This window comes from Spermophilus citellus, assembly GCF_964194105.1.
Source record: "Spermophilus citellus genome assembly, chromosome: 4".
NCBI classification, from domain to species: Eukaryota; Metazoa; Chordata; class Mammalia; order Rodentia; family Sciuridae; genus Spermophilus; species Spermophilus citellus.
Window position 1 is genome coordinate 162,754,956 of NC_138185.1, and position 1,153,433 is coordinate 163,908,388.

The following is a 1,153,433-nucleotide window of genomic DNA, read 5'->3' on the forward strand; positions in this document are numbered from 1 at the left end:
GAGGGGCGTGTATTTGCATGAAAAGCGAGATCGTAGAGACTGTCAGTTCGTGTATTCCACCGAGTTCATGAACTCGGGGAGGGCGGGCCACTTCACATGAAAGGACACACCTGTCTGTCTCTGGGCTTTTATTGGCCGGCCCTTGATACAGCCTTCTAGGTGTCAGCAGAAGGGGCGTGTCCCTGGTTGGGACAGCCAGCTCCAGGGTGGAATGATGTCATCGTAGGCGTGTCCCGAGAACCGGAGGAGCAGTGAGCGGGGCCTACGGGAAGGTGTGCCGGGGGCTGGTTGGGGGCGCGGGCGGTGTGGCGGGGGGGGGGGGGGCTAGGTGGCGGTGACGTCACGGGGCGGCGCGGCTGGCGCCTATAGGTAAGCTCTGCGGCGGTCGGTGGCCCTCACTCGAGGCTGCCAACAGCACCGACACACTTCTCTCTTGGCTTCCCGGCGCTTCTGATCATGTCCTTGAGGGGCAGTTTCTCGCGTCTTCTTCGGACGCAAATGCATTCTGTCCTGAAGAAGTCCGTCCACTCTGTGGCTGTGATAGGAGCCCCTTTCTCTCAGGGACAGGTGAGAGCTGGGAACCGACACTGTGGGCAGGATTTCCCGGCTCCCAGAACTGGAGAAAGCGGCGGTGGGGTGCTGGAGGCCCGGAGGCGAGGCCAGGAGAGGTTGGGGCAACGGTGAGGGCGAGAGCCGGCGGTTTCCTGCGATTGGGCACCGGGAGAACACGTGGGATTTAGCCGGACCGAGATGAAGAGGGAGCGAAGGGGGGATGGATGGTGCAAGGGCCGTGGGCAGCGAGAGGGCGGGCTTCTGCGGCCTCCCCAGAAAGAGCGGGAGAACGGTAGCCCCAGCCTGGGGTGATGGAAGGGAGGAAAGGAGGAAGAGGGTTCCTCCTGCCTCAACTCCTGAGTCGCTGGGATTACAGGCATGCACCACCATGCCCGGCCTTGCTTCAGCTTTAACTGCACTCAACATTTTCCCCTACAATTATTCGCCGAGAAGGCGAAACCCGCCACAATGCCCGGTGGAGAGGAGGTGCGAAGAGGATCCTTTCTTCCAGAAAGCATTAACCGGGAAAGAAATAGGCACTGTTCTCTCCCGGGGCGGGAGGACCCGAGGGGCTGTTTTGTTTTCTCTTCAGTGAAAGACACCTGCAGTCGTAGAGGGCTTGCTCACTAGTGGCCAGATCCCTGGCCACACAGCCACAGCCACACACACCCAACCCGCAGATCCTAACCTGTCTCAGCCCCTCCCTTGTTTTGGACTTTGCTGACCCTTCTCGCAGGAGGAAGTTGATTTAATCCAAGGAATGGAGTTGTTTCCCAGTGTAAAGGTTAGATAAAATGGCCACACCTCATAGATGGAAGTAATAGATGGAAGGACAGATGCTGTGTCAGGTTTTCAGAGGAGTCTATTAGGAACCAAGTGTAGTATTGCAGATTTCTGTATTTTTTTTGTGTGTGTGAACTAAATTATGTGTGTGTGTTTTGCCCTCATCTTTCCTTCCATCTAACTGTAATTTGTGTGATTTGCAGAAAAGAAAAGGAGTGGAATATGGTCCAGCTGCTGTTAGAGAAGCTGGCTTGCTGAAAAGACTCTCTGCTTTGGGTAAGTGGCTGGATTTTATGTCTGTACAGGACTGTTAATGGACCACTTTGGAGTTTTCTCTCTCATTTTTTTTTTTTTTATGGTACTGGGGATTTAACCCAGGGGTGCTCTACCATTGAGCTACATCCCAGCCCTTTTTATTTTTTTGAGATAGGGCTTTTTTGCTAAGTTGCTGAGGCTGGCCTGGAACTTGTGATCCTCCTGCCTCAGCCTCCCAAGTTGCTGGGATTTCAGGTGTGTGCCACTGTGTTGGGCTTGGAGTCTTATCTCTTATATCCATGGCCTACAGTGTCATCTGTGTACGTGGGAACAATCTGCCACATCTATCTCTTGTTCTTTGGGTTACATCTGCAGTTTAAGATCTATCAGGGAATCTTTAGGGAAAGTTGCAATAAAGAGTTGATGTGGAAGTCCAGGGGTAAAATGAGGCTGGGCCTGGGACAAGCTGCTAATGGCATGCATCAGGTGCTGAGAACACTTTCACCAGCTGTTTTTTTTTTTTTTTTTTTTTTTTTTGGTCCTGGGGATTTAACTCAAGGGAGCTTTACCTGAGCTACATCCCATTCCTTTTTATTTTTTATTTTGCAACAGGGTCTCATTAAGTTGCTTAGGGCCTTGCTAAGTTTCAGAGGCTGGCTTTGAACTTGCAATCCTCCTGCCTCAACTCCTGAGTCGCTGGGATTACAGGCATGCACCACCATGCCCGGCCTTGCTTCAGCTTCAACTGCACTCAACATTTTCCCCTACAATTATAGCTTTCAAAACTCAGTCTTGAGATGCTTATGAGTCATCAGTCAAATTTCCTCTCTTCAAATTCATTTCCTCTCTAGGGTTTATGGTTTTGCATTACTGTAAGCAGGGTGTAGAGCTGTGTTTTTCAAACCTACATGATTAGAAGATCACCTGGGTTACTCATTAAAAATATAGGTTCCTAGACTCCTCCATGGAAGAGTCTGGTTCTTTGGGTCTGAGGTGGGACCCAGATTTGTGCGTTTTTCTTTTTGCTTTCATCTTTTTTTCCCCCTGTGATACTGGGGATTGAACCTAGGGGGTGCTCTACCACTGAGTTACATCCCTAGTCCTTTTTTCATTTTTTAATTTTGAGACAGTCTTGCTAAGTTGCCCAGGCTGGCCTTAAACTTGCAATCCTCCTGCTTCAGCCTCCTGAGTAGGTGGGATGACAGAAGTATACCACCGTGCCTGACAGATATAAGCATTTTTACAAGCCCCTCAGATAACCAGTCTTAAAAGTTGCAGTCTTGTAATTAGGATAGTACTTCAAGTTTTTAAAAACAAAAGTAAATCTGATCCAAAGATAAATGCAATTTGTATAGTAATGGCATCTTTTAGTAACAGGGTACCAAATTTCATAACTTTATAGATAGGAAGGTTCTCCTTATGTCTAACCCAAATATTTCTGGCTGATACTCAAGGTCATTTCCTCCATTACATATTTTTTTCTAGTACTGCAAATTCCAAATATGTGACAGCAGGGTGATATGGAGATAGGATCACAGAATTCCCTACTCTTCCTCTAAAATCTCTGCTGATGAGTCCATTACACGGATCAGTCATCTCCTTTCAAAACCTGCAGGAATAATGAAGTTACTGAAATCATCTAAAGTTGAGGTGTATGCCTCCACTTTTATAAGGATATGACGACTCAGATTGAATATTCAAAATTCTTCTCTGTTCAATAATTGCAGTTTCTTCTTCATTAGTATCTCCTTCTTAGTCATTTTAATAACTCACCAAGTTCACTACCAAAGTGAAAGATAAACTGCTAAGATTTGGTCTTTTTATTTTTTACAGTGCTAGGAATCCAACCCAGGGACTCAAGAACCTAGGCAAGTGCTCTAGCACTGAACTACACCCCAGTCCAGGTCTTCTTTTAATGTGTCAAGGTAGCTACTGGGAGGAGGTTTTTTGTTTGTTTGTTTTTGGTGTTGGGGATTGAATCCAGAGTGTTTTACCACTGAGTTACATCCCTAGCCCCTTTTTGTTTTTTATTTTGAGACAGAGTCTCACTGAGTTGCTGAGGCTGGCTCCGAACTTGCAGTCCTCCTGCCTCAGCTTACTGAGTCATTGGGATACAGGCATATGCCACTGTGCCTGGCTTGGGAGGAGGTTTTTATTCCTGCTTATTAATGAAGACACTGTCTCTTAAAATAGCTTGTATATACTCTGCCTTTTCAAAAAAATCATTTTACACTGAAGACAACAATCTCTGGTGATCACTATTTTTATATACCAGATAAATGTCTGTAGCCCCTCTGACAAACTGGGCCAGGCATTGCTCAAGTTGCTATGTTATCTCTAGGTCCTGTCTTCAAGAGACTCTGACCAGAAACAGGTTAGGCCTCTTTAGAGAGAAGCGGCACACTGGTAACAGCTTCCTTCATTTATAGACCTCTTTTCTGTCCATCTCTCAGTAATTTTCCACTCCAACCTGGGGGAGGCCCTTTTCCTTTAAATACTATTCCCTCTACTTTTTCTTTTCCCTTTAAACTCCCAATCTAAAGTAATAGTAAAGCTTCAGTTTATTTTGCCTGCCTTTTCATATTTTTTTTTTCAAAATTTTTAGTTGTATTTGTACCTAGCTGCTGATTGGTAGGCCAATATCACCAGCTGTCGAAAACAGAATCTCATTGCACATTAATAAGATTGTGGCACTCAGCAGATTTCCAGCACATGGTTTTGGCTAATCTCCTGGAATATGTTAGAGAAAAGTACCATGAGTAGTTTCATTGCTCTGCTCCTTAACAGTAACAAAATAATTTATGTCCTTCCAGTACTTTCAAATTAGCATGGGTCAAATTTCAAAGCATGAGTAGCAGGCTGGGGAAACAAACAAACAAAAAAAAAGAGAGAGAGAGAGAGAGAGAGAGAGAGAGAGAGAGAGAGAAGGTAATTTTCCTAATTCCTTTGTTCTTGCCTTTTGCTCTGATGTCACTAGCTGCTCTTCTGTGTTGCTATGGCGTCACATAAACTTCTGTTTTCTTAGGTGAATGTATTTATTTGACTTAGTGTCTGGACTTGTTTTTCCATTTCCCTCGACTCAATAGGGCATGAGTCTCATAGGTAACCATTTATTTTAGTACATTAAGAGGGCCGGACAGAAATGAAGAGAGATGGCTCTGTCAAAGCTCAGAGGCAGGGCTGGGGTTGTAGCTCAGTGGTAGAGCGCTTGCCTGGCACGTATGAGGCATTGGGTTCAATCCTCAGCACCATATAAAAATAAATAAATAAGATAAAGTTATTGTGTCCATCTACAACTAAAAAAAAAAAAAATGTGTTAAATAAAAAAATCTCAGAGGCAGTCCATCTGCTCCTGATTCTAGATAGCTCTGATGTCCACAGCAGTTTGTCTTTTTCACATTAGAAGTAGAATGATTGTCTGTGGGAAAAGATAGCTGTAAGCCAAGATTAAGGCTGTAAGTCTCTATCTTTTTAATTCTGGTAATTTGACTCAGCTGTGCTACTGAAGAAGCCACAGTCACTGAGAAATCTGTTCAAATGAGCTTGCTTCTGACCAGGCCACAAGTCCTGGTGTCCAGAAAGTCATTTGTGGGTTATTCTGGTTCTTCTCAATTAGACTAATGACACTTATTCTTCCTAATCTACTTGGTACTCTAACAGATAGAACAAGAATCTCTTTGGTTGAGACAAGTTGAGAACCAAGAATCTAGTTTGCTTCCACAAGAACTGCTGATAAGAGGACCTGAGATAGTTGTTTAAATATAAAAATCTTAAGTAAGAGAGCTGTTCATTTGGGACAGATCGATATGTGAGTTCAGGCATCTGTATTTGCTTCCAACAGTTGGTAGAGGACTTTAGGAGTCACAGGTTTAGTTGCATGATAGTGATGCATTAGCCTGGCTTCCTTCCTGCCATTCCTCTGAAGTTAGCATGGAGGGAATTTGTCTCATGACTTTGAAGAGTGAAATCAATGGACACAGGGTGAGAGCAAAGTAACAGAATTTATTAGAGTAATAGAAAGAAAGCAGACTCCCAAAGGGTAGAGGACCCAAGAAAGGGATACTGAAGAGCAGCTATTATCTAAGTGTTTATATGAATCTGAGGGTTAAGGAAGCTAGCCTCCTACCCAACCCTGGGAAAGGCACTCAGTGTCCACAAGCTCTTCATGTGCTCTTTGGTCTGCCCCCTTGTTTTGATGAGGGTCCACTATGAGTTTTTTCTGTTTCTATAGGAATCAGCCTGACCTGGATGAGGCCTGGTGTGTGTTCTCAGCCTGGCTGAATAGAAACCTGACCTGAAGGAGCCCAAGTTTTCTGCCTGTTCATTTTAACCTTTTCTCCTGCCTCAAAACTACCTAGAGGAAGCTCAGATTGTCAGCCTTTATTTTATTGGATTTTTTATCACCTAGCTGACTGCTTTGTTCCTAAATAGTCTCCTCTGATAGCCAATACTACTCTCTCTTGGCCTCCTTTCTTCATTGAATTGTGGGGGGATCTTCTCCTAACCCTCACGTTGAGGTCCCCAGTATTATTCCTGCCATTTTCTGATGAATGTGACCAATCTCATTCACTCCCCACTTACTCTCAACAACTTTGACCTTCCTCTAGAAAGCCAAGTTTACTCCTCTACCTTTGTTTTAAGTAGCCTCAGCTCAATGTTACAGATATGTTAAACCCATCATGTTAAAAAAAAGTTCTTTTATCTTCTCTCTCAAATCCACTTTTTCTGTTGTCTTGTCATTATTTCACACTGTCACCCATTATCTAGTTACTCAAGTCAATTCAAAGAACATCACAATTCTTTTCTTTCCCTTTTGCTTCTTAAATCAGTTTATCACCTCATCTTAGCGATCTTATCTCCTAAATGATTAGATTCCTTCTCCACAATACTGCTCAAGTTTTGTTCCTATTGTCACACTGAATATAACTTTCAAATGGTATCTCATGTCCTCTTTTTTCATTCCTCACTTTAACCTTCTTCAGTGCTACCATAATGGTATTTCTCCCCTCCCCCAATTAATGCTAAATACCTTTTATTTGAAATTTTACAAGCCACATTTCCAAGGCATCTTGAAGAAGATAGATGTGAAAATGTGTTTTAAAGCAGTGATTCTCATCTATGATTAAGACGTTCTAAGGTGTTTTGAATCATCAAGAGCAACACAAAATCTTCAAAACTAGTTTTAAATCTATTTTATTTAAAACCATTTACAAATAGGCCAAATATTACTCAGCCTAAGAGAACATCAACCTTTTATATTTTAACAACATCATAGTCCAAAAAGACTAATACTTATTGCTGATTCAGCTCACAATATTATCCCTTCCCAGGTAGCAGTGCTGTGTCTAGAAATATTTTATGGTCGCCCTTTTTTTAATATTTATTTTTTAGTTGTAGTTGGACACAATACCTTTATTCTATTTATTTATTTTTATGTGGTGCTGAGGATTGAATCCAAGGCCTCGAATATGCTAGGTGACTACTCGACTGCTGAGCCACAACCCCAGCCCCTTTATGGCATCAGAGATTGACAGAGCCATAAGGCATGGCCCTGCCTACAAGAAATTTACAGTGTATCCTGAAAGACAGGAAATATCCATAACAGACAAACGGAACTGGCTCCAAGTCCACACCTCTTTCTTAACAGGAGCTGTTACCCATATAAGTCATCACATGTTTTAGCAAATGAGCCACAGGAATAGCCTAGCAATTAGATGCTGCACTGAGTTTCAACTTGACATATTGAAAAGAAAGAGTGCATTTTATTTTATATTTTTGTGGTGCTGGGGATTGAACCCAGGGTCTCACATATGCTAAGCACACATTCTACCATTGAGCTACAGCCTCAGCCCCTAAAAGGACTTATTTAATTCACTGATATTTGTGTTCACTCATGTTTTCACTCAGTTGAATCAAGAAAAAAAATGTAACTCCAAGACAACTGTACTCTAATGTTTGCTGTACCAAATGAAAGAATGGATTGTCCATGTCCTAGAATTTCTCATAGTTCCACATTCTTATGTCAGATTCAGTAGTTGCTGCTAAACCAATGTACAAATTCAGAAAGTGTGTAGATAGAGCCCCATCCTACTTCAGGATCCATGCTGATGAAATCATTCAAGTTCATTTTGGAGTTTCTAGTTTCAGTGCAAGGGTATGGTGAAGGAGGCTCTCTCTAGTTCCCACTGGAGCCTTTCATGTGAGATTGATCAGAAGCGAAGTTTTTCAGATAGGATTCTACGTGGATCACTCTAAATTTCCCAGATCACAGGTCCATTTCCAGGTCTTGCTTGCTGTTTACAGATAGGTGTCATCCTCTCTTTTGATATGAAGACAGCATAACATTCTTCCAAAGGATACTGGTTGTGGTTTTTGATGTATTTATAGAGCTTCCAAATATATTCAATAGCCGCTGCTGTAGACCCAGGTGTCCTGTAGGGGTGCTGGCTGGCTGGTAGAGGGTGGTGGGAGCAGAGTCCTCCTCCATGGCCTGGGACTCACCAACAGGACCCACCGAAGGAATCCATTGGTACACAGCAGCTCCAGAGTGGTATTTCTAAAATGCTAATCTCTGTTCTTCCCATGGCTAGCTGACTTTCTTTCTTTACTTTTTCTTTCCAGAGCCAGGAATTGAACACAGGGGATTGATTCAGCATACTAGACTGAGCTACACTGACAGCCCCACGGAGCTCTTTTAAATGCAGCCATGCATCTCAGGCCTGTCATTCATATACCACCAGTTGCCATATCCATAGTCTGCTTGTATTATTTATTTTAGTTGTGTTTTTTTTTTTTTTTTGGTTCCAGGGATTGAATCCAGGGGTGCTTAACCACGGAGCCACATCCCTAGCCCTTTTCTGTATTTTATTTAGAGACAAGGTCTTGCCGAGTTGTTTAGGGCCTTGCTAAGTTGCTGAAGCAGGCCTTGAACTCTCGATCCCCCTGCCTTAGCCTCCTGAGCTGCTGGGATTTCAGGTGTGCGCCACCGTGCCTTGCAGTGTTTTTCTTAATATTGGCTTTAAAGCTTCATACTTTTAAGACATAGCCTGCCCCTATAATGAACTGTGAAGTCTCAAGATTTACACTAGTACATTTTAATGCTTAAAGCATTTGAATGCTTTTATATTTGGGTATTTTTCTTTCAATCATTAGTGGTATCTGTTCTGTACTTACCAACCAATAGGAGAGATTCTGCATAATTTGACCCTCCCTGCCTCTTATACTTACTTCCACACATTCCACCTTGTTTTCACTGAAGTTAAGGCTATAGCCACTTGACCTAGGATCCACCAACAGAAGAACTCATATCAAATTTTAACTTGAAATTCAAGAATAAAGGTCAGCTAAGGATTCTTTCTCCTTTCTCTGATAGTGGGGGCCAGGGCAGCAATAGTATCTTTCACTGGCCCATTTAGCAGTGTGGTGTTTGGTTGTTAGGGGTGGGGTCATTAGTCCTGGCAGTGGGCATTTAAACAGACTTAGATTTTATTTATTTAGTGGTATTGGGGCTTGAACACATGAGTGTGGTTCTGCCACTGAGCTAAATCCCTAAACCTTTTCAATTTTTATTATTTATTAATTAGTATAGTAATTATTATTGCAATACTGGAGGTTGAACCCAGGGGTACTTAACCATTGATTTTATATCCCCAGACCTGTTTATTTTTTATTTTGAGATGGGGTCTCCTTAAGTTGCCAAGGCTGGCCTGAACTTTGGATCCTCTTGCCTCAACCTTTCAAGTAGCTAGGATTACAGGTGTGTGCCACACCAGACATTTTTTAAAATAATTTTTTAAAATATTTTTTGTTGTTGTAAATGGACACAATACTTTTATTTTGTTTTATTTATTTTTATATGGTGCTGAGGATCAAACCCAGTGCCTCCCATGTGTGAGGCAAGTGCTCTGCCACTGAGCTTGTGCCTGGCTTGGTTTTTTTTTTTTTTTTTTTTTTTGTATCAAGGCTTGAACTCCGGGGTATTTAAGCTTAACCACCATCAAAGCCCTTTTAAATATTTTTATTAGAGGCAGAGTGTTTTTAAAAAAAATTTTTAGATGTTGATGGACCTTTATTTTATTCATTTATTTGTATGTGGTGCTGAGAATTGAACCCAGTGCCTCACACATGCTACGCGAGTGCTCTACCACTGAGCCACAACACCAGCCCTAGAGACAGAGTCTTGCTGAGTTGCTCAGGGCCTTGCTAAATTGCTGAGGCTGGGTTTGAATTTGTGATCCTCCTCCCTCAGCCTCCCAAGTTGCTGGGATTACAGAGGTGGCTTGTTTTATTTTTGAGATAGGGTCTTGCTGAATTGTCCAGACTGGGTTTGAATTTACAAATCCTCCTGCCTTAGCCTCCTGAGTAGCTGGGATTTCGGGATTGTGCACCTGAATCAGATTTATATTTTCTTAAAGATTGGGACTAGGGCTGGGGGTCTAGCTCAGTGGTAGATAATGTATCTAGCATGTATGTGCAAGGCTTTAGGTTTAAGCCTTAGTACTGTAAAAACAAAAACCCAAAATCCAGAGAGATTCTGGGAATGACCCCCGCATTTAATTATTTTGTTTTTCTGCTAAATTAGGCAGAACAGGTTTCTGTTGCTTGCAATTTAAAGATCTTAACTGATAAACCTGTTTAAAAGTTATAGTAAGAAACAAGTTACCACAAGGACTGCGCCTGGCTTTTTTTTTTTTTTTTTTTTTTTTTATATAGTCAAAGTTTTCTCTCTCTAGGACCTTGATCATAAATTTTTTTTCTTTTCAAAGTTTTATCCCCATCATTAGTGTTGGACACAATCTTCTTTTTTTTTCAATATTTATTTTTTAGTTGGACACAATACCTTTATTTTATTTATGTATTTTTATGTGGTGCTGATGATCGAACCCAGGGCCTTGCATGTTCTAAGCGAGCATTCTACTGCTAAGCCACAACCCCAGCCCGGACACAATCTTCTTATTAGTTAATATAACCCAGGTTACAATTTCTTTGGCCTTTAATCTGGGACTGTATCTTAATTCCATTTCATTTAAGCAGTTCCTTGTTCAGTTGGCACTTTGATTTTTTTTTGGTACTGGGGATTGAACCCAAGGGCACTTAACCACTGAGCCACATCCCCAGCTCTTTTAATTTTTTTAAATTTTGAAACAGGGTCTCACTAGGTTGCTTATATCCTCACTAAATTGCTGAGGTTGGCTTTTAATTTGTGATCCTCCTGCCTCAGCCTCCCATCCTGCTGGGATTACAGGCATGCACTGCCATGCCCAGCGGTACTTTGATTTTTGAAACATCATATTCACTAATGTGACTTCTTTTTTTTTTTTTTTTAAAGAGAGAGTGAGAGAGGGAGAGAGAGAAAGAGAATTTTTAATATTTATTTTTTTTTAGTTATTGGCGGACACAACATCTTTGTTTGTATGTGGTGCTGAGAATCGAACCCGGGCCGCACGCTTGAGCCACATCCCCAGCCCCCACTAATGTGACTTCTTGAAAATAGCAGCTAGAGTCTAAATAAACTTAAAGACATCTTCAAGTTCGGGACTTATGTTGGTCAAATAAAGACAGCCAAACAAGTGTGGCCTTCTAGGGAACTACCAGAATGATCAATGTTGCTGCATCCTGCACAGCAAGGGATCAGTAAACCAACGGAGGTATGAACCAGCTGATAAAATTAGAGGTCTGAAGAAATATTTAGAAATAAAGACAAAGACATAAAAATAGTTTAATGGGGGTGGATGGGTGTTGGTGGATGGATCAGACCTTAAGGGTCTGCTGTCTCTAGCAAACAAAAGCCCACCATCTTTTATTTATAGGTAAGCACATCAAAGGGATTTATTGTAAGAGAAAAACTTCTTCAAAACAAACAAAAAGCGAAGTTGAGCACCAGGCACAGGCTAATCAGGGCTTATCTACTTGCGCAACAGCTGGCGCCTCCAGTCTATTGAGTGTGACCATATTTCTTCCACTCCAGGGCAGCAGGCATCAGAATTCAAAGCTATGGAACCCATAAATTCCGTGCCAGGCAAGGAATCTGCCCTATCAGCAGCAGCCACCTGCAAATGGGCATGTCTTTCAGCAATGTTGCACTGAAAGATACCCAGAAGCTGCAGTCTGCTGTGGAGTTCAAAGCAATGATTTATTTGCTGTTCCTGACATATCAAATAATGACAATTCTCTCAAAATAAAAAGTAAAAAGTTTCTCAGTGGTAGTGCATCCCTGTAATGCAAATAAATAAACAAAACAATTTCTAAAAATTCAAAATTCCAACTAATGAATAGATAAGAAAAATGATATATTCAAATAATGGAATATTCAGCCATAAAAGGAATAAAATACTAATTCATATGACAACATGGATGAACCTTGAAAATATTATTCCAAGTATGTCAGGAATATAGAAAAAAAAGGTCACAGGTATGATTGCATATGAAATGTCTAGAAGAGGCAATTATTGGTTCTCAGGGGCTAAGGGCAATGGGAAATGACTGCAAATGTACAAGTTTCTTTTGTAGCATGATGAAGTTGTTCTGGAATTGGATAGTGTTGATGGTTGTACAACTTTGTGAACATATATGTGTTTGTATGTATGAGTGTGTGCATATATAAATATACACACACACGTATGTATAAAATTTTTTTTTTGGCAGGGGTAGGGGAGAGTACTGGGAATTGAACCCAGGGACACTTAACCACAGATCCACATCCCCAGCCCTTTTTTATTTTTTATTTTGAGACAGGGTCTTGCTATCTTGCTGAGGCTGGTCTCGAACTTGTGATCCTCCTGCCTCAGCCTCCTGAAATACTGGAATTACAGGTGTGCACCATCATGCCTGGCTGTCAATATTTTAAGAATCCTTGAATTATAATTTCTAAAAGGGTGAATTTTTTAGTATGTGAATTAGATCTTAATTATAGTAACCAAAAATTATATAGGCAGTTGTGATTGCTAAGGATATGTGGGACCTCTGAATTACCAGTACTGGTCTATTTTTGTGACTTGAGTATTAAAAGGTGTATGCATTACAACTACTGTTTTACTTTATACAAGTTTGATATATTTGTTTTGTTTTTATATTGTGAAACATAACATAAAAACTGTATACTTTTTAAATCATGTCTGTTGACAGATATGGATCTTAGGGTGCCAATCTTCTTTTTTCTTTTTTTTAATATTTATTTTTTAGCTTTAGGTGGACACAATATCTTTATTTTATTTTTATGTGGTGCTGAGGATTGAACCCAGTGCCTCGTGCATGCCAGGCAAGCGCGCTACTACTTGAGCCATATCCCCAGTCCCAGGGTGCCAATTTTCAACTTCTTATTTATTTGGGGTATTAGGAAAAGAGATGAAGCTAGTGTTTTTGAGAGCTGTCTGAATAGTATTTATAAGCCTTTGAGACAAAAATTGGTTTCTAGGTTGACTGAATAGCAACTGTCGGTGATCTTTTTGAAGGGAGTTGGGGGCAGGCGGTGTATGACCCAGCAAATCCTTTGCTTCTACTACTCACTCTCTTCTATTGGACATAGTCTGTCTTTACAGTAAAGAGAAATAAAAACAGAAGGATCAAAAGAAAACAAAAAAAAAGAAACAAAAAAATTTGTCTAGGGTCTGAGTATGTGATTGGAAGCTAAGGTATTGGAATGAACTTGTTTAAGATCAGTAAAGTTTTTGTTTGTTTGGGTTTTTATTGGTACCAGGGATTGAACCCAGGGGTGTTCTATCACTGACATCCCCAGCCCTTTTTATTTTTTATTTTGAGACAGGGTCTTGCTAATTTGCTTAGGGAGTCATTGAGTTGCTAAGTCTAGCCTGGAACTTGCAATCCTCCTGCCTTACCCTCCCAAGTCATGGGGATTACAGGGATGCACCACCATGCCCAGCAAAATCAGTAAGGTTTTGAATTTCTCTGATTTGTAAAATTATTTGGATATGCTTTTGTTTTTGTTTAGTGATGCTGGGGATTGAACCCAAAGCCTCACTCATGAGATAATTGGTTATATTTTTAAAAGATTAAATGTCTAGCAAATTGACTTTATTTTTCCCGTCTTAATCCATTTTATGTGTCTATAACAGAATACCTGAGTCTGGCCAATTTATAAGGAACTTATAAAGGCTTTTGGTTCTGGAGGCTGGGACGTCCAAGATCAAGGGCCTATTTGCTGCATCATAACATAGTGAAAGACATCACATGGCAAGAAAGATCAAGAATTTGCAGGCTCAAACTGCCTGAATTTGCAGGCTCAAACTCTTTTAATTGGCATTTTATCCATTTGTTCAGAACCTGAACTCTTTCTGTTACGCCCCACCTTTCAACACTATTACACTGGGGATTAAATTTCCAACACATACTTTGGGGAATAACACATTCAAACTATAATAGGGTTCAGCAGAACACTAAACCATTGCACTGCTTTGGACTTCATCTGAGCCACGCTGATCTTGGAGGATGGGTGGCATGGAGGAATAGGAATGAAGGCCTTTGAGATATGGCATCTCTTTTGGTTCCCCCACTCTCAATCCTACTTGCATTGTCACTAATAGTTTCCTACTTCTTTGGCTTCAGCTTTGTATTTTCCAGTTTTCCTTTATATTGCAGATTCCTCTTAGAAAGTGAATATATTATCAATAATTTAGTAGTGCCTTAGTAAATGCTAATATCACTGATGATGTACCAGAAAATGGGCATGTCTATTGGAATTTGGCAAGTTTCGATGTCTTTCCAGTTTATAAAGGTAGCAAAGATAATAACTTATACCTCTTATTTCAAAGTTATTAGATAGCTAACATTTTCCATGTAACATTTTCCACTATGCTAGGCATTTAAAATTACCCCATTTCATAATTCGTAAAAACGCAAATCATGACTACCTCATAGCCATTAACAAGGTTACCATAAAAAACACCAGAAAATGAGTGTTGAAGTGTTGGAGAGGATGTGGAGAAACTGGAAGTCTTGGGCACTGTTACAGGAATGTAAAATGGTGTAACTACTAGGAAGACATGGTGACTGCTCAAAAAATTTTAAATAGAATTACCATGTGATCCAGCAGTTCCATTTCTGGGAATATACCCAAAAGAATTGAAAGCAGGGTCTTGAGGAGATATTTGTACGCCCAGCATTATCCATGATTGTCAAAAGGTGGAAGCCACTAAGTGTCCATTGATGAATTAATGGATAAACAAGATGGTAGGCAGACAATGGAATATTATTCAGCCTTAAAAGGCAGGAAATTTTGACATATGCTGTGATATGGATGAACCTTCAGAGCAATATATTAAGTAAAATAAGCCAGTCATAAAAATGTAAGTACTGTTTATGGTTTAACTTATGAGGTTTCTTTTTCTTTTTCTTTTTTTTTTTTTTTTAAATAAAACCAATCCCACAGCATTTAGTACATTGTTTTGATTTGTAAAAAGGCTGGGGAGAGGGGAAAGAAGTAAAGTATAGTCTGAAGAGGCTAGGAAACATTCCCAAGGTCATGAGGTCAGCAGTTTGGTTGAGAACCTCATTTCTTACCATATACATTCTGAACTTCTTTTTGGCTCAGTCAGCTGCCTTCTCAGCTTTGACTAAGGCTGAAGAAATGCAAAGTAGCATCATCATAAGATGTATGGTCTTCATCTTCCTTTGAAGATCTTGTGTATTCCTAGTATCCTCCTCTCATGTTTCCCTGATTTGCTCTTGCAAATTACCCATAATCCTCAAGCCCCTGTTTTTCTGACTTGAGTATGAATTCTCCAGACTTTCTTCCTCTCATCTCCCAAATTACTTGCATTGACAAAGATCCTTTTTGTTCATCTCCCTCAAAGTATGAGTTTAATCACAGCATTAAATAAGATTACATGTGGTAAGAACCTAAAATATCAATGGCTTAAGAAAATTAGTTCATTTTAAACTCAGTCTGGAAAGAAGTAATTCAGAACTGGTTTGGTGGCTGTGTTCCTTCAGACCTAGATTCTTAACTTGTGCTATTGGCAAGACATCTACTTAATGGTCCCAGATGATTTAGTCTCATTTCTGGCACAAGATGGAAGAATGAAAAAAGAGGGTAAAGCAAGAACTTTTCCTTCCCAAGAAGTTGCTGCAGGACACTTCTGCTTATCCTGTTGGCCAGAACTGGTCACATGGCCACATCCAGTTCAAGAAGCTGGTCAATTAAGAGTTTTTTGCTGGGTGTGGTAGGGCTCACCTGTAATCCTAAAAGACTGAGGCAGGAGGATCGAAGGTTGAGGCCAGATTCAGCAACCTAGTGAGATTCGTCTCAAAGTAAAAAGTGCTGGGGATGTAGCTTAGTGGTAAAGTGCTCCTGGGTTCAATGCCCCCCCCCCCCAAAAAAAAAGAGAAGTCATGCACCAAGCTAAAAATCTGTTGACAGAAAGAACAGACATTAGAGAACTAACCCTCAACTGCATCTCCCTGTGTTCTAGATTCCATCCCCTTCTGCCTTTGTGAGAGTTCTTGCTCTAGCAGTTACACTTTTTCTTTCTTATAACTCAACTTGCTCTACTAACCTGTTTCTTCAATAATTAAGAATACAAATTTACCCATCTGCTACCTCCCTTGGCCTTAGGTAGCCCTTTAGCTATTGTCCAGTTATTTTGTTACTTCAGAACCACCTTCCTGGGCCATCATTGGAATAAAACTAGTTATGTTGAGATTCCCAACTACGTGCTTTCTAAGATAGTGGGTGCTGTGACATTCACCTTATTTGACATTATTGAACACTGCTTCCATACCGAAAAGGATGCTACTCTCTGGTTTTAACTCTTCAGGTTCATTTAGAGAAAAAGAGGTAGATCCTCTTTTTCTACCTACCCATTTCACATTGCGTTTTTAGGAATCTGTCTTTGATCCTCTTGCTTATACTTAGTTGGTGGTCTGTTCATTTCCATAGCTTTAATGTCCTCTCTGTGCTTCAGAGTTTTATCTCTAGCACTCATTTCTCCTCCCAGCTCCAAACCTGTACACAAGATGTCTTCCATGTACTTTCTCTTTTTCTTTTTTAAGCTTTTTTTTTTAGTTGTAGGTGCACACAATACCTTATTTCATTTGTGTGTGTGCTGAGGATCGAACCCAGTGCCACAGGCATGCTAGGTGAGTGCTCTTCCTCTGAGTCACAATCCCAGCCCTGAATCTCCTCCTTTTAATTTTTTATTATGGAAATATTCAAACATAATGACAGTAGGCAGTGACATAGTCAGCTCTATATAGCCTGCAACCAGCATCAGCTATTGTCAGTCACATGGGTGTTTTCCACCCACCTCCAGACCATGTTGAAGCAAAGTACAGACATTGGATTATTTCCTTTGCAAGTTTCATTTTTGTATCTTTTTTTTTTTTTTAAAGAGAGAGTGAGAGAGAGAGGGGGACAGAGAGAGAGAGAGAGAGAGAGAGAGAGAGAGAGAGAGAGAGAGAATTTTAATATTTATTTATTTTTTCTTAGTTCTCCGCGGGCACAACGTCTTTGTTGGTATGTGGTGCTGAGGATCGAACCCGGGCCGCACGCACGCCAGGCGAGCACGCTACCGCTTGAGCCACATCCCCAGCCCCTCATTTTTGTATCTTCAAAACTGAAATTCTTTAAAACTTAACAAAAATATAATTATTACACCTAAAATAAGTTAATTTCAAATATACAGTTTTGGGTAATCTCCCAATTTGGAAAACCTCTCCACAAAGGTAGTAGAGAAAGAAAACACTTTGTTATTGAATAAGCATGAAACCAGAATGTGATATACATCACAGGCAATCTGCTAAGAGATTACACAGACCATGGAAAGCTCATATTTTTATTTAGTCAAGCAGGAACAATCCATTACAAAATGTTTCCATGGTAAACAATAGCCAAGCTTCAAGAAAGAGGACTCAACAGTATTTTCTTTCATACAAAGTGCATGCTAACTGAATCATAGAAATTGGAGTTGATGACCTGTGTTAAAAGCCAAAAGTGATTAGCTTTACCTGAAGGGAAATGCATTTCTCATACCTTAATTGAGATGGTAGTTTTGCAAACTGGAGCAAGATGCCTGCCACCTGTGCCTAGGGAAAGTAGTTTCATTCTCTCCCATAGGAACTGGGAGGTTGTAGCACTTATCTCCCTAGGTGTTTATATTTCCAGAAGATGGCTCCCAGGTGACGTGATATTATCAGCCATTGGGTATTGCCTAGAACTGGTCTATTGACTCATTTCCATGTCTACATATTTTCAGCAGAAGGGTCCCTAACACTTCAATGCCAACAAATCCAAAACAATTTCCCTGTCATCTTCTTCACTTCCTTCCCCAGTCTCTTTCTCTCTTATATTTATTTTAGTTTTTTGAGACAAGAGTCTTACTGTGTTGCCCAGCCTGGCCTGGAACTCCTAAGCTCAAACTGCCCTCCTGCCTGAGCCTCCTGAGTAGCTGGAACTACTGCACAAATTACCATGCCTGGCTCCCTGTGTCTTTCATCTCTGGAGGCCATACCTGGCTCCCTGTGTCTTTCATCCCTGGAGGTAACAGAGCCAGAAAGCTGGAGACAGACCTTTTATCTGCCCTGCATGCCCCTTCACTACTGCTGCAATCTGTTTTCTCCACATTGTTATCTGAGCACTAGATCTAAAATGCAAATTTGTTTTTTACTTCCTGACTTGAAATCTTACCTCCCCACTACCTTATGATCTGGGCTCTGCCCCCTCCTCCCACCACATCTTCCCACAGCCCTCCTGGTGCACCATGGCTCAGGGAACTTGTGAATTGTTCTGTAGGGCTGAATTATTATGTGCCTTTCCTTTTTTTTTTTTTTTTTAAAGTATTGTTTTTTGGTTTTTCTTTAGTTGTTGATGGACCTTAATTTTATTTATTTATATACAGTGCTGAGAATCAAACCCAGTGCCTCACACATGCAAGGCAAGCACTCTATCACTGAGCCACAGCCCTATTATGTGCCTTTCCTAGAAAGTACTTCTCCCCTCTTTTATTCTTGGCCTGTACTGTCAAGACTCCCAAATTCCCTCTTCTGAGAAGACCTCCTGGCTCTTCCCTTCTGTCATCTTTCTTCCCTCCACACTCTGAACACGTGTGTCACAGCAGTTAGACCTGGACTGGACTGCCACTTTCCCTGTCTTCTCACCAGGCTCTGAGCTCCATGTCTCATCTCTGTATCCCCAGGACTTAACAGAGTTCCAGGCACATAGTGAGCACATAGTGAACTTTGGTTGAAGGAAGAAAAGGAGCAAAGCAACCTAGCTGTCACCTGTAACACTGTGACCCATGGGATTTTTCCAGATCACTGTTTCCTTTCTCTCAATGATTTGCTACTCAGAAGTCACTGGTTTCCCAGATTTTTAAGAATGCATGACTCAAAGGATAACCATCATATATCAAACTTTAACTCTTGGAAGAGTTGACTCTTAATTGACTACCAATTAAGAGATTCATTCAAGCTAAATGTTAGCAGGTAATAATGGCTAGTTTATATTGCCCCCTCTTGGTTTTTGTTTGGTTTTGATTTTTTTTGGTACCAGGGAATGAGCCTGAAGATGCTTTACCACCGAGCCACATCCCTAATCCTTTTTATTTTTTATTTTGAGACACTGTCTAAGTTGCCTAGGGCCTTGCTAAATTGCTGAGCCTGGCTTGCAACTTGGGATCCTCCTGTCTCAGCCTCCTGAGTCACTGGGATTACAGGCATATGCCACCACACCCAGCACACCCCTTTTTGTGTGTGTGATGTCGGGGATCAAAACCAGGTGAGTGGCAAATGTTCTAGAACTGAACTATACCTCCAGCCCTATTACCCCCTTTTTGAAACATGTTCTTTAACCAGGAGGTAAATAGGTACTAATGAATGTTCTAGTTATTTTAGACAGGTACTTCATTATTCCTTTAGCATCCAGATAACACAATTCAAAGGCAGCACCTAAGGGATTACAGTCGTTGATTTAAATTATTTAATCTTTGAATAAATTTTCTTTATTTAATGACTGAACTCTTCTGGTATTAAGGAGGTATAAAATAGGTGTGGTGGTGCTCAGATTGAAAGAGAAAATGGGGTCTGTAGTCCTAGTGGCTTGGGAGGCTGAGGCAGGAAGATTACAAGTTTGAGGCCAGCCTCAGCAATTTAGTAAGGCCTTGTCTCTTCCTCTTGCCACATCTCTCCACATCCCTCCTGGTGCACCAAGGACTCAGGGAACTTGTGACATGTTGACAACATTTTAATGTGGTCTCCCTCAGGGTCTCCCTTAGCAACTTAAGGAGACCCTGTCTCAGGAAAAAAAAAAAAAACAGGGGGGCTGGGGATGTAGCTCAGTGGCACAGTGTCCCTGGGTTCAATCCCCAATATATTAAAAAAAAAAATAAGAGAGAAGATGGTGTCTTCCTGGCTTCCTCCCCAATGCAAGAGGACTCGTGAATAGAAGTAACAGAAATAGGAGACTTCTGCCTTTGTGAACCAAGAGTCACAAAGCAGAGCAGGGTGTGCGTGGCATTGTGTTTAGGGCTTTCAGAGGATTGGTGTTCCAAGAGTTAATGTCCTTGACTTTATAATCTTTCATGGGGAATGTAGAAAATTCAATGTGGAAAAAGCATACTACAGGGACGCAGCCACGTCAATGTTTATAGCAGCACAATTCACAATAGCTAAACTGTGGAATCAACCTAGATGCCCTTCAGTAGATGAATGGATAAAGAAAATGTGGTATATATACACAATGGAATATTATTCAGCAATAAAAGAGAATAAAATCATGGGATTTTGGGGCTGGGGATGTGGCTCAAGCGGTAGTGCGCTTGCCTGGCATGCGTGCAGCCCGGGTTCGATCCTCAGCACCACATACAAACAAAGATGTTGTGTCCGCCGAAAACTAAAAAATAAATATTAAAAAATTCTCTCTCTCTCTTAAAAAAAAAGATCATGGCATTTGCAGGTAAATAGATGGAGTTAGAGAAGATAATGCTAAGTGAAGTTAGCCAATCCCAAAAAACCAAATGCCGAATGTTTTCTCTGATATAAGGAGGCTGATTCACAGTGGGATAGGGAGCAGGAGCATGGGAGGAATAGATGAATTCTAGTTAGGGCAGAGGGGTGGGAGGGGAAGGGAGGGGGCATGGGGTAATTAATGATGGTGGAATGTGATGATCATTACTATCCAAAGTACAGGTATAAAGACACAAATTGGTGTGAATATACTATGTATACAACCAGAGACATGAAAAATTGTGCTCTATATGTGTAAGAAGAATTTTAATGCATTCTGCTATCATATATAAATAAAAAATTTACATAAAGAAAAAGAAAAGAAAATTCAAGGTGGATTTTTAAAAAATTTTGGCACTAAGTGATGGGATTATAGACATGTGCCACCACACCCTTTAAGATGGACTTTTTAAGGAGCCATTTCAATGAGAAATCAGTGGGCCTGTGCTTGCTCCTTCTCACCAAAAATCTGTTTTTAATCAAAATGATACAGTAAGCTCAGTGTGGTGGTGCCTGCCTGTAATACCAGAGACTTGGGAGGCTGAGGCAGGAGGATTGCAAATTCTAAACCAGCCTCGGCAACTCTAATGAGATCCTAGGCAATTTAGTGAGACTCTATCACTAAATAAAATATAAAAAGGGACTCGGGGATGGGAGTTGTGGCTCAATAGCAGAGCACTTGCCTCACTCATGTGAGGCACTGGGTTCAATCCTCAGCACCAAATAAAAATAAAAAAACAATAAAGATATTGTGCCCATCTATAACTAAAAATAGAAAATATATATTATATATATTTATAATACTTTATATATTTATAAAAATTACATTTTTATTTTTTAGTTATAGGTGGATACAATATTATATATGTAAAATATTTAATATATACTAGAAAAGAAAAAGAGACTGGGGATGTGGCTTAGTGGTTAAGTGCCCCTGGGTTCAAACCCTGATACCAAAAAAAAAAAAAAAAAAAAAGACGTATTACAAACAAGTTCTGGGAAATCTTAGCTTACATCAGTTTCAAGGAAGAGAAAGGGAACTGTGGGGAAGAAAAACCACAAAGATGGCCTCATTCAGTTGTAATCCGTAATCCCTAGAATGTGGCAAGCCTTTCATTGTTAGCTCATTTAAACAACTGTATATGGCACAACAGGTTCAGACACCGAACCACATCTCTCCACATCTTGTTGGTTAGAAATCTCTTCCAGGAAGTCAGGGAGCAGAGGGCAGGGATTCTTTCCATTGCATGCAGTGTAGCACTTGGCTAATGGAGACCATTCAGTGTGTACTCTCCTTTTAGCCCAGAGCAGTGTGGAATGCAGGAGAGATTTTTGAGATTTCTGGGCAGACTTACCAGGATGCCATAGGGTCTGGGGAAGGGACACATCAGGGCTGACTGGTAACTGGAAAAGCTATAATCACCAATATGTTGTGTCTCCCTTTAAACCCTTTCTGGAACAAGTAGAATATAAGAATTTTTAAGAATTACATGCTATAAAGGGTAGTTCTTTCTTTTTTCCTTTTCGTACCAGGATTGAACCCAGGGGTGGTTAATTGCTGAGCCGTATCCCTAGCCTGTTTTTATATTCTATTTTGAGAAAGGGTCTCACTAACATGCTTAGGGCCTCACAAAGTTGCTGAAGCTGGCTTTGAATTTGTGATCCTCCTGCCTCAGCCTCCCAAACTGCTCGGATTAGAGGCATGTGCCACTGTGTCTAGCATAAAGAGTAGTTTTTTATCCCCAAGGATTTTTTCTGTCTCTTCCTGGGGTTTGATATTGGAAAGGTTAAAATGTTGTCAACATGTTAATGTAGCAGATCTTTTGTTTTCAGAGAAGGTCAGCAGTCTTCTTCTGAATGAAGTAAAGTGATTATGTGACTTATGGAGCCAGAGGAACTCTTAATTCCATCTGTGCCTGTGCTGGAACCAGGCTGTTAGGGTGCCATCAACCAAGTCAGCCTGGGAAAGCCTAAGTTGGCTCTCTCGGACCCAGAGGTGCTTAGTGGGTTGACTTGGGTTGGTGCAGAGGGGCGTGTTACTAAGCCCATCCAAAGAGTTGATACCATCTGTTCTCCTTAGACAAGGACAGATGTAACTGGAGAACCAAATTAGTGGAAACATATATCTGGTGTTTCGAGTCATCTCAGTTACTGTCTTAAACTAATTTTTTTTTTCTTGATGCTGGGGATTGAACCCAGGGTCTCAGACTTGCTAGACAAATGTTGAGCTAAATTTTCAAGTTTTTTTTTAAACTCAATCATAACATTCATACAAAGTATCTGTTAACACCATGTTTGTATCATTTGATCTTGAGGCTAACTCTGGTGTGTGGTAGACAGATATGTCTGAAGTGACAGGCCTACATCCCCAAGGTCACCTTCCATCCTTGAGCCCCCAATACTACTGTCCCTGCTCCTGTTTTCTTCAGTCACAGTCTTCACTGTCTCAGCAAACACCGTCCTGGTATAGAGGCAACAAGAGAGTAAAGCAGATGAGGAGGAAGGAGACAGAGAGGGCTGGTTGGCAGAGTCTTCTCTGGGACTCTGAAGTAAACCAGAATATGTCTACTTGGGTTTTATACTCTTTCCTTAATGTATCGAACTTATTTGGAGACTGGATGTAAATAAGCAAGAGCTGATTTTAGATAGCTCAAAACACATTTTTGGTTTTTGAGGTTGCATAACCTCTGGGAGTTAAATGCACTAAATATAATTTAGATTTCTGTATTTTATTGGTGGCAACCAAATTAGTTTACTTAAGTAAAAATCTTTTGAAGGTTATTACCCAAGTCACATTTTAGGGATAAGAAAGATTCTCTTATTCTAAATGGTCTGAATTAACCCTGGCATTTTTTCCCCCTAGTTTAAATCTTTAGTAACATTTCAGCTTTGTTTACTGAATAAGTAAACAAAGGCTGGTATTCCAAGCCAGGCATGTAGTTCATGCCTATAATCCCAGTGACTCTGGAGGCTGAGGCCAGAGGATCACAAATTTGAGGCCAGCCTTAGCAATTTAGTGAGACCCTTAGCAACTGAGTGAGACCCTGTCCAAATTTTTTTTTTAAGGGATGGGAATATACCTCAGTGGTAAAGTCACTGTGGGTTCAATCCCCAGTACCAAAACAAAACAAAAACAAACAAACAAACAAAACAAAGCTAGTATTCCAAGTATAGGTGAAATTCTAAAAATAGCAAATATATTCCTTTAAAATACTAGGAATTCCTTTGGTTTGGGGTCAGATTATATTTCCCATATACAACATTTGAATGTATAACTCCAGAAGCCATTAGAGACTTGGGATTTCAAGTTCAAGACCAGCCTTAGCAACTTAGGTGAGATATGTCTCAAGATAAAAAATTTTAAAAAGGGCTGGAGATGTGGCTCAGTGGTAAAGTGCCTCTTGGTTCAATCCCTAGTACTCCCCCCGACCCAAAAAAAGCCATTAGTACTTATCAGCACTAAATGCAATTGCAAAGTCTGTTTAGGAGCAGTTTGAAAAAAATTGCATACTCAGAGGTCCCCAGCTTTTTTCCATTTCTGTTACCCTGCCAGTGGGTTACCTGGGGCTTGAGAGACTCTCTGTGTCACTCCACCTTGAAACCCATCTCTTTATTTGCTGGGAGTCTTGATAACACTTGGTGCCCCATGTAAGAGGAAGAATGGAATGCTTTTTTGCTGTCCAAAAAATACCTGCTCATTCATGACATTGCCTGATGTGAATCTCTAACCAAAGGGTGACTGAGGCTTGTCTCAGTGGACGGAGCTATCCAGTCTTGCTCAGTTCTCAGTAAGGTGCCTAGCACACTGTGATGTATGGAGGCAGATAATTATATCCTATTTCCTTCTTTCCTGTCACTGGCTTCCCTCTGGGATTTACTCACTAGCCCTAAAATAGAAGTGCTTGTTGTAGCTATTGTGAAGGTCACACCTGGCTGTTTGATTTCTTTCTCACCGCTAGTTGCATCATCTTGTTGATGCATTTGTGTTCTTTTTCCACTTCATTGGAGCCTAGAGGGCTTTATCAAGGCCAAAGGTAATATCTGAGCCTGAAAGATCATAGTAGTATTCAGTGTATTTTATTACCTTCGCTCTGGAGACAAGTTCCCAGTATGAGGCTGTGCCAGCATATAAAGAGCAAGGGGAAAATGAGGGCCCTTTCAGTTTGCTTCCAAATTTGTTTGACTTGAGAGTTTCTTTAAGTTTCAGACTCATCTTGTCGTAAAATGCTACCATCTTCTTCTCTTCCTCCTCTTTTTCTTTTGGTGCTGGGGACTGAACCCAGGGACTGCTCTACCACAGAGCTGTACCTCTAGCCCTTTTTATTTATTTAAAATTTTTTTGTAGTTGTCAATGGACAGAATGCCTTTATTTTTATGTGGTGCTGAGGATCGAACCCAGCGCCTCACACATGCTAGGCAAGCGCTCTGCCACCGAGTTGCAGCTCCAACCTCCTTTTTATTTTTTGAGACATGGTCTACTTAAGTTGCCAAGGCTGTCTTCAAACTTGCAGTTCTTCTGCCTCAGACTCTTGGGTCATTGGGATTAGAGGTGTGTGCCACTGTGCCCAGCTTTTATTTTTATTTATTTATTTATTTTGCAGAACCAGGGATTGAAACCAGAGTCTCTTGGATGATATGCTAGCACTCTACCACTGAGCCACATCCCCATCCCTTTTTTAAACATTTTATTTATTTATTTATTTATTTATTTATTTATTTATTTATTGTTACCAGGGATTGAATCCAGGGGCACTTTACCACATCCTTAGTCCTTTTTATTTTGGGACAGGGTCTCACTAAATTACTTAGGGTATCACTAAGTTGCTGAGGCTAGCTTTGTAATCCCAAATTGCTGGGATTATAGGTTCATACCATTGCAACCAGTTCTTACTTTTAATAAGGAATCTGAGGGCCGGGCTTAGAGGAAGAGTGGTTACTGAGCATCATCAGGCCCTGGGTTTGATCTCTAGCACTGCAAAAAAAAAAAAAAAAAAAAAAAAGAAGAAGAAAGGATGAAATTTTAACAGGTACAGTGGTGTACACCTATAATGCCAGCAACTCAGGATGCTGAGACAGGATTATAAATTTGAGACTAGCTTCAAGAATTTAGCAAGACCCTGACTTAAAATAAAAAACCAAAAAAGGCTGGGGATGTAACTCGGTGGTAGAGTGCCCTGGATTTAATCCCTAGTACTGCAAAAAATATATACATATATAATATAATAATTTGATATTCTGGACCTAGTGGTGCAGAATAGTTAAAATCTCAGCTACTTAGTAGGCTGAGGCAGGAGGATTGCAAGTTTGAGGCCAGCCTGGGCAATTAATGAGACCATATTTCAAAATAAAATAAAAAGTGGCAGAGTGCTTGCCTAACATGCATGAGATCCTGGGCCCAACACCACAAAAAATAAAATATAAAAGTAAAGGATAGCATTGAAACACTGGATCTCAGGGCCTGGGATATAGCTCAGTGGTAGAGTGCTTGCCCAGCATGTGCAAGAGCCTGGGTTCAATTCCCAGTACCAAGGGAAAAAAACTCAAAAAACCTTGTAGGTCTCATCTGACCTACACTTGGCAGATAAGTTGACCTGAAGCACAGCAGGCAGATACTCCTTCCATGTTATGATGTTTGCTCTTTACAATGTTACTCTAATATTTAAAAGTAATGAGACCATTTCCTTCTGCTCTTTGAACTGAGAATCTGTCATAGCATTCTGACAAAATAGTACCTTTACTAGTACTCAGTTTATCTGGTTCTTAAAAAATGAACCCCCTATCAATCAATCTCCTGCTTCTCTCAAGAAATGTAGCCTGTGGGTTGCAATCATGTTCTCCAGTACCTCATATCACAATGCTCCAATTTTCAGATGTGTCATTCTTATTAAGTTGGTCACCTGTTATCAAACATGGCATGTATTTCTTCTTTGGGGCCTTTGTTCACTCTTTAGAAACCAACCTTGGATTCTACTATAAGTTCTTTGGGTGCCTCAGTGCTTTTGATACAGTGGGCATTAGAGGAGAGAGCTCTTAGGAGGCCAGCTCAGGATGGCATAATAATTTTGATGATTTAGCTCTATAATTAATAGTTAAAATACTATAGATTGATAAATCTACAGTAACAAAAGTGGTAATTTCTTTCTTTCTTTATTATGCTGGATTGAACGCAGGGGTATTTATCACTGAGCTATGTCTCCAGCTTTTTTTTTTAGACAGGGTCTTGCTAAATTGCTGAGTCTGACCTCCTGCCTCAGCTTCCCAAGTCACTGGGATTACAGGTGTACACTACTATGTCTGGCAGTATTTTGATTTTTAACAGCTTAAAATTTATGGCATAGAATAAGAACAAAACAAGGGGCTGGGGATGTGGCTCAAGCGGTAAGCGCGCTCGCCTGGCATGCGTGCGGCCCGGGTTCGATCCTCAGCACCACATACCAACAAAGATGTTGTGTCCGCCGAGAACTAAAAAATAAATATTAAAAATTCTCTCTCTCTCTCTCTCTCTCTCTCTCTCTCTCTCTCTCTCTCTCTCTCCCCTCTCTCACTCTCTCTTTAAAAAAAAAAAAAAAGGAATAAGAACAAAACAAAACTCATTGTAGCTGAGATTGTTAACTGTTTCCCACAATTCTACTTTTTTTTCTTCTGGACATAAGCTAGACTTTGCTGGCCAGTGCTATGTGAACAGGAGTGATGTGCCATTTCTCAGCTGGGGCCTGTAAAGAGGAGCTATGCCTTATCAATATATTTCTCCCTCCTGCTGCTTTGAACCTGGAGAGACCTAACCTTAGCCCCATCAGTGGCAAAGCCCTAGTTATGACAGTTACAAGCCAGATGCGTGAATCCCAACATGGAAGAAAGCGTCCTGCTGACTGAGATACCCACTCTAGATGTTAGATGAAAAAGAAACAATATCTTTGAGCCATTATTTTGGGGGCTTTGCTACAGCAGTGTAGCCTACTCTACCTAATAGTCTTATTTAAGAAAATATTAGGTATAAAGGCTTGCAAGGATATAGAAGTTTGGCCTGGGGACTAGGGTGGGACCCTCTACCATTAGATACCTCCTCATTTATTTTTATAATTTCTATCCAAGTAGGGTAGAAAATAAAACAAAACAGTACTGATACAAGTTTAAGTTGGAGGGGTCCTTCTTTGACTGCCTCAATCCTCAGCAGACTTCCTCTGATCCTTTAATACTTGCTATTCCTAGTTCTTACCTGGTACTTATTGTGAAAATTAAAGAGCTGAGTTAGGAGTCTAGAGGGCAGGCCGCTCAGGCAGGGCCTCTCAAAGATATTAATTTTTTCCTGGTCAGGCTCAGAGCTTTGTGGATCCAGAAACACAAAGCTTGCTGTGTGTAGAGATTCTCAGGCTCTAATACCCAGACTCACACTAACCATGCTGGATAAAACAAAATGCCTCTGCATAATTATGTTGAGCAAGAGACCTCCCAGCACGCACTGTCTGGAAGCCCTTGTGAGTAAGTGAAGGCATCTGGGAAACCAAGTGAGTAACCATAAGGTGGCTTGGTGAGAAAATAGAGTAAATAAAGTTGGGTAATTTAGGAGAATCCACCATCTGGGCTCTGAATTAATTTTTGGTTTTGCCCCCGAAGGGCTGGGGATTGAACCCAAGGCTTTGAGTATGCTAGGCAAAGTGCTCTAACACTGAGCTAAATTCCAGTCCTTATGCTGTGAATTACTCTGTTAACCCAATCCAAAGCACAGTTACACATTTAATGATCAAAATCTTTTTACAAAATTCAGTCTTTCTTCCTTGGACAGTATTATTCTAAGACTACCAAATTATTTTCAGGCCTTGTTCAGTTTTATTTTGTTGTTGTTGTTTATTTGTTTCTCCCCTAGTAAGAAAATACAAATAAGCAGAGCGCAGTTTTCTGTTGCACTTACTTGAGTCTACAGCCTGATTTCCATGATTGGTCTTGAGAGTTCCCCAAGTTCTGTCACTTACCTACGAAAATTTTAATTCCTCAGTATATTTTTTGCATGTGAGGATTAATATGAGTTAAAGTGCCTGGCAAAAGATTTTTATAGATTGGGGTGTAGCTCACTGAGAGGTCTCTAAAGTTAGTTAATATTAACATTATTATTATTTAGATTATAAGGCTTTTATAATTATTCACCTAATTACAAAACACCAGACATGCTCTAGGGTTTTAATCCAGTAAGAACCTAATGCTTAATATGCTTGAAGGGGTTGTTGAGATTAAAAATACAAATAAAAACACCCTAGAATAGGCACTAACATTCCAGATCTGACCACACCTGATATTGACTTCAAAGTTAGAGTTTCATTTCTCTTAAGTCTAAAGTGTCCTCCCCACATTTTGAAATTTGGTGAAGTCAATAATGATTTTACTTGTGGCTTTTTTTTTTTTTTTTTTTTTTTGTGGTGTGTGTGGTCAAACTCAGGATCTTGTACATGCTAGGCAAGTGCTATACCACTGAGCTATATCCCCAGTTCTTGACTCTCTTTTTAAAAGATTTTCATTTTCTATTTTACCAATGAGCTACAATCTCACGTCATTTATTTTTTTAAATTTTGAGTCAGGGACCCAGCAAGTTGCTGAGGTTAGTCTTAAACTTGTGATCCTCCTGACTCAGCCTCCTGAGTGTCCCACTGAGCTCTTTAAAAAAAAGATTTTTATAGACTGGGGTGTAGCTCTCTGATAGAGGGCTTGCCTAGCCTGCATGAGGCCCTTGATTTGATCCCCAGCAGCCCCAAAACAAAACAAAGATTTTATTTGGTCATTTTCTCTTGGTTCCCATTGTTTTTGTTTTTTTGTCATTCTTCTCCTACCTGCATTTTCCCTCCTTCCTTTCCTCTTACTTGTCTGGATAAATCTCTCATGTGGGGTCTTTTATGCTCACTCATTCTTTCTTCCTTTCTCCACGCCCCCTTCTTTTAGCTATACTAGGGATTGAACATGGAAATTTTACCACTGAATTACATCCCCAGCCCTTTATTGTTATGAGATAGGACCTTGCTAAATTCCATAGGCTGGTCTCAAATTTGAGATCCTCCTACCTCAGACTCCTGAACTGCTGGCATTACAGGTGTGTGCCATCACGCCCGGTTCCATGCTGGTCTTAATCCAAATCTTTAACAAATCCATGCAGACATTGAGATGTTATAGTCCCCCTGAACCCCAATAACTAGACACCAGTTTGAGAAGCAGGGCCCTAAGCATACAATCTGTAACATTCTGTTCTCTCATAGTTCATGTCCCTTTTCTAACTTTTTTTAGTTGTAGATGGACACAATACCTCTATTTATTGACTTTTATGTGGTACTGAGGATTGAACCCAGTGCCTCACACATGCTAGCAAGCGCTCTACCAGTGAGCCACAACCATAGCCCTCATGTCCCTTTTGGATAGAATTGGATTGTTTAGTTTTCACCTACAATATAGGTAGAAAGTATTCAAAGTTGTCAGAATGTGTATGTGTATGTGTGTGTATATATATATATATTTTTTTTTTTGGGGGGGGTACCGGGGATTGAACTCAGGGACACTCAACCACTGAGCCACATCCCCACCCCTATTTTGTATTTTGTTTAGAGACAGGTCTCTCTGAGTTTCTTAGCGCCTCGCTGTTGCTGAGGCTGGCTTTGAACTCTTGATCTTCCTTTCTCAGATTCCTAAACGACATGCGTCACCATGCCTGGCTATTGAGTTCTTTTTTTTTTTTTTTTTTTAAAGAGAGAGTGAGAGAGGAGAGAGAGTGTGAGAGAGGAGAGAGAGTGTGAGAGATAATTTTTAATATTTATTTTTTAGTTCTCGGCGGACACAACATCTTTGTTGGTATGTGGTGCTGAGGATCGAACCCGGGCCGCAAGCATGCCAGGCGAGCGTGCTACCGCCTGAGCCACACCCCCAGCCCTATTGAGTTCTTAAAGTACTGGAAGCAGGAAGAATTATTTAGGAGGCAAACTGTACAGTAAGGAATACAAATATTAGAGCCAGATGACTTGGACTAGGGATTAAACCCAAGACTTAGCAAAAGCTAGGCAAGCATTCTATCACAGAGCTATCCTCCCAACCCTTTCTTTGAAAAAAATTTTTTGAGACAGGGTCTTGCTAAGTTGCACAGGCTGGCCCTGAACTTACAATCTTCCTGTCTCAGCCTCCTGAGTAATTGGGATTACAGGCATGTGTAATTGTGCCCTGCTAGATCTTGATTCTGGCATTTGGCAGCTATGTGACCTTAGGTAAGTTACTTTTCTTTGTTTGAGTGTCCTCATACTGTATGGAAAAGGCATTATTTTAGTTGCTTCATAGAACTGTTGTGAATCCTAAATAAGAATTTATGTTAAACCAGCCAGGCTTGGTGGCATATATCTATAATCCCAATGACTCAGGAAGCTAAAACAGGTCAATCAAAAGTTTGAGCCCAGTCTGGGCAATTTAACAAGACCCTGTCTCAAAAATAAAAAATGAAAATGGTTGGGGATGTAAGTCAGTGGTAAAGTGACCCTGGGTTCAATCCTCAGCACTGAAAAAAAAAAAAAAAAAGCGTAACAGTTGCCAGTAATTTGTAATAACAAATGTTATATATTATATATTTCTTTCTTTTTTTTGAACTGGGGATTGAACTCGGGGCACTTTACCACTAAGCCACATCCCCAGCCCTTATTTATTATTATTTTTAATATTTAGTTGTAGGTGGACACAGTACCTTTATTTTATTTTTATGTGGTGCTAAGGATTGAATCCAGTGCCTCACACATGCTAGGTGAGCACTCTACCATTAAGCCACAAGCCCAGTCCCCGCAAACCCTTATTTTTTGTGACAGATCACACTAGGCTGTTCAGGGCCTTGCTAAATCGCTGAGGCTGGTCTAGAACTTGGAATTCTTCTGCCTCAGCCTCCTCAGTTGCTAGGATTAAAGCCATGTGCCACCATGCCTGGCAGATATTTTAGTATGCTTTAGGTCTTCTGATTTTTTTTTTAATTTAGTTGTAGATTGACACAATAGCTTTATTTTATTTTTATGTGGTGCTAGGTATCGAACCCACTGCCTCACACGTGCCAGGCAAGTGCTCTACCAGCCTGGCATGTGTGAGGCACTGGGTTCAATACCTAGCACCACATAAAAATAAACAGATATTGTGTCCAACTACAACTAAAAAATATTTTTAAAGAGTCTGAGAATTTCTATATGTGTATTTTGGTCCTAATTAATAGTACTTATTTCTTTAAATCCTGATGGTTACTTTTGGTATTTTACTTCCCCTTTATAAGTCTGGGACATGTGCTACCAATTTTGTGATTTAGGTTAAGTTAATAATACCTCTTGGTTTTAGTTTGTAAACCTCAGTTTCTTCTGCAAAAATGGTGTTCTTTTAAGAGGGTTTACTTGGGCTAGGGTTATAGGTCAGTGGTAGAGTGCTTGCCTAACGTGTGAGGCACGGTGTTTGATTCTTAGCACCACATAAAAATAAATAAAATAATCATAAAAAATAAATAAAATAATCACTGGGTATGGTGGCACACACCTGTAATCCCAGCAACTCAGGAGGCTGAGGCAGGAAGATTGCAAGTTCAAAGCCAGCCTATACAATTTAGCAAGGCCCTAAGCAAACTCAGTGAGACCTTGTCTCTTAAATAAAAAATATATTTAGAAAAAAAGGGCTGGATGTGTGGCTAAGTGGTTAGGCACCCTGGGTTCAATCCTCACTACCAAAAAATATTAAATAAATAAATAAATAAAGGTTTTGTGTCCATCTACATCTTAAAAAAAAAATTAAAAGAGGGTTTACTTCCCAGGATTACTGGATTGAGCAATTCTGCCACTTATGTGACATTTTAATTTTTATTATGACAAAATAAGTATGATGTATACTTTGCCATGAGTATCCCAGGCCAGTAAGAATTGGAAAAGTACATACAATTCTTCTTATCACCCTTTGTTTCTAGGTTGCCGCTTAAAAGACTTTGGAGACTTGAGTTTTACTCCAGTGCCCAAAGATGATCTCTATAACAACCTGATAGTGAACCCACGCTCTGTGGGCCTTGCCAACCAGGAACTGGCAGAGGTGGTCAGCAGAGCAGTATCAGGTGGCTACAGCTGTGTCACCGTGGGAGGCGACCACAGGTAAGCTGGAGCCAGGTGTGGTGAGGGGCTGGATAACATGTTGCTTTGGGCTCATTACTTAGCTGCTATCTTAGTTTCCTCATCCCAAGAAAAATATCTACAGTATTTTTAGGGTGTGGTGTATATAACATCATTTTAATGTCTAATATCACGAACTTTTGTAGGAACTGTGTATTTTGCTTTGTGTAACACATTGAATAGTAAGAGGATTTGTGTTATTTGACACAGCAAGTACAAAGGTAGGTTAAGCAAGGTTTTTAGTCACCATGTTTCATGCTTATCTTCTTAAGTTTTCTAGAAAACATGACTTTCATTTTGGAGAACTGGAGGAATACATCAGGACTAAATTTAGGCATTTTTCAAAAATATTTATTTGGTTTTTTAGTTATATTTGGACACAAAACCTTTATTTTTTAAAATTTATTTATTTTTTATTGGTTGTTCAAAACATTACATAGTTCTTGATATATCATATTTCACACTTTGATTCAAGTGGGTTATGAACTCCCATTTTTACCCCGTATACAGATTGCAGAGTCACATCAGTTACACTTCCACTGATTTACTTATTGACATACTCATGTCTGTTGTATTCTGCTGCCTTTCCTATCCTCTACTATCCCCCCTCCCCTCTTCTCTCTCTACCCCCTCTACTGTAATTCATTTCTCCCCCTTGTATTATTTTTCCCTTTCCCCTCACTTCCTCTTGTATGTAATTTTGTATAACCCTGAGGGTCTCCTTCCATTTCCAAGCAATTTCCCTTCTCTCTCCCTGTCCCTCTCACCTCTCATCCCTGTTTAATGTTAGTCATCTTCTCATGTTCTTCTTCCCTACTCTGTTCTTAGTTATTCTCCTTATATCAAAGAAGACATTTGGCATTTGTTTTTTAGGGATTGGCTAGCTTCACTTAGCATAATCTGCTCTAATGCCATCCATTTCCCTCCAAATTCTATAATTTTGTCATTTTTTAATGCAGAGTAATACTCCTTTGGGTATAAATGCCACATTTTTTTTATCCATTCGTCTACTGAAGGGCATCTAGGTTGCTTCCACAGTCTTGCTATTGTGAATTGTGCTGCTATGAACATCGATGTGGCAGTGTCCCTGTAGCATGCTGTTTTTAGGTCTTTAGGGAATAGACCCAGAAGGGGAATAGCTGGATCAAATGGTGGTTCCATTCCCAGCTTTCCAAGAAATCTCCATACTGCTTTCCAAATTGGTTGCACCAATTTGCAGTCCCACCAACAATGTACAAGTGTACCCTTTTCCCCACATCCTCGCCAGCACTTGTTGTTTGACTTCATAATGGCTGCCAATCTTACTGGAGTGAGATGATATCTTAGGGTGGTTTTGATTTGCATTTCTCTGACTGCTAGCGATGGTGAGCATTTTTTCATGTACTTGACAAAACCTTTATTTTATTTATTTTTATGTGGTGCTGAGGATCAAACCCAGGGCCTCACACATGCTAGGTGAGCGCTCTACCACTGAGCCCAACCCCAACCCAAATTTAGGCATTTTTATTAACATTTCTAATAGATTTGTTAGAGATCATCCCTTAGAATGTGCATATACTCTCCAGTCCACAATACCCTAGGTGACTAATGTATTTGGTCACTGGAGCATTTGTCTCTTAGTAGGTCAGTATATACTTCACTGAGCACTGTACTGATGTTTTCTCAGCAGTCTAAGGATTTGTAGGAAACTTTGCAATTTATTCCAGTTAGATGAAATTAAAACATGTGGAACAAATTTTTTTAAAATATTGAATTCTACAGACTTTCAGAGAAGAAAGAAGTTGGTCTGTGCTTGAATAGTCAGATTTCACAGGGGACTGTTATTTTAGCTAAGTAATGATGTTTATTGGTAGAGGCAATGAAGCACTAGAAGCACTTCAATGTATTTTATGGTTTTATTTATTACTGGAAGCACCAAAAGCCAGATGTTAGATAACTTATCCAAGGCCTACAGCCAAGAAATAACAGAGATAGGATTCAAATCCATTGTGGCCCCCATTGCAATTAATTTTTCTTTTCAGATCTAATAGAATAACTTTCTCTGAGGTACTCTAAGAGCTTTTCAGATCACTGTCAGAAGTTCAACTTTTGTTCAGCCGGAGAAGCAAGTAGAATCCTTATTAGAATAAAAATTCAGGAAGGATAATAGAGTCATCAGACCTAGATTCACTAGTACGATGACTGGGGCATTCAGTTAAATCAACTTTAGAGTTCTGTGCTCTCTCTCTAAGATTATTTATTTAGTCTTTCCTGTAGTCAGGTCTCACTCTTTGGGGACCTCCTCAATGTGATTACCATGGTCCTTGTTTTTTCTTTTTTACCTGTAGCTATCTATACTGCAGCCCATGTTATTACTTCCTTCCTTCCTATTCAGTGCTAAAACCTAGGCAATCTGGAATAGTCTATAAAGGAAGGGACAAGTGTATAATTTGAATGGCTATTGACCATTTTAAAGGAAGAGGCATGTTTTGATCACTCCTTTTATATAGTACTACATGCACCATCACCTTACTTATCAAACCAGTTCTGCCAGGTATGGTAGAGCACACCTGTAATCCCAGCAGCTTGGGAAGCTGAGGAGGATCGAGTTCAAAGCTAGGCTCAGCAACTTAGCAAGGCCCTACGCAATTTAGTGAGACCCTGTCTCTAAATAATAAAAAGGACTAGGGATGTTGCTCAGTGGTGTCCCTGGTTTCAATCCCTAGTACCACCCCCGCCCCCCAACCAAAACCAGTCCTGACTTAAAACAGGCCAAGTACTCTTATTCCTATCTTACAGAAAGGGAAGTGGAAGTCTGGAGAAGTTTGATAATTTGTCTTCAATCTCACAGCTCTTCCTGGACAAAAACTCCAGTAATCTACCTTAATTCACTGCCTTTAGCACTAGACCATATTGTTATTCAAGAGGAGCCTGAAAATCTGTCTTGTGCTTTATTGATCAAGGATGGCTATAGAATGCTTAAACTGCATTTCTTGTCTATGCCAAACTCAACTTTGTTTCTGGGCAGCTTCCCAGCCACAATCTCATCAGCCATATTCCTGCAGTTGAGATAGAACAGGTAGCTGATGTAAGCAGAGCCCAAGGACAAAGAAAGACAAAAACAAATCATTGAAAGTTATTTGAATGCCATGCTAACAGAGATAACATGCAAATAACTTGTCTTATGCAGTGGTGGACATGAAGTCTTAAATTGGATTGGCTTATTACTTTAATGACTTTAATAACTTTTTGACTTTTCAGGTTTCAGGCACATATAAGCAAAAATAGCTATAGTGCTTTCTTCTTAAAATTGGTTCTTTTAGTTATACATGACAGTAGAATCCATTTGGATATAATTATACAAGCATGGAATAAATCTTATTAGGACTCCATTCTTGATGTACACATGGTAGGATTCACTGTGGTTTCCCTATATGTACATAAGAAAACTATGTCAGATTCATTTCACTATCTTTCCTTTTTCTACCCTCCCTCCCTTCCCTCCATTCCCCATTGTCTAATCTACTGAACTTCTATTCTTCCCCACCCCTTTTTTTGTGGGTTAGCTTCTACATATCAGAGAAAACATTCAACCTTTGGGGACTGGCTTATTTCACTTAGCATGATAGTCTCCAGATCCATCCATTTACTGGCAAATGTCATAGTTATTCCTCTTTATGGCTGAGTAATACTCCATTGTGTGTGTTTGTGTGTATGTGTGTGCGCGCTGATGGGGAATCAAACCCAGAGTTAGACAAGTGCACTGTACCAGCTACTCCTCCAGCCCTGATTTATAGTTTTTAATCCATAAAAAGTTAATGTAGGCCAGATACAATGGTGCACACCTCTAACCCAGCAACTTTGGAAACTGAGGCAGGAGGACTGGAAGTTCAAAGCCAGCTTCAGCAATTTAGTGAGGCCCTAAGCAAGTTGGTGAGACCCTGTCTCAAAATAGAAAATAAAAACAGGCTGGGGATGTGGCTCAGTGGTAAGTGCCCTGGGTTCAATCCCTGGAACCCTCCCCCCTGCCAAAAAAAAAAAAAAAAAAGTTAACATAACTGATTCTTTGTAAGTTAAAATTAGATCTCCCAGGTGGAGACCTTAAGAGGTAGTAAGCAACATTTTTGATATGTTACACATAGATCAATTCATTTAACTAGATTTCACTCACTGAACAAACATTTGAGGTCCTATTCTGGGCCAGGGTTAATGGATCAAATGACATGAATTTTGGGGACAGGACATACATCTATCATGCTGCCAGTCCTCAGAGTTTTATATTTCTCATATCTAATCCACTCAAGGTTAATCTTTGGGGACAACAACCCAGGAAACTTGTTTTACCTTAACCCAGTCCAGGCCCTGACTTTGCCCTAAGGACAGAGTGTAAGCTGTGTTGGCTCAGAATATTTTTTATTGATGATGATAGCAAAGCAGAGGGCCTTGAAGATAATATTTGTCCTTTGCAGCCTGGCAATCGGAACCATTAGTGGTCACACCCGGCACTGCCCAGACCTTTGTGTCATCTGGGTTGATGCCCATGCTGACATCAATACACCCCTCACCACTTCATCAGGAAACCTCCATGGACAGCCAGTTGCATTTCTTCTCAGAGAACTACAGGACAAGGTTAGTGGGACAGAATGAGAAGGTAAATGGCTTACAGGGTTATTCCTGGGGCTTTGGAGGTTTTGTTCAATAAGACTAGAGTGAAGGATGGGTTCCATGAGGCTTACCAACCTTTCATTTGTTCACTAAATACTACTGTGTGCCAGACAGTCTGCTAGATGCTAGGATCTAGAGATGACTAGGACATGGTCCCTGCTCTTAGGGTGCTTATAATTCTCTAAAAAAGTAAGGTGGTAGTAACTAGTGATGGACAGTCTCACAGCCTGAGGACTCCTTGGTTAGAGGCTCCTAGGCCACACCCTCAGATAAGCGACGCTATGTTTACCTCTGGGTAATATTTTCCTAAGCTATAGAGAAGACATGGGAGGCACGTTAATGCCAAGACAGGCATAAACTAGTATCTGTATATCCCTCCCCCTTAGCGAGAAACCAGGTTAAACCAGAATAGTACAAAGATTATCATTAGACAGAATTTGTTTGGTTGTTGGCAACTTGAGGTGGCAATTGAGTTATACTTTAAGAACCAATCTGTAAACAGTTTAGCAATGTGCAAAGGAACCAAAAGGGCAAATCAGTGTAGTCCTACTGTTTAGACTAGTTAATGGTAAACCAAGACCATTTTGAGAAAAAATTTTTTTCATTCTCCTTGAGAAAGCTGTATTGTTTTTCTGTTCTGAAACATTTCCATTCTTGTGAAGTTTATTTCCTAGATCAAGTGTGTCTTGTGTTGTTTTAAACATATCCTGTGGACAGGAGGAAAAAGTGATTACACACTTTTGGAAACACATGGTGATTATCTTGGTGAGACCAAGAATTCTTAATTAATCCTATAATCTTGTTCAATCCTCTTTTCATAGGTACCACAACTCCCAGGATTTTCCTGGATCAAACCTTGTATCTCTTCCCCAAGTATTGTGTATATTGGCCTAAGAGATGTGGACCCTCCTGAACAGTAAGTTTAAGCTTTGGGCCTGCGCTGGCTATTTATGTTCCTCTTAAAGGCTGACGCTTGATGTAATCTGTTGTAGGTCAATACAAGGGAAAACCCCCTAATATACATGCTAAAAAACTTGGATTTTTTTTTGTTTGTGTGTGTGTGTGTGTGGTACTGGGGATTGAACCCAGGGGTGGTTTGTCACTGACCTACATACCCAACCCTTTTTATTTTTTGAGACAAGGTCTTGCTAAATTGCTGAGGCCTCCTGAGTCACTTAAAAATAGCTTTTAAACTAAGGATTTCTTTCTTTCTTTCTCACCAGCTTTATTTTAAAGAACTATGATATTCAGTATTTTTCCATGAGAGATATTGATCGACTTGGTATTCAGAAGGTCATGGAACAGACATTTGATCTGCTGATTGGCAAGTAAGTAACTACAATGTATGTCTACTTCCAGATCCCAGAGAGGGACAGAGCAAACTCTCAATGGGTGTCACACCTTAGCCTGTCTCTTTAGCATAGAAACTTTAGTCATATTCTTTTTCTGGGGTTGGGAGGGAATTTCCTTTAAGTCATTGCCCAGATCTCCTGTTTCTTGTGAATTTCTCACGGGCACTTAAGTACTGAGTCACATCCCCAGCCATTTTTGTATTTTATTTAAAAACAGGGTCTTACTGAGTTGCTTAGCACCTTGCTAAATTGTTGAGGCTGGCTTTGAACTCTCGATCATACTGCCTCAGCCTCCTGAGCCACTGGAATTACAGGGCAGGCACTATTGTGCCCGGCTTTATCTCAATTTAATGCTTATCTTTTGAGATGTGAGGCATTCCTTGTTCCAACAATCCCATTCTTCACAGCCTCATTATTATTGCTTCATCTAAGTCTAATATTAAGCAAATCTTGGTAATATAGAAAGATGGCAGATGAATGATAATAATATGCTAACTTAAAGGAGCATTTTCCCAATCCTGAGTTTTTACTTCAGGGTGCTGTATGTTAGTTTCAGCCATTGGACACATGTACTCAAGTTGGAATTGGAAGATGTTAAGTTTGCAGACATAAAATTAGTATTAAGTTTAGCTGCTGTTAGAGAATAAAGGCAACTATAACTCAGATCATACTAACTTAAATTAGTATATCAGAGCCCAGTGTCATGTGAACGTGAAGAATTCCCTCTAATGACAGAAACAAACGAGGCTCTAATGCCCAGGGTACACCAGAAATACAATCGGCAGTTAATCTGTCTGAAATACGTAGAACAAACACCAATAACATGAAGTAGGGTAGGAATCTAATACACTTTTAGTAACTTTCAGGAAGAAAAAAACCTGGAAATTTGCTGTATTTAACAAAGTACCAGGACCAAAAAAACAACAAAATCAAGGAGCTACGATAACAGGAATAATGAATGAGTCTACAAGCACAACTAAATATGTATTCTGTGGTCCTCTTCCTTTCCAGGAGACAAAGGCCAATCCATCTGAGTTTTGATATTGATGCATTTGACCCTACACTGGCTCCAGCCACAGGAACCCCTGTTGTGGGGGGATTGACCCATAGAGAAGGCATGTATATTACTGAGGAAATACACAATACAGGTATGTAGACACCAGGTCAGTAGCCTGTTAAGTATATATGTAAATATGCAGAATCTTCTGCCTGAAGGGGATCTTTGTTTAAACTTTTTATTTTTTTGATACTGGGGATTGAACCCAGGGGCACTCTATCACAGAACTACAATCTCAGCCCCTTTTAGTGTTTGAGACTGGATCTTCTTGCTAAGTTGCTGAGGCTGGCCTGGAACTTGTGATTCTTCTGCCTCAGCCTCCCAAATCACTGGGATTACAGGTATGTGTTATCATACCAGGCTGTTCTGCTGAAAAGAAATTTTTTGGGGTACTGGGAATATAACCCAGGGCACTTAGCCACTGAGCACATCCACAACCCTTTTTATTTTGTATTTTGAAATAGCATCTCACTAAGTTGCTTAGAGTCTTGCTAATTTGCAAAGGCTGGCTTTGAACTTGTGATCCTCCTGCCTCAAGCCTCCTGAGTTGCTGGGAGTAGTCATTTGCCACCAGGCCCTGCCCTAAAAAATGTTTTATTTGTATATTATAGTTATACAAAATAATGGGGTTCATTTTGACATAATTGTAGCTGCATAGAATATAATTTGCTCCATTTCAGTCCCCAGTATTTCCTGTTTCCCTCCCCCTTGCTTAAATTTCTGTACCTAAAAAGTATAGGATTCAGCCCTCCGTACCACAAAAAAAGAGAGTTGGTTCTCTGGGAGTCAGGAATTTGGAGTCAAAGCAGATCTCTTAAAGATATTGTAAGTTGGGACAAGTCCTTTTTATCTAAGTCTTGTACTAGAGGTTGTTTGATAGGAGTTTTAATAAGTAGGATACAGTTGGATAAATCACTGACAATATTAACATAAATTCTAGATTATCAAAAGTAACTTTTCCAAAACTCAAACTTATTTGCAGTTTTCATTTTTGTAAAAAAGCTTCTGGTTTTAAATTCACTTGAAATGACCTTCCCTTCCAAAATTTAAACACTTACCATGTGGTACTACTTCAGTAACCATTTCATGAAACAGGTATAAAGAAGTATAGAGACCCCAGATTCAAAGGTCTAAGGCTGTAGGGAACCCTGGAATAGGAGATAGAAATGGGCATTGAACCCATAGAACCTGCTAGAACCTTAGGAAAGCACTTTTAGATCTAAGAGTAGCAAGACAGTTTCATTCTCAGACCCATCATCTTAGATATTACCTTGGGTTAGTGGACAGAGAACCCAAGAGTTCAATCCTCCATTTAGCTTTCCAATGTCACCAGTCAGAGGAGGGCTTAATAACTTGCAGCACCTAGATGTGGCATGGTCCTTGTCTTGTGCCACCTTTTCTCTGTTGCAGTATTTATTCCAAAAGACACTCATGATGTTGTCCATTAGATACATCAAACAGTTTTCTTTAATTTGCAGGATGGCAGTAGTCAGGAAACATAGGTAATAGTAGCACACACTCTCTGATTATTACTTTTGGGAAAGGTTCAGGGTGCAGGTTTAGCCAGTATAAATCAGTGACATAAACCGTCAGAGACACAGGTCATATGGACAAAATGATGGAAATGCTATGGTAACATGCCTGGTCATTGCAGTTTTCCACACTGCAATCAGCTATGTTCTGCTAAAACAACACACTGAACAGATACAATGACACTAAGTGTCATGTACTATAACATAATATCAATAAGCCATTAGGTGTATACACCCATGATTCTAGTCTTTATAGTCACACCAAATATTCTTAGATACTGTATTCCTGAATACTAGTTTATTCAGATGACTCTCAAAGAGGTAGATTAACTTTAACCAGATTAACCAATTAAGGAGTTAGTTCTAGAGAAGTTGGCTATGTAGAGGGGGAGGGAAGAAGATCTGGATAGGTTCTTCCCTTCCCCTCCAGGCCAAAGAACAGTGCTGAGGACTTGGGCAAAAGTTCTCAAACCCTCACAGAAGGCAACATATGACTGTATCTTCCCATGAAAAAGTGTAAGATGCTGGGCCAGTCTTATTTTTATGGGAGACATAAAAAATGTATCAGATGTAGAACTTTCCTCAGAACTCAAGCATGAAGGGATAAGAATATACATTTTAGGGCACATGGTACAGTGCCTTAAGGGATACAAATGGGGCTGGGGATGTAGCTCAGTGGCACAGTGTGTGCGTAGAAGGTCCTGAGTTTGATCCCCAGCACCCCCCAAAACAATAACAAAAACAGATAAAGCATTAGAAAGCCTGATAGCTAGGCCTATTATGTTAGCTGAATAGGGATGAATTATTTGATTACCTTAAAGGTTTCTTTCAGTACTTCAGCTTATAGTGTTTTAACTTGAATTGATGGGTAAGAGGATGAGGTGCAAGGGGCTTTCTTACAATAGATAATTTTATAGTGAAAAGCGCTCCTGTTTTTACCTTGGCTTGTTCTCCTTGTCCAAGTGGGACAACCCTCACTAAAAGTACCAGCTAGGCGATAGAATCTGAGATTTTGATACTTATTCTTCCAGGGTTGCTGTCAGCATTGGATCTTGTTGAAGTCAATCCTCGGTTGGCCACTTCAGATGAAGAGGCAAAGGCTACAGCTAGCCTGGCAGTGGATGTGATTGCTTCAAGTTTTGGTCAGACAAGGGAAGGAGGACACATTGTCTATGACCAACTTCCTACTCCCAGTTCACCAGATGAATCAGAAAATGAAGAACGTGTGAGAATTTAGGAAACACTGTGCACTGGCACATTTCATGTTGGGCATTCCAGATTTGCAAAGCATTCAAGGGGACAGATACTAAATGGTTGGCTGGATTGATACTTCCTTAATAAGAACATCAATACACTTTCATGATTGTAAAGTTTCCCCTCTCCATTTTGGTGACCAATAATACTACTGTAAATGTATTTTTTTTTTTTTAATTCACAAGGTATTGATATGTTACAGTACTGTGTAAATTTGCAGAAGTCATAAACTGCATTTATTACCTTGGTATATCATATTGGTCTTGTCATTGTTCCTTCACATCTATGTGGTTTTTCTGGCTGCCGTTCCTCCTCCCAGTCTGGCTACACAGTGCATCCTTGAACTGTTAGCCCACAGCAGCAACACGCTTATTCCACTCCCTAATAACATTTGTCCACAGGGTCAAGGTTCTGATCCACAAACCTTTCCCTATAGCAATTTCAATGCTTGCGAAAGAATTTGTAATAAACCAGGCCTCCCAGGATAGCTAGCTCCAATAAGATGATAATGGAAAGCAGCAGCTTGTTGGTTGTCACTCTACAAAGAGAAGCAGAACAAGTAGTCAGTAGTCTGGACAGGTTATTTCTTACAGTTCTTCATTCTTTGGAGTTTGTCTCAGGGCCAAGGCTAAGATACTCTGAGGGCAGATGAAATTTTTGTTTGAATACAGAGCCACTTAGCAATAAGTACTCATAAGGTTCTTTGACTTGGAAGTGGCAACTCTGAAGGTTCTTTAGCTGTAATTTAGAGATAAAACTGTCTACCTCACAGAAATGTGGAAAATTAGGACTATAAATACCAAAGCATAAAGACAGTTTCTTGGTTCTAAAATGTCTTCAAATCACATTTCAAATAGCAGTAATACAATACCACTCACTATCTAGCCACATAGCACCACATTGGTTAAATACCACAGCTATGAGTGTAGGCTGGGTGAAGGGTTTGGGACAGACCCTCCTGTGTCAAAGTCCAATTCATGGATGGGTTTTGCTTTTAGGAAAAGTAACTAGAACCCTGGGTACTGCCTTTCAAGTCTTCCTTTTTTACTTTGTTCCTATTTCTTCTGCTCTGCTCCCCTAACCTAATGGGTATCTTTTATTATTATTATTTTTTTAAAAAAGTACTATTTTTTGTTTACACAGAGTTCAATCTCTGGTTTTCATGTTCACTCTTGGGTTTCTCCTTAGTCCACAAGGAATTTCCTATTGTTTAGGGAAAACTCTACGCTTCCTGCTAGTTTCATGAACAGGCTGTCATTTTGTTTCATGCTAGGCCATATGTGCCCAAGGTCATGCACTTATCCCCAGTTTCAGCCTCAATGGCAATACTTCCCTTCAGTCCTGGTTTTGTTGCTGTTAGTACTCATCTCAAAGGTTTCTGTTTTGTTTTTAAAATCTACTTCTTGCTAACATGACAGGACTCCCAGAAAAGAGCCTCATTCACATGAAGGGCAAGCAGAGCCAAAAGCCAGGACAAAGCAATAACACTTTTTTTTTTTTTTTTGTACCAGGGATTGAACTCAAGGGCACTCAAACACTAAGCCACATCCCCATATCCCCCTATTTTGTATTTTATTTAGAGACAGGGTCTCCCTTCATTACTTAGTGCCTCACTTTGGCTGAGGCTGGCTTTGAACTCAAGATCCTCCTGTCTCAGTCTCCTGAGCAGCTGGGATTACAAGCGTGCGCCAACTTGCCTGGCCATGAAAACTGTTTTCTAATCAAGTTTTTACAAATATATTTCAATAAATATAAAGCTCTATCATTCCCATGTGTCGTCTTGCAGAAATATAAAGCTGAGATTAAACATTCTTTCAATGGACAAATTTCCAAGTGCTGCAAATCAGAGCAATACATTTAACAAAGGATTTTATCCTGGAATATTTTACTATAAAAACTATATTCCTTACTTTATTTCTCTATCTGCTGGGTAGTATTGAGTACAGGGGGACTATATGGAATAAAACACTAAGGTGATTTATTAGGACTCTGCCAATGTTTTAAGCTTTCTTGAAGACATTAAGAGTTAAAAGAAATTTTGTGACTTTTTGAAACTTACTTTCTAGACATCGAACGGAGAATCTTTCGACTTTTGCTCAAGTTTTCACTTGTATTTACCAGCTGAGAAGAGAAAATACCAATTATTTCCCCCTTCTTTCAAAAGTACATACTGTATAGAATTTGAACATTCCTAAATTAATAGTGGGCATTAAGAGGTCTATGTTCAAAAAGGCCTAGAAATCAAACTAATTTAAATTATGGCCTCTGAGTACAAGTAGCAGAATCTGGAAAGGAAAAGGTACTTTGGTATTCATCAAGGAGATGTGGGAATTATTATATCCCAAGGTTGCTGTGGGGTTGTAGACTTTTGGCTGGGATTACTTTCACTTTGGCTACTCAAAACAGGAAAGGATCTGATATACCCAGCCAGTGACTATGTAGCAACTTAAGATTTCTATTTCATCAGCCAAGTTCCAGAAGAGCCTCCTGGGTTGGTGTTTATTTCCGTAAGCTGGTAGATATCATTTTAAAATGTGTTTTAAAACTCTTTTATTACCCCTTTGAGGCAGTTATACTGAATTGTGAAAGGAATTAGCCCCCATGGACCCCTTCCCTTTTGACTGTCTGTTACTAATCTAGATAGCTAGAGAACATCTCAATGGCTGCTCCTTGTCATCTGTTCCCAGATGATCAATATACCAATAGCCTTGATATAGTGATCTCTCAGTGCATTCTTTGGCTTTTTTTTTTTTTTTTGGTGGTACTAAGGATTAAAATCAGGGCCTCAATCTACCTATATCCCAACCCTCTTTAAAGATTTTAGTTTTGAGAAAGATTCTCACTAAATTGCTGACATTGAACTTGCCATTCTCTCGCTTTAGCCTCCCAAATAGCTAGGATTATTGGTGTACATGACTGTACCCCCCCACCCACTCTTTGGCTTTATTTTATTTATTTATTTATTTTTATGCAATGTTGAAGATCGAATTCAGTGCCTCACATGTGCTAGGTAAGCACTCTACCACTGAGCTACATCCTCAGCCTTCGTTGGCTTTTAAATTTAACCAAAATTTAAAAGCTCAGAACCCACATTATTTGTTGGCAAGTTAATTCTCCATAGCTTGCTTTGGATAAGCATTTTATTGTGAATTTTCATTGAATATTGATATTGATTTCACTGATATTGAGAACAGAATCACTGATTAATTTTAAGAATGAAGAATTGAAGCTATTAAGATGTGTAAGAAAGATATCACTGAGTAGCGCATGCCTGTAATAGGCAAGAAGATTACAAGTTTGAGGCAACTTAGCGAGACCCAGTCTCAAAAATATAAAAAGGGCTGGGGTTGTAGCTCAGTTTAGAGTACCCCTGGGTTCAAATCCCCAGTACCTGCTCCACAACACCCTCAAATCCCCACACTAAGCTAATATTTTCCTGTCTAAATCTTGGACCCACTATCCGCTTTTCAGTTTGAATTTGCGTCAGCCTATTAAGATAGAGCATTCCACTGGCAAACTACTATTTTAAAAATCCCTCTGTAGAGTAACAAATATTTAGAAAGGAAGAAATGAGTTATTTCCCAGAGTTTATTAAAAGTGGCAGCATATTAGAGACCCCCAACAGTCATCAATGGATTTCTATTTGTTTTCTTCCCTCAATGATCCAACTTACCTTGTTAACAGTAAAGGACTATAGTCCAATACTGAGCAATAGTTTATAAATCTACATACTATGAATGGTACTATGTTTGACATTTGGAAAAGAACGTTGGTTCTAAAAGATGAGGTGTTATAAGTTGATGATGTTTTCCTAAGAATACCAAAATATTCCCCTAGATGTGAGAAATCAAAAGCTCATGTTGCTGACTTTGAATCCTTACATGCCTCTTTAAAATTTTTTTTTCCCATTAATGTCTAAGTCTTAGGGGTAAAATTCCTTCAAAGGGAGATCCTCTCTTACCCAAGCAACCTAAAAAAAAAGATTATCCCCTAAATTTAGAACTGCTGTAGTTTTTTGGACTTAGGATGATGGCATCTGGGTATGGTGGACCTACCTACTTTCCCTATTCCAGTCACTTTTCTCCACCTGTGCAGACTTACTCTGTTCTTGGTACGTTCCAGCTGGTCTCGTTGCTCCCCCAGCTCTTCTATGATTTCTGAGCCAATCTGGTCAGTTTCTGTAGCAATCCGATGAGAACGCTCAATGCTTTGAGTGGCCCTGTTTAGGCTTTCAGTGCCTTGCAGAAGCAATGCCCTTTGTGAATGTAGCCGATTCTGACAGGAACATGGGAGGGGAATGTTAGATTCAGTGCCAGCATGCTCCTTACAACCTTGTATAAAAAGGGATATAGGGAACAACAATTTCCATTATAGTTAGTTCCCTGGTATCCACAGTGGATTGGTTGACCCTTGAGGATGTCAAAATCTACAGATGCTCAAATTTCTTATATAAAATGGTGCAGCAGTTACATATAACATATGCACATCCTTCATATATATTAAATCATCTCTAGATTATACATAATGTCTGATACAATGCAAATATTAAGTAAATAGTTGTTTATTGTTTAGAAAATCATGACAAGAAAAAAGTCGGTACATGTGATTCAGCATAGATAGAATTTTTAAAAAATATTTTCAATACAAGGTTAGTTGAATGACCAGATGAAGTGGACAGGGAGGGCTAACTGTACTTTTAAAGAAGAACCAAAGATACTAATATACTGTAAGATCATGTTCAAGGTCATAGACTCAAGTAGAACCTGACGTCCAATCAGCCAGACCACAGGTTACCCACACCACTTGTTAAACTTAAGTGAAGCGAGGTGAGAAAAAAGTAAAAGAAGCATTTTTCCTGTGGATCAGTTCAAATTTATCATAAACATAATATGAGTCTCTCAGAGGCAACTTCAGAAAGGTAGCAGGCTGAGGGAATCCAACATGGCCGCCGGCGAGGAAGCAGCGATTCCAATGTCTCCACATTAACGGGATCAGAAAGACCCATTGGAACAGCTGCAGTCTACCTACTGAGGAACTTCTAGCAAAATTCTGTTAAGAGGGGACCTGCCGGGAATTGGTAGGTTTATTAGAAGTGTCAGTTTGTCCCAGACAAGTGGATCTTGGCCCGCCACACGGGCGCAGAGGTCCAGTCCCGGAGCCACCAGCCGCTTCTACAAGCGGCCGGCGGCCCAGAGCGGCGCGGCCCGCCCGAACCCGCAGACAGCACCCACCATCCCGCCGTCCCGGCTCTCCCGGGAGGCCCTGCTCTTGCTCTGCGAACGGCCACTCCGCCTGCCAGGCTCTTAGCCACGCGGCTGCAGCTGCCCGGCTCTACAGGCGGCCCCCTGGTGGGTGCAGAGGTCCAATCCCGCGGCCACCAGCCGCTTCTGCAAGCGGCACGCGGCCCTGCCCGCCCAAATCGGCAGACGGCACCCGCCATCCCAGCTCTCCCGGGAGGCCCCGCTCTTGCTCAGCGAACGGCCACCCCGCCCGCCCGGATCTTAGCCACGCGGCCGCAGCTGCCAGGCTCTACAGACGCTCCCCGGTGGCCTGGCTCAGCAAAAGGGGTCCCCGCCTGGCCGGCAGACGGCCCCTGCCATCCCGGCTCTCCTGGCTGCCCTGCCCACTCTGCAAATGGCCACCCCGCCCACCCGGCTCTTGGCCACGCCGCCGCAGCTGCCTGGCTCTACAGGCGGCCCCCGGCGGCCCGGTGCAGCGAGAAGTGTCCCCGCCCGGCCCAGCAGACAGCCCGTGCCCTCCCGGCTCTACTAACGGCCCGGCCCACCCAGCGAACGGTCCCCCCCCCCCAGACAGCGTGAAGGGAATCTAACCAACCCTTTACGAAATAGCGAACTGGGAACTGAAACCAGAGTTTGTGTCAGACCAGACACAAGCCAGTTCCACCCCTCCCTTCGGACACTCTGGCAAGGAGCCAGGGGCCCGCCATAGCAGAGAGGGGAAGTCACCAAAGTTCGGCCAAAGAGATTCCTTCCCAGCGGAATCTACTTTAGCAGGTGTGTGACTCCCACCCACATCAGATACAAACAACCAGGAAACTTCAAAATCTCTCCGTGGGCGTGACCGTAAGGGCCAAAGGACTCTCGACCCCCAACTCCCCCTACTGCCAGTGACGTGGGCGTGACTGTAGGGGCAGAGGGAAGCAGAGAAGACTCCCCACCCCCAACTCCCCCAACCGCGAACTCAGAGGGTGTGACGGTAGGGGCGGAGGGAAACAGAGGACACTCCAGACCCCCAACTCCTCCTACCGCCAGCAGAGTGGTTGTGACTGTAGGGGCTGAAGGAAGTAGAGGGGATCCTCGACCCCCAACTCCTATTACCACCAGCAGCGACACCAATGGTCTTAGCTGCCAGATTCCGAAGGTGTGCCCACCAAAGGGGTCCGGAAAAATTAAACAATTGACTCCCAGACCACAGCTCCACAGCACTGGAGCTTAGATGAATGACAGAGAGAGTGCTCAGTAGTTAGGGAAATAGAGCACTCGGTGGGGCTAAAAGTGTAACCAAATCCTTGGGGAACTGCCTCCGGTGAGCAGGACCTGGCTGGCTGGCAGGAGGAAGGGGAGGAGGGGCCGTAGAAGTGAAACGGCTCTAGACCAACAGGATTGAGAGACTCCCAGGAACCGCCTTACAGGGATTGCTGTCGACACATTGAGGGCAAAACTCAGCCCAGAGGGCACAGCTTTGCCTATGGGAAGAGAAGAAAATGGATCTCTAAGACCTAATTTTATTTCCTATTTCATTTTATTTTTTTCTCTCCCTTTTCCCTCTCTCTCTCCCCTTCCAAGTTTTACTGCTTTTTCCATTCTCCTCTATGCTATCTATCTCCCTCTCCTTCTTTCTTTTCAAGAGCACCTACCTTCCCCTTCCCCCCAACTTTCATCCCAAGCATTACGTCCTCCATTTCGCATAACTGTCTAAATGCAAATAGGTGTGCGCTCTCCCCCTGTGCCTGCAAGGTAGGCGGACCTGCAACCCACCGGCAGGTCAGGACCAGCAACCTGGGAGTGGCAGAGCCGCCCCACGCGCCTGCAAGGTAGGCGGACCTGCGACCCACCAGCAGACCACGCCCAGCGGCCTGCTGAGGGGCAGAGCTGCTCCCTCCCCCCGCGCCAGCAAGGTAGGCGGAACTGTGACCACCAACAGAACAGACTCAGTGGCCTGCGGAGGGGCAGAGCTGCCAACCACGCCTGTAAAGTAGGCGGACCTGCGACCCACCAGCAGAATAGGCCCAGCAATCCGCGGAGGGGCAGAGTAGCCCCACACACCTGCAAGGTAGGCGGACCTGCGACCCACCAGCAGATCAGGCCCAGCGGCCTGCTGAGGGGCAGAGCCGCGCCCTCCCCCCGTGCCTGCAAGGTAGGCGGATCAGCGACCCACCAGCAGAGCAGGCCCAGCGGCCTGCTGAGGGGCAGAGCTGCCCCCTCCCCCCGCGCCAGCAAGGTAGGCGGAACTGTGACCATCAACAGAACAGGCCCAGTGGCCCACGGAGGGGCAGAGCTGCCAACCACGCCTGCAAGGTAGGCAGACCTGTGACCCACCGGCAGAATAGGCCCAGGAACCCACAGAGGGGCAGAGCCACCCCACTTGCCTGCAAGGTAGGCGGACCTGCGACCCACCAACAGAACAGTCCCAGTGGCCTGCAGAAGGGCAGAGCCACCTCCCGCACCTGCAAGGTAGGCGGACCTGTGACCCACCAGCAGAACAGGCCCAGCGGCCTGCGGAGGGGCAGAGCTGCCCGCCCCCCATGCCTGCAAGGTAGGCGGAACTGTGACCACTGACAGAACAGGCCCAGCGACCCGCAGAGGGGCAGAGCCGCCGCCCGCGCCTGCAAGGTAGGTGGACCTGCGACCCACCGGCAGAACAGGCCCAGTGGCCTTCAGAGGGGCAGAGCCGCTGCCCGCGACTGCAAAGGAGGCGGAACTGCGACCACTGACAGGACAGGCCTAGCAGCCCACAGAGGGGCAGAGCCGCCGCCCGCGCCTGCAAGGTAGGCGCACCTGCTACCAACCAGCAGAACAGGCCCAGCGGCCTGCCGATGTGGTAGGCACATTGCCCCAATTGGAGGAGGAGCAGAGACCCTGCCCGCGCCTGCGCGGGAGACTTTGCAACTATACAAGAGTAATAAAAATATATAGGGGGAAAATTCAATAACACAACAGTTTCAGTAAGCAGAAAGAAACGCGAACAGTATGAAGAGACAAGGAAAGAAAGGACCACAAGCAATGCAGGTCAACTCAACGTTAGAAGAGGTAATATCTGAGCAGATGGAATGTCAGATAAAGAATTCAGGAGATACATGCTTCAGATGATCTGGAGTCTCAAGGAAGACATTAGACAGCAAAATCAAGACAATGAAAGATCTCTTCAACAATGAATTACATAAACAAATCCAGGAAGCAAAAGATCAACTATACAGGGAGATAGAGGTTATAAAAAACAAACAAACAGAAATCCTAGAAATGCAGGAAGCAATAAACCAACTTAAAAACTCAATTGAGAATACTACCAGCAGAGTAGAACACTTAGAAAATAGAACATCAGACAATGAAGACAAAGTATTTCAACTTGAAAAGAACATAGACAGCTCAGCAAGACTGTCAAGAAACCATGAGCAGAACATCCAAGAAATATGGGATAACATAAAGAGACCAAACTTAAGAGTCATTGGGATACAGGAAGGTATAGAGGTCCAAACCAAAGGAATGAGCAATCTATTCAATGAAATAATTCGAGAAAACTTCCCAGACTTGAAGAATGAGACAGAATCCCAAATCCTAGAAGCCTACAGGACGCCGAATGTGCAAAATGATAAGAGATCCACACCTAGACACATTATAATGAAGATGCCCAACATACAGAATAAGGAGAGAATTTTAAAAGCTACAAGAGAAAGGAAGCAGATTACATTTAGGGGTAAACCAATAAGGATAACAGCTGATCTCTCAACACAGACTTTGAAAGCTAGAAGATCCTGGAATAACATATTTCAAACACTGAAAGAAAATGGGTTCCAACCAAGAATTGTGTATCCAGCAAAATTAAGCTTCAGGATGGAAGATGAAATTAAAACCTTCCACGATAAACAAAAGTTAAAAAAGAATTTGCGGCTAGAAAACCATCTCTCCAAAAAATCCTCGGCAAAACATTACAGAAAGAGGAAATGGAAAATAACAATGAAAACCAACAGTGGGAGGTAGGACAGTAAAGGGGGGAAAATAATCAAAGAGGAAAACAAACCATATTCAGTAACATAAATAAACAAATATGGCTGGAAGGATAACCCATATCTCAATAATAACCCTAAATGTTAATGGCTTAAACTCACCAATTAAGAGACACAGGCTAGTAGAATGGATCACAAAACATGACCCAACAATATGCTGCCTACAGGAGACGCATTTGATAGGAAAAGACATACATAGACTGAAGGTGAAAGGTTGGGAAAAATCATATCACTCATATGGACTTCGGAAACAAGCAGGAGTGTCCATACTCATATCAAATAAAATAGATTTCAAGCCAAAGTTAATCAAAAGGGATAAAGAGGGACACTACATACTGCTCAAGGGAACCATACACCAACAAGACATAACAATCATAAATATATATGCCCCAAACAATGGTGCAGCTATGTTCATCAAACAAACTCTTCTCAAGTTCAAGAGTCTAATAGACCACCATACAATAATCATGGGAGACTTCAACACACCTCTCTCACCACTGGACAGATCTTCCAAACAAAAGTTGAATAAGAAAACTATAGAAATCAATAACACAATTAACAACCTAGACTTAATTGACATATATAGAATATACCACCCAACATCAAGCAGTTACACTTTTTTCTCAGCAGCACATGGATCCTTCTCAAAAATAGATCATATATTATGTCACAGGGCAACTCTTAGACAATATAAAGGAGTAGAGATAATACCATGCATCTTATCTGATCATAGTGGAATGAAACTGAAAATCAACGATAAAAGAAGGAAGGAAAAATCATGCATCACTTGGAGAATGAACAATAGGTTACTGAATGATCAATGGGTTATAGAAGACATCAAGGAGGAAATTAAAAAATTCTTAGAGATAAATGAAAACACAGACACAACATATCGGAATCTATGGGACACATTGAAAGCAGTTCTAAGAGGAAAATTCATTGCATGGAGTTCATTCCTTAAAAAAAGAAAAAAACAACAAATAAATGATCTCATACTTCATCTCAAAATCCTAGAAAAAGAAGAGCAAAACAACAGCAAAAGAAGTAGAAGGCAAGAAATAATTAAAATCAGAGCTGAAATTAATGAAATCGAAACAAAAGAAACAATTGAAAAAATTGATAAAACTAAAAGTTGGTTCTTCGAAAAAATAAATAAGATCGACAGACCCTTAGCCATGCTAACGAAGAGAAGAAGAGAGAGAACTCAAATTACTAGCATACGGGATGAAAAAGGCAATATCACAACAGACACTTCAGAAATACAGAAGATAATCAGAAATTATTTTGAATCCTTATACTCCAATAAAATAGAAGATAGTGAAGGCATCGATAAATTTCTTAAGTCATATGATCTGCCCAGATTGAGACAGGAGGATATAGACAACCTAAACAGACCAATATCAATTGAGGAAATAGAAGAAACCAAAAGATTACCAACTAAGAAAAGCCCAGGACCGGATGGGTATACAGCAGAGTTTTACAAAACCTTTAAAGAGGAACTAATACCAATACTTTTCAAGCTATTTCAGGAAATAGAAAAAGAGGGAGAACTTCCAAATTCATTCTATGAGGCCATCATCACCCTGATTCCTAAACCAGACAAAGACACTTCAAAGAAAGAAAACTACAGACCTATATCTCTAATGAACCTAGACACAAAACTCCTCAATAAAATTCTGGTGAATCGGATACAAAATCATATCAAAAAAATTGTACACCATGATCAAGTAGAATTCATCCCTGGGATGCAAGGCTGGTTCAATATACAGAAATCAATAAATGTTATTCACCACATCAATAGACTTAAAAATAAGAACCATATGATCATCTCGATAGATGCGGAAAAAGCATTCGACAAAGTACAGCATCCCTTTATGTTCAAAACTCTCAAAAAAATAGGGATAACAGGAACATACCTCAACATTGTAAAAGCAATCTATGCTAAGCCTCAGGCCAGCATCATTCTGAATGGAGAAAAATGAAGGCATTCCCTCTAAAATCTGGAACAAGACAGGGATGCCCTCTCTCACCACTTCTGTTCAACATAGCTCTCGAAACACTGGCCAGAGCAATTAGACAGACGAAAGAAATTAAAGGCATAAAAATAGGAAAAGAAGAACTTAAATTATCACTATTTGCAGATGACATGATTCTATACCTAGCAGACCCAAAAGGGTCTACAAAGAAACTACTAGAACTAATAAATGAATTCAGCAAAGTGGCAGGATATAAAATCAACACGCATAAATCAAAGGCATTCCTGTATATCAGCGACAAATCCTCTGAAATGGAAATGAGGACAACCACTCCATTCACAATATCCTCAAAAATAATAAAATACTTGGGAATCAACCTAACAAAAGAGGTGAAAGACTTATACAATGAAAACTACAGAACCCTAAAGAGAGAAATTGAAGATGATCTTAGAAGATGGAAAAATATACCCTGTTCATGGATAGGCAGAACTAACATCATCAAAATGGCGATATTACCAAAAGTTCTCTATAGGTTTAATGCAATGCCAATCAAAATCCCAATGGCATTTCTTGTAGAAATAGAGAAAGTAATCATGAAATTCATATGGAAAAATAAAAGACCCAGAATAGCAAAAACAATGCTAAGCAGGAAGTGTGAATCAGGTGGTATAGCGATACCAGACTTCAAACTATACTACAGAGCAATAGTAACAAAAACAGCATGGCATTGGTACCAAAACAGGTGTGTGGACCAATGGTACAGAATAGAGGACACAGAAACCAACCCACAAAACTACAACTTTCTTATATTTGATAAAGGGGCTAAAAGCATGCAATGGAGGAAGGATAGCATCTTCAACAAATGGTGCTGGGAAAACTGGAAATCCATATGCAACAAAATGAAACTGAATCCCTTTCTCTCGCCATGCACAAAAGTTAACTCAAAATGAATCAAGGAGCTTGATATCAAATCAGAGACAAGGCATCTGATAGAAGAAAAAGTTGGCTATGACCTATATACTGTGGGGTCGGGCTCCAAATTGCTCAATAGGACACCCATAGCACAAGAGTTAATATCTAGAATCAACAAATGGGACTTGCTCAAACTAAAAAGTTTTTTCTCAGCAAAAGAAACAATAAGAGAGGTAAATAGGGAGCCTACATCATGGGAACAAATCTTTACTCCTCACACTTCAGATAGAGCCCTAATATCCAGAGTATATAAAGAACTCAAAAAATTAGACAATAAGATAACAAATAATCCAATCAACAAATGGGCCAAGGACCTAAACAGACACTTCTCAGAGGAGGACATACAATCAATCAACAAGTACATGAAAAAATGCTCACCATCTCTAGCAGTCAGAGAAATGCAAATCAAAATCACCCTAAGATACCATGTCACTCCAGTAAGATTGGCAGCTATTATGAAGTCAAACAACAACAAGTGCTGGCGAGGATGTGGGGAAAAGGGTACACTTGTACATTGTTGGTGGGACTGCAAATTGGTGTAGCCAATTTGGAAAGCAGTATGGAGATTTCTTGGAAAGCTGGGAATGGAACCACCATTTGACCCAGCTATTCCCCTTCTGGGTCTATTCCCTAAAGACCTAAAAAGAGCATGCTACAGGGACACTGCTACATCGATGTTCATAGCAGCACAATTCACAATAGCAAGACTGTGGAAGCAACCTAGATGCCCTTCAATAGACGAATGGATAAAAAAAAATGTGGCATTTATACCCAATGGAGTATTACTCTGCATTAAAAAATGACAAAATTATAGAATTTGGAGGGAAATGGATGGCATTAGAGCAGATTATGCTAAGTGAAGCTAGCCAATCCCTAAAAAACAAATGCCAAATGTCTTCTTTGATATAAGGAGAGTAACTAAGAACAGAGTAGGGAAGAAGAGCATGAGAAGATGACTAACATTAAACAGGGATGAGAGGTGGGAGGGAAAGGGAGAGAGAAGGGAAACTGCTTGGAAATGGAAGGAGACCCTCAGGGTTATACAAAATTACATACAAGAGGAAGTGAGGGGAAAGGGAAAAATAATATAAGGGGGAGAAATGAATTACAGTAGAGGGGGTAGAGAGAGAAGAGGGGAGGGGAGGGGAGGGGAGGGGGGATAGTAGAGGATAGGAAAGGCAGCAGAATACAACAGACATGAGTATGTCAATAAGTAAATCAGTGGAAGTGTAACTGATGTGACTCTGCAATCTGTATACGGGGTAAAAATGGGAGTTCATAACCCACTTGAATCAAAGTGTGAAATATGATATATCAAGAACTATGTAATGTTTTGAACAACCAATTAAAAAAAAAAAAAGAAAGGTAGCAGGCTAGATTTAGGGGTGCAGGAGCTAACTGATTATGCATATAGCCTGTAATTTTGGCAGTGCTTCAAAAGAAAACTAATCTTTACAGTCCTAGAAAAAGACTAATTTGCTCAAGATTCCCACTTGACTGGTACTGAGAATTTGGGTATTATGAATAAACTATTCTTTTTTAGCATATAAAAAAATCATTTAGAAGCCCAAGATTCAATCACAATAAGGAAAAAAACTTAGGTGGCCACCACACTCTTGGTGACACACCCCCACCACACCTGGCCCCCTGCCAAAGAATTTCATCTCAGGCCAATCAAACACACACACAACTATGAAGTTGCCACATGGTGATTAGGTCTCAAGGCAGGTAATATCTGGGACTGAAGTAAGCTTTCCCAGCTGCCCTAATCTTCTAAATCCCACTTAAGTTTTACTCTACCTATAATCCTAAACACAGATGACATGTGGACAAAAGTGGTCTTTGTAAGGCCAGGATTAACCATGAACGGAAATGGGTGCAGTTCTAAATTCTTAGCTATCCAAAGTCTGTACAATCTGAAGGGGTGCAACTCTCAGAGGCTTTTTACAAAGTAAGTGACCACTGGCAATAGAACTTAAAAAGACATCATCAAGAAGTAGATTCTTGGGCTGGGGATGTAGCTCAAGCAGTAGCGCGCTCGCCTGGCATGCATGCGGTCCAGGTTTGATCCTCGGCACCACATACAAAGATGTTGTGTCCACCGAAAACTAAAAAAAAATAAATATTAAAAAAAAAAAAAAGAAGAAGTAGATTCTTGCCAGGCACAGTGGCACATGTCTGTAATCTCAGTGACTTGGGAGGCTGAGGCAGGAGAGATTGCAAATTTGATGCCAGCCTAGACAACTTAGCAAATCCATTCTCAAACAAAATAATAAAAAGAATTGGGGGTGTGCTTCAGTGGTAAAGTGCCCCTGGGTTCAATACCCAGTACCAGGGGTGTAAGGAATGAGAAAACAAAGTGGATTCTTAGAGCAAAAGCATCAAGAAGTATTTTCTTTCTTTTGTTCATTCTTTTTTTTTTTTTTTTTTTTTTTTGGTACTGAGGATTGAACTCAGTGACGCTTAACTACTGAGCCACATACCCATTCCTTTGTTGTATTTTATTTAGAGACAAGGTTTCACTACCTTTGAACTTGTGATCTCCTACCTCAGCCTCTTGAGCCGTTGTGATTACAGGCATGAGCCACCATACCTGGCACAAGAAGCATTTTCACCTAACAAGTAGCATACAGACCAGTGGATGAGGAAACCACTGAATGAGGTACAAATAAACCTAGTTACATTTGCTCAAAAGAAGGAGAGAAAAAAAAAATTAAGAAAAAGATGCAGATTTTCAAATGATTAGGCTAAAGAGCAGGAAATAACAAAAATATCATATAAATCAGGCAGGCTCAGACAGATTTGGGACAATAATTCTACAGAAAGTGGTACATGTGGGGCTGGGATTATGGCTCAGCAGTAGAGCGCTTGCCTAGCATGCCCGGGGTCCTGGGTTCGATCCTCAACACCACATAAAAATAAGTGAATGAAATAAAGGTACTGGATCCAACTACAACTAAAAAAAAAATTAATAAATATTAAAAAAAAAAGAAAGGGGCTGGGGATGTGGCTCAATCGGTAGCACGCTTGCCTGGCATGCGTGCGGCCTGGGTTCGATCCTCAGCACCACATACAAATAAACATGTTGTGTCAGTCGAAAACTAAAAAAAATTCTTTCTCTCTCTCTCTTAAAAAAAAAAACAAAGAAAGAAAGAAAGTGGTACATATAATCTATATTATGATTTATGGTGTTGGGCATGGTGGCATGTACCTAATAGTTCTAGATTCTCAGAATGTTGAAGAAGAAAAATCATTTGAGCTCAAGAGTTTGAGGGCAACCTGGACAACAGAATGAGACTCACTTAAAAAAAATTATGATTTAAAATATCTGAAACTAATAACTTTAAAGCAAAATGTTTGGATGCATCCCCTCCATGTTTCTGGTAACAATGGCCAAAGCCACTTTTATAAAACTTCCACCTTCCTGGCTTTTTCCAGTCTTTTTTTTTTAAAAAAAAACCATTTTTATTAGTTGTTTTTGGGTATTCTACCTATTTACATGCAGTGCTGAGAATCAAACCCAGTGCCTCACACATGCTAGGTAAGTGCTCCACCACTGAGCTACAATCCCAGCCCTCCAGTCTTTTCATGTGATTTTATAATTATCCATTTGAAAGTTTTACATCATTCTCAAAATGTGGTTTTTCTTTTTTTTCTGTATGAGGGATTGAACCCAAAGACATTCTACCACTGAGCTATATCCCCAGCTATTTTTATTTTTATTATTTTGAGAGACAGTCTTGCTAAATTGTTAAGGCTAGCCTTGAACTTGCGATCCTTCTGCCAGTCTCCTGAGTCACCAGACAGTCAGTGTGTACCTCTTGGCCTGGCAAAATATCTTGTTTTGATATCAAATATGTCAACCCAGTAACATTCTGAATGTCCTTCAGACTATAATCAGCATGCATTATGAACTATTTCTATTACCAGCATCTCTCCATAAGTTTGGTCTGCAATGGTGGGCCCCTTTCCATTTCTCTTAACATACAATCTGTAATGTTAATTTCTACTTTGTACTACATTTGTGAAATATAATCCAAATACAACCCATTAAATTTAATCTTTGTGAAATCTTGTGATAAATATCTTTAACCAGATTCTCTAGATGATTCCAGGATGTAAGTTTTCAATTAGTCCAATTTTATAAACCAGAACCCTGAAGAGGTAATCAGGCTCATTTTCCATTAGAAGAGGTGTCAGAAGCCTCTGAGCTGGTGTAGTAGCACACTCCTGTAATCCCACCTACTTGGGAGAATCATAAGTTCAAGCTAACCTTGGAAACTTTCTCAAAAAGTAAAAAGGGTTTGAGATGTAGCCAGTGGTAAAGTGCCCCTGGGTTTAATCCCCAGTGCCTGGGAGGTGGAGGGGCTTCTTGAGAAGCACCTTGCATTTTCTTGGATAGCTGCTGGACCATTTTGATATTAAGGTAAAGGAAAGATTAATTTTGTTATAATATTTTGACAAATGAAAAACCTAAATGAACTTTTTGGAGCCTACATGAGAAAGTGATTCTAAAATGTATATGAAAGAATAAAACCTCAAGTAGAAAAAAAAATTAGATCAACATGTCAGAACAGAGTTCAGGTAGGAATAAGAAACATTTATATACTACTACACAAAAAGATATACATACATATATGACATAAATCTAAGTAAATAGGGTTTAGAAAGATATGCATTACGTGAGGTATGGTAATGCACACCTTTAATCCCAGTGGCTCGGGAGGCTGAGGCAGAAGGATCCCAAGTTCAAAGCAACTTAGCAAGACACCATCTCAAAATAAAACATAAAAAGGGCTGGAGATGTGGCTCAGTGGTTATGTGCCCCTAGTTTCAATTATCAGCCCCTGCCAAAAGATCTGTATTAAAAAGAGCAGGTACCACAAGGGAAAAGAAGAATTAGATGCAAGAAAGGGAACTACAATTTTAAAAAACCCAAGAATCCAGTATGCACTGATAATGTGAACTGCAACTCCACAATGTTTAATTCTTGTACCACAGTTCCTTCAGGGAAGGGGAAACAAAAAAAATCAACCAGCTAATACTTACCATATGCTCATTTTCTAAAGCATATGTGCCATACTTCATGTCTCCTCGGCCCCCAGGTGTGGCCGTCAAAGGTGTGCTTCTCACCTCCCGATGGAGTTTGCCAAGGTCCTTCCTGTAGTTTCGCAGCTTAGACATCATGGGGTTACGGAAGGACAGGGGTGCATACCGTAGCTCTTCCTCCATCTCTGCCAGCTGGGAAAGCACCAAGTAATAAATATGTGGCCTGGGTCTCCCCCTTTTCATCTGAGGATGTGCCTACTTTGAATTCGTCAAACCCTGAACAATCCCAAATGACACTCGAACATATGTTCCATGAGGCAGGGACCACAAATGCCATGTTCACTTCATTCCAAGTGCCTGGAATAGTGTCTAGCCAGCATTCATTAATAAAATCTGTGATGGATGAATAAATCAAAGAAAACATTAATGGGCTGGAGGGTAGTTCAGTGGTAGAACACCTTCCTATCTATCTCTGGTACTGCAAGGCCCTGGTTTCTATCTCTGGTACTGCAAAAGATAAACAAACAAAAAAACCCCAACTAACAGAAGCAACTTAGAGCTTGTTAAATAAGTCTTTATGTACATTCTCTAATTTAATCCCTACAACAAATCAATGATAGGAAATACCTTCTCCATTTCACAAGACTGACTTAAAACTGCTTATATCCTAAGAGGAGTTAGGATTCAAAATTTTCAGATCCTCAGCCTGATATGGTTCAACATGGACATCAAGAAGTATATTCAAGGGCTGGGGACGTGGCTCAAGCGGTAACGTGCATGGCACGGGGCGCTGGGTTCGATCTTCAGTACCACATAAAATAAAATAAAGATGTTGTGTCCACCGAAAACTGAAAAATAAATATTAAAAAATTCTCTCTCTCTCTCAAAAAAAAAAAAGTATATTCAAGTCTACTATACTAAAAATGATCTGACATAAGGGTTATTTTCTTCTTTTTTTCTGAAAATCAACAACTACATTTCTCTCTAAGGCAGAGATTAAATAGGGGCCCACAGAGAAGGATGCTTTGGAGAGTCAAACTTCCATTTTTCTAAGTTAAATACAAAAAACCCTACACACACAGACAGGAAGGCCTAAATTATTTTGATCTGCCTGGGATGCCAGAGTGGGACTGTTAATCTTGCTCAATTAAAAACCAGAGAGTATATGAACACCAAATACATAAATCAGAAGAGGCTAGATTTCTAAAATGCTATCAGGATGTTAATTGAAAGAGGAGACTCATACATAATAGGTATCATGGATATGCCCAACTGTACTAGAAAAATGTCTAATAGTCCTACTATGAAGGAGATACGTTTCCATATTTTAGTGGTCTCCTTAAAATAGGTACAAAAAGAGAAAAGATGTAGATAAGTCTAACTTCTCAGAACTTCAGTGGGATAACTGGGAGGTTGATCTTCAATAAGCAAAGAGGAAGTTCTTTGTCATGAAAATGATTTTTCTCCTAAGTTTGCTCTTAAGTAGCAAAACTCAGGGCAGCTATTTCATTTTTTGTTTTTCAATAAAAAATGTAGAAATATTTTAACCTACATGTTATAATGAATCAATATGAAGTCAAATTCCACAGTCCCCAAAATTCCAAACCTCTTCCTCAGAATAATCAGCTTCTGTACAAGATTTAGAGATGTCCAATTTATGTAGTTTTTCTCAGTGTGCTATAGAATTTAGAGGTTCTGCTTGAATATTTCCTAAGTCAAGCACAGAATGTCTCTCTTCATCAATTTCTCCAGTGATTGTAACACTATCACCTCTTACAATGTGTAGCTCTTATACTACTTGTTCTAATCCCTGTGAAGAACTAAACACTCGTTTATGGCTTTCATCCAAAATCAAATTAATGGTCTGGTCAAACCTTTCAGTGTTCTTCTATTAGAAAAAATAACAGCAGTTATTCCATTAGAAAAAACAACAGCAACAGTTCAGTTGATGTAGAATCAACTGAATCAGACATCATGCTACTTGGCCCAGAGGTTCCAGGCAACAGAGCAGTGCAGGTGACAAGATCAGGATATTACCAAGGACCTAGATTTTAGCCCCAATCTTTATAGGTTTACTGAAGCTAGAGCTTAATGAGAAGGAGCTAGAAGGGTTCTTGCTTCCAAAGGGTTAGAGCAAAAAGAAAAAAGAAAAAAAAAATTAAAGAAAAGCAAGGCAAGAGAGAAGCTCCCAGCAACCAGGACTGACTTGACAGGCTTTGGGTCCTGCTTGAGACAACTCATTCTGTTCTTGAATGTCTTGCCCGAGGAACAAAATCCAGTTATGCTATCTTCCAAGACAGAGAGGAATATGGCTAGAACCATCTCTGAGCTACATTTTCTGTGACTGCAAGTTTAACACAGAACAGTAATCTATCCTAGAGGCTAGCTCTTATGAAGAGATCTGAAAATACCACTCAGATTAAGGAGTGAAAATGCCCTTACTACTCACATAAGGAATGCAGTATTTTAGGAGAGTCTTCCAAGTTTCACCCATTTGTGTTTTTCAACCTCCTAACCACCCATTCCCATCAAGTAGCCTCATTAATAAGAAATAGTCATAATCAAGGATCAATAGATAGAAAAAAGTAATCTATGATCAGGTCACAGAATTACTTCTGGAAAAGCCCAACACCAAGGAAAAGAAACAAGAACTTGTTCCTTGTTCTCACCGTTTCATTTGCTTCCTGGTGCTTTTCATCAAAATCTCTGATCAACTTCTTCTTCTCTTCTAGAAAAAAGATAAGTAACACTCATTGTTTCTTCCACATATTTGTAGAGGCCATTCCATCCACTTAGGATAACCTTCTCATTTCTCCCCCATTGGGAGTGGGGGAACTTAATCACTCTTAAAAGGCATTTGGAAGTATATGGGGAAGTTGTGATCATGATGACTGAGGCGGGTGGTATTACTATTGGCATTTAGTATTCAAGGAACAAGAAAACCTATGCTAAGAAACGCTACAGGTCTAAATTAATCATTCTCAACCATTTTACCCATCATAACTGAAGGGCCAGGCAAACTTTCATCAATAAGTTTACCAATATGGATCGCTGAAATGCATTCTCACCTTCACCCCACAGTCAATCACTTCTTCCATGTTAACCCTGAAGCACTGCTTTTCTACAAATCAAATTCAAAATTCACCAACTCTGCTCATTGGTGTGATACTCATTCCTCCTGGGTGGTGACATAGGTAATGACTTGCATACAAGACCTGTCACTCTACCTTGAGTTCTCTTTCAACCCTTCCAATGTCATTTTGGTGCTGTCTTTAATATCTATAAATTACTAATCTCCTCTTTTAACAAAAATAAAACATGCTTCAGTATCAAAGTAATAACATCTAAGAAAAGAATTATTTCTTGTGGGAGGCCATCCTTGCACATGATTGAGTTATCTCCCTGGTTGGATGAGAGGCGCTCAGATACTTTTCTATGTGTTAGAGCTTTCCCCACCCTCCTTGGGTCTGGAGGGCTTGTCCATGTAGAGGCGCACCTGACCACAGCCCTCGAAGATCCAATCATCTCACCTGACCTTGGAACACTGTCCCCCTTAACCTTCATTGGATGGGATTTTCCCCAGAATTTTTTGTTCCCCAATAGAAGTCCTCTCCCTGGCGTTCTCTCTCTCTCTCTGTCGCCTCTTCAGTAAACCTCATTACTTCCTTGGGTAGCTGGAGGCTGGGGGTTTGAGGAGTCATCCTGGAGCTGGTTTGAAGATAAATGGAGTCTGTGTCTTTAAACTCCCTTAGGATTTTCCCACGTAGCCGAACTTTTCATACTGTCTGCGCTGGCAACAGACTAAAATTTCTGTTTTCATTATATTTTTTTCTGATCATTTACAGAAATTTCCCATTTAAAATATACCAAGTTTCTTTTTAAAGTATCTTTACATATTAAATAAATGTACTTTATATGAATGAGTTTTTTTTTTAATTTTTTAATATTTATTTTTTAGTATTCGGCGGACACAACATCTTTGTTGGTATGTGGTGCTGAGGATCGAACCCGGGCCGCACGCATGCCAGGCGAGCACGCTACCACTTGAGCCACATCTCCAGCCCCCTACATGAATGAGTTAATAAAGAGAAAACAATAATAAAAATGGCACTCAGGCCAGGCACGGTGTCACACGCCTATAATCCCAGTGGCTTGGGAGGCTGAGGCAGGAGAATGGCAAGTTCAAAGCCAGCTTCAGCAACTTAGCAAGAACTTGTCTCAAAATAAAAAATAAAAGGGGTTAGAGATGTGGCTCAGTGGGTTAGGCGCCCCTGGGTTCAATTCCTGGTACAAAAAAAAAAAAAAAAAGGCATTTAATATAGCAAAAATTAGTAAGTTCTTGTTTGTTTTTTGGTACTGGAACTTGAATCCAGGGTTTCTTTTACCACTCACTGAGCTACATCCTCAGTCCTTTTTATTTACTTTGAGACAAGGGTCTCATTAAGTTGCTGAGGCTGGCCTTGAATTTGGAATCATCCTGCCTATGCCTCCCTCCTGAGTCACTCAGCTTATAGGTATACAACACACCTGGCAGAAAAAATCATGAAGGCATTTTGAATGCTGTGATATGGTAAATATTTGTATAGGGGGAGAGTCCTAGTTGGTCAGGGGTGTCAGGTTCTAGTGCCAGCTTTGGGCCTGCCTCAACATGAAAATGTAGATAACTATCTTCTTATCTTTGGTACCTGATCTCCTCCCTTGGCTCTAAAATGAGGAAGAAATCAGTTCAATTTATGGGGAACTTGAATTTTAAAAAAATGTATACAAATGAATGTTCTCATTGGAAATCTACACATAATCTATTATCCACAAAGTTACTATTGCTTATAATGTTTTTCTAATCTTTTGAGATTACCTTTACAATCTGACGATATAGTGTTCTGTTTCTTTTGAATTGTGGTAAAGTACACATAACAAAAAAAATCTACCATTTTGACATTTGGTGGGGAGGGACGCGGGGTTGAACCTAAGTGATTACCACTGAGTGATTATATCCTCAGTCCTTTTATTTTTTATTTTGAGACAGGGTCTCAGTTAAAATTGCAATCATGCCTTAGCCTCCCAAGTAGTCTGTATTACAGCCTCATTTTGACCATTTTTAAGCATACATTTCAGTGGCATTAAGTACATTCACATTGTTGTGCAACCATCACCACCATCCATCTCTAGACCCTTTCAATCCACATAAGATGCAACATCGCTAAAGGTTTGCATGGATTTACACTGTTAATCACAACAATATTTATTATATCAGTTATCAGCTGCTTTTGAACTGATCACAAATCACTTATGGGCTTGTTCTATATTCTCAACTTGAGATAAACACCTCCAGAACAAGGTAACTGACTTTTTTTTTTTAAGTACTAGAGGCACCGAGATAAGTCCCCAGCCCTTTTTATTTTGAGACAGTCTTGCTAAGTTGCTTAGGGCCTCACTAAGTTGCTGAGGCTGGCCTCAAATTTGTAATCCACCTGCCTTAGCCTCCTACATCGGTGGGATTATGGGCTATGCCAACATACTTGGCTTACTTTGTCTTTTTAAACTTTGTCCATAGCTTCTAAAAGTTTACATCTCCTCTAGATGTTGTTACTGCCTGAAGAGAAAATGACAACAGATCCTTTACTATAGTGACACTCCTTTAGCATACATAAGTCACTGCAGGTGAATTATTTGTCCACACTGTTCATAAAACCCATGGAGTGGGGCTGGGGTTGTGGCTCAGTGGTAGAGCGCTTGCCTGGCATGTGTCCAGCACTGGGTTCAGTTCCCAGCACCACATAAAAAAACAAATAAATAAAATAAAGGTAGTGTGACCATCTACAATTTAAAAATATTAAAACAAACAAACAACAACAAAAAAATGGCTTCATTTTTTATTTATTTAATGGGGGAAAGTTCAGCCATGGCAAAAAGCCTCTTGGCTATCCGAGACACAACTGAAATGGACATCAAAGCAGCTGTTACTATTCTCAAGGGGACTGTGTTCTTAGCCACCAACAGTGAAATAATAATAGTTAGTCAAAAACAGATACTGCCATGGAGCAGTATTGTGTCATTTTGCAATAAGCTGTCACAAAAGTGCTTAGTGTAGTCACTTCTCTGAAATGGCATATCTCCAAATTCAAGTACATCTATTCCTGATCTAAGCCAGACAGTATAAAGCAGTGTTGTACACATATGTGCATTCCCCTCCTGGCTCACATTTTTCTACAACTCTGTTAGTCAAAAGGTCTCCTCCTTTATTCTTTCTTTGCTAATGGATCTAAAAAAAAAAATCTGTGTTTTCAAGGGGCAAATTTGAGAATGATTAAAAACGAACTACATAAATAAAAATAGGGGAGAAGAGATAGTCCACCGAAACTGTATTCTTTTGCAAACTTCCCTGTGATCCTGTTATTCCGTCTTTTTGTAGTTGGTATGTTCTATCATCCACCTGATTTCATAAAGCACACACTTCCCATCTAGGAGTGCTCTACAGTCTGTACTTTTTAAAAAAAGAATTATAGATTCCATTCATATATATATATATATATATATATATATATATATATATATATATGACACACACAATATGTTTATTTTATTTATTCACTTTTTAATGTGATGCTGACGACTGAACCCATTCAAACGTGCTAGGCAAGTGCTCTACCACTGAGCTACAACCCCCATCCCAGCCTATATGAAATCAAATATGCTCTCTTTGAAAAATATGTGGTTCATTTGCTTCTGGCGCCCCTCTGTGGCATTTCTATGATCTACAGCCTCTGTGTGTGGACTAATGGGTTGCTTGATCTCACATGAGTTAAAAGCAAACCTCCAGACCTTCAAGTAGGAAATATAACAGTACTGACCTCATGGGAGTGTATGAAAGGATTATGAGATAATACAAATAACAAGTACTTAGCAAGTGCCAGGCATAGAACCCAGGGCCTAATATATACTAGGCAAGTGCTCTACCACTGAACTATATAACCTTCAGCCCCTACCTAATTTTGAAAATAAATCCTCAGGTAGGAATATGTAGGAGAAAACCAAATTCACCACAGAGTATGAAGAGAGTTGGAATAATTACAATTCCGAAGACTGTAACTGGTGTTTATCAGCCTTCTATACATGGTATTGTGGTGATAACTTTTTCTAGCCCCCAGAATAATAGGGTCTCATGTACATACACTAAAGTTTATGTGAATGAAAACAAAAAACTCTCAAAAACTTTTTTTTTCTCTTTTCAAAGACTTTTTACATACAACATTAAGACATATGGAAAGATGTCTTCAGGTACTGTAAAACCAAAGCTAGAAATCATGAGTACAGGCATTTAACATACTAATTAAATTAAGAAATTGACTGGGGTTGTAGCTCAGTGGTAAAGCACTTGCCTAGCATGTGTGAGGCACTGGGTTTGATTTTCAGCACCACATATAAATATATAAAATAAAGGCCCATTAACAATTAAAAAGAAAAATTTTAATAAAGAAATTATAACACTGAGGTATTTGGAGAGACCTATTCAGGTGGTACAAAACTGAATCTTGAAATCCTGCTGTAGGTCTTAATATTATATTAAATATATTGATAATTATAGTATATGATAATAAATGGATTGTCATGGCTACAAAAACTTCCTAAAATGACACTTGGTGTCTATTATCCTTTAATGGCAGAAACTGAATGTGGACTGTTCTTTAGGGAAATAAAAATCTCCATCTTTGTTGTTCTAATAGTTGCATATAGGGCTGGAATTATAGCTCATGGTAGAGTGCTAAGGCACTGGGTTTGATCTTCAGCACCATATAAAAACAAATAAACAAAATAAAAGAATTTGGAGCATGATATTCCCTTAAAAAGTAGTTGCATATATCAATTTTAAGAGTAATGAAAAAGTAAAAACAGAATAAAAACACACTATTAGTTTTAATATTCAGTGATTTTTTTTAGTTGTAGATGGACACAATACTATTATTATTATTATTTTAATGTGGTGCTGAGGATTGAACCCAGTGCCTCACACAATGGTAGGAAGTGCTCTACCATTGAGCTACAACCCCAGCCCAATACTCAGTTATTTTCTTTACAACAATTCACAGTATTTACACAATTCAATCATTCAACAAATATTTATCACTTAGCATGTGCTAGGCAATATTTTAGGAATTCAGGATTCATAATAAGCAAAGCAAATAAAATACTGAGTTATATTCTAGCTCAGTGGATTTCAAACTTGAGTTTGCTTCAGAAATCCCCTGGAGAGCTGTCAAAACAGTTTTCTGATTCCGTTGGGTCTATACTCAGTGGGTCTATATATATCTAAATTTATATTTCTAACAAGTTCCTAGATGGTGCTGATGCTGCTGGTTCATGGACCACACTGAAACTATCTTTCCAATGAAAGGAAAACAAACATTTCATATAAATATCAGAAATATGTAAAGTGTCTACTATATCAGAAAATAAATGTTCTGGGGGGAAAAAGCAGAGCTACATAAGAGTAGTTAGTTGTATACAGAATTGGTATTAGTTTTCATTTAAATATCAAATTTCCCATATGTTAATAACAATAACTAACAGTTCTTATTATTGCAAGGTAATATTCTAAGGGCTTTACATACATTAACTCATTAATTCCTCACCAAGATCCTATGAAGTTAAATAGTATGATTTATCCCCAATCTGCAAGGGAAACTAATTTGGTTAAAATAACTTGCAAGATCACATAGCTATCAAAATGTATATTTAACCCAGTTTGGCTCTAAAATTCTTGCTTTTAAGTATTACTATGCTGTCTCTCCATTCACATTAATATGTTCTTCATAAATGATATTTCTGATGGCAGAAAAAATATTTTTGTTAAGCTAAAACAGATATATGCATTGTGATTTCTATTCTAAAGTTACCCTTGATGATCTCCTCCAAGCAAAGAAGTCTACTTCTCTCTCTCACACACACAGGGGTGCATTACCACTGAGGTACATCCCCAGCCTTTTTGTTTTGTTTTGAGACAGGTCTCCCTAAGTTGCCTAGGCTGACCTAGAACCTGTGATCTTCCTGCCTCAGCATCTGCAGTAGCAGGGATTACAGGCATGTGCCACTATGCCTGGCTGCTTCTCTTTTCTTATTTCAAGTTCATCATTCACTCAGCTGAACAAGTGAAAAAACTTAGAAACCCTTGAACCTTTTTTCTCACTCCTTCAATAGCTAATGAGTCTGCTTAATTTCTGCTTAGAACCACCTCCCTCTAGACGACTGTCACTCAAGCTCCTAACATGGTCTCCTATAGCCAGCCTCTTATCCAGCCATCACAGCCCTCTTTCTAAAATAAAATTCATATTAATCAGCTGCTTAAAATCCTTTACTGATTCTCTATATCAGGTCCAAGAATTTTAATATGACATTTAGGTCCCTCCACAGTGTGTTTCACCTTTCTTGTCTCTAGCTGCTTTTCCATCTACACCCTAAGCTCAGTTGAGAGTATTCATTTTTTTTTTTTTTTAATTTCATTGCCTCTTTTCATCCCCCCTCTGGCAAACTCCCATGAACCCTTACATTCCAATAGCCAGAAGGTATGATTCTTTTGGGTTCCTGGCCCTATTCTGTGTTATGGATTCTTTTGTCTGAGGAAGCCTCTCTTGATAATAATGCTTTTAAGTGACTACAACAAAATACAGAGTTACAAAAGAAACCCATTCTACTGAAATAGAACGGTAGATTTAACAATCGTACGGTCCTCTTGCCACCGTGTGTGGTGGGGGACCGAGAAAATTCTGAAGGCCACAGGAAGATCCCAGAGAAATGGCACCCTGGCCACGTCCCCAGCCCCCTCTCAGTGACAGCAGGGAGACCCCGAACGCTGGGACGTGCCAGCTCTAGGGGGCGTGTCTGAGGGAGAGAAGCTGGGAGCAAGGGGTCGGTGCCCGGGAGGAGGGAGGAGACTCTTTCTTCCTAAACTCGAGCTCCCCACGGCTTGTCCCGCCCCCGCCTCACCGGTCCCAGTCGTCCCCAGCAGCCGCTGGGGTGCCCCTCGTAGATCTTCATGGAGGCCGCGGAAGATTTCGTGCAGCTTCTCGAAATGTTCAGAGGAGGCGGCCGAGGTGGCCATGGTGAAGCCGTGCTTAAGAAGCGGCCACTGAGATTCTAGGCCCTGGGCCTGCTCCTAGCCCAGCGGTCAGCCGCCCAGTCCCAAAGCCATCACGGCTACCGCCGCACCACCAATGCCCGGAACCAGGCGCTTCCGGGGCCGCGGCGGGGTCCTTCGTAGCCGGAACGCCCACCCGGCCGGCCGCTCACTGCGGAAGCGTCGGGCACGAAAGCCTGACAGAAAGCCCAGAGGGCCACAATGTCTGGCGATTTCTGCAGAAGTGGCGCCGTGTCGGGGAGAGCGGCCGTCTGCGGCCCTGGAAATATCCAGCCCGGGTCAGAGAAGGCGCCACAGCGGAAGGGCTCAAGGAGGGCCCCGGCGCGGGCAGCTTGACTGCCTCCTCCGGGCCCCGCCGGCCGGCGAGGGGCGGGGCTGGACGCAGTGCATGCCGGGGGCTGTAGTTAGGGCGCAGGACGCTCGGCTTGTGGGTCACGCGCCCGTGGGGCTGCCGTGTTCTGGTTTTTGCGCTGGAGTATAACATGGTTCCGAACACCCTCTTCACGGTTATCGCTACCTTCTTTGCCACTCTGACTTCCTCACTTCGTGTCCTACGTGTTGGCTTTTAGCCCTAGAAGGATAGGCGGGCCGTCGGGCGGTGGTGCACTGGGGAAGTCAGTGCGACCTCAAAATACGGACTGGGACAGCCACGTGCACTAGGCTGTGCATTAGTTTACAAAAGGCGTTTGAGTGTAGGTGTTGGTGGGAATCTGCGCATATGTTGATGAATCAAATAATTTACTTTGTCCTTGGGTGGTTTATAATGTGGGGTAGAAGATGGGCCGGGCTTGAAGAAAAGAGGTATGGTCTCCCACTAAGTGAACTTAGCAATTATAAAGTTTTTTCCTACACTCCGTGGGTGTGGATTCCTGTCAATAGTGATTGCGTAGTTTGCCTAAAGAGCCAATACTTAAACTGCCCATACAGCCCTTAAAAAAAAAAAAAAAAAAAAAAAAAATCTAAGCGTCTCACTAAATTGCTGAGGGCCTTGCTAAATTACTGAGGCCAGCCTGGAACTTGCCATTCTATCTCAGCCTCCAGTGGCTGGGATTACAGGCATGTTCCACCACGCCTCGCTGCTTTGGTGATTTCTCTCTCTTAGATCCTTGTTTTTATTAGATTTGAGTTCACTGACCATTGCTTTAAACAAATAAATTAGTTGAGCTCTTAACATGCACTGTGCAGAGAGATGATACAGTCTCTGGTTGTGAGCAGCAGTGTAGTGTTAAGTCCTATAACACTGTTACAGAAATAAAAGGCTGGTACAGAGAGAAAATTCTGGGGATGATCAAGGATTGCAGAAAAAGTGACCTTTGGTCAACGTCATAAAGTTAAGTAGGAAGTGAGTGAATGGTCAAATTATCAACAACACAAATTAATGGCATGTGAACTGAGATTGTACTGTAGTTAGATTCTGGGACAAACATCTTTTATAATGAAAAATGATTGCATAATTATAATAGGTGCTTTCTTCTTTTGACTCTTGAAACTTTTAATTCTTACACTTTTATTCTGATTAAAAACATGATAAGTGATCAAAAAGAATTTTTGTCATTGACAGTTCCACATAAATTACGTAAAATATTGAGTTATTCTGTACTATTACCAAGTTTTCCAATGTTCCTAGAAATGACCATTTCTAAATATATAGTTTAATGGTCAAAACAGTCCAATAAAAGATTTATCAGTTTATAAATATATGAGAAGTGAAGGATGTGGTCCTATAACTTCTCCTTACTAAAGTTAATATATAGTTTTCAGTCCAAGAAAGTCACAAACTCTCTTAGAATCACATACTCCAATGAAGTGCTGGGAACATTACCAATTCCTCAGACTTCTTGGGCAACATTACTTTTGATAAAAGTTCTCCAAATAAAATATAGAATTTTAGGAACTTTTTTTTTTAACTTGTCCCTATACTCACCTGCTTCTTATTGGCTGGTTACCAACATATACAGTCTACTTCTCTTTGCAGCTGTACTCATTTATATAAACAAATGAATGACACTGGTTTGTTCCATCTCTGATCATATCCTTACATTAGTGTCTGCTTTGATGCCACTGTTTCTTTGTGGCTGTTGTAAATTTTGTGAAAATACTCCCAACTGCATAAATACACAAGAAGACACAAAAAGATAACACAATGACAATGACCGAAAACACTTCCCTTTCCTTTTCTAGTTTCAAGGCACAAAAAGGAGGCCTCCATGGGACTGGAGTCAGTACAGCCAAGTGGCCTGTTGTTTAATAATGCTATTTTCATTACCCTCTTACTGGTTTGAGACATGGTAGGAAAATGACATGTTGATTTTTAAAAAATTTCTGCTCTCCCCCAAATACCACAAACTTCTTAGAAAAGGAAGTTCTTCTGTGGTTTGGACTTGGGTAAATATCTTAACAGCAGTGGCTTTAGGTTGTGAGAAATAAGGCCAGGCCATAATCCAGATTCAGTGAAGGATTTCCTGAAAGAATCCCAGTGTTGGTGCAATGAAGCCCTGCTTTTGAGTCAAGCCACTGTGACTCGTGGGATTCAGCTGAGGTTGCAATGTGCCTACCTTGAAGTAAAGGTTGGTTGATTGGGAGAAATTACAGTGTGAACAAAGAAGGTAGACTATTCCGTATTTCCAAACATCAACCTTCCAGAGCTTAGATTCTGTTAAGTAGGAGTAGGTTTCAGAAGGAAAATATGAGCTGTGCAGGTCTTATGAGGTTATCTTATCCAATGATATTGCTAGAAACTGGTAGTAACAAGAACAAAGTAAGTCTGGACAAATGCAAGGTATTAACATGAGTCTGGCAGTGTACTGGAATTTAACTGGATACCACGTAGGCTAGGCCAGAAGGTTTGTCTTTTTGTGCTTCAGGTTTTGGCCACCTTGAAGGAGAAACATTTTGTCAGGAGCATTGTATCTTCAGCTGCTGTCTTCTTTGGGGTCCAACTACCACCAGTCAATCCATTGGGAGTCCCAGCAGGTCACAGCTGACATCCCATAGTCTTCTTGCTATTGTCTCATTACGAGCCTGGGCAGAGACCCATGCCACATGGCAGTCACTGGGAAGGAAAGAGAGAGGCTTGAAGCAAAGGGTTAAGAATGGAATCTGCTCTCTGCCTGGGATAAAGAATAGGATAGAAAAAGAACCCAGGGATCACATGTCTTTCAGGACAGGGCCACAGTTGGTCCTATTCTCTGAGAAAATATGAATGCCAGTTAGATCTTCTTATTAGTCACTCTGATCAGAATGTTTCATTAGGTCTTTATGTCTTCTTTTCTTTGTATATATTTAACTCTAATATCAGTGCCTGTCTGACACCTGTGTATGTCTACCTTCTTCAAATAAGACCATAAGGGCCATCCTTCAAGGCCCTGGACATTGTTACAAAGCTGAGATTCTGCTGCTTACACTGGTCACAGATGCTTGGAGTAGTAAAAGAATATTTCTTATTCCTGAACTATCTGCAGTTATAATTGTTTTAAAACTCATATGACAAATACAGCCAGCTTCATAAACAACAAAGGAAGGAAAAGGTGACAGCAAAAAAGAAATGGTAACAAAGTGCCAGGTGTGTCTTAGTCCTTTGTATGTTGCTATAGACTGGTTAACCAGACTGTTTAACTTATATATGAACTGAAATTTAATGGCTCATGATTATGGGGACTGGGAAGATGCACTTGAAGGGACTGGCATCTGGTGAAGGCCTTCTGGTTGTATCATGACAAGGCAGAAAGCACCAGGTGGTTGAGGGCCCCAGTTCATCCTTTTATAAGGAACTCTCTACCACTCCTGCAATAATGGTATTTAAACTTTCTTAACCTAATCACCTTTGAAAGGCTGCTGTGTTGGTAACTAAGTTTCTTTTCTTTTTTTGGAACTGGGAATTGAACCCAAGGGCACTTATCCACTAATCCAAATCCCCATCCCTTTTTATTTTTTATTTTGAGACAGGGTCTTGCTAAGTTGCTTGGAGCCTCAATAAATTACTGAAGCTGGCCTTGAATTTGTGATCCTCCTGCCTCAGCCTCCCAAGCCACTGGGATTATAGGCATGGCTTCTAAGCAAATTCTGAAGGTAAAAGTAGAGTTGCCAACTCTGAATTAACAACATGAAGCAAATTCCTAACATATGTTCATTAACACATGCTACTTGGTGTGGGCCGTGGACCAGCAGCAGGAATATCATCCTGGAGCGTGTCAGAAATAACAGTTCTCTGGTCCTATTTCAGACATATTGAATCAGAATCTCTCAGGTTGAGGCCTAGGAATCTGTTTTCAACTAGTTCTTAAGATGATCCTTATAACTAGCTAATGCTTGAGAAACATCACTTAAAATATCTTCACATGTACAGATCACTTAAAAACATACTCAAGTGTGGTAGTATATGCCTGTAATCCCAGCTACCCCAGAGGCTGAGGCCAGAGCATTACAGGCTTGAGGCCAGCTTGGTCAACTGAATGAGACCCTGTCTCAAAAATTTAAAAAAGGGTTGGGATATATAGAAATGCTTGCTTAGCAAGCATGAGACCTTGGGTTCAATCCCCAGTACCACACACACAAAAGGAAAAAAACCCCACAAAACTTCACATTTATAAAACAAGTAATATAAGTGTAGTATATCTACTTAAGAAAACTTACAGTATGACCAGCACAACCTGACTTTTGTGAGTGAAAATACCATCACAGAGAACCACTCTCTGGAAACATCTAGCCTCTGTAAGCATCTTCCTCTGCCCTGTGTCTTATACCCTTCTTAAGATCATAGTGAAGAGCAAATGATACAGTGGACACAAAGATACCTTGTAAATTATGATGTGCTATAAAAATTATTTAAATACTATAGTGTGAGCTATTTAAGTGTGGTTATTGTATCAACATGGTTGAAGTGCTGATAATCCCCCCCAAATTTGTTAAGAATAAATATAGTAAAAGATTGGCTAATATAAAAAAAAATAACTTACTACAAAGTTACAGTAATCAAGATAATGTGGTACCTGCATAAGGACAGACAGATAAATGAATATAACAAAATTAAATGTGTAGAAATAAACCCCTACCTTTATGGTCAATTGACTTCCAAAAAGGTTCCTGTATGGATTGAATTTTTTTTTTGTACCAGGGATTGAACCCAGGGGCACTCTACCACTGAGCCATATCCCCATCCCTTTTTTGTATTTTATTTAGAGAGAGAGTCTCACTGAGTTGCTTAGGGCCTTGCTAAGTTGCTGAGGTTGGCTTTGAACTTGCAATTCTCCTGCCTCAGCCTCTGGAGCCTCTGGGTTTACGGGTGTGTACCACTACACCCAGCCTAGGGATTGAATTTTGTCTCTCCAAAATCCATACATTGAAACCCTAACCCCCAATGTGACTGTACTTGTAGATGGGGCCTTTAAGGAGATAATTTAGGTTAAATGAGGCTAGAAGTGGGGCCCTAATCCAATAGGACTAGTGTCCTTAGAAGAAGAAGAGACTCTAGGAATGTTTGTGCACAGAGGAAAGGCCCTGTGAGGACACAGAGAGGGCAGCCATTCCAAAGTCCTGAAGAAAGGTCTCATCAGAAACCAACCCTGCCAGACCTTTATCTTGGACAAGATCTTGTCTCCAGAACTGTAAAAAAATAAATGTTTAAGGCATCCAATCTGTGCTACAGGCACCCAGTCTCTAGTTTTAGGACCTCCTGTGGGATGCCTAAGTCCCTTACATAAAATGGTATCATATTTGCATAATAGCCTACACACATGTCTCTTATAAGATACTTACAATACCTAATGTAAATGTTATGTAAATAAGTTGTTACACTATATTGTTCAAGGAATAATGTCAAGAAACAAACTCTGTATGAGTTCAGTACAGACACACTCTTCCCCTCTACTAGTTGAATCCACAGATGGAGAACCATGGATATTCAGGGCTGACTATATTCTGTACTGGCAGTCTGAGCAGACTAACAAAGCTACCAATATAATTCAACGGGGAAAGAACAGTCTTTCCAACAAATGTTGCTTGGACTGCTGGATATCTACATGCGAAGGAATGAAATTAGGCCTCTAATTCCTAACACATACAAAAAATAACTCAACATGGATCACAGACCTAAATGTAATGCTAAAACTATAAAACTGTGTAAAGAAAACATAGCAGAGTAGCAAATCTGTGAACCTGGGTGAGGCAGTGGTTTCTTAGATATGACACCAAAAGCCCAAGTGACAAAAGAAAAATGTAGATAAATTGGACTTTATCAAAATTAAAAATTTGGGTACTTCCAAGGATACTATTAAGAAAATGATTGTTGGGCGTGGTGGCACACACCTGTAATCCCAGTGGCTTAGGAGTCTGAGGCAGGAAGATCATGAGTTCAAAGCCAGCCTCAGCAAAAGTGAGGCAATAAGCAAATCAGTGAGACACTGTCTATATACAAAACAGGGCTGAGGATGTGATCAGTGGTTGAGTGCCCCTAAATTCAATACCCAGTACCACACACACAAACACACACACACACACAAAAAAAAAAAGGTGAAAAGACAACCCACAACCCACAGAGTGAAAGAATACTTTTAAATCTTTTATGTGATAAAGGACTTGTATTTAGACTATAAAGAACTCTTGCAACTGAACAATAAAAAGACAATAATTTAACTTAAAAATGGGCAAAGGATTCAAATCATACACTTCTCCAATGTACATACATAAAAGTACAATAAAGAACAGGAAAAATGTTTCATATCATTAGCAGGAAAATGATAATGACAAGATATTCACTATGATGGCTAAAATCAAAAGGAGAGACAATAGCATGTATTGTTTGGGATATGGAGAAACTGGAACCTTCATACATGACCAGTGGGAATGTAAAAGGATGGTCACACTTTGGAAAAGTCTGGCGACTCTTCAACAGTTAAACAGAGTTACCAGATGCCCCAAAATTCCACTTGTATATATCCAAGAGTAATGCCAATACAAAAGTTTCTATAAGGATGTTCACAACAGTAGTATTCAAATAGTAAAAAAATTTGGAAACTTAAATGTCCACTGACTGATGAAAGGATAAATAAACTATGGTATATCCATATAATTAAATATTATTAAGCAATAAAAAGTAAATAAGAGGGGCTGGGGTTGTAGTTCCGTAGAAGAGTGCTCACCTCGCACGTGTGAGGCAGTGGGTTTTATCCTTAGCACCACATAAAAATAAATAAATAAAATAAGGGTATTGTGTCCATCTACACCTAAAAAAATTATTAAAAAAAGAACTAAGAACTGATACGTTTTGGTATAGATAAACCTTGAAAACATTATGCTAATTGAAAGTCACAAATACCACATTTTATCATTCCATTTTTGTGAAATGTCCATTATAGGCAAAACATTACAGACAGAAAGATTAGTAGAAATAGGCAGAGAGAACAGCCAGTGCAAAGTTCCAATCAAAACAGACTTTTACATTGCTTTCTAAATAGTGTTCTACTTGGCTGCTGTTGAATCTTCAAAATGAAGTAAAATTAAGAATCCATAGACTGGGTTGGCTTTGAACCTGCAGTCCTCCTGCCTCAGCCTCCCAAGCCGCTGGGATTACAGGTGTGTACCACGTCCGGCCTCCACTCACTCTTGGAAAATCATTCCAGTGTGCAAAACTGTATTTATCTATTTTCTTGAACTTCAGACCCATACTTTCAACTCTCTGCTACACACTTCTATTTGTATGTCTTGTAATACACACTCAACATATACAGAGCAAGATTTACTACACTAGGGAATACTGTCATTCTGACTAAATATCCATTCCATCTTCTTTTGGTAACTTCCTTCTATCCAATGCTTCCTCCCTGGAGACTATATAGTGAGCAACCAAAACTAAAAGACTTCACCCTGGCAGCAGTGCTCCAGCAGGGTGGCTGGCCATTTTGACTGTTCTAAGCAACTCTTCAGTCTTCCCTTTGAATCTAGGGGCACCTCCAGCTCTAATATTATAGAAAATTTCCTTCCTGCTTAACTTTGGCCAGAGTTCATGTCCACTGCTTTGGAATTCAAGAACCTTAAGTCATACACTATTTTTCCATGCCTGCTATCTGGGTTAATGTCATCATCAACCTCCTAGACACTCAGGCTTGAAACCCAGGCTACCAAATCTTCCCTCCTCCCTCTCTCCCTCCCTCTCTCCCTCATCCAGTGGTAAAATTCTATCTCTTCAAGGGCCTCTGGCATGCAACTATCCTTTTAATTGTCAATACCCTAAATCAGGGACTCTACCTCTCACTGGGTTACTTATTCATTAAACAAATATTTTTCTAAAACATAGACTAGATTCTGTCTGTCTCTAAGGAAATAACTTCTGTGGTTCTTCTGTAACTCTGTCACTATAGGCTTTTCATCATCTAATTACCTTTCTTTCCAATCTAAATATAATTTATAGCCCCTTCTCCAAAATATCAGGTTACTTTAACATTGTCATGAAGATAAATAAAATGTTACAAATCCAATCTTATGTGATGTCTGGGATTTTTCTTCAAAATAATATGGGAGAAGAATGAGCTGGGGTTGTGGCTCGGAGTGGAGCACTTGCTTAGCATGTGTGAGGCACTGGGTTTGATCCTCAGTACCACATAAAAATAAACAAATAAAATAAAAAGGTATTGTGTCCATCTACAACTAAAAGACATTAAAATAATAATAATAGTAGTAATATGGGAGAAGAAAATATGGAAAGGTGTGAAGGACAGAGAAGGATTATCCTGGTTTAATGACAGTTGAAAATGGATGATGGGTATATGTGAGTTCAATATGCTAATTGTTCTACTGCTATGTATGTTCAAAAGCCTCTACAATGAACTTTTTAAACTTTTACTCATTCAAGAAGGGAATCTTTCAATTCTAAAGACAATGAAAAAAACAGATTAAAGTTCTTTTTAATGTGAGAAATATAGAACTAAAGAGTCCAAAAAGGAATAAATAAAACTTGACTGACATAACAAAAGATAGGATGAAAAGAAATAGAAAGCATAATTATCAGAGTAAGAGAAAAAAAATCAAACTTAGGTATCACAAAAAATGTGAATGGGTCACATAAAAGATAAAAACTCTAGATATATTTGACAAAAAACTTTTTTAAAAAGGCTACGACATACCAGACGAATTCTGATAATTTCCTTTGAGAAATAAAATCTCATCTTCAAAAACAGATATATGCATACCTGAAATGATTCCCACTTAGAATCTCAAGACCTTCTGTTAAGGCACAGTACAGGCTGGTCTGGGCTCCCTGCTGAGGAGTCTTGAAGAAGAAGGAGAAAAGCCACCACATCCACCTCATGAAAGATGAGTGCCGAACCAATTCTGATTTGACTGTGCCAGGATGTACAGAATATGTGGTAACGCCAGAGCCTGTAGGGGGTGCCACGTAAAGAGACGACAGGACTCGATTTTACCAAAAAGGATGGGAAGAATCTTGTGATCCCACAAGTGAATCCCCTGCCATGGTAACATCACAGGCACTATTCACAGTTAATTTACACATCCATTTCACAGATTAAGAAGTTAGGGCTCTGAGAGGTTATTAACTGTTTCATTGTAGCAGAACCAAGACTTGGCCTCTTAGGAACACTTTACATTGTTGACCCCCTATTTTTTTAAGTCCTTTTTTTTTTTTTAACTGGCTTCTATGACCCCATACCTCTTCTGGTCTCTTAACCCTTCTTCTGGCTGCTTCATCTCAGTTTCCTAGGCAGCCTTATCATCATTTTCTATCTAAATGTTAAGTCTTGGAATTCTCATGGCTCACTAGACTTACACTTTGCATCTACAGCCCAAACTGTTCCTTTGGATTCTAGAGTAACTATGAGAAGTGGTGAAGTGCATGGACTTTGTAGCAGTGAGAATGCCCCATTTCAACTCCCAGCTCCATTCATTGGCTGTGTAACCTGAGACAAGCTCCTGTTTTTGTGACTCACTTTCTCATCTCTAAAATGGGGCTAATCATGATACCTACACCTCACAGGGTTTGTCTGAGGAGTAGATAATTCCACATATGTAAAGAGCTGAGAATAGCCCCTGGAATATGGAAATGCTAAATAACACTTCTGCACATGTTATTTCAGGTCCCTGATCCTGTCTGGAAATCTTGAGACCAAAAATGTTTTAAATTTCTTCTTATTTTAGCAGGATAATATGAGACATATACCTATCCTGCCTATTATCTAATCTCCCTAGCATAGTTGAGGTTTTGCTACCAAATAAGTTTTGGTGTCAAGTTTGAGAAGAGTTGTGGATTTTGCAACTTGAGATAAAGTACTCATTATTTCCAACTGCCTACTCCACAATCTTCCCTAGATAACCTACCACAATGCAGATTCAGAGGTCTAAAACTGACTTCCACTTTAAGTACAAACCTGGTTGCTGCCATGTCCCCTAAATACCTAAATAGGCTTCTAGGAGCAGCACTTGATGATCCCCCACTTCACCATGCATAATCATCAACAAGCTCTGTGGTTTCTACATCCTAAATATCTCTCAGGAGTGTCTTCTACATTCCATCTCCACCACCCTAGTCCAGGCTTGCTGCACCTACTCCTGCTCATTTCTAAAAGGCCTTAATTTCAAAGGTTTTTCTATTGCTCTTAGAATTAACACTAAAATCCTTACTATGGCCTCTATCTACCTTTCAGTTTTAGCTCAATCCTCTGTTCAAACCATGTTCTAACCAGTCTTCTCTGTTTCTCAAACAAAGCTCATACTTTATACATTTTCTTCTTTCTGGCTAGAATGTTCCTCAGCCTCCTCACCCCCCTGCACCTATGACCCATTTAATTTTTAATCATTCTTTGGGGCTCAGACTGCAATTTGTTCCTCAGAGAATCTTTCTTAAACCCTTAGATTGAATAAGGTCCTTGCCAGCCCAATCCATTATTAAGTCCTTGCACTTGACCTTTATAACATTACCATAATTAAAATTAAATAGCAGCAACAAAAAAGGAAACAACCTATATGTTTTAAGAAAATGGATAAATAAGCAAAGGTACAGCTATATTAAATATAATGCAGCCAACAAATGAATGGGAGTAAATATGTACCACATGGAAGAATTGCCAAGATACCATGTTAGAAATGTAGTTCCTTGTGTATGACATGCATATGTAAATGCACGGGGAGACGACTGGAAATCAGCACAACAAGCTGCTGACAGCATCACTTGAAGGGAAAAAATTGGAAGGGGGTTAAAAGAATAAATAAAGAAGGTTTTCATCTTTAATTGTGTATACTATCACATACTATTTGAACTTTTTATAGCAAAAATTACCTCATGTATTACTAAACGATTTTACGTGGAACAAATGTACAAGCATTTGCTAATCATCTCTCTCTCCCATTAGACGTCAAACAAATAGAGTCTTGTCCACCACCTCATCCCTATTCCCCTAAATCAGGCATGGAATACATATCTGCGGAATGGCTGGATGAATCAATCTGTCACATGGGGGTTCTTGCTCTTCAACACAGCTATTTTCTACCTAAAAAACTAGGAAAACAGTCAGGTTTACTCCCTAGTATACTCTGCTTTTACTGGATTCTCACTGTGGACCCATCTCTACACCTCCAGGCTGCCTTAGCTTCCTGACCTACTCTTTGGATTGTTCTTACTGTTCAGTTATCCTCATCTATCCTGAGTTAATAAAGGATACATGCCCTGGGTACAGACTGGGCATATGGATTGAGCTGCCTATCAGCTTCCTTCTTTTCATCTTGTGGCTGACCATGAGGTATAAGGATCCCATTCTAAAGTGGGGATCTTGTGCTTAATTCCTCGAGTCTGAATTCTGCCTCTCTCTTCTCCTACATATTGCCCTTTTAGATTTTGATTTCCTTTATCTTTGTTGGAAATCCAGAGTTGATCATGCTAAGAACTTTTGTTTACTTGTGACTATCAAACAAACTATTTGTTTACTTCACTATTCCTCTTATTTGACCCCTTGGTGTTAGGAAGATGCCCCTCCAGAATCCCAGTAAATGTTTAATTCTAATGGCTGTATCTAGTGTCAATTCAGTTCCCTTCCTGCTACTTAGTCTCACTAACAGTGAAAAATCTCGACTTGCTCATGAGCCTGAATTATGACAACCATCTGTGGAGCAGTCTCATTGTACACATGAGGAAATAAGTTTTGAAAAGTTAAGTAACTTGCTTCAGCTCACACAGTAAGTTGTGGAGCCTTCAGAATCAAAGTAAGAATCTCCCTGTCCCCAGCTAGCCACCTCCAATATTCATTTAGAGTCAGGGAAGCAGGTCCTGAGGGCAGGTGACAGGCTCTGGAAAACAGTTTCCATTCTTGTGGCATTTAGCTATCTCCCATTGACTTATGTTTCCATATTCATTTTTCCCAAGCCCACCTTTCAGCCTCCTGGCCAGTTCCTGGGTGAAAAGAATGTTGGCTAACTTGCTGTGACAGTAGGCTAGACCTGAATTGTAGAATTTCTCGCCCTGTAGGTTATGGAAGTGGATCCTTCCCAGGTGATGTGCCAAGGAAGACACATTTACTACCCTTGATGGGGCTGATTCCTTCAGTCTCTCTAGCAGCAGATGGGTCAGAAGGAAGTGACCTGTTGAGAAAAAACTAGGATTAACAGAGTTCAGTGCCAGTATGAGGTAAGAGGAATGGAGGTAAGCAGGGCTCAGCTATGGGGGCAGAGAATTCAGGAATAAGGCCTTTCACCTCAACTTTACACTGTCAACTACACAACAAGTCCAGTGAGGGTTTAGGGAAATGGAAACAGCCAGGTAGGTCTGACAAGTGCCTATGAAGTCCTGTCTTGTTCCAGTGGTGGTTAACATCACTCTTTAAGAGCAGGTAGCCTCTATCTGATGCCAGCCACAGGGATCACTTCTAAGAAGCAACACAGTCCCCAATCCTATTGGGCTATTGGATAATGCCCTCAAGGTAAACCAAATCTGGATGGCAGATTAAAACGTAGGCAGAATCTGAGGCAGGCCTCAGTTTCAGGCTGGTCTAAACTATTCATAACTCTCACCTGGTCTATTATGGCCCTGAGCATCAATCACAAAGAAGGCTCAATCTGACTTCTAAGTTTTCCAAGGAGAACTTTAGATTTCTTCCGGTTTTATGATAAGACCAGATTTCCTACCCAAGTGGTTGACTCCCATGTGCATCTCGAAGCCATCTGCTGTCTTAGAGTAGGGACACATCATCACTCCTGCATTGTTGATCAAAATGTGGAGGTGCTTTTCCTCTGCAAGAAAGAGAAAATGGAGCATGAATGTGGCCAGCCATAGCTGTTACATCTTTGACACCTGCCTCAAAACCCAGGCTTTGAAAGTGGGGATGCAGGACTTCAATCTTCTCTCCATTTCCCCTTCGCTGCATTGTTTTTTCATTATAAGAACTTAGTTGAATCATACATATTTCTACAACATGGAAAAATACCATCTGATATCACTGAATGGCTTTCCCAATATTTCCAGTTCAGGAGCTGCTTACTCATTGCTTTTGAAAGTATTCTATCCACCTCTCCCAATACAAAGACTTCCCAAGCTGAATGGGAAGATCCCAAAGCAAGAGAAAAAAGGTTGTTCTATATGCACCCTTGCTTCTGGAATTCAGGTCCCAAAAGAAACTTGCCACCTCTCTTTAGTGGTCCATTTCCTCATGTGGTTTAAGTTCATAGCAGTGGAAGGTATTTCCTCTGGGAGACCTAGATCCCTGGGCAATGAAAAGGGATATCTGTAGAGTAAGCTTGGATTTGTTTGTTTTGTTTGTTTGTTTTCAATACTGGGAATTGAACCTAGGGCCTCATACATGCTAGGCAATGCTCTACCACTGAGCCACATCCCAAGCCCTTTTAAAATTTTTATTTTCAGACAGGTTCTCTCTAAATTGTGCAGGCTGGCTTCAAACTTGTTATCTTCCTGCTTCAGTCTCCAGAGTAGCTGAGATTATAGGTGTGTAATACCATACCTGGCACCTATTATAGGTTTTTATGTTAATGTCTCAGCTCGAGAGTCTGGCACCAAAAAACATTTCTTGTAATTAAAAAATAAAGATCCTACACCATTTGGTGGTATGACTCAGATCCCACAGACAAGACAAGTTTGGGGTTTTAGTTTCTTGCAGATGACTATTCATCCATATCCTGAAAAGATGAAAAGGCTCTTCGTCATGTCCCTGAGCTGGTAGTCAAGGTGTTATGGTTTTTCTAACTCCTTTACCATGGACCATATGGCCCTTTGTGAATCTCAACCTTATCTATGGTGTTCCACCCCTCAAAAACCTGAGGTCTCATCTCCTGTCCCTGTTAGAGTGTTTAAACCCTAGACCTTAAAAAGCCCCAACCAAGTATTGATACTCCCATAAGATTCTGGCCTTGGCTCATGCTCGCTGTTATGGTTGCCTTTTTGTTTCTGCCTCCTAGGATGTTCCCCAGACATAAATCACATCCCAATGATCACATGATTTCAGTTATGTATGGAAAGTTTGGGGCTATATTTTATCCACTATTTCTATGTATTAGAGGAAAAGGGATCTTTCCCTTTTAGCTAAGTCTGCTATGTTGATCATAAGACCCACAACATAGTTTCTGGTTCCACACTTACGTGCTAAGAAGTCCTTAGCAAAGGCTCGAATAGACTTTGTATCAGACAGGTCCAGTTTCCGTGCCAACACCTCCTGGTTCCCTGTCATGTCTTGGATCTCTCTGGCCACCAATTCCCCCTTTTGCATATCCCGGCAAGCTAAATACACACGGGCTCCTATCAAACGACATATGAAAAAAACTGTCAGTTGTTTTTTGATTGGGTGTTATAGATTAATACTGACATTAATGTTGTGTTATTAATGTTGTTCTCTCCTTTTTTTTTTTTAAAGAGAGAGATAATCTTTTAATATTTATTTTTTAGTTTTCAGCGGACACAACATCTTTGTATGTGGTGCTGAGGATCGAACCTGGGCCGCACGCATGCCAGGCGAGCCGGCTACCGCTTGAGCCACATCCCCAGCCCTGCTCTCCTGTTTTTAGATTAAAATTTTTATCCCTAATTCACAACAGAGGTATTCAAATCAATTCAAGAAAGAAAAACAGATAATATCTATTAAATGCCCATTACAAGTAGAATATCACACTAGGTTCAGATGAGCAAATCAGTAGGTGCTTAGAGTATTCTTGAATTCTAGGACCATGAAGAAATAAGGAAAATGACCCACTGTGAGAGATAAAACTACAGTAGCAGTAGGGAATGAAGAGCAGATGAACTTGCCTCTTTGAGCCAGCTCTTTAGCTGTCTCCTTTCCAATGCCTGTGTTGGCTCCAGTGACTACAGCTACCTTCCCAGGAAGCTGGACAGTAGATGTGCACACCCCACTAGACAGCATTTTCCTGTAGACAAAGGAGGAGAGTTTATCAGTCCTTCATTATCTCATCCCTGCAGAGGATTCCTCAACTCCCAATGTCTTCAAATCCCAAGGCTGAGGTTTGCTTTAGGTTCTTCCACTAATGTCCTTTTACAAGTTTAAGAAAAATTGGTGGAAAGAAAACAATCTGCTCTTGCACAAGGGAAAAAGCTGTTCCCTGCAGCACAAGAACTGGATGAAGGTTTGATTAGCCAAGCACCTGACTACAGTTTGAGCTCCCCAGGAGGTACTTTTGGCTTAGAAAATCACAAGACCCAGTCAAGAAGAGGAAAGAACTTGTCTCTGCATGTCACTCTGCCCACAACTGACATATTTAGTCTTAAGAAATGATTAATCAATTGGAAGAGTTAAAATTATGAAAGCTTGTAAATCTAGAACAAATCAAGAAAAAGGCCACACTCACATACATTTACACATATGAAAATAAGACAGGGGTCGGGGATGTAGCTCAGTGATATGTACTTAGCATGAGTGAAATCATGGATTCAAATCCTATGAACGGGCACACACACACACATACACACACAGTGTTAAATAAGTACAAAGGAGAGTGGGGTTTCAAGTCTTGGTTTGTCTAATTACAGTCCTTGCTCCTAAGTACTACACTATACTGCCTTTCCAAATGAACAAATGCACAAATTCATTTTGGCAGTCCTTAGATTCTTCTTTTCTCTCCTTTACAATCTTGGGACTAAAATAATCAGATGATGAAGAGGTACATTTTTAAAGAGCATTTCAGCTTTTTTTCATTGAACTTGGAACTGCAAATTACTCCTAGCCACCAAAGCTACCTGCTTAGTGCAAACAGGCTGAAAAGGAGGTGAACTAATTCATGGTGCCCACCAACTGATACCCCACTGCTTAAAGAACATGTCTCCAGCTCTGTTTCCCACACTCTTTCTGCTTGAGCTCCAATAATGACAAATGTTGGGGGCTGCACTTAGCTCCTTCCTCTCCTTAAATAGCAGAAATGAAAAAGAAAATCAACTATAAAATTCCAGCTCTGGCCTGGCTCCCATGACCTAGCTAGGCTGGAGATAAAGCCTGAAGAATATTCCTTTTTTTTTTTTTTTTTTTGAAATTTTTTAATATTTATTCTTTTGGTTTTCGGCAGACACAACATCTTTGTTTGTATGTGGTGCTGAGTATCGAACCCGGGCCCTACGCATGCCAGGCGAGCGCGCTACCGCTTGAGCCACATCCCCAGCCCATAAATTTATTTATTTATTTATTTAGTATTTGGCGGACACAACATCTTCGTTTGTATGTGGTGCTGAGGGTCGAACCCTGGGCCGCACGCATGCCAGGCGAGCGCGCTACCGCTTGAGCCACATCCCCAGCCCGAAGAATATTCTTTATAAGAAAAATATCACCTCACTTAGATATTTTTCTAAGAAAGATATTCCCAGTGAAAAATATCATTAGGAACTATTTCCCAGTTATGGTTCAAGTTTTCATTGAGATTCTATGTGCATAAGAAGATGTGGCAAAGACATAAAAAAATCATGTTTTCATTTGAGTATGATAACCCACGTGTGTGCTTAGAGATAGGAGCAGTGAATGTTTAGGATTGAGAAAAAAAAAATACAACCGAAAGAGGGTCATCAATGAGGAAAAGTCAAAGTCAAGAAAGGGAGGCAGGGAGGCAGGCAGGTGATCCTTGATAGATCAATCTTATATGGTAAGAAATGACTGAGTAGAATCTGGCACAGCTTCCGTTTCTACTGCAACTGTGATCATGCCTCCTGGGGAAGGAGTGTGTCTCTTCAGTCACTGGATCACCGTCACTACGGGTGACTTAACTCAGAACCAATCAGCGATTGTGCAGCCCGCTGCTGATTCTCTGGGGAACCGCGCCAGCCTCGGGCTGATCTGTCACCTGGTCAAAAGACCGTTCCCCACACTTTTCTTGTCCTCCCCCTCAACACCCCTAACCGTCCCCCATGCTCTTGCTTCGAAGGCAGGGTAGGGTGCATAATCACTCTTTCCATTTCTCTCCTTTACAGTCCCTCAAGAAAGCACGAATCTAATAGTAACGAGAGAGCATGCAACGGGGCCATAAAGCAAAAGGTGCAATCGTTCTTTGTTCCTCAAAGGCTGGAAGCAAGAAGATAGCGCTGGGGCAAGGCGTGGGAGTTAAAGGAGGAAACAGAGCTGGGGGCCACATTCCGTTCTAGGGTTTGAAATCCGCCAAGCTGAAAACTCGAGCATTTTAGGCAGCCTTGCGCTCAGGGATCCCTGAAGGCGGAGGCAGGGGGGGGGGGGTGCCAGACGAATAGGGGGGATCGGAGAAGCAAAGCAGGATGCTCAGAATGGTTCACGACCGCCTGTGGTGTCGGATCTTACCCTACCAACATCCAAGACACCTGGACCTGGCCTGCAACCCACTGAACTCCGGCTCTAGGCCATCTTGGGGACCCCACCACCATCACCACCACCACCACCACCACGGGGAGTTTTCCTTAGTCCTTCTTTTTGAAGAAAAGAGCTTCAGTGAGAATTCGGGTCCCCTCGTGAAGATTTTGCAAGAGAAGGCAATACATAATTGCACAAACCTGATTTGGGGCGCAGTCACGTACAGGAGAAAGGGGAGAAGGAAGAGCAGGAGCAGGAGTACAACCATCTCTGCCGGCGCAGCTGCAGCGGAGCAAGATGCCCCAGCGCTGCTGAAGTACTATGGCTTCTCTTCCTAGACACGCCCTATTACAATCACAACCATCCCCAAAGCAAGACCGCTGGGAAATGTAGTCCAAGGCTTGTGAGCTGAAGGGCTGTCTAAGGAAGCTGCTTCCAGCCTCAGAAATCTGCCAGATGCATGACAGATCTCCAACTGTCTAGGGACTCTGAGACATTCCAACCAGCTCTCCTAAAGCCCTCTGACCACCAGCAATTCTTGTGAAATTTCCCCAGTTCTATATCTCCCGGAGCCCAAGTCCAGTCCCCGCCTCCACCCCCCATCGTGGTTGGCAGTTACCTCGTTGTTTTGGCTGGAGAACAGGCACTGGTGTCCCGCAGGTATTTTAAGGCCCTTTACACAGGAGAGGAACCGTTGGAGTTTGACAGTTGGTGAGGTGGGTGCAGTGCGAACCCTTGCAGGGATTCCTTATTCCAGTGGAGGGAAAGCAACTATTGGTCCTTTAAGACATTTCCTAGAGAATCTCTTTATTGTGTCTATTTTGAATTATGATGGTAACTATTATAATTTTCCTAGTGTTCGAGTATTAATAATAAAATGTAGTTTTCCTGATAACGTGTCACTTATGTATTATCTCCCAAGATAGCAGTAAATTTTTCAGATTGACACAGTTGATTTTACCAGTTTATGAAAGTATTTAATCATGTCTTAAATTAAAGGTATGCATATCTTCTCTGGGAACAGGCAAGCTCCCTGCTTAATTATTTCTTTCTTTGTGGCGCGCTTTAACACTGAACTACATCCCCAAGCCTTTTTGTTTTTTATTTTGAGACAGGGTCTCCCTAAATTGCTTAGGGCCTCGTTAAATTGCTGAGGATGGCTTTGATCTCTTGATCCTCTGGACTCAGTCTCCCGAGCAGCTGGCATTACAGGTGCGTGCCACCCAGCCGGCTACATTTTTTTGTTTTGTTTTTATTCATTCACTAATTCATTTGACAGATATTTATGATATTCCTACAGTATATTAGGCACTGCACTAAAGTCCACAGGGAGCCAGGCAGACATGACTTTTGTCCTTTTCAGAGCTTAGAAACTGTAAGGGAAAACCTTAAAGAGATCTCACTCAATTATAGTGCAGGGTTTTTTTTTTTTTAATGGGGAAAAATTGGGCTGAGAGTTGAGAGGAGGGAGGACTCTCATAGTCTAGAGATCAGCAAGGGCTTCTTGGAGAAAATATTTGAGCTGAGGCTAGAGGCAAGGTCAAGAGTTAGTGGGCAAGCCACACTTTGGCAAGCTTGCTCTGAGAGAGAAAGAGCCTGAGGGATGAGTCCTGGAGAGCAAGGTGCACTAGAGCATCAGAAAACATTGGTCTAGGGACTGGGGTTGTGGCTAGGCAGTAGAGTGCTCGCCTACCACATGCGAGGCCCTGGGTTCGATCCTCAGTGCCACATTAAAAAAAAAAATAGAATAAAGATATTGTGTCTAACTGCAACTAAAAAACAAATATTAAAAAAAAAAAAAGGAAAACATTGGTCTAGCTGGGGGCCTTACAGGCAAGGGGAAAGCCAGAAATGGCAATATTAGCCAGTGCTTATATACCATTTATCATATGCCAAGTCATCTCCAAATGCTTTATATATGTTAACTCTCTAAATTCCCATAATAATGAGGTAGGTACTACAACATCCTCCATTTTACAGACAAGGCATGGTGAGGTTAATTAGTTTAGGTGATAGTGGGATTAGCAGAGCTGGGATTCAGGGCAGTTTGTATCCAGGGCCTATGCCCTTAACTATTGAAATTTATTACCAAAAGTTGAAGCTGGAAACTTTCTCCCCATACATATGCACATTTGCATATCCACACAAACTTTGCATATAATTTCAGGTGGTTTATCAACATAGTGGAATCATTCATAGAATCCAGATTAAAATTGCTTAGGGCCTTGATAAATTGCTGAGGATTGGTTAAACAATTAGTTAAACCAGCCTGAGTGGTGCATGCCTGTAATCCCAGCAATTCAGGAGACTGAGTCTGGATTGCAAATTCAAAGCCAGCTCAGCAACCTAATGAGGCCTTAAGCAATTTAGCAAGACCTTGTCTCAAGATAAAAAATAGAAAGAGCTAGGGAAATGTCTCAGTGGTTAACTGCCCCTGGATTCAATCCCTGGTGCCAAATAAAATAAAATAGTAACAGAGCTTCACCTTATGCTTTGAATACAGCCCTGCTGCTCTGCCACTGCGACTTGTTTTTAAAATGGACATGTTTCTTCTCTTCCTTTCTCCCAGGGCCTCCCTAATCTCTCCCCCTCCCTGATCTCAGGGGAAACAGAATTACCTTTCTTTCCCATCCTAGGCAGAGTTATTTGTCCTTGAGCATACACCCACCACAGAAAGGAAGTAATTCACACTCTGAGGATAGCACCAGAAGATCTCAGAAATGACTGTCTCCAAAGTTAACAAGTGAGTTATAATTTCAGACAGAACACGTGGAATGTAGCCTTTGAATCACTTTTTTTAAAAAACCCTTTTCCCTGAAGGGCAGAATCACAGCCTCTGGGGCTGGAGTCCTCTGTTTCTCCTTTGCTAGCAAACAATAAAACTTTTTTTTTTCTTTTTCTCATCTTGTTATTGGTTTGGTATCAGGGACAAGGATTGAACTCTTGGTAATAGTTGAAGTATGAAAGCAGTCATAGATAATACATAAACAAATGAACGTGGCTGTGTTCCAATAAAGCTTTATATATATATATATATATATATATATATATATATATATATATATATATAAACAAGCAGTGGGCTGGATTTGCCTCATGGATCATGGCTTGCCAACTGTTTGGGCTAATAAGAAGAAAAGAATTTTAAAGAAAATAATAATAATAATAATAATAATAATAATTGATATATAATATAATAACCACTACCTGTGGCTAAGATATAGCTTCCAAGAAGGAGAGCCCTTCCACTCCTGGGCTGATGGAGAGGGCACAGGTGTTATCATCACAGTGTCCAATTTGGGCCCCGGTCCTTGGCGTCCCCAACAAAGAACTGAGCAAGGCACATAAAAATAACAGCAAAGTACAGATTTATTGAAGGTGAAAGTGGAAGTAGCACTTCATAAGGTAGAGTGGAGTGGGAGGAGCAAAAGAGGGAAGCTCAAGGCCTGGTATCTGGAAATTAGGATCTTACATGCTGAGCTATGAGGTATTCTCTTTTCTATGTGGACCTGATTGAAGACCTTATCCCATTTTCCCTCATTGGTTGCCTTAGGATACCTGATTAGACTATAGTCCAATTTTCCCCATTGGTTACTTTAGAAAACCTGATTAGGATACTGTCCAATTTACCCCCATGGTCATTTAAAAATACCTAACCTGTAGTTGTAATAGTGATAAATCCTCAGTGTCATGGTAATGGGACTTATCATAAACAGGGACAGGGCTCCTCTTCATGTCTTATCCTCTGGCAGCGTCCTTTCATCTTATCTCAGACATCTTGGTGTCATGAATTCCTACCTAACACAGAGCAGAGCAATCTGTCCACAGGGGGGGTGTCTCACTGGACACACTCTGCTAGAACCCACCTGAGTGGGAGGGGGCGTTGAGGGAAGCTGCTGGTTGATGGAACTGGCACTAGAGAAGCCATGCAGACTGCAGGAGCCACATTTCCTGCAGAAACTAGCTATGCGGCAGAATGTGCTGAGCTGATACTCAAGGACCAGGAAGCAGGCCCCTTCCCTTCTGCAGTGTTTCTCCAGTGCCATCAGTTGACAAGGCCTAACTAAGAAAGGTGCATGTGAGGGGCTGGGGTTGTGGTTCAGCAGTAGAATGCTCACCTAGCACATGTGAGGCCCTGGGTTTGATCCTCAGCACCACATAAAAACAAATAAAGATATTGGGTCCATCTACAACTAACAAAAATTTTTTTAAAAAAGGTGTATGTGAAGGATCCATTTTTATTTTCTCAGAGCAGACAAGAAAGATGGATTTCAACTAAGAAGCAATAAATTGATGATTATCATGGGGGGAAACCCTGCAAACATGGTGTAATACAATGAATTTTTAAAGTATTTCAAGGACTGGGAGTGTGGTTCAGTAGCAAAGTGCTTGCCTAGCATGTGTGATGCACTGTGTTCAATTCTCAGCATCACATAAAAAGAAAGAAAGAAAGAAAGAAAGAAAGAAAGAAAGAAAGAAAGAAAGAAAGAAAGAAAGAAAGAAAAAAGTATTGTGTCCATCTACAACTAAAAAAAATATTTTAAAAAAAAGTATTTCAAGGGTTGGGGTGTAGCTCAGTGATAGAACACTTGCCTAACACGCTCTGGGTTAGATTTCCAGCACAAACACACACACACCCATACACACACACTATACAGTATATATGTTTTTACATACATATACGCATTTATATACATACATATCTATGTGTGTGTTTATAGATGTGTGTGTATATGTATTTACATCACCAAAAGCCTAATCCATAAGAGAAAAATTGATGGTAACCTTCATCAACTTTAAGAACATCTGCCCTTTGAAAGATAATAAAAATAAACCATAGACAAGGCAAACCATACATCTGATAAAGAACTGTAGTCAAAATATATTTTTCATCTCACTCCAGTCATAATGGCAATTATCAAGAACACAAGTAACAATAAATGTTGGTGAGGGTGTTGGGGGAAAGGATACATTCATACATTGTTGGTTGGACTGCACATTTGTACAGCCACTCTGGAAATCAGCATGGAGATTCCTCAGGAAACTTGAAATGGACCCACCACTTAACTCAGTTTTCCCACTCCTCAGTATATACCCAAAGGACGTAAAAACAACATACTATAGCGACAGCCACATCAATTTTATAGCAGCTTAATTCACAAAAGCTAAGCTATGGAACCAACATAGGTGCCCATCAACAGATGAATGGATAAAGAAAATGTGATATGTATACACAATGGAATTTTTAAATTTTTAGTTGTAGATGGACACAATACATTTATTTATTTTTAAGTTTTTAATCTTTTAATTTTTATTTATTTATTTATTTTTGTGGTGCTGAGGATCGAACCCAGTGCCTCACATGTCCCAGCCTTACACAATTAAATATTACTCAGCCATAAAAAAGAATAAGTTTATGGGGCTGGGGATGTGGCTCAAGCGGTAGCGCGCTCGCCTCGCATGCGTGCGGCCCGGGTTCGATCCTCAGCACCACATACCAACAAAGATGTTGTGTCCGCCGAGAACTAAAAAATAAATATTAAAAATTCTCTCTCTCTCTCTTTCTCTCCCCTCTCTCACTCTCTCTTTAAAAAAAAAAAAAAGAATAAGTTTATGACTTTTGCCAGCAATTGGATGGATCTGGAGACTATGATTCGAAGCAAAATAAGCCAATCTCAAGAAACCAAAAGTCAAATGTTCTCTCTGATACAAGGGAGGGAGAGGAAGAATAGAAGTTCAGTAGATTAGACAATGGGAAGGGAAGGGAAGAATGGGGAGACAGGAAGTAGGAAAGAGAGTAGAATGAATCTGACTTAACTTTTGTATGTTCAGATTTGAATACACCACCAGTGAAACTCCATGTCATGTACAACCACAAGAATGGGATCCTAATTAGAATAAGATGTACTTCATGTTCATATAAATATGTCAGATCATACTCTACTGTCATGTATAACTTAAAAGAACAAATTTTTAAAAACTTGGTATTAAAGGAAAAACACAATATTTTAAATGATCAAGTGATTTGCATAAATACTTCACCAAAGATATACAAATGCAAAAAAAAAAAAAAAACAAGAAAGAAAAACCACATGAAAAAATGATCAAGGCTAGGTGCAGTGTAGCATACCTATAATCTTAGAGGGGCTTGGGAGGCTAAAACAGGAGAATAGTAAGTTCAAAGCCAGCCTCAGCAACTTAGCAAGACCCCAAGCAACTTAGACACCTTGTCTCAAAATAAGATATAAAAAAGGCTGGGAATGGTGGATCAGTGGTTAAGCACCCTGGGTTCAATCCTCAGTTAAAAAAAATCAATATCATCAGTCATTAGGGATGTTCAAATTAATAACACATTAAAATACCTTTATGTGCCCACTAGGAAAAAAAAAAGACTGACATACTAAATACTAATGAGCATGTAGAGCAACTGGAACTCTTAAACACTGCTTTTGAGAATGTAAAATGGTACAACCAGTTTGGAAAGAAGCTTGGCAGTTTTTTTAAATGGATTTTATTTTTTAAATACATGACAGTGAAATATATTACAATTCTTATTACACATATAGAGCACAATTTTTCATATCTCTGTTATATATAAAATATGTTCACACCAATTCATGTCTTCATACATGTACTTTGGATAATGATGTCCATCATATTCCACCATCATTGCTAACCCCTTGCCACCTACCTTCCCTTCCCACCCCTCTGCCCTATCTAGAGTTCGTCTATTCCTCCCATGCTCCCCCTCCCTACTCCACTATGAGTCAGTCACCTTATATCAGAGAAAACATTCAGTTTAAGCCATTAACATTCAGGGTTATTATTGAGATATGGTTTTGTATTCCCAGCCATATTTGTTCATTTTTGTTATTTAATTTGACTTGATTTTTTTATTTGATTAGTTTTTACTTTAGGGTACTACTTCCCTCTGCTGATTTTATTGTTGTTTTTCATTTCCTCTTCATGGAATATTTTTCCAAAGATATTTTGTAGTGCTGGTTTTCTAGCTATAAATTCTTTTAACTTTTGTTTATTATGGAAGGTTTTTATTTCATCTTCAAATCTAAAGCTTAATTTTGCTGGATACAAGATTCTTGGTTGGCACCCATTTTCTTTCAGAGCTGGATATATATTGTTCCAGGATTTTCTAGCTTTCAGGGTCTGTCGAAAAAAAATCTCCCGTCATCCTAATTGTTTTTTCCCCTATTTGTAATCTGATTACTTTCTCTCATGGCTTTTATTCTGTATGTTGGGCATTTTTATTATAATGTGCCTTTGTGTGGATCTGTTGTGATTTTGTACATTTGGCATCCTGTAGGTGTCTTGAATTTGGATTTCCAATTCATTCTTCATGTTTGGAAAGTTTTCTGATATTATTTCTTTTTTTAATATTTATTTTTTAGTTGGACATAATAGTTTTAATTTGTTTATTTATTTTTTATGTGATGCTGAGGATCGAACCCAGGGCCTCAAATGTGCTAGGCAAGTACTCTACCACTGAGCCACAACCCCAGCCCTGATATTATTTCATTGAATAGATTATTCATTCATTTGGTTTATGCCTTCCTCTATCCCAATAACTCTTAAATTTGGTCTTTTTATGCTATTTCAGATTTCTTAAATGTTCTGCTCATGGTTTCTTACCATTATCACTGTGTGATCTATGTTCTTTTCAAGATTATATATTTTGTCTTCATTGTCTGATGTCCTATCTTCCAAGTGGTCTCCTCTGTTGGTGATGCTTTCATTTGAGTTTTTAACTTGGTTTATTGTTTCTTTCATTTCAAGGATTTCGGTTTGGTTTTGTTGTTGTTGTTTTTTAGAACCTCTATCTCCCTGTTGAGGTGATCTTTTGCTTCCTGTATTTGTTTATGTAGATCCTTGTCAAAGTGATTTTTCACTGCCTGTATTTGCTGTCATATCTTCCTTGAGTTCACAGAACATTTTAACCATGTACATCCCGAACTCCTTCTCTGTCATTTCTTCTGCTGTGGCTGCCAATGAGTCTAATGATGTGGTGTCTTGATTCCTTTGGGGCACTTTCTTCCATTTTCTTTTCATGTTGCTTGTGTGTCTTCCTTTCTATCTCTGTGGGTCTGGGGTGTTATTGTTTTTACTCTATAGGTTTGTAGTGCTCTTGTAGGGTTCCAAGACCTCTCCTTTGTGGGGAAGGACAATATTAACAGATCCCAATATCAACAATATACCACCTATGAACAATTTGTTGTTGTTAAGACATTTACAGTTTAATCTCAATGTACAGAAATATTGGATTCAATTAATATCTAAAATATAATCAATAGTTTTGTAAAAAGGTTTACAGTTTCTGACGGTGGACAGTGAACTGGGGGTGGGGCGTAGGACGATAGGCTGAGGAGGTAGGATGTGAGGATATAGAGTTACTATATCTTAGGAAGTGTGAAAGAGAACCTAATGAAGAGGTTTAGTAGCAGAGAATAGACAGGGACTAATTTAGGGAAGGCAAGTACGTGGGAAGACAGTAAAGTACATAAAACAAAGACACATATGTATTTAGAAAAATACAGGATGTTAAAGTAGTAAAATTTGGAGGGGAAAAGAAAAATGAAAGAAGAATAAAGAAAAGGAAAAAAAGGGCATATACAATACCTCTACATTATATTATTCAGATGATTCAGTCCTCAAAATCCTATTTCATGCAAAGATCTTGGTTTCACATATGTTGGGGATGTAAGGGCTGGAGGATAGAGGGGTAGAAGAGAAAAAAAAAACTCAAAGGAAGAAACCAGGGTTGTTGCTAGTTTTAGAGATCTGTATCTGTCCTGCTTCTCTTCTCGTCCAATAGGTGGGGTTGTCTGTTGCAAGCTGGTGTCTCTGCCCTCAGGATGGTGGAGGTAGCCAGAGTGGGAAGGCTGGTCCTGGTGCAGGGCACCTGGAAGCGGGGAGTGGCACCTGCCAGTCCCTGCAGGGAGACTACACCTCATGGGTCTCTTTTTGGGACCGCTCGTATGACTTCAGTGCCTGGTACTATCTCCCTATCTTGCCTGGAGATTTCCCAGTTCCTGGTCTCTCTGTTAGGCTCCAAACTTTAGTCCCATCTCCCTCTCCCCTAGCAGTTCCCAACTGAGGAAACTCTCCTCCCCTCCCCCCCCCCCCCCGGGGCTCCAGTGGGCTGCTCCCTGGTCTCACTGCACACCTGTGTGGGGCAGCTACAATGTTGGGTTACCATTCTGGGGAGAGGGGGAGGTTAGAAACCTGGCACCTGGCCACTGGATCTGAGAGCTGCTCCCAGCAAATATGGCGAGGGAGGTGAGCCAAGATGGAGGTAGTCTGCTTTCAGCGCCGGGGTGTCGGGTGGGGTGGGGGGAGCTGGGCGATGGCGTTGTGCTATGGGTTTGAAGCAACAGAGTGACCTGCATGGGAGCGGAGTAAAGTCTTGGAGATCTGCAGATGTGCTGATAGGTGATTCTGCTAAGGCACTTGTGAGCCCTGCATTTGCTGCAACTTTGGACTTTGGGAGCCAGGAATCCAGGGTCCTGCTTGAACGCTGAGGCCCCAAGCCCTGTGTGAGGTCACAGTGCTGGTGATTTCTGCAGAAAGCAGCTGTATAGGGGTCTTCTAACACTCTTAGTGATGCAGTTTGGCAGTTTCTTATAAGGTTAAATAGCCAGGCATGGGGTGCATGCCTGTAATTCCAGCAGCTAGGGAGGCTGAGGCAGGAGGATTGTGAGTTGAAAGCCAGCCTCAGCAATGGCGAGGCACTAAGCAACTCAATGAGACCCTATCTCTAAATAAAATACAAAATTGGGCTGGAGTTGTGGCTCAGTGATCAGTGCCCTTGAGTTCAATCCCTGGTACCCCTCCTCCCCACAAAAAAGCTAAACATAAGATCAGCATACACCTATCAAAAGACTCTCAGATAATTTTCCAAGAGAAGTGAAAGTTTGTTCATGCAAAAACTTGTAGGTGGGGGGCTGGGGCCGTAGCTCAGTGGTAGAGCACTTGCCTAGCACATGTGAGGCACTGGGTTTGATCCTCAGCACCATGTAAAAATAAATAAATAAATAATAAAGGTATTGTATCTATCTACAACTTAAAAAAAATAAAATTTTTTAAAAAAGAACTTGTAGGTGAATGATCCCAGAAACTTTATTTATAACAGTCAAAAACTAGAAATAGGTTAAGTATGTAGCTCAGGGGTAGATTGCTTGCCTAGTATGTGCAAGGACCTGGCTTTAGTACCCAACAGAGACAAAAAGAAAAACTAGAAACAACCCTAATATTCATCAACAGATGAATGGACAAATTGTGTTATATCCATATAATGAAATACTACCTAGGAATAAAAAGAAATAGACTTTTAATACATATAAAAGAGCTTGAATGAATCCTCAAATACTGTAATTACACTAAATGAATACAGTCAGACAAAGGAATGCAGACAGTATGGATCTATTTACACAAAAATTTAAAAAATGCAAACTATATAATATGGATTGTGGTAACAGAAAGACCAATGATTTTGGGGAGATGGGAGGAAGTGGCAAGGGATGAGATTCTGGGGACCACCAAGGAGAATGAGGTTTTTGGGATTGGAAGACATGTTCATTATCTTAATTGTGGTGATAGTTTCATGAATGTACATAATGACAAAAATTATAAAATTATATTCTTTAACTATATGTAGATTATTGCATGCCAATTACACTTCAAAAAAGCTCTTAAAAATGGGAGAATTAGGTCCTAATTAGGTACTTGTTGAGAGCCACAGCAAAAGGGGCCCCAGCAAACTTCCAGCTGCCAGCAACCAGCTGCCAGCTGATGATTGGCTCACAGCGGCCCCAGCAACATCTAGCTGATTGGCTCCTCTGCAGTGATGTTCACTGGGCTGTTTCCCTGCCCTTCAGACTGCCGGCTGATGATTGGCTCACAGCAGCCCCAGCAACATCTAGCTGATTGGCTCCTCTGCGGTGATGTTCATTGGGCTGTTTCCCTGCCCTTCAGACTGCCAGCTGATGATTGGCTCACAGCGGCCCCAGCAACATCTAGCTGATTGGCTCCTCCACGGAGCTGCTCATTGGGGGACTTCTTTGGCTCCGCCCACGCAACCCAGCCAATCGGCCTCAAGAACAGGAGGATTGTGGGAGGTGGTGAGGTTTGTGTGGGAGTGAGAGGCTTGTGGGAAGCCCGTGGTGGCAGTTGGGCTCTGAGGGTTTTTCCCTGAGGAGCTGTTTTGTTTGGCGTTTGTAGTTCTAAAAATAAAGTTAGTTTCTTTTGACAAGTGGCTCCTGAATTGTGCCCAGCCAGACTGCGGCATTTGGTGGCTCGCACGGGGAGCGCCTGAGGGTAAGTAAACTGCTCGCCCCTGAGGGCAGGGCGAGAGGATGGATAGCCATTCTAAGTTTCCTTTTTTGTTTTGCTTCATTTTTGTTTTAACTTGCCTGTTCCTGGAGATGAGTGAGACGGAAGAAAAACCGCTCACATCTGAGGAAAAACTATTTGCGTCTGAGGAACAGATAGGGAGAAAGGACGGATGCACATGTCAGGAAGATAGAAAGGCTGATATAATGATTTTGTGTGGTTCCATTTTTATTGCATTCTGTCTCGGTTTTGTTTGGCGTCATCTTGTTGGGTTGTATTATAGTAGAAATACGGGATCAGAAATTAGTAAAAAACAAACCGAAAGACCGTTAAGTAAATTGTTAGAGGAAGGAGGCATCTCAGTAAAATCAAGAACAGTCAGGGCATACGTTGATACAATACAACAATGTAGCCCATGGCTTTTTAAGGAGGAGTTGTTAGATATATCACAATGGAACCATCATGGTGAAGATTTAAAAAGAATAGAAAAGAACAACCCAGGGACTCTGCCAGTTGGCACATTGACATTGTGGGCGTTGGTATCTGGTTTGCTTAGTCCAAAGCCTTCAATTCAGACAAAGGTAGAGGAAGGAGAAGACATATTGATTCAAGTAAAAGAGAAGGTCTTTCGAGCTAGTGAGACAGAGGAAGGAAGTTTAGAGCAGAAAAAGCCATCAGGGGAAAAGTTACAACAGGAGACTGCTAATAACACCTTTCTATCAGAGAGTATAAGTGTCCAACCATCAGCACCACCTCTACAGGAGACTGCTACTAACAGCATTCTATCACCAGAGGACATAAGTGTCCAATCAACAGCACCACCTCCATATGCTAGGAGACTCCCAACCCCCGCAGTTGATAGTTGGGATCCTGAGACAGGATCTCAAGTATGCCCTGTATTTGAGGTAGGAGGGCAGCGAATTTACCAGGGTTTAAATTTCAAAACAGTGAAGGAGCTAAAAGAGGCTGTAACAACCTATGGTCCTCAAGCACCCTTCACTGTAAGCTTGGTCGAATCCATTAACAACTTGAACATGACGCCAGCAGATTGGGCTAATATGTGTAAAGCTGTGCTAAATGGAGGACAATACCTGTTATGGAAGGTTGCCAATGAGGAATTTTGCAAGGAGACGGCTAGGCGAAATGCAGCAGCTGGTTATTCTCAGAGAAATCTAGATATGTTGTTAGGAAAGGGACCTTATGAGGATCCGCAGCAACAAATTGCATATGATCCTGGCGTATACTCACAAATTGCTGTAGATGCAGTTAAGGCATGGAAGACTTTACAAGGACATGGAGGTTTACAAGGTCAATTATCTAAGATAATACAAGGAGCTAATGAACCTTACGCTGAATTTGTAGATAGGCTTATTCAAACAGCTACCAGAATTTTTGGGAATACAGAACAAGCAATGCCATTAATAAAACAACTGGCTTATGACCAAGCGAATCGTTGGTGCAGAGATATCATTAGACCATGGAAACAGGAAGATTTAAACACATATATTAAATTATGTAGAGACATTAATGAACAAGAGCAAGTCATGGCAGCTGCAGTAAAACAGGCTTTAGATGCCAGAGACATTAATGAACAAGGGCAAATTGTGGCAGCTGCAGTAAAACAGGCTTTATACACCAGGCCAAGAACATGTTACAATTGTCAACAAACAGGACATTTTAAAAGGAATTGCCCCATAGGAGGAGGGTTTAACAAAACTAGGTATCAAAGGAGTAGAATACCGGGTATTTGCCCACGATGCCGTAGAGGGAGACATTGGGCTAATGAATGCCGTTCTCAAACCACCATAGAGGGTACTCCATTACATTGGGCTAATGAATACCATTCTCAAACCACCATAGAGGGTACTCCATTAAAAAACGAACAAGGACAAGGTGTTTATCCACAATATTGTGGACAAAGGCATCGGGCTCCATTGCCAAAAAATGGACAGGGGGCCCCAATGCTCTGGGGTCCCAAACCACAAATATACGGAGCACTGGAGGAACCCAGCAACCCCATCAGGGTAGTGACCAGGACACATTGTCCATCAGATCCCTCATCAGACAAACCAGAGGGAGCGCAGGGTTGGACATCTGCGCCTCCGCCAGATCAGTACTAACTCCAGAGATGGGAGTTCAAATCATTCCCACAGGGGTAAAAGGACCTCTTCCCAAAGGAACAGTAGGCTTATTATTGGGACGCAGCTCTTCTACTCTAAAAGGACTTTTGATAAGTCCTGGGGTAATTGATCCCGATTATGAAGGTGAAATAAAAATTATAGCCAGTTCTCCAAAGGGTATATCAGTAATTTCACCAGGAGATAGAATAGCACAGTTACTAATAATACCAAGCCTACATGATAAATTTTCCAGTCATGCTGTAGAAAGAGGTTCCAAGGGATTAGGCTCCACAGGTATAGATTGGGCTATGCTTTCTTTAAATTTAGATTCTCACCCCATGCTAAAACTAAATATTCAAGGACATGAATTTAATGGGCTACTGGATACAGGTGCAGACCTTAGCATCATCTCTCGTCAAGAATGGCCAAAACATTGGCCATTACAACAAGCCACTCAAACGCTTCAAGGCCTAGGAGTGGCGACTAATCCCGATAGAAGCGCGATGGTATTAGATTGGAAGGATCCTGAAGGATGTGAAGGAACTATACAGCCATATGTATTGGATCATCTTCCCGTAAATTTATGGGGACGAGATGTCTTAGATCAATTAGGTTTGACATTAACAAATAACATCAATCAAAATGCACCCACTATTATGGCTAGACAAGGTTTTAGGAAAGGAAAAAGATTAGAAAAACAAGAACAAGGTATAGCAGCACCAATACAAATAGATCAAGGAACAGACAGACATGGGTTGGATTTTCACAAAGGGCCACTGAGACAATAAAAATTACATGGAAATCAGAAAAACCAGTATGGGTTCCTCAGTGGCCCTTGACTAAAGAAAAGATACAAGTAGCCCATGATCTGGTCAAACAACAATTAGCGGAAGGACATATACAACCTTCTGTATCTCCCCATAATACTCCCATTTTTGTCATCAAAAAGAAATCTGGTAAATGGAGATTATTGCAAGACTTAAGAGCCATTAATAATGAAATGGTCATTATGGGACCTGCTCAATCGGGGATTCCTCAATTGTCTGCTTTGCCAAAAACTTGGTATGTTTTAGTTATAGATATTAAAGATTGTTTTTTTTTCAATTCCAATTCATCCTGAGGATAGTCCACGTTTTGCATTTACTATCCCTGCACTAAATCATGAAGGTCCTGATCAGAGATATGAATGGAAAGTACTCCCTCAAGGGATGGCTAACAGCCCAACTATGTGTCAAATTTATGTTAACAAAGTAATCCAGCCACTTAGAAATCAAAATCCTGAACTACAAATATTTCACTATATGGATGATGTATTATTAGCACACAAAGCTAAAAACACATTGCTAGAATGTTATGCCACACTTATAAATTTATTGAAAAATTATAATCTAGAGATAGCAATAGATAAAGTACAATTAAATTTTCCAATTAATTATTTAGGAGTTCTATTATCCTCAACCATGGTCCATCCACCAAAAATTCAAATACGAGTAGATCAACTCAAATCACTTAATGACTTTCAAAAGTTATTAGGAGACATAAATTGGATAAGGCCTTATCTAGGTATTCCAACAGGAGAATTGGGACCTTTATGTGATATCTTAAAAGGTCCATCAGATCCAAATTCACCCCGAATGTTAATGCCTGAAGCAAGAAAAGCATTAAAAATCATTGAAACATATATGGAAAATATGCATTTGGATAGAATTGATATAAGTTTGCCTTTATTATTTATTGTACTACCAACAAAAAATATTCCTACAGGAGTATTTTGGCAAGAAGGTCCATTATTATGGATACATTTATCTTATTCTCCTAACACTATTCTTACTAGGTATCCTGAGGCTGTAGGACAATTAATACTCAAAGGAATAAAAACAGCAAAGGGAGTATTTGGAATTTCTCCCAATAAAATTATTACTCCATATACTATGAATCAAATTGATGAATTAGCTAATGAGTTAAATACTTGGGCAATAATCATGTGCAAATCTAATGTTTCATTTGATAACCACTTACCATCTAATCCTTTATTGTCTTTTTGGTCATTGCATCCTGTAATTTTTCCAAAAATGACAAGAAAAACACCTATTATGAATGCTCCAAATATATTCACTGATGGGTCAAATAATGGTACAGCAGCAATAGTTACACCTGATCAAACTTTTACATTTTTAGTACCCAAACAATCAGCTCAAAAGGTAGAGCTTAATGCAGTATTACAAGCTTTTGTGATGTTTAAAGATTCTGTATTTAATTTATTTTCTGATAGTCAGTATATAGTTAATGCTATAGTATCCCTTGAAGATGCTGGTAGGATTTCCCCTTCTTCTACTATTTTCTCTTTGTTTTCCACTATACAAAGTTTAATCTGGGACAGAAAAGATCCATTCTTTATAGGACATATCAGGGCACATACAGGATTGCCTGGAGCCCTTAGTTTGGGCAATGATTTAGCAGATAAAACTACACATGACATACATATTTTCTCTACACTAGAAGAAGCTATAAATTTTCATAAAAGGTTCCATGTCAATGCTAATACTTTACAAAAGCATTTTAAAATAACTAAGGAACAAGCTAGACAAATAATAAAACAATGTCAAAATTGTGTGACATTTTTACCACAAGTTAATCTTGGAGTCAATCCTAGAGGATTGATACCTAACCATATTTGGCAGATGGACGTCACACATTTGCCAGAATTTGGAAAATTAAAATATTTGCATGTTACAGTTGATACTTCTTCTGGATTTTTGATGGGCTCCCTTCATGCCGGAGAAAAAACTAAAGATGTTATAGCTCATTGCTTACAAAATTTTGCCACTGTGGGCATTCCAAAACAGTTAAAAACAGATAATGCCCCTGGTTATACTTCTAGCTCTTTTAAACAATTTTGCTCATCATTTGGCATTACTCATATAACAGGAATCCCATACAATCCACAGGGACAAGGCATAGTTGAAAGAGCTCATCAAACTATTAAAATGTACTTATTAAAGCAAAAAGATGGAATTGGGAAGGGGTATATGTTCCCCAAAGATAAACTTAAAATAACCCTTTTTACTCTAAACTTTTTAAATTTGGATTCTTCAGGACTTAGTGCTGCAGAAAGGCATATGTGTCCAAAAAATGTACATAAGCCCAAGGTACTTTGGAAAGATATTCTAACAGGACAATGGAAAGGTCCTGACCCAGTAATTGTCTGGAGTCTGGGGTCTGTTTGTGTGTTTCCACAGGAAGAACAGCAGCCGATTTGGATTCCGGAGAGATTAACTAAAGTCCTGACCCAGTGATTGTCTGGAGTCGGGGGCCTATTTGTGTATTTCCACAGGGAAAACAGCAGCCGATTTGGATTCCAGAGAGATTAACTAAAGCGATTTCTACAGACCAAAAAGAAGATGATTTGGCTCAAATCCATAACAGCTGATATTCAAAACTCCAATTTAGCTATCCTTACATCTGCGACAGAACCAGGATGCTTTTTTCAATATCTATTTTATTATTGCCTTTTCCCATATCATGAAGTTCTATTTTGGTTTTTGAGCTCATACAGACCTAGGTTAATGTTTTGCTGATCAGTTCTATTTTTTTTTTTTGACTACAGAGTTTTAAACATTGCAATGGAGATTTCACCTGTAAAAAGTTATAAGGCCTTTACTATTATGTTATTGTTATATGTATTATATTATGTGTGCACACTTGTGTTTTGTGTTATATGTTTGAATGTACGTATGTCCATATATCATATATGATGAGCGCTCATGAAAAAATGGATCCAAATATTTTTTTTATTCACGTGATTTAAATGGTTTAATTTAAATTGGGTAAATAACTATTAAGAATTGTTTTAATATGTAAACAAAAAAGAAGGTTAACAGATCTGTTTGTTTACTTTCACCTTTCCTCTTCATTATATTTAATAATTCTCTTCAAGATAATGTAAATTGTTAAGAAAATTGTTTTCTTTTCTCTTCAAGATAATGTAAATTGTTAAAATTGTTTTCTTTTAGTGTCTTCTGGAATGTTACACAATTTTTTCTTTAGCCATTATTGCCAGAATTCCTATCATCATCCCAGTGCCGGTGAAGACAATGTAAATTGTTAAGAAAATTGTTTTCTTTTAGTGCCTTCTGGAATGTTACATAATTTTTTCTTTAGCCATTATTGCCAGAATTCCTATCTTCATCCCAGTGCCGGTGAAGACAAAGATAAAACTAATCTACAGTTTCTGCAATAGCCATCACTGAACTGCTTGCATTGTGAACTCACTTGTATGCATTGTGAACTATCTGTTGGTGCAGCGACTTGTGGTAGTGTTGGAGTATTTATACTGATGATGTCATCGGTTGTACAATTTTTCCAACAAGAGCCGTCAATTGGCGTGGTGTATCTTCCTCCCTTCTGATTGTCATGACAAAGACCTCTCCACAGGTGTGGCTGTATACTGGACCGGTAGTCAATGACGGGTAAGATCCAATTACAATGGTACCAACCTAAGACAGGAGGCTGACGCCCTGAGGTCAGCTCATCCGAAGACGGGTAAGAACCATATGTAGTATTGGACAACCTAAGGCAGGCACGGTCCCCAAGCCACATGCTTGTTGTTTAAACAGAGAGGGGGAGATGTTGAGAGCCACAGCCAAAGGGGCCCCAGCAAACTTCCAGCTGCCAGCAACCAGCTGCCAGCTGATGATTGGCTCACAGCGGCCCCAGCAACATCTAGCTGATTGGCTCCTCTGCGGTGATGTTCATTGGGCTGTTTCCCTGCCCTTCAGACTGCCGGCTGATGATTGGCTCACAGCAGCCCCAGCAACATCTAGCTGATTGGCTCCTCTGCGGTGATGTTCATTGGGCTGTTTCCCTGCCCTTCAGACTGCCAGCTGATGATTGGCTCACAGCGGCCCCAGCAACATCTAGCTGATTGGCTCCTCCACGGAGCTGCTCATTGGGGGACTTCTTTGGCTCCGCCCACGCAACCCAGCCAATCGGCCTCAAGAACAGGAGGATTGTGGGAGGTGGTGAGGTTTGTGTGGGAGTGAGAGGCTTGTGGGAAGTCGGTTGTGGGGAGCCATTCTGACACGTGATTGGGTGACTCCCGTTAAGGGCCTGAGGCACTCTGGCTGTGTCGGAGTTATCCCGACCCTTTCCTGATGAGAGAGCCCATCCGTGTGGGGGTGTGCGTAACCACTGACCCTGGAGACCCAATCACTGACCCTGACCTTGGAGTACAGCCCCCCCTCAACCTTCATTGGATGGAATTCTCCCCTGAATCTCTTGTTTCCCCCAAATAAAAGGCTGATCCCTGGCGTGTTCGCTCTCTCTCTCTCCTGCTAGCCCAGAGTAATCCTCGCTGCCCTGCTGAGCGGCTGGAGGCAGGGAAACAGGGAGACCGAGCCGTCTCGGACCTAGCATTAAAATAAGGTACTGTCTGTGTGTTTTATTTTGATCTCTTCTAACTAACTGAATGCCAGAACCTCATTAATGAAACCACTGCGCAGGCCGCGTGGTAGAGTCGGTGGTGGCAGTTGGGCTCTGAGGGTTTTTTCCTGAGGAGCTGTTTTGTTTGGCGTTTGTAGTTCTAAAAATAAAGTTAGTTTCTTTTGACAAGTGGCTCCTGAATTGTGCCCAGCCAGACTGCGGCAGGTACTAATTTTGTAGTACTAATTAGGTACTAATCATGTGTGCCATGGTACTGAGAAGTCAAGCAATCTCAGGATTGAAAATTAAACATCACATAAGTGATTAGTGATATCTCTGAGAACAGCTTCAGAGATGTGGTGAAGTGAAAGTCAAATAGGAGTAAACTGAGGAGTGACTGGAATGTGAAGACATGTAACCAACTTTTTCCGTCAGGAAAGGAGAGAGGGAAGGTTAGTATAATGTGGTACTGGGGTTAGTTGTGGTGAGCCGTTTCTGCGGACTGTGGTCGCCATTACAAGATGGCGCTGGCTCCGCTGTGGTCTGTAACAAACAACTCCTTATTTGGGAGAGTTGGCGCATGGTTTTTTAACACCCTATGAGAAAGCTCCACGTGGCAGCTTCGCATTGGGGCTTGAGATGCTTTATTAAGGCTGGGAGAGGCATCCGGAAGGAAGAAGAAGAAATATCAAGGACCTGAATAAACGGCTGAAAGAAGATTCCTGTTGTTGCGTCTTCCTTGCGGGCAAGGGGGTCGCGACAAGTGGTGCCGAGACCCGGGAACCAGAACTTTCAGTCGTCAGGGGTGGTGCACCGGATAGTCCCAGGTAAGTGGGACCCGCGACCAAAGCGGGGATAGTCCCAGTAAGTGGGATCCGCGACCAAAGCGGGGTCAGCTCCTCTACAAAGAAAGAGAGAGCCTCATATTTTATTGCAGCTGCAATGTGTACTTTCACTTTTGTTTTCTGTGTTTCTTTTGTCGTCTGTGTCTTTTGTTTTCTGTGTTTCTTTTGTTGTTGTGTCATGGGTGCCGCATCTTCAAGTCCGCTTCTCCTGGCCCTAGATGGCCTGTTACGTTCCAAGGGCCTGGAAGTGAAGCATCGTACTTTACAGAGATTTTTACAGAAGATAGATATTGCTGCACCGTGGTTTGCATTTTCGGGCAGCCTTACCATACCTAGTTGGGATAAATTAGGCAAAGATCTTGACTTTGCTTCTGAGCAGGGCATATTAGAGGGCGGGGTGATACCCCTTTGGAGAATAGTCCGTAGTTGCCTCACAGAGGACAGATGTCATGACGCACTTACTAAAGGACAGGAAGTTCTAGAACAATTACATGAGGAGAAATCAGAGACGGCAGGAAGTGAGGTATCTCGGGAGGATGGAAGTGTGCGGAGCGTGAAACAGGGGAAGAGGCGATTGTATCCAGATCTCAGTGCGCTGCGCACACCTCCATGTGAAAGTGGGTCAGAGGAAGAGGAGAATGAGGAGGAGGAGCTTGGGAGGCTGTCTCGCCAGCTAGGGAGTTTAGCTGTAGGAGAAGGGAGCAAAGATAAGCAGGGGCTCAAGAAATGTGATCCTCCGGATCCACCGCCGTATGGTGGGGGTGTTTCGGGGAGAGCTTTCCATGCTCAAACATGGAAGGCTGTTCACGCTGAGATGGGTCTTGCTTATCCAGTTTTTCAGGACGATAAAAATCAGGGAAGTGGCGCCTACTGCATGATCTACGAGCAGTTAATGCTCAAATGCAACTTATGGGGCCCATTCAAAGAGGGCTGCCTCTGCTCTCCTCTGTTCCTCAAGGCTGGCACATTATTGTTATTGACATTAAAGACTGTTTCTTTTCTATTCCTTTGCATCCTAAAGACTCGCAGCGTTTTGCCTTCACCCTTCCATCGTGTAACCACGAGGAACCAGATCAAAGGTTTGAGTGGGTAGTGTTGTCGCAGGGAATGGCTAATAGTCCCACGATGTGTCAGATGTATGTGGGGAAGACACTCGCACCTCTCAGACAAAAGTATTCCTCCATCAAGATCATTCATTATATGGATGATGTATTATTGGCTGCTAAATTAGAGCAGACAATTCATGAGGCCTATAAAGACCTAGTGAAGTTGTTAGCTCAATATGGACTGCATATTGCACCTGAAAAGGTTCAAACAGGGGATTCTATTAAGTATTTGGGAGCAACAATTGGGTATGGCAAATTACGACCACAAAAAATCACCATACGAACTCAGGATCTCCAAACTCTAAATGATTATCAAAAACTGCTGGGAGATATTAATTGGATACGAGGATATTTACATATTTCTAATGTTATGCTACAGCCTTTGTATGCTACTCTTAGGGGTGATCCAGATCTTACTTCCCCTCGTAGCCTCACTAAAGAGGCTAGAGCGGCCCTTATGACAGTAGAAGAAGCTATACAACATGCTACTTTATGCAGGCTCCAGAGTGATAAACCTTTCCAATTATGTGTGCTTGCCACTATGCGGCAGCCTACTGTTGAGCGTGCTCATCGCACCTTAAAGGAAACTTTACAAAAACAAAAGGGGGGAATAGGAGCTGAACATACTCCTAAAGAACGCCTGTCCTTAGCTCTCTTTACCATTAATTTTTTGAATTTGGATATTCACGGTCGCTCTGCGGCCGATAGACATGTGTCCCCTCAGCCCTCTGTGATTGGCTATGTTAAGTGGAAAGATGTTCTTACGGGCCAATGGAACGGCCCCGACCCCGTGCTGACATGGGCACGAGGATCTGTATGTGTTTTTCCCCAGGATCGCACGGAACCATTGTGGGTCCCTGAACGCCTGACAAGAAGAGTCTTGACGCCAGCTACTCAGCAACAAGAAATACCACAGCAATCCCGTGATGAGGATCTTCATTCTGCTGAGTGCTCTGGCTCTGGTGCTGGTGCCGATGACATGGACGACACCAATGCAGTGGTGGGCAGCGGCACGGGCTTGGCCAATGCCGATGCCGGTTCATGATTTAATGATTCCAGGAATGCCTCCCGTATCATTGGCGAATATTTGGCCGGAAATTGGTCCAGATAAAGCTATGATCATACAAGCTCTTGCAGCTTTAGAAAATGGCATCTCATCTCAAGTCTGGCTTGCGCAGATTAAACAGTAAATCTTTGACATGGTCGTTGCACCCCAAGTTTTATGAACATTGCACTGGGATCGACATGTCTTTCTTTGTTATTCTCTTAGTGTTGGAAAGCCCTTGCACTCTGCCGGCTTTACTGCCATTGCACGCAGATGGGTTTCCACACTAGTGCTTTTCTATCGCCTTAAGACCCGTGCCTTTCTTTTAGGGTGTTGCCAACTTGTTTGTCGTCATATTTCTATACAGCCACAGTTCAGCCTCAGCCATCCCCCTTCGTCCACCATCATCACGATACAGGATGCGAGGCAAGGCACTGCACTTGAGTGATCCTTGAAGTGGACCTCAAGGAGAGCATGTCCTATTGCATGCGGGTTAGACGCGTCCACGCCCCGTCCCACGAAAAAAGGCGTCGGCTGATATGGCTTCAGATCTGGGGAAGGGCCCTCCTTGGGGCTGAGCCATACTATGCAGCCACTTCTGCACAGTGGGATAGGACCTCTACTCTCGCCTGTATTGTTTTTGGAAAACAAAAGGGGGAACTGTGGTGAGCCGTTTCTGCGGACTGTGGTCACCATTACAAGATGGCGCTGGCTCCGCTGTGGTCTGTAACAAACAACTCCTTATTTGGGAGAGTTGGCGCATGGTTTTTTAACACCCTATGAGAAAGCTCCACGTGGCAGCTTCGCATTGGGGCTTGAGATGCTTTATTAAGGCTGGGAGAGGCATCCGGAAGGAAGAAGAAGAAATATCAAGGACCTGAATAAACGGCTGAAAGAAGATTCCTGTTGTTGCGTCTTCCTTGCGGGCAAGGGGGTCGCGACAGTTAGTGACCAGACAAACTTTACCTTAATGCCCCTGCACAACAAAAGAAATTTCTTCTGAAATACATTGAGAAACCTATGGCCATAAATCCTAACTTTAAAATGACCTCAGTAGAGCCTTTTGGCTCTGTGGATCTTTCTTTCTGGATGTATTTCTTAATGGCTCCCTTTGTTTCTTCCTGTTTATTCTGGGGTTAGTAGACCTTGTTTTTACAAGTTACTTGATTGTTCATTAAGGCAATTCAAAGAAGCCCTGAAACACTGCTGTGCTATTGTTTTACGTTTCACTGCTCATTACTAACTACTTCCAAATCCTTCCTGTTCAAGAATTGGAGACCTTAAATCATATAGAGGATTAGAGGCAATGAAATCAAAACATTAACTATTTCCTTCTGATTAGCGGCACAGGCCTATAAAATATGTACCTCCAAACTTTACTATCTGTCAGTGAATGCTTTATGTGCAAGGTCTATCTAAGTAGCCAAAATAAATCTCTGATTCAGTAGAAACAAATTGTAAAGCCATCTGCAAGGTGGATGCCCTATGAGGAAAACAAGAAGATAGAAATATTGGAATAAGATTGATGTGACAATAAGCATAGCAACACCCAAATACATCAATAAGTATGATAATGATTATGGATACCAGAAATTTCTTCTATCAGGAAGTACCAGGAATCCATGAACTAGAAAGTTGTCTCCATGATAAGGCTGGTGAGAACATAGCATCCATGTGGGAGTGCAAATCTTTGAGGACTTGATTTATATTGTCAGAGTTATCAGGAATGGAAGTAAAGCATTTAATCTGAATGATGGCACAAGTGCCACCCTGAGCTGTTGTGAGAACATCCATGGCCACTTGGTTTTGTAAAACAACTTTTCTCATGAGCAACCACTTTGTGTTAAGGAGAGAAATGCCTTTCTCAGTGTCACCATCAAGAACTTTTAAAATATAATTGGTCAGGATTTCCACATGCCAGATTAGGTCTTGTAGATCAATTTATGGGACAAATTGTGAAGCTAAATGATCATACCAACAAAAAACAAATTGTTTCCATCTATGCTTAAGATTGGGGAGGTTGTCTTATATTGGGGAGGTTGTCTTATATATGCAGGTTGTCCTATATTTTGGGTCTACCTCCCTTGTACTTATGGGTACCCAAAAGTACATCTCACCAAACACTTGAGTTTAACAAAGTCTCATTTATAGGCCATATTGTGACATCTATGTGAGTAGTGGTTTTGTAAAGAGTACATCGCTCCCTTTTGTTGTAGCATTAAGGATTGTAATTTTATCCAGTTATTCCCTTGTAGGGAGATACTCAACAAGTTCCCATCAATCAATTGTTCTGATTGTTCACCTACTGACAACATCAAAAGAAAAGAACTGGGTGCTTTGAGTGGAAAACTTAGACAAGCTTCTAACTTTATTAAGATATCACGACTCGGGCTGGTGTTGTGGCTCAGCGGTAGAGCGCTCACCTAGCATGTGCGAGACCCTGGGTTTGGTCCTCAGCACCACATAAATATAAACAAATAAAATAAAGGTATTGTGCCCAACTATAACTAAAAAAATATTTTAAAAAACATCACAACTCATTAATGGAATTCAACATTTAACTATTACCAATAAAAGAATGAGAGAATGTTACATCTTCCCAACTGCAACATAGAAGAGGGCTGAACTCTTCACTTGAGTATTCTATCAACTCTCACTACCAAGCAGAAATTAGCAAAGAGGTGTACAGGGAACAGTTAAAACAGGACATGTAGCATCTGTATACAAAAGGAATTGAACAGCCCTGTTTCCTACCTGCAGAGTTACCCTCCATTCAGTCCCCCTGATGTGACTGTTTTGGGTGCTGGCTGATTCCAAAGGCATCTCTTCTTGGGTCATCATTTGGAGAGTTTCTGATGGGAGGTTCCTGTCACCCTGGGGCAGTCAATTCTTCAGTGGCCTCTCCTCCACATAAAGGTCAAGGAGTCTTTGGAAGCCTGTCCTTAGTTGGGCAATCTTTTTACCAATGTATTGGTTTTCTGCAATGATGTCAGACATCTTCAGGGGCTCAAGGGTCCTGTGGAGGAGGAAGTAGGTGGTCCCTAAGAGTCACAGCCAATAATTGTGCTTGTCTTTTGTCCCTATTGTTCTCTTTTTGCTAGTCCCTTAAAGTCTCCTCCCAGGCTCTGTTATAAAAGACCCGAGAGGTTATCCAGAGTAGGTCATCAAGAGAAGTCCCAGGGCCAATTTTTATAATTTTATTCTAATATCTGGAGCAGATTGTACAATGGGAATTTATTTTTTAAAGTAAGTTGCCCTTCAAAAGATGTGGGATCAAAGGGGGCATATTTTATTAAGGCTTTTTTGAATCTTTTCTATAAAGTTGTGAAATTTTCCTCTGACCCCTGATCAATAGTTGCCAATTTCATAGAGTTAATAGGTTTCATTCTACTGTTTTTAAATCTTGCCATGAGACACATGATCATGTGATTTATATGCCACCTACCAGTTGAGCCATCATAATTCCATTAAGGATTCTCAGTTTGGACAGCTGAAGGACCCACAGGGTCTAAAGTGTTATAATATGCAAATCTTTACCAAAAGCCCTAGCAGCATCTATTACCCAATGTTGTTCTGTATCTATTAGAATTTGACTCAACATTATCATTATATCTCTCCAGGTTAGATCAAAAGCCAGGATTAAATGTTGGAATCCCTCTGGGTCATCAGAAAATTGTCCCAAATCCTGTTTGATTTGTTTTAGATCTAGCAGAGAAAAATTCACCTATATTTTGTCTGGCCCAAATTCTCCCTTTGTTTCTTGAAATGGGAATAATTTGGTATTGGATCTGTAGAGACAGACTTACATGAGGCAAACCAGGATGGGGGAATAGAAGCAGTACATAATGGTGTAAGGGTACAGGGTAGAAGTGGAAGAAGTAGGGCTTGATAGATCTGAGTGTGAAGTACATTGTTGAGAGGGAGGAGAATATAGTTTAGGGGGAATCCATTAGGCCATCAATTTCTAGACTCATCATTGACTCATCATTGATGCCACATTTAGCACACAAATATTTTTGATCTCCTAGTAGGAAAAAAGCCTGGACATATAGGGGATCTCTGACCATTTTCTCTCCTTTTTACAAAATGACTCTTTTGGAAAATAGTATTACAGATTATACTCTCATTGATGGGCCATTTTTCATTGTTCCTAACTTATACTGAGGTCATGCAACAATGCAAACAACAACAACAAAACAAAACAAAAAAACCTCTTCCTCTTAAGGGTCTCTGGGTTAAAATGGTCCCAGTTTCTCAGGATGCATCCCAGTGGAGTCTTAGTCAGTACCAATATTGATGATTGTTTTCCCATCTGTAAAACAAACAAAGCCAGCATCTATCAATACTCCAGGTATCCCTCAGCAGTACTGACATCCAAGAGAAATGAATGTTTGACAGTGTCCCTCTCATATGTTCCATTTTAAACCCAGAGCCAGGAAGCATCCCTGCATTGTTCCTGAGAATTTGGTATAGTATGCACTCTCCAAGTTCTGCAACTTGTGGTTTATGTGTGCAATTCTTTGTCACTCAAGCTTATAATCTAATTTTAAAATCTTTAATAACTTTATATGGTCAATTGATAGAACTTGAAGAAGTGACCCTTAATCCTTTTGCATAGAATTTTCTTGGGGGGTACTGGAGATTGAACCCAAAGGTTCTGAACCATTGAGTCACGTCCTCAGCCCTTTTCTAAAATTTCAATTTTAAGACAGAATTTCACTAAGTTGTTAAGGGCCTCACTCAGTTGCTGAGGCTGGTTTTGAACTTGCAATCCTCCTGCCTCAGCCTCCTGAGTCACTGGGATCACAGACATGTACCACTATGCCTGGTCTTTTGCATAGAATTTCAAGAGTAGCGTAGGTCTGATGTTGAAAAGTGGAGGGGAGCAGAGGTTTTTGTGTCACTATGTTGGAAACATAGCAAGTCTGATAATAACAACAGGATAAATATGATAAAAAAAGATCAAGGATCATTATAGACAAAGATGATGACTTAAGTACCCTCCAGATTCTGAATAGAGCCTCTAAAAGGAGAAGGTATGTGCCCATTCCTAAAGTGAGTCAGGAGCATGATGTAAGACAATGGCCACAACAGTGGAGATGATCTCATTGCCTCTTAGTGACCTTGATTAAAAAATGCCACAAAAGCAAACAAACAACAACAAATAAACAAGAGATTGTAGTTTGCCAGCCAGAAAAGACAAGGTGCCAATGTAGTTACTGACTACATGAAAAGTTGAATACATGCATCAAAACTGCATAAGACAGAACACCGACATGGCATATGGAGAAGCTTTTGGCAGAGAGACTACGCGGAGCAGTCCACGGTGAAAGATAAGATATCAGAGGCTAAGGTGAACACCATCCCAACCAAAGCTGGGAGATGAATAAGGAGAAGTTTAAAACTGTCCTGTAGATGGTGCCGATCTGAGTCACATCACCGTGTTAGATGCCACAGGACAGTGGGGGGCTGAAGCTCCAAACCTCAGTTCTTGTATCTTAACAACAAGAAAAATTTAGCCAGAAACAAAAAGCCAAGTAAGAGAATTTTATTATGAAAAAAAGTAAAGAATACTCTCAAGAGAGAAAGTGGGTTGTTTCTGAGCAGAGGATGACAAAGAAACGATGCTGCTTCCAAATTTATTGCTGTTTGAGATTTGCCAGGAGAACTGGCTTCCACCTTCTATAGTCTTTTTTTTTCTTTTTTTTTTTTATTGGTTGTTCACAACATTACAAAGCTCTGGACATACCATATTTCATACATTAGATTCAAGTGGGTTATGAACTCCCAATATTACCCCAAATGCAGATTGCAGAATCACATCAGTTACACATCCACAATTTTACATAATGCCCTATTAGTAATTGTTGTATTCTGCTACCTTTCCTATCCCCTACTATCCCCCGTCCCCTTCCCTCCCATCTTCTCTCTCTACCCCATCTACTGTAATTCATTTCTCTCCTTGTTAATTTTCCCATTCCCCTCACAACCTCTTATATGTAATTTTGTATAGCAATGAGGGTCTCCCTTCATTTCCATGCAATTTCCCTTTTCTCTCTCTTTCCCTCCCATCTCATGTCTCTGTTTAAAGTTAATCTTTTCTTCCTGCTCTTCCTCCCTGCTCTGTTCATAGTTGCTCTCATTATATCAAAGAAGACATTTGGTATTTGTTTTTTAGGGATTGGCTAGCTTCACTAAGCATAATCTGCTCTAGTGCCATCCATTTCCCTGCAAATTCCATGATTTTGTCATTTTTTAGTGCTGCGTAATATTCCATGGTGTATAAATGCCACATTTTTTTAATCCATTCATCTATTGAAGGGCATCTAGGTTGGTGCCACAGTCTAGCTATTGTGAATTGTGCTGCTATGAACATCGATGTGGCAGTATCCCTGTAGCATGCTCTTTTAAGGTCTTCAGGGAATAGTCCGAGAAGGGCAATAGCAGGGTCAAATGGTGGTTCCCTTCCCAGCTTTCCCAGGAATCTCCATGCTGCTTTCCAAATTGGCCGCACCAATTTGCAGTCCCACCAGCAATGTACAAGTGTACCCTTTTCTCCACATCCTCGCCAGCACTTGTTGTTGTTTGACTTCATAGTGGCTGCCAATCTTACTGGAGTGAGATGGTATCTTAGGGTGGTTTTGATTTGCATTTCTCTGACTGCTAGAGATGGTGAGCATTTTTTCATGTACTTGTTGATTGATTGTATGTCCTCCTCTGAGAAGTGTCTGTTCAGGTCCTTGGCCCATTTGTTGATTGTGTTATTTGTTATCTTATTGTCTAATTTTTTGAGTTCTTTGTATACTCTGGATATTAGGGCTCTATCTGAAGTGTGAGGAGTAAAAATTTGTTCCCAGGATGTAGGCTCCCTATTTACCTCTCTTATTGTTTCTCTTGCTGAGAAAAAACTTTTTAGTTTAAGTAAGTCCCATTTGTTGATTCTTGTTATTAACTCTTGTGCTATGGGTGTCCTATTAAGAAATTTGGAGCCCAACCCCACAATATGTAGATTGGAGCCAACTTTTTCTTCTATCAGACGCAGAGTCTCTGATTTGATATCAAGCTCCTTGATCCATTTTGAGTTAACTTTTGTGCATGGCGAGAGAAAGGGATTCAGTTTCATTTTGTTGCATATGGATTTCCAGTTTTCCCAACACCATTTGTTGAAGATGCTATCCTTCCTCCATTGCATGCTTTTAGCCCCTTTATCAAATATAAGATAGTTGTAACTTTGTGGATTAGTCTCTGTGTCCTCTATTCTATACCATTGGTCCACCCGCCTGTTTTGGTACCAGTACCATGCTGTTTTTGTCACTATTGCTCTGTAATATAGTTTGAAATCTGGTATTGCTATACCGCCTGATTCACACTTCCTGCTTAGAATTGCTTTTGCTATTCTGGGTCTTTTATTTTTCCATATGAATTTCATGATTGCTTTATCTATTTCTATAAGAAATGCCATTGGGATTTTGATTGGCATTGCATTAAACCTATAGAGAACTTTTGGTAATATCACCATTTTGATAATGTTAGTTCTGCCTATCCATGAACAGGGTATATTTTTCCATCTTCTAAGATCTTCTTCTACTTCTCTCTTTAGGGTTCTGTAGTTTTCATTATATAAATCTTTCACCTCTTTTGTTAGGTTGATTCCCAAGTATTTTATTATTTTTGAGGATATTTTGAATGGAGTGTTTTTCCTCATTTCCATTTCAGAAGTTTTGTCGCTGATATACAGAAATGCCTTTGATTTATGCGTGTTGATTTTATATCCTTCCACTTTGCTGAACTCATTTATTAGTTCTAGTAGTTTCTTTGTAGATCCTTTTGGGTCTTCTAGGTATAGAATCATGTCATCTGCAAATAGTGATAATTTAAGTTTTTCTTTTCCTATTTTTATGCCTTTAATTTCTTTTGTCTGTCTAATTGCTCTGGCTAGTATTTCAAGGGCTAAATTAAATAGAAGTGGTGAGAGAGGGCATCCCTGTCTTGTTCCAGATTTTAGAGGGAATGCCTTCAACTTTTGTCCATTCAGAATGATGCTAGCCTGAGGCTTAGCATAGATAGCTTTTACAATGTCAAGGTAAGTTCCTGTTATCCCTAGTTTTTCTAATGTTTTGAACATAAAGGGATGCTGTATTTTGTTGAATGCTTTCTCTGCGTCTATCGAGATGATCATATGGTTCTTATCTTTAAGTCTATTGATGTGGTGAATAACATTTATTGATTTCCATATATTGAACCATCCTTACATCCCAGGGATGAATCCTACTTGATCATGGTGCACAATTTTTTTGATGTGTTTTTGTATTCGATTCGCCAGAATTTTATTGAGGATTTTTGCATCTAGGTTCATTAGAGATATTGGTCTGTAGTTTTCTTTCTTTGAAGTGTCTTTGTCTGGTTTCGGAATCAGGGTGATGTTGGCCTCATAGAATGAATTTGGAAGAGCTCCCTTCTACCACGCGGCCTGCGCAGTGGTTTCATTAATGAGGTTCTAGGCATTAAGTTAGTTAGAAGAGATCGAAATAAAACACACAAACCAGTTACCTTATTTATATTGCTAGGTCCAAGACGGCTCACCTCACTGGTTCCCGCCTCCAGCCGCCCAGCAGGGCAGCGAGGATTACTCTGGGCTAGCAGGAGAGAGAGAGAGTGAACACGCAGGGGAGTAGCCTTTTATTTGGGGAACAAGAGATTCAGGGGAGAATTCCATCCAATGAAGGTTGAGGGGGGGCTGTACTCCAAGGTCAGGGTCAGTGATTGGGTCCCCGGGGTCAGTGGTCACGCACACCCCCACACGGATGGGCTCTCTCATCAGGAAAGGGTCGGGATAGCTCCGACACAGCCAGAGCGCCTCAGGCCCTTAACGGGAGTCACCCAATCACGTGTCAGAATGGCTCCCCACATATTCCCCCTTTCTTTTCTTAACAATGAGGCAGTGGTTCACTCTCTGGAGTTCCTGGATTCTTGATTGGAAGGATCGCCATCCTATTGTTACAATACAAAAGAGAATTAACAGCAAAGAGAATAATCCAATAATGTACCAAGCGGAGTGTTTAAGAATATTTCCAGGGTTGAATCCATTTAACTCCTTCAATATTTGGTTAGCCAAAGAAGAAGGATCTGAAAAATGAGCTCTATTATTTTGAATGTCTTGGATATGGTGATGAAGTTCCAGAATATCCAAGCTATTATTACTATTTTGCCAAATACCTAATAAATGGTTCTTAATCTTCTCCCAATCCCAGAGAGAAGCATTGTACTTGGCAGCTGTAACACATACATACTTATAATTAGCATGGCATTTAAGCCTTTCCTTAAATTTTAAGGCTGAAAGTTCATTACCTATGTTTATGACAGTCGCCTCTAAGGCATTTAATTTAGTCTCAATCCTTTCATCAATATTTACTTGATTACGCAGAGCCTTGGAAGTATTTTGAGCTAAATTATTAAGAAATTTTGCATGCTGAATATTCTGAGACAATGTCAGAGATGCAGAGACAGTTGAGGCAATAAATGAGACCAGTGCTAAAACACCAACAATTATGACTCCAATAGCACGTTTAGGTCTGGTTAGCTGGGCATGAATTTGTTGCAAGACTTGTAAACCAGCATCAGCATACCATGGCTCTGAAATATTAGCAGGCAATAAAACAAAAGAGGGCTGATGAAGTATCAGCACTCCTTTTTCTCTATTATACCTAGAAATACAATTAGTTAGGTTGCACTTATTACAAGTAACCATATATCTGTCATCTATCCATCTAACTTTTACATTTCCAATAATTAAAACATAAGGAGATTGGACACAGGCTCTTAAGCCATAGCAAGATCCCTCTTTACAGTTCTTGCCGACAAATTTTGGTAAAGGTTTATCTGTAAAATGTAAATACTCTGAGGCAGCAATTAAACGCCAAATAACTTTTTGAATACCTCCTTCACTATAGGTCAAAATATTACTAACAAATCCTGCAGGTGTCATAGCAGAATTTTTTCGTAATTGTCTCTTATCAATTTTTGGAGACCAGTCTAAAATATACCCACTAGCTTTAGACACCTTATGTTGTACAGGAAAGGTATTTACACAATCCATCCATTTAGGAAAGGTGCCAATTTCAATTATAGAACTATTTGGACAGTGGGGTACCGGTGGAGGTTTTGCAGAAATGACTGGCTTGTTATGGGAAAGTCCCATCTTAATTACTGATCTAGTATTAGGTTTTAAGTCCCCATAAATAGAATTATTTGTCAGTCTAGGTTTACCGATCACTGTCTTTTCTTCAAATGATACTTTCAGACAGCCAGCATGTTTATCATGTGTCCAACATAAAGGTAATTGGGCACTGTAGCCAGAATAATTAAATCTAGTCACATGATTGGGAGTAATATGAGTATCTGTAAATCCTCCCATCATGAATGAGTCATTAGTAAATACTGGAATAGATTCTCCAGTCCACACAGCTGGGTGTACCAGGGGTGGATCTGGGAAATAAGTCCAATAAGTGTCTATTTGATTCCCTTTTACCTGACAGCCCAGTAGGGCAATTACTGTCACTACCATCAAGACTGGGGTCCTGTTCTTTTCCTAGGCGTCGAAGTATTTGGGAGGCCTGGGTTGTCAATTTCTTCACATCTTTCCATGAAATCAGCTTTTTGGCTGGTTCAATCTGGTTTTTCTTCATCTTTTTCCGATATCTCCTCCTTCTGGGTTGTGGCTCCTCCGGGTCGATCAGCAGTCTCTTGAATCTGGGTTCTATTTCCTCCATGTCTGATAGCACGTTCAGGCACCCAAATAGGACGGAAAGAGCCTTCTGGGAAGATACAAGCATTGCCTTTTCCCCGCATTATTACCAGGTCTGGACCCTTCCACTGACCAGTCTGTAAATCTTTCCACAAAACTCTGCTTAAGGGGCCTGTTACTGAGGGAGACATTTGCCTCTCAGCAGCAGTGTGACCTTCTGCATCACAGTTTAAAAAATTTAAAACAAATAAGGCATGATTAAGGCTATTTTGGGGAGTCACAATCTTATTCCCCCTTTTTAATTTTTGTAATTGAAGCTTAATAGATAAATGAGCTCGTTCTACAATGGCTTGACCTTGGGGGTTATAAGGAATTCCTGTTTTATGATTAATTTTAAACTCTTGGCAAAATTGTTGAAAAGAAGAGCTTACATAAGCTGGAGCATTATCTGTTTTAATCTGCATAGGGCACCCTAAAACGGAAAAAGCTGCTAAGCAATGAGAAATTACATGTTGAGTATTTTCCTTAGTACGTGCTGTGGCAAAAATAAATCTAGAATAAGTGTCTATGACATGCACATAACATTGCTTACCAAATTGAGGAATATGAGTTACATCCATTTGCCATATTTGATTTGGTTTTAATCCACGGGGATTTACCCCTGATGGCAGAGATGGAGTGTGAATAACACACTTAGGACATTGGCTTACAATCTGACGAGCTTGTTCTCTGGTAATACTAAATTTTTTACGTAAGCTAGAAGCATTTTGATGATGCAAGGAATGGGAAGCTAGTGCACAGTCATACGAAGACATCTGTTGACAAAAAGCTACTTATTTATCAATTTTGTCATTACCTGCAACTAGAGGTCCAGGAAGGTTAGTATGGGCACGGATGTGTCCAATGAAACATGGGTACTTTCGCATTAGCATTGTCTTTTGTAAATTATGAAATAATTCAAATAACTCCTGTGATGAAGTAAATCCAATAACTGAGGTTTCAATATTTTTGGTAACTCCGACTGCATATAAGCTGTCAGAATAGATATTAATAGGCTCATTTGAAAAATAATCTAAGGCACAAATCAGAGCTTGAAGCTCTGCACTTTGGGCAGAAGTATAAGAAGTTTGTATTACCTCTGTGTGAACAGGGCTGAAGAAACCTGCCTTACCAGAGTTGGAACCATCCGTGAACACCGATAAAGCTTCCTCTATTGGATGAGAACGTACAATCTTTGGAAAAATAAGTGATGTTAATGATGCAAATTGTACAATCTTATCACGAGGATAATGGATATCTATCTGGCCAGGGAAATCTGCAAAAGCTATCTGCCAGGAGCTAGAAGTTTGAAAAAGCCAATTAGTCTGTTGAACAGAAAATAGAATAATTATGATATCAGGCTCAGATCCAATTAATTGTAAAATCTTAGTTCTACCTTTAATTACTAATTGAGCTATATAATCATGAAAAGGAATTAATGTTTTTTGAGGGGAGTGGGATAAAATAAATCCATTCAATAACTCCTAATCTTTGCCATATGGCTCCTGTTGGGGTATGCTCAGTTGGAAATATTAATAAATACATTATTTATTTAGGATCTATTCTAGTAAGCTGTGCATTTTTAATTGCAATTTCCACTTTCTTTAAGGCTGCCTTGGCCTCTAAAGTTAGTTGACGTAGAGAGGTTGGAGAAGGATTTCCTTGTAATATCTGAAATAAAGGACTTAACTCAGAAGTAGTTAACTTTAAGGATGGTCTTAGCCAGTTAATATCTCCTAATAGTTTTTGAAAATCATTAAGGGTATGTAACTCCTTAACTCTTATTTGAAGATTTTGAGGACGGATTGTACTCCCTTGAATTATCTGACCTAGATATTGAAAAGGAGATACCTTTTGAATTTTTTGAGGAGCTATACATAAACCCATTGCTGTAAGCGAAGTCTCTAACTGAGTAAAAATTTCTGAAAGTACCTCTGGATTAGCATGAGCCAATAATATATCATCCATAAAATGAATAATATATGCATCAGGGAAGCAATTTCTAATGGGATCTATCGCCTGATCAACATATTTTTGGCACAGTGTAGGACTATTACGCATTCCCTGGGGAAGTACCTTCCAGCAATATCTTTTAACAGGTTCCTTAAAATTAATTGCTGGGACAGTGAAAGCAAATCTTTCACAATCTTCAGGATGTAACCTTATAGAGAAAAAACAGTCTTTTAAATCTATTACCATCAAGCTATAATCTAAAGGAATGGCTGTGGGGGAGGGAAGTCCTGGCTGTAATGATCCCATAGGCTGAATTGCCTGATTTATTGCCCTTAAATCTTGTAGTAATCTCCAATTTCCTGACTTTTTCTTAATAACAAAAATAGGGGTGTTCCAAGGACTAAGTGTTGGTTCAATATGACCAGCCTGAAGTTGTTCCTCAACTAATGTATGAATTATTTTAAGCTTTTCCCCTGAGATGGGCCACTGAGAAATCCATATAGGCTCCTCTGTGAGCCACGTGATTTTTTCAGCTGTCTTAGGGATCGGGGAAGTACTCAGGGCCCCTAGTAAAAATTTTGGTTTGGAGTATTTACTAATCTTTGTCGTGGAGACTGGCTTGTAAACAGATATTCTTGCTGAAAGGTCTCCTTATCATCTCCAGGAAAATACCTCTGATTAACTTCCTCAACTGACCTTATAGAATTTGGAGTAACTAATAACAATCCCATTCTAGCTAAAATATCTCTTCCCCATAGGTTAGCTGGTAAGGACTCTAACACATAAGGTTTAAATACTCCACTGTTCCCATCAGAATCTTCCCAACGGAGATAGTTGGCACTTTGAGCAGGCTGTGAAACCTGTCCTATTCCTTCTAGGTTAGCTGGTGCTACATGCAAAGGCCAGTTCCTAGGCCAAAACCTACTGGACCATACTGAGATATCAGCCTTTGTGTCTATTATACCTAGGAAATTTTTATTATTAATTCTAAGTTTTAATAAAGGGCGTTCTCGGTGTACTAACTGGGACCAGTATACTCTGTCCGGCGGTTTAGAAACTGAATCTACCGGCAAGTGCCTTTCTGAGACACAAGGCAATAATATTAATTGAGCAAAAATATCCTTTGGGGTGAGCCTTAGGGCATAATTGGATTTTACAGTAATATATAATTGCCCTTTAAATTCTGAATCTATCACACCAGGTATGACCTCAATGGCTCCCTTTAAACTATTACGCCCCAAAATCAAACCTACAGTATTTTCAGGAAGTGGCCCAAAAATCCCAGTAGGAATTTGTTCCGGCCCGGTTTCAGGATCTAATTCAACTGTCTTTGAAGGTCCTAAGAAAACTGTCTGTGATCTCTGTCCCTGTCCCGGTAAAAATCGCGGACTGTCCTGGTCGGCGCCGCTAGTGATGTCACACTGTGCGACTGTTCCTGGAATTCCCGGGCTCCCACTAGGAGGGAATGCCAGCGGCGGCGAGAAGGCAGGCTGATCCGCGCCATTTGAATCCTCCTCATGGGGCTGCGAGTCTAAGTTCACATTTCTAACTTTGGTCCCTAGTGTTTTTGTTCTTAAACGGCTCAAGGGAAAGGAAATTAACTTAGCCTCAAGCTGATTTTCCATTTGAATAGACCTAACAGCTCTTTGAATGCCTTTTAAAAGGTCTTCAGGAGGCCACGAACTTTGGCCCATATATTTAAAAAGACAAACTTTTTTCCTTCCTAATTTCTCCCAAGTAAGTAAATTTGGAGACTCTTGGTCGCAAAACCAAGGACAATATTCACCTACAATCTTTAAGAATTGTAGTAACTGAGTTTTCTTTATCTGTTTTCCTTTCTGATTAATTATACTGTCTAAAATAGTCAGATACATTTCCTTATCCGAAGAAGTAGAATTTCCCATTTTAAGTAATTTAACGTCTCTTTCCTTCAATATCTCCAGGTACTTTTGTGACCCAAATGTCACTTCTTCCTTTATCTTTATCTTTATTCCTTATTTTCCTTTATCTTTATTCTTTTCCTTATCTTTTTAGCGCGCGCTCCCACTCAATCTAACTAATCTAGAATGCCCCCCTCTTGGGCGCCAATTCTACCACGCGGCCTGCGCAGTGGTTTCATTAGTGAGGTTCTAGGCATTAAGTTAGTTAGAAGAGATCGAAATAAAACACACAAACCAGTTACCTTATTTATATTGCTAGGTCCGAGACGGCTCACCTCCCTGGTTCCCGCCTCCAGCCGCCCAGCAGGGCAGCGAGGATTACTCTGGGCTAGCAGGAGAGAGAGAGAGCGAACACGCCTGGGAGTAGCCTTTTATTTGGGGAACAAGAGATTCAGGGGAGAATTCCATCCAATGAAGGTTGAGGGGGGGCTGTACTCCAAGGTCAGGGTCAGTGATTGGGTCTCCGGGGTCAGAGGTCACGCACACCCCCACACGGATGGGCTCTCTCATCAGGAAAGGGTCGGGAAATCTCCGACACAGCCAGAGCGCCTCAGGCCCTTAACGGGAGTCACCCAATCACGTGTCAGAATGGCTCCCCACACTCCCTCTTTTTCTATTTCCTGAAATAACTTGAAAAGTATTGGTATTAATTCTTCTTTAAAGGTTTTGTAAAACTCCGCTGTATACCCATCTGGTCCTGGGCTTTTCTTGGTTGGTAGTCTTTTGATTGCTTCTTCAATTTCATCCATTGATATTGGTCTGTTCAAATTGTGTGTATCCTCCTGACTCAGTCTGGGCAAATCATATGACTTAAGAAATTTATCGATGTCTTCACTATCTTCTATCTTATTGGAATATAGGTTTTCAAAATAATTTCTAATTGTCTTCTGTATTTCTGTAGCATCTGTTGTGATATTGCCTTTTTCATCCCATATGTTAGTAATTTGAGTTCTCTCTCTTCTTCTCTTCATTAGCATGGCTAAAGGTCTTTCGATCTTATTTATTTTTTTGAAGAACCAACTTTTAGTTTTGTTAATTTTTTTCAATAGTTTCTTTTGTTTCAATTTCATTGATTTCCACTCTGATTTTAATTATTTCTTGCCTTCTGCTACATTTGCTGTTGTTTTGCTCTTCCTTTTCTAGGTCTTTGAGATGAAGTGTGAGCTCATTTATTTGTTGGTTTTTTCTTTTTTTGAGGAATGACCACCAGGCAATGAATTTCCCTCTTAAAACTGCTTTCATTGTGTCCCATAGATTCCGATATGTTGTGTCTATATTTTCATTTATCTCTAAGAATTTTTTGATTTCCTCCTTTATGTCTTCTGTAACCCATTGATCATTCAGTAACATATTGTTCATTTTCCATGTGATGTAGGATTTTTCCTTCTTTCTTTTATCACTGATTTCCAGTTTCATTCCATTATGATCAGATAAAATGCATGGTATTATCTCCACCCCTTTATATTTACTGAGGGTTGCCCTATGGCATAATATATGGTCTATTTTTGAGAAGGATCCATGTGCTGCTGAGAAAAAAGTATATCCATTTGATGATGGTTGGTGTATTCTATATATGTCAGTTAAGTCTAGGTTATTGATTGTGGTATTGAGTTCTATAGTTTCTTTATTCAACTTTTGTTTGGAGGATCTGTCCAATGGTGAGAGAGGTGTGTTGAAGTCACCCATAATTATTGTGTTGTGGTCTATTTGATTCTTGAACTTGAGGAGAATTTGTTTTATGAATGTCGCAGCACCATTATTTGGTGCATAAATATTGATAATTGTTATATCTTGTTGGTGAATGGTTCCTTTTAACAGTATATAATGTCGTTCCTTATCCCTTTTGATTAACTTAGTCTTAAAGTTGATTTTATTCGATATGAGGATGGCCACCCCTGCTTGCTTACGAGGACCGTGTGTGTGGTATATTTTTTCCCATCCTTTCACCTTCAGCCTGTGTATGTCTTTTCCAATGAGATGTGTCTCCTGGAGGCAGCATATTGTTGGATTTGTTTTTTTAATCCATGATACCAGCCTATGTCGCTTTATTGGAGAGTTTAAGCCATTAACATTCAGAGTTACTATTGATATATGGTTTGTACTTCCAGCCATGTTTGATTATTTATCCTTTTTTTAAAAAATTTAGTTTTTTTCTCCATGATTATCTTTCCCCTCGCCCTCTGTCTTTACCGAGGCACTTCCCACTGATTGTTTTGGTTATTGTTTTTCATTTCTTCCTCGTGTAGTGTTTTGCTTAAAATGCTTTCCAATGCTGGTTTTCTGGCTGCAAATTCTTTTAACTTTTGTTTATCATGAAAGATTTTTATTTCGTTGTCATACCTGAAGCTTAATTTTGCTGGATACAGAATTCTTGGTTGGCATCCATTGTCTTTCAGTGTTTGAAATACATTGTTCCATGACCTTCTTGCTTTCAGCGTCTGTGATGAAAAATCCGTTGTTAACCTTATTGGTTTACCCCTGAATGTAATCTGTCTCCTTTCTCTTGTAGCTTTTAATATTTTCTCTTTGTTCTGTATATTGGATATCTTCATAACAATGTGTCTTGGCATTGGTCTACTGTGATTTTGTGTGCTCGGTGTCCTATATGCATCTTCAATTTGTATATCTGTTTCCTTTTTTATTTCTGGAAAGTTTTCTGTAATTATTTCATTCAGCAGGTTACTCATTCCCTTGGTTTTAATCTCTGTACCTTCTTCTATCCCGATGACTCATAAGTTTGGTTTTTTTATGTTATCCCATAACTCTTGGATGTTTTTCTCGTGATTTTTTACCAGCCTTTCTGAGTTGGCTAGACTCTTTTCAAGATGATATATTTTGTCTTCATTATCTGACGTTTTGGCTTCTACTTGCTCCACTCTGTTAGTGATACTCTCAATTGAGTTTTTAATTTGGTTTATCGTTTCCTTCATTTCTAGAATTATTGTTTGATTATTTTTTATAATCTCTATTTCCTGATAAAGATGCTTAACTTCTTCTTTATCTGTTTATGTAATTCATTCTCAATGTGTTCTTTCGCTGCTTGAATTTGCTGTCTCGTATCCTCTTTAAGGTTCCATTCCATCTGTCGAAGGTGTTCCTTGAGTTCTTTATATGACCATTTTTCTGATGACTCTAGGTCCTCCTGAATATTTAGGCTGTCCTGCATTGTTTGTACTCCTTTTCTTCCTTGCTTTTTCAAGTTGCTCATGTTACTTCTTGATCTGTTTGACTGCTGAGTTACTGTTTACTCCTATAAATTTATTTGATGCTTGGGAGGAAAGGTATTAGAAGGGAAGGGAAGAAGTCACTAAAGAGAATGAGAGTAAGCAGGTAGAATTCAAGGACGGGGGAATAAGAAAATTGAAAAGAAATGAAAAGACAAAAGAAGACAAAAAATATGAAATAAAAAAGAAAAAAATGTTTTTTTAAAAAAATAATAATAATAAAATTAAAATTAAAAGTAGAAGAAAAAAAAATTTAAAAAAAATTGTAAAAAAAATTTCAAAAACAAGAAGAAAGAAAAATGAAAATGAAAGAAAAAACCCAAATCAAAAAAAAAGAGGAAAAAAAGAAAAGTAATAAATGCAGTCTTGGAGTTTGATTAACTTCTCTTCCAGTAGGTGGCGCTGTGCCCACCAGGCCAAGTTTCTCCTGTCAATACGTGGGAACCAATCATTGTGCAGCAGCTCCTCCTCCCAGTTTGGGCGAGTCTCCAATCCTGAGTGCCTAGGGCCTCGTCTTGTGTCTAGTCACTTCCCCACTTTTCCTCTAGCCAGGCCCCTCTCACGGGTGCCGCTCACCACAATACTGGCTACATGCCAGGTCTGCTGCTCCCGGGAGCCCTGTTTTCATGAATGACTGGGCACACTCTCCCTGTTTGCCATTCCCTCAGACCCTAAGTTTGTAGAGTTTGGGGCTGAGAATCCTCAGCGAATTTTACTTGCCCTCCAGTAGCCACGCCCCCAGTAGCTGGTGCAAGAGACCTCAGTTGTCAGCACTGGTGGGAGTGGTAGGCGGGAGTTCCGCGCCGCGGGTCCTGCGCCACGTCTGATTCCCTCGGTCTGGCTATCGCGCTCATGGGAGAGCTGGGAAGGGCCCTTAAGGTTTCCCCGATGTGTGGAGAGGGAAGACTAGGGAATTACACACCTGTAGCCGCAGGTTTCAATGAAGTTATCTCCTCCGCCGCAGTCTGGTGATGTCAGTTCTCTGCCATGGTGGTATCTCTTGCAAATGGCGACAGTTCGTTTCCCTTTGCCGGGTGACCAATGCAACGGGTGGGTCCTTACTGTCTCTCCCAAGCCCCGTTTCAAACCTGTGGCCACTACCTATGAAGGCTCGGTTGGCATTTACCTCCGTAGGAACAGAAGGACCGACCAGTTGTTTCAGCCGGATGGATTAGTGCTGAGTCACAGCTGTTTGTCTGCGGGAAGCAGGTGAACGGGAGCTTGAATTCAGCCGATCGGGGCTCAGTGTGTGTTCTGAGAGGCCCAGACTGTTCGCCCCAGATCCACGTCAGTTCAGCATTGCCTAGTGATCTCCACGTCTGCTGGATCGGATGAGGGCGAGTGGTCTAGAGATCCCAGGTCCTTCCTGTGGCGGAGAGGAGCAGCCTCAGCACCTAAGGGGTAGACTCGAATTCCTCCAGGCAGTTAGAGGTTACTGCAGCCATGATCCGAGGGAGCCCAGCTACTTCTCAATATGGTGAAAGACTTGGCTTCATCCACATTGTTACCACTGTTTACCGGTGACAAGTCCTTGCTTCCCCAATGTTGAAGTATAACACCAGAGAAGCAGTCGAGGCAAGTTTAGAGTGGAAAGTAGAAGCTTTATTAAGGACAGCAGAAAAGACTTCTACCGGAGGAAGTGTAAAGGTAAAATTTCTAAGCTGATTCTAAGCTGCAAAAGTCTGAGTTAAAGTGTAAAAGACCGGGCATTGTAAAGTCTCTAAATGGTGAGGCCTGGGCTAAAAAGTAAAAGACAAGGCATTGTTACAACTCCTCTGCTACCCCCGGAACCTGTAATCTCTGTAACTGTTAGGACAATACCTGAACTGCCCAGTAAATATTTCTTCTGGTCCCCTGGTTGTTCAATAGCTAAGGGCTCTGAGTAGCACGGCACGTAAGCATCTAGGCTCCAAAACCAATCAGTTTAAATGTGTACCCCGCTTAGGAATGACCAATCACCCCTGCCCAGATTGTTCCCGCCAATGAATGGACTAATCATGTCTCAGAATTGTTGTTCAATTTTCCCGCGCCTCATGATGATTTGTTCTGATGTTTGCAAAGCCCACCGCCCTCTCCAAAAAGTGTACTTAAGCTCTGCTTGACCTCTGCTCTGGGCTCGGGGCTGCTCTCCCTTCTTGAGTGAGCACGGAGCCCCAGCGCGCTGGAATGGATCCCCAATAAATCCCCTTTTGCCAATTGCATGGAGCCAGTCTCTTGTGTGGTCTCTTTCTCTGACGCTCCGCCAGACCCTTATAGAGGAAGGCGACCCAAGAGGCGGAATCCTTCTATAGTCTTTACCCATCAGGTGTTCAATCCTCCTTCACATCAGGCAGGGGAGTTTTTGACCCTAGTTGGTCCTCTCCAGAACTGTCATGGTGACAATCCTATTCAGGGAGGCTTCATCTATAAGTCAATCCCATGTTAACGTGGGTATTGGGGTAAGAAGGAATTTCCTTTCTGAAATATGTTGAGAAACCTATGGCCATAAATCCTTACTTTACAATGACCTCGGTGGAGCCTGTCGGAAGTTAGCTCCATTGATCTTTCTTTCTTGATGTATTTCTTATTGGCTCCCTTTGTTGACTCCTGTTTATCCTCAGGGTTAGTACGCCTGTTGTTTTACAAGTTATTTGATTGTTCATTAAAGGCAATTTCAAAGAAGGTCCGTGACCCTGCGGTGCTATTGGTTCACATTTCACTGCTCCTTACTAGCTATTGCCTCATAGCAGGAACATTTTTCAAGAGCCCAGAGGAAAAAGTTGAAAATGAGAGAGAGAGAGAGAGAGAGAGAGAGAGAGAGAGAGAGAGAGGAGATAAATGATACTTTAAGGTCCCTGAGAAAGCTAGAAAATATGGGATAAAGAGAAGTAGGTATAATGAAGATGGAACCAATAGACTCAGAAACTTGGTAGCAGGATATAGAGAAATTTTCCTTCTGATAGCTCTGTTTGTGTGCATGTGTGGGTTAAGAGGCTAGGATTACTGCTGAAACTGAAGGAAAGTTTAAAAAGGGTAGTGAATGTTTGCAGTAACTGTTGTGAAGATTAGGTTAGTGGTGGTTAGAAGAAGAAAATAAGAGTTTTATTGGAGCCCAGGGGAGGTTGGTGAACCTGCACTTCTAAATAGCAGCAACATGGGAGGTGATGTGATTTTTTCCTCTAGCAGCTCTCATCAGCCAGCTTCAGGCACAGGAGAGACAGATGGGCTCATCAGAGTCAGGATTTATCAATCTCTTGAGGAAGAAGAACAGGGGTGCCAGGAAGTAGAGGTTATTGGCAAGACAGTGACAAGTGATAGACATAAAATCTCAGTTGGATAGAAAGAGAATTGATGCAATAGTTAAAATGGGGGTAGTGACCCATTATTCAGCCTTAAAAAAAATAAGGAAATTCTAACATGTGCTACAACATAGATAAATGTCACTGGCGGTCCATGGGCTGTGTGAGGACTATGTTTCGAATTGTAGCCTCCTGAGGGGATCAGTCTGGCACTGGGAACCTCCCATGGCACCCCCACCCACAGGGATTGACCGCCTGATACAGGTGAACCTCCCCCTCAAGCTCTGCCTAAGATCCCACACATCACCTGAGATGGGTGTGACCTGAAAAAATGCCAATCAACCTGCTGACTACTAGACATCATGAAGCAAGACTCTGCCCTTGAAACCTTATCCGTGCCTTTGATAAATAAACCACCAGAGCTCTCTTTCCTTTGTCTCGTTCCAGCATGTGGATTAGATCTATCAGGGACTTCACTTTTGTAAATATATTTCTGGATATTTGTGTTATGTTATTCACAAATTATTTGAGACTTTCAGTTTTAGGGTGGCTTATGTATGTCCTCCTGGGCAGGAGGAAGGACCTCCCCAATGAGACGCTGGCCACTGCCCCCATTAGATAAACTTCGAGGACATTATGCTAAGCAATAAGCCAGTTACAAAAAGACAAATACTGGATGATTCCACTTATATAAAGTACTTAGAGGAGTCAAATTATAGGGACAGAAAGTAGAATGAATGGTGGTTGTCAAGAGCTGGGACTAGGAGGGAAAGGGGAATAACTTAATGGGCACAGATTTTTGGTTTTATGAAAAAAAAAATGAAAAGAATTCCGGAAATGGATGCCATGGGGCCGCCCTGAACAGGAGCTATGCACACACCGTTAAGTATTGCACCCATTGCAATGCAAGTGGACTCTACCTCCACTTGGATAAGAAAGGTTCAGCTCTGGGAGTGGACATCACCGGAAGGGATGAATTACACCCACCTGTTTGTTGTAACCCTACCCTTTACCCCTTTTTGGATAAAATGTTCCATGGAACCTCCCCCTTGTGTGTCCCCTATATAAGAATAATGAATTCCAGTGGCTCTCTTTCTTTCCACAGACCCCGAAGGTCCCAGAGTCGTCCTCGGGTTTTGAAAGGCACTTTTGTGTGTTTGAGTGCTCTCTTCGCTGTTCAGAAGTAGTTATTCGCTGTTATTGGAGTAGTCAAATTTTGTGAACCCAGCATAGGTTATCAACTCGATAGATGGCGATAGGATGCTGGTGATAGTTGTTTATTATAAACATATTTAATACCACTCTCACTTAAAATGGTGGAGATATAGTGGGCATGGTGGTGAATGACTGTAATCCCAGTAGCTCTACAGGCTGAAGCAGGAGAACGTTAATTGGAGGCCAGCCTCAGCAATTTAGTGACACCCTAAGCAACTTAGTGAGACCCCGTCTCAAAATAAAACATGCATAATAGAGCTGGGGACGGTGCAGTGGCACATGCCTCTAATCCCAATGGCTCCAGAGGCTGAGACAGGAGGATCAAGAGTTCAAAGCCAGTCTCAGCAAAAGTGATGTGTTAAGCAACTCAGTGAGACCCTGTCTCTAAATAAAATATAAAATAGGGCTTAGGATGTGGCTCAGCACCCCCTAGATTCAATCCCCAGTACTAAATAAATAAATAAGGTTAAATTAGAAAATTTTATGTCAAGTGCATTTTAATACAATACAAAAAAAATTAAAAGAAAAAAACCAGTGAGCTAAATTTATGAATATCTGCTAAAAACAAGTATATTTATCACATTTTTGGACCCTTTAAGTGTTCATTTTTCCCATGGAAAGATAAATTGACAAAAGTGATGATTACTAAAATAATTTAAGAAAAAAGGAAATAATGGCACAAGGGGCTTATAGTAGCATGTGTGGGGATCCCTCTGAGTTAAATAACTGCCACATTGTTCTGGAGAGGTGGCTCAGTGATAGAGCGCTTGCCTAGCATGTGTGAGGCACTGGGTTCAATTTTCAGCACCACACATAAATAAAGAAAGAAATATGAAATAAAGGCCCATCAACAACAAGGGAAAAAAATATATATATATATTTTAATAACTACCAGGTTGGAATTCATGTCAGTGGAGAAGAGCAAGAAGTCTGGTTTTGGGACCTCAGCAGTGGGTGGTTCTGTTGTGTTGTGAACTGATAAATACAATCAATAAAAGTGTAAGTTATAGATTAGTAAAAAATATAGAGTATAGATATAAAATTTTGATAGGTGAGATAAGAAAATTATAAAGCAAGAACTGTCATAGACAGGCCTAAGACTCCATTTTGCTGCCTTCTATAAAACACTGTTACAAGAGCTGTTTTTGAGAAACAGAAATGAAAGCTGTTTTCTTATAAAAAACTGTTTTTCTGTTCTTTCTGCCCCACAAATTGTACCCTACTCAGGATGCAGCAGTGATCGTGGTAAGCTACATCCTGGGTTTGAATGCCCTTGTGGGTCTACATGACTTTGAAATAGATTCTCACTCCGCTGACCCCCCGCCCAAGTTCAGGATGCGAGTGGCTAGCACCTGCTTGAACCCAGAACTGTGGCCAACTGAACTGAAAGCTAATGCTATTTTAGCTTCTGTTTAATGCTTGCTTGCTGACTGGAAAATCCCAGTCCTGCCCAGAGCCCACAGGTCCCATTCTCTTTGGATGGACACGGAAGCTGCTGTCCTCTCACAGAGCTTGTCTCTGCAGTGACAGTCCCTGGCCAGGTAAATAAAGCTCTCTTTTGATTTGAAATTCGGACTTAAAGTGCTTTCTGAGGCATCTCCCCATAACAGTTCCAGGTTCTGATAGACCATGGACAGAGATGAAAGCAAGAGGTAGAGGGGAAAGTTCCTGGACATGAGGAGGCCATGGGCCCCAACTTCCTTAATAAGACTCCTTTGGCGCAAGAATTAAAATCAAGAATCAGTAAATGGGGTGGACTCAAACTAAAAAGTTTCTTCTCAGCAAAAGAAACAAGCTGTGAGGTGAATAGAGAGCCTACAACCTGGGAGCAATTTTTTACCCCTCACACATCAGATAGAGCACTAACCTCTAGGGTATATACAAAATTAAACACCAAAAATCAAATAAGCCAATCCAACAAATGGGCCAAGGACCTGTACAGACACGTCTCAGAAGAGGACATACAATCAATCAACAAATATATGAAAAAATGCTCATCATCTCTAGCAATTAGAGAAATGCAAATCAAAACTAACCTAAGATACCATCTCACTCCAGTCAGAATGGCAGCTACTATGAAGACAAACCACAATAAGTGTTGGCAAGGATGTGGGGAAAAGGCACACTCATATATTGCTGGTAGGATTTCAAACTGGTACAGCCAATATGGAAAGAAGTATGAAGATTTCTTGGAAAATTGGGAATGGAACCACCATCTGACTCAGCTATCCCTCTCCTCAGTCTATACCCAAAGGACTTAAAAACAGCATACTACAGGAACACAGCCACATCAATGTTTATAGCAGCACAATTCATAATAGCTAAACCGTGGAACAAACCTAAAGGCCCTTCAGTAGATGGATGGATAAAAAAAAATGTGGCATATATACACAGTGAAATATTACTCAGCAATAAAAGAGAATAAAATCATGGCATTTGCAGGTAAATGGATGGAGTTAGAGAAGATAGTGCTAAGTGAAGTTAGCCAATCCCAAATAACAAAATGCTGAATGTCTTCTTTGATATAAGGAGGCTGGTTCTTAGTGGGATAGGAGAGGGAGCGTGGGAGGATTAGATAAACTCTAGATAGGGCAGAGGGGTTGGAGGGGAAGGGAGGGGTCATGGGGTTAGAAATGATGGTGGAATGTGATGGACATTATTATTCAAAGTACATGTATGAAGACACAAATTGGTGTGAATATACTTTGTATACAACCAGAAAAATTGTGCTCTATATGTGTAATAAGAATTGTAATGCATTCTGCTGTCATAGAAATTAAAAATAAAAATTTTAAAAAAAGCTTGTCGGGCTGGGGATGTGGCTCAAGCAGTAGCGCGTTCGCCTGGCATGCGTGCGGCCCGGGTTCGATCCTCAGCACCACATACAAACAAAGATGTTGTGTCCGCCGAGAACTAAAAAATAATAAATATTTAAAAAAAATTCTCTCTCTCTCTCTCTCTCTCTCTCTCTCTCTCTCTCTCTCTCTCCCCCCTCTCTCACTCTCTCTTAAAAAAAAAAAAAGCTTGTCACCAAAAGTATTTTAAAAGGTATCCTTAAATGCATCCAGCAATTAGTTAATTTTCTGGTGTGTGTGGCAATTGTTAGATCTTTTAAATTTATTATGCGCTATTGCCATTTCTTTGGTAATTGACTTCTTTTGTTGTTTTACCTGTATAGGGCTATAGGATGTCAGATACTATAACATCTAGATTTTTTTTTTTTTTGGTACTGGAGATTGAACCCAGGAGCACTTAATCACTGAGCCACACCCTCAGCTCTTTTTTATACTTTATTATAGACAAGGACCTCACTGGGTTGCTTAAGGCCTTGCTAAGTTGTTGGGGCTGGCTTTTAACTCACCATCCTCCTGCCTCAGCCTCTTGAGCCACTGGTAAGCTGCCGCACTTTTCTTTCTTTCTTTTTTTTTTTAGATTTTTTTTTGTTGTTGTTGTTGTAGATGGACACATACCTTTACTTTATTTATTTATTTATTTTTAATTGGTTGTTCACAACAATACAAAGCTCTTGACATATCATATTTCATACATTAGATTCAAGTGGGTTATGAACTCCCAATTTTACCCCAAATGCAGATTGCAGAATCACATCAGTTACACATCCACAATTTTACATAATGCCCTATTAGTAACTGTTGTATTCTGATACCTTTCCTATCCTCTACTATCCCCCCTCCCCTTCCCTCACATCTTCTCTCTCTACCCCATCTACTGTAATTCATTTCTCTCCTTGTTTATTTTCCCATTCCCCTCACAACCTCTTATATGTAATTTTATATAGCAATGAGGGTCTCCCTTCATTTCCATGCAATTTCCCTTTTCTCTCTCTTTCCCTCCCATCTCATATCTCTGTTTAATGTTAATCTTTTCTTCCTGCTCTTCCTCCCTGCTCTGTTCATAGTTGCTCTCATTATATCAAAGAAGACATTTGGTATTTGTTTTTTAGGGATTGGCTAGCTTCACTAAGCATAATCTGCTCTAGTGCCATCCATTTCTCTGCAATATTTATTTATTTTTACATAGTGCTGAGGATCAAACACAGTGCCCCAAACATGCTAGGCAAGTGCTCTACCACTGAGCTACAACCCCAGCCTCATTCTGAGGATGTTTTGTTTTTGCAGTCCTGGGGATTGAGCCCAGCAGCACTCTACCACTGAGCTATATGCCCCTAGCCTTTTTTATTCTATGTTTTTGAGACAGAGTCTTGCTAAGTTGTCCAGGCTGGTCTCAAACTTGTGATTCTCCTGCCTCAGCCTCCTGAGTCACTGAGATTACAGGTGTGCTTCATTGCACCTGGCTCTGATGATGTTTTATTTCATAAACTGGACCATGAACATTATGTGATTCTATATATCCTTTGGTTTACTCCAATAGAAAGTAGTGAAATGCTTTTTAGTTGTCTAGGAGACATCTGTTTTACTTAATGTCCTGATTCTGGTTGTGTGTGTGTGTGTGTGTGTGTGTGTGTGTGTGTGTGTGTGAGAGAGAGAGAGAGAGAGAGAGAGAGAGAGATGGATGGTGGGGATTGAACCCATGGCCTTGTGCATGCAAGGCAAGCACTCTACCAACTGAGTTATATCCCCAGACCCTCCTCATTTTGATTTTTGATGCCTATGACTTCACTGATTGCTGTGAGCGTTTGAATTGGTAGAAGTTGAGAATTTCCTAGCACCTCACCACAGTGCAGGTCTAAGGCCTGGGTTTATTGACCCACTTTTACTAAAAAAACAAAATAATAATATTAATATTTAATTGAAAAAGTGCCTTGTCTTTTTTTCTACTTTACCTCCTGTTTCAGTCCCTAGTACCCAGATTGTTGTTTTTCTAATTATCCTCTGCAGGTGTGATTCATCATTCACCTCTATTTGAACCAAAATCTTGCAATATTTACAAAATTGTGTCAACATAAATAGAAATCAGACAAATTCTCTAAAGATTAATTATATTCATTTTGGAATAAAATATCACTGCAATAGGAATATGCATGCTGTAATAAACTATATAAACTATGAGCATATTCAAAGAGGTTGAGGCAGCTGCGTATAGTGGTGCACACCTGTAATCCCAGCGACTCAGGAGGCTGAGGTAGAAGGATCCCAAGTTCAGAGTTAGGCTCAGCAACTTAGGGAGGTCCTAAGCAACTTAGTGAGACCTTGTCTCAAAATAAAAAATAAAAAGGACTGGTAATGTGGCTCAATGGTAAAGTGCCCCTTGATTCAATCTCTGGTATGAAGCAAACAAAGAGATTGAGGCAAGGGGAAGTTTTCAAAGGTGAAATGAGCAGAATTACATAAAATGTTTTGAAACAGTAGTCCTTGACTATAAGTTTTAATGATAAGAGTAGTGCCAGTCTGAGGTTGAAAGATAGTTGCTGGGCAGAAGTTCTTGCAGAATTATTTCTTGTGTAAGGTTGTGGATCCAGCAGTCTTGTAGGAATAGTTCTTATTATCAGGCATATATGCAAGAGGGCCCCTCCTTTGTAACTTCGAAGATGTGTGTGTGTATGTATGTATGTATGTATTTTGGTTTGAATGGACACAATCAATTCCATTTTGACTGGATGACTTTCATGACTGCAAAGAATTAAATTAGAATACTTTGGAATTTCATAAGGGGGAATCACTGTAAACTAAATTGTATTTATCACTATTCCTTGCATGTATCCTTTATGCCAGTCTTGGTTCTAGACACTGGGAGAACACAAAAGTTCAGCCCCATTTATAGCCCTGAATGGTGAGATAAGGATTGATTTAAGGCACAAGTCAAACTACTATGACTTCCTTGATGGAGAGGTAAACATGATATAAAGGAGTGTTGTGGTTTAGATGTCAGGTATCCTTCAAAAACTCATTTGGGGGACAATGCAAGAAGGTTTAGAGGTGAAATGATTGGGTTACTAGAGTTTTAACCTAATCAGTGAACTAATCCCCTGATAGGGATTAACTTGGTGATATCTGCAGACAGGTAGGGTGTGGCTGGAGGAGGTGGTTCTCTGGAGGTGTGTCTTGGGGGCATATATTTTGTCCTTGTTGAGCTGAGCTCTCTCTGCTTCTTGGTGCAATGTCCTGAGCCACTTTCCTCTACCATACTGTTCTGCCATGATGTTCTGCCCAGCCTCAGGCCCAAAACAATGGAGTTGGCTGTCTGTAGACTAAGACTTCTGAAATCATGAGCCCCCAAATACACTTTTCTCCTCTAACTGTTCTTGTCAGGTCTTTTGGTCACAGCAATGAGAAAGCTGACTAAAGCAGGGAGCAAGAAGATAACTGGCTTGGGTGAGTGAAAGCTTCAGAAAAGATATATATTAAGTTGGACCTAAAAGATGACAAAAGATATTTTCAGTTGAAGAAAATTTCTATAATGTTAAAAAATTTTTAAAAACAATATGGCAATATATTTCAACTTATTGTTCTGAAATGTTAAAGTTCCCCCTCCCCCCACTACCTGGGAATTGTACAGAGGGCCTTACACATGCTATGTAAGTGCTCTACCACTGAGCTACATCTTCAGCCCTCTTGAATTTTATTATTACTATTACTATTTTTGGTACTGGGGATTTAACCCAGGACGCTTTACCACTGAGCTACATTCTCAGACTTTTTTATTTTTGAGACAGGGTCTCACTAAATTGCTTAAGGCCTTGAAAAGTTGCTGAGGCTGGCCTAGAATTTAAGATCTTCCTGCCTTGTTTTCCCTAGTAGCTGGGATTACAGGTGTAGGCTACCAGGCCCAGCTGAAATGTTAAGCTTCTTAATTTTCCATGACAGAAGTGTACACATTTGTGGTATTTACAGTATTTCAGTTGGAAAGATTTTTCAAATACTCATAAAAGTTTAAAGAATTTTATAGGAAAGGTCCATATATGCATCACCTAGATTCTACATTAACATTTTACTTGTTTTATTACATATATACATGTTTTGTTATATACATAAAACAAGTAAAATGTTCATTTTACTTCCCTGTATTCATCAATCTATTTTATTTTATTATGCATTTCAAATTGTAGATATTCACACTGAATTGGCCGAAAACCTCAGCATGTGTATCATTAGCCAGAATTCAATATTTATTTGTAGTTTTTTTCTTCTGATGTAAAACTTACAATGAAATGTACAAGTTGTGAATGTACAGTTGCTGTTTTGAAAAAATACATGTTGTTACCCAAACCCCAAACAAAATAGAACATTCCCAGCACCCCAGAAAGTCACTCATAGAAGTACATTTTTGAAGTGTAATATTCATAAATCCCAGCAACCGCAGACCAAAGAGTGATGAGAGATAAATAGAATTAAACTGGGAGAAGATAAAAATTTGAAGGTCAAAAGGATTAGTAGGTGGCCAGCATCCCAGACCCTGAGCAGGCTCTAATAACTTGCTATGGACAGTAAGCAGATTAGCTTGGCTGGAGCTGAGCCAAAGGGGTGAGATACTAAATGAAATATCACTTTGCTCCAGTTATTTTCAATACAGTGGCCGAGCACATGCTTAGCTTACGTGAGACTCTGGTTTTAATCTCTAGCAGCAAAGCAAAACAACAACAACCAAAAATACACAAAACTCCCTCAAACAAACATATATCAGGGTTCTCCTGTAGGCCCTATATCTTGAAGGGCAGAGGTTCCCAAATAGGGGCAATTTTGCCCCACAGAGGACGCTTGGTAATGTTTAGGGATATTTTGGATTGTCACAAGGGATTGTAATGTTACAAACATCTTCATAAAAGTTTAAAGAATTTTACAGTACAATTTACATTTTCGTGGGCAGGAGCTAGGGATGCTGCTAAACATCCCCTCGAAAGAAAGAATTATTTGGCCCTGAATATTAAGAGTACTTTTGGTAGGTTAAAGGTAAGGGTTGGAAGTTACACACTGGCAGCAAAAGAAAAAAAAATTAAAGAAAGATGATGTGTTTGTTTCACTTTTTTTTTTTTCTTTTTTTTTTTTTGGTACTAGGGATTGAACTCAGGGTCTCTTAACCATGGAGCTACATCCCCAGTCATTTTTATTTTTACTTTTTTTTGTTTTGAGAGGGGGCCTCACTAAGTTGCTAAGGCTGGTTTTGAATCCTTTTGCCTTGGCCTCCTGAGCCGCTGGGATTACATAGGCATGTGCCATGGAACCCAATTTGTTTCACTTTTTAAAATCAAGAAAAAAAATAAAATCAAGAAAAAGAAATAATAAATCATTATTGTTCGGTAAAATGAATGCAAAAAAATATACTTCTATTTTGGTGCCATTTGGGGAAGGGATGTGGGAAGAGGTAGCCAATTCCTCATTATTGGAAATGGAAATACTGATGTGCTGCTATACAAGGCCTTTTAGGGAAACGGGGCTGAGTCTATAGTAGGAAGATTGGATTTGTGACCTTCCACTTGCCTTTTCTGGCTTCTGAACTTGTGGTTTGAAGACCAGAGGAGGGGAAAAGCGGATGGAAGGAAGAGAAAGAGGTATTTACAGTTTCCACCTTCTGTGATTCTGGAGACTGTTCTAAATAGGGTAGCCAGGATAGAGGTGACCGTGGCCATTGCAGCATGACTTCATTGACAAATGCCAACCAAAGGTCAAGTCAGAGAGCATCTTTCTAGCTCTGCTTCACAGCACATGATTTCCAGGTACTCCCACCTCAGTGTCAGCCCTGGGAGGATGGCTGACCTGTAAATTTGAACTGTGGTTCACTGGAGGTGAGGTGGCCAAGGGCCCTGCTCAGCAGTGTTGCAAGTCATGCATGCTCTTCATTATGGCTGAATTTCATATCCATTCTTGTACGGGTTCCTCTGTGTTTTCATCCCTTTCTGTGACTTATATCTGCATCTGACTCAGTGGGAAATTCCCTAAAAACAGGTGTCGGATTGTCCCATAGTCTTCACTATGGGGCAAAGTATTTCAGTCTCAATACTGGTTTGAAAGATAGCTTTATTTTGTGATATTGTGATGATTAATTTAACAAAAATAAACAAGTGAGTTGTTTCAAAGTGATATGGATCTTTTTGGTGAAACTTTTAATTTTTAATAGGTGATAGGTATAAGGGAAGGTACAAAAGGGAAAAAATTTCAGTGAAAAGCCTCCCACATTCCTGTCCCTTAGAAACAACCATTTCTCCAAACATCGTGGCACACTCTTACAATCCCAGCAACTCGGGAGGCTGAGGCAGGAATATGGCAAATTGAGGCCAGCCTCAGCAATTTAGTGAGGCCCTAAGCAACTTAGTGAGACCCTGTCTCAAAATAAAAAATAAAAAAGAGGGCTGGTAATCTGACTCAGTAGTAAAGTGCCCCAGGGTTCAATCCCCAGTACCCATCCCCCCAAAACAAACAAACAAAAAGCAACCATTTCTTGTCATTTTTTTTCCTGAGATATTCTATGCATATACAAATAGATCTAGAGCTGGGGTCGGGGTCGTGGCCCAGTGGTAGAGCGCTTGCCTAGCATGTGTTCAATTCTCAGCACCACATATAAATAATGAATAAAATAAAGGTCCATCAACAATTTAAAAATATTTTAAAAAACCAAATAAGTCTATATATTCCCCTCCATTTTAAAACAAATATTAGCATATTAAAGACACAATTCTGCTCCCTACTTTTCACCCAGTGTTTCCTATTCTTTATCAGTATGTTAAAAAAAAATCAGTGTAATATCTATTGTACTGCTGTGTTTTGGGTGGATATTTAGAAGGCTTCCAAGCTTTTGATATTATATACAATGTTGCAATGATAACCTTGTAAATAGAAGGAAGTGGGATGTCTAGGTCAAGGGGAGCAAGTGCACCTGATCTGTAAACTTGACTTGTGATGTAGCTGCACTGTCAACGGAGGCTGAAAGGATCCACTGCCCACTCCAGTGTATCAGCGTTGTCTCTTCACACCCTCCCTGGTGGAGGATATTAATCTTCTTTTTGGTCCTTGCCAATCTGGTAAGTGAAAAGTGGTTCCCAGTGTGATTTTAATTTGCATCTCTCACTGTGAGTGAGGTTGAAGAGCCATTTGTATTTCCTTTCCTGTTAACTTGTATTTCAACTCACTTATTATTCTTTTTTCTTATTGATTTGTAAGAGTCCTTTGGATTCTAAATAAATTAGTAATGTGTTGTAAATAGGGTAGCAAGGACAGAGGTGACCGTGGCCATTGCAGCATGACTTCATTGACAAATGCCAACCAAAGGTCAAGTCAGGGAGCATCTTCCCAACTCTGCTTCATAGCACATGATTTGCAGGCACTTCCACCTCAGTTTCTTGCATGTCTTTCCTTGTGTGTGGTGGTTCATATCATGAAGAGTTTTTTAAGCCTACCTGCCTTTTTAGTTTTAGTTTTAGTTACTAGAAAGCTGTTACCACTTGAATTATTTAAACATTTATCCAATCGTGTTTCTTAATATATTAATGATTTCATTTTTCATATTTATGTCTTTAATGAATTGGAATTTTGGTGTAAAATAAGTAAGGTACTTATTTACTTTTTCCTAACTGTATACCTAGATATTATAATATTGTATTAAATAATCCACTCCCCGACCCTCACTGATCTGAGACGACATTTTAATCATATCTAAATGCCCATATGAAGTTGGGTCTATTTTTTGCCATTCCATTCTGTTGTTTTGATTTTCTTTTTGTCTGTTCACCTATCTGTAACACACTAAATAGTAGTGTTATTATTATTATAACAGATTATTATTATAGCTTTATTCTATAATTTAACATTTTGGTACAAATAATACCAATCTGATAATGGTCTTTGGATTATAATATTTAGCACTTGTTTTTTAGCAAGCCATTTGTGTATTTCCATAATTCTAGATGCTCTGTATTCCTTCTAATGTATCTCTTCTCCAGAGTTCTACATACTGTTCTTTATGGCTCTCTACCTCACAGACACACTCAAGATAAACAGAGTTACCATCTTCCTAAGTGCAGGGAATCTTGGATTTGAGTCAGGAGAGGTCCCCTCTGGGAACCCTCTGATCAGCCTTTCTGGTGGTCAGGCCTATGAGTTTCCTGAGGGGCAGGAACTGTGTCTTCCCCACAACAAGCACAGGCCTGGCGCTGAGAAGTGCTCAGTAAGTGTAGGTTGGGTGGATAGATGAACTCATGAACACGGGAGTGAACCCGTGTCCGCCAAGGAGTCTTCTTTCCTGTAAAAGTTGTCCTATGGCTTTGAAGGTAGGAATAGAACTGGGGCATGATTCCTGGGATAGCATCCCAGCTTCTTGCCTGCCTTCCTACCCAGGAGAGAAAAGCTGAGTGAACAAGGATGCCGAATACCATGTCCCCTCCCATCCCCTCACACACCAGAGCCTGCGAGTTGAAGCTAGCGTTTTCACTGTGTTTGCCCCATCTTTTGTTTTGTTTTGTTTTTGAGATATTCCCTGGGCCAGCTTCCAACTCCTGCACTCAAGTGATCCTCCCACCTCAGGCTCCTGAGGAGCTGGGACTACAGGTGTGCACTACAGTGCCCTGCTTTTGCATTAAGTTAAACGTCACCCTTGCCAAGTATGGTGGCACACGCCTGTAATCTTGGGAAGCTGAGATAGAAACATGTCAAGTTTGAGGCCAGGTTCAACAACTTAGCAAGACCCTGTCTCAAAAAAAAAAAAAAAATCAAAATAAAATAAAATGAAATGAAATAAATTAGAAGGGCAGGAGATGTGGCTCAGTGGTAAAGCACCTCTGGATTAAAAGAAAAAAAAAATGGCACCCTCTTTCATCATGTCTCCCTTTCTACACCAAACCCTGAGTAAAGCAAGTGGTATAGCTAGGAAGAGAGGAATCAATACAACAAAATATAACAGCTGACTCTTCTACATGTTTAGTATGCGCTAGTTTCTGCCTTAATTTTTCTACCTATTTAATAATTGAATATTTAAAACAAGTGGAGATATATATATATATATATATATATATATATATATATCATACCCATTGTGTAAGTGAGTAAACTGAGTTAACAAAGAGGTTTGGTAATTTTCTCAGAGCCATAGAGCTTGTATGTAGATATGGATGGGTGTGTGAATTCCATCAAAGTATAACATAAGGCACAGAGAAATGCACAAATCAAATGTGTATGACTCAACAAATTTTCACAGTGAATGCACCTGTGTACCTGCATTCAGGTCAAAGATGAGAACGCTACCAATCCCCCAGTAGCTCCAACCAATCCCTCCCAGTCACTGCCCCTTCCTCCCCAAGGGTAACCACTCTCCTGATCTTGTTTACCATTCCTCTGAGAGTTTCCTCTTCTTTCTATTTTCATTACACATGTATTTCAATCATCATAGTCTGGTGTTTTGTTTTGTTTCATTTTTCAAGATGGGTACTCACTATGGCCTGGGGCTGGCCTCGAACTGCTGGGCTAAAGCAATCCTACCACCTCCCACTCCTGATAGCTGGGACTCCAGGCATGCGTCACCATGCCCAGTTTTTATGAGGTCTGTTACTAAAGTTTACAGTATTTTCTCTTACAGGAGTAGGGGTGGGTTGTTTGGGAGAACACATTTCTAGAAAGGAGACAAAATTGGGGGTAGTAGAGCTAAGAGGCAATTATTCCAGTTTCCCCCAAATTGTCTTTGCAAGTAAGTATAAAAGGATCTAATCTTTCCTCTAGTCTCTCTGCTCCAGGACTACAACTCCCAGGAGGCTGTGCTCTGACAGCTCTCGGATTTAAATAGGATTCTGGGTTGGTGCTTAGAGCCCAGCTGTTGCTGAGCGCCTAGTCGTGAGAGGAGCAAGAAGCAGCCAAAGCAGCCAAGAGTTGGAGCCAGATCCTGAGCCCAAGCCAGATCCTGAGCCCGAGCCAGAGTTGCGGTTGAAGCTGGAGCAGCAGCAACTAAAGACATCAAAAAGATGCTGGTTATCTTGGGACTTCTCACCTCCTTCTTTTCGCTCTTGTATGTGACAGCTCCATCCATCAGGTTTGTCTTAATTCAACAAATTATAACACTAGCTTACAAAACCCTGCACTGTAAGGAGAGGAAAAAAAGATACAGGGAAAGAGGCTGAGGGAGAGAAAGTTAGAGCAGAAAAGGCAGGAAATAAAGAGAGGTTATGGATACCATGGTGGAAAATGAGAAGGGAGGATTTGGACTGTGGAGGTGGGGCCGATTTGAGGTCTGGTGCTAGAGGAAGGCTGTGGGGATGACTCTGTAGGCAGCTCAAGAGTCATCTTAGGTGGAGTCTTGGCTCTTTCACTCGATTTCTTGAGTTTCTCCGAAGCTCACCCTTTCTTCTCTTATCCCTAATCAAGGTGGACCAGCTAGGTTGTGTTTATGGCAGGGGACATTACCGAGGGACTCATTGTTAAGTACCAGGCACCCTGGGAAGGAAATCAACTCTTCCCTTTGATAACTACCCTCAATAAAAGTTTTGGGATGACTCTGTAGCCTGAGACTTCTGAACGTGTTAAAGAAATGTGTACATTGAACAGAGAATTTTTAACTTCCTGATGATAAAGAAGGTTAAATGGACATATCAGGGAAGAAGTGTCATTTTAGGTCCTAGCATAGAGACCTGGGTTCAAATTCCCGTTCTGCCACCATAAGAAGTGGCTTTAAGGGGCTGGAGTTGTAGCTCAGTGGTAGAGCACTTGCCCTGTGCATGTGAGGCACTGTGTTGATTCCTAGCACCACATATAAATAAGCAAATAAAATAAAGGACCATCAACAACTAAATATATATATATATATATATATATATATATATATATATATATATATATATGTATGAAGTGGCTTTAACTTCTTTGGGCCATAGTTTTCTCCACTGTCATGTAGAGATAATACTGGAGTGGCTGAGAGGATTAAGATAAATTATGTATGGAAAGCCCCTAGTCTGGTACCTGATAGTAGTCAAATGATGCTTAGGAATTGTTAGCTGTGCTCTTCTCTGGTCAGGGTTGGGGTCTCTCTCTCTCTCTCTCTCTCTCTCTCTCTCTCTCTCTCTCTCTCTCACTTGAAAAGTCAACAAAGGAAGTTTTCTTTCTATGTGACAAGGGCCAGAATGAAATCTGTAATGTGATGGCAGAAAGGCTCTGAGGATTCCCCACTCTCTAGAACAGGAGAGACAGCCGTGTGCTGCCCTCTGGGATGTTGTTGTTCATCAGCTAATCACAGAGATGCTTAATGGAGACCTAGGGCTCAGGATCATCCATTCCACTAATGCTCATCACTCATGTCTTTTGAATGTGGGTCACAGGAGGAAGCTGACCCTGGAAACCTGCAGAGATAAGTGTTAGTTGTCTTTGTTATCTGACAAGGAAAGTCCTCATTGGCTCTGTCTCAGGAGCACTTATTCTCTTTGCCCAGGTGATCATTCGTAGCCTCTGGGCCCACGACCTTCCAACTTGCGCTTATTAACTGGACACTACCTTGCCCAGTAGGAAAAACATCTCATGTAGAATATCTTTTTCTGGCCTCCTGACTCCAAAGTAAAAGATATCCTTCTTAGAAGCTGGATGGCTCTATTTTATGCATCTCGGTGTGGGTTGGGAAAGATGGCATGTGATGCTTTTGTTTCCCTTGGTGGCAGGAGGTTTTTTGCTGGTGGAGTATGTAAAACGAACATGCAGCTTCCGGGAAAGGTAGTGGTGATCACAGGTGCCAACACAGGCATCGGCAAGGAGACGGCCCGAGAGCTGGCTCGCAGAGGTGAGTCCTTTCTTTTCTGCCTCTGCACAGCTCTGCCTCCCGCCCTCCTCACTGAGGACTCTGCCCTTCCTCCTGGGCTTGGAAGCTCCCATGGGAATTTAAGAAACCTGGGATTCAAGTCCAACATGACACTAACTTACTCTGGCTTTCAACACCTCCCTTCCTCCCTGTTCCTTCCCTATTATATAAAGTAAGGAAAACAATGATGTTCAGGTAGAATACTTGTCAAGTCAGTTATTCTAATAGGATATGCTAAGCAGCATTAAATACAGGATTGTAAAACCAGCGTTCCCAGCCTGGGGCTAAGCCAACAGCAAGAAGACTGAGCAGTGCTCCCAGGAGCATCTGGAAGTAGAAATGTGATCCCTCCACTGTTTTAGGAGTGGCTGGAGAATGCTCTGTCCTTCAATCCCAAGCTCACTCATTATTCCTCTTTTTCAGCCTAGGATCTGAACACATTGCCCTTTTTGTCTTGGCCCCAGGAGCACGAGTTTACATTGCCTGCCGAGATGTACTGAAAGGGGAATCTGCTGCCAGTGATATCCGGGCAGATACAAAGAACTCCCAGGTGCTGGTGCGGAAACTGGACCTATCTGACACCAAATCCATCCGAGCCTTTGCTGAGGGCTTTCTGGCAGGTGAGGCCCCAGATGGTGGGGAAGAAATCAGGAAACTGAGTGGGAATGACTGTTCTACCCTGGCCCATCTATGGCCCTTGCATCAGAACTATCATGATCCCACTGGGCAGGTTCTGCTACAGGAACCAGCAGGACAGGGAATTGGCAAGAGGATGGTGGGTGGACAAGCTGGGCAGGATCCTTATCAACTCTTTGCTCTGCAGTAGGAGTGTTGGAGGTGTCCGTTCCAGTCTGGGCTTGTTCCTTGGCATCAAGGTGTGGCCCTGATGCCACTTTCTTCTTTCATCCAGAAAATCAACCTTCTGTGGCCACAGACAGTAGATGAGTTTGTGCCACTGCCAAAATTCTTCTGGGTCTTGGAAAATGACCAGCTTCTACCAAGAACTATAGAATCCACGAGGGACAGGGACCAGGTCTGCTTTTCTTTACCAGTGGATTCTTAGGACCCAACAGAGTGGTCTTGGCCCAGAGTCAGTAGTTAGTACATACTTGCTGAATAAATGAATGAACAGTGTCCAAGAAGATATAAGATATAAAACTAGAAACTCAATGATAATGGTTACTGAATACCACTGAAATAGGTCCAAGTGAGGGATAGTTATTGACTTCTAGGCAAAACCTTGTCTTACAAGAAAGGAGCAGAATGAGTGATAACTGTAATGCCAGATTGTTGGGACCCCAGTAGACCTCCAGGAGCCAAATCCTATGCAATCACACTTTATTGCAAGCTCGAGCCTGGACTCAACAACCGTTCCCGACGCGGCGGTCCCAGGGAGTGAGTCCCAGTCCTTTGTCCAGTGAGATTTTACAGGTTTGGGGGGATACTCTATGCATCACAACATCACACAGCAAATCATTCCATACTGCGGGAAAGTCAAACAACAACTCTTAACATTGATTAGCACATTCACTGGTGGGAACAGGGGTGATTGGTTAGTACGAGAAGGGGATTCCTTTGAACTGATTGGTTTAGGCCACAAGGGGTATATATGCTAAACTACATGTTTCCCAACATGTTATCAACCACCATAAACTACTGGGGGGTCATCTGGCATGCTAGGTATTTTCCCTGTCTCATGCTGATTGGTGGTTGCTATGGGGTTGCCATAGGTCTTCACCTAGCCTAACTGAATCAGGGACACCTGACGCCACAGATCTCTCCTGTTATTTACAGACAAACAACTCAGCAGGATGGGTATGTGCCTAGGAGTGCTCTGTGGGTTTTTCCAAGATCAAGGGTCACGCCCCCTTCCTTAGGACAGGCCTTGAGGTAGAAGCTGCTGTTATTTATTTATTTTCAAAAATGGAGTCACAATTTTTGTGACAGTTTCTCAATGACCTTGCTGCAACAACAGTGTTTCTGGACAAAGACAAGGGACAAATACTCAGGGCTGTGACAGGTAGCTATTGGTCTCCTCACTAACACAGGCTCTCCTTGGTTGTGCTTGGCAGAAGAAAAACAACTCCATATTCTGATCAATAATGCAGGAGTGATGTTGTGTCCATATTCCAAGACAGCAGATGGCTTTGAAACTCACCTGGGGGTCAACCATTTGGGTAAGTACACTTACATGACTCTAAAATAAAGCATATCCCCCTTGTTCTCTATAGGAAGATGGTCCTATATCAGTGCTGAGAATCTCCAGTGATCCCCTTAGATTTCATTGTTCCAATAGATTGGACACATTGTTGTATTTATTGTCCCTCTCCTAACCAGTATATAAAAAAAGCAAGGCCTTCCTATCCATACCATTAAGAAGCCCCACATCTCAGCTGAGAATTGTGTGGCACAGTCCTGTAATCCCAGCTGCTGGGGAGACTGAGGCAGGAGGATCACAAGTTCAAGACTAACCTGGGCAACTTAGTCCTTGTCTCAAAATAAAAAATAAAAAAGGGTTGGAGGTATAGTTCAATGGTAGAATGCTTATCTAGCGTGTGCAAGGCTCTGGGTTCAGTCCCCAGTATAGAAAAAAGGAAAAAAGAAAGAAACCCCAAATCTTAGGAGAGAACGTCATTCTTGTATGGGATAATGACAGTGCAAGGTTTGCCAGGCAAGGCCGGCCTGAGGTTTGTAGGAATCTGGGTGTGACTGGAGGAATCAAATCCATATGAGATGCAAGTAAGTCAAGGGTTGGTCCATGGGGGCAGGCAAACATCAAAAACTTGAGGTATAAGACATATATCTGGGGGTTCAGAGCTCAAGGTGATGGTTTTAGAGAGGAGTGCATGGAACTTGTTCTGTGATCCCAGGCAAATGTCATTTTCTTTGACTCTTCTATCCTTCCTCGTACATGAGTATACCTGGGTCCACAGTTAAGCAATCATGATCATAGAGCAGGAGGGCTTTTTTCCTGACCCAGGCAAAGACAGATGTACAAATAAAGATTAATATTGCCTTACCATAGTCTAGCTCTGGCCCTTGCTTTGAGGAATCCGCTAACTTGGAACAAATGACCATTAGCACTGAGTTATTCATGGCATCAGAATTTGTTCACACCCAGAAGACAGTGAGCTAATGCTGAAGTCCTGTCATCAGCTCCCACACCCTGAGCCTAGGCTGCTGTCAATCTCTCTGATGGCTCTCTCTGCAGGCCACTTTCTTCTCACCCATCTGCTCCTCGAGCGGCTGAAGGAGTCTGCTCCTGCACGGGTGGTGAACCTGTCATCAGTGGTCCACCATATTGGGAAGATTCGTTTCCATGACCTACAAGGCGAGAAGCGCTACTGCAGTGGGCTTGCCTACTGTCACAGCAAGCTGGCCAATGTGCTTTTTACTCGAGAGCTGGCCAAAAGGCTCCAAGGTAAGTTTGGAGAAAGGGCCAGGTTTAAAATGACAAAAACAGTGTCGCCTGTCCAGACAGAGGTTCACAGGAACTTCTGAATTCATTTATTTATTTTAAATATTTATTTTTTTAGATATAGGTGGACACAATATATTTTATTTCTATGTTGTACTGGGATCAAACCCAGTGCCTTACGCATGGTAGGTGAGCACTCCACCTCTGAGCCATAACCCCAGCCCCAGAACTTCTGAATTTAGGCTGTAAAACATGTACATTTCAGTAGTAGCTCTGTGTGTTGAGGAGAATGAGGCTATAAACTGTAAACCGAATAGTCTTGGCCTCCAGAGAGCTTAATATTGAATAGGATTTAGGAACTTTATAAAGTTACATATATGTAAAATTTTATCTTGTATCTATTATCTCATTTGATTTTCACAGCTACCTTTTGTAACAGGCAGAATGGGTATTATTATTCCTATTTCATAGGTCAGAACTGAGTTCTAAGAAAATGGCTGACTCAAGATTACATGGAAAAACAAAGAGTCAGAAATGGAATGTGGGTACTCTGCTTTAAATCAAGGTGCTTCCTCCTTTGTGCCATTTGTTGGAGTCACCTGGGGAGCTAAGCTACAGGGCTGCCACTGCCTGGAGTCAGGCAGGAAGGGCTGGAGTTCAGGCCCTGGGGTCTGAGTTCTTGTTCTACCTCATACTAGCCCTGTGTGTATGTGGACTGTCCAGTTAACCTCCTGACTGTGTCTTCTCAACTGTAGAATAGGTGAGTCTGGCTCTTAATACTTAATAACTCTGTGCTCCCTGGGAGTTTTGCTCGAGTTATTGGCTCTGACATCTGAGAATCTGGGGGACCATTTACTATAGTGAATAAACCAGGGTTTGAGAACAACAGTGTTTACTATTAGACCTCAAGGGCAGAAGAACAGGGTAATCCTAAAAATAAATAATAATTAGAACAGCAATTGGGAGTTTATTGTGCCATACTCTGTGTTAACTAATTTAATCCTCAACATTACTATGAGGTGGGTGCTGTTATTCCCCATCCTCTTACAAATGAAGAATCAGGTATAGATAATAAATTTGCCCAAGTGAGTTTCCTAGTTGAGCCAGAATACCATCCAGAAAGTCCAGGTCTGGAGTCCCTGATCTTTTCTCTACCTCTGGGATCAGGGTAGAGAAAAGGTATGACCTTGAGAAATTTATTTCCTCTCTATGTGACTCAGTTTCCTCAGCTATAAAATGTAAATGGGCATCTTAATATTACCTACTTCACAAACCTCTTTAAGAATTAAATGAGACGATGAAGGTAAAGCATGTTTTATAATAAGTACTGAAAACAGTGGTTGCACAGGGGTGTCTGGGGAGCAGGTTAACTTTCCATAATCTTCATCAACACCCTCAATCTACATAAAATATGCTTGCTGGGCAAATGCACCTCAAAACTAGGCCCTGCTCCTCTACCTTCCAATCAGATCACTACTCCTGAGCCCCTCCTATAGAAATGGTAAAGAAACAACTGTTAATAATTCATATTTCTACTTACTACATGTTTTTTTATTAGTAGTAATTTAGCCCTGGTATAAAGGTGACATTGAAATAGAAGGACACTGAACCAGGCACAGAAGGCTGAGAAAGCTATAAATCATTCTGGAAGAGATCAATTCATTATTGGGTACACTCTGCCTGGCTGGCAGTGGTGAATTCTGGACCTTGGGGCTGGGTTTCCTGAGTTCTTTCTTCCTATTTATATGTTTCACTGCATAGATGAGCTGCTTTCCTGAGCTCAGAGCATGTGCCTAGCTTCACTGTGCCGTCTTTTCTTTAGGCACAGGAGTCACCACCTATGCAGTTCACCCAGGCATCGTCAGCTCGGAGCTGGTTCGGCACTCATTCCTGCTGTGTCTGTTCTGGAGGCTCTTTTCCCCATTCGTCAAGACGACAAGGGAAGGGGCCCAGACCAGTCTGCACTGTGCCCTGGCTGAGGGCCTGGAGCCCCTGAGTGGCAAGTATTTCAGGTGTGTGGCGGCAGTGTGGGCTCCCTCCTCCATCCTCCTCTACCTGTGTATGTGTGAGACACAGGACTCCCTGGACTTTGCACCGAGTCCCCTCATTTGTGTCTGATGATGGAAGACAGGTTTGGGTTAGATCTGCAAACAATTCCATTTTCTTTTCCAAGGAAACTTACGTTAGAAAGAACTGCTTTTATAGCTCTATTTTATACCTAGGTGCCACTTTTCCATGTAAACTTTGTAGCTGTCTGAAAGCTGTTAAAGACTGTCCCTGGTGTTTATGATATGCAAAGAATATTGTTAGCAGGCTCTCTGGATTCTTTTTCTCCTCTTATAAGGTTTTGGCTGATTTGATTCATGAATTCTTTGATACCACTTAGCACCAAGTTGTTGGGAGAAGATCATCTCTTTCTCCAGTGTCAACTCTGTCCCAGTGCTGTCAAGATTGGTATTATCTGTTAGAATATAAAAATAGAAACTTCAGTACTGTATCTTATCACAAGTTCAATGTGCAACCTGAGTTTGAGAATAAAGGAAAAACCAGGATTAAATCTCCATCCCATTCCATGACTTAAGTCCTCTCTGCTGACCCACTTTGTTGAAGGCTGTTCATCAGTGCCTTTAAGTGGAACACTGTAAATAAACTCAGTGTCCAATAACAGGGAAATGGATAAATGCTAATAACTAATGTTGCTTGAGCTCTTTATGTGTTTGTCACTCTTCTAAGTGTTTGTGTGTATTAGTTCATACAATCATCAAACTCTGAGAGGTAGGTAATATTATCCCCACTTTACAAATCAAACTGAAGCACAGGATAATGAAGGAATTGCTCAAGTTCATAGAGCTTGTAGATGGTGGAACTGGGGTTTATACCCAGGCAGTCTGACTCTAGTGTGGTGCTATTTAGTGCTATTGCTACTAGCCACGTGTGGCCATTGAACACTTGAAATATGGCTAGTCCAAATGGAGATGTTCTGTAAGTATCAAATACACACCAAATTTTGAAGACATAGTATGGAAAAAGAAATGAAAATGTGACATTCATAATTTTTATATTGGTTACATACTGTAATGATTTGGCCATAATGGGTTAACTAAGATATAGTACTAAAACCAATTTTACCCATTTCTTTTTACTTTTTGAATGTGGCTACTAGATGAAATTTTAAATTGCATGTGTGGCTCACATGGTTTGCATCATAGTTCTGTTAGACAAATCTACTCCAGAGTCTCAGTGTTTAAGTCACTGCCATAAAGTTGTGATAAAATATTTTGCCATAATTAAATGTAACATTTTCAAATAGTATTTAATTAATGGGCAAATGTTGGTTGTATAATGTTGTGAGAAAAAAATGACTATAATCCTAAACTATATAAGTATTTATTGTAAATACATACCCAGCCACTGGGTAGTAGTGGTTACTTCAAAGAAGTTTGGGGGAGAGTTGGATAGCATGTAAAGGAGGTGTTTAACTTTTTTATTTTAGGTTTTTCTTTATTATTTAAAAATGTTTAGAAGATCATATATTTATTTGTTATTTTTGTAATTAAATATATTTTTAACAGGAGAAAGATATCTTCCTCAAATTAAATGCAGTATGATTCCAGTTTTATATAAAAGACTGTATCTGTTTATACATGAAGAAAGTGAACAAAATTATGAAGAAAAGCAGTTAATTAATAGACTCTTCTTCTTTTATCAGTACTACATTTTCTAAAAGCCATACAGAAATTTCATAATTAGAAAAAAATATACTATTAAAAGGATACAGCTCTGTTGGTAGAGTGCTTGCCTAGCATGCACAAGGCCCTGGGTTCAGTCCCCAGCACCACCAAAAAAAAAAAAAAAAAAAAAGAAAAGAAAAAAAAAGTCAAATGTTAGCAGGTGTGGTGAGTGGTGATGCATGTCTGTAATCCCAGTGACTTGGGAGACTAAGGCAGAAGGATTTCAAATTCAAGGTCAGTCTGGGCAACTTAGTAAGACACTGTTTAAAAAAAAAAAGGGCTGGGGAAAAATAAAAGAGGGAGGCTGGGGAGGTAGCTCAGTGGTAGACCACTTGCCTTGCATGTGCAAAACCCTAGATTCAGTCTTCCTCAAGACTGCCAAACAAACAAACAAACAACCCCTCCCGTCACACAGAGCAACAAAACGACAACAACAAAAATTTAAAAACCATTCTGAGAACTATGTTTCCCCCCTCCCCATTATCCTTTGAGTCCTCTAGCCTTCTTGCATAAATATTTTCATATAACATTGCAGTTATTACAAATATAGCATAATGCCACTTCTGCTCACCATACTTTGAAATCCATGGTTATTAATTCTGATGCTACATCTTGTGATAGAATACATTAATTAAAAAGCTGATGTATCACCATATCCCAAATTTGTTTTTAAAATTTAAAATATGCATTTTAATATGGTTTCTTGGAACCTAGTACATTATGTATAATATATTTAGAACATTAGAGGAAGAGATCACAAGCATTCCCAGACTGCCAATTCTCACATCTAATATTCTCCTCCCATCTCTGCTTTCCAGTGACTGTAAGAGGACTTGGGTCTCTCCAAGGGCCCGAAATAACAAAACAGCTGAGCGCCTGTGGAAGGTCAGCTGTGAGCTTCTAGGAATCCAGTGGGAGTAGCTAGCTGGTTGAAAAGCCATGGCTTTATCAGGCCAAATCCATGCCATACTGAAAGGGGACCAACGAGAAGGCCAACTTGAAAGGATTCTCCTCTTGACTGGCTGCTGCTGCTGCAAATGCTGCCTACTCTGATCCTCTTCACCTTTCTGGAAATCTTGATACACCCTCATGTGATGCTGGCTCATGGCACAAGATGTTCACACCTAGAGACCATTCTTGAAGACATGGAGAATCAGCAATCCTATGGGACAAAAGAACTGAGCAAATCCCAGGTTGGGAATGGGGGTGACAGAAGAGCCTGGGAAGTTGGGTCAATTTTCTCACCAACACCAGAAACACCAGAGTGCATGCTTAAGCTGAGGCGACAGGAGCAGTAGCACTACCTATTTCCAGGGGGCTTTAGGCTCAAACTCTTAATTGACCACTTTCCTCTTTGGAATGCTAATCACAACCCTGGAGTTCGATCAACTCAAGAAGATCATGGCTAACCTTGGCCAAATTTGATTTCTTCTTTGGAGCATCGTGGAGCCTAAAGTGAAGCTGGGCCTTTCCATTTTCCACTGTGCAGATGGTTTCTTTTTATAGAGTTCCCTTTACCTCAATTTTTAGATAAAATAAAGATTCACATTCATCTTATTGCCTTTCTATTTTCTCAGGGACATGGGCCAAAGAAGGGAAGCCTGCCCACCAGTTTAGTGAGCACTATCTCACCCTACCCACACACCCATCACTTTCTTGGCATATTGCATCTGGGTGCAAAATAAGATGGCACAGTTGGATATTTTCTCAAGTTTCTTCTAGAACTAACATTTTATTAGCTGAGAAGTGAAAGGAGTGGATTAAAACACAACTGCTAAACTGTACCACAGAGTAAGACCAGAGGTAGGATGGTAGATGGTAGCTGCAGAAAAATCAAGTCTCAATAACCTCTCTCCCTACATTCATAGCTCTTCTTCCTTCTGGCCTCACTCTTCTATACTGTGGACCAGGTGACCTGCTTCTTGACTGAAATTCTGAAGATCACCAAGAAGAGGAAGTGAGATGTAAATAATCTTTCAGCTGGTTGATCCTAGAAACCATGTTTATTGGCTCTAGCTCTAAAGCCTCCAAGAGTATCTGGTGACAAAAAAAATTTTTTTTCTTCAACATTAAGTAGCCTTTTATTTATTTTTTAAGATAAAGGTTTTTTTTTTTCTTTTCTTTTTTTTTTTTGGTATCAGAAATTGAACCCAGAGGTGCTTAACCACTGAGCCACATCCCTGGTCTTTTTTATTTATTTATTTTTAAATTTTTGAGACAGGGTCTTGCTAAGCTTCTTAGGGCTTTGCTAGGGCTTTGCACTCATGATACTCCTGCCTCAGGCTCCCGAGTTGCTGGGATTACAAGTGTGTGCCACTGTGCCTAGATCAAGTAACCTTTAAAAAAATTATTATTAAATCTCTCTCTTTCTCTATCTCTGTTTCTCTTTGTGATGCTGGGTATCAAACCCAGGATCTCACCCATGCTAGATAAGTCCCCTACCACCGAACTACACCCTCAACCCTATTAAAATTTTTAAACACAAAAATAGATCAAATAGTGTCATGAATCCCCATGCACCCATTGTCCAGCTGCAACATTATTAACATGTTGTCAATCTCATCTCATCTATTTCCCCCATGACATTTTTTAGGAGGTGAGAGTAGGATATTGTAAAATATCTTGGGGGGTATCATACCATTCACTCAAAAATACTTTAGTGGTTGTAGGCAGAAGAAACACAACTTTGATGGGCTGCAAGAAGCTGACTCTGGCTGGGCATGGAGGGGCACGCCTGTAATCCCAGCAGCTCTAGAGGTTGAGGTAAGGTTAGGTGATCTTATTCCACAGGGAGCCCTGGAGCTAAGTTGCCTTAAATTGAGGAAAGATTTATGCTTCCACAGTGATCTGTCACTGGATGTGGACAGCTTCCAGGGAGGGAGCATGACCTGGGTGAAACTTCTTTTTGGCGAGGGCAGGTTCAAGAGAAAGACTTAAATGAGAGTTGTTAGCTACCTATGCTTCTAGTATATGGAGGAATGAGAGCTTCTTTCCCGAAGAAGTAAAACTGAGTGGTGTGTTGCTACATGCCTATCCATATCTATATCATCTATATCTATCTATGTGACAAAGTTATATAATACCTATATTACATAAAGAATTGCTACTTCTCAATAAAAGAAGACATAAAATACAAAAGAGAACTTCTCTAAAGATATGAACAGGAACCACAGTGCATGGTGGGACACATTTATAATCCCAGCTCCTTAGAAAGATGAGGCAGGAGGATTGCAAGTTAAGGCCAGCTTGGGCAACTTAGGCCCTGCCTCAAAATAACAAATAAAAAGGATGGGGGTGCAGCTCCATGGAAGAATGCCTCTGGTTTCAATCCCCAATACCTACAAAAATGTGAAAAAGATATAAAGAGGAAATTTACAGAAGAAATGCCTATGAATCTATATTCAAATTAAGATGTTCAACCTCACTTGTAATTAGGGAAAGGCAAATTTAAACAAGATGTTTCAGTATCATCTTTGAGCACCAGCTTGTCAAAATCAGAAAGCTTGGCCAGGTGTGATGGGTGCATGCCTATAATTCTAGTGACTTGGGAGTCTGAAGCAGAAGGATCACAAGTTCCTGGCCAGCCTGAGCAACTCAGTGAGACCCTAATCAACTTAGTGAGAAAAAGGCTGGGGATGTAGCTTAGAAGTAAAGTGTCCCTGAACTCAATATCTAGTACAAAAAAAAAAAATCAGAAAGCTTATAAAATTTTAGAAAAATATAGAAAAATAGCTATTTTTAAACACTGCTGCTATGAGTGGAAGCAATGGTGAAGCCAATTGTACCCAGCAATTCCACTCCTTTTTATTTTGAACTTCAGGGCGGTCTTGACCTGCTGCAGTCTAGCTGGGCACAGAATCACGAGCCACTCAAGCAGGAACAAAACTTTATTTTTGAAAATGCTGCCAATACTCCGCACGAGCCTGGCAAGCAAGCTGGTCCACCCACACGGATCGCCTCTACGGGAACCGGGGGCCCAGGACCTCCCCCGGAATTCCCTCCTACTATCCTTCCCCAACCAATGGGAACTCTCCAGGAGTCCCGTAACATGAGTCCCGTAGCAGGCCAAGGTGAACAGCAGGAGTCCAATTTCCATATGAATGTAAATCTTAACATAATCATATCATCTCAATGGCTAGCTGGCGTCACCTTACAACCAAAAAGTGTCATGCATCATATTATTTGGTTGTGGCTCCTAGCATTGACCCTCTCAGGCCCCTATGGGGACAGAGGCAATGTCTAGCATGCTGTCCTCTGGTCAAGCCCTTTTATTTTCTTATGGGGGTGAAGGGAGATCATTTCTCATTTGCTTTTACCCAGAGTGTATCATTGATATCTCCAAATCTAGCTGGAACAGAAGGGCTAGTGATGTAGTTTGAAGAACTGGCCTGAATTTGTGGACATTTCTATCCCTCATTTATGGTGCCAAATGCATGCTCTGAGGAAGAGATCAAGAAGCTGGATCAAGGAAGAGATCAAGAAGCTGGGACGCCAAAAGTTTCATGATTTTGCATCCTGGAAGACTGTGGTGCCTGTCTACTTACAGGGCAAGGCTTACCCTGAACAAGGCCTTGGGGTGACTTCCTCTGGAGAGGACCCACTACCCAGCATCAGGCCCCCTCACCCACCCTGGAAAGGTATCTCTCTTCTAACCCTTGTCAACCTTCTACCTACCCAGCACCCCAGGTGTGGCCTGAACTCCAACTCTGCAGTCGACTCTGCAGCTCTCAGCTTCTGTCCCAGATCCCTTTGTGAGAAAGCCAGGGGCTGCTACATAACCACTTTGCCAGCTTGAGAGACCACAGGATCTCTCTGCTGGAAAATTATCTATCATTCCTCTCCCACCTGCACCTGTGTCATCTTCCTAAGAAAATAAAATAACCCTTCCTATTTCCATCTTAAAGCTTCACAAAAACACTGCAGAATATTTTGGGGTGATTGGTTTTTGTCCAGAGCACTTACTGTTTCTGGTTTCTCTCCTTCCACTTGGTTTCTGTGTGTCCCATCTCCTTTGTCTTTCTCAGTCTCCCCATCTATTGCTCACTCTCCTCATCTTCTTCTCTTGCCCATCCCTCACCTTTTGGTATTTCCAAAACTCCTTTTCCTAGCTGTCTCTTCTTTCCCAAGTAATTCTCTCCCTTCTCTTCCAACTAATTCTGATGTGCTACTGGGACTGTAAACTGTCCAAGGAAATTATGATCACATTTCCCTTGCAAGTGACTGGTTTTGGAAAAGGCACGTGACCCACTCATGGCCAATGGGATGTGAAAGGAGTCTGGTAGCTTCTAGGAAAGGTTTCCTCATTGATTAAAAAGTGAAGTATGATTTTTCTTGATTAGACTTGTTTGATTTTTATCACCTATTAGCTGTATTATTTTTTCTGTTTCATATATTTCTGCTCCTACTTTTATTTTTTCCTTCCTACTACCTAATTTGAAAATAATTTGATTATTAATCTAGTTTCTCTCTGATACAAGTACTTTGAGTTATAAATGTTCATTTTAGTACTGTTTCAACGCAGAGATCTGATATTTTTTTAAAATTTATTTTTTAGTTTTAGGTGGACACAATATCTTTATTTTACATTTATGTGGTGCTGAGGATAGAACCCAGTGCCTTGTGCATGCTAGGTAAGCACTCTACCACTGAGCCACGACCCCAGCCCAAGAGATCTGATATTTTAAGCTTTCTTTTTTGGCAATTGTGTGCACTCAGCTTTATTTTTTTTAATTTGTACTAATTATTTATACATGACAGCAGGATGCACTTTGATTCACTGTACACAAATGGAGTACAATTTTTCACTTCTCTGGTTGTACCTGATGTAGAGTCTCACCATGTGTGCAGGGTAATAATATTCATCTCATCCCATCGTCTTTCCTTCCCCAATTTCCCCTTCCTCCCCTCTCCTGGCTTTGCCCCATCCAAAGTTCCTTCATTCATCTGCCCCTCCCCCATTGTGGATCAATATCCAATTATCAGAGAAAACATTTGGCCTTTAATTTTTGGGGATTGGCTTATTTCACTTAGCATGATATTCTCCTACTCCATCCATCTACCTGCAAATGCCATAATTTTATTATCTTAATGCTGAGTAGTGGAAGTAACCCAATATGGAGGCAGAGGTGTCCCAAGATGGAGGAGATTGCTTTCAGAGATGGGGCTAGGCAGCCAGGTGGGACGATGGCACTGGGTGGCCTGTTGAGTGGTGCAGTGCTACGGCCTGTGGTGCTGCAGCTGGCAGCTGCCTCCAGGCCCTCTCTGTTGTCCCACGGTGGAGCTACCACATTGGGAGGGCTATGGCTGTGGCTGCAGTGTCCCAAGTTGGAGGCAGTCTGGGAAAAGCCACACATTGGTAGATGGGAAGCTGCAGAGCTGTCCTTTCTGTGCCGGAGCATAGGTCCTCTCAGCAAGGCTGGGCACCTATGTTAAGCTTTCATTAACACTTAGTTCAAAGCACTTTTTATTTACTTGTGCTTTCTTTCTAAACCTGTGAGATATTTATAAATATGTCATTTAATTTTGAAGTAGTTGACATGTGGGAGTAACGTTTTATATTTCTTAATATAAATTTCTTTTTTTTCTTTTTAGTTTTAGATGGACACAATACCTTTATTTTATTTATTTACTTATTTTTATGTTGTGCTGAGGATCACCCAGTGCCTCACACGTGCTAGACAGGTGCTCTACTATTGAGCCACAACCTGGTCCAAGCTGATTGATTTCTAATGTAATAAATCATGCAGGAAACATAGTCTATAAGATTTCAAATTAAAAAAAAAAGTCATGGACATGCTTTTTAATTGATTTGTCTTGGTTACATACGTGTCAAAACATGTCAAAATAATCATAATGCATACTTCAAATATGTGCATTTTACTGTACTTCAACAACAACAACAAAAATAAAATAAAAAAGTGAAGCATGGTATACCCAAAAGACTTAAAATCAGCATACTATAATGACACAGCCACATTAATGTTTATAGCAGCTCAATTCACAGTAGCTAAGCTATGGAACCAACCTAGGTGCCCTTCAACAGATGAATGAATAAAGAAAATGTGGTACATATATACAATGGCATATTAACCATAAAGAAGAATGAAATTATGACATTTGCCTGTAAATGGATAGAACTGGAGACTATCATATTAAGTGAAATAAGCCAATCCCCCAAAACAAAGGCCAAATGTTCTCTCTGTTATATGGATGCTAACTTATAATAGGTGGGGGCAGGGAGGGAGGAGAAGGGGAGATTCACAGGATTGGACCGGGGAAATGGGGGAAGGAAAGGGAATGGGAATGGGAAAGACAGTAGAATGAATTGGGCCTAAGTTTCCTATGTTCATATGTATATACAAAACCAGTGTAACTCCACATCATGTATGATCACAAAAATGGGAAGTTATACTCCATATATATATGTATATATGATATGTCAAAACACATTCTACTCTCATGAATAAGTAAAAAGAACAAAAAATGTCAGCAATTTACAGAGATCCATTCTCAAAATAGAAAGGACTGGGTACGGTGTAGCTCAGTGATAACCCTCACCCTCTGTTCAATCCTAAGTACCAATGCTGTCATGGCTAAATGTGACACCTGACTCTGCCACAATCATTTTGAGGCCACCAGTGGAGCTGACCTTGTCCAAAGATTAGGCTCACATGCTGAGGACAGTGAAGCAAAAGATGGAAAGATCTTCAGTTGCTGATGGTGCAGTAGTGAGTCACTTGAACCAAGGCTGGAGCTGCCCTCTGAAAACTTCTTTATATGTGACATATTAAATTGTCTTTATTACATTTGTGCCCTCATACATGATGTTGAACCATATACAACTGCTAATATTCAGCTATTTTTGACCTCTTCAGCAATATTGCTGGCCAGCAGATGTCTTCCTGGTCTGCTTTCATTACTCTCAATTTTCTCATCTTCCAAGTGAAATTTTGGCACCTGTTTCATTATACTTTTATTCACCTCCAATACTTGTTATCTTTAGTTGAGGATATCAAACCATGAGGATTGCTGACCTAACATGCCAGTACAGAGAATCTTAATACTTGGTACATCTTCACAGGGGTGCATCCAGATTTTAATCAATGTGTACAATCTATATTTTTCACATATGGATGGATGATATCTATTAGCCAAAACAATCAGCTGAGAAGACCAAAGAAGAAGAACAGTTTGTTCTAATGGGAGGAGGAAGTTAACTGCTGAAAGAAAGTGTTAAATTTTAGTGGCTTACTATTTTAAAATTTTATTTCTTGCTCATGTCATAGTCCAGAATACGGATGAGTTAGTTGAGAGGGTGGATTCACATGGCCATTAAAAATTCAGTGGGTCCATCATCTCTCATTTCCTCAGAGTTCTTCACTGGATGGTCTGTATCCAGCTGGTAGATGATGAGAGAACATATGGACAAGTAGTACTGAGATAAATAATAAAGTAAAGACATAATTTATTAAATATTATACACTTATTCCATAAAATTTAATTCTCCTGCATCTCAATAAAATCACAAATTGTGTTGTAATCATCCAATAATTTTGTTCACAAGAGAGCAGTTACTTAAAGGAATAAAAAAAGTAATTACATTCAACATATATACAATTTGAATGTTTTAATAAAAATGAAAATCAAACACAAAAATAAAAAATTTTAAATGAGTTGTCATTTTTCCTCTAAAATATTTAACTTATCTATTAAAGTTAAAAGACAATATATGTTAGTTATGAATATCAACATTTTAAATAAAAACTATTTAATTAAAGCTCAAGTTGTTTAGTTTTAAAAATTTAATTGTTTGTGGTACTGGATATGGAAGCCAGGGACTTGCACATGCTAGGCAATCACTCTACCACTGAGCTACATCCCACCCCTTACTTATTTTTAGATAGGGATTTGATAAATTTCCCAGGTTGACCTCAAAACCTATAATCCTTCTGTCTCAGCCTCCCAAGTAGCTGAGGTTACAGATATGTGCCAACGTATTCAGCTCAAAAATTTAATGAATTCTATGAATTTTTACTAAAATAAAATTACTCACAATTCTAATGTTCAGTGTTCTAGTTGCCAAGGTAAAAAAATGGACATGCACATTACTTTTATACTACTATGTCTACAAATGTAAAAGTAATATGAGTTGTTTATTATTGCAAAATGCTTTCTAACTTCCATATACAAAATATATAATATTGTATATATATATAATATATATATATATAATATATATATATATATATATATATATATATATATATACACACACACAATAAAAATTAAAGTCTTTCAAAGATTCTGGAGTTCATTTCTGTTTTTAAAGATTTTCCATACCTCCAAATTATAGTTCTTTTATTCTAGACTTATTGTTTGTTAATATGGAGTTGGTAGGAAGTATAACTCCAGGATGAGTGTTTAAGGTAAAGGGGAGGAGACGACAAGGACCTGAACTAAGGACCTAAGGAACTAAGGAACTAAGGAACCTAAGGAACTAAGATGACAAGGACCTCACACATGACAAAGCAAACTGGGAAGGCAGGAAGGTAAGGTCTGACTTTCCATTAGACATATGCTTAAGTGCTGAATGAAAAGAGAAGAAATGGCACAGATATTCTAATCCAGGCAGCATGCAAAATAGTAATAATATCAATTAATATTAATACTTACTGAAGGAGGAAGATCAGGCTTGTGGACGGAATAAGATGCATCCCACTTTGGATATGCTGATATTTTGGGGTACAAGTGAGCCAAGTAGAAAAATTTCAGGAGACAGAGCTGACATGAGAGAACTAAGGAGGGTGTAAATTTGGTTTAGAAACAGCCAGTCAAAATAATTGCTGGAGGCCAGGCATGGTGGTGATCACCTTTGATTCCAACAATTCAGGAGCCTGAGGCCGAAGGATCCCAAGTTGGAGGCCAGCCTCAGCAACTTAGTGAGGCCCTCAGTGGCTTAGTGAGACCATGTCTCAAAATAAAAAGTAAAAGAGGCTAGGCATGTAGTGCAGTGGTAATGTAACACTGGGTTACTTTCAAACCCCAATGCCTAAGTAAATAAGATTGCTAGATCTGTGGGCCTAGAAAGAGTGTCTAGAGGGAATGGCCAGAAACTTGAAGAAGGATGAAGAGGGAATATCGCCAGAAAAGCAAATAATTTATAGAGGAGATGACTGACTCCCCATATGGGCTTGATGGAAGGGTTTTTGGCAATGGTAGACTGGAGGGTGTGGTAGTGGGGGTGAAGGAAGGGTTCAAGAAGAAACAACATGAAGAAATAGGAAGCAAGAAAGCACTTCAGCAAAACAGCCGACCAGTAACCAGATGTTGAATGCGTATGTTGTAGAAGAACGGGTAGGCTCAACAATGGGCTGGTTAACACTGTCACTGTGGAAGAGGTGACAAAGATCAAGAAGAGGCCATTTCCTCCAGGGTTACTGTGGCAACTCTTTGGTTGCTTGGGGATTAAGAGATCTAATGGCCTTTGATCTACTTAAGCTCTAGCCAAAGAGATCTGATAACCTCCGCATGTCTCAAGTTTCTAAACATAGTGCTCATGTCTCCTCTATCCTCATCTAGATTGGGAGTTCCAATTTTCTCTGTCATGACATGTACCGCATCTACTTCAGATGGTTTTCATCTTTTTTTTTTTTTTTCATTTTTGAAGTACTGGGGAATTAAACCTCATGCATGCTAGGTAAGTGCTCTATCTTTGAGCTACATTCCTAGCCCTTTTTAAAAAATTGGACTGGGTCTTGCTATGCTGCCAGGGTTGCTTCAAACTTGTGATCCTCCTGCCTGAGCCTCCCCAGTAGCTGGATATCAGCATGTGTCACTACATCTGGAATTGTGTTTATTTTTAGTGTTTTTTTTTTTTTAAATGAGAAATTAGATGAGATTATGTTTCCGGGGTAAGGAGATAATAGCAGTGATGCCACTGCTATTATCAAGTATCATGCTGCAAACATATGCCCTGAGAGGGTACAAGCAATTTAAAGTTCAATCTCTGTTTCCCTAAAGACCCTACAAAATATTTAAAAAATTCACAAATTGGTTATTAGAAACTACAAGAGTTTAATGACTTTTTCTTTTGTGCGGCTGGGGGATGCGCCGGAGTGAGGTTTTAAAATAGCACACATCTTTAAAAAAGTTCTCAGAGTACCATTTTTTTCACTTCATATCTGCAAAGATCTATGAAGTTTCACAACAGTTTTGTCTAGGGTGCAGGAAAAGCAGACACTCCGTACATTGTTGGTGGGAGAGTCAATTGCTATGACCTCTTTGGAGGTGAATGAAATGATTTACCAAAATGCACATATCCTCTAATATAGCAATTCTGGACAAGATGTTTCACTGCAGCATAATTTATTGTGCCAAAAGATGGCAACAACCTAAAATGTCCATTGGTAGAGAGAATGGTTAAATTATGGCATTATTTTCACCATGGAACACTTCAGTCATAATGCTTGTTTATATATAAAGTAGCTCTGGAACAACACACTAGAAACTGGTGAGCCATGTAGAAAAGTTTCAGGAGGCAGAGCTGACAGGGGAGAACTAAGGAGGGTATAAATTTGGTTTAGAAATAGCCAGTCAAAATAATTACTGGCCTCTGGAAGGGAGTTGGTTTTGGGAACAGGAAATGGGAGGGACTTTTCACTTACCTTTTATTGCCTTACAAATATATTACTATCTCCACCCCATTCCCAGCTGAACCAAAACCAAAACTAAAATGAAAAAAAGAAAAATGTTTTTGGTGGCAGAGGTTGCGACACTCAGAAAACGAGATAAATCCTAACCAAAGATTGAGTCAGTAGTTAATATGGGAATCATTGAGAGAAAGTTTAAGAGTTGAAGGTCCCCTGACCATCCCCACTTACCTTTTTTATCCACAGAAAACATAAGGAGAAAGGATGGGCAGGATAAGAGCAATCAGTACAAGGAAGACAGGAGGCCAGGAAACTAATTGGATAGACACTTTATTGTGGTTTGCTTGTGGTAAGACATTTAGCCCCTCAACACATACATCTGCTCTGGAGAATATTTTGCTGGAGACCACAGCGTGATGCTCAAAGACCTTTAGCCCCATCTATGTCAGTCTAGTCAATGGCTGACTATTTTACAGTTCAACTAGTTAGAGGAAAAAGTCAGGAAAATCTGGTCTTAACACCCCAAATTAAGGGCTGCAAGATTTGTGACTCATTTGTATAAAGTGCTTATATTCAGTGCAAAAAGGGCAGATTCAGAAGGGCAAGCAGATGCCCTTCCTGGGAGTCAGTCAGATGTGTTCTATGACTCAAGGAAGGAAAAGTCACTCATACTTCACCCCCCAAAAATTTAGTATTTTCCTTACAGTCTTTCTCTTAACAGGACTAGAACTTTCAATCTGACAGATCTCCATAATACTTATTTATTTTACTTTAAAAATTTCATTTCAGAGGGAATTCCACAGGGTTTCTAAGCACCAGAGATGTTGACTTCAACTTCCAGTTTCTGTTTTTCTCAGCTTTAAAAAAGGGATCAATAGGCTGAGCTCTCGCTGGTGGGAGACTCAGGGCTGCATGGCTTCTCTTTAGGCCTCTCATTTGCAAATCCAAGTAATTAAGTATGACAAACCCTTTCTCAAATATCCCACATCTCAGGTGGGAAGACAAGCCAAGAAGCATTTTACCTAGTTTTCCACCAACTGGATGTAACCTATTGTCCCCTTGTTTTCTCCTCTTCCTTCTTTTTTTGTGTTACTAGGTACTTTTTTTCACACATGCTACCAGGCAAGCACTCTACCACTGAGTTACATCACCAGTCCTTTTTGTTTTATCTTGAGACAGGGTCTTGCTAAGTTGCTGAGGTTAGCCTTGAATTTTCGATTCTCCTGCCTCAAGCTTCTGTGTAGCTGGAATGATAGGTGTGTGCCCCCCATACCTGGCTCCCTAGTTCTGACCCTTGCCCACAGGCTAAACTCTAAAGTGAATCCCTGATTCCCTCTGTTAAGACTGATAAGTGCACTGCTGTCTTAGTGACCCAGGTGTCTGAGTATCCATCCAGTGGTCCCAGAAAGACTGAAGGGAGAAGAAGAAAAAGGGAAATGGTTTCTTAATCAATTCAAGAGGCACAAACAGGACTGGAATTCAAATAGGTAAAGTCTAGCCATTCAGTCCTAGGACCCTTACTACCATTACTCTTCCCAGACTCTCAGAGAGGGAGCCACAATCTTTCACCCATCAACTTTGTAGCAGGGATACCAATAAGAGCCAGCTCTGTGCTTGTGAGTAACCATCCTGCATACCTGTTTGGAGAGGCCTGCCTTTTCCTTCCCTCTGGATCAATGTGACAAGGACCCTCCGGTCTGTGCATTAGCCCACAGACCTGATCACCTGTATTGCTGTCAGAGGTTTTGGACATCACTACCTGAAAGACCTCTATTCAGGTTACCTTCCAAAGACCCATGTGAACTCCTTGTGCTTATGAGAGGAGACACTCGGCAAGCAGTTTTATTCCATAGGTAGCACTTGCCCCAAAGCCATCTCTGAATTTCAGGAAGGAAAGAAAGGGGAAAGAAGCAATCCTTTTGGTGTTGCCCTATAATTCTGTGTAAAACTCCTCTAGTTAAGAGGAGCTACTAAAGCATCACCATGTGGAGGAGACTGTGTACAAACAGGATGACCCGGGTTAAGACCCAAAACGCAGGGAAGGATTTCAGACTGGCAAAAATCTAAAGGAAAGTGCCTCTAATGGGGGAGAGTCTCATTTGAAAATGCTTGGGCGTAAACATGAGTGTACAGGAGCATGCACACATGTGTGTACATGCCTGTGTACACACACTCACTCATTCTGAGGTAGAAAGAACTGGCCATCTCCAGACGAACACACAGATCCCACAATTTTACAGAAACATGGCACTTGCGTGAAAAGTCCTGTCCTTGCTGGAAGGCAAGTAGGGTCCAATCCAACTCTTTCCAACCTGGGGCAGAGCCAGAGAAGTCCCACTCCATGGGAGGAGAGAGGTGGAGGTTATCACTCCTGTCGCCACAGTTCTTTTGCTATGTTTTCCTGGTCTTGCTGCCCAGGGTCACTTCCTGGAGCCTGAGCCATGGGCACTCCGGGGGTGGCTTGTCAGAAGCCACTGGGTACAGATATCTTGCACTATGGCATCCCCGCTGCTCTTGGCAGCCTGCTGCACCTGCTGAACGAGGGTGGTGGCCCGTGAGTGTTCTTGCTTCACGGCAATCAGGTAGGCAGATCGCAGCTTGCAACACGTCAGGTAGGCCTGAACCTGGCAATCGGATATGAGAGACAGTGGAAAGGAAACTATCACTGGTGAATCACCAACAAATATGCTGAGCCACATCAAAGCTCAAGCAGACATATTACCTCTCACCTACAGATTAACAGGCAGGTTATTGCCTTTGTATTATTTAAGTCTTCATATATTCTAGACATTAAGCTATCACATGGTATTATAGTGCAAAAAGTTACTACTGGTGAACACAGATCATGATTTTATGGTTACTTGGTTATTTTTTCATTGATGTCTGTTTCCTTGACTAGACTATATGGTCCATGAGGGCAGGAAGAGTGTCTGCTTTTTCTACCCCTTGTATTACTGATGTTTAGCATGTAGTATGTTTAATAAACATGCATTATATGAATGAATTAATGAATTGATGAGCCATCATACCTTCTTGCTACAATGGCTGCATAGATTCCCCCTTCTCCTTTTCTGTTTTTAATCAGAATTTAAAATCTTTTAACAGAAAATTTGGGGACGAAAATGAATATACACAATTAGAAAAGGTGTACTTAAGGTCTAACCCCAGTTAGACCTGACTTGACTTCTTTTGCTTGGATTAGAGGCAGCGCAGTTTTGAGAGTGCATATCTCCCAAACCGCCTCATGAATGTGCAGTATGGTGGGGACGAGTGCCCCTTCCCTCTCTGGCTAGTGCTCTGAGCCAGGGAACAATAGCAAGGTCCTCCTGAGCTGCCACAGCCCCCAGTGGCAGCTGCCTTTCTGCTTCACAGTCCTCTCTGGGATTCTTCTCACTCCATGTATAATGCTCCACCGTTTCTTTCCTTTTTTTTTGGTCTTAGTCAGTAAAGTCTTCCTTTCCTGGGTTCAATTACAGATTGTCTCCCACCACTAAAAGATGCCTGGTAGGTCCTGAGCTCACAAAAGTGATCAAGTCCTGTTGTTCTATTCACTACTCTAGGATATGAGCTCTCACTCCAGCCTTCAGCTCCAGTCAGAGCCCATGCATGTAAAATATCCCAGTTAGTAGGCAAAATTCCTGCCAAGAGAAGAAGGGCATCTTGCCAGAGAGTCTGGAATAGGAACTGGATCAAGTGGATATGGGCAAGTCCCCAAGTCCTGAGATCACTTGGAACAGCTGCTGAGAGAAAAACCCTGAAGAGTAATACTGACTCTCTAGACTGCACTGTGCACACTTCCAGGGATGGAGCCACTGTCCTATAGTGTGCGAGGCTCAGTGAAGGCTCAGGAAAGGACCACAGTTTGGGATTCAGGGAAACTGGCTGTCTGTTCTGGCCAGTTTACCTGAATCCCAAACTATCATTCTGATTTTAGAAAAGTAATTCTCCACATTTCAGAATGCTATTATCTCATCTTTTCTAAACATTTCATCAGGATGTTACAGAAATAATAAGGAAATGTTTAGAACAGGTCCTCCTTAGCCCCTAACAATACCCTGCAAATATAGTCCGGGATTAGCAATACTGTCACGGGGAGCAGCTTGCCTGACATTTCTTTTCATCATAAAGAACTCAGCTACCAGAATATTCCTCTGTTGATAGCCAGGGTAGCCCTGTCTGGTTGGGCTTTCTTGGGTCTTTCTTGGCTGGGGGCTCTTCCTGCTATGACAAGAGGATCAATCCTAAGGATAGCCACATACAGGGCAGCTGGGAATACTTTTGTTCTGGCTGGCACTCCTCAGAGTGACAATGTGAAGCAAAGGTTCACCAATTTCTGAAATAGGGAAGAGTTCACTGGTCCCAGGGGAAAGGCCCTTTCTGGCAAATGAGACATCAATGAACACTGTAGGCCAAGGGGTTGGGGGCGGCTTTTTCTTACTGCTTTCTTTTCTCAGGAGAACAAAGAAAAGTTTACCCACTCTGGGAACCTCACTCAGCCAATCAGCCTAAAGGATGGAAGTGGGACATTTTCTAGGGCTTTCTGAGAGGAGACATCCATATAAAATGTAGATTCAAGAGCACCTTAAAGGGTCTGGGGATGGAGCTCAGTGGCATAGCACTTGCCTAGCATGTGCAAGGTCCAGGGTTTAAGACTGACACCTCCCTCCCACGAAAAAAGAGCAGCTTAGGACACGTTTGTGTTGGGGGTCAAGAACTGAAAAGGCATAGGCTCAGAGAGTCAATGTTTACCTGTTCCCTATCCATTCCCTCCTTTCTAAACCCCTACTTAAATCTCAGTGCCACTTCTAGATAACAGCAGAGCTGTGGTACAAGACTATAGGGGACTACTGTGGAGAGCAAGGCAAGCCCCACGTGTTGTCCATTACCATCACCATAGCTTAGAGACAGCTCAGCTCACCTTGTTGTCATCGCTGTGTATTGCCTGGATCAGGCCTTCCAGTTCCTGTGCAGAACAGAGACACAGCAGTTTTAAGAGGGAGAAGAGCCCATGACCTTTTGGGGGCCAAAGTCCAATTCAGTCTCATCCCAGCATTGTAACTCCAGCATGAGATCGCCTGCCTCATTCTTCCTTCTAAACTCAACTCCTACTATAGGAGCAACGAAGGAATTTTGGGAAAAGAATGTCTCCCAAGAGGCCTGTGCTTGGCCTTCACAAATGGATGTGACTCTGTTTACCCCTCAAAGAAGCTACAGGGATACAACTTCATAGGTAATAAGCTTCAAAGGCCATTTGCTGGCCCACCCTGATCTTTAGAATCACAGGGAGCAAACAGTTCAATGCCATCAGACATTTTCAGGTGTACACACTGTTAGAAAAGGTAATGTTAAGGGACACCTTCTGGCTATATGTTCATCACCATGAATTTTCCTTATAAGAAAAGGGTTGTAGAGGCTATTGTTGCAAGGGGGTCAGAAACTAGAGTTTCAGGCACGCTATGGCAAACAGAGAAATAAAGTGGGTGATGAGAAGACACTAAAATAGCTGGAGGACCCAAGAGAAGGGTGAGTGCACCTGTGGTGGGATTCTCTTAAAGGCTTCCAGACAGTTGAGGAGGATGGTGTCCCCGTCACTTTTGGCTGCCATGCCTGACTCACTGACACATTTGAGCAGCTGTCGGATCTCACTGTATTTCTCCTTCTCCACCAGCTGCTGGGCAGCTCTGCAGTAGGTTGCTGCAGCATCAAGCTGGAAGTCCTGGAACAGAACATGGGACTTAAGATGACAGGGGATATCCACAGTGGTAAGGGAGGCCAGATTTAAGAAGTATCCACTATGTTTGCTGTAGAAAAACCATGATGAGTGTTTACACAAGAGAAAACAAACATAACAAGCAAGCCCTAAACAAGCAAAAGTTCATTGAGAGTCAGGCAGACATTTAGGAAGCATCCATAAACACTGTAACCTTATCATCTAAAATGGTGCATTTCACTTACTTCCATGGCATCTCCCTAAAATATCCTAACAGAATCCTAAGAACATTTCATTCTCTCTTGTGAAATCACCTTTCTCTGGTAAATGGTGTGGAAAGCTGGTATTTGCTGCCTTTGATACTTGGTGTTCCCTTAAGAATTGTTTTAGTGTTCAGAAAAAGTCCAGTTCATCAAAAGATTAATTTGCTGAAAACTGTCAGATGACCTTAAGCCTCATCTAGGTTAATTCTATGCCAGAGGAACTGGGGGTAGCTGCCCCTCTGCCTGCCCACCAGGGGCATCTGTGAGTAGAGCACTTTAACTAACACTTAAAATGGATGGGAAGACAGAATACTGGTCCTTGAGACATGCATGCTACGTACAGTGTTTTGCCTGTCCCTCAATCAGCTCCTAGGGGTGTTTGCATAAACCCATGGTCATGGTGGGGGTTTGGAGAGACTTTGCCCTTTGGAGTTTCAGTGCCTTGCTCCAGCCTCTGCTTCAGTGCCACAACCCCACTTTTGTCATTTTATCACAAGCAACAGAAAATATGCTCTTGAAAGCAGCTCCTGGATACAGAATGGAGAGGCAGTCCACAGGGCCAATGGAAACCCTTGGTTATTCCCTCTAGCCTTGCTCCCCTGCAAGGGTGAGCAGTGGTTCTGTAGAGAAACAGCCACGGGGAACTGTACTAGACTAATTTCAGGTAGTTATTTGACAGCTTTTAATGAGTTTGTCATTGGTTACTTGGCTTTTGGCAAAACACCCTACAGTCTTGCATTTGACCCAGTTCTGTAATAGCGACTTCCCTGATTTCATCCCTAATGTACATGCAAATCTGCTTTTCTTGGGATAAAAATTTTCTGAAGAATAATCTCAAGAAAATGTGGTCAGGTGCTGACTGCCCGTGGCATAATCTCAGATAATCCAAGTCATACCTGCAGAACACGGAATGCAATTCCAAAACCGTCTTCTACATTTTTCCCTCCCAGCATGACCTGAAAAAGGAGAGGGAAACATGCTTAAAGAAGCAGTAACCGCCAGGCTTGGTGGTGTACACTTGTAATCCCAGTGGCTCAGGAGGCTGAGGAAGGAAGGAGGATTGCGAGTTCAAAGCCAGCCTTAGCAATTTAGTGAGGCCATAAGCAACTCAGGCAGATCCTGAGTCTAAATAAAATATATAAATGGTCTGGGGATGTTGCTCAGTGGTTAAGTGCCTCTGGGTTCAATCCTTGATACCAAAAAAAAAAAAAAAAAAAAGGAAGCAGTAGCTATTGAATAGTCCCTAAATCAAGAATGAGATCCAAGCATGGTAGTGCATGACTGTAATGATTACATGACTGTAATCAGGGGCTTGGGAGGCTGAGGCAGGAGGATCAGTAGTTCAAAGACAGCCTCAACAAAAGTGAGGTACTAACCAACTCAGTGAGACCCTGTCTCTAAATAAAATATAAAACAGGGATGTGGATGTAGCTCAGTGGTCAAGTGACCCTGAGTTCCATCCTTAGTACCCACACACAAAAAAAGAATGAGGGCCCCCATTTATTCAGTTGTTTGATATATATTTAATGAGATTTGATGGGTGCCAGCCACTCAAGACATAAGAATGATCAAAATTTACTTGATATCCAACATATGTAACTCCAGTGGAGAGGAAGCCATCAAGCAAACAACTAAAATAATAACCAATTACAATTGTGACAATTAAATATGTTATAAAAGATGAGAACGGCCTGGGGGAGGGGAAGCACTGTACCTACCTTGCAGGCAACATCCATTTTCATGTGGTTATTTCCAAAAAGGGTTGGCAGAGGCAAAGTGGTGATCTGAGAGGTCCCGGCACTTTCGCACCGATGCAGGAACCTGGTCACTTCCATCTGTAGCTGAAGTGTATTCATGTGCCTATGGGGACAGGACACTCCTGGTACATTCTCATAAGGAGCATTACAGGTGAGGTACTGAGTGACCGAGAAGTCATAGATGGCAAGGGAAAAGGCCAAAGAAATGATGTGGAGGGAAAAGAGACCTCAAATACATTTTGGATAGTTATAAAAAGATGGAAATAGATGTCTCAGGCTCCCCCCTGCACAGAGTTACTGAGCACCTATGTGCCAGGTACAGCCACAGAGGTTAAGAGAGGCATGAGCCCTGCTCTCACAGAGTCAGAGGCTGGAGGAAAAATGAACAGTAACCAAACACAGAAGACATTTAATGATTAAGCCTACAAAGGCAACAGTGAACTGGTGGAAGGTTTACTTTAGATACCATGTTGTAAACAGAGGGATTAGCAAGCATGAAACCTGAGAAGAAAGGATTTGGTGTGTTGAGGAATCTTTAGGAGGCCAGTGACTGATGCTCATCAAGAAGAGAAGAGCTGGGCGCGGTGGCGCATGCCTGTAATCGCAGTGGCTCAGGAGGGCTCAGGAGGCTAAGAGAGGAGGATGGCAAGTTCAAAGCTATCCTCAGCAAAAGGGAGGTGCTAAGTAACTCAATGAGACCCTGTTTCTAAATAAAATACAAAATAGGGCTGGGAATGTGGCTCAGTGGTCAAGTGCCCCTGAGTTCAATCCCCGGTACCACCCCGTCAAAGAAAAAAAAAAAGAAAGAAAGAGAGGAATACAAGAGAGAGATGGAGCCATCAGCAGAGACCAGACAACACAGGATCTTTTTTTTCCCACTGTAAGGAGAAGGGAGTTTAGTTTGGTTGCAGCATGTGATACTAATCCTCCTCTCCTGCCCCCTTTCCCTTTCAGATGTGTTTTTTAAGGACACAGGGCATGAGCACAGACACTCCATCCCAGCTTTTCTGCCCTGCACTAATTAGCTTCCAAGCCTTGAGCTACCTGGATACATCTGCTGCTGTCATCTTCTTTCGGAAGAAGGTATTTTTCTTCCTTCCAGAGCTGCGGGATGTTTCTTGGAGGTAGATCTTCAGGTGGTCCTTGGCCTTAAGCAACCATGAGAGCCTCTCTCCCAGTTCTGTATATGACTTTGCTTTGTGACTGAAGAACCGAATACAGGTCATGGCAGCCCGGACTTGGTCCTAGAAGTGAAAAATGAACGTTCAGGTCAAAAGAGATCAGGGATGTTGGAGGCAGGACATGATGAGAATTCTGATCTGATTCCCATCTAGCCCTAGTGATGTCTCCATCTTTATCTCTTGCTTCTTTTTCCTTGCTATGCATCGGTCACCAATTGAACTACTATTTTGAGTCAGTCACTTCAGAGCCCAACAGATCCTAAAGTGAACTGACCAGCTAAACTTTTGGGTTAGACATTATTTCATATCCCCAAAATAATAATAATAAAAAAAGGATACTTCTGCTTCTTCATTCACAATGGTTTCACTCTTAACGTAGTATTAAATAATTTCTCTGTGATTTAGTGGCAAGTCTCTCACAGATTAGGAGAAATGTATTGCTTCTCTTTTCATGTATTTTCTTTGAAAATACTTTTCCATCATTCCTTATGGATTCTGTATCTTTCTTACCTTTATATTCCTTGAATTGTGAAGAATGGTATTATGGACAAGTCTAAAGTTTATCCCTAAATTTAGCATAAAAGTTCGAATATCTTTTTAACAATGCTAGACAGCAAGATGGATTTGTCCTAAGGTCAAATAGCAAGGCAAGGGATCAAAATGGCAGTCATATTCCTCATCTTACAGCCTTCCCTGTATGGAGGGGCACCAGGGAGGAGGGGGCTGCTATTACCTTCATAAACTGCTGCAGCTCATACAGAATGTGGTAGTAGTTCTTCTTTTGTAAATGTTGGCAGGCGGCAATCAGGTATGTGCCCCAGCTCTCCAAGGTTGGATCGATGGATTCCAGCAAGTTTTCCAAAGTGTGTAACTTCCCACTTTTATAGCTTGGCTGGAAAATGCCTTCTATAAATACTTCTGGAGGACTGTCCTGCAGCAGGGCAAAGTGAGAATCAGAAGTCTGGAGCCTGGAGCTGAATTCTGGCTCAGTCTGGGATCTGTTCTGAATTTTCTTTCATTCACATAGTTTAGCATCCTCCTAGCACAATGCTTAATCTTTTGTGTGTCACAGATACCTCTGAGAATCCCACTCTAGTGACTGCTTCATGTATCTCCTTCATTTTGTAGAAGAGCTCCTTGACCGAGTTATCTATGCTGTCACTACTTTCTCTCCCAGGATATCATCTTGAATCTGCTCTGACCTCACTTTTGGACCCAAATACAACCCAAACTGTGTCTTAGGTCACTAGGGACCTCTAAACTATTAATTTAATCCCAAGAGTCAATTCTTAGTCTCCTTTTCTACCTGATCTACCAGCAGCTTTTCCCTGTAGTGCTGGGGATGGCACCCAGGGCCTTGTGCATGCTAGGCAAGTGCTCTGCCACTGAGTTACATCCCCGGCCTATCAGCAGTTTTTTTTTTTTTTTTTTTTTTTTTTTGGCAGCGGGTAGGTACCAGAGATTGAACCCAAGAGCACTTTACCACGGAGCCACATCCCCAGCCTTTTAAAATATTTTATTTACAGATAGGGTCTCACTGAGTTCTTAGGGTCCCACTAAGCTGCTGAGGCTGGTTTTGAACTTGAGATCCTCCTGCCTCAGCTTCCCAAGCTACTGGGATTATAGGTGTGTGCCACCGTGCCCTGTTCCTATCAGCAACTTTTGATAACAGCTTCCTCTACCTCAAAAAACTTTTTAATTTAAATTTTTAGTTTTAATTGTAAAAAACTTCATTTGACCTAAAGAACACCAACCTCTGTAGGTTTTCTTTCTATCTTTCTGGCTGTGTCTTCTCAATTTCATTTTGTTGATTTTTCCCAGTCTCCCTGAGGTTTAGCAGGAACTTGTTCTCTTTTCCATCTGAACCTTTTCTCTCTTGGTGATTTTGTTCAGTCTCATGACTTAAGTACTATCCCAGTGCTGATGATGCCCATACCCAGCCTGGTCATCACCTCCTAAACTCCAGAACTGTTTACCCCATGATATCCAAATCACTTCCTAAACATGTCCTGGGTATTCAGTACACATAATACATTCAAAACAGTATTCCGGAGTGTTCCTTGAAACCCGCTCCTTCTAGTCTTCCTTTTTTCAGATGGTAATACCATTTGTTAACTGTTCAGGTCAATAACTTTAGAATCATCTTTTCCCCCAAACTCCAACATCAAATTAGTCAGCCAGTCCTATTGGCTCTACCATAAAATTATATAGAGAAGCTGGCCCTTCTGGCTACCTCATTGCCCTGGCTTATCTAAGCTGTTTACCACCAGGTGGATTGCTGCAATAGCCTCCTTCCTGGTCTACCATCTCCCATTTCTGCCTCTTTTCTAATGTTAACAAATCAACCTGAGTAATTCTTTTAAGTAGTGGTTTTCCTTTTTAATCCCCAGTACGAAAAAAAAAAAAAAATCACAAAGATAGTGCATGGTACAATCAGGAAACTTAAATAATTTGATGAGTCTGAAATACAGGTACAGATAGGATTTGTGATGAAAGTTAATTGGAGAAATATGGCAGATGGATCCTGGTGGGTGCTATAGAATGCTAAGGGATTTGGACTTCATCCTGTGGCAGTGGGGATCCACTAAAGGCCTATTAGGGAGATCAAGAACATGGGTGTTTCAAGTTTTAGGAGGCTCACTCTACAGGCAGTATACGCAAAGGGATGAAAGGGACAGGCTAGAAACAGAACACCTTCCATACCCCAGGCATTCTGGTGTCAGTTTTATAGTGTCCCTCCCTGCTTGAGAATACAAATAAGACATTTCAGTTCAAGGGTAACTGTGATTACAGGAGATAAAAAGAAGGCTTCCTTCCTAAGCTGATAGATGTAAAGTAGGGGCAATGCTGTTGTCAGCTTATATCTGGGTATTTAGGTAAGCAGCTTAGCTCTGTGAACCACAGTTATCTAAGGAAATAGGACTAAATGATTTCCACTCTCAATCTGTGGTTGGGAGAAGCATCTTTACCTCTAAACTCTTTTGGAAGCAGAGAAAAAGGGAAAAAGTTAGAAACTAAATTCCAAATAACATGACTTTTATGTGATTCTTGATTCTTGAGACCTGGTTAGTAGCTAAGACACAACAGTAAACCAAGCAGTGGTGAAAACATTTCTCTTTCACTATCCTGTAGGTGTCTGGTTACCACAGTTCTGTGAACTGCTGATGTCATTTGGAGCAACCTTAGAAGATGTGTGTATTTGAAACTTTCATTGTCTTCATTGATTCAAGGCAGTTTACCTTGAGCTCTTTTAATTTTCTATAAAATTTGGTCAGTATCAGCTAGCTTCTCAGAAAGTGATCATGCAATATTCAGATAAAAAAGGAATGATGAAGGATCATGGTGAAATGAAGTCCTGATTACTCATCTGTGGCTCCAAAGAAATAATGCACCTCAGTGGTGCCTTTGCCTCCAAGAGGAGGAGGGTAGAGGATGTGAGGACAAAGTGAGTGGAGTACACTGTTCTTCCACCATGTACACAGGACCTGTGCTACGCATGTTCATGGCCCTTGTGGCAACAACTCTGAGTGGACACAGTCCTAGGCCCTGTGGGAGGTGGGTGCCCCATATCACAAGGTTCACACTAAGTGTCTCATCCCAGGCATCATACTGTGATTCTGCTGAACATTTTGGGAGAAGGGATGAAATTTACTATTGCCAATCAGGAGAGTATTTTAGGATTGAGTTAAGACTTGTCACACAATCAGTGGACAATGTTTGTGTAGACTGAGTCTTCCATTTTGACCTGACTCTGCCGGATTTGATTTCACAGCTCAACAATGGGTTGAGCCTATGGTGGGGGATGTGGAGGCCCAAGTAAGCGGGGTGAGGCGGGAACTGCCCTTTGTGGGCTGTGTCTCGGGTCCCACCTTGTTGAGGAGGTGAAGCAGGGCTTCCCGCAAGCAGCTGTGCCTCATGTAGAAACTGATGATGGCCAGGTTGGTGCTGTAGTTATGCAGGTAGAAGAGGCATTCTTGGTAGTAGGTATTGTTCATAATCTTCCCTTCGGGAATCACCTCCAGGGAGAGGCTCTGGGTCCGAAGGGTAGCTTCCAGTTCCCTCAGGGTGGCAAAGTAATCATCATCTTGCTGACAGGAAAGGAGAGAGTGGGAGAGAAAAATGGAACTCAGTAAGTTCTCAGCAGGCATGGAAAGAGTGCTTTCAAAGGCTTTTTCACATGGAAAAATGCTCATTCTCTAGTTTTGAGAATAGAAAAGTAACAGAATACAAAATTCTATATATTATAATATGGTATAACTTGAATTGCACTCAAAAACATAACTCAGGGGGCTGAGGTTGTAGCTCAGTGGCAGAGCACTCGCCCTGCATGTGGAAGGCACTGGGTTTGATCCTCAGCACATTAAAAAATAAAATAAAATAAAGGCATTGTGTCCACCTACAATGAATAAATAAATAAATAAATAACTCAGAAAAAATTTTTTTTTGAGATGTTGCTTATATTGGCTCTGAACTCCTGGACACTAGCAATTCTCCTGCCTTAGCCTTCTGAGTAGCCCGGGCTACACATATATGCCAAAATCTTAAATACTAATTAGTCTGGGCATGGGATTATACATGAGTTTTTATTTTAATTAATTAATTAATTGGTACTGGGAAATTGAACCCAGAGGTGCTTAACCATTGAACCATATCCCTAGCCCTTTTAATTTTTTATTTTGAGTCAGGCTTTTACTAAGTTGTTTAGAGATTGGCTTAGTTGCTGAGGCTGGTCTTGAACTTGTGATCCTCCTGCCTCAGCCTCCTGAGTTGCTGGGATTATAGGTATGTGTCATCATGCCTAGCAACTTTTTATTTTTAAAATATTTTTTAGTTATACGTAGATACAATATCTGTATTTTGTTTATTTATTTATTTATTTATTTTTTTTAAAGAGAGAGTGAGAGAGGAGAGGAGAGAGAGAGAGAGAGAGAGAGAGAGAGAGAGAGAGAGAGAATTTTTAATATTTATTTTTTTTAGTTCTCGGCGGACACAACATCTTTGTTGGTATGTGGTGCTGAGGATCGAACCCGGGCCGCACGCATGCCAGGCAAGCGCGCTACCACTTGAGCCACATCCCCAGCCCTGTTTATTTATTTTTATGTGGTGCTAAGGATTGAATCCAGTGCCTCACATGTGAGAGGCAAGCACTGTGCTACTGAACCACAACCCTAGCCCCAGCAATTTTTTTTTATTTTTTAAAAAAGTTCTGTAGTTTCCTTTTCTAAAAAAATTTGACTCTGTGTTATTTATTCAACAATAACTAGTGTCTTATCTAACTATATGTAATGGGAGGAAATGAAATATCAAGTTGGCAGTTTCTAGCCAGGGCTAACACTGTCAGCTGAATCTAAGCTGACCCTTTTCCTGGGTCCCTACTGTTCCTGTCTTCCCTCCTAGAGCTGGCTTTGCTCTTACCAAGGAAATGAGGGGCCTCACTGTGGACTCCAGGTACTCAACCACATCCTGTACCAGTCTTGAGCCATGACTCAGCTGATTGAGGTCAAGAGGGGGCTTCAGACAGCGACTGAACTTCTCCCGTGCAGCAGTGAGATTCCCAGCTTTGAGGCAGGCCATGCCCCAAGCATGCCACGCCCCAGTGGAATCAAGCCCAGTCTTTGTAGAGACCTGGAAGAAAAATTGCTCCTTTTGGTGAGAGATGTTGCATACATGAGACCTGAGGATGTGCCAATGACCTCTTTTATCCCTGTGGCTAACCACCTCCCCGCCACTCTGCACCCATGCCAGCATGTTCCCATGCTGCTCATGCCCTGGATACTTCCCCTTGGTCAAGACAACTGAGAAATGGCAAGACCATTTTCAAGGCTGAGCAAAGACAACTCATTACAGTGGGGGAGAAGTAAGCTTTGTCTTTGGCTTACCTCAACACCCAATTGGTAGTACTCTGCTTCAAGAAGCTGGTTCCTTAGCCTGGTTACTGCAGCTGGCTGCAAGATCTGATCTAGAGATGGCACATGGCGATAGGCAGCAGCAACTAAAATATTCAGTACATCTACCTTGCTGATGTAACTACAGGAAGGAAAAAACCCAGTAATGAGGTTGCAGAGTCTTACTAAGAATTGTTGTTGCTTAAAGGTTTTCTATTTCATTTTCAATGTGAAATATGATGAGAATTGAGAGATATATAGACACTATGAGTGAAGTTTCTAGAGTCAGACTTTTTGAACCCCAGCTCTGTGATCTGGGGCAACTGACTTAAACTTTTTCTGCCTCAACTCACTCATCTGTATGATGGGTATAACAATTGGGAGTTTTAATGAAATATCTTAGTAAAAGACAGTGTCTGGGGCTGGGGTTGTGGCTCAGAGATAGAGCACTCGCCTACCATGTATGAGGCACCAGGTTCAATCCTCAGCATCACATAAAAATAAAACAAAGATATTGTGTTCACCTATAACTAAAAAATAAATATATATTTTTTAAAAAAGACAGTGTCTGAAACTTTTCAGCACTTGTTAAATGTTCATTATTGTTTAGAATGGAGATGCTCAGGGTATCTATTTGAGACAAGGCCTTTATATTGACTATTGGGTGCTCACAAGTTACCCATTTGCTTTTTAGTCTTTTGGAATCCTGCTTACTTGGGAGGCTGTAGTATCGATGACCTGTATTCTTGGTTAATACAGAGGTCACGTAACTACCATTTCTTGCAGGTATTCCTGTGTGGAGGTGTTCTGGCCCTTTTAGTCTAGGCTCTGGGACTTGACATCCTCTCCTTGGGCTAAGAGAGGACACTCCTCATAGCCCACCAGGACTGCTCCTGTGACCTCACTCCTGACATCTGAGGACTGGAAAAATGTTATGGAGGGAGCTGGGGTTGTGGCTCAGTGGTAGCGCACTGCCTAGCATGTGTGAGGCCCTGGGTTTGATTCTCAGCACCATATATAAATAAATAAAATAAAGGTCCATTGACAACTAAAAAAATATTTAAAAAAATGTTATGTACTCAGAGAACCTAAAGTGTTGCACCATTCTGTCTGGTGTTGCCTGAAACAAGCCCACACCTACAGTTCCTGAATCTTGTCCCTTAGTTCTAGCAAAAAACTCTGTGTGGATCCTGACTTGTTCACCAAAAGGGATTCTGGACATCAATGAGTAATTCTTCACCTTGTAGGGATAAGGGAAAAAGTATAGTATAAGAAAGCAGATTTAGAACCATAATACGTAAGTACATTTTAAAAATGAAAACATTTAATATAGATGATATGGATTTTGTTTTTAAACATTTATCTATTTTTTTGTCTATCAGAAGGAGGCATGAGTTAAAAACAGTAGAAAATCCTGCAAACCAAGACCTCTTAACTGGTTTGCATGGCAGCATACAGATGAATCTCCTCCTGCTGTAAAGGGTCAACAAAGGTTCTTACAATGAGTGTATCTGAATACAGGGATGGGGAGAAAGAGGTGTCATTTGAAACCAAGAAAGCCCAAGGCACCTTGGGGTGGGTGAAAATCCTGCCGAATCCTTCCTTCATTTCTGCTGCCCTCAGTCTAAAGTGAATATTTCCTCCAAATACATCAGATTTTAAAGAACATACAGGACTTAATTTACCTTTGTTTCCTCTCCCAAAGTTTTTTTTTTTTCCCCCTTTTCTTTCTTCCCCCTTTTAAAAAAATGTTGCCAGGGAATGAAACTGGGTCTCATAAGTGCTAGGCAAGTGCTCCTCTACCACTGAGCCATACCCACCCCTCTTTTTCTTTTCTCTTTTTTGTAGTTGCAGATGGAAAAAATGCCTTTATTTTATTTATTTATTTTTATGTGGTGCTAAGGATTGAACCCAGTGCCTCACACATGTTAGGCAAGCGCACTGGCTACTATTTTTCTTTTAATAAGTAAATTTTATCTCTTTTAATTACTGCTATTTGAGATATATTTGGCTATATTTTCACTTTTGTGTTAGATCTTTTTCCATATTTCTTTTGTTTTCTATCTTTTATTACATGGAGAGAATTCTGGTTTTATTCCCCCATACTCTCATCCCTTTCCAGCAATTTGGAGCTTTTTGGTTATTTTCATAATTACAATGTGCACATGTGTATTGAACCCAAAGCCTTGTGCATGTTAGGCAAGGGCTCTTCCACTGAGCTATATCCCCAGCCCTTCTTGTTTATTTATTTACTTATTTACTGAGCTGGGGTGTCTTGCTGTGTTGCCCAGGCTAGCTTCAAACTCCTGGGCTCAAGTGATCCTCCTACCTCAGCCTCCTACTACAGCTGAGATTATAAGTGTGTGCTTTTTATGGTTATTTAAAAACTTTATTTAAATATACCTATTTCTTCATTAATCGAATTGACAAATGACATATAATTCATTGTCTCAATATAAAGAGTAAAACTAGCACCTTTGCATTTCCCCCATTTTTGTTCCACCTCCATGTGCTTTTCTCAACCTCTGGTTTATGTTCATGGAAGTAATAAGAATAATTAAATTTTTTGTAGTACATGGAGCATACCAGCTAATTTCTTAGCCCTTGATGTAGATGATTTCATTTTATCCTAACAACCCTCTGATATTTAAGTATTATTACCATTCTCGTTTTATAAAGGAGGAAACTGAGGCCCAGAGGGTTAGCAGACTTGTCTGAGGAAAGGGAGTTAGGAGTTGGTGGAGTAGACAAGTACTCTGAGCAAGTGTCTGAGGGAGGCATTTATACTTCAAAGAAAATTACACTCCCTGCTCCCAAATCTCGTTAGGACGGATGTTGGGAACATGAGATGTGAGTCACGCATCTGGGTGGATGAGCATGGAATTAGGAGTTTTCATTGTCAAGTTAATAAATGGAGTCAAAGCAGGTTGTGCAGGAACCTGAGGGAGGCCTGGTCACACCTTTTCCATGGATACTTCCAGTTTATGACTCAGATTGGCACAGTGGCAGGGATCAGTCACTTCCCAAGATGCTTTTATGGATCTATTAAGCAGAACTCCCTGAGGTCAGTGTTGGGGTGGAGGTCTGTAGAAAGTTAACCACTGCACATTTGGGGAGGATATATTTCCTTTAAAAGCCAGAAAATTCCACAGACACTAAAGGTACTTCCCTAAATGATTTAAATTACAAATTAATCAGGGGAAGTCTTTACTTTCTTTTAGATAGGATACAGGTACAGGAACTCTGCTTTAAGGATAACTCTGGAAAAGAAAAGGACGTAGGTAGACAAGACGGGGTGGCAAGACCACTTGTGGTCAGGTAAGTACTTCATTAACATCAAAGTGAGATGCAAACATTGCAGTGTGTCTTGTCAGAGGATGGGGAGGTGAAAAACCATAGTGATGTGTCAGAAAAAGAGGTGCATAAAAACCACCTCCATGTAACAGAATGGAAACTCATTCTTATGTACCTGTCACAAAGAGCCAAGTCTTGGCTTTGGCCAGCCTTGACGAACATCATCTTGGCACTGAAGAGTAGCTGCTTCATGATGTCTGTGAGCAGCCCTGCATCTACCTCTGGGTTGGTGAGGCCCTTGGATAACCTGCAGCAGTGCTCAATTAGCTGGTGGCCACAGGCAATGCTGTCCCGGTGGAGATTCAGGATGGCAATGCACAAGGAGGCACTGGGGGCCTGGAGATGGAGAAAGAAGGGAGACACACTCAGTGAGTTCAGTGACCAAACCATTCTTCAAATACAATCAAAGGGCAGAACTTATCCTTCCCTTTTTGAAAGGTTGAAAGACCCTGAAAGAAGGAGTCAAAAGTTCTACTGCAAAGCAGAAGTAGATCTAATTTCAGTGGCACTGCCTAAGTTCTGGCTGTTAAGTTTTGTCACTTTACAGGGAAGAAGGCAGTTATATCCACATATTACCTATCTTTTGAGAATATCCACAGGTCTCTCTCCTTTTTCTGGTCCACGGTCTCACTAATGCATTGCTCTGCATTGCTTGCTTGTCTGAACACCTTGAGGAGTCTGTTTTAAACCATGAACATGCTGCTGGTCTAATTAGTATTCTTAAAGCTTAACTGGAAACCTTTGCTAGGTCCCTGACACCTACCCTGCTTCTGACTGCAGAATTCATAGTCCTTCTCAAATCTACCTTTCACTCCCTATCCACATTCTATGTTCCTTTCACATTAACTTCCAATTCCCCAATCATGCCCTGTAGTTTCTGACACTGTGCCTTTACTCAGACATTTTAATTTTGTACTTTTTCCTTCCTCTATCTTCATTCCCCTTGTAGTGCCCAAATTTCTGCATATCACACTCTTAACCCTTTTCCAAGACTCATCTTATTATCATTATTATTTTTGGCCCCTGGGATTGAACCCAGGGGTGTTTTACCACTGAGCCACATTCTCAGCTCCTGAGACTCATCTTAAATTCCATGAAGCCTTTCCTGGTCTCCTCTTGTACATTTCCTGAAATGTTCTTCATCCTCTGCTTTAACCGGATTACTGGTCTTAGCTCCCATATTATTTCACAGTAAGCAAGTGCAGGCCAGGCTGTATTCACCTACCTCTGTAGTTCCTGCCATACTATTAAACACCATAAAGAAACTTAAATAGCCATTACAATTTATTACCATTACCTGCTCATAGTAAAATTCACTCCGCACCAGCTCATTTTCCTCCTCATTCAGACTCAAAATCCATTCCACTTCAGCCACTTTGGGGACTCTCACCACAGCTGAATATGGGGGGCTTTCGCTCTTAGAGCTGTCTGGCACTGAGAAGAGAATTGTCATTCATGTGTCAGTCACTGGTTTGCAGTTCAGTCTAGCCCAGTCCAGTAAGCTGGAGTGATTGAAGGCAAAATACACGCCTGCTATCTGAGGGCCCTTTTCCCTCTCCTTGGACTCTTTTGTTTCCTATAGGAGACCCCATTAGGCATGTCCACCTTCTTCCCCAGGCACAGACCTGGGATGAATGTCTTACAGTGTTGTCATACAACTCTGTTGCCTCACATGAAAAACCCTGAAAGGCACATGGTTCTCAAATAGATACTCTAAAAACAACCTACTGTGGAAGGTTATTGACCAAACTGTTAACAGTGACTACCTAGGGGGAAGGAGGAAGCCTTGGATATTAGGATGGTAGTGAAGTAGAACTTGGGGTTAGGAAGAGAAATAACCTATGAAAAGATAAGGACTAAATTTGTTAGTTGCTGACCTTCTTAATACTGAAAGCTAATGGGCCTGTGTGATAGGTTAATACGATAAGCATCAAGGGAAACAGACCAAGAACTGATAGAAGACCAAGAATTTTCTTTGGCAAACAAGCTGGATTGAGTTGCCATTGAGTGTAACAACTGTAGCAGGCAGACTGAAGACAGGGCCAAGTTGAGCATATGAAGAGTCATGGAGAATGTGATGAGGCCTTACCTTCTAATTGACCTGGATTCTCCTCTGGTGTACTAGAAACAGAAAGAAAAATTAAGTGTCTGAATCATTCCTTCTCTTTGTTTAGAGCTTAGTGTATAACACTGGCATTTACTCTGTTACTCAAGTGAGATATCAGGGAATCATCCATAACTCTTCTCTCCCTCACCTGTCATAGCCAATCTCTCACCATGTCCTGTCCATTCCACCTCCTAAACATCCTTTTAAATGTCCCTATCTCTCTTTGTCTCATTTGCTACTGGAGTCTGTAATAGCTTTCCCATTGGTCTCCTTGATTCTGTATACTTGTTCTCTACTTTGAAGGTATAGCAATTTCATCATGTCAAATGATGACCAAAACTGTTCATATTAAAACCAACATAAAAATGCTATTGAGTAGAATGTGGAATCTAATTAAGTCTATTAAATAAAATAAAAGCATGGAGAATTAAAAGCAATTTTGCTTCTGAATAGTTGCTTTGGCCCTTATTCCCAGAGTCTTGGTTTCACTACTTGATAACCTTTGTTATCAGTAGTGGAAAGACTGAGTGACACTTAGCCAGCAAACCTGGTTTTGATCTGTCTTGACAAAGGTGTGAACAGTGTTTGAAAATTTTCTGGAGGTGAACTATGTGTGGGAAAGTATAAGGGCTCTTCTAACTGGGTAACAAGCTAGGACTAGAGCTGATATAGGAGATACCCAAATATTCTGCAGGTGTAACATTCCTTCTGAGTCCAGCTGAAGCCAGTCTGAGCAGAAAATAGGTGAAGTGTTGAAGTAAGATCAGTGGCCTCAATCTGGAGAGGACTGATAAACCAAATGTCCTGATTTCAGAGAGAACAGCATGCAAGCCCCTTAAACACTGCTTTCTCTCATCCCGACCTCCTCTCATACTAGTTTCTCTGACCAAGATCAGTCTACAAACGTTTTTCCTGTAGAATTAATGGCATTGTAGTATGAATGTTAAATTAAACATTTCTGGAAGTGGTCCAGATTTGAAATGTTCTCTAGAATGAGACTCTTAGAAATAAAAGGACCTGGGGAAGGGTGCAGTGGTCAGTATCAGTATCAGTCTCACTGCAGGACACTCACTCTTGGTTGTAGTAACTGTAGCACTGGTCACACACGCGGGTAGGGTTCTCTCTGCAGCCTTCCACCACCATTTTCTTGGTGGAGCAGGAACCACACACTAGCCGGCCACAGCGGCGACAATGATGACGCCTGTTAAACTGAGGAATGTCATTGGGATAAAAGAGGGAAGAAGCAAAAGTGAGACCACAATCAGTCCATTTATACTTGGTTGTAGTCAGATGTGGCTTATTAAGAGCACCAGGTACTTGGGCCTCTACTGAAAATGAATACAGCAGGCCTTGCCCTTAAAAAGCTGCCATTTTAAGACATCAACTCATAGGCAAAGGTTCCAAGTCATGCAGAGTTTTGCAATTAATAGCTTCTGCCAAGTTTTACTTGTGTATGAGGCAACATGTGGACACACACAGCCAAAAAAGTTGTAGGGAAAGAGTGACTTTCTCAGGCAGAGAGGATCACATTTCTGCACAGTATTGATGATGACGAAAAACCATCCTTTTTCCAAATGTTTTTACAAGTACAACCTCATTTCATTATAAGAGGTTGATAGACATCTTATACCTCTTTAACAGAGGAGCAGGAAACAGACAGTAGAGAAATCAGATCATCATCATTTTCATTCACATTGAATTAATCTTACAGGCAGATATTGTGCTAAGTGTGGTACCATTTATTGTTGTATACAGTCTCAAGAGTTCCATGAGTCAATTAACATATCACCTCTAGTTTATAAGTGGATACTGAAAGGAGCTTTCCTTTCAATTCCTGCAGTGATGCTGAGGCCCTGTTCCACTCACCATAGTGAAATGTTCCCTGCAGCAGACCATGCAGAGGCTCTCGCTCTCATCCGGTATCCACTGGTGCCTGGCAGGGGGTGTTGCTGGTGGCACAAATTCTAGCAGTGGCTGACTCTGAGGGAAACTCCTCTCCCTTGGACTGAGGGAATTTACAAGGGGAACACCTGGGAGCCAGAGGTCAGAGTAAAAGGTGATCAATGTTCCAGTTCATAATTTAGAAGGAAGAATAGAATTTCACTGTTTTACAAAGCCCTGCTGAAATAAAAGATGCAGTTAATGAGCATCAGTTGGCTGGTTGCATTACAAAAGAGAGATAATGGAACACTGTGTACCTCCTCTTGTAAATGCACAATAAAACTTATCAATTATTACCAAAAAATATCAGTCTGGGGCTGGGGTTGTGGCTCAGTGGTAGCGTGCTTGCCTTACATGCATGGAGCACTGGGTTCGGTCCTTAGCAGCCCATAAATAAAATAATGGTATAGTGTTCTATGATTAAAATAAATTAAAAATTAATATCATCAGGGCTGGGCTGTGGCTCAGCGGTAGAGTGCTTGCCTCGAATGTGTGAGGTGAGGCACTGGGTTCGATCCTCAGCACCACATAAAAATAAACAAACAAAATAAAGGTATTGTGTCCAACTACAACTGAAAAAAAAAAAACTGTAGTAGCTTAAAAAAAAAATTAAATGTCATGCCTGACTCAAGACAGCTTCTAGCTCAAATGGCCAGTGTAATAGATATTCAGGAAACAGAGACCCAGACAGGAAGGCAACTAGCAAAATCCAGCACGTATGTGGTTCTATGGGACAAATGACCCAGTTTTCTCCCCAAATAAAATAAAGGTGGTGGTGCTGGGGGGAATAAAAAAGCAAAGAGGTGGGGTGATCTTCTGTTAGAAAATACTTGAAAAGATATTTTAGCCAAAGGTCACGTGTGGACATTATTTAGATCTTGATTATAGAAAAACCAGCTGTAAAAAAATCTTTACTGGGAAAATTTGAGTACTGACAGGATATTTGGTAATAATGAGTCACTGTTTCATTTTTGTTTAGGTATGATAATGGTGTTATGACTTTGTTTAATAAAAGTCTTTGTCTTTTAGAAATTTATACACTGGTACACGAAACTACTCATATACCTGCAAGTCTAAATCTTGCCCTTGCTGGTAATTGTAAATAACATGGCAAATTCTCCAAGTATGGACAGGGAATGCCACAGTCTTTGATTTATGATACCTAAGGGAATTTCTTGTCACCTAGCAGAACAATTTTGGCTGGACACAGAAAACGAGAACTGAAAAACATTGACTCCTAGCAGCATCCAGAAGACAGTGCAAGCATTCTTTCCTTTCATTTAGCAAAACAATGGCTGAGCTGCTTCTGCATGTAGGCCACTGGGCATGTGCTGGAGACTGGGGAGAGCGGGTGGTGGAAAGGGTGACCAAAACATGGCTGAGGACTTCAAGGACTTTGTTCCCTGTGTGGGTAATAGAATTTAACTGGGGATTAAATACAGTTGATCCTCATTATTAGCAGATTCTATATTTGTGAATTTGCCTATTTGCTAAAATCTCTATGTGAACTCAAAATCAATCCCTACAGGGCTTTCAGTCATTCATGGACATATCTAGAGTGGTGAAAATTTTAAATCTCTCAACACTCAAGTTCTCAGTTGAGGCTGAATAAAATGATGCTCTTCTCTATTGTCTCAGCTCTCATGTGGTGATCAGAGGATAGAAAAAGTACAGGGCAGCACTGAGTAAGAAGCTCTGGCTCTGAGACCAGATGGATAGAGTTTGAAATCCAGCTCTGGCACTTGTTAGTGGGGTGCCTCAGAGAAGTCACTTCTCTTTCCCTTTTGCAAAATAAGGAAAATAGAATCTACGATGATGCATCATTTTTAGAATTTAAGAATATAAACTATGTGAGAAGTATGTTTTGTGTGTGTGTGTGTGTGTGTGTGTGTGTGTGTGTGTGTGTGTGTGTATTTTTTTTTTTTTTTTTTTTTCTCTTTGGAGCAATTCAGAATTCACAAATTCAGTGTTTGGACATATTATAGCAAATAAAGAGAGTCAAGTGGGTATTCAATCTCCTGGGATATACAAAGCTGAAGTGAACCATGAAAAATATAATGAAAAAGAAGAAAGAGACAAAAGAACCAGAAGGTCCAAATAAGGCAGAATTGAATTGAAAAAATGGGTAATTCTCAGAATCAGTTCTTACCAGGAGCAGCAGCCGCAGAGAACTCTGCTGATGATGATCTAGACAGGGTCTCAGGATCTGAAGCCTGATGGACAATTTCCTGGAGTTGAATCACAGATTCTGTCGAGAGGGAAAATGCCAACAAAATATCGGTCTACTATAAGCATCTTTATTCCTTGTGCTAGGTATTCAGTTCAAAGCTTAGTTGGTTTTCCTGTTATCTGTAATTGCACTAGTTATGTATATAGAATGACAGTGGCACTTCTGAGCCAGGAACTACATGTTTCTTAAACTTCTCAAAAATCAAGCCATATTCAGGCACAAGAGATAATGGAGCAAACACTAGGATTTTACAACATAAATCTAAAAATGCTCAGCAGGATGTGGAAGACACTTCAATGATGCACTTGATTTATAATATCTAAGAAGATATCATAGAAAAAAGAGTTGGCTGGGGACATTAGTTCATACTTATTTTTCTTCATTCTAGAAGAGGCTGAGTCAACTCAAATACACGTAATATCTAATGTGACCCTGGGAATAAAGCGTCCTCTCCATAAGAAATAATGGCATTTAAGAGCCCACTATATCAAGGCCAGACAAATGCTATTTCCAGTATATTTGGTTCCCCAAATCTTTATGTTATTATGCATGCAGTGGTTGTTTACCATCCTTTAATTCTGGCTTGCCTCCTACTTTTTTCTAAGGCTAAGATATCTCCTATATAATAAAGAGTTGTCTCTCAAAGTATATTCCTTTCACTCTCAATCAAACCCAAAATAATGAAAGAGGAAAAAACCAAAACTGAGAATGTAGCATGGTGTCTCTTCCTCCATGTTGAATTGCCATCTAGGATGTTGGCAGTTACCTGATCGTTTCTCTCTCAGAGGGTATGGGAAGTCCAGGGCTTTGCCCGCATATCTGGAAAGCAGCAAGTCAACGTCATCCATGGTGAAGCCAATCTCCTGCCTGGTCAGTAGCTGGTGCAGGGTCTGTACAGCCACAGTGGCCCAATCCACTTTCATGTTCATCAACAGCTGCTCCAACATAAGCAGAGGACTGGAGGACAAATGGGAATAGCTGGCCCGGTGCTGCTCAGGCAGGGTCAGCAGAACCTGTTTGTGAGGTAGATTTGCAGAGTAAAGAAAACAGTACACAAGTTTCAGAAGAAACTTGAAATTCTTACTGGGAAAGGGAAAGGTGTCAGAGACTAAAAGGCCCATAGCATTACTGCAAAGGGCCAGGAGTCTTTCAGGAAGCAAGGCAGAACTCCCATCTAAATCCTCTAGGTGGCAACTGAGAAGTACCCCAAGGATCTTTACTTAGACAAAGGGTTGGTAATCCTTGTCTATAAAGAGTAAGACAGTAAATCATTTAGTCCTCAGGATTCATAACTATTTAACTTTGCCAACACAGCACAAAAGCAACCACAGGCAAATATATAAATGAGTGACATGCTTGTGTTCCAATAAAACTTGATTACAAAACCAGACTGAGGACTGGATTTGGCAGACAGGTGGTGATCTGCTGATCCCTGGCCTAGACCCTCCAGGTATGGCTGAGCTCTTCCTGGCCCTTAATGCATTCCATCTATGTGAGGCTTTAGTTAGAAGGAACAATACAAGGTGATGTCAGTGGGCTACCTAAAGCTGGTACTTCCTATGTTCTACAGTAAATGATGAATCTAAACTCCCTTTAAAGGTCACGATCACTAGCTTGAAATGGGTTCACTGGTTCTGTTCTGTCCATTGCCAATTTATAAAGATCTTCCCCAACTTAGGTACAGTGCATCAAAAAGGTAAAAAAGGTTTATTTTCTTAGGGGAAAGTCATCACATTCACAGCTCTACTGGTACCTGTTCTATGTGAGAGTGTATATGCAATGGCTAATCAGAAAAATTAGAAGAGTGCCAGAGGGTCCCCTCTTTCTCCAAACTCTCCTTTATCGGATTACTTTTTCTATCTTATAATTTCTTTGATTAGTGTCTACAAGGTTATACAGAAAAGCTAAGGACCTATTATCTCATCTGTTTAGCAAGACAGACAACCCTCAACACTAGTCATCTCAAGACCGGTTTTAATTGGCTTGGAATGGAAGGCAACTACTGGTAATTTTAAAAGTCCACATGATTCTAATAAATGTCAGAACTGAGACACACTGATACAGCGGGTTCTATAGAAAACATGAGAGAATCAAGTAAAATTCTCTTTGGAGGCAGGGCAGTATAAGTCCTAGGAGACTTAACCAGGATATGGTGGGAAGCTAGGTTAGAATTTTATATAGCACAGGCTAAGACTATTCAGGCTAAACCTGAAGGAATATTCAAGTTTTCCATTTTGGGCAGGTGCTGGCTGAAAGACCACTGAGAGGGCAGGTTCTAAAGTGGGAGTGGGGCCAGCAGTCAGCCCCTTAGTCATGCTCTCCTGAATCCCCTTTATCCTTACCTTGGATCCCATGTACAGTGCCTGGATTTCACAGTGTCGGACGTCAGTCAGTTCTCCATAGAAGTGGGTGGTGAGGTAGTTGGCCAAGAAGTGTGAAGTGGCCAAGCTAGGATGCTGGTCAAGGGACTGCTCTGTGACCTCAAGGCACATGGTGGTATCAGGGATTCTCTGCAGGAGCTGTTGCAGTGAGGGTAGGAAAATGGTGAGGACTGTTGAAGAACTCTCAGGCCAATCTTATTTGGTTTGAGAAAGGAATATTCAGGTTTTCCATTTTGGGCTGATCCTTTCTCCACACTCATTTTTCACTACCTCCACAGCTTCATGAAGGAGCTATGGCCTTGATAGGACCAGAGTCCAGCAGAATCCTGGACCCATCTGCTCCATGTGGCACATAAAGTAGGGCTAGGCACCTTCTTCTCAAGCCGACTATAACTGGCTCTTGAAGGCCATGAAGGGGGCACATCTAAGATAGCAAATACTTTGTATGGGATTCTGCATGAAAAAGCCTTCTGAGCTGACCAATCTTCTTGTCCCTTCCCAAATGAAAAATGGGAAAAATCAGAGGCTTACTTGCAGAGCTTTTTCCTGATCTCTTCTTTCTAGAAGGTGGAGAAGATGCTTTTGATGTAGGCTGATTAAGTGTTCCCTTGGAATGGGGTAGAGGCAGCCCCACTCCTCACACAGCTCATATTCCTGGAAGGAAACACAACAGGTTCAATCCCTTTAAGTTACTGGCCTTGTTAACTTATCTAACCTTTGCCTGATTTTTCTCAGCAGTCTTGAGTTGTCTAAGCCTCAGGAATGTTTGGTACATGCTGATGGGATCTTTACTATGGAACTTAAGTGAGATCAGAAATTTAGAAACTAGAGTAACAAGGTAAAGTAAGAAAATGACTAAAGCAGGCTGACTGTTAATATAATTTTCCTTCCAGCTCTATCATAAAAAAGAGAAGCAGATGACATAATGACACTTGGTGTCAGCCCTGGGTGAGAATGGGAGAAAACTGAGAAGATGCTTCCAAGGAGGTAGCACTTGCTCAACTCTGATTATAGCCATATGAAGACCCAGTATTGTCAGACTTCTAAAAATTAAAACAATTTTTTTTAAAATTAACAAATGCCCATTTTAAAAATGTTGTCAATGAAGTGAATATGGAAAAATAAGAATTCTGTGGACCAGTACTTATGGGCCAAGCAAACATACTGAGGTTAAATTCTATCCATGCCCTCCTTTTACTTTCCCACCCTCAATTTATAACTCTATTAATTTCAGGGGATGGAATTCTCAGGGCTTTGTCCAAATATTCCAGTATGGTGGTGTCTGGGATGCCCTCCCCACACTTCTTCCTGGGGCGCCTTCTTTAGGATGCTTCCTTGTGTCTCAGGTTATGTCAGGAGCCCTACCTGAGTTCCTATGAACTTGGCTTACTTCTTAGTTGATATACTATATTATATCCACCTCAGGAAACATCTTATATCACCCATCTCCCTAAAATGTGCCACGCCAGGGCAGAGACTAAACCTAATTATCTTTGTTCTCACTGCTATCTAGCATAGAGACCCCTATATCCAGTAAATATTTCCTGAACAAAAGAACATCTGATGGCTCAGTGGTCAAGTGCCCCCGAGTTCAATCCCAGGTGTACCACCCCCCCCAAAAAAAACAAAAAACAAACAAAAGAACACCTGAGTGAGCATCCACTTTTTTTTTTTTTGGATATTAGGGATTTGAACCTAGAGTCTCACACATGCTAGGTAAGCTCTATCACTTAGCTACATCCCTAGGATCTCACTAAGTTGCCTAGATTGGCCTTAAACTTGTGACCGTCCTGTCTCAGCCTCCCGAGTACCTAGTTACAGGTGTGCACTACCACACTCAGTGAACATCTACGTTTTGAGCTATGGTATATCAGATTCTTAAAAGTCAGATAAAATTCTAGTTAATATTCAAATGGCCAATAAACATAGGAAAGATATTCACATGTATTACTAATCATGGAAATATAAATTAAAACAATGAGATACCATCCAATGGGAAAAAATCGAAGTTGGACAACATAAAAAGTTGGTGAGTATATGGAGCAATAGGAACTGTGTGTGAGAATATAACCAGTAGAATTTGATATCATCCTAGCGAAGGTGAGGATGCTCATGCTGATGACACAATAATTCTGCTTCTACATATACATTCTGTACCTAGTGTACATAGTATAGAAAAACTCACAATGAATACAAGGACAAAAGCATTGATTATTATTCTCTACACTTAGCAGTATGCTGGCAAATTTCACAATTAAAAAAAAAAAAGGAATGTCATATAATTATAAAACTGGCTACTGATACATAGAAAGGGGTCTATACCAGCTAAGGAGTTGCAGCTCAGCAAGGAGAATGAAGGGGGTACCACTCTGGAAAATGATACCTGTGCTTCTAGAATCATGTTCATGACAGATGATGGGTCCTCAACACAGTGGCTCCTGAGGGTCTGCCAGTCATGCCACACTGGGGGATCCTGCAAGCCTAGAATCTAAGGAAAGACAGGAGAATCCATCAATCAACACTAGCTTCTCTCTCCCTCCATGAATGAGTCACTGATGAGTTCAGGGAAGAGCCATCCCTAGATGTCAGGCCCAAAGCCCAGTGTTAGAACTTTTAGGAAAGAGGAGGAAAAGAGCAAACAGGGCAAAGATTGTTTAGAGAGGAGAGTGAACTTCTCTGGGAAGTAAAATCAAGCAGAAAAGGCTAAATGGGAGGCCAAGATCAGGGCCGTTTACTGGTGAAGACAATTCTGAGAGGCTCAAAGCTTATCCAGTCTTCTGGGGTCACTTGTTCCAAGCTGCATCTCAAAACCCCACCCAAGACATTTTCTTCTGGCCTTTCCTGCAGTATTTTAGCTTTGCATGAAAACTGTTGTTAAGAGCCTCTTTAGGTGGATATAACACTTGTCCCACAAGTATCTTTTACTTTTGAAATTGTTACTCTCATGCATCCTTTCAAAAGGGCTCTTGAAATTTAAAAATCTTTAAGAAAAAACATACTTAAAACATACACAAGCTTAAAAAAACCTTGTGGACTGTAGAGCATCATTTCAACAACTTTGTTATTATTAACCTTGCTTGATGCAGACGTATTTAAAATAACAGGAGTAAATAACACAGGAACCATACAGGAGGCCTCCTCTCCATTCACCTAAGAACTGGAGCCAGATGCAGGGTAAAGTCAGCCAATATTCTGTGTTTCTTAAAATCCCCCATCATATGAACATAGGCAGAGGTTGTTAACAGGGTGAGAAGCCTGTTTCCTTCTCTTGATGTCAGCGTCCATACCTTCTGATACACCTGAAGCTCTGCCAACTTCCTCTGCAACTCAGACTTTAGTCCTTCTTGGACAGTTGTGTCTGAAATGCAGTAGGCCAGGATTTCCAGGCATGACTCCAGGGGCCACCTGTCCACAAACCGTAGGGCCAGCTGACTTCTCAGAGATGCATCCTTTATAGGAAACAGGTATTGCCAACCTTCCTTGTCTAAAAGACACATATGATGACACAACAAGAGACAGCAAGTTTAGCAACAGAAACACTCAAGAGGCCAGTTTACTTCTTAAGGGAGGGCTTTGTTTGATCTCTTAAAACAGGAGCTTGGAAGACCTTGAAGATTCACGTAACCTTAACTAGTTTTTACATTTGAACCATTAGATGACAAGGAGAAGTCCCACACTCCTATGTGTTCCTTTATGCAAACCTGACCATAGTCATGGGACTTTCAGAAGGCAGAGAAGTGGGTAAGGACAAGGAGAGGAGAAAAAAAACAAGGCAGGAAGGGGGTCTGAAGAAGCTTTCCATGTTTGGCAAGATGCATATAGAACATTCTTTCAGATTCATTTCATCAGCGGAACTGTGATTTTCCCTGCAATTTCTACTCTGCATCTTATATAATCACTTGAAAGTTACTTCAGGTAAACTAGTTTCACTCCGTGGATATTTGCTATCTTACTACTTAGTAGCTGTCTCTCTCCCACACCCATTTCATAGCTCTGATCTTAGAATACAAAAAACAGACTCCAAGGACTTAACATCATAAAGCCTCTCAGTGGCTTTGTCCACCTTCTCAAGGAAGTGTTTTCTCCTTCCCAAAGGGCAGCCAAGCCTCCTACCCAATAGCCATTCTCTACAGTACACCTGACTCTTGTTTTCTCTAGTGGAGGATTGTAGCTTATTGGCTTTCCATTCTGGTTACACATAAAAAACTCTTGGGGCGCTTTTAAAGTATATTTTTTTTTGTTTAAACTTTTTTTTTTTTTTAAATGTAGATGGACACAATATCTTTACTTACTTACTCTTATGTGGTGCTCAGGGTCGAACCCAGTGCCTTACATGTGCTAGGCAATTGCTCTACCACAGAGTCACAACCCAGCCCTCATGGTTTGTTTTTTATAAATAAAATTAGAATACAGCCATGCTCATTCTTTTATGTATAGGCTATGGCTGCTTTCATGCTACAGTATCGGAGTTGAATAGTTACAATAAAGATCATATAGCCTACAAAGTCCTTTACAGAAAAAAATTGCTGATCTGTTTTAAAATCATGACTTGCGTGAACACCATCCTGGGCCTTTGAGAATGAAGCCTAGGTTATGTTTCCTTTACAGAATTTCAAAATAATTCTGATAAGCAGAATTTAGACTACCAGTTATTGGTTGTGTGCCCATTCTAGAGTAGGATAAACTTAGATTCTAACTTCAAATCTACCACTTGCCATCCTGGCAAGTTTTCTAACCTCTCAGAACCTTGATCTTCTCTCAATAAAATGAAGTTATGGTGATACCTTTCTCTAGAGTCATTCAATGTGATGTTATGCTTGGTAAATACTTGCCACTAGTGAAAGAGATAGGTGTAAGTTTTGCTCACCACATGCCACAGCACAGCTCAGGACTGCATCCCTTACGCCACTCAGATCGTCTGCATCTCGCCCGTACACTTCAGTTAACTGTAGGGCCCGTAGCCAATCTCTGGTCACCAGGGCTTCCTCAAAGGCCTTGGTCAGTACATCCAGGGCAGTGGGAGAATGCAGGCCCAGGAGCACAGTAGAGAGACTGGCCTGACCACAAAGACTGGATGCCAGACTTTTCCCTTCCTCAGAGGGCCTGTGTAGGGGCTCCCAGGCTGCCAAGAGGGAGGCCTTGAGCATAGGGAACTGTTCCAGGAGGTGGTCACACTCCTGGGCTACCTGCTCTGCAGTCATAGGCATCTCCTTGCGACCACGCAGCTCCTTCCACAACAAGCTGGGCTTGCTGACCTTCGTTCCTGGGGAAGCCCCCAGGCAGGCCACTGTAGCCAGAAGTTTTGAGCAGGACTTAAGGAAGGACAAGGCAGAGGAGGTAAGAGCTGGAAGCGATGAGTCCTTTGGGGAAGAATGGGACTTTCTCTCCAATGTGAAATTCTCAGTTGGCTGAGGGGAACTTGGCATAGAAAGGGGGAGGTCTTCCAAGCAGTGGGAGGTGTGCTGCTGGGCCAGGACTCCCAGGTGGGTCAGAAGGGATGATGTCTGCTGGCTTTGTAGAGAAGAACAAAGAGTAAGTGGCTCACAACAGCAGCTGACAATGACCTGTGGCACACTTAGGCTGAGACCCTCTCGGGCCAGAAGGGCTGCCAACCTAGAGGGAGAGAAGCAGAGGGCATGTAAGATCTGAATACATAGGCACTATCATCCAGTCTTAATTTCTTAATGCTTACACAGCAAATGCAAATTAAAGTACTTTTTTTTTTTTTAAGTATCCCTCCCCCTGTCCCCTGCTTTTTTTTTTTTTTTTTTTTTTTTTGCAGCACTGGGGACTGAACCCAGTCTTGTGCAGGCAAGTGCTCTACCACTGAGCCACAGCCCTTGCTCTTTCCTCTTATATATACATATGTACACATACAGAAGGTAGTCTATTGGATACATTGATCTGTCCTTTACTTTTTCATTTAATAACATATTTGAGAAATCTGTCCTTACCCCTCTGCATTGAGGACCCTTATGATTTTTCAGTTACAAAATATTCCATTATGAGAGGAACATAACTAGTTTCCTATTAGTGAACAATGGAGTCTTCTGATCTGTTGCATATACATCACTTTTCATATGTATAATAAAGCTTCAGGATGAATTCCCCCAAATGAATTGGTCTGTCAAAGGGTATATAAATTTGCAAATTTTATAGATACTGACAAATTGTTTTTCCACTGGAGTTATACCAATCTGTAACCCATTAACAATCTCTGAGAATGCTTATTTTCCTACAACCTACTTAACTATAGCTTTCAAGCTTTTGAATTTTGCCTATCCATAGTGAAGATTTATTTATACTTGCAATATACATGTTAGCAGTGGCAAGAGACAAAAAAAAAAAGTACGTTGATTTTTGAAATACTGTAAGAGTCAAGTCTGGAAGAGATTTCCACTCCCTGTAGTGACCCAAAGCACAACCCCACTGAGCCTTTGCTTTTCTTGATGAAACAATCAGGTAGGGTTAGGGCTGACTCCCATGGGGGTGGCTCCTACCTGTCAGGGGGAACTTGTTTCTCAAGCAGGAGATGTGACACCAGTTGGGAAGAGCTCTGTTGTAGAAGAACAAAGGGATTTCCTATCTTGACCTCCACATGATCTATAAAGACAAAGACAATGACCTTTGTTTGTACCACTGGACTCCAGTAGTTCAGAGTCCTGTTTCTTTGAATCCATACAAAAGTACAATGTCAAATAGAAAACAACACCGAAAGCCCTTCTGTTGATTCGTGCTAAGCAAAGGGTATCTAAACATGATCCTGATCATAAGTTTATCTAAAGCAAACCACTACTTTAAAGATCTTTAACTCAGAAAAATTGCAGGTCTAGCCACTCTTGCTCACTTCAACCTGAACGAAGTGCATGCAGTACAAGTTTACTGATCCCTATACAAAATGCTTAGGATCACAAGTGTTTTACATTTTGGAATATTTGCACACACAAAATGAGTTATCACAGAGATGAGACCCAAGTCTAAATACAAAATTCATTTCTGCTTCATTATACTTTAGATAAACACAGAGCCTTAAGATAACTTATACAATATTTTTAATGTGCCTATGTTTTGACTGTGACCTGTCAAATGTGAAATCCCCCACTTAGGACATCAGTTGGTGCTCTTAAAGTTTTGGATTTTGGAGCGGTTAGGATTTGAGATTAGGGTCACTTACCTGTACTTGCTCTGTGGACTCAAGAAAGAATCTGGTACTCATACCAAAAATTTGATTCCTCTACTGGATCCTTAAAGCCACAATGGACCCAAGCTCTGACAGAGATATTTCTAATTCTATGAGATTTTTATTGACTAATCCCATGTGCTGCACAACTGTACTTAGAACAAGATGTATTAAATGGAGATGAATAAAAGAAGAATCTTATAAATCTGGTGTCCTTAGCTATTGCTGTACTCAGAACCTCTTAGTTAACCACCTTTTCTCTACTTTGCCCTAAATACCTATAGGTCAGTCATGACTACATTTCCTCTTTTTTGCTACTCACCAGGTTCAGAGTTCAAACTCTGAAGGAGCACTGCAGCCAGTGTGTGGCAGTAACTGAAGAAGGTGCCCACATAGTCAGTCTGTCTGCTGTCTGCCGCGGTCTGTTTGCTCAGGTTCTTTTGGAGGAGCTGAGCCTGGATACGCACAGGGTGGGCCTCTGCCTCAGGAGCTTTCTGGGCTGCCTGTTCCACCAGGGAAGACAGTGGAGTACTCCTAGACTCTGAGAGGAGTTATGGCAGGGGAAGGGACATAGGCTTTAGTCTGTACATCCAGTTTTGGTCAATTTCTGAACAATACATAAACTGAGCCTTCTATACACTAACTGGGGCATTCTACAGCTTGGGCAGTACATGAGGATGGGGGAAATAAAATCCTAATTTGGTAATCTGCACAAAGTGATTCTCCGTCAGGAAGATCAGGCAACATAATTCTGTTGGTGCCCTGTTGTCTCTGGAGTGAAACATCTTTCTAAAAAGCACAGCAAGCTTTTGAGAAGGGTTGATCAATATATACTAAGTACCTCCTGAGTATACTTCCCATAAGAATAAGAAAAATGTTTCTTCTTTTTTTTTAGTTGTAGTTGGACACAATATCTTTATTTTTTTTTATGTGGTGTTGAGGCTCGAACCCAGTGTCTCACATGTGCAAGGTGGTGCTCTACCACTAAGCTACAGCCCCAGCCTGAAAAATGTTCCTTCTAACAGAGTGTTAATCATTCTTTCAAATAAGAGGTGGGGAAATAGGTGAAGTTCAATTTTGAGATGTAACCCAGCCAACTAAGGGCTGGTCGAGCCCAGTTCTGGGGTCCTAGGCCTCAGCTCCAAAGTGCTCCTTCCCTCTCAGCTGTTGCTTCTCCCAAGTTCAGCTCATATCTGCTTATCTGTTCCTGAGAAGACAGCCCCTTACCTGGCAGTGCTAGTGCTTCTCTCAGCGACTGAAGAACCTGATCCAACTGCTGGGAGAGGGTGATGTGGCTGGCAATACAGTCCTCGGTTAGGCTGGGCCAGCACATCTGAAGCAGCTCAGTGATGCTGCACCGGAGAGGGCCTCCTCCCTTTTCTTCCACAGTCTCTATGGAAAGCAAATGAAGAAGTGAAATAGGCTGTTGACCTAATGTCCCAAGTCCCAGAAAACAATAAAAAAGTGTGGGGCATAGGAGGGAAGGAACTTACCTGATTTAGTTTGTCCAGCTAATGTAAGTGGATAATTGAGAATCTTAGTGATTTGCTGAAGAACAAGTGGAAAACCTTGAATACCTTCAGTATTGAGGAGTACCTGGTCTAGCCGTCGACCTGGAAATAGATGAAGGAAAAGGGAATGCAGAAAATTAGATACTTCCAGAGACTGATACTCAGTATTGTATTTACTTGTGTAATTTTAACTTCCCTAATGTTAAGGATGAAATAAATGTTAGACCATTTTGGATGATGATCCTCAAGTCTGATTTATTCCATGCCTGAGGTTGTAGGGCTCTGGTGCGATGCCTCAGCAGTCAATAGCCCCAGATTCAGAATCTCTGGCACTCTTGTGGAATTTGCTGTCCCAAGCCAAATGGGCACTTTTCGTAGATTTGCTTGGTTATTACCTTTGGCTGTGGATTTGAGCTGGTATCCTGTCTTCTCTGATTGTCTAATTTTGTCTTCATATACCTGATTCCTCTAAGAATTCCATCTGCACATTCTAGGACAATATTAACCTCAAGGCATGATTCTCCCTGCAATTGTGATCCACTGAATTTTCTTTTATACATGGCTTATAAATTCATGACGGTACCAGGTTTTAAGGTAGGTAGATTCACCCAGGAGGGGACTGTGGTCTAAAGGCAAAAATCCATTTGTACTTTTCGTTTCTGTGGTGCTGCAGATTGAACCCAGGGCCTCAGGCATGACAACTACATGCTCTGAGTTACAACCTCAGTCCTTATTTGGGCCATAGTTGAATGTATATTTCTTCCCTAAATTTTTTTATTAGAGTTTTATAGTTATACATGGTAGTTGGATTCATTCTGACAAACTCATACATGCATGGAAATTGATTTCAGTTCATGAACCCCACCTTTTCCCTTTTGTCCTCCTCTTCCTCTCCCATTCTCCTTCCTTTACTCTATTATAGACTTCCTTTTGCTTGTCTATTAATTTAATATTTGATTGGTTCTTTGTTTTGATTGGTTCTTTATGTTATCTTTCCTTCCCCCTTTCCTTTATTTTACTCTAGTTTCTGCAAAAGAGAGAATACATTTGACCTTTGAATTTCTAAGTTTGGCTTATTTCACTTAGCATGATATTCTCCATTTCCACTCATTTACCAGTAAATGCCATAATTTCATTGTTTTATGTGACCAAGTAGAACTCCATTGTGTGTGTGTGTGTGTGTATATATATACACACACACACACCAAAATTTCTTCATCCATTCATTTATTAATGGGTGTCTGGGTTGATTCCATAATTTAGCTATTGTGAATTGTGCTGTTATAAACATTGATGTGACTATATCACTGTGGTGTACCAACTTTAGATCTTTTGTCTTCCCTGAACTTAAAGCTAAGCCAAGAAAGAATATCCCCAAATGATTGTAGGCTGCTATATCCATTAAGAGGAGACTCTCAACAGACTATATTTATGCCATCAGATTGGACATGAGGACATTTAACATTTACTTTCTCCTTGTTCTCTGTCTTCTTATAATCACTTTCTTCTTTCAGAAGTTATCAAGTCTCTCAGGAGCTTATCTCCTCAACTGAGAATGAAGGGTAAGGCTAGCAGCCCACTCACCCCGGCTTTCAAGGCTACTGTGCAGACGCCGTTCGGCTGTTTCCAAAAGCTGCTTACAGGTCTTCCAGAGCTGGCACTGTGAGCAAGCTAGGTCAAATGCAGCCATGGCAGGGGGACTGAGGTCTTCCAGAACCCCTCTCAAGGGAGCAGTGGGCTCCATTACAGTAGTGCTTATCCAAAAGTCTTCCTGGAGCGTAGGAATAGGGTCTCCAGAGGTGCTAAGAAGCTTGTCAGTCACATCCGAAATAGAGTAAAATACCATCCCTGGAAACCCAGTATTGGAGAAAGAGCAAGGGGTTAAAATGATTCTAATGACTACTTTCATTATAAAAAGTAGTTATTTAAACAATGTTCAGGCTGTTCTGCACAGGATCTACGAATATCAGGACTGTCAATACAATTCACTCCTATAGCATCAAAACAGAGGCATGAACAGGAAGACCAAGAGAAACTCAGAAAAGCTAAAATGAGGGAGGGTGTCTTCCAAACAGGGTCTAAAGGTAGGCTGAGAAAGAAAGAAGCAGGTCTGTGTTCGCTAACTGGAAGAGATATCTAATATACATTCATTATCAAAAAAGCAAGGTAGAAAGCAGTATTCATTGTAAAAGCATATTTATATACCAAATATAAAAAGGATGTACCTATATTTTTAAAAATAGAGACGATTTCTGGGAGGACATGTAAGAAGCAACATGTGATGGTAATTTGATGTATAGGCCAATAAGACTCATAAGAAATGTGAAAATGTGGGGCCAGATTCTACCAGATTCTCAAGAAATAATGGAAGATAAGCTTTTTGGCAGTGTAGCCATAGCTGGGAAATTGAGACATGTGGACCTATGGGCTATAACTATTGATACACAGCCTCTTTACTTAGGAGATAATAAAATTGTATGCTTTATCTCTCAATAATTACATGTGAAGGAGAAAAACGCTTTGTGTGTGTGTGTGTGTGTGTGTGTGTGTGTGTGTGTGTGTGTGTACCGGGGATTGAACCCAGGGGCACTTAACCACTAAGCCACATCCCCAGCACTTTTTTATTTTGAGACAGGATCTCACTAAATTGCTTAGGGCCTCGCCAGGTTGCTAAGGCTGGCTTTGAACTTGTGATGCTTCTGCCTCAGACTTTTGAGCTGCTAGGATTATAGGTATGCACCACTGTGCAGGCAGAAAATAAACTCTTAACTATTTCCCAAAGCCTAAGATAGTGGCTGCAAAATACATGGTGGGAATCACATTCATGTTCTTATTTAAGTCACAGAAGACAAGCTCATTGGAGTGGCAAGTAATGTGAACACCTGATCAAGGAGGTTGGGTATGGCTTGAAAACTACTCTGAATGTGCCAGGGTTGCTATTTTTCAAGACAGTATGCCCATCCTCTTGAAGAGCTTATGATTTGAGTGATTTCTCCCTTCACATCCACTGCCCCTAGCTACCTTCTCAATTATAGTGGTTGCACGGAAGAAGCCTGACCTGCTGCGGCAGCGCTGCCAATAGCCTGTAGAGTTGAGCGGCCACTTCCAGTCCTCCGAATGGTGCTGCTACCCCCATCTGAGTTCTGGTTTTCAATCTTGTGCTCTACTTGGGCCAACTCCTGGATCACTTCCTGGTAACGCTCCATGAACATCAGTTCCCCTGCACTGGGTGAGGACTTCAGGTTGAATGTGAACACCACCTGTCATAGGAGAGGGAGGAACATGGCTGTGGTGGGTCCAGAGAGTCAGACAATGTCCAGAGACAGTAGGTGTTGACAATCATTGGACTATGGCCCTCAGATGTCTTCTTTGGAGGGTCAGAAGAACACTGAATGTTAAAGAATAGATCAAATATAAAAATAACCCATAAAAGACAGAAAACCAAAAGCCCAGTATAAAATAAGCAAAAGATGTAGACAGTTTCAGAGGAAATACTTTGACTAGTAGAGAAATGAGAAAATATTTTCACTTACTAGTAATCCATGAATTAAATAACAATATTATTTTGCATCTATCACAACAACAAAGGGTAAAAATAAATCCTCAGGGTGGGGGGGTGGTGTAGAGTTAAACTGTCACAATTGTTTTTAAATAGTAGTTTGGCAATCTATAAAGCCATACAAAAATAAATCTACATAAATGTCTATAAAGACATTTTTAGTCTTTTGACCCAGTAATTTTTACAAGAAAGTTTGTTAAGGAAATAATCCAAAAGGCTTAACACCTAAAGGTGATCATCTTGGCATATTACAACTATCATAAGGTTGAAAATAACCTGAATGTAGGACAAAAGGAAAATGGCTGAGTGCTACTTGATCATAATACAAGGTCACTAAAATTGAAATTATAAGGTCGATGCTTGTATCATAATGTAAAAAAAAAAAAGACACAACTTAAAATTCTAGACATAAAATAATTTCAGTTACATAAAAGGGCATATTTTTTCAACAAAAAATATTTGCTAAAAAAATACTGTCTTTAACATTGGTTGTTCCATTCAACAGGGTTAAAAGTAATTTTATTTTGTTAGTAATACTTTCTGGAATTTTCTTATAATAAGCACAACTTGTTCTATAACTATGTTAAAAAAATAAAGTTTTTATTAAAGAAAAAAAAAAAAGAAAAAGAAAAAGAACAACAACAACAAAAAGAAACCAAGGATAAAGGAGAGGAAGAGTGTGGAGGTCATTTATGGATCAAGGCATCATGAGACTCCCAGCTGACCTCCTTTGGATTTGAATTTTAAGAGAGGCTGGGGAGCAACAACAACAAAACCAAAGAAACCAAATTTTAGGGCTGGGAGTGCAGCTTGGTGGTAGGGCACTTGCATAGCATATGTGAGGTCCTGGGTTTGATCCCCAGTACCAAAAAAGCAAAACAACAGAAAGAAAGACTGGGGAGGGTTCTCTCTTGTCCAGAGGATCATAATTATTATTATTAAAGTATGAGATATAATCATAATATAACATGAAATATAATCCTATTCCTTAACAACTGAACTCACAGAAAAAGAAAAATTCTGACCTCCATGTTCAGTGACTGGCACAAGTATCAAAAATAGACAGGAGGGGGCTGAGGTTGTGGCTCAGTGGTAGAGTACTTGCCTAGAATGCATGAGGCACTGGGTTTGATCCTCAGCACCATGTAAATGTAAAATAAAGATATTATGTCCACCTAAAACTAAAAAATAAATATTTAAAAAAAAAACAGGAGTTTTGAAAATTAATAGTACTATTGAGTTTAAGCAACAGCAGAAGATTTTTGCATTTCTCACAGCTTGTGTGTAATCCTCTTAGCAGTCCTTTGAGGTGGGAAAAGCAGGTATTATATTTAACTTCAACTTTCAAATGAGAATTCCAAAGCTCAGAGAGGTCAGGAGTCTTTCTGATCGTTACTCCATTGCTGCTTCCCTGATACACCATGGGCGTGCTAGGTTGGCAGCCCCTTATATTTCTTGTGTATTGAACTGGCATTCTATTTATTATTTTTAAATTTTTTGGTGCTGGGGATTGAACTCAGGGGTGCTTTACAACTGAGTTACATTCCCAGTCCATTTTACTTTTTATTTTGAGACAGGTTCTCCCTAAGTTACCCAGGCTAGCCTTAGAACTTGTGATTCTCCTGCATCAGTCTCCTGAATTGCTGGGATTTATAGGCATAATGCACTGCACCCCATCATTCTATTTATTATTAAAAACTGTCTACATCATGATTTTTAACTATATGAAAACATGGATGTGTTCAGAGAAAGAGTATAAGGAAAGAAACCAAAATATTTCACTACTTTGAAGGAGTAGGATCATGGTTGAATATTTTTATCATCTTATGTTAAGAACATAATTCAATATCTCTAAATCCACAATGTTGCAGACTGGGCCTGGAAACTCTTTTCTAATTCTGTTTGATGTGGCTCCCCAAGTGATCCTGAGTGGTTCTGGTGTTACAATTATCCAGCTTTACCTGAATCCCAGTGGGTTATTGCCAGAGACTGACTAGGCATTCTATACTCTGACAAGGTGCAGCTAAAGCTCCTTTACCTGATGGGCTTCTGCAAAGTTTCCTCGAAGGATACAGGATGCCAGTAGTGACTCAGGTGGAGAGAACATCATGGGGATGAGTGAACTTTGAGGTTGAGGCTGCAACCGGCCATCTAACTCATTCCGCCCAGAGACAGCGCTCAGACTCCCCTCTGTTGGAACACAAGAACATGGGGTGGGGTGGGGGGCGTTCAGAGAAACAAGAGAAATTGTGGAAAAAACCATATTGCTGTGTCCTCTTACCTTCTCTAAAAAGGTACACAAGTGGGTCTTGATTTTTTCCTTGAATAAAGCAAACCTATGCTATCATCTTAGAATGTAAGTCAAGTACCAAGTATCTTCCTTGGCATTCACCTGTTTCTCTCTGTTCATGGGTAACTCAATTGAGTGTGAAACAGCCCTTTCTCCTTTTCCAGCTGAAATCTGTTTAGTCATCTGCAGAACAACCTTCTTGAACACACACATCAATTGCTCAGTCCTGATTTTTACACCATAGTATATGGCAACTCCGTATCAGAGCACAGCTGCTTGAAGCTGGCAGCTGGTTGGAACCCACATACCTGAAGTACTTGTGCTCAGCTCACTACTTGTACTTTCCAGGGATGGATTGGAACTTCTGTCCCGGCCATCTTGTGGTGTCAGGAAGAAGAGAGAAAATAAGGCATCAATTGTTTATAGTGCAGAAAGTGTGAAGCCGACATGAAAGCCAAAATCTTGGTAGAGTGAGAGGATAATGGCTAACTACTACCCATGCTGCTCCTACAATGGCAAGGGCAAAGTGTAGGTTTAATATGGCCCCAGTCTCATCTGGTAGTAGCCTATACCATTAGTTTCCAACTTGTAGGTCTTGGAGCCCTAGGAGTTTTCAAGTTATTTCTAGGGGTCAGTGACTACAATGAAAAAATAAAAGCACAACAATTATAACCAGAAAGCATTAGAGTGCAAAGAAGGGTTACAAATGTTCTGACGTAGAAAATGTATCCTTTTTTAAAATTTTGTATGTTTTTTAGTTGTAGATGGACACAATATCTTTATTTTATTTATTTATTTTTTCTATTTGGTGTTAAGGATCGAACCCAGTGCTTCATGCATGCGAGGCAAGCGCTCAACCACTGAGCTACAACCTCAGCCCCAGAAAAGGGTATCTTTATATTTGAAAAGGTAGGGAACCACAGTGTGACATGTGGCCTACCAAAGACCACCCTGTTCAAAGCCCTGGAAGAAAAGCTTCTTGACAGTAGTTTTCCAGAAGTGCTAGGGCTTGCCAATGAAGCCTTCTGTCTTTTAGCATGGTCATGGGGGATCATATCACCCCATGCAAGGAATATCCTTAGCTCAGTGTTTGGGTTCCCCTGTAGGAAGAGAAGCAGAAAGCTGTAGGAAAGAAATGATGGGCTGCACATTCTTGGGTTGGGTGAGTCAACTGGATGTAAACTCTGCCTTCTGACCCAAACCAATTAACTGAGTGGCTTGAGGGCCTGAGAAACTCAGACATGAAGTTGTTCCAGGTTTCTCTCACAGTATCCTCCAATCTATCCAGTATGTTCACCTTTTTTATTGCCACCTAGCTAGAGTCTATTCATTCCCGGGAGCTTGGTTCCAGTCATCTCTGTCATGAAATCTGTTTCCTTGACTCTCACAGGCCATGCTTATGTTCCCTTCTAACAGATTTCTTTGGTTTTCAGGGAGTCTATCAATTTAGTTTTTCATGTATACTGGCTATGCTGGTACACTACACATTCTTTGAAGGCAATATCTTGATCTATGCCTTTATTCCCTTCTGACAAGATACCTAGTATTATTGTTTGGCACATGGGAAACATTTATTTTTTGTTAATGGTCTAAAAGATCAGTACCAAAAACCATCATGAAAATTTAATTATCTAAAAATTTAATATTGTACTCCTGAATAATTCTACTGTATTAAAGACCTTTAAGAAAAGCTAATTCAAAAGACAAAAATAGAGAAAAAATTATAGCACATGATTTTCATTATAGCACAAACTATTTTCATTTATATATATATATATATATATAAATGAAATTATATTTTCTATAATTCAACAAAACTGGTAAGCCCAATAGAAAAATGAAACTTATATATGATTAGGTAGTTCAAAACGGCTGGCTAGAGGTGTGCCTTGGTTGTTCAGCCATCTGCCTGTCTGGCCTTTGGGCCTGGGGAGGGCCAGCCCCTGGGAGGCGGACTATGTCTCCTGACCATGCAAGGATCCTTATCACACAGGAAGAACATTTTACTGACATTTAGGCCTTTTATATTTATCTCAAAACAAAGTTCTAAAGTCAGGACATGGCAGATTCGACACAGAAAGAAGCCCTAGGGATGCCATTTATCCTGCTGACTTCTCCAGGAAGAAAACAGCAACTTACGTGGGTCTTCTGCTGCAATTTGCTTAATTACCAAGAAACTATTTTGCAAACTGAAGGCTGATGTTTAATTTCAAACAGTGGGTTAGGTCCATTAATTTGTGAATTCTTTGCCTTTTGCTCCAAATAAAATGACTAAATAAATGGCAAGTTTAGATGAAAAAAGAAAATATATATGTATGTATATATAAGTGGCTAATAAGTGTATGAAAAAAACCACAATCTCATTCAAACTGAAAAAAAAAATTAAACAGTGGAACATTGTTCTTGTATTGATTGTATTGGCAAAATATTAAAAAATCTGATATACTCACTGTTGATGAATGCATGTATAAATGGGCAACCACATCTAGTTTGAAGAAATATAAATCAGTCTACTCATTTTCAGGAAATTTGATAATGTCTATATTTTATATCCAAATACCTCTGATCTAGCAGTTCTGCTAGGAACTTATACCATATAAGTATACATTACTATATTATGTAAGTATGCACAGAGAATGTATAAGGTTGGTTACTATAGCATTGTTTTTAATAGTAAAAACTCAGAATCAACTTAAATGTCCACTAATGGAGTAAATAGGACAATGTAATACTACACAGCCTTAAAAATGTTAAGTGAAAGGAAGTTCTTAGCCATGTAAGGTAGGGCATGCCTGTAATCCCAGCAATTTGGGAGCCTGAGGCAGCAGAATTGCAAGTTCTAGGCCTACCTGGGCAACTCAGTGAGACTCTGTCTCAAAATAAAAAATAAAAAGGGCTGAGGATATAGCTCAGTGGTAGAGCCCTCTGGGTTTAATTCTCAGTATCACACACACACAAAAATATCCTCAATATATAATATGATACATTCATGTATATAAAAGGATATGTGAAAAAACCATGTTGCAATTCTTAACACACACACACACACACACACACACACACACACACACACACACACACAGTATTATGCATCTGTATATGTGAAAAGATATGTGTGCTTGTACTATAAAGTTCTGGAAGGATATGTAAGAAACTATTTAATGAAAGTTTGCCGTGGCATATGCATGTAATCCTAGTGACTCAGGAGGCCAAGGAAAGAGGATTACAAGTTCAAGGCCAGTCAGCTACTTAGTAAGGCCCTAAAAGCAACTTGGCAAGACTATGTCTCAAAATAAAAAATAAAAAAGGGCTGGGGATATAGCTCAGTGGTAAAGCACTTCTGGGTTCAATTCATATTACCAAAAAAAAAAAAAAAAAAAGATAGAAAGACTTAACTTGGGCAAGTGAGACCAGGATGAGCTCATAATGCTCATAATACTTGTTGTTTTGACCATGTGCTTTATCTTAAAGAATATTATACAAGTGGTGATATACCATTTGCCTAGTATATGGGAGTGAGGCATGGAAAGAGAGCTCTTTAGATTACCTGCACGGCTCCGTCTTGTCCGACGACCCCGGCGAAGGCTAGAGCACCGAGGGGCAACAGGCCAATATCTTCGGGATGGTTGTTCCTCTGAAACAGACAACATAAGGACAGGGATCAACTTTAATTTGGCCTGTCTCTTGGGGGAATGAGTAGGGCATGATCTGTACTGACCTCTGAGACATGGAGCACTATCCCAGAGTTCTGGCACTGGTTGCTAAGATGATAATGTCCTGAGTAACCACAGAGTGATTCCCACATACTCCTACCTTTCTAGGATTTTTCTCTCCTCCCACTTCCTGGACCTACCAGTTCTGCTGTCTCCTCTTACCTGAGACCTGGTTGCTTGTTACCACTTTATATCTCCACTGGGCTTCAGAGAGGACCTTGGAAAACTGGTGCAGGCGGCTCTGCAGTCCATCTCTGCTTCCTGAGTGGCTCTGGTCTTCTAGCAGCTGGGCCTTTTCAGGGGGGCTGTGGCTGCTGATCTCATCTAGCTGCTCCTGCAGAAGCCTGAGGAAGGCCCCTATTGCAAACTCATCAGCCAGGAATCCACTGACACCACTAGTAAAGTGCTTCAGATCCAAAAAGCTGTGCCCACGAGGCCCTGGGGAATGGTCTTTTGACTCTGCCTTCAGACAACTTGGCATTATAGGAGCAAGAATCCTGGGGGCTGCCATTGGACCCTGTTCTGATTTCCTCTCAGGCTGTGCTATGTGCTGAGGGCTCTCTGATGGAGACCTCAAGCTCACGGGACCTTTTCCTTCAATGTCATCATCCTCAGCATAGTCTTCAGGCAGGTGAGGCTCTGGGCGAAGGTCAGCAGAGGTGATAAGGAGCAGTGAGAAGATGTTTTCCAGAAGTTCCAGACATAAAGAATCAGGGATACTGCACAGATACTGTTGACACCTGGATAGGTATTTTGTGAAGAGATGTGAAGCACCTAAAAGTTATTAAGAAAAATAAGACAGGAAAGGACATTAGGATGGTATTTCTCACACTGCAGATTGTGACCCAGGAAACTGACTTAAGGGCTGCATTAAAAAAAACGATATAGAACAAAAAAATCACAAGTGTGCTCCATTTGACTGTATTGTTTCTGAAAACTGAAGTTTCAGCTTTATGTATCAGATATATACACATACCACATACATATGTAACACATAAATGATATGCCTAGGTAACACTGGAGTGTGACATGAAATGCCATTTTTAACATGGATTATATTCTTTTTTTTTAAAGCATTTGGAAAACACTGTATGAGGTGATATGATTAGATACCATTAAAATATAAGCAAGTGACTTGCTTTCTCCATGTCCCTTTGATTAAGAGGCTAATAAATGGATAAAATTATTCCTGAACACCATAAAATCAAAGTAACCTCAATCCTGGTGGAAAATGTAACCAAACAAAGCACTTAATGGGCTAAGCCTTACCAACATCTGTCAGAGATGGGAGGAAGTGCCATACCTGGGGAGGAGAGAGAGTCATTTGCTGTCTCTGCAGCCAGGCCCACGTCCTCAGAGGAGCCGTTTTTGCAGTCCCGGCACTGGGAGTGCTGGTGTGAGTTCACACAGAGGGCATAGATAGCATACTTCATGGCACAGAAACCCTGATAAAGGGTCACGTTCTGAGCCTGGCTCTGATGCTCAGGGACTGGGGCATCAGCAGAGTCTGAGTTAGAGAAACAGGCAGAAGTTTAAAGTTTATTCCACGAAGGCCATACTTACAGGTTCTAACCCTGTCTCATTTTGTGAGTTTGCTCTGGATCCTTTCCAGGCCTTTCCTCTGGTCAACACTAACTTTCAGTTCCCTCTCCTTTCTTTTCTCCATCAATCTTCCTTCTACATATCTCACAACCTCTACATGGCACTGCTGTCCAGGGTCAGGACTTACACCTTTAAATCCCAAAGGATTTAAAAAAAATTTTTTTTATAACTTTTTTTTTTTCAGTTGTAGATGGTCACAATGCCTTTATTTTTTATGTATTTATTTTTATGTGGTGCGGAGGTATGAACCCAGTGCCTCACGTGTGCTAGACAACTGCTGTACCACTGAGCCACAACCCCAGCCCCTAGTCTCAGTAATTTTATTGCCCCTCTTTTGTCTTTCAAGTTCGAGTTCCAAACATATCCAAGTGGGTCACCAGGAATCAGACTTAAAATATTCTTTGAAAGGTTTTTGTAATTGCATATAAAAGCCATACTTCTAATTCCTTTAAGAAATCTGGTAAAAAAAAAAAAAGTTGCCTATTTTTCCAGGAAAAAATTGGAATGTGGTTAACACTGGTTTTATAAACAATGATAGGTCCTTTTGAAAATTAAATCAAAACAACATCCAGGCTGCCATATGATAGATGGTTTCAAAGCCAAGTGTCCCTGGCCTTTGTGATAGGTTTTAACTATATCTGGTACAATTTTTGACAGCAAGAAGAAAAAGGTTGTTAATAAGAAATCAGGGTCTTGAATTTTAAGCAAAGATCAAAGATTGAAAAGGGCCTTTGTTACTGTTTCAGGCAAGTCTTTTGTCCAAACCTCTTGATCTGTAAATAGAGTATAGAGAGAATATGGAGGGAATAAGGGCACAAAATGTGCTGTGAGACAGCCTGTGAAGCATGAAACCACTCACCAATAATGTCCATTAATACTGACAATGACAATCCATGAATGCAGATGGCAGGTCCTAAATCTACTTCATTGGAAGGAGAGTATGCTAGTGTTTTCTGGATGATTCCACAGGACAAAGGATGTGGAACCGTGCTCATGGGATTCCCTACACCTCACTAAAAAAAGAAGAGGAAGGCTTTATGTCCCATACATAGTCCTAATTTAGAGGACATTGGCTGGATTGCCCTCTTTTTTTTTTTTTTAACGCTCTATTTAGTTTTTTAAAAAATATATTTATTTATTTTTTAAATGTGGTACTGAGAATCGAACCCAGTGCCTCACACATGTGAGGCAAGCACTCTACCACTGAGCTATAGTCCTAGCCCTGGACAGCCCTCTTGACAGATACCTGGCCATCACAATAAATCTCATACTTGAGGAAACACTTTTATGACCATCCTAAGAGGGAATGCTGGCCAAACTGTTCCATCACCAACTCACCTCGTTCTTGCTGGGAGTCCTTGGCTGGCACCTTCTGTAAGAGCTTGAGAACCTCTTCCTCTCTGAGGGCTGGGAGATTTGTAAGGTGATGGAGAGTGTAGAGCACTGAATGGCTGTCTCCACCATGTAAATGACATAGAAGATCTCTCTTTGGTATGGTGTTACTGAAAGAAAAAAGTTGGGAGGAAGTTATTGCCCTGCAGAAAGAATAGTCTCTAGTCCCTCTTGTTTTTCCTCTCTGGCCTATTAAGACCAGAGGTTTTACCTCCTCAAGGTCTGGGTTGGAACACAGGTTTATTTGCCTTCAGGAAAGCACATCCATAAAGTCAGCTTTATTTGTCCATAAAGGGCCTTTCTGGTCAGAGGGGCCAAAAAAAAAAAAAAAGCCTGTGCAGATTAAATTTCCTAATCTCTACCCTCTCCTCAGCTTCACACTAACATAAGCTTCTGTGGCTTTACTTTGAAGAACGGTCCCTTGCTACTTCCCTTTCTGCCTGCACTATTTCAGGAAGTGTTGGTGAGATGGGTGAAGAACGAGACAGGAACCCAGACCTATGTTTAGTTATAGGGAAATGCACGGCTTCACATATAGTTCAATGAGTATTTGTTGAATAGAAGTGTGACTCGGGATAACATATGAATAAGGACACAAATGACATTTACTTTCTGTATAACTCTGGGCAAGTTATTTAACACCTCGGCCTCAGTTGTCCCACCTTTAAAAAGAATTATCTATCTCACAGAATTATGGTAAGGATTAATCATCCAGGTAAAGGGCTGAGAGCAATGCTGGGCATGCAGTAAGTGCTTAGGAAATGTGAACCATTATCATCCTGAAATTATGCTCTAGTTATGACTTGACAATCATGGAGAAGATAATAAATACTCATGTTTATTTCCTGGTGTAATAGCTAGAGTAAATATCTGTAGCTGGTCAAATCCTCAACTCAAAACATTTATGTAGAAGATGTTGAAAATGTTGAAATGGCCACACTCATAGATCACAGGATCAAGTGTGTCCAATGGTGGGAAGGGGCCTGGGTGCACAGTGCTATACCTGCTCTGTTGTACACACCACTCCAGGACCTCCAGGTGAGCCCACAATCCATCACAGGCATCCCTGAGGAGCTCATCACAGTCTTGGTCCTATTGATAGGGAAGAAGAGACGCTGGCTCAGGTACCTGGCATTCATAGATTGTGATTGACACTAGAACCCTACATTCTGCCTAGGCCCAAAGTCCTATGGCACTCACTTCCAGGGCAACCTGGGATGTGGAATGAGAGTTACCTGAGTCCTGTAGAGTGTCTGCAGCAGCCTCTTAGCTGACTCAAGGCTCTGGCAGTGTGTCCAGCCCAGGAGCACGAGCAGGTGACCAAGAGGCCTGAATTCCCTATCGAGCAGGCAACCGAGGCTTGGGAAATCTTCCTCTTTCAGCAGAGTTAGTGCTGTTACCTGTAAGTCAAACATGGCTTCTATAGGCCACTATGTGGACTGGAAAGAATGAGTTGCTCACTGGGGAAAGCAGCTTATTGTACAGTGGAGAGATTTCTGATAATGACAGAAGTGGCCAATTAGGTGAAATAAATATTCACTAAAATATGTCCCTGATTTCTGTTGTAGACCCAGCTCCTAGGACAGGAGCTTGGTACACAGATTGAGATTCATAAATATCTATTGAATTAAATGAAGTTCAGTTACAATCTGGAGGGAGGTTAGAGTAATTATTTCCCTATCAGCTATGCCATGTACTACTGCCAGGACCATTTCTATCTCACACTCTCCAGAAAGCTGACATGGTCCTTTGCTGACAAAGGACCAAAATAAAGTAACGAAAACTATAATTATGAATGCTACTGATTCTCAGAGCCTCCTCTCCCCTGGGACTGTGGGATGAACAGAACCAAATGACTTGCTACTAATTAGATTGCTTGTGTTGCACAAATGAGTGGGGGAGAAATAAGGAATGGAAAAGTCCAGAAGAGTTTTAGATCCTTCTGTTATGAAGAATAATTTAGACTGACTTACCAGGATCTGCTCCAGGAAATGCTTGCTATTGCTTAGGCAGTAGAAAAAGGCCACTTTCCAAGCCTGGGTGGGATCGGGCATAGAGAACACGGCCAGCATTGCCCGCTCGGGATCTGGATGATCTGGTGAGACTGAAAATCAAACCAGACAAGGTTACTGGGAACCAAAAGCTCTTTTTTTTCCTAAGCCAGAGCCCATTTGAAAAACCAACTGATGTGAGAGCTAGTTCTTTTAAAAATGTAAACCAGGTTTTTTACACTTTATCTTAAAGATAAGCTTTACTTATTTTAGTAGCTTCTGCAAAACTTTCCTGCTATTGCTAATACTCCCTCCCCACATCACCTCTGTACCAACACTAGAAAATCTGTGCTTTCACACACACACACACACACACACACACACACACACGAACACCTTATCTATTCTTTCTTTGCCTCTCCTGTTAGATGTCTTGAACAATAAGCAAGGCACTAGTCTAGGGAAACTTCAGAGAGGCTGGACATATCAACATTACCAAAACACAACGAAAAGCAACAAAGGAACATACCTTTTCCAGAGGTTGTAGCTCTTGATGACTTTTCTATGACCTTCTCTGCATAGGTCTGGCTGTAGAGGGACAGCAGGCCCTGTCGAGATTTGTGTAGCAGGCAGCCCAGCAGCCGCTCCTCTCGCAGGGGACTCCCCTCAGTCCAGTAGGCCTCTAGCAGTTCCTCACACAGGACACGCAACTCAAGCCCTGGTGGCTCTATAGGGCAACGCAGAGTCTGCAGGGCCATATAGATGGCATCAACTACTTCAGGGGACCCAGAGTCATGGCCCTGAAGAGACTGCAGTGCTTTTCGAATGAGGTCCACCAGGTCCTTCTGCCGAAGTGGGTGATAGAGGCTGGTGCTATCATCATTGCCCAGCAGGAGCTCCAACAGGGCCTGTGCTGGCTGGGGAGCCCGTCTCAGAAGATCCCAGAGCACAGAGACAGCTTCAGAGCTGAGTCGAGGGCTCGAGTTCTCGACTCTCAGACTTCTGTCAGACACAGGGCCTATTGCATCTTGTGCTAAGGTCTCATACAGCTCCTAAATAGAGGATGAAGAGAGGGATGGGCGGGGTCATGTCTAAAATATTATCATTTATATGTCTTGATGGTTTAGTAGCAGTAGCAAATACTTGTGTAGGAATTACTTTGTGCCAGACTCTGTTCTAGGCCCTTTACACACAAGAACAAAATTAATCCTTACAATAATCTGAAGAGGAAAACACTACTATTACCCCCATTTTATAAATAAAGAGATTGAGGCTAAGAGAGATTAACTCAATTCCCCAAGGCTTCCATGCTCAAGCTAGCCCCACCCCACTGCTTCCAAAGTGCGTACTGGTAACTTAAATTGGGGACTGCAAATTCATAGAACAGGTAGGTAAGATATTATGCCCATCTAAAGGCATTTAAATTTACTTTGTATAGTCCAGTCTTCCTTTTACAAAACCTTTCTTCTATAGTTTGAAGGTATTCTTTGAAAGCTCATGTATTGGAAAATTTACCCCATTAGGCTTAGATAATATTAGTGGTTTTATAAGAGGGAGAGAGACTGAGCTAGCACAATAATTCTGTCTCGCCTTGTGATGCCTTCTACCATTTTGTGATGCAGCAGGAAAGATTTCAAGATATGCTGAGCAGATGCCAGTGCCATGCTCTTCTTCCCAGTACACAGAACCACAAACTAAACAAACCTCTATTTTTTACAAATTATCCAGTCTGTGTATTCAGTTACAGAAGTAGAAAAGAGACTAAGACACTTTTAAAATATTTTCAATCCACACAATTTCAATGTAATTAAAAATTAGTAACATATGGAGACTAAATTGTCTCATGGTTATTAGTCTTTCCTCCCCAACCAGACCATTAGCCCTAAAAGCAAGACTCTGGTTAGCCTGTTTGTAGAGTAAGGTGGAGGGAGAAAAGGAGGATACGAAGTAGGTTATTTCTCACACTTCAGGCACGTGCCTATAAATGGTGTTTTTGCAATGTCTCTTCATTAAGTGAGACGATGAGTGAAAGTCCCCACTTTAAGAGTACTTGTTTAACATGTGCAAAGCCCTGGGGTTGATCCCCAATACCAGAAAAAGAAAAGAAAGAAAAAAAATAAGTAAAGAGCTTCAGAACATATATCAAACATGTATGTGGTAATTCATACATACTACATAGTTAATACTTAGAATACTGAATTCCCAGAAGGTTGTTGTGAGGAATTATTGTAACACATTCAGTGTACCTGCTATAGAAGATATTTACCAAATATTAGTTCCTCTCTCTTCATATTTGTTATCATCTACTGGTCAAAATTTCAAATATCTTAGCTTAAATCCATGTTATTTATTCCTTCTATGTGAAATGAAAAAAAAAAAAAATCGATCCCAAACTATAGTTAGTACCTCTGGAGAATCTACCTCAAAGGATTTTAATATTAGAAAAGTTTGCCTTCTTAACCTCCCCTCACAGGGGCTTCTACCTTGTCTTCCCTGAGAATAAGGTGCAGCTAACATCTTGGAGACATTTTCTCTGATGGGTCTCTGAAAGTTGGGCTTGTTTAGAGACAGCACAGATGGCCTTAGGTTCTTTCTCACCTTGAGGATGTCCTCTGGAATGTCACCTTGGAGGTCTTCAGACAAAAAAAGAAACTCAAGCTTTCTCCGGATGATGGCAGGGAGTAACTTCTAGAAGGAAGTATAGAGATTAGGCATATGCTTTTTTAAACAAATATTAAAATAAGAAATTCTGAAACAAATTTTTAATAATATTTTAATTTTAAACAAATATTAAGGGCTGGAGTTGTAGCTCAGTGGTAAAGTGCTTGCCTTGTATGCATGAGGCACTGGGTTCAATCCTCAGCACCACATAAAAATAAATAAAATAAAGATACTGTGTCCATCTACAACTAAAAAAAAAAAAAAACCCAAAACTCAAATATTTAAATAAGAAATATTAAAGTTATTTCTCTCCAGTTAGTTTCATTTCTGCTACTTCTCTAAGATAAAGTATTTTTAACCACTAAATTGAATATGTTTTCAGATAACTTTCTTATAAACCAAGACAGTTAAACTTGGACAAATTCCTCTCTTAAAAACTAATAATAAAGCCTATACTGATTGGCTTTAAATTCCAAGGTTTGTTCCTTTCGTATGACTTTCTTTTCTTTTTTCTTTTTTTAAATCACTTGAGCTCTTTTCCCAATAATCTTCCTTGCTATGTCCAAAACACCCGGTCATGGGTAAGTTTGGGTGGGTATGGCCCACATAATCTTCTTTTAGTCCAAATCCCTGTTTCTGGTATTTATTATACTCAATATTAGGTGGAGAAGAAAAGTAAGGGGGAAGGGATCTAATGTTTATTCATAATTATTATTATGGTTTTTTGTACATCATATTTTTAAAAATTTCATTTAATTTTCAAACCAAACAAACTTGTTGCAAATAGTTATGTATTTTTACAGATAATCTTTATAGAGATGAAATAGTTGGGAGTATTTTCAAATTATTCCAAACATGAAAAGGAAAAAGTGAATCATAAATAAATAAATATACATGCATTATATGTATACATATACACGTTTGTTATATATATATAAATTTATACATTTATATCATCTCTCTCTATATATATAATACACACACACACACATACACACACACACACACACACACACATTTTTTCTTTTGTGGTGCCATGGATTGAACCCACAGCTTCCTGAATGTTGGGTTAGTACTCTACCACTGAGCCACATTCCCCAGCCCAAAAGATAACTTTTGTTTTTGTTTCTTTGAGACAGGGTCTCACTATGTGGCCTTGAATTCCTGAGTTCAAGGGATCCTCCTGCCTCAACCTCCCAAGAGCCTGGGACTACAGGTATGTGCGATCATGCCGGCTGATCCCAATGGTTGTTAATGAGACCATGCCATCAGCAATGTCCAATGTATGAATAGAGAGGAAGCCTATGACCCTTTCTATATTTGCTTGTTTCACAATAATTTCCCAACACCTGCTCCTGAAAACTCAAAATAGAGTCTTTTGTTTTTCTAGAAACAAAAATAAGAGCCTGGGACTAATTCTACAAACAATGAATTAGAGACATTCATAAATCAGGACTCCGATTAAAGCTTCCCAAAGATGAGTTTTACTGGAAGGCAGGAAGCACCTGTTGGAGTGAGTGTGTCTGTGTGTGTGTGTGTGTGTGTGTGTGTGTGTGTATGAGAAGTGGTTAGAACACAAGAGCACACTTCCTCCTTTCATGTGCCATTTATCACATCAAAGGCTAGCATGATCTAATGTGTTTGTAGTCCAAAATCTTATTACTTCTTAACATACTCTTTCCTAACATGAACCAATTCCATATAAATGCTTGTATAATGCTCAACATTGGAAGATCATGCTGAGAAGCTGAATAGTGCTTCTTTTGAGAAGTGGAAAAAACAGATAAGATATCTAAGACAACAAGTCCTTAGTACTCTGGTTAACTTTTTAAGTCTTTTTTTAGAATTCTAAAGAATGATTAGCTTATATTTATTTTATTGGTGAATTTACTTTAAGCATATGCAGGACCATAAATGACTAATATTTCTAAAACAGCCAAGAAGTTGCTCACTGTTTCTAAGCACAGATTTCCTTACTATAAAAGCAAGGTATGCTCAATGTTGGTGAAAATTAGAGTATACAAATATGAAAACTAAAAAACTATATATGTTATAAATATATAAAAAACATCTAATCTTCCTAATGGAGGAGAACGACTATTAATGTTGTGGTCTAAGAGCACTCAGGTCATTTTCTATGCATGTATTTAAGCATGCATAGCATACATACTTTTTTCTAAACTGCTTTTATTCACTTGGAGAATATAAACATTCATGTCACTGAAAATCGTATTCCATGTAATTTTCAATAGTGGTATAGAATTTTACATATAAATATACTTCATTTATTAACCAGTCCTGTACTATGGAAAGGGGAGTGGTTTCTAGTTTTCCTGTATTAGAAGCTGTATAGCAGTGAACATCTGCACAGTTAAATCTTTGTACATATCTAGATACACGTAGAGATAACTCCCTGCATGATGAAGAGATAGAAGACAAAGGTAAATGAAGAAAAGGAAAAACAATCATTGCTTCGTTTAATAATTGCAAAGGAAGCTTTTTGACAGATGGTGGGATCATTGAAAAGAACAGATAGACAGCACATTCTTAGAAGATAAGGCACTTTCAGGAAAACAACTGCCTTGTTGAACTACTCTAAGAATGCATTTGAAATATTGGGCCTTATATAAAGTTTAAAAATTCTGAGCAACAAAAACATTCTCATAACTATTTAAATAAGCAAGTCATCAGAGCTTTAAAGACCAAATGATCTGTGCTGTTGGAAGAAACAAGAACCACTCTTGGTCTGCACCTGAAGCCAGGGAAGTGAACAAAAATATTCTCACAAACATGTAAATTAAATGAGTTACCAGAGCTATATAGACTAAATGATCTGTGATGTTAAAAACAAAACAAAACAAACAAACCCAAGGAGCCAGAGAATTGAAGTCCACTGCCTGATATAGCTGAGCAACTATCTAGAAAATAAGTGATCAATCAGGCATCAAGTAAGCAAACAGCTTCCACTGAGAGGAAGGTTCATTTGGTTTGACAAATTTCATGTCTGTACTAGAGATCTTTCATCAGTCATAAGATTTCTTTTCTTTAAGATATTACTGCAGTTATGATATTTCTACTTTATTTCTTTATTGCATATGTAATTTTTATTTTTTAATTAATTTTTTATTTTATATGACAGCAGAATGCATTACAATTCTTATTACACATACAGAGCACAATTTTTCATATCTCTGGTTGTATACAAAGTATATTCACACCAATTCATGTCTTCGTACATGTAGTTTGGATAATAATGTCCATCACATTCTACCATCATTTCTAACCCCATGCACCCTCCCTTTCCCTCCTACCCCTCTGCTCTATCTAGAATTCATCTCATAGTGGGATAGGGAGAGGGAGCATGGGAGGATATTTCTACTTTAGTTCAAGTTTTTTTCTTTTAATTCTAACTCTTAATTATCCTGTATCATCATTTTTCAGTCTTTTCTCTCTCTTCTCCCCTCCTGCTACCTTTCTGTCTTTTCTCTTTAGTAGGCAGTTTGCCAACACCTGGGTAAGCGATACATTTAGATAAGCAATTTGTTACTTTCTGACAGCTATGTGAAGGATAAATGTCCCATTAAAGACAAAATTAATCCTCATGACTGAGGGAGTAAAAATAAGAAAAATTAGGCTAACTGATAGACATTTCAAAAACAGAAGTTCTCACTTTTAACTCCATGTAGGCCAAAAAATAATGTTGAAGTATGAAAAGCAAAGGATTAGGAGTCAGATCTTGGTTTCAGCTCCAGTTCTGTCAATAAACTATATGGTATGTCAGAGGTTCCTCACTTAAGTCAACCAATCCCTTCTTTTTTCTTTTTTTCCTTTCCTGTCCTTTCTTTTTGAGATGGGGTCTTGCTGCCACGCCCTTTAGTTCCTAGACTCAAGCAATCATTCTACCTCAGCCTCTTTAGTGGCTGGGACTACTTATATGTACCACCTTGCCTGCCTCCTCACTTAAATCTTAAATTTTCTGGTTCAATATGAAATTGATTCACAGAAATTCCTTCAATGGATCTCTATCTCTAATAATAAGCTCTTCTAAAAGAGATTTTGGAAGATTTCCTTAAAAAAAAAAAAAAAGAAAGCACTATCTTATCAGTTTTCTTTCACTATTAATTTGCTTTATTTTTATATTTAGTTAAATTTTAAATCAATTCTTATGCATTATTAAATTACTAACAGGGCTTACATCCATAAGATTTCACTGTTTTAGACTAGTGAAAAGATTTTTAGAATAAAAACCAATTTTCAGCTCAGCCCATTCTCTAATACTTGAATGCTGAATAGATCCAAATGTATGGGCTCATATTTTATTTGCTATCTTGACACTTTAACTGAGTTTCGCCAAGTTCTCTTTAAGCACAAGACTCATAGTGGTATTTAACAAAATGGCATCATCATTGGCTTTTATATGCCAACGTATGTTAGTGAATTAATGAAGGAATTTAGGTAAGGAGACAGCAATAACAGTTTAAACAACTCTCACTGATAATACTGAGAGAGATTATGACCACTTTTGTAATAAAGGAAGTAACAAATAGACGGAAAATCCCATAACTACTTCTAAGTTCTTCTCAGTGAATGCCTTAGGAGAAAATTTAAATGTAAATTTTCTTACCTTTTCCTGGGCCAACCATTTTTCTAGTACTAGTAGCCAGGGCCAGGCTAATCTTTGAGGGCTGATGTCCTGCTCACATCTGAACAAAGTGAAAAGAAAAATTTTGTAAAACAGAGTTTCTACTGACCCTTTCTCTTTTGTAATCCAAGATTTAGTTTTTAGTAAATCAGAAAGTCCATTTAAGCCTGAACAGGCAAGTCCTAATAAAATTTTTCAGTTATATATAGTAGCTCAATAAAACATAAACCCTAGAATAGAGCTGGCAGCTTCCTTGAAAGTCACTAACCAACCTCTACCTCTTTACCCAATCTTTTTTATTTTTATTTTTTTATTTTTTGAGACAGGGTCTTGCTACATTACTCAGGCTAGTGTCCAATTCCTGGGCTGGGCCCAGGAGAGTCTCCCGAGTGTCTGGGATGATAGGCATTCTTCACTATGGCCAACTTAATCTTATTTATTTATTTATTTGGTACTGGGGATTGAACCCAGGGGTGCTTTACCACTGAGCTACAACCCCATCCCTTTTTATTTTTAATTTTGAGACAGGGTCTTGCTATGTTGCTTAGGGCCTCACTAGGTTGTTTAGGAAATTGCTAAATTACTGAGGCTGGCCTCCAATTTGTGATCTGCCTATTTCAGCCTCCTGAGTTGCTGGGATTATAGATGTGTGACACTGTGCCCAGTGAGTTAGTCTTACTTTTAAATATAATATTACAGAGAAAATTGCAACAGCTGTTTCTATCTAAAGTATATTCTTAAACATAAACAATTAATCAAATATAAAAGAAAAAAGGAAGTTCATAAAAATTTATTTTTAATTATATGCAAAAGAGTTATAGGAATTCATAAGCCTTTCTTTGAAATTAGTAATGCAGACAATAACCAACTAGAACCTAAACAAATAAAGGAAGAAAAGGATTATTTGTTTCTCCACTCTTTATGTGCTAATACAATACTTCAATACTGTAAATAATGGTTAAAGTAAGGACAAGCCAACGAAAGACAAAAACAATACATTTCATTCCTATACCACTAGTAATAGCACCATCAGGCAGAACTTCATTAAAAATCTACGATGGAGAAATGTGGTTACCAGGAGACAAGGAAGAGTTACAGTGCAAATAAAAAGAGGTGAGGAAATTCTTTTGCAGTGATGCAATAGTTCTGTATCTTTATTACTATGGGATAATATGGATAATATTGCATAGAATTACCAATAACAAATGAATGCAGACTTAAAAAATGGTGAAAACCAAATCAGGTTTTAGTGAACAGTAATATACCAGTGTCAATTTCCAGGTTTTGATATTGTACTACAGTTATATGAGATGGCACAATTAGTGGAAACTGGGAAAAACTACACCAAAATCTAGACTAGAGCAGGATCTACTTTTTGGAGGTAAAGAAAATACTTTTTAATGCATATATGCCAAGAAATGGTGGTTTAAGGCACAATTTGGTGGCCAGGCTTAAATCCAGTTCTAGATCATAACCCCAAACCAATGGACTATATTGGTAAAAGTAATGGGCATATATTAGGAAAATTTCAGAGTATGTGAAATACACTGTGCTCTGCTAATTCTTAGAAGATAGTTGAATGGACCACATTAACCAAAGCCCACATATTAAACCATGTGTCTTCTATCCTGAAATTCCCCGTCAAAAAGGGAGATCCTTACCTCAGCAGATCTGGACACAGCACCAGTGCCCGAAGTATGTCTTCCACCCTCTTTGGGATATCCCCGTGCCCTTCGTGTAGCTGATGTACACATGCCTGTGCCAGCTCCCATTCTCCCCTCCGCAGGCACTCACAGAAAAACCCCAAAAGCTGTTTCAAGGTAGCAGTTTCTTCTTCTCCAAATGGATGATTCATTTTCCCAGCACAGAGTGCAGGGAGATAGACAGAGATGAATTACGCGGAACACATCCTCAATTTTCTCATTCGTGGAGCACCTCCTAGGAACAACGTACCACAGTGAGAAGAAACTCTATTTAAACCAGCAACTACTGGCCCGACTAGGAAAGGCGGGAATTACTCTCCTTATTAAGTTTAATTTGATGTTACCATCTCTTTTTAAGACCTACCACTTTCTCCAAAGTGTGGATACCATTAAAGATCCTATATTTGATAATATTAACCATCATATTAGCCCGGAGTCCGACCCATAACTTGACTTCCATATTCCCTCTTAAACACTGTGCCAGTCCGGCTCCAAATCCCCAGACGGTCGCCGCCGCAAGGATGAAAAATTCAGCAGGAATTCCCCTCGTTTGAGCCTTCAATTAAGCCAGAGGATTGAAGACTAGGAGACGAAAGCCTGAAGTGGAGGGCTAGCGGGGTAAGGGGCGTGAGGGAGGCAGGGACACTTACTACCCGGGTCTTGGAAAGCGCCCTGCTTTCTCCCTGGCGCCTTCTACTCACCTGCTCCCCGCGCCCAAAGCAAAAGAGCTTCCAGCGCAGCCATGTTTGGGACGAGTCAGGTGACAGATCCTCTGTGAACAGAGGCGGTGGGGGCGGTGACGACGGCTGACAGTGCATTCCTATTGGCTCAGTGGAGGGAGGACGTAAATTTAGTGCCATGTTTGAGTCACTTGATGCCATCTCACCAGTAGCGAAAGCTCGGAAAGAGTTAATTCAGCTAGCTTGGCTAGGGACCAGCCCCTCTCAATTAGGACAGCTCCTCCTCTCAACACTTTCAATTCTGCCTTCGGTGGAGCAGGTGGCAGGAACAATTGCTATTCCTCTATTTTTTTTTCCCTGCTCTTCATAGCATTGGAAGTCAACACTTGTTTAGTGCCAACCAGTGACAATGCTTTGCTAGACTCTAGGGATACCAGGGCTATTCTCCATTATTATTCAACTTGGGCTCTCTTATAATCCCAGAGCTCTGTGGTCTGAATTTTCATATTCTTCTGCTTCACTCCATTTATTTATTTCCTCATTTTCTCAGCAACCGTTAATTGAACAATGTGCCAGGTCCATTTCCCTCGAATGAGGCAAGATACCTCTTCTCAAAGGAGGGGTGCAGGGCAATAATTAGGTTACAGTGGTCTAAATTATAAAATCGAGGTATGCACGGAGGAGTTGCACAGGGGAGAGCAAAGAACGAACAAAGGCTTTTTGCGAATATAATAATACTCTGAAATCAAGTCTTAATGGTATATTAGATTTCCTCACTGCGACTGCATTTACACAAACCTTCTGTTTGCTTTCTTTTGTGTTTGTTTTCAGCTAGAGACCCATGGGTTTCCCCAATGTGTGTTTTTCAGTTTGAGCAATTTCAATAAGCAGTTCCCAAACTATTTTTGAAAAGGCAAATTAAACACAAGATCGTCTTCTAAAAACTCTCTGTGATGAGCAGATTGATATCTATCTCCCAGAAAACATGCCTGTCTCGTACATTAAACAATTTTTAAATGTTATAGTACATGAAAGAAAATAGAAAACTCCAAGCAAGGTTTCCTTTGCTTCACACTCTCTTGGTGATGTTCCTACACCGGATTTTGAGGATCACTATAATGAGAAATTGACTCTGATTCCTAGCTCATACATAGATTTAGGTAGTCAGAACTACAATTCCCAGTAAGCATCGGAGCCACCTGGGCTTGTGCTTGCCTCTGATTGGGTAAATAGCCATGATGACGACCAACCAGCGCTCCGGTTGTTGCTCTGTGGCGCTTTCCGCGGGGAACTGTGTGAAGAGTGGGGGAAACTTTGAAAGTTGGAAGCTGCACGCTTGGTACTGGAAAGTTTCTTGTGGGGAACAGTTGTAGGGAAGTGGGTATTCTCATTATTTCCGGTTCCCTTCCTGAGCCCGTGGATATTGCTGTCGGGGTGGCGGAGAGCCTCTTTGGATGCTGGGTAGGGCTCTTGACGGGAATCCCGCTTCAGGTCGGGTGGCCTTTGCGGGGATGTGGGGGGATGCTTGGAAGGTGCCCTTTGTGGGAGGAAGCTTTTTCCTCCCGTAACGTTTTCATCTCCCCTCTCCCAGGCGCACACATACCATCACCACTTAAGACAGATCGGGGTCTAGGGAATCCTGTCGTTAGGGGAAGTTCAGGGACGGTCTCACTTCAGGTGGTGTTGAAGAGCTTGGAATAATCTAGACTCGTTCTTGGATTCCAAGGCGGGCTCCACCAATGGTTTAGGTGTTTGACTTGCGCGTTTCTCAACTTCGTGTCTCAGTAGCCTTATCTGTAAAATGAGGTAAAACATCCAAATTTCAGATAGTATTGTTACTTCACAGTTTTCATTAAACGTCGAACAGGATTTTCCTTGGTGGCGGAGTGGAAAGAGCTCAATTTTCGGGGTTTAAGTTTCTCTCCTCGCCTCCAAAACACATAGATGGGCACACACGTACGCAGCAGGAAGAAACAAAGATGCCTTAATAAGATTATGAAACAAATATGTACAAAGTGTGATGGAAACGTTGGAGAGGAAGAGTCCTACTCTGGGGAAGCCCTTGTGGAGGGAGGTCAGGGAGGCTATAGGGTGCTTGAGTAACCTACCAAGATACCTTTTGGCTGGAGAGCAGGTTAGATGATGTTTGCTGAATGAACCAAGCGCTGTGTGCCAGCCACAACCTAAGTCTTTTAACCCCTCGCTGCTATCCTATGAAGTTGATATTAAAGTTACCTCCGTTTTACAGATGAGGTAACCAATATACTGGCAGGTAAGTAACTTTTGCCAGGAAGGACAGGATATGAGCCTTGCAATTTGATGTGTGAATGAACATACAGGACCCACCTTTCAAGTTTTAAAAATATGACCCTAAGAAGTATGGAATTTATTCTGTGGCCTGGGTGCCTGTGGGATGTTTTAATGGATAAAAGTAAGTTTTTAGAAAACTGGCAAGACTGTGGCACTGACCTAACTTTCTCAGGCCAGTTGGCAATTTCTTCCTATCAGCTCCCATAGCACTTAAATAGCAACACTTACTGCATGACTGTAGTTATTTGTGTATAGGTACATCTCTTTGCATTTCTCCACTTGTGTGTACACAAAGGGGAGGAAATCTATCTGAATGATTCTTCTGTCCCAGAGTTCAGCAGAGTTTATACTTAAGAAGTGTCTGTGGAAGGAACAAATTGAATGTTTTTTTATTCCTTTGTTTTTGTTTTTGGTAAAATGGGGAGTGACCAAAAACAGTATGCAGTAGTCCAGGCCTTGTTAAAACAAAGTTAGCAGATCGGTTATTGTTAAAAATCTCTGTAGTTTGGGGGTTACTTTTTTGGTTGTTGTTCTATTTTTGACCCACTGAATTTATCAGTCTAAATGGTATTATTGCCTGGAACTACCTGATCTGAAAAGATACTAAACAATAATCTAGCAGGTTGATGTCACTTTGTAAACTTTCTATTGGGGAAAACAAATCAATACTAAGAAATTCCCATTAGAAAATGAGGGTCATATATTTTATGTTTGTGGAATGTGTTCCAAAATATTACTGATAATTATATTGCTTTTTTTTCCCTGGAGCAATGATGAGTTCCTATTTCTACTCTTTTCAGAGAATGCTTTGCCACCTCAGGTGAGGTACACAGCCTTTCCTTTGTATGCATTATTATTGTTAGGGAAGTCATAATGATTCTGTTCTAGCTCTCCAAAAACAAACATTTCATGATCCTCATTTGCTCTCAGCAAGGTACAACAAAAATGAAATTTAATTGCATTGATATTATAAGCAGCTATTATAATAAAGAACAATTTGATTTATAGATAATAACCATAATAAATCTCATTTGATTCTGGTTTGTTTTGGCTCCTAGAAAAAAGGAAGGTTTAATATGATTCTGGACTTGCAGTAGGGTGTAATGGTTAAGAAGATAGGTCTCAGTCCGGTACAGTGGCGCATGCCTGTAATCCCAGCGGCTCAGAAGGCTGAGGCAGGAGGATCACAAGTTCAAAGCCAGCCTCAACAAAAGTGAGGCACTTAGCAATTCAGTGAGACCCTGTCTCTAAATAAAATACAAAATAGGGCTGGGGATGTGGCTCAGTGGTCGAGTGCCCCTGAGTTCAGTCCCCCGCCCCACAAAAAAAGAAGATAGGCCTCAGAGTCAGATTGCTGGGTTCTGAATCCACCATTTACTTTAAAAAAAATATTTTTATTAGTTATTGATGGACCTTTATTTATTTATTTGCTTATATGTGGTGCTGAGAATCAAACCTAGTGCATCACATATGCTAGGCAAGTGCTCTACCACTGAGCCACAACTCCAGCCCTATCATTTACTTTTTCTGTTAGCAGACATTTCCAGTTTAGTTTTCTCATATGTAAAAGAGGGTCCAATAATCTATTTTCCTTTTAGGCCTTTTGAAAATATTATATGTGATAATTAAGGTAAAGCTTTTGGAACAGTGCCTGGCAAAAAGGAGGTACTCAATAAATTTAGCTGTTATTGTTATAGTGCAATAAAAATAAAGACTTCTAGGGATGCTGTTTGGATATATGCCTTGAATTAATTACATATCCAAATAAACTATAAATATGCTGACAATCTTAAAATGCTATATAATTATGAAATATATAACAATATTTGTGGAATAAATATCAAAGAATTGTGTGAAATGCACATTCTGAGGTTGTCTTGTTTTGTGTGTTGAATAAATAGGTGTTTCCTCCTCTTTAAAGCCATCATTTTTTCTTTCTTAATCATTTACATATCACGTTTCATTTTGCACATGGAGAAACTTGAAAAAATTTTTAGTTTATAAAGTGTTTTGGAAAGCCTATCCACTATCATGTATATTATTTTCTGATGTTCTTTTCAAGGTTCTTCTTTTCTTTGCTGGATCTGGAAGCATGGGTAGCAAGAAACTAAGACGAGTGGGTTTAACTCAAGAGCTGTGTGACCGTCTGAGCAGACATCAGATTGTTACCTGTCAGGTAAAACTTAATAGTTAATTTTTTTCGTTGAGAGATTTTTATGCCCAATTAACTTTAAGTAAATATACTTTAATAATTCTTTTTTCTTTAATGGCTAATCACCTTAGCCATGTTCCTTTGTTTTATTTTTAATTTTTTTAAGTTGTAGATGGACACAATACCTCTATTTAATTTATTTATTTTTATGTGGTGCTGAGGATTGAACCCAGTGCCTCACTCGTGCTAGGCAAGCACTCCACCTCTGAGTCAAAACCCCAGTCCACTTTGATAATTCTTAAACCTGGAACATAAAAACTTAGGTTTGCCCCCCATCTTCTCCCTCCCATCCCCCCCCCAAAAAAAAGTTGAATGATGGTGCTTTTCCATAAGCCACTTAGTTTGCATTTCCAAATGTAATTTCATTTACTGAAATTTAATATTTTTGCATTTTAGGGGATGTAAGGTGAAATATACTCATACCATTTATTTGGGGCTGTACAGAAATTTTTATCTACTTTTGTAGTTACATAAGAAATTTTACTCAAATTAGGAGATGGTATTCAACATGGGAAATTTCTCTTGGAAGAGAAATTAATAGTTACAACTAATTTTTAGTACTATTTTCTTATTAATGAAGGCTGAGAAATACATAGAGCAAATATTGCATTTTTAATAAGCACTGTGATGAAATAATTTCCTTTCAGGAGGGGGGAAAAAGTTTAAGGATTTATTTTAGGATTTTATCCTTAACAAGATAGATTTCAGAGCATACTTGATTCTTTTTGAATCAGTTGGTATGTTAAGTGCATCTGTGGTTCCTCCATTATACATTTAATAATCCTCTTGTTCATATTTCAGAATGCTCTAAAAAGTATGAAATTTAACATTTTATTCCACATTCAGCCCTATTTTCTCTCAATTATCAAATACTTTATCTGAGTAAACTTTAAATTAGAAATAAACACCTTTTATTTTTTCAGTGCTCAGGATCAAATTCGGGGCCACATGCATGCTAGGCAAGTGCTCTGCCACTGAAGTGTACCCCAAGAAATACATTGCAACCTGACACTTTCTGGGTGCATACAAATATGCACCAGATTCTTTCTGGTATAGGCCCAGATTCTTTCTGGTACAAGTTCATATAAACCTGAATTGGATGCTACTGCTATGTAATGTTGCCTGGTATGTCTTCTGATATATGCTGATTGAACTAATAATTAGAATATAAGATTATATCATCATATTTTTAGTTAAGGCATGTTTAGGGGAAAAATACAATAAAAAAATGCATAGGGCTGGGGTGTGGTTCAGTGGTAGAGCATTTGCCTAGCATGTGTGAGGCCCTAGGTTCAATCCCTAGCACAGCAAAGAAGAAAGAATGCATAAATCTTTGATCTGCAAATAATTACATTTTTATCTACATATGGGCAATGTCAATTGAAAATTTCCTTTTATTCCAATATCCTTGTTTCACATTTGTGTTTAAAATATTCTCTTTGTCTCTTTAGGACTTTTTATGTCTTTCCCCACTGGAACTTATGAAGGTAACTGGCCTGAGTTACCGAGGTGTCCATGAACTTCTGCATATGGTCAGCAGGGCCTGTGCCCCACAAATGCAAACGGTATCATCTATTTTTTGATTTGATTATGCAATGATTTTTGTCTCATTTAAAATTTTTTTTTGGATGAAGCAAAAGTAGAGATGAGTACTTCAGAAGTATCAAGTATCTTACCATAATGTTAGTCCTCTAATGAGAATACATGTGAAAAATTTATGAGGTTTATAAAATCATACGAGACAATTCCTAAATGTAGGAATTAGGGAGCAACAGGAAGTTTTCTTTTTTCTGCAGCTAATAGTGGTATTTCAAAAGGTCATCTTTATTTGTCATTTATTTGGGTAAGATTTGAGGACTTTGTGGTTAAATTATAACATACTCAATTTTTGAATGTCCTTTTTTCTCTGTCATACTTAACTTTTACCATCATTACTTACTCCATATCATAAAATACATATACTTGCTTATTAACTGAACAAATAATGTCCAAAATGTTATCCTTACTCTTGGGAAAAGCTGAAGTTCTTTATAATAAGCCCTCATCAAAATGTACTTTTTTGTTTTGTAACTGTAGCTTTCCAGAATGTAGATTTTGAGCACAGTGGAAAGATCTTGTTTTCTCAGAACAAGAGTTGCCTAAAAGTCAGTTCTGTTTGCAGATGTATTTATTTGTATGGATTGCAATTTATTTACCTTATCTATTATCTTATTTTGAAATTTGGTAACCTTTCAATAAAGTAGGGTACAATTTCCTAAAAAAGGAAAGAAAGCAGGAATGTTGTTTCATTTGAAACTTCTAAAAACAATGAGTTATCTGAACTACAGATATTTTCCTTAGTTCACATTTAGCTTGTGACCTAAGGACCTTACAGATGGGATAGTCAGAAGGAGAATTAGAATCAGAATTAGAAATCAGAATTAGGTACTAGTCTTGGTTTATCATTGATTTCATTGCTTTGAACAGCTCTGTTAGCTTTCTATGGCTGTGACAAAGTACCTGACATAAGCATATAAGGAGGAAAGGTTCATTTAGGCTCATGGTTTCAGGGGTTTCAGTCCAAGATTAGTTGGTTCTTTTGTTTTTAGGCCTTTTTCCAGGCAGAACATTATGGTGGGGAGTGTGTGATAGAGCAAAGCTGCTCACCTCATGGTGGCTGGAAAGCAAAGAGACAAAATGTCCTAACATCCCCTTCAGTGAATGGCAAGCCTGCAGTGACCCAGCTTCCTTTTAGTAGGGCTTACCTCCCAGAGGTTCCACTATTTCTGAATAGCTCCACAGTCTGGTGCCCCAGCCTTTAGCAGATGGGCCCTTGGGGAACATTTATGTTCCATACCACAAGCTGTCTTTGTTTTATATGAGAAGGTAGAAAGTTTTAAAAAGTACATGTTGATTTTGTGACTAAATTCAAATTAAGTTGTTACTATATTCAAGGTTATAAAGAACCAGGGAAACCTTTTAATTTGACTTCTGTCATTTTAAATGGTAAATATCTAAGGCTTCGCACACTGTAATCCCAATGGCTTGGAAGGCTGAGGCAGAAGGATCTCAAGTTCAAGCCCAGCCTCAGTAACTTAGTGAGGCCCTATCTCAAAATAAAAAATAAAAAGGACTGGGGATGTGGCTCAGTGGTCAAGCACCCCTTGACCAAAAAAAAAAAAAAAAAAAAAAAAAAAGTACACACACACACATGTGTATGCACCCATGGCTAATTTCTAACTAGGGAGTTAAATAAACATGGGGAGGAAATTCAACTTTGGTTTCAACTTGCATCAACACTTGCAGGTGCAATCTCACCAAATACAATGCTAGAAGTAATAGTTTTCCTTTGGTTTGTACCTACTCTTGTAGTATTCTTTATGTTTGAGTACTGCCTTACGTATTAACTTAGCTTTAGTTCATTCATTCAAGAAAGTTTTTTTTTGTTGTTGTTGTTCATTTGTTTGTTCATTTATTTTTAAAACAACTATTTACTGAGTGCCAACCATGTGCCAGGTACTTTGCTAGGTACTGGCAATGTCATAGTGAACAAGATTGATAAAGTTCCTACTCTCATATAGCTTACAGTCTGGATGGGGAAGTCAGACCTTAAACAATTATGGAAATAATTATAGTAGTGCAAGGAAAAGTATGAAGAGCTTTGAAAATAACAAGGGACATTACTTAGTTTGAAGTCAGGAGGTGTATTGCTGTGGTCAAAAGACCTGACAAGAACAGTATAGAGGAGGAAAAGTTTATTTTGGCTCATGATTTCAGAGCTTCAGCCCATGTTTGGCTGACTCCATAGCTCTGGGCCTAAGATTAGGTAGAACATCGTGGCAAAAGGGTGTGGTAGAGGGAAGCAGCTCAGGATATGATGGCCATGAAGCAGAGAGAAACCCCTGCTCACCAAGGACAAAATATAAACCTCCAATGCATACCCCCAGTTACCTACTTTCTCCAGCCATACCCTGCCTGCCTGCATTTACCACTCAGATAATCCATATCAGTGGATTAATCAGTGATCAGGTTTTAGCTCTCATAATCTAATTGTTTTACATCTAAAACTTTTGGGGACACATATTCAAACCATAACAGGAGGACTTACTAAGGAAGCAACACTTAAGCTAAAAGCAAGTAAGCAGGAATCAGATTGTTAGTGCCTTGAAGACCATGTTAAAGATTTTGGACATTATTCCAAGAGTAATGGGAAGTCATAAAAGGCTATAATCTAAAGTGTGTTTTTAAATAATCAGTTTTTAATTCAGATAAGTGATTAAAAAGGAGCAAGAAAATATTCAGGAAGACTAGCTAGGTATTTGTTATTATATTCTAGACAGAAAGTGATTGTGACTAGGATTGTTAGTGTGGTATTAAAGTAGAGGGTATAAGGTTGATTAATATGAGAGATATTTAGGAGATGGAATTTGGCAATTGTGGGCAGTGGGAAATTATGGGAAAATGTCATAGATGATTCTCTGATTTTTGCTTTAAGGAACTGGGTAGTACCATTTCCTGAAATATGGAATAATGGAACAGGAGCAGATTTGAGGGACAGAGATCATGAATTCAGTTTAGTTCTTATCTAATTTAAGGCAATTGTGAAACATTTAGGGGAGATATGAAGTAGGCAGAAAAGTATATGGATTTGGACTTTGAAGAGAGATGAGCATTAGAACTGTGCATTTGGGAATCATAGGTATAAACATCACAGTGAAAGCCCTGGATATGGGTGAATATTGCCTGAAAAGTACATATAATAAGAAGATAAGTGTACCTAAGACTGATTCCTGAGAGATGCCAATATTTATAAGTCAGATTAAAGAAGAAGCAGTTACCAAAATAGAAGAAAGAGTAGTGTATTAAGTGTGGTGAAGCACCCTATAATCCTAGCTACTTGGGAGGCTGAGGCAGGAGGATCTTGAGTTCCAGTCTCAGCAACTTAGTGAGATCATGTCTCAAAATAAAAAATGAAAGGGGCTAAAGGTGTAGCTCAGTGGTAGAGCACCCCTGAGTTCAGTCCCCGGTATGGCGAAACCCAAAAACCAAACAGAAAAAAAAAATAGCAAAACAAATCAAAAAAGAAAAAGTAGTGTAATTTCATGTCACAAAATTATTTTTTGTCTCATCTGTATACATACTATTTATGAAGCCTTGTTCTATTAGTTCAGCTTGTTTTTGTTTTTCGATAATCACAAACTTTATTCTAGAACTTACACTTATGATTATAAGTGAAGTACTTTAATGTTGACAGATTGGACTGCCTTCTCATGTTGGTGAAGTGTCCCCATGTGCACCTATGTTGCCAGATTATATAGGTTATAGACAAAAAGTCTATGGAAGCATGCGACCACTGAAATGTTTCTTACATCAAAAAATGGAAACCTTGAGGTTGCCCCCTATCCTGTTCTAACTGAATGTATGTCTACTTTCCTAAGTAAACCTCTGTCTATGCCTTTGGGAAACAAATCATCAGTAAAAAGGAAGAAGATAAATTTTCCTATATTTATGTGATGAGATAATAGGTAAGAATTAAAATTTTTGAAGAATTTTTAATAACAGGAGAAATGCTTAGGATATAAATGCTTTGTGAAAAAGGAGGCTCTGAAATTGTTTATAGTGTACATACCAGTTTTGTAAAAATGAAAGTTTAAAAGCATATATGCATAGTTATGTATATATATACTATAATGTTAATAGTAGTTATTTCAGAATTTTGTTATTGGCTCTTTAACTTTTTTTTTTTTTTAATTCTAAATTGCTAAGATATGTTATGGTCTCTAATTAGGAAAAGGAAAAAAAAAAAAAAAGACCAGTAACAATTCTTGTGTGCACAGTAATAGTTTGGATATAAGGTGTTCTCCAAAAGCTTCTGTGCTAATGCAGGAATATTCAGAGGTGAAATTATTGGATTGTGAGAACTATAACCTAATCAGTCTATCCTAGGCAGATTGAATGGACTAACTTGGTAATTGTAGGCAGGTACGGTATGGCTGGAGGAGGTGGGTCACTGTGGTGTGCCCCAGAAGGATCCCTTTTCTCTGGGACCTCTCCCTTTGCTCTCTCTGCTTCTCAGCCACCATGAGGTAAGTAGCTTTCCCCCCCATGCCCTTCTGCCAGATGGTTTGTTTCACCTTGGGCCCAAAGCAATGAAGTCAGACCATGGTCTGAGCTGTTAGGAATATTCAACCATGGACTGAATCTCTGAAACTGGGAGTCAAAATAAACTTTCCTTCATTAAGTTTTTCTTATCAGGTATTTTGGTTACAAAGATGAAAAGCTGATTATTACACCCTCTTAAAGTAATTGTTGGCAAACCTCTCAGTTTCCATTTTTTTAAAAAAATTTTTCTTTTAGTTGTTAATGGACCTTTATTTATTTATATGTGGTGCTGAGAATCAAACCCAGTGCCTCACACATACCAGGCAAGCGCTGTAATACCGAGCCACAACCCGGCCCCTCCATTTCTTATTCTAGAGATAATTATACTTATGTGTAGTGTATATATAGGGTACTTACATGTAGGGTTGTGAGGATTAAAAGAAATAATATATGTAAAGTACTTAATACAGCAATGCTAGATGTTCAATAAATGTTTATTACCTTGTTCCATCCTCATTTTTTTCCTTTCTTTTCTTTAATTCCTGAATCAGCATTATCTGAGAGGGTCTGACATCATTTGCTCCATATTCTAGGGTAGTGACTATTTGTATAACTTTGCCCAGGAGAAGGCAAAACTAAACTGAAATATAGAAAATACTGTTACAGGGACTGGGGTTGTGGCTTAGTGGTAGAGTGCTTGCCTAGCACGTGTGAGACGCTAGGTTCGATCTTCAGCACCACATAAAAATAAATAAAATAAAGGTATTTGTTCAACTACAACTAAAAATAAATTTTAAAAAATAGACTGTTATAAAAAAAAGATTTTCTCAGAATCTCTTTTTAAATTTTTTTTAGTTGTAGATGGATACAATATCTTTATTTGTTTGTTTATTTTTATGAGGTGCTGATGATTGAACCCAGGGCCTCACACCTGCAAGGCAAGGGCTCTACCACTAAGCTTCAGCCCCAGCCCCATCAAAAGTTCTTTTTGATGAAATGCTAGAAAAATAAACATCCTTTAAAGTCAGGTAACATTTTAATGCCCCAGAAAATTAATAGAAGTTGTTTAAAGCTGGGCATGATAGTGTGTGCCTATAATCTCAGCTAGGAGGCTGAGGCAGGAGGATCATGAGTTTGAGGCTAGGTCTGGGCAACAAAGCAAGACCCTGAATCAAAAAAAAGATAATTTAAAAAACAGTTGTCCTTTCGGAGTGTTAAAATTTATTATTCTGAGTACATCCAAATTATCCAAACCAACAAATGAAATCACCAAAGTTCTTTGTATAGTTTCTTGTGGATGTATTCCTGAGATAAGAAAGGATCTCAGAGGAAACAGTGTGCAGTGTGGATATGGGGATGGAAAAGAAAGCAAGGAACTTTGCTGAATGTAAATGTTTAGTCTTCGATGAGAGTCTTAAAGAAAAGGAGAGATTAAAACCTAAAAAGAAAGAAAAGAAAGATCCTAGTGAACTGAAGGAAAGAGCATATTCTTCCAATAAAACACACAGCAGGGCCCACCATACCATATCCAGGTTGATACGGGGCTTATCACCTTTTCCATTACAGCCAGACTGGACTTACTGCAGTCAGTGGTGGACTGTCTGTATGTCAAGTGGATCCTATGTACAACCAATTGTGTAATGATTGAAATTGAGAAATGGGGGCAGAAGCATTAAATGGCTTTAAAGCTCACTAATGATCCATAATTTGAACCATTGCCATGCACATACAAAGAAGACTATGCAGATGACTACTTATTACAGAGAACAACTCAGCACAAGTATTACATTGTGGCCACAGTTGACCATGACCTTAAAGGATGAATCTGAATCACTAGAGTTTCTATCATGTACATTTCTAACTATAGATAGAACACTGAGCAGATGCCAGATGATTATGGAGCCTCTGATTGTAATTTTTACAAGATAAAGTTTCTCTGCCTCCCTTTGTCCAACTTTTTCTGTTGCAGTTCATTAAACATGTCATAACATGAATTATTCTATTCACCCATTTATTCTATTGTGAACTCAGTATGGTTAAATAGACTCACTTTTTAAAATATACTCATTTTTGATGTTTTGAAAATGAAAAAAGAAGAATTTCAGAATTTTATTATATAAAAGGAAAAAACCCTTCAGACATACTGTATAGTTTATTTTAGATAGATTTACTAGTACCCGCAATTTTTTTATCCCCATTGCTAATACCCTCCTTGAGCCACCATTATTTTTCTTTCCAATGGTTGCAAACTATCTTTCTGACAGAACTCCCAACTTCCAGTATTAGCCACCTTCAAGCTATTCTTTTAAACCAACCTGTGTATCTTTTCAAAGTGATAATTTGATGTATTATTTTCTTAGTGGTGGCTCTAACAAAAATTACCTTAGGTTGTTGATGTCAAACAAGAGGAAGTTATTCTCTCATAGTTCTGGAGGCCAAAGGTACAGACAGAGCTGCTGTCTCTCCTGATGCTCTAGGAAGATCCATTCCTTGCCTCTTCCAGCCTCCAAGGAGTGTTGGCATTATTGGCTTGTGGCTACTCCTTGTCTGGTCCATCTTTACATTGCTTTTTCCTCTATATATCGAATTTCTCTCTTCCTCTCTCATAAGGATACTTGTGATGGCATTTAGGGTCTACCCAGATAATTCAGTATTATCTTCTCATCATGAAGTCTTTAAGTAAATCACATTTACAGAGGCCTTTTTTCCAATAAAGTAACATTCACAGACCAGTTCCAGGGATTTGATATGGATATTTCTTAGCCTAGGAACCTCCCTTTAGCTGTTCTTCACAAAACAACTTGAGTTTGAAATGATAACTTGGTCATGTTGTTCCTGGTTGCTCTCAGCATGAACTCCAAACTTCTACAGAGCTCTTCGTGGTTAAGCCCAGTTCCTTCTCCAGCCTCATCACTTGCTGCTCTCAGCCTCACTCTTTCAGCTAAATGAACTTTTAAAATTTTTTTTAGTTTTATTTCGTTTCCATTTCCAATCTTTATTGCTTGAATTTTGTACATCCTGTTTGCCAGAAACATTCATATTTCTTTTGCTCATCTAATAGAGAAATAAAATATATCAGATTTCAGCTCAGTCTTACAGCACTTCAGTGAAACCTTTGTAGATTAAAAGGTCCAGATTAGTTTTACTATTTCTATGTCTCCCTTTTCCCTAATACACTGTCTCTTAATAATTGTATTGCAATTGCCCATTTCTAGTTCCAAATTCATAATCCCTCTGTAAAATCGCATCCCCATAATCTAGCACAGTCTCTGGCATGGAGTAATTACTTGTTGAACAAATAAAAAATAGAGGGGAAAAAGATGGATTGGGTTTTAGTTTCTAAAGTTAAGAAGTTAGGAGTTGACTTATATTTTTGAGTAGATATGGAGGCTGAAAAGAATTTAATCATTTTTTTGATTGTTGTTCAGGCTTATGGGATAAAGACACAAAGGTCTACTGATCTCTCACCAGCATTCTTATGTACTACCCTTTCTGCTTTGGATGAAGCCCTACATGGTGGTGTGCCTTGTGGATCCCTCACAGAGGTAAAGTAAAAGCTTTATATACCTTCTATTGATTTATAATCTTCAGAACCATGAGGAACAAGTTTAGTTAAAATATATAAATAATTTCAGCTGGGCATAGTTGAATGCTTCCAATCCCAGATACTTGGGAGGCTAAGGAAAGAGGATCACAAATTCAAGGCCAGCCTTCTAAGTTTAGAGAGACCATTTCTCAAAACTAAAAAAAAAAAAAAAAAAAAAAAAGGAGGGCTAGGGATGTAGCTCAGTAGTAAAGCAGCCCTGTGTTTAACCTCCAGTACGTAAATAAGTAATTTTATGAACATTAATCTGAATTAAGGGTATAGTTCTCCATTTAGTACCTGGTGTAGTTGCTCAACAAACAAAGGTTTTAAAAAATATCATTGCTGACTACAATCTGTTTAGGTTTCTGTTTCTGTGAATCAACTTAGAAAGTGAAGAATACTATGAAATAGTATTATGCAACAATTTGAGGGAATTAAAAAAGAATCACTACTTAGCATATTAGAAAGGAAAACCTGAAATTTTATTAACATTTTAGCAAATAACACTAAGCTCAAATGAGTTATTTTTACTTCCTGTTGCAAATAAAACTTAGTTCTAGGAAGTGATAGGTTATTATATTAATTGATATGCATGACAAATTATCCTAAAACCAAGTAGCTTAAAACAGTAAACACTTATTTACTTTTCAGTTTCTTTGGGAATGGCTTAGCTCTTTGGTATCTTGCCAAGGGATGTAGTCATATGAGGCTTGTTTTGGGCAGGAGGATTTGTTTCTTAGGGGCCTCACTTACATGCTTGGCTGGCTGGTGTTGGTTTTTGGTAGAAGACTCTAGTTCTTCCCCTTGTAGCCTCTCCACAGTCTCCTTATGACATGATGACTGAATTCCCCCAGGGAGAGTAGTCCAAAGAATGCAAGATATAAGTGTTGGTACCTTTAGTGATATAACTTTGGAAGTTACACACCACTACTTCTGTTTTATTCCTTCATTAGAAGTGAATCTTTAAGTCCAGCCCATATTCAGGGAAAGTAAAATTAGACCCTATTCTTTAAGAGAAATGTTGAGGACATTTTAATAACATCAGTTCTTTTCTTTTCTTTTTTAAAGAGAGAGTTAGAGAGAGAGAGAGAGAGAGAGAGAGAGAGAGAGAGAGAGAGAATTTTTCAATATTTATTTTCTAGTTTGAGAGAGAGAATTTTTCAATATTTATTTTCTAGTTTTCGGTGGACACAACATCTTCGTTTGTATGTGGTGCTGAGGATGGAACCCGGGCCGCACGCATGCCAGGCCTGAGCGCTCTACCGCTTGAGCCACATCCCCAGCCCACCAGTTCTTTTCTTGAAAGCTGCATTGGGGTGTTCATGTATGTGGTGACTTGATAGATCATTTACCAGTATACACCTGAGGACTTCTTATTCAAAGGTTCTAGAAGCATAGATAGTTTCAGCAAACTTCAGAATAAGAGCAGACTCTTCTTATATTTTGATAGTCATAATTGAACCGTAGATTTTTTTTCCTTGAAGAAGAATTGTTTTAGATAACATACATTATTTTATTTCCTATATTTCAAGAAAGATAAAGGAGGTATGTGAGCTATGTCTAGTAGATGCTATTAATGATAGTTGGTAAATGAATTAATAAGTAATTAGTTTTAAAAAACAGCATGCTATTTCATTGCATCACCACCAGATGGTGCCAGAATCATAATATCTTAAATAAACTTTTTGGGATCAGGTCAAACCTGCTCAATTAATGAGTATAACAATAGTTATAATTTTCAATACTTTTCCACTTAGCTTTTAGCAATTGTTTTTGAATCCAAGTGGAGTTATACTTTTTTTTTTTTAGGTGTTTTGTTGTAACTGCTTAACTGGTTTGGAATAATAATAATAATCTCTGTTTATTGGTGACAAATTCTCTACTTTTTGTTCTTCTCTTCAATCTTTTTGGGGCTTTCAGATGAATATAGGGAATATCTTGGTTTGCTTTCTATTAAGAAATGAAGTTTTTGGCTTCCTTTCTGGTGCTGCCATGTTTGGGAACCATATCTGCTGTTGAAAGAGGCTCAAGGTGGCTCACTCTCAGTGACCCTGTGATCTTCACTGACTGAAGGAGCCATAGGGAGCCTGCCAGGATACACCAGAAGCCAGGAAATGGAGTTAATCACCTTTGAGGATGTGGCTGTGAACTTCACCCCAGAAGACAAGGCTTTGCTGGATCCTTTCCCAAAAGAAACTGTACAGAGATGTGATGAGAGAAACATTCAGAAACCTGGCCTCTGTAGGAAAAAAAATGGGAAGGCCAACACATTGACAATGAGTACAGAAATCCTAGAGGAAATCTAAGAAGCCAAGTGGTAGACTGTGAAGATAAAGAAGCTAATCATTGTGGAAAAACCTTCAACCAGATTCCACAGCATATTGTGAACAAGAAACATCCTCTAGGAATAAAACCATGTGAAAACAGTGGGGGTGTCAAAGTACTCATTGGCCATTCATTCGTAACTATGCCCCTCAGAACTTACACTGGACACAAGCCATATTAGTATCAGGATTATGTATAGAAGCCTTAAAATGTAGCATGTTGTTTGTTTTGGTGTCTTTTGAAGACCGAAAAGGACACATAGTAGAGAGAAATATTTATTTATAGGGAATGTGAGGTACTTTTCAATTCTTGCAGTGACTTTTAAATACATGAAAGAACTTATATGCAAGCAATGTGGTAAAACCTTTAGTTCTTCCAGTCATATTCAAAGATATGAAATAACTCACTAGAAAGAAATACCATGCATGAAAGAAATGTGGAAGAGCCTTTAGTTCTTACATTCAAAAATGTGAAGAGATTCAACACTGGAGAGAAATCTTGTGCACACTGGAGATAAATCTATGCAAATAAACAATGTGGGAAGTGTTTCTCCAAATCACTTTTGAAGTCATGAATGAACTCAGTGTAGAGAAGTGCTATGTATTGGCAATGTGAGAAAGCCGTTCTTCCTGTTCCCCTTTAAATATATGAAAAACTGTCACACTAGAGAGAAACCCTATGGATATAAGCAATGTGGGAAAGCCTTCTCTACTTTAAGTCACTTTCAAACATGAATGAATTCATAATGGAGAGAAACTACTTTAAGTCACTTTGAAACACATGAATGAATTCACAATGGAGAGAAACCACTTTAAGTCACTTTCAAACACATGGATGAATTCATAATGGAGAGAAACCCTGTGTATGTAAGCAGTGTGGGAAAGCCTCAGCTTCAAATCATTTTTGAGGGCATGAACATAATTCAAAATGGAGAGAAGCCCTATGAATGTAAGCAATGTGGGAAAATCTTTAGTCCTTTCTGTTCTCATCAAATACATGAAAGAACTCACAGCGGAGAGAAATCCTACATACGTAAGAAATGTGGGAAAGCCTGTTGTTTTTGGAGTCACTTGCAAGCACCTGAGCAGGCTCACAGTGGAGAGAAACTATAGATGTAAACAATGTGGGAAAGCTTTCACTCATTTTTGTTCCTTTCAATGTCATGAAAGGAATCATGGTGTAGGTATACCTGTGTATATGAACAACATGAAAAAGATGTGTGCTCTTCCAATTCCCTTAAAATACATGAAAGAACTCACATTTAAGAGAAACATTGTGTATGTACACAATGTGGGAAAGCTTTTAATAGTTCTGGATACAATCAAACTCAAGAAAGAATTCACACTGTGAAGAATCTTTATGTATATAAATAATGTGGGAAAACCTTTTGTGATCCTGGTTCCTTGAGAAAGCATGAAAAAACTCAACACTGGAAAGAAGACCTACACATATAACCATTGTGGCAAAGCCTTTATTTTATTTATTTATTTATTTTTTTAATATTTATTTTTTGGTGTAGATGGACACAACACAATACATTTTATTTTTATGTGGTGCTGAGGATCGAACCTGTGCTAGGGGAGCGCTCTACCGCTGAGCCACAATCCCAGCCCCTGGCAAAGCCTTTAGGTCATCTAGTTCCCTTTACATACAAGAACTCATTCTGGAGAGAAACCCCAGGTTGGAAAGCAATGTGGAGAATGTTTCAATTGACACAGTTTCCATCAGAGATGTGAAAGAGTTCACCTGGAAACACTGTTTAAGCAATATGGGAAAGCTTTCAGTCAATTCATTTCCTTTTACCAACATGAAAGTACTTACACTTGGCAATTAATCCAAAAGACAGAATATGGGAAAACTTCATTATCATAAGACCTTTCTAGTATTCATGAGATCTACAGTGGAGGTAACTAATATGAGTATAAAGCATGTGGGAACAGCTCTGATGATCTTGGTTCAATTCAGATATGTAAAAGAGCACAGTATGGAGAGAATCTGTGATTTGAAGAAATGTGCAGAAGTCTTCATTTAGCCCAAATGTGTGAATGCACACTGGATCAAAATCCTGTGATTGTGAGACCCATGAAAGGTGTCAGTGTTAATAAATAGTGTCAAAGTTCTGTGGAAAATTCCTCATGGAGTGTAATCCCATAAAAATAGGTAATATGAAAATTGATGCAAAGAAGTTTGCATAGAGTGGTCCAGAAAATATGCAACTTGAAAGAAATGTACTGAAAGTTTTAAATACATAGTTATAAATACATAGTGTTTATCAGTGGCTTATATTAAAAGTAGATCTCTGATTATGTATTTCTAACTTTTATTCTTGGAAAAAAGTTTTAAACTGGGCCTGTGTGCCTCAGCAATTTAATGAGACTTCCATCAACTTAACAAGATCTTGTCTCAAAATAAAAATAAATAAAAAGTACTGGGGATGTAGCTCGGTGGTAAAGCACCAATGAGTTCAGTCTCTACTATCAAACCAAACCCAATGAAATGGCAAAGACAAAACGAAACAAAAAGAAACTGAATTCTTTAAAATGATGTGGTTTTGTTACTACAGTAATGTGTGAATTTAGTAGGTGTTGTCTTTTGAAATCAAGTCATGTAATAATTTTTTTCTCTTTTCATCATGAACTGTGTTGGATCTAAGGGTGAACTGAAATGTATTGCCTACATTTCAGTAGGTTTTTTTTTTTTTTTTAACTGTAGTTTTAAAATAATTGTGGTCAATGTGCCATTGAAAATGAACTTTTGTTAACTTTATTTTCCTACTGGTTACACGTGGCAGATTCCTAACATTTATATGTGTACCATTTCTTTCTGTTTTTATGGAACAAATAACAATATTTAAAATGGATTTTATACATTTTACTTTTTAGTGCATACTTTCTTCTGATAAAATTTTTGTCCATTTTTTTAAGAGTTTGTTTACTTCTCAAACAACTTAGATTAACAAATGTTAACTTTTCATTTACTGAGACGGTGTCTGCAAATATCCCATTGTAATCATAGTTCAGATCAAGTTTATAGGTTTGCCAAGGTTTTAATTTCATGTTGAGTCATTATCATGTGCTTCTAACTTTAGAGTTGTTCTCATGTAAATTTTAACTTTACATTCTTTTATTGTTATAATCTTTATTTTGATCATTGTCCTTTACTCATACCAAAATATACATTATGTTAGAGTGTTTTCTTGCCAAAGACCATCAGGACTGTGCCTGCTGTTATGCAGTATGTAATGTATTGTAGTAATAAATCTGTCCTCACACCAAAGGAAAAGGGGAAAAAGAAATAAAGTTCAGGTGTGTGTGTGTGTGTGTGTGTGTGTGTGTATTTGTGTATATACAAAATTAAATATGTCTTACATGGATAAGTTTTGAACTTTTACTAGGTTAAGTCGCAATATAAAAATCAGAAAAATACCAAAACTATTAAAATGAATCATGGACTCCTTCCTGTTCCTGTCTTTGGCCTTCTTTTGGAGGAAAACTCTATTGTGAATTTTTACCATTCCCTAGAGTTTTCTTTTACCTTCTTATACTTACATAGGAGTCATAACAAATTTTTTTGGGGTTTATTTTAATTAATTAATTAATTAAATTTTTTTGTAGTTGTTGATGAACCTTTATTTTATTCATTTATTTATATGTGGTGCTGAGAACTGAACCCAGTGTCTTACATATGCTAAGTAAGTGCTCTACTACTGAGCCACAACCCAGCCCCTCTGATTATGTTTTTTTTTTTTTTTTGACACAATACCTTTATTTATTTATTCATTTATATCTGGTGCTGAGGATTGAACCCAGTGCCTCACATGTGCTAGGCAAATGCTCTGCTGCTGAGCCAGAATCCCGGCCCCTTCTGATTATGTTTTAAGTAGATAGATATTATTAATGTAGTAGAATAAATCAATCTTCTCTTTGTGATTAATTTTTTCAGTGTCCTATTTAAGGGGTTTTATCCTTCCTGATAGATCATAAAGATATTCATTTGTTTTTTTTCCCTAAAATCTTTGATGTTTTAGCACCCCATTTTGAATAATCTTCATTCTCCAGTGATTCATAATGGAATCCCTTTTATACATCAAGTTTCAACCTAAGTGTGGGTGTACTTATGGTTTTCTTGGTGCATTTGTCATGGAGATAGATAGATAGATATACATACATACACACACACACACACACACACACTAATCCTACACACACACACACACACACACACACACACACACACCCACCCACACATATCCTAATAAGAGTATCTTTATTAGGATATGTACTGAAGTGTTTAGTAAATTACTTTGATGTATGCAACTAATTCAAATGAGTTCAGAAAAATATATATTTAATGATAGTAGGGATTGAGCCTAGGGGTGCACTATCATTGAACTATATCCAATCCCTTTTCTATTTTTTATTTTGAGGCAGGGTCTCACTAAATTGTTGAGGCTCGCCTTAAACTGGTGATCCGTCTACCTCAGTTTCCTGAATCACTGGGATTACAGGCGTGTGTTACCATACCTGGTCCTGAATTTTTATTTTTTAAGAAATCCCCTTTTAATTTTAACTGGATTGTTCATATAATAGGTTAGCAAATATAACTTAAAATATGGGCAACCTTATTCCTGATTTAAAAGAAATGCTCATGTCATATTTTATCATAAGAATGAAAGCGGGGGGGCTGGGGTTGTGGCTCACCTGTAAAGTGCTCACCTAGCACGTGTGAGGCCCTGGGTTCGATCCTCAGTACCACATATAAATAGGTAGAATAAAGGTATCGTGTCCAACTACAACTAAGAAAATAAATATTTAAAAAAAAGAATGAAAGGGGACTCTATAAGTGACAACTGATAAAAATCAGCAGATTAAAGTTTTATAAATATTAAATTTATTAAAATTGTTAACTATTATGGTCATACAAGAGAATATCCTTATTAGGATATATACTAAAGTGTTTAGTAAATTACTTTGATGTGTGCAACTAATTCAAATGGTTCAGAAAAATATTCATGTGTTACACGCACACGCACACACTCTCACATATACATACACATGTACACATGGAGGTGGGCAGAATCTTAACAATAAATGGATGTGAGAAATGAATTGATATGGGTACCCTGTCTTATTCTTACTACAGTTTTCCTGAAAGTTTAAGATTAGTTCCAAGTAAAAAGTTTAAAAAATCAAACCATGATGTTTACTGCAGAGATTTTTATAGGTAGATATCTTTGATCAGAAACAAGGAAGTTTTCTTCTTTTCCTAGTTAAAATGCTAATTTAGTTTCATATAACAAATGTTTTTTTCTGTATTAATTGAAATTACTATTTTTCTATTTTGACCTAACAATGTGGCAAGTAACGTTTGCAGATTTTCTAATATTAAATCACTTATGCATTTAGGAATAGATCATTTGGGAATCAATCATCTTTTTAAAAATATTTATTTGTAGATGAACACACAGTATCTTTATTTTTATGTGGTATTTAGGATCGAACCCAGTGCCTCACTCATGCAAGGCAAGCATTTTACCACTGAGCTAGAGCCCCAGCCCTTAAATCATCTTTTTTTATGAACTACCGGGTTCAGTTTGCTAATATTTAAGATTTTTCATATCAGTATTTATAACAGATTTTGAGCTATAATTTTCCTTTCTAGTGGTGTCTTTCTATGAATTAAAATCTAGGATATGTTAGTTTGGCAGAATGAACTGTAGAGAAGCTTCTCTTTTTTATATTGTGTAGTAGTTTGCCCATGATTAAGATTATATGTTTCCTGAAATTTGGTAGAACTTGCCTGAAAATTTGTCTGGTCTTATTATTTTCTTTGTGGCAAAATTGGGGGGGGGGCAGGGAAAGAAAAGAAAGAAGATGAATTCAATTCCTCTAATGATCATAGAACTGTATATGTTTTCTGTTTTTTCTTTCTTCTTGAGTGTTTTTTTCTGAGTGATATATTTAGCATCCCCCCATATTTTTTAAATGTTTTCAAATTTATTATTATAAAGTTATTTGTTATACGCTCCTAGCTTTTAAGTCTGGTTTTATCCTCTTTTTTCCCCCCTTTCCATTTATATCATTACTTACTTTGTCTTATTTCTCCCTTTCTTTAAAAAACAATCTTGTTAGAGGTTATGTTGGCTCTCTAATTCCTTTGCCTTTTACTTCATTTATTGTGGTTATTTGCTTATTATTTTCTTCCATCTATTTTTTCCCTCAGGTTATTATTATTTTTGCCTATAACTTCTTAAATTAGACATTTAATCCACTAATTTTCTTCTTTGAGTTTCCATATATATTGTTTATTTTCTTGGTGCTGGGTATTAAGTCCAGGGCTTCTTGGTGCTGGGGATTAAACCTAGGGCTTCAGGCATTATGGGTATGCATTGTACTACTGAACTTTCCCCCCAGCATGAGCATTCTTTTGATATGTAGTATTTTAATTTCCCTTCAGCTCTAAGGATATTTAAAATTTCTATTATGACTGCTTATTTGACTTATTTGGAATTTTAAAATCTCTTAATTATTTAATTAAATTTATCTCTTAATTTTAGTTAGATTATTAACCTAGTTGAAGTTTGGTCAGAGAACTTGGTATGATATTGATTCACCAGAGTTCCCTGAGACTCTTTTAAAAGGTTAAATATGTTATCAACTTTTGTAAATGTTCCATGTGTGCTTGAAAAAGATGGTTATTCTCTGATAATTGGTAGTCTTTATATGACCATTAAATTAAGCTTTTTATTTGGACTGTTTAGGTTTGTTTTATCTTTATTTATTTTTTCTCAACCTGACCTAATACGGTTGTTAAGATAGCCTATTCTATTTTGGAACTGATGAATTTTATCATAGTTATATTACTTTTTGTTTTACATATTTTTAGATATTTTAATATGTCAAAATAAAGACATTTAGAATTGTCATGCACTCCCAGAGAGCTTAATCTTGTCCCTCTTCTGTGTAGCACTGATCACTGTTACAATTTTACTGTTGTTTGATTATTTAATGTACATCTTCTTCATTAGAGAATAAATTCCAAATGCGCAGAGAGTATGTTCTTTTTTCCTTCTTATTACATCCATAGTATTAGCACATGTGGAAGGTACTTAATAAATGTTAGTTGAATGAATGCATTTGCTTTTCTTTATTTATTTTTAGCAATTACACAGTGCTTGTGAAAAATAGTGTTTGGTTCCTGTTGCCTCTTCTACATTTACCCACATGACCCTGGAGTAGCCTAGCTTTATAAGGAACTTTTTTTTTTTTTTAAATATTTATTTATTTATTTATTTATTTATTTTAGTTTTCGGTGGACACAACATCTTTATTTTATTTTTATGTGGTGCTGAGGATTGAACCCAGCACCCCACGCATGCCAGGTGAGCGCGCTACCGCTTGAGCCACATCCCCAGCCTCTATAAGGAACTTTTAATGTTATTGCAATTCCAGGGAACAGTATTTATTTTTGAGTATTTTCATTTGTATTCAATTTATTTTTTTTAATTATTAAAATAGTACATTTAAGAAATTTGATTTTTCTACTTATTTGATTTTTATATTAATGAGTATTTGCAATTCTTTCATTTTAGAATTTTTTTCTTTTTTTAAAATCGTATTTCTCTAATATTTATATAATTATATCTATATATTTTTGTTATATATTGTTTAACAAGTCATCCCAAAGCTTAGTGACTAAAACAATGATAAGTAGTATCTCAGACAGTTTCTGTGAGTCAGGAATTTGGGAATAGCTTAATGAGGTGTTTGTGGTCTTGGTCTCTCATGGGATTGCAGTGAAGATATTCATTGAGGCTGAAGTCATCTGAAAATTTGACTGGAGCTGGGGAAACTATTTTCAAGATGGCTCACTTATATAGCTGGAAAGCTGGTTCTGGTTTTTGGCACTTTGTCATGTGAATCTCTCCACGGGACTCCTTGAGTGTCTTAATGATGTGACAGCTGACTTTCCCCATAGAACATGATCCAAGGGAGTAAGATAGAAATGATAGTGTATCTTATGACCTAGCCATGGAAGTCACATACCATCATTTCTATTGTGTTCCATTAGACTTGAGGATAAACCTGATACAGTGTGGGAGGGGACTATAAAAGGTCATGAATACAAAAAGGTGACCGTCACTGGGTCAGTCTTAGAGAATGGCTATCATATATGTATAATCCCATGAGACCAAGACTAAAAATGCATATATATATATATATATATATATATATATATATATATATGTGATCAATACACATATATGCATATGATTTTTTAAAAAACCTTAATGTATTGCCTCTGAATGTTAATTCTCAGAGACATCATAGTAGGCAGAGTGTCTAAACTGGCCTTTGAGTGATGTTGTGCTCTAATCCCAGGAACCTGTGAATATGATGAGATGTCACTTCTGTGATTATGTTATGTGGTACAGTGACTTTTAGATAGGGAGAGTATTCAAATCTAACTACAAGAACTGTCAGAAGCAGTGCTTTCTCTGGTTGAGAAGAAGAAGAAGACAAAAAGATTCAAAACATGGGGAGAACTTGAGATGCCATTTGCTGGACTATGTGAGAAGGAATTAGTTGGCCTTCAGGACCTGCCAGGGGCCCTTAGATGCCAGCTAGGAAGAAACTGCACACCTATAACTGTAGAGAAGTAGATTTTGCCAACAGTTTAACTATTATGGTTTGGATGTGAGGTGTCTCCCCAAAGAGCTTCTGTTAGATAATGCAGGAATTTTTAGAGTAAAATGACTACATTACGAGAGCTGTAATCTAATCAGTGGATTAATCTATTTGATTTGAATGGATTATTGGGTGGTAACTGTAGGCAGGTGGGGAGAGACTGTAGTTTGTAATTCAATGGGGGAGTAACCTTGGAGGTTATATATCTTGTCTCTAGATCCTTGTACTTTCTCTTTGCTTCATTGCTACCATGGCCTGAGCAGCCTTCTTCCGCCATGTACTTCTACCACGATGTTCTGCTTCATCTTAGGCCCAGAGCAATGGAGTCGGCCCACCATGGACTGAACTTCTGAAACTGAGCCCAAATATGCCCCTTTAAGTTGTTTTTGTCAGGTATTTTGAGCACCATGACACAAAACCCACTAACACAAAAAGTGATAGCAGGAGTGGGGATATTGCTGTGACTAACCTGACCATATGGTTCAGAAACTTTTGGAACTGATTTCTGGGAGGACTTTTGAAAAGTTTGAATATGCAGGCTAGAGAAGCCATAGAATGTTGTAAGCAGAGCTAATGGGAGTTTTGATGGGAGCTCAGAAGATCAGAATGCTGATAAGAATGTGGACAATAAAAATTGTGCTGATGAGGTTTCAGAGAGGATCAAGGTTTTCATGGGGAATTAGAGGCTAATTGTTTTATATTCTGGCAGAGGACTTGTGACATTTTGCCCATGTCCTGAGAATTTCTGTGAGGCTTAATTTAAAGGTGATGGACTAATTAATCTGAAGGAGGAAATTTCAAGGCAGCACTGCATTCAGGCAGTGACATGGGTATTGCTGGTGCCTTTTAGCCTTGTGTCCTGTGAGAATTGGGAGCAGAAAGCAGAGGATAAAAGATTTTAAAAACTTGCAGTTTGACTAGAAAAGAACATGTAAGATGGGTCAAGGAAGATGTGGTGGCTGAAAAGATCACCACTACTAAAGAGAAGCTAAGTACTTTACACAGAGACAATAGGAAAAATGCCTTGAGGATATCTCAGGAATCAGGAAGACCCTAGCTATAATAGACTCAAGGGTATAAAAATGAAACTTCCTTTGAGAAGAGACCTTGGGACAGGGTCTTGCACAGGGTTGTCTAGAAAGTTATTTCCCCAAGATTCATTTCACCATGCTCTGCTCCCTAGGCACTCAGAGGAGCCATGGTCAAAGGGGACCTGGCTACTGCTTGAACTGGTGGCAGGAATGCTGGTTCTGCAGGAATGCAGGATGGGATGCTGGAGCTAAGGGGTTGTTAAGGCTTCCTCTGATTTTTCGAAGGAATACCTGAGAGGTGAGGAGAATTGAGGGTTGGAATCCCTATGGGCAGCTCCTGAGAAGGAGATAACTGTGAAGCTTTGGGAAGAAAGCTGAAGCAACAGTGGAGACACCTACAATTAAAAGATGCTAGTAATGTGGAACTTCTGTTGAAGAAAGGTGCTGGCTGCTGACAGAGAGGGGCCATATGGGTTATATCCTGCAAGGCTGATGAGGTGGGGCTGCCCAGGCCCTTTAGAGATTGCATCTCCCCAACATGTATCCCAGATGCTGGGCTTCTTTGCCCAGATGTGTTTCAGTCTTGCATTGGTGCCGTTCCTTCTTTATATGCCCCTATTTCTTCCCTTTGGAATGGGAATGTTAACTCTGTGCCATTATATATTGGAAGTGTGTAATTCACTTTTTAAATATTTTTTTTTTTAACTTTTTAATAGGGGCTCACAACCAAGAATTTGCTTAGAACAACTTTTGAACAATGCTGGAACTGTTTTTTAAGACTATAGGGACTCTTGGAGGTTGACTGAATGCGTTTTGCACTGTGAAGTGGAAATGAGTTTTGGGGGGCCCCGGGGCAGAATTTTATGGTTTGGGTGCAAGTCATCTCCCCAAAAAGCTCATATTAGACACTGCAGGAATGTTTAGGGATAAAATGGAAGCCATGACCTAATCAGTGAATCAGTTCATTGAATGGATTAATAATTTGAATCATTTCCTGGGTGGTTACCATAGACAGGTGGACTGCGGCTGCAGGAAGTAGATTACTGAAGAGCATACCTTTGGAGGCGTATCTTGTCCTTGGCTCCTCATGCTCTCTCTGCTTTACTTTGCCAACCCCTTCTGTCATTATGTTCTGTCTTACTTTAAGCCTAGAGCAATGGAGTTGTCTGACTGGACTGAAACCTCTGAAACCATGAACTCAAATAAACCTTCTTTCTCTAAGTTGTTCTTGTCAGGTATTTTAGTTATAGTGATAAAAACTTAACACACTTACTGAGTTTGGAAGTTGATATTTATCCCATCCTCCAGATAAGAGACCAACTCAGCTGATTTTAGCTTTATGAGATGTTGAGCATAGAAACTCTGTCAAGCCCTTCTGGATTCTGGCTGACAGAACTTTGAGATAATAAATGGGTGTTGTTTCAAGCTGATAAATTTGTGGTAATCTGTTACAGAGCAATAGAGTATTAATAGAAGCATCAATGGAGGTGTCCTTTTGTGTTGTATGGTCTTTGTTTCTAGTTGAAAGGTCAAGACCTAGGTCTGGAAATGATTGAGGGAATAAGAACATATCTGAAAACATTCTGCTGTTACTTTTGTAGTTACTTTTCTCTGATTTTAACTTAAATTCTCTATTTATTATCAATTTTTTGATCTATGTAAATTTCACTGAATCTTGGTATGTCTGCATATTAAGTTTCAGCACCATTCCTTCAATGGTACAGATTTGCTTTGGGATTGATTCTCCTACTCTCTTAAAAAAGGTAGAGGTAGGATGCCAGAGTTCTGTGTAGTACCCTAATTAAAAAAAATATATATATATATTATATTTAGTTGTCAATAGACCTTTATTTTATATATTTACATGTGGTGCTGAGAATGGAACCCAGGGCCTCAATGTGCTAGGCAAACACTCTACCACTGAGCCACAACCTCAGCCCAGTACTGAAATTTTTTTTCTGGGAACAATTCATATTATAGTTTAAATTTATTTTTCCACATTGGCAGGATTATCTGAGGCCCACATAATCACAGGAGATTAATAAGGCAGGGGTTATAAACTCCACTGCCTACAAGGGCCAGGCATGTGACAGATGTGCATGAAATAGTGAATTATAAGTCTTAAATGCTTCTTTAGTCTATTTTATCTGCTGAAAACTGTGGCAAACACCTATTTTTCTCACCAGTGGATCTGTAGATCTTTGAAGGTGGGTCTTGTTTAAGCTGCAGTCAGGTCTAGGTCTGCCTCACTTGCAGCAACGGCAATGGGAAAGTGAGGGAAAGATTTCAGATGGGCATTCCTTCAATATAATCTGCTGACATGATTTATTTATCCTGCCCAGAGGTTTGAAAAACAAGATACCTAGGTTTCTGTCCTAATACAGGAATTTATTAGCATTTATGGTTGTATTATTTTGAATTCTTTACTCACTCCCTAACTTAGAAATAAACATCCTTCTCTATAATGTTCTCTAGGATCTTTCATATGGTGAATACTCAGTAAATGCTGTTTTATGAACAATTTTTTCATTTACTTGAATACCAAGATTTTTGATAACTATTTAATTTTTCTTAACTGTAGCTTGGGCTTGTCATTTCCATGTCTCCTGCTTTTTTCCTGCCCTGTTCTCTCCTTCTCTTTCTCCTTTACTTAAAAAAGTAGCAGTTATCAATATTAAATAAGATGGAATTGATGGAGAGAATCTAAGGTATAAATTCTTCAACATGCTGGTGTAAAGAGATTTAAGTTCTAGGTTTCTTTCACAAGGCTAAGTACAACCTGGCCTGTCTGAGATTCTTTGCTTTTGCTTTTAGTTTGAGGATTCAGAGTCAAGTTATTTTTAAAACAAATTCTGTAGGTCTTAAGATCTAATCATATTTCTATGTAATTATAAAGTGAATATAAAAGTAGGTGCTGGGAAGGGAAGTCATTAAAAACATGATAGTTCCCACAAGCTGTCTTGTCTCAGATCCCAGCCGGACAGTCCTTATATTTTCTTCTCCAACTATAGGCTTGGCAGATGCCCCCATCTTGAGTGTGCAAAAGTTAGCTTGGTGAGATTTCTAGGTCCTTAAGGGTCCAGGTTTCATGTTCATCTCACATTTAATCTAAGATTAGAATGAGAAGGCTTCATTTATTCCTTAGTACAATTAGACTTGACTTTTCTGTAGATGATTATTTTTCTCTTCCTTGCTGATGCTTGAGATGTCTACACTACTGATATTCTTTCAGTTCTTTTATATTTCTCATGTAGGGGTGGTGAAACTTTGTCTCAAGCTATATGAAGCTAATTGTATTTTACTGGTATTTCCTGTATGTAAATGTTGTGTTCACTGTTTTCCAAGAATCACAGAATTTAGACTCTTCTGGTTTGGTATGACTTCTCTTTCTAACCACCATTGGGGCTGAAGCTGAGAAGTGAACACAACTTGATGTGGTGTGGGTGCTAGAATTCAGGGCTAAATTGTCTGAAAATAAAAAAATATTAATGTTGATATATTTTGACTCATTAAGTAAACCTGAAAAAATAATGAAATTTTGCTCCAGCACCTCATAAGATTGCATATAGCATAAAACTTTTTTTTTTAATCTAGAAGAGAGGAAAAATATGTGAAGAGAATATAAAGCATTAGAAATTAGTTATAAAGTATTATTATCCAAGCTCTAATCTAAGCTCAAAATAAAGCCCAAACACACCCAGAAAGCTTTTAATGTTATTCACATGATATTTTACTTTCTCTAAGACTATGCTGAATTGATGCATAAAAATAATGAAGTAGGGAAAATGCCACTTGTTCTTAACTTTTCAGATTAAAAACATTTTCTTTAAAGATGGAATAGTACATTAATACCTTATATTTTCATGGTACTTGATGCTTCATTGAACATTTATATATATATCATCCTACTAAAAATGATGGCTTATTTAAACTTTCCACTAAAAAAATAAATCACAGAGGGTTTTGCAGGCTCATTAATCTGAGAACATATCTAAAACCCAGTACATAGATAGTATGTATAGAAAGACCAGTTTTCAGTTCCTCCATTAGTTCTCACTCTGAAGTATAAGTATTTCTTTATTTTGAAGATCCAGTTTAAACTTTTACTGAGAGAAGATTCCCTTGCTCTGATATCTGATAAGTAATTTGATCCATGTTGTTCCTAGTAATAAGAGTCCATGATAAATTCTTGGATATCTTTAGTTTCCAAAGCAGGATATGTAAGATGATCTCTTAGGTTGTGGGAAGAAAATATTAGAACTTTTGTGGCATTTCAATCTAGCAAGTGAAATTTGCTTTAACTAACAATCTATGGGTTGATCATCTGTGTGTCAGACTATCATTTATCAGTTTTGTCTATAAGGAAGGGTTACAAAGGGTTGACAGAGGCACATTGATTTCAGTAGTTTAGGATTAATATAGAAAACAACATGGCAACAACTTAAATGGATTATTTGGTAAGCAAATAACTTCAGAATGTATAGAGTAGTCATTGTAGATGATTTGAAGTTTCAGGAATTAAATTACTCAATGTGGGAGAATGCTATATATTTAAAGTACAGATGTTTCTAACATGGCCCAGATCATTATATTAGTTAGATTCTTTTTCAATAACAAAATACACAAACAACCACTTTTTTCCCCATGTCTCTGTGTGTGCTATTGAGGTATAGATGTTATCAGGAAAGATATAGTCTCAAAAAATAAAAGACTTCTTGAATATAAAATAATGTATACGAGGTAATTTCCTAGGGTGGTAATATTTTCACTTGATAAGAATTTAGATTGCACATCTGGAGCTGAGGGTATAGCTCAGTGGTAGAGTGCTTGCTTAGCATATGCAGGGACCTTAATTTGATCCCCAGCATCACAAAACAAACACAAATCATAGATTGCATACGTGTATGTGCATCTATTGAAGTTCATCAAATGTTAGAATTAAGGTTTCTATATTCCACTCTTTGTAAAATTTATCTGAAAAGGAAAAAAAGAATCTTAAACATTAAATTCTACTTAATGATGTGCATGCTGAATTGTGGGGAAATAGTATATTGTTTTTGACTTACTTTGAAGTGCATAAAAAACAAAACAACCTAAGATGAATTGATAATGGATAGAGGAATATTACATGTATAGTAAAAATGGTATTTTTAGAGTCTAGGTGGTAGGTATGTGGATGTTTCTTATAAAATGTCTTCCAAGTTTTCTGTTGCTTTATCCTTATGCAATCTGTAGCATCCCAGAAGTTGATATCAGATGTGCAAAGAGTACCTCAGGAAGTATCAGTTTTGCTTATATTTTTTAATAAAAACCTGTCAGGCTATTTAGTGTTATAGCAAAATACCTGAGGGCTGGGTTCTTTATGTATAGGTGTATTTGGCTAAGAATTCTGGTTGCTAGAAGAGCCAACAGCATGTGCTCTCATTGTGGCTTTGTCTGTTAGCTTTTACTCCTTCTGACTAAAATACCTGACAAGAACAATTAGAGGAGGAAACATTTATTCTGCCTCATGGTTTCAGAGGTCTCAGTCCATGGTTGGCCAACTCCATTGCTCTGGACCTGAGGTGAGATAAGAACATCATGGTAGAAGGGCATAGTGGAGGAAAGTTCTCAGCTCATGGTAGCTGGGAAGGAAAGAGAAAGTGAGCTAGGAACAAGGGACAAAATATAAACCCCCAGTGACCTACTTCTCCACCTATACCCTTTTGCCTGTAGTTACCATCCAGTGAGAAGTTCTTTCAAAGGATTGCTCAATCAAATTGATTCATCCACTGATTAAGTTACAGCTCTCAGATCATAATCTAATAATTTCACTTCTGAACATTTCGAACATTCCTGCATTGTCTACATAAGCTTTTGGGCAATACCTTATATTCAAACCCTAACAGTGGTGAAACTCACCCCACAGGCTGCATCACAATAGGGTGGAGAAGCAGGAAGGGAAATGGCTTTGTGCCGCAGGAGTAAACTTTATGGGGAAGGCTTGATTAATAAGAACCTCCTCTTATAAGAACTTACTTACTCCACAAAAACAACATTAATCCTTTCTAAGGCAGTGCCCCAATGACCTAAATACCTTCCTCGTTAAAATTTTTTATCTGAACTACAAAACACAGAGGATGATTTGAGTGACCATTTTCACAGTTCTTCCAAGGATGTTACATAGAGTACCAATCGGGATGCATAGGGGAGAAGTTAATTCATTATATATAATGGATGTTCTAGGGTATTAGGGGTTAATTCTGTCCTGGTTAACTATTCCCAGGTTGTTGGATTGTTTTTGTAGCAAATTCCTAAAATGATTTTCTTTGACTTATAGGCTTTATACAAATAATATTTGTTTTTTAGATTACAGGGCCACCAGGCTGTGGAAAAACTCAGTTTTGCATAATGATGAGTATTTTGGCTACATTACCCACCAGTATGGGAGGATTAGAAGGAGCTGTTGTGTACATAGACACAGAATCAGCATTTAGTGCTGAAAGGTAAGATGTTTAATTATTTTCCATTATAATGCTTTATTTTAATAACATATACAATGTGGAACATTAATAAATAGGTTAATATTTACCTGTTTTTTTTTTTGGAACAGAGAATGTTAGATTACTTTTTGGTAAGAGTTTTCCTTTTAAAATTGACAGAAGACAGTTTTTTGTTTTTATCTCTTTCTTACTGGGGTAAGTGGGGTTCTTGGGTAAGCTGTCTTGTGTTTTGAAAGTTGGTAAGAAAGAAGGTAAAGAAACAGGGAAGAATTTAAGTAAAAAATGAGGAAGATGCAAAACTAAAAAGGAAAAAGAAAATAGATAATTTGCCTTATAAGTAATTTCTAGTTGGAAGTAAAGTGTTGGTGAATGGATATGTCTGAGCTGGGATGCTTATGCATTTGGAGATTGATGTAGTTCTGTTCTCTTGCATGCTTTCTTCTGTGCATGAGTGTGCATGTATGTATGTGTGTGCGTGCATGTGTGTATGTGTGTGTAGTGCTGGGAATTGAACCCACGGCCTTGCACTTGCCTAAGCAAGCAATCTTAACACTGAGCCATATCCCCACCCCAATTCTGTTCTCTTAGTCAAGGTATACTATAGAGTTCTGACTCTTTCTAACCATGTCACTCTGAATCAGATCTCTATTTCTTTATAAAGAATACTATTCAGATCAAAGTGGACATGGCCAGATAAATTCCAAATGAATTATTTTGCCTAGAGCTTAATACTTATCTTGCAATATAGTTCCTGGTTATCTGTTCTGTCTGAATATATGCCACTGATCTGTCAGCTCTTTGGGTTTGTGTTATATCTTTGTATTTTCAAAGCCAAATCCAGTGACTGGTACATACTAACTTTCCAGAAAATGTTTGATAAATGAGTGAACTGGCAGGTGTTACTCCCAGATTGTGAAATCCAAAGGCTATTTCTTAATAAAAGGAATGAAGATTCCTTGAGAAATGGCTGAATCTGGCTCTAGAGCAGGTGTTTTTCTCTTTTTGGGGTAGGGGTGGTCCCTAGGGGTCAACTCTAGGGCCTCACACATGCTCTTCCTCTGAACTACATCTCCATGGAGCAGGAAATTTTTAAGTTGAGTTTTTTTTTCTTTTTAAAAATTTTTTAATTGATTTGGGTTGGGAAAAATCATACCACGCACATGGTCTTTGGAAGCAAGCAGGGGTGGCCATCCTCATATTGAATAAAATCGACTTCAAAACTAAGTTAACCAAAAGGGATAAAGAAGGACATTATATACTGTTAAAAGGAACCATTCACCAACAAGACATAACAATTATCAATATTTATGCACCAAATAATGGTGCTGCAACATTCATAAAAGAAATTCTCCTCAAGTTCAAGAATCAAATAGACCACAACACAATAATTATGGGTGACTTCAACACACCTCTCTCATCATTGGACAGATCCTCCAAAACAAAGTTGAATAAAGAAACTATAGAACTCAATACCACAATCAATAACCTAGACTTAATTGACATATATAGAATATATCAACCATCATCAAATGGATATACTTTTTTCTCAGCAGCACATGGATCCTTCTCAAAAATAGACCATATATTATGCCATAGGGCAACCCTCAGTAAATATAAAGGGGTGGAGATAATACCATGCATTTTATCTGATCATAATGGAATGAAACTGGAAATCAATGATAAAAGAAGGAAGGGAAAATCCTACATCACATGGAAAATGAACAATATGTTACTGAATGATCAGTGGGTTACAGAAGACATAAAGGAGGAAATCAAAAAATTCTTAGAGATAAATGAAAATACAGACACAACATATCGGAATCTATGGGACACAATGAAAGCAGTTTTAAGAGGGAAATTCATCGCCTGGTGGTCATTCCTCAAAAAAAGAAAAAACCAACAAATAAATGAGCTCACACTTCATCTCAAAGCCCTAGAAAAGGAAGAGCAAAACAACAGCAAATGTAGCAGAAGGCAAGAAATAATTAAAATCAGAGCAGAAATCAATGAAATTGAAACAAAAGAAACCATTGAAAAAATTAACAAAACTAAAAGTTGGTTTTTCGAAAAAATAAATAACATCGACAGACCTTTAGCCATGCTAACGAAGAGAAGAAGAGAGAGAACTCAAATTACTAACATACGGGATGAAAAAGGCAATATCACAACAGATGCTACAGAAATACAGAAGACAATTAGAAATTATTTTGAAAACCTATATTCCAATATAATAGAAGATAGTGAAGACATTGATAAATTTCTTAAGTCATATGATTTGCCAAGACTGAGTCAGGAGGATACACACAATTTGAACAGACCAATATCAATGGATGAAATTGAAGAAGCAATCAAAAGACTACCAACCAAGAAAAGCCCAGGACTGGATGGGTATACAGCAGAGTTTTACAAAACCTTTAAAGAAGAATTAATACCAATACTTTTCAAGTTATTTCAGGAAATAGAAAAAGAGGGAGCTCTTCCAAATTCATTCTACGAGGCCAACATCACCCTGATTCCGAAACCAGACAAAGACACCTCAAAGAAAGAAAACTACAGACCAATATCTCTAATGAACCTAGATGCAAAAATCCTCAATAAAATTCTGGCGAATCGAATACAAAAACACATCAAAAAAATTGTGCACCATGATCAAGTAGGATTCATCCCTGGGATGCAAGGATGGTTCAATATACGGAAATCAATAAATGTTATTCACCACATCAATAGACTTAAAGATAAGAACCATATGATCATCTCGATAGACGCAGAGAAAGCATTCGACAAAGTACAGCATCCCTTTATGTTCAAAACATTAGAAAAACTAGGGATAACAGGAACTTACCTTGACATTGTAAAAGCTATCTATGCTAAGCCTCAGGCTAGCATCATTCTGAATGGACAAAAGTTGAAGGCATTCCCTCTAAAATCTGGAACAAGACAGGGATGCCCTCTCTCACCACTTCTATTTAATTTAGCCCTTGAAATACTAGCCAGAGCAATTAGACAGACAAAAGAAATTAAAGGCATAAAAATAGGAAAAGAAGAAGTTAAATTATCACTATTTGCGGACGACATGATTCTATACCTAGAAGACCCAAAAGGATCTACAAAGAAACTACTAGAACTAATAAATGAGTTCAGCAAAGTGGCAGGATATAAAATCAACACGCATAAATCAAAGGCATTTCTGTATATCAGCGACAAAACTTCTGAAACGGAAATGAGGAAAAACACTCCATTCACAATATCCTCCAAAAAAATAAAATACTTGGGAATCAACCTAACAAAAGAGGCGAAAGATTTATACAATGAAAACTACAGAACCCTAAAGAGAAAAGTAGAAGAAGATCTTAGAAGATGGAAAAATATACCCTGTTCATGGATAGGCAGAACTAACGTTATCAAAATGGCGATATTACCAAAAGTTCTCTATAGGTTTAATGCAATACCAATCAAAATCCCAACGGCATTTCTTGTAGAAATAGATAAAGCAATCATGAAATTCATATGGAAAAATAAAAGACCCAGAATAGCAAAAGCAATTCTAAGCAGGAAGTGTGAATCAGGCGGTATATTGATACCAGATTTCAAACTATATTACAGAGCAATAGTGACAAAAACAGCATGGTACTGGTACCAAAACAGGCGGGTGGACCAATGGTATAGAATAGAGGACACAGAGACTAATCCACAAAGTTACAACTATCTTATGTTTGATAAAGGGGCTAAAAGCATGCAATGGAGGAAGGATAGCATCTTCAACAAATGGTGCTGGGAAAACTGGAAATCCATATGCAATAAAATGAAACTGAATCCCTTTCTCTCGCCATGCACAAAGTTAACTCAAAATGGATCAAGGAGCTTGATATCAAATCAGAGACTCTGCGTCTGATAGAAGAAAAAGTTGGCTCCGATCTACATATTGTGGGGTCGGGCTCCAAATTCCTTAATAGGACACCCATAGCACAAGAGTTAATAACAAGAATCAACAAATGGGACTTACTTAAACTAAAAAGTTTTTTCTCAGCAAGAGAAACAATAAGAGAGGTAAATAGGGAGCCTACATCCTGGGAACAAATTTTTACTCCTCACACTTCAGATAGAGCCCTAATATCCAGAGTATACAAAGAACTCAAAAAATTAGACAATAAGATAACAAATAACCCAATCAACAAACGGGCCAAGGACCTGAACAGACACTTCTCAGAGGAGGATATAGAATCAATCAACAATTACATGAAAAAATGCTCACCATCTCTAGCAGTCAGAGAAATGCAAATCAAAACCACCCTAAGATACCATCTCACTCCAGTAAGATTGGCAGCCACTGTGAAGTCAAACAACAACAAGTGCTGGCGAGGATGTGGAGAAAAGGGTACACATGTACATTGTTGGTGGGACTGCAAATTGGTGCAGCCAATTTGGAAAGCAGTATGGAGATTCCTGGGAAAGCTGGGAATGGAACCACCATTTGACCCTGCTATTGCCCTTCTTGGATTATTCCCTGAAGAACTTAAAAGAGCATGCTACAGGGATACTGCCACATTGATGTTTATAGCAGCACAATTCACAATAGCTAGACTGTGGAACCAACCCAGATGCCCTTCAATAGATGAATGGATAAAAAAAAAGTGGCATCTATACACAATGGAGTACTACGCAGCAATAAAAAATGACAAAATCATAGAATTTGAAGGGAAATGGATGGCACTAGAGCAGATTATGCTTCGTGAATCTAGCCAATCCCTAAAAAACAAATACCAAATGTCTTCTTTGATATAATGAGAGCAACTATGAACAGAGTAGGGAGGAAGAGCAGGAAGAAAAGATTAACTTTAAACAGAGACATGAGATGGGAGGGAAAGAGAGAGAAAAGGGAAATTGCATGGAAATGAAGGGAGACCCTCATTGCTATACAAAATTACATATAAGAGGTTATGAGGGGAATGGGAAAATTAACAAGGAGAGAAATGAATTACAGTAGATGGGGTAGAGAGAGAAGATGTGAGGGAAGGGGAGGGAGGATAGTAGGGGATAAGAAAGGTAGGAGAATACAACAGTCACTAATATGGCAGTATATAAAAATGTGGAGGTGTAACCGACGTGATTCTGCAATCTGCGTTTGGGGTAAAATTGGGAGTTCATAACCCACTTGAATCTAATGTATGAAGTATGATATGTCAAGAGCTTTGTAATGTTGTGAACAACCAATAAAAAAATAAAATTAAAAAAAAGTAAAAAAAATTTTTAATTGATTTTTTAAAAAATAAATAACAGTGGAATGCATTACAATTATTATTACACATATATACAGCACAATTTTTCATATCTCTGGTTGTATATAAAGTATGTTGACACCAATTCGTGTCTTCATACATGTACTTTGGATAGTGATGTCTATCACATTTCACCATCCTTGCTAACCCCCTGCCCCCTCCATTTCTCTCCCACCCCTCTGCCCTATCTAGAGTTCGTCTATTCCTCCCATGCTCCCACTCCCTACCCCACTATGAATCAGCCTTCATGTATCAGAGAAAACATTCAGCATTTATTTTTGAGTTTGAAACATGTCAGATAGCGAGGAATGTATAATGGACTATTTCATCTCTAAAAGATTTAGGAATCAACATGAAGAGCCTCTACTGGCCAAAGATGAAACAAATTGAGCATCAATAAGAATAATAATGTCAGTGAATCAAAACATGAAATATTTAAACCCATGTATCTATAATTATATTAAGAGATAAAATTAAAAAGCTTCTGCATAGCAAAAGAAGCAATGAGCACAGTGAAGGGAAAGATTGCACAATGGGAGGAAAATCTGCCAGCTATTCATCAGAAGGAGGATTTATATCCAGAATATATAAAGAATTCAAAATATTCATACCAAAAGAACAGTAATTCATTTCTCAAGAGTACAAATGGCCTATAAATACATAAAAAATGCTTAACATCTCTAGCCATAAAGGAAATGCAAATAAAAACTACATTGAGAGTCTGTCTCACCCAGTCAGAATATCTGTTATCAAGAAAACAATTACAAATGCTAGTGGGGAATGTGGGCAAAAGGAACCCTTACACACTGTTGGTAGGAATCTAAATTAATAAAACCACTATCAATAAGAGCATGTAAGTTTCTTAAAAAACTAAAATGAGAACTATCATATGATCTAGCTTTACCACTACTGGGTATATACCTGAAGGAAACAAAACTAACCATAAGACAGATACCCGAATACCTATGTTTATTACAGCACTGTTTATCATAACCAAGCTATGAAATCAGCCTAGGTGCTCATCAACAGATGAATGGATAAAGGAAGTTGTGGCATATTTATTTACACAATGGAGTATTTGTTCTTGAAGAAGAACAAAATTATTTCATGTGCAGGAAAGTGAATGGAACTGGAGGTCATCATTTTACGTGAAATAAACCAGACTCAGAAAGACAAGCGTTGTATGTTTTCTCTCATGTGGAATCTAGAATAATAAAAAAAAAAGATGATATGAAAGTAGAAGTGCAACTATTAGGGAAGGGGAAGGAGACCTGGGGAGGAGGTAGAGAGGGTAAGAGAAGGCAACAGGGAGGGTGGATACAATCATAGTATGTTCTATGGTTATACACATGTGTGAAATTTTCATAATGAAATCCATTATTTTTATAACTAACATGTGTTAATAATTATAATAAAAAGAGATGAAAAGGAACTAATTGATTACCATTGGAGAATGTTGGAGAAGCAACTTCTTATTTTAAAAGTGTATGGAAAAAGTTTTCGGGAGGTGTGGGGGTACCAGGGATTGAACTCAGGGGCGCTTGACCACCGAGCTATGTCCCCAGCCCTATTTTGTATTTTATTTAGAGACAGGGTCTCATCTCACTGAGTTGCTTAGCGTCTTGTTTTTGCTGAGGCTGGCTTTTTACTTTGATCCTCTTGCCTCAGCGTCCCAAGCTGGTGGGGTTACAGGTGTGTGGAATTACAGGTGTATGCCACCGAGTAATAAATGAAGAAGGAATGTTGGATTATCTCCAAATTACAAACTCTTATCTAATGAATCTCAATATTAAACATCAAAGACTGCTAGAATCAAACAAAAACAACATCATTGGAGTATCCCCGATGGAAGAACAACCAAACATGAATGTGATTAAGCTGTCTACCAACTACCAGTTTACAACATATATATAGAAAGGAATGTGTTAAACTATTTTAGAGGGTTGCAGTTAGAGGGATGCAGTTAACAAAATCTGAACTACCGGAAATTATAGAATAAACAACCTGGTTTCTTTAACAAATAAATTGTAAGATTAAAATAAAAAAGGAGGAGGAACCTTTGAATTAAAACAGGTTTAAAAGATGTATTGATCAGTTGCAATGTGGATTTAGAGAAGAGATAGAACAGAGATAGAACAGACTCAAAGAGAAATATGTTTTAGTCAGTCTGGTTTAGTACTGTCACCATTTTGTGCTTACAAAGTAAGCCTTTTAACATGAATGAAAAAGTGTTTGAAGGATTAATATGAGGAAGGATTAAAAGATTCACATATATAGAATTTTGGGTTAAGTGATAAAAGTGGGAAATTATTTAAAATTTTTTTTTTATCAAGGAGGAAATAGTTTCTATTCCTAGTAGTAAAATAAAATAAAAATTAAAAAAAGAAAACAGGAAGAATAAATAAAAACTATTTGAGTTTAAAATGCATTAAAAGGAAAAAAAAACCCAAGAAAACTTTGTGGGTGAAGGTGTTATACTTAAAAGCATTTTGTAAAGATTAGTTATATTTTTTTAAAGCAGTATACTAAGTAGCTTATTTTACATGTCCTTTAGAAAATAATCTAAAATATTATGTTAATTATGCTCATTCATCACAGACTGCATTTGTATCTCCGGAGGGTTTAACAGTTAGATAATAGTGTGGTGTAGAGTTGACCCCTGGGGGACTTGGAGTCTGCTTTGGGAAAAAGGAAATGCTAAGAAGGCAGAGTTCTGAATGTCCTTCTTCTAATTGAATCTGAAAAGGTCTGTTTTTCTTTGTTTACATATTGGATTTTTTGCTTAAAATTTGGTGTTGTCTTAGTTACCATATGCTTTCATATATCTTGAGAATCTGGATAAATAGATTAATTCAGTGACCCATCCCCATATTTTAGCCTATGGAAAATTTGGCAACCATAAGAATTCCATTGTACATGAATTGAATAAATAATATATTATCCTTAATAGAGATAATTGGAAAAAATGGAACTGGAGGTTAAGAATAAAAATAAGGAATAGCTTGGCATCGTGGTGCATGCCTGTAATCTCAGCTACTCAAGAGGCAGAATTGCAAGTTCAAGGCCAGTCTGGTCAGCTTAGTGAGATCCTGTCTCAAAAAAAGAAAAGAAAAGAAAAGAAAAAAGATTGGGGATATAGCTCAGTAGTAGAGCACCCCTGATTCAACCACCAGTACCACACACACACACACACACACACACACACACACACACACACAGAGGAAGGTAATATGGATAGTAAATAGTAATAGAATTTCTTGGGGGGAAAAAGCTTTGAGGAAAAATAAAATAACATGGATAAAGGAAAATAAAGTTTGGAACTGCAAATGAGAATAGTAGGGTAGATAGTGTGAGAAAAAACTGAAGGATCTGGGGAAGCAAGAGATGGGACCAAGAACCCTGGAAGGTGGGATATAGGACTGGAATTAGGAGGTAGAAATGGACATTCCTGAGTTACAGTGAAATCAGAAAAACTTTGAGAATGGGGAAGAAAGAGTTCAGCAGAGGAGGAAGACATTATTTAAATAATTACTAAAATATAAAATTGAATGTATTATAACTAAGAATGCAAAGGAGAAATACCTGTTGTTTTTATAATGTGGGGGAAGCACTAGCTGAGCAGCTGAATTAATTTTGTGTGCATGTCACCTCTCGGTACCAAGTGGCTTACAGATCTTGCTATCTAATTTCTACAAGACTTTAGATTGTCATTCTTTCTGAATCAGGGTGTATAGATGAAAGCATGGTCAGCAGTAATAGTGGCCAGCCATGACTTTGGCTGATTCTGAAGTTAGTTCCAGTGTGGTCTTAGGACCCCTGACCTATTGGTTGGTATTAATCTAGGATCTTTGACCCAGAGGGAGCCAATAGGAAGATTAGGCCCTTCTTACTGTTTGTTGTGGTTTCATGAAGTCTGGGTAGATTTTCCTCAGCCCTATTCCATCCACCTTATCATTTGTGAATCTGGATAAATTATGGGGAAAGAGACGTGAAAAAAAATTCTATGATAGAAAGTAGAAATTAGTCATGAGTACTTTTACTGTTAACAAAACTTTGGAATTTTCTACAATTCAAGGAACTTGTAGATTGACATTATATTTAGTAATACGTATTGATGAATGAACAGGAAAATAGTACATATGTATAAGAAGCTTTGGAGAAGCCATAAACTCATATTTCAGCTTATTTATGATGCTATATTTCAAGTATGATTTTGGAATTTTTTTTTTACATTAAACATTTTATTTCGAGTTAGTGTGTGTTCACAAATGAACAACTCTTATATTTTCTTACATATAAGAGTTGTGAAGTTACATGGGGAACTAATAATATTAAAAAGGGTTTTTGCTCCTTAAATGACATGCCTTTTAATTCTGGAACTGATCAGGAAAGAAGTTCATCTATTCAAAACTAGTTAACATGTTCCAGAACTGGAATCTTTAAAATGCATTTTAGTTGTCAGGTTCAAATTAAGGCACAGTCATCTTCAATGTGAGGTTTAGTGGGTAAGAAAAACTGAAATGTGGCTTCAAACTTCTTTTAAAAAGAGTAGCATTTTACACAGAGACAAAACACACAGAAATACAGTTATGTTGTACTAGACAAAGACGTCAAAAACATACATTGGAGAAAAGATAGCCTCTTCAACAAATGGTGCTGGGAAAACTGGAAATACATATGTAGCAAAATGAAATTAAATCCTCATCTCTCACCCTGCGCAAAACAACTCAGAGTGGATTCAGAACTGACATCTTGCCCCTAATAGAAGAAAAAGTAGGCCCAAATCTTCAACATGTTGGCTTAGGAACTGACTTCTTTAACAAGACCCCTAAAACACAAGAAGTAAAGTCAAACAGCGATAAATGGGATGGATTAAAACTAAAAAGCTTCTCAGCAAAGGAAATCAGTAATGTGAAGAGAGAACTTACAGAATGGGAGAAAATCTTTATTATAAGCACCTCAGATAGGGCATTAATCTCCAGGATATATAAAGAACCCAGAAAACTTAACACCAAAACCACAAATACCCAATCAATAAATGGGCTAAGAATCTAAACAGACACTTCAGAGAAGAAGAAAAACAATTGATTAACAAACATGAAAAAATGTTCATCATCTCTAGCAATTAGAGGAATGCAAATCAAAACTACACTGAGATTTCATCTCACTCCAGTCGGAATGGCAATTATCAAGAATATAAGCAACAATAAATGTTGGTGAGGATGTGGGGAAAAAAGTACACTCATATATTGCTGGTGGGGCTGCAAATTGGTGTAGCCACTATGGAAAACAGTATGGAGATTTCTTAGAAAACTTGGAATGAAACCACCATTTGACCTAATTATTCCACTCCTATGTTGATAACCAAAGAACTTAAAATCAGCATACTCAGTGATGCAGCCCCATCAATGTTTATAGCAGCACAATTCACAATAACTAAACTACGGAAGCAACTGAGGTGCCCTTCAACAGATGAATGGATAAAGAAAATGTGGTGTATATCAATAATGGAATATTACGCAGTCTTAAAGAAGAATGAAATTATGGCATTTGTCAGTAAATGGATGGAGCTGGAGAATATTATGCTAATCAAAAAAAAAAAAACAATCCTAAGGAAACAAAGTGTTTTCTCTGATAATGTGGATGATAATTAACAAGAAGGGGAAGGGACTAGGGAAGAATAGATACTTTGGATTAGACAGAGGGGAGTGAAGGGAGGGAAGGGGTGAAAAGGATAGTAGAATGAATCAAATATTATTACCGTATGTGCATACATGATTACATGACTGGTGTAACTCAATATCATGTCCAACCAGAAGAATGAGAAGTTATACTCCATTTATGTATGATGTATCAAAATGCATTCTACTGTCACATATAGATAATTAGAACAAATACAAAATTATTAAAAAGAGTAGTGCTTATGGGGCTGGAGATTTGGCTCTAGCGGTAGCGCACTTGCCTGGCATGCGTGCGGCCCAGGTTCGATCCTCAGCACCACATACAAACAAAGATGTTGTGTCCACCAAGAACTAAAAATAAATATTAAAAAAATTCTCTCTCTCAAAAAAAAAAAAAAAGAGTAGTGCTTCTAACCATTTCTGAGGTTTTCTACCACATTAAATCCTTCAATTGTAGGATTGATTGCTAACATTATTTGTTAGGAATGATGGCTCCGGACAATGCGACAGTGAGAATAGATGTAGGACTATTGAATGTTATTTAATATAAGAGGTTAAGTTGAATGACAGGGAAGGAGAATTTGGGAGGTTGAAGAGTTTTCTCTCAAGAAGTTTCTGCTAGCAATTGGTTTGCAAATGACTTATCCATGGAGGAGATTTTAGAAATAAAGGTTTTAGTAGGTTTTCAGGGATATTGTTTTGGGAGTTTGATGGGGCGTAAGTAAAAAGGAGCTTTGTTTACAACATAGCTGTTTAGAATGACACTACCTCCATTGTCTAAATTAGTGGTTCTCATTTGGGGACAAAAATAGGCAACTTTCCCCCTAGCTAGCAAGTCTCTGGGAATTTGTAGAGGGAGTGCAAGAATAAATGATTTTTATGATAATAAATGGGTGGGGCACAGGGTGCTGTAAATTCTGTAATAGGAGAGTTGTTGAGATGAGAGAATTGAGAGGCACCTGCTCTAAATAACATTTTATAAATTAGAATATAATTCAGACGCTGTAAGTGGCATTCATTTTACTTGATCCATATAATAGCATTTTGAAGTAGGGAGGGTGGGTATTATGATATCCATTTTATTTTATTTTATCTTTTGGTACTGGAGATTCAACCCAGGAACACTCAACCACTGAATCACATCCCCACCTCTTTTTATATTTTATTTAGAGACAGAGTCTCATTAAGTTGCTTAGAGCCTCACTAAGTTACTGAGGCTGGCTTTGAATTCGTGATCCTCCTGCCTCAATCTCCCAAGCCTCTGGGAAGGTATGTGCTACCATGCCTAGAGTTGATGTTCATCTTAGAAATAAGGAAAATGGTACTCAGAAGTCATGTGATTAACCTAAGATCATATAGCTAGTAAGTGAGCTCAGAGGTGAATTCATGTTCTCTTTCCACTAAACTATGATTGGCAAAAATAATTGACTTTGAGGAAAGATCCAGATAGTGTTTTCATTCCTTCATTCAACAACACCTATCAAACATTATATCTTTTTCTCTTCTGTTATCTTTATTTAATGGTATCTTGTTCTACCACGCGGCCTGCGCAGTGGTTTCATTAATGAGGTTCTAGGCATAAAGTTAGTTAGAAGAGATCGAAATAAAACACACAGACCAGTTACCTTATTTATATTGCTAGGTCCGAGACGGCTCACCTCTCTGGTTCCCACCTCTAGCCGCCCAGCAGGGCAGCGAGGATTACTCAGGGCTAGCAGGAGAGAGAGAGAGCAAACACGCCTGGGAGTAGCCCTTTATTGGGGAACAAGAGATTCAGGGGAGGATTCCATCCAATGAAGGTTGAGGGGGGGGGCTGCATTCTAAGGTCAGGGTCAGTGATTGGGTCCCCGGGGTCAGTGGTCAGGCACACCCCCACACGGATGGGCTCTCTCATCAGGAAAGGGTCGGGAAAGCTTCGACAGAGCCAAAGCGCCTCAGGCCCTTAACGGGAGTCACCCAATCACGTGTCAGAATGGCTTCCCACATATCCCCCCTTTCTTTTCTTAACAATGAGGCGGCGGTTCACTCTCTGGAGTTTCTGGACTCTTGATTGGAAGAATCGCCATCCTATAGTTACAATACAAAAGAGAATTAACAGCAAAGAGAATAATCCAATAATGTACCAAGCGGAGTGTTTAAGAATATTTCCAGGGTTGAATCCATTTAACTCCTTTAATATTTGGTTAGCCAAAGAAGAAGGATCTGAAAAATCAACTCTATTATTTTGAATGTCTTGGATATGGTGATGAAGTTCCAGAATATCCAAGCTATTATTAGTATTTTGTCAAATACCTAATAAATGGTTTTTAACCTTCTCCCAATCCCAGAGAGAAGCATTGTACTTGGCAGCTGTAACACATACATACTTATAATTAGCATGGCATTTAAGCCTTTCTTTAAATTTTAAGGCTGAAAGTTCATTACCTATGTTTATAACAGTCGCCTCTAAGGCGTTTAATTTAGTCTCAATCCTTTTATCAATATTTACTTGATTACGCAGAGCCTTGGAAGTATTTTGAGCTAAATTATTAAGAAATTTTGTATGTTGAATATTCTGAGACAATGTCAGAGATGCAGAGACAGTTGAGGCAATAAAAGAGACCAGTGTTAAGACACCAACAATTATGACTCCAATAGCACGTTTAGGTCTTGTTAGCTTGGCATGAATTTGTTGTAAGACTTGTAAACCAGCATCAGCATACCATGGCTCTGAAATATTAGCAGGTAATAAAACGAAAGAGGGCTGATGAAGTATCAGCACTCCTTTTCCTCTATTATACCTAGTAATACAATTGGTTAGGTTGCACTTATTACAAGTAACAACATATCTGTCTTCCATCCATTTAACTTTTACATTTCCAATAATTAAAACATAAGGAGATTGGACACAGGCTCTTAAGCCATAGCAAGATCCCTCTTTACAGTTCTTACCGACAAATTTTGGTAAAGGTTTATCTGTAAAATGTAAATACTCTGAGGCAGCAATTAAACGCCAAATATCTTTTTGAACACCTCCTTCACTATAAGTCAAAATATTACTAACAAATCCTGCAGGTGTCATAGCAGAATTTCTTCGTAATTGTCTCTTATGAATTTTTGGAGACCAGTCTAAAATATACCCACTATCTTTAGACACCTTATGTTGTACAGGAAAGGTATTTACAAAATCCATCCATTTAGGAAAGGTGCCAATGTCAATTATAGAACTATTTGGACAGTGGGGTATCGGTGGAGGTTTTGCAGAAATGACTGGTTTGTTATGGGAAAGTCCCATCTTACTTACTGATCTAGTATTAGGTTTTAAGTCCCCATAAATAGAATTATTTGTCAGTCTAGGTTTACCAATTGCTGTCTTTTTTTTAAATGATACTTTCAGACAGCCAGCATGTTTATCATGTGACCAACACAAAGGTAATTGGGCACTGTAGCCAGAATAATTAAATCTAGTCACACGATTGGGAGTAATATGAGTATCTGTAAATCCTCCCATCATGAATGAGTCATTAGTAAATACTGGAATAGATTCTCCAGTCCACACAGCTGGGTATACCAGGGGTGGATCTGGGAAATATGTCCAATAAGTGTCTACTTGATTCCCTTTTACCTGACAGCCCAGTAGGGCAATTACTGTTGCTACCATCAAGACTGGGGTCCTGTTCTTTCCTAGGCGTCGAAGTATTTGGGAAGCCTGGGTTGTTAGCTTCTTCACATCTTTCCATGAAATCAGCTTTTCGGCTGGTTCAATCTGGTCTTTTTTCATCTTTTTCCTATATCTCCTCCTTCTGGGTAGTGGCTCCTCTGGGTCGATCCTCAGTCGCTTGAATCTGGGTTCTATCTCCTCCATGTCTGATAGCACGTTCAGGCACCCAAATAGGACGGAAAGCACCTTCTGGGAAGATACAAGCATGACCTCGGCCCCATGTTATTACCGGGTCTGGACCCTTCCACTGACCAGTCTGTAAATCTTTCCACAGAACTCTGCCTAAGGGGCCTGTTACTGAGGGAGACATTTGTCTCTCAGCAGCAGTGTGACCTTCTGAGTCACAGTTTAAAAAATTTAAAACAAAAAAGGAATGATTAAGGCTATTTTGGGGAGTCACAATCCTATTCCCCCTTTTAATTTTTGTAATTGAAGCTGAATAGATAAATGAGCTCGTTCCACAATGGCTTGACCTTGGGGGTTATAAGGAATTCCTGTTTTATGATTAATTTTAAACTCTTGGCAAAATTGTTGAAAAGAAGAGCTTACATAAGCTGGAGCATTATCTGTTTTAATCTGCATAGGGCACCCTAAAACGGAAAAAGCTGCTAAGCAATGAGAAATTACATGTTGAGTATTTTCCTTAGTACGTGCTGTGGCAAAAATAAATCTAGAATAAGTGTCCACTATGACATGCACATAACATTGCTTACCAAATTGAGGAATATGAGTTACATCCATTTGCCATATTTGATTTGGTTTTAATCCGCGGGGATTTACCCCTGATGGCAGAGATGGAGTGTGAATAACACACTTAGGGCATTGGCTTACAATCTGACGAGCTTGTTCTCTAGTAATACTAAATTTTTTACGTAAGCTAGAAGCATTTTGATGATGCAAGGAATGGGAAGCTAGGGCACAGTCATACAAAGACATCTGTTGACAAAAAGCTACTAACTTATCAATTTTGTCATTACCTGAAACTAGAGGTCCAGGAAGATTAGTATGGGCACGTATGTGTCCTATGAAACATGGGTACTTTCGCATTAGCACTGTATTTTGTAAATTATGAAATAATTCAAATAACTCCTGTGATGAAGTAAACCCAATAACTGAGGTTTCAATATTTTTCGTAACTCCGACTGCATATAAGCTGTCAGAATAGATATTAATAGGCTCATTTGAAAAATAATCTAAGGCACAAATCAGAGCTTGAAGCTCTGCACTTTGGGCAGAAGTATAAGAAGTTTGTATTACCTCTGTGTGAACACGGCTGAAGAAACCTGCCTTACCGGAGTTGGAACCATCCGTGAACACTGATAAAGCTTTCTCTATTGGATAAGCTCGTACAATCTTTGGAAAGATAAGTGACATTAATGATGCAAATTGTACAACCTTATCACGAGGATAATGGCTATCTATCTGGCCAGGGAAATCTGCAAAAGCTATCTGCCATGAGCTAGAAGTTTGAAAAAGCCAATGAGTCTGTTGAACAGAAAATGGAATAATTATGATATCAGGCTCAGATCCAATTAATTGTAAAATCCTAGTTCTACCTTTAATTACTGATTGAGCTATAGAATCATGAAAAGGAATTAATGTTTTTTGAGGGGAGTGGGATAAATAAATCCACTCAATAACTCCTAATCTTTGCCATATGGCTCCTGTTGGGGTATGTTCAGTTGGAAATATTAATAAATACATTATTTCTTTAGGATCTATTCTAGTAAGCTGTGCATTTGTAATTGCAATTTCAACTTTTCTTAAGTCTGTCTTAGCTTCCAAGGTCAGTTGACGTGGAGAGGTTGCAGAAGGGTTTCCTTGTAATATCTGAAATAAAGGACTTAACTCAGAAGTAGTTAATTTTAAGGATGGCCTTAGCCAGTTAATATCTCCTAATAGTTTTTGAAAATCATTAAGGGTACGTAACTCCTTAACTCTTATCTGAAGATTTTGAGGACGGATTGTACGTCCTTGAATTATCTGACCTAGATATTGAAAAGGAGATACCTTTTGAATTTTTTGAGGAGCTATACATAAACCCATTGCTGTAAGTGATGTCTCTAACTGAGTAAAAATTTCTGAAAGTACCTCTGGATTAGCATGAGCCAATAATATATCATCCATAAAATGAATAATATATGCATCAGGAAAGCTATTTCTTATGGGATCTATTGCCTGATCAACGTATTTTTGGCACAGTGTAGGACTATTACGCATTCCCTGAGGAAGTACCTTCCAGCAATATCTTTTAACAGGTTCCTTAAAATTAATTGTTGGGACAGTGAAAGCAAATCTTTCACAATCTTCAGGATGTAACCTTATAGAGAAAAAGCAGTCTTTTAAATCTATTACCATCAAGCTATAATCTAAAGGAATGGCTGTGGGGGAGGGAAGTCCTGGCTGTAATGATCCCATAGGCTGAATTGCATGATTTATCGCCCTTAAATCCTGTAGTAATCTCCAATTTCCTGACTTTTTCTTAATAACAAAAATAGGTGTGTTCCAAGGACTAAGCGTTGGTTCAATATGACCAGCCTGAAGTTGTTCCTCAACTAATCTATGAATTATTTTAAGCTTTTCCCCTGAGATGGGCCACTGAGCAATCCATATAGGCTCCTCTGTGAGCCACGTGATTTTTTCAGCTGTCTTAGGGATCAGGGAAGTACTCAGGGCCCCTAGTAAAAATTTTGGTTTGGAGCATTTACTAATCTTTGTCGTGGAGACTGGCTTTTAAACAGATACTCTTCCTGAAGGGTCTCCTTATCATCTTCAGGAAAATACCTCTGATTAACTTCCTCAACTGACCTTATAGAATTTGGAGTAACTAATAACAATCCCATTTTGGCTAAAATATTTTTTCCCCATAGGTTAGCTGGTAAAGACTCTAACACATAAGGCTTAAATACTCCACTGTTCCCATCGGAATCTTCCCAACGGAGATAGTTGGCACTTTGAGCAGGCTGTGAAACCTGTCCTATTCCCTCTAGGTTAGCTGGTGCTACATGCAAAAGCCAGTTCCTAGGCCAAAACCTACTGGACAATACCGAGATATCAGCCCCTGTGTTTATTATTCCTAGGAAATTTTTATTATTAATTCTAAGTTTCAATAAAGGGCGTTCTTGCCGTACTAACTGTGACCAGTATATTCTGTCCGGCGGTTTAGAAACTGAATCTACTGGCAGGTGCCTTTCTGAGACACAAGGCAATAATATTAATTGAGCAAAAATATCCTTTGGGGTGAGCCTTAGGGCATAATGGGATTTTACAGTAACATATAACTGTCCTTTAAATTTTGAATCTATCACACCAGGTATTACCTCAATGGCTCCCTTTAAATTATTACGTTCCAAAATCAAACCTACAGTATTATCAGGAAGCGGCCCGAAAATCCCAGTAGGGATTTGTTTTGGCCCCGTTTCAGGATCTAATTCAACTGTCTTTGAAGGTCCTAAGAAAACTGCCTGTGATCTCTGTCCCGGTAAAATTCGCGGGCTGTCCTGGTCGGCGCCTGTGATGTCACACTGTGCGACCTTCCCTGAGTTTCCCCGTATTGTTGCTCGGCCCAGGGAGGGGCCGAACGGAAGTTTTTTGTCCTCTCGCTAGGAGGAAATTCCGGCGGCGAGAAGGCGGGCTCATCCGCGCCATCTGAATCCACCGCGTGGCGCTGAGACCTGTAATATCTATTATCGCCAGTAGATGGAGCCCTAAACTTAAAATTGCGCATGCGACACTGGCGGGCAAAATGATTGTTTTTTCCACAAACGTAACATCTACCGCGGGACTTTTGCCCTAAATTTTGCGGCCCCAAAGTTTCTTTTAATGCAGTCGCTAAGGCTACCGTTTGCAACTGTGTGGAATCTAAGTCAGAACACAGGCGAATATACTCAGAAACTGTTCCTTTTTTACGATGTGGTCAGAGATCATCCTGACAAATTTTATTTGCGTTCGCAAAAGCCAATTGCCTAACGATAAATTTGCTTGCTCCTGGGTCCCCGATGGACCTGTTCGCAGCCTGGTACAGTCGGGCTACGAAATCTGAATAAGTCTCACTGGCACCTTGTCTGATTTTGGTAAGAACTAAATTGGACTGGTCCTTGGGGACGATCTGTCTCCAAGCGCGTTTTGCACAATCAGTTATTTGATTGTATACTACAAAATCATAATTTAACTGTCTTTCTAAATCAGCGAAATCTTCAGTCCCTAAAAACATCGTTACTGGCGTTTCTATGCCCTGTCTTCTGTTTCTTTCTGCCTGTTCATTACAAAAATCAGTCCAATAAGTCTTCCAAAGCAAGTAATCTCCCCCGCTCAGAAAAGATCTGGCTAAAAAATTCCAATCGCTAGGAGGAAGGGGTTGTGAGCAAATATTTTTTATCAGACTCTGAATAAAAGGCGAATTTGGACCATACGTCTCACATGCACTTTTTAATTCTTTAATAGTTTTAAATGGGATTACAGCATGAACTCTAACTCTCTGATCTTGTTCATTAGTTTGCTCAAAAACTGGAAAGAGGTGAAAACCAGTAGTATCCTCTCCCATTTCTTGATCCTTCTTAATACCTTGCTGGACTGGGGTAAGAAAAGTCATCTTTAATTCAGCATATCTGTTACATTTGGTCCTTCTAGCAGGTACCGGCCGAATTCGAATAGCTTGGGTAGGCGGTGTTAAACGCAGCCTATTAAAATTTCTCTCTAAGTCCTGAATTTCAACGTCTGATTCTTCTTCCTCAGACTGTGAGCCGCGGTCAGACTCTGCACTATCGCCATGTCGAATTTGGGTTTCTAAACCACGTGGTTGAGAAGAACCCTGAGCCCCTCTAGGAGTCTCTTCCGTATTTTCCTCTCTAGGAAGATCGTTTACCTCTTCCGGACTTTCTAAGATTAGGGATGTTTCTCCTGTATGATGCTGTTCTGTACAATCTGCCTGCGGGCTAGCCTGATCTTGTGAGTTTAAGTTCACATTTCTAACCTTTGGCTTGGCCCCTAGTGCCTTTGTTTTTAAACGGCTTAAGGGAAAGGGAATTAACTTAGCCTCAGGCTGGTTTTCCATTTGAATAGACTTAACAGCTCTTTGAATGTCTTTTAAAAGGTCTTCAGGGGGCCACAACTTTGGCCCGTATATTCAAAAAGACAAACTTCTAGGGCCGTCCAAGTTTTCTGTATATTTTCTATGCCTCCAGGTAGTTCATTAGAAAGACAGACTCTCTGTAACTTCCTTCCTAATTTCTCCCAAGTAAGTAAATTTGGAGACTCTTGGTCACAAAACCAAGGACAATATTCACCTACAATCTTTAAAAATTGTAATAACTGAGTTTTCTTTATCTGTTTTCCTTTCTGATTAATTATACTGTCTAAAATAGTCAGATACATTTCCTCATCCGTAGAAGTTGAATTTCCCATTTTAAGTAATTTAACGTCTCTTTCCTTCAATATCTCCAGGTACTTTTGTGACCCAATTGTCACCTCTTCCTTTATCTTTATTTTTATTCCTTATCTTCCTTTATCTTTATTTTTTCCTTATCTTTATAGCGCGCTCCCACTCAATCTAACTAATCTAGAATGCCCCCCTCGTGGGCGCCAATTCTACCACGCGGCCTGCGCAGTGGTTTCATTAATGAGGTTCTAGACATAAAGTTAGTTAGAAGAGATCGAAATAAAACACACAGACCAGTTACCTTATTTATATTGCTAGGTCCGAGACTGCTCACCTCTCTGGTTTCCACCTCTGGCCGCCCAGCAGGGCAGCGAGGATTACTCCGGGCTAGCAGGAGAGAGAGAGAGAGCGAACACGCCTGGGAGTAGCCCTTTATTGGGGAACAAGAGATTCAGGGGAGAATTCCATCCAATGAAGGTTGAGGGGGGGCTGCATTCCAAGGTCATGGTCAGTGATTGGGTCCCCGGGGTCAGTGGTCAGGCACACCCCCACACGGATGGGCTCTCTCATCAGGAAAGGGTCGGGAAAGCTTCGACAGAGCCAAAGCGCCTCAGGCCCTTAACGGGAGTCACCCAATCACGTGTCAGAATGGCTTCCCACATCTTGTTGAACAGAAATTTGCAATTTTGAACTTGTCTTATGGTTTTGGTTTTTGGATCTTAAGAAGTTTTCTCTCTTGGGGCTGGGGTTGTGGCTCAGAGATAGAGTGCTCGCCTAGCATGTGTGAGGCCCTGGGTTCAATCCTCAGCACCACATAAAAATAATGAGATAAAATAAAGGTATTGTATCCAACTACAACTAAAAAACAAATATTTTTTAAAAAGTTTTCTCTCACTATTAGGCAACAAAGTATTATCCTTCATTTTTAAAGCATATATTTAGTTTTATCTTTCATATTAGTGGTTTTAATCCATTGGAAACCTATTCAGGATGGTTTTATTTTAAATTGTGATTTAAACTGCCACACTTATCTCCAGAATTATTGTACACAATATTTTTATTTTTTGGTACTGGGGATTGAACCCAGGGGTACTCATATGTTCTAATACACAGTATTTTGAAAGTCTTCATCAACACTTTGTTTTCTAGTTTTTTAAATTTTTGTCATGGGGAAAGTTGACATTTCATTTTTTAAACTATTATGGACTAATAACTTTTCATATGTTCATTGTCTGTTTATCTTTCTTAGGCAAATTATGTAGAAATACACTTTACCCTTTTTTCTTTTTCTTTTTCCTTATGGACTTACAGAAACACGTTGTATTTTGTAGATATTTAAGAATATAAGATTTTATTTTAGTCTGTCATTTATGTTTTAACTTTGGTTATGTTATCTTTTGTTATCTATTTTTTTTGTTGTATTCAGTCTTACAGCTTTTCCTTTATGGCTGTAATTCTTACTTTTTTTCAGCATCTCAAACTCTTTAGATTATATTGATTGATGTTTATCATGTTAGAAACTGAGGGATTTTAAAAAATATTTAATTATCAATTCAGTAGAAATATAATAATAAATGTGTAATATGTTAATACACTGCATCAGGTAGGACTCCATCAGAGAAGTAGAACCAGTAGAGTATATACATAAAGAGATTTATTGCAGGGAATAATTGACTTTTGCAATTGCAGAGGCTGTCTGGAATATACAAGGCAGGCTCTCAGTAAATGCTGAAAGTTTGAAGTTGTAGTCCATGGGTAGAATTTCTTTTTTTTTTTTTTTTTAAAGAAGCCTCACTTTTGCTCTTAAGGCCTTTCAAATTATTGAAAAAGGCCCACCCCAATTATATAGGACAATTTCTTTTAAAGTTAGCTGTTACCAACATTGATATCCATGAAATCTCTTTACAGCAATACATAATGGTCAACTGAATAACAGGTTACCATACCCTAATAAGTTGATTCATAAAATATTCATCACATATTTTTATGGAAAATAGATTTTCAAAGCTTAAAAATGAGAGAAAAGATTGCAAATCTTTTTTAAAGTCTGATAATAGAAGACTATTGGATTCTAATGTGCTTTGCATTCAGTCTTTGGCAATATGTTTTTTTGTTGGAAAAATATGAAGACGATCTGACCTCACACAGATACGTATTTGGGAAAGTGAAGAATATTTTATAGTCTTTTCAGACAATTATAGATTTCCCTCTTTGATACTAAGCTAAGACTTTTTTCCCTACCATTCTTTTTAAAATTATTATTTTATGTGTTTATTTTTATGCAGTGCTAAGGACTGAACTCAGTGCCTCACATGTTAGGCAAGCATTCTGCCACTGAGCTACAGCCCCAGCCCAGCTAAGCTAAGACTTGATGAGTGATAAACTTTGAAACTGTATTAGTGAATTTTTCCTATTTTAAATTAAAATCTATTTGATCTGTTTTGTACTTTTAGTGGACATTTACCTGTACATGATTTTATAATATTAAGCATTACTCATTTGGAAAATATTGGTTCACTGAGTTATAGAAGTCTTCTAAATGTGATATATTTTATTATTCACTCTCAAAAAGTCTCTCATCAGTATTTCCACTGATTTCAGTAAGAATTAAATAGTGGGAAGCATCAAACTCATGGTGGAAGATAGAAAAAATTCTGATTTTTCATTAAAAAAACTTTGAGTTTTATCATTGACAACAATTACTATCATGGTTTCACTGGAAGTGTAAAATCATAATTTGGCATTTATTCATTCAAGGAAAAATGGCCTTCATGGAAAAAGTAACTTTTTTTGTTCACAATTCAGTTATACAGGGTTTGTCCTTGAGACAATTTCCTATTATTCTCCCTCTACTTATTTTCCATCTACTTATTTTCTTTGCTTTTCCTCAAACACATCAGGTATTTGCCTACATCTGGACTTTTGTACTTGCTATAGTTCTCTAGTCTGATGTGCTGTCCCACTGGATATTTGCATGGTTCATTTCCTCATGTCTTTTAGCCTAAACTGCAAATGTTACTTTATAAATGAAACTTTACCAATCTCCCTACACATAATCATATTTGCTTACATTGGTTACATTTCTGTTCCCTCATTCTGCTTCTCTTTTCTTTAGAGCACTTATTACATGGCATGTAATATATATTTGTTTGCTTCTTTCTTAGAATATAAGCCCCATGAGGGAAGGTTCTTTCTTTTTCTTTACTTTTTCTCCTTCCTTCCTTTCATTTCTTTGTATTGCCATATCCTCCGCACCTAGAACTATGCCTGTAGTTCCTCCTCAGTAAATATTTGTGGAATGGAGGAATCTTTACCTTTCATTTCAAAGGATTTTTTTAATAAAAGGTAGCCACTAGATGGCAGTGTTTTCAAATTTCATGTAATTAATGCCTGGGAGTAAAAGATAAGCTCTTTTTTGTTTGTCCTAAAGAAAAAATTCTTTGTGGTGAAGAGTATAAGGAATTAATGTGATTAATATGAGGCATATAGAATACTACATTTGTATTTGTTTTTTTGACATTTAAATTTTTTTGTTGAATAAAAATAATTTAGTGAAACTTACAGAGAATTGCAGCATATTGGTAGGTAGATAACCATTTGATATAGTTATTTAGAATGGTAACAGTGAATAAAGATAGTTCATGTCCATTGACCATTATTCCTTCCAAAAAGCCTTAACAGAATGAGTAGCAGCAATAATTTTCAGAAATCTTCACCACTCAAGCCACTAGTTGAAATCTATCATGCTGCTAAAGAGCAGAAAATTATTCATGCCTGTCAGCCATTGAGTTATTGTAACCAATGAGTTAGGTACTCTCCATCTTGTGCCTGATCAACTACTTTGAGAAACTTCCATGGTTCTGGTAGTTGTTGCCATACTATCCTAATAAAAATTGGTGAGTTCCGAGCATGAGAGCTTTTTAGATGTTATCTCTGACTAGCAGGAAACTCAGCAAATAGTTGCCCTAGCTTAGAAACAAACAAAACAAAACATTTCTACCAAGCCCTCAGCATTTGCCTGTTCTGCCTTTGCCAGTGCCATCTCTTTTCTTCCCTCACTTGCCTCATTTCCTTCTTCTATTTTAAACCCTATGCTTCTCTCAAGCACTTCTGAATGGTTGTGTGATTCATTTTGTTCTCTTTAAACCTCTTCTGCATAATTCTTACTCCTAAAGTATTTTTTGTGCTTTTTGTTGAACCAAATTATGTTTTTTTCTTTTCAATTTCATCAACACTTTTTAAAAAAAGTTGTTGACTAGTTTTATTTCTCTCTTTTCCTGTTTCAGGGTTTTCTCTTTTGTTTCTGATTATTAATTATTATTATTTTGTTTGTCTCTTTAAAGTTATCAGCCTTTTCTTGCAACTCTAGCTGTTTTGGGTGAAAACACTGCTCTTTTGCACTTTTTTGTTTCTAAATGGAACATAAAATATAGGATGGTTTTAGTGTTTATTGTCTCTCCACTCTGTCCCTTTGCATGCTAAGTAGTATGACTGATAAAGTGTCATTTTAAATGGGAGACAGTTACACTTATAGAATTATATTTTTAACATGTGAAATCAGAAGCATTTGTAATTTCTTGTGATGCTCTCCATATCTTATTCTATGAATAATAATTGCCTATTTCCACTTGTCACTCTTCTTGTTTGGCCTGCTCCCCATATGTTAGATGTAGCTTTGTGGTCAGAATTCAGTGTTTAGAAATCACTTATTGTTTACTTAGAAACAACTGAGTAGTATTCATTTGTTTAGATAATAATTTTCTGTTTACCAAGAAACTATTGGATAGTATTTAATTGAATTAGGTTTTAATGGAGAAAACATTTTTCTGGAATAAGATATGGAGACTTACTGATGTCTGATTATTAGGATGATAATATGCCATCTATGTTCAAATGTACTTTTTTCAATTCAAGAAAATGAAAGCATTTTTCTTATTTAGTAATATATCTTCTAGTTGCTTGATAAAATATTGTTTATAAAAATATTCCTAGAAAAATAGATCTTGGAAACATTGTTGTTTGCTGAAAATTAGAGAAGACCTAAAAGCCCTCACTGGTCTCATGTAACCTCTAATGTAACCTCTGATAAGTGCTCAAAAGGAGAGCTTACATTCAAAACTTATATTTTAAGCTATTTTGCTTATGTCTGCTCTATCATTAAGGTTTATAAGCTTTCCAGTTCGTATTAGAGTCTCAGTAGTGTGGTTTAAATATATTGACTGTTTTTTTCCCTATAGACTGGTTGAAATAGCAGAATCCCGTTTTCCCAGATATTTTAACACTGAAGAAAAATTACTTTGGACAAGTAGTAAAGTTCATCTTTACCGGGAACTCACCTGTGATGAAGTTCTACAAAGGTGTGTTGTCTAATATTTTGACAGTTTTGTAATGCTTTGAAGATGTTTTTTTTTTTTTTCATGTTTTCAGCTTCTGAGTAAGAACAAAAAATTTTTACATATGCAAATTATGGGCAATAATTATTTCATTTTTTAATTTTCTGTAGCCTTTGAAGGACTTCTTTAAAAATGAAAAAAATATCAATGAATAAAATGTTTTAGATATCACATAAGTGGTATAATATCTGCTGTTTCATTAACAAATTACCTCGAAGTTTATCAGCTTAAAACAGCAAACATAAGCTGGGCATGGTGGTGCATACCTGCAATCCCAGTGGGGGGCTGAGGCAGGAGGATTGTGAGTTCAAAGCCAGCCTCAGCAATTTGGCGAGACCCTAAGCCACTCAGTGAGACCCTTTCTCAAAATAAAATACAAAAAAGGGCTTGGGATGTGACTCAGTGGTTAAGTGACCCTGAGTTCAATCCCTGGTACCAAAAACAAACAAACAAACAAACAAAAAAAAACCCTCCCAAAACAACAATAATAAAACCACCCAGAAGATATATTATCTTACATAGTTTCTGAGGGTAAGTATCTGGGAGTAGCTTAGCTGATAGTTTCTGGCTCAAAGTTGCTCAAAAGGTTATAGTCAAGCTGTTGGCCAGGGCTGTAGTCATCTCAAGGTTCAATTAGGCTGGGAAATCTTACATCAAGCTCACTCATGTGGTTGTTGGAAGGCCTCTATTCCTCACCAAGTGGATATATCCGTAGACTCACAACACAGCAACCTGCTTCCTGCAGAGTGATGTGAGTGTGGGCAAGTGAAAGAGTACTCAAGATGGAAACTCTAGATGTTTATAGTCTACTGTTAGACATGATGTACTGTTATTTTGTCCTATGCTATTAGCCACATAGACCAACTCTGCTACAGTGTGGGAAGGAGCTACCCAAGGGTGTGAAATAGCAGGAGGTGGGAATGAGTGGGAGCCACTTTGGAGAATGGCTACAATAAGTAGTGTTTCTCTAAAATTGGAGCTTTGGCAGTTTCATGGGACAATCAAGGAATTCTGAAACTAAATGAAAACATTTTGCTCTATATCCAGAAAAGTGTAATATGTGTAGAAGAGCTGAAAATAAATGATGTTAAGAGATTTTTGCAGTCATCAATGTAACTTTAGGAAGAATAATTTGCAATTTTTGTAACAATTTTAAATTTTTGATTAACCCTCATAACAATCTATTTTTACGTTATATCTTAAATTTTTCATTATTTTACAAATTCTGCTTTTATAGGATTGAATCTTTGGAAGAAGAAATTATTTCAAAAGGAATTAAACTTGTGATTATCGACTCTGTTGCTTCTGTAGTCAGAAAGGAGTTTGATACACAACTTCAAGGCAATATGAGGGAAAGAAACAAATTCTTGGCCAAAGAATCATCCCTACTGAAGTATTTGGCCAAGGAATTTTCAATCCCAGTAAGTTTTTCTTTATCTCTCCTTTTTCTTTCTTTTAAGTTTACTGATATATAATACCAAGTAATAAAAATAGAAGAAAACATAAAACAGATGACTTTTTTAAGGTAGCACAGTTTAATTACTCTAGCATATGTCAATATTTTCTTAAATTAGTTCATCTGCTGAGATTATTTTACTCTTTTTCATAATTTGAGATTGAGGCAGATTTAAATGTTTTTAGAAGTTCCTGTAGTCACACTTCCCCCCCTTCTTTTACTCATTGTGTTTTTTTAAAATATATTTTTTTTAGTTGTAGATGGACACAACATTTTTATTTTTTTTTATGTGGTGCTGAGGCTCAAACCCAGTGCCTCACAAGTGTGAGGCAAGCACTATACCACAGAGCTATAACCCCATCCCCTCGCTGTATATGTTTTATATCACATTTGTCACACTGAGATAACCTAGGAAGTAAAACTGAATGCAATTGCCTGTGCCTATTTCTATGGAGTTTGTTTTACTGTAGTAGTTGTCACTTTTGTAAATATTTTAGGTTCAGATACAGTGTTACTGTGTTCAGTGCTGTTTTATACAGAGTAGGATTTGGTTTACTTCAAATGACCAGAGTTCAGCCATTTGGGGATGGTTAGAGTGGTAGTAATGATAATGCCAGTAAGAAAACCTCCAAAGATTACTTTTGGTATGACTTTTCAGTTGTGGGCATTGTGATCAGGAAATCTAAAGATGAGGGGGATATTGCAAGGGTTTGTGATGTATAAACTGTATCCTATAAGTGTATACTAAATTACACTCCTACCTGCAGTGTATGGGAGACTTTTACTTGTTCACAGCCTCAGCAACATTTGGAATTGCTAGGCTTTCAGTTTTAGTCATATCTCATCTAGACAGAAAATTCCTTACCCTGAGATAAAACTGGGTTATGATTTTATTAATTTTAGATTTGTTTTTGGAAAATTAAAATCTTGGATCTTTGCAGTATAAAGAATGTGTAAATAGGGGCTGGGGATATAGCTTAGTTGGTAGAGTGCTTGCCTCACATGCACAAGGCCCTAGGTTTAATCCCCAGCACCACCACCAAAAAAAAAAAAAAAAAAAGGATGTATTAAATAGTATGAGCCACCACACAGCTTTTGAGATTTATAAAGGCAAGGGACAAAATACAAAAAAAAAAAAAAAAAAAAAAGTAGAGGTACAAAAAGTTCTACATAATTTAATGGCTTTTTAAACCATAATTTGGATTAAAGTCAAGTACTATAAAGTTTATCGTGGGTGGTGCTCATGTTTAAATTTTTCTTATCATTGGTTAAAATGATAAATTTGAATTCTAGTTTTCACTGATTAAGGAGAAGAAAGTAATTTAAAAATATTTCATAGAGATATTTGATTGAATATAAGTTTTTTTTAATTGGTTGTTCACAACATTACAAAGCTCTTGACATATCATATTTCATACATTAGATTGAAGTGGGTTATGAACTCCCAATTTTTACCCCAAATGCAGATTGCAGAATCACGTCGGTTACACATCCACAATTTTACATAATGCCCTATTAGTAACTGTTGTATTCTGCTACCTTTCCTATCCCCTACTATCCCCCCTGATTGAATATAAGTTTATATGCTTATTTTTATTAATTCATATTGTTGCTTTACCTAAGCTTGTTTAAAATATGAAAATGCACTTTTTAAAAGTTTGTTTCCTTTTAAATAGTAATCGTAGGCTAATGCTTTTCAGTTTTTTTTACTGAGCTGATTTATCTTCTTTAGTGACAAAGGCACTCTGCTTTTCTTTGTTTTTAATAGAGGCCTCTGAAAAAAATAGGTACTTAGTATCCCAATATTTCTGTCTTTGACTTGTTTTTTCTGTTATAAATAAAGGCAAAATATACAATGCATAACTATGTAACTACATAGTGTGGGTGTGTATGTGTGTGTGTGTATGTGTGTGTGTATATATATTATGTATACTATTATATAATACAATGTGGTGTTAGTTTTTTGTGACAGGTAACACGTTAGAATTTTTCTAGACTACCTCATTTAAGTGAAAAATCATGAAGTTTTAAGCTTTTGTTTATACTTTGAATAAGGGGCTTCATATGGAACTAAATTTCTTAATACGACATGTTATTTTTTAGTTCATTATGTTTTTCACATCAGCAAATCATATGCATCTTTGCATTTCCTCAAACCTACCAACACTCTTCCTCTACCTGAAATATTCCTCCTCTAAATAGTAGCATAGCTTATTCTTTCCTGAGGACTTGAGAACTAACCAGGTAGATGTTAATCACACCTATTATTCTTACTATGCTTTATGTTTTTTGATGACAGTTTTTACTCTAGCATGTTATATAGTATGTTTATTGGTTTATTATGTGTTCCTTAGTAGACTACATAGAGTCTACTTTAACTTTTATTCTTAGCACCAGGAATAGTACATAACACACAGTATGCATTTAATAAATACTTTCTAATGTATAAATCATAGGCACTGCTTCTCTTCTTGAACTTGACTACCTATTAGAGTTTAACTTAAATTTTAATATTTGCTTTTAACTCTTTTTAAATTTTTTTTTTTTTTTTTTTTTTTGGTACCAGGGATTGAACTCAGGGGCACTTGACCACTGAGCCACATCCCCAGCCCTATTTTGTATTTTATTTAGAGATTGCTTAGCACCTCGCCATTGCTGAGCCTGGCTTTGAACTCGTGATCCTCCTGCCTCAGCCTCCTGGGATTATAGGCCTGCGCCACTGTGCCCAGCTTTAATATTGTTTTTTAATAATTTTTTAATATGTTTCAATTAGTTACACATGACAGTAGAATGCATTTATGTACTTCAATATATCATACATAAATGGGGTCTAATTTCTCATTTTTCTGATTGTACATGTAGAATCACATTGGTAATGAGTCATACATGTGCATAAGGTAATAATATCTGTTTATTCTACTGTCCTTCCTATCCCCATGTCCCCTCCCCTGCCTTCACTCCCCTTCACCTAATATTGATTTTGATAGTGATAAAATGTAGTTTTAGGTGGCAAAATATCTTACAATGATCAGATTACAGTGGCATCTTGTAGGATGGAAAAAGAATTCTTAAGATTCTTAAATTTTGAAAAGATTTTAGACATCTAGACAGTATTAGAGAGCCAGGCAGTAGGAGAAAACATTCAAGTCTAGTAGAACTATCATAGGTAAATGTCTGATGACTTCTGAGAAAGATTGGGTGGGATGCTAGTGTATTCCAGCATGTTTCTGGCTGTGGATCTGAGATGGTGGGTTGGGCTAGGACTGTATCATTGCCGTACCATTTTGACACACTCCATACCTCTTTTCATTCAAGTCAGAATAAGGAGTAAAGCCAACATGGGTGCTCAGATAAGCATTTTATTGAATTTTTACATTGCTCTACAATGGATATGCTATATTTTTATAATATGGGAAATAAACCTAAAATATAATTTGTATTTAATTTTGCTTATGACATTGTATGTTTGCTTATGTACTCCTTATGTATGCAAGCATGCCTGTAGTACTGTGTGGAGACTTCAGTCTTCTTAGTACTTATAAGAGTTAGTAGTTAGAAAGTCAGTAAAGATATAGAAGATCTGAATTATATAATTGATCAACTTGATCTTACTGACATTTACAGAACATATATATCACTCAATGCCAGCAGAATATGCATTCTTTCTAAGTACACATGGATATTCACCAAGATACACTGTTTTCTGCATTGTAAAACAGATCTCAACAAACTTAAAATCTTGAAATTGTACATGTTTTAACCCCTTGAGAGTTAAAGTAGAAATAAACAACAGAAGTACCTGGAAAATCTCCAAATATTTTGAAATTAAATACAAATTTTCTTAGCACCAGGAATACCACATAACACATAGTATACATTTAGTAAATATTTTTTAATGTATAAATCATAGGCACTGCTTCTCTTCTTAAACTTGACTACCTATTAGAACTTAAATTTTAATATTTGCTTTTAACTCTAACTTTAAATTTTTTTTTTCAAATCAGCAAATCATATGCATTTGTGTGTCAAAGAATAAACCACAATAGGCAGTGTTTGTCAGTTCAGAGATGGTGCTGGGAAGGCACCAGAGGAGTCTGTGAGCAGACCTCACTCTTCATTTCTTCCTAGTTTTCCCCGCTTTGGGCTAATGCCTAAAATTGTTCTCATATTATGTTGTCACTTTTCTGAAGTTTATTGTTCTTTGTTAAAACATTAAAACATTTCATCCCATGAAAAAAATAATCAATTAATTAAGTAATTACAATTATTATTACTTTTGCTGTGCTGGAGATCTAATCTAGGGCTGAATGCATGGTAAGCATGTGCTCTGCTATTGAGCTACTCCCAGCCCTGAGAATTCTATTGTTTTACATGGCTATTACTAAATACTCTTCTAGCATGGAGGCAAGTGAAATTATCATGTTTATTGATGAAAAAAAATATCGATGATAATGCTGTTTTTTTTTTTTTTGTCAGTGGATAGCAGTTTGTTGTTGTTGTTTTTGTTGTTTGTTTTTAAGAAGGTCTGGCCTTCTCTTCAGTTCTCATCACACTCTGGGGCTCTCAGTTACAGAAAAGGAACATAAATGGAAAGATCACTAGATTAAGGCCAACTCTATCCTTCCCTCCCCCAGAAGCAGCTCTTCTGGGGGAGAGGGAGAACAGTGACATCTGCACTTGACATCTCCCTTGGCACAGGTATGTGGATCCCCTTAACTGCTGGACCTTGGGGAAAACCCAAGGCTTTGACTTGCAGATTCAGCATCTATAGGGAGGGATTTCAGAAACAGGAGTCAAAATTGGAAGACTGGGGTTATAACTTAGTGTAGAGTACCACTTGACACTACCCCCAGCACCACCCACAAAGAAAAAGAAGAAAGAAAAAAGTTGAAAGACAGAATGTGCTAACCCCAGCCAGCTAGACAGCATTTTAAAGTTTTTTCTTTCTTTGTCGGGCTCCCCCCCCCCCCCCCCCCCCCCCCCCGTGATGCTGAGGATTGAACCGAAGGCCTTGTACATGCTATATTGTTACAATTGTTCTACTTTATTATTAGTTATTGTTGTTAATTATTTACTTGGGCCTAGTTTATAAATTAGATGTTATCATAGGTAGGTACTTGTAGGAAAAAACATAGATACAGAATTCAGTACTATGTTAGTCAGCTTTTTGTGTAAGTGACCAAAATACCTGAGAAAACAACTTAAAGGAGGAAAGATTTATTTTGGCTCACTGTTTCAGAGGTTTCAGTCCATGGTTGGCTGACTCCATTGCTTTGGGCCTGAGGTGAGGCAGATATCATGGTAGAAGGGTAGAGGAAAACTACCCAGATATCATGGTAGAAGGTAGAGGAAAACTGTTCACCTTGTGGCAGCTGGAAAGCAGAGAGAGCTGCTAAAATACTATTTAAGGCAATGTTCCAAGCCACTGCTTGAGGGTTGCTTTTCTCCTCCATGATGTATATTACATGTATTAATAAACTTGCTTGTACTTCTCTTGTTAATATTTAGTTATAGAGGTCTGTCCTAACTCTAAACTTATGAATGTGAGAAAATTTTATGTATTTGTTCCCTTCTACTTCTTACCTTATACTTTAAAACTTCTATTTTAAAAAATGTATATATTAGAACTCATGTGTGTGTGTGTGTGTGTGTGTGTGTGTGTGTGTGTTCTTTAATAGTAAACATATTTACATTGGGTGTAATTTTGTTTTGGTATGCAATTAGTAATGATATCTAGTATCCTAGGTCACAGGATTTCAGGTAAGTAAGTACAACTTTTTTTTATGTCAGCAAAGATTGTCTTTGAAAAATCATGTTATGTTGATGTTATATCAAAGGTAATTATTACTTTCTGGAGGATTTGATGTTAGAATTTTCTCCTACAGTCAGATAGATCTGGATCAAAACTCAGACTCATCTACTTACTGTCTGTATAATTGTGCTTAATTACTTTCCTTTTTTTTGGTTTCCTAATGTATAAAGTGGAAATAATAGTTCTCACCTTTGAACAGTGGTATAATACCTACCTGTTTCTCAACAGATCCTTAGAGAAGTTAAAGGGCGATGCTTTTTTGGTTTAAAAAAAAACAACAACAACTGGTTGTTGTCTTGAATTAAATGTACTTATCCTTAAACACAGTTTAACAAATGATTAGGTCAAAAAAGCTGTATTCAGGTACGATGGCACATGCCTGTAATCCCAGCAGTTTGGGAGAGTGAGGCAGGAGGATCTCAAGTTCAAGGCCAGCCTGGGCAACTTAGCAAGATCCTGTCTCAAAATAAATAAAAAGTGTTGGGGATGTAGTTTGGTGGTAAAGTACCCCTGGGTTCTATCCCCAGTACCTAAAAAACAAACTTATAAGGGACACTTTTATCTAATATTTAATAACTTGCATTTTATAGGTCAGAGAACTTTGTTGTCTTGTGTCCTTTCCAGAAACAGTAATATTTTATTTCCTATTTATTTATTCGAGGATTTTCAGATACCCATGAAGCCATTCTCATTTTACCCTATTAGATCTGCTGGGCTAAAGTTCAGCAGAGTTTTTTGTAAAGGGCCAGATAGTAATATTTTAGTCTTTGTGGGTCATTTGGTCTCTGTGGCAACTACTTAGCTCTGCTGTAGACAGGTTATAAACAAATGGATATAGTGTGGCTCAATAAAACTTGGTTTACAAAACCAAATGAAGGGCTAGATTTGATCCATGGATCTTAATTTGCCAACCTCTGATTTTGACCTTTCTCCCTAGATTTAGGACCTTGGGCTGGTGGTTCCCCAGTATCTTAAGTAGTTAGTAGGGAGCATAAGAGAACCGTCTACTCTAGACCATGGGAGGAAAAGACGAACTCTAGATAGGGCAGAGCAATGTTTTATCATACTAATTTGAGGCATTGACCCCTTTTAAATGTAGATAATATTCTCCTGAACCTCCATTGCTGACTTCAGGGTTATTGTCATAGAAATACATAGAATTGTAAGATTAGTTAATAATCCTCTGTAATAAACCATACTTATGAAACCATTAGGTGTTTAGTGTTTATGAGCAACACAGAAATGTTCAAATTAATTATATTAATTTAATGTAACAGATGATAATTTGTTAACTTAAATTGTTGCTTATAATTTACATAATTAACCAATCTAACAGCTTCTTTTGAATGTTTTATATATATATATATATATATATATATAATATAATCTCCCTACTGTAGTTCATGTGATGACTTAATTTTCCAACCTTTTTTCTCTATTTGAGCTACTATAAAACTTCCTTCTGTTTTGGAAAGGTGACATTATTTGATCCTCACATGGGCAAGGATACATTTAAATTTTAAGTCTATACTTCTTTCCATATTGGCTGTACGAATTTGCAGTCCCACCAGCAATGTATGAGTGTGCCTTTTCCCCCACATCCTCGCCAACACTTATTGTTGTTTGTCTTCATAATAGCTGCCATTCTGACTGGAGTGAGATGAAATCTTAGGGTAGTTTTGATTTGCATTTCTCTAATTGCGAGAGATGATGACACTTTTTCATTTATTTGTTAATTGATTGTATATCTTCTTCTGAGAAGTGTCTATTCATGTCTTTGGCCCATTTATTGATTAGTTTATTTGTTTTCTTGGTGCTTAGCTTTTTGAGTTCTTTATATACCCTAGAGATTAGTGCTCTATCTGATGTGTGAGGGATAAAAATTTGCTCCCAAGATGTAGGCTCTTGGAAAACTGTGAATGGAACCACCATTTGACCCAGCTATCCCACTCCTTGGTCTATACCCAAAAGACTTAAAAACAGCATACTGCAGGAACACAGCCATATCAATGTTTATAGCAGCACAATTTACAATAGCTAAACTGTGGAACCAACCTAGATGCCCCTCAGTAGATGAATGGATTTAAAAATGTTTTGTATATACACAATGAAATAAAAGAGAATAAAATCATGGCATTTGCAGGTAAATGGATGGCGTTGGAGAAAATAATGCTAAGTGAAGTTAGCCAATCCCCCAAAAACAAATGCCGAATGTTTTTTCTGATAGAAGGTGACTTACCCATAATGGGGTAGGGAGGGAGACCATGGGAGGAGGAATAGACGAACTCTAGATAGGGCAGAGGGGTGGGAGAGGAAGGGAGGAAGCAGGGGGTTAGCAATGATGGTGAAATGTGATAGACATCATTATCCAAAGTACATGTATGAAGACATGAATTGGTGTGAACATATTTTATATACAACCAGAGATATGAAAAATTGTGCTGTGTATGTGAATAAGAATTGTAATGTATTCCACTGTCATGTATTTAAAAACTCAATTAAATATTTAAAAAATTAAGTCTAGTATTGCTCTTTTCTATATTAGTCCCTGACAATAAAAGAGGTACTAATAAAATCATGTGATTGGAAACAGACGTATTTGTTAATATTTTGTGGAAATTTTCCATTATAAAATATCTATACTAATATTTTGAGGATATCTGTATTAAAAATTATTGGTGCATTATAATTATATATAGTAGTGGATTCATTGTTTACATTTAGTCCTACCATAAACATGAGTATTTAGAACTTACATTTTTGTGAAAATCTAATGAAGTTACTCTGTAAAATAGAAATTCTAGACCTAGATAAATAAATAAATAAGCCCTTAAAAAAAAAAAAAAAAACTCTTGAGTGGTAACAGTATTCTGTGACTTTTCCAGAATCATGTAATTTTTGTTTTACTCTATTTATTTTCATATTAATTACTGAAAGCAAACACGATAGGAGTTCTGCAATAAGAAAAGTTCTCTGTATTGTTTTTCATTTCCATAAATGCTTTCTTGTTTGCTCATTCTTATTTAAAATTGGAATGTTTAAAGCTAACCTTATTTCTTTAGGGGCCTGAAACTTACATCTAGACTAACCTTTATTTCATCAGCTAATGATAATGAATTCTAGAAAAACTGTATCTTTCTTTTGTGTATCTGTTTATGACTCTGAAACTTTGCTTTTAATTTTGATTAATAGCTTGAAACACATTAAAGGTTAATGAATAAATAATTGGGTAAGTTAGTGTTGGTACACCCAAAATAATCTTATATTGTGCTATTTTTAAAATGAATGGGATAGCCCAGAAATACATTCACAGATTATGCAGGAAAGGTTAACTCTGGAGGCTGGGTTGCACAAATCTAGCAAGTTTCCAAGAAAGGACTCTTTAGGACTGATCCTTGGCTGGCTCTAGGGAGATGAACTCAAGCCCTTTGAATATTCTGCCTCATAAGAGTATTTTTGAATGCCTGAAGGCTTAGAGCCAAAGGTACCAGTTTTATCAGATAGTTTATGCAAACAATATGATTTATGGTGAACATTCATTTTGTTTTGGGGCCTGGAGTCTAACTAGGAGAGGTCAGTATCCAGGCATCATGTGCCTTGTGACTGACCCCCAATAAAAATACTGGACACCAAGGTTTGGGACAGCTTTCTTGGTTGCCATCACTTTGTGTGTGTTGCTGCATGTCATTATTGACACAATTAAGCACATCCATGCAATAGCACTGGGAGAAGACGTGTAAAAACTTGTATGGATCTGGTTTCTCCAGGACTTTAGTCATGCTCTTTTTCCCTTTGCTGACTTTTTAAAATTTATTTTTATTTTTATTTATTCATGTGTTCTAATTAGTTAAACATGACAGCAGAATGCACTTCTATTCATAGTATACAAATAGAGCACAATTTTTTACTTCTCTGTTTGTACACAGAGTAACATCATTCATATGTATGATTATACACGTACCTAGGATAATGATGTTTGTCTCATTCTACCATCTTTCCTACCCCATGCCCTCTCCCCTCCTCTCTTTCCCTCCTCTTTACCCAATCCAAAGTTCCTCCATTCTTCCCAGGGACCCTTGCGCTCCTCCTCCCACCCCGCAAGATGGACCAGCATCCACTTATCAGAGAAAACATTCGGCTTTTGGTTTTTGGGGATTGGCTTACTTCGCTTATCATGATAATCTCCAACTCCCTCCATTTACCTGCAAATGTCATAATTTTATTATCTCTTAATGCTGAGTGATATTCCAATGTGTGTGTATGTATATATATATATATATATATATATATATCTCAGTTTCTTTTTCCATTCATCTATTGATGGGCATCTAGGTTGATTCCACAGTTTAGCTATTGTGAATTATGCTGCTATAAACATTGATGTGGCTGTGTCACTGTACTCTGCTGATTTTAAGTCCTTTGGTATAGACTGAGCAGTGGGATAGCTGGGTCAAATGATGGTTCCATTCCAAGTTTTCTAAGGAATCTTCATACTGCTTTCCAGATTGGTTGCAGCAATTTGCAGTCCTACCAGCAATGTAAGAGTTTCCCTGCATCCTCTCCAACACTTATTGTTGCTTGTATTCTTGATAACTGCCATTCTGACTGGGGTGAGATGAAATCTTAGAGTAGTTTTGATTTGCCTTTCTCTAATTACTAAAGACGTTGAGCATTTTTTCATATATTTGTTGATCGGTTGTGTATCTTCTGAGAAATGTATGCTCAGTTCCTTAGCCCATTTATTGATTGGGTTATTTGTATTTTTGGTATTTGGTTTTTTGAGTTCTTTATTGCTCTATCTAGATTATTGCTCTATCTGATGTGTATGTGGTAAAACTTTGCTCCCATTCTGTAGGCTCTCTCTTTACCTCATTGATTATTTCTTTTACTAAGAGAAGCTTTTTAGTTTGAATCCATCCCATTTATTGATTCTTGATTTTATGTCTTGTACTTAAGGAATCTTGTTAAGGAAGTTGGGCCTAATCTGATATAAAGAAGATTTGGGCCTACTTTTTTTTTTTTCTTTCTGTTAGGCACAGGGTCTCTGGTCTAATTCCTAGGTTCTTTGCTGGTTTTCATCTTTATCTTTTGGGTGTAATAAGCCATAACTGAGTTAATAGCTTTTCTGTCCCTTTCAGTAAACCTTCTAAAACAGAGGGTAATCTTGGGGACCCCTGACACACAGGGCCACCAATAGATATATAAAAGAGTATCTATGGCAGCTTGAATTATTTATGTTTAAAATTATTATGTCTTATTATATCTTGGCAATTTATAATTATATTTGTGGGTACAAGTGATATTATGATTTTTAAATTTAGAATTGTTAAAAACTGGCAAGATTCAGTTAATAGTATTATATCAATCTTAATTCATTGGTTTTGATAATAATACTATGGTATGCAAGATGGTAATTTAGGGGAAGTTGCTTGAGGGCATATGAGAACTCTGTACTCTTTACAATTTTGTGATAGATCTCAAGTTATTTCAGAATAGAAAGTTAAAAAGATGGAGAGCAAGATGGAGTACTTTTTCATGCCTTAGTTGGCTCTAGAAGTTCACAAGACAGTCCACTGGTTGTATGGGGAGAGGGGACCTGGTTTTGATGTATTGACTCTTCTCTGTTTGGTCATCATATGTTCTAATATCTCTTCAATTTAAATACTGCTCTTCATCTTTTCAAATCTTTTTGGTTGCACTTTGGAAATACACACAGTACCTGGTGCTTAAAACTAGCTTCAGTCCCATCTCTATGGTTCCTGGTAGCTTTGGATTTAGTCAGAGCTCTACTGTTGCTAATTTTATGACTTTGAGTAAGTTATTTATCCCAGCTCTAAGTTTCCCTATTTGAAAAATAGGGATAATAATATCTGACTCATGGGGGTGTGGGGATTAAATGAGATAATGTCTGTAGTGTTCTTTACACAGTGTTTGGTGTATTCTGTAAAAGGTAGCCATTAATTATTAATTTTAGTAATTACCTCATTCCAGATGCCTAGTATATTTTTCTTTTTCCTTCTAATAGTTTTTCTAGGCTGGAAGTGCCTGGAGAGGAAAAAAATCATGTCTTATTCACTTTGTATCCATTTCTGGCTGTTTTGTTGCTGGTTGTTATTATTGCCTGAACCCTCTTACACCCATTTAACTCATATTTTTTTTTGGTCTTAGCCTCTCTTCATCTTCTCAGTTCTGCTTTCAGCAGTTGTGTCTAAAGCTCTGTGCTAGGCACGATGAAATCATAAAGATGAATAAAACATGGACTTTGCCTTTGAGTCTTCTTAAATAAATTAATTGTCGAGACAAATAGCTCACTGTGGTATAATGAAGTATAAAATAAGTATCTTGTCTACTGCTCTTTTTCTATTTCTAACAGATACCTAAGTAGCCAGGTACCTCCCTCTCTGTCCTTTACTTGGGACTACAGATTACACAGAGAGAAATAAAGGACAGTAGCACAAACCTTCATAGTCTATAGTTAACCCTATATAGTGTCTAACTTTGACCCTTACTTCCCAGTCTTGCTCAGAAAGAGTGCTGTGTTGGAGACAAGTAGTGGTTAAACTGATAAAGGACATGCATAATTCTAAAGTTGTGTTGCAAGCTTAGAAATGAAAGTGAGTTGCAGCACTTAGTCTTTAACATTACTCTACATATAACACACAGTGCCTTGATGTGCTGTGGAATTTTCTGATTGAAGATCTTAATAGTGTGACTCATTGGCAATCTTCTATTTTCTAGTGAGAATAGGGATGCAGAGAAATAAGGTAATTTATCTAAGGCTGATCAACAAATCATTTGGATTATTGAATAATATCACTTGCCACTTCTATCCTGGACTCTTATTGCAATATTTTAATTGATCTGCTTCTCTCTTTTCTTTATAGGTAATGGACTGGTAATTACCATTGCTATATAATTTTTCCAAAGTGTATTTCTGGTCACATACCTATTCTGCTCAGAAGCATTATAGGGTATCATATTACATATAAATAAAACTGCTAAACTATAAGCACCATTAGGACAGAAAACTGAATTGACTCAGTTATGTCATTTGCATCTAGGACAGTGTATGGCACATAATAGGCACTTTAATTAATATTTGTTGAATGATTAAATCTAAATTCTTGATATGATACGCAGGAATTTTCTTTTTCTTGGCTCAAACCTACTCTTCTTACCTTATCTTTTCTTGTCTGTGCAGGATGGTGGTCTACCCCTACTTCTCTATGTTTTACTAGGTGTGGATATCTTCCTCTTTCATCTCTTCCTTTCTAAATTTCATCTTTCTTGAGATATATTTTTTTGGTACCACTATTTTAATCTAATTGATTCTATCTTCTTTTATAGTTCAAATGGTCTTAACTTCTAATGGGAATTGTAATCATTTATTTGCCTTGCAGTGCCTTCAAATATTTATACATCTATGAGCTCTATTATATTATAAAGTTCCCTGAAAATAGAACTATGTCCTCATATACCCTCCATAACCGCCTATGTTTAATAATATTCTTTATTGAAGTGGTCTCCAATAATATTTATAGAATGATTATATCATATTTTTTCAAGTTGTATTTCTTAAATTCATATTTAACTAATTGCCTATTTAATTCTTATTTTTTTTGTTTTTGGTATCAGGGTTTGAACTCAGGGGCACTCAACCACTGAGCCATATCTGTAACTTTTTTTATATTTTTATTTAGAGACAGAGTCTCACTGAATTGCTTAGGGCCTTGCTAAGTTGCTGCTGACTTTGAACTCATGATCTACCTGCCTCAGCCTCCCAAGCCACTGGGATTTCAGGTGTGTGCCACTGGACCAGGCTTCCTATTTTATTCTTATACTACTTAATTGGAACACATTCTAATATTCATTCTAAAAAGTGAAAAGATATTTGGAAACTAAAACTCTGGTGTCTCTCTTCCTACCCATTTTATAAAAAAAAAAAATTGTGTGTAGAGGATTCATAGCCAATTTGAAAGCTCTGTACTTGTAATTTAGTAAGATGCAGCATTTTTTGTGAGACATCATTGAACAAAATTGTGGTCACTGATGATGAAGCTGTGATCAAGGTGAGAATTTAACATCAGTGCTCTATACACAGTATGACTATACTGACTTGTTTAAAAGTGTAATAATGTCAGATGATATTCTATTTTATGATTTTTGTTTATCAAAAGAAAATACTACAGAGAAATTGAATCTTATCTTGAATAGTATCACTAACAGTTCACTGTTTCATTAGAGTCAGATAAACAGTTTGAAATACAAACTTGGCTGTGTAGGAGGTTAGTCATCGGATATTATGTTTTTCAAAAACAGGTTGTTACTTTGCTTGATATCATTGTGTATTCTATTGTCTTTCTTGGATGTGTACTGAGTTAATACAGTTACTTTCCAAGTATATGTTGTGTTTAATTTCACTTTATTAAAAGATTTATCTTTTTTAAAAAAATATTCTTTAGTTCTCCCCTTTGAGAGGAGGTTAATTTTTGGCAATCCTTCTTTTTGAAAACTTCTAGTATTATTGTTTCTATTTTCATGTGTTTATTAGGTCAACAAATGTGTTTCTCAAAGTTTTAATAGAGTTTTAAGACCTGGGCAGAGTTTTAGTCTTATAGCATAAGAGATCCCAATATAGCCCAAACAATTTTGAGCAAGAAGAACAAAGTTGGAGGCATTATATTTCCTGATTTCTTTTTTTTTTTTTTAGAATTTTTAATATTTATTTTTTAGTTCTCAGCGGACACAACATCTTTGTTGGTATGTGGTGCTGAGGATCCAACCCGGGCCGCACGCATGCCAGGCGAGCGCGCTACCGCTTGAGCCACATCCCCAGCCCATATTTCCTGATTTCTGATACAAAGCTACACTAATCAAAACATGATACTGAATCCCAGTCCTCAGGAGATAGAGGAGGGAAGAACACTTTAGCCTAGGAGTTTGAGACCAGCTTACACTGCAGAATGAGACTTTGTCTCAAAAAACTAAACCAAACAACTCTGTTCCCCAAAACACCTAAACAATATGTTAGGGGCATAGACTAATTGGATAGAATAGAGAACCTAAAGATAAACTCATGCATATGTGGTTTCTGTGGTCTGGATATGGTTTGAGGGTGTCCCCCAAGGATTTATGTGTTGGAAACTTGGTTCTCAGTTTAGTGGTATTAAGAGATGATGGGGGGCTGGGGATGTGGCTCAAGTGGTAGCGAGCTCGCCTGGCATGTGTGCGGCCCGGGTTTGATCCTCAGCACCACATACAAGCAAAGATGTTGTGTACGCTGAAAACTGAAAAATAAATATTGAAATTCTCTCTCTCTCCTCTCTCTCTCTCTCTCTCTCTCTCTCTCTCTCTCTCTCTCTCTCTCTCTCTCTTTTAAAAAAAAAGAGATGATGGGACCTTTAAGAGGTGGAGCATAGCGGGTAGTCTTGAAGTATTGTTCAGAGTGCTGCTCTCATAGGAGATTAAGGTAGTTCTTAGACTATGGTTTCTTGTGAGAGGGTTGTTATAAAAAGAACATGCCTGGCCACTCCCAGTTGCTCTGGGATTGCATGATTGTTCTTTCCCCATGTGTACCTGCAATGATGACATCTGCCATCCTTCACCAGAGACCAGACATGGACTAAGCCTGCCTGATCTTGGACTTTCAGCCTCTAAATCTATGAGCTAAAAGACTCTTTTCTCATAAGCACTCAGTTTCAGGTATTTTTTAAATAATAACAGAAAACTGACTTATACAGCAGTCAACTGATCTTTGACAAGGCTGCTCCACACAACAATGGGAAAAGGAAAGCCTTTAATAAATAAATGTGTATATAAACTTATATCCACATGCAAAATAATGAAATTGGACTGTTATCTTATACCTATACAAAAATCAATAAAAAATGGGCTAAAGACTTAAAAAGCATAAAACATGAAGTCTTCTAGAAGAAAACAGGAGAAAGCTTCTTTTATTATTATTATTATTTTTATTTGTTCTACTTAGTTGTACATGACAGCATAATGCATTTTGATTCATCATACACAAATGGAGTGCAGCATTTCAGTTCTCTGGTTGTACACGGTGTAGAGATGCATCATTTGTGCAATCATACATGTACCTAGGGTAATGGTGTCCATCTCATTCCACCATCTTTCCTGCCCCATAACCCCTCTCCATCCTTCCCTTTGCCCAATCCAACATTGTTCCCATCCCCCACCCCCCGCCCCATCACTAATCAGAAAACATTCAGCCTTTAGTTTTTTGGGATTAGCTTACTTCACTTATCATAATATTCTCCAATTCCATCCATTTACCTGCAAATGTCATAATTTTATTATCTTTTAATGCTGAGTAATATTCCATTGTGTATTTATACCACATTTTCTTTATCTATTCATCTATTGATGGGCATCTAGGTTAGTTCCACAGTTTAGCTATTGTGAATTCAGCTGCTATAAACATTTGTGTGACTATGTCACTATAGTATACTGATTATAAGTCTTTTGGGTATAGACTGAGGAGTCGGATAGCTGTGTCATATGGTGGTTCCATTCCAAGTTTCTGAGGAATCTTCACACTGCTTTCCAAAGTGGTTGTACCAATTTTCAGTCCCACCAGCAGTGTATGCGTGTACCTTTCCCCACCGCATTTTCTTCAACACTTATTGTTGTTTGTATTCTTGATAACTGCCATTCTGACTGGGGTGAGAGGAAATCTTACAGTAGTTTTGATTTGCCTTTCTCTAATTACTAAAGATGTTGAACATTTTTTCATATATTTGTTGATCAGTTGTCTATCTTCTTCTGAGAGCAATTCTGAGCAAGAAAAGTGAAACAGGAGTCATCACAGTACCAGACCTTAAACTATACTAGAGTATAGTAATAAAAGCATGGTATTGGTACCAAAATAGACATGTAGACCAATGTACAGTATAGAAGACACAGAGACCAACCCATATAAATACAGTTATAGTATACAAAGGTGCCAAAACATCCATTGGAGAAAGGATAGCCTCTTCAAAAAATGGTGCTGGGAAAACTGGAAATCCATATGTAGCAAAATGAAATTAAACCTCTATCTCTCACCATGCACAAAACTTAACTCAAGGACCTAGGAATTAGACCAGAGACCCTATACCACAGAAAAAAATGAAGGCCCAAATCTTCATCATGTTGGATTAGGCCTGACTTCCTTAACAAGACTCCTAAAGCACAAGAAATAAAACCAAGAATCAATAAATGGAATGGATTCAAACTAAAAAACTTCTTCTCAGCAAAAGAAACAATCGTTGAGGTAAAGCGAGAGCCTACAGAATGGGAACAAATTTTGACCACATGCACATCAGATAGAGCACCAATCTCTAGGATATATGAAGAACTCAAAAAACTTAATGCCAAAAAAAAAAACAAAACAAAACAAAACAAAACAAAAAAACCAAACAACCCAATCAATAAATGTACTGGGGGAAAAGCTTCTTGACAGTTCTTTGGCAGTTGCTTTTTGAATAAGACTCCAAAACACAGGCAACAAAAGCAAACATAGACACATGGGACTATATCAAGCTAAAAAGCTTCTGCACAGCAAAGGAAATAACAATAAAATAAAAAACACCTTATGGGAAGAAATATTTGGAAATCATATATCTGATAAAGGGTTAATATCTAAAATGTGTAAGGAAATCCTTCAACTCAATAGCAAAATGAGAAATAAATAAAAGGAGGAGAAAGATGAAAAAATGTGGGTATGAAAGGGGAAAGAAATTGAATAGATATTCCTCAAAAGAAGACCTACACATGGTTAACATGGTTATTTGAAAAGCTTTTCAATATTTTTAGTTATCAAGGAAATGCAACTCAAAACCACAATGAGTTATCACTTCACATCTGTTAAAATGGCTATTTGGAAAAAAAAAAGTGTTGTGGAGAAAAGGGAACCTTGTATAAACTGTTGGTGAGAATATAAATTGGTGCAACTCCTATGGAAAACTGTATGGCAGTCCTTAGAAAATAAAAATAGAACTGCCATTTGTTAAAACAACCCCACTTCTCCCTCTTGTGGGCACATATCCAAAGGAATTAAAATCAGGATCTTGAAAAGATTTGTACTCCCATGTTCATTGTAGCAATATTCCCAGTGGTAAGGACATAGAAGCAACCTAAATATTCATCAACAAATGAATGGATTAAAAAAAGAGTGGCATACAAATAATGGAATATTATTCAGCCTAAAAAGGAAATCCTGGGGCTGGGGTTGTGGCTCAGCAGTAGAGTACTTGCCTAGCAAGTGTGAGGCCCTGGGTTCAATCCTCAGTGCCACATAACAATAAATGAGTAAATAAAATAAAGGTATTGTGTCCAACTATACCTAAAAATTAATATTAATATTAAAAATGAAATTCTACTAATTTGTGACAACATGGATAAATATGGAGAACATTATGCTAAATGAAATATTTCTACATGATTCCACTTGTATGTGGAATGTAAAGTAGAATGGTGATTGCCAGGATATGGGGAGGAAATGGGAAGGTATTCATCAGAGGGTACAAAGTTTCATATAGGGAAGATGAGTAAGTCCTAGAGGTGCACTGTAGAATATAGTGCCTATAGTTAGCAATATTGCGTTGTATGCTTTAAATTTTGTTAGGGAGTAGGTATTATTTTATGTTCTTTCCACATACGCACATAAAATTTAAAAAGATGGGAGTGGGGGGTGGCTGGGGTTGTTACACAGTGGTAGATTGCTTGCCTAGTATGGATGAGGCACTGGGTTCAATCTTCAGCATCATATAAAAAAATAAACAAATAAAATAAAGGTATTGTGTCCCTCTATAACTAATTTTTTTTAATTAAAAAAAAAGATGGTGGGGGTATACTTTAAGAAGTGAGGAATATATTCTTGGTATTGACTGTGGTGATAATTTCATGGAAATATATAATAGCTGTGTTTTAAAGGTTTATATGTCTTCCAGTACAACTAAGGTACTTTAAATAGAGGATATTAAGAGTTATATATTTCTCATTTGAACTGTGTATTTCCTCCTTTTTTTGCCTTGTGTTTATCTTTGATATTGAAAGAGAAATAATCTTATTAATTTTACTTCTCCTTATTTTCATTTTTACTTTTCTACTGGTGATTTAATCTCTCTGGGAAATGTCCTACTGGAAGTAAAATATTTAAATTAAATGATAGTTGTTTTTTTTTTTTAAATACTAAGGCTGTTTTGATGGTTATAACAGAAAAATGAGAGCAAGGGTTCTTGTTGTTCTTACCATTATTTGTTTGAACCAATAGCTCCTTTTAAAATTAAATTGTGATCATAACTGTTTGGGTTTTGGAGTTCCTTCTAAATAAGGTCAAGGACCTTATTTAGTATCTCAGCATTTATGGTGTTTTACTGGCAAAACAAGTGGTTATTGGCATTTTTAGTTTATTTGGATATTCTGTAAGTTGAAAATGCTGTTAGCAATAAATGCTTACATCTTATAAGTACTTTTGTTCCATTTCAAATATGAACACATTTAAATATTTTTCATTAATACTCTAAATAACTTGTGAAGTGTGCTATATTATTCCCTTTTTATAGTTGAAGACTTGAAACTTATAAGGGTAAATAGCCTTCTTAGAATCATATGGCTAGTAAGTGGAAAGGTGAGAGTTTGAACCTAGATCTATCTAATACATGTATTATCATAGTAGAACAAGACTTCCTAATAATAGCAGTCAGAATTATTCTGCTCGCTTGACTTTTAGTGTAGTACTAAAACTCTTTCAAAACTTTCTTCTAAGCTCTTTTCCATGGAAGTCTCACAATTTCCTTTGTGCATTGATTGCCATTTGGAAGTATAACTATAGATGTGTTTCTGTATTAGTAATATCACTATTTCAGGTAACAAAATATTTGAATACATTCAAGTTAGAGGAATATTTGAAGAAATAGTTGAAAAAACTTTGATTGCTTTTTCACATACATGAAATCATAAATGTATGTTAAAGTTGTTTTTAAATTTTTTTGTTAAGGGTCTTAATTAAGGTCTTTTATCTGTCAATGAATATGTTAAAGATTTTTTGAGCTTTTTTGGCAAATTTGCAGCTTAAGTCCTGTGATAAGTATGTTGTCTTAGTAAAGTAATATCTAAATACTTATACTTTGGTCCTCTCTTGGGAAACACCGGAAATAGAGACAGCCTCCTAAGATTCTGCTTTGAGGTTTCATGAAGACTGAATACATGCTGTGACTGGATAAGAGACAAGTTTCATTGTATTGTGAGATGTATCCAGTAAACTTGGTTATTCAGGAATTTAATTAAGAGTTCCTAGGAACTTAAAACTTAAGGTAGTTTTTATAGGCATCATGACTCAAAGGATTCTTTGTGTACTTATATACTGTATGTTTGAAGAAGGGACAGTTCTGACCTGAACTAGAATAAAGCAATGCCCGTAGTTATCAGGACCAAAGGTGATATTTTAACGAAATACTGAAATTGCTATAATATGAAGTTTTTAAATGCTTCTAGCTTAAAGTCACTAAAGTTAGTATTATTTCTTAGACTATATTGTAATAAATTTGCCTTTTGTTAGGTCATATGATATTTAGTTTACTGGATTGCCCTATAACATGGGATTAGTCTGATCTATAGCACTGGAATTAACAGTCTAACAATAGAGATTTCTTTTCACTTTTTTTTTTTCAGTCTTTGGGAATCACACTTTGAAGATTAAATGTTCATAGTGACAGCAAGATGTGGTAGAAGGTACCCAGAATTTCAAGTCAGAAGATAAGAATTTAAGTACTAAATGCATTGAAACTAGCTATGTGGTCCTGGAGCAGTGAATACTCCTTTCTTAACCTTATTATCTTTACATGGAGAAAGAAGATAAACATTCCTACATCATAGGACTTAATGTTAGCACTAATAATTTTAATAGATGAATAATAATATATTGCTAGATTACTAAGAGGTTTGCAAAGTACTTTTATACAGATTTAAGGAAGATATATTTATGTGTAACAGTCTATAAAAGGACTTTTCAAATTACGAAGTACAGTGTGATTATTAATTAGTAGTTTCAAAATTACCTAAATTAGTGGCTGTGCTGTTAGTGGTTCGGATATGATTTGTCTCTAAGGATTCGTGTGTTAGAAACTTAATATTACTCAGTGTGGAAATGTTAAGAAGATGGTGGGATCTTTAAGAGGTAGGTGCTAGTGGGAAGTCCCTAGGTCATTGGAGGCATGTCCTTGGAAGTGATTAGGGTAGTTCTGTGGGACCCTGAGTTACTTCTCTTGCGAGTGAGTTATAAGAGTGAGCCTAACTCCTGAACTGCTCTTTGACTTCATGTCTGGCAATGTGATTACTCTCTCTGGCACATGTTCCCTCCATCTGCCATAAGTTTCTCACCAGGAGCTAATGTTGGTGCTATGCCCTTGAACCTCCGAAACTGTGAACTAAATAAACTATTTTTCTTAACAAGTTATAGTGCCTCAGATATTTTATTGTAGTAACAGAAAATAGGCAAATATAGGCTGTTTTAGCTTTAGTTATTTGAATGACACATCAAATTTTTCTAAACTCAGAGAGTACACTTAATTTATTTTGCTAAAATAAAAATTTTGAAGTGTTTTCAAAGTGTTAAGATTTGTTTTGAATTTAAATTGCAATATGATGAAAATAAGATGAAAAAAAGGAAATTAAATTACAATACCATCTTGCCTCTGCATTATTAGAGATAGTGACCCAGGAAAAAATCACAAATGGTCAGAAATAGTTGGGGGCTGATGTCATTTTTGGAAACCACTATTAGGTTCTCTCTCTAGTAAGCCAAAATAAGATATCATTTAGTGTGGTTATTTAAATATAAATATTTATGAGTTTATGTTTATCTTATGATTTTTTTGAGAGAGAGAGAGAGAGAGAGAGAGAGAGAGAGAGAGAGAATTTTAATATTTATTTTTTAGTTATCGGCGGACACAACATCTTTGTTTGTATGTGGTGCTGAGGATCGAACCCGGGCCGCATGCATGCCAGGCGAGCGTGCTACTGCTTGAGCCACATCCCCAGCCCTATCTTATGATTTTTAATTGGCCTGTACTAGTGTTTATCTGTAGTTAAAGGGCTGGCAAATGCCTCTGTTGGCCAGCTTTGGGCAGGATTTCTAGTTATCCTTTTGAGAACACTTCTGACTCTGGATTTGGTTAATAATTATGTGTATGATTAAGGATTTTTCAAAGCTTATTTGCATCAATATTTTTTCTAGAGGAATTATTCTGAAAAAACTACTTTCCCAATGATAAAACCTTTTGTTTTAGTTTACCTTTTGTGCCTGTAACTGACTACTATCAATTGGGTAATTGATAAAGAATATTCAAGTTCAGGAGGCTGGGAAGTCCAAGAGCAGGGCTCCAGCAGCTGCTGAGGGCCTTCTCAATGCATGATAACATACTGCATTGGGGACCAAGTTTTCAGCACACAAACCTTTGAAGACATATTCAAACCATAATACCTTTTATGTGCATTTAGAACCTAATAGCTTCTAGAAGTTCTTTCTAAAGTACAACTTAAATAGTTCCTTTCAGAGGTTAAGTAGCTGATACTTTTAGACTAACTACTACTTAGGACATTTTAAAAGAAATATTCTGCCTTCAAAACCTCTATTTTTTATTGATATAAAACATATATTAAGAAAAGATCAACATAATATAAGGCAGTAGATAGTAAATAATAGCAGTTGGTTGTGGCATGTACTATTAGTTGCCTACCCAGAATTTATTTCCCCTTGCTAATGTAATCTTGATTGTGACACTGTGTCCCACACTGGTTCATGACAATCGTGTTTCTTGATTTCCCATCTTCTGCAACTTAGGGTAGCTGTGTGACCCTGCTATGGCCAGTGGTTATCTGTTTTAATTCTCTATTATTACTTGATAGTATTGTTCCTAAATGTACTAACAGAATAAAAATTACTGTGAATTCTCATGGTTTCTATGGATCAGAAATTCAGATAAGTCTGGTGGGGATAACTTGCATCTGTTCCATGATGTCTGAGGTCTTAGCTAGAAGACTTAAAGCCAGTACTAGGGTTATATGAAAGTTCATTCATGCTGTCTGGTGGTTAAAACTTGTGTTTGTATTTGTTGGGAGCTGACTAGAACATTAGTATCTGGTCTTGACATGCTTGCTGTGTAACACACACACACACACAGGTATATATAGAGAGATAATGTGCAAGCACAGGCCCCAGCTAAATGGAAGCTAGATTTTTTTTTATGATCTTTTGTCAGCAGTTATATTGAGTCGTTGTGCTTCATTGTGTTAGTTGGGATTGTTACAAGTTCTCCTCTAGTTCCAAGAGAGTACCTGGTCTCCCTTCTCAGTTGGAAGAGGTTCTGTCACATTACAAAAAGAACATGAGAGATGGGATAAATATATTGGGGTGGCCATCTTTGGAAAACAACAGTTTACCACAGCATTTAAAGAAAGGTTTATTGATGGGGGGATGTTTAGGAAGTTTTTGTATTCCAAGTAAAAGGGAGATGATGTTTCTGGCATGATCCTTTGTTGTGTATCCCTTCTTCCTGTCTTAAAGTAATAGCATCCAACTGTACCCATGAGGCGATAAACCAACCTGCTAAGGATGTTGACATTTTTGCATTTCAGCCCTGGAGTATTTCTAGACTTTTTTTTTTTTCCTGAGAGGAAATAAATAACCTGTTTGTTTAAATTACTTTATCAAGACTTTTGTTTTTTTTTATAGCTAGTTATAATCCTCCAACTCAGGGTTGTCAACCTTGAATATGCATAGAAATCACCTGGAATGCTTGTAAAAACATGGATTTTGAAAAAGAGTTTCTGTGTCACTATGTCAATGGATCCCAAGAGTTTGTGTTTGTGACAGGTTTCTGGTGTTGCTGGGTTTAGGACCCAGTTATGGAATTTGGAAATTCAGAGAATAGAGGGTGATTAGGAGTGATCTAAAGGGAGAGATGGAACTTGGGATAGACAGGTAAGCTTTGAACCATTAGGATTCAGGAAGCAATTCCAACAACTCCTCTGTTAACACAGGAATGTTCAGAGGAGGAATAATTGTATTGTGAGATTTGTAGTCTAATCAGTCCATCCTAGTTTGAATAGATTGACTGTGTAGTAACTGCAGGCAGATGGAGTGTGGCTGGAGGAGGTGGGTAACACAGGTGCTGTGACCTGGAAGGGTTTGTCTTCCCTGTGGCCTCTTCCTCCTTCCTGTTTTTCTTTGTTTGCTGGTCACTATGAGGTGAGCTGCTTTCCTCAGCTATACCCTTCAGTCATGATGCCCTGCTTCACTTTGGACCCAGAGCAATGGAGTCAGCTGTCTATGGACTGAAACCTCTGAAACTGTGAGCCCCAAGTAAAATTTCCCTCTCCTACATACATTGAGCTCAGAACTAGATGATGACCTTTCTGGGATGAGGGGTGGAAAAAAAAATATGCGTTGGCTGTTGTTTATGGCCTACGAAGCATCTGTTCTTTTCCTTCCTATGTACCTGTGATAAGTGCTCTAGTTCTCAATGTTGACATGCATCACCCTCCAGTTCCCTGTAACCAACATGCATCAAGATCCCACCCTCAGTCCAGGGGTGGCCTGATTGGTCCAAGAGTTAACCAATCTCCCTTGCCAATCAGCAGTTCAGGGATGATCACATTTCCTAATTCTGGCAAATGGGAAAAAGGGAAATCTTCTAAGCTTCTTGGGATGCTCTTCCTTGTTCTTTGAGAAAAATCTGTGGGAAGCTACTCTTTTGCAGGACATGACCAAGAAAGCCTGTAGCCCTAACTAGTCCTTGATGACATTAATCAACGGTTTTTTAAAAATTTATTTATTCTAATTTGTTATATATGGTAACAGAATGCATTTCAATTCATTGTACACATATAGAGCACAATTTTTCAAGACTCTGGTTGTACACAAAGTAGAGTTACACCATGTGTGTCTTCATACATGGACTTAGGGTAATGAAGTCCATCTCATTGGTAGAGTGCTCGTCTCACATGCATAAGGCCCTGTGTTCAGTCCCCAGCAACACACACACACACACACACACATACACACACACACACAGTTTCCACAAGGAAAGATTCTGAAAATAACCACCAGTTTATTTCTGGCTTTGCAGATATGTTAATCTGTGTATTTTCTTATGGTTTAAATTTGTAGAATTGAACTAGCAGCATCAGCATGACCTGTGAGCTTGTTGGAATTTCAGGTCCTACTTTAGTCCTACAGAATCAGGATCACCTTTTAACAAAATCCCCAGGTAAGTTCTATACACACAAAAGGTTCAGAAGTGTTATTTTAAGCTAATTTGAGTTGAATTTTTATTTACTTGCAACTGGAAACATCCTGATGTGACATTCTTTCTGCTCCTCCCCAAAGAAGGAAAAGCCTTCTCCATGCATATCATATAGAAATGGTGGCGGGGATGGGGAGGGGTACCATTTCTTATTTTAATAGAAATGACAGTTATTGGGTCATAATATAGGCTTTAAAAAAGTTTTCACCACACTTTGATATGTCATTTAAAATTTTTTTAAATAGTTATTTTTTAGATGAAACCTACAATTATAGCCCTTGCTACTTATAGTTAAAAAGACTCTAATGGCAAGTCAGGAGATATGAGCTTAGTGTGCTGGTTGAATGTCAGTGTTGAAAATTGCATTTTACCTCCCTTAGGATTACCCCTTTCCACTTTCTACTCTGCTCCATTCCCATTTCAGCTAAATAGAGTTTTATACTGTACTATATAGAACTATTAAGCTCTGGGGATCTATTCTTGCAAAGTGTAGTCCAGATGTGCATTTCAGTAATCTGAACAGAGTAAAGAATTTCATCCCCTTGTTATATCTGTGTTTATGAAGGCCAAAGATAACCAATAAATTAAATCTACTAACAATCTAGGAATTTTGAGAAATTTTCTTCTCTTTACACAGTTAGGTGTCATGTCCCAGCAAAGCCAAACATACTTTAGAATTGTACTTCTTGTTTGCTTATCCTTCTAGAGTCCTTAATGAGTATAAAACAGGATAAACTAGATGCTTCACGTCATAAATTAGACTATCATTCTGTAATTAATTGATAATGAACTGCCACTGTGGTGTGCTTTACAGTGAGAATTGCCTGTGATCTCTATTCTTTCAGAAAGGTCTTAGATCTAAAAACAGTATTTTAAAGAAAACACAGTTATGCTGATTGATTTTATTATCTTTAAAATTTTTACTATGGCCTAGGCATTGTGCTAGCTAGCACCATGAAAAGTGACTTCTAGTTCCCATTTTAGAAATGATAAAATTGAGACTAGAGAGATTAAGTAACATGCAGAAAATCATATAGTTAGTAACCCAGGACTAATGCTCCCCAAACTCATTAAGGTCTGCAAGGATTTAAATTCTACCAGGCAAGAAAGTGACATATAAATAGTTCACTAAAATAAAGTGGAAAATGAATAAAAATCTTAAGTTGAAGTAAGATTTAAAAAGAGATAAAATTTATTGAGAACATAGAGGAGGAAGAAGGAGAATCAGGAAATAAAAAAACAACCATTAATTTTCCCTCCTACTTCTAGTTACTCAAGCCTCTTCTGACCTCTCTCATTCACTTTGTGCCATCACCATTGTAATCAACGCTTAACATTTTTTTGAAAAATGTTTGTTTTTGTTGTAGATGGACACAATATCTTTTTTTTAATATTTATTTATTTTTTAGTTTTTTCAGCGGACACAACATCTTTGTATGTGGTGCTGGGGATCGAACCCGGGCCGCACGCATGCCAGGCGAGCGTGCTACCACTTGAGCCACATCCCCAGCCCCACAATATCTTTATTTTATTTATTTTTATGTGGTTCTAAGGATCGAACTCAGTGCCTCACACGTGGGAGGCAGGCGTTCTATTACTGAGCTACAGCCACAGCCCCAACACTTAAAATTTTGATGTTTTAATTTTTTTCATATTCTCACATTTTATCAATCTGTAAAACATTTGATTTATTAATAGGGTTTCTTGCTAACCTTCCCTTCCTGTCCATTTCCACTATTAACATCCTCATTTTATTGATCACTCTACCATATAGGTCTGTGATTAGTAAACTTCAGGTGACCTAAGAATCATATAATGGTGCTTTATTAAAGAATCAAGAGATTTTGATTCATAGTTTAAGGTCACCAGTGATTCTAATGCACATCAAAGATGAGAAACACTCACTAAGGCAGCACTTCTGAACATGATCTGGGACCTCTGGGGAATCTCCAGGACTCTTATCAGGGATCTACAAAGTCAAAACTATTTTCATAGTTACGCCAAGATGTCAGTTGCCTTTTCCATTGTGTGGACATTTGTGTTGATGGTGAGAAAACAGTGACAGGTAAAATTTGTAGTGTCTTAGCACAAATTTGAAAATTAAAAAAAAAATCCTGTTTTCCTTAGTGAATCAGTTAAAATTAGTAATTTCATTAAATCTTAAACCTTAAGTGCACATTTATTAATAGGCTATTTGACAATGTGGAAAATACTTACAGGAATGCAGATTATATTCTGAACTATGAGTGCCTCAAGGAGCAGCATTTTTGCAGTTGTTTTGAGTTGTGAGTTAAACTAGCTGCTTATTTCATGAAACCCCATCTCATGAAACTGGTATATATACTCATTTGAAAAAATGTCCAGTAGACAATTATGGTTATTCAGACTTTGATATTTGATAAAAATTTTCCAGAAAATAAATAAGATTTTGTCATTGATAATTATAAAATGTAAGCTTTGAAGCAAAAAGAGAAACTTGGAAAACTTCTCAAAACTTAACATCTTTTCTTTTAAATTTTTTGTAATTGTAGATGGATACAATACTTTTATTTTATTTATTTATCTTTTGTGGTGCTGAGGATAAACCCAGGGCCTCACATGTACTAGGCAAGTGGTCTACCACTGAGCTACAACCTCATCCCTTAAAAGCTTTTCTGATGAGATTGATGATATTAGAAAGATCTGCATAACCTTTTCCACATAACTAATGCATTGTATTATAAAAACATACCTGGGTCAGGATTTCTTCAAAGTGCAAGGTAGAGCAATGAATTTTTAACAGCATGAAAAGTTTGTTTATATGGTTTAGAGTTCATACGGCAACACCTTTTCCAAATTATTGCTTGTTGAGGTTGATGTACTTTCAAGGAAGAATATCTGCAGTTACTTGAAAAAACCATTAAAACCAACATCTCTAGCAATTAGAGAAATGCAAATCAAAACTACTCTAAGATTTCATCTCACTCCAGTCAGAATGGCAGCTATTAAGAATACAGACACAATAAGTGTTGTCGAGAATGTTGGGAAAAAAGCATATGTAGCCGGTGGGACTGCAAATTGGTGCAACCAATCTGGAAAGCAGTATGAAGATTCCTTAGAAAACTTGGAATGGAACCACCATTTGACTCAGCTATCCCACTCCTTGGTCTATACCCAAAGGACTTAATTGATGCAGCTATATCAATGTTTATAGCAGCACAATTCACAATAGCTAAATTGTAGAACCAATCTAGATTCCCTTCAATAAATGAATGCATAAAAAAACTGTGGTATATATACACAATGGAATATTACTCAGCATTGAAAGAGAATAAAATATGGCATTTATAGGTAAATGGATGGAGTTAGAGAATATTATGCTAAGTGAAGGAAACAAGACCCAAAAAACTAAAGGCTGAATATTTTTCTCTGATAAGTAGATGCTGATCCGTAATGGGGGTGTGGGGCGGGGAGCATGGGAGAAATGGAGGAACTCTAGATAGGGCAAAAGGGAGGAGGAGGAAGGGAGCGGGCATGGAGGTTGGAAAGATGTGGAATGAGATGGACATCATTACCCTGTACATGTATGAAGTACACGAATGGTGTGACTCTACTTTGTGTACAACCAGAGACATGAAAAATTGTGCTCTGTATGTGTACTATGTATTGAATGCATTCTGCTGTCATGTATAACAAATTAGAATAAATAAATAAATTTTTAAAAAAGCCCTTAAAACACCCCCCTCCCCACCTAATTGTGTATCTCTGTAAGGCCAGATTATCTTTAGATACTTCAGCCAGAGCGTGACATTGCAACAGATTCCAGAAACATGAGAATATAGCTGCTTTCTATTGTGTTTGTAGGTACATAAAACAGTGCCACCTTCTTCAGTATCTTTTAAAACCAGTTATTTTTATTAAATGTGTTAATGTGCAATGAAGTTTTTATTATCTTAAAATAAATTACTATCCACTTAATAAGTTTGAATTCTAATTCAAAATGATTAACTATGGTAAACACCGTATATATAAAACTATAAAACACCATATAACAAACTATGGTAAGTACCACATATATAAAAACTCTTTGGAAACCTCAATAAGTTTTAAGAGTGTAAAGAGGTCTATAATGGAGTTAGAAAATTTCAAAGGCTGAGAGTGTAGCCCAATGGTCAAGTACTTGTCTAGCATGTGCAAAGACCTGGGTTTGAACCCTAGCACCAGAGAAAGAAAGAAAGAAAAAATTTTAGGATTTTTTTTAAAAATTTAAATGAGATAATATTTATAATCACCTTCAAAAAATAATGTTATGTTTTAAAAAAATTTTTAGTTGAATACAATACCTTTATTTATTTTTATGTGGTGCTGAGGACTGGGATTGTGGTAGAGCGCCTGCCTGGCATGTGTGAGCCACTGGGTTTGATCCTTAGCATCACATTAAAATAAATAAATAAGTAAAATAAAGGTTAAAAAATTAGTTCTGTTTGTATATCATATTTGGATTTTCCTCCTACCCTGATTAATTTTATTTTTAATGTAGTTCTAAAAGTCAGGATGATGCAAAAGGTGTATTCAAAGAAATATCACAGACCTCCTCCCCCCAGTTCCTTCCATCTTATTTTTACATGCTTGTCATTCCATCCTGTTCTCCTGCCTTCTTGCATAACTCTCTCATTTATCTGTTCGTGTTTCTTTTTGCTCAAAAGCAGATACATACAGACTTTATTTCCCCTTATTTCATATAACAGCATTTTATAGGTACTCTTACATTTTTATTAAGATATACTTCATATATCATAAAATTTACTCTCTTACAACCGTCATCACTAATGCTAGAATGTTTTTATTACTCCAGAAAAGAACACTTCCTTGCCTGTTAATAATCATTCTTCATTGCCCCTTCCTCTCAGCCCTTGTAAATCACTGATTTGTTGGCTATGGATTTGCCTTTTCTGGGTATTTGATACATGGATCATATAGTTTTTTTTTTTTTGTACTTTGCTTTTTTTGTTCAGCTTCATAACCTGAAAATAACTCTATATATCGGTTCACAGACATCTTTCTCATTTTTCTTAGAGCTGCATAGAATTCTGTTATGTGGGTACACAATAGCTGATTAGTTTATTTAACTACTCTTCTGTATGGACATTTAATTTGTTTTCTAGTATTTGGCAATTACAAACAATGCTGCAATGAACAACTTTGTGCATATATGTATGTTTGTTTTTTTGGAAGTCTATCTTCATGGTATATTCCTAGAAGTGGGATTGCCTGGTCAAAAGGTAAAGTTTCTTATTAATTGCCAAATTTTACATTAGAGTTGTACCAGTTTTCATTCCTGCCAACAGAGTGTGTTATTGTACTCGTTGATTTTGCCTGTCTAACTGAGGAATGTCATTTTAGTATACTTCTCTTAATATTAGTGAGGTTGAACATCTTATGTTTACTTCTTTTTATGTAAATTGTTAATTATTTTGCACATTTTTCTTTTGAATTTTCTATTTTCTTTCCCTTAATTTTTAAGGGTTTATAGCAATAATTAGGGATGCTGGCCCTTTATCAATGTTTTGATATTTTGCAAATATTTTTCTTAGTTTTCCTCTGACTTTTGTGTTTTGGCCAAGCATAAGTTTGTTAAAATTTTTTTTATGTAGTCAGAAATAGCCATATTTTATTGTATTGGATTTTGAGTAGTAGTGAAAAAGCCTTTCATTACACAGAGGTTAGAGAGGAAGACACTCATGTTTTCTGTAATATACAGTTGATCCTTATTATTCATGGATTCAGTGTTTGTGAATTTTCCTCCTCATCAAAATTTATTTGTAACTCCTAAATTAGTATCCTTGGTGCTTTCATGGTCATTTGCAGATGTGGCAGAGCAGTGAAAAATTTGAGTCACCCAATGTGTATGGTTTTTGCTATGGGTGAATTAAGTTCTGCTTTCTTCTTTCAGCTTTCCTGTTGTGAACAAGTGTCCTTTTCATATTTTTGAGCTTTTTGTTGGTTATTTTGCAATTTAAATGGCTCCCAAGCATAATGCTGAAGTCCTGTCTAGTGTTCCTAAGCACAAGAAAGGTGTGATTATGGAGAAAGTACATGTGTTAGACAAGCTTCCTGTAGGCACTGGTTATAGAACTATAGTGAATCAACTGAATACTAAAGAGTCTTTAAACAGAAATTCAAATAGGACAGGTATATTTTGGTCATTTGATGACTTTGTTACCAGAGGATTGTGGGAACCCTATCCTGTATTTCCTTTGGAAGTAAATAATGATTCAGTATTTACTAGTTCAGTTTTTGTGGAGACTTTATAGATCATAACTACTGTGAATAACAAGAATAGACTGTAATTTCATTTTTTACATCTTGATCTTTGATCCATTTGGCATTTATTTGTATGCATGATTTGAGGTATGGATTTAGTTTTTATCTTTTTCCAAATGACTGAATAGTTGTCCTAGCACCATTTATTTTTTCATTTTTAAAAACATCTTTGTTCCAATAATTTGAGATGCCATCTTTATCATTATTTACTTTATATATTTACTTGGGATTGAATTTAGACTATATATTATCCTATGGTTTGTCTTTTCATGTGATAATACCACATTCTAATTATAGATATTTTATACTGTGTCTGGTGTTAAAAGTTCCTTCTACTGACTTATTTTGTGTGTGTGTGTGTGTGTGTGTGTGTGTGTGTGTGTGTGTGTGTGTTTTCCTGGCTACTTTTTCATGTTTATTTAACAGAATGTTTTAAAAGGGAAATTTTGAAAGAGGAAAGATCAGAGCATCCTGGATAAAGACATATACCATGTTCCTTAAAGACATACCCTGCTAAGTCAAAATAGGAGAAAGTGGTATATATCTTACCAGGGGGGTCAGAAATTCTTCATAGAAATTTCTCTGGCAACCTTGCTCCTATCTGGGTAGTTGCTGGTTTTCGTGTTGAGTTAAATACCATCCTGTTTTACTACTTCATAGATTTGCACAAACACTTTCTCTCTGGATTTACACAAGGGAATGTACTTTTTTATTATTAGAAATAAAAGGTGAAAAAAACACCCAAACTTTAAAGTCTGTGGAGGATTTACCATTATTTTAATCAGAGACATGGATGAAGAGCAGTCTAACTTTATTTTGTAGGCTTTGATGTCAGGTCAAATTGGATTTTGGTGACATTGGAGCCAAGAGTTTGATAAGGTTTTAAAAGGCTAATCCTGGTACTCCTAAGTTTAGAGTATACTGTAGGGAGTTAAAGGAGGTAGAATCATTAGGAGGCTTTTGTAGTAATGTAGACAATAGATGATGGTGACTTAATGAAAGTAGTAATAGTGAAAATGACAATAAATGATTAAATTATATATATATATTTTGAAGATTCAGCCAACAGAATTTTTTGATGGGTTGGATATTATTGTGTTTATATCTTCAGTGTCCTCCAGAAGCTAATGTGTTAGGCAATGCAGCAATGTTCAGAGATGAAAATACTGGATTATAAGGCTTCTGATTTTATGGGTGTATTAATCCATCAGATGGATTAGTCACTTGAAAGGATTTGGGCCTGAATGTTGGGTTAGCTGAAGAATAGGCCCTGCCATACCCACCCCCCACCCCGCAGATGAGTAGGGAGAAACCATTCATTTTAGTTGAAAACTGAACAGATAAATATATCACAAATGTGAATATATAAATACATGCATTTGTCAGTTTTTGTTTTTGAATATATGCTACTGTCATGTTTATGAGAATATCTTGTTTGTAAAATGACTGTGCAAGGGGAAAATATGTAGTTGTTTGCTTTGAATACTAAAAGTGACTGGATTTTTTTGGGGGGGAGTGGTGTGTGGGGATTGAACTCAGGGACACTCAACCACTGAGCCACATCTCCAGCCCTATTTTGTATTTTATTTAGAGACAGGGTCTCACTGAGTTGCTTAGTGCCTTGCTTTTGCTGAGGTTGTCTTTGAGCTTGTGATCCTCCTGCCTCAGCCTCCCAAGCCACTGGGAATACATGCATGGGCCACTGTGCTATTGCAACTGTATTTCTTATATAGTAATTTGTTTCACCCTCCTCAGATATGTTTTACATATCCAATTGACTTATGCCAATAAAGTACCACTCTAGCAATATCATAATGGATCTTCTTCTATAACCATAAAGTTATTTTGTAGTTAGAGACTGATTAAAAGCAAATAAAAAATTTTATTGTCTGAATAATTGTGCCTAAGAAATCGTAAACCTATTTGATTTAAACTTTATATTTCTTCCTTTGTTTAGTTTGACTACAATGTGAAATGTATCAGTTTTGTGTCACATTAGTATTTCTCAGATGTAGATTTAGCTTGTTTTTACATCTAGTCTTGTTTTTTATTTATCTAATACTCAGATAAATGATCCATAAAGAAAAACTACAGGAGTAGAAAAAGATAATCTAAATAAAATTTATTAATTTAAAGTTTGAGCATTGTATTAGATTTTGTGGCAGTTAAGTTCCTACAATACATGATCATCCAGGGTCTAGGAACATTAGTTAATCCAGCCAGCAAACATGGATAGGGTGTGACAGCTATCTCTGTGCTAGGTCCAGAGATGACAGTTAGGACTTCCCTCTATCATTCTTAGTCCTACAGGAAGAAATTTGACACAAAACAGGTAAATATAATAGACGTTAAATGTGTTATAGACAGTATTTTCCAAATGAATTAGAGAGAGTTATCACATGAAAAGTATATAATAAGAAGAAAAAATGGAAATGCTTTACATTTTGGGAAATGACAAACATTTCTATTTGTAGTAAGAGAGAGGGCTGGGGAAACCTGAATACAATTTGGCTTTCAAATGTCTCCCAGAGGCCCATGTGTGAAACACCTGGTTTCCAGTGTGGCATTATTGGAAGGTGGTATACAGAGTTTAAGAGGTGGAGCCTGTTTGGAGGTTTCATGTTATTGGGGGTGTGACCTTGAAGAGGATTGTGAAATTCCTAGTATCTTCCTCTTTCTTTTGCATCTTGGCCATGAGGTGACTTTGCTTTGTTGTGTTTTCCCCACCATCATTTGCTGCCTCACCATAGGACCAAAGCAGTGGGGCCAACTGACCATTGACTGAAATCTCCAGAATTGCAAACCAAACTAAATCTGTTCTAGTTTGCTTATGGGTGCTTGTTACAGTAGTGGAACACGACTAATACAATGGAAACGCCTTCTCAAGAGGCAGGCATGCTGCCCTTGAGAGTTAGGCAGTTTCTTCTGAAACAGTGTCTCCCAAAATTGCATGATGATAAGAATGACCTAGAAAGTTTGTAAACAAACACAAACAAAAAATTAACAAAATCCCCCAATAGAGTGGGAAAATCAAAATCCTTAGAGAGGAGTAGAAATCTGAGTTTTTAACAAGCACCTTGATAATTCTTATTGTAACCAACTTACTAAAAAAGTCCAGCTGATTAGAATGTAAGAAAGTATTCTTTCCCCCAGTTTTTTAATCTAAGTGGGACTTTCCTTTGGCATCTTTTTTCCTCTGCTCATTATAGTTATACATAGTAGTTAGGTGCATTTTGACAAAATCACACATGCATGAAATTTGATTTATTCCATTTTAACCCCCATTCCTCCTTCCTTTCCCACTCCCCATTTTCCCACCTCTACTCTACTGATCTTCCTTTTGCTTATTTATTTATTTTTTATTTGATAGGTGCTTTCTACATATGCATAAAGGTGAAATTCCCTGTGGCATATTTATATATGCATATAGCATGATTTTTTAAAAATTAATTCCTCATTTCCTCACTCTTCTTGTCCCTTCTCCCTTCCTCCCTCTCAAATCTCCTTCTATTCTATTGATCTTCCCTGTATTTTATGATACCCAATATCCCTCCCCACTTCTTTCCCTTATTTTGCTTTAGCTTCCCCACATGAGACAAAACATTCAACTCGATTTTCTGAGTTTGGCTTATTTCACTCAACATGATGTTCTTCAGTACCATTTACTAGTAAACGCCATAGTTTCATTCTTCTTTATGGCTGAATAAAGCTTCATTGTGTGTTAATACCATGTTTTCTTAATCCATTCATCTACTGACAGGCATCTGGACTGGTTCCATAATTTGGCTAAATGCCAAGGAGTGAGATAGCTGGATAAAATGATGTTTCCATTCCTTGTTTTTTTGAGGAATCGCCATGCTGCTTTCCCAAGTACTTGTACTAATTTGTAGTCCCACCAACAATGTGTGAGTGTACCTTTTCCTTATCCTCGCCAGCATTTATTATTTGTATCTTTCATAATTGCTATTCTGACTTGAGTAAGACGAAATCTTAGTGTGACTTTTTAAAAAATATTTATTTTTTAGTTGTAGTTGGACACAATACCTTTATTTTATTTATTCATTTATTTTTATGTGGTGCTGAGGATCGAACCCAGGGCCATGCACGTGCTAGGCCAGCGCTCTACCACTGAACCACAACCCAGCCCCCTTAGTGTGATTTTGATATGCACTTCCCTGATTGCTAGAGATGTTGAACATTTTTTTCATATATTTATTGGACGTTTGAGTTTCTTTTTTTTAGAAATGTCTTATTTCTTTAGTTCTCTTACATCTTTTAATGAAATCAAGGACATATTATACAGTGCGCGCGTGTATGTGTGTGTGTGTGTGTGTGTGTGTGTGTACATGCATGTGCATGTATATTTTGTTATTATTAAAGCAGTCTTGTCCAGCATAAAACTGGGCATTATATCCTGGTACAGGCCAGAACTATGACTCAGGATGCCTGATGGTAGTCTAATGTCAGGATTCTGTGTTCCTTTTTGCCTTTCAAGATTCCAGGTCCTCTGTGTTGGCCACAGAGTGAAGTAGTAGGGGATCTAGGGTTTTTAGAGTGGTTGGTAGAGGGGAGCATTCCAAACCTGTCAAATACTGGTAGCCTCTGGTAGTAATCTTAGCCCATGATTATTTCTTTAAGATAGTGTCCAACTTCATCCTGAATCTCTTAATCAGTGAGAACCTTTACCTTGACTTCCCTTAGTGGTCCCTGGTAATGTTCATCTCTCTCAGGGTGGGGTGTATCTCCTGGGCATTCCTGGTTTCCATCCTTCTTTTTCTTCACCATTTTTTTTTAATAGGAAAAGGAATACATAAAATTCATTACATTCCTAAGGCATGGGAATATTAGAATCCTCCTATCCTTCTTTTAATTCATTTTTTTTCCACTTGGGAGCACTGAAGCTGATCCATCTCTGTGTCCTCCAACAGCCCTAGTCATTTTCTAACCAGGAAAACTACATTCTATAAGCCCTTTTTTGGGCTTTGGACCTTGGGGTGCTCTAGCAAGTCATTTGCTTTCAGAACTCTCCAGAGGATTATCTACCTATACCTGTGTGTTCAGGTGCATTCAAGTTTGGTTGGGCCAGTAGCTAACTTGGGGATAACTTCTTGCCAACATCTATCTCGTTCTCTCAATTTGTATGTCCAGTTCTCTTGAAGTGCCTGTTTAGTTAATGATGTCAATCCTATGAGGCCAGACTCCCAAGCTCTCCCTTGTTTTTCCATAGTTCTTTTCTTGGAAGAGTTGGTTGAATATGCCACTGAATTTATTACATCCTTGGCTTTGCTGCCTCTTGCCCTCAGCAATGGGCCCTGATTGCTGATAATGGGAAAGTAAGACAAATGCAATTAAACATCTTCATAGATTATGGTCAGGTAAATTTAGTAGTAGATACAGGAAAACATAATCAGATTTTATTTTATAGTGTTTAAAGTATAGGTAAAGTAAAAGGTCTTGATGGAATTGTACCTTTAATTCTACCAGAATGGAAGTAACACAATTTGTCTACTTAAGGATAAGAAACAAAGTCAACATATGTTTTACTATGAATATTAGTAGATTATCAATATCAGTTACTTCTGACAACTTGATTGTAGATATAAAGGAAATAAGTCAGTGTATCTGATGCTGCTGTAAGACCAAACTGGCACAACAGAACTAGAACTAGAATTCTTTAGTGTTAATAGGTTTCTTGGTACCCTTGGGATAAAGGGAGATTTAACCACTAGGTGGCGCTTTTTGATTACAGAACTGCAAGCTCTCCACTGCTACTACTATAATGAAGGTGGCCTCCTTAGTAAAGCAGTCGCCAGTGACAACAGATTGCGGCAGTTCCTAAAACCTAAGACAGGTTTTAAATAAGAAATGAAGGAAGAGAAAAAGGTAAAAGGAGAGAAAAGAAGTAAGAGGGCAAGAGAGTTGAAAAGGAGAAAGTTAACAGGCATATTGTGAAGGCAGGAATAAAATGCCTTCAATAATTATCTCAGGAAAGTGGTACCTTGCACTTGTTGCCTTACCATTGGGTCATTTCTTTGCTTATTCATTTATCTGACACTTAATGTAATGAATGGAGTTCTGATTGAGTATACCACAGTGACCAAGATGCTGTTCTTGTTCTCAGAGAGTTTACAGGTAAAAAGAGTTGAAATATCCGAATTTAAAATCTTGACACCCTTTTTTATAGGGTATGTTAAATAATATGACAAAGAATACATTTTTTATTTTAGTTCTATTTGTTTCATAGTCTATATTTCATTCCTCTATCAGGAAAAAGATTTTCTAGAATAAAAACAAAATAAAACAAATCTGTTCTTATTGACATACTTTGAAAACTAGCTTCTGAAGGGATTCTGGAGCATGTGGCTTGGTATGTGACTCTTATTAATGTGTGTGTGTTTGTATGTGTGTGTACCCATACATTTGTTGAATGAATGGTAGAGTCAGATGGGGAACCTGTAAGGCATCTCATAGTTATAGTATTCAGCCTTCCTGGTCTTTGTAAATTCAGGCTTCTGACTTTGAAGACTTTCCTGATAGCACTATACTATATACTATATACTATATACTATACTCTGTAGCATACCACTATCACTGTCTGTTTACAAGGCATTCTGTGTTTCTCCATAATGGTGAATTCTTTCATGATAGTCTGTTTCTAATTTAAATTATTTGCACTATCTCAGTGTTTGTCAGGTGGTTAGTGCTCAATAAATTTTGGTTGAATGAATAAATCTTAACTAGTTACAATGTCCTTGTTATATGATAGCTTTGTGTAGGAATTCTTTCTGAAAGGGTTAATTTTTGGATATGCCAGAATAACCTTCCTTTAACACTTTCCACATGTATGAGGATGGATAGGCAATTGCTTTAAAGTGTAAGATATATTGCACAAAGAAAACCAGAAGGTATATCAGTCATAAGATAGAGATGGATTTGTAAATATTCTTGGGAAAAACAATTTCCTCCTGGTATTGGGGATTGAATCCAGGAGTATTCTACCACTAAGTTATAACCCCAGACTTGTGTATTTTTTATTTCACAGCAGGGACTCCTGCCTCAGCCTCATGCATTGCTGGGATTGCAGGCATGAACCACAACATCTGGCTACAAATTTTCTAAATTTTAACACAGATTCTGTTGTGCCATATTGGATAAATAGCCCAGCTATAGTCTTCTTATTTCTAAATAATAGGGGCTGATTACCTCATTATTTACTGTTTCAGGGTCTAGGGCCTGCAAAATTGAACTTTGGAACTAAATCAAGGTCAGGTAGAGGAATAAAAGATGGGCAGAGAGGGATTTCATTGCAGTTGAATTCTACTCTGTCAGACAGAGGTGAGGGTCAGTTGACCAACATTTATTTATTGACTGCCAGGACTTTCATATTAAAAATACATATTAAAAATGCATCATTTCAGACTTTAAAATGCTTTTTATTTTGTAAAGAACACATTACAAAATACCTTCAAAGAACAGGTTCATATGCTATATAATTTACCCTTTTAGTGAACATGGATTGTTCACTATCTTCACTAATTCCAAATATTCACCACCCAAAAGAAATTCTATACCCAATAGTAGTCATTTTCAGTTTCCAACTCCCCCCAGCCTTTGACAACCACTATTTTCTGTCTCTATAGATTTTCCTATTTGGAAATTCCATAAAAATGGAATCATACAATTTGTTGTCTTTTGGGACTAGCTTCTTTCACTTGACATATGTTTTAAAGGTTATCCACATTGTAGCATGATACCAGTACTTCATTTCCTTTCCTTGCCAAATAATATGCCATTATATACATTTGCTTCATTTTATTTATCTGTTGGTTGATGGGCATTTAATTTCACCTTTTGGCTATTATGAATAGTGCAGTTATGAGCATCCATGTACATGTTTTTGCATGGACATATGTTTTCATCTTCTTGATTATATACCCAGGAGTGGATTTGCTGGATCATATGGTAACTCTATGTTTAACATTTTGAGGAACTGTCAAACTTAGGGTTCTAGTTTTTCCACATCTTTACTAACAGGCGTTATCATTTTGTTTTGTTTTAAATTGTAACCATCCTATTAGTGGGTATGAAGCAGTTCTTTCTTTGTGGTTATTATTTGTACTTCCCTAGAGGCTAATTATGTTGAGAATATTTTCATGTGATTATTGACTGATTATATTTATTTGGAAAAATATTTATTTAAATTTTTCCCCATGTTTATATTGGATTATTGTCTTAATTATTGAGTTGTAAGAGTTTTCATTATATATTGGATACAAATCCCTTATCTGATACTTGATTTTCACATATTTTCTCCCATTTTGTCATTTTATTTTCTTGGTGGTATTCTTTGGAGTAGACATATGTTTTATACACATAAATAGTAGTATATACCACATGATGAAATAAGGTGATTTAGAAGGATTGCACTGTCTGAATTGCATAGGTTGGCTTAAAGGGGAAACTTTTTTTTTTAATTGAAACTCTAAGCTATGCCCTAAATCAGTAGTTAATACAATTAGAGACAGCCAAGAAAGGTCAGAAATTATTAAGAGTGAAACATAATGATCTCTAACACGTAATGCACCTTCTTCCTACTGTATTTGTGTTATTCTTGTTATAAGCTGGTAGAGAAATGCTAAGGGTTGGGAGAGTGAGAAATGAATAGCTATTTCCTTGTTTCATGGTTCAGGCATGATATGCTATTACAGATATAGCCAAAAAATAAAACAAAACAAAAAAGCAATGAAGAACAAACTGGTTGTAGCAGTGATAACATTCTTAACATTCTTACTTGATAGTAACTGTCAAGTTACTATCAGAGAAATGTGCTCATGATTGATCAATGCCATAGTATTGCAAGCACTCTGTTTTCCTTTAGGTATAGTAAGAGAACTGTCTAGCCACAAAGATAGGCCGGAGGTAGGTAGAGAAAGTGGAGTGTGTCTTTGACATAGTATGAATGGAGATATTTTCCCATTAATAATTGAGCAGCTGATGATGCACATGGAGTGACACAGTGAGATGGTCATGATCACCTGCCCGTTTTCTTGGTCAATCTCTCCAGTATTTCCATTTGAAATCATTCTTTGTCTCTTTACTACACCTTCAGCTTGGTTGAAATGCAGTGGTAGTGGTGAGGATATGTTTAGAGTTGACTGAGGTAGATTAAAAAAAATGATCACACCTGGTAAATTATAGGTACAGATGAATTTTGTTATTGTTGTTTTCTTTTTTTGTGCCAGGGGTTTGAAATAGAGCACTAATGTCCTTCTGAGAAAGATACCCTTCTTGAGATTTTCCCCTGGAATGGCTTATCAAAATCAGCATGTACTCTTTCTTGACCGAGGCTTTTCAAATGTATTTTGTGAAAAGATGTGGGTTTTGGAAAGTACCCTGAAGTATGTTGCAGTTTTTTCAATTTTTTAAAAATTTCATCTCTTTAAATAATATCAGAACTGACTCTAGATTGTAGATTGTATTTATGTGACTAGGTCGCTCAAATTTACTTCCTACAGTGTAACCATTAAACCTTTTGGAATAACAATGCAGTTGCCCCTTAAGAAAGATCCTTCAGGTTGATGTCTTATGTCTGAGTTAAATTCTTCAGGCGCTTTCTCTCCTGACTCCTGTCCACACCCAGAAAGATATTTTAGATCTTCTTGATCTTAATCTTGTACTTGGAGCAGAATGAAGAGATGAGTCAGAAAAATTTTCTAACACTAATGCTTTAGGGGGAGGTTGAAAAACTTTATTTTGAATGTGAAATGGTATTAACTGTCAGTTTGTTCTTTTAAGCTGATGGACAGATTTGTAATGATGAGCATATTGCATAATACTGACATAACTGAGGGTGCAGGCTTATCCTTTAGAACACAGCCCCCAAGAGACTTGTGTTCAGTACATAAACTAAAGGTATGTTAAGGCGGTTGTGAAACTTCGTGCTGTCAAGTGTCAGGGACTTCTCAGTCAATTCATGTGTGGGCTGCTTTGTAGGTGATGCTGTCCTTCAGTAAGAAGTTTTTTTTTTTTTTTTTTTTTTTCCTCAGTGTCGTATTGGCATTTGTGGTTAAGGAAAACTCAAATAGGGACTAGGGATATGGATCAGTGGTAGAGTCCTTGCTCAGCATGTGTAAGGGCCTGGGTTTGATCCCTAGCATAGACTCCAACCCCCCAAACTCAAATACTATTAAATTAAACATTCATGTAAATAATGTACTTGCCCAGATTCCTTATGAGTCAGCTCTGTATGACTCGTAAGGAAATATTCTTATTTGACAATTTCAGTGTCATCTGTATGTGAGGCGGTGTGTGGTGACTGTTAAATTAAGTTACACTCTCAGGAGATCATTGGTCAACTTGGGCCTGGGATTGGACTATTATGTAAGAAAAACAGTGATTGAAAGAGCAATATCTTTTGTTATTGTTGACTAGCTCTGATTGTGAAACATTTAAAGCATTTGGTCTATAATTTGAAAGATTAGATGAAAATTAGAACAAGTAAGACCTATTCCTTGAGGTACTTAAATTTGGGGGGAGATGGTGTTCAGACAAGTACTGTCTTTTGATACATTGAGATAAAGGCTTTACTCCCCTTCCCCCCAAAATATAGAAATACAAAGGGGAGGACAAAAGAGGGACACCAAATGTTAGGTCATCTAGGTCAGCTACATGTATGTATCTAATGGTTATATGTGTTACCTTGCTTTAAGATACAAATTTTTAAAAAGTAGAAACAAAATTCTGTGTATTTGTGTAATAATCCTTGTATAAATTAAATAGTGAATGTAAAATTGACAAAGTAAGAATGATACTAAATTCCCTTTTAAAAGAAGAATATTCCAATAGCTGTTATTCCAATAGCTTTTTTTAAAAAGCAAGAAGGAGGGCTCAGGGTAGCTCAGTGGTGGGGTGCTTGCCTAGCATGTGGAAGGCCCTGGATTTGATCCCAGCAGAAAAGCTAGAAGGAAATAAATGCACAACATAGTCATGACCATTGAGAGGGAGGCAAGAAGATGGGATTCAGGATGGGCCCTTGTGTAACTTCATGGGATTTTCTTAGTCACCTTGGGTTACTGTAACAAAATAGCTTGGGCAGCTTAAATAACAAACATTTATTTCCCATAGTTTTTGCGGCTGGAAATCTGAGATCGGGGTTATCAGCATGGTCAGGTTCATGGTCAGGCTCTCTTCTTAATTATGTCTTCACATGGCTGTTACCATCATGGGGACTCCACCTTCAAGACCTAATCTAACCCTGATTACCTCCCAAAGGCCCCATGTGCAAATATCATCACACTGAGGATTAGGATTTCAACATAGGAATGTGGGAGAGGATGCACACATTCAGTCCTTAGGAGATTGGAAGTGTCCTAATTTCACAAATTGAGTGTTGAGTTCCTGGATGTAGATTTCATAGCTATGCTTTATAACTTACGTGTGTGTGTGTGTGTGTGTGTGTGTGTGTGTGTGTGTGTTCTTTTGCATCTATCAAATTTTAAAAAGTCATGATATTTCAGCAAACATTTCCTAGTCTTTCTTCAAAGCTTTTGCTTAGGTTAAGTTGTGGGAGGAAAAAACTGAACTTACCCAGTTAGCCAAACTCATTCTCTGTCTGCTATCTTTCTACTTTAAACCTCCCTCCATTTTTTTACTTTAATTTTTGAAACCAATAACAATAATGTACAGACTGTTTCACATGGCCTGATGCTCCTGTTTTCTGTCCCCAAGTTTCCATGTACTCTGTCCAGACCCAGGTCAAAAGGATTCTGTCTGGGCTGTCTAGCCAGACATTTAAGTATTAACCCAGTGTGTGTGTGTGTGTGTGTGTGTGTGTGTGTGTATGTGTGTGAGTGTTTAATGATGTTTGTGTTTGAGTTAGCTGGGGATTTTGAAATCTTTATAGGGTTTCCCTATTTAAGAACAGTTTTAGAATTAAGGGTCATCAGTAGGAAAAAAAAAGCAGGGAAAAGTACTATTTCCTCTTTCATCTATGTCCTATATTATATAAATGTTTACTGAAAATAGCACCAATTTTCTAAGAAAGGCCCCAAGTCTGTTCTCACCCTTTACCCCTATTCTCCAATTCATGTTTTCTTCTTATAATGTGGTCATGTGCTTGCCCAAGCCTGGCTTATGAACCGTGTAGAATATTTGTTAGGTTTGTTTTTTAAGCCTTACACTGTGCACATGATGCAGTATTTAATTTGGAATGAGGTCTGGGTTTAGTAACACGTGCTTCTTGTGGTGTTTGTCTTGGAATCCACAAGTAGGAGGGAAGTATTTTTGCATTTTATACATTTGGACATTGTTCATGGTCCTTCTGTGACTAGGGAATTCTGTGTGAGGCACAATCCAAGGAACAGTATTAAAAATAACATGGAGTTATAATGACATTTGAGTAAAACCCCTTGAGAACATCCCTCTGATCCCAGCAGAGTTTGATTTTGCGGTGGTGAACTTTTTCAATTGTTTGGTTCACTGGTGGCCTAAGTAGACTGCTGGGATTATAAGGTTACCTGACACCCTTGCATGTGGGCTCATGGGCTGCCAGACATTCTGACAGTCTACAGCAGAATTGGCTTTTTAAGGGGAGGATTTTGCATGGAGCAGGATAGGTGAAGTGAATTCTACTCACTGCTGCTCTGCCTCTGCCACCCTCTTGTTCCACAAGCCTCTTAAGAGATCCATGAGGATCTGGTCTCTTCATTTTCTTTCTTGATTATATCTCATTTTGGCCACCTTAGATCAAAAATATGTTTGCCCTAAAGAACATCTCAAACTCTGTGAAGGGCAAGGGGTCTAAGTCACTTTATCCTTTCCCTGATTTCACATGAGACGAGATGTTGTTTAAAACAGGATTGGACATGGTATAGTCCAGTACTGACTCCTTTTGGCTAGCAATCTCCTAGAATGGAAAAATGAGAAGGGATGTACAGAACTTTGCTGCCCTTTGAGTGAGTTTGCATATGGACGGTATTGCTTTTTGGCCTCAGTCTAGTTTTCTTTTATTCCCACATTTCATCTTTAATGCAGCTGCAGAGAGCAGACTGGGGAAACAGAATGAAAGCTTCAAACAGATTTGCACTTGAATAAAAGAGCAATTTCTCTTGTTCATAATACAGACCAGTTTGGGTAGAAAGTTGTTTGCTCTTTTACTTTCTGTGTAAGGACTGTTTGCTTTTCTCTCTTTAGTTGTAATAAAGAGAATAAAAAGCTAATAAAATAGTTGGATTGCTGGTTATAATTCATATAGAATTTTCAAATGTGTTTAATAAGTCTCTTATACAATTAGAAATAAATAATTGCAAAGGAAAGGTCAAAATCCTGTTGAGGTTTAAGAATCAGGTGAATATGAGGTGGTTTGAGTACTTGGATAAGATAACTCATCTGGGAGCTATTTCTCTTTGCTGATTTCTTTGGCTTTTTTTTTCTTTTGGGATTTTCCCCCCTTAGCTTTCGAAATACATTTTGCAACTTTTAGTTGAAAAAAATAGTCATCAGAATTTAAACTTTTAGCAAATAAACACATGGGAATGATGGAATCACAACATAGCCGAGAATGGCTTGACTTCCGTCAGAGGTTCGTGGGGAACCCCAAGGGTTGCTACCAAGATCAGGTTTGTTTAGTGTTTTAATAACTCCAAAAGGAAATGCTAAAAGTTGCTGATGATACCAAATTGTTGTGCTGATCCAAACATGGATTTCTGGGAAGCTCCTTCTGAGTATTTGGAATAGGGGAAAAATTATGCAATGTGGTGGCAGATAACTGAACTTGAAGTTAAGGTTTATGTGAAGTGGCAGGAGACTGTCAGTACATAGAAGTCATAAAGCCTGTCAAATCCTCCCAGAGAAAGACTGTGGAGTCTCTATAAATGAACTTGGCTTTGATTTCTTTCATGAGAGGAAGAGTTTTTGACATATAGAAAATGAAAACTATTATGGCAATAGTTACGGTTATAAAGTGCAGTGATTTAAAAATATAGTGTTTGATTTTCTTTTTTTTTTTTTGATGCCAACAGTACTATATCCAAGTAGGTACTGTTTCCCTCAAAATGATCATGTAAGATTATATACTCATTTTATGCATGCTCTTTTCTGGAAACTCGTTCTTTGTATAGTCTTTGACTATTTTCTGTGGTTGCATATCTTCATTTTGTAGGCTGATATTGATTTTTTAATAGCCAACCATGGAGCCCAAGTGTGACAAATATGTTGGGGTGTCAAATTAAATAATGGATTTAATATATAAATGAAATATAAAGTGGAAAAGTGAATTTTCTTCTATTACTTTACTTTCAAAATAATTCTGAAGGAAAATACAAAAATGTTTGTGTACCAGTAGTAGTGGAATAAGTTCTTAGGTTGATATATTTTATAAACATGAATTATTTAGACTTGTAAATTATAGAGGCTTATTAACAAACCCATTTCATTTTATTATAGACACCATATTTTTATTTATTCATTCATTCTGGGAATTAAACCAAGGGCTTCACATATACTGAACATATACTCTACCACTGAATTGTACCTCCACACCCCAAACATCATATATATGTGAACTTCTCTTTTTAAAAATTTATCTTTGAAATTCTTGTTCTCCAAGAACTCTTAGGGAAAAAGCAGGAGGTTGTGCAATAACATTTGTATTTTCTGGCTAAAGCCTACATCTTTGAAGTGAAAAGGATCCTTAAAAAAAAGATGACATTATGACAGGAGCTTTGGGCTGGCCATCTAGATCCATCCATCCATCCATCTATTCATTTATTTCGAAATAACAGTGATTCTTAGACACTTATCTGAAGGATACTTGGTTTTATTTAATGGTGGTATACTCTTGTGAAACAGATAATCAGAAGTTAACTGCACTGATGTGAGAGGAGTAAGTCAATGGTTTTCAAACTTAATCTATGGAAACTTTGTTTTAATTAAGTGTGGTGGGATGGGTATGGTGCGTGAATCCTTGCCTTCTCTTGTCCCCCTCTAGGAGAATCCCTGGAGTAACTTTTGGAAACCATGGCACGGAGAATAAGTTATCTGGAGGTCCAGGAAAGAATTGTAAACAGAAGCAGCTAGGGAGACTTACTTTATTTCTTCCTTATTTTTCTACAACCATTAAAACAAAATTAAAAATTTTAATTACCAGTTATATAATTTCTTACTTTGAAAGTTGTTATAAATACACAAGTCCCCTGCATATTTAAGTTTATGATAGAATTTTGCCTTCACAGTTCTTTTAAATACTTAAGATGAAATAAAAGGAGAATGAAAGCAGAGAACCTCCATTTTTAAGTAATATGGTCCTTGATAGCCCCCAGATAATATATAACTCCATGGTTCTATATGCAGGGCCTCAGACTGATTGCATCAGAATCATTGGGGGCACTTGTTAAAAATTTCAAATTCCAGGGTTGGGAGTTGTAGCTCAGTAATGGAGCACTTGCCTAACATGATAAGGCCCTTTGTTCCATCCTCAGCACCTCAAAATAAACAAAAGATTTCAAATTCTTGTTTAGCTATATGGAATCAGAATCTCCAGAATGAGGCCCAGGTATTTTAAAATGTTCTTCTTACTGGGATCCGAGGTAGAATAAGATATACTCCATGTTTGTATAGATATGTCAAAATATATTATACTGTCATGTATAACTAAAAAGAACAAATAAAAAAATTTTAAAAAGTTCTTCTCTGCTTAAAACAATACTTTCTAAATTATATATACCAATCTCCCTCCAACTCCAAAGAAACCTAAAGGATAGAATGTATTGAAATAAAGCATGATGTTCCATGCAGTTCTAATGACTAAAGTGTGATTAATAATTATTTTGAGTCCACTGATAGTAATAGAAAGCTTGACATCATGGTTAAGAAATAAGTTCTAGATTCAGAATATCTGGTTACCTACTAACTGTGTAACTTGGACAAAGTATTTAATAATCCCTCTGTACCTCAATTTTCTTATCAGTAAAATGGAGATGATACTAATAGCATCTGCCTTGAAGGATTTTTGTAAAAATTAAATGAGACAGCAAATGAAAGGCTCTTAGGACACTATTTGACAAACAGTAAGCCTTAAATAAAAATGGGTTAATAGGATTAGGGATGTAGCTCAGTGGTAGAGTGATTGCAAAGCATGCTCAAGGCCCTGGGTTTGATCTCCAACACTATAAAAATGAATAAACAACAAAAAAGTGTGTTGTTGTTATTATTGTTCCTCTAACATATAGAGGGAAACATTTTGATCCTACTGTGATGCTTGTATTATAATGAGATCAGGCCTACTTAAGAAAGTGAAAAGAAGGCCTAAAAATATTGTCTAAAAGTATATAATGGAATTATGTACAATTATAAAGCATCAATAAAAATGTGGAAAAAAGTATAATGGGAAAAATGCACATCCTCTTTCATTTTTTTGAGTAAGACTTTAAACTGACAGATTCTCAGTTTCCTGCTTTACTTATTTTTGTAGTACTCTGGAGTAAAACCAACAAAATTGATGTGATCAGATCAGACACAGTAGATGGCGCTTTAGACTTAGTTTTTAAGAAAACCAGTATGTGGCCCTGTGGGGGTGGGGGTGAACTAAAGCCCTAAAGCACATTTTTGTGGCTTTTTTTTTTCCCTCTCCCCAGGACTGGAGAATAATTTAAGCAAAAATAAATCTCCCAGTTTGGTATGTTTGTGCCAGGTGTGTCACTTGAAAAGTGTTAGTTGTGTTTTGAGCCACAAATATATAAGGAAGTTATTTCCTTTCAAAACATTGCTTATTTATGAGGGTTTCCCCTCTTTGTCTCCCTATTTTAATATTTCTGCTCTTTCCTAGCTCTTTTGGACCTTTTTGGTAATTTTATAAAAGTATGGTATAAAGTGAATTACATCAATTTATAGTGTAGATGTTTTAAAATTCATCTGTCCATATCAAAGTATTCAGTCAAATGGGCCTCGAATATAGGCTTAAATTAAGGGATTTTGTGGTATTTTTAACATTTTTAACACTTGCTTTATGTACTTGATCTTGTTTAATCTTAATAATAGCTCTATGAGAATTATCAATCCCTTTTCTTGACAAATAAATGGTGTCAGAGATGTTTAGTAAATTGCCAAGCTTTCATATCTAGTGTTCAACTAATAGCTGCTACAAGAGTTTTGTTAGTGCACTAATGTTGTATTTTTTGAGCACCTACAGTGTGCCAAGCATGCTAAACATTGGGCATACTACCGTGTGACCTGCACACTTCTTTTGTGGACCTTAACAATTATTAGTTACTCAGGAGGGTGTCATTGAAATCTGGTAGTCTTCTTAATAGTGGTCAAGAAAATGCAAAGATTAGTTTCAGAGTCACTGATTGGTGAATGAACCTGGGAGCCTTCTTGCTAAAGAGAAAGATGGAGTCATACATAGATTGAATGTATCACTGTATTAAAATATTTGTTTAGGAGTTCTCATTGTAGCCAAGGGAAAAGTAAGACCTCCCTTCTCTTTCCTCTTCTAACAGTTACACAAAAAAAATCAACAATAAAAAAACAAAATAAGCTATACTGTTTTCTAGATAAGAGCCAGAAAGAGTGAGGGGGGCTGAGGTTGTGGCTCAGCAGTAGAGTACTTGCCTAGCAAGTGCAAAGCCCTGGGTTTGATCCTCAGCACCACATAAAAATAAATAAATAAAATAAAGGTATTGTGTCAACTACAACTGAAAAATATTTATTTTATTTTATTTTTATTTTTTTTAACATCTCAAAAAAAGGTTGAATTTATTATTTCACAACAACATTATGTAAATCAAAATAAAGAGAATAATCAAGTTGTTTCATGGACTGGAAGGTGACTTATTAATTCCCTTTCATTTCCAAACCTCATCAAGCAGTCACTACATTTATGAGGCAAGTCAGCCGAATGCTTGAAATCTAGATGAATTTTAAGATCTTCGATCTGTCCTGTTGAATATTCGAAATATTGACATAAATAAATCCCTTCAGATAGGTGTGAATTTAAATGCTTGCAATATTCTAGCATACTTGAAAAGCCTTTCCCACAGTCATCACAAACATGAGGAAATATTTTAGTATGTTCAATAGCAACATGCCTGTTAACATTTGTATGAAGTCTACTCCGAAAACCACATACTTGACACACAAAGAAGTTCTTACATTTGTCAAAAGTAATTTTGCTTAAGAGGCTGTATTGTCCGTGTTCTCCATTGTTATACTTATCGATTAGTTCTATTAATTTACACGCATGCTCATTTACAACATGGCTATGCAAGTCTTCTGGATCATTTGTTTCATGTTCACAGAACTGACACAAGTACTGTTCATCACAGCTGTGCTCCTGGAAATGCAGGTAGAGTTCACTGCTTGAGGAGAACTGCACGTCACACTGCTCACACCAATACAGGTGATCGCTAAAGTGGGTGTCTGTAATGTGCTGGCTGAGGTTCTCAAAAATTACTGTCCTGTAATCGCAGTATTTACAAATGTAGGGATCTTCTTCGTGTAGTTTGGCATGTTCAATCAGAAGCATATTGGTAGAGAAGCTTTCCTTACATACTCGACACACATTTGAATCGGTACATTTATGCTTCAGTATCATATGCTGTTTTAAATCAGAAAAATATTTACTATTGAATTCACAAAGTTCACATTTATAGAGGCCACTGCTATTAGCTCTCAGTAAAGGCCATTTCTGCTGAGCAGTCACATTCAAAGCTTGGCTCTTGTCAAGAATTTTACAAAGTTTAGCTGGTGGTTCTTCATCAGTTTGGTCTTGGAGGTTCTCGGAGGAATTGTTTTCTGTCTCTATGTCATAATCCTCAGAAATGGCATGCACTTCTACAGCAATGGGGATATCTTCAGCGGTGTGAACTTCTATAGGACTCTCCTCTTGAGTTTGCTGGTTGATTGATTCGGGTGAGTCACACTCTTCATCACAAATTTCTACATCAGCAGATTTTTCTGCAGAAAAGGCAGTGTGATCTATAATTCTAAGCACAGGACTGGGAACCAGATAGTTCTGATTTCTGTTTCTGGCCTTGATTCCATCTGCAAATTTTGGCAAGTCATTTGATGTCTCGGTATCAGAATCATCATCTTTGTTGTCAAAATATTTTAAGTCTGGCTGTCTCATAGAGCAGACACAGCTGAGGTGGCTGCGGCCAAGCGCAGGCGGAGAGGGCCGCAAGCGGCTGGCGAAGCCACTCAGGCCCTCAAGCTTCAGGGCGCTCTGTCAGGACCGGCCCTCTCCCTCCCGCGCGCCCCCTAAAAAATATTTATTAAAAAAAAGAGTGAGGGCCACCTAGCTCTACTAAAATGTCAAAAGTTTTCATTGATTAAATGGTATTAAAATATCTAAAGCAAGATATTAGCAGTGGGAGATTAATATAGTTTGTGCACAAAGATTGCAATAACTTCTAGATAGCTTCTCTAGAGTCATTAGGTTGGTATCTGCAAATTGCCATGGACTTCTTTCATTTTGAAACTTTTAACATTTTTTTTTCCTCAAAAAGTTTTGTTTCATTATTTTTACATGATATCAAGCTCCTGTGATGTTGAAAGGTATGTGACTGATGAGGAAATGTAGACCAAAAGTTTGAATTGAGGCAACTGACAGGATTTCATTAAGTCTATGGAAGACCTGAAATTATGTAAAACTGTATGCATTTAGGAGCATCACTCTGAAAAGAAAGTCCATAGACTTCATCAGATTCTCAGTGGCCTAAAAGTTTAAAAATAGTTGTAATAGAACTTCATCCAAAGAGGTCTTTAAGAGTCACTGCAGTTCAGGATCATGGAAAGAGATGGACATCCTGGAGAAGGAGGGGCTGTTCCTTTTAAGGACTCCAGTTCTGAGATTCTGAATGAATTTGGGATATGAAAGTATGTGTTTAGCAAGATTTTGGAACTCTCAAGTCTCAGGAGGATATCGTATTTGAATTGAGGAATACCTTAATTTGAAAATACTTCTTTCTAATTCAGACTTTTAGTCAGACAAATAGTTATATTTAGAAAATGAAGTAGAACTAGGAAAGGAATAAGGTAAAAGGTTTATATCTTCTCAGTATAAAAAACAACTGAAGAAATTAATTTTTAAATTTTAAATTTTATCACTGCTTAAGAGTTCCTTTTTTTTATTGGTTGTTCAAAACATTACATAGTTCTTGATATATCATATTTCACACTTTGATTCAAGTGGGTTATGAACTCCCATTTTTACCCCGTATACAGATTGCAGAGTCACATCAGTTACACTTCCACTGATTTACATATTGACATACTCATGTCTGTTGTATTCTGCTGCCTTTCCTATCCTCTACTATCCCCCCTCCCCTCCCCTCCCCTCCCTTCTTCTCTCTCTACCCCCTCTACTGTAATTCATTTCTCCTCCTTGTATTATTTTTCCCTTTCCCCTCACTTCCTCTTGTATGTAATTTTGTATAACCCTAAGGGTCTCCTTCCATTTCCAAGCAATTTCCCTTCTCTCTCCCTGTCCCTCCCACCTCTCATCCCTGTTTAATGTTAGTCATCTTCTCATGCTCTTCTTCCCTACTCTGTTCTTAGTTACTCTCCTTATATCAAAGAAGACATTTGGCATTTGTTTTTTAGGGATTGGCTAGCTTCACTTAGCATAATCTGCTCTAATGCCATCCATTTCCCTCCAAATTCTATAATTTTGTCATTTTTTAATGCAGAGTAATACTCCATTGTGTATAAATGCCACATTTTTTTTATCCATTCGTCTATTGAAGGGCATCTAGGTTGCTTCCACAGTCTTGCTATTGTGAATTGTACTGCTATGAACATCGATGTAGCATTGTCCCTGTAGCATGCTGTTTTTAGGTTTTTAGGGAATAGACCCAGAAGGGGAATAGCTGAATCAAATGGTGATTCCATTCCCAGCTTTCCAAGAAATCTCCATACTGCTTTCCAAATTGGTTGCACCAATTTGCAGTCCCACCAACAATGTACAAGTGTACCCTTTTCCCCACATCCTCGCCAGCACTTGTTGTTGTTTGACTTCATAATGGCTGCCAATCTTACTGGAGTGAGATGATATCTTAGGGTGGCTTTGATTTGCATTTCTCTGACTGCTAGCGATGGTGAGCATTTTTTCATGTACTTGTTGATTGATTGTATGTCCTCCTCTGAGAAGTGTCTGTTTAGGTCCTTGGCCCATTTGTTGATTGGGTTATTTGTTATCTTATTGTCTAATTTTTTGAGTTCTTTATATACTCTGGATATTAGGGCTCTATCTGAAGTGTGAGGCGTAAAGATTTGTTCCCATGATGTAGGCCTCCTATTTACCTCTCTTATTGTTTCTTTTGCTGAGAAAAAACTTTTTAGTTTGAGCAAGTCCCATTTGTTGATTCTAGATATTAATTCTTGTGCTATGGGTGTCCTATTGAGGAATTTGGAGCCCGACCCCACAGTATGTAGGTCGTAGCCAACTTTTTCTTCTATCAGATGCCTTGTCTCTGGTTTGATATCAAGCTCCTTGATCCATTTTGAGTTAAATCCTAGAAAAAGAAGAGCAAAATAACAGCAAAAGAAGTAGAAGGCAAGAAATAATTAAAATCAGAGCTGAAATTAATGAAATCGAAACAAAAGAAACAATTGAAAAAATTGATAAAACTAAAAGTTGGTTCTTTGAAAAAATAAATAAGATCGACAGACCCTTAGCCATGCTAACGAACAGAAGAAGAGAGAGAACTCAAATTACTAGCATACAGGATGAAAAAGGCAATATCACAACAGACACTTCAGAAATACAGAAGATAATCAGAAATTATTTTGAATCTTTATACTCCAATAAAATAGAAGATAGTGAAGGCATCGAGATCTGCCCAGATTGAGTCAGGAGGATATAGACAACCTAAACAGACCAATATCAATTGAAGAAATAGAAGAAACCATCAAAAGATTACCAACTAAGAAAAGCCCAGGACCGGATGGGTATACAGCAGAGTTTTACAAAACCTTTAAAGAGGAACTAATACCAATACTTTTCAAGCTATTTCAGGAAATAGAAAAAGAGGGAGAACTTCCAAATTCATTCTATGAGGCCATCATCACCCTGATTCCTAAACCAGACAAAGACACTTCAAAGAAAGAAAACTACAGACCTATATCTCTAATGAACCTAGACGCAAAAATCCTCAATAAAATTCTGGCGAATCGGATACAAAATCATATCAAAAAAATTGTACACCATGATCAAGTAGGATTCATCCCTGGGATGCAAGGCTGGTTCAATATACGGAAATCAATAAATGTTATTCACCACATCAATAGACTTAAAAATAAGAACCATATGATCATCTTGATAGATGCGGAAAAAGCATTCGACAAAGTACAGCATCCCTTTTTGTTCAAAACTCTCGAAAAAATAGGGATAACAGGAACATACCTCAACATTGTAAAAGCAATCTACGCTAAGCCCCAGGCTAACATCATTCTGAATGGAGAAAAATTGAAGGCATTCCCTCTAAAATCTGGAACAAGACAGGGATGCCCTCTCTCAAGAGTTCCTTTAGATTAAACAATTTTGGCGGGGATTGGGTTTAGGGGCACTTGACCACTGAGCCACATCCTTAGCCCTATTTTATATTTTATTTAGAGACAAGGTCTCACTGAATTGCTTAGTGTCTCACTTTTGCTGAGGCTGAATTCAAGTACATAAGACAAATCTTTGTTATAAGTTTGATAATACAGATTGATACTGTGATTTTTTTTTCCTCACAGGTTTAGGTGGAGAGAGGATGGCATATTTCTGTCTTTCCTATAATCTATGGTTTCCTAACCTTTGCATATACGCTGAAGAAAGGGATAATTTTAACTTATATTTGTAGCTATATATTTCTGATTAAGCTGCTAACTATGGTTCTAGATAAAAAGAACCAAGGAGGAAAATTTGACTTCTTAATTTGATGTGTTTATCTTATTTTGATAAAATATTTTTGGATCACACAGTGATCTTTTAATACTAGTCCTGTCACACATGGTTAAGGTGAGTATTAGGATAAACAATAAATGTGAAGTGTTCAGTGCAGTGTCTGGAACCTAAGTGCTTACTAATGATTAGCTCTTGCTGATATCACTGTCATCATCATCATGATTCATAACATCTATATTATATATCCTCATGACTGAATGTGTAGTGTCAAACATACATAGTAAGATGATTCAAAGACACAGAGAAGTAAAAAGATCATGATGTTGGTGTCTTATAGAAGAGCAGTTAGTTCTAGGGATTTGGAGAGTTTTCTGCAAGATATGTTTAGCTTTTATTTGTAGATTGATGGAAATACAAATAGCTATTTTGTTGTGAGAAAAAAATATAGTAATGGGTTCATATCAATTCAGAGCTTCATGACAGCAGGGACTGTATCTTCTTTGGGTACCTTGTATATTTACTTACTATTTCAGTGTCCAGCCATGGAAAGTGTTCCATTAAATGTTTGTCCTTATCTGTGTTTTATTCTTTGTCTTCCCTTCAGTTTCCAAAAATAGTTGCTATTTTTGTGTTCAGAATTTCTTACTAGAATGTCACATCTGTAATTTGACTCCTAGATTTATTTGGTTAAAATATAGATTTTTCTTAGAAGGAAGCTATTTTGTCTCGACTTGTGATACAGGTTTAATTAGCTTATTTTTTTGTTGTTGTAAAGCAAGTTTATTTCTGCGTAGAGTTTTGTGTTTGTGCACAGGGAAGAAGTAAGGGTAAACCCAGGTATTCAAACCCTTTTTCCCCTCCCAGAACTAGAGGCCCAAATCCTCAGTAGCATCATTCAGTGCTTCAGCATCTTTACTGGGGACCAAAGATGTTAAGATCATGAAGGGTCAGACTGGTCACTAGTTGTTCAAAGTCACCTAGGTTCCATGGTGGAGGTGACAGATTTCCAGATTTCCTGTTATCAGGGTGTGCAGCCACTTTGTCCCACAAGTGGGCTTTCAACTCTAGAAGTTCCACAATTAGGTCAGTCATCGAATGGCAGAAAACTCAGTTGTCTTGGACGGGTTGAGGTCACTTACATTAGTGGCCCTGGGAGATGGGAGTGGGTGGGGAGATGTTAGAGAAGGTGCTCTCAAACAGTAGATAGTTTCTTGTGGACTCCATGGGCCTGGGCCTAGAGTATTTGAGAGACATGAAAGAACCTATGTGGGGCCAACGTAGCATCATCTCCTTGGCTTTTGAAGCTTGCTTAGCTGACAAGGTTTAATTTAACTTAAGATTTTTTATGTATAAGGTTCTTATCTTAGTCTGTTGAATTGTTGCTATAACAGAATACCCAAGAGCAAGGAATTTATGAGGTAAACAAGTTTATTTTGGCTCAGAGTTCTGGAGGCTGGGAAGCCCAAGAGCATGGTGTGACATTTTCTTGGCCCTTGTGCTGCAGAAATCAGAGGGCAAATGGGTATGTGTGAAGGGAGAAAAGAGGCTAAACTCTCATAATAATTAGCCCATTCTCATGGGAAAGGCATTAATTCATTTATGACGGCCCTGCCTCCATGACTCAAATTCCTTCCAGCAATGTGGCATTGGGTACCAAATCTCAGCCTGAATTTGGGTGGGAGAAAATCATATTTCAAACTACAATAGAGGTGTTTTTTTTTTTCCTTAAAGAAAGGCAAATATTTGGTTTTTATAAATAATAACTTTATCTAAATTAATTGTCAGGCAATCCCTAATATTTACCCTTTAAGTTACTGTGTGTACAGGTATATGTATATGTGTGTATATATAATGTGACATATTATATATATTTGACATAAAATATATCATTTTATGAGATATGTATGATATATATATGTGTATGATAAAGAAAAATCTGCTGCCTACAAGGCTATATTTATATTCTCAATAAGAATGATTTTTTCCCCCTTGAGAGTGGGTCTTGCTATATTGCCCAGGCTGACCTTGAACCTTTAGGGTTAAAGATCCTTCTATCTGAGCCTCTTTAGCTGCAAGTATAGGTATGTGCCTCTGAACTTTTTTTTTTTTAAAGAGAGAGAGAGAGAGAGGGAGAGAGAGAGAGAGAATTTTTAATATTTATTTTTTAGTTATTGGCCGACACAACATCTTTGTTTTGTATGTGGTGCTGGGGATTGAACCCCGGCCACACGCATGCCAGCGAGCGCGCTACCGCTTGAGCCACATCCCCAGCCCATGTGCCTCTGAACTTATCGAGGAATGTTTCTTAAATATTTTATTAAGCCAGGCTCATTGGCATACACCTATATAGTCTTAGCTACTAGGGAAGCTGGGCAGGAGGATTCCTTGAGCTCAGGATGGCTGACCTAGGCAATACATAGTAAGACCCTATCTCAAAAGAAAAACAAAAACAACCTCCCCCATGGGTGGAGCAGGGCGGGTGGGGGGGAGAGTGAGAGAGAGACAGAGAATTGTATGCTATATGACTATATCTAGGTTCAGAGTAATTTGTTATAGTTTATAGGAATATGTCTAAATATGGTCCTGTTTTAAAATGGATCCTGATGAGGTTTGGTTGGTTCTGAGATCACTTGAGATTAAGTTCAGATTAGGGACATTTTGAAATTCTCTTTTCATAGAAATGAGGTCTCCCTGTTTTCTACAAATGTACAAATGAACTCTAGATACATTCTGGGACAGAATAAAATAGTAGAGATCACTTGCAAATGAAATTGGGATCTGGAGATATATGCTGTAGAGTAGTGTCATTTTACTGTTTTTGTTTGGATAACAAATTTGCTTGCAGGATATGCAGTTGGTAGCCTGTGGTTTGGTATGTATTGAAATGTATTGTTACCCATTTGATGAAGAATTGGGTAGGGACTGTAATAACAAATTTGGACTTTTTCTTTCTTCTATGATAGTTTGCTAATGTCTAGTGGGATTTTTGTAAACTTTTTAAGAACTGAAGTTGAATATTAAATGGTTTATTAACCAAAATACGACAACTAACTTTTAATTCATTTTTTCTTAAAGCTTATTATCTAGAGAGGAATAACAACATGGTTAAAAGTTTTGAAGTTGGAAAGTGGAGTCTGTTTCCTCTTGATCTTGTGATCCCAATACTCCTAAAAGAATAAGGCAGAAAGACTATTATTTTAACGATAGGCAATAGTTAAAAGTTTATCTGAATTCAGAATATTATAAATTTTAACCATCCTAGCATGTTTTGGTAACTTATGTAAATGATAATTGACTTTATGATATCATCTTGTTTTGTGAAGTGATTTCATGTGACTGCAAAGTTGTTTGTAGTTCTTAGAAAAAAGTGCCTCCTTCTTCTAAGAACACCTTCTATAGTTCATTATTTATTTACAAAATAAACCACATTTTTCTCTTGTCTTATTAAACCAATGGGACCATCTTCTAGTACATGGAAACATTTCTGCACCCCATATTCTTTTGAGCAGATAACCCCATGTGCCTTACAAATGTTGAAAAAGCAATAGATATTTCCAAATGCTATTATAATGGTTAAGCTAATATGTTCTTTAGGTTTTGGAAAAGTTTTTCATTGGAATAAATGAAGACCACAATGAAGTCTAGTCACTGTTTCCAAGGAAAACAAGTCAGTCTTTTCACTCTAATTCCAGAATTTCTTTGATTTTTGTTGTTTATATTACAATAGTATTATAACAAAAGATTCAAGAATCATTTTCTCATCTCCTCAGGCAACAAAATGTTGCACAAACTATATGTAGAAAATTCTCTGGCTTACTTTATAGCAAAAGTAATAACTGGTTGTTAAGAATTGTTGCCCAAACTTCTGAAATGGAGTGATATATTTTAAAGTATTATTGTCAATAACAAAGTACATATCAGTGTGAGATTTTAAATAGTAATTATGTATGCACATGGAAGAGTGAATGAAGTGTGTCTGTTGCATTAATGAATGGACAGATGTATATGGGAGAAGTAGTATTAAACTTTGTTATCCATTCTGAGGACATACAAGAACACAGTTGGAGTGCTTATAAAGATTAGTAACACATCAGTGCAATTAACTGTATATTCTGTGATCTACATTTGCTCCTAAATGATATCTCGAAGTTTGGCACTGTCCAAAAACATCATTTTAGGAAGGGATGGTATAGTTGCTGTCTTCAAAGAAAAAAAAAAGAGTGACATCACAAACTTATATTAAAATTAATGAGGTGAAGGAATAGTGTCCACTGGGGAGGAAATAGCAAGAAGGAGAGACAGGAAGAGGATGAGAAGCTCTTTAAGAAATAAAAATAGTTGAAAATATTGGGGTATCTAATATTGTTAGGGACTGCACATAAGAGATTATTGACAGATTGATGCTCTCTGAGGATTCTAGAAGCAAAAGAAAGTTTTTTTCTACACTTAACAATTTCTGAATTAGATATTCTTTGGCATCTTACACTAAGTGCCTATAATTACATCAGTTGTTCTGTGAGACTTCATTAATGCTATACATATTCGATCCTGTTTAGTAAAGAACACTGAGCTAAGCATTGCAGAAAGAGCAAGATGAATAAGATAATACGTCTGTCCTTGGAGGACTTATTATCTGGCAAGAGAGAGAACATAAATATTCTAACATTTATAGAACAGAGCAGAATTAACCATCTAAGAGGACTGTGTAGACGAGGCAGATCCAATCCTTGTATAAACATGAATGCTTCCATGGAGGAAGGGAATGTGAACTGCACATTGTAGTATATGTAGAATTTGGGCACATTTAGGTGGGAGTGGGATGAGTTAGGCTTTTGGCAAAGAAAATAGCATGAACAAAGATAGAGGAAAGGTGGAGATGTGGGGCATGTTTGATAGCCGCCTTCTGTTGCTTGATGCTCTGGAGGATACCTAGTTCAGATAGCATAACATGTTTTTTGTTTTGTTTTACTTTGATGTTGGGTTGTCTAGTTTTTGGTTTTCACCTGTTACTTTTAAACTGGGAAGAAAATAAAGAGACATGATATTCTTTACATTTGAGCAGTAAGTAACTACTCATTTTACCTTATGTTAAGTATTTTCAGATATTTTAAGTCTTACTATATGTAAGATGATGATGAGCAAGGTAAAATTCCTGCCCTCAGAATACATAATCATTTAAGAGAAATTTCACTTAGGAAGTTTGAATTATTTCAGTAAATTATAAAGTTCAATATATTAACGTAAGCAAACCAAGCCATGTGTGGTATTTTATATTCCCATTGCGTCTCTAGAGATTATGTTAACCATTAGCCACATGTGGCTATTAATATGAATGAAAATTAAATAAAATTAAAAGTTCAGTTGCAAGAACTACATTTCAAGTGCTCAGTAGTCATATGTGGCTAATGGTCATCATACTGACTAACACAGATATTGAATAATTTCATTATTGAAGAAATCTTTGTTGGGTATTACTTCCCTAGAGATATAGGATGTATTTTAATTGTTTTGGTCAGATGATTGGCTTGTTGTTTATCTCATCAACAAATCTTCATGTGCCAAATGTTGTGCTAGAGCCAGATGATAAAATCCTAATTCCTTTCAGTTCTGTAGGTGATCAAGATGTGTGAACAGGTGAATAAAAGAGGGTGCAGTAAGTACCAAGATAGAGGAGCGATCCAGGAGGGTGTGAAAGTACAAAAGAAACACTCAAGGTTTGCCTCTGGAGTATTGGCTTGGTTAAGTTTGGGAGAGTGAGTAGGAGAAAGCATGATCCAGACTGCTGGATATGTAGTAACATGCAGCCAAAAGATGTTGACTGTATCACATAATCTGTAAGATAGATTAATTCAAAGGATTTCTTTATTATGATATATTTAAACTATTTAAAAATGGACTCTTCCTTTTCAAAACAGGAGGGAAGCCTGGGTGCAGTGGTAAGCTGAAGTCCCATATACTTGGGAGGGTGAGGCAGGAGAATCTCATGAGTCTAGGAGTTAGGGCCCAGCCTGGACAACATAGTGAGGCCTCATCTCTTATTAAAAGCCAAATAAAAATTTGAGGGAAAAAGGACCCTGCTGCTCCCCACTCTTTGGGGAGCTTCTTATATTTATATCATCTCTGTTGATTCCAGAGTCAAGGAGGACAAGAAAAGGTGAAAAGAATAAGGTAAGAAAAGAAGGACCAAAGATGAAGATGGCCAGAGGAAGTTTTGGAGAAATAAAACAAGTAACATTGGATGGGGAATGACTCAGATTCCCTGTCTCTAATAAAAATTTCACATTGACTATTTCAAATATTAATATTTCCAAATTGTTGAGTTGATATTGTGAAGTATATCATGTCAGAATAATTTTTGAGAAGGGATTTAAAAATTAAATTTCTGCCCTGGCTAACTTGCTGTACTGCATTTTCATGAGTGTATACCCTTATAGTATACACAACTTGGAGGAAATGAAATGCTATTATTGCACTTTTATAGCACAAAAAAATAGTCACTCTCCCATTAAAACATGAAGTTTTAGGAGTTAGAGTAGAATCAGGAAACAAAAGAATTGTATCTTCTCTCATTCATCACTAGTTCCAGAGACTATTATATGTATTATATAAAATACATTGCACATAATAAATCTTTCATGTTTTGTAAATATTTGGCTGCTGTTGATTTATTTCTGCCCTACTGGCAGCCATCATGTCTCTGTTCTATATTGTGAATGTCTGTTTATATGTCTGTGTCAACATCATCTGCTCTACGATGGAGGCTTCTGGAAAGCAAGGATCATGTCTATTTATTTTGCATAATGGTTAACATATAGCTCTGTATGTGAGGCTTTATTTTTATTTGATCATGATGATTTTCATTATGATTTTTTTTTCTTTCTCATCTTCAGTTTGACTGAATGTAGTGATCACTATTACTTCAGTATAATGCAAACGTAGAGTTAACTGTGCATTGTTTAGCCAGGATGGCAGGAGGCTTTCTCACACAGTAACGAGAGTCTTATGCCACCACAAATAGTCACCCTCTTGTGAGAAAATGAACAATATCAAGATGCCACACACATTGGTTTTCATGAAGGAAAAGTTTGGTGTCTAGGCTTACCACCAAGAGCTTGTCAAATAAACTTGGTATCAAGTCAGGACTCAACACAGTAAACAGAAAATTAAGAAAAAACCTACAGTGAAAAAAATATTCCTCCTTATTTTCATCCCTATTCTTATTTGGAATAGGCTTCTGTTGGAGGGTTGAATATAAATTTGATGGGATAATGCTATAGCCAAGAGGATAAGGTTTGAGTACTTTTTTCTTTCTTTTTTTTAGTTGTTGATAAATCTTTATTTTATTCATTTATGCGTGGTGCTGAGAATTGTACCCAATGCCTCACTACATGCCAGGCAAGTGTGCTACTAGCCCTAGCCCTAGCCCCAGCCCCAGGTTTTGAGTACTTTTTGAAGATATTCTGATTCTAAACAAATTTTGCTAGTGAATCTTCTCCTCAAAGTGTCCATATTTTTCATTTTGTTTTTGTCTTTGGTCAAAGTTAGAAAAAAGTTATTTTAAAATACTTCATTATAATAATCACATAAAAAATGCAGAAAAGCCAGGCACCATGGCATGCACCTATAGTCCCAGTACTCAAGGGATAAGACGGAAGGGTGGCTTGAGTCAAGTTCAAGGCCATGCTGAGCCACATAGTGAAGCCCCATCTCAAAAGAAAAGTACAGATAAAGAAGCAAAATACTGTGACTGATGGGAATACATTGGGAGACAATGTGGAATTGCCCTGAGTACAGCAGCATTTGTTTATAAACAAAAATCCAAAAGGTTAAAAGTCTATCCTGTATCCCTAATGAAATATCTTACAAATACAGCATTCCCTGAATTTTGATGAAAGTTAGAACCACATTGGTGCTAGGAGCAGATGTGAATGATGACTGGGTGCCAGGTTACCTCGATGGTTAATGATGAGCACCCAGCTTGGCAAGTTGTTCCCTCAGCCTATGGACATGTGATATTTATGTTCAGCTCGTCTTTAGTCTTATAAGTTACTTAGGTCAGCTAAATAAGTGTCCATCTTTTTAAACTTGCATAACAAGATTATAGAACTGGGCACCCAAAGTCATTCATGTGGACATAACTGTTAAGCTTAGTTTTCTTTATTAGAATGTTCCGGATACTAAAAAGAAACTTCCTAGACTGATAAGGTAGCTTTTGATGCTTTCTTGAAAACCTTTCTTTCCTTTCTCACTTTGACTGTTCTGCCCTCTCTCTAGATCCAGTATTAATTTTTCTATTATATGGCAAGGAATTTTAGGGGCTATTTGCCATGTCTTCTATTGTAGTCAGTTTTTCATGTCACTTTTTTTTTTTTTTTGGTATTAACCTTTACAAGTGATACTTCTAGCATTATTTGATATGTAGAATCTTCTTCTTTTTTTTTTTAGTCTATAAATTGTTTAAGTTTATAGATGTAAAATTGGAATCAGCTGTTAGTACTGTTGATCCTGAAATTTATGTTAAGATTTTTGGATTTTCAGAATGTTTCTGTTTGATTATGTAGGGTTCTTTTGGTTGTTACTTGCTTTTGAAACTTATATTTTGCACTGAAAAATAAATATAGCCCAGGGATAAATATGCTTATATATCTCTACATGTTATTAGATGACAAGTGATTAAAGTTTTATAAAACAGTCAAAAGTTACTATTGTATGTCTTTTTTCTAGCATGTGTATATTTTGACAACTAAAACTTTATTAATTGTGTATTTGCCTTTTTTTGCTAAGAACAAGGCATTCTTTGTAAAAGTACTTTATTAATTTTATAGAAATATATAAATATAAAGTTAATATTCTGTGCTAAGTGTATAAATATATGGATGACAGAAATATCTTTCCTCCTGGGCAAATGAAGTTCAGAGAAATTAAATTGTTTAAATCACACAGCTTAGTAGGAGTTGAGACTCAAATTCAGAAATGGTTTGATTCCACCTCACTTGATCTTTCTATAACTTTCATCTCTTCCTTAAAAAAAAAAATTAATGATTGTCTTCTGTAAGTTGCCTTTTATTTCTTGTCCATCAATGAAGACTCTTGATTTTTCAGTTTAACATTTCAAGAGAGCAACATTTATATTTCACTTTAGAAAGATTTTTTGTTCCTGAACCCTGCCCCAAGAGTTTAGGAATTGGTAGCATCAGAGTGAGTATATCAGTATACTCAAATACATCTGAGAGATGTATTTAAATTTATAAATTTAAGACACATCTTTTTAGAATGATGCCTAGACACATGAATCAACAATTTACTAGACTCTGAGAGGAATTTCATTCTTTGGTAGAGTTCTAAAAAAAAAAAAAATTATTTTTGGTAGTTGTAGATGAACAGAATGGCTTTATTTGTTTATGTGGTGCTAAGGATCAAACCAGTGTCTTACACATGCTAGGCAAGCACTCTGCCACTGAGCTACAGCCCTAGCCCTAGGTACAGTTTTGATGGAGACATTTTCTGAGATCTATGCTTGCTTAACCTCTGAGATATAAGAACAATAACAACAAAAGCCATAAAGAGGGCTATGGCTCAGTGGCAGAGTGCTTGCCTAACATGTGTGAGGCACTGGGTTCGATCCTTAGCACCACATAAACAAATAAAATAAAGGCATTCTGTCCATCTACAACTACAAAAAAAATTTAAAAAAAATCCATGAAGAAAATAGGAGAGCTGGGTGTGGCGGCACATGCCTGCAATCCCAGTGGCTTTGGAGGCTGGAGCATCAAAAATTCAAAGCCTGTCTCTAAATAAAATATATATATATATATATATATATATATATATATATATATATATATATATAAAGAGCTGGGGATGTGGCTCAGTGGTTAAGTGCCCCTTGGGTTCCATCCTCTGTTCAAAAAAAAAAAAAAAAAAAAAAGAAAGAAAGAAAAAGAAAACAGGAGAGGTTTTACATTGCTGTGTATCTCTGTCTCAGACCTTGATTGTATGCTGGTGATCAGAATTGGTATTGCTTTCCTATTTCTCAAAGACTGAAGTGCATATAGTTTAAGAAAGAACATTACTCTTGGAAATTATGTATTTTGGATGAGAAACATAAAGATGTTTAGTTGTAGGCTGGATTCCAGTTCTCTTAAAGCTTACAGCTATCCTGTTAGAAGATACATTTTGGAAATAGTATAGTATGGATAGTTGAAGGAAGCAGTCCTACCAACTGCTTTGCTTAGACAGATTATTTCACTTCTTTTATTGTCAGCATTTTATTTTTTACTGGAAATCTACTTTCCTTCTAGAAATACACAGCCAATATTTACAAATATTGTGTGACTATGAAACATCACTGTATAAGTAATAATTATGTTCATTATGGGGAAAAATAGGAAATTCAGATAAGTAAAAAGGAAAAGAAATCACTGACCACAACAGAAAATATTGTAGCATTTGGGCTTTTTAAATACACATAGACTCACACAGATGCATACATTCAAAAATAAAATGTAAAAATGAGTTCATAATAATGAAAAATGAGCTTAGAAAACAAATTGAGGACTAGGATACCACAACCATTGTGGACTGATAAATGATGTGACACCAGTAAGGAACAGAAAATGTAATGGTTTGGGGCAAAAGTTTGACATAATCACAGTAGATCCAGGTGTGAGAGACAAAGAGGCAGTTTGTTAACAGTGATAGATATGTACAAAGGCCACTCAACAAAACGATTACTGATGTCCATAAGGAAGAGGACTCAACAAATGGAGCTTAAGAAGTTTTTAGAGAGATGAAACAGCAAAACCTCAGTGGAATGAAATGAATATGCAGATGCAAAAGACATGTTGAATACAGAAAATACAGGGATTATTAATTTCCTTATCTTTCACAGCAGCAATTCAGTCAGTAATGTCTATTCTTTTTGATTTTTAAAATTATTTTTCTTAAACTAGAAGGATTTTTCACAATGTTTCTTGAATGAATAGGTTTTTAAAAAATATATATATATATATATATATATATATATATATATATATATATTTTAGTTATCAATGGACCTTTATTTTATTTATTTATTTGCGGTGCTGAGATCAAACCCAGGGCCTCACACATGCTAGGCTAGTGCTCTACCACTGTACCACAACCCCAGCCCCATGAAGTTTTTATTTAAGATTTAAAATTTCTTCATTTTCCTTTTCATTTCAGCTTCTGCTAATTTCAAGTAAAATTACAGTTGATACTTTTTTAGTTTTAAAACTGACTGTGGTTTCTTCCCAGAAAGAATGTTTATTTCTGTCCATCCATCTGTTGATCTACATATGAAAAGAGTTGTCAGGAATCATGTTCACTAGTTGTTATTGCTGAATATATTTCAATGGGAAGATTTTGGATGGTTTGTTTCATTTTTTGGGTATTTTTATATTATTTTCTATTATATAATGTAACTGCTTTAATGAAAATGATACAGTGAACTTATTCCTCTGACAATGATCATTCTTATGCAGTTCCATAACCTCATTTATGTTAAAATCTACCATGATCCAGCTGGGTGTGGTGGCATATGCCTATAATCCCAGTGGCTCAGGAGGCTGAGGCAGAATTGTAAAGTCAAGCCAGCCTCAGTATCTTAGTGAGGCCCTAAGCAATTTAGCAAGACCCTGTCTCAAAATAAAAAATAAAAAGGGCTGGGGATGAGGCTTCGTAGTTAAGTGCTCCTGGGTTCAATCCCTGGTAACTCCCCCTCCCAAATTTACTATGATTCTTTTCCTCTTCCTATTATCTTTAATAGCTGATGGTATATTATGGATGTGCTACATTTCTTCTTAATCTCAGTTTCTTCATCTGTAATAACAAAACTGGACCAGATTAATTGGTTGCAATCTTTATGTCTCAGCTGAGGAATCCTTCTAATAAATAAAATATTTTATCTTTCTGTTTGGGCAACTATAGAGTATAGTTTAAAACTCTACATACAGATTAGAACATTTATTTTTCCTTTCCTCTCTTTTTTTATGGTACTGGGAATTGAACATGGAGACTTATACATGCTAGGCATGTAGTCTACCATGAACTATATTGCCCGCCTGTTTTATTTATTTATTTATTTATTTATTTTTTTAACAAAGTATTCTTTTTTTTAATATTTATTTAGTTTTTGGCGGATACAACATCTTTGTTTGTATGTGGTGCTGAGGATCGAACCCGGGCCGTACGCATGCCAGGCGAGCGTGCTACCGCTTGAGCCACATCCCCAGCCCTATTTTATTTTATTTTGAGACAGGGTCTGGGCTAGCCTTGGGTTTTAAATTGCCTGGGCTAGCCTTGAACTTGTGATCCTTCTTTCCTCAGCCTCCCAAGTAGCTGGGTTTGCAGACTCAGATTAGAAAATTTCTAACTATTTTTTTCCTTAGAAACTTTGTTTTGAGTGAAGCAAAAAGAAAACATCAACAACAACAAAATAGGTAATAGCCATAATCTTTAGAATCAGAATTTTAAAGTGAAAGGGGACTTTGAAAACCATCCAGTCTGTTTCTTTAACTTTAAATTGATTAACCAACATCATACAACCAAATGAATGAATGAGACCTGAGCCCAGATCTTCTGACTTTCTATGCTGTTCTTTCCCCACATTACACAGCAATATGTTTTTAAAAAATGAGGGACAGTGACGATGACAATTTTATCTTAACTCATTTAACATGTAAACTAACATGTAAATGTCAGGAAATATTCTTAACTTATTGGTATTTATGTTTTTCATTATGAAAGGAGATCAGCAGTTCAGCCATTATTGAACCCGTAAGCTCCAGGAGTTAGAAAGTTAAAGCGAGTGGGATTCTGGCAAGGAAGAAAGCATTTGCTTGTCAAAAATTTGGAATTTACTGTGGTTACTGAGATTAAAATAAAACTAAAACTTAACTTGGCACAGGATTAAAAACAAAGCGGCTCCAGAGTTTGTGCACATCATGGAGAAGATGCCATTATTCCTTCAGGCATCCAAGGGGGAGGGGAATATTGTTTCTTTGTGTTGCCGGAGCTGATTTATTTAGTTATGATTTCAACATGCCTACAAGGCAAACCCCAGAAAACATTGCACAACAACATTAACCAGAACAAATGGTGCTTTTTTTCCTATACCTCCCCCAAGGTTTTTAAAATAAAACAGCAGTGGGTTCCCCCCTACCCCTTTTCCCTCAAATTGTTTAAAAGGCTCTGATTATGTTTGACTGTTGGGTGGGGCAAGCTTTAAAATCTTAAGTGGTAGAACAGGTTTTTGAACAAGAAAGAGAATTAGAGGTGATGTGACTTGATTATTGGAATGTGTAGAATGTGAAGTTGGGAGAGGCACCATGGTCTACCGCAGGCTGTTCTTAGTAATAGACCTTCTCGTTAAAAGTTCTATTATTATTGGACATTTATTTTGAAAATTACTGAAGGGAAATTTTGAAAGAAAAGTAAAACAAATCATCTTATCTCATATTTTCTTTCCACACAGGCACTTTGAAGAGATATCTTAAATATTGTCAAGTCTCAATTATTCTGGCATTCATTAGGTTAGCATTATCACTTGTTTTCATGAACTTGAATTAAATACACATGGCATTATACTGGATGCAGCACGGAGAAAATTATTAAGCAAAGTCCTTATCATTTTGGATCTTAGGAAGAGGTGTTATCCCAGCAAGTAGTTTAGTAAATCCCAAACTCATTTTTCTGTGAACACTCCAAACCTGTCTCCCACCCCTTGTATTCTCTGTCTTCATTAATGGTCTCTCTGTTCTCTCAGCTGGAAACCTCACATTCATCTTGAGTCCTTCTGTTTCCCTAGTCTCCACACCAATCTATTAACAAGTCCTATATTTTCTATCTCACAAATTACTTTTGAATATGTTCATTCCCTCTTTTCTGTTCTCATGGCCACTGCCCTATTTAGGTCTTTTTCATCTTTCATTTCAGTTCTTTGGAGAGCTGCTTGTCTTCCTTTAATTTTCTAATTCATCCTCCATTCTGCTGTCAAATCTCTTTCTTTAAAGACAGATGTAATCATATCATTCGTTGGATTAAAAACCTTTGATGAGTCTCCATTAATGTGCAAGGGATAATTTCTAAACTTAGCTTGTTGTGCCATGTTTCATGGTTTGGCCCCAGTCTGCTTATTTTCACCTCATTTTCTGCCATAATCTCCCCCTACCCTGCAGCCACTTCTTTTGACAAACACATAACACATTTACACTAGTCCCACTAGCTTCCTCTTAGTTATCTGAGCTTGTTATTTACGCTTTTTCTTTTAGTAATTTTGTTCCTTGCCCCATACACACAGAATGCTCTCATGAACTCCTGCTAGTATGGAGAACTGAGGAAGCCAAGATTTTCCAATGAACGCTCTTGAAAATAAGACACAAGAAGACATGTGCATAGTACCAAGCAACAAGGACAACCATTGGAATAGAGTTCAGATTAGCTGTAGGTTATTTCCTCAAGCAAAACTAGAGAAAGGACTTGATTTGAGAAAGCAGTGGAGCCAGCAGTGATAAAACTAGTTTATAACAATATTGAATGAATGCTTCCTTCCTATCAGTACAGATAGTCACGTCTAGCTCCTGTTTTTATAAATGAAGGATAAGGAAAAGAACCACAAAAGATTCTTGGTAGGGTAGTTAGGGTCAAGAATTGAGAGAAAAATCACTACCCTTATCTACCTGCTATTCCTTATCTCACTTTCCAAAGGACTAAAGAATGATTAGGAACTCATAGGACTACAGGATTGGGGCTGGGGGTGTAACTCAGTGGTAAACATTGCTTAGCATGTACAAAATCCTGAGTTCTTTCTCTAGCACCAGGAAGGAAAAAAATCTCTAGTCAGAGATGGTGGGTTTGGAGTAAACTGAGTCCAGGAAACTATTTGATCTTTATTTTAATGAGGAAGTTAATGAGGAAGCAGAAGCCTTTCTCATGTTTGTGCCTAGTCATTCTTCTCTCTGACCTTTGAATGCTTATGCTCAACTTTTGTCTTTTTTATTCAGGACTGATTCTTTTTAAAAATTAGTTTTTATTATATAAGCAATATACTAATATATTATCTTCAAACATTCAGAATATCTGTAAAAGCCATTTAGACATTCCTATTAACATTCCAATCCCCTCACCACTCCACCAACACTAGAAAATGACAACTATTTTCAGTTTGACTTTGTGCCCTTCAGACCCTTCTTTTTATTGGTTCTTTTTAGTTATACATGACAGTAGAATTCATTTTGATATAATTGTATACGTATGGAATATATCTTATTCTAGTTAAGACCCCATTTTTTAAAAATATTTTTTTTAGTTGTAGATGGACCCAATACCTTTATTTTATTTATTTTTATGTGGTGCTGAGGAGCAAACCCAGTGTCTCGCGTGTGCCAGGCAAGCGCTCCATTGCCAAGCCACAACCTCAGCCCTAAGATCCAATTCTTAAGGATGTTCATGATGGTGGGATTCACTAAGGTGTATTTATGTAAGTACATAGGGAAATTATTTTAGATTCATTCCACTGTCTTTCCTTTTCCTGCCCCCTATCCCTTCCCTTCTTTCCCCTTTGTCTGATCTACTGAATCTTCCTCTCTTGCCCCTTATTGTGGTTATCTTCTACATATCAATGAAAACATTTGGGACTGGCTTATTTCACTTAGCAAGATCATCTCCAGGTCCATCCATTTACTTGCAAATGTAATAAAGTCATTCTTCTTTCTGACTGAGTAATACTCCATTGTGTATATATACCACAATTTCTTTATCCATTTATCTGTTGAAGGACATCTAGGTTGGTTCTATAGCTTAGTTATTGTGTATTGAGCTGTTACAGACATTGATGTGGCTGTATCACTGTAGAATGCTGATTTTAAATCTTTTGGATCTAAACCGAGGAATGGGATAGTTGGGTCAAATGATGGTTTCATTCCAATTTTTTTTGGAGGAATCTTCATACCGCTTTCCAGAGTGGTTGCACCGGTTTGCAGTCCCACCAGCAATGTATGAGTGTATTTTTTCCCCCACATCCTTGTCAGTGTTTATTGTTACTTATATTTTTGATAATTGCCATTCTGACTGGAAGGAGATGAAATTTCAGTATAGTTTTAATTTGCATTTCTCTAATGACTAGAAATGCTGAACATTTTTTTTATGTATTTGTTAACCATTTGTATTTCTTCTGAAAAGGGCCTGTTCAGTTATGCACTGACTTACAGAAAGATGTATGGGCAAATAGGCTTATAAAAAGCATATAGTGTTATTTAGTGTGTGTACTTTCCTCACAGACATTTACTTTGCTTCTCATCCTACAGACTTGCTTTTTTTGACTGTATAATAGATCTAGGAAGTCTTTTTCTGTTACATATAGATGACTTATCATATTTTTCCAACTTCTGACACATAATATAATCTTTAGAGCTATCTTGACCCTTTCTTCTCATAGTAATTTGTGTGGAAAATTAGAAGGTGAAAACAGGAAAAAATTTTTGTAAGCAAGTGTTTGTTGGTTCTGATGCCAGTTAAATATAAAAGGTTGTAATTGTTGACTTGGGAAATGTTCTCCTTAAAAATTAGACTGTTAAAAACACTCTTGGATCCAGTTCAAAGAACTTTGCTGGCATTAACACTCTCTGCCCTCCTTTCTCCTTATACACCACCCCCAATTACTGGCATTGCTGGAAATTAAATGTAACCAGGACTCCTTGTATATATGCATCTGTTTTTCCCTTTTCCATATGCCTATGTCCTCCCTCTTCAATTGCTTCTGTTTAGCACTTAAATTCCCAAATTAATTCAAGAAGAAAATTTGAAATCTATAAAATGAGGGGTTTAGGTAGTCTTTTAGTGCTTTTATAGCTCTAGTATTTTAATGTTATTATCAGAGAATACATTCTGATAAACTTTTTTCTGTGTTTGATTTTGGTTATTGCTAGTTATAAATAACTTAATAATATTAAAATAGATGAAATTTGTGCTACTTATTTGTCACTCTTCCTTGAAGAATATTTATAATGATCATTTAATGTTCAAAGAATATTGTCAAAGGAGTTGATAATTGTCAAGTATTATTATTACTACCACTAGTATTATTAGACCACTAGTATCTGATATTTTTAACCTATATAAAGCTAAGGACTGAGTCAAAGTGAACAGGATCTTCTGAGAAAGTATATATAAGACATTTACTTTATTAATATGCTTTTGAATGTTCAAAAAGGTGCCATCATATACCAGGAGCAAAAGTGTGGGAGTCAGGAATTGGAGAATTAGTCTCAGCCCATCACTGTCTCACTCTGTGATTGCAGGTTACTCCTTGCTCTTAAATTATCCCATCTGTAATACACAGGAACCTATTTCTGACTTTTAGCTTACCTAATGATATTTTGTGAAATAATGAAGATAACCATAACCATTTAATTTGTGTTCCTCAGTAAAGATTCTGTACAAGTGACTGGCAGTGGTAGGGTGATTAGTATATTAAGATAGTTCTTGAAAGTGCGAAAAATACCCAGAATAGGTCACTTAAAGTTTTTCTTTCTTTTAAGCCAGCAAAGAGTGTGCTATATTAGGTAGAACAATACTGAAAACATACAAAAACAAAGGTTTGTGATGTTCTAGGAGCCAATCCATGATCTATTTAGTTCTTTTCAACTTAATGTTCTACGTTATTTGCTGCCTTTTACGAAAGTCAATGGCCCAGGTTTTGTTTTGTTTTTGTATTCTAGTCCACCCATGGGGATTGAACCCAGGGGTGCTCTACCACTGAGCTACATCCCCAGCCCTTGTTTATTTTTATTTTGAGACAGAATCTCACTAAATGACCGAGACTGGCCTTGAATTTACAATCCACCTCCCTCCGCCTCATGAGTTGCTGAGATTACATGCCCAGCTTTTTGATGTTTTTTTAAGGTATATTTGGATGTTTATGTTTGTTCAGATTATTCATGAGGTCTGTCATTTAGATAACCCTGGATTAGAAAATCATGTAAAATTTCACCTTTACTTGAATTCCAACACTTGCAGTACAGATTCCTATAAGATTCTCTTTTTAAATTCCTCTTCTCACCTTCTTGTGATTGGTTGCTTCTTTTTACAAAAATATGTAAAAGACATGCTTCTTGAAGAACACCTGTTGGACTTCTTCTCTATATTAGACACCAAACCTTTTCTCTATAAAGGGAAGACAGTTATGAACAAAAAGAGATATTTATTTGAGGAAACCATTTAAAGAACTCATTCTTTTCTCACTGTCGTTCTTTCCAAATGGATATCACCCCTGGTATGAGAATTCTTTTCAAAATTTGGTGTCCAGCTGGTGAAAAAAACCTGACACTCAATTGCATGAAGTCCAGCAGCGTTTCCTGTGTTTTGCACATCTGGGGACTATTCTGTTATGATGTAAAAATATTAAATATTACAATATCTAAACTATATATTTCACAATCAAATTATTTATAAACACATATGAAACTGTTCTAAGTATAACCTGTACTCAAATGAAATGTCATGTTTATAACCCAGTAGGGAAACTACTCAGGAATGCTTCAGACCAGGCTCAGTGCAGGCAAGACATTTTGAACTGATAGTTTAAAGAAGGATCTGTTTCCTTTTTCAGCAGTCTCATTTGAACTTAAAAAGATGACTCATGTTTGATTAGTTACAAGTTTAAGTTTGTTCCAGTTTTCATGCCAATGGAACATGTTTTCTTTCTATCTATAGATTTAGTAGAGTTGGTCTTGGAATATGGATGTGTAAGTTTCATAGTTACTTTTTAAATTTCTCTTGAACTTGAGAAGTCAGATCAGTTAAGTAACCAACAAAGGCAATTTAGAGAGGAGAATGTTGACTTGCTTTGCATCTTTTTTTTTTTTTGTCCGTAAATGTAAACTGATTTGTAGCTTTGAACTTAAAAATAAATGAAATAGTTTAATAGCACTGTAGGAAATTTGTGAAATGGAGAGAGGGGAATGAGCTGGGTATTGAAGAATATATAGTTCTTGATATAGTCCATATTGCCCTTTGGACATTTTTATTTTGTGTTATTGTTGTTATATGACTTCTTAGATCATTCTGCCTTGGTGAAAAGAGTTGGCTAGTTACTCTCTAACTACATTGTAATCTTAACACATTGCCTTGGATGTCTGTATCAGTCTGCTTTGCCTTAATTTCTCCATGACAATGGCTATACAATTTGAGATTTATTTAATTTATTGGAATTAACCCTTTTAAAATTGTATAGAACTGGCTTTTAATATGAACAAATTTAAGATTAAGATAGCCTTGCATAATAGTGCATTCTTCTGCCTTTAAGAAGGGCACTACCTATATATAAAATAAAAACAATGATTAGGTGTCTAAGACAGTTTGAGTGTCTTATGCATGTTCTAGCTGGTTATAATCTTAACCATCTGGTACTCAGCATCTGGTTTATCCGTGAGACCCCTGTAATTAACTGGTAGTGCTTCTTGGTCTTGTCTTTTAGGAGGATTTATAGTTTACCTCAGGTGGTGTCTGATAGTAGGGAGAAGACTGAATAACTAGCTCTTTTAACTAGAAAAAAATATGTCTCATTGATACCAATATTGTTGAAAAACGATGTAAAAATAATTTTCTTTCTGCATTTAACATGATTGACAGCTATACTGTCTGAACAACCTAAGATATTCAAGTTTCTTGGGTGTGTTTTAGTGTTTTAGGACACCTGGGAAGAACTGAGCCTTTAGAAGGGACAGCTTTGTGATGTGTTCTGGAGTGTTATGCAAGAGAGAATTATTAGGCCAGGTGCCTTTCATGTCTGTATTTGCCAGAGAAAAAATTATAGAGACAAGGGTTTGCCTCAGTAAAAGTGCTCATATTTTCCAAGACAAATTGACTCCCCCTCTCCTCCGCGGCCATGGAGATAGAACCCAGGGCCTTGCACATGCTAGGCAAACACTGAATTCTATCTCCAGCTCCTTTATTTTTTGAGACAGGGTCTAACCAAGTTGCCCAGACTGATCTTGAACTTCAGTCCTCCAGCCTCAGCCTCCCAAGTAGCTAGGATTATAGGTGTGTGTTACCACATCCCCCAAATGACTTCTAATACATGCAAGAATCCAAATACTTTATATGTAATCAATATCAAAAGAAGGTGACCTTGTCTTCTGATTGGTTATTAACCTGTTACACATTCCTGTTGCCAGGTTCTGCTTACACTGTATTTATCAGAGAAAACTTGTTCAATAAGATTTTCTGAAATGAAGCCTGCTAATTACATTAGACTCTTTGGTTTGGAACCTTATTGAGAGTTACCTGGGCAACCAACTCATTTGGAAAGTTCTTCCCTCAAATTTTGCTTAAAATCTGTGACCTCTAATGGGAAGGGAATGGTGAAAGCAACACTAAATTTGTAAGCCTAACTTTCCCCCTAAAACTTCCTTAGTGATCAAATTGCCTTGTATGAATATATCCCAACAAGGGTCAGGGATTGTCTAGTTTCAGGACATTTTATCTAAACATTCTTCTAGGGACAGGTCTATGCTGACTAGATCCATAGAGATCAAAATTATCAACACAGTGATGACAGTGTAATTAGCTATATCTATCAACAACATCTAATCAGTCATACCTGAGGCCACTTGAAAGGTTGGTCCACTGCTGGCTCTGCCTTAACTGTCATTAATGATCCTCAGGGTTTTGGACTGAAGTTAAAAAAAAAAATGGGCTTAAAACTAACCTGGAATCTACTTTGCACTTTTGGGTAAATAGTATGCTAAGATAGGAAAGTATATCAAAATAAAACTCACAGATAGGATAGATTGTAAAAGAATGAGAAATTGGCAGTAAGAAGTTTGAGTGAATAAGAGGCTGGGGTTGTGGCTCAGCCGAAGAACGCTTGCCTAGCAAGTGCGGGGCCCTGAGTTTGATCCTCAGCACCACATAAAAAATAATTAAAGATATTGTGTTCAACTAAAAAATAAATATTAAAAAAAAAGAAGTTTGAGTGAATAAAACAAAACAATGCTTGCTGACATCAGGCTTTTAAAAAAATTTCTAAACTGTTAAAATGGATTTATTCATGCTAAACATTCACATTATATAGTTTTATTCTTTTGTACTTCTCATTTGATGAAGTTTTCAAACTGGTTTGCTGGAGGAGGAAAACCCCAAACCCACACCACATAGGACAAATTGAATTACAAACCTGGTGTGGTCCTTTACCTCAATTAAATCTAATTTGTGTTATTTTAGTCATCCTGGGTGGCAGCTGTTCTGCGTAAAAGACCACAAACATTTTCAATGTAAGAATTTGTCCAGATTACAACTCCTTAAGATTGGTAGTATCCTATTTATACTTTGAGTGGCAAAGTTAGAGTTTAATTTGGTGTATTAGGATTCTTTTAAAAACTTAAAATTTAGTTGTTCTTTGAATAGACTTTTATAAAATTGAGCATTCAATGCTTATCTTAAATGTTGATTTTTAATAACTTCATTTTATTATTTTTTATGCTCAATTCTCTTAAAATAGCCTCAGTTGCTTTACGCAGTCAATTATCAATTTGAGGACAAGGGAATGCAAGTTTTTAGATTTTGACATTCTAAACGAAAACCTAGGATGATTTTGAAAGAAATCCATGAAATAATATAAATTCCAGATTGTTCAGGTCAGTATAATTGAGATGGAGGTTTGACCAGGATTGAGTATGAAATGTAGTGGAATTTATAGAAATGAAGACCACAACACCCAGTTGAGTTGTAAAAAAGGTAACACAGGAATCACTTATTTGAATGATGGCTAACAATTGATACTAATGTGTCATTCACTCTATTTTAAATTAATATTGTTTTTTGAAGATTGATCTTTTCAACAAAACACTTGTTTAATTCACTATTACTACCTTGGTTAGGAAAATGACACTTAAGTGTCTTAATATAAGAAGTGAAATCTGCAGATTGCATAAGGGAATATATGTAATAGAAGGAATTTGACTCATTTTCTAAGATGGACAGGTGGGATAATGCTAAATTTTAGGGAATTACAATGAAGAGGTACTATCTGATAGAGACAAATGGAAGAAAAATCTTGATACTTTAAAAATGATCTATGATGTATGAATATATTTAATTTTCAATTAGCTATTAAACATCTGCTGTGGACTAAGTATTGTTAGAGGTATTGTGACATCAAAGATGAATAAGCTACAGGAACTTTTCAATGTAGCTGGGATAGCAAACAGGTAGCTAATAATATTTAGCACCATTTGGCAGGTGATGTGATAAAAAATTTGAATAAATTTATACTTCTTATTTTGTTGTGGGGAGAGTGTAGGACTGAAGTTAGGTACTAGATCAAAACAGAAGTAAAATTTTATAAAAACCCTCACTGCCATATGTGAGACTTATACCTTTCACTAGCCATTTAATCAGTTACTAGTTAACCCACATAGTTAGACTTGTGGAGTTTATCAGGCTGCCTGTGCTTTTCTCCTATTCACTTTTTAAGGAGGAAAACAGCAATTTGACCATTAACAGTAATCACTTTCCTGTACACAATCTAATTTTTATTATTCATGACCTAAACCAAATTAAATAACATTTAAAAAACCATTTTATCATGCTGTATTACTCATTTATATCTAGCGCTTCCTATCTATTCTATTTGTTGAAACTTTATGTTTTTCGTCTTTAGTGGCAGTGCACATCCTCAGTTCTCCTGCCTTTCTTACCTTATTTGGGGTCCCCTCTGCTGACTTTATGTCTATATTAGTTATCTATTGCTAATAAATTATCCTAAAATTCAGCAGCTTAAAACAATGAACATTTGTTATCTCAGTTTCTATGGGTCAGTAATATCCTGTTGTATTCGCATGTGCATGATAAACAGTGACATTCATAAATATTGTTGAATGCTGCATAAATGGATGCTATTATTCAAGTCACAACTGGTATTAGTTCACAACTACATGGCTTACAATATTTATTTCCATGCCCCACCCCGCTTTTTTGTACTAGAGATTGAACTCAGAGAGGCACTTTACCACTGAGCCACATCCCTAGCCCTATTTTGTATTTTATTTAGAGATAGGGTCTAACTAAGTTGCTTAGTGCAACGCTGTTGCTTTGAACTTGCAATCCTCCTGTCTCAGCCTCCAGAGCCGCTGGGATTACAGGCTTGCGGCACTGAGCCCAGTTCCATGATCTTTTTAAAACAACCCTTTCTAAAGCATTTCAGTCCTCAGCACTCAATTTTCTGAAAATCTCTAACATCCCTCACAAATAATAATCGTGACTCTCCTTGGCCTAATCTTCAAGTTTATATCCTCGATGTTCAACATCTTCCTTAAGCCAGTCCCCTGATCTCAGTTCAACTGTGTTTAACAAACACCTACTTTACTTAAATTGGTCACTTACACCTTAGACCAAACACCATCTCCATCCCTAATATTGTGTTCAGTTTTACTTTGCTTTTTCCTTCATGGTAATGATTACCTTCTTTGTCTTTCCAAATCTTGCTGATTTTTTTTCTTGTAGATGGACACAATATCTTTATTTTGTTTATTTATTTTTATGTGGTGTTAAGGATCAAACCCAGTGCCTCACTCATGTGAGGCAGGCTCTCTACCTACCACTGAGCTGCAACCCCAGCTCCAAATCTTGCTGATTCTGTCTGTTCCAGTCTTATTGTGTTCCTTCTACCTCTTTTATAAAGCCACTTTGCACTTTTCTGGGCTATTTAGCCTTTAATTTTAGAATTCCTGCTGTACTAATGCTAAATACTGAACAGTTTATCCCTTTATTTTTAATTAGTTTAACTGGGTTAATTTTCCTTTCCAATTAGAATTCCAATTTTGTGGGAGAAAAATCTTATTCCTTCATGTGTACCTATTGTCAAGTGCAGAGTACATGTTGGCTGGTTGATTAAAAATTAGAAATCTTGATTCAGCGACAAATTTCTTTTTCTTTCTTTCTTTCTTTCTTTCTTTCTTTCTTTCTTTCTTTCTTTCTTTCTTTCTTTCGCTGCTGAATGAGTGATATCTCTCAGAGCCATTCATGAGGATGAACTGATTTCAGAATAGTTGGGAACCACATTTCATCATTTTCCTCAAGAAGCATTGCTATATGAGGAGATTAATTTTTTAAAAAGTTCCCTCTGGCCAACTATCAAAATTGGCTTTTAGCCTTGAACTATCAAAGCAAAAGTTTCAGAGTTACCTGGAGCAGAACAGGTACTAAGTAGCAAGCAATGCAGGGTCTCTGATCCCTATTTTGCTTCAGTTATGGGCCTGGTCAAGCCCTTTGGCTTAGGTAAGTAGAAAAAAGGAATTTATTTTTATCTTCTCTCTCTTGAAAGTTTCATGGATTTGATTCACAAAGAAAGGACAAATTACTGAAATTTGTGTCAACATCTTCTTATTATTGACTGAGAAAATTTAAAATCAAGTGATAATATTAATCAAAATGTAGGTATGCATACAGCCTGAAAATAATGTGGCTAATTGTGTTCCGTATCATTCTTGGTATATTGAGCACCAGCCCTGGAGAGTGAGGCCTGAGAGTCTGTGGGAAGGGAAGCTCCTTTTGGCAACCTTTAGTTTGGTGCCTTTACTAAGATATAATTCCATTCACATTATTAGTTTCAATAACAATATTTCCTTGTTGTTTCTTCTTCTTCCTCTACCTCTCCCTGTCTTCTCCCTCCTCCTTCTCATCATCTCTAATTCTATTTAGGGTTGGTTTTGGGATTATTTATAATATCAGTCTGTGATTTCAGTTATTATTTGCACATTTTTGGTTTCCATGTGGTTGAATTACTTGTGTTTATGTATTTTAAAAAATTCCCCTCCTGTTATTTGTATGTGTAGGTGTATCAGCCAGGATTCCTGTTTGGAGTGCTGGAGCACTTTGAGTTAGAGAAAGTAGAAAGGTTAAAACTCTTTTTTTAAAAAAGAATTTCCCTTTTTTCTTTTATTTAAATATTTTATTAGTTATTGATTGCCTTTATTTATTTATATGTGGTTCTGAGAATCAAACCAGTGCCTCACACATGCTAAGCATGCACTCTACCACTGAGTCACAACCCCAGCCCCTAAAACTCTTCATTCTTTCTTTTGATCCTTACAGCTCATGATGTTTGCACTATATCCTTCAGAAGACAAAGCCCATCAGCTGCATATACACCTGGTTACTGCACAGATCACTTCAGTTAATACCTCCTGTTTGCATCATGTCTTTGAGATCCCCTGAACCTGTGAGGGACTCCTCATGAGGCCACTGGGCAATACTCTCTCTGACTATGACATCTCTTCATTTTCTTCTAACTCGTTCTATACACCGCACATGTGTCCCACTTCTCTACTCAGTGGACACTACCTGGTATATGTAAAGGGAAAAGTAGAAGTGGGAGGAGAGAGGGTGAAGGAGGGGCAGAGACAGACTTGAAAAAGCATGTGGAAGATGTATGAGAGTGTTGCCCTCAGAGGATTCTACTTCCATCCCCAACTGCTGTTCTGTCTTGTGCTTATCACCACCACATCAGTATTTCTATGAAGAGTTTTAAATAAAGATTAAAGTCATTTGCATTTCAGTCCTCAGCACTCAATTTTCTGAAAATCTCTAGTTATATCCTTAAGATCAAATCTCACAGTTTTTACTTGGTTTCCATCTTCCTTGGTCACTCTGCTGAATTTTTTATAAATTTGAACATTCCCTTCTGGAAAAAAGGGAAAGATTTATTGAATACAACTTTTGCCACATGAAACTTTGTCTGATCAGCCTCACTTGAAAGTTCACATTTTATTGGATGGCATTTGCAGATTGTTCTCCTTTCCCTACAGCAGGACTGACAATATGAAAATGCTTCCATATGCTAAAAGCTATTTTACTAAAGCAGGAGAAGAAAGAAAAATGGACTTTACTGGCTAACCATCATATAAACATGAAACTCCAATGTGGGCAGATTTGGCAATGGAAGTGCCTCAGAGTTCACTGTAAACAACTCTGTAGCCCTGAGGTCTCACTACCATTGAAGATGATGTGGAGAGTTGTTTTTACCTCACAAGAGTGATTTTTTAAAGTACAATTATGATTTGTATATAACTTTAAAATATTTAATTAAGTGTGTTTAGTTAAAACAGAGTTTTAAATTCTAATTTTGAATAGGTTTGAACATTTGAAATAAATAAAAACTTAAAACTTTCAGGTTATTTGTGTATTTTAAGACATTTCAATAGTTACCTCTCTGGTCTGTCTCCCCAACTCCTTATGCCTGAAGTATAGAATAGTCTTCTCCCTTATCTCCCTAGCCTTAGTAGTTCTCTTTTTTAACTTTTTTTGTGTTTGGTGCTGGGGATTAAACCCAGGAGCTCCCACATTTAGGCAAGTGCTCTGCCCGGAGCCATACTCCTGGCTCTGTTACTTTTAAAACTTCTGTTACCTGGCTCTACTAGGAAATTTTAGTAGTGGGGATTTAACTCAGGGCCCTTTACCACTGAGTTACATTCCCAGCCCCCACCTTTTTTTTTTCTTTTTTAGTTTTTCTTTTGAGACAGGGTCTCACTAAATTATGTAGGCTAACTTCAAATTTGTAAACTTCCTGCCTCAGCCTCTTGCCTGATAGTTAGAAGACTAATACTACCTGATTTCAAGATTTATAAATCATAACTCAAGGTAGAGTAGTAGTATTTAAAAAATTTTTTTTTTTTTTTGGTACCAGGGATTGAACCCAGGGGCACTTAACTGTTAAGCTGTACCCTCAGCCCACTTTATTTTGCACTTTGAGGCAGGGTCTTGCTAAATTGCTTAGGACCTCACTAAATTGCTGAGGCTGCTTTGAACTTGCCATCCTCCTGGTAGAGTAGTATCAATGTTTAATGTAGAGATAGGGAAATATTTCTGTGGAACAGAATGGAGACTCCACAAACACCAACATATACAAGGGCAACTTAGTTTTGACAAAAGTATAAAGGCAGTTCACTGGAGAAAAGCCAGTCTTTTAAATTGTAACAGATGGTACTGGACCAATTAGATATCCATGTGAAAAATAAATTGAATAATATTTTACACCATATAAAAATTAACCCAAAAATGGAGAAATAGACTAAAAGGTATACCCTAAAACTATAAAACTTCTAAAAGAATAAATAGGAAGATGGGCTGGAAATGTAGCTCAGTGGTAGAACACTTGCTTAGTATGTATGAGGCCCTGAGTTTGATCATAGTACCAGTGGAAGGGGGAAGAGCAAATGGGAAATTTTTTTTTGTTGCAAAGCTTTGCTATATATGCCTCCAAAGGCTCAGCTGATAAAAAGACAAATTGATAAATTGAACTTCATCAAAATAAAAAATTTCAGCTCTTCAAAAGAGAATGAAAAGATTTGTCACAGACTGTGAGATGATATTTGCAAAACATAATAATGTGATAGAGGACTTTCAGCCAGAATATATAAGGAATTTTCAAAACTCAATAAAAAAACAAGCCAACAAAAACAGAAAAAACATTTTAGCAAACATACCACCAAAGAAGAAACATAGATGGTAAACACATGAAAAGGAACCCAACATCATTAATTATCATGGAAATGTAAATAAAAACCACAATGTTTTTATTTATACAATACCTATTAAAGTTAAAGTGAAAAAAAATCTTATAAAAGTGTTGATAAGTATGTATGTGGAGGAACTAAAACCCTCCCATCTTGCAGGTGGGAAAGTAAAAAATAATGACAATGACAGTATTACATTTTGTAAATGTCAAATGGTATGATTGGTAGTTTATTAAAATGTTGAACATATATCTACTATATGATCCAGCTATTCCACTTAGCTTTTTACCCAAGATAATTGAAGGTATAGAAACAAAAACTTACATACAACTGTCTTAGCAGTCTTATTTGTAATAGCCCCAAACTGCAAGTTACCACCAGGTCCATCATCAAGTGAATGAGTAATAAACTGTAGTATAGACATACAATGGAAGACTACTCAGTAATTAAAAGGAATTAATTGTTGATATGTTTAACATAGATGGCTCTCAGAATAATTAGGCTGTGTGAAAGAAGCCAGTCAAAAAATAAACAGTGTATGATTTCACATGTACAAAACTCTAGGAATGAAAAATAATCTATACTGACAACAAACAGATCAGTGGTTGACTAGGGATGGAGGCAGGGGAGGAGGAAGGGATTACTGAGAGGCATAAGGAAATTTTTGGGGGGCTAAGGTTATTTTCACTCTCTTAATTGTGATGATGGTTTTTCTTTTTCTTTTTAATGCGATACCTTTATTTTATTTATTTATTTTTATGTGGTGCTGAGGCTTTAACCCAGTGCCTCACACGTGTTAGGCAAGTACTCTACCCTGAGCCACGCCCCCAGCTCCACGATGATAGTTTTTCATATGCATAATTCAAAGCCTATCAAATTATGCTCTTTTATGAGTTAAGTCTTTATAAGCCCAGATATCATTTAGCTGTTAAGTAAAATATAACATATAACAATGTATAAATATGCAGAGTTGTTAGCATTTTCTCATTTGAAACTGTCACCAGATTTTAAGGTAGTTGACATTAGGAATATATTTTACTTTCTGTGTTAAACTGTAATTCAGAGACACTTTTAGTATCTGGGAGTGTAACTCAGTGGTAGAGTATTTGCCTAGTGTGCACAAGGTACTGGATTTGATCCCCAGCACCACAAAAACAAACAAAACTTACACTTGATTTAAAAACTATGCAATGATTTGTCTAAGATGAGCCTGTAGAACAAGTAGTCCTTAATTGTAATCTTAATTATAGTAATAAGTACAACAGATCAGCTATTTAATTTTTTAAAAATATTTTTAGTTGTAGGTGGACACAATACCTTTATTTTATTTATTTTTATGTGATACTAAGAATTGAATCCAGTGTCTCACACATGGTAGGCAAGTGCTCTACTGCTAATATTTTAGGGGAAAAAGTGTGACCAGCTGGCAATTTGGGTTTCAGATAACAATGGAAAAATATGTGGCCTGTGCTTGAAATTGTTAGGTGTATCTCTTGATGGAAAGCCATGTTGATAGATACAAAACTGCTTAGATCTATAGTTATAAAATTTAGGTAAGTAAATTAGAGCTAGGTTTTTATTAAATATTGTTTGATTCTTAGAAATTATGGCAATCTCTGATGAGTAATTTTATAATCACTGATCTATCTTTCTAAATTTATTCTGCAGAACACTGCTATGTATTGATTATTATAAACATTATTGGTTTTAAGACACCTTGAATTCTTTAAAGTTTTCTCATTACCCATGGTTTTATGTTTTTTTTTTTTTTTTTTATCCTCGGTTTTGTGGGTTTTTTTTCCAAATCTATCCCCACTCTTTTCTCTCTCTTCTCTCCTTCCTTCCTTCCTTCCTTCCTTCCTTCCTTCCTTCCTTCCTTCCTTCCAACTGGGGATTGGACTCAGGGGTTCTTTACCACTGAGCTTCATCCCTGGCCCATATGTATTTTTTTTTTTTTTTTAATTTTGAGATAAGTTCTAGGCTGGTGGCATAGAACTTGTGATTCTCCCTAATGGGTAGGATTATAGGCATGTGCCACCACCCCTGGCATCACCAAGCTATCTTCTAACCTTTTGTGTCACTACCCCTCAGTATGAATTGTCAAAATTTCTATGATTTTTCTACTTTTTTGCCTTTTGTCTCTTTATTCATCCTGGACCTCCTCTGCCTTTCCTTCTACTCTGTCTACCATTCTAAGCTGTATAATGCTTCAGGTGGCATGGAAGTCACATCAGCATCAAAGCTTTCCTGACATTTTGTTCATACTTGTATGTGTTTCTTTTCTGTTTGGAGTTGTCTGTACTAGTGATTCTGAAGGTAAGGGGGAAAGGATGCCCAGGATGTTTCACTATGGTGGACGAGAAAGTATTAGAACTTTACAAATATCTTTATCTCATTTTCTATAAATTTTAATAATGTGTATGATAAATTAGTATCCAAATAGAAGACATAAAACAATTAAGATACATATATTCAGGGGCCATGTGATCAAAATGTTTTACTAATGGTATACACGCCAAAAAGACCACTAATTTATGCTATCACTATATATCTCAAATTGTCAGGCCTGCTTTTTCATTTGTAAAATTAGGTCTAGTGTTGCATTATATAATTTCTAAGATATTTTTTGTTTTGAGATGTCTTCTTTCTGTGTTGCCCAGGCCGGTCTTGAACTCCTGGGCTCAAGCAATCCTTCTGCAGCAGCCTCTCATAGCTGGGATGACAGGCATGCACCACTGAGACCAGCATCACCTAGGCTTTTTTTTTTTTTTTTTTTTTTTTAATTTTAGCTTAAATGTTCATTAAGCTAAAAAATACATTTTGGAGGAATTAAAAGTTGCTAGTATTGTATAGTCAGTTCCTATATTCCATTCACATGGTAACATTTGCTATTTTTTTGGTCTCTTAAGTGTGTGTGTGTGTGTGTGTGTGTGTGTGTACTTTTTACTGTACTCTTGTTCTGAACCACTTGCTAGTAAATGGCAGAGATTTGCACTCTTTATCCTAAATACTTTAGTATATGTCTGTTTTTTTTTTAAAGAGAGAAAGAGAGAGAATTTTAATATTTACTTTTTTAAGTTTTCGGCGGGCACAACATCTTTGTTTGTATGTGGTTCTGAGGATCCAACCCGGGCCGCACGCATGCCAGGCGAGCGCGCTACCGCTTGAGCCACATCCCCAGCCCCAGTATATGTCTTTTAAGAACAAAGATATTCTTTTACATAAGCATGGTATATTGATCAAATTCAGTATTATATATTGCTAAATTTGCCTATCTTCCCAATACAACTTTTTTAGCAGCTTTTTTGTGTCTTCTATATAAGGATTGGTAAATAGAAATTTCATTGTCATATCACTTGTGTTGCCTTAGTATATTGTCTTTTTAAAAAACACTGACACTTATTAAAGGCCCAGAATTTTGTATAATGCCTCATAAGGAATTGCATAATTATTTTCACTGTACCTTGGTTCTTTTTCTTGTTGTATTTTAGTGCTGTGGGTATGCACACGTGTATACTGGTATAAACCTGTATGCTATACTTTATTTAGGTTTATGTTGAGTCTTTTCTAAACTAGATTATAAATTTTTATAGATAGATAATTTATCCTATAATTTTAGTCTCCATACTTCCAGGCACATGTAATACCTAATTTGTAATAAAATTAAATATATTTAGTAAGTCAAAAGTTCTTACATATTTTGTAGTTTAAGGGGAGAGAAGGACATATCAGATTAATGAACTCAAGAGTAATTAAAGATGTCAAAGAGCACCAATGTAACAATACAGGCATTATGTTTTGTTTTATTGAGTCTTGAAGAAACTTGAATAGTCCAAAGTATAATATCATATACAAACAAAACACTGAATTCTGTACTAATTCACATGTTATTTCTTTTCATCATTCCTTTGAGGAAACCCTTTGCAATTGTTGACTTCCTTTCCATATACATGTTCCAAAATAGCTTTCCCATCTGACGTGGTATTTTAGCAGACAGTGAAATTGGAATGAAACATCTTAGACTTTTTAAAATATGTTTCTCAAGACTAGAACTCTCAGGTTGTCAAGAAGAGGTCTTTTTAAGAATTTTTTTTTGTTGTTGTTGTTGTTGTAGATGGACACAATATCTTTATTTTTGTTTATTTATTTTTATGTGGTGCTGAGGATCGAACCCAGGGCCTCCTGCATGCAAGGCAAGCGCTCTACCACTGAGCTATAACCTGAGCCCAAGAAGAGGTCTTTTATTATCAAATAAATGTGGTTCTAAGAAAATGACTCAATCAAAGTTTTTAAGGATGAGTACAGATAGGACATTGTTCATATTAAAGTCAGCATCTGAGAAGGTACATTGTAGCCTTTTAGAGGCTCTGGTTTCCCTGCAGCTCATCTTTTATTTGTTAAGGTCCATAATAAACTTGAATTTATTATTCAGGATTATTTAGGATTTTTAATCTGTAAGCATTCAGGAACTCTTAAAACATTGTGTTTAAATTTTTTTTTTGGTAGTTGTGGATGAACAGAATGCCTTTATTTTATTTGTTTATTTTTATGTGGTGCTGAGCATCGAACTCAGTGCCTCATGCATGCTAGGCAAGCGCTCTACCACTGAGCTACAGCCCAGCCCAAAACATTGTTTTCTTCTGTTTTGATGAAGAATGTTTAGTACACAGGTTTTCTTAGTATTGACTTTCATAACTGTCATCTGGGGCGGTTATCTCAGTTGATTTTTTATTTCTTTTTTTTTTTCTTTTTTTTTTGTTATGTTTCTTTTTTTTTATTGGTTGTTCACAACTTTACAAAGCTCTTGACATATCATATTTCATACATTAGATTGAAGTGGGTTATGAACCCCCAATTTTACCCCAAATGCAGATTGCAGAATCACGTCGGTTACACATCCACAATTTTACATAATGCCCTATTAGTAATTGTTGTATTCTGCTACCTTTCCTATCTCCTACTGATTTTTTATTTCTGAAGGCCTATTCTAACTCTACATTTATCTGAACTTACTGAAGAACTCCTCATTACTCAGCACATACTTTTGTGAAGAGATTCTTAGGAGTAATGGCTGACATTCTCCATATTGTGGTTTGTCTGTTGTGTATGTGCCTGTGGATAACTTGGCAATCACTCCCTCAGCAAAATACCAGCCAGTGTGGTTCAGCCAAAGTTTAAAGGAATAAAATAACTGCAACAGAAGGGTTTTCTTTCTTTCTTTTTTTTTGTATAATGCTGAGTGATACTATTCTTGGTTCTTTTTTATTGAATTGCTTAGGTAGTGGGCAGTGTTTCATTGCCATAGTTGGTATTAATAACAAAACAACCACCAGCAAATGGGAATACCAGGTAATTCAGATTATCTGCTTTTCACATATGAGGCTAAGAACTCTTCCTTTAATTAAAAAATGTGTGCTTAGATCAGAATCTGATTTAGAGAATGAAAAACAACATATTATCTGTTCTTTCTAGGATCAAGTTTAGTGGAAAACTGGTGGTTTACTAATTTTTTCACACACATAATTTGAGAATATATTTTATGTTTGTCAATTTTTTTGAAAGTAGGGTTTTTGGGGCTTATTTCAACTGCAGTAGGAGGAGGTACTGATTCACCAAATTGTGTGAATTAAAGGCATGATCAAGGAATAGGCCATTGAAAATGATGGGCCTGCAGTATTAAAAGTGCTTTGATCTTCTGTTTTGACACGCTGAGTTTATCTTTAATTATATGTGATGACATTTGATTACTATACACTTAGACTATTATAATGTGGTTTGTAAAATGTAGTTTATAGTATGTAATGACTTCAACACCCGTTTTTTTTTGTACTTATGAGTATGCAGAGTGATGTTTTAGTTTTGTTTAAATGAAAACTGTTGGACTTTTGAATTAGCAGACATTTAAAAAGTAAGATATTTAGCAGTCAGGCAAAGTCTAGTTCCTGTAAAGTAAGGATTAGGAGTGTTCCTGTGACACCTGGTGTCTTATTTTACAGAGGTAACAGAATTATCTGTGGCGGTTTCCTGATCTTTCCACTAACTTGCTGCTTTACTTCAGGTAAATCACTTAAGTTCCCTGAACTTTTGAAAAATGAAAGCCTTAGACTAAATGATATCCAAGGTTTCAGTGGTGAAAGTATGCTTCTCCCATTCTAGGATGTCTATAATGGGCATAGTGTGCATGACATGCAATAGAATTTCCAGATACTTTTTTGGGGGTGGTGGTGCTGGGAATTGAACCCAGGGCCTTCTGCATGTGAGGCAGGCACTTTACCAACTGAGCTATATCCTCAGCCCCTTCAGACACTTAAAAAAAATATTTTTGTTGTAGATGGACACAATACCTTTATTTATTTGGTGCTGAGTGAGGATTGAACCCAGTTCTAAATGCTTGTGAGGCAAATGTTCCACTGCTGAGCTACAACCTCAGCCCCTTGAGACATGTTTTTTAAAAGAAGAATATTTAAAAAAAATTATTGTGTCAGTTAATGATTTTTGGTTTTGTGTTTTGATGTGGAAATGAGGTACTGAAAAAAGGAAAAGAACAATGACTTTTACAACTTCCAGGGAGGGGCAATAGGGTAGTGGGTTACCTTGCTGTAGGCAGCAGGTATAGACAGCACTTTCAGTTGGAATTTCCTATATTATGCCAGTATGTTAATCTTTGGGATCTGATACTTTTCTTTGAAATTATCTGCTTTGCTTGCATTTACATGTCCAGCCCTGGATTTACCCCAATTTAGGCAATTACATGTCCCACTTCTGAAAGGTCTTTAAAAGTTTGAGTCTAATTCTAATTCTCTAAGTGAAATGACAAAGTTATTCTTAATTTTCAAATAGTAGATAGATATAATAATTTGACCTTTAAAACCATTGAATCAAATTTGCCAATGTTTCTTATGGCAAAAAACAAAGCCAAAAGTAACAAATCCTCCAAGCCCAGTGACTATTTCCAAAGCATTACTAGGGGCATAATATTCCATGTGTCTTTATCCTGAGTTTGCTCATTTTTGCCATACCCCAGTTCTTTTCTTTCTAAGAGGTAAAAATCTTATATTGTAAAAAGTCTGTCTCATAGAAATATTAGGTATGATTATTTACTGCCTAAGAACTAAACAGTGGTGCTTTGGTTTAGATTTATTTACTGACTGGTCATAGTAGGTTTTGCCTATAATGAGTACTTTGAGATTTTTTTTGAACTAAAAGCATACAACTATATAGAGTTTGTGCCAAGTAAATGACACAGAAACCCCAGAAAAGTATGATATTACAGTTGCATATCAAATTATTTTTTTCTGTTCACAGATTATAGTTGTGTTAAAATTTTATTAGCTTTTATTTCTTTCTGGAGAGTGTGTAAAAGTGAAGACTTACTAGAAATCATTTCATGGTAGTTAACTGTGGACCATATACTAATGGAGAAGAAAAGTAATCCAGATAATCCCAAACATTAGATAACTATTGCTCCTCTTGTTTGGTTCAAAGAACATGGGGGAAGAGCAGTTAGGAATCAGAGTTGGGTGTTTAAATCTGGAAAACCCATTTTTTGTATATCCCCTGCTACAGCTCTGCAGCCTGGGCAAGATCCCTGAGATGGAGTCCTAGGCAGGAAGATGATAGGGGAAAGAGCAGATTACAGAGCCTAAGGCAGTAGCACCTGAGGTTCTCTTTCTTGTTTACTATAGCTGGTGAGTATGAAGTGAACCTCAGTAAAATTCCAGATTAGGTCATTTAGCAGATGGTTGTTGAGTACTCAGAAGGAAAAATGATGATCTCTGGGAGCCAGCCTGAATTTATATATTTTTAAAAAGTTATGGTGGATTAAGATAATTTCATTCTTCTTTAGAAATTTGTTAAGACTGTTGACCATACCATATAAGTGCTTGAATTTTATAAATCTTTTTGACATGGTTTATCTTATGATATCACTGTAGGCATGATGGATGAGAATGCTATTACAGTTATGTTGGTATGAAACTGGTTGAACAACCGTCTAAAAGAGTGTTAAGTAATGAATTTATGTTAACCTGGAGGGAGGGTCTTGAGATAATAAGAAATCTATCTTTAGCTTTCTGTTTTTTATATATATATATATATATATATATATATATGATATACTGATCAAATTTGTAATTCATATGCAGTTGGGAAGGATGGTTCAATTATTAGGTGATGGAGACAGGAATCAGACAAGGCCAAACATGCTGGGTTGATTGGCTTAACCAGTATGATAAAATTTACTGAGAACAAGTTCATAATGCAATGTATGATGCTATATATTTTGGAATCAGGCAGAAATGGCTTAGATTTAGGGGTAGAAAAAAGACAATATCTTAAGTCAACTTCAAACTTAATATGAGCAATAATGTTGTCATGTTCCTTTCCAAAATTGCATTATGATCTTAGGCTATATTAATAAGAGTGTCTGGAACAGGATTGATGACAGTCTTCTTTCTTCCAAGTCAGATTATTCTGTTCTTTTTTTAATATACATTGTAGTTTTTTTAAAAAAAAATTTCTAATTAGTTATACATGACAGCAGAATGCATTTCAATTCATTGTACATAAATGGAAGCATGTGAGCAGGAAAGATTATTCTGTTCTTTAAGCACATTTAGAAGAAAATGGCTAAAACAATAAGTTTTTTTTTTTTCCAAATAACCAAACTGAAGAAAGAAAGATGTTTAACCTTTAAGGGGTCATAAGTGCCATCTCCTAATATTTATTTAAAGAGCATTTCTACAAAAGGGAGGTTAAAATGAGATTGTAATGTCCCAGAAAGCAAAATGATGACCAGTTATTTGATGGTATATGGAGATATAAAAGGAGAGTTCTCTGTTTCCTAACTGATCCGGCCCCCCCCCCCCCCCCGCGCACCCTCCCCCCCCCAAATGGAATGGACTGCACTGTGTTGGGAATTAAGTAGTGATTTTTCCAGGGAGTTGTTGAACTACCTACCTCTGGGCATGTGATAATAGAAGAAATGTTTTCATCAGATAGGGAGTAAAATTAGTTGATTTATAAAATTCAGTCTAACTCTTTTTGATGGTGTGTTCCCTATAATCAGTCTTACTCCCTGTCATTTGGCTAAGAAACAGAGAATCTCTTTGATCATAAATGGATAAATTGGAATATGTATATGTTATTATTAAAACATGTCTGTTTGCTTTTGCAAGGTGCTTTATTCTTGTCTACTCTTAAAATGTCTTTCTGAAGTTAAAAGGACTTAACCTGTGAGTTTAGAAGGGAAAATAATGTTCTTTCCAGGAAACATTATTTATATTTGACACATTTTAATTAATACTAAAACCAAGGTGATCATACTTTAACTGTAAGAAGATAATAATACAGGGTAAATATATATGACGGAATAGCCAAGGTCATTGGCTCCTTCTTACATTTGTTCTTTTATTCACTCATTAATTTATAATTCTTTTTGGCTACCTGTTAAATGCTAGTCACTCTGGTGGGTGCTAAGGAAGTTGAAATATACTACAGTTTCTCTTATTTATTTAAAAAATCTGTTACTAGACTCTCTTACTTATAATCTTACAAGAAACATTTTCATTAAAAGAGTAAGTATTACTGATTAAGAAATAAAAGAAACCCTGAAACACCCTGATATTAATTATGTCAGCTACTTTATGAATTCATACAAAAACCACACCTTTATGTACATTTTCAGTATTAATATTAAGTTGAAACTAAATTCTGAGGCAGAACTTGTTTTTTCAGAGTTGTTTCAGTTATTGTCAGAATGTTCTATATTTCTTCTTTGAACTATCATTAATTTCCATGTTACTTTTTGAAAGGAAAAATAAAATGCCATGTTAGTGATTTAAAAGTACACACTAACCTCTTTTTCTTTTTCAGAAAAAAAAAATCACCAAAAAACTATTTTTCTCTCTTGGCTAAATAGGTTTTTCAGCTAGCTTTAATTTTAATGTTCATCATTTCTAGGTAGACAAGAATGATCTTGAAAAAAGAAAGCTTTTGAAATATTAAGCCAACAAAGGCATTGCCTGCAGGATAAGTTAATTAGTTTCATATTCACTGGTTATATGGCCAAGTTTTATCTTTGATTTATTCTAAAATAGGATGGTTATGGTGTTGTCTTTCATCTTAAAAGTATACCCTATTAATAGTAGCTTATAAATCATTATCAAACTAGGTAGGGTAAGTTAGTAGACCCTAGTTTTATAATTAGAAATATAAAATGAGAAATCAGTGCTTCTTTGTGTAACAGTAGTAAAAAATGGCTTAAGGCAGCGGTGGGGTGGGGTTCTGTTCTTTATCTTCCAAGTCTTATCTAAACACATCTAAGACAACTGCTACTATCATAAGGTCTTTCTCTGGTTTTCCAGGATTCTTTGGCAAAATGTTAGCCCCTACCCATCAGTTATCCCATTCCTAATTCATGGTCTTCTCTGACTTTTCCCATAGTTATCTCAGATTGCAGAGAAGTGGAAAAACCATTTGTACATCCATGGTTATAGCAGCATTTTTTAAAACAGTTGAAAGGCAGAATCAACCCAAATGTTCATCAAAAGAGAAAGGAATAAATAAAATGTGGCATATAAATATAATGGAAAATTATTCATCATTAAAAAGGAAATTCTGACACATACCACAGCACGAATGAATCTTGAGGACATTATGCTAAGTGATATAGGCCAGTCAAAAAAACCAAATGTTATATGATTCCACTTATATAAGGTATCTAGAATAGTGAAACTCATTGAAAGTAGAATGGTGTTTTCCAAGGTATGGGTAGAGGGATATAGAAATTTTTTAATGGATAAATAGTTTCAGTTTTGCAAGATGACAAAGTTTTAAAGTTTGGTTGCACAACATGAATATATTTAGTACTATTGAACTGTATACTTAAAATGGTTAAGATAGTATAGTTTATGTTATATGCATTGTACTATAATTTAAAAAAGAATCTAGATGCTGTGTTGCATGCCTATAATGCCAGCAACCTGGGAGGCTCAGGCAGGAGAATATCAATTTCATGGCCAGCCTTGCCAACTTAGTGAGATGAACTTAAAATAAAAAATAAATAAAGGGCTGTAGAAGCAGCTCACTGTTAAAATATCCCGGTTTCAATCCCTAGTACTGCAATAACAACAACAATAACAAAACTTTCAAAAATATTTCAAAAGATTTACTAAATAAATGCATTCACTTTACATTTAAAAAAAAGATTGCACAAAAATGAAAAAAAAAGTAGTCCTCCACTAAAACATACTGCTACTGTTTACTAGATAGACTTTGGTTTTTAGAATTTAATTAGAATATAAGACAAGATAACTGATTTGTTTATTCCACATGTTCAAAATTGAACTTGAGATCTCTTCCTCTCAAATTAGTCTTTGCTTTCTTTATCTCAAGTTAGAAATATGGATGCCAGCCTACACTTATTTTTTTCTTTTCTATCTATCTTTTTTTTTTTTTAAGAGAGAGAGAGAGAGAGGATTTTTTAATATTTATTTTTTAGTTTTCGGTGGACACAACATCTTTGTATGTGGTGCTGAGGATAGAACCCGGGCCGCACGCATGCCAGGCGAGCGCGCTACTGCTTGAACCACATCCCAAGCCCTTATTTTTTCTTTACCCTCCAAATACTATTGGTGACCAAGTCTTGCTAATTATATATTCTCTGCCTCTTTTTTTTTTAATTAGGGAAATAAACCCATGGGTACTTTTATCACTGAACTACAACCCCAGCCATTCTTATTTTTTTATTTTGATACAGGATCTCACTAAATTGCTGAGGCTGTCCTCAAGCCTTTGATCCTCCTGCCTCAGCCTTCCAAGTTGCTGGGATTGTAGTTGTGTGCCACCAGGCCTGGATCTTCACCTTTCTTTGATCTACCTTCTCTACATCACCGGTGCAACTTACTCATTCAGGAAGTACATAGCAGCTACAATGTGCCAGACTCTATTCTGGTTGATTGAAATGTTTCACTGAACAAAACAAAGACCACTGTTCTGATGAAGCTTGTGGGGAAGACAGACAATAAATACTAGATCTAAGCATTAATTATACAAAGAAAGTGTTAATAATATTCATAGTAGAGAAAGTATTAATGTCATGAAAAAAAACGGTAGAATGGAGGCTTGGGAGTGTAGGATTAGGAGAGAGTTTCAGTTTAGAAACTGGTGGTTTCATCTAAAAATGAAATCTGAGCAAAAACTTGAAGGAAATGAGCAATGAAAATATCTGAGGAAAAGGTTTTCCAGACAGAACTGTCAGAGCAATGGTTGTTAGAAGAGAAATTGTCGGAGGGGTTGGTTCAAGGAGCATCATGGGAGCCAGTGTGTCTGAAGTGGAGAAAGCAAGAGGAAAAGCCATGGGAAAGGAGGCCCTAGAGGTGACAGTGGTCAGTTCATGGCAGGCCTGTATGGGGCAGTGGATGGATGGATGCAATAAACAGAGGGAAGATGCCTGAATTATATTTTCAAACAATCATTATGGCTTCTGGTTTGAGAACAGATTGTACGAGCAAGGGATGAAACAGAAAGGTCAGTTAGGAATATTTCAATCAAGAGATAAAAGTGCAGGTAGTGAGAAGATTTGGGATATATATATATATATATATATATATATATATATATATATATATAGAGAGAGAGAGAGAGAGAGAGAGAGAGAGAGAGAGAATTTTATTTTTTAGTTTTTGGCAGACACAACATCTTTGTTTGTATGTGGTGCTGAGGATCGAACCCGGGGCTGGAGCGCGCTACCACTTGAGCCATATCCCCAGCCCAGATTTGGGATATTTTGAAGATACAGCCAGCATGAGTTTCTAATAGATTAGATGTAGGGTGTAAGAGAAAGTTGAGATAAATCTAAGTTTTCCTGTTCTAAGTGGACTTCCCTGAGGGTGAGGTGGTAAGAATGTATTCATAGAGGAAGCACAGGGTCTGAAATTTTGAATTTACTACTGAGATGTCTATTAGATAACTAAGTAGAGAAATTGAGTAGGCAGTCAGATTTATGAGTTCAGAATTACAGTGAAAATGAATTTTGGAGTCATATGAAAATATATGGTGTTTAAAACCAAAGACTACATGAAATTTCCAAGAAAAGGAGTAGATAAAGAAAATGAATAAGAACCTAGCCCAGGCTACTTCAATACAAGAAATATGGATTGAGGCAAGGTTGGGGAGAGAAAAAGGGGAATCAACCAAGGAGACTGAGAAGAACCAGTGAAATAAAGGGGAAATCAAAAGTGTAGTGTCCTGGAAGGTAAGTGAAGTAAGCATACCAGGGAGGAGAAAGTGATTCATCTCTCGGTCTTCTATGTCACTTCCTAAGTTATGGCAGTTCTGTCCTTAGCCCTTTCTCTACAGCCTATCAATCTTCTACTCTGTTATCAAAGTGCTCTTTAAAACAAATAAGCAAATAAAGTTATAAAAACACAAAAATATTATTCTATGATTAAAAATTTGACTGGTATACTGGTATATACTTCTTTTCATGATGCAGATTTTCATGATCTATCATCTCTATTTCTCTACTCTCATCTATTACCTTCCAATTTTCAACTTCTGCTTTGCTGAATCATTTACTGACTCATACTATCTCATGCTTCTTTTCTGGAATACAATATATTTTACTATTATTTATCTATCTGTAAGCTTTTTGAGGGCAAATTGTATTCCTAATTCATCTCTATCCCCAAACTTCAGCATAATGTGTGACACACGGCGGTGCCAAATACAATTTTTTTGTTGTTGTTCTTTTCTGTTTTTTTTTTGCATAAAATCATTAGTCATATTTAAAGGAATTAAATGAGGGAAAAAGTCTTGTTTAATTTCATATTAAATATTAAAATTAAAATTTAATTTACTTAATATTAAATATAAATAAAATAATTTGCAATAGTAAAACCATTATTGTTAAATGCTACATGTTTACCATCCTGACATTCTTCATTCCTTTGGTGACATTGCGGCTTTCTTCTGCTTTAACTTCATCCTACAGATAGCTCTTAATATTTCTTATACTGCAGATGTGCTTGCACTGAATTCGCTCAGCTTTTAGTTTTCTAAAAAAAGACTTTATTTTAACCTTATATTTTAAAGGATATATTTTCTAGATATAGAATTCTAGGTTGACAATACTTTGTGTTTTAGTACTTTAAAATTGTCATTCCATTGTATTCCTGCTTCCATTGTTTTTGATGAGAAGTCAGTAGTATTATTAGCTTTGTGCTTCTATATAAATGTCTTTTAAAAAATTTCTTATAAAACTTTTTTCTTTATAACTGATTTGTACCATTTTGATTTTGATATGGTTTATGTCATTTTCTTTATGTTTATCCTGCTGTGTTGGATAGCTTTTATCTTTTAAAAAAAAATTTTTTTTTTTTTTTTTTTTGGTACCAGAGATTGAATCCAGGGGCAGTTAACCACTGAGCATCACATCCCGAGCCCTTTTTATTTTTTATTTTGAGGTAGGGTTTCACTAAGTTGCTTAGGGTCTCACTAAGTTGCTGAGGCTGGTCTTGAACTTAAAATTCCTCTGCCTTAGTTTCTTGATTTCCTTGGATAATGGCATGCACCACCAGGCCCTGTTTTTTTAAATGATGAAAAATTATAATTTCATCATTATTCATATTTTCATTGGTCATTAGTTTTTCAAATATATCCTGCCCTTGTTCCACAGATCAGTGAGTATTTATTAATATTGTCTTTTTTCTTCTTGTGCCTCAGTTTGGGTAATTTCTGTTCTTGTGTAATTATAGTTCATTGATCTTTCTTGTGCCTAATTTCCTACTAATCCCATTATGAATATTAATGTGGATATTCTGACTGTTATATTGTGGATTGCAGAATTTTATTGCCTTTCTATAAAGAAGGTTAAGTTTCTTTCTAGGAAGTAGTTTGAGTTAAATGTGGATCAATTTAATCCATCTGATACTTGTTAGAGTGTGTCTAGAGTTGTCTTCACTCTAGGGCAGTAATTCTTCAAGTATATGTCTGGAACAATCACCAATATCACCATTACCTAGGAACTTGTTAAAATGTAAATTCTAGAGCTTTGTTCCAGAACTACGGAATCAAAAGCTCTGGGGGTAATACTTAGCAGTTAGTATTTTAATAAACCCTCCAAGTTATTCTGATGTACTCTTAACTTTTAAGAACCTCTACTCTAAAGCTAATTCAGCTTTACTGCTGGGGTATGGCCCTTCTGGAGTCTGTGTACAATGCTCTAGATATTAAATGAAGTCTCTCTAGTATAGTTGGCCAAAATGTCTTACAGGTTATACAAGTTCTGGCAATTATTCAGATTAGTATTTATGATACTTTTTTTCTTCATGTTTATCCTGCTTTGCTGAATTGCTTTTATCTGGCCTTGTATAATTTACTCTGTGAATGTGCAGTTTAGCTTTCACCCATTAGTTTCAGAGGAATTTCTGTGTAGTTTGCTAAGTTCTCCTCTGCACAATTCGTTCTTCTTTAGTACTCTGTCCTGAAGATTCCTATCCTTTAAATTCTGAACTCTGTTACACTAGTACAACAAGACCTCTGCACTCTGGGTGGATTATCACTCTCTGTGTTGCATCCCCAAATTTGCTTCCAGATAGACATTAGGGTGATTTGGGGGCTGACATTGTACATTTTCCTATGCTGACTTTTGTCCAATATGTGACAATAATTTCTTTGTATATTTCCCCAATTTTCTCATTGTTTATGGTAGGAGAACGGGACTGATCCTAGTTAGTGTTGTGGCTAGAATTCCAGGTGCTAATTTTTGACACTACAAAAGTACTATGTGATACATAAATACTGTCATTGTTAGGACAGGAGGATTCAAACCTAATAGAAGATCTCATCATCTATGAATAGACTGGTAATAAACTCATTCTAAGCCTGTAATAAGGCACAAAATAGAAACAGCATGAAATTATATAAAGACAATGGAATTTGAAATCACATAGGCTTAGTTTAAATCTGAACTCCATGACATTGTTGTGTTTCCATTTTGTTATGGAGATAACTAAACTTTGTAGTACTGTCTATAAGATTAAAATGAAGTTTTTTTATAGAGCACTTGGTTTGCAGCAAAAGTTCATTAAGTGCTGTTTCTTTTCTTTCTTTTTTTTTTTTTTTTGTTTGCCTTATAGTTAACATAGGAGGAACAGTTAATTTTATTACTGTACAATTCTTCAGAGAGGCAATGACATTTAAATTATGCCTGGAAGGTTGAGTAGCAAGGACATTCTACTTTTAAGAAACTGAAAGGAGCAAGAGCTCACAGGTATAAAAGGTGGGGAAGCTTGCAAATAAACTTAGGAAAATTAGCATAGTCCATAACTTTAAGAAAAGCAGTTTATATCTTTAAAAACAATCTACTAGAAGGAAAGTAAAAATGAAGGTAGAAAAGAACAAACAGGAAATCTAACCCATAGTAAAAGTATACTTCCTTAGGCCATTACTATTTACTGCCATGACTAATAAATTTGGGAAGGCTTGTGGAAAATTCCTGTGGGCTGGTATTTTCTTAACCACTATTCGAGACTGCTTTAAATTGGTATTCTAAGCTGATCATTTCATTAATATTAAGTTCCAGACCATGGTCCCAAGTTTCCAAGAGTTTGTCAAACTATTTTTCTTTGTTATCTGTTTCCTTGGGTTACTTTGTTGTTTTTTTTTTTTTTTCCTCATCCTATTTCTTAGATTTTCTAAGTGATTGATAATGTGTGAGTACTACAGAGACTTTCTGAGACTCTAGTATGTTCACTTTTATTATGAATACTCTCAAGGACTTTATAAAGCATGTAACTAATGCACATTGCTCTTGATAGGAATTCTAAACTTACATATTTTATTTCATTGAGGTTAAGATTTGTCCAATTTTTGATTTTTAAAGTATTCGTTTTTTGCACTATCAAGAATCAGATGACAGGTTGGTTGTAGCTCAGTGGTGGAGCACTTGCATGTATGAGGCCCTGGGTTCCATCCTCAGTACCACATAAAAATAAAATAAATAAAGATATTGTGTCCAACTACAGCTAAAAATAATAGTGATAACAAAGGAATCAGATTACTTCCTGGACTGAGTTTGCCTCATTTCTCTAGTGGGTAACTTATCTTATCTTTAGATTTAATTTTGTTTTGGTATGTTTTCAGAAGCTCTGGAATGTTTTGAAAAAAAAAATGATTATGGAAAAGAGCTGTTATCCCTGAAAATGATGAGACCAGAAATGGGAAAAACAAAAGTCAAATATCTTCCTTGAAATGTGGATTTCAGTTATAAACAGTCCTTCTCTTCTGCTTCTAACACCAGTAATTTAGAAGTCTGTTTCTTGCTCTTTGTAGTAAGTGCTTGCAAAGAATCTTATCCCCAAAGATTTTTCACTTCATTTTTTGTTTGTTAAAATTATTCATGGGTTTTTGATAACATTTTTAAGTGGGAGTTATTTGGTTGTTGTATCAGATGATTTTCTGATTTCTAAGTTGAGAAAACTTGATTTCTTATTAATGTGCTTTGCAAACCTTTGTTTTTTCATATTTTCCATGGAGGGAATCATATAGTGACAATATTTTCTCTTATTTTCCAAATCTCATACTTTTAAAATTTTTGAGTAGAAGCAGTGATAGTTGGACTTTGTCTTGTTTCTAATTTAAAGAGACTCCTGATATATAGTTTTTCATGTTGCTAGTTTGGTCAAAGTTCTGTTCTTTTTTTAAAATATTTATTTATTTTTAGTTGTATATGGACACAATACCTTTATTTTATTTATTCATTTCTATGTGTTCATTTCTAGCCACTCTAGTTGGTATGTTGGGTGTCATAGTGTGCTGTTAATTTGTTGGGGATCGAAGCCAGGGCCTTGCACAAGCTAGGGAAGAGTTCTACTGCTGAGCTATAACCCAGCCTAGAAGTTCTTTTCTTAAGTAGTATGTCTAAATAGAATTTTACAATTTTTTTTTCTCTCTTTTGCTAAGTCATATGAGTTTTTTATTTTATTCTGTTAATATGGCCAATTATATTAATGGATTTTCTAGTGTGTTAAGCCACTTTTAAATTCCCAGATAAGATGTATTTGGTTATTTTAAAGAATATATTGGTGGATTTCTTTTGTAATATTTTGCTGAGGAATGCTCTATTTTATTATTTTCTATTCTGTGGGAAAATTTATATAATAATAGAATTTTTCTACATATATGTACAGTAAAAATGATCTCTATACTGTGTACCTGATGAAAAATTTATGTGAAAATTTTTGTTTTAAGAAAATTTTAACTGAAGTATTACACATACCTACACACATACACAAGTCATAAATATAAAGCTCAGTGCTCAGTGATTTTTCACAAATTGAAAAATTTCATATAACCTGGAATCCACAGCAAGAAATTAAAAATTACCAGTATCTCAGAAGCCCCTGTTCTTGACCCTTTAGCCACTGCCTTCTCCAGTTGACCACTATCTCAGTTTCTTTTATATTTATGGCTTCTTTCATGCAAGTGTATTTGTGAGCTTCATCATGTTGTTTTGTGTGGTTGTGGTTCATTCATTCTTTTGCTGTATAGTATTTTATTGTGTAGATAATCATACAATAGACCACACTGCATTTTATGTATCCATTCTTGTATTAATGGACTTTTGGGTACTTTCTACCTTTTGGCTAATACAAATAGGTCTGCTGCAGACATTTTGTTGGACATATTTACACATTGTCTTTTACCTAGGAGTTGAATTATTAGGTCATAGACTATGCATATGTTCAACTTTAATTATGTTGCTAGTTAAATTGTTGAACTAATTTGCAGTCTTACCACAAATACACTGTTGCATGAAAGAAGCCATAAATATAAAAGAATTACTGAAGTTTTTTATTTACTTTTGAGATCACTTTGACAATTTTTTTTCTAGAAAGTTGTTTATTTAAACACTTTAAATCTATTGATATATAGTTATTTATTCAATCAATCTCTTATTTTTAGTATCCTTTCAATTAGTTTAGAGAATTAATAGTTACTATTCCTTTAAATATTGCATACATAAGTATATGTGACTATGTGTATATTTTTAATGTAACTTGTAGAATGCATTACATATTGTTTTTTTTTTTGGGGGGGGGGTACCTGGATTGAACTCAGGGGCACTTGGCCACTGAGCTTCATCCCCAGCCCTATTTTGTATTTTAATTAGAGACAGCGTCTTACTGAGTTGCTTAGCACCTCACCCTTGCTGAAGCTGGCTTTGAACTCACAATCCTCCTGTCTCAGTCTCCCTGGGATTACAAGTGTGTGCCACTGCACCCAGCTTACATACTGTTTTATATCTTGTTTTCATAACTTTATTTCTTGGAAATCTTGCATTTCAATATTATGGAGCTTTCATTTTAAAAGCTAGTTTTAACCAGACATGGTGGTGCATGCCTGTAATCCCAGCGACTTGGGAGCCTGAGGCAGGAGGATCACAAATTTGAGGTCAGACTTAGCGCCTTTTGAGACAGACCCTGTCTGTCTCAAAATAAAAAGTAAGAAGGTAGGATGTAGCTCAGTGGTAAGGCACCCCTGAGTTTAATCCTAGTATTGCAAAAACAACAGCAACAATAGAACCCCCCAACTAGTTTTCATAGTTTATTACACAATAATTTACCTAATCCCATATTGATGGGCATTGAGTTATTTCTAGTTTTTACTGTAATATAAGCAAAACTGCAATGATAATAAATTCACAAAGTAGAATTTCTGGTTTCATAAACTCCAGGGTTGCTATATATTAATTTTTATGCTTATCATTCTGTTTTTATTTATTTTTTGATCTTTAAAAAGTTGAGGTCTAATTCACATGCAATAAAATTTATAATTATAAAATATATAATTCTATGATTTTTGTTTTATTCATAGAGTTGTACAGTCATTACTATTAACTTCAGAATATTTTTAGCATCCCTAAGAGAATCCCATTAGCAGTTGGAGTGCATTCCTGCCTTCCTCCAGACCCTGGCAACCACAAATCTACTATCTGTTTCTATGTATTTGCCTATTCTGGATATTTCATATAAATGGAATCCTACAAAACGTGGTCTTATGTGTCTGTCTTCTTAGACTTATTAAAATAATGTTTTCATGGTTTTTCCATGTTATGGTCAAATAATATTTCATTGTATGGGTATGCCTTATTTTATTTTATACATATTTGGCTATTAGGAATAACGCTACTGTGAATATTTATTTTGAGTTTTTGTGTGGACATATGCTTTCACACTTTTTGAGTCTATACCTACGGGTAGAATGGCTAGGTTACATTGTAACTGTATGTTTAACTGTTTGAGAAATTGCTGAATTATTTTTCTCAGACCCTTCCATTTTGTCTTTATTTTTGTCAACCTTTGTTATTTTCCTCAAAAGTTTCTTTTTAAAATCATGGATGCTAAAAAATTTTTTTAAATATAGTTGCTATCCTAATGAATATGAAGTGGTTTCTCATGGTTTTAATTTGTATTTTCCTAATGTCCAATTTGAGTAAAATCTCAAGTACTTATTGGGTATTTGTGTATCATTGGAGAAATGTTGATTAAGATCCCCTTCCTATCCTTTTTGAGTTAATGTTTGCTGTGTTGCTCAACTCCTGGTTCTTATGTGATCTTCCTGCCCTCAGCCTTCCATGTAGCTGGTACTACAGGTAATATACTACCATGATTGCCTAGTTTTTAACTGGGTAATTTGCTTTTTTAGTGTTGAGTTTAAGTGTTCTTTATAAATATACTTGTAATGTGTATATTAATGAAGGACAAATCTCTTTCCATATGAAGTGTTCTTTTAAGTTAATGAGAAAGTAAAATGCCAACTCTGGAAAAATGCCCAAATAATATTAAAAATTTACCAAAGAAGAAGTATGAGTGACTAATAATAAAAAGAAAAAGCAAAATACATTAATGATTAATGTGATGTTATTTTTGCCTATTATATTTAATAATTTGATGGTTTTGTGAAGGAGTATGGGGTTAAAAGAGAAATTAATAGTGGAAATGTAAATTGTATTTGTTTTAGTAGAGGACATTTGGCAAGAGTTTTATACTTTGACATATTTATATAATTTGAACCAGTAGTTTTACCTTTTGGAATTTATCCTGAGAAAGTTATTATTTTGTATATAGATTAAGTATAATTTCTTTTATAAATATGAATTAAAAAATAGAGAATCCCAGTTACATATAGTGGAATATCTTACCATTACTAAAATTTTGTGTTTTAAAATATAGATTCCTTTTCACATATTAAGTGAAAAAATAGGAGGATATCAAGCTGAATACAAAGTCTGATAATGGTTTATAGAAAGCAACAATCACCCACGCAAAACCTTCAAACACACATGTACATGTACTTATAAAGAAATTGATATCATAGTGACAGTGATTAACTTTTGGTGGTGGGATTAAGGTTGTTAATTGAGTTTCTCCTTTATATAGTTCTGAATTTTCCAGAATAAATGTGTATTGCTTTCCAATTAGGAAGAAAGTAAAATAATTATGAATAAGATGATTCATATAGATTAAACATATTATTATGGCATGGTGAGAATGTTTCCCATATGGTTCTGGCATTTTCTTCCTTTAGTTTATGAGTTAAAGTGTTGACAGTTTTGTACTAGTTGGCTAAGTGATAGGAAGCAGCTTTGGAAGCATTTTAAGTTCTAAATACTTAGGAAGATATTGATAAGTCCTGATATGTACTGCTAACTTATGACTAGTTTTGTTAATGTCTGTGTGAATACTTTTTCTTCCCCCACCCATCCTACCATTTGTGAAGCTTGTGTATATAGCTCACTTTTGTGGGGATAAGCTCTTTTGAGTAGTTCTCTTTCACTCTAGCCCCTTTGAAAACCTATTCCTTTATCATTAAATGGTACATTTTATTTATTTTGTGATTTTTTTTAAAGAGAGAGAGAGAGGATTTTTAATATTTATTTTTTAGTTTTCGGTGGACACAACATCTTCATTTTATTTTTATGTGGTGCTGAGGATCGAACCCAGCACCCTGTGCATGCCAGGTGAGCACGCTACCTCTTGAGCCACATCCCCAGCCCCTTATTTTTGTGACGTTTTAAAGTGAATTTTCCCTAAATAAGGAGAGCTGTCCCTGGTTTTAGGATCATGGTTTCTTTTTTAAAAAAATGTTTTTTAAGTGTATTATAATTATACATAATAGAGGGGTTCATTTCAACACAATAATACATTCATGGAACATCTGCTCTATTTTAGTCCTGAGTACTTCTTCTTTCTCTCCCCTTTTCCCTCCCCCTGTCTACCTTTCTCTACTATATTGGTCTTCCTTCTTTTTATTAGTTGTTTTATAAATTAATGCTTATAGATATACATAAAGATGAAATTTACTGTGGTATATTATTATATATAGCATGATTTGGTCAGTTTCCTTCTGCAGTTCTTCCCTTTTCCTGTCTCTCTTTCTTCCCCCTCAATGTCCTCTCTCTACTCCATTGATCTCCTTTCTACTTTCATGGGATCCCCCCATGTACCCAAACACACACTTTCCTCTCTTATTTTGCTCTAGCTTCTGCATATGAGAGAAAACATTTGACCCTTGATTTTCTTTATTTATTTTTATGTGGTGCTGAGGATCGAACCCAGTGCGTCACCCATGTGAGGCAAGCGATTTACCACTGAGATATAGCCCCAGCCCAGACCCTTGATTTTCTGAGTCTGGCTTATTTCACTCAGCATGATGTTCTCCGTTTCTATCATTTATCAGCAAATGCCATAGTTTCATTTTTCTTTTTACTTTTTAAATTTATTTATTTTAATTAGTTACACGTGACAGTACAATGATCTTGACATATCATACATTAGATGGGATATAATTTCTCATTTTTCTGAGTGTACAGCTTGCAGAATTACATTGGTCATGCAGTCATATATATACCCACAGCAATAATAATGTCTATTTTATTCTGCTGTTCTTCCTTTCCCCCTCCCTCTCCCCTCCCCTCCCATCACTTCTCTCTACCCAATCTAATGTGACCCACTTCTTCTTCCTTTTTTCCCCCCTCACATTGTCATACCTGATGGCTGAATAAAATTCCATTGTGTATATATGCCACATTTTCTTTATCCATTCATCTGTTGACAGACACCAGAACTGGTTCCATAACTTAGCTGATGTGAATTGTGCAGCTGTAAACATTGATGTGCTGGTATCACTATAGTATGTGAATTTTAGTTCTTTTGGATAAATATCAAGGAGTAGGATAGCTGGGTCATATGGTGATTCCATTCCTAGTCTTTTGAGGAATCTCCATACTGCTTTTTCAAATGGTTGTAATAATTTGTAGTCCCACCAACAAAGTATGAGTGTTATAATGATGAATGGTGTTTTCACATTTTATCTATACTGGAAATCTGAGTTACTTCAATGTTATTTTCTTTCTCTCATGTGCCATTGAACTGACATTAGAATTGACTCTGATCCTTGTCATCCTGTTGTTCCCAATGGAGATTTTATAATGTAAGCATAGAGCATGGCATATTAATTAAGACAATAAGCTTAGGGGTGAGACTTAATGGGTTTAAATGCTTAGTCTATAATTTACCAGTTTGTTGTTTAACTTAATATCTTTACCTGTAAAGTAGAAATAACAACACTTTCTCCTATTATTCTATTTTTTAATATTTATTTTTTGTTGTAGTTGGACACAGTAGCTTTAATTAATTTATTTATTTTTATGTGGTGCTGAGGATTGAACCCAGGGCCTCGCCCAAGCCAGGCAATTGCTCTACCTCTGAGCCACAACCCCAGCCTACCTATCATTCTATTTCTATATCTATTTATCTTTTCCTTCTTGAATTTTTCATTTCTAAGGCATTTGTTCATTTTTTTCATAATAATATAAAATCCTGGAGGACTAGTATTTTTCTGGTTCATTCATGAATTTCTAGCATCTAGTGTAGGTTCTGCTATGTATTAGCTCCCAGTTATCCTGTTCCTCTCCTGGGAACACTCTTCCTACATATGTCCATATAACTCTCCTTTATGCATTATTTAGTTCCCTGTTCAAGCATTGACTCAGTAGAGTGGTCTTGATAGACCACCTTTTCTAGAAAATAGTATTCTTCTTGCCTATTTTTCTTCATAACACTACTGATACTATATGTGTGTGTATATGTGTGTGTGTTTTCTCACTTATTGTTTGTCTTTTCCACTATAAGGTAAGATCTGTGATTGCAAAAATTTTGTTTGTTTACTCTTTTATCCCCTATCAGGCATATTTGGTCCTTTTTTTTAAAAAAGATTTTTTTAGTTATACATGGACACAATATCTTTATTTTGTTTATTTATTTTTATGTGGTGCTGAGGATTGAACCCAGTGCCTCACATGTGTGAGGCAGGCGCTCTGGCACTGAGCTCCAACCCCAGCCCATATTTGGTCTTATTGAATGAATAAATGAATAAAAGTGTTGCATATATAGAAGAATAAGTCAAGGAATTTTACCTTATAGAGTTGCTATGAAAATGAAATGAAAAATTCAAGTATTTCATTTCAGTGACTAAGTAGACAAATAAATGTTACCCACATGATATGTTATTCAAATTTCTAATTCTTACAACAAATTTGCAAGAGTAATATTTTATTACTAATTCATAGATGAGAAAAGTGAGACTCAAATTTAGTTCTGGCTTATAAAGGTATTTCTGGGAATCAAATGTTAATTGCATTTTTCCTTATCTACAGCTCTTTTTACTCTTCTCTGTTATCAAAGAAATCAGAGATAGCTTCATGAAAAAGGTAACATGAACTGGTTTGGATGAGTGGGAGTTTTCTTGTCACACAATGAGGGGAAAGGAAGGCTAAGCAGAGGGAACACCATGAGCAATGACATGAATCATGGTTGTGCAGGGACTTTTGTGGGAAAAAAATCTGTCCCTATCTGTAGACCTAAACTGTCCAAAATGGTAGCTACTAGACATGTGTGGCCATTTAAATTTAAATTAATTAAGATTAAATTGAAAATTTCATTATTGAGGTATACCAACTTCATTATAGGTTCTCAGTAGCTACAGGCTATCATAGTGGACATATTGGACAACACAGATATAGAACATATCCATCATTATAGAAAGGTCTGTTGGACAGCTTTGTTATAGACAGTTAACACATGACTAAATAATAAGACTGTAGCATATTACACACAAAGCATTCACAGAAGGGAATACTGGAAAAAAAATAGGAGCTTAAGACTACAGATGGTTTTATTTTTTTTTTTTGTAGTGCAAATTTTATTTTTAATTCAAATGCAGTTTAAACCTATAATATTTACTGTAAACTTATTCATTATATAACTAAAATAAATCTAATATAGGCTAGGTAAGATCTCCCCTCCCATACCAACGAAAGCATTCAACTTTTGTTTTTTTGGGATTGGCTTAGTAATATTTTCCAGATCCATCCATTTATAGGCAAATGTCATAAAGTCATTCTTCTTTATGACTAAATAATATTCCATTGTGTATATACACCACAATTTCTTTACCCATTCATCTGTTGAATGAGCATCTAGGTTGGTTCTATAGCTTACCTATAGTGAATTGTGCTGCTATTGATGTGGCTGTGTGTCACTGTAGTGCGCTGATTTAAAATCTTTTGGATATATGCTGAGGAGTGAGATAACTGGGTCAAATGGTGATTACATTTCTAGTTTTTTGGGGAACCTCCATACTGCTTTCCAAAGTAGTTGAACCAATTTGCAGTCCCATCAGCAATGTATGAACGTTCCCTTTTCACCACATCCTCACCAACATTTATTGTTCTTGTATTCTTGACAACTGCCATTCTGATTGGATTGAGCTGGAATCTCAGTGAGGTTTTAATTTGCATTTTTCTAATTGCTACAGATGTTGAACATTTTTTCATATATTTGTTGATCATTCATATTTCTTCTTTTGAGTAGTATGGGTTCAGTTCCTTTGCCCATTTATTAAGGTTTTAGGGTAGTGGGTCTGTTTCATCAGCATGAAAATAGTTCTTATGTCATAAGAATTCAGATGCTTATAAATATTTATTCCTGCTTACATGTTGCTATTTTAAATGTTATTAGGTCTTTTCCCAATACTTTGAAAATGTGTATACCTAAGCTGTTTCTTCAGCTTCTACTGTGAGCATTTAGTCTGAAGTTATATTGGATTAATTTGAGGAGAAATAGAAATTGGCATTTATTATGATATTTATGTATAATTAAAATTTAGATTTCTTTTTTTGGTGTTTTTATACTAACCAAGTTTATTTTATTTTATTTTTTTATTATTAGTTGTTCAAAACATTACAAAGCTGTTGACATATCATATTTCATACATTTGATTCAAGTGGATTATGAACTCCCATTTTTACTGCGTATAAAGATTGCAGAATCACATCAGTTACACATCCATGTTTTTACATACTGCCATACTAGTGTATGTTGTATTTTGCTGCCCTTCCTATCCTCTACTATCCCCCCTCCCCTCCCCTCCCATCTTCTCTCTCTACCCCATCTACTGTAATTCATTTCTTTCTCCTTTTTTTCCCTTTCCCCTCACTTCCTCTTATATGTAATTTTGTATAACCCTGAGGGTCTCCTTCCATTTCCATGCAATTTCCCTTCTCTCTCCCTTTCCCTCCCACCTCTTGTCCCTGTTTAATGATAATCTTCTCATGTTCTTCCTCCCTGCTCTGTTCTTAGTTGCTCTCCTTATATCAAAGAAGACATTTGGCATTTGTTTTTTAGGGATTGGCTAGCTTCACTTAGCATAATCTGCTCTAATGCCATCCATTTCCCTGCAAATGCCATGATTTTGTCATTTTTTAGTGCTGAGTAATACTCCATTGTGTATAAATGCCACGTTTTTTTTTTTTTTATCCATTCATCTATTGAAGGGCATCTAGGTTGGTTCCACAGTCTAGTTATTGTGAATTGTGCTGCTATGAACATCGATGTAGCTGAATCCCTGTAGTATGCTCTTTTAAGGTCTTTGGGGAATAGTCCGAGAAGGGGAATAGCTGGGTCAAATGGTGGTTCCATTTCCAGCTTTCCAAGGAATCTCCATACTGCTTTCCAAATTGGCCGCACCAATTTGCAGTCCCACCAGCAATGTACAAGTGTACCCTTTCCCCCTCATACTCGCCAGCACTTGTTGTTGTTTGACTTCATAATGGCTGCCAATCTTACTGGAGTGAGAGGGTATCTTAGGGTGGTTTTGATTTGCATTTCTCTGACTCCTAGAGATGGTGAGCATTTTTTCGTGTACTTGTTGATTGATTGTATGTCCTCCTCTGAGAAGTGTGTGTTCAGGTCCTTGGCCCATTTGTTGATTGGGTTATTTGTTTTCTTGTTGTTTAATTTTTTGAGTTCTTTGTATACTCTGGATATTAGGGCTCTATCTGAAGTGTGAGGAGTAAAAATTTGTTCCCAGGATGTAGGCTCCCTGTTTACCTCTCTTATTGTTTCTCTTGCTGAGAAAAAACTTTTTAGTTTGAGTAAGTCCCATTTGTTGATTCTTGTTTTTAACTCTTGTGCTATGGGTGTCCTATTAAAGAATTTGGAGCCTGACCCCACAATATGTAGATTAGAGCCTACTTTTTCTTCTATCTGATGCAGAGTCTCTGTTTTGATATCAAGCTCCTTGATCCATATTGAGTTAACTTTTGTGCATGGCGAGAGAAAGGGATTCAGATTCATTTTGTTGCATATGGATTTCCAGTTTTCCCAGCACCATTTGTTGAAGATGCTATCCTTTCTCCATTGCATGCTTTTAGCACCTTTGTCAAATATAAGATAGCTGTAATTTTGTGGATTGGTCTCTGTGTCCTCTATTCTGTACCACTGGTCCACCCACCTGTTTTGGTACCAATACCATGCTGTTTTTGTTACTATTGCTCTGTAGTATCCTTTGAAGTCTGGTATCGCTATACCGCCTGTTTCACTCTTCCTGCTTAGACTTGTTTTTGCTATTCTGGGTCTTTTATTTTTCCATATGAATTTCATGATTGCTTTATCTACTTCTACAAGAAATGCCTTTGGGATTTTGATTGGCATTGCATTAAACCTATAGAGAACTTTTGGTAATATCGCCATTTTGATGATGTTAGTTCTGCCTATCCATGAACAGGGTATATTTTTCCATCTTCTAAGATCTTCTTCTATTTCTCTCTTTAGGGTTCTGTAGTTTTCATTGTATAAATCTTTCACCTCTTTTGTTAGGTTGATTCCCAAGTATTTTATATTTTTTTTTTTTGAGGATATTGTGAATGGGGTGATTGTCCTCATTTCCATTTCAGAAGATTTGTCGCTGATATATAGGAATTCCTTTGATTTATGCGTGTTGATTTTATATCCTGCCACTTTGCTGAATTCATTTATTAGCTCTAGTAGTTTCTTTGTAGAACCTTTTGGGTCTTCTAGGTATAGAATCATGTCATCCGCAAATAGAGATAATTTAAGTTCTTCTTTTCCTATCTTTATGCCTTTAATTTTTTTTTCGTCTGTCTAATTGCTCTTATTGAATAGAAGTGGTGAGAGAGGGCATCCCTGTCTTGTTCCAGATTTTAGAGGGAATGCCTTCAATTTTTCTCCATTTAGAATGATGCTAGCCTAAGGCTTAGCATAGATAGCTTTTACAATGTTGAGGTAAGTTCCTGTTATCCCTAGTTTTTCTAGTGTTTTGAACATAAAGGGAGGGTGTACTTTGTTGAATGCTTTTTCTGCATCTTTCGAGATGATCATATGGTTCTTATCTTTAAGTCTATTGATGTGGTGAATAACATTTATTGATTTCTGTATATTGAACCAGACTTGCATCCCAAGGATGAATCCTACTTGATTATGGTGAACAATTTTTTTGATATGTTTTTGTATCTGATTCGCCAGAATTTTATTGAGGATTTTTGCGTCTAGGTTCATTAGAGATATTGGTCTGTAGTTTTCTTTCTTTGAGGTGTCTTTGTCTGGTTTTGGAATCAGGGTGATGTTGGCCTCATAGAATGAATTTGGAAGAGCTCTCTCTTTTTCTATTTCTTGAAATAACTTGAAAAGTATTGGTATTAATTTTTCTTTAAAGGTTTTGTAAAACTCTGCTGTATACCCATCCGGTCCTGGGCTTTTCTTGGTTGGTAGGCTTTTGATGGCTTCTTCTATTTCCTCCATTGATATTGGTCTGTTTAAATTGTGTGTATCCTCCTGACTTAACCTGGACAAATCATATGACTTAAGAAATTTATCGATGTCTTCACTATCTTCTATTTTCTTGGAGTATAGGGTTTCAAAATAATTTCTAATTATCTTCTGTATTTCTGTAGTGTCTGTTGTGATATTGCCTTTTTCATCCCGTATGTTAGTAATTTGAGTTCTCTCTCTTCTTCTCTTCCTTAGCATGGCTAAGGGTCTGTCGATCTTGTTTATTTTTTCGAAGAACCAACTTTTAGTTTTGTCAATTTTTTCAATAGTTTCTTTTGTTTCCATTTCGTCCATTTCCGCACTGATTTTAATTATTTCTTGCCTTCTGCTATATTTGCTGTTGTTTTGCTCTTCCTTTTCTAGGGTTTTGAGATGAAGTGTGAGCTCATTTATTTGTTGGTTTTTTCTTTTTTTGAGGAATGAACTCCAGACAATGAATTTCCCTCTTAAAACTGCTTTCATTGTGTCCCATAGATTCATATGTTGAGTCTGTAGTTTCATTTATCTCTAAGAATTTTTTGATTTCCTCCTTTATGTCTTGTGTAACCCATTGATCATTAAGTAACATATTGTTCATTTTCTAAGTGATGTAGGATTTTTCCTTCCTTCTTTTATCATTGATTTCCAGTTTCATTCCATTATGATCAGATAAGATGCATGGTATTATCTCCACACCTTTATATTTACTAAGGGTTGTCCTGTGGCATAATATATGGTCTATTTTTGAGAAGGATCCATGTGCTGCTGAGAAAAAAGTATATCCACTTGATGATGGTTGATATATTCTATATATGTCAGTTAAGTCTAGGTTATTGATTGTGACATTGAGTTCTATAGTTTCTTTATTCAACTTTTGTTTGCAGGATCTGTCCAATGGTGAGAGAGGTGTGTTGAAGTCACCCATAATTATTGTGTTGTGGTCTATTTGATTGTTGAACTTGAGGAGAGTTTGTTTTATGAACATTGCAGCACTATTATTTGGTGCATACATATTGATAATTGTTATGTCTTGTTGGTGAATGGTTCCTTTTAACAGTATATAATGTCCTTCTTTATCCCTTTTGGTTAACTTAGTTTTGAAGTCGATTTTATTCAATATGAGGATGGCCACCCCTGCTTGCTTCCGAAGACCATGTGCATGGTATGATTTTTCCCAACCTTTCACCTTCAGCCTGTGTATGTCTTTTCCAATCAGATGTGTCTTCTGAAGGCAGCATATTGTTGGATCTGTTTTTTTTTAATCCAGGTTACCAGCGTATGTCACTTTATTGGTGAGTTTAAGCCGTTAATGTTTAGTGTTACTATTGATATATGGTTTTTACTTCCAGTCATGTTTGATTATTTATCTTTTTTTTTTTTTAATTTGGTTTGTTTCTCCATGATTAGGCCCCCCCCCCTCCACTATTGCTTTACTGAGGTACTTTCCACTGTTGGTTTTGGTTGTTGTTTTTCATTTCTTCCTCATGTAGTGTTTTGCCCCTTGAGATTTCCCTGCTGTGTGGAGAGGAGGGGCCCGGGGTTCACACACCTGCAGTCGCCGGTTTTAATGACCGAATTCTGGTGACGTCAGTTCTCTGCCATGGTGTTGTCCAATGCGAAGGGCTGCCGTTCGTTTCCTTTGCCGGGTGTCTGATGTGAAGTGTGGTGCTGCAGTCCGGCTGCAGCAAAATAACTGGGGCGGGGGGGTGACGAGCAACTTGTGTACATTGATACAGCAGGAGTGGGAGTCCTTTATTGTAGGACAGGAGTGGTATATATACATTCCACACAGCTTATCTTAATTAACATAAACTCGATACAGCAGTCAACCAATAAGGAATCTCCACACTTAATGGCTTGCTGGCTTTATTTCACAAACCACTCCCTCTGGCAAAATGCCAGGCGCCATCTTGACTTGTTTACAGACCCTAACAGTGTGGGTCCGGTCAGGCTCTCCCAGGTCCCGTCTCAATCCTGGGCCCGCTGCTTATGAAGGCTCAGTTGGTATCACCTCAAAAGGTTCACGGAGGAACCGAAGAGTTGTTTCTCTATTCTAAGGGAGCGTCTGTAGGGCTGAGTCACGGAGGTTTGGCGTTGAGACGCAGACAGTCAGCCAGAAACTGCTGCAGGGAGCCTGAATTCACCCGCTCCAGGCTCGGTGTGGGCTCTGAGGTGTGCAAACTGCTCACCTTAGGTCCACTTCAGCCCAGCATTGCCAAGTGATCCTGAGCAAACAGCATTCAGTCGGTTTAAGACTCCCTTTGCCCGCACAGCTGAAGAGGTCACAGAATTGATCTCTCAGCGCCCGCCGACATGTTGGATCTCTCCTAAAATTTAGATTTCATACATGGCATGGCCTGGTTAAGTCCAACTTAACAATAGTTTGTTAATAATTTAGTAATATAGATTTAACCGTGCTATTTTTATGAATGATAGAGTTTCTGTTTGTTTAGTTACTCTATTTTGTCTGTACTTAATACTTTAGATGATCTTTTAGATGAAAGAAAAATATAGGGATCCCTAAAATCTATAAGATGCATTTAAATTATGCTTCTAGTTTTTCAGGGATTTCTAAAAATGGAGGAAGTAAACTGACTAGCTGTAAATTTTTAATGATTGGATTGATTATTTTTCTGAGGACTATTTTGACTTATTAATCTACAGGGCAACTTATTTTTATTAACATAGCATGTTCACCTTACCTTCCTGTAATCAATTCCTATTCTCAGTCTGTAAAGAGTGCTTGTATGAACCTAAACTTATGCTTTTTTTTTTTTTAACCTGAACTTTACTTACTTTTACATTCTTGAGCAAAAGAGTTGCATTTCCTCACTCTTGTACCCATTCTAGTTTCTCAGGGCCTTCTGATTTATAGACTCTCAAAATTTTTTCCCTTCCAATTTAAATTTAAGTAACTGGCTTCTTCCTAATTTGGAATCTCAGTTTGAAAACACATGTGTTTAATTTGGCATTAGACTGCTTATCTAACTAAATGAGACCATGTAACTTCAGCTTTGGATGATCACAGAAGTAGTCACTAACCAGCATCTTTGTAGCTCTGAGGAAACAGAAAAACAACTTTCCTACTAGGATTATGATTCTCCTTGACATATAGTTAAGTGCTGACTATGCCACTTAAATAACTAGAGTCTGAACCTGTTTTTGTTCTGATTAAGAAATTTATTTATATGCTTGGGCATACAGAAGCACAACCTGATAACAGCTGTGAATTTGGTTGATTAAGCTGTGTGTAGACAAATTTATTAGGGGGAACTATTTTCCTAAAATTCCAATTCACTTACAAATGATGGTGGTCTGGCTCTTTCTTCCTAGTGTCCATCATTTTCTGCCAAGAATAATAAATTTTTCTTGCAAAACATCTACAGGTTAGAAGTGTTCAGTGGTCTATCAATTGCAGTGAGTTGTCATGAACCTCAATAAACAAACATAGAGTTATCTGTGTAGATGCCTGGAGAAGCAGTTAGACCCTACTGAAGTAACAGAATTTCAGACCTTTCAGAGCAGGTAAATATCAGTTGTGAAGAGACATTTATTATAATGGAAATTATGGATACTTTGGTCTACATTTTCATTTACCCACATATTCAGGGAAGGTTATGTTTTTAGTGAATAGATTGGAACCAGAAAATATGTTTTCTTAATTTTATATAACTATAGATTCTAGTATAAGTATTACAATAAAAATTAGTTTATTAATTTAAATTTAAAATATTCAACATTTCCTTATCATAGTCTGTTCAGGCAAAGTATGGCTCAGGAGCCAGCTGGGGGTGTATTTTTGTGGCACCCACAAGTTAAGAGTAGTTTTACATAAGGCTAATGTAGAGAAAGTCTTCAAAGTATAAAATATTTAATATCTGGCCCTTTAGAAAAAGTTTGAACTCTTGATCTATATTAATTGTCCTGAAGATGATTTAATACAAGAATTCCAAATGTGCCATCAATAAAGCAAGATGGAAATATGTTTCCGTAGTTTTAGTGTTCAGGGTATTATTTCTTATTTAGTGCTAGGACATTTTATTTTTTATTTATATGTGATATATAAAATAGAGATAATACCAGTATCTTATAGGGTTGTTAGAAGCATTAAGTCATTGCTTTTGCAGTGCCTTACACATGGAGAACAATAGCTATTAGCTATTGCTGTTGTTATGATGATGTTGAATGCCTGATAGTTTTATCTGCTTTGCATTCTGCTCTCATCTGTTTTATCTGTACTATCTACATTATATTGAACTTTATAAGCCACTTTATAATCTTTTTGATTTTAGTTGAAATGCAAATCTTGTGTGGCAGTTGTTACTGTTCCAGTTCCTACAGCTGTGTAACAAATTACCCCAAAACTTAATGTCGTAAAATAATCAGCTAATCATGTCCATAGATTCTGCAGGTCAGAAATTAAACGGAGCACAGAAGGGATGGCTTTCTTTGTTCCACAGTGTCTGGGATTAGAAAACCAAAGACTAGGAGATGGACTCATGGAAGGCTCATCCATACATATCTTTGGCAGTGGTTGCTGTCTGTTGGTCTCAGTTCCTCCTCTCTCCTAACGGATAAGTTTTAGCTTCCTTAAGTGGGGTCTCTGGATTCCCCAGAGCAAGCATTTCAGAAAGAGAAAGGCAGAAGTTGTATTCTTCCTTTGCATAGCTTTTGAAGTTTTGGAACATTTCTGTCTTCCTGTTTGTCTAAACAGTCATGAATACAACCAGATTTAAGGGGAAAAAATTGACTTCACCTTTTGAAGAGGACTGCAAAGTTATTGAAGAGCACATGGGACCAGACACATGACTGAAGCTAATATTGGAAAGTCAACCATAATTATATGACTGTATTTATTAAGTTATCACTTCTATAACTTTTACATGCTAGTACTAATTTAAATACTTTATAAATATTAATTCATTTAATCTATAGTGGTCTTATTTTCTAAATGAGAAAACTGAAACAGAATATTGAATTAACTGGAATACAACTTTCTCTGACCCTGATGAATATCAAATAATTTGCTATGATTTACTAAGAGCACTTGCTTAGCTTGCATAAGATCCTGAGTTTGATCCGGATTCCCCCCAAATAAAAATAAAGATAGTTTAAATACATATTTGTATTTTTTGCACAAATCATGTTAAAATGGGTTTTAAAAAGGCATAGTTTCAATTAAGTAATTTCTTAAATTAATGTAATCAATAGTGAGGCCTCCATGACTCTATCCTCAATACAGCAGTCTTAGAGCTTGGGTGAGGTTAGTCAAAAGTTTTTCATGAAGCAGAGCAGGAATGAATGAATAAAGTATGAATAACATTTTATTTGACAATAATCTTGGACTGATTTGCCAAATTTGATTAATGAATTAATCCTATGTCCTTTTATGAAAAATAAACACCCAATGACTTTCCCTCATTGATATTGAAATCAAACTGTTTATTGTTAAGGTTAATAATTCAGGTTATTATTTAATCTTCATTTTCATTAAAGTATTTTATCATCACAAAGACTACTTTTATTTTTCCCATGTCTTTTCTTTCTTTCCTCATTATCAGTTGATGGTGAAATGTAATTTTTTATTTTAGAAATTAAATATTTTCATTTAGCAGCCAATAGAGCACATACAAATTAAATTTGTTCTTTTACACATCAATATTGGATTCCTTTTTATCCCTAGATTTTTTGTGAAAACTGTCATGGATTTCCATGGAAGATTTTGAATTTTCATAAAAATATCATGTATTAAAGAAAAAGTTTTAACTCCAGATGCACCTGTTTTAAAAACTGCTTAGGCCAACTTCCATGATGCACACCTGTAGTCTACTGACTAGGGAGACTGAGATAGGAGGATCACAAGTTTGAGGCCAGCCTCCGCAACTTAGTGAGATTGTGTCTCAAAATAAAAAATAAAAGATGGACTGAGGTTTTGGCTCAGTGGTGGAGCACTACTGGATTCAATCCCTAGTACCACAAAAAACAAACAAAGAACAATAAACTCTGCTTCGTAGCTAAATAGTTATTGCCACTTAAAGAAAATTGAAGATACATTGTTCTTGGTCTTGACCCCTCCATGTCCCACATTCCTGTCTAATCTATGTATTGTTAAAATTTTATTAACTATTTATAGCTCATCCTGCTTTGTAAAGGAGTTTCTCAGACCTTTCAAATTATCTTCAAATACAAGCAAAAAATCAAATTCTATAAACTTCCAGAAAATAGCTTTAATTCTTTTTCCTATTCCTTTTTAGTCAATAACTGGTTAACATTAGTAGACAATTTAGAGAAGCTAAGCTTCTGTGTAGTTTTTTTCCCCTAAAGATTAAGATGTGATGAAACAAATCACCTGTAGCATACCTTGTGGAAGGAAAATGCTTATTTGATGACTTTTTAAAGGTACTAATTTAAATGTCAAAGCAAGTTCTATTAAGGATTTACCTTTATCCCAAAGTTGTAATATCTCTTACCTCTTTATCTACTTGTTGTTGGCAGGTTTCAACAAGGATTTGGTTTTTAAAGTAATTTTCTAGGTTTTTATGGGGGAGAAATTGAATTACTCTATGATCTATAATTCAGTGATCTCTCACTCTTGAGAATTCCTAGTACTACTTCTTCTTCTTCTTCTTCTTTTTTTTTTCATTTTTGTCATATGTTGTTATTCAGTTTTGGAATTATTCTGCTTTTTATTTGTCTGGATTTTTTCTCTGAGACACTAAACTCCTTGAGTCAGAGACTTGTGTGTATGCTGGGGGTATAATGGTTAAGGGACTTTGGAATAGTAACAAGCCTGGGTTCAAACTTTGATGTATCCAGTTATTAGCTCTGAGACCCAGGGTAATTATTGGGCTTTAGACCCAGCCCTGAAATGAATATAGTAATACATAAGTTAGAGTTGCAGAGACGCATAGAGATAAAATATATATTTTTCATGGCATATAGTAAACATGAGTAAAGTTTAGGCATTTGGTAATGATTAAGTAAAATAACTATTTCAGGGAAATTTTGACTACTGAAATAGGCCATTAAACACATACAGAAAAAGAAGAAAGGAAAAAGAACCTAAATTCTGTTCAAAATATTTTAGAGAAATTGCCAGATTGCAAAGGAGCTTGCAAGGAAACTGAAAAGGAGAGAATAAAGAGATGGGAGCAAAACCTGCACAGTAGTGCTTCAGGGGAGAAAAGAGTTTCAGGAATTGGCTGATAGTGGCAGATTCTGTAGAGAATTCAAATAGGAAGAAGCTTAAGAATGGTCATTTTTGGATTTGGTCATCTTTATTATTTACCAATTTCTTAAAAAATTGTTTTTGTAGTTGTAGATGGACAGCATGCTTTTATTATATTTGTTTTGTTTTTATGTGGTGCTGAGGATCGAATCTAGTGCCTCCCACATGCTAGGCAAGTGCTGTGCCACTGAGCTACAATCCTAGCCCTTATTTCCCAATTTATATTGGTATTATTTATGACCCCTGTCCACAAAGGTATAACGCATTTTGTATGTGACATGCTGGGAAAGAAAATAATTTAGAAGGTACGTGTGTCAGACAAGATTAGGATAACTGCATAAAACAAAAGAAGACGCAAATATATTATTGATATCTCAGCTTTAGATTGTTGCCTCTTGGTTGAAGATGGCAACTACAGCTTTAGCTATTGTTCCTGTTGCAGTTAGCAGGAAGTGTGCCCCTTCTCTTTCTTCAAGGCACTTCTGGTAAATTATACATGGTATTCCCTCTTGGGCTAAAATTAGACATGTGACCACAACTAACCACAAAATCATGACCAGGTAATACTGTCTTTGGGGGTTCTTATTATTAGGAAGAAGAGGAAAGTGAAAGTAGGCAATGAGGGACAATTAGTTCTCTATGTTGCAGTTATCATTTTAAAGTGTTGCACTATTTATTATTGATAATAAGTTTTGTTTTCCATTCTAAAAATTACATAAAAGATTTGAATAACTTAAGATCACTCATGGTATGTATTTTAGTTATCAGTCCAAATCTAATTGAGGTGATAAGCATGGTCCCTAATGCCATTTTTCTTTTTTAATGTTTAAACTCTTAGTGTCTTTTTTTTTTTTTGAGAGAGAGAGAGAGAGAGAGAGAGACAGAGAGAGAGAGAGAGAGAATGAATTTTTTAATATTTATTTTTTTAGTTTTTGATGGACACAACATCTTTTTTTATTTTATTTTTATGTGGTGCTGAGGATCGAACCCAGCGACCTGCGCATGCCAGGCGAGTGCAGTACCGCTTGAGCCACATCCCCAGTCCCTCTTAGTGTCTTTTAAATAAATTATTTTTTTAAAAATTAAAGTACACTTCCTTTTAGAAAAAAATGTCAGGAATACAGTGGACTAAAAAGTAGAAAAGAAAAACTGCTTAAGTTGAACTGTCCACCGTTAACAGTTTTGGTGTACACTTTTTTAAGGCTTTTTTGTTAATGTTTAAAAATTTAATTGCATGTGATTAGTCTAGTTTTATGAGTAATGAAAAAGTTCTAGAGTGGTGATGGCTTCACAATACTACGAATGTATTTAATGCAGTTGACCTATATTTACATGTGAAAATGATTTAAATTATAAATTTCATGTATATTTTACTACAATTTAAACAAAACATTGATCCTCTGTAAAAATTATATCAAACTCAACATACTATTTTGTAATCTGCTTTTTATGCTCAACAATGAAAAGAGAATATCTTTGTATGGAAATAAACATATTTTTGCAGCATGATTTTTTGTGGCCAATTATTTATTTTATCCTTGGGTGTACCACCTTCTTTTGAGGGTAGTGTGGAAGCAAGTGAAAAGAATGTTGCCCTTTCCTTTTAAAGTGGATTCACAGAGATCTTTGTGATACATGGGAGGACCTGGGGAAATAACCAGATTGTGGAAATTGAAGCCCTCCTGGTTCCTTAAATGTGTCAGCTTGTTCAAATGACTCTCTAAATAAACTGGTTTGCTGTTCTGATGTCAACTTATTCCAGACTAGTGTTTCACTAGAGGACCAGGGCAAAGGAGAAGCTTAAAGGTGGAATGTTACATTCTGAGAAATGGGTCCTTAACACAAGGATCAGATGCCAATGATGGAAGTCATATCTGAAATTTTGGACTTGGTAAACTTCTGTCAGGAAGATTTTCTTCCCTGACCCGAGTCCTAGTAGTTCCCTGAGATGCAATTTCCCCTATAGACACTCTGAGAGGATACTTGTCATTTTCTCACAAGTCCTCCCTGCCACTCTTAGATCATTATTTTTTCACCTGCTGTACAATGCTCTGCCTTTTTTAGAATGTTTTTGTGGCCCAGCTAAATTAATAGCTATTTCTTCTTTGGGCTATTATTAACAATTTTCCTACAAATCACCTTCTTTTACTCTGTCTTCTTGTACTTGTATCTCCTTCTTTACTATTACTCTTCTTCCAGTACCCTTATTTCTCTGCTGTTGTATTTTAATTTATTTTTGTTCTTTTTAAAATTTATTTTAATTTATTATATAGCAGAATGCATTTCAATTCATATTACACACATGTATCACAATTTTTTCATATTGATTGGGTTATTATTATATAAAGATATATAGAAAAATATTATATAAAGATATTTTTAAAGTGCTGAACACTGACTGGTACACAGTAAGCACTCAAAAGAAGGATCCTTGTGTTGTGATCAGCTCCCTTTCTATTGACTCCTATCCTCATTAAGTGTGTCTCACCTGTAAAAAATTGTTCTACTTCATTTACACATTTAACATTCTATTTCCAGTTATTCTCCACTTTTTACCTCCTATTCATTTTGGAGCCCTCTTCACTCTGGTTTCTGAATTTTATTCCTAATTTCATTACTTTTACATCCCTCCCTCTCCAAGCCTGTTGTACCCTCCAGGGACTTTATCTCCTAGTGGTTCAAGTCAGAAATGTGGGAGATAACCTTGTCTTCTTCCTTTAATTTCCCTACATTCCATCACTAAGCAGAGTTCTGATAATTCTCTCTTCAAATAGTTTTTACATTTTTCTACATCTCTTTTTCTTTGGAAGTCATCATTCCAGTCCAATCTGTCAAAGAATCATGGCCATTTCCTCTGCCATTCACCCTTTTACCACACTATTTCATATTCCACTCTCCAGGGTGATATAAAAAATGTAGAGGTGATAATGTTATTCCCTTTTCTAAACATTCCAGCAACTTCTTACTATCTTTAGGGCAAAGCCCCTTGATCAGGCTCTATTTACCTATTAGCTTCATCTTGTACCACTGTTTCCCTGTTTATGTCCTTGCCCTATTGAATTGGATTTCTTCTCTTTCATTGAATAGATTTCTCTTACCTGTAAGCTTTTTCACATACTGTTCCTCTGCCTTTTTCATCATCCATTTTTGTCTGGTTTCTATCTAAATTTCCCTTCTGGAAGTAGTGGCCTTCCCTGTAGGCTAGGGGTCCCCATGGTCTATCCCATATTACCTATCATCATAGTATTTGTTACATGTTATAGTTCTTTGCCTTCTCCTAAGATCCTTGAGGATAGGAGCCATGTCCTTTTTATTTTTTGTTTACTCTGTATATTCTTTAGCATAGTGTCTGGTTCATAGTAGAGACTCATAAAATTTTGTTAAATGTTAATAAATAATCAGTTTGAGCTAGGAGAAAAATTATCCTGTATAATAGCATATGCTGAGTTTTAGAACTACATATGGTGTTCCTATATTTACCTCTGAATATTTCATTAAACATAAGTGTGGAAAATAATGCTGCTTTTCAACACATGCCCTTATTTTTCTATCCTCACACATTTCCTTATTTTTAAATATTTTAATGTTTGTTTTCATTCTTTACTACAAACACTATTTTTTTTCTATTCGGATGCTTTTGAGTGTAAAATGCCACTTAACATGGACAATTCTACCAACTTTCATTTAGCCTTCCAGCTATATTTGGATGGCATTTACGTGAATCATTTTGTGAAGCTTTTCAGCTAGGAATTGAATTTATATCATACAATCTTCAGTTCAGTACATCTTAAAGATAAGGAAATCCAATGAGCTGTCTGGTTCTGCAGCAAGCTAGACAGAAAGCAGTAGGTGGGTAGAGGTTTACACTGTGGTATACACTGTTTTGACCACTTGACAGCCCCTACCACAGGTCTCTCCCTGCAGGGAGGCTGCTCAGGAGAACTTGTTGATGGATTAATGATCCTTTCCTTCCCAGGCTTCACTGAACTGAAGTAGACTATAAGGCTGACTTATCCTTGACAGGGAAACATGAATGCTCTGGAAAGATCTGTGTGACTATACAGTAGTCCTTCCTTATCTGTGGTTTCAGTAATGTGTGGTCAACTGCAGTCTAAAAATATCAAATGGAAAATTTCAGAAATAAACAATTCATAAGTTTTAAATAATATTTATTATATAGTAAATGGTTATAATTGTTGTATTTTATTGTTAATTACAATTGTTATTCTGTCACTGTGCCTAACATATAAATTAAACTTTATCATAATTGTGGGTGTATAGAAAAAAAACAGTATATAGTGGGTTTGGTATGGTCTTTGATTTCAGGCACCTGAGGGACATCTTGGAACATATCCTCTGTGGTTAGAGGGGAACTGCTATAGCCGGCTAGGTAAAAAAACCTTTTCTTCAAGTTTATTTATGAAAAGTTTGTTATGGAAGTTCTGCTGGTTGAGTTTCATTGTCCTGTTCCTGAGAAAGAAATCTTATTCCCCCCGCTTAACTGAGATACCAGTGGATCACTATACATTAGTTTTCTTTGTCCTTCTTATGTGAACATATCCTTTGCCATTCACGCCTTTACCACACTATTTCATATTCCATTGACTATTGATAATGTCCTTTGGGGAAGATTTTTTTTCCCCATGTACTTTGGATCTAGGAAAAAATTAGAAATATTCCTAATTTTTGAAATTACTGGTCTTTCATACCACTTGAATATAGGATTTGTTATAACTCTTATTGGCCCAGAACAGAACGTATGAGACTTTTTTTTTCTCCCCATTTTTAAATCAGTAAGGATTGTTTGCCTTCTTAAGCCTACAACAAGGATGTTGAAGAGAGCTGGGAGTGGTGGTGCACCCCTGTAATCCCAGTGGTTTGGAAGGCTGAGACAGGAGGATCGCAAGTTCAAAGCCAGCCTCAGCAATGGCAAAGCATTAAGCAAGATCCTGTCTGTAAATAAAATACAAAATAGGGCTGGAGATGTGACTCAGTGGTTGAGTGCCCCCTGAGTTAAGTCCCCTGCCCCCCAAAAAAAGGAATGTTGAGGAGAATAGTTTATATAACTCCACTTGAGATGGGTACGGTGGTGATATATACTTGTAATCACAGCCACTTGGGAGGCTGAGGCAGAAAGATTGGAAGCTCAAGGTCACCTCATCAACTTAGTAAGACCCTGAGGAACTTAGCCAGAACCTGTCTCAAAATAAAAAGAACATAAAGGACTGAGGATGTAGCTCAGTGGTAAAGAATCCTGGGTTCTATCCCTGATACAACAAAACAAAACAATAATAACAAAATAAATAAATAAATAGATAAAAATAAAAGGCAAAATCTGAACAAACCTCCATTTGATTCTAAGTTGACATCAGAGTTAATTAACTAGTGGAAATGATGGACGTCTCCTATGCAAATTTTAGAAGATGAAGCAACCAACAACAACAACAACAATAACAAAGTGAATCTCATGTTTTAAAGTTCCCAGAGGAAGTTATGTGGACAGTTAAGGTAGTGAAATTCCCAAAGCAAGAGTCCTTTGAGGCAAAAGAGCAAGCCACTCATTTTTTTTCCCCAAAAAATTCTTCTCTGGCAACTGTCTACTCCCGCAGAAACCAGAGGACTGGTCTGAAGAATTTGGATTCCTAACGTTGCAAAATATGCAAATTTTCCCACCATTTTTCTTGAATTTCAAACAGAAAGGAAAGGAAGATGTGACTTAAGGGAATTAATTTTGGATTTCCAAAGTTAAACATATTCTAAACTCATATATCTTCCTTGTTGCAGTATGTACGTGTGATCTATGGTTCTTTTGGACTCTGATTAATTTAATTTACCCAGTTCTTTTCCTTACATAAATTAAACTATAGAGAGTCTGTACTCATGGATTTCATTGTTCTATCTCATTTTCAAAGTCTTATCTTTTTTCTCTTTCTCTTTTTTTAAAAAATAACAAGGTGTTTAGAAGTTTGGCATGATGTCAGTTTTACAGTATTCAAAAATAAGCAGCTTTTGTTTTATCTACATACTCATATACACTGAAAATATCAACTATTACAAGGAAAATTGATTCATGTCTTTAAAAAGTGAAGGCTTATTTCTCACAAATTAACATATCCTGAGTTCCATTCTTGGGTAAAATATGAAAATAAGAGAATTTGACATTAATCTTCTAATTGTTGAATATTAATATGCTCAGAAAGGTTTTCCTCATTATTATTTTTTTATTTTAACACTCCAGAAAGTTGGTTCTCTCTGCCTTTTATAACTCTGTTTCTAAGGGGAAAATATATCCATAGTTAAAAGAGGGACAAGTAGTCAAAGCTGTTGCCCTGTCTTGCCATTCTTTAATTTCTCCTTTAAATGCTGTCCTGTTGTCATATAGAATGTTAGTAAGTATCTGGCATTTAAAATGTGAGGCTATTATGAACTTCTAGAGAAAATAAGAACTAAGCCGTTGCTATCATTATATCTTCAGTAAAAGCTAGGAATTATATGAATTACAGACCAGAGTCAAGGTTTTATAGAGAAGATTCAATTGAAAACATTGTGCACCAGTTCTTAATAACTTAAATGCAAACATGCAAATACTGGCATGTATCCAGAAACTAAGGTCCAATTAAGTCCAATTGTTTCATCTTACAAAACAATGTTTCTACCAAGAAATCTTGGCAGCTATATTGATGGCTTCTCATAAAAAAGAGGCAGATGGGACTATAAAGGGGCCTGAAACAGATTTTTTAAAGAAAAATACCAACTTCCTAATTATTTTTTTAATATCAGGAGCCAGGCCTAGAAATCAAACATCCTGATTTTTTTCTCTGGTTTTCTAATTATGAATCTGATTATTTTAGTTGTCTCTTATCTTTTCAGAAGTTATAATTTGTAGTGATGGCACCCATGGATGTTATAGAACTGGAAACTGCATAATGATCTAGATGGCAGTTTATAGGTTTAGTTATAGTTTCAAAGACCATGTTTATCTAGAAAATAATTAAGAGGGATTAATAGGCACTTTCCTGTGATCAATGGTCATCTGTTTTTTATGTTTCACCTTGACCACCACTGAAGTTGGTCTCTCAGAAGTTTCTAAAACCTCTTCTTATATCAGAATGTATGCCACCCATGCCCAAGAGATCAAAGATTTATAACCTCCCAATATTTTAGTGAGCTAGGTTATGTGGCTCCATTTTATTTTTATTTATTTTTGGTAATGGAGATTGAATCCAGGGCTTCTTAATCACTGAGCAAAATCCTCAGTCATTTTTATTTTGAGACAGGGTCTTGCTAAGTTACTTAGGGACTTGCTAAACTGCTGAGGCTGGCTTTGAACTTGCGATCCTCCTATCTCAGCCTTTTGAGTTGCTGGGATTATAGACATGTACCACCATGCCCAGCTTCCATTTTAATTTTTAAAGCCAAGTGAGGAACAGACAAATCTCTTCACTTAGGTTACAACATGAAGCAGTGGTAGAGATAGAAATACTCTTTAGTCAGAAACATTTTCTCATTCTGGCTCTTAGATGTGAGATGTAGTGGACTGGCCTTTCTCTAAACAGGCCTTTGACACTTAAGGTGTGTAGAAAGTATGTGCTCCTGTCCAAATTTTGCTGTTTAATTATTGTCTGTTAAAGTAGTGATTAGAAGACTGAAGAAAATAGAACACTCAGGCCTCATTGGAGCCTCTGCAGTTAGCACATGTGGACTTTGGACAGAATGCTTTTATTTCCTGGGAATTATTTTTCTATCATTATACTCATCTTAAAAATTTTTTTCAGGGCACTGCTGATGAGAATTTGGGGAAAATTATTTTTTCATTCAAGCTTTATGTGTGAAAAATCAGACTTTGGAAATAAAGTATATTTCAAAGCTAGATCATATTGAAAGAGATAACTGCAAGACTGTACATTTTAAAATGTAAGCAGAGTACCTTTCCCCCACTTTTTAGTCTGAAAAGCCATTGCAGAAATTGAATTTTTAAATTTACTTAATTTTTTAGAAATAAAGCTAATTTGTGCAAGGCATGGTGGTGCATGCTTGTAATCCCAGCTACTCAGGAGACTAAGGTAGAAGGATTTCCAGTTCGAGGCCAGCCCTGACAACTTAGTGAGACCCTTTCTGAAAAATACAAAGGCATGAAGATGTAGCTCAGTGGTAGTGTGCTTGCCTACCATGTGCAAGGTCCTAGGTTCAGTTTCCAGTTTTACTCAAATCCACAAAAGAGCAACAACAAAAAACAAAACAAAAAAACTAGTTTGCCTTATAATAAAAATTTTTTAAAATATTTTTTCAGGGCTGGGGTTGTGGCTCAGAGGTAGTGCTCTCACCTAGCATGTGTGAGGCAGTGGGTTTGATATGCAGCACCACATAAAGTAAAATAAAGACATTGTCCACCTATAACTGAAAAATTAATATTTTTTAAAAATATTTTTTCAGCTGTGTTTTTATTTGAATATTTATCACTCAACAGCTCTCTCGTGATTTTAGTTGTTTTATTCTTCTTTAAAAAAGAAAAAGAAAACTTCTAGTATCCATAATGCTTATTTGGAATTTTTAACACAACACAGGAATTTTTTTTCTTCTTTCCTTTTTAAGAGCTGCTTCTCAAATTAACCCACATGCCTAAACCTGTGTTATAATTCAAAAGGAACAACTGAATCTATTGAATACAATCTTTTTATAAAACCCAGGTCCGCGTCATTGTCCTGCTGATGTCTTAAACATTGTAATTTTGGTAAACTATTCCATGTGCCTCCAGCATCTCCAATTTGTGAACCAGTCTCACTATATTTATTCCTCTTGTATTCTTCCACATGTTTGTTTTGTAGTGTAATAACACTTGACAGCTGTAAATTTTTCCATATGCTCCATCTTGTAGAGATAAACAATGTATGTGCTGTACATTTTCCTCAGCTTTGAAGATTTACTTTTGAAATAAACAATTCCATAGGACTTTACAGTAGGTTTTGAAAAGTTGTCACGCAAGCATAATCTCCATGAAAGGGAAGGTAGTTGACTTTCCATCCTTTTAATGTTTACTGGTTAATTGAACTTTTCAAGGTGCTAAGAGTAACTTAACTGGTTTTTTATTTTCAAAGATTTACCAGAGCAGCACAGACCTGTGTTTGAAAATCTTGAGATCTTCTAGTTCATATCATAAATGACCATTTCATGGAATATATATTCCCTAATTCTTTGAGTAGATTAATGAAATTGCTTGGATTTGCTTGTAATTTCCTCTTTTATCTTTCATAAATTAAAAAGGTGGAATTATCATGTAATGATGACATCTAAAGTACTTGTTTTGTGACAGCACTTTGTTCCATGGAAGGAATCTTAATGATTTGTTTTCTAAGTAACCATTTTTAAAATTTTTTGGTTCCCTTAGTAAATCAAGTTTTTCTGACAAGTTTTATTTGTGAAAATCAGTGCAAATATCTTAGCTTGATGTCCTATTTTTTTTTCCAAAGCGGATATCTATTGCCTACATATTTCCTGCAAGATATAAGGTGCTTTCATTTTTTGACTTTCCAGAACTTAACAGCAGACATTCCTCATAAATTTTTCATTGTTAACTCTAAGCTTGGTTACATAAAAAATACAAATTGCAATATTTGTAGGGTAATTTTTATTGTTATTATTGTCATTTCTTTAGCACACAAAATTTACTACATTTATTCAAGAGGTGTGTAAATCTGATTTTTCATATTAACAATGTGTGAGATAGGTTATTGGCCAATGGTGTGTAAGAGCTATGATTAAGTTTTAGAAATTTTGTAAACTAGTTATTAAATATTAAAACTTCACGAACTTCCAATAAGAAATTATTTTTAAAACAAAAATAATCAGTACTCAAAGCTAATATTTCATAATTATTTTTACTCAAAACTCATTATTTTATAATTACTACATTTTAGTTTCATCTTTGCTCCTACAGTTGTGTCTATTGTGTATATATTGAAAAAACTGTGTAATGATATATACTACTGTGTGTCTTTTCACAACTTTGTGTTCACTCATATCAGATTGGTGTTAAAATCAACCTTAGTAGAAGTGTTGGTACCATGGAAATCTACAAAAACAACAAATCAGGACTTATAATTTTTATTATCTAGACTTAAGAAAGTGCTAGAGAAGATGTTAATAGTACGTATTAAATTTTAAAGTGTGTCATGTCTTTATTATGGTCATTATATTATGACCATCACCAAAAAAATTGAGAAAATATTCTTTCAGCATCTGAAAACTTATCATGAAGTTCACTTCTTGGACAAGTGGATGAGTTAAGTTGTAGCACATGTCTGTGTTCACTTTCTTTTTATTCACTAACTACACCAAAACCGTCATCTGTAACAGTAGAATTGTAAGAATGATGTGTTGCTGCATGTATATCAGACATCAGATACTAAAGACATAACTCAATTTATAGTTTTCTTTTTAAACCATCCTATTCAGAACACACTGCTCTTTTTCAGAGCATGTATGACCCCAGATTTTCTCACTTCTTCAAAGGTTGCTGTTACAGGATAAAACAAATTTATTTGTGAAGTGTTCTAGTCATCCACATCCATCCTTTTGATCACAGGTTGCCTTAGAATGGTGTTACTAAACTTTTGTGGAAAAAGAAACATCTTAGTAGTGGATATATTAGACCACTACTTTACTGAGGGAATAATTCCCCCCAAGAATAATTCTATTATTTAGCTCATCGTTGGAAGGTAGCTTAGATTGCTTAATTTAAGTATCAAAGGTGAAAATGGGTCTTCAACAGAACTTGTTTTTATTAATCTTATGGATTACCTGGTGATCATGATTAGCACAGTTAGGCAATATATGAGTAAGTATGGGTAAGAATATCATTTGATTCAAGGGTGATTTGTAAGACTTAAATGAGCAGAAGGTATTGAAATACACTTAGAACTCTCACACACCTGCTCTTTGTAATAGGAGAACCTGGTCAAGTCCCTGCCTTCAAGGAACTTGATAGTATGAATTGATTTTTCCAATACATTAATAAGTTAGATATGATAATTTTTGTCATATCTATGCAGTTTTTGTACTTTTATTAGGTAGTAATTTTTTTACTTCTTTTTTTTTAAATAAGTGATAATACCCATGAAAGTTTGGGTTTAAGGTGATGTTTTTCCTAATGCCTATTAAAATATTGCCTAACCATTACAATTTTTACAAGTTTTTCCTCAAACAACCAATGGTATGTGTATCATATTATGGAAAATAATGTGCTTATGATGATAATAAGTAGGTATTAGGCTAAATAGTTTTGTTTATTCTTCACAACAGTGTTATGAGTTAAGCATTGGCATCTCCATTTAATAAATGAGGAAAATAAGAAATCAGAGAAATTAAGTAATTTGTTCAAGGTCATGAGCAAGATTTTATCAGATCAAGATCCATGCTAATCCTTGCTACTCACAGCAGCATTAACATCACTTGGGAGGTTGTAGGAACTGCAAAATCTGGAGATCCATTTCTTGTCCTAAGCTGGAGCCTGCATTTTAACAAAATCCCCCAGGTGATTCTCATGTACAGGAAGGTTTGATTGAGGAGCACTTAAGAGAAAATGGATGACTTGGTCATTGATTTGACTGGTCTCCTTTTCTCTATGTGGTGCAATTTTCTTCATGCCATTCTTTTCTGGGTTACAACTGTTTTTAAGAAATTTGGTATTGATGGGTTGGTAAGAGTATTTTTAATAATTTTGATTATTTTTCTCTCTTAAAGTTATTTTTGTCTATTTCCCTTCTTTCCTTAATTGGGATATGAAAACTAGGTTGAGAAGTCAACATTTTTACTCTTTTATCCCTTTGGAATGACCTGGTCATTCTTTTCCTGCCTACCCAAATCTAGGTTCTGAGAAATGTCTGTAGACCTAGAGCTAATTCTCAACGATTCCTGGAAGGTTTTAGTAGTATGTGTGCCATGCTGACTCTTGGCATCTTTCCATCTCCCTCCAGCTCTCTGGCACTCAGCTCTTTGACTGTTTACTTTTCTTCTTACTACGATGTGCCTACCTCTGTATCCATGAGGCCTGTTTTCTTTCTACCGTGCCTCCTCCTGCTTCTCACTTGATGTTGCTCTCAAAATTGTAAATTTAATATAATCAGCAGCCTCAGGAGAACTTATACAGGCAATCTTTTGGAAATGGAGAGAGTGTTGGGAATTTGATGGTTGGATCTGGAAACATTGGTAATGTCTATGGTGAATGTAGTAGGCTATGGATTCCAAAGTATTCCAGTGTGTCAGGAGAATTTCATCAATGTTTGTCTTTGTGGTTTCTCTGTAGAGTTTTCCTTTAAATCCTATGTGTCTGGTTTCTAGACTCTGCATGGTTTGTACAGTTACAGCTCTCTTTCTTGGTGTTTATATATTTGTTTGGTCTCAAATCGTTATTTGAGATTAATAGAAGTTGGACTAATTCATGAGACCAGAGCTTGCTTTCTTGTTCACTGGTGGCCAGATTTAGGTCATAATGGTATTGAATTTTCTTAAATTTGAACAGTGTTAATGGGGGTTTGATTCATTTGAATTTCAGGAGGTACTGAAAGAAAATCATTCTTTCTCAGATTAGGGGGCAGGGGTGGGAAACTATTGTTCATTATATTATGTAAAGCAAGAAACAAAGAATAGTTGATTCTTACAATAGTAATTTCAGACTAAAAGATGATGTGTTTATTAGCTAACTGTAGACACACCTTTCTTAGCCCAGATTTTTTTTATAGTCTTTAGTTTTGCAATCATTTAGAATTGTGGGATTTCTTTTCCCCTTTCTGCCATTTTTTTTCTTTTTTTGTATACACCCTTTTCCCCTCCCCTTCATCATACTTTTGTTTCCTGGAGAAAAGGAGAGTACCTCTTAGAGTGTAAAATAAATATTTCTTTGTGAAGTTTGACTTATTTACGCTTCAGGGGTTGTCAATGTGTACACAATAGAGGAGGTGATGGAGGCTCCTAGGCATGCCAAATCAGCACTTTTTGCATGTTGAGGCCAAAGAGCATGTTAAGCAGGCTGAAAAAAATTTAACAAGTCAGAACATTTTACAATTTCCATATTTATCAAACATGTCAAGGGATGGGATCACAAAGCCTTCCAGGGATTAACTGCTTTTAGGACTTCAACTATTATTGTTAAGATGGAGGAAGCCAAGTTCTCAACACCCCATGATTTGCTCTAATAACCACAAGAATCAGAATGTAGGTGATTCTTGTTGAATGAAAGGTACTCCTGAGGCTAAAATGCTCTTTGAATGGGGGAAAATACTTCTCTTAACAGATGAACTATGTATGAATCTTTCTGACAGAATTTAAAATGGAATTTGAAGTTTATTTATCTAGAGCTTTGGTTTTATTAATTCTCTGGTTGGTGGCTCTTGACCTTTGACACCAATAGCCTATGAAGCTCAAGTAGAAGGGCTCAGACACATTCAGCCCTTCCAGACAGAGGTGGCCATTAGCTTTTTGAGATTTGGCAAAACATCTTAGAATTATTACTTATTTTCCAGTGTTTGGGGTTTGGCAGATCCTAACATGCATTTTGTCAAGCACTTTCTTTGAATTTTAGTACAGGAATATTTTGGGCAGAATTAATTGGTGAATCATGTGCATTATACTGATTAGAATGTAGTTTGGGAAAGATATGTGATGAATGAGAGATATTAGGATCTTTACTAATAGTTTTTTAGTATCAGTTTTTTCTTAGTTGGGGAGAGAAATTAAATTGAAGTCTCAAATGTTCTCAGCAAGAGATCTGGAATTTGAAATCTTTTACTAGTAATTTCCAAATTTGTCTGTATTGCTCTCTCCACAAAAGCAAACCATAGGTCTGAAAATCTTTAGAAAAGTTGCAGAGCTGATCTACAACTTTGGCCAGTTCATTAATTTGAAACTTAAAGTTAAAAAATGATTTTCAATGAGCAAATAGTGAGAACAATTCACTTCTGGAGAAATAAATTAGGATTAAAAGAGGGAAAAGAGCCCAAAGAGGGCTCTTTAAGGTAGGTCTTTGGAATTGATGCCAAACTGCAAGAGATGACAAAACCCCTGAGAAGACTAAAGTTATTAAAAGTGTCATGATTTTAATTCAGTTCTGTATCTGAATATGTAAGCCAGGAATGGCGAATGATTTTTTTTTCTGCCAAAAGTCCATTAACAGTATAGGAAACAAAAACTAGAGAGGGGGCTGGGGTTGTGGCTCAGTGGTGGACTACTTGGACTACTTGCTTAGCATGCATGTATGAGGCACTGAGTTCCATCCTCAGCACCACATAAAAATAAATAAAATATAGGTATCATGTCTATCTACAACTTAAAAAAATGAGGATCATGTAAATAAAAAGCAATATAGTTTTTACAAGTCATTTTTTTAGATAGTAGCATAAAATGTTCTACAAATCTGCATTTGAAATTAAAATCAAGAAGCAAAACATTCTCATGAGTAAGTATGTGAAACAATAATTTGAGAATATCTTAGCTCTATATTTATTAATGTTCTACAATATCAGTGTCTGGAGGACAGGCCAGGTTGTCCTATGAGATAGGAGAAAAGAGCAAGATATGCAAATCTTCAGGGATAATGATTTAATTGCTTAATGGCAATTAAAAAAGAAAAATCTTACAAATTCTTTAGGGTTTAAAATTATTTAATTTAAAAAATTAACTATTTTGATTTTTTTCTTCAAGTCCAAAAGCAGAGGCTTTCCTCAGGCCTTCTCTTCTCAACTATAGCAGGAGCAACATCACCTGCAGTCCTGGCCTTCCTGTAGGAATTGCAGAATATCACATCTCATTATAAAGAAAAAAGCTTTGTGGAAATACTAGCACATCTTCTGGACTTTTAGAGCATTGCTTAAAAACAATAAGCAAAAACAAAAAAACACTTCCAAACCTATCTACGTAGTTTGTGGATTTTAGTACAAAATAGGACCAACTACGTAGGGTTTTCTATAAATCAGATAAAATTATGTTAAGGTCCAGTTTGAATTCATTAGATGAATGACCTCCTGTTTGGGTATGGTGCTTATACTAAGTGTATTATAACTTTTTTAGATAGTTTTTAAAAAAGAATAATAGGAGAGATGGACATCATTACCCTAAATATATGTATGAAGACAGAAATGGTATTAATCTACTTTGTGTACAACCAGAGACATGAAAAATTGTGCTCTATATGAGTAATATGAATTGAATTGCATTCTGCTGTCATATATAGCAAATTAGAATAAAAAAGAATAATAGGATTCTGTGCTTTTTTAATTTTATACTTACTATAGGAGACTTTATTGTATTGTTTACATATATAAACAGATTATGTGTATAAAAATAATGTTTCTGCTTAGATGTAAGCTTAAGAATCTATTTAATTTTTTTGTACATTTAAAATTTTTATTCTTTAAGACTAGAAAGAATGGCAGGTAGATAGCTTTCAAAGAGGCAAAAGAATAGGTGAAGGAAATAAATTTTATGGAAAGAGATGTGGTCTTGTTATTAAGGGATCAAGACATTAACAGAGAGAGAAGAGAAAATTCTATCAGTTTCTACTTCCAGGGGCAATAAATCTTTCCACATACTCCTTTTCTGTGCAAAATCCTATTAAAATTACATATTTTCAAATTAAGACTATAAAAGAAAGGTGTGCTGGTTGGGGAAAATTTGAAAAGAATGAAGAAAAATAGTAAAGAAGAAAGATTAGCCACCTCCAACACCAACACCCAGACAAATTGACTCAACTTTTTAGTGTATTTCTTTCTAATCTTTTCCCATGTAATTTAATGTAGTTAAAATCATGATTAATAAACACTTTCTTGGCCTGCTATTGTTTTCTTTGACTACTATTTGGGTTTTCAGTTCTTTTGAGTAATTATAATGTACCAGGCATTATCTTAAACATTTTACAAATTTTATCTCCTCTCATAGCACTATAAGGGTGGGTTTTATAAAATCTTGAGCTTGTGTTTAGGGAATATCTGTAATCCACCTCTTCTATAAGTTGGCATCACTGTATAAAGAAAATACAGACAACAATGTAGAAAGTTAGATTTTAAAAATGTTTTTTGAAATTAGAGCTTTATAGTTATACATCATAGTTGGATTCATCCTGAAGGTTAGACTGTGTGTGTGTGTGTGTGTGTGTGTGTGTGTGTGTGTGCACTTCCTTTTTAAATTTTGCTTTGAGGTTTTATTTTGGAGGGAAGAAGAATCTGTCCTCTATAAAGAATGAAATATTTTCAACTGAAACCTTATCTTCAGTGTGTTAACAAGTTCTAAATTGTGAAGAAGTCTTATCAGAAGTGAAGGCTTTTTTGAAAATGATATGGAAATATTTGTTTGGTGTTCACTCCTCCAACCCTAGATGAAACATACAAGGGTGTAACTGAATCTTACAGTACTTAGATAGCTACATAGTGAGTGATCAAAACATTCCTTAGGTATTAATAAGAGGTTAAGGTTGGCCTACCTAGAGTTTATATGATAGAACTGAGTGTAGAAATCAGTAACTTGGACACTGTTAGCTATTCAAAGCCTTGGATCATGCAAGCACTTTCCCTATAAGGGTGTAAAGACACATCAGAGTGAGTAGAGGTTGCAGTGGTCCAAATAAAGTCTCCAGTTCCTCTGCCAACCTTTGTGCCCAGAGTCACTCCTGGTCCTGTCCTTCACTCTCCAGATTACAAAAAACTTCATATTCGGCAGGTGCAGGTGATCTGTGGCTCCTACAGTGAGCCCCAAGTATTCTCGGACATGCAAGACCAAGGTTTTTTAGCAAAAGTTTCCAAACTTTTTTTGTTTCAAAATATCTCTTTGGTTTGTTCCTGTGAATGCATTTTCATGGCCAGGATGGCACTCCAGGCCCTATGGCTCTAAGAGCTTCCTACATTCTTTTTGTTTCTTCTTCAGTACTCATGCTCTTATCAACCATTTCCAGATCTAGCTAGCTAGCTTTCTTTCTTTCTTAAAGAATCTGTGATGCTTCACAGTTTTTTTGTTGTTGTTTTTAGATAGACATGGCAGTAGAGTATTTTTTGACATACATACATGAAGTCAACCCATTCCAATTAGGATCCCATTCTTGTGGTTGTACATAATGTGGAGTTACACTGGTGGTGTATTCATTTATTAGCAAAGGAAAGTTATGTGTGATTCGTTCTACTGTCCTTCCAATTCCCATTCCCTCCTCCTTCCCTTCATTCCCCTTTGTCTAATCCAGTGAACTTCTATTCTCTGCACCCCACACTCCTTATAGTGTAGAATCTACATATTGGAGAGAACATTTGGCCTTTGATTTTTTGGGACTGGCTTATTTCACTCCTGGCCCAGCACACAGCTTCTCTGCCGGCCCACAGGACCCAATGCCTAGTCCTGATACATTTCCAGATTTAACTTTCTAAAACATTTCTCTCATATCATTTTTCTGCTTATGAATGCCTTGAACATTAAGCCTAAATTTCTCAGCTTGTTCTTTGAGGTCCTCTGTAATCTGGCTCTGTGCTGTCACCTTTATTTCCCACTCCACATAAAGCTCTTTTCCAGTCCAGTGGTGTGCATTTAAACTTGCATTCTTTCTCCTCCTCCCCCCTCTTCCCCCTCCTCTCCCTCCTCTTTCTCCTTCCTCTCCTCCCCCTCCTCCATCTTCTCCTCTTCCCTTTTTTTGTAGTGCTGGGAATTGAACCCAGAACCTCATGCATGTTAGGCAACCACTCTGTTGCTGGGCTACATCTGTAGCCCATAGCTTGTACACTTTATTGGTAGTTTATTTTTTTTTCATAGATCTAGAAAATTCTCACTTTAATTTATTAAAATTCCGGGGTAAAAATGGGAGTTCATAACCCACTTGAATCAATCTGTGAAATATGGTATATTAAGAACTATGTAATGTTTTGAACAACCAACAATAAAATAAAAAAAAAAAATTCTTCTAATTCTCCAGTCCTATTTCTTCTATGAAATATTTCCTAATTCATTTCACATAGATCTTTCCTTGCTCTGTATATCCCTTATAGACAGTATCTGACAGAGGAAGTCATGGTTTTTGTTGGGGGGGGGGGTGCGTAGGATGGGTACAGGGGATTGAGCTCAGGGCCACTCAACCACTGAGCCACATTCCCAGCCCTGTTTTGTATTTTATTTAGAAACAGGGTCTCACTGAGTTGCTTAGCGCCCACCTTTGCTGAGGCTGGCTTTGAACTCAAGATCCTCCTGCCTCAGCCTCCTGAGGAAGTCATGTTTTTATGGAAGTTGTTTTCCCCCACCAGATTATATACTTCATCACAGAAATGATGATGGTAAGGCAAGCAACTACCCTTCACAAATGACTCCTTTTCATTTCTTCTCTAGTTCTGTCCTCTTCCCCCCATCACCCCTCCTTGGTAATTCACATCATTCTACATATATCCTTTCATTATCTTTCTTTTCTTTTCCTTCTGACTTATCAGTATACCAGCATACCCTAGTGTGCATCATTTTTAGTCTACGGCAAAAAGTTTTTTTTTTTCTCCATAATATCACATAATATATCTTCAAGTAGAACATTTTTCAATCCTACACAAAAAATTTTTTACAAAAGAAACCTATTTAGGGGGTGGGGGTATAGTTCAGTGATACAACATGAGGCCCTGGGTTTGATTTACCCCTCAAAGAAAGAATCCTACATTGGGAAATAAAAGTGAACATTGAGGTTACTATCTCTTCAGGCATCTCTCTTGTCTCACACACACATGCACTGATATAAGTGCCATACTGCTTTTTCCATGAATGACTTCTTTTTAAAAAAAAAAAAAATACAGAATCTTTTGGAGAACATTTACCTTTTCTCTTCTCCCCATCTCTCTTCAAATATCTGTCACCAAGTCCATGTAATCATATGCAGATATAAAAGAGGAGGAGTGTGTTTCGCCAAAATGGGATTGTGCTGGTATCTTGCTTTTTCCACTTAGCTGTATCTTAAAAAAATCCTTCGAAAAAAATGCTTTATGTCCAACTCTAGAAGAAATATTAGACAGAGGATTAAATTAATAAAGGAAAATTTATTAAATTATCAGATACTAGAAGGAAAATTATCAGATTTATAGAATTTAATTTCCTTAAAAACTGGATGAAATAATGTTAAAGTTTATATGGAAAATTAATATTTGAGTTGTATTGCCCAGTGGGATGACTATAGATAATGATAATGTAGTGTACATTTCAAAAAAACTGACGAGAGCATTTGAATGTTTGTACCACAAAGAAATAATAAATGAGGAGAGAGATATGCTCACCCCAATTTAAATATTACATAATATGTAATATTCATCAAAACATCATGATACCCCATAAATATGTATAATTTTATGTGAATATTTAAAAACTGCTCGAAAGAAACTAATAAATTTATGAAAAAGGTGATCTAGTGTTAAAATTTAAGCAATGTATATTCAACATTTTCCTTTTGCTACTGAATTTTCTTTTTTTATGTTCCTCATTTTTTCTTGTTTTGAAATTTTTTTATGCTTATGTCTGATTCATGAAAACAAAGATTATACGTATTAATGGGTTATCATGTGTCAGTACATTGTATAATATTTAAATCAGCTTAAACTTAATTATCTCCTCAAACACTTATTTCTATATGATGAAATTTTCAAAATTCTTTCTTTTACTGCTTGACATATATAGTACATCTAGTCAACCTACTTACTGTGCAGTCCATACCAGAACTTGTTCAAGTTTTTCCATCAGTTTCTCCCCATCCCCTTCCTGTCCTCTGGTAATTACCATTTTACTCTCAATTTCTACGAGAGACACCTTTTTAGACTCTGCAAATGAGTAAAATTATGCAATACTCTTCTTTCTGTGTCTGTCTTATTTCACTTAATATAACAATGTCCAATTCCATCTGTATCATGAAATGATAGAATTTCATCCTTTCATGACTGAATAGGATTCCATGGTATGCATGTACTACTACATTTTCTTTATCCACTTATCAGTTGATGGACACTTAGGCTGTTGTGAATAGTGCTGCAATGCACATGTGAGTGCAGATGTCTCTTTGACATGCTAATTTTGGGGGGGTGGGTACCAGGGATTGAACTCACTTGACCACTGAGCCACATCCCCAGCCCTATTTTATTGAGAGACAGGGTCTCACTGAGTTGCTTAGCACCTTGCTATTGCTGAGGCTGGCTTTGAACTCGCAGTCCTCCTGCCTCAGTCTCCTGAACCACAGGCATTCTGATTTTATTTGCTTTGGACAGTTACTATTAATGGGAATGCTGGATCACATGGTAGTTCTATTTTTAATTTTTGAAAAACTTCTATACTTTCTTCCCTAATAGCAGTAAATAATTTCTATTCCCATTAACAACTTACAAGGGCTTCCTTTTCTCCACATCCTTTCCAATACTTATTACCTTGTATCTTTTTGCTAATAGCTATTCTAACTAGAATGATATCTTGTTGTGGTTTTGATTTGCATTTTCCTGATAATTGTGTTGATCTGCATTTTTTTTACATACCATTGGCTATTGATATGTCTTCCTTTGAAAAATATCTATTAAGACCTATTGCCTATTTTTAAATGGGCTTATTTTAAAAATATTGCTATTGAGTTGTTTGAGTTCCTTATATATCCTGTATATTAACCCATTGTAAATATTTACCCACATTCTCTAGGTTGTCTCTTCATTCTACATATTGTTTCCTTTTCTATGCAGAAAATTCATTATCCCTTTTGTCCAAAACTGTTTGTTTCCTGTGTTTTCGGAATCATATCCAAAAAATCCTTATATATTTATTATCCTGAAAATTTTCCCTTGATTTCTTCCAGTAGTTTCATTATTTCATGTCTTAAATTTAGGCTGTAAGTGCATTTTGAGTTGATTTTTGTAACTGATGAGAGAGAGCGGTCTTTGCCACTGAATTCTTTTTCAACATGACTTTTAATGCCTCCATAGTGTTTAAACCTATGAATATACTGTCATCTATTTCACTAGTCTATTTTTTAAATTTAGGCTGTTTCTCTCTCTCTCTCTTTCAATCTCTTTCTCTCTCTCTCTCACACACACACACCCACAATTTTAGATATGCTGTAGGGAATATACTATGTATAAATTTTCATGTACAACCCTGATCATTTCTATAATAAAAACCTAGAAGTGAAATTGATAGATTAATTTTTATTCTTTTAAGAACTTTGCCATAAGAGTATTCTTTATTGTACTTTGCTAATAAACTTTGCTAATCTAATTCCTAATGAAATCTTTGTTTTCTAGAGAGACTAAATATGTTTTTCATGTTTATGTGACAATTGCATATTTTCTTCTTTGGTAACATTGTTTTTAGAAACAATATAAAGGGGTCAACTTACTAGCTTTCAAAACTAAGAAGAAAATTCCTTGGTTGAAGGCATTTTGAGGTACTAATTGTACAGAAATAGGTAGGCAAAAGTTACACATAATAACCAAATTATAGATTATAGTTTTGTTGAATGTGACAAATGGCTCTGGTTTCCCTTCATCTCTCTTTGCCTCAGCCTCTAGGGTAATTAGAACATTAACTATCACATCCTAAGGAAATAAGTCACAAGTAGCACTTTGATATCTAGAGCATTCTATACCCAAAATCTCTTAGAATAAAATTGCTTCTTAAGCCTAGCTTGAGTCACATGATTGAAGTGTAATTTTCAGCTTCTGTTACTAATCAACAATAATAGAAATAATAACTAGCATTTAATATATCCAACATCTACTATGTGTCAGGCACTGTGCAGTATTCCTGAGATGGGATATTTAAATATTTTTCTCTTTTTATTGATGAGGAAACTTACCTTTAAGAGAATTTAAGCAACTTGTCAAGCCATCAAGTGAAAATATAGAACCCTGGAGTTGACCTCATTTTACCACTGATCTTAATTACTCCTTCCAGTCAGTCTTTGCTTACTTCTAACTTGCTGTGTCATCTCTTATCATTTTTAGATCTTTTAACTATTTTTCTCTCTTGATGTCTTATTTGTCTCACTTCCATGACTTACTATTTTATAGATTCTAAATTGCCTAATTCTGTCTCTATTTTTGTTCTGTGTCTTATTCATCATTAATTTTATAGATAGCTATGTTTATACTTAATCTACATGAACTCCATCTTCATCTGCAGAAAACTGGAATCAGATCTATTGCCTACTCAGTTGGAAAGAGTGATTATTGCTTGAGTTTCTTATATATCCTGTATATTAACCTCTTGTAAATATTTTCCCACATTCTCTAGGTTGTCTCCCTTGATGTTTTTAATTGAATGGTGGGTTCTGCCTTTTAAATATTGATATTCCCCTCTCTAATAAAACAGTCATCTTAGAATTGGGAAGCTGGTGAACAGTTTTATTTTAACCTTTAGAATGTCTCTTTTCCCCTTGAATGGGTCTGAAAGGTTAAGTTATATATAAAAGAATGGGCTCTAATAATTTATTTTGGAGCTGGGGTTGTGGCTCAATGGTAGAGCACTGGCCTAGCATGTGTGAGGCATTGGGTTCAATTCTAGCACCACATATAAATAAATAAAATAAAGGTCCAATGACACTAAAAAATATTTTTTTTAAAAAAGGAAATTTATTTTGGAAGTTTAGAAGTATGGATTGATTTGTTAGGAATGCCCAAAGGAATCTTTGGCATGATTAAGTGGTCTATGTGTCTTAGTTTATTCTTTACAATGAAAGTGTGTAGATCAAGCAAAACTCGTCTGTTTGGGATATTTCTTATATTTAGTCACTGATTTCTGGGTTCTTGGGTCACCAGAATGCTAGCATAGGACTTGACTTACAGGAGATACGCAAAATATATATTTTCCTGGGTAAATGAATCAGTGAATTAGTGATAGAGACTGTGAGTGAAAAGATAGTGGTTCTGAAGTGATTGGTGCCCCTCTAGCTATGCCTTTTACTCTGGACTCCATCACAGTAGTCCTTGCATACCAAAGTCTGACTTTTCTGGTCAAGAAGAAAGAATCTTGGATTTTTGATAAAGCATTTTTTATTCCTAATTTTCCTGGGAACACCCAAATGTTTAATTTTCAATAACTTTAATTAAGGTTCTGAGATCTCTGACTATATTAAATCCTTAATTTCCTCAAAGATTTCACTGTATCTGAGAAATACCATAATGTGATCTGTTGGTAAGCATTAATCTCATTCTACTCTGAGATCAGGCTCATGCATGTATATGGTAGATAGCTATTACTTAGGCTGGGCATTACACACACAAACATATATACACACACAAACTATTTTACCTTGAACCATTTTTGAATTGAAAACATGATGTTCTTTTATCCTTAAACACTTCAGTGTATGCTTCCTGAAAACAAGATAGTCTTTTATATAATCATGATGCAATTATATAAAATCAGGAAATTAACATGGATATACAGATAGTTCATGACTTACAATGATTCAACTTATTTTTTACTTTATAATGGTGCTAAAGTGATACTCATTCCATAGAAACTACTTTGAATTTTCAATTCTGATCTTTTACTTGGCTTATAAAATGTAGTATGATCCTCTCCCTTTATGTGGGCAGCAGAAAGACATTGAAGCTCCCAATCAGCTTGTGATAGCAAAGGTAAATGATACTCTGCAGTGTGCTGTGTTATGGTGTTTGGTAGATTATGTGTATTAAAATGCATTTCAGTTTAAGATATTTTCAGTTTAGTATGGTTTATCAGCATATAACATTACTATGAGTCAAGGAACATTATCTGTAACACCATTGTCATCTTGTCTATAGACTGTATTTGGATTTTCCAGGTTTTTTTTTCAGTAAATAGTCTTTATAATAAGATAAAATTCCTGATCACATGTTTCATTCAATTAACATACTTCTTTTTTTACATACTTCTTAATCTTCTTTAATATAATCTTCTTCCCCTTTTGTTAATCATTCTTGGTCTTCTGTAACATTTTTGTTGAGCATAGGCCTGTTTTTTAAAATATATTTTTAGGGCTGGGGATGTGGCTCAGCGGTAGCGCGCTCGCCTGGCATGCGTGCGGCCCGGGTTCGATCCTCAGCACCACATACCAACAAAGATGTTGTGTCTGCCGATAACTAAAAAAAAATAAAATAAAATATTAAAATATATATATATATATATATATATATATATATTTTTTTTTTTTTAATTATAGGTGGACACAGAACCTTTATTTTATTTGTTTATTTTTTTTATGTGGTGCTGAGGCTTGAACCCAGTGCCTTACTTGATCTAGGCAAGTTCACAACCACAGCCCCAGGCCTGTTATTTTTTAAAAAATTTGTTCTAATTAGTTATAAATGACAGTAGAATGCATTTTGACATATCATTCATAAATGCAGTATAACTTCTCATTTCTCTGGTTACATGATGTAGAGTTACACAGATCATGTAATCATATATGCACATAGGGTAATAATGTCCAATTCATTATACTATCATTCATATCCCCATGCCCCCTCTCCTCTCTTTACTTCCCTCAGTCTTCTTTGGATTTCAGGCCTGTTATTTTTAAGAAAGATTTTCATTTTGGGTTTGTCTAATGATTCCTTATGATTACTTTTAGGCCAATTATTATTTTGTTCTGATTTATTTACATGAAAAACCATGAATTTATATTAATAATCCCAGTGCTCATTCAGTACTACCTCTTCATTCTGTCACTTCTTCTTTCCTGTTTTTAGCTCTTCAACAGTGAGAAGCCTGATTTCATTATCCTCAGCATATTTACTTATTTACTCAGTCCTAGGATATAAAGAAAACGATTTCAGAATCAGTAACCTGTGTATTTTCAAAAAGGAACACTATAACTAGTAGTCATTATTTGTTTTGGGTTTGTTTTTGGTTTTCAGTTTTAGGGCATGTGGTACAAATATCAGGTTCAAAAGTTGCTTGTGTTAGTTTTCCATTTAAAATCAGACCTGCACAAAATGTATGCTCAGAGAAACATTACCTCCCATTCCTTCTGTGCCATTCCCATTTCTTATTTCCTGTTTATCTTTTTTCTCTTTTATTTTTTGCAGATATGTACATATTTCTTATTTGGGAAGATATTTATTTCTTATTTTCTCTTCTTCTTTACACAAAATGGCATACTATATTCTTTTGCACTTTAGTTGCTTAATAATGCATCCATTAGTTATTCCATATCAGTTCAGAGATTTTTTTCCTGTTCTTTTTTATAACCTCAGAGTACTGCATTGTGGCAGTATAGTATAAGATTATGCTTTTGAAGCAATCTTTATATTGAACCTCCTTTTTCCCCCTTAAGAAATTTGGAGAGCTAGTTGGGTCTTGGTGGAAACAGTATAACAACCCCCCCAAATCAACAATTTATGAATAAACTATTCCTGACAAGTGAAAAAAACCTAAAATCTAAAGATCTTGTACTCATTTGGAGGCTTAGTTTCCACATTTATAAGCATGAGGGCCTTAAGTGATCTAAATGTTTTTTCCATCTTTAAGATTTTTAAAAATCTGTGACATTTGGAGCATATCTTTAATTTCTTCAGAATCATTTCTAGGGAGAAATTTTGCCTTTAATGATAAAAGAGTTTTCCCTTAGTGCAAGGTAGTAAGTTATGTAAACTAATGCTTCTTACCTACAGGTCAGCACTATGATCAGAGTTCTTGAATATTTACTTGTGTATAAATACATAAGTGGACCAATGACTTTTTTTTTTTTTTTTTTTTTTAAAGAGAGAGTGAGAGAGAGAGGAGAGAGAGAGAGAGAAGAGAATTTTTAATATTTATTTTTTAGTTCTCGGCGGACACAACATCTTTGTTGGTATGTGGTGCTGAGGATCGAACCCGGGCCGCACGCATGCCAGGCGAGCGCGCTACCGCTTGAGCCACATCCCCAGCCCCGGACCAATGACTTTTCATCCCCTGAGGCATTTATTAATTGAGAGCAACATGTGATAGCAGCAACAGAAAAAAAATCAACTAATCAATGCTAAATATAGACATCTTTTTGTATTTTTAAAAATGTGATTTCAACTTTGATCCTTATTTTAGTATCTTGTTGTATAAGAAATTACCTCAAAACTTAATGTGTAAAAAGGACAGTAATATTCATTAGCTCTCTGAGTTTCTGGCTAAGTATTTCTGGTTTTGGATCTCAGAAGATGTTTCTAGGTTTGGATCTCTCCTGTGGTTGTAGTGGGATGTTGGCCACTGCTGTAGTCATCCTGGGGCTTGCCTGTGAATGGAAGAGCTTCTGTGGTGGCAGGTTGCTGCTAGTTGTTAGTGCTGGTTCTCCACAGAGTGACCAAGTTAAGAGATCTTGGAAATATGTACTACCACTTTTATACTTCTCTGTTCCATACAAAATATGTTTCTAGTAAACTGAATTATAGATGCTGAGTTAAATTCTTTTTATTAATAGTGAATTTAGAGTTTTCTTCCTCCTTTGGAATTGTAGAATGCTTTAAAAGTCTTAAAAGTTTTGCATATTCAGAGAAGAATAGGTGAATTAAACAAGAAATATCTTTCAGAATTAGTGACAGAAAGGCAATATGACATAGGAAGAAGAACAAGATTTTGGAAATCATGCAGATGGAGACAATTGGCCCAGTTTGATCACTTTTTAGCTATGATTATATAAACACTGAACTTGTTCTTTTATCTTTAAAATGAGATGATTGGATTAGACCAGTTTTTATTAACCTATTTTTGTCACAATACATATGACAGGTAGTATTAGTTCATTTTCTATTGGTATAACAAAGTACCCTAATACAGGTCTTCAAAAAGAATAGAGGTTTACTTAACTCATGGTTTGAGAGACTGAAAGTCCAAGGTCATGTGATTCCATCAATTTGGTCTCTGATGAAGACCCCTTTACTGAATTACATGTTGACAGATGGCATCATGGTGGGACCATGTGTGACAGGGAGAGATCACATGATGATCACATGGTAAAACAGGAAGCCATGAGTGGGCAGGATCCAATCTTTCTTTTTCCTAACAATCCTTTCATAAGAGCTAATCAGGATCCCATGAGAACTAGGTAATTTCTTATGAGGATGATGTCCTCATTGATCTAAGGACTTGCCACTGGGCTCTATCACAACTACATGGAGGACCAAGCTTCTAAATTAAACCCTGGAAGGACACACTCAAACCATACCCACACAATAGCACAGTAGGTCCTAAGTATAACATGTTTTTATCAGCATACTTAAATTTTGGTAGAAGACAAAATAATTAGAGTGCTTTGATTTTAATTGGATTTCTTAGCTGTCACAACTCTTCCTGGTATACTTGTACACCAGTAAGTTGAACATATCAGAATGCAGCCAAGAGAGGCTATAAGTTATATATGAGCCTCTTTCTTGCTTTCCTGTAAGCTGTACCTTCTTTCTCATAATGTAAGTTGATCAGGGTCAGGTTATTACAGGGTTAACTTTGAACGTAATCTAAGTCACACAACATCAGTCAAAGCATTAATAATATTTTATTTGTAGAAAGAAATAACATGTTATAATTGATTTTGACACTTGATTTTATCACATCATTGTGAACTGTTGACAAGAGGATCTTGAAATTCTCTTGCAACTCTAATTATTGATTCTTTTTCCCAAAGTATAGTTGGGAATGAGATTGAAAGTTCTCAGTTCTTTGTGACCTGAGCTTTTGGTAACATAAGAATAGGATAAAAAGGCACTTTCAGTTAAAGTAACTTAATATCTAATGAGTATTTCTAATCAAGGGCTAAAATATCCAAAGTAAAAAATAATTTGTTTTTATGTGAGAATTCTTTTCACTTGATTTGTTATAATTCATCAGATTTAGTCACAAACCATCAATTAGTGGCAAGATTAAGAAAGAATTTGTGAGCTAGAGAGTTGAAGTTGTGTAGTATTTTTTTTTTTCAATAAAGAGTTGACAGTTCAATGAATTTTAATAAAAAAGAAGATGGATTATAGGCTGTGGCCAGTGCAGACGATTAACTGTTCGGTTACTCAGGGAAATTCTCAGGGAGTTAGAAATAAAATACAGACACACAATTTACTTTTAACCAAGCTCCAGGAGGGATCCTCTTTGCTCTCTGCCTCAAGCTCCCAGCAGGGGAGAGGCTAGTGAGAGAGAGTGAGCATGCTTTGGAGTGGGCTTTTATTGGGGAACTCTAAATTCTGGGGAAAATCCTGTCCAAGGGGAGCAGTGTTTCAAGGTCAGGTGAAGTGATTGGGTCCTGGGGTTGTAGAGGACATGCCTCTACACGAAGACACCCTTGGACCCAAGAAGGGCGGGGCAGTCTAGTGTCATTTCTGTTACCTGCCTCAATCACCCAGATGGGAGTGACTCAGTTATGTTAGAGGTTGGTCTCCCACAATGGATCATTTTGAGGGGAGATGAGCATCCAATGCACCCATCATCTGATTACTGGTCTTGCTGTGGTAATGAGTCTTAGAAGAAAAGGAAGATGCTCCAGGCAGCCAGATATCTTTTACATTGAATTGCTGGCTCTCCTAGGAAAACAATAATAAGGACCTCTCATTTCTAGGATTAAAAAAAAAAATGATGGGCCATTTTCCATGTATAATTTTGTTTTGAAGGGAAAGTAGCCTATTTTGTTTACATAAAAATCAGGATTATCCATTGGAATTTTATCAAGCTAATTTGGGAACATAATTTATTGAAGACAAAAGGGAGGATAAATGGTCTCAATGGCCCAGAAATTGCATGTATCTTTCACATTTTTGGTATTCTTTGCTGGCTATTATAATAATTCCTTTCTTTGGCTTTCCTTGTTCCCAGGGCTGACAGTTTGAAATATGTGTCAGATGGGCATGAGACAATTTCTTTAGTCACCCTCTTTATACCTTCTCGTTTTTAAAAATTTCAACTTTAAGGGTTAGGGAAGTAGCTCAGTGGTAGAGTGCTTGCCTAGAATGCATAGGACCCTGGGTTGATCCTGACTGAGCACAATTGGAAAAAAAAAATAGAAAGAAGGAAAAGCAAAATAAATAAATAAATAAATAAAATTATTAGATGTACTTTGTATTCATGCTTCAGGTGCTTCAGGGTACAGGTCAGTAACTTTTGGCAAATGTGTACATCCTATACCATCACCACGATCAGATATAAAACTTTTCCATCTTCCTAGAAAATTTCTTTATGCCCCTGTGTTGGTAATCCCCATCCTGTCCCCCGGCAAAAATTGTATGTATTTATATCACAGTAGATTAGTTTTGTCAGTTCCAGATTTTCATATGGATGGAATCATACTATGCATACTCTTTTTGTATATAGCATATTTTGTCCAAAATAATGATTTTGAAATTCATCCATTATTATTGAATGTACCATCAGTTTATTCATTCTTTACTACTTAGTAGTATACCTTTCTACAAGTTTACAGTGATTTATCCCTTTATCTAATAGATATTTTAGTTGTTTCCATTCTATAGTTACTAATAAAGGTATTTTAATTTGTACAGAAGTATTATATGGACATATAATTTTATTTCTCTTGGGGAAATATCTGGGAGTAAAAGTGCTGATCCACATGATAAGTATGCAGTTAATTCTGTAAGAAACTTCCAAACTGTTTTCCAATGGTTACACCATTCTGTAGTTTGACCTGTAGTTAATGAGAATTCTAGTTGCTCTACATTCTTACCAATACTTGGTGTTACCAGTCTTTTTCACTATACTTATTCTACTGTTCATGATATAGTATCTCATTGAGTTTTAATTTGCTTTTCCCTGATGACTAGTAATGTTGAACATCTTTTTATATGCTTATTGACCTATATTTTTTAAATTTATATATTACAGCAGAATGCATTACAATTATTATTACACTTATAGAGCAAATTTTTCATATCCCTGGCTGTATACAAAGTATATTCACACCAATTCGTGTCTTCATACAAATACTTTGGATAGTAATGACCATCACATCCCACCATCATTTCTAACCCCATGCCCCTTCCTTCCCCTCCAACCCCTCTGCCCTATGTAGAGTTTGTCTATTCTTCCCATGCTCCCTCTCCCTATCCCACTATGAATCAGCCTCCTTATATTAGGGAAAACATTCAGCATTTGATTTTTGGGGTTGGCTAACTTTACTTAGCATTATCTTCTCTAAATCCATCCATTTACCTGAAAATGCCATGATTTTATTCTCTTTTGTTGCTGAGTAATATTCAATGTGTATATGTGCCACATTTTTTAAATCCATACATCTGCTGAAGGGCATCTAGGTTGGTTCCACAGTTTAGCTATTGTGAATTGTGCTGTGTCCCTGTAGTATGCTGTTTGTAAGTCCTTTGGGTATAGACCGAGGAAAGGGATAGCTAGGTCAAATGGTGGTTCCATCCCCAATTTTCCAATGAATCTCCATACTGCTTTCCATATTGGCTACACCAATTTGCAGTCCCACCAGCAATGTATGAGTGTACCTTTCCCCCCACATCCTCACCAACACTTATTGTTGTTTGTATTCATAGTAGCTGCCATTATGATTGGAGTGAGATGAAATCTTTTTTTTTTTTAAGAGAGAGTGAGAGAGGAGAGAGAGAGAGAGAGAGAGAGAGAGAGAGAGAGAGAGAATTTTTAATATTTATTTTTTAGTTCTCGGCGGACACAACATCTTTGTTGGTATGTGGTGCTGAGGATCGAACCCGGGCCGCACGCATGCCAGGCGAGCGCGCTACCGCTTGAGCCACATCCCCAGCCCGAGATGAAATCTTAAGTGGTTTTGATTTGCATTTCTCTAATTGCTAGCAATGATGAACATTTTTTCATGTATTTGTTGACTGATTGTATATCATCTAAGAAGTGGCTGTTTATTGATTGGTTTACTTGTTTTTTTGGTGTTTAACTTTTTGAGTTCTTTATATACCCTAGAGATTAGTGCTCTGTCTGACCTATATGTTTTCTTTTGTGAATTCCAAATCATATGCCAATTTTTATTATATTAAAGATTTGAAAAATATATTCTAGATATAACTTCTAATGTTTTCTTCTATTTGTTACTGTATTTTTATTTTCATGATGACATATTTTTAAACATTTATTTTTTAGTTATAGGTGGACAGAATATCTTTATTTTATTTTATGTGATGCTAAGGATCGAACTCAGCACCCCACATATGCTAGGCAAGTGCTCTACCTCTCAGCCATAACTCTAGCCCTCATGATGATACATTTTGAAGACCAGTGAGTTTTAATTTTGATAAGGCCTAAATTACCAGTATTTTTATAGTTGAGTGCTTTTTAAGTCCTAAGTCTTTACTTTCTCAGTTGTTATACAGATTTTTTCCTATGTTTTGTTCTAAAATCAATTGTTTTTTTAATACCATAAAGTTTATCTTTTGATCCATAAAAGTGATAAATTGAAAGTAACATTGATTTGTGTATTTTGGGAAAAGTAGATTAGAGGTTACAAAACAGTTTCTGATAATGTTCTTTGTTCCATTGTCCACCATTCAGTTTGGAACTTTTCTTGTAGCTAGAGAATATGTGTTCTACTTCTCTTCTCATTGATCTTCTCATAGGACTTGGTATAGAATAGATACCACATTTTGGAGCAAATTTTCTTTAGCTTTCATTATTAAATTAGAAAATCTTTTTGCACTTCATAGAACTCCAACAGACTGAAAGCAAAGTGCTTTGACAAGACTTTCCTGATCAGGTCTGGAATTAGAGTAGTGCTTATTGACAGTGTAATAGCACTCCGCTCCCCTTTCATTGGGTTCTCTCCTGTTCATTATGATTCCTGGTATTGGTCTTCTATGTTCAGATTCCAGTTCCACAACTCAGATTTCCTAGAATGTGTCATCCTACACACATACTTTCTGGATATTTATAATGTCTAATATTATTGGGATAGAGTATCCTTTGCCAACAGATGCCACTGTCTAATATCCTCTCGACAACCAGAATATTTTATTCCTTACATTCTGGACCTCAAGTGCTCTTTAAAAATTACTTTATTCCATCATTTGCTTGATTAAATGGGAAGTCTGTATTTCAAAGTTTATTGAAAATGAAGGTCATTCCAGTAATTTTTAAAAAATTTAACATTATGAAAGATCTGTTCCCTTCTTCTACTTTCTTTTCTCTTTTCCTATCTTTGCATTTCTCTTTAGAGTTTATATGTGACCTTCTCCAGTGACATTTTCTTTTGTCTATAATGTTATTACAAGCAAAATGACACTTGGCTTTGCTTATTTGATATTTTTGCAGGAGAAGCCTCTGAGATTCTCTCAAACTTCATTTCATCCTTGACTCATTGTCAGTTTTGGGCACAAACATTTTAAAAAATAGGTATTATATTTCTATTGAAAGTTTCCTAAGTAGCACCTATAGCACTAAAAAGATAGGAAAAAATTCGTACATACTGATACAATTTTTTAAAATATTTTTTTCTTAGTTGTCAGTGGACCTTACTTCTATGTGGTGCTGTGAATCAAACCCAAGTGCCTCACACATGCTAGGCAAGCACTCTAACACTGAGCCACAACCCCAGCCCCTGGTATTATTCTTAATAGAGAACAACTTCCTAAGCCTAAAAGCAATTGTGGAAATGAAATAAAGTATTAATAAAATATTTACATATATATATATATAAATCTAAAACTCATAATTACAAATATAAAAAGTACACTTAAAAGTTAGTTTTTAAATTTTTGTCTTGTTTTCTTCAACGATAAGGCTTAATGCTTTATGTGATGTTGGCTTCTCATATATCTCTGGTTGGGATTATAAAATGGGACAACTTTCTTGGAATGTAACTTCATGTTCATACACACATCTTCAAGAAATAATGATATATAAATATTTATGTGCAAATAAATTTATTGCCATGTTATACTCAAGATTTTTAGTTCCACCTAAAAAAGAACCAAAGAATCAGAACAGGCTTCTTCTGTTCAAAAATAGTTATTATCAACCATTTCTTAGGAAGATTTTTCAGAGGGATTTCTGATTGAGAGAGAGCTTGAACTAACAAACTCAAGGGCTTTTCTCACTTGAGATTGTGTGTGTGTGTGTGTATGTGTATCCCCCAGTTTTTGCTTAAATAAACTTTAGTTCATTTAAAAAAATATTTTTAGTATTTTAGTGATAGGCAAACACTCTACCACTAAGCTATAACTCCATCTCACTTGAGTTCATTTTTATTACTTACTACCCAAAAGTGAAAATTTCATTTTCGCATATAAGGGATGGAAACTTTCCAAATTAAAGGAAAAGCTAGATAGGCCTCAACTCCTCTGAACATTTGCTTTAGTGTTCTGGAACTGAGTGTTTGGCTTCTGTTTGCCTGTCTGTGTGCCTCTAAGTTCAAGTGCTCACACCAGATACTCTAATTTACTTAGTTTGAGCCATGAGTTTACCATTGTTTTAATTGGCCATGGCTAAAGGGTGTTATATGAGAGCATTATGGTTAAAAGGGGGTTAGGGATGGACTCTCTCCTGTGAATGGTGATCAGTAGCTCTAAGAGGAGAGGCAGAATAAATCATATACACCAAATTATATTTGTTACATTTCCAGAAATGGCAGTGGTAGAAGTAGGGCTGAGATTTAGGCTGTTTGTGTCTGTTTCAAACACCAATATGTATTATGTAACTATTATATTTAAGGCACAATGCTAGATGATGGGTATAAGATGACTATATCTCCCAGGTATTTACAATCCTTCCATCCAGTAGACTGTTCATTTTTTAATAAGTCATCCTGCTAACTATTATCTTTGGGATGGGTAGCTTACTGGTTATATAGAAAGACTTCATATAAACTTTTGAAAAAATTTCAAGTTGAATATTAAAGACATTTGCTTTGAAAAACTATCCATACATGTAATATTTGTGTAAAATAATTCTGAAAGACTATCATAAGCTAAGACTCTAAGAAACAAAAAACAAAAAAATCCAATATTCTTGTGTTTCTTATATTGCTAGAAATATATCCCATTAAACTGTGTGCTTATTCTTATTTGTATATGATATGGAATGTATCATTTAAGTGTCTATGAGCTCTACCTAATATCCTAGGTTTGTCACATGTAAAACACATGTGATGTACAGATACTATATGTGGTATTGATTATGAAATCAATTATTTTCATTATTTTAATGGTATATATTCTTATCAACTGAATGACTATGGTTTATTTCTCCTATTTCTATATTGAAGCTGCAATATCTCAATGGTGTCATTTTTGATTTTCATTCACCTTTTGTTCTTTCTACCAGTGGAATAGTTTATACACAAAAGGTTATAAAATCAAATCAATATTATAAATATATATACAAACACAAACACACACACACACACACACACACACACACACACACACACACACATATATATATATATGGCTCTAAGCCCTTCACCTTTTTTTTGTGTCCACAAATGAGGGGTGAAAAATATTGTCTAGGTGCAATGTCGTTAAAACGCTATAAAGATACTTAGCTGATTTAGCAAATTGCATATGTTTCCTAAGAGATCAAGCTTTAGCTATGGTGCAAGAGATATTTGATTTTCCCTTGAATAGGCCACTGACTTTATCAAGATTGTATATTTAACTATAACTTGTTCTATTTAAAATCTTAGATTTGTTTTAGATGGTTATGTATCTGAATTTTGATGGTACAAAGTAGTTAATTTTATTTCTCTTTTGGGAATTTCTTTTGTCTTAGAACCTTATCAGTTTGGCTAATGTTACATCTCAGAGTCTATTTTTCCAAAATAATCATTTTCATTTTAGAGCTAATGTGCATTTTAGTTATTTCCCCTTGTTCACATTTTGTTAACTTTTCATTATTTTAATATGATCCCAAGAAAAAATGCATTCATTTAGTACTTCTGCAGGTAAATTATGCCCCACTTTCCTTTTTTTTATTAGTTCATTACAGATATACATACTATTTGGCTTCATTTTGATATAATTATACAATCTTGGAATAGACTTTGCTTCAATTCAGTTCCCAATATTTCCCCTTTCCCCTCCTTTCTCCTTCCCCAGTTGCCTTTTCTCTACTGTACCAATTTTTCTTCTATTTATATAGTTTTTTTCTAATTAAGGCATTGTAGATATTTATAAAGATGAAATTCACTGTGGTATATTCATACTTGACCCACTTTACATACAAGAACACATCCTGTATTCTTGGCAAAATATGCTTAAATTGTGGTCAAACTCTGCTTAAATCTTATTCTTCTCTTGATCTGCATAATATATTTAGCCCTTCAAGAAAATGTACATGAACTTCAGAGAGAACTTAAACTCTCCTTGACAGTAATAGTTAGCATTTTACTTCTTTCTAAACATGTTTGAGAAAGCAGAGGATACCATGGTAATATTTTCCTCTTCTTTATTAATTGTAGCACATAATATTACTAGCAGTGTAAATAAAAATTTAGAATTACACTATATATCTCAGTGAGATCTAACTCTTTTTATTGACTTTTTTGCTGCTGTACCCAATGTTATTTGAATTAAGTACATTGAAAACATAAAAGGCAAAAAGAAAATATTTTAGTGTGTATTCTCTCACTATGTGATTTTAAACTTTTCTTAATACACAAACTCCTGGAAATCAAAGAGATGTCTGTTCTTTTACCTGTTTTATACCTACTTAAAATTATATTCTGTGTTCATGAAAATGACAATTATTTATTACCTGGTGGTTATTAGGTACATCACAATCTCCTGAAGAATAGGCAGGAACAACTAATGGAGTTATGCTGTGGTGAAGAAAGATGAGAATAGTAGAGTGTGACAGGATACTTATCCCAGGGTTCTCACTCAATTCTTTCATTGGTAAACTTTCCATGTTTTCCTTTTTTGCTTTATACCTTGATTTTTCCCATTTGCAAAATGAGTATAGAAACAGTTGCTTTCCCATTTACTTCTTAGGGAAACTTAGGATGAATGGGCTAGTGTTTTCTTCCCCAGATGGATCAACTTAATCTTATTTGTTTATTTTCTGTCTACACTTCTGATTCCATAATGTCCAACTGTATATGTATTCTCCATTCTTTTATTTACATTCTTTTCCTTCTCTGGAATTTTTCAAAACCAAAGCATGTTAATTACATTACATAATGCACTTGAGTACCCAAGATACTCTTCAGATATGGGCAAATGTTTGAATAGCTGCATTTGCTTTTGAGGGTCTTTCAAAGGCGAGGCCCAGACTATCAAAGGGTATAACAAGAGAGGTGTCCCCAGTCTGAAATGCAAATCAGTTTTAAGGTAAGTCTTTCAACCTTTTCTGAAAGGCTCTCTGGTCTACTCAGAAGCTTTCTTTTCTTTCAACCTAGATGATTAGCTGTGAAATAATGTCATGATTGATGGTTGAGTCTGACATGGCTCTCTTTAAGAGCATTAACTGAGAAGTCTAATTTCTCATCTGAAAAACAGATGTTTATCATAATACTCCACATGTATGTGCCTAATCTGATACTGATTGAAAAAAAGAAAAATAGTGTAGTAGTCAATATCTGGTGTCACCATCAATTTTAGATGAATCGTTAACAGTTAAATTTCAATGTAAGAAAAAAAGGGGGCATTGAAACTTAGAAACAAACTATTCATTGATTGAATTTACCAAAGTAATGAGCCAAAGTAATGCTCAACCATTTGTAAGTCAGTGCAAAACCCTAGCCCTGATCTGATTTCTGGAGTCTAATGAGAACAAGTACTTACTTGAAGATACAAAGTTCTGTAGCATGGCTTGGAAGAAATGATCTTGTCCTAGATAATTTTGAAGCCAGGAGTCGTAATTATAAATCTGTTTCACATATGACTCTGACAGATTTTTTTTAAATATTTATTTTTTAGTTATAGGTGGATACAATGTCTTTATTTTACTTTATCTGGTGCTGACGATCGAACCCAGTGCCTCACGCATGCTAGGTGCGTGCTCTACCTCTGAGCCGCCACCCCAGCCCTCTGACAGATTTTTAAAAATGTTGTCCTATAATGAGATACCTGAAAGATATAATTGTAGTACTATTTGAGTACTAAAGAGTGTCTTCCATACGTTTGGAGTTGGCATAACTGATAGTTGTGGTTGGTTGCTTGGTTGTTTTTGTCACAAGATAGCCAAGGATTCAAATGCTTCTTAAGCCTCCTCTTAGAATGTATAAGCATAACTGTGATCTTGGCTCAGAGGAACATACTTAAGCTATGGCCAGGTCACATAATCACAGCATTAAATAATATCGATAATGCTTAAAAGGAGACGAGCAAACACAGAGCCCTATTTTGTGGCATTTTAGTTTGTCAAAAACTTTTTTTCTGTATATGTATTTCCTAATACATTTATAATAAACACAACTGAATTATAAAGGAGAAATGTTATTTCAGAAGTCTGTTTCAGGTTATTCTAAACTTGCGGTAATATTTGAATGACAACTCTGAAGAAAATCTTAGTTCTTTTTGAGAGACTCACAAGCTAATAAAGGATGAATAAATTAGGCAAAAAAATTTTTTAATTGTCTTCCTCTTCCACAACTAGGGAAATAACTTCTATCAGTAATCAGTAATTAAACCTGAAAGCTGTCTCCTTTTTAAAAGTGCTGCAAGAATTGAAGAGAGTTATTGAGAAAGCTGCTATAGAAGTTTTTAAAAGTTAATTTCTGTCTTGTTAGGAACTCTCCCCAATGCCATGTTAATCCAGTGTTGAGGCACACTTTGACCTACATATTGACAGAATTTACTGATTTATAGAGTGTGAATAATTCCTTTTTGTCTTCTTATGATCAATTGTTTGGCAAATGTTTTTTTTTTATTTCAGTTTTAATTGTTTACTCATTTTTTTAAATCATATTGAGGATTGAACCTAGGGGCACTTTTTCACTGAGCTACACCTCCAGTCCTTTTTATTTTTTTATTTTAAAGCAGGTTCTTGCTAAGTTGTCCAGGCTGGCCTCTAGTTTGTGATCCTTGTGCTTCAGCCTCCCAAATAGCTGGGATTACAGAAGCACAACACTGTGCGAACCGTTTTACTTATTTATTATGTTAGGAATTGAACCTAGGGGCACTCTACCACTTAGCTACCACCTCTAGAACCTTTTATTTTTGTCTTGAGACAGAGTCTTTCTAAGTTACTAAGGTTGGCCTGGAATTTGTGATTCTCCTGCCTCAGCTGTAATCTTTTGGGATTATAGGTGCATACCATCACACCTGGCTCAGTTTTATTTATTTTTTCATTAAGAAATACATTCAGCTGGTTCAGAATTTCAGAAGTATGGGCTGGGAATGTGGTTCAGCAACACACACACACACACACACACACACACACACACACACACACACACTCCCCACAGTGAACAACAAACTAACAAACACAAAAAATTTCAGAAATATGAAATAGTATATAGGAAGAATTTTTTTGTTCACTTTTTTCTGTAAGCCATCCTTTAGCTTCCTTGAAGGGAGCTCAAACTACTACTTTCTTTTGTTTCCTCTCATAAATATTTTATGCATGTAGAAGCTATATATGTGTATATTTGTGTAAATAAATAAATAAATAATTTCCCCTTCTCACGCTACCCCTTGCTTAATATACCTACTGAATAGCACTTTGCTAAGTTTTACATATGTCCTTGTTTTTTTTTTTTTCCTGTACTAAGTATTAAACCCAGTAGCACCCTGTTTCTGAGCTGCATTCCTCATCCATTTTAAAATATTATTTTGAGATGGGATTTCACTAAGTTGCCCATACTGGTCCCAAATGGTATGCTCCTGCCTCAACCTTCCAAGTAGTTGGGTTTATAGGTATGTATCACCATACCCAGTTTTATATGTTGTTATTTTACTTGACAATATATCTTGAAAAGCAATCACATTGATACATAAAATGCTGCCTTGTTCTTTCTTGTGGTCTTGTGGCATCTATTTTGGATGAATTGTAGTTTTTAAAATTAGGCCTCAACAACCTACATTGTTGCCAATGTTTTATTTTCATTGCAGTGATTAATATTGCTTTCTATTTAATTTCACTTTTTCATTTCCTAGCTTTTATCAGGACCTGCATATTAGTACCAAGAAATGATATATTTGTTCTGTTCTGACACATCTGAGATGTTTGTTTGTAGACATCTGTATATATGTGCACACTGCTGCCTTTCTCATTCTGGTCTCTTTCCTCAGAGTAATCACCTAAGGTTAAAGAATGCTTATGCTGTACAAGTATTGTGTCATGGCTTCTATTGGCAAACTACAGAGTTCCAACTACTAATCTGTGATTTTGATTATTGTGACATATCTTGTATTTCAGTTATAAGATACAACCTTTATTTGGTGAGACTCAAGTAATATAAATGGAAACTGTACCATTGATAAAGGAGGGCTGACAAAATGGGAGGCATCTAAGATTTTAGAGTGAGCTGAATATAAATAATCAAAGCAGTTTTACTCTTTGCTTTCAAGGCCTGCATTTATTTATTATTTTAGCTTATGTTAGGTAATTGCATTCAGTTCACAGTTGGGTGTTTTATGATCAAATATTCTTAAGATGGATACTGGGGAATGGAATTGGCCAAATTATATTGTTATGTTGTGTGTATGTAAAAATATGTAGCAACTAATCCCACGGTTATGTATACTTATAAAGCACCAAATGCCCCCAAATTTTTACAGTAGTATTTGCATATAATAATCAGACAACACAGTCATTGAACTGATTTGTTGACCTAGGGTAGAGCACTCTGAATCTTGACTTGACTATAGGAAGCACCAAAAGGGAATATTGTCATAGCAAGCAATGGTGGTCTTGATGTTCAGTCATGAGTTTTCTTTTCCCCTAAATTTCTACTCATTGTATTATAATTGCTAGTTTCTTAGCCTTCTCTGATTTTGTACAAAAATTTTGCATTCTTTAAAAATGTGGTATTTAGGCAAGAAAGTTAATAGAAAAAGCCATTAGAATTGTTGTGTGTTAGCACTGGGTTGAAAGTTACTTTTTAAGATAGAAAGAGAAATATTTCTTTAAAAAATTTTTTTATTTATTCTTTATATATATGACAATAGAATTATTTTGGCATATTATACATACATGGAGTATAACTTCCTATTCTTGTGGTTTTATACGATGTGGAATTGTATTGGTTGTATATTCACATATGAACATAGGAAAGTTATGTCTGACTCATTCTAATGTTGAAAAAATATTTATTTCTTGAATATCAGGGAAAAATCAGTTATATTTATGCCAGCAGATCATCTTGATTTAGGATTTTTGTTGTCTTTATTTTCTGAGAGAAATAAGGAATTCTATTTATTTTTTACCTTGGAAAAAAGGAACACATAAAATCACAATAGTAAACTTACTCCTTACTATGGTTGATTAAGTAAAGAGGATGAAGAAAAGGGGAAAAGCATAAAGAAGAAATAATCTTGTATCCCAAAGCTGTGAGAAGCAATGATATAGCACCATGTGTGTACATGTGGGCCTGTTAGGGCATTTTGTTATCTTGCTTATTTCTGGTGGAAGTGAGTAGGGGAAGAAAGAAGCCATCAAAGAAACTAATGAATCTTATTAGAATTTGTTCTGAACATTGTTTTCATTCTTAGAGTTGGAATGCTGAGTCACTATTTAAATTTTCTTATCTTCATTCTTTTAAATTGGAGAAACTCATTAACTTTTGCTTTCGAAAGAGAACATGTCCTATCTCAGTTTGCAGAGGAAATAAATAGGTTTATCATCTTGTTGTGACATCCTAATTTTGTGTCTTAATTTTGTAACTTTTGAGCACCTTTGACATTTTAGACTCAATAATTTTTTGTTATGAGAGGCCGTCTGTACAAGGTAGGTTATTAGTAGCCTCCCTGGCTTTTCTACTCAGATCCCAGTGGCAGAATTCCCTGGGGGACAGTCATCTTTACTGGAGAATAACTATAGACATAAACTGTGGTCCTACATAGCTGCGGTGTAGATATAGATTCTGTGTAATATGAAGTGATCTGATTTACTTTCCCAGTGTTTATGTGTGGAGAAATAGAGTAACACAAAGGCATTGTGTTGGTGCAGAATTTTATTTCCTAAGACAGTGCTCAATTTCTGGGGAAATTTTTTAAGAAACAGCAACGCTAACCCTTGAGTTCAGGATTGGTTAGTTGGTTGATTTGTTGATTAATTGATTCATTCATTCAGCTAAATTGTATTAAGCTTCTGCTATGTGCCAGTCTTGGTGATGGTGACATGTTTGTTGCCATATGGTTCCTATGATTGGATATAAAGAATTGTTGGAGTAGGTGGATAGTAAGTCTACAGGCAGACCAGTTAAGAAGTTGTGAGCTACAATATCGCTGAGATGTGAAGGTTGTCTGGATTGTGTAGTGATAGTGGGATGATGCGAGATATTTCATACAGGATTTAGAGGTTGACGGAGAAAAAAGGGGAGTCAAGAATAATTTTTGGCTTAGTAAAAATATTTCTGGCTTAGTAAAAAGGGTAAATAGTGGTGGCATTCTTTAAGATGATGACTTAAGTAGGAAGAGCAGATATTTGGGGGGAATAGGGCAGAAAATTTGTTTCAGCTTTTGACATTTTTAGTTGGAGATGACTTTGAGACTTTCACAAGGATGAGTTAGACAATGAAAGTGAAAGATGCTACTTTGTTCTTTGGATAGTGTCTTGAATTTCTAGGGCTGGAGAGAAGTTTAGGCTGGATGTATCAATTTAGTATTCTTTAGGATATAGATTATCTATTGAAATCAAGTAAGCAGATGAAATTGTGCAAGGAGAGTGCATAAAGGGAAGAGGGGCTGGAATGGCAACATTTGGGGAGACATATTCAAGAAACTGATGAGGAAGGGTTAGAGAAGTGTGAAGAAAATCAGGTGTATATAGTTTAATAGAAACAAAGGGAAGAGAGTTTGAAGGAAAAAGGGAGTGTTTAGTGGCTTTTAATTCAGCTAAAACATCAAGTAAGTTGAAGACTAAGAAGATGACACTGGATTTTGCAACTAAAAAGCATTGGCAAACTTTTGAGGACCTTTATGGTAGTCCAGTGGTTGCAGAAATTCAGTAAATTTGTTTAAAGAGTAAATGGGAGGTGAGTGAATGGAGTCAGTAAGTACTGCTTATGCTTTCATGTATTTTGGCTGTGAAGAAGAGAAGGAAAGGGATATAGTTTATGAAGGAGGCACTGGCTGGTGGAGAGCATGTGGGCTTGAGCATATTTTAATGCTGATAGGAAGGAGTCAAGGAGACAAAGGTTGATAGAGGAGAGGGGATGGGAGCAACTTAGGATGGGATAAGTCTGGAACACAGGGAGAGCATTATAAGATGGATACTCTCCAAACTTCAGGGTGTAGTGATGAAGACCATTTTCTGCTGGGATTAGCTTCTAATCTTGGGAACATTTTGAGGGAATTTATTTTTGAGGGAATTTATTGTTACAATTACTTCTGTGGTTTTCTGAAGGTTCAGAGTGCCAGGTTCCTAGTACAGTCCATATTATTTCAAATTCTCTAGCATATATTGATTCCCACAGATTTCATTTATTTGATGGCTCTAGTTTGAGAAACAGGCACATACTAGAATTGAACTCTGAGCCTGTGGATTTGGTTAGGATCGGGAACCTAATTCTAGGCAAAATAATCAGAATAGCAGGTGTTCTGAGATTTTTGGAGATTTCCTAGATGCAGTGTACAACCTGGAGATTACCTGCAGTCAATCTACCTTGCATTAACAAAGATGGCCTTCCCATTATGATTCTTTATAGCCAAAGTGATGGATTATCACTTTGATTTGATTGTAGAAAACTCTGGATTATCACGCTATTAAGCTTAAAAACCACTACTGTTCAAATATTATAGGGGCAACTGTACTTACTGTCTTCCATTGTTTAAAAGTAAGAGAATAGGTTTTGAAGCCAAAACAAAACAAACAAAAAACAAAACAACCAAACAACCAGCCAAACAAACAAACAAGAAAACTGAACTCAAATTCTGGCTCCCAGGCTGGGGATGTATGTAACTTAGTGGTAGAGGACTTGCCTAGCATGCAGGAAGGTCCTGGATTTGATCTCCAGCACTGAAAATAAAAATTCCTGACTCCATCATAACTAATGAATGTGGTCTTGAGCAAGTCATTTACTTTTGGTCATATTCTCATGGTAATACCTGGTAATGCCTAACTTGCATCCTGGTTAAGATTAGAGATCATATATGTATACCAGTACATTGTTGATATTCAATAAACAGGAGCTATAATACTTCTGATCATTTGAAAATAATTAAACTATAAGTTACTATTACAGAACCCTTAGTGAGCATAATCTGAATTTATTGTTAAAATTACAAATTACAATTACAGATCAAAATTGATTGTCTCTATTTTTCCATGGATCTAAAATAAACTGATGGTGATGCTTTGGTCTAAATTTTGGAAGGGACAGAGGTTTTGTTTTGGGACAACTAAGAACGTGTTTTATTGGCCTTGATGTCATCATAGAAAATAAAGAGAAAAGTGGTAAAGTTCCAGATTTTTAAGGAATATGGAGTTAATCAAATTTATTGGATCACTGTGCAGTTAGAAGGTGTTTTGTTTGTTTGTTTAGCCTCTTCAACTCCTGTTTTCTTTGTCTAAGAACTCATTTTTTTCCTTCTTCTTCCTTTTCTTCTGATTATGGGAAACTTTCTCATGTTGTAGCATTTGCTGCTATCAGTTACATTAGTTAAGCTTCTGCTATGTTAGCCATATTGTGTGTGTGTGTGTGTGTGTGTGTGAGAGAGAGAGAGAGAGAGAGAGAGAGAGAGAGAGAGAGAGAAAGAGAGAGAGACAGGGAGGGGAAGTGGGGGATGGAGCAGGAGGGACTGGAGCGCATGTAGGGTAATTGTGCTGGTGTTTTTCTTCTCCTTGAGAGAAGTTTCAGATGTCTGTTTGGCTCAGGCTCAGTTGCTCTAAGGGCCTAACTGAAGAAGAAGGTTGGGGAGGGAGTTGAAGGCAATTAAAACCTTGAACCTCGTAAATGCCCTTCCTAATTAAGTGATGAGGATGAAAAATAAAATACCTTCTTAGGCTTTATTTCTGTTCTTTTGAATGTCTGCTGAGGGATCAGAGTTTATGTCTTTTAGAAATGACAGAACTTTCAAATAACAACTCTGAAAAAAAAGTTTCAAGAACTTCTTATTGTTTTCTGCTTCTTATGAACTTTCATTATAAGCCATGTTGCTTTGATTGCTGGGCCCTCTTACCTATGTCTTTCTCTCTACCCTCACTAGTCACTCTACCCTTGAAGCACCCAATTCTCTGTGGTATTAGTGGAGACAGTTCAAGTATCTAACTGGTATGTTTCCTTTGTTCAAGTTGCTTTTGGTCCTTGCTGGGAAATGCTCTGAAAACTGAACCGGCTGCGAAACACAAAGCCCAGCCAGTGTTGTCCCTCTGGTAAAGCACTGTGTGATTTGTTCCCACCTCCTGTTCACGACTCATTAGTCCCTAAGTACAGAAAAGGTTGCTCCTCTGGAATAAAAGGAATAGACCTGCTTGGAGTCCTTTTTCGCCTTTTCCTGTGTTTTATTTGGGTGCACTCGCAGTTCTCCATCTTCATTAGTGACCCAGCAGGGGGCTGGCACAGTGCTGAGACTAGCTTTTGCTGGTTCCCTGGGGTGTATCAGAGACCTCAGAACTCAATACCCTACTATAAAAATAAAATACTGTGCTTCAAACGACCTTTTGATGGAACAAAGCCATACGTCCCAATCTGTCTGGGCTTCTCAAATTGCACCCTTGCCAAGCACCTCCTTTGCATACTCCCTTTCAACCCCCACTTTCCCCGCTGCTCTAAATGTGGTTCTTTTAGTAGCCTCTGTGTCAGGTAAATGTTTATGTGTATCTGAAAATGTCAGCTTTGCAAAGACATTTTGTATTTCAAGTAGACGTCAGGATAGCAGTTTCTTGGGAGAACACTAGGCACCAGATACTTGTGGACTTTTATGCTCCATGTGATATTCATTTTGGATTTATACCTAAAGTTTGGGAAAGTAAGTAGAAGCTAGAGATGCTAAAAATGAATTGAATTACTTATAATTCAAGTTTTCTTTTCCAGAGTGATCAAATTATTGTCTTATTTAAACCTAGGCACCCTGACTCTGGAGCCACATGTATGTATGGACTCCATAATCAGCTCCATAATCAAGTGTGGCACTGACATGAACACACTGTCCATCAAACCTTTCTATGAAGTGTTCTGAGTACTCAGAGCATTTTGTTAAACTTCTAGCCTTTTTATGCTATAGCTCTTGAGAACAGATGACTATGCCTATTTTAAGGCAAGAGGGCAAAGTAAAAATAGGCAACATTTGTTGTTGAATGACCAGCCTAACCTTAGAAAATTCAACTCTTGTATCCTTTGATTATTATCTAACTTAGTTATAATAGTAGGATAGAATTAACTGTTCATTATAATAAATTCCTTAAGTAAAGTTTCAGAACACATTGCTTTTGCATTTAAATAATACTTCTATGATTATATAACATATTCAGGGCCTTAGTTTATAGAAATTATTCAGTTATTTAAGAAAATTCCTTTTGATTCTATAGAAAAATAATACACATGTGCAAGTGTGTGATGCCATTTTTAAATTGTATTCAGGCTTGCAAATGAGCCCTAATTTTCTGTAGAAAAAAATTGTATAAATAAGAGATGCGTATTTTTTATAGTCTGGGTCTATATGATTTTATACTGCATTTTAAAAAAAAAGTAGATCATCTCTTTCTATCTACTAATGTAAACTATGATGGTAGGAACATCCTGGAAGTCGCTGGAACATGTACTCAGGCATAGGATTGCAAGGTCACCAAGAATACACATTCTGAAGGTCACTAAGTATTGCCAGATTGCTTCCGGGAATGGCTGCACTAGTCTGTATCCCACCAATAATATATGAACACTTTCTTGCTACTCCACTTCCTTGCCAATAGTTTATTATGTTTAGACTGTTTCAGTTTTCCAAACTCATGGATATAAAGTCATACTTAATTTTAAATTGCATTTCTCTGTTTACTAATGAAGTTGAGCTCTTTTTTATATACTTATTAGCTATTTAGCTTCTTAGTATTGTGACTTAAAGATTCACTGTTAATGTGTCTTTAAATCATCCTTGATTTTTTTTTTTTTTTTTTTTTTTGGTATGGGGGATTGAACCTAGGGGTGCTTAACCATTGAGCCACATCCCCAGCCCTATTTTGTATTTTATTGAGAGACAGGGTCTCTCTGAGTTGCTTAGGGCCTTGCTAGGTTGCTGAGGCTGACTTTGAACTCTCCATCCTCCTGCCTCAAACTCCCAAGCCTCTGGGATTACAGGTGTGCGCCATCATGCCCAGTTTAAATCATCCTTGGTTTTAAATTGGTCAAAATATCACTTTTTGTTTCTTATAGTTTATGCTTTTAGGGGTCCAAGGCCACAGGGTTATTTGCTTTTTAATTTACGCTTTAATTCATATGGAATTCACCTTTGGATATAGTGTCATTGTTTGAGGTAGGAGATTAGTATTTTGGAATGCAATGCCACAGGTTAGTATGAATCAGAGGGTCATACTGCATCATGGTACATTTTGAAGTGAGTTTTTAGTGAAAAACATAAGAATGGTATGCATCAAACATTGCCATTTATGAAATTTAAAACACATTATTTATAATCTGTATTCAAAGACAGATGCCAGAAATTGTTTGCTTAAATAGGAGTAGGAAAGAATGAAAAGTGGAGATAAAAGAGGAAAAAACAATAAAATAAAATAAACCAGAAAGGGTCTTATAGAGAGTCATTATAATAGCATATCCTGAACTGTGGAGTGTGATTAACCCACTAGTCTAAGAATGGAGTAAATATACTTTATGAAGAGATGACCAGAAAGTAGTTAGTGATGAGCCAAAAAGTTAACTGAAGAAAAGTAGAAATAAAATATTTTAAGTTTTATGATTCATAAGTGAGACACATATAAGAACGAACAGTGCTCCTAAAGTATTACATCTGGCTGTACTCTTTTGGCTTTTAAAGTGTTTTGTGCGAGAAACAGGAATTTCTCCTTTTTTTCCTTAGATGAAGATATCTATAAGAAGGAAAGCAGATGTTTCTTTGTAAGTACATGTGGACACCTGTCATAAGACAAAATGCTTAGTTTCTATTGAGAGCAGACTCTGGTTATTTTTTATGTTGCTTGTTAAATTAAAATTTTTTTCTGGCAAGTATAGGTTTATAATTAAGTCATTTATCATAAGTGTTCTTTTGGCTACGTCTTAAATTTGATGATGTACAAGAGCAATGTGTGGGTGGTTTCTTATAAGTGAGATGAATGAATTATTTTATTGGCATTTATTATTTGATGTGTAGGTTCTTCCTGTTTATAACAAACACTGAACACTGACTAATTGTATGCAACTGAAGGAAGGTGAACAGAGGTCCGAGTCTTGGCCTTGAACATAAGTTGAGAATTGTGTTTTTTGAGTCATTTTCAGCCCACCAACACTCTTGAGGAATAGAATACTTACTAATGGAAGGCATATTCCCTTGGGATCACAATCACATTACATTATAAAGAAGTCTTTTTTTTTTTTTTTTTTTTTTGCCAGATATGAAGTCCTTGTATCTCTACCTTCATATTCATGTATACTACCTTTTTTTTTGCGGGGGTGGGGGGTGGGGGTGGGTGTGAATTAGTTCTGTTGGTTTCTGCCCTGATCCCATCCCCATTTATTTCAATGTCCAAATGCTCAACATTAATACCAGCACTTTATACTTATTTATTTCTCATCATAACCTGCATTATAAAGGGACAGATTCAGAAACATTAAGCAACTTTTCTAGAGTCATATAGCAATAAATAGCAGAAGCAGAAGCTGGAGCCAAGCCTAACTCCAAAGCCTACCTTTTTTCTACCTGCCCACACTATATTTTTTCATAGACTATATGCTACACAATATTTATTCATATGGAATATGATGTCTTCATTCTTTCTTTCCTTTCTTTCCTCCTCCTCCTCCTCCTCCTCCTCCTCCTCCTCTTCCTCCTCCTCCTCCTTCTTCTTTCTTCTTCTTTCTTCTTCATGTTAAATCACTGACCTTCAATGATGGATGCTGTAGGAAACAGCTGAGTAAAATTCACTGTTTTCTCTGTAATTTTTTTCTATGAGTTTGTTATTATAATTTGTTTTTTAATATTTATTTTTTAGTTTTAGGTGGACACAATATCTTTATTTTATTTTTAGGTGGTGCTGAGGATTGAACTCAGTGCCTCATGCATCCTAGGTGAACACTCTACCACTGAGCCACAACCCCAGCCCATGATTTGTTTTTTATTGAGGAAGCCATCCACACCACATATCATACCATACCATCTTAGAGAGGACCTGGAGACAAAGTTCCTCTCAGATTGGAGGATCAGGAATTAATGATTCATTTTGCAAAAAAAATCATGTTGTTTTTATTAATTTTAGATTTAATTGTATTTTCTTCTTTGGTTACTAGAATGCTTGGAGTCAGATTTGCAGATTATTTTTAATAACTGTGGAGGAATAAACTGTATGTATTCATAAAGCTTTCCTGACTTGAGAGTTAAGTCACATTTCTCCTAGAAAGGTCACATGTACTTTTTCATCTTCCTCATTTCTTCTACCTTACTATTTTTCATTGTTTATTATGGAATTCTCTCTTGACTAGAATTAGCAAAATTCCAGAATTGTTGAATATCAATATTTAAGGAGTTATTTTTCTGAAAAATTAGTTGTCTTTTAATTTGTGTTTTTCTTTTGAGATGGAGTTCCACTGTTGCCTAGGGTGTCCTCAAATTGCAATCCTCCTATCTCAGCCTCCTGAGTGGCAGGGAATACAGGCACAGGCTACCATGGCCTGTTCTAATTTGTATTTTGCCAAGTTCATATTTTTTAGTAAAGGTACACATTTTCTTTTTATGAAAACATTTCCTTCCCTTAAAGAATTTTTTTTGAGAGAGAGAGAGAGAGAGAGAGAGAGAGAGAGAGAGAGAGAGAGAGAGAAAATTAATCATTTTTTGTAGATGGACACACAACACAATGCCTTTATTTTTATGTGGTGCTGAGAATCAAACCCGGGTCCTGCCCATGCTAGGCAAGCGCTCTACCACTGAGCCACAATCTCAGCCCCCTTAAAGAAATTTAATTTGAATGTTTTTGTCTGAGATATGAATAGGAAATTTAAAGTCTCAGAGGTGTGACAATTATAGAAGTTTTAGGAAATTTATATAGAATGAAATAGTTATTCAGCTTGTTTTTATGAGGATAATGAATTCCCTGTCTCTTGCTCAATATTGCTCAATGGACATCTCTAATTGTTCAGCAGGTACTTTAGACCATATTGTTTTTTACCAAGTAAAGTTACCCTTACCTTTGCTCCCTTTCCTTCCCCCATTCCATTTCCCATTTTGGTAAATGGCAGTACTCTGTACCTACCCACCTGGATCATGAATGTGGCAGTCATATTAAACTCCTCTAATTGGTCAGCCAATTCTTTTTATTTTATCTATGTTCAGCTTTAAAGCTGACTCTTCCATTCTCATTGCTGTCATCTATTCTAAGGGCATTGCACATAGCCTTGAGTAAGCAGGCACTAAGAATTCTTGCTTGGAAAAATGAAGAAAAGAATAAATGTCATGAGGAATTGTCTTAGTTTCGTGGCTTCTGTCTGGACTAAAGCAAAAACTTATCTTCCTCTATTCTTTTGTGCATATGTGAGCTGGGGGTTGAACTCATGGCCTTACACAGGCTACTCTGGCCTTTTCTAATCCATGTTCTACAGTGTTATCAAATGGTATTCCTAAAATGCCAATCAGATCTTGTTACCCCTCTGCTTAAAACTTATCAATGCTTCAAGAATTTATTTAGTTTAGCATCCAGGGTCTTCTTGTGTCCCCTAAGTCTTTCTGGTCTTACCCCCCACCATTCTTCTCTACTTACCTTGTTGTTTGACCAGGTGACCTTGTTGTTTGACCCTTTCTTCTCTATATCTTCTTGTCACTTTTTACTCTTTGCTGTGGAGAAGGACCCAGAGATTCTTATTGCTTAGAGGCTCCTAACACAGGGAACAAATCCCCAACCTACTCATATTTAGTCATGATGCTCAGGGTGCGTAAAATTGTCATAGCTTTTCATGTCTTTAAGGTTGGCCCAGGTTGTGGATGTATATAAAATTCCCTCATTGTAACTAGATGTAGATATTATCAATTTTCTTTTCTCAGCCTTCCAACCCAGCCTGTGACTCCAAGTGAAATCATCTTAGACCCTTTAACTTCAGTAACAAGAATAAATCTTAATTTTGGATGCTATTCTTTGTTCTATCACCAGTTTACCACAGTTAAGTGTGCTCTGTGGCAGTTTCCGATTTGTAAGCAGGGTGTCCTTCCTAAATTGTAAAAATTTATGTTTACATAAGCTCCTGTGTCCCTGAAGAATAGGAACCATAGGAATGTAGAGTCTCAAGTAATAAAGGCCAGGTTGGGGGGGGGGGGTAAGAAAAGAAAATTCCTTAGAAATCTGTGTAAATTTGCAAATTCATTGCCCTCTGGTGGCAGCTGACAGGTGGAATGACAACTCAGCCAAATAACACTAGGGCCATTGTGATGGGAGGGAACTTAATATTGTTATTGTTCCGCTCAGATGAAGTACGCGTGAGGCTATGCCAGCTCTTGTATTGAAAAAGTCCAATCGAGCAGAAGAGTTTTGGTTTCTGCATTTAGAGCTGCCAAACAACTGAGGAAAACCGATTAAATCTGGAAGGTGGCAGCTCACTCGACAGGCTTCTCCAGGCACCTCTGAGGAGAGTCAAAGATAAATAAATACTGCATTTTATGAGAGGAGTATGGGGTGAGAGGGAGGACCTGGATAGGAGTTAAAATTTCAAAGGAGGAGGGAAGTTCCCTTTGACTTTCTTCCTGATCAGGCTGTTGTCTTATGACTTCGTTCATGCTTGGAATAGTTTGCCCATGTAAACATGAGTTAGTTTGATGGGAAAAGAAGACGGAAGCTTGTTTCCAAAGACCTCGACTATAGAAAGAAATGTGATCAAATAAAGAATTCCTTATTAGAAAAAAATGGCTTTAAAAACTATCTTTGTAAATTTTATCTGATATTACTTACCTGTTGAGCATATAAAAGCTTTGCATGTTACATAGAGGTTTAATTTTGAAAGTCTGTGAAGATTTTTTTGAGTTTTAGTATGGTCCCTTCATAAGTTCAGTTTACTACCTTGAGGACAGGGGTTACTTGGCTCCTCTTATTTACTAGGTATGGACTCTGGTCTTTCATCCCTTACTTTTTAAAACTCTTAATGCCTTACATTTTTTTTTTTTTTTTCTGGCGCTGGGGATTGAACCCAGGTCCTTGTGCATATGAGACAGGCACTCTACCAATTGAGCTATATCCCCAGCCTTCATGCCTTACTTTTTAAAATATTCATGGGGCTGGGGCTGTAGCTCAGTGGTAAAGCACTTACCAAACACTTAGTAAGCCCTAGGTTCAATCCCCAGTACTACAAAAACAGACAAATAAACAAAAATACCATTATGAATAATTTTTACTTGATTAACTTTCCTCAAAGGTGCTATGAATATTTAATTGCCTAAAAATATTTTCATACCTTCATAGAGCCTTAGATATCATTGACCCACCCTCCACCATTTTGCAGAGAGCAAAATGAAGCCCAGAGTGGGTAAATGACTTGCTTAGAAGCATTCAGCTACCAAACAGGAATGCAAGAACTCCCCAGATCTTGACCCCTTTGCTTTTTTTCCTATACTAATACATGTCTTTCGATCTGCTTAGAGCTCAGTATTATATACAGTGAAGAAAGATATAGCAGTTGACTTATAAAGAATACCTAATAAAATAATTAAGTGGGATTCCCTATATAATTCAAAACCTTATGAGTCACCAAAATAGTTTCAATCTATGTTTCTAACAAATCTTTTATGAGGAACTAGGAAATAAATTATCATATTAAGTTTCAATTTGTTGTGTTTTTCTTCCTACCATGGAAAGAAGGGTCACAAAATGAAGTGGTCCAAAGGTAGGCAACTAGAAGGTAAAAGCCCAAAGATATTAGATTATATGGTAATAACTGAGAGTTTAAACTTTTCCTCCTTTGAATATAGTGTGGGTTGTTGTGACTGTTGTTATAATGTTTTATGTCTGTTTCCACAACATACCATCATTTATCTTTGTCTTCAGTGTACCAAGAGAATTTAACATGGTAATACACATTGATGTGGAAGGGGAAGGAATATTTTGTAGGTTTCATTAGAGAAACTGAATAAGAACAGGTCCTATCCCTGAGGATAAAAGAGAGGAAAAGGTATTGATTGATTTGGGCAGATCACATTAGATAGGGAGCAAACAAGTTTTTCAAGAGAATTAATTTCGAAAAAGGCATCAGGATCAAATAAATCCCCAAAACAGAAGTGCTTTATAGACGAAAAATATACTTAATTGCTCTCCTGTGAAGGTGTAGGGAATTTTGCAGATTAAGATATTCTGTCTTCTTTAGAAGCTCTGGTTGGCATTTGTCAGTATTGGGGCTGTGGCTTACAGGGAGCCACCTCCTGCTGTGTTTGTTTTAGAAATAGAGCTCACTAAGTCAGTTTTCAGAGGGCTGAGGTAACCTTCTTTAGTGTGACACTAGTACTATTTGAGGTAACCTTCTTTAGTGTGACACTAGTACTATTTTGTTGGAGACAAATCCCAGAAACTCAAGGTAGCAACATATACAGAGTGAAAGAGTATATCCGGGAGATTTTTATTTGGCATTTTTATTGCTAACAATTTACAGAAGTATTTGTATTTAGTATTTAGTACCAGGCAGGCTTAAGGAGCAGTTTTTATTTCTGTGTGATTTTTGAAAGGTCTAAAGAATCAGAAAAGATTATATAATAGATAATGGAGAATGAAGATCCTGGCTTCTACAGACGCTTGCAAAGACAGGATGGAAGGCAAACAACTGCTTCTAGGTGCTTTGATTTTTTTTTTAAAGAACTATTTTTGGGGGGCTGGGGGTGTGGCTCAGTGGTAGAGCACTTGCCTAGCATGTGTGAGGAGGCACTGGGTTCGATTCTCAGCACCTCATATATAAATAAATGGATAAAATAAAGGTCCATCAACATCTAAAAGAATATTTTTAAAAAAAGAACTATTTTTTTTAAGCATAGTAGTTTCTTTGAGCAGTGCCTTTGTTGTCTAAACGTTTCTGAATACCCACACCAATAAATATTGTTGGGACCAGTTAAAAAAGCAGGTCGCTGAAAAACAAAGTACTTGGCAGATAGGGTGACATGTGTGACCCAAACTGCATTTTGGGTCTTAAAGTCCTGTTGTCTAATCTGCCCACTTCACTGCATGTTCTTCTAGCAGTCACTCCGGGTAGCACTTTTCATCACTGTGCAGCTTCACCAAACAGCTGCTTTGGAACCCAGGGTTATCTCTAGAAGCTGTTGACATCATGTCTCTGCTCACATACCAGTGTTGGCCCACATGATTCTTTTAATTAGATTGCAAGAAATCGCCTTAGATTTCATTCATTTCTGATGAAACCGAGAACTTTCCCTCTCGAGCTTCTTCATGAGATATCCATTTATTATACAGGGTACAGGCTGGGGCTTGTGAACTCAGAATTTGTAAGTGCTCAACTGAGAAAATAAAATTCATGATTTTACAGGAATTAGCTAAATTCATAAGGTTTATATTTCATTTTTACTTGTTTCTTAAGAATACAGATGTGAATACATCTGTTGAGTCTGTCCAGGAGGCAGAACTGTTGTTGTAGATGAAACTAAATAAGCCCTTTTCCCCCTTGATGAGACAACAGGTAAAAACAAAGGAAGATACTTTAATAGTTTATAACTTCTTTTCTTTAAACTTTAAGATTTTTTTCTATTGAGAAAGGTGTTTTAAAGTCTATTAGAAGATAGCAATATTTTTAAAATCACAGAAGAAAAAAATAGCCAGAGCTTCAAGTGGTAAGAGTTAGTTATATTTCTTGTAATAAACAACTTTGTGCAACTTACCTAATTAACTGAGCTTCATTTTCCTGACCTATAGAACAAGGGTCTGGTAAAATTCCCCAATATTTCTTGTAGCTCTTTGATTCTGTAATTATTCTGTTATACTATGACACTGACAATAAAATAAAATTTTAGGTATTTGCATAATTTTGTGCTAAAGGAGGTGGTTCACACTTGTCAATAGTAGAATTTCAGTTTCTTCTGTATATGTGTGACTGATTACACTTGCCTGTGCATGGAAAACTTCAGGTTGTTAAAAAGAAACAGTGGTTTCGTTGGGAGAAGAGGACTGTGAGTCTATAAGTCAGGGAAGGGAAAATTTCACATTCATTTTATACTTTGATTGCTTTTTTAAAACATTTTTTGCAGGGCTAAGGATTGGACTCAGGGCCTAATGCATGCCAGGCAATTAATTGATTGCTTATTTTGTTTTTTTTTTAATCATGCATTATTTAAAAATTTTTAAAATAAATTGCTTTTATTATTTTTTTAAGGACAAAAATAAGGCTTTCAAATCAGTACAGAATGCATGCCTGGATGAGGAATATTTGGAATTTCATTTCAGACTCTACATATTACATTTAACCTTAAAGTATTATTTACTTTTGTTTGTATCATGGAAAGTTCTTTTAAATCCTGTCCATCAATTAAAACAGCCACTTTTGTTTGGTGGGATAAGCTGTCTTTGAAAGCATAGAGGCAAGCTTTAGCCATGTGACAGGATTATATAGCTGCTGCTGTTTTTTGGGGGGTGGGGGTGGGGGGCAGGATTATGTAGCTTCTAATTTTTTAATCTTCTGAAAGGTCTTATTCTTTATCCTATCTGCAACAGTATCTAGAATCATCTTTTTATTTGTGATTGTTGGAATAAAATAGAGGTGGAAAAAATTGATTTTTAGACCAATTAGTAATGACTAGTGCCAAGTTGAAAGTGTTTCAGTCTTACTCCTGTGTCTTAAATGCTCCTTCTAAATCTTTTTAGAGGATAAAACTATAGGAAATGAAAAAGCAATCGGTTGAACCATCAGAAGGCGTTTTCAGAGTCTGCATTTGCTAACTGCACTTGAATTTTGGTTTGAGCATTAGTTTTTGTTCCATGAAGGTTTGAGAAATTATAGGATCCCAGAAAGTAGATGCTTCTTGCCAGGCATATTTGTGGGCTTCTCTTTTCTCCCCTCCTTTTCTTCCTTTTTTTTTTTTCCTTTTTCCCTTGGTATCAGGGATTGAACCCAGGTGTTCTTTACCACTCAGCTTCGTCTCCTGCTCTTTTATATTATTTTGAGACAGGATCTCACTAAGTTGCTGGCTTGGATTTGGAATCCTCCTGCCTCAGCCTTCTGAGAATCTGGGATTACAGGTGTCTGCCACTGAGCCTGGCCTTTTTTTCTTATTTTAAAAAAATAAACTTAAGGAAATTTACAAAAGAACCTAAAAACCATTTCTATTATTATTATTATTATTATTATTATTATTATTATTATTATTATTATTTGGTACCAGAGGTTGAACTCAGGGTTACTCAACCACTAAGCCATATCCCCAGCCCTATTTTGTATTTTATTTAGAAACAGGGTCTTACTAAGTTGCTTAGTGCCTTGTCCTTGCTGAGGCTGGCTTTGAACTTGTGATCCTCTTGTCTCAGCCTCCTGAGCCTCTGGGATTACAGACATGCACCACTATGCCCAACTCTCATTCTATTTTTTTTACAATTAGAGTACCTTCCTAGCATTATTAATTATACTATTATAACCACTAGAATAGACATGGTAGTTTTTTTTCTTATTCTGTCCTTGAATATTACCCCCTGTCTGGCACAATGTTTTCTAGCCTTTCCTGTATTGAGCAATTTAAGAAAATGAAAGTCAATTTAAAGATGAACTGCAATATTTATGCCATATTGGAATTATTAAAGTTCTCCTTTGTTCTTTCCAGATTTACAGTGTCTCTGACTAAATTTATTTGTATTTCCATTTCTTTCAGAGTATGGTACCACTCTTCTCTGTCTCTCTCTCTCTCTCCCTCTCTCTCTCTCTCTCTCTCTCTCTCTCTCTCTGTGTGTGTGTGTGTGTGTGTGTGTGTGTTTGGGTGTGTGAATGTGCACAAATACTTTACAACTAAGCCATATCCCCAGTTCTTTTGATTTTTGGTTTGAGACGGGGTCTCACTAAATCGCCCAGGCTGGCTTCAAACTTACCATCCTTCTGCCTCTGTCTCCCAAGTAGCTGGGAATGCAGGCATGCATCACCATGCCTGGCTCAGTTTATTTAATGCTTCATTGAAATATGATGTTATTTATGCCAATGTCAGTAATCTCATGATGATGTTGATGGTGATAATTATCTTTGCCATTTACTGAACTCTTACTTTTGCTAGATGTACTACTTCAGACATTTTGCTAATTCACTTAGTAAATATTCATTTTGTACCCTTTAGGCACAAAGCATTGATCCTAGGGGATACGGATATAATAGTGAGTAAGACAAAGTGTTGGTCCTTAAGAGGGTTTATATATTGTTTCTAATGTATATAATATCCTCAAGGTAGAGATTGTTTTAATTTTGTAGACGAGAAAGCTGAGGCTGAAGAAACAGAACAAATTTTCTAGTATTGCAGCGCCTGTGAATGAACAAATTTTAGTTTGAACTTGTTATATTTAATTCCAGTTTGTACCCTGTTGTGTTCTACTGTTTCACAGATCAGTATTACTTTCTTCTTCATTAAGATATTTATTAACATCTAGGATTGATCTGAACATATGCAACTATGGCTATAATTAAACTGACAGGGATACAGCGCACAATATGAAGTTCATAAACAATTATTCCTTTTTAACTTTGATGCTTCAAAAGAGCTAGAAGGGACACTAAAACCTAAAACTTTGAATGTAAAAAAACCACTTTATTTAGGAATACATCGAACCAAAAATTTTGTAAGATTTGTACACTGAAAATTATGAAACATTGTTGAAAGAAATTAAAGAAGCTTAAATAGCTAGGTGTGGTGGCCCATGCCTTTAATCCCAGCAGCTCAGGAGACTGAGGTAGGAGGATCACAAGTTGGAGGCCAGCCTCAGCAGCTTAGCAAAGCCCTAAGCAACTTAGCAAGGCCCTGTCTCAAAATGAAAAAAAAAAAAAAAAGGGCTGGGGGTGTGGCTCAATGGTTGAGCAGCCCTGGTTTAAATCCCTGGTTTGAAAAAAAAAAAAAAAAGCCTAAATAAGTGAAAGACGTTTCACATTATTGTTAATATAGAAATGAACTCTAAATTGACCTACAAATTTAACACAATCCCTATCAAAACCCCAACTGCTACTGAAATTTAATGGGCTCCAGAAATGCCAAAAAAAAAAAAACTTTTTTTTTTTGTTCTTATTAGTTATACATGACAGTAGAATGAATTTTCACCCCCCCCCCCCCCACACACACACACGGGATATAACTTCCCGTTCTGTGGTTCTACATGATGTGGAGTTATACTGGTTGTGTATTTATATATGAACATAGGAAAGTTATATTCTATTCATTCTACTGTCTTTCACATTCTCATCCCTTCCCATTCCTCCCCCCCGTCCAGTTCAGCGAACCTCCACCCCGTGCATCCCCACACCCCATTGAGAGTCAGCATCCACATATCATAGAGAACATTCAGCCTTTGGTTTATGGGAATTGGTTTATTTCACTTAGCATGATAGCTTCTAGTTCCATTCATTTACTTGCAGATGCCATAATTTCATTCTTCTTTATGAGTGAGTAATATTCCATTGTGTATATGTACCACATTTTTTAATCTATTCATCTGTTGAAGGGTACCTAGGTTGGTTCCACAGCTTAGCTGTTGTGAATTGAACTGTTACGAAGATTTATGGGGCTGCATCACTATAGTATGCTGATTTTTAAGTGGGATAACTCGGTCAAATGTTGGTTCTTGGGCCAAGAATGATAACTTTGGGCCAGTTTTTCTGAGGAATCTCCATACTGCTTTCCAGAGTAGTTGTACCAATTTGCAGTCCCTTCAGCAATGTAGGAGTGTACTTTCCCCCCACATCTTTGCTGACATTTATTGAGACTTGTATCTTGACATTTGCCATTCTGACTGGAGTGAGTTGAAATCTCAGTGTAGTTTTAATTTGCATTTCTCAAATTGCTAGTGATATTGAACATTTTTTCATATGTCTATTGACCATTTGTATTTCTTCTTCTGTTAAGTGTCTGTTTAGTTCCTTTGCCCCATTTATTGATTGGGTTTTTTTGGTGCTAAGTTTTTTTTTTTTTTTTTTTAGTTCTTTATACATCCTGAAGATTAATGCTGTATCTGAGTTGCAGGTGGCAAAGATTTTCTTCCATTCTGTAGGCTCTCTCTTCCTGTTTTTGATTGTTTTCTTTGCTGTAAAGAATCTTTTTAGTTTGGTACAACCCGATTTATTGATTCTTTATTTTACTTCTTGCACTTTAGGGGTCTTGTTGAGGAATTCAATTCCTAAGTTGACATGATGGAGATTTGTGACTACTTTTTCTTCTAGTAGGCACTTGGTCTCTGGTGTAGTGCCTAGGTCCTTGATCCACTTAGAGTTGAATTTTTTGCAGGGTGAGAGATAGCGGTCTAATTTTATTTTATTGCATATGGATTTCCAGTTTTCCCAGTGCCATTGTTGAAGAGGCTATTTTTTCTCCAATGTGTATTTATGGCACCTTTGTTTATTATGAGGTAACTGTATTTATGTGGATTTGTCTCTGTGTCCTCTATTCTGTACCATTGGTCTTCATATATGTTTTTGTGCCAGTACCATGCTGTTTTTGTTACTATAGCTCTGTAGTATAATTTAAGGTCTGGTATTTTGACGCCTCCTGTTTCACTCTTCTTGCTAAGTATTGCTTTGGCTATTCTGGGTTTCTTATTTTTCCAAATGAATTTCATGACTGCTTTTTCTATTTCTATGAAGACTGTCATTGGAACCTTAATGAGAATTGCATTAAATCTGTATAGTGCTTTTGGTAGGAGAAAGAGAATAAAGTTGGAGAACTCACATTTTCCAATATCAAAAACACCATAGAGCTGCAATAATCCAGACAATGTGTTACAAGCATAGAATGAAAATAAGATTGGAGTTATGGGTGAGAAGTAAAATCTTACATTTATGATCAATTGATTTTAAAAAAAAATTTGTAGTTGTAGATGGACAGAATCCCTTTTTTTTATTTGTTTGTTTTTATGTGGTATTAGGAATCAAACCCAGTGCCTCACACTGCTCTGCAAGTGCTCTGCCACTGAACTATAGCCCCTGATCAATTGATTTTTGATGAGGGTTTCAAGATCATTCAGTGGGGCAAAGAGCAGTCTCTTTAACAAATAATAGTGGGAGAATTGGACAGCCACGTGCAAAAGAGCAAAGTTAAATTCCTATTTCATACTAAATTCCACATGGATCAACACATGAACATGAGGTCTAAAACTGTAAAACTGTTAGAAGAAAGTAGAGGTATAACTATTCATAACTGGAAGTAGGTAATGGTTTCTTAGGTATGACACCAAAAGCAACCAAAGTAAAAATAAATAAGTTAGACTTTATCAATTAATTTTTATGTTTCATTGTGCCCCATTAAGACACCAAAAGACTATTCATAGAATGGAAAAAAATAATTGGAAATTTAATATCTGATAAGGGTCTAGTATCCAGAAAATATAAATAATTCTTATAACACAAACATGAAAAGACAAATAGCCTATGGAAACAGGTAAAGAATTTGAATGGACATTTTTTTCAAAAAAGATATAGAAATGGCCTGTAAACACACAAAAAGATGCTCAACAGCATTAACCACTGGCAGAATACAAATCAAAACCACAATAAGATACCATTTTTCACCACTAGAATGGTTATAATAAAAAACACAGTCAATAACACACATTGATGGGGATGTACAGCAACTGGAACCCTCATAAGTTGCTGGTGGGCTGGTGGGAAGGTAAAAGGCACTTTGGAAAAGCTTGGTATTCTTCCAAAAGCAACAGTGAGTTTACTGTGCAATCCAGCAATTTCATACTCATGTATATGCCCACGAGAATTGAAAACATGTCCACACAAAAACTTGCACATATTCATAGCAGTGTTATTTATCATAGTCAAAAAATAGAAACCATTCAAATGTCTCTCATCTGATGAATGAATCTACAAAGTGTGGTAGATCTGTACAATATAGAATATTATATAATGATGAAAGAACATAGTACTGGTTCCTGTTTTAACATGAATGAATGTTAAATGAAAAGGCTAATCACAAAAGCCACATATTGCATAATTCCATTTATATGAAATATCCAGAATAAATCAATTTATGGAAATCGAAAATAGGTTAGTGATTGTCAGGGCATGGAGAGAGGGAGGGATGAGGAGTGACTTACAAATGGGCTTGAAGTTTCTTTTTAGGGAAATGAATTAGAATTAGATATTGGTTATAGTTACAAATGTCTATGTGTATATTTTAAAACATTAAATCATTATACTTTAAAATAGTGAATTTTATATTATGTTGTTATATCTTTTTTTTTTTTAAATATTTATTTATTTATTTTAGTTATGGGCGGACACAACATCTTTGTTGGTATGTGGTGCTGAGGATCGAACCCGGGCCGCACGCATGCCAGGCGAGCGCGCTACCGCTTGAGCCACATCCCCAGCCCCTTGTTGTTATATCTTAATAGAACTTGCATGTATTTAAAAATACCTATTAGTTTTATTTTGGGAGTTTAGATTCAGTCTACCACTTCAATTACCTGTGTATGGATTATTTCACTTCAAGTACAATATAATCTAAACCTTTATTGTCTATGAGGATATATAATTTTCTTTATTTAAATTTTTAAATTTTAGTTGTAGTTGGACACAGTACCTTTATTTTATTTATTTATTTATTTTATGTGGTGCTGAGAATTGCTGAGGATCAAACCCAGTGCCTCACATGTGCTAGGTGAGCGCTCTACCGCTGAGCCACAACCCCAGCTCCTGATTTTCTTTATTTTTATCTATTATCTATTTTCTTTATTTTTTCTATTGCCTTACTTTACACCAGCTAGCCTTATTACATACAGGAAAAAGACTGGTTCAGAAAAATATGATGTCATATTTCCTTCTTGATCTCTTTTTTAAAAATTGTAATGTTATATTAATTTTCAAACCAAGAGTGGCATATTGTTGTAATTACATCATTTGGAAATGTGTTTATTTTCAAGTGTACAGATTTGATTTAGAAACTGATTTTCCTGTATTTTCTGTTATTCATGGCACTTGATGACCACACATTTGAAATGCTTCCTGGCCAGAGCACAGAATTCTTGGGGGGAGGGGGGGTCAGTACAGAAATGATTCCTGGTTTGATAAAATGCAGGCAGGTTGAATATGACCTTTATAATGTGGCCGTGATCCCAACTTACAGTTTGAATTTGTACATGCCTTTTTCTTTTGTAAACATAAGATTCAAGTAAGTTTTACTTCTTGAGTGTTCTGGTGTGTTGCTAGTGAGAAGTATGAGTGTCCTACCTAAAATATTATATAACAGGAAGCAAAGTTTTCTGAGGGAACTAAGGAGCTCAGTAGATAAAACCTTTGGGTCTTTTCAATTGGCCTCCTCACTATGCTTCCTCAGGGGTGTGACTGGAGCTCCTCTGCCTGGAGCACAGACAACAAAGAGCTATGTTTCTGGATATGATATTTAGCCCCTGAATTCTTGTTAGTGATGGAAATGTGGGGCTGAAGAGCATTGAGTGGGCAGCAGGACTTGATAACACAAGGCAAGTGTAACACCAACTCCATTTCCAGTCTCCCTTTCAAAATAGATGGTTTTAGCCACTTGACAAAGTGAGTGCCGAGTGTCCCTACAGCCAATACCTGCCAAGTTCTTGGAACACTTGGAGTGAAGTCTTTAACAGAGCTTCAGTTTCCAGCTTCATTAAAGGTCCTCATAGTTAATAGTTGATTTGAATCTTGATCACATTGGTTCTACTCTCAAGCAACCTTTCCTCTTTGCCTCTTAGTCATTCAAGTGACAGAAACCTTGTGGCATTCAAGATCATGGTGGGCTAGAAACTGGGGGAGGGTGTGGAGAACAGTAAAGAAGTGGGCAAGAGTGGAGGATGAGTGATACTGGGATGAAGAGACTGAAAGGTATTCATACTATTTCACGATTTCCTCTTACCATTATTACTTAAGTAAGGGAACACAATGGAACATTCTCCCTTTCTCAGGACTTGCTCATTCTCCCTTTCTCAGGACTTGCTCACGCTTGTTTCCTGCATTTTACAGAAGAGAAGCAGGGAGGGAGCAAAGTAGCATTGCTTGCTTTGGGTTTATTTGTTTCTTTAAAGTTTTTGGATCCAAAGTCTTATTAGTGAAACTTTTGGTTTTGTGAACAGAAGTGGAAATTATTAATAATTTTTAGTATTTATTGAACATAAGAACTGTGACAACCCTTTAAGAACATTATATAATCTATACAACTCTATTATTTAAGTATTTATAAGTTAATTAATATATGTAAGGCGCTTGGAGTAGTACCTGAGATATAATAAGCACCCAAGAAATGTTATTGCTAATACTTATTTTGAATTGAATTGTACCTTAGAGTGGCATTAGTAGAATTTGCATGTATGGTTATTAAACCGTGAAGCTCATAATCTAAACTATTATGCAAAATTACATCTCTCTCCTTCAAGAACTCAGTTTCCTTTAGCAAGCATCTTCCCTGTTATTCTCCTATATATGTATTCTAGGATCAAACTAGTCTTAAAATTCTATCATCTGACTTGTCCCTGTTTGTGAATTCTAAGTCTGTTTTTACCCCCTGCACTTATCCCTAGGGAAGTTCATTTTTCAAATTATCAAGGTCTGGACCAAATTTATTTAGTGAGAATATGGAATTTTTCTTATAAGATTTTAAAAAGACAAGTAAGATAATTACATGAAAGGGTCTGTTTAGGCTCTTTTTGCATGGTGGGGGGTGGACCAAATAACCTTTGGATCACTTCCACTTATATAAAACTCACCATTTCGGCAGGACAGAAACATTTGAGACCAAAGTTCAACTTTTTTTATTATTAAATTCTTTTATTGTCACCAGGAAACTAGAGAAAATGAATTCTTCACAGTGTGCTTGTGCATGCAACTTGAAACGGCTTGCACATTAAATGAAATTAAATGAAAGGCAGCTGTTTGGGAAAGAGCTGTCAGAAACTGATTGGGTTTTGTTAGAGGAGAATAGAAGCTAGGAATACATTTTCAGAAACAGGATATCAGTGGTTGAAAAAGCAAGCAAATTTACATACACAAACGCTCTCATGTGGTTGTGCTGTTGCATGTCTTTTCAATTCATCCATCTTAAATTATTATTTGCTCTTAGTGAGTAGGTGTCTGCTTTCAAGACTTTTCACATATCAAATCTGTGGCAATTCTTTCTTTTCTGAGATGTAAATATAGCACAACTTCACTACAATGCCATCCTAAGTACTTTGGTTTGGGTTAAACTGAAAATCTAGAAATGTTCACCAAACCACTTCCTTTACCCAGAACCTCTGTTCCTGCCAAAATATACCCAGGGAAGGACCACCTTGGGCAGGTTTCCAGAGGTGCCACCCAGGTCTTCTGAAATGGCTGCCAGCAAGAAGGGAGCAATTACATCCCGTAACAAACTCAAAGCAGATGGTCATCTGTGGTGATATGTGTTACATTATGAAACCATGGATTTGTGATTGTACTTTGTGTTTCCCAACACTCAAGTTACGTTACCTTGTGTTGCTCCAGCTGACCTCCCTCCCCACCTTGTTGCCCATTGTTTGGGCCTTATTCCTGTGGTTTACTGTAGGCCCTTCTGCTGCTCAAAAGCTTCACTCTGCTGTCTTCTAACCCTGCTGCTAGCTGGTAGCTCATAGGAGGATCTCTGCCAGGTCTTCCAGCAGTAGGTATGGTATGATATGTAGAGCTACTTTTGAAAGAATTTTTAAAAAGCCTTTTGGGGGGTTATTATTGAAGTACAACCTTATCCAGGAAATTCAGTTAGCACTCAGAGTTAGGAATCTTAGTACAATTTTACTGTCATATAGATTTAGTCTCTGGAGCTTCTCCTTATATTGAATTGTATTTACAAGCCCACTGAACAATTAACTTGTCTAATTTTAACTGCTTGCCTTTGAGATCTTGGTTGGTATCTCCTCAGTACCTTTTTATTTTTCTATGGTTTAGAATACAAATCCATAGTCCCTTCTTTAACTGACATTAGAAGTCATATGATGCCCATCTTTAGCTCCTATTCTCCTGTGTACCTATATTGCCTCAATGTGAACCCTGTCATCATTCTTGAAGGGTCTGAACCCAGGTCTCCACTGCATTGGCAAATGCACTGGATATAGTCTTTCAAGCCAAATACATGGGTACATTTTCAAACTGAGGCAAAGGAAACTCCTGGGGATCTTGTAGTTTCCCATTTATAATGCTATATTTGAAAATAAGAACAAAAGATTGAAATGTCAGCAGTTCCTAATTTAGACCCAGCTCTTTATTTACCCGGAATAGTGCTAGCAAAATAAGTACATACTGTTTCCCCCACTTTACTGATATGATTTACATATAATCTGCATGGTGATTATCTGTAATCCTAGTGGTTGCAGTACACTCCTGCACTCAGTACCACTTCCACAGAGCGAGTGTGCAGGCAGGTCTGAGGTACCAACATTTTCCCCACTTAAAAAAGACTTTTAGTGAAGTAGATGCCATTACTGAAAAATAAGCTGTGGATTTACCACTGATTGATTGTATTGGTGCAAATATTGCTTCTTAATTCTGAAACTGCCTCTGGTAACATCTCTGAATACTTCTTTTCCTGTTCTTGTTTGAGCTCCACAGTAGACAGATACCAAAGATATTCTTCTTTATAGTCAGGTCATTTCAAGGTACTTATTCCCATCTCATGGCTGTAAGTGAAAGAATCTATGGAAATGTGGAGTATTCTCTTTCTTATTTCCCTTGCATCACATGAAGAGTTAAGTCATCACCCCTGTTCCACTGTCACCTAGGTATTTAAATATCTGTGTCACTTACCTTATCTATTCTGAGCCAGCCTCCTCTCTCATTCATTCAAAAAAGCATTTATTGAGCACTTATTTTTTTTTAAAGAGAGAGAGGAGAGAGAGAGAGAGAGAGAGAGGGAGAGAGAGAGAGAGAGAGAGAGAGAATTTTTAATATTTATTTTTTAGTTTTCGGCAGACACAACATCTTTGTTTGTATGTGGTGCTGAGGGGCCGCACGCATGCCAGGTGAACGCGCTACCGCTTGAGCCACATCCCCAGCCCTTATTGAGCACTTATTATGTTCTCTCTCGGCACTGTGTTGGACTGATGTCAGAGAAATTGGTGAGCTGCATCCCCTTTTCTTGAGCTTATGGTCTGTTGGGTTGTGAGGAAAGCGTTTTTCTGACTGTTGATGTGATGATTACCTATTGATGGCATTTATGTCAATAAGAGTCCATATTGATTTGTTTCTGTCCTTCATCTAACCAATGTAATTGTTTATCCCCTTCACAATATGATCAGCCCTTTTGTCTGCCTGGCCTAAGATGAAATGACAAAACGTGCATACATGATGATACAGCCACAAGTGTAGTTCCTTATGCTGATAGTCTTTTGGAATTCTTGGCAGCTTTAATTTTTAATGTAGTGAGCCATAGCTGTAGTAATTTGGATTTAATTATTATGTGATCAAGCTGGAGTGATTGTTTTCAGTGCTGTCATAGGAAATCAAAGCCGACAGCTGGGCTGCAGCTGTGTCCAGGCTGGTTTTATCTGAACAGAATTCAGAAGGAAAAGTGGCAGCAGGCTCCCCAGGCTCCCCTGGCTTCCCTAGCTCCAGGAGATAGTCTTTGGTTATACCAGGGAGTATTTACCAGATGCTTTTGAAGACACTCAGGAAGTGTTAATAAGGTATTAAGAATGTAGTATATATTTAGAGGGCATGTCATCATTGTTTTCTTCCTTATGAATTAAATAAACTCACCACATAGAAAGAATAGTTAACTTACATAATTGGACAGTATTTAAGACTGACGATATTTAAGTTCCAAGATTTTTAAAAAATATTTTTTAGTTGTAGATGCATACAATACCTTTATTTTATTTATTTTTATGTGGTGCTAAGAATCGAACCCAGTGCTTCACATGTGCTAGACATGTGCTGTTCCACTGTGCCAAAACCCCAGCCCCTGTCATAAGATTTTGACCTACAATGTCTGAGTTTGACCTTAAAATATTTTATATGCTATCAAGTATAACAGCATATTTATGTTTAAGATATTTTCAGTTTGTTTATTGAGTTTATTAATTCTTACTAGAACTTGCATCTATTAGTTTTAGCTTTCTTGGAGGAAAGGTTTTACTTATACCTTAGGTGAATTAACTTCGTCCCACTTGTAAAGGATACCATAATGAAAGCTGGAATAAAATTTTGCCATGCATAACAGAATGGCTAATATTCATAACATATTAAGAATTCTATGAGTTAATTAAAAGACAACTCATAAGAAAAATATATGAGTTTTGAACAAACAGTTCATAGATGAAGAACTACAGTTGCCAATAATGAACTCACTAATACTTAAGTAAATGCAAATTTTAGTGCATTAGTCATGGCATTATATTGAGAGAACATTTAATTTTTATTATCTAACTTTCAGTAAATAACTACATTTCTGTTGCAATTCCCAACTAGAAATAATGCATGAATGTGGTTAATTGTCACCAAGGCATATTTTATATGTTCATAGGCTTAGAGCATTTATGAATACTGCTTGGTTTTGGGTTAGTTGTGTGTTATTTTTTCCCCTTGTTATTGTATCTTTGCTTACATAAAGAAAAGTTGATAAAGCCATAGGTTAAAAAAAAGTTGACTTTTTTTTCCCTTGGGGAAATCTCAAGTGTATAGTTATGAGTGAATATTAAGGTTCAAAGTGAGCAATATAATGAGCACATTTAAAGAATTAGTAAGTATGTAACATTTCATGTTTGCAAGATGTTTTATAGCTATATTATTAATTTACATAAGTCCCCTAGAAGGCAACAATGTTATTGCATCTGATTTATAAGCAAAACAGGCAAAATAAGTTAAGTGGCAAAAAAGAAATTAAGACATTGATTCTAAGGCTTGAACCTGTAGCCTAAACCACGCTGCTTTATTAGGAAAATAAAGAAATAAAATGCTTCTGTTTTGTTAGAACTTGGGCATGGTACCTATTTGGATAGCTGTTTATATATGTTTATGTGGGGTTTTTTTTGTTTGTTTTATTTTATTTTGTTGGTCATGTGGTTCAAAGCCCTTCCAGCACAAAATATGATGAGTGAATATGTGACCATATTAACTGATGAATAAGAGGCCACATTATAGATTCTCCATAAAATGATGCAGACATCATGACCAACTGACTGGTGACTATCTGGTGTATGCTCAGTATTGGTCTAGATAGACTGTAAGGTGAGATCAACACATGACAGGGGAGAGCTGACCTTGATGACCATGCACTACCTGTAGGCTGCTTTTTTGATGTCATTGTGTTTCTTTTGATACTTTGTTTTTCTATCCATACAAAAGCGAATTTCTGTTAAAGAGTAATAAATTTGCTTAAAACCTCAATAAGGTAAAATGAGAAGATCTTCTATCACACAAGAAATTAAAAATAACTCAAACCCTTGAGTTAGAAAACAGAGGGAGACATGATAAATTATTGCCTTCAATTAACTTCTCTTTGATTTACTGAGTACCCCAAAACTGCTTTAACACCCTGAGGTGTGACCATAAGGTAATGAAGAGTGATTTTTAAAAATAAATATGCCATAAGGTACACTGTTAAAATGAGTGCTATTCTTCCAACACAGCTACTCTTTACACTAATCCAACGATGCTGTCATTGCAAAAAAATATTTTTAGAACTCATCCTTTTGAAATGCCTTTAGAAGCCATTTATGAACTGTAAAAGAAAACAGTCTCAACATTGACTTAAAGTCATACCATATTTTTTTAATCAACTCCTCCCCTGCAAAGAAATTTATTGCCCAGATAGTTACTGACATTTTCTCTAGCTTTTGTTCCACATGAATTTTTCTTTGCTTTTTCAAAAGTGTGGTACTATGAAAATATCAATTTGCTATATGTGAGGATATTTATTTATTTTCAATTTGTTTTTATTTTGAAATAATTTGTACTTAACAACAAAAGCTACAAAAATGGAAGGAATTTTCCATGTATTCTTCACCCCAGCTTTCTGTAATGTTACCATCTAACATAAGCATAGTATAACCATCAAAATTAAGAACTCCTTTGTCTCTTCTAACTATGATGGCTCCCAAAGAGGACATTTAAAACAAAGTACCCACCTTAGTGTACCCTATCCCAGTCCCTCCAAAATGAAGAGAGAGCCATAGACTCTGAATATAGTTCTAAAAGTATCTCTGTTTCTATTACTGTCTTGTCAAATATTTTATTTATTTGATCTTTTGTGCCAAAATTGTGTGGGTTGATGCAATTAAAAGGGGAGTAACCGATGCCTAAAGCACAAATGAGCTTATGGTATACAAAAGCAGCAGGTCTCTCAAGCACAATGGTGCAGATGTGTATGGAGCTCTGGATTTTTTTTCATAATGCTCTTGGTCTCTTGTATCTCTGTGCTTCCTTTCCATTTCTTCTGCCATCACCTTGGTTCAGACTTACCATTTTAATTTTAAACCTTACCCATTTTCAGTAGTTTCAAAAGTGATCTCTTTATCTATAATTACCTACCCCTTTCTAAGACCTAAAATACTCCTTTATATGTACCATCTCTTCTTTTAATAAGTCTCTGAAGTTCTTGCTAACTTCTGTTTTTTAAATAATTATCTAATTTCCTGATTTAATTATGTTAATCTTGGCAGCATAGTATTTCTGTAAATTTCTCTGGTAGCCTCCTAAAATGAGCAGCCTCTTATTGCTCTTGTATCCTTATCTTGTAGGCAGAGTGATCTTTTCAAATTCAAATATGGTCACTTTGCATTTCTGCTTAAATCCTTTGGGGAAGGGGGGCATTCCAGTGTCCTTGGGTTATCTTCCAAAATCTTTAGCAAGACTAAAGTCCTTGTGTGATCTGACAATTATCTACCTCTCCAGTTCCATCTCTCTCTTTTTAACTCTCCAGCCACTAAGATTCTTTTAACTCCTCAAATATGCCACATTCTGTCCCACATCAGGACCTTTACATGTATTAGTTTTGCTACCTAGGACATTCTACATTTGAAACCATTTTTTTTTCAACACCATTCTTGATTGATTGATTGTACTGAGGATCAAACCCAGTGCCTCACACATGCCAAGTGAGCGCTCTACTACTGAGCCACAATCCCTGAAACCATTTTTTTATCTCAACAGTTCTCATATGTAGAGTGGAACAATTGCAACCTAGAAGGTAAGGATTTACTGGAGTGTGAAATACTCAAATCCTAATTTTAGTGTCTTGACAAATTTTAGTGTCTTGACACAATCAGCATTTACTTTTTGTTTCCATGAAGTCAAATGAGGATGATGCTGGTTGATGGCACCCAGCAGTTCTTCTCCAAGTGTAACTAGGGATTTAGTATCCTTTTATCTTTTGGTCTACACATCCTAATCTTCCCATTCAGTCAGCTGACCCTAGAGGAGAGCTTGTAGGATTAGTAGGGATGTTTTATGACCAAGCCCAGAAGTAACCTTCTGCCCACATTCTACTTTCTAGATTCCTTTCTTGGATTAAAGAAATTTTCCTTTATTCCTACTTTTCTAGGAGTGTTTATTGATATTTTTCTAATGGAATGCTTTTTTCCATGTATTTTTTTAAAATGTGGTTGTATGCTTCTCCTTTAATCTGTTAACCTAATTTCCTATTGTTTAAATAACTTTGTACCTCTATAATAAACCCAACTCAGCTATGACTTTATTTGCTAATATTTTATTAATAATTTTGTGTCTATATTCTTTAGTGAGATTGGCCTGTATTTACTCTTTTCAACCGTCCATGGAATAAAATTGTACAAGCCTCCTTAAATGAATGTGGATTACTGCTTTTAAACTTTTTTGGAATACTTTTTTTTTAATACTTTTGAAATATTTTTTTATAGAACTTGTCTATAAAACCACTTAGGTCAGGGTTTTTTTTTTTTGTGTGTGTGTGTGTAGGTGTGTATGAAGATATTTAAATATATTTCAGTTTCTGTAATGTTTTGGGGGGACATTCTTACTTTTTCTTTCTGAGTGAGTTTTGCTGGTTTATAATTTTTTTTAAATTTCTCCATTTTATTAAATTTTCAAATGTGTAACAAAATTATAATGTGTCCTTAACTTTTTAATCTTAATTACATTTCAAGTTTTCCCTTTTTTAAAATAACTCTTTATTTTATTTATTTATTTTTATGTGGTGCTGAGGATCGAACCCAGGGCCTTGCACGTGTGAGGCAAGTGCTGTACCACTGAGCCATAACCTGGCCTCAGTTTTCTCTTTTAAAACCCTAAATTTAGGGAATAGAGAGCTCAATTTTAAGAGTGCTTGCTTAGCATGTGTGAGGCCTTGGATCTGATCCCCAGCACCATTAAAAAAACAAAATAATAAAACTCTCAAACTTAATTTTCTATTTGTTGGGAACCTTTAAACTCTTCCCCCCTATTTCTTTTGAAATGTATAATTAATTGTTGTAACTTATATTTGAGGAAATGGCAATTCTAGTTGCCCTGATTTGATTATTACATGTTGTAGAATATAAATATAGAATTATAATACTATACCACATACATAAGTATGTATATTATGTCAAAAATGAAAATATAAAATAAATATCTATATATTTAAAACCTCTAAATTTAAAAATCTATACTTTCATTCTCAATCTCACTAGATATTTGTCAGTTGTATTAGTCTTTTTAAGAATCAACTTCTGGCCCCCGCCCTTTTTGAGGGGATACTGGGTATTGAACCCAGGAAGCTCAACCTCTGAACCACATCCCCAGCCCTTTTTTTTTTTTTTTTGGTATTTTATTTATTTATTTATTTATTTATTTATTTATTTTGCTTTGAAATCTTTGTTATATTCAGACAGTTCATTGAAACAGCTTTTACAAGCCAAAGCTTTTGAGCTTTAACAGGAGAAATAAAAATAACTTTTTACTTTGCTTTTACATATGGTTTTTATAGTATTTTTTTTGGTGATTATTATTTAATATTCTGACAGTTATATCACATTAAACAGTATCTGTAAGTTTTTTTTCTTTAAATATTATTATTATTATTTTTTTATTGTTGGTTGTTCAAAACATTACATAGTTCTTGATATATCATATTTCACACTTTGATTCAAGTGGGTTATGAACTCCCATTTTTACCCCGCATACAGATTGCAGAATCACATCAGTTACACTTCCATTGATTTACATATTGCCATACTAGTGTCTGTTGTATTCTGCTGCCTTTCCTATCCTCTACTATCACCCCTTCCCTTCCCTCCCCTCCCCTCTTCTCTCTCTACCCCCTCTACTGTAATTCATTTCTCCCCCTTGTATTATTTTTCCCTTTCCCCTCACTTCCTCTTGTATGTAATTTTGTATAACCCTAAGGGTCTCCTTCCATTTCCATGCAATTTCCCTTCTCTCTCCCTTTCCCTCCCACCTCTCATCCCTGTTTAATGTTAATCTTCTTCTCATGCTCTTCGTCCGTCCCTACTCTGTTCTTAGTTACTCTCCTTATATCAAAGAAGACATTTGGCATTTGTTTTTTAGGGATTGGCTAGCTTCACTTAGCATAATCTGCTCTAATGCCATCCATTTCCCTCCAAATTCTATGATTTTGTCATTTTTTAATGCAGAGTAATACTCCATTGTGTATAAATGCCACATTTTTTTTTTATCCATTCGTCTATTGAAGGGCATCTAGGTTGGTTCCACAGTCTTGCTATTGTGAATTGTGCTGCTATGAACATCGATGTAGCAGTATCCCTGTAGCATGCTCTTTTTAGGTCTTTAGGGAATAGACCGAGAAGGGGAAAAACAGCATGGTACTGGTACCAAAACAGGTGGGTGGACCAACGGTACAGAATAGAGGACACAGAAACCAATCCACAAAACTGCAACTATCTTATATTTGATAAAGGGGCTAAAAGCATGCAATGGAGGAAGGATAGCATCTTCAACAAATGGTGCTGGGAAAACTGGAAATCCATATGCAACAAAATGAAACTGAATCCCTTTCTCTCGCCATGCACAAAAGTTAACTCAAAATGGATCAAGGAGCTTGATATCAAATCAGAGACACTGCGTCTGATAGAAGAAAAAGTTGGCTCTGATCTACATACTGTGGGTTTGGGCTCCAAATTCCTCAATAGGACACCCATAGCACAAGAGTTAATAACTAGAATCAACAAATGGGACTTACTCAAACTAAAAAGTTTTTTCTCAGCAAAAGAAACAATAAGAGAGGTAAATAGGGAGCCTACATCCTGGGAACAAATCTTTACTCCTCACACTTCAGATAGAGCCCTAATATCCAGAGTACACAAAGAACTCAAAAAATTAGACAATAAGATAACAAATAACCCAATCAACAAATGGGCCAAGGACCTGAACAGACACTTCTCAGAGGAGGACATACAATCAATCAACAAGTACATGAAAAAATGCTCACCATCGCTAGCAGTCAGAGAAATGCAAATCAAAACCACCCTAAGATACCGTCTCACTCCAGTAAGATTGGCAGCCATTATGAAGTCAAACAACAACAAGTGCTGGCGAAGATGTGGGGAAAAGGGTACACTTGTACATTGTTGGTGGGACTGCAAATTGGTGCAGCCAATTTGGAAAGCAGTATGGAGATTTCTTGGAAAGCTGGGAATGGAACCACCATTTGTATTTTATTTAGAGACAGAGTTTCACTGAGTTGCTTGGGGCCTTGCTAAGTTGCTGAGGTTGGCTTTGAACTTGCAATCCTCCTGTTTCAGCTTGTTGAGCCTCTGGGATTACAGGCATGTGTCATGGGACCTGACAACTTCTGGCTTGTTGATCCTTTCTATTGTATCCCCTCAACTTCTTTAATTTTGGTTACTTTTTGGTTCCCTTATTTTCACCTTCTTCCTACTGTGTGTGTATTTAGTCCATCATTTTTTGTCTAACTTTTTTGTTTAGACTCTTAGCTCCATAGTTTTGTTTTTCATTTGTAATGTACTGCTATAGCAACATCCCTCAAGTACATTGCATTATTATTAATATTTGATTCAAAATATTTTCTAATGTCCATTATGATTTCTTCTTTTATTTTATCCTCATTTATGGTGGTTCTTCGGTGTACATTTCTTGAACTTTGAGAAGCCTTTGAGGCTAGTGTTCTTCAAGGGGAGATTCTCATTTGCTCCTCTCAGAGGCTTGTGGACACTGAAGATTAAGGGACACTGCCAAAATAATACTATGGATGTTAAATGTTAATCTGCAGTTTTTCAGGATTCCTGAGTGATTTAAATTTCTAACCCTAAACCATATTAGTTTGCTAGTAGTTAGACATTCTTATGAGGGCAGAGATCTTTGTAACCTAGTGTGTAGAATAGTGCCTTATACAAAATATGCACTTGAGTATTTGTTGAATGCATGGTCTGCACATAGCCATGACTAAGGGCAGGTCTTCTGTTTCTTGGTGGACTTTTTTCTTCTGACTGAGTGAAAATCATAGCTTTAAGTAGTGGATTTCATTTCACCTCTCATTCCAGCCAACTCTGATGGTAGCATGTGCTCACTAGAATGAGGGCTCTGATTCTGTAAGGATTGGTTATCTTTCAGGGGAGAATCTGCTTAAATTTTTTTTCTTTTGAGAAATGTTTTTTTTTTTTCAGTTGTTTATGGCCTATGCTTATTTCTCTTATTTTATCTTCAGTTAAACCAGGCTTTATAAAGACATATTTTATATTATAACCAGAAATTTTAGGTGTAAAATCTTTTATCATACTACTACAAGTATAATTCTATATGATCATTGTGTGTGTGTGTGTGTGTGTGTGTGTGAGAGAGAGAGAGAGAGAGAGAGAGAGAGAGAGAGATAGATAGATAGATAGATATTGGGGATTGAACCTAGAGGAACACTACCACTGAGCTACATACTTTTTATTTTGACACAGAGTCTCACTAAGTTGCCAAGACTGGCTTTGAATTTGCCATCCTTTTCCTTTAGCCTTCCAAGTCACTGGGATTATGGTCATGTAACATTGTGCCTTGTTTACCATTTCTTTGTTTTTAAATTAATTAATTTATTTAATTAGTTATACATGGGGCTGGGGATGTGGCTCAAGCGGTAGCACACTTGCCTGGCATGCGTGCGGCCCGGGTTCGATCCTCAGCACCACATACAAACAAAGATGTTGTGGCCGCCAAATACTAAAAAATAAATATTAAAAAATTCTCTCTCTCTTTAAAAAAAAATTAGTTATACATGACAGCAGAATGCATTTCGATTCATAGTATACAAATGGAGCACAATTTTTCATTTCTTTTTGTACACAAAGTAGAGTCACACCATTCATGTCATCATACATGTACCTAGGGTAATGATGTCCATTTCATTCCACCATCTTTTCTACCTGCATGCCCCCTCTCTTCCCCATCCTTTGCCCTCCCATCCCCACCCCCCTTTATGGATCATCATCCACTTATCAGAGAAAACATTCGGCATTTGATTTTTGGGGATTGGCTAACTTCACTTAGCATTATCTTCTCCAACTCCATCCATTTACCTGCAAATGCTATGATTTTACTCTTTTTTAATGCTGAGTAATATTCCATTGTGTGTGTGTGTGTGTGTGTGTGTGTGTGTGTATCACAGTTTCTTTATCCATTCATTTATTGAAGGGCATCTAGTTGGTTCCACAGTTTAGCTATTGTGAATTGTGCTACTATAAACATTGATGTAGCTATACCACTGTAGTATGCTGTTTTTAAGTCCTTTGGATATGGACTGAGGAGAGGGATAGCTGGGTCAAATGGTGGTTCCATTCCAAATTTTCTAAAGAATCTCCATATTGCTTTCCAGATTGGTTGCACCAATTTGAAGTTCCACTAGCAATGTATGAGTGTGCCTTTTCCCCTGCGTCCTCGCCAACACTTATTATTGCTTGGGTTCTTGGTAACTGCCATCCTGACTGGAGTGAGATGAAATCTTAGAGTAGTTTTGATTTGCATTTCTCTAATTACTAGAGATGTTGAACATTTTTTCATATATTTGTTGATCAGTTGTGTATCTTCTTCTGAGAAATGTCTGTTCAGTTCCTTGGCCCATTTATCGATTGTGTTATTTTTTTTTTTGGTGTTAAGTGTTTTTGAATTTTTTATGTATCATAGATATTAGTGCTATATCTAATGGGCATGTAGTAAAAATTTGCTCCTATTCTGTAGGCTCTTTCTTCACCTCATACCATTTCTGTAGGCGAGGTATAATGTAGAAATTAATGAGGAGGAGTGGGTTATAAGAAAGTAATGTCTTTGAGTTCATGATGTGCTTTTGTTGCCCACAGAAGTTATGGATTTTTTTTTCTTTTCTATGTTCCAAATAGAACACCTTTTTAAAAAGAAAATTAAATTGTTTTTATTAGTTGTTATATGCAGTGCTGAGGATCAAACCCAGTGCCTCATACATGCTGGTCAAGCGCTCTACCACTAAGCCACAATCCCAGCGCTAGAACACCTTTTATATTATCTCATAGATTAATGACACCGACTGACACTGGAGTGCCTACCATGCATCAGACATTTTACATATATTATCTTTAATCAATGTAAACAACTTTTTAACAGTAGTTTATTAGCTTTATTGTAAAAGTGAAGAAACTGAAAAGCAGAGTGTTTTTTGAAACTTTCAGTGAATCCAGGCAGTAAAGAGTAATAATACAGGCTTTATGGCATTGCTTACCTTCATGCTATGAAGGGATATTACTTCATGTTGTTGAGGGGTAATAGCCATGGTTAGTACCATATGAACCCACCCCCATGTCTCAAGCAAATGGATGATAAACAGTAACTTGCTCCAAAGATTCACAGTTCATAGGTTGATTAGTGCCCTCTTACCAGCTTGAAAGTTGGGCCAATCAGGTTTTCTCTCTTCTATCTGAACTTTTCAGTAGCCCAAATTTTCTTTAAAAAGCCAGAGGAACAAACAAATCAAGGACTTATAAATGGCTGGGGATATGACTCAATGGCCAAGTTCTCCTGAATTCAATCCCCCATAAACGCCCCACCCCCAAAAAAAAGAAGGTTTCTAGGATGGAGAATTGGTACCTGGGAAACAGGGAAAGGGAAGAGACTCATTTTTCACTCCATATTCTTTTATATTTTATTTCACGTTCAGGTTTTGCCTGTTCTATTAAAATACTATATAAATGTAAGGATCTTAGACCTTTTAAAATGTAGATGATATTAATTCATGATTGCATTTCAAAAGTCTTATTGAAAAGACCTTAGTACACAGGAAAATTCATGGAATTTCATTTACTATCTTGTACAGAAATTCTGGTTGTCTGTATTATGATTAGACTCCGGTTTTCTGCAGGTTCTAAGTATTCCAGAATGATGCATTAGCTTCCCAGGCTCTAATTAGTGGTCCACAGGTCAAAGACCTGTGATGCACCATTTAAATCATCTGGTCAGTAGATATTAGTGGCTGGAACTCTTTCCTTTATCTTTAAAAAACTTGAAATTATATTTTATAGTGGTGGTACATTGTGTAATAAAGCATATGTGAAGACTGGAGCCTTCATTTTGGAAATGTCTTACTTACATGGAGGGAGGAAATGTTAACTCAGTGCCATCGGGTAGTGTGGGTTCAGCCTTAGTTTTCTGTCCCTACCATGGAACTGCTCTGAGTATGCAGTTTCATCCAGTTTTACCTCAAGTCTTTTTATTCCTAATGGAGCAGCAATAGTGTTGGTACCTTTCTTATTCAGAGAGTAACATATTAATGAGACTTTGGGTGCCTTCTAGTTTCTAGCTAGACAAAGCTACATGTTTCATGTGATGGCTCTATTCTTTGAGGCCATATACATGTTTTTCCTAAGGTAAAAGAGTGAACTGCTCTGTGGTGTCAGAGTTTGCATATTGTTTTTGTTCATTCTGAACAATGAGTAGGCCTCAGGTGTTAATAATAAGAAAAAAAAGACAGGTTTTCTTTCTCTCATTTTTAAGGATGAGATAAAGGTATAGTTGAAAGAGATTATGTGACTTTCCCAAACTCTCATGACAAATAAGTGACAAAGTGAAATTTTCCCACATAATGTCATATTGAATGAGAAATGTATCCTTATTTAAAATATTACATCAGCAATTCATCAGCTTTATGGAGCACTCACATTAGCAGTGACATTATTGAGCCCTATACTAGGCACATGACAAAGTAGTGTGAAAATTGGACAGGGCTATAGCATTTTTTTGCACAGCATTCAAAACATAATTAATTCTGAGTTAAGCAAATGGAACTGCAGAGGTTACAGGGGTGAGAAATCAATTGTCTTATGTTTGCTTTTTTTTTTTTTAACCCTCTCATTTTCTTTAGTTGATGTTCTTCTCAGATGTCAGAAACAAGTCATTATTGCCAAATGACTGGGTTCTGCTGGGTCACCAAGGGTCTGTGGCAGAGCTTGTTTCCATGAGAGTTGGAAGAAAAGATGCAATGGAAAAAGCACACACAGTAGTTTACATGTAGCTTGTTGTGTAATTCTCAGTGCGCTGTGTTCTTCTGAAAGTGAACCTAGTCTGATAACTAACTCTTAGTACTGGGCTTCATGAATACAAATTACTATGCCCGCAAGCCAAACCTTAATACTTGAGCAGTGGCAGAGCAATTTGGTTAATGTATATACATCTAAATTTGTAGGAATAATCTATGTAGTTGGACTTTGGTCAGTTTTGTTGTCAGAAGGATTGAATATTCCTGAGAAAAAAGATAACAAGTTCCTCATTTCTAGTGATCTATTTAAGGTATGTGTTTGTGTATGTGTACGCGCGCGCGTGTGTGTACATGCACACACACACACACACACATTTTTTAAGGCAGATTTCTCTTGGGGTGATGAACCAGTTCATCTTAAGTGTCATATAATTTGATGGTAGGCTCTGTTCTTAGAACTCCACTTCTATTGAAGTCTCAGTGTCATAGAAGCATAATAAACATAATAAGAAGGCACCAAGGTTTCATAGAATCAGATGGAAACAGTCTAGAAAGAAGTAATCATAATAACACATAGGTAGTGAAGGCAAGATATCCCACATCTGATCTTCCTAATCATGCAGGTATTTTCCTTTGGTTTCTCTGGTGCTAGATCTGACTTAGATGCAATAATTGCAATGAAACGGTGATTGAATTATATACATCTGTGTTTTATAGCAATATAGTTCTTTCTTCTGATGATAATTTTTATCCAACAGTAATAAATCTTTTTAAAATTAATCAATTTTAAGACATTCACATTCATAATTGGCCATTTTCAATACTTTTGTCCTACTGCTTTGCATGCTGTTTTTCTGGGGAACCAGGTAGCATTGTGTGTCTGCCCTACCTCAAAATCTTAAACTCGGCAATTGCAATTTACTTAGTATCTTTAGGAACTATTCTATATTCAAATCCTCTAGTCTTAAATTATTGTCAGTGAAGATTAGAAACCTCATTCCACTCCTTTGAATGACTGTATAAAATGTTACAAATGAAAGTGGGGTTTACATTGTGCCATCTTACTCATTGTGAAATTGCTGGGCTGAAGACAAGGCTGTGTAGACTCTTTTGACAGCAAGGTGTGTTTTACTCCCTTAATGCCTAAACTGCAGCATCTGGTCCATACCCAGAAGTGAGCAGCCTGTTTTCCAATCAAAATGTAGTCTTCTGCAACTTGACCTTTTTTGGAAATTAGGTACACTTTCCAACATATATTCTTAGAGACCCTTGGGTATTTGAATCATTTCCTAGTCTACTTTCCCAGACATAAAAGATACCATGTGTGAAATATGTGGAATGAGAATGTCAAGGTGTTTGGGTGGATTCTTTCTACAGAAAATATTTTTGCTTATTACAGTTTCTCTGTGAAGACTTTAAAGTAACTCAGAAAAAGTCTCAAAGCATTTCTGCAGAACTGAAATAATTTATGTCCCCTGTATAAAAAGAACCTTCCAGAGCCAATGCATCACCTCAACTACCACCTTCTTTATGAAGCTTTCCTCAATACCCTGTTAAACAAAGCAATCATCCTCTGTTTTGCTTTTCCAAAGCATTTTGACCTTTTGTAAAAGTACTTATCTTGTATGTCAGTCTGCCCTGAATTATATATTTATTTTTTCACTTCTCTTCCCATCAGTTATTGAAATCAAGGTGGGATTTTTGTCTTACTCATTTTTGTATTCCCATAACTACTGTGATCAAACCATTGAATGTAGCACACTCTCCAGCTTACCTGGTTTCATTCACTGAGCGGGTCTGCTCACTCCCTCCTCTCTGCTAGGATTATATGCTCTAAAAAGTACTATTCACGCACTACTCCAGTGATTTGTTTATATAGCTGTCTCTTCTATTAGACTGTAAATTCCAAGGGAATAGGACTATGTCCTCCATCTGTATTTCCCCAGGGCCCAGCATAGTGCTGAAATGCAGAGGGTAGTCATTAAATTTCTGTTGAATTAATGTTGGATTTATCCATTTGGGCAGTGATCTTGAATATACAAATCAGAGAAAGACCTCTCATTTTTCAAAATTAACTGTATTGCATAATAATAACAAGGAATAAATAACAATTGCTCCTTATAATACATTATATATATTATATATACTATATATATTCATACACACACACATATTATAGTGCTTTTTATCCCTGGAGAACCACAAATGCCAATAAATATCCTGCTTCACTACGTTCATATCTTCATGACAAGAAGGATATGTTTGCTTATTAACTCTTATTTTAAAACCCAAAATTGGTAATCTGTCATCTCTTAGAAGGTTAAATAGAATTGATCATTATGTCTCTTTTCTCTGCTCTGTTATGGCATAGACGTGAATTTTTTTGAGTTTTCATTGTATCTAGTAATGGAATTTCCTTTGAGTCTGTCGCCTGCCCCCAACCCTATCCCTGGCAATACAAGTGCCCTACATGCAGGGATCATGCCTCTTATGCCCAGGTTCCTATCATAGTGCCTAGAGAGCATGGGAAATGATCAACAAATACTTATTGCATCAAACGAAGACATGAATATATAATGAAATTTGAAAACTTTATAAAAATTCTTTATGTTAACTTAGAAGTCTTGTCTTAACTCATTTTTGTATTCCCTCAACTACTGTGACCAAACTGTTGAATGTAGCACACTCTGTTCTTTTCATTGTTTGGGAAGAATCACTGCTTGGGACCAAATGGCTTTTTTTAAAAAAAATAATTCATTTTAATTAGGTATATATGAAAGCAAAATGCATTTTGATTCATTGTACACAATTGCAGCACAACTTTACATTTCTATCGTTGTACACAATGTAGCATAACAGCACATGTGCAGTCAAACATGTACTTAGCCTAATGATGTCCACCTCATTCCACCATCTTTCCTGTCCCCATGCACCCTACCCTCCCTCCCCTTTGCCCAAAGTTCAAAATGGCTTTTAAGACATGTTAAACCTTTTGAAGATGGTATTTGGAAGCTAGAATATGTGTCTAGTTTGATTGTTCCCAGGTTCTTTTTTTAGGAAATGAAGCTTCATTCTTTTAGAAATTTAATTCTTTTTGTGTCTCTATCTCTTGGATTCTCACCCAAAGAAACAAACCTTCAGAATATATAATATGAAGAGAAATCAATTAGATCACAAGAGTAAAGTTTCTCAGCAAGCAAATTTTCTGTAATTTTCAAATCCAATCAGATAGTCATGCAGGTTTTGTTATTAAGGGACTTAGAGGCCCTGCTCTTTATCTCTGTTCTCACATGAAATTATCAAATAAGCAAGCCCTTACTCTTAAGGTGACACTGAACAATTTTAACTTAAACTTTCAAGGTAGTTTTGGTAACTATTTTAAAAGTTAATATGTAGCTTGTCATTGAATTAATTTTCTTTATTCCCACAAAAAAAAACTTCCTAGAGATGAAAAGGTCCTTTCCTCTCTTGTGAGGTATAAGCTAAGTCATTTGAAGTATTACTTTGTACTTTTCTCTCTTTTGTTATCAAAAACTCTAAATTGAAAGCCATAGAAAAATCTAGCTGCAGGAGATCCTAGAGAATTATCTATTTTGAGCTTTTCCTTTTACAGATGAGTAAACAGGCTCTGAGATATTAAGATTACACAGCTTGTTCATTGTAGAGCCTAAATTGGAACTTAGGTCCTTTGACACCTTCTACTATGCCATGTTATTTCTTTATTTAGTGGGGAAGGATGCTCACTTCCAGGCAAAAACTGACTGCGGAAATGATCAGAATCATATGAGTTAAGAGCTTGGGGTGAACAACACACAGCTAAAACTTAAAGACTTAAATATACCACATATATTCTTTAAGTAAAGAGCCAGACGATAAATAGAAGGTATACACCACAGGGGAGCAGTGGGATGCCTCTCACTTCATGAGGAAAATGAGGTATTTCCTTAAAGAGGTAAGCCATAAATCTATAACAGGAGATATTTACACAATTGTCTTAAAGAACATGAGTCTAAAAGGAAAAGGATTTGACTGAAAAGTAAATAGCAACTATTAAGATACCCAAAGAAAGAATGATTCAATCAGAATAAATGTGAGTCAGATTAGAAGTGTAAAATCGAATCATTGGTCAAGTTTTCCTGTGCCTGAGTACTTAAGCATTGTGTACTTCAGTAGTTCTCAAACTTCAGTGCCCATCAGAATTAGCTGGAGGGCTTGTTAGAATACAGATTACTAGGCCCTGACCCCAGATTCTTACGGTCTAAGAATTTGCCAATACCAGTGCAAGTTGGGAAACTGCAATTCAAGAATCATTGATCTGGGCTGGGGCTGGGGCTCAGTGGTAGAGCGCTCGCCTAGCACATGTGAGGCACTGGGTTTGATCCTCAGCACCACATAAAAATAAATAAATAAAGGTATTGTGCCCAACTACAATATATTATTTTTTAAAAAAAGAATCATTGATCTATAGGTGCGTCAGTTTTCTATTACTATGTAACCACAACCTTAACATTTTGAAACTACCCATTATTTAGCTGATAGTGCTATAGATCAGAAATCTGGAACAGCCTGGCTAAGTTCTCTGTTCAGACTGAAATTAAAGATAACAGTATTCTCTTCTGGAGCTCAGGGTTCTCTTTCAAGTACATTGTTGTTATTGGAAGAATTCATTCCCAGGCAGCTTTAAAAATGAAGTCCCATTTTTCTGTTATCAGCTGGTAACTGCTGTCAACTTCTGGAGGTTGCTCTTAGGTCTATAGAGGTTGTCTTCAGAGGAGAAGATATGCTAGTCTGGCTGTCTCAAGTGTCCCTGGTTTATATGGCAATTGAATTTTTCTCAGGAGATTAATATATTGGCATTATGAATATATTCATCGGCTTCTGTGTGGATGTATTTAATGTGGGTCCTCTCTTGTTGGGTTGACAAGATTAGGTTTTAAGACTAAATGTTTAAGATTCAGATCCTGGATAAAGAAACTCACCAAAATGAAAACCAATGTTGGAGACTAGACTGAGCAACCAGTCTACCTTCCTAGACCTCATCTCTCAATTGCTTTACAACCAGACTTGTTATTCAAACTTCTTAATGTATAGAATATCTTGTATAGAATATTAAAGCCATGATTAAAGTTAAAATGGAAAATATCTCAAATTCAAACAAAATGTCCAGTGGTTTTAAAGCTAGTCTCTCTAAACCTTTTTTGTGTAAGAATTGATTCTTTTATTATAGCCTGGAGATTTCCGAACAACATATAATTTTTGAATTGAAGTAGGATCCTGAAAATTAAATTTTTAAAGGTAAACTGGGGCAAAACCTATCCCATTGGAATTTCTGCAAACACCAGAGAGGATTTCATGGCAGTTGCAAAGGGTTACTAGTAATGAATTAAGGTTCCATGATCTGGTTTTTAACACCTTGTCTATATGTCTTATATTCTGTGTGTGTGTGTGTGTGTGTGTGTGTGTGTGTGTGTGTAAGAGAGAGGGAGAGAGAAAGTTATATTTGTCTAATTTTATTTCTTTATCCATTAGGGAAAAAAATCTAGCTTTATTGTTGAATATTACTAGCTTAGAGGTACTTTTATATACATTTACTTAGTTGATTTCAATATACAACACAGACATCCAATGTGAGAATTCTTAAATTCCTTTGGGGAAATGGATAAATAAGATTATTCTTAGTTCATTCCTTTGTCAGATCAGAATGGTCTCATATTGTCAGAGAATAAAAACTCAATGTATATTTGAGTCAGTGATAACCATATCATAACATTGTTAAACCTTTGTAGATTTAAGATTATACAAAGTCAAACTGACTGAAGTATTACTTGTGTTTTAAAAATTCGACTATATAACATAAGGCAGGAAAGAGTTAATTTTGAAGACATTAATACGAAAAAGACTTCAGTTTTTAGTTGACCATAAATGCAAAGTCTGCTATCAGTCAGCCATATGCTTGTGACAAGAACTTTGGAGTTGGACTAAAAGAAGCACACGTCAAGATGGATTTATTCTTCTTGTCTCTCTTCTGGTTAGAACACCTTTTGTTTGATTGACATGCATTCAGAAGGATTTTAATACATGAGTTTAAGAGGAAACCAATCGGATTACAGGTCAGAGGTCAAGACCCATGAAGTTCAGCATGCTAAGATTACTTCTAAAAAAAAGAGAAAAAATTCGGTATATGTTTGAGATTCTCTGCTTGCATAAACTAACTAGCTAGCTTAATAACATACCTGATTGGAAGGATTTTGAATTGCTTACAGAGTGCAAGAGAAGTGAAAGAATCAAGCTCAGGTCAGGGACTAGAGCATTTTTAAGAGGTCTCAGTAAGCCTAGGGGTTATGTTCTTTAGGGTTTCACTGCCAGAGTGATCACAATCCAGCAATTTTCAACATTTTTGTCAATTCAAAGCTAGAGGATTTGGCTTGGGTCATATTTTCACCCTTTGACTAAAGAAAGGTAGAGCACCTTGACCCCATAGTCACAGAAGACTACATCTAGTAGTGTAAAGATAATTTCCCCCAAAGAAATGGGGTATCATAATTTCAAGTGAAGTAAACCAGACTCAGAATTCTAAGTATCATGTTTTTTTCTCATCTATGGAAGCTAGAGAAAAGATGAAGAAATGAGGATGCCAGGAAAGCAGAAGAATGATCATTCGGGTAAATAAGGGAGGAGGGGAGAGTTGGGGGAGTCAAATTGACCAAATTATGCTTTCATGTATGTGTGAATATGCCACACTCAACCCACCATTCTGTATAATTGAGATGCACTAGTAAAAAGAGAAATGGGGGGGCTATTATCAAAATAATAAGGAAATGCATGATAATTAGAGAAAAAGGGACAAATATCCACAACAGTTTATAGGATTAGGATCTTCAAATATTTGGAATAGGATGAGACTAGGTAAGGGTATGGGGCAATTGTTGGGCTGTCTTAGGAGGTTTACCATATTTCTTTTTTTTTTTCTTTTAAAGAGAGAGGGGAGAGAGAGAATTTTTTTAATGTTTATTTTTTAGTTATTGGCGGACATAACATCTTTGTATGTGGTGCTGAGGATCGAACCTGGGCTGCACTCATGCCAGGCGAGCGCGCTACCGCTTGAGCCACATCCCCAGCCCGGGTTTACCATATTTCTAATGAAGAAGAACATTCTAACAACTAGAGCTGCTTTCAGGACTTTAAAAGTTAGGGGCTTTCCCTTTATAAAAGAATATTCTCTTGGTTGCATTAGCACAAACTTGACTTTAGTTTGGTAAAATATAAAAAAAAAATATTAGATTCTAGGAATATCTCATGTAAGCAAAGAAAGGATTAATAGCCAAACTGGGAAGGGCAGATGTTCCACTGGAGAAAACAATTTGATTCCCCCAACTCTCCCCTCCTCCCTTATTTACCCTAATGATCATCCAATGCAGCTGGCCCTATTTCTCTTTCTCTCATCTCTGCTACTCTCTAGGTATTGGCCTTATTTTCTCTTACCGTAGTCTCACTTTCACACATCATGTGAAACACAGTTGCAAGAGTTTCTGAGTTGCATGTCTTTCAGAACTGCAGAGAAACTCTCTTTCTTTACAACATTTAGTGAGAAATCTGAAGAAAAGAGTGGTCCAGCTTGAGCCTGATGGCCAACTCTGGACAAATCAACCAGCACCAAGGGGCATGACACTCAGTTTGGTTTCATTGTCTCCTCTGAACTAATTTGGGGTCTGTGGAAAAGTTGACCGAAAGGGAATTTGGTGGGCAAGTGAAACAGTCCACTAATCTGTTACTGCATGTGTTCAAATGTTGAATCAGTCAGAGATATTATAGAAAGGATTCTTATGTTGGTGGGAATTTGAACTGGAAGATCTCTTAATTTCTTTCCAGCTCAGCAATGCTATTGTTCTGACAGCTTTTCAGGGAAAGCAGGCACATACTGGTTTGGGATTATGTCTGGAATTTTCTTTTTCTGTGTATTTCACTTCAAGAGATTATTTAAAGAATTAGTTTAGCTGTTTTTGAATTAAAGGATGGATGGAAATATTATATTACATAAAAATGAAGGTCCAGTGGGAGAAGTCATGTATACTTTTAAAAAAAACTGGGACCTGGGGATTTAAGGTCACATAGATCATCATCAAAGGGATAGGAACATATTCAAGGCAGAATGACTTGTTTTAAGATGATTTTTAAAACCTTTTAATTTTTCGTAGCAAGGTGCAAAGAAATGTACAGCATCCCCAATGTTAAGTCTTGTGTGACTCTCCTATAATATCAAAACCAGGAAACTGACATTGGCATAATCCATAGAATTTATTTAGGGACTGGGGATGTGGCTCAAGCGGTAGCGCGCTCGCCTCGCAAGCGTGCGGCCCGGGTTCGATCCTCAGCACCACATACAAAAACAAAAGATGTTGTGTCCGCCGAGAACTAAAAAATAAATATTAAAAATTCTCTCTCACTCTCTCTCCTCTCTCTTAAAAAAAAAAGAATTTATTTAATTTTCACCAATTACATACACTCATTTTTTGGGTGTGTGGACTTTGCAGTTTAAAAACACATGTAGCTTTGTGTTACTACTATTATCATCAAAATCCTTAGCTGTACCATCACCAAAAAAGTCTCTTTGTAGCCATGACCCTTCCATTCTCTAACCTTTGGCAACCACTAATCTCTTTCCTATCATTATAGCTAGGTTATTTCACAGATATTGTATAAATGGAATCCTATAATATGTATCCTTTTCAAGTTGACATTTTTCACTTTCCTTAAGATTCATTCAAGTTGTTGTATATGTGTATATGTATGTATGTATGTATGTATGTGTCATATATATAATTAGTTCCTTTTGTTGGTAACTAGTATTTTGGGGTATGGATATACCATAGTTTGTTTAACCATTCATGCTTTTAAGAATGTTTAGACAGTTTCCAGTTTGGGGCAAGTGTAAAGAAAGCTGCTATGTACATTAATGTACAAGTTTCTATGGGGAAATAAGTTTTCATCTGTTTGGATATATGCTTAACAGTACAACCCTGGGTTGTATGGTAATTACTAAATTTTTAGTGTTAAAAGTAAATGTCAGACTATCTTCTGGAATGGCTGTTACATTTCCATCATCAGTTTATAAGTTATGTATATATGTGTTCTTTTCACCCTCTTCAGCATTTGGTGTTATCAATAATTTTTATCTTAATTGTTTTGATACATATGTTGGGATATTTCATTGTGATTTTAACTTAAGTTTTTCTATTGGCTCATGATGTTGAACATCTTTTTATGTTCTCCTCTGTATATACTGTTGGGTAAAATGTACATATTTGTGCTCATTTTCTTTTTCTTTCTTTCTTTTTTTTTTTGGTATGGGGAATTGAACTTTAGAGGCATTCAACCACTGAACCACATCCCCAGCCCAATTTTGAATTTTATTTAGAGACAGGGTCTCACTGAGTTGCTTGGCACCTTGCTTTTTCTGAGGCTGGCTTTGAACTCGCAATCCTCCTGCCTTAGCCTCCTGAGCCACTGCGATTATAGGCGTGTGCCACCATATGCTCATTTTCTGATTGCATTCTATTAGTGTTCAATTTTGAGAGTTCTGTTTATATTCTAGATACAAGTCCTTTGTTGGATATGTGATTTGCAAATATTTTCTCTCCGTTTGTAAACTGGCTTTTCCATCCTCTTAACATAGTCCTTGGCAGAGCAAAAGTTTTAAGTTTTGATGAAAATAATTTTAAGTAATGAAGAAGATATTTTGCATGTTTGTGATGAATCTAAAAAAATTTAAATTGCCAAATTACCTTTTCCACCTTCTTTTGTAGCTCATACAAGTAACCAATGCAAGTATAGTTTAAGATGAACAAAATTATTCAGTATATAATATTCAAGTGCAATAGCATGCCTGTGTGTATGACTATTCTAGTCTGTTGTTTTAATTAAGGGAAAAAAGAAAAATCAAGCTCTATTAAGGAGATGGTTTCATTTTAAGTTTCAGCAAGATTTCATTACAGCCTGAAAGAGGACATGTGATTCTACTTTTACCACTGACTTAAGTAAATAGGCACCTTACATTACTAATATTTTCTTCTCCACACAATCCCAAACATACCAGACAGTGCAGCAACATTCCATGTTGCTTTGTTTATACACATTTAGCCTTTAGATAGTCCTTTCTGTTTGCTCCAGATATACTGCACATCAATCAGTGTGTCAGAATTATGCTAGGTTCTGGGTTCTAATGGGGAAAGGATAGACGTTGGTACTGCCTTCATGGAGCATACAGTTTAGTTCTCATTTCTTAATATTACACATAGGCTTGTGTTGCCTGTCTACATTTCATTGATGCAATCGAATATTCTTATTTCCCACTTTCTGTCATAGAATCTTCCTTTTTCTTCCCAAATGCAAATGTCCAAATTTTAGTGAATGATTTTAATGCTATGGAAGTGGCTACATTTCATTAAGATGAAAACCAAGCCAAGCAAGTAACACTTAACAAGCTTATTATGAGAATATGTTATGAGAAAGAAATTCCTCATCTTTAATTATTTTCTTACCAACAGGGGAACAATTTTTTTTGGGGGGGGGGCAGTTACCTAAGGGTGGTTGAGTAGTCTAAAGTATGAGAGTTCACCAAAGTTCACCATTCACTTTAGGCTATAAAAAGAAGTTCATTCCTTTGAACAAGCCAGTTGGGCAAAATGCCTTTTGCATAATTCACGTTTTTAAAATAAGATTTCAATTTTAATACCTTAATTTTATTTATTTATTTTTATGTGGTGCTGAGGATTGAACCCAGGGCCTCAAACATGCTAGGCGAGTGTTCTACCTCTGAGCCACAACCCCAGTCCATACAATCCATGTTTTAAAAAATCCTGGTCTTCTGTCATTTCTTTAAAAACCTGTGATTCTGTATTAGTTTTATGTTATAAATTTGGGACTTTTTCTATCTATTAACTAGCTGACCTATTTGTAGTCTGTCTTAAAAATGGAATTTGCCCAGATGTAGAAAAAAATTCTAAAGTAGGATTTAAACTATATTAAGAGTCAAAATTAGTTAAAAGTCAATGTTCTAGTTGAAATTTAGTTTCAAATTTCATTATTTGTTTTCTAATAGCCTTTACTATTTTGTTGTGAATAGGTTAACAAGTGACAAGTTATATACAGAGCAAATATATTTTTTAAAGTTTATTATAGCAAACACATATGTTATTCTTTGGTGGCATGTTTTATGTTCTTTGGAAAGATTAACTGGTTAAATTCCCATGATAAACCTATATGGTAGATACTATTAGCCTCGTTTTAGAAATGATTAAACTGAGACACAAAGAGGCTAGGTAGCATGCCCGAGCTCATATAGGTAATATGTTGTAGAGCCAGGATTCAAAACCAGTCCATCCAGCTCCAGAGTCTATGCTTTTACTAGACAATGGTCCCAAACTGTGGCTAGTCAGGTGCTTTTCCACGTAACACAATTAAGGCATACAACTGAGACTTTCCTATCTTTGAGAAAGGAGTATGGAAAAAGAATACTTAGAAGTTTTTGGTAGAAGCAAAACTGGACTTAGAAGATTTGTGTTCTGACATTACCAGTCCAAATGGTATAACTGAGAGAGAACACTCTGTTAGTTTCCTTTTGGTACCCATAACAAATTATCATAGATTTAATGATATAAAACTACCCAAATTTATTCTCTTAAAAATTCTGGAGGTGAAGATCTTAGAAGCAAAGCTTTGATAGGGCTGGGTTCCTTCTAGAAGCTTCAGGGGAGAATTCATTTACTTACCTTTTTCCCATTTCCTTATTTTTTCTGCATTCTTTGGCTCATGTTCCCTTCTAACCATCTTCAAAGTGCATTACTCGAGTCTCTGGTTCTTTTATTTCATCTTTCTTCTTGTTCACTTTTCTGTTTTTTGACCCTCTTTCCTCATTCTTATGAGATCTCTTATGTCTAACTAGAAAGTCCAGGATAATCTCTTCCCCTCAAAATTTTAACCATATCGGCAAAATCCCTGTATTCATGTAAGGTTACATGTTTGGAGAGTGAGATGTGAGCATCTTCAGAGGGCTGCTGTTCTGTCTGTCACAGTCCCTTTGTCTATGTGAACCTTACTTTCTTCATTTGTAAAATGAAAGGACTGAACCAGGTAATCTTTGAGGATTTTTCCGATTCTGGTAACACTGAAATTAACAGTCCTACTCCTAAATTCTTGTTGACTTCATCAAAAGGAAAAATTTCATGGTTGAAAGCTTATTTGTAAAATATATTTTTAAAAAAAATATTTATTTTGTTTTAGTTGTAGTTGGATATAATACCTTTTTTAATATTTATTTTTTAGGTGTAGATGGACACAACACAATGCCTTTATTTTTAAGTGGTGCTGAGGATCGAACCCAGCACCCCACATGTGCTAGGCAAGTGCTCTCCTGCTGAGCCACAACTCCAGACCATAAAATATTTTTTATATTGCATTTTAAGCTTAAATTTTTAGATGGGAAAGTAATCAATTAAATAAAAATTAATAATGGAGAAAAAAACTAAAATGCTCAAATCTATGAGAAACAGTGTAATTTAGTTAAGGTTTGAGTGAAGGAGGCATAGTCAAACTTTGGAGACAATATCAAGCAGAGAATTTTTAATAGCACAGTGACTGGTGTAGAATTTTTTATTAGAGAATAATACAAAAGTGTAAATGAACCTCTGTTATTAGTTGTAATTGGCTATAAGTTACAAAATCCCCATTTCCAAATTATTTAAACAATAAGGAAATTCATCGTTTTCATCTCATATAATAAAGATACAGGGTTGGTAGCATTTCAACACCTCAGTGGTTTCATTAAGCATGTTTTTTCCATTGCTCTGCTTTGCCATCTTTATTGAATAGGGTTTGCTTGTTGGGCTGGCTTTCCTTATTTTCAGAAGTGGGCTGCAACATTTCCATCCTAAACTGATATTACCCAAATACAGAAGAGAGATATCTCTTGTATGATGTTTTTAGAAGTAAGGACACCTTGCTCAGAAGCTACTTAATAATTTCCCCATGTGTTAATGACCAGAATTATGTTACACACCCATATTATAATCAATTTCAGGCAAGGAGAATGGAATTACCATATTTGACTAGACCCCATGCTGTCCAATAGAACTGTTGGTAAGTGATGGAAATGTTTATATCTGTGCTGTCCAATATAGTATCTAATAGTTATTACATGTGGCAATTATTGAGCACATGGAAAATGACTACTACAATTGAGGAATTTAATTTTAAGAATTAATTTCAATTTATATGACTATGTATGGCTGGTGGATACCATATTGGAATTTGTAGGACTAGGTCAATCATCCAGGGCAGAATGGATGTTGAATAGATAACTACCAAATTTATTAAAAAATTAAATAAAATAGTGAATAGGTGAGCATTTGTCTTTCTGTTTCAGTTGTAGTTGGGAAACTCTTTTAGTGGTAGCCTCTTTGAAAGAAAAACAAACAAACCAAATAAGCAAAATCAATGTAAGGGCTAACAGTGACAGCATCTCCTAGGTGAAGGATAAGATGAGAGACCATAATGTGCCAGTGTGTGCAAACTTGTGGCATGGTTGAACAGTGGAAGTTTGGTTGGGATTCATTCAATTGGATAGGGACCCTGCTGGCAAGAGAATCTGCTCTTCTTTTAGGAAATTGTTTATTTTGCAGTATGATACATATGGAATAACAACTTCAAAGTCAGCCTGCCTTGGAGTTTGTACAGCGAGGGAAATACATAGATAGCATCTGGGAGCATTTATTTATCCCAGAAATATTTACAAAGTACTATTCTAGGTACTGAAAAGATAGTAATTGAGACAAAGTCCATGTTCTTATAGAACTTAGAATTCTTATAAACAAATAAATAATATGATTTCAAATTGTAATTATTAAGAAGAAAATAAAGGTAAGAATGAATTAAATGCCCAGATCCATGACTTGCTTGTCAAAAGCTCAGATGATTTATTTAATTTTTTCCTCTGGAAAAAAGACATTCAGTTTATGGGCTTATTTAGTTTCATAGCAATAAATAAATAAATACATACATACATAAAAAAAGTTCTGTTTGGATTTGCTATTTGTCATTTGCCAAAATAAAGAAAGTTAAGTGAGTTCATGAGAAGGCAGCATATTTCTCTGCTATTTAAAAATTAAATTTTGCCCAAGTGTTATGGTGAATCTTGTATAGTCCAACAATAAAGGGAAAGTAATTTCTAGTTTGATTGTATCCCTCTATATCTTTTGCCTTATCTGAGAACTTTGGCTATCTAAAGTAGATTTTTGGCCTCCAGTTTTTTCAATCATAAAATAGGATTATTATCATCATAATTTGGATTATGGATTCCATAAAGTTCTGCCAGTAATCAAAATAATTATCAAATGTTTTATAAAGTTGTAGGCCAACAGAAACATTTTAACATTTTTCAGTTAAAATTAGGTAAGTCATTGGGCTGGGAGTATAGCTCAGTGGTAGAGCACTTACTTTAGGTGCAGGAGACCCTGAGTTTGATCCTAGTGTGTGGTAATGCATGCGCCTGTGCACGCATATGTGACACACACACACACACATACACACACCAAGTCATTTAACCTCTCTGGGTATTAGTTTTTCCAGTGTTAAAATAAAGTAGTTGTAGGGTTATCAAGAATGTGAGAAAAGGGCTGGGGTTGTGGCTGAGAGGTGGAGCACAGGCCTAGCATGTATGAGGCCCTAGGTTCCCTCCTTAGCACCCCATATAATTACGTAAAATAAAGGTCCATCTACAGCTAAAAAAAAGAATGTGAGAAAAAAAGATTCTCTCTTTCAGTGATGGAGAAATAGAATTTGGTATTACCTTCCTGGAGAGCCAGTTGGCAGAATAAGTACAGGTTATTTAAAATGTGCATATATCTTTGCGCCCAGGAATAAAATTGAACAAGTGCTCAAAGGTTTATATATGGGCTGGGGGTGTGACTCAGTGGCAGACCATAGTGCACACAGACCCTGTATTTGATCTATAGCACCACAAAAAATAAAGTTGCATACAGATGTACATATTTAATGATATTCATCATGCCATTATTTATAATGGCATCAGTAAATAATTGTTCAATAATTGATTCAATTATGGTACATTCCATGTGGAATTCTATGAAGCACTTACAGGAAATGATGGTATTAATAGATGTTAGTAGAACTAGAAAAACTCACAGTGTGCTAGTATTTGTGTTGATATGTGCCTATTCACTTTGGTCTACTACAATCAAAGGTAGTAATTATGATCACTTTTTTAAAAATCTAGCGTTTTATTATTGAGTACTATAGTATCAGGCAATATGCTAAATTTTGTTCATATATTTTCTTGTTGAACTTTCATACTACCCAACTGAGTAGAAACAATTTGGAACCTTATTTTACAGATGAAGGAACCAAGGGTGAGAGGAATAAAGTAATTTGTTCAAGCCCTGAAATTCAAAGATGTCAGAGTCAGAACTGATACCTAGTCATTTGACTCCAGAGACTAGCTCTCTGTAAACCACCTTTATATTCTAGGTGCCTAGTCATCACAGGTATATTTGGAAATCCCTTCACATCCTTTCCTGTTAATTAATCCTTATTTGAGAATACTTTGGCCCAGGCATGTGGCAGGGGAAACGGTGAGCTATCCTTGAACAAACACAGAGGTCAGCAAACTATGGCTCTTGGGCCAAAGTCAGTCTGCCACTGTTTTTTGTACATCATACTTTATTGCAACACAGTTGTGCTTTTTCACTTATGCATTGTTTATGACTGCTCTTGTAGTACAAGGGCAAAAATGAGTATTTTCAACAGAGATAATATACCATACAAAGTCTAAAAATTTTTATTATCTGACCCTTTACAAAGTTTGCTGACTACTGCCTTAATACATTAGAAATCTCAGAAGGATATGTATCCTATTACAATGACCACTTTTCTTTGCTTAAAGAAAATAATTATTCAAAATAAACAAGCAAAAAGTTTAAGACTTATTGCCATGAGTAGTAACAGGCCACAGATATCCAGGCAGTGGCTAAAGGTTTTCCGAGAAGGTGAATGAGAGCAGTCTATTTCAGAACTCCTGAAGGTCCTGTGCATGACTGACTGGCATTCCCTAGCAGCACCTTCTGCGTTGCCCTGACACTCTTGCCCACTGCTGCTCCTCTGAGATGGAATGTGTATTCACAACTGAGGCTCTCCATTAGTCATGGTGAATTTCCTGGGCCCTGGAGACAGGAGCATGACATCACCAAGGGCCAATGAGAAGGGAGCCTCTGTAGTGCAAGCCCTCAATCCTCTTTAGAGGACTGTAGACTGTGTGTTCTGTTCCTAGCCCTCAGGGTGTGATTTGAGACTGTCTTCCTCATCTAGCCATATTCTGGGCACACAAGTCTAGCTTCCAGACCCAAGAGGCCAGGGCAAACTTCAAAATCAGCAGAGCTGGAGGCAGATTCCCATTTAGTATTTTTTTCCAGGGCTCGGGTTTTTATTCCTAGAGTTTTCCATTCCTAATGACGTTGTTACTTCATGTGGCGAGGGTGAGTGGTGAAAGATGAAGTCTGTATTAGATAAAAGACACTTGGCAGTTAAAATTTCTGGATAAGTATAGCTTGGTAGCATAACTAAAATCAGAAGTGTATTTTGCTGTTTTGTTACATTTCTTTTGTGTGTAGTTTAACATAATAAAACAACATCTTTTAACAGCAAAGGGTCCTAGCAAAATTAGTGTGGCTTAAAATAAGGCAATTACCAAAGGAACTGTACTGAGAGGATTAGTACCTCATTAAATCTTTTATCTTGAAGAAGAAAAGAACCTTTTCCCCAATTTGCTTTTCTTGGGATTTAAACATTTTGTATAAAAACCTCTCTGTCTGTTTCTTTTTGTTTCTCTGCTAACTAATTTATGTACATACTTATTTATGAAAATGATTTGTGGAACTTAGTCTTAGGGGTAACTTTGTTAATTCTTTGTACCAAAATGTCTATTGAGAGATTTGTTTTTGAATTGGCTTAATCTCCTGTTAACAAGCTATAATTGTTAAATTCCCCCCTTTAAAAATTGTTTAAGGTAACCGAGGCTCAGAACTCTGTGTGAGCTTACAACTGGACATACTTTTGTAGAATAATTTAATAATTGAAACCAAGTGCCATGTTTTCCAATCTTCATAGGCAGTCTGAATGAGAGTGATTCTTTTAGTCTCACATTTTTTTCATATTTGAACCTTTTTGATGAAGTCAAAGAGAAATTGGGGAAACAGCCATCTTTATTAGTATGTTATTTATGGCTGCTATGTATCATGGAGGATCTTGCCTCTACCGTGTTTAAAAAAAAAAAAAAAACAGGCTGGGACTATGGCTCAGTGGTAGTGCATTGTCTGGCATGTGTTGAGGCACTGGGTTTGATTCTCAGCACCATGTATAAAATAAATAAAATTAAAAAAAAAATTTTAAAAAACCCTTGTTTTTGGAAGTTGAAGATAGATATTATTTTTTATAATTATAGGAATTCTTTATTTAAAATATTACTTGAAAGCACATGAATTCATCCTTATTTCCTAAGAACATAATTACTAGTAATTAAAGAATTTCCTCTAGAACTATGTAATATACTGTAAAAGAGCACTTTTAGCACTTCAGAGATTTTCCCTCAAAGATTTCTATGTAATTCCAACATTAATTATTAAAATTTCAAAACATCTCTTGGAGATACTTTAAATGATTTTTTTCTTTTTAGCTATAAAGATGAGGAAACTGAGGTATAGAAAAATTGAAACTTCTACCTTGTGTCATTCATAAAGCAGATATTAAATGTATAAATCATTCTTTTATCAGAAGTCTTTAGAGAACAGTCCTTCATGTTTTCTCATAAAGTCGTTTTTGTTTCGACAGCTTCCATGAACAGCAATGCTTGTTTTTCAAAACCACTTGATCAGGACAAAAAAATGTCAAATCTAGGCAGAACTGGAGAAAGCACTGGGGGTGGGGTAATCTAAGGGGTAGTGGTGCTGGGACATGGGGCTCTTGCTCTTGGCAGAGTACTTTCATTCTCCTCACTCTCATTCCCCCTTTACTCCCATTCCCCAGTTTCTCCCACCTGAACTAATATTTGCAACCTCTCTATTCGAGGATTGTCATTACTACTGATGAGTTAATGTTGATAACATGCTTCAGGCCTTTTGGAAGAAAGCCTTATAGAAGTGCCTAGAAAGGCCAGTATAGAAGTACTGGCCCTAATACCAGTCACAAACTTTTTGAGTGGTTACTAGGTGCCTTCAGGTGAAGTGGACCCTGGTTTTGGTGAGGTCAGGCTCTGGAGTAACATCTACTGCTGCCTTGAGAAAACACATTTGGTTTGAAATGTTGAAAGCCAGGTGATTCCTAAAGGAATGATACAGTAATGTCTCTTCATACAGTAATGTGACCTGCTAATTTGGGGAGCAGCAGATGCATTCCTCAGAAACTCTTCCAGACAGTTGGCATACTATGCTGATCATCTTATTAAGTACTCAACTTTTCCTATAGAAGAAAATTTTCAAAAAGCTCTTCTGGAATATGACAGTAGGAAGTCATAAGAAATAATCAGATCAATTTATGAAGAGTTAAGGGTGAGTCTTGTCACTCCTAAAAGGTTTGGCATCAGTTTATTACATAAAACCAAACACAGAAGGAAGAAAAGCCTTTAGTCTCATTTAGGAATCCAGACAAAAATCCCACTTAATCCATCTTGCTTTTCCTTTTCCTCCAGTTCAGCTGGTATGCAGGTGTAGTGCAGCTTGGCAGAAGCTTTGAACATTTGGAAAAGGGAGTCATTACTGAAAGTCACTGACACACACTTCCCTTGGAATGCTGTTGATGTCATGGAAAACCAGGACCTTAGCAATCACCCCTAACAACCAGAGCTACAGTAAATAGTAAATGTTACCTCCACCAAGGCATTGGTTTTTAAAGTTTTAACAGGCTAGAGCTTGCCAGCCACAACTCATAAAAATGTTCTTATAATTTTACCCTACTTTCTAAAAGCACTGGATAACTACTGAGGTTTCTTTGCCACTTGGAGATGCAAAGCCAAATTCACACCAGTTTCAAGGTTCACAAATCAGAATTTACAGCACCTCTTTTCCAGTCCTCTTCATACCCTCTGCCATGCTCATGGGGTTAGGCCTGGGAGATTTAATAATTTTTCAAAGAAGTCTTGTATGAATTGCTTCAATTTTGGATGATGAGGTGGATTGATGTACTGTGTTTCATGTACTGTTTTATGAGTCTAGTGGTTAACCCTGTCTGGTTGATTGGTAGCCTTTAATCTATAGGTTATATTACAACTAATTTGAAACAATTTGGCAAAATGACATCCTATAGTCCAAACTCTAAACCAGGTGCATCTCAAGAAAACAGCATTTGTGTTGCCATGTAGAACTGTTAAGAGTGGTTGGTTGATGTGAATGTGAGAAGGCAAAAGAAGAAACAGAAACCAAGAGTTCAGGAGGCATTTTCTCCCAGGGCTGGCTGATTTTTAGCAAAAGATTTTGACAGAGTACTACTATGTAAACCAAATCCAGAATGGCTTTATTTAGACCTGTCTACGAGAGGGAAGAAACATAATGCTAGCTCTGCCATTAAATGACATTGTCATTGTGCTGTACAATTTGTCCCCAAGGCTGGGTACCTTCGAGAGTGAAGGGACTCTATTAGTAATCAATCACTCTCTCTTAAAAAGAACAAACTGGGACTATCCTAAGCAAGTAGGGAATATGGTCACCCTCATTTGTGCTACTAGTGATTGAGGAAATAGTCTTAGAAGTGCCAGAGAGAGTGGACACAGTCACACTACCTAGGTTACGAGAAAACAAGTCTACTCTTAGAATTATAGGATTAGGTTATGAACTCTCTACTGTAGAATTTTCCTGAATTAGCACTGCAGATAGAGTAAGCTTGAATTCATACTCTAATTTACTCAGTTTTGAACATTACTTATATTGCTGTGGTCCAGTGGCTCTTGAAATGTAGATTGGGGTCCTTGGCAGTCCCTGAGGTTCTTTCAAAGGGTCTGTGAGGTCAATTTACCTTCATCATAATCATAAGACATTGGTTGTCATTTCCATTTTCATACTCTCACTTCTGAATACCATTGTAACACCTTGCATATAAAACCAAATATCATAATCCAGCTGTCATTTAGGCCAGTCATTAAGGAGGTTTGTAAGAATATAAAACAATGCTACCATTTGCAGTTCTCTCTCTCTCTCTCTTTTTTTTTTTTTTTTTTTTTTTTGTGTGTGGGGGTGGTGGTGGTAGTGTTGGGAGTTAGGCCTGGGAGATTTAATAATTTTTCAAAGAAGTCTTGTATGAATTGCATTGGAGTGGGATGAGGGAGTGGTACTGTAGATTGAACTCAGGGGCACTCAAACAAGGACCACATCCCCAGCCCTGTTTTGTATTTTATTTAGAGACAGGGTCTCCCTGAGTTGCTTAGGGCCTCGATAAGTTGCTGAGGCTGGCTTTGAACTTGCAATCCTCCTGTCTCAGCCTCCTTAGCCGCTGGGATTACAGGTATGCTCCACCATACCCGGCCTTTGTTTTAATTTTTAAAAACTTACTTTCAAATGAAAATATTCTCCTCTGATTTCTAAATTTGTTTCTTGAGTTAGAAATACTATATTTTAATACCTGCTGAATTTAATTTTAAAAATGCCTCCAGGGCCTGAAAATAACCTGTGACTTCTTAAATCAACATGACAGGATGAACTGAGTCCATAACTTGAGTAGCAGCAATAATGCTTCATGATTTAATACCAACTGCAATTGTAGTGAAAGTCAAAATTTAAGTTTTATGAAGCTAATTTTTAAGACATGCATTGTGCTTGGCTTTAGTTTAGCTTTGTTTTTCTTTTCTGAAAGTTGTTAGTTGTATATATCTCCAGGTTTGTTTCTTTTGGAGAACAAACATTTTGGATAATTACTTACCAAATTTACAGACAAATTCTTAACAGAAAGCATAGAGGACACCCACAATTCTTATTAAATCCCCATAAAAAAAGAGGTTGGAAGTGGATTATTATTTTTTCTGAGATATCAGGGACCACTGTGTTTTTTGTGGAGAGGCAGCTGAGTAGAAATGGGAGAGTTGGGTACTTGAACCAACTTTGCTGCTTTCTGAATATTAAGGTTATTTCAGCAAGTTACCTTACTTCTCTTAGTTAGTATTAGTTTCTCCATCTTTAAAATGAGGCTGGATTAATATTCTCTGAGTTACAGATCATCTAACTCTTTAGTTCATTGTGTACTGTCAGAATTTCATGTTCTTAAAGTCCCTAGTTGACAAATATGGTGTGTGAGGAAATGATGCACAGTACAGTCTTGAATAACCAGAATGGATTTTGACCACACTGATGTGCTAATCCCCAAAGAAGAAGAAAATACAAATGGGCCCAGGGCCGAACATGAACATGGTGACAGTGAGCAAAACATTGAAACAGACAGCTGAAAGCTTCATTTCCTGGCTTGCCTGCCATGAGAAAGCCTGCTCCTGCCAAATCCTTCAGGCCATCAAGGCCCAGAACTTTGGCTAGTTCTTATTTTGAGCTCCCCCTTCATACCGCACACACAAACCACACAAGAAAATTGTCTCTCTCCCTTCATATTTGTGTCTTTTGGCCACATTTCTATTTATGCCATGTCCTTGCTTAATTCCCCTTCCTTCCAGCTGTCACTGTATCCTGGCTGTTGCTTTCTGGGGGCTTTGGAAAGCAGCTGCAATCTTCAGGGGAGGCACAAGGTGCTGGAATTGGTGACTAGGCATGGTAAGAGTGTGTGGACTCCACTGGGACCAACAGTCACTTTACCTAGTTTAAGGCAGTTTAAACAATGCTCGGTCCTTCTCCCTCTCATTCCTTGGCAAATGTCAGGACTTATGGCTTTAATTTTTCCCCCTCCCTTTCTCTTTGGGGAGCTTTTCCCCCCTCTACATTCCTCAGCGTTTTTGTCTGTGAACATCCTATAGAAGATTTGCTTTGTCTTTAGGTTCTTTTGCCAGACTGCTCATCATCATCATCATCATCATCATCTTTTTCTTCTTCTTTTTTTTTCTTCCACATAAAACACATTTATCTATTGAGAGAGCTTACGATGGATAACAGGAGCCTCTGTACTCCCTCACAAGTTTAGAAATTTGACCCTCTTTAGCTCTTACAGACCATTCCAAACCACGAGGTCTCCCAAGCCCCAAAGAGCTCTTGGCCATTTGTTTTCTGTCCAGTCCCAGCCTTGTGGTGTCCTTTCACCTCTGGCCTGTGATGTTTTCCCACAGATCTTGTCTGCAGACATCTATTGGCTCTTCATGATGGCAACTGAGCAAAAAGGCACTTAGTTCTCTTCATTTTAAAAAACCAAGAAAGGAAGGTTTAATGTAAGGAGAAGCCAAGTGTTATGAAGGTTTTCAATTGTTCCACTTGCACAGGCTGACTTTGCTGGCTTGGATATTAAAAGCAAAATAAAACAGAAGCCCTGCACAGCCTTTGTCTTTTGTAGTAGGGCACTGTCTTTTGCAGATGAGTAGAGCTTTCTCAGGTACAATAGATTGTTCTTCTCTGCCATTCTTTCTGGAACCTCCATAGCTGTCCTGCCCCATGTCTGAGAGTACCCAGTCTACACTTCTTGTGTAAGAGGAACTCAATATAGTCATCAGAATCTTATAAAATAAAAAGCAAACTCAAAGTATATCTATATGGGGTTTGTCTAATGTTTTTCTTATGTCTGTATGAATTTGGATTGAATTCAGGGGTACTCGACCACTGAGCCATATCCCCAGCCCTATTTTATTTAGAGACAGGGTCTCACTAAGTTGCCGAGGCTGGCTTTGATTTTCCTGTCTCAGCCTCCCAAGCCGCTAGGATTACAGGCATGCGCCACTGTGCCTTGCTGATATATGTATTATATAAAGTTTTTATTCATAGTTGGGAATACAATACAATAAAGCCATTTTTCTTTCATTTCTGCCTATCTAGTTTGTTTGGCTGTATTGTTTCTAATATCCAGTTAATCTTTCTGTTACTATCCTCTCCCCTGTTCTTTCACATTGTCTACAATTATGTTCCTTAGAATGTTAACTACCTAAATTCCTCATTTTATATACAACAAAAAGAAAGCCAACAGAAGGAACAGATTAGGCCAAGAGCACACACCTGCCAGAGCATGGGCTCACAAGTTTCCACTATACTATCCAGGCTGCACGTGTCAGGAATTTTCCAAAACACTAGCAATAGCTCCTTCAACTAATAGGAAGTGAATCCTATTGGAAAAGGGCAGAAGCTTTGGAGCCAGACAAATTTGGGTTTGAGTATCTTGTTCTGCCACCTACTGGCAGGGTAAATTGCACACGTAAGTGATGCTTTTGGGGATTTTGTTTCTTCCTGTGTAATATGGAGCTAATAACAATATTACTTGGTGTTATTGTGGATACTAATTATATAACCTACACAAAGTGCCCTTATCCATGTTATACTTACAAATTATTATTATAAAAATCTGCCAATAATTTAAATAATAATTTTAAATAGTTATCTTATTATTGAGTAGTCTGAGCTTCTCTTATTCAATAAAAATTTTCTAAAATCAGTATAACATATGAATGGAGTAGTTGTCTGGAAATGAATTCCTGAAATTATTTATACCATGACTATGATTCATGCATTTCCCTTTTCTTTATAACTTTCATCTGTACTTAGCTGCAGTGCATCTTGTCCAAAAACTTTTGTGCAAGTTTAAACTCACCCAAAGAAGACATCTGGAGTGTCCTTGAATTTGGCCTCTAATTTTCATTTAGCTAAACATTAGGTTATAAATCTTAAAATATACTCTCCTAGAATGTTTTATTCACATTTTTGAGAAGTTTGAGATATTATTCTGACACTTATTGTACTTTGTGAGAAATAGCTTCAGTGTAAAATTAAACATACCTGTTTGGAGTATAAATTGAAGTTATGTTCAGCAAAAAGGGGTCCAAGACTGTTCCATTTAAAGGAAGCAGAACTAAATAATTGAACCTTACAGCATGGGGAGAAAGAATAATTTAGGAAATAAAACTAAAATGGAACTAACAAAAGCCAGAATCAAGAAAGTTTGGAGGCTTCAAAGGAGGCGATTCAGGGGAATTTCAGTTGAGAGCCTCTCAGATTGCTTGGATGTTGTTGCTCCCTGGAATGCACTTAAGCTAGAAGTAGAGGGAAGGACCTTGAGAAACTAGACAGAAAGAATTTTGCTTCTTTAATAAAGAGAAGCTGAGGAGAAAGAGCTGTGGCTTAGATTTCAGAAAGAAGTTAAGTGTAACTTGCTGGGCATAGTGACGCCCACCCGTAGACCCAGTTACTTGGGAGGCTGAGGCAGGAAGATTGCTTGAGCCCAGGAGATTGGGAACAGTTTGTCTCTTGAAGAAAGAAAGAAAAAAAGGAAAGAGAGAGGGAGGGAAGGAAGAAAGGAAGGAAGGAAGTCCAATTAGAAAGAGCCATTATGTGCTTATCCAAACATGATTAGAAGAGTAAAAGCTGAAAACACTCCTAAAGGGGTTTTGTTCAGTTTTTTAGATGAAAGTGAAAATGTATCTGTGATGAAGAGCGGAATGGATGTTCCTTGTGTCCATTTGTACCTAATGCCATATATTGGATTAAGAGCCTTAGGCCTGTGGCTTCTTAAAGATAAAAGTAGGCATGATTTTTAAGGCATATTGGATAGTCAAATATGGCTAGGAAATAGAGGACCTATTTGGCTATATTTTTGGTTCATCCAGTTGGGGTCAGACCAGAGGAATTTGGCAAGCATTGAGATTCACCACTTAGAAGCACACTGAAATAGTTGTGGTAGCAAAAGAATTTCTCCAGGAGTCTTATTCCACTTGAGGCATAGCAGCCAGAGATTTCTGGCCCTTGAGGAAAAATGCTAAAGTTGATGAATTTTAGAAAGATCAACTGAGATCTATAAGCCCAAGAGAAACAGCTGAATTGGATCATAATGGGACTGTGCATTTATTTCTCTGCTTTTCCTATAGAGACTTACGTGAGTAAATGTGGCCTGGATTCCACTTCTAAAAAGGAAATTTCCCCTAATCTCATGTCTCCCTATTGAAATTTAATATAATATAGTATAATAAATAAGGTTATAAAAGAGTTAAACTTTAACAACATATGTTTATTTTATTCTGTATTCTGCTTGAAATTCTGATTTACTGTGCCATTTTGTAAAGCTTTCTGGCAAAAGATCTTCATGAACCTAAAAATTTGCCTTCTTGTTTAATTTTCCATAAGCCTTTTTACGCTCCAGCAAAGTAAATGACACCTGCCATTACATGTTATAATTATCAGTATTGCTTATTCCTTGTAATCTGACATTCATCCCTGTAGTACCCAATAGTATCCCCTTCAATAGCCTAGTACATTGACTTAAATAATAAATAAATATTCAGCAAATATATTTTGAGAGAGAGAGAGAGAATTTTTTAATATATATATATATATATATATTTTAGTTTTCAGCGGACACAACATCTTTATTTTATTTGTATGTGGTGCTGAGGATCAAACCCAGCATTGCATGCATGCCAGGCGAGCTAGCTACCGCTTGAGCCACATCCCCAGCCCTCAACAAATATATATTTTTGGATTTATTTTTTTTTATTTTATTTTTTTTATTGGTTGTTCACAACATTACAAAGCTCTTGACATATCATATTTCATACATTAGATTGAAGTGGGTTATGAACCCCCAATTTTACCCCAAATGCAGATTGCAGAATCTCGTCGGTTACACATCCACAATTTTACATAATGCCCTATTAGTAATTGTTGTATTCTGCTACCTTTCCTATCCCCTACTATCCCCCCTCCCCTCCCCTCCCAACTTCTCTCTCTACCCCATCTACTGTAATTCATTTCTCTCCTTGTTTATTTTCCCATTCCCCTCACAACCTCTTATATGTAATTTTGTATAGCAATGAGGGTCTCCCTTCATTTCCATGCAATTTCCCTTTTCTCTCCCTTTCCCTCCCATCTCATGTCTCTGTTTAATGTTAATCTTTTCTTCCTGCTCTTCCTCCCTGCTCTGTTCATAGTTGCTCTCATTATATCAAAGAAGACATTTGGTATTTGTTTTTTAGGGATTGGCTAGCTTCACTAAGCATAATCTGCTCTAGTGCCATCCATTTCCCTGCAAATTCTATGATTTTGTCATTTTTTATTGCTGCATAGTACTCCATTGTGTATAGATGCCACATTTTTTTAATCCATTCATCTATTGAAGGGCATCTGGGTTGGTTCCACAGTCTAGCTATTGTGAATTGTGCTGCTATGAACATCGATGTGGCAGTATCCCTGTAGGATGCTCTTTTAAGGTCTTCAGGGAATAGTCCGAGAAGGGCAATAGCAGGGTCAAATGGTGGTTCCATTCCCAGCTTTCCCAGGAATCTCCAAACCGCTTTCCAAATTGGCCGCACCAATTTGCAGTCCCACCAGCAATGTACAAGTGTACCCTTTTCTCCACATCCTCGCCAGCACTTGTTGTTGTTTGACTTCATAGTGGCTGCCAATCTTACTGGAGTGAGATGGTATCTTAGGGTGGTTTTGATTTGCATTTCTCTGACTGCTAGAGATGGAGAGCATTTTTTCATGTACTTGTTGATTGATTGTATATCCTCCTCTGAGAAGTGTCTGTTCAGGTCCTTGGCCCATTTGTTGATTGGGTTATTTGTTATCTTATTGTCTAATTTTTTGAGTTCTTTGTATACTCTGGATATTAGGGCTCTATCTGAAGCTCAACAAATATTTTTAACCTTAATGATGAATGAAGAAATGGTTCTTTATATTTTAAACAACTAATATAGAGAGAGTCTTCCAACACAGTAGGAATATATATATATATTATTAAAGAGTCAAACATTTACCAAAAAAAGATAATACAAGGGAATTTTCACATGATTAGCATTCCAATAAAAAGCACATATTTAATACAATTTGGTATGTTTGAGTATATATATATGTACTCATTAGATCATAACCACAAGGAATATAATGAACATATCCATCATCCCTAAAAGTTTCTACATTACCTTTCCATTTTCTCTCTCCCACCCTTCCCTACCTCCTCAAGAAAACTACTGATCTTTGTCACGATAGATTATATTGCATTTTCTAGTTTTGTATAAATTCAGTCATGCAGTATAAATTCTTTGATCTGGCTTTTAAATCCAGCTTAATTATTTTGTGATACATTCACATCATTGCATGTATTAGTAATTAATTTCTTTAAAATTGTTTTTGGCTAATATTTCAGTGTATGTCTTTACTTCCTCTACATACTATTTATGTATTGATGGGTGTTTTGGGTCCTTTCTAGTTTATGGTTATTACAAATAAAACCATTATGAACATTTAACTACAAATTGTTGAATAGGGTTATACTTTCTTTTCTCTTGGATAAAATACCTAGGAGTGGAATGCTAGATCCAGGAATATTCTATGTCCTGCTTGTGTAAGAAACTGCCCACCTGTCTGTACATTTTGCATTCCCAACAGTAATGAATGGGAGCTCTTTATGGTCTACTTTCTTATACTCATCAGCATTATATCGTATACTCATTGCTTTAAATTTTAGCCATTCTAATAGGTGTACTTTCCTAGTGGCATAAGATGTTGATCACCTTTTTATGTACTCATTTGCCATCCCTTTATCCCTTGATGAGCATTTTTTAAACTGTTTTTTCTTATTATTGAGTTTTAAGAATCCGTATATTTTGGATACAAATCCTTTATCAGGAATGTGTCTTGCAAAGATTTTCTCTCAGTTTTTGGCTTTTCTATTCATTCTCTCAACAGTGTCTTTGGCAAAGCAGAAGTTTTCAATTTTAACATTCAATTTATTGATTTTTTTTCATGGATTATGCTTTTGGTGTTTTATCTTAAAACTCATTGCTAAACCTAAGGTCACTTAGATTTTTTCTTTGTTATCTTCTTGAATTTTATAGTTTTACATTCTGTATTTAGTTCTATGGTCCATTTTGAGTTATTTTTGTGAAAGGCATAAGGTCAGTGTCTAGATTTATTCTTTTCTCCATGTTGATGGCTGGTTGTCCAGCACCATTTATTGGAAAGACTATCCTTCCATTAATTGTCTTTTGCTCCTTTGTCACAGTTCAATCAACTATACTTATGTGAGTTCATTTCTGGGCTCTGTTTTGTTCTCTTGACTGAGTTACCTAGTCTTTCATCAAAACCAACACGTGGTCTTGATTTGTAGTAAATCTTCAAGTCAGATGGTTTCATTCCTCCAACTTTGTCTTTCTTCCTCAATTTGGAGTGGGCTACTTGGCATCTTTTCTCTTTTTATATAAACTTTAGAATCAATAGGTCCAAAATAACTTTTCGTAATTTTGGTTGTGATTGCACTGAATTTATACATCAATTGGGAAAAACTGACATCTTAACAATATTGAGTTTTCCTATTCTCCATTTATTTAGACTGTCTTTTGTTTCTTTCATCAGAGTTTTGCAGCTTCCTCATATAGGTCTTATGGATATTTTCTTGAGTGTACACCCATTTTGCTCTTTTTGCTCTTAGTGCAGATGGTGTTGTGTTTTAAAATTCAATTTCCAAATGTTCATTACTAGCATATAGAGAATCAATTGATTGTGCACATTAACCTTGTATCCTGCCTTCTTTTGGCTTAAGTATATTTTTTATGATTCCATTTGACCTCTTTTGTTGTCTTACTGCTATAAATCTATTTAGTTATTTTTGTGATTGCTTTAGAGTTTATCATATACATTTTTAACTTATCATGGTCTATCTTTAAGTGAAATTATACATCACAAATAGTATAAAAACCTTACAGTAGCCTTATAGAAGCTACTATATACTTTATACATAAGTATATGTGTTTTAATTCTTATACTACAGTTTTGTTTAAGCAATCAATTATCTTATGCTATAGTTATATAATAAGAAAAATTATATTTATTCAGTAGTGTCCATTTCCAGTGATCTTCATTCCTTTGTATATACCCATATACAAAGCAGATGGATTTACATGAAAGATTTGCTTTATCATTTTTATAGTAAATAAATGAAATTACTTTAGCTTTTGTATGTCTGGGAGGTCTTTATTTCGTTTTTGTTTTTGAAACGTATTTTATCTGGATATAGAATTCTAGGATAGTAGGGTTTATTTTTCCCTTTAAGTTTTTTTTTTAAGCTATTGCTCTACAGTGTTTTCACTTTTATTGTTTCCAGTTAGAAGGTACATTCATCCTATTGTTGTTTCTTTGTATATAATGTTTCTTTTCTTCTTATTACTTTTAAGATTTTTTCATTGGTTTTGAGCAATTTGATTATGATAGATCTTTGTGTAATTTTCCTTATTTTTATGCTTGGGACTTTGTTGAGCTTTTTTGATACATGGGTTTAGGATTTTTAGCAAATTTGGAAAAACAATCTTAGTCATTATTTTTTCAAATGTTTTTCTTTTCCAATTCTTGGTGGACTCTTAGTGCACTATGTAAAGGCAGCTGAAGTTGTCCTGGAGCTCACTGGTGCACTTTCATTTTTGTGATTGTTTTTTTCCCTATATATTCCATTTTTGCATAGTTTCTGTTGTTATGTATTTAAATTCACCAGCCATTTCTTCTACAATTTCTAATCTATCATTAATCCTAGCCAGGGTATTTGTCACCTCAGACCTTATTGGTTTTTTTCCTTAAGAAGTTTGACTTTGAATCTTTTAGGATTTCTAATTAACTTTTAAACACTATTTGAATGTCCTTGTGTTAGACCTTCAATTGATTCCAAATACATAATTTTCTATGTGAGTGACATGTTTTACTTAATAAGAACATAGAGTATAATCCCCCTCCCTGCAAGAATGTTGCTTCGCATATTATCATATACATATGTGAATTATCAGCCTTAACTGCTTGACTCCAAAACACCTATAAACCCAAGATTTTTTCCCACAACTTTTAAAAAATATATTTTTTAGCTATAGATGCACACAATACCTTTATTCACTTTATTTATTTTTATGCAGTGCTGAGAATCGAACCTACTGCCTCACACGTACTAGGCAAGTGCTCTACCACTGAGCTACAACCCAGCCCTTTCCCACAAGTTATTATAGTTGTACATAATGATGGAATTTGCTACATGTTCATACATACACACAATATAGCAATGGCCAATATCACTCCCTAGCACTTTCACTTTCCTTTCTCGTCCCTGGTCCCTTTCTTCTACTGATCTCGCTTTGATTTTCATAAGATCCCCCTCCTAACAACTTTCTTTTCCCTTTTACTTCTGTAGCTTCTGCATATAAGAGAAAACATACAGCCCTTGACTTTCTGAGTTTGACTTATTTTGCTTAACATGATGGTCCTAGTTCCATCCATTTTCCTGAAAATGACATAATTTAATTTTGTTTGTGCCTGAATAAAACTCCATTGTGTATGTATATCACATTTTCTTTATCCTTTCATCCATTGATGGACACCGGAGCCTGATTCCATAGTTTGGCTAATGTGAATTGTGCTTCTATAAACATAGGCATGCATTTAACACTGTAATGCAACGACTTTAATTCTTAAAATAAATACTGAGGAGTTGTATAGTGGGTCTTATGGTAGTTCCATGCCTTGTCCTTTGGGGAACCTCCATACTGATTTTTGTGGTGGTTGTAATAATTTACAATCCCACCAACATAAACCCAAAGATTTTTTTTAACCCAAGATTTTTTATTTTTATTTTTTGTAGTTGTATTCCTATATTTTGTCTCATTTTTATGTGGTGCTAAGAATCGAACCCAGTGCCTCACACATGTTAGGCACGCTCTCTGCCACTGAGCTATAAACCCAGCTCCTAAACCCAAGATTTTGACAGACACATTGAACTTGGGCTGCAGCACAGCACTCTGTCAGTCTTCGAACTCTTCTCTGATGTGTTGGCTGCCAACACTGGCACTGCTCACTAATGGCTGGAGACCTTGTGTGTCATTGTGGATCTCTACTGTGTTGGTCAAACTATCTCTCCCTAGAACTTGTCATAGAAAGATACACCTAAAACTTCAAACTTTACATCCACAGATGCTTTCTCCCATAATAATTGAACAACTAGGCTTTAACAATTGAAATGTAAATGAAATTCATATTTACCCACTTTTTGATTAATGTACTTGAGTGTATTCTTTGGGAAATTTGTTCTTGTTTTCCTCCCCCTTTTGACCATTTTGTGTGTATCTGTTAGAACTGATACTAAGTCTGTTTCAGTTGGTTGACTTTTTCTCCTCATTATGGGTCATATTTTTCTGCCTTATTGCATACCTGGTTATCTGACTGGATTCCAGATATTGTGAGTTTTATCTTATTGGGTGCTGAATATTTATATTTCTATAATATAACTCTAAGGTTTTTTGATAGGTACAATTAAATTACTTGATAACAGATTCTTTGGATCTTGCTTTTAAGATTTGTTTAGGCAGAGCCAGGCTTTGTGGTGCACACTGTAATGCCAATGACTTAAGAGGCTAAGGCAGAGGACCACAAGTTCAAGACCAGCCTTGACAAACTTAGTGAGACCCTGTCTTGACATAAAAAAAGGGTTGGAATGTAACTCAATGGTAGAGCACCCCTAGATTCATTCCTCAGTACTAGAAACAAAATTGTTTAGGTAGGACCAGAATCATTTACTTTAAAGTTAATTATTCCCCACTATCAAGGCCTTCTAGGTATCAAACCTAGTACTTGATGAATTATGATATTTTCTAGTCTGGTTGGTGAGAATAAACACTATTCCTGGTCTCATGTCAGTGCCAGGTACTCTTTTTTTCTACCACTCTATGATCATTCTTTCCCTAGCTAGCCTCAGGTTTTTTCCTCACAGTATACATTAATCTGTGCCCTACTGATTAATCTGTGCCCTACTGATCTCTGCCAACCCTCAATATTATTTCTACAACTTGGAGAGTCTGCTGGACTCCATTTGGGTTTTCTCTCCCTGAATCACACCCTGGAAATTCTCTCAGAATAGTAATTGGGAGGCTATTTTTTTTAAGGTATAAACTGTCACAATACCTTTATTTCTCTCATCTGTTTCGATGTGGTGCTGAGGATTGAATCCAGTGCCTCACACATGCCAGGCAAATACTTTTTCACTGAGCTACAACCCCAGCCCAAGTTTCATTTCCTTAAAAAATTGTTATTTTAGGTGGTAGGTCAATCTTTTCTGTGTTATTCCATCTTGGTCAGAAGCAAAAATTCTCTAGAGATCTTCTTTTTAAATTTTCAGTGGTGGTTATAGAGATGACAAATAGCAAAAGGAGGAGTCTCTGGCAGAAGCATCATGTTTCATTATAAATGGAGAGTTAGGAAAGAGAATTTCATATTAATCCTTCCTTCCACTCACAACCTTTACTAGCATTTGCATAACAAATTTCTTTGTACACATTAATGGGTAGTTTATTGAGTTTTGGGGGAAACATGCATAAGGTAGTAAATGATAAGTTTTGTTGAATGTATTATATAAAAAGAAAATGATGCAAAGGGAACTGGGTTGGCATCATATTAATGTCTTTATAATGGTAAATAGTTGTGAGATTTTGATTTTGTTTGTTTTGCTTTGTTATTTGGACTTCACTGAGGAATAAAATGGTTTGGGGCCTGAAAAGAAGCAGGAAACATATAGGAAAGCTATGCAGGTTATCTCCTTCCTGTTCTTACAGCTCCTTTTAATGTCAGCCAAGCCAATAAATGTTTGCAAAATCCAACTAGCTTCTGATAAGGTAGTTCTTGCAAACTTTATTTATTTATTTTTATAAATAGTTGTTCTGAAAAGCAGAAAAGTTCATAGATAAATAGTAGGGTCTAGAATGCAAATGTGAATCCAGGATGCAGTATACCAAGATCTCCCCGGTATCCCTCCGCCACCATTTGCAAATGGGAGCTTCTGATTCATTAGGTCCTTGAAGCAGAAAGAGACCTTCTAAGTTTTTAAGTTCAACTCATCCGCCCAGTCTGTTTGGCTAGTTAGCCCTTAGTTTGTGTCTCCTTGCCACTACCCTACCCACAACAATGTAGAAGTTAGCAAAGTAAGAACTAGAAGCCTTGGAAGATCCCCCACCCCCTTTTCTCATAGGAGGGGTTTAAGTAAGTAATTCAGTTACACATGCTGTTTGTTTACCCTGCTGTGTTGTGGCAGCACTGGTTCCAGGGAGAGAAAATGAACTTTTTGTTTGTTTGTTTACATACAATTTCCTGCATCACCACTTTTTTTCCCCCTTTTTTGTGAACCAAGCATTTGAGGTAGGTGATGTTGACAGAATCCTTGTAGAATGGAAGGAATTCATCTCCACAGAGAGAGACTTTTCTATTTCAAGTGTTAAAATTCTAGAATACTTTGCTATTACAGTGCTCTTATTTTTCTGTGCTCCTTCATGGGGAAGATTGATCTCCTCTTTAGTTATTGTTTCTTAGGACTCTCTCTTTTAAGAAAGCACTTGAGATAAACTAACAACTTTATGAAACTCACATCTGCATAACTTCACTTAGCATTATCTTCTCTAACTCCATCCATTTACCTGCAAATGCCATTTACCTTACCCTGCTTGTGTCTTATTTTGGAAATGAAACTGGTTCCATAGCATCTCTTTGATTCAAAGAAAGTGTTGTAGTTTATAAAAGACTTACTTCTTTTATAGCTGGGAAGATTGGAGAGCAAAGGGGAGGGATTACATACTCAGATATTTATTAGTGTGCATTATGAGCCAGGCACTTCTTATGTTGTCCTTCTATTTCTGAATCTCCGAAAATGGCCTGACTCATTAGGTGGGATTTGGAGAAGGACTAGAATATCTTATTCTTATTATTTTTTTTCCTAACCTATACTCATAAAAGAATCCTTTCTTTTCTTTGCTTTAGATTTTAACACTTTTTTTTTTTTACAAGCTAATCCACAGACAGGTGATACAAATTTTAAAGCCAGTTACATAAGTTACATTGTGAAAAACAGAGATACTATATAGAAATAGTGACATGAAGGTTATGGAATTAGGTGGTTATGGAATTAGGTGGTCTTAGAGCTAAAAATAGTCTTAGACCTCATTTAGACTTTTAAAGATTTATTTATTTTGGTAGTGGGGATTGAACCCAGGGGTGCTTTACCACTGAGCTACATCCCTAATCCCTAGTCCTTATTTTTTTTTTTCTTTTCTGAGACAGGATCTTACTAAGTTTCTGAAGCTCTTACTCAGTTGCTGAGGCTAGTCTTGGACTTGTGATCCTCCTGCCTCAGCCTCCCTGGTCACTGGGATTATAGGCATGTGCCACCATGCCCAGCTCATGTATTTTATTTAATAGATAAGAAAACTGCTGTCCTGAAGCATATCAGCCTTGCCCAACACAGCTAGTTAGTAGAGATAAAAGATGGACACCTAGATAACTTAATTGCCAGTTCCCTGTCTCTTCTACAACAGGTTGAGTATTCCATAACTGAAATTTCCCAGCACAATCCAGAAGTGTTTTGGATTTCAGACTTTTTTGGATTTTCAGATATTTGCATATACATAATGAGGTAACTTGGGGGATGGGACCTAAATCTAAACAGGAAATTGATTTGTGTTTTATATACACCTTATATGTAGTCTCTGCAGGTAATTTCTTTTTTAATTTGTTTCAAATTTAATAGCACAGAGAATTTATGTGAGTTTTATAATAGATAGATATTATACATATAGATGTATAGTGATAGTTTTTGTTCCTGCCTGTACATAAACAATTGAAAAAAATTTTTTAAATTTACATATGACAGCGGAATGCATTACAATTCTTATTACACATATAGAGCACAATTTTTTCACATCTCTGGTTGTATACAAAGTATATTCACACTAATTTGTGTCTTCTTACATGTACTTTGGATAATAATGACCATCACATTCCACCATTGTTTCTAACTCCATGCCCCTTCCCTTCCCCTCCCACCCGTCTGCCCTATCTGGAGTTCATCTATTCCTCCCATGCTCCCTCTCCCTGTCCCACTATGAATCAGCCTCCTTATATCAGAGAAAACATTCGGCATTTGTTTTTTGGGGATTGGCTAACTTCACTTAGCAGTATCTTCTCTAACTCCATCCATTTACCTTCAAATGCCATGATTTTATTCTCTTTTATTGCTGAGTAATATTTCATTGTGTTATATGCCACATTTTTTCTTTATCCATTCATCTATTGAAGGGCATCTAGGTTGTTCCATAGTTTAGCTATTGTGAATTGTGCTGCTATAAACATTGATGTGGCCGTGTCCTTGTTGTATGCTGTTTTTAAGTCCTTTGGATCAAGGAGTGGGATAGCTGATCAAATGGTGGTTCCATTCCCAATTTTCCAGGAAATCTCCATACTGCTTTCCTTATTGGCTGCACCAATTTGTAGTCCCACCAGCAGTGTATAAGTGTACCTTTCCCCCCACATCCTCGCCAACACTTATTATTGTTTGTCTTCATAATAGCGGCCATTCTGACTGGGTGAGATGAAATCTTAGAGTAGTTCTGATTTGCATTTCTCTAATTGCTAGCAATGATGAACATTTTTTCATATATTGTTGATTGATTGCATATCATCTTCTGAGAAGGTATTTATTCAGGTCCTTGGCCCATTTATTCATTGAGTTATTTATTTATTTGGTGCTTAGCTTTTTGAGTTCTTTATATACCCTAGAGATTAATGCTCTATCTGATGTGTGAGGGGTAAAGATTTGTTCCCAAGATGTAGGCTCTCTATTTGCCTCACAGATTGTTTCTTTTGCTGTGAAGAAACTTTTTAGTTTGAGTCCGTCCCATTTATTGATTGTTGATTTTAATTCTGTGCCAAAGGAGTCTTATTAAGGAAGGTGGGGCCTAATCCCACATGATGGAGATTAGGGCCTACTTTTTATTCTACTTGATGCAGAGTCTCTGGTTTAATTCCTAGGTCCTTGATCCATTTTGAGTTAAGTTTTGTGCATGGTGAGAGATAGGGGTTTAATTTCATTTTGTTGCATATGGATTTCCAGTTTTCCCAGCACAATTTGTTGAAGAGGCTATCTTTTCTCCTATGCATGTTTTTGGCACCTTTGTCTAATATAAGTTAATTGTAATTTTTGTGGGTTAGTCTCTGTGTCCTCTATTCTGTACCATTGGTCTACCAGTCTGTTTTGGTGCCAATACCATGCTGGTTTTGTTACTATTGCTCTATAGTGTAGTTTAGGTTCTGGTATACTGATGCCACCTGCTTCACTCTTCCTGCTAAGGATTGATTTAGCTATTCTGGGTCTCTTATTTTTCCTCTGTGGGTAATTTCATACAATACTTTTAGTGTGTGTGTGTTTTGATTGTGACCTGTCACATGAGGATAGATGTGGAATTTCCCAATTGTGGCATCATGTTGTTACTCAGAAAGTTTTGGATTTTTATATTAGGGGTACTCAGCCTGTTTTCTAATTGTGCTTTCTCTTTTATTGTAGAAGTCACAATCCACATGAGCTTTGCATCCTGAATAAAAATAGGAATAGTGACAATATCCAACTATTAGTTTTTGAAAATATGATTTAAACTTGTTTGCTTTATTTATTTACTTGTTTGTTTTATTGGTTGGCTTGTTTATGTTTGGTTTGTCAGAAAGCCACATGAGCCAAGTACTAACAGAAGATCCCATTGTAGGATCTTCATTATTTTTGAAGTCAGAGAGAAATCACTGATGAAGAATATCCTTCTTATATAAACTTTTAAGAACCATTCATTTGTGTATTTTGAGTTGTGATTTCTCTGTGATGGTCATAGAAGACAGTGCTCAAGCCACAGCTATTTTTGTGACCATAGCAAGACAAAGAACGTTTGCCCTGATATATCCCATGAAATGCATAATAGGCAACATTTAAGAAAACTAGCTCATGGCAGACTACTCTCACCACACCCTCCACACAGCAATTTTTCCTTCTTCCACCCTATCCCAACCTGCCTGGACTAAACTTGGTGAACAAGAACCATTGAATGAATTGGAAGGAAAATGTCATAAGTGTATGAAGTTATAATGACTTAAGTGCTTAAAAAAATACCCTACAGTCCAGTTGGAAGTTGCATCATCTGGGCCTGTGGCTCTATGGCCTGGGCCCAACTAGTATAATTCTTCAGCATAATACTGAAGCAATGTTTGGATCTGCCAAGTAAATGTTTTGGATTTCAAACCTATGAAATGCCAAGCTGTAATTGTTCAATTCTTTGAATTCCAGGTGTATTTAATTTTCTTCCTTTACTTCTTGCTGTCTTAAGCTGAGATAACTAGAGTATCATTGTATGAATCTACAAAGTGAGTTTTAAACTCAGTTAATCTATTTGAACAAGTCTCTTTTAAACATGTAAAACTCCTTAATAAGGATTTAAGTCCATTTCATGAAGAGAAAACAATTGTTTTCACCCACAAATATTATAATAACAATGAAAGAGGCACATTGTAATGATAGAACCAGGGAGTTAGAAAAATATGGATTTATTTTTGTCTTTAGTGTTGATTTTTTCATTTAATCTGGCTTGAATAATTTCTTCTTCTTTATTTTTTATATCACTTATATTCTAAAGGTGAATAATAATACTCCCATTGGCCACACAGAGGTGCTGGGAGAATGAAAGATAAATTCTCCCAAAGAGTTTTGTGCTTCTTAGATGAAAGACTTATTTAAAGCAAAGCTGACTCCATTTCTATCTAGTTTTTTTTCTTCAGATATCACAGTGTCAGAAGAATCTCAAAGGTCTTTGTTATTTTTTACAATTTCATGCATTGGTAAAGCGGTTAGTATAATTATCTGCATTTTACAAGCCAGACAGCTAAAGCCCCCAAAAGACTTGGTTTGGGGCTTATAATTAAAAACTCTTGGAGAATAAGGGGAAATTGGTGGGAATATAGATATGATAACATTGACTATGAGATGACAAATATTGAAGCTGATAAATGAGTCATTTATATGATCTTAACTACCTGTTTGAAATTTCATGTAAAAAGTTTTTAAATGTTTATTTTTTTTAAAAAAGAAGAACTTCTGTTTTTATTAAAAATTTCTTTAAAAAAGCTACTTAGTCCATTTATCTCTCAGGTATGATAATTCTTTACTTCTTAGGGTACAGTAAAAAATTGACATAAAATGTATATGCCTGGATCCCTAAAAACAGAAAGTTTAGTTTTTCATATTCATTTTTTATATTCTATTTCCAATGATTCTAAACCACTTGTGACTTGTTATATTTTTAACTTATTGTGCTATTTCTTTAGTAGATTATACTTTTTTCCCCTTTACCCTCCTTCCACATGCTTGTCACTTTCTCATTGTAGTTGTTGATTTTAGATTTTTGTTTTTCTGTTTCTGGAAATTGTTGAGAATTATAAGCAGTCACTTATTAACCCAATTACTTTATGCTTCAATGGACTTGTCAGTGGGTGGCCATGTGAATTATTTCAGCTTTTAGAGACACAGATCAACCATGCCACCTTGTACCCATAACAGAAAGCCGGTGACTTTCCCATTGTAGGATCTTATTATAATGTAATGACATTTGAAACATGTAAGAGCATTCCTAGTTTTAAAAAATCACATCAACTTGGGTTATTTTCATTGTAGACTTGGATGGGTAGGTAAGCTTGTCATTTTATAAACTCCCAGATACACAAATGCTGAAGTGGAATTATAGCATACTCAATGTGATTTGTTTTTAGGCATCAAAATAAATAAATTTTATAGTGGAATCATAGAACTTTATAACTAGGAAAAATCTTAATGATCATCTGTATAGATCTTTCTGTTTATTTAGGAAAAAAACTTTAGATTAGAAAAGCCAGGCACTTTGTTCAAAGATAAATTCCTTAGTATTGGTAGAGCTGAAACTTGAACCCAAGTTCCTTAACTTTCATTTTAGAGTTTTTAACTAGGTTGCCTCTCAAGTTCATTTGAATCCTTGATGCTGTTTTTGAACACTAGATAATGTCTCTGCTTCTTAGAACTTAGAAATTTTACTCTATTTTGCAAAACCTTGCCAACCCATATTGGAGCCTGAGGCAAAATGAAAGACCATTGATACTAATTCTATATTTATATAAAATTCCAAGATTTTCTTCATCATGGTTTTTTGGCATTTTTAAAAAATTAGATTAAATTATTCTTTATCTTGATCACTACAATTTTTTTTAATCAACCTCCAGAATTTTGCTTCTAAGGCAGGTGCCTCTCTTGACTCACTCTATTCCCAGATCTGTTATATGTTTGTTTTAATCTACCAACTCTATAATTAACTTCTATCAGTCCTCTGACAATAAAATAAAATCAACCTATGGAAGTTTATAAGCAAACCCTTACTGTTGGCCACCTAAAAATGATATGATGACCAAAGAGAAAACAAACTAGAGTTCATTAAGTGCTATTCATTGGCTTTATCTATTTATTTGTTGGATTTGGGGGTGTTTTTATTTTTGTTTTTGTATTTTGGTAGATAACTCAAAGTATACTAATTTTTGGCTCCATAAATTAAAATTCTTAGAATGTCTGGCAGTTTATGGGAAAGAAGTCAAAACAAAAGAGGGGTTCTGTTGTTTAATCTTTCTCTGTATTGTGTTTTCAGTTCTTATATAATTGTGTTTGGATTTCTATAAATTGGGAATCAGGGTGAGGAAGTTCTTTATAGGCCTATTCTTTATTTTGCTTGGTCTTCTCAACAACTGTTTAAGATAGGTATTTTATTAGGTAGGATTTTTCTTTTTCTTTTTCTTTTTTTGCTCCAAATGTTAAAACCCAACTCATGCTGAGTTAAGTTAAAATGAAAGGAAATTTATTTGTTGGCATCACTGACATGCGTAAGGGGTGGATATGACTTCAGGTATTCAGCATTATTTCATCAGGGCTTTGTCTCATTTGGCTCTGCTTTCCACTGGGTTGGCTTTGTTATTATTCCATCTTTTCCCATCTAGAAGCTCCAGGCTTATTCTCTAACTGATGAATAACCTAAGCAGAAAGGGTACAAATTTTTCCTGATTGCTCCAGCAAGTCTCAGAATTTAGTCTAATTGGCCCAGCATCAGTCAATCGCATGACTATTCCTGAACAACCTTCAAGCCTGGGACATGCATTTATTTCATTAGCTAAATCTGGTTCATGTACTCAACCCTGGTGCAAGGTCTGGACTGAGAGTGGAAGAGAGATGTTTCCTCTAACAGAACCTTTTCCCAAAAAGGGATTCTGGACAGGCAAAGAGAAATATCCACTAGAATGTTATTATTTTCACAAGGCTATGCAGCTAATGAGTGATAAAGTTTTAATTTTGACCCAAATCTTTCTATATCTAAAGCCATTCTTTTTTTTTCCCTCCACACCTTGTTATGTCCCTGGAATACCATACTCCTTCTCCTAAATGTGAAACTGTGATGGTTGCCAGGCAGTGATTTTCAAAAAAGTAGGTGATTCTGCAACCAGAGGAAATTTGGCAATGTCTGGAGACACTTTGGTTTGTCACAGCTGTGCAGGGAGGTGGAGGCATGCTATTGGATAGAGGCCAGGGATGACCGTAAACACCCTACAATGCACACGTCAGTGCCTCACAATCATTACACAGGCTAACACATCAATAGTGCTAAGGTTAAGAAAGCCTGATTTTAAGTTCCATTCTAGACTATTACTATTAAAATAAGATTTGAAAGAAAGAAATTATATAGATAAGATTGAAATAATTTTAAATATCTATATGCAATTAAATAGTCTGACAATTTAGAGAAAGTTTAACTTTCATAGAAGCCAACTTTAGCATATTAAATTCTTGTTAATATGCAAATCGAAATAGAATGTAAAATTTTTAAACAATTATTTTATGCAATTTTACCTAACTTCCCAGGCCTAATTTTCACTCTAAAATAAGTCATATAATTTTTCCTGAAAATATAAATCTAGGGATATTTAAAATTGAATACCGAATGCTTTTATAACAAATATGTAAACTTATCTTGAAAGTCTTTTAACATTTCAAATGGCAGAAATTGTCTTTAAAACTCTTAGCCAAAGCATTTTTAAAAATTCAGATGATAATAGGAGAGTGAAGATACTAAACAATGTACAGAAATTTTCTTCCTTTAGTAAGCGTTTTGTAAAGTCCACATGACCAAATAACTGCTTGAGCTAAAGCTGACCGTAAAAGCAAGTGCTTTGTGAGAAGATAATGAAGACAGAAAAATGCATTTAATGCATTATAGCTGTTAGTTATTGGGTTTGACACTTAAGAGAATCTTCTCATTTAATGACATGAAAATAGTTTGACTTGTCTCCTTCCTTGAGACTACAAATGGTTTCTGTGCTGATCTATCTGAATGAATACTAGGAAAGATGTGCATCTGTAGTCATATCACAGATAGTATTCCAGAGAACAGTTGAATGATTAGAGTGATATTGCAGATGTCATTCACATAAGAAATCTTTCACAATCCAGCAAGTGAAATTTATTGTTGGAGTTAGATTGGAGACTTAGCATTTTCTAATTTTGGCAGTTTTATGCAGGTTCTTAGTGTTATGTTCTAAATATTTACGACTCTGTGCATGGGTGGAACTATAAATTTATTCATCTCTTGGGTTCTTTTCAACCCTGTTGGACTTTACTCAGATCAAGTAACATTTTCTCTGATTTCAAGCAAATAATTCTTGTTTGCCTTGATATCTTACAGGGATGATTCTCTCCCCACCATTCCTAGCCAGTTCATGGGGTCAGGGGTCAGGCTTGTCGTCCCTGTTGGTTCATCCTCACTTCTTTGCCTGAGCATATTACCTAACCCCAGAAATACTCATTGCTTTTTCTGTTTCTTCTATTTTTCTTTGGCCTCTTTTCCCTCCCCTGTATTAAATTTCTTCCCTGGCTGTTACTCCTACCTCTTTCTGTTTCTTAAGCCCTATTTACTGGTTCCATCCTTAGAATTCCCTGGTTTTTAGTTCATGTCCTCATCTACTAAGGTATCTGATATCTGCCCTAGCATATTTAGTAGGGCATGTAGGTACAGATAGTCCATCTTTTCATTTCCATATAAATATGACAGCAACTGATCTTAAAATTACCCAGAGTTTAAAAAAAATTTTTTTTTGGTAGTGGTATATGGACAGATGCCATTTATTTATTTATTTTTATGTGGTGCTAAAGCTTGAACCCAGTGCCTCACACATAAATGCCAGGCAAGTGCTCTGCCTCTGAGCTACAACCCCAGCCCAAATTACCCACAGTTTTAATTCAAGTTTCTTTGTTACATTACAAGGAACAATAATATTTATCTTCCAAAAATGTCAGAAAAATATCTTAATAAATAGTGGGGGGTCATAATTTATTATTAATATAGTCTTACTGTTTTGCTTGAGAAGAGATATTCTTGAAGATTTGAAATTTCTTATCTATTTACAAATATTTTCCTGGCACTGCTAGAAGTTTATTCCTCCTGATAGCTTGTGATATGGGTTTTATAGAGCCAAGAAATGAGAGGTCACTTTACTAAACAAGTCACTTGTTTAAAATTTCATAACAAGTTAATTGCAGAGTGCTGGAGTTTCCTGTCTCTTAATTCCCGTGACATAAATATAACTTATTTTGAATTGCTTATTTATGTATATGCCTAGAGCATTTCCTTTCCTTTACTAAAATTGTAAAACCTATTACCTGGTAAAGAATTTGTTATGGTTGAAAAGAAATAAGCTAGGCACAATGTACCCAAATTTATTATTTCCTTTTCAACTAATAATGGGGGCTGTTGGTTTCTAGGCTCTTTTTTTTTTTTTTTAATTGTGAACATTGTACTTATTTTCTTCAACACTGGTAAAATTTCTTGAAGTCCTCTGAATAATAATTTTTAAAGTGCAAAATGTTATTATTGATTAACTTAAACTGACCCTTGTGTGTTTGCAAAGCTCCCAGGGCTTGATAGGGCAATAATCCTGTAGGTGAGCATCATAGAATATGTGGGCACCAACTTTGTCTTGTTGGTTTCTTTTGGATTTCTAAAAGTGTTTTTCTGTTTGGTTGAAATGGGGAAACAGCTTGTGGAACTGCTTTTGATGCTGCCAGAAGTGCATTTGGAAATAAAGGGTGCATTCCAATGGTCTCCTACAGAGAGGTTAGCTGTTCAGGGAAAAAATCCTTACCAAAGGTAGTGGCTCCCACTAGCATTTTCAGTAACAAGTACCAGATGTAGGTAGTTAATTATTCTCAGATCTGATAAGTACCTGCCAGCCAAGGCTAATTTTATTTTCAGTAAACAGTGGCTAAAGCTCCTAGCTGTTCATTTGATAGGATAGAGCCTGTTTGCACTTATCTATTAATAAATGCACAACACTCCTTTCGTTTTCCTTTCCCAGGGCCAGATAAAACATTTCAGACCTCAACGTATTTGTCTTAGTAAATCAGACAAAGTAAACAAATCTGTTAGATTAACTTGGTAAACAGAGAATGGTTAAGTGTTACCTTTGGAGTTTAACTCAATGCCATATAAATAACTTTAATTGCATGGCATTTTCAGTAACCTTTATGGAGTGAGACAGAGGCTTTTTAATTTTTTTCTTTAAACCACCAGGGATATAAGTTTATGTCTTAAGTACTTTCAGATGTCTTTCTATAGGGAGATTTAAAAATCACTTTAAAATGAAATTTATTCTTTGTCCATTAGTAACTCTTTGGGAACTTTGCACCAGTTAACATTGTGTATGAACCGGGAAACCTCTGTGGTTCACCTCCAAAGGCCAAGTGGCTTGCAAGATTTGCCATTTGGAGATAATGGCCATTTAAGGTTCTTGATTTAGATGGAGCAGTGAGAAAAGAGATAGTTTTTATGTGGAAAGAGGGGTTGGTTGACAGATATTTAGTCTTTATTCATCCAGATTTTCCCTCTTTGGGTAAAGAGTTCTATTAGGGTCAGAAATGCTACTTATTTTGTGACAGATGTTTGTCTTGTGAGAACTGGCATGAACCTGACCAGTTAATTCACACTAGCCAACAAACGACTATTATATCAAAGTAACTTTCAGTCAGTCCAAGCCTGGATGAGATTTATACTGGATACTTGGTTGTGCTGGCATCTAAGTTTTATGCCAGATCTCTGTATTATCTTGTCTCCATCATTAAACTTTATTTTTAACAATGATCAAAACTAACTTGCTCTAACAAAATATATTATTTTTTTGCATTGGCTTTATACTTGAGATTGCAAGTACTTTATAGAATTCTTTTTACTTTTGCATGCTATATAATCCACATAATTTGGTAAACATGGTACATTAAAAAGTAACTGAAAGGCTTTGGAGAAAATGCATATACCTTCCCCTTACAATAAGGTCTACATTAATATCTATTCCATAAGAGAGTAGCCTGGCACAGTGCCATGAATATAGTGCCAGGTACCAGCAGTAACATCCTGAAGGTGACTGATAGTGATAATTGTGTAGGGGAGATGTGAAAAGCAGGAGTTTGGAGATCTGTGCTCCATTCCCAGTTTCACTTTAATGATAAGGTGGGAGGCCAGGCACATTACTTCTACTCTGTTTGTGTTTTAGTTTCTGCAGGTACACTAAGAAGACAAAAGTCCTGTTCGTTTACTTACCTGACAGGCATGTTGTTAAAACTGAGAGAAAATATAAAGTTTCTACAGTCTGAAGAATGAAAGATGCTATAACTTGTAGGTATAAAATATTGTTATTTATCCAGTTCAGAAGAGTAAGATTTGGGAGTAAATTTTTTCTATTGTATTTCTAATATTGTATTTTTATTTGTCTATTGCATTTACTAATATTTATATTTTCTATTTTTTCATTATACTTACTAAATGTATTTTATTTTTATTCTGTTAGGATTACAGGTGTGTGCCACCAGGCCCAGCACCATATTCTCTCTTCTCTTCTTTCATGATGTCTTGCTGTGTTGCCCAGTCTGGCACAGAACTCCTGAGTTTTGATGGTGCTCTTAACTTAGCTCCTAAGTAGCTAGGACTCTCTTTAAATTAGAGCTGGATTATGGTAAAAATCCATGGCATGACTTTCAGGAGGAGATGTTCTGTTATCTTTACCAACTCTTCAATTAAATAAAATATTTTTTAGGTACGAATTAAGTTGCATCTTCAGATATACTCAATTTTAAATTATCTGAGAATATTTATCTGGTGGCATAGGCTAAATAAAGTAGTGAAGAAGAAAGTGTTAGGTAAGTGTTGAATTCATAATTTTAATTAGCAACAATCTGCTACTGAGTCCTGAATCTGTATTTCTATGCCAGATCTTTTTTTTTCTGAGCTCCAGACCCCTAAATACAACTGATGAGTCAACTTCTCTGCTTGGATGTCCTATAATAATTTCTGGTGTAACATATAAACCTAAGTTCATATACTATTCCTGAATTTTCTTTCTCTCTCTGGACGGAATCACCATCTATCTACCCTATCTCTGAAGCCAGAAAACCCTCACCCATTCCCTCAATGTTCATAGATTGACATATCTTAATATTTTATGTCTTTTCTCTTCATCTCTGTTACTACTTTAATTAGGCTCTTGCTTTTCTGTGTTCTAGCTATCAGTATTGTCCCATGGCTGTCTAGTTTCTGTATTATTTCCAGATTAACCTTTCCAAAAGGCAAATCAGAAAGTGTTACTTTCTCACTTTCTTCAGTGGCTCCTTGTTTACAAGACAGGATTTAAACTTCTTATTTTGTTTTTTATACTGAGAATTGAATGCAGGGGCATTTAACCACTGAGCCACACCCTCAGTTCTTTTTATTTTTTATTTTGAAAAAAGGGCTTCCTAAGTTGCTCAGGGCCTTTCTTAGTTACTGAGGCTGACTTCAAATTTGCCATCATCCTGCTTCAGCCTCTCGAGTTTCTGAGGTTACACATGTGTGCCTCCATGCCTGAGGTCTTAATGATCTTTACCTTGCATCTCTTGGAACTTCTTATTCTAGTCACGTTGAAAGTTCCTGAGTTCCTAAACATGCCATGTTGTTCAGTACTTCCCATTCTCTTCATCCACTTCTTTGATAAGAAAGTGTCTATTTTAAAGCCCAATCTCAGCATGAGGTTGTACTAATTTAAATAGAATTGATTATTTTCTTCTTATATCCCCTTATACTCTGTATATACTTATTTCATGGTTCCTCTGAAACCTACAGCATTTGCATATATTATTCCCTTCCTGCTTTATTGTTTGAGGGATTGTGTCTTGTTAATTTTTGCATCTCAATATGCAGAATAGTGGTTGGCACAGAGTAGGACTTGGTTAATTGATTTATTGGATGGATGGGTGGATTAAAAAATCCTAAAACCACATTTTCCTTCTCAGATTCTACTTCCTTTTCAATGTTTCATGGAAATAACTTTAAAAAGTGCTCAGGGGCTGGGGATGTGGCTCAAGTGGTAGCGTGCCCGCCTGGCATGCGTGCGGCCCGGGTTTGATCCTCAGCACCACATACCAACAAAGATGTTGTGTCCGCCGAAAACTAAAAAATACATATTAAAAATTCTCTCTCTCTCTCTCACTCTCTCTCTCTCCTCTCTCACTCTCTCTTTAAAAAAAAAAAAGTGCTCAGATTAAGATCTGACAGGTAGATTAGGTCTTTACTTAGTTGGTATGACTGAAAGACCAAAGGGAATGCCCCATAAACTCTTGTACCTACCCAAAGCTTTCATAGAGCAACTGAAACTTAACATGGAGACTCATTTATTAAGATCTTCTACTTACTCCATGCATTCTTTAGAACTTTATAGTTACAAAGTCCTTTCATAAGCATTGTCTTATTTAATTTAGAAACAACCTTATGAGATAGACTTTTATTGTATATACTTTAGAGACAAAGAAATACAACTTTAGAGATATATACTTTAGAGTATAGTATAGAAAGGACACTTTAGAGATAAAGAAATATTTTTTATTGGTATCCAGGATTGAATTTAGGGGCACTTAACCACTGAAACACATTCCTAGCCCTTTTTTGTATTTTATTTAGAGACAGGGTCTCAGAGTTCCTTAGTGTCTCACTAAATTGCTGAGGCTGGCTTTGAATTTGCAATCCTCCTGCCTCAGCCTCGGAGCCACTAGATTACAGGCATGTACCACCAGGGACCCAGTGAGATAAAGAAATGTAACTTTAAAGCAACTCAAGGATCTGCCAAAGGTCATTGCATTGTCACAGTGGACCTGTAGCTTAAGCACAGGTCTATTGGCCTGAGTCATCTTTTCTTCTTGGCCTCTCACTTTAGAAGACACAAATCTATTAACAGTTTAACACCAAAGTGGTATGCATTAACTAAGCAAATAACTTTCTTCATGCCAGTTTGACAAGAACAGAATTTTGAAGAAATGAGAGTTTTTATTATGTTATTTTTTTTTCCTTCCCAATATAGCAGAGAACAGATGGAAGATCATTTTGGAGCCTGGGACAAACCCGGAGAATTAGACATATATATATTTTTTTAATATCACACTGGGCCTAGCATGGTCACTATGATAATGTTAAGTGTATAAAATTTTATATTTCTTCATTTATCACTATATTACAAAACTACATTTTAATTTAATCATAATAAAAATTTCTATCATTACTATATTGGTAATCAATCCAGATAAAATGAAAGTACAAAATACTGAATTTTAACAATAATGTCCTTAATATCCCCAGAAGTGTTCTTTCAAAATCTTCAGTATTATTTTTTCCTTAGGAACATAAGCTGTTTTTATGATATAGTTAATACAGGAGGGGTTAGGATTTGCTCTTTGACTTTCATGTTGGAGGTTTTCTTCAAAAGTCTGGCAGTCTTTGAAGTCCATTCACATTGAAGAGAAGGGGTAGGGGCTGACGTTGTATCTCAGTGGTAGAGTGCTCACCTAGCATGCACAAGGCACTGGGTTTGATCCTCAGCACCACATAAATGTAAAATAAAGATACTGTGTCCACCTAAAACTAAAAAAAAAAAAAAAAAAAGATATTTAAAAAAAGAGCAGGGGTGCCTTGTGTGTACACACACACCAGAAGCTCTAAGTACAGGGATAGTTTTCTTGATCGATGTTTTCATTCAGCATTTTTGGGAGGGATCCCTCTGTGTTGTGGATGAACCTCCAGGTATTTGCATCTGAATGTTGTGCATTCTCCTTATCCAGAGAGGAGCTTCCTAATTTTCTTTTTGAAACTTAAGAAACTGGTTGCCAGAGTTTGGAGCACTGAAGGAAGGAAAGGTGCTAGGTCTGAGTACATTTTCTATCCCCAATGTAGATTTTTACTTAATCTCCTTTCATTGCAGGTTAGTACAGGTCAGTTCAGTACTTCCACAAGCCCCCAGCCTGCGCTACCTCTGGTGTCTTTGAGTTCAAAACCCCTTTAGATCCATTTCTCCAGAGGATAAACTTCTTATGTAGGTGTATGATATAACATCTAAAATTGTGAAGTATAGGTAGGGTTTGAACGCAAGAAGGTGAGGAATCTTTCTGCAAAAGACAGGAAGTTGTAGGAAAAAACAAAACAAAATGAGTTTGAAGTATTTAATAATTCACTTTGTTTAGCATGGAGCATACAGGAAGAGCAGCATTAAAGGAAAAACAAAACTAGGAACAGAGCCTGCAATTTCAAAGATAAAACTAAAAGCCTAGAGTTTTTTGTTTTGTTTTCCCCTGGAGGTGTTAAAATATGTGCACACTCCTTCATTAATTGATTAGATAGTTTCTGAACTAGTTTCTGGGCACTAGTAAGGGCTTAAAAAATGACAAAGACTGGGCTGTTGCTCTGTGACTTTGACATAATTCACCATCTTTTGGTTGAAACCTTAAAAGAGAGGAGTCTTCATATGTGTAATGCTGGAGCTCACAGATCCTAAGGTTATCATACCATGAGGCTCCATATTCCTTTTTGTAATTTGTACATAAAAAAGTTAGAGAAACTTCTAAAACAATGTGAAACTTTGAAGTGTCTCCCATCATTTCATCACTAGATGTTTTTAGGAGTTTGAGTATCTCCCTGGGGTAGGCCACATAAATATGGAACCAGAGACCTTCAGATGAGAAATTAATAAAATAAAGGTATTGTGTCAACTACAACTAAAGTTCATTATCACTTTATATATGAAATTTTATTTAATTTAATAAAAATGCCTCTCTATTAGGCCTTTACTCCCTTGAATTAGGACCAAACCATAAAACATTTTGTGCATTGTATTTTGTACATTGCTCAGCATGGTGCTCAGTTCTGCAAGGGCCTTTTCTGCTTTTAATGATGATAATGGTGATGAGATTTTGCCAATATATGTATACCATGAGAAAGCACTTTTTTCCTTTATCAGTCTTGCAGAAACATTATTTTTATAGACCTCAGTCACAAATTCTCTCTTTCAGACTGTTTGCCTGAGCCTTTAAAATACAGCATGATTAGGGCTGGGGTTGTGGCTCAGTGGTAGAGAGCTTGCCTAGCACATGTGAGGCACTGGGTTCGATCCTTAGCACCACATAATAAAATAAAGGTTTTGTGTCCAACTATACTAAATTTATACATATATATATATATATATATATATATATATATATATATAAAGTGGCATGATTACACAAGCACTCAGGAATTTAGATTAAACAGCATTCAGTTTTAAAATCTAATCATCGTCTAAATATGATTAAGTTATAATAGGAGGCTGATTGGTAGGGACCAAAGCTGTTTTAGCCTGGTGCTGCATGCCTTTCACTCAGCCAGCCTTTTCAAACCAAGATGTTGATAAAGGGGTCTATAAATCTTAATAGTTGGAGACAGTTTAAAAGCATAGTTCACTGGATAGGGTCACACCTACTTAAGTGACCTATTTTGTATACTTTTCAAAAATAGGTTAATTAACTTAATAGAAATAATAGGACTCTGGTATTGATGTGCATTTACTACTAAAACAGATTTTTTTCCCTCTTTCTAAGTGAACATGATGTTCATGAAATTGAGGGCATAATAACTATGAGAAGAACCAGGCTTAGCAAGGCAGGCCATGCTCAGTGAGCACATTTCAGACTTGCCCTTTAAAATGCTCCTTTATTCCAGGCCTAGGACATGGGCAAGCCTCCACCAAAGCATTTGTCCCTGGCACGCTCCTATTTCAGTTTTTAGGAGGGATTATTCTAGCTGTTGTTGTTTTCCTAATCACTATAACAGAAGTCTATATAGTGCCTGTTCCCTGAAGCCTCCAGCAGGCATAGCAAGCTCAATGGATTTTGGTCTCTCTCTCTCTCTCTCTCTCTCTCTCTCTCTCTCTCTCTTTTAATCTGAGGCCATCTTCTTTATTCTTTTAACAGGTGGTTCATCTGCCACCTTGAAAGCAGCAGAGTTTCAGAGAAGGATACAATGTAGAAAGGCAAGGTGGTGCCCAGATCACAGTCATATTTGGGACAGGTACTGTCTTCTAAAGTAACCTGGTTTTATTTATTTGTTTAGTGCCTGATTCATACTTTCTGTTCCCAACACATCTTATTCTACCCTTAAACTGTTGTTGATAGTTATGACTTTTTTATTCTATTATCAGTCATCAACTTATATAATTTGATTTTTCTATTTACCAGTTTCTTAAAATATAACCCTTTATTCTTATTTATTTATTTATTTATTTATTTATTTATTTATTTATTTATTTATTTATTTATTTTTGGTACCAGAGATTGAACCCATGAGTCCTTAGCTAAGGAACTATATCCCCAGCCCTTTTATATTTTTTATTTTGAGATGGGATCTCACTAAATTCTTTGGGACCTCACCAAGTTGCTGAAGCTGGCTTTGAACTTTCAATCCTCCTGCCTCAGCCTCCTGAGCTGCTTGGATTACAGAATTGTACCACTGTGCCTGGCCCTTATTGCTTTATATCTTGAGTACAGAATATTTATTATGTTATTCTTCAGAACTTTATGTATTTTAAACAGCATATTATGTTTAGAAAAGTTAACTTCCTCCTCAATCTGATATCTTACATCACATACAACTCTCTAATTGTATGTTGCTGAGTCATGATGGCTTAAATTTTCCTGTGGCCCCGGTGGCCCTTAGGGGCAGTTAGTGACACACATTCCTATAAGGGCAGGTCACTCTTGAGAGGTAGTAGTGGTGGGTAATTTTGAATGGTGGACGTATTTTGGACTGTGGGTGAATTTTGAACTGGGGGTATAGATGGGCTCCTAGTTCACCTTACAGTGGTGCCATTTTTCCACTTGCTTTTGCTGCTATGCTAACACAGTTTTTTCTAAATGAAACAAGTCTTGTTTGTATGAGTGTGTATTCAGAGAAAATAGCAAATAATACTGTTCTGTGGAATCTTAGCTGTGGTGGAAAGAATCATTTAAAATCTCCATCTTAGGACTGGGGTTGTGGCTCAGTGGTAGAGCTCTTGCCTAGCATGTATGAGACACTGGGTTCAATTCTCAGCACTGCATATAAATAAATTAATAAAATAAAGGTTCATCAACATCTAAAACAATTTTTTTTAAATCTCCATCTTAGGTCCCTCATTAGGAAGATGCCTTTCTAACAGAGAGTTGTAATGATTTCTAAGTTAGAGCATAGGCAGATGAGAGAACTCTGGTTTTATGTTGAGTGATGGAGTAGTTCATGTTCCAGTGTAGGAGGGAGCCCACTCAAATTTGCTTATTTCCTAGGTTCATGCTGGTTTCCCCTTCTCTAGCAGTCTCTCTTGATTTTGGTAGCATCCCTTCCTCGAAAGCAGAGACCTCTTCCCATTCCTTTTATATCCTTTAATTTGCCTATTACAGAGTCCAATTCAGAGCAAACATTCATTAAAAACATTTTTGCTAATTAACTACAAAATGTCTGTTGGGTTTAGGAGAGAATGAAAGATTGGGCAGAAGAAGAACTGACACATGGGAGGATTAAAATCAAGACGATACATTTATTATTATTATTTTCCTAATAATAATAGTACCAGCCAGGTATGGTGACATATGCCTGTAATCCTGGCTACTTGAGATGCTGAGGCAGGAAGATTGCAAGTTTGAGACAAGCCAGCCTAGGAGATGCAGGGAGACCCAGTCTCAAAATAAAATGAGAAGGGCCAGGAATGTAGCTCACAGTAGAGAGGTTGCCTAGCATGTACGAGACCCTAGTTTTAATCTTTTAATCTGAAGTGTGCACATGTGCATGTGTGTGCATGTAACACACATACACACACAGATGCACAAGATTATATATTCCTTATGGAAATTTTGGGCACACAGAGGCTTAAACAAACAAACAAACAACAACAACAAAAACACCTAGTCACTCCTAGGTGCATATAGTATGACTGAAAACTAGTTGTTCCAAGATGTTCATAGCAGTATATCAAAAAAGTTGAAACAACCTAAATGTCCATCAGTGAATGAATGGATAAACAAAAATGTGGTGTATCCATACAATGGAATATTATTTAGCAATAGAAAGAAATGAAGTACAGATACATGGTACAATGTGAGTGAACTTGGAAAACATTGTGTTCAGTGAAGAAGCTATCCACAAAAGACCACATTATATTCATATGAAATATCAAGAAAATCTATAGAGACAGACATTAGATTAGATTAGTAGTTGCTTAGTGGATAAGAGGGATTTATGCATAATAGCTAAAGGATGTAGTTTTTTTCTTCCTCTTTTTGGTGTTGGGGTTCCAAACCATGACTTCAAACATGCTACGTGAATACTCTACCACTTGACCTACATTCCTGGCCCTGATTTCTTTCTGAAGTGATATACATATTCTAAACTGGCTGGTGGTAATGGTTGTACAACTCTGTGAATATATTAAAAACTGTTGAAATTTTTACTCAAATGTGAATTATGTGTGAATTATATGTGAATTATAGTTCAGTAAAGCTATTATGAAAAATTTTCTAAAACCCCACCTTGAAATCACTATTGTTAATTACATTTGTCATATCCCCTTCTAGTCTTATTTTATACAAACTTAAGGTTTTTACATAATTCAACTTACATTTCACATATAGTTTTTAAATAGTATTTCTTTCACTTACCTTTCATCACAAATATTTTCTCATCCTTTTAAAAACTGTTTTGTAAACAGATTTGTAATGATAGCAGAATGGTTTACCTCATGATTGTAACATAATTTCTATAACAATTCTTCTAGATGTTGGACATTTAGATTGGATCTGCTATTTCATTGTAACTGTAAATAGTAAGTTGTTCTCATTTCTGAGTATAATACATTGATATAAAGGAAAAAATATACAGGAAGTACATTTTGTTCATTCACTGAGTTTTAGGGTTTCTAGAAGTAAAAGCTTCATGTCTTGATTTTGGTCTTTGGGTAGAACAAAATGAATTTTCATTAAGTATCTTAAAAGGGTAAGTCCCAATGCCCAGCTCCTTCTCCACACCCCACAAGCCCAGGAGTCTCTTGCCTTTCTGTGTGAACAGGGCACAGATTCTCAGCCTGACCGACCTCTTGGATTTATAAAAGAGACTCTCTTTTTTTTTCTTCAAAAGGTTCTAAGTTTTTGATCCTTTATTTTCTTTTGTTTATAACTCTGGAATAGGATAGAATGGAAAGGAAATGAGCATTTCTGAGTAGAAACTTCTTTGTAGAAAAGAGATCATCACTAGAAATTTTTATTTTCTGAGGAAAATATTAAATTCAGTGTTGTAGACATGGATTACCTTTTAAGACTATTTCACATTTTTATTTAGGTTGATGAAAATATTTAAAAACTCAATACTTGTGCAGCTCAGCCACATTTAAATCTGTATATCCACTAGCCATTCATTCTTTCATTTGTTCTATTATTATTATTATTATTTTATTGCTAAGCATACATTATACCACTGAGCTACACCCCCAGCCCCACTAGCCAATTTTAATATAATTCTTTCCATTACATTCTGCTAGGTCTTCATTGAACACTTCCTGAATTTCACTTCATACCTCCCCTTCTCCCTTAAATCATCCAGTTCTCATTTAGAAGAAGTAAGGAAATGCTTTGTCAGTTGTTAAGAGGAGGATGTGGATCCTGTATGTTTTTCTGTCATTACATTCTTAACCTATTACATATATATTTGTCCTGTTCTTACTGACTTGACCCCTACTCACATTGCAAAGTACAAACATACTATCTAAGGAAAGAAGAGCCAGGCACTAATGGATTTGTCCCTTTATTAGCCAAGGCCAGTTCACAATTTCTATTTTCTAACTTCAGGGAATAAGAAGCTTAACTAGGTTAAGAGACTTTGCTAAGTCACATAACTATTTGCAAGAAGCTAAGAACAGGATTGAGATCTCTTGCCAAACTCTTCTACAAAAATCCATAAGCTTGTGGGGGCTTGTTCATATGATATATGAGAGCTTTTATATGCAAGAAAAATAATTGAATCTCTACATATCCACATTGAACTGTTATCTCCCAAATTTCATGTGAAGAAAGACCCATTTTAAGAGAATTAAAATGAGATGACCTCAACCTCAGTTCCTTTCCCATTTAATATTTCCTTTTCACCACTGATGGCCCTTGGTGCTTGGCTGGGTAGCTTCCAGCTAGTCAAGCTTGTGTTATGAAAGAGAAATAAGACACTTAATCCTGTGAATGATTAACCTTCCTTGGCCTCCCTCCCCAGGAGCTTGCCCTTCCTTTATTGTAGCCTGTTTACTCATTGCTGAGCCAAATCTCCAAGGTCTCTTGTTATTGAGTGTAGGGACACCTGGATCACAGGGAGTTGGTCCTTTGTTTTCTTCTGAAGGTGATGTGACTGATTATGCAGCTCCAGGCATTTACATTTTTCAAAAGCATTTTTAAATTTATTGCTGTGAAACCCCAGCTAGTAAAATATCATTTTTTAAAGTTTTACAGATGAAGAAGTTGAACACAGAGAAGTTTTACTTGTCAAAATTTCCAGAACAAGTCAGAGGCAAGTTTAAAGTGAGTGTACACTCTCATATATTTAGCTTAGTGTTTAACTCATGGAGGCATAGTTTTGGGTTTTTTACCTGTATAGCCAACTAGGGCTAACTGGGGCCATTTTGTAATTAATACATTTTTATGCTTGATCTGTTGCCATTGAAATCTAGTTCAAACTTCAAGGTAAAATTATATTCTCTTTTTTATTCTTTGCAAAGAGCTGATTGCTGCCTTGCCATGCTGTCTGTCTGTGGGAGCACCCTGACCTCAAAACCTAACATTTTATTTTCAAATATAGCAGTCAGCAAGTGTGATGAGACCAAATTCAGGAATTAACACTTGGACTAAAAATTTTGGACAGGAAATCCTAATCAGGATCCCAGGGGTGACAGGAATGGGGTGGTTAATTAATTATTGATTTAGATACCTGGGTCTAGGTACTTTTGGTGGGACAAGGTCATATGGAATATGAGTAATTTTATATAAAGATTTTTAGGACTTAATCCAAGGGGCATAAACTGTATTAGTTCCTCAGTAAAGGAAACTTAAGAGAGGTGACTTCCTTGTTGTTATGTAAGAGCAGTAGCAGAATACGGGGTAGTGTTCATGTTTGCTGGCTTCTTTCCTTTAACTATAACCACTGGACTGCACAGATAAATATTTACTCAAGGAAGAATGCATTGCTTTGAAAGAGTGAAGTATGAAGATGGTTAAAATATACAAACTACTCCTACATAAGTCATTATATTGACATCCGTGGCCACAGATTGGTCAGTGAAGGGAAAACTTATAGCCACTGAAACCTCAACCATTAGAAATTGAGTCTGCAGGCTCTGACTATCCCAAGTCTTGGATTATTTCATCCTACTGTTTTCAGTTTAGCATCAACTATGTATGTGATGAACAGCTTCCTACTAATTCCTGCCTCCCCCTTATTTGCCGAAGGACCTTCCTTTCACTATTTGTTCTTACTTGGTATGTACTTGTTTTTACCCTTTTAGGTTCAGACTCCAGTGGAGGTACTGGTGATAAGTTGCACTTTCTGGTAGAATTTAGAGGCCATTATAATCAAGGATTAGGAATATAGGTGGTTCTAAGAAGAGTAGGAAAGAGAACATCTTTTTGACTAATACAAGGATATAATCTTGACAGACTTCAGTGTCTCTCAGATAAGATAGGAGCAACTTGGATATAGTAACCTTGAACCCTTTAATGAATGTTATTTTAAAAGTGAATGACTAAAGGATAGAATATACTGAAATGCTGGAGTGAAGCCAACAGCACATGGGTTAGACTATGTAATGGGACCAAGACCAAGGGGCCCTAGGTTGAATCAAGTTTGGTGACTAAAATGCCCTTCCCCTCATATATACATAGCTAACTCCCTCACCCACTTTAAGTTTTTGCTCACTTTAAGTTTTACCTTCTCAATGAGTCCTACAAACCTAATCTGATCCACCTATTTAAACTTGGAAAGAATTGAATGAACCAATCAAAACCTCATGTTAATTAATCTTCTTTTCAGGGACTGAGTTGCATTACACAAGAATGCTCTATACTATAGATGGTGAGATAATAAGCACAGTCCACATCTAAGTTTTTAGCTTTATTCTCCTTGCAAATAATAGTAGTAAATTAGTGTAAATATTAATATTTGTCTGTTAGAATGGAACACAATGTTTTCTACCTTTCTTCAGCTATAATTTGAATTCTGGGGATCAGTATTTCTAAGAAAAATTAAATTTTAAATGAAATAAAACAATAACTTGATTCAGTTGAAATACAGATTTTATATTCCAATATACCACATTCTTTCCCACGGATTTTATAGTTTTGTTTTTCCATATGAGGCTTATAACTTCAATCTTCCTCTTCCATCGTTTTGCTATTATGAAAAGGGAAAGAATTCAAGGTGCATTTACTAACCTTATGATAATTGGTATGTTTATAATATAAATAAAGCATAATAATAAGGAGATATAGTATTTGTTTCATCAGAGTAATTTAAGTACTGAATGTTAGACTGATTATTTCCATTTTATTTATTGTTGACATGGCATATGAAGACTTGTTTAGGTGCATTTATCAATGGCTGTCACACCTACATTCAGGACAAGATGTTGCCTGTTCCTCCTTCCCTTGCTCTTCTATCACGATAAGGTAAATAGAACCAGTTTACTGTGCTCATTAGTAAATGGCCATTCATGTGCTGTAATAGGCTGAGTTTTCCCACTGAGCTCAGACTCTATTTGGATGCTGTTTTCTGTTTGCTCAAGCAAGTATGTGCTGACTTTCCTATCCTAATTCTGAAAACATCCCTAGAAAACGAGAAGGCCGATTTTATCTTAGGCATTTATCTTGGAAAGCATACCAAGCAACACCCATCTACTTTTCTGGGGCTTTGTATGGATGGTTGAAAAATGAGGTACAGAGAGATTAAATAACTTATCTAAGGTCTATGACAGCAAATAGAACTGGGATTCAAACCCAAGTCTAGCTAATGCCAAAACTTGCACTCTTAGTCAATAAGCTGTTCTGAAAGAGTTGGCTTTCAAATTCTTAATTGTTTCTTAAAAATGGGATAATAAAATCTACTGCTGAAACAGTGAATCAGGAAATTCATATTTTACCTGTCAACTTTACCAGTAACTTCACCTCTGGCAACTCAAGCACCATTAGATGATTTCTCCCTTAGGAGATGAGGATTGTGATGTCTGTCATTCATGGGTAAATAAACATTAAAAACTAGAACAAAATAGCAACTGTAAAGTTCTCTGATCTCTAGAGAGGGTAAAGATTGTATGAATTTATAGTGTTAATATTTCATGTTGAAGACTTCTGAGTAGGTCTATTTTAAATACAAAAAGGTAAACTTTGGACCATTCATGTCCAGATTCTGGGAATTAAATGGTAAATAGTCTTGAAACAAATAGTTATAGTACTACCAAAAGAGGGTAGGATAATGGAACAAGATCAGCCAGGTAACTACCAGAGAAGGCTTCTGGAGTGTTTCAATTAGCAACAGGAATATGTATTTCATGGACCCAGGGCATATTAATCAACTGCACCATGCCAAGACTGAGTTCTGTGTTTTATTAGAGATCTGTTCTAAATCACTTGATTCATAATATTGTCATCAAGTTTGCTATCCACAACTGAGGCACATCACAAAATGAGCAAATGAGGCCCCCATCCCCCAGAGCATAGCTACCAGAATGAGCCAGGAAAGATAACACTGGAGTTTAAGCCTTGTTTCTGTAAGAGGTTTTCCTTCTAAACCCTTAGAATGGCACTGAGTATATAATGCCCCCGTTGACTTCCAAGGGCAAATAGCACATAATTCTGTTCACAAACACACTTAGTGATGCTTACCCTTAAAACTTTTAGAATCACCACCTTTTTTTCTGGGTGCCAGAAAGGAACTCAACCTGTCAGCACCTGCCTCTGCCTGTGCATGTATGCACATGTGTATTTGTTTATATATGTGTGTTCCTGTGTGTGTGCATAAGTGTTTGTGCATATGTAGGCACCTGTTCTTGTTTTTTAGAACAGTTCTTGTTATTGACCAGTCCAAGAGTGATCTAATTACGTATACTTCACTGATTCCAGTATAAGTAGGTTTCCTCAGTGGACTTTTTCTTAACATGCCATGTGATTATCTTTTCTCTCACAAGGATAGACCTCAAGCTCACTCATAAGGAGAACATATGTAAAATTGCTTTAATTTGGGTATTATTGAGAAGCTTCTTCAAGCAACTTTAAATTGATGAGGTAAAGGTAGTGAGGGGAGTGGGAAAAGAGAAGAAAATAAATGTAAATAAAAGGCAATTAAACTTAAACTCATAGAAACACATATAAATAAAAATTTAAAATCCTTCTAAAGGTTAAAAGAACTTAACTCTCCAAGATGTTCAGACTTTCTGGACCTTCACTTTCTCATTTATCACATCCTGTTATTAATCAGTGAACCACTATTGAAACACCCAGATGGCCAGGTGCTGAGACCACTCTAGAGAAAGTTACCTTTCTTGAAAATATTTTCCTACTCAGGTATGCACATGAATTCACATGATCGTGGAATTGCTTGAAAGGAAGCAATTCATCCTAGTAGGCAGATCCAAGTCATCTTGGCACTGCTATTGTAATGCCCTTTCTGTAACATTTAAACCAATGACCATGTCGCCTTCTTAATTTTGCAGTAAGCAGGGTCTTCTTCTGTTCTCATCCTCTTTTATGAGGCTGTTTGACAGCACCAAGTGTAAACTAAACCCATATCTCTTTGCAGAGCGAACATGCATGAATGCATTGGTAAGCAGAAGTGGCTTTGGGTGATTTATATGTAGTTTAGCTATATACCTCTTCCAGTTTTGCAGTGTGCTGGGCATACTTTTTTTTTTTTTTTTTCTGTAATTATGCCTTTGGCTCCCTTTTCTACTGTCCAGTCTCATGAATGAAGAAATGAGGTTAGGTATGCGTAAGTAACCACATGAGGAGCTGCCATTGAATTAAGATTTTCATTGTTCAAGAGAGTGGGCTGTGCATAACCTTTGAATCACCTTCCATTTTAAATCCTTTGTTGCAAGTTTGGTGGCCAGGTCCTTATAATTTTACCTTATTTTGTTAACAAAGGAATTTTTAAGCTGAGTCTGGAGAGTTGAGACTTGTTTCTGGTGCTGGCCAACAGCTAGCATGATTGGCAGCAGATTGGCAGCATTTAGGGTCAAGAGAGAAGGGAGTTGTCAGAAAAGCCCCATGAAAATCTTACTGCACTTGAACCACATCCATTCCATTGCCTGTTTTACATGACTGGTGACTAATATTCTTTGGGTCATAAAAGAAGTCATCTTACCCTACTCTTTCAGGCAGACTTAAGACCAGAGTTTGAGACCAGAACTAGAGTTAAATATTTGGTGATGTTGAAGAGGAAATAGGAAATTTGAAGGAGATATGTAGATAAAATCACACATCTCTGGTCTGAATCACAGCAAATGCCCAGTGTTTGGTTGTATAAATATTGTGAGAGTGTGTTTCTGTAGTGGCATTTAACATAAGAAGAAGTGAGATCAATGCCACCTTCCTGCAGAGTACTCAGATACCCCTTCTTCCTTCATTCCTATCTCACCTTGAAGCCAAAGGAGCTGCTTCCAGTATGTGTTAAGCATTCCTTTTCCAGTTAAATGACTATTTGTTGATATGTAATTTCTTTGCTTCACCTAGTATGTGGTAGATATTATTCATACAGCCCTAGATTTTAGGCTTTGTTTTTAGGATGAGGCTCTGTTATTCTTTCTTGGCAAGGATCTGGGGATGAGATATATTTTATGTAGAAAATTAAAAATAAATATTTAAATGCACTTTTAAATTTTTACCTAATAATTTCAAAGCATTTGGATCTGAGGTCATTCCTGTGAGGGATTTATCTCATCTCTAACCTACAGTTAGGTATGAGAATATATAATATTAAAGTCATACCATTGCCTAAGTTGTACTAAGTAGGTGCTCAGTAAATGTCCAGAACTTATTGCAGGTTTCATTTGATTTTGATCTAGAGCAGTGGCTCCCAATGTGGTACATAGTGAAATCGATAATATTTATATGTCACATGGATTTTTTTCAAAGAACGTCTCTAGTAGTAGCATAATTTAGAGAGGTGTGCAAGTTGAAGAATGCTGTTCTTACTGTGCCAGCTTGGAATAAGACTGCCATAGAGAGCATATATCAGAGTGCTTGTTTGTGATATTGCTAGGAGCCACAAGCAAATATACAATGTATGGCACCTTTGGTTGTAAAGTGACGCCAGCTAGCCACTGAGATGATTATGTTAAGATTTACATTCATATGCAAATTGGACTCCCGCTGTTCACCTTGGCCTGCTACCGGACTCATGTTACGGACTCATGTTACCAGACTCTTGGAGAGTTCCCATTGGTTGGGGAAGGATAGTAGGAGGAAATTCCGGGGGAGGTCCGGGGGGACCCCGGGGGGTTCCGGTCGGCGCGCGGTTCCGGTCGGACACCCTCGTGGGAGGACCGGTTTTTGACTTGCTGGCGCTGAGAGTGTTAGCGGCTTTTTCAAAATAAAGTTTTGTTCCTGCTTGATTGGCTCGTGATTCTGTGCCCAGCCAAGACTGCGGCATTTGGCGGCCCGTGCGGGGAACGCCTGAAGCTTAGAGGTGAGTAAATTGCTCGCCCCTGAGGGAAGGCGACAGGATGGATGACCTTCTCAGAAAACAATGTGTTCTTGTTTTGATTTATTTTGTTTTCATTTCGAGCTCCCTAGCCCTAGAATTTTCTCAGGCGAACTGGAAAAAATGGTTGGCTCAAGGTTTGAAGTTATTCAGCCCTGAGAAAGAGAAAATTGATACAACCATTGTCTGCTCCGTCTTTGTTTCATTCTGCTTCGGCTTTGTTTTATCCTACCTTATTGGGTTAGGTTATAGTAGATTAGAATCCAATAAAAAACAAACCGAAAAACTGTTAAGTAAATTGTTAGAGGTCCAGACTATGGTAGAAAAAACGCTAGGTCAAGCAAAAGAGAAGGTCTCTCAAGCTAGTCAGACAGAGGAGAATTTAAAGAAAGCAAGCTTAGAGGACAAGCAGCCATCAGGTGGAGAATTACAACAGGAGGTTGCTACCAACTCCGTTCTATCACCAGAGGGCGTAACTCAGCCAACAGCTCCATCTACCGCTGAGCGGCCCTCAACTACCGTAGTTGATGGACGGAATTCTGAGGCAGGACCCCAAAGATTAGCATGCCCTGTACTTGAGCAGGCAGGAGGGCAACGAATTCACCGTGCTTTAGATTTCAAAACAATAAAGCAATTAAAGGAGGCTGTAACGACCTATGGGCCGCAAGCTCCCTTCACAATAAGCATGGTTGAATCTGTTACCAACTTGGACATGACACCAGCAGATTGGGCTAACATGTGTCGATCTGTGCTAAACGGAGGACAATATTTGTTATGGAAGGTTGCCAATGAGGAATTTTGCATGGAGACAGCTAGGCGAAATGCAGAAGCTGGGTACCCTCAAAGAAATATGGACATGCTTTTGGGGAAGGGACCTTATGAGGGTCAAAGACAACAAATTGAATATGACCCTGGTGTGTACGCACAAATTGCTGTAGATGCAGTTAGGGCATGGAAAACTTTACAGGGGCATGGAGACTTACAAGGTCAATTATCTAAGGTAATACAAGGAACTAATGAACCTTATGCTGAATTTGTAGATAGACTTATTCAGTCAGCCTCTAGGATATTTGGAAATACAGAACAGGTAATGCCATTTATAAAACAACTGGCTTATGACCAAGCAAATCGTTGCTGCAGAGAGGTCATTAGACCATGGAGACATGAGGATTTAAACACATATATTAAATTATGTAGAGACATTAATGAACAGGGGCAAGTCTTAGCAGCAGTACAACAGGCTTTAGATGCCAGGCCAAGAACATGCTATAATTGTAATCAAACAGGACATTTTAAAAGGAGTTGCCCCATAAGAGGAGGGTTTAACAAAGCTGGATATCAAAGGAATAGAATACCAGGTATTTGCCCACGATGCCGTAGAGGGAGACATTGGGCTAATGAATGCCGTTCTCAAACCACCATAGAGGGTATTCCGTTATCAAAAAACGAACAAGGACCAAGTGTTTACCCACGATATCGTGGAGAAAGGTATCAAGCTCCATTGCCAAAAAACGGACTAGAGGGCCCAATGCCCCGGGGCCCCAAACCACAAATATATGGGACAATGGAGGAACCCAACAGCCCCATCAAGGTAGTGCCCAGGACGCATTATCCATTAAATCCCTCATCAGACAAACTAGAGGGAGCGCAGGGCTGGACATCTGCGCCTCTGCCAGAGCAGTACTAACCCCAGAGATGGGAATTCAAATCATTCCCACAGGAGTAAAAGGACCTCTTCCCCAGGGAACAGTAGGCTTATTATTGGGACGCAGTTCTTCTACACTAAAAGGACTTATGATAAGTCCTGGGGTAATTGATCCCGATTATGAAGGTGAAATAAAAATTATAGCTAGTTCTCCAAGAGGTATATCAGTAATTTCACCAGGAGATAGAATAGCACAGTTATTAATAATACCCAGCCTGCATGATAAATTTTCCAGTTGTAATGTAGAAAGAGGTTCCAAGGGATTAGGCTCCACAGGTGTAGATTGGGCTATGCTGTCTTTGAATTTAGATTCTCGCCCAATGCTAAAATTAAATATTCAAGGACATGACTTTAATGGGCTGCTGGACACAGGAGCTGACCTTAGTGTCATCTCTCGTCAAGAATGGCCAAAATATTGGCCATTACAACAAGCCACTCAAACGCTTCGAGGCCTAGGAGTGGCAACAAATCCCCATAGAAGTGCTATGGTATTAGATTGGAGGGATCCTGAAGGATGTGAAGGAACTATACAGCCCTATGTATTGGATCATCTTCCTGTAAATTTATGGGGACGAGATGTCCTAGATCAATTAGGATTGACATTAACAAATAACATCAATCCTAACGCGCCCACTACTAGGGCTAAACAAGGCTTTAGGAAAGAAAAAAGATTAAGAGAACAAGAACAAGGTATGACAGCACCTATTCAAATAGATCAAGAAATAAATAGACATGAATTGGGTTTTCAGAAAGGGCCACTGAGACAATCAAAATTACTTGGAAATCAGAAAGACCAGTGTGGGTTCCTCAGTGGCCCTTGACTAAAGAAAAGATACAAGTAGCCCATGACTTGGTCAGACAACAGTTAGCGGAAGGACATATACAACCTTCCGTATCCCCCTATAATACTCCCATTTTTGTCATTAAAAAGAAATCTGGTAAATGGAGATTATTACAAGATTTAAGAGCCATTAATAATGAGATGGTTATTATGGGACCTGCTCAATCAGGGATTCCTCAATTGTCTGCTTTACCAAAAACCTGGCATGTTTTAGTTATAGATATTAAAGATTGTTTCTTTTCAATTCCAATTCATCCCGAGGATAGTCCACATTTTGCATTTACTATCCCTGCACTGAATCATGAAGGTCCTGATCAGAGATATGAATGGAAAGTACTCCCTCAAGGGATGGCTAACAGCCCAACTATGTGTCAAATTTATGTTAATAAAGCAATCCAGCCACTTAGAAACCAAAATCCTGAACTACAAATATTTCACTATATGGATGATGTGTTACTGGCACATAAAGATAAAAACACATTACTAGAATGTTATGCCACACTTACAAATTTATTGAAAAATTATAATCTAGAGATAGCAATAGATAAAGTACAATTAAATCTTCCAATTAATTATTTAGGAGTTCTATTATCCTCAACCATGGTCCGTCCACCAAAAATTCAAATACGAGTAGATCAACTCAAATCACTTAATGACTTTCAAAAGTTATTGGGAGACATAAATTGGATAAGGCCTTATCTAGGCATACCAACAGGAGAGTTAGGACCTTTATTTGATATTCTAAAAGGTCCATCAGATCCAAATTCACCCCGCATGTTAACGCCTGAAGCAAGAAAAGTATTAAAAATCATTGAAACATATATGGAAAATATGCATTTGGATAGAATTGATATAAGTTTGCCTTTATTATTTATTGTACTACCAACAAAAAATATTCCTACAGGAGTATTTTGGCAAGAAGGTCCATTATTGTGGATACATTTATCTTATTCCCCTAACACTATTCTTACTAGATATCCTGAGGCTGTAGGACAATTAATACTCAAAGGAATAAAAGCAGCTAAGGGAGTGTTTGGGATTTCTCCCAATAAAATTATTACTCCATATACTATGGATCAAATTGATGAGTTAGCTAATGAGTTAAATACTTGGGCAATAATCCTGTGTAAAACTAGTGTTTCATTTGATAATCACTTACCATCTAATCCTTTGTTGTCTTTTTGGTCTAAGCATCCTGTAGTTTTTCCAAAAATGACAAGAAAAACCCCTATCATAAATGCTCCAAATATATTCACTGATGGGTCAAACAATGGTACAGCAGCAGTAGTTACTCCTGATCAAACTTTTACATTTTTAGTACCCAAACAATCAGCTCAAAAGGTAGAGCTTAATGCAGTATTACAAGCTTTTATGATGTTTAAAGATTCTGTATTTAATTTATTTTCTGATAGTCAGTATGTAGTTAATGCTATTAATTCCCTTGAAGATGCTGGTAGGATTTCCCCTTCCTCTACTGTTTTCTCTTTGTTTTCCGCTATACAAAGTCTAATCTGGGACCGAAAAGATCCATTCTTCATAGGTCATATCAGGGCACATACAGGATTGCCTGGAGCCCTTAGTATGGGCAATGAACTAGCAGATAAATCTACACATGACATACATATTTTCTCCACAATAGAAGAAGCTATAAATTTTCATAAAAGGTTCCATGTCAATGCTAATACTTTACAAAAGCGTTTTAAAATAACTAAAGAACAGGCCAGACATATAATAAAACAATGTCAAAATTGTGTGACATTTTTACCACAAGTTAATCTTGGAGTCAATCCTAGAGGACTAATACCTAACCATATTTGGCAGATGGACGTCACACACTTGCCAGAATTTGGAAAATTAAAATATTTACATGTTACAGTTGATACCTCTTCCGGATTTTTGATGGGCTCCCTTCATGCCGGAGAAAAAACTAAAGATGTTATAGCTCATTGCTTACAAAATTTTGCCACTGTGGGCGTTCCAAAACAGTTAAAAACGGACAACGGTCCTGGTTATACTTCCTCCTCTTTTAAACAATTTTGCTCATCATTTGGTATTACTCACATAACAGGAATTCCATACAATCCACAAGGACAAGGCATAGTTGAAAGAGCTCATCAAACTATTAAAATGTACTTATTAAAACAAAAGGAGGGAATTGGAAAGGGGTATATATCCCCCAAAGATAAACTTAAAATAACCCTTTTTACTCTAAACTTTTTAAATTTAGATTCATCGGGACTTAGTGCTGCGGAAAGACATTTGTACCCCAAAAATGTACATAAGCCTAAGGTACTTTGGAAAGATATTCTAACAGGACAATGGAAAGGCCCGGATCCAGTGATAGTCTGGAATCGGGGCGCTGTCTGTGTTTTCCCACAGGATGAACAGCAACCGATTTGGATTCCAGAGAGATTAACTAAAACAATTTCTACAGAAAAAGAAGATGATTTGACTCAAATCCATAACAGCTGACATCCAGAGCTCCAGCTTGGCTATTCTTACATCTGCGACAGTGATTAACCAAGGTTTTTTTTTTTCAGTATCTATTTTATTATTGCATTTTTCCACATCATAAAGTTCTATTTTATTTTTGAGCTCATACAAACCTAGGTTAATGTTTTTCTGATCAGTTTTATTTTTTGACTGTGTTTTATTTTTTATTTATTTATTTATTTATTTATTTATTTATTTTTTTTTTTTTTGACTGTGGAGTTTTTAAACATTACAATGGAGATTTCACCTAAGTATAGTTACAAGGCCTTTATTTACTATTGTCTTATGTGTTGTATGTTGTGTGCACACTTCTGTTTTGTGTTGTATGTCTGTATGTGTGTATGTCCATATTTCTTATATGAGGAGCGCTCATGAAAAAATGGATCCGAATTTTTTCTTTATTCACGTGATTTATATGGTTTAATTTAAATTAGGTGAACAGCTGTTTATGATTGTTGTTAAAGATGGTTAACAGATCTGTTTGTTTACTAATTTAAATTTGGTAAACGGCTGTTAAGGATTGTTTTTAAAGGAGTTTAACAGATCTGTTTGTTTACTTTCACCTTTTCTTTTTATTATATTTAATAATTCTGTTCAGGATAATGTCTCTTTACCATCATTGCCAGAATTTCCATCTCCATCCCAATTCCAGTGAAGACTGAGATAAAACCAAACTACAGCTTCTATGATAGCTATCACAGTAAACTGTATAAACTGATGCATCAATGAATATAACTCAACAAGTAATGCTATCAAGGACTTGATTTACTTTGGGAGGATATGGACATATTGATAGACTCCTCCAATTTGAACTGCTTGCAGAACTTGCCTGGACTATATATCAGTTACATACATTGTGAAATATCATCTGGTGCACCGAATTGTGGTACTGCTGGCATATTTTTGCTGATGGTGTCACCAGTGATGCAATTTCCTTGCCAGCTCACCCCATGTTTATTGTGGTAATACTGGCATATCTTTGCTGATGGTGTCACCAGTGACGCAATTTTTCCAAAGGAGCCGTCAATTGGCTTGGTGTCGTGGCATTTCTGTATCCTCCTCCCTTCTACTAGTGATGGTCTAAAATTTGGGGGCCAACAGAGGTGAGGCAAAGAACCTCACCCCCCCACTGGCACCAAGGCAAAATTTGGGGGCCAACAGAGGTGAGGCAAGAACCTCACCCCCCCACTGGTGCATAGGCCTATCCACGAGCATGGCTGAATGCTGGACCGGTAGTCAGCGACGGGTTGCTCTGATTACAGTGGATTCAACCTAAGACAGGAAGCTGACGCCTAAAGGTCAGTTCTCCCATGACGGGTAAGAACCATATGTTAAATTGGACAACCTACCAGGCACGGTCCCTAGCCACATTGCTTGTTGCTTAATTAAACAGAAGGGGGCAGATGCTAGGAGCCACAAGCAAATATACAATGTATGGCACCTTTGGTTGTAAAGTGACGCCAGCTAGCCACTGAGATGATTATGTTAAGATTTACATTCATATGCAAATTGGACTCCCGCTGTTCACCTTGGCCTGCTACCGGACTCATGTTACGGACTCATGTTACCAGACTCTTGGAGAGTTCCCATTGGTTGGGGAAGGATAGTAGGAGGAAATTCCGGGGGAGGTCCGGGGGGACCCCGGGGGGTTCCGGTCGGCGCGCGGTTCCGGTCGGACACCCTCGTGGGAGGACCGGTTTTTGACTTGCTGGCGCTGAGAGTGTTAGCGGCTTTTTCAAAATAAAGTTTTGTTCCTGCTTGATTGGCTCGTGATTCTGTGCCCAGCCAAGACTGCGGCATGATATGTGTAAACAGATGACACATTCTTAAGAGCATCACACCATGGGATTTATGCCTTGCATCATATGGAGGTACTGATGGCTCATAAGGGGCTCCAAATACTAGGACTTCAGCTAATTCAGTTCTCACTTCAAGATAATCGGTTCTTGTGAACATGGTAGAAGATATATAAGTAGGTAAATGTATGTCTTGGGTTGTGGGTGCTCCACATTCTGCCCTTGATTTCCACCTGGCATTTCTATGACTAGAGCTTGTTCTATGGCACCAATAATTTTTCAATTCTAAAGAACATGTATAGGCCAGAGCATTGCCTAACATAATGCTCCATTATGTCCTAATGGTTATGGTAAGTATTTTGTCACTTGTCATCTTAGAATACCCCAGCTTTGAGTAGATTCTGAGCCAGAGCCTAATTTGGAACATTTATTTTGATGGACTGCGGGCAGTTTGGGGAGCTCCATATCATTTATCTTCATTTTATTCTTTTCTTTAAATCTTTTTTTTTTTGTAGTTGTAGATGGACAGAATGCCTTTATTTTATTTGTTTATTTTTATGTGGTGCTAAGGATTGAACCCAGTGCCTCACACATGCTAGGTAAATGCTCTACCACTGAGCTACAGCCCCAGCCCTGTCTTTACTTTATTCTTGGGCAGTATTTCACCTAAACCTGTTTATCCTACAGCTTGCTCACTAATGACTCAGTTTACCCTAGGTGGTTGTGATTTGGGAGTAGAGGTCATCCTGGCCACTGTTATATGAGGGAGCTATAAATGTGAGAAAAGGTCAGGGCAGAGGAGTGTCCTTTTTAAGGAATGTACTTGATTTTGGTAATGAAGATGTCACCATGATCATCATCATGCTACTGAGTGCCTTATAAGATTCTAGGCAACCTATGAGGTCATGAATTTAATCCTTACAAGAACCTTTTGAAGTAGCTACTAGCATTAATATTCTCATCTTATAAATAAAAAAAAGTGGCAAAGAGAGGATCAATAACTTTTCTAGGGTCACAGAGATAGTGAATTGCAAAACCAGAATATCTAACTCTACAGCTTGTGGCCTTGTGTGTTACTTCTCTAGGTAGCTGGTGGCAGAGCATATACCTAGAACACAGCAATCACAGTGTCTGGGTGAGCCATAGGCTGAGTTAGACTTTACAAACTACAGAGCAGAAATAAGAAATGTGGGAAGATGAAGAGTTTTTCTGGGCAGGAACAGCCATATTGGCCACCATGGCAAAGCTGGAGCCTACCTGGTGGTTACAGCTAGGCTTTCTCCCAATAGAAGTTGGGAGACACTGAAATGGGGAACTGGTGAGATAAAATAAATCAGCATCACCCTAGCAAGGCAGGTAGGGAAAGGGAAGCAAATGGCAGAGATACGGGTGTTTTGTGTTTGGACGACACAGCCTGGTACAAAAATCTTATAGCTTCTCAGAAGAGGAGTGAGAATGATTTGAGAGTAGGTCTTAGTCTTGACCCTATGCCACAGCAAACAAAATGAAAGTCTTCCTGAGCTAAGGTAATCAAGATGAAAGTGTGTTTACATAGATGAGCAGTGGGATTTATCTAGGACTCAAGAAGGTAATCCTTGGGTTCAACACTCCATGAATACCATGCCATGTTCCTAAGGTGGTAAATTACTGTGGGCTTTTATGAGACTGGATTGTGGGAATCATCTAGATGAAATTTAGCCTGTTTCACCTCAAGTCCAGAGCCCACTAATGCACTCCAGGTGTGCAGGCTGCTTGGAAGTCTCAAAGAAGAACTTTCATCCCCAAAGGGAAGCTTTAAAGAATACCAAGGGCCTTTCTGTCTCTCCTTGTTTTTTTGTATTCTTTCTGCTTGCATTTGGTAATTGGAGATATTTGTGGTGTTAAAGCCAAACTTGTTCCTTCTCAGTGTGCCTCTCCAACAGTGAAATCTTAAGCCTGTGGGTTCGATTGTGCACAGCAGTGATTTCTCTGCAGTGTCCCTTCAAAGTAAAAGGAGAATGACTGAAATTCTAGAAAGGGGGTTATAGGAAATCACCAAACAACAATTTTTCCACATCTATAGATCCTTTCATCTGAGGGAAAGAGAAGCTAGAGAGGGTGACTCCAAAAGGAGAGGGAAAGCCCGATTTAAAACTTTGGTTATAAGCTAAGGAACTGAAGATCAAAGGGCCGTGTCCTCAGAATTACATAGTGAGTCACTGGAATAGCTCTGGGTAGAAGTCGGGTATCCTGTTCTCTAATCTTACATACAAGGCTAATAAGTGCAATTGGCTTTTAAATAATTTTATTTATTTATTTATTTACTTATTTACTTATCATGTATATGTATGTATGTGTGTGTGTATATATATACACACACATGATATATATATATATATCACAATTTCTTAATCCATTCATCTATTGATGGGAATCTGGGTTGATTCCATAATTTAGCTATTGAGAATTGTGCTGCTATAAACATTGAGGTGGCTGTATTGCTATAATATGCCAATTTTAGATTTTTTGGGAAATACCTAGGAGTGGAATACCTGGGTCATATGGTGGTTCCATCCCTAGGTTTTTGAGGAATCCCCATACTGCTTTCCAGAGTGGTTGTACTAGTCTGAAGTCCCACCAACAATGTACAAGTGTACCTTGCCCCCCACAACCTTGCCAACATTTATTGTTGTTTATATTCTTGATCATTGCCATTCTAACTGCAATGAGATGAAACCTTGGTGTAGTTTTGATTTGCATTTCCCTGACTGCTAGAAATGTTGAAAATTTTTTCATGTACTTTGTGTTTCTTCTTTCAAGAAGTTTCTGTTGAGTTTTTTTTCCCCATTTATCTATTTATTTGGTTTTTTGGTGTTAAGTTTTTGAGTTTTTTGTATGTTCTGGATATTAATCCCTTATCAGAAGAGTATCTGGCCAAGATTCTCTCCCATTCTGTAGGCTCTCTTTTCATACCCTTAATCATTTCCTTTTGCTGTGCAGAAGCTTTTTAGTTTGATGGCATCCTACTTACTGATTCTCAGTTTTATTTCTTATGTTTTGGGGGTCTTGTTAAGGAAGTTGGTGTCAGTACTTATACGATGGAGTGTTTACCCTATGTTTTCTTCTATCAGTTGTAAAGTTTCTAATTCCTAAGTCTTTGATCCATTTCAGTTTGAATTTTGTGCAGAGTGAGAGATAGGGGTTTAATATCATTTTTCTACATATAGTTATCCAGTTTTCCCAGCATCATTTATTAAAAAGACTCTCTGTTTTCCAAGATATACTATACTATTGGCACCTTTGTCAAATATCAGACAGCTTTAGATATATGGATTTGTCTCTGTGTCTTCTGTTTTATTCCATTGTTCTTCATGTCTATTTTGATGCCAGTACCATGCTGTTTTTGTTATTACAGTTCTGTAGTATAATAATTTCAGATCAGGTATTGTGATGCCTCCTGCTTCACTTTTCTTGCTTGGAATTGCTTTAGCTATTCTGGGCCTCTTAGTCTTTCAAATGAATTTAAGAATTATTTGTTCTAATTCTGTTAAAAATTTCATTGATATTATGATGGAAATTACATTGAATCTTTATATTTCTATTCATAGTATGGCCATTTTGATTATTATTGATTCTGCCTAAACAAAAACACGGGATATCTTTCCATCTTCTAAGGTTTTCTTTAGTTTCTTTCTTCAGTGTTCTATAATTTTTATCTAACAGATGTAGAAAAGACCTTTGATAAAATCCAACACCCACTCATGTTTTTTTTTTAATATTTATTTATTTATTTATTTTAGTTTTCGGCAGACACAACATCTTTGTTTGTATGTGGTGCTGAGGATTGAACCCGGGCTGCACGCATGCCAGGCGAGCGCTCTACTGCTTGAGCCACATCCCCAGCCCCCCATTCATGTTTAAAATGCTGGAGAAGGTAGGGACCAGAGGAACTTTTCCTCAACATTGTAAAGGCCTTTTATTACAAACTCAAAGACAACATCATAATAAATAGAGAAAAAAAAGCATTTCCTCTAAAATCAGGAACATGACAAGGCTATTTACCACTTGTAGTCAACGTAGACATTGAAACATTAGCCAGAGCAATCAGGTAAGAAAAGGAAATCAAAGGGATGCAAACAGGAGAAGAAGTCAAACTATCTCTGTTTGCTGACAATATGATCCTATATCTAGAAGACCCAAAAAACCCCACCAGAGACTTCTTGAGCTTATAAAGGAGTTTTAGCAAAGTAGCACATACAAGATCAACACCCATAAATTGATAGCATTTCTATACAGCAAGAGTGTTTCAGCTAGGCTGGGGTTTTGGCTCAATGATAGCTCTCCCCTAGCACATATGAGGCACTGGGTTTGATCCTCAGCACCACATAAAACTAAAATAAAGGTATTTGGAAAAAAAGAGTGATTCAGCTGAAGAAGAAATCAGGAAAACCATCCCATTCACAATAATCTCAATAAATAAATACATACATACATATATACATACATACATATATACATACATACATACTTGGAAACTAATCTAACCAGGAAAGTATAACGTCTCTACAATATAAGTTAGTTTTGCTTTCCCTTTTTCTCCCTTCCCTTCATCCCTCTGTATATTTGATTTGCAGAATCTACATACTGTAATTTGTTTTAATTATGTCTCCAGCAAAACACTATGAAAATCTTTCCAAAACTCAAGAGAGCATTTGAAATTTGCCAAATTTGTTTATGAAACATATATGATTCCCTCTGTCATTTGATATTCTTTTTTTGGGTTGGGGGTACTGAAGATTGAACTCAGGGGTACTCAGCCACTGAGCCACATCCCCAGCCCTATTTTGTATTTTATTTAGAGACAGGGTTTCACTGAGTTGCTTAGCAACTTGCTTTTGCTGAGGCTGGCTTTGAACTTGTGGTCCTCCTGCCTCAGCCTCCTGAGCCGCTGGGATCACAGGCATGTGCTACTGTGCCTGCTGTCATTTGATATTCTTAACCTGGTGAAATTCAACTGAGTAAGACTTCACTGACAAAAAATAACTTGGTATCTATTGGCATTTTCTAGCAAAGCCTGACTCGCAGTTAGGGCACTGAACACATAACAGGCTGATCTAAGACCGTGCAGAATTTGGCCTTTCCCAGATGTCCTGGCCAATCATTACCCATCAGGGAGTGTATAACACTCCCTGTTGTAATACATAAAGCCCCAAATATCAATTACTTAATACATACAAATTAATTCCTTGCTCAGATGAAGTTTAATTAGATGTTAATGTTCTTGATTGGTGTAGGAGTCTTCTCCAAACAGTAATTCATAGACTGGGCTCCTTCCGTCTTTTGACTCTTCCATTTTTTAAAGAATGACATCTAAGGTTACCCTGGAAGAAGAAAGAACATGAAGCAAGAGAAAATGGGAAGTTTATAGGGAAAGTATGTCACATTGCTTCCATTTTCACTGCACTGGACAGGATTTATATAGCCATACTAAACTACAAGGGAAATTAAAAAGTGTAATCTGGCTGTGTGTCTAGGAAGAAGAGGAAACAAATTTTGTGAGCAGCCAGCGATCTCTGACAAATGGGTTTGTTGATTCAGCCTCCCTTTTCTGGGTCTGAATTCCTTTTCTTCCCTTGATTGACTCTTCTTCCAATTTGTAATGTTGGATTATGATTTTTATTTTAGTTTTATTAAATCCTTATTTTGAGGATTTTGATTTAGTTAACTTGTCCTCATATAATATCCTATTGATTCAGTTTTTGACCTCTGGTAAATTCCATTCGAATTGCTTCAGAGTTAAAGAGAAACTCAGAGATAATTGAGTTTGACAGTAATTTTTTTTCTTAGTTGCTCAAAACATTACAGTGATCTTAACATATCATATGTTTGATTCAAATGAAGTATGAATTCTTATTTTTCTACCTGTACAGATTACAGGATCACATTGGTTATACAGCCACGTTTTTACATACAGTCATACTACTGTCTGTTGTATTCTGTAACACATTTCTCTCTTTTTTTTTTCTTTCCCCTTACACCATCTTATATGTAATTTTGTATAACAATGAGGGTCTCCTTCCATCTTCCGTGCAATTCCCCTTCTCTCTCCCATTCCCTCCCAGCTCTTGTCCCTGTTTAATGGTAATCTTCTTCTCATGCTTTTCCTCCCTGCTCTGTTTTGAGTCGCCCCCCTTATATCAAAGAAAACATTTGGCATTTGTTTTTTAGGGATTGGCTAACTTCACTTAGCATAATCTGCTCTAATGCCATTCATTTCCCAGCAAATGCCATGATTTTGTCATTTTTTAGTGCTGAGTAATATTCCATTGTGTATAAATGCCACATTTTTTTTATCCATTCATCTATTGAAGGGCATCTAGGTTGGTTCCACAGTATAGCTATTGTGAATTGTGCTTCTATGAACATTGATGTAGCTGTGTCCCTGTAGCATGCTCTTTTTAGGTCTTTTGGGTATAGTCTGAGAAGGGGAATAGCTGGGTCAAATGGTGGTTCCATTCCCAGCTTTCCAAGGAATCTCCATACTGCTTTCCAAATTGGCTGCACCAATTTGCAGTCCCACCAGCAATGTACAAGTGTACTCTTTTCCCCACATCCTCGCCAGCGCTTGTTATTGTTTGACTTCATAATGGCTGCCATTCTTACTGAAGTGAGATGGTATCTTAGAGTGGTTTTAATTTGCATTTCTCTGACTGCTAGAGATGGTGAGCATTTTTTCATGTATTTGTTTATTGATTGTATATCCTCCTCTGAGAAGTTTATGTTCAGATCCTTGGCCCATTTGTTGATTGGGTTATTTGTTTTCTTGTTGTTTAATTTTTTGAGTTCTTTGTGTACTCTGGATATTAGGGCTCTATCTGAAGTGTGAGGGGTAAAAATTTGTTCCCAGTATGTAGGCTCCCTATTTACCTCTCTTATTGTTTCTCTTGCTGAGAAAAAACTTTTTAGTTTGAGTAAGTCCCATTTTGATTTTAACTCTTGTGCTATAGGTGTTCTATTAAGGAATTTGGAGCCTGACCCCATGAGATGGAGATTAGGGCCAACTTTTTCTTCTATTAGACGTAGAGTTTCTGGTTTGATTCCTAGCTGCTTGATCCATTATGAATTAACTTTTATGCATGGTGAGAGAAAGGGATTCAATTTCATTTTGTTGCATATGGATTTCCAGTTCTCCCAGCACCATTTGTTGAAGATGCTATCCTTTCTCCTTTGCATGCTTTTAGCACCTTTGTCTAATATAAGGTAGTTGTAATTTTGTGGATTGGTCTCTGTGTCCTCTATTCTGTACCATTGGTCTACCCGCCTGTTTTGGTGCCAGTACCATGCTGTTTTTGTTACTATTACTCTGTAGTATAGTTTAAAATCTGGTATCACTATACTGCCTGTTTCACTCTTCCTGCTTAGAATTGCTTTTGCTATTCTGGGTCTTTTATTTTTCCAGATGAATTTCATGATTGCTTTTTTTTTAAGAGAGAGAGAGAATTTTAATATTTATTTTTTTAGTTTTCAGTGGACACAACATCTTTATTTGTATGTGGTGCTGAGGATCAAATCCAGGCCGCACGCATGCCAGGCGAGTGCACTACCGCTTGAGCCACATCCCCAGCCCATGATTGCTTTTTCTATTTCTGCGAGGAATGCCGTTGGGATTTTGATTGACATTGCATTAAACCTATAGAGTACTTTTGGTAGTATGGCCATTTTAATGATATTAGTTCTGCCTATCCATGAACAAGGTATATCTTTCCATCTTCTAAGGTCTTCTTCTATTTCTCTCTTTAGGGTTCTGTAGTTTTCATTGTATAGGTCTTTCACCTCTTTTGTTACGTTGATTCCCAAGTTTTTTTTTTTTTTTTTTTGAGGATATTGTGAATGGGGTGGTTGTCCTCATTTCCATTTCAGAGGATTTGTCACTGATATACAGGAATGCCTTTTATTTATGCGTGTTGTAATTTTTATAGTTAAAGTGGCATCTCTCCAAAAACCACTGGTAATGTTATTTATAAATGGAAATAAAATATGAACACCTCAAAATCTGTTTCTGAAGCTTTCTTCTTTATGATGTTTGGACATTTTCAAAGATAAATTAGTAAGAAGGAATGGATTTCCTGGCACAAGGGAAAATGCTTATGGATTTTAGCTCTAGCTTTTGCTCTGGTTAGCCATGATTTTTTTTCTCAATTAAATAGATATAATGAAATACAGAGAAGAATTGGAAATATTGGAAATCTGTAGACCCAGTTGGCAAAAATGTTGTGCCTGGGGGTGGGACTGTGATCAATTCTTTGGTTTTGTTATCTTTTTTTTTTACTTTTTTTTGTAATTTTTACTTTATTTTATTTGGTCTTTATATTTTATACACTGGGAATGTACTGCTTTTGTATTGATTACACCTCAGCATCCACCCAGTATTTCTTAAAAGATCAAAATCATGACGAACAAAAGCATGGAAATAATTATTTTCTTTCTCCTCCCTCCCTCCCTTCCTCCTTCCCTCCTTCTCTTCTTTCTTCCTTAGAAAAGTTTTTTAGAATGATTCTGTAGAAGCTGTTTTAAAGGCAAAGGTATTAAGTTTGGCCACAGCTCTACTTTCCCATTGGCCAGCCCAATTCTTGTACTTGTTATATTGATAGTGTGAATCATGAATTAATTGACTTCTGGAAAGCAAAATTTTTCCTACTCTGACAGCAATCCTCTTGTGAAAACTAATTGAATTTAGAGATTATGTTACTCTATTCTGAAAAGACAGAATGTTATCCGCCTAAATCTCATCTGCTCTCCTGTTTAAAAAATCTCTTTCGACTTGTCCTTTTCTAAAGGATAGAATCCAAATGTGTTAGTTGGGTTTGTAAGATTGCTGTGGTTCATCTCTCCAGCCTCAGCTCCAGGTACATCTGCTTCAGACTCAGGTTTGTCCTACGGTTCCTCAGCTTTGTGCTTCACTTTGGGTTTCCCTTTGCTAGGATGCTTTGCACTGCTTCTCTGCTGTATGGTTCTTTAGATTCCTCAGGCACTACTCTTTTTCCTTGTTCTCTGCTTCTATTATAATGGTTCTGGTGTTATGGTATAATTTACTTTACCTGTCTTAATCTTTCATTTCATTGATTTGCTTATTTTTTCATTTTTTTTTAGTGGTGCTGCAAATTGAACCCTGAGTATCAAGCATACTAGACAGCACTCTACCATAGAGCTAATCCTAGCCTTGATTTATTATTATTGTGATGTAAGATACATGCAATAAAGTACACAAATCTTAAGTATACGGTTGATTAATTGTCATGTCAGAATTCGCTAGATGAGCCTTTAGAGGATAGGAACCATATTTTGTTCATTCTTATGTCCCCAGAGATACTGATAAGTTTTTAAATGGATACAGGATAATTTCCTCAGTCCCTCCAGTGTAGATTTTGTTATGAAAGGGAATAATAAGGTTATTATTTTCTTTTATACACTGTGAAACAAAGTAATATTTGTTTATTTTCCTGTCATCAACCTGAAAATTAAGAGACATAACCTAAAATACGGTTGATTTCTTCAGTCGCAATTCTGGGTTAGTGAATAAAAACAAATGTCATCCGTATTTCTACCTACTTGACAAAGTTTTTTTTAACCTATATGAAACTATAAATTTCCAGATTTAAAATATTAAGCAGCAAAGAAATTTGGTTAGGATCAAACTGCCTTTCCCTTTATGCTTATTCCTTAGAGAAGTAACTACCTGCTCTCTTAAATTCTTTTTTTTTTTAAATATTTTTTTAGTTCTCAATGGGCTTTATTTTATATATTTATACTTGGTGCTGAGAATCAAACCCAGTGCCTCACACATTTTAGGAAAGCTCTCTACCACTGAGCCACAACCCCAGTCCTGAGCCACAACCCCAGCCCTAAATTCTTAAATCTAAATTTAGATTGCTTAAGAAATGGAATGATGTTTCATTTCAAAATTACTTCTCCCACTAAGAGTTGCTGATATATTAATCTAAATAGTATTTATTTATTTTTTAAAGCTGAAAAACAGAAAAATACTCAGTAATTTGATTCAACAAAGGGTTGAGTAGTCTTCCTTGAAAGATGATCCTGAACTCAATTCCTTTAACTTACATAAGGCCCTCAGAAGAAAAAAGCACATTTCCCTACTTAAAAGCCTGGCATATTTACCTTCTTTTCTGTGTTAGAAAATCCAGGCTGAGCTATTTTTACTTTGCACTAATTCAGATTTTAAATGCTTCTTTGAGAAGGATATATGGAAACAGAGAAATATGGCACAAAACTGAAATTTTTTTTCTATTATATTAGATGACCAAGATAGCCTTATCCCTTCATAGCTTGTCCTGATCTTATTTTAAAACTTACCTTCTTTTATTAATTAATTAACCTGTCAGTTCATTTATTCAAATAATCTGTCATTATCAATGGCTTTTATATACAAGACATTCTGGGGATTTTAAGATGAAAAGATCAGATAAAAATTTTGTCTTGACTATTTTTTTAAAAATTACTTTTTACTCTTTGTGGTTAATTGACTCACTTTTAACAAGTGTCCATTTAGTATCTACTCTTTACTTAGTTCTGTTCAAGATCTTAATTCATAATCTCTGTAAGGAACTGGCACTTTATTCCTTTGATTTTAATAATAGAAAGTGAAGTTTAAATTCTTCATATGGTTTGTGTTCTACATTTCATTAGAAATTATGAAATGGAAGATTCAAGCAGGCTCATCTTTCCTGGGAAATATGTATCTCATTAATTCTCAATATTAATTGTCTAAATACTGTTAGTTAATGCCATATTACTGTGAGCCTTTTAAAACAATACCCTTGTTTAAAAGGATATTGTAAATACAAAAGAAAGTATTTGTGTTAGATAAATGAATGTCACTGTTCATTCTAAGAAGAATTGTGTGTTTTGTTGGCAGATTTGTGAGTAAAATGTAATTGTGTCTTAAATGGTGTATTCATCCTTGGAAACCCACCCTCTATTGTAATGTCAACATGTGAACTAGGGACAGACAGACAAAAAATAAGCATATGTGCTTGGATTATGTTTTAAAGAGGCTATAGGTCTGCTTTATTACAACTTGAGCTTCTGTATAACAGCATTTGAAGCCATTACATGGTCAGTTCATTTTAATAGGACAACCTAATAAAATGTAACTTGAGGGCCTGTGAGAAGACACTAAGTACTAAATGATGTGATTACTTACAAATTAAAATGAGGAAAGTCAGGCGCTTCTTTTAGTTTTCATCTCTTGTGGACATGGGGAAATAGTTCTTAGAATTAGATCCTGAACCCATCTCAGACTTGGGGAATACTGGCAGCTTCTCAGAGCATACTCTCTAAGGAAAGAGATAATGGAGGACCCTTTCCTCCTATCTTCTGTAGTCTTTCTTTTGAGGCTCAGGTCTTACTCAAAAATAGGTTGTCATACTTAGAGAAAACTCAGATTGCTTGGATCTTAGCCTGTAAATCAGGGATGATGCCTTTTTATGTTGTCCTTAAGAAGAGTTCTGCCCTCAATAGAGGGCAGAGAAAGAGTATATATCATTAATCACTCAAGAATTGTTTACCCTGTAATCTAAAGGGCCCTTGCCCATGGCAGGCAGTAAAATTACCTTGGTTGTGTAAGAATAACCTGAGTGGTTTACTTAGACTGGTCACAGATGTTTGGGCATTATTCAAGGGCTGTCTGAGATGAACCAATTAGCTTTACTTTTCACTGCTCCTTCCAGATTCACCTTGCACCATCCAATCACATTGAGAGGAGTGGAAGTTCCTGAAATTGCAACATTACTGACTTCCAGCCATGTGACATAGTTTTTCAGACACCCAGTTAAATTTCAACCCAGACATTTCTCTTCAATTCAGGTCACCTACAGGCCAGACAAAGCCAAGGTCATGTGTTAACCAAAATAAGGAGTTTTGTTGGTTCCAGTAACTATAATGTTATTCACTGTTTGAAATACTATACCATAGTTAATCATAAGTTGCAGCTGTTGTGACCTCTTATTTATGAGCTCTTAATCAGGAGGACACAGCAAAAGCCACTATCTGAAAGGGGCCTTTCATGAGGTTTTGTTTTTGGACGCTCCTTTCTCTTTCATTGTGAAGAGTACTTCATGTCGACTTGAAAAAAATTATTGTCTAGTATATACTGACTTCTCTGAAAACAGATTTTTATATTCCAAATTTTAATTATCAAATTGTAATCTTTATGTTTTAGCTAATGATGATAGAAATACTAAACCAGTTCTCTCCAGACAATTCTTTTTAATGGTCTCCAAACGTGATTAAATCTTAAATGTTAGCTATCAAAAGTTATATATTGCTGGGTGTGGTGGTGTATGCCTGTAATCCCAGCAGGGTGGGAGGCTGAGACTGGAGGATCAGAGTTCAAAGCCAGACTCAGCAAAAGAGAGGTGCTAAGCAACTCAGTGAGACCCTGTCTCTAAAATAGGGCTGGGGATGTGGCTCAGTGGTTCATTGCCTCTGAGTTCAATCCCCAGTACCCCCCATGAAAGTTATTTATTTGCTCTGAAAACAGACTTTTCTATTCAGAATGCAAATTTTCTATTTGTAAGGATATGTTTCCATTGAGGTTAAGGTAAACAGACTGGAACCCTTTCAGCAGCTCTTTGACTGGTTCTCACTCTGAAACAATCTCTTTCTCTCCCCTTTTCTTATCACTTTGTTTGTTTGTTTTTTTAAATATATATATATTTTCATTCAGTTGTAGGTGGACACAATGCCTTTATTTTCATTTATTTATTTTTATGTGGTGCTGAGGATTGAACCCAGTACCTCACCTGTGCTAGGCAAACGAGCACTCTACCACTGAGCCACAACCCCAGCCCCCTCATCATTTTTTTTGGTGGGGGCAGGGGGAAGGGCTTTATATTTACTTTGTTAGATGAGAATTCACCTTTGTTCAAAGAGGGGTATATCCAGGAGTTTGGATAGGACCATTTTATAAATGAATATTGGAATAGATTATTTTATGAATAGATCATTTAAGTCAAATGATTTGGTGGTTGGTTATGTTTTTAGATTCATTGATTTGTTGGCTTCATCCTAAATTGGATTTGTGACACTAAACAGGTGCAACTCCTTTTCTTTGAGGCACTCAAAATTTTTCCAGACTTTCAATTCATATTTACATTTTAGTGATAACATCTTTGTGTATTTCGTTCCTGTGAACTTTTACTCTTCACTCAGTGATTCCCATGTGAATTGTATACCCTAGCCACACAGATTTCATGTGGTTCCTTGAACATGCATGTACCCACCTTTATGGCTTGGATAATGCTATTTGTTACTTCAAATGAGGTTCTACCCTCATCTCCTACAGTGTATGACGTTCTTCAACACCACATTCAAGTGGTTATGTCTATCATTAAACCTCCCTGTGGACTTAAATGCTGCTCCTTGCACCAGTCTTTTTGACTTGTTACTGAAGCACTTAGTTCCTTGTACCTTGTGTTTTAATTGGTCTCCCCCCAACCCAGTCTCCCCATCGACATGGGCAATGGTATTGTGGACTAGGACCATATCTACAAGTAGCGTCCAGGTTTAGCACAAAGTTACATACTTTTTAGTTTTCTCATAGGTAGATGGAAACATTGGTATTGAGATGTAACTGCTATGAGAAAGGGCCAAGATTTTAAGAGTAAAACACTGGGTCAAATTCAGAATTCTCTTGAAAGTAATCAGTATTGCTTTCAAAAGGATTTCCTCAAGTTTTCAGAGATACATATACCACATAATAATTTTTATTTTCTGAGATATCTAAAAAGTAATATGGATAGTCAGCCAAAATAAAAGGTGATACAGCTACCCTCTGCCTCCAGTCTGTTTGGCCAAGCCAGGATGAAGCAAGAGTGTTGAGGACAACATATTTGTTTAGGCCTCCTTTAAAGGACTTCCTCTCCACAGTATCACATTTTCTTTTTTTCTTTTTTTTTTTTTAAAGAGAGAGTGAGAGAGGAGAGAGAGAGAGAGAGAGAGAGAGAGAGAGAGAGAATTTTTAATATTTATTTTTTAATTCTCGGCGGACACAACATCTTTGTTGGTATGTGGTGCTGAGGATCGAACCCGGGCCGCACGCATGCCAGGCGAGCGCGCTACCGCTTGAGCCACATCCCCAGCCCAGTATCACATTTTCAATGCTCTTTTTGTGATAGATGGAATGTTAGCCATTAGAAATTATAGGGATCACACTAACATCAGCAATAATCTTTCCCAGTGTTCTCACATACTGGATGGCTCACCCTCGGGCACTCAGGGGGAAGTAGTATGGGACATTAAAATAAATAAACTAAGAGGACTGTCTGAGCCCAAGGGAACAGAGTTATTGGGTTTGTTTAAAAAATTAAGCTTATGAGTTACACTTTCCCCCTTTGCAGCTCAGATAAAAATCTTTGCTTGAGGAACATTTCAACATCCCAGCTGCAAGTATAATTTACAATGGAAAATATTTTTCTCTTTCGAAAAGAGGGAGTTGCTATTTTGTAATGAAAGACAAGGATGCTGGAGATAAAACTTGCATTCAAGACTGACACAGTTTGATGAAGGGAGCAAAGTGTAGTTTAACAACCTGTAACACAGGCAAACACTGTTTTAATCTTACAGCTAATCCAGTCAGGAAATACTGACTATTCTGTATTGAGGACTGCTAAGCATTAGGGACAGTATAGTAATAGAAGAAGACATGGTGGCTGACCTTGAGGGAGTAAAAATTGAGTAGACAACTCCTATGTATTAGGATCAGCAAAAGAATGCTGTTAGAGAATAAGCAAAGAACCATGGGGCTAACAACAAATCAGAAGGCAAGGATGGATTATCGTGGACTCTGTTGCTAGGTGACTTTAGATTTCTTAGATATTCTTAACAATCCATTTATTTTATTTTAAACTGAGGATTATACTTTCCGTCTTCCAAGTACACAAGAATAATCCCAATAATGTTTGTAATTGTGAATTTAGAACTTTGATTCTCTTGCAGATCTGTAAACGGAGTGAGAATGAGATATGGCAGTGTGGTAGAAGAGAACTTTTGAATATTTTTTAATATTCCACAGTAAAAAGGAATAAATGTGCTTTTGTATTATAATTATAATGTTAAAAATATTCTTTTTTTAGTTTTATAAAATATCACTTTTGATCATTAAGTAGCAACCTAAAAGAAAAATCTATCCCAAGTTGATTTTCTCTTCCTTAACTTTAAGAAATATAGAATACTTCATTTTCCCATAGGACTGACTACTTTTTTCATTTTTATGTTACTCTGCTTATTAATTCATTCAGTATATGACTACTGGCAGGCCCTGTGAGAGGACCTGGGAATATAAAGTTGAAGTCCTACACCTAAAATGCTTTGAGGAGAAACAAAGGGGAAAAAATTAAGTTCCTAGTATTTTAAATAGTTAAACTCCTCCCACCCTGTGTGTTTCTATAGTTAAATTTGAAGCAAATTACAATTTTAGCTAAATTTACCATGTTGTTCTCATTTGTTCACTCACCCATTCATCCATTTTTCAAGTTAATGAGTGCTAGAAACCTGAGTCATCCTTGACATCTCCCTTTCATTTGCTTCCAAATGCAAGCAGCCGCCAAATCCTCTCAAATGTCTGTCTCCAGGATAAGTGTTGAAATCTACTTCTCAACATGTTTACCATCTTGACTACTCTAGTCACTTCCTAACTAGCCTTTCAGTTTCTACTCTTGCTTCCATCTAGTTAAGTATCTTTCAAACATTTTTGACTATGATCCACAATAAAAAATACATTCATGATATCCCCAGTGCACATACATACCTGTGCTATTGTGTATCTGTAAATAACTTTGAAACAAAAGATTCAAAGAATAATACATACCTTTACTTTATATGGTGGATTTTGAAATTTTTAAAAATTCTGATCAACTAAATTTATTTCATGATCCACTAATGTTTTGAAACATACTGTTTCAATCCTTTTCAATGCTGTCACCCACCTGATACTTTTACATCAGTTTCCTGCTTAAAATCTTTCATTGGCTTCCGATTATGATCTTGAGATTCAACCTGGAAATGATAGCATGGTCTGTGAGGTCCGGCATGCTCCTACCTCTGCCTCACCTTCACTCCCACTTCTCAACACCTTCTTACAGGTTCCTCCCTCTCCATAGAAGAGTCTTCCTCTTCCTAATCTTATTTGGCCTGCTCCTATTTCCCTTCAGGTCTCTGTGTAAAGATCACTCCCTTAAGAAAGTTAGATTTCCTCTTATAATTCCTGTTTCTCTTCTTTTTATTCAATTTTTAAAAATAAATTTATGATTATGTGTTTCTTTTATTTATTTTCATGCGGTGCTGAGGATTGAACCTAGGGCCTCATACATGCTAGGCGAGCACTCTACTGCTGAGCCACAACCCCAGCTTGATTATGTGTTTCTTAGTCTGATTTTTTAAAATTGAATGTCGTGGCTTTTATAAGATTGTAGATTCCATGATAAGTAAGACCATTTTGTTTGTTTCTATACCCCCAGCATCTGGCATAGTCCCAACACAGGCAGCAAATACTTTTGGCACCTACTTTGTATCAAATGTTGTGTTTGCCTCAGGGATACAAAGGGGAATAAGACATTGGTACTATTCTGAGAGAGTTTTGTTTTTCTGGCATGTGGTGTATCTGAAGACAAGGTATCTAAAACAATAAGTTAATAAACATTAGGAAATTAGCACTCTAGAATTCTTATAAACAGTGATTTCTTTAGGACTTTAACTAGAGGGAGGTTTTCCTTATTAACTCAAAATATAAATTGAAGGAACTGAAATAGTACAGTTAAATGACTGAGTAAATTTCACCGTGATGTGTAGGGAGATTCAAGCCAATGATAAATACCTTTTATTTTTTAATGTTATTCCTATTATTATATAATTCTCAGGCTCAGAATCTTAATATTTGAAAGAATCAAACAGGTATTGAGACCAGTCTTCCACTTGATGCTAAAATACTCGATTATAGCATCCCTCACAGATGTTCATTAGACTTTGAACACTTCCCATGCTGGAGAAGTAACCATTACAAAAAACAGCCTATTCCATTTTGGGACAATTTGAATTATTAGGAATTCTTTGTTACATTGTGCTCTTCTCCCGCCCCTTTGTCTGCCTTTGGAGTTTCTGTTCTCTACCCCATGGAACCCTCCAACTGTTTGTAGAGTGCTAACCTGTTCCATAATTTTTTTTTTTTAAACCAGTTGAAACATAATTTCCATACCCTTTCTTTTCCTGTGGCTATTATGATTTGCTTCAGTCTTTCTGTATATTCTTTAAAATTTGGCACCTAGCATAAAGACAGCACTCCAGCTAAGTCCAGACCAGTGTCTAGCAAAGGGAGACTTATTTTTCCTTACTTTTGCTAATCTGGCCTTAAATTGCAGTGGAGTTTTCGGCAGCCCTGTGACCATGTTGGCTGATACAATGTTTATAGTCAACTAAAATCCCTACATCCTTTTCACAGGAACTTCTTCAGCCTGGTCATTCACCTAATCTAGTATGTAATAATTTTCTTTCTTGTATCCTCGTAATAGATTTTTTTTACATTTATTCCCATTCAGTCTCATGTTATTAACTTCAGACCAATCCTCTAGTCAGTCTTTTGTGGCAGAAGAAAAAACTCAAACTCCAGTGAATACCACAAACAGTTATTTGCTTTAAGTTCAGGAAATGAAAAGTTGTGCTGGTTTTCAGTTTCTCAAATTGCTTTCCTCCTCTCACCCCTTCCCTCTCCCTCTCCATTGCCTCCATCTGAGCCCTGATAAAGGATGTCTGCAGTGAGACTCCCTTTAGAGGGCCTTGCCCTCCTCCTCCTCCATATACCACCATTCAGTAACAGCTGGGGTCTGTCTTGGCTAAGACTAGGGAACATCTTCTAGCCTCCCTGAGGAAACCTCTGCTGCACAGCCCCACACCACCTACTTGCACTGTAGTTCTGGCAGGTTTGTCCCATTGTCTCCCAGAGGAAACAGCAGCCTCCTCTGCCTCCCCCACTCCCCCCCATCTCCCCCATCTCTTTTGTCCTCACAATCCAGCCCTGGAAAATATCTGAAGGCCACAGAAGTGGGAGTACCCTTTGATGTTTATATTGGCTGGATCCTTTTCCTTTTCCTTTTTTTTTTTTTTTTTAATAATCAGAGTAGTAGAAAAGTGGAGAATTAACCGCATGACAGCAGCAGAGGAATTCATTAGAGAAACTGAGATGAATTCTGCTCAGATTTCAGGCTCTCAGGCAAGAGTCACAAAGGAGTAATCATCTTCTAGTTGTTTTTAATCATTTCTTTTGTGGGACCTTCCTTGTCCATGAAACCAATCTCAGTGTCCGGAATTGGGGACCTGAGAACACAAACTGTCAAATGGTGGCTTTGATTTGGGGATTACTACAGCAATATTAACCATATCCTTCTAACCTTCTTGGATAAAATTAAATTGTCCATCTTGGAGAAGTCAGTGACCAGTGCTATGTCATTGCTTCTATTTAAAGTGTTATTCATTAAAACTTGCTTTGAAATGTAGAAAATATGCACACAATTTTACTATGAAACATTCTCAAATAGACCAAGAAATGCTGGAGAATAAAATTTTCAAGTGTGTTCTCTTCTAACTTAGTATCCTCAGAGACCCTTCCTTTCATTAGCCTCAAAGGTAGCATCACTGATGGCATGTCTGTGACTTAGTTATTTTATGCATAAAATTTTACTAGAAGGAACTGGGTAAAATAAAACAATAATTTTCTCTATAAATGTGTAAAGGCAGCAACTAGGTCTCCCAGACACTCTTGGTCGTGTTAAGATTTCATTCCCAGGGTAATTCTCTGCTTTGCTTAAGTAGTGGACTTTCATTGTTCTTCTAATTCCTCATGAATCTTTTTTTTTAACTCAATCTTATTAAAGTTTCATATTGAAACTATTTAGGAGAAAATTTTTTTCTCTAATATTTTTATGTACCTTAAAAGTTTGTATTCACATATAATTTATTGGCCTCATCAATATAAATTATTTACAGCTATTTTTAAAAGCAAGTTCTGTAAAACCCATTTTCAATTACACTTTTTGCATAGTTCTAGGTGAATTTATCTACCTAAAAGCAATGAAAAGGTCAGTTCTTATGTCAGTCATATTTCTGGACAGAGAATTCATTAGTCTAAAGGAGTCATCACATAATTAGTTTGGTTTTAACATTAGGTTGATCCAGTCAACTTCCATCATACCGTAGGGCCTCACAGAGATGGATCTAGTACTACAAAACATTTCCCAGGGACTACTTTTCCCATGGCTCATTTTAGGACATAGACTTTAGAACTTACTCAGAGACTCTGAGTCAGATGAATAAGTCACCTGCCTCCCAAGTGGATACACAGGTACTTGTCACCTGCTTGTCCATTAGAGAAAAGATACCAATCTTCTTTCTATTGGTGATAAACAAGGAGTGATGTCTATGGCCTGTAGGGGTTATAATTAGGGTTTACAGAATAGGGGAGACTTGAGTGAGACTTGGGAGGATACATAGGGTGTTAGTCATTCAAAGAGCAATTTTAAGAACCTCTGATACAAGGATATTTAAGATACATTGTTTTCTTATGATTTGGATAGACAGAGAGTAGGCTCAAAGGCACCATGAGAAAGGGTCTGGAAGCATGGAAGTGACCACATAGTTGCTTTGTGTATACCAACTAGTGAAAGATGTTGTTACGATTTTGATGTGAAGTGTCCCCCAGAAGCTCACATGTGAGACAATGCAAGAAGGTTCAGAGGGAAATTATTGGGTTATAACAATCTTAACCAAAACAGCAAATTAATCCCCTGATTGGGATTAATTGAGTGGTAACTGAAGAGGTAGGGTGTGGCTGGAGGAGTGGGAATTGGGGGCGTGGCTTTGGGTATATATTTGTATCTGGCAAGTAGAGACTCTCTCTGCTTTCTGATCACCATATGAGCTGCTTCTCTCTGCCACATTCTTACGCCATGATGATCCCTGAGGATTGGAGCCTGCTGTCTATGGATTGAGACCTCTGCAACCATGAACCTTCAAATAAACTTTTCCCCCTCTACAGTTGTGCTGGTTGGGTCCTTTAGTCACAGAGGGTGAAATTGCTAACTAAAACAGATGTGATTCAATTCAATTAAATGTACACAACCATTAGTTCTAAGGAAATCATTAGTAGATGAGCTCAAATACACACACACACACACATATACACACACATATTTTTATTTATGCTACTTATAAGTATGAAAGATTTAAAAAGCCAGAGCATTGACTAAGTAAATGAAGAAATACTCAATAGCTATTAATAATCATGTTGTATAAAATATTTACTCAAATGAGGAAATACTCATGGTATAGAGAGGAGTGAAAAAAAAGGTTATTAAACAATATATAGTGTGATTCCCATTTTATAAAATGTATTTGTGGCAAGAAAAAATTAGGAAGGATATACAAGTTGCTATATAAAGAGGTAGAGAAACAACAAGACAGAGGAATCTTGACAAGTATGCTATTTCAACCTTTTTGGAAAAATAAAACCAGTAAAAGATAGAGACAGCTTGCTTGGGGACTGGGAAAAAATTATTCATTCCAAGTTTTTGTGTTCAGTGTGTTTTTTGCATGCTTTTGTTTTTACTTTTTATTTAGAAAGATAGAAAAGCTGCAAAAGTGAAAATATTGCACTCATATGTCTTTACATATATTCATTTATTGCTAGTATTTTACCACATTTGCATTTTAATTTATTCTATTATCATCTATTTGTACATGCATTATATGCATAATATTTTTGAGCCATTTGAGGGCAAATTATATTCATCTTAAATTTTTTACCCCCAAACACTGAAATGTATGTTTTCAAGAAAGGGGATATTCTCTTATATAACCATAATAGAGTGATCAACTTCAATAAATTTGACTACAGTTTAATCTATCATTTGTATTCCAGTTATACTTTTATCAATTGATCCAGTAATATAAGAGTGCCCTTTACAGCATTTCTTTCTTTCAGCATAGGATCCAGTCTAGGATTAGATATCACAATTAGTTGAGATATATAGTTGTCATGTCCCTTTTGTCTCTCATCTGGAGCTTTTCCAAAATTTTTGGTGTGTTTTTGTTTTAACAGCACTGGGGATTGAACCCAGGGCCTCATGTATGCTAGCAAGTACTTTCCCACTAAACTATATCCCCAGCCTTTTTTATATTATTTTTTAAGTATTTATTTATTTTTTAGTTGTAGTTGGACCCAATACCTTTATTTCATTCATTTATTTTTATGCAGTGCTGAGGATTGAACCTAGGGCCCTGAGCATGCTAGGTGAGCGCTCTACTGCTGAGCTTTTTATATTATTTTGAGATGGGGTCTCACCAAGGTGTCCAGGCTGACCTTGAACTTGTGATCTTCCTGCCTCAGCCTCCCAAGTAGCTTGGATTTCAGCACCACCACTTACATACCCTTTATCTTTCATGACTTTGGCTTTTTTGAAGAATTCAGGATTATCCCCATACACACACTTTTCAAAAATGTATTTGATATTTCCTTAAGATCAGATTCAGGTTCTGTCCTGTTGACCAGATAATGTTTTATCTTCAAGTTATCACCTCTGGAGGTGTATAATGTCCTTCTGCCACTCTTCAGTGAGATAAATTTTAATCACCAGATGAAGTCATTGTCTAATTTTTCCTCTGTATAATTACCTGTTTTCCCTTGCAAGCACAAAGTAGTCAGTGGGAAGCAAATATTTTGCTTCTCATCTTCACCCCTAGATTTAGTATCTATTGATAATTATTACATTATCAGGCTTTGTACAATGTCCATAAAATCATGTTTTTGTAACTCAACATTCCTTCCACATTTGCCAGTCAGTATTAGATATTTTCTTAAAAGTAATAGTGCCCTCTTTTCTCTTCATCCATATATCTTTTCTGTGGTTTCTGCTATATTGAATTATTTTAGTGCTCAATTTGTCCCAGATTTATCTAGTGTATTCTTGTGTCATATCTCCATCATGGTGTGTGTGTGTGTGTGTGTGTGTTTTAGCATTTCCTTACTTTTTGGCATAATAAGTCATGCTAGGTACATTTTACAACTATCCTCTCTTAGCTCTCAAATATCCTATTTTTCTAAGAAACACTAGCTCTTTTTTTTTTTTTTTTAGTAGAAATGGTAATAGAGAACACATTCTAGGCATGGTTGTATTCAGTGCTATTGAAGTGTCTCTGCTTCTTGGATAATTCAATGAACAGAACTAGGAAACACACACACAAACACATACATACACACGTTTTAGAGACCATGAATTCACACTGATTCCTCCAATTGCCATCCATTTCCCCAGATTTCCATCTGCACAATTCACTTAGGTATGGCTTCCAAGTTTAAAATAATAAGGCAGAATAATAAAGGTGTTCAGCATGCAGTGGAAGGAAATAGAACATTGAAACTTACACGAGATGGTCAGTTTTAGTTAGGGGTAAATACAACTTGCATATGCCAAATCCAAGACTGTAAGAGAAAGAACATGCCCCCTGAATTTTGAGGTACATTAAGAAGATCTGTTAGGAGAAGAAGAAGATAAAAATAAGAATAGCCTGGGAAAGAGATGTAGAGAATGAAGTTTAGAAAGTAGTAAGAGAGCCAGTACTATATAGAGTCATGATAGTCAAGACTGGAAAGAATCTCAGAAGACGTCAAAGATAGCAGAGTGGTCAGAGAAAATTGGAGACCAAGATTGGGAGTTTGGATTTGATGTCTGGTTACTGAAGGTTTTTAAATCTGAGTTTAGAAATTCATTTGAGCTTTTTTGAGAATATACCTTTAGAATCACCCAGCTTAAATTAAGTAATATTTGTTTAATGTTTAGGGGACATTTACATTTAGTTTTTTCTTAACCTTTTATATATGTTGACAAAATATTATTTTATTTTTAATTGCAGGCTAAGCAAGCTATGCTGTGTGTATAAAGCGCCCAACTCTAAGAAGCATTGTAGACAGGCTATTTTTAGGGAATTCATGTTTTTCTTTAAAGGCTTGGTTAGCATTTGGAATTGATATACAATATAATATTTAAAAGGAAAACAACATATTTCCTCATCCCCCAAGAGTTTTCTTAAAATAGCATGTAATCTTACCTACAGTGGGAAAGGCCTCAAATTTTATAAATTGGGTTGGATGTAACCCAGATTACCTGACCAGGAGCGCCCCCAAGAAAAACAAGGTGGTAAAGGTTATAGTAATGGTAATTAAGAAATTTGTGTTGTGCCTGCTGGGCCTCTCTAAAAGCAGTGATCCAGCCTGTGGCTGCTGGCATCATTTCTACTGCTGAGACATGCTGTCTTTTTGGAGAGAAATCCAAACCAAGACTTTGCCCACTTTGAAAGCCAAAATATTCTTCTCATTCCTTTCAGCCACAGAAAGGGCTGAGCTTTTGCTAATAGGATCCGTGTCTGTGTGACCTGTTGATGCTTCAACCTGTTTTCTGTACAGTGCATAGGCAATAAAGGGTTTAATTTTAGTTGTTTTTCTCCTCAGGGTCATGAAGTATTGCAAGAGTTAGAAGCTAAAAAGGATCTTTGGGGTTATCTGCTTTAATCCTACTACTTGTCAGAGGAACACACCAAAGGCTTAGATAGGTAAAATCAAGTGCCTATAGACTCACAGCTGGAAAATGGTAGAGCTTAATCTCAGGCCAGCTGACCCCCCCCCCCCCAATCTAGGTCTGCAGCTATACCACATTTTATAGCATCTCTTTTAAAATAGCAAAACCTTTTTTGGGTTCTACATTTTACTACAGATGTTGGTTATCAATCTGAATGACAATAAATTGTTCTACAAGAGGAATACTATACTCGGCAGAAATTTAGTATCCAATATCCACAAGCAAACTGTTTGGACAATCTAAAAATAAAATCTTTACTGAACTGAATGGAATCTATGGAGAACATTGATAGCTTATCTTGATGTGAAGTTTTGTTGAAAGCATTAAGACATTCTCCAGATTGTAGAACTTTGTAGAAGCCCTTTCCTCTTTCATTATGGATGAATTAGTTTGGGAACCTTGGTAAACCAGGAAGATATTTCATGGTATCTTTCACATTGTAAGACTTGAACACAGCAAATTCAAAACAGTATATTTTTCCTTCCTATAGAGAATAATTCTCCTTTAGTACTTTATAACTAATACTTTGGGAGATGTGAGAACCTATTTCCATTTTACCCAGCAAGTAATTACTTACGGAATTCTCTGTGAAACAGTCACCATGTTAGATACTGTGAGGCTAACAAGAATGTTTGTTCTTTCTAAGTGCAGGGTAGTGACAGGATACAGCAACCATTGCCATTGTTTCCTGCTATAGCATATGTTGGGTTACATCTCTTGCTCCCAGGGCCTCATATTTTCTCAGCTTCCTGATACTTCTTGGGGAAGTTTGTCTTCCTTGAAAAAGATAAAATTTTCTAACAGAATTTTAATTTTTTATTTGTAATTGTCTTGTTCACTTAATTTTTTTCAACATTTGAAAGAGCTGAAGTGAGTACAAGGAAGAATATAAAGGTTCTCTTCAAATCTACTTTTAGGAAGATGATTTTAAAATATTCTGTAACCTCAGGGATCTGCTACCCTTTGGATACACATGCCTAGTTATAACTACTATCATGTTAGAAGATGCTGTGGTTAGGCATCAGAGAAATGAATCATACTAAGAACTTTTTTAAAAATATTTTTTAGTTGTAGATGGACACAATATTTTCATATATTTATTAATTTATTTTTATGTGGAGCTGAGGATCAAACCCAGTGCCTCACCCTGCGAGGCAGGTGCTCTACCACTGAGCCACAACCCCAGCCTATACTGAGAACTTTTAGGGATAATTCTTTTATAGTTACCCTGTTTTTCTTGCTCCTGATAATCTTTTTAAATGGATTGAAGGAAGCTCCTTGCCAGGCTGTAATATACCTCCAGGGAATAAAACACATGATCTTTTCACTTATTTGGCATTGAAATTTCATCAGGCTACGTTAATCTGAGTGAAACACATTCTAGGAATATCTTTAGAAGAGTTGTGTAGTTAGAAAAGTTGAGACCAGGTAACAAGGGACCTGTTCAGTGGAACCACAGATTTTGTATACCATGCCTGAAGCAAATAAAGGTGATTGGTACTTGTCTTGCAGTATTCAAATACACCAGGATCAAATAGGTAAGATACCTTAAACCATGGTTCCCGCGCATGTGGATTTTTTTTTTTTTTTTTTTTTTGGTTTTGGAAGATGTTAGTAATGATAACTGGGATTCTGTGTTGATATATAGCCAGGCCTCGGGCTAGTTAAGGGCAATCATACAGTGTGGGATTATGTGTCTCAGTTGCCTCCAGTGAAGGCTGGATGGGCTATTGTGGCAGACATCACTACTGTGGTATCATGGAAAAAACACAGATCATAAAGCAGTTCCCTCACCTGGAACAAAGTGGGCAATAAATCTCTAGCTCACAGTTTGAGGATGAGAAGAGAAAAAACTCTCCATAGCCCCTCCAAAAGCAAGGACATGTACTTATGATCATTATTGCAGTGACTCAGAGTGAGTTACTCTCTACATGATCATGATAAGATCATCAAAAAGAGCAGGTAGGTTACTGTACCAGACAGAATTCTGTATTATAGAAACTCCCTTTTGAGTCACTAAGTAAAATGAAGGGCAGTGAAAAGTGTGCTCTGTTTAAAATGTTCATTTCATTTTCACTTTCTATTTTTTATCAACAAAAAGTTTCCCTTCATTTTTAGTCCCTTTCACTTTCTAGTTCTCAGGCTTGATTTAGGGTCAGTGCTGTTCCCACACTTACACATTTGCATTATCTCCCTTGATCTTCTCTCTGACAAGTCTTTTCTGACTAATGCACTGTGGTCATAGCAAGAACATTGCTAATGGTATATTTCCTAGGTAGGAAAATCTAAAATCATTAAGTGTCTGAGGTCAGGACACTGTGACCTCTTCCCCTCTGCCCCCCCCCCCCCCAGTGCCTAGTGACTCAGCTTTGTTTGAGGACAGGGCTACTTTTGCTTGTAGTTAAGGACCCAGCCCCCCCTGCACAGGGACCACTCTAGTCACATTGCCCTCCCCCACTTTTTCTTGCCATTAAAACCAATATGTGGAGAAGATAGAACAATGAAAAAACAAATACTGCTTTTGCACTGCCTTTACTGTTTTGATACCTATTTTGTACTATCAACTGAATATGGTATACATATCTTAAAGAGGTAAAATTAAAAGTTGAAACAGATAGTAGGAAAACTCCTTGCTGTCATATATGAGTCAAAGGCTATAGGTCAGAGTTGATTATATTGTGGAGCATAGATGAGATCTGATAGTTGTTCAAGAATTTGGTTGGGAAATAAAATGTAGAAGTACTAGAGAATGTTATCAGAGCAGAATTGTGGAAAACCACCTAAAGAAAATGATTGCCTTTCGGCCACATACTGGCGTAAACATAAACAAAGCATAAATCTATCAGAAAAGAGGCTAAGTACCATCAGAAGCACCTAGAGATAAAATTTGACCAATAACTATCCAAAGTGTTGGGAATATAGGCAGTCTTCAGAGTTTCAGTGCCACTGGCAAGAGGCCTTCTATGTTAGAAATTCAATGTAACATTCAAGTCCTATAACAAATTCCTCTTATTCTGGCAGCTTTTGTGTATCGTTTGCCTCTGTAGGTATAACCATCTAAAAGGGAAAATGCAAGTACCTGGTCTGTGTGGTGGATCCTTACTGTTATAAATAATAAATTGGACTTCTGGTTTTCTCTACCAGTTTACTGTAAACTTTGTTCGAGGAACCATGTCTAACTCCAGCTATCCTGGGATACTGATGGTTTGGAGTTTCTATGCCTTCAGGGGCTAGACCCCAATTATATTGTTTATATAGCCATATGGTACCACTTAGTAAAAAAGGGAGATAATATCGCCCTTGGCTAGAAGTTTGGGCCTAGAAACTAGCTGACCTGTGTTTGAATCCTAGATGAGCCATTTATAAGCTATATGACTTAAGCCTGATTTCCTATCTGTAAAAAAAAAAGAGATTAGCAAAGCACCAACCTCAATAAATGCTCTGAGGATTAAATTAGTTAATCCATGTAAAATTTTTGGCCCAGAGCCTTACATAGAGCTGCTATGACCATCATCCTCATCATCATTAGCAGAAGCAAAAGCAGCAGCAGAAAGGTGAAATGCCCACCTTGGGTGGTCAGCAAATTAGACTGGGCTAGAACTACCCTAACTTAGGAGTAGAGTGTTTCCATTGGAACTGCAGCACTGGGTAGAATTGCCATTGTGAACATATCACTTATGAGAAAACTATAGTAATAAGGTATGGTGCAGAGTATTGAAAAAAAAAAGTCAGACATATTCTAATTTTGAAAAATGAAGTAGGGAAGAAGAAGACATATTCCTGAACCTGCAGAACATTGATCTTCAGCAAAATTTTTGAGTAGATCATTGAATGATTGCTCATGAGAAAAATATTTTTTGGAGACAATACAAACTCACTAAAAGCAAAGAATTTCTATTTCTAACACCATTTCATTCTTTTACAGTTTATCTGATTGGTTATAGAAATTAAAACATGAATTTTATTTCTGGAAGAAGTTTGGCAGAGATTTTAATGATATTGTCTTGTTGAGGTTAATTAAGTGGACTCATAGCTGGTTGAATAAATGTATCCTGCTAGTTTTAAGGTGGATGGTAGATTGATGTCCATCTTGGAAGGAGGTCATCATGGGAAGCCTCAAGAATCTGTTTGCTAATGCTGTTCTGACCAATTTTCTCATTTAAAACTTTTGATGGATGCACAAAAGATATGCTTTTGTAAATATGGCTGACTCAAAGGCTAATACATGCAATAAGTGAAACAGGATTTTTTAAAAGATCTGTGTAGGTTGATATAAATTTGCTAATAATAACCATAGGTCATATTTATTAAGCACTTTGAATGTGCTGGGCAGAATGTTGAATGTCCTATGTTGATTCCTTCATTTAATCCTGATATGATTACTGTTAATATTCCATTCTGTAGGTAGATAAGGAGACACAGAAATGCTAAATCATTTTTCAAGATGCACAGCCAATAATGAGCACAGCTGAGATAGGAACCAATTGTCTAACACTGAAGCTCATGTTCTTAATCACTGTATTGTGCTACCAGAGCCAGTGAGTCAAAGTTTTACAAGGGTTTTGGGAGGCTGAGGCAGGATGATCGTGAGTTCAAAGCCAGCCTCAGCAATTTAGCGAGGTCCTAAAGCAACTCAGCGAGACTCTATCTCTAAATAAAATATAAAAAAGGGCTGGGAATGTGGTTAGCACCACTGGATTCAATCCATACTACCAAAAAAATAAAATTTTTTTGCAAAGGTCAATGTAAAGTCCTAGATGTAGGTTAGTAAGATATCAAATCCTAAAAGGAAGGAGGGAGTTGATAACAAGTAATGGGGAAAAAAATTTTAGGGATGTTATATAATAGGAAACTTAGTATGAATCAATACTGTCATGTGCCTGCTGAAGAAAAAGAGAAAAATACAACTAACATAAATCTGAGCTTGAATTATTAGAATATGATGTTATGAATCAGGAGTGGTAATAGTTCTACTCTAACAGTGCATGCATGCCTGGAGTACTAAGTCTGGTTGTCATTAAGAGAATCCTTGACTGTTTTAACTCATGATAAGAGGTTTTGGATTTATATCCTAACAGGAGAAATGGCAAACTGAAGATGTTGCCGAAAACAGAGGAATATGAAGACTGTCTTGAGTATTAACAGAGATGTACGATGAGAGAAATAGCTTGTATTGGTATTTAAGAGACTATTTCTCATTTGCTGTTGAGAAATAGACCTAGGTATCTGATTGATTGAGATCAGGAAAACCATACTGGAGATCATGGCTTGATCTTAGGTTACAACCAGACTTTTAATTCCCTTCTCCTTCCCTTCCCTAATCAAACACTTATGGAATCAGGCAGGGCATCTGGAAGCCTACAGGTCTTGCGTTGGAGGCACAGGCCCATCCTGTAGAGAGGAGTAGAATGTGGGCATTCTGAAGCCAGGGCAGACTTCTCCAATTTAAATTAGAGAGAAGGGACCCAAATTCTTATCCCCACAAAAATCCTTTTTGAAGCATCAAAAGAGATCAGAATGTTATTCTAGTAGGAGGCCCCTATTGAAACCTTGGGGCAAAGGAATTGTGTTACTGCTGGTAATTGTCAACCATAACTCTAGTGGCAAACAAGCCACTGGAGGCACTCTTACCCTTGATATGTTTGGCCCTGTGCACAATGCTGTGAAAAAGACTTCCATCTTTGGGAAGTGGAGAAGGGTACGGAATGATGTTGTCTAGATGATTTCTAAAGTCCTTCCCGTAAGTTTCTCTTGAGATCAGTTAAGACACACACTGGTAAACAACAAAAACTTCAAGTTAAGCAAGTCAGTAGTTTTATGATTTAGTTTGAGCAATGAGAAATGTTCAGTGTTCTAAGTGCACTGGCTTGTCACGTTCTGGAGGTGGCTTTGCTCCAACTGGTCACCAGTGTTTTGAATTAAAGAGAATGACAGTCTACAAATTTATGCACATGGCACTCAGAATAGAAAAGGCCAGCTTCTGGGCTCTGATACCCAAATTCAACAAATAAGGCTGTGTTCTTCCCCCAGGACCCAATATGTAAGCCTCCTTATTGTATTGTGCTGTAGTAACAGTTTCCTAGTTTTATGGGTAATCTGTGAAACCAGCCTTCCCTTTATTTCAACTTTGTTGTTGTTTTGCCTTTATACTATGAATTAAATGAATCCTTAGGGGTTTCAATTATGTTATGGGAAAAAAGACTTTGGAGTTCTGAGAACCTGAGGAACAGTTTGTTTTCCCCAGTTAGATGTTTAGGGCTTACAATTTGGTTATCATTTTCAAAACATTTCAGGAAGACTAATCATCCCTGTTACTTCTAATGTTTAAGATAGTATAATTCAATTCTCTCCTATCATCATGATAACCCTAACATTTGTATGATCTTTTTCATTTCATAAAGTACTAGTTTACACACAATAATAATCACAAATAATCCTGTTTAGAAAGTAGAGCGGAGGAAGGAAGATAGGTTCAATTGTCCCCATTTCAGAAACAGGGAACATGAACATCAGAGAGTACTGGTGGTAACAATTATAACAAAAAGTTTCTGAACACCACCTCTGTGCTAACTATCTGCAGTATACATTTAATCCTTATACTTGTTATACATGAATTAGGTACTATTTTCCCCAGTTTGAAGTGGGGAAGCTATGTCCCAAGGTCACGCAGTAGTAAGTAAAAAACGAGAATCAGACACAGCTTTCTGATTCTGAAATTCATTTTTCTTAATAACCAGATTACTGTCACCAGGAAGGTAATGAACCTGCTCAAGGGCCCAAACCTATGCCTTTAGACTGCTCAGCACATCTTCTACATCTTGAAGCTACTTCACTGGTCTTCATTAGTCTTTTTCCCCAATATGTAGAAAAGAAACAAATGAAAACTGAGTCAAAATTTCCCTTTATAACATAGAGGAACCAGTTCAGTACCAAGTTGAATCTCAGGCTCTTACGGGATTTTTAAGTACCTAATGTTCTCTTCATAGTGTTTATTCTTTACTACCAGCACTGTCATCATCAGTTAATGCAGGCAGTCCTTGTCTGATAGTGATTCACACAAGAGCTTTGTCTGGATTCAGCTATTTTGCTCTGTTTGAAATTGATAGAGCCAGTATGTTTCCCAACCAATTTGGGGGAAATTAGTTTTCATATTAACTGTAGCACAAAAGCAAATAAGAGAGTCAGTGAGGCTTCTCAGACTAACCTTTGGCATCAGCCAAGCAGAGTTAAAAATCCCAGCTCAGCTTCTTCATAATAGACAGACCATACATGAGTTGACTGTATCTCATTAAAAACTCATCACTGGGGGCTAGAGTTATGGCTCAGTGGTAGAGCACTTTCCTAGCACACGAGGGACATTGGGTTTGTTCCCTAGCACCACATCAAAAAACTAAATAAATGAAATAAAGGTATTGTGAACATATATATATTCTCCATCACTGCATTTTAAAGTGGAGCCAACAGTTGTCTCATGAATTTGTTAGAAAGTAGAAAGCACAAGTTGAAAAGGTAGTTAAATGCTTTTTAAATGCTTTGGGGGCATGAACTTATATGGTAGGTGCCGTGCTTGCATTTGCCTAACATAATCTTCATGACAGCCCTAGTACATAGGTATTATTATCACCACTTGACAAAGACAGGAAACAATCTCAAGGATATTTAATAACTTTCCCAAAGTGAACTAAACCTTAGAGTCTCAAATGCATTTCCCAAATGCTGTTAAGTATCTTTAAGCCTTCCCCAAAGTTTTCCTGAATAAGGCTATCAAAGTCTTCCTAAAGAATCCCATCTAAGTTCTATCATTTCAGTGGTTCCTTCATCTTTTTATTTGTTGCTATAAAACTAAATCTGGAATTACAATGGAATATTTCAAAAAGTATGTATATTCCTCTGTTTTATGGATTTATGTATCACCTCCTTTATCATCCGGGATCAAGAGGGACATAAATACCTGGATAAGACTCCCCTTTCTGGGATTTCCGCACTTCCATTAACAGGGGTCACAGGGAACCTGGACAGTAATTCCTCTTTGACTGCACACTCTCAGCCTAATCACAGCTATTTGCCTCAAGCAATCTAATCTCATGATGCCTTTGGTCACTGTTTAGATTAGTCAGTGCAAGAAGCCTGACTTGCCTGGGAACTTTTACCTCCCAAACTCTAATTCCTCTCTTCTTTTCCTCCTCAAGTCCTGTGTCCCCTGGCATTCAGAACCCATCTTCAGCAAAGACTCCTGTGCTCCCAACCCCTTCTCAGAGCATTCCTTTTACCTTCTAACTCTATTAGAAATCTGGCTGTCCTAAGCATGCTGCTTTTCCTGCTACCCTCTTAAGTGATGGCAATGCTGTCTCCACTTTCTCCTACCATTAGGTCTGGGGGTGGACTAGGTGACCTCCTTTTTCCTCACTGCTGCCTTTAGACCACTCTTCACCCCCTCTCCCTAAAAACTCCCAGCTTCAAATCTCATGTTATCAGTTATGTATAGACCTCATAGAGCTTAATATGTGAAGGCGTACAGTTTGTGGTTAATTAATATGACATTTGTAGCTCTTTTATAAGGAAAGTGGATAGTGGTCTTTTGATCAAGAACATAAGTGCCTTTTAGTTAGCCAGTACTGTATAATGGAGTGTGGGGTCAGGGAAGTAGGTTCTACTTTCATCAATCTAAGAATGGGCACCTTAACTTCTTCAGAGTCAAGGAGTGCTGTGGTTGGAAACACAGTCCCTGTCCAGAGTGGTATTCACAAGATTTGTTTCATGGTGGGATTGTGTGGTTCTGGGCCAAATTAAGTTTGGTATGTCTCACTTTCCTAGTCTTTGTGGAGAAGTGAGAAAAGAAGAATATGTAGTAGGGAGTTGGGCATTCATGTACAAAAAATATTTTCCTGAAACAGGAAGTCATGGAGGACTCAGGGTCTGAAATATAAAGTGTTGGTCTACTTAATTTTGAAAGGAAAACTTTGTATAATTTAGCAAGACCTTCTTGTTTAAAGTTAGTCTCAAGCAAAAGAGCCTTGTTGGATTTCTCCGTAATTCTCAGTAGTTACCAGAGATCAGAACAGTTCCTTATCTGTAACAGGTCTTTAGGTTATAGACCTAATGGGGATATAACTTTAATGTTGTAGAGTTAAACCAACTTCACACTATTTATAAGACATGTCATACAACACCGAAAACAAGAAATTAGAGTATGTGGAAACTATGCCACTAAAATTAAGCAGCATAAGGAAAATGAATGTAAGCCTATAAGTCACAGCCTGACTTCTGTTTCAGCAGCTGACCCAGGGGTAATAGAGCCAAGAACAATTTTAAGACCTGTTCTGTTCTGACTCATAAAGATTATTTGATATTGCCCCCACCCCTCACCTCCATCCACTGCCAAGTGAGTACCAGGGTTTAGGAAAAAGATTTATAATATCACCTAGTTCATTTCTGATCTAACTTTGATTTTGGCTTCAGCAAAATAAGCTACATGCTCTTCGTTAAGTATCACTGGCAGTACATTTCCTAACAGTTTATGTGGCTGTCAGTGATCTTTGTGATTCTCTGAGGATGGGCATCAGAGAAATATATACTTCTTGTAATGCTAAACTAAGTGATGGCTTAGTTTATGTTACCTGAATGTGAGTGCTGTTGATGTGGCAGTCACATTAATTTTCATATCTACTTAATCAAGTGACAGAAATCATAACTTCAAATGTATATTTATGACATCACTGTATTGGTTTGTCTTTGGAGATGAAAAACATGTAGTTAAGAACTGTGAAAAATCACCTTGATTGTACCAGAATACTTATACAACAATGTTGTATAAACAGGTGATTAATAGTTCGCAGTATAACCTGAAGTTGGAATTTTCGGTGTGGAGGTAGGAAGTGTGAGGCAGTGGGTGTATATGTAATACCAAGGCACGTTATTGCAGCTTGGCACTATTGATAGATTATGCATCAGAAATAGAAGTTGTCCTGGACAGTGGAGTAGCAGGTCTGGTGATCGGGCAGTAGGAGTGTTTCTACAGGCTTGTGGGTAGGGTAGGTGGACAGAAGGCTGACACCAGAAATATTTTCCAAATTAGGGAAAAACTATAAAATACTACAACATTTAATAAAGAGACAGGGAGCTTCTAAGTAGCTAAAACTCCCAGCATGGGAATGTTTTTGGCACAGAATCTGGATCTTATATGTGAAAGGCTCTCAGTTCATTTGGAGCAGGAGAACAATTTTTTTTTTTCCTTTCATGAGGAAGCTTTATGAAGCGAACCAGTAGGAAATTACAATCACTTTATAGAAACTTACTCTAACATTAACCTGGTGGGACTTTATCTAGTCCTTTCATTTCTCTTGCTCACCTGAATCCTAAAATAGAAAATGTATTCTTTAGAATGGCACAATGACAAACTCACAAATACAGCTTTGAAAATACTCTACAAAAGTCCTCAGGGACAGTCCTCTGCCCCTGTTTTGGATACCACCAATAACATTGCCTTTTGTTAAACTCTCAACTGTAAGGATAATTTCTTTTATGTATAAATCCCATATATTATCTTTTGAACCCATTTCTTTCTGCTCTGTCTTCAGAGAAGATGGAAAACAGCTGGTTACTGTTCTCTGCTTTAGAATCCTTATGTACTCAAGAAACTGTTATTAAATCACCACCTTTGACTTGGATTTTCAGATAGAATCATTCCCATCATGTTAGTATTCCATATAAATCTTATTTTCCAAGTCTAATCAGTCTTGTGGCTCTCTTTTAAACCATCTGGAGCCCAGAAGTTAGTGCTGTTGTCCATAAAGCCTGACCAATTCACTAATAAAGAGATGGTTTTGTGCTAGGAGCAAGGATGCACACCTGTAATCTCAGCCACTCAAGAGGAGACCTACAAGCTCAAGGTCAACTTTGGCAACTTAGTAAGACCCTGTCTCAAAATTTAAAAAATAAATAAATAAAAAGGGATGGGTATGTAGTTCAGTGATAGAACACCCTGGGTTAAATCCCTAGTACTGCCAAAAACAAAAAACAAACAACAACATTCTTTTGTGATTCATAAGTACTTTTTCTTATGAATCTCATTTCCTTGCTTGAATTTTGAATTGTATTTTAATTGTAGTTTTTGAGATATCATTTATAAACCATAAAATAGACTTATTTTGAAGTGCATAATTCAACGTGTTTTTTTTGTTCCTGTTTTTGTATATTTACGAGGTTGTACAGCTATCATCACTATGGAATTCCAGATCATTTTCATCACCTCAAAGGAAATATTCAGTGCTCATTATCAGTCACATCTGATTTCCTCTATTTTCTATATTATGGATTTACTTATTCTGGACATTTCCTATAAATGAAGCCATAAACAAAATATTGTCTTTTGTGTTGGCTCCTTTATTTTAGCATAATAATTATGTTGATTCATATTATAGCATAAATCAAGATTTATACAAACAGATATGACAAATTGTGGTATAAAGGTGTATTAAGAATTATAATGCAAAAAAAATCAATAAGAGAGCTCATGTATAATGACATAATTTGGCGTGAACATACTTTATATACAGAGTATATATAAATTGTGCTGTGAATGAATAATAATGAATGTAATGCATTCCACTATTGTCACGTATGAAAGAAATTTAAAAAGAGATTTCATTCATTCTTATTTATAGATGAATAATATTCTGTTGGATGGAAACCTCACATTTTATTTATTCTTGCCTAATTATTAAATTCAGAACTACATTAATGTCAAATAATCCACTCCATTTTTATCCCAGGAACACTCTGTCATTTTGAGGTTTTGGATCTTGTTTAATCTTTTATTTTTTGAACAAAATTGGCATTGTGTCATTTATTTTTTTTTTACTAGACAAGGATTTACAATATTTTTGATATTGTGTGCATGGACTGATATAAAACAGGATTCGAACGCAGAAAAGAGAACACAAAATGGAATATGGTAAGTGACATAAAAGAGGAAAATTATTTCACTTGAGAGGGTATCAGGAAAGGTCCCCCAGAAGAGGCATTACTTGGAGGTTACATAACTAGTATATTATATTAAGGGAATAAATTAAATTTTCTTTTTAATTTTTTTAAATTATTTGTTCTTTTTAGTTATACATGCCAGTAGAATTTATTCTGATATATTTATACATGCAAAGAATATATCTTCTAATTAGGATTCTAGTCTTATGAATGTACATGATGTTGAGATTCACTGTGATGTCTTCATATATCTACATAGGAAAGTTATGTCAGATTCATTCCACTGTCTTTCCTATTTCTAAACCACCACTTCCCTTCATTCCCCTTTGTCTAGTCTATTGAATTTCTATTCTCCCGACCCCCACCCCTTGTTGTGTGTTAGCATCCACGCTTTAGAACATTTGAACTTTTGTTTTCGGGGACTGGCTTATTTCACTTAGCCTGATGGTCCCCATATTCATGCATGTACCGGCAAATGTCATAAAGTCATTCTTTTTTAAAAAAAAAAATTATGTGTGTGTGTAGTTGTAGATGGACACAATGCCTTATTTTACTTATTTATATTTTTATGTGGTACTAAGGGTCAAACCTAGGGCCTCACACTTTTTAGGCAAGTGCTCTACCACTGACCCACAAACCCAGCCCAAGTCATTCTTCTTTATGGCTGAGTAATATTCCAGTGTGTGTGTGTGTGTGTGTGTGTGTGTGTGTGTGTAATAATTTCTATATTCATTTGTCTGTTGATGGGTATCTAGGTTGGTTTCATAGCTTAGCAATTGTGAATTGTGCTGCTATAAACATTGCTGTGGCTGTGTCACTGTAGTATGCTGATTTTAACTCCTTTGGATATGTACTAAGGAGTGGGATAACTGGGTTAGTATTTTATTTCTTTGGTTTTTTTTTTTCCTTTTCTTTTTGTGGTGCTGGGAATTGGATCTAGAACTTCACACATACTAGGAAAGCACTCTACCATGAAATTACATTCTTTGCTCAGCCCTTTAATTCTCTACCTTCAATTTAATAAAATTCCTTTTAATCCCTAATTTTACTACCTTCATAATATTATTTATAAACTGAGGAAAAGACCAAAGCCAATCTGCATATCTGCCCAGAACATTACTTATTTTGTCTTTAGATACGTTCATGATATTATGGATATAACAAGTCCTATTAGGATGTAATAGGTTTTCATTCCTCAAAAGCTTAGACATTCATTAAATTGTCTTAGAGCAGGCTACTTCTCAAAACATGATAACTAATTTCCTAAGGTGATCCAGAGAGTAGATGGGATTGAATGGAGATGATTGATGGAAGATGCCCAGTTATTATAAAACTTCCCTCCTGTCACTGATGGTAATTATCTGTTCCCTTTGCTTGAGCAGTAAACAGCTAGAAGAACCTTTTATGAGCATGGGTTTACTCCCATGAACATGAGACAGATTTGGACTTGTGTCTTGGCTTTGCTGTTTGCCAATGTTTGTATACCCATCTACGTAGCATCTATGAAGTGGAATAGCAATACCACCTTGTAGGGTTGTTGTGATGTTTAAGTACAATAACTTCTAAAAATCACTTAAAAGTAATGTCTGGCATAGGAGATGTACTCAACAAGGGGTATTTATTACTCTCATGTAAGATCTTAAAAATGTGAAAAAGAAATAAAGGCTATAGTGGCCCCTGACATCAAGGAACTTAGTATTTTTGTTTGGTTAGGTTTTTTTGTTTGTAGCACTGGGGATTGAACCCAGGGCCTTGAACATGCTAGGCAAGCACTGAGCCACATCTTCAGTCCTTTTTATTTTAAGACAGGGTCTCCTTAAGTTGCTGAGGATGGCCTCAAACTTGCAAAATACGTCTCAGCCTCCCAAGTAGTTTGGAATCATAGGTGTCACCACACCTGGCTAAAATATTTACTATTCTGATGGCAGAAACAAAGTTGACAATTGGTAAATTTAAATTTAAGAACAAAATTTAAAACTTAAGACTGAGAAAGCATAGAATAATATTTTCTCATGTCACTTCAGTGAATTCTGGGGGTGAGGTGACTATAAGGAAGTCACTGTTGATATCAAGAGAGAAATGTTTTTCTTACTCAAATACTCATCATTGTAGAAACCCCCTTGAGGGCTGGAACTACATTTTCTTCATCTTTCTATGTCTGGAAGTACCTCACAAAATGACTACACAGAGTAGTTAGAAGTACTTATTGAATTGTCGTTTTATAGCCTTCTAGATGCTGCCTTTCATTCTCTTCTTACTCTCCACCTCTAATTTATGCCTATAGTATTCACCCATACCCTGATGAGTCCCAGATCTCTGCATCTAGCCCACACTTCTGAGCTCTAGGCCCATGTTTCTAAGTGTCTGTTGGGAATGTTCTCTTAGATGTAGTGTGACTCCCTCCTACTCAGAATGCCCAGATCTGCACTGTTAGTCTGTTTTTCCAAAAGGACACTTTCACATTCTCCCTATCTTGCTTAACAGCAATTCATTATCTTTTTAGTCACAATTTTGGAGCATAGAAACTTTCCCATAACCAACTGAATTTTTAAAAAATATTTTTAGTTGTAGATGGACACAATACCTTTGTTTTATTTGTTTATTTATATGTGGTACTGAGGATTAAACCCAGGGCCTTACATGTGCGAGGCAAGCACTCTACCACCCACTCCCGTCCAATTGAATTTTATATTCCTTTTTCTTCTGGTTCAGAACTCCCTCTAGACAGAATTCTGTCTTGTTCTTTATTATCTCTGCCTATCCCAAGGCCTGATTTGGGATACATATGGTTTTAATAAATGTCTAATGAATACGACTTTGTTTTCTATAGCTTTTCATTTTCTATTGCAAGGACACACACTTATAAATACTTATTTGTGCCTGCGAACACATACATATAGTGTTCTCACAGCCCTTCAAATTTACCAACTCCTGACCAGTTCTTCGACTCCCTTAATTTATTGTGGAGATTGTCGTATGGCACAAGCCTAGAGGCATGTGCAATTGTTAAGAGGATATGGATTGAAAAGTCTGGCACGATAACTCATAATTCCTTCAGGCTAGTTAAGCCACAGATCCCATTCTGCCAAACCATTCTCAGACATTTCTCAACTATTCTTTCTCCTTGTTAACAAATGTTTAAAAATTAAAAAAAAAAAAGAAAGAAAAAGAAAATCCTAACCTATGAAATTATCCCAGCTTTGATGAAGATAGAGTTTGGATTTCCAGTTGACCATTTTCCATTCTGTCACTAAGATGTATTTGGAGAATAACAACAAATAACCCTTGAGCCTTGCCATTGTTTCTTTATGGTTTATGTTTCATGCTCTGCTGCTTAACCGGCAGGGAGGGAGGCTTAACTGACAAACCTAATTTCTGTAGCTCTGCTGATATCATCCATGATTCAAAACCACAGTGAAAAATTACAAATCAACCTTAGCCACATTTTTTGTTGTTCTTACTGAGAAACACACATTCACAAAGAAGTTTCATGTTTGCCAAGTGGGGCAAAACAATTATGGTATGAATAAAAGGAAAAAATGTGAACCTGTGGAGGATGAACTTATTTAAGCTATAAAAAGAAAATGACTTGACTTCCCTATTGCCAGATCTTTTAATCCACCTCCTTTTATGCAGTGTCATCCTGCACAAAACCTGTTGGGTTAATTAGTTGCTTTCTCATCCTGAGATTGCACTGAAATGGTATGACTCTGTTACAATACTTGGACAACTCTCAAGAACAACTTTTGGTTGGAAAAATTATTGTAAAAATAGCATCTGTTTAGGATCCAATTTTGTTCTTTCCTACATCCTTTGCCAGTGTCTCACTAGCTGCATAAGTGATGCTGCTCAGCATCTAAGAAATAGAAAACACGGCTCGGCATTCCTCTGCTTGGCAAATATTCCTTCACCTGGAACATCTGTCAAAATTCTACTCCTTCCTCAGTGTCTAATATCACTCCTCTTAAAAGGCTTTCAGGTTCACATTGTGTTTCATATTTTATCCAACTCTTTAAGATCCAATGTATGCATAGTAGGTGTTAAGTATTTATTAAGTGGATGTTAATATTAGGTTTGGGACTGGGGATGTAGCTCAGTGGTGGAGCATTTGCCTGGCATTTGTTGAAGCCATGGGTTCAATCCCCAGGACCACCAAATAGTATCTCTATATATATAAGATAGAGATAGACTTAGACATAGAAATAGGGATAGAGATGTATCCAGACTCAGGAAATTGCTTTTCTTATGCTACCAGGATATATTTTTATATAAACAACAAAAATAATCTTTAAGAAATATTTTAAGCCTTTATAGTACATACAGAAAACACAAGAGAAAATATTTGTTTTTTACAAAAAGATTTAGACATACTATTGTGAAATGGTAAAATGTTTTTATTTTTATAAACATTGTTGATTTAGAAAAATTGTGAAAAGAAACCTAAAAAATTCTAGGAACAATAAATCATAGTAGATTGTACTTTAGCAACTTGTTCCAGTATCTTGCTTCATAGCTATTACTGAATTATCTGTACTTGTAGAGGAACAATGCTACTTAAACCCAAACCAACTTATCTTTATGTTTTGATACAAATTTTAGGATTCTTGTCCAGCTTATTTACTCTTATACTCATGTTTTACCTGGATTCTCATTGAAGTTAGTTCTCCCTAAGTGTTTGGAGGATATAGAAACATGATAAGAGCTGGGAGGCAGGCAGTTCAAGTTTAAATTTGCTATGAAGAACCTGCAAAAATAACTTTCTTTCTAGATTGAGGTTCTACAAACTATATCCTGTAGAACATAAGGTGTAGCATAAGCTATAGCCTGCAGAGTAAAAGCATAATATGGGATGGTAATTTAGACAGCTATTTTGCAGGAACACATTCAGCTTGCTGGTTGACATTCAGAACTGTAGTTGGAAATTATGCCCAGTTCAGCAATTTGTAATTATTGGGGAGAGGTTGAATCTAGAGGTGGCTGAGAGTTCAGCCACAAAGGTGATTAAAGGATTGGGAAAGAACTATGAGGGAATTTAGAGAAACTGGGATTAGTCAGCATGGAAAGAAAGGAGGATAAAGGGCAATTTAATAGCAATCTTTATGTATACAATGAAGCTAAGTAGAGCTTAGTGACCGGTGTTTTCCATCTCATCTCAGGACAACACAAGAAACTTAAACTACAGTATGTACAATTTTGTATGAACATAAGGAAGTATCTTCTAACAAGCAAAATTGGAGTGGAGTACTGAAAAAATATGGTAGAATTCTCATTTTTGAGGATTAAATACACAAGGGTGTGCGTATGCACACACACACACACACACACACACACACAGATTCATATTCTATTCTCTTTGGGTTTGTTTTAAGATGAGTCTTGCTTAAGGACTATGGTATAGACTTGATGACATCCTGGAATCCTTTAATTCTATCCATTATGTAACATTATTGTTTTTGAAAAAAATAAAGTTTTCTGAAGTGCTGGGGATGAAATCCAGAGCTTTCCACTTGCTAGGCAAGCTCTTTACTACTGACCTGTGCTCCCAAGCCTGTGTTATTATTTTAAAATTCTTCTTCATGGATAGCAGAGAAGAGCAAGTCCACCTATCAAGTGAGGAGACAGTGTGATATAGTTTTGTTTTTATACAATTTTTCTATTGATCATATTAATTATCAATTATTACTATGGTGATAATAATGATTATTATTATGTATTAAGGACTCTGTGTCAGCAATGAGCTAACTGCTTTGCATACATTATGTCTAATTTTTATAGTAAGTGATTTCATCCTGTTTTATAGGTGAAAAATTTGAGACTAAGGGAAGGTAAATAACTTGTCTAAGGTCACAAGTAGTAGATGGGAGGGCCAGAATTTAAATTAAGGTGTCTTAGCTCCAAAACATGCTTTCCTTCAGCATAGCTCCCTCCTCCCCATCCTAGGCAAGACTCAACATCTCACTTGTCTAGAGACTATAGGTCAGAGTGGTTTCTTGGCATTCATAGGAAGTATGATTAGTTTGGTGAAAATGTTCCCTTTTGCTGGCAAAACAATGCACATATTGCTTGAATTATTTGAATCATTACTGTTATGAAAATTAAAGTTATTTCATTCTCTTTCTTTCCTTTACCACAGAGTGAAAATTTACTGAAACAGAACTGTCAGTTTTTTTTTTTAAAGAGAGAAAGAGAGAGAGAGAGAGAGAGAGAGAGAGAGAGAGAGAGAGAGAGAGAGAGAGAGAATTTTTTTTAATATTTATTTTTTAGTTTTTGGCAGACACAACATCTTTGTATGTGGTGCTGAGGATCGAACCCAGGCCGCATGCATGCCAGGCGAGCGCGCTACTGCTTGAGCCACATCCCCCAGCCCCAGAACTGTCACTTTTTGAAATCACTCTCTTTGAATTTTTTTTTTTAAGGAACTTAGTTCTATCATTTTGTGTTCATAAAAACAGCTCCTGGTATATCAGACATGCTTGATAAATTTGAGTTGAGGGAGATAAATGAGTGAGAATTTAGTATGGGTTTAAAACAGTTTATTTATTTATTTAGCCTTTATTTTGTTTATTTGTTTTTATGTGGTTCTGAGAATCAAACTGAGGGCCTCACCCATGCCAGGCAAGCACTTTACCACTGACCTACAACTCCAGCCCTAAAACAGTTTTATTTTAAAGCACTTGATACAAAAAAATGAGCTCTGGTCACAAGTCATATAATTTGTATTCTACATTTAGCCTGACCACTGTCAGTGATATGACTTATGTTGTCACTACCTCGACTGGCCCTCACGTGCAGTTTATCCTTTGTAAGATGATAGAATTTAATCTAAATATTCACTAAGGCCCCTTCTGTGTCTCAACTTTTATAACTAATTTTTACAATAAGTGATTATGAGCATGGGAATAAGACATGATTTTTTCTCACTTTCAGCTGGAACCCTAGAAACCAGCAGATTTAGTAAGAAAACCTAAGGTTCTCTAAAAATACTATAAGAAGTTCTGAACTTACAACAGGTAGGTTCTAAAACTTCATGCACTCTAAACCCCAAAAGCCACTATTCAGTGTTGTAGTATATGATAAGAACCAAGATGATGAAATAATTTTTGATACTTCTTGACATTTCTCAATGCAAGTGAAAGTCATTTCAGCAGATGCCTCTGTATTACTCCTCTTAATCATGACAAGAATTTGCCATTTTCAAGGTCTCATATGTTGCAGGATGGGATATCTATTCACAGCCAGTTTCAAAGTAAGGTGGTCTCCAGGGTGTTGGGAGTAACTAGGCCCTGGACTTCAGTCTAGGCTCAGCTACATTGCCACAAGGCCTTTGGCATACACTGAAGAACACTCGCATCTCAGTTGGTCATTCATTCATCTTGTTTCCGGATAAAGAGAATAGCCCTGAAAACTGACAGAACAAGATCCCAGCTGTAGTTTGGGGCTTGCCCTTTTGATTAGGCAAACCTTCAAATTGGGGACAGGCTCAGAGCTGTGTCATAGATCTATTATATCTTTGTACCCTGTCAACTGTCAAAACTATCTCATCTACACAAATGACTTAGGATCGGACAGAATGGTCCTGACCAGCTTTTGATGCCATTGTAGGTAAGGCTATCACTGTCTGGTCATCCTAAAATTTCAACTTTGACTAGCTTGAAGCAATACTTCAAGCAATGCTTCATTTCTAGCATGTAACTGTATTCTTCCTCTGCTTTTGAGTGTCAGTTAAACTTTTCAACAGGGTGTCCAGAACTGAGAAGGCACAGAGGAGACATTGCCTGTAACTAGTTAAGTGGTTACAAAAAGCACCAAATTTTATGACAGTCTTACACAGGTGATTTTTCTCATTCATTGTAATTTGCATTGTATTTGTTCAGGGTTTTGGATTGCAAGTAATAGCAACTAACCTTGGCTAACTTAAAGAAATAAAGTATAATCTTTGAATGGATATGGAATAGGTCATATCCTAAAGAAGAACAGTTTCCAGATCAGAACAGCTCTAGGAGTACTGGGACCAAAAACCTATTGGACAGTTATGTCAGGTTACTACTGATACGGTGAATCCACTTCAGATATTTTCTGATCTTAATTGTTCAAATTCCCAGAAGAGAGCCTGACTAACTGGCTTGGATTATAAGCCTACCTCTTGTCCAGGTAGAGGACCTGTATCTTGGAAGATAGTTTTACCAGCACTGGTCCCGAGGAAGTTAGGCAGTAGTTATACCCAAATCCAAACTAGAGTATTTCTACCAAAAGAAAGGGAGGCTGGAAGACAACAGATATCCACTGCAAAACCTGTTCTATAGTGAGGGAATAAGTTTAGTCTTTCAATCAAGAAATGAGCTTTATAAGGGATTTCTGCTTCTTCACTTGCCAAAGTGACCCTGATCCAGCTCAGGAGTTCTTGGCTCTGATGTTAGTGTTCTTTTGCCTACAATGTACTTTTAGAATTTAGATCAATAATTAGCAAGAAGCATCTTTGGTTACTGTAGTTTGGAATAGAATGAATTTTAAAAACTCTTTGACTGTGATAGAAAATCCCATCATCATGTTTATTACATATGGAAGGCCAAAAGTAGGGTTATTCATTAGCAGTAAACTGTCAGAAGAACATCTCACTTATTTGCTCACTTTTGAGTTGTGTAGAGTATTAGAATTAGAGTCCTTGAGGGCTTTGACTAACTGACTGACCTCAAACAAATTGCCAGATGGATATTTCTGCTTCTGTAGACTGAGGGATTTGTAATAAGAAGCCATATTGTAGACAGTAAATCATAATAATAAAAAATGATTTTAAAATGAGGATGACACATTGATTTGGAATGTCTTCTCATCTGTATTTACTAATTCCTAAATGTTTTCCCTCATGCTTTCTTCTTCAAGTGAAAAAGCTGCATGCTGCCTTTTTCTTCTCTCTTTGCCTGTTCTGATTTTTGTTTTCCTCAATCACTCTGCTTTTCTTCCTACACTTCTGTTTTCTCTCTTCTTATCTCTCTGCTGTTAATCCCCGCTGTGTTTACTGACCTATGTGCCAAAAGGCAAAACCTTCTCCATGCCAGTGCAGTGAAAAGCAGCAGCTGTCAATGCTCAGCAAGTTCCTTGTGACCCATGAATCAATGGATAAGAACCCTGACAATGAATGTTTACGTGCATATGTTTACATGTATATATGAGCTGTATGATAATATCTGCTGAATGGAGCAGTACCTGGATCTTTTCTGGTAGAATTTTGCAGATAGCTTTGTCTAAACCTATTTTTTAGTCAAGTAAGTGGATGAGATTGAGAGTCTAAGAAGTTTATGAGAAAAATAGATAATATACTAAGGAGAGAAACAGGGACAGGACACCAATAAACAACCAGGCATCTATATATTCTGCTGACACATTATTGAGAGAGCAGGCACAGGAATGTATTACAGATGCAGTGATAGAACAGAAAGCAGAACCAGAAAAGGAAGAGATGGTAATAAAATCCAAGCCATTCATATATTTAAATGAAAGAAGAAAGGGGACAGTGTACATAGTGTGAAAGGGCAAGAAAATGAAGGTAAAGGCATAAGCAGTGGAGACAAGTAGATCAGAAAAGCAAGAAGCCCTCCTCTCATCAGTATAATATTACATGTTAAACAACAAATGAGGGAAATGCAAATAAATTATACAAATAAAGTATCTTTGGTACTTTGGGGATATAAAAGTTTAATAATTAGTATTTTCTAAAAAAGTCACTTTGGAAATCAAGTCCTCAGTAGGAGAATTTAAATAGATGTAATAAGGAACACTGGCAAGTAATACAAATCTTAAGCCTGAGAAGTAATTTTATGTTGTACTGGCAGGGTAACAACTGGTAAAAAGGAAAAAAAAGATGGTGCTATACACCCTGGGTGTTGAGAAACCAGCCCTAGCTAACAAAAGAGCAGACCCACCTGACTGTTTGCCAAGTATTATTATAGGTGCTTTGCATTTACTTCTAGTGTAAACCTCACTATACATAAAAGTGTAGCCAAGGACTGAGAATGTTATCCATTGGGAGGAAAAAGTAGAGGGAATTTTCTGAGTTATTTCCAAAGTCATAAGACTCAGGGGGAATTACTTTGATTTTGTCAAGTCAGAGTGAACAGCCAAAGGCAGCAGACATAGGATATTGTCAGAGGTAAATCACCCAGCTTGGTCTGTTCTGTCTTATTGCAAGGTCAGAGGATAATAGCAAGCTGGCCAAATGTTTTCAACCATGGAAATCCCCTAACTTTCCAACTGCTGCAGTCCCACAGCTTCAAGGCTTTACTCACAGGATGGCTCTTTTCCAGCTTTCAAATCTCTCCAAGTTGATTAATCATTTTCTTGTTCTGACTCATTCAGGCCTCTAGAAAATAGTTGGAGGTAGTGGATGGGCTATGTAGATCAAAAAGGTCAGATAAATTAGTTTGATGTTAGTCTATAGAAAAACCTAGAAGACATTGCCAAAAGCCTTTAAGCATTCTGTCCTCAGATGGTAGTATGTGGGCTATGGCCAGAGGCCACTGGCTCAGACAAGTATTTGAAACAGAATATTTTCAAGTGTGTTAGGAAACTTGGTTATATGTGAGTATTTTAGTTTCTCAATGTAAAATTAGGAATTGGAGGTTGGTTACTTAGCAGAATTCCATCGTGACATATTATCTTTTTAGCTGTTTAGATGGACAGTAGACTATGTCATAACTCTCTAACAATAAAAACAACAGCAAACACATGTAGTGCTTATTATTGTTTGTCAGACACTAAACTACCTGTTTTTCTTAAAATATTATATATTTACAGGACTAAAAGGTCAATTCTGTTTGTCTGAACCAAGTGTAGATACCGATTGCATTATTTTGCCTGGCTAGTATTCCCCATTATGAAGTTTGTTATTTAAGAAATTGTTCACTTTTAGGTTTGCAATTATACTTCTAAGTTATACTGGAAAGTTCATTTTTCTTGATTTTGTGATGTGTTAATCTCCTGGCTTATTCTCTGAGTTCAGAGACATTTATTAAATACCCAAGTATACTAGTCATTGGAGATATAGCTGTAAATAAGACAGTCCTGGTAGGGACCTGAAGGTTCATTGAATTAGTGCTTTGTGGTTGGTCTGAGCAAAATACTTAGGGGAGCATAGAAGAAGAAGTAGATATTTCTGTGAAGAAGAGGAGGAAATATTTGAGTTGGAACATCACGAATAAATTTTCTAGATTGACAAGGTTGAAAGGAGCATCATCAATGCAGAAAACAGCATGTGTAAATGATAAGGGTGTGAAAGAACACTGCGTATTCAGGTAAAAGAAGACATTTTAATAGGATTATAGAAAAAATTGCCTAAATAGGTTAAGACTGTGATGGACCTTGTGTAGCATACTCTGAGTACTAGAAGGGTTTATGGGGGTTTTAAAGAAAGAAAGGAACTTTATTTTGTTATGTTTTAGAAAGAGAATTCTGATAGTATGATGTGAGAGAAAAGGGTAATAAAAGGACCAGTAGGAAAGCTGCTGTCTAATCTGGAAGTGGTGGCCGCAGCAGGAGAAGAGAAGGGATAGATTTACAAAGCATTTTAGAAGCCAAATAGGGAGACTGCAATGAAAGTTTGGGTGAAGGGATTGGTGTTCAGATGAGACCCGGGTTGGGGACTTGAGTATCTGGGTAGATCATGATGCCATCAACAAGAAATTCTAATGAAAAGCAACCTTGGAGAATATCAAGGTTACTTTGTAACATGTTGAGTTTAAATAAAGGTTCTAGTAAGAGAAGACATTCAGGTAGAGAAGTTCAGTAGGTAACCATAGAATAGTCAAGAAAAGAGAAGTACCTAAAGTACTTGAAACCTGGCCAGCTGATTAGATCAATCAAGCAAAAGAGAAAGGACCACGACAGCAAAGAGTGTATTCTTTTCAGTTTGCCTATCAAGGCATGTACACCTTGCTGTATAGAAAAAAACTTTAGGAATCATTAATCATATACACTTTGGATTCTGTTCTTTTCCTACACATGACAAATGTTTTTTAATGAGGTTTGAAGTCTCAATCAAAAGCTAGTAGGATACTGACCCCTTCTAAGCTGTTAGTTTGTGTCTCTTTGGGGAGTTGTTCTCTTGAATACTAAACACATGCCCCTGCTCAGCTTTCCCTGTTGGCCTTGATTCCTAGTGACTGCTGATGTTATATAGATTTGCAGACATCCACACAAAGAGTGTCACTTGTAAGCAGCCCCTTAACTAATTGTAGCAATCTGTTCCTCAAGTCTCTGAGAAAGGACACAAATTGATTTCCCAGCACTTGTCCATTTTCAAGGACACCTGTGTGACCCTCTATCAAATCAGCTGCCCCTTCACCTTTTCATTCACTTGCTATCTCAATTATGTGGGCAGTAATGTATCTGCCTTTACAGTCCCTGTCCTGGGAGAAATTGCTTCATAAGAGAGTTATTGGGATTTTTATTTTATTTTTTTTATTTTTATTTTTATTTTTTGCTATGGAGCCAACTCAGAGATTTAAAACTCTTCCAGCCTGCAGAGCACCTGTATTCAAGTGTCTGTTCCTTTCTGACTCTACAGGAATGAGCTGCATTTGAAATTGAAGCTCATAAGCACATGGAGAAACTCTGTTTCTTCCTGTTGTTCACTGAAGCAATGAAAAGTAAATGAATTCAGATAGTCCACAGCCAGTTTGAAGTATCACAAAATGGGACCCAGCAGTGTTCTGGGACTAGAGAGCCTCAGTTTTATTGCCATAAGGATAACCATCTTGTAGGCTTCTGGAGCCGCTCTCTCAGGGATGCAGCTTTTTCCTTTGTGATGAAAATTGACTTCTCTGACTTGTGCTCTAATTTTATGGTGCCCCTACCTTCTAGCGCCTCACACCTAAGAGCTCTGTAATAGATATTTGTTAACTGGTTGGGTTTTCCATGTTGTGAAGGTAGCTTAACCTATAAAAAGTCTTCTGAGCAACTTGAATGCAATCTACTTTACTAATTGCTTAGGAAAGGTGCGTGTGTTGATTCAAGGTCACAAGCTGGCAGCCATGGGATCCTCCAGCCTGTAGATATATTTTATTGACTCTCTCAATGATGTCTTTAGTAAAAAAATATTAATTCAGTGTCAGCATTTAAAACTTGAGAGATGTCATATAAAATCCAGGCTCTTTACTTCAAATTAGAAGCTCTCAAAATGTTGTATCACATTCTTGCAGGTGACAATTCATTAGATCTCAATAGCTTCTGCTCTCTTTAGATGGGCATGCCTCTCACAGTTTGCCAAAGTTCACACTGCTCCCTTTCCTTACACCTGACCCACTTCATTCAGATATTTGTTAACTGGTTGGTTTATATTACATGACTTGCTTCTGTAATCTTTATTTGTAGGCTCTAGTGGTAAAATTATTTAGATGCTTACAGATTAGCATGATATTTTTAAAATATTTTAAACAGACTTATTGAGACATAATTCATGTATCATAAAATCACTTAAGGTATACTGTTAAGTATTTTTGTTTACTCACTGAAGCGTATAACTATTGTTGTACCACTGAATTTTAGAACATTTTTACACCCAAAAGAAATCTTACATTTCTTAGCAGTCATTCTCCATTCCTTACCCCATTCCCAATGCTTTTCTCTAGCTTTTGGCAATCACCAATTGCTTTCTGCCCATAAGGATTTGGGTTATTTCTTTTCTACTTTCAGCTTGTAAATATCACTACTATGAAGATTCACATACAGGTTTCTGCATGGATATATGTTTTCATTTCTCTTGGGAATATACCTAGAAGTGTAATTGTTGGTCATATGTTAACTTTCTGTTTTAACATGTTGAGGAACTGCCAAATTGCTTTCCCAAATGACCAAACCATTTTACATTCCTACCAGCAATATGTGAGGGTTCTAGTTTCTCCACATCCTTGCTAACACTTTTTATTGTCAGCCTTACAACCATCACAGTCATTGTGAAGTGATATTTCATTGTGGTTTTGATCAAAAACATTTTTTACAAAGTAGAATTCCTTAATTGTTACAAGGAAATGTTACTGACTGTTACTCATCTCTGGGACTCTCAGCTTGATCTCAGTTCTTAAAGCCAGACCACAAAATGTAATGTTATATGCCCCTGGGTTGTGGTGTGTGGAGCACCTGCAATGAATTCCATCAGTTTGGGGTTGATGTGATGCTTGATAAAAATTCAGATTCCGGTTCCCTCCAGAGATCAGAATATCTGTGGGTAGAGTGTGATCCTGAGCCAGTTGTGTTGTTCCACTTAGCCAGTTTTATCAGGAAATTAGACATGATCTATGGTGCTTTTCAGCTGTTCTGGGCATTCTGTGAACCACCATTAGAAGGCACTAGCTCTGGAGGAATCTTGGCATCTTAACAACAACAAACAACAAGCATTTTCTGAACAGTCACCACATGCAAGGCGCCATGCTGACTGCTCAGGCCACATGGATGACTAAGCTGTATCCCTTCTTCTGTGAGGAGGCAGTCTCCTTGAGGGACACTCTTTCCAGATAAGATACAACTGTAATCCAAGGAAAATGCCTCACTCTTCTGTCACTTTCCTGGGGAGCACCTGGGGAGTATGTATGGATTTGTTGCTTTCCTATGGCCTTTCCCATCCTATTCTCTTCTTCTGATTCCTTTTCTTGGATTCTTTTTTTTTTTTTAGATGTTGATGGACCTTTATTGGATTCATTTATTTATATGTGGTGCTGAGAATCGAACCCAGAGCCTCACACATGCTAGGCAAGTGCTCTTACCACTGAGCCACAACTCCAGGCCCACTGGATTCTTTTTCTCAAGGTATCACAAATGGCATCACAGCTACTCTCTGGGTACTGAGTTTCTCCATCAGTGAGGAATCCTCAGTGTGAGACCGTTGCTCAAGAGGATTTACAACCCTTTTTTCTGCCTGACTCTGAGAAGTCACACTGCCTTCTGTCCTAGGAAGCTGTACCTCACCATAGTCTTTTTTTTTTTTTTTTTTAACTGAGCTCTAAGAATCTAATCCAGTACTTGGCATGTGTTTTTCAGCTTGCTGTTTGCTTTTTTGTTCACTGCCCCCTCTCTCTTCCTTCTCTCTGACTTTGACCTGCCCATCCCATCAGTCCAGCCCAGTGGTACCACCATTATTTGCCAGACCCTAAAGCCTCCTTTTTATAGTCACCCAGCCAAAAGAAGCACAAGAGCCCTTTCCTTTTTTTTTGTTGCAGCAGAATCTGATATAACTATTGATGTTTCAGTAATCTCATTTTAAATGTTCTATTCCATTGTCTCCTTAAATATTCTTTACTGACAAAGGACCTGATTTTTATCTGAGAAAATTTGGCCAATCTAAGCATAATTTAATATACGAGTTAAAAAAAATGAAATGTCTTAGGTTGGATGGGATAAGCTACATTGGTTACATTATTTGTACCTACAAGTATTCCTTATTTTAACCTAGCCCCTCTACCCTGAGGGTCACAGTCTGGCCACAAGAATATATACAAAGACATCTGGAAGATGAGAGACCTTCTCACCAAATATGACACCGATGTTGTCCAGGAGTCCCCATCCTCTCTGTCAGCAGCAGTGGTTTTATAGGACACTCTTTTTACCCTGGGTGTTACATGGACAATAATAAAAACGACATTGGGTCTTTAGTTTTCTTCATTGCAAAAGAGGCCTTGTTGTATATATTTGGAGCCACAGCCGCCGCCTATTAAATCTGTTGAGTGGGGTGACATAGAACAATACCTTTCACCCCAGGATCTGCTGAACAGCCTTAACACCACTTTCACATATAACCACTTAGGAAAGGCAGACAATATACAGAAACTTTTGGGGATTGGTTGGGGAGAGTGGAGAGAAGAAGATGGTACCTACTAGCAACATGAGCCCTTTTTCTTCAGTCTAGTATGACTTAGAATTCTTGTGAGTGACCAGAGTGCCTTTTCTATAGCATATGTAATAATGAATATTTTTTACTCTCCTAATGTATCATTACCAGAGCTTTAACTCATCAGTTGCTAGGAGGTAAAGTGGGAATAAAGGACAATTATTTCTCTGAGCAAAGAAGGACAGATTGAGCTCTCACTGACACAGGAACTTGCTCTTTATGGTGAGTCACTGGTAGAATAAGATAAAGAGTCCAGAGTACAAAAAGCCTCTTGTTTTCAGTGGCCCACTGTTTGTTCATGTCCCTGCCCTCATTTACTTTTCAAGGAAAGAGCTTCTGTTCTCATACTTGTCCCCACTCACTTGTAGGTAATGCCAGAACTCAAGGACTTTAACCTATGGAAACTTGAAGAATCATAAGACTGTTTTATATTTTTCCAAGCTAAATTATAAGAGAAATTAAGTCTATCTTACATTTTGTTGGGTAGGTTGGGAAGATGCTGATTAGGAAAAGAAAAAGAACCAGCACTTGCTTTGCCTCGGATCCTGTATTGGACACTTTACATATACTATCTTATTCAACTAAATTAAAACCAAATTCATATGACATGTCTGCAGAGAAAAGCAATTCCAGTGAACTTGCATCTTTGTATGTTTATAATTTGTTTATATGTTATCATGGCTTTAACCCCAGAAGCCCACCAGGGCATGTTCTATTCTTGTCTTTCCCTTAAAAATGTGGCTTTGGTATACTGAGAAACCCAAATTGCATGTTCTCACTTGGAAGCTGCTATACAACCTTCAAACAACCTTTTTTTCTCTTTCCTTTTTATTTTCCTTCTTCCTTGGTTGTGAGAAAAACATACTGTACTCTTTAAATTGTCAATCATGGTGTCATGATAAAATATTTGGTTTCATGATTTTGGCTAAATACAATACATATGGATACCACTTAAATTTAATTTCTTTTAGGTCTCAGATTTTGTTTCTTAAAAAAATCCAGTTTTGCCTGCCTTCCCCCCATTGCCTACCCTAGACAGTCCAGCACATGTGTTCTCTGCCTGCAACCTGTTGCTGTTTCCAAGACATCAGGTGATTCCCCTGCCCAATTCATGTCTCTTCTCATGAACTCTGGAATTTATACCCCACTCCCATCATTTCTGAACTGGAAGACCTTGGGCACATGCCCTCTCAGTTTTCCCATCTAAGAATACTAGTTGGGTTGTTAAAGAGTGTCTGCCCTAACTCTAGGTTCCCCCTGTTCAGGTCCACCCTGTCCACAGCTGTCAGATCAGTTGGTCTCAGCTTGGCCATCCCTCAGCCCTGAAGCATCTCTGGTTTCTACCACCTGTGCTTTGGCATCTGAAGCCCTTCCGGACAAGTCCACATTGCCCTTTCCAGACCTGCCTCTCACTATTCCCTAGCATAAAATCCAGCTAGCCTAGACTAGTCAGCATTCCCTAAAGATCCATTTGCTTGCTTCACTTCTCATCTGGCTCAGTCCATCCTGATTGCCCAGAACGATCCCTTTTCTCATCTTTACTTTACCTTACTTTGCTTTGCTTTACTTTACTTACATCTGTCACCTTTCAAGGTGCCTTCCGGAGCCATCCTGACCCCAAACCATTGGAGGTGATTGCAAACCTCTGAATTCCTGGATGGAGCTTGTCACATATTGCCTGGAAATAGAAGATATTAATGCATCTTATTTTCCTATCTAGAAGGGTTGTAAGCCCCTTGAAGGTAGGGAGTCTAGTTTCTCTTGCATGGCATTGCCTAAATAAAAATTTCTTGAATGAATAAAATAAATAATAAAGCCCCCTTTATTATCTTTTTGCTTCCTCAGTTTAAATTCAATAGTTTACTCTAATGTTCAAACAAAGGAAGGTAGTGTATATAACCATCAATATTTAGCCTTATTTCATTAATGTAGAGTTTTGAGTACCTGACAAGTGTTAGAAATTGTGTTATTCTTGTTGAGGTTAAAAACAATATATATATTTTTTGTAGACGAACATACAGTATCTTTATTTATTTTTATGTGGTGCTGAGGATTGAACCCAGGGCCTCACACATAGGAGGCAAGCGCTTTATCGCTGAGCTACAGCCCCAGCCCCTAAAAACAATAATTGTATAGTTGCAATTCACAGAGCCCTTCCCAGGTGCTATGTACCATGCTAAAAAAGCACTTTTCACATGTTATCTCATATAATTCTCATGACAACCACATGTAGAAGATATTATTATTGGTGTACTATAATGTAAGCTATAGGTCAGAAAAGTTAGTAACCGGTTCAAGGTCACTCAGGTTGTCAGTGATGGAGCCTCTTGGTTTTAGAATATGGTCTACTCCTGGAAGGACATGACCTTGGACAAGGAGGGCCTATAAACCTGATCCTGAACCTGAAGGAGCTTATGCTAGAAGCTGTCTGCTGGCCGTACTCTTCATAGCTAAGCAGTGAGTCCTCCCTTGAAAGGGGCTTTGGCAGTTTGTTTTGCACACTAGTAAATCTAGTATCTTGTACACTAATGATAACATCAGTAGTGTGTGCTTAGGTATTATTACTGCTGTTTTTAAGATGTGCTCTTCAGGATTAATTTACATCTAAAAGCCAGGACTGTTTATATCAGAAATGTTAAAACACATCAGTACTTGGTACCTTCAGATCACTCATTCCCTTGATTCACATAGTAATCGATGACATTTCTTTGTAATCACTTTAAATAAGTTTTAGTATTATAACTTTTGGTATTAAAGTTTTTATTGAAAATCTTGCTATTTTCTAGATAGAAATATATCTTCAAGATGATTCAATTTTTTAACCTTTGTAAGTCTGGTAAAATAAAGTTTTTTTTTTTTTAATTAAGCATTCTTCTCATTTTTCATGTCATGAACTTTCTTATATTATCCAAACTTTTAGGCAAAGAAAAGCAACTTTCTGCTGTTTATTTTGTTTTTCTAATGTTTTGTCTATTTGACTAATTCATCTTGTAAAAATTACTGAGTAACAACACTATTAAATTATCATAGCTGGTGCTATTTTGTATCTTCTGAAGTCTAGAGCTTGCTGATTTTTTTTTCAATATAGGCTTTTTCTTCCTTGGGGAATTCAGTTTACCTTTGTTCATTTATTTATAGCTCTGCTGAGGGTATGGTTTGCAGCCATGGTTTTTATTGCTTCAAATACTCTATAGTAATTGACATTCTATACACATTCCAGATCCCATGTTCCATTTATATATGGACATATTCTAATTGATGTTTCAAATAGACCATAAAAGATCCCCTTTATTTTAAGATATCATTGAGATTCTAGGTCAGTTTGTTGGTCTGTTCTCCTTAAGCACAGGAGGACTGACAAGATTGCCTGTTGAAAACAACCAAACTTTTATTTCTCATGCCATTTCATCACCATGGGTACATCTCAGTCTAATTATATGTTGATTTGTATTCATCATAGACTTCCTCTCTTTTAATTTTCTGTTGACTTTATATGCCCCTATTTGGAAACCTTCAGGATTATTCTATCAGACTCTTTTATTAAACAGGTCTCCTTTCTTGATGGCCTGTTTCTAGTCTATTGCTTTTTTACTCACTTACGCTATCAACCCATGTTATCTATTAAAGAAAAAAATACTGACATGTTGGGCTCTATGCTGGTCATCTAAAATATGGGAAACCTATTTATGTTATTGTTTTTATTGTGAATTGGTCCAGTGGCTCACATATCTCTGCTATATAATAAGATACTTGTCCTTAGGAGAGAAAAAAAAATAGAAACCAGAATCTTCACTGAAGTTTGACTTGGGTAAAATGAGAATTCATTAAAAATCTCGAAGCTTCATTTCCTAGGAAATTGAGGTCTTTTCCTGTATTTGGGAGTGGTAAAGAATACGCCCAAGAACTTGGAGCAGATACAGCATTGGCAGACAAACAAAAGATCTGTAGGGCAGGACTTCCTTTTTATTCCCCTGAGTTTTCTTTCCCATTGTCTTAGAGAAGATGAAGCAAATACTCAGACAGAAGCGGCTTCAGGATTGTCTTTTATTGATAGGCTGCTTGTGTTCAGTGATTCCTCTGGCCCATAGTGTCTGTTGGACAGTTGGAGGCTTTTTGAAGCCATTGTATTGTTAGAGAATAATTAGGGTGAATGAAACAGGCGGTAGGGGTTAACAACAATTCTTTGTTGCTAGCAATTGCTAGTCTTGGCATCAGTATTGGTAACAAGGCCAATCTACTGGAAGGAATCGAAACGAAAGATGGAAAGGTTGCGGTTGGTTTGTCTAATCCATCCAGTAAATCCACCCATGCATGACCATTGTGCCCTGTGAGCTCTCTGGAAATGCCTGTGGACACACTGCATTCCACGCCGCTGGGTGGGTGATCTCTGCATGGTCTTGTACATGAATTTCCTAGAATGCTTCCCATAGCAAAAAAGGGGATGCATAGGTGTTGCCTTGGCAATTAATCGGCATACTTCACAAAGAAAACAATCTCCCGATATTTGGGTAGATGAATGGTTATGGTATGAAAAGATCATGATCTTTTTCTTAGATGGAGGAGTTAGAGACTATCCTAACACAAAATAGCTGGATGTGTTGATTGATAAGTAAAACACCTAGGTAAAACCATGACCTGTGTCCTCATTGCCTTCTCCATTCCTACTAAGCCAATCAGTCCCAGTTCTGGTCCTAGGAGTCCTGTTCTCACTTGTATTGTGATCTAGAGGAGACCCAGCTAGGGTGGGGTCCAGCAAACTGGGCTGGCTATAAATTTAATACTTCAAATATAATAGTTCTTGGGATCGGATACATAGTTCAATGATAGCTGAGTGATGCATGAGGTTCTGGATTCCATTCCGGAAAGAAAAAAAGGCAAAATAAAGATAGCAGTTCTTGTTATTTACTGTCTCCCCTTACCAGTTTGGGAGGTGAAGCTGCTGCTAAATTCTGAGTCAAATAGACTCTCAGCTATGGTTGATCAGATTCTTGATTTGTTAATAATACATTGGCAGTGTTGCTTTACATAGAGATCCTGGGTTCCTGCTTGGAGTCCATCATTCGGATTTTCTTGTATTGGTGTGATCTACAAGTGTATGATGCCTCACATGTCCTCTTCCCAAATCAGTTTTCCAGCAGAAGTTCCCAAGCTTGCCTTAAATATTTGGTTCAAATTGTGCAACAGTACTTCCCCAAATGTAGGGTTGCTTTTCAAAAAGGACAGAGACTTCTGACCTTAGACCAGGTGAATTCCCACTCACATATTGAATAAGGCTCTAATTCTATTGTCATTAGGCTGAGGATACTTACATTTGAAATCCAAACTAGAAATCCAAACAAGGTCAATATTGAACTCTGAGCTTCGAGGCTATGGTGGTGTGTACCTACACATAAATGCTCCTGGGTCTTTGTGTGAGGAGGGCTGGTTGTCAGAAGGTTGGAGGAGAGAAATGGGGTGGTAGGGACAGCAGTGTGTTTATTTTCAGTCTGTCAGCTGCTCTGGAAAACAGCCAAAATGAATGAGATACAACAAACCTTCAGGGTTATTGTAAGCCAAGGAGAGGCAAAGCCCCTTTTAAAAAGCTCCGTGGAATTTAGACTTAAAAGTTTCATGTGTATTTGGTTTAGGGCAAATGTAAAATCCCTGAAATTTCCCTAGGAAAATGTTAGCTCCCAGAAGCATACAGTAGGCCCTAACTCCCTGGACAGAAGTGACTTGAGGGATTAAAAAAAAAAAAAAAAAAAAAAAAAAAAAAAAAAAAAAACCCAGCACCATTCCATTTAGTCTCCTGGTTCTGTTTGGAGAAAGTAGAGAAAGATTGATGAGAACCCTGATTAGATCTGTCTCCATGGCTTCCAGCAGATTATTGGAAAGACCTGAAAAAATTATTTGACTTAGTGGGTGTAAGCCCCAGTAGATGAGGGAAAAGAAAGGGCTAAATCTCTAGGGCCCCAGTGTGCCATAATAGCCAGGGAGACTCAGTAAAGCTGACCATTTGATAAGACACTGGCATCTTAAAGCAGAGGGAATTGGGGATATTTAAAATAAGGCAGCCTCCATATGGGAGGAAGTGCTAGTGAACCAGATGTGGTTGTGATTTCTGTAATAGGGGTCAACAGCTGGGTTTTTTTTTTTTCCGAAGCATGAACTATATCCTTTTCTGGCAGTCGTGTTTCAAGTTCGATCCACAGCGTGACTTTGGTCTGATGTTCACATCATGAAAACACCAGGTTGTTTTTACTGCTCTTCCAAGTAGTGTTGACATTTGTAGAGAGAGAGGAAATCTGGATAAATAGAATTCTTTTCTTGGTATTGTTAAAAATATTACTAAAAAGAGCAAAGGCTGTTTTCAGAGCTAAATGGAAGGAAAGCCATTCTTTGTAATTTTGAAAGCCCAGGTAGATGGCTGGGTAAGCATTTTCTTACAGCCTATTTTAGCCTACACTGGTTTCTGAGTATCTAAGAAATTTCTGATAGAGGACACAAACACACCCATACTACAGTAGCCCTCTCTCCTAAGGTTATCTTTTCTATCATGCAACTTTTCTTTTCTGAAGAATTACATTACAGCTGGTCTGTGATGAGCTTTAAATTTTCTTTAAATTTCACTTTTAGAAGTAGGACAACTTTTCATCCTAGAACTGGAAGGAGTTGCTTGTTTAATTTACCACTTATTTTTCACATTTGGAAACTGAAATTGATAGTGGTTAAGCGAGTTGCCTGAAGTTACATAGTTAGTAGTCATAGGGACAGCTATGAAAAATTCTAAATTTCCTGATGCCTGATTTGTTTTTGCAATGTAAGCTCTGTCCCCAAGAAGAAAATTCAGGCTAGAGTCTCTGGAACTTTAAAAAAAAAAAATCGCATTTCAATAGAAACCACTAATCAGGAAAGCCTTCTTATTCTCAGTGGAACATAATTTTAAGGAGAAACATTTAGAATAACTTCATTTTGAACTACAATGCTAATTCTTCATAGTCCAGTGGGGAGTTTTTTTTCATATGTTGCATGACACACATAAACATTTTCTCATTTAATTCTTCTTTTAACCCCAAGAGCGCTTATTCAAGAATGAACACTGGCACTTCTAGAACAAGTTGAATACATAAGTCCTTCACACAGAGGGTCACATACAAATAAGTGACTGCCACAAACCAAAGAAGGGAATAATATAGAAGGGAAAATATCTTTATGGTGCTGCAGTGGACTTTAGAGTTGGCAAAAAGCATTCAGATGTGTTTCTAACTGATCCTTGGGACAGTTTTATGAAAGCAGAAAGAATGTATGTAAGTACATCTGTTTTTCCAAAGACAAAACTAAAGCTCAGAGATACTGTATGACTTACCTGCAACAAGAAGGCTACTGAATTGGGACTCAAATCTGACTTGCACTCCAAGCCCACAGCTCACCTCATTACTTCATGATACATTAGTTGTTGAAGTGATAATACTTTAAAAAATGATCCATATTTTCTCTGTTTACTTATTGCTGTCTTCTCCAAGGTAAAGACTGAAGTGGCCATACTGTCCTTGCCCAGTCCTGACAGTTTCACTGCCAAGTTTGTATTGCTATATTCATGGTGTTTGCCTTATATGGAGGGATAAGGCCTTTTAAAAATCACTAAAGTGGGTTTTTGAAGTTATATTCTTTTTCTCCACATCCTGAACTTCAGAGCTAATACCCTCTGGCTTTCCTTTCAAATGAGAAGGACTGCTGTAATGGTTGGCAGGGCTTCACCAGGCTGCCAGTGGAAATGAAGGATCTTCATTTTCAGAAAGAAAAATATGCAAGTTAGCAAAATTTGTAATTCTCTTTAATTTTTTAACAGCCCGATTTTCAGCTGTTATTTGTTTGTTTTCACATGTAACACTAGATGGCAGAGTAACTACACCACAAAGCACCATTTCCTTTGTTTCTTGCTAGTTGGGGGAACTGGGACCCTGAATAGGGAGGCATAAACCATCTGTGATTGTATGAGATTGGACCAACCAACCTGGACAATATTTTCTTGACAGGGAACTGGCTGCAGTGATTCTAAAACATATGCTTCCAAGATACTGTCTTTAAGTTCCCTTCGTTCTTTCTCCCCCTCCCCAGCTCCCCTATGTTTAAATTTTTCTGCCCCATTGCATTCTGGTAGCTGAGGGCAGACACAGCCTGCAGGCAGCTGCTTTGAAATGGCAGATTGGGATGGATGCGCCCAATGGTGCTGGCACTCTTGACTTTGTATGTCAGTGGGTCATAGAGGGTCTTGAAGTAAGGTTTCTGAGCCCTTGCCCTGAGTGGCTCTAGCTGACTGAATTAGATCAACTTGAAGATGTTGTCCTTGATAACTCAGATATGCAAAGCAGGATTTTGTTTTAAAAGAGCAGCCTAATCTCCATTCAACTAGGTAGATGGCTTGGAAGTACAGTGACACAGTTGGTGGGATATGGCCTCTAGTTTTTCCCAGTACTTTGTTGGTGTCTTCTTCCAGTGGATGCCTCACATGCCACAGGGCACAATAAGCTAAATAAAGCTGCAGTGCAAGTTTTGTCTTATTGTGTCATGAAAAGCATGAACTTAGGTACAGAAATACTTCTTCGGGTTTTTTTTTTTCTGAAAAAAGAAGGAATAGTGTTAAAATAAAACAATAACATACCAACTGGTAATAAAACTCTTAGTGTACCCTGCATTGAGAACTCCAGTTAAACTGAGTCTGAATATATAACATTGATTAAACAAAAAGATTTTAATTACAAAAGCATTCTTTACAGTTAGAACCACAATCAGATTTCCTATTAAATAGTGAGTAGTGAGTTCCTGATGTGAATTGCAAATGAATCCATCTATAAAAATGGGGGGAAAGTGTAAATCTCTACTTTTAAGGAATCCACTTGTTGTATAAAACAACAAAAAAAATAAGTGACATGTTTACATCACATCCTACACTACTTCCCAATTGGGAATTTCATGGTATATTTTAGTTTTTAGCTGGGGGTGCTGGTAACATCCTAATTTTGCACACATAGAACTGATGACATAAAAGGGCCTTGTCCAAGTGACCAGAGTGAGTCACAGTAATCAGAATATTCCTGTAGATTAGGGATAAGGGGGTTTTGTTTATTTATTTGCCTGCCAGAGTTGCAGTACTTTTATAAAGAATAAATTATATGACTTTTGAGAATACCACAAATAACATGTATAAATCAAACTAAGGTTATTAATCACAGGCCACCACTATAGGGATGCTTTGAAGCTTTAGGAAAGGGTGGTGGAACCTTCTTGTTTGTTAAGAAAGAAATGTCATAAAAATTCCAAAGCAGGGCTCAAATTTCCAGAGGGCAGGGGTCTCTTTATTGTTTCCTCTAATAGCTACTTTGGTGCTTTGTGAATAAACCTGTTGTACAAAATACCCCTTGATGCAGGCTCCAAACTATAGCCTCACTTTGCTCCTGCTTTTTGTTTTTAGCATCCATTCTGAATTATTATTAATTTGTGATATTTTTACTGTTATTTATTATACCTTCCTCTCTCTCTTATTTGTCCTGTCTTTATTTTCATACTCCTCCAATTAATTGATCTCTTTGCTCTTAGGGCTATAGCAAATGTGTCTGTACATTTTTATGTAGATCTTCTCTATGCAGCTTGTGTTTTAAAATTTTTGGAATAGAATGATGGTAAAAGTGAGTCACAGCTTGTTTCTATATTTGTTTCTGAATGAAGAAGCTCAATTTGCTCACTACAATGCCTGAGGTATATAGTTGTATGGTTTACTTTTAAGAGTAAACAACCAAAATTTAGCCAGTTCTTTTAATTAGATGCACTACTTTAGAAACAACCCTTCTCCATAGAGAGTAAAAGTGTGGCCCAAATAAGCAAAATCCTCTCTCACTCCTCTGGGAGTGGGCCTTTCTGGTGTTGCCCAGGCCTGCTCACCACCTTAGGACACTCACTGAGGGCCTCGGACCTATATCAAAATGACAGCTCAGACCAGAAACCAAGTGGCTGGGGTCTAACAGTAAGAATCAGAGAGTAGAACTGAGGGGTAGGGAACATTCATAGTGGGGAAAGAATATGGGCTAAACACAATGGCTGCCCCAGTGCAGTAAGTGGCTGGGTTGCAGCCAGGGGTTACCAGGAGTTCTGGCACTTCTACCTCACAGAGGCAAGCTGTATATATCAGCTTACCATGGTTTCCAGCATAAAAAAGTCAACTAATATTCCTGAGTGTCAGTTTATCAAACTCTCCAAAACAGCCTCGTAAGTTATATTAATTGGGAGGGAAAGTGCTTCCAGAGTAAAGAAAGATGCGGGTCAAAACAACTTTGTCTTTGACTAGTTGTCAAAGCACTGCTGTTTGGTTCTTGATTTTTCTATGACAGACTCAGAAAAACAAACAAAAATGATTTTTTTTTTTTATGGACTTAAAATCCCTTGCAGTGGCCAGTGGGCTCAGACTCGTTGTAAGGTATAATTTACATTGTGCTCCTCCCTCCTAAGTTGGTGCACCTTGAGGAACCCCATCCCATTAAAATTCCTTCTTAAAAGCAAAAGGTGAAGGAGCAAAACATGTGTTGTTTTTTCAGAGGGGAGTGTAGCTTTAGAAGGGAAGAAGTCCCGGACACTCCTTTTTTCTATTTTAAATGCTGGTAAATAAGTTGAAACCTGTGAAAGTTCTTGAAGGAATGTAGAGGAGTTATCCTTTGACTTTAATGTTCAAGAAAACAAAACAAAGGAGCTCATTTTAAGAAAAGAGATTTCCCATGTTGGGCGCTATTCTGTGAAGTATCCTGCAAATGTTATATCTGTCCCACCAGGTACACAAGCTAACTCACTTGTCTCTGTGTCCATGGGGTCCCAACAACTTTGCCCATTGCCCAGCTGAAGATTTTCAGACTTTAGTGCTATACTTTTTCTGTACTTTTCCAGCCCAGCCCTGAAAAAGTGTGAAATACTGTTTTTGAGAAAGAATAGTGTTGTTTAGGGCTGACATGCTAATACATTTATATAAAAATTCTCCAATTTTAATGTTATGGGGAAAATATCAGGGTTTGTTATGACTGAATGCAGTTCTCATTCTGACACTTTATCATGCACATAAGATAAACCTGTTTGCCCTTTGGGGAAACCTTCATAACCTGTAAAGTGCATGAAGGGACTTGATTTATTGAGATTTAAAAGGAATGTCTATCAGCCATTCTTTTTGAGTTCCTTATTTCTTTTTTTTTAAAGATCTTTATTTTTTAGTTGTCGTTGGACTCAACTAAATATTTATTTATTTTTATGTGGTGCTGAGGGTCGATTTAGAGAAGATAATGCTAAGTGAAGTTAGCCAATCCCAAAAAACCAAATGCCAAATGTTTTCTCTGGTATAAGGAGGCTGATTCATAGTGGGATAGGGAGGGGGAGTGTGGGAAGAATAGAGGAACTCTAGATAGGGCAGAGGGGTTGGAGGAGAAGAGGAGCATGGTGTTAGAAATGATGGTGGACTGTGATGGTCATTATTATTCAAAGTACATGTATGAAGACACGAATTATGTGAATATACTTTGTGTACAACCAGAGATGAAAAATTCTGCTCTATATGTGCAATATGAATTGTAATGCATTCCACTGTCATACATAAATTTAAAAATTAATTAAAACTCTTTATTTTTTAGTTATAGTTGGACACAATACAATTAAATATTTATTTACATGGTACTGAAGATAGAACCTAGGGCTTTGCATGTGCTAGGTGAACGCTCTACTGCTGAGCCACAATCCCAGCCCTGAGTCCCTTATTTTTAAAGGGTTTCTTGCAGCTTTTACAAGAGAAGCTCAAATACTTCCTCTAGTCTTTAACAGCCTATAAGAAGAGAGTGTACTTGCAGCCAGGAGGCTAAACCCCTAAACTGCAAGGTGATGACTTTCTAAAATTGCGGTTTAGTTATGGAAATCTTGAGCTTTTGAGAATGGCTTGATCTTGGTTTTCTTGGAAATAATCTGTATAAGGACTCAAATCTAGGTCTTCTTAATTATTTATCCCAACTGCTTGAGAAATTTCTCAATTATGTGAAAAGGGGAGAACTAGGAACCAACTAAAATAATGTAAATCTAGCTTGGGTATGTATTTTTTAAATTTATATTTAAATATGATCCTAGCTTATATTCTGGAAATTCAATACACTCCCCTGGCCTTAATCCATTTTCCTACTTCTCTTTTACCACTGCTGCTTGTGTCTGTCTGACTGTCTCTCTCTCTCTCCCTCCCTCCCTCTCTCTCTCTCTCTCTCTCTCTCTCTCTCTCTCTTATTCTTTCTCTCTGATAAACACACACACACACACACATATATATGTATATATACATACATATATAAACATGCACACTTTTTACCAATGGAGAAATATTCACAGCATTTTTTAGTAAGATCATACTTAAAAAACTGTTTTGCAACTTTTATTTATGTACTAGTATTACAGAAATAATATATTTCATCTTTTAACAGTTACCTATTAAGTTTTATCAAATATGTACAGAGTATATATGTTTCTAACCTATTTGTTATTGATAAATATTTAGATGGTTTCTAACTTTCCACTATTTCAAACAATGCTACAATGTCATTTCCTGTATTAGAAAATAATGTTCTTTATAAATTTGATCGAAAGTTCTATTCAAAAAGACAAAAATTATAAAGAAGAAATTAAAAATCACCTTGTCAAAATCTTCTACCCATGGGCTGGGGATGTGGCTCAAGTGGTAGCGCGCTCGCCTGGCATGCGTGCGGCCCGGGTTCGATCCTCAGCACCACATACCAACAAAGATGTTGTGTCCGCCGAGAACTAAAAAATAAATATTAAAAATTCTCTCTCTCTCTCTCTCTCTCTCTCTCTCTCTCTCTCCCTCCCTCCCTCCCTCCCTCCCTCCTCTCTCACTCTCTCTTAAAAAAAAAAAAAATCTTCTACCCATAATCTTCTTTAACATTCTGATATATTTCCTTCCAGGATATTTAAAATTATATTTGTGTACTAACAAAATTAATATCATGTTATCTATAGCAGTTTTCCCCTACTTAATCTTATAGTTTGAATATCTTCTCATATTCTTTAATCTTTTCTTTTGAAAAATTTTTGTCTTTTGTTTATTTTTCTGTTGAAATGTTTATGTGTCATATTGATTTATAAGAACTCTTTTTACAGTAAGGTTGTTGTTAACTTTTTGTCTCATGTTTTTTTTAATTATTTTCCCTAGTTTTTAATTTGCCTTTTAATTTTGTTTTTGAAATCCTTGGTATGCAAACATCTTAGGTAATCAAATACTTCAACATTTTCCTTACATTTTTTTGTTAGGCTTAAAAGGAACTTAAGAAAAGCTATAATAATACGAGACATTTTTAAGCACTTATGAGTTATCATTTTAAGTGTCTGATATATAAAAGCTTACGTATTTACTGTTAGCAATAGCCCTGTGAGGAATGTAGTATTGTCTCTGTTTCACTAATGAGGAAATTAAGGTATAAAAAATCACATAGGTAAAAGTGGCATAAACAAGATTCAAACTCAGGCACTGTCCTGTGAGCCTACATTCATATCCACTACATTATGTTGCTGTGTGTCTTTCTGGTGTATTTGACTTCAAGTATTATGCTAAGTCCTAGTCTATCTCAACAGTCACTGAAAACAAAGAAGAAAACACTCATATTTTTTTCCAATTTTTAAAAATAGTTTTATATCTAATTCTAGTTTGCCTTTCATGTAAGATGGAGCTCCTATTTAATTTTTTCAGTTAATCAACATCCCCAATATTAGCACTTCTTTAGGAACTTGAAAGGACTTGCCTTCTCCAAGAATCCTTAATAATTAGTGCCACTTCGTATTAATTGTTCTTTTAATTGTTTATTTCTTCAGAGATCTTGCTTTCCTCAGCAACTTTGGTCTGCATAATATTATGGAATCTCATGCTACTTTGGATTAAAAGGTTCATAAGCAGGGGCTGGGGTTCTGGCTCACTGGAAGAGTACTTGCCTAGCATGTGTGAGACACTGGGTTTGATCATCAGCACCACAGTAAAAATAAATAAGTATTCAATTTGATGTTTAAAAAATTATTTAAAAAGTTCATAAAGTAAGTGGAACAATTCTTCAAGTTTATTATTATTATTATTATTATTTAAGTGGTTCTCTTCCTAAGGTCAGTTGATACCCTTCCTCCCCCCAAATTCAGGAGATCTGTGAATTTGGATAAGAAGAAACCTGCATCTGTGTTTTCACCAATGTTTGACTGAAATTTAGAATTTTCTCCAATTTTTTGCATGTAGGCAATAAACCACAGTACTATTAGCAATGCCTAGGACTTTAAGGTACATATACTTAATACTACCGATACTAAGTATTACATTTTATTTGTTCCATTCTTTAGATGTTTTTCATACTCATCCACTATTTTGATATTATAGTAGTTATATTTAGTCCTACCACTAAGTTTTGCTATTTAGTGCTTAAGAAGCACACTTATTGATATTTTAATTATTCAGAAATTTTTTGAAAATTGTATTTCCATAAAACTGATTTCCTTTATAATCCTACATATTTCATTGTATGTTCCAATAAACTTTTCTGAGAAGGGGTCCATGGGCTTCTCCAGTTACCAAAGAGATTGGTGACATGAGCCTTGTGGACAGTTTATCCAGACACAGGGATGACATTGGACCTTATACTCATTGGGTGCTGAGCAATCAAGGGGTAACCTGGGAGGATCTGGAAAACATCCCTGCATATTCCACTATAATGCTTTGATTCTTTCACTTCTGGAATAATTCTCTTCATCATCCTAAATAGAACTATTTATTTTCTTCCCTCCTCTTCTTTTGTCACCCTCCTTTCTCTGCCTTTTTCATTTAGGGAGTATCCCCCTCCTTTTCATTTCTTTCTCATTCGCTCCTCACTTCAATTTGTCCTTTATTTCTCTTCCTCCCCCCACCACTGCAAAAAAAAATTAATGTTTTAAGGAGTTGTTATTTCACCTATTTTCAGAAAACTTTTCTCTTTCTGGTCTAAGAATGGATTAAACAACAGGGATAAACAAAAAGTGGTAGAGTTTAAAAAGTGAACAAGAAGTTGAAAGCAAGATTTGCCAACAATGAACATAAAGTAATTACCTGGAGATAATTAGGAATTGACCTCAGGAAGCATCTATCTACCTGGTTTGCTTGTCTGGCCCCAGGAAAACTGTGGACCTTGCTTCTGGCCCCGTGACTCTTAATTCTGCTTTTGTAATAGGCTTATCCAACTACTTTTATAAATCATTTCCCTCATAAGATAGTCATTCATTCTAATTTTCAAAGTACCCATAGGAGGGACCTGTTTTGAGAGAATGACTATTAGAATGTATTGTTGAGTTGCAGTAATTTCTTTGGGATTAGTTCAAAAGTATACACCTTTTATGGACAAAAGTTGTCACATAATTCATTCACCTAAAGTAAAATTTTGATGCCTGTAATAAGTTAGTATTTAGTTACTGAGATGTTTGCTCTATGGTCTCAGTCATCTACTACAGTTAATAGCCCTGGGGTTGCAGTTGCCGATTTATACAATCTGTATGTCTGTAAAATTATTTTTCCTAATTTCTGCATCTGGGATAATGCCATTTTTCTACACTAAAAACATTAGCTCCTCTTACAGCTAATGTAAGCTGAAAATTAGAGGTGCCTGAGGGAGGGAAACGAAGCAGATGGATTGTTTACATGAGTGCTATAGTTTCACTTTTTATACACCAGTCACCTTGGAAGAATTAATGCCCTGTAAGTGTGCCAATCAGATTGGCCCAGCCATCTCTAAACATTCCATTTGGGTTTTAGAATAATAAATACTGTTAAAAAAAAAAGTTCTACTGGATCCAGGATATTAGTCTGTGGTCAACCAAAGAAATATGTGCTATAACTTACCTCTGACTAGATTTGGTCAGGTGTTGCTTGAGTTTGACAACTGGATACAGATTTACCCTATTTGGGTGCTGACTTTGATGACTCATCTCCAGAGTTACAGCCCTTAGAAATTTTTGTCATCTGTCCAAGGTCAGTGGTGGTGGCCACTTCACTGACCATTTCTGTCATGCCCCTTGCCATATGATGTCTAAGTAGTCTATATGGAAAGGAGTAAGAGGCCTCTCTTCATCGTGCCAGGTGGATTTTGGTGTCTGTGATCCCCCAAAAAAAGACTTACTGAAAGTTCATTAAAAGTTTTATCTAATTTGATGACTGTGACTCTGAATTAGTTTTGCTTGGGGAAGATTCAGTTGTTCAGACTGGCGTTCAAGTCCTTCTACCTTGTGCCCCTTCTTATCTCATGGAAGCTTACTCCAGCTGTTCCCCAGCAACAGCTCTACTGCACCTGGGAGAATAGCCTTGGAAGTCACCTGCTTGGTCATTGCACCCCCTGTATTTTCTCTCAAGCTGGTTTCTTTTCTGAGCCCTGTTCACTTGTGGGAGGCCATCCTTGCAAGTGATCCAGTTACCTCCCGGCTGGGCGAGAGGCGCTCAGACACATCTTTGTGTCAGAGCTCTTTCCTCACCTTTCTTGGGTCCGAGGGCTTGTCTGTGGAGGTGTGCCTGACCACAGCCCCTGAAGACCCAATCATCTCACCTGACCTTGGGACACTGCCCCCCTTAATCTTCATTGGATGGGATTTTCCCAATAAAAGTCCACTCCCTGGCGTGTTCTCTGTCTCTCTCACTAGCCTCTTCAGTAAAACTTGCTACTTTAATGGGTAGCTCGAGGCTGGGGGTATGAGCTTGGAAGTCACCCTGCTTGGTCTTTGCACCCCCTGTATTTTCTCTCAAGCTGGTTTCCTTATCTGAGCCCTGTTCACTATCGTACCATGCTTCTCAAATCCAGGTCAAATCTCACCTCCTCATGAGTCTTTCCTATTATCTTAATCACTTTACCAGTCCTACTCTTGCCTCTTCATTTCTATAGATCTGACAGCTAGTACAAAAAGAAAAAACTTTTGGCTCAGGAAGCAATCAAATAGAATCAGATAAATAGTAAAATTATCTACATAAATCTAATTTTATTCATATTAAAGAGATTCCAAGTAATCAGCTTTTTTTTTTTCCTTTTGGGTGTGAGAGTTAAACCCAGGGCATCACACATGCCAAGTACTGCTCTAACACTGAATGGTGCCTCCAGCCCCACATAATCAGTACTTTCTAAGAACAAAGTTTATATTTTAAGTTTTATTTTATTTTTAATTAATTTATCTTTTTTGCTGATGCATAAGTTCCAAGAAAAAGGAATTAAACCTGAAACTAAAACAAATAATATTTACAAAATGACAAATGCGCTAATCACATTAATTGAAGCATTATTTTTAATAGGAAAACTCCCCCAACGTCTAACAACAGAAGATTTAAACTATGATATACACACTTAGCACACATTTTATGTGTGTATTAATTGTTAATTTAAATGATAATTTTGAAGGTTATTCACCAGTAAATTTTTATAATGCTAAGCAATAAAAGCAGAATATAAAATTTAAAAAAATGTGTATATGTGAAGTAAGATGAGAATGGGACACAGATATGTGAAAACAGTTGATTTGTTAAGGTGGTAGGATTTGGACCTTTTCGATTGAAAGACTTTTATTATAGTAATTATTATTTTTTTATTCCAGAAACATATCTCTTTAACCTGTAATATGTATTGTGACTCTGGAAAGTTTCTGTCGCCTTTGTGTTTTAATAGGACTTAAAGGCTCTGGGCTCACAGACTAATAAAAATGGTGTGTGTGTGTGTGTGTGTGTGTGTGTGTGTGTGTATGTGTTTTACTAATAATTTCTCTAGTTCCTTAAAAGTATAATTTATTTTATAAAAAATAACATGTCATCTTAAGCATCCACAATGCATACCAGCATACCAGATTGTAAGATGATGAGGGGCGAGGGCCTTTCCCTCCACTCTCCTCCTCAAGGCTTTCCTATAGATTGCCTGTTGTATGGGGGCAGATCATGACCATCCCAATGAGACAGTTTATTGGAAAGCACTATTCTCTCTCCTTCATATATTGGCACTGTCTAAATTAGACTTTTGTGGTTGTCGGAATAAAGGCCCACTCCAGTTAGCTCAAATAACAAGAAGACTTACTGCAAAAGAATAAGAATCTCCTGGAAATTTAAGAACAAGAGCCATGGTAAGGCAGCTTCAGTGACATGTCTCAGATACAGTCTGATAAACTTCTCTTGGATTCACCTCCCTCTGGCAAGCCCTGCCCTTACTTTATGCCCTAGACTTAGTCACTTGACTCTAGTTTAGTCAACTTTGACTAGGGATGAATCACTTTGGTTTGAAAAATGGCTACCTAGGCCACTGGCAGTGGAGGCTCCAGAAGTTTTACAGAAGCTTAGGAGCAGCAACCTATTTGCAGGGAGGAGAGAAAGGATGCTATTTAGTGTGGCATTTTTTGAAAAAGCACCCCATTGAGGCTGGGGATGTGGCTCAAGCGGTAGTGCTCTTGCCTGGCACGTGTTCGGCCCGGGTTCGATCCCCAGCACCACATACAAACAAAGATGTTGTGTCTGCTGAAAAAACTAAAAAATAAATATTAAAAAACTCTCTCTCTCTCTCTCCTCTCTCTAAAAAAAAAAAAGCACCCCAAATTTCATTGGCTTATATCAATGAATTCTAGGGGCAAGTAAGGGATGTGCCTTGTACCAACACTGTCAGAAGGAATGGTGATAGGTAGTTTCCCTTACAAGGAGACAAATTGTGCAGATCAAAATCAAAGCATCTGGGCTGGGTTGTGGCTCAGCAGTAGAGCACTTGCCTCGCATGTGCAAGACCCTAGGTTCAATTCTCAGCACCACATAAAAAAATAAACAAGTGAAATAAAGGTGTATGTCCAACTACAACTAAAAATAAATATTTAAAAAAGTTTAAAAAAATCAAAGCATCTGCTACAAAGATATGAGCAAATTATCATACTTGGGATTTGTTTTTCATAAGATACTGATACCTAGAACCAAATTATGATTCTTTGTTCACTCAGAGGTAAGAATTAGGTTCCAATTGAGACAGGGGTGGGGTGAGGGTAGGATAAGGCCTCACTGGGTGTGGTGGTGCACACCTGTAATCGTCGATACTCAGGGAGCTGAAGTTTGAGGCCAGCATGGGCAACTTAGCAAGACCCCATCTCATAAATAAAGATCTGGGGAGAATGCTCGGTGGTAGAATGCTTGCCTAGAATGTGTTTAATCCCCAATACTTTAACAAAAAAAAGAGAGAGACATATGAAATGTCAATTTCTTAGTAACAGGCATTGATCAACTCTCTACTAGGTTTCTGACTCCCTTTCTCTCTACATTATGCCTATAAATGAGGTCATTCTTGATGACCTCATTTCACATAGTAGATCATCCATCCTACATCCTAACTTCTCAGGATGAGTCCCTTCCCCCCCCACCCCATGAATCTTTTCCTCTATTCTACTTCAAAAATTCACATGATCTTACGTTATTCCTGATGTTACCAATGACACCAGCCCCGCTGTAAAGTCATGGTTTCAAATATCCTCTTCTCTGATTATCACCTCCAATATTTATAGCTCATTTATATCCAGTATTTATAGCACATTTATTTTATTATCTCCACTCCAACAATACTTTGATGACATCAGGATCCCCTAAACCAAGGCTTATGCCACTTTTAATTATTATTAAGTCCTCAATTCATCTCCTTTCCCAAAACTGTGTGGGAGTTGAATAAGATTGGCTAGTGGGTTTGTACACAGGGCCTCTCATGCAGTAGTGGGGATGCCCAGCCAGTAGTGGAGATGAGGTCATCTTGAAGGCTTTTCGCCTACCATTTCTGGTAACTGAGCTTAGAATAATCAAACTACTGAGGTTGAGAATAGCTGGAGCTTCTCAGGAAGCTCTCATATGTCTCTCTTCAAGGTCTTCCACACCAGCCTTAGGATACTTAGACTTCTTACCTGGCAACAAAGGCTCCTAGAGTGTGTGTCTCAAAAGAACCAGCAGAGTTGGCATGGCCTTTTAAAGTCTAGCCTCAGGAGTCATGTGTATTCCTTTCACTACAGTTTTGTGTTGAGGCATCCTAAAGACCCATTCAACTTCAAGGGATGGGCACAGAAACACCATCTTTTCTAGGAGTTGTATTATGGAACTTGTAGACAGTTTAACACCAACACTATCTATGCTACTGCAGAGTAAGCTCCATAAGAGCAGGGACTGTGTCTTGGGTTCCTATATTCACAACACCTTAAACAGAGCCTGTCACATAAAAGGTACTATGTGAATATTTATTGAATAAAGTGAACTGAATTACTCCAGAGACTCATTTCAAAACATAAATACATAAAAATGGGGGAAGGGATGTCAAATGAACATCCTCTTGGACTGTCATCAATATAAGTGATTCTTTCCAATAATGAGATCTTTTCTTTACTTCTCTTTCATATTCACTGTTCCTAGCAACTATATGATTGTAGTGTCCTACTAAAGTACTTTATTTTTCTCAAGGAAGTCTAAACATGGCTTTTAGGTGCTTGTGAGTGAATTTTAAAATGTTTGAAATCATGTTTAAAGGAAACATCAGAATTTCAGAAAATGTGGAGGTGAACGTTTCAGCATGCTAGTCTTTTCTCACTCAGTATTTACCCCCATTGGGTTTATCTGGTCTTTTGAAATTTTGAAAAAAATGACCAAATGCAATGCAGAGAAGATGACTTAAAAACTCTCAGAGGGCTGCAGGGACAGCTCAGTGGTGGAGTGCTTGCCTATCATGTGCAAAGCCCTGGATTTAATCCCCAACACCAAAAATCTAAAAGTTTTCAGGGTACAAATAGATTGCTTAAAAGACTTTTTGCTTGTTAAATCATCAAGTGTGATTTAACAAGAAAGTATTTATTTGCCTTTTTTAGAGACTAAGGGAAAATTGGACAAGGTTAAGTGTATAAGGCCAATTATAATCTGCCATGTATGGTTATAAATGGTCGTGATTTCATATGCTTCCAAAGTGAGGTGGATAACATATCAACAATAAACACAAGTCTGTGATGGATACCTGCAGAGAAAACCATAATATACTTTTAAATATATATATATTTTTATTTGTAGATGGATATAATACCTTTATTTTGTATATTTATTTATTTTTTTAATTTAATGTTGTGCTGGGGATCGAACCCAGTGCCTCATGCATGCTAAGTAAGCACTCTACCACTGAGCCACAACCCCAGCCCCCCCCCCCCAATAATGTACTTTTTATAGCTCAGGTCTATTCAAAGAAGCTGGTAACATATAAACTAAACTCTCTTAGTCATCCTAGAAAATTTTTGGTAGATGGCCAATGATTACATCTATTTTAGTCTTTTCTATTTCCTGTTAAAATATCCAGTTAGATATTTTCCAGTGGATATTTATATCAAACATTAAAAAAAAATGATACAGCCCCAAATAGGTATCACCACTTCTGTGCATTCTGGAGAAGATATCGCCTTCTGGAATCCTATAGCTTTTCTTTTGTCTGCTTGTTTTTGATTTGAAAGTTTATATACTCTTCACCAATAAAGCTAGATTGGAAAATACATTTGACAGGTGGTTTTCTGTCTTAACATATTTGAGTTATGTGAATCATTTTTTAAGACTTTTTTTTAGTTGTAGATGGGCAAAATACCTTATTTTATTTATTTATGTGGTGCTGAGGATCGAACCCAGTGCCTCATGTGTGCAAGACAAGCACTCTACCACTGAGCCACAACCCCAGCCGGAGTTATGTGAATTTTGATCAATGAAATGATTGTAGAGAAATAAAACGAGAACTGGATGCTGAGTCTCAAGATTTAGGTTCCAATCTTGACATATATACTTTATGGCCTTTATTACATTATCCTGAGCTCCAGTTTCCTCATGTGTCAAAGCAAGGATAAAAATGGAACTTCTACTTTACATTATTACAAGAATTAAATGGCCCTTATAGAAATAAATGGCAAAACTAAAATGATGCTTGGCACATTAGAAGACACTCTGGAAAATATTTGTTCATCTATCCTTCATGGTTTGTTACTAATTTTGGGGCTCAGAAAATGATAGCTTTGGCATTCTGAGTGTTTTGAACTAATGAGGATTGAAGGGCCTTGGAGGTAGACCTCAGAAGCAAATTCTCTCTTTGCCTTCTTGCCTTTCCATGTCCCTTTGGGACTTTTTTTCAGAAGGATCTCATATCACTTTCAACTTTTATGAAGTTTTTATTTATGAAGTAAATATGTTGTGCTTAGCTGTTAAACTTTCTTTTGTTATAGGAGTGTTGGTTGTGACCTTTCTGATGGGGTAAGGAAATATATCACCCCTTTCTGCCCCTATTTTACTCTGTCCTTATTCTCTAGTTGGCTATTCCTTTGTCTTCCACAGCTCAGATAATAGGGAAACATAAACTCATTATGATTTGTTCCCATGACTCTATTTTATCATCTGAGTGGATTATTAGTTATAGTAATAAGTGAATCTTGAAACAAATACTTTTTGTGCTTAAGCTGGCCCTTTTAGTTGGCTTGTATGTTTGTATTAAGCAGCAGCTGTGTTCACTAAGTCTCATCTCAGTGTTCTCTGTAACACTCATGCAGTGTCTGGTCCATGATATGGGCTCAGTAAAGATGTTTTGAATTGAATTTCAACAGATACAATGAAAGTATATGGTATATTCTTTTGGTCAAGGAAGAACACATCATGAGTCTAATGTTTATGCCATAACCATGCTTGCTTCTCTTATAATACTCAGAGGCTAGAACTCTGTGGTATTAGTAAATGTGACTGGGCCAGGCGGAAGGAGCATGGAGTTTAGTTTAGGGGCTGGGGCTTGGATCTGTTGGCGATATCAAATAGGGATACACCTAATATTCTTGTCAGAATGCAGTTCTGCATCTCTAACTTTCCTCTCCACTTTTCAGTAGACAGAAAGGGAGATAGTATACAGAGAAACCTCAAACCAACCAATTCAATAATAAATTTAACCTTGCAAGTTGAGCTCGTAAAACTTTATTTTCCTTCTTAGTCCCCTTTTTTGTGCTTAGGGAAGCAGGTACCAGTCATAGTGCCTTGATCAGGATTGCATGGCCCAAGCATGAGGGCTGTGGGTATATAGCCATGGCTATTTTGCCTCAGAATCATTTATTCTCTCATGGGATATTATTGACCACATACTTTGGTTCAAGCATGTGATTGGCATCCAGGAGAAAGTGGTGAACCAGAGGTCCTGACTTCAAGGAGCTTGCACTTCCGTGGAAGGATTCAGATGACAAGCAAAATAACAAGTATATAAGGTATTTTCAGAAAATGATAAATGCAACAAGGAAAGTGAAACTAGTGCAAGTAATAATGGGAGGTGGCTATGGGGCATTGTCTGCTGTGAAATGGATAATCAAAGAAGGCCTCTTTAAAGAGATTTGAGCCTAGACTTAAATCATGGAAGAATCCCCCAGTCATGGAGAGACCTGAGGGAAAAATATTCCTACAGAAAGAAATGGTGATGCATAGGCCCTGGGATAAGAGCAAGGTTAGAGTATTCTGGAACTAAAAGGCCAGCATGGCTAAGGCATTGTATGTGCATATGGATGTGGGGAAAGGAGGAGGAGAGTGATCCTATGAGAGAATAAGTAGTGTTTTTTCCTCACCTATAGAAAGGTTAGTGTCTGACACTCCTGCAACTAAAGACAAATTAATGAGAGAAAAGCATGGCAAATGTATTTAATCAGAGTTTTGAGTGACATAGGAACCTTCAGAAATGCACACTCAGACCCAGAAGACTGTATTCTTTTTTAAAAAATTATTATTATTATTTTTAGTTGTAGTTGGATGCAATACCTTTATTTTATTTATTTATTTTTATGTGGTGCTGAGGATCGAACCCAGGGCCTCACACATACTAGGTGAGTGCTCTACCGCTGAGCCACAACCCCAGCCCCAGAAGACTATATGGTTAGCTTTAATTAAGAATAGGCAGCATGTAGTTGGATAAAAAGTGGGTGTCACTCAATGGTAATAAATTGGAGGTATGTGTTTAGCAAGGTCAGGAATGGGCTTCAAGAGAGAGAGAAACCTTCCTGTTTCTGCAGTTTTCTCAGTTTCTTTCAGCTTAAAATACTATCTGTCATGCCATATTTGGGGCTAGCATTTCTTACACCTCATTATGCTCTACCTAATTTTCTCACATTTAGGGAATGTTTGACAGCTAATATAATCAATTACCTGATGCTGTATTTAAAGACGTACTTAGAAGAAAAGTTCTTAAAAAACAACAAGCACATCCACAAGAATCATTAATCTTCCATTAATTCTTAAGTGCCTAATCTAACCTTTGTTTTACCCCATACATAAGCTTGAATGCTCCTTTTAATTCATTCTGCATGTTTCTGAGAATCAATTTTCCCTTAAGTAAGGCCTTACATCCTTCAAAGACTCTAGGCCAGTTGGTCACTAGACACTTAGTCTCCTCAAGGCTCTGTGCTGTGGGTGTCACAGTGTAGGGAAGCATTCTCAAGCTGGGCATCTTTCACAGCCTAGTGTAGAAGTTATGGCAGGCAGTTTTTACTGGCTTTCTCTTTCAGAAATCTTCTTTTGTTCCTGCCACAAGGCAAAAACAGGAAAAGAAACCTGTGTGAAAGAATGCTCTCTCTTTTCCTTTTGTGGTGATTGTGCATCTTAAGAGAAGGCCTCAAAGGTTCCGGGAGCTGTCTGTCTTTTCATGTAAATAGAGCCCTTAAGCCTATTTAGAAGTGTTCGAAAAGCCTGTGGGAGTTGAGGTGAAAGATATTGCGTAGTAGCATCAGTGGCCCATTTAATTTATTCAAGTTCAACTGTGTGCTCTCTCTTTCTTGTATGTAATTAAGAATACTGTGAAACCGTATTTTGCACTTGTAATTTTAATTATATGCTATGCATATTACTGTATACACATATTACTGTGCAGCATTGGTAACTACAACACCATCTATTTAGAACTGAGAGGTTTAAGGGATTTTCCAGGGTAATTTTGATAATGTAAATAAATTTGGCCTTAAACACCAACTTGAGAATGCAATCTGCATGTAAAATAAAAATATTAGATATTTTAAATTCTTGCTTATTCCCAAGTACAGGACTGAGCAGAACTGAGACTCATATTCACTCCTCATCCCAAAACAGTAACAGGTTTGAGTTGAGATTGGACTTTGTGAGAAGTGTCAAGACAGAAGGAATTTGTAAGATTTCAGTGAGGAACAAGGATTCTGATGCTGGACACAAGCAATCAGTAAACTCTAAAATCAGGTAGGGAAGGAGATGGTTCTTGGGTGAACTGTTAACTCTTGAATCTGGGGTTTAAAGTGATGCTGTGGGCTTGGTACTGTGTTTGTAAATGGGAGTGCCCCCCCCCGCCCCCCCCCCCCACACATATACACACACACTGGGTGGGTATTAGTCTTTTCTCCTAGACTTATCCACTTTCTAAGAGGGTTTACTTGTACATTGTTCCATGTGAATGTTTCTCTCTCTCTCTCTCTCTCTCTCTCTCTGTGTGTGTGTGTGTGTGTGTGTGTGTATGCATGTGTTGGTAATATTGCAGACAGATAAGAACAGACAGCAGCAGTACTGGAAAGAAGGGACAAGGCATGAGCATTTAGGTCCAAGATTTCAGGAGCAAGTTCTGCCTTTAGTTGGTATATGGGCAGAATTAGATGTGGGGACTTGAGATACTGGGAGGATGGGAGAGTGAAGGTCAAACCTGTAGCCCCTGTCACAAGCTGGCCTGGAGAACCATTCTACCACCCTAATGCAGTCTTTTAAATCAGATGCAGGAAACATTCTGATATTGGCAGTGAGGAAACAATTCATCCTGTATCCCTCTAAGCTTTTTACCAAGTGCAATTGAAATTTATATCATGGACCCCTGCTTCGGGTTTTTCACCCTCCCCAACCTCATCTCCTTTAGGAGGTTAATAGAATTCTGAATCATATCTGACTGAGTTAGAATCCTTCCCTGACTCCTGGTAGTCACCTTGACATTTGCAAAATACCTCAGAAGCAAGGAAGGTAAGTAACTCTTTCTTTCCCTTTACCCTTCTTCCTTGAAGTGGTCATAAAACCCTTATTGGAGAGGTGCTCTCCCTAGGCCCAAAGGAAAGGAACATGTTTATCTCTGAAGACCTGGGACACAGAGAAGACTATAAACAATTAGGCTTTACTAAGTACCCTCACCCCTGACACACATATGCATTTATTACTATTAGATCACACTCCCTTTGTTCAATCATGCTTCTTCACAACCATCCACCTCTTGATTAAACCTAAGTATAAAATATATAAGCTAAGGCTGGGGTTGTGGCTCCCAAGTCATGTAAAACTTATATTAAATAAATTTGTTATGGTTTTCTTCTTGTTATCTGTTGTTTGTTAGAAGGACTCAGCCATAACTTAGCAATAAGTGAGGGAAAAATAAAATTTTTCGTTGCCTATGGTAGCTTTTAGTTTTTGTAGCAAGTCTCTGAGCCTTAGTTTCCTCATCTCCATCAAACAGATGGCACCTCTCTCCCTGGTATATTGTCAGGGCTGAAGAGAACAGGATGTCTGAGAGTACTTCCCTGTAATTTTTGTACATTGCCTAGAAAGAAACTGCCCTAGCAAGAAAGTTTAAACCTAAAAGGTTCTAATGCGTCATACAACATGTTGGTCAAGACTTTGCTACAAGTGACATAAACCCAAATCTAACCAATTTATATGAAAAAAGCAAAATTTCTTGCTTTATAGGAGCCAAAGTGTTAAAAAGATTGGAGCAAGGATGCAGGTCATCATGCACAAAGAATAGGGTGAATGGGGACACAGTGATTCCTAAATGCCTAAGTTTTCTAGTCTTCCAGGAGTTCTGTGACTGTGATTGGGGAAGACTTATAGGCAGGGATGGAGCCAGACCCCTGACAGACTGTCACAGGTTTATAAGCCTTGTGATATCATTTATCAAGTGGAAAGAAGAGATAATTTACTAAGTGGGTTGTGTTTGGGATGGCCAGGATTCTAGTGATATTAACTTATTTTGAACAAAAATTTAAAGCCTTTGAACTTAATTGTGATTTCATAATGATATTCATTATGGGTACTTTTATTAGTGTGTAGTACTGGAGATTGAACCCAGGGATGCTCTACCACTAAGCTACATTCCCAGCCCTTTTAATTTTGAGATGGGGGTCTTTACTATATTGCCCAGGCTGACCTTGAACTTATGATCTTCCTTAGTCTCCCTAGTTTCTGGGATTACAGTTGTTATGAGTACTTAATTCTAATTTCATATTTTAGCATTATATAATCAACATTGGCTATGTAAAGATTTGCATATTTCACAGTGCCCCCCCCACCCCAGTTCTTATTTAAACAAACAAAGCTACACTTTACTGTAAGAAAAAAAAAGAGTATGTCAGGCCTTCAATTCAGAAACCTGAGTCAAATCAGCAGTCTCTGGAAGGAGGAAAGTTGTAAGGCCTATGTTCTGTTCTTTCATAATGGGCCTAACCCTTTCCCCTCATCTGACATTTTCTTGTGGAAAACATCTGGTTTGAATAAGCACTAATGGCAGCCTTGATCATCAGAAACCAGAAAGCAAAAATCACAAATAGTGTATACTAGGTAAAAGAGATGCCAGAAAAGCAGTGTGCAAGGAAAAGTCAGCAGCAAATTTGTTTTATGTATAATTTCACCTTTTTAATGCTTGTCTTCCAACTGCCACATACTTCTCTCTTTGGGAATAGCCAAGGCCTCCAAACACAAGGGTGAGTGAGGTTCTCTATTGCTTAATGTAAGGGTGTTTATTCAGGACCAGGGCTCATGAGTTGTAAGAAAAATCTGACTAGCTGGTAATAAGTAGAGTTGTCATACTGGCCAACAGAGCTAGCCCTGAAGGAAATCTGAATACCTTAATTTCCTAGTCTTCCAGGAGTTCTGGGACGTAAAGGCAGTGATGGACCTAGACTCCTGACAGAATATCAGAGGTTTATAGGCTTGGTGACAGAATTTACAAAGTGGAAAAAAGAGAAGGATTGTGTTTGGGATGACCAGGGATTTGTGAGGAGATTTTGGATAAGCCAGTGCAAGGTACTTTGGAGTATCCTGGGCCTTACCAATTTGTCGGGACTGCCAGAAGTACAGGCATCTCCTAGGGTTTTTACATTTTAGAGCCTAGAAAAGGTAAAAGTAGATATAAGCTGTTTACCAGGAATTTAAACAATTATCAGGGTAAGAAGGTTGAAAGTGCAATTGTTTCAGAGAAGAGATCAGTAGAAACTAGTTAAAGGGGATTGGAGAGTGCTATAGGAGACGTCAGAAGCTTTCAGGATCCAAGGAAAGTGGATGACAGAGAGCACAAGACAAGAGAGAGGTTAGCATTGTGTTTCAACCTCCTTCTTTATTATTTCTCATCTGCCTTGCCTGGATATTGCCTATGCCAAACTGAAGGAATATGTATGGAAGCTGCTTAGGGTAGTAGGAAAACATGACTAACGGAATCTGAAGACCTTTATCTCTTGTAACTTTACCTCTAAAATAGCATACAACACCTATAGGGTTTAGTAAGAAATAAACAGGATCATCTAGGGCAAGTAGATTAGGTAAAATATTGGCCAAGTGACCAGACATCTTAGAATGAGTAGGGTAGTTTTGGATTTCAGCTTCCTGTCCTATGTCTTGTTCACTTTCCCATTAGGGCTTCCTATTATCCTGATGTCTGAACTAAACTGTTTGAACCATAATAGCAGTTATCAATGGTTAAAATCGAGTTCTTAAACTAGGTCAGAAATAGGGTTATAAATGACAGAGTTAGTATATGTTTGGGAAAATGATTTGTCTTTACTTAAGTCTAGTCTTATGATTTAGCACTCATTTATGACTAAGCTTATCACAAATAATTGTTAGGTTCCATAGTGAATATTCAACAATCAGGTGTTAGGCCAAGCTTCCAAATTGAATGAGACATTGGCTTTGTTTTTAAGATCTGCACAACCCCCTCCCCCTCAGTGGAACAGATTGACATGAAAATAACCAACTATTCAATGTAAGATAATATGATATTGTATTGGTACAAATCAAGCAGCAGAAGAAAATAATTCACTTTGGAATGTCAGGAAGGAGGAACTCAGAGTAGATGGCTAGAATTTGGAGGGATGAATATGATTATGCTCAGCAAAAAGTGAATTATAAGTATTGCAGTGTTGGAAATGCAGTTATTGAGATATAATGCTACCAAATCAGATTAACTACATGCACTCTGTTTATAGATGGATGGTTCCATCAAATTTGTTCTTTATTCATTTTCCTTCTCATGAGGAAGTCTTTGTCCGGCAAAGTGATCAGTACACTAATTGGAAATAGGCTTTAGTTGGGCATCCAACTCTGAAGGAAAGAAAGAGTAATATCCTTTCCTCACTCATTGCAAGGTTCATGGCTGATACTCCTATAACAAAGACAAATTAACAAGAGAAAAGCATAACAAATTTATTTAACCACAGTTTTATGTGACACAGAAGCCTTCAGAAATGAAGACCTAAAGACCTAGGGAAACTGTAGATTGGCATGCAGAAATATGGCTGGAGGACCAAAGGGGATGATCTAATGGCAGTAAACTCAGGGGAACCTAGCAGGGCCTATTTGTTAGGATTCTTTTTGGCTTCCAGGTATTGGGCAGGACCTCTCTGGAATGAGGATCTTTATGACCTTCTTTCAGGGGAGGCAGATCAGAGAATTCTTTTATGACCTCCTTCAGGGGAGAATGATGAAAAAGGTCAGAAACATCTGTGGGGTTTTTTATCAATTTCCTTTAGCTTAAAATACTCAGTATGCCAAGGTACCGTATTTGGAGTATCATGTTCTGAGTCCCTACATTTCTTTGGAGGGGGAATAGCTTTTTTGATCTGAGCAAAGTTATCAGACAATGTGGCATAAATGAATAGAGGACAGATTATATGACCATGTTGACCACCACTTAAGAGCTGAGTGTCTTTTGACAAGTTACATATATTCCTGGTGAATCTGGTATCTATATAAAATAGGATTGATAATATTACCAGCCCCACAAAGTTATAGCTCAAGTGCAGTAATAAATGTGAAAACACTTTGTAAAGTGCTTTGAACATATGTAAATGTCATTATTTTCTTAAAAACACCACCACACCATTTAATATGTAGTTCTATGCATGATGCAAAGAGCTAGAGAGACATAGGACCCCTCTTCTAGGGAAACACAGTCATTATTCACCAGCTCCCAAGTGGGAGGACAAAACCTTGAGCCCTCACTAGATGCTCTTTACTCTGAAAAGTTAACTTCTAAGTCTTCCTCATTGCATTGTCCCTGGTGACCTTGTCTTTTTCAACTTGATAAAAAACAGTTTGAAAAGGGGAAGAGTATTGTGTTCTCAGCAAAGATATTCCTTTTTTTTTTTTTTTTTTTTTTTTTTTGCTCATTGGAAGATTTTGCACTTTCGGTTATGAGCTATAAAGGTGAACAGTCCAGCTGATTCAGATCCCTAGAGTGCCCCCAAATAATAGTAACACTGTGACAACCACAGATATTAAAAACATACCTTGATATAAGCAACCAGGGTAAGTCAAATACATACGGTATTATATGGGAAAAAAATCCCTTAAGCAAAATTAGAAATGTGATTTAATGTCATTGCATTTAACATATAAAAGGGATGATAACAAAGAGAACATGTTTAACATTAGAAAATTCAAATGAAAGAATTAGTCTTGTAGACAAATACAGTAGGAGAAAAATGAAGATCCGTAATTTTCTTGCTAATGGAAAGCAAAATTGGGAGTTTACATTGACATCAAATGTTCTAAAATTTAGCTTTCATTCAGTAAAGTATATAGTTTGATGAGTTTTGGCAAATTGTACTCCTACTAATCATATTTTTACCACCCCAAAAAGTTCCCTCGAGCTCTTGTGCAGTCAATTGCCTCTCCTCCCCCTGGTCCTGAGAAAACACTGATATGCTTTTTGATGTTATGGTTTTGCTAAAGTTAAATTTTCATTTTTATTTTGCTGGTTATTCAAAATGATGATGTTGTACATCATCAAAATTGGGATTAGGTCCCAAAAAACCAAATGCTGAATATTTTATCTGATATGAGGATGCTGAGCCATAATGGGGATGGTAGGGGGAGCATGGGAGGGATGGAGGAACTTTAGATAGGGCAAAGGGGAGGGAGGGGAAGGAAGGGGACATGGGGCTAGGAAAAACAGTAGAATGAGATGAACATTAACACCCTAAGTACATCTATAAAGACCCGAATGGTGTGACTCTGCTTTGTATACAACCAGAGGCATGAAAAATTATGCTTTATATGTATAATATGAATTGAAATGCATTCTGCTGTTTTATATAACAAATTAGAATAAATAAATTTTTAAAAAATTGGAATTATGATCCTATCTCCTTTAGAAAGAGCAATTTCAGGAACTTCAGAGCCTTAGTTTTCTCATTGTCAGTGAGAATGATAACTTTTCTATTTATTTCCTAAGTTTGTTATAAAGAATCCAAAGAATGCCAGGTGCAACAGCACACACCTATAACACCAGCAACTTGGGAGGCTGAAGCCCTAGGATTACAAGTTCAAGGTCAGCCTGGGTGACTTAGTGAGATCCTATCTCAAAATATAAAACAAAAGGGGCTGGGAATGTTGCTCAGTCTTGGTAAATCACCTCTGGGTTCAATTCACGGTACCAAAAAAGAATCCAAAGAACTAATAGAATTAGTTGTAGAGGGTTTGATTATTGAGGAATATTCATGTTAATCAAAAGAATGGTATCTAGGTCTGGGTTGTAGTTCAGCAGAAGAGTCATGTGCAAAGTCCTGGGTTCAGTCCCCAGTGCCACATGTACACACACCATATTGCCATTTGCCTCTGTGTATGCACATATATCATTGTATAGAGTGTGCATTTTCAAAAAAAGATAACTGGTCATCAGCATGCCATTCTCACTTCCTCCCATGTACATTTTGTAGCTTCCCCATAGGGAAGTGAAACTGGTGGTGGTTCAAAGAGATTGAATTTGCTGAAGTGGATTCTGCCAAGTGGCTGTCTGTAGATGACCTTTTTCTTCTTGGGGGTAATAGCAGGAGTTGGTTTTCTGGTAGAACATCTAAAAACACCCCATCACAACTGGAATATAAACCATGGTTTTGTGGGTTTGTCTACTTGAGACATTGATAACAGGAATCAAAAAACCTGGATTTAGCTGTCTCTAAATATCTACATATATGTACCATTGTAGATATTTTCCCTCTTATGGCTTCTCTTTTCTGTGGAACTTTCAAATCCTCAAAAACACACTGTATCTTTAATTTACACAATATTCACTTTTTCATCTTTGTTTGGTAGAAATGTAAAAAATACGTGCTCATTGATAGAATGAGACCACTTCCTGCCTTAGACAGACTGGAATTCTTTTTGAAAGTATGTCCAGCTAGAAATATTCTGCTTCATACTGTGGCCACTATTAAGATTCATTTCTAGCAGATACAATATTATCAGACACCTTCTCCCACCAGATGTCACCTGACTAGAAAGGGCTGTGAGGACACTTCCCCTAGATATGGTTCTGTTGTCCTGCTATGTCTTGGGAGCCAGAGTCACGAACTCTGGTAGATGTTTTTCTTTCTTTCTTTCTTTCTTTCTTTCTTTCTTTCTTTCTTTCTTTCTTTCTTTCTTTCTTTCTTTCTTTCCAACTCAAAGCAATTACATACTCATGAATATATTAAGCAGGTTACAAAAGCTGTATCTTCATTGGGGTGGGGTGGGGCTCAATGTTGGAGCTTTAGCTTCTCAGAATCAGCACATTGGAAAACATAAACTAGATTGTGTCAGTCTACTGCTTCCCACCACCCCTTTAAGCAAACTCAAGCCTCTGTCCTGGCTTGACTCAGCCCTGCCCAGTCCCCTGTCCCTGCTTCTTACTCACTAACCTCTGGCCACCCTTATCTTCTTTGGCTTCATAAGGCATTCATCCTGTGGTCATTATTCCTTAGGACCTTTATATTCATTCTTCTGCCCTGAATTCAGGTAATCGGGATTGTCACTCAGATCTCAGCCTAAATGTCCTCTTTCAGACAAACCTACCCTAACCTATCAGTGTCCATACCTAATATTTTGTTTCTTCGTATCACTCATCCTATTTGAAATTATCTTATCTCTGGTTTCCTTGTTTTTTGTTGAACTCTGACCAGGAGTCTCATTCCACAAGAGCAGACAGAGGCTTTATTCATCCTGTTCTTGATGTTGCTTCAGAACCTGGAATTATGTATGTCACCCAGTGGGTGCTCAGTAACCCATGTGGACCCGATTAAGGGATTGATTTTTTGGTTTTTCCTTCCTACGTGCTTGCACGCTCTCGCACTCTCTCTCTTCCTTTTTCCATCACTTTATAGAACCTGTGTCATGAAAAGCAATGTCTTGTAGAGCTGAAGCACAGGCCTTCCCTTAATCTGAAGCTTCTGATCCACACAGCTGCCAACTGAAAACAGCTATTGTAGAACCACCTTCTTTTTCCAGGGGTCAACAGTAAGTCAAAAGTACAAACATATTTCAGATAATTGTGTAACACTTTACTAGCATCTGTTTCACTGGTAACTTTCCCCTGTTCATTTCTGTCACTAATTGGAGAGTTCCACTTCTTCAGTACCCTTTCTTTGTGATGTGCCCCATAATCCAGCCCAGTACAGAAGAGGCCCCTGGAATATGCATTGTCAGATCCAGAAATGTGCTTGTGAGCTGGAAGGGGAAGATGGTTCAACCAAAGGCCATTTGTAGAGGAGGTCAGGCACCAAAATCCAGTGTCTAGCCTTAATTCTTCCTCATTAAAAAGTCTGAAATTGAAGGATGAGCCCTCAGGATCTTTCTTAATGGAGGAGATCTTTTTCTATTTGGATGAAGAGACTATATCTGTAACTTCCCACAGTCTTAGGTTGAACTCCTCAACGACCCTTGCAGTGTAATGAGCTCTTACTGCATGCTGGTCAGGGCTTTGTGTACTCGTGGGAAGTGTAATATAGCTTGCCCTGTTGGTTTTTCTGGAGATATCACATTTGGGTCACAGGGGTTCAGCCAGTCTTTGGCTGTTATAGAGTGCAGTTTTATGGGAATAGTTTTGTAATGTTAACGTGTAGGCTGAGAGCTTGATGAAGACATCACCCAGATTGCCTGGAGAAGGCTGCTGACTTTGGAAGAAAATTCTTAATAGGTAAAATATTTAGCTCTCCATTTGCCCTTCCTAGGCACAGCCATCAGCCTTGCCATTCCCATTTGTAATGGCAGATGAATTGTACGCATATTTTCTTGTCTCCCTGCAGTGTCTATTTTTAGCAAATTAGAAGCCAAAGCCAATGACCTTAGCTTTTTAACTGTTTTTGCTTGTATGGTGTTTCCACATAAAGGATTAGAGGATTTCTTTACAAAGATTTCTGGTGAGGAGATACAAACTGACTGGATATGTACATGCCTGCCACCTTCAGCTCTGTCAAGCCTATATTCATATTTCTCCTTTTCACCAAGCTTCTTGTGCCCAGTTGCTTAAGATTTCAACATGTTCCCGTGCCTCATGCTAAACACTGCTTACTCTCATTAGTTTCCCATAGCATTTATTCCTTTTCAGCATACTGTGTCATTTATCATTATTGTGTTTATTGTCACCTCCCACTGCTTGAATATATACTCCCCATAGGGATTTTTTTTCCTATTTTATTCATCTTGTACCCTAGGTGCCTAGATTGATACCTGGTGCATAGTAGCCTTTGGTAAATGTTTACTGAATGAACCAACTGATGGCTTATCAAAAAGAGAGGTCATATAATGTTGTGGTGAAGAGCTTGCGCTTTGGAGTAAAATGATTCTGGATTTGAATCCCAGCTTTGCCACTGATCAGTGTGTCTACAGAAAGCAATTTGACTTCTCTGAGACTCAATTTTCTTATCTATAAAATGAGAATTATGGTACTGACTTTGAGGGTATGTTGTGAAGATCAGAAAAGATATAGAGTCAAAACCATATGGTGATAAAGAGGCAAGGCTTTGTATTTCAATAGGTCTGGGTTCTGGACATTAGCTTCAAGTTCTGGCTCTCTTCATTACTTGTATAACTTTTATAAATTCTCTGAGCTCACCCTTTTCACTTGTAAAATGAATGTAATACTAAGTCCTGCCTCACAGGACAGTGGTCAGGACTAAAGGACGTAATCTTGGTTCAGTTCTTAGCAGACTGTCCAACTCACAGTAAAGGATTAAGGATGACTATATGATGTTGCAAGTTGTTTAGTTTCAATTTCGGGAACAGTAATTACTCAATAAATTTGAAAAACAACAGAACTCTTAGAATCTCCTAAATTTGTCACTTTCTTTTCATTTTCCCTTCTCCTATGGGAAAAAGACAAATATCTGAGATTATCTTTGTGAGACATTTATTTCAGCTTGAAAATGGGACATTGGAAAGTTTCTATATGTCATGGTCCTTTCTTTATCTTCTGTTATGCTTTTATAAATTGTTTTTGAATTTTTGGATTCCATTGCTGCAGAGGCTCCTCTCTACCAGGTGAACATGAGTTGGATTTATATAATCTGGATATTTAGTCAGCCGGTTTGAAGCTAATGGGATTGACTACAGCAGCTATGATTTGAAGAGATTATAATGTCTCCAGAGTTCATTGGCTTTCACTCCTTTTGTAAACTTGAAAAAGATGAGCAATGACTCTTCTTATTTCTGGTCCTTATTTGTTGTGTGAGTCTCAGCAAGACCCTTCAGCATTGCTGAAAACCAGCCCCTCTAACTGGACTTCTCAGGTGTGAAAGCAATGCCATCTTTGCGTCTCTGTCCTTTGTATTTAATTTTTTTTCTTTTGTTTTGTTTTTTTTTTTTTTTTTTTTTGGATAACAAACATCTTCCCCACATCATTCTGATATATGTATTATTTTAAAATTTTAATGTAAATTTTATTTTTCATCAAAATAAATAATTTATATTGTTTCACAAATCTAATGACAATATAATTCTTAAACTGATAGACAACAGTTCCTGCCCCTGCTTTTCTTATGGTGTCTACTTTCTCCAGGGCAGGGAAATTCTGGCCTGATAGGGTTGCTTCTGCCTGTGAGGAAATTGGAGGGAGGTACCAGAATGGTCCCTGATGACATACATGGTCGTTTGAGGACATTTTGGTTGTTTTTTTGTTTTAGTTTTTAACTCCCCTAGTTTTCTAAGAAGTCTTTCATAATGATTTTTCCTAAACTGTATTGCATCTGAATTAGGGCTTTTCCTTTCTTCTGTGATGGGGCTTGATACCCTTTGATGTGTTTTAGCAGAATTTAGCTTCTAAATACAGTTTGAAACCTAGCTTTCTGTGTCTGTGTGTGCACATGTGCGCACACACAACACCCTTAAATCTCTCAGCTGAAGTTTCTTGTTTTTCTATCCCTCCCTCCCTCTCTCTTTCTCTCTCTTTTAACTGCAAGAACCTGTCCCATAAGAATTAGATCAGTGGCAGGAGGAGACTCTGAAGGCATCTTGTCTTTTCAGTAAGGTTGGTACTCAGGGATATGAGAGTCTGGTGAAGAGGGGAAGTCTCTCAGCTGATAGCCTGCTTTTCAAAGAGCTCCTTTTAGAGTCAGATGAATTCCTATAAATGCCTGTGATTGGCCACTATACTTCCAGTATTCCCAGAGTTCAGGGACCTCCTCTGAAATACGCCACAGATCCAAATTTGTATAATATTGAGCTTTTTCTGCCACTTGAAATATAACTCCACATGTGTAAATTTTCCTCTCTTAATGAAAGCCTAGGTTGAATGATACTTCTTTGAATACACAGGTTCCTGTAGCTCTTTTCACCTCTCCTATTGCAAGGATAATTTGCTCCCTTTCATTATAGTTCATTTACATAGTAATGTTACTTTTCCTTTTTAACAGAAAAATATTACTTTGCTTTGTTTTAACAATAATTAGTATTTAATAAATGTTTTACTAATATTTTTAAATTTAATACTTAAATAAATTACTTGTAATTTTGTTTTTATCTTATATTCAGCTTATATTTCGACTATTCTTTGAATATCTATAGGCCAATCTGTCAGTCAGATGTAAATCCAAACCTATTTCAGGAGAGGGAAGAAAAGAATAGGTAGGAGAATTAATATGAGCCCAGAGAAAGAAGAACTGGATTCACCAACATTCCCCTCTTCAGAGTCACTGCTTTAGAGATATTGTATGTCAGTAGGGGCCTCTCTGGTGAAAAAAAAAAAAAAAAGACTCCTGCAAAACTTATTTAGGACTTAGTTCATCAGGAACAAGGAAGGGACTATGTAGAAAAAGACTATGTAGAATCTGAATAGTGGTGGATGATACATAGAAGAAGTCTTGGGCTCTTAGAGCTCTTCCAGGTAGTGCTGGTTGGGAAGGGAAGTCTGGCAGGGGTTCCACTTCACCTGCAATGGAATGGATGGGCACATAAAGCCCATGGGGTACTCTGGACAGAAAGACTATAATGGGGATTTAGGAAGGGAAACCCTAAATATAAACTTTACTTGTTAACCTCCTTATAGTCTTGTTCTGAACTTGCCTAGTACCAAATATGGCTTTCCCTCGCTTCTTGCTTCTACCCTTCTCCCTCAGGAACTCCTTGGCTGAGTTAATGAAGGAGACCACTTCTAATAAACCTTAACCAATGACCCTCGAATTATCAACAGAGGACCACCCTCGGTGAGAGTGTATGTTCTAATGGCATTGATAGTTAAAACCTGTGTAGAGAGAAGAGGGAAGCCAAGATGTGGTTTCACTAGATATCACATAGCTCACCCTCATTTCAGAAAGACATGAGACCAGTGTTCTCACAGCAGTTTTTCCTTTACCATCAGTCATTTGTTTCTGGAAAGTATGTTTTTCTTCCAGATCAAGGAGTATAAATATCATAGGATATGGCATTGGATATGGGTCTTGGTTCATTTATATGCTGTAAACTTCAGGAAAATCACTTTTTCTCTCCGATGTGGGAAAAGATGTAATATTTACCATATCATTGTCAATAAGGAGATTCAGATGAGATTTAATATTCACTCACATGTGTATTATATATTTAAATATAGCACCTTTAGTATTCTAAAGCAACAAAGAATTTTCCCTATGACCAAATTATTCTACAACTTACAGGTAAGAGTCAGAACCACATGTGTCCTAATGGCTCTTCTGCTTCCCATGTGAACATTTCCCTACTCAGCACCTTGATTTTTCCTCCTATGAAATAGGCAAGAATAGTAGTTGTTCTGGAGAAGAAACTTATCTGGAGAAAAAAAAATATGCACAGTAGACATAGGGTGAGTGACTACTATTATGCAATTTCCAAAACTACCTATTTCTTTTCTTGTTTTTATTTTTATTTATATATGACAGTGGAATGCATTACAATTCTTATTACACATATAGAGCACGATTTTTTATATCTCTGGTTGTATACAAAGTATATTCACTCCAATTCGTGTCTTCATACCTGTACTTTGGATAATAATGATCATCACATTCCACCATCATTTCTACCCCCATGCCCTCTCTGTTTCATTTCTTTCAGAGGAATTTATATTGTCACAATAGTTTATTTTTGGTGCCATGCTTGAACATGGGATATGTAGTTGAAAGAAATGATTTGGTTGTCACATGATGTTGCTGCTTGCAACATGATTTTTATCCCTAAAGTGGGGAATAATGTTACCTACCTCGAAGGGTTGTAATGAGGTTTTTGTTTGTTCTTTTTTTGAACCAAGGGGCACTTTACCACTGAGCTACATTCCCATCCCTTTTAATTTATTATTTTGAAACAGGATCTAAGTTGCTGAGGCTGGTCTCAAACTTGAGATCCTCCTGCCTCAGCCTCCCAAGTCACTGGGATTACAGATGTGTACCACCATGCCCAGTTTATTTATTTACTCTTTGCCGTTTTGAGGCTTGAACCTAGGGTCTCACACAAGCCAGGCAAGCACTATGCCACTGAGCTACATACACGCTCCCCCACCCCCCCCCGCCGTACCTGAAGGTGCTCAATGAATGTTAGTTTTCTTCCCATAGCCTCTTCATTCATCCTCATCAAGTAACATTTATCAGAAATTCTAAGTAAGGCATGGCAGTGGATGCTTTAACTCTGAATGAAGGGGTGCTAAGGGAATGTCAGGTTGGGGTAGAGTGCTACAGAAGCCAGTATTGTTTGTTTGTTTTGTAGTAATCAATAATGGCTTCTCCTTTTCTAACCCTGGGCTCTGGCCTGCTGAGTCACTGTTCCAGCCCGAAGCCCCTGATCTTTGCCTGTGTCTATGGAATACAGCAAAACCCACAAGAAACCAGCACTAATAAATGGCAAATCATTTGAGGGATTTTTGTTTGCATTCCTGTGCTTGCTCTCCTGGGGAGATAGGAAACCTTTAATAAGACTTTTCCGAAATAATACTGCATGCAAAATGGCGATTTTTCCCCCTCTGTGTTCTTCTAACAAATGACCATTTCATGAGGTTTCTTTTCATTTTTTCTTCTTCTTTCCTGCCTCTCAGTACATTCCACAAAGAGCTTATTCCTCTGCTGGTTACTGATTGATGGTTCTACTCTATGTGCCCTCTAATTTTACAATAAACCAACAAGAAGTTAAGACCACAAACTTAAAAGAGAATTGACTTATTTATTTGACTGGATTCACTGGAGCAACAGCCAGATTTAGTTATTTCATTGTGGTCCTAGGGAGGGCAGGAGGAGTCCATGAGCAGGAAAACTGTGTTGTCAATAACCAGACAGAAAAGAGTTTGCCTATCCTCCCTGTTTCAAAGCAGCAGGGCATCTGTTCTCAGCAGTGATCCCTTTCTAGACCTTGATGGAAACAGGAAGTCCACAAGACTTGCTCACAGTTCCAGGATTCTGGGTTCCATAGGACTTTAGCTGCGTACAAATGGACAGTCACTACCTACAGGTTCTGGTCCCTTTTTTTTTCAAGAGGATCATGTGTACCTTAAAGGATTACAGAAGCAGTCATAACCTTCCACTATCACCAGTTCTTTCAGGCCTGGCTAGGTGACTTCAAAGACCAATGACAAACGTCTCTTCCTACCTGCTCAGTCCCAGCTATGTCTTTATCTTAAGGATGAGATACTCCACAGGATCAGAGAGAGGCATACTTCATGTGTTGATTTTCAAACATGCTAAGAATCAATCAATTTTTTTTCTTATTTAGCACTGCCATTGTGCATAGTAACCAGTCTGAAAAATACAAATGTCATTTCAAGTAGAAATGGTTCAAGTGGATCCTAAATTAACGAAAGTTCCTTAAAAACATACATACTATTACTATTTATACTTAAAGATTGTTCCATATTCAGTGCTGCTCTCTATAGGTTGAAGCAAAGCTAGAAAGACAAATGCCCAAATGTAATTTTTCCCAACTGTGAACTCCTATTACAGATCCCAGCATTGTTTGTGGCTCTACCACATTTAACCAGCTAACTGCCTATTCTTATATGGCAACTTTTCTTTGGAAACTCTCATCATCACATTTTAGCAGAAGTGAAAATATTAGCAGAGTGGTTAGTGGCCAAGCCAGGAATAGAATCCAGGAATCTGTGTCCTTTCCTTTGCCATATCTACCAGAGCATGGTTCCTCCCCAGCCTGCGAACTCAAATGTTTCCATCTCTACCAACCAGAATTCACAGTACATTCCACAAAGCAGTTGACTGGTTTCTTCTTGGTACTGAAAATTTGTTTTATTCTTAAACATTTTTTACATTTTCCCATTAAATGTCATTTTGCATTAAACAACATGGGTCTTGGTAAATTTAATATGAGCAAATGCTTTACTCTGAGGATATTAATCAAAAATATACATGAGGCCATGAATTTGGGGATTGAACTCTGGGGCACTCGATCACTAGCCATATCCCTAGCCCTATTTTGCATTTTCTTTAGAGACAGGGTCTCACTGAGTTGGTTAGCACCTTACTTTTGCTGAGGGTGGCTTTGAACTCGCGATCCTCCTATCTCATCCTCCCAAGTCAAGGCCATGAATTTTGATGTTGAGAACCTTTTATGAGGTAGAATCAGTATAGACTAGAAAGACAGACCTGGTCTGAATCTAGCTGTCCCACATGCTTACTGTTTGATCTCAGAAAACTGCTCAACTTCTTTGAACCTGTCTCCTTATCTTTAAAACTAGGGTAGTAATGTTTATCTTACTGAGTTATGCGGATGACATGTGTGAAGCACTTGGTACAGGGTCTGATTCATAGGAAGTGCTCAATCAATGCTGATTTCTCTTCCTTTTTCTCCTCTAGAATGGGGTCAGGGTTTCAGAAATACATAAAATCTCATGATGTTTACACTGTAGGTAGAGAGCGAAGAATAATGCACATCACATAATCAGAGAAAAATACTTGAAGTAGATTACTTGATATTAGGAAATGAAAGATTTGTTGGGGCTAGGAAAATTCCATGATGGGGTGGAATTTGAACTGACTCCTGAAAGATGGAAACTTAAGAGGGAGGGGGGATAGTCCAGACTGGAACATTTGGGATGGGGATGAGAATCACAGGAAGTGAACCATGAAAAATACAGCAGTTAGAGTGAGAATGTCAGAAGAAAGGTAATACTTGTTAGGTACCTACTAGGCATCAGACACTGTCTTAATTACTTTATGTGCCAACTCATTCCCCCTCACAATGGGCATGTTTGCTATCTTAAATGGACAGTTGAAACTGAGGCATGGAGAGATTAAGTACTCTACCTGAGCAGGTGTAGAATAGGTGTCCTGTAGCTATTAGGTGATGGATCTGAGATGGGAACCTAGAACTCGTAACACAACTGCTGCTTCAGTTAGCTCCCAGTTTCCCTTACCTGCTAGTGAGGACAGCTAAGACCCTTCTGTGAACAAACTCTTTAAATATAAAGTACCATGATGTCATTATTCCTGTTAATGATGTCAGATGAGAGTAACAAATAGTCACCTGAAAAGGAGGGAGAGAAAAGTTCAGGATAGCACCTAGTGAATATGTATGTACTATATGTGCTTCACCATTCCCTCTAGCAACTCTGAGACCTCACACAGCCTCACATTTCCTCTTGGGCAGTGCTCCAAGTGGCCATGTCCAAGCCACTGGAATGGGTATCAGAGACTAAAATTGTATTTGTCACCTGGCATTGAGGCTCAAGTGAGTTGTACCCATGGTCAGGACATCCATTTTAATGGGCCTGTAGCATGTGATTTGTAGTTGGCCTGTTGTTGACCATGATGGAAGATCTCCATCCATTGCAAGGACCTCACTGTGAAAGGAAGTCTGCCCCTACTCACCAGGTAAATATTTGGCCATTTAATGTATTTGTTCTGGACCTATTGTGTCTCTTCTATGTTGACTCTGTTTCATTGTAAGTTATTATTGTTTGTATTGATGTCATTTATTTAAATATGGACACAGCATTATTTCAACTCCCCCCCCCATAGCACTTATACAACATTCCTTTCTTGAGGACATCAAATAAATAATTTTTGCCTAAGAGTATATCTGTTGAGGCTGCTGACTTGGGAATTTGTTCCTAGGCAGACCTTTTGGCCTCCTTTTGAACAGGTACTGAATGACCTTTGTTCCTACTTTATGCCTCAAAGTCACTCTAGAGATAGAACTGATTGTACCTGTCCAGTCAGTAAGCTTGGAGAGCCCTTGGTGGCCAGGATGCCATTCATGCTGGTGGCATAGAGATACAAAGAGGCAGACTAATATGGGCTCACCCCCCACAGGAGTTTTCTTAGAGGCTATGTGAGACCAGAGGCTCCTCTGAGCTCTGGCTCCTGTCTGTTATAAGCCACTGTAAGTGTAGCTGGGACTGGTGGAGATCAGAGCTGGTGTTTATCAATGTGGACTCCCCCAAAAGCTGTATTTCCAGACCCCCAGTGAGCAAGTGACTCAACAGAACTATTTTCTGGGTCTCAAATGAGTCTAAGAAGGGGAAATTGGTTAATACCAGTCGTCTATGATGACCTGATCACAAAGCAGTGTCTTTCTAATCCTTCTTACAAATCAAAGGGAGGGGAATCCCCAGAGCCCAGGCATACACGTGAATAGAAAGCACCACCAAGTTAAAAAAAAAAAAAAAAAAAAACCTAAAAAGGTCAGCAGAAACTCAGGGGGCTGTTGGAAATTCACCTCCCCTACCTTTCTGTAGGGCTCAGTGGGCAGGGGTGAGGGAGTGGGTGAAGACAACCAAACAAACTTCGGGCAAAAGCAAGCTGGCCACAAAAAATGCACAATGCAGCTGGTAGGAAAGTTTCTTCCACGTCCGTGTGAACCTCAGAGTCATCTGACAGTGTCTTGTTCTTTTTCATGCCCTGGCTGGCCAAAGGCTGTCTTGGCCCCATGCTAACTGCAAAATTGCACACAGTTGGCAAATGCTCCATTGGAAGCCACTGTAGCTGCCCCGTCGCAGTTCACCAACTGTGTGTGTTATTTCCTGCAGCGGGCCCAAGACCACTGAAGCGATGCGGCCACAGGGTTGGGCTGACAGCGGAAATAGCTCACTGCTTGTGGCCTCCTCCCAACTGTCGGCCCCTCTGAGTCTCAGAACCAACACGTGCTAGCTTCAGCCCACTGTGGCCAGGGAAACAGCACACCAACAGTGGAACCAGAACCCTCCATGCCAGTGGCTACTATACCACAGCCGTTGGCCCGGGTTTCCCCCTTGAATGCACACCCAGGGGAAGTAGGCCAAAGAGAAAGCCTCCCTATTGTGCTGCACAGTTACTTGCCCTAGCGATGCGTTCATGTTGACCATATGGCAGAAACAGCCCTACTTTAGTGCATTCCCTGGGAAATCAGTGGTCAGGAGAGGTGGCTGCCATGGAGTGGAAGGAGTACTGTTACTAGTCCCTTTGTGACTGGGTGAGTGTGTGTGTAGAACTCTGATCCTTTTCCCTTCCTCCAGCTACATTGCCTCAAACCAAGCCAGCCTATTCTTCAGAGACTCTCCTAGGCAGTGCACCTCTCTAGCTTTACCTGTGGCTGTCAGAGTGATAACTCAGAAGAGGTTTCTCCTCCATTAACAAGGAGAGGCATGAATTTTATTCAGATTGAAAAAATTCTCACCATAAACACATATTATGTTAGGGTGTCTTCCTTACCCTTTTCCCCTCCTCTTTGCCTCAGCCGCTGCCAGTCCGTTCTGGGTAGGATGGTTTTCTTAAGGCTGGAGATGGTGAGAGTCAATAACAATGGTGGAATTTTGAGTACAACACTAGTACTAATGTGAGTGAAACATAGGAAACTTTTTTTTGTAGCCTGTTATATTAACAATTAATACATTAATTTCCTTTTCATCTCCTTCAGACTGAACAGAACTGCACAGCAGGTTACTGTCAGAACCAGAAATAAAAGATAGGCTGCCCAACACCCATACCTGTGTTTTCCTAAAGCCAAATTGAAGTTTGTTCTTTTTATTACAAATATTTCAAAAGGAAAATCTCCACAGCCTTTTAGATTTTCCCAGAAAACAATTGTGCAGTCACTCAAAATGGAAATAGCAGGCTGGAATACTTAAACCTTATCAGTTCTTTATTCTAAAACTGACAACGATATTCTGTAATCAGAAACGAAAAAAAAAATTTATTTTCATCATGAAATAACTCATAATTTTCCAGAGCTCAGCAAAACTAAGCCAGAGAATAGTAAAACCAGATTTGTTTTTATCTTGCTCGAATTCCAGAATATTTGGTCTGACTTTTCCTCACAACAAATACTGAATGTCTTTTTCCAGAGCTCAAGTGGGCAGGAAGGGAGTGGGCCTGGGAGGGGCTGAGTCTGGGAGTGTAGCCCTCAGGCCTTCTTGGGGGGCCTTTTCTTCTCTTCCCCTTGGCCTCTCACCCAACCTGCTTTCCTTCTTCACTCCCTCCAATCCCCCTCACTGTGGCTCTCCAGTAGCAGACAGGTTGGGGTGGACACCGTCATGGTTGGAAAGCAAGAGGAGAGCACGGTGAAAACCACTCCAGAGTCTTTCTCTCAAGCCTCGGCGATGAAAGGATTCAGTGAACCCGAACAGTTTCTCACAGGAAAGTTCCGGCCTCTGTCTCCTTAAAAGCAAAGCATTCAGCAACCCATAACTGAGCCAGGATTAAAACTCAGAATTTCTGACTTACCCAAGCCTGCTGTTTAGATAGAGAAGCTAGGTCACTGTTGTATCTGACAATTAGCATCATTTTAGAAACCAAAAGTAATATTTTTAGAACAGTGCCTGAAACCCATATAGCATTTTTAGTATTAAAAGAAAGAGATTAAATGTGCCTTCGGAATTGATAAAAGGCAGTACCTCATCATTTTGAAAGCACTAGGCTGAGCCCCAGTCAGATGGTGAGTAGAGTCAGCACCCACATTCTCTTCTCGTTGCTCTTTCTGGATAACCTGACCTGCTTATCCAGTGGGCTGCCAGTTTACCAGGGAGTAGAAGTTTCAAGATAATCATTGCACATAGCCCTGCTGGCCCAGTTAAAGTGATTTTTTAAAGTTCTCTATTATGTTAGATTGTGGCCTTTTTTTTTTGGGGGGGGGAGAGGGCAGGGAGTAGGCAGGAGGAGGAAGTAGATGTTCTTATGGGCACAGAAATGCCCCTGAGCTGTCTCAGGTTGCCCCATGGTTCTACTCACCAGCCAGCCCCTTGAATTCGGTTGCAAAGACATGAGTTTCACAAAGAGCTTTTGTTTCCAAGCTTCCTGTGACCTCAGAAATGACAAACTACATGTACTGAGGCCATTGAAGACCACCAGAAAGTTTGAGAGAATTTCTGTAGACTCATTTCATACCTGAACTTCATAGGAGTGGAAGCTATTTACCTACTTGGCTTATGGTTGTTTCTTAGCACCCAAAGTTGGGCTTATTATGACTTAACATTTTTGACAATCTTGTAGTGTATTTTGGACATAGGTTCATAATTTTATAGATTGAATTCTCTAGGCAAAGACCTCAAGGTCTAGAGAAGGTACCTATTAGTGGGTCTATACTGAGAACTCTTCTCTCCCCACCCTTAGGAAGGAGAGTAAGCAGGAGGCCTGCAGCCCCTTTTCTTATCTGAGCTATTGATTTCAGGCAGGTGACTAGTTCGAATCAGTGAAGGTGATCTGTCCCCCAGAAAGCTAAACGATGGTGTTTGTCATATTCACGGTTCCTTAAAAGAATCTGACTTGTAAATATTTAGTTATTGTTCCAATGACCATGAATATTTCTGCTGACCAAACAGGACCAGATATCACATTCCAATCTGTTCTATGCCTGACCAACCATAAACTCCCTCTTCTCTGTAACCTTAAAGTCAAGTAAAAGGAACTTCTTCCATCAAAGGCTATGCTTTAGGCTTGGCAATTCCTCACTCTGTTCTTTCCAAGGCAGTCTAATTTTCTCTTCTGTCCAACATACTAAATGGCTACTCATGGAATCCCCATCACCCCTTCAATGTAGGGTGGATCAGACTAGATGCATACAGTGGCCTATTAAGGCCAAATGTATTCTGGGCAGTAAGCAGTAAGCTCAAGCACTATGTGGGTATCACCTAGATATAGTCTTTTTACAGCATAACTGAAGAAAGATGGGTCAACTGAAGGCAGACAGTCTGTACCAGACACATGTACTAGTGGAGAGTCAGCCTGAATTGTCCAGTCCTGACTCTTAGGGCTGATGACCAGCTCATTCTACTCAAAGTTTTGTTGTCTTAAAGCTGCCTTTTTAATACCTGGTGAAAATGACTCTCATTTTTTGTTTGTTTGTGTATTAGTTGGTTTTTCATGCTCAGGACCCTCTGCCTTCTGACCAAAACCACCTTGATTTCCCAGCAACCTGCCTTATCAGTTTACTTCAGCTTTAACTGGTTCTTGTCTTTCCATCTGTTTTCTCTACCTTACAAGTTCTTCCAAGACCTATTGGGTTGTTTATGAATCTGTGCCCTGAATTGCATTTTTTAAAAAGAGATTTTAACTGTTTCCTTAAATTGAGGAATAAGCATTGTACAACAGCACACAGAAGGCCTGAATAAGATGCATTTAGAGAAGGTAGGAAATGCCAAGGGAAATGTGGAACCCAGGGACGTGCTCTTTGAAGGCAGAAATCTTCTCCCATTTTGCCTTGGGAGGGACTCGAGGTCTATATGTCCTTATATGAAAGGCCATTTCATATACAAATGTATTTCATTAAGCATCTGACACCTGAGAAGGCAGTGTGAGGAAGACTTGGGAATAAGTTGTCTCTCCATTAAAAGCTGAGTTGAAACAGTAGTTAATCTATACAATTTATAAGCCTTCTTATTCTCCCCAGTAAAGTGGCTGGTATTCTTCCTGGTGAGTAAACTTTAAGCTAGATTCTGTCTCCTATTATACAGATATACTGTATAATCCTAGTTTCAGATTATACAGTATATCGTTCCCTTTGTCCATCTATTCTACTCTGTCTTTGGGTTTACAGTTGATGGTAATGAGGTTATGTTATGTTTTTAATTAGCCATTCTTTTCGGGGAAAAGCAGATGCACTCTCAAAGTTTTGTTGCTTTTGAGGATATAAGCAGCAAATATTTGTTCTTTGTCAACTGTGAGCTATATGTTGTACAAAGATTTTTATTCTTAAGCTTTTTTTTTTTACTGATAATAAAAACATAAAAGTAGTACATTTTAATGAGGTACCATATAATGTTGAGAATCAGGCTTCTGAACAACCAAGACACAGATCAGCAAAGGATAACTAATGACAACAATGGGGATGACAAAAGCCACCCACTATGCCAAGGACTGTAAACACATTATCCAGTTTAATCCTCGAAACTCTGTGAGTTAAGTGTTATCACACCCTCAGAGGTCATGAAACTTACCCGGTGTCACTCAGTTAGGAAGCGGTAGAGTCCAGCATCTCCACACAGGTCTGTCTGATTTCAAAGCCCTTGTCCCAGCCACTGCAAACTGCTTTTGCACAAGTTTAGCAACAGAAGCCCTGATCTTTCCAATGGAACAAAGCATAGGAAAGCCCCTCTGAGGTGTCAGAACTCATTTTCAGAAACCAGATAGTGCTGAGACTCTGTTTATAACTTGTAATCTTATTTTATAAGTTATTTTAAGAGCATAGTTTTCATGTCTCTAGAATGCCTCAGAGGAAAACACATCTGTAGGCTTCTGCCCAAGTTGTGATTATTTGTAATCAATGCTTTTGGAAATGTTTCCATTCTATCATTTTGCTGAACACAGATTCAGAAAACCACAATTCAGTAAGATGATGTGATTAGCAAACCCCTGAGGTCTGATGCCATATATTCCTTCAGTGATTTGGCTTTAAGACTCATAATAAAAAGGGAGAAGATGATTAACAGAACCACTTATTAGCTCTTAAGCAGATTTTTTTTTTTTTTTTTTGCCACGTGAGAGTAAAAATGTTTTCTTCTATTCTTCCATTGCAAGTGGAAATGAGAGAAGTTTTCTTTCTTGCATGTTCAAAGGTGCTAGGGATAAACCCAGGGCCTTGATTCATGCTAGGCAAGTGCTCTGTCACTGAGCTTTCCCCATCCCCCAGCCCAGTGGGTATTTTTGAAATCAGCTATAGTTTGTTTTAGGTTCCACAGGGCATCATGTCATTAGTTCTATACCACAAAACCATCATCTTAGTATAAGTTTCCATTATAGGACCAAAATTGCGAAAAAGTGATCTAAATATTCTGATCAATGCCTTATCACTTAATTTATAAATTTCTATGGAAGACATGAAGTACTTTTACCTCTTAATGTCCTCCATGTGTATGATAACATGCTTTACTTTGCATAGTAAGTACCATACTCAGTAATTGCTTTTCTTACCATATCACTGGAGTTCCTAGTCATTCTTATCAAGCCATCATTGAGAAGAATCCCATAAAATTAAAGCTTACATATTTAGAACATCTCAGAAGTTTCTCTCTCTCTCTCTCTCTCTCTCTCTCTCTCTCTCTCTCTCTCTTTTAAATTAGAACAGACAGATACATTATTTTGTTTCTTGGTAAATAAAGCACATAGTATTTTCAGAGCAGTGCCAGAATCTTACTGGTCTTGCTTTAATTAATTACTTTTTTTTTTCCTACTGTGGGTTTTTAAAAAATATTTTTAATTGTCCTTGGACCTTTATATTATTTATTTATTTGTTTGTTTGTTTGTTTATATGCAATGCCTCACATATGCTAGGCAAGTGCTCTACCACTGAGATACAACCCTAGTCCTCCTGCTGTGGTTTTTACACAGATTCTTTGCAATTAAATAAAACTTAGAGCCATCTGTGGTGGTGTACACCTATAATTCTAGGAGGCTGAGATAGGAGGATTACAAGTTCAAAACCAACCTCAGCAACTTAGGGAGGCCCTAAGGACTTAGCAAGACCCTGTCTCAAAATAAAACATAAAAAAAGGACTGGAGATGTTGCTCAGTGGTTAAGCAACATGGGTTTTATCCCTGGTACTAAATGAGTAAATAAATAAATAAATGCTTAGAAGGACCAAAACTGGTAGAAATGAGGGCTGGGATGTAGCTCAGTGGTGGAGTGTTTGCTTAGCATGTGTGAGGTGCTGTGTTCAATCTCCGGCACTGAAAAAAAAATGGTAAAAATGATCAGGTACCAAATTATTTCCTGATGTAGGAAATTGTGATTTAGTGTTCTATTGCTAGATCCAGTTATCTGAAGCATGTGGCATGTACTAATTTATTAGACCAGATGTCATCATTTTGCAGTAAATAACAAGAGTTTCTATTTATTTGAAATTTACTAAGACACTGTGTCAAGCACCTTATGTTGATTATCTCTCTTCTCATAACAGTTCTATAAGATTTATATTATTTTATCTGCTCAAATGGAGGAACTCACAGGTTTTATAACTTTCCCAAGGTCCTCAGTATCGGAGTCAGAATTTGAACCCATTTTTGTTGAATTCCAAAGCCCATACCCTTGTTATAAAGAGAGATGAACACAATTCCTTATTCATCCTCTTGAATATGAATAGTTGTTTTTAAAAGATCAGGCTGTTTGAACATTTCCAGGCATCTTAACTGAAGACATATTTCTTCTGTGATTCTTACCAGTTTAGATGAAAGATAGCTGTCCAAAAGAATACAAAAGGTGAGATGAGCAAACACTAAGTGGAATCCCATAGTACCTGATCAGCTCTGCAGAATAACTGGAGACTCATGAGTCTCCTTGACACATGAAGATCTCAGAGTTTGTCTCTGCTAATAGACATTTCTTAACCTTACCTTGCCATCTTGTTCTTTTCTCAACCCTCAGTTAAACTGCCATTGGTATAGAATGTATAGTGTGTCACGGGTAAACTCACAGTGACAGAGGTGTGGCAGAAAAGCTGGATAATAAAGACTGGGATGATTTCCATTTCTGTTCTCATCAGGGTGGCCACAAAACCATAGCTGATCCCCAGGATAGACCAAGACAATCTGACTGGATACATATTCCAGAATTGTGCACTAGATGCCAAATGACCTTGTCAGGGGAGACATTTCCTCCAAATGACCAAGATGTTCACAGTTCTACTGATGATGGGAATCCCCAATCCTTTTCAAATGATTGTGGCATTCAGCAGGTTACTATTTTCTAGGAAAGAATGTGCATTTTATTCTTCCTTTAAATTTCTAAACAATGATGTAGATTTTATAAGGGGGGATTTTTAAGGAAAGAAAGTTGGATTTTGATTGATTGTTTGTTTGTTTGTTTTGGAAAGAAAGTTTCTTGACTGTACTGAATATAAAAATACTGTGTGGCAATGGACCATGTAGTTAGGTAGTTTCAGAATCCTTTCCAAGAATTGTAAATGTTATGACTTTATTTTGTAGGATCATGTTAACTTTTTTTAAATTGCATAGTGAGACTTTGGACTTCTTTCATTACGATTCAACTAATTTAAAAGAGGACAATTATTCCTCTAGAATTGAGTCTTATTCCTGTTTCACAAATTTGGAACTAAAACGTTGACTTTTGAGATAACAAGGAAGAAACCACAGGCATCGAGATTTTTAATTATTTTTATTTGGCACCAACAATATATTAGGTTGTGGACATAATTTTTTTAATTAAATGTTGATAAAATGTGTGCATGTACATCTTAATTCTGGTTATTCTTCTGGTTTTTTTTTTTTTTTTTTTTTTTTTTAGCTAACATAACACTTCTTGGTCCCAATTTTTTCATCATTTAGAAATAATTAATTAGCCATTTAAGCTCTGAAAAAAAGTAACCCTCTTTTTCTCAGATTTCTGGGTTTTGAATGACCTGTAGGCCCTGCCTGAAGATAAAGTTGGTGAAGGTTAGAGCTGGGGGTTTCCTACATAGGTACTTATCAGTCTTCTCCTAAACTACAGTCTGCCTTTGGATAGCTCTAATAATTAATTTGGTCTTCTCTGTTTCTTCTCCCTTCCCCCCTCTCTTCTCCCTGTCTGTTCACAGGTTATCCTGACGAATCAAATTACAACCCATCTGAGCAGAGCCCTTGCTTCTCAGGCAGACCTGGTGTCTCCAGCTGATGATTTGTCCCTGTCTGAAGGTAAGGTATCTGTCCTGGAGAGGCTGAAACTTGACACTGACTTACATCCCACAGCCTCCCTGCCTCCTGTTGAGAGTTTGGAGACATGGCTAATGGGTGCTGGCCAGTGAAGCCAGCTGAAGCCTGGCGATTTAGGTTTAGCCACATTTCTAGGTATCTGATTGTTTGTATTTGGAGTCTCTGCCCCCACCTCTGTAGTGAGCTCCTTTTTTCACTTGAGTGAATCATCTTCACAGGCATCCATCATCTCCATCTGGAGGCTGATGGTTCTTCTGTGGGTTGTCTCAGATCCTTAGGAGGTCTGGCAAACTGATAAATGATTTTGATTCTGAGACCCACACTCAAAGGTCCGCTTTACTAACGGCCCCATAGCAATTTAACCTTTTGTTTGTCTTGAGTACTTTTGGCCTGGCTAAAAGTATAGAGCAGTTTCTTATGCCATAGATGTAGGATTCCTGATAAACTTTACAGGAAGTTTAAGAAAAAATCTCCACAGTGGTAAACCTGAAAAATTTTCTGCTAGCAAAGGTCAGGCTGGCTATATATTTGATGGGAATGAGCTCTAAGTAGCTAGAGGAATTACATCAGCAAGCCAGATAGTAGTTTCTAGTTTTATTGAATGTTCTTACTTGACATTTCTGACTTCTAGGCAAAGTTGAATTTCAGGTACAATGTTGTAGGCCTGGGTAGATATGCAGAGCTCTTATGGGTCCTTCTTCCCTTTCCACTTTCTGAGAATTTTTCATAATGGACTACAGGGAACTTTTAGGCCTAGCAAGGTTCCTGACTGCCCAGGTAGTCTTCTGTGGATGGGCCTTGGTTTATGATCTCAGAAACTGCAAGAACATCATTCCTGCTTCTTGCTGATGTCTTTCATGGTGAAAACTAATAGCATATTTATAAAATATAAATTTATAAAAGCTATAAAATGCTTTCTACTTTTAGTAATACATTATCATTCTCTTGCCATCTGGGCTGAAAATCTGAATCATCCAGATTTCTTCCTCCCTCAAATACTTTTCATCATCCTTTTTAGCTTTTCTATCCAAATATATCTTTCCTCCCTTTTTAAAATAATTTATGTTGTGAACAGCTGGCTTATTAAACTCATGATTGGATTAGTTTTTAATCCAAAAGAGTTTGCCAATTCTAGTCTCTACCATTTTCATTCTGCTGCTACCAAATTAAACTTCCCCAATCTGATTTCTTTCTACCATGTCTTTCTCCTACTTAGAAAGCTGGGAATTGTCTTTTCTGAGAATGGACAAAATAAGTAAGTCAGTTTAAAATTATTCAGGGATTTGGGGTTGTAATCATCAGGGTAGAAGTATTTATACCACAAGAGTTAGTAAATACAAAAAACTCCTATGTTTTCTCTTCTGAGTGGACCAGTTTCCAGAGCACCACTAGATGAAATTAATGCTTCTTAGCCTTTAGTGTCTGTCCTTTCCTTCTTGTTCAGCCTCAGTTCCCACCAATTCCTTATGGGGCACTCCTGTGCTTCTGGTGCTGATTTTTAGCTGACCCTTCCCACTCCTGGTTCCACACCTTTGCAGAGATCACTCTCCCTATCTAGAGTAGCATTTCCCTTGTTCACTTCTCTCGTTTCTTCTCTTCCCAAGTTCATTCCTTCAAGGCTTCAAGACTGCCTCTTGCAGAGTCTTCTTGCCTGTGTAGCTGGTCTCACTACTTTCTTCTTCTCTGCTTCTCTCTCTACTTGTTCAGCTGTGTGAGGATAAGGCCTAGAAAAATGACTTTAACTTTTCATGCTTTTCTGACCAAACTGGCAGATTTTTAAGGAAAAAGACTATGTCATGTTCGTTTTGTATGCGTGTGATGTCCCAATTCCTAGCAAAGTTCTAGGCATATTGAAAGCAGTAAATAGATGCTCAGTGAATATCATAGTAAATACTTTGAAAGAACCATGAGAATCACATAAAACACCTGAGAATAGCATTAAAATTTATTATGATTACACACACACACACACACACACACACACACTTGTGCACACTTGTTCCACTCTGAGGAGACCTGAATAGAGTGTCTTGCTTCCTCATTTGAAAATCAGTTATAGCACTTTTCTTTATCTTGGCTTCCTGGTTTATCTTATGAAAAGAAGAGGAGCAAAACAGACAAAAGAAATGGCTTTGTACTTGAGTGAGACTGCTATAAGAAGATGATGAAGTATGCCTAGCAGAGGGAGAATTACCAGCACATCCTTAGGCAACATGCCCTTATGAAATCCAAGGGAGAAAGGAAACAATTGGGTTTTGTTGTTGTTGTTTTTAGCTCTTGTTCTTATATAGCTGAACAGAAAAGAGGATATAGAAATATTTTTTTTCTAGGATCTATAATGAAGCTACTTACTAGTGAATTAAAATGAACAAATTTCTTACAACATTTATATCTACTCAACTATTGCACTAGTTAAGTTCATATATATATGTGTATATATATATATGTACAAATATATAGAGAGAGATGTGTATTTATGTGACATATATCTATCATATAAAATATAAATTGCTTTGTTTTTTTCAAGCATTTATTGTATCCGTTTAGCATTTGTGTTAAGTGACCTGATCTCAGGCATGTTTTTAAATCACTTTGGGCCACAGGTTGGATGAATAAATGATTGCTCAAGTCTTTTCCTCCTGTAACATTATCAGATAGTGAGGTGAGTCTGCAGATCAAGAGTATCTACCCATGGATGGGGTTTAGTTCTAATTTAGAGAGTACTATAATAGATTTCAGCTGCAGAGCAGAGGATCTGCTTAAGCAGTACACCCTTGAAAACAGTTGTAGGGTGAGAACAAGCTGCAAGAGCAGTAAAAGGATCTGAGTTGACCTAAGGAGAGTACCCAGCAGGGGCCGATTCAGGGAATGAAGTTCCTTCTGCTCTGACGCAGAGGAGGGAATACAAGTGACCTGGTCCAACTGAGAGATCCTTCTACCCCAGCAGATCCTGTGCTATTAATATCTGCCAGCTGCAGGACCAGAGCATCCCCCTGCTGAGATCAAAGGAGCCCCTATCTTAGCTGGAACAAGGTCATCTGCACAGGGCTGTAAAAGTGAACCCTGGCTGGCTACAGGGCCGTCTATGGGGGAGGAGAAATCAGGAGATGGGGAGGTGCTCTCTCACGCTCCTTTAATCTCAGCTGACCAGCTGTTGCCCTCCCAGTGTTTGTAAAGTTGAAAGTTCTTTGTTTTTGTTTTGCTCCCCCACCCCACACCCTTATTAAAATTGCGACTGGGTTGTTGCTTGGATTAAGTAGACCCAGTATTCACTGCTTAAGTCTATGGTATGATATCCTTCATTTAGGTTCAATTCCACTGTTGAGTTATCCAGCTCCCAGGTGGGAGAGCTACAGAAGGGAGAAGACCTCAAAGGCAAAGGACTTCCTCCATGTTTTTCCTGCCCCAGAGCTTGTGACTTGAGAAGAATTAAAGGGGCAAATTGAATTTTCCCTATTTAGTTAAAATAATTCTTCATTTATGCTGTATGCTTATCAGTTTGTAGCCTTTTATTTACAAACTTTCTTATTTATTTAGAAGAATGGAACTTCTAGGACTAATGCAAACTGACCAAAGTCCCCCCATCCCAAGTGTGTTTCTCACACTAGTTTGTATACACTTCTGGTTGTTTATGTTGGAGAGAGGCAGAGAGAACAAGAGATAGACTGACAAGACCAGAAATGTATAGAGTAAGAAATAGACAGTAGTACATGGAGTTATAGATATGCCAAAAGTATCAATGCTAGAACTTGTGAAGATCCTGGTAATTTTATTTGTTTAAACTAGGACAATATCAGCCACAAGGTTATTCTTCCCACTCTATAAATCAGAGTTAAAATTTCATTCATGGGTGGATGCTCCTGATTTTCAGACCCACCTTATGAACTTATAATGTCAAAGCTGACAAAAACTAGGAATGTTCTGTTCATCCAACTTATCATGTAACAGGCGAGATGGGGCCAAAATAAGGATGTGGGGTTTCATATTTTATATTGTTCTAGACCAGACACTGTTATTCAAACTATTTTCTTCTTCAGTTTTTGTTTTGTTGGCAGAAACTCCAGCATGGAGTTATTATGGTTATCATGGAGTTATTGGGTTATCATGGAGCTCAGTGACTGTAACTGTTTTGTTTTTTAGCCCTTGCCAGCTCTTTCTTGTGATCATAGAAAATACTAAGGACAGTCAAATCTCAGTCATAAGGAATCTCTCTCTCTGTTCCCTATAGTGGTCAGTAAAGAAAAGATCTAAAAGTCCAGCTGGCCTAAGAGGGCATATCCTATTCTGAATTTGCCTGGGATTTGAGAACTAGCTGAGTCTCCATTTACCAGGCACAGTTAGTAAGATTGTAGCAAGTTACAATCTTGCACAGATTGAAGCTCTACTCAATCTAGACATTTAATTTTCTTCTGATGCTTTAGCAGAGTAACAGTTACTTCAGTGTGGTGACATGGCCCACTTCAGGAGTTCTAGGTGGCTTCATAGGAAGGAAGAAGTTATTAGGCTACCATCCTGGCATTCCCAGCACCTGGCACGTTGGTATCTTCCTATCTGCATTAATAGCTTTTGACAGATTATAGTACATGAAAACTAAAAGTACATGGAAGGGTCAGGGAAAGAACACAAGAAAAAAGCAGTGCTTACTAGAACCAAAAGTGGTTTCTAGTTTTAGTGCTGGGAGCCTTTCTATTCTGGTTAGAGTCAGGAGTTGATGGACTGATTTCATGTGCAAGAGAAAGTATTTTGGGATTCAAATTCCCTAACAAACCATCCCTGCAAAAAGCTGGAGTCCATTTGAAAGATTATATGCAAGTGTGTGGCTTGTGTCTCTTTTAAAATAAATTCAGCAAGCAAGAACAGCTCAGAATGGTTGGGGTGAATGGGGGAACCTATGGTTGTGAAAGAAGCAGACTTCAAAGCATGGGTATGAATTTCCAAGTTTTATTTCCACTCTTGCTTTCCAGCTGGATCTGCTCTGGATTTACTGCAGGATGTTTGAAAATGTGGCTCCCTGCTAATCTCAGACAGTTGCTATGATCAATGGTTTCTTTCATTTCCCATAAAAAACACTGGTGTTTCTGCTTAAATTGTGTGTACTTTCAGCTTCATTATTTTAGTTGTGATTTATTGTTCTGCATTACCCAAATTTGTAATCCATTAACCACAAACTAAGGGTGGGTTAGTCAAGTTAGACGAACTTTCTCCACAGTTAGCTCCAAGGCCCTTCATGGCCCAGTCTCACATTGAATGTTAATTGGTTTGTGTAGACCATGCATAAATAGATATGGGTGGAGCAGCTTTCAGTAGCCACCCCCCAGGAGTATAGTGCAGGTTGGCTATATTAGTGCTTTGAAATTATAAGGTGTTACAGTGTGACTGCAATCAATATTATTAGCATTAGCATTTCCCTAGTACTTTAAAATGTTTTAAAATGATGAATTTCTTAATCCACCTCAAGCAAGTGAAGAATGAAGGAGAGAATTGAATTGCTCAATTGCAGTGCAAGGTGGCCATGGCAGGAACAGAAGTCAAAGTGCTTCCCATGAAATCTTAGATTTGAACAGTGTTGCCTCTTAGGAGCAAGTTTTGGATAAAAGTATTTAAGTGTCCTGTTGTTCTTTCAGTTTTTGATTCCAAAGCCATAGACATATGTCAGCATATAAGGCTTCACATGCTTCTATTCACAAGGGCACACATGTTTATCCATGCTCCACTCTTCCTGGCATTCCAGGGAATCCACAACACTTGACTAGCCTTATATTACTTCCAACAACTGATCAGATGCCATGAAAAATCTAATTTATAGAAAAAGATTAAAGGCACCAAAAAATGTGTGGTGTTTGGCTAAAGAAAGTCTAAATATTATGTAGGGTAGGAGAGGCTAGAGTTGAGAGGAGATGGGCACAGTCTACAAATATCTGAAAAGCTATAAATCTCAAGAGTGAAACTTCTTGAGGATTTGCAGCAGGGAGGCCAGGGGGTAATATAACCATGACTGAGGGATCAAAAGGAGAAAGGGAACATTAAAGTCAACCACCAGGAAGCACTTCTTGGTCATGAGCTCTGTTTTGCTGGTGCTAGTTTGCTGAAGGAAGACACATTTGAAGAACAAGATACACGACAATCAAGTTAGATGAGAGCCAGACAGGTTTCTTTGGGGAACAGTCTTTGAAGTGGTTCATGTGAAGGCTGAGCACATGTTTTGGAAATATATCCCCCTTACCACCTAGGATTTACTAATTTCCCAGGTCTATACATGTTCTTGTTAAGGTCTCAGAAGAAGACCAAAGGAACCAGAATGCCAAAGTCAGCTTTGTCAGTTGCCTCAGCTACAGAAGTGATAGGGCTAAAGCCCAGAGAATGGGATGCCAAGAATTGGCATGATCATATGTGATGTTTATTAGGATTTTCCAGATGATCATAACAAGATCTGGCCAGGTAGTCTGGCCCAAGGGTGGTCCAGCTGAGCTGTGACCTTGGTTCTAATATCTATCCTTTCCAAAGCTGACTTTCCCAGATAAAGTAGGGCTGTTCCTCCGTCAAAGATATGGAGTGGTTGTGTTTTTCCACCAGAATCATTATTCTAGTTGTTCTCAAACTTTAGCATGCATCAGAATCACCAGAGGTCTTATTAATATACACATTTCTGGGCTCCTACTCCCAGATTTTTAGTTTATCTGGGTAAAAGCCAGAGAATTTATATTTCTAACAAACTCTCAGGGGTTGATGATACTGTTGGTCTAGGGACCTCACTTTGAAACCCTGCTTTATTCATTGAATCCCTATCTATGTTAGGCATCACAGATACCGAGACAAATGTGTCTCTACCTGTAATCTCAAGGAGATGACATTCTAAAAGGGGAGTAGATGGATAGAGTTCCTTTAGCACTCACCACAGTCATATGCCTCCTTGGGTCACCAGTGGTCTTATCTACAGGCTTTGTCTCAGGTCTGAGATACAGGAGTTACTAGAAGGATTTAGGTCTCTTCTGGTGGCAAGAAATAGAAATTCTCTCAAGATTACTTTTTAAAAGTTAGACCTATGGGGGGCTGAGGTTGTAGCTCAGTGGTAGAGTGCTTACCTAGCATGTGTGAGGCACTGGGTTCAATTCTTAACATTGCATATAAATAAATAGAGAAAAAGCTCCATCAACAACTAAAAATATTTTTTAAAAAAATAATTGGCCTTATAAAAAAAAAAGGTAGACCTAATAAGAGTATCGAACATTTATGGACCATGTATTGTGTGCCTGGCATTATACATTATCACAACAACCCTCTGAGGGCTGTATTCATCATGCCATTTAATATATGAAGGACCTTGAGGTTAGAAGATAACATAGTAGCAGAGCCAGGATTCCAGCCTACGGGAGAGTGGCTCCAGAACTTACACATTTAATCACTAGGCTCTTCTCTAAGGATACAACTGGGATTCTTTTAGCTATTTGTACAGCCAGATAAAATGGGAATTGGAAAGATTGAAACCTTGGTCATTCTGTTCTGTGTTCATATGTGTGTGTGTGTGTGCATATATTTACATACACATTCTCTCTCTCTCTCCACCCCCCTCCATCTCCCTCTCCCTCTCTCTTCCTCTCTCTATATACCTTGACACTTGTCCTTATGATCTGATTGACCCTGTTTATCTGGTTATTCTGTCTGTTGGTTCATCCTTTCACCTAATCAGCCATAACTAAGAAAGTGGCCAGAATACCCTCTTCTTTTAGCATGGCCCATCAACAGGAGCATTTCCCCTTTATAAGAGTTTCTGTATGAAGAACAGATTCCTTTAGAATAGAGAACCCATGAGGTAAGCACCCCAACATAACATCCAATAGAATGGCTTTCTCCAGCCAAGCAGACATTAGTATAAATTTACCAAATGAGACTTTGTACCTCAGTTAATCTCATCCATGATATCCATTCTCAGTATCCTCTTGGTTTTTGAGATCAAATATTTGGTATTAGTTATGTATCATTAGTCCATGCCTTCAACCCGATTTACTGTGGGAAAAAAATTCAAAAACATTTTTTTTCTGGTCCCAGATAATCACCTGGCTCCTCTTTATTCTCATTTCCATTATAGCTACAGAGTTTGTCTACATGAGGAAAGATGTTTCATATGCTTATCCAGAATCTACTGTCTACACTCAACTATTATTATCTGATGAGACAGGAGGCCTAGTTAAGCTTAACTATGTATAAATTACCTCATATTCAGGAACTATGACAGGGTACTTTAGCACAAACTACATCCCATAGTCAGCCATTATCTATCAACTACTTAAGACAGGTAAGCCAGAGAAGCCAGGGTGGCATTTGAACAACTAAAATTCCTGCAGCAGAGAACTCCATACCTATAATTTACATCCTTTATGAATTTACAATAAGCTGGAGCAAAATTACTCTGTTCCTTCAGCTGAGGGTCTGAGTGTATGTGTATGCACATGTGTTAGCAACGCACAGTAGTTGTGTGCATTGGGGAAGTTCCTGTGTTTGATAGAAGACAATAGGTCTTTTAGGTCATGCTGTTGATTTTTTAACCATTTCTCCCCCATATAATAGGCCCAGAAGAGCAGCTAAGAGAATCTATGTATCCTGGCAGTGTCGCCTCCAGCTACAGACAATAGAGGCTACCCAAGTGGGCAGGGGATTAAGATGACAAAAACTGTTTTGTTTTAAAATATGATATATAGATAAATGAGGAAGGAAAAGTATCAAAACAAATTAAGGAAATCTTGTCCCCAAGAGAGCTCTAGACCAGAAAGAGAAGAAGCCATCAGAACCTTCAGAGTTGGAGCCCAAGAAACAGTGTCAGTGAACAAGCAACTGCCGGAGTCCAGGGACTAGGTCCACCAGCCGGGAGGAAATGCCTGACCCCTTCAGGGATCAAACTGGACCTGAGGAAAGTGGCTTGCTGTGTGACTGGATGATACCAAATTAGGGCAAACCAGCAAGAAAATCCTGTCTCAGAGTCATTGTAATGTTGGTTCCTTGAGGGTAGGACTTTTGTTTTTTTGTTCACTGTTGGCTCTCCAGAGCCTAGAATTGTACCTGGCAATAATAATTACTCAATAAATTCATGATGCATGAATGAGGCACCAGTAGCTATGAGAGGATTGTCTAAGCTTTAGAACTGTATTCACCTAAAGGGCATGAAATCACCACCATAGTTTTTGTCATCCATACATCTCTATGCTCCAAAATTCCTTCAAAATGTGGGCAGTTTTTTTTTAATATCTATCCATATGTGATGAGTGACAATAGGCAGTGTGGGGAAAGCGTTAGCAATGAAAGAACAGAAGCCTGGTAACTCAGCTTTTCAAGGAGGAATCTTATATTTGCACAAGGGAGGTGATTGAAGTAGTTTAGTATGATACAAAATGAGGACATCTATCATGCACTTACTGTCTACTATTTCCTGTGCCAGGTGCCAGGGACACAGAGGCAAAACTAGCAGTGCTGCTTTTTGAGAAGTTCAGAGCCCTGTGGTGAGGGGAATAATTAATGAACACATAAATTGCACTTGGCACCATGATGGCACAGGCCAGGAAGATTGCAGGTCAAGCACACAGAATCTCTGGTTTAGGGATGGGACTCTCTAAGAAGACTTTGCAGCAAGGAGTCGCTTTGGCCAGACCTCCAAGAATCAATAGCAGTTCCTAAGAGGAAAAAAAGAGTGGGAAGGTGTATCTGGCAGAGAGAAAAACCTTGCTGATGCAACAAAGGCAGGATGCAGACATAGATAGAAGCCAGATTGTGAAAGGTTTTTATCCATCATGCTAATTGGTTGGAATTTTTTACTGAGGGTGATGGGAGCCATTGAAACTGGAAGGTGGCAAGATCATTTTGTAGTTCAAAGAGATTTCTTGTCTGTTCAGGTCCTTGGCCCATTTGTTGATTGGGTTATTTGTTATCTTACTGTTTAAGTTTTTGAGTTCTTTGTATACTCTGGATATTAGGGCTCTATCTGAAGTGTGAGGAGTAAAAATTTGTTCCCAGGATGTAGGCTCCCTATTTACCTCTCTTATTGTTTCTCTTGCTGAGAAAAAAACTTTTTAGTTTAAGTAAGTCCCATTTGTTGATTCTTGTTATTAACTCTTGTGCTATGGGCGTCCTATTAAGGAATTTGGAGCCCGACCCCACAATATGTAGACCATAGCCAACTTTTTCTTCTATCAGACGCAGAGTCTCTGATTTGATACCAAGCTCTTTGATCCATTTTGAGTTAACTTTTGTGCATGGCGAAAGAAGGGGATTCAGTTTCATTTTGTTGCATATGGATTTCCAGTTTTCCCAGCACCATTTGTTGAAGATGCTATCCTTTCTCCATTGCATGCTTTTAGCCCCTTTATCAAATATAAGATAGTTGTAACTTTGTGGATTAGTCTCTGTGTCCTCTATTCTGTACCATTGGTCCACCCGCCTGTTTTGGTACCAGTACCATGCTGTTTTTGTTACTATTGCTCTGTAGTATAGTTTGAAATCTGGTATCACTATGCCGCCTGATTCACACTTCCTGCTTAGAGTTGCTTTTGCTATTCTGGGTCTTTTATCTTTCCATATGAATTTCATGATTGCTTTATCTATTTCTACAAGAAATGCCATTGGGATTTTGATTGGCATTGCATTAAACCTATAGAGAACTTTTGGTAATATCGCCATTTTGATGATGTTAGTTCTGCCTATCCATGAACAGGGTATATTTTTCCATCTTCTAAGATCCTCTTCTATTTCTCTCTTTAGGGTTCTGTAGTTTGCATTGTATAAATCTTTCACCTCTTTTGTTAGGTTGATTCCCAAGTATTTTATTTTTTTTGAGGATATTGTGAATGGGGTGTTTTTCCTCATTTCCATTTCAGAAGTTTTGTCACTGATATACAGAAATACCTTTGGTTTATTCGTGTTGATTTTATATCCTGCCACTTTGCTGAATTCATTTATTAGTTCTAGTAGTTTCTTTGTAGACCCCTTTGAGTCTTCTAGGTATAGAACCATGTCGTTCGCAAATAGTGATAATTTAAGTTCTTCTTTTCCTATTTTTATGCCTTCAATTTCTTTCGTCTGTATAATTGCTCTGGCCAGTGTTTCGAGAACTATATTGAATAGAAGTGGTGATAGAGGGCATCCCTATCTTGTTCCAGATTTTAGAAGGAATGCCTTCAATTTTTCTCCATTCAGAATGATGCTAGCCTGAGGCTTAGCATAGATAGCTTTTATAATGTTGAGGTAAGTTCCTCAGAGGAGGACATACAATCAGTCAACAATTACATGAAAAAATGCTCACCATTTCTAGCAGTCAGAGAAATGCAAATCAAAACCACCCTAAGATACCATCTCATTCCAGTAAGATTGGCAGCCATTATGAAGTCAAACAACAACAAGTGCTGGTGAGGATGTGGGGAAAAGGGTACACTTGTACATTGCTGGTGGGACTGCAAATTGGTGCAGCCAATTTGGAAAGCAGTATGGAGATTCCTGGGAAAGCTGGGAATGGAACCACCATTTGACCCAGCTATTGCCCTTCTCGGACTATTCCCTGAAGACCTTAAAAGAGCGTACTATAGGGATGCTGCTACATCGATGTTCGCAGCAGCACAATTCACAATAGCTAGACTGTGGAACCAACCTAGATGCCCTTCAATAGATGAATGGATTAAAAAAATGTGGCACTTATACACAATGGAGTATTACTCTGCACTAAAAAATGACAAAATCATGGCATTTGCAGGGAAATGGATGGCACTAGAGCAGATTATGCTAAGTGAAGCTAGCCAATCCCTAAAAAACAAATGCCAGATGTCATCTTTGATATAAGGAGAGCAACTAAGAACAGAATAGGGAGGAAGAGCATAAGAAGAAGATCACCATTAAACAGGGTCGAGAGGGGGGAGGGAAAGAGAGAGAGAAGGGAAATTGCATGGTAAAGGAAGGAGACCCTCATGGTTATACAAAATTACATATAAGAGGAAGTGAGGGGAAAGGGGAAAAAAACGAGAGAGAGAAATGAATTACAGTAGATGGGTAGAGAGAGAAGATGGGAGGAGAGGGGAGGGGGGATAGTAGAGGATAGGAAGGGCAGCAGAATACAACAGACACTAGTATGGCAGTATGTAAAAAAGTGGATGTGTAACTGATGTGAATCTGCAGTATGTATACGGGGTAAAAATGGGAGTTCATAATCTGCTTGAATCAAATGTATGAAATATAATATGTCAAGAGCTTTGTAATGTTTTGAACAACTAATAATAATAAAAAACAAAGAGATTTCTTGGGCAACAATTTACAGTTTAGAAGGGATGGGAATGAATCTAGAGAACTCTGATTTTGATCTCTTAGAGAGGAATCCCTTTGGGGTAGGGTTAGTCCTAAATTTCTTAAAGCAATGAGAACTTTATAGTAAGTTTTATCATTTCTGAGATCCTGTATAGTTTTAATTCCCCACCTCATCAACTTGGGAGAGACTAGGTTTCTAATAGCATTAGGTGAGCCCTTCAGTTATCAAAGTGCCTTATAGTTAAAAGCAACATCAGACTATTTATAATTCTTTGTTAGGAGGTGAGAGAAAAATAGCAAATGAGTTGAAATAAATATGTTTTATGTTCCTTTTGCTAACAATTACAATAATAATATTGAGTGCCTACAATGTGTCAAGGCACTGTACTAAGTACAGAAAAGCTCAGCAAGTTTGTAGGGTTCAGTTTCTTTTTGTGTGGTGCATGCTGGGGTTGGAACCTAGAGCCCTGTGCTTGCTTATGGGGTTCAATTATTACCCTCATTTTAGAAACAAAGAAATGGAAGCACAGAGTGTTTACCTAATTTGATATAATTAGTAATTGGTAGGGATTCAAACTTAGAGGGTCTGCCTCCAGAGTCTGTTTTCGACCAGCTTATATACTCAGGTCTTCAGGGGGATAGTGCCACTACCTTAGAACTTATGGCCATGTATTTCTGTTGTAGCAGAGTTGAATTCCATGCTTCCATATAATTGTTGCTGTTTTATTGCCTGTACCCTGAAATATCTTTATAGAGAGCCATTAGAGAAACAGTGTATCTACCACGCGGCCTGCGCAGTGGTTTCATTAATGAGGTTCTAGGCATTAAGTTAGTTAGAAGAGATCAAAATAAAACACACAAACCAGTACCTTATTTTACATTGCTAGGTCCAAGACGGCTGGCCTCCCTGGTTCTCGCCTCCTTGGTTCCCGCCTCTAGCCGCCCAGCAGGGCAGCGAGGATTACTCTGGGCTAGCAGGAGAGAGAGAGAGAGCCTTTTATTTGGGGGACAAGAGATTCAGGGGAGAATTCCATCCAATGAAGGTTGAGGGGGGGCTGTACTCCAAGGTCAGGGTCAGTGATTGGGTCTCCGGGGTCAGTGGTCACGCACACCCCCACACGGATGGGCTCTCTCATCAGGAAAGGGTCGGGATAGCTCCGACACAGCCAGAGCGCCTCAGGCCCTTAACGGGAGTCACCCAATCACGTGTCAGAATGGCTCCCCACAAGTGTAGATAAAGTAGATATCTGCTCAACGTAGATAAAGCATTGCATTTCAAATGAGGAGACATACGTTCAAGGACTATTTCTGCCACAAACCATCTGTGCTATTTTGAGCAATGTTTTGAGCAATGTTACTCTTAATTTCTCCGGACTTCAGTTCCCTCAGCCACAACATGGGATTGTATTATGTGACGTCTGTGGGCCTTTTCAGTTTGCTTCTTCTGTTGCATTCTGTCTTCACAGAGAAAATTTACATATTTTTCTTTAGAGCCTTAGCCAGTCCTCTCTGTTCAAAGATTAACAGAGCAAACCCCAGGCTTGACCAACTCTTCTGTGAGCATTTTGGCACATCAATTGTTCACTCCTTCACACACACTCACTTATTCATACAAAATGGAGCACTTACTGTGAAATGCTTGTGGGGTGTTCAGGAGCAACAGGATCAATGTTAGACTTGGTCCCTGGTTTTCTAGAACATAAAGGCTAATTCTTTTTGTCAGCTTTGTTTGGTTGGAAGCCTAGAATTTCTGCATACTGTAATGAAGTTAAACCTTACATCTAAATTGGTTCTGTGTTGTGCCAGAGTGGATAAGATAGGAAAAGATAAGAAAATAAGGAAGGTCCAGAAAACGAGCCTTACACACATGCAACACTTAAAGTCACACTGTGGCAGAGCACCTAGTGAATTGCCAGGATGGGGGAGACAGATTTTTTATGTTAAAGTCAATCACAGAAAGAAGAGAGCATTGTGATCTTTGTTATGGTGGCTTTTTGACCATCTTAGGATGTCAGGACAGAACTAAAATGGACTCCCTAATTGGTCTTTCTTGAGGAGCATATATGATGCTCTGGGTATCAGCTGGTAGACAATTTCCATCGCTGAGTTAGAGCCACTCATCAAGTGGCAGGCTATGAATCAGCACCACATTTCTTTGAAAACTTTATTATTCTAGCCAATGTAGTTCAGCATAGCTTAGCACCTGTGGTGGGTGACTGTTTTTCTTGGCCATTTAATGAGCACCAAATCAGATAAAATGCTGCTTGGTTCCTAGGCTCTTTCCAGACACAATTAAGCACATCATTTAGGTTTTCTGTCCCTTGGGACTAGAGTTTGGAGGAGCTACTGAAGCAACCTTGAGAAAGCAGTTAACCCTCAAAAATTTAGCTATTCATCACCAAATATATTAAAAAATTATTTGCAGCCAAAGGCTTACTATCAATGGCAATATAAAATAAATTTCAAAATCATAATTTAATTAGTTTATCCCACTCCTTAAAGAAGTAGGAGATGACAATTCACAGGTCTTTTCCGGTGTTGTAAACCAACTCATTCTGAAGTCAGTGCAGTCAAGTTGCCCTTCTCAGTTTATTCATCTAATACCAAGGCCAAAGTTACCCATGCCTCTAGTGAGATTCATGAATGAAACCTCATCTTGTTGGACTTGAAATTTTTTGAAAAATCATTTTTTTTCTTCATGACAATGTTCAGATCAGCTGAGGCTAGCATGATTTATTCTAGATACGAATTAGAATGAGCCCAAGCTGAACAGTTCTCTCAGGGAAAGTAATCTAAAATCTGTCTGTGTGATCCAGTCTGGCCTTTCACCAACTGGCTTTGGGAATTACAATGGACAAGGAAGAAATATAATCTTGATCCTTTGGCCTACTGATAAACATACTTTCAATCCTAAGTGTACCTGGAATTTGTGACAAGTGCATTTTGGAGATATCTTTGAAAACACATAGTTGGGGAGATGCATTTGCATGACCCAAGTAAAACTGCAATGGAAAGGACCTTGTGGAGAAAGGTTGGGAAGGTACATATTAATCCTCAGAGGACAGATTATGGTGTGCCAAGCAATGGATTGTGCCATTAGGAAAGAATTCTAGAAAGGTAAGGAGACTCATGAGAAAGGAGGTGATTTCTGTTGACCAGTCACCCTTGTTCAGATTCAGTGCAGATGAGAAAAGAAACTCAGAAATCTACATGACAGCTTCTCTTGGATTGGATGAAAATACTAATTATTTTTTTCCTAGCTGGAATTTGACAGGGTCAGTTCATGTCTGGGTTTTCAGCATTTAATACAGGGCCCTTTGTCTTAGGAGGCGGCTGGACTGGTTTTTCCTCTAGGCAGGTGCACAGAGGGCGTTTATTGTAGCCTGAAACACAAACACCAGGCCCTTAGGCCTGATCCACACACTCTCCAGCATGGCTCAAGGAAATAAAGTGAACAATGACTCTTGCAACAGGCAAGCACTGTAAATGCCACTCCTGAATGAAATATTTCTTAAAACTTTGTATCCGTAACTTGATCGGCTCTTAAAACTTAATTATATGTCAAGGAATAGGAAGCCATTGGCTCCTCCAGCTGTCCAGGTTGAACGAGAGCACACAATGGAGCATATCCGATTCACGGCCTTACTTAGGTAATCAGATTAATATCTCCTGAATTGAATTTACCCTTTTGATACGGAGTCTTTCAGCTGCCTTGTTTCACATCTCAAATTCTGACAAAGCTGTGCAGCCTTTGAGTAATTTCCCTGAAATCTATATGTGGGAAGCCTGCGCTCTTTTGAGCACATTTTGGAACTTGTACCAATTAAATCTGTTTCTGGCACACTTTTAATGGCATACTTTCCCCTGAGTCAATAACCGCTCCAAAATCTGAGGTCATTTGTTTAATTTAAAAGCAAAGGTTATGGAACAACCATTTCAGGCTTCACCAGCCAAGCGCCTGTGGCTTTGAAGGGGGGATGAGGTGGAGGAAAGGCTAATAAACTGGATTTCTTATGCACAAAATAAATTAATTACCATGTCTCTGTTAAATTGATAGCAAACCAGGTTTGTCCACATCCTCCTTGCCAGGCTTCTCTCCTTTTCTCTTCAAGTTCATCCCAATCTTCTAGAGTATTCTTAGGATAGAGGTTTACTCTCTTACTATTGGTCTTGCAAAACAAACATCTGGACTGGATTTTTGTCAGCTGGAGTCAAGAGCGAACTGTAAATGATGCAGTGATTTTTTTTCATCCTTATTAAATTTATTTATAGCCAGCCTGAAACCAGGAAACATGCCCAAGCTCTTGATTGGAGGTTCTCGAGGAACGTAGGGTGGATGGTATTTTCCCCCTGTTGTTTTCTAAATAATATCAAAGATAGAATTACATAATTCCCTACTTGGGTTTGTTTGTTTTTTGGTTTTTGGTTTTTTTTTTTCTCCCCTGAAGGACACTTTGTTAGGACATTTTGTGCGTCAGAATTCTTTCATTGTATTAGCTTATCCAATATGCCTTCCTTTCTGTCAGTGAGAGAAAAGGAAATGTAACTGGCATGGTATTTCTGAAAAATTACAGTGAGGGAGAATGAGTTTCTGGTTGTTTGAGACATGAACCAGTGGCCTGGGTACAACTTGGATTTTTTTTCCTACCTTTTCCACTTAACAACCTCTCATATCTTTAAGCTGCCAAATCTCAAAGAATCTCATTCATTTTCTCATTATATAAGATAATACAAGAAGCTTTATAAAATACTTTGCTGTGCCCTTAGACCTTATTAATAACAATGCTTCAGAGTTCCTGTAATTATTTAAGAAACAAAAGCTTCTAGCCAGTATTGAATCAACTGATGATTTCTTGAGGTCTCTTCTCAGTACTATGAAATGATTCTTTGGTTTTCTTTTGCTGACATTTTATCTGGGGGGAAGAGAAGGGGGCCCTTTGGGAATAAGGCTTGCTACCCACAGGCATTTCTTTTCCAGAGAAGAGACTGTTCAACTTCCTGCCACCCAAATCAGTCATCCTCAGCCTGAACAATGGAGCTTAATGTTCCCCATCTTGCTAAGGGTTAGTCTCTGTTGTTATAAAAGTGAATTGAAACCAAATGCACTTTCTGTTGAGCTGCCATTTATGTCAGCTCATAGACCATCCTGAGAGGGAAGGCTCTTTTAAAACAGGGAAATCCTGGCTGTAATATCATAATAGTACTTATTTCACTACTCAACCTATGAATGTATCATTGATGCAACACTCCTCTAATTTATGATATTCCTGTGTTGCTTGAAGATGGGCATTTCATATTTAGTTCTTAGAAATGTTAATAGATCCTTCCATGAGTTATCTTGCTATAAATGGGAAAGCTATTCTTACAGAAGATCTCCTCAACTAAGGAGGCATAATAATAGCTCATGTTCTCCACCAAGAAAAGTGGCTGTGTTTCTATGAGTCTGATGGAAGCATTTGATGCAAAGCAGCCTCATCAAGTGTGGGAATCTTCTGCCCACTTTCCAATTTTTAAAGTAAAAGCCAATTCGATGGCACTGGAATTGGCAATAAAATGAGCCACAGAGAGATCATTACTCACCACATTTGTGATTTGGGGTACTGGATCAGAAAAAGAATATTTATTGTCAAGTTAAGGAAGAAAGGACAACTACAGAGATGTAGACAAAGACAAAGGTTACAGGCCAAAATCCAAATGATGATCAAGCAACACTGCTTCTTCCAAGACCATGAAGCCAAACAGAATTAGCTTTAATTATTTGGGGAGATGAAAATCAGAGGGTGGATGAAGGGAAAAGGACAGGGGGATAGGGTTCTCAGTCTACCTTAAAACCTTCTATGATATTTTAACAATAGACATCACTTTTATTAAGTCTCCCTAAAGAAGCATCATTAAATGCAGTGCTGTTTGCTATAAAACATTTCAGCTAATGGTGAAGTTGGAACATCTGCCAAAGATATGGGAGTGAACTGACATAGAGTTGCTGGTATTGGTCACTGACAGAGTTAGTTCCTCTAACCAAAAGAAATGAACAATTATGGGGAATTCATTCTTCTAGCTGTGATGCTTAGAAAATTTCAGTGAAATATGATGACATCATATAAGGAAGATTCTTAGATATATAAGATACCATATGTAAATTCACCTGCTAGGCTCTTATGGTGAAACATAACTTGTGAATATATGACTGTTTTTAAGGTGTTATTTTTGATTCTGCTATTTTATGTTGGTTTGGAGCCATCTTCAGGAAAGGAAATTCATTCATGTATATTCCTGTTTTCTATAATTCAAGACCTTAGAAATAAATTAGTTCTTAATCAGCCATCAGCCAGTTGCCTGAGACATGGCTCCTGGGGAGATTTGTAAAGCCTTGTGAGGGTGCCCACATCTCTCTTGTGTAAAATTCCTCTTTCTCTGGCATCTTCAGTGTCAGGTCGTGTAGGGGACAAGTAAGATCAGAGATCCTGTACATTCTAGGACAGACGGGATAACATCAAAACTTTGTCCCCTCAGGCATTCAAACCCAATTTCTTCTTATCACCTGGTGAATTTTCAACTGTCCTACATTTTCATCCTCTGTGCTTTTGTTTTTCAGAAAGCCACGAAGCCTATGAACTGCATGACAGATATGATCCCAATAGTCTTAGGGGAGCACTGTACACTATTATCAGGACCACTGTGATAGGTGTGAGTGTTTGAACGGATATGAGGGGAACAGGCAGTCTTTAAAAAGAGTCAACTACCTCTTTCTTTAAGGAAAGCTGGTATGTCCAAAAAGAAATGAAACTCCACAGGGTGGTAAACAGCCTTACTTATGTGAACCAGTTCTAGACTTTTCTTTTGTTCTTCTAGCCTCCTTGCCCACCAGTTCACTTCCTCTCACAGACCTTCTGAAGACATTGCAGTGAGGTGCAGTCTCCCTTGTACAGAAAGTTTGAGTGATGTTCTAGCCCAGAGCTCCTGTCAGTTTTCAGACAGCTTATTGGAAATGAACCTGTTTAGATAGTGGCCTTACATCCACTGCCCTTTACTTCCTCATCTCCTGTCTTTCTGACTATGTATACCTCATCTTTTACATGAACAAAACTTGATCTGTCCAAAAAAGCCTTTTCGAGTGTGGGGCTGAAGAACGGACTGCTTGTGCCATGTCTGCTTTACTAATGACAGCCCAACATGTAATATAGTTTAAAAAGAAAAGAAATAAAATCACTTTAATAGACCACCCCTAGACACCTTTGTCTGAAGAGGAAATCATTGTAAGAAAATGAGACTTAATAAGAAGGCCATTTGGGAAGCAGACAGTGGCTATTTTAAAGGCTTGGTGTTTTAACCTGTGTGCATGCCTTTTTGCCCTCATCTTTGGCAAATAGATAATGGCTTATGTCAGGGGAACATTCAGAAAAAAAACACCTTTTTTTCCCCAGGAAATCTGGCTGCTGTGCAGTGATAAATGACCAATGCCACTAGTAGTGACCTAGGACATCCTAAATTCTCGCTCGCGTGATGAACTTAAATTGTGTTTTCAAAGGGTATCCTGTTCCTATTGCAATTCTTATACTATCTCAGCTCAAGATCATGGTTTTTCCCTCTGTCCTCATACCTAAAATAGCACCAGTGTTATTCAGAAGACTCTCTCCATAGATGTTGTTATTAGAGGGAAGGCAGGATTTAAAGAAAAGAAAACTGGATTCGTCTCCAAATATTCAATAATTCAGTAAATGGACCCATGAAACTCAGCACTGCTATTTCGTGTTGTACAAATCAAATAAATATTATTTTGTTTATTTAGAAGATAAGTGGGCCACAAAGGCCCAAGTTCATATGGGAAGAGCAGCACAATGGAGGATAAATGTAGTTTTGTACTTTAAAGTGCTGGTGAAAGGTGTTGTGTCTAAGAGTAAGTTATAAATTAAACACTGATGGGCTGGGGATGTGGCTCAAGCAGTAGCGCGCTCGCCTGGCAAGCGTGCGGCCCGGGTTCGATCCTCAGCACCACATACAAACAAAGATGTTGTGTCCGCCGAGAACTAAAAAATAAATATTAAAAAAAAAAAAAAAAAACACTGATTATGAAGCCTAATTGAGTCTCCACTGGAAATACCTAAATAAGTGGGAAAAGCAAAATGTGATTTCCTGGAGCCTCTCAGTTGCTTTGTAACCCTGCATGTTCAAAGCAGAATATACAGGACAGGTACAGTGGCTGCTCAGCTACTCAAAAGGCTAGATAGGAGGATCACAAGTTCAAGGTCAATCTCAGTAACTTAGCAAGACCCTTTATCAAAATTTAAACATTTTTAAAAGGTCTGGGGGTGTTGCTAAGTGGTAGAGCATTTGCCTACCATGCATGAGGCACCTGGGAGTAAAAGGCAAAATATAGAACTGATTTCTGTTTCCCACTGTCTTCCAGTTGCAAATATGTTGCAAACTAAAGTCCAGAGAGAGAAGACTCTGTGGCTTTACCTTTGTTTCATCCAGCCATCAAGACAAGGTTGGTAGGAAGGATCAGTCTTCATGGACCATGCAGATCTCCCCAGTCTTAAACCTGTTATTGTCTGAGGGTGGCAGGGTCAAATATATTCCTTACCTGCAATGAAACAAGCTAGCTGGGCTTTCAAGGGGTGTGTGTGGTAATTGCTCAGACATTTCTCAAAAAAAAAAAAAAATCTCATCAGTAGTTCTTTACTGTAGTTATGGATTTTTCCAGCATAATTATTAAGCTTTTAACATTTATCTTTTCTACCTCTTGTTGTCTGGTTCACCTGGTAATGTCATAACCTTTCTGCTTGAAGAATTAGTGGAAGGTAGATGGATATAGTGATGCATGCCTGTAATCTCATCAACTCAGGATGCTGAGGCAGGAAGATTTCAAGTTTAAAGCCAGCAACTTAAGGAGGCATTAAGCAACTAAGTGAGACCCTGTCTCAAAATTTTTTTAAAAAAAAATTAAAAAATAAATTTTTTAAAAAGCTGGGATATTACTTTTTAGTGGTTAAACACCCTTGAACAACAACAACAAAAATTAGTGGAAGATAAAATGTTGTTAAAAGCAATTTGGATAGTACCAAAAGTATAGGAAAGGAATGGAACAACCATTATTTAAAAAAATAAGTATTAAACTTGGAGGGAGAATTAAGACCATTGGGCTTTCTATGCAAAATACCTTTGTTTTATTAAACACCACACACACACACACACACACACACACACACACACACACACTGTTCTAGATTGGAGTGTCTTGAGAGTCAGAACCTGCGGTGGCCAAGACCAGTGGTTGCTAATTTCCAAAACTGTACATCAACCATCAAATAATTATAACTTTCAAGGTTTACAAGGAAAGGGTATTATGTGAGTTTTGATGTCTTTGCTGATTTCTTATTTAAAACATTATTTCAGTTCCAAGCAGCTGATCACAGTTGTGATTGCTTCTACCAGGTTAATTCTAATATTCTGTATAGGAACCGCACTACATGTCCATCTGCCTCCTTTGTGAATCTCTTCTCCTTTCAGTGCCTCCAAACTTGGGCCCCAAAGAGGGGTACAGCAGCTGAATGCCATTCTCCTGGGCCTTGGCCCAGGCATGCATCTTTCTGGAACGATGACTGAACCCCATTCTTAAGTCTAAAGTTCCTCTTGATTAGCGGCTCCTTTTGTTTGTTGTTTTTAACGGCATCTCTGTATTTCATGGGTAGCTTACAGGGATGTGTTTGAGAGCCCCTTCCAGCTGGGAAGCTGCCCAGCTCCCACCAGCTGAGTTGGGGGATGTCTTCCCTTTAGTTCCGCTGCCTGTGGACGACAAGGACTCTACTTCCAGCCTGGCCACAGTGGCCCTTGTCTGCTGTGCAAACTTGGCTCTGTTCTCCGGGTTTTCATTCTCTAGCCATCTGGGCATTTTGAGCACCCTTCTTATCTTAGTACCTTGGCACTCAGGACCGCATGTCATCCTACTATAGAGATGGAAACAAAGGAATCCTTCACCTCTGGCTTGCAGTTCCCCTGGAACGATCATAAGTTGAGTGACAGAAAGACTGTGGGGGCTGTGCATAGGTCTGGAGAGATGTAAATGGTTTTGCTGATAGAAGGCATACAAATGGGGTGACAATAGCTTGGATTGTTCAGTACCAGGATTCTTAGTGCCTAGCTTCCTCCTTTTTTATTTATTTTTTATTTTTTTGGCTGTTTTGAAATCAAGGAGGTAGGAGAATAAAGACCCCTGTGACCTCTGATTGATTCTAGAGGTCTGAAAGCTTAAGCTTAGGGACTACCAACTCTGAATGACAGAGAAGTGAATCTAACTTCCTATTGAGGGAAAAGAAAAAAAGAAAAGAATTCTATGTACATCACATTTTTTTTTTACATATCCCTTTCTACTTCATCAACTACCAATTTGTATAGGGTTTGATCAGAGTCACTCATTCTTCAAAGAAGCATCTGGAAAGAGTGTTGACAGCAAGTTCACTCTAATAGTCTTGCCTAGAGAAAAACAGGCATTTGATCCAAGGACAATTTACTTCCACTCCACGGAGTCCTCTGCTGTCCTCACCACCAGCCCTCTGACCCTTGTGCACCCATTCTGATCCTTCACTCAGACCAGACCTCCCTCAGAGGTGGTCAACAAGGCGTCTACTAGCCAAAGAAAAACTGCCAATGTTGAACCATTTTTACATAATCCTCAGCAGTCAGGTGGGGTTGCAGCTTCTTGAAAGGCAGATTTAAAATGCTTGCCTCTTTTTTAGAGACTCTGATTTCACATTTGGATGTTGATCACTTGGTCCCTGGCATTCATTCCTGTAGTGGAAGTCCAGAGCTTCCACCCACTCAGTTCTTCAGAGCAGTATATTATTAACAAGACATATCTTGGTTATAGAGCCAAAAGGTGATGCCATCTAATTTCACACCAAAGTGGAAGGTGTTTTTTTATTTTTACTACTAATGAGGTAGCACAGGGAAGGTCAAATATTCACTCAGGATCATCCATTGAGTCCAAGTTTTGATCCTCTGGTCCTTGTGACAGGCAGTGATGGCCACTTTCCTATAAAGTATGTGACCAATATAACTGGAACCATGAGTTCTAAATTATGACTTCCTTTCTCCACCCATTGCCATCACCTTTCAGTTGCCAGAACCCAGTCAATTTTCTGTAGAAAGGTAGCTAATGATACTTGGTGAGTTCAGTCTTTATCTCATTTTAGTTCCCTATATGACCCAAGAAGATCAACTCTCCACATATAAAATTTACCCCTTCTAGCTGGCACCATTTTTTTCCAAAAATCAGACATTGTCAGTCCCTGATACTCTGTCTGGCAAACCTGTAAGAAACAGTGGAGTTCAGAGTACAGGATTATTGCTCCTGAAGCACTGAATGATGCACAGATTCTTTATTTATCTGTGAGTAAAAGAAGGAATGCTATCTCTGGCACAAGCTGACTCTACCACATGGTTTGAAGTAAATAGATATTTATTTCCCATTAGACAGACAGACTTGGAGCAGCTTGGCAGCAGATCTGTGGCCGGGTAATTAATCTAAGAACTATAGCTTTCTTCCACATAGGAGATTAAATGCCTGCCTTTGGTCAGATCAAAGCAGGTCTCTTGAACTATCTGATCTTTGCAAAAGGCCCCATGTTGGGCCAGCACAGCAGACTTTGCATGTATTGCTCCCTATGTTAATAAAAGAGACTATTTTTGTTTGTGTGAATAATTAGGTCTCCCAGCATTTGCAGCTCTTTAGAACCAAAGTAAAACCTTAGTTCTACTTGCACTGACTTTATTATCAATTTTATACTAATAAAAAGAGTCACCGTTTCTCAGAATTTAAAGAAAGGTGAATATTAACGACAGTTTTAATGAATGTGAACAGCAGTAACACTCTTTGGGTCTTATATCTTAACCTGTATTTTCTTTGAGGAATAACAAATAGAGTTTATATAATCTAATGTTCATTTACTTGATGTCTCATTGAGACAGTTATATTTTCTATTGTAAAATGGAAATAACCAAAGTATCAAGTTCACCTTAGATGGATTACAAGAAAGAATGCAGACATTTGCATGATCTGTGTTGCCAAGGTGCTGCCCAGAGCTTTTGAATTTTCTAAGTTGTGCATTTCACCTACCCAAGGGAATCTGAGCAGTATGTAATTTGCTCCAGGGTACAAACAGGTCCACAGTGAGGTTGAACTGGATAAACACATAGAACAGGTTCCAGTTTACCAAGCTGGCATAAATTATGTGCTGGTCGAATTATGGGGAGCCACTAGTGAAAATCCACTGGTGCTTTGCAAGTGGCCTTTGGAGATACTTTTATAACTTGAAATCATTCCCACGGAAGGCCCAGGGAGAGATCTTTCTTTAGCCAACATGCAACATTAGGCAGAAGAAACAGGGCCTTTCTGGCTGATTTGACCTGTGGGTGGGCCTTTTTTCCACATGTTTCTAATTAGGGATGCAAAAAAGAGTAGATATTCTGTGCAACTCTCCTTTGCTCCTTGGCTATGAGACAGAACAACAGCGCCTTTGTGATGACCTTTACAGACCTGTTTACTTTTGGTGACCTGCCTGAGCACTCCTGCCAAAATGGACACACCTCCTGGCTAACGAGGAACAGCCATGCTGTTACTGTGGTGGACGTTGGAGGTCAAAATGAAAAACAAGTGTTTGGATGCCCTGTTGTTGAGCAATCTAAGTTAATTTTTTTACAGCTTCATCATGGTGTAATTCACATACCATAAAATTCACCCATTGTAAGTATACAATTCAATGAATTTTAGTAAATTTACAGAGCTATTTCACTATCACCACAATTCAGTTTTAGAACTTTAGTTGGACTTATTTTTAAAATACCAATAATGATCAAAATTGGAATGCAGCTTATGTTAAAGTATAAAATAAATTTTTGAGGTTGTTTTTAGCTAGGAAAAAAGGGCCACCCAGAAGTCACTTGAGACATCTAGTATATGGAGCCTTGAGATTAGCATTTATATTTAGGAGGATTTTTTCATATTTTTGCTCACCAAATAATATGATCTGTTGGCAAGAACTGAGAAACTGCTGTTGAGCTTGCCTTACATTGTCCACATCAATTAATGTTTCTTGATTATAAAGCAAAGGTTCAGAATATGAGACTATAAGCTCCCCTCAATGAGCCTGCAGTCCGCTTGGAACATCTAATCAATATCTATTTATGTGCTATCTCATTGTCAAACAGGTCCACATTGTCAGGTACTATTTTAGGTGCTGCAGACACTTAGTGAAATGAGGTTTCTACCTTCAAAAACTAGTAGTCTGATGGCTTATATGATAATTTCAATATGATGTCACGAACTCTGTTGTGGACATAATACTGTGTGGAATCAGAAAGGTCTTCAGTAAAGAATTCCTAGGGGAGATGTTTCAAAGAAACCAGAGACATGGCAAATAAGTACATCAGTCCTACTGCCCCTGATCACTTGCCCTGTGCTCCATCTGGAAGAGGCTCTGTGAGGTCTGGTCCCTGCCTTCAGGGGGTCTGTGATCAATAAGAGAAAGTCTACTTCCAAATAGATGAAGTAATTTCATAAAATGGAAAAAGCAAAGCATGTTGGGAGTTGGAAGAGAAAAACGACCATTTCAGAGAAGCCTTCCTAGAAGAAGTAGTTGAGCAGAATTTTAGTATGAGATGGGAAGCAGTCCAGAGGAAAGGTATGAACAAAGTCTCAGGGCAGGAGAGCTTGGGATAAGTGAGTAGTGAGTGGTCCAGTAGTGAGTGGTCCAGGTGGACTGATACACAGCACATGATGTAAGCTGTTTCTATACAAGGAAGTCAGTGGGACGGCAAGCTCTGCCTTCCCTTGCCAGGATCAAGGAATGTGTCCTAGAAAAGCAGTTCCTTTCACTCTGTCCTTCATGTATGTTTTGTGTCATGATGATATGACGATGAATTTTCTTTCTCAGTTTAAGTTTTTTTCATGTGGTCAGCAGCCTCTGTGCTGCCATCAGAGCACCAGTGAATTTTTACTAGTGACTCCCATGATTTAAAAATCATTTATCTGACCTGTACATAATCCATGCCGTTTTGGTAAGCAGGAACCAGTTCCATTTTTCTGTCTGGTTCAACTTGGCCATAGACTTATTGTGCCCTGGCGCAAAAGTTTAATGCAGTCCTTTAAAGAAGATTATAACAATAACAATGCTAATCTTTGGGAGGAGAATCACTGTACCTTGAGTAGTCTTAGAAAATAGACAGAAGGTCTGAGAAGGAAAAAAAATTAAAGGATAATAGTGTCATTTGCTTAAATTTCCATTGTCCTACAGAGTAAACCTATTTCCAATTTTAAGTTATTAGAGATCTCGAACTTGAGGATGTTTGGAGATATTTTGGAAAGCAGAGAATATTGTTAACTTTCAATCAGGAAGGAGAAATCTCAGTTGGTTTTGATGTTACCAAGGAAGAAGGAGTTTTGCATTTGTTTGTTTGCATGGATGGTCCACCTACTGTGTAGCCTTGTTCACGACATGGCCAGCCTCTCTCACTAAGGTCAGTGTGAATAACCAGGCTGCAGCTGGAGCTGGAGACAATGGCTAGCACTGTCGGGCATTGTCCTTAAGCACTGAAGGTTAATTTCATAGTTTTTAGTGGCATTGAACCTACCAAAGGAAATGCTGCTTCATTTAGAGGAATATAATTTCTGTATGTTAATTTTTTTCACGAAAAATAAAGACAGATTTTTGAAAGAACATAGCTTAGTCTATTGGCCTTGCTAGACAAGCTAAAAAAAGTAAGGGGTCAAAATGCTAAAAAGTATTATATCTGAAACATCAACCCACTGATAATTATTTAGATGCCATCAGAGGGGAAGTCCCCTCCCATTGTTATTTTTGCTCTAGACTGAGATACTTTTTAAAAAATCCTGTGTGGGGAAGTAATTTTTATGAAACCAAGTCTGTGAATTAGAATTGTATGTACTGAGAAGTAACAGCCCTGGAAACTGTGGGGTTGTTTGGGTTTTTTTTTTTTTTTTTTTTTGTACTTTATTTTCCAGTGCAGTACTAATTGTAGACAGGGGGTGACTTTGTTTTGCCACTCTGCATGTTAAAAAGGGCAAGTTTTAGGCCACTGTTTAAGTTTGACAAATAAAATCTAGGATGCTCAGTGAAATTAGAATTTTGAATAAACAAGACCTAACTCTTTAGTGTAAATAGAACCCAAATATTGTATTGGGATGTACTTATACTGAAATATTTGTCATCTGAAATTTAAATTTAAATTTAACTGAACCTCCCATATTTAGTTTTGCTAAATATGACCACTTTATGTTATAATAAAAGGGCCATCCAAAGAGCCCAGGAGCTTTTATGTTTACTGAAAGTCTTGATCAACTTTATATTAAAACAAAACAATATATGCGATAAAACTTTGAAAACAGAATCAATTCGGTAATACCACAGTGAAGTGAGTCTTTTCTCATTCCTTTATCTTCTAGTTCTGAGGCTCTATTTCCATTGCAGTACCCACCTAGGTTTACTCCACCTATAATCAAACTTTGTAGATGATCTGGATGGCCCTGTGTCTCAGATGATCAAATTAGACTTTGATCAGATTCCAAAGTGATCTCTTTGGAATCCAGAGTATTATTCATTTATTTATTTATTTTAATTAGGTATATATGATAGCAGAATGCGTTTTGATTCATTGTACACAATTACAGCACAACTTTTCATTTCTCTGTATATGATGTAGCATCATACCATATTTGAAGTCATACATGTACCTAGGAAATGATGTCCATCTCATTAACCATCTTTCCTGTCCCCATACCACCTCCCCTCCACTCAATCATATTTTCTCCATTTTTCCCATGCCCCCCCCCCATTATGGATCAGCATCCACTTATCAGAGAGAACATTTGGCCTTTGGTTTTTTGAGATTGGTATACTTCACTTAGCATGATATTCTCCAACTCCATCTATTTACCTGAAAAATGCCATAATTTTATTTTAATGCTGAGTAATATTCCATCAATTAAAATTCCAATGTCATTCCTTATAGAAATAGAAAAAGCAATCATGAAATTTATTTGGAAAAAAAGAGATCCAGAATAACCAAAGCAATCCTTAGCAAGAAGAGTAAAATAGGAGGCATCATGATACCAGACCTTAAACTATTCTACAAAGCTATAATAACAAAAGTGGCATGGTATTGGCTCCAAAGTAGACATGTAGACCAATGGTACAGAATAGAATATACAGAGACAAACCCACATAAATACATTATCTCATGCTAGACAAAGAAGCCAAAAACATACATTGGAGAAAAGATAGCCTCTTCAACAAATGGTGCTAGGAAAACTGGAAATCCATATGCACAAAATGAAACTAAACCCCTAACTCTCACCATGCACAAAACTCAACTCAAAGTAGATCAAGGACCTAAGAATTAGACCAGAGACCCTGTGGCTAATAGAGGAAAAAGTAGGCCCAAATCTTCATCATATCAGATTAGGCCCCAATTTCCTTAACAAGACTCCTAAAGCGCAAGAAATAAAATGAAGAATTAATAAATGGGATGGATTCAAACTAAAAAGCTTCTTCTCAGCAAAAGTAACAATCAGTGAGGTAAAGAGAGAGCCTACATTTTGGGAGCAAATTTTTGCCACATGCACATCAGATAGAGTACTAATCTCCAGGATAGATAAAGAACTCAAAAAAATTAACACCATAAAAACAAATAACCCAATCAATAAATTGATTAATAAGGAGCTGAACAGATATTTCTCAGAAGAAGCTATATAATCAATCAACAAATATATGAAAAAATGTTCAACATCTCTAGTAATTAGTGAAATGCAAATCAAAATTACTCTAAGATTCATTTCATGCCAGTTAGAATGGCAGTTATCAAGAATACAAACAATTAAGTGTTGGTAAAAATGTGGGAGAAAAGGCACACTTATATTGCTGGTGGGACTTTACATTGGTACAACCACTCTGGAAAAAGCAGTATGGTGATTTCTTAGAAAACTTGGGATGGAACTACCATTTAACCCAGTTATCCCACTCCTCGGTCTGTACCCAAAGGACTTAAAAATCAGCATAACATAGTGACTCAGCCACATCAATGTTTATAGCAGCTCAATTCACAATAGCTAAACTGTGGAAGCAACTTCGATACCCTTCAATAGATGATTGAATAAATAAACTGTGGTGTGTGTGTGTGTGTGCGTGCGTGCGTGCGTGCATGCGTGTGTGTGTGTGTGTATGCAATAGTTTCTCCATTTTATTTTTTAAATTTTTTAAAATTTTTTTGGTTGTAGATGGACACAATACCTTTATTTTTATTTATTTATATGTGGTGCTGAAGATCAAACCCTGTGCCCCACACATGCTAGGCAAGTGCTCTACCCCTGAGCCGCAACAGCCTGAACCCAGAGTATTTCATCTCCTTAGGATAGTTTTGGACCGCTTGAATTTGTGCTTCTATGAAATTCTTACCTGGCCTAGTAAAGTGAAGTCTCAATAGATATGTTTCTGAGAACAAGAACAGGTGTCATTTACTGTGTGCCAGTGCGTTACCTTCATTACCTGCATCTACCTTCTTGAGTTCATATTGCCTTCTAATAATTCTAGGAGACAGACAGATATTGTTATTCCCCCCCCTTTTTTTTTATTGGATGTTCACAACATTACAAAGCTCATGACAAATCATATTTCATAGATTAGAATCAATTGGGTTATGAACTCCCATTTTTACCCCAAATACAGATTGCAGAATCACATCTGCTACACATCACATTTTTACATACTGCCATATTAGTGACTGTTGTATTCTGCTACCTTTACTATCCTCTAATATCCCCCCTCCCCTTCCCTCCCATCTTCTCTCTCTACCCCATCTATTGAAATTCATTTCCCTCCATGTTTGTTATCCCATTCCCCTCGTAAACTCTTATATATAATTTTGTATAACAATGAGGGTCTCCCTCCATTTCCATGTGATTTCCCTTTTTTTTTTCTCCCTTTCCCTCCTGCCTCATGTCTCTGTTTAATGCTAATCTTTTCTTACTGCTCAGCCTCACTGTTCTGCTCTTAGTTGCTCTCATTATATCAAAGAAGACATTTGGTATTTGTTTTTTAGGGATTGGCTAGCTTCACTAAGCATCAAAGGGGGAAGTCTTAGAGAAGTAAAGTTACTTGGTGCAGGTTACAGAGCCATTGAAAGGCAGAGCTGGGATAAGCATTTACATCATAAGCATTTACAGCACCTAACCCCTGGGTACCCTCAGTGTTGTCCTCAAATCCTCCACTTTTCCACTCCCTTCCAAACTCCCAGTTTGACTTCATATTGGAATCATTCCTTTTTCTCCTTGTTTTTTACTGGATGCAACTGACAGAGAACTTTCTGTCTAAACTTGTCCCTAAACAATCTTTGTCCACATGTGTCACAGCAACACAATAAAGAAATCTTTGCACTAGAAGATGTTAACTTCAAATGCCTCCTGTTTTATGAAAATGATTTAACCATGAGAAACAAAAAGCCTAGGAACATTATTACAACATTTTAAAATGTATTGTCATTTTAGTATCCTTAAAGAGCCTGAAGACACTTGCAAGCATTAAACTGTAAATGGCTAACAGCTCCAAGATGAGCTTACATAGGAACCACATGATTGTTCCAAAATGGCTGTTGGTCTAAACTGTAAGGCTGCTGCAGAATTCAGCCAGCTGTCCCGCCAACAGAAAGGGCTTGCCCCTCCTGCCCACCCACTCCCTCCTCTCAACTCTCCTCCTGTTTAGAAGTAGCAGAATACACTGCCCAATACCATTTTCATTTTGAACTAACACATCCTCCTCCTGGATCACTCCCTATATAAAATGATTTGTCAGCATTTTGATCTCATTATGTAAAAAGGTTTGCTTGCTGCAGCTGGGAACATTCATGAAGTTAGCCATTTCATCCTATCGTCTGCTGTGGCTACAGTTGTCACTGTTAAATATCTCTATGGGTGTGGTTCTACCAAGTATCCCAACAGCATTTCTTTTTTCTTTTTTTTTTTTTAATATTTTTTGTTGTAGATGGACACAATACCTTTGTTTATTCGTTTATTTATTTATTTATTTTTATGTGGTGCTAGGGATCAAAACCAGGGCCTCACGTGTGCTAGGCAAGCGCTCTACCATTGAGTCACAACCCCAGCCCCCAACCGCATTTCTTAAACTCTGGATCATGGACCCAAGGTCTGGAAGAATTTCTCTTACAGGGTCTCAGAATAACAGGGCTTCTTTCTGGGTGAAAGCCTCCCCAGCCTCCTTGTGTCACTCAGCACCTCTCTCATTTGCCTGGCCCCCTGTGGTAGTTCAGTGAATCCTCTCTTCCTTTTTCTCTGTGCTCTCTTCATTTGTCTCCTGCTTCCCATTGTGCTACCTTTCTCCTACTTTCTGTTTCCTTTAACCAAGAGTCCTCACAGTTTATAATCAAGGTCATCCAATTCTAAAATGAATTAAAAGAAAGAGAGAAACTAGGGGGAAAGGAAGCAGTGGTGAGAGGCATAATGTTACAGTCTTCTCAGAAAACTGATTACTAAACGAGGCATAGTGCTGCACGCCTTAATCCCAGCAACTCAGGAGGCTGAGGCAGGTTCAAGGTCAGCCTCAGCAATTTAGTGAGGCCCTAAGCAACTTAGTGAGACCCTTTCTCAAAGTACAAAATTAAAAAGGCTGGGGATGTAGCTTACTGGTAAAGTGCCCCTGGGAGGGCGGAAGGGAAGGGAAGGGAAGGGAAGGGAAGGGAGGAAGGGAGGGAGGGAGGGAGGAAGGAAGGAAGGAAGGAGATTGATTATTGAAAAAAGTGATCTCATTCTATTCTCCAAGACTTAGGCAGTCCTATTGGCCTCCTCTCCCTTTGTCACCATTCCCCACATCCCTCTGTCTCCCTGCTTGAAGGCAACCCTCCCCTCATACCACATTCGGTGCCAGCACACTTCCACACACACCCCTAACTTCAAGGTGGCTCTCTCTACTCAGACCTACGCTGGAGATTCTGAATTGTCCCAGACGAAGCAGGAAGTCTGACCTTTCACAGAGCACATTTATGATCAATTATTCAAAACACAGAGATACAGTATCACTTTTGTACAAAGCACAGAGAATGGTATATAACGTTAGAAGTGTAGGCTTTTACATACTTGGTATACTTGCAGACATTTGTTTTTCTCCTTTTGGGTGCTGGGATGCTGGTGCTGCAGGGTCTTTCAGGAACAATTTAGTTAAGTGATGGACTTAGAAGATTTCAAAAGAATCTCTGGGAAGACATCATCAATTAGTCTTTGCTCTTGGTATTTTGTTGTCTATAACAGTCTCAGCAAGTAGCAGTATTTGATCTGTAATCTGCTCTTTCTTGGTAGCAGAAAAGGCAGAACAGGTATAGATCTTGAAAAATTATTTACCCTGTGTACTTTATGTTCCTTTATGTTCAGTAAAAAGAGCAAAATGATCATTCTGACTTAGTGTCACTGTGAAGATTCAGTGAGTTAATATTTATAAATCACTTAGAACAGTGTTTAGCACATAGTAAGTACTACATTAAATAAACACATAAAATGAAGCAAGAAATTATAATAATGTTCTCCTTTTAATTCATGCTTAAAGAACTACATCCAACTTCTGCATAATATCTTGAAGGTCCATAATAAATCAAGTGGCAATTTGCAAGGTTTATAATATTACGCATTCTGTCATTTCATTCAGAGATTTGACAGTCAATCCAGCCTTGGGTTATTTCTCACTTGTATTTTGGCCACATTGATTGACTGTTTCCTATTCCAACTCCCCATTCAAATTTTCTTCCCCATTTTCTCCACCTGGATTAGTTGCTCTTGCCTTTACCTCATACTGGCTGTATTTGTGGCCCTGTTTATTGGGTATCTGTATAAGTACAAAGACTTTCTCCTCTTCTAAGTTATAAGCTTTTATTGAGAGGCAAAGCCTACACTTCTGACTTCAGAAGGAGATTCTAGAACTCTGAGAAGAAAACACATCTTGTTTCTAAGGGGCGGCCATCTCAGCAGCACTCAACATAGACACTGTTTTCCTCCACAAAGAGCAGAGAGACAAGATAAATAAACCTTGGTGACTCAAAGACAAGGACTCCCAAAGAGACCATGGGATCTGGGAGGAGCAACAGATTGGAAGGATGCAGGGTGAAACTGATACTGGCTATAGGCTGGAGAGTCAGTCATTCAGTGTAGCTGGGCATTGCCAGTGCAACTGAGGGCAGGGCCCTGTGCCGACCTGAAGATATGAGCATATGTTCCTTCATCATTCAGCAAACCTTTATTGAGTGCTTGTTATGTACCAGATGCTGGACTGAGCCCTGTCTTTGATCTCAGTGGGAATTGAGTCTGAGACATTGGCAGCTAAAGGTGGTGTCCTTCCTTAGAGAACTGGAAGACCTGCCAGACAGGAGGCATGGTACAAACAAGAAAGCACTAGGGAAACCTAGCCCTGTATCAGGAAAAATGATGCACAGATGCACAACACCCAGACAGTGAAAACAGGAACAGAGATGAGTTCAAGCTTGATGTTCAGCAGTGATATTTAGATGCTAAGAGAATATTTAGAAAGAGTTCAGAGACCCTGTTCACTGGGGCAGGCCATTCTAGACTCTGAAAAGCTACAGCTAGGAACAGCAGGAAAAAGCTTTAAAAAAAAAAAAAAAGAGCTAGGACAGGTACCTCCAGTCACCAGTGGCTAAAAGTGTTCACTAACCTCCTAGAGGACTGTAAAACAACATCTACAATGGTACATGATATAATTTTATAAGTGTTCAACATATCAGTAAATTACACATAGTTTGTTGGCAGTGCTCTTTTAAAAAAATATTTTTAGTTGTATATGGGCATAATACCTTTATTTTGTGTGTTTATTTATTTAGTTTATATGGTGCTGGGGAATAAACCCAGTGTCTCACACATGCTCAATAAGCACTCTACCACTGAGCTACAACCCCAGCCCTGACAGTGCTATTTTGATCATTCTCAAATAATCTCTGGCTTTCTGTTCTAAAGACCACTCAGGTATTGTTAGAATGGACTGCCCACGCTAAGTAGATTTAACAGACTATCTGCTCCCAATCTGCATGTCTCCAGGATGATAATTGAGCCTTCTAGGCCCATCTCACAGACTCTTTGTTCATCTCCTATTATCATGGGCACCACAAAGTTTTATAATATATTGCTAGTAGTTTGTCTTTTCCAATAAATGCATCTTCTCATCTTTGGAATAGAGCCCAAGACACAGTCAGATTCAGAACAGGGACTTTTCCAATTTGGATATGCTGGCCTCATACAACCCTAAGCTGACACTGGGCTCAGTTTGCAAATGCTCTGGCTTACAAGTGGCATCTTCTAATGGTGTAAAAGATATATTTATAACTTTTTCCCTTTCATATCATGTAAATAAGATATTGAAGACATAAACTTTTGTTTCATTTTGTAGATTAACATTGAACATATTGTTTCCTTTAAGACCATGACTTTGTTAGTAGTTGCTTCACATTTTCATTCCTACCCATTATGGATTTTTGTGAATTATTTATTTCTTTTTCTTTGTAATTTTTTTGGTACTGGGGATTGAACCCAGGGGTGCTTAACCATTTTACCACATCCACAGCAAATTATACACACACACACACACACACACACACACACACACACACTTAGAGACAGGGTCTCACTGAGTTGCTGAAGCTGGCTTTGAACTTGTGATCCTCCTGCTCCAGCCTCCAGAGCTGCTGGGATTACAGATGTGTGTCCTGCTCCTGTAGCTTCCCTTTACTTTGAAGTTTATATGTCTTCTCAGGCTGGCTTTGGCCTGTCCACTCATGCTTGACTTCAGCAGTGCTTATGCTTTGCCCCGGTTGTCGCTCCCCCTTGCCCAACATTACTATTAGTACATAAAAGGCCTTACCTGTCTATCCCCTCCCCTGGAGTTGATGCCTTCTCCAGGGAAGACTGTTCTATTGTCTGTGGGTCTCCCAGAGCAAGTAGCACAATGCCTTACATGCCACTAAATGCTCATCAAGTATGTTTTTACTAAAGGTTCCTTAGAGAATTGAAGAGTTAGGAATAATAGATTACCAATTTAAGAGCTAAAGCATTTGGGTGGGAGTACCTGGTTTGTTAACTTGGCTCATTCACTCTTTGTGACCTTGAGCAATCTGCTAAGCCTCCCAGTGCCTCAACTTTTTCATCTTTAAGATGAAGATAATAAAAAACCTGAAATGCTCCAAAATTAAAAATAAAAACAAATAAACAAAAACACAGCTTTTTGAGTGCTGATATGATGCCTCAAGTGTAAAATTCTACACACATCTCATGTGACAGATCAAAGTAAAAATGTAGTCACACTTAAAGTATTGTATAAAAATATCTTCAGAGATAGGCACAGTGGTACACATCTGTAACCCTAGCTACTCAGGTGGCTGAGGCAGGAGGATCACAAGTTTGAGGCTAGCCTAGGCAACCTAGCAAGACCTTGTGTAAAAATAAAATCAAAAGGGCTGGGAATGTAACTCAGGGCTTGCCTAGCATGTTTGAGGTCCTGGGTTTGAGTCCTAGTACAAAAAAAATTATCTTCAGGCAATGTATATAAGGTATACATGAAACAAAGGAATCTCATGTTTATCTTGGGTCCAGTTTTCTCCCAAGATATCTCATTATGTATATGTATATAGTCTGAAACCCAAAAAGTTCTTAAATCTAAAACACATCTGATCCCAAGCATTTTTGCTACTCATCCTGTAGTATTCTACCTAATAGGGATGTTGTGAGAGTTTGATGAGTTAGATTATATGAAACACTTAACACAGCATCTGACCCAGGGTAAGAACCATCTTCATCTTCATCAACAACTGTAGGTATTCATTATCAGATGTTGAGAGTTTAGGTAAAGAAAGTACATTTCTCTAGGTTATATTCTGAACTGGAATGAATCTCTTGTGCACTGTCCTTTTCTACATAGGGATTATATCTGCTTCACTGTGATACAAAACATCTTGATTAAAAGTTTGTTTTTTTGTCTTAGTCCCTGACCTATATTTATCTTTCGGCATGGAGTAGATACATTGTTTTTATCATATTTTTAAAGGGGAAGTCCATGACCCTAAATCAGTCAAAAACCACTGAGAGAGACACTGATGACGATCTATTTGAAAGAATAAGAGAGCCCACTCGCAAGGTAGAAGTGCACCCTCAGGTACACAACTGGGGCTCCCCTTATCATTGACTGTCCTACTGGACCTTAGAATTTTGCTCCATAATTCATGTCAGAAGTGTTTTAATGGGGCCCTACTAAGTGCCAGGCACTAGGCTGGGTCTGGGGACTGCAAGAGTGAATAGATAGGACCCGATTCTTGCCATTTGTGGTGCTCACTGAGCTATAACATTTTTTTAAAAATCCTAATTGAATAATTTTATTATTCCTTAATAAGCAAAACTAGTTTCCCCAACTGAACTAGCAGTGTGTTTAGTGCTGCCTGGACACTTTTAGCCCCACTGCTATTTGCCCCATCCCTATCCAATGAGAAGAAAGGTGCTAAGTTGTAAGGATAGGCTAGGACTGGAGGAAAGAGGAGAGGAAGCTGCTGACCTGTGCCAGTGTGATGAAAGCCAAGCAGCTCTTGTTCCAGTTCTCTCTGCATCCATGGCCAGGTTGTGAGGAGAGAACTGAAGACTCCTTTGGTCATAGATCTCCTTATCCCTGGGCTTGGCCTGCCTTCAACTCTAATCTCAATAATTGTTAGGACTAGACATAAAATGAGGTATTGGTTGCCTTCAGAATGTTTTCTATAACCTGACCTCTTTTTATTCAGCCTAATACATTGTGTATTCTATCAGCCAGGATCCTATTAGGAATGAGATGGCATACTTTAGTTTTGATAATTCAGGAGACTGGATTATCAGGAATGGACAGGGTACAAGCAATTCTCAAAAGCTGTGCAGTGCTGTGGGGCCAATTACAGTGAGGTTCTATCAGTACCCCAAGACTGAGGGTGAGGAGACAGATAAGACAGAAAGGACTGACTGTGTAGGAAGGGTAGCCCAGAAGGATCTGAGACCTTCCATCCAGAGGTGCTACAGCCCATGGGTGCCACTCTCCTCTTTCCAGTCCTCTGCTGGTGCTCCCCAGTGGCCTAGTCCAGGAAAGTTCTGTTGATGATCCACAAAGTCCAGATTCCAAGGTAGAGGCATGGTGGAGTAGGATGAGAGTAGGTCTGGATGGACACAGTAGCAGATGTCCTACAAACTTGTTTTACTCTCAATTGTACAGGTAAGCATGTGTGTTTCAATTTTATCAGTTTGGGAAAGCTAAAATTTTAATAGGTTATAAAATACTTCTGCCATAGTTATTACATAATCAATTTGATGATCTCCGTTATTTTCCTCACTGTCTTATTAGTTTGTCCTCCCCCCATCAAGACCTTTAAGGGAAAGTTGAAAAGTTGTGTGTAAATTAGTCTGCTTTCCTCCAGAGCACACAGAAAATAAAAATATTATTCTCAGAGACTTTACTCTGTACAAAGTGAGTTGTTTCATCTCCCCTCTCTGTTTCTCTCCACTGCTTTCTTTTTCTGTGCCTAGGCCAAGAATGTATTACCTTTGGAGACATCTAGCATGGTTCTTCCCAAACCTTTCTCAGACAAAGACTCCTTTGGGAATCCAACTAAATTTCCTGGTTCTCTATTGCTTTTAATACCAATGCCCATATTGCCCAATGAGGTTATTTTTATTACTTACAAATATTTTTACAATTAACTTAAGATTCAGCAAGGAACCAAAGGTAAACATAGTGTAATTATTTCAAGTTCTAACCACTATGAATGGATATTAATCTTTAAGAAGTTATTATTAAAACACAGGATACAGTAGTCATAAATTAAATATAACTTAAAATTGCAAAGGAATATCTATGACTGTAAAAGGCAAAGTGAAATAGAATTTAAAAGTTTATCACCATGCCTTAGTAAACATGATTAGGCCACATTGCAGCACAGTATTTGTAAGTTCTAGAATAGGATTTGTCTTCTAATTATTCATTTGAATGCATTTATTTTAATATCAGATTCAGTAAGAAACCCTTTAAATCACTTTCAAAATGTAGGCAACTTCTAGACAGCTATCCTATCTCTGCCTGGAGCCCCTAGGCACCCACTTCTCTGTAGAGCCCTCAATTTGTCTTCTTCCCATATGCCTCATACACCTTTATCCAGTCTGTTATGTGGCCACCCTGCCTATTTTACCAAGCTGCCCTTACAGTCACTGCAAAATTTTGATCAGAACTTTACAGAACCAGGGAACAAAGAAATGCTCATTATAGGCTTTAAGTATATGCTTCTACTTAGATCTGTGGGAGCAATTTCTCTAATTCTTAGGTTTCTCTCCCTGAAATTACATAGAAAGGACTATATCTCCTCAACCCTTTCCCCTCTGTTCCTTCCCCGCAGCCTGACCCAATAAACATTTTCTCCTGTGCCTTGCTAGGCAATGCTACTGTTATCCTTAAGTGTTTGAGATCTTTTGCTGGCAATGAGTCAGTGGTCACAAAGCTAGCCATTGGATCCATCCTTCAAGCCTTTACTGATTTCATACCGCTTATCAGAGATTGTGCCATGTGTGGGCTCCTTGAAAACCACAAAGACACTCCTGAGGACTGTAAACAGTCCTAGCCTGTGCTTACAACTTGTCACCCTTTCTTTTCATGTTCTCTCCCGTTCAACTTCCCATCTTTTGGAATTAGTACCTGATCAACTAGATCAGACCAAACAGAATTGTGGGGTTGGTTTAGGACATGTGACCCAAGCTGAACATGTAAGATGCCAGCACAAGAGTTTGGCCAGAACTACTGGAAAAGAGGGACCTCTGTCTGCCAGGGTCACTATCCTGGTAGAAAATAAACCTGTAAACCATGCTTTGGAGGAGCCTGCCTAAGAATGCCAGCACACTGAAAAATGGAGAAAGATTCACATCATCATAGGCAGTCAGGTTTAGCCCCCTGGTTATATGACCCATTCAGTCTACCACTTCAGCCCTACCTGTTGCTTTGCCTATTATGTTAATTGGACTGTGCACTCTGCCACTAATAACCCAGATCTGTGAGTGAAATATGTATCCATCTGAGAAGTCAACATTCTCTGGGACCTACAATCCCATAGAGGCCACAAACTACTACTAAATAAATAAATAAGTGGAAAAAAATACTAAGGTCAACTTGAGAATTGCAGAGACCTACTGAGTATTTTCCCTTTCACTGGGCTCCAGAAAACACAAACACACATGTGGAATTCAGGTATTATAGGAGAAAACTTGAGACTGGTAACAAGTGCATTACCAGCTGTGTGTGGCATCTGCAATTAAATATAGTCATTCCTTGGTATCCAAGGGGGGTCAGGTCCAAAACCCATGGATGCTTAAGTCCTTTATATAAAATGGTATATAGTATTTGCATGTAACCTAGGTACATCTCCCATATACTTTAAATCATTTCTAATGCAAAATAAGTGCTCTATAAATAGTTGTTATTAATGTATTTTTAAAGTTTTTTTTAGTTGTAGTTGGACACAACACCTTTATTTTTATTTATTTTTATTTTTATGTGGTGCTGAGGATCGAACCCAGCGCCTCACACATGCTAGGTAAGCACTCTACTGCTGAACCACAATCTCAGCCCCTATACTGTATTTTTTTAAGGGAACAATGACAAGAAGAAGAGTCTGTATGTGTTCAGTACCGAGGCAATTTTCCCTAAATATTTTCACTGTATGGCTATTTGAAGCTGTGGATGTAGAACCAGTGGATACAGTATATTAAAACCCTGGGGAGAAGGATCTAGTTTTTACCTTAGAGCACTCTAAATGATTTTAAGATTATTCACTTTGAAGAAGTTAATATTGAAAATGTATAACATAAAAATTCCAAGCAAAGAATTAATTTATTTTAAAATATACTTTTAAATTTAATGTTAGGCTACATTAACAGAATGCTGGTGTTAAAAACTGAATCTTTATATTTGCATTAATAAGACACATAGTAGCAAAGATTTCATTCAGCTACCATGCCCAGCTTGGACTTCTGCTTTTTCAGAGGATGTGGAAGGCAATTGAAATGATTAAAAGCATGGAAAATCAGATCTCTGAAGAATGATGAAAGTAGGCTATTTAACTGAAAGAAAAGAAGATTGAAGGGAGAAAATAAATGGTATTTAAGTATAGAAAGAATTCTTATAAGGAAAAGGATGGCCAGATGTTTTCCTCCTCCACTGAGTATGTTAAGAGAAAATTACCTAAGACATCTCATGTATACAAAAGAAGTGTATTTTTTAACCCCTAGGCAGATAGGATCCTTGTACTAGGTGAGAGGTTGGAGGAGATGACTTTTATGATTCTTCTTACCTAATTTTCTGTGATCACCAGATCGTGGATTTCCTTTTCAAAACTGTTGTGAAACTCCTTGCTGCACATCTTAAAAGGGAAGATGGAGCACTGACTGATTTGGTTAGATGTAGTTTCTGCCCAGGAATCACTTCCCACACTCATAACATGCCTGGGAAGAGGCAAGTATTGTATGTGAACAAACATCACAATTCACAAACTCAAAACAAAACCAAAAAAACACTAGTGGTAAAGGAGCGATGAAATCTAGGATTGCTATTTTCTGCTCTTTTCGTTCAGCTGTGAGGCAACAATTCATTCACGATTAGTTTCTTTATTAAATCTACAAATGGGGCAAACCATGGGGTCGCTTAGCCTGGTGGCAGTGTTTTTGAAGGGATAGAATTAGGTGTATGGGTTCCATATTGAGTTAGGAGCACTTAATGCCAGCACTAGTAGGTACCTTTCTCCTACTGTAATTTGGCTAGTCTAATTTGGAATCCAAAGACTTCAAATCAAGACTCAGAAAAATAGATTTTTTTAGAGAAATAATTCTAGTTGTATATATGGAAGAGTTCTTCTAAAGAACAACAGTTTTGACATTGTTACTGCTTAGATGGATCTAGATTTATTTAAAAGTCAAATTAAAAAAATTAAAGGTTATATGTTGCTCCACATTTTTCTATAGCAGTTGGACTATTTCATTAAGTTCTATGTGGTGACTCAGAATGCTTTGTGTAAGTATAAGCTCTCCTGACTATAGTGTTCATGCATCCACATATCTACTAATTAGCTCCACAATTGGGTTCTGCAATTTCCTGGGCCACATCGCTTAGACAGTTTCCGTGTGTTCAGCACTAGCAGTCATTTCCCCTTATGGAACCCATGTGGACACTTAACAGTAGTTTTTCCAGGAGGCTTCCCAACCTTAAAATGAATCTACTAATAACAGAGGTTGGCTGACTTTACAATCAGTTATTTTGAATAGATTCAAGTGATAATTTCTAGGTTTGTAGTTTTCAATTTACAGGGAATAACTGGGAAGAGAAAAGAATGTCAGTTTTCCAAACTGTTCTTGTTGAAAGTATCGGGGGAAAGTTTGCTGAAGATGGTGTTTTTGATGGGAAGGGACCATACAATACCATATGCATTCTCTTTTTCCAATTGAATTGTACAAAAAAAAAATCAGCTTAAAATCAAGCAAGCAAGCAAACCAAACAACAATAACAGTGGCCTGACCTAAATAGTGCCCATTATATATTTACTTTTTAAAACTGATCTAGAAGCAAGAAACTGTTTTCTAAATTTATTTCCAAACTCTCACTCTGAATCTTTTTGTGTTCAAAAATCCAGGATATCAAATTCTTTCCCATAATTTCCTTTCAGCAGAATTTACTGTATTATATGAGCTCATCCTCCAAATATAAATGGCTAAACCAGCTGGCTCCTCTACTCTTGATATATACACGCATACACAGATCACACACACACACACACACACACACGCATGTGTGTAATGTACATCTCTGCATATATAAACACACACTTTAGTCATTTATTTTTTTAACAGAATAAAGTCATTAATCAAAATACAATTCACTTTAAGGGTTGAGACTTGGCATGAGATCATTATTTCAAGAAAATCCAAGGAGACTAAGCTGCCTTTCATAGTATTGTTTTCTTTCTAAACCTCTATAGGGTGCATGGCTCTTCTCCACTGAGAAATTTTTGCACCATGGAGCAGCCTCATGGTCTACATATTAAAAGATTCAAGTTCTCTTGGGGAAGGAGCCTTGGATTCACTTGCTGTACAGAAGACAAGATTTTGTATCTGTTGTGCCTCTAATTCTAGGTTATCTCTGGTTAGCCCTATGCCAAAGACAGCAAAGATATTTCCCCTTTGTTCTCAGAAGAAAACAGTGGAGGTGCAGAGAACTAAAGCTGAATATCTTCTTCTTATTCCAGTTCAGCTTAGTTTTATATTCTTTCCTTTAACATTTTGTAAGCTGAGAAGAAATATTTTTAAATCATTTCATCTTTGTCTAGACCTTTCTTTGAAAGCTCAAGAGCATCTAGACTTCTTTTCCCTCACTCTCTGACTCTATTAGTGTAATAAAAAATAAAAAAAAAAATGGCTGGTTTATAGCCCAGTGACAGTGGCTAGGCAAATGATAGAAAACCTGAGGATTCTGTCCATAATTTCCCCATCCAGATGAGTAACCAGTTAGCTGTTCTTTGCATAGAATGGTTACCTTCACTCTTTCTGTGGCTGCAATGTAGACTCTGCCATGAAACCAGCCAGCAGATTGGGTGTCCCCTTGGCACTGGCCTGGCCAACTATGGTCTGTTATGACCTATAACCTTCTAACCTTAGGAAGTTAGGCATATTTATATCATAATGAGTAAAGAAGTCCCACAAATCAACAAGAAAAAAATAATAGAAAAAATGGACAAAGGATATAAACTGGTAATTTTTAGAGGTAGAGATCTGAGTGTTCAACTTTATTAATGATCAAGGAAATAAAATTTTATAAAGAAATGTGATGCCACTCTTACATATCACTTTGGCAAAACAAAAGAAAAGTTGTGAACGTGTGAAGAAGTAGGAACTCATACTGCTAATGGGAGAGTAGATTGGTACAGTCGTTTTGAAGAACAATCTGACAGCAACTAGTTAGTTATGAAAAGGCACAAGACTGCAGCCCAATAACTACAATTCTAGGTGTATGCTTAAGAGGCTATGCTTCATGTTTAAGTTTATGTGCAACAAAACTATATTCATTTTTCTTAAAAAAGGCTAGAAGAATGGATGTCTGTTTCTTGATAGTAGTTGTCACTGGAGAAAGAATTGCAATTGGGTTATTCAACTTGATTTTTTTTTTTTTTAAGATGGAGTCTTGCTAAATGCTGGCCTCAAACTCACAATTCTCCCACCTCAGCCTCCCAAGTAGTTGGTATTAAAGGAACTCACCAGGGTTGGAGATATAGCTCAGTTGGTAGAGTGCTTACTTTGAATGTACAAGGGCCCTAGGTTCAGTCCCCAGCAACACACCATGCCTGACGATTGGATGTATATTTTTATATATACAAAAGAAAGAAGAAAATATAGTAACAGTGTCTGTACTTTCCTGCACTTCAGTTTCTTTCTAAACTAAAAAAGAAAATAGTCATCCACGCAGTTTCCTACATACTTTAGGCCTAGGGTAATTTTCTGATTTGCATCTTTCCAGCCCTGAAGGAAACAGTGGGCTTTCCTTTATGATGCTAACAGTTTCACTAGGGCTAATTCACCTGTCTGAAGCCGATTATAAGCATTATAAGCTCCGTGAAGGAGGTGCTGTTGAGATCTGACAAAGTGGGGAATTATAGAACAGGTCTGGGATCTTTCTTTTCTTCAAAGTTTTTCATAGATTTGGAAAATGGTTTGAGAGGTCATCAAATATAATTTCCTTTGACAAAATAAGGAAACTGAGGCCTTAACAGACATTTTAAGGTGCATCTGGCTGACTAAAGGTAGAAGGGACCAGAATATATGACTTTGGATTTTCCAGTAACAAGCAGCTTTAATATATGGGAATTAAGAAAAGCTCCACAGAGACTTCACTGGGTATGAGCAAGCACCCATTATGCATTTAGCCCATTATGAAAATGGCCTTTAGTCCAGCAATACTCAAAGAGACTCACAGGAGAGAGGTGAAACGTGTGGGCATTACATTCAAGAAGCAATATAGATAGAGGTTAAAAGGTTTATCAGAAGCCAGAATTGCATGGGTATGTATCCTGGCTCTGCCACTTCTGGCTGCTTTACCTTGCATAAATTGCTTAATCTTTCTGTGCCACTGTTTCTTTTAACTGTCTAAATGAGATGAATAATAGTACCTATTTCAGAGATTATTCGGAGGTTTAAAAGAATTAATAATGGGGGCTGGGATTGTGGTTCGGTGGTAGAGCATTCGCCTAGCATGGGCGGGACCCGGGTTCGATTCTCAGCACCACATAAAAATAAAGGCATTGTGTTGTGTCCATCTACAAAAAAGAAGAGATATTCTCTCTCTCTCTCCCTCTCTGTCTCTCTCTCTCTCTCTCTCTCTCTCTCTCTCTCTCTCTCTCTCTAAAAAAAGAATTAATAATGTAATATGTAAGAATTGTGTCTGATATATAAAGTGTTTAAGAAATGTTAACTTATTACATCATTAGTAGAACACTGAAGAAACAGAGTATTGTGGTTCTGCCATCTATTGCTGTAAACCACATACTTATATCTCAAAACTGTCATTAGTATCTTCCTTCATATTTGACTTGGATGAATCTCAGTTTTAGTTAAGAAGCACATTTCAAAAAGGTAAGATCATTTATTTGTCCACAACAATGTCATAAATGTGTGGTAGTGATTATACTGCCCTTTCATTATATTTCATTCAACACTTATTCATCCTTTTTGGAACATGTAGTGCTGGCTACAGGCAGGGGATCTGAAGCAATTAAGTTGACCTCAGAAATAGAGGACTTAGTCCTAAGGGGCCTGACTATACACCACCCAGATTGCTGTCATAAGGCACTATTTCCAGAAAGTTCTTGAATTTTCTAAGAAAGGAAATACTCTCCCCACACTGATTCCTGCAGTCATTTTGACAGAAAATTCTTGGACCTTAATATAAAATCATGACAAATATCTGCTCATGGACAAATTTACATCTGTTATATGGAGGAAATTTCTAAGTTTCAAGTCAGATTCTTTTTCTCTGTATCAATTCCTTGATACTAATGCTATTTTATATTAATCCTGATGTGCCTTTCAGACCCTAACCCATTCATTGGTGGAGAATTCATTCCAGGGTTTAAAAGAGATCTAACCATATTTTTACTTGTTCCCACTGCTTCTAAAACATAACATGTAGTCCTTAAAAAAATTTATAGAATACTATAAATTTCATTCTTATGATGAAATTTTTGTTTTAACAAATTTTTTGTTTTAAAGTTTTTGTTTTAACAAATATTGTAGTAATTTTTCTCATCTACCTCAAAAAGATCCATGCTTTAAACCTGAGATAAATTCCTTGGTCATAGGGTTGGGGTTGTGGCTCAGTGGTAGAGCGCTTGCCTAGCATGCATGAGGCACTGGGTTTGCACCACATAAATAATAAATTAAATAAAAGTATTGTGTCCATCTACAACTAAAAAAGTATTTTAAATAAATAAATAAATTCCTTGGTCAAACTAATGAGGGTGATTTCATTTGTAGTTCACTTATAACTTATTTCATAATTTGGGTGTTAAACTTGCTGTCAGATGAATGCAATCCACTATTGGACTCAATTTCTTCCAGTACAGGGGAGAATTTCTATACCAAATTCTTACATAACGGCCTCTTTTGCACATATCTATTAGTTTCATTTGTGCCTATCCTAACCCATCACAACCTGTAATTGTCCAACTAAATAATGTTTTTTAAGACTTTAGGCTTCCACATACCAAGATGATTTAAAGGTGCAGGGGGTAGTTCATTGATATGTGAATATTTCAATTCCTTGGATCCTTAAAATTCTTTTTAAGACAGATAATTGAAGTGGATCACAATTTATTCGGCAGGATTAGTCATCATAGCATGCAGCTTTGTAAAAATGGTACACATCTTGAATCCTATGTTTCCTTCTATTCCATTTGCTGTTAGTAGTTTAATAAGAAATGTTCTTTTTCCTTTGATGCCTAGCTTTCGGTTATCTACCAGTTGCCACTCAATGTACCATAGTTCTAAGGCTGAAATTTCTAAAATTTCATTTTATCTGGGCTCTACCTTAGATCTTCTGAGTCAGAATCCCTTGGGGGCAGGGCAGATGTTTTTTAAAATCTATAAGGGTATTCTGATTTTCAACCCAAATCAAAAACCACTCTCTTATTGCCTGGGTTAGAAATCATTTGTTTGTAAATAATTGAAACCTATTCAAACTATCTTAGCAAAACAGATTAATTTACCATAAGGAACCAGGAGACTCTCCCAGAACCCACAGATAGAAACTCGTCCTTGGTTTCATAAGCGACCAGAGCCTGGAATGAAAGCTGCTAGTGCCTGCTCTCCTAGTGAATCTGCCTTTCTGCCTAGCTCCCCTCAGAGACTTATGGACTCAGACCTCCCTTTCTCAGCATTTTTCACTCTCTCTCTCTCTTTCAGCTATCCATTTTCATTGCTTGGTAAGCATAGGACCAAATGTGGTGCATCCTCAGGACTTAAGTTTATGTGTTCTTGATTTCAGCTTGCCACCCAGGCAGACTAATGTCAATCAATCTAAATTCCTGAGAGAGCATCTGATTGGCTTGGCACAGATAATGTGTGTGCCTTTAATCCAATCAAATCACAGTTTAAACATGGCTGCCAAGGTCCCACCCATATGTGGATTCAGATTGGGGGCTGTTTAGATGTCTCAAAGTATGTCTTTATGCTTTACATGTTTCCGTTTTATCTAATAGCTATACCAAATAACTCTGTTTCTGATTTCAGTTTTATTGATGATATTTTCACCTTTAAGATAGATGAAAAGCAACAGTTTTCACATAGTAGAGGTGATTTCCTTGCAGATGTCACTAAGATGAGTGTTGGATATATCTTTCTCTTTCCATGTCTACTTCTCCCTCTTATAAATACGAATCAGATAAAATGTTGAGAAAGCCAGAGCCTTGGGAAATCTGCTTCTATAAGTAGTAAATCTAATGGCACAACCATTGTCTCCAATGTATACACCTTTAATCACCACAATAACAAATGTTTAAGGGAACTGAGGTAGTTTATCACAGGCAATGCTGAGATGTGACCTTATAATAGTCTTTACAGAGAAGGCTGCTGCTTTTTCTTTGTTTAGACAAGGGTTAAAAGAAGAGCAAATGCTTTCAGGAGGAATGTAAAATAGAGCCTGGCATGTGGCTAGTATTCAATACTATTTCACTAATAATGTTTATCAAAATTAACTCCCATTTGGTTTTAGACCAATGGAATGAGTTATCAAGGAAAGAGAAAAACTTTTCCTGTTTTCTCTTTTTACCATTGTGCACATGTGGGATAGCCAAAGCATCCAGGATACTTGGCTCCCTAAGAGATCAAATCTGGTAGGAGAAATAAAATACAAAAGCCCTAGGCAGTGCTCTGCCTTCAGTGCTCAGAGATCTCCACATGTGTTCATTGGTCCCATTTTATCACTGTAGATTAAGGAGGGAGAAATACTACAACTTAAAATTCTGATTTTGATGACAATTTTAACTTCAAAGAAGGTAAAAGGCAAGGATTTCTACATGTCAAAGGTGATTTAACTTTGCAGATGCCACTAAGATGTGCTGCACAGAGAGAATATTAAGGTAAAGCAAAATGTTAATGTCTAAATTAAAATTAAATATAAATTTGATCTCTTTAAAGCACAGCAGCAACCAAAGTAATTGCATTTCAATAAATTGTAATACAAAAAAATGCATGATGGGTAAAATAAAACATAGAAACATAGGGAACCTTGAGCTATAAATAGATATGATATGATAGGAAAAGTAAAGGTAAGATTGAGAGTTGATAAATGACATTGTATCAAAGTAGGTCTATCACAATCTACATAAATACAGTTATCTCATACTAGACAAAGGTCCCATAAACATATATTGGAGAAAAGATAGCCTCTTCAACAAATGGTGCTGGGAAAACTGGAAGTACATATGTAGCAAAATGAAATTAAACCCCTATCTTTCACCCTGCTCTAAAACTCAACTCAAAGTGGATCAAGAACCTAGGCATTAGACCATAAACCCTGCGCCTACTAGAAGAAAATATAGGCTCAAATCTCCATCATGTCAGCTTAGGAACTGAATTCCTCAACAGGACTCCTAAAGCATAAGTAAAAATCAAGAGTCAATAAATGGGATGGAATCAAACTAAAAAGCTTCTTCATAGTAAAGGAAACAATCAAGAACACGAATGGAGAACCTATAGAATGGGAGAAAATCTTTGCCACCTGCACCTCAGATAGAGCATTAATTTCCAGGATATGTGAAGAATTCAAAAAACTTAGTACCAAAAAGACAAATAACCCAATCAATAAATGGGCTAAGGAATTGAACAGACAATTCACAGAAGAAGAAATATGATCAGTCAACAACTATATGAAAAAGTGTTCAATATCTAGCAATTAGAGAAATGCAGATTAAAACGATACTGAGATTTCATCTCACTCCAGTCAGAATGGCAATTATCAAGAATACAAGTAACAATAAATGTTGGCAAGGATGTGGGGAGGAAGATACATGCATACATTGCTAGTGGAACTGCAAATTGGTGTAACCACCCTAGAAAGCAGAATGAAGATTTATCAGAAAACTTAGAATGGAACCACCATTTGACCCGGTTATCCCATTCCTTGGCATATACCCAAAGGACTTAAAATCAGCAGACTATAGAAATGTGATCACATCAATGTTTATAGCAGCTCAATTTACAATAGCTAAGCTATGGAACCAACCTAAGTGCCCTTCAATAGATGAATGGCTAAAGAAAATGTGGTATACATATATAATGGAATATTATTCAGCCATAAAGAAAATGAAATTATGGCATTTACTGGTAAATAGATGGAACTGGAGACAATCATGGTGTGGAACAAGCCAATCCCAAAAACCAAAGGCCTAATGTTCTCTCTGATATGAGGATGCTAACACAATAAAGGGGATGGGGAGAATATAAGTAATACCACATCATGTACAACCACAATAATGGGAAGTTATACTCCATGTACATATAATATGTCAAAATACATTCTACTGTCATGTATATCTAAAAAGAATAAATTAAAATAAGAGAAAAAGTAGCTCTATCATTAAATGACATTGTGTCATTCGTGGAATAACTGGCAATCTCTAGAACATATCTTAAAGGATTAAATTGGTAAAGGTCTGCATAAAGTTTTGTGGAAGTCTGAGCCTTAATAACCAAAGTGAAAAGTACAGTGGAAGCAATCTATAAATAATGTTTTAAAGTAAGAAGATTATGATAAATACAAGTGACAGATCCAGTGGAATTTATTGCCCAATATACTTGGGAAGTCTCAAGCATAGATCTAACTGGGTTTCTAACAATATCATCATTGTTTTTTGCTTTTTCCATCTCTCTGCTCTGCTTTCCTCCTGTTGATTTATTCTTTGTTAAGTTTTGCCACATGGTAGCAAACCAGTTTCTTCAGTCTTTATCACTTAGAATATCAGAAGATATGAGGTCCTTTTTCTTTCCGATTTTAATATAATCATTACCAAAGGAGTCCTCTGTTGGCCTTTGGATCACTTATCTACCCCTGTGGCAAAAAAGACAAGGCCCCAAAGGTGGGGCTGGTGCAGTTCTTCACAGGAAAGAAGACTTCTGATATCAGAAAAAGGGGACGAAGCCTATGCAGTTTCACACCTGTAGTCCCAGCTATTCAGGAGACTGAGGCAGGAGGATTGCAACAAGTCCAGCCTGGACAACTTATTAAGGACCTATATCAAAATAAAAAATTTAAAAAGGCTGGGACTCTAACTCAGTCGTGGAGCACCCCTGGGTTCAATCCCTGGTACCACAAAATAAATTTAAGAAAGAAAAGAGAAAAGGGGAAAGGTGGAGGGGATGTTAGGCAGAAAGAATACATGTCCACCAATGTTGCACGTAGTGGTACATGGTGCATTTTCACATCCTGTGATTAAAAAAAAAAAAAAAAAGCTTTACTAATGAAAAAGAAATGATGACTTGAAATACTGTAGATAGTAGAAGAAAAAAATTTCAAGGTGCCTTCTTATATTCTTTCCGATCGCCCAGGTTGCAACTAATTATTACTTGTTCTTTGCTCCTCAAATGTTTTGCTTACCCCTCTACTATAACACATGATTGTTTTCCTTCTATAGGACCATGTTTTCTGAAATTGAGTGTGAATATTTGAAAATAGAACTTTGTCTTTTATTTATTTCTGATTACTTGTCCAGTGCCCAGAACACAAAATCCACTTGATACTTACTGAGTGGAACTGAATTCTATCAAATCTATTGCTGAAGATATAATATAATATAATATAATATATATATATATACACATATATATATACATATGTATATATATACATATATATGTATATATATATTTAATTTTAATTTTATTTTTAGATAAATGAGCAATAAGGGAAAGCATTTATTCTCTATGAGAAAGGGTTTCCGTAAGCCACTCTTAGCTTTTCTCTGCTTCTTTACCATTACTTCTTAGAGCAAATAAATGGAATAGCTTGTCTAACTGCTGAATCTGGGATAAGGAAGAATTTCTCATATCCAGCCGTTACCCTCCATCAGCCAGAGGTATGAGGACCACTGCCTAATCCAGTTTGGGGGAGGCCCACTATTGCCATGTGCCCATGCCTTACCTCCACATTTCTTCCCTCTCTCTGTCTCTGTCTTTCTGTCTTTCTCTCTCTCTGTCTCTGAAATAAAGAGTGCCTTGGATTTAATGAGCAAAATAAACCTTTACCATAAAATACAATTCATCAAAAGGGATTGAAAAGTGGAAACACAGAGAATGTTTTGCTTGTCACCATATAGAAGAACATTTGAGAGATCAGAAAGTTTAGCAATAATGGTCAGCACTGTGCTGTCTAAATCTAGTAAACTCATGCATGTCTATGTTTGGTCTAATGATGTTTATAGAATTTTTTTAGATGTTCAGTTTTAGGTGAATGTGAGCAGGTATTCAGGGTTTCCTGTCTTTGTTGTCTTTGAGATGCTTATTCCAAATTCATTCAGGCAACAATCCTAGAGATTTTCCCTGCTTCTTATCTTTAAAATATGTCTAGCCCTTGCTCCCATTTCTGCTGCCATTTTATTGATTTATTATTTTAAATTACAAAATGACAAATTATAGTTGTATATATTTATGAGATACTAAGTGTTATTACCTAAGAATACAAATGCAAAATAATTAAATCAAGCTATTTAAGATATACATCACCTCATATACCTATTTTTTTGTGGTGAAAACATTTGAAATTTATTCTTAGCAATTTTGGTATATACAATACATTGTTATTTATTAGATTGACTGCTGTGCAAATATATCTCAGAGTTTAAAAAAAAAAAGTTATTTCTTCTTAGACTCCATAGCTTTTTTAAAAATATATACACACACATATGTATATTTTAGTTTTTTTTAAGGTGGACACAATATCTTTATTTTTATTTTTATGTGGTGCTGAGGATTGAATCCAGTGCCTCACACATGCCAGGTGAGCGTGCTACCACTTGAGCCACATCTCCAGCCCAAGACTCCATAGCTTTTGACAATCATCTTCCTATTTCTTTCCTTCTCCCTGCCTCAACTTCTGGTAACCACCATTCTACTTTGCTTCTTCAAGTTCAATTGTTTTAGATTCCACATATTAATGAGAATATGAAGTATTTTTCTTTGTATACCTGGCTTACTTAGCATAATGTTCTCCAATTTCATTCATTTGTTGCAGAGACAAATTTTTTTCATTTTTAAAGTGTGTGTGTGTGTGTGTGTGTGTGTGTGTGTGTGTGTGTGTGTGTGACATGTAGTATATTATCCATTCATCTGATGAACACTTAGGTTGATTTCATAACTTGGCTATTGTGAATAGTGATGCAATGATGTGGGAATACAGACATCTCTTTCACATACTGATTTAAAATCTTTTGGAATTTGAAAATGAGATTTCTAGGTCAATTTTTTTATTTTTTTTGGAGAAAATTTTATACTGTTTTCATAATGGCTGAACTAATTTACATTCTTATCCATAGAACACAGGATTCACCTTTCTCTATATCCTCACAACACTTGTTATCTTTCTTTTATGTTTGTTTGTTTTGGTAATAGCCATGCTAACAACTGTGAGGTGTTATCTCATTGTAGTTTTAATTTGCATTTCTCTAGTGGTTAGCCATGTTGAGGACTTTTCATATATCTCTTGCCATTTGTATGTCTTCTTTGGGAAAATGTCTGTTCAGGTCCCTTTTTCATTTTTAATTGGATTATTTATTGCCTTTCTGTAAAGTTGTTTGGATTCTATATGTATTTTGGATATTAATCTCGTATCAGATATATGGTTTGCAAATATTTCCTCTCAGTTCATAGATATTTCTTCACTCTCTTGTTACCTTGGTTGTGTAAAAGCTTTATATTTTACTGTAATTCCATTCATCTATTTTTTTTTCTATTGCCTTCACATTTAGGGTCAAATCTAAAAAATCATTGCCCTGTCTCTTTTGACAAACTCAGAATGTGATTGTTGAAAAGGTGTAGAATTTAATGATACCTCAAACTCCATAAAAGATTTCAAAAAGATCCCCCCTTTGTCTTTGTATATGTGCAGAGAATAGATTAAAAATTAAATATATTATCATTCTCTATATTATTTGTTTATATTTCATCTTTATTTTTAATTTTTAAACTTTTTTCTTTACTAGCATGAGTTTTTATTTTTATTTGTTCTTTTTAGTAATACATGACAGTAGAATGTATTTCCAAATTTAGGAAATTTTTAATAAAAACAAAGATTTCTTCCTTATTTGTAGTTTCTTTATTATCTCAGGTCTAAGTAGTTCATGCATGACTTGATGGTTTGAGGGAAAAAACATAGAAAGACAGGCATTTGGCTATTGATAAGTGAATTCTGATATAAATGTAAGGGATTTTTTTTTTTTTTTTGTACTGGGCATTGAATCCAGGGACACTTTACCACTAAGCCACATCCCCAGTCCTTTTAATTTTTTTTTATTTTGAGATGGAATCTCACTAAGTTGCCGAGGTTCTCACTAAGCTATTATACTTCTTTTTTTAAAATTATTTATATATGACAGCAGAATGCATTACAACTCTTATTACATATATAGAGCTCAATTTTTCATATCTCTGGTTGTATACATGGTATACTCACACCAATTCGTGTCCTCATACATGTACTTTGGATAATAATGATCATCACATTCCACCATCATTAATTACCCCATGCCCCCTCCCTTCCCCTCCAATCCCTCTTCCCTATCTAGAGTTCGTCTATTCCTCTCATGCTCCCGCTCCCTATCCCACTATGAATCAGCTTCCTTATATCGAAGAAAACATTCGGCATTTGGTTTTTTGGGATTGGCTAACTTCACTTAGCATTATCTTTGCCAACTCCATCCATTTACTTGCAAATGCCATGATTTTATTGTCTTTTATTGCTGAGTAACATTCCATTGTGTATATATGCCACATTTTTTTATATACATTCATCTATTGAAGGGCATCTAGGTTGGTTCCACATTTTAGCTATTGTGAATTGTGCTGTTATAAACATTGATGTGGCTGTGTCCCTGTAGTATGCTGTTTTTAAGTCCTTTGGGTATAGACCAAGGAGAGGGATTGCTGGGTCAAATGAGGGTTCCATTCCCAATTTTCTAAGAAATCTCTACACTGCTTTCCATATTGGCTGTACCCACTTCTAATCCTCCTGCCTCAGCCTCCTGAGTCACTGAGACTACAGAGGTGAATTATCATACCTGGCTGCAAGGAGTCACTCATTTGTGAATTCCTGTGCAGAAGGCATAGGTTTGTTGAAAAACAAAAGTGGCAACTGAAGGTCATCATTGCTTTTGTCTCATAATTTAGATCTCAAATCAGTAAACCTTTTCTGTAAAAGGACCAAATAACAAATATTTTAGGTTTCGCAAGTCATATGGTCTTAGTTAGAGCTGATGACTCTACCATCATGGTTTGAAAGCAGTCATAGACAGTACACAAATAAATGAGGATAGCTGTGTTCCAATAAAACTTCATTTATGAGCAATTAAATTTGAATTCCATATAATTTTCACATGTCACAAAATATTCTTTTTCCTTTGCCTTATTTTAATTGATTTTAAAAATGTGAAATTTTAAAAAACAGAACAAGGGGCACATAGGCCAAATGGACATTGGCGGATCATCATTGCAAAATCTTGGTCTTAGGCTTTTTAGAGCTGATCAGCCCAAAGGAACAAATGAGGGTGTTCTGTCCTCTGCAGAGGATAAAAGAATTCTCCTTTTCTTACTTTTTCATATTCAGAGGGAGTTAGGTTTATATCCTGTTGAACATGGAAGAGCCAAATTGCTCACCTTGTGTTTTTCAAAGCTTTAAAGACTACATTTCATGCAGCCAGGTGATGAGTGAGCCTTGTGTTTTCCATGAGGAACCCTATCCCTTAAGCATCTGTATCCCAGTCATACTTTTGCATGGAAAAGCTAAGTAAAATCTATTAATATCCCAGCTAGAAAGAAAACTATAAAATTACACATATATGCAAGCTTGTGTATATTCTGCAGTTCAAAGTATAGTCAGCATAAAAAGCATACATGCTATTGCACTGGGAGGAAATCGGCATCTTTGAAATCAAATACTCTGCCATTGGCATATCCAGCCTTGAAACCCGGCTGCAGCTTTTAGCTTCCACCACATGTTTACATTGGAAATCTCTCTGTGCGCATATAGAGTTTGTTCTCTTATGAAATCATGTCTCTAGGGAAGGATAATTTAAAGCCATTTCCGTTTGTTATGTCTGAACTGAACTAGACTATTAGGGCTTGTTAACGCTGGATAAACTTGAGCCCTATAACTGCCTTCATCTGCAGATTATAGAATCTGCCCAACAAATTGCATTCTGATGTTTTCAGAATAATAGCTAAGCAAGCTAGAGCCTTTTAATTTATATTTTATCACTATGGTTGTCTTAGGAATCCCGGTTTTGACTTTCACGCTATTTGGTATTGCAGAGATGATATAACTCTTGAATGGGCCAAATCCAGCAGTAATTGAGACACTAAACTACAGCTGCGGGCTTCTATAGCAGAACAAGCAAAGGCTGGCAGCAGAAAATTGCTGGCAAAGCATCTTTCTTCAGAGCATCTCCCTTCCCCCAGTCTTAGCATAAATCAATGTTAGGTCCACTAAAATATTGTGTGTGGTCTGCATTTAGAAATTTCATTTGAAAATTATATTGTGGTGACCATGAGACAGATGGATAAACTAAAACAAGTTTCTTTAGGTTAGTATTAAGTAAACAGAACTAAGTGAAGATAGACAGTTTCCCTGATTTAGTGAAGGGGAGGTGACGGTTGCCCCTGTGTATCTAACTCCCTACACCTTCATTAATCAAACCCACTGAACACTCTTACTGTTAGGCTTAATTTAAGTGTTTGGTTTATTATTGCTCTCATTTTTTAGATATGGATATTAGAAGGTAGGAATTGCATCTGTTTGACTTTTTTCATGAAAGAGTCTAGTAGAATTGCCAGTAGAGCTTCCATAAAGTCCTAAACAGGGTGATGCCAGACAGTAGTGTGACTCTACAACATGGCATCCCCTAACTCTAGAAAAGTTATCACAGCTGCAGCCTTAATTCCAGAGACTCCACTGAGTCTAATTCTGCTCAATAAACCCTGAGGCTGGTGGCAGAGGTGGTGGTAGGATATAGGACAAACAAGATATTGGATCCTGCCCCCAAAAATGATTGTGTACGTAGATCACCCCAATCCAAACCAGACTAGAAGAATGTTAGAAATGAAGGGCATGAGACAATGTCTAACATCTATTGGAGAGTGGCATTTTGGGTGAGAAACAGGGTTTTAACTGGCAAGAGATATAATAATATGCTATATGAAAGGAAAAACAATGATCGAAAGTTCCCAAAACAGAAAAGTATAGAACATGTTGAGGGAGTATGAGAATAAGTCTCCCTCTCTCCTTCCTTTGCTCTTCCTTTATTTAATAATTACTTAACTAATACCTGTGGTAAACCAAACAAACATGACCTTTGCCCACATACAACTTATGGTCTAAAGGAGAAACAACCATGAATCAAAGAAACTCAGAGTAAATAGCAAATTATAGCCCTGATCCTGCCTCAAAGGAGATGGATACATCAAGGAGCTAAGATAAAACATTACAGGAGAAGCAGACATACTTTATGGGTCTTTGCTGAAGAGATGTCCACCCACTTGAAGGAAGAGTAGGTATCAGTTTGGGAACATTTCACGGAAAGGAGTCAATGTGTACACAGCATATTGCAAGAGACCCCAAGAGAGCGAAGGTATGTGTGGTACAGACATGGTTTACTGCAGAGTCGGGGAGAAGCCAACACTGAAGTTTTGTCTTTATTTAAGAGCAAAGGAAAGTCACTGGCCAGCTTCAAGCAAGGAGTGGGGTAAAAGGTGATAAAATTTACTCATTGGAAAGATGACTCTGGCTGTGGTGTAGAATTAATTAAAAGTGTAGGGGCTGGGATTGTGGCTCAGTGGTAGAGCACTCACCTAGCATGCACGGGGCCCTGAGTTCGATCCTCAGCACCAAATAAAAATAAATGAATGGATTAAAGGTATTGTGTCCAACTACAACTAAAAAAAATAAATAATTTTAAAAGAAAAGTGTAGTGAGGGAGTCTTGCTGGGAGGCAAATGCAATTGTCCTGGTGAGATGTGCCGGTTTTTTGTGCTGGTTATAATGGTGGTGAGGATGAAGAGAAGGAATAATGGACTGGGGAGGAGCCCTGTGGTAGAGTGCTTGCCTGAGATGCACAAGGTCCTGGGTTTGATCCCCAGCACCACCAAGAAAAAAGAGAGATTGTGGGGGAGAGGGAGAAGGGGGTGGGGGGAGGCACAGACAGGAAGGAGCACAATTTCTCTGAGATACCTTTGTAACACTGAGAAGATATCCCAGAAGGTAAGATTTTGGAGCTCAGTGAAGAAGTCTAGGTTGGCAATAAACATTTAGAAATTTCATTTGAAAATTGTATTGTGGCAAGCCATTCTCCCAAAGTGGCAACTTTTCAGACAGTATTTAAGTGAAACATTGATACTTCATGGCTTTCTTTCCTCTGCTGCAACAACCAGGCAATGATGGCCTGGACCCCCTTCCATAAGAGTCTTCTGCTAATAGGTAAAAATTGAGCCATGAGTGGTTTTCCCTGTAGCTCAGTCTCATGCTTCCTAAGGATACTCTGAAAGTTAATGAAAACCTGGGAAGTGAGCAGGTCACCTCTTGTAACCTTCTACTTTACTGATGGGTGAGTTCATGTAGAAGTAGTTGTCTGAATTGTAAACCAGTTGTGTCAAAGAAGCTCCTGGGTTCCTAGGCTGATGCGACCCTGTACCCTAACTGACTGAAGGCCTTTCTGTGAAGCATTGTGTTTAATAGGCCCTTGGGATGCCAGGACCCCTTTTCCCTTTAAAAAAAGTTTAGAAGCTGAATTGTGGTCACCTTACTTAACCCCATAAAGGAAAATTAAGTAATGCATTGGTACTAATCAGTTCATAAAGGACTGATAATTTTCATCTTCCTTCAAGAGAGAGGATATGACCCAGTGCAGTTGTTTCCATGGTACTTTGTCTCAGAATCTAAGCTGTATGTAGGTGTAGGGGTTAGGTAGCAGAGGGGAGGACTCTTGTGAAGAGCTGGAATTTGAGCTAGGATGTTGCCACAGCTGGTATACCTCTGTTTTCTCTTGTCCCTTCTTGTCTCTATAACCAGATCTGCCACTGAAGATTCAGACTGGCACTGGGACAAGATGAGATAAAGGACCAGGGTTGAGGAAGGTGGGTTTCCAGGCATCAGGGTTTGGAAGCAGAGGTGGAGCCAGGCTATAAGAGCACAGAGAGTGGATATGGAAGGGAGTCCAGGCCATCATTGCCTGGTTGTTGCAGCAGAGGAAAGAAAGCCATGAAGTATCAATGTGTCACTTAAATATTGTCTGAAAAGTTGCCACTTTGGGAGAATGGCTGAGGAACCTTCCCAGCATCCACATAGTTATGATTTCTGAGAAGCTCAGGCCACCCACTGATGTAACCACGTGTGGTACCCTCAAGCCCATGGGTCTCTAAGGGATGAGCTTATATATATATACACTATAAGAAATGCCTGTGATGTTAAGCAAACAAATATGTGGTCCTCTCTCATCACCCCTTCCATGAAATTTAAAAAACAATGTTTAGAAGTGTTGACTATAGTGGTAATATTTTTATGACAAAAAGATTACTTGTAAAGTAATAAAGAACATTAGAAAAAGGAGCCATAATCACTATTTGTGGTACCATGTAGGAAATTTGCCTATTCTAAGAATTTTGCATCTTCCAATAATGTTTTAAACTAGAAAATAAAGTTTTTTTCCCCTTGGGTACTACTCATAAGCTTAAAAATCCAAAGATCTTACGCCATTAGGTAGGGAAGATGAATTAGTTGGCCCTCGGGAAGCTATGTGCTAGCCTCTAGCTTCACTTATTTTTCAAATAAGAAAAGGTAAAGAATGGACTTGGAAATGAATTTTTAATTGAGAGCCCTATTTCAGGCTCTGAGGTCTGAAGTGCCTATGCTGCAGTGTGACTTAGTTTCCTTTTCCGTTGGAGAAAACAAATTTCAATATTAGAATAGTATTATAGTCTGGATATGAAGTGTCCCCCCCCCCCAAAATCTTCATTTTGAAACATTATCTCCAGCGCAGGAATGTTCAGAGGCAAAATGATTAAACAATGAAAAGTATAACCTCATTAGTGGATTCATTCTTTTGATGGATTCATAATTTAAATGGACTACTGGGTGGTAATTTTAGGTGGATGGGGCATGGTAGGAGGAAGTAGGTCACTGAGGGTGTGTCCTTGGGGATTATATCTTGTCCCTGGCGCCTCTCCCCCGCCCCTCTCTCTCCAAGCTTCTGTGAAGTGAGCAGCTTTCCTCTACAACACCTTTCTGCCATGATATTCTGCCTCACCTCAGGCCCAGAGCAATGGGGTTGGCCATCTGTGGATTAAACCTCTAAATCATAAGCCCAAAATAAACTTTTCCTTCTCTAAGTTGTTCATGTCAGGTATTTTGGTCAAAACAATACAACGTTGACTGATTATTAGTATCTTAGTATCTTTTGGCATTTAGTGAGTCTTTTGATGAAGCAAACTCTCTCACTGTGGAGGAGCCATAATATGCACAGTTAAGGGGGTTCTATCTTGTTGGAACTATGTGAGCAGCTGCTCAATGTACCCTGCTCAGGAATGGTAGAGATAGCACTCTGGCTTTAGTGGAACTAGTGCAAATGTGTTGTTCTATATCCCGTTACATCACATTTCTTATATTGCCAATTTTGAAGACGCAAATTTTAACCCTTTGTGTTGCATAAAGAAAACATGATTACAAATTATATTGAGTGGATAGTTAGCTCAAAGTAAGTTGAGCATTTAAAAATTTACCTTAATGTTATTTAGAACTTAAATAATTTACCTAAAATGTTTAGCTCCTCATTTTGTTATAAGCTTCATTGTGATTCTGGAAACAAGAGAAAGTAAAGTAAAACTTGGGCTTGTGGGTCTACTAGATTATCCAGTTTTAATCCACCATCCCCTATACCCAATATTAACACTCTTTCTAATATTAACTGGGCTATAGTTGTCTTTCTATTTATCCTTAAAACTAGACTGAATAAAATTCATGGGACTTGCTGGTCATAATTTGCAATTAGTCCAATTGTATGAAATTTTTTACCCCAATGAAAATACACATATTGTTATTATTGTATTCTAATTTTTAAAAAATGCTGAAAGTTTAAAGGGAAAAGTCAATTAAAGTCATACTGCTAACAGAAATAATATTATGATGAGCATCTCTCCAGGTATCTAGTAGAGTGTCCTATTATACTCACATATGTCATTTTTAGAAAACAAGTTCATACTGTCCTATTGGTTGTTATTTTTTTTTAACTGTGATTCACTAAGCTATTGTGGACAACTCTATGTTCATAGATAAAGAATGACACTGGGGGGAAATTAGGGTGGTTATAATAAAAGAATCCTATTGTTTTGTACATTGATATGCACTAATAATTATAATAAAAATAACACTGTTAATTATGGTGTCTAGATATATAATATTCATTTAAATAGCTGCTCCATAACCATTTATGCATTCCCAATTGTTGATCATTTCTGTTTTTTTTGTATTTTTTACTATCATTAAAAAATTTTTACATTCAAATTTCCAAATTTGTCTAATCATCTCCTTTGGATATATTCTTGATTTGCTTTTGATGGATCCTGTGCATATTTCAGTTTTTATATGTATTGCCAAACCACCTGTCTGGAACGTATCCATTTTCATGGCAATTAGAAGTAGTTGTGAATTCTTGGTCGCCCCCACTATTACCTAACTGGTAGGGTTTTTCTGTTTTGTTTATTCTTTACAAATCTTTTAAGTGATGATAACATCTTATTGTTGTTCATGTTTGCTTTACTTTAATTGCTGAAGAGAATGTGCATCTTTTGGGGTGTTTATTGCCCACTTATATTTCTCCTATTATGACTTGCTTGTTTAGTCCTGTCAGAAAATTCTGGGAGGGTTATGGTCTGCTTTGTCTGTGGAATGCAGGATCACGGCTATAAGTTGTCCTTCAGTTAGATCATCTGATATGAAAGCCTTTGGTAAAGAAAATTTTAGAAAGCTATTTTAAGAATATCCTGTTTTATGATTATGCCATGGAATTCGAAGAAGGAATTCATGATGCTGATTGGAGACCAGCTAATGCTAGGAGCTACTAGACAAGGTGGGACTGGGCTGTACCCCTGTGCTGCAGTCCCAGGAAGTAGTAACAAAATTTCTAGAAACTTCTCTGATTTCACACCTCTCTCGGAGGAGTTGCAGACACAGTGGAGCACACCCCACCTGCTTGAAGCTGCCACATGCCAGCCTCTTTGAGTTTTATGATGCATCTGAAATGAGGTTTTATTGCATCCTCCCTCCACTTCACGAAAAAAACCACGGGGGAGGAAAGAAAAACAGAACCCACCAAGAAGAACAAGCAAACCTGTCCTAGGTGGGGAATTGGCTACTCCATAAGGCAGCAGGAGAGTAAAGTACAAAAGACATAAAGCACACCTCACTTTAATCCCTTCCATCCGCCCAGAGCCCCCAGAAAGCTCATAAAGTCCCCCTTGCTGGGTGATTGGACTCCTTTCACTCAGGGGCAAGCAGGACATTTTGCTGTTTTAGGAGAGGGCTCCAGGGAGCTAGGGAGAAGGAGAATGGCAGTCAAAGGGATGGGAAAAAAGAAAATGAAGTCTCCTCTCCCTGCTTCAAGGTAGTGAGCTGTAAATACAAACAGCTGCTGCGTGAAAACACGGGGAGGAGGGGTGCCGGACAGCCAGGCCAGTCAACCACCTCCACCAGGCCCAGTAGCTCCAAGGGCAACTGCCTTTCTTAGAAGCATGTGTAGCTGTGAGATTTTCACCTCTTCAGGCTCCTCTTGGCTAACTCAAAGGAATCATTTTGAATGCTCCTGTCAAAAATGTTCCTGAGAGTTGTCGGTAGTGGGTGATACGTTTTCTCTCTCAAAAAAGGGTAGTCATTCTTGTCTGCCAGTTTTTAGGAGCTGGAAGAGTGATAGGTAATGAAAAAGGGAGAAAGGAAAAAAATTCCTGCAGTTTACCTTCAGTCTGGGTCCTTTTTCTTGTCGGCTTTTGACATTTCACGGTGTTTACAGGGAAACCGGCCTAGTCAGCCTGGGAAGGGCTCCTGGATCTTGGACAACAAGCTTAAATAATCAAAACAATTTATTTGGCAGTTAAAAGAAGAGTCTCCTAAATATGTATCTAGTCTTACTTGGTTTTGAACTCCTGGTGAAGCAGAGAACATGTGCTTACTTGTTCTCCTCCCTCCAGTGGCTCTGCCTTTACTCCTAGAGTCCAGCATCCCCATGCGCTCCTAGATGGCTTTCCTGCAACACTCCAGACTCCATCAGCCCCGCCCCCATAGGCTCCATATGCCCACCCTCCACACCTAGACTCCATCTTGCCCCACAGACTCCAAGACTCCATCCTCCACACAAAGACTCCATCTTTCCCCCGCCCAAGCACTCACTCCTGTGCTCCATCTCCCCACCCCCAGTGCTCCTGGTTTCCATCTGCCCTCCACGCACTCCTAGACTTCATATGCCCCCTACTCCTAGACTCCATCCTCCCCATACTGCTAGACGCCACCCTCCACACACACACACTCCTAGACTGCAGAGCCTCCAGGCTCAGTGCCCACCTCACCTTACTGGCTTCTCCTCCTGTGCCCTCCACTGGGGGAAATCTTCTTGCCATCATATAAGACTGCCATAACTGCACTGAGCTTCCTCAGGGCACACCTTATCATTGCATTTCTATGTTTCTCCCATTCACTGACTGTTATCCTTAAAAGCAGGACCCAATCTTAGTGTTCAGTGTAATGCCTGTGGGAGTAGTGACCACAGTACTATCAGGATTAGCAGCTGCAATAACAGTAGTAATGACACTTTATTAAGTGTGTGCCAAATACTAAACATTGCACTTGGCATTTTTCATATGCACTGTTTCCACTCCTCCCAACAACCCAATATCATAGGAGTATTTTCTCCATTTAATAGATGAAAATGAGGTTTAGAAGTTAAAAATTCAGGTTACTTAGCTACCAATGGCTAAACCAAAGTTAGAATTCAGATCTTACTCATTTTCACTATTTCAGAGCCTCTTATCAGCTGCTTAATAAAGACCTGCTCAGTGAATGAACTGCCCTGAAATCATTTTCTGAGCCTGGGGAAACCTTGCCAGGAATCTCAAGATCTACAGCTTTACACTTGGCCCATTGGCTGTGTTCCCTAGAGCTTCAGTCCCCCTTCTTCAGCTACCTGTATCATTCCATCCTGCTGTTCCACCCCTGCCCCCCTCCGCGCCAGTTACATTCTCTCCTCTTGGTGGGAGATGGAGTGGAGAAGAAGGGTAGCTTCCCCTGCCTTGTCTTGGTTCTTTTCTTGCATGTCATCTTTTCTTGACCTGTTCTTTATTCTCTGAAGTCTTTTTAGACACCCCAAAGAAATTAGGCTAAACCAAATGTAGTGACTGCTTTTAGAAATCTAAAATGGATGAATACCAGCCACATCATATTGTTCAAACTGATACATCGCCCCTGTCAGAGCCCATAAGAAGATGCCTACAGACTTCTCTTGTGGAATACATATAAAGAAACTCTAGTGCCTGGCACATAGTGAGCACTGAAAAAATGTAAATGTTAGTTCTTGTGATTTTTTTTTTTTAATCTTTGAGTATAGTACTGAAATTCCTAAATGGGAATGAGCCAAGAGCAGTATATTAATTAATATTAATAAGTTTTGCAGAAACTAACATCTAGTATTATATGCCAAGCACTATTTTAAGGATTTTTTCATATGTTAACTCATTTATATTAATTGATTTTTGTAGCAACTGATGATGTAAATATTATTGGCCTCATTTTACAGCTTAAGGAAGTTGACACACAAAGAGGTTGCGTTATGGAGATTGAGTCCAAGTCTCTGGTTCCAGAGACTATGCTATTTCCTAATCATGCTACTCTGTAAAAAGCATAGCAGAAAGATGGTATATTAGTTCCCTCATCCTTATCTTTGATTTATGTTTTCAGGGAAATGAGTGTATCTGTGAAAGGCAAAGGCCTTTGGTGGTTTTGCAGAGTCCCAGGCAGCACCTGGAGAAAGGAGGGCAGCCCAGAGACATTTATGTTCCTGGTAAACAACTCAAAATGGGCAGAACCTTTTTGCATCAAACTCAGCTTCTCTCAAAGCAGAACTTCTAACTTGGTGAGAAAATCTGCATTACCATATTATGGCTGTTCTGCGAGGAAAGATTTTAGTACAAAATAGTTTTTTTATGGTCAACAAACCTACAATTTTTGTTACTCTTGAAACTTGGCAGAATATTTTGTAGAGGCCAAAACAAATTCTATGGACATACAGAATTCTTATAAGTCTATTATTTTCAGAAATTAGTACTATACAAAGAGTAAATGGCAAATTAACAGATGATTCACAGTTGGTTAAAAATGTATATATCTACACAGCACATATTTCTGTAGAAAATACATGCATATATAAAAGGAATTTTACACACAAACTACATCTTGTATTACATATTTTATTTTCATTTTTTGTTTGTTTTAAATTTTCCCTAGTACAAACACAGGAGCATCCTCAAGTGAGCAGACTCTAGATCAGGCCAGCCATTTCACTCCAGGGTGCCAAGTTCTCCTCACCTGCACACACCAGGTCTTCTTTCCCCATTTTTGTTTGTCATTCTGTAGTGAATATAGCTCTGTGGTTCAAGCAGCAGGGCTAGAGGCTGGTGTCAACTCCACAAGTAAAATGTGACTCTCTAACATTTAAATTTAACTTTTAATGTTCCTATCTGGGAGAACAAGAAACTGAACCTAACACATAGAGAGGGAGAGAGAGATGCCAACTTGTGAGATTCAGCCTACTGTCAACTATTGTGTCTCTGTGTCACATCCACTGCTCTACTTCACTGAGATTCACAAGAGGCGGTTGTGTGTGGGAAGGCACTTGTGGCTGGGCTGCATGCTTGCTTTCCCAGTGCATGCCCTGAGCAAGACCTAGGCCACAGTGGGCTGCCTTCTCCAGTGCTGAGTGTTTATTTACCTTGGTTTGCTTCATCATCTCCCCTCCCATCATGCTCAGCCTTGCTCTTCCTCCTTCTACCAACACCACCCCAGCCCAGCCATCCTCCTCCTCTGCTCCCACTCTTCCTAGTCTCACAAGAGCCCTCTCTTGACTCAAGACACCCATGAAACAGAGTAAGACGGTTGAAATCATGGGCACTTTGTTGGGAGAGCCAATTAGAGGCCAGATTGACCAGAATGAGCAGCGGGACATCCAGAAAGATTTGCTTCTGGGGAAGGGGAGCCTAATCCCGTTATAGGCGGGCTGGAGACTCCTGGGGCCTACAAGCCTCTTTCCTGCTGTGCCTGGAGGGATATCATTGGAGGACTGTCGGGCTGTGGAGGACTCTGCTCGCCAGCAGCCTCCCCCTCCCCCCCAGCCCCTTCCATTCTCTTTTCTTTTGCAGTGACACACACTGCAGTGCCTCTGAGGTCATTTGTTTCCCACAGCCTCACAGGGCGCTGTGGCAACAAGGGGGACAATGATCTCTCACAGGAATGATGGGAGGCCTTGTTTTGCCTTAAATAAGCCCCTTCAAGGGAGCAGTAAGGTCTGTTGTGTGTGTGGTTTGTTTTTTCAGAAAATCCTCTTGCCCATAGCTCCAGTGTGAAGTACTCAGGCAACTTCAATTGAGGACATAAAGAATCTTATGTGTGTGTGTGAGGGTTTAATTTTATTTTTATTGCTGCTTTGAGACCAGGATTGTGTTTTTCCTTCTAGCAGTTACCCTTTTCTCGCTCATGCTCCCTGGACCCCAGCATTCTTTGGATAGTTTTAGGCAGGAATTGGCAGGTGTTGGGGCAGAGTGATGCCCATGTCTCTGCTGGCCTCTGATTGCCCTCTACTTTGGGGAGGGAGCTCGGCAGGAATTTAGAAATATGCTCCTACACATTTCTCTTTCATTCTGAGTCTGGAGAAAGTGCTTGAAATAGGGTATATAGGGCTAGGATTCAAAGCAAAGGGAAGGTGGAGGCCTAGATGGGAGGAAGAAGGACTTCATGGGCCACCTCAGGACAGACCATCAGCTTTAACAGCAGAGGTTCAGGGAATAAGCTGGAAGAAGACATGCATGTGGAATTAAAAGCAGTCAGGTCCTGTGCCTGATTTAGCTGTGTAATGAGAAAGATGTAAGCGTATTACTTCTCATACCCTCACTGAGCCACTAGGAAACAACTGTCCTGTTTTTCTTATGACTCTTTGGCAAGTGTTTTGGATCTTCAGACTGTGGAACATAGTTTAACCTTAGGGCTTGAGTGAGCAACCATTATTATATGTAAATGCTTTTTATTTTGTGAATCATGATGAATCATATAATCTAGATATATTACCTGGAGAAACTGAGGTTAGACAGATTAAAGCCTTTCCCAAACCACATGGTGAATTAATTTTAAGATTTGCGATTAAAACTCAGGTCTTTTAGTTTCCAGATCATTAACTAATCAGCAAGATCTATGAATTCTTTCTCTTTGTTCCAAAGAGAAAAAAAAAAAAACGAAAAAGGCAATCAAGACATTTCCTCATCCGAGCCATCTGAACAGAACATATCAAAAAAACTCATCTGTATAAGCTGTATGGCTATTTAAATTATATTTTTAAACTGTTTTTTTTCTTCTTTTGCTTTTTATAAATCATATCTCCAGCTGTTCACAAAATTTTGTCACCTCTTTGACCTAGGAGATTCAATGCTTTTGGATTTCTCATTGGGCCACTAGAAGAATATAGTATTTATTTCTTCACTTACTTCTTCATCTCTTCATTTTCTGACTTTTTTTTTCACAGACAATTTGAACATGTTTGTGAAATTAGCAGGAAGAAGAGTTTTCCAGATGCTTCTATTGATTATTTTATTACAAACATAGATCAACTGCAAGCTGGTATCGCATTTTGGTAATTAAAGAAACCCCCTCCTACCCCCCAATTTTTTTCCTTTAACATTATCATTGAATTTAACAAACATTCCTAAGATCAATTCTTCTCTTAACAACTTCAGTGTCATTTTAATTGTTCACAAATTCTAAAGTGGCCGTTCTGGAACTTTTGATAAATGGATTGACATATTGCTTTATTTCTCTGGACCATCTGTTAAATGTTTATTCTCAACTTCAACTGAAGTACCGTTCATCAGCTTCAAGTAACAAACACCCCATAGTCAATTCAAACAGATAGCCTGTGTCTCTCTGACAGTGATAGGACACTGACCAGACCATCCTCTCTGGCCAGGGTGGAAGTGTTCCAGTCTTAGCTAAAGCTAGACTGACTTATGTTTAATATTCATTGTAAAGGAAATAGCAACAAAAATAAATGATAAATAAAATCATCAATATAATTAAGATCTGTGACAGAAGCTAGATGGTAAAAGAAAACCCCTGATCTACAATCATTAATAACCTAACTTTGGAAATGTTTGACTTTAAGGAAGTATAGGCTTTGTGTAATCTGCCTCATGACCCAGGCTCAAGGCCTTTCCTCTGGGGCCCATTGGAAAATTCCCTTAGAGTTTCTTTCCTACTAATATATCCCAACACATCTTCCAGATGCATGGAAAAGAGTTTCATTAAATCCAAAATGGTAACCAAAAATGTTGAGTGACAAGAAACTGGTGGTGGTGGCTTTGGGAGCTGGTAAATAAATAACTGGCTTGTTGTCCCACACCCTAGTTTAATGCTCTCGAGAGGTTCTTATGTTGCTCACATTAGTGGGCATGTAAATGAAACCCCTGTTGGCCTTGGCAGATATTGGCCTCTTCCATGACCTTGTTTGACTGAAACAAAAAGTCATTGGTGGAACAAAAATTCAGAGCTCTGAACTTCATTGAAAGAAAAGGGCAATTCTCTGAATTGGGTAATTGGATCACCCTCCCAAGTGCCCTAGGGCTTATATCAAACATATAAGAAGGAGATTAATAACTTCAGTGTATAAATGAGCTTCAGCCAGCTTCCCACTGTAACATTTCACTCTCAGGAGCTTTTGGACATAACAGAGCATTTAGGACATTTCAGAGCATTTTGAAGTGCTCTTTATAAAACTCAGGAAGGGTCTGCAGACTACTGTGGAATTCTTGTAATTGCGTAGGTCCAGTCTTAGGGGCGGGCAACCTGAAAGCCTCTGCAAAATGGCCCCTAAAACTGCTCATGAAATGTGTTATTGGGATTGAAAGATGATGACAATAATTTTTTTTCAAATTGTACTTGTTAATTACTTCCCTAGTTATGACTTTATGATCTAGACTAAATTAGATGCGCCTGTAAAATGGAAAGTTGGCCATTTTCCTTTTTCTTACAGTTGAGCTTGAGGACCCCCAAGACTTACACAAACCCACATGTTTATGTGTGAGTTGTAAGGGTCCATCTGAAAAGTAGGGAACTTTTTATTAATTCCTTAATTTGCTCAGTCAGTATTTATTGAATGCTATTATATATCAGGCTTAAGAATATAAAAAATGTATAAAGTAGAGCAAGACTCATTACTAGATATTTGGAAACACAGGTTCATAAAGATTGAAGGAACATGAGAAGGGGGCCTTAAGGCAGAATTGGTAATTAAGCTGACCAGAGAAGACAAGCAGGCTAAAATCGCCATTCTTCTCACAGAAGGGAAGGATCAACAGGCCATCATTGGGTCTTGAGGAAATGGGATTATTAGTAATAGAGGTAAACTTCCAGTGTCACAGCTGGGAAGCAAAGGGGATACAAGATAAAATTTATTTAAAATATATTATTTTGAAATGTATCTTTATGGGTATGGACATTCTGAGACCTGTGGCAACCATGTAGAAAAGAACTCTTAGGGAACATTCTAGAATCAATTCTAGATCTGTCTGGATGCCAAAGAGTTAGCAGAATTCTTCTATTCCTTTTTGCTTGTTCACTTTAAAGGAGGTATTTTATTACTGAGGAAATATTACTAAAGCTGGGTAGAGTTGTTTCTAAGAACTAGAATTCTAGAAAGCTAGTCAGGAAAAGAGCTAACTTTGATCATGAGGTGAACTATATATTTTCATTTTTCTCCTGTAACTTTTATGGAAACTCTGTGAAGCAAATGTTTTGCCACATTTTTAAAAACAAGCAAACAGCCTCAGAAAAGGTAGATAAATTCATCAGAACCTAACAACCAGTACATGGTAAAGCCCATGTCTTTTCCATTATCTATTCTCCCAATATCAGAGCATAAATCTTCAGGTAAAGGTAGAATATTTGAATTCTCTTATATTTGTTTTGATTTTGCCATTGACCATGGTTTCTTTTCCTATAAAGTTGATGTGGTTGTTGTTGTTGTTGTTGTTGTTTTGTATCAGGGATTGAACTCAGGGGCACTTGGCCACTGAGCCACATCCCCAACCCTATTTTGTATTTCATTTAGAGACAGGGCCTTTGCTGAAGTTGGCTTTGAACTTGCAATCTTCCTATCTCAGCCTCCCAAGCTGCTGGGATTACAGGTGTGCACCATGCTCAAAATTGATGTGTTTTATTCTCCCCCACCCCTGTAATACCTAGGTGCTATTAGTGAGAAATAGCAAATAGATCTTTCATTCAACTCCAAATGCTTGATGGTGGTTGCTTAGACTACTGTATTGGTATTGTTGAGCAGCTGCTCCTGTGGGTTGTATGGTGGGGTAGTGGTGGTAGGCATGCTATATATCTTTCATCAGGGAGGTTGCTTTAACATCTTTACTTCATCCTAAAAGGGGTGAATGAGAGAAATAATTTAAAGTTCTTATAAAGGAAAGCCATACCTACTTCCCAAAGTAGGAAATATTGTGCTCCTACAAAAATGAAAGAGACCAGAGAATTTACAAAAGAGATTTGCTAAGACTTGAAAGGGAAGAATAAGGAAAGTAGAAAAGGCTAAGTGAAGTAGACTACAAGTATCTGAAATTTGGGTATAAACTCGAGTTTGGATTTTGTGGCTCATTTTCAGGGAAGCTGTTAAAATTGACTTGTAGGTGTTGCTTTTTTTGTTTGTTTGTTTTGTTTTTTTAAAGGCCATTGTATTTTTTTTCCTCCTTTATGTGTAATGAGATGGCAACCAAAAAAAAGAAAGAAAGAAAGAAGGCAACAGGCTTGGCTGGAGAGTTTAGCCAGTACCCAGCTCTCCTCCCTGCTGCTAGTACTTGCTTGTCCTGAAGAGGCTGGATGACTCATCCCTCTTGGGAGATGAGACATGGTTCCATGTTGATATCACCCATCGGGCTCATTGCTTGAATCCTCAGATTGTTCATATGTTTGTTGACTTTTCATCTAAAAATAAAAGTCACTTAAGTCAAATAGCCTAGTGCCAATGGGTTTGGCTATTTGTAAAATTTGGAAAGCTATTTAGGAAACCGCCATCAGGATGTTCTTGGCATTGCATAAGCTTGGGCATGTTGCACTTAAGCACTCCAGCTCTCACACAGATTGGGCCCACTGAGTTGAGTTTAGAAACCCTTCCTAAGAAAATAGGGCACTCAGTAAGTATTGTTTATGATCCACAAGGCATTTCTGTGTCATCTAATGTTCTTTCTTGGTCATATCTTTTTTTTTTTTTTTTTTGGTGCAACTCAGTCAATGAAATTCCTCTTTCATAAACTCCTCCTGTTCTTTAAAATGGGTGCCACATCTTTCATTTCCCCTCCTTAGACATTATACATTATTTATGACAACTAGGTTCTATGTAGTGCCTCTTACATTTAAGTGATGGATGGAATCTTCTTAATGACTAGCCTAGTTCAAGTTGCAGAATTGGAGATCAAGACCTGGTTTTCTCTTTGGTCACATAGAAGTTGTTTCTGGACAAAAAGTGCTATATACAATGTATATTTTTAAAAAATGATCTTTATTCTATTTTGTACTGCAAAAACAAACTTCGCAAGAATGATTCTCTCACAGGATATGGAAATGGCCTTGGACCATGTCCAGGGTTAGTGGCACAGCTGCTGTTTCCTGCAAGGGACATCCCATATCCAGAAGAGAAAAAGACAAAGTTAAATATATAGCAGGAAAATAATGCCTGAACCTATTAACAAAAATGAAAAGATTTGCCTGTTATGCAATCTGTCTGTAATGACATGTAACGAACCACTGGCAGGAATTACAGTTTATGTTTAGAAGACATGTTTAAAACTCTTTATGAAAGGGCAACTGATCCAATGAGAGCAACCACAATAGCATCTACTTATGGCACCTAATAAACTTAAAATCCCTTTGTATGTCTAGTTTTATATTCACAACAACGCAGTAAGACTAGTGAGTTGCTTGGAGACAGCTAGGGCACATATATGATCTTGGGCACATATAGTCTGGCCCTAGGGTATGTAAAGGCAGGTGAAGAGTTTTTATTTTATTCTCATCATGATGCAAAATTTTAAATTAGGAATGGACATGACTTAATTTACATGTTTAGAAAAGTTTCTCCAGCCTGCTGTGTGGAACACAGACTATATATGGGGCTAGATGGAAGCTGCAAACCTAGCAAGAAATATAACACTAATCCAGAAAAGAGATTATGGTGGCTGGGACTTGGAAATAGTGGTGGAACAGGTGAGAAGCAGTTGGATTCAGGATAAACTTTGAAGAAATTGTTTATAAGACCTGCACATAGGTTGGATATGAAATATGAGTATAAAAAAAAGACTTATCCTCTAGAATTGGGAGTCTGGATAACTCTGGAAATGGTGTTATTTTTCTAATTTTAGGTCAAAAAAAATCCATGAATTTTAAGGAAAAGAGTAAATGGTGGGGGGGGGGCAGTAGCAGAGTAGAAAAGTTGAGTCTGAAATGTCATGCAAGTAGAGAGAAAGTCAAAGCAGCTGAATGTGAGTCTGGAACTCAGGGGACAGGTTGAGCTGGAGATGGGAAGACAACTAAGGACTAAGATTCCTGGGGGTACGCCAACGTTTAGAAGTGAAAAAGAGGGGAGAAACCTGCTATAAAGTGGGAAGAAATCCACGAGAGTGTGGTTTTCTATAAGCCAGATGAAGCAATATTTCAAGAAGGAAGGAGCTAAATCCAGTGTTGCTAAGAGGACAAATAAGACGTGGACTGAGAATTGACCCTTGGATTTGGCAGGATACAGTCAATGGAGGCCTTAACAAGAGTGGTTTCAGGACATCATTGTCCAAAGTACATGTATGAAGACATGAATTGGTGTCAACATACTTTATCTACAACCAGAGAGATGAAAAATTGTGCTGTGTAAGTGTAACAAGAATTGTAATGCATTCCACTGTCATTTATTTTTTTAAAAAATCAATTTTAAAAAAAAGAGTGGTTTCAGTGGAGTATTGGAGACATAAGCCCTACTGGAGTAGGTTAAAGAGAGAAACAGAGCATGGGTCCATCATTTAAGATGTTTTGCTATGAACAGAAACAGATTTGAAGTGGTAGCTGGAGAAGTCAAAGGTTTCATTTTTTAAGTTTTTTTATGTTAATATACACGATTCAGTAGAGAGAGAAAATGTGACAATGCTGGAGAAAAAAAGAGTAATCACTGATGAAAGACCTGGGGGATACAGGAAAGGATTGGCGTGCAGGTTCAAGTGTGCAGGGTAGCCTTAGGCTGAAGAAGGACTCACTGGACCAGAACAGAAGGCAGACTATATTAGCATAAATGCCAGCAGGTTAGTAGATTTGGTGGTGTGAGATTGAAGTAGTTTTCTTATGGTTTCTCTTTTCTCGGTGAAATAAGACATGAGATAGTCAGCAGAAAGCAAAGAAGGGTCAGATGGGAAGGGTCAGATTTTCAGATTGGAAAATATATGAAATGGCTAGATAATCTTTATATTATACCACCACTGACTTTAAGTCCTTAATGACTTCATGAGAAAACAGATCTAGGTCTAGACTTGGTAATTTATTCAACATATAGAGAACCCAGAAAAGACAAATAGGGTTCCTTCCTTGGCTCCCAGCTCTGAATGCTGGATTAAGTGGGGGTATATAAAGGAAGGATGCAATGTTGGTGGCTGTGTCAAATGAACCTCCTTTGAGGACTTCCCTGAGCCCCTGTCTATTCCCCGTAGGGTGTGTCGAGTAAGGAGACAGTCAGAGCCTCTTCTTCCAAGATGCCCACTTGGCTAATATGATGGAGCCTGGGGCATGTCTGCCACATTTCTTGGGGCAAAACTGAACCAACTCATCCTCCTCCCTACTGTGTTGCTTAGAGGCCCTTCTCCAACTAATCATCATCCTAATCCACACTATGCCTCTTTCATGTTTCTGAAAGAGCTCTTGACTCTCACATCTGCACGCACTACAGACCCAACAGTGAGTGCTAGTGAAGAAGAATGTTGACTAGAGCACACTGTGTTCCCTGGCATATATTTGGATTCTATTTAAAATGTTGTCAGTTTGCTGGGGTTAATTAGAATCCTGACAGTCTAAGGTCCTTACCTGGTGTTCTGAAACTAGAAAGTTAAAACATTGGGGTGGGTTTGTGGCTTAGTGGTAGAGCACTTGCCTACCATGAGTGAGGCACTGGGTTCAATCCTCAGCACCACATAAAAATAAATGAATAAAGGTATTGTGTCTACCACATAAAAATAAATAAATAAAATAAATGTATTGTGTCCAACCACAACTAATAAATAAATATTTTTTAAAAAAAGATTCTAGGGGCTAGGGATGTGGCTCAGGCGGTAGCGCGCTCGCCTGGCATGCGTGCAGCCCGGGTTCGATCCTCAGCACCACATACCAACAAAGATGTTGTGTCCGCCAATAACTAAAAAATAAATAATAAAAAAATTCTCTCTCTCTCTCTCTCTCTCTCTCTCTTTAAAAAAAAAAAAGATTCTAACTTTGGTCTGTGTTTTCAAAGCTTTCCACTGTACCATACTACCTATTACACAGTCAGTGATAATAATGTCTTGATCATTTGCATGTGTGAAGAATCTTCCATTTGAATAGCTAAGGTCTGTAAGTATTGTCTTCTTTCATGATTTGAGAGAACAAAGAAAGATCCAATATTTATTGGATAGCTTATATGTGTCGGATGTAATTTTAGCCACCTTCACATACCAGATAGTTTATATTTATCATCCTTACTTTACATATGAGGAGTGAAACATAACAGAGAAAATAAGTTGCCCAATGTCACATGGCTCACAGAGAAGTTAAAAGTCAAGCCTGACGCTATCCCTCAGTAAACTCTAAGCTCCATTGGAGCAGGGAGTGAGTTGGTTTTTAACACTATCACATTTCTAGTGCCTAGAACATAGTCTGATTCTGGCACATAGTAGATGCTCAGGAAAAAAAATGTTGAATGAATAATGAATGAACATGATTTGAGATGCAATTAGGACACATCAAGCCTTGTGCTGTGCTTTCTGGTCCTCCAGTGGATGCCAACATGATGCAATGAGAAGGTTCTGAGAATTAATCAGTAAGAGCATGCTTGTTTCTGATTGCAAAACCTTTGCTCTTCTCACAGCTATGCAGTCTATGTAATGGAAGTGCTTTTCTAATGTTGGGAAAACTGAGGCACAGAAGTTACCTTGGCAAACACTTTGAAATCTTGAGATTCTCACCTTTATAGCCTTAACCACTTAACAACCCTGTGGTCCTGGTGGGGTTATAGCTTTCCATAAATCTGGTACTTAATCATTTAAAGAGATGGCAATTTATCTTAAATACACGCCTCATTATGGATGTGACACACTTAGCACAGATGGTCTCAGAAGTTTTTCCTGGCTTCCTTTCCCCTAACAGTATCTAGTATGTTAATGTCAATATTAGCTTTACTGTTTTAGGTAACTTTGGTATGCTTCTCATTAGCAGGAACCGTAAAGAGTTCAGTTTTACCTGCGCTGAGGGATCGCTAAATTCCTACTGGCATCTGCACACGCAGTCCCATGTTGAAAGTGAGGTCATGTTTCTCCTGGATTGTGCTGTATCTGATGAGCTTGGGCTGGCATGAATCCGAGACAATGAAATAATCACACCCATTAGCTCACCAGGGCCTTATTAAGACGTGGCCTGGCTTTCCATCCACTTCTCCTGCTTGGAAAAACTGACATGGTCATGGTTTATAAAGGTTAGTGGAGATGGAACTGCTTCAGCAACCAAGACATAGCTCTACCCTGTTTAAACTTGGGATGGGTCTGCTGCTTGGTCTTGGGAAATAGCACTTCAAGAGCCAGAGTGCAAGAATCTTTAATCTCTGTATGTGTGATGGTAAAGTTGAATTTTCTTACAGCCTTCACCCTCTTCCTGACTTCAGTGGGGGAGGGGCCACTCTGGAGCAGAGCTTTCCAAACTTTTCACTGTATATTATATTTCTCTTTGTAGACCTCAATATTTTGAAGCTTTGGATCTAGGAAATAATGATTTTCTTTCTTAGTGACGTCTAGAGTCATTGTGCTGTACCTTCTGCTTCAGTCTTCCTCCGTGGTGCTCTCTTAGGGACACCATCCCACACAGCTCTTTTCACAGTTACAACTAGCATTACTTGTGTAATTGTTTGCTTGTAAGGACAGGTCTGTCTTGTTCATGGCTGTTTCTCCAGTGCCTAATTCTTTGCTTGATACATAGTTGGCACTTGATAAATATTTGTTAAAAGGATTAAGGAATTAGCTGATTTAATTCCAATAAAAAATAAAAGAAAGCTCTTCCTTATATTGGCTTGGAGAGCCTTATTCTGTATAAATTATGAATAATTTTTGAAATGTTGACAATAGCTGAAATAAAAATCACCAACTTTAAAATAAAGGTTCCCTTCGCATAGAAGAGAAGATGCTGTTGGGGTGGGATTACACAAGAGGCTTCCAGAACATTGATAATATTCTATTTCCTAATCTGTAGGACTCCTGGGGACCCAAGCATTCCAGATTTACTTCCAAATTAGGGGGTCGCCTGCTATTTACTTCATGTACACCCAACAGCAGGATTTTATAAAAATGTGAGGGTGTTTTTAAAGTAACCTTATTACTTTATAGACTTTATATCTCTTATGATTGTTCACCTTTACTGGCTTGAAAAATACCTGTTTGGGTTTTTTTTTTTTTTTTTCCTTCTCACATCTTTGGAGACATGTCCCTAAGAGCACCATGGAGGAAGACTGAGGCAGAAGTAACCCCTCCCGTCTCTCCTTTTGTATCCACCACCTTTTGAATCCTTCTCACTTCCCTAAACCTCACATTGAAAGTAACCCAAGTAAAAAACAAAACAACAACCCACCACCCATCAGTGGTAGGTTGAGTACCTACTGTGTGCTTTGGATCATAAACTGCAATTAGAATGACTGGAGTCCTTTCCTGAGCTTCATGGGGTCTTCTGGCAGATATTATAATGTAAAAATGAGAAAGTTATCTGAGAAGGGTCTGAAATCAGAACAGCTTTTCAGTCTTTCCTCATGATCTGATGCCCCCTGTGTGAGTTTTTGAAACTACCAGAGATTTTTTTTAAGAGAAATCACAGCACTTGCCAAACATTTTTCAGGGACCCAAATTGGGTGACTTGTGCTACATTACTCCCTGGTATTTAAAGACCACCTAATACCAGAAGTTTGCTAGACCCAACCCCTTCCTGTTCAAGGGAACAGGCCTCATCAACCCTCTCATCAGATTGCAATCAAAAGTTGCTTGATAAATCAGTCAGGCTGAAAATATTCTTGGCAGTTTAAACAGGCAGTGGTAAGAACATGCTTTCTCTAGTTACAATGAGTTCATTATCCAAGGGCCGGAAGTGACCAAAATCATTGATTGGCTAATTATATGTAACTCAGGGGTCATAGTGCTTCGGTCATTATGTGGGAATATTCATAAAGTACTTGAATTCAGCTCTAGTAATGAAGAGAAATTCACCCAAGGAAATGACAGGGTTAAAGTCTGGGAATTTAGATGGTATAGGATGTTACTCCTCTGAAATGGAAGGATTTAATATATTACTGAGTTTTGCAAACAAATCTTGGAAAACAGATTCCCTAAATCTTTCCCAGCTTTCAGATGAGATGTAAAACTAGAAGTTTTAACCTTTACTTGTGGTTGTCTAAAAAATCTACCCTATTTTTCTTAGGAAGGGAAGCAGTTGCCTTAACACCCTGGCCAGATTCCCAACATGTACAGGGTGGCCTGTTTAAAACAGGCCTGTGGATGCTTCAGAGTGAGGGAAGGGGTTTGTTGTAAAGTACCATGTGTATGTGGGTGTTTAATGAATATGAGCTGATTAAATTGGCCACCCTGAATTATAACCTCATATCTTCTGTAGTTCCTCTCCGGTTTTTAGCTCAGGACTATGTTCTTCCTACTTTTCTGCCTAGACTTGTTAAGCAGAAAAGCTCCCATTATTAAAACTACTGGAGTTTTCCATCCAAGGTTTCTTTGTTTCAATTATGAGCAAAAGAATGAAGCCTTGGAATACCTTCCTTTCAAATTGTGACCCAGCTGTAGTGATGTTCTGCATCAGCCACACCCACGTCACTTCCCCTCAAACCTTCTCGCCTCCATCTGCTTCCCTGGCTCTGCATTAACACAATGCTGGTATCTGTCTGGAGCAGATAGTGAGCTCTTCCACAAACAGAGGAGGCCTTGTGTAAGGAAGGAAAAAGCTCTGTTCTAGAAATCAGGCAACCTGGGCTTATGGTTCATTATTGCTAATAACCATCTGTGTGGCTTAGAGGAGTCACTTAGTCTTCACAGGACCAAGTTCATTCATAAATAGCAAAGGCAAGACAAAATCAGTATTTCTCAAATTGAGGCTTGCAAGTTCTATGAGATTTTAAATTTGTTATATTTTTATCACAAATTTGTTATATGTCATTATTATTAAAATGATACTTTGCAATTGAAAGTTATTTTCAAAAAATAAGTTTTAAATATCTTAATATTTATAAAACCTCCTCTGACATCTCCTAAAGGATTTTAAATGTGTTTTAGAGGTCTCAAATAATTTTTTCCTTTCAAAAAAATATATCAGTCCAGTTTGAAGAACGCTGGGTTGATTCCATTTACTCATAAACTGGATATAGAAGTAGGACAAAATATTAGTTTTAACTTTCTTATTCTCATATTACTTTCGGACCACCCCAATAATGTTTAAGTCTTTTAGCATATGGGATTCTTTTCTTTTTATAACTGAAATATTTTCTGTTTGCAATCACTATATATTAAATTATAAAGAGCATGTTTCGCTCAATAGCTCTTTTTTTTCCCTTTAAGATTCAGATCATTTAATTTCTTGGTGACTAACCTGGTTAATTGAGACTACCTTCCTCTATAAAAGGTTTTTGTATTGGTTGAAGTGAAGAATGCACTACTCACATCAGTCAACCTGAGATGGAGCATCGCAATAGTAGTTTATGTACATTTTCAACTTATATAGTTGACAAAGTGTATTCCATGTACAGTATCTCTTTTGATTTTCACTATAATCTCTTCTAGTATGTGAAGCTGGTAGCATGATCCCCATTTTACAAATGAGGATGCTCAGGCCTAGAAAGAGTACCTTATAAATCTTCTGACTCACTAGACTTGTTCTTCCCAACAATGTTTCTTCCACTAATAACAGCAACAAAATAGAGTGGATACCTGTTGTTTAGCATATTGTGCTATTCCAGGAAATCCTAAGTGGAGCTTCTTATTCAAAGATAGACTGACATTGCTAGGCCTTACTCAGCCTGACATGTCACATGCTATCATTTACTAAAAGACCTATCTGGTCTCACCCAGTCTAGTTCCTAGTACATAAAGGTACTTGATAAATATTTATTGGTGATGAATGAATGAATGAATGAATGAATAAAAGACTCTTAAAAACACCTCTGATTAAATTTTTACCTTGAAAATCAACTTTTGCTGTACAGATTTTTTGCCAACATTTTTTCAGGTACTAAGTCAGTAGGATTTGCTTAGAGACTGCCAAGTGCTTTAAGGACAAAAGAAAAGGGAACTGCTGAGAGAGAGAGGTGCACTGGTAGACCAGCAGAGGAAATCCCCTTTCTGGCTTTATCTACCCACATGTCTAGGACTGATTTCTTAGGCCTCTGAGTGGACACAGGAAATGGTATCTCTTTGTCTGCCTGGAGTTGAACAAAATATTCACTTCCACAATAGGGAGAAGAGAGGAATGACAGAGGTGTGTGAAGAAATGGAAAGATAATATAACAAGATGGAAAGTTGGGATGGAGAGTAGAGAAGCTGTGGGAAGATGATTTCTGTGGTCAGGATATGCCTGCATGGAAAGGAGAGAGATGTTTTCTCTGCTCCTCCCATAGTGTGGTTTGGCTCTTTTCCATCAACTTCCCAAGAGAACTGTTAGTGACCAAGGACATCACATTTTAATCAAGGCAGTTTTTGCAGGGCTGGGAAACTAGGCTCCCATGGGTGTAGTGAAGTTATAGCAGGGTGAAGAGGGAGTTTGCTGGTCATAGAGGGATCCACTCACCCTCTTCCGCTGTTGGCGGCTGCTGTGGTATCTATAAACATAGAGTGTATACTCACATACTCATAAATGCTGGTTATTGTCATATGATTGCATTGTCTATGGAAGTGGATTGCTTGGAAAAAGTAATTCCACTTCATTTTTATATACTCATTGTTCCTGGAACCACTTCCCGAAGTTCCAGGCTTTAATTTTGTTGTCATTCTCTTAAGTCGCCTTTGTGAAAGCCTCTGGGTTCCGGAGATGTTCCTGTGCTGCAAGTGTGCCTCTAAGTAGCTTCTGGGAACTATGTAAGATGGTCTGGCTTTGCTTGGCCAATGGAAAGGCAACTTTCTCTCCCAATTATTCCTCTCTGACAGGGTTGTTGGTCATCTTAAAAAACTAAGAATGTTTCAAAGGGAACAAAGTGAAACTGCAGAGCATATGTACCCAGCCAAACTAAAACACACATTATTAACTGACCACACACATGGGCTCAGAATGATACCGCACTTGGGAAGTAAAAGCTAAGGGTTGTGGTTAGTCCCCCAGCAGGCCCCAGATGGTTGGAGTTAATATACACCTATGTTTTCTGCCAGGTAGTTTTCATCGTTTTCCTCAGGATGTCAGTGTGTCTGTATAATTAGGAGTATTTAATCATATTATGATTCCCACAGAGAGATGGAATGGAAGCGGGGGCATCAAGCAGGGATCACAGGCTTTTACAGTCTTAGTGAGAGCCATCACTTGGGGAAAAAAAAAAAAAAAAAAAAAAAACCCATACAGACAAAAAGCCAAGTCTCTGGGTTGCATCTGTGCCATAACTCACTCAGAAGTCTGTCTGGCACTACCACCCCAGTGTCATTTCAATGAAAATATAAACCCAAGTTTTCTGTTGAAATATCAGAATTAGAACCATTTTATTTTATTATTTATTTTTTACAGTGCTGTAGATCAAACCCAGGGTCTCATACATGCCAGGGAAGCTCTTTACCCTTGAGCTACCCCCAGCCCCTCACTATTTAGCATTAGGGTCAAACATTTGGATGGCAGAAAGAAAACTGTATTGTAAATCCACGTTTATCAAAGCTGTGATTTGTGTGCATCTACATAAGGCACCCTTCAGTTTGAAAGAGTGATGATTCCAGTCCTGTAAAAAAAAAAAAAATGAGAGGTGTGCATGTCAGTCATTTTATGTGAGATCTGATCAATAGGGTGACTGGTTTATTGGTATCTATTGATAGACCTAAATTAAATGAGAAGGATATGGAGCCATCAATTTAAGCCAAGAGAGAGTTTTCTTGTTTATTTCAAATCTTTCATTCTTTCCATGTCTCTATATGTTCTGTTTTATTTGTCCTGTTAATCATTAAATTGAGCTGATGGCAGTGATCATTTATTTTGGATGAGGATATCAAGTCCCAATGACAGGGAGTGATTTTTTGGAGCCACACCACTATTAGCTAGTTAGACACTGGCTCACTGGAATTCCAGTCATTTCAGTTGACCAGATACTCTTCTCTGGAAAATATATTTTTACTTCCCTCTTAGATGAATTGACTAATGTAAGCCCCACTTAAAGCAATACTAATTTATTTTCTAATTTCCCCCAATTGGTCATGGCGAATTTCTGCTCTAAAACTATAGAGTTTGTCTATAATTCGGTTCTAACACTGCTTTTTCCCCATAGTAGTAAGAAGACTGGATTAGAATGGAAACCACCAATTGAGTCTCTATCTGGAACCCTTTCCAGTTGCTCTTTTTCAGGAGGAAATAACTTCTGTTCTATTTCTGTCCACTTAAAATCTATCCTTTATGGGACTCTGACCATTATTTCTGTCACTCCATTATATGCATATTCTCAGATTATCTTTGAAACTACTGGATGTAATGGCCAATGAATGCAAAATACACATAAGGTTTGGGATTAGGAGGCTCAAGGGGAATGAACATAGAAAACATCTAGGAAGAACAAGAACAGAGACTGGTAGAAAACACATTTGGAGGTCAGGTGCATTTATTTAGCTCTACCTGGTGCTTGGTCTAGCCTAAAATTTCTCAACCAGAACATCATTGACATTTTGGGCTAGATAATTCTTGATTGTGGGTGGCTATCACATGCATTGTAGTACATTTAACAGCACTCCTCCCTCTTGTAGATGCCAGTAGTATTCCTCAACTTGTGACAAACAAAAATGTCTCCAGATATTATCAAATACCATGAGTGGGGGTAGGAGAAGAATTGTCCCAGATTGAGAATCAATAATCTCACCAACACCAGATATTTTGAGAGGATAGATCAGTTTTACTAATTTTAATCTCTATAGTTATAAACTTACTCTGAACATTATTTCTTCCCATTTTTTCTGGGTGCTGGGTGGGTAACAGGGATTGAACTCAGGGGGCCCTCAGCCCCTGAGCCACATCCCCAGCCCTATTTTGTATTTCATTTAGAGACAGGGTCTCACTGAGTTGCTTAGTGCCTCACTTTTACTGAGGCTGGCTTTGAACTCGCAATTCTTCTGCCTCAGCCTCCTGAGCCACTGGGATTATAGGCGTGTGCCACCATGCCCATTCCTAAACATTCTTTATCTGATGCAAATATTAATAATTTGTATGTTTATTCATTCATTCAAAGAACAAATGTTGCAGATGATTTTATGTCAGGTACTCTGATAAATCTAGATGAAAAGACCCTCCCTATAAGAACTTTGAACTTAATACTCTTTAAATTCTACTCAGTGTACATGACTTACTCACCAAGACTAATGATGTTAAGATTTTGAAGTTATATATTCCCTGTCTGACTTTAACTTGGACCAGCCATTTCACAACTGGATGAGCACAAATGTATTCTAAACTACTCTAAAAAACACTTTAAAGACACAGCCTACTGGTGATATGTTGATAGCTTCCTGGGCATGGTTAAAGCTGAAAGGACTCTTAGGGATGAGTGGAAAAAAAATAAATAAGTAAAAGCTCTTCTTAAATCACTAGAACATATCACTTGGCTTTTTCTGACCTGACTGGGACCAGCCTGCAGATTCCCCCACTGTACTTCTTGATACCACATGACCTTATATTCATTGTATTGCTTTAGTTTATTCTGATTCTTTTTTCTAGATAAGAAATCTCAACATAATCTCAAATAATTCTTAATTCACTCCATTCCATCAGCAACAAGTAACAAAATTCATAATGAAGTCCTACCTATAAGTCTGTTATATTTTACTTTATTTTCTCAAGAGTCTGGTGATATCCAGTACTCAAGGTCTTCACCAGCATATTTTACTGTCCCTTATTATCAGACAGAGGATCTGGGTAGAATATAAATATTTCCCCAGATATCATTTGGTTTAAAGTTGACTCTGCCAGGTAGTAAGCAGTAGATTCTTTGAGCTGTTTGCTTTTTACCCTATATCAATCCTAAGGCCCCACTCTAAAAAGACAAAACTAAGCAGGTAGCTTCTGAGAGGGTTCCTGGGCAGGAAAGTTTGGGGGTGTGGATGGAGTGGGGAATACATTTTCTGCTTAAACTTCCTTGTCAATGTCCCTATTTAGGTACAAATTCTGCTGAATAATTCAGTGATCATGTAAGTTTTTTGTCATGAGTCAGATCACTTTGCAAAAGCAAAATCCATTTTTATCAATGGAGTTTATTGACTTAAATTTTTAAAGTTTCTTATTACTTCATTGAATGAAATAACTGGGTAGAACAAGGGGGAAATTAAACCTTTTATCATAATTCATAAATCAAGGATTTGTAAAAACCTCATTTTTTTCCTTTTGTTTATGTGGTTGGAATTTTATTATTAAAGAGGTCATTATAAAAATGAACAAATACCCAAAGGTACAAGATAGGATTTTCCAAAATGGCTATGTCCTGGCTGGCTTCAGAGACAGATGAGTTTCATTGTTGGCTGCTGACTGGGTAACAATGACCACTCCCCTAAAAACACCTTAAAAGAGGCACAGAGTGGTAGGCAACTTGTAAAACTTGTAAAACAGTCATTTTCGTCGCGAAGTGTCAGTGTTGACATGTTTGGTCTAAGCATGCACATTTGTCACATTGTTGGCCATTGCACCTCTGCCTAGGGCCTGTGAAGGAAACTTGCATGGTCTACAAATCTGAATATAGATCAAAATAAAAGTTCCTTTTCTTGTTTTCAACCCCAAGTTGCAAGTTATGTACATTTTTAGTAGTCTTGTATACATTATCTTTTACATATTTTTTCAAGGAATTATATCTTTAATATAAAATAATAATTCAGTAAAAATCACTTTCCTTTCCCTCTATAAAAAAGAGGGAAAGGAAAGTGATTTTTTAAAAAAGAAGTCAGTATCTCTCCAAAGCCATCTGAAAGACATCCTCCCCACCACTACACCCCAATTGTGGGTGACATTTGTGTTTAGAAAGTGGGGTTGTAGCTACTTTTCATGTAGGATGATTACTTTGTGGCCATGACCTTTGGGGAAAAGGCTGAGCAGAGTTAGATAGCAGGAGGACAGAGGAGAAGCTGTGGGAGTACATTGCAAACAGAGATGGGTGAGTTAAGTTACTCAATTGCCATCTGTCTCTGTTTTGCTAACTCATTAGCTCGGACACCACATTGTGTTAATCCCCACTTCCCCTGGCTATGAGCTTGATCCAAGTCTCCAGGGAACAGTGGGACTGCTCAGCCTGACTCTCCCGTCAGCTGGGCCACAGCTTCTCTGCATCGGGCAGCATGCCAGGCCTGACACCCTTCACTGCTGCATCACATTGAGGTGAAGCCTCCTTCGCCTCCCGTACAACAGACATGGAAACCTCTGAACAACTTAGTTCATTCTTCCAAAGACTCTTTTAGGCAATGTAATGGTTTTTTCTTTTCTGGCTTTTCACCTCTTAGCACTGTCTTCCTCCCCAGCACCCCTCCAGGCAACTGGCAATTTCATGGTGACCATCTTCAAAGTTTGATAACACTAGGCAAATGCTCTCACATGCTTTCTGAATCTCTCTCGGAAGAGCCCATCACACAGCTAAGAACCAACAAATGAATCCTAATTTGTTCCCCAGAACTATACTCAAAAGGGCAGTATTACTTCTGGTCCTAGCTAGCATTAAGAGCTTCCAATTATTCTGTGAATAATTGGTTAGATATGTCATTGTCTCTTCTGATGACCTTCCTGGAATATGTGTATCATTTCCATGACCTATTTTGACCCCTCTGGCCCTCACTTTTCTCATCTGTAAAAGGGTGTTTAGTGAGAAGGACTAAATATTTTTTGAAGACTCTTCCAACTTTAAAAGTAAAAGTATACTGTACTTATTGATAATGGGATTTGCTAATATTTATATGTGTTCCAGGTACTGTACTAGGCATTTGACATTCATGATCCCATCTAATGGTACCTAGATACCATTCTATCTTGGATTTATAGATGAAAAAAGTGATTTGCAGAAAGGTTGAGCCATTAGTTTAAAGACAAATAGCTGATAAGTGGCAGAGCCAGAATTCAAACTCAGGTCATGTATCGTGGCAGACATCTGTAATCCCAGAAACTTGAGAGACTGAGGCAAGAAGGTTGCGAGTTTGAGGCTAGCCTCAGAAACTTAGCAAGGTCCTATGCAATTTAGACAGATACTGTCTCAAAATAAAATTTAATTTAAAAAAAAGGGGAGGGGGATGGGAGTGTTGCACAGTGATTAAGCACCCCTGGGTTCAATCCCTGGTACCAAAAATTAATTAATTAATAAAACTCAGAGAGGTTGGCTCTAGAATCTATAGCCTTAGCCTGTTATTGTGGTCCCCTAAGGTGGTCCCTTAATCACTTCATTGCTGTTTCCCCAGGGTCCCTCCCAACGTTTGTGGGTTCTCAGGAATGATCTCATCCACAGTTAGGGCAGTATTCTTTGGAGGTTATTTTTGCCTCCTTTTAATAAGTGGCACTTTGAGATAAAAGTAGGGACTTAATACACAGAAGCTATTGGAAGAACTCAGGAGTCCTTTTCTGCAGGGGTATCCATCTGCTAAGTGTCTCTCCCAAACAATTAGGATGAGCAGAAAATTTAAATATTAGATATTCTTTGACCTGCTTAACCCTGTTAACTGGGGCAAATCAGGAACTGTCTATGGTCTAACTTCATAGAGAGTTAAGTTCTGCAATTAAATGTTGAATGATCTGTGCAAGATATAAAGGCATTTACAAGCCTATGACTCATACACAAGCAGCAACCACATACCATTCCTCTCCACTCTTTGTTGTAAGGCACCCACTGACTATCTTACACCATCTGGATGGCAGGAATCACAGCAAATTCCTCCCACATTCAGCACAAACAGGACTCATTCAGGAATCTTAGCAGTAGGAGATAATGGAGAGCTTGCTTTTGCCTAGTCCTTTCTGTGTCTGTCATGACACTGCCTGGAACCCCAGTGGCCCTTCCAATCTTCTCCAGAACACTGGATTGCACATTCCTTTTAGCATCAGAGGTTTTCCAAGCCAAACAAGAACTCTTTTTAAACTTTTTTTTTAACTTTTCCAAAGCTTTTAAAAATTTTTTAAAATTAATTAATTTATTTTAATTAGGTATATATGACATCAGAATGCATTTTGATTCATTGTACACAATTTCATTTCTTTGGTTGTATATGATGTAGCATCGTACCATATGTGCATTCATACATGTACCTAGAGTAATGATGTCCATCTCATTCCACCATCTTTCCTGCCCCCATAACCCTTTTCCACTGCTCCCTCCCCTTTGCCCAATCAAAGTTCCTCCATTTTTCCCATGCCCCATCTCCCATTATGGATCAGCAGCCACTTATCAGAGAGAATATTCAAGAATACAGACAACAATAAATGTTGGCGAGGACATGGGGAAAGGCACACTCATACATTGCTGGTGGGACTACAAATTGGTGCAATCAATCTGGAAAGCAGTATGGAGATTCCTTGGAAAACTTGGAATGGAACCACCATTTAACCAAGCTATCCCACTCCTGGGTCTCTACCCAAAGGACTTAAAATCAGCAGACTATAGTAATGCAGCCACATATATTCACAATAGCTAAACTGTGGAACCAACCTAGATGCCCTTCAATAGATGAATGGATAAAGAAACTTTGTTATATATAAACACAATGGTAACTCAGCATTAAAAGAGAATAAAATCATGACATTTGCAGGTAAATGGATGGAGTTGGAGAAAATCATGCTAAGCAAAGTAAGGCAATCCCAAAAAAGAACTCCTCTTAATGGCATTCAGTGTTTCTCTTTTCCTGGTCCCAGGGGGGGGTTTCCTGCCAGCCAGTGGGAAGGTGATTGTTTCTGCCTCTCATTTCATCCTGACTTTCCAACTTACTTACACTATGCCACCTGCAAAGATATCCCCAAAACTAGGGTAGCATTTACAGTTTTGAAAGCCCAAAGACTGGTTCATGACACAGAAAAATTATAATCCAGAGGAAACGGTAAGTTCATGGATACTACCTCTGCCTGTATGTCTGGACCTATTTGGAGGAAATGAACAACAATACTGAAATGCCAAACTTATGATACCAAATGATTTGGGTTTTGGTATCACAGATGGCTGCTGTTTTTCCCTCAGCAGACCCAAACCACTGACTCATTCTCCTCAAACTCCAGTTCCATGTTTAACTGAAGACACACAGAAATAAATGCATGTTGGCAGGAAGACAAGTCCTGAGATGAAGCAGGAGGTGTGCTGGCTGATAGAAAGGCTGTTATTTTAATTTCTTTTACATTGAAGCAGTCTCATATGGATAGTATCCAGGTAACTTGTAGTGCCTGCACCTTATTAAACTCCTGTTTGATTCAGAATTTACAGCTAAATTGCACCTGGAATTCTTCAAGTTGGAACTAGACTTGGTTCATTTGTTCACAAAAAGGATAGACAAATTGATTGTGTAACCTACAGCAAGTGGCATAAAAACCTTTAGAATAAATGGTGGCTCATTTTTGTTAATGCCTTTATTTTTTAATTTATAAATTAAACTATGCTGATTTAGTATCTATGGTTTGACAGGCAATGTGCCTGAAAAGCATACCTGTGGGTGTGTTTTCTCTGTATCTGTCTCTTTTTATTGCATGTGACAGAAAGTAAAATTATCACAAGGATACTGGCATATCTATAGAAACAAAGGACTGGGACACAGCTTACCTCAAGAGCATCTAGGGCCAGGATTAAATCCTATCAAAATCTTCTCTATCTCTCATACCATCTCTCTCTCACACACATATTACTAACACCACCAAATGGACACCCTCCTAGATCTGCATTGTCTATACAATAGCAGTAATCACATGTGGTCATTGAGCACTTGAAATGTGTTATAAGCGTAATACACACTGGATTTCAAAGATGTAAAGTGGGAAAAAATAATGTAAAATATCTTAATTTTTTATATTGAGTACATATTGGGGTGATAATGTTTTGGACATATTGTGCTAACTAAAATGTATTGTTGATGTCTATTTCATCTTTTCTTTTCTTTTTTAAAATTTTTTTTAATGTTTATTTTTTAGTTTCAGGTTGACACAGTATCTTTATTTTTTTTATATTTATGTGGTACTGAGGATCGAACCCAGTGCCCCACGTGTACTAGGCGAGCGCTCTACCACTGAGCCGCAACCCCAGCCCCTATTTCATCTTTTCATATGGCTACTAGAAAATTTTAAATTATATTTGTGGCTTGCATTATATTTCTCTTGGATAGTGCTCTTCTTCTGGATTGCTTTACCAGACATGGACAGCAGCACAAATCTCCCCATGCCTTAGCCCATCTTAGCTTAATGAAGGAACACTGGAGGGGACAGAGACATATATCACCAATCCAATATGTATCATCCTAAGTCCATCCTTTTCCTTCCCCTTTACCATTCATGGTAACTGCTACTTGAGTTGAAATAGTTTCTTCTTTTTGAAAGTAGCTTTCTATATTCACTTACCTCAAAAATATTTATCAAGTCCCTATCCTCTGAAGATCTTGCCCTAAGCATTGGAAATACAAAGTTTCTGCCTTCACAGAGTTTCCCTTGTAACTGAATCAGCTTCTTGTTTTCACAAATGTCGGCCCTGTACAGGAACTGCACCTCCCAAGGTAGCTACATCTGGTTCATGCAAGGCCTCTAGTGAGCTTGAGTTGAGTGAAAATTTTTTGCTCAGATTTTGAGAGTTACCATTAATCTTGTATTGTCAAGGGATGTGCAAGGATACTGATCTTCACAAATTGGGACCCTTCAGTGACATACATCTGTGGGTTTTTTTCCTGCTTTTAAGGAGCTATATGCCAGGGCCCCTCTCTGTGGAGTTATACTTGTCTCTTCCTGTCATTGTCATCACCCAAAGAAGACCACTGTACAGTTGAAAGTGCAGTTTGAAATCTCTCTCTCTGCCTCCTCACAAAGAGCCTTTCCTCTAGATTTCCTGGCAGTATGTGTGAAGAAGCATTTAGTATTTTTTTTAACTTTTAAAATCAAGTATATTCTTCAAACAAAAAAGTGTATGCATCATAAGTGTACAGCTCCACAAATTTTCTCAGTGGACACACATGTATAACCAATATCCAGATTAAGAAGCAGAACATTTAATACCCGACCCACAAATTCCCCCTTCCTTTCATTCCCCTTGTCCCACCCCTCCCTGCTCTTCCTAGTGGTACCTAAACCACTCTTTGGACTTCTACAACCATAGATTAGTTTGCCTGTTTATATAAATGGAGTCAAACAGTAGGTTCTGAACCTCATTGGTATTAGTTCTTCTGTTCAACATTATGTTATGAAGTTTATCTATGTTCTTTTCAATAGGAAATATGGGTAGCCAAAAAAGAAAATAAAGATTATAACCCATTACAGTAAGATGATGAAAAATATAAGTATTTATAATTCTAGCCACTTTTCTATGTATAAAACTTATGTCAGTTTTTAAAATTAGAACATAATGCTTAACAACTTCTTTGCAATTAGCTTTTGTACTTATTTTATCCAGATTTACCAATGTGTTCTAAATGTCAGTCTATCTTAAGGAACATGCACTCTAAACTGACTTGAAAAGTAATGTAGAAGAGTGAAAATTCATTTTTTAAAAAAAAATTAAGAATACACACGAGTTTTTATGTATTAATCATTCTGGCAGTTCTATATTTGGTCCATCCTGGTCAGACTTCCAGATTTCCAAATAAAGGTAGTAAGCAAATGGACCATTGAGTTGCTAGGGAAATCTGATACTGAAGACCAAATTGAGCCCCTTGCTTCTTCTGTTAATGTGTAACAGATTAGAAGCCAGATAATTCTGAGAGTGGCTTGTTGGAATCTCGGTCAAGTCCTGGCTTACTTTCTACCCTAAGACAACTCTGTAAAGTGTTCCTTATTTCTCAGATGAAGAGCCTCATCGCCACATCTGTTTGGGATCATAAGAAATAATACTTACATAACATTTTGGAGTCCTTGAATGAAAAGTTTCTTGGAGTTGCTGACTATTCTTAAAATTTCCTCAACCAACATTGTGGAAATACATTGTTATGGATATAGTTGCTGAGCTGGGTTATTAACTAGATTGCAAATCTTGGATAATGGAAAAAATATAAGTTTTAAAATTCTAGTCATTTATTTAAAAAGCTACTCTTTACTGACTAAATGTTCACACTGTGAGCTTAACCTGTTATAGTTTGGACTTGTTAAATCTTCACATTTGAGATCTTCATCTTTACCTGTGGTTTTCCCTGATTAATGTCACCTGGAACACTATAATTCTGAGGTAACTCCCATCCTGCAGGGGTGGAAGAAGTAAATGCTCCTGTTAGCAAGTAAAACTTGAATACATGACCTGAGACTCCTCAGACACTGACTGTCAGGCACTCTTGGAGGCCCGCATTGGCTGAAACTTAAAAGGTAGAGAATATACCCTATCTGGGAAAAATGCCAGTCTGTGCAGAGATACAGTAGTCACAGGGCATCTCGGAGGTCAAAGGAACATTAGAATCACTCCAATCCTACTTTCGTTGTTGTTGTTGTTTAAATGGAGAAAGGGAGGTCTATTGAAGTCACAGAATGAGTTAGTTACAGAGAGTTAGTTATAGAGAGGTTAGAAGCTCCTTTGCTGTTTCATCAGCCACCTAGATGTCTGCACTATTTGGAAGATTCAAGGAAAGACAGTGTCTGAGGAGTGATCAGGGCAATCTCCGACCCTGTTACACTTGGGCTGTCTCTGGTAGGATTTGCAGCCTTCTCTTTCCTGGGCCAGCTGATGTCAGTGAGAGTACTGACTCATTCTTACCCAACTTAGGGTTGGGATGGTGAGAGGAATTTGGCATTTTATCTAATCAGCATTGGAAATTTGGCATTCTGCTGGAAAATTAAAATATTCAGTCCAGGAGATTTTCACAAGACACTTCCCTCACAATTAGATAGTGAAGACCGATCGTTATTAAATTTGTGAGTCTTTTTCTCTTGCATGCTCTCTCTCTCTGTTCTTGTGGTGTTCTTTCTGAAACTTGTTTATGATGACCTCTTCACCCTTACTTTCCAAGTTTAATTACATTTCAGTTGTCACAGATATATCAGTTGTTGAATCTTTAGTATGCAAAGATGCTGAGGCTTGCCTTCCAAAATTCTTCCGGGGTCAACTCACATTATAGTCTAGGTCCAGGAAATGAGAATATCTTTAACTCACTGGGGACCGTCTTGGCCTTGAGCAGAAATGGGGTCTAAATCATTACCTAAGAGAGTTTTGTAGATTGTCACAGTTGGCAGCCTCAGACTTGAGCTAATCCTGGAAATTCTTTAACTTCCCAGAAAGAAGGTTCCACAAGGTCAAGCTGAGGCCCTCAGAGAGAGCAGATGGAATAGAGTTTGCAACCAGTTGCCTTTACAGCTGTACTTGAAGATGACTAAAATTTTATCTTTAAGAAAAAAAACTTTCAGGAGATATCTATTATTTTCATTTTACTCTGTATGTAGAAGGAATAAGAATGCTCTGTAATCTCTGAACAAAAAGCAAACAAACTTGACTTAGTTCCCATGGTGAATGCAAAGAAGGCTGGGCCAATAGAAACAACTCAATTATTACAAAAATGTGTTTCTTCTGGCGGCTGCACAGTCAGTCTTTTATATCCAGTCACTGTAATCGGCCCATCACCCAAAACTCATTCCAAGGTTATTAGGCTGGTTGTGGGGGCTGCTTCTACAAACAAATATTGATTTTACTAAATGTCCCTACTCTCTAACTCTCTTTGTGGCACAAGAAGAGTACCAAAGCATCATTTAGGAAAAGAAAGTGTAGAATATCAGAGTGATAAGATATTGCAGTTTTTTTTTGTTTTTGTTTTTGTTTTTTTTAAAGCTCTGGCCTATGGGACTCAAACCACACAAATTAAAACCTACAAAATCTGCTGTGTAATCCAGTTTTAATTAACTTGAAGAAGGCATATTAATGTTTCATTAAAATGAAATTCTGTTTAAATGGAAAACCACCACTGCATGGTATATCAGGATATTGTTCACATGAGTTTGGGGGTTAGCAAATGAGTCCTCTATTTAGAAAAACCAAAGCAAACCCTGTGTCACTGGGACCTTCTTATACTTTGGAGAACTTGTCCTGGGTTCCATGGAATGTAGGGAGTGCCCCTGGTTGGGGCTGAGGCGTGGCTCAAGGTATTGCTTGCCAATGTTTCCCTTTATGGCCCTTGCAATCTTCTGTCTTCCTGCTCTCTGCCTGTCTTGTCTCTCTTTAGTACTTGGCCTTGGTACCCCAGCACCACCTCTCCCACTTTCCATATCAAACTGACTGATTTGATCCCCACTATTATTTGGGTGGACAGTGGATGACATGAAGCACTCTATCAAAAGACAGGGTTGCTATTTCAAGCTTACAAAAGGGATGATCACAAGGGGCTGGTGAAAAATAAAACCTTTTTTTTCAAACTCTCACTTCACCCCTTGTCTCAGAGCTGAAGGACCCTCTAACCTAAATACCTCCTTCTCTGAGGAGGGAAGTGAAACTCAGAGATGAAGAAATTTGTCTGAACTAGTTAAGGCCATTTTCATGGGGCCTCTCCATCTCTACTCATGCCCTTTCCCCTCTAGCCCACTATCCTGATGCTGTGGACCTGTTGATTACAACACAGCCCACAGCAAGGAAATCCTGCCCTGTCAGCAGATCCGCTTTACAAGCTGACATAGGACATGTGCACATTTGGAGTCAGGAGAATGGCTGAGTTTTAGTTCCAGTTCTGCCTCTGCTTTGTTGGCTTCAGCGAGTCACTTCTCCTCCCTTTGTCTATTTCCCCATTGGCAAGGAGAAGATAATGAACCTTTCCACCTATCAGGCTCACTTGAGTGCCATAAAGAATAATGAGGTGATATTTGTAAAGTGCTTTGAGCTGCTGGGAAAGAGGAGGGGGTTAGCTCAGCAGAACGCATTATTAGCTGGAAGCACTTATCAATTGAGCTGTTTAACAATAGTGGAGAGTAAGAATACTCAGAAATGAATTCCAGGAACTTGCCCTGCTTTGAATGTAGGAGGAGGATTAGTGGGGACCTAATAGGTATTCCACTTCTCCAATTTCTTTAGTGTACCATCAAACTAGGAAAGGTAATTACATTCTTCTATGTCGGATTCAGTCTGGAGTTTCAATTGGGATGTCAAAGTGTGCTTGTCTTCTATTCTCATACTGAGGCTGTGTTATGTTGTGATTGTTAAAGCCTTGGGCATCTTCTATCCCCCGGGGTATTTCACTTAGGAGCTATACAAAGTAATTTCTATGCAGAGGCTGGGCTGCTGTTTATAAGGTTGATTAGTGGAGTTTCTAAGTCTAAAGCGCCTGGGGAGCAATTTGGATGAAGCAGGGAAATAAAAGCCAAGGTCTTTATCATGGTTGATCTTTTTTATTATGCCGCTCCATGGGAATTTTCTCAGTAACTCAGATGTATGTACAGTGCAAAATGTGGGACTTGATGGCCATGTGACACCCTTATTCAGGTGAAAAGGGAAGCATAGCCCCAGATAAAGGTGAACTTGCAGGTCACTCAGTATATTTAGAGCTTTCTTTTAAATCCCCTTCCTCCCACAGAAGGTTAGATGAGAGATGTTCATGGGGCCTGACGTATAGGGATATTTCCAAATGATCAGATGAGGGATCTGTTCCCCCAAACCCATAATCCACTGTCTCCAGACCCTCAGCCCTCAGTACAGGTTGCTGTCCTTTTCAGGGCCAAGCAGGAGGAGTGGAAAATCAGAACTAGAGAAATGTTTTGAGCTACTATATCTCGCTGGGCTGACTGGACCATGAGACAGGAACAATGTGGTTCCCTCTTAAGAGGCAGGAGCCTCCTCAGGGTATAGAGAGAGGTCAGTACATCATTTGAAATGATAATTTTCATAATCAAAGTTATATTAAGGAAATTGTACTGATTACATCTTTGTCCCTGAAGTTTATGAGCCTCTCTGTAATAACTGCTTCTGCAAACCAGTTCCCCTCTTCACCCGTTCTCCAGGCCTCCATCTGCAGAGGCTGAAGGACAAGTTCACTAGCCAGGCCAGGGGTTCAAGTACTCTTTCTGCTCTGAAATGACGTGTGAGTCTCCAGTGACAATCCTCCAGTGTGGTGTAGTTACATGTAAGGAGCCTACAGGCATCCCATTCCTGTGCCTAAGGCGTACGTGTGCACACACGAACCCACCTCTGCTCCTTGGTCCTGCTGTCAGGCAACCCCTGTTGAAGCCTGCACCTCTTCAGGGGCTGACAAACCCCTGAGACCAACTCCTGGGTCCCTTCCTGAGTCTGCCACCAACTCATGTTTGAGTTTTCCTCAGCAAATTGCTTCTGTGCCCTGAGATGCTGTGAAATAATATCAGATTAACTTGGCAGGATTCTCTGACCTTTTTCAAAGACCCAGATTTCTTGTTTATTGTAGTTTGAATGTCTTCAATCTTCTAAAGGCACTTGGAATCCTCTCTTCATTTCCCTCTCCCCGGGTATCTGTTTACCCCAGACAGCCTCCCCCAGTGGGTTCTCCAGCTCCTGTCATTTCCTTCACCTCTGCCAGGACAAAGTCCAGCACTGGGCTAACCTTCCTGGGTCAAGCCAGAGGAGAAGGAGAAGGCTGTCCCTGCTGCTGCCCACTGTTGTGGTTTCCCTCTGTGGCCACAGCTGCTGCCCCCACACCCCCATGCCTGCTCTTTCTTCTCAGTGAGCCTCAGTACCAGTGTCCCAGTGAGCCGCTGGGAACAGAGGTCTGTCCCCTGCACTGGCCTCGGCTCCCCACCCCAGAACACCCAAGCTTCAATGGGAAACAGCAAGATCTGTCAGCATCGCCCTTTTCTTCGGGGCTTTGAGGGCCACATTCTCCACGGCCATCTGTTCCCTTTCACCTCTCTGGACAATGTTGCTTTTTGAAGCCAGCGATTCTTCCTCTTTATCCCCTCCTCTCCCGCCTCTCTTCTTCTGTGCTCCCACCCTTTCTCCTCTCATCTCTCTCTTTTTCCAATCCTATGAAATTAGCTCTTCTAAGGAAAAAAAAAAAAAAACCCTGCCCTTCCCCCAGACAAAACAGTTTTGCAATCACTATGGTTTTATGAGTTTTTATTTAGAAATTTTTTTAAAGTAGGGGTTTGCTACTTTTAAAGTTTGTGATTCTTTTGAGAGGGATAGAAGGGGGAAGAATAGAAAAATTTTCCAGTTATGAAAAAAGAAAATACAGAATAATAATGAGTTTAGGTTCCTGCTGTTAGGCACTTGCCTGTTTAAATAGGGAACCTCCCTTGCCTTCTCTTGATGATCAGTTTAAGGAAAGTTTTACACCCTTGAGTTACTTCCACCACCTACTTTATTATTATTTTATTGTTGCTGCTACATCATCATTGTTGTGCTGTTTTTAATTTAGAACTTGGGCTGCCATGGAGCCTTTCATCTTAAACACAGCCATAGACAACTGCAGAGGTACCCGGATCCAGGCAAGGGAGTCCATGGGACCTCCAAGTGAACCAGTAATACAGACTCAAGGGGTGGATGTGAATGGAGTGTTTATCCTAGTACTGACCAGTGGCTTAAGTGCATGGCTGTGGGCACACCACTTTTCTAAGAACCAATGATAGAATCTTTCATTTCAAAAAATAATAAACACATGATTCTTCTGTTTGTACCATTACTTTGTTTCATAAACATGTGGGCTTATGATAATGTCATAAAAACTTTATGGGCCTTCTTGGTTTAAGGATTTTTAAAGAATCCTTGGTTAGTAGTCTAACTCAGTTGCTGGCATGGGAAGTGTCCAGAACAAGGATCCCAGCCACTGCTGCTTGTCAGAATCCTGGGTAAGACTGGCATATGGGTCCTGGACTGCAAGGTTTTGAATCCTGGCTCTTCCACTTGCTAATTGTACAATGGAGGTAAAGTTTTGTCATCTATAAAATGAGGGCAATAATAGTATCTTCTTTGTTTTGTTATTGTGATGATTAAGAGTTTATCATTACGTTAAGTACTTAGAACAGTTTCTGACACACAATAGGTGTTCATAGATAGTAGCTATGATTTTTCCTTCTTCCCACCCCAGAAGCACAGAACATGAAAACATGGGCTAACTGGCTTTTGTTAGGGCTCTTCTTAACTCTCTTATGTTTAACTTCCTCTGTTTTATTTTTTTCACTGTAAACACTTATAAAAGAAATCATATAAATATCAGAATTGTGGTGATAAAAATAAAAATAAAAATGTCATAAAATATAGAAATATCCTAAGATATAAAGATATATAATCATACATTTCTGGCAAAAGGTGAGCTAGATGTGTAAATTAAAATCACAGAAAGAAAGCCAGTCATGGCTTTGCCAACTGGGGTTATTTTACATATTTTCAGTTGGAGAAAACCTGGAGATTTATTTTTCTTCTGTATCAATTGCTAGAAGCCTATCATATGACTAAGAGTTTCCTAACATTAGGAAGAGAACATTATTAAAATATGCTTTTCTAGATTGGCACAGATGACTCTGAAAAATAAATTGCATACTAAAATTTAATAAGGAAAAGAAGACAAGTGGAGTGTCTAAGAAATGATGAGTTGAGGTTCCTTCCCACAGGGGATGACAAATGATCACTCTTGTAATACTTTCTAAATGACTGAAAGAATCATTGAAAGGAGAAATAATGAACCAGACTGTGGTGTTCTAATCCTGGTTCTGCCATTTCCCAAGCAAAATTGGTCTGATAATGGTACCTCCTAAAAGTGAGCCATTTAACCTAGCACCTGAAACACACTAATTATCTCAAAGTGTTACCGCATAAGTCTTGACCATTACTTGTTACATCAACTGACATCTGAGGTGTGGGATTCATAACACGAGATTGGAGGTCTTGATTACTCTGCTGATACTGGCCATTTTCAGCAAACCCATTTCTGGATATTTCTTTCCTGTTTCTGGATAAATAGTAGCTGTCAAGGAAGAAGGAAATTGCTTTGCTTAAGAATTCATATTTTGCAGATGTGTCCTGACTGCCTGCTGCTCACTAAAACCAGTTCCCCCAGTTAAAATAATCCCACTGGTATCAGCATATTTCTCATTGTTTTCCTTTCCCTCTATGAGGCAGCTTGAAAACACTTGACTGGGCCCCTGAGGATTGGGGCACCCAATTTAGGAATTTAGAGGATGGTCATCTCTGTTGCCCAAGACCCCCTCCACCCGCCACAACACACACACTAACAGTCTGCATGTTGCTGGAATCTTGCAACTTCTGTTCTAGAGGCCAGTGTGATTGTCTATCAAAAATGGAATTTTTCCCCCTCCAATGACCCCCATTTGTTGTGAGCCTTGTGTTGGCTGGGTGGCCATAGGTACATCCCTGCCTCTCACATTATGCGTACATATGGGGGCACATACCTCCCAAAAGGAGAAGTGTCCCAGCTTCTCCTAGCCTTGACTCAGGAGGCCCAGTTCAGATGTGGAGGAAATACAAGCAGCACTGAGGGAATTCAAGCAGACAAGGCGAATTCACCAATGTGGGAAAATGAAGTTCCTTTGGGTTCTCATCTAAAACTCAGGAGTTTGAGAAACTGGGATCCCCTGCACCAAACTTCTTTCCCTCACCCCCTTCTGAGAGCCTTCCGGGTCAGTAAGCACGTGTGACGCCAGCATTCCATTCCCTCCTGCTCAGAACATATCCTGATTCCTATCAGGATCCTCTGCTTCCCCAAGGGGCAAGGGGCAGCGGAGCTGGGTGGGAGAAAGGCATAACAATAAATCATCACGCTCTGGGCAAGGTGATAATTAAAAGCATTCTCCACAAAGATGTGCTCTCTCATGTCAGAATGGAAGCACAGGGACCATGGAAAGTCCTGGAAGGCCTGGGCTCAGGCCCCAGCTCTGCCTTCAGTGAAGTAGGTTTCAGTGATCAAGTCACTTCTGTATGAAGTGGAGGTAATGATTGTGCCCACATCTTGAGATCAAAGGAAAGAAACACTTTAGTTGACTTCATCAGCTGCACTAATGTCCTCTGAGTTTTCAAAGCACCTCAGGGCGGCTGTCTCCTGTCCCCTTGATTCTCCTGACTCCCTTAGAGGCACTCTGTTCCTGTCTCACAGAGGAGACAGAGGAGCTGGAACTCTGAAAGATGATGTCTTGAAGAACCACAGTTCAGGGAGCATGACGGAGAAGGGACTTTAATGAGGGTCTCTGAGTGACCAGGCACTAGCCCTGGCCTGTTTTAAGCCACAGACTGTCGGTTACCCCTCCTCACCAAGACTTTCTGAATTAATGTTTTGGGTGACATCTCTGACAACAGCTCCAGTCAGATTAATTATGGCCATTCTAAAGAACATTTACCTCTCCCCTCTGTATCAGCAAACAGGAGTCTTAAAAACTGCGCCAAAGGACATTCTCCAGAATGATGCCTTCAAAATAAAAAGGACAGAGCCATTTCACAAGATACAAGGTGGCAGATTTCTAATGCAAATGTATCCTCAAGGGTATGTGCACTCTCCATGGGGACCCAGGACGCTACAAGTGCAAGCGAAACAGCATATTGCCTCACACATGATGAACATCATCTCTGAGAGCTTTTCAAATATGCAGACTCCTGAGCAGCACCTTGGGAGATGCTGATTCATTAAGTTTGAGCTGGGGCCCAGAATTCAGCATTGTTGTAAAGTGAACAAGGTGATTCTGATGCACAGAACACACATCTGAAACAATGCTCTAATAATTTCTCCAGAAATCCAATCCAATGTACTGATTTTATATCAGTGATCGTCTCTTAGGGTAAGCTAATCTATATTTTCACAATAATTTTTTGAGGGGTAAGATCCAGAGAAAAGAGTTCAAACCTACAGAAAAGTTCAAAGAAAAGTACAGTGAACTCCCCATATACCCTTTACCTAGGTTGTTAATACTTTGTCATATTTGTTTTATCTCTCTTGCATTTTGTTATCAATTTATTTTTATAATATCTGCATGCCCATTTTGAGAATGCTATAGATATCATGATCCTTCATCTCCAAATATTTCAGCATTTATCTCCCAAGAAAAACAATTTATTTTACATAACCACAATGTAATTACCTCACTAGGGAAATTAGCATTGATACACTACTATTATCTAATATACCAGCATTGTTCAAACTTTGCCAAGTGTCCCAATAATGTCCTTATGGCTTTTGTTTGTTTGTTTCTTTGGGTGTTTCTTTGTTTTTGTTTTTGTTTTGTATGGGAGACCCAACCCAGGGGCACTTTATCACTGTGCTACACTCCTAGCCCTTTTTATTTTTTAATTTTGAGACATTGTCTCACTAAGTTACTAACGCCAGCTAGCCTTGAACTTGTAATCCTCCTACTTTAGCCTTCCAAGTCGCCACTTCACCCCTCTTATGACATTTTTTTTTTTGGTCCAAGATTAGACATTGCATTAAGTTGAAATGTTGTTTTGCATTAATTTTTTAAGCCACTGATTATCAGGGATTGACAGCCAACATCTCATTTGGGGGTTCTTCTTCCTGCCCAGGGGAATCTAAGCCACCCTAAAACTTAAAAACTCAAATAATTAGTAAATAACAAAACACAAATACTCAGAAATATATTTACAATAGGCGAAGCCCCTGATAGATCTAGTCCACATGGAACTAGATCTATCTAGTTTGTCTGGAACTAGACAAAGAAAAGATGGCTCTGGTGGTTTACTTAAGGGGGTACATCAAAGGCAGGGGATAAGGTTTCAAGGGCAGAGTCTTAATTCTTGATGTGTTGCAGTCAGCAGGTTGACTGACATCTTGGCAGGTCACCCATCTCAGGTGCTGTGTGGGATCTTTAGCAGAACTTGAGGGGGAAGTTCACCTGCATCAGGCGGTCAATCCCTGTGGGGGGTGCCCCAGGTAAGTTACCAGTGCCAGACTTATCCCCTCACGAGGCTACTGCGCACAATAGTCCACACACATCCCATGGATGGCTTGTGACAACTGATGTTTTCATGGAAATATTCATGAAAACATTTTTCTTTTTTAAAATATATGTCCTGATAAATAACAATATTCTCTTGTGTCCTTACTGCTTACATAGAGCCAATGATCTAGTGTGAGCCTGAAGCAGAGCAGTCTTCATCCAGGACCAAGTCATATCAGCTAAGGCACCAGCAAAGAACCAGCTCTCAGTCCTGAATTTTCCTTCTGAACTGAAATCCCAAAGGCAAATCACATGTGTCCTCTGGCTTTTCAGTCAAGTGCATTGTCACCTGACTTTCTCATTGTCTAATCCAGGTCCCTGGATATATAAAGCTTTCAAATATTACTTCATTATAGTTTTAAGTCAGTTATGTGATATCATTTCAGTTAAGTGATATAGTTATCAAGAAGAGTAACTGATAAAGGATATGCCATTTTTTTAACCCTTCCCCTCTCTCTTCAAAGGTAGCTGACTAAAGGCACACATCTGGGTGTGATTCCCCCAGCCCCCGGTCCCCAGCCATTAGAGCTATAACCAATATAAGATGAGAACAAACATCTGTGTTCCTTCTGTGTCAGCCAATGTCACCTGAAATAAATATCAGATGGTCAAAAATGAGATGATAACCATGTATATATAATATGCAAGACTTATTAGAATTCAGCTCTGGTGTCCTCCTGCTGCCTGAGATTCCGCTATGGGAGCAGAAAAGCCAAGGTCATACCAAGACAGCTGATATGTGCAATTTGAAGAATTCAGAGCCAGTAGATAGAACACATTATGGAAAAAAAATTTTTCAAGTAGCATCTTTCTCATCCTTCTGTCTTATCCCACACAGCCTCTCCCCGAACACACACCCCACCCCCAGTGACGGGGATCAAACCCAGGGCCTTACATAATACCAGACAGGCACTCTATTAGTGAGCTACATCCCCAGCCCTTTTTATTTTGTTTTATTTGGAGATAGGGTCTCACTTAGTTGATGTTGCTAGCCTCGAACTTGTAATCCTTTTGCCTAAGCCTCCCAAGTAGCTGTGTCTACAGGCATGAACCCCATATTTGGCTGTGAATTTATCTTTAATGAAACAAGAATTCAAAAAGAAAATCCCTCATATTTAAAAAAATTGTTCAGTTTCTGTTTTCTTTGCATTATTTTGCTAGTATTTACCTAAGGGTGGCATGTGTTTTCTTGAATAAGGAATTCACTTTTAATTAAAAACTTTGTTTCAAAGGGTTGGGAGCCTAGGGTCCAGATTATCATTCAGGATTTCCCCCCTTAAATAGATGATAGCAAGCGGATAATTGAACTATTGGAGAAGAGGTTCAGGGACATGACCTCCTGGAGGATATCGGGAGCTGAGCAGGTGAGAGGAGATGGTGTCTTTCTATTTGGACACTAGTTCTGTTCTTCTCTAGTTTGCTAGTGTTCCCCAGCTATCTTTGAGGACCTTGATGATTGTCACTACAAACACAACAGAGCAGCCCTATGTAGTATCCCCTTCAGAACTGTTTGGTTGGCATATGGGATGGTTTCCACACTGAGCTTTTTCTAATAGAGTGAACATCCTCACCCAGATTCTGGGCTGTTTTGTACATGGTGTCCCTGGAATGTTACCGTATATCTTGATTTGCCCAGAACAGTCCCAATTTACCTGCTATCCCAATATAATCATTAAAATGTCTCCATTTCATTTTCAAAAGTGTCCTAATTAGATGACACTCAAGACTATGGAAACAAAATACTTTCTCCCCACGCAAAAGCCAGTATCATCATTTGAGTAACTTGTGCTGGCATGTACCAACCTTTATCCTAGAGATTAGTTTACCCCTGCTTCTGCTGTACCTTCTGCCGAAGAGGATTAATCCATACCTAAGTCTTGCATTCCAGAGGTGCTGACTGCCCTGCCTTTCTGTTTTTGTTTCACTTTCTTTCTTTCCCTAGCAATGAGTTTTATTGAGACTTCAGTCAGCCTGGGTGTGTAGTGCAGGGAAAAGCTGAACTGCATTTGTCCCTTTCACTTCCAGCCAAGACATTGGAAATGAATTTTTTTGCTTTACCAAAGTGAAGCAACCTTCTTTATTAGCCAGCTAAATGCCTCCCTCATGGGCATATGTTTTTTGATGAGGCAGTTGTTACATGGTTTTATGCCTCAGATCCCTTATTTGTAAATCTGAAAGAAGAATAATAGCTTTAAAGTATTTTGAGAATCTCAAAGCTCAAAGTATTATAAATAACAAAAGATACTTCTTTCTCAACTAAAATGGTAGCACAGATACTGTGGTTACTTATTTGATAGATAGCGTGTGGTCCCTGGGCCATTGCAGCTGATGGGTTTTTTCCAGTGCTCTATTTATAGAGCTAGGTCAAAAATATCACTTCCGTTGGAACTTGACCTACAGACCATTGTCAGTTTTAGAGACCCAAGGAAGTAGAGTGCACACTAAGTACAGCTGGTTCACAGGTTCAGTTAGTGAACTACAGATCCCCAAGGAAATTAATTTTGCTGGAGAATATATGTCTGAGCCTGTCCCAATCTCTTTTATTTGATACCTTTGCCCTGTGGCCTCACTGAGCTTGTAGGTCACCTTGAATCCTTATTCTAGAAATAGCCTAGCCTAGGCAGTCTCCTTCCTTCTTTTATAATCCATTTGTCCTCTTCCACTGTAGTTGCTGAAATTCTGTCTTTTTGCATTGAATAGAACAAGACCCACAGGGGTAGCTTAGACTACTTGGAAATTTTGGGAAAAACAGATCTAAATGTTTCTAGGTCATCTTTCTATTAGGAGTAACCAAGATTCTTTGTCACTTCCCCAGTTCAAATGAATGCCCCAATGAAAAACTGAGGCTGAAGCTCAGCAACTGCCCTGGGCCAGGTTTTAAACAGGAGAAACTGAATTTAATGGATGATAATCCCCTCCTGATCCGGACTCTAGCACTCAGACTCCCATCCTTAAGCTTTGTTATTGTGAAGTTGTGTCGGTGGGACTTGGCCACTAGCCAGTTCATATTTATCCTTCATAAGGTTTTAGTAGTTAGAATAGACAAAGAAAATCCCTAGTCTGGAGAGAAATCTGCTGTCAGAAAAAAGGGCACCGTATATATCCATAAATGGGTACTGGCTGGGTAGGGCATAGCAATTCAAAGACAACATGTGGAGTACTGCATTCTCAGACTTCCTGGGGAAAGGGAGGTTCTGAATGAGGAACTAATTTTTTTGTCATTAGAGTACCATAGACAAAATTTGTAATCCAGGCAGGAACTTTCGAGGTCATTTTGAACAACTCTTTCTTGTCATGGATGAGGAAACTGAGGCTGAGAGAGGTAACATAATTGGTCATTACTGAGGCCTACTCTGATGTTCTTCATATCCCACTCTCCTTCTCCCACCTGGCCTCATTAAAAGTCCACAGCTGAGTCAAAAATAGAACTTCAGGGCCCTGCCTGCTAGCCAGCAGCTCTCATGCATTACATAGAACATGCTTCAGAATGTGAGGACAGAGATAAGAAAGAGAATGTCAGTTCCAGTGGTAACATACCACCCCTTCCCTGGATTTATTTAGTCCTGAAAACATTTTTAAGTGTGATCATCCCCTACCCCCCTTTTTATAAAAAATTTCTCTTCTAGTTTCAATAAGTTGCCTTTCATCTAAAGGGAAAGGAGGGACCAAATATCCAGAATATTCATTCCTCTAAGGCCGTGAACTTTTCCTTCCCCTCTGTTCCTATTCTGGGAGTCACTACTTTGTTTTTCTTCACTGTTTTTTTTTTTTTTTTAAACTTGGAAAAGTCTCTCCTTTTAAAGTTGACCCTTCTGCTACAGGGCAAACACTTTTCTGTTATGCACCAGAGATTCAGTCTGACCTCCCAGAAATGCTTAGGAGAGGAGTCATAAATTGAAATGTTTTCAGAAAAGGAGTTTTCTCATTACAGGCTCTCCAACAGGCCCCTTTTGAATACTGACACGGGTTGGTACCAGAGGCCCATTCCCTTTTTGAAAGTTAAAGCTACATAACAACCTAATTATCCTCCTCCAGTATCATTGCACCAGGGCTATACTCTGTGTGTAGAGAGCAAAGAGACAGCTCCTTGCCTTGTGAGAAATTTGTCTTCATAACCAACTCCTACTCCAAAAGAGTAGGAAATGGAATCCAAAAGATAGTAGTCATGAAAGATTCTAGAAAGCGAATCCATGTTTTAACTGCTTCACTACTAAGCTTTACTATCTTTCCTAATGATTAGCAGGATAAAAAATAGAGAATAGGGTGATTAAACTTCTTTTCTTCTTGACTTTCATCTTCCATGTTTGGTCATCATTGCTCCTGTCATTTACCATATCAAGTATCTCCATCTCAGGGTCACCAAGAACCTTTGGTTGCCTGGAGGCAACAATTATTATTCACATTTTACAGATGGATAAGCACCATAGAAAGAGAACATGCTTTGACTTACCTAAAGGAGTCTCTGAGAGAGTGGGGATGAATGTTCCCACAGTCTTTTTTAGACAGCCTTGACTTCAGAGTAAATAAATTAGGTTTGCTCTATGCAGCTTACCCAAATGCTTCTGCAGGTTCAATTCTGTGACCATGAATAATTCCCCCAATAAGATGTTTTCAATGCCTAGTTCATTTACTTTATTTTTTAAAATTTGTATTAAAATCAACCAAATTCCAGACAATTAAGTCATACTGCCTTGGTAGGTCTAAATATCACAATCATCAAAAAGGAGAGAGAAAATACCCCAGTTTTTAGAATTTCCTCTTAAGTGAATCTTCTCTGTGCTCATCTTATGATGTTTCCTGACCAATTAGGTCAACTGGGCAGGAAATCACCTTTTCTGAAAAGCCAGTAAGCAGATTCCTCCTATCTTAAATTTCTCATAAATAACATTAACAGTCATTTATACCAGCCTTCTCAATAGGAATGCTAGAAAGTCAACAGACATAAGAGACCACTAAGCTTTCTGGTTGAAAATAAGGGTACACATTTATAATAACTGACAGCTTCTCCATCTCCCTATCTCAAGTGACCCCACCTCCATAATCACTTCCAATTGTTTTCCTACATTAAAGGCCCTTGTAAGTGAAGTATCTTCCCAGTCCTGATCAGATTTTAAGCCTCTGACGAAGGAGGGTCAGTTCCAGGCCACCTGATTTGCGTGAATCCAGCTACAGGGCCAATTGAGCAAGGTTAAATAACTTGCAGAGCCAGGACATGTGCTATCTTTCTGGAAACCTCTTGCCCTAGGTTATCAAAGTACATCAGAACAGAGGAAGCTGAGTGTGAAGCCCTAGTGACATTCAGAGTTCAGATGAGTGATAAGATGCTCACAACATACCTCTGCCAGTGTCATCCAAAGAGATGGGCCTTTGAGCTCTCCAAGCCCTCCCTAAGGCCCCCATTGACTTAGCACAATAACAGGATATTTGACCTAAAAGACATAATGAGCCTGGATAAGGCAATTAGGAGTAGTGGTTAAGATTTAACCAGCCATGTGACCTTGAAGGAGTGACTTAATTCTTAAAGCCTCAGCCTGTCAATAGGAATAACATTATCTATCTCACAGGGTTGCTATGAAGATCAAAAAGGATGTAAGATATGAAACTCAAACAGTATGTAAGCCCCTGATAAAAAGGCTTTCACAGTGCCCAGTGTATAGTACTTTTAAAAACATTGTGTTTAGCATCATTAACTTTCAAGGCCTTGCTGCTGTTACTCTTACAGTGGCATGATATTTGTAAGGACTCCTGGAGATACATCTCAATCTTACTCAGTTTCCATTGGAAATGCTTCTATGGTCATTTGCACTCATGGCCCGTAGTTGGGACCTGAGTTAACCTGTTGAGGAGGCAAGTATATTGTACTTTTTATGCTGCTTTAATTGGTTTAGTGTCATGGAATTCTTTAAATACTTGCTACTCGCCCAAATGCAGCTCTGACCACTGAAAACATCCTGTGTCTAACCAATTAGCAACTCCTAATTATTCACATGTAGCTTTTTCTTGGCAAACTTTAAAGCTTAGCCTCTCATTATCCTATCCCTTAGCAGACATTGTAAGCAACTTGCTTCTTGTAAAAGGTAAATCTGATAACTTAAGCAAGATAGGATTAATAATTTAATGCACTGCTATAATAAGTATGTAAGATGGCTCAAAGTTTAGTGAAATAATCTATTAGTGATTTAATCACTCTTTAAGCATCCTCTGGGTCTCACGTTTTGCATTCAGTCAGGCATGCTGGTATAAATTAGAAATACATCTAACCCTTTTAAAATATATACTAAGGGTGATAAGAAAAGCACACAAATATTATATCATGATAGAATGTGCCCAATTCAAAGAGTGAAGTAAAGTATTATGGAAGCTTAGAGGAGGAAGACATTATTTCTCTAACAATAAGAGAAGTCAGCACGTGGACTGTGGCATTGCAGGCAGGGTAGGTCTTGGACATGTGGATGTAGGAGCATTCCAGACAAAGAGGGGAATTGGGGTGATTAAATTGGAGCAAAGGCTATGTGAAGTGGAGTGAAAAGAAGCACAAAAGGCAGGTTGAGCACAGGGTGAAGGCCCTTGAATGTCCATCTTAGGAACTTAAAATTCTTTGAAGTCATTTGGGAGCCATTGAAAGTTTTTGAGCATATTGGTTTTAAGTGGCACAGTAGTGTGCTTATGCATGCTTGAAAACATCTTCAATTGGGGGAATTATCCATGGTCATCAGGGAGGAAAATAGAGGATGGTCTTCAGTATGGAGAAGCTGACAGCAGCAAGAACACCAGGTAGAAATCTAACCTGGTCATTCTTAGGTAGAAACTAATGTGGGTCCAAGATTGGAATAGGAGGGGTGGAAGGTAGGAGGTGGATGTAAGTGAAATAAATCAGATAAATCAATAGGACTTCACAGGAGGTCACAGTGAACCATTCAGTGATAGACCTTAGAGAGATGAGGCCAGAGAGAGGGAGGCAAATGATGAAGTGCCCAGAATAAGTTGTATAGAAGTAGACATTTTATCCTCAGGCATAGAGCATTACTGAGGATTTTAAATAGGGGAATGGGACAGATCAAATGTGAGCATTATTGACGTAAAAAGCATAGGAGAAAAAGAAACATAAAACTTAAACTGAAGTTTCAAACAGGTAATTGGAAGACTGAAGAAAAGAACAGAAAAGGAAGAGTACATTTATATTGGAAGTTATGAGCTTGCTTTGAAGATATTGAAATGATAGTCTAAAATTCATATGTCCAACTTGCAGTTCTTGTGGTTGAAAATGGAGAACAGGTGCCGGGACAAGTCAGAGGTTGAAACAGATTCTTAGAAATCACCTACGCAGGACTTGTCAACAGTGAGATTATGCTGTATGGAGCAGACATTGCTAGCTTGTTGAGAACAAGACTATCTGGCTCACAAGTATGTTTGTGTGTTCTTAAAAACTCAGAAATTTTAAGATTAAGCTAATATTTTAAAAATCAGGAAATTTTACATAAAATATTGTTTTCTGGCTTCTTTTAAAAACATCAAAAGGTGTGGTTAATTATGAACTGCATTGCTACATGACAAAGAGGCTGCCCCTGGAGATCCTGGATGCATTCTCACCACAGTCCCCATTCCCATTCACCTCCCTGATATTCCAAGATTAAAAGTCCCTTGATGTCTATAGAGATAAAAAGTAGATTAATGGTTGCCTGGAGCTGGGGACAAAGGATGGGGTGCCCAGGATAGTGGTTAAAGGATGTGGGATTTCTTTTGGAGCTGATGAAATGTTCTGAAGTTGATTGTGGTGATTGATACTTTGAGTACAGTAAAAGCCAATGAACTGTACATTTCACATGGGTGAATTTTATGATGTGTGAATTATCTCACACATATAAAGCTACTTTTTAAAATGCAAATATAGTTGCTATTGCCCCTGAAGTGTTGATTTTCCTATAGCAGAAAAAAATTGTCTTTATCAAGAAGTGGAAAATGAAAGGTAGACTGTATATTTCAAAAAGAATAGAAGGGAGTACCTCTGTTCATGGTAATACAGACCTTTACATATTAATTGATCAACACCTGGGCTCTTTACTAATGTACATATATTACCTTTACCTTCTTAACCACTGAAGGCATTTGGTATTAGGGGAAAAAATCTGGTCTCCCGAGCTTCCTGAGGTCCACCACAGCTAAGAAGAGAGGGAGAAAAAGACAGGGCAGGAAAAGAAGTAATCAACATGTAAAAGGAGAAGCAGAGAAGGCTGGTAGAGTGGATGCTCTATCAGCTGCTGACAAGAGGTCAAGGAGGATGGGACAAAGAAGTCAGGAGGTCACAGTGAACCATTCAGTGATAGACCTTAGAGAGGGAGGCAAATGATGAAGTGCCCAGAATGCATTGTTCAGGAGTAGACATTTTATCCTCAGGCATAGAGCATTACTGAGGATTTTAAATAGGGGAATGGGGCAGATCAAATGTGAACATTATTTGTGTTCACATTAATTTGTGCATGTTTTGAATAGTGTCCATGGTGATCCAAAGCTACCCCTTATTCTTTCCTATAGTAAATTCTCCTTCAAGGTAAAATCTCCATTTGTTGAGAAATGTTATTGATTTCCATCTTAATTATACCTGGACCTGCTTGAACTAGGAAAGATATATGTGACTGGTATTATCTAACCCAGGGGTTCTCAACCTAGTATTGTTCTATTTGGGGCTGGATAATTCTTTGTCATGGGACTGCCCAGGATATTTAATGGCTTCAACAGTCTCTACTTTCTAAATGTCCCTAGCACTCTCAATTAGACATTTCCAACAAAGTTGCCTCCAGCTAATAGCCACTGAATGGCATTTATCCACTGTAGCATTTGGACCCAGACAATTAAGGCCATGTGCAATTGACAGACAACCCTGAAGGATATCTTGCTTGGAAAAAGGACCAATTCCTATTCCATACTGAGGGTACATATCAGATGATGCAAGCAGGGGATAAAAATGAGACACTAAGGCCTACTTTTATTTTAGATATTTCAGTGGACTTCAGTCTCTCTGCCTTAGTCTCCTTGCTGAAAAGAAATGCTATCTGGAAGATATGAGGCAGGAGAAATGTGTAACATCCATGGCCCCAGGCCAGGATTCCTGCCACGGCCCAAGGGCCAAAGAGGGCAAGAGAGTTCAGAGGAGACCTCAGGATGCACCAGACATGTTAGTGGAGGTGGCTTCTCGTGGTGGGACTTGGAGAATTTCCCCTGTGGAAGAAGATGGGAAAGGAGTGGAAATGGTTTTCTTCTTGTCATGTCAAGAGTAATCAGTGAAACTAGAGATGGAAGAGAGTCATTTAGTGCAAGTTGGAGTAGACGTGGAACTCAGATGAAGTTTACTTCAGATCCTCTCCCTAAAAGGAAAGTCTTAGAAGTTAAAAACATGTTTCTCTTGGAATAGGGCTGTCTAAAATAGACTAGAAGTGAAATGTCAAGATCTTCCAGATTCCCCTTCTGGGTGTGTATATGTGTACAGTGGGTAGGAGGGCAAAGGAATTCTATGTGTATATGCTGCCCTTTTTTTTTTCTATTTGATAAGAAAAATTAAGTTAAGATTTTTATCAAGCTAAAAAACTCTAACTCTATTAAATTAAACTATTTCATACTGGCTCCTAATGCTTTTCTGCCATGAATGTTGGGGAGCTTGATTGATAATTAGCAATGGCTCCAAGCTGCTTTGCAGTGCAACCTCATTGGCATATAACTGCTATTGTTTGGCCCAGTGGTGGTCACTTTCACAGAGGCTGAAGGAAACACATGCTAGTTTTTATTTTCAGTCTTAAGCTTCTTAACCCCGTCCTCCTGTTCTAATTTATTGACTTCTGTGGTGATGAACCAAGCCTCTGAGTACTGTCTAAGCAACAAGTACTAATTGGACATTTTTTATGTAAAATACTATTTGAAGAAAGGGGATTCATAAGCATGGTTTTGCCATCTCATTTCAGGCCTTTCTGAATCCAGCTGTGTAATTGCCGCCCTAGGAAACACTTGGAGTCACAGTGTGAACACCAGGCTGATTCTCCGGTCCCTTGATTCAGAGAGAAGACAGGTGAGTTCTTTGTCAGTGTTCTCTTCATTGTCAAGGTTAGAAAACTAGATGTACTGAGAAATCAGAGCATCTTCTGAAAGTGATGGCTACTTTGTCCATCCTGGGTCAACACTGGCAAGAGTGCATTGAGAAACCTTGCTTACTCACTGGTAGTTATAGTGAAGTGAGGGCAGCAGTCACATACTGGAAAACAATGTAAGAAAAAATCACAGGAAGTTAGCATGTCCCCAGATATTTGCAATAACCAAGAACCACACCTTTAGATAATTTGTCTGTAAATTAAATATTGACTGTGCTTTTAGTGAGATTATCATATATGTGAGATGTGTGTGTGTGTGTGTGTATATATATATATATATATATATAGATATATATATATATATATAGAGAGAGAGAGAGAGAGAGAGAGAGAACTTTAGCCCAAATAGATCCTGCTAAGTGAATGAACTTTTCCCCAGATCCTGGTACTTTTACATTACTGCATAAGCCTGTAGTGTAAAGTACTGAATGGTGCCAGAGAGACCTTGGAAAGGATAATGACTTAATCAGAGCTCCCTATTTACAGTTTCTATCCTGGCCCCAAGTGAGAATCCCCCACTTCCATCCAGAAAGCTATACTGTCTACCACTTTTTCTATCTTCTCTCATACTCCAGAGAAAGGAATACCATAGCCTGATGTTTTTCATAATCAGGAAATTCTTTTTCTAATGTTTTACCTTGACTTTATCCTGCTATGTCACCAGATTTAATCACAATCTCTTCTGTATGCAGAAAGAAAAAGGTTATTTTGAATAGGGCAGAATTCAGAAGCCAGATTTGCCCAACTTGCTAAGTATATGGCAAATTCAGGTTATTAATTAAAGAGTATGAACTATCACACCGGTGGTCCTTTCTGGACATGGGAGGTAGGGTGTTGTTACCTTTACCTGCATTAGGTAAATTGGCTCTTTTTCAAGGAGACAGGAATTATGAAAAACAGACATGAGTCTTTGCCTGTTCCAGACATAACTTTATGAATGCCCTGGTTACAGAACAGAGGATTCTAGGTCTTCTTGGGATTGTGTAAATAACATTCCAGCTTGGTGACTAGGTCAGCCCTGTTCTGAGAAGATAGATGGACTTATTTCTGTTCAGGAAGCATTCTTATGTTCTCAGGCCCTGGCATGCTCATTACCTCAATGATACCTTTCCCCCAGTGATTCTGGTATCCTGGGCTCCATCACTTCTCTTCCTGGTGGAACATACCCAAAAATATTCCTGGAGAACCTAATGACCTTTGGTTTGTACCCTAGGTAGTAAATCATGATACGTAAACTTTGTTTGCAGCTATCAGAGATATCACTAAGGACTGTCAAGTATTTCTTTCTAAATTGCATTAGAGGAAGCAAAATTCCTTGTGAATCAGTATTGATTCATTCATTTTCATGAATCTTTTACCCACTTCTTAAAAGCCTATAGTTTATGCCTGTGGGTTTGTTTGTTTATTTTTTCCTCCAAATCTGTTTTAGATTTTATTGGGCATTCTTTCTGTAATACACCCTGAATTTGTGATTTGGTCTCTTATATACAGTATCATGAATTCGAGGCTCCTAGATCCTAGTTTTACTAATTCCAGTTAGAATTTTCAAGTAGATGAAGAAGTTAGAGCCACATTTGTCATTTCCTTGTAGTAACTAAAAAATCCAGTCCTTTACATTTTGTCAGTGTCAACAGGAAGTGGCTGGGAGGACAAATGCTATTATTTTGCATTTCTTTGGTAACGGGAGGATTTTGGTGGCTCTTTGCTCTTGGTTGATAAGGTCAAATGCAGGCCACTCACTGGTCACAAGAAGAACTAGGGGCAAAGTGTGGCTGGATCAGTGACAGTCATCAACTCATATCCTATTAGACGGGTCAGTGATGTTATCTTAATCTATGAAGGACAACTTGTACTATCATTACTAATCAATCGGGGGCAGACTTAAATGCCTTTGAATCATATTTTCAAACAATAATTAACAATTAATGTTAAATATCACCAGTGTAAAAATTACAAACCAAGCAAAAGAACATACATTTAACTACACTATAGAAATAAGCATGCTTTGGGGAATGAGTTGTTCAATTTGTGACCCAATAACTAGAATAAAATTTGATGTAAAAAACATGTCTCTACCTGATGACCTTATCTTGCCTCAGCAGAAGGCAGGCTTAGTGATTCTGTGAGGCTTTCCTGTGGTCTTACTTCATGACCAAGTACTGAAGCCATGTGAAGATAAGCCTTTTCAGTGATATGTGCACAAATAATACTTTAAAGCCAGGCTTTCAGGTAATAACACCAAATAATATTTGCTTATGATTCTACTTCCTTGAAAAGTGTGCCTGGTCATTATAGAACAGTCATACCTGTGGGACACCAGCAACTTGGAGAAGATATCAAATATAATTTTCTGTTTCTTGGAGTCTTTTTAGTCCACAAGCAGAAGTTGCTACACCAAGAGATCAGGTTATGGAATAAGGATTATGTTTCATCCCGTTTCTATGACATTGAGCTCTACACCAGGGCTCTTCAATGTGAGGCTTAGTCTGGGATCACAGGGCCTGGAAGGAGGTCAGGTCAAGCTCAACAATCTTCAATCTGATTAACCCAAGAGCTGAATTGAATAGTCCAAGGGAAGGAGTCCTCCCTGGCTGATTTTTTTCTTTACACCCTGGAAACTGTGTAAAATTATATAACTAAAAAAGAAGTCTCCTTATCAGGTCACAAGCCAAGTTAATTCTCTTGTTTATCTGCTTCAGTATTTGAAAAAACCCTCTTGAGAAACTGGGAAGCATTTTCTTTTGGATTAATTTAGCCTTTTTTCCCATTGGACTTTCATTTACCATTTTCCTACTCTGCTTCAATCCTGCCTCACCCTTTTTGCAACATTTTTATTCTTATCAAAGACATGTCCTTAGAGTAGCATTAAAGTGGCCTCTACTAGTTTTGTTGTTGTTGTTGCAATTGTTTTAAATCATCAAAAATATATCTGGATCCATGATGTGCATGGCATGGGGATGCCAGGAAGGAGAAGACACAGTTCTGGCCCTCAAGTTGCTTCCAGCGTAGGGACAAAGATGATACATATATACAGACTCATGAACAACCAAATACAGTACAGGAGTTAAAGAACTTAAGGAATACTGAAATATAGTCACAAGGCAGCATTTTATTTTTTATCTAATGAATGGTTAAAAAAAGTACATACTTTGAATCCTAAGGAAGGTGAAACTATCAAAGACACCGTGAGTCTTTCTAGAAGGTGGGACCTGAGTATCACCTTAAACCAAGGGAATCTCAAACCCCACTGCATTTCAGACTCATCACAGAAGCATTTATAAAATACTAATACCTGGGCCCCACCCTGACCAATGAAATTTAAATTTCTGCCAGGGATGGGGTAGGAGCCCATGCATCAATGTTCATTTTATTTATAAGGCTAGCCTAAGTGATTGCAATGTGCAGCCAAGGTTGAGAACCCCTGCCTTAAATAATAGATGCCCGTAGTTCATCAGAAAGGGGACATGCTTGGCAGATGAATAGCCAAAAGAAAATTAGGAAAGTGACACATCCTCAGGTGGCACAGGCTGGGTTTTACCTTGTAACCAGAGCAAAGGGTTCGAGCACTCATTCACTTGATAAAACTTTATTTAATCCTTTCTTGTCTGCTAGTTCTTGTATAAGATGCTAGAGAGTCAAAGGACAAAGAAAGGTAATTGATAACCTCTGGCTGTTCACAATCTACTTGGGGAAACATAAGCATGTGAACAGTATATGCTCTAAGAGTATCAAGAATTAAGCATAGAGGAGGTAGAGGGCCCTACTATTAAAGAAGGTTCTGGAGTGTTGAAAGAGGCAGCAGCATGGAAAGTGGATTAGCCAAGGCTTGCATTTGGGAAGCTCTCTTTGAGCTAGGTACCTTGTGATGAGGGAGGAACTGGGAAAAGCTTATATTTGAAAGAATGATGCAAAACCCTGATGAAATATTCATAATATTTCTCATCAAAATCTCATGAAGTCTGTTCCTACAAACCACATAAGGGATTATATAAATTTTGAAGTACCCTAGAAGGAATAATGAAATAAATTAATCCTGACTAAGCCTCACACCCTCTTGATGAAATAAATATTATAACTCTCCTATTTCAACAAATTGGAAAGAGTTGACTTTTTCATATAGGAGGTTTATTTAAGTGGGTTTTATAATAATATTTTCATCTTCTATTTAGAAGGCACCCTGAAGCTAAAGAACGCTTGGGGGAAATCTGAGCTGTTGAAAGAAGTAGATACACCAGTAAATTACTGATAGGACCAACATTCTTCCTCCATCTCCTTATCCTTACTTGTATCCATGGGCTTTTGTTAAACTCTCAGGTTGTTTTGCATCTTGGAAATATTCAGTTTTTATTTTCTGGTGCTTTGATCCTCTTGGTTTCCTTTTGGTATTTTCAAAGACTCAAACACCATCACTTTCCTGACACCCAGTGTTAATCAGCCCCTCTTCCTCAAGTTGCACCTGGTACTTGTCTTTATTCTTAAACATTTAAACCCTGAATTATGAGCCCCTTCAGGTCTATGACTGAATTTTTATTCATGTACTCTCAGAAGTAAGGATAATGCTTAACACTTATATATTTGATATGCTTATTTGACAGAGAAAAAGAAAGAAATTCCTTGTATCTATATGTAAACCCAGTCTACTTTTCTTTCTTTATGTGTTGGAGGGGTGGTATTGAGGATTGAACTTTGGGGCACTCTACCACTGAGCTATATTCCCAGCTCCTCTTATGTTTTTTATTTTATAGTTGTAGATGGACAGCATACCTTTATTTGTTTAGTTCTTTATGCAGTGCTAAGGATTGAACCCAGTGCCTCACACATGCTAGGCAAGCGCTCTGCCACGGTGCTACAGCCCCAGCTTCTCTTTTATTTTTTTATTTTGAGATAGGGGCTTGCTAACTTGCTCAGGCTGATCTTAAATTTGTGATCCTTCAGCTTCCAGAGTTACAAGGATTACAGGTGTGTAGTCTTTTACACGCCTGACTGTTAACCCACCCTTGAGGAAGGACACATTGCTGATTTAGAATCACTCTTACCCATAGGAATTGAGTTTTACAGTCTAATCGTCCCTCTAATGCATTAGTAATTGTCAATAAAAGAGTTTAGCATAAAATCTTGACAATTACAAGCAGATATCTGTATAGAAATAGCATATGAATACTGAATATAAGAATACGTTTATGCAGAACCAGTCTACTGGGGGCTATGAGTGAATGGGAACCAGGTTTTTTCACAAGAATCCTTTTCACAGGAATTCCTTTGTGTAAATGAGCCAGGGTCCTAAACATAGACTGAAGCCTAGGAGGGAGGGTTTTGCAGCCACTTTCAAAAATAGATGACATGTGGACTTTGGCAGAAAGGGCAGAAATCTTTGTTGCCATCTTCTAGAAGTCTTAACTTCCCCTTTCTGTGGTTGGGAAGGCTTAATGAATGACAGAATAATCAAAGAAAAAATGATTAAAATTTTCTCCCAGGTAAGCTGAAACGTAGATTTGGAGTGGAATACCAGGCTTATACCCATGTTCACCCAAAGAGAGACACCACAGATGATGTTTTACCTGATATAAGCCACCCTGTATGTCTCCTTACTCCCAGGTTTCTCTAAAGAGGGATCAGGCTTAGTTGCCCTAACTCAGATATGAATCCCTTTCCCTGAGCAGAATGATTCCAAATCAACATGTGCTCTTGTTTTCTCCTCCAGCTCATCTGCTGTTTTTAGTCAGGGAGACTTCTGTGTGGGTGTATGTGCACACTCATGTGTGTGTGTGTGTGTGTGTGAGAGAGAGAGAGAGAGAGAGAGAGAGAGAGAGAGAGCGCACACCTGGATTCAGCCAAAGGTGAGTTTGGCTGTGTTGCAGAGATAGAAGAAAAACCTTTTTAAGAAGAAATATCTGCAGAAATAGCAAAGGGAACATAGAATCCCAGCCAAGTAAATTGCCTTGGGTATAAATATTTCTTCTTTTTCCAGATCTGCTTAAGTGCAGAATCAAAGCCTTTGCCACTCTCTTCCATCAGAAGTGTTCTAACAGGTGTTGAACTGATCGGGAAAAAGGTGACTTTGAAAGGATTCTTTTCTCAGGTCACCAGGCAAATGTATTGAAATCTGAGGAAATCCCACCAGACAAGCATGTAGCAACCACAAATGAATGCAGTGAGTTGGTAACTCAGCAGAGCATAAGATGGGCTGCATCAGAGAAGGGACAACACTCCTGTTTCTATCTCTACATTTGAGACAAGAATATCTATATCTTTCCTACCACCTACAAATGAATTCAATGGGGCTCCCTTTTAAAAAAGTCCATGTGCCCATGAAATCATCATCTCTGAATGGGCTTCAGTAAAATCAGTAAACAAACAGATCATTTTTTAAAAAACGTTTTTGCAGTACTGGGAATTGAACTCAAGGCCTCGTGAATACAAGGCAAATGCCCTACCACTGAGCTACATCCCTAGCCCAAGAGAGCTATTTCTTAAGAAAGGTGTATTTGAAAATACATAGGTACAATTCCTCCCTTGCCTCAGCTGGGGGTCTCTCTTCTGATGCTTCAGCTGTGATAGAAAATGTTCCTTCACCAGAGAGGAGTCAGTCTTTATTAGGAGAGTTTGATCCCTTGGGGACCAAGAGAAGTTTAAATAAAAATAAAAGCAAAACATTTTTATTGAAAGGTTATAAAATTAAAGGTTACCAGGCTGGGGATATAGCTTAGTTGGTAGAGTGCTTGCCTTGCATGCACAAGGCCCTGGGTTCAATCCCCAGCACCACAAAAAAAAAAAAAAAAAAAAAAAAAAAAAAAGGTTGCCTCCATTTCAAAAAGGGAAAAAAAATAGACACTTTAACATCAAAAAGCAGGACAGATGGATCTGTGAATAAAGAACATATGGATTAATGTATTTAAAGTGAATATGTTTATTTTTATGGCAGACTTATTACATGTCCTTATTTCTGTCCTTAAGGATCATGATCTCTGACCATCAGGGATCAAATGACAGGTCTACTCACAAGTGTTTGAAAAGTGATTTCCCCTGAAATGAGCAACTCATTTCACCATCTTAGTCATTCTCTTCCCGCTCTGATTAATTTTATTTTTACATACTGTTGGTTCCAAATCTCCTTATGCTATGATCCTCCCAGCTCTAACTTGCTAAGTAAACTAGGCTAAATACCTGCATGAGAGATTTTTAGAGAAATCTGAGCTGTTGAAAGAAGTAGAAGAGACACAGGGCTTTGGAACAAAATGGAGGACCCTATTTGTCTGGCTAGAAATAAAAATGTTTGCAGTGGGAAACACTACAAGATCTCTTGAACAAGGCAGTGACCTGAGAGTCAAGGACAGTGAAAAGTATTTGGCTCATTTGGGAATGACAGTTGGACAGGATGCTGTATTTTAGCCTTGATTCGTTAGCTATGAATGGAAAGAAAATGGGGCAAGTTGTTGATTGGGAAAGTAAAAAGTGAAGAATGGTTCAATAACTGCATAAACTATGAACCGACTTCCAAACAAATCAGCACTTTCACTACTATAAGAACTTTTAGAATAACAGTATCCCATTTGAGATACCTCCTAGTGATCTCCTAACCCAGGGACTCTTATCTAAAGAGATCCCCTGTCCTGCCTCCAATGATGAATTCAGTAAGAGTGGGGACAAGCCCAGAATCTGCAGTTTTTAGCACTTAGGGTGATTCTCATGTGGATGGTTGGTCCTTAGTCCTGTAATCTATTCTAACTCCTTCATTTTACAGATGGGGTTGAATGATTTACTCAGGATCAGACAGTTAGTAAGTAGAAAAAATGGAATTGGAATTCAGTTCTCCCAGTTCCTAACCTGTTGCTATTTTCACTTTATCTGATGATAGTAGGAGCAATAGTAGGAAGACTCTGGGCAAAAAAAGTCCCCAAACCCAACCAAATTACTGGGTTTGCAGGTGATGTGATTTTTATATCCCTTAAGACTTTCAGCAGCTCATAAAAAAAGATTTTGCAGAAATCTGCAGAATTTTTTTTTAAAAAAAGTCCTATCTCACCCCACTTGCTATGTATTTCAAGATAAAAGTCAACTTAAAATTCTTGAGTCCATTAATGTGACTAAGTAACTTTTTCCAGGTTGAATTCACAATGAGCATAAACTTCCCAATCAAGTGACTTTTCTTATAGACAACATGGCTGCTGGTCTCCTACAAATGTCATTTGAGTTCATGGAGTAGCACCCTTAAACCCTGAGATTCCAATTGCCCATTTTAATAAGCTCAAGATATGCCATGATTCAGGAGAACCAGAGTTTTCTGGCCTTTTGGAGAAACTTTGTGGTAATCACATCTTTGAGTCTCTGCATCTTTATTTGAAAAGGCAGAGCAAGATGGAGGAAAGGAGGCAGGAGGCCACTTGTGTGCAACCCATTTCCTACTATCTCAGTGTCCATTGGTTAGTAGTGAAGAATATTTCCTGATACCAGTACTCCAGGCAATACAAATTTAGAGCCCTCTTTATTTTCTGGGGATGGAATGGAATTAGCCTTTATTGAGTGCTTACAGGGTGGCAGGTGAGACTTTCACAGGTATTATTTCCATTAATCCCTACAACACCCTTCCCAGACACCTTATCTTTATTTTTACAGATAGAGAAACCAGGCTGAAAGATTAAAAAAAAGAAAGAAAGAAAGAAAGAAAAAAAATCTTGTTGTCAATAGTAGTATCAAGGTTTGCATCTAAGTTAGTATAGCTTCAGAGCCCAAGTTCTTTTTGCCATATACCATGTTCTCTAAGATGAAATGGGATTTTGTTGTTGTTCTTTTAATCTTTTTAAAAATAAAATGAGGTGCTAGGAAATGAAGTCTTAATGATTCTTTTGGCTTGATGGATGGTCCTTACTATCTTTCTCTCTGCCTTCTCCCCAAAGATGACTAGATCTAGAATGTCATTTAGCTTACCTGCAAAGCTTACTAAGTTACATATGAAAATAGCATCCCCTACTGCAGGACAGGGACATGAAAGGAAGGAGACAATGAGCTGCTGCTTGTTTTTTCTTTGGTTCTTGGCTTTGTTTGACTTGGAAATACTCCTGTCATGTGACTGTGATCCAGAAATGCTCTTTGCTCTGTCTGTGTATGTGATTTGAAAAGCACAGCTTGTCACACATGGGGCCAAGGTAGGTCTGGCTTAGAGCACTATGTTCTGGCTATTGTTCCTGGGAAAGAATCCTGATGGTAAGACAGTGCACAGCCTAAGACTGTGGTCTCTGCTTCTCTCCTGAGGCTGGGGGGTGCACAGCACAGTACAATACTGGTTTGCATTTCTAGTCCTTTCTCAAGGTCATTGATGGGCAATGGGTAGAGTTGTGGGGCTTCAGGCCCTTCTAGAATCTTAATAGCTTATGAAGTTAGGGGCAGGGGACGGGGATGCAGACAAAGAATGGAAGTGTGAAAGAAAATGAATCAAATAAAAGTGTTCAATTTGAATTTGTGTAAGATCTATTATGTACCATGACATTTTATGATATGTTTTATATTGTCCAATGCATGATTGATTGTCAAATGCAATAGAAGTCATTGGGCTTTCCTGATTTCTCCTGGTCTAAATAATCTGAAGTTTTCACGTCGCATAGAGTTGACTTACTCCTTCTCCCCATTAACCTTCCTCCTGTCGCATAGAGTTGACTTACTCCTTCTCCCCATTAACCTTCCTCCTACCCTTTTGCCCAGCTCCCTGTCCCCAGTGGTTCCTGGCAACTGCCTTCAAGTTAAAATGATTGAAACAGAGGTTTTTCCACTTAGGGTCTTTTTCTGGAAGTTTCCCTTCTTGGCTTGGCAGAATGTTAGAGTTCTGGCATCTTGGACAAAGACCATGTGTGCTTTTGAGTCTTGGACTCCTGTTTTATTGTTACCTAAGGGACTATGATTTTGAGAACACCTTTGGAGAGCCAAGCTGCAGTGGTTGTACTCCACTGCTTATTTTCTCAACCCTCCTTTCAAAGTTGGCAATGAGAGATTGAGCTAGGATTATGATCCACACATACTCACCAAATTCTTCTCAGAGTGTCAAACTTCCAGGAAGAAACACATCTTTACAAACTAGAAACTTATAATCAAGGCGCCTGCTATATCTGAGAAGAACTGGGAACAATCTACCCAAAGCCCCCACAGCCCTGGCCCTCTGGTTGCTTTTCTTTGTCTACCAAGCATTTATTGAGAGTTTCCTTTGTGCCAATTACTCTGCCAAGTCCTTTATGGGCACTTTCTTGTTCAAGCCTCACAACAACTCTATGAGGTAGGTATTAATAGGTATGCTTTATAGATGACTACATTGAAGTTTATAGAGCTTTAAATTTTTGCTCTAAATCACATGACTTTTAAGGTAGCAAAGGCAGAATTTCCTTCTCCTTTGCCCCCATCCCCACCCCAGTCACATTCATACACTCCCTATTCAACATCCCTGGGTTCTTAACTTTTATCTGACACAAGTCCCATCTTAATATAAGGTTATTTATGCATGTGACTTGGAGATAATTTCTTCTTTTAAACTATGGGGTGGTAGGCTCCTAATATTAGGTAGAATGCTTCCTTCAATGAGTGGAATGCCCTGTTGTCCTGAGAACTGTTTCAATCTCTGTTAAATAATCATTAGTTATAACTATAATTGTGTAGCTCTGTATGGCAACAGAACCCTCTCAAGAAAGAATGGGCTCCACAGAACTTGGTCCCCTGACTCTTGCCATTCAGCTACACATCCTGGCCCTTCCTCCTTCAGCTTCCAAGCTCTGGCCTTTCTAGTCAATGTCTTTTCATGTAATGGGTTTGGTTTCAGTGTTCTCCCATTTACTGTCATAGAAGAGAGAATCTCTATGGAGTCTTGCCCACAGTGTGGCAGACCTGTGCTTGTCTGTCCAGGTCTCCTCCAGTGAAAAGCAGCAGGGCCTAGGAAGTATTATGGTGTACCCCAGAGATATATCCCTTCCTTTGTGAATGATAGAGAATGACATATTAATAATATCTATGCCTTTACTTTTTCCTTGCAAATTCACTTTCCCATATAGCAACAAATATTGGAGTTTTCCTCTAAATCTTTTCTGAATTCTCTGTTCTCTGAACGTACTACTCCAGTGCCCTAGTGAAGACTCAGTCAATGTCTAGTGAAATGGGAAAACTTCTGATAGTTCCATGTTCTTTTACTGGTTCTTCCTTAAAACAGAAAGGTTTATCAGGGTCAACATGGCCCCTAACCCTTCAACAGCTGTGCTTATGCCAAACTGTTCTCTCATATTTGTAGCTATTTATACAGTGTTTTTTCCAGACATACTGTCCTATATTGACCTGCGTTGGAATGTTAGGTTCTTCCTTTGATCTCTATTTTCTACTTGTGGCCCCATTCTGGTACTGGGTCTTGCCTTTTTATACCACCCCCCATCCCTGCACCCCACCCCCCACCCCCAGTGACTGGCTCTGCTAAGGATCTGTCAGCATTTGATCCCACTGATTTGAGAAGGTCAGTCCTTCTCAGGAGCTGCCTGTAATCTTAGTTTGAATTAAAATGCAGTCTCTATGACCCCACTGCTTAAGGGATCTTTCTACATGTTGTGATGGTTCAAAGGCAATTATTTTCCAAGAAAACTCAGAGAGATCAGTTGAATGAGGGACTGCCATGGCATCTTTGAAGGCTTGGTCACTTTTTCATCTCCTAAAAATCTAATATGTTCCCTCAGTTAAGGAAAAGTTCATGTTATAGTTTGAATGTGTCCCCCCAAAGCATGTGTTCAAAACTTAGTGGCCATTGTGACAGGGTTAACAGATGGGACCTTTAGGAGGTAGTTAGAGAGGGGGCTCTGCCCTCATAAATGAATTAGTGCTGTTAGGGTGGGAGTGGGTTCCTTTATTTTTTATTTTTTTATTTTTATTTTATTTTTATTGGTTGTTCACAACATTACAAAGCTCTTGACATATCATATTTCATACATTAGATTGAAGTGGGTTATGAACTCCCAATTTTACCCCAAATGCAGATTGCAGAATCACATCGGTTACACATCCACATTTTTACATACTGCCATATTAGTGACTGTTGTATTCTGCTACCTTTCCTATCCCCTTCTGAGTGGGTTCCTTTAAAGATGAGTTTCTCTCCCTCCCTCTCTTTGTCCTTCTACCACATGATGACATGAGGAAGGCCTTTGCCAAATGGAGGCCCTTCAACCTTGGCCTTGCCAGCCTGCAGAGCTGTGAGAAATAAACTTATATTCATTATAAATCACCCAGTGTGTGGCACTCTGTTACAGAAGCACAAAACAGACTAAGGCAGTACACATTACAGCTTGAAATCTTTAGGAACAAGTCTTGTACAAATGGTAATTATAATAGTGCCTTTGTCTGTGCTGAAACCAAGACATGAGTCCTCTTCTAATTCTTTGGTCTTCATTCAGACAAAACCATTAAGTGTTCTTTGTGTTGGACACCACTCTTCTCCCATCCCTCCTTTCTCCCCCCCCACCTTTTAAATCTTTTTCAGGTAGATAATATGTGCTAAATATTGGGGAATATGAAGTCAAATGAAGCCCAACCTCCTGTCCTAAATTACCATACTATTACAGGAGAATACCTAGGAGACAGAAGCAGACATATAAATAAATACAAGAAAGTACTGAGGGAACTGTAGAGAATACAGTGTGGGCATCAACATTGGGCTGGTTAAATTCCAAGTAGTGAAGGGATAGTTAGAGAAGGATTCAGAGGAAGGGGTGAGGGCTAGACAAAACTTAAAAGGCAATTTGGTATTGCCAGGTAGATTGGGCCTGGGGAAACCATGAGTAGAGGCCCGGAGATGGGAACTGCCAAGGGTAGCTACATTGAAGGTTGTGTCTATGCAACATCTGGTTGGGGAGAGAGTGGGGCCTGTCATTTAAGCAAGGAAAGGAAGGGTATACCAGATTTGATTGCAGAGGTTCTCAGAGGCCCCAGTCATGGCAATAACATCAGATTTGCACTTTCAAGGCTCTCCTGTACAAGTTTGCCATCTGGATTTAGAGGGATTAGAAATAGGATCCATGGGAATGAGGGCCTAAGGAGACAGTGGCCATGGAGGTAGAGAGAAAGGAAGAGATATGAGATGGCAAGGAAGCAGGATTAATAGCCCTTAAGAGAGAGAAGAAGGAAGGGGATGGTTCTGATGCAGTAGGTGAGTAGATGAGGTCATTGCCCACTGAAATGGGCTGGTACAAGAGAAAGAGCAGACCCAGGAGGGGAGGCAACAGCTGACTCTGCTTGACACATGTGTTTCCCTGATTACACACAGGTGTACACAGTAACCCTGATTGCACAGTATGGTTACTTTCATTCTTCCACTCTGAATTAAATGACTGCCATCAGGAATTAGTTTGGAGATCCAAAATGATTTCTCATAATTTACACAGAATCATGAGTGAAAATTGTCTTCCCCCTGACTCCTACCACTGCTTCCAGCCCATTTTTCCTTTCTTCCTTTTTCACCCTCAATGCTGTTTCTTTCTTTCAGAACCCTGGTTTCTGTACAGAGACAGTGTTATCAGAACATGTGAAAAATGAAAAGTTTGGAGATGCCTGCTATGGAAAGGGAAGAGTACAAACTATTTGTGGTAAAACCCTTTAACTCAGGGAGGAGAGGGCCCTGTTGATAGCCATGTCTCTCTCCCACTGAATTTTGGCAAATTTAAAATCCAAGGCTGTGGCATCAGTAGCTAATTTGGAGAACCAATAGTTTAGACTTAAATATTTTCTGAAAGATACCCATCTGCAAATTGAGAATCAATCAGTAATTCCTGCTTTGTAGGTCATGCCAAGTCAATGGCTTATTTGTTCTTAGATCCACACCCCTGTCCTTCCCTGGTCTGCCTGGTACCACAGGGAACTGACCCCTATATTTCCCAATCTACCTTTCCATTGATTCTGGTTCATTTTGATCCCTGGGGAAAGGATGAAGGGAAGAAATATGAGAGAAGCCATGTATTTCTGTCCCTTCTCCACGCCTGCCTTTCAGTGGGTTCTTAGGCAGTGATTCTAGTTCCTCCTCCATGATCCCTTGGTTGTCCCAAGTCTAGTTGGGCAGCATCAGCCTCTGAGCTCCAGCAGTAGCACGTCTTTCTTGATTGTGGATGATAGTAGCTTCTTGTTGCTGAACTCTGGGTTGTCTTGCTGTCTTCTATTTTCCTTTCAGCTCTTCCAACATATTTGTGACTAGTTCCCCAAATTAATTCTCTCTTGTACTGCCTGGGATGAATCCTGTTTTTTCTGATAGACCTTGACAAGTATGGGTCTTACATAAGCTCTCTGGCACGTGGCTAATATAGGAACCCAAATCTGTTCTTCCTTAGCCCTGTTTCCCAGAGGACTCATCTATGTACCATAGTTCTCCAGCCAGTGAGTTGGGATTCTGGGCTGGGCTATCTTGGAGGGCAAACATTTTGCACAGTGCTTCCTGCATGGCATGAGAAAAGGAGCTCTTTTGGCTCAGTCTCCTTCCTGTAGGATTTTCCAAAACTTTCCAGATGTATCTAAGTTCAGGAAGCATTTTAATGGCTGGAAATAATGTCTTGTGGGGACTGGGAGTTGAGACCAAAAGGACCTCCTCTAAAAGAGGTGCTTTGAAATGTTCCAGGATCTGTATGTACATATCCAAACTGCTCTTCCCTAGTGGAAAGAATAGCAGGTTCCCATCCTTTAATGAGTTCGTGTCATAGTAGAGGCATGATGACATAGCACAGAAGAATAGCTCTAAAGAATTCTCTCCAGGAAGGAAAGGATTGTTAAGTAATTAGTGATGCAGTTGGATTCTAATTTAGATGCCACCTCAGTTTCTATAAGGAGACTTCTATAAACTCCCTTCTTTGGGCCCTATTTGGCTAATAATAATGGTTGCAAGATTAAACCTTAATCTTGTAGGGCCACTGTTACTGACCTAATGAATTGTAGTTTTCTGAGATTGTTATGAGGATAGACAACATCCGGCTGCAGAATACATTATTGGTTTTCTTCAAGCAGGTCATGGCTTTCACTGCCATGTCTCTCACTTCAAAGCCCACTTTCAGAAGGGATTCTGGGCAGGGTGTAGTGGTGCATGCCTGTAATCCCAGTGCCTCAGGAGGCTGATGCAGGAGGATTGCAAGTTCAAAGCCAGCTTCAGCAACAGCGAGGCACTAAGCAACTCAGTGAGACCCTGTCTTTAAATAAAATACAAAATAGGGCTAGGGATGTGGCTCAGTACCAATCCTGGGTACCACACCCCCACCCACTGCCAAATAAATAAATAAATAAAGTCCAAAAGGCATTCTGTTGGGGGATGATTATTGCTCCCTTAAAATATTCATCAAAGTAAAGTAGAAACAGAGGATCCATACTTATATGCCTGCTCATATCCTTCAATGTTGGGCCAAGAGGAAGAAAGTGATCATGATTTCTAGTCCATGGAGACAAAGCCCCAGAAATGAGTTTTTTACATGTTCCGTCATTACAGAGAAAATCTGAAATTCCATCCTTTTGAAAATGACTTGAATCCAATGCCATATTGATTTATTTGGGTATTGTATAGGAGGCTCACAAATTTTTTAACATAGTAATCACTAACCAGGATATTTTATGGTTATTTGATGACACATGGAACTTTCTAGACCTTAAGGTCAGGTATATATTTTATATTAAAGGAGAATGATTTTAATGAAGCATGATTGAGTAGAATTTAAGGAAGCAGATAGAAGTGGGTGCTGTACACACATTTAACTACAATTTCTGGTATCTCTGAAATGTCCAGCACTATTCTCTTGATAGTTCTTTCTTCTGACCAATTTTCCTTTATTAGCCTGCAAAGGAGTCTTCGAGATGAATCACAGTTCCAGAATTACCATGGAAGGACTTTTGCATTTGAATGTATCAGAAATCTAAGATGCTTTTTAAATTCTTTGAGAGATTAAGATGAATTCATGGACTCTAGAATGTAGTATACACATATAGCCACCATCTTCATCTCTAGATACCAAGAAAAATATTTTCCATTGCAAAAAAGATAAGGATATTTTATAATCAATTTCCAGCTCTGTATCTAATGAGATATATAATCTTGGATAAATGATTCTGAGTCATGACTTCTTCTGTAAGAGAGAGAAATGATCTAGAAGACGATTGCATTTTCTGGTTCTATGAAAAAGAAGCCATGTCATCATGCTCCACCTCCTCTACTATCTTATATAACAGGAATATCTTTCATTGTCTTTGGGAGCTTGCCATATTATTTGTTGTGCTAACCTGCAGAATGCAGTCCTTGCACTCTGCTTATTTATTTGGCTGAAGACTTCTCTTGTGTTATTTCTTGACAGATGGTCTTAGGAATACCTTTTGAAATCTACCTGCATGGCTTAAAAATTCAGATTCTGAGCCCTCCTAGACTGAATCAGCAGTTCTTGGGGCAGGTCAATAAGTCTGCATTTCGGGGCTGGGGATATGGCTCAAGTGGTAGCACGCTCCCCTGGCATGGGTGCGGCCCAGGTTCAATCCTCAGCACCACATACAAACAAAGATGTTGTGTCTGCTGAAAACTAAAATGTAAATAAAATATTTTTAAAAAATTTTTTAAAAAGTCTGCATTTCTACATTTCTGGGCCATTCTTAGGGAGACACAAAGTCTGAGATCTACTCCCACCTGATAGTACATGTAATATTCTGTGAGGGGGGTGTCTTTGAGTCTCTCTACTTTTTGAGGCCAGTTTGCATAGTCCTGGCCTACTGCTACCTGGATGGTTTGGTCAGACCCTTTCATCCCTCTAGAACTTTTCTAACTTATGAGATCACTATTATTCCCATTTGTTACAGAACTGAGGCTCAGAAAAGTAGGGTGACTTGTCCAAGTCTACGTAGTCATTAAGTGGAGCTGCAGTGAAGTAGAACTTAACTGAGGCTATAAACACATAAAAAATTGCCTGGGTTACTGCTCCCCCAAAGCCTCTGAAGGCCTGGGGCTCATCCAGTGTGCCACTTATTTACCCTGTGTTCCACTCTCCAGCAAAGGAAACTGGTTTTGGTTTCCTTAGATGTTTACTTGGCCTCTTGCTTAAGCATTTGCCTTTCCTACTCAATAACAGTGAAAGGACTCGGAAAAAAAAAAATCCTAGGGCTGGAAACATTTTGTTTCCTACAGAAAGAATATTTTGCAGCCAACTCTGTGGTTGAAAGTATTTTTCCTGTGGTCTAGGGATGGGTTGGATTCCATGTCTTCTTGGCCAGTGTCTGAGAGCTTAGCCTGTGGTGTCCCATCAAGACAGCACACAACACACTATTTTTTAAATGAGTGTCTAGTAATATTGAATGTGTACACCAGTGGACAAATAGGTCTATTTGGGTATAGATTGTGTACATAACCCTCAGGCCCTTTCGGGGCAGAGCGAACCTGGGAGTGATTTCCCACATGCTAGACACATGAACATAGCTTTTTAAGTTTTCATCACTCACACAACAACCAATCAAAGTCAGATACTGACAACATGGAAGAGAGTGATATGTGAGCCTTATGTGGATTTGCAACTAATCAGAAAGCCAGGGAATCTGAGATTCTAACCTGTCACATTTCTTTCCATTTTCAAATGCTCAAAACTAAGACATGCTGTTGGTTATATAAGATGGCAGGGTGGTCTGGTGGACACACACAAGATGGGAATTCTGGTTCTGCCTCCAGGTTGGCCACTTTCAGAGTTCAATACACTGACCTTTGCTCAGCCTTGGATAACTCACTTCTTAACATCAGAAAAACAAAAAACATAAATTTATTTAAAACAAAAACCATAAATTTATTCAAAACAAAAAACATAAATTTATTTAAAACAAAAGCTAAACAATTTTTAAAAAGCTTTGTGCTTCCAAGAATAAAAGTTCTTGTAGTGAAAGATAAATTTTTGAATTTTCAAACAGAATTCACATATAAGAAATATTACTAGTGCTAGATACCATTTCTTTGCTCCAAATTTGGTTTTTAGTCATAATTTATGTTTCCAGTAAGACTTCACAGTGTGTGGTAGTGCCCAGGGCTTTTCAGCCTTATTCCCCATGGCCTGGGCTTAATGATTCTATTCCCCTACATTCTTGTCAACTACCATGAAAATGTGGATCTCTGGGCTTCCATTGCATATGGTTTTAAGTGCAGTTACCTGTTGCCTGCTTTCCTGTCACACTAGCTGCTTGGCTAAAAGTCCCCAACACTGCCTGGCACAGAGCAGATACCTAACATGCATTTGTTGACTTAAGTGAAATAAACTTCTCCAAAGATGACAAGCTATTTGTAACTTCAGGATTCTCTAATTGGAAGTTCTGTACCTAGTTTTTCAACTGGATACTTTTTTAGATCTCAGAGTATCATGACTTCCAGGGAAGAAAGTTGCATTCACTGGATTTGGAGGGCACCATTTAAAGAAACAACCAAATTCCAAAGATGGAAAGAATTGTAAACATTTTTGTTTGATTTTGAGACAAATGGTATTAGGGCATATTTGACAAGCTATTGGAATAGAAATTGAACCATGAAGAATGTTTCATTCTAGGGAGACAGGTTGAGATAGATTTAGATTGGTGATATGGTCAGAAGGCTGCTCCTACCCTGGGATGTGGAAAAACTGGCCCATCCAAGTCAGCCTCATGGGAAAGAATGACCACAAAGAAATCAGGAATCACCAGTGGGGAAAACTGGCATTTGTTCCACTTTGTCACACAAGGCAATAGGATTGTTCTCATAGTAGGGCTGGGGTAGGGTGGAAGGAGTGGTGGTGATTTTAGTAAACCAGTTTTCTGATGACAGGGGAGAAGGGTATTTCTGTTTTTACCCTTAACAATGAGACAACAACCCAAATAACAGACTCCTTAGTACATTGAAATGCCAAAGCTAAATGAATTCATTGGGCTTTGTGGCTTTGGCTCTTGGCTAACAGACATATCCATGCATTAGGACCATAGCTTGGCAGTAAGCAAAGTGGCTGTGTGGGTCCTCAGGGAGCTCTCTGACTCTGTGGCTTTCTTTGATACATAATTGAACTTTGGCTAATTTTTCCTCTTATGGCTATGTTTATGAAGTTCAGAGGTAGGCAGAGACCCTCATTATGGAATCCAAAGCCAAAAGTAACTAGAACTACAGGATGTCTTACCACATTCTGCTTTGCTTATAGCCTTAAGAGCTGGCCCATGAGGCTTACAACAAAGACGTAAGTGAGTGGAAGAGAATGCTGAATTCTTTTCCCACCTCCACATGGCTCTCAATCTGTAAGACTGACCAGATCCTTTTAATTTCCCTTCCTTCAGAAGGAAAGACCTTTACTTGGAAAGTATCTATATATTACTAAGTTACTGGTTTCTGATGCAGTATTTTTTAACAACAATAGGTAATCTTTACGAGGTACTCAGCCATCTGCAACATATTAGTGATATAAATGCAATAAACTCATTTAATCATCACATCTTTGTAAGGTAAGTACTGTTATTCCCATTTTATACATGGAGTCAAAAAAGAGTTGTTAGTTATTATTGTTCTTATTATTCTCCAACTTTAAGTTCAATTCTGCAAATATATATTTAAATTGACTGACTTTCCTGAATCCTTCCCTCTTTCAGTCTACAACATTAGGCCACAGGTAATTAAACAATTAAAATTATCATTCTTAATTGCTAGCCCACCTTAAATTATAACTGGGTCTGGATGTTTTCAAGTTGTATCTTCTTATTTTGGGAAACCTCAAATTAGGACCTGTCCAAAATCATGAATAGGTGTATAGAAAGTGAATTGGACATAACTTTCCTATGTTCATATGCACAACCAGTGTAACTCCACATCATATACAACAAGAAGAATGGGAAGTTATACTCCATGTATGTATAATATGTCAAAATACACTCTACTATCATGTATGTCTAAAAAGAACAAATTTTTTTAAAAAAGAAAATGATTGGCTTGATGAACAAGTGAGATTGTCCATCCTACCAAACTTACACAGTAGAGTGGAAACAAATGTGACGTTGGACTGAGAAGGTTTGTGGAGTTAAAGGCAAGATCAAGCCAATAGACTCCAGAGGGGCTGAAGAGTGAGACTGTACACCATAATTTGCTATCTAAGTAGGGGCAATGCAACTTCTTTCTGACTCATTTCTACTATAACCCTTGTGCTTTCCATAGCTGTCCCCAAGGAATGCCAATAACAACATTAACAGCTGCCATTTTTGTGCCAAGCACAAGAAAAACTGTATGAGCTGCTTGCTTGTTTATTTATTTATCTGTTTGTTTGTTTAGTGGTAATGGAAACTGAACCCATAGCCAAGGGCAGGCTCAGCAAACACTGTTCCATTGAGCTACATCCCCAACCCCAAACATCATATTTATGTTATGCTATGAGATGGTTTTTTGCAATAACATTATGAAGTGACTGTTATTACCCTGAGTTTACTGATGGGAGAAATAGGTTCAGACAGATTAAGACATGTCCTAAAACTAAAACAATTAGTAAATGGTAGGAAAGGGAGTCAAATCACAACTCCAAAGTGACTTTTAGCCATTAGGTTGCTCATAACATAATAAACAGTATGGTAGTCCTCTGGTATTTTTGCTTTGCCTTGATCTCCTACCCTTTCTTTTAGTACCTGCATTATGATCTTTCTGTAAGAAAACACCTTTCTTCAATGTTTAGCCCGTGTTGTCTAGGTAGGGCTGACTATACCTACTGGCTCCATGCCTGACCAAAGGAAGGATCATATTTCCTTTCTGCAGAGATTGTTTTGCAGTAATTGGTTGACCCAAGCTAAGCTGATTAAAGTAAACCCAAGACTGAGCAATCGGGATCACTAAATCACTAAATCGAATGTAAGCATGGAGTTCCTAGTGGCCATTTTGCCACCATACAGAGGGAACCCACTTGAGGTTGACAATGAAGTCAACCCAGTATAAAACAAAGAGATATAATGTTCTGGGGGGAGGAGAGGAGGTTCTAAGGTCATAATATAGGGTTCTGGATCCAACTGAGCCTGAGGTCAGTCACTTATAAACATTCCAGTTATGTGAACAAATAGGTTCCCTATTCTGTTTAGTCTTAATTGTATATCTGTTATTTCAAACAGGAAAAACAAACAAACAAACAATAATACACACATTAGATGCTCACAGTGACATATAAATGTGAGGCCAGAAAGTTCTAATAATGAGAATCTTTATCATTAAATTGATAACCATATCTTCTCATTAAGTAGAGACAAGTTCTGATTATCTGGATTGACCTTTGTCCAGTTATTCCATTCCTTTGGTCTTCCTCTTCCAGATTTCCTTTTGGTCTTTTTCTGGATCACTTCCACCAGTGTGGTGAGGAAAAAGCATGAAATTTGCATTAAAAAGCTTCACTGCCTTTTAGGGCTCTTTGAAAAGGTTCAGATAAAGAGTAAAAATATTGACTTAAAAGCAATTAAAAACCATTTGGGGGTTTTAGATAGCCTTTCTGACCATGGTTTCTTTGCGACATATTAAACCTGATGAAAGTCCTTGATGTCATTGCTTCCACTATTAAGATGCACATTTTCTGGGTTAGTCTCAATCATTAATGTGGGCTATAAAATATTCTTTCTAGTTCAAAAGTAGCATCATTAGTACTAAAATGAAATTAAGCAATCATTTTAGAAATGTGGTTATATTGCAAGCTGATTCTTAATTAAACATCTACCATTTCTAGATTCTGGAAAAAGCAAAAAATGAATAATTTTCAAAATCTGCCCAGATGAGTAAATCTCAGAACCACTGACCATAATGCAGTGTGATGCTCAGGAGGAAATTAATTAAAAAGCATTTACTGACCACATAAAAAGGGACCAGACAGAACAGATGCCAGACCTTGGGGGAAGGGGTGTTGCTTCTGGTACCATGCCACATATACTATGACAGACAATATAGCCCTTAGTTGGTGGAGCCTGTTGGACAGACCTGGGGCTGGTGCAACCATGGGCATTTGGAGGGCTTAAGGGCAGTAACTGTTTGCCCAATGTAAACATGGAAATAATTCAGTATTTGAAAAATTGGAATGGCTTGCCTGGTGCAGTTAGCCTGGAAATTGCTCTGTACTTGAGATCTCTGTAAAGTGTACATGGGAACAGCTGGTCCTGCTGGAGGTGAAGCGTAGCTTCAGATGGGGTGAGTTTTGAACGGGGGTCTAATGGAATTCATTCAGGGTAGAGAGAACAATTCAAATAAAGGCTTCCCTGAGACATTTCCCCAGCAGGGTCAGATTTGGAAGTTATCTGGAAAAGAGGTTAGAGGTGAGATTAGAGCAGCAAGTTTATCCATATGGAGAAGGACCTGATGAAAGATGTGAAAAGTAGATATGAGGGAGCCAACAGTGGCTTTCAAGAAATTAGAACTCTGGCAATCTACTAGTGACGACATTGGGCTTATATGCAGGGGTCTTGCTTGTCTGGCAAAGAGAGAAAACTCACTTTAAGATTATTTAGACATATGATCCATGTACTCTACTAGGACATCTCTGTTATAAATTTTTTCAGATTAATCTGAGAAAACTAGACAGACATTTAAACCACTAAAGTCCTGGCTTGCTGCTCACCCTAAGCAAGGAGCTGGGAAGCAAGCATTTTTTTTTTTAAGGCATTTGTCATCTTCTGGATTCCCAAAGCCTTCTGGGTTACCTCAAAGCTGGCTCTTTCAGCTTCTTATGGGCAGAGACCTCATTGTATTCATCTTTGTTTTCCTTAATGTCTAGCTCAGTACCTGGGACATAGGAGGTACTCCGTAAATATTTGTTGAATGAATATAACATTAAATAAGTCATTCAGTTCTAAGTAATCATTGCTTATACTTACTGTAAATACAGTTTTATATAATTGCAAAGTGTATCTGTCCTTTTTAGGTCTTGTATTTTTATTCTGGCAGGAAAGGTTTCAGTGATACTCAGCTGGAGGCTCTTTCTGTTCAACAGAAAATCCCTGGCAAGAACAAATTGCATATCCGGTCTTGACTTCTGACCAAATATGGCAGAGAGCTCACTCTCCCTTTAACTTGACTTCTCCTACCTGTATAAGTCAGATTTTTGTTTATGTATTCTGAAATGGAGGAAAAAAGTAATGCATGCTAGTTTGGTTGGGGGTGATTAAGCAATATAGAATAGCACAGAGTAGGAAATAATATCCTGTAGAGGTACATAAACGTCTACACATTTTCTCTGCATGTATAAATATATACACACACTCACCACATGTGTTTTATTGTCTGCTTTAAAAGTAACCTATCATTGCAGATCATCTGTTCCTGTACATACATTGACTAATCCCTTTTTCACAACAGCATAGTATTCCATGGTGTGGATTTACAGAAATGTAGTCAAGAGGGTGGTAACATTAAAATAAATGACATTTTACCTTCATTAAACTCATATCAGGAAAATTTAAAATATTTTATTTTTAATTATTAAAACAACAGATATCAAAATAACCCCTCCTAATAAAAGTAAAACAACAAGAAGAATATATTTTTGATCCAAACAAGACAAGTCACAATACAACCTCACTTGAGAAATAGCTAACTCAGTTCATGAATATTATAGCCATGCTTTGCTTCACCATTAACCTGGTCTAACCCTGCTACTTGGAACTCCAAAGAGCATAGTACAGATTTTACAAAAACTCCATAAAAGGTGTTCTGAATTGATCTGAACTGAATGGGTTTTTAAATATAATTATTTTTTAAAAAAATTTTAGTTATACATGACACAGTATCTTTATTTTATTTACTTATTTTTATGTGGTGCTGAGGATCAAACCCCATGCCTCACATGTGCAAGGCAAGTGCTCTGCCACTGAGCTACAACCCCAGCCCTATAATTATTATTTTTAAAATGTATTTTAATTGGAACTATCTTAATTGGGCTTCTTTCTTATGATTAGATTTTAATGAGGCTTGGGGATATAGCTCAGTGGTAAAGCACTTGCCTAGCATGCACAAGGCCTTGGGTTCCATCCCCAGCACTACAAAAAAATAATAATAAAATTTAAATAAAAGGGGAAATGGCTCAGAAAACTGCTCCAAGTCACCAAATGAATCCAAGCTCAGAAAAATGAAATACCGTAAGTCCCATCCCTTCAGCTGTCCCCAAACTCACATCCTTTACCATGTGACCGGTGAGAGTCTGTGATTCTGCAGGGTGCCGAGGAGAGCTAAGCACTCCAGGATGTTGCGTTGCTGAACCTGGTTTTAGTTTTTGGTTTTTCTTTTCATTCTTTTTTCTCTTACCTTTTTTCCTCACTGGTGTCCTGTTCCTCCAAGAGTCCTGAATGCCTCCCCTGGGGATGACTCTGCCTGCCTGCCTATAGGAATCCCCAGTGTCACTAGGGTAGTTATCTCCAAGCTTTGAAGAAAACTCAGGTGGGCTCTTGTCTGGTAGATGAAAGCTTTTGTCCCATATTCATGAGACAGAGCTCTAGTTTATTCCTAAACCATGATTAAGTCCTTGGGAAGGAGTGGAAATTGAGAGTTGTATTTGAGATGAGTGCCCTACGGGAACAAAGGGGAGGTTTTCCCCATTGTTGCGCCTCCTAATTAGGCCATGCCCACGGTTGCTGTGTGCCATTCCAGAAGGTAGTTGCCTGTTTGGGAGGAAGATAGGAGCAGAGGAGTGACAGAATGAAGGGGACATCAAAAAGGTTTGCAAAAAATTTAGACCTTTCTATGACCAGATCTTCTGTACTTGCCTCCCTCGGGAGAGAGCCTATGCTCATACTCTGTTCTATAGTTTCTGACATAAAAAGTTTTCCTCACTTAGAATCACTGAGAAGGGACTGGTTTGCTTTTTTCTCATAACTGTCTATAGTGAACATGTGTTATTTATATAAGCAGAAAAGCATAAAGCCACATTCATAGTATACAGAAGGAAGAGAAAAAGTGTTGCTTGGTAGAACTGGCACATAGTTCCACAGTATAGTCAAGTCAACAATAAAAAGACTTGTGGGATTAGGATAATGTAAAAGGACGCTGGAAATTTGAGTAGGGCTGTTCCTAGCATGATGACAAAATAGGAAGACTTTCCTACCTCCCTCCATTTCTTTGGGAGCTGAGTATCAGGCTATGCTGGACCCCCTAGAGGACCCTTCCCAGCCCAGAAACCGTCCTATATTGGACAGTTTATGACTCTCTGATGGTCAATATCCATTGAATTTTCAGCTTCAAGGCTCTGTGAGATAGGTGAGATAGCCTCCTGACTCATTTCTAGACAATGTGCTCTGCCTGGTGGTACATGCATATATTAACCAAGTAGACTGCCTGAAGACACAAATTTAGTCCAAACATGATTCTAGTGAGGATTTCAGAGCCTGACAAGTCAATGGGATTATTATTATCCAAAGTCTGTTCTATAGTTTGTAATGTTTGAAGTAGGCCCCCAAATCTGGTGGGTTCCCAAAGACAGTGCATAGTTTTAAAACTCCTTATATATCCAATCTGGTTGCTGTCAAACTCTTCTAACCAAGTTCTCTCTCAAGTCCTTTCCAGGCAGCTCCCCATTTCTTGAATTATTTCAGCCTATGAGCCTATTTCTGTGGGATAAAGATACCTTGGTCTCCCAATAATATTTCATAAATGACTCACACGATGTTTATATAGAGTATAAGATTTGGACATAGTCACATTAAAAATACAGAAGACTAAGCTGACAGGTTCCTGATTGTGGCCTGACAACACTGGAATTACGTTATGAAGCTCCAGCCCTCCTCCATCTTATTGAGCTGGTTACAAAAACTAATTTAAACTAGATTGAGTTTCACCACTAAAGGAAGAGATGGGAGGGTACTCTAATGTCTCTAACACTTTCAACCACCTGAAATCCTGTCTGGTGTTTCTGTCTTGTCCTTTGTCTGTTTCTTCACTGAAAGAGGACTTTGGGGAAATAAGAAGAATGCTGTGGTGACTGGGTAAACTAATCTGACCATCCTCTGAAGAAAGAGCATGTTGATTTCTCACATTGGTTCCTCCACCCTTCACAGCAGAGCCAGGGACATGGTGCATTACACAAACCAGTCCCACTTGACCAGCTGTTTTTGGATGTGTCAAGCCCAGATTTCATCCTCTTTACATAGAAACATGTTGCCTTCCTTAAATCAGTTCCTGTGAGACTAAAGAAAATCCCGTGTGGCCCAAACATGATGTAATAGGGATGTGTGTCTCAGAATTCAAGACACACCCTCTGAGTTCCTGGCATCTTTTTTACCATAATAATCACACATCCACAGCCTTCCTTCTATGACCCTTGAAGGCCAGAGCTGTGTTGCCTTGGCTGTGTTTTCTAGCAAGCCTGGACAAAAAGATCCAGCACTGCTTCCTGTGGGTTATGGATGGTGCTAGGAAGTTGGGCATGCTTAACTGGATGTCCAAAGAGCTCAGCATTTACAGCTGGCCAGAGCTCCTATGCATTTTGTTTTTATGGTCAATTAAAAGGTAGAGAAAGAAAGGGCAAAAAGGGGGGGGGGAAATGGGTCTCTGTCACTTGAAAAAGTCTGTAACAGTATTTGGTTGCTTTAATTGGAGCTAAAGTTTCCAAATTCAGATGACAGTGAAACCAGGTCATGCTTACTAGTTAAGTTGAAATTGGCAATATTATATTAGCTTTTGTTTTTTAAAAAAAAAAAAAAACAGCTGTTTGCAGGGGGGCACGCCTGTAATTCTAGCAACTTGGGAGGCTGAGGCAGGAGGTGCTCAAGTTCAAAGCCAGCCACAGCAATTTAGCAAGGCTCTAAGCAACTTAGTGAGATCCTTTCTCAAAATAAAAAGGACTGGGGATGTCGCTCAGTGGTAGAGCACCCTGGTTTAATCCCCAGTGCCATAATGGGGCTAGGGACATAACTCAGGAGTAGAGCACTTGTCTAGCATGTACAAAGCCTTGCATTCAATCCTCAGCACCAGGCACACACACACAAATACACACAAAAGAGAATAACGATATTCTATGAAAAACCCTGAACTTGTAGCCTCAGGCACACACTTTCTAGGAGATTCTACCCAGGGTCTAGAATTATATTTCATTAGGGATTCAGACCAGCTTACTGTCTGTCCCCTTAAGTGCTATAGGAAAAAAAGTTATCCATATAAAAATAAATTAATAAATTCATGCTGGCTCAAATACGTTTCATTTTCCACATTTGCCAGCCCTATATAACTTCTACAGATTTTACTCCCCTATTTTGAGAAGGCAGTTTAGATGCCATTGATCTCATTCCCTGCTTTCCCCTCAAGCCTGTGAAGCTGTTGGTGTTGAGGCTTCAGAGTTCTGTGGAGAGTGATTTTCCAAGTGATGATGCAGATTCTCATCAGTATAAGATCCAGATATGGGTTGGGAGCTGGACCTCTGCCACCTTTCTCCCCAGCTCTCTGCACATGATGACGAGGGAGTTCCTATGAGGATCACTGAGTGCACTTCAAGCCCCCTGCTCTTACAGCCTCCTTCCAGTTGCAGATCTTCCTGTCTGGAGCATTTCCGGCCCTCTGCCCCTTGGCATGGAGAGTTCAGAGCAACCTGGGGAAGGGACAGAAGACTGAGGTTATCACAAACTGTGGAATTATCTGATGCAAGACTAACTGGTCTGTTTTCCTCCCTGGCTCTCTTCCTGGGCTTCTAAGCAGCTGAGAAAACAACTCTTTTCTAAGTCTTAGACAAGGAGGAAAAACCCTGGCATGAAGGATTTTTGTCGCAGACACTTGGCATAGCTAGAGGAAAGGTTTGTTTAATTTAGCAATGGGTTTTATTACCCTAGGACTCCACTTGAGGAGAGATAATAGCATCCCTGTCAAAGAACATTTCAGAGCCAGTGGGTTTCTCCCTTGCTTCTCAACAGTACCCTTGTTTGCAGATAAAAGTACCAAACATATTCAACAAACACATCACCTCTATGTTCATCAACAACCAGGAAAGGTAGCAGAATACAACAGTTACTAGTATGGCATTATGTAAAAATGTGGATGTGTAACCGATGTGATTCTGCAATCTGTATTTGGGGTAAAAATGGGAGTTCATAACCCACTTGAAGCTAATGTATGAAATATGATATGTCAAGAACTTTGTAAGGTTTTGAACAACCAATTAAAAAAAACAACCAGATAAGCCAAGTGCAGTAGCACACACCTGTAATCCCAGGTATACAGGAGCCTGAAGAAGGGGGATCACAATTTCAAGTCCAACTTTGGGCAATTTAGCAAGACCCTGTCTGAAAATAAAAAGGGCTGGGGATGTGGCTCAGTGGTAGAGTACCTCTGGGTTGGGAGTTGGGCCTCTACCACAAACAAAACAAAACATATAATCTTGCTGAACATGGGGAAGACTGAGACAGGATTGAAAAAACTAACAGGACAGGAAGTTGTGGATGTGGATGTGTACAAAGTCATATTTCTAAGCCATCTCACTCAGTTGCTTCTCACACTGTTTTCTGGACAGAACGTATTTTGTCATCACATTATAGCAGAGAGCAGGACAGAAAGAAAACCAGTCAGACCACCTGTCCCTACAGGAAGAAATTCTCTGCCAGCTCATTTCCCTCTGCCCTTCACCCCCAACCAATCTGAGCTTTGGGGTAGTGGGTAAAAAGGGGAAGGAAATAGGAGAGAGGAAGGATTCATCACCAGTGTTAAAGGAAGCTTTCCTGGCATAGGAATTAAGGAAGAGAAAGTGGAAGAGCTGGTGCCAACTTGCCTTCAGTCCCTTTATGTCTGCTTTCCTGGTCACAAAGGCAACACTCACTGTTTCCTAAGGTGGGACTCCACTGCAGGAACTCTCAGAGAACCAGCCAGGACCAGAGCTCCACAAAAGCAGCCTCCTGGGTAGCCTGAACCCAAAGTTTCTGACATTGGTGCTGCCTGCTCCACACTGGCCTCTCTGGCCACCCACTCTGCACTAGCCTTTCTAGCCAACCATAGAGAAGGACTGGGCTGGGTTGCCTCAGATGAGGGCACACCTATACTTTAAAAGGAGGACATAGGCACTATCCCTAGAAGGTATCACTGTCCTGGAGAAGACCTGGAGTGCCTATGCCCAGCACTTTCTATTCCATGACTCCTTTTCCACTTTCTGAGCCTTTTGGAAGTGGGATCAAGCCAGGAAAAACATGTGATGCTATAGCAAGCTGGAACCAAAGACTTGACTTTGGGCCCTGCCCAAGCTGAGAATCTGGGCAGGGATTGACTGAGCAGCCTGCTATTTTCTATGGCATCTTCTAAGTCCCCTAACTTTGGGAAGGGGATGCCAGATAAGTCCTGAGAGTGGGTATGACTCAGTAGAGCTGCTGTGGGTTACCAATTTGTGCATTTATGCATACATTCTTGCATTTCAAAGATAAGCTTCCATTCTATAAATAGTACCATTCTGGTCATGTCTTCAAATAGATGATGAGGAATCCAGGTAACATTAACTGTAAAATAGTGATGAAAGCAGTGTTATTATTAGAGGTACAGATAAAGCATAATGGGATTAAAGAGAGATCACTCTAGGCTGGAGAAACCAATATAAGCTTCTGGAAGAGGTGACATTTACAGGAGTATGAAGAATAGTAGGATGTGGACATTAAGAGATGAAAGGTGGAAGGAAAACTGCCAGTATGGAATTCATGAGCAGCTACAGCACCTAATTACTTCTTTGTCTTGAAACATGCAATATCCATGCTGCAAGGGGGAGAAAAACATCTTTCTTTGTTGCTGTGTATTTGGCCTTATTTGATGTTTTTCTCCACAGAAGGAGAGTAATCCATATGTGGTAGATTGGGGGCTGCCATCACAGTGGTTCTAAGGGCCTGTAGAACCAGGTAGCCTGAGTTGGAATCCAGCTTTATCAGTCATAAGCTACCTGCCTCAAAGCATTGTTGCAAAGATTAATGTTGTTTGGCTATGGTTGTTCTTGTCATTGTTATTATTGTAGAACCCTGGAAGGCTCCCCACCTACCCCAATCCTATTGTACTTTCTGCCATTGTAGATACATTCCTCTCCTTTGAGAGCCTTATATTAAAGTGCAAACACACCTGTGAAAGGGAATATTGGAAGGTTTCAACCAGCTGTCACTTTAGGGCTAGAGAGAATTAACTAAGAACTTGTTTGCTGAGAATGAAATAGATACCCTAGGAGAGGAACATAAAAGAAGGAGGAGAGGATGTGCAGGGAGAGGCCCAAGAGCCCCAAAGGCAAACTGCTACTTCCACCCTTTAATTAAAGTACTTAGGCCTCTGTATTCTCAATTGTAAGATGGGAGAAACCTCCACGCATAAAGTAAGAAAAACGTCCATGTGTCATTTTAGGTGTTCAGAGCTGCAACACACTGACTGGACCCGATGGAGGTCAAAGAGGTGAGGTCAAAGCAAATGCCTCCAAACTCTATCCCTCTAAGGGTTCAGAATATGCATCTGATAAATAAACAGAGGCAGAAGCCGAGGTAGAAGCAGATGATAGTCTTTTAATAAGTTCAAATTCACACAGGGTAAATTGAGTATTCCTGGCCCAGAGTACAGTGTTAGTTGACGGACGGATTGAATGCTCAAGATCAAAGGAAACATAGTAGAATGTCAAAGTGGGAAAAGACCAACAGCCCCAAGGTTTCCCTGTGCTGTTTTCTGTCATTGAATGTCAACTTCATGAAAGCAAGAACCTCTCTATCTTGTATTTTTCCAGCAAAAAGGAAAAATACCATAAATACGTGTGGATTGCACAAGTGTATAGATGAGTGGATGATATAAATAATGGAAATTATTTATCCCATGATTTGGGATTTAGGCATATCTTAAATATTTCTCAAAATAATTTAAAAATATTGGTAACCACTTTCCTTGAAAGAATAGGCGGTAGAAAAGAGAACTGGCCTTATATGAAGGAAATAGTCAAGAAAAAAATAACCTATATGTGGGAGTCACCATACCAAATATCTATCATGTGGAGCTCCAGGCTTTCTGAACCACATATGTCTATACTTATTCAAGTACATATTTCTTTGAAAACTTAGAGAATTCCAGAGTCAGCTCCACACAATGCACACAGGATTGAGTGGGATCAGAATTTTTACTAGGGACTTGGAGGGTTTTTTTAGGCCTCTAGGCCTCCCTGCAGGACATTATATATTGAAGAAGATAGATTGACACATGATAGCAGCCCAGGTCAGATATTAGAACAACCCAAATTTATGGAATGGCTGAACACGTGAAACAGAATAGCCTAAATTTTCTGCTGGGGTAGTTGTTTACTTTAGAGAAGATAGTTTATAGTTTGAATGACAGAAAAGCACATGGGGCACTGGACATTGATTCAGATCTTTAAAAAGAAGAATCTGTGTGTATTCACAAAGATACATGGCAAGCATCACTCCCTCCCCCACCCTGAAATCTACTAAGCTAAAAGCTAACTTATATTTCCCCTCCAAAACCAACTGAACTGAAAGCTTATTGATCCATCTCCTCTCAAGTAGGTAACACTATCAAACTCTAGATCAGAAAACTCATATTAAACACCTTCACCCAGTCCTCTGACAATCATGTTTGCATTGCAGTGTGTTAATTATGGATTGCTTTGGCATCTTCACTTGGTTTTTTGTTTTTGTTTTATAATTTTTTTTGGTTGTATATGGAGTCAATGCCTTTATTTGTTTTTATGTGGTGCTAGGATCGAACCCAGTGCCTCTCACTTGCGAGGCAAGTGCTCTACCACTGAGCTGCAACTACAGCCCCATCTTCACCTTGTTGGCTCTCCCATTTTTCAGCTTCGCTTTTGGACTCTGGGCCCCAATCTATACACACTGTGTAATGTGTGGTTTGCTGAGTCAAGAGGACAGCAGAACTATCACAGCCCTTGTTCCAGACACTATACTTCCATTACAATGACCCGAGACCATACTATATCTTTGAGAATCACATCTTACTCCTGATTCATGTTGAATTATTATTAACCAACATTTCTAAGCCATTTTCTGAATGCTTTATTTTATCTCCTCCATTCTATAGCCAAAGTTTGTGCTCTGTTCTCAAGGATTTCAGCATTCTAAAACACATGTAGGATTTGTCCTAACATTTTTACCAAATTGAAATTCATTAGGATATCATGATTGTATGATCTAATATATGAATTCCTCCTCTGACTTTCTTGTCTTCTATTACCTTCCTGTTATTAAAACATCCCATCAATAAGGTTAGTTACATGATCCAAAAGTCAAAGAAGCCTTTTCAAACTACTCTATTTAAAAATGACACCCTCCTCTGATGTACTACATATACTCTTTACTATACTCTTTTACTGCCCTTGTTCCCCATAGCACATATAATCACCTTAAGATACCATATTTAGTTTATTGCCTTTTTCCTCCTTTAGCTTTTAAGCTCTATTAGTGCAACTTTTTTTTTTTGTCAGTTTTAGTCCCTGCTGGATTCCACATTTGTTGTATGGATGTAGTTGAATATGTCAGCATCCTCATTCAGGTCAGTTAAAAATGTTGAATGGAACAGGACCAAGGCTAGAAACTAGTGCATCACATCAAAGGTTGATCCCTTCACAAGTTGCTACTGAGCTTTTGGCCACTTACAAATTCACTCTAATGGTCTTAGTATTCAGTGCAACTTGTCTTTATTTTATCTACCAGGCTGTCAAAAGAGTTTGTCACTTTTTTTTTTTCCAAAATCAGATATTTCATGTTGATGACAGCCCTCTGATCTAGAAGTTCTGTCCCCCAAAAAAAGGAAGTGGGATTCATCTGACATTATTTATCACTTCCTCTTTCTGACTGCACACAAATCATCCTTTTGATGACTCATTTTAAATACTGCTCCCCCCAAAAATGGAGCATTAATCAGTGACCTGTTCAAACCCTTTGATTGCCTGCAGAAGGGTCCTCACAGGTGTGAGATTCCCTTGGCTGGGACTTAGGACTTGTTCTTAGGTGGGCATTAGACTACAGAGGTGGCACCACAGAGTTGGAAGGCTTAGGTGCAGGGGCTATTATTTCATCAAGCATTGGAATGTCACATTATTGATTGCTATTTATTTATACCCTTTTGGTTTCATGTTTGGTTGCTACATTTAGACAATAGCAATCTGAGATTTGGGGTATGTTTAGTTTCTTTCATTCCTATTTGATCTTGTTCCTTTTCCCCATTCTTTCTGACACAATTGTGGTTTAGGCCACATCTCATAATTTATTCTCATCACTGAATTACTGTAGTATCTTTCTAATTGGCTCTAAACCTCCCATCTCTTGTTTTTCTTAGATTCTTCAATCAGGCTACTTATAATGTGATCTTGGGACCACAGCATCAGCATCTCTTGGGATCTTGTTGGAAGTGCAGACTCTCAGGTCCTGTTCAAAATCTACTGAATCAGAATCTGCAGGTCAGCAGAACCTGCTGGTGATCTACACCCATATTGAAGTTTGAAAAGCACTATCCTTTCTTCTGCCATGCTGTTCCCCTGTGAAAGGGCATCCTTAAACTTCATGTGAACCTCAACCTCAGTCAGAAAATGATCCATCTTAATTTTTAGATGTCATGTTTTTAACATGAAAGTATAATTGCCCACCTATACTCATTGGTTATGAAAATGGTTTGCAAGTTTGTGAATAATTTTAGAGCAGCTACTAAAAATTATTGAGAGTCAACTAGATACTTCCTTATTGAAAAGCAAAGTATTTGGGGTTTTGGTGAGCTTAGAAATGCTCCTGTTATTTATTAGGCATTTACTAGTGTTTGACAAGTATTTTATATACTTAATTTAATCTTCATGATAATCTCATTTAATGCTTTTATCCCCATTTGACAAATGTGGAAACTGAGATTCAAAAAGTTTAAGTTGTCCAGCATCACAGTATTGGTTAGAGTTCAGTCTATACTATATCACAAAGACAGCTGAAATACAGTGATGAAACAAGTAGCTCTGTCCTGAGGGGACAAGTGACCCAGCTAGAAGGTACTGATGCTATCTGAAGTCACCAAGCTTTCTCCTCCCATGTTGCTTCATAATGACCAGGAAGTTGTCCTGTCTATGTGGTTGGAACTGGTTCCTGCCCTTGGGAAGGGGAAAAGAGAAAATGAAGGGCATGCAATTTTCTTATGAAAACAGAATCTGGAAGTTCTACCTGGCATTTGTACTCATAGTCTTTTAATCACATGGCTACACACCTTGTTGCAAAAGAGGCAGAGAAATGTGGGAACTTGGGCAGTTATTTACTAAAAGGAAGAAGGGGAGTGGCCAGTAGGGAATATGTGCAGGCTCTGCTGAGGATTAGCCAACTAGTAGAAGAGCAAGATTCAAACCCCATGACTAAAACCTGTGATCTCCTTACCCCGTTATTCTACCACTTCTCATAATTGACAGACAATAAATGTTTGTTGAATTGAAATATGTGTAAGCCTTTTGGTTGTTTGCAATTATTTCTTCCTTCTTCCTTGCTTTCCTGATTACCTAAGTGGTTCCGTGACCCAATGTCACTTTTTTTTTTCCTTAGCACTAGGCATTGACCAAGGGCCTATGCACATATACAGACATGCAACATTGCACCTGGCTTATCACTATTTTTTTAATATATATATTTATAACTATTTTATTTATTTATTTTTGTGTGGTTCTGAGATCAAACCCAGTGCCTCAACTATGCTAGGCAAGCACTGAGCTATAGCCCCAGTCCCTTGTCACTGTTTTTGATGATATTATTTTGATTTGAAAAACAGGAAACTGATATTCATATTTCTTCAATAAAATATCATAAAAATCTACCAATCCTTAGAGTTTCTGTAGATCTTCATGAAGTGTGACAATGAGTTAATGATACTGATTTTTTTTTTGGGGGGGTGGGTACCAGGGATTGAACTCAGGGGCTTTCAAACACTGAGCCACATCCCCAGCCCTATTTGTATTTTATTTAGAGACGGGGTCACACTGAGTTGCTTAGGGGCTCACTAAATTGCTGAGGCTGGCTTTGAATTCATGATCCTCCCTGTCTCAGCCTCTGGAGCCACTGGTATTACAGGCGTGTGCCACCACATCCAACAAAGATACTGATTTTTTAAATAACCAAATGATCATCTCCTTTTAAATAGGTATTTGTTGTAGAAGAATGCCATTGCCAAAAGTGCTTTTGGTATTTTGTTCTGGCTGGTGTTATCAGTCACCTCTTGCTACAATAATGCTTCATGACACCACCACCAGAAGTTGAGAGGTATATAGCAATATTTAACTTATGTGTGTATAGGCCCCCTGAGTTCAGCTGTTTAGATGGTCCTGGCTGGCCAGCTCTTTTCAGGTGTCTCTTACCCTTCTGAGATAGCAGCCTAGCTTGGACTTTTTTTTTTTTCTGGCATTTGCAGAAGCATAAGAGAACAAATGGAAATACTTGAGACTTCTTGAGGCATAATCTGGGAACTGGCACAAAACAACTAGCCAGAACAAGTCATGTGGACAACCCCACAGTCAAGGGCATGGAAAATGCGCTACACCTGAAGAGAAAATATAGTCACAAGATAAAGGGTGTAAATACAGACAAGGTGAGGGATTGGGTCCAAGAAAGCAATTTACCATTGCTTTGTCTTTGGCAAGTTAATTTGAATAGTTGCAGTAATGGTAAATATTTTAAGGGTCACTTTGAATTTTTTTAACTAACTGTTTATTCATAAAATTAAAGAATGGAGCTAGGTTTATCTTTGAGCAGAAAAGTAGCTGTGATATAAAAAATAATGTGTCTTATTTCTGGAAGAATTGGTTCAATAATATGGCACTTGGTGGCAGAATATTTGGATAAACACCATATCCTTCTAAAGTGATCATCTTGAAAGGATATCATTCATTTGAACATTTGGTTCTAAAAGATTTTTTGAAAATAATAAACCTTATGACTTACAGTCATGTGATACCACTCTATGTCAAAGTTAGAAGAGTAGTAAATAGAGACTCATACCTGATTCTTTGTCTGACTCTGGAAAAATGTGATTTATTTGCAGATTCTCATTGCCAAATCCCCTCTGGCTCCCTTCACCTCATTTATCTACACCATCAAGGAGGAAGGCCTGGTTCTTCAAGGTAAGATCCTTAGGTTAAGCCATTTCTTCAAGCTGACTATGCTCAATGCTGCTCACTGCTAGAGGTAACATTGCTGTGGTCCAAAAGAATCTATTTTAGGACAGAATCAAAGGCCAACATGAATTGGCCAGTGATATTTCCCTGACAAGATCAAGAGATTGGCAGTTGTGGCAAGATTTTGACAAAAGGTTGAGGTGTGGATGAGGGAGGACTATATTGTTAATAACAGATTGGAAGAACCAAAAAGTGAAAGGAAGAAATCTAGGAATTGCCACCATCAGTCTTCTACAGAGATCCTATGGTGTGAACTGGATGGTGTGGAGGAGCCCTCTCACTTCACAGGCTGTGGCAGCATCTGGACTGGCAGCCTGTGGGGCACTGTGTCCCAACTCCATGAGCTCCATTTCCTGCCTCCTTATGGTTACTATGTTTCCCTCTCTGGTGTTTGAGTCTCAGCAGGCTCTTCTGCTAGAAACCAGGCCTTGCCTACCTGCACCTTGTAACATAGGCTTGGGACTTGAAAGGACTCAAATTCTTGCTCAAAGTGGAACACTCCCAGGCCACAAGCTGTAATTCAGATGCCAGAACTGTTCTGCAGATGCCAGATACTCTGGAGGTTAGGAAAGGCACCCAGTGGCAAATCTTTCCAGAGAATAATTAACATAAAGGCATAAATTCAAACACCATTAAACAGAAGAATCAGTCTCTTAGAAGGGTCAGATGTCTAAAACTCCTTTGTGGATAAAGAAATGCCCATGATATTCCTCTGTCCCCCACTATTAAGCAGCAGGTCCACCCACAGAGATACATAGGTGAACCTCAGGCCTGAGAAGCTTATTGCCAAGGCCATTCATGGAAGGAATGTCTGCCTGGTAAGATTTTGTAAGTTGAGGTTTTTCCACAATTTTAGAAAGAGGGTAGTCCCAGTAATATTCCCATGGAGACACATTGCTTTACAAATATCTAGCAGGAATTCTGTGGGGCAGGCTGGGGAGTTCACCCTTCTGACTGAGGAATAGACTACAGCCCTCCCTTTCCTTCCCCTTTTAAAATGTCTGCTTCTTAATGGACTCAAAAGCTGCATGTTTGTTTGATGCAATTGAGCTTCACAGCAGGGACCCTCAGGTTCACAAAAATTTGGGATAAGAACTACTGACCTTTAGCTCTTAGCCTTTGACTTATGCTATCCAAGTTCCTTGGTAAATATTTTTTTTTTACAATTACAAATATTGTTTTCTGACAAAGAAGCAGAGATTTTAAGACCAGATTAAGCAAAGCAAACAGCAGGCCCCTTTGTTACATACTCTCTAAGGGTGTATAACTAATAAGCAATCAGAAAGCTCGGTTTTTATTTACCCAGTGCACAGTGTGGCTTTGAGCTCTTCATTTTTAGAGGCTGTTTTAAAAGATAAGAAGTCTAGTAAATAGCAAATATAGAGGGACATTTCAAGAAATCCTATGGAAGATTATAAGACAAATCCAGGATGAAAAGAATCAGTTCTGCCCTAAGGACTTGTAGTAAAATCTTGCTGTGATGTTTATACCTTGATAAATGACATTCCTAAGCTTGGTCTAATGTGGATAACATCAGGGACATGTGTGGAACTAAGATCTACTGGATTGCTTCCCTGATCCTCATTGTTAAGACGGTGATTTTGACAGGGAAAAGAAAACTGGTTAGAGAAAAGAGAAACTAGAGATATAATGAACTGGTAAAGGTCAAAGAACCACAAGGAATGACTGTTAGAAAAAACTGGAAAATGGGAGAAAATGGATTACTAAAGGAAACTGACCTAGAGCAGTGCTTCCAGGAAAGAAGAAATTCAGAGAGATGGCTTATAATGTAAATCCCCAACCAATATATAAAATGCCTGGGCAGCCTCAGAACTTCACCTGGCTGCTTGCTAAGGGTTTTCTCCAGCCCAACTCTCAGCTGTGCTTCCCTCCCAGAGATCTTGGAGGCAGTAGAGCCCTTCTGCTTCTGTCGGCAGTGCCACTGAATACAATTCCTGCACTCCCTGCCCTCTTGGCTCTGTGCTCCAAAGACTCTAAGGGGGAAAAGGGTGCTCTCAGAAAAATGAGGGTCCCTCTTTGATTGTAAAGAACTCTTGGGGTTCATTTCAGCTCTGATATGATCTTGAGAAAATCTCTGAGCCCTAATTTTGTCCTCTTGAAAATGAAAATGTTGATTCAAGGCTTTGCAAACTTTGCTGTAACCAATTAGTGGGTCATGATATGAAATTGATAAATCAAGATCAGCATTTAGGAAAAAAGAAGGGAGAATAGAAAATATCAGATTATATCACATATATTGAATTGTTTAATGAAATATCTATTACGTGTGTGCTTGTGTGTGCACTTGTGCATGTCATGAATTCATATGTAGGAATTGCAGGGTGACACTTTTTTTTCTTTTCCTTTTTTTTTTTTTTTTTAAGCTTTGAATGCAGTAACCAGCCTTGGTAATCTCTAAAGGCCTTCTTGTAAGGTCCTTGTTTAGCATCTGAATGGCCATTTTAAGTGACAGCCATTTTAAGAAAAAATTCACTTTCCACCCAAGGGCATTTCTGAGAAAGGCTCACCACTCCCTCCTACCAACCCCACCCCCATTAGGACCCATGGGGCTCTAATCTCTGAGCCTGCCCCATAAAATCCCAAACCCCAAGCCTGTTTTGCCTCTCTCCATCAATGGAGAGATGTGCCTTTATTTGTCAGCTCTGACAAATAAAACTCTCATGTGTATCTTTGCCTGGTCTCCGTTTTTCATTTCTCACTCTCCTGTCTCCCGGTTCCTTGCTTTCTTTTCACTTTTCACTTCAGCTTTATCTGATCCTCCTGGGGGGTGATATACTTATCATTCATTTAGCCTGATACCTTTAGTTGTTCTCTTGAGATCTTCATACACTGGAACATAAAGGCTTATTTTTCCCTTTCTTACCAGATGACTGAGCTAAAAAAGACACCTGCACAATTCCCCAGGCTTAAAGCAAAGAAACCCTTTTCTCCCTGGGTGGTAAACTTGGAAAGGTACCCACAAGTCAAGGCTGAAAGCTTTCCTGGTGTGCAAGGTCGCTCTGGCGTGGTAGCACCTGGAGCTCCGAGTGGGGTCTGCAGTCCATTTCAGAGGGGCACAGAGACAGAGGGGAAGGGCTGGGAGGGTGAGACAGGTCTGTACCTTGACACCAGGCTCCATAATAGAGTGAGCACGAGCAGTGAGAAGAAAAATCCATGCTGCTAGTGAACTTGGGAATGGTCCCTCAGTGCCTTTTATCTCTTAGCAAGGCCAAGATTCCTTCCAGCCCCTGTCCAGGAGGTTTGCTAATACCTGAAGCTCTGCACAAGCAGTGGAAGGGAGTAAAAAGTGAGAGCAGAATAGGATTGAGCAACTCTGCAGGCCATTCCCCTCCCATTCCCAAGGATTAGGATGTGAGAACAGGCAGCAACTGGGGGCCTGACACCCTTCCCACCCCTTTGTTCACTGGGGTGGGAGGGACAATGAAGCGGCAGGCCAGAGAGACCCAGGGGCTGGTTAGAGATTTCTCAGGCGCTTTTTGAAACACTTGAAGGAGCCGGTCTGTGCTATTGTTGAAGTAAAATAGAAAGCGGAACTATTCTCCTTTGGCAAAAAAAAAAAAAGAAAAGAAAAGAAAAAGTAAGAGAAAGAAAACCCACCCTCCCTGCATCTTCAGGAGGCCTCAGACTCAGGCCATTAACATGGTAATACTATCCCGTCTGCATCTTCTTTGTCTGCCCATGTTCTTCTGGTATCCTGGCCTCTCCTGGCCTGGCCCTGGACCCTGGAAATATTTGGGCCCCAAAGGAGAGGGAGCTGACTGCAGCCAGCAGCTTCTTGATGGTTCAGCTCCGATAGAGGCCAGGTTGGGGCAAAGGAAGAGTTCAGCCCTTTGTGCAACTGGAGTGGGAAAGGTGGGGGTGAAGGAGGAGCCCTGAATCCAGTTTTCCTTTTGTCCCCTATGGAAGGTCCAGTGCCCATCAAGTGGAAAAGTTTAGAGGAGCTGGCCTAGGCTGGAATGAGACTGCAGGACGCTGGGATCTGGTGGCAAGAGAAAAGCAGAGGTTGATTTGGGGCACCAGCTTTAATGGGGTGGGCCTCAAAGCACTTAGGTGCAGAAGGGAAGAAGAATTCTCAGTGAACTCCACCACTACCCACATCAGCTCTGGTGATATCCTTTGTTTCTTTAGTAAGCATCAAATGTACCACCCAGAACACAGCAGAGACTCTAATTGAAAGCAGCCAGGCTATGTTGCTGATGCTGCAGGGCGCATGTAAGAAGCCAGGGTCAGACCCTTCTGGAACCATCCCCCAGTTTTGGGAGGCCCATGGATGAGGTGAAGCAGCTTCTTAAGCAGGGCTGGCCCTAAGAATGGAGAAGCTAGGCTGGCAGGGTACATCGTTCACTCTTTTTCCTGTTCTCTCTTCCTTGGGAATTTAGGGAGGGTTGGAAATACAGAAAGCCAAAGTTGTTTTGAGCAGGACTGAAGGTAGCAACTTTCTCAGTGAGATAGAAACGTGTTTTTAAACAGTTTTTACAAAATCAGGATCAGATACAATTGGTTGAATTTGGATTCCGACACTGTCCTATACTAGTTTGGGTTTGAATGAATAGCATACATTTTAGGATAGCTGGAGAACATCAGAGGAGACCAGGGCACCCTGACACAGTTCCAGAGAAGGTACTGAACACCAAGCTACCTTCAGTCACTTAGTCACTTTTTCAGAAGAAACCAAGAAAGAAAGAAAAAAAGAAACAATGGTCTTTTTTATGGAAAGCTAAGTGCTTCATCTTTCTGCTTTTACAATCAAGAATGGTTTGTTTGATCACCTTTTGAAGCATATCAGGAAAGGCATTAATCTCCTCTATTTGTTCCCTTGTCACAAAGTTGGTTTAAATTCTTCCACTCCTTTTTCATAGTTACCCAGCCAACTGGATGATTTATTGAAAAATTCTTTTCCCCCAAATACTACCACTTGAGCTTATCAGATTTCGATTTGAATCAGTAGCTCATCTAAATATTGTCTGCCTGGTAGACTCAAAATGACCCAGAAGATTCTTAGTCTGGCTAGTACCACTCACACACCTGGCACAGCCTGGAGCTTGGGCAGAGAGCCCTGAGATTCAGTGGCTCAAAGAGCTCAAACTCCTCCTGGAAGTCATGAAGAGGAAGGCAGAGCCAGCCTGTCACATTGTCCTTGTCCTGACAGGTGCCACTGCAGCCTCAGAAAGTTTATTCAGGCCTCTTTGTTGTGGGACTTCCTAGGGGAAAGAGGAAGGACCACCATCTACCCAGGGTCTTCTCCTCTCTGCATTTATTTCCCATCTCCTTCTTCCAGGACCTCCCACACTGGCCTTCTGCCTTATTCACGTCTTTTCTTCTGGCTGTCAGCCTCAGAAAGAGACTGTTATCAATGTAGATTTTGGGGTGCTGGGGTTCAAATTCAGGGCCTAGCTCATTCTATGTAAGCCACTGAACTACACCCCAGCCTGAAAAATATTTTTAATACAGAATAGTACAGAAAATCAAAAAACATGAATTTTATGAATATAACACCCAGAATTAATAACTGTTAAAATTTTTATCCTAGTAGTTTCAGATTTTTTTTTCAATTCTAGGACAAAAATTTGACAGAATTCAAAACTCCTTTGTACCTATCCCTACTCCAGGCCCTCCCCACCCGACTCTCCTCCACAGAAGAAAAGTTCTCCACCATTTGGCATATTTCCTTCTTTCATTCTTAAAACTTTTCTACCTACCTGTGAGTCTATGTATAATATAATGATTTGTTTTTTAATGCATTTTAAAATTTCTATAAATGATTTATCATACACATTACTTTATAACTTTGTTTTGTCACTTAACATAATGTTTTTATGTATGTCCACATTCATGCACATAGATTTCTTTGATTTATTTCAGGTATCCACATCCATTGTATGAATAAACCATTATCTACTCCCTTATTTATAGATATTTTGATTATTTATAACATGACTTGAGGGTTTCTCTAGGTATAGATCAGGCATCTTTTATATATATTCCCAAATTTTTCTCAAAATAAGTTAACCAATTTAGACTCTCTGTGGAGGTAGTGGACCAATCTCTGTGCAGCCATGTATAATTGTTGATGTGTTGTCATATTTCCATGGCTGATCTTCTTATGTGTTCTTTATGGATGCCTCTTTTATCTCTTGCCTTAGGAATGTAAGCTTGCCATATGCTCCAGAGAGATTTTCTACACAGTGTGTGTGTGCTTTATACCTGTACTTAGGTGATCACTGATAAACTCCTTCTCCGAAAGCTAACTGTATATACACTTCCTCAAACAAGGGCTTTTAGTTCACCCATCACCTTGATTTTCTTGAGGAAACAGTTTCAAGAAGGTAAAGCTAAGTTCACTGCCTCAAAGTTGTTTTTTTTTTTACTCCTTTTCAAGTATTCAGCCTGGGCCTAAGCTTTTAGAAAATCAAAAAGATTTTGGGTTGTTCCTCTTCCATCATGGCAGCCCCTGTAGATGCTTATCTCTCAGGCCTCATAGGCCTCTGTTGACGTAGTTTAGCCCCATCTTAAATGTTGAATCTTGAAAATCTAAGCTAAAATGTATCAGTCACACTGATATAATGATCCTCCAAGAAATTCCCTGAGGGCAGTTGGGTTATAAGTTTGGCTGGGCATAGCCACTACCTAAACTAACAGTAGTGTAAAAGAGAGGCTTACTCCCTTCTCATAGAGCACTGCAGAGGAATGTGGTCCTGAGCTGGTGTGGCAGCTTGGCTCCCCAGGTTTGTCCAGGGACACAATCTGTTGGCTTGTAGCTCCATCACACCTAGGATATTATTGTTGTAGTCATGACCCAATATGACGCAGCATCATTGCTCCATTCAGGTAGCAGGATTTGTGTGGGACAGAGATGGTGGTGGGAGAGAAAGCATCCCCCTTTCTTTGAGGATGTTAACCAGAAGTTACACACTTTATTTCTACTTATATCATATTGGCCATCTGTGGGTATATGGCAAGAAATGATGAAAATGTAGTTATTAATCTGAGTGGCCATGTACCCACAAAAATTGTGAATTGTGGGAGCTCTTTTAGCACAAGAGAAAGAGGAAGATGAATATTTAGTGACATAAACCTTTCAGAGATTAATTCCCACAATGCAATAGTGCAGATCCTTGGTCAGGCTTGCTGCATAATAGAGTTATACTCTTGAAATGCCACATAAATAGTGTGCATAGGGGCTGGGATTGTAGCTCCATGGTAGAACGCTTGCCTAGCATGTGTTGGTATTGTAATTGGTAGTTTCCTTTGTAGGTACTGGGTTTAATTGTTAGCACCACATATAAATAAATAAATAATAATAAAGATCCATCAAAAACTAAAAAAAATTTAAAAAATATATAGTATGTGTTAAAAATGCTGTTGGGGCCCTGTTTGTTTCCAGAGCCTAGAGAAAAGAGGAGTAGCATTATCATTCTTTTCTCTACCAAGGACCAGTGCCCCAAAATCTTGGCAACCCACCCTACCCTAACTAAACAGAATCTCCTTCAGGCAGTAATTTTAGTATGTGTCTTCTGTTATTCAGCATTTGAGAAAGAAACTTGAATGGGAGCTACTAGTGCTTGTAGCACAGAATAGGGTAGGAGATCCAAAGTTATAAACATTTTTTTTCCAAAATGTTTTTTCTGCCTCTACTTTTTTTTTTTAACATGAAACAAAATGCAGTTGAAATAAGGTTATAGAGAAAAATTTCATTCCAAGACTTGGACCATAGTTTACCCTGGGTCCACACTCCACTTTTAGAACCTAGAAGCCATAGGCAGAACTAACAATTTGCATTTGTGAAAATGCCCAGGTAATAATACCAAAAGATGTTAAATCAATTCAGGTTTTTAATTTTCTCTGAAAATCTCTTCCAAAAGGACTTGTATTCTTTATGGAATATCATTTAAGCTTCATTCAGTTCAGCAAGTATTTGTTGAGCATCTGTTGTTTGCAGAACATGCTGCTCAGGACTCAGGGGATACAAGATTGAGAGAGGGAAAAAAAAGTTCCCTTCCCTTATGTAGCTCACGGTCTAGTTGGGGAAGATGTAATTATGTAGATCTAATCATCAGCAAACTGTGACAGCTATTTCAAGTTTCAAGGATATGGAAGGATGGAAGGAAATAGGATTGTCCCAACTAGGATGGCTGAGGAAAGCTCCTAAGAGTATGTGAGGCTTGAACCGGACTTCAGCTTCTGAATACCAACAAAAACCACATTCCATTGTCTCTTGACAGAGGCCAGTTTCTTTTGCTATTTGAGGATAGCTTTGGGGACACTAGGGAATGCTGATTAGTTCCATCTCTAGTGCTGATCAGTGACGAATGTTGAATCATGCTGACTAATGTGTTCTAAATGGATTGACTCAACAATAAAGGGAACATTAAGAGTCAAGAGTTCAGGTCCTACATCTCACTGTGTGAAGTATAAATCACTTAGCTTCTTAGTGCTTTTTTTTGTCAATTAAAATGTGCTCATCCTGAGAATCCAGTAAGTCACCTTGACTTTAAAAACCTCAAAGATAACAGAAATGTTTAACAACAACTAGCAGAACAGGCTTATGCAACCTTAGGTTATTCATACACATACAGAATCAGAACAGACATCACATGCTGCTTGCTAACCATGCGAAACTTCCATTTCCTCACACAGGCCATGAGAACTGACAAACAGGAGCCACAGTCACAAAAACCGTCAAATAGAGAAGCTTTTGAAAAATCTTCCTTTCTACCTACTGGGGTGTCTGTGTCTTTCTGGACAACAAATGTCGCCACAGAACTAAGAGCTTACGTTGCACACACAGCTCTTTCTCTTTTGACATCTCCCCAGCTAGACTGCTTGAGAATCTGGCCTTCCCCGTCCAGATGTTTACTGAATTCTGAAGGCCCCCCAAAGGGCCCAAGTTCTTTTGTTGCTCTCCAAATCATTTCCCACAGAGACTGACCGATGTCCTGAAGGAGCCCTTCAATAGGGAGGATAAATGAAGGCAGATGAAGACATGACCCCCTGAGGCTTGCCCACATCCACTGTAACAAAGGGTCTGAGGCACGACCTTGTAAGGAGTGTTTTGGTCCCTATAAGAGGCCAAGTCTCCCCCACAGGGCTGTTTTCAATGGCTACCATCATAGTGGAAGCACTAGGCATTTGTTAAGGGCTGTGGTGTGCTAGGTGTAGCACAAAACATCTAAATCATGGTCCCCAGCCTTTGTGAGGGCTTCCTGGCTACAGATGGCAGCTGGCTTTCTCAGGGGAAACTTGGGGGTAGTAGAGAAAACTGAAGAGGGGCCCCGACATCTTTGGATGACCTTTTCCCACCAGTGCAGATAGAGTCCCCCTTTGTAGGTCAAGCCAGAGCCACCGGACCTTAATCCCACCGGTACTGTGTTTCTGGGTATCTGGTGTGCCAGGTGTGGTTCCGTGGGGAAGGGGAAGGGGACGGCTGCTATAAGGAAGGTTTTATTTCCACGAAGGGTGGGAAGTTAGTGCATTTCATGACAACATTCTTTTTTTTCAAGCTCTCTCTCTTTCTTTTTCCTTTCAGGCTAACAGGCCATAGGGATACTGTGACCTTTGTCTAGAGCTGATGGGGGTGTGATTTGTGAAATGAAACAGGACCATGCTGCTCCGAAGAAGGAAACGGAAGCCAACATAATGGGGATTAATTAGTTGATTGCTGTTGAGATGGTAACAGATTTGCTCCTAGACCATTGAACCAGCGATTTCAGACCTAGCAGGGAAGGTGAAGATGAAGAAGCCTTTGTTCAGGTCTCTAGATGTGTAGGGCTGAGGGCTTTGCCACCATGGGATGTCAACAGACATAATAATAATAATTTGCACTTATATAGCACCTTTCAACCAGGCACCTCAAAGCGGTTTAACCACATTAATTAATTAAAGCCCACAATCCCCCGGGGAGAGAAAGAGGATGACTAACAAGATTTGTAATTACAGGAGGGAACATTTCCGAATAAAGTATTGTCCACCAAATAAAAAGAGTAGGTGTAAAGGAATCGAGGTCTCCAAAGAGTAACTGATTCAGAAATGAAATCATGGAATGATGGGGGAGGCTGGGGGTGGGCATGGGCATGGGGGTCTGTTCTTATGTTAGAAGGAGGTCAATGGCCTCAGAATTCTTTGACAGGTTCAGATCCAACCGATAAGCAGAACATGTGTGGTATTAGTGGCATTTGGAAGGTCATTAGTGGCATGACTATTGTAGTGTAAATTCAAGTTTCACTGGTATATTGTGTATAGCCTTGCAGAACAAAGAGTGAGATTCATGCAGTATTTAATAAAGGATGAAATGATTTCTTTAGATTTAAAGCCCAAAGCTGAGCCACTCAATTAGCAAATAAATAAGTTGGTGACCCATGGGATAATTTAGGCATTTCCAGGAGAATAACAGGCCTACCCATTCCTATTGCCCTCAGGCTTCTGACCAAAACATCATGCTGGGATCAGTGTAAAGGTCTGGGAGCTTCAGCCCCTTCAAAGTCAGGCAATAAGTACTCCCAGCCTTTGGCAAGCTCTTACCCAAGACGTTAGTGACCCAACCTGTCCTCTGTACAATCATTTTTACCTGCTCCCCTTGGGAAATTTAAGTGCCTTAGGGGCTAAAAATCAAGTCATACCCTATTTCCTGTCTCCTGTCAACACCCAACAGAGTGCTGTGTACCAAGTCAGCAGTGAGTGATGAAGAACGGATCAAAGACCAAGTCTCTTAACAACTTCATATTTGTTAAACAGACCAAGTGCTCAGGCAAAGTTTGAAAGCAATAGGATATATGCCTTGTCCTCAAGAACTGTATTACAAAAGACCCCCAAACAACAGCTATAACATAAAGCAGAATAAAATAAAGTGATATGATAGATGCACGTCCAAGCTCCATTGCAAGGGCCAAAGAAGGAGCATCTCACCTGCCTGGAGTGAACCAGGGAAGGTATTCCTGAGCAACAAGCAGGTGTGCTGGGCATCAGAAGGAGATTTGGGTAAACCTGCAAGAGATGAGGAAGGAAATGTTCCAGGCCAAGGCCACGCATCTCCCTCTGTGCAAAGTACATTTGGAGAACTTGTGATCTTCCGCAGAATGTTTGTGAAAACCAAGCTGAATTTTGCAACTGATTAAATGCACATTTTCCATGAATTCTTATAAGCTGACCTGGCCAATTTCAAATATAAAGAAGTATTTGAGAAGTTGGTGGTAGGGTTCAGGGCACACTACCCCTAAAACATGAGAAAACAGCAGAACAGGACAGTGACTGTCTCCTTCCCCCTCCCTTCTCCTCACTCCCCTGAAGCAGGTCATAAAACCTAGCTGTCTTTCCCCAGAAGCAGGTCATAAAACCTTCTTTCCAGATGTGCCCTCCCTATACCCTGAGGAAAGGAATGTCCTTATCTCTGAAGACACAGGGAGGCAGAGAAGAATATGAACAAATGGGCCTCACTAAGTACTACCCCCTGCCCCCGGTTTATTACCATTAGATCATATACCTTTCCCCTCTAGTTATACTTATGCAGGCCTGTTCACTCTTCATCAAAGCATAAAAATGCACAGGCTTCCCTATTTCTTGAGATTTTCATTTCTGAAAATGTACAGTAAATAAGTTTGTCAGCTTTTCTCTTTGATCTCTTGTTGTGGGGACCTCAGCCATGATCCTTGCAAAGAACGAAGACAAAATAACACTTTTTCTTCCCTACATTTCTTGGTGCCTAATGTGGGTGGCTGAGCCACCCCTCTTGCTCTGCAACCTACAGATGAGATCCTGGGACAATTGACAAAAAGTTGGTGAAATAAGAATTCTCACTAAGGAGCTTTCTAGGATCTCTGTAGTTCTAGGTAGAGAGAAGAAGGTAAAAAGTTGTTCTTGTCTGCTCCTTTCCAAGTTCAGATTAGCAGAGAAAAGTACTTCTTGGACTGGGACTCTGGCTGAATTTAGTTTTAGGGTACCTATTCATTATTGATTTTTTTCCCTCTGTGAACAGCCATCTTTTTCCTAGTCTTGTTTTGTGTGCTGAGAACTTGCCTTAACCTTCTACCAATCAGGGCATACAGCTTATCAGTCTTGCATGTCTAGGCAGACAACTTCAGGCTGGGGGGGGTCCCAAGAATATGACCAGAGAGAAATTAGATTATACCCCATTTGTGGTTAATGTGCTTGGTGCTGTCAGTTCTTGAGGGGCATATGTGTCTGTCTTGTGGCCATCCTTGGGAGTGGATCTGGATCTTGGAAGGACTGCATCTTTTTGTCTTTCTTTTGAGGACATCTGTTTCATCCAAGTTGTTTAAGTTATAAACAACTTACTGCCTTGAGTTCTGAGTCACTGAATAGATAGATACCTTTAGTTCAAAAGAAGAAAAAGGTTAATAAATTTACATGCTTTTCTCATGTAAGCCTGTGCCTTGTTATAGAGGCACCGTGTTAGCTTTTTGTCACTGTGACCAAAAGACCTGACACGAACAACTTAAGAAGAAAAGTTTACTTTGGTTCACAGCTTCAGAGGTTCAGTCCCTGGTCAGCTGTCTCTGTAGCTCTGGGCCTTGAGGTAAGGCCTTGAGGTGAGCATCATAGCAGAATGGTGTAGAGGAGCAAAGCAGCAAGAGGACATGGCAACGAGGGAGCAGAGAAAGAGAGCTTTGCTCACCAGGGACAAAATATAAGCCTCAAAGACATAACCCCAGAGATTGACTTCCTCTAGCTACACTCTACCTGCCTACAGTTAGCCCAGTTAACCCATATCAGTGAATTAATATTCTGTTGAGGTTAAAGCTCTCATAATCTAATCATTTCACCTCTGAATATTCTCATACATGGCCTTTTGGGGAACACCTCATATCCAAACCTTTATAGACATCAAGCATGAACCTTGCCATCAATGAGGAAAATATTACTTTGTCCCCCCTACTTTGGGAAAGCTACCATTTATTCTCTATAACTGTTCATGTGATCTCTCTCCCATTTCATTGTCCACCAAGAAAGAAAAACTATCATTATGCACTAAAATGGGTTATTCAAAAGTATCGGACAAGGTAAGAGGAAGAATTAGCTGCATCCTAAATGTCAAAGATTTAGTGATTTCTTCCTTGAGACTTTTTTTTTTTTTACTCCAAGAAACTCATAAGACAGTGCAGGACAGGCCTAAACATGGCTTCTGCACACCAAACTCTCCTAATGCTGAGCTGCTACATAAAGATACTCCCACCTGATCCTTCTAGCAGCCTCGTGAAGCATCCTCATTGTATCCCTTCTTTCCTAGTAAGGAACCAAGACAGGATGGTTTGGTCTCCTGCTGGGAAGGATGGAATGGGAGTTTGTACCCAGGCTGTCCTTCCTCCTTCCCACCCCTCGCCCATGTAGTATTTCTGCTCACAGCTTTGCAAACTGTCTTATTCATGTTCAATTCACCAAAGTTCTCAGCACAATGCCATACATACAATTCTTCAGTAACTCAGTGAATATTTTTCAAATAAAGAGCAATGCTATTGTTTGGATTATCCGCTTTGAGAAGCACCTGCCCCAACACTGGAGCTGAGAAGACAGCAGAGGCTCACCATAGCCATCTTCACTTTTCACCATTGTTAAAGTAGGAAACACTAACAGGAAGATTGCCCCAGGGAAGGTGCACAGGAAAAAAGACTCAAGTGGTCCTCTTCCCCAGGAGCTGAAAACTTGCCAGGCTAGTACCAACCAGGACTTTTTTAGTAAGGCATCTTTTATCATCAAATATTTATATTGAAAGAAGATAATGATGTAATTCAGAAGTTTTTTGAGATCCTTCTCTCCATAGGTGTGTGTGTGTGTGTGTGTGTGTGTGTAGTGTGTATGAAAGTCCAACTCTGTCACTCTGATTGCACTGGGCTCCTAACCATTTTCTTGAGGTATTGCAGTGCTGGAAAGATTCAGAAATATTTCTGGATTGACCTAGAGATGCCAAGCTTTTTGCATACTGTCTTTACGTCATGTGTTATGAATAAAGCAAAGTTTCTGCTCAGAGACAGGATTTAAAAAGCTTGTCCAACAAAACCAGAGTTGCCAAAAAATGAAAGGGAAGGTGCAGATTACAAAATATTCTATTCTGGCCTAAAAACCCATCTTAGAAATATTTTGAACTGTCATTTTTTTCTGAGCTTTCGCTTCATTATTACCATGCTTTCATCCTATGCTGTGGAAGGATATTTTATTCCACTACAGAATACAGAGCCCTCCTTTGCTCAGATGGAAGAAAGGACTCCATCATACTTCTCAGCTGAATATCCTAAGTATGAGAAAAAAATGCATTACCCACTTCTCTGAATTTTGGTGAGAATAGGGCTTGGATAATGCACAAATTTTCCAGAACTCTAATAGGTCTGGGAGGAGAGAAAAAAAAATCATTGGGTATAAATCAAGAGATATTTGGTTTTTCTGCCTAACAACCACCCCCTGCCCCCCTACCCTGCCCCAAATCTCAGTGACTTAAAATCTGTGCAAGTCAGAGATTCCAGGCACTTCTCCTCCATGTGGGGACTCATGAGTTGCACTTCAATGTCAAATGCACTTCCACAGTTGCCACTTTAGAGAAAGAGAGGGATGGGGGAGAGGAGCAGGAGAGAGATTAGAAGGACAGAACCAGATGGAGTACTAGCAATTAAGAAATGACACACATCACTTCTACTCTCTGCAGTCATGCAGCCCTGCCTAACTTGAAGGAGATATGAAGGTAAGACTTGCCCTGTATTCAAAAGAGAAGAACTGGATACTAGCAAATGCCTGTAATGTCTGCCACATGCTGCTATTCCCAGCCTGCTGGCAAATTGTTTCCTTCTTCCCAGCTCACTCCTTCTATGTAATTTTCCTTTGGATTACCTGGCATATATCAAAGATCTAAAGGGTAGTGTTAAGGAAGGAAGGTGACATTCTACAGCCCATTTTTGTTTACAGGACCTTTTTGAAAATGAGGAGTATCCAAAAAGGACCAGTTAACTCTGTGTTCTTTTTCCTTAATACTATATTAGGCACTAATAGCTCTGGGAAAAGATAGTGTGTTAAAAGGAGCCATAGCCTAGTTTCAGTAATATACTTAAGATGAAACGACTCGCTTTGAGTTGCCCAGGACCAGCGTGCTTTGTGTGAAAGGCCTCTGGCTTCCACTCCCATTCCTCCTCCTCTTACCAAACATGATTCAAATTCCCTCTAAGCTTTGTGACTTTTCCAGAAAGCAGTTCTCCCTACAGCAGAGGGGGGGGGGGAGTAAAAACTTTCCCTTATTATTCTTCCAATAATGAATTCCTGCTCCAAGTACACTGCCTCCATGTGTTTTCAGTCAAGTGCTGATGGCAGCTTTGCTGGGGGACATTTCCAAGAGGTTGTGGACTTAATAGATGAGGTCTTGTATTGACAAGAACTGCTCTTGGTTTTCCTTCCAGTTTAGCCCTCCTGAGCCCTGAAATCAGAAATGAGAAATGATTCATGAGGTCATGTTGGTCAATCAGTGTGCCTCTCATACCTCTTTTCTCCCTTTAGTTTTAAAAAAAAAATGTTTTAAAGCCTTTCTTTAGAGAGATTTGTGAATCTAGATTTTAGTAACCTGAATGGGACTTTCTAAGATCAAACCCATTTTTTTGTAAATGCCAAGAGTTCCTTTCTTCAGGACCTAAGCATAGTCTTGGCCTACTATGACATCCTAAGAACAAAGAGAGAAATTAGGTCACACCATTTCCTGCCTAAACTCTAATCTTAAGTACACACGCAGTTTCCAGGTTAGCTTTGGTGGTCTGCCATGTTTGCCAAGAGAGCCTACTCATTCTCTCCAAAGCAACCTGCCTACATGAAGCTTGTACGATGTTTCCTTTTCATTAGGAAAAAAAGAGTCTCAATTACCTCAGGTAAAAGGGGACATGTGTTTTTAAGGATATAAATGGGGAGCCAGCCCTAGGGGATTTATTATCCTGGTTTTTCTTCTTTTCTCTGCATGTCTACCTGAGGCCACCTTCCCTTCCGGCAAACTTGTCCTGCATAGTGTAGTTCTGGTTACTGAAAATGTCATGTATGGAAAAAATAAAAGCAATATATGGCTTATACTGGTGTCCCTAGCTCCTTAGACTACACCTCAGCCTTTTAGCTCAGCCTCCATTGTCTTTTTATATTGATTAACATTTCTAAGAGAGACCTGATTGGTTCAGGTTTGTCCTGTTGTTTTGACACACACAGCATCATTGGTCACTAGCCAGTCATTCAGTTGACTAGGGACATCATTGAAAACATAGCTGCCTAAGCAGCGTGTGTAGGGAAGGCTGCTTCCATGGAGGGGCTAGGAGAAGGTGGGATGATGATGGGACCTAATGCACTCTGTGTCCTCTGACCAGATTGCTGCAAGGATCCTTATTCTCTTGCCTGCTTCCTCCTCCCCATCCCATCTATCATTGTAGACCTGGCCTTCCCACATCCTGACACAGCCTGGGCATCTCCCATCACTTCTCCCTCCCCCAAGCCCTGATGCCAGTATTCTACTCCTTCCCTGTGGAAGTGCCCAGTCTCACAAGTATAGGACTGCTGAGTGGGCAGGAAGAACTCCTGAGATCTATTTAGGCATATGAGGAAGGTCGGGGAAGGTACTGAATGGAAGGAGAACTGGAAACAAACCCCTTTCAGCTAAGGAAAATCCAGTTCCCACCAGGAGACCCTGAACTTTTCCTCCTCCTTCTCCTCCTCCTCCTGATCCTTGGAACAATTTTGTTTTCCCTGAAACTATACATCAGCAGAAGACAAACTTCCATTGAAGAACCCTGACTGAGCACTACAGAAGATGTTCTGTCTTCACTCGTCTTCCAACCTCCTCTTGCCCCAGATTCTTAACGAGTCCTAAACAATTTACTTTCAAATTAAGGTTCAGAACACAAGAGAAGGAGTAAGTTTGGATAAAGTTTTGCAAACTGTGCTCTCCCAACATGCCCAAAGCTCTTCTTCATTTGAAGTTTTTCTCAGATCTTCATATTTTTGGAAGACCAATCACATGTGATATTGCCCTATTCCAACTGAGTTAGAGAAATTTTGCCCCACGTGAATCCAGACTTCAATCAGAAGCCTTGGGGAAAAACTGAACTGTGATACCAAGCTTTACTCAGTAAATACCATTACCTTTGTACCTCACCAGATAGGTAAAAACCCAACCCAAACCACCTGCTTTCAAGTTTCAGCATTTTCATATTTCATTCAGTGGTCATAAGGCTCTGAGTGAAATACAGACAAATCTAAACAAGTCTGTTCCTCTGCCCTTTCCTGAGTTCTGAGTATGTCAGTGTTGATTAAATCACTGGTCAAACTTCTTCTGTGACTGACACTTTTATCTACTGACTAAAATTGCAGTATTCCCCTTGGAGACTGTGATGGCAGAGAAGGTAAGTTGGGCGGTGTTTCTAAACCTGCTGCTGTGGGATTCTAGAGCCAGCTCTTCTGGATCACTTCCAGATCCCTGCTCATTCTATTTAGAGTCTGAGGTTGATGTCTATTGCCATTGGCTGTCCTCTGGGACCCAAGAACCCATCTGGGGTTTGTCTAGCCTCTCATGCCAACACCATCTTCCAAACTCCACAGTCATTTCCAATCTAACAGCTTGGAAGTTGATACAGAGATGAAGCAGAAGCCAGTTTGGCTTTCTCCCAGTTCTCTAAGCCCCTCTGGGGTTAATCAGCAACCACCTATCTTTGTGTCAATAGCATAAGCTTCTCTAACTAGAGCACCTGGTGGAGATCCACAGGAAGGCTTAAGATGAAGCAAATTTTGCAGCAGTTACTTTGACCATCACTCTGTTAAACTGAACTCAGACTCTCCCGATAAAAACAGCTTGCTAAACCCAACTGACTAGTCGAATAGACCTATTATGCTAATATTTTCCATGCCCACATCTCAGCTCCAAAATCTCCTTATGCTGTGAATGTAAGCAGCATCTCCTCACCCTGTTGAGCAAAATGGTCTGAGTCGATCTTGCTGGTAGAATTCTTTAGTGGCATCTTCTTAGCTCTTCCCCCACCTTCACAGCCCATTCTGATGGTGGTATACACACTGCTGGAGAAATCAGACCTTTTTAACTGATGTCACTGAAAACTTTCCTTGGTAGCTAAACCAAATGGCATTTGGTGTTATATGTGGTTGCCTGTGCAGGGTAAAGTGTGGGGTGAAGGGCTGTTGAGAGAGGTAAAATAGGTGGACAGAGGTCATATGAAAGTCACTTCCTTACTATATAGTCTCCTTGAGATGCCATAACAGAATACCACAGACTGTGTGTCTTAAGCAACAGAAATTTATTTTCTCATAGCCTTGGCAACTGGAAGTCCAAGATCCAGGTGCCAGCAGGTTTAGTGTTTAAGGACTCTTTCCTCAGATAGATGCCTCCTCTCCATGTCTTCACCTGGCTTTTCCCCTGTGCATGAAATCCTGGTGTCTCTGCCTCTCCTGATAAAGATAACCAGTCCTGTTAGGTTTGGCCCTCCTAGGCCAGGTGTGGTAATAAGGAGTAGTGTAGACTGACACATTGGAGAAAACATGTCCTATAAATAGGAAGCAGTTGCTGATAAAGACTCCCTGTTTGACCAACCTGAGTCAGGCTCCTCTGAGTCTTTTTCCAGCTAGGTCTCAACCTTGGGCTCTGTCCTTGGCCAACTTAATCCAGTTTTAGCAAGAATCTTGCTGAATCCATTTATTGAAATTCCTCATCCTTGGTATTTGATTACCCTCAGTGTCTGGTCAAATTCCTCATACCCCACCCTCAACCTCTTACCACACTCACCTGCCTTCAGTAAGAATCCTTTCAAGCCCATGGGGGCAAGATCTCCTCCTAGCCTTGATTTTTTCTGTCAGTAATTTTTCATCTACTAACCCCCACCCTATATATATTATATATATATAAATTCCTACTCTTCCTTTTGTATTCAGAGTTGAGCCCAGTCTCTCTTCTACATTGCAAAACCCCATCACAGTATCCCTTCCTAAATAAAGTCTTACTTAACATCTTAATAGGTGTCATGAAAAATATTTCTTTAACAGCACTCGCTCCCCACCAGTTGAGTAAATGCTGGTCCAAAGTTTTCAGAATTTCTGAATTTTCAAGGGAAGCCAGAAATCTGGATTTTTAGATGAAATCTTTCTTTAAATAAATCTTGAAATTCAAAAGTTATAAAATAACATGCCAGCCAAAAATCACACTTATAGTCTGAATGCACCCTGGAGGCTTCTGTGTTTCCTTTTGGGGGATACTAGCAAAATGTGTCATGTCATCACATGAGGATGTAGGATTTGAGTTCAGGCTTATGAGTAGGCTGCCTGGTTCATATTCCAGTCCAGCACTGACTACTGTTGTAACTATGGGCATGTAACTCAGAGTTAAAAATGAAATTAGTTAACACCTGTCGGTGCACAGAACAATGCCTGCTGCCTGGTGAGAAAGCAATAACTGTGAACTGGAGGTTTTAGCTAGTATCACTAACCTCTAGGCTTCCTCATCTGTAACATGGGGTCAGTGCTTACCTTTCCTGTCCCCCAAGGAATTGTTGGAAAGGCAAAAGAAGAATATGTGTGAATGAGCTTGGAAAAAGTGTGCACATTGCTAAGAAATATATCAGTCATTACTTTGGTTTCTCTTCCTATAAGTGAGAAATAGCCTTCTCCAATGCAGGAATGAGAATCCCTAATTAGAATAAGTTGTGCTCCATGTATATATAGTATGTCTAAACATACTCTGCTGTCATGTATATCTCAAAAGAACAAATAAAAAATCAATAAATAATGACTAAGGAGGGAGGGAAGGAGAGAGAGAGAGAAAATGAATGAATGAACATCATCCCTGGGAAGAGGAAGACAGTAGGGAGTAGGATTGGTCCTTTTTTCTTCCTAGGGTCATGTGCAAAATTTGCTATTCTTAGAATTTGGGGAGGATTTTTTTGTTTATTTTTGTTTGTTTTGTTTGGTTTGGTACCAGGGATTGAAGCCAGGGGCGCTTAACCACTGAGCCACATCCTCAGCCCTTTTTTGTATTTTATTTAGACACAGGGTCTTGCTGAGTTGCTAGGGCCTCGATGAGTTGCTGAGGTGGCTTTGAACTTGCAATCTTCCTGTCTCAGCCTCCTGAGTCGCTGGGATCATAGGCATGCGCCACCACTCTCAGCTTTTGTTTTTTAATGAAAAATTTAAACATTCAGAAAAGTAGAGAAAAATACTATAATAAACATTAAAATACCCTTATCTGGATTTAATAATTACATATTTGCTATACATGCTTCATCTGGTGAGTTTTTCTGGCTGATATGTGGGGTGGCAAGTGGCAGAGATGTGGTAAGGAAGTGGGGTGAGTGGGCCATAATGATGTCGAAGGGAAACCTGGGAGCTTTAAATATCTCAGCTTTAAATACTGCTTATTTTTTAGAGGAGATAGCCAGTCAGGTGTGGATGGGTTATTTTGTTTTAGTTTGTGGGATAGCCCTGAGGAGAAAGGTTTTATTACAGGAGTTTGTTATAGATAATACATTGTTACCACCTTAAAGAAAATGGCATAAATGATTTTATTATTTTAAATTTTTAATTTAGTGCTATTTTAAGGTTTTAATTTTTTTAAAGAGAATGTATTCATGTATTGCTCATGTGATGAAAATTGAAAATTGCCAGAGAGACTTTGGATGTGGAAATGTCTGTTATGAAGAACTCTACTTGAAACTGTACTGGACCTGTGACAAGCCTGGTGAAATCACAGTGATTAAAAAGACAGGAAAATGAAGTTTCAGGAGCAAAAATTGTCTGATTCAAAGAAAGAGTATGCTGATTCCAAAGGGTTCCCTGCTTGTAAACTTTTTTAAAAAGATCCTCTAAACCTATTTCCTCATTTTTCATTATCAACGATTACTGGATTTAAATGCTAACACTTCTCTCTGGAAAGGATGTCTTACAAGGGTGAAAGCAACTCAACTTGGCTCTAAAATTCTATTATTCAGAACTCCTCATTAATTTAAACTGACATTCCTTCTCAATTGGAGCAAATCATCAAAGCTGTATTGTATTGAGAACATTGAATTCAGCAATAAAGAGTGGGAGATATGGAGGGAAAAGGGTGGAGTGGGGGGCCAAGCTCCCAAGACCCAAATAAGGCAGGGGGTGGGGAGGACAGCAGGGGCAGGCCTAGGGAGAGTGTTGCATGGAAAGGTAACTGGGAGTGGGGAGGAGTAAGGAAGGGGCAGAGGTGAGCTGCAGGGAGGGCTCAGAGGGGCCTAATACTGTAAAACTGCATCAACATGGTGGAGGCAGAACCGGACTCTGTGTTTCCCCCAGAGTGAGTATAACTAATGAGCTGTGGAATCGGGAGAGGCCACATTCTCTTTCTTCCTTCAGATGCCCCATGAACTTCTTGATCCATGTCACCTTGCCCAGTGCCTAGTGCCGGCTGGGAAGCCCATCCCACAGACCTGTTAGCCTGGATCCCCAGCCTTGGTTACCAGTTGGTGTCTGGCCAAGGTGTGCCTCCACCAAGGCCCCCACAAGGTGCTCTGTCTTCCTTTCTGGGGTGACTCTCTGTGGAGTACATGATGTGGAATATACTAGGTGAGATATATTTGGTTCATTGTTGAGACTTAAGGCAAGGAAGGATCTTTTGAAATGTGAAGACATCATCCACAAACTTCCATTGACATCCATGATTTATAACTGGAATATAATAAGATTTACAAGGTGATCTTTAAAGCCTAAGGGAAAACTGGATTTTCTCAATGTGTACTTTTAATAAATAAAATACAATTTTCAAAAACCAGAGTATTCCCAGATGGTCTTTTCTCTGCACCAAATAATCCTCAAGGACACAAGAAACTCACGTGGATACTGCTTAACTAACAGTCCTATTGTCCAGCAACTCATCCAAGACTAAGTCCAAGGGCTTCAAGACTTCAATTTCCAACCCAGCACCTTCCAGGTTTGAACCCTCAAAGTGTACTTGTAGCCTCTCTGGGTAACAATTTGCCAATATGTAAAATGAGAACAGAAATCATCCTCCTGCTCTTCATGCCCAAGACCCGTGAGGATGCCAGTGTAGAGGAATCGGTGGTTTCCCAACCTTCCCCAAAGGTCTGAGCCTGGGTCCAGCAGTGACCCATGCCTCAGTTTTAAGACATTAATCAGATCCTGCCATTCCTCTGCATCAAACTCTGAAGTGACAGCCTTTTCACTCAGACTGAAAGCAAAGTCTACACATCCCCAGGGTTCTAGTGTCCCTGATTCCCCAACGTTGTACCCCCTGCTCACCTTCTGCAACCTCGCCATGTCTTTGCTCTTCCTTTACCACCAGGCTCACCTCAGGCTTCCCTAAGCCTAGAGTCTCCTGGCCAACTCCTTTCCCCAGATATTGGCATGACTCTCTCACCTCTAAGTGTCTGCTAAAGTGTCACCTTCTCCATGAGACCTACCATCTTTAAAATTGCAGTCCACTTCCCTACCCTATCCTGCTCTACACTGATGTTCCTGAAGCACCTATCACCATACAGTGTAATAAAGGGCACTGTTTACCAGTCACATGTGTCTTCTCTGCTATCATGAGAGTTCTGGAGAATGGGCATCTTTGATTTGTTTGCTGATTCTTCTAGGCACATGAACCATGCTTAATAAATAATTTGGATCTGTCTTAGAGGTTCAGGATATAAAACTGACAGAAGAAGGACTATTCCGTTAAAGAAAGATATGAACTCAAAATCTCTCCCACCATCCCTGCAGGCTGATTCTGGAAGAAGTGGCTTCATTGGGCACGTGTGAAAACTGCTGACATTTGTTCTCACGTGCAAAGCCAGCTTTGAATCTCTAAAGTGCTGTGTATGTCAGGTCCAAGGGCCTGGCACAGTGGGTTGCACACAGCAAGTGCCAGCTGGCACAGATTATAAGGGGAAGGAAACTAATATTTGTTGAGCAACTACTATATATATGCTAGGTAGTGTGTGTTTCCAGTATACTACATGAGTGATCTCACGAAACTGTCATTGTCTGATGTGACAGGGATTAGACAATGAAGCCAGGCACATATTAGACGCTTAATCAACATTCACATATTTCATCAACAACTCTCTGAGGCAGCTACTATTATTCTGATGTTAGAAGACCCAAGGTTCAGGGTTAGGTAGCTTGCTTAATCTCATACAACTCTGGGATGGCAGAATAAGGATTTAAGTAATCAGACAAGTCCAGTCACTGTGGTTCTGAGTGAGAATATAAGTTAGACTATCCCTGGAGCTTCCCTCAAGCAAACCTGTCTCCTGGCCACACCAGGACATGAGGGGAGGAGTATTTTTCCTCCACCTGGGCTCACTTCCTCCCTTTGTGCAGTTGGCTCACCTGGAGGATTCTCTGGACACCTTTTGATGAATGGATCTTCCTTTCCTACCCCCACCCTGTTGAATAACCCTGGTGTTAGCAGCAGTTCATCTTGAATCATAAATCAAGTGCTAAAAGACATTGCAGCTTTGTGCTCAAAATCTCCCTAGAATTCAAATTCTTTGTGAAGGTCATTTGTTTATACATATAATGATGAGTTCATCAAGTCCCTCCCTTTAAGAAAAATCTGGATGGTATTTGCTGGCTTTGGCCTCCCCACTCCAAAAAGCACAGTCCTCACAAGTCCATTTAACATTGCTAGAATTCCCTCCAAGGACCTCACATTTAGGTTGTACTCTGGCCATACTAAGGAAAAGTCCGAATCCGGTTTCCATACTGCATAGACTGAAATAGTTTATAACAAGCATGTTCACTGTGCTTTCCGTATACCCACTGTTAGCTGGGATTTTATTTTCTAATTATTGCTGAAGTGTAACAGGCCAGCAATATATCTCTATGGGGACAAAAGAACTCAGTTCAGGCCCCAGACCGATTCATGGAAACTGAGAGGCAGCCTGTGCAGCTCTTGTTCCCAGAACTCCAGCCCTGGGCCAAAGCATCCTTATATGTTTCCTGATGTTTTATGTCAGATTCGGTGGTCTCTTGGGTACTTTGGTGCTTGTCTCAGGGTTGCCTTTAGAGGCAATGTTGGACTGGAGCTGTCTGGCCTTTCTAGGTGCTTTTTGTTCATCTAAAACTAACAGTTACCTTTTCAATCAGATTCTCCAACTCAGAGATTCCTTTCGGGGGTTTCATGTCCAAAGATTCCAGGTTGAAGAAGCTTGGGGTTCCGCTGAATTTCAGAAACAGCCAATCCCATCAGTATTTCTCTATTAGCAAAAGGCTGGGGTGGTTCTTTGATCGGACGGAACTGGCCTGTGCATAGGAAGACATTCATCCTTATAGACTCATCCAGAAAATGCCTGGTGCATCCCGATTGCTGTAATAACCAGAAGAGCCTGTATGCAGTATTCCAGTACCCCTGGTCAATACTAAGGAAAAGTATTGTGAACTGGAGGCAGGTGTCACTCAGTTCCACCATCAGCAAGGGACCCCCAGAGGCACATCTCCTTCCAGTGTGAGCTGCTTCCTAACTTTGCTGCCTTCAATGACCTTTCTTAAGGAATATTTATTTTCATCTCCAATATCTCCCACAGAAAATGGGGTCAGTAAAAGAGAGGAAGGAATATTGAAGTTTTCCCTGGGCCTATATTCTCCTGAGAAGGGTCCTATTCTCTAGAATGATTAGTTCTTTTTTCAAGTTAAGATTATGTAACTCCATGATTTTTATTCTCTTTTATTGCTGAGTGAAATCATGGCATTTGCAGGTAAATGGTTGGAGTTAGAGAAGATAATGCTAAATGAAATTAGCCAATCCCAAAAAACCAAATGCTGAATGTTTTCTTTGATATAAGGAGGCTGATTCACAGTGGGATAGGGAGAGGGAACATGGGAGGAATAGACAACTCTAGATAAGGCAGAGGGGTGGGAGGGGAAGGGAGGGGGCATGGGGTAATTAATGATGGTGGAATTTGATGATCATTATTATCTAAAGTACATGTATGAAGACACGAAAAAAATAAATAAAATTTAAAAAGTGAAGCTAATTACCAAAGGCTGGGGGGGGGGGAGATTATGTAACTCCTCAGACCCTGGAAAAGCATGACTATCATGACCCACCCAAGGGGAAGCTGAATTAATCCCTGAGCCTCTCTTCTTGCCCTGCTTGTTTCTGTGGGTATCATTGCCACACATGCTGGTTTGCCGGGCTCTCAGGCCCTCTATTCCAGGCCTGCATCCTGCCTGCCCCTCTGGCTGGGAGTGCTCGCTGCAGTTCTCAGTGCATCCTGTTTGTTCAGACCCCTTTGTCTTCCACTGGAGCAATGGGGAGAGAGGATTCCTCTGAGTCCCTCTGCTTTTGGCTTTGAAATCAGATCCTGGCCCACCTGATTATACTCAATAGCTGGAAATGGTAAGGATGTCCGATGGCAGAGGGCTCTTGTTTTAAGGTCTGCATGCCAGGAAGGCAGGGGGCTGGGTCTCCTCCTCCAGGCTGCGCTGGAGGGGACAGGATGCTGTGGCAGAAAAGCAAACAGTGGAACTTGAAGGGAAGTTCACTTGAAAAAGCACCGTCCCTCAAAGGGCACATAGGCCATCCCTGCCGACCCAAGTGGGGCGTAGACTCTCTGCTCTCTCCTGGCACATCCCAAGATGGGAAACAGTCAGTTCCAGCAATCCTCTGCCCAGGGGACCAGGAGGGACAAACCTGTTAGTCCTGCTTTTGCAGCAGAAGTTGCCTCTGAGGCCTTGTGAAGTGGAGTGAATAGCAACCTAGTTCCACCACAATGGTAAACTCAGCAGTTCTTGAGCGTTAAAGGGCTCAACTCACTGCCTCCCATCCGACAGAGAGGCCACCCTGTGCACTAGTGCAAGGGCTTAGGGTCACCAGGAACATTTCCACAGAGAGGCATGAAGAGCAGCCCTGTACCCATCCTGGCTTGAGAAATGAAATATTCTCCCTGCAGCTAAAGTTTCCTGTGTCTTCCTGCCACCCACCCCTCCATCCAAGCTTCCCCCAGGGAGCTGTTCAGTCGCTCCCAGGCTTGTCCTGATATGCATGTTCCAGTGATGTGCCCCTTTATGATAGCTGGTTAACCTTTCTGAACCTCACTGTCTTCATCTATATAAAAGGGGCTATCAATGGGCTGGGGTGTAGCTCAGTGGTAAAGCGCTTGCCCAGCATGTATGAGGCACTAGGTTCAATCCTCAGGACCACATAAAAATAAATAAAGGCATTGTGTGTGTATATACACAACTCGAGATACACACACACACACACACACACACGGGCTATCAAAAGGATTAAGGGAAATTATTTATGGTCAATATTTGGCTGTCATAAAGAGGAAAAAGACAGCAGAAAGAATTGAGTCAAACGTGAGACCCTTCCCATCATGGCCCTAACTTTCAGGGACAAGCCTGTTCTCCTCTGGGCAGCACTATTTCCATGCCTCTGGGCCAACGGGGTTGCTGGCCTCACCCCCTGCCTTGCTCATTCCCTGCATCCATCTCCCTTCAACCCTGGGTTCAAATGGCTCCAACTCTAGCCCTTTCCCGGTGCCCCAGGCATTGCATTATGGCCAGGATTCTTCTGCCATGCAGGCCCAGCTCTCCTGAGCCTCCTAGGGAGCAAGGGCAGGGACTGGGTCTTCTCTAGCCAGTGGCTGAGCCACTGCCTGCTGCCCACAGGCACCTGCCAGCCACATCCAGTGAAAGCAGGACAGTTTAGCCGGCAGGCAGGCTACCACATTCAGTCCCAGGTAACATGGGGCATCTCCGGGTCCTCCTTTCTCCTTCTAGGTATTTTCTCTTTGAAATCCTAAATCTCGGCTCCAGAAACGCAAACTAAAAGGCCTCTCAACTTCTCAAGTGAGGTAGGAGCAAATTGCATAGTAGTATGAACTTTCCTCCCCCTATATTTCCTTACACTACAGTTTCCAAGAGGACTTGGGAGACTCGTATGCGGGCCTGAAACACCTTTTTCTAGGTATCTTGCCATTGTGTTTTTACTTCTTGCGGCCCATAGGAATTCTTAAAGACAAGAAATGTGCAAACCTGTTCCTCTTCCCGAGAAAATCCGCTTTACTGCTGCAAAAACAAAATATTGGGAAACAAAAGTCTGGCTCTTCAGGTGTTCTTACCCACACCCATTGTTCTCGTGGAGGACAGTTACTAGCTATTGTGTAGACTCAGCTTTAGTCATGGGATTTCAGGGGACATGTCTCAGAAGGGATCAAGAAAAAGCAGGACAGTGATCTGCACCATAAGCTGATTTGTTATATGGCACTGAAAATGGGCACACAGGTCTGTCCAGGAAGGAAATGTGAGCTGGGAACAAGAGCAGGAGCTGGGTGTGTACCTGGAACACAGGGCGAATTTTTAATTTATTATTATTCTCTCTATTTTATTTTATTTTTTTCTTTATTAGAAATTTTAATTTTTTATTAAAAATTAAACATTTTTAATTTTTATTAATCTGAAATTCACATGGTATGAACTAACCTTTAAAAATTTTTTTTTGTAGTTGTAGATAGACAGAGTGCCTTTGTTTTATTTGTTTATTTTTATGTGATGCTAAGAATTGAACCCGGGCCTCATACATACTAGGCAAGTGCTCTGCCACTGACCTACAGCCCCAGCCCATGACTTAACCTTTTAAAGTGAACAATTCACTCGAGATTAAAATATTCACAATATTGTATAGCCACCTCTTTTATCCAAAATGTTTTCTATCACCGGAAAAGAAAACCCCATAACCATCAGGTTTTTGCTCCCATTTCTCCTCCTTTCAGCTCCTTAAAGCCACCAGTTTTCTTTGTCTCTATGGATTACCTATTTTGGATACTTCATCTAAGTGGAACCATAAGCTATGTGACATTTTGTATGGCTTCTATCACTAACAAGTTTCATCCACATTGTATCAGGATTTCATTCCTTTTTATGACTGAGTAATATTCCGTTGTAAGGGTAAACTGTGCTGTATTTGTTTATCCATCCATCCATCAATGGACATTTGGCAACTGTGTTTACCTTGGCCATTGTGAACAATGCTCCTGAACATGTGTGTATGTATATTTGAGTACCTGGTTTCATTTCTTTTGAGTTCATAGCTAGAAGTGGATCTGCTAAGTCATGTGGTGCTTCTACATTTTTTTTTTTTTTCACTTTCTGAGGAGCCATCAGACTATGTTCCAGCCATTTTATATTCCCACCAGCAAAGTCTGAGCACAGGAGTCACTTTCTAAAGTGACACAAGACCCTTCTAAAGGGCTGGTCTCCACACACACAGAACCCACTGTCTACATGTGAAGATATAAATTTCATTCCAATCCATGCACAGAGAAAGGGGAGAAAGGAGAGCCTCCCTCAAGTTGAGGGATGATTCAGAGAATAATGGGCTTCACCAGGTTGAGAAGTCCTATTGTGTCTTATTTTCACCTTTTTCTAATTAGTCCCCTCTACTACCCCATTCTCAGGACTGCAGGGTCACAGTGACTTCCCACCCTTAGCCAGGTTCCAGTAAACATGGGGCACTGTGTTCTCTTATAGCCTAGTGTCCAGAGCTGCCAAATGTGTGAGGACGGCACACTACACATGTGACTTGTCAACATCTGTGAGCCAGAAATAGGAGAAACACCTTTAAAAAGAGCACAGACACAAAGTTATTAACAGAAGCTATTGAGGAGAAAAGCAAGACCACCACTAGAGCCCACTGAATGAGCCTTATCAGGGGGGAAGGGCAGAGAGCCGGCTTCTTTCTTGAAACCAACTGGAAGGAGCTGAGATCCTTGTTAAATTTAAACATAGATATTATTTGAATGGAAGAATGAGAGTGCTGTCTATTACCATCTCCCCTCCCTCGCCATCTGGTAGCTGAAGGGTCAGGAGTTGGGGGAGGCCTTGGGAGGATGGCAAGGATGGAGAAGGTGTTACTGGGAGAGTCAGAGCTTCCTGTGGGGCTTGTCCAGAAGGAGCCTCACCACACTGCGAGTCTTCATGGTCACTCCCAGCCCCAGGGCAAAGCAGGGCTGGAAATCTCAGTGTATCTGGCTAAGAACAGGAGACCCGGGTCTGCAAGGATTTGAAGCCCACTATTAGATACCAGCATGCTGCTCTTCACAGCCTGGGAAGGACCTGTCCTCTCTTCCTGCCAATAATAAGGAGTGACAAGCCAGAGTCTTCCCTGAAGGCTGGGAAGCGAGGCCCCTTCTTGGGGTCAAGTGGAGAGCCAGTGATGTCATGGAGAGGAGTGACCCTCCTCTCCAGCTGCAGGTGAGGGTTAGTGATGGAGTAGGTTGAATAGTGACCTCCTAAAAGATATGTCCACGTCCCAGCCCCTGGAATTTGTAAATGTGACCCTATTTGTAGGAGGGTCTTTTTTAGAATCTTGAGGTGATATCGTTCTAGATAGGGCCCACTTGTCTCTTAGAAGGGTAAATGTCCTCATATGAGACACACAGAGGAGGAGGCAATGTGTCCATGGAGGAGAGATGCAGCCCAAAGCTGGAAGAGATGGGAAGGCTTCTCCCCAGAGCTTCCAGAGGGAGGAGGTCCTGCAGACGCCTTGATGTTGGACTTCTGGCCTCCAGAATGGTGAAAGAATAAATTCCCATTGTTTTAAACCATCCAGTGTGTGGCAATTTGTCACTGCGGCCCTAGGAGACAAATCCCATGGGATTGTGCTGGGAGATGATGTGACTCGAGGGACAGCGCATCCAGTCTAGAAAGCAGAGTTCCTTCCTAGACTGGCTGCTGGTGTCTGAGGGGGACTTGCCTGGCCTTTGTGCTGTCGCATCGTTTTCCTCTTGTGTTCCTGTGCATTTGCTCCTGGGGCAGAGCCAGCCCTTGCACCCAGTCTGCCTGGGCTCAAGCCACAGCACTACAAAAGTCTCAAGGACAGCTGGTCCATCCGCCCATGGCTCCCAGCTGCCTGATGAGAAAGCATTTATTTTCTGAACACTTAGCAGCACTGACATAGGAGACTTTCTTTGGCAGTGAGGGTCAGAGGGATGGATTGATGGAGATTAAGAATGCTGAGGTAGCCAGGCATGGGGGCGCATGCCTGTAATCCCAGCGGCTTGGGAGGCTGAGGCAGGAGGATCACAAGTTCAAAGTGAGCCCCAGCAATCAACAAAACCCTGTCTCTAAAATCCAAAAAAGGGCTAGAGATATGGCTCAGTGGTTAAGCATCATTGAGTTCAGTCCCTGGTACCAAAAAAAAAAAAAAAAAAAAAAAAAGCATGCTGAGTTGATCTAGATGAGCTAGGTAGCTAATAGCAGATGGAGGCAAAACATCTGAATTCAGGGAGAAACACAGAACTAGGACCAGTCAAATTCCCCTTTGCCCCAAGACTCTGAGGTCATTTCTCCTCTCTCAGTAACTGGGAAGAGATGAAACCCTTAACCAAGTGGTTCCTCTGGTGTGAGAATCTGAAACTCCCACTGCTATGTCTGTCTCCTGCTTTTCCAAAAACAAAAGACATACCCTGATATACCTCACTTCCCCAGCCAGAAGAGAAGGGACGATACTGGTTGGTGAAAAAGTTCTCAGGTCCTTTCCTGGGCAAACTGACACTGTTTGGCTGGACTCATGTGGGTTCTAACTATCAGTAGTCCCTGTCCCTCTCAGAGAGCCCTGTGTTCAGAGTTTGGGGAGATCCAGGCTGATCTCCTTCTTGCTGGGGCCGAGGCTGGGGTGTGGCCAATATGGCAGCTTCTCCCTGTTCTCTCAGTGTTCCGTGTTGGAGTGAGTCCGGTTTGGGGGAGACAACCCACAAGCCTGCCAGATTTCCTCCCATGCAGACCTCTGTGCAAGATAATGTCAGGCAAGGCTCTGCCACAGGACAACAGCATAATAAATCCCCCTCCGGCTCCTCCTGGGCTTATTGTTCTATTGCAGTTGTTTTGAGTATGATCAAAAGGAAGGAAGAGCACTGTGCTATCAGGCTGAGGAAGAAGGATGCTCTCCTGACCGCTCCTGTTGCCCTTGGCCACCCTCATTTTAAATGTGAGGAAACCAAAGGGCACTGTGCAGCCTAACCTTGTCCTCATCATGAGGAACAGCAGCTACAGCTGAGGCCACACTGGACCGTCTGGTGAGGCAGCCACCTCTATCCAAATGGATGACAGCACCTTGGTGGTCCAGTGCTTGTCTTTTTATTTAGGCTGTGGGGGCTGGAAGGCCAGAACACAGGGTCAATGGCAGTTTAGGGCAGGAGCCGAAGCAGGCCCTGGAGTGGCCAAGTTAGCTGTTGTTTATCGCGAGGGCTGAGAACTGAGGCCATAAGGCCACCACTGTTGGAAATAATAGACTAGAAAAAAAAAAAACCTCCAGAATTTGGCTGGCCTAGTGCCTACTTTTCAAAATAGTGAACAGTTCAAGTTCTTGGGAAATGTAGTCAACTTCAAAACTTCTGGTCTTTCCTACACTCAACCCAGGTTCAAGCAAGAGCATGAGATGGATGGACTGCCACATCTGCCACCATGGCTGGATTCCTGCAAGGAACCAGAGCAGAAAGCGTGGCTCTCCTTAGGTTGCATACTTGAGGGGTAGGAAGGGTGGAACTGAGTGTTCCTCTTGACAAACTCCAGGCTCAGCCAGTCCTTCGCCTCTTGGGGCATCAGCCATGCCCAGCGCCCAGACTCTGATTTGCCAGGTGCCTGGCCGTTACAGCCCAGTCACCTTTGTCTGGCTGGAAGGCCACATATGAACCATCAAAGGACACTCAATGGGAGAGGACGTCAATGTGCTTTCTCAACCAGAAAGGTGGTTTCAGTTTGGCCAGGGCAACCCAACCAAACAAGCAAAAGCCTGTCAATTGAAAGATGGGGCTGCTGGGAGATCACACAACAACAAAACGGGAACCATTATCAGACTCGTCCCAACCAGAAGGAGGCAGAGCCTTTGAAGCCACAGACAAGCTGAACAGAACTTTCCACCTGAGAGACGCTGGAGATGGGAGGTCAGGCTGTACTCAGCCCCCACAAAAACTGATCAAAGCCTGATGCAGAAGGGAGGGGGCACACAGCTGCAGCTCAGCTCCCCCCACGGGGCCGCCCAGGGTCTTCTGAAGGCAAGGGGCGGCCTTTGCAGGGGCCTGTGGGAAAACCCAACACAGATGCACTGAGCAGCCAAACCCCCAGCACTGCTGGGAGGGAGAGAAAGTAAACCCCTCAGTGGTCCTGAAAAGAAAGGGAGGGAATCAAAGCACACAAAAAATGCAAAGACCACCCACCTGATGTGCGCCTACCTTTCGGAAACAAATAACTCCTGGCTTCCAAGGCACGCCTTTGAAAGAACAAACGGACTGAACACTTGGCCTCAAAGCTCCCTGCACCAGGGGATTTGTGGGAAGCTGAGGCCCCTTCTAAGCATCGGAAGCTTAATTTAAAGTGGTGCCTTTTCAAGGGCTTCCTTGCATCCGCTTTCCGCCCTGGGAACCTGAGAGACAAGAATCCCCATTTAGGGAGGGACAGAGTCCTCTGTGGATGCCTTTAGCCCGGTTCTCTCAGACCAGATGGTACTTCTGTCAGGGAACAATCTAGGCACACTGTTCTGGTCCTGGGAGATGGGGGCACCTGTGAGCAGACTCCACCCTGTAGGTCCTGCCGGTCCTGCTCACCAGCCGCTCTGTGATAGCCTCAACCCACCGGGCCTGACCGGGCCCCTCCTGCTCCTGCCTGAAGCCCCCATTGGAGCACTGATACTTGGTGGAGTCGCAGTTTGATCTTTTCTGAAGTGGGTACAACAAAGCAAAGCCACTTGCACTGCACTGTTTCCTTCTCAAAAGAATGGAAACGCTCTTTTCTTTGCCTTCTTGGGAATAGGGTTGGTGGGAGGGTGAAGGGGGATAATAATGTGGAGGCCTTGGAAGGTTTGGGTGGAGGAGGGAGGAGTACAGAGAGGAAATGAGTGGCCCAGGAGTGCCTGGGGAAACTGAGATGAGAAAGTTCCAGAATCGCTGGTTTAACCGACTGACATTCTTTTCTAAATGGATCCAAGCCTAAACAGAGGACCTCAGGGAGGAGCAACAGAAGGGAGGAAGAGGCATCTCCTGACCCCCTCCTCCAGAGGCCAGATTCTGAAGAACTGGGGAGACTGAGCTCGCATCCACCACCCACCCACTAGATTTAGATCTTTGTGTTACTTGATGACTATGAGACAGACAGGATTATCTCCACTTTACAGGTGACAAAACAGATTCAGAGAGACGATCAAGGCTCTCCGGATATATACAGGACTGTTGAGTTGGCAGACTGGCTTCAAAGTTCATAACCTTTCCTACTCACTCCAGTCCAGCCTTGCCTCTCGGGGCTACAGAGATGTTAGTGGATGTTCCATAAATATTTATTAAATGGAACTGAACAAAGCAACCGAACACATGCATGCCTCTTTCACCCTGACCAAGAGGAATCTTTTGAGGGTCCTGGTTATGGAAAGGAATTCTCTGAGGCACCAAATAAAATCCTGCTCTAAAGTGCAAGGACTTTTTTTTTTTTAAATGAATACCTAGTAAAGTTTATGCAGACCCTCAAAAGGAAAGACAGAAGAGAACAGAACAAAATAAAACAAAAACAGAGTAGGTAGATAATAAAACTTCACAGTGTTGTCCTTTATCCAGGGAGCACTAAGCATTCACTGCTTTAACTACATCTTCATTCCCACGGCCCCTTCTGAGTTCAATAGACGCACTTTCACAGTACCCCTTGTTTTAGGCATGAACATAATCTGGTACCAAAGGCTTTAGCAATTCTCCTCAAGTTGAGTACAGTACAGAGTTGGACCTGGAAGCACGACTTCATTCCTCAAAATGGGCTTTGGATGCTACCTCCAGCCACGTTTACTGACTCCACAGAGGAAACCAAGGTCTTCCATGAGAAGTTTGGGAGGGCAGAGGGGACCAGAAGGCCTAGAAGAAGGTGGGTAGAACTGAGGACTTAGGCCTCCACACAATATAAATGCCCCTTTTGTTCAACCACATGAACATTCTTGACTTTGGGCATGTGTTCCTCAGTGGGTTTGCTCACCATCACTTGGTTGCCGAGGCCCAGGCTGGGCCACTCGCTTTAGGTAATGCCACCCTAGATACTAAGTGCCTCTATGTCAGTGTCTGTCCATGAAGGTCTGCAGGGGAGCTGCTCCTGTTGGACTATGGCACTGGCATGTGGAGGCCGAGACTCCTAGAGAGGAGAGAGCAGCCGAAACTGCAAAGGAATCGTTCTTTTTTGGCTAGTTCAGTTCCAGTCATATCATTTCCTGACTTTAAAATAAGTAGGTAGAACCAGGAGTAGTGGCCCACACCTGTAATCCCAGTGACTAGGGAGGCTGAGGCAGGAGGATCACAACTTCAAGACCAGTCTCATCAATTTAGCAAGGTTCTAAGCAACTTAGGCTGGGGATGTGGTTTAATGGTTACCTCCCTGGGTTCAATCCCCAGTACAAAATAAATGAATAAATAAATAGTTGAATAGACAAAAACATATAGCTTTTTAGTGGCTTTGCCAAACAGCATCAGACACAGATTCCTTCAGTGGGAGCTAGAGCCTATTGGTGGCTCGGCTCCTTTTTGGACCCCAATCACATTTCTTTCTTTATTTCTTTTTTGTACCAGGGATTGAACCCAGAGGCACTTAAACACCGAGCCATATTCTAGTCTGTTTTTTCATATTTTATCTTGAGGCAGGGTCTCACTAACTTGCTTAGGGCCTTGCTAAATTGCTGAGGCTATCCTTGAACTTGTGATCCTCCTGCCTCCCAAGCCACTGGAATTATAGTGCGTGTTCTACCACACCTGGTCTTATTTCTTGCTCTCTCTTGATTTCGGTTCACTTACTCCCCATTTGTGAGCTGTGGACCTGGGGGTTTCAGCAAGGGGTCCATACCTATACCTCACCTACCCAAAATAAGCCATATTTAGGCTAATTTGAAAGAGCTGCCAAATTTCAAACAGTTCTTTGTCATTGTGTGTTTTCTTGGGTACCAACATTCAACAACTATTATGAGAAAAGGCCTGAATTGTCAGAGTGGTTTTCAAACTGGCATCCAAGGAATCCCCTTTAAAAATCCCCTGAGTATAGACAGGGAAAGGATCAGGATGGAAGCAGGAACAGATGGGAACACACACACACACACACACACACACACACACACACACAAATAACTCATCCCCTGACCAAGAAACTCGGCTTTTATCAGTTGTGTGCACTGCAATTTCTTACAAGATTTTATTTGAAAAAAAGAACTCTGGTGGGGAGGACAGTTTGGTGAAATTTACCAGCAAAGAGTGTGAACAGAGTGTGTGCACTTCCAGCCAGCCCCTTGCCACAGGGAGGCACAGGGAGGAATCTGTCAGCAGCCCCAGAGCACAGGATGCATAAGCTACAGTATGTGAAGGATGTAATACAAGACATTACCTCTTGTCCAGATCTACACAGTAACATCAAGTCCATCTGGTTTTTGGAAATTAAAAAAAAAAAAAATGATGCATTTGTCCATTGGCCAATCTTATTGTCTATGCAAAGACAGCGTCCACTTTGTATGTGCTCTACTGAGAGAATCATCAACATTTGCTGCTGTTAGGGGAGGAGTAGGGACTCCTCTGTGCACCCGTTTTCCTGGTGGGTCCATGTTCCTGGGGTGGTAGTGGCCACTTGGAGCCCATTTTTATCTCCTTCAGTTTCTGCCCCAGTCTGCCCTTGCTTGTTGGGTACCTCCCTCCAGGCTCTCAGAGGATCCAGTCTGCCTCAGGCAGCTGGGCCTAGAATAATTGCAGCAACAAGGAGTGACAGACCCCAACATTGGACTTCCAGAAATTCTTTAGCTGAGTGAGCCTGACCTCCCAGCCCAGTTTCAGACAGAGCCACACATAACAAAGTCCTGCAAAAGCCCAGGATGGTGCTCGTCAGTGAGTGAAACTCGGGTGGGAGATCAGAAGGATGTCTTTGCCCCCATGGTTCACCCTGCCGCCCACACACAATTTAAAAAAGCCACCATTCCCCATGCTCAGGCCCAGAGGAAGTGCTACAAAATGGAATGACAAACCTCTGGTGACCTCCCCTCTGTTACATGAAAGCCTGGTAAAGGCGAGTGAAAAACAATGGCAAACAGACCCAGGCCTGTCCGGGCGTGCTGCCGCCAGCTGGAGCATGGCTGTGTGTGTGCGTGCGTGTGTGCGTGTCCACACCCGGGAACATAAACATCCTCGGCTCCCCAGTTCCTGTGTGCTGGGGGCATGCTGAGGGGCAAAATGTTCCATGTGTCTGAGACAGGGAGGGCAGTCCCCACCCTCCTCCATACTCAAGTTTATGTGGGGGTACTACAGAGGGACGTTCTGGGAGCCCGCCTATGCCTGGGAGGGGCAGATCTCTACAAGGATGGGGGGGGACTGGGGAGACGTTGTTTGAGGGGGGTGTGCATGTGGCAGGTGCCCACGTTCACATGTGGAGGAAGGAAGCTGAAAGAAAGTTTGAGAGTCTGTGAAAACTCTCAGGTAGAAAAAAGTCTGGCAGTCTCCCCGTCCCACAGGTTGGTCCACATTCAGTGCTTGTGAAATGCATGTCCTGTGCTAGTTACCTGTCCTTGTTTACACAGGACACAAAAAGTGACTGATAGTAAAAGCTCCAGGTCTCAGGGGTGAGCTGAAGAAGAGCGAAAAGGGAAAGAAATTGGATGGAGGTCCCTGCCCTGCTTGTTTTAAGGACAAATGAAATCCCTTTACAATATTTTCCCACAGTTGCCTCCTGGGTGTGCTTAGAGGGGAAAGAAGGTGGAGCTCTGATTTTTAAATCATGTCCCCCTTCATGGTTCTGGAGCCATTTTAGGGCCCAGTCTGCGTGGCCTGTGGCAGCTTCTGCATCCTCGCGTGTTTATGTGGTTTTCAACTCGTCTGGCTTGCTCTGCTTTGAGCTTCAGTTTGTCAGCCCAGCCCCAGGAAATGTTTATAAGCTTTTTCACTGTGCTTTCTTCTGGCTTGGCTTTATTTGGTAGCACAGAAGAGTAGACCTTGACTTAAATGCCCTGTTCTTTTACAAGAGCTCCGGATTGGTGAGTCCTCAGACTGGTGTCCTACAATAAGTTGGGGAATTTGTCCAAACCTCACTGATGCGTAGATGTGAGCAGCATTTCTGACCATCTCAATATGGGGAGAAGCTGCACACTACAAACAAACTCCTTGGCATGTGACCTTCTCAGAGTCTGTCTTGCCAGTATGTTCATCCATGTGGTACCCAGCTAGTGACAGATGTTCAGTGACCACTAATTAACCATGACATACTGCATTCCATCCAAGGGCCAGGAAGCCATTACCAGAGGCACACAGTGCCAGCATCACTCCTCATTGTAGCTCAGGACCTTGTTAGGGCAGGTGTCTGCACACCCACCCAGGTTCCTGAGAGCCATGTGAGAGTCATGGGCCTCTGTTCTTCCTCTAGTCTAGAATGGAGGAAGCAGTGGCAACAATCCCCTTGCTGTTGTGTTCTATGGAGCAGAGAAACGGAACCTATCAGGAAGCCAAGTCCCTACAAAACAGAGCTTTGAAGACTGAACCTAGAGGTGAAGGGGACCAGGGAAGGTTCTGGGAGATCACTAGGAGGCAGAGGCCGAAGGTGTCGTGCTGTGTGCCTCTAGAGTCCCTGGGAGAGGGGAACTCCTAGATGCTGATGGGGTTGTTTCCCAGCCTTTGCCCTGCTCCTTGGCAAGGCTCTGGTTGTTATGGTGATGGGGATTCTTCAGTCCTGCTCAATTGGAGCCATCCTTAGGCAAGTCACAATCTCTAGTCAATAGAGACCACTGAGAAAGGGCAGGACTCTGAAGGTGGGACCCCACGACTCCTCAGTGAATTCTGAAATTCCTTTGAGGTGCTGCCTAAAGTTCAAGAAGCCTGCCAAGGACAGACCAGGACACTGCAGTGGAAACGGAGATAGGGAGGTACAGACCAGTATACCTCCTGTCACCTGGGGCCCTTGCATGGAGCAGGCATTCTTTGCAAGCTAGTGAGGCTCTCTGTAGATTCTATTCAAGGTCAGGCTCGAAGGTGCTGCTCACCACTGTGACTACACCCTGGAAGATGTCCTGCCTTGGCTGGAAGGGTCTCCACCTGGAGTCCAGGCTCAGCCTGAAGGAAATAGGTTCCAGTGGAGAGGTGGCCCCTCCCCCGCTGCTCCAAGGCAGCAGCTTTCCTGGTGTCTTCCCTTTACCTGTCAAGACTGGCTCCTGGGAGGATGCCAATTTCTTTGACTTCCCTACTTGTCCCCCAAATGATCCCAGCAGTATTCGGCTCCCAAAAGCCTGGGAAGGGTGCCTGATGACACTTCCAAGGAGCAGTGTTTGCACCAGAGGTTCATCACTCAAGACTTTGTGTTCAGAAAAAGGCAAGGTTCACCTACACTGTCCTAAGCCCCCCATGGGCACCGCCACCACTGTACCTATCACAGAATCCCAGTCCTCCCCCTCCTGGCCTCTGCTCCAGCTAGCTTAGAAGCTCCTGAAGGCCAGGAGCTGCCTTAGAGACATTCTGGGGGAGTGCAGGTGGCCACCTAGGGTCCCTGTTGAGAGGGAACCAGCCTAGGACCCAGAAGGCTTGGGTGGAGGACACCCAACACTCACCAGCCTTTGGGCCTCAGGTAAAGGTGGTTTTCAAGAGTGAGTGACACCTGGCCTGATTCATCCCCAGTCCCTGATCTTTACCTTAAAAATGGAGATACCCGGGCTAGGATTGAGGCTCAGTGGTAGAGCACTTGCCTAGCATGTGTGAGGCACTGGGTTCGATTCTCAGCACCACATATAAACAAATAAATGAATAAATAAAGGTCCATCAATAGCTAATAAATTTTTTTTTAAAAAAAGGAGATATACTACCCCAAGGTTTGCACCATATTTTCTGTGGACCCATTCACAAAAGAACTTTGTTTAATGGCCTGTGGGCCCCACAGGGAGTGGTACTGTGTTAAGGCACCCCAGGACCCTCTGTTAGTATCATCCGACCAACAGAGGATTATTCAGTGCTTCAGAAGCCTGCCTCTTCCTAACTGTACTGTTTCCTACACGAGCCTGAGAGTGTTCCTTTGCCTCTGTGACTGTTCTTTTGCCTGTGAAATGGGTATGTGTGTTGTCAGGGCAAGTACATTGCACCCTTAACTCGGGAGCATGGTGGTTGTCATTGCTTTTTATTGTCATTAGTTGAATGAGAATAAAGACACTTTCCTGAAGGATGATGTCTAAAAAGAACCTAGACATTGGTGTGATGTGGAAACTGAGTAAGTCCAAAACCTGTCCTTTGTTGAGCTCAAGTGGGTTGTCTGCCCTATGAGATTTAGCACAGTTGTCTAGTTCAGGGGTTGACACACTTTCACTGCAGAGGGGCAGAGAGTAAACTGTTTGGCTTTGTGGGCCACAGGATCTCAGCCACAACTACTAAAGCAGCCATAGATGTAAACAAATGGCCCCTGCTGTATTCCAATAAAACTTTATTTACAAAAGCAGGCTGGAGGCTGCATTGACCATGATTTTCTGGTCCCTGCTTTAGCTTATGTTAGATGCCCAACCCAAACTTGGGAAATTAATTGGTTGAAGGTAGGAGAGTTGAGGCCTCTGCTTGTCCAGATCCTTGATTTTAATGCCGTTTCACAGGCCAGGCTCTGTGTCTCTGCTCGGGGTCCCAGCAGCAAGACCCTCACCTCCTCTTAACTCCCTCCCCCAGCTTTGAGAAATCGCAGGCTCATTCAAACCGGCTGCTTAATGGAGAGCAGAGTTTTTGTGCTTTCCAGAATACGTTCCCCTCCCTCTCCCCACCCAAGGCCTTTCCCCTCCATCCCAACTTTGCGGGACACACAATTTGTAATCTCCTTAAAACCAAAGCAGCGAGGTCTCTGATTCATGTAGATTAAAATCAGCTGCAACCTATTAATGGCCTGAGCCCAAGACAGATTTTAGGAAACAAAAACACTGGACCAAATTAGACTGCGCTGGCCTCTGTCTCCAGGGGAGGGAGGTGGAGTAGGAGGTAGGGGTGGGGGAGTGGCCATGTGGTTTTAATTAATTTGGATTCTCTTCCTAAAGCTAATTCGCCCAACACAAAGCATGTGTAGCGCCATGGCAGTGACCAGCCTCCGGAGCCCCACTCTCCCAGTAGAAGCCCCAGGTCCTGTTGGGGGGCTGGGGCTGGGGCTGGGGCTGGTTGTGTGTCTGTAATTAACAGGTTTCAAAGTGGTTATTTTGGAAAAGAGAATTTCAGTGGCGCGTTAAAATCCTTTCATCAGCCATCAGCCGGGTGTCCCAAGGCCTTCATCGAGGCCCTGGCCACTTAAGGCTTCAGAGAGCTCTGAATTCCCAGGGTCTCTGTTGAGAATGTGGCGGCTTTTGCCGTGGGTTTTATGAGGCTGATGGTTGCCATGATTTTCATTATGTTGTTTGGTTACTGGGATCATAAAAATGTTTCTCTCTTCCTAGAGTACCTAGGATCATTAAGAAGAAAAGAAAAAAGAGAAAAGCCCCTGCCTTTAATAGAAGTTACCTAACATGTGAGCCATGGCCTGTCATGGGAAGGGGGCAGGCCCTGGCCCTGGGCTGGAGAAGTCAGGAGGCAGGGAGGGCGGGGCCGTCAGCCAACACCCCGTCCTGTCTGAGGAAACTGAGGCCCAGAGGGATCTTCCAGGCTCCTTGTCCGGTGTTCTTCTCTTCCTGGTGACTCAAGCCTGTGAATGGGATTGGGAAAGGTAAAGAAGGAGCCTGGATTCTGCTGGACTGGTGCTTTGGGACCCTGTTAAGAGCAGAAGGAAATTAAATTCAGAGGCAGCTTCAAGTCAAATGCTGAAGTGTGCTGAGGAACGGCCCTGGCCAGTGCTGGCATTCTGTGTCTGCCTAAGGCTCTGAGAGGAGAGGGGTCATTGGAACCCTCACTTGGCACCCACAGCCCTGAGCTGTGGAAAGGAGAGAAACAGATACCCAATCCCACAAGCCACAGAGATGATTTCTTACCGCTCTGAATATGAAAACCTCTGGGTCAAGCTCCCAGAATCACCACAGGGGGTGACAGGAACTTTGGTTAAGCCTGCGTTATCTGATAAATGTAACACCAGCCTGGCTTTACTTCCTATTTTGATGATGGCTTCTTTCCAGAACCTTCTTTCATGGATGACATGAAAAATGTTCTGAGAGAACTGCTGTTAAATAACCTCTGGTGCTTAAAAACAATGGATGAACTTGCTCTCTGTAGGACACCTGTAAGAACTACTCCACCACGCAACTATGAAGGCATGTTCAGAGAATGAGAGAGGGCCAGGGCTGGGGCTAGAGGGACTGGAGCCCGCTGAAGCCAGGCTTTATATATGGGGAAACTGAGGCCTTGGGGCATGTCCAAAGTTATATAACTGGTACAGGGAGTGCAGCCCACGGTTCCTGACTCTCTGTCCATGGAAGGCCTCACTAGACCATTCTTCAGAGGCCACTGTTCCCCTTTGGGCTGGGCATTTTTATTCAGTATTTACTTACTACCTCCTATGTGTTAAAACTTTCTAGGTGCTACTAATTTTGTTTCTTTAAAGTTTTTAAAGGTAGACTACGAAGATACACTTCTGTGGAACACAGAAAGGAAATTACACCCATCCCTTACCCTGAAAATCCAAGTTTTAGGAAACTCTCATGACATTTGTGAGTTTAGGCCATCCTTGGGAAATGGCTGCCATTCTGGGTGTGACTTTTAGATGGGTGCAGATGTCATTGCTGTATAGGGATGAGCCTCTCCTCGACTGTCCCCACCTGAAGCCCTCTTACTCCTAACAGCCACTGGGGCAGCATTGTCCACAGGATTCTGGGAGTGGAGATCAGCAGGAATTCTTTGGATCCAAGTTTGAGTGAGCATCGGTGGGAAGTCAGACCCTTGAAGTTGTGCAGACTGCACGAGTCTCTCCGCCTGTTTCCCATCATTCTCCTCCTCCATTTCACTTGTCAGTCCTTTGCTCTTGTTTACCTCTGTGGGAATAATTCCTCGATTATAAATCAGAGAACTTGGCACTGGGTTTTGGATTATCTGTGATCTTTAACTTTCCCAGGGCAAAAGAAATTAAACCAGCAAATCTCTTTGTTTCTCAGGGTTCAGCATCCAAATCATGAAAGTGCTGATCTGTGTAGAGTGAGCCAAGCCTGAGCCTCCCTCTGCCCCCCTGCACTCGAGGTAATCAGTTACCCTGCACTCATCCATGCATGCATTTATTCCTTCAACAAAGTTTCACTGAGCACCTGTGTGGCTGACTCTATTTGAGATACAGTGTAAAAAAAGACAAGGCTCTCCTCCCTCTTTACATCCCTGTGCAGGGAACAGGCAGCAAGCAAGTGAACCAAGCATAGAGAAGTGCCTGGTATCCACAGGCGAGTGTTTCCAGGACTCCTGCAGGTACCAAATCCTTGACGCACAAATCCCTTATATAAAAGGATGTCGTATTTGTGTATAACCTATGTACATACTCCAGCATATTTCAAATCATCTCTAGATTACTTAAATACCAATTACAATGTAAATGCTATGTACATAGTGTTATACAATATTTTTGTTTTGTTTCTTTTTTTGGTTTTGGTACTGGGGATTGAACCCAGAGGTGCTTTATCACAGAGCTACATCCTCAGTCCTTTACAGGGTCTTGCTAAATTGCCGAGGCTGGCCTTGAGTTTGTGATCCTTCTGCCCAAGCCTCCCAAGTCATGGGATTGCAGGCATATGCCATGTGCAGTACAAATGTAACTTTCTGAATATTTTTGGCTGATTGAACCCACAAATGCTGACCCCACAGGGGAGAGCTGACTAGTAATAAGTGCCTTGCCCAAAGTAAAGCAGGGTAAGAAAGGACAGTGAGGAGTGCGCTGTGTCACACACTGTGACACTTGAGCAGAGACTGAATGAAGAGAGTGAGCTCTGTTCAATCCAGGAAGAACATTCCAGACAGAAGGAATATCAAGTGCAGAGGATTGGGACAGGGACAAGTTTGGCATGTTTGGGGAACAGCAAGGAAGCTAGGAACTGGTGCAGAGTAAATGAACGGAAACAGGAGGCACGTAAGGTCAGAGCAGCAGGCAAGAGCCATACAAGTGGCAACTCTGGATGCTGTTCTGACCATCATGGGATGTCCTTGGAGGTTTCGGAGCAGGAGAGTAATGCAGCAGAGATGAACACTCAAAGGCTGTAGAGAGGCCGAGGGGACAGTGGCCCTGCTTTGGTTAAATGTTTGCACTCAGACATATGGCACATGGTAGCTGTGCCTCATGGGCGGTGCCTCAAGTGGAAGCCTTGGAGAGCTACATGTTTTGACAGGGTGAGGCTGGCCTGATGGCTCACCACCCCGCTACTGATTAGTCTTAAGCCCAGAAAAAGGAAATGCTGCTGTTTAAATAGCAGGGTTGGGATTGGTGAGTCACAGAACCCTCAGCCAACGGGGCCATGGCAGGCTCTGGGAAGTCACCGGTGCAGGGTCTCAAGCCCCCAGTTGGCTTGTCTGGCCCTAAAGAAGCCTCTCTTGGAACTTCCAGACACACTGGAAGAAATGGTCTCCAACAGAGACCCAGCCTTTCCTGGGGTCGGGCTTTATTTTCAGCTGATTGCACACTGCCTGGTCAGTTTCCTTTCTAGGCTATTTCACTTTGCAAAATGCAGGCGCCTCACAGGGGTGGGCAGAGTGGAAAGGGAAAGGTGAGCATTTGGGGTTCACTGTGCCCCCAGGACACTGTTTTCATCTTGTCATTTCACTAGCTTTTAGAACGCTGCTGTCCAATTTAAATAAATTAAGATGAAATAAAATTTTAAATTCAAATCCTCAGGCTGGGGATATAGCTCAGGTGGTAGACTGCCTCGCATGCACAAGGCCCTGGGTTCAATCCCCAGCACCACACACACACACACACACACACACACACACACAATTAGTTCCTCAGTCTCATTTAGCACGTGGGGCTGAGGCCAACACATATATAGGACATTTCCACCATGGCAGGAAGTTCTGTTGGACAGTTCACTTCTTTAAAAAGGAAGTAATCCAAGAGAATCCAATAAGTTAACATGCATGAAGCACAGGGTACTTTGCCTATCTCAGCAAATGGTAGCTGCCATGACGTCATATGAATCTCCATGTGCTACTCTGCTACTAGTTAACTGTGTGGCGAGTCACTTAACCTCTCTGAGCTTCATTTTTCTGATACATAAAATGGGAATAATAGGTAATTTTTGTGCACTCCCCATAGCAAAAAATGATACTTATTTTTCTCAGTCTTCCCTGGACCCATGAGAACTTTCTTATCTACCCTCAGGTGATTTATCTAGACCAGCATTTGGGAATTCCAGTCCTTCCTTACTTGGTGGGAAGCCTGACTTATGTAAAGGATTCCAGAGATTTTAGCCTTTCAGTGTGTACGCTGGTGTGTGTTGCCGGGGGATTAAACACAGGGCCTCACACATGATAAATAGGCAAGGGCTCTATCCCTGAGTTATATCCCTAGCTCTTTATTTTTTAAATTTTGAGACAGGGTCTTTCTCCTTGTACCCCACCCCCTGCCTTGGAGATAGGGTCTTACTAAGTTGCCAAGCTTGGCCTCAAACTTGAGATCCTCCTGCCTCAGCCTCCCCAATTGCTGAGATTATAGGCATGAGTCTCTGTGCCTGACTGGGTTTAGGTTTAGCCATTTTGAAAACTTTGACCATGGTTAGTGATAAAATGATGAAATTCTACTGAAAGAATTGGACGAGTCTGATCACAAAAAATCACCATTTTGACTCCAGTCAGATATTTACCCTGCTCCGGTGCTTGGCAAGAAGTGGGGCCTTGGCACCCCAGTCCTGTGCCTCTAGTCCCTTCCCAAACGTTCCTTCTGGAGAGGCAGCTCCCTGAGAGAGGCTCTCAAGCAGCCCTTCACTATCTTGGTCCCTGATCAGTCTTCCCTTTTTCACTTTTGAGTTTTGTTGTTGTGGAACGTTTATTAACTACAGGCATTTGGTGGTGGGAGCTGGGATTTGCCTGGGGCTGGAAGGAAGTTATTTGCCAGGCCAGGATGAGGTGTGGTTTAAGATTCGGGGCTGAAATTCCCTTCACCTGCTTAATGCATTTCAGGGGAGATTTGTATTCAACTCCCAAATTACCTGCTAGGATTTCTAGACTTGAGATCCTATCTCCTCGGGCTGTTTTCTTTCATTTCCGATAAGAAAGACAAAGAAAAAAGAAAAAAGAGTGGGAGGCTGGAGAACAACATTCCTCCACTCCCTTAAATATAATTTCACACAATGAGTGATCTGCTCCACTGTTTCCTAAAAAGCAGGTGGTAGAGGGCCTGTCCCAGCCTTAAGAACCCTGCCCCTGGGCAGGCACCACGAGGACCTGGGGAGGGCAAGTGTAACTGGGGTCTTTCTGAAAACTCTGGGAGCAGCTCCAACTGCCTGTGTCTAATGGAACTTTCTAATCCTATTCTTTCAAACTGGTCCACCTATAACTTGCTCTTCTCAAGTGAGGCAGCTCCACACTTCCAGCCCTTTAGGCCAAAAACCTTGGAGTCATCCTTGATAGTTGCCCCCACTGCCGAGCCCCCAAAGGGGGCTGTCCAGAATCCAGCCACTCTCAGGAGCGGCAATGGCAACATCCTGGTCTAAGCCACCACTGTCTCTTCTCGTGTCACCTACAATAATCTCTTAAGTCTTCCTCTTTCTCCTTTCCATTAGCTGGTCTCCTTCTTCTTGACCTAAAATATATTCTCAACACAAAAACCAGATCAGATCACATTCTCCTCCCTCTCAGACCCTTCCAAATGGCCTCCAAATGGCTCCCATCTCATTCTGACTAAAAGCCATAGTTTTTACTGTGGCCGCCGAGGCCCTAAATCATCTGCTCCTGTTAACGCTCCAGCCTTCCCTCCCCCCCTCCCCTGCCATTCCTCTCCAGTCACCTCGGCCTCCTTGCTTCCTTCACACACACCAGATGTGTGTCCACCTCAGGGACTTGGCTCGTTCCCTCACCTTTCCAAGTCTTCACGCACATTTCTCCTCCTCAGTGACCCTGACCATCCTCGTTAATCTCCAAAGTTTCCCGTACCTTGGCCCCACCACCTGACCCCCTCATGTCCACTCCCCCCTTGACCGCCTCCACCCTTGTCCCCTGCACCTTCTAAATACATTTGCTTCCTTATGCTTCTTGTTTCTGTCTTCCCGCTTCTGGAATCTTAAGCTCCACGAGGGCAGGGACCTTGGTCTGTTTACGTCACTACTGTCTTTCCAACGTCCATAAGCTCTTGGCTCACAGCGGCTCTTCTGAACTGCCCACGCTCTTTGAGACAAGGACTTTTCAGGGAGCCTGAATGATTAGAGCTGAGGGGAGCCCAGGCACCACGGAGTGAAAAAGCCCAACATGTCAGGGCTCTGAGGAGAGCCAAAGACAGAAGGGAATCCTCAGTAAACCAAGTGTACAAGAAACAGGATACAAGTGCTGTGTCCAAACTCGTGGAGGGTAAGAGAACAAGTCGTTTTCTGAATGATGGTAAAAACTATGAAAAAAAAGATAAAGGAAATAAATTAATAGTTAAACATTTTTTCAAGATATAGACCAATTTCTTTAGGCTGGCATCTCTCAAATGTTTGGCCTAAATAACTCCTTTAATACTGTCACATTTTATTGAAGATCCCAAACAGCCTTTGTTTATGGGGGTTATTTTATTGATAAGTCCTGGCCAGTTTCTAGGAAAGCACCCAAAGATCTCCATCCCCTTAGTACTCTGGCCTATGTGTATTCTCCTCCCACCTTGAATCAGGGCTAGTCTATGTGACAAACAGAAAACAGTAGGAGTGATGGTGTGTGATTTCAGAGACTGGGTCATAAAAGGGACTGCAGGTTCTACTTGGTCTCTTGGATTCTCTCTGGAGAAGATCAATTGCTGTTTTGAGTACACTGGGGAAAGACCTGCATGGAGGAAATCCAAGGCCTCCAGTCAACAGCCAGTAACAACAGACCGGCTTATGAGTGAGTTATCTTGAAGGCAGATCCACTGACCACCAGACAAACCTTCAGACCCTGAGCTAGAGCAGCACCCAGCCACTCCTGAATTCATGGGGCCCTGCAACACAGGAGAGAACAAATGATTGTTGTTTTAAACCAATAGGCTTTGGGGTACTTTGCTATGGAGCAGTAGACAATTAAATAATCTACCATATTAAAATTAAAACAGAAAATTTTAATATTTGTTAGTTCGTTTAATATTTGTTTTTTATGTGTAAGTTAATATTAAATAGTTTATTAAAATTCATTGATTTCAAAGTTACAAGTAACAATATGTTTCCAAAACAAAACAAAGTTTAGTGAGAAGACTGACAGTTTTCTACATTTTTGCAAATCTCTTTAATGTCTGGCTTAATAGAAGACAGCTGGGTTCCCATATCAACTTCTGCATTCAATCAGCTGTGATAATGTTGTTTTGGTTGAAGTATGTGAAGGAAACCCAACCTCCCATAGATACGTTGTTGGGAAAGGGAGGAATATTTTAATGGCCTTTTCAGATAATTATGGATATTTGTCTTTGACATTTTACACAAACTCAACTAATGGTAGCTTATTAAAGGTTTGTTGCAATTGTGGAGTCTGAAACTGTATCAGTGAACTTTTGTACTCAGTCACATTAAAATCCATTGTGTCTGACTTATGCTTTGAATAGATCTTTTGCCGATGCGTGATTTTATAATACTGTGTATGGGTCATTTGGGAACTATTGCTTCATTACATTATGCAAATCTTCCCTATTGATATATGCCATGATGAAAGCTAATAATTCATATTTTTTAATATCACCACTGATCTCATCAGAAATGTCTGTAAGCATTGGGATGCTGTTAAGCTCACTGTGGCAGATACAAGTTTTCAAAACTTAATTTTTGCTCAAAACTTCTATTTGGACAGTAAATACTATCAATGATCTCTCTTAAAATGATGATCTCGGTTTTTTCATTTTTGAGAAAACATTTGTTAAATGACCAAGTCTAAATCACCGCGGTCATTTGGTGCTTTTGTGGCAACATGGTGTCCTTGGAAGTGGCTGGCTGCACCTACAACCCAACACTCACCCACAGGCTTTCCCAGAGACAGCCTCACACTGCAGGGTGCACCAGGAAGGCTTGATGCCTCCTTTCCAATTCATGACAGAATAGTTTTTTTTTTTAAGTGTAATTTGGACAAGGTTTTTATAAAATGTATAACTTTGCTTCATCTAGAACGTTTTTAAGTGAAGCTGGCTTTTTTTCTCCCTGCGAGTTTGTAGCAGTGAAGAATACCATGGCTGCCAGTATAGTCTGGCACCAGCAATTTCCCCAAATGTCAACATGGTAAAGAAGGCAAGTGCCATCTTAGTATTATTATGAAAATAGTTTTTGGCCTTGTGGACACCCTCATAGGACCTCAGAGATCCCAGTGTCCCCTAGACCTTCCTGTGAGAACCACTGCTTTAGGGAAATGGGTACCATTCCTTGTAGCATTTAGAGGTGACTGCTACATGCTAAGACAGGCATGTACCAGGTCTTTGTGCAAAATTGTAATGGCCACCACTTATTGCATAAGCGAGCAAACATATCATTAGGCAGCAGCTTATTCTTGTGGATGGGCTAGATCTGAGGCAGGTTCTTTATTTAAGGGAGATTAGGGTAATCTTTAGGCTTTTGTTTGTCCCCCTGGTAAGGCTCTGAGAAATTCCTCAGACTGTCAGTGTTGAATAAACAAGGCGCTGAGGAAGCTAACAGCTGTGCCCTTCCTGTGGCGCTGCGCTCTTCCCCTTCAACCCGAGCAGTGAGCAGTGGAAGCTGAGGGATCTGCTTTTCAGAGTGGTGAGGTCCCCTCTGGTTCTGGGCTCTAAGTGGGCCACATGCTCATATCCACAGTACCCCCCGTAGGGCCCAGAGGCCCACGGGTTGCATTCGTTCAAATGTCCACCGTGTCCGTGAGCGTTTTATTGCTGTGGAAGAGCTACAGGCATGGCCTCCTACAGTGCCTTGAAATTCCTGCAATGGGGACTTGGCTCGAGACAGAGCAGGGAGGCGGTTGTTTTTCATTCTTGTTCAGTTCAGCCCACACATCCTTTCATGGCAAAAGTGCAGGGGTGGTTTGAACCCCACACCTGACTGGGCTTAGCCATTTTACTAAGTGACCAAGTAGCTGGCCTGTCTGTGAGTGCAGGGACAGCCAGTGACTGTGTCCTGAACCCTGAGAACTGCAGACCTTTCCACATCTGTTTGCCTCGTCGGGAGGGGGGCGGGTGGGGGGGAGGAAATCACTAAAACCTTCAAACATGGGGCCGGAGCAAGGAGACAAAGGGGAAGTCTTAAGCTGCCGGTGACCCTGGGTCGTATGACCACCCCACGGTCCTCCCCCATCCCCTTTCATCCCTTGGGTCCCTGACACTCAGTCTTTTCATCCTTCTCCAAGTCAGCAGGATCAGGTTGATGTGAGTTGACCAGAAAGCTTAGCAAATGAAGGCCGAAGCAGGTGTTTGAAAACCCCTACCCTCTGAAAGGCCTGCACCAGGTGAAGAGCGTGGGCGTGGCCAGCAGCTTCTACTACCTGCATTTCCCTGGGTGCTTTCTCTTTCCTCTGCCTCTTTTTTCTGGTTTGGAACCCCCAGAGGTCTCTGGGAACCATCACCAAAACAAACCATTCAAAGAGCTCAGGATTTAGGACAAAACTAGGGCTGTGACATCCTGGACTGAACAGTGAGTGGCCTTTCTAATCTAAAGTCCAGGAGTCAGCATTTGGCAGCATCCAGAGTTTTCCACCACATGGTGCTCTGGAACTAATTATTCTGGACTTCTAAGAATGGATTGCACATACCTTTTCCCACTGCCACGATCATGGCGTCATGTTGGTAGCTTGAATGGACCAGGGTAGAAATATTTACACCACAAAAATTGGTTAACTGCAAACCAGAATCCCCTCTGCATCTGAGCCGGTTGTTAGGCATTTACCAGTGCCGCCACGGTGACGGTTCCCACTCCAAATGTGATTCTCAGATCAATTACATTGGAATTTTCTAGAGGAGAGACGAAATAAGCTAGAGGTGTTATTATTACCATGCAGACTTCCTGGCCAACTGAACTAACTGAATCTGCTGCTCTGGAGGTAGTGCCTGGAGAAATGCCTCCTTAGCAAGTCCCTAAGGTTATTCATAAATTCAACAAAATGTGAGACTTTGAGCGTAAGGAGTGGGAGAGGAGAGTGGGTGTGCATTTGGCTCTTGGCATCTGGAATAAACAGCTGGCGTCAGTCCCAGTTGGTCTGAGAATGGACAGCTGTTTTCCCTGGAGATATAAACTTGAGGACAGGAAAAGGAGGTGGGAACTCTGGGGTTCCAGCCTCTCACTGACCACATGACTGGTTCTGCCTTGCATCTCAGTTCTTCTCCACTTTGCAACCTTGATACAGACCCAAGATAGCACCAGCACATGCCCAGATATATGCCTCATCATGAAGAAAGTCACCATCAATTCATACCATTGGTGGAGCCACTTGAGCCCAGGAAAAGCCCACAGTCAGTTTTCTGTGTTAGATTGATCAGGAGAGCAGATTTCTTTCAAAAGTGCATAGACATAATCAGGAACTTTCACAACCAGATTTCGTAAAGCAGAGACCTCTGACTTTATCTCCCTGAGCATAGAAGAGAAGGAAATTAAGGCAGAAAAAAGAAAAGAGAAGAAAGAAGTATTTCTTTCCCCAGATGGGGAACAGAAAGTATGTGCGGATCCCAAGTCTGCTTCAGATTTGTTTTTCACCTGCCTGAGGGTGGTTCAGATCAATTTTTTTCTGAAAGTGGACTGTGTTTGAAACGGTGCTGGGAGGTAGGTATTGACGAGGAAACAAAGTCAGGGCCAGGTGATGTGAAAACAGAGATAGCAAATGAAGAGCTGGACTTTAGACCCCAATTTTTATGACCGAAAACCAATAAACTTTTTTCCCAAGCACGAACTACTATTTTTCCTGTATGTAGTTGGAGTCCAGAGCCCTTAATAGGTAACTGAGGCAGTGACATTGGACATATAAACTCAAAGTACTGTGAATTCCTAAGGATCAAAGCTCCCTATATCTGATGCAAATTCAGAAACATAATCTGAAGCCACATGTTAAACTGTCAGGGTTATAGGCTATTAAATTATAAACTATTAGATTATTGGCTATTAGATTATCCACTGGAATGGATAATTGAGAGTCAACCATGTTTATGCATATAATTGAGTCTCTCCCCATAACAGACATTTAAGCTTGCAGCAGTTCACCATGTTCATGATCATACCATATATGTTTGTTCTCACTGTTCAGGGCTTTTATTAAATGTGAAGCTCTGTCAAATAGCAGGGGAATGAGGCCAAATGGCCCACTTCAGGAAAACAAGATGTGAGTGATCTCAAGAATTTTTCGACAGGTTTCAAGGCCCTTCTTTGTGCATAGAAACTCTTTTCCTGACCCCAGGACCTTTCTCCTCTTTGAAGTCATTCATTCAGCAAATATATAGTGAGGACCTACTATGCCCACATTAGATTGCTCAAGACAGTGGTTTCTTTTAAATTTATATAATTATATAAATTATAATGAGGAAATTTCCCAAGTAAGTTCTGAACTAGATGTAGGGAAGGACAAAAGACAGAGAAATGACACCTCACTCACATGAACTTTATTAGGAAAAAGATATTATACATCTAATATAAAAAGAAATGTGTGATTATATTGTCTTAAGGGCTATGAAGGAAGAGCATATGGTACAAGAAATAGGTCAACTGGCTTCCAAGCTCATTTGCAGGGAGAATATTTACATGGAGGCCTTGCTGGGAGGGGTTTTTATGTGGATTGATTTTAGTGACATGGGGTTGGGGTGAGGAGAGTTGAGAGTTCTATTTGGGACATTTGAAAGAGAGAGGTCAAGCACACCATCGAATATCCAAATCAAGAGAGAAATTCTGGGAGTCAGCCTCAGGGACATGATACAAGCCCTCCCCCTGGTTGAGATTGTTTAGGGATGAAAATAAGACAGGGAAAGGTTGAGGCCTGCACCCTGGGCCACTCACAGGCAGGGCTTGGCAGAGTGGGAGGCAATCAGAGAAGCAATGCAGGTTTCCCAGGATGTGTCCAACTCACCTCTCCTTCTCCCAAGAGCCTGGGGGGCTGTCTGTGGGCCAGCCAGGGAATTGAACTTGAATAGCTGTTCTGGCCCCGGACAGTGCTTCCAAACTCTAAATTACTTTCTCTTCCTTCCTCTCCCTAACCCAATCCCTCTGCCGGTGGTAGATTCTATGAGTGCAGGTAGCAGGAAGAAAGCAACCTGTTCACACTGAGGTCATGAATGATGGTTAACCAGCGAGTTCTCTTTGAGATATATTGTGGCAAAGAGGCAACAGTTAATCCCTAATCTGTGGAGCTTCAGGCAACCTAGTGTGTTTAAGGTGATGCCCTTGGGAACATGTTTTGGGGTGTTGCTGTCACCCTGTTCCCTTTTGCTTCCTTCCGTTGTTCTCATAGCACCACCTTTTCTTCCTCCATTTCTCAATCTCCAGTCTTGTAAAGCTCCAAATATTCAGAGTGGTTCCTTTGGCACAGTAACCATGCCTCTGACTACTATGGTAGCTAACATTTATTAAGCCCTTACTAGCTCCAGCACCGATGCCAAGCCCTTTACGTGGGTTAACCTCATTTCAGCTTCACAACCACCCAATGAGGTGGGGTCAGTTACTCTTCTCATTCCACAGATGAGGACAATGGAGGTTAGAGATGTGAGTCAGAGACCTGTGGACACAAGCAGGTAGGCGTGGGTTTGAAACAGGATCCCGCTCTTATTTCCTCAGTGTGAGAGTCCACGCTCAGGGGGGTGGAGGTGGGGAGATGTGAGCCTGGGACTGCCCTTCAGGGGTTTGCTGTTCTAAGAGCCCCAAACTGAATCTCTATCCTAGTTCTCTGGGGCAGCTCTTACGTGACCTGGCTGGGTTTATCCTGGTTCTAAGGATTGACAGGAGGACAGCTCAGGTCAAGCCCATGGTTGCTGATGGGAGTGATTTGGGGTGTACACTTCTGTCTCTTGAGAGAAAACCCCAAGATGCCTCCTGAATTTCCGGGATGGGATTGGGGGCACAGTCTTTTCAGGACAAACCTCCTGGGCGGAGATGAGGGACAGCAGAAAGAATACGGAAGGCTTCCCCACTGTTTCAGAGGTATCTGGATTCTTCTGTCTCGGAAACAGAGAGTCTTTGGAAGGTTCCGTAATCCTCCTCCTGGCTCAGAAGCCCAGCCACCCTCTATAAAACAACCCGGGCCATCTGATTTGAAGCATGTACCAGCTCGTGTGTGGAAGACAGTAATTACCTCCAGTTCCAGTTAGGAAAGCTGAAACCTGCCTTTTTCATGCCTCAAACAATTATCGAAGTGCCTTTTGAAGCTCTGGGTAGAAGAGAAAAGCAAAACAAACCAGAGCCAATTAGAGCCTGGGATTTGAGGGTGGCTTAGTATTGTGCAGTGGGACTTCGGAGGAACTGTGGGAGAGGGTCAGAGGTCACCCCAAACCTCCAGCTGCCAACCAACTTTGCCTGTGCCAAAAGAGGAAAGTGCCATTATTTTTGCATTTGAAAATCAAGGCCCTCTTCCTGGCTGGGCATAGTTTGTAGGAACAGCCTCTGCCTCACTGTTGAAGAGGCTCTCTGATTAGATAAGTCTTGGAATGCGTTTGATGTTGAGTAAAACGCAAAATGGTTCTCTGACAGCTTTCCGGGCCGGCCTTGAGAATGGTTTTCCTCAGCTGCAACTTGGTGAGAGAAACTGAATCTCTGGGACCTCCTGTTTCAGGGGGCATATTTGAGGAATTTATGCAGCCTGTGTACCACTGGGAGTCACGGTTCTCAGGCCCTGAAGCACTTCTGGGCTTGGTGGTGGCACCTGGCCACTGAGAGACAGGTTGAGTAACTGCTGCTGGAAATGGAAAGCAGAACACCACAGGGAGGGCAGCTAGTGGCCCTAGGGCAGGGTGAAACCTGAGGGCAAATACCTCAAGGACAGTCCCACGACAGTGAACACTGTGCCTCAAAGTTGAGGGTGGAAAGTAAGTTGGGACATGGGGGTTGAAGCCATGTTACAGTGTCCTGGCCAAGATGTGTTCTTGAGACAGATTGTCTGGGAGGCATTTTGAGTTAATAGGATCGTACTGACTGTCAGGGCAAGATGGCGCTGCATAGGAAGTTCCCTTTTGAGCAGGGGTTAGGATTAGAGCAAACAGTGGGCACCAAAGAGTCCTGAGAGAACCCACTTTGCTTTATTTTTGTCCCTAACCCCAGCTGTGTAGAGGAACTTTCTCTGGGCCCTTACATAAGTGCCCAGCTCTCAAATACCCACCTGGCAGGAGACTAGTTTTCTGCCTTCTGTTATAAGAAATAGCCTTTGCAGGAATTCTAACCCCATAGAGCAGAATATTATTGAGGGAGGCGTCCATATTCTTTTTCCATTGAACAGAAAAAGGGACATTGCTTAGAAATGTGTGTGTAAGGTCAAGATGGGTGTATCGGTGTTCCAGTGGCATCAAAAATAGCTGGTTTGTGGCTACAAGAAAAGAGGTGTGTTTCTTATCTGATCTTTTGCAAATAATAGCAGCTAAGAGGGATTCCAGCGTCGCCAAGTGTTGGGCACTATTCTGAGGCCTCTCCATGGTTCATCCACTTCCTCACTCCAGCCCTTCGAAGTAGGTGTTGTCACTATCCTCACATTGCACACAAGCACCGTTAGGCAGAGAAAAGCCAACAACCTACCCAAAGGCCCATGAAGTGAGGGACCCAGCAAGAGAGCCAGTGCCATGATTCTGAAGTGGCACAGATATAGAAAAATAAAATAAAAATAAAAAGATACTTAAAATTTAAAAAATTAAAATTTCTAAAGCTGACAGACCAATGCTGAGAAATGACCAGAGTAGAAGGATAAGTGTATGGAGAGAGCAAACCCTGACTGGCATGAGAGAGGGCCTCTTCTCTCTTGATAGATCCATTTCAATACCAAGAAATAAAAGCACATCGAGAGTTTTACACTCACTACCCTGATCCCTGGTGAGGTGAGCAGCTCAAGGGCCCTGGCTGGTTTTAAGTAAAGTGTGACAAACAGATCTAAGACACAGGATGAGGGAATATTCTGGTTACATTCTTTTTAGATTTTGAGCCAGGTTAAGTGGGAGAAAGTTCATGCTCTCCTACAAGCTGTCCTGGGTGGTAGTTGTTCTGGAAGATTCCATGCTGCCTGTATCAATGATTTGACCCCACGGACAGTTGTTTCCCAGGTTCTGACAGGGAGCAAACACGTTGGAGCTCTAGACAAGAATTGCTTCAGATCTCTCAAGAAGACAGTTGTGGGGTAATGTGGTGGAGTGTGCCTAGCATGTGTGAGGCCTTGGGTTTTGTCCCAGCACGACAAAAAGAACAAGGGTGCATCTGTAGCTCTTTAAAAACCAATTATGTGATTTCCCAGCCCGCTTTCTGAAGCAGATCCACAGTGATTCTTCTGCATGAGGCAGAGATCACCAGCTGCTCAGCATTCCCTCAACTGTGATAGAGAGTCTTGGTTTTACCATTTGGAGGCCTAGGATAGGCAGCCTGATGGCCTCCCAAAGAGGGTCACATCCTAATCCTTGCAACATTTGATTATGTCCTTTATGACAAAGGACAATTAAGGTAGCAGATGAAATCAAGATTGCCAGTCAATTGACTTTGTAATAAGGAGATTATCACGGATCGTATAGATGGGCCACAGGTCATCGTGAGTTTCCTTAAATGGGGAATCTGGAGGCAGAAGAGTCAGTGTCAATGTGAACCACAGTGAGAAAGTCACGGTGGGCCATTGCCAGCTTTGAGATGGAAGGGAACCATGAGCCAAGGAACGTGGGCAGCCTTTAGAAGCTGGCAAAAACAAAAAATGGAGTCTTCTCTAAAGTCTCTAGACAGGAATGACACCCTGATGATGCCTTAATTTTAGGCGTCACACTTTTGACCTCCAGAAGTATAAAATAATACATTTGTATTGCCTTCTGCCACTGTTTGTGGTAATTTGCTAGAATAGTCATGGGAAACTATTTCAGGATTATCATGGTTTTTGACCCCCCCAGGGCCGAGGATAAGCTCCGCCAGATGCCATGAGCCTGGGGGTTGAAAACCCTGATAACTACCTCAGCATTCTCCACATGAGTCTGGACATTTCTATAATCTTCCTGGCCATGTTGCATCTACATGTGGGCCCTTCCCGGAGAGGGTCTCTTCTTAAGAAGGGTTTTACTTCTGGACAGCGAGCCAGGGCCTCTCCTCAGTGTGGCCCATACACCCTGAGACTTTACGCGGAGGTGTTTCTCACGCTCACCCAGAATGCCAGCTCAGGGCCTGGGAAGTTTTTCTATGCTCTGGAATATGGAATTATCCTTCCCATGAGCCACCCTGAGACATCCTTGGGTTTGAGAAACTATCTGCTAGAATATTTGTGATCTTTCTCCAGTCTTCCATCTTTCCTCCCCATGAACATGCAGGTCAAACTTTTGAGTTAGGTCAAGAAACTTGAGTTCTAGCTTAGATTCTTACAAGCTCGATGATACTGGAACATCATTTGAACACATGCCTCTGTTTTCTTATCTTATGAGTTAATATATGTCAAGTGCTTAGAGAAGTATCTAGTAAATGTTCAGAGCTATGAAAGTTTTCATGGTATTGTTGTTCTTGTTCTTATTCTTAAATGGGTCCCAAACCTCAGGGCAAGTCATTTGGCACATCAGGAAAGCCAGCTGCTTCGTGGTTTGCTGTGTATCATGCCTCAAGCAACTGAAAAGAGTTCCCATTACCCACAATGTGGAAGCTCAGGTGTGTACATCTTCTTTTCAAACTTTCTTTCCCACGAACATCTACTTCAGAAAGTAGGCTCTGGTGTGCCACAACCAGATGAGTGATCGTGGGGATGACAAGCCTGTGTTTAGAGTTGTGCAAGGCAGCGGGGAGAGGGCCTCTTGGTTACTGACTCACTGGCAACCCAGCCTGACTCATCCGGGCTGCCCAAGGGCTCTGATGGCCCACTGTCGGAGGATGGAGGCTCTCTGCATGGCCCATCCTGACACTCAGGCCACTTGGTTCCTCAGAACATAGCTCATAGCTCCTCAAAAGTGGTGAAGGAGAGGGGAGACGTCTAGCTCATTTTCAGCCAGGAGGTGTCCCTGGTGCCCAGGACACTGCTTGTGTTGGACAGAGGCCACTCACAATACGCTGCCTCTTCTGGGTGTGGCAGCCAGCATGCCCTGACAATTGTGTGGCCTGGGTCTGTCAGAGGAAGTGACTTAGTGACTGCTTCGGGAGCTGCTGCAGGATGCTTCAGTCTTTGCTCAGGAGAGAAGTTTCTGGGCAGATCCAGGCTCTCAGGAGAGAAGTTCGGTCTGTTCAAAGTTCCAACTATAAAGCTCATAACAACAATGGAAAAAATATTCTCCATGCTCTTTGGTAATCACTGGGACGAAAACAACAGAACTGGGTTCTAACTTTCTCTTGATTCCCATGGAAAAGGTTTGAATTCCAGTATTTTATCAAAGCAAAACCCATTGGAACAGCCATGTGAGCTAACCTAGAAACAGATCACTTAGTTTCTTGACCACCTAGCACGTGGGAAGGGGGAGAAAAGGAGAGAGAGAGTGGGGACCTCAGCTCCGTCTGTGTTCTGTGCCCAGGAGCCAGTGGAGCTGCCATCAGACAAACACTCCCACTTCCGGGGGTCCCAGCAGCAGCACCATGCAGGAGACGTGTGTCTCTGGGAAGTGGCCCACTGTCAAAGAATCTGCTGCACGGACACGCCTGAATCGGTGTTTTTGCTCCTCCGTTCACTCTGTGTGATTTAGACAAATTACATAACCTCTCTGCAAACAGGGAAAACTTCCTTGTGCCTGTTGGTCTTGGAAGGACTGGCGTTCTGGAATGTACCCATGACTGTCTGCAGCACACCAGGTGTGCAGTATATGAGCAGTGGCTCTTTAATTACAAACATAAAAACCACCGCAGCCAAAGGCCACCAATTTGTAGAACCACTTAGCTAGGAAAAAACTCCAAGAAGGCAGCTAATATAAGGACACATAGACAGAAGTCGGAAGGAAATTTAGTAGATATTAATTATGTTTGTTTCGATGGGATTCTGATATTTCCATTTTGTGCTTTCCACTCTTTCATGTTCCCAAATCTTCATATATATATATATATATATATATATATATATATATATATATATATATATTCTTATACCTGTAATATTGAAAACATTGTTTTCTAAAAAGTCAGTTTGAGAAAAATCTCGTTTTCCTGGTTCTAATTAGATTTGCAGTAAGCCATTCAAACCAGCGTCCTTCCACCTGCTGCCAAAGCCCTGGGGAAAGACACCGCGGTGCCCTGCGAAGAATTCCATCTTGTTTTGCAACCTGTAGCCTGAATGCAGAGTAATCCTAATGTTTTCCAGTCCATTATAACTAAACATTATATTGCTAAACTGTTTAAGGGAAAAGCTTAGGCTGTTGAGAATCATGTCCCATACGTCACATTTCTCATGTCACCCACGTTGGACTTCCTCGTTTCAGCCTTTAGTTGTCAGGGAGCCTTGAACAAATTTAATGCTCAATTACAGTAACAATTAACTGAGGTTTTTGGCATAAGTAGTGTCCCTTCCTCCTCTGTGGTTTAAATTTCTTTCTCATCCGGCTAACTTGCTGTACATGTGTCTTTTATGGTAAAGTATCTCAAGGACGCTTTGGAAATTGGACATATTTCATAAACAAAATAAATGAAGTTTTACCTGATTTCCTGTAAGAACCTGTGGTCAACCTGATCAGTAATTTCCAGTAGGAATACGTCATGTAGGAGAAAGTCGAGGTCCCATACTTTGTGTGAAAAACATCCTGGAAAAGGTGGATGTTTTTGGAATGAATTATTTACCTTTAAGATGATTATCTAATACTCATTCCAATATGTGCTATAAATAGCTATCCATGGTGCCAGGCACTTTTTTAACCTTTATCCTACCAATCTCAAAAGGTAGGTTTTATTCCTGGTTAGTGAATGAGAAAACTGAGACTCCAGGTTAGATAACTTGCCCCCAGTCTGCATGTTAGTAAATGGTGGGGATATGGGTGAAACCTTGGTATGTCCAACTCCAAATAATTCCCAACCTGATTCTACTTCAGAAAATACTGCTTTTCTCTAGGTTCAGTGGTATATGCCTGTAATCCCAGAGGCTTAGGAGGCTGAGACAGGAGGATTGCCAAATTCAAAGCCATCCTCAGCAACTTAGCAAGGCCCTAAGCAACTCAGCGAAACCCTGTCTCTAAATATTTAAAAAGGGCTGGGGATGTGGCTGAGTGGTTAAGCATCCCTGGGTTCAATTCCAGGGACCAAAAAGAAAATATTGCTTCTCTTTCTCTAGGTGAATTATGAAGAAAGAGCGAACAGAATTCCAAATCCAGAAGTAGGACAAGAAGCTCCTGTAGAGTAATAGGGCTATAATTGTTCCAGGTGCAGGAAGTTCCTAGAGTTAGGCTCACTTCTTGAGATGAAAAACCAAGTCAGAAAGAAGGCCAAAAAACCTGAGGCTGAACCTTCCTGCAATCATAGCTTCTATGAACTTGCAGGCCTGTGGAGAGGGGAGGAAACAGTTATAGCTCACTGGAGCTAGGATGCTTTCCCTGCTCAGGGGGACATCACCAAGACCATGGCAGGGCAGGATCTCAACTCCCACTTAGTTGGGAAGCAGAGACTTCTATAAAACCTTTAGGATAGGGGAGAATGAAAGAAAAAGGAACTCACACTCAAAATTAGTATCCAAGCAAAGATAATCAACACAAAAAGAAACAGTAACACTTCTAGACTTCTAGATGAATTGTGTACAAAAGACATGATAATAACAAAACCACCTGACAAAGATTTAAGTATGTCTACCTACTAGTCTCAAGAAGCAGGATAGAAATCTAGAAGCTATAGTGGACACAAAAATAAATGGGTTAAAATGCATTTACTTCAACAGGTTAGAAAAATAAATCTGGAGTTTAAAATAATGGTTAAATCAAAAAATCAATTGAGATAGTATGATGAGATAATATGATATTTATTGAACAGTTAAAGTGTGCTTAAAGTTTTGCCTTGTTCAAGAGGGAGATAAGACACCAAAAATCTTTTAGACTTTGAAACATTTATTGTTAAATGTATATGATAAAACTTTAGCATAATCATGAATAGAAAACAACATCAATATATAGCTTCCAGATCCACAAAGGGAAAAAAAAAATATGGAATGTAGAAAACCTTACCAAACTAAGAGAAGGCAGGAAAGAAGAAAAAATGAGGAAGAGCAAAGGAAGACAAAAAGAAAATTCTAAATAAACTGGAAGAAGTCAATAAAAAATTAGAGTACCCACAATAAACATAATTGTATTAAATATATCTACTAAAAATCAGAGATTATCAGATTAGAATTTTTAAAGTATCCAGTTCCACACTTTTTTCAAAAGACACACAGGAGCCAAACCATACAGAACTTGGAAATAAATAAATGATAAGGGATATACCTCAAAATATTAACCAAAAGAAAGACAGTCTCACATTTACAATAGCAGACAAGTGTAATTTAGGGCAATACATATGAAAAGGGATTAAGAGAACTATATAATGATAAAAGAAACTCTTGGTCAAAAAAAAAAAAAAACTTAACAATCATGAACCTATAGGCTCCAGAGAACATAACCGTGAAACCTCAACGTGGTAAAGCAAAAACTGAGATGATTTCAAAACGTACAATCATGGTAGGAGATCTAAATTCATATCTTACAAATCTTATTATTGCTTAGGCAACAGAGTTAGACCTCACTACAATAAAACAAACCAACCAGCAAAGAAACAAAACTTACCAAAATCATAAAAGATATAACCTCAAACTGATGTGCCCTTTGCTCAAAATTCAACAATAGAGGACATGTATTCTTTTTTAAAAAAATATTTTGAACACTTAATAATTTACATAAATGGACATAATAAGTCACACAAAAGAGGTGTCAACAAATTTGTGAGAATTAATTAACATATAGATACGTCTTCTAATCACAGTGGGATTCAATTTTTTGAAAAATAGTTTAAAAAAAGAAAGTTTTCTCCTAAGAAACTTACATATTAAAGATAAATCACAATGGAATTATATATCAAAGCTTAGCAACATAAATAAAGCCATATTTTGATGGGAAATTTATAACTCTACAATTCATTAATTAAACAAAAGAGGGCTAGTGATGTAGCTCAGTGATAGAGCACTTACCTAGCATCCTAAGACCCTGAAAAAAATATATATAGAGAGAGGGGGGAGTTAAGTGTTTCAATCTAGAAGCAAGGAAAACAACAGATTAAGCTTGAGAAAATCAGAACAAAATTAAAAGTTCAAAAATTAATGGAGGGCTGGGGATGTGGCTCAAGCGGTAGCGCTCTCGCCTGGCATGCGTGCGGCCCGGGTTCGATCCTCAGCACCACATACCAACAAAGATGTTGTGTCCGCCGAGAACTAAAAAATAAATATTAAAAATTCTCTCTCTCTCTCCTCTCTCACTCTCTCTTTTAAAAAAAAAATTAATGGAAAACAGAAACAATAAATAGAACAAACAAATCCAGAAGTTGAGTATTTGAAATGACTATTAAGATAGATAAAACTCTAGCAAGACTGCTCTGGAAAATGAGAAAAAATTCAATAAATATTACGAATTGAAAAGAAAACATAACCCAAGTATAGATACAATCAGGATGAAAAAAATTGTTAAAAAATAGAGTGAGCAACTTTATAATCAACTTAATGCCACTAAATGACAATAATAGTTGTTTTTTGAAAAGTGGATTTTTGAAATTAATTGAAGATAATTTATTAGAAAATCGAGATCAAACAATAACACATGAAGAAACTGACTCATTACTCCAAATCTCCACGTTAAAAACACGGGGCACAGGTGGCTTTCTAGGAATGTTTTATTGACCCCCATAGAACAGCCAACCCCATGTAATACAAACTGTTTTATAGTGTAAAAGAAGGGGGAAAGTTGTTCAATTTATGAGACTGTTATAAACTTGATACCAAACATAAGAATATAACTGTAGACTATGCTGTTACAAGGACAGGTGAAAATTCCTAAATAAAATATTACCAGATATGATGTGTGTGTGTGTGTGTGTGTGTGTGTGTGTGTGTGTGTGTGTGTGTGTGTGTTTAAAAAACTTTCTTGTAGAATTTATTTAAAGCAACAATGGGGGTGCTGCAATTGTGGCTCAGTGGTAGAATACCTGCCTCACATGTCTGAGGCACTGGGTTCCATCCTCAGCACCACCTAAAAATGAATGAATAAGTAAATAAATAAGTGAAATAAAGGTATTGTGCCCCAAAAAAATTAAAAAATAAAAGCAAGAATGATCTAACATCAGAAATGACTGACAGAATATACTAGAGAAAAAGATTAAAATATAAAATGTTAATGATCATCTTACATAGATGCAGAAAAATCATTTGATGAATCTATGTCTCCTCCATTATTAACAAAATAAAATAAAACAAAAAACTCTTAGCAAACAAAGAATAGGAAGGAATTTCCTTAACTTGATAAGGAATCTATTACTAATAAATTTATGAACATCACATCTAAAATAAAACCTGAGATGCATATTCATGAAATTCAGAAAAAAGACAAAGCTACCTACTATCACCTGTTATCCAATATCATTCCAGAAATCCTATCAGTGCAATGAGAAATGAGGAATAAGAACTGGAAAGGGAACAGACAAAGCTACCTTTCTTTAAAGATAATGAGATTGTTAATACAAAAAAGAAATCATTGTGTAGGGAAGTCATTATAAGTAATAAGTTTGCTGAATATAATATCATCAATATATCAAAGTCAACAGCATTCTGCATACACTAGAGAAAACAAATTAGAAGGGATCAGAGAGTGAAATGGTAGCTGGAAGGGAGGTCATATGGAAGGAGAATTTTTCAAGATAGGAATCTACCTGAGCACTTTGTATACTAATGAGAATTATCCATAGAGCAGAAGAAACTGCTGGAGGGGTGGATGACCTTGGGAACAAAATCCTGGGGACATCAAGAGAGGATGGCATCCAGCACAAGTAGAGGGAGTTGCCTTTAATGGAAGGGAAGACATACTAGGTTATAGTTTTACAGATGTCACATCTGGAGTTGAGGAAGTTCCTGTCTGGTTATTTCTGTTCTCTCAAAGAGACTTGAGTTGACATCATCAGCTAAGAACAGATAATCACTGGAGGTCTGAGGGGGAGGAGATGTAACCAGTGCTCTTAGAAAAGTTAAAATGAACTTACTAAGGAAGCAGCATAGCCTATTTGAGCATTTGAGGAGTAAGTTGTGGATGTAAAATGTAATCAGTCAATTGAGTTGAATTATTTTCTCTGTTATTCTTAAACTGCTTTAGGGCCATTGCAGCCTAAACCAGTAGGTGGGTTTAATCCGATATTGGTGATATCTAAGTAGGTTTAGCATGAGAGAGAGGGACAAAGAGGTGTAAGAGCTCAGTAGTAATGAACTGTAGAGTTGATTATGGATATAGAGAAAAATAAGGCATGAGAGAAGGTGATAAATAAAACAAAATAATGAAAAATCATAAGAAGAAGTAAATCAACTTAACTGATTGGAGGTCTTATTATAAGGGCCCAGGAATTGCTGGAGAAGGGGGGCAGGAAGGGTGAAACGTCGTTGCTGAGGGGACACCTGAAATCTAGGCCTGAAAGATGGCATGACAGGCAGAGGCTGTGGTCTTTTCATGTAGCTGAGAAATGAGTGGCAGAAATGGGTGGAAATGAGGAGGTCCAGGAGAGCAAGGTGCTAAAGGCCCCCAAATAATGACAACATAGGGTGAGTTAGAGCCCAAGTGTTCAACAACCGAGGAACAGAGAGACCAATGTGACAGCAACCGAGGTGGGAGAGGGTCACCTGGTCTGCAGGGAGGGGCAACCAAGTAGCCATGGTTTTTGTCTTTGTTTTGATATTTTGGTACTGGAATTGAACCTGAGGGTGCTTAACCACTGAGCCTCATCCCCAGCCCTTTTTTATATTTTATTTTGAGACAGGGTCTCACTAAGTTGCTGAGGCTGGCTTTGAACTCCTAAGTTGCTGAGAATAGCCATGGTTTGTAAAGGATAAAGGAGGAAGCCTGGTACGGTGACACACACCTATAATCCCAGTTATTTGTATTTCAAAATCAAAATAAAAAGGGATAGGGATGTAGCCCTGCGGTAAAGTCCTTGCCTAGGATATGCAGGGTCCTGGGTTTGATCTAAGCTGTACCGCCAAAAATTAAAAATGAAAATAAATAAATAAATAAAATAAAAATATATACATATATACGCACACACATACACATTTACATATGTATGTATAATATTGTACACACACATAAAAGGGTCTGGAAGTAGCAGGAGGAAGGGTCTAGAAATAGCAGGAGGAAGCAAGTCTCTACTTCAGGCTCTGGGATAGACAACGAGAGAAAACCCAGCTCCACTTTTGAGTGCTGTGGGGAAAACCAAATCCTCAGGGCCAGTCAGGTTTGAGTTAAGGCTTGAAGACCAACAGAATGTTTGAAGAGGATAAAGGATTTAGGATTTAGAGGATTTCCAGAAAGCTCAGTGGAGTGGGTGGATAAGGGTCAGAGAGCAGTGATACCACCAACAGTGTTTATAGAGTCTCCCCCGCTAGAATGTAAACCCCCCAAGGGTGGAGATCTCTGTCTGTTTTGCTCACTGATCTATCTCAAGGACTGGAACAGTGCCTGGAACACTGAGAAAGCTCAATAAATATTTTTAAATTGAATAATAGTAACTAATATTTATTGAGCACTAATGTGCCAGAGATATTACTAAGTGCTTTATATGTTTTGTTTTCTGTTTGTTTGTAGAGCTGGGGACAGAACCCCGGGACCTCACTCTCTAGCTTTGGCTCGGCTGTACAGCCTCTGCATCCTTACCCTTCTTCCTATGGTTGGAGGATCTGCAGAGCAATCTCAGGGTAAGAGCTCAGGTGATAGCTCAGGTAAGGGCACTGGAGATGACTGAAGTTAAAAATTTAAACAATAACCCAGCTGCTCAGGAGGCCGAGGCAGGAGGATCATGAGTTCAAAGCCAGCCTCAGTGACTCAGCGAGGCCCTAAAGTAACTCACTGAGACCCTGTCTCTAAATAAACTATTAAAAAGGGCTGGGGATATGGCTCAGTGGTTAAGCACCCCTGGGTTCAATCCTTCCTAGCCGCCCCCTCCCCAGCATTTAAACAATAATTATTAACATTGACTTCAAAAGTTAGTCTAAAAGTCAGTCTGGGGTATTTTCTGCCCGAGTGTCCTACATTCTTGCACCTCTGTCCTGATGATCAGGTACTCTCTGCCATCAGCTCCCAGATCTTTTTACTTCCATCCCCCACATCTTCATCCCCTGCATATCTCCCTTCTTTGTTATTTTCTAGTTCCCACATGTCCTCACCCAGACACCTAGCGAGCCTTCTTCCTTTTTCCACTAACTTCTCTCAAGGTGCATTGTAACCTGATTTCTAAGCATGTGATATTGACACATCGATCTAACAGCAGGCCTTGGAAGCACCCCGCTGACTCATTTTTATATTGATTCCAACTGCAATCTCATTCTGGGAGCGCCCTTTGAAGTGCTGGGATTCTGCTGGCCATTTTATGAACAGCTCATACTATTAAGTGAAAGACTAAATGAATGTTCCAACATTCCAGGAAAACCCAGAGAGAAAATGAATATGTGTAACTGGGTGGAGGAAGCCTGGGCTGGTGCCACTGCTTCAGTGTTGAGTCTCTGTCATTTCCCTTAGTGAGTTGTGCTCTCGCTGCGGTCAGGGCACGTGGAAGGTCTCAACAGCGCTTAGTAAGCTGGCCCGAAGGCCAGCACCACGGTTCCCTGGTGCCACCATAGCCACCAAGGTCCTCTGGGTGTGTGCAACAGTGATACCTCTGGCCAATGTAAGCCAAAGGGAGTTTAAAAGAAGAATGGAGAGCGCCCGCAGGATTAAGGGAAGTTTGGAAAATCAGTCTTAGAAATGGGTAGAAAGCAAGCGAACTTCTAGAAGCTAAGAAGCAAGAACCATATCAAAGGTTAAAAGTCTCTGGTCAGGATACTTCATCTGGATGGGATGAAATTTCCATCATGTCCACTCTCTTTGTCCCTCTGTTCAAATTCACTTTCCATTGAGGGAACATCTGATTGGCCCAACATGGATCACAAGCCTGTTTACCAGCAGTGTGCACAGACTGTATCCTACAGGGAAAAGATAATCCATCGAAAGAAAATCAAAGTGTTATTAGGAAGGAGAAATGGGCAATCGGCCTTCTGACTCAAGAAACAGCCACAAGGCCTAACTGCTGTGTGATAGTAAAGGAGACAGGAGACCTTTTGTGCCTCCAGTCAGGCCATGAACTACTGAAATCCCAGGTTTTGTTTTCATTTTATTTCCTTTGTAATAGCTTTTTAAGAACAATGTGATGGGACAACCATCCTAATGGACTGGTGGAAGAGAGGGAAAATCCCCCCAAAAGTATTGTCATTTCAGTTTCTCTAGGCTTAGCCTATACCTGGAATTAAAAGAAAGACTTTAGGACTGGGTCTGGGGCTCAGTGGTAGAACACTGGCTTGGCATACATGAGGCCTGGGTTCAAATTCCACAAAAGAAAAAAGAAAGGAAGGAAGGAAGGAAGGAAAGATAGACTTTTAATGAGGTATTTTGAGTGAGACCTTTATACATGTATTCCTTTTGATAAAGTTTGTGTCTATGGAAGTTATTTTCTGAGTCCTCCTTTTTATTTTTCAAGTTATTACTTTCCAGATGCATAATTTTCTCAAGCAAATTTGTTAAAAGAGGTATTCTGGGGGCTGGGGATGTGGCTCAAGTGGTAGTGCGCTCACCTGGCATGCGTGAGGAACTGGGTTCGATCCTCAGCACCACATAAAAAATAAAATAAAGATATTAAAAAACATGTTGAAACAGAAAGATATTTTAAAAAATAGGTATTCTGTCCCCATTTTATAATGTAGAAACTGATTAATCAAAAACTAATTTATCTAAAGTCACATAGTTATTTATAAAAACAGGCCAAGAGTCAAAACTTCTTCACTCACAGACATTTGCTTATTTAAGTCTGAGATCCCAAATTGGGGCCAGTGACACTCTTAGATCTTGCTAAAAGAGGTCCTTGCCTTGAGATCCCACACTTAAAGCCCCTCACTGTGGCCCTTTCTTGTCCCATGGACTAAAATGAAGTGATCACCCAAGCTCACGCTTCTTCCTTTAGACCACACTCTGGGTCCCAGGACCTCAGCATCCTCTCAAACATGGCCAAATCCATCTGAGTGTGTTCTCCCCAGGCAGTCTGCACGCTTGATGTGTACAGTGCTAATTCAAGAGGCAGGTACGGGGGGACAGACAGAGCTTGACTTGTAGGGTAAGATATGCCAGACCCCTGGTAATGCAGGATGGAGGCGGGGTAGGGAGACAAGGGCGGGAGGCCAGGAGCCTACCTTCCCCTCACTGCTCCATTTCTGTGAACTCCAAGTTATCCCAGAACTCTGATTTCACCCCAGGTTTTTATGCTGCTAGGAAGGCATATATTTTCATTGTAGGTTGAGAGAACATATTTTGTTAACAGTTCATGAGCTTGATTTATACCTTTTAAATATTTAGATATATGATATGTGGGCCTCCATTTGTACTCTGACCCCAGGCCCTCCAAATGTTAGGTGTGGGCTTACAGTAGGCCAACATATTCTGTTTGGCTAGCACACCGTGTGTGTGTGTGTGTGTGTGTGTGTGTGTGTGTGTGTGTGTGTTTCACATCTTGAATTAGTTTCCAGCATTTAACAATTAGAGACTTCATGTAAGAATAGAGATGCCTGGTTTCAAGGAAGGAAGGAAGGAGGGAGCGTTGGGCAGAAAGGAGAGAGAAGGAAGAGAGGCGTGGGGGGTGGGAATCGTGTCATTCAGGGCCTGTCCACCTGAACGGCACGAAGCCACCAGAGCTACCCAGCAACTGCCGTTCTAACTAAGACTGGGAGAGTGTTTTCCAACGGGTCATGGTTCCCACCTGTCTCCCTTCACTCATTTGGGTGACCTCTGACCTCTCTGGCCCTGAGGGGCATTGGAGTTTGTCAACCTTATTAAAGTCCTTCTTAGCTCTGTCCTTTCTGTTTTTATAAAGCCATCTACTACCACATTGAACCATGGTTTGGGTCTCTTCTCGCCAACTTCCCTCAGAGAAAATTTGGGATTTTATTTTTTTTTCTCCATTAGTTAAATGTAAGTTCCTAAATTTCAATATGGATAAATGCCTATAATTTTGGCAACTTAGTCCCAAACTTCTGAATCTTGGGGACTCATTAAAACAACAAGAATTTCAAGAGAGCAGTCTCTCTGCGGGATCCTCTCCTTTCACCACGCCATGTGAACTGGAAACCCAATGGGATGGATTTTCTCACTTTGACCCCCGTGAGGGACGGAGATTTTTGATAATGACAAAGGGCTTTTGTTCAGGTCTGCATCAGGATACATCAACGTGCCCCCACTGCACGGCCCCTTCCTTCTAGGCTCATCTTCCCTTTCTGCCCCAGAAGAGCCCCCAGCCCTTCCTCCACGGGGCCACAGCGAGCCCTCCCCCTCTCCCTCCCGCCTCTTGGTCTGGAAAACAGCTTTGCACATTAACCTCCAGGGGCATTCACTGGGTTTCCAGCGGGGTCCCCAGCCCCACAGGCTGCCAAAATAGGCTCTTTACACTCCATAGATGGGAGAGAAAAATCTGCTTGTTCGGTTGCAACTGTCAAGCAAAGGACGTGCTGAGCTCAGATAGAAATAGCAGCAGGGTCAGGGCAGGGCAAGGCCCCAGCATTTCATTAGCTCAGCCCAGCTAAGGGTGATTAAATGCACACAGTGGTCCATGAATGGGGCCGCAGAGGGCAGCCACACAGAGCAGCACAGAAAAATCATTCTTTGGCTGCTGTCAGCTGGCTGAATGGGACTTAATTATCGGGATAATGAGAACTGATTTTCATTGTTTTAATTTGGGGGAAGGAATGAGAAAGGAGGAATTTTTTTCCCTCCTCTGGATGAAAGGATGCTAAACTGTGGCCTCCTTCGGGGTCCCACATCTTCCAGCCTGCTGTTAGCTAAGACTCCAGAGTTTTTTTCTGAAAGTGTTAGAGCTGACTTCATGTTGGTGCTTCCTTCAGGCACTGTGAGCTGGTGTAAGGGCATGTCTGTGCTGGCATCCGGCCCCAGAAGTCCCACCAAAGCCATGTGGACAGAGAACATCACTTGGACAGTTCTGCCTTGGCTCTGCCCCTTCCCAATGCTTCCAGTCATGAGTGAACCATACCCTGTGCTTTTTAAAACTCCAAGATCTAGAGAGTTCAGCTGGTCTTTGCAGGGCAAATATAGAATTCTGAATTATTTGCACGTTATTGGAGGCCCAGACCATGCCCTAGCTCTGTATGGGTCGCCAGAATTCTTCTAAAGCCAGAACTCTTGGTCAATTGAGATAAGCTCTGAGCCCCCATGAACCATGAGCGTCATCTCCCCCTCATTCAGTCTGACTCCATTTTCCAAGATCTTGATCTTCATATAGGAATGAGTTATTATTTATTCTCCAACTTGCTCACTCATTTCTATGAAAATACATAATGACACATCCTCCCAAGAAAGTCAGCTGGTGAGACCTGAATCAGAGAAACATACAAGGGGGCCCTGCTTCAATGTGACTCTGGCTAACCGGGAGAAGGAAGAGAGGGTGGGTGTAGCAGAATGGGTGACACTTTGTAAAGTGACGAAGGCTCATGAGGGCCAACATTGAGTGGAATTTCAACCAAAAGCAAAGAATGGAATTGGGTGATCTCTCTGAGGAAAGAAAACAGACGCTGCTGGATTGAAGAATCCATGTGGGGAGTAAGATTTAGTCACAAAGCAGGCCCAGATGATGTGGAATTGGGAAAGCCAGGCAGAGTGTGCTCTTCTCTGCCCCTGCCCCCAACTCCATCTGTGGTCATAAAAAGTGGTTGTGGTTGCTGTCATTTGTTTTTGTTTTCATTTTTCCCCTCCCAAGTTCTTCAAAGAGATAGGCAGAAAGAAAGAGCCTGTGCCCTCTTTGGTGAAGCACAGGTAAGGAAATGCTCTTTCACATTTCCAGGTTTCTTCTCAGGGACAGTTCAAACTGTATCCCCAGGGGACTCAACGGATCCTTTCTCTGCTCAATTCAGTTCAGGCTCTCTCTCTCTCTCTCTCTCTCTCTCTCTCTCTCTCCTCTCTCTCTCTCTCTCTCTCTCTCTCTCTCTCTCTCTCTCTCTCTCTCTCTCTCTCTCTCTCTCCTCTCTCTCTCTCTCTCTCTCTCTCTCTCTCTCTCTCTCTCTCTCTCTCTCTCTCTCTCCTCTCTCTCTCTCTCTCTCTCTCTCTCCCCTCTCTCTCTCCTCTCTCTCTCTCTCTCTCTCTCTCTCCTCTCTCTCTCTCCCCCCCTCTCTCCCCCCTCTCTCTCTCTCTCCTCTCTCTCTCTCTCTCTCTCTCTCTCCTCTCTCTCTCTCTCTCTCCCCCCCCTCTCTCTCCTCTCTCTCTCTCTCTCTCTCTCTCTCTCTCTCTCTCTCTCCTCCTCTCTCTCTCTCTCTCTCTCTCTCTCTCTCTCTCTCTCTCTCTCTCTCTCTCTCTCTCTCTCTCTCTTTCATGGTAAAGACTGCTTTATTGGTGGCAGTTAGTATAAGTCAGTAAATATTGATCCCCAAGAAGAGTTCAGTTACTTATCAGATCACTCACTGGTCTATAGAGAGCTGAATCAAACTGAACCAGATGATTGCTGAGATGACTGTAGACAGTCCTGCTTCTTGGGAAGTGAGGCAATAGCCAACTGATATAGGGATCTGCCGTCCCACCAACTGTGAGCATCATGGCGGCTCTGTTCAGCAGGGCGTCAGCTACCCCACCTTTTAGATGCACTGGAATTCCATTTTCCTCCTGAAACAGCTTTTGTTTCTCTGGGACTTTCTTTTCAAAATGGCTGCATGAAGCCTGTGACAGGATATAGGTCAAACTCCTCCAATCTGGCAACTGGGTTCTTTGTGACAAGGACTAGGTGGTTAAACAGAGCTGGCTATCTCGATTAATGGGCCCACCTGGCCCCTTTCTGAAGAGAAATGCCATCATCCTGCCCAGAAGCCTATGTTCAGGCTTCAGAGACTGTGTCTGCCCCTAGAGTCTCTTACTCAGGCCTGTCAGAAAGGGGACTGGCCTCAGTGGCAGTGGCTAATCCAGACTCCTTTGCCTTAGAAACTCATGTAGGTCACAGGGGAAAGTTGAGTCTAGATGGCATGAGGTGTTCCTAAGGTGTACTTACCATCCCTAAAATTTTATGTCACCCAACTAACGGCTCATTGCAAAGATATATCGACATTCTGGAAAGAAGAAAAAATTGGCAGAGTGGAAGTTGGAATAACAGTTCTTGGTATTGACATAATTTGTTTCAAGTTCTCTGGAAACTTAAAAAAGTCTGGACCCCATTCTCAATGTGTATATTAAATTTTATGAAGCCACATCTCTTATTTCTTAAAAAAATAAAAATTCCAGTAATTTCTGCCTGGATCCTAATAGTTCAGCTTGATTCGGCTCTACAATGCATCCCATTTGGAGACCAGGAACTACAGAATGGATTTCAAACATGTTAGCTTTGACTTAAAGGGTGCTTCTCCACCCAAACAAGCCCATTTTTTCCAGACTCATCTGTTGGTCCCTGTCTTGTACCAGTGAGACCCCCCATTACTGCAGCTGCTGGTTTTCTCTTCTTTCTTTCTTTCTTTCTTTCTTTGTTTCTCTCTTTCTCTCTTTCTTTCTTTCTGTCTTTCATTTTAAAAGTTTTGTTTTTGTTTCTTCTTTGTTTATTTTGAGTGCTGGGAATTGAACCTAGGGGTGCTTTACCATGGAGCCATACCCCCAGTCCTTTCGCTTTACTTTTTTGAGATGGCATCTCACTAAATTGCTGAGGGTCCTGCTAATTTGCTAAGGCTGGCCTCAAATTCACACTCTTTCTGCCTCAGCCCCCCAGGTTGCTGGGATTGCAGGCTCATGACATTACCTCTAGCATTTTTGCAGGGTTTGTTTATTTTCCTTTTTGTATCGGGGGTTAAACCCAGGGGTGCTTAACCACTGAGCCACATGCTCAACACTTTTTTGAGAGAGGACCTTGCTAAATTGCTGAGATTAGCTTTGAACTTGGTGATCCTTCTGCCTCATCCTCCCAAATTGCTGGAATTATAGGAATAAAGACCACACCTACCATTTTAGCAGTTTTTAATGAAAGTTGTATATTACTTTATTCCTGCGCCTTCTCAGATGTTTCTTTTGTATATTTGCCCCTTTCCTTTCCTACTTCTCAAGATTTGGCTTTCTGACCATTTTGTGGTCCTGGCCCATTTTGTGGTTTAGCCTGGTGACAACCACCTGCTGGGATGCAGGTCCACATGGGCCATTGTGCCTTGAGCCTGTTACCACTGCACCTGTTCAGGGTAGAACCTACCCACCTCCTGAACTCCGTCATCCTTTCAGGTGAGCAGAACTGAAGGCCGTACTTCTGTCAAATCTTTGAAAAGAGGGGAAGAGTTTATCTTGTGAACACAGGAAGGTGTGTTGAAATATCTTTTATAGCCCCTGCTTTGGTCAGAAGTCACAAAGGGATTGACTTTCGTCATGCCCTCTGCCACTTCAGAGTGGTGGCAGATGCCCACGAAAGGGAAGAAAGTGCCTTCTTTTTTTTTTGGTGGCGGTGATGGGGATTGAACCCAGGGCGGTGTACATGCAAGGCAAGCACTCAACCAGCTGAGCTACCTCCCCAGCTCGAGAGCACATTGCTTCTCTAACAAGTGTGTTCCCCTGTACTTGACTGTTTTAGTCAACTGGAAAATCTTTCTCCTGTTCTCTTCTTTAACCCACTGTTAAATCTTTGTAAGAGTTGACTCCCTTAACCCAGAGGTCAACAAACTTGTTCTGTGAAAAGCCAGAAAGTACTTTTTTAAACTTTGCAGGTCATACTGTCTCTGAACCAACTACTCGGTTCTGCCAGTGCAAAAACAGTCACAGATAATATGTAAACGAATGAGCATCTCTGTGTTCTAAGAAAACTTTTCTTGTGTATGTGTGGTGCTGGGGATTGAACCTAGGGCTCTCTATTGCTCTGCTCCATCCCCAGTGCTTCTGAATTTTTCTTTTTAATCAGGGACTAGTTAAGTTGCACAGGTTGACCTCCAACTTGTGATCCTCCTGCCCCAGACTCCTGAGTTGCTGGAATTACAGGCACCACACCCACCCAACAAAACTTTCTTCACAAAAATAGGTGGTGAACTGGATTTGGCTCTACAGTTATAGTTTGCCAATGGCAGTCCTAAAAGCTTGTCACTTTTCTACTGTCCTCTCTCTGGCTTTTTCTCCATAATTGTGTTTACAAGTACATCTTTCCAAAGGAATGAGCTCCCTGAAGTCAAGGATTTTTATTCCTATATCCCAGAAGCTACATGCCTGGGACTTAGAAGCTGTTCAAAAATGAAGACAGATTATCAAATATCAAGAATTATCATTATGTTCCTCATAGAAAAATGGAGGAAAATCTTTCGATTGGGTATAAGATCAAATGGCCTACTTCTGTTATCTAAAATGGAAGGTTATATAAAAATCATGATGAGTGAGATTAAAGGAATTAGCTTGAGTTTAAAATAGTCCCTCTAACAGGACAGCTGGTGTCCTACTCACCTGACTACCAGTTCACCCCCTGTCACATTGTTTTGGTCCACAGCTTCAATAAGACCTACAGAATCACTTCTGCCGAAGTCAGGCTACAGCAAAATAACCAGGGGGTGACGAGCAATTTGTGTACATTGATACAGCAGGAGTGGGAGCCGTTTATTGTAGGACAGGAGGGGTATATATACATTCCACACAGCTTATCTTAATTAACATAAACTAGATACAGCAGTCAACCAATAAGGAATCTCCACACTTAATGGCTCGATGGCGTTACTTCACAAACCACTCCCTCTGGCAAAATGCCAGGTGCCATCTTGTTTACAGACCCTAACAAACTTCATTTTCAATCACACAGCCACTGTTGAGGCCAGCCCCGCCATATGTTGATTTATATAATGCTTTATGATTTTCAAGGCAAGCAACACAATTCCTATTTTGTAGATAAGGAAACTGAGGCACATTAAGTGACTTGCTCCATGATCAATGCGGCTGGGACTTCTGATCCCCCACCTAGAACTCTTTTCATTAGACTAGACAGCCTCTCAGGTAATTAGAACAAAATGCCACTGTGAAAAATTAAGCCAAAGTATAAATTAATCCCATTTGAAAAATCCAAGGAGACCTTGGGCAAATGTATATCAGGATTTCAATGTATTCCATAAATGTGGCCCCGTGGAAGTGTAGACACCCTGCTAGCTTTGCACAAGATACATAAGTCTCAAAATCAATTTAAGGAGTCTTCATTTATCTTGGAAATGCAAAAAATTAGACTAGAACTTGGCTTGAATGAAGAGATTCACACCAAGCCTGCACCCCCGCCATTCTTGTAAAATGTTTCATGAACCCCAGTGTTGAAGACCTGGCTGTTTGGTTTGCTGCCCACGCACACTGTGCAAGGTTAACACTGACTCAAGCCAGAGGACCTCTGACGACATCACCACCACCTACTACAATCCTCTGCTCTGTGTCCCTTGGAAACCTCTTGCCTCAGTTTGGGCTCAACCCAACCCACTTAGAAGGAGAGAGCAATTTTACAGCCCCGCATGGAGTGACGCCCAGCCAGTCGTATCTATTTCCAAGTGATCTGACGCAGCAAACAGATCATGTTTCCTTTGGAGGCTTGGCTGGGAAGAATGAGGCTGGCAATGTGGTACCCGAGCAAATAAAATAAGACTGTCAAGCGAAATCTGAAATGGCCTCTAAGGAGGGCAGACTAATGAGATGCTCAGGACCACGGGTAGGGTGCTTTCTGGAGAGATTGAAAAAAGAAAGGAAGGCGAGGTGACCATGTGTGAAATTCAGAAGAGCCAATGATTTGGGGAGGCCAGGCAGATTGGCTTATGCCCAGTACTTTTCTTAGAGCAGGCATCGGGCCTGAAACAACTCAGAAAATCTACCTCTTATTTTTATTCTTACCTTTAATCAGACTTTTTATTGAATTTCTTACAGTTGGTTACCTGTACACCTTACCGCCATCTTGCCGAAGGAGGCAGGGACTCCCAGTGGGTTTGCCAAAGACCAACAGAACCCTGTGTTCAATTATTCTGGTGGCAGGGAATAGTGATTAGGGAGTTCCAGGAATGGGATGTGGGAATAGCAGAGAAATTAGGTTTCACTTAAGATCCTTGGAAAGAAATAAATACCCCGTTGCTAGGATGGAAACCGAGTTGGTTCTTCACAGATCATTTGAAGGAATGAGCTGAACCCTAGAATCAACAGCTAACCCAGATGACTTTCCATTCAGATGAATAATGGCAGATCTTTGGGCATCAATTCCACGGGCACATATCTGGTTCCTTGTTCTCTTCTTTGGTTATGCAAAGATATTTTTAAAGGCAAAGACACAGGGACAAAGTTGGGCTCTTTGAGGCTGTTCCTTGAGCAAGAACAGGTGTGTACCTCTGGCGATCCTCTTAGCAAAGGATGTCTTCATGACTCTTCTTTTCAAATACTATGACCACTGGAGTTGTTAGCAGGAAAGAGTTTTTAAAGAATAGCTGTCACTTCCCTTTGCTTTGTGCTCTTCATAGGTGTTTCAGGCACCTACTGCGTGCCAGACACTTTTTTCAGAATGGTGCAAGATCTGCCTTGCCCTTAATGCCTCAGGTGTCTATTAGGAAAGAGCATTAGAAGTAGCCAGAGCAGAAACAGTATGAGAGATGATGGAGAAGGGGAAGGGGCCAAAATAAGGAAAGTTCACCAAAGAGTAGACATGATCTACCGTCCATTCACCCACATTGACTCCCCAAGTACATCTGCTTGTTACTTGCCAGGGATTCAAAAAGAAATAAGACATAGAGTACAGGGAAGAGGACTGGGAGGCCAGAGGCAGCAGTGGGGGTGAAGGCTGAAAACAGATTGGACCATGTAGGTCCCAACTCTGAAATTTGTTCTGTAGGTATCGAGGAGCTGCTAGGTCTTTCTGCAGGTGGTGGCTCAGATACCCACCCTGCCCCGTTATTTACTCCTTACAACTATCTGAGAGATATTTCATTCATGTATCTGTTCTGGGCTTATTTTTTGGTCTGGTACCCCAACTGGGATGTGAGTCCCATGAGGACAAGAACCCTGTTGGTCCTACTTACCAACCTATTCCCAGTTCTAAGCACAAAGTCTGGAACCAAGTGGGCCCTCTGCAATTAGTTATGATGGTATCTGTGGTTAGATATTTATCTCCAATTTGTAGTGTGGAAGAAGATCCCAGGATGGGAAGTTCTCATGGGAGGGATTAGCAGTAGCAGAGGGGAGTGGAGGGCTGAATTCTGAACAGTGGTGGCATAGGAGAAAAGGAGAGAGATTTAAAGGGCTCCTCAGATTCACATTGACAGATGGTGAGGGAGCTGGAGGGGTCAGAGTGTCTCTGAGGTTTCCATTGGGATGTCTGAGTGGCTGGTGATATCTAGAGAGAGACGATAGGGGAGGAACCTGAGGAGGGCTTGACGTGGGAAGCAAGGGAGCATAGATAATGTGATCAGTTTTGGACATGTGTGATCTGAGACAACCATCTTCCAACTGGAGATGTCCAGTAGACAGTTGGAAATATATGTGGGCAATTCAGGAAGATGGCTGGGGCTAAGGTCACAGGTTTTGGGTGATAAATGGAGTCAGCAGAGAGTAAGGTCACTCAAGGAAAGCAGACTTGGAAGAGAAAACAGAAGCCCAAACCCAGAGCCAAATACCATTTGATAGGAGGTGGGAAAGAAAAGCCAGGGAAGAAGACAAAAGGTGAGATCTAAGAGGGAGGAGAAGAGAACTTCTGCTACTGTAGAGAAAAGGTCAGAACAAAGGTCAGTGGCCATGGGGGCTGCCATCTTGGGTAACACACACTATTCAGTTCATACCATGTTATTGTCAATGGGGAGCTCATGGCATTTCTGGGTCACTGAGAAGAATAGAACACATATATGTAGTTTATCAATTTCTTCTTCTAGCATTCTCTGAGGGAAGGGCCAGATCTACTTGTCTGCTGAATATTCTGCATATTTGAGTATGTCCTCAGCTTGGAAACACCACCAACTCCTACATCTCCTCATCTCCTACCAGGAACCGCACTCATGGACTAGATAGATGTATGGCAAGTGGTCTATGCTTTGGAGTCCGGGTTCAGCCTTTAGGGGGATTATTGCAGGTCGCTCTGGTTCCATTTGTCTCGGGGGAGATGTTTTCACACCTTAGTGCTGGTCTTGGCCACCCCTCTGTAGAAATCTCCTTTCTCAGCATCCTTCGCCACATCCAACCCCCTTTCTACAGACAGTTCATTCTGCCTTCCTTCCCTCCATCCCCACACTGTCTTCTACTTGCCATCCACTGGTACAGGTCAGTGATTTCTGGATGCTAATGTCACTGGAGATAGATGTGACGTGAAAATGTAAAACGAAGCCAGTACACAAAGCAGGTCGTGTGGAGATGCCCTGGCCAAAGAGAGGAGAGTTGGGGTCGGCCGGCGCCTGTTCACTCTGCAGAATCTGGGGTGCAGGAATCTCTGGTGAGCTGCTGGGGCTCCAGAAACCGCACTGGGCTTCCAGCCTCCATCTCTCAGTGGTACACAGGTCCCTCCTCTCTCTGACTCTGGCCAAGGGAGGGTCAGCAGGTCGCTAGTCTCCACCCTCTTTTCCTGGGCATTCTTCCTATCCAGGAAAGAACAGGCCAGGCTGGGACAAAGCGTATTGGGACACCCTGACACAGAACATTCCCTGTCCTTCCTAGTCTCCATCTCCTCCAAAGCTACATTACTCAGACCTTCAGGTCCGTTTTATGAATGGAGTCATTTAGACTGCGTGGGCTGACCCTGGAGTAGGTAAGATACTTGGGAAGGAGACATGGTGTCCCCACTAGAAGAGTCCAAAGAAAAACCCCACTAGCGATACTCCCCTCAATTCCCTATACACTCAGGAAAGTCCATTTAGGGATACTGTCTTAGAGGCCTCGGTGGTTTCCTCCTGGAGAATTTAAAGGGGGGTAGTGGGGAGCAGAAGCAGGAGGGAGAGCTTTCTAAAGTCAGCAGTGCACTCGGCTAAGGCTTCCTTCCTTGACTGGTGGGTGAATCCTGTCCATAAGCCCCCCTCCTGGGACGGTTCTGCTCTCCCCTGTGAGTCCCTCGCCCCAGTGCCCAGCCCAGCCCAGCCCAGCCTGGCCACATACTTCTGCTCAGCCTCGTGCGTCATGGCTATTCATCTTGTTTAGTGCTGGGCTTGGCTGCAGATGCTGTAAATATGGTAATTTTAGACTCCCTGATTGGAAAGGATTTCAGGGCAAGCTGGGGAGAGCAGCTTGATTTCCTCGCTTGGAGCTGGCTTCGCCCTCCGAGCTGGCTCTGCCACCCTCCTAGATGCCCCTCTTCTCCAGGATGTGATCCTGCGGAGCCCCGCTCTTTGTGTTCCATTCCACTTCTCTGGGCCTAGGCAAAGGAAGAGGGTCAGAGCGGGTGTCTCTGGGCTCTTGGCCTGGAGAATCACAGGCTAGCACAGTCAGTGACGCACAGGGTGGGGGCCTGACCCAGCAAGACAATGCCGAGGGCAGGGTGGTTGGCCCGGATAATCCCCCCACCCTGGGCCGAATGTGGGGGCACACTGGCGATGAAGTGGGGGCCACCTGAGGCCTCTGACCCCTTCTGAGCGAGCTGCCTCTTCTGTTCTTTCTCTCCGACCTTCCCCCATAGGGGGCCGTCACTCCCCAGGGCCTTCTGCCCAGCGCTCCCAGGGTTGTCAGCTAATCCCTCCTCCCACCTCTTTGGTGCTTAAAGATCTAATTTGCATTTGATTACAGGACCCCTGAGTGGCAGGGGAAAGATTCAAATCCCTAGGGAATGACTCAGGCTGACATTTCAGGCACTGTAAATCCTGGGGGAGCTGAGAGTTTTGAGCTCCAGGGGTGTATCAGGTCTGTCAAAAGCCCCCAAAGATGCTTCCAGCCTCCTTTCCCACCTCCTCAGTCCTAATTCCAAGGCGCTTGACTGAGTCACACTTGGAACCATCCTCGTTTTCGAGCCAGTGTCTGCACGTCACCAATGTTGAGGCGGTGGAGACTCAGATTTCTTTGAGCCCAAACCCTCATTTGACCAATGAGAAATGACTTGTGCCAAATCACAGGTCCAGGAAAACACAGGATTGTTAGCCTGTGTTTAGCCCAAACCCTGTACACACTTATACAGAAGAATCCAGAAGGAGAGAAAAGTCCTTTCTGATAGTTATTTCTTTGCTGCCAAGTCCAGAGGAAACTCCCAGTTGGAGTCCTGCTGCCCTCCCTGCCCAGTGATGTGGAGCCCCTGTTTGGTTGCCTCTAGTGATAGGAAACTTGCCACCTACCATGCAGCCTAGTAAAACTGTGGCTGACTCTGACCATCGTCCAATAACTCTTTATTGCTGCAAGTTTTCCAGCCACCCACCTCCTCTGTTTCAGTGTCAGACTTGGACCTGGGGGAAGGATCAAGGGGACTCAGATGGAGGGCGGAAGTTGTCCTACTACAGGAAAAGAACTATCAGGACTCTTCTAAAGATGTGGGTGGGGAGACGTTCTCACCTCCCTTGGGCAGGCTCTGCCCTGCTTCATCCAAGTATCCTGTGCATAGCCACCAAGTTCTCCCTTCTGGTCCGCAAGCTGCTAGCCACATGCTTGCTTTTACTTCATTTTCCTGCTGGAAATATGGACTCGAGGTCATGACACTTGCTTTTCAAAGCCAAGGGTCCTTTTCTAGGGAGTTAACAGACCTCTCTGACAGTTAAATATTGCAGTTATCTGTAAAGGGAGCTTAGGTGATTATTCACAGGCTCTTTCATGATAAAGATACATCACAGCAAAACTTCACTGACTTGGACTAATTCAGGTTTTGGCCTGAAGAACCTCAGGCATTAGACATTCCCTGCAAAATAGTCTTATTCCTCTCCGCCCTACAGAATCATCAGAATCTCAGCCAACAAAATCTTCCTGAGGAGAGGTGTGCCCAGTCTACTTTTAAAAATAGATGAACCCCCTGTATAAACAACATTTGTGTGTTGGAATGTCCATGGATATTGTTGGGAAGCTCGGAGACAGTTTGTTCTTTAAGTGGATTAACAATTTCCCCCTGAAAATATTGTTTCGCAGTATTTGTTAAGCACATCCTTCCTTCATGTGCACTGTGGGATTCCATATCAGCCAGCCGGGACAAGTCAGAAGTCTAGAAGCATTACTGTAATCAATCCATCAATAACCCTTGCAGGGATCTGTGTCCTAGAGAGGAGGAGAGGCGAGGCAGGAAATTAGCCAGAGTAGAAGTTGCTTCCCAAACTTTAAAAAAAATTAGCCAACAAGTGGCATATTATACCATGAGGAGCAATCAGTAGAGAAAACAAACTTGGTAGTGAAGGAACATGGACTGTAGGCAAAGAGAGCCAGGATATCAAGGAGGTAAACAAGACAAGAGCTTAGCATTGCTCTTGAATGCTAAACCCTAGAAGTTGGTTTGGACAGCACCCATCCCCCACTGCCTCCCTAATTTGGTGTAGTAAAGTACCTGTCCCAGTACCCCCTCACCCACTCCCAGAATCCAGGCTGATCTCCCCTCAAGTCTGCTGCCCCATCTTCACTTCTGCCCATGCCATACTCTTCTATGCTCAGCTTTCCAGATCACGGTCCTTGTTTTCATTCTCCCACCAACAAGTTAAACACTCATGCTCTGGCCCCGGCAGTCAGCACCCATGACTAGGCTCCCTCAATCTTTCTTTTTTCTTTTCTTTCTTTCATTCTTTTCTCTTTCTTTGGCACCAGAGATTGAATCCAGCGGTGCTTAATCAATGAACCACATCCCCAGCCCTTTTTATTTTATTTTATTTTTATTTGGAGACAGGGTCTTGCTAAATTGCTGAGACTGGTGTTGAACTTTCCATTCTCCTGCCTCAGCCTACTGAGCTGCTGGGATTACAGGTATGTCCACTGTGCCTGGCTTTCTGGGGACCTTTCTAGCCTTATGCCTTGTCCTTTGTGTGTACAAAGGCCCAAACAGTGTATTTACCACTCCATGGAGTACTCAGAGTGTGCCTCGGATGTGGCAAGCACTCAGTTGTTATTAGGATGTTATAATCTGTCTCCTTGCCTTTGCTCAATGCATCCCTCCCTATCCCACTCGGCCTGGCCAGATTCCATGCTCCTAACCTACTTCACAAGTAGTGCCCATTGCCAGTCCCCAGGGAACGTCTGATGTCAGTCACATTCTTATATCTGAGCAGCTCACGATAGTTATATCCTGGATTTGTCTGTCCTTATAGAATAAAAACCCCTCCAGGTTAAGGGCCTTTTCTCATACATATTTATAATTCTTTAGCACCCAGCACAGTATGCTGTATACAGTAGGTGCTTAGTTTTAGACTGTGATATCCTTGATAATAATAATAGCTCTACTTTCTAATGCATTTCCCATGTGCTAGACAGTGAGGACTTCTCCCCAGATTAATCTTCATAACAAGTCAATGAGTGTTACCATTAGTTCTAATTTTATAGAGTAAAAAAGTGGGGTGCAGAGGATTTTCACTTGCCTGAGATCATAGGTAATGGATGACAGGGCAATAATTTAAACCGGTTTTATCCACTCTAGAACTTGAACTCACCAGGGCTCTGTTATACCCTCTCGTGAAGACAGGGATGTGTCTTTTCCTAAGACAGACCTGTGAATTGGCAATCTGAGGGCCAAATCTGGCCCACAGATATGTTTTGTTTGGCCTATGCAGTGTTTTTTAAAAATCAGGAAATTGTACATCACCATTTAGATTTATGGCTTCGTCGGGGAGCCTGGGAGATCCAGTAACCCTGAATTTCGGCATGATGATACTGGGCTGCTGCCGAGAAGCAGCTTCACAGGCCCTTCCTTGCGTGGCTGGGTGGAAGGGGAGCATTTGATCATTTGAGTTTGCATCTTCTGTACTCAGCTTGTCCCAGTTCAATGTCCACCCCCACACAGAGTGTTGGCATTCTGGGTAGGCCAATTCTTGGTTGTACACGACTGCCCTGTCTATTGTAGGGTGCTTAGCAACCCTGGTCCCACCCACCTTCTCTTCCTCCATCCTGACAGTTAAAAATCCCCCTACACATTTCCAAAATACCTGGTGAGATGTTACACTGTTGAGGACCACTGGCAGGAAACCCATGGTTTCCCCAGTGATGGACAGTAGGCTCTCAAGCCAAAGACCTAGAATGCAACATCCATTTCTAAATGGTTCTGCAAGTTAAAAGTTCCCATGAAAATAGGGGCAGAACAATGCAATAATCAGAATATTTTAAAAAATAAATTATCTGGAGCAAATTTAGGGCATTCCCCTAAACACCTGTCCCAAAATAGGGGAAAAAATAGTATGTTCCCATAGAAGCATTTCCATTCTGCACGCCTCGGTTCCCCTGTAATGTTAATTGGTTATGGCTTTCTCTGCTTCTGGCCCTTATGTGTAACAAGAGTTACTGTGCAGCTGTCCACCAGGCACCACCTGCATTTAAAGGGATAATAAGAGGCACAGAATCACACAGCTTTTCTACGGAGAAAGGTTGCTGTTGGTTTTTTTAGTTTTAATTATAAAAATACTTCATGCTTACATTAGCAGTTTTGAATAATGTACGAAGAATAGGTTAAAATCCCTCATAAGCCCATTATCTGAAGATAATCATTGTTTACTTTTTTGTGCATTTTCTTCCAGTCTTTACACATGTTTATGTTTGTTGCTGCAAATTTTGCTTTGCTTCTAACAAAATTGGAAGTGTACTCATAAAACCTCTCAAGCCATCTCGTGGTTGATCAGTTTAACCAACCCCCTTCTATTCAACATGCAGTTGCTTCCCAGTTTATGCTCTGACAAGCAGCACAGCAATCAAATTCCCTATTCATCAATCTTTTGGATCACTCTGATGTTTTCTTTAGCAAGTATGACATGGCAACCAATGCAGGAAGACATCTTCCCCATCTACTGGGGAAATGGGGTTTAGAAGAGATGAGCAGAGTATATGATAGACTGAGGTCTGGGTAAGGAATTACCAGAAAGAAAGAAGCTCGTGATATTGAGCTTGCTCTTCTAAGTACAGCTGGAGACAGGAAATGTGCTATGAGAAGAGGAGGGATGTGGGGTTGGGCACCTGGGGATGGTGGAGAAGGTTTGAAACTCCTACCACAGGAAGCAAACTTGGGCTTCACCAAAGGATGGGAATTGTTTGTCAACATTGAGCCAAGTCAAGGTCAGATGCTGGCATGGGCCTGTAGCTCTCTCCAGCAAGGCTGGGAGACACAAGAAGAGGTAGGCTGGGTGGGTAAGTGGGAGGAGGTTAAGATTATCGCAGGCTTGAGAAATGGCCCTGATGGTTACACCCAAAGATCAGAGGGGTGGTGAAAGACTCATGAAATATTTTCCCACTCAAAATAATAAGATTACTATAAGGCATAAGTAAAAATCATCTTTGCAACCTACAAAGAAATTTTCTCTGCCTACTAGTATGGCTTTCAGACCCAATATGAGCTAGATATAGCCCATTACAGTTCACAAAATGCTTTACATAATTCATTAGCCTGATCACCTTGAGTGGATATTATTAAATGGGTTTCTTCCATTTTGCAGAACAGAAAACAGGCTGAGAAAACGTGGTTTGTGTACAGACTGGCAGTCAGCAGATGAATCGAGTTCTAGATAGCTCCAAGGACAGTCTGTGATAATTATTCCATTCTCTTGTGACCATCTCCTCTGTCTTTGCAAAATGACTTTTGTTAGGAAACAAATATATCCTCCCCCTATGACCTTGACCTCCTTTGCAAGATGAGTTAGCCAAGTGAGCTAACAGGAAAAGCCAGTTCTCCTCATGTTTAAAGAGCGGTCTGTGTTCTACCTATGAACTGGTCTCCTTGCTGTTCCACTCCTGGGTCCTGCTGCAGGACCTTTCCTTTTGTGGATGGCTCCTACATCTGGAATCTTCTCCCTTAGATATGGGCATGGCTCGTTCCCTATCCATTTTCCTGTTTCTTCTTTTCTCTACAAGAATGTGTGATGGGCTTTTTGTCTTTTGTTCCCTGCTGTTTCCCCATGCTTACAATATGCCTAGGACATAGTGGCTACTCAAAAAGTATTGGTTGGAGAATAACAGTGGAGGTATTAGAGTAGATTAAAAGTTATTCTTGGGGCTGGGGTTGTGGATTGGTGGTAGAGCACTCACCTAGCACATGTGAGGCACTGGGTTCAATCCTCAGCACCACATATAAATAAATAAGATAAAGGTATTGTGTCGCCCTACAACTAAATATATATATTTATAAAGTAATTCTTAAGAACCCGGCCACCGTGCCCAGTTCATAATAGGGAATCAGAACAGACTGGTTCCTTTTCTGTTTTCCCTTCTGTATTCAGTTATCTGCTCAGCAAAACCACCTTTAGAATGTGGTATCTTGGGAAGAGATAATACATGAAACTTTAATATCCAGCTCATGGGGCAGGGAGAGAATCCCATTCTGGCTCTCAGAAAATGAGCAAGTCATATACCATGGTGTCCGTGTCCATCCAAGAGCAGGGGCAAGGAACATATAGTCCAGTGTCATTCTTGGTGCTGTCTATGATTCCGCCCAGCTGTGAATCAGCGTGGGTAGAAACTACACTCAGACATGGGGGATCCAGGTGGGGTGAAGCCTCCCACTCCACCTGCTGGGGTACCTGCCTTGGAGACAGCAGTGTAGGTGAGCCCTGTTATCTGCCTGGTGACGGGCCATGGATTGTAACAGGCCTCATACCACGGCATTGTTCATGTACACCCCCACACACATTCAGTTATTCGTGAAGGAGATAGGTATTGAATGTCGCCCTGTGTTTGGGGCTTAATGATCCAGGGTCCACAGTCAAGGGACTGGCAAAGGTGAAAGCCCATCCAGACCAGAGCTGCCTTTGGGTAACCCCAGGGCCTATCAGACTTTCCTCTCCTACTTTTAGGGTCTTTTCCTTCCCAGGACCTCGCTCAGGCCCCTCCCTGGAACACACGGCCTCCCCTGCCTGCCCTCACACTCTGCCATCCATTCCAGGTTGTTCTTAAAAGCCAGCCGCAGAGGATTCCAGCCCCAGGATGCCAGGGAGGTCCTCCTGGAGAGGGTGATGAGCAGGAGTGAGGGGACAGCCAGGAACGGGGGGGGGGGGGGGGGACAGTGACCTGAGAAAAGAAAAAAGAGAAAGGAAGGGCCTGGGAGAGAGGGAGTCCTTTTAGTGTGTGAAAGCTGAGGAGCAAATGTCCCAAGAGGTTTTGGAGAAGGTTTGCTGTGAAATGCACTATAGGGGGGCTGGGGCTGGGGCTCAGTGGTAGAGCGCTTGCGGAGCATGGTGAGGCACTGGGTTGCATCCTCAGCACCACATTAAAAAAATTTAAAAAAAAAACTAAATAAACAAAATAAAGATATATATTAAAAAATGCACTATAGGAAACTTCTACATGATCTTTCATAAAAGCTTTTCACAGAGATCACATCAGACCTGAAACTGTTTACAGACACTTGTGTTGTCACTTGTTCCTTTGGATCTGAAGGAGCCATCTTCCAGTGAGGGCTGGCCCCGTTCATACAGATGCCAAGCTCAGGTTTGATCGTCACCCTCCCACAGTCATCCACAATCCTGGGCCAGGCTTGGGAGGCCCAGAGAAGGGCTCTGCCTTCATGTTCCAACTTTATTCCTTACCACCCCTCCATGGCCCTCTCCTGGGCTTCTCACTGTCCCCTAGATAAGCTATGCGTTTTCTGACTTCCTCATCTCTGAGCCTGTGACATTCCCAGGAGTCCCTAGCATCTGCAGCAATGTCATTCCTCCTTTCTTTTGTGTTTCCAAATTGTACCCAGACTTCAAGCAACTGCCAAGAGCCTTCTTTACCTCCTCCAAAAAGCCTTTGCTGACCCCCAGAAGCATCTTCTAGTCCTCCCACACCTCTCTTGGGCCCTTTTCATAACTTGTGTGCGGGTAATAACCTCAATGGATGTGAGTTAGTTGTTGCACCAACTGGATGTAAACTTCTTAAAAAATGAGGTCTCGAGATCAAAATTCCTTTAATCCTGCACAGATTCACAACGGCCTTGTGCACATGAAGCTCCTAACTGCCACTGACTCAATGAATAGACTTCCCCAGGCAGGCCCAGAGAGGTTGCCCTCAGAAAGAGCCAGCAGAGGATAGAGCCAGTATCTACATGCCTACCCGCTTTGGATCTCGTCCCTAGAAACTAGAAACTCCAGTGGCTCAAAGAATTAATACTGCTCTTGGAGGGGCCTGCCCTTCAAAGGAACAGGGCCTGATCGCTCTTGTTATATGCAAAATGGAAAAGGTCCTGCGCCTGTTCTCTGCATTTCCTGCCTTTCAATTGAGTGAGGAAAGACAGATGATTTATTGGGCATTTCCTACCTCCCCTTCACCATAGGAAACCAGGCTGAAAAAAAAAAAAGGTGCAAATTTTTAAAAGATGTGTGAGTGTTTTGAGGGGGCTGGGAGAGAATTCTCCTATACCATTAAAGTAAAAAAGAAAAGTAAAGCCTCTAACAGCAGGACTCTGATCTAGAAGATACTGACCATAAATTTACATCACCCTTCCAGAGCTGCTGGGAGGGAGTGGGCAGGGCCAGGAAGGCTGTGAAGTCTCACCCTCTCTCAGCTCCCCATTTTCAGGTGACTTGAGCTTAGGAGGTGGCAGTGTGGCCTTAGCCATCAGCTGCCACCACAGAGGAGCAGAAGGTGTAGGGAATTCCATCACCTTTCAAGTGTTGGTTTCAGCTGGAAACAGTTGGATATCTGCACCCCACCCCTACCCCCGAGAGGGAGAGCTAGGGAGAGAGGCCAAGAAGTAGGGGGTCACCAGGCATAAGCCCAATTCTGGCGGGAGGTTCTGCTCCATCCCACTCTGCGATGAGTTGTGTTTCCTAGGGCTGCCCAAACAAAGAGCCACCACCTGGCACTTAACTGGGTGGCTTAAAACAATAGAAATGTGTTGTCCCATAGTTCTGCAGACTGGAAATCTGAATCCAGAGCCTGCTCCTCCTGAAGGCCCTAGGGAGGGGTCCTCCCTGGGTCCTGGGCTTTCCTGGGTCAGTAGGTACGTCATCCCAGGCCCTGCCTTCTCCTTCAAGGGGCCTTTCCCTGTGTCTGTCTTCACATGGTGTCCCCTGTGTGAGTCTACCTCTGCCGAGTCTCTCTCTTTTCTTATCTGGACACTGGTCATATTGGATGAAGGGCCCACCTGGATCTTGTAGGACCATAACTTCCATCTTAATTATTCTGCAAAGATCCTATTTCAGAAAACAACATCCTGGGCTGGAGTTGTGGCTCAGTGGTAGAGTGCTTACCTAGTACATGCGAGGCCCTGGGTTCCATCCTCAGTACCACATAAGAATAAATAAATAAAATAAAAGTGTTGTGTCCAACTACAACTAAAAAAAGAAGTCCTATCCACAGAGAGGAGTTAAGACATCCATATATCTTTTGGGGGACAAAATTCAACCTACCATGGAAATCTAATAATTATTGTCCATGACCTTAGATCACTAAAACCAGTTATTCTGCACATGTCCACTCATATGTGCGGTGTGCATAAAATATACTTGTGATTTATACTTACATAATGCCACCTAGGTATATACACACACAAATACCAATGCATACATATGTGTGAATACAAATGCCTCTTAATATAATAGGTATTGGCTTGGTGGTAGAGCTCTCACCTAGCATGTGTGAGGCCTGGGTTCGATCCTCAGCACCACATACAAATAAATAAAATAAAGGCATTGTGTGCAACTACACCTAAAAAATAAATATTTAAAATATATACAATAGGTATATATATATATATATATATATATTATAAATATTATATATACCTATAATATTTATAATATATATACAAATACCTGTGATTTATATTTATAGTGCCACATAAGTATATTACATAATACATGTAATGTATATGACATTGCATGTCATATGTACAACATACATCGCATATGTCACAGGTAACATATTGTACATATACAATATATATACTCTCATATGACACTAAATAATACAAATCATAGGAACAATTCTGGGTAATGCCTAATTTCATCATTCAAAAGCAAGAAGACCTCACAGCTTATTCTGTGATTGTCTTACTAAAGATATGGTGGGAAAGTTCTGTCTTTGCCACAGACACAAGCACCTCAGGAGTGTGGTGCTGGACCTCAGGAGAAGACTGGAGCACTGGATGGGCAGAGTATGTATCTGCCTGGGCATCTCCTGCTCCTCAGGGCAACAACTCTGGGGGCCCCATAGCAGCCTCCCTGCCTTGTTTTGGATGAGAAAATCCAGACCCAGAGTATGAAAGCAGCTTGTCCGGGTCTACCAGGCACAAACAGTTCTAGAAGTGGAAATCACGCTCCATGCACCAGCACCAGCTACGTCCACGCAGGCTTTCCCTCCTCTAGATTCTCCTTGCTCCACTTTTCCAGCTAATAATCAGAGTTTTCATTTGAGTTACATCTGCTGAGCATGCCCAGATGTTATAGGTGGTCACAAAAAGAGCACTATTTTCCCTTCAAATGAGCTGAGAAATGACTTTGCATGGAGGTCTTGCCACATGCCAAGGTTAAGGTACTTTGTGTTCAGTTGTTTGGGAGTTGTTGGTGAGGTGGAAAAAAAAAACTTTGTTTTTCAATGTTATGATTTATAATTGTTTTTCCATTTTTTTTTTCAAATGAATTGACCTAAAGTTTAACTTCATTATCAGCACACAGTCACCTGTCTGGGATATTTTTCACTGATGAGTCTATGGGTTGGGGGTCTCCCAAGTGGGACTTCCCTGGGGGTCTCTCAGGGGTTCCCTAAAACCTCTTTGTGAGGGACCTTCAGGAATGCTGAATAGGCTTTCAGTCCCGCCACTCTTCTGCCCCACTGCCACCTCTTGGACCTCCCCCTGCTCTCTCTGCCTGGATGGCCACTTCCCTTCCCTTCTAGAAGGCCTAGGGCCTGATTCTCTTTCCACCCTGCTTGCTGGGGTCTCCGGTGGGGGAACAGAAGGGATGCTGCTTCCCAGCAGGAAGCCAGATTCCTGGATTCTTGAAATGGGGCTCTGGAGGCCTTCTGCTTGGAACGTTGGCTGGAGAGTGTTTTTGCCAGGGCCATGGCCCATCCTGGAGTCCCACCGCCTGGCAGAAACATTGCCCAGCCTCCTACCTCTTCCTTTGCTACTCGTCACTTTCATTCCAGCTTCCCCATTGCCTGTCCCCAACACACAATGAGCTTGTCTCCTAGTACAACATATTTCACAGAAAAGCCTGAATTGTTGGCCTCGAAATTCAGGGAACATCAGAATCACTCTGAGAAACTGCTAGAAAAATGCCGATTTCTAGTCCCATTGCTGTAAGCCCCACGGAGGCTTCTGGCAGAGGCTGAGGATCTGCATTCTTGAAACGCACGGCGGGATTCTGGTGCAGGTTGTCTAGAGGCGACTCTTAAAATATGACTTAATTTTGAGTCAGGCATGCTTACATGTGGCCTAGACTCTGCAAAAATTGCCAGGAGCACTTAGGGGAGGTGACTAGGAGGAAGCAAAGGCCAGGAGTGTGACGGTAGAGACGGAGTGAGGGAAAGACACCTCAGGGGCAGGAGGAAGGGGGTTCCATGAGGGACTGCCCAGGGGCCGGTGGCATAGTGTTACATGTGGAACATGTGCTGGGGAGATGCGGACATCTGCTGCCAGGTGGAAGCTAGAAGAGACTTCTCGTAGAGGGTCTGGGTTGTGCCATCTATCCAGATAGAGCAGGCCACCAAGGTAAATGTCATAATTCTGATGAGGGAGCTCCTTCTGCTTTCTCTTAGAGGCAGTGCTTTGGAGTCACACTGCTGTGTTTGGATCCTGACTCCTCCTGTCTCTCTCCATAAATAATGAGCAAGCTACATACTCAGTGCCTCAGTTTCCTCATTTGGAAAAGGAGGACGATGGCACCCACTCCTGAGGGTAGTTGAGAGGATTAAATGAGATAATATGTCAAAGCACTCAGCACGGTCCCGGCCCAGGGAGGGCTCTGTGCCCATTAGCTGCAGCCTTTGTTCTCATGGCTGCTCCTAGCTACCTCATGGCCCCTTTCTGATGCTGTCTTTGCAGAATTCAACCATGGCAATCATTTGGCTAGTCCACTGACGTCCTCATCTCTTGCTCCCAGAAAGCTTTTGGTTTTCCCTTTTTCTCCCTCTGAAAACTCTCGTCACCTTACAAGTGGTGCCAGTTCAGAAGCGGCAAGGCCTCCAGCAGTGTCACCCTTCCTTTTCCAGTGACCCTGTTGTGGGACATTTGTACCCTTCCAGTGATACCAAAAGAGTGTCTCAACAGATGGGGGCCAGACCTTTGCAACCGAAAACTTCAGTTTTGAATTCCAAACCTCAGCCTGAGGATGGCTGTGTGATCTACAAGGTGAGATAGTAAATTCAAAGTTGGAATCAAAGACTCCTGAGCAGATGGAGGAAGGAAATGCACATATGCAGGGGCCCAAATAGCACCCAATTAATCCCACCTTTGCCAACCCAGCTGTGGGGGGCCTTTGTGCTAGTCTCAGGCTCTGAGTTCTCTCTGCCTTGGTTTCCCCCTGCAGGGAAGTACTGGCTCCACAGGCAGGCAGTGGCACCAGGTCAATAAACACCTTTCACCTGCTGTGCAGTATTAGGAGCAATATGGCTGCAATGTGATTATCAGTTCTTTGCTCTGATGATCAGCCATGAGTTCCTGAGCAAGTAAGAGTTGTTGTTACTTTGTGAAGAAAAGACCCTGATTTATCAGAGTAACTCACAAACTAGCGCCCTCACTTTAGTGCTGATCAGAAAGATACCCTACTAGTGCTGTTCTGTACTTACCTGGGGCATGGTGCAAACACTATAAGGCAAATATTCCAAGGCCAGAATAGTGACAAAATCCTATGTAGCACCTCTGAAAGACAGTGGCTCAAAGCCCTTGGGCATTTTCTGGACGGAGCCCATTGCTTATTCAAATGTCCACCCTGGGACACTACAGAGGAAGATCCCATCCCATGCTCCATGGAAGGCCCTGGCTCCTGCCACTCTTGCTGGGGTTCACCACTGGGCACTACTTGAGTGACCTCTCTTCTTTGGTCAGTGGAAGGGCAAGCCTGGCCTGAATGTGCCTTATTGACTCTGCCAGGTTCAGAGAGGCCTTCACAGTTGACTTGGAGAAGGAGAAACGTTCTTTATTTCCCCAGCCTTGGGGCCTGCCAACCCCGGGGCTGAGGTAGGCGGTTTTGTCCTCCCTTCTCTGACTCCCACACCATTACCTGCAGAGTTCAGTGAAAAGCCCCATCCAGCCAGGGCCAAGCTGTGGTTGCAACCAGCAACCAGCACAAGCTCCTCCCTCGGCAGCTCAGCCGGCCAGGTCTGCCCCGTGATAGTCCCAAGCTGGGTGTTTCTTTCTTTCTTTCTTCCCCTAGGTCCAGAGCCCAGTTATTTACCCAAAGAAAACAGGGAAGTGACAAGGTAACAGAGTACACATGTTGTGAAAATATGCAGGCTGGGGCTGAAGAAAAGAAAACATTCTTCCATAAGTAGCTGCCTTGTTAATTCATTTTTTTCTCCAGATTAGAACCAGCCATTCCTCGTGTTCCTTCAAGCACCTTCTGTGGTTTCCTGACAGCTGCCTGCAAGGGGTGAGATTTGGCTTGAAAAATGGGCCATCGGTCATGCTTTGGGGGAAGGGCAGAAACCCAAATTCCCAGATTGCTCCAATTCACTGCTCCCTTTCTAAAGGGGGACGAAGGAGGGAGAGGTGGTGGGGAGAGGATCATATAAACGCTGAGGCGTAACCTGATTTTCCATGAGAAGCGACAGCTCGGTAATGAACAGTCCTTGGAACCAGGTTTTCTACCTCCTCTTGAAGTTGATTTCTGATCCTGGCAGCCTGCGCTCTGTAGCCTTGAGTAACAGCCACAGGCCGATTCTCGGCAATTAAAAATAATATTTGGCCCTGATAGAGAAGTCTTGGGCGCTCCCCCCAAACACACCCTTTTCATTATGTGCCAAAGATCACTTTCTCAAACCTGTTTCGGAACAGCTGGCCGCGTTGGAGGAGCGGGCTCCATCCAGCCCTGCATACCCTGCGTGGCCTGGGGAAAGGCCATGGCTATTAATAGCATTTGCTCTGCTGGTGTTGAGGTAGAAAGGGGGTGACCTGCATTTTTTTTAAATTGGGTCCCAATCAGCTTGGGCCCCTTCTTTCCTCACAGGGCTCTAAACCTTGGAACCTACAGACAAAGGCTGAGAAAGCTGGTAGAGGCTTCCTGGAGCCAAAATCCCACTGGTACAAATCTTCGTGCTTCTCATTTTTTCCCTTGTCAGTGTTCTCTGTCTCCTTTTCAGCCTGTGGGTACTGGCCCACAGCTTGGCTGGGCTCTTTTCAGGAGAGGTCACACCACAGAGGCCTGGATGGCCCCTGTTAGCATTGCTGTGGCACTCAGTGCAAATGGGAGGCTGCTCCAGCTGGGCCTGGTCAATGACAGACCTGGGACAGAGTGGGATGGGTTCTGCCTTCCCAGAGGGGCCAGGCAGAAGCCCAAGGAGGATGTGGGTTGGAGGAGCCTCCCCAGCCCTTACTTACAGCCGCAGAGTTCAGCTTCCCAAGGCAGCCTTAGCCTCAGGAGGAGTGGAATTTCTACCGTCTCCCCGCATGGCTTACCACCACCACAAGAGCACCCTTCCAAGAACCCAGGAGAAGGCTGGTTTTCGGGCCTGGAATGATCTTGACTACCAGACTGAATTAAAGTTAAAGTTCAGAATAAGGCAGGTTATGGGTCTGAGGATAAGGTTTGTTTTCCAGGTAAGCTTTGCCTATTGATAAAGCCCTGGTGAGCGGAAGGAACACATAATCGGGGCCATGACCTAGATGATGGAAGGGACTCAGAGCACCAGTGTTCAGGACTGGGACTGCACCCTGGTAAGCCTTCTTCACGTGGGCCACAGCCTCTCCCTGCATTGGGCCAGATTCCAGCCTCTGGCCGTAGGTGAAAGACTCTGTTTCCGATGATTGTTTTCAGATATTCCTCATCTAGTTCATGAAAACACAATAGCAACAGGAAAATTCCACACACACAAACAACACAAAGGTGGTCCCATCCTTCACTATAAGAAGGTCAGAGGACCCTTTTCTCATCCCAGTCCTTGATGTGGATCCAAGGGAAGCAATTTCTTTGAAGTCAGCGGCAGCCACAGCAGGCGCAGCTGTGAGGGTGTGGACCAGGAGGCCGACAGGATGCCCTGCCTTATCTGGGCCCAATCACGTTCCCTCCTGTAAGGACCAAGCTTCCTCCAGCAAAAGGTGACTTTAGAGCCATTTACTCAATAAGCTAGGGAGACCATTATAACCCAGGGCAGTTGGGATCTGGCTCTGTTGAAGAGTTTCTGCCTTGAGAGCAAAGCTCACTGTGCCCTAATCCCAGGAAGTCTCTCCCATCATCTAGGCCTCTCCCTTTCTCACGTGTTGGTTTCAGCCATCTTTAAACTGCTTCCCCAGTAACACAAGATGGCACAGAGGAAAGGCCCTTGGTGGTGCAGCGGGATAGGGACTGGCATTCGATTTAAAGAGTCAGATTCGGGGGCTGCTGTGATTGTAACTGAGAGGCGGTTCTCGGGTTCTGGGTAAGGGTGGTCCTCAGGTTCCTTCTCTCCTTCAGACCTGCCTTCTTCTACCAGAATCTGAAATGTAGCGCATCCGAGGGCTTTGATTTGTCAGGGAGTTCAGCACCCCTCAAGTGGCCATCCGGGGGCTTGAGGTTTTCCAGAATGGGATGCTCACCGGGCAGCCGTGTAGCAGCCCTTCCCCCAGCCCAGCTGCCACTACCTACAATTCATGCCTGATTATTAATATTTCGATTATATCTTGGATGGACTGATTCTTGCTTTCACCCTAATTTATTTCCATGGTGGCTTGACATCTTCATGCCAATGCTATCTTTTAAAATGCTACTGAGCACTTGTTATTTTTAGGGAATAGGGTCTCCCTCCATCAGGTTCTCCCAGTGCAGCTGGGGAGCCGATCAGAATCTTCTCTCTAGGGGTGTTTGGCCACCCATGTCCCTCTCTAGCACCACCATGCCCGGAGCCAATCTTGCTGAGGGCAGTGTGTCATTGGGTGCATTCGGGTAGAAACTTGAAGGATGACTGTGGTAGAATAAGGTAAGTTTGTTCCCTCTTCTCTCTCACATTTCCTTTGGTTTGGACACCCTTCATTTCTCTCTCCTGACTTCTCTAGATTCAGCAGTTTTAGGACCTGTCCTTCTTGATCCTCTATATTTGATGAAAACCTAACTTCTTGTGCTTTCTTTATATATATAAAACTTTATTTATTTATTTATTTTTATGTGGGTGCTGAGGCTCGAACCCAGGGTCTTGCACGTGCGAGGCGAGCACTCTACCACTGAGCCACAGTCCCAACCCCTTTTGTGCTTTTTACTAGGACACTGGCTCCGTGAGTTTGACCCTTCCTTGCTGCTCTGTCCTCAGAGTCTATAACTATTTGTTGAATGACTGACTGATTTTCCAGATATAGCTGAAGAATAAAACCCTATCTTCGGCTCTTACACGCTGCTTGAAATCCAGAGAAAAAGCAAGAAAGCAAACCTGTTCTGTTTTCAATAGACCTGGCTACTCATCTTCGTTAGATGTCAGGAAAACAACATCAAGGTCAAATTTCAAACAGTATATGCTGTAGTTTTTCTCCTCCAAAATTCATGCTGAAATTTAATTGTCATCATAACAATGTTGAGAGATGAGAACCTTAAAAGGGGATGCCCTTCTCAGGAGGGGACACTGCCCTCATGAATGGATTAAGGGTTGTCATAGGAGTGGATAAGTTATCAAGAGAACTGGCTCCCGATAAAAAGGTAAGTTTGGCCCCATCCTCCTCTGTCTCGCACCTGCGTGCTGTTCATCTTCATGCGATGCCCTCCAGCATGTTATGGTGGAGCACGGAGGTCCTCAGCAAATGCTAGCACCATGCTTTTGAAATTCTTTTCTACAGAACTGTGAGAAAGAAGTGTCTCTTCCTTATAAAGCCCCAGTCTCAGGTATTTTGTTATAGCCCCAGGAAACAGACTAAGCAAGTAAGCAGCAAACCAGACCAATGCCTCAAGGTTGAGCACTCCTTGTCTCACACCCTGTTACATTAGCTTCTCTTCTTTTGCTGGGGGTGGATGGGAATTGAACTTAGGGCATCACATATCGTATGAAGTGCTTTACCACTGAGCTGCATCCTCCATCCCTTTTCATTTTTTATTTTAAGACAGGGTCTCATTAAATTGCCCAGACTGGCCTGAAATTTGCAATCCTCCTGCCTCCGCCTCCCAAGTTGCTCCAATTATTTCAACACATGTGGCTACCAAATCCTGCTCCTAAAGCTGCTACTTTCTTGGGCTGGGGTTGGGGCTCAGTGGTAGAGCACTTGTCTAGCATGTGTGAGGCCCTAGGTTCGATTCTCAGCACTGCATATAAATAAGTAAATAAAATAAAGATCCATGAACAACTAATAAAAATATTTAAAAAGGGCTGGGATTGAGGTTCAGTGGTAGAGTGCTCGCCTAGCATGCATAAGGCATTGGGTTCGATCCTCAACATCACATAAAAATAAATAAAGATATTGTGTCCACCTAAAACTAAAAATTAAAAAAAATTAAAAGCTACTACTTCTCAGCTCTAGAACTTACTAAACCTCACTGTGTCCTCCAACATTAAGTCCCAACTTCTCTGCTTGGCTTTCGAGATTCTTCATCATCTGCTGGACGGATGGATCCCTTCCACATCTATGATCAGGCCACATTGTTCATTAACTTCCCTATGCATTTTACTTGCTCCATTTTTAATATGCTTCTTTTGATAATATACCAAATAAGCTCATACTGACTTCATTTTTAAAAATAGACTTTGTTTTTTAGAGTAATTTTAGACCCCTAGCAAATTGAGCAGAAAGTAAGAGTTGCCATATGCACAGCCCCCCCCGCCCCCCCCATCAACTTTCCCCACCAAAGCGCTACACTTGTTACAACTGAGGACCCTGCATTGACATTGACACAGCACTGTCACCCCAAATCCATAGTTTCCATTAGGATTCACTTTTCACCCTTGGTATTCTACATTCTGTGGATTTGGATGAATGTGTGATGATGGGTCTCTACCTTTATAGTATTGTACACAGTAGTTTGCTGCCCTAGTTCTCCATGCTCTGCATACCTCTTACCTCTTTATCATTTCTATTTTCTACATGGATATGCAGGTTCTACTTCCTAAATGATGCCTTTCCCAGTGGAGGTGGTCCACATGGATCTCTCCCACCCCAGGATTCCTGCTATACTCACAAGCAGGGCACCATTGGGCTGAGCCATGATTGCTTCTTCCATTTTAGCTTTGTCTCTGTAATTAGAGTGTAAATTCGTGGTACTTGGATTCCACAATTGTGCTTGCCCTATGGCAAGATGTTCCATAAGCAGGGCTGCCTATTGCATTGTTCCAGGGGTCCCTTTCACATGATGTGAATGGAGTTAGACAATGTCATAGACTTGTTCCTAAGTCTTTGGTAGTTGAATAAAACTCAACCCAGGACCTTAAAAAGAAATTTTCCCGTCATGATTCAGTTCAATTCTTCATGTCATTAGTGAACAGCTACTATGTGCCAACTACTAATGACACCAAAACTAAACAAAATGACTGATCTTACCCACAAAAAAACTATAGTCTATTGTGACATAGAAAAGTAAGTAGATCATCATAATGCAAAGTGAAAAGTGCTAAAATATGAACATTTATAAAGAATATGGCACTTGATATGTGGCTTAAAGAATCAAAGGGACTCTACCAGGTAGGTGAGAAGTTGGGGGGGGGGTGTATTCCAACAAGAAGGTACAGCACTGGCAAAATAAAAGTGCATGGCATATTGAGAGAGTTGCAAGTGTACAGTTTATTTTCTAATGTTAAAATCAGAAGCCCAACAGTTAAATGATTGCCTGTGATCCCCAAGTATATCTATACCAGATCACTGGCACAAGAGTGTGTGGTCACCTTCAATCACTGCTTCTGGAACCAGAAAATAAAGAATGGAGCCCCATCCATTGCATATTCTTGCTTATTCTTGCTCTTCTGAGAGCTGGGCAGAGCTCAGTCAAGATCCCTGGCCTGTACCCCCAGGGTACTGTTCTCCTATGTGCTTCCCACGTTGCACTATGCACAATAGGGTGTGTCATTCAAGCAGGAGTTGAATCCATCCAGAACCCTCCTGGAACAACCTCAGAACGGACAGGCACTCTCTGCAGGCTTTTCTTCCAAGCTTGCACCATTTGGGGCCTACCTTAGAAATTATTCTTTCTCTTCTTCCTTCTTTTTCCTCTGTTCCCTCTTCCTCTTCTTTTCCATCCTAGTCTGACATTTTGGATATCAGAAGTCTAGTTAATTAGACAAAACTCAGTGTGGGCAAAACCAACGCCATTTCCTCCTCTTACATGGCTCCCTCTTGCCAACCCATTTGCCAGGCTGTCATTGGCTGCCATGTTGGAGCTTGGATCTGGCTGAACCTCTGCAAGGCATGACCCAGTCCCCAAGTGTGCAAAGGGTGTTGGGGTCTGATTAGACAAAATGTCTGAGGCCCAGTGTTGTGGTTCTGGGCACCTCTCATTTCCCCTCTCTCTATTTCCCCTGTGCGTCATTAGCAGGAGTTTGTTTAAGGCTCCTCCAGCTTGTCTTTGTTTTACCTGGGAAAGTTCCTGCAGGGAGAGCTAAGATCTCCCCGAAGGAAGGGGTTGGAGCCCTGACCTCTGTCACCCGAATTGTTTGGGCCCAGAAGCCCCCATAGGGGTTAGGAGGGTGATCAATTGGCAACCTATGGAGTAAAGACCTCGCTCTCCCTCTCCTCCTGCACTCATTGTGCTCAGAAGGGCAGTGGGGTCAGCGGCAGCAAACTGAAGGGCCGACTAGCTGGGCCTTGAAAGAGGCTCGTTTTGTGTTTCGGTAATGAGCACTCTTTCTCCCCTTGGATGCACTCAGATTTCACAAGTTACAGGGAACCTGTCAACTGCTGTTTTCATTGTATGAGGCTCACAGGGAACTTGGATATAGGGCAAGCTTGTTTCAAAGAAAGCAGGGGAAAGAAAAGTCCTGAATAGCTGCAATGTGCTGTCATATGCAGATCACAGCTCCAGTTGCTATGGGACACCTCTGCCCGCGGAGAGGGCAAGATGCCTAACGTCCCTTATTGACGTGACCGCCTCCTTGGAGATGGGAATGCCCCCGCGAAAAGGGCACAGCCAGCAGCGGGGACGGAGCCAGGCCTGCCAGCAGCCCCATCTCAGCAGCCTCTGTCCCCACTAGCTGTTCCCCGGGAAGCTCCAACTCCAGGGCTGAGGGAACAGGCCAAGAGGACCCTGGAAAAGTGAGAGGCAGGTATCAAGGGTCCTTCTGTATAGGATTTCAGGCCTCTGCTCACAGAAGGGCTGCTGGGAGCCATGGTTAGGAACTGGGGACCGCTGTTAAAGACAGGTTTCACCTTCTTTGTTTGTCTTGCCCTCTGAGAACACTGGGCAATAACATTCCTCTCCTGATGGGTTCATTTTGTAGCCGACAGACATTGTTTTCTTTCCCGTTTACCTAATGTGGCCCAGGGTAACTGGACAGGCTGTGCCAGTCAGAGGGGAGCATGAGCCTGCCCACATGGCCCCTGGGTTTCAACACCCAAGTCCTTCTGCCCTGGGGCTCTTTGTCCTGTGTCGGTTGCCCCACCTGTGGGAACAAAGTAGTACCCAGAGGGCCACTCCTTCTGGAGCCAAGCAGAGGCCAGACCTGGGGGGATGGTGTCATGGTAGGATCTAAAAAATACCAGAGGAGGTGACTGAGAAATACGTCCTCAACAAGTGTTCACTGTACACTCTAGTTAAAGGGACAAATTATGCCCAGGCTTTGTCATCAGGGGGTCAGAGTCTGGGGCTGCCGCTGAGCCTGGAGGGAGAACCAGTGTCCTTGGCAGCCTGTGACAACACTCTGGCTCTCTGGTTTCCAACCCCCATCCCCATTTTTACCTCTAGCTAACTCCCTACGGGGTTAGCAAGATAAATACTTCAGTCCACAACCCTTCCCTCCCGGAAGCCTTAAATCTAGTAGGAGAATAACATCTGCATATATGAAACTATAATTTAAGACTGTGGTCAATGCCTTAAAAGAAAAAAAATTCTGAGAGCATTCAGAGACCTTGGGCTCAAAGGCTGGACGGACACACACACACACACACACACACACACACACATCACAATCATATTTTTCTTACTTTTCCAGTTCACAAATCACTCACATGGATGGCTTTGCCTTTAAATTTACATCAACCAATGAATGGGCTTTGAAAGGTTAGACAGTTGGTGCGAGTGTCATATCTAAAGACCCTTCCAGAAAGGGTCTTGAGCTTTGGCAGAGGTCAAGGGCAGGCACTGTCAAGCAGCAGTGTTTTCGGATTGGCTGGAATGCAGCGTGGGTAACCCCTGAACTAAGGCTGGACAACCGCATGCTGAGGCCCGGGCTTCACCAGGCAGAGTAGAGATGGGTTTGGTGTGTTACTCATCTATTGCTTCTGTAACAAATTAACACAAACTTATTAGCTTTCACCATGCAAATTAATTACTTTACAAACTGGAGTCAGAAGTCTAACATGGATCTCAAAATCTAGAGTGTTGTCAAGGCCCTGCTTCCTTCTGGAGGCTCCGGAGGAGAATCTGTTTCCTTGTCGTTTCCAGCTTCCAGAAGCTTCTGCATTCCTTGTTTCATGACCTTCTCCCTCCACTTTCAAAGCCACCAACATTACAGCGCTCCGACCGTCCGTTATTCCACGGTCTCCCTCTTACTGATTCCTCTTCCACTTTTAAAGACCAGTGATTACACTGGCCCCACACAGATAATCCAGGACACGATGCCTATTTTAGGGTAGACAGTTAAGAACCTTAAATCCTTTTCCTTACAAGGTAACATAGTCAGAGGTTCCAGGTATTAGGACGAGGACATCTCTGAGGGACTGTTCTTACCGCGTGTCTGGTTAGGTGATTGGTTGTTAGTTGTTCAGCTCTTGGTGTCTGGTTGCTAGTTGGCTATTTTTTGAGAGACTCCCCTCCTTAGGTCCTCATCCAAGATCCAGATAATCAAGTTTGTTGAAAGAAGGGAAAAAAGAGTGAACAGCCTCCACGGGGAGAAGGCGCTGCTGGAGTGGACACAAAAAGGGAACACGGACTTTATTTCACTGTCTCTCAGAATTCATCCATAAAGCACAATCCCCCAAATTAGAACACAGGCCATTCTGGGGAAAATTCTTGGCCTGCACGTTCCCACAGACCTCAACACTCTGCTGTTTTGTATTCCGTACAAGAACTTTCCTCAAGTCCTCCGTGCCCTCTGGATAGAAGCAGGGATATTTGTGGCCCACTTCTCAGATGTCTGGCCAGCCTTTGGAGATACCGTCTCTAATCCCAATACACTAGCGGGTTCTGCTAAGTGTCTCTTGGTCCCTAGAGACTCCTCAGTTTCTCTCCCATGCAGCCCAGTCCCTACCCTCTGCCTCCTGGACTTCAGGTCTTGAACCTGAACTTGTTGGCAGCTGCCTGGCTCTCCACCTTGTTGAAGCTAAAGCTGCCCTTCAAGCGGCCCCCCAAGGCTCTTGAAATAAGATGGAGGTGTCACCCTCCGAGCTGCCCTGGAGCTGGCTGTCCAATTTGCTGTCTTGGTAAGGCCCGGTGTCTTTGCCCAATTCCTCATTTTCCAGTTTCTTTGCCTGAGGCTCCTTATTCCAGACAACTCCTGGGGTGCTCTGCTGCCTGCCTGAAGTCATCACTTGGCTCTGGAGGGGCTGCCTCAGGCCCTCAGGGCCTCCTGCTCCAAGCCCTGCCCCTCAGCCACACCAGACTCCTTACTACTCCTCAACAAGCCCTGACCTCGTTCTTTTTTTTTTTTTTTTTTGGTCTGGGTTGCCCTTCCCTCCCCATCCCCCAACACCTGCCAGGCCCGTTCCTCTCTTAGCGATATCTTTACTGACAAACAGAACAAAACCAATGTGTACCCTTGCTGACACCCCACCCAAAGATGCCCTATCCCCCTTACCTGGCTTTATTTTTCTCCATCAATGAGTCACCAAATAACACCTGAGATAACCTGAGATACATACTAGTTGTTTGTCTCCCCCGGGGAACAAAGCTCCGGGACAGTGCCCTTTGTTCTCTGCTCTGCGCCAGCTCCTTGACAGAGCATTTGTTGAATGAATGGAGGAAGCCATTCTTTCCTCCCCTCAACCCCTGAGGTTCTATGGAGGCTCTAGGCCACCACCATCTATGTCTGTTCCTGGGCCACTGTTCAGCTCACACATTAAGATTTTGACTTCACTTTGGAGTTCAGTTCCTCCCACCTAACCTGGTGAACAAGGACACGCAGGACATGTTTCTGAGTTGAGCTCAATGTCCCATTCTTACCGACTGCTCTGTGTGTGTGTGTGTGTGTGTGTGTGTGTGTGTGTGTGTGTACACACGCATGCGCATCTCTCCTCCACCCTCTTTCTGACTCCAGCAAGCTGAGGATGAGAAGCAGCTCCTTCTCCATTAACAACCCTGCTGACCACAGGTCTTAATTTTAGCTCATTGGACACTATTTAAAATAATAAAACTGGGAAGTCTTTGTAGATCTTTCCTAAAGTCTAGCTCCCATCCTCTCACCCAGTGGCCTGTATGGAGCACCCAGGGAGCTGCCCCAGCACGCACAGAACACTCAGGTTTTGAACCCACTGGGCCTGCTCTAGTGGGACAGGGAGGTTGGTCGGTGGATTGGGAGTGGTGAATCAGGAATGTGCTGCTGACAAGGCCCCGTGGTCTGAGGGCACCACAGTAACAGGCTCTGGGCATGTGTCCCCCGTCACTGCTCTCCAAAGAGAATGGTTTATTTTTTTATGTTTTCATGGCAGGCAGCAATATGGCACCTCGCTAACCTCATTAGTCAATTCCAAGAGCTCCTGGGAGAAGGAGAAGCATGCCAGGGTCGCAGGGTTTTTGTCTCCAGTTGTTGGATGCTGGGGATTGGAAAGCGAGGCCAAGAGGCAAGAGAGGCACAGGGTAAGCAGGGTCTCCTCCAAAGCCATTCTGAGATTCAAGAAAAGGGCAAATGTCTTTGGTCTTCTGATTATCCTAAGGTCATAACTAACATTAGCTTCCAAGAATCTCCTGGAGAATGACTACTTCTGTCATGGGAAGCCAGGGAGATGGCCTTAGATCATCAGTGGTACCATGTGCTGAGCATCTCTGTGTGCCAGGCACTGTACCAAGCCTTTTAAATGCATCCTCTGTGCCAGCTGCTTGGGCAGGGGCAATACTGTCAGCAATTCTATAAAGACGTATTTTTTAAAAATTCACAAATGAAAAATGAGGGGAATTGAGTCTCTGACTTTCCCAAGTTCATATTGCTTTTTTCTTTTTTTAACTTTTTTTAGTTGTGGATGAACACACAGTATCTTTATTTATTCTTACATGGTGCTGAGAATGGAACCCAGTGCCTCACGCATGCGAGGCAAGCGCTTTACCACTGAGCTACAGCCCCAGCCCCTCATATTGCTTTTAAATAGCACCGCCATGCCCCTTGCTGACCCCATCCTTGATCTCTCTGGATGTCACCAAATTTCCTTTTTCCTCAAAATGATCATCTATAAAGGTTTGAATTCCAGCTTATTTGGAGGGAAATGAGCTCAGTGGGTGCATCTCTAGGTCTTGTCCCCATTTGGTAAATTAAAATTGACCATTGAATCCCAAATCCTTGCCTGGTAGATTCCACAACACAGAGTCTATCCCCTTGCCCTGTCACATCCCAACACACACACATGGTGAGCTGTTTCTCTCCCTAACAGGAAGGCCCCACAGCTGCCAGGGCCCTCCACCCTGCTCCTTCTAGAAACTTTGGCAGCCACAGCAATCCTCATACCCAGCCTGATTCCCCAGTAGCCAGCCAAGTTCAATCCTTTGGACACTAACAAAGCTTCAAAAGAGTCAAAAGTCAGAAACCCTCTTACTTTATGGTCTAGGGCATTATATTCTGAGAAACACATATGGGAAGGTCTATCCATTAGGGTCTCAGCAGAAAATAATCTTCTCAGAAGGGCTCCACAGAAAAGAATGTAGTAAAGGACAAGTTACAGAGCGGCGGGAGAGCTCAGGGAGGCAGCAAGGAGTGCCAAGGCCCCAGGGACCAGCTCTAGTGGGGACTTGTTACCACCTAGGGCTCCAGGGACCGGGGAGGAAATGTGTGGCAGGGCCTGATGAAAGCTGGGCCCACAGAGGGGACCACCAGATGGGAGCAGCAGTCCTGAAGGACACAGCCCTTGCCAGAACCAAGGCAGCGAAGCAAGGAGGCAGCAGGGCAGAGATGCCCTCTCAACCTCTGACCTCTTGCCAGGGCCCCATGGACAAAGCCCGAAAAGAAGCCAGCAGCCAAAGGAAGCTGGTAATTCCATTCTCAGCAGTCAGCACCAAGGGGCACAGAGCAAGAGGCAACGAAGGAGGGGCACGGTCCGAAAGGAGAGGTCCAATGGGCAAGGATGAGCTGCCGTCCCCTGCCGTCCCTGTGGGGCTCCAGGCAGTGGGGAGTGAAGGGCCAAGCCCCTCACAGTGAGGATAAGGATGTGGGAAACTCAACTCCTGGTTGAAAGGAGTTTGTTGGCATTCTTTCCGTGACACTCCATGATGAGGAATTAGTTCTGCTTTTCAGATGGAGACACTTGGGCAGTGGGCATGGCTGGTGCCAGGGACACAGAGACACTCTCCTAAGGAAGGACCCAGATTTTGTACTTCAGAGCTTTGAGGGTAGGAGACATCCTTGCCTCTTAACCATTAGGTCTGAACTTTATTGTTCTATTGACGGGGTCGGAGGTCAGAATGGTTTGGACCTTGGTTTGATGCAGGGGCAAGACTAAGTTCAGCAACGGGTTTGAGGTAGGCCCGAGCTGGGCCCCTCAACTCTGCTGAGCTTTCTGCTGCTGGGGAGTCTGCTATAGTGGACCCCAGTATGCACATAGTTCAAGAGCAAGAGAAATATTTAATGTCTTTTAATTAATTAAAATGCTGGATTACAGAAGAGTGAATAGGGTGATTCTTTTGGTGGTCTGTTGAGATTCCTTGGAAAGCAAGCTTGGGAGGCCAGGGACCATGTCAGAACCCGAGAGACCAATGCCTTTTGCAAGACTGTAGAAAGAGAAGCGTTCGCAAGCTGACGGAGCTACAGGGAAGGAAAGAATTTCCAGTTTGGGTCCAAGTCTTTTGCAGCCTTGACCTTTAGCCTAGAAATAGAGAGCCAAGCTGATCTCCAAGACCACTGTAACTCAGGAGAAAGCACAAAGGGGCAGGGAGAGAGTGGGAGACAATGTTGGGTTTGTACCTCATAAAACCCCAAGGAATTGGCTGCCCTCCACTGGATATCTACAGCAAAGCCCCTGGACCCTCCCTGTCCTGTGACCTTGTCCTTGATTTCTATCATTTTGAAGATGAAGACTCAGCCTCAATCAAGTAGGATCAAGGGGTAAAACTTCTCTTTCTCCTTTAATGTAAATGTTTCTACAATGAAATGCAAAATAATTATTCTTGTGATTTTACTTAATATTTATCTGTTTCTTTTTTACTTCAAAAAAAAAAAATCTGAAAACCAAAAAATAAAAAAATAAAAACTAGCCCTGGTCTGTCTTAATCTGTTCTTAATCTCAGGCCACAGTTGAGGGGTCCTACCTTCCACTGCTCACCACAGACTGTCCTTACACCTCCGTCTGGGTCCTGCTTGGCAACTTCCGCCTACCTGGCGCCTGATCTTAGCCCTCTGTCCACCAGCCATGCACACTGAGGAGTCTGGTTCCCTCTGCTTTCTCCCACCAAAATGAAAGGACCAGGCCATCTGGATCCAGGTGGCATTCTTTACAAAGAACTCGCTGGCAGCACCTCCCTCGCTGCAGCTGAACTTGGCCTCTCTGCTAACATAGCCACTAATGCAGCTCACTCCAGCTGCCCACCATCCCAGCCCCACGCTGCCTCGGGCCTGTCCTTTGCTGCCTTCACCCCTTTCTTGTTGCACTTGAAGACAAGAGTGTGTTCTTTCTGAGGTTCAAGTTCTTCTGCGGTGTTTTTCTTTCAGGGAGTTGCTCCCCACTTCATGAACATAAAATTTCTTCCTTGTTTTATGTTAAAATTAAACATTTCTAGCCAGGCGTGGTGGCGCACACCTGTAATCCCAGCAGCTCAGGAGGCTGAGACAGGAGAATTGCGAGTTCAAAGCCAACCTCAGCAATTTAACGAGGCCCTAAGTAATTCAGTGAGACCTTGTCTCTCAAAAAATACAAAATAGGGCTGGGGATGTGGCTGAGTGGTTGAGTGTCCCTGAATTCAATCCCTGGTACCAAAAAGAAAAAATCAAACATTTCTAGAAACCATGTCCCTATCTTAGCATGATAGTGTGTTATCACTGCATTTTCTGAAATCCATTCTCCAGACTTGCTCAAATATAGGTAGATTGTCCTAAAATCATAAATGATAATTACAGTGCTACCACTTATCCATCATTTGTCATTCATCCGGCACAGTGCTGAGCTCTTTAATTTTCAATGTGATTTTGTGATTTGCCTAAGGAGCTGGTATCCCTGATTATAGAGCCCTCGTTTTGTTGTTGTTGTTGTCGTTTGTTTGTTTGTTTGAGATAGGGTCTTGCTAAGTTGCTTAGGGCCTCACTAAGTTGCTAAGGCTGGCTTTGAACTTGTAATCCTCCTGCCTCAGCCTCACAGATTGCTAGAAATACAGGTATGTGCCACCACTCCCAGCCCAGAGCCCTCTTTCTTAACTTCTACACTGTAAGGTTCTTCTCTCATTTCAGATGCCTAGACCCTTCCCTACACCCCCTGACCCAAGCATGTTCAGCTTCTTGGGATCTACTTCCTTAGGCGTTTCTTGGTCCACCCCTCATCTCTGGCTTGCAAGGCACCAGAGCCAGTCACCAGCACAGGATCACATTCTGTCAGCTCTGCCTGAGGACTCCCACCTGTGACAGCCTGGTTTTCACTCACTCAGAGGGTCTCCCACTGTGTTCTCCTTAAGTCTTACTTACTACCTTGCCGGGAGGAACCTTGGATATAGGATCTGAAATGTTTTCACTCACAACACTTCTGACACCAAATGTGTGGGCTTCACCCTCACGCCAATCAATTCTCTAACTCTCCAGACACAACTGGATATCTTACAATTCAATGTTGACACTAACTTCCCAGGGTTAGCAGCAGATTCCACAGCTTTAAGGGCTCAGTCTCATAGTTTGCCCCACTTCAGATGTCAGTCCCAAGTCCCAAGTTGCCACCTGTATTTATGATCTGCCAACTATAAATTGGGGGATTTCTACAATCTCCCCACCCTCAGGTTTGGAAATTCACCAGGTTATATCACAGAACTCAGGAAAACACTTACTATTTTTGGTTTATCATAAAGTATCATGGGAGAGATGCTTAGGAGGTATGGGGAAAGGGACCCAGAGCTGCCACACATTTTCTAGGCACACCAGCCTCCTGGCACCTTCATGCGGTCACTAAATCTGAAGCTCACCAACTCTATCATTTACAGGCTGTTATGGAGACCTCATGGCACAAGCATGGCGCTGTTGGTGAGTAACTCAATGTTTGACCACCCTTCTCCCACTGGAGGTCAGAGAGTGGGCCTAAAGTTCTAACCTTCTTATCCTGCCTTGGTCCTTCAGGCCACAAACTCACATCCTGAAGCTCCTTGGGGACCCTCAGCCACCAGTTATCTCATTAACATACAAAAGGTGCTCTTATCTCTCCAGAGATTCCAAGGGTTTTAGGACAGAGACCAAATATATATTTCTTATTATATCACATAAGAACATCAGGATCTGGGGCTAGGATTGTGGCTCAGCCGTAAAGTGCTCGCCTAGCATGTGCAAGGCCCTGGGTTCAATCCTCAGCACCACATTAAAAAAAAATTGAAAAATAAAGGTATTGACAACTACAACTAAAAATATAAATATTAAAAACAACAACAACAGGATCTGCCCATCTCCCTGACTACACACCCAGGGAGGTGGAACAGGTGTGCCATCTATCTCAGAGCCCATTCTTTATTTAGAAAGTCTGCACCCAAAAGAAGCCAACTTCAGCTGCGGGGTTACCTGATTCTGAGCATGGCTCCTCCATATTGTTGGCGAATGACAAGAAAGAACTCTGGACTCCAAGGTCAGACCTCTTCTCTGTCTTCATTCGCTCCCAGCAGTCATGTAACTTTATGTGATATCCAGCCATGGGCTCCCAAATTGAATCTCTGCTAAATTCTATAATTTTATAGCTAACTGCCTGTGTAAGATCTTCACTGGAATAACTATGGGCCAGATCCAAATCAAATTCCTGATTCTACTGTTCCCCCAACCTACTCATCCCTCAGCCTCTCTGTGTCAACTCCATCCTTTCGTTTGTTCAGGCCAAAAGTCAGGGAGTCAGTCTTCTTTCCTCTAGGAATTTCATATTCTACAACCAAGCTGTCAGCAAATCTTATTGGCAATTCCTTCCTATCACTACCTCTGTGGTCAAAGCTACCACCCTCTTTTGCCTAGATTATTGCAAGAGCTGCAACCATTTTTCAGGTGCTCAGTGAGTACTCATTAAATGAATGAATGAAATCTGGAGTGTCCTCAAGGGTTGGTTGGAATCAGAGGGAATGTTGGGTATGCCTACTGTTTAGACTTCATGCTGGCCCAGAGCTTAGGTCATTTCCATGAGGCAAATCTGGGAAAACACACTGGTCTTCCCAGTTCTGTGGTATGGTTTGTAACAGCACATTGTCAAACATGTTGCTGCCTATGCAGCAGAACAGCTATTGGAAATTGTTGCTAACGGAAGTGAAAGAAAAAAAAGCAGAGATGAATTTAGTCTTTTTCCTCCCTGAATAGTGTGACATGGCAGCCTTCATAGAGAGTTCAGACAGCCAGCCCACCTCATGCATGATCTGCTAGGCAATCATTAAAAAGAAATGATTCACATTGGTGGCCCAGGACCTGAATGTCTCAGATAAACTCCCTCCTTGAAGGATACATTGATTCAAAGGGAAAAGGCTTTGATAAGAAACTTTGGAGGAAAACTTTGGAATGAGAAGGAAACAAGATCATGAGGATCAAAATCCAGAAGGGAGCTCAAGGAAGGTGGTCTGGACATAGACAGGTGGCCCAGATCCATGTGCTGGTGACAGGAGACAGGGGAGAGGCATGTTCATTGAGGGGCAGCTAATAGATTTGTCGTTTGATGTAGCTCTTTAGAAATATTGTGGTGTCTGGTGACCTGGATTGCAGGTTTTCCTCTAGCTCACTGGGTGAGCCTGGATGCACTGCTTGGCCGTGTCCTCTCACCCTTACCAGCCAGCCTCCCCTCTGGCTCCTTCCATGGTTCTGTGCAGAGTAGAGAAGTAGACACATAACAGACCCAGAGGTGGCTCTTAGCAATCACTGGTGCTGACTTATGCCCTCCTGACTCTCCTTGTTGGTGAGATCGCCACCAATTTCCTGTTAGAACACAGCCTCCTGGAAAATTCAAGGATCCGAAGACAAGCCATTTCTGAGCCTCCCTGAGTCTTGTTTCACATTCCCTGTCTATCTGCTTCCAAATGGCCAAACTTACCTCCAACTGAGTCCACCAGAGTGGGTGGGCTGGAGAGAGGACCTCAACTTCTCAGACAGTGAGTGGAGGCAGCTCAGAGATGTCTTTCATTCTGGAGCGCAGGACTTAACGGTTCTGCTTGATCAAGGGAGTAGCGCTGGCTGGGGCTTGTCTTAAACCATGTCCTGGGAGCCAGGCCAAGATGTTTGCATTTGAAGGTAGGGTTACTAGATTTCACAAATAAAAACAGAGAACATTTCCAATTTGAGATAAACAATGAATAATGTTTTAGTATAAATATGTTCCAGATGATGTTTGGGATACATCTATAAATACAGAAAAATGATTCCTTGCTTAATCTGAAATCCAAAGGACATTGGGTATTCTGTATTTTATCTGGCAACCCTATTTGCATGGTTCCTAAACATATCAGCACCTCCAAAATCAGTCTGCAGAGAGCTGGGCCTGTGGCAAGGGGCACAGCCTACAACTCCCATTCCTGTTTTCCACCACACCCCTTCCTAGGATTCTAGGGGGCCCCGCAGGAGAGTGCCCAGGAAAGAAAATGGAAGGGGGGAAATGCTCCCAGGGCACAAGGCCAAGACAGAGATTCAGGATAGCTGGATTCAGGATAGCCTCCAGGCCTGGCCATGGGCACAGGCATCTGTGAAGGGCTAGGTCATAGCCATCTGCCCAGGAAGAGGAGGCATGGGAAAGACAGGGGCTAGGAATGAGAGGGATAGGCTGGAGGACAGGGTTTGCAGAGCCAGGCTGGAGTTTGGAAGGGGTCTCTTGGAAGGCACCACTTGAGAGAGAATGATTTCCTCCAGAGTGACCACTTGGCCTGCTAGCCCGAGACCTCTGCTTGCTCCATCATCCCTGGACAAAACAGGGAAGGGCTTCCTGCTCCCCTTGTTTTCTCTTCTGATGTATCTCCTCTCCTTCATCAGTCTCCTCAGCTTGTCAGGGAAGCCGTGCTGTTGGGGCCCCACCTCCTTACCTCCTGCTCACTCCCTGACTGGCTATGGTTTGGCTTGAAAGTGGTGATTAGCACGCTGCTGGTCTCCCACAGTTCAAGTCCCATTCCTACCCTTGACTAGCTGTGTGACCTTGAACTACTTAATGCCTCTGCACCTCAATTTCCTCATCTGCACATGGGGACTTGTCAGGATTAAGTGAGTAAATAGATGGTAAGTGAGTGGAACAGAGCCAGTGCGAGCAGATACTGTCACGTATGTGGCTTTTTTTCTGCCTCTGTTGCTCCTGGGAACTGTTCCTCAATTCTCTTTCTGACCTTATTCTATCTAGACCTTCCTGACCCCTTGCCACCCCCTGCACACATGCCATTCTCAGGCCCCCACTGCCTCCTCCGCGGCATCGAGAACACTGCTCATGTTCATTCCTTCTCTCCTTTTGGACATTCCCGTTTCCTCTCCACAGTGTTTTTCTCTCGGTCGGCCCCATCTAGCCAGGCCCTTTCCCCAAGGTCTTCCCGTGGTTCAGTTCTCATCTCTCTGGAATCCTTTTCCCTTTGGAGATCTCAAGTAATGGACAGAAGGACCAAGCGAGCCCAGCTTTGACGTGCAGACCATTTCCACAAGAGACAGAGCCACTGTGTTCTGTGGTCATCTCGGGCAAAGGGCAGCTGGGACGCAGAAGGGCAAGGAAGCTTCTGCTTTTCACTTTCTACCCTTTTGGATGACTTAGTATTTTTTCCATAAGCATTAATTAATTACATTTATGACAGTAATCACGATAATAATGCTAATTGTTTTAAGGACAGGCATGGAATATTTCTGGCTGGGATCTGGGGCCTTCCTTAATGAGTAGCCTGCCTCTGAGATGGTGGGGGAGAGGAGTGTTACCGACAATCTGAGCAAAGGCAGAGAGGGGGAGGGGAGGTCCTGACGTGAACGGGAGGCTTTCTGCCTGTGAAAATGGTTCAGGTCTGAGTGGAGCAGAGAATGCCGTAGGGAATAGGTATTTTGGCAGGTCACAGGGATCTTCCAGGGCCCCTCAAAATCACTCAGTGACCCACTTTGACTTTCCATAAGGCGAAGCCCACAGAGGATTCCAAGTTTCATGAAGTGATTGAGACCAAAGGGACACACTTGAGAGGGTGTCATGCTCTCTCCTGGGATTGGATGGGAGGAAGGAGATTATTATTTATTTATTTATTTAATCAGGGATTGATCACAGAGATGCTTAACCACTGAGCCACATCCCTATCCCTTTTTATTTTTATTTTGAGATAGGGCCTCATTAAGTTGCTAAGCCTGGCCTCAAACTTCTTGAGATCCTCCTACCTCAGCCTCCTGAGTCGTTGGGATTATAGGCATGTGCCCAGCATAAGGAGGTGAATTTGAGGCACAGACAGGCCCCGGGGCTCACCAAGGCCTGAGTCCACTGGGTTTGCCCATCAGGCTTGTGCAGGAAAGGCAAAGCTCTTCTGAGACAAGATGACCCTTGATACTGAAGTCAGTGGGAGGGTTGAAGACGGGTTGGGAAACAGACTCACCATTTAATACGTGGGAGTCCAAGAAGAGTCCAGTGCAGTCTGTCTTCCAAATGTCCAAATATTTGGAAGTTGTAAATCAAACTAACAAACTATTAAATTTAATATGTTCTCTCCTCCTACCTTGACAAACACACCTTCATGATATTCTGAGGGCCAAGTTTGAATTTAGAATTTGAATGAGCCAGAGTTCCACACTGGAATGTCGTGGCTTAAGGGAGCCCATCCTGGTCTGGCTTCAGACCCTGACTCCATCCAGCATTAGGAAGGGTCTGAGCACATGTCTGGACACTCAGCCCGCAGTTCCAAATTCCACCCCTGCAAGCCAGCCCTTGTCACCCACTCAGGCCTGTACACATACCAGCGTCACTGTCCACCTCATTGGCAGAACAGATGCAGGTTTTGTGGCCCAAGTGGCCTTAGGATTGGGTTCATGGAATTGGCCAGGGAATTCAGTATCCAAGTCCCTGAAGAAAGTTCCAACAGGGACAGTAACAGGTTCTTGGCAGACATGTTCTTCTAAACCATGGACACTTTGCTGTGGCCAGGCTGGGGCTGGATAAAAGGTACAGTAGGTCCCTAACTCAGGGGCCACTCTTGTTACCAGACCAGGGCCATGGTCAAGGCGAGTGAGGTCAGCCAATGAGAGGTTGGAGGAGGAGCCTCGGCATTTCCTAGAAGGGTCCTCATGATACCCAGGTGCTTCCCACTGCCAGGGTTGGGTGTCTGCCCACCACCTCGTGTCTCTGGGTCACACAGGTGTCACTGTCTCACGCCCCTGACACAGTGGAGAGCTTGTTTGCCTCCTTTCACACTCCCTGACTCTAATCCCCATCAGCTTGTGCCACTTGGCTGGCCTCCTTGGCAGAAAGGTGACAAAAGGACATGTCTCTGGAGGATCAGATCCTTCAACCACAGGAACCCGAAGCCTCCTTGGGGCCACGTGATCCATGGCTGAGTGTCCTGCCCTCCAGTTACTGGCCTGGTTTCCTTTCACCTCTTCTGGCTGGAGTGTGGGTGGGAGTCACTTAGGGCAAACTCATCCATCTTACAAGAAGGAGCCGTCTTCAAGTACCATCTTAAAGCTGTGTCTCAAAACGCTGCTTGACAAAAGCCTCTCCTCTCCTACACTTCTGCTCCTGCTGCAAGGCCCCAGCTGACCTTCTCCACTGAACCTTCCCTTCCCATGGTTCCCAGTATAACTCCTGACTCCAGCCAGCTCACCTCTCCCACTGGGCTCCTCCCCTTCTCCCAACACCTGCTCAGCTGCCCCTACTCAGCTGTTCGCTTTACTTCTGTCCAAATGCCTTTCATCCTTCCAGGTACACTGGAAGCCTCCCCTCCACGAAGGTCCCCAGCACTTCCATGAACCTGTCTCTTGCTTTGTCACCCATCTTGTTTGCCCTGGCACCCCACATTTGGCCCACAGATGATATCATACCCTATGGCATTTTTATTCCTTCCTTTTACATAAAAATCTTAGAAGAAATCTTAAAAGACCACCTTGTCTAACCCTCATTCTCTGAAGATGAGGAAACTGAGATAAAGGAAGATTTCCTAACTTGCCCAGGTCGAACCTGCTGGTCTTGGCAAAAATGGGCATCACACTCAAATTACACGCAGTCCAGGACTTACCCACAACCCTCTGCTGCTTCCCTTCATAGAGTCTGCGTCACCCATGTGAGGGGGTGGCAGGACGGGCAACCACGTGACCTACTCATCCACTGGGCAAATGGCACCTTCCCATTTACTGGCAAGACAAAGCCTCCAGCTGCATCCCACCTCTGGGTGCCCTGTTTTTCAAGTTCTTTGCATTTTAATGACCGTGGGGCGGGGTTGGGGGGAGAACTGACACAGGTCACCCAGAGTTTCTCATACCATCTTTGATTCCCTGCTGTCTCCACGTGGGGAATTTCAGGAAGTCCCTTTTCTTCAGAGGGAAGGAGCCCAATTCTTGCTTGCCATGGCGGGGAAATTGGCTCCATTTGTTGCCAATATCCACCATCCCTCGCATTTCATTTTGGAAGCAAGAGCTTCTTAGCTGTGGTCTCCCCTCAGAGACTGCTCAGAAGCCCCGGGAGGGAAGCTGGTGTGGGACAGCAGGAAGGGGGCTAAACATGCAACCAAGGCATAATCCGAGGCAGAGTCTGAGTTAGAACCCAGCTTTAACAGGGAGTGGGATGAAGTAAAAGACAACCCAGGGGGCAAAGAGCAGGGAGCAGCCAGAGACAGGATGGCCTCTCCAAAGTAAGGCCCCTAGCTCTAGCCAACTCCCTGGTTCAAAGTCAGCCAGGATCGGGCAGAGCCAACATCTTCCCCTCCCTCTCTCCCTGGTTGTCCTGCTCACGGCAAAGGAAGAAAAACAGAATAATGAGCCACGTTGAAGAGTGTCACCCGAGCAGCTCCGGAAAGACGTGGGCAGACGCCTGGCCGGGCGGCTGACTTTCTCTGTTTCTGGTAGAGATTTTATAAATATTTGAGGAGTTTGATCTGAGGCTGTTGGTGGGGAAGCGAGGAGAGCGTCGAGGGGGGAGATAACTCAGCCCACGGGGGTTCTTGGCTCTCCGAGGCCTGCTTTTCATTAGTATTGCCAAGGCAACAGCTCATCTGCTGCAGATCTCATCACAGCCTGCAAAGCATCCACAGCACGGTCACAGTGAATCTGCTTTCCGCTTCTTAGTGAATCTGCTGCCATCAGTCTTGCTCGGAGCCCCCTCCCCTCAGCCCCCGGGGACCTCCTTGACTGTGCAAGAGAAGATAATTAAAGGGATGGGGGACTGCCTGACAACTTGAGGCTAGAGGTAGAGCAGCAATGGTTCTGTTGCAAGGGCTGCGATTTGCCTGGAGGACTGTTCAAAGCTGGGGAGTCAGAAGCATCTAGCACCCAGATAGACCTGGAACAATACTGTGGCTCCTGTGTGCGCCCACTCAGCCCTGACTCCTGGCTCCCCACCTCCTCCCGACCTTTCCCCTCCACACACACCTTTATTTTTGACCAAGGCAAACATTTGCAGAGTTCCCAAGGAATGGCCTCCCCGGTCATTGTGTTGATCAGTTCCAGATGCCCATGGAAACCCAACCCATGCATGGCTCTGGTCTGAACCAAGGTGTCCAGTGACTTCTAAAAGGGTGCAGCTGGGTAGATGGGGGCAGGCGAGGCAGTGGGGGGATGGAAGTCCATGTTTACAAAGTTTAGGGTGGGTAAGATGACCCCAAAGAGGACAGCCAGCTGGAGGGAGCCCCTCAGCCCAGGTAGGGAGTGCAGTGGATGGCAGGTTTGAATGCCTGCCTGGCCCACACTCCCTTTCTGGGCATTTACCTGGTGGGACTCTAGTAACCCAGTGGAAAGGTCTGCTCCCTCTAGCTGTTGAGCTCTGCAGGGCCAGGTACTAGGGAATCCTGCTCTGTCAGCGTCCAGTACAGTCCTGCACAGAGGAAAGCCCCATTTGTGCCTGTTGCAAGAAAGGGCCCGTCTGCAGAAGCAGAGGAGGGTTAGAGAGGCATCAGGGTGCTGCAGGGGCTGGATTTGGGTTTTCTGTGTCATCTTACTAGCCTGGCTTTGTGCTTGGGAGAAAACCTGAGCCCAGCCTCTCCCAGCTCCTCCTTTCTACGGAATGCAGATCACCCCAGCCCTCCTGAAAGATTTGTTCTCCCAGCCCTCTGGAGCAGGCCCTAGGGAGCTGCAGACTCTCACACTAGAACTAAAAAAGCCAGAGATCCCTCCCCCGGCTTTAAATGGAGCAGAACCAGGAGCCCAACTCAGCCGGGCTCACACAAAGCAGCCCCTTGCCTTCTTGTTTCTCATTCCTATTTTCCCACTGAAATTGGCCCTGGAGGAGCAAACTCCTAATTCCTCTGCTGGTCTGAGCAGGAAATTCCCTTCAGCTTGTGGGAGAGGCCCTAAGAGGGAGATTTCATCACATGGATCCCCTTGAGATACAGAATCATATCAAAGCCATATCCCAGCCCTGGGGAGCAGCTGTCTTCCACCCCGGGCTTTGGGCCTCAATGAAGCAGACCCTCGTGAGCCTCTGTGACCCACAGCCAATGTTAGGGTTTTTAACACTGGTAATAGGCAAAAGTGAGACAATGTACAATGATTAGCTGTCTGGCGGAGCTGACTGGCCGGCACAATGTGGGTTTTTGGGCAATTCTAACATCCTGGTGGGAAACTGTTTTAAAGAGGCCGGGAAATACCAACCCAGATGCTCAGATGAGCACTAAAGGAAGCCGTGTGTTCCCAGAGCCTGCATGGCGGGCTTTGCCTGGGAACTCACTACATAAGCAGACTCTCAGGCACCTACTGAGTCTGAGAACGGGTTTTCAACCAACTGGCCAGGTGATGTGAGGCATGGGACAGTCTGAGGTACAATGGGGTGCTTCTGCCTCCGGCCTCGTGGATTCTAATTCTAGCTGAGCACCCAGTAGCTGTGTGACTGTAGGTAACTTAAGTATCCTCTCTGCCACTCAGTTTCTCACCTTTAAAATAGATGTTACGTGACCTAGAATACAGAGTTGATTTGTGAGTCAGGGGCTGGCACTAGTCTGCTCTTGCCCTAGTGAACCACAATAGCACAAAGTCTTTGCTTTAGGAACATCAACATCCTTTGTATCCCCAGGGCAGCTACTGAAATCATGTGGCTTCCATCCACCCTTTGGCTACTTCACTTTTCTGTCTTCTGGGTCCCCTGATCATGAGCCCTGCCACCAACAGGGTAGCTTTTCATCTCCAGTAGCTCTCATGTGGAATAAGGTCCTCAGGGCCCAGGAAGGGGCTGAACTGTCTCGTGTAGGCTGGGTGGCTGTGAGTAAAGGAAATGAATGCATGTGGCCACACAGGGCCAGGTCTGAGAAGAGGGTTGCAGAAAAGGAGACACATCTAGCTTTCGTAATGAGACTTATAGAACCTTGACTGTTCCAAGTAAGTAGTCTAGGTTCTGGGTTTTCATTTCTTCCACTATCTATGTTTCCTTGAGAGATGGCAGGATTTTGTGGTTATCTTGGGGATCGGAGTTTCAACAGCTTCCCTCTGATGCTGACATGTTCTGTGGCTGCAGTTCTCGTCTGTGTGCCCAGGCTAATGTCAATGGAGTCCAGGGTTGGACAATCCATGGGCATGTGCAGGAGCCTTCAGGTGTTCATGAAAGCTGGGCTGATTTTGCAAAGCTGCTTTTCCAATTAGTTTTGTCAGGGGAGGAAGGAGGGGCATCTCCGGGGTATAGGAACACACTGGCAAATTATTTCACTTCACTAAACCTAGATTTCCTCCTAGGATGATAATCCTAATAGAAACTCCACAAAGAAGGCCATGCACATCTTTACCCATTCTGGAAATAATCGATTTGCTGGAGAGTTAAATGAGCTATACAAAACACATGGTACAGGGACTGGTATATAATCAATAAATGGTGGCTTCCATCTTGGTAGTTGTTAGAAAGTGTGAGCCTACGACAGTTGGCCCAGCCTGAAAAGCACAAATAAGAGCATTTGAAAACAGCAAGTACAGCCTCCCAGGGGTTCCTGGGTAGGTCAGCAACTCTCCCTCCCCCTCATATTCACTTTTTCTTTCTTGAGCTGTGTAGCTCACCAGGCTACCCCAGTGAGTTAAAGCTTTAAATAAATAACACTCAAAACTGCTGTCACATCCCTGCCCCCAGTTGCTGCAGGCCCTCCCTCTCCCTTCCTCTTCTGCTAGGAGCAAGGCCCGGGCTGAGCCCAGGAGAAGGTATCTCCGCGGCATGGCACGTATGCTGTCCCAGGGGCCCTTCTTGGCAGAGGATGGGGTAGTCCTGATCCAGCGCAGACTCCCTCTTCCTGGGTTTGTTAGAAGCCTGACCAGGCCCAGAGTCTTATGACTTCAACAGATGTTTCTGCTTAAGGAGCCCTGGCATCTTTACGGCCTGTTTTTTCCATTCTTGCTTCTCTTCCTCTGTCCCAGCTGCCCTGAACGCAACTTGGACTTCATTTTCTTTCTAATGGTTACAGGGATAGAAAGGACTTTTTTTCCCCCAATATTTTCCTTTTTTCTTATTTCTTTGAGTCACAAACACACGCTTACACGCGTGTGTGCACACACACAAACTGCACATGCACTCAGATCTGTTCTCACGGTGTGTATCCTTAATAAGGCACTGACATTTACTGTCCTGCAAACTTAACCCTGTTTCAAAGCCTCCCTCTGTGCCTACACCCATACCTCACATTCTTCCCCGCCTAGCCCCACATGGGTCATCTGGGGCAGCGGATCAAGGTGTCCACCCAAAGGCTGATTCTGAAAGCTAGTGCTGCCCCACCTCCAGCCTGTCCTTCCAGCAAAACCTGAAGAGCATCGCTGTCAGATGCTATGTGTCCAGGGAGGTTTCAACCAAGAGAGAGTGAAAGCCGAGACTGTGTCCCCTCAAACTCTGCTGGGGCCAGCCTGCCTACCTGGGCACAGATGGGGTTATGTTGACAGTTGTTAAAAAATGGAACCAGTTTTCTGTGGGCAGGTCCCAGACTTGGAACCAGTCAGGCCACTTCTCAGATCATACCTGTAATTCCCCCCAGCTTCTCGCATGACAGGTGTTCCCAGGCACCTCCCCTGCAGGCTTTGGGGTGGCCTGTCCCACGACCTTGGGTCTTCAGCTTATGGCCTGTGAATGCCTGGGGCTTAGGCCTCTTTATTGCCTCCCAAGACTGAGCTGGTGGACCTGAATTTTGCCTCTGGGCTCCCACGGGGGTATAAACAGATCTATCTGGAGTCCTTAATGTTAACATCACCTGGTCACCTAGACCGCTTGCCCGCAAGAGGCCATCCTATCCTAAATTCTAAACCATGTCTCCACATGGTTTCTACTGAAGAGGATAGTGACGCAGACTCACCTCTGAAGCTATTTTTATACCTGAGCTAACTACTCCAGACTGCCGTGATCCACCCCGATCCTGACCATGAGGAAGAGGAAGCATGGTGGCATCTTGAGAATGTCCCATCTTCAAGGCCCTCACCACCAAGGGGCCTTTCCTGATGGCGGGGCTAAGCCACCTGAAGCGCTCTGCCACCCGTACGTCTCACCTTGGCCCTCTCCTCCCTGCTTCTGTTTAAACAAATGAAGGTGCGGGCTCTTGTTTGTTGGTATTTTGGAGGTCGAGTCATGGCATCCCAGTGGAGGAGTCTGCTTAGAGAGAGAAGCAACAGCAGAATGAACGAGATTCCCAGCGGCCTAATGTCACATGCAAGGACAGTGGGAAATGGAACTGGAAAAAGACTCAAAGGAGGACTAGAAGAAGGGCAATCCTCCAAGCTGGAGGCTGGATATGCAGAACAAGAGCCCTGCTCCTAGTGTCCCTTTCTGCTTCAGCCCTTTCTGCTGGCTTTCCTTCCCACAGGTTCCCTAACAAAGAGGAAGGGGGCTGTCCCTTTGGATGCTCCATCAGTATGTAAATCCCTTCAGAATCGCCCCCCCCCCAACATGGCCTCGTCTCCAGAACCACTGACGGTGATACCACAATCAGGTCCCCCTGCGGTAAAAACCAAATCGACATGAGGAGCCCTGAGGGTCAGACACTCTTCTTCCCTGGGTATTTGCAGAGGTTGCAGGGAGGCTTGTTTCATCTTTCTGCTCCCCAGGGTCCCCCACAACCAGCTGCAACAAGGATTTCACACCACATTGCCGAGGAGTTCTGAGTCTCTCCTACCATGTGGGGCTCTGGTTCTGCTGGGCAGATCTTCAGGGATCCGAATGGCCATGGCACTTGCAATCCTGAATCCTCCAGATGTGGAAGCAATTGGCCAGTCACCTGGATGCCCAACGCAGTCCTTTGTCACTCCCTTCTCATGCTTTGCTGCTGGATCTGGTGGGAGGAAGAAAGCCCTGGGAGATGACCTCACCACCTAGGAGCCAGGCACAGAGTCTAGTGGCAAGTGACTTTCAGAGGGTCCAAGGGAAGCTCTCAAGTCCTGGAGGATCTGGCCACACCCTTCCTTCCAGATGGTTGTGTCCTCTTGGTATCAGGAATGAGGGAATGGATGCTTGCCCGGGCTTCAAGCACAAAATCCCCTCTTTGCATCAGGAGACCCTGCTTTCATGGGCTGGTAGGGAAATGGCCAAGTCCCCAGATGCCTTTGATGCACTTGTCACCGTGAATGGGGAGGTGCAGTGGGGTGTATGTGCGTGCATGCACACGTGTGTATTATCAAGAGAGAGATCAGTCACAGGAAGAGTACTAAGTGGCTCCAAATGCTTTAAACATATGCATCCCGGTTTTGAAATGGTAACATCATTAATGCTAATAATGTTTTTGCAATCATTGACTGAGATCTGTCTTTGTGCTGGCCATAGTACTTTACATATATTACCTCATTAAATTCCCAAAAACCCCTGTGAGGTACAAGTACCAAAAAGTTACATCAAGTGCCAAAGGTCATAGATCTGAGCAGTGGCCAGGGCTAGGATTAGAATCTCAGAGTCCAAAGTCTTTACCACAATGCTCTTCCACCTGTATGCAATAACACCTACGCTGACAATAGTATCTACTGAGCCTTACTATTTACGTGCCACGTGTCAGATAAAATTCTGACCTCTTTATATGTATTCACTTAACTCATATTCCCCAAATTCTGCATTTGCTCTCATTGTACAGAAGAGAAACTGAGGCATAGGACATTTGGTGTGGATTTCTGTCAGCACCTGTTGCTGGAGTTCCTCCTGTGTGTCAGGCCTCACACGTCATCTGCCCGTGAGATGCAGAGGTGAGTTATATTATCCTTAGTGTCTGGGATCTATCAGCAAGGCCCATGGCTCAGAGTAGGCTTCCAGAACTGGATGCTGGGGAAGTTGGTAAAAACAGTACATCCTAGGAAGAATGAGGGAGATGAGCCCCCCAGGAGGTCTCTAGACACAGGAGTGGAACCGAATCTTGTCATCAAACTGAGGTCAGAACTGGGCCAGCAGCAGGACTGGTAGCACCAGAGTCATTTTATTTCTGTTGCAGTGTGGCCTTAAAAGCAGGATTCCAGAACCAGGTTGCCAGGTTCAAATCCTCATTCCACCACTCTTTAGCGTGCCACACTGGGCAAGTTAGTGGACCTCTATGGATTTCACTGTCTTCACCTGTAAAACAGAAGTAATGACAGTACCCACCCATGGTTGGTGATTACCTTACTTCCCTTGGCTGTCCAGGTGGACTGTCAACTCCAAATCCCTCCAATCATACTGGCCCTTCATGCTGAGGGGGCCAAGACTGCAGGTAGGGGGCCAAACTGTCACCCAGGTAGAGAGAAGAAAACAGTAGCAGAAACCAATCAGAGCCTGTCCCTGTAGGTTTGGTGGGGAGGGAGAGAGAAAAATCTTATGGGACAGGGGGAATTCCCATCCTGGGTGAAAGGGCTGGCAAAGGACCTGGGGCTGTCCCTTCCTAACCACCAGAGGCCATGTTGGAGCTGCCCGGCACCTGGGCTGGTGGGAAATGGGGAATTTCTCTGGACTGGCATTTACCACGGTGCCACTGTCATCTAATTATGGGCATGAAGGCAAGCTTCCACGGTCTTTCCACGTTCTTCAGTCACCCAGGGCAGGAACGTCGATCTCTTCCCAGCAGCCCCCCTGTAAACTTCCCCAACCTCAGCCACCGGCTTGGACGGGGTGGTGGGGGTGTGTGGGGGGAGCTGTGGCAGTCAGCCGGGTTCTGTGGCAGCCAATCTTTCCTGGGAGAAGCTGATGGCTGAGCTCATCAGCCGGTGCTGGATCCACTCCTTTCGAGGGAAAGGAGTGGCTCCTGGGGCACTGGGTTTGTGTACAGGGACTGTCAGAGGCAGCAGGGCTGTCTGGTGACAGATTAGAGCAGCTGAGAAGAGAGGATGACCTTTTGGAGGTGGGACAGAAATGCTGGCCTAAGGGGATTCTCGCATCCGCCCTCCCGCTCCCTTCCCTTCCCGCTCACTTTTGAGAGCTCACTCCGGGACTTTTCATCTGCATCGAGACCACAATTTCCTCTCCCAGAAATCCCATTAAACTGTGAGTGTGAGAGAAAGGGAAGGAAGGGAGGTTGAGAGGGAGTGTGTGTGTGTGAGCGCGCGTGCATGCACATGTGGATACACACACCAGCATTTCTTTCTGGCCTACACTTATTTACACATTTCTACCATTATGCTCATTTCCATGCCTGACCCCTTGAACTCCCTCTCTCCATTAAGTCTTCCTCTCCCAGGTTCTGGAAGCCCCAGGGCCTCCTGTATTCTCATACAGCAGCCTGCTGAAATGTGTGCAGGTTGCAGGAACAAGAAGGATGTGATGGAATGGCGGCTGGTGGCCTAGCTGCCCCCCCCCACCCCCCCCACCAGGCCCCATGTCCCAGGCATACAACTCCTGCCCCTCCACCATGGAGCACACTTCCTGTCCGGCCTGCTGCTGGGCAGAAGGGTCAGGGATGCAGAGGTCAGAGGTGAACTAAGGCTCATCCCAAGTGGCGGCTTGAGTTTCTTGAGAGTGAGCTGAACTGGGGACTTGGCGGCCTAGATTTTGCCCCAGGTTCTCTGGTGGGCGTTGCTCAGAGCTCTGGGCCAAGGCCTCTCCCTCTTTGCCCAGGAGAACTGCAACATCTCAGCAGACCCCGTGGCACACTGGGAATTCTGGGTCTCTCCCACTTGCCTTTCGGATTATCTAATCTAACAGAGCGAAACAGTGACACCAAAGCCCTAAACCTGGGAAATGATTCACTCTGGGATGTGAGCTTCCAATTGCATCTACAGATACACCTGGCTAAAGGCATTTGGCTTCCCCCTCTATTACCAGGAGCTTGCCTTTCCCACAGAAGAGGTGGCTGGGGTCAAAGGGGACCGACCAGTCAGGAGATGCCATATTGTCTAAAATAGCACATCACCAAATTCGGCTTAACTGCAGTTTTACACTGTGCATGTTTCTGGGGAATCAAGAGCACGCTCAGGGCTGCTGCTAGCTTGAATGAGGTTAAATTCGTCCTTGTATTCTGAGCAAGGGCTGTGAAATCTCTCTGGCCCCCAAAATGTTCAATGGCTTTTGAAGAAGGACTAAGTGACTGATGATAGGAACAGAGAGCAGCCTCAGACTCCCCATGTCTGCACCATGTAATTTATTAGCAAGAAAAAAAAATGGACACAGGCTAAGTGTTCAGCCACATGGTATTAGTTAAATTAATATCTGTGAGATGGAATACTAGATAGTCATTAAATTATGTGTGAGACTGAAGCTTAATCTCACAGGAAAATGTTCACAGCATATCACTGAAGGGAAAAAGCAGTTTATGAATCAGAATACATAAAATATAGCAGTGTTGTGAAGAAAAGTATCGTGTACATTTTTATCCGGAAAAATGTGTATAAAAATATTAACAGTGCTGTCTATGGATAATAACCTTATGTTTGACTTTTATCTATTTATTGGAAATTATCTCTGTTGTTCCAATTTTCTCTCAAGAACATATATTTTCCAAAATCAGGAAAAAAAATTAGATTAAAAAAAAAGAAAATCTATGTCTCCTGTTTCCTCTCCCATGTCTTTTCTCCATTTGTTTTTTTTTTAATTTATTTTTAAGTTTTAGATGGACACAATATCTTTATTTTATTTGTATGTGGTGTTGAGGATCGAACCCAGCACCCCGCGCATCCCAGCTGAGCACGCTACCACTTGAGCCACAACCCCAGCCCCTCTCTATTTGGTTTTAGAGATTCAAATCCCTCAGCCATCCCATCACAGATATTTTATGGGATGAGAGACAGAGAACCTGATGTCCTCAACAACATCACCAAGGTGACTCTCTCACCACCTGTCACAGATTTGCGAGGGCTTCGTTTCTACCTGATACTGGGAATTCATCAAACCCAAATCATTTTGTTTTTCTAGTCAGGAACCAGCATCTCCAAGGGCTCGTAAGTTCCCAGGGGTTCTCAGAGGACCATTATAAACCCTGACAGCTCCTCAGTGGGTTTTTGAACTCGAGGCTGATTGGTCCCTTCTCCGGGGCCTTTCACAGCATCCCATCCCTCAGAGCTTTGAAAACCTGCTGTCGCTGTGTGAAAGGAGCCAGGAGAACAATGGCCTGCCTCCCTTTGTGGAAAGATGATGAAGGGAATTAGAACAAGACCATTCGGCTTTGCCCAGTTCACAGGACAGTGTCTCCATAGGGCGGAGCTCGGTGAGCGGGAAGAAGGAAACGGTGGGGCCCGCTGTGGAGTCGCCATGAGCAGATAGGCCTGGTGCATACTGTTTCTGTCACAGAGTTTAAAGAACCATCTAGCTTTCAGCTGCTCCTCATGGTCACCTCCTTCCAAAGCAGAGTCAAGATCGTGTCTCTTCTCACCGTAGGAAATGGCACTGCAATGTTCCAGCTGTCCTGAAGTCACTAATCCCATCAGGGGCAGATCTTGGCAACACACCCGGGGGGGGGGGGGGGGGGGGCAGCTGTCCTCCTGGTCCAACAGTCCAGCCGGTCACCTCTGCTGCTCCAGGGGTGCCACGTTAACTAATTCTGGTGCATGGTCAGACGGTAGCTTTTCTCGGTCAGCCCCGTCCTTGGAAAATTCATTCCCCTGTTGTATTGGAAAATTCCTCCTGTGCCTGTCATTGCACACATCAGGAGACCAAGGTTTCCATTTTCTCAGAAGAAATTAACCAGCTACTGTCATTGAGAGCGAGCTTGTTCCTGGAATTTTTTACTCATCCTCTCATAATAATCCAGGAGACAGTCTGAAGCCGAGGCCCGTGTCCTCCCATGGCGAGAAACCAGCTGCGGCTAGACCAGAGGCTGAGCATGGAATGGGGGCTCTATCCCCAGGGGAGGGGCAGCATCTTCGGTATCATCCACTCCTGGTTGTTGGGGAAGCTGAGTTTGGCAGAACAGAGAGTAGGAACAGAAAGCCCAGCCAAGGCGGCTTCCCCTGCAGAAAAAGACTCTCACGACCCCTGCCCTCGATTGAGACTCCTCGAGTTATAATAATAACAATAATAACGATGACACAGATGGGAGGAAGTCTATCCTGTCTTGCCAGGTCACGTAAGAAGAAATGTTCATTTTGATTGACACAGAAATGAAAAGAACTGTATTTCAGGGATAGGAACCCAATAAGTTAATGGAAGATCCTTGCCATTTCAGCTCCTGGGACTCGATAAAGCAGGAAAGGCAACTTGAAAATATAACAAAGGTTCCCTTTGCCCTGGAGTTCCGGGCGGTCTCAGTCTGATTTTAAATCCAAATTTTCAAATGCAAGTAAGCTTCTTGGAAAGAAAGATCTACTTATATACAAAGCAGTAGAAGCAGTAGGAAATCTGAGGCCTCACCATTTTATGATTAGTGATGATGAGGTGGAGCCTCCCGTTGATGTCATTGTCAGACTCTGCAAAACACCCGCTCACCTGTCATGCACTCTCATGTGTCCTATAGAACACCTGGTGTGTCGTGAGCCAGATACGATGCTAGACACCGAGTGCATTCACTCAAAGTGCATCAGCTGTCATCCCCTTTCCAAGAGCCACAGCCCAAAAGGAAACCAAGAGAGGACAGAGGGTTACAAGTTAGAGTCTTAATCAAGAAATAAAGAGTAGGCCACAGGTGGGGCACAGCGGCACACGCATGTAATCCCAGCAGCTCAGGAGGCTGAGACGGGAGGATCATGAGTTCGAAGTCAGCCTCAGCAACTAAGCAAGGCCCTAAGCAATTTATCAAGACCCTATCTCTAAATAAAATATAAAAATAGGGCTGGGCATGTGGTTCAGAGGTTAAGCACCCCTGGGTTCAATTCCTGGTACCCCCCCCCCACAAAAAAAAGAGTGAGCCACAGGAGCACAAAGAAGACTGCACCTGATTGTACTCAGCTTCGGGAGGTGCTCCCCCTGTGGGAAGTTTCTAAGTTGGGGTTGACCAGGGGTAGGAGTTCTCCAGGCGATGGGACGAGGTGTGAGGTGTTCATTGTAGACATGAATGTTGATCCCTGCTCTTGAGGTCCGAGGGTCAGGAACTCAGTGGGTGACAACCTTTTGTAAAACCTTTAACATCTACTAGAAACCATGGCCATGCTCTCTGGCGATGTGTCCAGAGTACCAGTGGCCCAAAGCATGTCTTCATGTTCCATGTAGCTAGACAAAGACCTCAAAAAGGAGTCCCAAAGCCAGTGACACATTCCTCCAGGGACTACTGTTTCTCAGAAAAAGTAAGGCTCAGCTCTTCTTAAACATGTAGACAAAAATGCCTGAATAAAAATTAGGGCAGAGGGTTGGAGTTGTAGCTCAATGGTGGAGTGCTTGCCTTGCGTGCATGAGGCACTGGGTTCAATCCTCAGCACCACATACATATAAATGAATAAAAATAAAGATTAAAAAAAATTAGGGACAGCTTGCACAGGGATGGGCCCAAACCTGCCATGGCTTATTCCTCTTGCTCCCTTCCCTACCCCGTCCCCACCCCACTCCCACCTCCATCTCCCCTGAGCAGCTGATGAGCATCTATGCATAGTCAGCCTCAGCTCAAATGCCCTCTCCTCTGAGAAGACTTTCCCAACACTACCAGGCACACGGCCATCCCCACCTTGCCCCACCCCACCCTTAGCACATGTCCATCTTACCTATGGGCATCTACTTCCTTCCCTGTTTGTCTGCCTGAGGATGGGAAGTAGGTCTTTCTCATCTCTGCAAACCCAGGGGCTAACTAAATGCCCAGGAAGCTTTTATTGAATGGACCCAGGCTGCTCTCCCCCGTGTAAGTTTGTCCTGAAGTCCTTTGAGTAGAGCAGGATGATATCACTATTGCAACGTCCTTCCTAATACAAGCAGAGTGTCCGCCTGCACATGAAGTGTACTCTCTAGTAGAGAAGGGAGGCCAGCCCAGAATTCAGTGGGTGGCAGGTCTGGGAGCATTACAGAGCAGGCCTCAGTCCGGGATAAATCCCACCAGGGTTGTGTGGAGACTAAAATTCCTTAAGGTCCCGGGCCACCCCAAATCTGATGAAATTCTGAACGAGCCACAGTGCTGGGCTCCAGCATGTTCTAAAAGGTTCTCCCGGGCTGTGCCTCCAGAAGGTTGGGGCGGGGAAGAGCCCCACAGGCCTTGCACAGTGTCAGGTTCCTGCTTTTCTGTCAGCAGGCCTGGAAGAGCCTGGAAGAAAATGGAGTCTTATTATTTGTTTGTTTTTACAGTGACTCCGTCTGTAGGAACTGGGTTAAAGTCCACTTTGAGAAAAGGAGAACAAAAGACCTCCTGTTAGTGCTGGAAGTTTGCCTCTTAAGATATCACTGAGAGGAACTGGGGAGGAAAAAAAAAAACACCCAGCAGGCAGAGGAAGCTGCAGCCTTCAGGAACACAGCGGCACTTTGGAAAGGAAAGCGCAGCGGCCTTTCATCTGCAGCCGCCCTATCTGCGCTGGCTTCATGGCCCACTGCAGGGCTGGCCAGTGCCCAGTGCCCAGTTCCCACACCCCTGGAGCATGGGGAGGCTGCCAGGAGCTGTGGCAGAGCCCACAGGTCTCCACATCCAGCCACCCCGGGGGGAGGGGGAAGGCGGGATCCAACCCTATAGAACTGCTGTGTTCCAACAAGGTCCATGTCAACTCAACACCGGGGAGGCTACCATGCGACCGTCACCGGTACACCAGCAGGAAGGAGCCACAGGGGAGAAATCTGACCCTGCTCTGCTTGGAAACCAACTATGGAGCTAGTAAGCTAGGTGGAATCTTCCAGGTTACAAACTCAGGCCATCTGACTCCAAGACCCAAGGAGTTATTCTACTCTCTTCAAGTGAACAAAGAAAGTTGGAGAAGGACAAGAAAGGCCCTCTTCCCCCCATCTGCCGTCAGCTCAGCCCTCCCTACATGAAACCCGCACCTGTGACAGCTCTCTGCAAGGTTGTTCTCACCCATGACCACCCAGATGATGGGGCGGGTCTTGGGCTGTGACCGCCCCTTCGAGAGGCAGTCAACTTTATTGTGAGAAACTGGAGTTCTCAGCTGCAAAGGAAAGAGGGACAGAGACAGGAAGGAAAAGACAGAAATTCCTCCAAAGTCTCAGGTCTTTCTTCCATTCTCAACCAATCCACATCACCCTCTTCCTTCCTGGTGTTCCTCTAAGATTAGGCCTTGGTCCCTGCCCTGCAGAGTGGCTGGGCTTTCTGGGTCCCCCAACTCAAATGGTCGACCTAACTACTTTGTTTCCTGAAGATGTGATGTTTTTACTGACTTCTGACCAAACACCAAAGATTCCTCACAGAAGCTCCAAAATGAAAGCATTGCCGTGCCACTCTACCCTCTGTCTCTTCGCGGCCACCCCTCTTCCACAGGACGCAGCAGACAGGGCGTGGGAAGCAAGACACGTGAGGGGATGGCTGGGGTGACCAAGCTGTCCTGGGCAGGGCTGGTCCTCTGATCTTCTGTGCAGCTGCCCCATGACTTCAAGGGGATTATTTGCACTAACAAGTTGGCCAACAATGGTGTGAGGGGAAGACTCAAAAGAAGCTGATCCAATCCTCTTTGGGATGCCTCTCCCTTTGGCTGGCCTCAGGGGGACGGGGCTCTTTGTGGAATCACTGAGATTTGGGCCTAATTAAACCCTGGCATTGAGCCAACATGCTGGTGGCCCCTCGGATTTCCCAGGTCCACACAAGTGGCATAAACACCAGACTGGGACTGTGTGCTGTTTAACTGATCCCAGAAGAACTGGGCCTTTTTAGCTAAGAGTGTCTGTGTGTGTAGGCAGCTCACAGAGCTGAGCAAGTGTCACCAGGCCAGTCCTGGGATGAACTTTAGGCAAAACACTCTCTGGGACCACAGTGGGCAACCATTAAGATTTCCTTTCTTTCATTCTTTTTGTTTTGTTTTTAACTGAGGGTTGAACCCAGGGGTGTTCTACCACTGAGTTACATCCCCTGCGTCCCACTTATTTTTGAGATAGGGTCTCCATAAATTGTGCAGGCTGGGCTTAAACTCTTGCCTCAGCCTCCTCAGTCACTGGGACCAAACTGTTCCGACTCTTTCCTTTCTTTTACTGACAAAGCCGGAGCTCACCACCAGAGGTGACCAATCATCCCCTGATTGGGATGTGCCTGATATTCTTTGCATTTAAGGAGTCTTTAGCTTCTGAGTCCGTGGTTGGGTCTTGCACAGCCCAAGATGTAAAGCACCCAACATGAACTGAATAACTGTGTGCTTTCTTGAGTGTGACAATTTGATGAGTGCGTGGTCTCAGCATTCACTTGTAGTAAGTAAGTAAGCAGAAAGTAAGCTTAGGTTCCCATGAAGTTCAAGACCAAGCATATGAAAGATTCACTCCCCAAGCCCCACGCCTGGCCCCTGGAGGCCTCTGGGGTTACCCTGAAGCGTCAGATCTGGTCTCATAGCCACATCTTACCAGTAATGGGGGTGTGGGTGGGGATAGGGGGCCTGGCGAGATGTGGGTGATTTGGGAATGGCTCAGCCATGGAAGGAGAGTGAGGTAGGACTCCTCCCACCACAGATGCTTTGTGTCCTTAGCGAACAGAGTGGTTCTCATCTTGGCCCCAATTCCTGTGCCTATAAACATGATGGTGATACCTGCCACCAACTTTTCCCTAAAGAAGGCTGGGAGAGTGAATTAATTAATGTTTATTGAGCACTTGAAGTTCTTTGGAAAAAGGCCTTTATAAATATAAGGCATGATTAAAGGATATCAGTTTGCTAACTCTCGGAGGAAGTGCTTAATGGGATCAGGCCTGAAGATCCTGATGATTGAGTTTCATTCTTTATTCACATATGCTCAGGGCTCCCCTGGCTCAACCCCGCTGCCCATTCATGTGGTTACTATGCTGTTTTTCCATTTCCATATAATCATAGCGGGGGTCCCACAAACGCTGCCCTCCTGCCATGCATACCTACTGCCTCCCTCTCTTGTCCTCAAGCCTGATAACTTTTTTGCATTCCTTACTTTCCTTGTCCTTTCTGTAATGTGACACTGGTCACTACTCTCTCCTCGTCCTTGGAAGTCTTGTTCTGCGGTTTCCTCAACCCCAACAGGTCTGAAGTGCATCTTCACCGACCCCAGACCAGTTCCCTACCCTGTCTGCCCAGTGTCTCTTCTCCATTCTCATGGGGCCTGTTCTCCATTTCCAGACCCTCAACACAGGCCCTTATGCACCCAACTTGCTCAGCCCCTTTAAAAACCTGTCCCTGGGGAGGTGTGGCATGTATATATCCCTGAACTGCCTAAATCAATCCTATGCCATCTTTGACCTCAGGCCATCCTGTTCCCAAACTTGCCCCAGTCTCCTGTTCATTTGCTGGTCCTGCTCATATGTGGCCTGCTTTTCTGCAGCCTACTTTTCTGCCTGGCTCTCACACCCAGTTTGCACTTCCAGCAAGCTGTTTGAATGGACAGAGAATTGAACAACAGATGCCCCTTTCTAGGGTGTCCTGACAGACCCATCCTCTGCCTACATCCCCCAACAAGCACAGACACAAGGACACTGATGCAGCTAGGCACACACCAACATATGCCAAGTGACACTTATGTAGACACGTAGACAGATACCCCGGCTCATGTAGATGTATACCAACACAGATGCTCAACAGAGGCCCGGATACGTACTCATGAGGACATACAGACAAGCACAGAGGCTCACAATCCAGATGCACACGAAGACAGACTCATACAGATACACACAAAGATATGAAGACAGAATCTTACAGACCCACTCAGAAACCCTCAGACAGAAATGTAGACACACAAACACACGGTCATGCACATGGACCTGCATCTAGGTATATACAAAGATGTGTGCACAAGTTCACAAACCATAGAGATACACAGACATACAGAGAAGCACAGACACACACATTCATATAAACATGCACACAAAGGCACACACAGGCACACAATGGTGTTCACACATCCACAGGCATACATAGAGGCGCAAGCATACACTCACCCACCCTTCTTATGACCAAACAGACCTCCCTCACCCCTGTGAATAGCCAACTCTCCCTACTTTTGTCTTTCTCCATACCTGTCTGTGTTAGTAAGGATTCTCCAGAGAAACAGAATGAATAGGACATGTATGTGGATGGATGGATGGACGGACAGAGGGATGGATAGACAGGTGAATGGACACAGAAATAGATTTTAAGGAATTGGCTCATGTGATTGTGGAGGCTGCAAGTGTGAAACCTCCAGGCCAGGTCAGCAGACTGCAGATCCAGGGAGAGCTGGTGTTGTAGCTGGAGCCCAGAGACAGTCTGGAGGCAGAAGAGAGGTACCTCCATCTTTTCTTTTAAGGCCCTCACTGATGGGACAAAGCCCACCCACAGTATGGAGGGTAATCTGATTTACTCCAAGCTACTTATTTAAATGTTAATCTTATCTCCAAAAACCTTCACAGCAACATCTAGATTAATATTTGACCAAATATTGGGTACTATGGCCCAACCAAGGTGACACACAACATCAGCCATCACACCATCTCTCTGGTAAACCAGTGCTCATACAAATCTAAAACATCACTCTCACCACAAGGCTTCCCTATGCCAAAACCCAACACCTCACATCTACACACCATGGCGTAAGGCAAACACTTGCTGAGGTAGTGAATAAGGAGGAATTTTGAGAGGGGCCCACTCTGCTCAACCCAACAAACCAGCCTGAGGGCCCTATGGCAAGCTCGGCTAGGGGTTGAGGATACAGACACCAAAAGCCACGCTCCTGCGTTCCTCTTCTCCAGTATCCAGTTTCTAGACATTCTTTAGATATCTCTAGTGCCCCACAGTACCTAGTGGAGCATCTTACACAAAGAAGACACAAAGTAATTAACAATTACTTGTGAATTAATGGATCTTATTTTTTTTATTGATCCCTATAACAAATTTGTCTGAAACATCACAGGATCTTAGGACCTCTTCTCTAAAAAATCATGAACTGTAGGGCTGGGGTCATGGCTCAGTGGCAGAGTGCTTGCCTCGCACATGTGAGGCACTAGACTGGATCCTCAGCACCACATAAAAAAAATTGAAAAAAAATAAAGATATTGTGTCCATGTATAACTAAAAAAATTTTTTAAACCATGAACTATATACTAAAATGTGTTTCCACTTTTATTTTTATGGCACAGATGTGAAGAGATATTTTCATAATCAGGAAGGGTATTTATACCCCAGAACATCCACAGTGGTCTCTAGGGATGGGATTGTGGGTGGCTTCTATTTTATCTTTCATACTTTTCTGTGTCTTCCAAATTGTCCTCCGTGACCATGTGTTACTTTTAGAATCATAAACCACTACGTGTCTTTTCTTTCATCTTTTTATTTCTGAGTCTGAGGGGGTACGGGGGCTCTGTTCTCTGTCCTTTCCTGGGACCCTCGGTGTCCTTCTTGGCTTCCCTTTGAAAATGAAGTGACCTGAGACTTCCTTGTAAAAGTCTGTGGAGGTCATAAAAGTAAAATTAACTGCAAACGGTTGTTCTGTTTTAATTACGTCCAAGTGTCAGGTAACATGGAACTTTTAATGAAAGCATTTGGAGAGCTAATGATGAGTGCCCTGTCAGGCCGCTGCTGGAAGGAGCAGGGAGCCGGGTGCACCCAGTCTCCCCACGGCCACTCCTCCAGTCTGTCCGGCCCTGCCTGCTGGTCCTGGGCCTCCTGTCAGCATGCTGTCAGGCTGCATGTGTGCCAGACAAACACCCGGCCATGGTGGAAGCGACTGTTCCTTGAACTTTGCTTCAGCCCCCGCCTGCTGGGGTCTCGGGAGGGAAGTGTTCACCTCCAGCCCAAATGAAATGGAGCTTCAGAAAAACCACAGTGGAGGCCGCAGCGGCCTGGGGTCCTGAACTTTGTATTCCTTAGACTGCCAGCATCACTCGCTGCTGAGTGTCATGTAACTCCCAAGAATGCAAAGGGGAAACCAGAGAGCCAGAGGAACGCAGACATCTTGTGGCTGCAGAGTCTGTTCAGAAAGTCGTCTTTCATGGGGTGACCAGGTGCACACAAGAGAGGCTGGAAGCTGGTGAGAAGCAGGCGATCCCAGAACCAGGAGGCTAGGCCTGTTCGGAGGCCGAAGTTCCAAGAAACTCACCCCACATAAGGCCAAGTTTGTGAAATCCCCCTCATTCTGGAAAGGAGCCTACACAAACTGCTGGGTTTCCAGCCTGATATTTGATAAGTGCAAATGGGCTGAAAATATTCTGGAGATTTTCAGAATGGTACAATTAGCAGCAGCTGATGAGGCCCATCTTACCTCCTACAGCGTCCAGTCAGAGGCTGCACCAGCCAGGCAGGGCCAGCATTTGTCCCTGGTCACATCATCCTGCAGAAAAGTGTGCTTCACCGTCAGGCCTCATTCTCACAGGCTCATGTCCCCTGCAACCCTCTGTCAGCATCTGAGGGACGGTGTCACAGCCAGGACTCACTCACAACAGCCTCTGTACCAGTTTCCCTGGGATGCCACAACAAAGAACCTCAAACTTGGTAAAATTTGACCTGATAGAAATTTATTCTGTCACAGTAATGGAGGGTAGAAGTCAAAAATCAAGGTGCTGGCAGGGTTGGTGCCTTCTAGGCCTGCGGAGGGAGAAGCGGGTCCAGTCCTTCCCACAGCTGCTGGTGGCTGCCAGCAATCCTTGGGCATGTTCTTGGGTCTGTGGACGCATCACTCAGGGCTCTGCCTTCATCTTCACATGGCGTTCTTCTGGTGCGACTCCTCCTCCTCTTCTTATTAGGACAGCAGCCATATTGGATTAAAGGCCTGCCCTACTCAGTTACATCCGCAATGACCCTGTTTCCAAATAGGTCACGTTCTGAGGTTCCAGGAAGGACATGCTGGGGAAAGACCCAACACAGTTCAGTCTTCTTGATACCCCCCAAAACAAACATCTGTCTTGTTCTCCACCTTCCCCTGACCCCACAGCCCCTTCCTTCAGTCAGGGAGATGGGCTTCTGGAATACAAGGTGGAGTCCCAGGCTGCAGGTCCCAAACTCTCCCACTACATTCCCAGAGGCAAGAGAAAGTGAATACATTCTCTGGGGGATCTGAAACAGACTGCAGCAAGAACAGAATGCCCTTGATTTCCTGTTTTACCATCAAGATTGGAATTTTTTCCTCTTCTTCTATAACACAGATCTCTTGATTAACAATTTTTTTAATTCCTTTTTTTTCCCTCCAAAAAATATCCAAGTGCTGACATGAGGCTCCAGGAAGGTAAGCTGTGTTTAAACTGTGGTTTGTGTGTTCCTCGACTCACCACTGGGTTTCCCTGAGGTTCCTGAGTTTGAAAAGCGCATCCACAGATAAAAGGGCAGCGACTCATCTGTTTACCCTTTAAAAGGAATCACACCTTAGAGAGGAGAGCCTGGGCCTAGAGAGGGCAAGAAGCTCACCCAGGATTGCACAGTGCATTATTAACTTGAGTAGCAAATGTCCCTCAGTACCCATCTTTTCCCCTGCACCTACCTAGCTCACGTGCTTATTTGGTGTGTGACTTTGAATAGATCTTTTTACTTCTTTTGTGTAATAAAATGCCTAATCTCTGTTCCACCTAGAGGCCTGTGAGTGAGAGGGCCTGAGAGGAAGCTCTTTGAAACTACAGGAGAGTTGTATGTAAACAAGGAGTTGCAGATTCCAGCCTAATGCATCTAAGCCAAGCATGGTGATTAGAGCAAGCTGGGCAGACCATGGTCTGAGGGAACCCCAGGCCTCTCTGAGCCTACAGGAGGCCCAGTGAGCCCCAGTATTTCAGGACTGGAGAAGGCTGAGGCCTCGCCCAGCCCCAGCCCCAGCCCCAGCAGCAGGCCCTTAGAAGAACCCCCAAACAAATTCCTGTCCCGACCTGAGAGCACCTTTTCAAAATGGAAAGTCCTGGGAGAATGAGTAGCGAACAGCAGCACTAGCATCTTCTTTCTCCCTTAAGAGGGCCACAGAGACCACCCCAACCAGAGGAAGTCCTCCTGCCCCTGCCCCGCCTGCTGTCCCAGGCTCCTCGGCGGTCTGCCCTTTTCTGTTTACACTGGGAGATGAGCTTCTGCAGAGCTTAAGTGCAGTTCTGGCCCCTTTGTTTGTTTTTAAGTCAAGCTACAACTTTGCTCCTGGATTTATTGCAAATTCCATTTATCTTCTTCTGCCCAGAGTCTTTGCACAAATCCTTGAGAGCTTCCCTCCCCTGCTGAGGACAAATATCAAGGGGCACAGAGAAAGGAGGGGAGCACAGACTGAGGGCCAGAGGCTGTCCCGCCCCCAGGCGGCTTTGGGAGGAAGCTGGGCTGGCTGTGCAGGAGGAGGGGCTGCAGATCCCCCAGGGGGACAGACCAGGGAAGGCCAGCCACCTGCCTCCCGTCCACTCCTTACAGACCTTAATAGGAAAGAAGAGCCAGGCTGGAAAGCAAAGAAATCCCAGACCTTAGGGGAGGGAGAAGAGAAGGAGAGCTTGGGTTTGGAGGGAAGGAGCCTGTAGCTGTTTCTAGCAGGGAGTGGTGTGAGGCCAGTAGTCCCAGAGGCCTAGAAAGGTCCCTCTGAGGCTGGTCTGACCCAGGATTACCCTGCAAGCCCCACCATGTCCGTAACTGCTGATGAAGATCTAACAACTCCAAACTGAAGCTCACCAGGGAGAGAAAGAATCCAACAGAGTCAAACTGGGAGCAGGGAGTCCAACTGCGCTGTTGGCTTGTCCTTCCAAGACAGGAAGTGGCGATGGCCTGTCTTTCCCTGGCTCAGCAGCATGCGGGAGTCACTCTCAGGGCCTCGCATGGCCCCTGCCTCACCAGAGAAGGGTCCCCAGGGGCTGGGGAAGGGGAACTGCTGGGATCTCAGAGCAGGGGACAGGCTGGGCTCTCAGAAGGGTCTGAACTTTCCCTGGCCCCAGAGAGCAGCTGCAGTGCTGGATGGCTGGGGCAGGCTGGCAGTGGGACAGCCACTGGAGAAATCACCTTTCACCTCCCATCAGAGTCTCAGTATGTGGAACTCAGGCCTCATGGGCTCAACCCAGGGCCCCAAGAGCTGGGGTTTAGGGAGCATGAGCAGGGCAGGCCCCTTTGCCTCTGAGAGCGCCCTGACTTCCAACAGGGGCTGCGGCTTAAATGAGAGGAACGGTTTTCCATGCAATTCCCCATCAAGGCCCCAGGTTCCATCCCTCCTTGTCTGTGGGGTCCTAGTTTTCCCTCCGTCACAAATCAACCCTTCTGAGAGCCCAGCCTCTCCCCTGCCCCTCCTGCAGGCCTCCGATCTCTCCAGCCTCCACTCTGTACTCTCTATCACTTATCAGACCTGGAGACCTCTTCGGCAGCTGTCCCCTCTCTGACTGCCCCTCACCTCTTCCTTCCTCTGACTCTCACCTGGTCTCCCCCTGCCATGTGCCCTTGGGAGCTTCCCTGAGGTCCCTGACCAATCTGATCTCTATCCTCAATCCCCTGCATCCCCAACATTCCCCAGGCCTGCCCTGAGGGATCCCATCTAGGTTCGTCTCTCCCTTCCCCTGCACCTAAAGACACCAGGTCCTGCAAGGGGGAGCTCAGCCCTCACACTGGCTGCAGATGCAGCAACTCAGCGGGGTCCCAGCTCTCCTCTTGGACCCACAAACCAGCCAGCTGCTATGCCCGAGGCCCTCACTTTCCTCAGATCTTCCCACCGTGACCCCAACTCCACTTTCTATCTACAGGACTACCACCATCCTCTTTCCTGGGGTCCAGACCTTTCACAGGGCTCCCCTTTCATCTCCTCCACCTCAGAGTCCTTCATATCCCCACCCATCCCCATGTTAGAAGTAGATCATTCCCCTCCTTTACAAACTAACTTATTTACCTGGCCCAACATGGTAATGGCTCCTGTCTCCTCCACATCACCTCCTCACCCATCCTCCTTCCTGAATCAGAAGCTGTGAGGTAGCCTTGGAGAAGAGTGGACCAAAACATGGCTCTTCCCTGTGCTAAAATGCCTTTCTCTAGCCCTGTTCTCGCAGCCATCTTTTGGTTCCTTTCACGATACATTTCTCAGAGGGTCTTTCACACCTTTTGCTTCTATTTCCTCTCCTCAGGCTCTGACCATTCTCAGTGAGGCCACCCCACTGCCACTTTCTCACATTTTCTGGGCCTCCTGTCCACTGCGTGTCCTTAGATTATCTGGTTCTTTCCCCACAGCCTTCCACTTTCCGCTCCATCCAGGGACTCTTGACCTGCTCCTCTGCGCACCCAGCCTCCTCTTCCCACAATCCCTTCTATCTCAGCCATGTTTACATCTTCAGCCTTTGCTTTTGTGAGCCCCAATTCTCTACCTTCTAAAGTTTCCATATTTCTGCCTCCTTCTGGCTCTCTTTACACAGACACCCTGTGGAATTTTCACACAAATTTGAGTTGATCATCTCATTCCAGACCTCTCTCTCTTCTCGAGAGATAGCCTGACTTTGTTAATGAAAAGTTTCCCAGGTTCAAGTCCTCAAAATTGTCTACATTTCCTTCTTTGTCTCCTTGTATGTCTGATCAACTTCTGGAAACTTGAGGAATCTCCTACACTCTTTATTAATTTATTGTTTGTACCACGGATTTAATCCAGGAGCACTTAACCACTGAGCCATGTCCCCAGCCTTTTTAATTTTTTTCTTTTGAGGCAGTCTTGCTAAGTTGCTTAGGGCCTCGCCAAGTCACTGAGGCTGGCCTTGAACTTGCCATCTTCCTGCCTCAGCCTCCTGAGACCCTGGAATTACAGGCATGGGCCACCCCACCGACCCGAAAGTGTTATCTAAATTCAAGCACTCCCCATCTCTCCTCTGGACCTTTTCTCTTAGCCTGTGGGAATCTTTTTCAGTGATCCACCTGTCCTAGAACACAAGAGTCCATTGCAGAAATCTGTTTCCCTCATAGAAACCCAGATGGACTCCATGCTACATATGCTCCCCCTCATTACCCTGCCAGACCAGTCCTTATTGCCAGTCTTCAGCAGCTATTGACTGAGGACCGACTATGCACTATTAACCTGTGCCCAGCTATAACCACCTACTCGTCACTCCCAGAGCTTGCCACTCTGCCCTCACCTGTTTTACCATTCCTCTTTTTGTTCACCTGTTTTATGTGCAAGAGGCACCTCCTCTTCTTGCTCCTGTATCCACCTGTCAGCACCTTGACCAACCCTGCTCACGGAGTAGCTCCTCCAAGAAACATTAGGATAAGGTAGAATCAAGTTCTCTCCTTCCTCATTCTCCCTTAGTATATTATTAGCATATTAGCCTATGTATCATATATAATATTTATATATGAAATATTATACTATATATCCTAGTATTTCATAATATTATGCATTCCCTATTACAACTGCATCTGAATGTGTTTGCACACATGGGTGTATCGGTGTGCACACACATGCATGCTTTTAGGAGACTAGGGTGTAGCTCAATGATAGAGTGCTTGCCTAGCATGCATGAGGCCCTGGATTCCATCTCAGAACTACAAAAGGGAGAAGTCTATTGCCTTTGAGTTGGGTCTTATTCCCTAATTTCACAGATGATAAGTGTGTGGCCAGGGTTGGCCCCAGGTCAGAAGGCAAGTCAACAGCAGGATAATATCCTCACCCAGGTCTGCTGATCCTTGACACAGTACTTAGGAAAACAAGGAATCCCAGTCTCAGTTGTACAAAGTCTAACTGCACAGGCCTTCCAACCCTCTACTTCCCTCCTACAAACTGGGGGGACTAGAATCAGAACAGAGAGACCTTGGATGAGTATCCAGGCTCAGCCTACTTTCCTATCACCACACCCAGATCTACACTCAATACCAGCAGCAAGTACTATAATCCTATTTTCTGAACCTCCAGGTGTACATGTGCCGGTGACTGGGCACACAACACAGGTTGCCCTTAGCCTTCCACAGCCAAATTTGGCCTGGGACATCCCAGGGCCTATTAGATCCTTCTTTGTTTTCTGGTCGTCTGGCTTTCCATCTAGCTGTGGCTTTACTCCAAATCCAGTGAAGGGATTTTCTCTTTCATTAATAAGGAATTGTTTTCATTCACCTTCACAAAAGCCAGTGGAAGGATGATCATTCATGAGGTTCAAATCCTCGCCATGAATTTCATAGAACTGGCTCAGGGAATAAAATGATCATGCCAATCTGAATGCACTAATTGCTGTGAGTGGCAGAAATGGGCATTTGGAAAGTGTTCTACTTTGTACTCCATACAACTTGGAATGGAAAATGCGTTCAAGGATCTGATGTTCTCCTTCAAGGGTGAGCTGGAGCAGGCTGACCCAGGAAAGGCCATCACAGCTGAGTGCATCCGCTTGCGTGGGAAGCCCAGCTGTCTCCGTGGGGCCCAGGAGACAGGCTGACGAGGGAAGGATTCCTGTGTTTGGGATTGGGCTTGCAAAGTCTCCTGTTTGTAACACTCCACTCTCAGAAGAGTAGAAAGAATTTCCAGCTGTCGTCAGGGTGCAAAGAGCCCTCCTGATTCTGTCTGGGGCTGTTTGTGCTACAGACCCCGCTATCCCTCCTCTGCGCTGTACCACATCAAACATCCGGTCCCAAGGGCCAGCTCTGGAATCATGTGACTCTCAGCTATCAAGAAATGCAAGCAGCAAGAGCCAGGCATGGTGGTGTGTGCTGGTAATCAGAGGCTGAGACAGAAAGATCAAAAGTTTGAGGCTGGCCTGGACAACTTAGTGAAAGCCTGTCTCAAAATAAAAAATAGAAAGGGCTGGGTGTAGCTCAGTGGTAAAGTGCCCCTGGGTTCAATCCCCAGGACAAGAAAGAAAGACAGTCAGGCAAGCAGTAAAGGGACCAATATTGTGTGTCCACTTATATGAGATACCCAGAGGAGCTGAATTCCCAGACAGGGAGGAGAATGGTGGCTGCCAGGGCTGGGAGAGGGGAGTGAGGAGTTAGTGGTTCAGTTAGTGGTTCAAAGTTTCAGCTTTGCAAGGTGAGAAAATTCTGGGGATGAATGGTGGTGTTGGTTGCAGATCAGTGTGAGTGTATGTTAATGCCTTAGAATTGTACACTTAAAAGTGGTTGAAATGATAAAGTTTATGTTATGTACATCTTAGCATTTTTGAGGGAGAGTAGGAGGAGGGAGGGAAGAACAAAAATGGATTTCAGCTCTGGTCACAGCTCAGTTAGGAGAAGGCAGCTCAACCCCTTGCCCTAAGGGGTGTGTTTGTGTGTGTGTGTGCGTGCGCATGTGTGTCCCTGCAGGAGTGAAAATGAAACAGCAAACAACACCATCAAGGAAGTAAACATACTGGAAAAAATCATGACTAATAATTGGGGTCATTGTGCATATCACAGACCAATATAAGATTTTCAATGGAAGCTAGACTTTAAATGCCTAAGAGCCTTCATAATATTCTTGGAAGGGTAGATAGGAGATCCTTTCTCCATAACCTGTTCAAAAACACATTTAGTTGTTTGAAGAGAGACTTCAATTTTTGAGTCAGAGAAAATGGGAGGAGAGCTCGGGCCACTACATGGTCAGTTCAAATTCAAATGTCTAAGGCCAAGAGTGTTGAATGTTAAAATGCTTTTTATAAACTGTAAAGCACCTCATTATCAATCATCTGTCATCTTTATCATTTCAGTAGAGCCTGGCTATGGGAAGCAAGCTAGCAATAGGTTTTTTTAAAAAAACTCCTACTGCAGGAAAATAAGCATAGAAACTAAAATATAAAATTCAACCTCTATGGCAGAACTTGGAGGCAGGCTGGTAGCAACCACATCTGAGAAAAATTGGAAGTCCTGGGTGCTAGATTCAGAAAATAGATGCTGTAGTTTTTGCAGGATAAGGTCAGCCTGAGTTAGACCAGATATTGCTCAGAGCCTCACATTACGGTCACATCAATATTTGAGACTGGGGCATGAAGTCATTTCTATCAGATTCTTATTTGTAAAATTGAAAAGTAATTTATATACCATAAAAATTCACCATCTTAAAGTGTACAGTTTAGTGGTTTTTAGTATCCTAGGGACAAAGGGAAGACTCTCCATTTGCTCTCTGAAGTGTTGCTGGAATGAACTGACAACACACAGATTAGCTGGGGAGAAGAGGCATATAAATTGATTTAAGTTGTAGGAGGGAAAATTGCAAGAGTATGATTATCCACCAACCCAGTGAGGTTTGTTGTTTCTTCCCGAGTTCATTTCTTCCTCGTAGGGCAGAGGGAAGGGGGGGGGGGTGTAGGCAATTCTTTTTGAAGGGTAGTAAATGATTGTTGGGGGATTGAATGGGCCAAGAGCACAGACAATAGCCGGTAAATGATTCTCTTTGGAAGAATGAATGGACCTGGTAAATGAAGGAGAGGTGATGGCTTATTGACAAAGCAGGCCTGGGTGTGGTAGCATTTCCCAGTCTTCCTTCCTGGGATATGAGTTTAGTTAACAAAACCTCAGTGACTGGACTGAAGGCAATGGTTTTTCCTCTTTGGTGGGTCTGGTCTTTACCCAGATAAGGAAACAGCAGAGTAAAGCCTCTTCAGTTTCTGCAGATCTCCCAGGGCCTGGAAGTAATCAACATACCAGGGTGCCATATTTTAGGGTAGACTTACCTAGGTTCCTTAAGTATATTCATGAGGTGGTGCAACCCTCACTATTATCTAATTTAGAATATTTTCCTCATCCCATAAAGAGACCCCATATCCATTTATAATTACCCCTCATTCCTCCCTGGCTCCACTACTCTACCCTCTGTCTATATGGATTTGCTTATTCTGACATTTCATTCAAATGGAATTACACAATAGGTGACATTTTGTGTCTGGATTCTTTTGATTGCCATAAAGTGTTCCAGGTTTATCCACGTCCTAGCATGTAACAGAATTTCATTCCTTTTTATGGCTAAACAATATCCCATGGCATGGAGACACCACACTTTGTTTATCCATTGCTCACTGAGGCACATTTGGGTTGTTTCTACTTTGGGGCTCATATGGACAATTCTGCTACGAGCATTCATACACAGTGAATGTGGGCATGCATTTTTAATACTCTAGGGTACACATCTAGGAGAGGAAACACTAGGTCTTTGGGCAACTGTATGCTTCACTTTTTAAGGAACCACCAAAATGTTTAACAAAGCAGCTGCACTGTTTTATACTCCAAATGTTCTGCATTCTTGAAATGATTGTTATTGTTGGTCTTTTTTACTTTATGGTCATCCTAGTGGGTGTGTTATATTATTGTGATTTTGATTAGCATTCTACTAATGACTAAAAATGTTTTGCTTCTTTTCATGTGCTTATTGGCCATTTGTATACCTTCTTTGGAGAAATATCTGTTCAAATCCTTTGCCTGATTTTGTTTATTTATTTGGGGTTCTGAGGATCAAACTCAAGGCCTTATGCCTGGTAGGCAAGTGCTCTTCCACAGAACCACATCTCCAGTCCCCCTTTGCCTATTTTCAAAAATTAGGTTATCTTATATATCAATAAAAAATTGCTTTTAAAAATGTTGGGTTTGTCTATCTTTTTATTATTACATTATAAAAAGTTATTTATATATACTGGGTCCAAGTCTTTTTTCATATATGTGATTTGCAACTACTTTTCTATTCTGTGAGTATTTTTACCCTATGGATAGTGAGCTTTGATATGCAAATATTGTTACTTTTGATAAAGTCCTATTTATCTATTTTTTTAAAATGTCACAACTAAGAAACCATTGCTTAGACCATGATCATGAAGATGTACACCCATGTTTCTTGTAAAAGTTTTGTAATTTTAGCCCTTAAATTTATGAATTTGATCCATTTGAGTTAATTTTTGTATATGGTGTGAGGTAGGGCTTCAGCTTCATTTTTTTACATGTGGATAGCCATGTATCCCCATACCACTTGTCAAAAAGACTATTCTATCCCTACTCAATTGTGTTGGTGTTGATATCAAAAGTGAGTCTTTGTGGCTGGGGATATAGCTCAGTTTGTAAAGTGCTTGCTTCACAAGCACAAGCCCTGGGTTCAATCCCAGCAGGGGGGTGGGGAAGGGTGAGTCTTTTTTATTCTCTAATTAAGCACTTGAAATTCTATTCAAATGCTAAGTGGAAGAAACCAAATACAAAAGGCGAGGTAGTGTAAAATTCCATTCATATGGAATGTCAAGAATAAGCAAATCCATAGGAAGAGAATGTAGATTAGTGATATCCAGAAGGGGAGAGGAAAGAAGAAGTAGGAATGGATTGCTAATAGGTATGGGATTTCTTTTGGGTGTGGTGAAAATGTTCTAGAATTAGATGGTGATGATTTTTTGTACAAATAATGGACATAATAATGTCACATTTGAAATGGTGATGCCTTCATTTTCATTCAGCTCAAACTAATTTTAAATTATCCCCACATCTTTTCCCTTGACCCATAGATAATTTAAAATGTAATGTTTAACTTTACAAATATTTGGGTATTTTCCAAACATGTTTCTGGCTTTTACTTCTAATTTAATTATTTTGTGATAAAATTTTAAATTAAAAAAAATTTATAATGGCCCAAATTATAATCTTTCTTGGTGAATGTTCCATGGGAATTAAAAACAGAGTTATTCTGATATTGTTGGGTGATATGTTCTATAAATACCAGTTAAATCAAGTTGATTGTTAGTGTTATTCAAGTCTTCAATATTCTTACTGACTTCCTGATTTTTCTGGCCATTTGTTCTATCAGTTCCTGAAAAGGAATAGTAAAATATATAATAATAATAATAATAATAATAATAATAATAATAATAATAATAATGAATAATAAAATACATATATAATAATTATGGATTTGACTATTTCATTTTAAAATTTCATCAATTTTTATTTCATGCATTATAAAACTGTTAGTAGAAGTTCACACATTTTGGATTACTATGTCTTAAATTTTTTATTATTATAAACTTGTCTCTTTATCTCTGGTGATTCTATTTGTTCTCAAGTGAGTTTTTGTTTGTCAATTCTGTAATTGACATAGCCACTACAGGTTTATTATGATAAGTTTTTTTTTTCATTATTTTGCTTTTAAACTATTTGCATTTTTATGTTGAAAAAGGGCTTCTTTAATTATATCTACCATACATGTTTGGTTTACATGTATAACCTTAATATTTGTTTTGTATTTGTTGAATTTGTTCTGTTACCTTATTTTTTAAAAATCTTTCCCTGTTTTCTTTTGGATTGAATGTTCTCTTTCATTATTTAATTTTACCCAAAACATTGATTTTTAGCTATACACATTTATCCCTTATGCTATTTTTTGTTGTAAAATTTACTTTTACATGTTTTATTAACTCCACAGTATTATTATTGCTTTAATATTTTAAGGAATTTTTAAAAGAAAAAGTCTTTAATATTTACTCTTATGTTTATCAGTTCTGAAACTCTTCATTCTTATTTTCCTTCTGCCTAAAGAACTTCCTTTAATGTTTCTTTAATGCAGATTTACTGGTGGTGAAATCTCTAAGGTTTTATTTATCTCAAAAATTCTTCATTATGCCTTCACTTTTTAAAAAATATTTTTTAGTTGTAGATGGACATAATACTTTATTTTATTTATTTGTTTTTATGTGGTGCTGAGGATCAAACCCAATGCCTCATATGGGCTAGGCAAGTGTTCTACCACTGAGCCACAACCCCAGCCCCATGCCTTCACTTTTAAAGGGTATTATCACTAGACACAGAATTATAACTTGATCTTTTTTCCCCATTTACTATGCTTAATACATCATTCCATTGTCTTCTGGCTTGCATAATTTTGATAAGAAGTCAGTAGTATTTCTTATATTCTCTATAACACATAACAATACTTTTTCTCAGGCTGCTTTTAAGATTTTCTCTTTATTGCTAACTTTTACTGATTTTTATTATCATGTACCATCAGTTTGGGTTCTTTTTAATTCTTAGATTAATGACATATACTTCTATCTAGATTGACGTCTAATATATATATATATATATATATATATATATATATATATATATATATATAGTTTGTTGGTTGTTTTGTTTTAATCAAATTTGGGAAAATGTGCATTATTTTGGCAAGAATTTGTTCATCTTCTCTTCTACTTCCCAATTACATTTGTTCTTCTTCTCCTTTCCAGTTACATATGTGTTAGACCACTTGATATTGCCCAACAGGTTATTAAGACTCTATTCATTTCTTTCTTTTTATTTTATGAAGTTGTTTTTTTTTTTTCATACCCAGGATTGAACCCAGGAGTACTTTACCACAGAGGTGCATTATTTATCTATTTTCTTATGTCTTGAGACAGGGTCCCACTAAGTGCTGGGGAACTCACTAAGTTGCTAAGGCTGGTCTTGGGGCAAATCTCTTACTACAGCCTCCCAAGTCACTGGGAGAACAGGCGTGTACACTGTGCCCATGCTCAGCTTTAAGTCTTTTTCCTCTCTGGCTTCATTTTAGATAGTTTCTATTGCTGTATTTTTAAATTTCACTTATTTTCCTTTTTTCATATCCTTTTTGCTTTTAAGTTCATGGATTAAAAATCATGGTATTTTTCATCCCTGGAAGTTATATTTGGCTTTTGATCCCTGTTTTCATTGTTTCCTCACTCTATTTGTTTTTCTTAAAACCTTGAACACGTTTTGTTCAATACTTATAATAGGTATTTCAGTGTGCCTGTCTGCTCAATTTTGTCATTTTTAGGTATATTTCTATTAACTGATATTTCTCTTGGTATGGGTCACATGTTCCCACTACTCAGTGATCTAGTGGTTTATTTTATTGGATGCTAGATATTTTGAAAGTTATATCTATGGGTTTTGGTTTTTTAAAACAATCTTCCTTTGAAGAGTGTTGATTTTTTTTAACCTGATAGGCTACTAGTTACTTATGGATAAAATTATTTCTTTAGGGAATTATTTAAAACTTTGTTAGAGTAAACCTAATAGTTTCTTTTTTCTAAGGATAGTTCAGGCCTACTATTTGGGGATGATCTCTATTGTCTTTACTAAATGCCCTGAGTGATCAAGCCAGGTTGATATCTGTACATTTCATATTTCCAGGTGAACTCTCTGGATTATTCAGTTCACAACCCCTGGTCATTTTTTGCCCACCTTGTGGAGCTTCACTATCTGTATCTTCGTCTTAGTTCCTGTGGAGTTTTTTCCCACATAAGCAGCTTACTTTCCAGAACTCTGCCCCCAAACTTCCATCTAACGCCTTGTTAGTCTTTATTTCTGTCTTTTAATTTAATGAGACCATAATGCTGTGCTTGGGATTCCTTTTACTGTTGTAAAGACCAGAATGTGTCTCCAATCAAAACCTGGGGTGATCAGAGGGCTCACTTCATTTATTTCCTTTATCTCGGGGATTGCAGTCCTGCAAGTTATGCAATATCTAAAGCCATCAGTACATTATGTTGTCCTGTTTTCTGGTTGTTTACAGTGGAAGGGTAAATCTAGATCCCGTTGCGTTGTCATGGCCAGAAGCCAATATCTGAAGAATTGGTTTGATAAAGAAATGGTGGAAGAGAGAAGACAGACCCAGAAACTAGACACTGGCTTGGCTGGGAGTCCCAGGCTACGGGAAAGCAGCAGAAAGACTAGCATCTGCAAGCCATGCAGGGACAGGTATGACAGTGGAAAAGAAAGCCCCCCCCCCAAAAAAAAAGGAAATTATTAAAAAAAAAAAAATCTTGGACTAGGTGTGTAGTTCAGTGGTTGAGCTCACACTTTGCATGCACAAGGCTCTGGGTTTGATTCCCAGCATTGCACAAAAAATAAAAAGAAAAGAAAAATAAAGAAAATAAACCTCACTTGAGTTTCCCAGTGACTATCTATCTTCCATTTGCTCCTCCAGATCTACTCCTTGCCCTTTATCCTGTTTTGTGTGCCAGAGAATTCATTTGTCTATACTGCAGTAACAGAGCATCTTTGAGCTTGAGTTTCTAGTTGTGCTCAAACAGGAAATTAGAAGGCAGAAGGACTGTTTGTTCCCTTCATTCCTTCCCTACTAAATCCCTGTGAATTAGTTTTGCGCCTCCACCAAAGGACACCCTGTCCTGTTAGGCAGCCTCTCCTTACAGGTAGTCTCTCTAGGTCCTGGTAACTATTCCTCCCTCTTGACCCTCCAGACTTAGGAATGACACCATCTCCTCAATGTTATAAAACCTAACGTAGCCGGACACAGTGGCGCATGCCTGTGATCACTTCTCCTCAAAGGCCTGAGACAATGCCCCCAGATGGGAACTACCTACTGCCCATCAACTGTAAGACATTAGGCAGACCACTTTATCGATTCTAGCCTCAGTTTGCTCTGGGCCGAATCCTGACTACTTCCGTTATTATAAATCAGAAGCTCAAAGTCAAGAGGCTACACCACAGGAGAAGACCTGGAGAAGAGGCACCTCCCCCCCATCCCCCACCCGCTCTTTCAGCTCCTCACTCCCATCCTGGGATCCATCACTTAGCTGCTCTCTTGCACAAAGTAATCCCAATCCCTCCCTCCATATTTTTGCAACAGAAACAATCTGGTGAGAACTAAGAGAACAGGAGGCCAGATGAAGACCAGGTACATGGGGACAACCATCCCTTGGGGGTCATAGGGTCAAGTACACACAGCAACTCGTCTTTTGGCCCTAGCCAGTAGGGCTCAACACACACAAGGAACTCTCCCCTCCTGATACTTGCTCCATGGAGAAGAGTTATTTTAATTTTATTCATTCATTCATTCATTTATTTATTTTTGAGACAGGGTCTCACTATATTGCACACTCTGGCCTTAACACCTGGGCTCAAAATGATCCTCCTGCCTCAGCCTCCCATGCAGCTGGGATTACAGGCATATGCCACTGCCCCTGGCTATTATTTTCATTTTAAAATTGGGAACATAGGGGCTGGGGTTGTGGCTCAGCAGTAGAGCACTAGACCATGCAAGGCGCTGGGTTCTATCCTCAGCACCACATAAAAATAAATAAATAAATAAATAAAGTTATTGTGTCCAACTACAACTAAAAAAAAATAATAATAATATTTAAATTGAGAACACAGATCAGTAACATGAGCATTTAAGGACTTTACATAATAAACGGGGAAAGGTCGTGAGTTTTTAAGTTGGTCTTCTTTAAATGGTAGTCCTGAGGTCAAGAAGGTGAGTTAGAGTAGGCACTGCATTCTCCCCCAGACTGAAGTCGATTTAGAAATGGATGCTGTTTTAGTCAACCTTTGTGTGACCAAAATACCTGACAAAATCAACCTAAAGCTGGGGGGGGGTTATTTGGGGTTCGGGGTTTCAGAGTTCGGCTCCACCACTCTGGGCCCAAGGTGAGACAGCATGTCATAGGGGAAGGGGCCAGCAAAGGAATACTGCCCAGCTCACGGCAGGTCAGGAAGCAAAGAAAGAGAGTGAAGGGGGGGAGGGGTCATAGGGAAGATGCACCCAGTGACCCACCTCTTCCAGCCATGGCCCGCCTGCCTACAGTTGCCACCCAGTCCATCCAAACTAGGATAGACTGATTGGTTACAGCCCCCACAATCCAATCATTACACCTCCAAATGTTAGCAGGAGCTTTGGGGGGACCCTGCATATCCAAACCATATCAGAAGCCAAGGGGATGCTGGGAGGAAGAAATTCACCAGTAGAGGAACCAAAAAATGGCAGTCTACCCGGGGCCAGATCGTGAAAGTGCACACACAGCTGCTTGGGTGAGCATGCCGGGCTCTCTGTCCTAAGGAGAAGGTGAAATGGTCTCCCACCATTCAGTGAAAACCCTTCACACTACTGGCCTTGCTGGAGGGAGCGGAAGGTTATTTCTGCATGGCATACCTTTTGCGCACTTATGACCCCTTGGAGGTTTCCCAGGTGACAAGCTATTCACCTTCCAAGGCTGATGATTTTTCCTGGAGTTTCACATGACCTTTGCTCCAAATGTAATGCACCTTTTTCCTACCTACTTTGGGACTCGGTGACCAAGCCTCTAGGGTCGCCCGCTATTCCTGGGTCAGCCCCTCTCTCTCCTTCTAGACTCCAAGATTTTGGATAAGGTTAACACTTCTCTGGGAATCAGATGTCCTTACCTTTGCTCTTACACGATGACGCATTTTTTTTTTTTTTAAGCAAAAGAGCCAGTGTTTTCCTGTTATTTGTTGACGCAGACTTACCTGAGAACACACCCACGCAGGTTGTTGGACTGAATCCACTCAAATCCAGGGATTCCCCAGTAAGTGAGAAGGCCCTGAGATAGTGGGGAACCTAAGAATAAGACGACCCCTTCTCTCCATTCTCTACTTGACTCCCTTCTATCCTGTATCCATAGGTAGCTTTTGAAATATGACTCACATGGGTAGCTCTGGTTTCTGACCAGGAACTTCCATGAAAGAAGAGTTTTGCTTACCCCTGAGATAACATTATTGGTTCAAGGCTTGCCTGATATAGCCCTTTGATCCCTAATCCTTAACCCTGACTCCGTGAACTATTCCTTCTGGGCTTTCCCTGGGGAAAAGCCTGTATTTAACATTTTTTACTGAAAGGCTATAAGAGACAATCCCCTCCATCATTTGTGATTGTTAGAGGAATCAATACCCCAGATCCCTAAGTAGGAGAAATAGGAGTGCCTACAGGGTTCAGGCAATTTAACTCTTCCCATTCTCAAATGAATCTACAACTTATTTTTCCTGTCTCTTCTAATCAGGTTTCAGGCCCTTACCTGTCTGTCCACAGCCTGAAAACACCTGGTCATGGGGAGGGGAAGCAGAACACTACCTTCCAGGTGAGCAGTGACAGTTCTGGAGTTTCTTAAAGGAGAATCCAGAGATGGAGAGCTGGGAAATACAGGAACTCAGGAATTGTTCTTCAAGTTATTTACTATATAAACATCCCATTTCCCCCTCAGATGCGTGTTTACCTAGGATGACTTTAGAGTGGAGCAGGGGGAGGAGCCAAGCACCCCTTGGCAGCATCTTTGTAGTTGGCAGTCCTTGCTTAAGTGATTACACCCTCCCATGGGATTCTCTCACTTTCCACTTACTATTTGCCTTTTTCACTCATTCAATCCCTCAAAAATCCCATTCCATTATTCTTTGTCCCATTTATCTATTCATTCATCCATCGATCCACTCACCCGTCATCCACCCACTCTTGCATCCATCCATCCATTAGGGTGGTTCCACCTCTACTGGACACCAAGGCCCATTTCCTAAAGAAGGGTTAACCTTACCCGAAATCTGGGAAGGAGTCCTGAGGGTGGGGGGGGGTGGAGAGAGAGAGAGAGAGATTGAGAGAGAGAGGAGCTAAACCAAGAATAGTGAGCAACCCTGCAGGCTTTGTCACTGAGTCCCAGCGTAAGTAGGGAAAGGTGCATTTTTTTTCCCCTTTCATCTTGGCCTGCTGGATCATTCCACTTTGGCTGCACATTCCAGAGTGATGCCTAAGGCTACCCGTAGTGTCTCTGCTTTCCTCTACCCTCACCTGTCTCCTTTTGCCATTCTCTCCCATCCCTTCCTCTTTTTCTCTACTCTTATGGTCCCCACCCCGCCACACACCTTTTTTCTTCTCTCCTCTCTGTCTTGGCCTACCCAAAGCAGCTACCACAGACATTTTATAACCATTCAGAACTAAAGAGAGCTGATTCCAATCCCAGAAGAACTAACAGCTCCTTGCTTATAGGGCCTACGTCACCTCACGGGGCAGAGCTAAACTGACCTGTGGCCACCAGGATCTGGGTTGGGGCTCACGTGGACTCCCAGGGCATCAAGCCTCCAGGCTGGGGCCCTGAGCTGGTTACAGTTCATGCTACAGTAGAAACACATACGCTCCCAAAGCAGAAAAGGCCAACTGTCCTCCTTTAGCTGTTGGAAACAGAAAAACAGAGCTAGGAGTCAGTGGCCCAGCAAGAATAAAATGGTGCAGTCAGCAATGGGGCCCAACCTACTCTCTCCTTCCCAGTAGTGACGTAGGTTCTGTGCACAGTGACAATGAGTGTAACTAGACCCAGGGCTCTGGGTGCAAGGGACAGGCCAAGCACCATACCTCTCCCCTTTCCCATGTCACCTCCTGCCTCTGGAAAACCTGTTAGTAGTCACATGGGTTGGGGTGGAGAATAGATCATCACCAGGGCCACAGAGGGCCCCTTGTCACATCTTCATTTCTTTCTTGAAGAAGAATGAGGCCTAAAGTGGCTGGGAACACATGCCCCACCCTGATTCCCTCTGTTATCTGGTTATCCCTCTACCACACCAACCTCCAGGGTCCCATCTATCCTAGAATCACTGGCTTAGGTTATGGGGACCTCGGCAATCATCCAGTCCTGACCCTCTCAGAAGCAGAAAATCCTCACTCGGCCTTAGACCCTACACAGGGATCAGATTTCCTAAACGTAGGACCATCGCCAGAAGAAGGTGAGCCCTTCTGACTTTTAGAATGGACAAGAGTCAGCCAGCACCTATCATTTGGGGCCACATTGTGCCAGGATAGGCCACGTTGTGCCAGGATAGACTCCTTCTGAAGCCAAGTCGCGTCCTGAAAGAAAAGACACACGGGAGCCCCGAGTCTGGAGAGGGGGTGGCTGGGAAGGCCTTTTTGAGGAAATGGCATTTTAGCTGAAGGCCAGGGGGACTTTTTCTCACTTGCCTCTTTACCCAGAGCATAGTATTGGGCTGGCATTACTGGATACTCAATAAATGTTTGTTGAATGAATGAATGGAGAAATGAATGAATCCTGATAGCCTTGATTACTTACAGGATTGGTGTATTAATGCATCTATTTACGAAGTTCCTGACTAAACCTGATACCACGATTCCTCCCCAGGTCTACACATGTTGTGGATGTGCTGTGTGCTGTTCCTTTGGTTTAAGAGGTGCTTATGCTGGGTCACAGCCAGGGAAGATGATACCCCTGAGATCTTGTGCAGAGTCTTCCCAACTCACCAGCCCCCACCCCCTCCCCCCCACCACCACAACTTGAAGAACTCTATAAATGGATTCATCAAAGCAGGGAAGCCAAGCCCCTTGACAGGTGATTGGATTTAGATCTGAAAGCAGAGATGGGTTAAACTCTGCACCCAGATGTCCTAACCACAGGCCAAGCTCCAGAGCAGGCAAGGGAGAGCAGTGCCTTAGACCTACCTTTTATTTTCTCAGAAGAGGTTGATGGGTTCTTGAAAATTCCCTTAAAGCAGGTTTGTGGGCAGACTGACCAGCTGTTCAATTCCTCAGGGCCACCTCAACTTCAAAAACCCATGTTTTTTGTCCCAGAAAAAGTGGGCTTTGTTGTAAAATGCCCCCCCAAATTCTCCCAGACCACAAAACATGCCCACATGAAGGGGTTGCTCTTGAGCCACCAGGAAGCTGTCTCGAATGTACACCAGAAGCATCATTTCCTCCTCCCTCTCCAATAAGCACCTTTCCAAAAAAGGAGAAACTGGTGCTAGTGATATGGGTGGAGCCCATGTAGAGTTGTGCAGGCTGCTTACTCCCCAAGGCCAACTTGCCTGGAGGGCAGATGGGGGCTGAAATCCAGCCTGTGCTCTTCTAGCCAAGCTGTGCCTTGGCATGGCTGTCAGCACAGAGGAAGGGGTGCCCTATAATACTGTGAACATAGATGCCCGTATGGACTCATAGTGACCCTGGGTGGAGAGCCCAAAGAATTACATCTGAGGAGGAAAATCAGCCAATCAGTTCCTTTCTAGCATCTAAACTGTTCCAGCCAGGTATTCCTCAAGTGATCAGATAGGCTAATAAGGCAGACTTCTTAGAAGGTAATAGAACAGGATGGATAAACCAGTCGGAACAGTAGGGCTTTATGTTTTGTTTTTCTGCGTCCCAAGTTTAGATGACAGTGAAAATTGAACTATCAATATGCACTAAGGAAGGATCCAATGTCTTCTTTCTGTTAAACTACTTTAAGGAGAGTACAAGGTTTACACTAAGTATGGCCCTTCTGGGTTGGAAACACCAGGAGTTTGGAATCTGGCCCAGAAATGGTGCTGGAGCTCTGCTTACCTTGAGCCTGTGGGTCAGGAAGTGGGCCCCCGAGAGAAGAGGTAAAATGGACATTTTCTCAAGAACATGACTTTCCCCTTAGAGATCCAAGCATCTTAGCAGAGAACACATTCCTTTACCAGAATGAGTAGCTCTCAGTGCTGTCTCAATGGTGGCTTAACAAGGACATGTTGCTTGGAGAAGGAACTTGGGGTGTAGAGGAAAACCATGTGTTTACCTCAGGGGGATATTTGGCAAGGGCAACTCCAACCCCATGGTCAGGGGCAGCTGTCCCTTCTCCAGCATGAAATCCTTTGTTATCTCTATCTGCTCAGACTTCCTCAAAGTCAAAAGGAGCTCTGGAGAAACTAGGAGAGAGGATGGAACAAGGCCTGCAAATCAGAGCTCTCCATGTGCTATTGGCGGCCCCACAGATCAGCTGGAGTGGGGCCAAGGGAGAGAACTGAAATGCTTCCTGGGGCTCTGGGGACCCTTAATCTCAGTTCCCTATTCTCCTAGCCTCAAGTCCTCTCTGGCTCCAGGGTCAGGCAATTACCTGTGAGCAGGCTCTGGTCTTGCCAGAGAGAAGCCCAAACTTACCCCACATTCTGGAAGAGTAGCTGAGGCTGCCCAGGCTGTGCAAAACTCCTAGCATGCAGAGGACTGTCCTCAGAAGCCAGACACATTTGCAACCTGTCCAAGAACACCAGACCCATGTCCAGTGACTCCTGGATGATCCTCTCAGGAACATATGCCCCCTTTAGTTTTCTGGGGCTTCGTAGAGAGGGACAAGTCTACACAGAAGATTAACACCCCCAGATCTCTTTCCCTGAGGGGCCATGGTGTGAATGAGGTTCAGACTCTTCCATGGTGTGAATGGCTCCTGGGTGGGCCCAAGCAGCAACCATATAAGAACAAGAACCAAACACGTACTTTCAGTGCTAAGAAAGAAGGAATCAAATAAGACAGAGTGCTAAGAAAGAAGGAATCAAATAAGACAGAGTCCTAACCTGCAGGCCTTGACTTCGTGTTGAAAAAATTAATACATACAAAGCAAGTAGTGAGCATGCAAGGTTTGCAAGGGGCTGTGTGCCAGTCACAGCTCTGAAAGGAGTGGTGGTGTTGGGGGAATGCAGAGACCTAAAGGCTGAGAAATGGAGCTCTTCAAAGTGGCTGAGACATCAGAAGGCCCTCTCCTCTCTTTCTATGGCCCCACCAGCATATCATTTCTGTTCAGTTACCTATTGCCACATAGAAGACTACCCTAAAACTCAGAGGCTTAACACAATTATTATTATTGCTCACACCTTTGATGAGTGGACTCAGCTAGCCAGGTCTCATTCAGGATCTCCTGCCACTGCAGTCAAATGGTGGCTAGGTCTGGAGTGATCTGAGGATTCTATTAGTGATGCTCGGAGCAGACATCACTCATTCCACTCTGCGGGCAGTCATGCTGAATGTTGGCCGACACCTCAGCTGGGGTTCTTGACTAGAGCTAGAGTGAGTGTCTTAGGGATCAGGTTTCTGAAAATCTCAAGCAGACATTACAAGGATTCTTAGAACCAAGCATAGGGAGTTCCACAATGTCACTCCCACCAGTCTCTTGGTCAAGCTAGTGACTGTGACTAGCCCCAATTCAAGACGTGGGAAGCAGTACAAATATATGAGAGAGACGAGGCAGGGCTGCCACCTTAGAATCTGCCTACCTATTATGGTTTAGATGTGGTGTCCCCCAAAAGCTCACATGTGAGACAATGCAAGAAGGTTTGGAGGAGAAATGATTGGGTTATAGCCTAACCTAACCAGTGAATTAATCCCTAATGGGATTTACTGAGTGGCAACTGGAGGCAGGTGGGTGTGGTTCATTGGGGGCGTGGCTATGGGGTATATACTTTGTATCTGAAGAGTGGAGACTCTCTCTGCTTCTTGACCACCATGATGTGAGATGCTTCCTTATGCCACATTCTTCCTCCATGTTCAGTCTTGCCTCCAACCCCAAGAAATGCAGCCAGCCTTCTATGGATTTACACCTCTGAAATTGTGAATTCTCAAACTCTTCCTTCTCTACAGTTGTTCTGGTCACAGTGGTGAGAAAGCTGACAAAAACACTACCACAATTTCTTTTATATAAAGACAAGATGCCTTTATGGAGCTGAGAAAGGAAAAACTGAACTATGGGCTGGTGAAGCTGAGAGAAAAGATAATTTGTTCCTGTATCTTGAAAAAGATACTTCTCTAAGTCCCATCCCTTGCAGTTCCCTTACCTAATATCCCAAGGTACAGTTTTAGCCTATGTCCTAGGCCCAGAATTCTGGAACCAAAATGTAGAGCAGAGTGGAAAAAACCACTTACATCATCCTACTAACCAGTCCACATTTAAGAATGAGTTTGCTACGTGACTGTTGCTGCAAAATTGTTTATCTGCCCTTGCTGCATCATGGCCTTTAAGGGACATGATCTGGTGTCAGTGACATCCCAGTGGCAGTTGCCCTGGAGACCAGGAGGTCAAGGATGGTAAGGGAGCTTCTTGCCAAGATGATTTCACTTAAAAATCCCTTTGCTAGGGGCTGAGCTGTGGCTCACTGGCAGAGCACTTGCCTGGCACATGTGAGGCACTGGGTTCAATCCTCAGCACTGCATACAAAAATAAGCAAATAAAATAAAGGCATGCTGTCCCTCTACAACTACAAATTTTTTTTAATATCTTTGTTAAGGCTGTAACTCAGTGGCAAGAGCACATATTTAGCAAGCACAAGGTCCTGTGTTCAATCCCCCAGCCCTGGAAAAAAGAAAAGAAAAAAAATCAAACTTTATTTTCTTGTGACTACCTGGTAATTGAACTATGAAGGAAAGAGAAAGAGCCATAAATTCCTCAGATGTGTGTACACAAGCAGAGGAGGGTGGCTAATGCACCTAGCTTCCAAGTCACAAGACACCCTTTCGATTCCTTCCACTCCCCTGACTTGCCTGATGGGGCTCTCCACCTAACCATGCTGGACTTGAGCCCTGGAGCCTCGTTTGGAAGGCTGTGGAATCCTCTGGTTGAGACTGCCTTTCCCATTCATCTGGATCATTCAAGCACAATAACTCTCTTCTAAGCCGCAGTTGGCTTCCCCCAGCCTCTGCCTGTCACTCTTCCATTACATACATTTCATATTTAGGTGGGTGGGTACCTCACGCATCACATTCTCCACCAAGTCCTAGTCTACCCTACTTGAGGGATCTCTTCAGTCACCTTCCCCACTAGCAACAGAATGTATTTAACAAACTATTCTCTATTTCCCCTCCCCAATGTGTGCACACAATCATAAAATTGGATTAATTTTATCCCTTGGTTGGTAACACGCTCATCTTTGTGTCATGCAACTCCACTTGTATTTAGTTATTTCGGTTTTTTGTTTGTTTTTGGTTTGTTTTTAAATAAATAAACGCGGTCTAGCCCACCACCCAAAACAAAAGCCAGGGCTTTAACAATAACCAACGTATCTTCCAGATCCCAAGGGACAATAAACAGGGAAATGAAAGAGCCAGTCACCAAACATAAGCAAGACAGAAGAGGCCCATTGCTTTATAAACGTTTCACTTTCTTGCGTCCAAAGGCGTCTTTTCCAAATGCCTTGATTTTTGCATGGCCCAAGCGTCCCATTATTCTCGGTCATTTAAAACCTGGATTCCCAACTGGAATATCCTTTTATTTTAATGATCTGGGCTTCCTACGGAAACACGGAAACGATTCCTTTTTTCAGTTAAACACGTCCTCATCGGCTGATCAACGCCAGCTTGTGTTTCAGCCCGCCGCGGGGAGCGGGCGGGGAAGGGTTAACTCGGCGCGCGCGAACCGCGGCGGAGAACGGTCCCGAACCTTGCGCGGACCGCGCGCCGCGCATGCGCCCAGCCGAGCTGTGCGCGGGCCGCCGGCGGCTCCGGGCTCCCGGCTCTCGGCCGCCTCGCCGCACAAAGGCCTGCTTTGTTCTCGCGGCTGTGTTTTAAATATCTGACGAATATTGCCCCCATCCCTGCGCCAAATCCCCCGGCCTGGCTGCAGGCCCGGCACAAGGGCGCATTGTGGGGCCGAGCGTGGGGCGAAGGGGGCTGGGGGCGGCCGGCCCTGGGGGGACGCTCCGGTTGCGCCAAGGTGACTCAGCCATTAGGGTCGCCTGGACTGGGGGCAGGGCGGGGCGCTGGGGATGGAGACAAGGTGCTGGGGGTTCTCATCTTCTTCCCAGAAGTAAAGTTGGAAAATGGGGGCTCTGGCAGTGAGCGGAACCTTTTCCGCATCAAGCCCGTTAAGGAGGTTTCAGCCGAACGCAGGGTGGGCGCCGCCCGGACCCGGGCCAGGCCGCGAGCGGGCCATGCGGGCTGTACCGTGCAGGCATTCGCGGAGCCAGACACTCGGTTTCTTATCAGGCCATCGCGGTACATATTTAGAAAGTGTCAGTCACTGAGACACTTTGAAAAGCATGGCATTCCATCGGAACCCGAAAGGGATGTGGGGGAGAGGACCTGCCTTGCCCAAGGTCGAGGTCCAAGAGGTGCACAGAAAAGGTATCACCCCGACTTCCTGCAGCCACCGTTTCCAGGTCTACGCGGTGGTCAACTTCAATTTAGGAATGACCTTACGGGAAGGGAAACTCACACCTTCCAAGTTAGGGTCCCTCCCTCCCAAGGAGAGATAGGAGATGATTAGAATGTGGTTCAAACAAAAGTAGGCTTTCAGCTGGCAGAGAAGCTGCCCCTCCTCCTCCCTTCCCTTGTCTTGCTGGCCTCCAGCGTGGGCTACAGGTAGCTTTCCTTCCCTGCTCAGGTGTTTGGTTTCGTGGGCCTGCAGAGAAGGAGTTTGCATTGTCTCCAACGAGGCTTGCAAAATACAATTCACAAAACCCGAGTCTCTTTGCCTTTGTCTTCTTTAAATGTAGAGAAAAATATCTGCCTTTCAGACTACATATTGGAAACTCAAAAGCAAAACACAAAATGTGGACCATAGCAACTCTGAAAAATGTGCTTGATCTTAAATTTAATTAAAAGGAAGTTTTCATATCCTGCCTTGTGAACAAAGCCCACATACCCTCAGCATCTTGAAGGTAACTTGGCACTGTCCCACTTAGGCAGGTAAGGGAGGAGGAATCTGCTGGGGTGATTTGATTCAGAAGCAAATGGCTTTGTAGTTTTGTTGTGCTTCTTCTAGGCCGGAATGGGAGCCCCAAAGTCTCAAAAGTTCATTATAAATTTCAGGCCAAACTTACATTTCCCAGCAATGAAAAGCATATCTTCTAAGATTTTTTTTTTTTAAGCATGCTTGATGTTTTTCACATTTCACATAGTCTCACATTTCCCCAACACTTTAATCCCTGAGTATTAGAGCTGATCAGCCAGAGATCAACCCTCTTATTTTGCAAATGAGAGAACTTGTCCAGAGCCACTCAGAAAAACAGGGCAGAGGGAGCCTGGAGGCCCAGGCTCCTATCCCCAATGTTTGGTTCTTTCCTCTTTCACGTGCTAGCCATGGATAGAAACACCAGGTTTTCACCTATCACCGCCTCACAAAATCTTTCCCACAAAATCATTCTTACTCTCAAGAGTAAGAAGCTTTGAGAAAAGCCTCTTGGCATTCAGGTAACTTTAGGAGAGGGGTCTCTTCCAGTGCATTTCCTAGAACTGCTGAGTTTGCAGAGGCCACACCCCTACAAGCTGCAAGACTTAAGTCACGTTCTGCAGCCAGGGTTGCTAAGTGGCCAAGAGCTCCAGAGTGTCTGTTTCCAGGCACTCTTTGGCCTCCTGAGGAATTTCTTCAAGTATACTAAGTGTCCTTTCACCACTCTGATGGCCCTAAAGCCCCCTATCTCTGGAGATGATAAAGGTCTGCTCCCCTCCCCACTGCCACCATACCCCTTAGCCAGCAGATCAGCCTAGAGCAAGATGTAAGGGAAAACAATACCTCAGACTTAACCAACTTCCCTGATGGGTGCTTAGAATCTCCCCAGCTGCATGACAGGATGGCAGATCCTACCAACCCTCTGCCCTCAAGCCCCTTGGGATTAAGGAATGTGTGCTGTGCTATAGCACAAACTGCTGGGAGAACAGCCTTCACCAACATCGCAGGATTTCTACCCCACTGAGCTTCAGAGTGTGAGATCATTCTAGATGACTGTCAGCTTGTACCTTTGACTTTGGCACACCTTTTTTTCCAATACATTTTACCTTGACCTACAACACCACCACCATCCCAACCCCTTCAGCCAACCCCCCCTGTTTCAAGCTGTCCCAGGCTGCTGGATAAACCAGCATTTCAAGCAGTCTCATGGCAACGCAGCCTGCTGGCCAACAGTTCCACATCAGCAAGATCACCTTTTGACAGTTCAGCAGTGTTTGTGCAAGTATTTGAATATTTTCTTGCATTTGACCTTCTTATTCTATGAGAATGAGTGGAAATAGAAAAATGAAGCGCTGATGCTAGTGATAAGATTATAAACCTAATACAATTGAGACAAAGATGGAAATCATTAAAAAAAAAAGTGGGGGTTATTTAGCCTCAGTCAGATGCACACTGGATTTAAGCCAGACAACTGTGCGTTCCATTGTGAAGGGAAAGGATATGCTATGAAACTTGGGACATGTACAAAGATTGTGACTAGAAGTGGGTATAATTAGGCATTTACCATATTTCCTCAATTCTAAAGCTGCATTGATTTAATAAGTTTTTAGGGCTTGGTTGGAGAGACACTGGAAGTCAATGAAGTACAGTGGTAATATTATTTACCTTCCTGGGAACAGAACCTTTCCTTCTAACAGGCGAGTGTGCTGCTTGGCCCTTGCACGTTAGATCAGCAGATATTCAGGAAAACACAAGGTCTGAAAGGAGAGGGTGGCCCAGAGACATCTCTGCAGGACTCACTGCAACATCAAAGCCAGGGACAAGGCCTGTGCTCAAAGAGATGGAACTTGACTTACGAAAGGCCCTCATACCATGAGGTTTTCACAGCTCATGTGAAAATCATGAATCAAAAGCAAAGAATATTGGGGGTAGTTTTTCTTCTTTGGGCACCAGCTCTTTGTATAGCTGCAGTTTGGGCGGCCTGGGCCCAGGGGCCTGCTTTCCCAGCCTTTGCAAGGTCTGTTCCCTCTGCCTGGATTATCTGCACCTCCCTGGCTGACCCTGGCTTATCCTTGAAACTCAGCTCAAGTTTACACCTCCCCTGCTCTGGGAGTGCTGTCTCTGCCCACCTTGCTCTTCCCATACTGGGTAACTGGCACTGGCTTGCCCTGGAAAACACTGGGGTGAGACTCCTTACTCATCTTTGGATCCTCGGTGTTCACATTTGGTAGCCCTTGGTGTACTTTCCTAAGTGAAGGCGGGCAGGAAGGGATGGCAGGTCTCAGGGAGACCCTTCAGCACACACTATTGATTTTTGCCTTTGGACCTGAGCTTCTCGGTGTGACCCAGTGCAGCCATTTTGACTTTCTTAAGACACTAAAAATCCTGTCTTTACTTTCCAGAAGCCAAACTTTTTATGTCTGAATCCCTCTCTTTGCCCCTAGTGTCTCCTCTTGGGGGTTTTCTAGTTCCCTCTAATGTCTTCAGTTTCAGCTGCTACAACACTGCCCTTCCTGTCCCCTGGGTGGTTCTCTACTGACACTTTCAGCAAGTTAATCCATTAGCTTTTACTTCAACCATGGGCTTCTTGATGAATTCTTCCCACTCTTCCCAGGCAAAGACGGCCGGGAAGTTCTCTCTGGTCCAAAGCATTCTCAGGGAGGGTCGCCAAGTGAGCGCAGGCCACTTGGCGTCTGGGACTATGATGTGATGTCTGACCAGCCTCTTCAGAAACACTGGTCCTTCTCCAGGATGCCATCCACAGGGACGCCCTTCACAGTTGCCGGGGGTCTTAGGGGTGGAGGCGAGGAGCCCCTGATTGGGTATTTAGCCTGACTGGGCATTGGTTAGTGTCACTGGGTCAGTTGTGACTGAGAAGGAGTCTGAGCTCCATTTTGTACTCTCCACACTTTCTTGACTTAACACACTGCCCCTGCTGCCTTGTGCTGTGACAGTGGGACGCAACTATACCCAAAAGCTGAAAGGAGCCAGCTCAGAGAAGCCTGCCATTGGCCTCCCCCACCTCACCCAGAATGATGTAGCAGCCTCTGAGGCCCCCATGCCGTCTGCCGTCACCTCTGGCTAAGCTGCTCTTTGCTCTAGTTAGCTGCACTGACTGGCCAGGTCCTATGGACCCTCCAGTCTCTGGGGCCGTGCCCAGAGTACACTTGATAGAAAGCTGATTCTTTTCCTGTGGGGCACAGCTCTGATCAGGACATGTCTGTCAGAGGGTGGCTTGGCAGAGCTACAATGCCCAGGCTCAGATGCATCATTTTTGTGTGATTTTCCAAAATTCAGGCAGGAAAACATGCCTTCCTCCGAACAGCCCCAGCTCCCCCACCATTTGCATTCCCCCAAAGATATATAAAAGGAGCCAGTGGCCAGCCCCCAGCGAGGACAAGGCTGTAATTCAGCGAGGCTCCAGTGACATCCCGACCGTGAGAGTGCAGCTGGGGCAGTCTATGAACAGTACCGGAGTCCCAGGGGGAAGTCAGCCCTCCTCTCTAGCCCACAAGCGGCTATTGTTCGCTTTCTTGTTTTTCTCCAAATGTTTAGATGTGCTCAGAGCACAGAAAAGCCTGAAACCAAGGCCATCAGCCAGGGTGAGCCCAAAGCAGAAAACCCTGGGGGCTGGAGCTCTGTGGCTCGCCACCCCCACTTTGGTTTTTCCCACCTTGTCCTAAAATGTGACTGTGCTGGGTTGAGGGGGTGGCCTCTTTTTGGCCAGGGCTGTTTGGACAGCAGTGGGCTTGGGTTGTTCCTGCAAGGGAAGTGTGAGGGCACTGCTCAACTCGCTTGGTTGGCAGCCAGTGCAACTGCCCACGTTACCTTGGGGCTGTCTAACATGTGGGCGGGGATCGTTTGGGCAACTCTCTTCTGATTGCTTTTCACCGACCAATGCTGTTGAAGGCTGATGGGAATAATTGAGTGTGAAGCTCCCATCTACAAAGCTAGGGCTCCAAGGTTCAACCTCTATAGTTTGACTCCTGGCTCCTGCTTTGACTAGCTGTGCAACATTGGGCAAGTTACTTGGCCTCTCTGAGCCTCAGTTTTTCTCCTTGATAAAATGGCACCTATCTTTAGAGCTATTGTGGATTCAACAAGATAAGGTAGTGCACTGGCATAAAGTGAGCCCTCAATCTCCATTGGTTACTCTTTGTGCTATTATTATCGATGTTTACTATCACACCATCCTGAAGCCACCCCCTGCTTAGAGCATCCACTTGTGCACCTGAGCCAAATGCCTTCCACGTCCTCCAAATGAGGGTCAGAACAGCTGTACAGGAGTGGCAGCGTCAGCAGAGGGATAAAGGATGAAGTGCCTGTGACACAGGGGAGGAGAGAACGTGCTCCAGAGCCCATCTTCTCCATCCCCCTCCTCCCTTCCTCAGTCCCAGATCCCCTTCTCCAGGGCTCATGTTACCTGCCTCCCCCACACCTGGGATTCTCAGCCTGCCACGCAGCTCCGGGTGCCATCAGGCCAAATGAAACCCCTGCCCCTGCCTGGTAACCGTTTTCCCCCTGTGTACCCACCTTGGCGGCCACCACTGGTCAGCCATGAAAGAAAGGGGTATGGGTGGGCAGAGGTGAGGGTCTGGGAATGACCAGATCATAGGGTAGGGGTTCAGTCTCAGACAGGGCTGGGCTGCAGAGTGCAGAGTGGGGACCCAGGGCTTTGGAGTGACGGAGGATATGGAGAAGGGAGCCCACAAGAGGTCAGAGAGGAGTAAAGTGCTGTATTTCCAGGCCCACAGACAGTTCACATCCCCAGGTGGAGCCTCAGAACTCCTGCCTAAGACACAGCTAAGCTGCTCTCCTTCTAGACTCATTAATCCTGTCAGGAATAAGACCCTGGGAGCCTCCTGGTGACAGGGCCATATGGTTTCCTTATCTCCCTTATCTCCCAGCACTCACCTTCCATTTGGAATGTTTATCCCAAGATAAGGATCAGATTCCACTTAGGGTGATTGAATGGGGGCCTCTCCACAATTTCAGATGAATGGTGATCTGATCCAATCATAGATGAGCCCTGCAAGCCCTTGTTAATGGAGAGAGCTCCTCCCCAATCCCAGCCCCTCTGGCACCCTGTAGCCCCTTCCCCTAGACGGGTCCCCTGTTCCACCTGGGCAACTCTACTTCTACCTTCTTGACGTAGCATAAGATCTGCATTGAGCAAAATGGAACTCTTTCGAACGACATTTTTGAAACCAGAGATCTGATAACTAGGCCAGCAATTTTCAATAGAAATGTGATGCAAGCCACAAATGCAAGTGACACATGTGATTTGAAATTTTCTAATAGACACACTAAAAAGGTCAAAATAAACAGGTGAACTTAATTTTAGGAAACATCAAATTTATAATTCATTATGATTTATTTTTATATACTACAATCAGTATTATTAACCCCAAATATCATTTCAACATGTAACCACTATAAAAATTGTGAGATATTTCACATTCATGTTTTTGTACTTCATCTTCAATATACAGAGCGTATGATGCACTCACAGCAGATACTGATTCAGACTCCCCACATTTTAAGCGCTCATTAGTTCCCTGCAGTGGCTGCTGTATTGGACAGGACAGATCTACATATAGACTATCCTAAGCAACCTGGGACAAGGACAGTGTGTGGGCAGGGTGGCCATCACCCTTGAGCTGGCTGCCAAGGAGAGCACCTATGAGAAAATGAGCGAATCACAACTGTGTTCCCAGGGTAAACTGAGACCTATATCTCCCCTTGCTACTTGTCCCTGCCCTTCTCCTCCCAGGAAGGAAAACTTAACATACAACTTTTCTTTTTAAGTGCCAGCAATTTTTATTGCTACTAATTTAATGTTATTTCACCTGCTCATAAAGTATTGATTGAAGCATCCATCACTGGGTGCTTTTCTTGTCAGCTGCTAACAGGAAAGATGATACCCATTGTCACCAGCACGCATGCTATGGACTCCGCGGCCCTTTTTGGGAAGAGAGGGGGCCTGGTGTGAGTAGATGGAGCCAGCTTTGGGGGCACCACTGCCAGTAGATGCTTCCTGGTTCCAGAGAAGGGGAGACAGAGTTCAGACATCAACAGGACACCCAGGCAGTGTCCACCAGTCAACCAGGTGCCATATTAAATGATCACTCATGTTCTGGACAGGGCAATAAAAAGAGAGGTGAGCTGGTGTCTGGGGACCTGCATGCACATTTGGATTCTGCCTAGTGAATCTTCCAGTTCATAATGTAACAGGTCTCCTGCTGAAGCAGAGGTCAGCCAGGTGCCTCAGTGACCTTGAAAGCCAGATAAACACAGTGCAGATAAAGGGAAGGAGGGGACCAGGGTCCTCAGGCAGAGCAGGAGGATGTCAGAAGTGCCAGCTCTGAGCCCTGAGTGAAGCAAAGGTTGGAGCAGATCCGGGGCCTCCTATGCGAGGCCTTCCAGGCCCCATGTGAGCACTGCTCGCCGACCCCTCTGCTGTACTTTTCTTCTGAGAAGTCTAACTCTTGACATTCTATTCTATTTGTTTGTGCTGCCCTCGGTTTCCTTTCTTGCTGTCTCCCCAGTGCCTAGAGCACGCCTTGTCACCCTTCATGTGAATTTGCCGGCTGAAGATGGCTGTGGCCCTGGGAGGTGGGGCCAGGCATATTGAGCGCTGTGATGGGGGTGGGCAGGAGAGGATGCCAACCAGCCAGGGATGGGGTGGATCTGAGGAAGCCCAGAGAGATGGTGGCCCGTGCATGTGATTCTCCTAGGAATGGGAGACAGGGGAGAATCTGTGAAAGCACAGGAATGTCGTTGCAGCACAAAGGCAGTGAGATTATTTTGTCAGCAACATTTGGATCCCATTGGTGACGAGAGACATGTGTGCCCAGCAAAGAGACAATTGTGGTAGTCAAGACAGGATGTGAATAAGACATAAAGAAGGGTTTCATCAGCGAGGGTGGAAAAGAACCAGCCCTGTGGGAGCCAAGCAAAGGAGTGAGACGGGTGGGCCCCGCGGGCCTCTTCTCACACCCCCTCGGTGTGTTACACACCCACACTCACACGCGCACAGCGCACACTCGCACACACAGTCTGCCTGCTGGGAGCATCATTCACAGCCTCGCCACACACCAGCACAGCTGCGAACCTCACTTTCCATTTCCTGCCTGGTCTTTGTTTTCTTCTTAGTTTCTCCATGAACTGAACATCCCCTTGTGGGCAATGAGAAGCGCAGGGCCCAGAAACTTGAGAGGAGGCCATGTCTTCTCCAGGAATAGGTTGGATTCTGGCTACTCTGCAGAGGGAAGCGTCCTCAGAGAAGTCTCACGTTCCCCTGGGACAGAAGGGAGCGAACAGGCCCATGAAGGAGGGCCTAGAGGAGGAGAGAAAGTCTTCTTCGAAGTGGGCAGGGAGGGCAACCGTTAGCAGACACCCTAACGCACACGCTCACACATGTGTGGGCCACGTGAAGGGTCTGTGATGGCGACTAGGGCCCTGCAAGAGGCAAATGAGCTTCTTGTTAGAAGTGGGTGGGGACATGCTTGGGGATCCAGCTGAAACAGGACTTTATTTTTAAAAAGCCTTAGATTGATGTCTCTGCTAGCCTAAATATAACCGAGCAGCCAACTTCTTCCCTGCCAGGCCAGACCTCCGAGCAAGCTCCAAAACCTGTGTTTAAAGACAGAGAAAGGGAGAGAGAGAGAGAGAGAGAGAGAGAGAGGAATCCACAGATGGAAAAGGTCACACAGTTAGCACTCTGGGTGTGCTGGGCGGGAGGGAGATGGATGAGCTGGTGTGGACATTCTGCAGTCCCCTGGCCTCATGCTCAAGGGAGAAAGATTGAGGGCTGTTGGGTGATGGGGGAGGGGAGCCAGCACCCACTCTGTACCTGGCATCTAACTGGCCTAAAGGGATGCAATTAAGATCCAGCCAGTGCTCAGAGAGCTGACAGTCCAGTTGGGGGAGGAGGACTGAGCAAGCAAGTATGTCATTATAGTTCAATACAACATCGGATGGAGCCCCCTGATGTCCAAGCAGAGGGAGCCATTCCCCATGGCTGGAGGACCTAAAAACTCTCTCCTGTTGAAGGAAGGATTTGAGATGGATCTTAAAGGGTAAGGACAGAAATAAAGAAAGAACAACAGCAGAGGCAGGAGTGGGCAGGATGCATACAGGAGACATAAAGAAGATTGGACAGGCAGGCATGGTGGTGCACACCTGTACTCCCAGCTGCTCCAGAGGCTGAGACAGGAGGATTGCAGGTTCAGAGCCAGCCTCAGCAACAGCAAGGTGCTAAGCAACTCAGTGAGACCCTGTCTCTAAACAAAATATAAAATAGGGCTGGGGATGTGGCTCAGTGGTTGAGTGCCCCTGAGTTCAATCCCCAGTACCTGCCCCCGCAAAAAAGAAGAATTAGATTGGACAGAAGTGCAAGAAGGTCAATGGTCAATGTAAGTGGGAAGTAGGAGCTTAGAGCCCAAGGTCTCCAAACCACTCCCAAACCATGTTTTTGAATCCATAGGTAAAAGGGAGCTAAGGAAGAGCTAGGGTAATGGCATCTTCATAACCCAGATAGGCTGAAGCAGAAAGAGTCCCAAATCTCAGAAACGTAACTTAGCAGAGGTTTATTTCTTGCTTGTCTAAAACTAACTTGGCTCAGGGCTGAGAATAGGGCTCTCTGCTCCTGGGGTAGTTGAAGGATCCTGAGTTGAGTAGAGCTCTTCTGTTTTCAGCACATGACCTTGGGCCACCCTGGAACTGACATCCTTCTGTCACAGAAGAATGTCCTGATCTCACAGGAGGTTTCAATAAGACAGTCATGTAGTTGGCTAGGACTCAGTCACATGGCGCTGAGCACATACAACTGGGGTGGGATGCTGGTTGTTATAGTTTGGATCTTGAATGTTCCCCAAAGTCCCATGTGTTAGAGGATTGGTTCCCAGCCCATGAAGCTGTCAGGAAGTGGCAGAACCTTCGAGAGGTGGGGCCTAGGGGCTGGGGCTGGGGCTCAGCGGTAGAGCTCTCACCTAGCATGGGCGAGGCCCTGGGTTCGATCTTCAGCACCACATAAAAATAAATTAATTAATTAAATATATTGTATCCAAGTACAACTAAAAAATAAATATTAAAAAGAAAAAAAGGAGGTGGGGCCTCATTAGAAGAAGTTAGTTCGCTGGGGCATGCCCTAGAAGGGGGGTTTTGGGACCCCAGGCCCTTCCTCTCTCTCTCTCTGTCTCCTTCCATAGTAGCTTTACTCTACCACGTGCTCCTGCCATGATGTACTGCCTTGCCACCAGTCCAGAGGCAATGGGCCCAACAACTATGGACTGAAACTGTGAGCCAAAATAACCCCTTTCTCCACAGAAGTTGATTAGCTCAGGTGTTTTCTCACAGTGGTAGAAAATTGACTAACACGGTGGTCCTCTCCACCACAGGACAGGGAGAGGGACTGAGATCTGAAGAGGGTGTCAACTACAGAACTGGGGAAGCACACCTTCCCTGCAAGCACATTCCTGAATTAGGCATGCACCACCCCCTGACAGGACACTAACTTCTAAACACCCACAGGCTCCAGAAGAGACCCCTTCCCTTTCTAGGGACTCTGTAGTGCAGCAATAGGAATATGGGCTCTGGAATTCAGGAATTGCCACCTTGACTTTTAGCAAGAATTTGGTCTCTCAGAGCCTCAGCTTCCTCATTTATTAAATGGGTATACTGCATCTGTTAAGTGGGTATAAAGCATCTGTTTTGTAAAGTGCTTAGCCCAATGCCAATATACAGTCATTCATGCAACAAACATTTATTGTGCACCAATTGAGAGTCAGGCACCTTACTGGATGTTGGGGTTTCAAAAGAACCCAAATTCTGGGTCTCAAGAAGCTTACACTCTGGTAGGGCTAACAGACACAGGAACAGATTCTTCAAAAACAGAGTAGTAAATGCAATAATGGTGGCCTTCCTAGATAAGGGAGACCCAGTCCTGGGTCATTGGAGAAGTGACCAGCTGACTATTAATGGAGAAGAGTTCCCCAAGAGCGGTCTGGAATATTCCAGAACTAAGGAACTACAGGGGCAAAAGAGCAGCACTGAGTAGCAATGAACTGCAACATGGTGTGTATGTAATGTAGGCAAACATTGGGACATGGGTGGGATGGAACTCACAGAGTTTCTTGTCTCTTACAATAAAATTGAAGCAGAAATGGGGAAATACATAATGGGAAATGAGGGCAGGATCCTGAACTTTCGGACCTCATCCATCATGTTGATGGACATTACCCTGTAGCCAGTGGATGACCCTTGAAGAGTTTTAATCAGGAGATTGATAATGGTCATATTTGCATTCTAATGAGCTCAGCCTGGTTGCTATTTGGAGGGGAGATTTAAAGATAGAATAGAAGCCAGGAAACCCAGGATACAATTCAGATAAAAAATGATGAAGGGGGGGCTGGGGTTGCGGCTCAGCAGTAGAATGCTCTCCATGCGGGGCACTGGGTTCGATCCTCTGCACCAAGTAAAAATAAAATAAAGGCATTGTGTCCAAATACAACTAAAACAAAAATTAAAAAAAATGATGAAGGTCTGGGGCTGGGATTGTGGCTCAGCAGTAGAGAACTCGCCTAGCATTCGTGGGGTCCTGGGTTTGATCCTCAGTACCACATAAAAATAATCAATTGAAATAAAGGTATCACGCCAACTACAACTAAAAAAATAAATATTTTTTAAAATGATGAAGGTCTACAGAAAGCTATGGTAATAATTATTATTCATAATCATACCTGCCACATATTGTGTGTATGCCACATGCCAGCCCTATATTAAGGGATTTAGATGGACTCAATACCTTTATTTTGTTTAGTTTTTGATGTGGTGCTGGGGATTGAACCCAGTGCCTCACACATGCTAGACAAGCACTCTACTACTGAGCCATGACCCCAGCCCTTAACCTAGTATCTTGCAACCCTGCTATAACTTCTTATGAGCACCAGGAATTTCCATCAGTTCTTTTGGATTTTCTATGTAGACAATCTTGTCATTTGCAGCAGTTATATTTTTTCCTTTCCAATCTCTATACCTTTATTTCCTTTTCTTGTCTTATTGCATTATCTAGCATGATGTTGAAAGGCTGTGGTGATGTTCCCATACCTTGTTCCTGATCTTAGTGGGAAAGCTTTGAATTTCTCACTGCTAAGAAAGGTATTAGCTTTTATTTTGTAGGTGTATTTATTACATTGAAGAAGTTCCTCTCTATTCCTAGTTTAATGAGAATTTGTTCATGAACGGGTGTTGGATTTTGTCAAATGCTTTTACTGCATCTATTGATGTGATCATCTGATTTTATTTTTCTTTAGTCTATTGATATGATGAATTGCATAATTGTTGGACCAGTCTTATATAACTGGGGTAAATGCCATTTGATCATGGTAGATAATTCTTTTTATATGTTGTTGGTGTCAGTTTGCTATTTTGTTGAGGATTTTTGCATCCATGTTCTTGAGAAATAATTGGTCTGTGATTTTCTTTTCTTATAATATCTTTGTCTGATTTTGGTATGAGGGTGATGCTGGTCTCATAGAATATGTCAGGGTTTTTTCCTCTTTTTCTATCTTCTGAAAAAGATTGTAGAAAATGGGTATAACTTCTTCCTTAAATATTTGGTAGAATTCTCTAGTGAACCCATACAGACCTGGTGTCTTCTATTTTGCAAAATTATTCATTATTGATCCAATTTATTAAATAGACAAGGACTTATTCCATTTTTCTATTTCTTCTTGTGTGGGTTCCACCTGATTGTGACTTTCGAGAAATAGGTCCATTTCATTCCCCAAATTTTGATAAGCTGTGTTTCCATTTCCATTTAAAGTATTTTTAAATTTCTTTTTTGACTCATGTCTTATTTATGAGCATGTTGTTAATCTCCAAGTATTTGGGGATTTTCCAGCTATTTTTCTATTATGGATTTCTATTTAATTCCATTGTGATCTGAGAGCAGACATTGTATAATTTATATTTTTTTCTTTCAATATTTTTACTATTAAAAATGAAATTGAGGGGCTGGGATTGTAGCTCAGCAGAGGAGTGCTCGTCTAGCATGTCCCAGGCCCTGGGTTCAATCCTAAGCACCACATAAAAACACATAAAAAAAATAAAGATAATGCGTCCAGTTGTAACTAAAGAATAAATATTTTTTAAAAAATGAAATTGAAACAAAGATTTGCTGCATTTTAGGTTATTACTATAGACAACAATTGCCAGATAAAATACAGAGCTCTGCTAAATTTGAATTTTGGATAAACAATGAGTAATTTTTTAAGTATAAATAGACTCAAAATATTACTCGGTACAAATTTATTCTCCAAAAAAGTCTACATTGTATTCATGCAATTCAAATTCAACTGGGCATCTTATCTTTTTATTTGCTAAATCTAGCATCCTGACCATAGGTACAATTCCCAGGAGTGTGTCAAAACTAAAGAACATTTTCAAGGTTCAGGGTACACAGGGCCAAAGTTTTGTTCAGTAAACTTGTGCCAGTTTTCTCTTCCCTAATAGTGAACGAGACCGCTTGTTTTCCTACAAAAATGACAGCTTTGACATATTTCAAAGTTTTTTGCACTTCCCTTGATGGACACTCCATGTCCTGTCCTTTGCCCATTTATCTTTTTCTTGTCAAGCCACATGAACTCCTAAAGAATATTAACCTCATGTCTCTGTTTCTCCCAACTTTTTTTTTTTTACCTTTTAATTTGGCTTATATTGTCCTCCAAAGTAGAGGTGTTAACATTTTATGTAGTCAATCCAAGGGCTTTCATGATTCTTCCAATACTTTTGTCTACAGTCCCTTCTCATTTAGAGATTGATAAATTTATTCACCTATATTTCCTTCTAGAAATCTGCTGAAGTTCTTTTCAGTGGCTTTGTTTTTGTATTTAACAATCTAAATCTTACATGTATGATGAGTTTCCAAATTCATTTTTTCCCTCAAATCCTTAATTTGTCCCAGCTCTATTTGCTGAATGAAATCCTTTCAGTCTCAGTGATTTGTGATGCCCCATGAGTTTTGTTGTTGTTGTTTCTTGGTATTGGGATGGAAGTGCTTAACCTCTGAGCCACAACCCCAGCCCTTTTAATTTTTTTTATTTTATTTTGAGACAGGGTCTTGCTATGTTGCTTAGGGCCTCACTAAATTGCTGAGGTGGGCTTTGAACTTGTGATCCTCCTGCCTCAGCTTCCCAAGCTGCTGGGATTACAGGTGTGCACCATTTAATCTTATACATGAAGAAAATCCATTTTCCTTAAAGGGATCTTCTTTACATAATTTAATCTTTCTAGGTTTTGTTATTTGAAATATAAAATGAGGCTATATTGTAATTAATTCACATAATCAACAGATATTTATTGAGCATCTTCTGGGGACCAGGTAATATGTAAGATTCCTTCCAGCATTAAAATTCTGAATATAAAGGAACTGTATTTGTTTATTCTCAGGTCAATGGAGGAAATTGTCATAATTTGCTTCACCTATTGGGTTTTTTTTTTATATGAACACATATAGTATCTTTATTTTTTATGTGGTACTGAGGATCAAACCCAGTGTCTCACACATGTGAGGCAAGCACTTTACCGCTGAGCTACAGCCCCAGCCCCCCCATTCTTATTTTTATGAGAGATTTAAAAATAATAATAAACCAAGAATGCTTGATTAATTTTATTAAATATATCCTTTAGACCCTGTTAAGATTAGTTTATCATTTTTTTCTTTATGAGTGTTTAATTTTGAAGAACAAATACTATCAACTCAGTGGGATTACATGAAACAGAATTAGTATGAACCCACACAATTCCCACCACATTATATTATATAGCGTATTAAAAGTTCATGTCAATGTTATATAGACACATCATATATGTATATAATATATGTATTAAGAAAGTATCTGTGGTGAAATCTATGGAACTTTCCAGACAACTAATAAAATCAAAATAACAAAAAAAAAAAAAGAAAGTATCTGTACATTACTATAACATATTCTAAAACACAACAAATTTAAACTTGTTTTATTATAATACAATATTCTGCATTCACTCTACCTTGGTCATATCCAGAGTTGTGTGGAATACCTGCATGCTCATTCTGTCTTGTTTTCTTTTGTGTCTCACTATGTTGCCCAGGCTGACCCTGAACTTCTGGGTTTCAGTGATTCTCCCACCTCAGCCCCCAGAATATGCACACTCCTTTCTGTCAGTCATAAAGGATCACAAGTAATGTGTTTGAGTTTGAATATACTCAGTTCAAAATGCCCTCTAAAGAATTTTAAAACTAGAGGGATAAAGTTCAATAATGGCAAAAGCACACACGTACGTGTGCGTGCGCCCGTGCACACACACACACAAACACACAGAGGAAAAAACAAGTTATTCAGCTCTGCCTGACCTTGGGTGAGTTATGTAGTCTCTTTGGGACTCAGTTTCCTCATACTAAAATGACAGGGTTGGGCTAGCTGATCATCAAGCCTCTTCCTGCCCTGACATTTAGTGACAGGGCTGGCCCTGTGGGGAGTATCAGGTTATGGGAGAGGCAGATCTGTGTCAGTCAGCAGGGCAGCTCTGTTATTAGAAAACCAAGCAGAGAGCAGTCCTAGTACAGATGAGCAGGAGGACAGTGTGCACTACAATAAATCCTAGCATCTCTGGGGGCAACCCTGGCACCAGTCATAGCAATGGAACATGAAGGCTTTGGAAATCTTTAGAATGGATCAGAGGAAGACAGCATAGGATTAAAGTGCTGGAAAAATGGGTCTTCTGAGAAATGTTAAAGAAATAGAATTCCTTAAGCTAGAGACGGTCACATGAAGATGGATCTAGCTTTGAGTTCCTAGCATTTGAGCAACTGTTTTGTAGGGATCCTGGCAGTCTTAAGCAAAGCTCTTTTTGTTGCAAGGAACAGAGACCTACTCAAGTTAAGGCCCTGAAATCCACAAGTGTAAGTGGAACTCGTGGGAACAGACGAAATGTAGGGAACTCGGACATCTCTCTCAGGGGCTTTGTGTACTAAGTGTCCATCCTGCCTTGTCGTCCCCCCCCACCTCTACCCCCACCTTTGCCAAATCTGTGCTCCACTCTGGCACTTCTTACTTCTGGCTTCCACTTCACCATAAGGTCCACTTCCAGATGGACAGACAACACGGCCCTCACTCCATACCCCACACACAATTTCTTAGTGGCAATGTCCATGGTCAACTGAACCAGTCCCTTTTCAATTCTAGATTCCCCTGAGAGGATTTATCTACCCTAGCTGATCTTTTTGTAGCAAGCTGGCTAGCCAATAGATGGGTCACCGTCAGGTCAAGGCCATCCTGGGCAGGTCATATGTGAAGATGGGATGAGGGCAGGTGCTATAGGACATGGCTGGGTGGGGCATGACAACAGGTCAGACCAGCATGTGGGAATTCTGGCCTGATGAACACCTTCAGCAAAGGGGCCAATGTCTTAACCCGATATTGTCTGAGAACAAAATAAGTCTGATCCTATACTTTTATATGGGAGCTTTTTAACACTCCTCTTTTTTAAAAATATTTTTTAATTGTAGTTTAATACAATACCTTTATTTATTTATTTATCTATCTATCTATCTATTTATTTATTTATTTTTATATGGTACTGAGGATCGAACCCAAGGCCTCACACATGCTAAGCGAGACCTCTGTCGCTGAGTCACAACTCCAGCCCTAACACTCCTCTTTTTAAAGCTTAATTTCTCCATCAGAAATGTCTGATCTTTGCCAATTGGAGATCAGCTGGTTGAAGGCTTTATAAAGCACCAATTAACCATGGAAAAAGTTTCACCACTTTCCAGAAGATACCAAAAACAACCCAAAGATCTCTGGACCTTCCTGGGCTGGCTTGACCTATTTTTATCCATTTCAAATATCCAGTTTCTACTTGCTTCATTAAACCAACTTGTAGTCCAGTATCTTTGAGTGACCATTCTCCTGTTCTTTGGTGCTGCATCTGACTCTTCTCAGCATCCTGCCTAGAATTCCCATCACCTTCCAGGACAAAGAAAATGAGACATTCATGAACCAGTGGGCAAGATAATTATTTGTAGGTTTTGGTGTTTTTGTTTTTGTTTTTGTTTTTTTCCTGCACTGGGTTGATCATACTACCAGCCTCAAATATAGGCAGGCAAAAAATTCAATGACTTCAAATGCAAGGGCCTTGAAAACACAGACTTTAAATTAGAGTTAGGCTTCCTCTATCCAAAACACACCTACTCAGACACCTCACTATCTTCAGACCAGAACCTAGGCATGAGCCAAGAGATGTCTAAGCAGCCAAAATTATCTAGATAGGCCCATATTGGTATATTTAAAGTAGCATATAATTCAAAGCAACTGTGTTCCCCAGAGGGCTGGATGGCCTGTTATTCCTTAAGAGAGACTGGATGAGTCCTAGGGGAACAGGAAAGGCTAGGTTCCTTGCTCCTCGTAATCTGTTTACTTTTTGTTTACACAGAATTTCAACAGGTTTGCATATCTGGTTCTCAACCCAGATCAGACTAAAAGATGCAAATTATACAAAAAAGAAGATGGGTCATGAGGTTGCTACAGGTAAAATAGCATTCTTCTTGACAACTGGGAAAAGTAACTAGTGGCCATAATAAAAGAGATGAAATGATAAGAAGGAGACCCACAAAGCCCACAAGTGCAGCAATACAATGTCTCTCAAAGGTTTTGGAACTGGAATAACAGCATAATCACTGGTTTAGAATAATGACCCTACACAGAGCAAAGATGTTAAATTAAGATCAGTATGTTTTATTTTGAAACCTGGTGATGTGAACTTTTTCTTAGAAAAACTTCCATCTGAAAGGATTAAATTTTTCAAAATGGTTTATCTATCTATCTATCTATCTATATTGCACTAGGGATTGAACACCAGGGTGCTCTACCTCTGAGTTATATCCCCAGCCCTTTTTATTTTTTGAGACAATGTCTCCTAAGTTGCCCCAGCTGCCCTGAACTTGAGATCCTCCTGCCTCAGCCTCCTGAGTAGCTGAGATTATAGGTGTATACCTGTAATCTGGTTTAAATGTGTTTAAAAGGATGAACCTTGAGCTAGCTAGAAAGCTCCACCATCCACCAAAGCCTGGAATTGTACTGGATAACTAAGGTTTCACCCAAGCTCTGGGTGAACCCTCTAAACTACTTCCTAAAGGACAGTCAAGCCCCTAGTCAGCCCGAGAAGTGCTGTGGCTTTGACTTATATACTATTTGGAATAAACGAACGGGTTTTAAGGAGGTTTTACTGTATTTGGTTTGCAGGCTTCACTTGGCAGCATCTCTTTAAAAAGGCTGCCTGCCTTTGAACTAATCCTCTATTTATAATCCAGCTGGAGAAAGGCTGCGGCAATGTATACACATTCCTAGAATTTACAGAGTGCTGCTCACGTCAGCCCTGCGCCCCCATCCAGAGCCCCTGCCTTGGCCCTCACTTCACCAGAGAGCACCCTGAATCATCTGGGGAATGTCTGGGTGCTGCAGTCCAGAGGCTGCCTGGCATGTCCAGGAAGGCCCCCTCCACTCTGGGTGGGGAGCCCACGGGACGGGTGGGGATGGGGCAGTTGCTGGATCAGGCTCAGTAAACACCATCACTCACTCCTGACCCTGCGCTGTGCAGACGCCCCACCGACCGTCGGGGGGCTGCGGCCTGACGCTCAGCTTGCCCCCTCGAGCCGTTCCTTTCTTACAACTCATTCCCTCCCGAAAACCACGCCAACTTCACATTTTCCTTTTTTCCCCCTCTCACACAAATTATTGCAAGTCATGGCAGGCTAAATATAGCCCCCAGTCTGTTTTCCAGATGCCGGGGCCTCCAGCCGCCTCAACATTTTCCTGATGTCCTTCCAGCGGCCTCTTTCTCTTGCTTTCCTTTCTCCTCCTGTCTCACCTTTTATATTTTAGTTTTTGCTTTCCTGATATGCCTCTATCCCCCGCTTCCCAGGCTCCTCTCATCTTTCCTGACCTTCCAGCTCAAAGGAAAGTTCTAGAGCAAGGCCAGAAGCCAGACAACCCCTTCCCCAGCTGCCCAGCGTGGTAAAGCTGGAATAAGGACATAAATAACCTAGAAGAGAGGCAAGAGACACTGGGGTCTCCAGGACCCTCAGGAATGAGCTCCCGTGGTTCATGCCTAACCCTCCCTTACTTGCTGATCCAGAGTCATTTAACCTCCTTCCTCATCTCTTTCTTCCTATTGGGTCCTGGGTGCCAAAGAGTGGCTGGACATTCCCCCCTTTTGACAACTTCTTGGGTTACTGGAAAGTGTCTATTGGGACACGTTTCAAGCCATCACTTTCTTGAGGTTAAATACTGTCAATTCCTCTTGCCTTTCTTCATCAGACCTATTTGTCCAGAGTTTAATTGTTTTCATGGGTTCTGTCCATGCCGTGTCCATCATAGGACGGGGAGCCGGGCCTGCAGCCTCTGCACTAATAAGGGCTTGATTCCTGCTGTGTGAGTGTGTTGGAGGATTTCCCTGATACTTCTTCCTCGCAGACCCTTCTTAACCTCAACCTAATTAACATTTGGGGACATAATTGTTGGAAAGACTCTCCTGGGCATCTGGGGTGTTTAGCAGCATCCCTGGCCTCCATTCACTAGATGCCAGTAGCACACACACAAGTTATGACAACAGAAAATATCTCCAGACAGGGCCCAATATCCCTAAAGGCAAAGTCACTCAGGGTTGAGAACCACTAGCCCGGTGAGATAGGCAGACTAGCAAACGATTGTTACCATTCAAAGAAGCCCTACAACAGGGGCATAAACACAGGACTGCACATGAGTCAGAGGGAATTTGAGTTGTTCTGAAGGGTGGATACATGTTTCCCATAGAGAGACAGCGTTGGAAGGAGGACTTTCCAGACAGAAAGAGAAACATGTGCAAGGGCACTGGGGTGTCACAGAAAAAAACAACAGTTGCCTGGCATGGCAGGTATCTGGGCAGGAACAAGAAATGAGGATGAACTGGGTCTGCCCCCACTTCATAAAGGGCCTTGTGTGACTAGGAAACAGGGAGCTTTTTAAGCTGGGGAGCCTGACGAACAGATGCATTTTTGGCCTGAAGGAACGGAGAGGAGGGGAAGGCATGGGGGTAACTCAGGAAGATGACCATGCGCACTGAAGGCAATGGTGCTTGGAAAGGGAACAAAGGGGACAAGACTGGAGAGCTCTTTCTGAGACGCGGAACAGACAATAGATGTGGGGAAGGAGACAGAATAAAGTCGAAGGTGACCCGGTGCCTCGGGGTTGCTGGAATCCTGCTGGGCCAGTTTTGGCATGGAGGCCTTTTTCCACCCTGGAAATGTTGTGGATTTCGGGCTGCGTCCACCTCCTCTGGGGAGATGAGGTGCTGGGATGTTTACGTTGGGGAGAGTCTGTGCCGATCTTTCCTCCTTGTTTGCTTTTAGGTCAGGCTCATGGGAGGCATCTGGTGGGCAGAACCCAACCCTTAGGAACTGGGTTCAGGAACTGAATGTCTAGTTTTTCCACCAACCGCCTCTGGCACTCGAGTGCCTGAGCCTCAGTTTATCCATCTGTGATTGAAGAGAAACTCCCACCCCCAACCCGCCAGGATGTGGTGAGTGTGACTAGGGCTGCATCCGTGGGTGGCTCAGACCCCCGTGGGTACTTGGCAGGCAGAGCCTGCAGTTGGCAGGAGCCGAGCGTGGTTGTAATCAGGCCTGATGGGAAGGCCCGACTCCACCGCGGCCTTGAGCGGCTGCCAGCTCTGTGACCAGGCCTGCTTCAGAACTTGCCTGCAAGTTATTTATTTTTTTTTTTCCAGTGTGTCTGGTTCCTACAAATGGGCTTTCTAAAATCTTCTCAGGCTCCAAGAAGCCCCTTGGGCTATGCATCCCCTGTCCTTCATGATCCCCCGGCTCAGTGGGAAACCTGGAGATGATTTCACTCCATTTGGCTACATGTAGATACTTCCCTTCCTTCCCTCACTGCCTTCCCATTTATTGTGAAAGGAAAGAATAGGAGGCTGGGATGGAGGCTCTGTGGAGAGGCTGGCCTGGCTAGCCAGTCACAATGACCTTGGGCCTGCTAGCTAACTCCTTTCCCCCGTGTTTACCCTGGACAGGCAAGGTGAGTGGATGGCACCCAGAGGCAAATGGTGAGTGCAAGTGTGCATGTGTGTGCGTGCGTGCGTGCGTGTGTGTGTGTGTGTGTGTGTGTGTGTGTGTGTGTTTACTGCTCCTCGCTCCCAGGAGCCTGGCGCTGATGGTGATGTCTCTCTCAACGCAGGAACAAGGGGTTGCATTGTTAGCTTGCCTATCTCTTGGTTTCTGATTCACCCTGGGCCACTGCAGCCTGAGCAGGTTCACAGCTGCTCAGGGATACATTTTCCAGCACATTTAGGACTTGGAACAGCCCCAGGTTTCAGGAACACATGGTGATGGGGGAGGGAGTGGGGCTCAAATAGACCAGGAAGGGGGAAGCAAGCTCCTTCTTTCTTTCTTCAAGATGAATCTCCATTTTCATCATCTGATAGCAGGAACAGCATGTGAGGACAGCGGATGAATTGCAAACCTGTGCAGGTCGGGGGAGAGGGCAGGCAAGTGGGGGGAGATGGGCAGATTTAGTTCATACTGGCTGAGGTCTCCTTGTGCAGCCTGCTCCCCTCTGACTCGCAGCTCTTGCTCCAGTTACAGCCTCCACCCAGCCCCCCAAGCCAGCCAGGGACGCTCCAGTGTACCCCAGAAGTCGACCCCTGGAGTGAGTTTCCAATAGCCATGGCCAAGGGGGCGAGGGAGGAACTTTGGACTGTCCCTAAGATCTGGGGAGCTGGGGCTCATGCAGATTCCATCCCACAAAGCAGTGGTGTCCTTCCTCTTTGTTCCTGGTGGCTTTTTAAGGAGGACACAGACATGGAACTTTCCCAGCCTCTGCCATCTCCTCTCTTTCTCTGAGGCAAGTAACTGCCTCACAACTGACAGGAGCCAGGTGACACTGCTGTCTCTTGCCCATATTCAACCTCAGTCATGGACCCCTCCACCTAATCTCTGTTCACCAGGCATGGTCCAGGTGCTGGTTTTAGTTAGAGCAGAATATGGCCCCTGAACCCTGAGACACCCCACGTTGATGGTGAATCCAAAGGAATGGGTAAGTCTTTAATGCCCGCTGTTGCAGGACAAAACCTGACCTGAGCACTCTCAGTGGCTCTGAGGGACCTGTGACAGGGACACGTGGCTACAGGCAGCCTTCCCCTCTGTCAGCATCTACCTGGGCAACCTGGAGCAGGCTTCTCTGTGTGCCACAGCCCACCCGTGGGGATGACTTCGGATGTTCACCTGCCTGCCGGGGTGGCTGCAAGATGCAAGGTAAACTGTGTGCACCACCCCAGGGCAAAAAAAAAAAAAAGCCTGTCTGACTCTCAGATTGCTCTTCTCCCCCTTTTCTCGATGTGGTGACTGAGGATGGAGGACTGTCCCATAGGAGCCAGGATCAGAACAGGAAGGCTGATGTGCTGCTGGAGCTGGCTGCCCCTTCCGGTCCTGCCTGCCAGGGGCAGTGCTGCACAGAGCTGGCTTCTGTGTGGGGCTCGGAGCAGCTCCCGGCTCCCACCCAAAGCCCCTTTCTCCTGTGCTCTTGCAGAGCTTGCTCACAGGCTCCCATTCAGAGGCCGACTGATTGAAGAGGCGGCTGTGGGTCGGCAGTGTGACCTTTGGGCCCGCCTTGGTGGGTGAGTGAGTTAAGCCCCCGAGGCCCCTCCACCCCAAAGGGACCAGCCAGGCCCTGATTCTGCACAGATCTAGCTAGGAAGGTGCCATATGGCAGGGAGGACGGAGCTGAGGTCCTGGCTTTCAGCCCTCATGGATCACCCACCCCTTCTCTTCAATGTGCCCATTCACAAAGCCAGGCAAATAATCACCCTTCTCTCTTCGTGTGGATTAGAGGAGGGGAGGGGCTGAAGGTGAGTTTACAACTGACTCCATGAGAAAACAGGAGAGATCCTTGGTACAATCCAGTTGCCTTGTTAACAGTTTTTTGGTTTGCTTTTTGTTTTTGGTACAAGGGACTGAACCCAGGGGCACTTAACCACTAAGCCACATCCTCAGCCCTTTTTATTTTTTAAGACAGGGTCTTGCTAAGTTGCTGAGGCTGGCTTAGAACCTGCAAGCTTCCTGCCTCAGCCTCCCAAACCACTGGGATTATAGACCTGTACCACTGCACCCAGTTGAACAACTTTTTTTTTTCAAAGATAGAATGTTCCATAGGGTGCACTGCCCAACTGGACAGTCACTAGCCACAGGTGGCTATTAAGCATTGCAATGTAGCTAGTGTCACTAAAGAATGAAACTTTTAATTACTTAATTTAATTAGGTTTAAATAGCCGCATGTGGCTAGTAGTGACATTTTATTGGACAGTGCAGGTCTAGTGGAGAGGGAATGCTGTGTCTTTGAGGCCACACAAACCCAGGTTCAAAGTGTGACTCTGCAATATATACTTGTTCCTGTGTGGCTGCTTAACTTCTTAGGACTCAGTTTCCCCACTATTTAATATACAGTTGAGTAAATAATACTAAGTGAGCCTGGTTGGGGACAGGCTACTGTGCAGCCAGCATCAAAACCAGAGTCCAGGTCACCGGCTCCAAGATGCGCTTACAGCCAATCCTCCTTCCCTGCCTCAGCCAGTGTGAGGGTGCAGGCTGCAGAGACGGGAAGGAGGATATAGGTCCAGACTTCTTCCTTGGCCTTGGCTGAGGGAGGCCGGTGTGCAGGAAACGTCTCCTCTCTCCAGTGCAAGGAAGAGTTGGCAGACCAGGTCCAGAAGTCTTAGGTTAGGCCATCAGGCATGGCTTTCAACTCTGTGGCCCCCAGATGAATCTTCCATGAGCAAGTGTCCCAGTGGGTGAGCCTGGACCCAGGCTGGATGGTAATGCTACCAGAAGGAAATGCCCTGCCCTGGTCCTCAGCTGCCAGCTTTTCCTCCTAGACTTCTGCCCCTCCTGCTTTTCTTCCTCCTATACCTGAGCCCAAACTTATCTGTCCCATGTCCCATCCTGGTGAGAATCTGCTCATTATTTTCCCAAAAGACAACTGCATTTCCGTGGTCCCAGGTACTGATGTCCTCCTAAGATCTGGTTTTGGCCTTTCCAAGAAGTGTGGACAACAGGATAAAGAAGGGGAGGTCCTGAGCCAGGTCAGCAGGTGAGAGGGGGAAGGGAGCGCATCCCAGGCTGCTCCAAGGGCAGTCACCTCCCCTGTCTTGCTCTCCAGAGCCTCTGAGGCAGCTACCTGCAAACCCTGTGCCACCATGCCAGGTAAGTGGGGGCTCCCTGGAGCAAGGATCTGGGCCCAGGACACTCAGCCAAGCCAGCACATGCTGGTCTGTCCTCAAGGTGCATGGCACCAACAGTTCATCTGGATGACAAGGTCCCCCTTCCCCAGTGAGGGAGAGTTGGCACAGTGCCAAGCATGGGTTTCCCCAACACACCTTCATCTCCCAGGGCCCACATGTCCTCACCCAGTGTTATGTCACAATCCTGTAGTGAGAGGAAAAGAGCTCTGCCCCATCCATGGAAGGGGAGATCGAGTTTCAAAAAGCTACCTAGTAACTCTGCATGACTCTCTCCCTCCTACCCACACTGAATTATCATCATCATCATCATCACCACCGCCATCACTTTCACTTAGTAAAGGGCAGGTTCTGTGTGTGGAGCCTGCTTTATTACTCTGGCTCTGAGAAGTAAGTATCATGGTCCCTATTTTATAGATGGAGAAACTGAGGACCAGAGAAGTCACTAACTTGTCTAAAACCACACAGCTCCTTTGAAGCAGGAGAGAGAAACATGAGGCCCAAGATATCACTCTGTGCCCTGCACAACTGCCCAGGACGGAGGAGCTAGAGCGGGGAAAGGCTGGTGAGGTGGCCATCACAGGCCACTCCATAACATGCCACTGAGCCCAGAACATGGAGTCTGCCGCCTGGAGCAAGAGAAGAGTGGAGCTCGGTGGGAGTCGGCCTGCAGAGCTTCAGGAAAACCCCCGTAGAACCAGCTGCAGATATTCTTTCCCTCCACTCCACCCTCATGGAGACTCTTCCTCCAGGCCAGCCTGTTCTGCTGGAAAAACAATCTCCCCTGCCTGGGGACCCGGGCGGCTGGGCTACCTTCTGGTCTGTCTTCATTCAGATACATTTCTCTCCTCCCTGGAGCCGGGGGAGGGAGTCATGCTGGGGGAGGCATGGGTGGGGCTGAAGACTTCATCTGTCCCCCTTTAAGCCAAGCAAAGAAAAATAGCCTTTTGCCAAGATCTTTCATCTCAGTCATTTACTCTCACAGATGTTTTCTGCAATATAAACAAGAAGCAAGGAATGTCAGGGAGGAAAGGAGGATGGGAGGAGGGAAGGAGGGAAGGAGAAGAATCAACAGCTTTGAAATCTGGGCCTGCAGAGGGCAGGAAACAGGACCTCAGCAGGGTCCCTGCTGCCCTGAGAGCATGGGCAAACCCAAGGTCACTGCACCAGGCCAAGCAGAGGGCAGCGGCTGGGGGATGTCTTTGAAAGAAGGCTCTGGAGAAGTGGACCAGTGAGTGGTCACCCCCAAACAGGCTCCCCCTGCCTGGGAACCTGCCCATGGGAAGACACTGCTGGGGTCTCGGCTTACCTGGAGTGGCACCTGGCTGGGGCACACCCTTGCCCACCTTAGCACACCCCGAAGGCTGTTCTGGACTTCAGAACTCTGTCCACTGCCCAGATCTGCCAGCAAGACCAGTGGGAGGTGCGGCACCCACAGTGGCAATAAGGATTTGGTCATAGAGGGAGGAGGAAGAATCCTGAGCTGGGGGTGGAGGGCAAGAGAAGCAGATCACACAGTGGGTCAAGAGCTAACCAGGAAGGCAGATGGCTCCCAGCTCCACATTTTGTGGGATTCCTACTGGTGTCAACAGCTAATAAGCCTGGGGTTGCAAACTCAAATGCCTCTGGGGACTGACCAGGAGCCCAAAGGAGTGACCCTGAATGGGGACAGTATGAAGAAGAAAAGGCAGACCCATCTAGAAGGGTGGCCACCACTCAGCTTTGCACTACGAAAGATTCAAGAGAGCATCCTCAGCACCACATAAAAATAAAAGCATTGTGTTGTGTCCATCTACACCTAAAAAGAAAAAAAGAAACAGCAAACTATCTCCCCACAATGGAGCTGGATATTCAGATGGATTCAGAGAATCAGAGCCTGGTCCCAGCCCTCAAGGATGTACGCTGTAGCTGGGAGAACTGAGACCCAGCCTTGACACTGGCACAGGATGTTGAGGGGAAGGGGAAGAGGAAGCCAGGCAGTGCTTCCCACCGGAAGTGGTGTTTGGGCTGAACCTTGAAAAGTGGATAGGAAGAGCTGCTTGTTGCAGGCTGGTCGTGAATTCTAAAACTGGGAGACTTCTCAGGACACTGACATCTCTGCAAAACTAGGACCTGGGACCCCTGCCTGCTGAGAAAGAGTGCCCACCCTACTCTTGCCACCAGCCTTCCCTCACTCGCTCTCACCCACTGCCACGAATTGTATGTAGGGTCTCTAAGAAACCATCACTTAGGGTCTCCAAGAGAAAGTTAGTGAATGGGTGGCACAGGCAGAGTTGCAGACCGTGTTGGAGGGCAGCCATTCAGGAAGGAGTGACAAAGTGTTCCTGATGGTCAGCAGCCTCATATTTCACATAAGGGCCCATGAGGATTGCTGGTGCCCAGGATTTCCTAGAAATGCCCCAAATACTGAGCTCCTTGCAAAGAAAAGATTGGGAAGGGAACCAACTCTGGGTTAGCCCCGGCTTAAAGTTCATGTATTTCTTACAATCTGCTGCATGGCAGTAATAATTATTCCTGCCTCAGAGAACAGGAGATAGACCAGAGCAGTGAGCTCCGTGAGGACAGGACGCCCCACTGACTGCACAGGGCCTGCTCCTCGGAGCAGATGATGCTGTATGTCAGGGGCTCATCTGGGGTCGTGTAGCCAGAAGTGGCCAAGAGAAGACACAAACCCAGATCTGCCTGGCCCCAAGGCCCAAGCTCTTCCACTATGCAAAGATTCCCAAAGGTCACTCATAGAGGAAGGTCCTGCCCTGAGTGCCTAATGACCCAAGTGTTGAAGACTGGCGACTGGGCGTGCTCCATACCCCTTGCCACGGCTGATGGATCAATAGAGAAGGCAGTGCAGTGTGCAAACGTTACTCGTGCGGCCTGCCTTTTGGAATGATGGGGATCCTCTGAGGCCGTGTGGTCCTCTTATTCATTCAATGCTGCTAGGTACCTCCAGGAAGAGCAGGCCCAGCTCTGCACATGCCACTGTGACCGCCCACGGGACAATCTCCACCCAGCCTCCCTTTAGCTGTCACCCACTGGTCTTTATTTCTGCTCTATGGACAAGGCTCTTCTTCATAACCATTTTTCACATACTCAAAGACCAGCCTTTGCCCTCTCTCTTATTTGTCTCTTCTGTGTTTCCTTCACATGTTCCCAGGTGACACACTCTCAGATCTCCTCAATATCCCCATGCCTCTCTCCAAACGGAGTGCAGTTTCTTTCTGCTGCTTCTTCAGAAGTGACACGGTAGCATCCCAGGTGGAACAGACAAGCGAAGAGTCCAGCAGGAAGACACACTTTCCTCATCCTCAAAGCTCTTCTGTCAGTTAATGTCACCTCAAATTGTTCTTCAATCAATGTCACCTAAATCACACCAATTTTCTTGGTAATCATGGGCTGACTCCCATCACATTTACCATCAGTACATGCCCCCAAGTCTTTCACATCTCCTCCATCCTGAACGTGTAGAGCTCCGTGTGATTCAGCCCCAAGGTCCCGACATTATTTCACTGTGTCACATTTAGCCGCCATTAGTCCAATCATCGTAACCGTTAGGGATTCTAATTCTGATAGCTAAGGTATGAGAATTCTCCTGCTAACAGCCAGTAGCTAAGCCTGATCTCTGATGGTTCTTCCCAGTTTCTAGTTGAAGTACTGAAAGGGAAGGACCGTGAGAAAGCTACAGAACGTTGATGGGATCCTCTGTCCAGGTGGGACATCATTTGTCAGCAACTTTAAGGACAGTCACTTAGCACCTCCCCTGCCACTCCACTTAGGCTGTCTTCCAGCTCTCCTTGATCTCATCAGTGCCATCAGGTGCCTGAGCTATTGCCTAATGCCATGCTATGGCCCCCAACGTAGGCATCCCATCCATTCCCTTAAAAACGTGCATCTGGTAGTCGCCTCTTTTCTTGGTGAATCCATGCTTATTCCTAACGATCAGCACTTTCTTTCCTAGGCCTTCAGAAGTCCTTCCTTTATCTGTAGATGAAAAGCTCACCCCTGAACCCAAAGCCCAAGCCCTTGGACAACTGGACTTGTTAATTCATTATTCTTGGCATGCCCACTTCCCCTCCAGATCCCCTCTCCATCCTTCTCCCTCCTGCACTGTACCCAGGGGACTGACCTGGACTCCATTACTGGGCACCTTTGTCCTCTGGTCTCATTTGGGTTCAGCCAGTGGGGAACACCAAGACATAGCAGGTAGGACAAAGTCAAAGTCAAGAAATGTATTCTCTTGGACCCCTCCTTGACTGTCTCTCAATTGCCCCCTTCATCTAAAGTCATAGGCCCTGTTGGGTGGCTGTCTCCTGCATACCTTCTCTCATGCCTCTTTGACTGTACCCTCAGGGTCCTCACCCCTGCTGACCCTAGAGGACCTTATCATGCTTTGTTAGCTTTGTTTAACCTTGCCCATATCTTGTAAGTGATTCAATTTCTAAATTCTGCTCAGTCACCCCATTTAAGTGTGCCATCTCTTTCCTGCCAGGATGCTGACTGGTGCACTCATATTTTGAGTCATGCTTCCTAAAGACAAGCCCCAGCTGTGCTCAGGTGTGGGAGGGAGTGGAGGCATTGGTGAAAACAGTGCAGAGTTTAAGTGCACAAGATCTGTGGTCTCACTGAGCAAGAGTGAATTCATTCCCATCGGTGCTCTAGCTGGGGCCATTTAAGTTCTCTGAAACTCTGCTTTCTCTTCCATAAAATTGATGCAGTAACTCCCCTTCACAAGTTCTTCATCAGGATTTGATGAGATTATATTTGCAAAACACTAATTGGCATCAGGTGTATTGTACATCCTTAATAAATGTGAATTATTGATTTTTATTAAGAGAAAAATCTAACTATTGAGGGTATTGCTTTAGTGCTAGAATATGCTAGCAAGAAGCTACAAGGTCTGACTCTATGACTACCAGGTAATCTGCCCATCAGATAATCTGCCCCACCCTACAGGAGAAAGAAAAAAATAAGTGTTGTTGTTATTATTATGTTAGCTAGAGAAGAAGTCTATTCTATTACTTATTTAAAAAAAATTTAACAATGAATACTTTTAGGAGGCTGTTCTTACATTCTACCTGATGTCCCTTTCCTATTGATTTTCTATTGGTCTTAAAAGTCTCCCAGCCTCACAGTTGTGCATGATGCCTACTTGTTTAAACTAAGAAAAAATGGCACCCTTCAGCCTGCCCTAACAGAGCTCCTCCCACTCATCCTTCCTCCAGATGATGTTCTTACCAAAATAAGGTTCAGAACAGAGTCTCTTAACTTGGTCCAAAAGCTAAATCTGAAAGAGGTCAAAGATTCTCTGGTCAGTCACATTTCACCCAACTATTTTTAGCTGGGGTAAGGCGAAACAAGATTCCCCAAAGATCTGGGTCCTGTCAAAGTTGGAAATCGTGCCAAGATGGAGGAATACAGCTATCTGTGTTGGAAAAGAAAAAACACTTCCCTCCTTCATAGCCGCAGGATGGCTGTTGGCTGCCAATGAATCTACCTGCTCTGTCTTGCTTGCGTTTGATCACATTGGGTTCGTCCACTTATTTGCTATTTGTCCCCACCTTTACTACTGAGCTTGTCTACTGAATGATCAATGTGTTGACCATCCCCTGGTCCATCTCATGTCATACTATCCTCCATCTCCTGTGTCAGAAGCTTGGCAGATCTTTGGCTATCTGTCTTAATAGAAATGCACTGCAAAGCATCATGGGTTCTCCATCTGGACAAACTCCTTTCTCAGCCTCTTATGCCAGTGCCCCTACTCCTATTTCTCTCTCCTCAGAGCACAAACTTTGCCATGCTCTTCTGTCCTTTTGCTCCTTTCTTCCTCACGTCGCCCTACCAAGTAGCAGTCCTCATGCCTGGAGACATCTGCCCTTCCCCATTCTCCTTCATGACCCTCCACTCTCTGACCTCTGTTGCCAGAATCCCTTGAATTAGAAAACCGGAGATATTTCCATGACTTTTAAGGCTGTATTGACAAAACAGCAAAGAAAAGGGAAGAGGGACCAAGCTCAGAGTTTCTGCCTGACCCCGAATTGCCGGCCGCTGAGGGCAATGCCATGGGAAGGTGACCTCCCCAAGTCCCAGGACCATCCCAATGGGCTGACACAATTGGCTACTCAATGGCCAGCTCTTCTGCTGCTCTGCTCCTCTGGCAGGACACGGGGCAGATGGAAAGTGAGTTGCAAGTTCAAAGATGTGGATAGAGCATCGTTCAGTGATTTATGGCCTAGGTCATGCTTTCCAAAGCTGTATAAAAAGAGTTATTCCTGGCCGAGTTTCTTACTGGTCACATGTGTGAAATGGAAACATCAGCTTTGTCAGAAATATACTCCCTCCTCCCATCCCAATCTGTGTCTATAATCAGGTTCTGGGTGGAAGATACTAGAAATTCGAGCTGGGTGCTGAGAGATGAACTCAAGGAAAGAACACTTTACAATGAAAATATATCACCCGGGCTGTGGCAATTACCAAGCATGCTCAGAGGGGCCGAGCCACTTCATATAAGCTCCCAGAGATGCTTTTCCATAAATGACTAGATTGTGCATCATAGGCTTTCTTTCTTTCTTTCCTTCTTTCTTTCTTTCTTTCTTTCTTTCTTTCTTTCTTTCTTTCTTTCTTTCTTTTCTTTCTTTCTTTTGTTGTTGTTTGTTTTTTGGTTTTTTTGTTTTGTTTCATTTTGTTGTTCCTTGTTTTTAGTACCAGGGATTGAACTCACAGGCACTAGACCACTGGGCCACATCCCCAGCCCCTGTTTTGTATTTTATTTAGAGACAGGTTCTCACCAAGTTACTTAGCACCTCACTTTTGCTGAGGCTGGCTTTGAACTTGCGATCCTCCTACCTCAGCCTCCCAAGCCCCTGGGATTACAGGTGTGCATCACTATGCCCAGCCTCTTAGGCTTTCTTGTTTGTCATTTTAACTATTCAGCACTCATCCACTCTCTTCCGGTATCCATGCCCCCACTTCTTCCTGGGGTCCCACACTGTTCCCTGTTCTCAGTCTCTGTAACTCAGTGCAGCAACTTCACCCCCACCTCAGGGTGAAGCATGTGATCATGTCTAAGCCAATAAGAGCATTACATTCTCTACAGCATGGTGATTGGTTTAGGAACGGACTTTGGATAAATCAGACAACGAGATACCTTGAGTTTTTCCCTAGGACTTCTGGAAAGGAGACTCATTTTTTAATCTTTGAACCTCATACCTAAGAGGTTTAGAGACGGTAGCTATGGTCCTTTTTCCATCACGTGAAACTTGAGTCTGAAGCCAATATACCATAGAGCAGGGTGGAGAAATGGAGAGGAACCAAGTCCTAGTAACATTATTTTAGCCCTGAATCCAGTTTCGTCTGATGCTAGCTCTAATTTGAGATCTTTCCATGGCATGGACCACTAGATTTGCCTTTTGCTAAAGTGGTTTTCTGTATTTGGTGACCAAAAAGCCCTCATTTACAGCTGTTATTGAAAAGTACACGTGTCGTTTAAATGGAACTAAGAGGAAGGAGACAGGCCAGCACTTGCCCTGGACTTTGCAAGCTCAAGTGTACAGAGGGAGGCATATCACCTACTTTAATGTCAGGGAGTTACACCAGGAGGCCCCCAGACAGGGAGAGGGAGAACTCCAAACAGGAAATTCACCCAGCCAGCACCATCTTTTAGAACTGAAATTGCTAAAACACCAGTTTCTACTGAGTTTAGTTTTTGTAAAAACCCACTTTGTGTATTTTCCACAATAGTAAGCATTGCTGCTGTAGTGAAACCCCATTATTTATACCATCACAATGTGTACTTCCCTGTTACTCCCTTTCCTATAAATTAACAAAAATATTTATTAATAAGGTATTAATTAATAAAGTATTAGAGAAATGACTTTCCCTAATGTAGTCTGCTTCCCCCAGTGTATTACTCTAACTTCCCCAGGGACACAGAGTCTGCCTGTTGTTTAGATCTATATATCTACACATGAGCAGGCCTCCTCTGAGGCTGCTACCTGGCATCATTGGCCATCGCCCCTGACACCCCTAGGAAACATTCTAGAAGAAAACTCTCCAAGTGCTCTGGGGAGAGTGGTTTGTGGACTGACAGGGCCTGAGACTTGAGCTCATTAGAAAGGAAGGAAAGAGAGGGTTTCAGGCCCTGAACAGTGTTGGATCCCTTCCATTTTAGTTAAAGTCAAAAAGGAGATATCCTTACTGGGGTCCAAAAACAGAGTCCTCTCTGTTGAGAACGTGTACAACTTAAAGTTTCCTTCATTACAGAGAGCCTGCTGGGCCCGCCGCGTGGCATGACCCGTGGCTGTGGGTGGGATGGCTTGGTATTTTCATACTGATGGAAACAGTGGCCTTGTTGATCTCAGAGAGTACCAGATTAAGCTGATCTCGCTATTTTTAATCTTTCCGGAAATAAGCAAAGAAGAGAAGTCTAATTGCAAACAGACTGAACTTTACATAGGAAATATGTAGGTCCCTTGAGACACCTAGAAAGTGTCTGAAACCCTAACTGCCCCGTGCCTCCCTGCTCCCCTCCTCAGAGCACCCAGGGAGGGCCTGCGGCTGGGAGAGTTTGCAATCAGGAGTCCAGCAGTGGCCTTGGACTGGCCAAACCAGCCCATCCAGTCAGTCCACAGGGCCTGAGGGCAGGGGCTCTGCATGAGAAACCGGAAGACGGAAGACGTTTTGCCCACAGCCAGCAGCATGGCTTTGGGAGAGCTCTTTGTTCTCTCACCCCCATTATTTGGGGTTTTCTGGTCTTTCTCTATTCTGTGCCTGTCAAATTCCAGGCATGGAAGGATTTCAAACACTAGTATCAAGCCCACCACACACACACACACACACACACACACACACACACACACACACACTCTTCCCACCCCATTGCATTCCCACCACAATCCCATTTGCCACAGAGCCCTGAGATGTGTAGCCAAGAGGGGACCCAATGAAAGCTTTGAACCGTTCACATGGCCCTGGGCCGTCCATGAGCGCTCCAGAGTTAAAGTCCCAGCCAGAACCCTGGGCCTCACTGGCAGCTGTGCTACTGGATCTCTGTGGGAGGTGGGACAAGGCCCTATGGCCTGCTGTGCCTCAGTTTCCCTGCCTGTCAGTTTAGACAACCATGACCATAGCTAATTCTGAATTGTCTGCCTGCTGGTGGGACCAGGCACTGGGGGGGCTCAGATTTATGGCACGGAAGTCCCAGAATGAGTCAAAGAAGAGAGAGACCAAAATAGATCAGGAGCCCAGCGCCCAGAAAGGCAGCCAGAGAAGATTAGACACGCTGCTGAGAGAACCATCCGATGACTTTATTGAGGGTTCTTACTCATAAACAGCCACTGTGTGAGTGTGACTTCCACGGACCAGGCCGACCCTGCCTTGTGACGGGAAGTTTGGGGTTGGAGCCATCCATGGGCCCTGCTGTCGCTGAGGTCACCCTGGGAGCTGGGGCTCTTCCAAAGGAAATCAGCATGGGGCTCTGGGGCTTGGCGTAATGGCTGGACAGATGGACAGTCTTTGAGTGAAAAAGTCATGGTTATGAGGCAGGGAGGAGCTGCGAGGGCCCCCTGCTGTAGCTCTGTTGGTGGGAATAAGTCCTTCATTATGTGGCATTTCTGCCGCAAAGCACTCCGTCCCTTGCGTCTGCTTCTTGGTCTCATGAATCCACATTCATGGCAGTAGGCCAGGAGCATGGACACAGAAAGGGCCCAAGACCTGCTACCACGGTTCCCATCACTGGGAGCCCCCAGTCCCCAGCAATCCCCAGCAATGGATCTTTGGCTCACATCTTGACCCCTCGCATCCTCTGATTATAGAGTCCATCTTTGCTCTTCCGGCCATTCGCTCCTTTTAATCTTTCTTTCACATACAGAGCAGCTCAGTTGGATTCTTTCTACCCTCACCATCCCTTGGAGTACTTCTGGCACCCGGCAACCGTAGAAAAACTTGATTTACATTTGCTAGCAACACTGGTCTAAGGCCGGAACATGTGCATTAATAGATAGGGGCTCACGCATGTCACCATACTGAAGACCCTTTCGTTCCGACCACTGATGCCTCTCAACCACCTATCCATCTCCTGCTCCTCTCTGCTGGAAACACCACCAGCCAAGGCGAGCCAAGCCAAGCAGGTGTCTGTGGGCTCTCAGACCCTCCAAGGACGAGGGTCTCTTCTGTGGCTACCAGATTGTACCCTGATGCCAGCCAGCTCTTGGCGTCTGCCACTGGCCCTCCCAAGATGATCGCCTGTGGGGACACAGCCCGAACACTTGATCTAGCCTTTTCCCAGGCCAGCTCCATTGGCAGAATGAAACCCCCTGCCCTGGGAAAGCCAGCCTGGACTGTCTGTGGGGCATTCACAGTAACTGGACTAACCACCCATCCTGGGTTGGCCCAGGCGCTGTAAGACTTAGGCTCTGTGGGCCAGTATGAGGAAGGAGATGGGACAATGTGTAAGGAGGTAAATGTCCAATTTTTGGACATGCCATTGCTGACAACATATTTTTATCTAGAAAATAGCACACAGGAACTTAGAGTGAAAAAGAAGCTTTTAAAACCTTCCATAGTGTAGCTCTTAACTATTCCGCCATTTGCTCTACCATGAATTTCCCTTAGCCACACCTACCAACCCAACACATCTCCTACTTCACCCTCGCTCATTCCTTCCCTTTGCTTGCAATATCTATCTAGATTTTACCCATCTTCTGAGAGGTCCAGCTCCAATAAGGCCCTCTCTGAAAACTCACCCCACTTCCCAACAGACTTCTGGGAAGCTGGGAGCCTGTGTTCCGGCCCTCTCCACTCCCTGCACCTTTTCTCTACTCTCTCCAGATCGCTTCTTAATTGAAGACCATCTTACAGGTTCTCTGTCGCACATGTGTTAGCCTCTGTCTCTCTAATGGATCTGTATCCCCCAGACTTGTTCCAGAATTGTTTGCATGCCCCAAGGGCACCTCCACAGTGCTCTGAACATTGTTGGGTCTTAGGTATTACTTACAGATTTGATTGGTTATCCAAAAATGAATTTAAATGACCAAAACCATGGATAGCCAGGAAGAGCTATAGAAATGTTTAATGAAACCGAGTGTAGGCCCAGGTGGTTCCTTTTGGGAGGCAGTGGTATGACTGGTCTTCCTTTCTAGGCAATTCCCCTGATGGTCCTAGAATGCCGCAGAGGTCAGGGAAGGTGGTGGCTGGGTGAACAGAGTCCTGCAATCAACAAGACCATAGAGACAGCACCAGAGAAGCTAAACAATGTTGGCTTCACAACTCCAGGTGATGAGAATGGTATTTATAGACTCGGTGACATGTTTGAAGCCGTGAGTCCCAGAGGCTAATATTTTAAGCTGAACATCCTGAGACCCTGGTGTTCTGTTTTTGTTCTCCTCCCCATCCTTCCCTCCTGGAGCCCCTGGAACTTTCCATGCAATTTAGACAAAAGCATGAATCCTCTATTGTTTCTCAATCCTTATTCGAGCTAGGGAAGGATTTTTAAAAAACTGCTTTGTGAAAGGGTGATTTGTGATGAGTGGAAAACATTCTGACACCTCAAAAATGACATTTGCCATTACACCAAAACTTCCATCAGAAAATTTCAAAATTCTAAGCAGAGACAGAGGCAGAGACAGAGTTGTGAAGCCAACATTGTTTAGCTTCTCTGGTGCTGTCTCTATGGTCTTGTTGATTGCAGGACTCTGTTTACCCAGCCACCACCCTCCCTGACCTCTGTGGCATTCTAGGACTATCTGCCCTCAGAGAATCCAAGGGCAACGGGGCTGGGAATGCAAAGTGAGTCCTCACCGAGAGATGGACCCATGTTGGTCCAGAGGTTCTGGAGAATTCAGGCCCACCTATTTAGAACTTTCTTCCTCTGAATATTGGATAATAGTGCCTGAGGCAAATCTATAAACAGAGGGTGGGAACCTAAAACTTTGCTATTTATATGGCCCAGGGGAAAAAAAAAAATCAGTGTTTTCCTTCAGCGCAATCTAGAAAGTACTAGCCAAAGAACAAATTACAAACAGCTACACAAGCATCAGGGAAGTCCCATAGATCATAAGAGATGGAAAATAACCATGAGATCATCACGATTATCTCCCTCAGGGCCTAGACAGCCAGGATACAGCTTCGCAATCCCATTACCTCTCTCTTGCTTTGCACTGTGAACAGCACTCCTGATTAATCTCCCATGCATCCCCCAAAGACAAGACAGCACCTACAAAACATGTTTCTCATGCAAGGGAATTACGTCCAGAACATTCTCCACTAAGTGCTTTTTTCACTGTTTATAAACAATTCTAGATGCTCATCCACAGTTCACCTAACCGTGCTGACCAGTTCTGAGCGCTAGCCAGACCCGGCAAAGCTTAAATGCACATCCAATCCTATAGTGACTGGAGGGGCCAAGCCCAAATTTTAGAAGTTATCAAAGCAGGAAATCAGCTATATCTTTTTTCATGTTAGGAAAAGTACATAGCTAGCCAGGCGCAGTGGTGCATGCCTGTAATCCCAGTGGCTCTGGAGGCGAAGGCAGAGGATCGTAAGTTCAAAGCCAGCCTCAGCAACTTAGGAAGACCCTAAGTAACTTAGTAAGATTCCGTCTCAAAATTTAAAAAATTAATTAATTAATTAAAAGGGCTGGGAATGTGGTTCGGTGGTTAAGTACCCCTGGGCTCAATCCCTGATGCTGAGAGAGAGAGAAAGAGAGAGAGAGGGAGAGAGAGAGGGGAGAGAGAGAGAGAGAGAGAGAGAAGCTGATGGCTAATCCACATGAGGAAAACAAATGAAAGTAATGAGTTAGTTATAAGTAACTTGAAAATTTTTGTTTTCACCAAAGGAAGCATACAGAATAACACACACACCTACACACTGTATATATACTCATATACATAACAGAGTTTTTTTCCTCCTAATTACAAAAATAATAACCAATGCAAAACACTTAGAAAATACAGAATAAATACAACTAGAAAAACTGTTGATAATATTTTGTTACATTTTCTTTCCACTATTTTTCTATGAAAAATCACCTATATATTCTAATGCATGGTATCTGTTATAATATTACATTCACATTATATTTTATATAATGTAATATATAAATGAAGAGGAATATAGAATTATTTTCATATATACTTATATATGAATATATATTTGTTATATTTTATTCAAAATTTCACATAAAATATATGAAAACATCAATTTTGTCTTTTAATTTCTATTCTAAGGTAACATTAATCATAGAAAAAAACAGAAGATGTATATGCACTAAAAGAAAAAGATGAAAGTCACATTCATTCTTACCATTCAGAAAAGGGCACTTTCACTTACTGTATGCCCTTCTCATTGATTCTAAGTACATACATATTCATATAAATGATATATTCAGTTATACAGAAATGGCACCAGAATCTATGTTCCATCTTGTAAGTATCCTTAAACCATGATACCTCCCTTCTCCTCTAAGTCATCCTGTGCCGTGTCTTCACAGCCATGGGCTCACCCCTTCCACCCTGCTGTGGAAGGGGACCCTACCTGGGATGATGGGCCACCGCTCAACCTTGAGGGTCTACTCCCACTCTCTTGAATTTCTAGAAGCTTTGAGGGAAAAAAGACTCTCGCAAATTTAAAAAATCTTCCTTTTACATAACAAGTGCAAAGCCAGGCCATCTGATAATGGAAATTCACTATAAACCACAGTATAGAAAAGACAGTAGGTAGCCTCAGGAAATTTCCCTCCAGATGGGAAGGAAAAGGGGAATGTTCTTCCAAAAGGAAGAAAGCAGAAGAGGAGGAGCAGTAACAAAAACAGACCTTTGCTGCCCATCTTCCTGGGGATCACACCTTAGGTATCTGGGTGTTATTAATATCCAGAGAGAGTTGGGGATCTAAAAGAACCTGGGTTGGGCCCTGCTTTTCTGCAATACAGTTTGAGGAGATTTCAGGTCTCTTGGACTTTCCCGTCACAGAACCCAACATGGTACCATGGGATGATTCTGAAATGATCTCTGGGAAGTGGCTCAATGTTTAGACAAAGTGACATGGGACAGTAATCCAAATCTCACAACCGGACTGGGTCTCTAGGGGATTTCTTAATCCTTGATGGGCTTAGCATGGCAACAGAAGTATGGAGAAAGGGCCTGGGGAAGAAATAGGAAGCACAGTTACTCTTGACCTTCCATTCTTCCTCCAGGGAGGAGGAATACAGTTAATAGAATAATTTTCAAATGCAGTTCAATTCAATTCAGTTCAATTTAATCCCCTTGTGTTCCCACCTGACACTGGCAATGCAAAATCGAAACTCTCTTTTTAATGAACTTAAAATCTGCAAAGTGGAATTCATTCTATAGCATTGTGATATGTGGTGATGTAGCTACTGGGGGAACCCAGATATGCAGGAATTCCACAGACCACTACATTGGGCTGTGGGATCTCTGAGAGGGTTAGCGCAGGCACTATTTCTGCAGCCTGTTTTCTATGGCCTTTATGTTCTCCCTGCCTTTAACCCAGCCCAGCCATGTCCTCTTCTTAATCCTCCATCCCTACCTGTGTCCTATAGCCCCTCGCCTAAATCTTGCTCCCTTGAGTCTTTCAGTGTTAATGACAGTAACAAACATAGGCCAGACCTGGCTGGACTTATGATAAGAAAGTAAGAAAAATGGGACCAAAATGATAAATCGCGTGGTAAATTGATAGTAATGCCTTTCACTATTACTATCATTGATCACTTAAAATTTCCCAGGAACTGTACAATATAGTAGGATCTCCCACATTTGTGTAACTCCTAACTCAATTGCATGAATTCATACTGTGTATGTCACAACCTTTAAGGTGGATGCAATTCTGATCCTTATTTAGAGGTGAGAAAACCTGGGCACAGAGAAGTTAAAGTGACTTTCCTAGGGTCACACAGCTACCTATTGGAAGCCAGAACCCCCATCCTGGCTTACTGTCTCTAGATTCTCACAGTGGGTCACAGTTGAGGACACCAAACACTCTGACCTAGAACAAGGCTAGTGCTATATTTGGTCTGGGAACACAGGCTGGCCCGTAGAGGCACCAGAGAATCTAAAACCACCCGTAGAGTTTTCAGAAGATGTCCCAGTAGCCAGGGGTTGAGAGAGTCTAAGGCTCCTGCTAGGCTGCGCTGGAAAGTGAGACCTGGGGAGACTGGGACTATGTGACATGTCACAGAGGTGGCTACAGGAGAGAGGAATCTGCACCTACTTGCTCACTGTCGGGGCAGAGCCAGCTGGGGAAGCTGTACGTGTCTGCACCTGCACAGGTGCTTCTAAGGAGCTGGGCGTGGCGAGCCCCCTGCTGAGGAATGCAGGCAGGGAAGGCAACCTTTGTCTCGCTCTGGTGGCTTTCAAGTAAAGAACCCAGAGTCCTTTGCAGGCAGCCATTCATGCGCTTAGAGCCTGAGTTGCACTGACAATGACAAGCCTCTCCGCCCAGCGTCCGGGGACTGTGTCTCCACATGCAGGCAGGGCCAGCTGGAGGTCAGGATTAACCTGAGAAGCTGCAGCTCTTCTCCTGGGGCCACACTAGGCCAGGGGGCCTGATGAAGCAAGTGGTCTTGGAAGCACAAAATGTGGAGCAAAGTTCCTCTTACAGTAACCCTTGGAAGTCCCTCTCGTACCATGGGACCACAGCTTTTCATGGAAGGAAAATGACAAAGCCCTCTCCACTTGCCCCGTGGTTCCTCCTGGGTTCTCAGCCCTTCTGCCTCTTACGTTGGAGCATGGCTTTGGCCTTGGTACCCTCCCCCTACTATGCTTTCCTGCATATAAAGGTGCATTTGTAATTACTTTGCCAAGGGGAAGAAGGTCGTTGGACACCACACACACCCAAACGCATTAGTGTCATTCCAGCAGCTTCTAGGTCCAGCTACAGCTGTGATGGTGACCGCCAGGCCTCAGCCAGGTCCTCCCAGATCAGCGTTTCTGCAGTGAACCTGTTTGCACTGTCTCATGCCACCCTGAATGCAGAAGCAGAGCTCTGGCTTTTTCTTGTCCCCAGCTGTGCTCTTGCGCCTGCTGGAACTCTCCACCTCCACCTCCACAAGGTGATGGAGACTCACTCCCTTCCCCCATGCCAGGCTCTGAGCTGAGTGCTAAGCACTATGCCATGCTTTATCTTATTCATTCGCTCTACAACCTTCTCAAGTGGGTATTTTTATCCACATTTTACAGATAAGAAAAATGGGACTCAGATAAAATAACTTGCCCAAGGTTACATAGCTAATAAGTGGCAAGGCCTGAATTTGAACCACCAGGTTCTTAACCACTGAGCTCTGTTACCTTGTTCAGTTCATATCAGTAAGTCAAGATCATGCTCAGGGACACCTGTTTCTGCAGGCAGCTCGGCCCTGGACCTATAACTCCCTCATTGCCATGGTTCAAACCTGTGAGAACTGAGTCAAATCTTAGTTTGTTGAACTTGATTAATATATATATGTATGAAGTAAAATTTCAAGAGAAAGTGAGAATAATGATCCATTTCACTCTCTTGGGCAACTACTTACTGAGAACCCTATGTGTCCCCAGCAGTTGCCTAGATCCCAAATGTAATTAAAAAAGCCCTGCCCTCATGGAGCTTACAGTCTAATAAATGATACAGCATGCCCTGTGGTGATAAGTGCTTAGGAGAATGATAAGTCTAGAAAGGGAGGGCAAGAGCAAGTTGGGTGTGGAGCTGCCCCTCTGTCCTGCTGAGGAATAGCTCGAGGCCTCTGCTTTCTGTAGGGATGGGTGTTCCCCTCAGGCAGAGAGTGGTGGTGAGACTATGAGGGGTTTAGGGGACAGGGGTGCCTCTGGACTCCCTCATTTCTGCTGGTGATAATGCAGAGGCCCAAGTCTGAGCAGGACAGCTCATCTGGTAGTCCAGTTCCTGTTGCATGGAATGGCCTTGCTGAGCATCATCATGCATACAGATTATTCCAGTTACCACGGACAAAGGCGCTCTTTACAAAATTTTCATGCTAGGCTTCCATCCTCTTCTGGCTCCCTCCTTCCATCCTCCCTGCCCCTACCCTTAACCCCTCCAACTAGTTTGGCCTAAAGCCTTGCAGAGTAATTTTACTTAAAGCAAAAAACACAACTAGACAAATAAATAGTTGAGCCAAAAGAATCTTATATTCAAATTCAGTGTAAGAAATGTCGAAACTTCCTAGTGGGAGGGAAAAGGAAATGAACTTTCATGGTCAGCCTCCTATGAACCAGGTCTTTTACACCTGGCATCTCATTTCAACCACCCTCACTGCAAGCTTGTGACCAGGCATTATCATCTCCATGTTGTAAGCTAAAAAGAACCAAGATTTAAAAGATAAAGCAAACTTACCAAAGCCACTTTATGTCTGACCCCAAAAATCTGTGTTACTTTGGTCTCCATCAAGTCTTAGCTTAGTTATGTATGTAGAAAGAGAAAACTTGGGCAAACTCCTTAACTTCCCAGTGCCTCGATTTCCCATCTATAATTCAGGCATGGTAGCCGATAGCTAATTTACCTGTCTTCCTTATGATTCTGTTCTGGTGATCATGTACCTGAGCTTACAAAGAGGAAAGGCCTATAGGCACTGTGTATAAGCAATATTAATGCTCAGCTTGAATTTAGAATCTATCCCCGAACCTTGTTAGTATCTGATGGTGTGCATCAGTTTAGCCTATCTGGTTCATTTCCCTCATTCCTGCTCTTATAAGTCTCTGCTGCTGCCCAGTGGCACACACCTGTAATCCCAGTGGCTTAGGAGGCTGAGGCAGGAGGATCACAAGTTCAAGGACAGCCTCAGCAACTTAGTGAGGCTCTAAGCAATTCAGCAAGACCCTGTCTCTAAATAAAAAATGTATTGACACAGTACACTTCCATCAACAAAGAACTGGAGATGTGGCTCAGTGGTTAAGAACCCCTGGGTACAATCCCCTGTCAAAAAAAATTTAAAAAGTCAATAATGTTCTTCCTTCTGGGACCCCAAGGGAATGGTTCACCATGCTCCTTTCCAGCAGTGTGCTGGTTAATGTTTAACAACTGGCTTTCCAACTGCAGATGAACATTGGTTGACAATTTGGTTTACAATAATGAGTAAGAGAAAAGTCAAACAACGAAGAGGTGCAGTCATGCCCCACATAACAATGTTTCCATCAACAAAGAACTGCATAAAGGACACTGGTCCCATAAAATTCTGTCATCTAGTGACATCAGAGTCACCTTAGTTTGTGAAACTTCACTCCATCATGTTCACATATTGATGAAATTGCCTAACACCACATACTACACGGCAAGTCTCCATCATTCAGCTACATATGACTCTGTTTTAGAATTTCACTCATTATTCTTTGATGTGAGCAACTCTTTGCTAAATCAAATAGTAACTATTGAAAGTAGGAAAAACATAATCTCCATATTTTGTGTTATTCACAACACAATGTAATGAGTATTGACACAGTACACTTTTATGTTAACTTCATCAACTTTATTAATATTTCCTCTTAATTCTTAAGTCTAGATAACGAGGAAAAAAAATCAAGCCCCAAACATAGAGTTTGCCAATTTCTGTGGTGTAAATATTCTTACCATAGTCCATCTCAAGCTACAAATGTGATGTTACTGAATGCAGAATTGGAAAGAGATTGATAGCAGCATGCCAGTCTATATTATTGCATGATAGAAAAAGAGACAGACAGACATAAAGATAGATGTATACCTCAAGAGCATAGATAATAGTAAATTTTCATAAAATAATTAGTGTGACCTGTTTTTAGCATTTCTGACTTTTGTTTTTAATGTGATTTGATTATAAGTTTATGTCATTTAATTTTTAATAGTGGCTGTGTTTAACAACCAAAATTCCTCAAAATTTAACAACCATCTTTCACAAACTAGCTCCAGCACACTAGTGTCTCATCCCTGTTCCTATTAGCCCCCAATAGCCCCATGCCATCTGAGGGCCACAACCTTTGTTAAATAGCTGTAGCTAGTCTAGGTCCACAAGAATCACAAGAACATTAGTCAATGCTCAGCTTCTCTAAATAAGCAAGGTGGAGGGCTTCAGTCCAGTGGAGTGACTTAATGATCTGTTTCCTTCAATAAACTGTGATTTCTAAACTCAATTCAGATACCTGAGTGCCATCGTAAGCTTAGAGCGAGGCCTGAAGGCGTTCATGATGTAATACACTAGGTTTAAACTTGGCAAGCAGATGACATTCTGAGAAATGGATTTTCTTAGGCTGATTTTGGGAGTTTGGGGTGTTTTTTTAAGAGTTAAGCCAAGGCAAAAAATAACCCTTGCAACACATCACTTCACAGCTGGTCAGCCTAGGAGAAGCTATTCTGGGATCTCCAAGCTAAGATGCCTCTTTAAACTCCAAGCAATCTGGAAGCAGGTTGTGGGGTTTCTATTTCTGTCTGTGTCACTGACTTGCTGTATAAACTGACCAGTTAGTTCCCTGGCTCAGTTTACCCTCTGGCAAAATCAAGTCGACTGTCTTTATTGATAACATTAGTCTTTTGAACTACAGAGAGTGAAAAGCTTCCCGGATGGTTCAGAGTACCATTTGAGATGTTCTTACTCAGTGAGGACTCTGGGAGAAGTATAAATGGAATCATGGAAAAGAAAATGACCAACATGCAGGGTATAACAGAGAAGAGGAGGAAAGGGAGTAAAAGAAAGGGAAGGAGGAGAGAGGGCCTCTCAGCCGTACCCCACGAAAGGTTGGGTGAGTGGCTCAACCGTGCCCAGGGTTCAGTTCCTTGGGTCAATGTGTGCACAGGATGAATTAGCACAGAAGAAAGGACAGGAAGGATGGGGTTCATGGGCGCCTTTGGTCTGGGTTGAACGAGGAGGGAGTTTTCCCAATAGGCATGGAGTGTGATGGGTTATGAGACCTGCATGAACAGACTGGGAATGGACAAACTTCAAGGTCATACCAGCCTGCAGGCCCTGGGCAGTAATGTGGGGGGGGGGGGGGGCTGCTGTTTCCTCTTCATTGGTAGAACCACAGCCCTCCTAGCAAGCAAGCTCTCTCCTCTGCTCAACGTATGGGCCAACTCCTGCCTTCTGCTCCGGCTCCTTCCTTGCTAGCAGGAGGGACACTATCCCAATTTTAACATCCAAGGAACTAAGAACTACAGATATTAGAAGACTTGTTCCATCCAGTTCACAGCTGAGACTCAAACCCTTCACCTGGCCACCAACCCTGTGCTGTGTCTCCACCACTCTATCTGAATGAAACCTTAACTAGCTAATGAACTTTTCCCCACCCACAGGCCAGATACCTTTTAAAATTAAAAGCCATCTGATCTCTAGAAATAACAGAAAGGCCAGCTCTAGTTGTTGAACACTACAAGCTAGAATCTCTTCCAAAAGTTGTCCGGGAAGTGCCAAGATTCAGCATTCCAAAGCCAGTCAAATTTGGATTTTCCTCAATAAAGAGACGGCCCCTCCCTGTTCAGAACATACCCTTCCTCATTAAGTCCCATGTTTTCTAATAACTTTTGCTTACACCACAAAATTGTCATAGATTATGGAAACACAAAGGCCTTGGGAAAAAGGCCCTGAGCCCCTGGAAGTCATTATCCCTTCCTTTAGCAATTGCTGAGTTAAGCACCATAAATATGGTTCCCATCCTGCTCCCTTCCCCCACACTCCTGCCAAATTCACACACACAAACACACACACACACACACACACACACACACACGGTCTGCTGGACATATGTTCAGAAGAAAACAGGGACGTGGGGGTGGGAAAGAAGATTCACATGTCGTGAGTCAAGAGCTTGAGCATTTGAAAAGAAGAAGTAGGGAGAGGGCGGGGAGTTTGCAGCCCTGGAAATGGAGTAGCCAAAGGATTTATTGCCTTTGAGTATCTCACGAGGCTTTTTTTAATGTATAAAAATCTGTAGCTTATGGCATTTTTTTTCTTTCTTTTTTTTTTTTTTTTTTTTTTGGTATGGGGCAGTAAACAAGAGCTCTGAAAGGGGAAGGAAGCCAGGAGAAAGCCAGCTCCATTAGTCACGCAGCTGCATATCCTGTCACAAAGGACCCCAGTTGAGTAATCGCCCAAAATATGCCTGTTATTTTTTTTTCTGTCAGAAAAAAAAATGGGGCCTGCCAAAATGTACTGTAAAAAAAGAAAGAAAGAAAAAAAATCTGGTCTCTGAGCCCCAGAGGGGGAAAGGAAAATAAAGAAGAAACAGGCCTCGCTGCTGCTCAGAGCTCTCCTAACCCTCTCCCTAACTTATCTTGAAAAGAAAAAGCCTTCAGACTGTCCAGGGCAATGGAACCCGCCTGGCTTGAAGAAAGCCGGCTGGTGAGACGTCCCAAGTCCCAGTGTCCCGGCAACTGCATGGGCCGGAGGGGCAGTAGGAGAAGGTGGGAAGAGGGCGGTCCTGGAGGCAGAGGGAAATCAACAGAAAGGGGACCAGGAGATTGAACATCCCTTTGATGTCCCTTCAGTGGGTGGCTTCATGGTCCCAGAGGGAACCTATGGCTGTGCACATCGAGTCCAGCAGCCCTGCAAGAGCCCTGCAAGATCCCTGCAAGAGCCCAGCAAGGCTTCCAGCAGGGCCCAGGCCTGCTTCCTCCTAAGCTTTCTGATGGCCTCAGCAAAACCAGCCCTGTGACAGGCCTCCACCCTGCCTGGGCAGCTGGGGACACACGTGGAACCACAAGCACTGGGGTGGGCACTCTGAAGAACAGGGGCCAGGGTGAGGACTGTTGGTCAGGCTGTCTCCACCCCCAGGTATTTTCCTGGATCAACTTCCTGAAACCCCCAGGATGGCGGGTTTTGGGTGGAGAGACTGAAGCATGGCGAACAAAGGGGTTCTGAAGCCTTGTCCAGTCGCTGCCTCTGTCCCATGCGCCTAGTCCTGGCTCTCAGAATCAGGGTACAAGGTGATAGGACAAGGATCTGTCTCCTCCAGAGACCTAGGCCCTAGCATGTGGCTGCTTGGACACTCTGGGCACAAAGACCAAGTCAGTCCCCCTGCCAATTACTACAGGAAGGCCCAGTTTTGCCCAAACCAGGGAACTCTGCAGCCCTTCAATACCTTGGATCCTGTCTGAGGCACAGAACCAAAGCCAGTCCTGAGCTTCAAAAGCCACGCCTGCCCTGTCTGCCACTTCCCCTGGGTGAGCTCATGGACACCTAAACCCACCCAGAGGACACTTAAAAAGCATTTGCCCACGGCTTCCTGCAGAGAACTGGCTGGCACGTGGGAGGGCAGATTCTCCTCCTGGCTTCCTCACAAAGTGGCTAATGAATTTCTGGGAATTCTGGGAACTCCCTGTGACTGTTTCCCCCTGCTTCAATATTTATCAACTGCAGTCTTTCGTGGCTTAACAAAGAGGATGGGTTCGGAAGAGTGTGTCTTTAGGTGATTGGGTCAATGTGTGAGCATCATAGAGTGTACTGGTACAAACCTGGACGGCATAGGTCGTCACTCAACGTAGCCTTTGGATGCAATCAAGACACCAGTAAGCACAAAATGTATGAGGCCATGGCTTCCATGACCTCTCATGCTGTTTTATAGTAAATTTGTTTTATTTTATTTTATTTTTTGGTACTGGGGCTTGAACCTAGGGGTGCTTTATCATTGATCAATACCTCCAGTCTTTTTTTTTTACTTTGAGACAGACCTCACAAAGTTGCTGAGGCTGGCCTCAAACTTGCAATCCTTCTGCCTCAGCCTCCCAAGTAGCTGGGATTATAGGTATGTGCCACCTTGCCCAGGCAGTAATTTTTTTTCCTTTTAATAAGTAGAAGGAGTACAATCTAAAATAATAATAAAACCTATGGTATAGATTAGTAAATCCATGAACCAGTAACAGAGTCATTTATCATCATTATCAAGTATTATGCTCTGTACATAACTGTATGTGCTCTAATTTTATACCACTGGCTGTGTAGTAAATTTGATAATAGCAGCATTGCTACACACACAAATAATGCAGTCTGGTATGACACTGTGACTCCTACAATGGCACTGACTAATAGAAATTCTTATTGGACCACCTGCATATACATACATGGTCTATCACTGACCAAAACCTTGTTATGCAGCACAGGATTCTATTAATCGGAGTCTCTGTATGACTGCCACATGCAAAGTCCTGGGGATTCAGTGGTGAACAATACAAAGCCCCTTTCTGCATATGAAGCCTGGGCAAACTTTTCATTCCTTCTACATTTTTTCCTTCCTTCCTTCTTTCTTGAGTTCACTGATGCCAGCTCCTTGGATGGGTGAGCCAAAGATGGGAAGGGGGCAGGAGGGTAATTAATACATCAAAAAATAAATCCACACATACTGAAAAAAAAAATCCTATGCTAGTGCTTGTATTTCCAAAATGCTTATAGGTACAGAAAAGTCCCTTAGCAACCTGATCGTAATGAAAATTCCACAAGGGCATCTGGAATTTACTCTGTCAGACATTCCAGCTGATCAGGAGAGGGAAAGTCCCAAGACCATCGTATAATGCACAAACTATGTTAATATTAGTGCTAATGTCTATCGCCTAGCTTATGTCAAACTCCATTACAGGACTGACCCATGGGGCTGCTCCTCATCTTGGCTTTGATTGCATGAACAACCTGGGGACTGCTGTCTTCCTCAGGGCTCAGCCGCTTCTTAAGGTGAGTCCTTCATATAACCCACAAGTTGGATTGGAACTGTTAATTCAGGCCCTTTGATAGGAGTTCTGGGATAACAGTCCTTGTGCATGAACCCCAGTAATGCTAGTATCCCCTAAACTGCAGGTGAGGAGGTTACTGGGAGTGCCCACCCCACACGGATTTCCCTTTGTGGTAGCAGTGACATCTGAGTCACTGAGTATGCGGGCCACTATTTAGGGTCCCCCTTCCCTTCTTGTGCCCCAGAAGGATGCTGAGGGCAGATTCTCACAGCAGAGAAGGCCATTCTTCCTCCAAGCTCCAGACAGATCCCAGCCATGTCAGGTCTTGCAAGCCTATGATTGGCAAGCACCAAGGTGACAAGGTCCTTCTTGGCTCATTTTCCCTTGTGGCCCTTTGATGTTTCAAAGCTGACAAGGTCAGCATCTTCCAGGCCGCAGGGAACATGCCTGCCAGGTCCACCTTTCGAGCAGCTCATTAATCTGTCAAGAGGACTCTGGTCAGAGAAGAGAGCCTGAGGGTTGCTGAAATTCCCAGTTAGCTCTGTCCATGGGCCTCGGGGGAACTCGCCTATCAGCAAGAGACCTCCAGCTGAAGGGTACAGAGGTGGGTCCTAGCGGGTGAAGCTCTCTGGCCTACAAACCACACCCAAGGGACAGGAGAGATGTGGGCTGCTTCACCTGGCAGAGCCCCAGAGTCTGAGCCCAGCCTGCTTAGGAGTCAAAACTCAGCAATGTGCATCCATCATGCAGAGGAGAAATCTGGCTGGACCTCCAAAGCCTGCTCGCTAGCTTGTGACTAGGTGCCTCCAGATCTCTTCTGGGGACAGTGTAATGAGGGCGTTGAGTGTGTGAAGCATTAGTGGCCTGACAAAGCACTTACTGACCAAGGAAAATCAACCTCAGGTGCAGCAGGAAAGGTCTGGTACCAAGAATGTCTGGGGTTTTAAGACACTGGAAAAGATTGCCTAATAACTTAATGGGCTCCCTTCCCTGGAAATATCTGAAAATAGGATAAATCCTCTCCAGTTTGGATGGGGTAAGAGATGGTTACAGCAACCCATGGAGAGCACTCGCCAGCAGCTCTGCATCTGTGAGATGACACATTTTCACACAAAGGGAAAAAAAATGTTTCTATTGTGGCAAAATATGTGTAATATAACAATGAACATTTTCACCATGTTTAAATGTGCACTTCAGGGTCAGTAAGTGCACTCACATTGTTCTATGACCATCACCACCAGCCATCTCCAGAACTTTTTCATCTTCCCAAACTGAAACTCTATTCCCGCTAAACACAAACTCCCTGATTTCCCCTCCCTCCAGCATCTGGAAACCACCATCGTAAAGATAAGACATCATTCTGGTCTTTATGCATTTGACTACTCTAAGTAGTAGAATATAAGTAGAATCATACAATATGTGTCCTTTTGTGACTGGTTTGTTCCACCTCGCATGATATCTTCAAGGTTCATCCCTGTTAGAGCATAAGTCAGAATTACTCTCCTTTTCAAGGCTGAATAATACACCAGTGTGTGAGTGCAAGTGTATGTGTGTGTGTGTGTATATGCGCGCGCACATATGTTACCCATTTTTCTGTTTATGGACACTTGAATTGCTGCTGTGAACTCAGATGTGCAAATAGGTCTCTGTTTTCATCGTTTGAGTATATACCCAGAAGTTGATTGCACAAAGAAAAATTTTAAAAAGGTCAAACCATGGTGTCCCAGGAGAAACGATGTCAATCAGTCTCCACTACTGAGAACAGACACCTAAAAAACCCAAATTACAATAAAACTAGGTAAGACAGGCCAAGGAATTATGGAAGTTGTCTGGGGATGTAGCTCAGTGGTAAGGTGCCCCTGATATCAAAAAAAAAAAGGAAGGGAAGGAGAGAGGAGGGGAGGGGATGGGAGGGAGGGAGGAAGGAAAGAAAAAGGAAGGGAGGGAGGGATAGAGGAAGAGAAAGGAAGGAAGGAAACATGGAAGAAGGAGCTGGTAGATTCCTGGAACAATCAGAGAAGTCTTCACCGAGGAGATGAAATTCGAGCTGGGTTCTGACAGATGACCAGGAGTTTACCTGACAGGAAAACAAAAACAAAAATGAAGAAGGGCAGAGAGAGAAACAACCCTTTAAAAAAAAAAAAGAAGAAGAAGTCTAGACAAAAGGTTAAATGCATCACATTTTGACTCAGCAGTTTACTGGTAGGGATTCTTCTGCAGTTATCTTCATACACACTCAAGGCTCCTGTGCAAATATTGTGCCACCAATGTTTGTAAGCCTTATGAACTGGAGGCAGCCCGTGCACCCACCCCTACGTTAAATAATTGATGCTCCAGCCCCTTGTGATGTATGTGCAGCCCTTAGAAAGAGCGGAGAAGGTCTCCATGGGTGGATATGGCAAGAAGTCAAGGCAACTTTTAGTTTAAAAAGAAGATGCCCAAATTCTTTCCCTGGAAGGATCCACAACAAACTGTTACCAGTCACTGCCTTTGAGAGGAACAACTGTGGCTTGAGGGGAGAGAAACTCAAGTTTCATGTTATACCTTCTAATACTTAAAAAAAAAAAAAAAGGCATGTGCATGTATTGCATTAAAAGAAATGTTAACAGGGCTCTCAGGGTGATGGGATTATGGGACATTTTTATATTCTTTATGCTTTCCTTATTTAAAATATTTTAAAGAGGAAAGCAGCTATTTTTCTGGAACTGTTTAGTCCCAATGGCTCCTAAAGGCAGAGAGATGGAATTGACATTTAAAGGGCCAGCCCGGCAGAGTTTCTCTTAGAAGAATTCATTTCAAAAAAAGATAGCGTCCTCATCTTTTGGAAGAGAAATATAGAAGCAGTAATGAGAGAACTGGACCAAAAGCTAGGGCAAGGGACGCGTGGAGCCAGGAGCACCCAGCATGCCTGGCCAGCTGTCTGCAGGACGCCCCCACACACACACACACACACCTCTTGGGTATTTTTCTGTTCTTGTGGGAACCCATATCCTCCAAGACAGAAACCCAGCCACACAGGGTTAACCCTTGCGCTTTGCTTGACTGAGCATGGTGGAGGAGGGGTGGTGAGAGCAGAGGGGGGCTAGCCCAGCCCCAGCTCCAGGCGGCATTAATAAAATGCAGGTGTTTGTACAGTTGCTTTAGAGAGGAGGGAAGAGAGTCTCTAATGCAGCAGGCGTATAGAAACGAGAGCGCTGTGTGGTAGGGGAAAATATGCCTGCAAGCCATGAGAAAGCATCTTGCAAAGCAGGCTGGCTTTGGAGTGAGAAGGAATGCAGCAGTTTCTGGCACAGACCTACCCTGTAGCTCCCCTGTGTGTGTGTGTGAATGACAGCCTCCCTATTCACACACACACACACACACATACACACACACACACACACCCCACCCTAGGTCTTTTCCCAGCCACACCTCTGACAGACCAGAGTTTGGCCTTCCCCTGCTGTGACCCGGGATTGGTTCTGACATCCCCCTGCCCATGGTCCACCATCACTCTCTTCCCTTGGAGGCCTTTAGATGGCTGTCTCTCGGTTGTGCCTGCCTCTTATTTCTCCATTCCCTTTGGTTCTCTAGTATTTGAGGAGCCTGACTCCCTCCTTCCCTCCCTCCCTTTCCAAGTCCCACTTTCCTTGTAGCAGAGAGGAAGAGCAAAATGGCACCTCTGCCCTGAGCTTCTAGAGAGCATCGCAGCTCAGACCTGGCCCGGCTCCTACTGCTTCAGCGCTGCTGAAATACTCCAGGAGCCACCCGAGACTCCAGGCGTGAGAGACGCCATAAGGCAGGCACGGGAGCCTTCTCTTCTGCCCACCCCAAGGCCAGGAAAGGGATGAGGAGGTACCAGAGATGACTGCAAGGAGGGCAGCAGCTCTGTTGGAGTTGGGTCCTGCCCAGGGTCCTCTGCCCTCCTCCTCCACATGCCCCAGAGAAGTGGAAATGTCAGGCAGCCCCTGCCTTCCAGGCAGTTGCTCTCAGTTTGCCCAAGTTAACTTAAAGCAAGTTACTTGTGTGCTTTATTTAATTTGACTCCTTGTCTAAGACCCAGTAAGGAACAGGATTGTAAGCATGTTCTGATGCAGGACCAGGATTTGGGAGATCCTGGAGGAGCTCACCCTAGGTGGGCTGGCGTTGGAGTAGAAGAGTGAAGGTAAAGCTCCACCAAATGAATGTGGGTTCCTGATTCCCATGAGAAGGGAGAGGTGGGGGAGATGTGCTGGGGTCTCAAAAATGGCCCCTATCACTGGTCCTAAGCTGACCCTGAGTGGTGGTATAGGTGAACCCTAGGCCACAGACCCAGGACCTGTGCAGGGCAAGAGGTTAACCCAACTGCCTGACAAATATGTTCCCCAGAATTTCACACCCCAAAGTCAGAGGGTGGCAGGGCTGGTCTCTCCTCTGACCTGAATGAAATAGGAGGACCAAGCTCCAAAGCTCCGCAACTCTTAGCCTCCAGCCCCTCCCCATCCAATACCAAAAAAAAAAAAAAAAAAAAAAAAAAAAGGCCAAGCAGGGGTAAACAGGGGCAACCAACTGTCTCCCCTCATCGCTGCCCACAGGCTGGCCCAGCGGTGGCTGTTTTGAGAAGGTAGGACTGACCACCAGTTCTGGGAGTACTCATTCAGAAACTCAGAGGAATCTCTCCAAAGTTCCTGAGATGGCTTGTCCCAGACCCAAATTGGAGCATCCTATCAGACAAGTCCAAGGCTTCGACTGGTCACTTGTGGGGGTCACAGTGGAACCCACCCTGAAAATCCAGATGCAGAGTCCCCATGTGTCCAGGGTCCCCTGTGTACACACACCCACTTCTCCTTCCTTCTGGGAATGAGATGGGGGACCCTCATCCTCAGAGGCTCACCCTGTCTGAAAAATCACTTGGAACTTTCACAGCCTCACTCCTCCACCGCCCTGTGACAGAGGTCGGCAAGCAGCAGATGTTTCTAATGAAGGGCGCAGACCTGGCCGGAGGTAACTGGCCATCCATCCATCCATCCCTGGCTCCCATGAAGGGGCCACAGCCCCCAGACCTCTGAAAGCACAAGCCGCCCGGTGAATGGGACCCACACGCACTTGCATTCCCCAGCTCCTTTCAGGAAATTGCCAAGTTAGCCCTTGGCTTTCTCCTACCGGCGCCCGCCGGGTTTCCATAGCAACCGCCTCCCCATCCTCCAGAGCCTCTCCCCGTGCTGCCCACCCCCTCCTCTCCACCGCCCTCCACGTCTCATCTGTCTGGGTGGGAACTAGGATTAGAGTTCACTGGGGCGGGGGATGCTTTTCCCAGGGCTGCTTTGCCTTCGTGATCCCTTTGCGGCTGCCGGCTCCTGCCCTAGGCTTTTCAAGTCCCCAGACTTAATGACTGGCCCTGGGTTTCCTCCTCTTCTCTTTCTCTGCCTCCAATAAAGCCGGGAGAATTAACCCAGGTTTTAAGTGCCCCAGTTCCAAGCTGCATATCAAAGGGGGCTTCCCCAAGCTGCTTCTGCATTTCAAAGGGGCTGATTTATCGCTTTTCACTTAAACCGGCACATTTTGGGGTAAGAGTTTTATCCAGAGGTCAAACTCTGGAAAAACAAATGGATCCCCATTCACCCCCTCCTGGGGTGCAGTGGGCTATTAGTATATAAACTGCCAGCGGGGAAGGTGGGAAGCAGGCTGGCACTCCCCCTCAGCAAGGGCCCCCATCACTCCTGTCGCTGAGGGAAAGGGGGAAAGGCTTGGGGCTGGTCCTGAGGAGAACCTCAGTTCCTCCAGCTCCTCCTGGCCTCTGTCTGAGGTCTGTTCTTGCCTCCTTGACCTCTTCTGGGCCCCCAGCCCAAGTCCTGAGCAACCAAGCCTGTGTTAGCAGGGAAGGGCGCTCTGTCCCCATAAAGCTGGCTCCTATCTGCTCGTGCACTTCTCCTTACAGTAAAGCCTTTGCCTCACTTAATATCCAACTGCCACAGGCTGGACCAGAACCAGCACTCCCAGCTCTCCTACCTCACAGGGAAACCTCACCCGAATCCTTCCTTCCCACCCGCTCCCCCCCACACACACACACACACATTTGCTCACTCTCTCCATGGCCTCTGTCACCACCCCCACCACCCCTCCAAGCCAACCTCAAATCAGTTGTCACTATTATTTCCCACTCTTCAAGGACCTTCTCCTTCCCTTTCATTCCCCAAAGCCTGGAACCTTTCCTTCTACTTGGTGAGGTGTCCTCAGCAGACTCCAATCTCACTGCGGAACCAAGGTTCCTCCCGTGACTTAGCACAGACCAGATTCCCAGCTTTTCTCCAACATCAAGTCCCTGCCCAACCCAAACATGCAAGTGCTGCCTTCAGTTGGCCCAAGAATCCACTAGCACACCACCAATGCAGCAGTCCTTGGAAGAGGCCAGGCAGACGCACAGCATCATTGAGGAACATTTTAGCTGTCACTGAGCAGCAAGAGCAGAAGAAACAGCACCCAAGAGCCAACTGCTGGAGGGAGCATCCTGAATAAGGTTGTGAGAGGCACCACAAGGCAGTGTCCGCTTAAGCCACGAGCCTCTGTTTCCTTTCCTCGCTTTGCACGCTCATTTATTCACTCACACATTCATGCACTCACAGGACTACTGAGCACCTACAGTGTGTCAGGGATTAGCCAGTAGGGGCCAACAATTAATTACAGTGCCATGAGACTAACCCTCTGTTCCATAAGGAGACTAGCAATGTGCCTAATCATCACCTAATCCTTTCCATGAGGATCCAGGGAAGATTCTAGACAGGGGTTATTTGATCTGAGCTTGAAAGATGGGCAGGAGCTTAGTATTCTTAGTATTCTCAGATCAGAAAAGTGTATTCCAGGGGAGGGAATGGCAGGTACAAAGGCACAACGTGGTGGTGGTGGCAGGTCAGTGTGTCCAGCAGCCAGGAATGTGGAAGAAGGTGTTGTGAGATGAGTCTGGAAGCTCTGGGGCCACTGTGCAGGCAGGGAGGGCAAGATTGCCAATGCCCCGCCAAGGACCCACCACCTGTGCTACGTCACCCAAGTTTGATCTCACCCAATGAGACCAAAGTCATACTCCTGAGATACACTAGTGGGGAAGTCAGTGCCATGTCTTCCTGCACCCCAAGAGCAGCACCCAGGTCTGTCTCCAAAGAAGCAGTGACTAGAAGAGCCCAAGGATCACAGTGAAATTAACCATTCAGAACAAACAGGCCACAGAGGCACCTCTGACTCTGCAATGATCACAAAGCCCTCAAGGACCCACCCAGAGACGGAGAGGAACAGAAAAACACCAAGCATTGCCGCAACATCACTTTTGCTGAGACTGTCCACATTGCCCAATAGCTGTCTAGCCAGAGAACTCTCTGGACTTCAAGAGATCTTGTCCCATCTGTGGATTGTGATATTGATGGCGACACCCTCACAACTTCATAGATGACATCAACTGCAGTGTCGTGGAGTGCCCAGCTGGGTAAGAACTACATAGGAAACTGTTTTAAAGAAGGATCATTTGACAACTAAAAGAAAACGAAAAAGACAGGACTGAAGGGAAGAGGAGACAGTGCTGCATGGAGCTGGCAGGGCACAGGGGTCAAAGGCCATGTTCTGAGTTCACAGCCTCCTGAAAGCCCTGAGCAGGAGCTCCTTTGCCCCTGGCCCCCACCCCAGGGAAACACTAAGTGGACAGGCCCTTCTCTAGGAGTCTTTGCTGCAAAAATCACTCATCACTCTACCTGCTGAGATTAGGCAAAGAGCGTCAGTAGGACCTATTAGTAGAAGCTTCTCTCTCCCTGAAGAGAAGCGAGGGACCCAGGGAAAGTTTGGCCCAGCAGTAGAGCCAGCGGTGCCTCCCACTGGGTCCTGCAGTTTGTGGAAGGTCCCTCTTACGCCTGGGCCTCCCCATTTGTCTTCGATGGCATCTTCTGCTCCCACCAAGCACCCCAGCCACCCCCACTCCACACCTTCTTTTGAGCAGGCAAAGTTCAGATGCCCGGAAGGTGTGAAGGAAGAGGAGGGAGGAAGGAGAAGAGAGAGAAGACTCCACCCTGCTCTCAGCTGCTTTTCTGGGAAGTGACAGAGCCCTCAGGCCACAGGGAGTCCCTGCTTTCCGCCTGCCTGGAAGTCCTGGAGCACCACACAGGCAATCCTTCTTTCACCAGTTACCAGGGCGCTCTCGCCTGGTCACATCTCTTCTAGGTCACCTTTAAGGCTGCAATGCAGACATGACCGAAGGCTGCCAGTATCCAGGGAGTCATTTCCTGCTTCCGCCCTGCCACCTTCCAGCTTGGGAGGGGAGGGGTAGAGAGAAATCTAATCTTGTTCAAGGATACTATTTTGTATCTGTTCTCTCCGAACTTTCTGGGCCTCCACCAAAACACTGCCTGTTCCCAATTCTCTCTGTGGACTCAATAGCCTTCTCACTTGGCCAGGCCTGCTCTAAAGTCTCAGTTCCCACAACATAACCGGTCTCTCTAACCAGTCTTGACACTACAGTCAAGTCATCGTCCACCAGCCAGAGTCCACATCTCTGATTCAGCCACAGAGGCAGGTGTCCAGGGACACCTGGCTTAGTCCACTCATTGGAAACCAAAGGAAATAATATTGGTCTGATTCAAGGCCTTCAGAAGTGAGTCAGCCCCGAGCCCATCAACCGTCACTGTTATCTAACATCGTGCCTGCATTACTCGTGAATTATGTCTTTGGTTTACTAGGCAGCAGAGCCCATCCAGGACCCTGGGAGCCTGGGGATGATTTATCGGTCTGCTGTGGGCTCAGCAGCAACTACAAGCCTTATCTCTGTCCAAAAACTGCAGTGCAAAGCTCTGAATCAGGAAGGCTCACATGTCAGAGTATCTTTCCAAGGCCTATGGTTATCCCTGAGTGGACTATTCTATATCCCACACCTTAGAAGAATGTCCCCCATGAATACAATGAATGGGAAGAGTACTGGAGGGAAGTGGGGGAAGGTGAGGGCCAGCAGGTGCTGCGTCCCTGCCCAATCTACCCTTGCCCACATTCTTAAACTGGCATCTCCAGCCAGAGTCTGTATCCTATGAGCTAGACCAGAGCCATCTTTGTTTTTTATTCCATCTATGGAAGACCAAATTGAGGAACTACTAAGTTAGAGTTGGAACTGGAGAGCGACTTTCTTTCATACAGGGCAGAAGGGGATTTGGCTGGAACAATGCTGTAGCCAGAGATTACAGCTTTGGAGTCCTTGAGATTTAGACTCAAGTTCCAACCTTGAGAATTTGTACCAGCTCAGCAAGTGACTTCATCTCTCTCAGCCTATTTCCTCTTTTATAAAATGGGAATTATAACATTGACAAATTTTGTAGAACTCTCATGAGTTTGGAGTGTCATGGTGTCATAAACACTTGGCACATGGTAGTGCTCCTTAAGTGGTGTCCTGTTGTTGCCACTGTTATTATTTTCACAGCTACAGTCATCGTCACCATTCTCCCTAGGCCAGTCTTCTTTAACATAAGGACACTTGTCTTATTTATTTCTGCACCCAGGGCTTGAGGCACAGTAATGCACAGTAAATGGGAGTTATACTGGACTTCAAAAGGTGAGGGGCCCCAGACAGAGGGATACAGCCCAAGCCCCTCAAAACCACTTCTCAGAGCTTTTTGTCCCTTTACTTGTGCCTTGTCCACAATGTCATATCCATGGAGTCATATGGTGCAGAGCCACCAGGGTCTGATGGCTTTCGCTTAGCCTAATGCTCTTGAGATTCGTCCACGTTATGGCTTACATCAGAAGTTCATTTTTATTGACAAATGGTATTACACTGTTTGGATGCCTAATAGATTGTTTATTCACTCAGGAACTAAAGGATATTTGAGTTGTTTCCAGCTTCGGGTTATTGTGATTAAAGCCGTTATAAATATTTGTACGCAGGTTTTTATGTGGACCTAAGTTTTCATTTCCCATAGAAATGTATGCTCAACTTTATACTAAACTGCCAAATCATTTTCCAAAGTGGCTGCATCATTTTACATTCCTACCAGCAGGGTATGAAGGTTCCAGTGGTTCCCTATCTTCCCCAGCACTTGATTTTGTCAGGTTTCTGTTTTTTGATGTTTTTTACTTTAGTCACTCAAAGGAGTATTAGTGGCTTCTCACCATGACTTCAATTTAGTGATTAACAATGTTGAGCATCTTTTCTTGTGTTTATCTGACATTTGTATTTCCTCTTTTCTCAAGAGTATGTTCAAATATCTTGCCCATTTTAAAAATTGGTCTTCCTACTGAGTTTTGGAATTTTTTTAAAAAAAAAATATATTCTACCTACAGGTCCTCCATCAGATATAGGCTTTGCAAATATTTTCTCCCAATCTATAGCTTGTCCTTCCATTTCTTAATTGCTGTCAAGAAAATGTGTGAGCAGGGTGTGGTGGCACCAGCTACGCCCGGGGTTGAAGAAGGAAGATGGCAAATTTGAAGCCAGCCTGGGCACCTCAGTGAGACCCCGTGTCATAATAAAATAGACAAGGGCTGGAGACGGAGCTCAGTGATGGAGCGCCTGGCTGTGGGTTCAATCCCCAGCATATAAAGATAAAAAGAAGAAAATATGTGAGCACAGCCTCTTTCCCCCAGTTTCCCTGACACAGGCAGGGGTCAGGGCCATCTGAAAAGCTAGATGCTACCACTGAGCCATAGTAGCCATTGCAGAGCTGCTGCTTTCAGGAGCCCATGCTAGGGACCAAGTGACAAGTCAGCCCTGGGAACAAGTGACCCTTCCTACCGCGTCCATGTGTACCATGCAGGAGCCCAGCAGTGTGGGTCTCCCTGCTGAGGCTAGAGCATCAGGCTGGGAGTTTATCCCCGAATGCCTCAGGGTCCTTAGGCAGAGATGTGTCAATAACAGACTTCTCTGATCAGGCAGCCAACTTTGAAGGGGGCTGGGTGTGGCCCAGCCCTGGGAAGCAGAGCTATTTGTCCTTGAGGCAGAGTCTCCCTGAGAAGGTGGTCAAGAATGAACCAAGAGCACCACTGGTTTTGGTTTTGTTTTGTTTGTTTTTCTGGGACAAACAGCAGCCCTTCAAGCAGAGAGAACTATCTGGACATAAGAGCCACGGGAGTGTAGAGGGAAGGGGGAGGGCAGAGAAGGCCTTGACTCCTAGCTCCCCTTCACGGTGGGAGTCACTTCACTTTCCTAGACATTAGGTTCCTTACCTCTCTTAAGATTGTGCCACCCCTTTAGGGGACACTTGTATGCAACAAATGGCGGAGCAGGAAAGAAAGCTGTGTGTCCGGCCTTACCAAACCACACCCCAGGCCGGCTCTATGCTCTACCAAGGTGGGACTAACGGTCCTGGAAGTCTCAGATGGTGCAAAGGCTCTCTATGGAGCAAAGAACCAAACGAGGAAAACCACTTTAAGTTCTTGGAGACTGCTCACCTCCCACAGCCCCTCCCACTCCAACTGTAGAGACAGGCCTGGCTCAGCCTTGCATGGAAGGCGCTCCCTCCTTCTTGTCCCATGGCTCCGGACTTCTTAGGTCCTTCAGGTCCCACCTTCCAGCCCTAGGCAGAGCTGAGGAGGGCTGTGGGAGCCAGGTCACTGGCAGGCCAGGCACCTCATGATGCAGAGCTGGGAGGAGAGGGTGGCCAATGGCCTTTGCCAGAGCCTCAGGGAGGAGGCAGAGCATTCTTGTGAGTCCATTCAGCCTCTCAGCTATTTCCTGCCTGCTCCAGCACCCTCATGCTCCACCTGCTCCTACTTAACCATTTCCTGTTTACCCGCCTGCCTCCTGCAGCCTTGGAGCTCCCAGGCAGCAGCCAGCAGCCCAATAAGAGTTCCCCGGATGCACAGGTTCAGAGACAATGAGAGGCTGTCCTGCTGTGAGGCTGGGGGACTGGAACAGCACTCTTTGATAGGGATGCAGGTCCTTGCCCTCAGGCAGCTCAATCAAGCACAGGTTAGGGAACACTGGCAGACTTCCCCAGGGCAGGAAAGGCTTGGGAGGAGGAAGAAAGCATTTCCCAATGAAGGCTGACTCCCAACCAGCAGCCTTGCCCATTAGTAGCCTCTTCTCTTCTAGAGGTCCCTGTCCCCACTTTACCTGCTGCAGGCATCTCTCCTGACCACCCCTATCCATACCCACACCATTCAGACAGATGCAAGAACGACCCCCCATGTCACCTGTCATTTAAAAGGCTCCTCTATGACATCAGCTCCTTGTGGGAGAAATCTTTGAGGGTTTCTAATGACAGATTTGAGGGTCAAAGACTTGGTTCCAATCTCAGCACTTCCCTTTTCTACCTCTGTGACTATCTGGGTCTCTAGGGTTTTGGGTTTTGTTTTTGTTTTTTTTTCAGGGAATACTCATCACCTCTATCTGGTAGGGTTGTTGTAACAATGATATCCTATAATGTAAGTGAAAGTTCCTGAACAAAAAAGTGATTAGGGCTGGGAATGTAGCTCAGTGGTACAGCACTGGCCTAGCATGCACGAGGCCCTGGGTTCTATCCCCAACACCACTAAATAAATGATCAATGCACAGTCGTGTATGCTATTGTTACACAGGAAAAATAACCCTGTAGGTAGCCTTTTGAAAATAAAGGTAATAAATCCCTTGCCCCTTGTGCCTCTGAAACTGGGCTGACATGGAACAAAAAAATTTAAAAAGACTTTCTCAGCATCTCATATCCACTGAATGTAGAAATGGCCCCCAACCCAGCCAGCAGGTGAGGATGGGTAGTGGGCAACAGTGTTGGCACAGACAACACTGCTCCAAGTAAGGGCACTGAAAGGGACAGAGACAGCTGCACATGTGCTCAAGAACAATTCATGCCCTCTGTTCCTGAGAGTCCACTGGAGCCCACCTCTCAAATGGAAGACACCCCATCCCAGGGGTCCAACCTCTTGTTTCTGTGGCAGGGCCTCTCAGCCTCAGCACTTAACATTTGGGACAGATCATTCTTATTGTGGGGCCATCCTGTGAACTGCAGGACGGTTTTGTGACAACCCAAAATATTGACCAATGTGCCCTCCCCCAACCCTGCTGCTGCCGCCACTGAGAACCACTGCTATGGGCACTAGAGAGTGAGCCCTTTGTCCCCCACCCGCACTCGTCCCCCACCTCCCTGCCTTCTGCTGGGCCCTCCTCCCCTGTGTACCTCACAGCCAGGCCAGGCAGGGATGGCTCCCTCAGTGGTCCCTGGAAGAAGCAACACCAAGCAGCCCACAGCATCCCAGGATGGCAGCTTGGCCCAGCTGCAGGCAATCAGAACTGACCAGCTGACTCAGCAAGAAAGGCCAGCACCGGGCCAGGGAGTGGTCATGGAGGAGTCTGGGGGACAAAGAAAGAATCCAGCGCCTCAGAGAAAAGGACACACATGGCCATGTGTGGGTTCTGGCTGGGGCACTTTTGCTCAGTCAGCAGCTGGGAAGGCCACTGGGAGCTGATGGGGAACTCAGAGCCTCAGCAACTGGACACTGCCTCTCAGCAACCCTAAAAAATCCACACCAAGGCTAGACCCAAAGTATTCAGGGGAGCTCAAAGCCTTACATGGGGTTAGGGACACAAAGCTTCCAGGATAGCAGGTTATATAAGCACTTCCTTTCCCAGCAAAGGGAACAGAAAAGTACCAAGAAGAAGGTGTCAAAGGAGGAAAACCGCAGGCTTTACAGAGGAGGCTACCTAGGAGCAAATTTTGTCAGATATCAAGGAATTCCCCAGGCAAAGGCAATGGAGGAAGAGCATCCTGGGAAAGGGTGCTCACAGTTCCTACAGAGGTGAGGGGCCCTGAAAACAGGGAAAGGCCAGTCTATGCAGCAGGCCTGCTGCCCACCAGGGCCCAGCCCTTGGGCTGGAGGGTAGGCCACTGCACTGGGAAAGAGGCTCGCTGAGACCATGAGGATGAATGGCCAGTTTGCTGGGGCTTCTCCCCATTCTCCACACCCCTGAAGTTCAGGTCACCTGGAGGTTGAAGTCACCCTGAGCTGTGTGAGCAAGCTAGCCATTGTTCCTGAGAGGGATCTGAGCCCAAGTGCATGCTGGCCTTGGTCAGTTCCATGAAGAAGACACTGAGACTCCCCTGCTCTGTAGGGTGGCATTAAGAGGTAGCCATCATTAGCCAAGACCTGCAGTCAGCGGAAGAACAGCGTAGACTTGACATAGGATCTCAACACCCTTGATTTCACTGAGTACTGCTAGGCTGCTGGGGACCGTGCCCTGGCCTACTGGGGCACACCTTCCCTGCAGGCTACTCTGGAAAGTCACAATGGCTATAAGCCCAGCCCTCCATCTCCCAGGGGAGAGAGATCAGATGGAGCCAGGGTACCAGGCTCAGCCCTGGCTGGAGGAGACTCCTCCCCCTGCCCTGTCTCCATGGGCCTGGGCTGCCCCACCCAGTCCCAGGAAAGGGCTGGAACGGTTTCCACTTCCAACCTGTCTGGGCCTCGCCTTTCTTGCCCAGGTAGCTCTGCTGGGAAAACGTAGAACAGCTGGGCGGGCTTCTAAGGACTGGCTGGACGCCAGGGCCAGAGCAGGTATGAGCTGGCCAACAGTATCCTCTCATGAGCAAGGACTTTTCCCTAGAGGATCTCGAAATCTTTTACCAGAATTGGGGTTGTCTCAGCTGTGGGAGGACTCAAGAAGCAGGGTCCCATGCCAAGCTGGTAACAGCTTTGGCAGCAGAGTGGATGCTTAAAAGCTTTGCTCGAGAGAAGCAAAAATGAAACCCAAAGGCTGAAATTGCATCCCTGATTAATATTATTTGGAGTTGAAGAAGTAGTTAGCTTTTAATGGAAACCTATACAAACCTAATAAGCACAAAGTAGGGAGAGAAGAGAGAGAAAGAGGGGGCAGGGATGGGGGAAGAATAGAAGAAGTCAAGGCTCTTGTTCTTCGTGCCTCTACCTGCCTTCCTGAGGTGACAGATTTGAGAGTGACCCTAACATGAAAATCTTCCATCTGAAATTCTGTATCCATGACTGCAGCAGGGCCCAGATCTCTCCTAGACCTGCAGGGCCCAGATCTCCCACTCCTGCCCCTATTGGCTTCCTGCCCTCTTGATGGTCACCTGCATGCCCTACTTGAAAGATGAGGCCATTCCTTTGGCTTGCCCTCTGGTCACCCTTCTTTCCCCTGACACAGACCCTGAGGCTCAACTCCCCACCTCCATTCACTCTTGTCATTCCCATTGTCTTACCCTCCACCACCAGATTTACCTTCCTAAAATCCTGCTTTGATTGGTCCCTCATGGTTGTCTAAAGGACCTTGTCCAACATCTCTAGCAGGATATTCAAGACCTTTCCAGACTGGCCTTTCACCTCTGGTCACCCCCAGCCTGAGTCTCCTCTAGACGTTTCCCTGTCTGCTGCTGTCCCCACATTGCCTGGACTCCCTCCTCTGAACTCTCACAGATCCTTCCCACCTATCCAGGAACCTTCCAGATCTATTACCCAGGACGTCATGTTCCCTCCTTGGGTGTAAATCCAGAACTCTCCCTTCTCCAGCCAAAGCCCTCATTGTCTGTAGGCACTCCCCCTCTGCCTTTATGAACACCCGCCCTGGGTTAGGAGCTGTCTCTCCTAAGAAACGGTCGCCAGACTCAGCAAATAAAAATCAAGGCTCTGGGTTAAGTTTTATTAATTTCAAATAAACAGCAACAACAACAGAAAGTGTAAACCTATCCCATGTTACATTTGGAACATGCTCGTATTAAAAATTTAGGTTTTTATCAGATTTAAATGGGGATCCTATGCATCCTTACAAAGAAAGCATAAGGTCATGTCGGACGCTCCCCATCCCCTCCAAGGCCTGACACTCAGAGGAATTCCTTAGGTCCTATTCTTTTGTGATTCAGCCAAGAATTGCTGGCTTCATCTGCTGTGGGCCCCAAGACCCAGAGACCACTTAAAAGTCTTTGGTGCAGTCTGAACCCCTGTAACAACTAGCAGGCCACCTATGAGAATAGCTCATTCTTTACTGCTTCATGTTCTCCTCAAATACCCGTCTGCAAGACTGCACTAGCAACAGATGGGTTTCAGGCAATAAACTCTTGAGTACTTCTTGCTAACATAGAAAGCTGGAGATATGGAGCCAGCCTGCTTGCTTTCAAAGGCAGAGGGGCTAGAGGCCTCAAGCAAGGGCTCCAGCATCTCTAGGTCTCGATGTACCATTTATAAATTGGCAATGCTAATAGTTCCTAATAGGGCCGTCAAGAGAATTCAGTGAGATAGTGGAGGATGAATATGGGGGAATACACAGACTCTTCCATGAAAAGCACTCAGTGTGACCTGACAAGCAGTGTTTGTCAGTGCCTGCAGGCATTAGCACAGTCTCTCTCTCTCTCTCTCTCTCTCTCTCTCTTTTTTTTTTTTTTTTTTTTGCACCAGAGAATGAACTCAGGGATTTGACCACTGAGCCACATCTCCAGCCCTGTTTTGTATTTTGTTAAGAGACAGGGTCTCACTGAGTTGCTTAGCGCCTCGCCATTGCTGAGGCTGGCTTTGAACTCGCGATTCTCCTGTCTCCACCTCTCCAGCCACTGGGATTACAGGCGTGCGCCACCTACAGTCTCCTTTTGAAGACTCTTTAACTAGCTGCTCACCAACCTGGCAATCATGTGCTATTTGTGTAAGCAACAAAACTGGCCCCGTCATAGAGTCCTCCAGAGGAGGAAGTTCTCCATGGGGATCTTCTGCCTCTAGGTGAGGCCAAGTAAGATATACAGTGGCTCCCTCTAAGAGGATAGTATGTCCCTTCTCCAGTTTAATTACAAACCTTTTCAAACTCCTAAAAGCATGGGTCACACATCTTTAAAAGATTGGGAAGGCCTGCTCTTCACTATGGTGAATGGCTGGCAGGCTCCAGACCCAACTGGATATGGACAGAAGAAAACAGACATTAGCCTTCTTAGGATACTATGGGTGGACATCAGGCCTCAAGGGAGAGAAATTCCTTGCACAGCTCCCTCTGCATCCTTCCAGCTCACCCTCCACCTCCTAGGCCTCTACACTGCTTCTGAGCCCAGGCACTGGGGTCACCTGGGGCTTCTTGAGGTTACTCTAGGTCAAGTCAACAAAAGCCGAATCCCAAAGGATTGATTTGTCAAATGGAAACTCTTTGAAATCACTAAATGCACAATTTCACAAGAACTTCTGGAATATTCTCAATTAGTATATTTTTCTTAATAGTCATTTAAGGAATATTCAATTTGCTGAAAGCTCAGAGGCCTAGAGCGATTTCATTTTCTTATAAATACATTGTCTTTATGGATATATTCTTCTTCTTCTTTCTTTTTGTTGATGCTGGGGAAGTAGAAATGGAACCCAGAGACTTGTGCATGCTAGGCAAGCCCTCTACCACTAAGTTACATTCCCAGTCCTACATATGTTATTTTAATTAAAATATTTCATTTTTTTCCTTGACTCCTGAGTAAATTGGCTTTCAGAGAGAGAACTGGTCTGCTTCTCATGAGAGAAAATCTGTTTTTCCCTCTTGTCATCTGTTTGTAATGTGATTCTGAGAATCTCGAACAGTGATCCTTAAACATGAATATGCATTAGACTCACTGGGAAGCTTAGATGAACTGCTGATTCTTGAGTTACAGCCCCAGAGGATTCTGTTGTTAGTGAGGTGGGGCCCAGAAATCAACAGGTTGACTTCAATTTCAGAGTCACTAGGATTACTGCAGACCTCATACCTTGTTTCAAGAATGAGGTTTAGGGTGATGGGGAACTGGTTAATCGTGAGGAGCTGCTCTGAAATTCTAAAATAAGGTTTATTTCTTTAAAATCATGTTAATACTAATTTTGTATGATAATAAAAGTACCTATAAAATCCCACAATTCTACCATCACTATTTTTTTAAAATAGCCCTCAATGTGTATGCATACTTTACTGATTGTTAAAATGTACACAGTTCTTTATATTCTACCTTTTCCATTTACTGCCATAAGAGAACCATTTTTTACCATTCTACAGCAGCATTGTTATTATCTGTTTTTGGTACCCAAGGGTGCTTAACCACTGAGCCACACAGGGTCTTGCTAAGTTACTCAAGGCCTCTCTAAGTTGTTGAGGCTGTCTTTGACCTTGTGATCCTCCTACCTCAGCCTCCTGAGCCACTGGGATTATAGACTTGTACCACCATGCCCAGTTTGTCATCTTTCTTTCTTTCTTTCTTTCTTTCTTTCTTTCTTTCTTTAGTACCAGGGTTGAACCCAGGGTTGAACCACTGAGCCACATCCTCAGCCCTTTGAAACGTTTTATTTAGAGCCAGGGTCTCGCTGAGTTGCATAAAACCTTGCTAAAATGCTGAGGCTGGCTTTGAACTCATGGTCCTTCTAGTTCAGCCTCCAGAGCCACTGGGATTACAGGCGTGCACCACGGTGCCCAGCTTATCATTGTCATTTTTAATGATTGTAAAATATGTCAGCACTATGGTTTGGTTGTGGTTTGTCCCCCAGGTTCATGTATTGGAAGCTCAGTGTGGCAGTGTCAAGCTGGTAGGAGCTTTAAGAGGGAAGGCCTAGCAGGAGGCCCATAATGCCCTCAGAAGGGACTGTGGGACCCTGGTCTCTTACTGACTCCTGTCTGGTGGTATGATCTCTTCCTACCCCATGAGTTCCTGACATCGTATTGCCATCCACCATGTGGTCCTCACCAGAGCCAAGCTAATGCCAGCACCATGTTCTCAAACCTCCAGAACCTTTTTCTTTATAAAATTAACCAGCCTCAGATTCTTTGTTATGTAATAAAAACCAGACTGATACATTTGCATACAGATTTACTACTTTTTGTTCAACTGGTCCTCTAATATTGAAATTTCCTCTGTGTTCAGTTCCCAATTTTGAGTAGCAGTGAACATTTTCAAGCACGCAGTTTTTTGCTTCTTTGGAATCATTTCCTTCAAATTCATTTCCCAGGGCTGGAATTCATGGTGTGGTAGGCAACAACACTTGTTCCCTACAGTGAGAACATAGTCAAATAAAGACCAAAGGCCATTTCTAGGATAACATAGAACATGATCCTTGTTATCCTCCATGAAGGCAGTTTCTCAGTGCTCCGGGATAAGGGTCACAGTAGGTTTTACAGTTCAATTTAAGGGGAGGTTATTAAAGAAGTTGGATAAGTGGGGGTTATGAGTGTATAGACTTACGATTTTATTGTAGCATGCCTGGGGAAGGCCTGAGGTACTGTAGGTACTTAATGTAGTTCAATATTTGATCATAATAAAGATACAGCACTTAGCTCATTATCAGTCCTAACTGAATTGCATCATCAGCACTCCTGGCCACGTCCCCAACACATCTGGGTGCTATCCAAAGGCGGTCCACTGAGACTCAAGACCTTGAATGATGAGTGGAGTCAACTCCCCCAATTCCCATCCTGCTGTATCCCCAGCTGCTACACCAGGTGGAGGTCCAAATGTAATGAAGACCATTAACTGAGTCTCACTTCAACCATAGAGCCCATGTTGTGACCGTGTCCTGATAGACCAGGGAAAACTGGGAAGAACAGGAGCAGGTTGTGACAGTGTCCCGATAGACCAGGGAAAAACAGATGTGTATTGTGAGGAGGTTATTCTGAGGTTGCTTCCATGAAGACAGGATCTATAGTAGGTGCTCAAAACACAGTTGTCAATTGACAAAATGAATGGATGGCTTTGCCTAGGCACACAGAAGAGGTGTCCCTCAGGCTGCCTCTTTGTGATGTGCATGTAGGGAGTTCTCCCACCATGGCCATAACTCCAGCCACCACCTGGGATTCAGCCACCTGTGACTCCAGCCTCTCCTCACTTAGTGCTGACTTTGATTTTATTTATCTCCTGGATCTGGCCTCTTGGACACTCAGCAATGCTCACCCTTAATAGGTCTCCTGAACTTGACGCAAGGGAGTCATATGTCAGCACATCAGAGTAAAAACTAAGGGCTAGTAGATCTCCTGCCCAGTGTGTGCAAGGCCCTGGGCTCTACACCCAGCACCACAAAAATAAAAAATAAATGCACAAACCATGAGCTACGAGCAATTATTACCTAATTGACATTCCAGTAGTTACAGAGTCCTACTTTTTATTTGGGGGGGGGGGGTACTAGGGATTGAACCCAGGGGTTCTTAACCATTGAGCCACATCCCCAGCCCTTTTTAATATTTTATTTGGAGACAGATCTTGCTGAGTTGCTCAGGCCCTCACTAAATGGTTGAGGCTGGCTTTGAACTCATGATCCTCTTACCTCAGCCTCTGGAGCCACTGGGATTACAGGTGTGCGTCACCCGCCCAGCCTGGAGTCCCACTTTAGGGGGCCACTATGGGAGACACCTCTGCCTGAAGATTCAAGCCCTGTTCTTCTTCCCTGACTGTTTTCTCCACCTTGTTCCAGCCCATCTGAGTTTCCTCCCTAATAATCGGTCTCTCTTCACATCCTCTCCTCTTCTGACAACCAGCTACCCTTTGTAACCCCAGAGCCAAAGATGTTTTTCTTTTCCCTGGGTCCTGACTCCTCCCAGGCATAAGCTCTCCTTGAGCCTCACTCAGGACTGTCCAGGACTCATCTGCTGTAGCACCTGAAGCCCAGCTCTCATTTTATAAGCCAGGAATCAGTTCCATATACATTAAGGGCAGAGCTTTGGTCCCACCAATAGCAGAGTATGTCTCTAGGTGGGGACAGTGGAGGGGGAACCGCTGGCCTTCCCCCTTCCAATTGCCCTGCCTGGGATATGAAGTTCAGGTAGAAAGTGGAGAAGACAACTTCCTGTCCCACTCAGCTGTCAGGAGAGCAGCCTCAATGGTGTTGGCCCAGGTGAAGGCCCAGACAGTCACCTCCTAGTTCCCACGCTCAGGCAGCAGGCCTGAAGCAGAACTGGTTTCATAATCCATAATCTCACCTCTGCTGCTGCTCTTTGCATAATGACCTGCCATTTGGTTCCCACATCACAATCATACTATTTATCTATGCAAAACAGCACCTCATTAAAAAAAAAGAACACGTCACTATTGGCCCAACCCCTCATTAGAGTATAATGCACAGGCCCGGGCACACCTAGGGTGGAACCAGAACTCTAGTAGGGGTTTAGGCCTATCTCATTAGCTCTGTCCCCACCTCATCTCATTCCTCCTGAGTGAGCTATGCTGCTCCCCACATTTGTATGGTGAGAGATACCCAGAGGAGCCTTTGGGTTCACCGGGGAACCTCTCCCCCAAAGGTCCTTCTCCCCCCAACAGTTCTATTTAAACCCCTTCTTCATGCCTTCAGCCCAGTATTCACTGACTCCTGACCTATCTTGACCTGTTTCTCACAAGAATGAGAGAGCTATGATATGGGTGTGGTGGCACATGCCTTTAATCCCTGCAGTTTGGGAGGCTGAGGCAGGAGGATCCCAAATTTGAGGTCAGGTTCAGCAACTTAACAAGACTCCAACAATTTAGGGAGACCCTGTCTCAAAATTAAAAGGGTTGGGGATGTAGCTCAATTGCAGAGTGCCCTTGGGTTCCATCCCCAGTACCCAAGGGGGCAAAAAAAAAAAAAGAAAAAAGAATGTGGAAAGAGAGTGCTATGGGAACATGAACCATATGTGTTTTCCAGAGTCTAAACTAATACTTAGCATGTAGTAGACCTTCATTAAATAATTGCACAATGGTCAATTAAATTTTTTACTTCAAATTAGAAATTCCACAATTATTCTCTGCTAAATGGCTGCCCTCCGTTCCCACCACCCTTTCTGTTGCTCTATGCAATCCTTTTTATCCTTTTAATCCTAGATACTCAGGGTCTCCAAAACAAAAGTTAACCTGCCTTCATTTTGGACAATAATCTTATGCTTTTTGTATTACCAGAACTACTTTAACTTAGTGTGTGATATTTAAGATACACAGAAAAGAAATAAAGGATGTATATTTCATCCATGTACTCACACACGACCCAACTGGAAAAAAGAATCCAAGCATCACCATCACGACATAAAGCCCAGGCTATCCCGACACCACATACCCACCTCCTTCCCTCCCCTGCAAGGGAAATTATTTCCCAAATTTGGTGACCGTCTGAATTTCTTGCAGTCAAGCTACATGAAGTTTGTCATTTGCATGTCTTGCAAGCTGGGGTCAGACCTGTGTTCTCAGCCTCAGCTCCACCCATCCACCGCACCTGCTCTGCGCCCCAGTTTCTCTATCTGCTAAACAGTGATAATAATACCTGTCTCTTCTGCACTTCTCAGAGTGTGCAGATGGGGGAGATAAACATGAGTGCTTAAAGCCTCAGGGAGGAGAGGTGCTAGATCACCCCACGGGGGAGGCAGTGCCCAGAACAGCAGCAGGGATCCACCATGTGTTTCTTCCCACTGGGAAGGGCATGCGGGACACACTTTCCTGTTCCCAGACCCCTATGCCAGCCTGTGCACACCACTGGCCAGCTCTGCCTGTCTCCACGGGACAGGAGGACCTCCAAGGGTGATTACAGGATCCCAGAGCCATGGCAGAAGACAGCCAGCATCACTCTCTGGCCACCAGGAACTTCTCTCAAGCACAGAATCAGCAGTTTCTTATGGGGTCCTTCCTGTCTCCCTTCCTGCCCACACAGCAGCTTCCTGAACACAGTGAGGATCAGTTCAGCTGGACTCTCAAAGAAATGGAAAGAAAGGGGGTCTATTTGCAGACTTCTTCATGGCACCCCACCTCAGCATCAGTAGTATCAATGGCAGGGAGATCTACCAAGGTTTTGGAACCCTGCTCCCAGGACCCAGGGAAAGAAACAACATTGAAAAATACAAACTTGACATAAAATTAAAACTAAATAATTCTCACCTAAGACATCTACTCATGTTCACAAGCATGGGAATCATGTAAGGAGAAGCAGAGCAGGGTCTGTCTCCCTGGCCCCTGTGGCTAGAGAGGGAGAGAAATGGAAATAAGGCTACATGGTGGACAGAGGCCATAGGCTGCGGTTTGCCTAAGACACCATCATTGATGAAACCCATAGAGGCCTCCGAAGAAGTGTGACAATGTGGTTAAAGTAAGTGGCAAGCTTGATAGGTAAAAGAGTTTACTAACACAGATGTTATCTACAATGGAGAAGTCACTGTCATCAGAAACTATCCCCCACGTGCTGAGTGCCAGAGAGGCAGTTCAGAATGCTGAGGTTGCAGACAAGCAAAGAGGGAGCTGCTTTCGGCTCCCATTCACCCCTCCATCCCTCCATCCCTCCATCCCTCCCTCCATCCCTCCATCCATGCCTCCATCCATCCCTCCCTCCATCCCTCCATTCATCCCTCCCTCCATCCATCCCTTCCTCCATCCCTTCATCTATTCCTCCATCCATCCATCCCTCCATCCATCCCTCCATCCCTCCATTCATCCCTCCATCCCTCCATCCCTCCATTCATCCCTCCATCCCTCTGTTCCTCCCTCCATCCCTCTGTTCCCCCCTCCATCCCATTCATCCATCCATCCATCCCTTCATCTATCCCTCCATCCCTCCCTCTATTCCACCCTCCATCCCTCCATCTCTCCCTCCATCCCTCCATCTCTCCCTCCATCCCTTCATCCATCCCTCCATCCCTCCATCCATCCCTCCATCCCTCCATCCCTCCATTCATCCCTCCATCCCTCCGTTCTTCCCTCCATCCCTTCATCCATCCATCCATTCCTTCATCTATCCCTCCATCCCTCCCTCCATCCATCCCTTCATTCCTCCCTCTATTCCACCCTCCATCCCTCCATCTCTCCCTCCATTCCTTCATCCATCCCTCCATTCATCCCTCCATCCCTCCATCCCTCCATCCCTTCATCCCTCCATCCCTCCATCCCTCCATCCCTCCATCCATCCTTCACCTCCAGGACCCACTGCCGACTCCAGGCCCCCATCCTGTGCCTAGTGCTCAAGACAGTCCTGGAGGTGGACAGTGTTCTAAGAAATATCCCAAAGATATTCCAAGGGATGTTGAATGGGAAGCTTGGCTCTCCCGAATCCTATCAGGAGTTGAAGCAGATAAGAACTGGGAGCCTTGGAAAGCAGAGCTGAGGAAGCAGAGCCAGTACCGGGAAGCTTCCTGGCGGAGGAGAAAAGGGCTGGGGCTGGCGGCTGAGAGCACTGAGTAATAGACCCAGCCTCTGACTATCTGTGTGACCTTGAGTGAGTTGTTTCATCTCTCTGAGCCTCTGTTTCCTCATTGGTAACATGAAGGGGTTGGGCTGAGTTACAGAAGTCCCCATTTCCATGGGGGACACATTCTAAGATCCCCAGTGGATGCTCCAAACCACATAGAGGAGAGAACCCTATATATACTAGGCTTTTCCCCACAAACATACATTCCTATAGTGAAGTTTAATTTGTAAATTAGGCACAGTACAAGGTTGATGATGATAACTAATGATAAAATAGAAGGGTGATAACAAAGTACTGTAGTCAAAGTTATGTGAATGTGGTCTCTCTCTCTCCAAGATCTTCTACAATTGTAGCCCTTTCTCTCATAACAATGTGAGATGACACATGGCCTATGCATGAGATGAAGGGAGGTGAGTGACCTTGTCTTTGTGATGTAGTGCTAGGCTGCTGTTGACCTTCGGATGATATAGCAGGATGATCACCTTCTTCACTTAGGGTCAGGACAATGAGAGCTTTCATCATGTCATTCATTGCGGTACACAAGTATTATTATTATTATTATTATTATTATTATTATTATTATTATTTACTGGGAATTGAACTCAGGGGCACACAACAGTCCTATTTTGTATTTTTATTTAGAGACAGGGTCTCACTGAGTTACTTAGTGCCTCACCATTGCTGAGGCTGGCTTTGCACTCTCGATCCTCTTGTCTCAGCCACCCAAGCTGTTTGGGATTACAGGCATAGGCCGCTGTGCCCAGCTTCCTTTTATATTTTGAGACAGGAAATTGCTAAGTTGCTTAGGGCCTCCGTAAGTTGCTGAGGCTCACCTCAAACTCATGATCCTCCTGTCAGCCTCCAGAGCTACTGGGATTACAGGCGTACATCACCCCACCCGGCTCACAATTTTAAAGTCAGGGGTTATTTCTGGATTTTTTATTTAATAGTTCCAGAACACAGGTAACTGAAAAAGCCAAGTCACAGATGAAAGGAGATCAGTGGAACCGTAAGGTCCTATCCCACTAACATCCTAAGGACAACATCAAAGGACAGGGAGGAGACCAACACTGGACTCTCTACATGTAACACTTAGGACAACTTGGGCAAAACAGGTTCAGAATTAGAGCTCGTATTTGGGAAGCATCAGGGCTCGCTGGAAGGCTCTCCCACAGTCATACAGCATCCTGACCTCATTGTCCTGTGGTCCCAGTGTGAGCCAATGGGTGCCACGTTGGGTAACCCAATTCTGAGTCCGGGGCTTCTGCTGGCTGTGTGACTTCAGACAAGGCACTTATCTCTCTGCCAAGCCTGTTTCCTCATTTCTAATCATCTTTGCCTCCTCCCTGCCCCAGAAGCAAGCTGTGAGAATTCACTGAGTAATGTCCACAAAGTACTTAGCTTGCAAGAGAAGAGTCCCACATAAATAGAAGATGATGATGATTGTTGTGACAGCTGCTTGATTCCCTTAACCCTTCCCCAGCCCTTCATTTGCTGCTGGTGGAGATTAACCCATTGAGTCACTATGTCTTGTTCTCAAGGTTCAACTAAGAACATCCCCTTGAGCACCAGGTTCACATCTAGCCAGCCACATGGCCAGTGGAGGAGACATCAGAGAACAAGGCTAAGAAAACAGGATGTCACAACATCCCTAACACCTGATTCCACTTTGTTTTTTTGCCATAAGACTATAATTTCATGGGGGCAGAGACATCTGAGCCACCATGTTGCACACCTACAGGGGCCACCATTTGCCAATGATAAACGTTTGTAGAATGAATGAATGAATGAATGGCACAAAGGCCCAGATAATATTTGGGTAGAAACTAATATTTTTGGATGCCCATCATCATGCACAGAGCATTTTATATTTCTCATTTCATTTATTCCTCTCAGCAGCCCTATGGAATCAAGATTTTTCTTCTCATTTTATGGTTGGGGAAAGCATTAAGATGCCAAGGTCTTAGGCTTTAAGAATTTGAACCCAGGCCTATTTGACTGGGCTCCAGCCACAGTGCCTCGAATATGAAAAGTAAGCAAACCCCTTGAATCAAGGTAAGCTGAGACGCCATCTTCAACAGGTATTTCAGAGACACCAGCGCTGGAATAGTATGGGGAAAGTATTGCCCATGAGCAACACAGAGGCCTCGTCACAGCAGGCTCTTAGGAAGTAAAGGCTGGTTGAAAGAGTCCAAGTTTCAGTAGGTTCTCAGAACTTCCAGGAAAACCTGAGAAGCTGGGATTGTCCTTCTCCCTTGAGCTCTGCCTATTTAAAAACAAAAACAAACAAACAAACAAACAACAAAAAAAAAATATATATATATATATATATATATATATATATATATTTAGTTATAGATGGACATGATAACTTATGTGCTGAGGGTTGAATCCAGTGCCTCATACATGCTAGGTGAGCACTTTACCCCTGAGCCACAACCCCAGTCCCTGCTCTGCCTATTTTTACCTCCATCACCCAAATCCCATCATATATATACACACCAAACCCACACACACACACACAAGGTACCCCCATTAACACAAACACACAGGTATACAATGTCAATTCTCCTTTACTATTAAAACTTGGTTTCTAGAATACTGGTGAGAACTGACAAGCAAGATCTTGGGTAACATGAAGAACATGAGACTGTCCTTTACCTCAACACTGCTAAAACTCGAGAGTATAAGAAGAAGGCCTTTTTCCCCATTCCTTGTTGGGGACATTTTCCTAGTGTGAACAGTTTGAGCATGACTCCCCCAAACCCATGGATTGACCCATATTCAGCCCCTCCATTCCTGAGCTTGGTTGACCTTCATTAGTCCTTTGATATAGCAACAATGATCTCTGGTCTGGTATCAGAAGGAACTTGTGCTTTCAAACCCCTACAAAGGGCCTTGTTTGAGTAGCAATCATTAGGAAAGCCCACGGGGAGCAGTACATATTTACTCAGGCCTTTGGCACCGGTAAAGGAATTTTTGACAGTTGAGAGGCACTTGTAGCTGAATGCATATCCCACGAAGTGGTGACTCCTCTCACCTGGGGCCTGATAACTGCAGGGTGCCTGGCAGTCAGCTAACTGCCCACAGCTCCCCTAACCGCTGCCTGGAGTAGGGTGATGGAGTGGAGTGAGCACATAGAACTCCTCTTCTTCCCAGAGGCCCACCTTACTCAGCATCCCCCAAGAGATGGGGTTGTCTGATAAGAAAATGTCACTGGAATTTTATTCACAAAGATAAGTCCCACAGGACAACTTCTCTGACCAGGGACCCAGGAGTAAAGACTTAAATCCTAGTTTGCTAAGGTTGCCATTACCAAATCCCAAAGATGGGTTGCTTCAACAAGAGGAACTTCTTGTCTTACAGTTCTGGAAGCCAGAGGTTCGCCATCAAGATGTTGGCTTGGTTTCTTCTGAGTCTTGTCTCTTTGGCTGGTGGATGGCCACCTTCTTGCTGTGTCCTCATGTGGTTTTTTCTCTGTGTGCCTGTAGCCCTAGTGTCTCTTGGTGTCCAAGTTTCCTTGGACGCTGTTACGGTTTGGATATGAGAAGTCACCCAAAACCTCCTGCTAATGCAGGAATATTCAGAGATGAAACGATTAGATTATAAAAGCTGTAAGCTGATCAGTCCATCCTGGTGTGAGTGGACTGACTGGGTGATATCTGTAGGCAGGTGAGGATGGCTGGAGAAGGCGGGTCACGGGGGCACAACCTGGAAGGGTGCATCTTCCTGTGGTCCCTTCCCACCTCTCTCCTGCTTCCTTACTGCCACGAGATGACAGTGTCCCTCTGCCGTAAACTCTGCCATGATGTTCTGCTTCACCATGGGCCCAGAGGAATGGAGTTGGCTATCTATGAACTGAGACCGCTGATACTCTGAGCCAAAATAAACTTTTCTTCCTCTAAGTTGTTCTGGTTGGGTATTTTGGTCACAGTGATGCAAAGCCTGACTAAAACACTCTAAGGACACTAGTAAGATTGGATCCGAGCCCACTCAAAAGCCTCATCTTAACTCAATCAGCACTTTAAATGTCCTATCTCCAAATATAGCCACATTCTGAGGTACTGGGAGTTAGGATTCAAAGTATGAATCTTGGGGGGCACACTGTAGCCTGTAGCACCTACCTTGGCCAAATCATATTCCCATTCCCGGTTCCCACCCATGGCCCAAAGAAGACAGCATGTCATATGCCTTAAGGAAGGCCCGTGCTCAGTGAATGTCGAGGGCAGAGCAGGAAGAGTGAGGGGATGGCCATGAGCTGTCCTTGGAAAGCAAGCTGTGTGGTCAGGTATCACCCAGCAGACCCAGGTCAGGAATCACCCTCTTTGGAGTTCTCACTCCTCACCTCCAAAGGCTTCAATATAGATATAAATGTAAACACTTTCAGGAGAACTCTGGCTTCTGCCAGTCCAAGAAAGGAAGAAAATATCTGTCTCCCTAAAATATCTGCTGCTGCTAATTTTTTATTAATTATTTCTGGGCCTCAAGGCTAAAGAATGGAGGTAATAGTACTCATGGGCTTGTCTCGTCACCATGCTGACCGTGTGCTCCTCTCCTCAAAAGTCACTACACAAACATGTTATTAGATGTCCTTTAATACGTGTAGATTCTTGTGTGATAGATGGTATTATATCATGGGAGGGGGGTTGTAGTTTTAATTTATAAACAGTATGCTCTAAGTATCACTTGATTTCTTGCCTTTTATTTTTCTAGTTTGAAGACATTGTCCTATTATTCCCTGCTTCTCAGAGCTGTGAGTGTTTGCCCACCACCGTTAACTTATCCAGGCATTGAGTGGTAGAAACCTTGGCTCCCACACAAAAGGTTAAAGCCAGTACCTGTACAAGGATGGCTCTGGGTAAGAATACCAAGAGGGGTTTCTGTGCTCCAGGTGGACATATCCTCATGGCACCGAGCCCTTCTAGATTGCTCTCTGACCAAGCAGGTTGGTTTAACAGAGCCCTCAATAACCAGATCAGCTATTAGCAAGAGAATTCTATACTGGGGCAGAGGGTTTAATCCAGTTCTGCCACATGCTGACTGTGGAAACTCATATAAGTCACCTCACATGTCTGGGTCTCAGTGTCCTCTTCTACCAAATGAGGATGCCAGTCAAAGTCGGCTCAAAGTCAACTCCACTCCCAGTGGGAGAGCATCTGAGAGGCAGAGAAGATAATGAAGGAGAAACAGCTTCGGACCTCAAGTGCCAGCTTCAAATTGTGGAGAAACCCATTGCCTTGCCTCCTTTTCTTTGGAAGTATATATGTAATGAGAATTCTTTGGTAAGTAAAGGAAAGAATGTACATAAAGTATCCAGCACACTGAGAAGCAGATATCACTTCTTTCTCTTCCCGACCAATACCCCTTCCCTGTTTCCCTGTTTTGTTTTTTCAGTAGAGAAATTCAACTTTACCATTCATTCTCTTTTTTGTTTTTTGTTTTTTTTTTTTGGGGGGGGGTCTTTTTCTTTACTTTTCTTTTTTTTGGGGGGGGTACTGGGGATTGAACTCAGGGGCACTTAACCACTGAGCCACATCCCCAACCCTCTTTTGTATTTTATTTAGAGACAGGGTCTCACTGAGTTGCTAAAGGCCTTGCTAAGTTGCTGAGGCTGACTTTGAACTTATGATCCTCCTGCCTCAGCCTTCTGAGCCACTGGGACCACAGGCATGCATCACCACACCCAGCTCATTTTTTTTAATGAGGTATAAATGCCTACAGCAGTGTGTACTAATCTTTTATTCATAAACAACTCTACTAAGATAAATTGATACTTTTAAAATGTATAACTCGGTGGTTTTACTATGTTCACAGAGTCGTGCAGTCATCACCATTGTTAAGGATATTTTCATCCCCCAGAAAGAAATGCTCTGCTCATGAGCAGCCACTTCCCATGTCCTCCTCCCCTAGCCCCTGGCAAACATTTATCTACTTTGGTCCACTGTCCTGGATGTCTCATATAAATGGAGTCATTCACTATGTGGTCTTTTAAAGAGCCTCTTTCCCTTGGCATGTTTTCAAGGCTTATCCTTTTTATTGTTGAATAATATTCCACTCTATGGCCATAATCTATCTGTATTTTGTTTCTCCCTCTATCAGTTGATGGACATTTGGGTTGTTAACACTTGGGGCCTATGATAAATAAAATGTCTATGAGCATTCATGACGATTTCTGTAGGGATATGTTACCAATTCTTTTAGGTACATACCTAGGAATAGAATTGCTGGCCTTATGGAAACTCTATGTTTACCTTTATAAAGAACTTCCAAAATTCTTTTTAAAAAAGGAGCTGGGTGCAGTGGCTCACGCCTATAATTTCAGCACCTAGGGATGCTGAGGAAGGAGGATCATGAGTTCAAAGCCAGCCTCAACAACAGTGAGGCACTAAGCAAGTCAGTGAGACCCTGTCTCTAAATAAAATACAAAATGTGGCTAGTGGTTGAGTGCCCCTGAGTTCGATCCCTAGTACCAAAAATAAATAAATAAGTAAAATAAAATAATTTTTTAAAAAGGAAAATAAGGCCATGCATGGTGGTGCATGCATGTAATCCCAGCAGTTCAGGAGGCTGAGGCAGGAGGATTCCAAGTTTGAGAACAGCCTCAGCAGTTCAGCAAGGCTCTAAGCAATTTAGCAAGATTCTGTCTCAAAAGAAGAAAGAAAAACAGCTAGGGATGTGGCTCAGTGGTAGAATGCCCATGGTTTCAATGCCTGGTACCCAAAAAACAAAACACTTTACGACCCCACCAGCCCTATATGAGACCTCCAGATTCTCTTCATCCTTGCCAACACTTGTTATAGTCTGTCTTCTTTGTGTTAGACGCCCTGGTGAGTATGAAGGTTTTGAAGGGCACAAAGCTTATGTTAACATCTTGATGGAATTTTGCTAATGTATATGCCCATGAAGTCACCCTACTAGTTGAGGCACAGAACATTTCTCTTGCCCCACCTCCCAGTGACTACCTTTCTACTCAAGGTAATAACCAGTCAGTGTCATCAGAAATTAATTTTCCTGTTCTTGAACTTAACATAAATGGAATCATAGAGTGTATACTCTTTCATATGTGGCTTCTTTCCTTCAAAAAATGTTGTGGTATGGTTGTTTGGTTGTTTGTTCTTCTTCATTCCTGTGTAGCATTCCATTTGAGTATACTACGGTCTATTTATCCATTCCCTTATAAACATTTGTGTTGACTACAAATGTTCAGGATTATTGTGAATAAAGCTGCAAGAAACAGTTTTTATTTCTAGAAGATGTATGAACTCAATTCTCTTAGGTATATACCTACAAGTGTGACTGGTGAGGTAACTGTAACTTTACTAGATGTTGCCAAACAATTTCCACAGTTATTGTACCAATTTACACACCCACCAGGCCTGTGTAAACATTCCAAGCTACTCTACACCCTTGGCACTTGACTATGTCAGTCTTTTTAAATTTCAAGTTTTCAGGATAAGATTTGTTATTTATTGGGGCTTATGAAAGTACCCCGGGGTGGTTTTGTTTTGTGTTTGCAGAGTGAGGGCTTGAGTCCAGGACCTTGTGCATGATAGGTAAGTGCTCTATACCAAGCACACCCCCTGCCCTCCTGGTGGTTTCAGTTTTGGGGGTGACTAATCATGTCACGCACCTTTGTTCATTGCTTTTAGTCTGAAACTTAGCTGCAGAGGTCGGATAACCAGTGTTCATCTCCCCTGGAGATCTAAGGATGGGAGCACCCCCAGCCCCTGGCTTTCCATCCCACATCCTTGATCCCACTCTACTAAAGGGAGCATTGACATGACATTCATTTGGTCTGAGTTCACTTATTCCTTTTGAAATTGTCAATATTTTACTTCTAACTCCTAGAAACCTCCTTACCACACATTCTTAACCCAAGAGAGGGAGAAAGAGTATCCTTCAAGTAACTAAAAAACCAAAACAACCAAAAAGCTATCCACCTTCAAGGCCAAGAGTGGACTATTTTTAAACAAAAGAACTTTCCATTTAAAAGTTAAAGTTGGATGAGGTTATAATCTGGTATTTAATGGATGTTGAAGTTTCTCTCTTTTTTTAAATAGAAATGTTTATTCTTTATAATAGCTTAATGGAAGGAGTAGTTGAGAGTCCATTATTTTTCAAAGAAAGTTTACCCTGTCCTCAAGTCAGGGAGAGGCAATGTGAGAGGTAACGAAGACTCCTCAGGATGATCAGCTGGGGCAGAGCTCTGAGCGGGGGACACGGTGCCGTGGTGATTCATAGAGCGACAGTTGGCTCCAGATGACATACGCTGAGTCCACTCCCCAAGACCAGGGTAATTGGAATGCCTGGTCCTTTGGTGGTAGAGGAATTTCAGAAACTGGATGTGAGGCTAGATATGGAGCCCCAAGCCCCACCAAGCCAGACCCCAGGGAACAGGACCTTCCAGCCCAAGTATAAACTCCAATGTCTCTGCCCAATAAATATCACTGATGTGTTTATGTCGTGTTAAGCCACTCAGGCAAAGGAGTAAGCCCCACACTAAAGCAAACTGCACAAACTATCCCACAGACTTAATCAAATGCTAAAACCGTTCACATGGAAAATTTCTTCTTAACAGGGAAATGGAAAATTACCGATATAGAATCTGATAATCTTAGAGCTGGAAGGAACCCTGGAGGTCATCAGCTGGACCTTGTGCCTACTTGTGGAATTCACATTGCAACACCCCTGCCATCCTCCGCTCAGACAGTCTTCAGACGGGTCCCTTCTCGGTACCTCCAGGAAAGTTTTCCATCCATCGTTGGATGATATTTAGACGGTTCTTAGGTTGAACCAAATTCTCTTTCTGGAAACTTCCACCCTTCAGGAATAGTTTAAAGAGGTCTATTTCTTTTCCTCCATGACCAGTTCTTTGGGTATTAAGTTGATAAGCCTGATTCCCCTTTCAGTTTCTTTCCCCCAAACTAAACATTCACAGTTTCTCCAAATACAAAATAATCCAGTATAAAATTTAGACATTATGACATCAAATCACTGTTATATAGCTTCCTAATGCTTTCTTCTCATCTTGAAAACCATATTGGGGACCAGGGCAGCACACCCAGCTTGGGGGTGGCTGAAAGGCACAGAAAGTGCTTTGGTAACACCTTTGCAAGTTCTCCCAGTGGAGGAATTTTGGGGAGGGCGGGGTTACCCAAGGATTGAACCCAGGGCTCTATTACTAAGCTACATCCCTAGTCCTTTTTATTTTTTTTTTTTTTATTTTGAGGCAGGATTATGCTAAATTGCTCAGGCTGGCCTCAAACTTGCCAACCTCCTGCCTTACCTCCCTCAAGTCACTGAGATTATAGGCATGTACCACCATGCCTGGCTTATTAAAAATAAAATTTAAAAAATTTAAAAAGGCTTTAAGAAATTTGAGTACTTTTAGAAAATAGAAGTGGCACCACTGACTCCAATCTGGGATGAACCCCAGGAGTTTTCCCAGGACAAACACAGTGTTTTGCTAGTTCCGTCACATAGATTAAGTATTTTCTAGCCACCCCTGCAGACAGCAGAGTAATCCTTCAGGAAACTACTGGAGCATCCTCAGTCCCAGTTTTACCCATCTGGGCAAAGTGGCCCAGCCCTGTGCAGGAGGAAAAGAGGCCATGGATACCTTACCTCAGGGCAAGAACTGGACAGAAACAACTCAATACACGCTTTCCCTGACATGCTGGTAAGCCAGCTGCTTCACCATCCCATCCCCTACAGCTCAGAGCCCAATGGGAAGTGGTACACTTGTGAGCATGTGCACAGGAACACACACACACACACACACCCTCAAGGTCTTGCTCATCAGTGCCCCCACTTGTATTCAGCCATCCATCAGGAGCAGGAAACAAAACCGAGGTCTTTACAAGTGGGGAATCCTGGCCTCTCCTTGGAGGTTGAATGATTTTATGGTAGTGGCAATTTTGAGCAGCCAGCAAAACAAGACAAAGGTCTTGTTTGGTTTATCAAGCCGGTTCCACCCATTGTTCAGTCAGCCAAGCGGTGTTAATCAGTACCCAGATCTTTGAATAGAATTTTTACTAAATAAATCTGTGAAGATATTCTTATTGCATAATAACACAAGTATTATATCTGGTGGGAAAGCAGAATCACTACGATGTTAGGCAAAAAATCTCTCCTTATCTATGAAATATAGTAATGTCTGCCCCAGAGATATAAGCACTTTTTAATTCTTTGAGGGGAAAATCTGTAACAGCTGCTAAAATGAGGCTAAACAGGTCTTTCTGGAAAAGAAGGCATTGTGAGTAAAAGCACCAAGAGAAACCCCTCTCCCCAGTCCTTCTTATAGCTCCATGAAAACACACAAGGGGAAAAAATTGCACAATTTCAATGTTTTAATTTTTAAAAATCATGTATCAAAATTCAAGAAGGAAAGGGAGTTTAATTACAACACTCAGGGGGAAGGTTATGAAATCCTAATAGTAGTTGATAAGTGCACAACCTACTCAGTGAAACACACAAATCTTTGACCCGGCTATGTTAGAAGATCACCGGCAGTGTGATAAAAAACCTCGGGACACACCTCTGAAAAGGCAGAAGGTCATTAGAGCCAGGTATCTCCCCACTGACACTCTCTGAGAAACCCGGCTAGAGGAGGGACTACAGATGATCAGCGTTGTTTAGAGAGGGTTTGCCTTGATAGTCCAGGATTATGGTGCAGCCCACTCTGCAGGGCTCTCATCCTCCCACCTGGTTGTCAAAACAAGGCTGTGTGTTCTCAGGAATGTAAGATGTTCTGTTTAATATGGAAAATGATCCTCCCAAGACCTGGGAAGAAATGAAAAAGCAGATTTCCTCTGCAGTATTTATGATAAAAATGGCAATACAAAGTCCCAAAGGACTCCAAGAGAAGGGAGAGTTGGATAGGAACAGGTGCATGGGAAAGATTGGGAATTTGTGACTTCAGATGGTTGTGTTGCTGTTTAGTTGCAGGCGCCTACAGGATTAAATCGACTCTGAGGATGATTCAATTGAAGCTTCCCTCACATTCTCATCTTTTAAGGGTCTTATAAAGATAGGTGGGAACTGCTTAGAAGGAAGGTGGGAGAGAGAAAGCACTGGGATTTTTCTAATGCGTAGAATTACTACCCTTAGTGGGTGGTGCACACCTGTAATCCCCAGAGGCTTGGGAGGCTGAGACAGGAGGATTGTGAGGCACTAAGCAACATAGCAAGACTCTATCTCTAAATAAAATACAAAATAGGGCTGGGGATGTGGCTCAGTGGTTGAGTGCCTCTGAGGTCAATTTTCAGTACCCCACCCCACACCAAAAAAAAAAAAAAAAAAGAAGAAGAAGAAGAATTACTACTCTCAACAGCAGGAATGAACTTTATGAAGGATGGGCATACAATGAAACCTGCTGACCCTTGCTCGTGCAGTTCTGCATCTAATTGGGCTTTTCTAAATCTCAGCCCCTAGACTCAGAAGTTGTGAGATCTTAAAATCTCCAAATCTCCATTTCCTCATCTATAACCTACCTCAGAATTGTTACAAGAATTAGTTAAATGAAGTTCAGATTTCATCCTAGCATATGGTACAAGGCATCCAGGAAACAGTAGTTATTATTATGTAGTTATCTTTTCATTGTTGATTCCTTCATAAACTCTAGAAATTTTGTGCAGATGAATCAATATTATGGGGGCTGGGGTTGTGGCTCAGCAGTAGAGTACTTGCCTGGCACATGTGAGGCCCTGGGTTCAATTCTCAGCACCACATACAAATAAATAAATTAAATAAAGGTCCATTTATGACTAAAAAATATTTTAAAGAATCAATATTATGAAAATGCCTAGTTTTCCAGTTTTGTGATAAAGTGCTGAACCCCACGTGACCCTTGCTCGTGCAGTTCTAAACAGGTTGGAATCCCATGAGATCCAACTGGTAAATGTCCACCGTGATATAATGGGAAGGGCCAGGGGGTCATGTCAGGCACACCCACGTTCCAAATCCACAATGACAACCACCTTGCCCCGTAACCACGGAAACCTCACTCAGAAAATAGCATAGGAAGTTTGTAAAGCATTTCCATGTTTTGATAATTTTGTGACGTCATGTTTTCTTTCTATAGTCAGTTGTATTTCAATAGCAAGACCTGCCATTTAAAAAATAAAAATAAGAGCCCGTCCCCAGCAGCCAGTCCTGTTGGATGCCATCCATCCAGAAATCTCTAACAAGAGACCTGATGAAGTCGGGAGTGGTGTCGCATGCCTGTTATCCCAGCAGCTGGGGAGGCTGAGGCGGGAGGATTATGGGTTTGAAGCCAGCCTCAGCAATTTAGTGAGGCTATAAGCAACCCAGTGAGATTCTGTCTCAAAAATAAAAAGGGCTGGGGATGTGTCTCAGTGGTAGAGCATCCCCAGGTTCAATTCCTGGTACAAAACACAAAAAGAAAAAACCTGATGAAAGGCAACCAAAAAGACGGGAGGAGATATATATAAGTCAGCCGCAGGGAGAAATTGTGTGATATGCTTAGCTTATTCCTGTACAGGAAGCCAAATGCTGAACAGAGATCTCCATGTAATTAAAGAGACAGTAAACCAGCAGACACTCACCATTTCCTGAAATAGATGGGAAGGGGACACTTAGTAAGAAGAGTTACATAAGGACAAATCATGACACTGCTTCACACAAAATATAACAAACCTTAAAACTCTTTGCCCTAAGAGGAACTTCAACTGGAAGTTGAGGTAAAATACAGGAGAGCACCCAGTTACATTTTCATTTCAAATAAATAAAATTTTAGTGTAAAAATCATATTGCCATGTTATACTACTATATTTGTATTTACTGTTAACGAAGATTACTTTTTTATTTATCTGACATTAAAATTTACGTGGGTGTCCTGTATTTCATCTAACTCCAGCAATCCTATTGGAGGGGGAAGCCAGATGGGAGGGGATATATAAGAAGGAAAAAATTCCCAAGACTGAACAATAAAATGTACAGAAGAAATAGTAAAGTATGAAACATAACAAAAGGTTTGTGTTTTGTGTATACATGTGGCTGTGCGTGAAACCCAGGGCCTCTACCACTGAGCTACACCCCCAGCCCACGTATGGGTCTTAAATCATAAACAATGAACTTACCAGTGTTTAAAAAGAGAATGTAAAAGGTTCATCCTGAGACTTTCTAAACTGTAGGATAATGCCTTTCACAGGGAGCAATTCCCTTTCTTTAACTCTCTGTCTCTGGGATGTTTTTTGGTAACAAGCCTCAGGACATATGGGCCAAGGTCAAGGCCATCATGAGAGTTTCCATGCTTTGCATCATCTGCTTGTCCACCTTCTACTCTCCCAGAGGCCATCCCCAACCAGGAAGAGCCTGTGTAGCCTGGTCTTCCATCCGCAGCCACTATTGAGCCCCAGGATCCGCATAGACAAGAGCAGTTGAATGAACACCTGAATCAGCCCCTTCCTTCAATAGCCTGCCCCCAGCATTCCTTACCTTCTCCATTTGCCTTATGAATCTCCTTAGTTTCTCTCCACCTGACACCTGGACCCAGAGACTTAATGCATGTCAGGTTGTCTGGACAGAGATGAAACTTTTCCAGGGCAAACAACCATGACCCCTTGTCTCTAAATGCTTCTTGCCTCCCTGTACATATTCCGGTGACTTTTGTCACTTTGGGAGCAAGGTTTTCCCCTTGGGAGTTCCATGTCAGAAATCATTTTTTTTTAACATGTGATCCTCTACAGATGGGTGAGGAGGGACATGTCCAGCACACACACTGACTTTGACCTGTATAAGTTTAGGCATCTGATAGTGTTTGGTCCTGTCCAGGAAGTAGCTAGACCATGAAATCAGATATGGGGAGGAAGTCAGTTTACAGAGGGCCCCTCACAACAGAGTCTTCAGGGAGTCAGGGAGACAGGAATGCCACTAAGCTGAAGGGCTGTGCATATAGGGACAGCCAGAGGAATCCTGGGCGGACCCGTGTCCCTCTGCCTCCAGGAATTGAAAGTACCCCACTCAGGTATTACCACAAGTCCAACCAGAACTACAGAATTACTCCATCCACTTTAAGGAGAAAGATGCCCAGGGAATGTATGTGATTCTCTAGTTCTTAAGGTTTAGCCTTCCAGTATTTATTTAATGGACTAAAACACATCAGTTAGCACATTGATGTCAGAAAACTTCCATGACCATTGTGACAGTGGACACAAGATGGTGAGATTATAATACCACCACCACCCCACCACCCCACCCTTACTCACAACTAACAAGGGCTTCCTAAGTCTTTTTTTTTTTTCTCTCCCCTTGATGCTTTGTTTGTGGTAGGTGCTTAGCAAATATTAGTTGAATGTCTGAATGAAGAGACGAATGCATGAATTGGAGACTCGAAAATCTTGACTCTATGGGAATTGTACCTGAAACCAGGAAACGAGGCAGTGTAGGAAAAGTCCCAGAGTAGACTTAGTTTCATTCACCACACTCTCGTCTTGTGATCGGGACAAGTCATTTAAACTCCATGACCTTCAGCTTCTGTGGCTGTCAATGGGAATAATCTCTGCCTTAATAAGTGGTTTGGAGAAGCAAGGGAGATTTCGTATCTGAAAGTGCCTTTGTGACTGACAATAGACCATTGTATAGATGTAAGATTAATCAGATGGGATTCCAAACCCAGGGCTCTCCACCTTGGGCTCTGTGATCTCGCTCAAGTTAACCTACCCAGGCCTCAGTTTTCTCATCTACAAAATGGTAGAAATCATCCCACCAACTTCACTGAATTGCCATAGAAGTTAAATGAGGCCATATGCACACCAGAGAGAGTGCAGGTAAGTCTGCTTCTCTGGTGAGTTTCTCTTCTCTGGGACGCCATTCTTTGTATTTTCTAAATGGGTTGTTCTTTGTTGCCTGGACTTGTTTCTCTGCCAACTCACCAGTGGGTAAGTAAATTAATTAGGTGATAAGTGATTCTTTGATCTTCCTAATATTATTATTATTTGATGATGACTGTTAAAGCAGGTGGCCCTCAGATTGGCCATAGGTCACGCAGGCAGCAGCTGCAGTGGTAACTCAAGATTGTTTCCTTATCAGGGACCTGCCACCCAGGTGTTTCCTCATCTTCGGATCCGCCCTCTAGGTTTCCTCAAATTGTGTCTTTCAGATAGTACGTACCCTTCAGAGCCAAGCTTTGAAGGGACTGACCCTGGAGAGTGTGAGGAAGTCCTTCACAGTGATGGCTCCCCTCCTCCCTCTCCACGCCCAGATCCTCAAGCAACAGCAAAACCAAGGGAGCCAGCCCTGCCACTAGAACCCAGTTCCTGTCACCTCCAAAAACAGCCCGGTTATACCAGGCAGTTTGGTTTTTGTTTTGTTTGGGGGTTTTTGTTGTTGTTGTTTTTAAATCATTTTAAGATTCCTGAACAGTATGGACTATTTATTTCTCTTCCTAAGCTGCCATATCAATTTATAGGCTGCTTCTTTTGTCCCGTTTTGCACAGGACACACTCTTATGGGCATCATAGAAGGTGCTCCTGCCAGTGCCGCGTTAGAAGCCCTCACAAGACAAAGTCTCAGAGAGGGTCACACCAAGGGTGCCATGACCTCTGTGCTCGTGACGATATGCTGGGACCTCTCATCCCCAAGTCCTGGGACAAAGTCTCCTGTCCTTATCGCTTGTTTTCACTGAGGCTAAACCCATCTGCTCGCTCTGTGGACAGATTTTAAACTCCTCTCACAAATCAGTGCTTGGGATGAAGCCAGCCCAGGTTCTGCACTTTGTCCGGGTCTCAGCGCCTTGCCCGCTCCATATTAAAAATAGCTGTGTCTAGTCCAGCAAGATCAGATCCAGGAGGCAGGCGCCTGCTCTCCTAATCTCCAGTTCACAAATAGCTCTCGATGGGCTCGAGCCTCGATCAACACCTCCAGGGGCTCCAGTTATAACCCAGGGCCCTGCCTAGTTACCTCTAAAGGTAGGCTCTGCTCAGCTCTCCTGGGCCTGCCCCTGAGGTCAGCGTGAGGCCCGCACGCACCCATTCCTACCAGGGGCCACTGATGTCCTGCAGAACAGAGAAGCCGTGAAGAGCACCCCCAACGCTTAGGGTATGCTGTATTTCCCAGGCCAGAACCTACAGAAACTCCCCTTGACACTCAAACTCAACCCGCCGTGGTGAACAGGCTGCCCCTCCCCCTTCCCCTCCCTCCTCCAGCTCCCCCACCCCGCCCTCATTTCCACCTCCCTTCCTCCCTGGGCCCATCTTGTACTCCTTGAAACACCATAGGACTTTGGTTGCTACGGGAACCAAGCCTTTTATTCCATTCCAGTGACTGGCTGGTTGGGGCTGAGGAGTGGGACAACAACTGGTGCCCAGGCCTTTGGAAGTCCCCACCACCCCACCTTTTTTCCAAAGGAGGAGGGGTAGGCTGCACCCCATTGCCTTTTCACCCAAGCCCAGCTGGGTGGGACCGAGCCCTTGGGCTCTCAGGAGTTCCCTGGCTGTGGCTCAGGGAGATCAGTGCTCCCCAAGCCCTCCTCTGGCCCTGGCCCTTTCCAGAGGACAATAGCCTCCACGCAAGGGAAAATTCCATCGCCCAGGGTTCAAGTCTCCAAGGAGTTGCTGGGGCCTCTGTTGAGCCTGGAGTGGGCTCTGAGGAGCCGCTGCAGCTGCCCGCCACCACCCCCCTCACTGAGTTTTCTGTTTAACCCCTCAGCTGCCAAGGATTGTCTTTCCCCAACCAGTGCCTGGGAACTAAGGGAGGAAAGAAATAAGGCTTTGTTCCTTTGGGGGAACTAATTGGGAGAGACAGGCAGTGTAGCCAGCTCAGCACCTTAGGGAGTGAGGCTCCTGCCCCCCCAGCTGCACACACATCTTCACCCCAACCCATGCCCAGAAGGCTGGGAGTGAGGTGGGTGCTTCCCAGGCTGCAACTGCACCCGGGGTTTGGAGGAAAAGCAAGGGCTGCTTCGTAACTGCCAGAGCAGCTGAGAGCCATTTTCTCAGGCTCAGAAGATGTTCAGAAAATAAGATGTTGGGAGCTGCAACTTTTTCCTATTTCAATCCCCCAAACCAAGGCCTGCTTTTCTTTTCTACTATTTCTTCCCAGATCTGCATAAGGAACTGCATAAGAAACTCTGGAACAAAAGTAAGCAACAGGAAAATTAAGACATGATAAATACTAGGTTTATAAATGAAAAATAACTAGCAATCCCTCTTACAAATTATTTTTAAAAAATTATTGCTGTAGTTTTAAGAATTTTCTTCATTACAAATCACCTAGAAGTGAATAAAAAGTTTGGTGCATGGTGATTTAAGATTGAATGAATTCCAGGTACAGATCCATAAAGAAATGAAGGATTATTTTGATCCCAACTAGAAAAAGAGCAGATTGCTAAGAAATCCTCCATCCCCCGTGCCCAGTGCCCACCCAGGGCCCTCAGGTAATGACTGCTCCCTACTCACCAGGGGATTTGGAAAAAGAAAATGTTCTCGTGCAGCAGACAATGGCACAATGGCCATCTCTGTACTGGGACACATCTGCTTCACTCCTGGAAAGAGGCTCTCTGACCCAGGTAGGCAGAGAGGTAGGGAAGAGGACAGCTATGGACTGACACAGAGCCCACAGGTTCATGTTGGTGCTGGAAGAATGCAGATTGGTGTGCAACACAACTCAGCTTTATTAAAACTCAGTGTTGTTCAGTTCCCTATGTGTGCTGCTGTAGCTCGAGTTCACCCCCTAGTAAATCCTGCTGACACAGGGCCCACACTGCAACGGTCCACCCTTCCTCTGATGTGGCAAGTCTACATTTTTAGGAAGCTGTTGGGCAGAAGGAGGCAATTCAAAGGTCAAAAGTATCTACATGCCTTTTAGAGTTGAGGTTTAGCTCCCACCCTTGGAATGTCCCAGGAAAGACATTGAGAACTAGAGCAGCTAGCTGATAAAGGTGGAGTCGGGCTGGTACCCAGCACCTTTGAACCTGGCCGGGGCTTCCATTCCCATTATCCTACATTCTGTTCTGCCTTAGGTCCAAGCATATGGAGTCCCCAGCCTGCTCCTCAATCCATACCCTCAGTACAGCGGCCAAGCCAGAAGGGACACGGGAAAGGTCTTTAAGGAGTAGACACTGTGCACAGCCCTGAAACAGGCCATCTCAGGGTGGGTTCCCTGCCACTCGTCCTATCTGAAGAGACACCCCTACAACCCATCAGTGTTGAGTCTGCATTGGGCCATCCATATTATTTCTTTCAGCTCTAAAGGCAAACTTCTGGCTTCAGGGAGACCGGCCAGGATTAAGGTGGAGCCTCAATGTGGCTCTATTCACAGCTCCAGCAAAGCCTTTAGTGGGTGCCAGATTCTTGTCGAGTTGAATAGAATGGAGGAAAGCTAACGAACCCACCAGAATAGCAATGGCTAACACTGGCAGAGCCGGCACCCAACCAAGACTCTTCTGAACGCTTTATGTGTATTCATTTATTTTCCCTTCATGATAACCCTAAAAATAAGTACAAGTATTTTATTTTTTTCTATTTTATTTTACAGATGAAGAAACAGAAATAAGGTTACAAACCAAGCCACCAAAAGGGCAGCAACTACTCCCCCCCCCCGAAGGGACCCCCATCAGGAATCCTACATTAATTTGCCCAGGATCCTGTCCTAACAAACTCGTGTCCACACTACATCACCCAGCTTATGTGCTCCAGGAAGAAAGATGCAGGGGCCCTCCCAGATGCTTAGCATGCTAGGCATGTGGGTTAATTGGGCTAATGTGGCTTGGAAGTCAGGAGACCTGATTCCCATTCTGGCTCTGCCTGGAGCTCCTGGGCTCCACTGTCCTCCCTGGTCAGTCACACAGTGGCTAAGATCTCTCAGGGCCCTGCCTGTTCTCAGATTCATGACAGACAGCACATGTTGGCGTCAGGACAGGCCCGAGACGGAGCAAACCTGAGAAATAACTGCGCACATGAGCCTTGGTGTGCACGTTCCACTGTTTTGGGAAATATGTGCTGTTTTGATACGTGTCTGCTTGGGTCATGAATAAGTCTGGGGGGCGGGAAGGGGCAAGAACCTTTTCCAGCTAATGAAATGAGGCTTCTTGGAGGAAGAAGACTTTCTTAGTCACACTTCCTGTTTCACACTGACCTTTTAAAAGGAAACCCACAGTCAACCTGTGCTAAGTAAGACCTGCCTACAAAATCTACCCACAGGTATAATGAGGACGATCTAAATAAAGACCACAGTGGGCCCCGCTTCACTGAATCAGTGGAAATATTAAGATCACGCAAAAGGGCTGATGGACTGAGATAAGGGGCGTGGGGTGTTCCGTACTCTGTGCATAACATCAACACGAGCGATTTCAGCGGTTATTAAACAGAAACCTAAGCAGAGAGGCAGAGAGAAAGCAGGCGGCAATCTTGTCATTGGTCTCTATGTACTTAGGGCTTAGCCTCCAGCCATCAAAAGGAGGCCCTAAAAATTAAAGGAGATGCTTGGAGAGATTTCAAAAGAAGTCCTGTTGACTAGGTTGTAAAATTAATTATGGGAATTTTTATTTAGCCTGCAGAAAAGAAGACCAAGAGATAACTCAAGAACGTTCAAGGTGTGGGATGCTCAGAAACTCAGAATTGTCTGGAGATGAGGGAAGGGTGCTGCTGTGAGGACTCCTAAAGAATGAAGCAGGGGACAAGAACAGGGGCAACCTCACCTTTGCCAAGAGAGTGGGACCATTAGGTGTCAGAGCCTAGATCGTGACTACCCAAATGGAGCAACTGTCATCACTGTGCCCTGTCTCCAATTGTGAGCCATAATTTCCCTATAATCCTCCTGTTACCTTTCTCATTGCTGTTCCCTCTATAAATGGTCACCAAAGAGAGTCAATAGGAATGAGCCATACAGCCCTCTAAGAGAGGGCTTCTAACTTCTCCAGGAAGTTGAACAAGAGTCCAAGATGAACCTTGATCCTTCCATCTTCCATCTTCATATTAATGGAGGAAGATTCCTGAGTCAGGAATCTGGACAGAGCACTGCCATTTCTAAGGCTTCATTTTGGAAAAGCATATGGGGCTTGGGGCAGGGGGTGGGGGCAGGTACAGTGAACTAAATGGGGATTGGACTTATCTAGAGGCTTCTACATCCACACATTTGGTACCTGCATTGGAATGAGTCAAATGGGCTCTTCCAGGACTGCCACGCACAGAACTACCTGTGTCACCTCCATGCTACTTGGGCTTCTCCTAGTCTGGCAGCTGGGTTCCCAGAATGACTATTGCAGGAGACCCAGGCAGAAGCTATAGGCCTTTTATGATCAAGCCTCCAAAGTCACAGAACATCACTTTCTTCATACTCTACTGATCAAAGTAGTCACAAGACTGTCCCATTCAAGGGGAGATCCTACTTTTTTATGGAAGGAGAGTCTAAGAATTTTGGAACAGCCAAGGGACCCTGGAAGCCTACACCCAGGTACAGGATCACTTGGAGTTGGGAGCCCCTGACCCAGTCAAGGCAGATGCTCTAGCTGGCAGGTTGCTGAATGGTGATAAGGAATTGAGAAGAGGCAATATTCTGAGGCCTCTGACACTCCTTCAGGGAAACTGGAGTATGGACCAGGCAACCGTGATAAGGGTTCTCTAACAAAACAGAGATTCAAGGTAGATTCAGTCTCCTGAAGAAGGTAGAAGCCCCGTTATCACAATGGGAGTATGCATGAGGTCAGCCCAGTAGCATGTGACAAGATTCTATCACCCAGGTTGAGCACCTCAACTCTCCTCCTGAGGCCACCTGAGGGTTTGTCAAATGCTCTTGCTGAAACCAAGGAATCTTACATCTGACAATTCACACATTGCCTTTCAAATGCATAGACCATCTTTAATTATCTTGGTCGGCATTTTTCCATTGATTAATGTGGATCTCTCCAGACCAGGAAAGAAGATAGAGAGTACACAAATAGAGAAAGAGGAAAAAAGCAATCAAGGAAGTCTTTAAAATTGTTCCTGACTTCTTCTAGAGATACCAAAGGGAAAAAGGGATGCAGGGCCTGGTGGTCCCCCATGGTCCCAGTCTGCCAACAGCATGGCTATCAGCTCTCCATCAGTGTAAAGTCTGACCCTATTTCTTTCAGGAAAGCAAAACATTTGTGCCGATCTAGGGTCACCTGAAACCATTCGGCCTCGTAGGTTGGAAATATTTGGGACTTGGGAGGGGCAGCAGAGGGACACCCCCTTAAGAGGACCAGAGCTGGGTGATACCTACTTTGAGATCATTCAGATCAACCCTCACATTTTAGAGGTGAGGATGCTGTGGGACAGACTATCTGTGTCCACTAAAAATCCATGTGCTCCTCTGCATTTCCCAGTCTTCCTTGAAGTTAGGGAGGAATCATCTGAATAATTGTGGCCAATGGAGTATGAGTGACATGTATCACTTCTGGGCCCAAATCATTCTGGGCCCAAATCATTCAGTGGCCCTTGTGACCTTATTGCCCACACACAGGATGGCATGGCTACAAGATGGGAGAAGTTTTGTCCATTCTTATCAGAGGCAGAAAAAAAATTGTTTAAGCCACTGAAACTTAGGGTCTTCCTTGTCATTGTGGCATGGGCTGGCTTAGTGTGACTAATAGGGAAATTGAGGCTGGGAAAGAAGTATGGGAATAAGGAGCCCAGAATGAAACATATTAGGTTCCTCTCCATCAGGAAAGCAGAATCAAAGCAGATGAGAAGAAATATTTTCTGCTGAAAGGTGATGAGTAGACAGTGTCCATCCTCTCACCATCTTACTTATGATTTCAGGACCTGATCATGGACCCTAGCTTGCCTGATCCTCCCAGCAACCATGGCAAGTCCATTGTTAGTCATGTCCAAAGTAATACAGTGAGGAGAGTTAAGACCAGAGCCCAGGGCTCCCCTGTGCACTGCCTGATTACCCATTTTTAGAATAACTGACATCTTTAAAAAAAAAAAAAAAAAGATTATAATTCTCTTTCCCCTCTACTCCAAAAAATACTGGTTGGTCTAGGCTTATTTTTTTCCATGGGTTTATTTTGGTAGAATGTTTATTTCAATATTTAAATTTTGCCTTAAGAAGGTTTCAGCAGCTCTGGAGATAATTTGAGTCACTGAGGAGTCACAAGGCCAGGGCTGGGAAACCCCTGCTTGGAGGTCCCTAGACGATATAGTCCCCTGAGTCGGTTCCCACTGGGGTATCGCCTCCCACAGTCCCTGTCTGGCCAGCAAATAAAGAAGTCAGATTGGACCACATCAAAGCAAGATTTCTTCAAAAACTCCAAATCACATCCAGGTTCCTCTTCAGACCATATAAAGTGGGCTGAGGGGATCTTCTGTGGCTGCTTCCTCTTTCGATAGAAAGGGGAATGTCTATAGGCCTGATGGTGTCTCTGATGTCTGGGAGTTCATGACAGGTTAAAGGCCAGGGTTGGAGAACCAGGCCTCCAGGGCCCTGTCCTGTCCAAATTGCAGCCTCCTCCCCAGGGAGCCGAGGCTCACCTGAAAAATCCAACCCCTCTGTAGCCTCCAAGCCTGGCTGCCCACCTGATCTAGGATGTCACTTCTGACCCTTACCTGCCCTCCTCTCCCTGCCAACACCCATGTGGATAACCCTTCGCTGGGGTCCATTTCCCCTCCAGCTCCTTCCTCCTATGCCTCCACCGTCCAACTCCATCTTTACCTGGATCCTAAAGCCACTCTCACCAAGGCTGTCACAGCAATGCTCTCATGCAAACAGGGAGACCTCAGGTTTAGCCTGGCCCCATCACTTAGAAATCAGAGTATTTATTTTTTCTGGCCTCCATTTCCTTATCTATAAAATGGGAATAATAATAGGCCCTGTCTTGTAGACAGGGTAGGGATTAAACGGGTTAATGTTGGTAATGTTGGTATAGCATTTGACAGAATGCCTGTGTCACATTGTTAGGGTTTGTAAACAAGTCAAGATGGTGCCTGGCATTTTGCCAGAGGGAGTGGTTTGTGAAGTAATGCCATCGAACCATTAAGTGTGGAGATTCCTTATTGGTTGACTGCTGTATCTAGTTTATGTTAATTAAGATAAGCTGTGTGTAATGTACATATACCCCTCCTGTCCTACAATAAACGGCTCCCACTCCTGCTGTATCAATGTACACAAGTTGTTCGTCACCCCCCACACACACACAGGTTATTTTGCTGCAGCTGGACTGCGGCATCACATGGTCTGTCATGTGAGGTTAACAGCCCAGCAACCCAATCCCTGGGGGCCAGATATCAGAATTTTCCTTATTTTAGGGGGCAATATGGTACATAAACCATCTCTAGCATCTAGCCCCTTGGATGCCGATCTTACCACCCATGATGCTTACACCATTCACAACAAGGAACCCAATGTGCCAACATTTCTTTTGGAGACTGCAAATAGCAAGTCCAGTTCAGGTCACATTTACATGTTTGGTGTCAAATTAATGAAAAGAGAGAGAGGGAGGGAGGGAGGAAGGAAGAGAGAGAAATGAAAGTTTTTCTGAGATCTGTGGATTTCAGACTTGCGGACAAGGGATTGTGAGTTTGGTTAGCATTATTCATATTTACACAATTGGGTTTTTCTGCCACCTAGCATGTGGTGTGTGCCAAACAACTCCCTCTTAGGAAGCCCCTACCACAGAAGCTTTCCCATGGACCTCACCACGTTGACTCTCTTCCTTTGGACGCATCACAATCTGAGATGGTTTTGTGCTGGCAGGCTGACCCACGTTCCCCCCACCCCAACCTCCATGAGGGCAACACTAGCGTTTTCTACCTTTCTGGTCTTCTTAGTTACTAAGTACAAAACTGAGTATTCAGTAGGTGCTTAATACATGCCCCCTGCTGAACTCTGCCCATCACTGATTCTCCTCCTCCTGGCTGCAAGAGATAATGCAGTGTAAGAAAACCAGGGGGCTTCTGGGCTCACCCTACCCTGAGCTGTCAGCCTGCTCAGGCACCTGGCCAGCTGTGTGTCTTCCCATCTCTAGGGCTCAATTTTGCATCTATGAAATGAACATAGTAACTAACCCACAGTACAGGGTTTTCCCCATAAGAAACCATACGTGTAAAGTACCTAGCACTTGTTGGGGAAACGATAGTACTTGTTTCACAGGGTGATTGTGAGAATTACATGAATGGAAGTTTTGGTGGGGGGTGCACTTAGGAAAGATTCTAACATGTTCCGTGAGTTCCATGCATCTTGCTTGTTCCGTGTTTCAGGGTTATGATTTTTCCGCCATTTTTATTATGGTAAAATAAATGTTACATTGAACTTACTATTTATCCATTTTCCGAGTTCAGTGGCAGTTAAGTATATTCAGACTGCTGCCTCTTTCACCACTAGCATCTATCTTCAGAACTTTTTCATCTCCCCAAAGTGAAACTCTATATCCATTTAACAATAACTCTCCATTCTTCTCTTTTCCCTGCCCCGTTGACCCCTAGTCTACTCTGCCTCTATGAATCAGACTATTCTACATGCTTCATACGAGTGGATTCATTGTCCCTTGGTTGGTGACTGGTTTATTTTGCTCAGCAGTCATGTCCTCGGGGTCCAACCATGTTGTGTAGCACGGATCAGAATTTCCTTCCTTGATGAGGCTGGATAATATTCTATTGTATGACTATACCACGTTTCATTTATTCATTCATCAGTTGACGGATAGTTGATTCCATCTTTTGTCTATTGTGAATAACTTTGCTATGAACGAGTATCCAAACACCCTTTCAAACCTCCTGGTCAGTCATTTGGGGTGTACACCTATGTGCGGAATTGCTGGATCACCTGATAATTCTGTTTGAGGAATTACAAACTATTCTCTTCAGAAAACTCAAAAACATTTTAGTTGTTATTTCTTCGCCCGTCCATTCATTCAACAAATAGTTCACGAGTGTCAACCTCACGAGGCACCATCCTGGGTCCTGGGGATACACAAGGAGGTCCAGTCGGGCAGCATACATTCTAGGCCCCGGGGGGACCAGCAACAGTGGGTTTCTCCACTGCCTTGCTGTCACATTTATCTTCGTGCTATCACCTCCATTAAATCACCTCACCTGATAACTCCTCTGTATCTGATCTGAGGATTCTTTCTCAGCATCCTTCCCATTTCATAGTCACCTGCAGGCTTAAGGTAATCCCTCATGCAGGCCTTTCTTGTCCTTAATGGCTTCTCTGAAGCAAATCACCTTCCCTGAAGCTTACAGAAGCTCCTGGCTATTATTAAACTCTTGTTAATCAGGATGTCCACCCTCTCTCCCACTTCACTGGCCTTCTTTTTTTTTATTTTTTTTTTTTATTTTTTTTTCTAAAGAGAGAGTGAGATAGGAGAGAGAGGGGAGAGAGAGAGAATTTTTAATATTTATTTTTTAGTTCTCGGCGAACACAACATCTTTGTTGGTATGTGGTGCTGAAGATCGAACCCAGGCCGCACGCATGCGAGGCGAGTGCCCTACCGCTAGGCGACTTCTCAAGGATCCTCACATACCCCTCACCTTCCATCCATCCTGCCAGGCCCAAATGTACCAAAAGTTGGATTTTTCCATCCAAAAATATGAAACCAAAGTCACCTTCTTTGGGGAAGTTTTTCTTCCTCCCTGAAGTTTCAGGTATTTCTCCATTTCACAAAAATGACTTCATTTTAAGAAATTTCTGGAAGGAAATCCTTACCTACCACTGATTACCATTGTAACTTAGAAGATGAGTCTGAAAAAATAATAATTAATAAGCCTGTGGAAGGCCTCCCAGCAGCCTGCAGGGCCACTGGGGTCCCAAACCAGGCCCCTGTTCTACAATATTCCACAGGGGACACGTCCTTTGCCCCTTGCCCTCTCCTGGACTCTATCTGCAGGGGGTCTTCATAGGAGTGAAGCTCAGCCCCCCAGAGGTGAGAACTGTGCACCTGACTTCTTCCTGTCTTCCTCTGTGGCTGGAAAACTCTCCTGAGGGGCTGCTGGCTGCTTCCAGTCACTCCTAAACATGCCCCTGAAGGTCTCCAGTTCACTTCAAATCACAGGGCTTCCTAAATCCTGGCTTTCTCAAACTAGAACAATAGGGAATTTCTTGTTTTCCCTTCCCTCCCCCCTCCCACTCACTCTGCAGCTTCCTCCTAGGCCCCTCAACCCAGAACTGGTTGGGAATTCATGCTCAGCCAACCTGAAACATTCGCATACCTAAAACCTACATTTACATTTTATTACTTTGTAGGAAAACAATTTACAATACAACCTACAATAAAATGGGGAAAGAGAATTGGACATTCTGGGGGTTATGGGGTGGAGGATATATCTACATGTTATTTTTAAAACTTAAATCTTTTTTTGTTATTGTCGTTTGTTAATGAGCAAGTGGTTAATGAAGTAACCAGTACTGTGGCATGCTAGTTGTCTTATACCATTGATGTTTCTGCCTCATTTACCCAATTCTTTTTGGGTAACTAGAGGAATTTTTCCCTAATGGGGGATCCCCTGATTTTGCATTCAAAGCTCTCTAAAGTTAGTTCCTCCCCCTCTTTTTGTTTGCATATTTCTCTGTCAAACACAGTCAGGCTGAGAAGACATACTTTGGAGTTCTGGGTCAGAACAGGCAGTGGCTACCTTGAGCTACACATTTCTTAAGTTTTCAGACCTTTTTGAAAAGGAGTAAATCACCCCTAGGGTCCTGATTGGCCAATTTAGTCCTTTGGAAATTCTGTGAGGTAAGTTTTAAATTAACTTGCTGGAATTTGGTTCACAGGGAACTTGTTTTTGAATGACTTGATACTATGTCCATTACATAACAGCAGGAATCCCTCAGTCCAAGTCCTCAAAGCCCCAGGGCTCCTGAGAAGCAAGAGGTTTTGAGAAATGTCCCTGAACACCAGCTGATGCAGCTGGCCCTCCTCCTTCTCAGCCCACATCTCCTCAGGATACAGCAGAGCCCTCCTCTCAGCCTAAGCCCTCGGCTAAGGCTGTTGACACCCAGGGGACAGATGTTCCAAGATGCCTGCAGCCCTGGCGGTGTCCAGAGAAGAATGTTGCCTCCCTCTCTTGGTGGCTCTGCTAAGATCTCAAGAGAGGACAAGGGGGAAAGAATCAACCCGGCAGGCTCTGGAGGAGATATTCCACAGACCTGCCATTAAAAGACAGCAAGTTGCAATGCCCACCGGCTGTCCTGCCCTTTCACCTTGGATTCCATCCCCGGGGGCAATCCCAGGAGACACTCCTTGCTACGTGCATTCTCTCTACTCCATCAGTGTCCCCTTCTTCCACCAAGACCTTCCTATCAGAGCACTACCCCACCCCCTAAGGCAAAATCCCTTGCAACTAGGCTGCCCTTCAGCTATCAACCTGTTTTCCTTTTAGAATTAAATTCCTCAAAAGAATTATATAGTATCAGTCCTTAGTCCTTCTTATTTTCTGGAACTTTTTATAACTAACTGCCTTTGCTGCCCACTCCCCTGATAGCTATCGGTCAGTTCTCAGGCTGTCTCATCCCCCCTGCTATTGGCCACATTTGCCCAGGTGCTTTTTCCTTCCTTCTAGAAGCACTCTCTTCTGTTGTTTTCTAACACCTGGGCCTCTGCCTCTCCACCTCCCTAACTACTATTTTTTTGTCTACTTGAAAGGTCCTTTTTTTTTTTTTTTTCCCCTGCCATCCTGGGGATGGAACCCAGAGCCTTATGCTTGCTGGGCCGGTGCTCTACCCCTGAGCTGCACTCCCAGCCCAACGACATCCTTAAGCAGGGTTATCCCAGAGCTCTACCAGGGGACCTCGCCTTTGGTCTATCTGTTCTCACTCCCTGGATGGTCCTCTCCATCCCTGTTTTAAATATGCTCTGTATGCTAATGAGGAAAATGAAGATGCTAACAGTACCTGGTGACAGGGTGGTCAGTGAGAAGGAGACAGGTTAGGACTTGTAAAGCACTAAACCTGCAGCTGGTATGAGTATTAAATGAATGCTCTCCCCACACCTCCAACTGGTCAACGACACCTTGTCCTTCAGGCCTGGGTGTACATGGGACCTCTAGGTTTCCATAGCTCTTCTTGGTCAGCCACACTCATAGAACTGGTTGGGGCATTACCTAGGTGGCTGTCAACTAAGCCCCTGCTTTCAGGAAGCTCCTGGAGAGCAGGGACCTGGCCTGCCCACATTCCTGCTCTGTTCTCAGCATGGGTGACAGGGATAGGAGAGGGGTGAGGCCCAAGGGAATGTCACTGGATGAATGAACAACTGCAGCCATGAATGGATGGGCTCTGCAGTGGAGCTCTGGCCCTGGGGCACCTGACCAAGGGTGTGGGCCTCCCCTAAGGAAGAAGCTGCCCACAGATCTCGGTCAGGACATACTAGAGAGCCTGGGAATGCCCATGACAACCACAAAGGCCTCTTTGTCCCCTAGGGCCTGCTCCTAGGCCCTGGATGACAAGGCTTTATACTGCAGCAGTGATTGCACAGGGGACATCTGACATTCAGTGGCCAAAGTCCGGAGCAATTTTCAAAGTGTGAAACCCAGGGTCTCTGTTCATACGAAGACTAGGAACAGGCTGAGCTGGCGTTTCTGCAGTGGACCAACGACAGCAGGCCTGATGTCATAGAGGCAGTGAGACCAAGCCAAGGTCTGCAATCAAGCAGCCTGGGTTGTCACCTGGCTGATGTGGGGAAGAAATGGCTCACAATCCTCTGGTTCTTCCATGATAGAATGGTAAGGGTCCTAGTGATGCTGGGAAGGTACAGTGACCCTGTGGTCTGGGCATGGTGCAAATATAAGTTTTTACTTTCCCACCCATGACATAGAACAGGATTTTTCCATAGGGAATGAAAATGATAGAAACAGAGAAGTTCGTATTTGACCTTGGCTAGAGTGAATGCAAGCATGATTCAATTCAACTCAACAGTATTTATAGTTAGATAAACTATTGATAGTTCTATGTACCTACTTATATATCTATTTATTTATATTTACTGTGGGCACGGATATGTACTACAAGCCTAAGACGACAGTGAAATTTCCAAATCACAACTCTTTTTGTTTCTCTAGAACTTTGTACATAAAGCAACAAATGATTTGTTAAAGTCTTTAAAGTTTTGCTCTATTAATGCCCTGATTGAGACAGGATAGCTTCTAACGAGAGGAGAAAACCAACAGGGCTCGAATACTGTACTTCACCACATAATGTCACATCCCTTCAGTCCAAAACTTGGTTTATAACCTTTCATTGCACAATTCTGTTCCTCTCACCACTTAAAAGGTAAACACAGCAGCAACAGAGTCACCAGTGGCATATGGATGCACGTCTGTCCTAAGCATTGTAAGCTGCGAGTCTAGAATTCTCAGCACTCACACATCATCAGTACATTTGAAAGCCCACTGGCGGGGTTTGTTTAGAGTGCTGTGGTGCTGATGATAAACCATCTTTTGATGGTGCTGAGGATGGTGGGTCAGATAACCAAACCAATGATAGCACAGACTCTTTGGACCCAGAAGATTAAGTTTTATAAGTCCCGACTTCACAACAGTGTAGTCAATGTTCTCAAGTGTAATATTTTACCTCAATGCACAAATCAATTACAATTAGTGTGTTCATTTTTTTTTCAGACCAGAAAAATGTTCACTAAACTGTCACAAAGAAATGACATGTGTCAATTTCAACTATTGGATTTTAATGCATATTCATGAGTATTTCATGCAACCTAATCTTGCAGCAAAGATGGTTTAGTCATAAATGATTTTAAAGTAACACTGGCACAGATTTTTTTTTTAGTTGTAGATGGACACAATATTTTTATTTTTATTTATTTATTTTTATGTGTTGCTGAGACTCGAACCCAGTGCCTCACACTTGCTAGGCAAGGGCTCTACCACTGAGGCACAATCCCAGCCCCATACTGGCACTATTTAAAGAAATTTTTCACATAATCGTCACAGCCCACTTTTTTGCAAAAATATTTGATATAAAATCTGTAATGATTATGCAATGAAATACCATAACAGCTAGTGGGTCTTTTCCTTTCTCTTCTTTCCTTTCTCTTCTCCCTTCCCTTCCTTCCTTCCTTTTTTTCTTTCTTACTTTCTTGAGTTGGGGTATCTCTGTGTTGCTCAGGTTGGCCTCTAACTCTTGAGCTCAAACAATCCTCCCACCACAGCCTCCCCTGGGAATACAGGCCCAAGCCACCCCACCCAGTTCTTAAAGGTCTGGAAAATCCCAGAATCCACTTAGCATGGGATAGTTTAGCAGTAGGGTAAGACACTGGCAGACCCTCAGAAGTCCTCAGCCCTAACGATATGGCACAGGTTGCCTTGTAATTCAAAATAAAACACTGTGAGCTCATAAAATGCAAAACTTACATGCTGAAGTTAAAATTGCTTCTTTTTAGATGGTTCCAAAGAGAAAATTCTGGATAACATCATCAAAGCTGTACTTCTCATTCTTTTGGGGCCTCTGCCTTAATGGTTACCATTGGTCTGCTCTCTGGATCAGATGCAGCCAGTATCTGCCATGTTCTTGGGAGAGGAGATGGAGGTGAATGAGCTTAGGAAAGGCCAGCTATGACCATAGGACCTCTCCCAAGAATTTGGTTGCCTCCAAGCATTTCACAGGGGCCTCCCTTAGATGCACTATTTACAGGGAGGTTAGAGGGCCAGAAAAACTGATGAGGCTCACAAATAACTAGACAGATAATGACAGAACTGCTTCAAGGACACTAGATTTGATTAGAAGCTCAACCCCATCTTTGTCTCTTTTGTGAAAAGGAAGACATATAGTTTGATGTGTAAATTGATTGTCACTTTTTCTAGAGCAATTTTTAAAATTTATCAAAATTTCCATGTGTACATATCCCCACAGTCTAATCACTTCATACTTAAACATTTATCTTACAGAGATCCATTTGCACAAGCACTCAAAGATACATGAGCAAAGATTTCCTTGTAATAGTGTTTATCATATTTTTAAAAACTAAAAATAGGCTGGGTGTGGTGGCCCACGCCTGTAATCCCAGTGGTTCAGGAGGCTGAGGGAGGAGGACTGCGAGTTCAAAGCCAGCCTCAGTGAAAGCGAGGCACTAAGCAACTCAGTGAGACCCTGTCTCTAAATAAAATACAAAATAGGGCTGGGGATGTGGCTCAGTGGTAGAGTGCCCCTGAGTTCAATCCCCATTATCAAAAAAAAAAAAAAAAAAAAAAAACTAGAAATAACCTCAGTGTTCATTAATGAGAAAATTGTTAAATGATGTACAATGTATCTGTTCTATGGAATACACTGCAACAGTTTAAAAAAATAAAGTTAAGATCCAGCCAGGTGGGTGTCCCAAGCCTGTAATTCCAGCCATGGGGAAGGCTAAGGTAGGAGGATCACAGATTTGAGGCCAGCCTGGGCAACTTAGTGAGACCCTGTCTCAAAATAAAAAATAAAAAGTGTTGGGATGTAGCTCAGAGGTAGCACCCCTCGATTCAATCCCTAGTACAAAAAAAAAAAAAATCCATGTGCATGAACTGACCGGAGAAGCAGCTCACAATCAATCTTTAAGTTAGAAACAAGTTTTCAAGCAGTGTGAACTAAATTGTGTGGAGGGTAAATATATACATATATATTTTTATAAGTTTAAGAAACTTCAGGAAGCTGGGTGCAGTGGCCCATGCCTATAATCCCAGTAGCTCAGGAAGCTAAGGCAGGAGGATCATGAGTTCAAAGCCAGCCTCAGCAATTTAGTGAGGCCCTAAGCAATTTAGTGAGACCCCATATCAAAAGAAATATATTTTTTTAAAGGGTTGGGGATATGGCTCAGTGGTTATGTATCCTTGGGTTAAATCCCCAGTACAAGAAAGAAAGAAAGAAAGAAAGAAAGAAAGAAAGAAAGAAAGAAAGAAAGAAAGAAAGACCCAACTTCAGGAAGATGTAATTCACTTGAGAGGGGCTTGCGTGATAGGAAGGAAGTAGAAGGTTTTAAGAGTGGGAAACCTTCATTTTTAAAAAATCTTCTCTACCAAATTTATAAACGTTCGTATAAAGAGAAAACATCTATTCTAAATAAATGGGGTCTTTGACCTTGGGCCTCACGAATGGATTGATCAGCTCCACGTATTCTACAGCAAGAGCCACGGCCACCTCAGCCACCTCGTCTCTTTGGAGACGGATTGAACTCTGAGATCCTTGCAGTGTAACTGAACCCAGCTTCAAGGGTAGCGTCATGATCACCTGCCGCAGGTGAGAGAGGAGCGTTGCTGCTCTGTCTGCTTGGGGGGTGGGGACAGAAAGGGTTGTGCAATTGACAGGGCACCCTCACCCCCTTCCCTCCCAGCAGCCTGTGAGACAGGGCAGGAATTGTTATTCTCATTTCTCCAGGGGAGGCTTTGACAGGTCACTGAACTTGCCCCCCCCCATCCCGTCCCGTGACCGGGAAGTCAGCAAACCATAACCGGATCTGGTGAAGAGCAAGTTCTCCCAATGTGCTCTCTGCCAAAGTGCAAACTTATCGCCAGGACCAGACAGGTGACAGAACAGAGCCAAACAGGCTCTTCCTTCCGGGTCAGGTTCCCATGGAAACAGTCCATCCACTTTGCCTCTAACTTTTTGCCCAGCTATCTGACACATTCCAAAAGCTCCAAAAGTCACACATCTCAGGGATCTATCCATTCCAGCCCTTTCAACCAAGTGTTCTCAAGACTCTGCATTCCGCCGTCTGTTGCTTAGCAATGCATCGTTGTAGGGCAGATTTCTGTCCCCCCCAAACTTACATGCTGAAGTCCTAACCCTGAGTACATCAGGATATGACAGGGTCTTGAAAGAGGCAATTAAGTTAAAACTGAGGTCCTTAGTGTAGCTCTAACCCAATAGGACCAAAGTCCTTACAAGAAGAAATTCAGACACCACACCTGAGATGTGGCCACCTGCAGACAAGGAGAAGGGCCTAGAATGGATCCTGCCTTTACAAGGAACCCACCTGCTGACCCCTTGCCCTCAGATTACTACCCCCCAGAACTGGGAGGCAAGACAGAGGCAAGGCATTTCTGTTGTGCTGGGGATTGAACCCAGGGCTTTATGCAGGCAAGGCAAGCCCTCTACCAATTCAGTTATATCCCCAGCCCCAACATTTCTGTTTTTTAAACCACCCAGTCTGTGGAACTTTGTTACATCAGCCCTAGCAAACTAATACACACATCTCTCAGAAAACGACTTTGTTTTCCTTATTTCCAGTTTCTTGAAACAGGGCCTCACTGTCCTGTACAAATTATATTTAAAAAAAAAAAAAATCTTAAGGGGCTGGGGTTGTGGCTCAGCGGTAGAGCGCTTGCCTAGCACGTGCAAGGCCCTGGGTTCAATCCTCAGAACCAAATATAAATAAATAAAAATAAATAAATAAAGGTTATTTTGTCCAACTACAACTAAAAAAATAAATATTAAAATAAACCCTTAGGGGCTGGGGATGTGGCTCAAGCAGTAGCGCGCCCGCCTGGAATGCGTGCGGCCAGGGTTCGATCCTCCAGCACCACATACAAACAAAGATGTTGTGTCCGCCAATAACTAATAAATAAATATTTTAAAAAAAAATAAAATAAAATAAACCCTTAAGATAATGGCATTAAGGTAATTCCTTCCTACAAAATAATCAGTCCTACCATCTCAGGGTTTTCTTTGTTTTCCTGTGGTGGGGATGAAACTCATGGCCATGTACACACTAGGCACACGCTCTACCAGAAGCTACATGCCAAGCCCCTAAAAATTTATGTTTTATCTTAATGACTAAGGGGATGGTTAATGTGCCTTCAATAACTCTATAAAGTCATCAGATGTCTACAGGTACAGCTGCACATGAGAGCATTTCCAAGAGGGGTTGGGAATAGAAGACCAAAATTGGCTTCAGAATGTTCCCATCTTTTTTTATTTGTTTATTTATTTATTTATTTTTAATGTAAGAATACATCTTTTTTTTTAAGCGAGAGAGAACTTTAATATTTATTTTTTAGTTATCGGTGGACACAACATTTTTGTATGTGGTGCTGAGGATCGAACCCGGGCCGCACGCATGCCAGGCGAGCGCACTACCGCTTGAGCCACATCCCCAGCCCGTATTTATTTATTTTGATACAGGAATTGAGCCCAGGGACCCTGAACCATTGAGGCACATCCCCAGCCCTTTTTAATTTTGAGACAGTCTTGCTGAGTTGCTTAGGGCCTCCCTAAGTTGCTGAGACTGGCTTTCAAACTCACAATCCTCCTGCCTCAGCCTCCTGAGTTGCTGGTATTACAGGTGTGTACCACCACGCCCAGCATCTTTCAATCCTCTATAATTAAAATGAAACCTTTTAGCATCTAAATCCCAAGAAAGAGAATGACCAACAGAATCCCCTTTGATTTGCTCCCAGAACAATTTATGTTTTAAAATTATGAGTTTATGGGGTCTGGTAAAAATAATGCTTTTTTAATTTTGAAAAATATAAAAAGAAAAAAACCTACCTCCCTAAGACTACCTCTACTTACATTTTTGTATATTGCTTTTCTTTACATAGCTGTATTTCATAATTGGATACAGGACTATGTATACAATTTTACACACCATTTCACTTATAACGCATTCCTCTGTTCTATTATCATCTGTCTGTAAACATCATTTCAAGTGCAAAATCCCATCAAGTCCATCAGTTTTTTCAAATGTTTAACTGAAAAACATCTGCATTAAAATCACACAGGGTATAGTAAAAATGCAGATTTTTGGCTTCATCCCAAACCCTGTAAATCAGAATCTCTAGGGGTAGAGGGGTAGAGGCTGGGAATCTTCATTTTAATAAGTTTCTCAAGTAACTCGTGATCTTACACAAGGTTGAAAACTACTAAAATCATTGTAATCATATTTTCACAACCATCCCAGAAATGATGGACATTAGTTGTTTCCAGTGTCTCCTTTCATAAATAACTGTGCCAAGGACATCTTTGTGCATTTTGTAAATTTTACATCCTTTCCTTAGGATGGTTTCCCAGATGTGATATTTTGATAATGTCCAAAGTGTGAACCTTTTATTTTATCAATTTGTTTATTTATTTATTTTTGATACTGGGGATTGAACCTAGGGGTGCTACATCCCTCTTCCTTTTTTTTCGAGACAGAGTCTCACTAACTTGCCAAGGCTGGCCTTGAACCTATGATCCTCCTGCCTGGGCCTCCTGCAAGTCACTGGGATTACAGGGGTGTGTGACCACACCCAGCAGGTGTGAACCTTTTAAAGACGCCTGATAAACACACATCCCACCTGCACACATGTTTAAGCGCACAGCCAGCTCAGGTTTCAGGAAGGCGTCTGTTGCCAATCACTTATCTGTACTCGTGGTTTATAGGAGCTTTGATTTTCCAGCTCTCTTTTCAACAGCATTCCATCTTTATTACTGATGGGTCGCAATAAAGTAGGGAAGGAATGACTGGATGGTCAATAAATGTCCTTCACTGATACAAATCTGGCCCGGCCCATGTAAAACCAGGGCAGCAGATGACCACGGACACCCTGAGGCCTCCAGCCAGACAAAAACCAGAACTCAAAAGGAGCGCAGCAGCACCCCAAAGCACCCCTGTCCCACAAGCCACAGGAACAACACTCTCCTCCATGCAAGGTGACTAAGGCATTTGGAGGCAGATGCAATGGCAAGGATGCATGGGCTCCCCCTGCCTGAAGAAGAGGAATCATCTTTCAAAGAACAAAGACCCCAGCAGCTGTTGGGATTTAGGGACCTCAGGGAGGAAGTTTGTTTCACAGAGCCACAGTATAGTCAGGCGGGTGCAGATTTGACTTAGGTGGAACTTATGAACTGCAACAGGATCAGGGAGAGCCATGAAGTGGAATGTCAAGTGCCTAGCAAACATGCTGTTCTTAGACTGCGTGTTGAAATGGTTTGGAGAAAAAGGAAATGACAGAGACCTAAGCATCCTAAAGCAGCCTGCTCTGCTCAGGGCCATCAGAACTCATTCATTTGTTTAACCAGCATTTATACTGAATTTACTGTGGGCAACCACTGGTCAAGAGCTTTACCAATGTTAACTTATTCAGTCCTCAAGCCAAGCCTGTGAGGTGACATCACTTGTATTCAATATATGAGGAAACTGAGGCACAGAGAGGTTAACTAATGTCTAAAGTTGCACAGCTAACAAGTGGTAGAGATGATATTTAAATCAGAATGAAGGACTAAGGGACAAAAGAATTCAGTATGTGGAAATATAGATTAGTGGATGAAGTCAAGGCCACAGAGTCAACAAAAATGACATTCAGAGCAAAGATGCTATCTGCAGACCCTCATACCCCAGCAGCATTATAAACCAGATTTCTTGTACCCGTGTTCCCCAGCCCCCACTCTGGCTGTGTAAGTAACACATCAGTGCAGCGGGGTGCAGTTGTGGGTGGTTGAGCATCCTGTGTCTTCTGGAGCAGCATGGCAGACCAGCCTATGAGAGGGCCCCAGGCACCAGTGTGCTTCAAGGTCCCCCCTGCCTGCTGGCTGCAGACCTTGGCGCCTAAGCACCTTGGGGCGCCCTCTCCTAGTCCATCTCTTTGCCCTAGGGAAGTCTTGCGTTTTACCTGAAGCCCTGCAGAATCCGCCATCAGGAGCCATCATGCCTGGCCTCTGAGGCCTCCAACCACTGCAACCAATTATTTGTGTTGTAAACTCCCATGAGGAAACCATCTCCAGGATTTCCCACCAAACCTGGCCAGCCAGCTGACACACACCACACTGGAGCAAGCCACCTCCCCCTTTAAACCAACACATTCAGTTAAAAATAACACGTTTGACAGCCACACTTGCTAATTAATTCTCGTTTGCTCCTTCTGCTAGGAAGGTGGGTAGGATGAGTTTTCCAGTTCCAAACAGAGTTCTCTTAAAGTGGCATCAAAAAGTTGTTGGAGGATTTAGCTTAGATTGCCCCCCACCCACCCAATGTGACCTTGTCCTCCCACTCCATCCCCTGAGCTGGTGCTCCTGCCTGTCTTTGACCTAAACTCCTGCAGAGACCTGTTTAGAATGGAGAAGATGCTAGAATCTCCTCCAGCCCAGGGTGGTGACCAGTCCCTGCCATTCGACCAGCATGGAGTGGCTCCTCTCAGCCACCTCTTCCATTCACTTGCACATGCACATGCATCTGGGGATCTCAGCCATCACCTCATTCCATCTCACAACCACTCCCATCTCCCAGATGAGCAACCATGACTCTAAGAGGTCAAGGGACATGTTCAAGTTCACACAACTCGGAAGCAGCAAGACCACAATCCTATTGTCTGCGGCCCCGCCCTTTACCCAAGGATGATTAAGGAATTTATTCTAGGTGATGTTACTGACAGCTTCCAGGTATTAAAGTCTCCATGCCCAGCCTGGGGCTCTGATAACAAAACCCACCCTCTCTCCTCGCACCTGTCTCCAAAGGTCTTTGGGATCTGGGAACTAAGGGGCTGAGCTATTTGTGGGCTCTAATGGAAGGAGAGCTGATCCCTCTGGGAACCTACTTCTAATCCAAATAAGCTTATTTAAGGAATGTTGTTGCCTGGGCCACACATCCCTGGCTTGATGGCATCGGTAAGTCACCGAGTCTATTCCTGGGGGATCTTCACCCTGACATGTTTTCTGGCATCTCAAGGTTAGGAAAGTTCATTGGAATGTTCCCACCCTCAGCCTCACAGTCTATCGTCTCTCCCTTCTATAACACTTATTGAGCATTTTTCTACCTGGAGCCGTCAACATTCTAGATCATGTTCCTTGTAACCATCAGACAAGACATGTATTATTGTGGCTTGGCTTTGCCAGATGGGGGAACTGAGACATAGATAGCTTTTTGGTTGTTTGTGTGCCTTTCAAAGGTCCCATGGCTGAATCCACCTTCTGACTCTATGTTTAAGACAGCTTGCTCAGTGGCACGTACCTGTAATCCCAGCTACTCAGGAGGCTGAGGCAGAAGAATTGCAAGTTGGAGGTCAGCCTCAGAAATTTAGCAAGACCCTAGTGACTTAATAAAGATCCTGTCTCAAAATAAAAAATAAAAAGGGCTGGGGATGTAGGTCAGTGGTAAAGCTCCTCTGGATTCAATCCCCAGTACAAAAAAAAAAAAAAAAAAAAAAGACTCTGGTCTCCAGTTATCGGAGGCTGCTCAACTCTCAGAGCAAATAGTCCCTTGGTCTCATTTTTCAATGGTTGATGGTCCATGGGGCTGATGATGTGTCATATCCTGAGAAGACTCAAGGGCCCAGGTGCCGATGTCAATACTCTCCTCTACCCTGGCTACTGGATGAGGGACATCAGCTGTCTCTAAGAGTAGAGAACCCCAGGTTTCTGAGGTTGTACTAAACCAAAACAAAAAACAAACAAACAAACAAAAAAAAAAAATAGGAAGTTCGCTTGGCTTTCTGCTTAGTCTGGGCCTGGCTAACCACGTCCCGCCTAGGATCAGCATGGTGGCCAGGACCTCATGAGTAATACCCCAATGGGGTTTTTCTTGAACCTTAAACTCCATAACCAACAGTAGCACCTGGCATTTTCCTAGGGCCTCCCCCAAGAACCCACAACTCTGGGACAGACATGACCTCATATCTCCTGGTAATATTAGCATGTCCTCGAGAGCAGGAGGGAAGAGTGGCCAAAGACACCCTTCTCTTTGGAAATGGAGACCCTGGGACCCAGAGGAGAGATCTTGGCCCCCATTGTCCACAGCAGGCTCCACTCCTCAGCATGGGCCAAGGAAGGAAGAATGAGTGTCCAGTTCCCCAAAGCAGCCAGACCGGAGCTGGCTCCCTCACACTTATGTAAGGGAAGGCGATGGCCCCTAGACAGGGGAGTGAACAGTTTGGCCATTATCTGCAGTTGTCCCTCCCCCCCTTGCTGCCCTGACCCTAGATAACCACACCGCAGGCTGTTCTGGACACAGCTGGCTGCCTGTGGTCTCCGCCTGCCTGTCCCCGAAGCTGGGATCCAGACACCAGATGGCAAAGATACCACTGGCCTGGAAAGCTTGGTTTTAACTTGGTGATTGGAACTAGCCAGGCGGTGGCCTCCTCGGCAAGGTCCCCTGGAGGACTTCTGTCCTGCTAGCCTGCCTCAGGCACAGGGACAAGGCAGAGCTTTCCAGGCAAGGGCAAGGCATACAGCTGACTCCAGCCTCCTCAGGGTCTCCCCAGGCTGACCCTGGAGCCCTAGGAATCTCTTCTAGACGGCCCAGAGGAGGAGCGAGCCTGGCAGGTTAGCCAGGTGCCCTGATTCCTTCTCCTCCCACCAACTCCTATCTCTGCCCTTCTAAGGGTTTCCCCTGACCCCTTCCCCTCTGCTGGCTTCTATGACTCCAGCCCACTCAACTGGTCCCTCATTCAGACCCACCCAGACAAGCCCCTCGGCCTTGCTCTCCTACCCCGTTTCCTAGCCCATCCCAGGTGACTGACTTCTGCAGAGAATGAGCTAGACAGACCCTGAAAAGCCACCCTCTGCATATAACAGATGAGGAAACTGGGACCCAGGAAGACCAAGTGACAGATCCAGGGCCACCATTTGGTACTGGCAGAGCGGGACAGGTTTCCAGGAATTTGGGAAATGTTTTTCTACCAACTTGCACACAGAAAGTCAATAAAGGTAATTGGAATGGTGGGTGGAGGTGGGTGGAGAACAAATTTTATCCATTTACAGTTGAGCCAACTAAGTCCCCGAGGGGTAAAGAGGCCTTCCCAAGGCTCCACGTTCACACTGTTTGTTAGTGTGATCTCTTAGATACAGACTAACTGGATGAGAGGTCCCTAATCCTGTTGGTGACAGCTGATGCCCAGACAGCATGGTTTTGTAACCTCACTTAGTCACCTATTAACAAGCAGCTCTGAGAAATCCTTCCATAGGGCGGCCCTAAATCTTTCCATCTGCAGGGTTCTGTATGTATCTCTTCCTCTGAGGGGCCCAGGAACTCAGGAGTGCCCCTCCCCATGGAGATTCATTTCCCAAGTTAACAAAAAAAGGTCAATAAAGAGAATGCTTTCATTTAATTAAAAAAATAATAATGGAAAAAAATCGAAATTATTCTGTAATCAAATCCCTAGTTGTTGTGTAGAGAACTCCTACTTATCCTTCAGTCATGGGTGCCTTGGCACAAAAAGACCTGGCTTTCTCTCCCAGCCCAGGAGTTGTGTGCACTTGGTGGAGTTGCTTAGTCCCTTCAAGCCTCAGTGTTCTCATCTGCCAAATAGGTCTATTACCTCCCTTTTGCAGCCTCTTTGTGGAGTCGAAGTTAGAAAAGGGATATGAAAGAATGCCTTGATGTATGAAATGCCTACAGACAAAAGCAAGCATTCGCTAGTAACATAATATTGTGCTGGTGTTTGAGAAGGCCCTTGTCGGGTGAGGAGTGGAGGGTGAGTGACTTGGGTAACAGGGCCAGGTTGCTCCCACAGCCTGACTTAATGAGCTCCTCTTAATCATCACAGCGCCTCTCTCCCTGAGCTTAGATCTTTCTGAACTCTCTCTGAACTCTGCAATCCCCGGCTCACCCCGCCCATGTTACACAGTCCTTCTCTCTAACACTTGTCACAAGCCTACCTTGACTGCAGAGGGAAGGAGCCCCTAGGAGCTCCCAGGAAAGGACTTCACCCTGCCTCCTCCCAGCCCCGCCTGCCTCCAATCCTGAGGGGGCTCCCGCCACCCCTCCTTTCTTACAGTGGTGTCAGCAAAGCAAACCAAAGGCTGGCTGACCCTGTCTTTGGAGCAGAACAGGGTCCCAGTCCTCTCAAGCAGCTTAGGGGCCTCCTATGGGAAGGCTGGAGGTGCTTGGGCCAGCCTCGTGGCATCCACTCCCATTCTCTAAACCCCACACTAGATCCAAGGGAGGGGCCAGGAACTAGTATTTATTAATCTTCTATTATGTGCATGTCTCTTTGCCCATATTAGCACTAGTGCTCATAGTCATGAAGGAGGTCGTTATCCCAGTTTAACAGGTGAGGAGAAACAAGTTCCAAGATCCACAAGATATAAGGGATGGAACAGGAATCCAGATGCAAGGTTCTCACCACTCAACTCAGGCATGGGGGTGAAACCCACAACCATAGTAATTTCCTGAGTCTATACATAGCAGGATTACTGGAGTAGATCAAAAGAAAAGAAAATATCAAGTTCCCTAGACTTCTAGATTTTTAAAAAATTCTGCTCTTACAATAAATATTAGAAATGAATATAAAAAATAAAAATAGTTGCTGGTGGGATAAATATCTTTAATATTATTGCATTGCCTTCTCGAAAGAAGAATGTTCCCCTCCTAATCATTTTCTTTTCCCAAAATGAATAGCTGATGTCTATAAACAGTAGCAATTGGTATCCATGGACTACTTATGATGCACAAAGCCTTTTACAGGAATGTTCCCATTTAATCTACCAACAGCCTGTGCAGTAGGCACTATTGCTATCTTACAGATGAGGAAACTGAGATGGAGAGATTTGCCCCAGGTCACTGAGCTAGTTAAGGAATCTGAGCCCCAGTCATCTGATATTGGAGGTTATACCCTACCCATTATGCTTAATATTACCAAGTCTGGGATTCTCTGGACCAAGGTGAAGAGCATAACCCAGGAAAGGTGCCTACTATGTGTGAGTACCAGAGAGTCAATGAGGAGAGAGTATGTAATAACCGTTGAATGCTTGAATGCGCAGGATGGGAAGGAAAGAGAGAAGAGTACTTGCATGATTTGCTGGGGGCTCTTAAGGATGACTCAAGCACATGGAATGGTTGAGTCAGCCATCAGCAAGGTGTTCGAGATCCTTCTCACTGCTCCCCTTGGAGGGCAGATGCAGAGCGTATCAGTGCAAGCAGGCACTGCCTGCTGGAGCTGCATCCCCTCCCCTCCTGCTCTGGACACATGGACCCCACAGGACAATATCTCCAGGCCGGTGTCATCTCTGATGCACCAGGATGAGGCAGACAGACACCTGCCACAGACGGAGCCGAGTCCCAGGAGCACCCATGGGAGGGAGCCCCAAACCCACAAGTGTTTTCTAAGCTTTGACCCAGGAGGGCATCCAGGTGAAGCTGACAAGCCTCTGCTCCTGGAGTGACCACCTAAGACTAGCTCCAAGACCACCGTACTTCCCACTTCTCGACAGAGGACAGTCTCTCTCGGCCACTTCTCACCCCAACCAGCCCACCATTGGTCTCGTTCTGTTCTCCCTCCATGTCCCCTTTCTGTCTTCTCCCCACAACCCTATGATCCAGCCCCTGCCTCCCTCTGCAGCTTCATTTCTCACCATCACCCCTTTCCTTCTCCAAGGGATCCCTAAAATATGCCACTTTGGGGACTGGAGTTGTGGCTCAGTGGTAGAGCGCTCACCTGGCATGTGTGAGGCACTGAGTTCTATTCTCAGCACCACATATAAATAAATAAAGGTTCATCAACAATTAAAAACTATTTTAAAAAGAAAAGAAAAGCTACTTTTCCCCCTCCATGCACATACCCCCCTCTTCCGCTTCCCCTGCAGTACTCCCTCTGCCCAGAGGCTCTCTGTGTACCTTGGTGATCATGTAGGCAATTCTCCCATCCTTCAAACCTCTATTTAGATGTCCCCTCTGAAAGTCTTCCCCCATCACCAGGGCTTAGGGCCCCTGCCAAAGCCTCCGATGGCCTATCCTGCCTTGGCCTGTGATTCATATAACCACTTCATTGCTTTTAATCTCCACAAGGGATGGGCTGTGTCTGTGACTGATCCTGTCCCCTAGCAGAGCACCCAGAACATAGCCCTTGCTCTTCAGTAGCTTCCAGGTCACAATTCAGAACCTGCTTGTTTCAAGGAGGCTGAGGAATATGGTCAAAGGAATTCTTGAATTAGCTTAAGCACGTTACCACAAGGGCCTGCTGTGGCTGGAAATCCTTTCTTTCTCAGATGCCCAGAGACCTAGAAGCCAGAGGAGAGACACAGCTGCTATGCCCACTGCTCCTTGGGTGAAAGCCTGCCCCCCAACTCCCAGTATGGAGAACCTGGCTTCTCAGCTCAGCTCAAACCTCCACCCAGTGCAGGCTCCTTGCAGGAAGTCTGGGATTGGGGGTGGGGGGTGGAAGAGGGAAGATCTATAAGCCACACAATCCTGGCTGAAAGCCAACTTGAGTCCAGGAACATCACACTGCCCTCTGCCCCCACCCCCAGAGACCAGCAGGCAAGAACCTAAGCTTGTATAAACAAGGCCCCAGGAAAGCCAGCCCCTTATCTGTTATCAGTTCTCTCGCTGGAGCTCAACCACTTTGCTGAACAGAGGTGGGAGGGGGAGCTGCCCAGACTCCTCCCCTCTCTCCTTCATCTTTGCTCCCGGCTGAGCTCCCAGGTCGCGGCTCCCTGCCAGCTGGAGAAGGGAGGAGTAGCTAGCTTAGCAACCCAAGTCAAGGCTGAGTCTCTGTCTGTGCTGGGGAGGATCCCCCTTCCTCCTCCTTCCTCGGGATGGGCTCTCAGGTGTGTTTATCTGTGGAGGAGGGGAGCAAGAGAAGTGGGCATCAGTCATCAATTAGTTCAAGGGACAGTAGTACCCGCAGGGTCCTGGGCTCTGGCTTTGACATCTAAGACAAGAGGCTTGCATTTGGGTCTTGTAATATCCAAATATCCAATTGGAACAGGAGGCATGAGAGTTCATTAGGTACAAGGCCTCTTCCTGCTCCCAAACTCTGTAAGCACCAGATAGAAGGCCACAGGGAAAGGCTGTGGCCCCAGCGAGTCTGACTGTCTGACTGTCTCCTCTTTGGACTTCTGATTACGTAAGGCTGGTGCTGACCCAGGAAGAGGGGGCGGCAGCTAATACTCTCCAGACTGTCACGTCACACCAGAGGCACTCCAGCCTGAAAGAAATCTGGAGTCTAAGGCATCGGGTTCCATGAATAAAAACATCTGAGCCATATCTCTAAAAAAATAGATCTCTGTACTTCCCAGACCAACTGAACTATGAAGACAGGGAAAGAGGCAAGCTTCTCTCCCACGCACAGCCAAATTCCCTTCTTTCTTCCCAGCATAAACTGGGGGGTCCTTGGAGAAGGTCAGACAGGGAAAGTGGACTCCTGTCTCCAAAGCAAGACAGAGGAAGGTAGAGTTCCTTGATCTACAACAACATAGAAAGATTCGAAACCTGACCAGGTCAGGGGCTGTTTGGGGATGGACATGTTCCCTGAGACTAAAAGAAACCAAAACCCTTGAAGCAGATATCAGGAGATTGAAGGTATAATGTTGTGACAATTTAGCTATAGCAGGAAGGGTCAGATTGCTGTGTGTGTGTGTGTGTGTGTGTGTGTGTGTGTGTGTGGTGTGTGTGTGTTTTGCTAGGGATTGAACCCAGGGCCTGTGCATGCCAGACATGAGTCCTACTACCGAACCACATCCCTAGCCCCAGATTGCATCTTAAACCCATTCATAATTGGTTCTGCAAGAAATAGATGTCAAAGGGCCTCTTGAGGTCCTTGAGATTCACCAGTGAATGAAAGAGACCAAGATTCTTCTCTCGTGAAACTTATATTCTATCCTTATGCTTATTTATGATTCCATCCCAAGTTCACCAACTGGATTCTGAGGTCTCTGGATCTCACAAGAATTATTGAGGCTGGTATAGTAACCAAACAGCATAATACAGGAGGGACAACTTACACTCAGACCAACAAAACAGGGGAGCCAGAAATATACCTGTGCATGTGCAGCCAGCTGATTCTCAGCAAAGGAACAAAATCAATCAGTGGAAAAAGAACAGACTTTCAACAAATGGTGCTAGGAAAACTGAATATCTACATGCAGAAGATTGAAACTTGACCCCTAACTCTCACCCTGTACAAAAATCAACTCAAAATGAATCAAGGTCCTAAATGTAAGACCTGAAATTCCAAAACTACCCAAAGAAAACATAGGTGAAACACTTCAAGACAGGAAATGTTTTTTTAGATATGACCGTAAGAAACACAGGAAACAGAAGCAAAAAAAAAAAAAAAAATTGGCAAATGGGATTATATCAAACCAAAAATTTCTGGACAGCAAAGGAAATAATCAACAAAGAGATAATCTACAGAATGGAATGAAATATTTGCCAACTATTCATCTGACAAATGATTCGTATCAGAATGTATAAGGAACTCAAAAACTTTTTTTTTAAAAAAAGATAATCCAATTCAAAAAGGGGCAAATTATCTAAATAAACACTTTTCAAAAGAAGAAGTACAGGGCTGGAGATATAGCTCAGTTGGTGGAGTACTTGCTTCACATGCACAAGGCCCTAGGTTTAATCCCCAGCACAAAAAAAAAAAAAAAAGAGAGAGAGAGAAGAAATACAAATGGCCAACAGCTATAGGAAAAAATGCTCAAAAGCCACCAGGGAAATGTAAATCAAAACAATCATTAGATATCATCTAACCCAGAAAGAACCCTTGTAATCCCAGAGACTCAGGAGGCTGAAGCAGGAAGATCACAAGTTCAAAGCCAGCCTCAGCAACTTAGTGAGGATCCAAGCAAGACCTTGTCTCTAAATAAAACACAAAAAAGGACTGGGATATGGCTGAGTGGTTAAGTGCCCCTGGGTTCAATCCCTGGTACCAAATAAATAAATAAATAAATAAATAAATAAACAAACAAACAATGCTGGCAAGGAGGTGGAAAAAAGGGAGCTCCGTGCTCTTAGTGGTAATACAAATTAGTACAGCCATCATGGAGAGCAGTACAGCGGTTCCTCAAAAGACCAAAAATAGATCTACCACGGGATTCAGCTCTCCCACTTTTGAGGATATATCCAGAAGAAATGAAGTCAGCATACCAAAGAGATGTCTGAATACCCATGTTTACTGCAGCAGTATTTAGGATGACTAAGATGGGAATTCAAACTTGGCCCCCTTCAACAATGGATAGATTTTTTTAAATGAAGCATATATTTACAATGAGTATTATTTAGCTATCAAGAAGAATGAAATCCTGTCTTTTGTAGCAGAATGGATGACAAAAGGACATTATGTTAAGTGAAAGAAGCCAGACACAGAAAGACAAGTACCGCATATTCTCGCTCTTATGTGGAGGTGAAGAAGTGCCAACCTAAATGTAGAAAAGTTATTAATAGAGGTTGGAAAGGTGGGGGCAGGGAGCAGGGCAGATAAAGGGAGGTTGAATTTGATCAGTGCACACTATATGCAAGTGTGGAAATATCATGTTGAACTCCATTAATGCATGCTAATCAAAAATAAAATAGCTATTTAAAAATATCCAGGGAGGCTGAACCTCATGGCCCAAAGCAGAACTGACTTTAAGAACCCTTCATTGCTCATTGAAGGATTCCATTTCTCTGTCCCAGAACGGTAGGTTTGGCCATATGACATGCTTTGGCCAATGAATATGAGCAGGAGTAACAGGTGTTGCTTCCAGATGAAGCTTTGAGAATTAGCGAGGGTTTCAACTTGTCCGCCTCTTCTCCATCTGCTATGAAATCATGTGTGTCCCAAATTGAGGTGTCCCATGTCACTCCATCAGCCAGGAGTAAAAACTATTGAGCAGTCTATAGCCAGCTCACAATGGGCTTGCAGTATATGTGAGAAATGGCCTTCGTTGTTGTGAGCCACTAAGATTTTGTGTTTGTTACCACAACACAACCACACACACCTTGACTTTCTATTTGCTCACTAGTTGTACCCAGGGAAAGTTGATATTGATGCTATTCTTTTTTTTTTTTCTTGGAAGTGCTGGGGATTGAACCCAGGGCCTTCTGCATGTGAGGCAAGCACTCTACCAACTGAGTTATATCCCAGCCCCTCTATTCTTTTTTTTTCCCCTCCTGACTTTCAGTGGGAAAGGATCAACCAATTCCAGTAGATGACATTAAGCCCCATAGACCATAGGGACCCTCCCCACTCTTCCTTTACAATGGAAGTTCTCCCCATAAGACTTTTTATTATATGACATTGTTAAAACCACAGCTCCCCATACTCTCTTTTTTTTGTGATTCAAAAGATAATGTCTCCTAGAGGTGAGTCATCATATTGTATTTGTTAAAAGAAGTGACACAACTTATATATCCCAACCTGGAAAAAAAAAATATATATATATATATATATAAACATATTCAGGGGGCTGGGGATGTGGCTCACCGGTAGAGCTAGAGCACTTACCTAGCATGTGCAAGGCCCTGGGTTCAATCCCCAACACAAAAAAAAAAAAAAAAAAAAAAAATTCATGTCCTTGTCCTACACTCTAAGGAACATTGCACCCTGGCCCACTATGTCCCATCCCTCCGTGGCAGCAGCCTCTCCTTACAGCCACCATTCTTGCTCTTTAGTTCATGCATCTGCTTCTTGTCAAAAGCACTCGTCTCCTGGGCTTCTGAAGCTCTTTCCTCTTTCTCTGTTACTTCCTGGCCAGCCCAGAGCAGGCCATGGGTATAGGGTGGAGTTTCCAAGCTGGAGTCCCCAGGTTCAAAAGACTGGGGGCACTTATTCGGACCAGGAGAGAGGCTGTCATCTGTGCCATTGGGCAGGATGGAGACAGGCCTGGGTTGGTCTAGGACATTGGTACTGATCTTTGCCTTGCAAGGCAGAGGGACCCACAGAGCCACTGACAGAGCAAGATGGAAAGCCAGGGTGGACCTAGCAGGTGGGATGGGTGAGGAAAGAAATGATTCACTGTGATGCCAACTAAGTACTAGGCATCTAGTCCATCTGCTGTCCCAGAACCCCTCTCTTCTGGGACACCCAGGAAGAGAAGTTCTATTTTCCTTGCCTTCCTGGAAACCCAGGTGAGCCAGGTATGGGGACACATCTCTTGGGAAGAGAGGGGTACAGGACCAAGGGGAAGAAGCGGGATTGCTGTGAGGATCGCCCTTCCAGGACTCCCAGACCCTGATCCCCTCCTCTTTCCCTGCTCCACAGCTGCATGTAGCAGCAGAGACCAGTGCAAGTTCTTAGCCTGGAGACCGGAAGGAGAGAGCCTGAAGGGTCAAGGTGAAGGGTTCCCAGGGAGTATGCAGGAGTGGAAGCACCTGAAATTCTTTAATCCTGTCCCTGTCCTAAGCTAACAGATGCAAAAGCCCTTTGTAAAATGAAAGAGCACGCAAATGGGGACACAGGTGGTGGCACTATTGTTACTCGCCCTTCCTTTTGTTCCAGGGTCAGCCCAGGTACTCACTTGATCAGAACTCTCTAAGACTTCCAGAGTGACTCTGGCACCTAGCATGTGCCAACTCTGGGACTCAATTTTTCCTTAACACGGGCCTGGTCACCTCCCCAGGCTGTCAGGAAGCTCTGTGGTAGCATTTTAAGTGGCCCAGGTTCCCCTGCCACTCCTGGCCAGAGGCACATCCTCTGGTCCTACCCAGCCAAGTCTCCATCTCTCCTGAAGCCACATGTCATGCACACCTCCCTGTCCCCCTGCCACCCCGCTGAGGTCAGCAGAGGTGCCAGTCTGACCCCATCCTGATACCAAGACAGGGGCCATCTGAAGATTCCTGGGATGGTTCTCAGCAAAGGTCTGGGATCAACTGTCTTCCTGTCTTTCTGTCCAGCCACCTCTCTGGCTGCTTCCAGCCCTGAGCCCCACGACCCCACCTGCAGCCAGCCTTGCTGAGGCCACACCCAACCCCAGCCCTTTAATGGCTTCTTCCAACCTGGGACCCATCCTCTTAAGCTCTGCTTTCCCCTGAATGACAGCCACCTGGTTACGGTGAAGCCTCAGTAGGTGCGTAGGAAGGGCCAGCACTGCAGTAAGTGAGGTGTGGACATTCCATGGGACATGGTCCTCATCTTCAAGAGAGTTAAAGAAATAAAACATGCACTGGAGAAAAAACTCACAAGGCAGTCAAAGCCATGAGTGTTCCCTGGGTTCCTGGAGGTCTGTGGAGTCAGAAGTAAGGCCCAGCCCCTCATGGGAGGTGAGCTCCATCTGTGCGGAGGGGACAGGGTAGACCTTGCTGCCCTAAAATGTTCCAGAAAGATGAAACCCTATCCTACTTGGGAAAGTCCTCCAGGGCCCCAGGCTTCTGCAGCCCAATCAATCCAGGTGGGCTCTTCTCTCCGTGGCCTCTCTCAGGGCTGAACGCTGCAACCCAAGCTCCTAATCTTCCCAGGAGCTTGTCCCCAAGAGGCAGGGAACAGCTGGTCACTAGCCTCCATGCCACCACCCTTAGTGGACCACAAGATGGGTGGTCAGGGAGGACCACTGTTGCTGAAAGCCAAGGAAACCAGCTGAGGGGGACTTTCAGTAAAGCCCTGAGGAGACCACCCCAACCTGTCACTCACTGATCTCCGATTCCCAGATACATAATTAACCACCACCCCAACTAGGAGGGGGGAGGCGGGGCTTGCTAGAGACAAGAAATCCCAACTATTATGGGTAGTGAGGAAGTTTGGGATGCAGATGTGGCCAGATTGTGGAAGGAGGTAACATCCCAGAACCAGGGGGCTCAAGCTCCAGAGAAAGGAGTGTGGCCCCATCAGGACTGCTAGTCACTGACCAGCCCAGCTAATGTGAGCACAGGAGCAGAGAGGGTGTCCCTGGGAGGACCAAGGAGGAGCAGGACCTGCCTGGCCCTGAGGGCCGTTCAGGACATGGCTCCAACTCAGAGTGAGCCAGGTAGATCCAGGATGGCTCTTCCTTTCCACCCTTCCCCTATTCCCCATCCACAGCCTGCCACAGTCACCACAATGGCCAGCATTTATGAGCATCTACTATGTGCTCCTTATAGTATTGGACTATGGAAGTCTCATTTGATCCTCCCCTAATTTACTGCAATTCTACAATATGGCAGGAATGTGACCCTCACGGAACACACCAGCAGACCTGCAGCTCAGGAGGTTTGATTTTTTTTCCCCAGGGTTATACAGCAAGAAGTGCCCAGAAGCCCCTACTCAGCTCTCCAGCTTGCTATCACCAGCACTTGACCTCGTTTAATCCACATAACCTGTCCAGGAGGACATGCCTTACTGTGGCCATTTCACAGAGAAGAGTATGGAGGCTCAAAAGTGACCTCCCCCAAAGTTACACAAGAAGCAAGAAGGCAATGGCAGGATTGGCCTTTTGACTTTAGAGTCTATACTTGCAATGACTACCACCTCCCTCCCCAGGCCTCCACCCCACATGAGGAGCAGAATGGGGCTCACCCTATCTCTTTCAAAATGAGTCCCTGTCTCCAAGAGGGATTCGAGCTGCATCGGGAGAAGTCACCCGCGACTTGTATGCAGACCTGCCCCTCAGGGCCACGTGGACACACGTGCAGCCACGGTAAGAGGGAGAAAGGGGGTCACACTGGACAGCCCTGCACCCCACTCTATCAAGTGAGCCTGGCATTTCATTGGCTCTTTGTTCCTCCCCTAATGTTTAAAACAGGTCCCTTTGTAATGCCACGTGGCCTTGGAATGCCGTTGAGTGTTGAGTAGCCGGTCACCATGTGGGTGTCTTTTTTCCTTCTTGTTACAGATTAGTGGTCACTGGGTGCCTCTTGGTAAAGCACAATGACACACCTGAGAGCCTGTGTCTCCCCAACTCCAACACATGTCACACCTGATGTTACACCTGGGGGCCTTCTGCCTCTGCTCACCCTGCAGACGCAGCAGGCCACAGGACAAACTCCCCTGGTGAAGGGTGGGCTGGGGAGCCACCGGCCAGCGGCTGCCTCTGAGACAGCAAGAAGGCAGGACTGGAGGCTTGGGGGGCTCATTTTCTGCCTTGCAGTCCCACACTACCTCCAAACTCTTCCTGAAACTGGTTCCTCAACCCAGGAAGGTCCACCCGACTAAGCTGAGAGGAGCCCAGGGCAGGATGGGTGGACATGTTCCTCACCCCAGGAAAGAATTCAAGTGAGCGTCTACACCCCCTGTCTCTCTGCACACCCAGCACACGTGGTAGTTGTGACTGGGGACACTCTGGCAAGCTAGAGCCCAGCTTGGACAGGTGTGGTGGTGCGGCAGACCCGGGCCCACACAGTGGTGGGCAGATGGGGATGGAGAAGAGCAGGGGCGCCCAGAGTTGCTTGGTGGCCTGGAAGCCCCTCCCTGCAGGTCTCCAGCTGTCCAAGACAGGGCCCTTCCTCTCTGCCACCCTCTCAAGGGGTCACGTGCTCTTATTCTTCACTCTTGTCTCTTCTACCTCAGTCTCCAAAGCTCTTCTTGCTTGTATTATTTAACTTTTCCTGCTGGGTAGTGCTGTTTCTGAGAGGGGAGAGGCTGGTTACCTTCATAGGTGTATCCCCCACAACACCCAGGAACACATAGTGGGACTCAGGAAACAGGTGTTGAGCGAGTGCCTCTACGTGACAAATCAGGGCCTGCCCCCTGCACTCCCAGCCTCTCCTCCCAGACCCTGCCACATCCACCATACCTCCTGTCTGTGGATTTGTCTCCCTGACACTCTGCAGGGAGTCCTGGAGCTAGGACTCTGGCCTACCCTTCTGGAATCCTCCCAGCCTCACATAGTACCTGGCTCACAACTGCTATTGGTGTTCCTTCGTTTAACATTGATTCCATTCCTTCCCCAATTTATGTCTTAGAATGCCATATGTTTTCATCTTATTTTTGGACCACAACTCCATAAGTGTCTATAAGCTGGGTGTTCTCCCATTTTACAGGTGGAAAAATTGAGGCTCAGAGAAGTTAACTGTCTTGACTGAGGTCACCCAGCTTAAAACAGGCAAAGAGTGACCAAGAGTCAAACCCAGGCCTCTCTGGTGTCTAAAGCCATGCTGGCTCTTACACACCAGCCTCCCCAGCCTCAGAGCACACTTCTCCCATCAACACCCTCTGGGCCCATGGGCTACCCTTGCCATGTCACCCCTTCAAGAAGCCTGTTTCTTCTGGGCTCCAGGGAGAGGTCTTGGGGAAACTCAAGCCTTGGGCTTTCGACTGTCCATGCCGGGCACATGGGAAGCGGGTGTTTTTCTTCCTTGCGACCTCAGTGGCTGTTTCCTAGGATGTATCCGCCCTAGAGAATGACCGGAAGAAGTGGCTTCCGGCTGGGACAGGGAGGAGCCAGCCTCTTCCCACCCTGCAGGGAAGGGATTTTTTTGCTCCAAAGTAGCCACTACTCTGCCCTGCTCTCAGGGCACAAGAGAACCAGAACTAGAGTTTGGGGTAGTAATTACATTTGATTTAATGTGATGGATTGAACTAATTGTACATTTGTATGGTTTCATGTTTAATAATGGCTGTGTTTAAAAACTGACTCACAAAATGCCTGAAAATTCAGCCGTCGGCTACCATGAATCAATATAACACAGGACCAATTACTCCTCCTGACTGTTGTAAAACCAAATGAGATAGTGTTGGTGTCCACTAGTCATGGGCTACAACCAGCTGTGCCACCTTGGGCAAGTTTCTTAACCACCCTGGGCTCCAGGTATTGCCCATCTGCAAAATAAGGCTGTCATCAGGTTTGCATGAAAAAAAAAATGTAAAGGGCAGGGTGACATTGCTCACAAAGGACCCAGTACTCACCTTCAGGCTGGCACCTGAGTGCCTCCTTATATTTTGTATGCTAAGTGCTTAACTTGACTGGTCCTCATCCCAGCCCCAGTCCTAGCACATACTAGGTGCTTTCTGTTATTCCTATGAGAGCTTCAAAAAGAGTATAATTGAGCAATGACATGAAAAGGAGAAAAGTTACCTAGCAGGGGACAAGAGAATGGCAGTGCCTCCCATTGTCCTGGGGCATATGGTAGACACCAAATGAGTCATTCAGATAACGAGGGTCCTATTTCAGCAAATACCCCTACCGCCTGTCAAGGAGTCTGCCATCTCTAGAAGACCCAGGGCTGTCTCTGGAAGCAGCTACTGCAAACAAGAATTTCTCTGCATTAATTTGAAAGGTTAAAAAATCACCATTCTTCAAAATGACTTTCTATGTACCTAGTAGGTAGATATGGGTTGTAGGATTATTCCCTTCCAATAACTCCTCTAAGGAAATTGATGGCAGAGGGTGATGGACCTGCTGACCCTGTGGTTGCCCATATTCCCTGACACCCCCCTGTGCATCAACCACCAGAGTTGGGGAGGGGGAAGATGCTAAGGCACTGGCCATGTCTGTCATGCAGATGAGGGGAGAGGGCTATGTGGCCTGGAGAGCCGGGAAGATTTCACTCGCGGGGGATATAAGGAAGGGGTTGATTCCTTGAAAAGCTGGAAAATTCTAAAAGCACATGTTAAAGGATAACAACCCTAGCAGGGCACAGTGGCAGATGCCTGTAATCCCAGCAGCTCAGGAGGCTGAGACAGGAGGATCTCGAGTTCAAAGCCAGCCTCAGCAAAAGTAAGGCACTAAGCAACTCAGTGAGACCCTGTCTCTAAATAAAATACAAAATAGGGCTGGGGATGTGGCTCAGTGGTCAAGTGCCCCTGAGTTCAATCCCTGGTACCCGCCCTTCCCAGAAAAAAAAAAAAAAAGGATAACAACTCCGGAATCTCAAAATCATTTCCTTTCAATACAATATTTGAGTAAATGCCAGATTAATAATGAGATATTATGATAAGATACTGAGATAAGCATTGGCTTTAGAACTAAAATATGTGGTGTCCACCCTTACGGCCTCCATAACCCTGGGCAAACTCTACAGAAGCCTTAGTTTCTCCATTTGTAAATTGGGGACCATTGTGAAGAACATATGAAATGACAGCCCTTCAGAGGGAAGAGATGCCACATCATGTCCCCAACGGCTGGGAACTGGTAGCCACTTAAAGATTCCCAGTCATTGACACTAAAAGCCAGGGGAAAGGTCCCCCTGGCTTCCAAGCCGTATCAGGAGCATGTGGGGGCCCCGCATGCAGATCAAAACTGGGAACACTGAAACTCCAATGCCAAGTTCTTACTCGGCTAACAATGTGCCCACTACCTGGCTTGGAAGAAGGGCCTTCCATTAGAATCACTGTGGATTCCTTGTATTAATACCAGAGGTTGGGGGCTGGATATAGCTCAGTGACAGTGTGCTTGCCTAGCATGCATGAGGCCCTGGGTTCAATCCTCAGGACCAAAAAGAAAAGAAGGTAAGCTGCTAAAATTATGCATCCTTGACCCAACTTCTCTAGGAACTCAACTTTTTTCTGCTCTCTCCCCCAACATGGAATCACTGTTCAATAGAGACATAATGTGCTACCCCTCAGAAACAACTGCTTTCTTAAAGATGACCAAAGGAAAGGACAAGGTCTAACAGAAAACATCAGTGAAAGAGACATTGTAGGACAGAGACTTTCCCACACTGGAGCCAGACAGCTTCTGACTCCTACTGTGTCTAAAGTAGTAGAACAAACACTGGTTTTGATTGTTCACCAGATCACAAGATGCCTAAGGACATGGGCATGTGGTAGATTATTTGCAAGAATGGTTGTGAGTGTTCCTCTTCCTGTTTCTATACTCCAAAATATGACTGCGTAGCTTCTCCCTTGGAAAGGTGGATTCTATTTCCCCACCCCTTGCATCTGAGCTGGCCTTGTGACTTGCTTTGGCCAATAGAACGTGATGGAAATGAAGTGCCAGTTCTAAGCCCAGCCCTCCAGGGCCCTTGCCTGCCCACACTCATTCTCCTAGAGTGCCACTACCACCATGGAGACAAGTCCCAGCTCACCTGCTGCAGGATGAGGGGCCATGTGGAGCAGAGATCAGCCGTCCCACCAAAGCCATCTTCGACCAGCCAGCCCCCAGCCCTCCTGCCAGCTGACCGCAGATATGCAAGAAGGCCCAGTTCAAATTGCCCACCCACTGAGTTATAAGCTAAATAAATGGCAGTTTGAAGTATTAATTTTGGGGGTGGTCTGCTACATAGCAAAATTTAATTGAGCCAGGTGAACACCTGTAATCCCAGCAGTGTGGGAGGCTGAGACAGGAGGATCGCAAGTCTAAAGCCAGCCTCAGCAAAAGCGAGGCGCTAAGCAACTCAGTGAGACCCTGTCTCTAAATAAAATACAAAACAGGGCTGGGGATGTGGCTCCATGGTACAGTGCCCCTGAATTCAATCCCCCATACCAAAAAAAAAAAAAAAAAAAAAGTTAATTGATACAGAGCAGGATGCATTTCCTCTGCAATTGACACTGCTCACTCTGAGTGATACTGCCCGCTCACCACCCTGAGCTCCAGCTGGGATGCAGCCTATGTGGACACAATAAGGGGACTACAAATGCCTTCACCTTCAGAGCACATCTATCCAACTCCAGCTGCCAGACCGTCCCTATGCCTGTGGGTTGGTTATCTCTGGCTGCCCTAGAGCCAGCCAGAAGTGCCAAGCAGGCTTTAACCCGTGACTGAGGGAGCTGGTGCACAGATACTCCAGTCTCCTCACCCCTTGTGTGCTGAAGCAGGTGTCCTTCACTAGCTCCCAGATCTTCCCAGTGGTATTAAGCCTCAGCCACCCAGGGCGATGACTAACTTGATAAGGAGCCCTTGATGGCCACCTTCCCTCCTCTGACTCACTCCCAGCTCACCTATTGGTGCTTCCTGGTATCACCACTCGGTCCCCATCTCAGAGTTCGCTTCTAAGCAACTAAGGCAGGTGAGCAGCCGAGGTGGGCTACATCCCCAACCACTCAGTCAGAGCCCCTCTGCAGGTTTTAACTGCTTCTCCCAGCCCAGGCAGGAACCAGTGCACAGACACTGCCCGCTCACCCACTACCACTGCCCGAGGAGGAACTAACACCTTGCCCAGCCCACTTCCCCACCTGCAGTCTTTGTGAGTAGAGAATGTTTTTTTCCTCCACTTTTCAACCCACCAACTGTCTTATCTCATGGTCTGCAGGGTGGAGGAGGGAAGAGAGAAGAGGGAGAGCTCAACTTGGAACAGAAAGGTGCGGAGCAAACTGGTTGTCCCACCTAATCCTTTCACCCTGCCTAGATCTGGCAAAAAGCCCATTCAACCTGAGGCCCCAGCAGAGCGTGATACTCAGGTACAAGTTCAGATTCCAGGGCTCCTCTGTCCAGTGTTGATTCAAAGCAATTTATTGAATGCTTATGACATCCAAGCACTGCTCTGGGTGATGCACTAACATAGAGTAAGGAATAAAAGGGACCAAAACCTTTGTTCTCATATTTTAGTTTATACTTTAGTTATATTCTAGCGGAGACACACACACACTCTCTGCATCTACGTATCACCCCAAGTCAGAGATATCTATCTGTCTTAGAGCCTCAAGACACAGAGGGAGCAAAGGTGAACACAGGGCTGGGTGCAGTGGCTCACACCTGTAATCCCAGCAGCTCGGGAGACTGAGACAGGAGGATCACGAGTTCAAAGCCAGCCTCAGCAACTTAGTGAGGCCCTCAGCAAATCAGTGAGACTTTGTCTCTAAATAAAATAGAAAAAAGGTCTGGAGATGTAGCTCAGTGGTTGAGTGCCCCTGACTTCAGTCCCTGGTACCAAAAAAAAAAAAAAAAAGTGAATGTAGATTGTGGGGTCAGGCAGGTCTACATTCAAACCCTGACTCGGCCTTCAAGAAGTTGTGTGATCTTGGGTATGTTGGTTAACCTCTCTGCACCTGCTTCCTCCTCTGAGAGGCAGGGAATGATAGCAGGATCATTGGGAAGGTTAAGTGCATAACACCTAGCATGTATTAGAAGCCCTTAATCATCTCAGTTCCTAGGACTCTTCTGAAGGTTATGCCTCTCTGTTATATAACCTGCCACGTTATCCACCAACACAGCAGGTGCAGGCACCCAGCAGGGAAGGTTCAGGAGTGAGGCTGGGAACTGAATTCCTCCAACACAGCCACCATTTTTGTATGTGTGAAGAAATAGACTTTTATTCCTATCGCCTCTTTTTTTAAAACACAGCCCTCTTTCGCTTTTATTTTGATCAAGATATGAGTACAGAAAAAAAATCCAGATTCCAGGGCTCTTCTGTCCAGTGTTGATTCAAAGCAATTTACTCTCTATCATTAGTGGTAAAAACCATTCAGAAGATTCTGGGGATTATAGGGAGTGGTTATAGGGAGTGGTGGGGACTGGGGCAAACTGGAGAGCATGAGCCCCTCTGAAACAAAACAGATATTACTTAGACCCACATTGCTGATGTCAAAAGGGACACAAGCCTTTTGTGGCCAGATATTTTAATTTTTTCAAGAGATACTAGAAAACTGGACTATTATTTGAAAAGGAAGGAAGGAAGGGAGGGAGGGAGGGAGGGAAAGAAAGAAAATAAACCAACCCTTGATTTTTTAACATGTTGGCTCAAAATATTTAGAAATGGTGTGCCTCTAGAGCATGGTTCATTTTAATGGGCCTGTGGGCTGGCTCAAACCCATGGGCAATGACAGGTGCTGGCCATGCTTCTTGGGTTCCTAATTTACAGTACTGTGTGTGCCAGCCTACCAGCAGGTTATCACCAACTGAACTATCCATCCTCTACCTATCTGCTCTCAAGTTAGTCTTGTATTAGATCAGTATGTATAATGGGATCCACAGTATAAAATCGTTCTGGTTAATTGAGAGCTTCATAAGTTTGTATCCTGTCTGCCCAACTAAAATGTAAAGTCTTGCTGGGCACAGTGTGCACATCTGTAACCCCAGGGACTCAGGAGGCTGAGGCAGGAGGATGGCAAGTTCAAGGCCAGCTTCGGCAAATCTGTAACCCTGTCTCAAAATAAAAAATAAAAAGGGCTGAAGATGTGACTCGGGGGTACAGTGCAATTGGGTTCAATCCCCAGCATTGAAGAAAGAAAAGAAGAAGAGAGAGGGAGGGAGGGAGCAAGGGAGAGAAAAGGAAAGAAGGAAAAAAAGAAAGAGGGAGGGAGGGAGGGAGGAAGAAAGAAAGCAAGCTTACTTAAAAACAGGCATCTCTTGGCCCTCTGTGTCAACATGCACCTACCATTGCAATAATGAGGATTTTTTTATGTTGTCATGAAGAATGGCTTATTTTTAATTTCTCACCAGGAAAATGGAATGATCTAGGCTCACTTGCTGTCTCCTGGAGAGGACAGAGAGAAGAAAGGAAGTACGAAGTGATTCCATTTATAAAATACATTTAAAATAGAAGAAGACAGCTCTCCCTAAGCCCCAGTTCTGCATCCTCAGATGCAACCATCCATGTACAGAAAATATTTTAACTGCATCTGTACTGAACATGTACAGATTTTGTCATTACTCCATAAACAATATAGTACAACAACTAGTCACACTACACAAACATTACATTAGGTACTACATGTAATGTAGAGATTATGAAGTACATAGGAGAATGTGCACAGGTTATGTGCAAAGACTGGGCCATTTTTATAAGGAATGTGAGCATCTGCAGATTTTGGTGTCTAAAGAGGGGTCCTGGAACTAGTCCCCTGAAGAATGCCTGTCGTAGGACAGTTAGATGGCTAACTGTCAGGGGGAAAAAAAAATCTTTGTTAATCTATGCCTGGTATTTATTTAGTTAAGTAGCCATTTCCCTTAGAGTCTAGCTATAATTTTTTCAATTTGTTGTGCAGAATACAAGAATTCATTTGCGTTCCTATTTACTCTTTGCTTTTCAAGGCTACTTTCCCCCCTGTTTAATAGGCGTAAAATCCCTAATAAAAGAAAGTTGAACTAACAGTTTGAGAACAGAGGAGCGAGTGTGAACACAGTGTACTCGTATCATCTGACAGGAGAGGGCTGGGAGAGAAGTGAATCCAAATATCCTTTCACACTTGAAACAACTGAGACCCAGAAGTTTGGGAGGCTCCCTGGAGAACATGCAGCCCGTGAGAGGCCACGCGCCTGATTCCTGGTGCTCCTTCCAAATGAGGGACCCCACGGACCCCTCAAACATCCACAACCAGGCTTTTTAAGGACCCGATCCCTTTAGAATGGTGGGTTCCTAGATATGAAGCCTAGACCAATGGCAAAATGCCATCCTTTCAGTATTTGCTGAGTGTCTGCTGAGTGCCATCAGTCTCCACACCAGAGAGCCTGGGCACCTGCCACGCCAGATCTACCTTCAAGTTGGGTGATGTGATAACAAACAAGTGAAGAATTAAATGAATGTGGCACTTTCAGAGAGTGATAAGATTTCAAATATTAAACCAGGAGGTCCTACAGAGAGGAGGATGGGGCTGTTTGGGGTAGAGTGTCAGGGTCTCACGGCAATGTCCCCAGAGGTGGGGGACTGCGTAGCACCTGGCTTTTGTCTGGCCATAACCGACACCAGGAAACGCCTTACCTCCAAAGGCCAGCTTCTGGAAGGTTTTCCCTGGCTGGGCCCAAACCTACGTCCCCGGGGACTTCCAAGTCTAGCAACTCATTTTTCTGAGTGTCACAGAAACTAGTCAGCTCATAGATGTCAAGCAGCATGTTCAAATGTAAGGCTCAGTCCTAAAATAAGACAGTTTGTTTCAATGTTTTAATTGGAAATAGCATGTTAGGGAAAACACAGCATACCAAGGGGGTGACTTACATGCTCTCATCCAACCTTCAGTTCATAAAAGTGTTTAAAACCACCACTTCAAAGAAGGGCCAGAGAGCCAGCTTCCAGAGTCTCAGACCTGTCTGTGTGAGTCACCTGACACCATTAACAGGACACACCAACTCCCTTCTGTCTATAACTCTAGCCGGGGTTTCACAGCATCCACACCACTGTCATTCTGCATGCGAAGGAAATTTGACGTTTCCAAAAAGGAAAGTCTGTGATTTTGCTTTGGAAGACACTGGTGGAATCAGAAAAGAACCCCTCTAACCTGACCTCAGTATTTCCTAGGCAAGGAAATGGACTCACGGAAATGGGGAGTGATCTCCCAGGTCCGTCAGCAAGTGATGGCTAGGGTGGAATGGGTCCCTTTCAGCCCCCAAATCAGGCTGTGTGCGTGGCTTGGTGGTCACCCCAATGTCTAACCCCCAGGTTGGCCTTCACATTGGGATGGGCTTCCAATTCTCCAGTGGCAGTGGACACACATTTCTGAAAAGAAAGTGCAGTTCCCCCAGCCCCTCTTCACACGGACCTGAACTCCAGAAATCTTCCTGGAGCATCTGACCACGTGCTGAAGGAATTCCCCCATGGCTCGATGTGTAATTGCTTAAATCACAGATGAGGCCTCTTTGGGATGTGGGGGTGGGGGTGGGGAAGGTCCACTCATACATTGCTGTTAGGACTAAAAATTGTGCAACCACTCTGGAAAGCAGTATGGGGAGTCCTCAGGAAACTTGGAATGGAACCACCATTTGACCCAGTTATCCCACTCCTTGGCCTATCCCCAAAGGACTTACAAACAACATACTATAAGTGATGTGGCCCACATCAATGTTTATAGCAGCTCCATTCACAATAGCCAGGCTATGGAAACAACCTCGGTGCCTTTCAACAGATGAATGGACAAAGAAAATGTGGCACATATACACAATGGAACATTACTCAGCCTTAAAGAAGAATGGAATTATGGCATTTTCCAGTAAATGGATGGAACTGGAGACTTATCATGTTAAGGGAAATAGCCCATCCCAAAAAACCAAAGGCCGAATGTTCCCTCTGATATGCTGATGCTGACTCAAAATAGGTTGTAGGGAGGGAGGAGTGGAAGTTCACCAGGTTGGACAGGGGAGAATGGGGGAAGGGAGTGAGGAGGGGAATAGGAAGGACAGTAGAATGAATCAGACATAACTTTCCTATGTTCATAGATATGAATACACCACCAGGACCACTCCACATCAGGTACACCCACAAGAATGGGAAGTTATACTCCATGTGTCTATAATCTGTCCAAATACATTCTACAGTCATGTATAACTAAAAAGAATAATTTTTTTTTAAAGGGGCCTCTCTGCTCCAAATCCAACCAAAAGTTTCAAGGTGCCCAGAGAGACAAGAAGAGATCAAGAGAAACAAAAGATATTTCAGCTTTTATCAGAGCCCACGAGTCTGACTGCACCAGTTGTCCGGTTGCCCAGTGTCTCTGTGTGCTCTGGGATGGGCAGTAAATGGTCAGTAACGAGGGCAGAAAGGGGTCTGAGGACACAGGACTCTCTTTGCCACTTTCTGAAGTGCCCACAACCCAGTCCTCCTTCCCTCAGCCAAAAATGGTGGCTCCTCCCTCCTACTCTTCCCTGCCTGGCTTCTGCTGCTAGCCACTGATCTGAGAATCTAATATTTCTGATCCCTGCATTAACAGGAATAAAATAAGTCCTTGGGTGGAGAGGGACTGCTGGAAAGCAATTTAATCATGATGGACATATCTCTCAGAAGAAGATAACACCGAGCCGGTGCTGGGGCACCCACCTGGAATCCCAGCAACCTGGAAGGCTGAGGCAGGAGGATGGAAAATTCAAGGCCAACCTCAGCAACTTAGCAAGACCCTGTTTCATGATAAAGAATAGGGAGATAGCTTAGTGGTGAAGTGCCCCTGGGTTCAATCCCAATATTAAAAAAAAAAAAAAAGGAGGAGGAGGGGACTGGGAAAAAGGAGAGGAAGAAGAAGAAAAAGGAGATACACCAATATAATTGAAGAGAAAACTAACCCCAATCGGCAGCTTCAGGCTGGTGGCTGATTCGAGAGGAAGGAGATCCGCCATTAGCCCCTGCATTAACTTGGGGTTCCAGTCACTCATCAGGCAAAACCACACCCCTCTGGGGGAGAAAATATGATTCCCTCCACCACTAGCCACATAGCCTCTCAGCTGAAACACAGATTTGGGTTCCAGGGCGGCCACTGTCCCCACATTGTACCTGTTTCCCCGTCTGCAAAATACACCAAACCCAACCTCCACTGACTGCCCCTGGGGTGCAGGGAGAGCTCTCAGGGAAAGATGGCTGAGAGGAGGCAGTCTCCTCCAAGACCTTGGGTGCCTAGAAGAGTGATGTCATTTGATATTAGTCTCCCATCCCATTTGGGGGCTGAGAACTTGGGTGTTGGGATCTGACCGACCTGGGTCCCAGCTAGGCTGAATACAGCTGTGTGATTGGGACTCCCAACCTCCAAGCCTGACTTTTTTCATCTTAAGGCGGAGTTGATGATAACACCCACTCACAGGTGTTATCGAGTGTGACCATGTGACAAAACGCTGAGCCCAGCAGTGCCTGGCTGGCACGGTGAGTCTCCACAATGCTGGCTCCTGTTATTTTATTTTTTTTCACTCTGTAAATTTTGAAGAATCATCTACAACATAAACACCACATGTGAATTTGAGGCAGGAAAAGCAGAGGATGAGCTAAGGCAGCAAAGTGCCAGGTTATGGCACTAAAATATCTCTGGAGGAAGGGCTGTGTCACTCTGAGCGCTGCTCCGTGCTCTCACGTGACCTCCTCCCCAGCTCCTCCTCTGTTCACCACAGCCCTGCGGTGTGGGCAGGGTGAGCGCGCTCTGTGTGCCCCATGCTCAGGGGAGAAAAACAAGTCTCAGAGAGGTGAAGCAACTCCTCTAAGGCCAGACAGCCTGTGTGTGGCTGAGCAGCGTCACAAATCCATGTCTGTCTGTTAAGGCTAGAGGGCAACCAGGGCAAGCGAGAGGGCAACCAGGGCAAGCGAGAGGCCCAAAGAACCCAATTCCAGGAGGTACCCTGACAGCCAACGCCTGATGTCTTGTCCTGTCCCCTCCCCCAGCCTTGGGCCCTTCCCAGAGCACAGAGACAGGCAGTGTGTGTGGCCTGCCACCCGGCTCGCTGCACAGAGCCCCACAGAAACTCACCCCAGAAGTCTTGGGTGGCTGCGCTACTGTTGAGCTGGGTCTCAGGAGTCGGAACTTTTTCCCTAGCAGAGGGCAAAAGGGGTGCTATGCCATCCTTTCTGTGCACCCTGGGACTGAAGATAGGCTGGGCTGGAAGGGCCATCCCCAAGGCCCATTTAAGGCAGAGAGGCCCCTTGGAGGCCTCAAAGCCCCTTCAATCTTAGGAAAGGACAGATCAGGAGCAGCAAGCAGCTCACATGGACAACCCCCAGGATGGCTGGCCCATCCAGCAGCCCACGCTCTTGTTTTTTTTTTTTTTTAATTTTTTTTTTTTTTTAGTTGTAGATGGACACAATACCTTTATTTATTTTTATGTGGTGCTGAGGATGGAGCCCAGTGCCTCACACCTGCCAGGCAAGCGCTCTGCCACTGAGCTACAGCCCCAGCCCCCAGGCTCTCTTCTCTCAACCCCTCAGAGCCCAGTTAGCCCCCAGTTAGGCGGCCCTTTACCTCCTACAAAGCATGCGAGGAACTGAAACTAGCTACAGGAGATGCATTTTGAATCTGCAAAGTGAAAAATTATTTTCCAATATAGATGATTGCATTTACTAACTAGCCAACTGTTTGGTGCCTGATTTACTATGAATTTAACTTCTCTCTAGAGGCAACATCTGTTCACAAAGGGGTGGAGGAAAGTGGTGGGAGCTATGCCTGGTGGCGTGGTGAGTCTCCACAATGCTGGCTCATGGGGTAAAAGTGGTGCTAGTTCCCAGGCCAGGCATTCACCTACCCTGAGACCAGTCCTTCCTCCATAAAAGGGGCCACAATGGTACCAACAATCTTCCATTGTTACTGTTATAAAAAATAGCCACAATTTATTAAGTTCCTACAATGGGCCAGGCACTGAATTTCTTTCTCTTTTTCTTGTACCTATTATTTAATACTCACACCCACTCTATAGGTTTTTGGTTTTGAAGTGGAGCTTTAAATACCATAAAGTGCCCAGATCTTCAGTGCACCGCTCCATGAATTGTATATACATACTCTACCACCGAACTCTATCATCCTGGACCAGTTCTGCCTTCTCATGGATTTCATATACGTGCACTCACACAGTATGTGCTCTTTTGTGATTAATTTCTCTCATTCAATTTTGGTTTTGCAATTCATTCACATTGAGGTGCATCCATCATTTGTTCTTTTATGGAGCTGTATAGTATTCCATTGTGTGACTGTGCCACTGTTCACCATTAAGCCAGGCTTAATTATCATCACCATCCTCGGCCTCATCCTGTTTTGCAAATGAGGAAATAGGGCTCTAAATTGCTCACTAAGTTTGTAGCTTAAGATCACAGAATGACATTAAGGCTGAGCAAGGACTTGAACCCAGGTCCCTCTGGCTCTAAAAGCAGCTTCTCACCTCTGGAATACTAGGCAGCAGAAATGGGATCCTTGTGTGGTCACAAACTCCTCCCCACTGAGATACAGTGTGGGAGTCAGAGACAACCTGCCCTGGTTTGGCCATTTCTGACATTTATTTGCTTTGTATCTCAAGCTGATGGGGCAGGTACAGTCGTCACTCACAGCCCTGTACCTTGAGACTACAGCTTTGCCAACATTTCGAAACACCTGCAAATAGCCTAAACGAGTAGGAGGCGTCCTCCTCCCCGGGCCACCGGTGGCTCTCATGGGCAGCCCCTGACCTAGTGCTTCAGAGACTAGTTGTCCGTGACAGTAACTCAGATATAACCATTTGGAACTCTCCCAAAAAGCACTGTAGGCCCTCAGGCCAGGTTTCTCCATAGCCTCCAGTGCTGGCCTGACCTCAAGTAATAGCAAGATTTTGTCCTGCTTTCCCACCCTGGATCCTGCAGGCCTACAAGGCTCATCCTCAAGGCGGCAAAGGGGCGGCCAGGGGCCCACCACCTCCTCACCCACCCAACTCAGGTAGCATTCCAGCCAGTCCAGCCAGACATAATCAAATGGTTGGCCGTGGGCAGGGGTGGGGGACCCCAGGGGAGGAAGGACACAGGACTAACTCTCCAAGGTGCCTGGGGCACCCTTTGCTCTGGTGATCATTAACAGAAGCCACCCCCAGCAAGCAGAGAAGGGGAAAGTCCAAGGGGAGGGCCTGCCCACTCCTCCCAGGAACCCTCCTCCAAACACACCAATCCAGAGCCTCAGAGGACATGAGGGGTATATGCAGAGTGACCCAATCCACTGGCTGCTTCTCCAGTCCTGCAGAATTGCCACCCAGAGCCAACAGAGATGAGAAATAGCCCTGGTGAATTTGCAGTTGCTGAGCGACAGGGACGGTGCCCAGTGTCTTCAGTGTGCCAGCCGATGGCACTACATGGCACAGTGGGGAAATGCAATGATGAAGTTAGTCTGCTTGGGTTCAAGTCCTGACACTCTCTCACTGTGTTAATGAGCTTCTCTGTACCCCAATTTCTCCTTAGGGGGAAATGCTTTAGGACTTTCCTCCACGGGATCGTTATGAACTTTTGAGTTAATGCACACAAAGACGACCAAGCGTTTAAGAAAAGCTGTCATGACTGATGTCATTACTTGAGCCTCAGAGTGATCTCTGGAGCTACAGTTAGAAAAGTTCAAGGTCTGGCTACTTGTTCAAAGCACAAGTTGGTATAACAAGAGCTGGGACTTGCGCCCTGGTCCCAGGCTCCAGCATCTCTTCTTTCAAGCCATGGATCCTTCCTCCTGTGGTGATCCTCCCTCCACTTCCGTTGCCAGGACTTCATGATCCAATTGACTTCAAAGCCCAGTTTAAGTCAGCCCCAGATTCTCTGTGGCCCTCAGAGGCCATCCTTTCCCCAGAGGGCCACTGAGGTCTAGTAGGCACCCACCTTCCTCCTGCCAACGAGGCCTATAGGCCAGGAAGGGGAAGTCACTGACCAATGGCCAACAGCCAGACCATGGGTCACACAACCAGCCGCCAGAGGCCTTGTCCACCCAGGGGAGTCTTCACGCAGGCCCCTCAAACCAGAGATCCCCCAGGGTCCTGGGCAGAGGGTGGAAAGGAGGCTTTGGACCCAGGAAAGTGGCCAACAAAACAGGATCTGGCCCTTCCACAACATTCCCCTTAGTGTGGGCCTCATCTTCAGCTCCCTGGGCATGGTTCCTATCCTCCCCAGCTGTGGAGGAGCTCAGAGTCACAGGTCTCCTGCCAGCTCTGGGCCACACCTCCCTGGACTCCTGGCCTAGAGCGCTGGGCTGCTGTGGAGGGGAAATAATGGCCCTGAAAGGATTCTACTATTTCCTTTCCCTTTGAAGATCTAGATGGTAGGAATCAGGCTCTGGGCCTGGGTAGCCTAATTCCACCCTGTATGTTCTTCATGAAGACACTTAGGAAGGGTTAGGGTTAAGACCTGCAGACAGCCAGCTTCCCCAGGGGATGGGGGAGCCTCCCCTTGCCTTTACAGCCAGCCTCACCCCTCCAGGGCCTTCGGAGTCAGTGCCTCAATCTTTGTTATCTAACCAACTGGCTTAGACACCCCCTAAAACCCAACCAGTGTCACAAGAGGGGGAATTAGAAAGATATCTGCCACTCACTAACATCTGCCTGCAGGAAATGGGCGCAAGGTAAACTAAGAACCAAGATTAAATGTTTTTACTTTTAGTCAGAGAAAGATCAACTGCCCCCCCCCGCCCCCGCCAAACACACACACACACCCCTCATTCCCTCCTTAGGGTGCAACAGGCCTAGGTTCACTCTGGTCCCAGGAAGGGCTACTTGTCCTCTCCCTGCACCACCAGCCCCTATCCTGGAACAGGAAGTAGTTCCTAGTTCCTACCTCTCACTCCTGCTCCCCAGTAATACCTGCTGACCAAAGAGGTAAGAGTCCAGAGGATGCAGAGCTGCAGAATCTTGGGGACAGCTGGCCTGAACAATGTTGGCCACAGGCCTTTGAGAAAGGCCTAGTGGAATCAAGGGGGAAATTCGGCTTAGCCCCCCCAAACCTCCTGAGTGCAAGGAACCAAAGGCAACTCAAATCAGCAGTTTCTCTGTCTCCCCAAAAGAGAAGTCCAACTCCCCCTTACAGGTAAAACATCACTTTTTCGTGGTCATCTGGTCCTGGCTGGGGTGCTTCTAACCAAGGGAAACCCTTCACCACACCATGCTACCATGCTTTGTCTAGCATGGCAAGTGTAACTAAGGTTAAGGTGGTGGGAGCTATTGGCAACTTCGTATTGTTGGTCAATGCTAATAACTCTCTTCAATAGCCCTCCAAATCAGACACCAACCCAGGTATGTGACTGAGCCCCTCACCAGGCCTGCAATGCTTCCTCACACCCTCCCAGGGAGCTGTTGAGAGCTTAAGACTTGGTTAACTCCTGTGGGGAAAATGAGCCTGAAGCATCTAAACAGAAGAACTTGCTCCAAGCCAGACTTGCTGGTGTGTCAAGGGCTCTTTCCAGCATTTTGGGTACCCAACCACTGCCCAAAGGAGTGAAGACCACAGGTTAACCAGAAACTGCTGTGGATGGCCCTGAGCTGTGGCTCACTGAAGCAATATAGCAGGAAGTAGATTCCTTTGCAAAGAAAAAACCAACCAACCAACCAACCTCCACCCGCAGCCCCCTCCATCCCCACTAAAGCTCACCAAAGGGAGCTACAGGTTCAGCTGTCAAGTGCCAGAAGAGGCCAACCACTGCCCCCTCCTACCAAGCAAAGTACAGCAGGCGAACCCTCTTGGCAAAGTCAAACCACAAACCAAGGAAAGACCAGCCTCACGATCAGTTTCTTGAAAAACGGGGTTTATTGATTTTAAACTGCAAATAGTCGTTACAAAAAGTTTTTTTTCTTTTAAATAAATTCACACAAAGAGAAATAGAAAGCGACGGTAGTGACCAGCAAGAGGAATAATAATTACATTCATCTTAATGTGTGTGTGCGCCAGTTCTGTTTACACTAACATTGGAAAACTCCAAACCTGGAATCCAGAACCTCAAATCTGCGAGCGGAATGTCTTGAGATGGGCACGTGGAAGTCAAAGGGTTTCTCTCTTTTTTTTTTTTTCCCTTTTAGAAGCTATACATAAAGTCGTTTTCCTTCTATACTGTCACAGAACTTTTACATACATTCTCAGTCCTACCTGTGAAAGGCCTAAAGAGAAAGAAACTCAATTTGCAGTCCAACACAAAGGGGGGAATTTCTAAAATAAATAATCCAACAGTTTTTTGCATTTTTTTAAATTAATTTTTCATTTTTTTAAAATAAAATAACCAAAAAAAAAAGTGTAAAGTTACAAAAAAATGTTGTTGAAGAATAATATATTAAAACTGTGGAAAAAAAAAGGAAAAAGACACGTCACAAAATTTTAAGATTAATATGAAGATCATAATTTAACATAAAAGAATATATTCTATGGATTTGTCATCCCGATAAATATGAACAAAATTAACAAAAAAAAAGCATAGTTTGGCAATAAATACGTTTTGATAAGTTAAATAAGCTTTTTTATATTGATGTGCAGTGACAAGCAAAATTTTTGCTCTCCAATTTCTGAAAGTTATATGAAGTTTAAAACCCAGGGAAAAAAGCATGGCGTGAGTGCTCTAAGGGTCAACCTACGGTATTCTAGAGCAAAAACCATTAAAGCTACTTCTACAGGAAATCGTTTTACACAGATATTGTATGTGGAATGAATACCATTAACTGCTCACCCCTTACATGTTTTTTTTTTTAAGCTTTTCTCTCTTTTTTTGTTGTTGTCATTTTTTTTAAAAAGATGTCACATATGAACTGGGGAACTTTAGCACCAAAATCAAGTCTCTCATAGTCCATCTAGCTTCCCCTTCCTCCCCACTTTAAAAAAAAAAAGAAAAAAAAAGATTAAATCACAAAAGTCCCACTTATATCAAAATCTTCATCCGCTTTTTCAGCCTTCCTTCCTGCAGACCTACACAAACCCAGGCAAGATTAGTCAACAGGGGTTCGGGTTGGGATGAAAAAAAAAAAGATTTTCAATGTCGAGACAAGTTTCCCCAAAAACCCAAGTCCAGCAACAATTCTCCTAAGGGAGGGGGCAACTCTCTACCGGAAGAGGAGGAAGTGTGTGGGAGACTGAAGGAAGGGAAGGTGCAGTTGTGTCGCCAGTGGGGGGAGCTGCTGGTTCTAGGTCTCCCCCCTCCCCCTCCCATGGGCAGAGGCTCAGGGAGGCCCACGGGTGCCCCCTGGCGCTGAAGAGGTAATGTAGTCACAGTGACAAAGTTAGATAACAAGGCACTAAGTTGCTTCTGTAAACTGTTACTGCTTTTTCTTTTGTGATTTGGCACTTAAGGCTTAAGCCGGAGGAAAAAAAAAAAAAGGCATCTACTGACAAATATGGGACTTGTCTGTTATGCGTGGTGAGTGGGCGATAAAATTGAGGGAGGGGTTTCAAGCCAGAGGAAGCTACTGACAAATTGACTTGTCCTTATGTTAGGAGGGTAAAAAGAGGGAGGGGGGAGCATTCCAAGGTTCTAGGGGAAGGGGTTGAGCTTAACCTTGTTAATGTAGGGGTTGTGGGGAATGGGGTGGGTAGGGAGGTGAGGGTATTGGGGTGTGAGTGTGGGGAGAGGGGAGTGGAGGCAGAGGGGTCCCTCCCTACCCTGGTTTAGTCATCTGAGATGGAAAGTCTGCTGAAAATGGGCAGGCGTCTTGAGTTGTCCAAGGTGGGGGAGTCTGAGCCACTGTGGCTGCTGCTGGAGCTGCTCAGGTAGCCCTCCTGGTCCGAGAGAGAATCCTGAGGGCTGGGGGGAGAGTCAAACATGTGAGGGGACTCAGACATGGGCCGGAAGAGGAAGGTGGTGGGGGAGCCACCCCCAGGTAGCCCCATACTAGGGGCAAAGAGGCTGGCCAGCTCCTGGCTGGAAAAGGCAAAGGGGTTATTGGTGCCATCGGGCAGGGTAGGTGAGCCCAGGAGGTCATCGGCGCTCAGGATGGGGGGTGGGGTGATGGACGTGGGGCTGTCCAGCAGCCCCGTGGCAGCGGCGGTGGCAGCGGCACTGGGAAACCCAGCAAAGCTAAAGCTATGCTGGAGGCGGGGACGGTCAGCGGAGAGGTCCCGGGCCCCGGCCAGGGCGCGGCGCTCCTCAGCGTTGTGGATGAAGTGGCAGCGGGGCCCATAGGGGCAAAAGCCGATGGTATGGAAGGTGCGGCACAGCTCCGTCTTGTACTTGGGATGGCGGGTCAGGCTGCGGAGCTCGTGGATGCCGTGGGCGAACTGGCACTTGTCCCCGTACTTACAGGCACCGTTCTCCTCAAAGGGGCGGCACAGCTCTGTCTTGTAGCGGCTGGAGTTGACCTGGCCACTCCCGGGCTGCTTCTGGGTGGGCAGCAGCCGCTCACCCCCTTCGGAGAAAGAGCGATCTCGGAAGCGGCTGTCCCGAGAGCTCAGAGCCGGAGCTGGCTCACCCTTGAGGCTGCTGAGGAGCTGGTTCTGGTGGAACTTGGAGCTGGGCAGGGTGACAGAGTGCCTCCGAGAGAAGCCTCCACCAGCAGGGGTACCCACTGCCTTCCTGTCCAGCAGGCAGCCACCTGCACTGGGAGTACTGTAGTTGAGCATCTTGTTACCCTGGAGGGAAGAGAGAGAAGAGAAAAGATGGTTAGTGAGGGAGGACGTTCACAAGGCCAGAGAAGGGCACCCTTCTGAGGAGCTAAGAACTATCCCCTCCATGATCAGAAATGTCCAGTTGCTATAAAGAACCACCCCCACCTTTGCTCCTGAACCCCCTTCCCTCCCTTTCTCCCACACACCAGCCACCTAGGTTTATTCTGGCCCCATGCATAAGAAACCACAAAATCCTGGCCTGGGTGACAATTATTTTATGTGTGTACCTTCATATCCTGTATCACCAATGCTATCATTTTCATCTATGAAATCCAACTCTTTGCCTCCCAAATAGATTCCTCAACCCAGAATATCTCACAAGGCTAACTCTCTACATCCCCCCCCACACACACACACACAAACACACACAACACAACAGGGCAAATCCCAGAGAGAAGAGTACACCTGAGCCAAGCCTCTCTTAATCAGCCCCTGCTCAATTGATAGCCCCTTCCTCCACAACCCGGCCCAAGACTCAGCTTCCTTCTTCAGGAGTGTTCCCTTCCTCTGGCAACAGGTTTTTAGATTGCCTGTACTTTTTCTTGCTGGGGGGAGGGCCTGGTCTGAGGTTGTTAGAGAGAGATGCGATGCCTGAACTCTCAGCTCCTGGAAGGGGTACCCTGGACAGTCCTTATCTCCCACCATTCCGCACCCCCTTCACTGGGAAGATGCCTTTGCACTTGGTCTCCAGGCTGAAAAAAGAGAGGCTTGAGTAGGAGTGCCAGTGTTTAATCTAGAACTGCAAAGCTGCAGATGGGAAGGAAAGGAAAAGGAAAGTTCCAAACCCACCCACCCACCCTGTGGTAGTTAGAAGACTGGGGGGCGGGGGGGAGTAGGGGGCACCACAGGCAGGGTTCTGTTTCAACTGGGCCTTGGTCACCTGCCCAAACTGTACCTAAGATTTGGAAAGGGTGCCAGTGGGGAACCTGAGGGATGGTTCCCCACCCATGTGGGTGTCATTGTGCAAATTCTAAAGTTGGTCCCTAAGGATTGCTAGGAGCCACAAGCATATATACAGCAGCAGGGGATTGGGAATCTGTAACCACAACCACCCCACCGAGCTGATTACAGGAACCCAGTGGAGAGCTGGTTCTCAACAATGAGGTTCATTTAAAAAGTCCTGTGGGAGGAGGGGGTGAAAAAAAGAGAAATAGATCAAAGAACTGGAGAGCAAGGAAAAGAAGAGCCCTGAGCTCAGGCAGCTGGCCTGGCTAGTGGTGTTTTGGAGAAGGCAGGGAAGGAAGGAAGCTGAAAATTCAAAGTTCTGATTTTGTTCTTCAGCTAAATCAGCGTCCCTGCACCCCAACCCTGCAGCCCTGGGGCCTTGGCAGCTGCGCCTACAGAAGCAGCAAGCTGGGAAAAGAGAGCAACATGACCCAACGTGTTTAAGAGAAGGCAAAACACTTCACCAATTAAAAGTAGCCTAGCAGCTTCACCCTTTCAAATACGGGGTAGAGGGCTGGGAAAAAATTTTTTAACAACATCCATAGGCTTTTGTTATGTACACTTCAGCCACACTCCTGGAGCATTACAACTTTAAAACTTGTTTTCAGCTGACAAGCTACCCGGCTTAAAAAGGCCCCGGAAATCCTTATTGGAGGGGTATTCTTAGAGCTCAAGCAGCATTTTGTCACGCATACCCCGGCCCACCAGGAGCGGTGCCTGGCAACACAGGTAAGCAGGTCAACCCACTTTCATTCCCAAAGTTTGCACCGTGATCTGTTATCGCGGGAGGAAGCTCAGCTGAGCTGAGGTGGTCACAAGTCCTACTGCAAACTTGCTTTGCTACATCTTTATGAATCAACTCTTGGCCTTTTTCTTCCTTGCAGATCTCCAGCTTCCCCAAAGCAGAGAGAAATCTCCCACATCATCTCGAGACTCACTTCCCCGAGGGACCCCACCCTCAAGGGCCGGCAATGGAGCTGAGCAGTATCGAACCCCTGCCGGCGGTACAGAGACCCAGAGCGCGCACAGAGGAACCAAGTAGTCCAGCAAACCTCAGCTCAAGCAGCACACTATGTCGCCCAAAACTTGTCCCAATCCCGGCCAGTCCCCCCAAAGAGCCCCGCTTCGCAAACTTCGCCCCCCAAAACTCCCCAGATTCACATGTAACCGCACCGGGAACTGTTGAAACTCAAAGAGTGAAGAGGACACGGTCAAATTCCTTCAAAGTGGGGAAATACGGGCGGAGAGAAGAGCCATCTCCCTTCATTACCCTCTACCCCCTGCTTCCCAAGAACTGAACTTTCAGGAGTTCTTCTTTTAAGCAAAAGAAAAAGACTCAAAATATCCGCTCCACTTTACCTTGCATAAAACTTCGCTCAAGTCGAAGATGGTGGCAGACACGAGGGTGGTGGTCATCGTGGGAGCTCGCACGGGGCAGGGGCGCGAGGATCTGGTGTGTCGTGAAGGTCCCGGTGCAGGGAAGGCGCAGCCTCCGGCTCTCCGGTCTGGAGTCCCACACGCCTGCTCCCGGCGCCCCTCGCCTTTCTGACTCTCCCGGGCTGCAGCGCGCAAAGCCCAATTTATAAAGTTTCAGATTTGGTGGGCTGGGGGGAGGAGGAGCTTTAAACTTATTTAAATGAGGAAGAGGAGGAAAAAAAGTTGATTGACACTGAGGTTGAATCAGCCATGCGGTCAAGCGGGGGGGGGGGGGGGGCGGGGGAGCTGGGAAGGGAAGAAACTTTCAAAAGGAAGAAGGGGGAGGGGAGACGAGGAAAGAAGGCGGAAAAAAAAAAAACCCACTCCGAGCCGCGCACAACTTTTTTTTCTTAAAGAGGAAAAGTTTCGAGTCGGCGGGCTCAGCTCCCCGGCGCTTTGGGCGCCCCTCCTTGGGGCCGCGCGGCACAGAGGGGGAGGGGCTCCCCCCCCCTTTGTCAGCCTCGGAGCGCGGCTCTGTGACATCACTCATTCCACCCCCTTCGGAGTTCTTGTTGTTGTGTTGTTGTTTTTTGTCGGGCAGGAAGGCGGGCTCGACTTTCTCTTTTTTGTAAGCGGGAGCTGCAGCCTGTCCGGAGTGCCCGGGCTGCGGTTTCCATCTTGAGCTGGTCTCCACTAAACTTCTCCAAGGGCCGGCACCACTTACCTTTCCCTGACTTCTCGCTCCGCCGGGCCAGGGGATTGGAAATTTGGTGCCGCCAGAACGTTCAAGTCTAGGGTTTTATGGGATGTTTTTTTCCCTCCAGGCCGAGGAGTGGGGGGAAATAGAGAAACTTTTTTTCCCCCCTGGGAGGATCTAGCTTGGCGGGGGCGAGCACGGCACGATTTAGCTCGCCGCACGCGTCTACACTCGCTCCCGCCAGGCAGCCGGCGCTCTCCGGGTGTGGACGAGAGGTGGTGGTGGGGGGGTGCGTTGAGAAAAAGACCACCACCCGGGAAGGTTGGTAATTTTAGCAGACCTAGGCGTGGCGTTTCTTACGTGGATCCAGTCTTTAAACTTTTTAAATACAGAAAACCCTGACTCTTTCGTGGGCACCTCTTCCGCCCCTCAAGAAAAAAAAAATCCACTGAGCAACGAACCACTTTCCTCCTCCCCACACAAAACCCCAGACGTTAGAACAGTGAAAAAAAAAGTTACTTCGGTAAAGAAGTGGGGGAGGCGACACTTTTTAACTTATTGTTACTTCTCTCCCGCCACCACGAGAAGGGAACATATGGCTTGTCACCCTATGCTGTTTGGGGGGGAGGGGACATAGAAGCCATGAAACCGAAGGGCCCGCAATGAATTATTACTCCTTTTAAAACGATATATATTTATTTCCTATTGAGTTCGAATCCCCCCCCCTCGTTCTCCCAAATACAAAGTTGTTAACGTGTCCCCCACCCGCTCCCCGCGCCTTGGCCCTGGAGTGAAGACCTAAGCGGAAATCGCGGGTAGGGCCGCCTCCTCGGCCCTCGCACGTTTCTTCCCAGCACTGGAGGCCGCCGGGTCGGTTATGAAACCCCGCGAGCCGAGTGGCTGCGAGCGAGTTCCATTGCAATGTAATTAGGTCACCCCATTATGGGCACGTTTCTTTGGAAAGGACGGGACGGGCGGTGCACAGCGCTCTGAGTCGCACCCCCCAACACACACACACACACACGCACACACAAACACACACACACACATGCACACACGCACACAACCACTACTGCATTTCTTATTTATTCGTCAACCACTGGGCAAACCCAGGGAAACCTTCCAAATCACAACTGTTTTAGGAACCAGTTGTTTTTCCAACTTTGCGAAACACACAACTTATGTTGCAGCCACGAACTTTCGTGATACACAAAGGGTCCTGCTTTTATTTATGCCTCCTCTGACTTGAATTGATGGCCCCCATTTTTAATCACGCTGCTGCCCCTTTTTCTGCCGTTGCTGTCCAGCCGCCTGTTGCTTCTCCACACTACCCCCCCCAGCTCCCATTTTTCATCTTTTCTTGAAATCTGGCAAGCGCCAAAAAGGGAAATAACTTCCATCCACCTTAATTTAAATCACTCGAGTGTATAGGTTTCTTTCTTAAGGGGATGTTTGCTCTTTCCTCTCCCGGCTCCAACAAGTGTGCGCGTGGGGGGGGGGGGGCATTTAGTGCAGTTGCTTGGAGATGAGGTAATGAGTTCCAGATTTCAGGACAGAGCAGGGTGCGCGTTAAAACCACAAGGTTCGTCTGAGTCCTGATGTGAAGTTATTTCGTGTGTGTGTTTTTATCCCCCCAACCCCCAAAGGCCGGGATCTAACTCAGGAGTATTCGCAAAGCTCAGCTGGGGGGACCCGGGAGGGGAGTGGAGAAGTGAGGGGGAAGGGGACCCGGGGCTGGCAGGCCCCCCTTCCCGGCCCAGGGCCGGTCCCCATGGGGCGCGGACTGTCCGCGTGCTCCGGGCGGCGCCGCTGTCCTCCCGCGGCCGTGGGTTGGGCGAGGAACACCATCGCGGGGCCCCGGGGCCCCGGGCTGGCTAAAAAGTCGTTTTTATCAAACAGAAAAACGATTCCTCGAATTTTCTCGGCTTGTCCAACTCGCGGCGGGCTCCCCTCCCCCGCTCTCGGGCTCCGCGGGCGGCGGCCGGCCGGTCCAGCTCACTGCGAGTTGTTTACCGGCCCGGCCCGGCCGACCGCCCGGGTTGGTTCCAGCTCCCAGAGCCCGTCTCTATAATTAAACTCTTCTTTTAATTGTCGGGTTGAAACGTCACTTAGGGGACTTTCCAAGGGTGAGGGAGCAGAGAGGAGGGAGCGAGCTCCTTAACCCTTCGCTGACCCGGCGTCCACGCCGCGGCCGCCCAGGTGGGGCAGGGGTCTGCAGCCTGGGCCACGGCCCCTCCGGGACGTGCCCAGCAGGAGGGCTGGCAGGAGCCGCAGCGAGTCGCGACCCGGCCGGGGAGGCCTTCACGCCGCGGCCCGCCCTCCAGCTCCTACCCGCGCGGTGCCCGGCGCGGCCGCGCCTTCGCCTGCACTGCCGCCGCCGACCGGGAGGCGGTGGGCCCGCTCCTCCGCGCGGCCGGCCTTCCCCGCGCGCCCCATTCGCTGGGAGCGAGCCCTCGAGGCTCCGGAGGGCGGGCCAGGTAGCTCGGCTTGGGTGGGGGTGGGGCAGTAAAGTTTTGTGAAAGGGGGAAAGTGAAAGTCCTCGAAAGGAAGGAGGCGCGGCTGCTGTATTCATCCGCAAATCCGGAGCCTGGGCTCACCACCTGGCAGGTGAGAGTGTGAGCGCGGGGCCGCGGACCCCCAGACGGCCGCCGCGGAGCCTGCGGTGCACCGGCTCCCCAAGAGCCCAGCGGTGCTGCACCTCCTTCCGAGCTTTAGGTCATTTGCAAAAATCTTCCAAATTCTTCGGATTAGGACCCGCCGGTCCTCCAACCTCTGCTACCTGGGGCCTCCTCAAGGTCCCTGTCGGACCGAATCGGGCCCCTAGAGTCACCTATTAGGGTCATCTATTATGTTTGAAGAATGCAGATTCAGACACACTCTTCAGACACACTCTGCACACTCTGGGGTGGGGCCAATAATTTGCATTTTTTGGTAAATGTCCTGCTGGTAACAAACATTAAGGTTTAGTAATCAATGGTCTCGGGTACCGGACATTTTAGTCAGGGCGGGGGGGGGGGGTGGATCCAGGAACCAAATCTTGGCTTTGCCATTTTTAGATGTAGACTTTTTTTTTTTTTTTTTTTTTTTTTTTTGAAATGGGGACTCACTATGTTGCCCATGCTTTTTTTCTTTTTTTTTTTTTTTTTTTTTTTTTTTTTTTTTTTTTTTTTTTAGTTTTCGGCGGACACAACATCTTTATTTTATTTTTATGTGGTGCTGAGGTTTGAACCTAGCGCCCCGCGCATGCCAGGCGAGCGCGCTACTGCTTGAGCCACATCCCCAGCCCCCATGCTTTTCTTCTAACTCCTGCACTCAAGTGAGCCTGGGGAAGAGCTGGAGGGGTTAAGGTGAAACCATGGGAATTTGCTGCCTAGCTAAAAAATACCTGATTATAGTTACCAGTATTTCTGAAAACAACTAGATCCCTGGGGCACTGTGAATAGACAGCAGAAGCCAATCTCAAAGTCCTCAAGCCCTCCGAACACTTAGTGGGCATCCCTCATCCTCCTGAATGAGGCAGAGGCCTAGGAGAGGGCAGTTTAGACTCTACTGTCTGCAGCACTGCGTGGTGTTGGAACCTTTGATTGCAGCTCAGAGAGCAGGAGAATCCAACCAACTCCAGACCTGGGAGGGTGTCAGCGCCTTGAAGTGGGACATTTAAACACTCATTCTTAGGTCAATTGCTTTAATACTTTCCCTGCAGAGATGTTCCAGAGAGTTAAGTCTCCAGGCTAGCCCACATCTTCACCTCCCACACCTGCTTGCCTGGGCCTATCTAGAACAAACCCTTAGTCTACCATAATCTGACTCGATTTTGGTGGGGTTTTTGTTCGTTGGTTTTGTAGGGGTTAAACCCAGAGGTGCATTACCACTGAGCTACACTCCAGGGTCTTGCTGAATTACTGAGGCTGACCTTGAGTTTGAGATGTCTTGCCTCAACTCCTGAGTCACTGGGATTACCCCCATAAACCATCTAGCCCAGCCATAATCTGATTCTTCCTACAGCCTTGACTTTCACTCTGTCATTATTTCTCCAACCCCCTTTCCCCTAGGGCACTACCTGTGCTTTAGTCAGTTTTAGAGGGAAATGAGCCATTTTCCTCCTGCCCCAGGGCTTTTGCACATGAAAATCCTGTTGGCCCAAAAAAATTCCAAAATCATTCTTTAAAACTCAGCTCAAGCATCACTTCTTATGTACACATTCTTGACCTCCACCTCCCCCATCAAGATAAGAAATCTATTCTCATGTTCTCATGGAATGTTCATTGAGTAGTCAGTTCAGTGTTTTAGGGCACATTCATTCCTATAATTTTATTTTTAAACACCTATTAAAATGGTGTACAGATTTTATCTTTTTGTACTAGGGATTAAACCCAGGAGCGCTTTGTTTTTATTTTTAAAGATAGGATTTGGGGCTGGGGTTGTGGCTCAGTGGTAGAGTGCTTGCCTAGCATGCACGAGGCACTGGATTCCAGACTCAGCACCACATAAATGTAAAATAAGAATACTGTGTCCATCTAGAATAAATATTTTTTTAAAAAGGACAGGATCTTGCTAAATTGCTGGGACTGGCCTTCAAACTTGCCATACTCCTGCCTCAGCCTCCCAAATAGCTCAGATTATAGTGTGTAATACCAAACCTGACTGGTGTAGTACATCTATGAATGTTAACATACAAATAGATTCATGTAACTACCACCACCATCGGGGATAGAACACTTCCATCATCCCCAAAAAACTCCCTCCTATCATCCCTTTGTAGTCATGCCCCCCCCCCACTCTCTGGCCCCTACTGATCTGTTCTCTGTCACTGTAATTTTGTCTTTTCCACAGTGTCATATACATGGAATATTACAGTACTTATGATTCACACAGCATAATGCCTTTGAGATTTAACCATGTTGTTTGTATCAATAGTTCATTTCTTTTTATTGTTAAATAGTATTTCACAGTATGAGTATGCAATAGTTTATCCATTCACCTGTTGAAGGACTTGGATTATTTCCAGCTTTTGGCCATTACAAATAGAACTGCCATAAACGTGTACAGGTTTTTGTGTGAGCGTAAGTTCTTATGCCTTTAGGATAAATAAGTAGGAGTGAGATATCCGGGTCACATGGTAAGTGTATATTAGAATTAATTTAAAGACTGCCAAACCATTTTCCCCAGTGGCTTTACCATTTTGTATCACTAACAGCAATGTATAAACATATGAGAGTTCCAATTGCTTCACACCCTCCGTACTTAAAATTGTTACTACTTTTTATTTTAACCATTCTAAGAGATATGTAGTGATATCTTATTGTGGCTTTAATTTTCATTTCTCTAATAATTGATGATACTGGATATTATTTCGTGTGTTTAATTGCCATCTGCATATATTCTTTGGTGAAATGTCTGTTCAAGTCTTTTGTTCATTTTTTTAGTTGGGTCATTTATTTTCTCACTGTTGAGTTTTAAGAGTTTTTTATATATTGTAGATAGTTCCTTGTCAAATGTGTGAATTGCAAATATTTTCTAAGTTCACACCTTTTCATCCTTGAACAAAGTACCTTTCACAGAGCAAAAGTGTTTCACTTCAATAAAGTATAATTTATCAGTTTTGTCTTTTGGTATCACAACTAAGAACTCTTTGCTTAATTCCAGGTCATTAAGATTTCCTGTTTTCTTCTAAAAGTTTGTATATTTTTCAGATTAGTTGTTAGGTGTGTAAATATTTATAATTGTTCCATCTTCTTGCTCTATTGAACATCTTATTAATGTATAATGTCCTTCTTTGTCGCCTGTAACCTTTTTTGGATTTAAAGCCTATAATGTGCAGGGCACAATGGTGCACACCTGTAATCCCAGTGATAAGGGAGGCTGAGGCAAGAGGATCACAAGTTCAAAGCCAGCCTCAGCAACTTAATGAAACCCTGTCTCAAAAATTAAAAAATAAAAAAATAAAGAAAAATTTAAAAGGGCTAGGGATGGGACTCACCTGGGTTTAATCACTATTGCCAAAAATTAAAAATAAAAAATTAAAACTATATCATCTGCTCTTAGCATCTGCAGTGTGTGTGTGTGTGTGTGTGTGTGTGTGTGTGCGCGTGCGTACATGCTGGGGATGGAACCCCAAGCTTTGTGCATGCTAAGCACAAACTCTACCACTGAGTTATACCCCTAGCCCCAGGAATATCTTTTTCTGTCCATTCACTTTCAATCTGTTTGTGCCTTTGGATCTGAAGTAAGTGAATAGTATATAGTTGGATCGTGATTTTTAAATCCATTCTGTCAGTTCATTTTTTGTTTATTGGTTAGTTGGTTGGTTGGTTGGTTGGTTGGTTGGGCTTCATTATGTTTGTTTGTTTGTTGTTTATAGTACTGGGGATTGAATCCAGAGGTGCTTTGCCACTGAGCTATGTCCCTAGTACATTTTATTTTTTGTTTTGAGACAGGATTTTTGCAAAAGTTTTCTAAGCTGTCTCAAACTAGCAATCCTCCTGCCTTAGCCTCCCAAGTAGCTGACATTCGAGGATTACATGACTGTCCCCAGCTCCAATCTAACTTTAGATTAGAGAATTTAGTCCACTTACGTTTAAAGTAATTACCGATAAGGAGGGACTTTATTCTGTTATTTCACTATTTATTTTCCTTAGAGCTATATTGTCCCTCATTTTCCGCATTGCTACAGCTGTCCCCCTTCTCCATGGATGTCTGAAACTGCAGATAGTACCAAACATTACATATGATTTTTCCTATACCTATACACCTCTGATAAAGTTTAATTAATAAATTAAGCAATAAGAAATTAATAACATAGAACAATTAACATTAATAAAATAGAACAATTAAATCACTATGCTATAATAAAATCAAAATATCTTATTGTATTACATTCACCCTTCTTGTGGTATGAGATGATACAGTGACTATATGATGAAATAAAGTAAGGTAAATTATGATACTAAGCTACTAGGTAAGGATTAATTGAATATAAGCACTGTGATACTGCCACTGTTGATCTGATAACTGAAATGGCTTCTAAGTGAATAATAGGTAGGTATTATAGACGCATGGTTACCCTTGATGAAACACCGATTCCTGGGCAGGATGGACCTGGACAGTGTGAGATTTAATCACACTACTCAAAATAGTAAACAACTTAAAACACAGAGATTATGGGTTTTGTTGGGGGTATTTTTGTTTTTTGTTTTGGTACTCAGGGGCACTTGACCACTGAGCCACATCCCCAGCTCCACTTTGTATTTTATTTGGAAACAGGGTCTCACTGAGTTGCTTAATGCTTTGGAGCTCTAACACTGAGCTACATCCCCAGATCTTTTTATTTTGAGGCAGGATCTCACTAAATCGCCCAGACTGGCCTTGTGATCCTCCTCCACAGACTCCCAAGTAGCTCAGATTACAAGTGTGCATAACATGCCTGGCTCAATTTGTTGAGAGCCACAGCTGAGTCTGGATGGCACCTGGCATTGCCAGAAGGAGTGGTTGAGAGGTGACGCCAGCCAGCCATTAAGATGATGATAATTAAGTTAAGCTGTGTATAATTGCTGTGACTGGATGATGCTGGATTAGAGCAGGCTGTGTATTCAGTTGTATATGGACCCCTGCTGTCCGGCAATAGGGCGGCTCCTGCTGCCTCGGCCGCTAGCTACTTTGAGTGCCCGTTGAGTTCTCGCGGGTTGGTGGAGTTCCTGTTTGAACCTACAAGTGCCTCTTGGCGGCTCGGTTATTTTGTGCCCAGCCAGACTGCGGCACTGGCCTTGTGATCCTCCTCCAGACTCCCAAGTAGCTCAGATTACAAGTGTGCATAACCTGCCTGGCTCTAATAATTCTTTTAAATGTTATACTCTTAAATTATGTAGAAAACAAATGATTAATAATTATTTTAAAATTAATCTCCTACATCATATAGAAAGCAGACTGTGGATATAGTGTAATGGTATAGTGCATGCTTAATATGTATGAGGCCCTGGGTTTGATCGCTAGTAGCTTCCCCACAAAAAAAAAAAAAAAAAAAAAAAAAATTAGAAAAAAAATGGAGCTATAAATTGTTACAATGATATTAACTTTTATTATTTCCCACCTATTTACCTTTATGAGATCTTCATTTATTTATATGACTTCAAGTTGCTATCTGGTATCCTTTATTCCACTTTGAAGGATACACTTGAAAAAAAAATTTTTTTAAACAGGGTCTTGCTATTCTGTTCAGGTTGGCCTCAAATTCCTGGGCATAAGAGATCCTCCCGTCTCAGCCTCCTGCATATCTAAGACTGCTAGCCCCTTGAGCATTTTTTGCAGGTTTAGTGGTAATGAACTCCCGCAGCTCCTGTCTGTTCAAAAATGTCTTATTTCTCTTTCTCTCTTTCTCCCTCTCTTTTAAAGGAAGTTTGCCCACTAAAGGATTTTTGTCTGATGAGATTTTTTTTCCTTTTAACATTTTGAACATATTGGCCCACTACCTCTGATCTGAAGTGTCTGATAAAAACCCTAATTATAATGTCATTAAGGATCCCTTATATGTGAGTCACTTTTCTCTTGCTATTTTCAAGATTCTCTTTTTTGTATTGGGTTTTGAGTTTGATTATAATGTGCCTCAGTGAGTCTCTAAGTTCATTTTACTTGGAGATTGTTGAGCACTTTGAATGTCTTTCATCAAATTTGGGAACTTTTCATCCATTATTTCTCCAAATATTCTTTCCTCCAAATATCCCCTTTCCTTCTCCTTCTCTATTCTCCTTTTGAAATTCCCAAAATGTGTGTCTTGGTTTGCTTCATGGTGTCCCATGGGCCCCTTAGACTTTGCTTTCTTCAATTTATTTTTTTTTCTGTTCCTTAGACTTAATGATTTCCACTGTCCAATCTTCAAGTTTATTGATTTTTTTCTTCTGTCTCCTCAAAACTGTCTTTGAATCTCTCCAGTGAATTTTTTATTTCAGTCAGTGTACTTTTCAGCTCTGGAATTTTTTCTTTCTTTTTAGATTTTTCCATCTCTTTATTGATATTGACATCTGTTTTAATAAATAACCCAGTTAATAAATGGGCAAATGAACTAAACAGACATGAACTAAATTCTCAAAAAGAAAGAAATACAGGGGCTGGGTTTGTGGCTCAGTGGTAGAGCACTTGCCTTGCATTTGTGAGGCACTGGGTTCAATTCTCAGCACCACATATAAATAAATGAATTAAATGAAGGTCCATCAACAACTAAAAAAATTTTTTTAAGTATAAAAAAAAGAAATACAAACTTATGTAGAATACCAACAAACTTATGAAAAAAAGTTCAACATTGTTGGCAGTTAGGGAAATGCAAATCAAAACTACATTGAGATTTCCTCTCACTCCAGTTAGAAGGACAGCCATCAAAAATACAAACAATAGGGCTGGGGTTATAGCTCAGTGAGAGAGCATTTGCCTTGCATGTGTGAGGCACTGAGTTCAATCCTCAGTACCATATATAAATAAATAAAATAAAGGTATTGTGTCCATCTATAACTAAAATTTTTTTTTACAAAAGAATACAAACAATAAATGCTAGAAAAAATATGGTGAAAAGGGGGTCTCTTACACCATTGATGGGGTTGTAAATTAACACAAGCACTATGGAAATCAGTTTGAGGTTCCTCAAAAGACTAAGAATAGAACCACAATATGATTCAGCTGTACCATTCCTCACTATTTATCCCAAAGTATTCAAGTCAGCATATTATAGCAACACATGCATACCCATGTTTATAGCAGCAAAATTCACAATAGTCAAACTATGGAACCAGTCTAGGTGTCCATAAATGGATGAATGAATAAAGAAAACACACACACACACACACACACACACACACACACACACACACAATGGGGTTTTATTCAGCCATAAAGAAGAATGAAATTATGTCATTTACAGGAAAATGGATGGAACTGGAGAACATTATGTTAAGCAAAATAGGCCAAACTCAGAAAGTCAAGGGTCACATGTTTTCTTTCATATGTGGAAACTAGAGAGGAAAAAGGGGGGAAAAAAGGTCATGCGTGGGGCATCTCATGAAAATCAAAGGGAGATCAGTAGAGTAGAGGAAAGGGACCAGGGGGAGGGAGGAGGGGACAGGAAAGGGGAAATAGTGGAAAATGATACTGGCCAAATTATATTTTTATATTGTGTGCATGAATGACTATGTAACAATGAATTCCACCATTATGTACAACTGTAATACACCCATAAAAATAGGGTAAAAAATGATATTTCTGTTTTGTTTGTATATAATTTTATTGACTTAATCCACATCTTCCTCCTTTAATCCTTCGACTCCCCTCTCCCTGGGTGCTGGGAATCAATCAAACCAGGACCTCACACAGCTAGGCAAATACTCTACCACTGAGCTACATTCCTTCTTTGAACATCTTTTTTTGTTGTTGTTGTTGTTGTTGTTACTAGGGGTTGAACCCAGGGATACTCTACTACTCAACTACATCCCCAGCCATTTTCATTTTTTTATTTTGAGACAGGGTCTTGTTTTGTTGCTTAGTGCCTTGCTAAGTTGCTGAGGAGGGCCTCAAACTTGCTTTCTCCTGGCCTAGCCTCCTAAGTCACTGGATTTACAGGCATGAGCCACTGAAATGGCTGTTCCCTAAACATCTTTAAAGTCTTTTGTCCAGATCTTTTTCAGGGATAGTTCCTGTTAATTTTTTTTTTAAATATTACTTTTTAGTTATAGGTAGATTCTATACCTTTATTTTATTTTTATGTGGTGCTAAGGATCAAACCCAGTGCCTCACACACGCCAGGAGAGCACTCTGCCTCTGAGCCACAACCCCAGCCTTCCTGTTAAATTTTTAATGCATCATGTTTTCCTGTTTGTTTGTATTATTTTGGGTTGTTTTTATTACTTTATGGAAACTATACATTTTAACCTAATAATAGGTAACTCTGGAAATTAGATCCACCCCCACTTCACTAAGGATGGATTTTTTTTTGTTATGATTTTTATTGTAGGCTGTCAGTGTGCCAAGGATCAGCCTGAAGTCTTTATACATGCATTTCTCCTGTGTGTGTGTGTGTGTGTGTGTGTGTGTGTGTGTGAGAGAGAGAGAGAGAGAGAGAGAGAGAGAGAGAGAGAGAGAGATTTTTGTTGTTGTTTTCGTTGGCCTGTGCCTTTCCCTGGGCATGTACAGGCACTTTCTAATTTCCTTTGCATATGCAATTGTTTTCTTATGTCCTAGTCCTACGATGATTGGCTCCTAACAAGACATGGGAAGAAAAAAAGTGGGGGCAAGAAAGAGTTATGGAGAGGGAAGTGTTTACAACAATGGGGGAGGTACCACAATGACTATCATCTGCACCCTTGTGATTAGAATGAGCAATCAAAGCACAGATTCATGATATTTAGAGAACAGGATCATTTTTTCCCACTCTGGCTCTCACAAGCTGTGTTCAGGCTGCTCCAGAAATTGGGCACAGCTGCTGGCCACGGGACTAGGGTTGGAGGACTGTAGCTACTACTGTGCTAAGAGCTGAAATGGACCAAAATTAACCACAATTTATGTCCAACCCTTTTTCTGGAAGTTTCAAGACTTCAATTGGCTCCAGAGTTCGAGAACACTGAGAGAATCTGCCAGTGCAATTGTTACCTGGGAAGGGAGATAGATTTCTGGTGTTTTATGTCCATCCACCTCGATGTCTACCCTAAAAGTAGGTTCTACTCGACCATCTTCCTGGGATACTCCTCTAATAGTTTATGTTTTACATAACTAGCTTTTATATAAGATCTGAGATTTATGTTGAGATTCATTTGTCTGTCTATGGATGTCCAATCTCAGCACTATTTGTTGAAAAGACTATCGTTTCTCAATAAATTGTCTTTATACTTTTCTAAAAATTAAAAAACCATATTTGTATGGATCTCTTTATTCTCCTCCATTGATCCATGTGTCCAGCTCTTTATCTATACCACACTGACGATTACTATAGTTTTAGTCTTAAAATCAGGTGGTGCAATTCCTCCAACTTTTTTCTTATTATTTGAAATTGGTTTGGCTATTCTAGTTATTTTACCTTTTTATATAAATTTCAGAATCAGTTTGTCTATATCTATAAAAAAATTATTGGAACTGGGAACGTAGTTCAGTGGTAGAGTGCTTGCCTACTATGCTCAAGATCTTGGGTTTGATTACCAGCACAGTTAAAATAAAACTTACTGAGATTTTTATTAGAAATGCATTAAATCAAAGGAGAAATGCTATTTTTTTTTAAAGAGAGAGTGAGAGAAAGAGAGAGAGGGAGAGAGAGAGAATTTTTTTTAATATTTATTTTTTAGTTTTTGGTGGACACAACATCTTTGTTTGTATGTGGTGCTGAGGATCAAACCCGGGCCGCACACATGCCAGGCGAGCGCGCTACTGCTTGAGCCACATCCCCAGCCCAGAAATGATATTTTTTATGTTGTGTCTTCTATTCCATGAACGTGGTATTTTTATTATTTATTTGTGGAGGGGGACATTCTAGAGATTGAACACAGGGCCTTTCCATGCTAAGCACATACTGTACCATTGAACTTCAACCCTAGCCCCTCATCTTTGATTTCTCTTTTTTTTTTAATATTTATTTTTTAGTTTTCGGCAGACACAACATCTTTGTTTGTATGTGGTGCTGAGGATCGAACCCGGGCTGCACGCATGCCAGGCGAGCACGCTACCGCTTGAGCCACATCCCCAGCCCCTCATCTTTGATTTCTTTAGTCAGTATTTTATAGCTTTTAGTATATGCAGCCTATACGTTTTGCTAGCTTTAGACCTAATATTTCCTAGTTTTGAAACTGCTGTAATTTCTTAAAAATCTTGGTTTCTAATTATTCATTATTAATTTATAGAAATATAATTGGTTTTTGTGGTTTGCCTCCTGTAATCTTAGAAAAGACACTTTCATTGTGTGAGGGGCTTTTTTGTACATTCCTTGGCAGTGTTTGGTTTTGTTTTTAACATTAGCAAGCATGTTGTCCACAAATAATTAATCTCTTTCTTTTTAATTTTATTTTTTTCTTCCTTGTGGTAGTAGGGACTAAACCCAGGAATTCCACATGCTCAAAAGTGCTCTACCACTGAGCTATGTAAAAAGTTTTATTTTATTTTGAGGCAGGGTCTCACTAAGTTACTTGGGCTGGCCTTGAACTTGCAATCCTCCTGCCTCAACCTCCTGAGCTGGGATCATAGGTGTGTGCCACAGTTCCTGGCCCTTTCCAAACTTATGCATTATTGATGTTCAATAGGTATAATGAGAGTAGATGTCCTTACTTTGTTCCCAGTCCTAGGGGGATAACATTCAGTATTTTACTATTAAGCATGTTGCTCACTGCCAGATATTTGTAGTCATTTAACTTTTTAACATCTCCCATCTACCAAGTTGTATACTTCACAAAAGTGGACTCTCTCTGCCCTTAATTCAGCTCCTAGTGCCTGGCGTAGTACTCGGCACATAGCAGGCCCTCAGGAAGTACTCACAGGTAGAGGGGGAATGAAGACTTAGTACTTATCTACTTTGTGAACTTCACCAGACACAACCATTGTCCTGTATGAAAGACAAGAGGGAACTTAACTGAATATGCAGAGATATCACACAAAAAAATATTTTACCATAAATATCCTAAAAGATACAACTAGGCATTGGCCCAACAGAGCTGACTTTTAAACTGGAGAGCATTTATAGATCAACTTTCTAGCAAATCTGACTATGTTGAAGTATTTATAAGGTATAGATGACTGAAGTGAAATAATTATTTTAGATGGAGAGCATTCCATTCTCAAAGAGAATTTCAACAATAAGCTCTCAGCTCTGAAAAACAGGGGCTTTCTGGATAAAGAATCCCACTGCTTTGCAGTCTTGGGCCCTCAGATGGGTGGGGTAAATTTATTTCAGCCAGTTATAGAAACAGAAGGGGGAAAGGGATGGCCGCATGTGCAGCAGCCCTGTAGTATTAATGTCAGGTTCAGCTTTTATTTGGGTTTTGTTTTACTTTGGGGGCTGGGGAGGTATATAAGCAACAGAAATACCTTGCAGCTTCTGCACTGTGGTTTGCCACCTTTCTCCCAAAACATTCCCCCAGTAGGCCTGTCAAAGCCAGTCCCCTCCTCCCCTACCTCACCTTGGGACAGCGGGAGGATGGACTGTCCTCATGCTGCATCCACTAAATACCAAGCACTCTGCCAGGCCTTTCTCTGCAGTCACACCCCAATGCATTGGCATAAGCTTTTCTCCCACTCCCAGAAAGGATCTCAGAGGAGAGATTAAATCTGTTTGCTTTCCCTCCAGTATAAATGTGGTTATAGGGAGATTGAAGCTTTTGGCCCCAACCCCCAACAAAGCCCCCTATCCAATCCCATGCCTCCACCCCCAGTGACATCATACTTGAATTTTAGGGTTTGTTGGATATGAGAGGCCTTTTTGATCCTCAGCCTCCCCAAAGCATTGAACATGCATTCTTCTTAGCACCTGACACCTGGCCAATCTCTTCTGTCACATCACTCTCTTCCATAACTAGAAAAAGAATTTGAAATGAAACTACCATGGTGCTTTTTTAAAACTTGGCTTGGACTGAATTTGGAATGCTTTATGGAGCACAGGTTAAGTACCTCCTACTGACATGAATCCAGGAGGGGAGGAGCCGAAATCAATGTCCAGTCCCTGACTGGCTCTCAGAGGTTCCTGGCTGTATTCAGAAGGGCCAGAGGAAGAAAGGGCTCTGAATCCATGAGCTTGTTGCAAAGATTTGACGCACAAAGAAGAGACATGTACAAAGAAACTCAGAAATCTGCTGGGCTTGAATAACTGTGAGACTGAGCCGGTGTACTTTGCCCAGCACCTGGCCCAAGGGAGCTCAAATGTCAGGTTGATTCCATGGCAAACTCCTGCTCACTGAGTCACCAAGGAAGACTGGAGAGGGAGCATCTGCCCTCTCCAAATCCTTCCCCAGGGCCCCCGCAAGGCGAAAGCAGGGGAAACCAACAAGAGAAGCAGGGAGAGGCCCAATATGGAGATCCTCCATGGTTTTTATGGTTTTTGTTTGTTGTTTGTGGTACTCGGAACTGAGCCCAGGGCCTGGCACAGCTAGGCAAGAATTTCACCACTGAGCTATCAGCCCAGTTTCAGAGGGTTCTTGCCCTAAACTGAGGAGGGGTGGTGAGGGCAGATGGAAGATATGGCACACTAGTAAACTAGGAGTTGCTTACAAGTGAATTACAGTTAAGACTTTTGTCCTGGCATCAGCCATTTGCTCTGGAATCATCCTCCACTGCTCTCTAGCAAGGCCAGGTGCAGCAGACACCAGAGCCCCACTCTGGGAAGAAGGAAAGTCCCCAGCCACAGCAGGAATCCACAGCTCCCTAGAATCCCCCTGTGGACAGCCAGAAGGCAGAAAGGCTGGGCCCTTGCTGTGGCCCTCTGACCTCTGTACTGCTGAGTTTCTCCCACCAACTGTATCCTCCACCCTGGGAGGGACTGTGGGCCCCCAAACCAGGGCCTGGCCTTGTCTGACCAAAGGCAACCAGATCTGGTGCAGCTGCTGGTAAGAGAACAAGCCCTTGTAGAGACTGGGAAGCAGCTGGAGAAAGATTCCTGCCAGCCCCTGGGGTGTAAATATTTATACAACGTAGTGCGTGGGAAGAGGCAAGGCGGGGAGGCGGGGAGGTGACAGGAACATGGAGGCACAGACATTGACACAGACAGATTTACAGAGCCTGCACTTTGGTCTTGGCCCTCAGGCAGGATGGCAAGAGGCTGCTGGGATCCTAATCCCCATCTGCATTCCCAAAGAGGCTGGGTCCAGGCCCGGCCCTCCTGCCAGAGGAGAAAACTGAGAAGAAAACTCATCCGCTGTCCCCTAGTCATTCCTCTACTGAATCTATACTCTATATATTTGATATAGATTTAGGGAAGGAGGCTCTGCCTTGAATCAGAGATAAGGGCCTAAAAACAAGGGCCTGGGGACCTCTGAGGCTTATGGTTTTAGAATCTTAAAGGATTTTGAATCCTAAGAGTTGGACTCCAAAGCTGAAAACTTAAAAAAAAAAAAAAAAGGTAAACAAAATATAAGTCAAGATATCTCTCAAGCCTTTTATTTTATTATTTTATTGGTACTGGGGATTGAACCCAAGGATGCTCTACCACTGAGCTATATCCCCAGCCCTTTTTATTTTTTATTCCGAGACAGGGTCTCACTAAGTTGCTGAGGCTGGCCTTGAACTTGCCATCCTCCTGCCTCAGCATCCTGGGATTACAAGCATGTGCCACCAGGCCTGGCATCTCAAGCCTTTTAATCAGCAGCACTTTGTAAAGTGGCAGAGAACATTATACATGGATGATGATGAAGAACTGATGGGATCCAGAAAGAGAGCACAATGTGCCTGCAGAGATGGCCAGGGCCCTTGCTGGCACTTATCAGAGAAGTACATGGCCACCATCACCACAGAGCCTGGGAAGGCAAAAGAATCCACAGATGTCCATCAGGTGCTCTTGGGCCCCTCAGCCCCAATGCAACTCAGCTCCAGGTATGCCCAGGCAGAACCTCGATCTAGCTGCCTCTTTAGCTGGGCCTGCTGACTCAACCAGGGCCCAACATCACTGACACCAGGATGGGAAGCAAGCCTGTGCTGGGGACAGCCAGATGGACTCAGTCAATTTGCCTCAGACAGCTGGGGAGCAGGGCCCAGGCCACTCCCCCACCACTCCAGACAAGGAAGGGTGTGGTTACAACTTCTAGGATTTCTCTGCTACTACACCATCAAGAAGTGCCACCTGACTCCAGGCTGTCCCCCAGGCCTCCCACAGGTGGGATGTGTTGAAGACACCCCACAATTATCAGCTTCTTCTAGCACTCCCTCTGTGCCCTCAAATGCCCACTGGCCAAGGTGGACACACTGGGAAGGAAGAAGAACCTTCTACCGGAAAACTGCCTCTGTGTCCCCAGCAAACAGATCTAGATGCCAGGCCAACTTCAAACCCTGAGAGAGGATCTAAGGATACTCAAACTCCCCACGAGGAAGACTCCAATGCTATGAGTTCTCCCTCCCACAGCACAGAGTTTTGCAAGTGACACACTCACAAAGTTGCACCTCCTCTGAACTCCCACCTTTCTGCATGGAGCCCGGATCACCCGCTACCTATCCACCCAGAGGCTGGATTCCATTGCCTCCCCTAGCAATGGGGTCCAGGCCCACACACTGAGGAGGATACACCATCTGCCTTAGCCCCCAGCCCAGGCCTGGCAGGCAGCATCAACCCTCACAGGGGAGAGCAGCACTGTCCCCAGCACCTCCCAGAAGGAGCTCCTCTTCCAGGGCACCAGGGCTGGGAGGAGCGTCTTCAGGCACCCAGGGCCCTGCCTGCCGGCTGTGGCCTCCTCCCTGCCAGCACCACTTAAACAGATGAGCAAGAATAAAAGCCCTGTGGCCCCAGAGAAGCTGTGGGGAAAGAACTGAAGCTGAAGCAGGAAAAACAAGAACAACGAAAAACTCCTAAGAAACGGAGAGAAATTCAAGAAACAGACAAAATAAATCATCATCTAGGAATCCAGATGTAAAGGCAGGCAGGCCAAAAGAAAAGAAAAATTAGACTAAGAAAACAGAGTGATGTGGGGAGGAAGAGAAAGGCAGAGGCAGTTATAAATATTCCAAAATAGACAAGAATAAAACACCACCAGAAAAAAAAAATTATAGAAACCCAGGAGAGAAGACAGCAGTGAATTTGAAACAACTGCTGTGATCTTTAACCTGATATGCCGCCATGTTTTAGATGCCTACAACTGAGTCTTAAGGCACTCTGTGGATTTCAGATTCTTCCAATACTGAACAAGGACAGTCTTAGAAAAGCAGGCTCCCCTTCTTGCCTTTTTCCTGTAATCCTCCCAACTCATCCCCACCATTAATCTTTTGCAGGGGCAAGGCTCTAAGCCAGTCCAGTTCACCCCCAGACTGTGGTGTTTTCATCATGGTTCCCGCAGAGGGCTCTCTAGAGAATCTAGGCAGAGCCCTGTGCCAGAAGTACTGGAAGAAGTGGGGCTGTGGGACCAGCTTTGCATCTGCAATGGAAAGGCCTATCCAGCCACCTCTGTGTGCATGAGGGCTACCTCACCACAGTCACAACATACCTAGAAAAGCCAGGGTGTGTGGAAGACTGGCACACCACTCCCAGGCAAAGCCAGGGAAATCCCAGCAACTGCGACCCTTGGAAAAAACTTACAGGATTTAAATGAATTTCCAAGCATTCCTCAGGGAGTCTGCAGGTAGCCCCAGCTTTCTCCTTGCATAATTGGCAAACAGCTCTGGAATTCACCCTCAAGGCCTTGTGTACACAGACCCCATGAAGACTTTGAGAAGATACCGGTCCACTCACTCTCCACTCACTCTCGTGGCTGGGCCTTAATCCACCTCTGCTGCCTCTCATTTGTGGGCCTGTGGGTGCCTCACCTCTGTGTCTGCTTGGGTTTTTCCAGTTTCCGTATTTAACAAACCCACCTCTGCCTACTCTTCCACTTCCCTAAGGTAGCAGGAGGAACTAAGAGAAAGTTGAAGCAAACCAAGGCACCACCTAGAAGCAAAGGAAGTAAACTGTGAGCATTTGGTGTAGCCCAGAGTCTTCAGTAGGCGATGCAGCCTCTAAATGGGCAGGGGGCTCACAAAGCCACCTAAAACTACTCCCCCAAAATTTAGCTGAGGGGAAGCCACACGGGGTGAACTGTGATCAATTGGGACAAAGAAAACAGGGTCAAGACAATTCCCCTCCCTCCAAGAATGCTTAAGTAGTTGACCCTGATTCTATACATTCTGAAAGACATGTTTTTCTTCTATCAAAAACTGAGAGATGTGATAAAAAAAAAAATGCAGAAGGGATAAGATCTATTTTGTGGCCTTATATACTCAATCCAGTTTCTTCCCATTCCTACCAACTTTTAAACCTGTCAGTTTTATAATCCTTAACTCAAAGTATCATTTAACCATGAAAAAAGACAAATCAGGAAATTAGAGGCTAAATGACCTAAAATTTATTCAATTCTACTGAGCTAATCTCCTAAGAAGGGTGTGTGAAGGTTATGCTATGTCTGTTGGTTCTGGGAGACACGTACGAAGCAGGAAACACGCAGGGTGACTGCAGATCTCAACTTGTCAAGATTTGCTCTCAAAAGGAAAAAGGCCTGGTCCCAGGCCAAGTTGCCTAGCAGTTTCTTAAATGAGTCTTAACATTTGGGAATTGATATGTTGCAATGAACTCCATGTCCAGGCTGACCACACTCAATCCTGGCACTGCCACTTTCTGGGCAGACAAGGGACCTACCTACCCTCCCTCAGTCTCCTCTGTGAATGACAGTAACCACGGTACCAATCTCCTGGGATGGCTGTGAGGACAGATGAACAAAAGCCCTCAGCACATTGTGGATGAATGTGAGCCCTCCCACAAAACAGTAACCTCGTCAACTTTCGTTATATGTTAAGCAGCAACTGGCAAAACCAAGGAGGCCGGAGGCCCCACAAAGAGGGATTCCATGGAGCCACTGGAGCATGGTCAAGTATCCTAAGCAAGAACGAGAAGGAGGTCCCAGAGGAGGCCCAGGCAGCTGGCAGGTAGAGCACTGGATGCCGGGAAAGCCAAGGACAGCCCTGGCAGCCAGGCGTCTGTGGGTGGGAGGATGCAGGGGGCTGTACTCCAGTCTGCCCGCATTAGCTCAGCGTGGCTGCTCCCCACCCTTGCGTGCATTCACACTCACATGAAACTCAGCTCAACTGACCTCGCACCCACGCTGCACAAGGCGCTGGCCGAGCAGAGCTACAGTGGGACGAGGCTTACCAAGTGGTCCTTGCCCTCGGACACTTAATAACTGGGTGTTTCTGCCCGAATTCAGAAATATGTTCTCCTGTGAGGATGTGATCCAGTGCTGAGAAATTCTTGTTTCAGGGCTGTTTGTTATTATCGTTGAGTGGGTGGAAGAGCAAAGAGTTCAAAGCTTTCTGGCAATGTGAACACTAACTGAATCTTGATGCTGTTTAGGAGGTATGCTTGATTTTTAGATGAAATAATGATAAAGCAGCTAAATGTAACAAGTCCATTTCTTAAAAACACATACTGAAATGCTGACATGAAGCAACACTATCTGATATATAGGAGTTACTTCAACTGTAGGGAAGAGGAATAGGGACATAGCTCAGTAATACAGAACTTACCTAGCATGCGTGAGGCCCTGGGCTCCATCCCCAGCATCACACGCACATTAAAAAACAAACAAACAAACAAAAATCTATACAGGAGGCAGGAGGCGGCTGGCTGGTAGTATAAATGAAATAAATGAACAAACCTGGCTATAAACTGGTGACACTGAAGCTGGATAATGGTCCCAGGGGGTCAATATACTACTACCAAATGGATGAAGGCAAGACAGATTCTCACCTGTCTCTTTCTCATTTAAAACTGTTCTGGGGGCTGGGGATGTGGCTCAAGTGGTAGCGCGCTCGCCTGGCATGCGTGCAGCCTGGGGTTCGATCCTCAGCACCACATACAAACAAAGATGTTGTGTCCGCCAAAAACTAAAAAATAAATATTAAAAATTTTCTCTCTCTCTCTCTCAAAAAAAAAAAAAAAAAACACTGTTCTGTTTAAAATTGTCTGTAACGATTTAAGCTCATAAAAACTGAAAAACAATTTTAACTCGGTGATTCTTGTTTACTGGACCTTGCATCACGATAGACTTCCTACAGACACGTGCTCCTAGACAAAGATGAGGCCATGGGAAGATCCCTCAGGACGAACAGAGCAGGATGGCCCCCACCCAGGGTGGAGAAAGCGCCTTAAGCCCCCTCCTCACACCTCTGTGAGGACCAAGAGTGGGGTCTTGGCCCTCAACAGGGCCACCTGGGCTAGGGAAAAACCTTCAGAGGGACTAGAGTCCATCTTTACATTGTTCTGAAGTTTAGTGAAGATTATTTATAAATTAGTTTCAATGAATTTTAAACCACATGAACATTCTCCCCTTAGCAGAAAGTCATTATAAACAGTGGGCAAACTACCTGACCTTCCTCACCTCACTTTCTTCCACCAGAAAATGGGGAGAATCACATGTACCGTGTGTCCTACAGTGTGAAGGTAAACAAATTAGCATTGAGTACCTGCTGCAAGTAAGCATGCTAAACAGAGCCTGATAAGAGGCTTCCTGAGGAGCTGTGGTAGAGAGCACCCCATCTTGGAAGCCCTGTGTGAATTATAGATGCTTTTCTTAAACACTGAAATAAAATAAAAATCAAGGCATACTACTCTGAAAACTCTAGGCCAGACTCCTGCTGGGTACCAGAGAAGCCATGGCCATCTTCCTCCCCAGAGAAGCCCCTGCTCACAGGGGCCCCTGGGATGGAGCCCCACCAGTGAAGAAGTTGGAAGACAAGGAGTAGGACACTCCCCACTCAAAGCCATGGCTTTGGATGGCAAAATGACTGGAGAAAGGAGACCTACGGCAGTCCACTCATTCCCAAAGACAGCACTTAAGGTGCTCACTAAAAGGACAGGGGAGCTGTTGCTCCCCAAAGGCAAGCAGCCCATGAAGGCCTCCAGACACCAGGAGGCTGCACAACATGCCTTGATAGGTAAGAGGGACCTGCCACATGGCTGGGCAAAGTGACCTGGCCAGAGTTACACTTCAAAGTTACGCTTCCCAGTACAGAGGAAGGAACCCCCCCAAAAAGGCAGGAGGCCTATACAACCAATTTAAAAGTCTTTGCCACTTGCCTCATCTAGATGAGTGACTTTCTGTGAGACAAACTTCAGCCCGAAGACCTGTTTGTTACTTCAGATGAGGGATATACACATGACAAGACTGGAGGGGACAAGCGAACATAAGTAAAGGTAGTATGGACCACCGATGCCAAGCCTTTGGGTCCTTGCTCTAAGACCTGAGGGCAGCTGGATGAAGGGAAGCAGCATCCTAACCTTGAGACACATCCCAGCCTCTCCTTAGTGCCACCATCCAGGGAACATGGAGGAGATGGGATGGAGAGGTTGTCCAAAGCTACACCTGCTCTCTGTGGCTCCTTCCCTAGGATGAAACAGAAGAAAAGGAGGAAAGACCAAAACAAAACCAAAATGTTCTCAAAAGCTCCTTAGTCTTTAGGACCTCTGAAATGCATTCATGAGGTTCTCCTAAGCTTCAGAAAGCCTCCTGGTTCCAGAAAAGAAAGCAATTACTGGCTGTGAGACCTTGAACGCAGGAACTAAGAACACAGGCTCTGGAGCCAGAGTACCTGGGTTCAAATCCCAACTCTGTTATTTATTAGCTCTGCAACATTTAGCAAGGTTCTTAAGCCCTACTTCCTCCTCTGTAAAGTGAAGATAACAACAGCCTACACATCAGAGTTATAACTTAGAACACCAGAAAGCCCTTGCTAACCTTAGCACTCAGTGGGGGTGTGCACCTACTGATCCCATGGGTTTCTGGAAGAAATCAACATGCTACATCGGGTGGCATCTGAAGGAAGTGGAAAGTTTTCACAGAAGTAGCCCAGAGACATGCAGAGTACTACCGTCAACACAGGTCCTGAACTCCAAAGGTTTGTGCCTGTATCCACCAGAATGCAGCTCCTAGGGGCCACCAGGTTATTGAGACTATGTAGTATCTGGAAGGTGAATGGGTTTATCTGGTTTTTCCCTAAGAGGGGGAGAGAAAAAGGGACACTGGGTTTTCTGTAGGACAAGCAGAGGAATTCTCTCAAATCCAAGCTGGTCCTATGAAACACTTAGCCAGAGGCTGAAAGGCAGGTGCTGCCCCACAGGGGACAGTCCCACATGGGCAGGCCTGGGGAGAGCCATCCCTGCTGGGGCTAGGCCACCTCAGAGGGCGTGAGCAGCCTCCTTGTGGTCTCAGAGCAGGACTGGGCTTCCCTGGGAAGGGGAGGAAAGGGTTAAGCTGGCTGGCTAGGGAAGGAGGGTTCAGCGCTATAAACAGAGAGCCTGGGAGGGAGGGAGCTGACACAGGATGTGGCCAGGGCTCGAGCTGTCTGATTATTAACTCCACTTTTATTTGGAGGGGGATTCAATTCTCTGTTTTACTTCCCATCAAGGAAGTGAAAGCCCAGGTCTCAGAGGGGCCTGGTTTCAAACTGTTTTGTCACAGCTCATTTATTTTTCCTCTTAAATAAATAAACAAAACCACCTCTTTGTTTTCCTCTTAATGAGCATTCAGCAAATCATCTGTGGGTGAGGCATGAAAGGAGATTTGGGGAGCCCTTCATGGAGGAACTTCTGGCCCACTCTTTTTAAAGGGAAAAGAAAAGTTCCTCTCCTTTAGCCTACGCCTTCTCCAGGGCCCTGAAGGAGCCCTCTTCTGCCTCCTCTGGGATCTCCACTGAGACCTTGAAGACACCCAGACCTTCCTTCCTTGGCTGGTCCTGGGGCCTGACCTCCTGACATCCCATCTCACAACTCTAAACCCAGGCTGCACAGAGGAGCACTGAAGTTGGAGCTCCCAACCCAGGGCTCAGTGGTTACTCTTCTTGGTTGGGCTCAGACCCATGGCTTTGGTTCCTATGGCACCCTGACATTTCTACTTAAAATAACTGAAAGCAATTAAATACACAAAAGGATTCCATTACAGGCTTCAGAAAACACCACTACGTGTTTCTTCATCCAAAGTTCAAAATGTTTAGGAACTTTACTTTCTATACCCAAATTCAGATCCAAACCCATTCAATTATTTCATGATTCTCCTGCAACAACACCTTCCCAAAAAACCTACAGAAAGGGCACCAAGAATAATATCACACAAGGTCCCTAAGCTTATGGGTTCTTAACAATTCAGCAGAGAAGAAAATGAAGACTACAAGGAAAATAGAGTCCCACATGCTGCTGCTCCTGGTCCTCTAGGTGGACAGAAAAGGAGAGATTCTGCTGGAAAGGAAAAGGGCAGATTTGAGGAAGGCTTCCTGGAAGAGATGATAGTTAAGCTGGACCTTGAAGAACTGGTAATAATAATAAGAAAGAATGTTCTAGAACCTGAAAATTATCCAAACGACAGAGAAACAACATCCATGTGTAAATAAACCAGGCTAAATGAGACAACAGGAAAGGAGGGGCCTGCGGCTCTTCCCATGGTATCCAGAATGGCAGAGGGGGACAGAAATGAGTAGGCCACTTACAGTCAACTGGGGCTGCCAGTTTGGTTTGGAGACTGGCGTGACCTGTGACAAAGTTACACTTTATGCCATAAGCAACAGGAACTACTGCACTGGGACGTTCTCCTTGTCCTGGACCCAGGCACCCTACAAAAACCTGATGATCACCACGACCTACTTTAACTACTTGTGACTTTAAACTCTGAGACTATGGAGCAAAAAGAAAGAAGGTGAGGTCTCGGGGTGTAGTTTGGGCCGCACACTGGGTTCTATCCATCCCCAGCACACACACAAAAAAGATGATGATGATGATGATGACGATGATGATGATGACCGGTACAAATCCACGACACTCACAAAAGCCCGGCCTTGTGCCCTGTCCTCCCAAGGCCGAAAGAGGTGACATTTCCACCCCCACCCCACCCCCAGGGAAGCTGGGCCCGCAGCCCCGCTCCGCGCCAGGCTTCGCCGGGGTCCGCGGGCGCAGTCTCGGGGTCCCGGGGTCCCGGTCCGCCGGGGCCGGCGCGGGGTTGAGCAGCCCAAGATGGCCGCTGGTCGCGCGCAGCCGGCGTCACGCGGAGCGCTGCCCTTTGCCTCCGGACTAGTCCAGGTTCCGCCGCCCTCCCTGGCACCCCGTCCCAGCCGCCGACAGCGCCTCCTCCCCCGCGGTGGCCAGGGGCCTCGCGAACCTTCCAGACCCAGGCTGGGCCTGGGAGGGGAGGCAGGGAGGCCGCGCCGGCCCGCAGCGGCCCTATTAGCATCTCACGACGTCTGAGGCCCAAGAGCCGAGGCTGGTGATAACCAGGCTGCGGCGGGCAAGGATCCCGTTTTTGGCTCCTGGCTGAGGCCGCCCCCGCAGGTCTTCCCGGCCTGACCTGCCAGGGACATTCCCACCACGGAGCCGTCGGAGGTGGCTTTGACGGATGTGGTCACACTGCCCCCCAGTGGCCAGACTGCAGAGCAGCAGGGATGGGTGGGCCGATCGGGGGTCAGGGCCCCGGCCACCACTCTCTGACGGTGGCTGCTTTTGAAGATGTGGCCTTGCTCATCCCTGGTTCCCCTTCAAAACTGCCCTTGGCCACGGTGCACACGACTCAACAGCAAGGGATTTGCTTCCTCCAGTGGTTCTCAAACCTTAGAGAGCACCAGTATCTCCTGGGCAGTTCATTCAAATGCAGAGTACATCCCAAGTCAGAGAATTTACATTTCTGTGGAGTTCCAGGGTGATGCTGATGCTGCTGGTCTGCTGGTCCCAGAACCACACTTAGCGACCATGACTCAGTCATACTGTGCCTGGGATTCTGTCATTCACTCATTCAATATGTGATGTATTCTACAAAGCTGGGGAAGACAAGATGTGACCATAACAAAGTTCCCATGCTGGCAGAACTTAGTCTAGCAGGAGACACTCTTGTTTAAACAAATAATCTCATAAATAATGTAAGATTCCATTTAAGAAGGTTTCCATATTCCGATGAAGGAAAAGAATAAGGTTCTCAGCCAGGCATAGGGGAGAACACCTGTAATCCCAGAGGCTCTGGAGGCTGAAACAGGAGGATCCCAAGATCAAAGCTGCCTCAGCAACTAAGCAAGGCCCTAAGAAACTTAGCAATACCTTGTCTCAAATTTTTAAAAAACAGAAAAGGCTGGGGGCCAGCTGTGTGTCGCATGTTTGTAATCCCAATGGCTCAGAAGGCTGAGGCAGGAGGATCTCATGTTCAAAGCCAGCCTCAGCAAAATCAAGGTTCTAAGCAACTCAGTGAGACCCTGTCTGTAAATAAGTTATAAAATAGGGCTGGGGATGTGGCTTCAGTGATTGAGTACTCCCTGAGTTCAATTCCTGGGAAGGAAGAGAGGGAGGGAGGGAGGGAGGGAGGGAGGGAGGAAAGAAGGAAGGAAGGAAGGAAGGAAGGAAGGAAGGAAGGAAGGAAGGAAGGAAGGAAAGAAGGAAGGAAGGAAAGTTAGTTCTCAGAGAACATACAGAAATGGGGAACTACAGATAGGCCAACTGCAGATAGTTCAACTTATGACTTTTTGATTTTAAGATGGTGTAAAAGTGACACATGCTCCATAGAAACCATATTTGGAAGTTTGAATTTTGATCTTGTCCCACTGGCTGGCAACATGCACCACCAGAGTCTCATGCAGCTAGTTCAAAGTCGGCCATGTAATCATGAGGACAAAAACCCATACCATACAGCATGCTGTGTTGCTAATATTCAGAAGGTGGAGCTTTTAAATCATGTTTTACTTACCTGATATTTCCAATGTATTATGGGTTTGTAAGATTCCATTTAAGAAGGTTAAGGGACATAATTTCATCATAAATTTAAAAGCATCTGTAATTTAAATTTGGGAAGGAGAAGCTGTTGGGAAAGGCATCTCTGGGGAAATCCTTAAGTTGAGGCCAGAAGGAGGAGGAGAGAGGTCCTGGGGAGAATGGGAGAGGGGACTGTAGACAGATCAGGAAGCAAGCTGTAGACACTGGATGTAGACTGGAGGGAAAAGAGGTGGGGGGGCAGGCAGAAAGTCAGAGCAGGCTAGGTCTAGGTATCTATACCCAGGGACCTGCCTCTTCAGAAGGGCAACATTCAGAGGAAGAAGATAACCTGGATATTGGCAGCTTAGTCACCCCTGAGCACCCCAAAATCATGCCCTACCTACCTTCAGGGACCCCAGCCACATGCCTGATTAGACTTGGTTCGGCCTTTTCTTTAAGGCCTAAAGTAGAGTTATGTGACAGAACCAGCTGTGCCCAGCAATGGGGACACAATGTGACATGGTGGTATCTTGCATTCAACATTTCACCTGGGGGACAGGGGATGTGGCTCAAGTGGTAGCGCACTCGCCTGGCATGCAGGCGGTCCGGGTTCGATCCTCAGCACCACATACAAAGATGTTGTGTCCTCTGAGAACTAAAAAATAAATATATTTTTTTTAAAATTTCATCTGGGGTCCAGGGTCCAGCCATTTCTCCAGTGAGCATTTTTAAGCACCTACTGTGTGCTCTGCACTGGCGTCATTACAGTGATATGTGAGGCACACACAGAGATAAGCCTGTCCTGGGCTTGCCTTCCCAGGCACCTGCCCTCCAAACCACCCAGCCCACACCACGCATGCTTATTCACCCCCACACCACACTCATGTCCCTGGGGCAGCTCCCAGGGGTGGGCTAGGCTGGCAAATAGCAGCCAGGAATTCTGTTGTGGGGATGCTTGTTACTTGGTATCAGTGCCAACTTGATGGAAGGGAGAGAGGTTAGCCCTACCACTGCCTATTTATCTCTCAAGCTCTGACAAGAAGTCATCTTCCATTAGTCCCGTCGCCATGCACAGTCCCTTCCCTCCCAGTTTTCTCATCAGAAAAATGGAGTGGGGGCTGCTGGGCACAGTGGTGCTTATCTGTAATCCCAGAGACTCAGGAGGCTGAGGCAGGAGGATCACAAGTTCAAAACCAGCCTCAGCAACTTAGTGAGGCCCTGTCTCAAAATAAAAAATAAAAAATAAAAAGGACTGGGGATGTAGCTCAGTGGTAAAGCACCCCTGGGTTCACTTCCTGGTACCAAAAAAGAAAAATGGAGGGGGGGTTGAGGATTAGTGGTATTAGATGATCTCCAAACCTAATCCACTAGCACACCTTGGAAAGATGGATGAGAAGAGTGTCCCTGCCACAACTCTAATCTTATGCAAAATAAGGCCTTCAGGTTTAATAGACTCCAGGTTGGGGGAAAAGAGGGAAGAATAGCTAAAAAACCATGCATGGCTTTAGAGTCAACCCAGTCCAACTCTGTTCCCCATCCCGTGTGATCTCCAGTAAGCAGCTTAACCTCTCTGAGCCTCAGTTTCCTTATCTGCAAAATGGAATTAGCATAGTACCTGCCTCATCACGTCATTCTGAAAATTAATAGTAATAGCTCTACTTAACGAGCACTTAGTCCATGCCAGGCAGTCAGGGCTGCTCATGAGGTCATGCACAGAAGTTCTGGCCCCTAGCCAGCAAGGAGTAAGGCTCTATCATGAGAGCCGTGGTTGTTATTTCACAATAGCCCTAGTGCTTTGCATACGTGGGTACATTTAATAGGCTGCAGGAGCTTCGCAAGCTCTTGGCACATAGTAAGCACTCAGTAAATGGTGACCTTCATTATAAGCCAGAGAATAGGGACCTTGTGAAGAGGTCCTGCGGCAAAGAGAATGTAGAGGGGTGGGCACCCAACAGGATGGCTCACCTGCTTCTTTCCAGGAGGCCAGCCCATGCCTGGTTAGCCAGTTCCCAGGCTGGGACTTCAGCTCTTACTCACTCTTCCCAGAGAGCAGCTAATTAGCCTCCCAGCAGCCAGGAGCGCCCCAGATGAAAGGTGCTGAATACAAGCACAAGGCGTGATCCCCATATTTACAACCAAGGCTCCCTTGGGTGAGGACACCCTGGGGGTGGAGAGGCAGGCCAGACTAGTGCCTCACCTTCTTTATGACAGAGGTTCTCAGGAGAGGCAGCTGGGGGGAGCAGCTACAGCCCAAAGAAAGGATCCAGGGTGCTGGGGGCGGGGCTGCAGGGGGCCTGGGAGTAGAAGGGGCTGCATGGCTCTGTGAGGCCCAGGTCCCTAGCCACCCCCTGGGCCAGAAGCCCTGAGGCCAGGAGACAGCACAGGTAGGGAGGTCAGAGCAAGGACTTGCAGCTCTCTGCCCAGTCCATGTTCTAGAGCTGCAGCTTCCTCATCTGCTCAGTGGGGATCATGACAGCAGAAAACTCGCAGGAATTAAATGATAACACTTGGTACAGGCAGAACCTGGCACCTACTATGTAAATAAGGATTTACACATTTGTTCATTAAATAGGAATTTATTGAACACCTACCATGCACCAGGCACCAGGTGCTAGAAATACAGTAATGAACAAAACAGATTAAGCATTTGCTAGATTACATAACAGACTACAGATCAAGAACCAGAAGATAACGCATGCGTTGCCTGGCAGTGGCCAGCTCTCTAACGAGGATATAGAGATAGTGACCAGGGTCATGCGTCCAATGAAGTGGTCACATGCACTTGGCTTCTCACAATACCCTACCCAGAAGTACAGGTACCAAGGCAGGCAGAGGAGGCGTAGGCAGATTAAGAAATGGACAAGAAGCCAGGTACAGTGGTGCACACCTGAAATCTCAGCTGGGAGGCTGAAGCAGGAAGATCACAAGTTTGAGGCCAGCCTGGGCAACTTAGTGAGACTCTGTCTCAAAATTTAAAATGCTGGGGGGGCTGGGGATATAGCTCAGTTGGTAGAGTACTTGCCTCACATGCACAAGGCCCTGGGTTCCATCACCAGCACCGAAAAAAAATAATTAAAAATGATGGGAATATAGCTCAGAGATGAAACACCCCTGGGTTTTATCTCAAGAAGGAAGGGAAAGAAAGGGGAAGGGGAAGAGTTGGGGAAGGAGAAGGGAAGGGGAAAGGGAGGGGGTGGGGTTGGGGTTGAAGGGACAGGCTCTGGCTAAGGGATGTGCCCTCATGCCCCCACAGCTCCTGCTTAGACCCCTGCAATCTGCAGTCCAGCAAGGCAGGGAACTGGCACTCCACACCACCCCCATCCTCAAGTAAGGAAAGGAGAGCTTCCGAGCCCTGCTGTTCACTGGCATGCCGCTCTGAGCTTGGCCCTGGTAGCCATCTTCTCCCTCCCAACCATCCAGTGAGGTCAGTGGTAACTTCATTTTACGTTTCTTTTTGTTGTTGTTGTTGTTGTTTTTGGAAGGGAGAGTCACAGAACATAAAATGTTATCATTTTAAAGTGAACAATTAAGTAGCATTTAATACATTGTCAATGTTGTGTGAACCCCCCCCCACACACACACCTGGTTCCAAAACACTTTCATTAGTCCAAAAGAACACGTGGACCCATTAGGTAGTTGCTCTCCCAACTCCTGGAAACCACCTATCTAATTCCTGTCCCTCTGGATTTACCTAATTTGGATGTCTGATACCCAGATCTCTGGTGCCTGGCTTCTTAGCATCATGTTTTCGAGATTCACCCACATGGTAGTGACTTGCTCTTGATATTCCATTGTTTGTAAGCACCCCCATTTATAGATGAGAAAACAGACTTGGGCAAAAGTGTCACAGCTAATCCACGACAGAGCAGGAATTTGACACTAGCCAGACTCCACACTGGAGATGTGGCCCATGCAAACCCGCTCCCCGAATGGCTCCCTCCTGGCACAGCTGTCCAGGACGAGAGGCACCGCTGTGGGTGGACACGGGCTCCCTGCGCGGTGACCTGATCTCTTCTGAGGTCACTCAACAGCACAGGCCCCTGGCATGGATGAAGTGACTTCCCAGTCACCTGGCTCCATGCAAGGTCAGAGCTGGACTGCAAAGGCTATCTCCTGGGGAATTCTAGCCACTGGCCAACCACAGGCCTTGGTACCCCTAGGGTTCAAGCTCTTCCTCACAGCTGGGTCATATGGGCTGGGAGGTACACAGCCCTAGAGCCAGACTGCTGGGGAGGCCAAGTCAGGAGTGATGTCCCCAGCCAGCCGCCCAGGCAGATTGACCAGGCCCACTCGGCAGGCGGACCACACAGTCAACAGGCACTGATGAAGCCTCCCTCCTCTGCCAGACACCACATGGACTCTGCCATCAAGGAACTCCATTTCCAAGAGGGCGAGCAACCCCCAGAACAGAAAGTGGGTGCTGGGGGTAGAGCCAGCACCCAGTACTGAGCTCAGTGTCTCCCACACTGACAGTGCCTGACACAGTCCCCACCTCAGGGAAGAAGGCCAAGACTAAGGGCCCTGCCAACCTCCAGCCTCAGCACAGGAGCAGCAGTGCTCAGGATCCTACCATACCTGCCTGGGGAGGCCCCCCTGGGTGTTCCTGATACGCAAGCAAGACACAGCATGCACTGTCCATGTACCCTGGTCTGGGTACATGCAACCTACCTGGTCCAGTCCCTCTGCTAGGCAATTAAGATTAAAAGGTTAACAAACAACAACCAAAGGCTGAGCACAGTGGCACACACCTGTAATCCCAGCAGCTTGGGGGGCTGAAGCAGGAGTATCTCAAGTTCAAAGCCAATCTCAGCAATTTAGCAAGGCCCTCAGCAACTCAGCAAGACCCTGTCTCTAAATAAAACACAAAAAGGGCTGGGAATGTGGCTCAGTGGTTAAGCACCCCTGGATTCAATCCTCAGTACCAAACAAACAAACAAAAAAAACCACCAAAAAATAACAACAACAGTCTCTGTGCTGTGGGAGTTTAAACAGTGAGGCTCGGGTGAAGCTCAGTGGTAGACTGCTTGCTGAGCTTGTGCTTCGCTGTGCTGGGCTCCAACCCCAGCAGGGCAGTAAATAAATAAACAGACTGGTGCATACTGAGAACCAAAATAATAATGGCCACATGGCAGAGGTGAGGAGATCAAAGGCAGGATCCAACCCCTAGGCAGTGCACTGCAGTGTGGGTGCTCACGTGCACCCCATAACTGAGCTCACCTCTAGACTACAACCCACACCACTGTCTACCCACCCCACCCATCTCTGCCAAAGCAGGTCTCCCTAGTACATCAGGCCAACACCACGGACCTGGGAGCTTTGCAATCCTTAAGAGGATGCTCTCACCTATACCCCTTTTCAAGATGCAGGAGGCATTATCCAGCATGAAAATGGGGAGGTGAAGGCACCCCACAGCCCCACTAGGGACCCTAGTGGAGTGCATACCCCAGTGCATACCACCCCCCACAGCAGTGGCAGCTGCTCTGAACCACAGGGGATTCCCCTGCTAATACACTGCCATCACCACAGCAGCCCCCACCAGGGCCCAGCACCCCTAAGTGCCAGGCATGTGCTGAACAGGTCATACACGTTTCTTAAACTACTAAGATTTCACCAGTGACTTGCCCAAGGTCACAGGGGCTCCTGGAGAATTTGCATTCTGGTCTGATTCATTTCGCACACCCACAGTTGGACAGATCCCCCAACCTAGCTAGCTCTTGTTTTCCAAAAGGGGCCCCCAGCATGCCCTCCACCATGCAGCCTCCTGGCCAGACTCCCTGTATAGGGGAGAGGAAATCCCCCAACCTATAGCATCCCCCCCCCACCTAGTAACCTTTCCACAGCTAGGGTTCACCTCCTGCCCCCCAGGGAGCTCCCAGAGGAACTGGAGGGAACAGTCCACACCAGGACCCAAGTGTGTGAGCCAAGCCTGTGGAAGGAAGGGAATGGGAAGGGGACTGACTAGGTCCTGCCATGAACTAGCCTCAGGTACAGGGAAAGTGACCCCGTTAGGCCTGCTCCCACCCTCTATAGCTGTCTTGGACAACTTCCTGGGCACAGTGGTGCAGGAGCAAGCTGGGCCCAGCTCCAGGTGTCTTGGCTGACCTGAGGAAACCCCGACTTGCCCTGCAGGATGAAGGTAGAGGGAAGGTGTGCGTGGGAAGGTGGCTGATTACCATCCTCCCTTTCAGGGGGGGTGTGAGGGCCATCTGCCCAGGAAGCATAACCTAGTTGAGATGCAGAGATGAGTCTCTCCCTGTCCCAAGGGCAACCCAGGGTCAGATGGGGAAATAGGCCAAGTACAGTCCCCACAGGCAGGATATGGCCACTGAGTTCCCAGTGACCACAAGCTCCATTCTCCGAGCTCTATTAAAACCATTTTGTGCGCATTAACTCTGAAGTCTTTGCAAACAGCTGGGGAGGAAGGTGCATGGGGTTCCCAATTTACAGAGGAGGAAAATGAGACTCAGGGAGATTTGAGAAATTCGCCCATAGCCTTGTGGCCAGAAAACAGGACAGTGAGGACTCACACCTGGTCCCTCAAACTCCAAAGGCCTTATTCTCAAGACCTACTTAGAACTTTTCTGTGCACTGTGCTCAGCACCAGGACCAGATCCTCAACATCCAGATGTTGGTTGGAGGAGGAAGTGAGTGGATGAGGGAGTGGGCAAGTGAGTGAAAGCACCAGGAGGTGAGCGAGTGGATACATGAGTGGAGAAGTGCACCCACCTTCTCCATGACCCCCAAGCAGGTGACTCCGTGAGCAATCAATGAGCAGACTAGTGGATTTTGAGTCATCAGACCAGTGAGCAAGATGGCATGAGTATGTGGATGAGTGGTTAGGCTGCTGAGGAGTGGACTCGTGAATGGGAGAACGGATGTGTGAGTGAATAAGTGAAGGAGGAAGTGGACAAGTGGACTAGGAAACAAATGATAAGGTGGCTGAAGGGCTTGGCTGGAGAGAGAAGTAGACCATCTCTGGCAAATGGCCTCCGTAACAGAAGAAGGAACATGGCTTCTGAGGAATTAGGTGGTCCATTGGGGTACTGGCTCATCATGAAGAATGCCTCCCAGGGGTCTCTCCCCAGAAAGAAGTCTCCAGAAAAAGGGACTCTGAAGGGCTCAGGGTCCCTGTACTCCATGACCAAATCAATGGCCTGGTCAATCATTGACAGGTCTTTGAGAGCTCCATTGCTTAAGAGGAACCTGGTATTGACCTGCTGACCCCTGCTGGGAGGAAAAGAGAGGGAAGAGACCATTGGCTCTGCCTGAAGTAGAGGTGGGGCGAGGTGGCCAGGAGGCCCTCAGTGCTACGCTGTGAAGGCAGGGAGGCCTGGCCAGGACAGCACTACTGAGCACTGGCACTGGGTCCTAGGGGGTCAGTGCCCTGGCCCTGTTTATCTAAGGGAGTGGGAATGACGTGGCATGAAGTGGCTCACTGTAGAAAGGACCACTGCCAAGACCAGGGAGGACTAAGGGCCCCTCCCTCTGAGGTAAGGCCCACTTGGGATCTGGCTGTTGCTTCAATATAGGGCTGTGTGTCTTAGAATCATCAAACTGGAGAGAGGGGTATTTAGGGGTGAGCCCACCCCAACACTTCCCATGAGGTCCAAAGGGAAAGTTACTGGACCAAATCAAGAGCAAATTCAAGAGTTAAAGGGCACAAAGATAAACTCCCCACATTCCCCATCCAGTCCCCAGTCAACTCTGAAGCAAGCAAGAGGCAGATGCTGGCCAGATTATCTTAGGAGAACACATTCAGATGCTGCTCAATTTGGGGACAGATAAGAGACTCCTGCAGGGGAGCAAAAAATGTCTTCCTTTCATCCTCAGTTTTTAGCTGTGCTACAAATTAAACTGACAGAAGACAGATTAACAGGAGAAAAGTCATATTTAATTACATATGTTTGCACTTAGTCCCACAAAAATATGAGACTCAAAGGAGAATTAGATGACTGAAGGGTATGCAGCATCCTAAACTCCAGAAAGGAATGGGGACTGGGGCTTGGAGAGGGTGGGTGGCAACACAAATTAAGGGAGACTGGGATTCCAACATGGCGGTGGGCGCGGAAAGATCAAGTCTCTTACCTCTTCAGCTGTGCGGGCATAGGGAGTCGTAAACAATCTAAATTCTGTTTGCTCATGATCACTAGGCAATGCTGAACTGACGTGGATCTGGGGCGAACTGTCTGGGCCTCTCAGAACACACACTGAGCCCGGATCGGCTGAATTCAAGCTCCCGTTCGCCTGCTTCCCGCAGACAAACAGCTGTGACTCAGCACTAATCCATCCGGCTGAAACAACTGGTCGGCCCTTCTGTTCCTACGGAGGTAAATGCCAACCAACCCTTCATAGGTAGTGGCCACAGGTTTGAAACGGGGCTTGGGAGAGACAGTAAGGACCCACCCGTTGCATTGGTCACCCAGCAAAGGGAAATGAACTGTCGCCATTTGCAAGAGATACCACCATGGCAGAGAACTGACATCACCAGACTGCGGCGGAGGAGATAACTTCATTGAAACCTGCGGCTACAGCATCAAATAAATTTATAGGAGTAAACAGTAACTCAGCAGTCAAACAGAACAAGAAGTAACATGAGCAACTTGAAAGAGCAAGGAAGAAAAGGAGTACAAACAATGCAGGACAGCCTAAATATTCAGGAGGACCTAGAGTCATCAGAAAAATGGTCATATAAAGAACTCAAGGAACACCTTAGACAGATGGAATGGAACCTTAAAGAGGATACAAGACAGCAAATTCAAGCAGCGAAAGAACACATTGAGAATGAATTACATAAACAGATAAAAGAAGAAGTTAAGCATCTTTATCAGGAGATAGAGATTATAAAAAATAATCAAACAATAATTCTAGAAATGAAGGAAACGATAAACCAAATTAAAAACTCAATTGAGAGTATCACTAACAGAGTGGAGCAAGTAGAAGCCAGAACGTCAGGTAATGAAGACAAAATATATCATCTTGAAAAGAGTCTAGCCAACTCAGAAAGGCTGGTAAAAAATCAAGAGAAAAACATCCAAGCGTTATGGGATAACATAAAAAAACCAAACTTACGAGTCATTGGGATAGAAGAAGGTACAGAGATTCAAACCAAGGGAATGAGTAACCTGCTGAATGAAATAATTACAGAAAACTTTCCGGAAATAAAAAAGGAAACAGATATACAAATTGAAGATGCATACAGGACACCGAGCACACAAAATCATAGTAGACCAACGCCAAGACACATTGTTATGAAGATATCCAATATACAGAACAAAGAGAAAATATTAAAAGCTACAAGAGAAAGGAGACAGATTACATTCAGGGGTAAACCAATAAGGTTAACAATGGATTTTTCATCACAGACGCTGAAAGCAAGAAGGTCATGGAACAATATATTTCAAACACTGAAAGACAATGGATGCCAACCAAGAATTCTGTATCCAGCAAAATTAAGCTTCAGGTATGACAACGAAATAAAAATCTTTCATGATAAACAAAAGTTAAAAGAATTTGCAGCCAGAAAACCAGCATTGCAAAGCATTTTGAGCAAAACACTACCCGAGGAAGAAATGAAAAACAATAACCAAAACCATCAGTGGGAAGTGCCTCGGTAAAGACAGAGGGTGAGGGGAAAGATAATCATGGAGAAACAAACTAAATTTTTTAAAAAAAGGATAAATAATCAAACATGGCTGGAAGTACAAACCATATATCAATAGTAACTCTGAATGTTAATGGCTTAAACTCTCCAATAAAGCGACATAGGCTGGTATCATGGATTAAAAAAACAAATCCAACAATATGCTGCCTCCAGGAGACACATCTGATTGGATAAGACATACACAGGCTGAAGGTGAAAGGATGGGAAAAAATATACCACGCATACGGTCCTCGGAAGCAAGCAGGGGTGGCCATCCTCATATCAAATAAAATCGACTTCAAGACTAAGTTAATCAAAAGGGATAAGGAAGGACATTATATACTGTTGAAAGGAATCATTCACCAACAAGACATAACAATTATCAATATTTATGCACCAAATAATGGTGCTACGACATTCATAAAACAAATTCTCCTCAAGTTCAAGAATCAAATAGACCACAACACAATAATTATGGGTGACTTCAACACACCTCTCTCACCATTGGACAGATCCTCCAAACAAAAGTTGAATAAAGAAACTATAGAACTCAATACCACAATCAATAACCTAGACTTAACTGACATATATAGAATATATCAACCATCATCAAATGGATATACTTTTTTCTCAGCAGCACATGGATCCTTCTCAAAAATAGACCATATATTATGCCATAGGGCAACCCTCAGTAAATATAAAGGGGTGGAGATAATACCATGCATTTTATCTGATCATAATGGAATGAAACTGGAAATCAATGATAAAAGAAGGAAGGAAAAATCCTACATCACATGGAAAATGAACAATATGTTACTGAATGATCAATGGGTTACAGAAGACATAAAGGAGGAAATAAAAAAATTCTTAGAGATAAATGAAAATACAGACACAACATATCGGAATCTATGGGACACAATGAAAGCAGTTTTAAGAGGGAAATTCATCGCCTGGTGGTCATTCCTCAAAAAAAGAAAAAACCAACAAATAAATGAGCTCACACTTCATCTCAAAGCCCTAGAAAAGGAAGAACAAAACAACAGCAAATATAGCAGAAGGCAAGAAATAATTAAAATCAGAGCGGAAATCAATGAAATTGAAACAAAAGAAACTATTGAAAAAATTAACAAAACTAAAAGTTGGTTCTTCGAAAAAATAAATAAGTTCGACAGACCTTTAGCCATGCTAACGAAGAGAAGAAGAGAGAGAACTCAAATTACTAACATACGGGATGAAAAAGGCAACATCACAACAGATGCTACAGAAATACAGAAGACAATTAGAAATTATTTTGAAAACCTATATTCCAATAAAATAGAAGATAGTAAAGACATCGATAAATTCCTTAAGTCATATGATTTGCCCAGACTGAGTCAGGAGGATACACACAATTTGAACAGACCAATATCAATGGATGAAATTGAAGAAGCCATCAAAAGACTACCAACCAAGAAAAGCCCAGGACAGGATGGGTATACAGCGGAGTTTTACAAAACCTTTAAAGAAGAATTAATACCAATACTTTTCAAGTTATTTCAGGAAATAGAAAAAGAGGGAGCTCTTCCAAATTCATTCTATGAGGCCAACATCACCCTGATTCCGAAACCAGACAAAGACACCTCAAAGAAAGAAAACTACAGACCAATATCTCTGATGAACCTAGATGCAAAAATCCTCAATAAAATTCTGGCGAATCGAATACAAAAACACATCAACAAAATTGTGCACCATGATCAAGTAGGATTCATCCCTGGGATGCAAGGATGGTTCAATATACGGAAATCAATAAATGTTATTCACCACATCAATAGACTTAAAGATAAGAACCATATGATCATCTCGACAGACGCAGAGAAAGCATTCCACAAAGTACAGCATCCCTTTATGTTCAAAACATTAGAAAAACTAGGGATAACAAGAACTTACCTTGACATTGTAAAAGCTATCTATGCTAAGCCTCAGGCTAGCATCATTCTGAATGGACAAAAGTTGAAGGCATTCCCTCTAAAATCTGGAACAAGACAGGGATGCCCTCTCTCACCACTTCTATTTAATTTAGTCCTTGAAATACTAGCCAGAGCAATTAGACAGACAAAAAGAAATTAAAGGCATAAAAATAGGAAAAGAAGAACTTAAATTATCACTATTTGTGGACGACATGATTCTATACCTAGAAGACCCAAAAGGATCTAAAAAGAAACTACTAGAACTAATAAATGAATTCAGCAAAGTGGCAGGATATAAAATCAACACGCATAAATCAAAGGCATTTCTGTATATCAGCGACAAAACATCTGAAACGGAAATGAGGAAAAACACTCCATTCACAATATCCTCAAAAAAAATAAAATACTTGGGAATCAACCTAACAAAAGAGGTGAAAGATTTATACAATGAAAAATACAGAACCCTAAAGAGAGCAGTAGAAGAAGATCTTAGAAGATGGAAAAATATACCCTGTTCATGGATAGGCAGAACTAACATTATCAAAATGGCGATATTACCAAAAGTTCTCTATAGGTTTAATGCAATGCCAATCAAAATCCCAACGGCATTTCTTGTAGAAATAGATAAAGCAATCATGAAATTCATATGGAAACATAAAAGACCCAGAATAGCAAAAGCAATTCTAAGCAGGAAGTGTGAATCAGGCGGTATAGCGATACCAAATTTCAAACTATATTACAGAGCAATAGTGACAAAAACAGCATGGTACTGGTACCAAAACAGGCGGGTGGACCAATGGTATAGAATAGAGGACACAGAGACTAATCCACAAAGTTACAACTATCTTATATTTGATAAAGGGGCTAAAAGCATGCAATGGAGGAAGGATAGCATCTTCAACAAATGGTGTTGGGAAAACTGGAAATCCATATGCAACAAAATGAAACTGAATCCCTTTCTCTCGCCATGCACAAAAGTTAACTCAAAATGGATCAAGGAGCTTGATATCAAATCAGAGACTCTGCGTCTGATAGAAGAAAAAGTTGGCTCAGATCTACATATTGTGGGGTCGGGCTCCAAATTCCTTAATAGGACACCCATAGCACAGGAGTTAATAACAAGAATCAACAAATGGGACTTACTTAAACTAAAAAGTTTTTTCTCAGCAAGAGAAACAATAAGAGAGGTAAATAGGGAGTCTACATCCTGGGAACAAATTTTTACTCCTCACACTTCAGATAGTGCCCTAATATCCAGAGTATACAAAGAACTCAAAAAATTAGACAATAAGAAAACAAACAACCCAATCAACAAATGGGCCAAGGACCTGAACAGACACTTCTCAGAGGAGGACATACAATCAATCAACAAGTACATGAAAAAATGCTTTCCATCTCTAGCAGTCAGAGAAATGCAAATCAAAACCACCCTAAGATACCATCTCACTCCAGTAAGATTGGCAGCCACTATGAAGTCAAACAACAAGTGCTGGCGAGGATGTGGAGAAAAGGGTACACTTGTACATTGCTGGTGGGACTGCAAATTGGTGCGGCCAATTTGGAAAGCAGTATGGAGATTCCTGGGAAAGCTGGGAATGGAACCACCATTTGACCCTGCTATTGCCCTTCTCGGACTATTCCCTGAAGACCTTAAAAGAGCATGCTACAGGGATACTGCCACATTGATGTTCATAGCAGCACAATTCACAATAGCTAGACTGTGGAACCAACCCAGATGCCCTTCAATAGATGAATGGATAAAAAAAATGTGGCATCTATACACAATGGAGTACTACGCAGCAATAAAAAATGACAAAATCATAGAATTTGCAGGGAAATGGATGGCACTAGAGCAGATTATGCTTAGTGAAGCTAGCCAATCCCTAAAAAAACAAATACCAAATGTCTTCTTTGATATAATGAGAGCAACTATGAACAGAGTAGGGAGGAAGAGCAGGAAGAAAAGATTAACTTTAAACAGAGACATGAGATGGGAGGGAAAGGGAGAGAAAAGGGAAATTGCATGGAAATGAAGGGAGACCCTCATTGCTATACAAAATTACATATAAGAGGTTGTGAGGGGAATGGGAAAATAAACAAAGAGAGAAATGAATTACAATAGATGGGGTAGAGAGAGAAGATGGGAGGGGAGGGGAGGGGGGATAGTAGGGGATAGGAAAGGTAGCAGAATACAACAATTACTAATAGGGCATTATGTAAAATTGTGGATGTGTAACTGATGTGATTCTGCAATCTGCATTTGGGGTAAAATTGGGGGTTCATAACCCACTTCAATCTAATGTATGAAATATGATATGTCAAGAGCTTTGTAATGTTGTGAACAACCAATTAAAAAAAATAAATAAATAAATAAAAGTACAATTTGACCAACTAATAAAAAAAAAAAAAACAAATTAAGGGAGACTGGGTAAATAAAGGCTGCTTTGTTATGCAGACAGTCTGTGGGGGGGGGGTGAGGGTTGTCAGGAGCCATCCCTACCAGATACAGGCCCTTTACTAAAGGAGATCTCCTTTATGGTTGCAAATTTGTTACAAAAGAACAGCTTCTGAGCTCTACTCCTGGGACTATAGGCTCGCAGAATAATCAGCTCAAAATATGCCAGAGAAGTCTATTTCGGGGTCACATATTCTAGTCTCCCATATTGGGGTGGCGCGTCCTGAACTCTGACACCCCAGAGCCAGGCAGGGCCAGGCGCAGCCCCTCCCCAGGTGGGAGTCCTCGGGTGGCTGTGTCCTGTGGTCCCTGGGATAACAGAAGATCTGAAGGGGCTCTGGTAGGGGACGGGGCGCGGAGGCCCTGGCCGTGCACCCCCCTGCCCCGAGCTGCCAGGCCAGAAGGAAACCTCGAAGGGGACTGAGGGGCAGGGGAGCACTGCCCTCCCTCCCCAAAATGGGAGGGTCCGAGGAACCTGGACAAGGACAAATGTTTTCTCCATGCGGCTCTCGGACAAACCCTCATGTCCAAAAGAAGACCTTCAGAAGACGACACTCCATCCTGGAAAACAATACCAGAGGGGCCAGTCGGGGCTCAGCACAGGGCTGTTGTGGGAGCCGGAGTGTTCAGAGCGGGACACCTTCCGGTCCAGCAGGGTCCCTGAGGGGGATACGAGCGCCCTCTAGTGTCAGCTTCTGGCACAGGCTACGTAGAGCCTCCCTCTCCACAGACAGGACTCTTCCTAGTGCAGGCTGGACCCCAGCCTCCTATGGGAAGTATTGCAACCCTAACCCTCAATTTTCTAATGTTTTCTTTCATTTATTCATTTTGGTACTGGAGATTGAATCCAGAGGCGCTTTACCACTAAGCCACATCCCCAACCCTTTTTATTTTTTATTTAGAGACAGGGTCTCTCTTAGTTGCTTAGGGCCTTGCTAAATTGCTGAGGCTAGCCTCGGACTTGCAATCCTCCTGTCTCAGCCTCTCGAGCCGCTGGAATTACAGGCGTGCACCCCAGAGCCCTGCTCTCAATTTTCTTTAAAAAAAAAAATGATAGAACTTACATCAAAAGGTCAGTGTAGGGCTGGGGTTTTGGCTCAGTGGTACAGTGCTTGCCTAGTACTTGCACATGAAGTACTGGATTACATCCTCAGCATCACATACAAAAATAAATAAAATAAAATTACTACTTAAATAAAGGTCAGTGTATTAGCCGGGTGCTGTGGTGCACGCCTGTAATACCAGTCTCTCAGGAGGCTGAGCCAGGAGGATTGTAAGTTCAAAGCCAGCCTTAGTAAAATAGAGGCGTTACCCTGTCTCTAAATAAAAATACAAAATAGGGCTGGGGATGTGGCTCAGTGGTTGAGTGTCCCTGATTTCAATTTCCGGTACAAAAAAAAAAAAAAGTCAGTGTATTGTAGAATAATGATATAAAATATAAGTTATTTATTTTAATTCAACAACCTGTGAGGTAGGTGTCATTTCTCGTTTACAAATGAAAAGGCTTACTCAAGAGCAAATAGATAGTAATGGGCAGAATGTGGACACTCAGGTGAGAACTCTAGGCCACTTAACTGCCCAGATTTTAACAGGAGAGGCTGTATCCAGCCAAGGGGGTACCCTTTCCTTTCTTGTTACCTGCTCCCCTAAGAGATTGCACTTTGGAGAGAAAGCAGAGAAATTAGTGTTCCTCCTCTCCATGTGAGAAGGATCAACGGTAAGCCTTTCCTTATCTTGTTATGCTTTACAAAGGACCTTTGCCTGTGTTATCTCCTGTGCATTTCACCACACCAGCCCTGTGTGGGAGGAGGCATTCATCCCAGGCAGCCATGTCATCCCAAAGTCAGCTGCCCACTCACAGTCCACTCACTGCCAGCCCTGAGCCTACATAAGCCCCACCCCACCTGGGGCCAAACCCAAACTAAGTCTCAGTAAATTTAAAAAGATAGCACTCAGACCTTTAGATCTTTCACAGGGAAGATCTATTTGTATGAGATGGCATACAAATGAATCTTCGTATATTTCAAATAACTCTCATCCTCCAACCCACGACAGGAGAACATTTGAAATCAATAACAGAAGTAAAACTGGAAAATACCCCAATTTGTGGAAATTAAACAAGACACTCTTAAGCAATTAATGTATTCAAGAATAAATTACAAGGAAATTAGAAAGTACTTCAAAATATAAAGTGATAGAAGTTGGTGTAAAAACAACCCATCAAAACTTATGAAATCTAAGGGAAGAAGTGCTGAGAGAGGAACTTCTAGCTCTGAGCAATAACACGGGGGCAAAGGGAAATTTCCCCTCTGCTCTCAGAAGTTTCACTGGAACAAACCAATACAGACAGATTAAAACCAGGCACAGTGGCGCAAGTCTGTAATCCCAGCAGCTCGGCAAATTGAGACAGGCGGATAGCAAGTTCAAAGCCAGCTTCAGCAACTGGTTGCCCTAAGCAACTCAGCAAGATCCTGTTTCTAAATAAAATGCAAAAAAAGGGGGGGGGCGGGATGTGGCTCAGTGGTTAAGCATTCCTGGATTCAATCCCCAGAATTAAAAAAAAAAGGTCAAACAGGAGAAGAGGCATACAAGTCACATGCGCAGAGGTAGTCACACAGCGTAATTACCCATGTCCCTACGTGCTTCAGAAACTTATTTCCATGGGAGAAAAGGAGGATGGGGGCTTCTAAAGGAACTTGGTGGGCATGGAGAATATACAATGGCCAGGGACAATGTCTGTTTGGCCTGCAGAATGGATAACCGTTTGGAAATGATTCTCTTTGGAATATTGAATGGGACCAAGGAGAAGACAATGGTGTGTGACAAAATCTGTCCGCAGACGGCCACCCCTCTTCCTGCAGTGTGAGTTTAGTTATGGAAACCCAGGGAAGGGGCTATGGATGATTGTCATCTTCTTTGGTGGGTCCAGACTTTAAGTAGATAAGGAGAAGTCAGAGGAAAGTGTCTCCTGCTCTATCATCTTAAAAGAATCAGCGTGCCAGGATTCTGTATTTTGAGGCGAAAGTCCCTGAACTCCTTCACTACAGTAAAAACAAGAAAGATCTCAAACCGACAATCTAACTTTGCAATTTAAAGAACTAGAAAGAGAGGGAAAAATTAAACCCAAAGCTAGTCAAATTATCTCTGTTCATAGAAGATAGGATCTTACATGTAGAAAATCCTAAAAATGCAATTAAAAAAAAAAAAAAGACCTGCTAGAAATAATGAGTGAATTCAGCAAAGTAGGAGGATACAAAGCCAACACACAGAAAGTCAGCTGCATTTCTACTATTTATTTATTTACTTTGGTACTAAGGATTGAACCCAGGGGTGCTTAACCTTTGAGCCACATCCTCAACTGTTTTTTTATATTTTGAGACAGGGCCTCCCTATGTTGCTTAGGGCCTTGCTAAGTTTCTGAGACCGGACTCACTCTTGGGATCCTCCTCCCTCAGCCTCCAAAATTGCTAGGATTACAGGTGTCCACTACCACACCTAGCTAGTTAGCTGCACTTCTATACAATAACAATGATCAATTTGAAAAGGAAATTACGGAGACATTTTCATTTATAATAGCAAGAATAAAATACTTAGGAATTAGTTTATCCAAGGAGGTAAAAGACTTGTACAATGAAAACAACAAAATATTGCTGAAAGAAACTAAGGGAAATATAAATAAATGGGAACATATTCCATGTCATGAATCAGAAATCTTAATTTATTAAGATTTTAATGAATTAAGTCAATTTACAGATTCAATGAAATCTCTATCAAAATCTCAATGACCTTTTTTTTGGCAGAAATAGAAAAGCCTTCCTAAAATTCATATGGAATTACAAGGGACTGCAAATAGTCAAAGTTATGTTTAAAAAAATGAAGCTGGAGGACTCAGATTTTTGGATTTCAAAACTTACTACAATGCCACTATAACCAAAACAATGGGATACTGCCCTTTTTTATATATATTTTATCTAGAGACAGGGTCTCACTGAATTGCTCAGTACCTCACTAAGTTGCTGAGGCTGGCTTTGAACTCACAATCCTCCTGTCTCAGCCTTCTGAGCTGCTGGGATTACAGGCGTGCACCACTGAGCCCAGCAAGTCTTCTTCAAAACAGGACATACTACATATAGGACATATAGGCCAATGGAATTGACTAGAAACCCCAGAAATAAACCCTGAAATATATGGTCAAATGACTTTTGACAAGGGTGCCACGCCTATTCAATAGGAAAAAGAACATTCAATAAACGGTGTTGGGAAAACAAGATATCCACACAAAAAAAAGCAAAGTCAGACCCTTACCTAACACCACATTACAAAAGTTAGCTTAAAATGAATTGAAGACCAAAATGTAAGACCTAAAACTATAAAACTCTTAGAAGAAAAGTAGGGCAAAATCTTCATGATGTTGGATTTGGTAATGATTTCCTAGATATGTCACCAAAAGAGGGGCTGGGGTTGTGGGCTCAGTGGTAGAGCGCTTGCCTAGCATGTGCGAGGTGCTGGGTTCAATCCTCAGCACCACATAAAAATAAATAGATAAAATAAAGATATTGTGTCCAAATACAACTTAAAAAAATAAGAAATAAATAAAAGACATTCAAAAGAAATATAAATAAATTGAACTTTGAATTTCTTTTAATTTTGTGCATCAAAAAACCCTATCAACAGGGTAAAAAGGCAGCCTACACAATGGAAGAAAATAGTTGCAAATATCTAATAAAGCACTAATATTTAGAATATTTCTGGGGCTGGGGAAGAGATTGATTGGGGAGAGGTATGAGGGAACTTTTGGGTTACTAGGAATGTTTCATACCTTGACTGGAGTCTGAATTACATCAGTAGAAGCATTCATTAAAACTCAGTTATAGGGCTGGGGATGTGGCTCAACTGGTAGCACACTCGCCTGGAGTGCGTGTGGCCTGGGTTCGATCCTCAGCACCACATACCAACAAAGATGTTGTGTCCGCCGAGAACCAAAAAATAAATATTAAAAATAAAATTCTCTCCTCTCTCTCTTTAAAAAAAAAAACTCAGTTATAATAAGTATATATATCATTGTATATAAGTTTTACTTCAAAGGGGAAAAATTCCTACAAGCAACTACTCTATCCTGGTTGCATGTGGATGCACCTGGGGTGGAGGGGTGTACTGATCGGTCCCCTCTCCAGCCTTCTCTCATTGCTCCACCTCCATGGTTTACTCCCATGAGGGAAGGCTGAGAGCCCAGCTTCTCTAACTCTCCCGTGCACACAGAGCAGTCGGACTGGATGGTTTGACAGTTGCAGGTTCTGAGTCCATAAGTCTGTCTGGGACTTGAGACTGCATTTCTAACAAGCTCCCAGGTGCTGCTGCTGGTCCTTAGGCCACACCTAGAGGAGCCAGGACCTAGCATCTGGCCTCCCCACCTCTTCACCTCCGTCTCTGTCCTCTCCAGCTTGGACGGCCTTCCCCGCTCTGGTATTCTTCTCTTCTGGACCCTTCCATGTCCCACCTTAGCCTGTCCTCCCTCGCTGGCCTCCTTCTTCCCCTCCTCCCATCAGAGCCTTCAACAAAGTGAGCCTTTCCAAAACAGGACATGCCTCGGCACAAGAGCAGACCCTGGTCTCATCTGTAGCTGGGGCATAATGCACTATTTCCCCTCACACAAGGTTCTGGCATAGGTGTCCCCCAGTGACCCCTAGTAGCTATTTCTCTCCCGCTGCTATGGGCCTCTCCAGGCCCTGACCTTGGATTCAGCTCATCCAGTCTCCCAGTTCACTCCTTAAAGGGTACCACCCATCCCAGGGGGGTCCTGAGTCTCCAGCAGCAGCCTGGGCCTGGTCCTGGAGAAGACCCCACCAAAGACTCTACTCCCACCCAAAGGCCCTGAGAGTCAGGTCCCCCGCTGCGCTGCAGGCTCTGAGAGGGCAGGGACCAGACCTGTCTTTTCCTAGCTCTATCTTCAGTGCTTGGTGGAGTGGGGAAGGGGCTCCTTCCTGGCCTGGTCCCTGGAGGGCTGAGCAGGACACCCTCAGCTGACCTCAGGTAATCTCGCCCCCACTCAGTCTCTCCATCACCCTCCAGGCTAAATCCAGAGCCCACAGGTGGGGGACTTGGTGTCCTCAGAGCCCAGGCAACTCCCACTCTAAGCCCTAAACAGAGCAGCAGCTCCCAGCCCATCCTCCCCAGCACCCCCGCTCCCTCCATGTGCTTTTTGGCGGTTTCTCTCCACCCTCCCTAGGATGGCTCTTGGGAGGATATTTTACTTTCCCAGACAAGCTCAGCTATGCAATTTCTCCTCCTAAGAGGTTAGGTTAATTGCTCTTCCCAGAAGAAAATCCTCAGAGGTTTTCCCTGTGGTGGAATAGGAGGTTTGAAAATTACACATTGGAGGCACTACTGGGTTACTATATTAAGGCCAGTGTCACAGATGGTGGCACTGGAGAGCAAAAGCGCCACCTGCTGGTCAGCTGTGGGACTCCAGGAGAGGATGGACCCAGCCGTGTCACTGAGACCACAGCACACCCAGCACAGGTCTGAGACACAAGCCAAGCGTTCAGTCTCCCATTCGCTTTGATGTTTCTCATTTTAAAAGCCCCAGGACAATGCAATGTCAAAGGCACCGACTCCCACAGATTGTGTGATTTCCAGGGTGGTGAATGTCAGACACACTTTCCTAATGCCAGAAAAAAATGATGACAGTATGTTCATACACATCTGGGGCTCAGAAAGTGGTGCTCCGAAATATAGCATCTTTGTGTGCTGCATATTTTGAACTACAAGAAACTAAAACTGCCTCCCACCCTCCTGTCTTCCCCAGCTCCTCTACTCCCTACAAAGAGATGTGTAGAAACCAGAATTCCTCTTCCCCAAAGCAAGCCACAGAAAGGTCACTCTCTCTCTCCCTTCTCCCTGGAAGACCTACCGTCCAGGAGGAAGGAATGCTGCAGAGAAAGACCAAGAAGAATCTGGGCTCTCAGATTTTTTTTTTTTAATGTCTTTATTTTGTTGATTTATTTTTATGTGGTGCTGAGTATCGAACCCAGTGCCTCACATGTGCAAGGCAAGTGCTCTGCCACCAAGCCACAACCCCAGCCTTAGGGTTCTCAGATCTTTAGCCAACCTAACCATGAAAATGGACAGGTTCCCTGGGTCTTCAGGTCTTCATTACTGAAGGCTTCTCTGTCACATCCAACTTTGATTAAGTCAATTTGTTATGCTTTTCTCTTGTTAAACCTTTGTTATTGAAGTATTGACCATGAATTTAGGATGGGTAAGAAAAAAATATGAATTGGGAGCAGGAAGTTGCTGGGGATTGAATGCAGGGGCACTTAACCACTGAGCCACATCCCCAGCCCTTTTAATTTTTATTTTGAGACAGGGTCTCACTAAGTTGTTTAAGGCCTCGCTAAGTTACTGAGGCTGGCTTTAAACCTGCCATCCTCCTGCCTCCCCCTCCCCTCTCAGTCACTCAGATTACAGGTGTGTGCTACCACACCTGGCAGATAGTCATCTTTTTCACTCCTGTATACATACACACACACACAAGACACTAAGACATCTCTACCGCTTCTTATATCAAATTAGGTTATGCAGCTTTCATCCTTTTAGATTATTTTATTATTATTTATTGACTTATTTTTGTGGCACTGGGGATTGAACCCAGGGTTGCTGTACCACTGAGCTATATCCCCAGTCTTTTTTATTTTTTGAGACAAGGTCTTACTAAATTGCCAAGGCTGGCCTTGAACCTGCAATCCTCCTACCTCAGCCTCCCCAGTTACTGGGATTGCAGGCATGTGCCACTGTGCTTGGTAGTTTTAAGACTCTCAATTATGAAGGTGTGTACTCATTAATGCAGCATTCCCATTACTGGTAATGAACCCTACAGAGACATCCATGATCAAGGTTGCAAAGACTTAGGTACAGGAATTTCCTCTGCAGCCCAGATAATACAAGCAAAAGACCAGGAATCACCAGGACACTGGTTGAATAAATGACAGTGCATGCAGGTGATGGAAAACCACAGGGCCCTTGAAAAAAAACAAGAGAGGCCACACCTGGTGCTGTGGAGCAGCTCCAAGCTATAATGTTGAGTGAAAAAGCAGCAGGATGGGTCTCACCCATGTTGATCTTTGCACAACTCTATAAATTGACTTTAAAAATCACTGAATTGTACTTTTAGAACCAGTGGATTTTATAGTGTATAAATTATGCTTCAAGAAAGCTTTTTTAAAAGACCATAAAAGATAATATGTAACTTATTCTCTTCTATAAAACTAAATAAAAGACACATATATAATCATATATGGTTGTCTACACAGAGTAAAATTCTGGAAGAATTTATAGGATAGTACTGGTGGCTTCTTAGAGAGGAAATTTTTATTACTTTACTTACACTTTGTACAATAAATATTTTTTACTATGAGCATGAATATTCTTTCAATAATTTCTTTTGCAGTATTGAGGATTAAACCCAGAGGCACTTTACAACTGAGTTATATCCCCAGTCTTTTTTTTTTCTTTTTCTTTTTCTTTTTTTTTTTTTTTTTTTTTTTTTTTAATTTTGAGATGGTCTGGCTAAGTTGCATAGGGCCTTGCTAAATTTCTGAGGCTGGCCTCAAACTTTTGATTCTCCTGCCTCAGCCTTTTGAATCACTGGGAATATAAGCATGGGCACCCAAGAATTTAAGTAAGAAATTATTTTAGTATTATTTTAAAACTTCAAGAATGTGGGGGAAAGTTACACTCATACATTGCTGGTGTCAACTGCAAATTGGTACAACCACTCTGAAAAGCAGTATGGAGATTCCTCAGAAAACTTAGAATGGAACCACCATTTGGCCCAGTTATCCTACTCCTCAACATATACCCCAAAGACTTAAAATCAGCATATTATAGTGACTCAACCATGCCAGTGTTCATAGCAGCTCAATTCACAATAATAGCTAAGCTATGGAACCTAGGTTGATCTAGGTTGATGCCCGTCAATGGATGAATGAATAAAGAAAATGTGGTATATTTACATAATGGAATATTACTCAGCCATAAAGAAGAATGAAATTATGGCATTTGCCAATAAATGGATGGAACCAGAGACTATCCTGCTAAGTGAAATAAGCCAATTCCAAAAACCAAAGGCCAAGTGTCCTCTGATATGCAGATGATGACTCAAAATAGGTATAGGGGAGTGAGAAGTAGAGGTTCACTGGATTGGACAAGGGAGAATAGGGGGAATGAAGGGGGATGGGAATGAGAAAGAGGATAGAATGAATCAAATATAACTTTCCTATGTTCATATATGACCACATAACTCCACATCATGTACAGCCATAAAAATGGAAGTTATACTCCATGTATGTATGATGTCAAAATGAATTCTAAATATATAACTAAAAAGAACAAATTTTTAAAGTGTTAAAAAATATTTTAGCCAGGCACAGTGGCCCATGCCTGTAATTTCAGCCACTTTGGAGGCCGAGACAGGAGGATCACGAGTTCGAAGCCAGTCTCAGCAAAAGCAAGGCACTAAGCAACTCAGCGAGACCCTGTCTCTAAATAGGACTGGGGATGTGGCTCAGTGGTTGAGTGCCCCTGAGTTCAATCCCCAGTACCCCCCACCCTCGCACCAAATTTTAAAACTTGAAGAAAAGAGGAACCATTTTTTACCAAAAGATATAGGTTTCATATACAAGGTACCTACTTCCTCATAAAGAGAACTTAAAGAAAACTCTCTTTTTCTAAATTAAACACACAAGCAACACAGACATAAACAGCAGGGCTTTTCTTCTGTTTATAAAAATAATATTGTTTATTATATAAATTTTTAAATGGAGAAAAATATAAAAGAAGAAACAAAAAGCACCTATAATCCTATCCACTCTCAGCAACTGCAAACGTGTTGGGGTCTTTCCAGCCTGTTCTCAGGTGGCCATATTTTCTGATTTACAATATTACTAAAAATAATTTTGTGTCCTATTTTCCCCATCAATTCCCATACCACACAAAACTCCCCCCCACACACGTACATAATATTACTTCCTATGGACATTTCCTAATTCATTTAACCCACCTCTCTTGTTGATGGATTCCCGAGATTCACTTTATAAACAGTGCTACAGCTACACAGAGACAGATCTTGGTGCACATCTCTGACAGCTTCTCAGGACTGATCCCTGAGCTAGATGATGGGGATGTCAAAGGACAGGTGTCGGGAGCCGCCCTGGATGTAGATGCTTTTAAGTCCTGATGCCCTGGGTTCTGACCAATTATTGCCTTCAGTCTGGCACAGCAGGGCCAGGTGGCGAAATTGGGCATTACCCTGCTTGGATAGTGAGGCATGGCTCCAGGTGTAGGCGTCACCCACAGGGGCTGAGTTCCACTCACCTGTTTATTTGTAAACCTGACCCCTTGTCTCATTTGAATGGCTTCTCCCCCATAAAAGAGTACAGCACGTGCTCCTCGCTCTCTTTTCTTGCCTCTCTTGCCTCCCTTGTGGGAGCTATGTCAGAGGATCCGTCACAGAATGCAAAGAAAAAGGTATTTCTCTGTCTCTGTGTGATCATCTCTCGGTTGCCAATGCCTTCTCCGTGAGGGTCCTAGCAGTTAAATGAGAGTTCGGCCAATACACGGGCAAAGCAGGTGACTCTTAGAATAACAACAGCTGCTGCGGCAACCATCTTTACCAGATCCCTGCTAAGTACACAGAGCCACCCTGGGCATTTTGTTGCTATTATCTCACTTAATTCTCACAAGAGAGGTGCTATTACTATCTCCACTTTACCTTTTAGGAAGCTGAAGCATAGAGGCTAAGACACTTGCCCACCCTAATTCCCAGTTATTTAGTGCCAAAAAAGCCAAAAGTCCCATCTATCTTATTCCCAAACTCATCTGCTTCAAGGACAAAAAAAACCCCAAAAACTAAGTATGATACATTTTCCAAAGAAAACCACTTTTCTGGGGCTGGGATTGGAGCTCAGTGGTAGAGTGCTTGCTTGCGTAGCACATGTGAGGCACTGGGTTCCATCCTCAGCACCACATAAAAACAAAATAAAGATATTGTGTCCATCTAAAACTAAAAAAGAAATATTTTTAAGAAAAAGAAGAAAACCACTTTTCTGGGAGTCTGAGTGCCCAGCACCCACCAAAGTTTCAGAGTAAACTAAGACAGACTTATTGCTTTTGAAATGCTAATACAACGTTCATATAGGAAAAAAGAATTGCCATGATATCTCAAAAAAAAAAATTGGGGGCGGTGAAAATATCTGTTTCAGGGCTGGGGCTGTAGCTTAGTGGCAAGAGTGTTTGCCAAGCATGGGGTAGGCACTGTGTTCGATCCTCAGCACCACATAAAAATAAGCAAAATAAAGGCATTCTGTCCGTATACAACTAAAAAAAAAAAAATTCTGATTCATAGCCACCTGCCTTACTTTAAGAGTGTGGAGCTAGAAGCAGTGGCTCAGGAGGCTGAGACAGGAGGACTGGAGTTCAAAGCCATCCTCAGAGGTCAAAGCCCTAAGCAACTCGGTGAGACCCTGTCTCTAAATAAAATATTAAAAAGGGCTGGACAAATAGTTAAGTGTCCCTGGGTTCCACCTCTGGTACCAAAAACACATGTGACAAGAGTGAAAATGGAGTCATGAGCTGTGTATTAAAGGAAAACACTGGGCAGCACAGGATGGTGGGAGAGCCAAATCGCAGGCCACGGCTAGGTGACGAGCAAGCTCAGAGACCCTCACAGCACCTTAATCAGTCCCTGGGACACTGATAGTCCCACTGCAGCTCCGCCACAGTGAAGGAAGCTGTGTGGCAAAGCTCTACCCTTGGTGATCAGTCAGACAGACATGCAGGCCTCGGGAGAGCTGGGAGACCCAGATAGGCCAGTGCCCACAGCCCAGAGATGATACATGCAGCCCTGCCTGGGACCCCACAGGGATGGTAGGAACCAGTCAACAGAATGTCACTTTACTCTTTAGAGGGAAGGAAATTTGAAAGAAACTAGTGACATGGCTCCTTGTCAGCCAAACCACACAGCTGGCCTACAGGTCCCTGCCAAGTAGCTGCAATGGAGCAGCGGCCTGGGTGGGTTGGAGCACCCATGGCAAACACAGTCCATGGGGCATAGAGCCTGCGTGGCAGGCCTAAGGCACTTGCAGCCAGCACCTTGGGCTGCCAGGGCAAGCCCATCAGTCTGAGTAAGGGATTCAGGGCTAACCAATAGCATTATTACTTTTCCAAAGCCTAATTAGTATAAGCTTGGGCCAATAGCAGTGAACCAGGTGCTATATAAAGTCCTGGAGAAAACCTGCTATCAGGGCCTGTCTTGTACTGCAAGAGTTCTGTTCCTGTTTCTATTCTTCAGTAAGTCCTGACTCCTACACTTACTCATCCTCACTCATCCTGGTCTGTGGATTTCTTTTTTCTTTTTTTTTGTGGTGGTGCTGGGGATTGAACCCAGGGCCTTGTGCATGCAAGTCAGGAACTCTACCAACTGAGCCATACCTCCAGCCCTGGTCTGTGGATTTCATTCTTAAGAACCCAGAAAAAAAAAATTAACCATGAGTTGCTGGGGTCTGCTGAAACACTGGAGGGCATGGCCCCCCATTAAGAGCTGCAACACTTTTCCACTGCAGAGGCCTGCAAGTTTGTGCAGACACCCACCCACACCATTTCCACCCAGCAAGAGCAGTTTCCACCCAGCAAGAGCAGTCAAAACTCCAGTTTCACTAGGAGTGAGCAAAAGCAGGGTGTGGGGACAGTGTCCTTGTCTTGCAGATCCTCCCTGGCTGGTCTAGGTCAGCAGAAAAATAACTGCAGATGTCATTCTAAATTGTCTTCTGGCAATATTATACAAGCAAAAAGAAACAGGTGAAGTTAATTTTTTTTAATTTCTTTTGTAGTTGTAGATGGACAGTATGCCTTTATCTTTTTATTTTTATGTGGTGCTAAGGATCAAACTCAAAATGACTCCCCTATTGCCTCATACATGCTAGGCAAGTGCTCTGCCACTGAGCCCTATAGCCCCAGCCCATGAAATTAATTTTAACTTTTGCAGTACTGGGGATGGAACACCGTGCCCGCTGCATGCTACGTAAGTGCTCTACCACTGAGCAACATTTCTAACCCTTCTTATGTTTTTTGGTTTTTTGGTTTGGTTTGGTTTTGAGAAAGGGTCTTGCAAAGTTGCCCAGGCTGGTCTCAAACTTGGAATGCCTCAGCTTTCCCAGGGGTGGGAATTGTGGGTATGCACCACCATGCCCAGCTCCTTCCTCTCCTTCTCTTCTCTCAAATGTTAGAAGAACAAAATGTAAAGATACCTCTTATAATTAATGGCATGTAATCCCCCCAAAACCAAATGCTTTCTCTGATATAAGGAGGCTGATTCATAGTGGGGTTGGGAGGGGAAGCATAGGAAGATTAGACAAACTGTAGATAGGGCAAAGGGGAGGGAGTGAAAGGGAGGGGGCAAGGGGGTAAAAAAAGATGGTGAAATGAGATGGACATCACTACCGTAATCACATGTAGGAAGAAGACACGAATAGTGTGAATATACTTTGTATACAAGCAGAGAGATGGAAAATTGTGCTGTGTATATGTAATATGAATTGTAATGCATTCTGCTGTCATATATAACAAATTAGAATA

At 40.5% G+C, this 1,153,433-nt stretch overlaps 8 protein-coding genes, 1 long non-coding RNA gene and 2 pseudogenes across 15 annotated transcripts; 5 read left to right on the plus strand and 6 right to left on the minus strand.

The window, feature by feature from the left end:
- Positions 1 to 299: 299 nt before the first annotated feature.
- ARG2 (arginase 2) lies at positions 300 to 42,510 on the plus strand. Its single transcript, XM_081290104.1, has 8 exons — positions 300 to 567; positions 1,539 to 1,611; positions 32,486 to 32,663; positions 37,130 to 37,289; positions 38,147 to 38,241; positions 38,549 to 38,653; positions 39,689 to 39,825; positions 42,298 to 42,510. Exons 1-8 carry the CDS (start codon positions 457 to 459, stop codon positions 42,501 to 42,503), a joined length of 1,065 nt encoding a protein of 354 aa, XP_081146230.1. The 5' UTR covers positions 300 to 456; the 3' UTR covers positions 42,504 to 42,510.
- Positions 6,856 to 8,205, minus strand: LOC308646747 (protein N-terminal glutamine amidohydrolase-like; annotated as a pseudogene). The gene has a single exon. The product of its transcript is annotated as a protein N-terminal glutamine amidohydrolase-like (transcript).
- A 425-nt stretch (positions 42,511 to 42,935) lies between the features above and the next one.
- Positions 42,936 to 70,275, minus strand: VTI1B (vesicle transport through interaction with t-SNAREs 1B). Of its 2 annotated transcripts, XM_081290105.1 has the most exons (6): positions 69,743 to 70,275; positions 62,431 to 62,489; positions 59,762 to 59,953; positions 46,622 to 46,795; positions 44,580 to 44,641; positions 42,936 to 43,058 (listed from the first exon to the last, which is right to left on the minus strand). In XM_081290105.1, the coding sequence occupies exons 1-6, from the start codon at positions 69,855 to 69,857 to the stop codon at positions 42,962 to 42,964; spliced, it is 699 nt and encodes a 232-aa protein (XP_081146231.1). In that variant the 5' UTR covers positions 69,858 to 70,275; the 3' UTR covers positions 42,936 to 42,961. The 2 variants fall into 2 exon arrangements, with proteins under 2 accessions (XP_081146231.1, XP_081146232.1); XM_081290106.1 differs by lacking the exon at positions 42,936 to 43,058 and having other exon boundaries at positions 44,610 to 44,641; positions 46,576 to 46,795; positions 69,743 to 70,274.
- Positions 70,276 to 72,668: 2,393 nt separating this feature from the next.
- On the minus strand, positions 72,669 to 87,979 carry RDH11 (retinol dehydrogenase 11). Its single transcript, XM_081289938.1, has 7 exons — positions 87,850 to 87,979; positions 85,141 to 85,259; positions 84,481 to 84,636; positions 83,016 to 83,120; positions 82,263 to 82,472; positions 79,076 to 79,265; positions 72,669 to 72,945 (listed from the first exon to the last, which is right to left on the minus strand). The coding sequence occupies exons 1-7, from the start codon at positions 87,915 to 87,917 to the stop codon at positions 72,843 to 72,845; spliced, it is 951 nt and encodes a 316-aa protein (XP_081146064.1). The 5' UTR covers positions 87,918 to 87,979; the 3' UTR covers positions 72,669 to 72,842.
- Positions 87,980 to 144,781: 56,802 nt separating this feature from the next.
- On the plus strand, positions 144,782 to 154,668 carry RDH12 (retinol dehydrogenase 12; the record flags this gene model as incomplete). 2 transcript variants are annotated; one of them, XM_081291482.1, is made up of 7 exons in its annotated part: positions 144,782 to 144,849; positions 146,462 to 146,580; positions 147,063 to 147,218; positions 148,671 to 148,775; positions 149,810 to 150,019; positions 151,839 to 152,028; positions 154,566 to 154,668. In XM_081291482.1, the coding sequence occupies 7 exons, from the start codon at positions 144,782 to 144,784 to the stop codon at positions 154,666 to 154,668; spliced, it is 951 nt and encodes a 316-aa protein (XP_081147608.1). The 2 variants fall into 2 exon arrangements, with proteins under 2 accessions (XP_081147608.1, XP_081147609.1); XM_081291483.1 differs by having other exon boundaries at positions 148,707 to 148,775.
- Positions 154,669 to 165,709: 11,041 nt separating this feature from the next.
- Positions 165,710 to 225,221, minus strand: ZFYVE26 (zinc finger FYVE-type containing 26). Of its 2 annotated transcripts, XM_081293557.1 has the most exons (42): positions 225,150 to 225,221; positions 224,407 to 224,683; positions 222,728 to 222,806; positions 218,041 to 218,130; positions 215,972 to 216,494; positions 215,425 to 215,555; positions 214,687 to 214,851; positions 214,455 to 214,543; positions 213,398 to 213,561; positions 211,761 to 211,964; positions 210,620 to 211,231; positions 210,292 to 210,378; positions 207,053 to 207,121; positions 206,493 to 206,644; positions 203,954 to 204,155; positions 202,480 to 202,743; positions 200,878 to 200,997; positions 200,612 to 200,776; positions 199,707 to 199,925; positions 198,705 to 198,807; positions 197,072 to 197,817; positions 195,492 to 195,688; positions 194,588 to 194,692; positions 192,736 to 192,858; positions 192,166 to 192,342; positions 190,590 to 190,836; positions 189,743 to 189,841; positions 187,519 to 187,682; positions 186,725 to 186,861; positions 185,635 to 185,666; positions 184,843 to 184,979; positions 183,661 to 183,881; positions 180,186 to 180,333; positions 179,722 to 179,931; positions 178,176 to 178,394; positions 175,040 to 175,237; positions 174,170 to 174,369; positions 173,087 to 173,228; positions 172,265 to 172,324; positions 170,929 to 171,111; positions 170,314 to 170,358; positions 165,710 to 168,019 (listed from the first exon to the last, which is right to left on the minus strand). In XM_081293557.1, the coding sequence occupies exons 2-42, from the start codon at positions 224,598 to 224,600 to the stop codon at positions 167,816 to 167,818; spliced, it is 7,626 nt and encodes a 2,541-aa protein (XP_081149683.1). In that variant the 5' UTR covers positions 224,601 to 224,683; positions 225,150 to 225,221; the 3' UTR covers positions 165,710 to 167,815. The 2 variants fall into 2 exon arrangements, 1 of the variants encoding a protein (XP_081149683.1); XR_014021897.1 differs by lacking the exons at positions 165,710 to 168,019; positions 170,314 to 170,358; positions 170,929 to 171,111; ... (3 more) ...; positions 175,040 to 175,237; positions 180,186 to 180,333 and having other exon boundaries at positions 178,261 to 178,394.
- A 1,199-nt stretch (positions 225,222 to 226,420) lies between these two features.
- Positions 226,421 to 807,988, plus strand: RAD51B (RAD51 paralog B). 2 transcript variants are annotated; one of them, XM_081288759.1, is made up of 11 exons: positions 226,454 to 226,505; positions 229,501 to 229,614; positions 231,102 to 231,215; positions 239,160 to 239,276; positions 257,709 to 257,845; positions 283,114 to 283,233; positions 284,507 to 284,690; positions 651,671 to 651,767; positions 761,677 to 761,780; positions 797,816 to 797,894; positions 807,496 to 807,988. In XM_081288759.1, the coding sequence occupies exons 2-11, from the start codon at positions 229,531 to 229,533 to the stop codon at positions 807,498 to 807,500; spliced, it is 1,041 nt and encodes a 346-aa protein (XP_081144885.1). In that variant the 5' UTR covers positions 226,454 to 226,505; positions 229,501 to 229,530; the 3' UTR covers positions 807,501 to 807,988. The 2 variants fall into 2 exon arrangements, with proteins under 2 accessions (XP_081144886.1, XP_081144885.1); XM_081288760.1 differs by lacking the exons at positions 651,671 to 651,767; positions 761,677 to 761,780; positions 797,816 to 797,894; positions 807,496 to 807,988 and adding an exon at positions 364,152 to 364,600 and having other exon boundaries at positions 226,421 to 226,589.
- On the plus strand, positions 237,082 to 237,719 carry LOC308647369 (rRNA-processing protein FCF1 homolog; annotated as a pseudogene). Its single transcript has one exon. The product of its transcript is annotated as an rRNA-processing protein FCF1 homolog (transcript).
- On the minus strand, positions 333,922 to 335,279 carry LOC308647610 (zinc finger protein 639-like). The gene has a single exon (XM_081291866.1). The coding sequence runs from the start codon at positions 335,274 to 335,276 to the stop codon at positions 333,951 to 333,953; it is 1,326 nt and encodes a 441-aa protein (XP_081147992.1). The 5' UTR covers positions 335,277 to 335,279; the 3' UTR covers positions 333,922 to 333,950.
- Positions 807,989 to 975,757: 167,769 nt separating the features above from the next.
- On the plus strand, positions 975,758 to 979,668 carry LOC308648083. Its single transcript, XR_014021776.1, has 5 exons — positions 975,758 to 975,863; positions 975,972 to 976,041; positions 976,921 to 977,008; positions 978,387 to 978,590; positions 979,043 to 979,668. It is a non-coding gene; the product is annotated as an uncharacterized lncRNA (long non-coding RNA).
- Positions 979,669 to 1,095,218: 115,550 nt separating this feature from the next.
- ZFP36L1 (ZFP36 ring finger protein like 1) lies at positions 1,095,219 to 1,098,836 on the minus strand. Its single transcript, XM_081289093.1, has 2 exons — positions 1,098,621 to 1,098,836; positions 1,095,219 to 1,096,280 (listed from the first exon to the last, which is right to left on the minus strand). The coding sequence occupies exons 1-2, from the start codon at positions 1,098,675 to 1,098,677 to the stop codon at positions 1,095,321 to 1,095,323; spliced, it is 1,017 nt and encodes a 338-aa protein (XP_081145219.1). The 5' UTR covers positions 1,098,678 to 1,098,836; the 3' UTR covers positions 1,095,219 to 1,095,320.
- Between the last annotated feature and the right edge of the window lie 54,597 nt (positions 1,098,837 to 1,153,433).

Coding starts and splice junctions, on each gene's coding strand:
- ARG2 (XM_081290104.1), top strand. CDS start 457: ATGTCCTTGAGGGGCAGTTTCTCGCGTCTTCTTCGGACGCAAATGCAT. Junction 1,612..32,485: donor GAAAAGACTCTCTGCTTTGG/GTAAGTGGCTGG, acceptor CTTTGTTTCTAG/GTTGCCGCTTAAAAGACTTT. Junction 39,826..42,297: donor TGAGGAAATACACAATACAG/GTATGTAGACAC, acceptor TTATTCTTCCAG/GGTTGCTGTCAGCATTGGAT.
- VTI1B (XM_081290105.1), bottom strand. CDS start 69,857: ATGGCCACCTCGGCCGCCTCCTCTGAACATTTCGAGAAGCTGCACGAA. Junction 59,954..62,430: donor ACCAGGAAGCAAATGAAACG/GTGAGAACAAGG, acceptor GTGCTTTCCCAG/CTGGCAGAGATGGAGGAAGA. Junction 44,642..46,621: donor TGGAACGTACCAAGAACAGA/GTAAGTCTGCAC, acceptor TTCTCTTCTCAG/CTGGTAAATACAAGTGAAAA.
- RDH11 (XM_081289938.1), bottom strand. CDS start 87,917: ATGGTTGTACTCCTGCTCCTGCTCTTCCTTCTCCCCTTTCTCCTGTAC. Junction 82,473..83,015: donor CATGGGAGTCAACCACTTGG/GTAGGAAATCTG, acceptor TTTTCTCAACAG/GTCACTTCCTTCTGACCCAT. Junction 79,266..82,262: donor ACTGGCCAGGAGGCTGAAAG/GTGGGCTTGGGA, acceptor CACCCCCTACAG/GCTCTGGCGTTACCACATAT.
- ZFYVE26 (XM_081293557.1), bottom strand. CDS start 224,600: ATGAATCATCCATTTGGAGAAGAAGAAACTGCTACCTTGAAACAGCTT. Junction 202,744..203,953: donor TGGCAGCGCTGCCGCAGCAG/GTCAGGCTTCTT, acceptor CTGGGTTTCCAG/GGATGGTATTTTACTCTATT. Junction 185,667..186,724: donor TACAGTTACTACAACCAAGA/GTGAGTGTCCTG, acceptor TTCTGTTTCTAG/TACACCAGAGGAGAATCCAG.
- RAD51B (XM_081288759.1), top strand. CDS start 229,531: ATGGGTAGCAAGAAACTAAGACGAGTGGGTTTAACTCAAGAGCTGTGT. Junction 229,615..231,101: donor ATCAGATTGTTACCTGTCAG/GTAAAACTTAAT, acceptor TTGTCTCTTTAG/GACTTTTTATGTCTTTCCCC. Junction 283,234..284,506: donor TGTGATGAAGTTCTACAAAG/GTGTGTTGTCTA, acceptor CTGCTTTTATAG/GATTGAATCTTTGGAAGAAG.
- LOC308647610 (XM_081291866.1), bottom strand. CDS start 335,276: ATGAGACAGCCAGACTTAAAATATTTTGACAACAAAGATGATGATTCT.
- ZFP36L1 (XM_081289093.1), bottom strand. CDS start 1,098,677: ATGACCACCACCCTCGTGTCTGCCACCATCTTCGACTTGAGCGAAGTT. Junction 1,096,281..1,098,620: donor TGAGCGAAGTTTTATGCAAG/GTAAAGTGGAGC, acceptor TCTTCCCTCCAG/GGTAACAAGATGCTCAACTA.